Raw genomic sequence first — 1,153,433 nt, forward strand, 5'->3', positions numbered from 1 at the left:
AGCGGAATTTGTGAACGGAAAATCCGCTTGGAAATTTCCGCCTGAAGAAAGGGGTTGCTCTTTCTTCAGGCGGAAATCCGCGCGGAACACATTGCAGTCTATTGGAGACTGCAGTGTTTGCACGGTCCTGGCGCCGACTGATTCAGTCATCACTGGCTGCACTCGGAATCTCCGGGTGGAAATTTTCTGCCCGGAGATTCCGTAGTCTGAACCTAGCCTAATAGTTAGCTTTTATTGATATACATTCAAATAGGAACATGAACAAAATAGGGTATTAGATAAAAAGATAACACATGGTTTGGTTATATTCCAATGCAGCCCAGATTTTGGGCTGTTCACAACGGTTCCTAAGTACTGACCCTGCTTGGTCCTTATAGACCCCCTTCCTGTTACTGCAGAGAAGCCTTCCTAGAGAATGCCACCTGCATCCGGAACCTCCTACCTCTCCCTCTGGGTAAGGCAAGTCACCAGATGCAATACAGGTAAGGAAACCATAAGTGGTAAAACTCTGGTTGGTATAACCTCCAATTGCACAGACAGTGAGTTATAGAATATGCAAACACAAGTATACACTTATTACAGTGATTACAAAAGAGTGCTAGTCAGTAAGAAAATCCAACGTGTTTCGTTGTGTCTAATAGTCATGCGGCACGACTCCTCAGGGACTAGTATAAGAGGGATCAGGAATATACTATGAAATCCCGTCCCTAAACTCCCTAAGGTCTACACATTTAGTTACTCACCTATCGGTCTGGTAACTGGTTGCGCTTGTGCTGGAGTACGGCTGCAAAGTAGATTGTCCAGCAGGAAAATATTGATGCTGCAATGGGGCGCCTGGGAGAATCTTGCTCTGTGTCCCGGTATCAGGATGTCAGAATGAAGATGCAGAGAACGTATCGAATAAACATCTCCCTTTATTTGGACAATTGTGACAACGCATTTCGTGAGGGGTCCCTCGCTTCGTCAGGTCTGGTTACAAAACATAAAAGCATTCCTTATATACATGTACATATTTGAAAAAGTGCGGGAGAGAGAGCGTCATGATGATGTCATTCGATTACCGGATGTGATGTATCGGCATGAACATCGCATCCCGGTGTAAAACTTCATATAACATATGCACATACAAATATTGAAAACAGTGTTGTGACAATGTACTGGGTAAAAAACAATTATATAGGAATGATTATTCTTTATATCATATGCTACACATATAGGCCCAGATTTATGGTCTCTCATCTAGATAGAGGGAACGTCTGCCGTATTTAATGGTCAGAAAAAATCAGTTGATGATGAGCTGTGATAACGTGAAACATGTAATGTATATATATTTAGAAATAGATATAAAAATGAAAATATAAATACATAGACCATAGTGTATATATTAATCTAATAGTTTTGATGTTATCTGATAGATATTCGGGCTGATACCAAATCGATGCTAAAATAATACATGTGCCAGTGTACATGGTAGTCAATTAGTATAGTCCTGAAGCATGGCGTTAATATTAAGCATATATAGTTAGCACTGGATGTATAAGATATTTGATATTGAGGTGATTATAGTAATATTAAGCTCATAGATTTGAGCGGAAGTACATGGATTATTATTGGGGGCATATGGTAAGACATTCCCATAAAGAGAACAGAACCTGTAAAGTTGATATTTCCTAGGTAATGAGCGCGGTATTTCCAGGATGCAAGAGTGTAAGAGGCGCATAGTAAATATGACCGGGATGATGGGCGCAGTAACCAGTATGTTGTATTTCAAGGCGGAGGAGAAAAGAAAATGCTTTATTTATAAGCCGGGATAATGGATGTAATATCCAAGAGAAATGAATAAATAAAGAGGTTCCCATATATGGTTATGGGATAAGTTCCGTTGCTTCATTTAAGCCTCTCGGGCCAGAGTGCCAAGACGGAATATCCAATACATCTTACGCTTCACAAGCTCTTCGAATCTATAATAGGTTGCCTCATCGATGTAGTCTATTGGATATATCCATATCGGATCTTTCATTCCTGCATGTTTCTCACGGCAGTGGCGGGAGACGCTATCTAACAGGTACCCTTTATTGATGTTAGCCCTGTGATTATTTAGCCTACAGTGCATTTCTTCAATTGTACGGCCGACATTGTCCACAACAACATTCGACCACATAAATCACATAACTGGAACAGCAATCCAAAAGGTATTTTATGGTAACAACTCCTCCCGAGGAGTTACTGATATGAGTTTTTAAAATATCAAATATCTTATACATCCAGTTCTAACTATATATGCGTAATATTAACGCCATGCTTCAGGACTATACTAATTGACTACCATGTACACTGGGACATGTATTATTTTAGCATTTAGCATCAATTTGGTATCAGCCCAAATATCTATCAGATAACATCAAAATTATTAGATAAATATATATGTTACGCCTAGCGCTCCGGGTCCCCGCTCCTCCCCGGAGCGCTCACGGCGTCTTTCTCCCTGCAGCGCCCCGGTCAGTCCCGCTGACCGGGAGCGCTGCACTGTCTTGGCCGTTGGGGATGCGATTCGCACAGCGGGACGCGCCCGCTCGCGAGTCGCATCCCAGGTCACTTACCCGTCCCGGTCCCCTGCTGTCATGTGCTGGCGCGCGCGGCTCCGCTCTCTAGGGCGCGCGCGCGCCAGCTCTCTGAGACTTAAAGGGCCAGTGCACCAATGATTGGTGCCTGGCCCAATTAGCTTAATTGGCTCCCACCTGCTCCCTGCCTTTATCTGACCTCCTCCCATGCACTCCCTTGCCGGATCTTGTTGCCTTGTGCCAGTGAAAGCGTTTAGTGTGTCCAAAGCCTGTGTACCTGAACTTCTGCTACCCATCCTGACTACGAACCTTGCCGCCTGCCCCCGACCTTCTGCTACGTCTGACCTTGCCTCTGCCTAGTCCTTCTGTCCCACGCCTTCTCAGCAGTCAGCGAGGTAGAGCCGTTGCTAGTGGATACGACCTGGTTGCTACTGCCGCAGCAAGACCATCCCGCTTTGCGGCGGGCTCTGGTGAATACCAGTAGCCTCTTAGAACCGGTCCACTAGCACGGTCCACGCCAATCCCTCGCTGACACAGAGGATCCACTACCTGGAAGCCGAATCGTGACAATATACACCATGGTCTATGTATTTATATTTCCATGTTTTTGTTATATCTATTTCTAAATATATATATACATCACCTTAGCACAGCTTATCATCAACTGATTTTTTTCTGAACATTAAATACGGCAGATGTTCCCTCTATCTAGGTGAGAGACCATGCCAATGCACTCTTTAATCCACAATCTATATGTGTAGCATACGCTATAAAGAATATTCATTCCTATATAATTGTTTTTTTACCCAGTACATTGTCACAATACTGTTTTTAATATTTGTATGTGCATATGTTATATGAAGTTTTACACCGGGATGCGATGTCCATGCCGATACATCACATCCGGTAATCGAATGACATCATCATGACGTTCTCTCTCCCACACTTTTCAAATGTGTACATGTATATAAGGAATGCTTTTATGTTTTGTCACCAAGACCTGACGAAGCGAGGGACCCCTCGCGAAACACGTTGTCACAATTGTCCAAATAAAGGGAAATGTTTATTCTATACGTTCTCTGCATCTTCATTCTGACATCCCGATACTGGGACACAGAGCAAGATTCTCAGAGGTGCCCCATTGAAGCATCAATATTTTCCTGCTGGACAATCTACTTTGCAGCCATACTCAAGCACAAGCGCAACCAGTTACCAGACCGACACCATGGATCATCGGGATCGGTGTACTCTTACAAGCGATTACCAGTGTTGTGCCTGTTTTAGCGCAACATAAAAAGGTGAGTGTGCCAATCTCACCTTGCGAATGTTTACCATTTCAACCTACTGATTATCCTCAGTAACGGCACTTAGATAGCGCCACCTTTCTTCCAATTTTCTATTTTTTGCTGTATGTTTCTGGTTCCATGAACAACATGATAATGTGACGTAATAACCTAATGTAGATTCTAATCATGTCTCCAGTTCATTATGACGCCATGGCTGGAGGTTATATAGACTAGATCAGTGGTTCCCAAACTTTTTTGTTCACTTGTCCACGAGCACGGCCCCTTACTGACACATAAAGGGCTGGTATGGTATAATGGGGGATGTAGTATGACACATATAGTTCTGGTATAGTATAATGGGGGATTGTACTGTATCCACTACAATGAATTATTATTTCCTATCTGTACTGTGTGGTGCAGCCTGCACCATGTAGACTCACCTGGAGGACACAGGTGGGCATACAGGTGTGGTATAGGGAAATCTAGGGGCAGCTGCTGCTAATGTGACTGGTGGCGCATACTGACAACCGGTGATCCTTCAGCCATGACAGTGGCTGCAGCCCCATGACAGGCGGAAGCCTGGGTGCAGAGCAGGCAGCTATTGGGCTTTTGATATCTCTTATTACTATCTATACAAACCCCAGACCCCTCTGTTCTCCAGCCCCCTCTGTACCCAAGACCCATCTGTCCTCCAGCCCCATCTGTACCCCAGACCCCTCTGTCCTCTCCAGACCTCTCTGAACCCCAGACTATCTGTTATTTGTATCCCAGACCACTCTGTCTTCGGACCCCACTTTCCCCTAGACCACTCTGTCTTCTTCTGATCCCTCTGTCCCATATACTTCTCTGTCCCGTAGGCCCCTCTATCTTCTCTAGACTCCTCTGTACCCTAAACCCCCCTGTCTTCTATGGACCCCTCTGTCCCCCAGTCCTCTCTGTCTTCTCCGAATACCACTGTCCCCCAGACCCCTCTGTCCCCAAGACCCTCTCTGTACCCATTGAGAGAGGAATCACGTCTCTGGTAAATGTGAGCCATAAGAGAGTAGCGACCCTGACTCCAGCTGCCTTAGTAAGCCAGATGTACACATACTGCACTAACAAGTCCAACGTACGCTTATGGGGGAAGGTGGTGTCAGCGCAGCAAGGTGTTGGGCAATAGAGAGAAAGGCTACCTCTAGTGCCCAATGCCTGGCTCCTCCCCCTGTAGGTATAGAAATATGAGGATGAGATATGAGGTCAGAATATAAGGATGGAATATGGGGTCAGGATATGAGGACAAGAGCTTCCTCCTATGTTGCTTTTCCTCTTCCACAAGTATTAGGTAGGAAAAACAGGGCAATAGGGGGTACTCTGCTAGTTATACAGAAAACACATAATTGGTATCACCACAAGAACAAATGTCCAAACTATTTAAATATAAGGCTATTTATTTGGCATTTTATAGGGAACCTGTCAGCTTGTTCAGAACTGCCACTATTAAGCCCACCCAGCCATACTTCTGCCTTAAATACACTTTTTGCTTGGATCAGAATCCCAGACTCCTGGCTTCCAGCGCTTGCGTGATACACATTTAAGCCTACTCAACTTAGGCTCCTTTGACACTACACTGTTGCTCTGTTACAAAGACCCTTTTCAATGTCCCGTTAAGTAAAACCCTTAAAAACCACCATTAAAAAATCCCATTCATGTCTATGGGATTTTTTGATTATCCATTCTCACCCATTATTGCCATTATGAATAACGGATGTGACGTTTTTTCTCCTGTCACAAATAACGTCCATTATTCATAATGGGCTATAACGGGTGAGGACAAATAATCAAAAAATCCCATAGACATGAATGGGATTTTTTAATGGTCGTTTTTAAGGGTTTTCTTGATGGGACATTGTAACGGGTCTTTGTAACGGAGCAACAGTATAGTGTGAAAGGAGCCTTACTTCAGCAGAAGAGGGTGAAAAAGCCTGATGACAAGCACCCACCAGCCCACAACTCTTATAACTTAGTCCTGTGTCTTGTAAGAACTGCCACCCTTATTGGGGAAGATTATCAATAGGTTCAGAGGGGTTATTTAGTCTATTTTTGTTGCAATGGTTCGGAGAAGTTATTTTTTGTGTCAAAACTGTGCAGCTTTTCATATAAAAGGTTAGACATTTTGGAGTGATAATGTATTTACTATGTTTGAATTCAAAAAGGTCACATTTTGTGTGTTTGGAGGTTGCAAGCCCATGCTTAGAAAACACTTAGAAAACAGCCTGTGCTGATTCCAGAACGTATAATAGCCAATAGAAAACCAGAAAATGTGCAAAACATACAGGCTGACAACAATGTGTTTTAATAAATTCCCTAACTAAACCTTTTATATATGTTCCCGAAACCATATGTAAGTAAAACCTTCTTGAGTTCAGCATTGTCGATGGACCATGTGCATTTCTTCCTGTGCGATCTCCTCCAGCGAGGTGGTCATCACTAGGCCCCATACCTTACCATCTGAAGCCCGTAGAGTATACCACCTAATGGTAATAGCACCACGTCTTTGAGCTGATAAACCTTTCTTCAAGCCAGGCATCACCTTACTCACTTTGACAGTTGGTTATCTGTGAAGGGAAGTCGTGTATTTCTTTGACAGGAAAGCATTTACTGTTTGATCTTGATGTACTGATATCCTATTGTCCCATTTTTCACTTTGTTGTCTGCAAGATTTTTAAACAATTTCTTCATAAACACAACAGAAATTCTGATAAAACTACCAAACATGTTTACCATATTTCAACTATGACCAAATCCAAGGCCTGCATATAAAAAAGTAGTGCAAGTGAGAAATTGTGAAATTGTCTGAGGGGAGAAAGCCACTGATCCCTGAGAACAAAAGGAGAGTATGGATGCCCCATACACATAAGATGGTCAGCTGGTCCTACTAAAGCTGTTCCCAGTGGTCGGACCCCCAGGATCAGATACTTATTCTCTATCCTTTGGATAGGGTAGGGGATAAGTTGTCCTGCATGATAGTTCTCCTTTAAGACTGGAGTGTTAAAGGGGTTCTCCAGGCAAAAACTTTTCTTTATATACCGGTATATCAACTGGCTCCAGAAAGTTAAACATATTTGTAAATTACTTCTATTAAAAAATCTTAATCCTTTCAGTACTTATGAGCTGATGAAGTTGAGTTGTTCTTTTCTGTCTAAGTGCTCTCTGATGACACGTGTCTCGGGAACTGTCCAGAGTAGAAGCAAATCCCCAGAGCAAACCTCTTCTTCTCTGTGCAGTTCCAGAGACAAGCAGAGATGTCTGCAGAGAGCACTGTTGGCAGACAGAAAAGAGCAATTCAAATTCAGCAGCTGATAATTATTGGAAGGATTAAGATTTTTTAATAGAAATCTGTTTAATAAAAAAAAAAATGGAATACCCCTTTAAATGCTTAGTAACCCCACCATTTGTCTGTAAAATTCTAATTATATCATTTTGTGCTGGGAAAGGTAAGACCCTAGCTATGCATCACATCCAGTCTTGTGAAACAACTGCCATGTAAGAATAATATTCTGGTTGTTTTTGTACTTTATTTAGATGCGTACTATAGAATCACAAGCAAAATGAGCTCAACTTAGAACCACTTCAGTGACACATATGAGGTTTAAAGTAATCATTTATAGATTTGCTGAACACTGAAGTGTTTATTGATATATGTTCTGGCACCTTGAACATGTGAGTGCTAGGTTATCCATTGGCGGTGTTTCCTAGCAATATATAGACATTAGTATATTAGGGCCAACACTGCAGACATTTTCAGAAATAAGTACATAAAGCTTTTTTCATCTGGGAAGAAAGAAAAAACAAGAATTAACAATCTTATTTTTTGCAACTCATCATATCTAGGCATTACATTATGGCATGCAACCAACCTTTATCTGTTACTGTACTAAAGCATATCTGAAGTCATTTACAAAAAAAAACTCCTAGGAAATGGCCATTGATGTGTACATTTGGTTTTCATAAAGGGGTATTCCAGGAATTTTCTTTATTTGACTATGCTACAGGGGCTGTGAAGTTAGTGTAGTTCATAATATAGTGTCTGTACCTGTGTGTGACGGTTTTCTCACAATTTTTCTGTGATTTTCACTCCAATATTTATTTTTACCAACATACAAAATGACTGTTGTCTCGGATTTTTCCCAGGTTGCAGTGCGGCCGAGACCTGACTCACTAGTCAGCTGATGACAGGGAGTCTGTCTGCTTCAATGGGTGGAGGGATCAATCTGCAACTAATGCAACAGCTGGAGGCGCCCTGATTGAAAACCACTGGTCTTTTTAAATGGATGCAGCTCATTTATGTTTCAATGGGTGGGGTGGCTGATGTGTGGGAAGGAGGAAAATAGAATTGTGGGATTTGTAGTCAAAAAAAGAAAAGTCAAACAGGAAATACAAGTTCACAAACAGCTAGCCACAGTATTATGGTAATCTCACAACATAGCCATTTAGTCCCAAGACAAGCGCAGATCCTTCCTAAGCATGTCCATTACTGCCTGCCAGGTACGTACTAAAATCACCTTATGGTGGAGAACCCCTTTAACTACAATTAAAAATCTGATGCCATATGCTCCTCTGCGTCTCCATGTTTAAGGGGTGTGTAATCTGGTTCTATGTACCACACATGGTGAAGTTGCTCGGTCCCAGGGTCTTTTTAGACTCAGATGGTCTTGTTGATTGAGGAGATTTCTCAATATAAATTTCCCCATGACCCTTCTTTTTGTCTATTTGGATGGAAGACATCTAGAATGCCTTCCCATACCGTTAAGCTTGCCCTAAATTTTTTATTGACAGCTCGCATCCACCTTACTTCTCAGTGGAGGAAGTCTGCCCTATCTTTTACTGCTGTCCTCGACCAAAACTCATAAAAAGACACTGTTGAGCACTTATGGAATGCTTGGATGTCTTCTTCATACTGTCGAAACATTCAACACTTTATGTCTCTTAACTGAATATCTTGGGTTTGTGCCTTATTTTGATTGCTGCTCCTTTATATTTCTGTTAATTCAGTTACCTTGTTTATCATGCCCATGTTTCAGGTATCTATGTATAACTGTTTGCATTGCTTATATTTTTGGATTATAAAAAGGCTTCACTGTTTGAACCATAAAAATGAGTGCTCTGTGCTGTTTATAAGCTTTACTCACTGGCAGTCTGCACACTTCATGCATTTCAAGAGAGAGATAAAGCTAAAATAACTTGAATGCAAACTGTTAGTATAGAGGTCACTTGTGCTATGAAGAAAAGAGCACAGGCCTTTTGTTTTTTCCTCCTTACCTTTTAAAAATCATAACCCTTTCCATCTTCCACCTAAAAATCCATATTATGGCTTATTTTTTGCGCCACCAATTCTACTTTGCAGTGACATTAGTCATTTTACCCAAAACTTCACGGCGAAACAGGAAAAAAAAATTGTGCGACAAAATAGAAGAAAAAACGCCATTTTGTAAATTTTGGGGCTTCCTTTTCTACGCAGTTACTTTTTTTCAGTAAAGATGACACCTTATCATTATTCTGTAGGTCCATACGGTTAAAATGATATCCTACTTATATAGGTTTGATTTTGTCGTACTTCTGGAAAAAATCATAACTACATGCAGGAAAATTAATACGTTTAAAATTGTCATCTTCTGACCCCTATAACTTTTTTATTTTTCTGCATATTGGGATGTATGAGGGTCATTTTTTGCGCCATGATCTGAAGTTTTTATCAGTACCATTTTTGTTTTGATCAGACTTTTTGATAGCTTTTTATTAATATTTTAATGGTATAAAAAGTGACCAAAAATACGCTATTTTGGACTTTGGAATTTTTTTTACGTGTACACCATTGACCGTGCGGTTTAATTAATGATATATTTTTATAGTTTGGACATTTATGCACACGGGGATACCACATATGTTTATTTTTATTTTTATTTACATAGTTTTTCTTATTGGAAAGGGGGGTGATTCTGACTTTCATAAGGGAAGGGGTTAAATCACATTTATTAACCCCTTTTTTTTTTGCAATGTTATAGCTCCCATAGTGGACTATAACATCGCACACACTGATCTCTTACACTGTTCACTACAGATTATGTTATAAAATAAGTGATGTCATTACAAAGTACAAAAGGTGACGCAAAAAAGCAAGCCCTTATATGGGTCTGTAGGTACAAAATTGAATGCGTTATGATTTTTAGAAGGGGAGGAGGAAAAAAATGAAAAAATTTTGAGTCCTTATGGTGAAAATGAGCTGAGTCCTTAAGATATTAATGGCTGGACATTATCAATTTTAATTTTACTAGCTAAAGAGCATTTCTACCTAATCGTATTAGCCCTTAAAGGACATCTGCAGCTTGATTAACACTTATCCCCTATCCACAGGATAGGGGATGTGTTTGATCGCGTGGGGTCCGACCACTGGGACCCCCTGTGATCTCCTGTACGGGGCCGTGGCTATACCGTGCAGGGGGCGTGCCAGCCACAGCATGACGTTGCGGCCGACACGCTTCCTCCATACATCTCTATGGGAGAGACGGGGTGTCACCGTCGACCTCTAGGTCGACACTACGCGCCTTAGCGCTCACTATGAGCGCTAATGGTGGTGCCCCGTTAGGGAGATCGCGGGGGGTCCCAGCGGTCAGACCCCCCGCGATCAAACACTTATACTCTATCTTGTAGATAGGGGATAAGTGTATATTGCGCTATATGTTCATTTCACATACACAGGTTATCTGTCTTCTTCTATTGCTGATCTATGGCCATCGCTGCATACTCGATTGGGGTGGTTACTAAACTTTTGTAGTGCTGCAAAGCATCTGTGCTGCATATGTTTGGAAAGGCTTACATGTTTATTGGAAATACAATGATACATACTGTATAAACCAGCAAGAAAAGAAACATAAAACAAAGAACTGACTGAATAGAACTTGTGACAAATTGAGAAATACAACACAAAAACCCACCACTAATGAATTAATGAAAATAATCAATGCATAATAAAAGTATACATATTATTTTACCATTTTAACATCACTATTATACCACGGTGTTTACAGCAATTTATCAAAATATACCTGAATTTATATAGTTGGGATTCCATCCTTACATAAAGTACAATACATTTATTGCTTTAATACTTTTTTTTGTTATGCCAAGACATTTATTACCCTAGTGCAAATAAAATGCAAATCTGGACACACAAATAGTGAACAATGATGCAGTGTATTGCAAGCCCTTCCCCAAAAAGAGAAAGGCGACCATAAACCTTTTCATCCTCTCTGAGCTAGAAAGCAGCTGCAAGGATCCAGGATTAAAGGGGCACTCCACCCCTAGACATCTTATCCCCTATCCAAAGGATAGGGTATAAGATGTCTGATCGCGGGGGTCCCGCCGCTGGGGACTCCCGCAATATAGCATGCGGCACCCACCTGTTTCTGGTCCGGAAGCGCTGGAGGGTCTGGGTCCCGACCACGGGAAAGGAAGTTCATGACATCACGACTCCGCCCCTGTGTGACGTCACGCCCCATCCCCTCAATGTAAGTCTATGGGAGGGGGCGTGACGGCCCGAACTTCCGTTCCCGTGGTCGGGACCCAGACCCTCCAACGCTTCCGGACCGGAAACAGGTGGGTGCCGCATGCTATATTGCGGGAGTCCCCATCGGCAGGACTCCCGCGATCAGACATCTTATACCCTATCCTTTGGATAGGGGATAAGATGTCTAGGGGTGGAGTACCCCTTTAAATCCCACTTCAGAAGCACAGAAAGGACCCAATTGCTCTCTGGCTCCCCCTGGGCTCCAACCCAAGTTCAGCCAGAGAGCCGACATTGTGGATTGTATTCACATTTTTATATTCTTGCTTCTGTAATGTACAATATTATATGACGCCACATGGGATGATAAAAATAGACAATAAAAAATAAAACAAGTTATACACTAACCAACACATAACCTGTTATGTCTCTTAAAAACAAGGAAATATTAGAAAGTAGAGTATGGCTGTCACTGCAGTTGTCATGACTAATAAGTCAAATATGGATAACCTAACAATGGGAAAAAAGAATTTTCATAGATGGAACCTTTTATTTCAGGCCGTAGACTGTATAATTAGAAGATATATTTGCATTTACATGTTTTTTATTTTTTTGCTTTTTTTTAAACCTCTTCATCTGAACTGCTTACTTCAGTGACAGTATCTTGGAGGTACGCGCTGTATTCAGCATTGTAACACACTGCTGATAAATGTTAGGAGATAAATCCTTCTGTTCCAAAGATTCATTTTTGTTTTACTGCCAAGCTGTCTTGTTAGTGAAGAAAAAAGAAAGTGTGCGTCTAGAAACCATAGAGACGGGTGACATGGAAACTACAAGTGTGAAAGAGAGCAAAAGAATTCAGACATTACCCATTTGTCTTAGCAATTACTATATAGAATGATATTTATACATGAACATTTTATAGATGCATGTAGATTGGAATTGTCTACTGAAATAGAGATAAAAGGAAAACAACTAAAATACTTGATTACAATTTCTTGCCATGTAGTGTGAATATTATGTCAGTTTTTACATAACTGGCAAATATACAAATTTATATATATATATATATATATATATATATATATATATATAAATTAGTAGAAATCCGCAGCACACAAAATGATGAAAGTGCAAAAAATAAAATTTATTCCATATCTTGGTGAAAGTTACAGCGACGTTTCAACCAGCTCTCCTGGTCTTTCTCAAGCATAACACAAGTGAATAAAGCCATCATTCTTATAGGCCACACAATTACAGATGCAATTAATTCAAAAGTGTACAAAATCATAGTATAACAAAGTATATATCACTCCAAACTAAACAGATAGTGCACAGTGTATAAATGCAAATATATCAAAAAGTTTCCACAAAATCATATATATGTGCAATCCCAAAATTATTAAGTAATCCCTAATAGGGTCCTGATGATTACTCAGAACAGATGTGTACATGTGAATTAAAATATATTAAAAACAAGATATCTGCAGTAACGCCAATGGGAAAAAACTCACCACAGTAATGGAGAATGCAAGCGTGGGTAGATTCAAACTGCGCATGTGCGCCAGGGATCTGTAACGGAAGTCTGAGGGCGCATAGGACCTATAGTCATGGTGATAGTACACAAGGTAAGAGTGTCGGTACTTCTGCGCACGCGTGCAGCGTTCCAAGCCTCACTTTCATCCCCGAACCTACACATACTGTTTGTGCTACAAGTCTCATTCTGAGGCTACCGAGTGTCCAAATCACCATGGCATAATGTCACATGACCTAACTAAAGGAACATAAAGATAGTGTAAAAATAAAGTAAATAGAATAAAATGAATAAAAAATAAAAAATAATAATAAAGTGTTCATCTGGAATGGTCCAGTCTGGCATGATTTAGTCAAAGTCACATATTGTCAAGGAGTCGTGCCATTACAGTTCCAGATCACGGACACAATGAAATGTCCGGATCCAAATCCGCTGGAGCACGGTATCCAGTGGCAACCATGGTCTGAGGTCATCACTTTCACCAGCTCCCAATTGCACCTTCCCTGTTATGTCTTAGGCTCAAGCAAGGACTATTCACATGCTCCTAGTGGAACTGCGTCCACCCGGGACCCACTCCGTTGCTGTTGGCAACAGCAGAAAGAAAATAATAAATAAATAAAATTAAAAAATTGAAAAAATAAAGTAATAAAAAATAAAAATATATATATATATAAGAATCAAATGATGAAAAAAAAGAATAAATAAAAAAATAATAAAATTAAAATAATAAAAAATAAAAATAAAAATTAAAAATAAATAAAAGTATAAAAAATAAAATAATTGAAAAAAATGAATAGGTTATATATAGATAGGAGAATCTCTGGATATATCAATGAGTACTATGCACCCCCAACTTCCAACAGATCAAATAAACAATACATATAGCAAAACAATAATTTATTTAATGACAATGACAATCCAGTGAGTGACTGTATTTCCCATCCAGTTACTGCAGAAAAAAGAGAAAGAAAGAACATGGTTAGTAGAATTCCTAAAAAAAGAAGAACCACCAGTTCATAATATAATATTATAAATCACTTGTGTTAAATACACTGGTTTCTGTGAAACACATTCCGGAGGGGAATCTAAGAACAACTACTTCCCCAATACTCTATGTGAAATTTTAAAGTCCACATTCAGACCATGTGGTTTTAATGAATTTAAAGTGTAAATCCATCTCAGCTCCAACCTTTTTAGATGTCCCTGTCTGTCTCCACCCCTCTTCAGAGGTGGTACATGGTCTAGGACCATGAATTTTAAATCTCTCTCACCATGTGAAAATTCCGAAAAATGTTTAGATACGGGCAGATCAAGTTTTTTCTTGCGTATTGCATACCTATGCTGATTTAGTCTAGTCTTGAGGTCCCATGTGGTCTCACCTACATAAACAAGACCACATGGGCACCACAAGACATAGACCACAAAAGGTGTATCGCAGGTAAGATATTGTTTAATAAGAAAATTCTGTCCTGTCGATGGATGGACAAAGACATCACCCTTGACCATCAATCCACAGTTAACGCAGGATCTACAGGGAAAGCTGCCTTTCCTAAAAGTCGTAAGGTACTGTTGGCCACTTTTCTTCATAGAAATATCTGCCCTCACCAACCTATCCTTCAAATTGGTTGGTCTCCTATAGGCCATGATGGGAGGTGACCTCAGCTCTGGGATATGTGAATATCCCCCAAGTAGATGCCAATGTTTTCTGACAATTTTGCCAATGTCTGGAGAAAGATCATTATATGTTGAAATAAATGCTAAACGTGGGTCCAAAGATCTTCCAGTGCGTCCCAAAGTAAGCCCTCTCTGTGTCCTATCTATCCTGTCTTTTTGTTTCTCAATCAAGCTCATGGGATATCCTCTATCCCTAAAGTTTTTAACCATTTTTTCCAAGGCCCTATCAAATTTCTCTTCTGAATCTGTGACCCTCCTTGCCCTAAGTAATTGACTATAGGGCAAGGAGTTCACCATGGACCTGGGATGGCAGCTATCAAATTTGAGTAATGTATTACAATCCGTATCTTTCACAAAAAGATCTGTGGTTAAGTGATGTTCCTGTATTGTAATCAATACATCAAGGAAGCTTACCGATACATGAGAGTGAGTCAAAGTGAAGCGAATATCTGGATCCTGTTCATTAAGGTAATTCTGAAATGATAGTAAATCTGTCAAAGTGCCGGTCCATATCAAAAAGACGTCGTCTATGTACCTCCACCACTCTAGGATAAATCTGGAGTGGTGGGATACATAGACGTAGCGCTCCTCAAACCATGACATGAAAATGTTGGCATACGTTGGCGCAACGTTGCTGCCCATATATATAACCTATTCATTTTTTTCAATTATTTTATTTTTTATACTTTAATTTATTTTTAATTTTTATTTTTATTTTTATTTTTTATTATTTTAATTTTATTATTTTTTTATTTATTCTTTTTTTTCATCATTTGATTCTTATATATATTTTTATTTTTTATTACTTTATTTTTTCAATTTTTTAATTTTATTTATTTATTATTTTCTTTCTGCTGTTGCCAACAGCAACGGAGTGGGTCCCGGGTGGATGCAGTTCCACTAGGAGCATGTGAATAGTCCTTGCTTGAGCCTAAGACATAACAGGGAAGGTGCAATTGGGAGCTGGTGAAAGTGATGACCTCAGACCATGGTTGCCACTGGATACCGTGCTCCAGCGGATTTGGATCCGGACATTTCATTGTGTCCGTGATCTGGAACTGTAATGGCACGACTCCTTGACAATATGTGACTTTGACTAAATCATGCCAGACTGGACCATTCCAGATGAACACTTTATTATTATTTTTTATTTTTTATTCATTTTATTCTATTTACTTTATTTTTACACTATCTTTATGTTCCTTTAGTTAGGTCATGTGACATTATGCCATGGTGATTTGGACACTCGGTAGCCTCAGAATGAGACTTGGAGCACAAACAGTATGTGTAGGTTCGGGGATGAAAGTGAGGCTTGGAACGCTGCACGCGTGCGCAGAAGTACCGACACTCTTAACTTGTGTACTATCACCATGACTATAGGTCCTATGCGCCCTCAGACTTCCGTTACAGATCCCTGGCGCACATGCGCAGTTTGAATCTACCCACGCTTGCATTCTCCATTACTGTGGTGAGTTTTTTCCCATTGGCGTTACTGCAGATATCTTGTTTTTAATATATTTTAATTCACATGTACACATCTGTTCTGAGTAATCATCAGGACCCTATTAGGGATTACTTAATAATTTTGGGATTGCACATATATATGATTTTGTGGAAACTTTTTGATATATTTGCATTTATACACTGTGCACTATCTGTTTAGTTTGGAGTGATATATACTTTGTTATACTATGATTTTGTACACTTTTGAATTAATTGCATCTGTAATTGTGTGGCCTATAAGAATGATGGCTTTATTCACTTGTGTTATGCTTGAGAAAGACCAGGAGAGCTGGTTGAAACGTCGCTATAACTTTCACCAAGATATGGAATAAATTTTATTTTTTGCACTTTCATCATTTTGTGTGCTGCGGATTTCTACTAATTTATCTACATATGGACCATTGACCGGGGTTCGGTTCTGCGTGCACCATACTACCTGTTTTTTTTGGGGTGCTGCTTCCCTTGGATTGCTATATATATATATATATATATATATATATATATATATATATATATATTTTTTTTTTTTTTTTAAAGTGGGTATTCCACAATCAACACTTATCACCTATCCACAGAAAAGATGATGCGTCCGATCCCTGAGGATTTCACCCCTAGGAACCCCCCAATAACTAGAACGAGGGCCAAATGGGTGGGGAAATAGCCATGAAATAGCTATGATTTTTAAGTTTTATTTGTTGTAGCTGGGTTTACACCTGCTTTGGAGGCTCCATTGGGTGCCTATGTCTTTGGTCCCATAAAAAAATACTAGCTAAAGTAGTGTACAGTGATCCATCAACTTACAATGGCCTTAACATACAATAGTTTCTACATACAATGGTCTTTTCTGGACCATTGTAACTTGAAACCAGACTCAACATACAATTCTACAGACAGTCCAGATCTGCAAAACATGTCAATGGCTGGAAGAACCGACCAATCAGAGCGGGCATTCACTGGTAAAACGCCTGTATTCCTAAAGAGCAAGTACTGACTGGCTGCCTGGTAGCGCCCCCTACAGTAGAGGGATGTACTACATGTTCTGTACTATTCCTTACCTGTGCTACTCCGGGATAGCTGCTCCAGGTGGGGGCAGCTCCATTTTACTTTTCTTGGGACACTGTGTGCACTGTACAGGACTCTGAAAAAACTTCTCTACATAGACAGTGATTTACAGCTCCCAGCAGATCTTTCTTACTTTTATATGGAAGGATTTGCTTTATCTGTATTAGTTATCTACTTTGTTTTCTTTAATCCTCACCTTTTCCTATTTTTGGATGACATTTTGGGGCTTCAGAACCAATTACCAGGTTTCCATAGAGTTATGGTCTCAACATACAATGGTTTTAACATACAATGGTCGTCCTGAACCAATTATTATTGTAACTTGGGGGACCACTGTACTGTATAGTGGAAGTATTATGTGAATAGTATGGGAGTATTAGTTTGCTTGGTAGCAGCAGTTGTTTGCTATAAAATGTTTTCTTTTTTCTTTTTTGCTCTAAGGAGATATGTAGAGCGAAATGTGAGGCCCTTATGCTAATTTGAGTGTTTTTACCCATAGATATTTGTACGCAGATTCTGCCATAAGAATGACATTGTTTCCAATTCCTCATTGAAAATTCTGCTATGGTACTTCTGGTGTGTGAGCTGAGCAGCAGCCTCCCATTCTGAGTGGAATGACCATAGTGCGCATGGGACTTAAAAGATTTATTGTCTTATATGCAAGATCTGTGCTATTTTCCCAAAATGAATTTCTGTCCTGTGTCTTGGGTGAAGTCTATTTGCTTTCACAATGACAGTATTTTTAGCCTTACAGTCACAGCTAGTACTTTGAATTAAAGGAATGATCAGTATTAACAAGACACATTTTCTGAACTGTGAATGTAAAACGTAACACCAATGTCTGAAGTGTTAAAAGTTATAGAATAGATTGTAACACGGTCTTTAAAAAAAAGGAATGCGTTCACTGTTACTACTTTATTTACCGCCTTGGAATACATAATGACAAGTATTTATATCATGGTAAGATATCTTATATCTTATGATAGCATTTCTTTTGTTATTGCTGGTTGAGTACTGTTAAAGCAATGGTCTCTTAGAATATGTCATAAGGTGGAGTTACTATTTCTATCAGTCTTAAGGCCTATTTACACATTGGGGGACATTTATCATTGTTTGCTTTGGTAAGAAAGTTCTAAAGTAATTTTCTTTGCTTTAGTTTTGCCTACGTGCTACATATTTATCATACTATCATAGGGGGTTGATAAATTTGGAGCACATAAGCAAGACAAAAAAGTCGCAGCTGAGACTTTTGTGAGATTTTTTTGGCGACTTTTTAAATTTTCTCACATACGGGAGTTTTGTACTCCAGGTCAGACCTGGAGTAGACTTGCAACTTTTTGCAAGGGATTTGTAACTTTTTTTTTGCCCACATGTGACTTTCACATAAATACCTGACCTCTGCAAAGTGAAAACTGAAATTTGCTTAGGTAAGGCTGTTTGTAACTTTTTGCTTACTCAAAAAAGATGCAGAAAAAAGTGCTTAGGCGCATATGCGACTTTTTATGCGAATTTTGTACAAAAAAAAAAATAAAGGCTCTAAGAGATTATATTACAATATAAATTTACACGGTCTTAAAGGGTACTCCAGGGAACTAAACCCATAGCCCATCCTTTCCCTCTCATCAACCTATTTGTCTAAATATCATTCATTAGCTATATAGAGCACTTTCCTCTCTTTGGTTGTCACTTACATGCATGAAGTGAGGAAAAGACATCATCCAGCCATCCACTTGGTCTGTGTCCAAATCCCTCTCTGAAAGCAGCCCCTCCCCCCCTTCTGAGAGACACAGACCATGTGGTTTCTGCCCTGCACTGATGAGTCATGCTCGCTTTAGTGCAGAAAAAGTGCTGGGAGGTGGATGCAGCAATCAGACACTGAACCTCTCTTTGCTGTTCCAAGCAGGAGGTTGGGGGATGCTCTCAGAGAGTGAGCTGTCTGGCAGAGCAGAGCTGCAGTGATTACTGGGAGATATAGGCGGGAGGGAAGGATGACAAAGAACATCAAGCAGCCAGAGAAGACAACAGGAGCCACAAGAGCCATGCATATCAGGCAGGATGGTTTACAGGTTACATATCCAGGTAGTGTGGTGTTTATATATAAATATATATATATATATATATATATATGTATATATATATATATATACTTCCCTGGAGTACCCCTTTAAAGCACATAAAAGCAAAAAATCTAAAATGAAAGTTGATTTATTATGCCTAAAATTATGATAATATGTCAAATTGGCTGGCGCTAACTCAATATGTATACAAAATTCGACATAATATGTATAACAATTGCAATTGGCTTAATGTCCATTTAAAGTTCATGACAATTTTCTTTCTTTGTCCTGAGGGGTGGGGAGGGGGAATCTAATGGGTTAGTAAATAAGTTGCTAAGGTATTTATTGTTATACTTGGATAATTTGTATTTCTATTTCTTTTTGAATATAAGATATTGTGAAATGTGTTAAAAAAAAAAATGTAAAATGACCTATAAAAAAATACAATAAAACATGTTAAATCTGATTGCAAATATGTTAACCCCTTAAGGACCAAGCGTTTTTCTGTTTTTGCACTTACATTTTTTCCTCCTTACCTTTTAAAAATCATAACCCTTTAAATTTTGCACCTAAAAATCCATATGAGGGCTTATTTTTTGCGCCACCAATTCTACTTTGTAATGAAATTAGTCATTTTACCCAAAAATCTACAGCGAAATGGAAAAAAAAATCATTGTGCGACAAAATTGAAGAAAAAACACCATTTTGTAAATTTTGGCGGCTTCCGTTTCTACGCAGTACATTTTTCATTAAAAATGGCTATCTTTATTCTGTAGGTCCATAGGATTAAAATGATACCCTACTTATATAGGTTTGATTTTGTCATACTTTTGGAAAAAACCATAACTACATGCACGGAAATTAACACATAAAATTGTCCTCTTCTGACCCCTATAACTTTTTAATTTTTCTGCGTACGGGGCGGTATGAGGGCTAATTTTTTGCGACATGATCTTAAGTTTTAATTGGTACCATTTTTGTTTTGATCTGACTTTTTGATCTCTTTTTATTCCTTTTTTATGGTGTAAAAAGTGACCAAAAATACTCTATTGACGGTGACCGTGCAGTTTAATTTACGATATATTTTTATAGTTCGGACATTTATGCAGGCGGTGATACCACATATGTTTATTTTTATTATGTTTATATTTTTTTTCTATGGAATTTGAGAAAAGGGGGGTGATTTAAACTTTTAATAAGGAAGGGGTTAATGTGTGTGTTTTGAAACTTTTTTTAAACTTTTTTTTTACACTTTTAGTCTCCTTAGGGGACTTTTAGGATGAATCATTAGATTCCTCATACAGATTAATATGATTCCAGGCTTTATCATTCAGAGCACCAGAGCCACCGCAGTAGGAGAGGTAAGCCCTCAGGCTACCTCCACAGTGGATCGCCTGCCCGTGATCGCACTGTGGGGGGGGGGGCTATCCACCCCACTGGACCACAAGGGACAGGATAAAGGCAGCTTTAGACGCCGCTGTCAGCTTTAGCGGCCATTGGACGAGCATAGGCATCCGTGGTCGTGAACGGGTTAATCTGATTCTTATCTACCAACAAGAACTAGTATCTATTAAAATATTATATGATTTTACTACAAAAAAAAGTGTTACCGTTTATATTCGAGTATAAGCCGAGTTTTTCAGCAAGATTTTCCGTGCTGAAAACACCCCCCTCGGCTTATACTCGAGTGAACTCTCTGCCCTCAGTGGTCTTCAACCTGCGGACCTCCAGATGTTTCAAAACTACAACTCCCAGCATGCCCAGACAGCCATCGGCCCACCCGGTGAAGATGGACAGCCCAGAACGACTATCCCTCCCCAACGGACAGTCCTGCAGCACAGATGGCCCTGACCAGCTCACCCAAACGTCCCGCCGAGTGGAGGTGAGTACAAAATTAAAGGGGAGAGGGGGTGCTGGATGATGACGAAGGCCCGGGCAGTGGTCTTCAACCTGCGGACCTCCAGATGTTTCAAAACTACAACTCCCAGCATGCCCGGACAGCCGATGGCTGTCCGGGCATGCTGGGAGTTGTAGTTTTGGAACATCTGGAGGTGCACAGGTTGAAGACCTCTGTTAAATCAGACATTGACAAGCGGTGATGATGAAGGGGGTGGTGTGGGATGATGACAGGGTAATGATGAAGGGGGGGATGATGAAGGGGGAATGATGATAGGGTAATGATGAAGGGGGGATGATGACAGGGTAATGATGAAGGGGGGGATGATGAAGGGGGGATTATGTCAGGGTAATGATGAAGGGGGGGATGATGAAGGGGGGATTATGTCAGGGTAATGATGAAGGGGGGGATGATGACAGGGTAATGATGAAGGGGGGGATGATGACAGGGTAATGATGAAGGGGGGATGATGACAGGTGATGATGATGAAGGGGGGATGATGACAGGGTGATGATGATGAGGGTGTTAATGACGGGGGTCTGGATGATGATAGGGGGGATGATGTATTTCCCACCCTAGGCTTATAGTCGAGTCAATAACTTTTCCTGGGTTTTTGGGGTGAAATTAGGGGCCTCGGCTTATATTCGGGTCGGCTTATACTCGAGTATATACGGTACATGGTACATGATGAAATTACTATTAAGTGGTTGGAAAACACAAAACAAAAACACAAAGGTTTTGCACTTCACAACCGATGTGCATGCTACACATGAGCCACATTGGAAAGTACCATTAGATTTATGATCCAACCACGTATTAGGGCATAGTGTCATGAATGAGAACAGAATAGCTCTGTCTTGAAGCAAGCCATGCACATGTGCTTCATTCACCTGATCAGGACAGATTGTTCTTTTATAATAAAAGTTCTTTGACAGGACAGCAATTCAGAAAACAGTGACTAACTGGAAATTGTTACATACATAAATGAACTACAAAGGTCCTTCATTTTCGACTATTGCACTTTCATATAAACAACGCTCCAGGTAAATATCCACCAAATATATGATATAGGCTTTGTGAACTATTATTAATACTCAGAGCTTACTGGGAATTCATGCACCCATTCGTAAAACACCTGGGCTGGTGGGAGGAAAGAGTGGTATTTGGGGAAGGACTCATGGCAAAAACATCTGACCATGTGGCTGAGGTACATAGATGATGTTTTCATCATATGGGCAGGAGCAGGGGAGGAGTTTATGGAGTTCATGAGGATTTTGAACCAGAATGACCTAAACCTACGCTTTACTTGTGAATGGAGCCTCAATAGACTCCTATTTTTGGACATAATAATTACAAAAGGGAGTAATGGTAATATCAAAACATCTGTCTATAGGAAACCCACCTCTACTAATGGGCTTTTAAGGTGGGAAAGTTCCCATCCCGTGGCCCTGAAAAAAGGCATCCCAAGGGTCCAGTACCTGTGTCTAAGGAGAACTTGCTCAGGAACAAGAGAGATCCTGAGACAGGCACAGTACCTCAGGAACTGATTCAATGATAGGGGATACCCTGATGATGTAATGAGAGTGGCATTTAACGGGTCGATCTCCAGGAATAGGAGGGATCTCCTTATTCCTAAAAAGGAAGCGGCTGAGGAGACTGAAAAGACAAAATTCGGGTTATCGGAACCTTTGATAACATAGACACAGAAGTAAGGGCCATTCTGCAGAAGTATTGGGACATCTTGCTGGCTGATGAAGACATCAGACCAGTTTTGGGTGAGAGACCACTAATTACATTCAGAAAAGGCCCTATCATCAGGGACATGGTGGTCCATAGTCATCTGACACCCAAAAGAGGCCCTAATACGTGGTTGGATCATATACCTAATGGTACTTTCCAATGCGGCTCATGTGTAGCATGCACATCGGTTGTGAAGTGAAAAACCTTTGTGTCTTCTTCAAATGGGAGATGTATCGAGATTAGAGATTTCATTATTTGCTGATCTGTTCATGTGATATATCTGGCGCAATGTTTTATGCCCCATGGATTACGTAGGAAAAACTCGTCGTGAATCTCGGCGTTGAATACAGGACCACTATAATGATATATTGAACTGGAGGGACACTTCTGTAGCCAGGCACATCGGTGGGTTTGAACAAATCTTTAAGCTTTACCTGTTTCATCTAAGGGGTATAATAGTATCATATACGGTACATACTTTGGTTTGTACCTTGTGATAAATTCCTGTTTTTGTTTTTTTACTGTCATAATTACAACTGATGATAACATTTGTGTACTCATGCGAGCAAGGAAGGGATGGAGGAACAATAAGATTTGGTGGATATATACATGGAAGTTGTTCATACGATTTATGCCGTAATATATACTACTTCTAACTATATGGCGTTTTTCTTCCACTACATTTTGGTTTTACAATTATGACTTATATCTGTTATTGTACTTAGAATGATTAGAGGGTACCCTTAGGTAGGACTGCAATGTTTTGTGAAATATGTTTAGCCATGGGGAGTGTTGGGAGACACAACTGCTATGTATGGTCTATATAGGTGTGGCATAATCATTTATATGAGTTTTCTCATCTAGGGGTATCGCCAACCTCAATAACATCGCTCTCCCAATTGCAGTATAGCCAATTATAGTAGGCACTATGCAGCATCTCTAAGGGGTTGTCAGCCGGTATAACATAAACAAGCTGTCATCATGAGATGCAAATGCAGATTTGTTTGTTGCCTCTCGTTTGTTCGCAGTTAATATTGTAAATATGTAAATAGATTGTAATATTGTTAATATCGTATATAGATTCTGGTGCATTGCACCAGAATTTATGTCTGCGCCAGAATTTGCGCCAGAATTGAAAAAACCCGACTAACTCTTCATTTTACTAAGAAAACCCAAAAGGGGGCATGGCCACTGGGAAAAGAGGGCATGGTCACCAAAAAGGGGCGTGCTCCGGACACTTTCACAAAAACCCAACACGCTTACTAATAATGTTTCCACAGAAAATGTGGTGGATTTCAGCTGAGGAAAATCCTACAGATCAGAACATGTGTAAAAAAAAGCAAAATGTAGGGAAAGTGGAAGATGTAGGGAAACCTTAGTAAATACTCTGGAAAAAAAATTGTAGGGAATTAAAACCCACAAACAAACCTACACACCTAAATCAGGGCCATTGTATCTGCAAGGATCTATCTGTAATGCAATGTATATACAAATCATATGTGGGTTTACCTATTTAGGGGTCCTTTATATATACCGTATTTATCGGGGTATACCACGCACCGGCATATAACACGCACCCTCATTTTACCAAGGATATTTGGGTAAAAAAAGTTTTTTACCCAAATATCCATGGTAAAATGAGGGTGCGTGTGTGTGCGCGTGTATACCCTGATACACCCCCAGAAAAGGCAGGGGGAGAGAGGCCATTGCTGCCAGCTTCTCTCCCCCTGCCTTTCCTGGGGTCTAGAGCCCTGCTGCCGGCCCTTCTCTCCCCCTGGCAATCTGCGCCGCTGCCCGTTCTCTCCCCCTGACTATCGGTGCCGGCGCCCCATTGCTGGCGCCGATAGCCAGGGGGAGCGAAGTGGCGCCGGCAATGGGGCAGCGGTGCCGAAAGCCAGGGGGAGAGAAGGGGCAGCGGCACCCATTGCCGGCGCCGCTGCCCTGTTGCCTCCCCCATCCCCGGTTGCATAATTACCTGTTGCCGGGGCGGGTCCACGCTGCTTCAGGCCTCCACTGATGTCATGCGCCGCGCCGTGCAGCGCATAGCAACGACGCAGGGGACGCACACCGGAGGCCTGAAGCAGCGCGAACCCGACCCCGACTACAGGTAATTATGCAACCGGGGATGGGGGGAGGCAACGGGGCAGCGGGGCCGGCAATGGGTGCCGCTGCCCCTTCTCTCCCCGTCTGTCGGCGCCGCTGCCCCATTGCCGGCGCCGCTTCTCTCCCCCTGGCTATCGGCGCCGGCAATGGGGCGCCGGCACCGATAGTCAGGGGGAGAGAACGGGCAGCGGCGCCGATAGCCAGGGAGAGAGAAGGGCAGGCAGCAGGGCTCTAGACCCCAGGGCAGGCAGGGGCAGAGAAGCCGGCAGCGCTGGCTGTCTCTGCACCTGCAAAGCCGCTGCAGTTCATTGATTTAAAGCACCCGCTTTAAATCATTGAACTGCAGCGGCTTATCGGCGTATAACACGCACATAGACTTTAGGCTAAAAATTTTTGCCTAAAAAGTGCATGTTATATGCCGATAAATACGGTATATATATATATATATATATATTTTTTTTTTTTTTACTTTTTTTTTTCTAGGACTGTATAATCTAACTATAACCTAGATGCTGCATCTTTCAAAGCTCCATATAACCCACACTTGGTCTTTTATAGTGCTAGTCCTGTCCCAAGTTGTAATGTAATGTAATATATCTACCTTAACAGTATCCCCCGCTCGCAACTTGAATGAATTACAATAATGACTCTCGCTCTGTGTATCTCTGCTATTGAGCCTACAAGGTATGCTAAGCTGCTACTGAGTCTCCCTGATGAACCACAGGGTGAAACGCCATGTAGGAGACAGGTTATAGTTTGCATATCTGGCTGTATTGCACTGTACAGCGCCCATTGCATTTTATGATTTGGTTGTATCTATAGTTGTGTGTTATAGGGACTGTGTAGAGCAGCACACAGGTTCCAGAGGCAAGGGGCACAGGGGATGCCCTTTTTAGGGCGAGTGCTCCAGCTACGTGCCACACAGCTAGACAAAGATAATAATAGGGAATTCTGCATTACACTGTAGGGACTGATAGGGAGTGTAGAGAGAGCTTTTGCATTTTACAGCTTCCCGTATCAATCACTCCCTGGAGCCACATCTAAAGTGAAAGTAAACTACTCCTGGCTAACTCAGTGGGCTTTTCGGGACCACCACGGTGAAATCGCGGTGTCCCGAACAGCTGGAGCACACAAGGATGGCCCCTACCTTCCTCCTGTGTGTCCGATTGCCGAATGACTGCTCAGTGCCTGATATCCAGGCATGAGCAGTCAAGCAGCAGAATCATTGATCAATGTTATCCTATGGGATAACAACCATCAATGTCAAAGATCAGTGTGTGCAGTGTTATAGCCCCCTATGGGAGCTATAACATGGCAAAAAAAAAGTGAAAAAAAAAGTTAATAAAAATCATTTAACCCCTTTCCTAATAAAAGTTTGAATCACCCCCCCCCCCCTTCCCACTAAAAAACAAACAAACCAGTGAAAATAAAAATAAACATATGTGGTATCGCCACGTGCGGAAATATCAGATTTATAAAAATATATTGTTAATTAAACCAAACGGTCAATGGCGTACGCGCAAAATAATTCCAAAATCCAAAATAGCGTATTTTTGGTCACTTTTTATATCATGAAAAAAGGAATAAAAAGCGGAATCAAAAAGTTCAATCAATACAAAAATGGTACCGATAAAAACTTCAGATCACAGCGCAAAAAAAATGAGCCCTCATACCGCACCGTACATGGAAAAATAAAAAAAAGTTATAGGGGTCAGAAGATGACAATTTTAAACGTATTAATTTTCGTGCATGTAGTTAGGCAAGTACGACAAAATCAAACCTATATAAGTAGGGTATCATTTTAATTGTATGGACCTACAGAATAAAAGGAATGTGTCATTTGTACCGAAAAATGTACTGCGTAGCAACGGAAGCCCCAAAAGTTACAAAATTGTGTTTTTTCTTCAACTTCGCTCCGTGCCGGATGACTGGCAATGTGGGGCAGAGGCTCGTGATGTCACGCCCCGCTCATGATGTCACGGCCACACCCCCTCAATGCAAGTCTATGGGAGGGTGCATGACAGCCGTCACACCCCCTCCCATAGACTTGCCTTGAGTTGGCGTGGCCATGATGTCATGAGCGGGCACGGCAGTGACATCACGAGCGGGGCGCGACCATGACGTCACGAGCCTCCGGCACTGCACCCGACGCAGCAGGGAAATTGCGGGCGTCCCCATTGGCGGGACCCCCGCAATCAGACATCTAATCCCCTATCCTTTGGATAGAGGATAAGATGTCTAGGGGAGGAGTACCCCTTTAAATGTGAGATACTAACCTTTGGGAGTTGTGCTATGTATATGCACAACTCTACTTTAGGCAAAAAAAAAAAAAACTGTGGGAGAAGCTGCTGCACTCTGACCACACTCAGTAACTACCAGAGACGGATTCATAAAGCAACAAGAGAGAGGAACAATAGGGCGCACAGAGGCACTGCTGGATGGACCGAAATTAGATGACGATGCACAGGCAACTTTAATGAGAATATTAATAAGACAACGCATTTCAGCATAAAACTGCACCTTCCTCAGGTCCAACAATATAGCTGATATTGAGTCCTGAAGTGTGTGCTTGTGCAGCTGGAAGAGCGTCTAGCGAGCTTAAGGCATGACCGAGCCGTGATGCTATAATTTTCCTCTCTCTTGTTGCTGAAATGTATAAGGAATAGTATTCTAACAACCCCCTTCTTCTAGCTTTTCTAAATCTATTATTGTTATGATGGCCAAGCACATCCGTTTTTTGTTGAGAATTGTGGAGTGGAATTTACTAAAACTGTCTTATTAGACTGGACAAGCTTGGACAATTTTCAAGAATGTGCCAGAATAATTATACTAGTTCAGGCTGAATGATAAATCTGGCGCATCCATAGAATGTCTGGTATAAGTTTGCACTGTACAGATTTAGTTTACACCAATTATGAGTTGGCTTACTTTAGGCAAAGGTATTGTTCCAAATATTTGGCCATACCCCTTTCTGCCCATGCCCTACCCCATTCTTTGTAGGTCATGCTACATTTTCATTTTTTGGGGGGAAAACAAAGCATAAGAGTCACAATTGCTCTGGGCCATAATTATGGTAAATTTGAAACAGAAAATGTGCTGTAACAGCCAAAGTAAATGTTGGCCTTGTTGCCAATTGATGCTAAAAGATATCACCTGTCATTCGTTCAGCATAGAAAGAAGTTCTACATCACTGATTATCATTCGGCTGCACTTAGGATTTAGAGCAAGTGCAGTGATGAGACTATACTTCCTCTACCTCTGAAAAGCCAGAGGCATCAGGGGATATGTAGGCAGCATTAGGAAACCTAATTAGGGAAATAGTTAATCAAGATGGCAGACAATCTATAATTGCCACATTAACAAAAATAGGTATGCATAGGGGCACACATAGGAACTTCTACGTTATTCTCTTATAATTGCCTATGTTGCATTATGTAAGCAAAAGTACCACTTTAATTTTGGGGTCTAAATTCATTTTTGGCATGCAGTCAGGGGCCTACACCGATGCCACATGTGAGAAGGAGGTGGGACTGTGTCTAGACTTACTGGTGTATGTGTCTTCTCCCTGCCTCTCTACAGAGCCCGTCAGGGTCAAGTACTCTCTTACCCCACAGAGAGCACTATCATCTAGTCTCTACCCCTTGCCTCTTGCCTTTCCCATGCTGCTCCCTCACAGAGCCCTATACACTTCTGGGTTTCTGTGCTTGCCCAATCTAGAGGTATATAAAGCCAAGTTCAAATGGTACACTAGTGGTTCTACTCCATAAAGGCATCAGATTATGTTAGGATTAAGCAGAGAAACATTTGTGGTGTCCCGGTACCGTATTTCATACGTTACCTTTGTAGAGGTCCCCATAGTCAGAGTCCCTAGGAACGTCGGGGTCCCTCTCCTATAGTTATCCCCTTGTCACCGCTCAGTTAGTCTATGACTGTATAAAAGTTCTTATAAATATAAGTATAAATGTGTATATATTTACTTGCCTACCTGTTCAGCGTGGCAAGACCTGCGGGTCACGTGATTGGGTCAGAACTCAATGGTTTTGCTACAGGACCTTTGGAGGTTCCCATGATGTGTTCACCCACAATGCAATGTAACGGTGAGTGACAGTTGTTATGGACCAATCCAAAATCGCCAGCCCCTGCCCATATAAGGGACCTGCGCTATCTTGATCGCTCTCTTGGGTTGCTGATTCTGGAAGAGGTAGGACCTCCGCAGCTTACAAGATGATTTACTAGGCCAAAGCCTTGCGGCCTCGGCCTCTAGCATAGCGGTTATACTAAACAATTCCCCGCTACCCTCCGCAAGATCACTGGACCTAAACACACCCTTAAATCCAGCGGATCTATGCTACAAAATCCCTAAATTGAGCTTATCTGATCCCAACCAACTGTCAATCGCTGCTCAGCCATATCTATAGAGACTCTGTTATCTGGACTGTTACTATTGCTGCATGTACAGAAATTCTTCAGTAAAAGTTCCAGCAAGTTTTCAGTTAACAGTGGTTGTGGACAATCCTTTATTTCTGCATCACTTATTTCTCTTGGGAAGGGTGGCAATAGGCCTATCCCTGCACTCTTCCCCACCCCCTCAGCCCAACCCTGTATAAGTAGTAGTTAGCTACACAAGGGCCATTTCTTTCCTAGCAGCCTCCCATTCTGACTGGGAGAGCATGGTAAGTGAGCTATTACACCTTGTTCACACTGGTGTGGTGCTGTGCGGCGTCCGTTGCTGCCATGGCGCCGTGTCTGCGGGGGGGTGCGACCCATAGACTGGTTTGAGTGGCATTGGGGCCGCTCTGCCAGTGGGTCGTTTCCCCCCCTTGGGCACTGGTGTCGCGGTGGTGGTGGTCGCCGCCCAGTGCTGCGCCATTTTATGCTAGGGACGTTAGGGACCCACTCTAAATAGGTGGACTTGACATGACGAGTGGGCTTGTACTTTTTGATCAAAAATGTATACTAACAACCTGTTAGTTTTTGATATTATGCTGAGAAGCAATCAGACCATTATACAAGATTGTAGATGTGCACCATGTCTGTTTTCTACCCGAATTCACACTGTGTTTTCTATCCCCTCCTTTTTTTTTTTGTTTGAACATGTGCTGCACTCTTCCCCACCCCCTCAGCCCAACCCTATATAAGTAGTAGTTAGCTACACAAGGGCGATTTCTTTGCTATCAGCCTCCCAGTCTGACTGGGAGAGCATGGTAAGTGAGCTATTACACCTTGTTCACACTGGTGTGGTGCTGTGCGGCGTCCGTTGCTGCCGTGGTGCCGTGTCTGCGGGGAGGTGCGACCCATGGACTGGTTTGAGTGGCATTGGGGCCGCTCTGCCAGTGGGTTGTTTCCCCCCCCGTGGGCACTGGTGTTGCGGCGGTGGTGGTCGCCGTCCAGTGCTGCGCCATTTTATGTTAGGGACCCACTCTAAATAGGTGGCCTTGACGTGGCGAGTGGGCTTGTACTTTTTGATCAAAAATGTATACTAACAACCTGTTAGTTTTTGATATTATGCTGAGAAGCAATCAGATCATTATACAAGATTGTAGATGTGCACCATGTCTGTTTTCTACCCGAATTCACAATAGGCCTATCAAGATTACAGAATCTAAACCCCACCCTGGCGTCAGGAGTGACAAGGGTTAACAGCGCCCTTTACTATTCTGAACAGCAACACCCTAACTACCCTACACCCCACAAGGCTTTGTCCCCCAAGGTTACCACACATTTTATCTCATATTTTACATGATGTTCTTTGGTACACAATAGCCCGACACCATCTACTATCTGCAAAAGGCTATCTTTGACATCAGTGCTGCTGCGCAGGGCACAGTCTGCAGCCTCCCCTGTGCTTCACCAGCATCTACAGTATAGGTCTCCAGCTTTCAGTTGAGATGCCATCTGGCTTCATTTTTGTGATTCCTGGGCAAGGCAACAAGGGACATGTAGTTACCAGAGCAACACTCTCTGCAGGAAGTGATTTCTGGATTATTCATGGGTGAAAATAGAACACTTTGGGCTATGTTATGGGGTAGTAAGTATGATTTCATGTTTCATCTGGCAATTCTCTTTGATACTTTAATGTGAGGGTTCGCAGTATCTAAACTGTTAATTATTTCATTCAAAGATCCTTGAAAGTCAGGTTTCATACATACAGTATACTAGATTACTGCTGATTACTCCTATTCTTTTAGTAAAAGTTAGTTTAGTACAGATGTTTTTATTAGATAGATTCAGCTTATTTTTTAAAGTCCTTCTGTCCAATGTTTAGTTAAAGGGGTTATCCACCATAAGATGATTTTAGTAGTACATACCTGCCAGAACTGGGCATTTCCTGTTGAATTTCATTCTCTAAACTACACATCCCATAGTTCCATAGTTGGTACATATGAGGTCACTGTAGTCCCTCCCACACATCAGCCACTCCACCCATTGAAACACACCTGTGAACCCTTCAATGCAATACACCAGTGTTTCCTAATCAGGGTACCTACAGCTATTTCAAAATGAACTCTCTCCCACCCAGTGGCCACTCCACCCATTGAAGCAGGACAGACTCCCTCTGATCAGCTGACTAGTGAGGTCAGGTCTCGACGCACTGCAACCTGGGAAATCCTAAGACAACAGTCATTTTGTCCAAAATAAATATTGGAGTGAAAATCACAGAAGAATTGTGAGAAAACCGTCACACACAGGTACAGACACTATATTAAGGACTACACTAACTTTACAGCCCCTGTAACATAGTCAAATAAATATAATTCATGGAATACCCCTTTAAGTTCTGTTCATGACCTCAAAAGTTTTTATAATATTTAGTGTCTATTTACTGTACATGCATCTTACCAGACAACTAAATACGCATTTATTTACTTAGATCAAGAAATCACAAGATAAGACGCTGTGCAAATAGTGTTGAGCCAATTTACAGTAAATGCGGCTGAACACAAACCTGCAGATGCGGCCGCTGATTTCTTTAGTCTGCATAAATTAGTTCCATTCTGGGTGCCTGGAATAGATGGATATAGTTCAAGGGTCCTGTATGTCCAAACTTACCATAAATTTGCTCAACACAACTTGTGAGAATAAACCTAAACATATGATTCTCTACGTGCGTGTTTTTGTAGCACTTTTAGCTACAGCTACACAGCAAGTATACAAGATGGATGAAAATGTATGAGCAGGTCTACTTTTCCCCATAGGGAATAACAGAAGTCACATCCGTTTTTTGCAACTGCCATGTAAGTCTAGCCTAGAACTGCAATAAAGCTTTATATAACCCAGTGAATTGCATATATATATTTTTTTTAACTACGCCTGTGTTTCAGAATTTGCTTCCAAGCTCTGAAAGGCAAATGCGTTGCCTTGTGCTCATTCACAAAGCATGTAAACATCACAACCTTGACATTTATTCCGCTGGTTCAAGATGATCACATGATCACATGAAAATCGGATTTTATAGACTCTGAATGCAAATAAAAACAATTAAAGTGTTGAACGCTCATGAACATTGACATACATACTGGTTGAACATTGATATACATACTTGCTGAGTAGATATATGATCATGCTCATATTCCTTTCAATAGGCATAATGAGTATTTTATGAGTATTTTATTGATTATCTTGAAAAAATGCTTAATCAGTAAAGGCCTCTAAAATAAAGGGGTGCGAAGAACAACCAGGACCAAGATGTGGGAAATTCGTAATTCACTGCATGTTCGTGGAAAACGGACCACAACTATATCCTGTGCTATTAAGGCATCAAAAATAAAGCAGGCATCGAGATCCTGGCACAGAATTACCCAGGTGTTTTTAGAGTATTAGTAGTTTAAAAATGCTGATGTGAACGGATAAATATTTCTCGGGGAGGGTCCCGGCAGCTGCTCCTATACACTGCTAGGAAGAGATGCATCACTCAAGCCGGCTGAGTGGGGAGCAGCCAACGGGACCCACCCCAAGGACTAGTTACCCGGGTCCTTACAGTATTTTTAAACAATGATTACTCTGAAACCACCGAGCATCTCAGAATAGTTAATAGTTTGCTGGGATTGTGATGTCTGCTCCAGTTTTATGCTGCCCACTGTTTGGGCAGCATAAAACTGGTGATAGTTTCCATTTAACCCGATAACTACCATGGACGTCTATACTCGTCCAATGGCCGTTAACGGGGTATGACACAGACTCCCGACTCGAGCCCGCATCATACTGGCCGGCCCTAGCTGATTCCTGTAGCTGGGGGCCAGCGTTAATAGCGGACATGTGGCGACCACCGCGGCCAGCTATTAACCCTTTAGATCGCCACTGTCAAAGTTGACAGCGGCGTCTAAAGGTGCCTGTATCCCGTGCCTGGTGGTCCAGATCAATGGGATTGTATGTAATCCCATTGATCTGTATGTGGAATCAAATGATTCTTCCTAAAAGTCCCCTAAGGGGACTAAAAGTGTAAAAAAAAAAAAGTTTAAAAAAAGTTGAAAAAGACTCGCATTAACCCCTTCCTTTAAAAGTTTAAATCACCCCCCTTTTCCCAAATTCCATATAAAAAAATATAACCATAATAAAAATAAACATATATGGTATTGCCACGTGTATAAATGTCCAAACTATAAAAATATATTGTAAATTAAACCGCTTGGTCAATGGTGTATGCTCAAAAAAATTCCAAAGTCCAAAATAGCGTGTTTTTGGTCACTTTTCATACCATAAAAAAAGGAATAAAAAGCGATCAAAAAGTGTGATAAAAACAAAAATGATTCTGATTAAAACTTCAGATCGCAGTGCAAAAGATTAGCCCTCATAACACCCTGTACGCGCAGAAATAAAAAAGTTATAGGGGTCAGATGAGGACTATTTTAAATGTATTAATTTTCGTGCATGTAGTCATGATTTTTTTCCAAAAGTACGACAAAATCATACTGTCACGATGCCGGCTGGCAGGTAGTGGATCCTCTGTGCCAGAGAGGGATAGCGAGGACCGTGCTAGTGGACCGGTTCTAAGACACTACTGGTTTTCACCAGAGCCCGCCGCAAAGCGGGATGGTCTTGCTGCGGCGGTAGTGACCAGGTCGTATCCACTAGCAACGGCTCACCTCTCTGGCTGCTGAAGATACTGAAGATAGGCGAGGTACAAGGGAGTAGGCAGAAGCAAGGTCGGACGTAGCAGAAGGTCGAGGCAGGCAGCAAGGATCGTAGTCAGGGGCAACGGCAGGAGGTCAGGAACACGGGCTAGGAACAGACAAGGGAACGCTTTCACTAGGCACTAAGGCAACAAGATCCGGCAAGGGAGTGCAGGGGAAGTGAGGTAATATAGGGAAGTACACAGGTGATCACACTAATTGGTAATTGGGAAGATTGGGCCAGGCACCAACATTGGTGCACTGGCCCTTTAAATTGCAGAGACCCGGCGCGCGCGCGCCCTAGGGAGCGGGGCCGCGCGCGCCGGGACAGGACCGACGGAGAGCGAGTCAGGTACGGGGACCGGGGTGCGCATCGCGAGCGGGCGCAACCCGCATCGCGAATCGCATCCCGGCTGGAGGCGGTACCGCAGCGCACCCGGTCAGTGGATCTGACCGGGGCGCTGCAGCAACGAGGATGAGGCGAGCGCTCCGGGGAGGAACGGGGACCCGGAGCGCTCGGCGTAACAGTACCCCCCCCCTTGGGTCTCCCCCTCTTCTTGGGGCCAAAGAACCAGAAGAAAAAAAAGTCAATTTTTCCGTGATGAGGTCCGATGCACATTAGGAGGGGTTCTGTGCGGAAACGCATGAGACAGTCCAATCTTTTATTGTTAATACAATAGATGTAGAGGGGTCTGGCGAGACTGGTCACAGGGACGTAGAACCTGTTGATAAGAGAGGCCAAAAAAAATTTTCCTGCAGATCCGGAATCCAAGGAGACCATAGTAGAGAAGGAGAAGGTAGAGGCAGATATCCGCACAGGCACAGTAAGGCGTGGAGAAGCAGAGTTGACATCAAGAACTGTGTCACCTTTGTGCGGAGTCCGCGTACGTCTTTCCAGGCGGGGAGGACGGATAGGACAATCCTTCAGGAAGTGTTCGGTACCGGCATAGTACAGGCAAAGATTCTCCATGCGGCGTCGTGTCCTCTCTAGAGGTGTCAAGCGAGACCGGTCAACTTGCATGGCCTCCGCGGCGGGAAGCACAGGAACGGATTGCAGAGGACCAGAGGAGAGAGGAGCCGGGGAGAAAAAACGCCTCGTGCGAACAAAGTCCATATCCAGGCGGAGCTCCAGACGCCATCCGGAAGAACGCATGTCAATGCGAGTGGCAAGATGAATGAGTTCACGCAGGTCAGCAGGAGTCTCTCGTGCGGCCAGAACATCTTTAATGTTGCTGGATAGGCCTTTTTTAAAGGTCGCGCAGAGAACCTCACTATTCCAGGACAACTCGTAAGCAAGAGCACGGAACTGAATGGCGTACTCGCCAACGGAAGAAACACCCTGTTCCAAGTTCAGCAGGGCAATCTCGGCAGAAGAAGCTCGGGCAGGCTCCTCGAAGACACCACGGACCTCAGCGAAGAAGGACTGGACTGTGGCTGTGGCAGAATCATTGCGGTCCCCATCAAACTTGTCCGGCAGGGACAAGCAGGGGTTAAGAACGGCCGGTTGCTGCGGAGGAGTTGCAGGAGCCGGCGGAGGAGATGGTTGTTGCAGCTGTAGCTGTGACTGAAGTTGCTGTATCTGCGGCAGCAGCTGCTGTGACTGAAGTTGCTGTATCTGCGGCAGCAGCTGCTGTAACTGTGACTGAAGACGCTGTGTCTCGGAGATCAAGTATGCCAGCTGTTGATCTCGTTGGGCGATCTTTACGCCAAATTTGTCCGGCAGGGACAAGCAGGGGTTAGGAAGGACCGGTTGCTGCGGAGGAGTTGCAGGAGCCGGCGGAGGAGATGGTAGTTGCAGCTGTAGCAGTTGCTGTATCTGCGGCTGCAGCTGCTGTATCTGTGACTGAATACGCAGTGCCTCGGAGGTCAAGTATGCCAGCTGTTGATCTCGTTGCGCTATCTGTTGCGACTGCTGGGCGATCTGACGAGCTTGCTGGGCGACCAGCGTAGGGAGGTCAGCGACAACTGGCAGAGGAACTTCAGCGGGATCCATGGCCGGATCTACTGTCACGATGCCGGCTGGCAGGTAGTGGATCCTCTGTGCCAGAGAGGGATAGCGAGGACCGTGCTAGTGGACCGGTTCTAAGACACTACTGGTTTTCACCAGAGCCCGCCGCAAAGCGGGATGGTCTTGCTGCGGCGGTAGTGACCAGGTCGTATCCACTAGCAACGGCTCACCTCTCTGGCTGCTGAAGATACTGAAGATAGGCGAGGTACAAGGGAGTAGGCAGAAGCAAGGTCGGACGTAGCAGAAGGTCGAGGCAGGCAGCAAGGATCGTAGTCAGGGGCAACGGCAGGAGGTCAGGAACACGGGCTAGGAACAGACAAGGGAACGCTTTCACTAGGCACTAAGGCAACAAGATCCGGCAAGGGAGTGCAGGGGAAGTGAGGTAATATAGGGAAGTACACAGGTGATCACACTAATTGGTAATTGGGAAGATTGGGCCAGGCACCAACATTGGTGCACTGGCCCTTTAAATTGCAGAGACCCGGCGCGCGCGCGCCCTAGGGAGCGGGGCCGCGCGCGCCGGGACAGGACCGACGGAGAGCGAGTCAGGTACGGGGACCGGGGTGCGCATCGCGAGCGGGCGCAACCCGCATCGCGAATCGCATCCCGGCTGGAGGCGGTACCGCAGCGCACCCGGTCAGTGGATCTGACCGGGGCGCTGCAGCAACGAGGATGAGGCGAGCGCTCCGGGGAGGAACGGGGACCCGGAGCGCTCGGCGTAACACATACCTGTATAAGTAGGGTATCATTTTAATTGTATGGACCTACAGAATAAAGTGTCCTTTTTACAGAAAAATTTACGGCGTAGAAACGGAAGCCCCCAAAATTTACAAAATGGTGTTTTTTCTTCAATTTTGTTGCACAATGATTTTTTTTCCGTTTCTCCGTAGATTTTTGGGTAAAATGACTGATGTCATAACAAAGTAGAATTGGTGGCGCAAAAAATAAGCCATCATATGGATTTTTAGCTGCAAAATTGAAAGAGTTATGATTTTTAAAAGGTAAGGAGGAAAAAATGAAAGTAAAAAAAAAAGAAAAACGCTTGGTCCTTAAGGGGTTAAATAAGCAGGAAACTAGAACCTAGTCAAAATAGTTTTCAATCTGTCAAAAATCAGTGACACAAACCATACTAATAAAACATGTAACCTACTGCATGACTAAATAAAGTAGGTCCCCTCTTTGCTAGTAAAGCTAGATTGATCTTCACAAGGGAGTATTGTGTACAAGAACAAAACAGAAGAAATGCACGACTGGAAGCTGTGACGTGTTCTGCATAAAAAAAAGAGTACTTTTGGGGGGGAAAAAACAACAAACCTTTTGCCACCATTTCCTCTCAAAGGGAAAAGCAGAGGCTATTAACATACCAATAGCTTTTCTAAGGATATGCCAGCAGCAAACATCTCTAAACAATGATCTGGTCGCTAGAATATCGAGCACCAAATTTATATTAAAATATGCATTCACCTGGATGAGAGCTGCAAACAGAAAGTCTATTTATTTTGCAAATAATATAATCAGTTAGTATTAATAATATCACATACCTAAAGATTGATCAAAAGTGCCTAAAATTAAATCTGTCTTTGTTGCCCATAGCAACCAGAGTTCAGCTCTTATTTTACCAGAGCAGTTTAAAAATGAAAGCGGAGCTTTGAGACAGTTATTCTTTTGGAAAGTTCTGATAGACCTGCCCTATAGATGTAACTTCGACTGGGAATGGGGCGGAGTCATCATGATGGCTCGCTTCTGCTTGACAGATCTCCACCTACAGATGAAACCAGAAGTTTATATACACTATATAAAAAGACACATATACGTGTTTTTCTCACTATCTGACATGAAACCAGAATAAACCTTACCCGTTTTAGGTCAATTAGGATTATCAAAATTATTTATATTTGCCAAATACCAGAATAATGAAAGAGAGAGAGAGAGACAGAGAGAGAGAGAGGGAGAGAGAGAGAGAGAGAGAGACAGAGACAGAGACAGAGACAGAGAGAGAGAGAGAGAGAGAGAGAGAGAGAGAGAGAGAGAGAGAGAGAGATTTATCAAAGGCATTTTTATTACTTTCTGGAAAGTCAAAAGTTTTCATACACTAGGAATACTATGCCTTTAAACAATTTAGGACAGCCCATTTGATGATATCATGTCTTTAGAAGCTTCTTATAGGTTTATTGACAACATCTGAGTTAATTAGATACACACATGCGGATGTATTTTAATGAACACCAGAAGCACACTGCTTCTGTGTGTAACATCATGGGAAAGTTAAAGAAATCAGCCAAGATATCAGGAAGAGAAAATTGTGTATTTGCGAAAGTCTGGATCATCCTTGGGTGACATTTTTAGATACCTACAGGTGCCTCATTCATCTATACAAACAAATATACGCAAGTACAAAAAAGATGGAAATGTCCAGCTATCATATCGCTCAGGAAGGAGATGGGTTCTGTGTCTCAGAGATGAACTTGCTTTGGTCCGACATGTGCATATCAACCCAAGAATGCAAAAGACCTAGTGAAGATGCTGGCGGAAGCTGGTAAGATTGTGTCATTATCCACAGTGAAACGAGTACTGTATCAACATGGGCTGAAAGGCCACTCTGCCAGGAAGAAGCCATTACTCCAAAAGAAACATATAAAAGCCAGATTTGCAAATGCAAACAGGAACAAAGACCTACACTTTTGGAGACATGTCCAGTGTTCTTACAAAACTAAAATTGTACTGTTTGGCCATAATGACCATGGTTATGTTTGGAAGAAAAAGGGAGAAGCTGGGAAGCCTAAGAACACCATCCCAACTGTGAAACACAGGGGTGACAGCATCATATTGTGGGGTTGTTTTGCTGCAGGAGGGACTGGTGCACTTCATAAAATAGATGGCATCATGAGAAAAGAAGATTATGTGGCAATACTGAAGTAACATCTCAAGACATCAGCCAAGAAGTTAAAGCTTGGGCGGAAATGGGTCTTCCAAATGGAGAATGACCCCAAGCATACTGTAATACTGGTAATAAAGTGGCTTAAGGATAACAAAGTCAATGTTTTGGAAATGCCATCACAAAGCCCTGATCTCAATCCTATAAAATATTTATGGGCAAAGCTGAAAAGGCAGGTGTGAGCAAGGCGACCTACAAACAGGGCTCAGTTACACCAATTCTGTCAGAAGGAATGAGCCAAAATTCCTACCAACTATTGTGAGAAGCTTGTGGAAGAATATCCAAAACAATTAACCCAAGTCATACAGTTTAAGCACAATACTAATGAATATACAACATAGTCCCCTAGGACATCCAAAATAATGATTATCACAATTCATATTATAATTCTTATGTCCGCTAGGCCTGAAATAAGTACTAAGTACTCTACTTGCATACTTTGTTTACTAGAAAAAATGTAGAGCTTACACTTCAATAGATGAATAAAACTGAATTTTATTAAACAATATTAAAACATATAAGACTACACAGACAATTTGTACCAATATACAAAATGAAGCTTAGGCTCCAATATAAATACAGTATTTTGCACTGTTATTGTCACGATGCCGGCTGGCAGGTAGTGGATCCTCTGTGCCAGAGAGGGATTGGCGTGGACCGTGCTAGAGGATCGGTTCTAAGTCACTACTGGTTTTCACCAGAGCCCGCCGCAAAGCGGGATGGTCTTGCTGCGGCGGTAGTGACCAGGTCGTATCCCCTAGCAACGGCTCAACCTCTCTGGCTGCTGAAGATAGGCGCGGTACAAGGGAGTAGACAGAAGCAAGGTCGGACGTAGCAGAAGGTCGGGGCAGGCAGCAAGGATCGTAGTCAGGGGCAACGGCAGGAGGTCTGGAACACAGGCTAGGAACACACAAGGAAACGCTTTCACTGGCACTAAGGCAACAAGATCCGGCGAGGGAGTGAAGGGGAAGTGAGGTGATATAGGGAAGTGCACAGGTGTAAACACTAATTGGAACCACTGCGCCAATCAGCGGCGCAGTGGCCCTTTAAATCGCAAAGACCCGGCGCGCGCGCGCCCTAGGGAGCGGGGCCGCGCGCGCCGGGACAGAACTGACGGAGAGCGAGTCAGGTACGGGAGCCGGGGTGCGCATCGCGAGCGGGCGCTACCCGCATCGCGAATCGCATCCCGGCCAGAGGCGGTATCGCAGCGCCCCGGGTCCGTGGAACCGACCGGAGCGCTGCAGTGAGAGGAGTGTAGCGAGCGCTCCGGGGAGGAGCGGGGACCCGGAGCGCTCGGCGTAACAGTACCCCCCCCCTTGGGTCTCCCCCTCTTCTTGGAGCCTGAGAACCTGAGGACCAGACTTTTGTCCAGGATATTGTCCTCAGGTTCCCAGGACCTCTCTTCTGGACCACAACCCTCCCAATCCACTAAAAAGAAGGTTTTCCCTCTGACCTTTTTAGATGCTAAAATTTCTTTGACGGAGAAGATGTCCGAGGAGCCGGAGACAGGAGTGGGGGGAACAGATTTGGGAGAGAAACGGTTAATGATAAGTGGTTTAAGAAGAGAAACATGAAAGGCATTAGGAATACGAAGAGAAGGAGGAAGAAGAAGTTTGTAAGAGACAGGATTAATCTGGCGCAAAATCTTGAAAGGACCAAGATAGCGTGGTCCCAACTTATAGCTAGGGACACGGAAGCGGACATATTTGGCGGAGAGCCATACCTTGTCTCCAGGGGAAAAAATGGGAGGAGCTCTTCTTTTCTTATCCGCGAATCTCTTCATGCGTGAAGAAGCCTGTAAGAGAGAATTTTGGGTCTCTCTCCATATGATGGAAAGATCACGAGAAATTTCATCCACAGCGGGCAGACCAGAGGGCAAGGGGGTAGGGAGGGGGGGAAGAGGGTGACGGCCGTACACCACGAAAAACGGGGATTTGGAGGAAGATTCAGAGATTCTGAAATTATACGAGAATTCGGCCCAAGGTAGAAGATCTGCCCAGTCATCCTGGCGGGAGGAAACAAAATGTCGTAAATAGTCACCCAAGATCTGGTTAATTCTTTCTACTTGTCCATTGGATTGAGGATGGTATGCAGAAGAAAAATTTAATTTAATCTTGAGTTGTTTACAGAGAGCCCTCCAGAATTTAGACACAAATTGGACGCCTCTATCCGAGACGATCTGCGTAGGCAACCCGTGAAGACGAAAAATGTGTACAAAAAATTGTTTAGCCAACTGAGGCGCTGAAGGAAGACCAGGAAGAGGGATGAAATGTGCCATTTTGGAGAATCGATCAACGACCACCCAAATAACAGTGTTGCCATGGGATGGGGGTAAGTCAGTAATAAAATCCATACCAATCAGAGACCAAGGTTGTTCGGGAACAGGCAGAGGAAGAAGAAAACCAGCGGGCTTCTGGCGAGGAGTCTTATCCCGGGCACAGATAGTGCAGGCTCGCACAAAGTCCACCACATCAGTCTCTAGAGTCGGCCACCAATAGAAGCGAGAGATGAGTTGCACAGATTTCTTGATGCCCGCATGACCTGCGAGATGGGAGGAGTGACCCCATTTGAGGATTCCGAGGCGTTGGCGTGGAGAAACAAAGGTCTTTCCTGGAGGAGTTTGCCTGATGGAGGCTGGAGAAGTGGAAATCAGGCAGTCAGGAGGAATGATGTGTTGAGGAGAGAGTTCAATTTCAGAAGCATCTGAGGAACGAGAGAGAGCATCGGCCCTAATGTTCTTATCAGCAGGCCGAAAGTGAATTTCAAAATTAAATCGGGCAAAGAACAGAGACCACCTGGCCTGACGAGGATTCAGCCGTTGGGCAGACTCGAGGTATGAGAGGTTCTTGTGATCGGTGTAAATAATAACTGGAAATCTTGATCCCTCCAGCAGATGCCTCCATTCCTCAAGTGCTAATTTAATGGCTAGAAGCTCTCGATCCCCGATGGAGTAGTTCCTCTCCGCCGGAGAGAAGGTCCTAGAAAAAAACCCACAAGTAACAGCATGCCCGGAAGAGTTTTTTTGTAGAAGGACAGCTCCAGCTCCTACTGAGGAGGCATCAACCTCCAATAGGAAGGGTTTAGATGGGTCAGGTCTGGAGAGCACGGGAGCCGAAGAGAAGGCAGACTTGAGTCGTTTAAAGGCGTCTTCCGCTTGAGGAGGCCAAGACTTGGGATCGGCATTTTTTTTGGTTAAAGCCACAATAGGAGCCACAATGGTAGAAAAATGTGGAATAAATTGCCTGTAATAATTGGCGAACCCCAAAAAACGTTGGATGGCACGGAGTCCGGAGGGGCGTGGCCAATCTAAGACGGCAGAGAGTTTATCTGGATCCATTTGTAGTCCCTGGCCAGAGACCAAGTATCCTAGAAAAGGAAGAGATTGGCATTCAAACAGACATTTCTCAATTTTAGCATAGAGTTGATTGTCACGAAGTCTCTGAAGAACCATACGGACATGCTGGCGGTGTTCTTCTAGATTGGCCGAAAAAATTAGGATATCATCAAGATATACAACAACACAGGAGTATAACAGATCACGAAAAATTTCATTAACAAAGTCTTGGAAGACAGCAGGGGCGTTGCACAGGCCAAAGGGCATGACCAGATACTCAAAGTGTCCATCTCTGGTGTTAAATGCTGTTTTCCACTCATCCCCCTCTCTGATGCGGATGAGGTTATAGGCGCCTCTTAAGTCCAATTTAGTAAAGATGTGGGCACCTTGGAGGCGATCAAAGAGTTCAGAGATGAGGGGTAAGGGGTAGCGGTTCTTAACCGTGATTTTATTAAGTCCGCGGTAGTCAATGCAAGGACGTAGAGAGCCATCTTTTTTGGACACAAAGAAAAATCCGGCTCCGGCAGGAGAGGAGGATTTACGGATAAAGCCCTTTTTTAGATTCTCCTGGACGTATTCAGACATGGCAAGAGTCTCTGGGGCAGAGAGAGGATAAATTCTGCCCCGGGGTGGAGTAGTGCCCGGGAGGAGGTCGATAGGACAATCATAAGGCCTGTGAGGAGGTAGAGTCTCCGCTTGTTTTTTGCAGAAAACATCCGCGAAGTCCATATAGGCCTTAGGGAGACCGGTTACTGGAGGAAGCAAAGAGTTACGGCAAGGGTTACTGGGAACCGGTTTTAGACAGTCCTTGGAACAAGAGGGCCCCCAACTCTTGATCTCCCCAGTGGACCAATCCAGGGTTGGGGAATGAAGTTGAAGCCAGGGAAGTCCAAGGAGAATTTCCGAGGTGCAATTGGGGAGGACCAAAAGTTCAATCCTCTCGTGATGAGATCCGATGCTCATTAGAAGGGGCTCCGTGCGGAAACGTATGGAACAGTCCAATCTTTCATTGTTTATACAATTGATGTAAAGGGGTCTGGTGAGACTGGTCACTGGGATGTTGAACCTGTTGACGAGAGAGGCCAAAATAAAATTTCCTGCAGATCCAGAGTCCAAGAAGGCCACAGAAGAGAAGGAGAAGGCAGAGGCAGACATCCGCACAGGCACAGTAAGACGTGGAGAAGCAGAGTGGACATCAAGGATTGTCTCACCTTTGTGCGGAGTCAGGGTACGTCTTTCCAGGCGGGGAGGGCGGATAGGACAATCCCTCAGGAAGTGTTCGGTACTAGCACAGTACAGGCAGAGGTTCTCCATGCGGCGTCGTGTCCTCTCTTGAGATGTCAGGCGAGACCGGTCGACCTGCATAGCCTCCACGGCGGGAGGCACAGGAACAGATTGCAGGGAACCAGAGGAGAGAGGAGCCGAGGAGAAGAAACGCCTCGTGCGAACAGAGTCCATATCTTGGCGGAGCTCCTGACGCCTTTCGGAAAAACGCATGTCAATGCGAGTGGCCAGGTGAATAAGTTCATGAAGATTAGCAGGCATTTCTCGTGCGGCCAGAACATCTTTAATGTTGCTGGATAGGCCTTTTTTAAAGGTCGCGCAGAGGGCCTCATTGTTCCAGGATAATTCAGAAGCAAGAGTACGGAATTGTACGGCATACTCGCCAACGGAAGAATTACCCTGGACCAGGTTCAACAGGGCAGTCTCAGCAGAAGAGGCTCGGGCAGGTTCCTCAAAGACACTTCGAATTTCCGAGAAGAAGGAGTGTACAGAGGCAGTGACGGGGTCATTGCGGTCCCAGAGCGGTGTGGCCCAAGCCAGGGCTTTTCCAGACAGCAGGCTGACTACGAAAGCCACCTTAGACCTTTCAGTGGGGAACTGGTCCGACATCATCTCCAAGTGTAATGAACATTGGGAAAGGAAGCCACGGCAAAGCTTAGAGTCCCCATCAAATTTATCCGGCAAGGATAGTCGTAGTCCAGAAGCGGCCACTCGCTGCGGAGGAGGTACAGGAGCTGGCGGAGGAGATGGTTGCTGGAGCTGTGGTAGTAACTGTTGTAGCATAACAGTCAGTTGAGACAGCTGTTGGCCTTGTTGCGCAATCTGTTGTGACTGCTGGGCGACCACCGTGGTGAGGTCAGCGACAACTGGCAGAGGAACTTCAGCGGGATCCATGGCCGGATCTACAGTCACGATGCCGGCTGGCAGGTAGTGGATCCTCTGTGCCAGAGAGGGATTGGCGTGGACCGTGCTAGAGGATCGGTTCTAAGTCACTACTGGTTTTCACCAGAGCCCGCCGCAAAGCGGGATGGTCTTGCTGCGGCGGTAGTGACCAGGTCGTATCCCCTAGCAACGGCTCAACCTCTCTGGCTGCTGAAGATAGGCGCGGTACAAGGGAGTAGACAGAAGCAAGGTCGGACGTAGCAGAAGGTCGGGGCAGGCAGCAAGGATCGTAGTCAGGGGCAACGGCAGGAGGTCTGGAACACAGGCTAGGAACACACAAGGAAACGCTTTCACTGGCACTAAGGCAACAAGATCCGGCGAGGGAGTGAAGGGGAAGTGAGGTGATATAGGGAAGTGCACAGGTGTAAACACTAATTGGAACCACTGCGCCAATCAGCGGCGCAGTGGCCCTTTAAATCGCAAAGACCCGGCGCGCGCGCGCCCTAGGGAGCGGGGCCGCGCGCGCCGGGACAGAACTGACGGAGAGCGAGTCAGGTACGGGAGCCGGGGTGCGCATCGCGAGCGGGCGCTACCCGCATCGCGAATCGCATCCCGGCCAGAGGCGGTATCGCAGCGCCCCGGGTCCGTGGAACCGACCGGAGCGCTGCAGTGAGAGGAGTGTAGCGAGCGCTCCGGGGAGGAGCGGGGACCCGGAGCGCTCGGCGTAACAGTTATTTACACTACTATCATGTATGAAAATGTCCAAAAATATGATCTCTCACTATATTAACCCCATTATAGATCCTCCAGTTGCCCTAGACATTTGTGACAGCATGTGCAAATGGTCAAATATCACAACTTAAATCTAATAAAGTCACTAATGCTCTGTGAACTATTACTGGAAATGACTCATTAGAATAGCCCAGAATAGTATCCACCTACTACAATGGACCTCTATCACAACATGAGAGATAATAGTGCAATAGTATGCATGGTGCCAAAGTTTTTCTTACCCATTGTATTGGTGCCTTACCGCTCCACTACCCCAACAGTTACTGTTTCTGCCCCTTTCTCAGGGGGCTCTCATGTGTCAGTCATCCCCATACCGTGTCTCTATGGCCTCAAGTTCCGGGATGCTACCCTCACTTCCGTACGCCTGTCTATCACATGACTCGGCGCACACACTGCAGGTCGCCAGAGGATCACGCCGCCCCTAACCCACGTCACCGTGCCAATGTGCATTCCCAAACCAGATCATAGGCAGACACACGCACAGCACTCCTAGACGTCGGGAGGGATAGCGCTCCCGCTGTGTCCTGCAGGTGCGCACACACTGAAAGACAGCGCACGAGTCGCTAGTGTGTATAGGAGGTATCATATTATTTGGGCAACAGTTGTAATAAAGTGCCAGTGCATATTATTAGATTTTTTTAAACCACCGCAATTCATAATAACTTAAAGTGCATGACATAATGCCGTGACTAAATAAGGTGACATTATAACACATCCATTAATGGAATGTATGAACAATTATAAATACCCCAATATCAACTAATATCTGTGCATTTACATAATTCATTACTCACCTCTACAATAAAAATTACCATGATTATAATACACTCTAAGCACAAAGGATCATAGCAATTAACTAATGCAAGTTTACCCCTTCCCTTATACAATAATTACATGATTATTTATGTGCATAAACTTAATTACAGTGACAATATATCGCTTTTATTTTAAATCATGATTTCTTATTATTGAATAAAAAATATAGCCTCACTCTTTATCATGCTAATTATACACTATGTCCCCATGTGCATCATTACATAGATTCATATATACCAAAAATCTACATCTATATATTTATCCACATATGAAATATTGGAAATTGATCAAATATCCATAATTACCAATTAAAACTACTTATAATCATAACAATCATAGTGATAGTGAATAAAAAAAATAATAAAATGTCATTACGTGAAAAAAAAATCTATATATATACAGTGACCCCCCGACTTATGATGGCCCCGACATATGATCATTTCAACATATGATGGCCTCTCAGAGCCCATCGTATGTTGAAGGCAGCCTCGACATATGATGCTGCTGTGTGTCGGGGCCATCATACATACAGCTATCTGACAGCGCTGAAAACTTCAGCAACTGACAGATAGTTGTTTAATGTGCCCCGTGTGCCCCGTTCTGCCTCCTGTTACTCACATGCTGTCCTGCTAACTCATACAGGCTTCCACTGTGATCTCCGTGTAAGCCCCGCCCCCCAGTGCAGCCATAGCCAATAGCCTGCAGCATCTTGCTGCAGGCATCCAATGAGCTGCTGGCTGCCCTCCCCTTCCTTTCCTATAGAGCTGTAGTCGGCAGGATCGTAATGGAGGACATTCTGTCCCCCCTGAAGGTATTTAAAGAACTGTACAGTACTGTATGCGATGTCACACATCACATACAATACATATACACACTATACACCCCATACATCTATGTTTCCCTATCAGTGTGCCTCCAGCTGTTGCAAAACTAGAACTCCCAGCATGCCCAGACAGTCAATGGCTGCACATGCATGCTGGGAGTTGTAGTTGTGCAACAGCTGGAGGCACCCTGGTTTGTTAAACACTCCCCATACACTCCACATACAATGGTCATCCCAGAACCAATTAGCAGTTTCCCATAGAGATATGTATTCAACATACAATGTTTCCGAGGCCCCAAAACCAATTACCATTTTTACATAGACATATGTACCCGACATATGATGGTTTCAACATATGATGGTTCTTCTGGAACCAATTAATATCATATGTTGAGGGACCACTGTATATATATATATATATATATATATATATATATATATATATATATAGATTGTGGTGACTGACAATGTATGTAAACTTTTGACTTTGCAGAAAGTAATAAAAATGCCTTAAAAAATTATCTCATTCTTTCATTCATTGTTTCTCTCATTATTCTGGAATTTGGCAAATATAAATAATTTTGGTAATCCTAATTGACCTAAAACGGGTAAGGTTTATTCTAAATTCATGCATGTGTCTTTTTGTACAGTGTATGTAAACTTCTTGTTTCAACTGTATGTGCGTATAAGAAATAACATGTTTCCTTTAAAGGTATTCAAACATACAGTGTCCTGTGCATCTTTGATGCAGGTTTTAAGATGAGTTCAGTCATTTAGTTTACACTGAAATTTGCAGCATCAAATCCTGCGCATATTTAATGCTGTACGTGTAAATAGACCCTTAGGGCAGGGTCACACATCTGCGCAACTGCAGGTAAATTCATGCTGTGGCTCTGCCAACACTAGTCACTAGAACGAGCTCTGTGAGTATCAGAGCTCTGGCCACCATTTTAGTGATTGTCGGGTTCCTATGAAAGCCATAAACCCACCAGAACCTGTCAATGTTCGATGCTGTGATTGGCATTGGCACTTCAACTAAAGTGTTATTGGCAGACATTATCGTGATTGCCAATGTCAGTCATTGACTTCAGGGCGAACATGTACAACTGGTGCATTATATTCCAGGCAACCAGGCTTACATGTTGTTAGGATTCGGCAGGCTGGATGTGGATCTTCTGTGTCAGAAAGGGATTGGCGTGGACCGTACCGGTGGACCGGGTCTAACCTGCTACTGGTATTCACCAGAGCCCGCCGCAAAGCGGGATGGTCTTGCTGCGGCGGTAGCAACCAGGTTGTATCCACCGGTAACGGCTCAACCTCGCTGACTGCTGAGAAGACGTGGGACAGAAGGACTAGACAGAGGCGAGGTCAGACGTAGCAGAAGGTCAGGGCAGGCGGCAAGGTTCGTAGCCAATGGTAACGGCAGAAGGTCAGAAAACACTGGTAAGGCAATCACAGGAAACGCTTTCACTAGGCACAAGGGCAGCAAGATCCGGCAAAACAGGGAAGGAGAAGTGAGATTATAAAGGTGTGGAGCAGGTGGGAGCTAATGACACTGATTGGGCCAGGCACCAATCATTGGTGCACTGGCCCTTTAAATCTTAGAGAGCTGGCGCGTGCATGCCCTAGGGAGCGCAGCCGCACGCGCCAGGACGTGACAGCCGGGGACCGGGACAGGTAAGTGGATTGGGATGCGATCCGCGAGCAGGCGCGTCCCGTTATGCGAATCGCATCCCCGTCGGCAGTGTCAGTGCAGCGCTCCCGGTCAGCGGGTCTGACCGGGGCGCTGCAGAGAGGGGAACACCGCGAGCGCTCAGGGGAGGAGCAGGGACCCGGAGCGCTCGGCGTAACACATGTACACCGTGTTGTCTAGGGGTTGAATACTCTCGAAATGTTTGTGCAACTATACTCCACCAAAGGGGTGGCCTAAAAATCACATGCCAAAAAAAACAAGGAAATTCATCATACATTAAGTGACAATATGATACGTTTATGCTCATTGATTTAAAAAAAATATCCTTTGTGCTGCCATTTTCGGAATACTGAATGTTACTGTTTGGCGGCTCTTAGCAACACTTTAGGCCCACTACCCTTTCACGATAATATGAGGTGATGTGTTTTTTGCACACCCATGGTATTTTGTTGGTAGATAGGCTGGACCTTTTTTCTAATCTTCTCTCTTTCCAATTTTAAATGTTTTTTTCTGTTTGTATGTCTGCTATGTGCAAGTGTGTATGGAGGTGGGAGGTAAATAGCGCTGTGATACTGGTGCTGAAACATTGTCTATCATTTGGTAAGTTGTTTGTGGCAACATGGGTACTGTATTCCCCACATATGCTTTTATTCTGTTTACTAGAAGTATAGACAAGACTTCGCACACCACTTTCAAAGTTGAATCAAGGTATCTTTTATTTGCAATCCAAAATAAAGATATTAATGATGTTTCGGTCCACACTGGACCTTCATCAGACCTAAGAATTACATGAACATAAAAAAAAAAAAATATGTCTAATAAAGACGAAGTTAAGGAAAGAACTATGATGGGACTGATAGAAACTTGCAGTACCACTTATAGAATACAATTGACATAAAAAAAAGGAGAAAGAAATGCTGTTTATATGTAATTTGGAGAAGGAGAAATAACAAATCATTATGTATAAAATTGGACAGTCCTGAGCAATCATAGGGATGGATCAGTGTAAACCATTGAACAGCGTACAAATATACATCCGATAAAATGCAAAAGAAAAGTGAATGCAGTGGGGACATCCTGTATAGTGGATACAGCACCACTGCTAATAAGGAATATACATTAATCAAGCAACAAGATGTCACTAAGTACAGGTATGGAGTCGGCAGAGCGGATATGTCTCAAAGGAGATTGTAGGAACTCACCGGATTGCTGCGGAGGTGTAAGCATAGAAATCGGCATATAGCCGTGCAGAGTAGATATCAAGAAATGCGACCTGTAGTCGCTGGAGGTGAGTGGAGTGAGGGAGTAGGACCGCATTATATAGGGAGAGGAAGTGATATCACTTCCGGTTTGTGATTTGATCACAAATACCGATCAAAAACAGGTAAATGGGACCAAGAGGAGGGTAATGGTTAAATTGCTAAGAGTATCAGGTCCAATATATGTGGCGAAGAGGCTGTAAAACGTTACCTGGCTGCCTGGAGATGAGGGCATCGGTTCGTAGCGAGAACTGGAAGTTCAGAAGTCACGTGACGTGGGCCGTGAAACGCAGCGTGCTTTCCACTGGGTAAAATGAGCAGCATGGAACCGAAAGTAGGGTGTATGTAACACAACCTGCGTTCCACAGAAGAGTACAATGTATGACAGGAATATTATTCTGTTTACATTACCATGCTGCGCTTTAGGGATCGACAGATATTGATTTTTTAGGGCCAATAATCTGTGACCTTTCAGGCCGATAGCCGATAACTTATACCGATATTCCGGTATAAGTTATCGGCTATTTCACGTTGAGGACGTCACTTGTGATTGCGCTGCGCAGTGCACAGCAATAGCGCAGCACGTTGCAGGAGCCAGAAGTAGCGCGGACCCCGTGAACAGGTAATTATAAAACCGGGGATGGGGGAGGCAATGGGGCAGCGGCCGTCTCTGGCCAGGGAGGTGGGGCATTATCGGCAAGGTAATTGCCGATACCGATAATGTCCAAAATCATGAATATCGGCCGATAATATCGGCCAAACCGATAATTGGTTGATCCCTACTACACTGTACTTGTTACCATTCTTTGATATAAATTTTTTTTTAAATATTAAATAAAAAAACAAGTTTAAAAAAAGTTTATAAAAAAAATGCAGTGTCATTAGTAATCAGACCCTTTACCCTTAGGTGAAGCAACTGACAGTAATTACAGTCTCAAATCTTCTTGGGTATGATGCCAGGTGTTCAGAGGAAACCTGTCTTTGCTTCAATGGGTGGAGTGACTGCTGGGTGGGAGGGAGATCATTCTGCAAGAATTGTAGTTTTTCAACAGCTGGAGGCACCCTGGTCAGAAAACACTGGTCTATTGCACGGAAAGGATCACAGGTGTGTTTGAATGGGTGGGGTGGCTGATGTTTCAGAGGGAAGGGAGGGGGGAAAAACAAGGAATCATAGGACCTGTAGTTTGAGGGAACACACTTTAACAGGAAATAGCCAGTTCACAAAAAGACAGCCTCAGCGCTATATTAATCTTACAACATAGCCATTTAGCCCAAAGCACAGATCCTTCCTAAGCACGTCCATTACTGTCTGCCAGGTACGTACTAAAATAACCTTATGGTGGATAACCCCTTTAAGCAGAATTAGTTTTTGCATTTTTTTTTTTTTTAACAAAAAAATAATGGCCGATTTACTAAGAGTGTTAGGTTTTTACTAGTGTGGAATGTTGTTTCCGACTTGCAAGATTACACTCTATTTACTATGGGGATTTACAGATTTGTTTTTACACTAGCTGAGTACACGGTGTTGCCCAGTTTTTCCTTATCCTTGTGGGGGAGGAAAATCAACAAAGGAGGAAGCTTTTGACTTCATATCCCGTCCTCATATCTCAACCTCATATTCCGTCATCACATCTCGACCTCATATCCTGACCTCCTATTCCATCCTATCTTGACCTCATATCCTTTCCTCCTATCCCGACCTCCTATCTCGTCCTCCTATCTCAACCTCATATCCTGTCCTCATATCCTGACCTCCTATCTCAACCTCATTTCCCGTCCTCATATCCCGACCTCCTATCCCGTCCTATCTTGACCTCATATCCTGTCCTCCTATCCCGACCTCCTATCTCGTCCTCCTATCTTGTCCTCATATCCCTACCTTCTATCCCGACCTCATATCTCAACCTCATATCCTGTCCTCATATCCTGACCTCCTATCTCAACCTCATTTCCCGTCCTCCTATCTCACCCTCATATCTCGTCCCCATGTCCGACTTAATATCCCATCCTCACATCCCGTCTTCATATCCCATCCTCATATCCCAACCTCATATCCTGACCTCATATCCCATCCTTATATCCCATCCTCATATCCTGTCCCCAGGTGGGACTGATTTGTGATGAAGATATTGTAAGCTGAAAATAGAAGGGGACGTGGCTTTGTGGGACTGGGCGTGATTTGCAAGCCAGACCGATGCACAAAAAAGGTAGATAATAAAAGAGGTGGAGCATAAAATGGGGGCATGTCTTTGTGAGATGGGGTGTGGCTTGCAAGCCGGATTGACACATTCACCAGGAGATGCAGAGCGGAGCTTGTGGAGTAAGGTACTGGAAGTCCCATATACTTGCATGGGACTTGAAACAAAAACTCATCTTTTATATAAGGGTGTAGATAAGGGTTAATTAACTATCATATCTTTTTATTTGACATATAAGTAATATGTGTACCAGGTATTATTGAAATATCTCCAGCCGTATGGAAGTTATGTGGGAACATAAATTTCCCATAGATTTGCATGGGACTTTAAACAAGCACCCCGACCCTCCCATATGGGGGTAGTTAAGGGTTAAATTAACTATCCTATATTTTAAGTGGACATATAAGTAACATGTGACTAAGTATTATCGAAATATCTCCAGCTGTTTGGAAATTATGCAGTAACATATATTTCCCATAGACTTGTATGGGACTTTAGACAAAAACCCCGACCCTGGCAAATGGGGGTGGGTAAGGGTTAAATTACCTATCCTATGTTTGTTGCTGACATATAAGTAACATGTGTGCCAAGTTTCATGTTAATATCTTTAGCCGTTTGGACATGATGCTGGAACATGCACACACACACACACACATAGAGTTTTCTATATTTACTAGCTGAGTACCCGGCGTTGCCCGTTTTTTTCTTCCTAATCCTTGTTGTGGAGGAAAATCAACAGAGGAAGCTTTTGACTTAATACCCATCCTCATATATTGTTGTCATATCCCGCCCTCATATCCCGTCTTCCTTTCTCGACCTCCTATCCCATCCTCCTATCCCGTCCTCATATCCCGACCCGTAATATGTGTACCAGGTATTGAAATATCTCCAGCCGTACGGAAGTTATGTGGGAACATACATTTCCCATTGATTTACATGGGACTTTAAACAAAAACCCTCACCCTTACAAATGGAGGTAGTTAAGGGTTAAATTAACTATCCTATATTTTAAGTGGACATATAAGTAACATGTGACCAAGTATTATCGAAATATCTCCAGCCGTTTGGAAGCTATGCAGTAACATATATTTCCCATAGACTTGTATGGGACTTTAAACAAAAACCCTGACCCTGGCAAATAGGGGTGAGTAAGGGTTAAATTACCTATCCTATGTTTGTTGTTGACATATAAGTAACATGTGTGCCAAGTTTCATGTTAATATCTTTAGCCGTTTGGACATACATACATACATACATACACACACACACACACACATACACAAACACATTGGGGTTTATTTACTAACGTGATCCCGACTCTTGTTTTGTCGGGTTTTGTGCCCAAATTGTGTCGCACAAAAACTTTCCATTTTACAAGGAAAACCTGAAAAGGGGGCGTGGCCACTGGATAAAGTGGGCATGGTCTCAACAAAGGGGGCGTGGTCAAGACCATTTGAAAAATCCCAACATATTTACTAAGGTTTCCACAGAAAATGTGGTGGATTTGAGCTGAGGAAAACCCGACAGATCAGAACAGCTGTAAAAAAAGCAAAACATAGGGAAAAGTGCAAAATGTAGGCAAACCTTAGTAAATACCGTGGGAAAATACCTGTCGGAAATCAAAACACACAAAGAAACCTACACTACACTCTTAGTAAATAAACCCCATTGAGTTTTATATATAAAGATTTTGGAACAGACACAAATTGTGGCACGTGACCTACAAAAGCAGGTCAGGTTTACAATAGTAAATCAAAAGCAGGTTGTGTTTTGTTTAAAAATACCATTTAGGCTAAGTTTCCACTTGTTTTTTTTTTTTCTTGCTGTTTTTGGAATACTGCCACTGCAGTTTTTGAGCCAAAGTGAATACAAAAGGAATGGGACATATAAAGGAATGACTTATACTTCCCCTCCCTTATGGATCCACTTCTGACTTTGGCTCAAAAACTGCAGTGGCAGATATCCAAAAACTGCCTGAAAAAAAACCTGGAAACTTAGCTTTACTTCCTTCATGTTGTTTGTAAAATGCCTATCCATGGCCTTGTGAAATAACAAGTGTTTATCAATGCTTACATTTACCTTGCAAAAATGTTCTTCAGATTATTACTTTTAAAATCTGTAGGTCGAAGAACATTTCTACCATCATATCAACACATGGAAATCAGTATAAAAAACTGAGTAATATATCTTTAATCAAATACAAAAAAACCTTTGAGGACAATATTAGAACATACTAATATTTGTTATTTTGAAGGTTCAAATTGTTAAAAAGTTAACATTTATACCTTAATTTCTTTAAAAAAAAAAGATCTTAGTGCATTGTTCAATAGTGTAACTGGCGATGATATAAATAAAACATTTTGGTACATTTATTCTTTTGTGCACAGACAAAATATGAATAATTTTTCAGAGTAGATAAAAAAAATGTCTTATGAAATCCAGGCACTTTTTATAGTCTATGAAATCCGAATTTAAGGCTGGTGTTCTTTATCGTATTCCCTTGGGCGCTTGCGTGGGTTCATTTCAGATTTTGGTGAACTTGTCTCAGGCTCAACAGCTTGTACATCCCGAAAACCTTTTGACTATTTAAAAATAAATAAATGAATAAATATACACCATTTGTGGTTTTAAAAGAACCTATAGACAACCTGAAGAAAATATGAGATGTTATTATCATTTAATAGCTTAGGCTCCTTTCACACTATAGATAAAGCTCCATTACAAATGGACATTAAAGCTCTTTTTTTTTGTTTTTTTTCTTTTTTTGGCCATTAACATCCGTTATTGTAATGGAGCCTAAGGGGAGGCATAATGGGCACAGAGGATCCCATTCACTTGAATGGGATTCTATAACGTCTGTTATTGCACCCCGTAACTCCGCCGGAGATGCCAGGATGCCCCAAGCACAATTTTTTCTCCCGCTATCTTCGAACGGATCGGTTACTGACGGGCAGTAGAGGTAGTTTGAAAGGAGCAGGGGTGGAATGACAGGTCGGGCATTTGGGCACTGCCCGAGGGCCCGGTCCTGAGTGGGGGCCTGCATCTGCCATCTTTTTTAACCCTACATCTCCCCATGCATTATGCAGGTCCTGGTCGGCAGTCACTAAAAAACAAGGATCTCCACACAAAACATAATGGTCGTGACTGCCCGATCTGATGTCTTTGAGGACCTGTGATGATGTCACGATCATGTAAATTGTGGGAGCGGAGCTAAGGGCGGAGCTAAAGATCATGGCACAAAAAATGGTCCCTCGTACTGCACCATATATGGAAAAATAAGTGTTATAGGGTTCAGAATGGGAAAACATCACAAAAAGTAGTAAAATATAACAAAACATACATAAATTGGATATTGTTGTAATTAGGACTGTCCCGATACCGATATTGGTATCGGGACCTGTACTGGACATTTGCACGAGTACTTGTACTCATGCAAAAGTTCCCGGAAAAAAAAAAAAAAATATTCACCAGAGTGCCCCTTTATGGAAGAAAAAAAACCCTGTCACATGACATTGAAAAAAGTATCGGTAATTGATATCGGCGTGTAATCATAGTTGTAACCATATGGACCTACAGATTAACGATAATGTGTAATTTTAACCGTAAAATATACTGCATAGAAACAAAACCCCACCCCCCCCCCAAAAAAAAAAATCTAAATTGCGTAATTTTGCTATCTTTTCTTTATGAATTGAAAAATATATTTATTGTATGTGGGCAGGGCATCTATATGGGTGTGTGCAAGGTGGGCCCATGATCCTCTTTTGCGTGGGGCCCCCATGAGTTGTCAGTCCAACCCCTGTAAAGGAGCCTTACAGGGTTGTAAAAATGCACACATATTTGTTACAAATTGTGTGCACAGGTATCCACTTTCCTATAGACGTTTTTTTCTTTCTTAAACAAATAAAATATGTGTGAAAAAAAATGTGTGAACTTAACCTAATCTTCCCAAGATATGTGGGTTTATAATCTGGCTGACAATTTGAGGAGTTGTCAAATGGGTGTCAACTTCACTTTAATAAGGTCGTGAATATCAGATGATGGGTGGGGCTATACATAGAGTAATGTGAGGGACTTGTATGACTAACTGTATGCTCCCTGACTGAATATCAGGTGACTGTATAATCCTGCATATTACCAAATATTCACTCCCATTATTAAAATTAAGTTGACGCCCATCTGACGAATAACTGAGCAGTCACATAAACTATAAACCTATAAGTGTAATCAGGACCCTAAGCTATTTATTGATAGTAAAATCAAATGGATTTGGGTTGGCTACAAGTCCTCTTTACCTTCATATTTACCTGTGTATAAAAAAACAAGTTTTTGGTTAATAAAATAAACAGTCTAACAGATATTATCATATTAGTAATTTAAAGGGGTATTCCGGAGAAATTTCTGGCTCCAGAAAGGTAAACAGATTTGTAAATTATTTCTATAAAAAAATCTTAATCCTACCAGGACTTATCAGCTACTGAAGTTGAGTTGTTCTTTTCTGTCTGACAACAGTGCTCTCTGCTGACACCTGTCTGTCTATCTCAGGAACTGTCCAGAAAAGGAGAGGTTTGCTATGGGGATTTGCTCCCACTCTGGAAAGTTCCTGAGCCAGACAGGTGTCAGCAGAGAGCACTGTTGTCAGACAGAAAATAACTCAACTTCAGCAGCTGATAAGTACTGGTAGGATTAAGATTTTTTTTATAGAAGTAATTTTCAAATCTGTTTAACTTTCTGGAGCCAGTTGATATGAAAAAATAGTTTTTCACCAGAATACCCCTTTAAGTAAATAGTGTAGATGTATGAATAAAAACATATTCTTTATATGGCAGTAAGAGTCAAAGAAAAGTATGGCTTAGGACTGCCAAGCCTTTTTGGCACCTTAGTGTTCCCAAGCAGACTAGTTGTTAGGGATGTGCTGCCTGACAAAGTCATATAAAAGGCTATAGTTGTTTGGCAGTGTATTCCTAGCAACCAGTCTCAAATGCGGAGGTGAACTGGCACTGTGGTAACAATGGAGAATGCAGAAGCTTCCCAAGGAATGTCTTTTGACATATTAATCTAAAAATACCATTGGATGAAGAGGGGAAGCTAAAACTCCTTGGAGCAGCTAAACAGGAGTAAAAATAAGACCATGGCTTGATATGGTTTTTCTCAGGATTTTTAGCAATACCTTTTACCTAAATTGTTGTCTAAATTCCTAGCTCTGAGATATATATATATATATATATATATATGCCTTTTTGGTTGATAGGTAAATTCAATCAAATGCCCAGTAGGTGTATCTTACCATGGCAAGAAACTAAGGTTGGGCAGCCCTTCTCCTGTTATTTACACCCCCATGTGGTAAATAAGCCTAGAGGCTGTCAAGGGTAGGCATCTGCCTGGAACTTTGCTAAATGTGGTAAGGTTGCCTTGGATTTGCGCTTTAAGGACAATTAATTGTCGATTTTGTGTTTTTGTTTTTCCACCTTGCCTTCCAAAAGCAATAGCTGACAGAGAACTGTATGACGGCTTGTTTATTTTGCAAGGTCAGTTGTCATTTTTTGTTTTTCTTTTCATTTTTTTGTGTGGTGATCTGTTACTTTATTGGTACCGTTTTGATCACTTTTTTAATTCCATGTTTTCTTTTCTGAAGTGAATAAAAAAAATGGCAATTCTGGTACTGGCTATTTTTATTCTTTTCCATTTATGTCATTCACCAAGTATGATATATAATGTTATATTTCAATACTTTGCTATAATACCAGTTAAGCTAATTGTGCTGTACTTTTGATTCTTATTTTAAATATGGGTGGTGATTAGAATTTTATTACTTTTTCCTTTTCATTATGCAATTGATTGATGGTTTATACAGTATACTACAATACTTACATATGGCAGTGTACGGTAATTTTGACTATCTCCTATTAGTCCCTGCCTTGGCATGGTGTAATAGCAGTAGCATCATGGCAGCTTAAGAGGCCTTTAAAAGGCCCTTAGCTGGCTCAGCTTGCTCCATATATCCCCTGTACATGTACTCCCTGCGACACTAAGGGATTAAACTATGAGACCGGTAAAGAGATAAAACTAACTGTGAGCCTCTACCATCCTTTCTTTGACAAGATATGTGGGTAGTTCTTCAGCAACACTGGCAGGGTGCCGTCCGGACCGCCCAAAGTCCCAGTGGTTTCTCTGGTTAAATACAGTTACAGGTGAAAAAAACGTCAAAAAAAAGTTTTGCCGTATGGGCATCCTAAAAGTAGCGCATGATTGATAAGATCACTTACTTTCACTAAGGCAACACTTACTCTTCTTCCCTGCACGGATTTGATACGTTCAACACTTCTATCACTGAATCTATTCATTCTAGTGAAATTTATGACATAATATTTTCCTGTAACAGAATGTTCTCCTTACCGTTATTTGAAATTGCACAGTGATGTCTTTCTGGCTTGATGACTTGTGCAATGCAGCAAATCTGAAATCACAGAAATATTAAAAATGTAAGTATGAAAAGATACTATATTGGGTATGCCATTTTAGAAGCTATTACTTAATGGCACTGCCTAAGAGGAGATACAGCTGGCAAATATCTTAATACTCCAAAAAGGTTGGTTTTTCTGTCCCTGGGTGCCCATTACAGCAGGTTTACTGGTGAATAAAGGACAACTTGCATGCACACTTATTCACTGCAGTCAATGAGAATTAAATCCCCCGAAACATTTATGCAAGCTTGTGAATAGCCAGCTCCCCATGAAGCCTCCTACAATAGCTGCCGCCAGATGCCCCACCTTGTAGAAAAGGGGTCAAAAGACTCCAATCTTTCAATGGGTGAAGGTCCCAGAGATAGGACCCTGACCTACCGTATTAAGACATTTATGACCCATCATATTTAAAGGGGCTGTCCACTTTCTACCTATTGTACAGAAAAGCATAATAATGTTTACAGGGAATCTATCAGCTGCAATTCATGTTTTGAAATGCTCACACTGTAAATAGCTGTTAGAACAAAAATACAGGTGGTACCTTTCATAGATCTGTCTGTGCTTCTCTGGTACAAAAAGTCAAAGAGGTGTTCCAAACCTCGAGCGCAGAGGGCTGTAACGTCTCCTTGATCCCCATCCCTGTCAGCTGGAAGCAGAACTGTTTGCAAATCTCGCACCTGCCCAAAATTCATATGCACAGAACAAGAACAAGATTTGGAGGCTGAGCCTGAACAGAGGTGCGCACAAAATGTGCAGTTTTCTTTTTAGGTTATATCAAACCATACAACCCATACATATTTGCCCACCTTTTGGTGTTGTACTACGAGTACCACACCAAAAAGTGCCTTGTATAATAAAATGATCTTCAAGGGGGAGCTGCCAAGCATCAGTTTCATATCCTACAGCTGTGGATCGGTCGTAGACGTATGGAGAAGAGTACTCTTCTTAAAGTAGGATAAAAAAGAGATGCAGAAGGGGGTGCTCACCCTGAACTTAGCAATAACCAAAAACAGAAGAAAAAATTTAAGCAAAAGGCTTTTGTTGCCAACAAATACATGGAAAATGCATTTCAAGGGGTTGGCACCCCTCTTTTAGTCAGGTCCTATAGTCAGTACAAACAGTAACTGAATTTAACAAAAAAAAAAAAAAAAGACCTGCGAAAATCGGTCTTCTGGGGTCATCACAAGGACGTGAAAATAGTTCCAGTATCGATCTCATTTCATTAGTGGAGAGCATGTACACGTAAGGCATATATATATATATATATATATATATATATATATATATAAAAATATATAAAACAATACAGTATCAATAATATAAATAACACAATGTTGATCCTCAGGAGTGCTCCACATCCCCTCAGTACATAGAGCTAGCGCTTTAATTTTCTAGTGCCAAATTTTCATCTACATCACCACTACATATCAATATTAAACATTATGTTATTGATATTATTGATACTGTATCATAATATATGCCTTATGTGTACATGCTCTCCACTAATGATATGTGATAGATATCGTAACTATTTTCACGTCCCTGTGAAGTCACCTTGACCCCGGGAGAACAATATTCGTGGGTATTTCCTCTGTTAAATTCATTTACTATTTGTACTGGCTATAGGACCAGACAAACAAGGGTGCCATCCCTTCAAAACCTGTTGTCTGTGGATTTGTTGGCAATCATTTTTTTCAAGACGATTTTTAAACCCATCCATCGGGTGAGCTCCAGTACTGCATCTCTTTTTCTTCTACTTTAAGAAGAGTACTTTTGTCAACCAAGCAGAGACAGGAATAGGAGGGGGAGCAAGGAAGCATTCCGGTACTCAGCACTTTGGTGGCATTGAATCACCTCTTTGATACTTGTCACCAGAGGGAAAAAAAAATCACATGAGAAGGCATCTTTAGTACGTATGTAATGTAGATTTTATTCATTAACTCAAATAAGACTATTGAAAAATTTTACAAGCATTTGAGTTTTAGATGCTCACAGGACCTACATTATGTAAGCTTTGGAGATTTTGTGGAAATGCTGTCCAAGAAGTAATTTAGTTATATATAAATACACCAACAACCAGCTAATGTTGTTTTTGAGCTAATTGTCCCCAAGTGTGAAATGCTGGTAGACTAATAGTATTATGCAGCAATTTTAGAACAGATCATCTATCTAAATAAAACCACTCATCAAGATTGCTTAGGCAAGAATAGCTCATTATTTTATGCATGTTATGCATTTATCCCTAAAATCTTAGTGAAGTTAAAGAGGCACTGTCAACCACATAAAATATTGATATGTTATAGATATAGTAATTCTACAACTATATCTCTAATATAGGTCTTTTAAAAATATTGTGTTTTTTCACCCTATATTTGGCTGCTATAATTCCGGCCACTAGATGTCCCGATACCGGCTAATTATATCAAAGTTCCTGCTGGAGTAATCTATGTTCTCACAGCAGGTCATCTGGATCCCTGTGACTGGAGCCAAGAGACACAGAGTCAGGAAGCGTAAGCTAACAAAGCTTGCTCAGGGACTCACCCCTTGCTAGGAAGAGGAATGCTGGGGAAGTGAGCAGCACAACAGTCAAGAGTCAACACAGATAAAAGTGACAGGAACATGATCTTAATTACAATGCAAGTAAAGTTGTATTTTTTTGTTTGTTTTATTTTTTGGGTGACCGATATGCTTAAAACTAGGGATCGACCGATATCGTTTTTTTAGGGCCGATACCGATAATCGGTGGAGGTTAGGGCCGATAGCTGATAACTTATACCGATATTCCGGTATAAGTTATCGGCTATTTATCCCCCTGCGACACCACTGCAGATCATTGATTTAAAGCGGGCGCTTTAAATCAATGCACTGCAGTGGCTTTTGCGGTGCCATAGGCCGCCGCCGCCACCCGCTTCTCTCCCCCTGCCTGTCCGGGGGTCCTGAGACCTATCACCGCCACCGCGCCGCACCGCGCCTAGGGGTGCCTCCAGCTGTTGCAAAACTACTACTCCCAGCATGCCCGGACAGCCGTTGGCTGTCCGGGCATGCTGGGAGTTGTAGTTTTGCAACAGCTGGAGGGCCTACTGTAGGTATAGTATATTATACAAACCCCCTATCCCAGAACCCTGACTCACCTTCCCAGTTGCTGCAGGGACCGTCCGGGGAGGGTGGTCCGGGCCATCCATCCTTCCTGTAGTGTCCAGCGGCATTCCGGGTGGAGGGTGAATCGGTCCGGGCTGTCCTTCTTCTCCGGGGGTCCTCTTCTCCACTCCGGGCAGGCTCCGGCCTAGTAACGCTGCATAGACGCCGCTGCACAGCGACGCACCTGACGTCACGGCGTAGCGGCGTCTATGCAGCGTACTAGGGCGGAGCCTGCCCGGAGTGGAGAAGAGGACCCCCGGAGAAGGACAGCCCGGACCGATTCACCCTCCACCCGGAATGCCACCGGACACTACAGGAAGGATGGAAGGCCCGGACCACCCCCATTACGGGTAAGTTTAATTTTTTTTATTGACTCAGAGGGTGGGGGAGGGGCCCGGTATAGCGGTATGGGCAAAAATACATACCGTGGGAGAAAAAAAAAACGGTATCCGGTTCATACCGGTATACCGCCCAGCACTACGGTGGGGGGTGCGACGCGGTGTGGTGGGTCGGGGGGGCGGTCGCGGCGAGTCGGGCAGGGGGGGGTTTGGGGCGGTCGCGGTGCAGTGGGGGGGATAATATCGGCCATACCGATAATCGGTCGATCCCTACTTAAAACTATAAGATTATTAAATAAAACATACTTCTACTATAAGATTATTAAATAAAACATACTTCTACAGTAAAAGGATAAAAACTGTATGAACATTTGTAACATAAACTCATTTATAAGTGGTACTAAAGAAGAAGTGCCTAGAACCCCAGGCCATGTGACCTAATTTTTAGGGTTGGTTACTGGGCACTTGCTCTAAAAAATAAACAAGGGTCAAAATGGACCAGTGCAAAGCATATAATGGTCCTGTGTAAAAGATCTGCTCTAAAGTACCTATAGTATTAATACATTTTAACCCCTTCAGGACCAAGCCCATTTTGGCCTTAAGGACCAGAGCGTTTTTTGCACATCTGACCACTGTCACTTTAAACATTAATAACTCTGGAATGCTTTTAGTTATCATTCTGATTCCGAGATTGTTTTTTCGTGACATATTCTACTTTAACATGGTAGTAAATTTTTGTGGTAACTTGCATCCTTTCCTTGTGAAAAATCCTAAAATTTGATGAAAAATTTGAAAATTTTGCATTTTTCTAACTTTAAAGCTCTCTGCTTGTAAGGAAAATGTATATTACAAATAAAAAAAAAATTTTATTCACATATACAATATGTCTACTTTATGTTTGCATCATAAAAGTGACGAGTTTTTACTTTTGGAAGACACCAGAGGGCTTCAAAGTTCAGCAGCAATTTTCCAATTTTTCACAAAATTTTCAAACTCACTATTTTTCAGGGACCAGTTCAGGTTTGAAGTGGATTTGAAGGGTCTTCTTATTAGAAATACCCCACAAAAGACCCCATTATAAAAACTGCACCCCCCAAAGTATTCAAAATGACATTCAGTCATCATTTTAACCCTTTAGGTGTTTCACAGGAATAGAAGCAAAGTGAAGGAGAAAATTCACAATCTTCATTTTTTACACTCGCATGTTCTTGTAGACCCAATTTTTAAATTTTTACAAGGGGTAAAAGGAGAAAATGTATACTTATATTTGTAGCCCAATTTCTCTCGAGTAAGCACATACCTCATATGTCTATGTAAAGTGTTCGGCGGGCGCAGTAGAGGGCTCAGAAGGGAAAGAGCGACAAGGGGATTTTGGAGAGTACGTTTTTCTGAAATGGTTTTTGGGGGCATGTTGCATTTAGGAAGCCCTTATGGTGCCAGAACAGCAAAAAACCCTCACATGGCATACCATTTTGGAAACTAGACCCCTTGAGGTACGTAACAAGGAATAAAGTGAGCCTTAATACCCCACAGGTGTTTCACGACTTTTGCATATGTAAAAAAAAATATTTTTTTTTCACTAAAATGTGTGTTTCCCCCCAAATTTCACATTTTTCCAAGGGTTAATAGCAGGAAATACCCCCCAATATTTGTAACCCCTTCTCTTCTGAGTATGGAGGTACCCCATAAGTTGACCTGAAGTGCACTATGGGTGAACTACAATGCTCAGAAGAGAAGGAGTCATATTTGGCTTTTTGAGAGCAAATTTTGCTCGGGGGGCATGTCGCATTTAGGAAGCCCCTATGGTGCCAGAACAGCAAAAAATACCCACATGGCATACCATTTTGGAAACTAGACCCCTTGAGGAATGTAATAAGGAATAAAGTGAGCCTTATTACCCCACAGGTGTTTCATGACTTTTGCATATGTAAAAAAAAAAATAATAATTTCCACTAAAATGTGTGTTTCCCCCCTAATTTCACCTTTTTGCAAGGGTTAATAGCAGAAAATACTCCCCAAAATTTGTAACCCCATCTCTTCTGAGTATGTAGGTACCCCATAAGTTGACCTGAAGTGCACTATGGGCGAACTACAATGCTCAGAAGAGAAGGAGTCATATTTGGCTTTTTGAGAGCAAATTTTGCTCGGGGAGCATGTCGCATTTAGGAAGCCCCTAAGGTGCCAGAACAGCAAAAAAAAAAACACATGGCATACCATTTTGGAAACTAGACCCCTTGAGGAACGTAACAAGGGGTACAGTGAGCATTTACCCCCCACTGGTGTCTGACAGATCTTTGGAACAGTGGGCTGTACAAGTTTTCATTTTATGGACCACTGTTCCAAAGATCCGTCAGACACCTGTGGGGGGTAAATTCTCACTGCACCCCTTATTACATTCCATGAGGGGTGTCGTTTCCGAAATGGGGTCACATGTGGGGTTTTGTTTTTTTTGCGTTTGTCAAAACCGCTGTAACAATCAGCCACCCCTGTGCAAATCACCTCAAATGTACATGGTGCACTCTCCCTTCTGGGCCGTGTTGTGCGCCCCCAGAGCACTTTGCGCTCACATATGGGGTATCTCTGTAGTCGGGAGAAATTGCGTTACAAATTTTGGGGGGCTTTTTTCCCTTTTACCTCTTGTGAAAATTTAAAGTATAGGGCAACATCAGCATGTTAGTGTAAAAAATAAAAAATGTTTACACTAACATTCTGGTGTAGACCCCAACATTTCCTTTTCATGAAGGGTTAAAGAAGAAAAAGCCCCCCACACCTTGTAACGCAATTTCTCCCGAGTACAGCGATACCCCATATGTCGCCCTAAACTGTTGCCCTGAAATACGACAGGGCTCCAAAGTGAGAGCGCCATGTGCATTTGAGGCCTAAATTAGGGATTTGCATAGGGGTGGACATAGGGGTATTCTACGCCAGTGATTCCCAAACAGGGTGCCTCCAGCTGTTGCAAAACTCCCAGCATGCCTGGACAGTCAACGGCTGTCCGACAATACTGGGAGTTGTTGTTTTTCAACAGCTGGAGGCTCTGCTTTGGAAACAGTGGCGTACCGGACGTTCTTATTGGGGGAGGGGGGCTGTGTAGGGGTATGTGTATATGTAGTGTTTTTAACTTTTTATTTTATTTTGTGTAGTGTAGTGTTTTTAGGGTACAGTCACATGGGCGGGGGATTACAGCGAGTTTCCCAGCGCAAAATTTGCTGCATCTCAAGATGCGAGAAACCCACTGTAAAAGCCTCGCCCATGTGAATGTACCCTGTACATTCACGGGGGTGGCGGGGCGGGGGGGGGGCTTGCATCAGCTGTTGCAAAACCACAACTCCCAGCATGCATGGTCTGTTAGTGCATGCTGGGAGTCATAGTTTTGCAACAGCTGGAGGCACACAGGTTAGGAAACACTGAGTTAGAAACAGACAATGTTTCCCAACCAGTGTGTCTCCAGTTGTTGCAAAACTACAACTCCCAGCATGCCCAGACAGCTGAAGGGCATGCTGGGAGTTGTAGTACGGCAACATCTGAAGGGCCAGATGTTGCTGAACTAAAACTCCCAGCATGCCTGGACAGTCAGTGCATACTGGGAGTTGTAGTTTTGCAACAGCTGGAAGAGCACAGATTGGAGACCATTATACAATGGTCTCCAAACTGGGGCCCTCCAGATGTTGCAAAACTACAACTCCCAGCATGCATGGTCTTTAGTGCATGCTGGGAGTTATAGTTTTGCAACAGCTGGAGGCACACAGGTTAGGAAACACTGAGTTAGAAACAATGTTTCCCAACCAGTGTGTCTCCAGCTGTTGCAAAACTACAACTCCCAGCATGCCCAGACAGCTGAAGGGCATGCTGGGAGTTGTAGTTCGGCAACATCTGAAGGGCCAGATGTTGCTTAACTAAAACTCCCAGCATGCCTGGACAGTCAGTGCATGCTGGGAGTTGTAGTTTTGCAACAGCTGGAAGAGCACAGATTGGAGACCATTATACAATGGTCTCCAAACTGAGGCCCTCCAGATGTTGCAAAACTACAACTCCCAGCATGCCCAGACAGCCAAAGGCTGTCTAGGCATGCTGGGAGTTGTAGTTTTCAGACTCCTAGAAGCAGCAGTGAAGATCTTCACTGCTGCTTCTGAGGACCATATACTCACCCGTCGCTGCTCGTCCACGTGGCCGGTCCCGCGCTGCTCCTCGGTCCCGCCGCTGGATCAGGTAAGTCCGCCGGTCCCCTCCTGTTCCCCCCCGTGTGCCGCAGGTCCCCGCGAGCCCCCGCAGCCTTCGTCCCCCGTTCTGCCCGACTTCCAGGGGCGGGCAGTGCGGGGGATCTGAACTTTCACCCCAGATCACTGTGATTGGTCCACAGGGACCAATCACAGTGATCGCTGACCAGGACCATCAATTGATGGTCCTGGGGGTGAAGCAGAAGTTGTCCCCTGCTGGAAACAGCGGGACTTCTGCCAGTTAACCCGTGCGATGCTGCGCATCGCCGGGTTAACTGCATGTCATTTATAAACGCCGGGATGCGCGAACGCACTGCACAACCCGGCGTTTATATATGACATTCTGCGGGAAGGGGTTAATAAAGCTGCATGATTTCCATTCAGAGTGGTAACAAAGTGATTTTACTGCTCCCACTGCTGTTAGTGAACCCATGATTCATAGATATTTCTTATTCTCTCTTTTTCAGGGAGAGGGGACAGAGCCCCTAATATCACTGAAGAGATCCCCTAATATCACTGAAGAGATTCCCTAATATCACTGAAGAGATAGAAGGTCGGCTGTATAAACAAATAGAGAGGGCCGCCCGGGCAGGTACAGTGGTAATAATGGGAGATTTTAACTATCCAGATATAGATTGGGGCCGGGGGTTGGCTAAAACTACAAAGGGGAGAAAATTCCTAAATTTATTGCAGGATAATTTTATGGGCCAGTTTGTGGAGGACCCAACAAGAAGTGATGCCTTGTTGGATCTGATCATTTCCAACAACGCAGAGCTGGTTGGTAATGTAACTGTGAGGGAAAACCTTGGTAATAGCGACCACAATATAGTTACTTTTGACTTAAAATGTAGAAAACAAAGACAGACGGGGAAAGCAAAAACATATAACTTTAAAAAGGCAAACTTCCCTGGGCTGAGGGCTGCACTACAGGACATAGACTGGGGGGAGGTGTTCTCAAATACTGATACAGAAGGTAAATGGGACATCTTTAAATCAACTCTAAATAACTATACAGCTAAATATATACCAAAGGGGAACAAATATAAACGATTAAAACTAAATCCTACATGGCTGACAAATGAGGTTAAAAGAGCAATAAACAACAAAAAAATAGCCTTCAAAAAATACAAATCTGATGGGTCAGCTATAACATTTAAACAGTACAAGGAGCTTAATAAAATCTGTAAAAATGTAATAAAAACAGCAAAAATTCAAAATGAGAGACAGGTGGCCGAAGAAAGCAAAACTAATCCTAAATATTTTTTTAGATATATAAATACAAAAAAACCAAGGACAGAGCATGTAGGACCCCTTAATAATGATAATGGGGAGGTTGTCACGGGCGATCAAGAGAAGGCGGAGCTACTGAATGGGTTCTTTAGTTCTGTATATACTATGGAAGAAGGAGCTGACATTGGCCAGGTCAGTGCTGGTAACACATCATATAATGTATTGCACTGGCTTAATGTAGAGATGGTACAAGGTAAGTTAAGTAAAGTAAATGTAAGCAAATCTCCAGGGCCGGATGGACTACACCCAAGAGTTCTTAGAGAGGTAAGTTCAGTAATATCTGTACCCTTGTTCATGATATTTAGAGATTCTCTGGTGTCTGGTATTGTGCCAAGGGACTGGCGCAAGGCGAATGTGGTACCAATCTTCAAGAAGGGCTCTAGGTCTTCGCCAGGCAATTATAGACCGGTAAGTCTAACGTGCATTGTGGGTAAATTGTTTGAAGGACTTATAAGGGATTACATACAGGAATACATAGGGGATAATAGTATTATAAGTGATAGCCAGCATGGGTTTACTAAGGATAGAAGTTGTCAAACCAATCTAATTTGCTTTTATGAAGAGGTGAGTAGAAGCCTTGACAGAGGAATGGCTGTGGATATAGTGTTTCTGGATTTTGCCAAAGCGTTTGATACTGTCCCTCACAGACATCTGACAGGTAAGTTAAGGTCCTTGGGCTTGGAAACTTTAGTTTGTAACTGGATTGAACACTGGCTCATGGATCGTACCCAGAGAGTGGTGGTCAATGATTCGTACTCTGATTGGTCCCCGGTTATTAGTGGTGTACCCCAAGGTTCAGTACTGGGCCCGCTGCTGTTTAATTTATTTATCAATGATATAGAGGATGGTATTAACAGCTCTGTTTCTATCTTTGCAGATGACACCAAGCTTTGTAGCACGGTACAGTCTATAGAGGATGTGCATAAGTTACAAGATGACTTGGATAGACTAAGTGTCTGGGCATCCACTTGGCAAATGAGGTTCAATGTGGATAAATGTAAAGTTATGCATCTGGGTACTAATAACCTGCATGCGTCGTATGTCTTAGGGGGGATTAAACTGGCAGAGTCACTGGTAGAGAAGGATCTGGGTGTACTTGTAGATCACAGACTACAAAATAGCATGCAATGTCAGGCTGCTGCTTCCAAAGCCAGCAGGATATTGTCATGTATCAAAAGAGGCATGGACTCAAGGGACAGGGACATAATACTCCCCCTTTATAAAGCATTGGTACGGCCTCACCTGGAATATGCTGTTCAGTTTTGGTCGCCTGTTCATAAAAGGGACACTGCGGAGTTGGAAAGGGTGCAGAGACGCGCGACTAAACTAATATGGGGCATGGAACATCTTAGCTATGAGGAGCGATTAAAGGAGTTACAATTGTTTAGTCTTGAGAAGAGACGTTTAAGGGGGGATATGATAAACGTATATAAGAATATTAATGGCCCATACAAAAAATATGGAGAAAAACTGTTCCAGGTTAAACCCCCCCAAAGGACGAGGGGGCACTCCCTCCATCTGGAGAAGAAAAGGTTTAGTCTAAAGGGGCGGCACGCCTTCTTTACCGTGAGGACTGTGAATTTATGGAACGGTCTACCTCAGGAACTGGTCACAGCAGGAACAATTAACAGCTTTAAAACAGGGTTAGATACATTCCTGGAACAAAATAACATTAAAGCTTATGCAGAATTATAAAACTACATCCCTTTCCCTTATCCCCTTACATCCTTCCCTTCAATCCCCTGGTTGGACTTGATGGACGCATGTCTTTTTTCAACCATACTAACTATGTAACTAACTATGTAACTATGTAGCTCCAGAAGATAGGTGAAAATCCAGCTCCCAGCAATGAATGAGTTAAAAGCTTTAACCTTTAATATAAATCCAAGTAAAAAGCAAAACAAAAGCAACATGTCACTGTAAAAAAAGTGAAAAAAATGCAGAAATGTTTCGGGCTGGGCATCAGCCCTTAATCATGAACAGGGCTGGAACAGAGCTCCATTATTTGCCTGTAGTACTCACATATGGACTTCCTTTCTTACGTTTCTGGCCAATCACAGGAGAGAACCTTCTTACAACCCCTTCTCCTCTCTGCTATGCTATACTGTTGGACAAAGTGCACTTAACTGGATGGTCTGTGCTGGGGGATGAATTACAGTACAGTACTAAAGGTGGCATGTGGGGGGGTAGAAGTGATGACTGATGTACTGGCTTTGCAAGACCCTATGTGAGCAGAAAGGGAAAACAGCAACAGCAATAAAATTGGTTACAACACAAAAGAAGCTGTGATCTAAACTGTGAACTGGTGATAATGATGATGACTAAAGGGAGGACAAGAGAAGATTACATTCTGGAAACAGCTCTAGGTACATAGTAGGAACACATGTGTTTACACTAGGCACAGTTGTCTCTGAACTTTTTGCATGGTCAGAGAATAGAAGAAAGCCTTGATTGACTTTCCAGCACAGTCTGGACACTGCAGAGCACCATATGGACCCTCTGGAGGAAGCACACCAACTCAAATTGCATTCACAAAGTCCAAGCTCTCTTCTGCACATAGCCCAAGTTAAACCCCATCCCTAAATTATGTTTTCCATTTTTGTCTCTCTGCTGCTAGAGACAAAATTGTCAGCAGGCCAGTAAACAGTAATTTTGGGTAACTTAAGTGATTTTAAAATATGTTAGAAATCATACAGGCTATTAAACAGAGGAAAGTTATTAGAAATTACAGTGACCATTTAATGCTAATTTGCTGTTTTTAATTGCACCTAATACTTAAAGGGGTACTCCAGATTTTTTTTTTTATCAACTGGTGTCAGAAAGTTAAACAGATTTGTAAATTACTTCTATTAAAAAATCTTAATCCTTCCTGTACTTAATACTACTAATGCTGAATACTACAGTGGAAATTCTTTTCTGTTTGAAACACAGAGCTGTCTGCTGACATCATGAGCACAGTGCTCTCTGCTGACATCTCTGTCCATTTTAGGAATTGTCCAGAGTAAAAAGAAATCCCCATAGCTAACATATGCTGTTCTGGACAGTTCCTAAAATGGACAGAGATGTCAGCAGAGAGCACTGTGCTCATGATGTCAGCAGACAGCTCTGTGTTTCAAAAAGAAAATAATTTCTACTGTAGTATTCAGCAGCTAATAAATACAGGAAGGATTAAGATTTAAAAAAGTTTTTCACTGGAGTACCCCTTTAACTTAGACAACAGTGGAAATAGTACTGTTTTAGGATCAATCTGACTAGAACTGTGATGGTGACTAATTAGGGATCTCCTGCCATTAGACTGATTACTATTATGATTACTTACTAATATAACATCATTTTATTATCTCCTTGACATTAAAACTGCATAACCCTTTAGAAAATGTCACTTTTGTGTAGAAATCACAGGTCTTAGTAAATTTACCTTGAAGTGTATTACTTGAAAATACAATGTAATTACCTTACAAATTATCTTATATTGTGCATTGATGCAGCCAAAGCACAAAGTTAACAAAATAAATATATTTCATACCACAAATGCCACAATGCGATACATTTCTAATTTATCACTACGTAAATCCTGTACAATGTTTTAGCTCATCCTGTGGATGATGAACTCTTTATAAATTTATATTTGTTCATTCTTATTTTTCCTCAGAAATTAACCTTTTGATAAACACTGGAAAAAAAGTGAAAAAAAAAGTATTGTAGTTTTATAAATAATTCTATTAATCCGAATATTTTAGACATACTGACACAATTTAAAAGCACCATGGCACTACTCATTGTGGAAAGTGCTAAGAGAATCTCTGCTAAGAGAATCGTGGTAAGAATGCAAAGGATTCTTGTAAATTCAATCTTGGACAGTGGCATTCTACTCAGCTGAACAAATTATGTATTGTAAAAGCATTTTCTCGGCTTTCCCCTTCTGCGGACTCCATGGCAACTTATTGCAGACAAAGACGTACTAATCCAGAATAAAGTCAGGATGAAAGATGTTTTGTACATTTTAAAGCTGACACATTAGAAACAAACAAATAAATGGGCCAATTGTTAGGCTCCCAGTGTAGAAATATGGAAGTACTGGATTTGTTATTAGTGGGCTCCAAAACACCACTTACATGTTAGGTAAATGTTTTTCTTAGCTCACATTTCAGAATGCTGTAATACAGCCCCAAAACATTGTTTTTATGGCCTAAATACCAACTGTATTTTTCCCATCGGATTCTTTTGAAACCAAAGGGGAAAACAGCTCTTTGTTTATCACCAAGTTTTCAGGCCATTTAAATGCCAAAATATGACTCATTTGGGACAAATATAAAAAGAGACTTTTTATGGCTATAGCTGAAGAAGAAAAAAAACATCCAAGAAGCTGCTGGTTGCGGATGTTTTTTGCTGTTTTTTGCTTAAAAAAATAGACATTTCTTTTAAGCTGTAAAATTGAAGGTGTACAATTATTACACTGCTCAAAAAAAATAAAGGGAACACTAAGATAACACATCCTAGGTCTGAAAGAATGAACTAATTGTATGAAATAGTTTTGTCATTTGAGTGGACACATGCACATTTGTGGCCTACTGGAGGTCATTTTGCAGGGCTCTGGCAGTGCTCCTCCTGCTCCTCCTTGCACAAAGGCGGAGGCAGTGGTTCTGCTGCTGGGTGGTTGCCCTCCTACAGCCTCCTCCACGTCTTCTGATGTACTGGCCTGTCTCCTGGTAGTGCCTACATGCTCTGGACACTACGCTGACAGACACAGCAAAACTTCTGTGCCATCCTGGATGAGCTGCACTACCTGAGCCACTTGTGTGGGTTGTAGACTCCGTCTCATGCTACCACTAGAGTGAAAGCACTGCCAGCATTCAAAAGTAACCAAAACATCAGCCAGGAAGCATAGGAACTGAGAAGTGGTCTGTGGTCACCACCTGGAGAACCACTCCTTTATTGGGGGTGTCTTGCTAATTGCCTATAATTTCCACCTGTTGTCTGTTCCATTTACACAACAGCATGTAAAATTGATTGTCAATCAGTGTTGCTTCCTGAGTGGACAGTGTAATTTCACAGAAGTGGGATTGACTTGGAGTTACATTGTGTTGTTTAAGTGTCCCCTTTATTTTTTGAGCAGTGTATAACAATCATAAATTACTTAGTATTTGAGTCAGAGATAGCAAGTACTGTATATTGAAAAAAACAAAGCAAGTGACTTGCTTCATTTGCATTTCTATAGGGGCAACCTATTTGGTTCATCCTGAGTGTTTCCTGGATCATAAAATAGTAATCCCATGTTATGTTCTGCCCTTTTCTCTATACTCATGCCATGTCGCCTGACAGATTGAAAGGATCTGCTGAGAAGAATGGCAAAAAATCCATTAGAGTAAAAGGAAATCCCCATAGCAAACATATGCTGTTCTGGACAGTTCCTAAAATGGTCAGAGATGTCAGCAGAGAGCACTGTGCTCATGATGTCAGCAGACAGCTCTGTGTTTCAAAAAGAAAATAATTTCCACTGTAGTATTCAGCAGCTAATAAGTACAGGAAGGATTAAGATTTTTTAATAGAAGTAATTTACAAATCTGTTTAACTTTCTGGCACCAGTTGATTTAAAAAAAAAAATAAATAACGTTTTTCACCAGAGTACCCCTTTAAACTAAGTACTGAGTAAAGGGTCTGAATACTTTTACGCAATATTTTAGTTATTCATTTTTCAATAAATTAGCAAAGATTTCTAATATTTCATTTTTAACATTCTCATTATGGGGTACTGAGGGCAGAATAATGGAGAAAACAAATGTCATTGTGGTAGCCTGATCATATTAACAGCGATGCGCACATTGGTGTCACGTTTGAATACGTTATTACAGATCGCAGGCTGAAGGACCAAATCTGCAACTTGTTAATGTGGGGTAGTCATGGTGGGGTTAAATGGCTCACTATCAAATAAACAAATGCATACATACTGTATCATGTCAATCAGGCAGATTGCTTTTGCTTTCCCCGTATCAAAATAAAATCAAGTAAAAAATGAATAATTAAACCAAATCCAAGAAGCAATAAGTCAAACCTTTGCAAATGTTCCCACTGAAGAATTATACGATTCGTAGCCGCATGACCCCAGCTTTCACCTGTAAAAAGCATGGAAGAAAAGAGATACATTATAATCATCCAAAAATATATACATATCTCAACCCTACCATGAGGGTATGGTTACACATATCGTATTTGCAGCACACACAGCGCTCAGCATCAATTTAAGGGTCACAGCCTTATACTCCTGCAGGACTTTGTCTGTTGGGAGAAATACAGAGTTAAAATGGTCTGAATTAATACAAGAACTAGCATTATATCTAGCAAACCTTGGCAAAGATTTAGCAAAACTTGTGCAGAGGAAAAGTTGACCAGTTGCCCACAGATACAACAACCCAGGGCAAAAGCCGGGACACAAGATCCCTTTAAAGACCCCCCCCCCCACACACACAAACACACTCTTCTTATGTATCTAAAATTTTACTTTTAATTTTACTTTTATTAGGTTAATATTAAAATAAATGTTTGATTGACTAATGATTAAAAATACAGCAATACTGTTCCAGACGTAGACATGTATTATGGAATAAAACCATACATAATATATCACTGGGGGTCTGCTGTACCCCTATACTGGACTTGGTACAAGCTTATTTAAAAAACATAATTTGCTGTAATTAGTCAATCAAACATTTATTTTAATATTAACCTAATAAAACTTACATTTTAGATACGGTACATAAGAGGGGGTTTTTCTTTAAAGGGATCTTGTGCCCCGGGCTTTTGCCCTGGGTTGTTGTATCTTGATTAATTGTGGTTCCTGACCCACAGTTGCCCATAGCAACCAGATTGCTTCTTTAATTTTTTAAAAAGGTCCCTGAAAAATGATGTGACTGAACCTACAAGTTTTTACTTTTTGAATCAGTCTGAACTAAACATACCCTGTTGGTGTCTCTTGAACCCTGCTCTACACTACCATCAGTGTATTGTAGGATAGCGGGCCAAAGGCTAGAGACTACAGCAGAACAGTCTATTACCTGATGATGGGCTGCAGGGAAGTTGATGGGAATTTGTGCTCCCCGTGGCATCCTTGCTGGAAGCAGAAGCTATTCTGACTGCTCCTGCTTCCAGAGGAAACCATTTTACTAACAAAAATGTATTGAGGAATAAGTATTACAATGTTATGGCTATGTGCATGGCTTAGAAAGCTTCAGAACACTAAAGATGTTTATGCTTTTATGCTGATGCAGCACATGGTTCATGATCACTTAGAAAAGGAAAGAAAATTACATGAGCAAATAAAAATAGGTAAAAATGGGTTTTGAAATTTACTGTATTGCACAGGCTAATATGTAAGGACATTTTTAATTTTTTATATTTGTGAAGTCAGCTCAAGGCAACTAAAGCCTCTTTTATAATTAAATGATTTCCACTCTTGGCAAATTAAATAGGAGAGTAAAGATAAATGGTTCCAGTGGGGGTTGTGCCTTCCACCCAGTCAATAAAGTGTCATTCAGTAAATAAGGAAGAAAACCCCTGAGACTAATGTGACTGAATAACTATCATCTGCAGAGACTTACGTATCTAAGATATATGAACTAAAGCAGCTACTTTACAAAGAAAGCAATGTGCATGGAAATCCTGGCAGCATGCTTCATATATATATACATACACATGCACACACACTATATATATATATATATATATATATATATATATATATATATATATACATATACACATACACACACACACACACACACACACACATACATACATGTTCTGGTGCATTGCTCTAGAGCAGTGAACTCAAAATGGTGGCCCTCCAGATGTTGCAAAACTGCAACACCCAGGATGCCGAGCATTCTAGGGGTTGTAATTTTGAAACATCTGGAGGGCCACAGTTTGGGGACCACTCCATAGGCATGTATCAGTCCACCCAGTGTACAGTAACTGGCCATACCTAAGATTCCAAGAGTGAACTGTGACCTTATGGTCAAAGATGTGCCATGATATTCTAACATTAAAGGGGTACTCCGGCCCTGAGACATCTTATCCCCTATCCAAAGGATAGGGGATAAGATGTCTCACCAAGGGGGTCCTGCCGCCGGGGTCCCCCGCAATCTTGTATTCGCCACCCACCTGTTTGAGCTGCACGGCGCGGTGCCAGCTCACAAACAGCCGGGTGGCAACCACAGGGCCAGAGTATCATGATGTCACAACTCCGCCCCGTGTGACGTCACCCCCAGCCCCCGCTATGCAAGTCTATGGGAGGGGGCGTGATGGTCGCCCCGCCCCCTCCCATAGACTTACATAGCAGGGGCGGGGGTGACATCACACGCGGGCGGAGTCATGACGTCACAATACTCCGACCCCGTGGTCGCCACTCGGCTGTTTGTGAGCTGGCACCGCAGCGTGCAGCTCAAACAGGTCGGTGTCTAATACAAGATTGCAGGGGTCCCCGGTGGCGGGACCCCCGCGGTAAGACATCTTATCCCCTATCCTTTGAATAGGGGATAAGATGTCTCAGTGCCGGAGTACCCCTTTAACCCCTTAAGGACCAGGGGGTTTTCCGTTTTTGCACTTTCGTTTTTTCCTCCTTACCTTTAAAAAAACATAACCCTTTAAATTTTGCACCTAAAAATCTATGATGGCTTATTTTTTGCGCCACCAATTCTACTTTGCAGAGACATCAGTCATTTTACCCAAAAATCTACGGCGAAACTGAAAAACTAAATTGAAAAAAAAAAATATATATTTTGTAACTTTTGGGGGCTTCTGTTTCTACGCAGTAATTTTTTTTGTAAAAATGACACATTCTCTTTATTTTGTAGGTCCATACGGTTAAAATGATACCCTACTTATATAGGTTTGATTTTGTCGTACTTCTGAAAATCATAACTACATGCAGGAAAATTTATACGTTTAAAATTGTCATCTTCTGACCCCTCTAACTTTTTTATTTTTCCGCGTATAGGTCGGTATGAGGGCTCATTTTTTTGCGCCGTGATCTGAAGTTTTTAGTGGTACTCTTTTTGTATTGATCGGACTTGTTGATCACTTTTTATTAATTTTTTCATGATATAAAAAGTGACCAAAAATACACTATTTTGGACTTTGGAATTTTTTTGCGCGCACGCCATTGACTGTGCGGTTTAATTAAAGATATATTTTTATAATTCGGACATTTCCGCACGCGGCGATACCACATATGTTTATTTTTATTTACACAGTTTTTTTTTTTAAATGGGAAAAGGGGGGTGACTGAAACTTTTATTAGGGAAGGGGTTAAATGATCTTTATTCACTTTTTTTTCCCACTTTTTTTGCAGTGTTATAGCTCCCATAGGGACCTATAACATTGCACACACTTATCTTAATCATTGATCACTGGTTTCTCATAGGAAACCAGTGATCGATGATTCTGCCGCTTGACTGCTCATGCCTGGATCTCAGGCACTGAGCAGTCATTCGGCGATCGGACACCAGGAGGCAAGGTAGGAGACCCTCCTCGTGTCTAACAGCTGTTCGGGACGCCTTGATTTCGCCACGGCGATCCCGAACAGCTCCCTGAGCTAACCGGCATACTTTCACTTTCACTTTAGACGCGGCGTTCAAAGTTGTTAATAGCGCGCGGCACCGCGATCACTGCCGCGCGCTATTAGCCACGAGTCCCGGCCGTTGTTAGAGGCCGGGCCTGACCCGCTATGACGTGGGGCCATGTCATGGCCCCGCGTTATAGAAAGGGAAAGGACTCAGGACGTACCAGTACGTCCTTGGTCCTTAACCCCTTAAGGACGCAGGACGTAAATGTACGTCCTGGTGAGGTGGTACTTAACGCACCAGGACATACATTTACGTCCTAAGCATAACAGCAGCCAGGGACCCGCCGGCAATGGCCGACGCCCGCGATCTCGCGGGCGTCCGTCATTAACCCCTCAGGTGCCGGGATCAATACAGATCCCGACATCTGCGGCAGTTCGCGATTTAAATGAACGATCGGATCGCCCGCAGCGCTGCTGCGGGGATCCAATCATTCAGAACGCCGGACGGAGGTCCCCTCTCCTTCCTCCGTCCGGCTCCCGGCGTCTCCTGCTCTGGTCTGTGATCGAGCAGACCAGAGCAGGAGATGACCGATAATACTGATCTGTTCTATGTCCTATACATAGAACAGATCAGTATTAGCAATCATGGTATTGCTATGAATAGTCCCCTATGGGGACTATTCAAGTGTAAAAAAAAATGTAACAAAAATGTAAAAGTAAAAAAAAAGTGAAAAATCCCCTCCCCCAATAAAAAAGTTAAACGTCCGTTTTTTCCTATTTTACCCCCAAAAAGCGTAAAAAAACATTTTTTATAGACATATTTGGTATCGCCGCGTGCGTAAATGTCCGAACTATTAAAATAAAATGTTAATGATCCCGTACGGTGAACGGCGTGAACAAAAAAAAAAAAAAAAAAGTCCAAAATTCCTACTTTTTTAATACATTTTATTAAAAAAATAATTATAAAAAATGTATTAAAAGTTTTTTATATGCAAATGTGGTATCAAAAAAAAGTACAGATCATGGCGCAAAAAATGAGCCCCCATACCACCGCTTATATGGAAAAATAAAAAAGTTAGAGGTCATCAAAATAAAGGGATTATAAACGTACTAATTTGGTTAAAAAGTTTGTGATTTTTTTTAAGCGCAATAATAATATAAAAGTATATAATAATGGGTATCATTTTAATCGTATTGACCCTCAGAATAAAGAACACATGTCATTTTTACCATAAATTGTACGGCGTGAAAATAAAACCTTCCAAAATTAGCAAAATTGCGTTTTTCGTTTTAATTTCCCCACAAAAATAGTGTTTTTTGGTTGCGCCATACATTTTATAATGAGTGATGTCATTACAAAGGACAACTGGTCGCGCAAAAAACAAGCCCTCATACTAGTCTGTGGATGAAAATATAAAAGAGTTATGATTTTTAGAAGGCGAGGAGGAAAAAATGAAAACGTAAAAATTAAATTGTCTGAGTCCTTAAGGCCAAAATGGGCTGAGTCCTTAAGGGGTTAAGGAGTACTCCACTGGAAAACATTTTTTTTTTTAAATCAACTGGTGCCAGAAAGTTAAACAGATTTGTAAATTAGAAACAGAAACTTTTGCCCGGACCTGCTAGGTGAGTATAGGTATACTATATTTGAATTTATAATTATAAAATAGATTGCTGGGTCGTGCTTCAATAATAATGTGATATATTTATTAAAATGACAATGTATAAAAGGTTACTCCTCACAGGTTACTCCTCTTTTATACATTGTCATTTTAATAAATATATTACATTATTATTGAAGCACGACCCAGCAATCTATTTTAGAATTATAAATTCAAATATAGTATACCTATACTCACCTAGCAGGTCCGGGCAAAAGTTTCTGTTTCTGGTTTTCCCTTTTTTTGCAACTAAGGCATAGTTGCATGCCCTAGTTTGACCTCAGTGTGTATTATTAATTGTGAGCTGCACATACACATCTTTTTTCCCAGATTTGTAAATTACTTCTATTAAAAAATCTTAATCCTTCCAGTACTTATTAGCTGCTGTTATGATCCACATGAACTTCTTTTCTTTTTGAATTTCCTGTCTGTCTGACCACAGTGCTCTCTGCTGACACCTCTGTCCATTTTAGGAACTGTCCGGAGCAGGAGAGGTTTTCTATGGGGATTTGCTCCTACTCTGGACAGTTCCTAAAATGGACAGAGGTGTCATCAGAGAGCACTGTGGTCAGGCAGAAAGGAAATTAAAAAAGAAAAGAACTTCCTGCGGATCATAACAGCAGCTGGTAAGTACTGGAAGGATTAAGATTTTTTAATAGAAGTAATTTACAGAGCTTTTTAACTTTCTGGAGCCAGTTGATTTAAAAAGAAAATGTTTTCCAGTGGAGTAGCCCTTTAATTGGTATTTAACAATAGGACTATGTTTCTATCTTGGGGAGACAAAGTGTAAAGTGACACCTCACAAATTTACAACCCAACTGGTGCCAGCATGTCTATGGAGAACTATGGTTTAATTGCTGGAAGGTGTCATCCTTATCACTTTTTCATAATTTAATGGTTCTACATTTGTGGAGGGATGACAACCAAAATTTTACACTCTTAGGCTGGAATGCCACTTGTTTTTTGGGGGGGAAACGCCAAAAAACGCTGCGGCCAGATGTTAGCTGTAAATCAATGAGAAATTGCAAAATTCTTATTCCACTTGGCGTTTTTCACTTTGGCGTTTTTTTTTATCCTTTTGGCATTTTTTCACTCTCTTTTGGAGTTTTACAGATTGTTGGTAATCGCAGCATGTTCAGCCACTGGCGATTTTTTATTCAAAATTGTGGCGGTTTTCTCCCATAGAAGTCTATGGTAGTGAAAAAACGCCAAGAAAAACGATATGTGGGTTTTAACTTTGGCGTTTTTGCAGGCGGTTTTTATTCTTTTTGGACTTTAGCGATCCAAAAAAGTGATGGAGATACCTTTTTTAATCAAATTTCGTAGGGTACCATTAAAAAATAATAATAAAAGATACAGTAGTGAAGAAAAAAATTGTATCTAACGAAATGTAACTTTTTTATAACAAAATTTTTATTACTTTTTAAACAGGGACCAATTTATGTGGGCGGGCAGGGACCTAAAAATGTAGCCGACAATAATAAAAATGTAGTGTGTGAATGTTTTTCACTTTTTTTTCTTTATTTTTTACATTTTTTTAGGTAGTACTACTACTCCCAGCATGGAACACACTGTCCCATGATGGGAGTAATAGTACCTGTACTAATTGACAGATCGCCCGTTGCAATCCTCTTGTATAATGTATAGATGCGGCGGCCGCTCTTCTATGGTCCCTGCACTGACGTATATATACACCTATTCATATTTCCCGCAGAGAGCTGTGATTGGCCAGATGGTTCCAGCCAATCACAGCTCTCTGTGGGATATATCAATATGTGTATATATACGGCTGTGCAGGGGACCATAGAAGAGCGGCCGCATCTAAACATTATACAGGAGGATCACAGTGGATCTCAGTTGTGACATTCGCTATGATCTTTCCTTACCTGCAGGTACTACTGCTCCCAACATGGAGCACACTCTGCTCCATGCTGGGAGCTGTAATACCTGCATTAATAGAATACCTGCATTAATAGACAGATCGCAGCGGGTGTCAGAAGTTACACTCGCTGCGATCTGTCTATTAATGCAGGTACTACAGCTCCCAGCATGGAGCAGAGTGTGCTCCATGTTGGGAGTAGTAGTACTTGCAGTTAAGGAAAGATCACAGCGGGTATCAGTACTGACACCCGCTGTGATCGTCCTGTCTATAGCAGAGATGCAGAGCGGCTGTATACAGCGCTCGCATCTCTGCACTGCACTATACTCCGGGCCGGCCACTCACTCATTCATATTTCCCTCAGAGAGCGGTGATTGGCTGCAACCATCCGGCCAATCACAGCTCTGGGCGGAAAATATGAATGATGTTCTATTCATATCACTGGCTGGAGTACAGAGCAGAGATGTGAGCGCTGTATAGAGCCACATCTCTGCTATATTATGGATGATTGCATCGGATGTGAGAACTGACACCCGGGGCAATATGTCTATAGTACAGGTACTACTACTCTCATGCTGGGAGTAGTAGTACTACCTAAAAAAAATTAAAAATAGAGAGAAAAAAGTGAAACACACACACTTTATTAAAAAAAAGAATAAAAATTTTGTTATAAAATATATACATTTCATTTAATAAAAATTTTTCCATCACTGCTGCATCCTTTTTTTTTTTTTTTCTTACCCAACAAATTTTGGGTGCCAAAAAAAACTGCCAAGGTGCAATTTCCACACAAATGAAAAAACGCCAGATGCAGGAAATCGCACTGGCGTTTTTTCAGGCGTTTTTTTTCTACCCAAAAAACGCAGCACAAAAAAAAAAGTAGAAACTTAGCCTTATAGTTAACTCTTAATGGCAATGGTCAAATTATTTAGACTATAAAGCCACCTAGTGAATAGGTAAATGGTCATTAAGCCAGAAGTTAATATATGGTCAGATACTTATTTAAATTCATACACACCCAGTATACATTCATTGGAAAATTCCCTTTTAGAGGTGTGCATAACTGATAAGATTCTGGTAATAACCACATGTAGTTACACTACATGTATGTTAGTCTCTATATAGATGTTAGATTTAGTCCATTAAAGAGAGATCATACAATCTCTGAACTAATATACACCCCTAGAAAGCTAACTAAGGAACGCAATCATGAAAAGTCATGGAGGCTCACACGCCAGCCAGGACTCACCTGAGTTGTCCACATCGTGAGAGGACAATGGCTAGCCATGACAATCTTGATAAGATACAAGTGGCTTCTGATTTGATTAAAGGGTAGCGCCCACCATCCAATTTTTTTTTTTGCTAGCCCGTTCCCCCCCCCCCCCCCCCCCGCTACGGCACTAGTCCGTTCCCTCCTCCCCCCCCCCCCCCGCCCGCATACCCCGCTCCCTCATTACACTTGCAGTTACTGCAGAGTCCGGCAGCGGGCGTGCAGGGACAGCGGCGGCAACGAGGCGGCGGTGGCGATGTGCGGGAGGAGTGGCCTCCCAGCCAGTGGCCGGGGAGCCAATGCGCTCGCTCCCGCCTGTCTGATTGACAGGCAGGGAGCGAGTGCAGCCTAACTGAAAAAGGACTGATTTCCAGGCCAAAATCAGTCCTTTTCAGTAGCCGGTTTTTAAATGTAAATTAAACCTTTTTAATGAAAAAAAAAAATAATAAAAGTATATTAGAGATATGTTGTAGTACATAAGTACTACAACATATCAAAAAATAAAGTTGGTGACAGTGCCCATTTAAGGCAAATCTTCTAATATGTGGATGAATTCATATCAATTAACTTTGGCAAATTGTTTTGTTGTTGTCTTCTAATTAATATTCTCTAAATTGAGATTGTAGTCTTAGGATGCTTTGGATCCTGTATTCTACCTGCAGAAGAATCCATGATTCGGATCTATACTAACCCCTTAAAGGGGTATTCCAGGCAAAAAACTTTTTTTTATATATCAACTGGCTACGGAAAGTTAAACAGATTTGTAAATTACTTCTATTAAAAAATCTTAATCCTTCCAATAGTTATTAGCTTCTGAAGTTGAGTTGCTGTTTTCTGTCTAACTGCTTTCTGATGACTCACGTCCCGGGAGCTGTTCAGCTCCTATGGGGATATTCTCCCATCATGCACAGCTACCGGGACGTGACATCATCATTGAGCAGTTAGACAGAAAACTTCAGAAGCTAATAACTATTGGAAGGATTAAGATTTTTTAATAGAAGTAATTTACAAATCTGTTTAACTTTCTGGAGCCAGTTGATACATAAAAACGTTTTTGCCTGGAATACCCCTTTAAGGACACAGCCACTTTTATTTTTGCGTTTTCCTTTTTTCCTCCTTCGCCTTCTAAAATTCATAACTCTGTTATCTTTCCATTCACAGACCCATATGAGGGGTTGTTTTTTGCGCAACCAATTGTACTTTGTAATGACATCGCTCATTTTAACCTAAAATGTATGGTAAAACCCAAAAAATTCAATAATCAACATTACAAAATACCTTATGTAGAAATAAACCACGGCACTCGATCCGGATGCAATTAAAAGTCTTTATTCCCGCTGGGAGGTACATAGACGTGTCAGGAGGGGGAGAAAAGACGGGGCTATGTCCGTTTCACAGATCACTCTGCTTCTGCCGTTAGGGACCGGCAGAAGCAGAGTGATCTGTGAAACGGACGTAGCCCCGTCTCTTCTCTTTAAAGGGGTACTCCGGTGGAAAACTTTTTTTTTTTTTTTATCCACTGGTGCCAGAAAGTTAAACAGATTCGTAAATTACTTCTATTCAAAATTCTTAATTCTTCCAGTACTAATTAGCAACTGTATACTACAGAGGAAATTATTTTCTTTTGGGATTTCTTTTCTGTCACAACCACAGTGCTCTCTGCTGATTCCTCTGTCCATTTTAGTAACTGTCCAGAGCAGCATATGTTTGCTATGGGGATTTTCTCCTGCTCTGGACAGTTCCTGACATGGAAAGAGGTGTCAGCAGAGAACACTTTGGTTGTGACAGAAAAGAAATCCAAAAAGACAAGAACTTCCTCTGTAGTATACAGCCGCTAATAAGTACTGGAAGGATTAATTTTTTTTTTAATAGAAGTAATAAAAAATTCTGTTTAACTTTCTGGCATCAGTTGATTTAAAAAAAATAAAATAAATAAGTTTCCAGTTGATTTAAAAAAAAAAAAAAAAAATTATAATAATACGTTTCCAGCAGAAATTAACATAATATTTTTATAGTTCGGACATTTATGCATGCGGCAATACCAAATATGTTTATTATTTATAATTTTTTACGATTTTTTTTATTAAAATGGGGAAAGGGGTGATTTAAATCTTTATGGGGGGAGGGTCTTTTTCACATTTATTTTACACTTTTTTTTGTCCCCATAGGGGACTATTTATAGCAATCATCAGATTGCTAATACTGTTCAGTGCTATTCATATGCATAGCACTGATCAGTGTTATTGGCGATCTTCTTCTCTAGTCTGCTTGATCTTAGACCAGAGGAGAAGACGCAGTGAGGGCGGACAGAGGCAGGTGAGTGGACCTCTGTCCGCCATCTTGGCTGATCTTGTCCCCGCGGTGGTGTTGCGGGCGATCAAATCAGCCATTTAAAGTGCCGCATTGCTGCAGATGCTGTGGACATCGCCAATGTCCGCCATTACCGGGGGGTCTGCAGCTGCTGACAGCCGCTGGGACTTGGCGTGCATGAAGCGAGCGCAGCTTCTACACTCGCTTCATGATGTGTCATAAATGTACGGCGCTGTGCAAGGTTACTCGCTGCAGCTCTGTACATTTACGGCACATGTCCTTAAGGGGTTAAAGCACTGAATTATTGTTTATAGAGGTATAGACTTTCTTCCCTTCATCTAATCTAACTAATATCAGGTGATATTCCGAATGAAGTGTACAGTAGATCATATATCCTATAGGTGTCTTTAAAAGTTCTTACACAGAGTCATGTGGTGTGTTTTGATTAAAGGGGTACTCTGGTGCTTTTTATGCTACAGAGGAAGTTGTATAGTTCTTTTCTGTTTGACCACAGTGTTCTCTGCAGACACCTCTGTCCGGAACTGTCCAGAACAGGAGAGGTTTGCTATGGGGATTTGTTACTGCTCTGGACAGTTCCTGACATGTACAGAGATGTCAGCAGAGAGCACTGTGGTCAGACAGAAAAGAACTACTCAACTACCTCTGTAGCATACAGCAGCTGATGAGTACTGGAAGGGTTAAGATTTTTAAATAGAAGTAATTTACAAATCTATTTAACTTTTTGGCACCAGTTGATTTAAAAAAAAAAAAAACATTTTCACTAGAGTACCCTTTTAAAAGTGGGTGGAGTGAAGATATCACTTCCATGTTATTTATCGAGAAATTGCATGTTGCTTATTCTGATATCATGTGATCATGAGGGTTCTCTCTTTCAGAGAATTATACAGTGGTCCCTCAAGTTACAATATTAATTGGTTCCAGGACGACCATTGTATGTTGAAACCATTGTATGTTGAGACCATAACTCTATGGAAACCTGGTAATTGGTTCTGAAGCCACCAAAATGTCATCCAAAAATAGGAAAAAGTGAGGATTAAAGAAAAATAAGTAGATAACTGATAAAGATATAGCAAGTCCTTACATATAAAAGTAAGAAAGATCTGCTGGGAGCTGTAATCACTGTCTATGTCAGTGCTTTCCAAGCAGAGAGCCTCCAGCTGTTGCAAAACTACAACTCCCAGCATGCCCGGACAGCCAAAGGCTGTCCGGGTATGCTGGGAGTTGTAGTTTTGCAACAGCTGGGGCCACCCTGCTTGGGAAACACTGGTCTATGTAGAGGACAGGAGCTTCTTCAGGGTCCTGTACAGTACACACACTGTCCAAAAAAAGTAATGAGTCGCCCTCACCTGATGCCCAAAGGAGCAGGTAACCCTGGTACAGGTAAAGTGTACAGAACATGTAATACCTCCCTGTACTGTAGGGGGCGCTACCAGACACCAGTCCGTGCATTCGCTTCAGTAATACAGGTAAAGTGTACAGAACATGTAATACCTCCCTGTACTGTAGGGGGCGCTACCAGACACCAGTCAGTGCATACGCTTCAGTAATACAAGGATTTTACCAGTGAATGCCCATTCTGATTGGTCGGTTCTTCCAGCCATGTTGACTCTGGTTTCAACTTACGATGGTCCAGAAAAGACCATTGTATGTTGAAACTATTGTATGTTGAGACCATTGTAAGTTGAGGAATCACTGTATATCTACTTTTTGTATGATATCTGAACTAACCTTGTAACTGATGTTATATTTTGACATAGTTGTTAACTTATGATTTAATTTCTGCTGTATGTAATTATATAAATTCATATCTAATAGATATTCATTCATATATATATATAATTGTGTTTATTATTTACTCAATGTTTCTTACTTATAACCAATAAATCTGCATCCTTTTTAAAATACCTGCATATCATTTTATTATATTGTAGAACTACCTTCCTAGCGTTACCGTCATCCAGGAGCATAGCTATAGGGCAGTGATGGTGAACCCATGGCACGCGTGCCCAGGTGGCACGCCGAGCCCCCTCAGTGGTCACGCGGCCATAGTTCGCCATGAGCCCATTCGGGACATCCCTGTGTCCCGAAAGGTCTTTTCAGGACACAAGGATGTCCCGCTTACTTCTCTGCGGCCCCGTGCCAACTTTAAAAATGCAGGGCCGCCGGGAGGTAGCGCACACAGGGACGTCACTGACGTCCCGAGCGTGTGCCCATAGCAACAGCCGAGTGGAGCATCGAGGAGGAGGAAGTACGGGCATGGTAAGTTACCTGCGCGTCATCTTCAGTCTTCCGACCAGCGCTCCTCCGGTCCCGGGACCCCTGACCGGCGGATCGGTGGTCGGAACACTGAAGTGGGAGCATTACACAGGCATTCTGTACACCGGTATGTCTGTGGGGGAACTGTACTGAACCTAATGTGGGGAACTATACTGCATCTAATGTGGGGGAATTATACTGCACCTAATGTGGAGAACTATACTGCATCTAATGTGGGGGAACTGTACTGAACCTAATGTGGGGGAACTGTACTGCACCTAATGTGGGGGAACTATACTGCACCTAATGTGGGGAACTATACTGCACCTAATGTGAAGGAACTTTACTGCACCTAATGTGGGGGAACTATACTGTACCTAATGCGGGGGAACTATACTGCACCTAATGCGGGGGAACTATACTGCCAACCTAATGTGGGGGACTATACTGCCAACCTAATGTGGAGGGACTATACTGCACCTAATGTGGAGGGACTATACTGCACCTAATGTGGAGGGACTATACTGCACCTAATGTGGGGGGATTATACTGCACCTAATGTGGGGGGACTATACTGCACCTAATGTGGGGGGACAATACTGCACCTAATGTGGGGGGACTATACTGCACCTAATGGGGGGGAACTATACTGCCAACCTAATGGGGGGAAACTATACTGCCAACCTAATGGGGGGGAACAATACTGCCAACCTAATGTGGGGGAACTATACTGCCAACCTAATGTGGGGGAACTATACTGCCAATCTAATGTGGGGGGAACTATAAACTATCAATAAAAAAAAATAAAAAAAGTTTGGATCATTGAACTCTGTTGGTGTGTTCTTCTTTTAAAACAAAAGATGTTAATTAGTTATGGCAACTGTATGCGTTGTTTTTTCTAAACTTAAACCTCAGTAGTTTGATTTAATTGCTGTGCTGGCACTTTGAGGGGAAAAAAGATGGCGCGCATTATGGTTTGGGCACTCGGGCTCAAAAAGGTTCACCATCACTGCTATAGGGGATGCAGATGTAGCAGTCCCATCACGGTCCTGGTGCCTAAGGGAGCCCCAAAACACATCTGCACCATAAGAGTCCAGTAATTGGCTCATTGGATTTGCTTTTAAAGCATTCAGATGCGAGAGTCATTTTACTTATGTATCTATATAAAAACATTCTGTGTCTTCTCAATTATAGCCTATTTCTGAATGTACAACAACGACAACACTCAGTTCAGTGTCGATAGGACTATAGTTGACTTATCCACGGGGCTTCTTAAGTCAGATGGTGTTTTGCATCTTCAAAAAGACAACTGTGCAAACCGATTTTAACCCCTTAAGGACCAGGCCATTTTACACCTTAGGACCAGAGCGTTTTTTGCACATCTGACCATTGTCACTTTAAACATTAATAACTCTGGAATGCTTTTAGTTATCAATCTGATTCCGAGATAGTTTTTTCGTGACATATTCTACTTTAACATAGTGGTAAAATTTTGTGGTAACTTGCATCCTTTCTTGGTGAAAAATCCCAAAATTTGATGAAAAATTAGAAAATTTTGCATTTTTCAAACTTTGAAGCTCTCTGCTTGTAAGGAAAATGGATATTCAAAATATTTTTTTTATTTTATTCACATTTCCAATATGTCTACTTTATGTTTGCATCATAAAATTGATGTGTTTTTACTTTTGGAAGACACCAGAGGGCTTCAAAGTTCAGCAGCACTTTTCCAATTTTTCACAAAATTTTGAACCTCGCTTTTTTTCAGAGACCAGTTCAGGTTTGAAGTGGATTTAAAGGGTCTTCCCATTAGAAATACCCCACAAATGACCCCATTATAAAAACTGCACCCCCAAAAGTATTCAAAATGACAATCAGTAAGTGTTTTAACCCTTTAGGTGTTTCACAGGAATAGCAGCAAAGTGAAGGAGAAAATTCACAATCTTTATTTTTTACACTCGCATGTTCTTGTAAACCCAATTTTTGAATTTTTACAAGAGGTAAAAGGAGAAAATGTATACTTGTATTTGTAGCCCAATTTCTCTCGAGTAAGCACATACCTCATATGTCTATGTAAAGTGTTCGGCGGGCGCAGTAGAGGGCTCAGAAGCGAAGGAGCGACAAGGGGATTTTGGAGAGTACGTTTTTCAGAAATGGTTTTTGGGGGGCATGTTGCATTTAGGAAGCCCCTATGGTGCCAGAACAGCAAAAATAACCCACATGGCATACCATTTTGGAAACTAGACCCCTTGGGGAACGTAACAAGGTATAAAGTGAGCCTTAATACCCCACAGGTGTTTCACGACTTTTGCATATGTAAAAAAAAATATTTTTTTTTTCACTAAAATGTGTGTTTCCCCCCAAATTTAGCATTTTTGCAAGGATTAATAGCAGAAAATACCCCCCAAAATTTGTAACCCCATCTCTTCTGAGTATGGAGGTACCCCATAAGTGGACCTGAAGTGCACTACGGGCGAACTACAATGCTCAGAAGAGGAGGAGCACCATTGAGCTTTTGGAAAGAGAATTCGTTTGGAATGGTAGTCAGGGGCCATGTGCAATTACAAAGCCCCCCGTGGTGCCAGAACAGTGGACCCCCCCCACATGTGACCCCATTTTGGAAACTACACCCCTCACAGAATTTAATAAGTGGTGCAGTGAGCATTTACACCCCACTGGCGTTTGACAGATCTTTAGGACAGTGGGCTGTGCAAATGGAAAATTACATTTTTCATTTTCACGGATCACTGTTCCAAAAATCTGTCAGACACCTGTGGGGCGTAAATGCTCACTGCGCCCCTATTACATTACATGAGGGGTGTAGTTTCCAAAATGGGGTCACATATGGGGGGGGTCCATTGTTCTGGTACCATGGGGGCTTTGTAAACACAAGTGGCCTTCAATTCCGGACAAATTTTCTCTTCAAAATCCCAATGGCGCTCCCTCTCTTCTGAGCATTGTAGTGCACCCATAGAGCACTTTACATCCACATATGGGGTATGCTCTTACTCAGAAGAAATTGGGTTACAAATTTTGGGGGGCTTTTTTTTATTTTCCCTTGTGAAAATGAAAAATTTAGGGTGACACCAGCATTTTAGTGAAAATTTTTTTTTTTTTCATTTTCCCATCCAACTTTAATGAAAATTTGTCAAACACCTGTGGGGTGTTCAGGCTCACTATACCCCTTGTTACGTTCCGTGAGGGGTGTCGTTTCCAAAATGGGGTCACATGTTTATTGTTTTGCGCTTATGTCAGAACCGCTGTAAAATCAGCCACCCCTGTGCAAATCACCAATTTAGGCCTCAAATGTACATGGTGCGCTCTCACTCCTGAGCCTTGTTGTGCGTCCGCAGAGCATTTTACGCCCACATATGGGGTATCTCCGTACTCAGGAGAAATTGCGTTACAAATTTTGGGGGTCTTTTTTTCCTTTTACCTCCCGTGAAAATAAAAAGTAAAGGACAACACCAGCATGTTAATGTAAAAAAAAAATTTTTTTTACACTAACAGGCTGGTGTAGACCCCAACTTTTCTTTTTCATAAGGGGTAAAAGGAAAAAAAGCCCCCAAAATTAGTAACGCAATTTCTCCCGAGTACGAAGATACCCCATATGTGGCACTAAACTGTTTCCTTGAAATACGACAGGGCTCCGAAGTGAGAGAGCGCCATGTGCATTTGAGGACTAAATTAGGGATTGCACAGGGGTGGACATAGGGGTATTCTACGCCAGTGATTCCCAAACAGGGTGCCTCCAGCTGTTGCTAAACTCCCAGCATGCCTGAACAGTCAGTGGCTGTCCGGAAATGCTGGGAGTTGTTGTTTTGCAACAGCTGGAGGCTCTGTTTTGGAAACACTGCCGTACAATACGTTTTTTATTTTTTATTAGGGGGACAGTGTAAGGGGTGTATATGTTGTGTTTTACTCTTTATTATGTGTTAGTGTAGTGTAGTGTTTTTAGGGTACATTCACACTGGCGGGTTTATAGTGAATTTACCGCTAGGAGTTTGCGCTGCGGTGAAAAATTTGCCACAGCCCAAACTTGAAGCAGAAAACTTACTGTAAACCCGCCAGTGTGAATGTACCCTGTACGTTCACATGGGGGGGCAAACCTCCAGCTGTTTCAAAACTACAACTCCCAGCATGTACTGACAGACCGTGCATGCTGGGAGTTGTACTTTTGCAACAGCTGGAGGCACACTGGTTGGAAAACCTTCAGTTAGGTTCTGTTACCTAACTCAGTATTTTCCAACCAGTGTGCCTCCAGCTGTTGCAAAACTTCAACTCCCAGCATGTACTGATCGCCAAAAGGCATGCTGGGAGATGTAGTTATGCAACAGCTGGAGGGATCGCAACTACAACTCCCAGCATGCCCAGAGAGCTGTTTAGGCTTGCTGGGAGTTGCAGTTTTGCAACATCTGTAGAGCTATAGTTTAGAGACGACTGCATAGTGGTCTCCAAACTGTGGACCTCCAGATGTTGCAAAACTACAACTCCCAGCATGCCCAGACAGCAAACTGCTGTCTGGGCATGCTGGGAGTTGTAGTTTTGCAAGATCTGGAGTTGCACAGTATAGAGATCACTTTGCAGTGGTCTCAAACTGTAGACCTCCAGCTGTTGCAAAACTGCAACTCCCAGCAAGCCTAAACAGCTCTCTGGGCATGCTGGGAGTTGTAGTTTTGCAACATCTGGAGGGTTACAGTTTAGAGACCACTATAGTGGTCTCAGACTGTAGCCCTCCAGATGTTGCTAAGTAACTCACCGGCTTCCGTTGGATCCAGGGAGCTGCGTCGCGGTCCTCTTCTTCCGCCGATCGTCGCCCACTGCCGCCGCTGATCGCCGCCGCTGCCGTCGCCGATGGGTAAGTGGATCTTCGGCGCTAGTCCCTGTCGGTTTCCCCGTCCTGCCCCGCCTATTGTGGGAGGGCAGGACGGGGAAACCGAAAGTAAACCCCTCCGCCCCCGATCTGCTATTGGTGGTCGCGTCTAGACCACCAATAGCAGAGATAGGAGGTGTGGCAACTCTGCCACCTCACTCCTATCGCTACAGGGGGATCGTGGGTGTCTAGGACACCCGCGATCCCCCTTCTATTCCGGGTCACCGGGTCACCATAGACCCGTATGACCCGGAATCGGCGCAAATCGCAAGTGTGAATTCACTTGCGATTTGCGCCGATCGCCGACATGGGGGGGTCTAATGACCCCCCTGGGCATTTGCGCGGGGTGCCTGCTGATAGATATCAGCAGTCACCCCGGCGCGATCCCCGCCCGGCGGGGACCGAAATTCCCACGGGCGTACAGGTACGCCCTTGGTCCTTAAGTACCAGGGAGCAAAGGCGTACCTGTACGCCCTTGGTCCTTAAGGGGTTAAAGGGGTATTCCAGGCAAAAACTTTTTTTTTTATATATCAACTGGCTCCGGAAAGTTAAATAGATTTGTAAATTACTTCTATTAAAAAAATCTTAATCCTTCCAATAGTTATTAGCTTCTGAAGTTTTCTGTCTAACTGCTCAATGATGATGTCACGTTCCGGGAGCTGTGCATGATGGGAGAATATCCCCATAGGAGCTGCACAGCTCCCGGGACGTGACATCATCAGTGAGCAGTTAGACAGAAAACAACAACTCAACTTCAGAAGCTAATAACTATTTCAAGGATTAAGATTTTTTTAATAGAAGTAATTTACAAATCTGTTTAACTTTTCGGAGCCAGTTTATATATAAAAAAAAGTTTTGGCCTGGAATACCCCTTTAAGGGGTGTTAGGCCTTGAGCACACCTGTACAACATGGGTACATACTGTGCCTCCAGTATTACAAAATAATTGCGGCTTGATCTATTACATGACACGTTATGGATGTACTCTCCACTACAAGGAGGATATATTGCACCATACAGAAGCACTCCACAGGTAACTGGTTGCTTTGGCTTTGATCGTTCGAGCATTACAAACTGGGAGAGGCACATCCACAAAAAACTTACAATATTCATAGTGCTATGCTGAAGATTACAGTCAGCAAACTAGGATGTTTTAGCACATTTTAATGCATATGGTGAAAATTGTATCATACCTAAAGCTGGTACAAGTAGTGACTCGCTAGATCCAATTCTTGTGGTCATTTGATTGGTTAATACCACCTAAAAAACAGAACAAACATCAGTTTATCAAGCAAACTAAAATGCCTGTTATATCAAGATTGCAGACGTCAGTTATTTTAGTAGCCTCTGAATTCATCACACTACACAATGCTACGCTATCAACCTCCTACTGTTTGGCCTTATTGACTAGCTCTGAATTTAAGCAGCCATAACTTTCGAATGAAGGGGCTGAATGAGGCCTTGGAAAGACACATTTAAATATTTTTTTGTCACTGTTTACAGTACATAACCACTGTTTGCAGTAAATATAAATAATATAAATTAGGGATATAAAATTTAACAAAAATATTTTTAGCATTACTTTTTCAGTTTCTTATACATGCATGTTTCACACTGAAAACCCTCTTAAATGAATGATTCACGTTAATATGATCATAAAGATTCCTAATATGTGGAGTTTTTTTTTTCTGTTATTAAAAAATATAAGTGCAAAAAAATGCATTCTATACTAAATAATGGCTTTTATTTTTATTTTGTAGACTTTTTTTTTAGCCCATTAACAAAATATATATGACATTTATTAAAAATTGAAAAAGTATTACCAAACTTTTGTACATTATCATTGTGTCATAAACAGGTTTTTGCTAGGCGCTCTCTCTATTGAGGAATTGCATGAAATCATAAAATGTAACTTTTAATAATCCAGTTAAAAAGTCCTTGGACCAAATACAATAGTTATTTGGTCCAAGGACTTTTTAACTGGATTATTAAAAGTTACATTTTATGATTTCATGCAATTGCTCAATAGAGAGAGTGTTTAATATCAATGCGAGGATTACATTAATAGGGGTCCAGTATCCCTCCTACTGTATACTGGTGACTATTTTGAGGCTTTTTCTAGGGTAACACTTAGGACATGTTTACACATGTTTTTTTTGCCCAACTTTGGAAAGAGGACAAGCGAGTATCACAGAAAGGCATCTTTTAAGTACAAGTCCAGTGATAATAAAACCAAATACAAAGATACTCCTACATAGGCTTCTCTACATACAGGATAAAATAGAGTGCACCACATAATTCTGCCCAAAGAGCCTCTCCATACACTGGTTGTCCGTCATTCAGGCGAGCCTTCGTTCACCTAACGTGCTGCAAAGGTCTGTCGGTAAATACCAGGTGACGTCTCTGAACAATGTTGGCAATTTCATTCTTGGTAAAATGGGTCAGTATAAACACTTTTCATCTCCTAAAAAAGGGGCAGCCCTCTTCTCCCTGTGTTTATAGACGATAAAGCTGATCTTCAGCTGGAAAATTACCTCAGAAATTTACGGTATGGCAGCCTGGAGCCAGCTGTATTGAAAGGTTCATTTCGCCACCAGCGAGACAATATGAATCAGTTTAGGTACTGCCGGTACTATTTTGCAGGAAATGTAGTAAAAATGAATGCCTGTGGCTCCAAGAGTAAATCTATATAACACCAATAAGTTTCTACATAGCAGAGCACTGATCACCTGAAGACAACTGATCGGGGGCCATTCTTCTTCCATTTTTGTCAGTGCATGATACAGTTTGAAAAGAAAGGAGTAGCAGATAAGTTGAAGTCAATAGTGCATTATCTTGAAATAAGTCTCATGCCATTGTAGACTGATTACATGTGACCATATCCGCATCCACCTAGATAACATCTTCTCCCTAATATCACTATCATATGTAATCGCAGCTCACTGTGGGAAGATCTTGTTTGTGGCTATCCTAAGGAATTTGTTTCTCAAAGGTCTATAAAGAAGTGACAGACCTATTGATAGGTAGAGCCTACCAGGTTGTCAAAGTCAGATGCGCGAGCCTCTTTAGTCAGGTTCTGGGGACAATGTATACAAAAGGACATGATTTTTTGCAAGAAAAGGCTACTTGCAAAAAAATATGTTTTGGGTACCTCCAGGTGGTCCACTACACATGTGAAATGTATGGCGGTAATATTTACAGCCTTAAAGGGGTTATCCAGGAAAAAACTTTTTTTTTTATATAGCAACTGGCTCCAGAAAGTTAAACAGCTTTGTAAATTACTTCTATTAAAAAATCTTAATCCTTTCAGTACTTTTGAGCTTCTGAAGTTAAGGTTGTTCTTTTCTGTCTAAGTGCTCTCTGATGACACGTGTCTCAGGAACCGCCCAGTTTAGAAGCAAATCCCCATAGCAAACCTCTTCTAAACTGGGCAGTTCCCAAGACACGTGTCATCAGAGAGCACTTAGACAGAAAAGAACAACCTTAACTTCAGAAGCTCATAAGTACTGAAAGGATTAAGATTTTTTTATAGAAGTAATTTACAAATCTGTTTAACTTTCTGGAGTCAGTTGATATATATATATAAAAAAAAGTTTTTTCCTGGATAACCCCTTTAAAATTTGCATGGCCTTTGATGGACAAAATCTGACTTTTTTGGTATTTTATTTTTAATAAAAAAAATTACATTGCTATTTTTGCATAAAAAAAGTTTTCTATTTAAAACTGAAAATATGGCCAAAAACTGAGGAAATATGGCCTGGAAACCCAAGAAAACCCATTGGACCACTCCACGGTCCCTCTTGACCATCAGCCATTAGTGCACGAATGAAGCTGTCAAGACAGGCTAACGTCCACCTTATGGTGGGACAAAATACAGTACCAGTTCAGTAACTATTTTATAGCTAAAAACATTGCCTTGTAAAATAAGGCCTTGTTTTATCAACATTAAACTGTATATTACTTGTTACTGCCTCACGCGGAATAGCACAGAAACAGGGGATTTATGGAGGTATATTTTATAGGCAACAATATTTTTGTTTTCAATGCCATTGTAACATACAGGTTGTAGGCATAGTCCACCTACTTGAATATAAGCTTGTCTATATAGACTTTGGCAAGAATGGTTTGTATGAAAATACATTGCCTGGTGACATCTATCTCGGTGTATCATACACAGACCTCAATAGGACACCATCAGTTGCGCTTTCTTGCGGTGATCGTACGGCAGTTTAATCGTGAAGATTATGTGAGAAAGTATCTTCAAGGATCATGTCAATCACACAAATCTTTTCTTTTGTGCAGAGAGCATGGAAAACATTGAGGCAAGGGCGTGTGGTTCCTTTTAGCAGACAGCGTTATGAGAATGCAATTTTGCATTATTTCTTTGAGTCTCAGCTAAACCAGCTCAGACCTCAGCACTATTCATTTGAAAACCTGCCAGGTTATTATCTCTGGAACAATAAATACATTATACAAATAAAATAGAATCTGAGCGTCGAAGAGTAATGGAATAAAGCAGGCATCTGCTGTATCCAAAAAGCCCAATCAGGCAAGGCGACTTGCATGTTGTTTCCAGCTAAAATGTATTTGAACTGGAGCAATGACAGAAGCTATGCATAAGCATGGCCCTTTTTATATCTTCCACATTAGCTAGCTAATCAGGCATATCATGCTGTTAACTCCTCCAGCACTGAAGCCATTACGCTGCCTGCTGGTACAGCTTGGCTATATTTAGGTGGCTGTTAGAACAGCAATTCAGAGTAGAAGAGCTTAGGAGGCTTTGAGGAGGGCAGAAAGTACATTTTATTTATACTTCTACAATGCTGCAGCAGGGATACACAGGAGAGCTTTCTTTTATGCAATGTGCTTGAAAGAAGGGATTCCTAATTTCATGGTACATACCCCACACTATTTTATTAGGTCAAACCCGCATTCTTTGATAATGGATTTGGATTCTAAATATTTCCATTAAAAATGTAGAAAACATTCTTCCACTAGAAAGGACTCAGCTTAAAGAATTAAAATATATTAAAACCTTATCTACAAGTAGTGTCCCCGTCAGGACTATTAGTTCCACTTTAAGGACTAATATCAGTAGTGGCTTATGTAACCCAACAGTAAACGTTCTGCATCTACAAAATATATGTATAAACCTGTAGATTTCAGGAATAGTCTTGTGTGGATTGTATTAGATGCACTGTGTCCATTAGCACACATGTCCATACAGTCTCTGCGGAGAAAAAATATGTAAGCAAGCACACTATAAGTGCCACTGTGGTCCCAAGACCTTAACCTATGGCCCAAATACAGTATAGTGCAAACCATCAGCACTTATAACAGTATTATAGAAGACTTGTGTATTAAAGCCAAAATAATACATGTGACTCCTTATCATATCTAGTTTTCATCTGATTTTATATTTCAGGAGTCCATAATCTTTTGATCCATAAGGACAGAGTACAAACTGACTCCATACTAAACCGGCTGAATTTTAAAACTGCCCACATTCACTAAAGGGAACCTTCCACTACATTTGGGGACAAAACACCACCCATGTGTTCTTCTAAAGCTGGGGTTTACTGTCTCAAAAATGTCTATATTAATTATGGCTGTTAAAGAGGTTTTCCCAAGAAGGACCCTTATAACCTATATGCAGGTAGGTGTTGAGTGTCTTACTTATTGTTTCCCTCCAGTATTTCTGGACATGAGTTTCATATTCATCTCTGTTAAAGGAAGTGTTATTCAAATTAAAGGGGTACTCCACCCCCAGACATCTCCTCCCAGGGATGTGGAATTCCTATCGCCCGACGCACCGGACTAGCAGTTTTATGCGCCGGGCAGGTGAATTTGTCCGGCCCTTAGCCCGGGCAAGCAGGGCCGGACCTGACAAGTGCGGCGGCGATCTGCAGTCTGTATGGAGCGGCTGCCGACTCCTGCCCGCTCCATACTCTGCAGCCTGTGTCCTCCGAAGCAGAGCAGGGGAGATGAGAAGCTGTTTATTTGTCTTCTCTCCCTTGCTCTGCAGACGTGCGGGGGGAGATGAGGGGGCGTGGCTTCTTGCTCTGCAGACGTGCGGGGGGAGATGAGGGGGCGTGGCTTCTTGCTCTGCAAACGTGCGGGGGGAGATGAGGGGGCGTGGCTTATTTCTCCCCATGCAGACCTGCGTCCTCTGCCTTCGCTCCCCGCACATCTGCACGGGGAGATGCTTGCGGCGCTCACAGGGGAGTATGGAGAAGGCTCGGGACTCCTGCCCGCTCCATACTCTGCAGCCCCCGGCTGTTCTCAGTAGCTGGGGGCCGCCGCTAATAGCCAGCATGCAGCGATCGCCGCGGCTGGCTATTAACCCTTTAGATCGCCACTGTCAAAGCTAACAGCGGCGTCTAAAGGGACATGTGAATGCTCCCTGGTGGGCTAGTGGGGTGGATCGCCCCCCTGCAGCGCGATCGCAGGGGGGGGGCGATCCATTATGGAGGTAGCCGGAGGACTTATCTCTGCTTCCTCCTGTCCTGCTCTGTCATTGATAGATCCTGGCTGGACCAGACTCTATCAATGGATCACAGAGCACACAGATTAATAGAGTTCAATAGAATCTATTCATCTGTCTGAGGAATCTAATGATTTCTCCTATAAGTGTAATAAAGTGTAAAAAACTAAATAAATAAATAAAAGTTTTAATAAAAGTTTGAAAGACACATTAACCCAGTGGTCTTCAAACTGTGCCCCTCCAGATGTTAAAAAACTACAATTCCCAGCATGCCAGGACAGCCGTTGGCTGTCCGGGCATGCTGGGAGTTGTAGTTTTGCAACATCTGGAGGGCCACAGTTTGAAGACCGCTGCATTAACCCCTTCCATGTTAAAAGTTCAAATCACCCCCTTTTCCTATATAAAAACATGCAAACATAATAAAAATAAACATATTTGTCATCGCTTCGTGCGTAATTGTACAACCTATTAAAATATAACATTATGTGTCCCGTACGGTAAATGTAAAAAAATACCAAACCACAGATTTGCAATTTTTATAATATCCCAGAAAAAACTGTTAAAAAGCGATTAAAAAGTCAGATCAATACCAAAATGGCGCAAAAATTAGCCCTCATACAGCCTGGTATGCGGAAAAAAATAAAGCTACAGGGGTTAAAAAATGGCAATTAAAAAAAATTAGAAAAAGTTCAGAATTAGTAAAACATGATGTAAACGATACAAATCTGGTATCGCTGTAATCAGGCGCCTAAAGTATAAAACTAACATGTTACCTCAACCACAAGGTAAATGGCGCAGAAAAGAAAAACCACCAAATCTGCTAAATTATCTTTTACTATTTCAATTTCACTTCCCTTAATATACCGTATATATATTTTTTTGGTTCGGAGAATATGTTATTGAAAAATTTAAAGGTATCATTATAGTAGGTAGTTATGGCTATTATAGGGCGAGGAGGACAAGTAGATTTTGCTCCATTTTAGTCCCGTGGACAAGTAGTTTTTTATAAAATTTCCACACCCCTGTCCTCCCCTATCCAAAGAATATGGGACAAGATGTCTGATCACAGGGGTCACGGCCACAGCCGCCCAACCACAGCGTTCTAAGAGGGTTCCCCCCTAAATCGAGGGGGGTTCCAGTGGTCTGACCTCTGCGTTCAGACATCTTACCTATTATCCTTTGAATAGGGGATAAGATATCTAGGAGCGGAGTACCCCTTTAAGTTGAATAACACTTACTTTAACAGAGAAAAATATAAGACTAATGTCCAGAAATACTGGCAACTTGTACAGTACACCTTGCTTTATGAGTTCCTGGAGTTAATAAACTTAAAGGGGTATTCAAGGATTTTTTTTATTTGACTATGCTACAGGGGCTGTAAAGTTAGTGTAGTTCATAATATAGTGTCTGTACCTGTGTGTGACGGTTTTCTCACAATTCTTCTGTGATTTTCACTCCAATATTTATTTTTAACAGCATACAAAATGACTGTTGTCTCAGATTTTTCCCAGCTTGCAATGCGGCCAAGACCTGACTCACTAGTCAGCTGATGACAGGGATCCTGTCTGCTTCAATGGGTGGAGGGATAGCTTGTTGGGTGAGAGATCAATCTGCAACAGCTGTAGGCACCCTGATTGAAAACCACACTGATTTAAATGAATGCAGCTCATTTATGTTTCAATGGGTGGGGTGGCTGATGTGTGGGAGGGAGGAAGATGGAATTGTGGGATTTGTAGTAAAAAAAAGAAAAGTCAAACAGGAAATAGACGTTCACAGAAAGCTAGCCACAGTGTTATGGTAATCTCACAACATAGCCATTTAGCCCCAAGACAAGCGCAGATCCTTCCTAAGCATGTCCATTACTGCCTGCCAGGTACGTGCTAAAATCACCTTATGGTGGATAACCCATTTAAGGACACAGGTTTGGCCACATTTGACCTAGAAAGCTGTGAGATGTTAAACCACATAAGGATATTATTGTCCAAAACACAGTAAATGCTTCCCTTTAGCTATTCAATACAAGAAACCCAGTAGTGTACACAAAGCCTTTTCACTGCTGACCCTGTGAGTTGTACAGTGCATAGTCCCTGGTGTCCTAACAGTGGGCAGTTTCTTGAACTCAGCCTCTGATAAACCCAGCTTTCCTTGGAATTTTAACTAAGCAATTTCAGAGTGCTTCATGTCACATCTTAAAGTCTCTTTGTCTATGGCTGGCCAATCAAAATGTTCCGAGAACAACAATTCTCCAAGCTAATAACCAAAAGGGCATATTGATCAGTGACCAGCAGAGATGTCATAATTTTCCCTTGAGAATAGAAGATTCACTTGAAGGTGTAAATTCTTTCATCTTCATGGAGTAATGCTGTTATTAATGCACTTACTGCTAGTCTGTGTTGGTTAGCAATGTCTATTAGCTGCTGTGCCAACATATTCAAGAGGCGTGTCCGTAAGGAAAGGTCATCAAAGGAATGTCGAAAAGGAAATGCAATGCTGTCAATGATAACCAGTTTGATCTATCAAAAGAAAAAAATACGTTATTTTCCGCTGTAGTACCCCTTTAAAGGAAATCTGTCACCTAGAATTTGCCTATAAAACAACATGATTATACAGCTATGTTGGTTCAGAGTAATGGACCAATATTTAGCTTTTCTGTGGGTTCCATACCAGAAATTTTTTTTCCAAAAGAGTCAAAGAGGAGTGGCCAGAGCATTGAAGTGCCCATAGTTACAAAGAAATGCAATGAAATGTAATAACAAAGAAAAAAGAGAGGGGAGTGTTGGTCACCTAGTAACCATCTACGCCCCCTCCACATTCCGACCAATCCTCTTCCACCTAAGTCCATATTAACCAAGTCCAGCTCCACCTCCTCCTCTTTCTTTCTGCTCAATAGCAGTGTTAACATCAGATAAGTATTTAATCCAGTGTCTGGTTGTTTGTGCCAGATCTCACTGTTTTATGTTCTGTCATACGATTTTCCTTTTTGTGCTATTTAACCCGGTGTAGATACTTCATACACCGGGCCTTTCTGCATCTTTTTTTCCCCTATTTTGTGGTTTTTTCCCTATACTTTTGTCTCTAGACGTATCCGCCCTCCCTGGCGTTAATACACTGTTTTCTCCTGTGTTTGTCCCCCCTTTCTGGCCCCTGCCGGTTTCCGCGTCTTTCGTTCGCTATTCACACTCACTACCTGTTGTTTTCGGGCCGTCGCCATTGCGGTGACGTCGGCTTTCTTCTCCTCCCTTCGTCTCCGCCCTCTCATCTCGCTCCCTGCGCGCTTCTCGTACACGCTACGTCAGCGCGTCACGTGAGCGCGCAGGGTCTCGCGAGAATACGCGGCTCGGCCTCCCACAGTGTGTTAGAACACTGGGTACGGCCGGGACTCGCGCAGGGCTCCGTGGCATACTACGGCTACTGGAAGCGCTCTGATAGAAGCGCTGACAGTGCCGCGATCCTGCCGTGTTGCTGACGTACAGCTGTCTGTGACAGCTGTGTCAGTAACCCTCAGGTTACGGAGCGGACTGCGCCTGTTTTCCTTCCTGTACATACGGTTATTATATTATATACATATATGCCCTTGCCTTTATATACAAGTACTTACTGTGGCCTACCCCACTTTTTCTCTTTACAGACCTGAACTCTATTGTGTGCTATATGATGGATAATAAATTGGATATGACCCTGGGGGATGGCCCCATTCCTGCTCATACTGTTCATACTGATTCTATGTCCGCTGCTGAAATTCACCAGCTAGTGAACAATTCCATTGCATCCGCTCTCACGTCCGCCATGGCGGTCATGAATGACAACATTTCCAAATCCATCTCATTGGCGGTATCTCAATCCCGCAATGACATTGCAGTGGTTTCTGCAGGTCCGCCGTCCGCGGCGACCGTACCTAATCCGGTTTCTGAACCTCAGAAGTCCGGTAAGTCTGAGAGGAAACGCCACCATTGCTCAGACGCCATGACCTCTCCCACACCATTGCTGACGGTGGGAGATGGACAAAATATTTCAGGCGGCCCTTCTCATTCGGGCGCCACCCCGAAATCGGGTTTAAGACCCTACGCCCGGGAGGACGAATATGATGTACGGGCGACACGCTCTGCTAAGCGGTCAAAACCCGATTCATACATTGAAGAATCGGAGGCGGAGTCTGAGGCAGACTATGAGGTGTCTTTACCCTCTTCTATCGAAGGCGATGAAGAGGAGGTAGGTGATATGGAGGAGTGCGACCCCACCGGGTCTGCTACTGCTACGGGCAATCCGCACGCCATATTGGACTCCCTGGGGGTACCATTTTTTGACCCGGACGACATTAAACATCCCAGGTCTGGGGAATGGTCCCCGCTGCCGCAGGTGGCTAAATTTGTGGAGGCGTGGCTACGGAAACCTTTAGATCGCAGTAACCGCAGCAAGTTGCGATCGGAATGTCCGCGTCCTTCAGTGGCCAACAAGGTCGCGGCTACTCCTGAACTGGACCCGATTCTTATTAAATACTTGCTCAAATCTGGTAAAAACCCGAAGAAGGGTCTGGACAGATCCTTCATGTCCGTACAGGACAAATTGTTGGACGTCTTGGGACCGCTTACCAAAATTCTCAACATGGCTGAGCATGCGGTGGCAACAGGCGGCTTGGTAGACGCGGGTGTCCTCAGAAACTGGGCCTTGAGGGCCACGTGTCTGTTGGGCAATGCAAACTCAGCGATGTCCGCTGAGCGGCGTCGCTCGATACTGATGAGGCTGGACCCGCAACTGACACACTTAGCTACCGAAGAGCCGGGCCCATCTGCTGAGGGCCTCCTGTTTGGAGACTCTCTAATTAAAAACATCAATAAATTCGTAGGATTGTTCTCCAGCCTAGACAAGGCGCAATCCTCGTTGAAAAAATCCGCTAAGGTTTTCGGCAAAGCCGGAAGGGGCAAGGGTCGACCTTCCGGCAGAGGTGCTTATTTTCGACCCTATGCTAGACCCACCGTCCAGTATGTGCAGGACAGACCTCAACCTCAGGCGGCACCTGCACCCGTGCCAACCAACCCCTTTTACCCAACCCGAGGACGGCCCTGGAGGGCACGTGGTACTTCCAGAGGGTTCTCCAGAGGCAGGAACACAGGTGGGTTGGACTGTACAGAGTGTTTGTTCGGCCCCAGTGGGGGGCAGACTACGATATTTTTTCCACCACTGGTCCATGATTTCTACAGACCCTTGGGTGCTACAAGTGGTATCGGGTTACATGATAGACTTCATGTCAGAACCGGTCCAATCAAGGTGGCCGACAAATCTTTGCTTCTCAGAGGCAGACAGGTCTCTGATAAACCAAGAGGTCGCGGACTTGCTAGACAAAAAGGCCATTGTCCGGGTGTCTATGGACAAACCGGGCTTCCTCAGCAATCTCTTCTTGGTGAAGAAGAAAGACGGAGGCCACAGGCCTGTCATAAATCTGAGGGATCTAAACGAGTATGTGTCGTATCGCCACTTCAAGATGGAGGGCATACATCTGCTCAGAGACTCTCTTCTTCCAAACGATTGGCTGGCAAAGATCGATTTGAAAGACGCGTACCTCACGGTACCAATTCACCCTTCTTCCCAGCAGTATCTCCAATTCCTCTGGGACGACGGGAAGTGGGAATTCACCTGTCTTCCGTTCGGCCTCTCATCCGCCCCGTGGTGTTTCACCAAACTCCTGAGACCGGTTATGGCGCTTCTCAGGAGTCGAGGGGTGAGACTTATCATATATCTCGACGATATATTGATTATGGCTCAATCCCCTCAACAGGTGTCACTACACGTGGATTGGACTTGTTCCCTTCTCACGGATTTGGGGTTCTTAATCAATCACAAAAAGTCTGTGTTCGTTCCCACTCAAGACGTGGAGTTTCTAGGCTTCATGGTGAACACCCCCATGGCCATCTTGAGTCTTCCGGACAAGAAGCTTGCACTGCTTCGCAAAGAAATAAGGTCCCTGCTCAGGAGAGACTTGGTTTCACTGCGGGCGGTAGCCCGCATCGTGGGCCTTTTGTCGGCCTCCGTTCAGGCCATTCTTCCGGCCCCTCTCCATTACAGGGCATTACAACGCCTGAAGACCGAGAAACTAGCGGAGGGTCTTTCTTATGCGGACAGAATTCCTCTGTCTCAGGAGGCCCGCGCCGACCTGTACTGGTGGCTCCGCCACGTCCAGGATTGGAATGGCAGGATGATATTCACCTCCAAACCGGATTTGATTGTGGAATCAGATGCCAGTCTGAGCGGATGGGGAGCCCGTTGCGGCTCGTCCTCCACGGGCGGCAAGTGGTCCCCGGAGGAGTCCCTACTGCATATCAACTGCTTGGAACTTCTGGCGGGCTATTTTGCAGTCAAAAGTTTCGCATTCCACAGGTCAAATTGTTGTATCCTGCTTCGCATGGACAATGTTTCGGCCGTGCGGTACATCAACCGCTTTGGGGGTACGAGATCCAAGATATTGGCGGACATTGCGAAAGATTTTTGGCAATTCTGTCTCCAGAGGGACGTTCTCCTTTTGGCGGAATATCTTCCGGGAGTCTCCAACTCCGTGGCGGATTGGAACTCGAGGCATCTGATGGACAGCAGCGACTGGACCTTACATCCGTCGGTTTTCCAATCAATTTGGGAGCTATGGGGTCCTTTGGACCTAGACCTGTTCGCGTCCAGACTGAATCGACGGTTGCCACGGTTCTTCAGCTGGAAACCGGATCCGGAGGCTCTGGCCACGGACGCGTTTCTGCAAATGTGGCCCTCGGGGACGTTGTACGCGTTTCCCCCATTTGCCATGATTCCCAGAGTGTTATGGCAGACGGAGTCTCAGGCAGCCACTCTGGTGCTGCTCACTCCTTGGTGGCCGACCCAGTCTTGGTTTCCCCAGATTCTGGGGATGACCATAGATTATCCACGAATTTGTCCCCTGTTTCAGTCTCTGCTGCTGGACCCCATGGGGGACGCGCATCCATTAGTGTTGTCCGGTCAGTTGCGGTTAGTGGTATGGTTGATCTCGGGATGCCGGACCTTGGTATCGGCATTTCACGATCAGCTAGGGACCTCATGCGAGATGCGTGGGCTCCAGGTACCAGATCGGCTTACCGATCTGCCTGGGGATTATGGGTTCATTGGTGCTCACAACGACAGATGGATCCCATTCATGCCCCTGTGTCCGGAGTCTTAAATTTTTTATCTGAGGCTTTTGACACTGGTAAGGCATATCGGACGATTAATGTGTATAGATCCGCAATTTCTGCTCATCACGCTCATGTAGATGGTGCACCTTTGGGTAAACACCCGTTGGTGTGTCGTCTTTTGCGCGGCATTCGATTTCAACGTCCCCCTGCTCCTAGGTATCATTCTACCTGGGACGTATCCCTGATCTTTCGGTTGTTTTCTTCTTGGGAGGATAATGAAGATTTATCTCTCAAGTTTTTATCATTCAAACTGACCATGTTGTTGTGTTTGATATCCATCAAACGTGTGTCGGATGTTCGAGCATTGGAGGTGTCGAGGAGACAGTTTACACCCGGGGGTGTGCTCTTCTCCATTGCTCGCCGGACGAAAACCGATCTAAGAACGGTGTTCTATCCGAGTTTTACGGAACATCCTAAGTTGTGTGTGGTTAGGTGTCTTAAGACTTATGAGCTTCGGACAACTCACTTGCGTTCAGATTCTGTTTCCCAACTTCTCATATCTTTCTGTACTCCGCATCGTCCGGTGTCTTCCCCAACATTATCCCGGTGGATCCGTCTGACAATGATCCTTGCCGGGGTTGATGTCTCCATTTTTAAAGCGCATTCCTCTAGAGGAGCCATGGCTACCAAGGTGGCTCAGGCGGGAGTCTCTCTGTCTGACGTTATGAAAGCAGCAGACTGGTCTTCGGAAAATACGTTTCGTACGTTTTATTTTCGACCTGAGACTCATGTTTCTATGTCAGTTTTATAATATTTCTTGTGTGATATTGTTGTTAGATACTTTGAACATGCATTTGATACGAGCCTCCTGTCTGCCATAAAATTTAAGATTTTCCTAGTTAACGACGGAAAATATGGATTTTATAAAGACAGGAGGCGAGTATCAACCCTCCCTATTCCCATCCCTGTCATGGTGTTTTTTCTTTTCCAGGGTATTGAATGCTGCACCCGAGTGAGTACAGTTGGATGAATTTTCTGTTCCTCCGGGTCTCGGACCTCTTTGTTGGAGGTCTGTGGATGGATCGTTTTCCAGTTCTTACCAGAAAAGGTTGAGTTCTACAGTTCGACGAAGATTGGATCCGCCGTGGGATTCGTGTTGCTGTTCTACTTGTTACGCCTTTCTCCTGGTCTGCCGTATCGGTTGCGGTGGACTGTCTGCATAAAGAAAGAGGAGGAGGTGGAGCTGGACTTGGTTAATATGGACTTAGGTGGAAGAGGATTGGTCGGAATGTGGAGGGGGCGTAGATGGTTACTAGGTGACCAACACTCCCCTCTCTTTTTTCTTTGTTATTACATTTCATTGCATTTCTTTCTGCTATTGGGCTGAATAAAGAAGGATAATGCATTTGATACTCGCCTCCTGTCTTTATAAAATCCATATTTTCCGTCGTTAACTAGGAAAATCTTAAATTGTGGCTCATATGTGGAGAGCTTGCCAGCTCCAGCAGAAACTTTGCTGACTCGCTGCGCATGCGCTGTAAATGACTAGAGTAAGTACTAGAGGTTGGTCTTTCCCCGCTCTTCACTGACGGTACATGTGAGGAGTCAGTGAAGCCAATGCTAAAGCTGGAAATCTCACAGTGTGTGAACGAAGAATCATACTACGCAGTGTTTTTGGTAATGTTTCTAGTGAGACGCAGAGGCCCGGATAGGAGCTGTAAACTGAAATGCAAGATTATTAATAAGGACTATTTGTAAATTCCATCAATTTTCATTTTACACACTGTAACAATTAAAACTAGCTTTACAAGTATACATCTCTTTTAAGTATTTATGTGCTGATATGTGGAATTATGTAGACCCTATAAATATGAGGAATTAACTATTTACATGGAGCCATAGTTGAACCTAAGAGTAATATTTACGTATTCTTTTTAGTTCTGCATTAGTCAAACCAAAACTGGAAACAACTGGACACAGCTTCCCATATTGACTTCATAACCTTTGAAAAGAAGCGTCATTTGGTTTGCTGGTTGAAGTCACCAGCCTATTTTTATTATCCCTGTCACATCGTGCATAATTTGTGCAACCACTGTTTAATCACAATATAGCTGGAAGACTTAGGCTGCCGCTTTGAAATCAACCTTCTGAGACTTAGAATTTCCAGCTGTTTGCTGTCGTCACTGTGTGTCAGTGCTGAAGACTGCAGATTTTTAGAAAGCAGTTCTGAATTACAGTGCGCAGTATTAAGTCAGGAATTCTATTAAGTAAACTGTAAGATGACATCTATAAATACAAAATAGCTACAACATTCGGATAAAAGTGGTTTTCTCTGGATAAATACTTTAAAGGTTTGTACATCCACATGTTTATAACTAAGTGGGCACTGAAACAAATCTCTACCCTTATTCACATCTGATTTGCTGTTTTGCACAGTCATAGGAGGAAAACAATTAAAATTACAGCGGTGCCAGATCCGTAACATGACGCTGGCAAGATGCACAATAATGGTGTCTGTTGGGTTTCCAACATGGTATCACTTATTCTACTGACCCTAAATAGTGCTGCATGCTGTACTATGTTGGCTGCCATTTTGACAGAACTATTACCAATTTACCTTCAGAGATGAGGTGATGATTTCAACAGGTTGATACAGAACAATATTTAGTAAGCTCTGGTATATTAGAAGGTTGCATTACTTTTGTAATACAATGAATACAGTTTATTTGCTGACACAGCAAAAAAAAAATAGAAATATAGTATTAATCCACAAACATTAGTATATTGCGGTATAGCTAAGTCCTGTTTGAGTGTGTAACACTGAACTATGAAGAATGGACAGTATCAACATGCTGTGATTCACCACAATTCTGATCTTCCCTGAAAAATGTGGAGAGACTAGATTTACAGTGAATCAGAGCAAATATTAGCCATATATATATATATATATATAAAATAACATCTGCAGTGAGACAGTCATGGTGTATAGAGGCAGGGGCATACTGGGCTATCATGCCATAGCTATACTGCATCTCACTTTTTTGCGGTTGAAGACGTACCAATGCATTGATTTCCATGTCACAATATAATATAATTTAAACCAGACTTATGAGGTTGTCTGAAAACCAACTCAAATCAAGGCAATTATTAGTGAACTAGTATACTTGATGTGCTTAAAACTTAACGTTTAATAATAATAATTATAAAATATGTTGCCAGAATAATGAATAATAAAGGTGTCACAATCAGCACCGATATACAGCGAGGTGCCACAATCAGCACCCAGGTAATCCTTAGATCTTCTATCAGGATGAGTATAACGCAATAGATACAACAATTGGATCAGTGGCTCACTACAATGCACCTAGAACCACCCAACGCATTTCAATCGCCAAGTTATTGGCGGCTGCAGTGGCTAGGAGATGGACGCCAGAGGATCCTTGGATATCTGGCACCCCGTTATCATACTACACAGCACATCCCACAGATACACTGTATTCATTCAGTTGTGATTGACTCCTTTATGCAGGTCACCGGCCGTTTGAAAACTAGCACCCCCATAATAAATGCGGACAGACTGATGCTGACAAATTTGCCCATTGACCTTAGGAGTTTAATGTGCTAAAATTGGCACACATTTCACTTGCATGGAGATCCTATATACTATGCGCATCTCTTTATAATTATATGATACCTGGGGGGTGGCTTTTATCATAGTAAACCTACCCTGACGTAATGCTCACAATCCCTAAACGGTTTCTCCCCTGAGGAAGCCGCCAATAACTTGGCGACAGAAACGCGTTGGGTGGTTCTAGGGGCATTGTAGTGAGCCACTGATGCAATTGTTGTTTTGCAATCTATTGCTTTATACTGATCCTGATAGAAGATCTAAGCATTACCTGGGTGCTGATTGTGGCACTTCACTGTATATGGGTGCTGACTGTGGCACCTTTATTATTCATTATTCTGGCAACATATTTTATAATTATTAAACATTAAGTTTTAAGCACATCAAGTATACTAATTCACATGTCACAATATAGCTTTAGCCCTAATCATATCTTTAGAATACATTTGACAAGGGTCATAAGATTTATATAAATAGGGATCATTTAAAGGGATTTTACCATGGAGACAACTCATATCCATATGCTGTCATCATAGTGGGGGTCCACTGCTGTGCTGTCATCATAGTGGGGGCTGTCATGATAGTGGGGGACCAATCAAACAAACTATTTCTTGCTTCTTTGGATTAAGTGTGTTCAGGAGCTACATAGTCAGCTGTTCATTTAACACTAGATTTCCTCTGCAGTGGCTGCTTGAGAAGCACAGGTTTTCCGACAATAACAACTGCTTGCAAGGGGTTAGAGAAGTCAGAACAACAGAGTCTGCTTTTATTTTAAAAAAGTTGTCTTCATTTAAAATCACATAAGATCTTACTACCATGCAAAAGTCATTTATAGAATGTGTTCACAACATTTGAAAATCACAAAGGTAAAGCATTAGTTAAATCCTAAATGACGCAGTAGATTTCAGAATACAATAGCCAGAGCAGTAAAAAAAAGGGAGGAAAGATATTTGTTGTAATAGTGCCCTCTGCTGTTTGATATAAAAAGTTCAACAGAAAAGGAAAGTCCCACACACCCCTACCGTCTTATTGATATCAAAAGTAAGAGCAGATTTAATAGTGAGTTTCCCGCTACAAGCTTGAGCTGTGGTGGAGTTTCCGCAGTGGACATTCCACAACATACCCCACTGACGTCAATGTAATTTCCTGTGGAAATTTCGCCGTGGCTCAAACTCGCAGCCGGACACTCGCTGCAAACTTGTTAATAAATCCTCCAGTGTGAATGTCTCCTAAAGCTAATGATTTCATATATAACCAAAACACACACAAACAGTATGTATGTAACACAATCAATCAATCATGTATCAATGGTAATACCTCCTGTGTTATTTGTTTATGTGTGACCTTCAGACATACAACAAAAACACCAATATGGATGAATGCAGTCACTCACCAAATAGAATCCTCCAAACCTCACTGTACACATAGGGCTGCCGCAGGTAGCACTGTGCGTCTGCTCATAGGAGAATATGCAGGGCATTTCCCGCTGCACAACGGATTTTGCGCAGCATGAAATACACTGTGTATACGCAACGTGTGACCCTACCCTAAATTATTACAATTGGTGAAGGACTCAGGTCTTTATATATTGATGATTTCAGTAAAGTACTGTATCTATCTCCCTAGGGGTGTAAGCTGGACCAGAAGCAGCCAGTAACAAAATGGTACTATTTTATTAGACAATTCAATAAAAGGCCCAAACTTTTACCCACTCACTTAATGTTGAATAAAGGACAGTATTCTATATACATGGGAAAGGCCTATACACCTTACCTTTGAATGCTGGGCCATAAAATCCGGAAGGACAAGAATCTGTGCAAGAAGCTCAGCATAGTTATGGCAGCTGAAGTAATACATGTGTGACAGTATGTTGTTGAGAGTAAACCTCTGCATGGCTATTTTCTGATCTAAAATAAAAGAAAACCAAAAATAAATAAAGAAATATATCATGATATCAATGTTAATTGTCTTCAGGAAGCATAAAATAGAAGTGCACAATATGGGGGAGATTTATCAAAACCTTTGTAGAGGAAGAGTGGTGCAGTTGCCCATAGCAACCAATAAGATTGCTTCTTTCATTTTTAAAAAGGTCTCTGAAAAATGAAAGAAGCAGTTTGATTTTGATTTACTATGGGTAACTGCACCACTTTTCCTATACACAGGTTTTGATAAATATCCCCATGTTTTGACAGATTCAAAAAGATTTTATTTCTGTTGTGTTTTTAACTCATTAACATCCATTTACATCTCATCTATTTTGTCTATTTCTGACACTTACAAGAAGCACTCCAGTTTATTTGCCCAGTAAATATGGGTGTTATCTGTTTCACCTAAGCTCTGCTCATCCGCAGATTCAATTACCAGCTAGATCATGTGATCCCCAGTTTGACATCCAGAAAATTACATGCACTAATGTGTAGACTGGAGGTCAGTTTGTTCTGTGCTACTAACTTCTTGTGTACTACAAGATTACATCATCTTCTATCAGGTACATTCTGGCAGCTTAGACCCCTCCCTAACCAGTTCCACCCTCTTGTCTCTCTGTTTGTACACCATGCATAAAACACTTCTGGAAATAGTGGTCCTAATGTATCAAAATGTGTGAGCGAAACACTGGAGATTTTGCCCACAACAACCAATCACAGCTCAGCTGTTAAGATATTAATCCTGAGCTGTGATCGGTTACTGTGGGCAAAATCCCTCCAGTTTTCTCTCACGGATTTTGATCAATCAGGGCCATTATGTCTACCCTTTCTTTAAGACCAGGAATGCAGTGATGTAGTGGGTACACACACTGCTCGGCTGTGAAGTCTTCTTACTCACACTGGCTGTCTTTTCAGTGTGCAGATTCTCTAGTGGCCTGTGAATTGTTGCCTCACACAGATCTCCTGTGTGTAGGTGCTAACAGGGAGGAAAGGAGACGGACTGAAGCTGTATCTCGTATGATACTCTATAGCATGAGTTGGTGCACCTAGATGGCACGCAGTGGAAGTGCACTGAGAATTCCCCACCACCTCCGCCTTTTCAAAGCCAGAGGCTTTATAAAAAATATGTAGGCTGAATAAGGAAACTACATCAAACGGGAATTAGGAATCAAGAAGGCAGACAACCCATGCTTACCACAATAACTAAAACAGTTATACACAAGGCCTCTACATTATTTTCTAATAAGGTTATGCTGCTCTATATAAGCAAAAAAAAATTCCTGGACTGCTAATTTAAATATTAAAAATTCAATATTCTACAGAGAAGACTCTATTTGAAAAATGACAAAAAAAAAACAAAAAAAAAAACGGATGTGAGTATGGGAAAGACTGGTCCAAACCACATAAGCCCAGATTTACTAAACTGTCTTAACTCTTAGTCAATCTTAGGCAGTTAAGGAATGTGACACATTTATCAGAGATGTTCAGGTTTTTTGTTAAGGGGCACTCTGGTACATACGTTCTTATTCCCTATCCAAAGGATAATCCATGCACAGAGCAGAGCTTGCTCCGTACATGAGGAGAGCTGGGGTTCCCAGCAGTCTGACCCTCCACAATCAGACACTTATCCTGTGGATAGGGAATAAGAATGTATGTACCGGAGTGGAGTTCCCATTTAAATCTGAATTTAAGTCAACATTTGGCACCCCTTTTACTGAAGCCACATCTACTGTTTTTACAGAGGGCATATCCCTTTTGTTGGACATGACTGAAAAGTGTCATAAAAAATGTGACAAAAGTCATCTAAGCCAGTATTTTTCTGAGCAAATTATGTAGAATTTTTGCACCCAAGACTAACCTTTGACTGAACATATATTGCCTATGCAGTGCTTCATTAAAATAGTAGTACATTTGGTTACCAACAGGTTTCCACTCTGAATTTCCTAGTGACAAACCTTTTTAAATGAGGGTATGAGATGCCACTATGATAATGTGTGCCCACAACCTATATTTCAATGTTGTGGAGTCTGTGAAGTTATCTTTTTTCTACCAAAATGTAGACTTACCCTAGGCCCCACAGATAAGGACTATACATAAGTTGCAAGTAAACATGCATCCATCTGAATGGTCATAAATATATAGTGGACCTACTTTTTTTTTTTTGACAAGGACAACTATATATATAATCGGTAATACGTTTCTGGTTGAGGAAGCTTAGCACTGGATGTCTTTCAAGCATGGGGGGGGGGGGGTTGTGAGGAGGCAAGTGGCACTTGAGCAGGTTGGACCCATCTTCTGGACACTTGTGCCTGCTGAATAAAGTTGATTTAAAAAGGAGTCCATGGAGGGAGCAAATACTGGGGAATTGGCATGTCCAATTCACATTTCCTTGTATCAGTCCAACAGTCTACATATTCATTGAGAATATAAGCGGTCAGTCTCCCTTTAATGTGAGAGAAGCTAGTAACTTATCACCATGTCCAAAGCAACATTTCAGCTTAAAGTAAATCCAGATCATTTAAAGTGTATGGCTGTTTAAGGTATGACTTGGAGAAATGTCCTATGTGTGTGTGTGTGTGTGTGTGTTTAAGATGTTCAGGGCTGGGCGAATAATATGTGAAATTACTTCTTTTTTGACACCTGGAACTTATTTTTCTTCGATTTTTTGCAATAAATACAGTGGGGGCAAAAAAGTATTTAGTCAGCCACCAATTGTGCAAGTTCTTCCACTTAAAAAGATGTGAGAGGCCTGTAATTTTCATCATGGGTATACCTCAACTATGAGACATAATGAGAAAAAAATCCATACAATCAGATTGTCTGATTTTTAAAGAATTCATTTGCAAATTATGGTGGAAAATAAGTATTTGGTCAATAACAAAAGTTCAGCTCAATACTTTGTTCTATACCCTTTGTAGGCAATGACAGAGGTCAAACATTTTCTGTAAGTCTTCACAAGTTTTCACACACTGTTGCTGGTATTTTGGCCCATTCCTCCATGCAGATCTCCTCTAGAGCAATGATGTTTTGGGGCTGTCGCTGGGCAACAAGGACTTTCAACTCCCTCCAAAGGTTTTCTATGAGGTTAAGATCTGGAGACTGGCTAGGCCACTTCAGGACCTTGAAATGCTTCTTACAAAGCCACTCCTTTGTTGCCAGGGCGGTGTGTTTGGGATCATTGTCATGCTGAAAGACCCAGCCACGTTTCATCTTCAATCTCACGATACATGGCCAAATTCATTCTTTCCTTTACATGGATCAGTCGTCCTGGTCCCTTTGCAGAAAAACAGACCCCAAAGCATGATGTTTCCACCCCCATGCTTCACAGTAGGTATGGTGTTCTTTGGATGTAACTCAGCATTCTTTCTCCTCCAAACACGACAAGTTGAGTTTTTACCAAAAAGTTCTACTTTGGTTTCATCTGACATTCTCCCAATCCTCTTCTGGATAATGCAAATGCTCTCTAGAAAACTTCAGAAGGCCCAGACATGTACTGGCTTAAGCAGGGGGACACGTCTGGTACTGCATGATTTGAGTCCCTGGCTGCGTAGTGTGTAACTGATGGTAGCCTTTAATACTTTGGTACCAGCTCTCTGCAGGTACCTGGGATTTCTCTCACCGTTCTTGTGATCATTTTGACACCATGGGGTGAGATCTTGCATGGAGACCCAAATGGAGGGAGATTATCTGTGTTCTTGTATGTCTTCCATTTTTTAACAATTGCTCCCACAGTTGATTTCTTCACACCATTCTGCTTGCCTATTGCAGATTCAGTCTTCCCAGCCTGGTGCAGGGCTACAATTTTGTTTCTGGTGTCCTTCGACAGCTCTTTGGTCTTGGCCATAGTGGAGTTTGGAGTGTGACTGTGTGAGGTTGTGGACAGGTGTCTTTTATACTGATAAGTTCAAACAGGTGCCATTAATACAGGTATCGAGTGGAGGACAGAGGAGACTCTTAAAGAAGAAGTTACAGGTCTATGAGAGACAGAAATCTTGCTTGTTTGTAGGTGACCAAATACTTATTTTTCCACCATAATTTGCAAATAAATTCTTAAAAAATCAGACAATTTGCTATTATGGATTTTTTCTACTCATTAGGTCTCTTGTAGTTGAGGTATACCTATGATGAAAATGACAGGTCTATCTCATCTTTTTAAGTGGGAGAACTTGCACAATTAATGGTTGACTAAATACTTTTTTGCCCCACTGTACTTTCACTTTATTTCTATCCATACATACCATCTTGTTTATGTGCCTGTGTTATAAGATTGCAGTGCAAAACACAAGCATTGGCAATCTCCACCAGTCTTTCCACTCTAAAGCTGTTCTCTGTATCAATGTACACAGATTCACCATCAACACCTCCAAAGCACTCTGGGATTTGTACATCAACAGCAAGCTGCATACTGAAAAAGACAGCAACAATGGATTAGAACAAAAAGCGATAAATAAATATAGCTTAAATCTAAATGGAAAAGGGCTGCCATTCCTAGATCCAGGAAAACTACAACTCGCATTCACACTTGCATATTTAAAACAGGCTCAAATAATATGGGCACATTCTTATGACTTAAAGGGGTATTCCGGTGAAAAACTTTTTTTTTTCATATCAACTGGCTCCAGAATGTTAAACCGATTTGAAAATTACTTAAAATCTTAATCCTACCAGTACTTATCAGCTGCTGAAGTTAAGTTGTTTTTTTCAGTCTGACAACGGTGCTCTCTGCTGACACCTCTGTCTGTCTCAGGAACTGTCCAGAGTACGAGCAAATCCCCATCGCAAACCTCTCCTTCTCTGGACAGTTCCTGAGACAGACAGAGGTGTCAGCAGAGAGCACGGTGGTCAGACAGAAAAGAACAACTCAACTTCAGCAGCTGATAAGTATTGGTAGGATTAAAAATTTTCAATAGAAGTAATTTACAAATCTGTTTAACTTTTTGGAGCCGGAATACCCATTTAAGCTCAATATTTACTGTAGAACAGTATAATTTTATTTAAATTGAGCTCCATCTTCAATCTTTTTAAAAGAACCTGCCAAGTTCCCTGGGTTTCACACACTGGTATCGTTGAAACACTGTTTTCCTTACCTGTCATGTTGTGGGGCCAGTGTTTAAGGCCCCAGGGACCTGACAGGTCTTTTGGATGCAGTTTTTTTAAACCTTGGAGAAACAGTGATTTGATTTTTTCAGCAGCACATTCCAAAAGTTATAGCCTTTTTATATTTACGTAGGTGTAGCCATGTGATGGCTTATTTTTTGCAGAACAAGTCTTATTTTGTAATGACATCATTTCTGGTATTATATAACTTATTGATTAACTTTTATTAATTGTTTAGCGACATCAATAATGCATTAGTTTTATTTTGCAGGCATAATTTCAATAATACCAAATGTATGTATGTTTAATTTTTTATTTTATTTTAGTATTAATACTTTACCTGCATCCTGAGACCCATAAAAAAAAAAGTCAACAGTTGAGATGTATAAGGGCTTGTTGTTTGCAGCACATGTAGTAGTTTTTATTGGTGTCATCAGAAAGTACATATCCTTTAGGATAGGGTCACACGTAACGTATCTGCTGCTGGTTTTCCACAGCTGAAATTCTGCTTGTGGATTATGTTGTTACCCATTAGAGTAAATGGGTAGTGACATGATCCACCAATGGATTTTCAGTGGCAGGACACATTACTTATGACCCCATCCTTAAAGGGAACCTGTCACTCAGATTATGCTGTCTGTCAGTGGTCCGTCCCTTACAGGATGTACAGTAAGATAAGAGAAGCCTGAGAGTAGGCATCACGTGGCCACAGATAAATCACTGCTGTTACTGCCCCCGCACACTCACCGATGATTGATGGATTTCTCCCTATACACAGTGATCTAGTGAAATCTGTCAATCAATGGTGGGTGGGGCAGTGAATCTTCTATGGCTGCAGTCTGTCTGCTATCTGGTGTTGATTCCCTGATCCTTCAATACATTGCAGCATAAGGACAGATTTCCTTTATGTTTTGCCTGATCTAAATTAATATTTACTTTAGAGGGTTAGGTTGTATGTGGTATTACAGTTAACCAAACAAATCCTCAAATGCCCTCAGTGATCTCTGGACAAATCAAACTAATGATCAAAAAAGACGCGTGCCAGATCTGACGAGGAGGCTCCTAAGCCTTGAAACATGTTATGTTTGGCCAATCTATGACTGGTAGATTGAACCACAAACCTGCTTTTTCTTCTTATCCTAATCTACTGTTCCACTAGGCCAGGAGGATTCTACACCAATATGGGGACGGCTGCACCATTCTTATCTATCATGTCTATAAAGGGGATGTGTCTTTTACGCAACCAAAGGAGCTATGCTTTCTTTTTCTAGATACTTTGTTTGTGTGTGGTATTATAGTTCGATTTCATACACTTCAATGTAACTAAGCTGCAATACCAATCACAAACTGAGGACAAGAGTGGAGCTGTTTTTGGGAAAAAAAGCAACCATGTTTTTCTAACCCTGGACAACCCTTTTAAACAGAAAATACTGTCTGGGCTCATTTTTTACAGTTTCCACTCAATGTCCTACGCACCATAATTGTGTTTTTCCCACACCAGGAGGTCCACAAATTTCTGTGACCTTAGTCAACGGCACACCACCACCAAGAATGTCATCTAATGCCGAGCAGAACGTTACAATGGATGCTTCAGCTTGTTCCTGTTCTAGTAATGCCAAAGCGGTGTGTTTCATGGTCGTCGATGTGCTACTTTGTTTTTCTCTCCTCAAAATCTGCAAAACTTTCACAGCATCCTCTTCAGAGATTCCAGCTTCTGCAGCACACAAAACATGTCATTCAAACAAACTTCTCTACTGTCATTTTGTCTTTATCTAATGCACCACAAAATCTCCAAATACAAAACTAATATTTTTGTTCACATTCACCACACCACAGCAGTAGTAAATTGATCAATTTCTACACTGCTCAAAAAAATAAAGGGAACACTTAAACAACACAATGTAACTCCAAGTCAATCACACTTCTGTGAAATCACACTGTCCACTCAGGAAGCAACACTGATTGACAATCAATTTCACATGATGTGCAAATGGAACAGACAACAGGTGGAAATTATAGGCAATTAGCAAGACACCCCCACTTCTTGGTTCCTATGCTTCCTGGCTGGCTGATGTTTTGGTCACTTTTGAATGCTGGCGGTGCTTTCACTCTAGTGGTAGAATGAGATGGAGTCTACAACCCACACAAGTGCCTCAGGTAGTTCAGCACGTCCTGGATGGCACATCAATGCGAGCTGTGGCAAGAAGGTTTGCTGTGTCTGTCAGCGTAGTGTCCAGAGCATGGAGGTGCTACCAGGAGACAGGCCAGTACATCAGGAGACGTGGAGGAGGCCGTAGGAAGGCAACAACCCAGCAGCAAGACCGCTACCTCTGCCTTTGTGCAAGGAGGAGCACTGCCAGAGCCCTGCAAAATGACCTCCCCAGGCCACAAATGTGACTGTGTCCACTCAAATGGTCAGAAACAGACTCAATGAAGGTGGTATGAGGGCCCAACGTCCACAGGTGGGGGTTGTGCTTACAGCCCACCACCATGCAGGACGTTTGGCATTTGCCAGAGAACACCAAGATTGGCAAAGTTGCCACTGGCGCCCTGTGCTCTTCACAGATGAAAGCAGGTTCACACTGAGCACATGTGACAGACGTGACAGGGTCTGGAGACACCATGAGAACGTTCTGATGCCTGCAACATCCTCCAGCATGACCGGTTTGGCGGTGGGTCAGTAATGGTGTGAAGTGGCATTTCTTTGGGGGGGCCGCACAACCCTTCATGTGCTTGCCAGAGGTGGCCTGCTGGCCATTAAGTACCGAGATGAGATCCTAAGACTCCTTGTGAGACCATATGCTTGAATGGTTGGCCCTGGGTTCCTTCTAATGCAAGACAATGCTAGACCTCATGTGGCTGGAGTGTGTCAGCAGTTCCTGCAAGAGGAAGGCATTGATGCTATGGACTGGCCCACCCGTTCCCCAGACCTGAATCCAATTGAGCACATCTGGGACATCATGTCTCGCTCCATCCACCAACGCCACGTTGTACCACAGACTGTCCAGGAGTTGGCGGATGCTTTAGTCCAGGTCTGGGAGGACATCCCTCAGGAGACCATCCACCACCTAATCAGGAGCATGCCCAGGCATTGTAGGGAGGTCATACGGGCAAGTGGAGGTCACACACACTACTGAGCCTCATTTTGACTTATTTTGAGGACATTACATCAAAGTTGGATCAGCCTGTAGTGTGGTTTTCCACTTTGATTTTGAGTGTGACTCCATATCTGGCCCCCCATGGGTTGATAAATTTGATTTCCTTTGGTAATTTTGATTTCCATTGATAATTTTTGTGTGATATTGTTGTCCGTACATACCACTATGTAAAGATGAAAGGATTTCATATGATTAGTTCATTCATTCAGATCTAGGATGTGTTATCTTAGCGTTCCCTTTATTTTTTTGAGCAGCGTAGTTTTTAGGCAGGATTATTGAACAGTTTTAAAAGGAATGTTATACTTACAAATCAAATGTCTCACTGCTGCCATCCAGGCCGTGCCCAGTGCTGGCTGATCAATGGTGTTTCCAGGAAATGACTGGTTGAGATGGGTCACTGCTACAGCCTGGGATTAGCTTTCCTGGAGGAAGTGATGATCAGATGGGACCAGGCACCTTCTGGATGGCAGCAGTGGGGACCTTAGGCAGGTGAGTATAACTTTTGATGCCAGCCAGAGGCCAGAATATATAAATCTGTGGTGCTGGACCTCTAATGCTGTTTCTGGGGTAGTTTTTGACCAGGAGTGGACACAAAAGAGAGAAGTTACATTTTCTCTCCATACTTTTCCTTCATATTGACTAAGATTTTGCTTTAAAAAAAAAAAAAAAAAAAAAAAAACAGCATGTGAGGATGCAGCCTAAGGGCCCATGCACACTACAGAAATTCATTCAGTCAGCGGAACCGAGACCGCACAATATTTGCACCAGATATGAACCTCTACAATTTAAAGTTGAATTGACTATTGGCTTTGCTAGGCAGAATTCCACCATATAACTGAACATGCCCAGTCTCTCTGCAAGATCTACATGGAAATCCATATTGTTCAATGGGCCCTTAGGGAACAAGCATACAGCTGCATTAGATTTCACACATACTGCATATGCTGTGGTTTAAATGCAGGTAACTCAATGATAACATCTGCAAGTGTGAACATACTCTATGGGTAGATTCATATGCAGTAGATTTGTTGCAGAAATTCTGCAACTGAAATTCACTTCCATTTTGGTGTTGTTTTTATGGCCACCACATAGATGTCTGCAAGCCCAATACATGTGAATGGGACAGTCTCAAAAATTTCTGCTGTGTAAAATGTCATCCCTAGGCTATGTTCACTGACAGAATGTCCACACAGATAATCTCAGTGCGGAATTTCCTTAAACTGCAGGCACCGGCATACACATTTTGGTGCTAGAACAGGAATGCGCCGTCTCATTGACAGCTATGCATTCCGTGCTGAGTCCATAGAAAGAATGAACGTGTTCATTCTTTATGTGGACATGGAAAACAGAATTTCTGTGCCGGAAACATCAGGCATGGAAATTCTGCCATGTGCACAGCGCAGCAGAATCCCGTTGAATTCAACGGGACTCTGCTGCAGCAGAAGCTCCATGCCAAATTCCAATGCGGAACACAGCACAGAAATTCCGACATGTAAACATAGCCTTAGGGTATGTTCACACACACTGTATAAACTGCAGATTTTATGCTGTGTTCAGTTATTTAAATTGATTTACACAGCATAAAATCTGCAGTTTATACAGTATGTGTGAACATACCTGTATTTGTTTTATATGTTGCCACGACAGTGCTTTTATATTGGTGTATGTGACATCTACTGTAATTTGAGTACATTGGACTACACATACATGAGGTATTTAACATGCTTCACCCAACCAAGCTGCTGGCTAAAGCTAGCAATGTAAAAAGGCAGAAATTTGAGGTAAAACTATGTGAATATATCTGATGATAAGCTTGTAAGCTTGTTAAAGTGTAACTCCGATGATGGTCCAGCAGCAGCAGGATATCTGTTTACATCTTGGGACTTGCCAGAGACTACAGCAATCAGGATACAGATTTGTTGAAAGTCCTATGCAAGTCTATGGCAATATGGCAAATCTGTATCCTGCTCGCTGTAGTCTTGGGCTACAAAACAGATATCCAGTGGCTGGATGTCATCAGAGTTATACTTTAACAATTTCTAAGGGCAAGCAAAATTTGGAATACAATTCTACAGAACATGACCTAGGATACCACTCCTAAATAAAAAGGCTGTGTTATTCACCCACATTTACATCCTATTCTATCATTTAACCTTGGAGGGCTGCATATATATAATCGTAACCATAGTCAGCAAGTATTGTGCATGGGTCCTATTTAAACAGCTGTGTGTAATGCTCGCTGCAGTAACTGAGGGCAAATTCTAATTTAAGGGGTCGGCTATCGATTAGTTTAGTCTGGCAAAATTCGTTCTGCTTTTAGGGTAGGGTCACACATGCTGTATTTTGCTGCACATTTGCTGCTGCATATTTTCTTACCTATTACTGGGTAGCAAAATCAGCTGGGTATTTTGCTACCCATTGACTTCAATGGGTAAGAAAATACACCGCAGCAAATATGCAGCAAAATATAACCTGTGTGACCCTACCCTAAAAGTGCTTTGGTTGTATGGAAAAGTCCAGTATGACAGTCTGAGGTCTCCTAGGACTATCTTCATCTTTTCTGGGGAACTGGAGACCTTTGAAATCGTAACTCATTTGGCCAGACTAAAGTGATCGGCGGCAGATCTGTTAAATTCGGCCTCATTTACTGTACACTTGCTCACTTCTGCTTGAACGGTTGCCTTAGCTACTGTATTTCCCAGCATGTAGCTGAGACTATTCATGCCTGATCAGGAAGTGGTACAAGGGGCACATAATAATAGGTGGTCACAACTTTTTAAGGGACTGGAAGATGGCCTCTACTCAAACACCTGCACCATGGATTTTTAATATGGTGGTGATGGGATAGGCCACATGTCCACTACACCTTAAAGCCTACCTGTCAGATCCCCCCCCAAATGTTTTTTTTTTAACTATCACTCAGTACCTAATCCTGACCATGTACATCAAATTTTTATGTGTCTAGCACCTTTATTTTTTATTACACTTTTAATTTAGCTCACTAGTCTGAATTCCTCTCAAAGGGAAGGGGCGTGGCCTCCATGTGCAGGTCTCCGCCCCCTCCCTCAGTATGCTGTCTGCTCACATCTCCCCTAGTATTAGCAAAACTACAACTCCCAGCTTGTCCTCACTGACAGTAGCGGGACACAAGCTGACAGTGGGAGGATTTTTCCTCCAGCTATGAGCCCTGCGCTCACAACTGTCAATCAAGGAAATGTGTCCATGACATAGGTGATGACGCATGGACACAGCAGGACTAGTATGTGTCCAAGCAGGCGGGGGGGTCAGTTGTTTGACTGGCTTTTTCAGTATGAAATTCAGTGACCCCCCAACCTATGATAAGTTCAACAAGCTATGGCCTCTCAGAGGCCATCGCATGTTGAAGGCAGCATCAACATACGATGCTTTTGTATGTCGAGGCCATCGCATAAACGGCTATCTGGCAGCGCAGACTGCTTCAGCTGCCACCGGATAGCCATTCATGGTGCCCCGTGTGCTGCGGTGACGATCATTCACCTGTCCTTGGGGCTCCGGAGCGTCCTCTTCGGGATCCCCTGCATCGCCGTCGCTCTCCGTCGTCGTCATCACGTCGCCACACATGCCGTCCCGTCATCCAATAGGAGCGGCGTGCGTAGTGACGTGATGGCGGCGACGGAGAGCGAGGATCCCGGGAAGCAGAGACGTCCGGAGCGTTGGGGACACCCCAGGGACGTGGCGACAGCAATGGAGGGCGACAACCAGGGCAGCGGTGACAAGCGGTGACGGTCCGGAGCGGCGGGGACAGGTGAGTACAACTTCCTATTCTTTACATTGCACGGATCCCTCATCATACGATGGTTTCAACAAACGATGGCTCATTTGGAACGTATTATCATCGTATGTTGAGGGACCACTGTACTGAAAATTTTTTTATGAGAGCAATTGCAAAACCCATTGGTTTTACATGCTTTACAACATATCAAAAGTTTTTGTATATGACAGTGCCCAATGGGCTTGGACCTTAAGGGGTTAAATGAAAAAGCCAACTACGGTGGGAGGAGGTTGAAAGTCTATCCTCCAATAAGCGCCTTGATGGGCGGGGCTATAAAGTTGTGCTAGCTGTAATGCTCATGTGCCAGCAGATGGTGGCGGGCAGGAGCTGGCACACCGCACCCTTGCTGTATGGTTACCTCTGGCGAGATCACTGGCTCTCACGTCTACTACGTCCTGCACAGTATGGAAGCCGGCAGCGATCAGCCGGGCTCTTACAGAAGGCGCCAAGGGAAAGGAACCAACTTCCCGCTGCATGCTGGCCAGTCACCCCGTCAGGCTCCTGCGCTGCACCCCCGTAGCGATCAGAGGACGAGGCGGTTCCCGTGCAGGCGGCATGTTCCGGGAAGCCGGCTCAGCATAGTGTCTACTGCAGCCCGAACTGCTATAGATTCTTTCCTGTAACGTGACTGCAACAATGAGCGCCACCTGCTGGCTCCTCGCTTGAATTTCTATTGTAGGGATTTCCTTTTATTATAATACACGTCCATGAGTAGATCTGTTTTCCAACCAGGGTGCCTTCAGCTGTTGCAAAACTACAACTCCTCAACATGCTGAGAGTTGTAGTTTTGCAACAACTTGAGGCACTTTGGTTGGGGGAAACTCTTCTAGCTGATCGAGAGGGTTTCCATTAATGTTCCATCACTTGGAGGCCAAGCCATGTGATGCCTGCCCATTGTTTCATGTGGTAAAGCTTGTGCCACTTTGTCTCCTCATGCATAATTACAGTCAATGGCCAGCCTTCAGAACACTGGTGACATTGTGGCATGGTCAGATAATAATGGCATACCTTAAGGCCGGGTTCACACTTCGAAATCGCCAGCCAAACAAAATCCATCTGGAGAGTGCGGCCATCGCTGACTGAATAAGTCTGCACTAGGACCACGTGGACATTGCCGTCCCCATAGATGGCAATGTCTGTGGAGCGGATGCCACCTGACATATTGAACAAGTTCGTTCTTTTGGCGGAGAAATTTGTGAAACTCCGTAGTGTGCACTGTGCAGCGGAATCCCATTGACAGCAATGGGATTCTGCTGCACCTAAGTGGAATTCCGGTCAGAAATTTTGTTGTGTGAACCCAGCCTTATAATATGTTCTTGGCATCTGTACTTAATGTAAGCACGCTCACTTATTCATAAAACCCTAACTTGGTGGTACTTTCATACGCAGCATTTTGTGCCGGAAGTGCAATCAAAAAGAACAGGAAATATAAAGGAGTTAACCCCTTTAAAGGAGAAGTATCATGTAAACAAACTCCTGCCCAAAACGGGAACCGCCATGCCCCCTCCATATAGCTCTATGGGAGAGCCGTTCGGCAATCTCTGGCTCTCCCATAGAGCTTTATAGAGGGGACGGAATAAGTTTTTTTTTTTTTTACATGATACTTGTCCTTTAAGGACACAGAGGGGAATTTATCGTTGTATATAGAGCTTTTTTTTTATTATTTTTTGGTGTATTTTTGCGCAAGAGTTTTTTTTTTTGCGCAAAATCTGATAGCCATGTCTACGGTTAAGTTTACCATAGAGCACTTTCTACTGTAGAATCAAATTTATTAACTGCCTTTTTTTAACGCAAAAAAAATGCGCAAAAACACTTTTCTTGCGCAAATATACACCACCTCAGAGGACATGTACCAAAGTGTCTATTTTGGGACAGTAAGGACTGCTACTCCCATCATGGACAGACTCTGCCCATGATGGGATTTATAGTCCAGGGGCTGAGGGGCAGATTGGACCGGGTCATTATCCAGAGACCCGCTGCGATCCGCATTTATTAACTGTAAAAACTGGCGGCACATGCGACTAAACAGCGCTGCCCACCGGCTCCTGTATACAGCTGTCATAATTCATAATCCCGGGAGACGGGAGCTCTGATTGGTGAATAGCTATTAACCAATCAGAGCTCCCATCTCAATCTATGAATTGTAAGAGCTTGTATAGTTAATAAATGTGGATCTCCAGAGAATGATCTGCTGCGATCTGCCCTTGGACTACTACTCCTATCATGGGACAGAGTCTGTCCCATGATGGGAGTAGTTGTAGTCCCGCAGCGCTACATCGCATAGTAGTTGTAGTACATGCGGCTACATCGCGCTGCCGCTGGCTCCTGTATACGCTGTCATAATTCATAATTCCCGCTGCCGGGAGACGGGAGCTCTGATTGGTCAATAGCTGTTCACCAATCAGAGCTCCTGTGTTCCGGCGGCAGGGATTATGAATTATGACAGTGTATATAGAAGCCGGCGTGGAGCGCAGTGTAGATGCATGTACCGCCAGCTTGTATAGTTAATCGCAGCTGATCTCCAGAGAATGATCTTCTGCGATCCGCATTTAAGTTAACAAGACGGCGGTACATGTGGCTACATCGCACTGCCGCCGGCTTCTATATACAGCTCTTATAATTCAGAATCCCCGATGCCGGAACACAGGAGCTCTGATTGGTGAACAGCTATTGACCAATCAGAGCTCCCATCTCCCGGCGGCGGGGATTATGAATTATGACAGTGTATACAGGAGCCAGCGGCAGCGCAATGTAGCCGCATGTACTGCCGGCTTGTTAACTTAAATGTGGATCGCAGCGGGTCTCCGCAGAATGACCCAGTGCGATCTGCACCTCAGCCCCTGGACTACAACTCCCATCATGGCAGGGTCTATCCATGATGGGAGTAGTAGTCCTATAAAGTCCTGCAGCCGAGGGATGTGCAAGTGTCATGCCTCAGCAGTGCTGCGGTACTACAACTACTCCCATCATGGGATAGACTCTGTCCCATGATAGGAGTAGTAGTCCAAGGGCCGAGGGACAGATCTCTGTTCACATTATGCGTTTTGCATAATAGGAACAGAGCAGTGTGTTCCCAAACAGGGAGACTCCAGTTGTTGCTTAACTACAGCCCCCCATGATGGGAGTTGTAGTTTTGCAACAATTGGAGGCTCCCTGTTTAGGAACACGCTGCATTATGTGAGATTTCCCCAGGGGAGAGCGCAAAAAATGTACTAACCCATATTTCTTGGTTTTCTTTTCTTCTCATTTCAGATACGTGAATGCTTATAACTGAATTTTCAGGGTTAGTAGTGGAAGCTGTCTTATAGACTTAAACCATTACTAAGCCGGGGCTTAGCGTTAGCCCCAAAATCATCTAGCGCTAACCTCCAATTATTACCCCGGTACCCACCGCCACAGGGGTGCCGGGAAGAGCCAGAGCCAACAGGCCCGGAGCATCAATGGCGCTCCTGGGCCAATGCGGTAACAGGCTGGCGTTATTTAGGCTGGGGAGGGCCAGTAACAATGGTCCTTGCCCACCCTGGTAACGTCAGGCTGTTGCTGCTTGGTTGGTATCTGGCTGATACTGCAAATAGAGGGAACCCTATGCATTCTTTTCTTTTAAATAAAATAAAAAGTGTGTGGTTCCCTAATTTTTTCAGTTGTTTTGGGGGCTAACGCTAAGCCCCATCTTAGTAATGGATTCTGTCTACAAGACGCCTTCCACAAATAAGCCTGAAAATGTAATTATAAAAAACACAACACATTGAAAAAAATTTTTTATTTAAATAAAAAAAAACTCCCCCCCCCCCCCCCCCCCCAAGCCCTTGTTAACCCTTTTATTGACATTAAATAAAACGCTGGTAATCGTCGCAATCCGCCAAATCTGAAGTACACCTCTGCATTCACGTATTTAAAATGAGAAGAACAAAAAACTATATAACTACAACCATTTGTGATTTCTTCAATATCAAAAAGCTGGTGTGAAATTTTTGATGTAAACTGGACATAAAATATCATGTAAAGCAGATAATATACGTGGACACGCCCACTTTTACAAAACTGACGTGAACAGTGTAAACCGCGGCACAAAGCTCTTTGAAAATGTGGTCGATACTTTTCGCACCAAAATTTTATTTTTTTTTTTTCCCGGAAAATTCTCTGAGAATCTCCCCCTCTGTGTACTTTATAAAGATTTATGATTTTACTATTGTGAAGCGTTTTGTTCGGCGCACACTGCTGCTCCAGCACTTCTAGCTATCTGAGCAGTGTACCGCGGGAAAATGCCACAGCTCTGTGAAGTGTGCGTTAGAGAAGGAGTGCACGGTAGAACGAGGGGGGCTTTTCTATATTTGCACAAAATTTATCAAAGGAGTGCACAACTTTTGTAAATCTTGTGCAAGAGTGTAAATTAGACAGGCAACGTAAAGAGGTAGATCTGTGTCTACAATAGACCCCTTATGATAAATGTCTCCCATAAGGCGTACAGGTACACCCTTGCTCCCTGGTACTTAAGGACCCAGGGCGTACCTGTATGCCCATGGGAATTCCGGTCCCCGCCGCTCATCGGGGGGGGGGGGGGTTCTGGGGGTAACCGGACCAGAATTCCTGCTGAAATCATTCAGCATGCACCCCGTGCAAACCCAGTGATCGCCAGTCGATTCAGACCGGCGATTTGCGGCGATTACGGGTCTCCGGTGACCCGGAAAATAAGGGGAATCGGGGCTGTCCAAGATCCCCCTGAAGGGATAGGAGTGAGGTGGCAGGGGTGCCACCCCTCCTATCCCTGCTATTGGTCGGTCAGAAGCGACCGACCAATAGCAGATCGGGGGTGAGGGTTAAAGTTTAGTTCCCCCACTCTGCCCACCCACGGTAGTCCGGGCAGAACGGGGGAACTGTGCTGTGACCTGCGGTCAGTTACCGGTGGTGGCAGGTGGAGATGAGGTGCGGCTCCCTGGTGCAGACTACGGAAGCTGGTGAGTTGTTGCCTAGCAACATCTGGAGGGCTACAGTTTGGAGACCACTATACAGTGGTCTCTAAACTGTAGCCCTCCAGATGTTGCAAAACTACAACTCCCAGCATGCCCAGACAGCTGTTTGGGCATGGTGGGATTTGTAGTTTTGCAACAGCTGGAGGGCTGCAGTTTGGAGATCACTGTGCAGTGGTCTCTAAACTGTGGCCCTCTAGATCTTGCAAAACTACAACTCCTGTCATGCCCACACAGCAGTTTGCTGTCTGAACATACTGGGATTTGTAGTTTTGCAACATCTGGAGGGCAACAGTTTGGAGATCACTGTGCGGTGGTTTCTAAACCGTGGCCCTCTAAATCTTGCAAAACTACAACTCCCAGCATGCACGAACAGCAAACTGCTGTCTCGCCATGCTGGGAGTTGTAGTTGCGTGCCTCCAGTTGTTGCATAACTACATATTTCCCAGCATGCCCTTCGGCGATCACTACATGCTGCGAGTGGAAATTTTGCAACAGCTGGAGGCACACTGGTTGGAAAATGCTGAGTTAGGTAACAGAACCTAACTCGAGGTTTTCCAACCAGTGTGCCTCCAGGAGTTGCAAAAGTACAACTCACAGCATGCAAAGGCTGTCAGTGCTTGCCAGGAGTTGTAGTTTTGCAACAGCAGGAGGTTCCCCCCCCCCCCCCCCATGTGAATGTACAGGTTTGCAGTGAGTTTCCTGCTTCAAGTTTGAGCTGCAGAAAATTTGCCACCGCAGCGCAAACTTCTAGCGGGAAACTCACTGTAAACCCCGCCAGTTCAAATGTACTCTAAAAACACTACACTACACAAAATAAAGGGTATAACACTACATATACACCTCCTTACACTGTCCCCCCTCACCCCCTCCAATAAAAATGAAAAACGTATCGTACAACAGTGTTTCCAAAATAGAGCCTCCAGCTGTTGCAAGGCATGCTGGGAGTTTAGCAGCAGCTGGAGGCACCATGTTTGGGAATCACTGGCATAGAATACCCCTATGTCCACCCCTATGCAATCCCCTATTTAGTCCTCAGAGCGCATGGCGTATTTTAAGGAAACGGTTTAAGGCCACATATGGGGTATTTCCATACTCGGGAGCAATTGCGTTACAAATTTTGGGGGACTTTTTCTCCTTTTACCCCTTATGAAAAGGAAAAGTTGGGGTCTACACCAGCCTGTTAGTGTAAAAAAAAAAATACACTAACATGCTCGTGTTGCCCCATACTTTTTACTTTCACAAGAGGTAAAAGGAAAAATAGACCTCCAAACTTTGTAAGGCAATTTCTCCTGAGTACGGAAATACCCCATTTGTGGGCATAAAATGATCTGCGTCATAAGGGGTACAGTAAGTATTTACGCCCCACGGGTGTCTGACAGATTTTTTGAACAGTTGTCTGTGAAAATGAAAAATTTGATTTTTCATTTGCACAGCCTACTGTTCCAAAGATCTGTCAAACGCCAGTGGGGTATAAATGCTTACTGCACCCCTTATTAAATTCTGTGAGGGGTGTAGTTTCTAAAATGGGGTAACATGTGGGGGGGGGGGGTTTCTACTGTTCTGGCACCATGGGGGGCTTTGTAAATGCACATGGCCCCCGACTTCCATTCCAAACAAATTCTCTCTCCAAAAGCTCAATGACACGCCTTCTCTTCTGAGCATTGTAGTGCGCCCGCAGTGCAATTGACATCCACACATGGAGTGTGGGGTTACAAATTTGGGGGGGCATTTTCGCCTATTACACCTTGTAAAAATGTAAAATTTGGGGAAAAAAACATAATTTTAGTGAAGAAAAAAAATATTTTTTCATTTACACATCCGACTTCTACGAAAAGTCGTCACACACCTGTGGATTGTTAAGGCTCACTGTATCCCTTGTTACGTTCCTTAAAGGGGTGTAGTTTCAAAAATAGTATGCCAAGTGTTTTTCTTTTTTTTGCTGTTCTGGGCTTCTTAAATGTGACATGCCCCCCAGAAACCATTTCAGCAAAATTTGCTTTCCAAAAGCCAAATGTGGCTCCTTCTCTTCTGAGCATTGTTGTTCGCCCGCAGAGCATTTTACATCCTAACATGGGTATTTCCATACTCCGAAGAAATGGGGTTACAAATTTTGGGGGGCATTTTCTCCCATTACCCTTTGTAAAAATGGTAAATTTGGGGAAAAAACTGCACTTTAGTGAAAAAAAAATTCGTCAAACACTTGTGGGGTGTTACGTCTCACTGGACCCCTTGTTATGTGCCTTGAGGGGTGTAGTTTCCAAAATAGTATACCATGTCTTTACCTGTGTGTGACGGTTTTCTCACAATTCATATGTGATTTTCACCCCAATATTTATTTTTAACAGCATACAAAATGACTGCTGTCTCAGAATTTTTCCCAGCTTGCAATGCGGTTGAGACCTGACTCACTAGTCAGCTGCTGACAGGGAGCCTGTCTGCTTCAATGGGTGGAGAGAGCAATCTGCAACTAATGCAACAGCTGTAGGCATCCTGATTGAAGACCACAGGTCTGCAGCTCATTTAGTTTCAATGGGTGGGGTAGCTGATGTGTGGGAAGGAGGAAAATGGTATCATGGGATTTGTAGGCAAAAAAAGAAAACTGAAAACAGGAAATACAAGTTCACAGAAAGCTATCCACAGTGTAATGGTAACCTCACAGCATAGCCATTTAGCCCAAGACAAGCGCAGATCCTTCCTAAGCATGTCCAGGTATGTACTAAAATCACCTTATGCTGGATAACCCCTTCAAAGTGACAGTGGTCAGATGTGCAAAAAATGCTCTGGCCCTTAAGGTGAAAATGGGCTTGGTCCTTAACCCCTTAAAGGGGTAGTCCAGTGGTGAAAAACTTATCCCCTATCATAAGGATAGGGGATAAGTTTGAGATCGCGGGGGGTCCGACCGCTGGGGCCCCCTGCGATCTCTCTGTACGGGGCCCCGGCTCTCCGCCGAGATAGCGGGTGTCGACCCCCGCACGAGGCGGCGGCCGACACGCCCCCTCAATACATCTCTATGGCAGAGCCGGAGATTGCCGAAGGCAGCGCTTCGGCTCTGCCATAGAGTTGTATTGAGGGGGCGTGTCGGCCGCCGCCTCATGCGGAGGTCGACACGCCCCCTTCCCGCGGGCTGTCGGGGCTCCGTACAGGAGATCGCAGGGGGCCCCAGCGGTCGGACCCCCCGCGATCTGCAACTTATCCCCTATCCTTAGGATAGGGGATAAGTTGCTCACCACTGAATCACCACTGGACTACTCCTTTAAGGACTCAGGGTTTTTCAGTTTTTGCACTTTTGTTTTTTCCTCCTTGCCTTTTAAAAATCATAACCCTTTCAATTTTCCACCTAAAAATCCATATTATGGCTTATTTTTTGCGTCACCAATTCTACTTTGCAGTGACATTAGTCATTTTACCCAAAAATTCACGGCGAAACGAAAAAAAAAATAATTGTGCGACAAAATCGAAGAAAAAACGCAATTTTGTAAATTTTGGGGGCTTCCGTTTCTACGCAGTGCATATTTCGGTAAAAATGACACCTTATCATTATTCTGTAGGTCCATACAGTTAAAATGATACCCTACTTATATAGGTTTGATTTTGTCGTACTTCTGGAAAAAATCATAACTACATGCAGGAAAATTTATACGTTTAAAATGTCATCTTCTGACCCCTATAACTTTTTTATTTTTCCACGTACAGGGTCGTATGAGGACTCATTTTTTGTGCCGTGATCTGAAGTTTTTATCGGTACAATTTTTGTTTTGATCTGACTTTTTGATCACTTTTTATTCATTTTTTAGTGGTATAAAAAGTGACCAAAAATACGCTTTTTTTTGCGCGTACGCCATTGACCGTGCGGTTTAATTAATGATATATTTTTATAGTTCGGACATTTACGCACGCGGCAATACCACATGTTTTATTTTTATTACACTGTTTTATTTTTTTTATGGGAAAAGGGGGGTGATTCAAACTTTTATTAGGAAAGGGGTTAAATTACCTTTAACACTTTTTTTTACCTTTTTTTTTGCAGTGTTATAGGTCCCATAGGGGGCTATAACACTGCACACACTGATCTTTCATGCTGATCACTGGTGTGTATTAACACGCCTGTGATCAGTGTTATCGGCACTTGACTGCTCCTGCCTGGATCTCAGGCACGGAGCAGTCATTCGTCGATCGGACACCGAGGAGGCCCTCCCAGTGTCCTGTAAGCTGTTCGGGACTAGCCGGGATAGTTTCACTTTCACTCTAGAAGTGGCAGTCAGCTTTGACTAAAGGGTTAATACCACACATCGCCGCGATCGGCAATGTGTGGTATTGGCCGCGGGTCCCGGCTGTTGATGAGCGCCGGGATTGACGCGGTATGATGCGGAATCGCGGTGCAACCCCGCTTCATATTGCGGGAGTCGGCGCAGGACGTAAATATACGTCCTGCGTAGTTAATGGGTTAAGATGCCGTGATTAGTATTGATCATGGCATCTGACCAGTTAATGACGAGCATCAGCTTGATCGATGATGTCTGCTGTTAGTGCAAAGGTCCAGGCTCCGGATAGCACCTGCTGTTTGTGATCGGACCTTCCTTCTATGAAGTGAGCACAGCTACTTTGCTCGCTTTATAGTCGAAATTACCCTTAGGTCATGCAATGTCAGGAAATGTACATCCTGGTGCATTAAGTACCAGGGCACCAGGACATACTTTTATTACCATACAGATAAATGGCTCTAAATCGATACATTATGTGTCATCAATAGTTTTTTGAAAAGCAGCTCTATCTATATAGGCTGTATGCTCTCACATTTGTTGATTGTTGCCATGGGATACGTCCTGTAGGCAGTCTCCTATCTGGTAAGGCCTTTTTTTAGTTGCTCAGTTTTCCTCAGTACAGCCAAATAGACTGCATCATATACAGCTGACACACTGCATACAGTTTACTTACATACTGATGTATGAGGGAGTCTGCTTGTCTGTCTAAATATTCACTTGCCAGGATGAGGTAAATATACATGATGTATGACTATAGCTTCTATATAACAGCCTGTGGGGGACATTTAACAAAACATGTGCAGAGAAAAAGTTGACCAGTTGCCTATAGCATTCAATCAGATTGCTTCTTTAATTTTTAAAGGCCTTTTTCAAAATGAAAGACGCAAATTAATTGGTTGCTATGGGCAACTGGTCGACTTTTCCTATGCACAGGTTTTGATAAATCTCCCCCTGTAACACTAAAATACTAGGCAGGAGGAGAGAAAGGGTATCATTCTCTATATAAACACTGTTCGCTGTGTGAGGAAAGAAGAGGTACATTCTCCTGATGAATGACTCACATATGACTAGGTTTGACAGAAAGAGCTTTTTACCTCCATAATACATTATTAATTTAATCCTTCCTAACTTACTGGGCTATTTCTTCTTCTGTTAAACTAACATGTTTTCTTTTCATGTGCTCATGCATGACCATAGTGCTTCTGTGTCACATAAGCTCTACTTTGCAGATGACGACCTTGATTGAAGGATGTAATGTTAAATGGTCCCATGCCTTAGCCAGTCCAGGTATGCCCTCACATCTTGGTACTTAAGTATTTAAGGACCGTACCTGTATGCCCTCTGCGTTTCCATTCCCTGCCATTAACCAGGCAGTGAACAGAACACGATGGCTACTGAAATCGTTCGTCAGACATCTTTTATTTTTAGCCGAGGTACGTGCTCTCAAATCACCCAAGTGCAAGTAAAAAGTGCAAGTGTTCAGACAAAAAAACGTGCACGAGGATGCGGTCTATGGCATCCCATGCCAATCGCATCTAGGCCTTTTGGCTAAGATCAAGTCTAGTACCTTCCTGTTAGTTGGCGGTGTGGAAGACCACCAAGGCAGGATACAGTAACCACACAGAATGGTGCAGATGTACTAGGGTCAGCTGTATGGCCAGGCAGCAGGCCCTGAAGCGACCTGTATCTTCTGGATCTCGCCCTAAGGTTTGGGTAGAGTGAAGGCCGAGGTGCAAAAGTGCCCTTGGGGTGGTGACCCCAGGGTGCCGGAAACTAATTTGGGAGTAGCGACCCCACTTGACTGATGGCACCCAGCATGCACTTTATCTCTCACTCTTCTGAGCACTCACCTCTAGCGTTCCTGCCTTCTGGCTGTTGATCTGCAGAGGAATTTTTATAGATCCAGCTGGATGTCGGGGCAGTATCACGCTGTGCACACTTATTTATTTATATGTTTTGTCACTGTGCTCACTGTTGTGTTTTTTTATGTACACTAGGATTTGGTCAGGGTGCGATAGCCCTTCTAGGTGTCCCTCCTGCCGGTCTAGGGGAGGTGTGTGTGGACATCAGTTTCCCCACCTCCCTGCCATGCCTTCGGCAGGAATGCTGAACCGGTTTCTCGGTGGCAACTTGGTTAACGCCTAGTTGTTCGGAGTAGTTTTGGTGAAAGGGAACATCGTACCTGGAACCTTGCTGGTGCCTTTCCTCTCTCCTGTTGGAGAAGGGCTTGAGATGGACTGCTAGACATGAATTAGAAAAATGATCTAGCATATATATATATATATATACTAACTGTTACGGCGAGCCCTCTGGCTAGTCACACTTGCCCAGAGTGCTCTCTTCCTCTGTCCTCTGGCGGGCCCAGGATTCGCATCGCGGGACTCGCTCACATGTGAATCTTGGGTCGTCACTCACCTCCTCCTTCTGTTTCCTCCGTGTTCTCACAATGCCGAAGTGCATGTTCCCGCCTCCTAGGGCGCGCGTGTGCCGGAGCTCTGAGATTTAAAGGACCAGTGCGCCGTTTATTAGTATTTGTACCTGTCCCTTCTCTATAAGTATGTGCACCTCCCTCTACCTCTTGCCGGATCATTGTGTGCCCAGTGCCCTATTGAAAGCGTTTATTGTGTCTTTCCTTACCGTGTTCCTGACCTACTTGCTCCTGTGCGACCTGCCTATTGACCTCTTGCTACGTCCCTGTTTTTGCTACCGTGCTGCCAGCCCTGACCTTCTGCTATTCTGACTACGAGTTGCCATATTCCTCCTGTACCACGTTTTCTCCTCAGCAGCCTGTATGGACAAGTCGTGTCAGGGATAGAGACCTGGATGCCGCCTGCCGCAGCAAGTCCATCCCGCTTTGTGGCGGGCTCTGGTGAAAACCAGCAGCACCTTAGACTCCGCTCCCTGACACAGACCAAGCCATCATTCACACAGGCTTAGCGAATCTACTACCTCCTTGCCATTAACGCTAATCATTCTTTATTCTCACCTGTCAGATGTGAAGTAATGATACGAAGTTTAAATGTTTCAGTTCAGTTTCTGGACTTTGTTTATTTGTATGCAACTGCCTAGGTGTCCTTCCGGATGGAAGAAGTTCCATTTGGGGAGGAGAAGCAGTATCTGAATTCGGGTCAGTGCTTCAGTATATAAAGTCATTCACATTGTGCAGACCTTATGCCATGACTAAGAACTTTATAGTTTGAAACGCGTCGGTGTACGTGGGTTTTAACCTACTTGAGCACCTTATATTTTGTTTTGACTGTTTTGGATTTTAAGACATAATGGAATAAAGCTATACGTTTTTATTTTTTGTGGAGCTGGAGTACCCTTCTCCCACTTGTTAGATTGGTCTTACTATTATTGTACTTCTTTTAAAAATACTCAAACTTTCTTTCTTTTTTTTTTTTACAAAATAAGTATCTTTAAAATTGCCCTATTTTGACCACCTATAACTTTCTAATTTTTCCGAATATGGGGCTGTATAAGGGCCTTTTTTTTTTTTGTCTGCCATTACCGATGTGTCACTGGCTGTTGATAGCAGCCAGGACCTGCAATGCAGAAAGTAAGCGCAGCTTTGGTGCTCACTTCATATATAGGTTGTACATAAAAGTTCTGGTGCGCATACATTTATGTCCGATGTCCTTAAGAGGATAATTTGATTCAACCTAATGACATATTAAGTTTTTTTGTGGAAAGCTGATCAAGGTAAAACCCCTCTCAGTGCCCCCCACACATCTAAAAGCCAGGTCAGCCGGTCACTCCATGTAGGAGCTTTGAGTCACAATCCTTGCGGTGAGTGCATCTTTTTATGCTATCCCCTTTAATCCCTTAAAGACATAGGACTTAAAGGGGTTCTCCGGCCCCAAGACATCTTATCCCCAAAGGATAGGGGATAAGATATCTGATCGCGGGGATCCCGCCACTGGGGACCCCTGCAATCTAGCATGCAGCACCCACCTGTAAGTACTGCTGGAAGCGCTGGAGGTTCTCAGTCTTTTGCTTCCAGACCACGGAGACGAATTATCGTGACGTCACGACTTGCATTGAGGAGGTGGGGCATGATGTCACACGGAGGTGGAGTCGTGACGTCACGATAATCTGTCCCTGTGGTCTGGAGGCAAAAGACTGAGAACCTCCAGCGCTTCCGGCAGTACTTATCAGTGAGGGGGTTGATTTTGCACCCTCCCTTTAGATCTATTATGTGGTATTTGGGTGGTTTGAACAGGGTTTACTTTGTTCCTCCTTGTATATCACCTTCCACATATAGGATTTCTATGGCAGCTGGAAGCTTATTATAATTACAGCACGATGGGGGGCCTCTCACACCGTCCCATATATCTCTATAAGGGGTCTCACACTCCCTTCTGAATGGATATTGCTGTATTTATTGTGAGGAGTGCTCCTCTATCATGCTGTAGGGGGTCTCTCACACCCTCCTATATAGGTGCTATACCGCTTATACTATGGATTGTACTTGCATATAGTGCTAAAGAGGGTCTCTAACACCCTCTTATGTTGGTATAGTGCTATATGTGTTGAGGGAGGTGCTATGCACCTCCTCACTGTTATAAGCTTATCCTAGTCTATGCCAGTATTCCTTAGCACAGTGTTTCCCAACCTTTTCCGGGTCGGGGCACACCTCAGAAAAAATTTCCTCGGGGCACCGCTACTGAGGTTGACGAGCAAAAAATAAATAAATTTAAAAAGAGGGAAAAAATGCACTGCACTATATCTATTTATCTGTCTCACTGTCACTCAGTACTTACTGCACTTGTCTCCTTGGAGGGCCGGACTATAGTTAAAAAAAAAACAAAAAAACTATGAACAAATTCCTATGCACACTGCATATATCTTATCTTGCATATATCTTATTTCCCCCCACATTGGGTTGGCAGTATAGTTACCCCCACATTAGGTTGTAGTTTCCCAACATTAGGTTGTAGTTCCCCCACATTAGGTCCAGTATAGTCCCCCACATTTGGTCCAGTATAGTTCCCCCACATTAGGCCCAGTATAGCTCCCCACATTAGGTGCAGTATAGTTCCCCCACATTAGGCCCAGTATAGTCCCCCCACATTAGGTGCAGTATAGTACCCCCACATTAGGTGCAGTATAGTTCTCCCACATTAGGCCCAGTATAGTTCTCCCACATTAGGCCCAGTATAGTCCCCCCACATTAGGTCCAGTATAGTCCCCCCACATTAGGTCCAGTATAGTCCCCCCACATTAGGTGCAGTATAGTTCCCCCACATTAGGCCCAGTATAGTCCCCCCACATTAGGTGCAGTATAGTCCCCCCACATTAGGTGCAGTATAGTTCTCCCACATTAGGCCCAGTATAGTTCCCCCACATTAGGCCCAGTATAGTTCCCCCACATTTGGCCCAGTATAGTTCCCCCACATTAGGTCCAGTATAGTCCCCCCACATTAGGTCCAGTATAGTCCCCCCCACATTAGGTCCAGTATAGTCCCCCCACATTAGGTGCAGTATAGTTCCCCCACAGACATACAGATTTCAGCCATACAGTGTATTACTGAAGGGTGTATGCCTGTGTACTGCCCCACTTCGGTGTACCGAGCACCGCTCCTCCGGTCCGGCTATAGGGGTAGGTCCCGGGACCGGAGGAGCGGTGCTCGGAACACCGAAGGAGACGCGCTGCTGGTAACACTTACCATGTTGACAGCGTGCGTCCTCCTCGCTGCTCCGATCCTCCGCGATGTTGCTATGGGCGCACGCATGGGACATCAGTGACGTCCCTGTGTGCGCTACCTTCTGGCGGTTTACTTTAAAAACGCGCGGCCGCAGGGACTTAGAGGCATCCCTGTGTCCCGAAAGGAACCCACGGCACACCTTACACTATGTCACGGCACACTAGTTGTAAAAGACTGCCTTAGCACACTATATAACCACTTTCATTGTTATTTGTATCCTTCCATCTATGTGGATAGTCACTCAGGATCCCTGTCTAAAATATGAATAATCTGGCTGGTGATTGCCCCGGGTGTTACTCCTGACACCTGATGCGATCATCCATAATATAGCAGAGATGCGGAGCGGCTCTATACAGCGCTCACATCTCTGCTCTATACTCTGGCCAGTGATGTGAATAGAACATCACTCATTCATATTTCCCGCTGAGAGCGGAGATTGGCAGCAACCATCCGGCCAACCCCCACTCTGGGCAGAAAATATGAATGAGTGATGTTCTATTCACATCCCTGGCCAGAGTACAGAGCAGAGATGTGAGCTCTCCGCATCTCTGCTATATTATGGACGAACGCATCGGGCGATATGTCTATTAGTACAGGTACTACTACTCCCATCATGGAACAGTCTGTTCCATGCTGGGAGTAGTAGTACTACCTGTAAAAAATAGAGAAAAATAAGTCAAACACACACATACTTTATTAAAAATTAATAAAAATGATGTTATAAAAAAATAAAAATTTTGTTAAATAAATTTTTTTCCTTCCCTACTGCATCCTTTTTTTTGGTACTCAACAAATTTTGAAAAAAAACAACAACAAAAAAAGCCAAAGGCGCCAAAAAAAAAGCAAATTCCACACAAAGGTAAAAACGCCAAACGCCTACTAAAAAATCCTTGCAAAAACCTAGCTTTACAAAGTTAAATTGGTCACTCCAAAAACAAGCCCTCACTTGGGTCTGTGGAAGGCGGGGAGGAAAAAACGAAAACACAAAAATAAAATTGTCTGTGTCCTTAAAGGAGAATTGGGGTGCTAAAATGTTAACTTCTCCCGTGCCCAGGCTGCAAAAACTAAAAAAACAAACTTTAACTCATCTTCCTACATTCCCCCGTTGGGCCGAGATCAGTGTACCGTTCCTCCAGCGCTGCTTGGCTCCCTGCTTCTTAGGCTTGGAACGTCACAATGCAGGCAGCGTATTGCTGGCCGCAGTGATGTCCCACCTCAACTGGTGATAGGCTGAGCGCACTGTCATGTAAGGAGCTCGGCAGCAGGGAGAAGATGCAGCCTGGGCACAGGAGAAGTTAACATTTTTGCGCCGTAGTTCTCCTTTAAGGCCAAAATCAGCTGTCTCCTTAAAGGAGATATCCAGTGGTGAAAAACGTATCCCCTATACTAAGGATAGGGGATACGTTTCAGATCGCGGGGGGTCCGACTGCTGGGGCCCCCAGGCGATCACCTGTACGGGGCCCCGACAGCCTGCGGGTGTTGACCACTGCACAAATCGGCAGCTGACACGCCCCCTCAATACAACTCTATGGCAGAGTAGGAGCGCTGCCTTCGGCAATTTCCGGCTCTGCCATAGAGTTGTATTGAGGGGGCATGTCGGCCGCCGCTTCGTGCGGTGGTCAACACGCGCCATCTGGCCAGCGAGCCTGGGCTCCATACAGGAGATTGCTGGGGGCACCAGCGGTCGGACCCCCCGCGATCTGAAACGTATCCCCTATCCTTGGGACAGGGGATATGTTTTTCACCACTGGACTACCCCTGTAAGGGGTTAAAAGGGTTAAGGCCGGACAAAAGCGTAATCACTTAGCGGCGAGTCACGGCTGCTGAGCTCTCTTCAGGTTGCAGGACCGTGCATCAGATCATGGAATATTATATAAGTTGGTCTAAGATACAGTTAGGAAGCATATAGACCAGTGGTCTCCAACCTGCGGACCTCCAGATGTTGCAAAACTACAACTCCCAGCATGCCTGGACAGCAAAAGGCTGTCCGGGCATGCTGGGAGTTGTAGTTTTGCAACATCTGGAGGTCCACAGGTTAGAGACCACTGATATAGAGTTTCTTGAACAATGCAGACAGTTTATTTATACTAAACTATTTTCACATAAAAAAAGAGACAGAGGGACATAGGTCAAATATAGGGACTGTCCCCCCAAAAGGGTCACTTGGGAGGTATGCACCCTGTACATACTGTGCTTGACAAATCTGCGCTTATTATTACATCAGACTTTTAGCCCATAAAGAAAAGCGCCCACTACCGGTTTCTATTGCGTATAACAATATCCCTAAAATGCAGTGTTTTTTCAAATAGCGTCTATAACTCCCAGCATGCTGGGAGTTGTAGTTTTACAACAGCATGAGACACACTGGGGAAACACTACTACAATGCAATCACTGAACAGTTTACATTAGTTTTGGTCTTCAAGAATATGGTGGCGGAGACTGTGATTGTCACGTGGTTTAGCCACGCCCCTTCCAGCGGGAGATTTGCTGTAGCGGTGGCGGGCTGCCGTGTAGAGAGGTGTTTGTGTGAGGTAGAGAGGATCCAGTGCACTGTTGGCCACTAGAGTGTTAGGTATAGTACTTGGTATTGTTGCTAAAGGAATATTTGCTGCGCACCGGATTCGTTTGCTGTACCGGGTGGTGACGAACTGAACCGGTGTTTCTTAAAGTGTGACCCTCGAGGCATGTTTTGTGAGGTAGTGAGTCCTTATAACTGTTCTGGTAGTGTGTGAAGCCATACTTCAGTATCTTGCCTTAAACATGGCGTCTTCTGTACTGCCTCCGGGTGCCAGTGCAGATTCAAGGATGAAGGATGCCATAGACTGGACTCAGTGACCTGACAGGACGTGGCTGGAGGCCCCTTATGGCGGTGACTCCCCCCTCATCCCATTAGTCATCTCCATAACTGATAAGCATGAAAAATATGGAAATATCAAGGATTAACCCCTTAAGGACCAGGCCCATTTTATTTTTGCCTTTTCGTTTTTCCTCCTCCGCCTTCTATAAATCATAACTTTTATATTTCCATCCACAGACCCATATGAGGGCTTGTTTTACTTTGTAATTACACTTATTTTACCATAAAATGTACGGCGCAACCAAAAAAATAATTATTTGTGTGGGAAAATTGAAAAGAACTGCAATTAAGCAAATTTTGGAAGGTTTTCTTTTCACACTGTACACTTTACAGTAAAATTGACGTTTTCTTTGTTCTGTGGGTCAATATGATTAAAAGAATACCCATGTTATATGCTTTTCTATTGTACAGTTTAAAAAAAATCTCAAACTATTTTAACAAAATTAGTATGTTTGAAATTGCCCTAATTTGACCACCTATAACTTTCTCATTTTTGCGTATACGGGGCGGTATGAGGGCTCATCTTTTTTTGTGCCGGTATCTGTAGTTTTTATCTGTACCACTTTTGCCTGTATTTTACTTTTTATTAATTTAAAATTTACGTTTACACCGTACGGGATAATTAACAATATATTTTGATAGTTCAGGCTTTTACGCACGCGGCGATACCAAGTATTTTTATTTCTAGTTCTCACTTTTTTTTGGGGGGGGGGAGGGTAATGGAAAAAAACAGATGATTTACACTTTTATTCGAGGGGATTTTTTTACCTTCCTCCCCCCCCCCCCCCCGGGGACTATTTATAGCAGGGGTATCTTCTGCTCTCTGATCAGAGAAGAAGACCCCAGGAGATGGCCGGAGGCAGGTGAGGGGACCTCCGGCCGCCATGCTGGATGATCGGATCCCCGCGGCAGTGCTGTGGGCGATCCGATCATCCATTTAAAGTACCGCAGATGGCGTGATCTGTATTGATCACGGCATCTGAGAGGTTAATGCCGGCATTACTGGTGGGTCCCTGGCTGATAACAGCCGGGACCTGCTGCGCATGACGCGGGCACCGGTGTGGTGCTTGCGGTCATGGCGGAGCGTAAATGTACATCATGGAGTGTTAAGTACCATCACACCATGACATACATTTGCGTTCATTGTCGTTAAAGGGGTCGTCCAGATGATAGCTTTATAAAACTATTACCCCCATTCTGTACACAGCGATTTACCCCCCATATTCCTGACTTTCCCAGTGTGTCACGTGACCTGTGGTGTCCACACCCAAATCTCTGGCCTCAATAGACATGCTCTATATACCTCAGAGGCCAGTGATGTGGGTGTATGGACACATACTGCATGGAGGTGAACTCAGCAGGGAGAACTGTAGTGGTGGCATGAATGGAAAGGTTTGGCCCCCAAAATTCTTGTGTACAGGTTCTGGGTGGCATATAAATTGATTAAATGTTATATTCACCTGTACCGATCCACCGATGCGTCTGTCCATTTGGTGCCCAGTTCCTGCTAGTTCCACTTTCATCTCGACACTGGCCGTAAGGGCCCATTCACACTACAGATTTTCTTAGCGGAGTACCGTGCTGGAATTATACTTGTAAAATACGGTTCAGCAGCCTTCCAAATTCTGCTGCACCATTCCACTATGGAATTTCTGCGGTGGAACATCCTGACCCCATACTCCAACGAAAGAACTAATATGTTCGTGTATTTGGCGGAATCCTCTCTGAAATGCATTGGCATCTTTAGAGATGGCACACTTCCAAGCGGCATAGTGCCTGCTTGTTTTGCTCCGGCAAAATATATCCAGACGGGAATTCACGTGGGAAGCGGAAGATTTAAATCCCATGGCAATTTTGGACAATCCTCTGTAGCTGTTCACTGGACAGGAATGGTGGATCCTGCTAAAGATTGAACAGGTTTTCCATGTCGAAAGTTCCAGCACAAATTCCATAGTGAGAATTTTGCAGCAGAATGCCTTTGAGATCAATAGGAGTCTGTGACAAGCAGAATTAGTGGGAATTTACATTGCGGAAATTCTGTAGTGTGAATGAGGCCTTACAATAAGCAGACACTTCCTGTTTAGGTTCAGCATGACAGTTGATGCTATAGCTTGGCTAATGTCTGTCTGGGCATGCTGGGAGTAGTAGTTTTGCTACATCTGGAGGGTCACAGTTTGGAAACCACTTCTTTATCCGGGATATGAAAACCCCTGAGGATAGGGGATAAGTTTTACAGGGCCCCATACAGGGTCCCAGCAGTCAGCGGCAAGGGGGCATGTCCGACTATCGTATGACATGGCGGCCAGCACGCCCCCTCAATACATCTCCATGGGAGAGCCGGAGCGCTGAATTCATCAGTCTGCAGCTCTGCCATAAAGATGTATTGAGGGGTCATGCAGTGGTCGACACGTGCTATTTCGGCAAAGAGCCGAGGACCTGTACAGGATATTGCGGCCAGACCTCCCTCAATCTAAGACTTATCCCCTATCCTTAGGATTGGGGATAAGTTTCATCTCCTGGAGAACTCCTTTTAATATATTCCCACTTTCTGTGTCTCGTGCACAAGGTGCCCAACTTAAAGGGAACCAATCAGAAGATTTTAGCATATATAACGTCAACGCGTTATATATGCTAAAATCTATAGCCTCACTATCCCCGGGGGACGTTTTTGCCCCAGGGATGGTGAAGATATTAAGTTATAAAGTCACCCCCCAGCTGTCCAGTAAGTAGTCCTCTGGGCGGGGACTTACCAGCACCCGTTGCTGCTTGTTGCTCCGGCTGTGGCCCCGCCCTGACGGCTTGAATGACGGCTTGCATCATCACTCTGCTCCCTAAGCAGACGGAGCAGAGCGGTGACATGAGTCGTCAATCAAGGCGAGGGGGCGGGACCATGGCTGCAGTGACGGGAGCTGGTAAGTGTAAGTCCCCGCTGCTTCTCAGCCTTTTGGCTAAGATAAAGTGTAGTACCTTTCCTGTTGGCAGTGTGAAAGACCACCAAGGCAGGATGGGGAACCACACAGTAGGACAGGTGTACCAGGGATGGCTGTGGAGGACAGCGGTCATCTCCTATGAGATCTGTTCCTGCTGGATCTGGCCTTAAGGTCCGGGTAGAGTGAAGGCCGAGGTGCACAAGTTGGCAACCCCACTTTAAGGAAAGCCACATACTTTTTCTCTCACTGGGCACTCACCCTTAGTATCCCGGCCTTCTGGCTAGGATGTAGACATTTTTATACATCCGGTCGGATGTCCGGGCAGTATTACACACTGCGCACATCCACTTTTTTATTTATTGTCACTGTGTCCAATTTTTGTGTTCTGTTTGTTCACAAGGATTTGGTAGGGTGCGGTAGCCCTTCTGGATGTCCTTCCTGCCGGTCTAGGGGAGGTGTGGCCATGAGGTTCCTCACCTCCCTGCTATACCCCGTGGCAACCCTGCTTCGGAAGGATGCCAAACCGGTTTTACTTGTTCCTTGATGACAACCTGGTTAACGCCTAGTTGTCCGCTGGGAACACTTTTGGTCCCTGAGTAGCTTCGGCGAAAGGGGACATTGTACCTGGAACCTTGCAGGTGCCTTTTGGCCCGGAGGCGAAGGGTTTGGTTTGTTGGGGGCCTCTCTCCTTTCGGAGAAGGGCTTGTGATAGACCGCATCCTTGTGCACGTTTTTTTTGTGTGAACACTTGCACTTTTTACTTGTACGTGGGTGATTTGAGAGCACGTATCTCGGCTCTTCAATAAAAAAAATATTATAACTTAATATTTTCACCATCCCTGGGGTCTCAGACTTCCCCCGGGGATGAGGAGGATAACTATTTTAGCATATATATAAAGCATTGTCGAGTGTTATATATGCTAAAATCTGCTGATTGGTTCCCTTTAAGTACAAATATATCTTTTTACAATAAGGTGAAGAGAGAACACAGATGCGAACACAATTACCGTTAATTAAACTGTGGTCAAGGGTGTATACATGAAAAAACAACAAAGTCCAGAATTGCATATTTTTGGTCACTTTGTATATCAAAATGTCCCATCAGAACAAAATTGGTACCTATATAACTACAGATCACGGCGCAAAAAATTAGCCCTCACACATTCCTGTATACAGAAAAATAGTTATAGGGGTTGGAAGAGGACATTTTTAACCCCTTAAGGACCGGGGTTTTTTCCGTTTTTGCATTTTTGTTTTTTGCTCCTTGCCTTTAAAAAATCATAACTCTTTCAATTTTGCACCTAAAAATCCATATGATTGCTTATTTTTTGCACCACCAATTCTACTTTGTAATGACATCAGTCATTTTGCCCAAAAATCTACGGTGAAACGGAAAAAAAAATCATTGTGCGACAAAATAGAAAAAAAAAACGCCGTTTTGTAAATTTCGGGGGCTTCCGTTTCTACGTAGTAAGTTTTTTGGTAAAAATGACACCTTATCTTTATTCTGTAGGTCCATACGATTAAAATGATACCCTACTTATATAGGTTTGATTTTGTCGGACTTCTGGAAAAAATCATAACTACATGCAGGAAAATTAATACGTTTAAAATTGTCATCTTCTGACCCCTATAACTTTTTTATTTTTCCGTGTATGGGGTGGTATGAGGGCTCATTTTTTTGCGCCGTGATCTGAAGTTTTTAACGGTACCATTTTTGCATTGATAGGACTTATTGATCGCTTTTTATTCATTTTTAAATTATATAAAAAGTGACCAAAAATGCACTATTTTGGACTTTGGAATTTTTTTGCGCGCACGCCATTGACCGAGCGGTTTAATTAATGATATATTTTTATAATTCGAACATTTCCGCACGCGGTGATACCATATATGTTTATTTTTATTTACACTGTTTTTTTTTTATTGGAAAAGGGGGGTGATTCAAACTTTTAATAGGGGAGGAGTTAAATGATCTTTATTCACTTTTTTTTTTCCACTTTTTTTTTTTGCACTGTTATAGGTCCCATAGGGACCTATAACACTGCACACACTGATCTTCATCATTGATCACTGGTTTCTCATAAGAAACCAGTGATCAACGATTCTGCCACATGACTGCTCATGCCTGGATCTCAGGCACTGAGCAGTCATTCGGCGATCGGACAGCGAGGAGGCAGGTAGGGGCCCTCCCGCTGTCCTGTCAGCTGTTCCGGATGCCGCGATTAGCCGCGGCTATCCCGAACAGCCCGACTGAGCTAGCCGGCCACTTTCAGTTTCGCTTTTAGCCGCGCGGCTCAGCTCTGAGCGCGCGGCTAAAGGGTTAATAGCGCGCGGCGCTGCACGCTATTAGAGGCGGGTCCCGGCTTCACTATGACGCCGGGCCCGCCGTGATATGACGCGGGGTTACTGTGTAACCCCGCGTTATATCAGGAGAGCAGGACCAAGGGCGTACCTGTACGCCCTTGGTCCTTAAGGGGTTAAACATGCTAATTATTGTACTAAAAGTTGTATATTTTTTAAAAAGACTAAGTTGGGTATCATATTAATCGTTTGGCCCTACAGAATAAAGATAAGGTGTCATTTTTACTAAAGTGCACTGCGTAGAATCGGAAGCCCTCAAAAGTTATAAAATTGAATTTTTTTCAACTTTGCCACATATTTTTTGGGTTTCGCCAAAGATTTTGTGGTGAAATAATTGATGTCATTACAAAGTAAAATTGGTGGCACAAAAAACAAGCCCTCGTGGGTCTGTAGGTGTAAAATTGAAAGAGTTGTGATTTTTAGGTGTGGTGGAAAAAACCCTGCATCCTTAAGGGGTAAAACTATTTGATCAATGGTGATTACAGAATTTAAATGACAGTTACCGTTGCTGGGGATTTCGAATGACTGATGGACACCCTCCAACATGATTGCGGGGTTCTGATTAGGGATCGACCGATATAGTTTTTTTTAGGGCCGATACTGATAATCTGTGGAGGTTAGGGCCGATAGCCGATAATTTAGACCGATATTCCGATATAAATTATCGGTTATTTACCCCCCCCTCCCCCCGCTGCAGATCATTGAGTTAAAGCGGGCGCTTTAAATCAATGAACTGCAGCGGCTTTTGCGGGGCCATAAACCGCTGCCGCCACCCACTTCTCTCCCCCTGCCTGTCTGGGGGTCCTGAGTCCTATCACCACCACCCATTTTTAAATGGGAAAAGGGGGGTGATTCAAACTTTTATTAAGGGAGGGGTTAAATGATCTTCACTTTTTTTTCACTTTTTTTTTACTTTTTTTTTTGCATTGTTATAGGGAGCTATAACACTGCACACACTGAATTTTTACATTGATCAGTGGTTTCTCATAAGAAACCACTGATCAATGATTCTGCCGCTTGACTGCTCATGCCTGGATCTCAGGCACTGAGCAGTCATTTGGCGATCGGACACCAGGAGGCAAGGTAGGAGACCCTCCTCTTGTCCTACAGCTGTTCGGGACGCCGCGATTTTGCCACGGCGATCCCGAACAGCCCCCTGAGCTAACCGGCAGTAATTTAGTTTCACTTTCAAAGTTGAACGGCGCATCTAAAGGGTTAATAGCGCGTTGCACCGTGATCAATGCCGCGCGCAATTAGCCACGGGTCCCGGCTGTTGTTAGACCCGCCGTGGCCCCGCGTTATAGAACGGGAGCGGACTCATGATGTACAGGTATGCCCTGGGTCCTTAACCTCCTGAGCGGTAATCCCGAGCATGACTCGGGGTTAATTTTCCCTGCCAGGATCGGTAACCCCGAGTCACGCTCGGGGTAGAATTGCTGAGTTTCCGGCCGGGCTGCACGATACATCGCAAAAGCAATGCGATATAGCGATGCGGGCCCCGGGAAAATGTGCGATTATCTGCTCTGGTCGGCTCCCGTTGCGGGGGCCGGCCAGAGCAGATAAAGAAAAATAGTGTTTCCCTACCAGGGGGCCACCAGCTGTTGCAAAACTACAACTCTCAGCATGCCCGAACAGCCAAAGGCTGTCCGGGCATGCTGGGAGTAGTAGTCTCACAACAGCTGGAGGCACCCTGCTAGAAAAACACTGAGCTAAGTGTAAAAGGAAAAAGTAGTAAAATAAAAAAAACTTTTGCTCACCTAATCCCGGTCCCTGAAGATGTCGTTCCCCTCCGTGCGCTCTGGTCCCTGCTCTCTTCACTATTCATCTTACAGGACCTTTCACTTTTCAGCCAATCACAGGCCGCAGTGGTGTAAAGCCTGTGATTCGCTGAAGGGGAAAGGGCTTGTTCTGCAGCAAATACACTAGGTTGGAATCTACCCGACAAACCTAGTGTATGCTGCTGCAGGACAAGGTGAGAAGAGGGCGGGGGGGGGGGATGTGACAAGGGGGGGGGAGATGTGACGGGAGGGGGGAGAATGTGACAAGGAGGGGGGAGAATGTGATGGGGAGATGTGATGGGGAGATGTGAAATTCAGTACAAAAAAAGGTCACAGCAAATGTCACTCCTGACACCTGTTGCGATTGTACTGATGTGAATTTCGTGACTCAACTGTGCTCATGGCTACAGAGCGGGGAGAACAGCTGATGCTGAGCAGTAGATATACATGGTATATCTACTGCCCAGCAAAAACTTACGTTGAGCCTGCAATGTATACAGAATACACATTGCTGGCTATGCGCCAGCCCGGCAAGAAGAGAGTTAACTTACACTGCTGTACAGTGTAGGTTAATCCTTTGGGCGGTATACGGTATATACAGCTATCTATAGATAGCTGTATTTAGTGTATACAGAGGATATAGAAGTCCCCTTACCTCTGTCCATTCCCGGCTAAGTCCGTGTAGCTCTGCCCCTATTGATGACATTATTAGGAGGCGGCGCTTCAGACAGGAGCCAGGCTAGTAAGTCTGAAGCTCTGTTCACATGTCTGTTTTGTATAATGTGAACAGACCATTCTGGCAGTGTCCTCCCAAACAGGGAAACTCCAGCTGTTGCTAAATACAACTTCCAGCATGCCCAGATAATAAAATGGCTAACGAGGGCTGTGGGGGGAGTGTTTTTTAAAATAAAATTATTTTCCCAATGTGTCGTGTTTATCTTTTATGGAACTTTCAGACTTAGTAGTGGAAGCCGTCTTATTGACTTTATCCATTACTAAGCCGGGGCTTAGCGTTAGCCCTAAAAAACAGCTAGCGCTAGCCCTCAATTATTACCCCGGTACCCACCGCCACAGGGGTGCCGGGAAGAGCTGGTACCAACAGGCCCACAGTGTTAAAAATGGTGCTCCTGGGCCAAGGCGGTAACAGGCTGGCATTAATTATCTGGCTGTGAATAAAAACACTGGGAACCCTATGCAGGTTTTTTCATAAATACATTTAAAAAAACGCATAGGGTTTGTCGTATTTTTATTCTCTGCCAGATGCCAACCAAGCAGCAACAACCTGATGTTACCAGGGTGGGTGAGGACCGTTGTGACTGGCCAATGCCAGCCTGTTATCATCTAGGCCCAGGAGCGCCATTTTTGACGCTCTGGGCCTGTTGGTACCGGCTCTTCCCGGCACCCCTGTGGAGTTGGGTACCAGGGTAATAATTGGGGGTTGGCGCTAGCTGTTTTTGGGGCTAACGCTAAGCCTCGCCTTATTAATGGATTCCGTCAATAAGGCGGCTTCCACTACTAAGCCTGAAAATTCTATAAAAAAAAAAAAAAAAAAAAACACAACACATTGGAAAAGTTATCTTATTTAAAAAACACTTCCCCACAGCCCTTGTTAACCATTTTATTAAAAGAAAAAAAAAAAAGTCCAGATCATTCACCGTAATCCTCTGGATACATGGATCTGAAACGAGAAGAAAGAAAAAAGACAAAAAATGAGTTAGGACATTTTTGCCGCTCTCCACTGGGGAGAGCGCCCATAATGCAATGTCTTCCCAAACAGGGAGCCTCCAAATGGTGTCTGGGAATGCTGGGAGTTGTAGTTTAGCAAAAGCTGGAGTCTCCCTGTCTGGAAGGACACTGGCAGAAGGGTCTATTCACACACAATGTGAACAGAGCCTCACACCCTTACCAGCCTGGTTCCCATATGTAGCTCTGCCCCCTAATTATGTCATCACTAGGGGGTGGAGCTACACAGACCCAGTGGGGACAGAGAGCGAGGGAGGTATACACTATAGATAGCTGTATATTCTGTATACTGCCAAAAGGGGCTATAGGAGCAGGGAGTCCTGTCAGTATAGTGACAGGATTCCCGGCTCCTGTATAGTATTACACAGATATACTATGCACCCCTGTATACTATACGGCCGGGGAAGGTGAGTAGTGATGCTATAAGTCCCTTCTCATCTCCTTACACTCTGTGGAGCGGGCGCTTAGCATCCGACCCACAGAGTGGTACCTGAAGACAGTGAAAAAACTGCCACAGGGTACAAAACAGCCTGTTCCCACACACCAGGAAAAACTGCCAAAACGCAGGGAAAATCTAGCAGTTTTCCTGGCAGTTTTTCCTGGCATTTTTGCTGGTTGGAAAAAACCTCAGTGGATTCCTTGCCTGACGGCTGTTTATGGTCGGGCACAACGGCAGTGTGAAAGTAGCCTAAAAAAAAAAAACTATAAATTGATCAAAAAGGTCCATCTAGACTAGGGATGTCCAGATACCATTTTTTTAAGACCGAGTATGAGTAGCGATACTTTAATTCTAGTACTCGCCGATACCAAGTACGAGAACTTTTATTTTAAAGGGAATCTGACAGCAGGGTGATGCGGTTTCTGGCGCTGTTTACCGTATGATATGTGGGTCCTTGTGTGCAATGGAGGCGGCTGCTGTAGTATGAGCCAAGATTTCTCTCTTCTCCATTGGGGAGAACAGGGAATTTGCATTGGCGGTGAGACTGATGACCACATGGTGAGCAGCGGTAGAAACCGGGTCACGTGCACTATCTACCCATAAATTGTAGTTAGTGCAGGTGACTCTGCTGTAAGATTGCCTTTAACCCCTTAAGGACACATGACGTTCTCATACGTCTCCATTTCCGAGTCCTTAAGGACACATGACGTATGAGAACGTCATGTGTTTTACCGGCCCCCCCGCAACCATCTGGAGCGGAGCCGGTGCCCAATGCCTGCTGAAATCGTTCAGCAGGCATCGGGGCATATCGCCCAGGGGGGTCATTATGACCCCCCATGTCGGCGATGGCCGCAGATCGCTGGACAATTCAGTCCAGCGATCTGCGGCGGATTCCGGGTCAATCGGGTCTCCAGTGACCCGGTGACCCGAAATTATTGGCTGATCGGGGCCGTCAGAGATTGCCCCGAACAGCCAGAGCCAGCAGGGGTGAGGTGGCACTGGTGCCACCTCACGATCCCCCTGGTTCGTCGGCCGGATTACCGGCCGACCAATCAGGGCGCCTGCTGTGGGTGTCACTCCCGCTCCGCCCCTCTTCCGGAGGACGTGAGCGGGTGCGGGACCTGCACCCCGGGTGCTGGGGACCCCGATCCCCGCCGTCCCTGTTGGGATCGGGGCCCCAGGAGCGGCGGCGACGACGAGGGACTGACCTGTGCGGCGAGGATCGTTGGAGGTGAGTGACAGCCTCCTGCTGTTGCTTAGCAACAGCTCCCAGCATGCAAAAGGGGCATGCTGGGAGCTGTAGTTATGCAACAACAGGAGGCAGACCACCACAACTCCCAGCATTCCCTTATGGGCATGCTGGGACTTGTAGTTTTGCAGCAGCTGGAGGCACATTCTTTCTATGGAAAAGTGTACCTTCAGCTGTTGTATAACTACAATTCCCAGCTTGCACAATCAGGTAAAGTGCATGCTGGGAGTTGTAGTGGTGCATCTGGTGGTTGCATAACTACAACTCCCAGCATGCCCGTTGGCTGTCGGTGACTGCTGAGAGTTGTAGTTTTGCAACAGCTGAAGGCACACTGAGTTAAGTAGCAAACCAGTGTGTCTCCAGCTGTTGCATAACTACAATCCCCAGCATCCCCAGCCAAAGTAGTATGCCTCCAGCTGTTGCATAACTACAACACCCAGCATGCCCTTCCGCTGTCCGTACATGCTGGGGGTTGTAGCTTTTGCAACAGCTGAAGGCACACTGGTTGCAAAACACTGAGTTTGTTACCAAACTCGATGTTTCAAAACCTTTGTGCCTCCAGCTGTTGCAAAACTACAACTCCCAGCATGCACTGATAGACCGTACATGCTGGGAGTTGTAGTTTTGCAACAGCTGGATGTCCCCCCCCCAATGTGAACGTACAGGGTACACTCACATGGGCGGAGGATTACAGTAAGTATCCGGCTGTAAGTTTGAGCTGCGTCAAATTTTCTGCCGCAGCTCAAACTGCCAGCGAGAAACTACTGTGAACCCCCCGCCAGTGTGACTGTACCCTAAAAACACTACACTACACTAACACAAAATAAAATAAAAAGTAAAAAACACTACATAAACACATACCCCTATATAACCCCCCTCCCCAATAAAAATGAAAAACGTCTGGTACGCCACTGTTTCCAAAACGGAGCCTCCAGCTGTTGCAAAACAACTACTCCCAGTATTGCCAGATAGCCGTTGACTGTCTAGGCATGCTGGGAGTTTTATAACAGCTGGAGGCACCCTGTTTGGGAATCACTGGCGTAGAATTCCCCTATGTCCACCCTATGCAATCCCTAATTTAGGCCTCAAATTCGCATGGCGCTCTCACTTTGGAGCCCTGTTGTATTTCAAGGCAACAGTTTAGGGTCACATATGGGGTATCACCGTACTCGGGAGAAATTGCCTAACAAATTTTGGGGGGTATTTTCTGCTATTACCCTTTTAAAAAATGTAAAATTTTTGGGAAAACAAGCATTTTAGGTAAAAAAAATATATATTTTTACATATGCAAAAGTCGTGAAACACCTGTAGGGTATTAAGGTTCAAATTACCCCTTGTTACGTTCCCCGAGGGGTCTAGTTTCCAAAATGGTATGCCATGTGTTTTTTTTTTGCTGTCCTGGCACCATAGGGGCTTCCTAAATGCGGCATGCCCCCAGAGCAAAATTCGCTTTCAAAAAGCCAAATGTGACTCCTTCTCTTCTGAGACCTGTAGTGCGCCAGCAGAGCACTTTTCACCCCCATATGGGGTGTTTTCTGAATCGGGAGAAATTGGGCTTCAAATTTTGGGGGGTATTTTCTGCTATTACCCTTTTTAAAATTGTAAAAATTTTGGGAAACCAAGCATTTTAGGTAAAAAAATATATATTTTTTTTTTACATAAGCAAAAGTCGTGAAAAACCTGTAGAGTATTAAGGTTAACATTACCCCTTGTTACGTTCCCCGAGGGGTCTAGTTTCCAAAATGGTATGCCATGTGTTTTTTTTTTTGCTGTTCTGGCACCATAGGGGCTTCCTAAATGCGGCATGCCCCCAGAGCAAAATTTGCTTTCAAAAAGCCAAATGTGACTCCTTCTCTTCTGAGACCTGTAGTGCGCCAGCAGAGCACTTTTTACCCCCATGCGAGGTGTTTTCTGTATCGGGAGAAATTGGGCTTCAAATTTTGGGGGGTATTTTCTGCTATTACCCTTTAAAAAATGTAAAATTTTTGGGAAACCAAGCATTTTAGGTAAAAAAAATATATATTTTTTTTACATATGCAAAATTCGTGAATCACCTGTAGGGTATTAAGGTTCACTTTACCCCTTGTTACGTTCCCTGAGGGGTCTAGTTTCCAAAATGGTATGCCATGTGTTTTTTTTTTTTTTGCTGTCCTGGCACCATAGGGGCTTCCTAAATGCGGCATGCCCCCCAAAAACCATTTGTCGCTCCTTCCCTTCTGAGCCCTCTACTGCGCCCGCCGAACAATTAACATAGACATATGAGGTATGTCCTTACTCGAGAGAAATTGGGTTTCAAATACAAGTAAAAATTTTCTCCTTTTTACCCCTTGCAAAAATTGGGTCTACAAGAACATGCGAGTGTAAAAAATGAAGATTTTGAATTTTCTCCTTCACTTTGCTGCTATTCCTGTGAAACACCTAAAGGGTTAATACACTTACTGAATGTCATTTTGAATACTTTGGGGGGTGTAGTTTTTATAATGGGGTCTTTTATGGGGTATTTCTAATATGAAGACCCTTCAAATCCACTTCAAAACTGAACTGGTCCCTGAAAAATAGTGAGTTTGAAAATTTTGTGAAAAATTTCAAAATTGCTGCTGAACTTTGAAGCCCTCTGGTGTCTTCCAAAAGTAAAAACTCATAAATTTTATGATGCAAACATAAAGTAGACATATTGTATATGTGAACCCAAAAAATATATATTTTGAATATCCATTTTCCTTACAAGCAGAGAGCTTCAAAGTTAGAAAAATGCTAAATTTTCATTTTTTTCATCACATTTTGGGATTTTTCACCAAGAAAGGATGCAAGTTACCATAAAATTTTACCACTAAGTTAAAGTAGAATATGTCACGAAAAAACTATCTCGGAATCAGAATGATAACTAAAAGCATTCCAGAGTTATTAATGTTTAAAGTGACAGTGGTCAGAATTGCAAAAAACGCTCCGGTCCTTAAGGTGTAAAATGGCCTGGTCCTTAAGGGGTTAATAGTAGGGAGTATCCCCCTTTTAGACATTAGCAGGGTCCTCCTTTAGACGTTAGCAGCCCCCTCCCCCTTTAGACATTAGCAGGGACCCCCTTTAGACATTAGCAGGGACCTCCTTTAGACATTAGCAGTTGACCTCCTTTAGACATTAGCAGGGACCCCCTTTAGACAGCTAGCAGGGACCCCTTTAGACATTAGTAGGGCCCCCTGTAGACCGCAGCCCTCATCTTTTGTAGACAGATCACCTGCAGCTGTCCTCTGTCAGCTGCTGCCGCTCGGCTGCTCCGTCCTCCCGTCCGCATCATGGCATTCTATAAAGGAGTATGTGACATACACGTCACTCTGCTTCCTCCGTAGCGTTACGCTGGGCGCAGGGGAGGAGGAGTGATGTGTGTGTCAAATGCTCCTCCATCAATCGCCATGATGCAGACGGGAGAACCGGTGTTAGTGAAGATCGGGAAACAGAACGCTTCAAGACACAGTTTTCTTCACTACACCGGGCAGCGGAGCGGTAGCAGGTATCGGACATGGTATCAGAGACATTGAACGAGTCCCCGATACCATGGAAATGGCCAGTATTGGCCCTGATACCGATACTATTATCGGTATCGGGACATCCCTAATCTAGACAAAAATGACACAGAGTTAAAATGCAGATGACAGCACAAAGAATGAGCCTTCACACAGTTCTGTAGATGGAACAATGAAAAAATTATAAAAGAAAGGGTGATTTAAAAATATTTATTTTTCAATAAAAAGCTCACAAGTAGAATAATAAAACCTGTATAAAACAGGTATAGTTGTAATTGCAGTGACCTACAGATTAGAAAAACATACTATAACTCTTTCAATTTTGCATCTACAGGGCCACATAATGGTTTGTTTTATCCAGAAACAATTGTACTTAGTAATAACATCACTCATTTTACTACAAAATCTTCAGTATATAATATATATATGTGTAATATTAACATTGAACCCTGGGCTCTTTTGCAGTTTTTTTGGAGGGGGAAGGGGGGGGGGGGGGTTCGGATCTACGCAGTACATTTTATGGTAATTATGACATGTTATTTTCATTGTATAATATTTCTTTTTCTGACCCCTGTAACCTTTTTGCTTTTTCTGTATACTGGGATGTATGATGGCTAATTTTTGTGCTGTGATGTGCAGTTTTTATCAGTACCAGTTTTGTTTACATGGGACATTTTTTCTGATATAAAAAGTAAGCAAAATACTGGGAGTTGTTGTTTTTCAACAGCTGGAGGCTCTGTTTTGGAAACAGTGCCGTACAAGACGTTTTTTGTTTTTTTATTGAGGGGGGGACTGTGTAGGGGTATGTGTATATGTAGTGTTTTACTTTTTATTTTGTGTAGGTGTAGTGTAGTGTAGTGTAGTGTTTTTAAGATACATTCACAAGGTTGGGTTTACAGTGAGTTTGAGCTGTGGCGGAAAATTTGTCGCATCTCAAACTTGCAGCAGAAAACTTGCTGTAAACCCACCCGTGTGAATGTACCCTGTACATTTTACACCCACATATGGGGTATTTCCGTACTTTCCACATATCTGTTACAAATTATGGGGGGGTCTTTTTTTTTCCCTTTTACCTCTTATTAAAATATGAAAGGTATGGGGCAACACCAGCATGTTAGTGTAAAATATAAAACATTTTTATACTAACATGCTGGTGTAGACCCCAACTTTACCTTTTCATAAGAGGTAAAAGGAAAAAAGCCACCAAAAATTTGTAGCGCAATTTCTCCCGAGTACCCCATGTGTTGCCCTAAACTGTTGCCTTGAAATACAACAGGGCTCTGAAATGCCATACGCATTTGAGGCTTAAATTTGGGATTTTCATAGGGGTGTACCCGGATGCAAGTGTTACACTTGCCTCCAGCTGTTGCAAAACTCCCAACATGCCTTGACAGTCAATGGCTGTATGGCAATACTGGGAGTTCTTATTTTGCAACAGCTGGAGACTCCATTTTGAAACAACTGACTTACAAGACGTTTTTTATTTTTATCCGGGGGGGGGGGACCTCCAGCTGTTGCAAAACTACAACTCCCAGCATGCATGGTCTGTCAGTGCATGCTGTGAGTTTATAGTTTTGCAACAGCAGGAGACACACGGGTGGAGAAGCACTGAGTTGGGAAAAATACAATGTTTCCCAACCAGTGCGCCTCCAGTTGTTGCAATACTACAACTCCCAGCATGCCCAGACAGCCGAAGGACATGTTGGGAGTTGTAGTTATGCAACAACTGGAGGAGAACAGTTTGGAGACTACTGTGCAGTGGTCTCCAAACTGTAGCCCTCCAGATGTTGCAAAACTTCAACTCCATCAACTCCAAGCATGCCCAGACTGCCCAGGCATGTTGCGAGCTGTAGTTCGGCAACATCTGAAGTGCCAGATGTTTCTGAACTACAACTCCCAGCATGCCTGGACAGTCATGGCATGCTTTGAATTGAAATCTGGAGCACTACAGTTTGGACACCACTGTATAGTGGTCTCCAAACTGTGCCCTTCCAGATGTTGCAAAACTACAACTCCCAGCATGCTGAGGCTGTCCAGGCATGCTGGGAGTTGTAGTTCTGCAACATCTGAAGGGCCAGATGTTACAGAACTACAACTCTCAGCATGCCTGGACTGTGGGCATGCTGAGAGTTGTAGTTTTGCAACATTTGGAAGGACACAGTTTGGAGACCACTGCACAGTGGTCTCCAAACTGTGGCCCTCCGGATGTTGCAAAACTACAACTCCCAGCATACCCAGACAGCCAATGGTAGTTTGGCTGTCTGTAGTTTTGAAACTCCTAGAAGCTGCAGTGAAGATCACTTTACTGCGATCTTCACTGCAGCATGTGACACTGCTGCCGCACCACTTGCCTGCCGCCGATGCCTGCTGCCGGTCCCGCTCCACGCGTGTTCCCAGGTATCGGACGCCGGTCCCCGCCACCATCTTCCCCCGCTCTGCCCCGACATCCAGGGGCGGGCAGAGCGGGGGAAATGAATGTTCCCGCCTCTGCCCTGCGATTCGTCGATCAGTCCGCCGATCGGCCAGTCGCAGGTGATAGGAGGAGTTGGCACCCTGCCACCTCGCTCCTACCCTTCAGGATGGTCGGAGCTGTCAGAGACAGCTGTCATCATCCCTATTTTCCGAGACCATCATCAGAGACCCGATCAGCCTGGAATAGCCGCAAGGCGCCAATCTGAATCTCAGGACCCCCTCAGGCATTTGCACGGGATGCTTGCTGAATGATTTCAGCAGGCATCCCGGTCCGGTGCCTGCCACGCCACGGGGACCGAAATTCCCACTGGTGTACAGGTACGCCCTTGGTCCTTAAGTACCTGGGAGCAAGGGCGTACCTGTACTCCCTTCGTCCCCAAGAGGTTAAGGACCACGGGCGTATGGGTACGCCCTTGCTCGCTGGTACTTAAGGACCAAGGGCGTACCTTTAGGACAGTGGGAATTTCCATCCCCACCGCGTGCCAGGCAGGGACCGGGATGACTGCTGATATCTATCATCAGGCTTCCCGTGCCAATGCCCAGGGGGGTCCTGAGACCCCCCCCATGTTGGCGATCATTCACACAGGCGATTTGCAGCGATTCCGGGTCATACGGGTCCAAGACACCCCCGATCCCCCTGAAGGGATAGGAGCGAGGTGCCACCCCTCCAATCCTTGCTATTGGTCGATCAGAAGCGATCGACCAATAGCAGATTGGGGCGGGGGGGTTAAAGATCGGTTCCCCCGCTCTGCCCACCCACTGTTGTCTGGGCAGAGCAGGGGAACCGACGGTGACCGGCGCCAGAGGTCACTTACCCTTGACAGCGATCCTCGGCGGCGATCACATGTGGCAGGCTCGTTGGATCCTACAGAAGCCAGTGAGTAGTTGCCTAGCAACATCTGGAGGGCTACAGTTTGAGACCACTATACAGTGGTCTCCAAACTGTGGCCCTCTAGATCTTGCAAAACTACAACTACAAGCATGCCCAGTTAGCTGTCTGGGAATGCTGGGATTTGTAGTTTTACAACATCTGAAGGTCCACAGTTTGGAGATCACTGTGCAGTGTTCTCTAAACTGTAGCCCTCCAGATGTTGCAAAACTGCAAATCCCAGCATACCCAAACAGCAAACAGCTGTCTCGGCATGCTGAGAGTTGTAGTTGCTTACCTCCAGCTGTTGCATAACTACATCTCCAAGCATGCCCTTCGGCGATCAGTACATGCTGGGAGTTGAAGTTTTGCGACAGCTGGAGGCACACTGGTTGGAAAATACTGAGTTAGGTAACAAAACCTGACTGAAGGTTTTCCAACCAGTGTGCCTCCAGCTGTTGCAGAAGTACAACTCCCAGCATGCACGGTCTGTCAGTGCATGCTGGGAGTTGTAGTTTTGCAACAGCTGGAGGCTTGCCCCCCCCCCCCCACCATGTGATGTACGGGGTACACTCACACGGGCGGGTTTACAGTGAGTTTCCTGCTTCAAGTTTGAGCTGCGGCAAATTTTCCGTCGCAGCGCAAACTCCTAGCGGGAAACTCACTGTAAAACGCCACCACTGCGAATGTACCCTAAAATCACTACACTACCACAAAATAAAGGGTAAAACACTACATATACACCCCCTTACACTGTCCCGTCCCCCCCCCCCCAATAACAATTAAAAACGTATCATCCGGCAGTGTTTCCAAAATGGAGCGTCCAGCTGTTGCAAAACAACAACTCCCAGCATTTCTGGACAGCCACTGACTGTCTAGGCATGCTGGGAGTTTAGCAACAGCTGGAGGCACCCTGTTTGGGAATCACTGGCGTAGAATGCCCCTATGTCCACTCCTATGCAATCCCTGATATAGTCCTCAAACACGCATGGCTATCTCTCACTTCGGAGCCCTGTCGTATTTGAAGGCAACAGTTTAGGGCAACATATGGGGTATTTCCGTACTCGGGAGAAATTGCGCTACACATTTTGGGGGGCTTTTTCTCCTTTTACCCCTTATGAAAAGGAAAATTTGGGGTCTACACCAGCCTGTTAGTGTAAAAAAAAATTAAAACTTTACACTAACATGTTGGTGTTGCCTCATACTTTCTATTTTTTCAAGCGGTAAAAGTAAAAAAAGACCCCCAAAATTTGTAATGCAATTGCTCCTGAGTACGGACATACTCCATATCTGGGCGTAAAATGCTCTGCGGGCGCACAACAAGGCTCAGGAGTGAGAGTGCACTATGTACATTTGAGGCCTAAATTGGTGATTTTACAGCGGTTATGGCATAAACGCAAAAAAAAAAAAAATACCCACGTGGGACCCCATTTTGGAAACTACACCCCTCACCGAACGTAACAAGGGGTATAGTGAGCCTTAACACCCACAGGTGTTTGAAAAATTTTTGTTAAATTTGGAATAGGAAAATTTCACTAAAATGCTGGTGTTACCCTAAATTTTTCATTTTCACAAGGGAAAATAGGAAAGAAGCCCCCCAAAATGTGTAACCCCATTTCTTCTGAGTTTGAACCTACGTGGATATAAAGTGCTCTGCTGGTGAACTACAATGCTCAAAAGAGAAGGAGTGACATTGGGCTTTTGGATAGAAAATTTGTTCGGAATTGAAGGCCGCGTGTGTTTACAAAGCCCCCATAGTGCCAGAACAGTGGACCCCCCCACATGTGACCCCTCACAGAAACTACACCCCTCACAGAATTTAATAAGGGGTACGGTGAGAATTTACACCCCACAGGTGTCTGACAGATTTTTGGAACAGTGGTCCGTGAAAATGAAAAATTTCATGACCCCCGACTTCCATTCCAAACAAATTCTCTCTCCATTTGAGCATTGTAGTGCGCCAGTGCATTCGACGTCCACACATGGGGTATTTCCATACTCAGAAGAAATGGGGTTACAAATTTTGTGGGACATTTTCTCCTATTACCCCTTGTAAAAATGTTAAATTTGGGGAAAACCCTGCATTTTAGTGAAAAAAAACCCAAAAACTTTCATTTACACATCTGACTTTAACAAAAAGTTAGCAAACACCTGTGGGGTGTTAAGGCTCACTTTACCCCTTGTTACATTCCTTGAGGGGTGTAGTCTCGAAAATAGTATGATAGTATGCCATGTGTTTTTTTTTTTTTTTTGCTGTTCTGGCACCATAAGGGCTTCCTAAATGTGACATGCCCCCCAAAAACCATTTAAGCAAAACTTGCTTTCCAAAAGCCAAATGTGACTCCTTCTCCTCTGAGCATTATAGTGCGCCAGCAGAGCACTTAATGTCCTAACATGGGGTATTTCCATACTCAGAAGAGATGGGGTTACAAATTTTGGGGTCATTTTCTCTCCCTTTGTAAAAATTGAAAATTTGGGGGAAAGAATTCACTTTTAGTGAAAATTTGTTTTTTTCATTTACACACCCGAATAAAACGAAAAGTCTTCAAACACCTGTGAGGTGTTAAGGCTCACTGGACCCCTTCTTACTTGCCTTGAGGGGTGTAGTTTCCAAAATAGTATGCCATGTTTTTTTTTTTTGCTGTTCTGGCACCATAGGGGCTTCCTAAATGAGATATGCCCCCCAAAAACCATTTCAGCAAAATTCACTCTCCAAAATCCCATTGTCGCTCCTTCCCTTGTGAGCCCTCTAGTGCACCCAGAGAGCTCTTTACATCCACATATGAGGTATTTCCTTACTCGAGAGAAATTGGGTTACAAATTTTGGAGGGCTTTTTCTCCTATGACCCCTTGTAAAAATAAAAAAAACTGGGTCTACAAGAACATGCGAGTGTAAAAAATGAAGATTTAGAGTTTTGAATTTTCTCCATAACTTTGCTGCTATTCCTGTGAAGCACCTAAAGGGTTAACACACTTACTGAATGTCATTTTGAATACTTTGAGGGGTGCAGTTTTTATAATGGGGTCATTTGTGGGGTATTTCTAATAAGAACGCCCTTCAAATCCACTTCAAACTGAACTGGTCCCTGAAAAATAGCGATTTTGAAAAGTTTGTGAAAAATTTGAAAATTGATGCTGAACTTTGAAGCCCTCTCATGTTTTCCAAAAGTAAAAACATGGCAACTTTATGATGCAAACATAAAGTAGACATATTGTATATTTGAATCAATATATAATTTATTTGGTATGTGTATTTTCCTTACAAACAGAGAGCTTCAAAGTTAGAAAAATCAATCAAATCAAATTTTGGAATTTTTCACCAAGAAATAATACAAGTTTCGTTAAAAATTTACCACTAACATAAAGTAGAATATGCCACGAAAAAACAATCTCGGAATCAGAATGAAAAGTAAAAGCATCCTAGAGTTATTAATGCATAAAATGACAGATGTGCAAAAAATGCTCAGGTACTTAAGGTGAAAATGGGCTTGGTCCTCAACCTGCTATGGACCTAGGGCGTACCTGTATGAACTGAGTCCACTCCCGCTCTATTTCGCGAGGCCATAGCGGGTCGGTCCCCTGGCTAATAGCGTGCGGCACTGATCGCGGTGCCGCACGCTATTATCCCTATAGACGCGGCGTTCAAAGTTGAATGCCGTGTCTAAAGTGAAAGTAAATCATTGCTGGTTAGCTCAGGGGGCTGTTCGGGATGTCCGCGGCGAAATCGCGGCATCCCAAACAGCTGTGACACAGCAGGAGGGTCCCTTACCTTGCCTCCTGGTGTCCGATCGCAACATGACTGCTCAGTGCCTGAGATCCAGGCATGAGCAGTCAAGCGGCAGAATCATTGATCAATGGTTTCCTATGAGAAACCATTGATCAATGTAAAAGATCAGTGTGTGCATTGTTATAGACCCCTATGGGAGCTATAACACTGCAAAAAAAAAAAAAAAAAGTGAAAAAGTGAATAAAGATCATTTAAACCCTTCCCTAATAAAAGTTTGAATCACCCCCCTTTTCCCATTTAAAAAAAAACTGTGTAAATAAAAATAAACATATGTGGTATCGCCGCATGCAGAAATGTCCAAATTATAAAAATATATCGTTAATTACACCGCACACAAAAAATAGCGTAGTTTTGCTCACTTTTTATATAATGAAAAAATGAATAAAAAGCGATCAAAAAGTCCGATCAATACTAAATGGTACCGCTAAAAATTTCAGATCATTGTGCAAAAAATGAGCCCTCATACCGCCCGATACGTGGAAAAATAAATAGTTATAGGGGTCAGAAGATGACAATTTTAAACGTATAAATTTTCCTGCATGTAGTTATGATTTTTTCCATAAGTACAAAAAAATCAAACCTATATAAGTAGGGTATCATTTTAATCGTATGGACCTACAGAATAAAGATAAGGTGTCATTTTTACCGAAAAATGTACTGCGTAGAAACGGAAGCCCCCAAAATTTACAAAATGGCGTTTTTCTTAACAATTTTGTCTCACAATGATTTTTTTCCCATTTCGCCGTAGATTTTTGGGTAAAAGGACTGATGTCATTACAAAGTAGAATTGGTGGCGCAAAAAATATGCCATCATATGGATTTTTAGGTGCAAAATTTAAAGAGTTATGATTTTTTAAAGGTAAGGAGGAAAAAATGAAAGTGCAAAAACGGAAAATCCCCTGGTCCTTAAGGGCAGGGCCGGACTGGGGATTAAAAGCAGCCCTGGAAATAATTGCAGACCAGCCCCACAGCATCGCATCAGCCATCGGTAGCCACGCCTAAATTTATCCCTTTACAGTACACTAATATATATATATATATATATATATATATATATATATATATCAGAAAATATCTTGTCCACAGCACTAAATTCCATAAAAAGTTTAGGTTTTATTCCATAACAGGTGTCAATACAGCAGCGACGTTTCAGTCAGCTCAACCTGACCTTTCTCAAGCAGCATATCAATAGTGTTAACCACATTTATATAGGGGTATCAATCACACCAGATACCAAATAGTGTAAACCAACAATTAATGAATAAAGTGCATAATAGTGCATAAACATAGTGCATATAAAACATCCAATCACAAAAGAATAGTGAAACAGTATATCAAAATTATATACATCATTATTAAAACACACACATTATATAGTGCAAAGATGACATTAAGATAAACACTTAACAGCATTTAATTTAATCAAGTGATACACGTGTAGATAAACAGTAAGGGTTAAAAAGGTGGGGGGAATAGACACTCACCGGATGACCTCATACTCAGCGCCATTACAGTAGCAAGCGTGGGGTAATGCAGACTGCACCTGCGTAACCTGTTCAATGAGTGTCGGTCCATGTGTGCGTAACTCAACCAATCTGGTACAGGCATTGCAGTTCCCACGGAGACGGACGCAGCATCACAGCACGCATGCGCACATCCCCATGAGTTCGACAGCGCCATCTTGAAAAAGGGAATGAAGCCTCCATAATGCACATAAACAAACTAGTAAAATAAAATACATTTATTTTCAGTTCGATTTGTCCCCATTTGGGATATTCACAGTAGTGAGGATGCATCCCAGTCCCCCATTCATAGAGATCACTCACTCTTTTATAGGTTGCCAGCATAGCAAATGCATCACCGAGCCGCGAAAACCGGAGCAAAGTGTCGCATAGTGTGCACGCAGTCATGCATCCCCCAGCAGGGAGCATGTACACAGCACCATATATTGCTGGCAGCCCTAGGACCCTCTCGGTCCATCAGTCACATTCAGAGACTCACTCCCAGGGACATAAAGGGGCCATCAACTACTGAATAGTAAAAAAATTTTTTTACAGATTTAAATAAAAAAATAAAATAAATAAACAATAAAGAAACTTTTTTGTAAAATAAAATAAAGTAAGTAAATCGATCAAAACAAAAATAGAGATAGTACAAAAAAAATAAAATTAATGAAATAAAAACAATTATTCTTACGAGGCTTCATCCCCTTAGTTACGCTATTTGGACATGCAAACAACTCATGAACACATAAAACAGTAAAATACAAAGAATTTATTTATTGTAGTTAAGTATTATACAAATATTAACAAATCATCAGGTGAGTGTTCAAAGCTTCCCTAGATCCACCTAATTAACAAAAGAAGGGCAGATTAGTATAAATTCATCATGTATCGTGATAACACAAAAAGATATAGCATTACCAAACTTCAATATCCCAAAATCCATATATTAGAGGGTTATTGAGCAACCACTCTGTGGGGGGTCTTAAACTCCACATTCAGGCCCCCTGGTTTCAATGAGCCAAGTTTAAAGATCCATTTTAACTCAAATTTAAAAAAAAAAGGCTTGTCTATCCCCACCTCGTTTAAGTGGAGGGACATGATCAACTATATCAAATTTTAACTCCTTCTCTGTGTGTCCAAAGGTAGCAAAGTGACTTGATACTGGCAAATCTAGCTTTTTTTGCGTATTGTATATCTGTGTTGGTTTAGACATGTCTTCAGGTCCCACATGGTTTCCCCAACATACAGGAGGCCACATGGGCACCAAAGCACGTAAACCACATAAGAACTATTACTTGTTAGGTAGTACTTGATGGGATATGTTTGTCCACTCCTAGGGTGAACGAAATTGTTACCCTTACACATCAGGCCACAGTTTATGCATTGTCTACAAGGAAAGCTTCCTTTATTCACAACAGACAGGTACCTCTGTGTGCCTCCTTGTTTCTGGTAAATGTCCGCTTCAACCAGTCTGTCTTTTAGATTTGTTTGTCTTCTGTAGGACAAAAGGGGGTAAGAGTTAAATTCAGGGCTGTTAAAACAATCTTGTATAATGTGCCAGTGTTTTCTGATAATCCTACATATAGCCTTAGAGTCCTCACTATAGGTAGTAACAAAGGGCACACGTGTGTCATTCCTAGTCCTTCTTTCTGGTACCTCCTCCATTTGTTCCACATGAGTTCTATGTCTCTGTACTAAATCCCTGGGGTAACCCCTCCTGACAAAATTATGTCATTCTTTCCAGTGCCACTTCCAATTTATCCTTTGTATCTGTTATCCTCCTTGCCCTCAGCATTTGGCTGAAGGGCAAGGAGTTAACCATGGACCTCGGATGACAACTTTCGTATTTCAACAACATATTACAATCGGTGGGTTTGATGTACAGGTCAGTGGTCAAACCACCATCCTTCACACTGACCAAGACATCAAGAAAGTTAATGGACTCATAAGAATGTGCAAGTGTAAACTTGATACTGGCTGTGACATCATTGAGGTATTTTTGAAAAGAGAGTAGCTCAGACACTCCCCCACTCCAGATGAGGAAGATGTCGTCTATGTACCGCCACCACCCCAGGACATGCCTGAAGTGGTGCGATACATAGACCTACATCTCCTCAAAATGCGCCATATAAATGTTTGCGTACGTAGGCGCAGTGTTGCTCCCCATTGCGGTCCCTCTTTTCTGTAAAAAAAAAAATTAATTATTAAAAAGAAAATAATTGTTCTCAAGGACCAACTGCAATAGGGAGACAAGAAAATCAATCTTTTCTGGAGAAAAAGTAGCTTCCATCATTTTGGATGGAGGTGTAGAGGCTGACCACATCAAACGAGGCAATGATGGTGCCAGGTCGCACCCTAATTCCCTTAATCTTACCCAAAAAATCTGCAGTGTCCCTCACATATGATTTTGTATTTACTGCGAAGGGACGTAGTACTTTGTCCAGGTACACCGATATTCGTGAGGTAATAGAATTCATCCCCGAGACAAAGGATCCACAAGGCTTTTATGGATCTTTGGCAAGAGATATAGTAATGGCGTAACCGGAAAAAGTACAGTCAAAAATTTCTTAGTTTCTTCATCAATGATTCCTGCCTCAAATGCATTTTTTCAGAATGATCTGTATCTTTCTTTCTATCTCAAATTTTGGGTCATGTGTCAGTCTCTCATAAACCAAGATGTCGTTTAATTGCCTTTCAGCTTCTCTAATGTATTGGGTCCGGTCCATGACCATGACCGCTCCGCCCTTATCGGCTGGTTTAATGATGCGGTCGTGGTCATGGACAAGCTCCAATATCGAATCCATTTCCCTACGTGTCATGTTCGGGTGTTTAAGTCGAGTACTCTTATTTCTTAATTCAATAAATTCCTTCTTAACACACTGTTTAAAGGTATTAATTGCATGTGACTCTATTGGGGGATTGAAATCACTTATGTTTCGTAGGCCCAATGGTTGTAGTTTCAAGGATCCTGTGGCACTGGAAGTAGAATTGACATTCAAATCAACAACAGAATGGTTAGAGCTTACACTACAATCACTTTTGTTAGAAAACCAAACTTTCAGTTTCAATCTTCTCAAAAATTGACTAAAATCTAGTTCTAATTGGAACCAGTCTGTAAATGTACTAGGACAAAAGTTTAAACCCTTGTCCAGAACCCTCAGTTGGTCACTGGACAGTTCCTTGGAGGAGATATTAATGACACTTTTCTATTCCTATTCCCCCCCCCCCACCTTTTTAACCCTTACTGTTTATCTACACATGTGTATCACTTGATTAAATTAAATGCTGTTAAGCATTTATCTTAATGTCATCTTTGCACTGTATAATGTGTGTGTTTTAATAATGATGTATATAATTTTGATATACTGTTTCACTATTCTTTTGTGATTGGATGTTTTATATGCACTATGTTTATGCACTATTATGCACTTTATTCATTAATTGTTTGTTTACACTATCTGGTGTGATTGATATCCCTATATAAATGTGGTTAACACTATTGATATGCTGCTTGAGAAAGGTCAGTTTGAGCTGACTGAAACGTCGCTGCTGTATTGACACCTGTTATGGAATAAAACCTACACTTTTTATGGAATTTGGTGCTGTGGACAAGATTTTTTCTGCTGTTTAAATAATTTTTGATCCTCTAACCAAGGATCCAGGATCTGCGAGCACCTCCTTACAACTATATTGGACCTGGATGTGCTGTTCTACTATTTTCTATATCTATATATATATATTTTTTTTATTTCCTCGATATATAAATTTCAAAGAAATAAATTGCTACTGTATTTCACTATGCTATTTATTTATGTGTCAATTTTCCATGCATTATAACACTGTATATGTCTATATAAGTCATACATTTACCAAGTAACAATAGTATGGGAGGAAAGGAAATATTACCATCACACTGTAACTGACCAAGTCCTCTATACTTAGACTGATATTAACAATAATGTCACTTTAAAAGGAGGAATATGATCACCATACATATTACCATCTTACTGTTACTGGCCAAATCCTGTATACTGACCAATATTACCAATAATACCAGTATACAAGGAGGAATATTATCACCATACTTAATACCATCATACTGTTACTGACCAAATCCTGTATAATAATTTTTTATAAAAAGCCACAATGCACACAAATTCCAATATCTATTTATCAGTGGGTATGTAGTTTAACCCCTTAACGACGCAGGACGTATATTTACGTCCTGCGCCGGCTCCCGCGATATGAAGCGGGATCGCGCCGCGATCCCGCATCATATCGCGTGGGTCCCGGCGCTAATCAACGGCCGGGACCCGCGGCTAATACCACACATCGCCGATCGCGGCGATGTGCGGTATTAACCCTTTAGAAGCGGCGGTCAAAGCTGACCGCCGCTTCTAAAGTGAAAGTGAAAGTGACCCGGCTGCTCAGTCGGGCTGTTCGGGACCGCCGCGGTGAAATCGCGGCGTCCCGAACAGCTGATCGGACACCGGGAGGGCTCTTACCTGCCTCCCCGGTGTCCGATCGACGAATGACTGCTCCGTGCCTGAGATCCAGGCAGGAGCAGTCAAGCGCCGATAATGCTGATCACAGGCGTGTTAATGCACGCCAGTGATCAGCATTAGAGATCAGTGTGTGCAGTGTTATAGGTCCCTATGGGACCTATAACACTGCAAAAAAAATGTAAAAAAAAAGTGTTAATAAAGGTCATTTAACCCCTTCCCTAATAAAAGTTTGAATCACCCCCCTTTTCCCATAAAAAAAATAAAACAGTGTAAAAAAAATAAAAAATAAACATATGTGGTATCGCCGCGTGCGTAAATGTCCGAACTATAAAAATATATCATTAATTAAGCCGTACGGTCAATGGCGTACGCGCAAAAAAATTCCAAAGTCCAAAAAAGCGTATTTTGGTCACTTTTTATATAATTAAAAAATGAATAAAAAGTGATCAAAAAGTCCGATCAAAACAAAAATCATACCGATAAAAACTTCAGATCACGGCGCAAAAAATGAGTCCTCATACCACCCCATACATGGAAAAATAAAAAAGTTATAGGGGTCAGAAGATGACATTTTTAAACGTATAAATTTTCCTGCATGTAGTTATGATTTTTTCCAGAAGTGCGACAAAATCAAACCTATATAAGTAGGGTATCATTTTAACCGTATGGACCTACAGAATAATGATAAGGTGTAATTTTTACCGAAATATGCACTGCGTAGAAACGAAAGCCCCCAAAAGTTACAAAATGGCGTTTTTTTTTCGATTTTGTCGCACAATGATTTTTTTTTCCGTTTCGCCGTGCATTTTTGGGTAAAATGACTAATGTCACTGCAAAGTAGAATTGGCGACGCAAAAAATAAGCCATAATATGGATTTTTAGGTGGAAAATTGAAAGGGTTATGATTTTTAAAAGGTAAGGAGGAAAAAACGAAAGTGCAAAAACGGAAAAACCCTGAGTCCTTAAGGGGTTAAAGTGCTGCTTTATACAGCAACTCACATGTGACGTCTTCTCTGATCAGCGTCGTCCATCTGGTCTGGACCGTCCTGACCATTTCTTCCAGCCACAACTCTTCACCCTTAAACCTGAAAAACAAATCTATTAGGCTCTGCACTTTACCAGCATTTTACAAGTGAAGAGGAATACAGGGGCATATAGGTGTAAAGGGGTAACAGAGGGGGGGTGCATGGGAGACAGGTGTGTAGTGGAGTATACGGGGGAGACAGAGGGCTGTACATGGGTGACAAAGGGGTGTACATGGGAGACAGGTGTGTAGAGGAGTATAAGGGGGTGATAGAGGGGTTTATAGTGGTGGCAGAGGGGTGTAGAGGAGTGTACATGGGCGACAGATGGGTGTAGAGGAGTGTACATGGGTGACAGATGGGTGTAGAGGATTGGTAGAGGGGTTTAGAGGTGATTACATGGGTGGCAGAGGGGTATAAAGGGGTGTACATGGGTGACAGAGGGGTATAAAGGGGTGTGCATGTGTTGTAGAGGGGTGTACATGGGTGACAGGGGTGTAGAGGAGTGTACACGGATGGCAGAGGGGTGCACATGGGTTATAGAGGGGTGTAGGGCAGTGTACATGGGTCGCAGAGGGGTATAAAGGGGTGTACATGGGTGGCAGAGGGCTATAAAGGGGTGTACATGGGTGGCAGAGGGGTATAAAGGGGTGTACATGGGTGACAGGGGTATAAAGGGGTGTGCATGGGTTGCAGAGGAGTGTACATGGGTGACAGGGGTGTACATGGGTGACAGAGGGGTGTAGAGGAATGTACATGGGTGACAGAGGGGTTTTGAGGAGTGTACATGGGTGGCAGAGGGGTATAAAGGGGTGTACATGGGTGGCAGAGGGGTATAAAGGGGTGTACATGGGTGACAGAGGGGTATAAAGGGCTGTGCATGGGTTGCAGAGGGGTGTACATGGGTGACAGAGGGGTGTAGAGGAGTGTACATAGGTGACAGAGGGGTGTAGAGGAGTGTACATGGGTGGCAGAGGGGTGTAGAGGAGTGTACAGTGGTGGCAGAGGGGTGTAGAGGAGTGTACATGGGTGGCAGAGGGGTGTAGAGCAGTGGACATGGGTGGCAGAGGGGTGTAGAGCAGTGGACATGGGTGACGGGGGCGTCAGGGGTGGACAGGAGTGACAAGGTGGTAATGGGGGACAGAGGGGTGTAGAGGAGTGTACATGGGTGACAGAGGAGTGTACATAGGTGACAGAGGGGTGTAGAGGAGTGTACGTGGGTGGCAGAGGGGTGTAGGACTGTACATGGTGACAGGGGGCGTCAGGGGTGACGGGTGGACAGGAGTGACAAGGTGGTAACGGGGGACAGAGGGGTGTACATGGGTGGCAGAGGAGTGTAGTGGAGTGTACATGGGTGGCAGAAGGGTGTAGAGGAGTGTACATGGGTGGCAGAGGGGTGTACATGGGTGACAGGAGTGTACACGGATGAGGGATTGGGGGGGATGAACATGGGTGAGGGAGGGGGGGATGGACATGGTACAGTACCTTAAGAAAGCCACCGACTCAGAGCTTCGGCAGGGCAATCATTCACTACACCGCAGGGGGGAGGTGTACGCTGCGGCATGGGTCACTACACCAGCCCGGCGCAGCTTCCGCTTACTTCCCCTCTCTGGGCTGCAGGGGGAGGGGGAGGCTTGGGGACGTTGGCCCCTGATCACGTGACTCCTCCTCCTGCATTTGACTGATCACATGACGGTGACATCATCGCAGGTCCTGTTACAGCGCACACAAACTTCCCTCCCCCCTGCGGCGCCGGGGAGGGAAATAAAAAAATAAAAAAAAACGGTTGGGAATCACTGCGCTCTGGATGCGCAGGTACTGGGTTGAGTGGCCGGGCTGGGAGCCTACAGCTTATAGCTCCGCCTCTCTGTGGCCGCTTCACACAAGGTCCTGACTTAGTGTCAGCACCTTGTGTGAGTGAGCAGTCACTGTGTGGCCTCACACAGGCCAGCCCCTGCCGGCCCACTGTGCGGTCGGCCTATCGGTGATTTTCCCGGTATCCCGCTATGCCAGTCCGGCCCTGCTTAACCCCTTAAAGACTCAGGGTTTTTCCGTTTTTGCACTTTCGTTTTTTCCTCCTTACCTTTTAAAAATCATAACCCTTTCAATTTTCCACCTAAAAATCCATATTATGGCTTATTTTTTGCGTAGCCAATTCTACTTTGCAGTGACATTAGTCATTTTACCCAAAAATGCACGGCGAAACGGAAAAAAAATTCATTGTGCGACAAAATCTAAGAAAATACGCCATTTTGTAACTTTTGGGGGCTTCCGTTTCTATGCAGTGCATATTTCGGTAAAAATTACACCTTACCATTATTCTGTAGGTCCATACGGTTAAAATGATACCCTACTAGGTTTGATTTTGTCGCACTTCTGGAAAAAATCATAACTACATGCAGGAAAATTTATACGTTTAAAAATGTCATCTTCTGACCCCTATAACTTTTTTATTTTTTGTTTTTATTGGTATGATTTTTATTTTGATCGGACTTTTTGATCACTTTTTATTCATTTTTTAATGGTATAAAAAGTGACCAAAAATGCGCTCTTTTGGACTTTGGAATTTTTTTGTGTGTACGCCATTGACCGTGCGGTTTAATTAATGATATATTTTTATAGTTCAGACATTTATGCACGCGGCAATACCACATGTTTTATTTTTATTTTTTTTACACTGTTTTATTTTTTTTATGGGAAAAGGGGGGTGATTCAAACTTTTATTAGGGAAGGGGTTAAATGACCTTTATTAACAATTTTTTTTAACTTTTTCTTTGCAGTGTTATAGGTCCCATAGGGACCTATAACACTGCACACACTGATCTTCTACACAGATCACAGGCGTGTATTAACACGCCTGTGATCAGTGTTATCGGCGCTTGACTGCTCCTGCCTGGATCTCAGGCACAGAGCAGTAATTCGCCGATCGAACACCGAGGAGGCAGGTAAGGGCCCTCCCGGTGTCCTGTCAGCTGTTCGGGACCCCGCGATTTCACTGCGGCGGTCCCGAACAGCCCGACTGAGCAGCCGGGTCACTTTCACTTTAGAAGCGGCGGTCAGCTTTGACCGCCACTTCTAAAGGGTTAATACCGCACATCGCCGCGATCGGCGATGTGTGGTATTAGCCGCGGGTCCCGGCCGTTGATGAGCGCCGGGACCGACGCGATATGATGCGGTATCGCGGCGAGATCCCGCTTCATATCGCGGGAGCCGGCGCAGGACGTAAATATACGTTCTGCGTCGTTAAGGGGTTAAGGGGTTAATGTATGCAATTGGGGTATCAATAAAAAGTACAGATCATGGCGCAAAAAAATAGCCCTTATACCTTCGCTTATACGGAAAAATGAAAAATGTATAGGTCGTCAAAATAGAGGGACTTTAATTGTACTAATTTGGTTAAAAAGTTTGTGACTTTTTTTAAGCGGAACAATAATAGAAAAGTATGCAATCATGGGTATCGTTTTAGTTCGTATTGACCCACAGAATAAAGAAAACTTGCCATTTTTACCGTAAATTCTACAGCGTGAAAACGAAACCTTCCAAAATTTGCTAAATTGCGGTTTTCTTTTCAATTTCCCCACACAAATAGTATTTTTTTGGTTGCACCATACATTTTATGGTAAAATTAGTGATGTCATTACAAAGGACAACTGGTCGTGCAAAAAATAAGCCCTTATACTAGTCTGTGGATGAAATATATAAAAGTTATGATTTTTAGAAGACGAGGAGGAAAAATTGAAAACGCCAAAAAAATAAATAAAAAATGGCTACGTCCTTATTGCCAAAATGGACTGTGTCCTTAAAGGGTGCTTAAACATCTTATCCCCTATCCAAAGGATAGGGGATAAGATGCCTGATCGCGGGAGTCCCGCCGCTGGGGACCCCCGGGATCATGCAAGTGGCACCCCGTTTGTAATCAGTGCCCGGAGCGTGTTTGCTCCGGGTCTGATTATGGTCGACCGCAGGGCGGGCAGCGTGTGACGTCATGCCTCCATCCCCGTATGACGTCACGCTCCGCCCCTCAATGCAAGCCTATGGGAGGGGGCGTGATAGTTATCACGCCCCCTCCCGTCGGCTTGCATTGAGGGGCGGAGCGTGACATCACACGAGGGTGGAGGTGTGACGTCACACGCCGCTGGCCCTGCGGTCGCCGGTAATCAGTCCCGGAGCGAACACGCTCCGGGCACTGATTACAAACGGGGTCCCCAGCGTTGGGACTCCCGCGATCAGGCATCTTATCCCCTATTCTTTGGATAGGGGATAAGATGTTTAAGCACTGGAGTACCCCTTTAAGGGGTTAAAAGCAACAGTTACTCTTTAAGTTTATTTTTGTTTACACTTTTATCTAGAAAAAGCGGGTTGAAGGTTTATTAGGGCATTATTTATATTTTTAAAAACATTTTAAAATGTATTTTATTTACCCTATTTAAGTTCCCCATAGGGAACTATGATAAGCAATCTTCCAATAACTTATACTGTTCAGTGCTATACCATAGCATAGTACTAATCAGTAGTATTGACGCTTGTGGACACCTGAATAAGAAGATTGACGATCGGTGACACAGAAATAAAGAGAAAATCTGGACTGCTACACTTTGAAGGTCCTAATCAGTCCCCTGGACCCACCTGCAACTGTAATTTTATCTTTTTAGATGCTGCGATCGGCATTGATTGTATTATTGCCTGATGGTTGATGTCCATCAATTACTGATTGATGGTCCTGGGGTATCAAGTGCTCCCGGCTTGTGAGTGTTCTTCATACACAGCAGACAGAGGACATAAATATATACATCCTTTGTTGTGAAGGTGTTAAATGGTAAAAAAAAATTTTAAGTGCCTGCATCACAAAGGGTTTGAATATCTCAGATGGAAATACCCCTTTAATTGACAGGTCTCTCCCTAGGTCAAAGTCTGCTGTTTCCTTTGTCATATCTCACTATGCAAAGACTGGGAAAATACCTGCACACAAAAGTAGCTGAAAGTTATGTGAACACTTTGTCGAATTTTAGCCAAAAAACACAAAACTACAACCCCAAAAACTACTGTTGCACGCCCTTAAACTTGCTTTTGATTGCACTAACTTAATGGGCCCTAGTTTTATTGTTTTTGGTTACAATTGAAAAAGTGCCCTGATAAGGACAGAGGTGTCAGCAGAGAGCACTGTGGTCAGACAGAAAAGAACAACTCAACTTCCTCTGGGAGCATGCAGCAGCTGATAAGTACTGGAAGGGTTAAGATTTTTAATAGAAGTAATTTACGAACCTGTTTAACTTTCTGAAACCTGATATGAAAAGAAATTGTTTTTCACTGGAGTACCCCTTTAATGCACCTATTAACTAAGCAACTCAGGTTTTTAGAACAACACAAGTAATAAAGATTAAGTGATATAAGATGTACGGTAATAATCATTGATGTTGACTGTAATATATTAATTGTGACTGTTGATGGCAGATGTTTCGGGAAGAGCTCAACTTAACTGTAAAAATTGGGGTGTTCTGTTTATCTTCTCCAACCCCTGTAGAAGAAGGTAATTAAAGTAACTCATATGTACTCTAGAACGTGTGCCTAAGCAAGTTTTTTTTATTTTTTTTTTGCGACTTTTGGCTGGAAGCAAAAAGCTAAAAATTATCTTACAAAAGTCAGTTTCATTTTTCACTTTGCAGTGGTAATGTATTTATCAAGTGCAAACAGCGCAAATCTACACCAGCCCAGACCTGGCTTACAAAACAATAGAAAACGTTTTTTTTTGTGCAAAAAAGTCGCAGAAAGGAGGAGAAATCAAACAAAATGGAATTCTGAAGTAATTAGTTTTTTGCTTACGTGTGCTAAATTTATCAACCACCCCTGCTATAGTATGATAAATATGTTGCACGTAAGCAGAACCAAAGCAAAAATAAATGACTTCAAAACACACTTTCAAAAAACAACAATGATAAATCTCCACCATTGTTTTTTTTTTTTTATATTTTCTTATTGTAGAGTGTTTTATTCTTTTTTCTGATCATGATTATGGGAGTGGCCATTTTACCTGAGCTCCAGATAATATAATTTATACAGTAAATATGCTTTATAATGGTAACATAGGAGCCAGTAGTCTGAAGATGATCAATCACTTCTATCCACAGACATCTTTACAAATCAGTGTTGTTTTCTTCTATTGTAGAACTATGTCCTCCTCAAAGTTAACATTACCACCATATCCAGTAGAGATTGGTTCAGTTAAAAGCTGCTTCCCTAAAAAACATCTCCAGAACTACATACAATGTGGAAACTATGCAAAAGTGAAAAAACTGCTGAAAAAGGGTAAGGATTTTACTTTTGTAATGGTGTGCTAAAAGAAAAGTGTTATTTTACTGTGGAATTCCAGCATTAGGGCAGTGCAATGGTTCTCTATGGTTCTATTTCACAGAACTGCAGGCACATGTCACATATCACTGTGCAGTACCATTTACTTCTGTATAAGTGATGCTGGTATTGAAATATACTTTCATAGTAAAACATGGTACTGTACACTTTGTATAGTGTATCAATCTATGAATACTGTGTTACAGAGCTGTACAACACAGCAGAATTGCAGTGACCGTGCTGAGATGTACATATTGGCTCAGTTAGTTTAACAAATCATGATATTTATATAAAGACTAATGGTTACAGTCTTCATTGCCTATAGCAAGCAATCAGAGCTGTGATTTTATACCTTAACCCCTCAAGGACCAAGCCCATTTTGACCTTAACCCCTTAAGGACCGAGCGCTTTTCCGTTTTTTTTCCTCCTTACCTTTTAAAAATTGTAACCCGTTCAATTCAATTAAAATTCCATATGATGACTTTTTTTTTGCGCTTCCAATTCTACTATGTTATGACATCAGTCATTTTACCCAAAAATCTACGGCGAAACGAAAAAAAAAATCATTGTGCGCCAAAAGTGAAGAAAAACACAATTTTGTAACTTTTGGGGGCTTCCGTTTCTACGCAGTACATTTTTCAAGAAAAATGACACCTTCTCTTTATTCTGTAGGTCCATACGGTTAACCATTTAAGGACCCAAGGCATACAGGTATGCCCTGGGTCCTTAAGGACCCAGGGCGTACCTGTACACCCGTGGGAATTTCAGTCCCCGCCGCGCTCCGGGCGGGGACTGGACCGGGGTGACTGCTGATGTCTATCCGGTCCATGTCAACGATGGCCGGTGAATTCACACCGGCGATTTGTGGCGATTCCGGTCATACGGCTCACGTGTGACCCGATTACCCGGAGATACATGGTGATCGGGGTTGTAGAATACAACCCCAATCACCTCCTGTATCTATGGGGAGGTGGCGATTTCGTCACCCTTCCAGGAGCGCTGCTATTGGCCAGACGATCGTTTGACCAATAGCAGCCGGCAGGGGAAGGGTTATTGTCCATTTCTTGCAGCTCTGCTAGCCCACTGAGTTCAGGAGCCAGGGACCCCCCTTCTGCTGAGATCGGAGCCCCTCATGGCTGAAGAAGGGTCCTTTAGTCAGGGGGAGTTTGTATGCAGGGACAGGTAGGAGGTTAAAAACAGAAAAAAAGTAAAAAAAAAAAAATAATAATTCCCCCCCTGACCCCCTAATAGGTCCTCAAGGGTCTGCCGCAGTTTTTTCAGCGTGACCCAGGTCCTATTAGGGGTTCAGGGTGCTGCATTTGGCCCCCCCATTTTTTTTTTTGCCCACAGCGCTTTTGTTTTATAACGGTGTGTGACTTATAAGCACACACCGTTATATAGAGTATACACCAAACACACACACTACATACTTCCCCGCCTCCACATGAGGGACGAGATTCCCGTATTGAACCCCCAGAATGTCCCCCACTCTGGGTGTTAGTGGGAAAATCGTTAGGGACCTTGTGCACCCATTGCTGGATAAGGGTTACCACGTGTACGTGGACAACTTTTATACCAGTATTCCTCTGTTCACAACCCTTGTCGCCAGATCCACGTCCGCTTGTGGGACTGTGAGAAAGAACCAGAGAGGCCTCCCTCTAAATTTTATCCAGAAACCTATGCCCAAGGTTGAGTCCCGTACCCTTACCCATGAAAACCTGTTGCTGGTCAGGTATAAGGATAAGAGGGATGTCCTTATGCTGTCCACAATTCATGGTAACGGCAGCTCACCTGTGACCAGTGCAAGGTACCACAACAACGGTCCTCAAGCTTGATTGTATTCTGGACTACAATCGGTATATGGGGGGAGTTGATCTCTCTGGTCAAGTCTTCAAGCCATACATGGCCATGTGCAAAGCACGGGTATTGTACAAAAAAAGTTGCGGTCTACTTGGTACAGGTTGCCATGTACAACTCTTTTGTACTGTCCCAGTATGCTGGCAACACAGGGACATTCCTTCAGTTCCAAGAAGAAGTCCTAAAGGTCCTGATTTTGGCGACCGGGAAAGAGCAGGCCAGAGTTCCCAAGGAATTGAAGTTATAGGTGCCAGGATCGTCCCAGGCCAAAACTTTCCAGGTGAAGTCCCCCACACTGTAAAGAAGGGACGATCCCAGAGTGTGTAACAAGAATGGGATACGGAAGGACTCCACCACTCAATGTGACCCTTGTCCCGATCATCCAGGCCTCTGCATTAAAAACTGCTTCAGGGAGTATCACACTTCCATGCAGCACTAAATTTTCCCTTTTCATTTTAATTTCTCATAATTTGACCCCAATGTACCAAGTCCAGAGTAAATTCCAAGTTTTATCCCCATAAACCACTAAATTGCCCAAAACATTTTTTCATAAAAAAAAAAAATCCTGATAAAACCTGATAAGGGGGTATTTTTTCCAAAAATGGGTCACTATCATCAGGGACTTTTTATGTTGCCTCAAATGCGCTGCGCTCTCTCTCCACCTGAGCGGGGTGCGCATTTGAGGCAACAGGTTAGGGACGGCCACACACATCACATTCCCAGAATGATGTTTAAGAGCATAGGGTTTGGGGTGGGCATATTTTTTAGTTTTGGCTATGCTCTGGGTCATCCTGGGACCATAACCGGTTTTATGATTTTATGTCCCACTGTACCCCATTTTTGTAATTTTCCCTATGTAACGCTCCTTGAGGGGGGGTCCCGCTGTTCTGGCTACATAGGCAGCTATGTAGAAGCTCAAGGCCCTTGACTGCGCTCCTGCTCTTCCATGACTGGTGTGCAACCGCAGTTTACGCCCAGATATGAGGTATGTCCTTACTCCAAAGAAATGTACTTACAAATTTATGGTGACATTTTCTCCTGTTACCACTTGTGAAAATGAAAAATTTGGGTAACCTAGGGCTGGGCGGTATGACCAAAAATGTGTATCACGGTATTTTTGTACATTATGGCGGTTCCACGGTATTTAAAGGTATTTACCCCCCTCCCCCGATCATCATGTGATGGGCGCAGCTCTGCCCCCCAACGTCGCCCCCCCCCCCCCCCCGCCGGTTTATCAGCCCAGCGCTGCACCCCACATCGGGGGACTAATCGTATGTCACCCGTAAGCGCTACTTCTCTCCCCCCCCTGCCAAATAATTATCATCCGCTGCTTTGTATTCCTGTGCCCGGGCTGCAAATATTAAAAAACAAACTTGAACTCAATTTCGTCCTCTGTTCCCCCCTTGCTTAGGAACCAGCCTTACTGTCCTCCGCTGTTCTTGCTGCTTTTTGGGGATTGGGAACGTCACAGAGCCTTCAGCCTATCACCGTCCTCAGCGATGTCCCGCCTCGGCCAATGATAGGCTGAGCGCATTGTCATGTAAGTGATATAGATTTAATCAGATAGCCTGGTAAGTATCCTGCTCCCTTCCAAATACAAAAATAAGGCCTTTGATTCTCTGCGCTAGCACCGGAGTAAATAACACAGACGCACACGGTCAGTAGTAAAATACTTCTGATCTTTATTGAGCAGGCCCCTGATTCATATAACCTCTGTGATTAGCATAAGTTCCCACCCCCTGCTAGGAGGTAAGGCATGCCACTCTTGAGACTTTCGCGGGTTTGTTCAAGTTTTTCAGATGATGATGGGGGCCAGATGTTGTGAGCGATGTAGTGAGCAGAGAGGGGAGGGGCAGATGGAGAAGGGGCTCCTAAAGGAATCATTTTTTTTACATGGAAGGAAACCATAGAAACATCTATTACATAAGGAGCCGCCCATGTGTTTATTTTTTTATTTTATATGCTGTTCTGGCACCATAGGGGCTTCTTAAATGTGACATGCCCCCCAAAAACCATTTCAGAAAAACTCACTCTCCAAAATCCCACTGTCGCTCCTTCCCTTCTGAGCCCTCTAGTGCACCCACAGAGCACTTGACATACACATATGAGGTATTTTCTTACTTATTTGGGTTACAAATTTTTGGAACATTTCTCTCCTTTTACCCCTTGTAAAAATTCAAAAACTGGTTCTACAAGAACATGCCAGGGTAAAAAATTAAGATTTTGAATTTTCTCCTTCAACTTGCTGCGATTCCTGTGAAACACCTAAAGGGTTAACAAACTTTTTGAATGTCATTTTGAATACTTTGAGGGGTGCAGTTTTTATAATGGGGTCATTTATGGGGTATTTCTAATACGAAGGCCCTTCAAATCCACTTCAAATCTGAACTGGTCCCTGAAAAATTTCGATTTTGAAAATTTTGTGAAAACATTGAAAATTGCTGCTGAACTTCGAAACTCTCTGATGTCTTCCAAAAGTAAAAACATGTCAACTTTATGATGCAGACATAAAGTAGACATATTGTATATGTGAATCAATATATAAATTATTTGGAATATCCATTTTCCTATCAAGCAGAGAGCTTCAAAATTTCCATCAAGTTTTGGAATTTTTCACCAAGAAATTATGCAAGTATCGATGAAATTTTAACACTAACATAAAGTAGAATATGTCACGAAAAACAATCTCGGAATCAGAATGAAAGGTAAAAGCATCCCAGAGTTATTAATGCTTAAAGTGACAGTGGTCAGATGTGCAAAAAATGTCCGAGTCTTTAAATGGGCACTGTCAGATACAAAAACTTTTGATATGTTGTTAAGCATGCAAAACCAATAGGTTTTGCAATTGCATTCAGAAGAAAATTTTCAGTATTTCACACTGAAAAAGCCAGTCAAACAACTGCCCACCCCCGCCTGCTTGGACACATACTAGTCCTGCTGTGTCCATGCATCATCATCTATGTCATGGACACACTTCCTTGATTGACAGCTGTGAGCACCGGACTCTGGAGGGAAAATCATCCCACTGTCAGCTTGTGTCTCGCTACTGTCAGTGAAGACAAGCTGGGAGTTGTAGTTTTGCTAATGCTAGGGGAGATGTGAGCAGACAGGATACTGAGGGGGGGGGGGGGGCGGAGACCTGCACAGTGAGGCCACGCCCCCTCCATTTGGGAGGAAGACTTGTGAGCTAAATTAAATGTGTAATAAAAAAATAAATATTGGTGCTAGATGTACATGGTCAGGATTAGGTACTGAGTGATATATTTTAAAAAATGTTTTTGTTGGATCTGACAGGTACGCTTTAAGGTTAAAATGGGTTGGGTCCTTAACCCCTTAAGGACGCAGCCCTTTTTCACCTTAAGGACTGAGCCCTTTTTCGCAATTATGACCACCGTCACTTTACGAATTAATAACGTGAAAACGCTTTTACCGAATATTCTGATTCGTGACATATTCTACTTTATTTTGGTGGTAAGTTTTCGGCGTTAATTGCATCCTTTTTTGGTGAAAAATCCAAAAATGTCATGAAAATTTTGAAAATTTAGCATTTTTCTAACTTTGAAGCTCTCTAATTGTAAGGAAAATGGATATTCCAAATAAATTTTATTTTTCTTCACAAACACAATATGTCCACTTTATGTTGGCATCATAAAATGGACATCAGTGGTCAGTGGTGTAGGACTGTTTTTCTGCATTATCAGTCTCTTTCTCTAGTGGTGTTCTCCCTTCCCCGACTCCTTTCATTTTTGCAGTCAGGGCTGGAACAGCAATTAGCTCTCAGCTCTTTAAAGGGTCAAGTTTCGACCCTTTCCATTCTTTTCCAACGCCCTCTGGCATCTGATTCTCATGTTCGGATCTTTCTTGAAGGAGTGGCCCACGCGGCTCCTCCTTACAGGTCTCGTACACCTCCTTGGGATCTGAATTTGGTCCTTGGCACCCTACAGGGGCGCGCCCTTTGAACCCCTCAGGGAGGTTTCCCTTCATCTCCTTTCCTGGAAGGTGGTGTTCCTTATGGCAATTACCTCCATCAGACAGGTTTCGGAGTTGGCGGCTCTTTCTTGACCCTCTCCCTTTCTAATTGTCCATCAGGACAAGGTTGTTTTTCGTCTGGTTCCTTCTTTTTTTACCTAAGGTGGTTTCTGCCTTACACCTTAATGAGGATATCGTCCTTCTGTCCCGCTCCACCTCATCCCAGGGAGCGTTTGCTTCATAAACTTGATGTGGTACGGGCGGTGCATACCTACCTCTCTGTTACGTCTTCTTTACGTCAATGTGATTCCTTTTTTGTTCTTACGGACGGTCACCGTAAGGGTCTACCTGCTTCGAAAGCAACCATTTCACAGGGGATCAGGTCTGCCATTTCAGAAGCTTACCGTTGCAGGGGAAAGACCCCTCCTTTCAGGGTTTCAGCTCACTCCACGCGTTCTGTCGGAGCCCTTTCTTTGGTGTTCCGGTTTTGGTTACCTGTCCGAGGGTGTGTTCAGTTAATTTTTTTGTTCTGGTTACCTCGGACTGCTCTTGGTTTTCTGCCTCTCAGTCCTCTCCTACTGCTTGGGGACAAAACTGATTACCTCAGGCTCTGTAGGCGGGTATATCCTGCTGGGAGGAGCCGACTTTTTTGGTTTCCTTAGTTTCAAGTCTCCTAGCAACAACAGCATATACCCAAGGTCTGTTTCCCCCAATGGATCCTCCGAGAAAAGGATTTTACGGTAAGACAAAAATCCCTTTTTTGTTTTGATCGGACTTCTTGGTCGCTTTTTCTAAAAAATTTTATGGTATAAAAAGTTACATGATTAAATGAGGTTAAATGATCTTTAACTTTTTTTTTTTCACTTTTTTATGCAGTGTTATCCCCCCTCTAGTGGCTATAACTTGCATTTCACAGATTTTTTTTACACTGATCATTGCTATTCCATAGGATAACATTGATCAGTGATTCTTCCACTTCGGAAGTTCCTCGGATGCGCAGGAGGCAGGTAAGGGACCCTCCTGATGAATTTTAGCTGATCGGGACATTGCGGTTTCACCGCGATGGTCCCGATCAGACCCGACTGAGCTGCCGGGAGTGCTTTTTTCAACTTTGATCGCCGCACCTAAAGGGATAATAGCGTACGGCACCGCGATCGGTGACGCATGCTATCAGCCATGGGTCCTAGCAGGGCCGGACCCGCTATGACGCAGTGTCACGGCGTAACCCCGCGTTATAGAAAGGAAGCGGACTCAGGGCGTACAGGTTATGCCCTGTGTCCTTAAGGTGTTAAAGAGGCACTGTCATTATGAAAAACTTTATATTTTGTAGTACTACTGATAAGATGCCTTCTTTAACCCCTTAAAGACCAACCCTGACGTCCTGGTACTTAAGGACCCAGGGCGTACCTGTACACCTGTGGGAATTCCAGTCCTCGCCGCTTGCCGGGCGGGGACTGACTGGGATGCCTGCTGAAATCATTCAGCAGGCACCCTGTTCAAACCCGCCAATCAATTCAGATGTAGGGTAATTTTGGTATCGGTGGCAAGTGTAATTCTTGCATCTAGGTCTGTCCATGTGCAAATCCCTAATTTAGGCTTCAAATGCGCATGGCGCTCTCTCACTTTGGAGCCCTGTCGTATTTCAAGGCAACAGTTTAGTGCCACATATAGGATATTTCCGTACTCGGGAGAAATTGCCTAACAAATTTTGGGGGGCTTTTTCTCCTTTTACCCCTAATGAAAAGGTAAAGTTGGGGTCTACTCCAGCATGTTATTGTAAAAAAAAAAATATAAAATAAACTTTTTACACTAACATGTTGGTATTGCCCTATACTTTTCATTTTCACAAGAGGTAAAAGGAAAAAAAGACCCCCAAAATTTTTAATGCAGTACGGAAATACTTATATATGTGGACATAAAATGCTCTGCAGGCACACAACATTGTTCAGGAGTGAGAATGCTGAATGTTACAGCGGTTCTGCCATAAATGCAAAAAAAAAAAAAAAAAAAAAACACCCACGTGACCCCATTTTGGAAACTACATCTCTCACGGAACGTAACAAGGGGTATAGTGAGCCTTAACACCCCACAGGTGTTTGAAGAATTTTCGTTAAAGTTGGACGGGAAAATGCATTTTTTAAATTTTTTTCACTAAAATGCTGGTGTTATCCCAAATTTTTCATTTTCACAAGGGGTAATAGGAAAAAAGACCCCTATAATTTGTAACCCCATTTCTTCTGAGTATATAAATACCCCATGTGTGGACGTAAAGTGCTCTGCTGGCGAACTACAGAGCTCAGAAAAGAGTGAGCGCCATTGGGCTTTTGGAGAGAGAATGTGTCTGGAATTGAAGGCCATGTGTGTTTACAAAATCCGTGGTGCCAGAACAGTGGTTCCCCCCAAAATGTGACCCCATTTTGGAAACTACACCCCTCAAGATATGTAACTTGGGAGGCAGTGAGCATGTATGCCCCACAGGTGTCTGACAGATTTTTGGAACAGTGGTCCATGAAAATGAAAAATTTTATTTTTCATTTGCACAGCCCACGGTTCCAAAGATCTGTCAAACGCCTACTTTCCGTGAGGGGTGCAGTTTCCGAAATAGGGTCACATGTGGGGGGTCCATTGTTCTGGCACCATGGGGGCTTTGTAAACGCACATGGCCCCCGACTTCCATTCCAAACAAATTCTCTTTCCAAAAGCCCAATTGCGCTCCTTCTCTTCTGAGGATTGTAGTTCGCCCGCAGAGCACTTAACTTGCACTTATGGGGTGCTTCCATACTCAGAAGAAATGGGGTTAAAAATTTTGGGAGGCTTTTTCTCCTATTACCCCTTGTGAAAATGAAAAATTTGGGGTAACACCAGCATTTTAGTGAAAGAAAATCTAATTCTTCATTTTCATGTCCAGAAGGAGCAACATGATTTTGAAGAGTGAATTTTGCTGTAATGGTTTTTGGGGGGCATGTCGCATTTAGGAAGCCTATGGTGCCAGAACAGCAAAAAAAAACAAAAACACATGGCACACTGTTTTGGAAACTACACCCCTCAAGGAATTAACACAACAAAAGAAGATGGAGTCACTTTATAGAAATATACAAAATCCAAAATGTATTAAATCACATACATATAAAAACACATTGGAGGCATAACACACTCAATGGGGGATAGAAAACAAAAAACACCAAGGTGTCACACTGTACCCTGTTCATTAAAAGTAGTAATATATAATAAATATATATATGTATATAATGGAGAGTTACAAAGAAGAAGAAAAACAGCCCTATAGTAGTTAGTACATACTTAGACAATGCACGGTTACGGGGAACAGGGTGACACCACCCCAACGCAGCGTTTCGGACAAGCCTTTGTCGAGGGGTCTTGTCCGAAACGCTGCGTTGGGGTGGTGTCACCCTGTTCCCCGGGAACGTGCATTGTCTAAGTATGTACTAACTACTATAGGGCTGTTTTTCTTCTTCTTTGTAGCTCTCCATTATATACATATATATTTATTATATGTTAGTACTTTTAATGAACGGGGTACAGTGTGACACCTTGGTGTTTTTTGTTTTCTATCCCCCATTGAGTGTGTTATGCCTCCAATGTGTTTTTATATGTATGTGATTTAATACATTTTAGATTTTGTATATTTCTATAAAGTGACTCCATCTTCTTTTGTTGTGTTAATATGTATGGGAGTTCATACTAGCTGTAGTGATTTGGGTTCACTTTGCACCTTGAGTTCGTTACTATTAGTAATTGGATTACATAATATAACTCTTTAGTCAATATATTTTGACGTGTATAGTAACCCAATCCTTATTGTGTTTTTTGTATTCACCCCTCAAGGAATGTAACAATGTGTTCCAGTGAGCCTAAACACCCCACAGGTTTTTTTACGACCTTTTGTTAAAGTGGGATCTGTAAATTAAATTTTTCTTATTTTTTTTATTAAATTGCAGTTTTTTCACCAAATTTTTCATTTTCACAAGGGGTAATAGGAGAAAATGCCCCCCCTCCAAATTTTTATCCCCATTTCTTCTGAGTATGGAAATACCCCATGTGTGGAAATAAAGTGCTCTGTGAGCGCACTACAATGCTCAGTAGAGAAGGAGCCACATTTGGCTTTTGGCAAGCAAATTTTGCTGAAATGGTTTTTGTGGGGCATGTCGCATTTAGGAAAGCCCCTATGGTGCAAGAACAGCAAAAAAAAAAAAACCCATATGGTACACTATTTTGGAAACTACACCCCTTGTGGAATGTAACGAGCAGTACAGTTAGCCTTAACACCCCACAGGTGTTTGATAAATGTTCATTAAAGTGGGATGTGAAAAGTAAAAAAAATATTTTCACTAAAATACTGTGGTTACCCAAATTTTTTCATTTTTCACAAGAGGTTATAGGAGTAAATGCCCCCCAAAATTTGAAAATACATTACTTCGGAGTAAGGACATACTTCATATTTGGATGTAAAACTGCTCTGCGGGTGCACTACAGTGCCCAGAAGAGCACGAGCACCATTCGGCTTTTGGAGAGTCGGGGGCCATGTGTGTTTACAGAGCTCACGTGGTGCCAGAACAGTGGGACCCCCCTCCCCCCCTCAATGCCATCATTTTGGAAACTAAACCCCTCAAGGAACGTAACAAGGGGTACAGCAGTGAGTATTTACACCTCACAGGTGTTTGGAACAGTGGGCCGTAAAATGACACCATTGCTTTTGAGTATAGAAATACCCCATACAGTATGTTGACGTAACATGCTGTGTGGGCACATAACAGGGCTCAGGAGTCATAGAGCTATGTTCACATTTGAGGCCTATGGCATATCAGTAGCTGACGGTTACATACATTCAGAGGAAAATAAAACAAAAAAACACCCACATGGGACTCCATTACAGACAGTACCCCCCTGAGGAATGGGTATAGGGGTAAAGTGGACATTTTGAACACACGGGTGTTTCCTAAATTTATTTTCCGGGAATGGATGAGGTTTAGTTTGGGAAAAATGAAAATTGCAATTTTCACCTATGCTCTACTTCATCTTTCTGGGAACAAGTAACATGTTATCTCCAAATTGTTGCTTGGAAATATGACTGGGCTCATGAGAGAGAACTCTGTTCGCATTTGAGGCGTATATTTCTTACTGACCTACCAGTCGCTGATGGCTACATACATTCAGAAGAAAATCAAAGAAAGGAACACCCACATGTGACCCTATTAGGGTGGGTTCACACTACGTTTTCTCCCATACAGGAGCGCATACGGCAGGGGGGAGCTAAAACCTCGCGCTCCCGTATGCCACCGTATGCGCTCCCGTATGTCATTCATTTCAATGAGCCGGTCGGAGTGAAACGTTCGGTCCGGTCGGCTCATTTTTGCGCCGTATGCGCTTTTACAACCGGACCACAGTTTTAGGTCCGGTTGTAAAAGCGCATACGGCGCAAAAATGAGCCGACCGGACCGAACGTTTCACTCCGGCCGGCTCATTGAAATGAATGACATACGGGAGCGCATACGGTGACATACGGGAGCGCGAGGTTTTAGCTCCCCCCTGCCGTATGCGCTCCCGTATGGGAAAAAACGTAGTGTGAACCCACAGCCTTACAGACATTACACCCCCTGGGGAAGGTGTATAGGGGGGGAAGTGGACATTTAGAACAGATGGGTGTTCCCTAAATTTATTTTCCAGGAATGGATGAAGTGTATTTTGGGGAAAAGGAAAATTGCAATTTTACTACTCATATGCCAATTATGTTCCCAGAATTATGAGTAGCCAAAAGTAAAAAAATATGCCCTCCCCATATGTTCTGAATCATCATTCTGGGAATGTGATGTGTGTGGCCATCCCCAACCTGTTGCCTGCAAATGTGCACACTGCTCAGATGGGGAGAGAGCGCTGCGCATTTGAGGTAATATGCAAACCACTGATGCTAGTGACTCATGACCCATTGTTTGAAAAAATACCCCAAGAGGTCTTATCAGAGTTATTTTGTGAAAGTGTTTTTTGGGCAATTTTGGGGTTCATGGGTTTACAATTTGGAATGTACTCTGGACTGGTACATTGGGGTCAAATTATGGGAAATTAAAATGCGGTAAGAGGATTAGCAATTTAGTACTCCATGGAAGTGTGATACTCCCTGAAGCAATCTTTGATGCAGAGGCCCGGATGATCGGGGCATGTGTCACACTGAGTGGTGGTGTCCTTCCTTAATCCCCCTCTCTGACACACTCTGCATTTTTTCTTAGATTGTCCCTTATTTTCCGGTATGGGGGACCTCCCCTGGACAGTGTTGGCTTGGGACGATCCTGGCACCTACATTTCCTGTTTCAAGGGAACTCCGGCCTGCTCTTTCCTAGTTGCCAAAGATCAGGGCCTTTAGGACTTCCACTTGAAGGAATGTCCCTGTGTTGCCAGCGTACTGGGGCAGTACAAAAGAATTGTACATGGCAACCTGGACCATGTAGACCACAACTTTTTTGTACCATGCCTTTTCCACATGGCATTATTTGGCTTGAGGACTTGATCAGAGAGATCAACTCCCCCCCGTATACCGATTGTAGTCGGGCTTGAGGACCGATGTCGTGGTACCTCGTACAGGGACAAGGGTGCTGCCGTTACCATGATTTGTGGACATCCCTCTTATCCTTATACCTGACCAGCAACAGATTTTCACTGGTAAGGGCACTGGACCCTTGGGCATAGGTGTCTGGAGACAATTTGAAGGGAGGCCTCTGATTCTTCCGTATGGTCCTACAAGCGGACATGATTCTGGATGGTATAAAAGTTATCCAAAGAAAAGTGGTAACCCTTATCCAGCAATGGGTGCAAAAAGATCCCAAACAAGTTTCCCACTAACACCAGAGTGGGGGGACATTCTGGGGGTTCAATACGGGAATCTCGTCCCTCGTATACTCTAAACTTGCAAGTGTACCCTGAGTTACTCTCGCAAAGATTGTAGAGTTTCACGCCAACCTCGCCCGCTTAGTGGGAATGTATTGGCAGAAGATGAGTCTCCCCTTAAAACTGATGAGATACTCATCAATAGAGACCTCCCTTTGGGGTACTTAGGCCTCTCAAAATTTGGCCCCAAAGTGATCTATGACTGGCAGGATTTTGTACTGTAGGTCATAGGCAGGACCACCTTATGGGGGACATGCAACATTATCATTGTCATTATCGCTTCTCTGCCCTTTGGCTAAGATTAAGTGTAGTATCTGTTCTTATCAGTTTCATGCCGGTGGTCTCCACAGCACCGGTTTGGAGCTGAAGGGGATGGGTGCTGCATGGAGGGGACAGGTGTTCTCGGGCTGGTTCTGAGGAATCAGCTCGACGGCTGCCCTGATGTGACCTGTTTCCTCCGGGTCTCGCCATGAGGCTGAGAGGGTCTAAAGCCGAGGTACTTTAGTGCCTCGGGGAGTGGTGACCCCGAGGTGCTGAAACTCACTGGAAGTATTGGCTCACTGAGTGGAAGCACGGGCACCATGATCTCTTCACCTTGTGGCACTCACCTCTTGATTCCCGGTCTTCTGACTAAGATCAGAGACATTTTTTTATAGATCCGGACAGATGTCCGGGCAGTTTACATGCACACATCCACTTTTTAATAAATGTTTTGTCACTTTTTGCATGTTGTGTGTTCACAGGATTGTTAGGGTGCGGTAGCCCTTCTGGGTGTCCCTCATAGCGGTTTAGGGAAGGTGTGTGGCCATCAGGTTCCTCACCTCCCTGCAAAAACCCCTGGGTACTCCTGCATGGGCAGGGTACCAACCGTTTACGGCTCTGCAGGCAGATACCTTGGCAAACGCCAAGGGGGATGCCGGAAGCCTTTATGGTCCCTTAGTAGTTTCGGCGAAAAGGGACATCAAACCTGGAACCTTGCAGGTACCTTTTGGTCTGGGGGCGAAGGTTAAGGTTTGTTGGGTGGCCTCTCTCCTGTCAGAAAAGGCTTGCGATAGACCGCATCCTTTGTACACATTTTTTTAATGTAACATGTTTGTACTTTTTCTTGCACTTCGGGTGATTCGAGAGCACGTTCCTCGGCTCTTAGATTATCATTGTAATGCAGGCATTTCCTTATAGCCTCAAACCGTCCCCGTGTCTTGGCCATACTGTAGATTGGGGTCTGATAGAGGACTATCCCCACTCCACTATTGCCTGACACTGGATTTTTTGACTAGGCCCATATGCAGCAGGAGGCGCCAAAACATCCTCATTTCGGCTGCATTGATGGCGTGCCATCCATTAAGTCTAGTAAAATCGAATCTGGGTGGTGGGCTATGAACTGTTGGGCATACAGCTTCGTCTGCTCTACCATTAAATTGACAAGTCATCACTGAAATAATAACTAAAAAAGTCCATTTCAGTGTACTCAACTATGTCAATCTGGATTCCTGAGACAGGTTCATCGGTGGGGGGCTCCGGTAAACTTGTCTGGGGGTCGGACTCCTAGTATGAGCAGCAGGGTCACTCGTACTAGTGTGAGCCACAGGGTCACTAGCATGTGGCCTCGCTTGACGGCATCTCCGCCGCCTTCTGGGGGGCTTATCATCAGAACTAGATGATGAGGAGGACGAGGAAGACCACAAGAAAGTGGGGTCTTCCTCACCCTCACTGGCATATTCGGTGTTGGAGGCAAGTAAGGCAAATGCCCGGCAGGCCATTACCTTTTTATATCTACGGGGGGGGGGGGTGCTTGGTGTAAACAAAATAACAATGTGTGATTTATGAATCACACACCATTATTTTATGACCAAGAAAAAGTCTGTGCCCCAAAAAACAGTAGGAGGGAGAGCACAGCACCTGGATGCCCTAATAGGGCCCGGGTCAACTATCCTGCGGATTAACACACCACCCACCTGTCCCTCAAGGCAATCTCTCCCTGCACTAACTGTGGCTTTATGCCACTATGGCAGTGTTTCCCAACCTTTTTTGGGTCGGGGCACACCTCGAAAAAAATAATTTCCGCGGGGCACCGCTACCGAGGTTGGTGAGCAAAAATAAAAAAGGAAAAATGGTAAAAAACGCAATGCACTATATCTATTTATCAGTGAGTATGTAGTTTAAAGTGCTGCTTTATACAGCAACTCACCAATGACGTCTTCTCTAATTTGCAACATTGCCTTCTCTTCTCCATCTGGTCCGGCCCATCATCACGATTTCTTCCACACACATTTCTTCGCCGTTAAACCTGCAAAACAGATCTATTAGGCGCCAAACTTTTTTTTACATGAGTGACAGAGGGGTGTAGAAGAGTGGACATGGGTGACAGAGGTATGTAGAGGGGTGGACATGGGTGACAAATGGGTTTAGAGGGGTGTAGAGGAGTGTACAGAGTGGTGTAGAGGAGCGTACATGGGTGACGGGTGTAGAGGAGCGTACATGGGTGACTGGTGTAGAGGAGCGTACAGAGGGGTGTAGAGGAGCGTACATGGGTGACAGGGGTGTAGAGGAGCGTACAGAGGGGTTTTGAAGAGCATACATGGGTGACAGGGGTGTAGAGGAACGTACATGGGTGACAAGGGTGTAGAGGAGCGTACATGGGTGACAGGGGTGTAGAGGAGTGGACAGAGGGGTGTAGAGGAGCGTACATGGGTGACAGGGCTGTGGAGGAGTGTACAGAGGGGTGTAGAGGAGCGTACATGGGTGACGGGTGTAGAGGAGTGTACAGAGGGGTGTAGAGGAGCGTACATGGGTGACAGGGGTGTAGAGGAGCGTACATGGGTGACAGAGGGGTGTAGAGGAGTGTACATGGATGAGAGAGGGGTATAGAGGAGTGTACATGGGTGACAGAGGGGTGTAGAGGAGTGTACATGGGTGACAGGGGTGTAGAGGAGTGTACATAGGTGACAGAGGGGTGTAGAGGAGTGTACATGGGTGTAGAGGAGTGGACATGGGTGACAGGGGTGTAGAGGAGTGTACATGGGTGACAGGGGTGTAGAGGAGTGGACAGAGGGGTGTAGATGAGTGTACATGTGTGACAGAGGGGTATAGAGGAGTGTACATGGGTGACAGAGGGGTATAGAGGAGTGTACATGGGTGACAGAGGGGTGTAGAGAAGTGGACAGGGGTGACAGAGGGGTGTAAAGGAGTGTACATGGGTGACAGAGGGGTGTAGAGGAGTGTACAGAGGTGTGTAGAGGAGTGGACATGGGTGACAGGGGTGTAGAGGAGTGTACATGGATGAGAGAAGGGTATAGAGGAGTGTACATGGGTGACAAAGGGGTGTAGAGGAGTGGACATGGGTGAAAGATTGGTGTAGAGGAGTGTACATGGGTGACAGGGGTGTAGAGGAGTGTACATGGATGAGAGAAAGGTATAGAGGAGTGTACATGGGTGACAAAGGGGTGTAGAGGAGTGTACATGGATGAGAGAGGGGTATAGAGGAGTGTACATGGGTGACAGAGGGGTGTAGAGGAGTGTACATGGGTGACAGAGGGGTATAGAGGAGTGTACATGGGTGACAAAGGGGTATAGAGGAGTGTACAGAGGGGTGTTGAGCAGTGTACATGGATGAGAGAGGGGTATAGAGGAGTGTACATGGGTGACAGAGGGGTGTAGAGGAGTGTACGTGGGTGACAGAGGGGTGTAGAGGAGTGTACATGGGTGACAGAGGTGTGTAGAGGAGTGGACATGGGTGACAGGGGTGTAGCGGAGTGGACAGAGGGGTGTAGAGGAGCGTACATGGGTGACAGGGATGTAGAGGAGTGTACATGGGTGACAGGGGTGTAGAGGAGTGTACATGGATGAGAGAAAGGTATAGAGGAGTGTACATGGGTGACAAAGGGGTGTAGAGGAGTGGACATGGGTGAAAGATGGGTGTAGAGGAGTGTACATGGGTGACAGATGGGTGTAGAGGAGTGTACATGGGTGACAAAGGGGTGTAGAGGAGTGTACATGGATGAGAGAGGGGTATAGAGGAGTGTACATGGGTGACAGAGGGGTGTAGAGGAGTGTACATGGGTGACAGAGGGGTATAGAGGAGTGTACATGGGTGACAAAGGGGTATAGAGGAGTGTACAGAGGGGTGTAGAGCAGTGTACATGGATGAGAGAGGGGTATAGAGGAGTGTACATGGGTGACAGAGGGGTGTAGAGGAGTGTACGTGGGTGACAGGGGTGTAGAGGAGTGTACATGGGTGACAGAGGGGTGTAGAGGAGTGTACATGGGTGACAGAGGGGTGTAGAGGAGTGTACATGGGTGACAGAGGTGTGTAGAGGAGTGGACATGGGTGACGGGTGTAGCGGAGTGGACAGAGGGGTGTAGAGGAGCGTACATGGGTGACGGATGTAGAGGAGTGTACATGGGTGACAGGGGTGTAGAGGAGTGGACAGAGGGGTGTAGATGAGTGTACGTGTGACAGAGGGGTATAGAGGAGTGTACATGGGTGACAAAGGGGTGTAGAGGAGTGTACATGGATGAGTGAGGGGTATAGAGGAGTGTACATGGGTGACAGGGGTGTAGAGGAGTGTACATGGGTGACAGAGGGGTGTAGAGGAGTGTACATGGGTGACAGAGGGGTGTAGAGGAGTGTACATGGGTGACAGGGGTGTAGAGGAGTGTACATGGGTGACAGAGGGGTGTAGAGGAGTGTACATGGGTGACAGAGGGGTGTAGAGGAGTGTACATGGGTGACAGAGGGGTGTAGAGGAGTGTACAGGGGGTGTAGAGGAGTGGACATGGGTGACAGGGTTGTAGAGGAGTGGACAGAGGGGTGTAATGGAGCGTACATGGGTGACAGGGGTGTAGAAGAGTGTACATGGGTGACGGGTGTAGAGGAGTGGACAGAGGGGTGTAGATGAGTGTACATGTTTGACAGAGGGGTATAGAGGAGTGTACATGGGTGACAGAGGGGTATAGAGGAGTGTACATGGGTGACAGAGGGGTATAGAGGAGTGTACAGAGGGGTGTAGAGCAGTGGACAGGGGTGACAGAGGGGTATAGAGGAGTGTACAGAGGGGTGTAGAGCAGTGGACAGGGGTGACAGAGGGGTGTAGAGGAGTGTACATGGATGAGAGAGGGGTATAGAGGAGTGTACATGGGTGACAGAGGAGTGTAGAGGAGTGTACATGGGTGACAGAGGGGTGTAGAGGAGTGTACAGAGGTGTGTAGAGGAGTGGACATGGGTGACAGCGGTGTAGAGGAGTGTACATGGATGAGAGAAGGGTAAAGAGGAGTGTACATGGGTGACAAAGGGGGTGTAGAGGAGTGGACATGGGTGAAAGATGGGTGTAGAGGAGTGTACATGGGTGACAGGGGTGTAGAGGAGTGTACATGGATGAGAGAAAGGTATAGAGGAGTGTACATGGGTGACAAAGGGGTGTAGAGGAGTGGACATGGGTGAAAGATGGGTGTAGAGGAGTGTCCATGGGTGACAGATGGGTGTAGAGGAGTGTACATGGGTGACAGGAGGGTGAACATGGGTGACAGGGGTGGGAACATGGGTGACAGGAGGGTGGACGGGGGTGACAGGGATGACAGGAGGGTGGACTGCGGTGACAGCGATGACGGGGGTGGACATGGGTGACAGGGAGGGGTGGACATGAATGACGGGGGGGGAACAAGGGTTACAGGGGGGATGAACAAGGGTTACGGGGGGGGGGGTGAACATGGGTGACTAATGGGTGGACAGGAGTGAAAGTGATGACAGGAGGTTGAACATGGGTGACGGGGGTGAAAGGGATGACAGGAGGGTGAACATGGGTGACAGGAGGGTGGATGAGGGTGAACATGGGTGACATGGGTGACAGGAGGGTGGACATGGGTGACAGGAGGGTGGACGGGAGTGAAAGGGATGACAGGAGGGTAAACATGGGTGACAGGAGGGTGGACAGGGGTGACGGGGGTGGACAGGGGTGAAAGGAGGGTGGACGAGGGTGACAGGAGGGTGGACATGGATGACAGGGGGGGTGGTGAACATGGGTGACAGGAGGGTGGACGGGAGTGAAAGGGATGACAGGAGGGAGAACATGGGTGACAGGAGGGTGGACAGGGGTGACAGGAGGGTGGACAGGGGTGTGAACATGGGTGACAGGAGGGTGGACAGGGGTGACAGGAGGGTGGACAGGGGGGGGTGGACATGGCTGACGGGGGGGGGTGGACATGGGTGACGGGGGGTGGACATGGGTGACGGGGGGGGTAGACATGGGTGACAGGGGGGGGTAGACATGGGTGACGGGAGGGGGTGGACATGGGTGAAGGGGGGGTGGACATGGGTGAAGGGGGGGGACACGGGTGAAGGGGGGTGGACACGGGTGAAGGGGGGGTGGACACGGGTGACGGAGGGGGGTGGACATGGGTGACGGGGGGGTGGACATGGGTGACGGGGGGGTGGACATGGGTGAAGGGGGGGGTGGACATTGGTGACGGGGGGGGGGTATAGGGTGGACCCGGGTGACGGGGGGGTTTGGACAGGGTTGAGAAGGGGTAACAGAGGGGTGGAAAGGGTACAATACCTTAAGCAAGCCGGTCCGCGCAGCTTGCAGGTCCGTGGCAGGCACGTGAGTCCGGCGCAGGTGAAGATCGTTCCGCCCCAGGGACCCATTTTCGTCTCACTGCGCCGCAAGGTAGAAGGGGGAGAGGGACGCAGGGGGGAGGGAGATGCAGTGGGGAGGGGGATGCTGTGTGCGCAGTGCGCACGCAGGCTTCCTTCCCTTCTCCCCCTGCGCCACCAGTCATAAGCGGGATATTTATAAAAAAAAAAAAAAAAGAATAAATAAATAAAATCGCAGCAAAATCCCGCGGCACCACGGGCAGTGGCGAACGGCACCGCGGTTGGGAATCACTTCACTATGGGTACCCTGGAGGGCACAGATCTGTTCTGAGGGGGTTCCCTGGCTCCTTCTCTCAGCTCTTCTCGCCGACTGAGGTAGGCGGGTGGGCGGAGCAGAGGGAAAGGGGCATTAAAGGGGTACTCCGGTGAAAACCTTTTTTCTTTTAAATCAACTGGTGGCCTTTTGGCTAAGATCAAGTGTAGTATCTGTTCTTATCAGTTTTTCATGCCGGTGGACAGTAACGCCGATATGGGGCTGGTGGGGATGGGTGCTGCATGGAGGATGCAGGTGTACCAGGGCTTTCCGGGGCTGGTTCTGAGGAATCGGCTCGACGGCTGCCCCGATGTGACCTGTTCCCTCCGGGTCTCGCCATGAGGCTGAGAGGGTCTAGAGCCGAGGTACTTTTGTGCCTCGGGGAGTGGTGACCCCGAGGTGCCGAAACTCACTGGGAGGAAGGACTCACTGAGTTGAAGCACGGGCACCATAATCTCTTCACCTTGTGGCACTCACCTCTTGATTCCCGGCCTTCTGGCTAGGATCAGAGAAATTTAGATATAGATCCGGCCGGATGTCCGGGCAGTATATCTGCACACATTCACTTATTTATTTCTTTTTTGTCTCACTGTGTCACTTTTTGCGTGTTGTGTGTTCACAGGATTTGTCAGGATGCGGTAGCCCTTCTGGGTGTCCTTCCTGGCGGTCTAGGGGAGGTGTGTGTGGCCATTAGGTTCCGCACCTCCCTGCAAACACCCCGGGTACTCCTGCTTTGGCAGGGTACCTACCGTAATCGGCTCTGCAGGCAGATACCTTGGCTAACGCCAAGGGGGATGCCGGGAGCATTTGTGGTCCCCTAGTAGCTTCGGCGAAAAGGGACATCGAACCTGGAACCTCGCAGGTACCTTTTGGTCCGGAGGCGAAGGGTAAGGTTTGTTGGGGGGCCTCTCTCCTATCGGAGAAGGGCTTGCGATAGACCGCATCCTTTGTGCACGTTTTTTTAGTGTAACACGTTTGCACTTTTTCTTGCACTTTGGGTGAATCGAAAGCACGTTACTCGGCTTTAGATAAAAAAAAACAAAAAACTGGTGACAGAAAGTTAAACATATTTGTAAATTACTTCTATTAAAAAATCTTAATCCTTCCTGTACTTATTAGCTGCTGAATACTACAGAGGAAATTCTTTTCTTTTTGGAATGCTCACTGATGACATTACGAGCACAGTTCTCTCTGCTGACGTTATAATAATAATAAAGCTTTCTTTATTGTTGTCCTTAGTGGGATTTGAACCCAAATCCCCAGCACTGCAAGGCAGCAGTGCTAACCACTGAGCCACCATGCTGCCCTTAGCATACATCTGCTATGCATCTGCTATGCATCTGCTATGCATGGTTGCTAAAATGAACAGAGATGTAAGCAGAGAGCACTGTGCTCGTGATGTCATCAGTGTTCCAAAAAGAAAGGAATTTTCTCTGTACCATTCATCAGCTAATAAGTACTGGAAGGATTAAGATTTTTTAATAGAAGTAATTTACAGATATGTTTAACTTTCTGCCCCTAGTTGATTTAAAAGAAAAAAAGATTTTTACCGGAGTACCCCTTTAACCCTCCCTCAGCCGGCAGCTATTGATCGGATTAATGGCCGAGCAATAGCTGCTCTCCTGGGGAGGTGATGTCATCGACACCTGCCCCTAGCAACAGAGGGTGATTGGTGGTGTGTAGTACACCACAGTTCACCCTCTTTTTCTGGGTCACCGGTGACCCGTATGACCCGTCCGGTTACCGGTGGTGAATGGAAATGTTCATGGCGTACGCCCAGGTATGCCCTGGGTCCTTAAAGAGTACCTGTCATCAACAAAAACTTTTAATATGTTGTTCATAATCATTAATGAAGAGATATTGTAATATATCTTCATTAAAAAATATTAATATTTATACCAGTTTTTTCATTTTATACTTTTGGCCACTAGGGGTCACTCTTCTATGCCTGTTCTGCAAGCAGCATCCTATGCTTTTCATAGTAAGTATACAGCTTTTAGGATTAATGCTGAAGGGCTCTGGTCCTTCCACCGGAAGTTCAGTACTGTGAGCTACAAGCCTGCACATGCCTCTCATATAACAGCCAGTCACCTCCCCCTCCCCCCTGCTCTGTGTTCTCCCTGCCCCTCACCACACGTTATCTTATACATTGTATTATCTCACTGCACTCCCTGCTCTGTGCCACCCCCCCCCCCCCCCCAGCTGTTGGCTGCCTGGGCATGCTGAGAGTTGTAGTTTTGCAACAGCTGGAGGTGCCCTGGTTGGGAAACACTGCTGCAGAGGGAGAGCAGCATACAGGAAGACTGGCAGAAGCAGAGTCCCAGCCAGGCTTCATGTGACATCATACCTGTCGGGACCCGCCTCCTTCCACCCCTCAGAAAGACAGTGTTCCTGAGCTAATGAAGAGGGATAAAAAAAGGTATTTCCACAGCTTTTTAAACCTCAATAAACACAGGGATAGGCATAGTTAGAGAAAGGGACAGATGGGAAGGGTGATCAGGGAAAGTTTAGATGATGACAGGTACTCTTTAAATGTGCACTGGCAGATATAAACTTTTGATATGTTGTAAAGCATGTAAAACCAATAGGTTTTGCAATTGCTTTCATTAGAAAATTTTCAGTATTTCATACTGAAAAAGCCAGTCAAACAACTGCCCCCCCCCCCCCCCCCTTAGACCCTAGGAAGAATACAGCGTCTTGTTGGAGTCAGAGGGGGAGATTTATCAAACGCTGTCCAGAGGAAAAGTTGCTGAGTTTTCCATAGCAACCACTCAGATCGCTTCTTTTCTTTTCCACAGGCCTTTTCAAGAATGAAAGAAACAATCTGAATGGTTGCTAGGGGCAACTCAGCAACTTTTCCTCTGAACAGATTTTGATAAATCCCCCCCCCCCCAGAGTGTGTAAATGCAATCCACAGTTGCCACAGAAGTTCATGATGAACTGATAGATTGGGCATATTTGCCTTTCATCAGCTTTGGAAAGCCGATAGACAACAAACAGGCCCCCTGGAACTGTAATAGGGACTGCCAGATGCTACAGCTACCATAATAAATCCATTTCCTTACTCCCAAATAGTGTCAAAGCTAAGCAGATTTTGCCTTTCAGGCATTGGGAAGTTGCGTAGAGCTGTAATAGAGTATGCTGAATACTTAGAAAAATCCTCCTTTGTGTTCCCAAATAACACCATAGCTAGGCATATTTGCTTTTCAGGACCCCAGGAAAGCTTGGTAACTTGCACAGTATAAACATGCTTCTTATTTATATGTGGAATCATTTTTTGATTTAAAATAACTTTATTTGCAATCAATCTTCATTCACATATACAATAAATAATACATTTACCACATAGCATGAAAGTAAAATATAAATCACAGGTTCCTTACGCTATACATCATACTACATGATTCACTAACACTCCCGCATACATTATGAAACATTGTCAAAACGAACAGTATCTACTATATCAAGCAACAAAATATGTATAATCATGGGTTTTGACTTCTCTATCTGTTCATTTCTATACATGCAGAGATGCGTGTGTCAATCAAATGTTTACACATGACAAGACATGATCTTCAGATGTGTAAAATGAGTAGGAGGAGCAGCAATTTCAGGTTGTTTCCCATTGGCTGTTTACATACTGTTGTTTTTGGAAACATATCTAATGTATGCAGGAATTTTTGTGTAGCATGCAGTATGATGTATAGCGTAGGGAACCTGTTCTGTATATGGTGCTGTCATGCTATGTATGGTGAGTTTATTATTTATTGTATATGTGATTGACAATTGATTGCAAATAAAGTTATTTTCAGTCAAAAAAACTGTCAGTTAAGGTCAGAAAACAATTGTGAACTAGGACATTTACTTTTACATTAACCCCTTAAGGACCACGGGTTTTTCCGTTTTTACACTTTCATTTTTTCCACATCACTTTCTAAAAATCATAGGGGGAGATTTATCAAAACCTGTGCAAATGAAAAATTTCCCAGTTGCCCATAGCAACCAATCAGCTCGCTTCTTTCATTTTTTAACAAGGCCTCGGCAAAATGAAAGAAGCAATCTCATTGGTTGCTATGGGCAACTGGGCAACTTTTCCTATGGACAGGTTTTGATAAATCTCCCCCATAATGATTTAAATTTTGCACCTACAGACTCGTATAAGGGCTTATTTTTTGCCTCACCAATTGTACTTTGTAATAACATCAATCATTTCACCACAAAATTTACGGCGAACCCAAAAAACTAATATTTGTGAAGCAAAATTGGGAAACAAATGCCATTTTGTGACTTTTGGGGGCTTCTGATTCTAAGCAATGCACTTTCCGGGAAAAAAGACATCATACATTTATTCTGTAGGTCCATACGGTTACAATGATACCTAATTTATATAGTTTTTCTTCATTTTACTACTTTAAAAAAATTATAACTACATGCGACAAAATTTGTATGTTTAAAATTGTCCCCATCTGACCCCTATAACTTTTTTTATTTTTCTGTATACGGGGATGTATGAGGGCTAATTTTTTTAAATCACTTTTTATACATATTTTTAGGGTATACAAAGTAACCAAAAATACGCAGTTTTGGACTTTTTTACGTGTTCGCCATTGACCGTGCGGTTTAATTAACCTTATATTTTTATAGTTAGGACATTTATGCACATGGCAATACCACATATGTTTATTTTTATTATGTGTATATATTTTTATATGGAATTTGGGAAAAGGGGGGTGATTTAAACATTTAATAAGGAAGGGGTTAATGTGTGTGTGTTTTTAACCCCTTAAGGGCCAAGCCCATTTTCACCTTAACCTCTTAAGGACCCATGACATATGCATACGTCATCACACCCTACGTCTTAAGGACCCATGAGGTATGCATACATCATGGTCTTTTCCTGGTCTCCGCCACTCACCCGGCGGAGATCGGAAGCGGATCCCTGCTGAAATCCTTCAGCAGGGATCCAGGGCAAACGCCGAGTGGGGCCATGTAGGCCCCCCATGTCGCCGCAAATCGCAAGGGAAATCGCCCTTGTGATCTGCGGCGATACCGGGCTGATCGGGTCTCTGGGACCCGACCGCCCGGTAATTTTGCATCATCCCGGCTGTCACAGACAGCCAGGACCATGCTGGAGTATAGGAGCGAGGTGGCAAGCCTGCCACCTCCTCCGATCCCCTGCGATTCTTCGGTTAGTTAACCGACCAATCGCAGGGGGTGGGGGGGGGGGGGTCGGTTACATCCTCCCGTCCTGCCCGGCCCCTGGAAGTCCGGAGAGGACGGGAGGAAGACCGGAGGACGCGGCGGGGGACGGGGGACTGCTGGGGACCGGCCCCGGTACTTACCTCGTCCCTGAAGACCCGGATCCCGGCAAGGAAGATGGCAGCGGCGGCAACAGGTGAGTAGATCTTCAGCCGCGGTCGGGCCTTTTACAGCAATGCACGTCGCCATAAAGCGACATGGATTGCTGTATTGGGACCCTGTATACTACAACTCCCAGCATGCCCAGACAGCCCTTGGCATCTGGGCATGCTGGGAGTTGCAGTTTTGCAACATCTGGAGGTCCGCAGTTTTGGGACCACTGTGCCCTTCCAGATGTTGCAAAACTACACATCGTCAGCATGCCCTTACTGTCCAGGCATGCTGGGAGTTGTAGTTCTGTAACATCTGGCCCTTCAGATGTTGCAGAACTACAACTCCCAGCATGCCTGGACAGTTTTGGCATGCTGGGAGTTGTAGTTTTGCAACATCTGGAAGGGCACAGATTGGGAACCACTGTATTAGTGGTCTGCAAACTGTAGTCCCCCAGATGTTGCAAACTACAACTCCAAGCATGCTGGGAGTTGTAGTTCGACAACATCTGGCTCTAAAGATGTTGCCGAACTACTACTTCCAGCATGCCTGAGAATGTTTGGGAGTTGTGGTTTTGCAACAACAGGAGGCACACTGGTTGGGAAACATTGTCTGTTTCCTAACTCAGTGTTTCCCAACCCGTGTGCCTCCAGCTGTTGCAAAACTATAATTACCAGCATGCACTGATAGACTGTGCATGCTGGGAGTTGTAGTTTTGCAACAGCTGGAGGTCCCCCCCCCCGTGAATGTACATGGTACACTCACATGGGCAGGGGGCTTACAGTGAGTATCAGGCTGCAAGTTTGCGATGCAGCAAATTTTGCGCGGCAGCTCAAACTCGCAGCGGGAAAATCGCTGTAACCCCCCCTGCCCGTGTGACTGTACCCTAAAAACACTACACTACACTAACACAAAATAAAATAAAATAAACATATACACATACCCCTACACAGCCCCCCTCCCCTCCCCAATAAAAATGAAAAACGTCTGGTACGCCACTGTTTTCAAAATGGAGCCTCCAGCTGTTGCAAAACAACAACTCCCAGTATTGCCGGACAGCCGTCAACTGTCCAAGCATGCTGGGAGTTTTGCAACAGCTGGAGGCACCCTGTTTGGGAATCACTGGCGTAGAATACCCCTATGTCCACCCCTATGCAATCCCTAATTTAGGCCTCAAATGCGCATGGCGCTCTCACTTTGGAGCCCTGTCGTATTTCAAGGCAACAGTTTAGGGTCACACATGGGGTATCGCCGTACTCGGGAGAAATTGCCTTACAAATTTTGGGGGGCTTTTTCTCCTTTCACCCCTTATGAAAAGGTGAAGTTGGGGTCTACACCAGCATGTTAGTGTAAAAAAATATTTTTTTTACACTAACATGCTGGTGTAGCCCTATACTTTTCATTTTGACAAGAGGTAAAAGGGAAAAAAGCCCCCCAAAATTTGTAATGCAATTTCTCCCGACTACGGAGATACCCCATATGTGGGCGCAAAGCGCACAACAAGGCCCAGAAGGGAGAGTGCACCATGTACATTTGAGGTGATTTGCACAGGGGTGGCTGATTGTTACAGCGGTTTTGACAAACGCAAAAAAAACAAAACCCCACATGTGACCCCATTTCGGAAACTACACCCCTCACGGAATGTAATGAGGGGTGCAGTGAGAATTTACACCCCACTGGTGTCTGACAGATCTTTGGAACCGTGGGCTGTGCAAATAAAAAATTAATTTCATACAGCCCACTGTTCCAAAGATCTGACAGACACCAGTGGGGGTAAATGCTCACTGTACCCCTTGTTACGTTCCTCAAGGGGTCTAGCTTCCAAAATGGTATGCCATGTGGGGTTATTTTGCTGTTCTGGCACCATAGGGGCTTCCTAAATGCGACATGCCCCCCCCGAGCAAAATTTGCTCTCAAAAAGCCAAATATGACTCCTTCTCTTCTGAGCATTGTAGTTCGCCCGTAGTGTGCTTCAGGTCAACTTATGGGGTACCTCCATACTCAGAAGAGATGGGGTTACACATTTTGGGGGGTATTTTCTGCTATTAACCCTTGCAAAAATGTGAAATTTGGGGGAAACACATTTTATTGACATTTTTTAAATTTTTTTTTACATATGCAAAAGTCGTGAAACACCTGTGGGGTATTAAGGCTCACTTTATTCCTTGTTATGTTCCTCAAGGGGTATAGTTTCCAAAATGGTATGCCATGTGGTTTTTTTTTTCTGTTCTGGCACCATAGGGGCTTCCTAAATGCAACATGCCCCCCCAAAACCATTTCAGAAAAACGTACGCTCTAAAATCCCCTTGTCGCTCCTTCCCTTCTGAGCCCTCTACTGTGCCCGCCGAACACTTTACATAGACATATGAGGTATGTGCTTACTCGAGAGCAATTGGGCTACAAATATTAGTATACATTTTCTCCTTTTACCCCTTGTAAAAATTCAAAAATTGGGTCTACAAGAACATGCGAGTGTAAAAAATGAAGATTGTGAATTTTCTCCTTCACTTTGCTGCTATTCCTGTGAAACACCTAAAGGGTTAAAATGCTGACTTAATGTCATTTTGAATACTTTGGGGGGTGCAGTTTTTATAATGGGGTCATTTGTGGGGTATTTCTAAGATGAAGACCCTTCAAATCCACTTCAAACCTGAACTGGTCCCTGAAAAATTGTGATTTTGGAAATTTTGTGAAAAATTGGAAAATTGCTGCTGAACTTTGAAGCCCTCTGGTGTCTTCCAAAAGTAAAAACTCGTCAATTTTATGATGCAAACATAAAGTAGACATATTGTATATGTGAATTAAAAAAAATAATATTTGGAATATCCATTTTCATTACAAGCAGAGAGCTTCAAAGTTAGAAAAATGCTAAATTTTCAAATTTTTCATCATATTTGGGGATTTTTCACCAAGAAAGGATGCAAGTTACCAAAATTTTTTACCACTAAGTTAAAGTAGAATATGTCACGAAAAAACAGTCTCGGAACTAGAATGATAACTAAAAGCATTCCAGAGTTATTAATGTTTAAAGTGACAGTGGTCAGATGTGCAAAAAATGGCCGGGTCCTAAGGTGTAAAATGGCTGGGTCCTTAAGGGGTTAAAGGGGTACTCCCGTGGAAAACTTTTTTTTTTTTAAATCAACTGGTGCCAGAAAGTGAAACAGATTTGTAAATTACTTCTATTAAAAAATCTTAATCCTTCCAGTACTTTTTAAGTGCTGTATACTACAGAAGAAAGGCTTTTCTTTTTGGATATCTCTGATGTCACGACCACAGTGCTCTCTGCAGACCTCTGCTGTCCATTTTTGGAACTGTCCAGAGCAGGAGAAAATCCCCATAGCAAACATATGCTGCTCTGGACAGTTCCTAAAATGGACAGAGATGTCAGCAGAGAGCACTGTGGTCGTGACATCAGAGAAATCCAAAAAGAAAAGCATTTCCTCTGTAGTATACAGCCCACAAATCTGTTTAACTTTCTGGCACCAGTTGATTTAAAAAAAAAAAAAAAAAAAAAGTTTTCCACGTTAGTACCCCTTTAACCCCTTAAGGACTCAGCCCATTTTGACCTTAAGGACTCAGACAAATTAATTTTTATGTTTTTGTTTTTTCCTCCTCGCCTTCTAAAAATCATAACTCTTTTATATTTTCATCGCCAGACTAGTGTGAGGGCTTGTTTTTTGCATGACCAGTTGTCCTTTGTAATGACATTACTCATTATATCATAAAATGTATGGCGCAAACAAAAAACACTATTTTTGTGGGGAAATTAAAAAGAAAAACACAATTTTGCTAATTTTGGAAGGTTTCGTTTTCACGCCGTACAATTTACGGTAAAAATGACGTGTGTTCTTTATTCTGAGGGTCAATACGATTAAAATGATACCCATTATTACATACTTTTCTATTATTGTTGTGCTTAAAAAAAAATCACAAACTTTTTAACCAAATTAGTACGTTTATAATCCCTTTATTTTGATGACCTATAACTTTTTCATTTTTCCGTATAAGCGGCGGTATGAGGGCTCATTTTTTGCGCCATGATCTGTACTTTTTTTTGATACCACATTTGCTATAAAAAACTTTTAATACATTTTTTATAATTAAATAATTAAAACTTTTAATACATTTTTTTTTTAATATAATGTATTAAAAAAGCAGCAATTTTGGACTTTTTTTATTTTTTATGTTCACGCCGTTCACCGTACGGGATCATTAACATTTTATTTTAATAGTTTGGACATTTACGCGATACCAAATATGTCTATGAAATTTATTTTTTTACACTTTTTGGGGATAAAATAGGAAAAAACGGACGTTTTACTTTTTTATTGGGGGAGGGGATTTTTCACTTTATTTTTTATTTTTAATTTTACTTTTTTTTTTACACTTGAATAGTCCCCATAGGGGACTATTCATAGCAATACCATGATTGCTAATACTGATCTGTTCTATGTATAGGACATAGAACAGATCAGTGTTATCGGTTATCTTCTGCTCTGGTCTGCTCGATCTCAGACCAGAGCAGAAGATGCCGGGAGCCAGACAGAGGCAGGTGAGGGGACCTCCGTGCGGCGTTCTGAATGATCGGATCCCCGCAGCAGCGCTGCGGGGGATCAGATCATTCATTGAAATCGCGTGCTGCTACAGATGCCGGGATCTGTATTGATCCCGGCATCTGAGGGGTTAATGGGGGACGCCCGCGAGATCGCGGGCGTCGGCCATTGCCGGCGGGTCCCTGGCTGCTATCAGCAGCCGGGATCAGCCGCGCATGACACGGGCATCGCTCCGATGCCCGCGGTTATGTACAGGACGTAAATGTACGTCCTGGTGCGTTAAGTACCACCGCACCAGGACGTACATTTACGTCCTGCGTCCTTAAGGGGTTAAGGACCAGAGCTTTTTTTGCACATCTGACCACTGTCACTTTAAGCATTAATAACTGTTGGATGCTTTTACTTTTCATTCTGATTCCGAGATAGTTTTTTCGTGACATATATTTTACTTTATGGTAGTGGTAAATTTTTGTTGATAGTTGCATCATTTCTTGGTGTAAAATTCCAAAATTTGATGAAAAAATTTAAAATGTTGCATTTTTCCAACTTTGAAACGCTTTGCTTGTAAGGAAAATAGGCATTCCATATAAATTATATATTGATTCACATATACAATATGTCTTTTTGTTGGCATCATAAAGTTGTCATGTTTTTACTTTTGAAAGACATCAGAGGGCTTCAAAGTTCAGCATAAATTTTCTAATTTTTCACAAAATTTTCTAAATCGGAATTTTTCAGGGACCAGTTCAGTTTTGAAGTGGATTTGAAGGGTCTTCATATTAGAAAAACCCCATAAATGACCTCATTATAAAAACTGCACCCCTCAAAGTATTCAAAATGACATTCAGTAAGTGTGTTAACCCTTTAGGTGTTTCACAGGAATAGCAGCAAAGTGAAGGAGAAAATTCAAAATCTTCATTTATTACAATCGCATGCTCTTGTAGACCCAGTTTTTTTTATTGTTACATGGGGTAATAGGAGAAAAAGCCCCAAAATTTGTAACCCAATTTCTCTTGAGTAAGGAAATACTTCATATGTGTATGTCAAGTGTTCGGCAGGCGCAGTAGAGGGCTCAGAAGGGAAGGAGCGACAATGGGATTTTGGAGAGTGAATTTTGCTGAAATGGTTTTTGGGGGCATGTCGCATTTAGGAAGCCCCTATCGCAGTAGTTCTCAACCTTTTTGGCGACTGTACCCCAAAAGGCTGAAAGTATGTCCGCGGCTACCCCCTCGCACGGAACTTGCGCGCGAGGGGTACCCGTGGACAAAAGGCGTGTTCTTACCTTTATATTAATGCATCCCCCCTCCATCTTTATCCACTTGTGTTATTATTCCTCCTCCATCTTTATCCCCTTGTGTTATTATTCCCCCTCCATCTTTATCCCTTTGTGTTATTATTCCCCCTCCATCTTTATCCCCTTGTGTTATTATTCCCCCTCCATCTTTATCCCCTTGTGTTATTATTCCTCCTCCATCTTTATCCCGTTGTGTTATTATTCCTCCTCCATCTTTATCCCCTTGTGTTATTATTCCTCCTCCATCTTTATCCCCTTGTGTTATTATTCCCCCTCCATCTTTATCCCCTTGTGTCATTATTCCTCCTCCATCTTTATCCCCTTGTGTTATTATTCCTCCTCCATCTTTATCTCCTTGTGTTATTATTCCTCCTCCATCTTTATCCCCTTGTGTTATTATTCCTCTTCCATCTTTATCTCCTTGTGTTATTATTCCTCCTCCATCTTTATCCCCTTCTGTTATTATTCCCTCCTCCATCTTTATCCCCTTGTGTTATTATTCCCCCCTCCATCTTTATCCCTTTGTGCCATTATTCCTCCTTCATCTTCATCCCCTTGTGTTATTATTCCTCCTCCATCTTTATCCCCTTGTGTTATTATTCTTCAATTGTCCCATTATTCCTCCTCCATCTTTATCCCCTTCTGTTATTATTCCCTCCTCCATCTTTATCCCCTTGTGTTATTATTCCCCCCTCCATCTTTATCCCTTTGTGCCATTATTCCTCCTCCATCTTCATCCCCTTGTGTTATTATTCCTCCTCCATCTTTATCCCCTTGTGTTATTATTCTTCAATTGTCCCATTATTCCTCCTCCATCTTTATCCCCTTGTGTTATTATTCCCCCTCCATCTTTATCCCCTTCTGTTATTATTCCTCCTCCATCTTTATCCCCTTGTGTTATTATTCCTCCTCCATCTTTATCTCCTTGTGTTATTATTCCTCCTCCATCTTTATCCCCTTGTGTTATTATTCCTCCTCCATCTTTATCCCCTTGTGTTATTATTCCCCCCTCCATCTTAATCCCTTTGTGCCATTATCATCCAATATGGCAAAAGGGTATCAGATGGAGGGGGGAATAGTAGCACAGGGGGATAAAGATGGAGGGGGGAATAATAACACAAGGGGATAAGGATGGAGGAGGAATAATAACACAAGGGGATGAAGATGGAGGAGGAATAATAACACAAGGGGATAAGGATGGAGGAGGAATAATAACACAAGGGGATAAAGATGGAGGAGGAATAATAACACAAGGGGACAAAGATGGAGGAGGAATAATGACACAAGGGGATAAAGATGGAGGAGGAATAATAACACAAGGGGATAAAGATGGAGGGGGAATAATGGGACAAGGGGATAAAGATGGAGGGGGAATAATAACACAAGGGGATAAAGATGGAGGAGGAATAATAACACAAGGGGATAAAGATGGAGGAGGAATAATAACACAAGGGGATAAAGATGGAGGGTGAATAATGGGACAAGGGGATAAAGATGGAGGGGGAATAATAACACAAGGGGATAAAGATGGAGGAGGAATAATAACACAAGGGGATAAAGATGGAGGAGGAATAATAACACATGGGGATAAAGATGGAGGGGGAATATTGGCACAAGGGGATAAATATGGAGGGGGGAATAATAACACAAGGGGATAAAGATGGAGGAGGAATAATAACACAAGGGGATAAAGATGGAGGAGGAGGAATAAAAACACAAGGGGATAAACATGGAGAAGGAGGAATAATAAGACAAGGGAATAAAGATGAAGGAGGAATAATAACACAAGGAGATAAAGATGGAGGAGGAATAATGACACAAGGAGATAAAGATGAAGGAGGAATAATAACACAAGGGGATAAAGATGGAGGGGGAATAATAACACAAGGGGATAAAGATGGAGGGGGGGGGGATAATCAACCCACCCCCCTCCATATTAATCCCCTTGTGTTATTATTCCTCCTCCATCTTTATCCCCTTGTGTTATTATTCCCCCTCCATCTTTATCCCCTTGTGTTATTATTCCTCCTCCATCTTTATCCCCTTGTGTTATTATTCCTCCTCCATCTTTATCCCCGTGTGTTATTATTCCCCCTCCATCTTTATCCCCTTGCGCCATCATTCCCCCTTCCTCTGATCCCCTTTTGCCATATCGGATAATAATGGTACAAGGGGATTAATATGGAGGGGGGGTTGATTATCCCTCCCTCCATCTTATTCCCCTTGTGTCATTATTCCCCCCTCCATTTTAATCCCCTTGTGCCATTATTATCCGATATGGCAAAAGGGGATCATAGGAAGGGGAAATGGCGCAAGGGGATTAAGATGGAAGGGGAGAGGGATAATGGCGGAGGGGGGATGGGGAGTAATAAAGCACAAGGCATTAAGATGGAGTAGGGAGGGATAATGGCGGAGGGGGATGAGGGAGAAATAAAGCACAAGACATTAAAATGCAATGCCTTGTGCTTTATTACTTCACCCACCCCACCCCGCCGCCATTATCCCTCTCCCCCTCCATCTTAAAGGAGTAGTCCAGTGGTGACTCAGTGGTGAACAACTTATCCCCTCTCCTAATCATAGGGGATAAGTTTGAGATCGCGGGGGGTCCGACCGCTGGGGCCCCCTGCGATCTCCTGTACGGAGCCCCGACAGCCCGCGGGAAGGGGGCGTGACGATCTCCGCACGAAGCGGAGGCCGACACGCCCCCTCAATACAACTCTGGCAGAGCCGGAGCGCTGCCTTCGGCAATCTCCGGCTCTGCCATTGAGATGTATTGAGGGGGCGTGTCGGCCACCGCTTCGTGCGGGGGTCGACACCCGCTATCTGGCCGGAAAGCCTGGCCCCCGTACAGAGAGATCGCGGGGGGTCCCAGCGGTCGGACCCCCCGCGATCTCAAACTTATCCCCTATCCTTAGGATAGGGGATACGTTTTTCACCACTGGACTACCCCTTTAATGCCTTGTGCTCCGTCCAATACACTTCCCCCCCACCTCGTCCAAAACACTACCCCCATACCTCGTCCAAAACACTTCCCCCCCACCTCGTCCAATACACTACCCCCCCCCCCCCCCCCCCGTCCAATACACTTCCCCCCCTCTGGCCCACACAGTTGTTAACTTTCTTTTTTCATATCACCTGGCCTCTGGCGGGACCCTGTTCGCTGCCACTTGATGCAGTGCGACCCGTTCGGTGGGACCACACTGACGTATGACGTCCTCCTGCGTTGTGCGGCAACTCCGCGCAACGTAAGGGGAGTTCACACGTCTCCCCGGCAACCAGGCAGCTCACTCACAGTAGCACATGTGCGCTGTCAAATACTGGCCAATGCATGGCCATTATTTGACAGCGCTTTCGCGTACCCCCCGCTCAACCCATGGTGTACCCCTTGGGGTACGTGTACCACGGGTTGAGAACCCAGGCCCTATGGTGCTAGAACAGCAGAACCCCCCTCCCCCACATGGCATACTATTTTGGAAACTACACCCCTCAAGGAACGTAACAAGGGGTACAGTGAGCCTTAACACCCCACAGGTGTTTGACGACTTTTCGTTAAAGTCGGATCTGCAAATGAAAAAAAAATTATTTTCACTGAAGTTCAGTTTTTTCCCCAAATTTACCATTTTTACAAAGGGTAATGGTACAAAATGCCCCCCAAAATTTGTAACCCCATCTCCTCTGAGTATGGAAATACCCCATGTTAGGATGTAAAATGCTCTGCAGGTGAACTACAATGCTCAGAAGAGAAGGAGTCATATTTGGCTTTTGGAAAGCAAATTTTGCTGAAATGGTTTTTGGGGGGCATGTCGCATTTAGGAAGCCTCTATGGTGCCAGAACAGCAAAAACAAACAAACACATGGCATACTATTTTGGAAACTACACCCCTCAAGGAAAGTAACAAGGGGTACAGTGAGCCTTAACACCTCACAGTTGTTTGACGACTTTTTGTTAAAAGTCTAACTACAATGCTTAGAAGAGGAGGAGCGCCATTGAGCTTTTGGAGATAGAATTTGTTTGGAATGGAAGTCAGGGGCCTTGTGCGTATACAAAGCCCCCCGTTGTGCCAAAACAGTGGACCCACCCACATGTGACCCTATTTTGGAAACTACACCCCTCACATAATTTAATAAGGGGTGCAGTGAGTATTTACACCCCACTGGCATTTGACAGATCTTTTGAACAGTGGGCGGTTTTCACGGACCACTGTTCCAAAAATCTGTCAGACACATGTGGGGCGTAAATGCTCACTGTACCCCTTATTACATTACATGAGGGGTGTAGTTTCCAAAATGGGGTCACATGGGGGGGGGGGGTCCATTGTTCTGGCACTATGGGGGCTTTGTAAACACACGTGGCCTTCAATTCCGGAAACATTTTCTCTTGAAAAGCCCAATGGCGCTCCTTCTCTTCTGAGCATTGTAGTTCGCCGGAGAGTACTTTACATCCACATATGGGGTATGTTCTTACTCAGAAGAAATGGGGTTACAAATTTGGGGGCTGTTTTCCTATTTTCCCTTGTGAAAATGAAAACATTTTTATTTTATTTTTTCATTTTGCCATCCAACTTTTAATGAAAATTTGTCAAACACCTGTGGGGTGTTAAGACTCACTATACCCCTTGTTACATTCCGTGAGCGGTGTAGTTTCCAAAATGGGGTCACATGTGGGTATTTATTTTTTTGTGTTTATGTCTGAACCGCTGTAAAATCAGCCACCCCTGTGCAAATCACCAATTTAGGCCTCAAATGAACATAGTGCGCTCTCACTCCTGAGCCTTGTTGTACATCCGCAGAGCATTTTATGCCCACATATAGGGTATTTCTGTACTCAGAAGAAATTTTCCTTTTACCTCTTGTGAAAATAAAAAGTATGGGCCAACACCAGCATTTTAGTGTAAATAGTTTTATTTTTTTACACTAACAGGCTGGTGTAGACCCCAACTTTTCCTTTTCATAAGGGGTAACAGGAGAAAATGCCCCCCAAAATTTGTAGTGCAATTTCTCCCGGGTACGGAAATACCCCATATGTGGCCCTAAACTGTTTCCTTGAAATACGACTGGGCTCTGAAGTTAGAGCGCCATGCTCATTTGAGGACTAAATTAGGGATTGCATAGGGGTGGACATAGGGGTATTATATGCCAGTGTTTTCCCAAACAGGGTGCCTCCCGCTGTTGCTAAACTCCCAGCATGCCTGGACAGTCAGTGGCTGTCCGGAAATGCTGGAAGTTGTTGTTTTGCAACAGCTGGAGGCTCCATTTTGGAAACACTGCCGGATGATACGTTTTTCATTTTTATTGGGGGAGGGGGGGGGGGACAGTGGAAGGGGTGTATATGTAGTGTTTTACCCTTTATTATGTGGTAGTGTAGTGTAGTGTTTTTAGGATACATTCACACTGGCGAGGGTTACGGTGAGTTTCCCGCAGCTCAAACTTGAAGCAGGAAACTCACTGTAAACCCACCCATGTGAATGTATGCTGTACATTCACATGGGGGGGGGGGGGGGTGCAAAGCTACAGCTGTTTCGAAAATACAACTCCCAGCATGTACTGACAGACCGTGCTTGCTGGTAGTTGTACAGTGGTCCCTCAACATACAATGGTAATCCATTCCAAATGAACCATCGTTTGTTGAAACCATCGTATGTTGAGGGATCCGTGCAATGTAAAGTATAGGAAGCTGTTCTCGCCTGTCCCCGCCGCTCTGGACCAGTCACCGCTGCCCTGAATATCGCCCTCCATCGCTGTCGCCGCGTCCCCGACGCTCCGGACATCTCTGCTTTCCTGGGATCCTTGCTCTCCGCTCTCCGTCGCCGTCATCACGTCACTACGCACGCACGCCGCTCCTATTGGATGACGGGACGGTGTGCGCACGACGTGATTACGACGACTGAGAACGCCGGCGATGGATGGGATCATGAAGAGGACCCTCCGGAGCCCCGAGGACAGGTAGGAGACCATCACCGGAGCACACTGGGCACCGTAAACGGCTATCCGTCGGCAGCTGAAGCAGTCAGCGCAGCCGGATAGCCGTTTACGCGATGGCCCCGACATACAAAAGCATCGTATGTTGATGCTGCCTTCAACATGCGATGGCCTCTGAGAGCGCCATCGCATGTTGAAATTATCGTATGTCGGGGGGTCACTGTTTTTTTTTTTTTTCTTTAAGTTTATATACAGATAAAACAATAAACAAATAAAATATATCATTGCTCCATATTGAAAGAAAGCAAAGGATTATATAGGAAAGAAAAAGGGAAAAGAGAAGAAAAGAGGAAAGAAATAATAGGGTGAGAGAGAGAGAAAGAAAAAAATACGTGAGAAAATACCTAATTAGAGAGAAAAAGAAGGGCGGGGGGAGGAAGGGGGGGTAGGATGACTTGATAGTCGGAATTATTGTGTTTAGCCACTTATAGGTTTATATTTTAACCATTTAGCCCATGCTTTCCTGAATTGAGCATGTGTGTCGTTTGATGACGCTATCGACCACTCCATGAGACAATTATGATGTATCAAGTTACTTACATTTTTTATCTCCGGAATGTCAGACTTTTTCCAGTTTGTTGCTATTTTATTTCTTACAATTGTTAAGCAGTGAATTATTATTGTTATATCTTGTAATGGTAAATCGTCTAATTTTAAATTTAAAAGTGCTATTTCCGGACCCCAGGGTATTGTGTAACCTATTATTTGACATAACATGTGCATATACGTTCCTATCTGTGTGTTACAGCGCCAACAACTGTTTGAGTTTCCTGAGTTAATTTTTGACATTCTATAGGGGTTAAGTGCCAGCTGTATAATAGCTTCCTATCGTTCTCGAGATGGACTGCACACTTAGAGATTCTTGCCCCGGATATGAATGCCTTAGACCAGGGGTCTCAAACTCCCGGCCCGCGGGCCTGCGGAACGAAAGTTTGTGGCCCGTGCTAGGTATGTAGTGAAGAAAACTGTGTCTTGAAGCAGTTCTGTGTCCTGAGCAGAGACTGCACACGTCCCCCCATCAACCAATCACAGTGTCTCAGCACTCAGTACAGTGACTCAACACTTTCCTCAGCTATTCGGGACATAGAACGCTTCAAGACACAGTTTTCTTCACTACTCCGGAGAGGAGAAGCGCAGTGCAGGATAGGTAAGGTTGTCTATGTGTGTGTGTCTGTCTGTCTGCTTGTGTGCATGTGTGTGTCTGTCTGTGTGTGTGCATGTGTGGGTGTCTGTCTGCTTGTGTGTGTGTCTGTCTATGTGTGTGTGCATGTTTGGGTGTCTGTCTGCTTGTGTCTATGTGTGTGTGCATGTGTGTCTGTCTGTCTGTCTGTCTGTCTATGTGTTTGTGCATTTGTATGTGTGACTGTCTATGTGTGTGTGCATGTGTGGGTGTCTGTCTGTCTGTGTGTGTGTGTATGTGTGTGTGTCTGTCTGCTTGTGTCTATGTGTGTGCATGTATGTGTGTCTGTCTGTCTATGTGTGTGCATGTGTGTCTGTCTGTCTATGTGTGTGTGCATGTGTGTGTGTCTGTCTATGTGTGTGTGCATGTGTGTGTGTCTGTCTGTCTATGTGTGTGTGCATGTGTGTGTGTCTGTCTGTCTATGTGTGTGTGCATGTGTGGGTGTCTGTCTGTCTGTGTGTGTGTATGTGTGTGTCTGTCTGCTTGTGTCTATGTGTGTGTGCATGTATGTGTGTCTGTCTGTCTGTGTGTGTGCATGTATGTGTGTCTGTCTGTCTATGTGTGTGCATGTGTGTCTGTCTGTCTATGTGTGTGTGCATGTGTGTGTGTGTGTCTGTCTATGTGTGTGTGCATGTGTGGGTGTCTGTGTGTGTGAGTCGGGGTGAGGGGTGTAATCGAAAATGCTACCTAATGTGGGGAACCTGCTACTACCTAATGTGGGGAACCTGCTACTACCTAATGTGGGGAACCTGCTACTACCTAATGTGGGGAACCTGCTACTACCTAATGTGGGGAACCTGCTACTACCTAATGTGGGGAACATGCTACTACCTAATGCGGGAAACCTGCTTCTACCTAATGTGGGGAACCTGCTTCTACCTAATGTGGGGAACCAGCTTCTACGTAATGTGGGGAACCTGCTGCCCACCTAATGTGGGGAACCTGCTGCTACCTAATGTGGGGAACCTGCTGCCTACCTAATGTGGGGAACCTGCTGCCTACCTAATGTGGGGAACCTGCTGCCTACCTAATGTGGGGAACCTGCTGCCTACCTAATGTGGGGAACCTGCTGCCTACCTAATATGGGGAACCGGCTGCTACCTACCTAATGTGGGGAACCGGCTGCTACCTACCTAATGTGGGGAACCTGCTGCCTACCTAATGTGGGGAACCTGCTGCCTACCTACCTAATGTGGGGAACCTGCTGCCTACCTAATGTGGGAAACCTGCTGCCTACCTAATGTGGGGAACCTGCTGCCTACCTAATGTGGGGAACCTGCTGCCCACCTAATGTTGGGAACCTGGTACTACCTAATGTGGGGATCCTGCTGCCTACCTAATGTGGGGAACCTGCTGCCTACCTAATGTGGGGAACCCCCAGAAGTAGCACCCCCATCATCCGTCAGCTCATGCTATTACCACACGGGGTAGGGGGAATGGGGGGGATGATGGGGTGCTACTGCTGGTGGGGGGGTGTGTTGCTGGTGGATGATGAGGGGCGTATGATGAGGGCATTATATGTAATGGGCGCATGCGGCCCAGCCTCACCCAGCTGCTACCTCCAGTGGCCCCCGGATAATTTGAGTTTGAGACCCCTGCCTTAGACCATTGTTGGGTTGTAAATGATTCCCCCAAATCCCTCTCCCATTTATCACATAGTGGTTGTAGTTCATTTTCTCCTAGTTGGGCTTGATAGATTTTTGATATGCCTTTAATAGCTGATCTTTTACCAAAAAGTACTTGTTTTATTGAGGAGGTTCGATTTTCCCCTAAGGAGTTTATTGAATTAATAAAATGTCTCATTTGAAGAAATTTATAGAAATCCATGTTGGGGAGATTATATCTCCTCTGAATTTGTTAAAAGGTGAGAAGTTTCCCTCCTTTATCCATCATATCTGCTGCCGTAGTAGTTATCCCTTGAGTGCCCCATTCCCTGTAGTCAGAATTTGGGATCATAGATTGGGCTATGCCCAAGGGAATTTCTTCTATAGTTAATGGTAATAACTTATCTTTAACTATTGGCAGGTTCCAAATTTTATGTATTCCTGCTACTGTCGGGTACCCACCTCTGTATGTGTTTGGTCTTAGTCTCTCAGCCCATAAAGTTTCCTTTAAGGACTTTTCCGGGACCAACTCTGTTTCTATTTCCACCCATTGTTTACTGATATCATTGTGCCACCAGTGCTGCAGCTGGTCTAACAATGCAGCGTGGTAGTACTGTACCAGATCTGGACACCCCATTCCCCCTCTATCAACTGGTGGATATAATAATTTGGCCTGTATCCGTGCTTTGCGATTACGCCATATTAGGTGCATAATTTGTCACTGTAATGTTTTGATCATATACCTGGGAATTCGGACGGGAAGATTACGCAGATAAAACAAAATTTTGGGCAGCATGGTCATTTTAACTGCAGCCAATCGTCCCGTCCATGATAGTGGAAGTTTGGAATAATTATGTGTTATTTTCGTTAATACCATTGTCAAATTGCAACAGCTGGAGGCACACTCGTTGGAAAACCTTCAGTTAGGTTCTGTTACCTAACTCATTATTTTCCAACCAGTGTGCCTCCAGCTGTTGCAAAACTACAACTCCCAGCATGTACTGATCGCCAAAGGGCATGCTGGGAGATGTAGTTATGCAACAGCTGGAGGAACGCAACTACAATTCCTAGCATGCCGAGACAGCTGTTTGCTGTTTGGGCATGCTGGGATTTGCAGCTTTGCAACATCTGGAGGGCTACAGTTTAGAGACCACTGCACAGTGATCTTCAAACTGTAGCCCTCCAGCTGTTGCAAAACTGCAAATCCCAGCATGCCCAAACAGCAAACAGCTGTGTGGGCATGCTGGGAGTTGTAGTTTTGCAACATCTGGAGGGCTACAGTTTAGTGACCACTATATAGTGGTCTCCAAAATGTAGCCCTCCAGATGTTGCTGGGCTACTCACCGGCTTCCGTAGGATCCAGGGAGCCGCATCGTCGTCCTCTGCTGTCGCCGATTGCCGCCCGCTGCCGTCACCGATGGGTAAGTAGACCTTCGGTGCCGGTCGCCGTCGATTCCCCCGTTCTGCCTGGACAACAGTGTGTTGGCAGAGCGGGGGAACCGAACGTTAACCCCCCTGCCCCCAATCTGCTATTGGTCGTCCCTTCTGAATGACCAATAGCAGGGATAGGAGGGGTTGCACCCCTGCCACCTCACTCCTATCCCTTCAGGGGGATCGTGGGTGTGTTGGACCCCTTATTTTCCGGGTCACCGGGTCATTGGAGACCCGTATGACCCAGAATCGCTGCAAATTTGCGTCGATCGCCAACTTGGGGGGGTGTCTGCTGATATCAAAAATTCCCAGGTACGCCCTTGGTCCTTAAGTACCAGAGAGCAAAGGCGTCCCTTTACGCCCTTGGACCCTAAGTGGTTAAACTTTTTTTATAGGGATGTCCCGGTACTAGCCATTTGCGTGGTATCGGGGACTCGTTTAATGTCCCCGATACCATGCCAGGTACCTGGTGCCGCTCTGCTGCCCCGTTCTTCCATCCTCCGGTCTGCATCATAGTGTTCCATGGAGGAGCATGTGACACACACGTCACTCCGCCTCCTCCCCTGCACCCAGGAAGCAGAGTGACGTGTATGTCACATGCTCCTCCATAGGACGACACAATGCGGACCAGAGGACGGGAGAATGGGGCAGCAGAGGCGCAGCACCAGCACCCGATCCGAGGAGGTGAGCTGCCTGCAAGGAGGGGGCTGCTACTAATGTCTAAGTGGGGGGGCCCTGCTGGTGTCTAAAGGGGGGGCCCTGTTGCTGTCTAAAGGGGGGCCCCTGTTGCTGTCTAAAGGGGGGCCCCTGTTGCTGTCTAAAGGGGGGGCCCTGCTGCTGTCTAAAGGGGGGCCCTGCTGCTGTTTAAAGGGCGGGTCCTGCTGCTGTCTAAAAGGGGGCCCTGCTGCTGTCTAAGAAGGGGCCCCACTGCTGTCTAGAGGGGGGCCCTGCTGCTGTCTAAAGGGGGGGCGGCCTGCTGCTGTCTAAAGGTGGGGGGGGGCTACTGCAGTCTAAAGGGGGGGGGCTGCTGCTGGAGGTGCTCAACCCTAAATGCGGTTGTGCATTTATTCTGGGGGAGCAGATCCTGCCCTTGTAGTCCGTTGCTAGGGCCGATCCCCAGCATAAAAATGCATACAATGGAGGATGCCTGCAGCGGACTACAAGTGCCACAATAGAATCCTACACCAGATAGATGGTGTGGATGTATAACAATTAGAACAATACAGTACAGAAATATAGGTGCACTACTGTGGTGGATGTATACAGTGACATTGGCTATCCCTCAACACTGATGTTAAAATTGAGACATTCGCCAGTATATCCTTATATGAAGGACATACCAGAGCCCGCACACCAACGCCAAGGTTTCTCTAATGGCACGGGACCTAACGCTAAACCTTCCTGTGCGTGATTAGCAAAACAGGGGCCAGTGGGCAATTACGGCCGCATTAGGTCGACTCACAGAGTCCTCCCAGGTACCCTCCAGCGTGGCTGAGCACACATACAATGGGAGGAGGGAGGCAAGCTGCAAGCCCCACCTAAGTTGGCTAATATAGGTGCATGGCCTCACAGGTGCTACCTTCATGCTGCCTGGAAAATGTTCCAGGCGCATTACAAATGGAGTTTACACACCTCCAAGTATAAAGTTTAAACAACAACAAAAAACGTGGTCTCAAATGGCTGGAGGTGCTCAACCCCAAATGCGGTTGTGCATTTATTCTGTGGGAGCAGATCCTGCCCTTGTAGTCCCTTGCTAGGGGCGATCCCCAGCATAAAAATGCATACAATGGAGGATGCCTGCGAGGATGCCTGCAGCGGACTACAAGTGCCACAATAGAATCCTACACCAGATAGACAGTGTGGATGTGTAACAATTAGAACAATACAATACAGGAATATAGGTGCACTACTGGGGTGGCTGTATACAGTGACATTGGCTATCTCTCAACACTGATGCTAAAATTGAGACATTCACCAGTAAATCCTTATATGAAGGACATACCAGAGCCCGCACACCAAAGCCAAGGTTTCTGAAATGGCACGGGACCTAGCGCTAAACCTACGTGTGCGTGACAAGCAAAACAGGGGCCAGTGGGCAATTACGGCCGCATTAGGTCGACTCACAGAGTCCTCCCAGGTACCCTCCAGCGTGGCTGAGCACACATACAATGGGAGGCAAGCTGCAAGCCCCATCTAAGTTGGCTAATATAGGTGCTAATATAGTCCGTTGCTAGGGGCGATCCCCAGCATAAAAATGCATACAATGGAGGATGCCTGCAGCGGACTACAAGTGCTACAATAGAATCCTACTCCGGAATCTTACAGCAGAGTCACCTGCACTAACTTGGATTTATAGGTGGATAGTGCAGATGACCCGGTTTCTACCGCTGCTCACCATGTGGTCATCGGTCTCACCGCCAATGCAAATTCCCTGTTCTGTCCAATGGAGAGGAGAGAAATCTTGGCTCATACTACAGCAACCTCCTCCATTGTACACAACAAGGAACCCACATATCATACGGTAAGCAGTGCCAGAAACCTGGTCACCCTGGTGTCATATTCCCTTTAAAATATAAGTACTCGTACTTGGTATCTGCGAGTACTAGAATTAAAGTATCGGTACTCGTACTCGGTCTTAAAAAAATGGTATCGGGACATCCCTACTTTTTTTTTTTTTTAATTTACACTTTTAGTCCCCTTCGGGGACTTTTAGGAGGAATCATTTGATTCCTCATACAGATCAATGTGGTTCCATAGAACCACATTGATCTGTGTGCTCTGTGCTCAATTGATAAAGCCTGGTCCTGCCAGGCTTTATCATTCACAGCGCAGCAGCAGACATGGAAGGAGAGGTAAGCCCTCTGGCTACCTCAGAAGTGTATTGCCCCCCGCGATCGCGCTGCATGCGATGAGGGCGGGGGGATTAGCGATACACCCCACTGGACCACCAGGGAGCCGTTTAACCCCTTAAGGACTCAGCGTTTTTCAGTTTTTGTATTTTCATTTTTTCCTCATCACCTTCTAAAAATCATAACCCTTTCAATTTTGCACATAAAATTCAATATGATGGCTTATTTTTTGCGCCACCAATTCTACTTTGCAGTGACATTAGTCATTTTACCCAAAAATCCACGGCGGAACGGAAAAAAAAATTTATTGTGCGACAAAATTGAAGAAAATTTTCATTTTGTAATTTTTGTGGCTTCCGTTTCTACACAGTGCATATTTTGGTAAAAATTACACCTTATCTTTATTCTGTTGGGCCATACGGTTAAAATGATACCATACTTATATAGGTTTGATTTTGTAGTACTTCTGAAAAAAATCAACTACATGCAGGAAAATTTATACGTTAAAAATTCTCATCTTCTAACCACTATAACTTTTTTAGTTTTCCACGTACGGGCCAGTATGAGAGCGCATTTTTTTGTGCCGTATTCTGAAGTTTTTATCTGTACCATTTTTGTATTGATTGAACTTTTTGATTGCTTTTTATAAATTTTTTTCATGATATAAAAAGTGACCAAAAATACACTATTATGGACTCAGCATTATAGGGGGTTGATTGCTCAAACCTGATGCTCAGTCTTGGAGCAATCAAACGCCGATCGGAGGCGACGGAGCAAGGTAAGGGGACCTCCGCTCGCATCCTAGTGGATCGGGACATCGCGATTTTATCGCGATAGTCCCGATCAGCCCGACTGAACTGCAGGGAAGCCTTTACTTTCGTTTAGCCTTTACTTTCGTTCAAAGTTGATCGCCGCGTCTGAAGGGTTAATAGCACACGCGGCACAACGATCTGTGTCGCACGCTATTAGCCCAGGGTCCCGGCAATCATAAACCGCTGGGACCAACCCGGTATGATGCTGGGTCACGCCGTGACACCGTTTTAAATACCGGAACGGGTGCAGGGTGTACAGGTACGCCCTGCGTCCTTAAGATGTTAGGGTACCTTTAGACGCCGCTGTCAGCTTTGACTGCGGCGATCTAAAGGGTTAATAGCCATTTGCGGCTCGCCACATGTCAGCTATTAATGCTGGCCCTCAGCTACAAGAATCAGCTGGGGGCCGACCGGTATGACGCGGGCTTGAGTCGGGAGCCCGCGCCATACCTGGTTAACGGCACAAGGACGTGTATCCTTGGTCGTTAACCAGTTTAGTACAATTTTTTATTTTCATTGTAACTATATATCTTATGAAACAAATAATAAAGTATGGCAAAATGTAGAATATCCTTGAAAAGTACAACTTATCCTGTAATAAATACATTACATTACATACATTGCATTACACTGCACTACAACATTCTAATAACGCTCACAGGCTAAACAACTGTATGGACAGTGAGTTAGGGAATGTGCAGAATTCAGCTGACATATAAATGTAAATGTATCTGGAGCCATGCTTCTAGAAAAGAATTTCAGAGCTATTGATCGTTGCCTGATGCAGTGTGGCTTGCCAGGAACCGTCTCGTGATCAACAGGGAGAACATGTCCGTCCGGGACTGCTGCAAGTTCATCAAGAGCCTGCTTAGAGACTATTCCATCTTAGACAGCCCGGCAGTCGATGAGGAAGAAGAGGAGTGAAGACCCCTCTCCTTCTCCCATGTCTCCTTGAAGATACAGCCCAGCAGTTTGGCCCTGTGATCCGCCCCCCTCCTCACCCCCACATAGTCGCGGAGTGTTAGAGTAGCATGATGTGCGATGTATAGCTTAGGGAACCTTTGCTGTGTATTGTACTGTCATGCTTTGTGTGATTGTAATTTATTGTATGACTTGTAATGACTGAACGGACAATAAAGCTCTTTCAATCACCCCCACATAGTCGCCCATACCCCTCACGCCCACAGCCCATGCCCATACCCCGATCACAGATTGTATTGTTTTGTTATTCGATCTCTTGTGCTTTTCTATTACAGGATTGAGCGGAGTGTTAGAGTAGCATGATGTGCGATGTATAGCTTAGGGAACCTTTGCTGTGTATTGTACTGTCATGCTTTGTGTGATTGTAATTTATTGTATGACTTGTAATGACTGAACGGACAATAAAGCTCTTTCAATAAACCCTTGACTTGTCACTTTCTACGTCATGCTTGTGTTTGCTGTGCAGGTAGAGTCAGTAAACAGGAAATGCAAGAGGGGGAGGGTGCAGCTTATGCCTGTTAGTGATCAGATCACACTCACACGTGCAAGTGAGTAGGCGGAGCAGCAGAGCTAAACACGGTTCCCACTGGTTGTTTGAACTCACATGCAAATTCAGAAGTGAAAGCAGCAGTTGTATTCTGGGTATTAGCTTTTTCGACTTTTATACAGATATAACAGCTTGTATTTTTCTTGTAGTCATAGCTCTAACTATGATGTTCAGGGTTCCTTATTTGTTAGGTTGTGTTCAGGGTTCCTTATTTGTAACATTGTGTGGGCGTCTCCCTAATGTTAGACGCAGGGTCCTATCACCCGGAGTGTCTGTAGAGCAACAGAAGGTTAGGACTATACTTTCAGGGATCATTTCTATAGGTCGTAATTGTGGAAATGTCACAGAAAGTGTCCAAGCTCACCAACCATGAGGAGGAGCTGTAGTGATCTCTCTTGAGCACGAAGTGAGCTTTCAGTTCTGCTTCATTGCAGGTACTGACTGCTGTTGATGACCGTTCTCCTTCTCTATCATAGAGAGGGTGGAGAGAGAGATCACAAGCTGAGTGGTTGGTTTATATTTGGTAATAAAGATAGAAAATTGGGAGAGTTTGGGAATCTCCTTGAAGTCCTATGATATCTTTTCCTTTCTCTGTTTGTTATACTGTCTTGAATGTTTGTGGAACAATAGTTATATTGCACAGAGAGATGTGCTGCAACTGAGAATAAAAGCGGAATGTGTTTATATTTTTTTTAAGAGAGTGTCATAAAGATTTACTATGGTAGTGTCGCTATATGAACAGTAATTGTGTTAGTTTATCGTGTGCTGAGTTCTAACCTGTGTTGCATTGCAGTAAATTTTATATTCATGACGGTTGATTGCTAATAAAGTTACTTTCTATCGAAAAAAAAAGTTAGTAGTCGGAGTGACAGAGCTAAACTAGGTTCCTGCTGATTGCTTGAACTCACATGCTAAGTAAAAGCAGTTTTCTTCTGGGTATTAGTTCTTTCAACTTTTATACATGTCCTAAAAGATTCTATTTTTCTCATAGTCGTAGCTCTAACTATTTCTAATATATCACTGTGTTCAGGGTTCCTTATTTGTTAGGTTGTGTTCAGGGTTCCATATTTGTAACATTGTGTGGGCGTCTCCCTAATGTTAGACGCAGGGTCCTATCACCCGGAGTGTCTGTAGAGCAACAGAAGGTTAGGACTATACTTTCAGGGATCATTTCTATAGGTCGTAATTGTGGAAATGTCACAGAAAGTGTCCAAGCTCACCAACCATGAGGAGGAGCTGTAGTGATCTCTCTTGAGCGCGAAGTGAGCTTTCAGTTCTGCTACACTGCAGAGACTGGCTGCTGTTGATGACCGTTCTCCTTCTCTATCATAGAGAGGGTGGAGAGAGAGATCACAAGCTGAGTGGTTGGTTTATATTTTGTAATAATTATAGAAAAATGGAATTGTGTGGGAATCTCTCTTTGAAGTTCCATGATGTTCTCTTGTCCTTTCTCTGTTTGTTATACTGTCTTGAATGTTTGTGGAACAATGGTTATATTGCACAGAGAGATGTGCTGCAACTGAGAATAAAAGCGTAATGTGTTTTTATTGCTGCATAATATACCCATATGAATAGTAACCTTACACAGGGGTGAATGTATATCTACCTAATTCCATATGTGTATGGACTATTGGAGGTGCAAATAAATAATATAATGGGAGGTATTGTATGGAGACATATACTAGGGCTGGACGGTATACCGGTTCATACCGAATACCAAAATTTTGGTGCTGCACGATATAAATTTTAACCCATACCGCAATACCGGTTTGGCCCCTCCCCCTCAGGAATGAATGAATTATCAGCCCAGGGCTGCGCTGTCCCCATAATGGGGAACTAATCATATGTGTCCCGAGAGCGCTGTTCTGCCCCCCCAATTAATTATCAGCCCAGCGCTGCACTGTCCCCATCTGGGTAAATACTTACATGTCACCCGCAAGCGCTGCCCTCCTCTTCCTCCTGTTTGTTGCGGGCCACCGGCGCTGACACCCTATACTGTGCGGTATCCTTATGCTGTATCCCTATGCCCGAGCTGCAAAAAATAAACAAAATAAACTTTAACTCACCTCCTGTTGGTCCTGTACCGGCCGGATCTATAAAACCTGCATCCTCCATGCAGCACCCATCCCCACCAGCATGAAAACTGATAAGAACAGATACTACACTTGATCGCCTTTTGGCCAAGATCAAGTGTAGTATCTGTTCTTATCAGTTTTCATGCCGGTGGCAAACTACGCCGGTATGGGGCTGGTGGGAATGGGTGCTGCATGGAGGATGCAGGTGTATCGGGGCTCTCCGGGGCTGGTTCTGAGGAATAAGTTCGACAGCTGCCCCGATGTGACCTGTTCCCTCCGGGTCTCGCCATGAGGCTGAGAGGGTCTAAAGCCGAGGTACTTTTGTGCCTCGGGGAGTGGTGACCCCGAGGTGCCGAAACTCACTGGGAGTATTGGCTCACTGAGTTGAAGCACGGGTACCATGATCTCTTCACCTTGTGGCACTCACCTCTTGATTCCCGGCCTTCTGGCTAGGATCAGAGAAATTTTTATAGATCCGGCCGGATGTCCGGGCAGTATATCTGTACACATTCACTTATTTATTTCTTTTTTGTCTCACTGTGTCACCTTTTGCGTGTTGTGTGTTCACAGGATTTGTCAGGATGCGGTAGCCCTTCTGGGTGTCCCTCCTGGCGGTCTAGGGGAGGTGTGTGTGGCCATTAGGTTCCGCACCTCCCTGCAAACACCCCGGGTACTCCTGCTTTGGCAGGGTACCTACCGTAATCGGCTCTGCGGGCAGATACCTTGGCTAACGCCAAGGGGGATGCCGGGAGCATTTGTGGTCCCCTAGTAGCTTCGGCGAAAAGGGACATCGAACCTGGAACCTCGCAGGTACCTTTTGGTCCGGAGGTGAAGGGTAAGGTTTGTTGGGGGGCCTCTCTCCTATCGGAGAAGGGCTTGCGATAGACCGCATCCTTTGTGCACGTTTTTTTTAGTGTAACACGTTTGCACTTTTTCTTGCACTTTGGGTGAATCGAAAGCACGTTCCTCGGCTTTAAAAAAAAAAAAAAAAAAAAAAAGTTGAAGCACGGGTACCATAATCTCTTCACCTTGTGGCACTCACCTCTTGATTCCCGGCCTTCTGGCTGGGATCAGAGAAATTTTTATATGTCCGGGCAGTATATCTGCACACATTCACTTATTTATTTCTTTTTTGTCTCACTGTGTCACTTTTTGCGTGTTGTGTGTTCACAGGATTTGTCAGGATGCGGTAGCCCTTCTGGGTGTCCCTCCCTGCAAACACCCCGGGTACTCCTGCTTTGGCAGGATACCTACCGTTATCGGCTCTGCGGGCAGATACCTTGGCCAACGCCAAGGGGGATGCCGGGAGCATTTGTGTTCCCCTAGTAGCTTCGGCGAAAAGGGACATCGAACCTGGAACCTCGCAGGTACCTTTTGGTCCGGAGGCGAAGGGTAAGGTGTGTTGGGGGGCCTCTCTCCTATCGGAGAAGGGCTTGTGATAGACCGCATCCTTTGTGCACGTTTTTTTAGTGTAACACGTTTGCACTTTTTCTTGCACTTTGGGTGAATCGAGAGCATGTTCCTCGGCTTTAGAAAAAAAAGAAGTTGAAGCACGGGCACCATAATCTCTTCACCTTGTGGCACTCACCTCTTGATTCCCGGCCTTCTGGCTAGGATCAGAGAAATTTTTATAGATCCGGCCGGATGTCCGGGCTGTATATCTGCACACATTCACTTATTTATTTCCTTTTGTCTCACTGTGTCACTTTTTGCGTGTTGTGTGTTCACAGGATTTGTCAGGATGCGGTAGCCCTTCTGGGTGTCCCTCCCTGCAAACACCCCGGGTACTCCTGCTTTGGCAGGGTACCTACCGTAATCGGCTCTGCGGGCAGATACCTTGGCTAACGCCAAGGGGGATGCCGGGAGCATTTGTGGTCCCCTAGTAGCTTCGGCGAAAAGGGACATCGAACCTGGAACCTCGCAGGTACCTTTTGGTCCGGAGGCGAAGGGTAAGGTTTGTTGGGGGGCCTCTCTCCTATCGGAGAAGGGCTTGCGATAGACCGCATCCTTTGTGCACTTTTTCTTGCACTTTAGGTGAATCGAGAGCACGTTCCTCGGCTTTAGATAAAAAAAAAAATTCAAGAGCACATTCCTCGGCTTTAGATAAAAAAAAATAAAAAATTGTGGAAATGTCACAGAAAGTGTCCAAGCTCACCAACCATGAGGAGGAGTTGTAGAGATCTCTTTTGAGCGTGAAGTGAGCTTTCAGTTCTGCTTCATTGCTGGTACTGGCTGCTGTTGATGACCGTTCTCCTTCTCTATCATAGAGATGGTGGAGAGAGGGATCACAAGCTGAGTGGTTGGTTTATATTTTCTAATAATGATAAAAATATGGAAGTATTTGGGACTCTCTCTTTGGAGTTCTATGATACTGCCCCTGGTGCCCCTATGTGGAGGAAACATCTTTGCACGTGTTTTGGCAGTGCTCCTTTGCACAGGGTATGTTGGACGCCCTGGAACATGAACTCAGAGACTCTGTACCCAGGAACTGCCTATCGTTCCATTTGGTGCTTTACTGTCTGTTCCCTGGGACCCACGACGTGGAGGCCATCCAGGAGGCCTGGCGCCTTATGAACTGTTTTAAGGATGCAGAGTGGCTTGCCAGGAACCGCCTCATGATCAACAGTGAGAACATGTCCGTCCGGGACTGCTGCAGGTTCATCAAGAGCCTGCTTAGAGACTATTCCATCTTGGACCCCTCTCCTTCTCCCATGTCTCCTTGAAGATACAGCCCAGCAGTTTGGCCCTGTGATCCACCCCCTCCCCACCCCCACATAATTGCCCTTACCCCCCACGCCCCTACCCCGATCACAGATTGTATTGTTTTGTTATTTGATCTCTTGTGCTTTTCTATTACAGGATTGAGCGGAGTGTTAGAGTAGCATGATGTGCGATGTATAGCTTAGGGAACCTTTGCTGTGTATTGTACTGTCATGCTTTGTGTGATTGTAATTTATTGTATGACTTGAAATGACTGAACGGACAATAAAGCTCTTTCAATAATGGTGGAAATGCTTCTCGGCCTTTTGGCTAAGATCAAGTGTAGTACCTTTCCTGTTAGTTGGCGGTGTGGAAGACCACCAAGGCAGGATGGGGAACCACACAGTAGGACGGGTGTATAGCACAGCAGTCATCCACGATGAGATCTGTTCCCTGCTGGATCTGGCCTTAAGGTCCGGGTAGAGTGAAGGCCGAGGTGCACAAGTGCCCTGGGAGTGGTGACCCCAGGGTGCCGGAATTCACTTGGGATTTGCAACCCCTCTTGAATGAAAGCATTAAAGCAAGTATTACACACTGCGCACATCCACTTATTTATTTATATATTTTTTTTTTTGTCACTGTGTCCACTTTTTGTGTTCTTTTGTCCACTAGGATTTGGTAGAGTGCGGTAGCCCTTCTGGGTGTCCCTCTTGCCGGTCTAGGGGAAGTGTGTGGCCATTAGGCTTCTCACCTACCTGCTATACCCCGTGGCATCATGTTTCGCCAGGATGCCAAACCGCTTTTACTGGTTCCTTGGTGACAACCTGGTTAACGCCTAGTTGTCTGCCGGGAACACTTTCGGTCCCTGAGTAGCTTCGGCGAAAGGGGACATCGTACCTGGAACCTTGCAGGTGCCTTTTGGCCCGGAGTCGAAGGGTTTGGTTTGTTGGGGGGCCTCTCTCCTTTTGGAGAAGGGCTTGCGATAGAACGCATCCTCGTGCACGTTTTTTTGTGTGAACACTTGCACTTTTTACTTGCACTTGGGTGATTTGAGAGCACGTACCTCGGCATGCATGCCCGCAACCTGTGCACAACCTGGTACTGCCCCCGGTGCCCCTACATGGAGGAAACATCTTTTCATGTGTTTTGGCAGTGCCCCTTTGCACAGGGTCTGTTGGATGCCCTGCAACATGAACTCAGAGACTCTGTACCCAGGAGCTGCCTATCGTACCGTTCGGTGCTTTACGGTCTGTTCCCTGGGACCCACGACGTGGAGGCCATCCAGGAGGCCTGGCGCCTTATGAACTGTTTTAAGGACGCAGTGTGGCTTGCCAGGAACCGCCTCGTGAACAACAGGGAGAACATGTCCGTCCGGGACTGCCACAGGTTCATCAAGAGCCTGCTTAGAGACTACTCCATCTTGGACAGCCCGGCCATTGATGAGGAAGAAGAGGAGTGAAGACCCCTCTCCTTCTCCCATGTCCCCTTGAAGTTTGGCCCTGTGATCCGCCCCCTCCCCACTCCCACATAGTCGCCCACACCCTCTACCCCGATCACAGATTGTATTGTTTTGTTGTTCGATCTCTTTTGCTTTTCTATTACAGGATTGAGCGGAGTGTTAGAGTAGCATGATGTGCGATGTATAGCTTAGGGAACCTATGCTGTGTATTGTACTGTCATGCTTTGTGTGATTGTAATTTATTGTATGACTTGTAATGACTGAACGGACAATAAAGCTCTTTCAATAACCACGTACCTCGGCTTTCAAAAAAAAAAAAAATGGTGGAAATGTCACAGAAAGTGTCCAAGCTCACCAACCATGAGGAGGAGCTGTAGTGATCTCTCTTGAGCGCGAAGTGAGCTTTCAGTTCTGCTTCATTGCAGTTATTGTCTGCTGTTGGTGACCGTTCTCCTTCTTTATCATAGAGAGGGTGGAGAGAGGGATCACAAGCTGAGTGGTTGGAATGAAATTTTTATGAAAAGTTAAAAATAAACAGATAAGTAATTATTTCTGTATAAATTATAAGTATACTTAAGTTTATGTGTGTGTAATTATGAAACGGCATCAGGCTCTCTGTGGAGGAAAGATAGTAAAACTACTCTCTGTTCATATGACAGAGCAAAACCTATACATCCTACATATGTTGAGTACGTGCACTCTACTGCATGTATCCAAAACTAATAGACGGCCCTAGATATTTAGAGATCACAACATGACAAACAATAAATGGCGCTAATTGTTTTGAAACAGATTCTAATTTAAAGTATGCTGCTGAATTTATAAAACCAATAGATGGCGCTAGGTAGTTTGAGCATATTACAAGTGAACGTCAATAGATGGCGCTAGGCAGTCTGAGCGTATTATAATTATATAATCGCTTCTCTGCTAAGATCAAGTGTAGTATCTGTTCTTATCAGTTTCAAGGTGGTGTGGAGGGGACAGGTGTACCAGGGCGTTCCGGGCTGGTTCTGAGGAATCAGCGTGACTGCTGCCCCGATGTGACCTGTTTCCTCTGCGTCTCGCCATGAGGCTGAGAAGGTCGCTTGTCTGCCTTTTGGCTAAGATCAAGTGTAGTATCTGTTCTTATCAGTTTCAAGGTGGGGTGGAGCTGGGTCGTGAAATCGGGTCGGATCGGGTCAGGAGCTGTAGTGATCTCTCCTGAGCGCGAATTGAGCTTTCAGTTCTGCTTCATTGCAGGTACTGACTGCTGTTGATGACCGTGCTCTTTCTCTATCATAGAGAGGGTGGAGAGAGAGATCACAAGCTGAGTGGTTGGTTTATATTTTGTAATAATTATAGAAAAATGGAAGTGTTTGGGAATCTCTCTTTGAAGTTCTATGATGTTCTCTTGTCCTTTCTCTGTTTGTTATACTGTCTTAAATGTTTGTGGAACAATGGTTATATTGCACAGAGAGATGTGCTGCAACTGAGAATAAAAGCGTAATGTATTTACATTTTTTTAAAGAGTGTCATAAAGATTTACTATGGTATTGTCGCTATATGAACAGTTATTGTGTTAATTTATTGTGTGTAGCATTCTAACCTGTGTTGCATTGCAGTAAATTTTATATTCATGACGGTTGATTGCTAATAAAGTTACTTTCTATAGGATCGGGGCTTCCGGCTAGGATCGGGTAATTTTTATAGATCCGGTCGGATGTCCGGGCAGTATTACACACTGAGCACATCCACTTATTTATTTATTTTTTGTCACTGTCCACTTTTTGTGCCCTTGCACTTTTTACTTGCACTTGTATGATTTGAGAGCACATACCTCGGCTTTCAATAAAAATTGAAGCACGGGCACCATGATCTCTGCACCTTTGTGGCACTCACCTCTTGATTCCCGGCCTTCTGGCTAGGATCAGAGAATTTTTTTTTAGATCTGGCCGGATGTCCGGGCAGTATATCTGCACACATTCACTTATTGCGTGTTGTGTGTCCACAGGATTTGTCAGGATGCGGTAGCCCTTCTGGGAGTCCCTCCTGGGGGTCTAGGGGAGGTGTGTGTGGCCATTAGGTTCCGTACCTCCCTGCAAACACCCCGGGTACTCCTGCTCTGGCAGGGTACCTACCGTTATCGGCTCTGCGGGCAGATACCTTGGCCAACGCCTAGGTGGATGCCGGGAGCATTTGTGGTCCCTTAGTAGTTTCGGTGAAAAGGGACATCGAACCTGGAACCTTGCAGGTACCTTTTGGTCCGGAGGCGAAGGGTAAGGGTAAGGGTAAGGTTTGATGGGGGGCCTCTCTCCTATCGGAGGAGGGCTTGCGATAGACCGCATCCTCTGTTCAAGTTTTTTTTAGTGTAACACGTTTGCACTTTTTCTTGCACTTTGGGTGATTCGAGAATACGTTCCCCAGCTCTTAAAAAAAATACTCTTCCCCTTTGGCACTCACCCTTGGTATCCCGGCCTTCTGGCTAGGATCAGGGCAATTTTTATAGATCTGGCTGGATGACCGGGCAGTATATCTGCACTTATCCACTTATTTATTTTTTGTGTTTTGTCACTGTGCCACTTTTACATGTTGTTTTGTACACAGGATTGTCAGGATGCGGTAGCCCTTCTGGGTGTCCCTCCTGGCGGTCTAGGGGAGGTGTGTGTGGCCATTAGGTTCCTCACCTCCCTGCAACCCCTGGGCATCTTGGCTTTGGTCAAGATGCCATCAGTATACGGCTCCTCGGCTGATACCTTTACATCTCATCCTGTGCTGGTCCCGTCTTTGAGATTTATAAAGCCTGCCTGAATCAGACTTTATCAATCAAGCGCAGAGCACACAGATGAATGTAGTTCTATGGAACTACATTGATCTGTATGAGGAAAATAATTATTCCTCCAAAAAGTCCCCTAATCATGGGTGATGCTGGAGGTCTTTTTGTGCTCCCACTAGGTGATACTTGTAACTACCTTTAATGCTGTAACTCTTTACTGACAATGACTTAGTTACTTGCAGTATTCAGGGTACCCTTTGTATGTCTCCCTCTGTTGCATGTTTTATACAGCCTACATAGTGTTTGATATATATGTTTCTTAAACTTCATGCCCAGCAATTGATACATTAGTCTCTGTTTACAACTGATCTGATACAGCTATATTTTGTAGTGATTTTAAATGTCATGTCTCAATGCATTCATGTTTAATAAAATTTTAATATTTTTTGATCTACATACGCATATTTTTTCTCTTGTTGTTCTATGGTATATGCGTAGGATCCCTAATAATTGGCAATTTTTGTTTGCACATTCCACACAAACCGGATAACATCCCAATTGAACTAGGGAGTGTTCCAGTTGTAAGGGATGGAGCTGTCCCACTTGTCCCAACTGAGCTTTCTCCAGAGGGGCAAGAGAAACAAGCAAGACATGGACCTGCCCGCTGAGCCAGTCTTTTCCACAAGAGTCCGCTGCACGCTGACACATGCAAAGAAAGCCTGAAGCAAAGTGGGGATATCAGGGATCTCTTTCCTACCCTTGTGGGGCTCCTTATACATCACAATCCGCTTTACTGTCCATTTTGCCCCAGATGAAGTGAAACATGGTCCGGGTGATGGCCTTGCAAACAGTGGTATGGGGAGGCCAGGCCTGTGCGGTGTATTGGAGCACAGGCTTCCTGGAGCTCCACAGTCCAATCTTAGAGTTCATTTTTGCCAGTCGGTCATGCCAAGACGTTAAGGCCGCTCCTTTCTTCCCAAACCAGACTCCCAAGATTTGCTTCCGACTTCCTGCAGTTGACTTTTGCCCCAGAAGCTTTGCCGAAGTCCTGGCAGGTCTGGACGAGTGCAGTCACCGAACGCAGAAGTCAGCGCAGAAGACGGTCAAGTAGTCCATGTAAAATGAGCACTTGACCTCATTGCGATCTGGTCCTGGTGCGGTGATCCCTCAGATCTCTCCATTATGCTGGATAGACTCAGAGAAGAGCTCTATAACATAAACAAAAACAAGAGGTGAAAGAGGGCAGCCTTGTCTGACCCTGGAAAGGATAGGAAAGGGGTCAGTGTTCCAGCCGTTCACCAGCGTCGTGCTGCAAATGTCAACATACATCAGAAGAGCAAAACATCTTCCCCAGACCCAGCTTGCGCAAAGCCCTGCCCATGAATTTGTGAGAGACATGGTAAAACGCCTTCTTCTGATCCAGACTGACCAGGGCGGCGTAGGCATGACGGTCCTGAATATAATGGACCGTGTCTCTCACAAGGGCAAGGCTGTCGGCGATCCTGCGATCGGTAATGCCACAGGTTTGGTTCGGGTGGATGATCTGCCCGATGACCGACTTCAGCCTGTTTGCTAGCACTTTGGCGAGGATCTTGTAGTCCACGTTCAAGAGAGAGATAAGACGTTAGTTTTTCCACTCACATCTCTCCCTTCCGCTTATACAAGATCGTGATCATCCCTTCCCTCATCGACGGAGGCATTCTGCCCCCCACCACCATCTCCTCGAACACCTCCAACAGGTCCAGAAAGATCAGGTCCCCAAGCGCTACATAGAGCTCGGCCGGGAGACCGTCACTGCCCGGGGTCCTGCTGGGCTTAAAGGATTTAGCGGCAGAGAGCAGCTCCCCCACTGTCAAGAGATCGTCCATAGCCGTGGCACCTGCAGGATCAACAACGTTAGTGTTTCCTGACAGGAACCTCTCAGCGGCTTCGGGGTCGGATGTCTTTGGGACGTAGAGATTGCGGTAGTACTCTGTTACAGACCCCATCATATCCTCCCTTCCCTTCCGCATATGTCCAGTCTCATCTCTCAGTTCTATCAGGGGCGTGTGGCCGGCGTGGAGTTTCCTGAAAAAAAGAGTTACATTTCTTACCCTTTTCCAGGTTCTCCACCTTGGAATGAAAGAGGATTTGCTTGGATTCCTCCTCAGAGTTCCTTTTCCAAGCTCTTTTTGGTCTCCTCCAGCTCCTCCCTGACATTCCAGCGGCATCGGAGCAGGTCTTGCAGCGATCGCAACTCTCGCTGCAGCCTCCTGAAGTCACACTTCTTCTCACACGCTTGTCTGTTTTTGGCTGAAAGAAACAGCGAAATTCGACTTTACCATACAATTGCTTGTACAGTTGAAGAAACATTTATCATTTCGCCACACAATGTAAGCGTCTCTAAGTTCCTCCAGGACCTCCTTCTGCGCCAACAGGGCACAATTCAACTTCCAGGAGCCCGAGCCAGTTGGGAAACCATGGCTCACAACCCCTTGAAATCGAATGGCCCTGTGGTCAGAAAAGAAGCAGGGGACCATAGAGTGCTTAATCTGCTTGACCGTTTTAGACGTGAATAGGAAGTCTATCCGAGAACGGAGTTAGCCATCAGGGAGGCTCCGCATGTAATTTACAGAGCCTTTCCTGATGGACCCCACAGCGTCCTGACAGCATGCCTCTGTCACCATCTCGATCAGCAGCTTGGAGGAAGGGTCCAGTCTGGCAGATGTGCTGGAACTGCGCCCGTCTGTTTCAATGATGCAGTTAAAACACTACTGCCCTAGTGGTTGCGAGCTGGGTCTGCAGGGTCTGGGTCAGGAGAGGCGTACACATTGATGAGCTGTATGGGCTCCCCCGCCCAGGAGCCATCTGCAACAAGAAGTCTGCCGCAGAGAAGCTCCCGGACGGCTTTCACCTTCTTACCCTCCTTCTTAGGCTGGGTTCACACCACGTTTTCTTAAATACGGTTCCCGTATACGGTTTGGAGGAGGGGGCGGGGCTTAATCGCGGCGCCCGCACTCAGCCGTATTCGGGAACCGTATTTAATGCAAGTCTATGAGCCGACCGGAGTGAACCGCAGCCTCCGGTCGGCTTCGTTTTCGGCCTTATGCGGTTTCCCGACCGCAGGCAAAAACGTGGTGCCGCGATTAAGCCCCGCCCCCTCCTCCAAACCGTATACGGGAACCGTATTTAAGAAAACGTGGTGTGAACCCAGCCTTAGGCTGGGTTCACACTACGTTTTTGCCATACTGTTTTCAATCCGTTTCTCTAAAGAAAACCGTATGGCAAAAAACGGATGGAACAGTATGGAAAAAAGTAAACCGTATGCGTTTTTAAACAGTCTACTGTTTTTAAAAGTGCATACAGTTCCGTCAGTTTTAATAGAAAAAAACCCCATACGTTTTTGAAAATTTTGGCCATTTTTAATGGGAGGGGTCTTGGGTGGGGACTTTAGGATTCAAATGCGCATGTGCAAAGTAAAAACGTATACGTTTTTCCCGTATGGAACCGTATACATGTGCGTTTCCCATTGACGTCCATGTTAAAAAAAAATGTATGCGATTGCAGTACGGTTTTCAAACCGGAGACAAAATTGTGGTCAATTTAATCTCTTCACCTTGTGGCACTCACCTCTTGATTCCCGGCCTTCTGGCTAGGATCAGAGAAATTTTTATAGATCCGGCCGGATGTCCGGGCAGTATATCTGAACACATTCACTTATTTATTTCTTTTTGTCTCACTGTGTCACTTTTTACGTGTTGTGTGTTCACAGGATTTGTCAGGATGCGGTAGCCCTTCTGGGTGTCCCTCCTGGCGGTCTAGGGGAGGTGTGTGTGGCCATTAGGTTCCGCACCTCCCTGCAAACACCCCGGGTACTCCTGCTTTGGCAGGGTACCTACCGTTATCGGCTCTGCGGGCAGATACCTTGGCTAACGTCAAGGGGGATGCCGGGAGCATTTGTGGTCCCCTAGTAGCTTCGGCGAAAAGGGACATCGAACCTGGAACCTCGCAGGTACCTTTTGGTCCGGAGGCGAAGGGTAAGGTTTGTTGGGGGCCTCTCTCCTATCGGAGAAGGGCTTGCGATAGACCACATCCTTTGTGCACGTTTTTTTTAGTGTAACACGTTTGCACTTTTTCTTGCACTTTGGGTGAATCGAGAGCACGTTCCTCGACTTTAGATAAAAAAAAAAAAACATATTCTCACGCTGTCCCTACATTTTTTTTAAAATGAAAATAACTTGATCAATCGTCATAAACATACTTACATACTGTGATAAAGCGTAGGCTAGGAAGCAGCACACAATAAATTAATACAATTACCACAGTGCAACAATACAACATAAAGCATAGGTGTCCCTACACTGTACATTATACCACATGCTACACTAACATTCCTGCACAAGCTGTAAAATAAAACAAAGTCAAACAATAAAACACCACAGACACTGTTAGGGGATGGGAAAGAAATACAGAGGTAACAGAATCCCTTTCATAATTATGATGATAGGCTGAAAGCTGTCCGACATTCCCGTCCCCAGGAAGCAGATGAGGCCGGTACAGGACATACAGGAGGTGAGTTAAAGTTTATTTTGTTTATTTTTTGCAGCTCGGGCATAGGGATACAGCATAAGGATACCGCACAGTATAGGGTGTCAGCGCCGGCGGCCCGCAACAAACAGGAGGAAGAGGAGGGCAGCGCTTGCGGGTGACATGTAAGTATTTACCCAGATGGGGACAGTGCAGCGGTGGGCTGATAATTAATTGGGGGGCAGAACAGCGCTCTCGGGACACATATGATTAGTTCCCCATTATGGGGACAGCGCAGCCCTGGGCTGATAATTCATTCATTCCTGAGGGGGAGGGGCCAAACCAGTATTGCGGTATGGGTTAAAATTTATATCGTGCAGCACCAAAATTTTGGTATTCGGTATGAACCGGTATACCGTCCAGCCCTAGTATATGTCTCCATACAATACCTCCCATTATATTATTTATTTGCACCTCCAATAGTCCATACACATATGGAATTAGGTAGATATACATTCACCCCTGTGTAAGGTTAATATTCATATGGGTATATTATGCAGCAATAAAAACACATTACGCTTTTATTCTCAGTTGCAGCACATCTCTCTGTGCAATATAACCATTGTTCCACAAACATTCAAGACAGTATAACAAACAGAGAAAGGACAAGAGAACATCATGGAACTTCAAAGAGAGATTCCCAAACACTTCCATTTTTCTATAATTATTACAAAATATAAACCAACCACTCAGCTTGTAATCTCTCTCTCCACCCTCTCTATGATAAAGAAGGAGAACGGTCATCAACAGCAGCCAGTCCCTGCAATGAAGCAGAACTGAAAGCTCACTTCGCGCTCAAGAGAGATCACTACAGCTCCTCCTCATGGTTGGTGAGCTTGGACACTTTCTGTGACATTTCCACAATTACGACCTATAGAAATGATCCCTGAAAGTATAGTCCTAACCTTCTGTTGCTCTACAGACACTCCGGGTGATAGGACCCTGCGTCTAACATTAGGGAGACGCCCACACAGTGTTACAAATATGGAACCCTGAACACAACCTAACAAATAAGGAACCCTGAACATCATAGTTAGAGCTATGACTACAAGAAAAATACAAGCTGTTATATCTGTATAAAAGTCGAAAAAGCTAATACCCAGAATACAACTGCTGCTTTCACTTCTGAATTTGCATGTGAGTTCAAACAACCAGTGGGAACCGTGTTTAGCTCTGCTGCTCCGCCTACTCACTTGCACGTGTGATCTGATCACTAACAGGCATAAACTGCACCCTCCCCCTCTTGCATTTCCTGTTTACTGACTCTACCTGCACAGCAAACACAAGCATGACGTAGAAAGTGACAAGTCAGGGGGGCAACGATCAAGAGCTCTGAAATTCTTTTCTTGAAGCATGGCTCCTGATACATTTGCATTTGTATGTCAGCTGAATTCTGCAGTAAGCGAACAGCAGGAAACCTCCCCTCTCCCCATCCCCCATCGACATAAAAAACTATTCTTGTATGCTATTTCTGTCAATTATTAGAATGAAAGGCAGCAGCAATACAGAATGTTACAGTGTTATGATCATTTTTTTTATTAAAGAAGTACTGCAGCCATAGACACCTATCCCTATATCTGTACTTTGATGCTTCTTCTGAGACTTTTCCTTCCATTTTTTTAACCCGTGTGAAAAAATGTGGGACTTTTGGAGAAGATTCATTAAAACCTGTGCAGAGGAAGAGTGGTGCAGTTGCCCATAGCAACCAATATATATTATGAAGCAATTAAAAAAAAAAATAAAATTTAAAGCCGAGGAACGTGCTCTCGAATTTATTTATTTATTTTTTATCTAAAGCCAAGGAACGTGCTCTCGATTTTTTTTTTTTTTTTTTATCTAAAGCCGAGGAACGTGCTCTCGATTCTTTTTTTCAAGCCGAGGAACGTGCTCTCAATTCATCCAAAGTGCAAGAAACAGTGCAAACGTGTTACACTAAAAAAAACGTGCTCAAAGGATGCGGTCTATCGCAAGCCCTTCTCCGATAGGAGAGAGGCCCCCCAACAAACCTTACCCTTCGCCTCCGGACCAAAAGGTACCTGCGAACCCTCCCAGAAGTGCTTAAGCCTAGGGCAGAACAACCAGATATGCGATAAGGAGCCAGTTTTTTCATTACAACGCCAGCAAAGGTTACTGTTAACCAGTTTAAGGCGATAAAGCCACTCTGGTGTGCGATACCACCTAGTCAGGAGGCTGAAGGAGTTTTCTTGAATTCTAACGCATCTAGAGAAACCATGTGAGCGTGAGAGAATAGTTTTAACTTCATCTCTAGAAAAAGTAATTTTTATCTCAGTGCTCCAAGCAAGCAGATAACTAGGTGTCGCAGGTGAAGAAGAGATCAGTAAATCTGCATACAAATTAGACATAATACCTTTGGGAAGCATAGGAAGAAGGTAGTATTTATCAAGCCAAGAAAGAGGGGGTAGCGAGGGGAGGAGTCTACGAAATTGCCTAGTTGTTTGTCGTAAGTGTAGGCGTGATAGAAAATTAAGTTCCTTGCGGGCGATATTGGGCAGCAAGCCCGCCGGATCACCATTCTCGGTAGAGTAAAGATCTTTTATGGTGAACCTGCTGAAACGTGACCAAACATCCCTGTGGTCGCCCCCTAAGTTTAAATAGAGGGGCAAATCTGAAAGGGGAGCTAGCGCTGATATGTTGTGTATACCTGACTCTGAGGCTAAGTAATTGCGGTATGTTTGGATGGTGCCCTTGGTTAAGGGGTTAAGGAAGTTTGGTAAAGGACTGGCAGAAAGAGACGACCTAAGTGCTCCCCAAGAGGCACTATCCATGAGGCACCATTCCAGTTCTGCGAATAAAGGCCTGGGGGTAGGACGGGCTAAGTCCAGCCATCTTGTAAGATGTATGGCCTGGTAATATTTATAAAGATCTGGTAGGCCCATGCCTCCCTGCGAGGATTTAAGAATTAGCAGTCTATGGGGGAGTCTTGGCTTTCTACCAGTCCATAGGAATCTAGTGAATTCCTGACGGAGGGTGTTAAAAAAGGAGGTAGGAACCGCAATTGGTAGGGTCTGTAGAACATATAGGATTTGAGGGACTATATACGTTTTAAGATAATTTTTTCTACCTAACCATGAAGTCATGGGGAGTTTAAAATTAGCCAGTTGTTGTTTAATTTTATTCAACAACGGAGTGTAATTTTCTGAAAAAATGGATGCCGTGGTCTTGGTTAGAAGGATGCCTAAAAACTTCCTATATTTATCTGGCCAATTAAACGGGGCTAGTGTTTTTAGAGAGGGTACTTTCTTTTTGGGTACAGATATGTTTAAAATTTCGGATTTACTAAAGTTCACTTTAAAGTTAGAAATTTGACCATATTCCTTAAAGATTTCTAACACCCTGGGGAGTGCCACAGAGGGATTAGTAATGATTAAAAGAAAGTGATCTGCAAAAGCAGCGGTTTTATGCATATAATCTCCTATTTGCATACCTTGTATGGCTTCAGTTTGTCTGATCTTTTGTATCAGGGCCTCTATTGTTAAGACAAATAGTGTTGGGGATAGCGGGCATCCTTGGCGAGTCCCGTTTGTGATATTAAAATGTGGTGATAATGTACCGTTAATGCATAAACGGGCTGAAGGGCATGAATATAAGGTGCAAATGGCAGATATGAACCCTGAAGGAAAATAAAATTTCTGTAATATCGCTTTCATAAAGGACCATGAGACACGGTCGAATGCTTTTTCAGCATCTGTACCTAACAAAATAAGATCAGTGTGGGAATGTTGTGCATGGTGTATAAGAGAAAGGAGGCGAGTAGTGTTATTCTTACCTTCTCTGGATTGAACAAAACCTACTTGCTCAGGGCCAATGAGCTGGGGGATAAGATGTTTCATGCGGAAAGCTAATAGTTTGGCATACCATTTTATATCAGAATTTAATAAAGAAATAGGGCGATAATTGCCACAATCAAGTTTGTTCTTCCCTTCCTTATGTAGTAAAGTAATGTGTGCTTCCAGCGCCTGTGGGGGTAGTGGAGCACCCTGTAAGAGGCTATTGCATAGAGAAGTACATTTAGTAAGTAATGGTTGTTTAAGAGTTTTGTAATAAGAAATAGGGAGGCCGTCTGGACCAGGGCTCTTTCCCGAGGGGATGGAAGCCAGTACTTTGGAAAACTCATCTTCTGTAAATGGTGATGTTAAGGTTTCTTTATCAGCTTCGGAAAGAGAGGGGAGCAAAATTGAGTCAAGAAAATGGAAAGTCAGGGTTGCAGTATCAGGGGGTTGAGGTATTTTGCACAAGGAGCTATAAAAGTGGAGGAAAGTTTCCGTAATAGAATCAATATCACTAGTTACCGATCCTGAGAGTGTGTTGAGTTGGGAAATAAATGTTTGTTCCGCTCGTTTTTTTTTTAGTAAGGAGGTAGTTAATTTAGAACCTTTGTCACCATGAGCATAAAATCTGAAAGAGCTCCTTTGGTAAGCTTTCGCAGACTTTATATTCAGTAGATCCTTCAGGGAGTTACGGAGAGTAGCCAGATCAGATTGAGCAGATCGCATATCTGATAGCTTACTCAATCTTTCCAATGAAGATATTTGAGATAAAAGTGAATTAAGTTCAGAAAAACGTTGCTTCTTCAGTTTAGAACCTAATGCAATAAATTCTCCCCTAATAAAGGCTTTGTGAGCCTCCCAGACAATTGGTAATGGAGTATCTTTGTTTTCATTGTGTTCAAAATATTCTGTCAGTAAGTGAGTGAAGCGATCTCTGTGTGCTTCAGAATCTAAAAGAGTTTCATTAAGAGTCCATGTCCAATGCCTGGGAGGTATATTTGTGAAGGAAAAGTTAACAAATACTGGGGCATGATCAGATAGTGTGGTGGGTCCAATAGAGGAAGATATTGCTTGGAGGAGAAACCTATTTGATACCAAGATATAATCTAACCTGTGAGAAGAATTGTGCATAGGAGAGTAGAAAGTATAGTCTTTTGTGGTAGGGTTGTGGGACCTCCAGACATCAATAAGGTCAAGGGTAGATAGTGCCTTATGAATTGATGATAGTACTCTACAGGAGATAAATGAACGTTGGGAGGAAGTGTCTAATAATGGATTTAAAGCAACATTAAAGTCTCCTCCTACTATGAGGACACCTTCGGTGAACTGTTTCAGCTGATCCAGAACGGAAACAAACCAATTTGCATGTTGTATGTTAGGGGCGTATAAGTTAGCTATGGTTACTAAAGAACCAGCTAAGCAACCCTTAATAAAAAGAAATCTCCCCTCTGGATCATAGAAAGAAGTAGTGTGTGTGAAGGGAGTGTTTTTGTGTATAGCAATACTCACTCCTTTAGAAGCCAAGGTGGGATGTGTGCTGTGGAACCACTGGGTGTAGAAATGGGTCGGGAGCTTGGGAATGCGGGTGCCTCTAAAATGTGTTTCCTGGATTAGGGCGATATCCACCCCGTCTTTACGGATATGGGACAAGAGTTGTCCCCTCTTTTTTGGGCTCGTTGAAGCCCCTGACATTATAAGTAGAAACAGTTACAGCGTTAGTCATCACATAACATGAAGAAGGAGGTGAACCATCATTATCTGCTCACAATAAAGTTGCCTGGTGAACAAAGGCCAATTTTAACAAACCAATAAACAATTATACAACAATACCACAAGTTATATGGTAGAATGTAGACCATCTTGTAGTCAGTATTTATAAAGCAACCAACAATTAGTCAGAACTGCATTAACCTGTTGGGGACGAAGGGCGTATGCATACGCCCTTGCGTCCTGGTACTTAAGGACGAAGGGCGTATCCATACGCCCGTGGGAATTTCGGCGCCGGGCGGGGACCGGGCCGGGGTGACTGCTGATATCTATCAGCAGGCACCCCGTGCAAATGCCCAGGGGGGTCATTAGACCCCCCCATGTCAGCGATCGGCGCAAATCGCAAGTGAATTCACACTTGCGATTTGCGCCGATTCCGGGTCATTACGGGTCTATGGTGACCTGATGACCCGGAATAGAAGGGGGATCGCGGGTGTCTAAGACACCCACGATCCCCCTGTAGCGATAGGAGTGAGGTGGCAGGGTTGCCACCCCTCCTATCTCTGCTATTGGTGGTCTAGACGCGACCACCAATAGCAGATCTGGGGCGGAGGGGTTTACTTTCGTTTTCCCCGTCCTGCCCTCCCACAATAGGCGGGGCAGAACGGGGAAAACGAAGAGGACCGGGCGCCGACGTCCACTTACCCCTCCGAAGGCAGCGGAGCGACGGGGATCGGCGGCGGCGACGGAGATCTGCGGCGGCGTGCGGCAGAAGAGGACGGCTCCCGGATGCGACGGAAGCCGGTGAGTAGTTGCATAGCAACATCTAGAGGGCTACAGTCTGAGACCACCATAGTGGTCTCTAGACTGTAGCCCTCCAGATGTTGCAAAACTACAACTCCCAGCATGCCCAGACAGCTGTTTGCTGTGTGGGCATGCTGGAATTTGTAGTTTTGCAACAGCTGGAGGTCTGCAGTTTAGAGACCACTGCACAGTGATCTCTATACTGCCCTCTAGATCTTGCAAAACTACAACTCCTAGCATGCCCACACAGCTGTTTGCTGTCTGGGCATGCTGGGAGTTGTAGTTTTGCAACATCTGGAGGTCCACAGTTTGGAGATCACTGTTCAGTGGTCTCTAAATTGTAGCACTCCAGATGTTGCAAAACTACAAATTCCAGCATGCCCACACAGAAAACAGCTGTCTCGGCATGCTGGGAGTTGTAGTTGCGTACCTCCAGCTGTTGCATAACTACATCTCCCAGCATGCCCTTCTGTGATCAGACATGCTGGGAATTGTAGTTTTGCAACAGCTGGAGGCACACTGGTTGGAAAATACTGAGTTAGGTAACAGAACCCAACTCAGTATTTTCCAACCAGTGTGCCTCCAGCTGTTTCAAAACTACAACTCCCAGCATGTACTGACAGACCGTGCATGCTGGGAGTTGTAGTTTTGCAACAGCTGGAGGCTCACTGGTTGGAAAATACTGAGTTAGGTAACAGAACCTAACTGAAGGTTTTCCAACCAGTGTGCTTCTAGCTGTTGCAAAACTACAACTCCCAGCATGTACTGACAGACCGTGCATGCTGGGAGTTGTAGTTTTGAAACAGCTGGAGGCTCACTGGTTGGAAAATACTGAGTTAGGTAACAGAACCTAACTGAAGGTTTTCCAACCAGTGTGCTTCTAGCTGTTGCAAAACTACAACTACAAGCATGTACTGACAGACCGTGCATGCTGGGAGTTGTAGTTTTGAAACAGCTGGAGGTTTGCCCCCCCCCCCCCCCCATGTGAACGTACAGGGTACATTCACACGGGCGGGTTTACAGCAAGTTTCTTGCTTCAAGTATGAGCTGCGGCAAATTTTTCGCCGCAGCGCAAATTCCTAGCGGGAAACTCACCGTAACCCGCCAGTGTGAATGTACCCTAAAAACACTACACTACACTAACACCTAATAAAGAGTAAAACACTACATAAACACCCCCTTACACTGTCCCCCCCCCCAATAAAAAGGAAAAACGTATTGTACAGCAGTGTTTTCAAAACGGAGCCTCCAGCTGTTGCAAAACAACAACTCCCAGCATTTTCGGACAGCCACTGACTGTCCAGGCATGCTGGGAGTTTAGCAACAGCTGGAGGCACCCTGTTTGGGAATCACTGGCGTAGAATACCCCTATGTCCACCCCTATGCAATCCCTAATTTAGTCCTCAAATGAGCATGGCACTCTCTCACTTTGGAGCCCTGTCGTATTTCAAGGAAACAGTTAATAAGATAAGTTTGCGTAGTTTCAAGTTGCTCTACCCTGTTACCCACTTGTTTTATATCATGCTTAAGTTCATTCAGGTCTTGACGGATGGGGTCCAGGGCAGAGGTAATTAGTTCACTCATGAAGGATCTGGAAACTGGGAGTTCCCCCGACTGCGACTGGTTATCCATTTCGCTGTCTGAGCAATCACCAGTGCGGGTTCTAGAGACAGGCGTAGAATATTTAGCAGATGGAGAGGCTTGAGATTGTGCCTTACGTTTATCTCCCTTTAAGTGCTTAGTAACAAAGTCTTCGATACTACTTTTCTGCTGGTGGGTAACTGATGTATCTCTGTGTTTCGGAGGTCCTATTTTAACCATCTCCACTCTCCCAAGGGGTAGAGAGGAGCTTAAGGATTTAGAGGATGAAAACAAAGCTGCATGGACAAATCAAGTGCAGTTTTGGCAGATAAGGAAGAACCTAGTGCATTGTAGTTAGGTGGTGCTTAATGTGCATGGTAGAGTCCCTTTTACGCAGATTCTGACAGTAATAACAATTAGAAGAGAAGCTGACGTCAGCTATTGGCTGCTGACACGCCAAGTGTGGGGGGGGGGGGAAGTATAGAGCTGAGCAAAAGCACTTCAGGCGGTAGTGTGAGATATAGAATACAAAGGGAGTTGGTAAAAGTGATTATAGAATGCAGTACCAGTCTTTGGGCAATAGGTGGCAGCACTATATAAAGAGGGTCACAGTGCAAATACAGTTGTATAGCAATGTAATCTGGTGTCTAGGAGAGGTTGTAGATAACAGTCTAGGAAGCAGATAAGCTAAGTGACAATAGTGTCCCTCCTCTGAGTGTGTTCTCTGACAAGTTGGGGGAGGGAGGCTGCTCAAGTATTGGGTAAGTGATCAAGTATTGGGTAAGGCCATCGTATGTCGATTTGATCATATGTCTGGGCTATCGCATGTCGGGGGGTTACTGTACACTGTACCACATTCCGCTCCATCACTCATTATCGAAGAAACAAAGTAAAAAAAAAAACAATGCATTACAATCTGTGATTGGGGAGGGGTGTGGGATCTATGGGGGTAGGGAGGGACAAATCACAGGGCCAAACCACTCAGCAAATGTATGGGGAGTTGGGGAAGTAGACGGGCTTTAGTTCTCTTCTTTATCGACATCCGGACTGTCCAAGATAAAATAGTCTCTAAGCCTGCTGTGGATCAGCCTGCCGCATTCCCGGATGAAGGTGAGGCGGTTCCTGGTCAGCCATATAATGTCCCTAAAAGAGTTCATAAGGCGCCAGGCCTCCTTTATGGTTTCCACGCTGTGAACCCCAGGAATTTGTCCATAAAGCACCGAATAGTATGATAAGTTGTTCATGGGTACCGAGTCTCTAAGTTCCAGTTCCATGGCGTTCAATAAACCCTTGGCAAAGGGGCACTGCCAAAAGACGTGCATAGATGTTTCCTCCACATAGGGGCACCTGGGGCTGTACCTGTATCTGCTCAGGCCACGGACATGCATGAATGACCTTAGAGACAGTCCCCCCTGAATGGCCCCCCCCAAACAGTCTCTGCAGTGGCCTTTGGGAGCCCTGGAACGAGCTCCAGCAAGTCCTTAGCGCTGATGAGCTTGTAAACAGTCTTAGGTTGGGCTTGAGTCCCTCCAGTTGATGTTCCCTTATGAACCTGATGACATCCCCGTAGATCCAAGGAGTGCGCCAGTAGTAAGGGATGGAGCTGTCCCACTTGTCCCAGCTGAGCCTCTTCCAGAGGGGCAGGAGAAACAGACGAGACATGGACCTGCCCGCAAAGCCTTTCTTTTTAACCAGAGTCCACTGCATGCTGACACATGCAAAAGAAGCCTGCAGCAGAGTGGGGATATCAAGGAAAACCTTCCCCCCTTTCTGGGCTCCATGTACATCACAGTTCACTTAACTCTGTCCATTTATCCCCAGATGAAGCAAAAACCAGACCGGGTGATGGCCCTGCAAATGGTGGTATGAGGGGGCTTGCCTGTACGGTGTACAGTAGCACAGTCAAAACTTCCCTCTGCAGGACAAGTATTTAGCCCTCAATTGAGAGCTGTCTGGTACTCCAAAATGTGATCTCTGAGTTCATCTTAGCCAGTCGGTCTTGCCAGGACTTGAGGGTCGCACCTTCCTTCCCAAATCAGACTCCGAGGATTTGGATGAAGTCTGGTTTAACTATGAAGGGGGCGGAAGATGCCAGGTGTGATTCCCCGAAGAGCATAGCTTCCGGCAGTTGATATGAAAGAGGGCAGCCTTGTCTGACCCCAGAGAGGATAGGAAAGTAGTCAGTCTTCCAGCCGTTCACCAGCACTGTACTGCAAACGTCAAGGTACATCACGTTAACATTCATATCTTCCCCAGACCCAGCTTGCAAAATGAAGCCCTGCCCATGAATTCATGAGAGACACGGTCAAACGCCTTCTCCTGATCCAGACTGACAAGGGCGGCATGGGCACGGTGGTCCTGGATGTAATGGACCGTGTCTCTCACAAGGGCAAGGCTATCGGCGATCCTGCGACCAGGAATGCTGCAGGTCAGGTCCGTGTGGACTAACTCCCACAGACTTCTGACAGACTTCACCCTGTTTGCCATCCTTGGCAAGGATCTTGTCATCCACATTCAAGAGAGATGGGATGCCAGTTTTTCAAGTCACATCTCTCCCCCTTAAGCTTATTCAAGAACGTGATCATCCCTTCCCTCATCCGACAGATTAGGTCTCACAGCGCTACATAGAGCTCGGCTGGGAGACCTTTACTGCACGGGACCCTGCCGGGCTTTAAGGATTTAGCGGCAGAGAGCAGCTCCCCCACCATCAAGGTATCATCCATGGCCACGGCACCTGTAGTGTCAACAACTCTAGTGATACCTGACAGGAACCTCTTGGCGGCTTCAGGGTTGGATGTCTTTGGGCATAGAGATTGGGGTAGAAGTCTGCAACAACCATCATAACCTCCTCCTTGCCCTTTCGTATGTGTCCAGTCTCATTTCTCAGTTCTGTCAGGGGTGTGTGGCAAGCATGGAGCTTTCTGAAAAAGAAAGAGTTACATTTCTCATCCTTTTCCAGGTTCTCCAAATTGGAACAAAAGATGACTCCCAATATTACTACCAGGATGTTCTCAGATTTGTGATTTAAAAATCAATCAAGGTCATCTGAGCAAAGGATTCAGTGGAGTCTATTACAGGGCTCTCTAAAGCCACAGCTAAGACAGTTTGGAAATCTGTGGTTTCTACTAGCACAAGGACCTTGCATGGATTGGTGTTCAGGAGGCTTTGCATTCCCATGGACTTTACAACACCAGGTACTACCCAAGGTGTCCATTAGAGGAAACAACTTTGCATCTCTTTTGGCAGTACCCGTTTGCCCAGGCCCTATTAAATGCCCTTGAATTTGAACTCATAGGGGGAGATTTATCAAAACCTATCCAGAGGGAAAGTTAGCGAGTTGCCTAAAGCAACCAATCACATTGCTTCTTTTATTTTTGAAAAGGCCTCTGAAAAATGAAAGAAGCGATTTGATTGATTGCTATTGGCAACTTTTCTTCTGGAGAGGTTTTGGTAAATTTCACTCATAGACTTTGTTTCCAGTAGTAGTCCATTGCATTGCTTGGTGCTTTACAGATTTTTTTTTTTCTAGAGACCGCACAGTTGGCTTTTTCCAGGAGGCCTGTTGCCTTACAAACTATTATAAACTCAGCGAGGATGTCCATCCAGGACTGCCACAGGCTGGTCCGCAGCCTGCTCAGAAACTATTTAACCCCTTAATGACCACGGACGTAAATGTACGTCCTGGTGCGGCGGTACTTCGAAGTGATGATTGGGTCATGTGCGGCAGGTCCTGGCTGCTGATAGCAGCCAGGGACCCGCCGGTAATGGCCGACATCCGCGATCGCGTGGTTGTCTGCCATTAACCCCTCAGATGCCATGATCATGGCATCTGCGGCAGCGCGGCTACATTTTATGCTGATCTGATCGCCCGCGGCACGCCCGTGGGGATCAGATCAGCTAACATGGCAGATGGAGGTCCCCTCACCTGCCTCTGCCGCCTTCCCGGCTTCTTCTGCTCTGGTCCCCGGCTTCTTCTGCTATGCATAGCACTGAACAGTGTTAGCAATCAACAAGTGTAAAAAAGGAAGTAAAAAAAAAAAAAGTGAAAAAATTTGAAAAATCCCCTCCCCCCTGGTTTTCCCATTTTACCCCCAAAAAGTGTAAAAAAAAATATTAATAAACATATTTGGTATCGCCGCGTGCATAAAGGTCCAAACTATTAAAATATAATGTTAATGATCCCGTATGGTGAACGGCGTGAATGTAAAGAAAAAAAAGTCCAAAATTGCTGTGGATGAAAATATAAAAGAGTTGTGATTTTTAGAAGGCGAGGAGGAAAAAATGCAAAAAAAATTGCTAAAATAAAATTGGCCTGGTCCTTAAGGCCAAAATGGGCTTGGTCCTTAAAGGACAACTGTAGTGGTCAAAAATCCCTGCCCAAATGTTCCCCAAACAAAAGTTATACAATTCAGTCAATTAGTCCTATTTACCTATATGCAGCCGTTTCTGAGATATTAGAGTTGCCAGCATAGCCCAGTAGTCCTGCGTCCGTCCCCTATTCATTACATTGCAGCCGCCATCTTGGGGACGGAGATCTCTTCCTCCCAGCAGTGTTTGTGCTCCCCCTAGCCTCTGTCGGGTCCTCCCTCTTATGCATATGCATGAGCGGGTGCTTTCTGAGGCAGCCATAGGCTCATCCTCAGAAACGCCCCTATCTATAAGATTCAAGCAGAGGGAGAATGAGGACGTCCACAGCTCCTCCCCCCTCCCCTGCTCTGTCTACATAGGACCTCACTTATCACCGGGAGGATTCAAGTTATCATGGGGGAAACACAGAGCAAACCACAGAGCAGGGAGGGGAGGACGTGTGTGTGAAGGAGACATATTACACTGCACGGGTTGGTGGTGTATACAGGGAATAAATATCATACTGGAGATGATTGTGTGTGAGGGGGGGGAGGGGAGGACGTGTGTGTGGAGGAGACATATTACACTGCACGGGCTGGTGGTGTATAGATTACAGGGAATAAATATCATACTGATTCTGTGTGTGAGGGGGGGGGACTACTGAATGACACATGCTGGGAGTTGTAGTCCCTGTTATGTGTGTGTGTATGCCAGTGTTTCCCAACCAGGGAATGCTGGGAGTAGTAGTTTTGCAACATCTGGAGGCACCCTGGTTGGGAAACACTGGTGTATGAACTACAACTCCCAGGAGATTACAGAGATACAATAGAGGTGTTGGTGAACTACAACACCCAGGAGACTACAGAGATACAATACAGGTGTTGGTGAACTACAACCCCCAGGAGACTACAGAGATACAATACAGGTGTTGGTGAACTACAACCCCCAGGAGACTACAGAGATACAATACAGGTGTTGGTGAACTACAACGCCCAGGAGACTACAGAGATACAATATAGGTGTTGGTGAACTACAACACCCAGGAGACTACAGAGATACAATAGAGGTGTTGATGAACTACAACTCCCAGGAGACTACAGAGATACAATAGAGGTGTTGGTGAACTACAACTCCCAGCCAGGAGACTACAGAGATACAATAGAGGTGTTGGTGAACTACAACTCCCAGGAGACAACAGAGATACAATATAGGTGTTGGTGAACTACAACTCCCAGCCAGGAGACTACAGAGATACAATAGAGGTGTTGGTGAACTACAACTCCCAGGAGACTACTGAGATACAATAGAGGTGTTGGTGAACTACAACTCCCAGGAGACTACAGAGATACAATACAGGTGTTGGTGAACTACAACTCCCAGCCAGGAGACTACAGAGATACAATACAGGTGTTGGTGAACTACAACCCCCAGGAGACTACAGAGATACAATACAGGTGTTGGTGAACTATAACTCCCAGCCAGGAGACAACAGAGATACAATACAGGTGTTGGTGAACTACAACTCCCAGCCAGGAGACTACAGAGATACAATAGAGGTGTTGGTGAACTACAACTCCCAGGAGACTACTGAGATACAATAGAGGTGTTGGTGAACTACAACTCCCAGGAGACTACAGAGATACAATACAGGTGTTGGTGAACTATAACTCCTAGCCAGGAGACTACAGAGATACAATACAGGTGTTGGTGAACTACAACCCCCAGGAGACTACAGAGATACAATACAGGTGTTGGTGAACTATAACTCCCAGCCAGGAGACTACAGAGATACAATATAGGTGTTGGTGAACTACAACTCCCAGGAGACTACAGAGATACAATATAGGTGTTGATGAACTACAACCCCCAGGAGACTACAGAGATACAATAGAGGTGTTGGTGAACTACAACTCCCAGGAGACTACAGAGATACAATATAGGTGTTGATGAACTACAACCCCCAGGAGACTACAGAGATACAATAGAGGTGTTGGTGAACTACAACTCCCAGGAGACTACAGAGATACAATATAGGTGTTGATGAACTACAACCCCCAGGAGACTACAGAGATACAATAGAGGTGTTGGTGAACTACAACTCACAGGAGACTACAGAGATACAATAGAGGTGTTGGTGAACTACAACTCCTAGGAGACTACAGAGATACAATAGAGGTGTTGGTGAACTACAACTCCCAGGAGTCTCCTGATACAGTAGAGGTGTTGGTGAACTACAACTCCCAGGAGTCTCCTGATACAGTAGAGGTGTTGGTGAACTACAACTCCTTTATACACTCAAACAGCAGAAAGCTGTCACGGCATGCTGGGATGTATAGTCTTACAACAGCTGGAGTCACCTCTGCAACTCCAAGCATGCACATACAGCAGAAAGCTGACAGGGCATGCTGGGATTTGTAGTCTTGCAACAGCTGGAGGCACCACTGGAATTCCCAGCATGCCCGAACAGCATATAAAATAACTGGGCATGCTTGGAGTTGTAGTTGTGAAAAAGATGGAGGGACCAATATCAGGACAGTTTTATAGACAAACAATTATGTTTTTTTACCATTTTTACTTTCACTATCCACTCTCCAGTGCCCACACTACAGTGAGCACGGAGGCAGCATGGGGAGGGGGAGATGAGCAGAAGGGGAGGGTGTATGCAAGGGGGGGGGATAGAACAGGGGGAGGGCAGCAGCTTACAGGAAGTAAGCACAAGGCATGATGGGAGATGTAGTTTTATTTTCACTTCTCCTCCGTAATTCGTGTGCTGATAACGGGAGAAAGACTGGGCCAATTTTGATGGGGGAGACATCGTTGGAAAGGTCTTTCAAAGACCTATTAAATGAGGTAAAAAAAAGTTTTTTTGCCCAGCACTGCAGATGTCCTTTAAGAGGTTAATCAAAGACTGTTTAGATGTTGGAATAACACCCCCTCTCCCCTTGTGTGTTTTGTCTCTCCATAAACTTGAAGACTTTGATCTCCTCTTCCTACCCCCTTCATTTCCAACACCCATCCTTGTCTGCAATGCGTTATTTGCTTTTGATTAATAATGTATTTAGGAATGTTAGTGTATTAACCTGTGATATGGTGTATAGCAGTGGGACGCCTATGCTGTATGTTGTATTGTCATGTTATGTATGGTTATTGTATTAATTTTTTGTGTGCTGCTTCATAGCCTGTGCTGTGTTGCAGTACATTGTATGTATGTTCATGACGATTGAGTGCTAATAAACTTATTTTCAAAGAAGAAAAGATACAGCATGACAGGGTCCCAGACTGTAGATCAAATTTCTTCTGTCGTGCTTTTACCAGTGTTTAATTGCTAATTCCAGGTCACAGACACTGCATGGATAATGTCCCTATGTCTGTGTCGCAAGACTCTAACTAGGCCGAAGAGGCTGCAAACATCAGTAAGCGTGTTCCAGTCAGAGAGAGAAATAAGAACTGTGGCAGGAAGAGGACATGGCAGCACTGCCATACTCAGTTACAAGTGTAGGCAGAAACAAGCATCTTATTCCCTTACGTCCTAACCAGTAGCACAGATGGGGTATTCCACCCCCTGCGAACTGGTTAGGACAGATGGAAATTTTATTGAATAATTAAACTATTAACAGAACACACCCACTATACCCTGTATAAGTAAGAGGGTCACCCTCTGTCCCCTTGTGTTTTTTTCTGTCCTCCCGGACAGTGGGACAGATGGTGGCCCCCTTGCTCATGCCTATGGCAGGGGGGGCTTTCTTTTCTAATATTCTAGCACTTGTGCTTCTCCCCTCCTAGCCAGCGATTCAGGAGGGTCTTTGTGTTGAATTTTTAATAATTTAATTTCACATTTTGGGGTTCTTACCTTGCTGTGCTAGCAGGCCCCCCTTTTTTTTCTCCTTCTAGCTGAGCGGTTTAAGCTGCAGCTTTGGGTGCCGCACATCTCCGCAACGCCGGACCGGAAGTGCGTCAGTGGCGTCTGACGTCAATTCCTCCCCTTAGTCCCTGCTCTGTTTTCGCTTTTCTATTGTTCATATTCCAGCGGAACCAAGCGGAGACTGACTCTATAAAACCTTAATGTATGCCTAATTTAAAAAAAAAGAGTTTTTTTTCTATAGTTAAGACTTTTGTTCTGGGCCCGCCTTGTGGGCGGAGTCTAAGGTCTCGGCGCCAATTGGGAAGATATTTAAACCTCCCTAGTTCTATTGTGGGTCTCTTTGAGCGCAGTACTTCTGGGATTCCTGAAGTGCTGTCTTTTTCAGACTGGAGCGTTTGTACAATCCTTGCGGATAGTACTTGCTTATTTTGCATTATTTGCTTAATTATTTTCCCAGTTCTTTTAAAAAACGTGGGTACTTGTTATTTTCATTTATCCGGCAGCGCTTTTTTGTTGCTCTGCCCTATTTAATTTCCCTCTCATATTTTCCATAGATATGTCGACTGAGGGCTCAGGTGACCGTGAGGGCTTGACTAAAAAATCCGCCAAGCGCAAACATCTCGCTTGTCATGAGTGTAATATCCCGCTAGAGGATAATTATGAATATTCTAGATGCCCTCCTTGCAGAGCTAAGGTTCTACCTTCCCATCAAACTGAGCCTACAGTTCAAGACATGTATGTGTGGGTTTCTTCCAACATGTCCGCCATGCAAGCCTCCATTGAGGAACTCAAGCATGCAGTTTCCCAAAAGCGTGCAAGACCTGCTTCACCTCCCAGAATGGAAATCTGAGCAGATCAAGACAGGGAAGAATCTAGGTCATCTTCTTCTGACGAAGAAGTCGCTGCTTCTTATTTTTTCCCCTTGGAAAAAACTCAGCGTCTTCTGAGATCCATCGGGGGACCAGGATGTTGATCCCGGGGAAGCCTCTACCTCCGCCTCTAAGGGACCTAGGGTCTTTAAAGCGGATGATACCCTTCTGTCTGTACTTAGAACGGAATGGAAAAAACCAGAGAAGGATCCGGTCTTAACTAAAAGATTTAAGACCATGTTTCCTATTCAGGAAACTCAGCCTTCTTCCTGGGGCCCTGTCCCTAAGGTCGACATGGCAGTCGCTAAACTGTCTAAAAGGACAGTGGTCCCGGCCGAGGATGGGTCTTCCTTGCAAGATACAATGGATCGGAAAGCTGATTGTGCCATGAGGCGCTCCTACTCTACTGCTTCGGCATCAGTGGCGATAGCTTGCTCTGAGGTAGCAAACTTTCTAAAGACCCGCCTTTCTAACATCCAGTCGGATTTGGACCAGGGGGTTCCCAGGGATACTATTCTTTAATCCTTCAAGACGGCCAATTTGGCCGTTGATTTTTTGTGTGATGCCTCCACCCAGCATCTTAAATTGGCTTCAAAGTCCATGGCCCTGGCTTCCGCTGGTCGGCGTCCTCTATGGTTGAAGCCTTGGAAGGTTGACAACTCTTCCCAGAATACCTTATGCGCTATGCCTTATGAACCCGGCATTCTTTTCGGAGCAGAATTAGACCGCATCATGGAGGGACTTTCGGATAAGAAGGGCAAATCCCTTCCTTATTCCTCCTTTCGTGGTCCGGGGCGGCGTTCTGGGAGCAGATCAGCCCCCCAGCCCAAGCCTCAGAGAGACTGGGGCAATCAACGCCGGGGCGAAAAACGCTCCCATGGCTCCAAAGACATTAAGAAGCTCTGACTACGGGCTTCCACGAAGCTCTGGGTTCCCTTCCGGGTTGACCTTTCCAGTATCTCATCCTGCCCCCCATATTCCGGTTGGTGGTCGTCTTCACCATTTTTTAAGTGCTTGGTCCCTCCACATTCAGGACCCTTGGGTCCTGAGAATAATCTCGCATGGATATTCGATAGATCTCGAATCAATTCCCCCATCCAAGTATGTGGAGACAAGATTTCTTCCACCAGTCAAACAAGTAGCGCTAGAAACTTACATTCTGGAATACATCCAGAAGAATGCCTTAGAGGAGGTTCCTCTTGCAGAACGGGGGTCAGGAATCTATTCTCCAGTCTTCCTAGTTCCCAAGATAACAGGAGACTGGCGGATGATTATAGATTTGAGATACTTCAATCAGTACGTAAAGCGCAAACGCTTTCGTATGGAAACTATTCAATCTGTAGTCAACCTCATCGAGCCAGGGGATTACCTGGCTACTCTGGATCTAAAGGATGCTTATCTTCATATCCCTATTCATCCAGTATCCAGAAAGTATCTAAGGATCGCAGTTCAGGTAGGGGGAGTTCTAAAACACCTCCAGTTTGTAGCCCTCCTGTTTGGAATTTCTTCGGCCCCACACACATTTACCAAGGTGGTGGTAGCAGTAGTTGCTGCTCTAAGGCTCCAGGGGCTCAGCATTGTTCCCTACCTAGACGATTGGCTCCTCAGAGCGCCTTCTCCAGCAATCCTGTCCCAACACCTGCAATTAGCAGTATCCTTCCTTCACCAGTTGGGATGGATAGTCAATTGGGTCAAATCCAATTTCCTCCCGACAACTTCAGTGAGGTTCCTCGGCTTCATAGTCGACACAGTCTCCATGACACTTTACCTCACTCCCGAGAGGAAATCTCGGGTTCAAGAATCGGCTCTTTTTCTCTCAGTACCCCGAAGAGTATCCATTCGCACTCTCATGCGGATGTTGGGACTTATGTCCGCTACCGCGGATGCGGTTCCTTGGGCTCTTTGGCATCTATGCCCTCTTCAGTCAGAGGTGCTCGCCACATGGAACCTCAGGCCTAAACAAGTGCCACTCCCTGTCTTATCTAGTCAGATCCTCCCTCAGATGGTGGTCTCTTCTCGAGGACGGCAAGTCAATGATCCAACCCTCTTGGATCATACTTACTACCCTTGTAGGTTGGGGAGCGCATCTCTTGGATCTAACAGTGCGGGGGTCTTGGTCTCCACAGGAGAGAGTGTTAACATCCAATCTCCTCGAGATTCGTGCCATCAGATCAGCACTCCTCCATTTTGCTACTCTTCTTCAAGGGAAAGCAGTAAAGATCCAATCCGACAGCATGACGGTTGTATTGTACATCAACAAGCAGGGAGGCACTCGATCACAAAGCCTCCTCAGAGAGGTGGGTCTGATCTTGGATTGGGCAGAGAGGAACCTAATCCTTCTGTCGGCAGTTCAAATTCGGGGATCCCTCAATTTGATCGCCGACCGCCTGAGCAGAGGACTTTCAACCGGAGAATGGTCTCTCCATCCAGAAATATTCAAACAAATAACACTCAGGTGGGGTATGCCAGAAATAGATCTTATGTCAACAAGGTTCAACACCAAAGTGGTGAGATTCTGTTCCCTGTACAGGGAAGACAACCCAGAAGCAACCGATGCTCTCTCAATCCCATGGAGGTTCAGGCTGGCCTACATCTTTCCTCCAATTTCCTTGATCCCGAGTGTATTGATGAAAATCAGGCAGGACCAAGCCTCTGTCATAGCCATAATTCCATTTTGTCCCAAGAGAGCTTGGTTTACCCAACTCCTGCAGATGAGTCGGGGACAATACTGGAGGCTTCCCCCAGAGCAAGCACTAGTGTCGGGGGACACTCACAGCTGCTCAAATCTTCAAATGTTCAACCTGACAGCCTGGAGGTTGACCAGTCCCTTCCACATTTAGAAGGGCTTTCTAGTGCGGTCTTGAATACTCTCTCGCATTCCAGAGCGGAATCTACTAACAAAGCCTATAAAAGAATCTGGACAATCTTTCAGTCTTGGTGCTCCAAGAAACAACTTTCTGGACAGAATCCAGCTGTTTCCACAATTCTCAACTTTCTGCAGGATGGATTGGACAAGAATCTATCCCCTTCAACACTCAGAGTTCAAGTGTCAACCATTTCTGCCTTTCTCAATAAACCGTTATCTCGAGACCCACTAGTCAATACTTTCTTGAGGGGGTCCTCAAGATTAAAACCTACAATTGTACAACCTGTCCCGACATGGAACTTGTCGGTGGTGCTCAAGGGGTTAGCATCTCCCCCCTTTGAGCCCTTGGAGGATGTGGACATGAAATTCGTTACCAGTAAAATAACCTTTTTACTGGCAATTACGTCAGCCAAGAGGATTGGGGAACTTCAAGCGCTCTCTGCGCATGAGCCTTATACTAAATTCTTGCCTGATCGTGTGTTGCTCAGATTTATGCCATCTTTCATACCTAAGGTTCCATCATTGCAAAATATAAATCAAGTTATATCCCTGCCTGTGTTTTCTCCACATCCATCCTGTGATGAAGATAGGGCTCTTCATTGCCTAGACATCTCGAGATGCCTCCAGATCTATATAAAGAGATCTATGGAGTTTAGGAAGGATGAAAATCTGTTAATTCTCTTTGCAGGATCTAAGAGAGGTCTTAAAGCTTCAAAGCCCTCCATCAGTAGATGGGTAAAGGATGCCATTCGTATTTCCATGGTATCCCAAGGTAAGGAGCCCCCTGAATTTGTAAAAGCTCACTCCACCAGGTCTGTATCCACCTCCTTTGCGGAAAGGAGTCTTGTTCCTTTGGAACATATATGCAAAGCTGCATCCTGGAGTTCACTCTCCACTTTTATCACCCACTACAGACTTGACAGTAGATTGGCCGATTTCTCCTCATTTGGACGGACAGTATTGTCTGCCGTCAGGCATGAGGGCCCTCCTTCATAGGGTTTCTGCTTGCCATTTCCCCATCTGTGCTAGTGGTTAGGACGTAAGGGAATCGTTAATTTCTAACGATAATTTGTTTTCCCTTAGTCCTAACAGTAGCACAACTTTCCCTCCCTAGTCTTAGTTATCACTATGTTCTATTTATTAACTGATGTTTATGATTAATTTTCTTTCTAGTTTCTTCTTGTTACTACACAAGGGGACAGAGGGTGACCCTCTTACTTATACAGGGTATAGTGGGTGTGTTCTGTTAATTGTTTGATTATTCAATAAAATTTCCATCTGTCCTAACCAGTTCGCGGAGGGTGGAATACCCCATCTGTGCTACTGGTTTGGACTAAGGGAAAACAAATTATCATTAGAAATTAACGATTACTGCTAGTGCTTGGGCCTGATTCATTACACATTAAACTGGGGAAGTACTGTGAGCCCTGCACTGTTCTGCCTGTCCTACCATGGAAGAATTGAGAACCACGTGGAGTGTACATGGGTAATGGGGTATTCTGGGACAGGTCATATGGCTGCCCTGAAGCAACCTGGCCCCTTAGATCTGGTCACTAGGTTTCGATAGGGTAAGAGCCGAGGTACAGAAGTTCCCCCTGGAGTGGTGACCCATCTCACTATGGGGTGGGAACCACTTGACTGATGGCTTTTCTGAGCACCTCTAGCTTCCTGGCCTTATGGCTGCTGGTTACTATAAGAAATTTGTATACATCTGGCCAGATGTCCGGGCTGTATTTCATGGTGCACATTTACTTTATTTGTTGTCGGGGCTCCACACGTGACCGGCAAGACTTACTTACACCAGTAGATAACACTTCTTCATTGGTCCTGTAAGGAAACTAATAACACATAAGCATAACACTGTATAGTAAAGCAGTTGAACTGTGCCCAAAAACCGTGACCCAGGGTTAGCCTTTAGAGGGCATACCCTATTAATTGATAAGAAAGGGGGGGTTTCGCCATATGCAAACCAAGCACCTGTGTGACAGGGTGTGTGCATTAAATACGCCCCTCCCACAAATACACACGCACCTGTGTGACGGGGGGGGGGGGGGTCGTTAAATATTCAACGCCCCTCCCACAAATACAGCCTGATAGGCTTATCGCTTGTGGTCGGGACTCCACACGTGACCGGTAATACTTACACCACTATATAATACTTCTTCAGTGGTTCCTCCAAGGAAACTAATAACACATAAGCATTACACTGTATAGTAAAGCAGTTGAACTGTGCCCAAAAACCGCGACCGAAAGTTAGCCTTTAGGGGGCAAAAACACAAAACCGTGCAGGAATAAAATAATTTGTTGGAATTACAATACCAAGTATCTTAAGACATCAGCCATTTCGTTGTGGGGATTTAGGACGCAAGTAGCATAGCATCCTGACTTCCACCTGCCTAACTTCTGTATAATGTGCAGAGGAACCTTGTGTTGTGATGCTGCAGATGCTGCCCCAATGCGAAAAGATTGACTTGAGAATTCCCAATGATTACCTCCCAAAGTGGTGATCAATGACCTTATGTGAGAAACGAACTGTGACGTGGTCAGAGCAAACTTCCCATGTCACAAATGTTCTCCGTACCTGCATGGAAGGTTAAACCTAACAACAACGGCTGAACTGTGCCCATCGCTGCGACCTAGGGCAGGCAAAACACCTGATCTGGTAGGTTAAGTAGAAGAATGCATAAACAACACCACCCCCTAACTTCACTGACCCTGAAAATCTAATACAGACCCTGTGACAATAGTATCAACCAACTAATTATGAACGAAGGCTCTACCTAGTGATGCATAGCTATAACCACTATACCTACTCTGAAGAATAAGCCAGCACTGACTCTAGACCATGCTAGCATACAAGCTAAATATACTGACGTGTGTCATTAAACCAAGAGAAACTGATAGCTGCCTGTCAGGCCTAGCTACACTATCCGATCCCTATTTTAGAGGTCAAAAACTGATACCAATTGACACATAAGTAACCTGACCCCATGACAGATCGAAGAAAAAACGCCATTTTGTAGCTTTTGGGGGCTTCCATTTCTACGCAGTGCATATTTCGGTAAAAATTCCACCTTATCATTATTCTGTAGGTCCATACGGTTAAAATGATACCCTACTTATATAGGTTTGATTTTGTCGCACTTCTGGAAAAAATCATAACTACATGCAGGAAAATTTATACGTTTAAAAATGTCATCTTCTGACCCCTATAACTTTTTTATTTTTCCACGTACAGTGCGGTATGAGGACTCATTTTTTGCGCCGTGATCTGAAGTTTTTATCGGTATGATTTTTGTTTTGATCGGACTTTTTGATCACTTTTTATTCATTTTTTAATGGTATAAAAAGTGACCAAAAATGCACTTTTTTTTACTTTGGAATTTTTTTGCGCGTACGCCATTGACCGTGCGGTTTAATTAATGATATATTTTTATAGTTCGGACATTTACGCATGCGGCGATACCACATATGTTTATTTTTATTTTTTTTTACACTGTTTTTAATTTTTTTTATGGGAAAAGGGGGGTGATTCAAACTTTTATTAGGGAAGGGGTTAAATGACCTTTATTAACACTTTTTTTTACATTTTTTATGCAGTGTTATAGGTCCCTTAGGGACCTATAACACTGCACACACTGATCTTTTACACAGATCACAGGCGTGTATTAACACGCCTGTGATCAGTGTTATCGGCGCTTGACTGCTCCTGCCTGGATCTCAGGCACGGAGCAGTCATTCGCCGATCGGACACCGAGGAGGCAGGTAAGGAGCCAGTCTTTGTGGGCAGATCCTCGTCTTTAGCAGCATACACCCATGGTTTGTGTCCCCCAATGGAGCCGATAGAGAAATAAAAGATTTTTTTGAAACAAAAATCTAAGCTACATAAAAAAATAAACATAACCGGTAAACCTATAATTACACTCGTCCAATTCATATCCCATACAAAAATATATAACATATAATAAATATACATATATACATATACTGTATTTCATATCCTGTGCAACAATAATCATACAAGTGCTTACAATATAATACAGAATGTGCAATTACATTATCCTATGTAAAAAAAATTATTATTATTATACAAGGATAAAGTGGCCCTATAAACTATGTGATGTCACTCCAACCAAACTACCAGCATCTCATACTGTATCACATAATACTCATCTTTTTTCTTAACTAAAAATATGTATGAACTAGCTTTTGCCCTCGGTTTCGCTCGCGTTAAATTTAGATTTAACGCGAGCGAAGATTTAGATTTACTTTTTACGATCCTATAGTAATGAGGCCGCTCTGGGTAAAGTCTACGAGCATCCAAACAACCCGAAACATTACATCTGCTGTTTCATGGAATTGAAGATCGACATCCTTTGAGGACTTTTACCACGTCTGCGTGCAGGGTAACCAACAGCCCTCCTATCCCGACCTCCTATCCCAATCTCCTATCTTTACCTCCTATCCCGACCTCCTATCCCGACCTCCTATCCCGTCCTCCTATCCCATCCTATCTCGACCTCCTATCTCGACCTCCTAACCCGACCTCCTATCCCGTCCTCCTATCTTGACCTCCTATCTTTACCTCCTATCCCGACCTCCTATCTCGACCTCCTATCCCGACCATCCTGTCCTCCTATCCCGACCTCCTATCCTGTCCTCCTATCCGGACCTCCTATCCCGACCTCCTAACCCAACCTCCTATCCTGACCTCCTATGCCGACCTATCCCGTCCTCCTATCTTGACCTCCTATCCCAACCATCCCGTCTTCCTATCTCAACCTCCTATCTCGACCTCCTATCCCGACCTCCTATCCCGTCCTCCTATCTCGACCTCCAATCCCGACCTCCTATCCCGACCTTCTATCCTGATCTCCTATCCCATCCTCCTATCTCTACCTCCTATCCCGACCACCTATCCTGTCCTCCTATCTCGACCTCATATCCCATCCTCCTAACACGACCTCCTTTCTTGACCTCCTATCACGTCCTCCTATCCCGATCATCCCGTCCTCCTATCTCGACCTGCTATTTCGACCTGCTATCTTGACCTCCTATCCCGACCTCCCATCCCGTCCTCATATCCTGACATGTAATATGTGTACCAGGTATTAAAATATCTCCAGCCGTACGGAAGTTATGTGGGAACATACATTTCCCATTGATTTGCATGGGACTTTAAACAAAAACCCTGACCCTCACAAATGGGGGTAGTTAAGGGTTAAATTAACTATCCTATGTTTTAAGTGGACATATAAGTAACATGTGACCAAGTATTATCGAAATATCTCCAGCCGTTTGGAAGTTATGCAGTAACATATTTTCCCATAGATTTGTATGGGACAATAAAAAAACAACAACAACAACCCCTTTTTCACCCCCTTAAGGGTGGAATTTTGAAAAATCCTTTCTTATTCCTTGTCTACATCTTAAAAACAATACCTGTGCAAAAATTCAGGTTTCTATGTCCAAGGGTTTAGGCTGGGCGTTGATAAGTCAATGAGTCAGGTCTTCTCCTTTTATATATAAGATATCTTCTCACAAACTCAAATTCACACAGCCACCCAGTAATTTTTTGTGCAAATATTTAGGCCCCTTACTATTTATGATTTACTATTATTAACTGGACCTGCTTTTGTCTGGTTGTGTGTCAAAATGTGGTGCAGTGCTTCAGAATTTGGGGTGCAAGAAATAAAAAATTTCCCTCGCAGAGCTCTACAATGCACTGCAGGCTAAAGACCCTTTTATTTGAGCTGATGTGTGGATGTTTTAACCCCTTAACGACGCAGGACGTATATTTACGTCCTGCGCCGGCTCCCGCGATATGAAGCGGGATCGCGCCGCGATCCCGCATCATATCGCGTGGGTCCCGGCACTAATCAACGGCCGGGACCCGCGGCTAATACCACACATCGCGGCGATGTGCGGTATTAACCCTTTAGAAGCGGCGGTCAAAGCTGACCGCCGCTTCTAAAGTGAAACTGAAAGTATCCCGGCTGCTCAGTCGGGCTGTTCGGGACCACCGCGGTGAAATCGCGGCGTCCCGAACAGCTGATCGGACACCGGGAGGGCTCTTACCTGCCTCCTCGGTGTCCGATCGACGAATGACTGCTCCGTGCCTGAGATCCAGGCAGGAGCAGTCAAGCGTCGATAATGCTGATCACAGGATGTTAATACACGCCAGTGATCAGCATAGGAGATCAGTGTGTGCAGTGTTATAGGTCCCTATGGGACCTATAACACTGCAAAAAAAAAGTAAAAAAAAAGTGTTAATAAAGGTCATTTAACCCCTTCCCTAATAAAAGTTTGAATCACCCCCCTTTTCCCATAAGAAAAATAAAACAGTGTAAAAAAAATAAACATATGTGGTATCGCCGCGTGCGTAAATTTCCGAACTATAAAAATATATCATTAATTAAGCCGTACGGTCAATGGCGTACGCGCAAAAAAATTCCAAAGTCCAAAAAAGCGTATTTTGGTCACTTTTTATAACATAAAAAAATGAATAAAAAGTGATCAAAAAGTCAAATCAAAACAAAAATCATACCAATAAAAACTTCAGATCACGGCGCAAAAAATGAGTCCTCATACCGCCCCGTACGTGGAAAAATAAAAAAGTTATAGGGGTCAGAAGATGACATTTTTAAACGTATACATTTTCCTGCATGTAGTTATGATTTTTTCCAGAAGTGCGACAAAATCAAACCTACATAAGTAGGGTATCATTTTAACCGTATGGACCTACAGAATAATGATAAGGTGTAATTTTTACCGAAATATGCACTGCGTAGAAACTGAAGCCCCCAAAATTTACAAAATGGGTTTTTTTTTCGATTTTGTCGCACAATGATTTTTTTTTCCGTTTCGCCATGCATTTTTGGGTAAAATGACTAATGTCACTGCAAAGTAGAATTGGCGACGCAAAAAATAAGCCATAATATGGATTTTTAGGTGGAAAATTGAAAGGGTTATGATTTTTTAAATGTAAGGAGGAAAAAACGAAAGTGCAAAAACGGAAAAACCCTGAGTCCTTAAGGGGTTAAAGAGTGACTAAACCTTCTTGAAATTCAGCCAACCTGTCTGCTCAACCAATTTGAGGAAGAGCATCTGTTAGAGCGTCTGTTAGAGCTTCCGGAGCCTACTGAAAGAGCTTTATTGTCCGTTCAGTCATTACAAGTCATACAATAAATTACAATCACACAAAGCATGACAGTACAATACACAGCAAAGGTTCCCTAAGCTATACATCGCACATCATGCTACTCTAACACTCCGCTCAATCCTGTAATAGAAAAGCACAAGAGATCGAACAACAAAACAATACAATCTGTGATCGGGGTAGGGGCGTGGGCTGTGGGGCGGGTGGGGCTGGGGGTATGGGCGACTATGTGGGTGGTGGGGGCGGGTCACAGGGCCAAACTGCTGGGCTGTATCTTCAAGGAGACATGGGAGAAGGAGAGGGGTCTTCACTCCTCTTCTTCCTCATCGACGGCCGGGCTGTCCAAGAGGGAATAGTCTCTAAGCAGGCTCTTGATGAACCTGCGGCAGTCCCGGACGGACATGTTCTCCCTGTTGATCACGAGGCGGTTCCTGGCAAGCCACACTGCGTCCTTAAAACAGTTCATAAGGCGCCAGGCCTCCTGGATGGCCTCCACGTCGTGGGTCCCAGGGAACAGACCGTAAAGCACAGAATGGTACGATAGGCAGTTCCTGGGTACAGAGTCTCTGAGTTCATGTTCCAGGGCGTCCAACAGACCCTGTGCAAAGGGGCACTGCCAAAACAAGTGCAAAGATGTTTTCTCCACTTAGGGGCAACGGGGGCAGTACCGGGTTGTGCACAGGTTGCGGGCATGCATGAACGACCTGAGAGAGAGTCCTCCCTTGACGGCCATCCACGACAAGTCCTTGTGTCCATTGGTAAGCCGCTTTGAGCCACTTTACGGGAGCCCATGTGTCTGTACATGGAGGCCGCCATTTTGTTGGTGACTGAAATCCCTGAATTTGTAGATACGTCACCACGCTGACGGGTGTTGATTGCGACGCGTCGCGTTGTGATGACATCATCGGTACTCGGACCGGAGTGTCTGATGATGCGGTGTTTGCCATGGCGGGGATTCTATTGTCACACCTGCAAGGTATTTCTTTAGTTTAGTTATAGTATATAAGACACGTCATTCACTTTATACCTTCACACTCCTGAGGAAGTCACTTCGTGACGGAACGCGTGGAGGCTTTTGGATCCGGGCGGATGGGTGATATCTTGCTCTTACCCTTTGCGAGCCTTGTCTTTCTTATATCTGGTCTTCACATTTGGCAGCTATTTCTATAGGGTCATTTGCATAGCTGACTGTTCATCCATTTATTTATCATATGAGCTATGCATGATTCTTTTCTGAGATTTTCACTGTGAGACCATTGTATTACCAGAGATTTTTCATAGCATATTGACATTTACAGTCTCTCTGACCGGTACGAGTTTTCATGTGCTTGCACTTATACATTTATTGTTATCATCTTTTTGGGTAATACGCTACATTTATGAACCCGGATCCTGTATGAGACATACACTATGTCTCATCTGTGTGGTGGGGCCCAGGTTGGGCCGTTTTAAGTGTTTTTAACATGTGTGTGTCTTTATATTTCCTCAATTGTTTTGTAAATTTTTTTTGTGCTCCAATAAAGACTGTCATTTTCGGAATAATTGATTGTTTCAGGTGTGCTTCCATATGCATTTATTTTTTCCTTTTTTTTCCTGTGGTTTGTTCTATGCAGGTTAAGCACCCTCGTTTGCCATTATTTTTTAGCTGAGCTCCCCCGTTTTTTCTTTTTTCCAAAGATGTTTTCTCCACATAGGGGCAACGGGGGCAGTACCGGGTTGTGCACAGGAGAGAGAGTCCTCCCTTGACGGCCATCCACGACAAGTCCTTGTGTCCATTGGTAAGCCGCTTTGAGGCCACATTAGTCCAAACTGTCTCTGCAGTGGCTGCGGGGAGTCCCGGAACCAGCTCAGTCAAGTCCTTAGCTCGGATGAGCTAGTAGATTGTCTTCGGCTTCCATAGGTCAGGTTTCAGTCCTTCCAGCTGATGCTCCCTCACAAACCGGACAACATCCCCATAGAACCAGGGAGCGTTCCAGTTGTAAGGGATGGAGCTGTCCCACCTGTCCCAGCCCAGCTGTCTCCAGAGGGGCATGAGAAACAAGCGAGACATGGACCTTCCCGCTGAGCCAGTGTTTTCAACAAGAGTCCGCTGCACGCTGACACATGCAAAGGAGGCCCTCAGCAGAGTGGGGATGTCGGGTATTCCCTTCCCACCCTTGCAGGGTTCCTTGTACATCACAGTCGTCTTGACTCTGTCCATTTTGCCCCAGATGAAGCAAAACACTGTCCGAGTGATGGCCTTGCAAACGGTGGTATGGGGAGGCCAGGCCTGTGCGGTATACTGGAGCACAGGCAAAACTTCACTCCGCAGGACAAGTGCTTTGCCTTCAATAGAGAGCTTTCTGGAGCTCCACAGTCCGATCTTAGAGTTCATCTTGCCTAGTCGGTCTTGCCAAGACTTAAGGGCCGCTCCTTCCTTCCCGAACCAGACTCCAAGAATTTGAATGAAGTCCGGCTTAACAGTAAAGGGGAAGGGAGCCCCCCACCACCATCTCCTCGTACACCTCCAACAGGTCTGGACAGATCAGGTCACCCAGCGCTACATAGAGCTCGGCCAGGAGACCGTCACTGCCCGGGATCCTGCTGGGCTTAAAGGATTTAGCGGCAGAGAGCAGCTCCCCCACCGTCAAGGGATTGTCCATAGCCGCCGCACCTGCTGGATCAACAACGTTAGTGATACCTGACAGGAACCTCTCAGCGGCTTCGGGGTCGGATGACTTGGGGACGTAGAGGTTGCTGTAGAAGTCGGAGACGACCCCCATCACTTCCTCCTTGCCCCTCCTCATGTGTCCGGTCTCATCTCGTAGCTCAGTCAGGGGCGTGTGGCCTGCATGGAGCTTCCTGAAAAAGAAAGAGTTACACTTCTCACCCTTCTCCAGGTTCTCCACTTTGGAACGAAAGACGATCCGCTTGGATTCCTCCTCAAAGTGCCTTTTCAAGCTCTTTTTTGTCTCCTCCAGCTCCTCCCTGACGTCCCAGCCACACTGGAGCAGGTCCTGCAGGGACCGCAGCTCATAGTTACATAGTTACATAGTTAGTACGGTCGAAAAAAGACATATGTCCATCAAGTTCAACCAGGGAGCTCGCGCTGCAGTTTCCTGAAGTCCCACTTCTTTGCACACGCCTGTTGTCTGCCTTTTGTCTGAAAGAAACAACGGAACTCGACTTTAACATATTCCCACCAATCGCTGATGCAGTTAAACAGACATTTGTCATTACGCCATACAAGGTACGCGTCCCTAAGTTCCTCCATGACCTCCCTCTGCTCCAGCAGGGCACAATTCAACTTCCAGGAGCCTGGGCGAGGTGGGATACCATGGCCCAGAGTCCCCCGAAATCGAATGGCCCTGTGGTCAGAGAAGAAGCAGGGGACCATAGAGTACGACACCTTTCTGACTGCTCTCGAAGTGAAGATGAAGTCTATCCGAGAAAGGAGTGAGCCATTGGGGCGGCTCCACGTATAGTTTACGGAACTGTTTCCGATGGACCCAACAGCGTCCTGCAAGGATGGCTCTGTCACCATCTCAATCAGCAGCTTAGACGTCACATCCAGGTTGGCGGATGTGCCAGAACTGCGCCCGTCCACCTCAATGGGGCAGTTGAAGTCACCACCCAACACTACTGCCCTAGTGGTGGCGAGCTGAGCCCGCAGGGCCTGGAGAACCTCCAGTCGGACATTCTTCTCAGAGGAGGCATACACGTTGATGAGCTGCACGTGCTCACCCGCACAGGAACCGTCTGCGACGAGAAGTCTGCCACAGACGAGCTCCCACACGGAATCAAGTGCAAAGTTTCCTCCCCCGATCAGGATGGTCAGCCCCGCAGACCTACTATCACCCCCACCAGACCAGTAGGAAGGGCCGTGAGACCACCGCCTGGCTAGATGGTTGTAAGACCTAGAAGCAGACAAAGCACATTCCTGCAGCATGTAAACATCACACCTCTGAGAATCTAAGAACGTAAGGACAGTCTGAAATCTAAACCTCACTCTAATACTCCTCACATTAATGCAGAAGATGTTGAGATCTGCCATGGGAATAAAAAGAGAGGTTAGTTCAGATACTAGTTACCACTCCAGTCGGGCGGGTTCTCTTCTCTGGCGCCTGTCAGCTCCTGTGGCTTCTCATAGCGCCCTTCCAAGAACTCGTCGTAGACTGGGTTTGCCGGTGCATCTAGGATTTCTTTGACCTCTGGGTCCTGCAGCAGCTCCTCCATAGACTGAGCTTGGACCTGCTCCACTTGGGTCTGCTCCATCTCCTCCTCTCCATCTGAAGCTTGAAGGCTCTCGCAGATCTGCTCCATCTCCTCCTCTTCATCTGAAGCTTGAGGGGTCTTGCAGGTCTCGATGATCTTTCTCTTGTGGGACTCATCTGATGCATTGTCCCTTCCTTTCCTCTTCCTCTGTATGGTACCTGGGGGAGGAAGCACAGGAAAATCCTCCGAAGGGCGGGCACCAGCAGGTGTAGGGGGGTTAGGTGCTGCTGGGCCAGGAGAGAAAGGAGGCTGGTAGGGGCGGGGGGCAGGAGAGAGGGCCGGGGCAGGGGAGGGCCGGGCAAGATGGGACGGGGAGGGGCAGGGGATGGGGCGGGAGGGGCAGGTGAAGGGGCCGGAGGGGCAGGGGAGGGACGAGACGGGGCAGGGGTTGTGGCTTTCGCCTTTTTACCCTCCTTGGTCGGCTTGGCCATCCGTGCTGCTGGCTCCGGAGCTGGGGCTGGCTTTGGTGCTCTCGCTGCCACAGATGCCCATGTTCTCTCCCTCTGGGGGCAGTCCTTGTAGCTGTGGGCCGCCAATCCGCAGAGGTTACAGGTCTTGCTCTTAAGGCAATTCTTGGTCGTGTGGCCGGTCACACGGCAAAACCTGCAGGCATCCTCCTTACAGTCCCTTCCCTTGTGGCCCATCTTGCCACATCTCCTGCAGGTCTGCGGCATGTCCGGGTAGAAAATAAGTCCTGTGGAGTTGCCCAAGGAGAATGTCGGTGGCAGGTACTGTAGTCCATCTGGAGATGCAAGGTTCCTGTTCAGTCTGACGACCACAGACCACTTGCAGGTCCAGTATCCGAGGGAGTTCAGGATGTGGGTGGGCTCCCTCACTACGGTGCAGAAGCACTTCAGGAAGGTAGAGATGTCTGTGCCGGGGGTGTGTGGGTTCCGCATTGAGACCGTCACCCGCCTCTCCTCTCTTTGAATTGGGCAGTTGCCCACAAAGCGAGAGAAAGGGGATTCGGGACTCGCCGCTTTCACCGCCTCCCAGTATATTCTACAGGTCCCAATGGTGGCAAAGGTGATATAGAAGATTCCGGACATGAACGTTGCTATTCCAAGGGTATCAGCCATGAAGAAGCCTTGATCCGCCAGCATCTTCTTGCAGAACACGTCGTGGGACATGTCTGGCACCCTTCTGTCCACATTTTTTTTTTTTAATCTAAAGCCGAGGAACGTGCTCTCGATTCACCCAAAGTGCAAGAAAAAGTGCAAACGTGTTACACTAAAAAAGCCTTCAGCTTCAAGGCAACAGTCTGCCTCATCCAGGGCTCCAGGGTTGGAGCTTCAAGGTTGGGGATTCTGCCACCCTTCTGCCTTGCTGTGGTTGGGGCTGGACCTCCAGGCCTTGCCATGCAGCCTCCTGGGTGGACTTCCTGGTTGAGGCCATGGCTTCTTCCAGCAGGCTCTTTTCCGCTTCCTTGCTTGTGGAGAGTCTTCGCAGAGTCTTCTTTCCCGGGTGGGAGGAGCTATGCAAATCCTTCTCCAGAGGCAGCGAGTTTCTTCTAAAAGATTCTGTGCCGTCTTCGCTGAAGTTCCGGAATTCACCGCCGATTCCCTTCTTCCAAGTTCTTCGTCGGCTTCTTCCGGAGCTGCAGTCTTCAAGATCTTCTCCTTCTTCAGATGTATGACTTGTAATGACTGAACGGACAATAAAGCTCTTTCAATCACCCCCTCCTTCTTCAGATGTTCCGAGGCAGGCAGGAGATGATCTTCAGGTGGTATGCTCTCGAAAATTGCAGTTCTAATAAGAACGAAAAGTACTGCAATCGTACTACGCAAAATCTCTACCACAATGCTGTTTCGTGGTTCTTGCCCCTCGTCAGTACAGAGCAGGGTGATCGACACAATGGCAACGTGAGAAGTCGGCTCCTCCCAGCAGGGTATATCTGCCCACAGGCACCTGAGGTAATCAGTTTTAGCTTAGTGTCTTAAGGAGGTGGATATGGTCTGGAGTTCTCTCCAGACCATGTCTTATGTTTTATTATTTTCCTAGTTAGGGATGTGTTAGTTTTTTATTCCTTTTTCTTTCATTTTTTCAGGTGGGGATTCAGGAACTACGGCTCACTGTCTCCCCATTGCGTTTGAGGGGGCACAGACATTGCGTATATGCGCTGTTAACCCCCTCTCACCAACGGTCAGCGCCTGGGGTTGTACCTCATGTGTCCGGGTCCCCCTATTTCCCTGCTCGCCTCACTCGCACATGGTAGCTCGGCGTGATGCAGGTGACAGAAAGCTGATTGAAGACCTCATAGAAGACTTCATTAGGTAAGTTCTTCTGACTGAGGTGAGTATATTTGTCTTCTCGGCCTTTTGGCTAAGATCAAGTGTAGTATCTGTTCTTATCAGTTTTCATGCTGGTGGGGATGGGTGCTGCATGGAGGATGCAGGTGTACCAGGGCTTTCCGGGGCTGGTTCTGAGGAATCAGCTCGACGGCTGCCCCGATGTGACCTGTTCCCTCCGGGTCTCGCCATGAGGCTGAGAGGGTCTAGAGCCGAGGTACTTTTGTGCCTCGGGGAGTGGTGACCCCCGAGATGCCGAAACTCACTGGGAGGATAGACTCACTGAGTTGAAGCACGGGCACCATAATCTCTTCACCTTGTGGCACTCACCTCTTGATTCCCGGCCTTCTGGCTAGGATCAGAGAAATTTTTATAGATCCGGGCTGTATATCTGTACACATTCACTTATTTATTTATTTTTGTCTCACTGTGTCACTTTTTGCGTGTTGTGTGTTCACAGGATTTGTCAGGATGCGGTAGCCCTTCTGGCGGTCTAGGGGAGGTGTGTGTGGCCATTATGTTCCGCACCTCCCTGCAAACACCCCGGGTACTCCTGCTTTGGCAGGGTACCTACCATTATCGGCTCTGCGGGCAGATACCTTGGCTAACGCCAAGGGGGATGCCGGGAGCATTTGTGGTCCCCTAGTAGCTTCGGCGAAAAGGAACATCGAACCTGGAACCTCGCAGGTACCTTTTGGTCCGGAGGCGAAGGGTAAGGTTTGTTGGGGGGCCTCTCTCCTATCGGAGAAGGGCTTGCGATAGACCGCATCCTTTGTGCACGTATTTTTTAGTGTAACACGTTTGCACTTTTTCTTGCACTTTGGGTGATTCGAGAGCACGTTCTTCGGCTTAAGGAAAAGAAAAAAAAAGGTGAGTATATTCCCTTTCTCCTAGGTACAGCCTTGCAACCTCTGTAGACCCTCACTTTTTGCCCACTTTTTCTCAGGGGCTGGCCTGGACAGGGTTTTTTTTCTATATTTATTGAAAAAATTGGAGTGAGCAGGATCATTTTTGGACTGGGACACAGCTTTATTCAGAGGGCACTATGCTTTTCACTTTCCTGAACGATATGTGTGTGTGTTTCTTTAAGCGGCTGACAGCCTCAGCGTTTTTACTATGCGGGCGCATGAAGCACTCACTCGCTTCCCCGTGAGCGCATATGCGAATGACATGTGCACTCTGGGAGAGGAGCTGGCGTGGGCGCCCTTACTGACCTTCTTGTCAGAAACTGAGGGCGCTATAGCTCCGCCCCCTCTGTTGCGGGGCTTCTGAGAGGCGCAAATTAGCCTCCAATCAGCGATGTACACGCGTTGTGAGTGGCAGGGGCCAATCAGCAGTGCTCCTACTCCTGGCCCGCCCCTCTTTTGCTATTGGCCGGCATTTCTCCTTTCTTTGTCTACACTAGAATGGAGTTCTCCTCACAGCAGCTGCCCTGGGGTCACAGACTTGGGCTGCACAGACAACTGGAGCATTAGTTCATCATTTTGTCTGTAAAAGCTGTAATTCCAAAATGCCTGGTTCTGCTGAACCCATTTGCTCCCTCTAAACAGTTATCTGGAGTGTTAGCCACTCATTACATCTGTAAAAGCTGTATCTCAAAAATGTCTGGTTCTGCTGAACCACTTGTTCTGCCTGCTCCACCGCTCCCCCAGACCCCCCTGCTATTCTACCCCGGTTGTCTACCAGACCCGGTGGGTTCGGCCGCCCCTCCAGCCAGGGTTCTCTCCCTCCCCCAGTCTATATCCGACTTGGCTCAGGTCTCCCGTTATGTGGTAACTGCATTGGAGAGGCCCTCCCGGTCCTCCGGAGGGTCCCACTCTCCTCCTATACTGATGCTCTCGCAGCGTCATGGGGGTGTTTTTCATCTGACTCATCCTCCGAGTCTTCCTACAGGGCGCTCCTCTCACAGGCATCACTCCGTTACTTCGCCCTGTAGCAAGCGTCGCTCTCCTAGAGGACGCTCCTATGGTCGCCGCTCTGGCTCTCCAGACCTGCGTACTTGGTCAGTCTCCCACGCTTCCAGGGCCATTCACGTTCGCATTCACCTGGAGAACTTGTGGATGCAGTTTCCGATTCGGCCTCTGATTCAGAGGACCATACGGATATGTCGGACATGGTTCACTCATTGGTCTCGGCCACAAGAGACACCTTCCATCTAGAGGACCCAGGAACTTCGGACGTGGCTCCAGAAGTTTCCTTTAATCGTTCCCAACCTCCAGGGCTGCCTCACCTCGTTCCCATTCTCCCGGAGAACTTGTGGATGAGGTTTCTGATTTGGCCTCCGACTCAGAGGACCACATGGATATGCCTGATGTGGCCATAAGAGACACCTTCCAGCTAAGGACCCAGGAACTTCGGACGTGTTCCAGATGTTTCCTCTCATCGTGCCCGACCTCTTCCAGGGCTGCCTCACCTCGTTCCCATTCAACTGGAGAACTTGCGGATGAGGTTTCAGATTCGGCCTCCGACTTAAAGGAACGCACGGATGCCTGATGTGGTGTACTCATTGGTTTCGGCCATAAGATACACCTTCCATCTAAAGGACCCAGGAACTTCGGACATGGCTCCAGAAGTCTCCTTTTCTTCGTGCCCGACCGGAACCCAAGACCTTCAGTTCTCACGCTGAATTTTACGCCCTGCTGGTATCCGCCTGGAGGCACCCTGTCAAGAAGTTTCAGGAAACTTAGAAGGTTCAAGCGCCAAGGACCTCTTTGCTCGGTGGACCTCCTCTCCAACTGTGGATCTGCCGGTCTCCCGCCTTTCTAAGGCGCCTACTGGGCCTTTGGCTGATGCGGCTGCCTTCAAGATCCAGCCGACATGAAGGTGGAGACTTTGGCAAACTTTGCCTTGAGACAGCAGGATCTTCCCGCTTTTGCTTCGGCCTGGGGGTCAAGGGCCCTTTCAGTATGGTCTCCCAACTCCGCCAGGGTAGTCTTCAAGTTCCCTCTGGAGGATTTATTTAATCTAGCTCCCGATGCTCAGCAGCTGGAGATTTTCTGTTCCATGCGCAGCCACTGTGCTGCCTTTGCCACAAGCTACCTGGTAGCCACCGTCCCTCCATGTGGCTTAAAGCCTGGAATGTGGACTTCACTTCAGGAAGTGAGGCGTCGGGCGGAAATAAAGTGTTCTTTATTACCTCTGGAAACGGCTCACAGAACCGCTTTCCGTTGTAAATCCTCCTTCGGGTTCTGCGGACCTTTGGTGCCACACAGGGTACCAACAAAGGGTCCGGCCGGGCACCTTCACGGGAAGAGGGCTTCCTCCTTCCGGACCTGTCCCTCCCGGAGGTCGGCTATCCGTTCAGGCCATTTTGCGGCCCCATCAGGCACCCGTAGGCCTTCCTCGATCTGATGGGTCGCCCCCACCCGCAGACCTTTCTCGGGTGGTTGGTCGCCTCTTATTCTTCCGGGATGCCTTGACTACGCACATTCATTGTCCTGGTTCCTTCAGGGGAACGTTTTCAAGGTTTATTCCAACCTCTTTGTGGTCCCCAAGAAAGGTGTTTCTGTTCGCCCAATCTTGGTTCTCGAGTATCTCAGCCAGCATCTTCATCTTTCCATCCCGAATGTCGTCCCTGGTTCATGGGGAATTTTCGTTCCTCGGTGGATATCAAGGATGCCTGCCATTGTTTCGGTCATCAGCGGTACCTCCGCTTTGCAGTTCCGGACAGTCATTTTCTATTGTGGCTCTCCATTTCGGTCTGGCCACTTCTCTGCGGACCTTTACCACTGTCCTGGCACCTGTGATAGCCCCTTTTATGGACAACAGTTGTTTCCGTGATTTCTTACTTGGAAGACCTTCTGATCAGAGTTCCAGCCAGGGCCCAGATCCTGGAGAGTCTTAGTCTCAACCTCCAGACCTTGTCTCTCTTCGGTTGGATGGTCATTCGGGACAAGTACAACCGCTTTCCTGGGGCTCCAGTTCGACGCGGCCCAAGCCCGCTTTTAACTCTGCCGACTAATCGGCTGGCTCTCTTATCAAGAGTCCGATGACTTCGGCACCCTGCTCCAGTTTCCATTCGCTTTTGCATGGATGTCCTGGGTTGGTTAGCGGCGGCCGTGAAGGCCGTGCCATTTGCCCAGTTTCATCACCGACCTCTTCAATTGGTGATTCTCTTCCGGTGGGACAGGTCTCCATTGTCACTCGACAGTCTTGTCGGTCCCTTCTATGGTGGCTTCGTTTCCCCCCTGCTTTTTCGGGGGCGCTCCTTCCTGCCCCTTCCAGCCAGTCTGTCGGGCTAGGGAGGTGTTTTTCAAGGACCGGCTGGTCTGGGGCCTTGGTCCCTCGAGAAGCCCTTTTCCCCTTCAACATGTTGGGGCCTAGGGCAATCCTTTCTTTGCTTGCTTCTTGGGAAATTCCCTTCTGGCCATCTCAGCGCTTTTCATTCTGGGCGTTTCTGGGATGTGGTCTTTCTCAGCCGGTCCTCAGCCGTCCAAGGCGAGTGGTCCTTACATCCGGAGGTGTTTGCAGTGATCTGCATCCTCTGGGGCGCTCCAGGCGTGGAATTCTGAAGGTCCCGCCACAACCAAGCGTTCCTCTTTCTTGGTCGGGCTTCGCCCTACCTTATCTGTTTATTGGTCGGGCTTTGCCATACCTTATCTGTTTCCTCCCTTTCCTCTCTTTTTGGGGTCCTGAGGAAACTCACAGCAGAGGGCGTTCCCGCCATTCTCGTGGCCCAGACTGGCACCGGCGGGGTGGTACGTCGTTGTGGTCAGGCTCCTGTACTACTTACCTCTGCACCTTCCCTATCGTCCAGATCTCCTTTATCAGGTCTCCTGTGCCACCCCTATTTACCGTCTCTGCTTTTGACGGCGTGGCGGTTGAGACAGCGGTTCTGAGGACCCGCGGTTTCTCTTCCCAAATGGTTCACACCATGCTCAGGGCTCACAGGCCTTCCTCTGCAAAGATTTACCACCTTACCTGGCGGTCGTATTCTGTTGGTGTGAAACTCAGCCTTTTTCTCCGGTCGTGGTTGGCTTTCGGCCGTTTCCATTCTTTTTCAATGTTCTTTGGTGTTCAATTATCATGTCCGAACCTAGTTCAGGGAGTGGCACAAGCTGCCCCTCCTTATCAGTTCCCTTTTTTCCCTTGGGACTTGCACTTGGTCTTAGATGCTCTGCAGGATGCCCCTTTTTGACCCTCTCAGGGACATTTCTTTTCGCCTCCTTCCCCGGAAGGTGGCGTTCCTTATTGCTCTTACCTCTGTTAGGAGGGTGTCAGAGCTGGTAGCTCTCTCCTGCCGTTCTCCCTTCCTGGTGGTATACCAGGACAAATTGTTTTCCGTTCAGGTCTGTCCTTCTTACGTGAGATGGTTTTTTGACTTTTTCATCTCAATGAGAACATCGTCCTACCGTCCTCTTGTCCGGCCCCTTCTCATCCCTGTAAGCGTTTGTTCCACAACCTGGTTATGGTGAGGGCTGTTCGGACTTATCTCTCAGTCACTCTTTCCTTTCGGCAGTGTGACCCCTTTTTTTTGTTTTTCCGGAAGATCGTTGTATAGGACAACCTGCTTCTATGACCACCATTATTCGGTGGATCCGGTCTGCTCTTTTTGGGAGCTTACCGCTGCAAGGGGAAGATTCCACCCGTTTTTCGGGGCATCCTGGGCCCTCTGCTACGTGGCTTCGGCCTTACAGTTCTGTAAGGCATCCGCGTGGTCGTCTTTGTACACTTTCTCAAGGTGCTACCAGATTCATGCCTTCATGCCTACTCTGGGCTGTAAGATGTTACAGACAGCGGTGGTCCAAGCGTCCACCTGTCTGATTCGTTACCCACCCAAGGGACGGCTTTGGTATGTCCCATGGTCTGTGTCCCCCAATGGAGCCGATAGAGAAAAGGAGATTTTTTTATGCTTACTGTAAAACCTCTTTCTCGAAGGATCCATTGGGGGACACAGCTCCCCCCCTTTTTTCTAGTGTTCCTATTTCAGTTATCTGTCCGAAGGTGTGTAGAGTTGCCTTTTCTTCTGATTGCTCGGACAGTTGGTCTTTTCCTATTGCTCTGGTACTAAAACTGATTACCTCAGGTGCCTGTGGGCGGGTATACCCTGCTGGGAGGAGCCGACTTCTCTTGTTGCCATAGTGTCGAGTCTCCTAGTGACAGCAGCATACACCCATGGTCTGTGACCCCCAATGAATCCTTCGAGAAAGAGATTTTACGGTAAGCATAAAAAATCTCCTTTTTTTTTTTTTTTTTTAAATACTCTATTAATCCCCTAAGGGAATATGCAATATCTCGATTACTTATACAGTACATTGCTAATACTGATGTATTCCAGTGTCCTCTTATATTAGCTATCTCTTTATTACACTCTTCCAGGTTTTTTAAGATCCTATTCTAGAGGCAGAGTGTAATACAGAGATTGCAGTTGTGCCCTGGTAGCACATTTAAAGCCAAACTTCTATTCAAAGTAGCTATGCATTTTTCTGCAAAGCTTCTTTTTCCTATTGAACACGAAGCACATCTCCATCCTTTTGATTTAATTGGTTTTAAAAACAATGCCAAAACTCTGGAGCACACATTTTTATTAATCTCCCTCATTGTTTCGTACTGTAAATTTGTGTGAAGTAAAGGAGGTGGGTGAACATGTGGATGGCAACCTCCATGTGCTGCTGTACTGGCTGTGTGCGCATTGCTTTGCCATGTACATAAGGCCTTAGAACAGCTTCTAATTCTTGACTGCAGACATATAGAAATCTAAAGATTTTGCAAAGAAATTTTTATACATATGTATTTCTTTGCAGGCATCTTTCCTGATAGCACAAATTCCCAAGGACAAACGCCATTGTTTGTAGCTGCATTGCTTGGACTTCGAAAAATTGTTGAATTGCTTCTAAATTTTGGATCCAATCCTAACCAGTAAGTATCTTAATAACACTGAATGATTGCTGTAGATGTATTTAGTATAGACTTTATTTATCTATTAGTTACTTTAAGGGGATTGTATCTTCCTATTAGGGCATGTGAACATCCCCTTTTCAAAACTTCTCTCTTTGTAGACTAGATGGGCCAAATGGTTCTTATCTGCCGACCTAATCTATGTTTCTATGTGGCAGATGGTAGAGCAGTTCTGTTAGACTTGGCACATCTAAGCACTTCATGCATGGCTGTTACATGTTGCAGGGTAGAATTTTGGTGGCTTTCCCCCAGTGACAAAAGCTGATCACTGAAAAATCTCATTACATACATTTTAATGATTAATATATTATATATACAGTATTTACAGTGTAAGGCCCTGGCTTCAGCCATACATTGAAGAATGTTGCATTACAAACACAAATTAGTGCCATCTCACTAACTTATACTACTGTTGCAATCCACGCCATTTGTCTGTCTCTGTGCCACCGCTTTGTTGTGCAGCCTCATACAAAGTCACTGTTAAAAAAAGAAAGACCTTTATATTTGTGTGTATATATATATATATATATATATATATATATCTTGGTTCTCTGCCTTTTGGCTAAGATCAAGTTTAGTATCTGTTCTTATCAGTGATCCTAGCCCAGCCACTGAGAAGGAATGGCTGTCTACATGGAGGGCAGGTACAACAACACCAGTTCAATGGCTGCCCCGAAAAGACCTGTTCCCTCCGGGTCTGGTCATTGGGCCCGGAGGGGTTTAGAGCCTGGGTACATTTGTGCCTCTGGGAGTGGTGACCCTGAGGTGCCTAAACTCACTGGGGATGGCCTCACTAAGTGGAAGCACGGGCACTAACCTCTTCACATTTATCAAATCACCTCCTGATTTCCAGCCTTCTGGCCAGGGTCGGAGAAATTTTTATAGATCCGACCAGATGTCTGGGCAGTATACTGTATCCACTTATTTATTTATTTTTGTTGTCACTGAGTCACTTTACTTGTTGTACTTGTCTTCAAAGGTTTTTTTCAGGGTGCGGTAGCCCTTCTGGGTGTCCTCTCTGGTTTTTTGCATATAAGGTTAACAAACATCGCCAACGGCGAAATAACACATACAAAAGGAATAGTACCTCCGGAAGGTCCCAGCGCACCCAGCAACCAATACTAATAAAACAGGGTAAACCAGAGGGTATCACGAGGTACACAGAGGCTACACCGAGGCCCCAAGAGGGAACCCACACGAACCAACAGCCAAGCACACATCCCGGTATCCCCCCCCCCCCACGCCCAGTCCGGACATTGATCAAGCCAAGAATCCCCTTAGCAAGCTACTGAGATAGTCCACCCGGTATATCAGCCACCCATTTATCAAAAGCCAAGGAAAAGGGACAGGGCCCCAATGACTGGAGAAGGCTATAGGACTGGGTGAGAGGCTTAGAGAGATCCGTGATGCCCAAGAGAAGCTCCACCTCCGAAAAGGCCAGGGTAAATGTCAGGGAGCCAAACTGCGCCTGTACCACGTGTCGCAGCTGAAAATACTTAAACATAGCAGACGCAGGGATGCCATAGCGTTCCCTCATCTCTTCAAAGGACAAGAAAACCTGGTCCTCCCAGAACAGGTGGGTCACAAATTTAACTCCATGAGTACCCCAAAAACTGGCCTCCTGTAATCCATGTAGGTGAAACAGATGAATGTTCTCCCACAAGGGTGCCCTAGTAGATACCAGAGGCATTCAAAATTTATCAGACACCACAAACCAAACCTTAGCCACAGTTAACAGAGGAGTAGGGAAGGAGGAACTAGGGTGATACCTGTAGAGTGTATTGGTCAGAGCCTCATATGATGCCATCAGCGCCCCCGCCAGGGCTGTCACCGAGTTCGATAGATCCAGGTCGATCCACCACGCTGCATAGACCAACTGAGAGGCAAGAAAATAGTTATACATATCTGGGGCAGCTAATCCACCCCGCCGCTTGGGGGCCTGGAGCAGGGCCCGACCGAGCCTGGGAGGCTTTCCCTGCCAATAGATGGATCCCAGAGCACTGCACAGCGAGGTGAAATACTTCCTAGGGGGAATGACGGGGGACAGGTGAAACAGATACAGAAACTTAGGGAGATAAATCATTTTAAAGATATTAATTCTGCCTGGCAGGGAAAGGGGGAGGGAAGACCATGCGAGCAGTCGCTCCACAGTGGAGTGCAGCAATGGCCCCAAGAGTAATATAGTCTAGCAGGGACGGAGTAACCACCACTCCTAAATATCGAAAACGAGGAACCACCTGCACCACAGCCGGGAGAGAGTGCAATTAGGGAGGACTTAGCCCAGTTAACCTGTAGACCAGAGATTACCCCGAAGCGGGTAAGCAAGTCCATAAGGGACAGCAGGGAGCCCTCCGCATCTGCCATATACACCAAAGTATCATCAGCATAGAGGGAGACCTTTTCAACTATAGACCCCCTGGGAATGCCACAAATACTCGGGTCCCTTCGTATAGCAGCTGCCAACGGCTCTATCGCCAGCGCAAACAAGAAGGGAGAAAGCGGGCACCCCTGTCTCGTCCCCCTACCCAGAGAGAATGGGGCTGAAATGTCTAAGTTTGTACGGATCCTAGCCGTAGGCTTATCATAGAGCAGGCGAACCCAGGCACAAAATCGGGGGCCAAACCCAAACGCCCCCAACACCTCCCATACATAGGGCCACAAAACCGAGTCAAAGGCTTTGTAGATATCCAGACTTACCACCACACCCGAGGGAAAGCCCCTATCCACCGCTGCTATGTTAAGTTGCAAACGTTTCACATTCACATCTGTAGCCCTGCCCGGCATAAACCCTGTTTGGTCAGGATGAACGATAGCACCAATGATGTCATACAATCGGGTAGCCAGAATTCGAGCCATAAGTTTAATATCGACATTCAGAAGGGAAATAGGCCTATAGGAGCCAGGGAGCACTGGATCCTTCCCAGGTTTATGGAGTACCACGATGAGCGCCTCCCTCATAGAATCTGGAAGGGAGTCTGCATCAGCTATAGAGTGGAACAATTTACACATAATAGGGGCCAGGTGCTCCTCATTCATCCTGTACCAAACGCCCACCAGCCCATCCAACCCCGGAGTCTTTCCCCCAGGAAGATCGTTAATAGCCTGAGCATCTAATGCCTCCGCCTGAGCCCGTGTAAGCGAGGGAAGAGCAAGGCCTTGAAAGAAGGAAAGAATCTCCCCCTGACAGGGCACCAAGGGGGCAGCAAATAAGGAGGAATAAAAGTCCTGGAAGACTGCATTTATCTCAGACGGGGCCGTAACTATCACCCCATCACTTCTCAAAATACAAGGAATAGAGGCCGTTGGGCGGGAGGCCCTAGTCAAATAGGCCAATAGTTTACCATTCTTATCACCAAAGGCAAACAGAGAAGCCTCCCTATCCGCTAACTTCTGTTGAACCCTATCTTTCTGGACGACTAACAAGGAACGCTGAGCCTTGACCCACTCCCTTTCGGCCTCAGGTGACGGATTCCTAATATACTCAGCCTATAGAACCCCAACCTTCTGCAAGAGTGCGACCTCCGTAGCCGACCTACGCTTCGGTTGACCCGCCACTCCTGCAATAAAAGCACCCCTTATCGTGGCCTTGTAAGCATCCCACTGAACCAAAGCATCTGGAAAGTCGGTGTTATGCTCCCAGTAGTCGGCATGAGCTACCCCTAAAGCCTCCACTACCGCCTCAGCCTGTAACCAGCCAGGGTGCATGCGCCATATACGGGAAGGGAGGGCAGGGCCTAAATGGAGAACTACAAGCAGGGCAGAGTGGTCTGAGATTCCCCTAGAGGTGTAGGAAACGTCTCTTACCAGCGGAAGAAGATCCTCGGATGCCAGAGCCAGGTCAATGCGAGAAAACGACCTATGGGCCGCAGAGTAAAAGGAGAATGAGGCAGGGTACTTCCATCTCCAGAGGTCGGTCAAGCCCCACGCCAGTCGCCAAGTATTGAACGCAGAGGAGCCCTGGTCAACAGCCGTGGTGCGGTCGAAGACCGGATCAGGGACCACGTTGAAATCGCCTACAAAGAGAACAGGGTCAGAGGGAAAAGAGAGCAGTTCAGTAGTAATAAGCTCCAGAATAGACACTTGGAAGGGAGGGGGCACATACACAGCCACAAGTACGAAAGAGACAGACCCCAAAGAGCAGTGCAAAAGGACATATCTCCCTGGGTGTCCTCTCTGGGGGTCTAGGGGAGGTGTGGGGCCATCAGGTTCCACACCTCCGTGCAAAAACCCCGGGTACTCCAGCATGGGCAGGTTACTGACCATTTAATGGCTCTGTGAGCAGATACCTTGGTTAACGCCTAGGTAGATGCTGGAAGCATTTATGGTGCATTATTAGCTTTGGCAAAAAGGGACATTGAGGGGCATTTACTAAGGGGTTTAGTAATTTTTTTCTGACTATTTTTGGCGCAAAATTGTCGCAATTGCGCCTACCCTATTTTTTGTGCGACTTTCTCTAGCAAGAACTAGAAAGTCAAATTTTTTTTTGTCCGCTTAATTTACGCAAGTTTTCAGTTTTTACTTGCAGTGGTCAGGAATTTATTAACTGAGACAGTCGCAGTTGCGCAATAAACTGTCGCAACGGCCGTAAAAAATGACTAAATTTACTCCAGCTCCAACATGGAGCAGGAAAAGCTACTGCTTTCTCCCCGCTACCCTCACTGCGCTACCGGGACACTGCAGTGATTTACATCCCCCCCTCTCACCTGCCAGCGCCACACAACTTCCATCTGTCTGCTGTTGCAAGACTACAAGTCCCAGCATGCCCTTACAGTGAGGACACGCTGGGAGTTGTAGTCTTGTAGCAGCGGGAGCTGAGCGGCGCGGGCGGGAGACAAGGGGGGGGGGGAGGTAGCGGGGAGGCCGTATGAGGAGCCCGGGCGGCTGCACTGTAATGTCAGCCCGGGCTCCTGCCCTGAGAGCCAAAGCCTTTGGCTGTCAGGGCATGCTGGGTGTTGTAGTTTTGCAACAGCTGGAGGGCCACAGTTTGCAGACCAATGGTGTGTGGTCTGTAAACTGTAGTCCTCCAGCTGTTGCAAAACTAAACAGCTGAAGGGGACCGGTGAAGACGTTCACTTACCCTTCCGAGGCTCCAGTGACGATCGCTGACGGAGATCGTCGGGCCGCACTGTCGCGCAGCGCTGGATCCTACGGAAGCCGGTAAGTTGCCCAAGCTTCCCAACCAGGGTGCCTCCAGATGTTGCAAGACTACAACTCCCAGCATGCCTGGACACCCTTTGGCTGTCCAGGCATGCTGGGAGTTGTAGTTTTGCAACAGCTGGAGGCACCCTTGTTGGGAAACACTGGCCTAAAACAGTGTTTCCCAACCAGGGTGCCTCCAGATGTTGCAAGACTACAACTCCCAGCATTCCTGGACAGCCTTTGGCTGTCCAGGCATGCTGGGAGTTGTAGTTCTGCAACAGCTGGAGGGCCACAGTTTGCAGACCACTGGTTTGTGGTCTGTAAACTGTAGTCCTCCAGCTGTTGCAAAACTAAACAGCTGAAGGGGACCGGCAAAGACGTTCACTTACCCTTCCGAGGCTTCAGCGACGATCGCTGACGGAGATCGTCGCTCGGCAGTGTCGTGCAGCGCTGGATCCTACGGAAGCCGGTAAGTTGCCCAAGCTTCCCAACCAGGGTGCCTCCAGATGTTGCAAGACTACAACTCCCAACATGCCTGGACAGCCTTTGACTGTCCAGGCATGCTGGGACTTATAGTTTTGCAACATCTGGAGGCACCCTGGTTGGGAAACACTGTTTTAGGCCAGTGTTTCCCAACCAGGGTGCCTCCAGATGTTGCAAGACTACAACTCCCAGCATGCCTAGACAGCCTTTGACTGTCCAGGCATGCCGGGACTTGTAGTTTTGCAACATCTGGAGGCAACCTGGTTGGGAAATACTGGCCTAAAACAGTGTTTCCCAACCAGGGTGCCTCCAGATGTTGCAAAACTACAAGTCCCAGGTTGGGAAACACTGTGCCCGGCCTCCGCCCCACCTTACTGTAAGGGCATGCTGGGGGTTGTAGTCCTGCAGCTGGGGGCAGGGGACAAGCTTGTCACTTGCCCACACAATCTCCTGCACCACACAATTACAACTCCCAGCATGTCCTTACTGTAAGGGCATGCTGGCAGTTGTAGTCGTGCAGGGCGGTAGATGTGTGAGCAGGTGATAATAAATGTACTAACCCATTTTTTTTTTCATCTCATTTCAGATCCTGTGGAATCCTTCGGATTCGGTGGACTACTTCGATGACCAGCGTTTTTCTTTGTTTGATTTTAATAAAATGGTTAACGAGGGCTTGTGGGGGAGTGTTTTTTGTAATAAGTTTTTTTTAAAACCTGTTGTGTTTTTTCCTTACTTTACTAGACAGGCTTAGTAGTGGAAGCTGTCTTATAGACGGAGTCCATTACTAAGCTGGGCTTAGCGTTAGTCACAAAAACAGCTAGCGCTAACCCACTATTATTACCCCGGTACCCAACGCCACAGGGGTGCCGGGAAGAGCCGGTACCAACAGGCCTGGAGCGTCAAAAATGTTGCTCCTGGGCCTAGGCGGTAACAGGCTGGCGTTATTTAGGCTGGGGAGGGCCAGTAACAATGGTCCTCGCCCACCCTGGTAACGTCAGGCTGTTACTATTTGGTTGGTATTTGGCTGAGAATGAAAATAGGGGGGACCCTATGCGTGTTTTTTTTTTTTTTTTTAAATAAATAATTAAATATATTTAAAAAACGCATAGGGTCCCCCTATTTTTATTCTCAGCCAAATACCAACCAAACAGTAACAGCCTGACGTTACTAGGGTGGGCAAGGACCATTGTTACTGGCCCTCCCCAGCCTAAATAACACCAGCCTGTTACCGCCTAGGCCCAGGAGCGCCATTTTTGACGCTCCGGGCCTGTTGGTACCAGGGTAATAATTGGGGGTTAGCGCTAGCTGTTTTTGTGGCTAACGCTAAGCCCGGCTTAGTAATGGACTCCGTCTATAAGACAGCTTCCACTACTAAGCCTGTCTAGTAAAGTAAAAAAAAAATACACAACAGGTTTAAAAAAATATTTATTACAAAAAAACACTCCCCCACAAGCCCTCGTTAACCATTTTATTAACATCAAGCAAAGAAAAAAACAGGGTAAAAACCAGACTACATAGTAAAAGATTAGTAAATGCCCCTCATTGAACCTGGAACCTCGCAGGTGCCTTTTGGGTTTGTTGGGGGGCCTCTCTCCTTTTGGAGAAGGGCTTGTGATAGAACGCATACTTTGTGCACTTTTTTTTAGTGTAACATGTTTTCACTTTTTCTTGCACTTTGGGTGATTTAGAGCATGTACCTTGGCTCTTAGAAAAAAAATTATGTTTATATTTCATAGAAGGTTGAACAATCTCTGTTTCATCAAGTGGTAAATGGCTACATTTTAAAGTAAAAGGGGTACTCCGGGGGGGAAAAAAATTACTGGTACCAGAAAATGAAACATATTTGTAAAATTACTTTTATTTAAAAATCCTAATCCTTCCAGTACTTATCAGCTGCTGATAAGTTGTAAGTTGTGTAAATCTTTCGAGTCTGATCACAGTGATCTTTGTTCCACCTCTGTCTGTTTCAGGATCTGTCCAGATTAAAAGCAAATCCCCATAGCAAACCTCTCCTGCTCTGGACAGTTCATGACATTGACAGAGGTGTCAGCAGAAAGCACTGTGGTCAAACTGGAAAGAACTGCACAACTTTATCTGGACCATACAGCAGCTGAAAAGTACAGGAAGGGTTAAGATTTTTAAATAGAATTAATTTCCAAATGTATATAACTTTCTGTCGTCAGTTGATTTGAAACCATTTGTTTTCCACTGTAGTACACCTTTAAGCTGTTATATCATCCAGTGTTGAGGTACAATGATCACTATGAATTAACACGTCAGGTTTATTACATAAAACTCTTTAACTATCCCAGTGTGCAGATTGAAGCTTACAGAACCACATCACGCCCCCTCCCGTCGGCTTTGAGGGGCGGAGCGTTACGTCACACAGGACGTAGGCGGGACGTCACACGCCGCCGGCCCTGTGGTCGAGCATAATCAGACCCGGAGCGAACATGATCCGGGGACAGATTACTAACGGGGTGCCGTGTGCATGATCACGGGCGCCCCCTTTGGATAGGGGATAAGATGTCTAAGCACCGGAGAACCCCTTTAAAGAATACCTGTCATTTCAGTGACTTTTCAGGATAAGCCGCGCCATGTGTGTACGTGAGGATCAGCACTATTTTTAGCCATTATATAACGTGTATATGCAATTCTTTCAGCAAATTTCTGCTCTGCAGGCTTTCTTTTTAATTAGCAGTTTTCCCAGTGCTAGTGCTGAGCTCCCCTCTCCCCCCTCCATAGATTTGTATTGCTTGTCTTACAGACACAGGGCAAAGCCTCAGTCTCACAGGAGAGGGGAGAGAGAAAAACCTTAAAGGGGTACTCCCTTGGAAAACTTTTTTTTTTTAATCAACTGGTGCCAGAAAGTTAAACAGATTTGTAAATTACTTCTATTAAAAAATCTTAATCTTTCCAGTACTTTTTAGGGTCTGTATACTACAGAGGAAATGGTTTTCTTTTTGGAACACAGAGCTCTCTGCTGACATCATGACCCAGGGGTGTGGGAATTTTATAAAAAACTAATTGTCCACGGGACTAAAATGGAGCAAAATCTACTTGTGATCGGTCGCTCAAATGCATCGCATACGTACCTAACAGCCTAACCACTGATATACTAACTAACAGGCAGTCTGAGTTGTGCCATATACTGCCGCGTGTAGGTACACCTGAATAAAATAGAGGGCATACCTTAGATAGAAAAAGACTCCTAAGAGATTGAATGAATTTTAAAAGAGGGGGGGGGGGGTTGGGGGGGACGTGAAGAACCCGCGGCGTACTGTGCTAGGGGCACCGCGGGTTCTTATAGTGATTAACCCCGCCCCCTCTCACAAATACAGGCTAACTGCGTTAGCCTTCACACTTGTGATCGGTGGCTCAAATGCGTAGCGTACCTACCTAACAGCCTAACCACTGATATACTAACTAACAGGCAGTCTGAGTTGTGCCCTATACTGCCGCGTGTAGGTACACCTGAATAAAATAGTGGGCAAAACTTCAATAATTGAAACAAAAACGCTTTATGAAATAAGACAACATTACAGAACCAGAAACTGGAAAGCATGGGACCTTCCAGACTTTGGATAGGGGATGGGTGCATGTATGAGCTAGATTTCAGCAACTCAAATTACGAATCACACTGGCTGGCATCCCCTGACATGATGCTGATGAGGAGGCACCTGATGCGAAGGGGGTGTCCAGATATCACAGCCGAGTCGCCCCCCCAAAGCCTATCACTAAAATGCGTACTTTAACGAATTGCGGAGTGGTGAGAGCAAAACCTCAGAATAACAATAACGGCTGCGACCTACTGGCTCCCTGGCGTGTGAACAACAGGTCACGTAGCAGACTAACCGGGCACTACCTATGAAATGAAATGTGGAAAAGCAGCAGATGGTAACGACTTGCCCGGGTAAAGATGTTTTGGTAGCGCTCAACTCAAGCTAATAGTGATCGGAATTCCATTTCAGTTGGCTCAGTCTCCAACAAATATAATTTTACGTTTTACTAGAGAACTCACCAGGTCTGAGGAAGCCATAGTAACCCAGAAACAAAGCTGCTTTCCAACACAGACTATCTTTGTAGCTGAACGGGGGTCCTGTCTAGAACATCTACTACCTGTCTGAACGAGTCGGCCGACAAAGGCTGACGGGAAGAAGGCTTTGATCCTTAGCGCACCTTTCAGCACCGCTTTAACCGTAACGAATGAAACAAGGAGGCCAAGTTGGAATGTGCCAATGAGATGTGGAGCTGAACCACCGCTAGGTATAACTTAATCGTGCTAGATGAAGAGTGTCAAAAACCCAATAAAACCAAGTAGGAAAGTAAAGTGTGTGTGTAGGCTCCTCCAAGTACTTGCTACAAACCAAACCCTGACCGTATGCATAATCCCAAGTGCATATGTACATAAAACATAACTACCTAGTCGTCAACCTAAAACAGTGTTAGGTTGTAACTGTAACCTACCTGTGGACGTGACAGGTGATGACACCACTCATGCGGCAAGCCTGATCATGACACTCAACCAATGTATAACCAAAATAATGATCAATCTGAAGCTAAGACAGCCAAAACTTCAACTGAAACAAAGCTATATGCATGACCCCGATGCTAAATGAACTTGTGAAAACACATAACCCAAAGCCGTGTCGAGTAGTAACTGAACCGACCTGTAGACGTGACAGGTGTGAAAACTCAATTAACTATAAAACTAAAAGTATCACCGCCAAGCCGCGACAGGTCGTAACCATGATTGACGTATATACGTGGCATCCGAAAATAAAGCTATACACCTGTAGCCTAACCTAACTGCTACCTAAACACAACGTATGTGATGACACTGTCACCAACCTGAAGGTGTGACAGGTTGTATCTGGACCGACCTGAAGACATGACTGGTCAATCCGAAATTGAAAACCTCAACCAAAGTAACGTATGTGCCGAATGCATATGAACATGTACCGAGTATGAATACCGTAAGCATATACCAAGCATAACTCCTTGGCACATATGCTGCACATGACACTGAACGTGGGCCCGGCAAACCAACCAGACCATGTGTACATCAATAACACCCAGACCACATGTCCAAACCAGACACCTTGACCGTATACACCGACCAAACTATATGAGAGCCTGTGCCGCACAAACTATATGAACGTGAGCTGGAATGAACTACACAAGCGAGTGTCTGCACCAAACTATAAAATATGTACATCACAGTAACTACTAGCAGAAACACTGAACAACTTAAACCGATTACCAGAGCAAGTCCATGGAACAGACTAAGTAAGTGAATGCTCAAGACTTTTTGAGCATGTGCGCTTGGCAACTACATAAGCGTAAGCACAGAACAAACTATTTGCGCGTATGCACAGGACTAACTGAGTGAACGTATGCCAGAACAAACTATGAGTGCGTCTGCATGGACTAAGTAAGCGTATGCCGAAACCACTATGCGCATATGCATAGAACTAAGTGAGCATGCCGAGAACGAACTGTGTGCCCGTATGCACAGCATGAGTCTATGACCGTAAAGAACAAGCTATATGGGCATATGCACAAACGAACTATGTGAACATGCGGGGAACAAACTATATGTTGGTATGTACGGAACACACTATGTGAGCACCTAACAATTATGTGAGCGTATGCACCGATCAAATTGTATGCACGTGTGCAGAGAAAGAACTATATGGACGTATGACCGAACCACTGCACGTGTTCACCGAATGACCTGTATGCATAAGCGAACTACATGCACAGAACAAACTACGTAAGCGAACATCCAGAACAGGTTATAGGAGCGTATGCACAAAACTATATGGCCTCTAACAAACTGGGCAACTGTCCAAACCAACTGGATGAACATATGCACAGGACAGACTATATGAGAGTATGCACAGAAACCCTGAGCGTATAGACCGAATTAATTAAATGCGCGTACACTAACGCCCAGAACAAACTATATACGTAAGCCCGGCCCCACTATACACAGATATGTACGGAACAACTATGTGCATATGTATAGAACTGTGCCGTCTAACAGCTATGAGTGACTCTACCAACAAACTTGATGAACCTATACTCAGGCCAACTATATGCGCAAATGCACAACCAAACTGCATGTGCGTATGGCCAACGACAACCGATAAACAATACATGCATGCAGTAATTCTATGACCACGTACCCATGCACAGAACAACACTACATGTGCTGTACGAGCACGTGTGTGGCACAAACGCTACCAGCGCAAGAGCCGCACAAGCACCGCAAGCGCATGTACAAGACGTATGCCACGAGCACAGGAACAGCATGGTTCTCATGAGCACATGTACAATACAACCCTACGAGCCTATACAGTATAATTACTACGAGGGAGTGTGCAGCACAGATCCTACGAGCCCGTGTACAGCACAAATCCTACGAGCGCGTGTACTGTATAAATCCTACGAGCGCATGTACTGTATAGATCCTACGAGCACATGTATGGTATAAACCCTACGAGCGCGTGTACAGTATAAACCCTACAAGCGCGTGTACAGCATACATCCTACGAGCGTGTATAAATCCTACAAGCGAGTGCACAGTACGTATCCTACAAGCGTGTACTGTATAAACCCTACAAGCGTGTGAACAGTACAAACCCTATGAGCGTGTGTACACTGCACAGTATAAATCCTACAAGCGTGTGTACAGTACAAAACCCTATGAGCGTGTGTACAGTGTAACTCCTACGAGCGTGTGTACATCATAATTCCTACAAGCGAGCATACAGTATATATGCTACAAGGGCATGTACTGAACAAATCCTACGAGCGTGTACAGTACAAAACCCTACGAGCGTGTGTACAATATAAATCCTACAAGCGTGTGTACAGTATAAATCCTGCAAGCATGTGTACAGTATAATTCCTACGAGCGTGTGTACAGTACGAATCCTACGAGCGCGTGTGCAGTGTAACTCCTACGAGCGTGTGTACATCATAATTCCTACAAGCGAGCATACAGTATATATGCTACAAGGGCATGTACTGAACAAATCCTACAAGCGTGTACAGTACAAAACCCTACGAGCGTGTGTACAATATAAATCCTACAAGCGTGTGTACAGTATAAATCCTGCAAGCATGTGTACAGTATAATTCCTACGAGCGTGTGTACAGTACGAATCCTACGAGCGCGTGTGCAGAATAAATCCTACAAGCACATGTGCAGGATGATCCTACAAGCCTGTGTACAGTATAAATCCTACAAGCGTGTGTACATTATGAACCCCACGAGTGCGTGCACAAAATATATCCTACAAGCAAGCATGCAGCACAAATCCCACACGCACGTACCAGCGTGCACAGTTTAAATCCAACAAACGCGTGCATAGTATGAATCCTACGAGTGTGTGCAAGCGTTTGTACAGTATGAATCCTATGAGCGAGTGTACAGCATAAATCCTACAAGCGTGTACAGTATAAATCCAAAAAACGAGTGTACAGTATAAACGCTACCACCGTGTGTACAGCATAAATCCTACAAGTGTGTGTACAGTATAAATCCAACAAGCATGTGTACAGTATAAATCCAACAAGCGTGTGTACAGTATAAACCCTACCAGCGTGCGTACAGCATAAATCCTACAGGTGTGTACAGTATAAATCCAACAAGCGTGTGTACAGTATAAATCCAACAAGCGTGTACAAGCGTGTGAACAGTATAAACCCTACAAGCGTGCGTACAGCATAAATCCTACAAGCGTGTGTATAGTATAAATCCAACAAGCATGTGAAAGCGTGTGTACAGTATAAACCCTACAAGTGTGTGTACAGCATGAATCCTACAAGCATGTACAGACTTGTATACAGCACAAACACTACAAGCGTGTGCACGGCACAAGTGCTACAACCATGTGTACAGCACACTACAACCGTGTGTACAGTATAAACCCAACAAGCATGTGTACAACATGAAACCAACAAGCGTGTGTACGGTATAAACTCCACAAGCGTGTGTACAGTATGAATTCTACAAGCGTGTAAGGCATGAATCCCACAAGCACCTGTAAGGCCTAAATCCCACAAGCGTGTGTAAGGCACAAATGCTACGAACGAGTAAACAGAAAAAATGCCATGAGCATAATCAACGTGCGCGAGCGCATGAATCGTACAAATACCATGAGTGCATGTACAGAATTACCAGCGCCCATACTACATGCGCCTGAACTGCACCAATGCTACAAGTGCATGTGCATTGACAAACACATGAAACACCCTCCTTATGATCAGGAGGGCCGTGTCGTAAACCGTGAATAAACTAAAACGTGTACGTTTATATACATATATAATCATATAGATGGAGCAAATTAAGGGGGCGTGTGCAAGGAACAATTATATGGTCGTATGCGTAGAATAATTATAGGAACAAAGAAAATGTATTTATTTATTTTTTTTGAGCCTGCACAGACCCACTATATGACCGTGTATGAGGAATAAATTATAAGAGCGTGAACACCAACAACTACATGACAGTATGCATAGAAAATGAATCGTGTGCTCGGCATAACTATCTGACCGTATGCGTGGAGGGAATGAGTGCATAGAATAACCTTTTTTTTTTTTTTTCTTTTTTTTATAACCCCTTACTGTAATGCACCGAGCGGAGCAGTCGAGAGTGTGCTAGCATATAATAACCCCTTATAGTAAAATGCAGAGCTGAGCAGCCAGAGAACGTGTCGGCATATAATTAACCCCTTATAGTAAAATGCAGAGCTGAGCAGCCAGAGAACGTGTCGGCATATAATTAACCCCTTGTAGTAAAATGCAGGGGTTAATGCAGCGGTCTTCAAACTGTGGCCCTCCAGATGTTGCAAAACTACAACTCCCAGCATGCCCGGACAGCCAACGGCTGTCCTGGCATGCTGGGAATTGTAGTTTTGTAACATCTGGAGGGGCACAGTTTGAAGACCACTGGGTTAACGTGTCTTTCAAACTTTTATTAAAACTTTTTTAATTTTTTTTTTACACTTTATTACACTTATAGGAGGAATCATTAGATTCCACAGACAGATTTATAGACTTCTATTGAACTCTATTAATCTGTGTGCTCTGTGATCCATTGATAGAGCCTAGTCCAGCCAGGCTCTATCAATGACAGAGTGGGACTGCAGGGAACAGAGGTAAGCCCTCCGGCTACCTCTATAGTGGATCGCCCCCCTGCGATCGCCCTGCGGGGGAGGCGATCCATCCCACTAGCCCACCAGGGAGCATTCACATGTCCCTTTAGACGCCGCTGTCAGCTTTGACAGCGACGATCTAAAGGGTTAATAGCCAGCCGCGGCGGTCGCCGCATGCTGGCTATTAGCGGCGGCCCCCGGCTACTGAGAACAGCCGGGGGCTGCAGAGTATGGAGCGGGTAGGAATCCCAAGCCCGCTCCATACATACTGCAGAGCACCGCAAGCATCTCCCCATGCAGACGTGCCTCCTCCCCTCAGCTCTCCGAAGCTACAGCTGGGAGGAGTGAAGGCAGAGGACGCAGGTCTGCACGGGGAGCAAGAAGCCACGCCCCCTCATCTCCCCCCGCACGTCTGCAGAGCAGGGGAGAGAAGACAAATACTGTAGACAGTTTCTCATCTCCCCTGCTCTGTTTCGGAGGACACAGGCTGCAGAGTATGGAGCGGGCAGGAGTCGTGAGCCCTCTCCATACAGACCGCAGATCGCCACCGCACTTGTCAGGTCCGGCCCTGCTTGCCCGAAGCCGGGCTAAGGGCCGGACAACTTCACCTGCCCGGCGCCCAAAACTGCTAGTCCCGGGCGTCGGCCGATAGGAATTCCACATCCCTGTGACCACAGTGCTCTCTGCTGACATCTCTGTCCATTTTAGGAACTGTCCAGAGCAGCATATGTTTGCTATGGGGATTTTCTTCTACTCTGGACAGTTCTTAAAATGGACAGAGATGTCAGCAGAGAGCACTGTGGTCATGATATTAGCAGAGAACTCTGTGTTCCAAAAAGAAAACCATTTCCTCTGTAGTATTCAGCAGCTAATAAGTACTGGAAGGATTAAGATTTTTTAATAGAAGTAATTTACAAATCTGTTTAACTTTCTGGCACCCATTGATTTAACCTCTTAAGGACCCAGGGCGTATGGATACGCCCTCACACCCTGGGCCTTAAGGACCCAGGGCGTATCCATACGCCCTGGCGTTTTCCGGTCTCCGCCGCTCGACGGGCGGAGATCGGAACGGCATGCCTACTGATATCGTTCAGTAGGCATGCCGTGCAAATGCCTAGGGGGGTCCCGGGACCCCCGCACGTCGGCGATCGGCGCAGATCGCGAACGAATTCACGTCCGCGATCTGCGACGATTCCGGTTTTTCGGGTCACTTGTGACCCGACGACCCGGAAAAGGAAGGTGATCAGCGGTGTAGGATACACCGCCAATCACCTCCTGTTGCTGGGGAGCGGTGACAATACTGTCACCGCCCCAGCAACGCTGCTATTGGCCGGCGATCGTCGGCCAATAGCAGTGCAGCAGAGGAGGGGTTAACGGTCCCCTCACGCAGCTTTGCCCGCTTGCTGAGTTCAGTCAGCGGGCAGAGCTGTGTGAAGAGGACCTGGATCCCCCCCTCGGAGTGCCAGAGCCCCCCCAGAAAGAAGAGGAGCCCCTAGATCAGGGTCAGCTTGTTGCAGGGAAAGGTAGGGTAAAACAGTATAACAAAAGAGAAAGTAAAAGTTAAAAAAATAAAATAAAAAAAAGTAACCCCCCCCTCCTGACCCCCTAATAGGTCCCCAAGGGTCCGCCGTCACCTGATCTGTGTGACCCCGGGCCCTATTAGGGGTTCAGGGCGCTGCTTGTGCCACCACTTTTTTTTTTTTTTGGCGGCAGCTTTTTTTTTTCTGTTACAGTTACACCAAGCACTACATACTTCCCTGCCCCAACCCCCTCCCCCCCCGCACACACACCCACCCCGCCACCGTCCCGCCACCGTAGAAAAAAGGCGATGGCCCGCCGGGCATTTTCGGTAGCGGAGGCTTACGCTTTTTTAGCCTCCGACTCCGAATCTGCCAGTGAGGACGATAAAGATCCAACATTTTTGTGTTCTTCATCGCCCTCCTCATCATCTAGTAGTGATGATGAGTCCCCTGTACGGCGGCGGAGACGCCGCCAGGCGAGGCCACGCACCCCCCATGAGAGTGACCCAGTGGCCGACACTAGTACGGGTGGCAATGTTGCTCGTAATAGGAGTCCGGCCCCCCAGACAAGTGCACCGGAACCCCCTTCCGGTGATCCTGTCTGGAGCCCCCCAGAGGGTTATCAGCCACGGATTCCTGAGTATGTTGGCGACTCAGGAATCCAGATTGACACGGCTGGGTTCACTGATCTGGACTTTTTAAAGTTTTTTTTCAGTGACAGCCTGGTCAATCTAATGGTGGAGCAAACGAACTTGTACGCCCAGCAGTTCATTGCCCAAAACCCCGATTCCTTTTTGGCCAGGTCCAATGAATGGCGCGCCATTGATGCAGCGGAAATGAGGACATTTTGGGGCCTCACGCTGCATATGGGCCTGGACAAAAAACCAAGTGTCCGTCATTACTGGAGCGGGGACGTCCTCTACCAGACCCCTCTGTACAGTATGGCGATGACACGGAAGCGGTACGAGGCAATTCGGAAATGCCTGCATTATGCAGATAATGAGGCATGTCCGCCCCGAGGTGATCCCGCCCATGACCGGCTTTACAAAGTGAGGCCGGTCATCGATCACTTTGGGGCCAAATTTTTGGAGGCCTACGTACCGCTCAGGGACCTCTCGGTTGATGAGTCTCTCATCAGTTTTAAGGGGAGACTCAGCTTCGGCCAGTACATTCCCTCGAAGCGGGCACGGTATGGCGTGAAGCTCTATAAACTTTGTGAGAGTACCTCCGGGTACACTTACAAGTTTAGAGTGTATGAGGGACGAGATTCCCGTATTGAACCCCCAGAATGTCCCCCCACTCTGGGTGTTAGCGGGAAAATCGTTTGGGATCTTATGCACCCATTGCTGGATAAGGGTTTCCACGTGTACGTGGATAACTTTTATACCAGCATCCCTCTCTTCACATCCCTTGCCGCCAGATCCACGTCCGCTTGTGGGACCGTGCGAAAGATCCAGAGAGGCCTCCCTCTAAATTTTGTAAAGACGCCTATCCCCAAGGGTGAGTCCCGTGCCCTCACCCATGATAACCTGTTGTTGGTCCGGTATAAGGATAAGAGGGATGTCCTTATACTCACCACTATTCATGGGAATGGCAGCACCCCTGTCCCTGTGTGAGGTACCGTGGGACCGGTCCTCAAGCCCGATTGTATTCTGGACTACAATCGGTATATGGGGGGAGTTGATCTCTCAGATCAAGTCCTCAAGCCATGTAATGCCATGCGGAAAACACGGGCATGGTACAAAAAAGTTGCGGTCTACATGGTACAGGTTGCCATGTACAACGCTTTTGTACTATCCCAGTACGCTGGCAACACAGGGACATTCCTCCAGTACCAAGAAGAAGTCCTAAGGTTCCTGATCTTTGCTGACCGGGAAAGAGCAGGCCGGACTTCCCAAGGGTCTTGAGTTGTAGGCGCTAGGATCGTCCCAGGCCAGCACTTTCCAGGTGTGATCCCCCCCACTGGAAAGATGGGACGATCCCAGAAAAAATGCAGAGTGTGTCGCAGGAAGGGGAGACGGAAGGACACCACGTATCAGTGCGACACTTGCCCCGATCATCCGGGCCTCTGCATAGGCTGCTTCAGGGAGTATCACACTTCCATGGATCACTAAATTTTCCCTTTTCATTTTAATTTTCCATAATTTGACCAATGTACCAAGTCCAGAGTACATTCAAAATTGTTAACCCCATAAATCACTAAATTGCCCAAAAAATCTGAAAAAAATCCTGATAAGACCTCTGGGGGTGTTTTTTCAGAAATGGGTCATAGGTCACTGAGTCACAATCATCGGGGACTTTTTATGTTGCCTCAAATGCGCAGCGCTCTCTCTCCACCTGAGCTGGTGCGTATTTGAGGCAACAGGTTAGGGACGGCCACACACATCACATTCCCAGAATGATGATTCAGAGCGTAGGGTTTGGGGCGGGCATATTTTTTTTTTGTTTTGGCTATGCTCTGGGTCATCATTCTGGGAATATATCCTGTTTTATTATTTTATGATTTATAGTTTTCTGGCCCACTGTACCCCATATTACGGGCCTCTGTACCCCACCTGTCTACCCCAGTTATGGCCCGTTGTTCCCCATAGTGTTCACCTATTTTAGGGCTCAGTGCTCCCCCCCCATTAACGCTCCTTGAGGGGGGGGGGGGGGGGGTCCCACATCCTGGCTGCTATAATAAGCTCAAGGCCCCTGACTGACCTCCCACTCCAAGACCTGCTGTGCACCCACGGAGCGAAAATCATCAGAAATTAAGGTATGTCCTTACTCCAAAAAAATGTATTTACAAATTTTGGGGCGTCTTTTCTGCTGTTAACCCTTGTAAAAATGTAAAATTTTGGAAAAAAAACACATTTTAGTGAAAAAAAAAAATGTTTTTTTAACATATGCAAAAGTCGTGAAACCCCCTATGGGGTATTAACGCTTACTTTAACCCTTGTTACGTTCCTCAAGGGGTCTAGTTTCCAAAATAGTATGCCATGTGTTTTTTTTTGCTGTCCTGGCACCATAGGGGCTTCCTAAATGCGACATGTCCCCCCCATTTCAGCAAAGTTTGCAAATGTGACGCCTTCTCTTCTGAGCATTGTAGCACCCCTGCAGTACACTTCAGGTCCACTTATGGGGTACCTCCATACTCAGAAGAGATGGGGTTACAAATTTTGGGGGGTCTTTTCTGCTATTAACCCTTGCAAAAATTTGAAATTTGGGGGGGAACACACATTTTGGTAAATAAAAAAAGAAAAAAATTTTACATATGCAAAAGTCGTGAAACCCCTGTGGGGTATTAAGGCTCACTTAATTCCTTGTTACGTTCCTCAAGGGGTCTAGTTTCCAAAATGGTATGCCATGTGGGTTTTTCTTGCTGTCCTGGCACCATAGGGGCTTCCTAAATGCGACATGCCCCCCGAGCAAAATTTGCTCTCAAAAAGCCAAATATTACTCCTTCTCTTCTGAGCATTGTAGTTCGCCCATAGTGCACTTCAGGTCCACTTATGGGGTACCTCCATACTCGGAAGAGATGGGGTTACAAATTTTGGGGGTTTTTTTCTGCTATTAACCCTTGCAAAAATGTGAAATTTGGGGGGAAACACACATTTTAGTGAAAAAAAAATTTTTTTTTTTACATATGCAAAAGTCATGAAACCCCTGTGGGGTATTAAGGCTCACTTAACTCCTTGTTACGTTCCTCAAGGGGTCTAGTTTCCAAAAGGGTATGCCATGTGGGTTTTCCTTGCTGTCCTGGCACCATAGGGGCTTCCTAAATGCAACATGCCCCCCGAGCAAAATTTGCTCTCAAAAAGCCAAATATTACTCCTTCTCTTCTGAGCATTGTAGTTCGCCCATAGTGCACTTCAGGTCCACTTATGGGGTACCTCCATACTCGGAAGAGATGGGGTTACAAATTTTGGGGGGTCTTTTCTGCTATTAACCCTTGCAAAAATGTGAAATTTGGGGGGAAACACACATTTTAGTGAAAAATAATAATATTTTTTTTACATATGCAAAAGTCGTGAAACCCCTGTGGGGTATTAAGGCTCACTTAATTCCTTGATACGTTCCTCAAGGGGTCTAGTTTCCAAAATGGTATGCCATGTGGGTTTTTCTTGCTGTTCTGGCACCATAGGGGCTTCCTAAATGTGACATGCCCCCCGAGCAAAATTTGCTCTCAAAAAGCCAAATATTACTCCTTCTCTTCTGAGCATTGTAGTTCGCCCATAGTGCACTTCAGGTCCACTTATGGGGTACCTCCATACTCGGAAGAGATGGGGTTACAAATTTGGGGGGGTCTTTTCTGCTATTAACCCTTGCAAAAATGAGAAATTTTGGGGGGGAAACACACATTTTAGTGAAAAAAAATAATATTTTTTTTACATATGCAAAAGTCGTGAAACCCCTGTGGGGTATTAAGGCTCACTTAATTCCTTGTTACGTTCCTCAAGGGGTCTAGTTTCCAAAATGGTATGGCATGTGTTTTTTTTTAGCTGTTCTGGCACCATAGGGGCTTCCTAAATGCAACATGCCCCCCAAAAACCATTTCAGAAAAGTGTACTCTCCAAAATCCCCTTGTCGCTCCTTCCCTTCTGAGCCCTCTACTCCGCCCGCCGAACAATTTACATAGACATATGAGGTATGTGCTTACTCGAGAGAAATTGGGCTACAAATATAAGTATACATTTTCTCCTTTTACCCCTTGTAAACATTAAAAAATTGGATCTACAAGAACATGCGAGTGTAAAAAATGAAGATTGTGAATTTTCTCCTTCACTTTGCTGCTATTCCTGTGAAACACCTAAAGGGTTAAAATGCTGACTGAATGTCATTTTGAATACTTTGGGGGGTGTAGTTTTTATAATGGGGTCATTTGTGGGGTATTTCTAAGATGAAGACCCTTCAAATGCACTTCAAACCTGAACTGGTCCCTGAAAAATAGGGAGTTTGAAAATTTTGTGAAAAATTGGAAAATTGCTGCTGAACTTTGAAGCCCTCTGGTGTCTTCCAAAAGTAAAAACTCATCAATTTTATGATGCAAATATAAAGTAGACATATTGTATATGTGAATAAATTTTTTTTTTTATTTGGAATATCCATTTTCCTTACAAGCAGAGAGCTTCAAAGTTAGAAAAATGCAAAATTTTCAAATTTTTCATCAAATTTTGGGATTTTTCACCATGAAAGGGTGCAAGTTACCACAAGATTTTACCACTATGTTAAAGTAGAATATGTCACGAAAAAACAATCTCGGAATCAGAATGATAACTAAAAGCATTCCAGAGTTATTAATGTTTAAAGTGACAGTGGTCAGATGTGCAAAAAATGGCCGGGTCCTAAGGTGTAAAATGGCTGGGTCCTTAAGAGGTTAAAAAAAAAATAAAAGTTTTCCATGGGAGTACCCCTTTAATAACAGGAGAAAGAAGCATTTTTGTCTAATACGATTTATTGCAAAGTTTCTCATATTCTCTTGCACTATTGATCTGTGCAAAGTTTGCTCAAATGAGAGTGCCTATTTAAGTAATTGTTTTTACAGTTTTCTACTTTTGATCCACATTCAATCTACAGAACACAGTCTATAATTTATCATTTTCCCATCCTTATTTGCTGTGACTGCTTTTCTAAATCTACAAGTAGAAATGTTTTGTTTGCTTGCAGCCGATGTCTAGATTGGAGTACTCCAGTCCATGCTGCAGCATTTTCCTGTGACCAGTGGATTATAAGTAAACTCATTGATGCAGGAGGAGACCTGCGACTTCATGATCAGAAATCCAAACAGCCATATGAATGGGCGCTCATGGCTGGAAAAGATGAAAGTGCTCAGGTTAGTTATATCGGTTATTTATTTTCATTTGATCATGTAGTAAATAGGAAGATATATAATAATATATATATATATATACATACATATACTGATTAGCCATAACCTTAACCCCTTCCTGCAAAATCATGTACAGGTATTTGGTAAAAGAAGGCTGACTTGCCACACCATTAAGTATAACCATATGATATTTCTGAACTGTCACAGCGCAACATGCCATGACAGTTCTGTGAACCTGGCTGTGCAACACAGCCTAGCATTGACTGGGGACAGCCAGGGACCAAACGCAGCAGTCCCTGGCCAGCTACCGCGCTATTGGCCTATCAGTTCTATGACAGACTAATAGGAATGACACGTCAGCCTAGGAGTCTTGACTCCTCCTTCTCTCCTTTTCCATCACGTCACTGCTGTAAGTGAAGTGATTAGGGAAGGAGCCTCTGTAGGAAGCAGCTGGGCAGTATCTTGGAGTGCCCCAGAGTGTTAATTAAAAGCCCCATTAACCCCTTTAATGCCAGATCGCCACCCTCCTGTGTGTCAAGATAGTTGCAAAGACCAGAGGAGAGCAGCCTGGCAGTCTGACAGAGTTCCCCACCAACACCTTCACTGCCAGATCACCATTTTCAACCCTTTCAATGCCAGATCATCATCCAGGGTGCCATCAGCAGGGCGGAGTCACCTATTGGCACTACTATCACCCCCATCCCTTTTTGTACTTTGTACATTGTTAGTGTGGGGGGAATTAGTGTTGTAGCTAGAAAATTGCCAGAAAAAACGCACAGTATATTCCTGTGTTTGGCGTTTTTTTCTTGCGTTTTTTATGGCGTTTTTTTCATTTGAGTGGAAATTGCATATTTGGCCCCTTTAGCGTTTTTTTGGTACCCATAATTTGTTGGGTACCAAAAAAAATAAATAATAAAAGGATGCCGTAGTTATGGAAACAAAATGTATTTAATGAAATGTATATTTTTTATAACAAAATTTTTATAAATTTTTAATAAAGTGTGTGTTTCACTTTTTATCTTAAATTTTTTTAGGTAGTACTAAAACTCCCAGCATGGAACAGACTTTTCCATGATGGGAGTAGTAGTACCTGTACTAATAGACATATCGCCCTGGGTGCAATCGTCCATAATATTGCAGATATGCGGAGCGGCTCTAAACAGCGCTTGCATCTCTGCACTATACTCCGGCCAGTGATGTGAATAGAGCATCGCTCATTCATATTTTCCACCCAGAGTGGGGATTGGCCGGATGATTGCAGCCAATCCCTGCTCTCAGTGGGAAATATGAATGTGTGATGTTCTATTGACATCACTGGCCGGAGCCGCTTCTAATCTCTGCAATAGATAGGATGATCGCATCGGGTGTCAAGAGTGATACCTGCTGTGATCTGTTCTTAACTGCAGGTACTACTACTCCCAACATGGAGCACACTCTGCTCCATGCTGGTAGCTGTAGTACCAGCATTAATAGACAGATCGCAGTAAGTGTAACTTCGGACACCTGTTGTGATCTATTAATGCAGGTACTACAGCTCCCAGCATGGAGCAGAGTGTGCTCCATGTTGGGATCAGTAGTACCTGCAGTTAAGGAAAGATCACAGCGGATGTCACTCCTGACACCTGCTGTGATCCTCCTGTATAATGTATAGATGCGGCCGGCCGCTCTTCTATGGTCCCTTCACTGATGTACATATACACCTTTTCATATTTCCCACAGAGAGTTGTGCTGGAACAATCTGGCCAATCACAGCTCTCTGCGGGAAATATGAATAGGTGTATATATACGGCGGCAGTGCAGGCGACCATAGAAGAGCGGCCGGCCGCATCTATAAATTATACAGAAGGATCGCAAGGGACCCGGGGCAATCTGTCAATTAGTACAGGTACTACTACTCCAATCATGGGAGTAGTAGTACCAGGGCTGTGGAGTCGGACGAAATTTTCGGTACCTGGAGTCGGAGTCAGCAAACAATGCACCGCCTCCGACTCCTACTAAACTTAGATTGAAATAAAAAAAAGCAAGTTTAAATGTCCCAATTCACAAAAAGTTATAATTAATGACTTCTCTACTTTAAGAATAAAGACCAATGCATGCAGTGCCTCACATAACTGCAAAACGAACACGTTAAGTGACCGTGAAGAAGCATGCTTTTCATGTGCTTCACTATATGGCACGCAACGCACAATTAGGAGTGGCAATACTTTCGTTAGTGTTGTGTTCTGCTGTTACAGCGACTCTATGGGTAACCTAGCCTCTGACTGATAAGGGATTAAGTAAATATGTTTTTTGCAGGACTAGAGACACTTGTATAAGTGAAGGGAATGGAGGGTCAATAGTTCAAGACTGAAGCTGTAAACCATTGGAAAAACTGCTGCCATTCAGCTAAGGCTATAAAAACTTGTAAACTCGATTGCTAGCTTAAAGGGGTACTCCGCCCCTAGACATCTTATCCCCTATCCAAAGGATAGGGGATAAGATGTCAGATCGCCGGGGTTTAGCTGCTGCGGCACCGCTCTATCATTACTGCACAGAGCGAGTTCGCTCTGCACGTAATGACGGGCAATACGGGGCCGGAGCATCGTTACGTCACGGCTCCACCCCTCGTGATGTCACGGCCCATCCCCTCAATACAAGTCTATGGGAGGGGGCGTGGATGTCACGAGGAGCGGAGCCATGACGTCACTCTGCTCCGTCCCCTGTATCGCCCGTCATTACGCACAGAGCGAACTACGCACAGCGGCGATCCCAGGGGTCCCCAGCAGCGGGACCCCGGCGATCTGACATCTTATCCCCTATCCTTTGGATAGGGGATAAGATGTCTAGGGGCGGAGTACGCCTCTAAACTTTACACATGACTATGGGATTCTACTAGGGAAATCATGTTTTATAATAAATGCCCCTTACTGGATCCTCCCACTGCCCTATCTTCAGCAGCAGATCAGCACACAAACTGTTCAATACAGTAGACTGTTGGCTTCCCAGCCAGTAGTCCTGTGGTAATGACATGTATGTTGCCTTTCTTTCCTTCAAGGAATGTATAAAATACATTTGCATATTAATACAGAGGAGTCGGAAGTACAAAAAACTGCGGAGTCATAACATTTATGTACCGACTCCACAGCCCTGAGTAGTACTACCTAAACAAATGTAAAAAATAAAGAAAAAAAAGTGAAAAACACACACACACTACATTTTTATTATTGTCAGCTACATTTTTAATGCCCTGCCCGCTCACATAAATTGATCCCTGTTTTAAAAATGTAATAAGAATTTTGTTATAAAAAAGATAAATTTCGTTAGATACTATTTTTTCCATCACTACTGTATCTTTTTTATTTTTGTTTTTTAATAATGGTACCCTACGAAATTGTATTAAAAAGGTATCTCCATCACTTTTTTGGATCGCCCAAAAAAGAATAAATACCACCTGCAAAACCGCTAAAACCAACAGTCATTTTTCTTGGCCTTTTTTTCACTCCCATAGACTTCTATGGGAGAAAAACGCCACGATTTCAGGGGGAAAAAACGCCATTGGCTCAACATGCTGCAACTTTGCAAAACCGCCAGGGAGCTAAAAAAGAGTGAAAAAACGCCAAAGGGAAAAACACCAAGTGGATAAAGAATTTAGCGATTTCTCATTGATTTACAGCTAACGTCTTGCCACAGCATTTTTTGGCCGAAAAAAACGCCATGCGGCAGAAAAAACTAGTTGAAACTTCAGGGTTCAGAGTTTTTTTTTATTTATTTATTTTTTTTTTTATAGATTTTCTATGATGTACCAATTGACCTCATGGTGGCACAAACAAATGCCTATGTGGAGCAATTTATTGCACATAATCCAAATAGCTATTATGGAAGTGACAGTTTTAGTAACATCTTCAGATGAATCATTATCTACCCCTCCCCCAATCACAGATTGTATTGTTTGTTATGTCGCTTTTTGGTGCTTTTCTCTTACAGGATTGAGTGGAGTGTTAGAGTAGCATGCTGTGCGATGTATAGCTTAGGGAACCTGTTCTGTGTATTGTACTGTCATGCTTTGTGTGATTGTAATTTATTGTATGGCTTGTAATGAGTGATCAATAAAGCCCCAGTGCACAAGTGCAGCCTAGTTCAAGTGTCCCCACATTGATCCCCACAAGTAATTTCATACCCCAGGTGCCTGAATTTACTGCCACCACATACATCAATGTTCACAACACATGCTTCAAAAGAATACATTTTTTTTAAACTGATCTTTTTTAAACACCTTAAGAAGATTTTAGCACATACCTGCCAGAACCGGGTATTTCCTGATGAATTTTGTTCTCTAAACTACAAATCCCACAGTTCCATGCTTGAAAGTTTTAGATCACTTTCCTTCCTCCCACACATCAGCCATCCCACCCATTGAAACACAGTGTTTTCTAACCAGGAGGCCTACAGCTGATGCAAAATAGAAACAGGATAGGCTCCCTTTGATTACCTGACTAGTGATTCCGGGTCTCAATGTACTGCAACCTGGGAAATCCTGAAACATGAGTAATTTTTTTCAAATTCAAGGAAGTTTATTAAGCAAACCGAGTACCGTATATACTCGAGTATAAGCCGAGTTTTTCAGCACGATTTTTCGTGCTGAAAACACCCCCCTCGGCTTATACTCGAGTGAACTCCCCCACCCGCAGTGGTCTTCAACCTGCGGACTTCCAGAGGTTTCAAAACTACATCTCCCAGCAAGCCCGGGCAGCCATCGGCTGTCCGGGCTTGCTGGGAGTTGTAGTTTTGAAACCTCCGGAGGTCCGCAGGTTGAAGACCACTGCGGCCTTCAACATCATCCAGCCCCCTCTCACCCCCTTTAGTTCTGTACAGTACTCACCTCCGCTCGGCGCTGGTACGGTCCTGCAGGGCTGTCCGGAGAGGAGGTGGTCCGGTGGGATACTGGTTCCGGGCTGCTATCTTCACCGGGGAGGCCTCTTCTAAGCGCTTCTTGCCCGGCCTCAGAATAGTCACGTTGCCTTGACAACGACGCAGAGGTGCGTTCATTGCCAACGTACTTCTGCGTCATTGTCAAGGCAACGCCTCTATTCCGGGCCGGAAGCGCGGAGAAGAGGCCCCCCCGGTGAAGATAGCAGCCCGGAACCACTATCCCACCGGACCACCTCCTCTCCGGACAGCCCTGCAGGACCGGACCAGCGCCGAGCGGAGGTGAGTACTCAGAACTAAAGGGGGTGAGAGGGGGCTGGATGATGTTGAAGGCCGCAGTGGTCTTCAACCTGCGGACCTCCGGAGGTTTCAAAACTACAACTCCCAGCAAGCCCGGACAGCCGATGGCTGCCCGGGCTTGCTGGGAGTTGTAGTTTTGAAACCTCTGGAGGTCCGCAGGTTGAAGACCACTGAGGGCGAATGATGAGAAGAGGATGATGAAGGGGGGGTGTGGGGATGATGAAGGGGGGTGGGGATGATGAAGGGGGGGGGGTGGGATGATTACAAGGGGATGATGAAGGGGGGATGTGTGGGATGATAAGGGGATGATGAAGGGGGGATGTGTGGGATGATGACAAGGGGATGATGAAGGGGGGATGTGTGGGATGATAAGGGGATGATGAAGGGGGGATGTGTGGGATGATGACAAGGGGATGATGATGAGGATGTTAATGACGGGTCTGGATGATGACAGGGGGGGATGAGGTATTTCCCACCCTAGGCTTATACTCGAGTCAATAACTTTTCCTGGGATTTTGGGTTGAAATTAGGGGTCTCGGCTTATACTCGGGTCGGCTTATACTCGAGTATATACGGTAAGTACACTGACATAAATGGTCAAGCAATACATTAAACAACGGCCTGGTAGGCCAAAATATAGGACAATTCAGGGTAATCAGGAAACAATATGGTGCAGAACAGTAAAACCGATAAGCTAAAAGAACATTAAATCCAGGAACATATGGTAATGAAGAGGCTATCTAGGTGCCGGATCACAAAGCCAAACTGCTGGGCTGTATCTTCAAGGAGACATGGGAGAAGGAGAGGGGTCTTCACTCCTCTTCTTCCTCATCGACGGCCGGGCTGTCCAAGATGGAATAGTCTTTAAGCAGGCTCTTGATGAACCTGCGGCAGTCCCTGACGGACATGTTCTCCCTGTTGATCACGAGGCGGTTCCTGGCAAGCCACACTGCGTCCTTAAAACAGTTCATAAGACGCCAGGCCTCCTGGATGGCCTCCACGTCGTGGGTCCCAGGGAACAGACCGTAAAGCACCGAATGGTACGATAGGCAGTTCCTGGGTACAGAGTCTCTGAGTTCATGTTCCACAGCGTCCAACAGACCCTATGCAAAGGGGCACTGCCAAAACACGTGCAAAGATGTTTCCTCCACATAGGGGCACCGGGGGCAGTACTGGGTTGTGCACAGGTTGCGGGCATGCATGAACGACCTGAGAGAGAGTCCTCCCTTGATGGCCATCCACGACAAGTCCTTGTGTCCATTGGTAAGCCGCTGTGAGGCCACATTAGTCCAAGCTGTCTCTGCAGTGGCTGCGGGGAGTCCCGGAACCAGCTCAGTCAAGTCCTTAGCTCGGATGAGCTTGTAGATTGTCTTCGGCTTCCATAGGCTAGGTTTCAGTCCTTCCAGCTGGTGCTCCCTCACAAACCGAACAACATCCCCATAGAACCAGGGAGCGTTCCAGTTGTAAGGGATGGAGCTGTCCCACCTGTCCCAGCCCAGCTGTCTCCAGAGGGGCATGAGAAACAAGCAACATGGACCTGCCCGCTGAGCCAGTCTTTTCAACAAGAGTCCGCTGCACGCTGACACATGCAAAGGAGGCCCTCAGCAGAGTGGGGATATCGGGTATTCCCTTCCCACCCTTGCAGGGCTCCTTGTACATCACAGTCGTCTTGACTCTGCCAATTTTGCTCCAGATGAAGCGAAACTCTGTCCGGGTGATGGCCTTGCAAACGGTGGTATGGGGAGGCCAGGCCTGTGCGGTATACTGGAGCACAGGCAAAACTTCACTCCGCAGGACCATTGCCTTGCCTTCAATAGTGAGCTTTCTGGAGCTCCACAGTCCGATCTTAGAGTTCATCTTTCCTAGTCGGTCTTGCCAAGACTTAAGGGCCGCTCCTTCCTTCCCGAACCAGACTCCAAGAATTTGAATTAAGTCCAGCTTAACAGTAAAGGGGAAGGGGGCGGAAGAAGTCAGGTGCCATTCCCCGAAGAGCATGGCTTCCGACTTCCCGCAGTTTACTTTTGCCCCCGAAGCTCTGCCGAAGTCCTCGCAGGTCTGGACGAGTGCAGTCACCGAACGCTGGTCAGCGCAGAAGACGGTCACGTCGTCCATGTAGAGCGAGCACTTGACCTCGTAGCGATCTGGTCCTGGTGCGGTGATCCCTCTGATCTCTCCATTCTGTCGGATAGTCTCAGCGAAGAGCTCTATAACGCAAACAAAAAGAAGAGGTGAAAGAGGGCAGCCTTGTCTAACCCCTGAAAGGATGGAAAAGGGGTTAGTCTTCCAGCAGTTCACCAACACCGTGCTGTAAATATCAAAATACATGACGTTAACAAAAGAGCAAAACATCTTCCCCAGACCTAGCCTGCGCAAAGCCCTGCCCATAAATGCGTGGGAGACACGGTCAAACGCCTTCTCCTGATCCAAACTGACCAGGGCGGCGCCGCCACGACGGTCCTGGATGTAATGGACCGTGTCTCTCACAAGGGCAAGGCTGTCAGCAATCCTGCGACCAGGAATGCCGCAGGTCTGGTCCGGATGGACGATCTGCCCGATGACAGATTTCAGCCTGTTGGCCAGCACCTTGACGAGGATCTTGTAGTCCACGTTCAGGAGAGAGATGGGACGCCAGTTTTTCAGGTCACATCTCTCCCCCTTCCGCTTATACAAGATCGTGATCATCCCTTACCTCAACGACGGAGGCATTCTGCCCCCCACCACCATCTCCTCGTACACCTCCAACAGGTCTGGACAGATCAGGTCACCCAGCGCTACATAGAGCTCGGCCGGGAGACAGTCACTGCCCGGGGTCCTGCCGGGCTTAAAGGATTTAGCAGCAGAGAGCAGCTCCCCCACCGTCAAGGGATCGTCCATAGCCGCCGCACCTGCGGGATCAACAACGTTAGTGATACCTGACAGGAACCTCTCGGAGGCTTCGGGGTCGGATGACTTGGGGGCGTAGAGGTTGCTGTAGAAGTCGGAGATGACCCCCATCACTTCCTCCTTGCCCCTCCTCATGTATCCAGTCTCATCTCGTAGCGCAGTCAGGGGCGTGTGGCCAGCATGGAGCTTCCTGAAAAAGAAAGAGTTACACTTCTCACCCTTCTCCAGGTTCTCCACTTTGAGGAGGAATCCAAGCGAATCGTCTTTCGTTCCAAAGTGGCTTTTCAAGCTCTTTTTGGTCTCCTCCAGCTCCTCCCTTACGTCCCAGCCACACTGGAGCAGGTCCTGCAGGGACCGCAGCTCGCGCTGCAGTTTCCTGAAGTTCCACTTCTTCGCACACGCCTGTTGTCTGCCTTTTGTCTGAAAGAAACAACGGAACTCGACTTTAACATATTCCCACCAATCGCTGATGCAGTTAAACAGACATTTGTCATTACGCCATACAAGGTACGCGTCCCTAAGTTCCTCCATGACCTCCCTCTGCTCCAGCAGGTCACAATTCAACTTCCAGGAGCCTGGGCCAGGTGGGAATCCATGGCCTAGAGTCCCCCGAAATCGAATGGCCCTGTGGTCAGAGAAGAAGCAGGGGACCATAGAGTACGACACCTTTCTGACTGCTCTTGAAGTGAAGATGATCTCTATCCGAGAACGGAGCGAGCCATCGGGGCGGCTCCACGTATAGTTTACGGAGCCGTTCACGATGGACCCAACAACGTCCTGCAAGGATGCCTCTGTCTCCATCTCAATCAGCAGCTTAGACGTCACATCCAGGTTGGCGGATGTGCCAGAACTGCACCAGTCCACCTCAATGGGGCAGTTGAAGTCACCACCCAACACTACTGCCCTAGTGGTGGCGAGCTGAGCCCGCAGGGCCTGGAGAACCTCCAGTCGGACATTCTTCTCAGGGGAGGCATACACGTTGATAAGCCGCACGGGCTCTCCCACCCAGGAACCGTCTGCGACGAGAAGTCTGCCACAGACGAGCTCCCGGACAGAATCAAGTGCAAAATTACCTCCCCTGATCCGGATGGCTACCCCCGCAGACCTACTGTCACCCCCACCAGACCAGTAGGAAGGGCCGTGAGACCACTGCCTGGCCAGATGGTTGTAAGACCTAGAAGTAGACAAAGCACATTCCTGCAGCATGTAAACATCACACCTCTGAGAATCTAAGAACGTAAGGACAGTCTGAAATCTTAACCTAGCTCTAATACTCCTCACATTAATGCAGAAGATGTTGAGATCAGCCATGGGAATAAAAAGAGAGGTTAGGTCAGATGCTAGTTACCAATTCGGTCGGGCGGGTCCTCTTCTCTGGCGCCTGTCAGCTCCTGTGGTTTCTCATAGCGCCCTTCCAAGAACTCGTCGTAGACCGGGTTTGCCACTGCATCTAGGATTTCTTTAACCTCTGGGTCCTGCAGCAGCTCCTCCATAGACTGAGCTTGGACTTGCTCTGCTTGGACCTGCTCCATTTGGGCCTGCTCCATCTCCTTGAAGATACAGCCCAGCAGTTTGGCCCTGGGATCCGCCCCCTCCCCACCCCCCCCCCCCGAGCCCACGCCCCTACCCCAATGACAGATTGCATTGTTTTATTATTCGATCTCTTGTGCTTTTCTATTACAGGATTGAGCGGAGTGTTAGAGTAGCATGATGTGCGATGTATAGCTTAGGGAACCTTTGCTGTGTATTGTACTGTCATGCTCTGTGTGATTGTAATTTATTGTATGACTTGTAATGACTGAACAGACAATAAAGCTCTTTCCATAAACCCAATGGTGGCAAAGGTGATATAGAAGATTCCGGACATGAACGTTGCTATTTCAAGGGTATCAGCCGTGGAGAAGCCTTGATCCGCCAGCATCTTCTTGCAGAACACGTCATGGGACGTGTCCGGCACCCTTTCGTCAACAGGCTTCCGCTTCAAGGCAACAGTCTGCCTCATCCAGGGCTCCAAGGTTGGAGCTTCAAGGTTGGGGATTCTGCCGCCCTTCTGCCTTGCTGTGGTGGAGGTTGAAGCTTGCTGTGGTTGGGGCTGGACCTCCAGGCCTTGCCCTGCAGCCTCCTGGGTGGACTTGCTGGTTGAGGCCATGGCTTCTTCCAGCAGGCTCTTTTCTGCTTCCTTGCTTGTGGAGAGGCTTCGCAAAGTCTTCTTTCCCAGGTGGGAGGAGCTATGCAAATCTTTCTCCAGAGGCAGCGAGTTTCTTCGAAAAGATTCTGCGCCGCCTTCGTCTTTGCCGAAGTTCTGGAATTCACCGCCGATTCCCTTTTTCCAAGTTCTTCGTCGGCTTCTTCCGGAGCTGCAGTCTTCAAGATCTTCTCCTTCTTCAGATGTTCCGAGGCAGGCAGGAGATGATCTTCAGGTGGTATGCTCTCGAGAATTGCGGTTCTAATAAGAACGAAAAGTACTGCAATCGTACTACGCAAAATCTCTACCACAATGCTGGAAGTTCTTCAGACAGCTGTTTCGTGGTTCTTGCCCCTCGTCAGTACAGAGCAGGGTGATCACCCTACCACAGGAGTGGGGGATCTTTCTCAGGTTTCGGCAGCACCACCACGTGAGCCTTTGTAGAAGCTGAAGGGAGTGGAATGTCGGGAGAGATGGAATTAAAGGCCCTCAGTAGGGTAGGGGAGAGGGAGTTCAGTAGAAATGTATAAAACTTTGCAGTGAAACCATCTGGAACAGGGCTTTTTCCATCCGGAGTGTTCTGAACGACCACGGACAATTCCTCCAAAGAGAAGGGGGCGTCCAGCGCCTCCCTTTCATCAGAGGAAAGGACAGGGAATGGAGAGGAGGGGTGACGGCAGCGGGAGATGGTATAGATCAGATAAAAAGGAATGGAAAGATGACATGATCTCTTCCGTGGTATGTACCATAGCCCCCGACGAGGAACGAATGGAAGGGATGTGGGCCAATCTACTTTGCAGAGCCCTAGCAAGCATCGTTCCGCTCTTGTTTCCATTTTGATAAAATTTGTTACGCCCCATTTGAAGCCAACGGCCCCAGGAGGCCTCCAAAAGGCGTTTCACCTCCAAACGAGCCAACTGCAGGTCACGCCGGACCGGCTGCGAGAGCAAACATTTGTGTGCCAGTTCTAACGAAGATACCTTATGTAATGCCTGACTTAAGGGTTTGGGCCTTTTCGTGTTTCAGTCTAGAGCCGTGCCTAATAAGGACCCCTCGAAGGACACATTTCAGTGCTTCCCACTGGACAAAAGGGGCAGTAGGGTCTGGTTAATGATCGGACACAAAGTCAGAAACAGTTCTGGTGAGATCAGCCATGCAGACTGAGTCCAAAAGGAGGGACTCATTCAACCGCCACGACCATTCGGTCTTAGTCAGGAAAGGAAGCTGGAGGGAGCAGAAGACCGGGGTGTGATCTGACCAGAGAATATTACCAATCACAGTCGTAGACAACCAGGAAAGGGCATTGTGCTGTACCAGGACATAGTCAAGGCTACTGTAGGACTCATGCGGAGAGGGAAAAAAACTGTAGTTCCTGTCAGAGGGATGCTGTAAGCGCCATGGGTCGCATTAACAAGGGTAAAGGCTCTTTCACCCATTAACAGGGAGAGGATTATGTACCTAGACCGAGTGTCAAGGGCAACATTGGTGACTTGATGGACCAGCGACTTATGTAGGGCAATGACTATTCCCTTGGACCTAGACTCTGAATTTTTGGCACAGAACCAGACAGGGTAGTACCTATTCTTAAGGGGCGGGGTGTGTCCCTCCTTAAAGTGGGTCTCCTGGAAACAAGCAACATGTACCTTGCATTTATGAAGGTGATAAATGATCTGTGTCCGCTTTGCCGGAACATTGAAGACTTTTACATTAAAAGAGGCGATGTTGAGGTCCGCCATGTGAGGAATGGATGAGTAGGCAGCACCGCCAGTCGGGTCTGCCCCAGCAGGTACAGGAACAAACACTCAGTATACTTAGGACAAGAGAAGGTGAGAATAAGTGAAGAGAGAGAAAACACAAAATACAGCAGAACAAAAAGACAAAGAAGGTAGCAGCAGAAGAGAAACCGCTGCGGCACGTACTAAACACAATAGCACTAGCTTCAGGAGAACCAGAGACTGGAAAACTACCGGTAGGGGCTCCAACCTCCAGGGGGGAAACAGAGGACACAAAATCCCAGAAGGGAGTCCAGAACGGCACCTAAAACATGAAGAAATTAGAAAGTTAGGAGGACACTAGGCGTTTAAACATGGAGAACTGAAAAAATAGGACTGAGGCGGGGTGAGTCTGAGGGGAGAGGATAAGCTAGGGAGGAAGAGAAGGGAAAGAAAAGAAAGGCTGGAGGAGGGAAAGAAGCAGGGCAGAGGGGGAGGAAGGAATGTTACATGGGATACAATATCAGAAGCTTAAGGAGACGGCAAGGAACATCCCCGTTGTCAGTCGAGGCCAACCTGTAGCAGTAAGAAACACAAAGAAAAATGCAATAAAAACATGTTAAACAATGACTACAAGGCTGTTATAGGGCCCAATGGATCAGTCCCGGGACCCAGAAGGAACGGCCTCCAAGTGAGTGTTCAAGTGCTGTCTGCGAGGACCTCTAGGATGAAGAGTAGTGCGGAGCTGCTTGGTAGAGGGCCTAGGGGGACCGCAGCAGAGGTCTCTTGGGGGCACCAGATGATAATTGGGGCCAGTTAGGCATGGAAACAGATGGCAACTCCAAGTCCCGCAAAAATCCAGGCAAGTCCTCTGGGGAGCATATTGTGAAGGTCTTTCCATTCCAGCGAACAGAGAGGGCGAAAGGGAAACCCCAACGGTAGGGGAGATCATGCTCCCGGAGAACCTCAAGAATGGGTTTGAGGGCAGTCCGCTGGGCCAAGGTGTGACTAGATAAGTCTGGGAGCTGAGCACTGTGTTGTCTCACTGCCTTCTTGGGAGCTTGAACAGATGAAGATTCTTGGGCCACTTCCACTGCCGTGCCCCTGGTAGACAGGGCAGAGACATCTTGACGAGGTTGAACAAATTCTTCCTTACATTCCGCCACCATTTGTTTAGCCTAGGCAGAAAGATTGTCCTTAGTGGGGAGTAATGCAACCAGTGAGCGTAAGTCCGCAAGTGTAACAGGATGGTCAGCTGGAGAAGGCAGACTGTAATCAGAGGAGGGGGCGTCTCCCAGCATGGCTTGAGTGTGAGACACAGGGGCACAGGCAGAGGATGGAGCCCCAAAGATGGAGGGGGTACCCCTCAAGCTGAGCGGAGGGTCCTGAGACGGAGCAGGTAACAGGTGGCATGGAGCGATGGGAGCCTGAGGAGCAGCGGGCTGTGAGGCAGGGCCAGCATGTACATTGGAGCCGGTGGCCATATTGCCCGGGGTAGAGAAGCAGCGAGGTCTGCCTGAGGAGAGGGGGGACAAGAGAGGGCCCCTTTCTTGGAATTTCTGGAGGTTCTCCCCATAAGTAACACCGTGGTCCAAGCTAATGATGGTCAGACTTGAGTAATTTTGTATGCTGTTAAAAATAAATATTGGGGCAATAATCACAGAAGAATTGTGAGACAACCATCACACACAGGCACAGACACTTTTTTTTGGGGGGGGGGGGGTGGAACGCTAAGAAAAAAAAGATGCTGCGGCCAGATGTTAGCTGTAAATCAATGAGAAATCGAAAAATTATTTTTCCACTTGGCGTTTTTAAGTTTGGCGGTTTTTTTTTATCCTTTTGGCGTTTTTTTTTTTATCCTTTTGGCGTTTTTTCCCCTCTTTTTCAGCTCCTTGGCGGTTTTGCAAAGTCGCAGCATGTTGAGCCTATGGCGTTTTTCTCCCTGAAATCGTGGCGTTTTTCTCCCACTGAAGTCTATGTTAGTAAAAAAAACGCCAAGAAAAACGCCATGTGGGTTTTAACTTTGGCGTTTTGCAGGCGTTTTTTTATTCTTTTTTGGACTTAAGCATTCAAAAAAGTGATGGAGATACCTTTTTTAATAAAATTTCATAGGGTACCATTAAAAATAATAATAAAATTGTATTTAACGAAATTGATCTTTTTTATAACAACATTTTTATACATTTTTAGACAGGGATCAATTTATGTGTGCGGAGGGGGAACTAAAAATGTAGCCGACAATAATAAAAATTTAGTGTGTGTTTTTCACTTTTTTGTTCTTTATTTTTTACATTTTTTAGGTAGTACAACGACTCCCAGCATGGAACACACTGTTCCATGATGGGAGTAGTAGTACCTGTACTAATTAGGGTTTAATTTCCCTGCTCTGCTCACCGATCGAAGTTCAGGCAGAGCAGAGGGGAACGTGAGTGGCGAGGGGGAGCATGGCCAGCTTACTGGACAGACAGAGGCGGCATCCTTGAGCAGTGGCGTCATCGGCGGCAGCAGGAGGAGTGCGGCCGGAAAGTGCGGTGTTGAGAAGGCTGCAGTGAAAATCGCAGTAAGTGATTTTCACTGTGGCTTTCTAAAAGCTGCAATACTACAACTCCCAGCATGCCCAGACAGCCAAAGGCTGTCTGGGCATGCTGGGAGTTGTAGTTTTGCAACATCTGGAGGGTCACAGTTTGGAGACCACTGTGTAGTGGTCTCTAAACTGTGGTCCTCCAGATGTTGCAAAACTACAACTTTCAGCATGCACTGACTGTCTGGGCATGGTGGGAGTTTTAGTTTTGCAACATCTGAAGTGGCACAGTTTGGAGACCACTATACGGTGGTCTCCAAACTGTAGCCCTCCAGATATTGCAAAAGTACAATTCCCAGAATGGCAAGACAGTCAGGGAAGCTGGTCGTGTAGTTCTGCAATATCTGGCCATTCAGATGTTGCAGAACTGCAACTCCCAGCATGCCTGGACAGTCTGGGCATGCTTGGAGTTGTAGTTTTGCAACATCTGGAGGGCTACAGTTTGGAGACCACTACTTAGCGGTCTCCAAACTGTTCTTCTCCAATTGCTGCATAACTACAACTCCTAGCATGTCCAGATTGTCCAGGCATGCTGGGAGTTGTAGTTCTGCAACATCTGAAGGGCCAGATATTGCAGAACTACACGCCCAGCATCCCTGACTGTCTGGGCATGCTGGGAATTGTAGTTTTGCAACAGCTGTAGGCACACTGGTTGGGAAACACTGAGCTAGAGTCTGTTTCCTAACTCAGTGGTTCCCCACCAGTGTGCTTACAGCTGTTGTAAAACTACAACTCCCAGCATGTATGGTCTGTCAGTGCATTCTGGGAGTTGTAGTTTTGCCACAGCTGAAGGTTTAGGGCGACCCCCTCCCATCTGAATGTACAGGGTACATTCACACGGTCGGGTTTATAGTGGGTTTCCTTCTACAAGTTTACTTTCAATAGTTTTTTATTGGTTTTAAAACATAAAAGAAACAAGTAACCACAGTGTTACATATACATATATCAGCAAGTATTCCGACGCTGTCATCTCCCTGTGTCCCCCAACTGTTTGGGGCCAGGCGAACACAAATTACAGAATACAACATTAACAGTATACAACAAATCTGTCTGTCTCTTTCCTCTATCATAACATCTTGGGGAGCCTTCACTGCTGATTTTTAAACTTCATTTTCATTCTCAAGTCGTGCTTTGCTACATTTAGGAACATAGGTCACAATGGGCTTAAATGCTAAATTCTATAATTTGTAATGATTTATGTCAAAAATATGCTTCTTAATAGGCATCTTCATTTTGGTATCCCCCGTAGGAGGCTCTCTCCCTGCCCCTATGTTAGAGAAACTCCTTCAATCAACTTTAATGCTGTAAGCGGATGCCGCCCAACCCGACCATCTGATGTGGAATTTAGCTAACGATCCCGAACCCCTAGCCAGTGTGTATTCAAACGCATAGGTCAAATTAAGTCTATCTACTACTGTTGTGCGTGTAGGTATTGAGGCAGTCTTCCAGCATCTAGTCAGTGCTATTTTTGCTATTATACAAAAAATACAAAAGAAATCCCTCATTGCATGTGGCATTTCATGCACACCTATAAACAGAAGTACTAGCTGTGGAGACCAATGCACCCTAGCTCTCTGAATCTCTGTCAACAGCGCTCTGCAGTCCTCCCAGAATGGTTTTATTAGAGGGCACTTCCACAATATGTGGATCAATGTACCTTTCTGGTCGCAGCCCCTCCAACATGTGTTAGTAGAGCCCGGATAGGCTAGCGCCACTTTGTCCGGCGTGAAATACCACCTTAAAATGGTTTTGTAAGCTGATTCTATGTGTGAGGAACACTGCAGAGCCCTGTGAACACCCCGGAAAGCTCTCTGCCATTCCCCAATTGGTATAACAATGTTCAAGTCTCTCTCCCATAGTCTAAGCGGATAGGATTTATTGCAAGTGTTCGTTTGAGTATATAGTAAATATAGCGGTGAGAGCCCTTTTATCTGTGAAGCTAGATATGTAAGGGTGGTAGGGTTCATGGAGATCTGAGTCGGTTTCAATGATCCCAGAAAATGACGAATTCTAAGAAATTTATAAAAATCAGTACTAGGTAGATTGTACTTCTTCTGTATGTCCCCAAACGTCATTAGTCTACCCTCCTCATATAGCTGTCCAATCGTGTTAATATTAGCTTTAATCCAGTTTGACAGGTCCATATCTCGTATGGAAGCTTGAACAAACGTCAACGGTAGGCTCAAGGGGCTCATGTCCACCCGGCCCTCCATTTTCGATAGGTAACTGGACCACGCCCTCAGAGAGGCGCGAACCATAGGGTTGCGGACAGTCGGGACCTCTACATTCCATACTGGAGTGTATAAAATGTCATGTAGTGAAAATGGATCTACTGATAAACTCTCTATCTTCACCCAAGGTGGGGGGGGGGAGGAGGACGACCACCAATGTCTCAGGAAGGATACCAATGTGGATACATAATATCCTTTTATATCTGGAGATCCCAAACCTCCTGCTAATTTAGATTTGGCCATGATAGCTGCATTCAAACGAGGTTTCTTACCGGCCCAAATAAATCTAGAGAGAATAGACGTGGCCTTCCGAAAAAAGGATTCTGGTATGTGAATTGGCATCGTGCGAAACAAATACAGTAACTTCGGCAGTAAAAACATCTTGAACGCCGCTATGCGGCCCATCCAAGATATCTCCATCGAAGAGTATCTATGTACCGCAGAGGTCAAGTCCGCTAACAATGGTTCATAATTTAGGGCATATAAAAGGGAGTGTGGCGAAGCCAAGTTGACTCCCAAGTATTTAATGCTATTAGGGCACCATTCAAAGCTATATGTAGACTTCAAGGACTGTGTAATACAAGGTGGGAGATTCAGTGGGAGTGCTTGCGTCTTGTTTGTGTTTAAATGATAATAGGAAAGCACTCCATATTCCTCTATAGTTTTCATGGCCTCCGAGAGAGAGGACAGTGGGTTGGTCAGGGATAGTATAACATCGTCTGCATATAAAGAAATGAGGTGTGAAACACCAGCTATATCTACTCCAGATATATTATTGTTTAACCTAAGGGCCTGGGCCAGGGGTTCAATGGACAGGATGTATATTAGAGGGGAGAGGGGGCAGCCCTGTCTCGAGCCATTTGTGATCAGAAACTCCCTAGATAGGGAACCATTCGCCAATACTTTGGCTGTGGGACAGGAATAAAGAGAGGAAATAGCAGTGAGAATAGGACCTACGATACCCATCTGCTGTAGGACCGAGAAGGCAAACGACCAACGGAGTCGGTCGAATGCCTTCTCGGCGTCCAGGGCTAGGACCAAAGCCGGGGTGCCCTCAGTTTCTAGATTATAAAAAATATTCAGGAGCCTACGTGTGTTATCCGATGTTTGTCTTCCAGCTACAAAGCCTGCTTGGTCTGAACTAATTATGGAGGGTAATACAGCGGCCAATCTAGAAGCTAAAAGTTTCGCTAAGATCTTTATATCTTGATTTAATAAAGATATAGGGCGGTAGTTTTGCGGAGCATCTGCAGATTTACCGGGTTTTGGTAAAGTGGTTATAAGTGCCTGTAAATTTTCCTTGGGTAATTTCCCAGTCAGCATAGCTGTCTGGCAGAATTTAAGCAGATATGGGGATAGGAGTATAGCATATTTTTTATAATATAAGCTAGAAAAACCATCGGGTCCGGGTGCTTTCCCTACTGGTAAAGATCTTATGGTATCCAACAGTTCCTGATGACTAATCTCCACATTAAGCGCCTTTATTTGTCCCTCTGTAAGAGAAGGTAAGTTCAATTTAGTCAAATAATGTTGAATAGCTGGCCTGGGGTCAGTCTCAGGCAGTGCCTGGTCTCCTAAATTATATAAATGGGAGTAAAAGGTTGCAAAACCGTCTGCAATGTCAGCCGGGGTATATAACTTAGTTTGCAATGTGGGATGGATTAGGAAGGGTATTCGGGATTTAATTTGTCGTTTTTTAAGTCGTTGGGCTAGCAGCTTACCTGCTTTGTTATCTTGAGCATAATAACGTGCTTGTAACTTTCGGTGTGCTTTTTCATATGTGTGTAAAAATAAACTGCGAAGTTCCTGCCGTATAGAAAAAAGAGAAGAAGCAGTTAGTGTGGAAGGAGAGGAAATATTCTCCCGTTCCGCTATTTGTAGGCGGGACAAGACATCTTTTAGTTTACTATCCCTTTGTTTTTTTAGTATGGAACTGTATTTGATACAGAGACCCCTAATAACTGCTTTATGGCAGTTCCAGAGGGAAACAGGACTGTCTACCGTAGTATTGTTTATGTGAAAATATTCAGTTATATCCTTTTCAAGCCTTCCAGAATATTCACAATGAGATAGCAAAAAAGGGTTAAGTCGCCATGAGTGTGCACGGGGGGAGGACATAGTATCTTTCAGTTCTATGGATATAGCTGCGTGGTCCGACCACTGAATAGTTTCTAAAGTAGTACCCGTAACTGAATTTAGTAAAGATGCACCAATCAAAAACATATCCACTCTAGAATAGGAATTATGTGCAGCTGAATAGAAAGAAAAAGATTTGTCTGTGCCATGTTCAATTCTCCATGGGTCATATAATTCCCTCTCCCATGCCCACCTGGCCAGAACTGAGGAAGACGCTCTAGTATGTGAAGTGGTGTCTAGAGCGGGATCCCACACTGAATTATAGTCACCCCCGAGTATCAGTGACCCCCACATTTGTTTCATTATCTTCCTGTAAAGTGAATTGAGAAAACCCAACTGTCCTGCATTAGGAGCGTATAACGAGACCAAAGTTAACGGGATATTATTAATCGTGCATCTCAAAATGACATATCTACCCTTTGTATCAGCATAAACTTCTTTCAGCTGGAAAGCTACTGTGTTTTTAATTGCTATCAAGGAACCCCTGGACTTAGTTTTGTAGTGAGACTGAAAAATATGTGGATAAGCTGTGTGCTTCAGTCTAAAGGCGTCCCTTGAGAGCAAGTGCGTTTCCTGAGCAAATATCACATCACTTCTAAGCGCCTGTGCCTCTTTCCAAAAATATGAACGTTTACAAGGTGTATTAAGCCCATTAGTATTGATACTACCTATGCGGATCCCCATTGGACCAGCATAATTCCTCTATATAACTAAGTTGAGTGCCTAAGTAACGGGAAGGGGTGTGTGTCTCCCAGCCAGCACCCACACCCCTACAGTGCAGAAGCAAAGCATCACTAACGAAGGCATGAGCATCATTTAAGCGACTTAGACAGAAAAAAAAAACTTTCACCATAAAGAAAAACATAAAATAAGAAAAACACACGAGCCATAGGCCCAACTCAGAAGAGCCCAAAAAACGAAGTGGGGCAACAGTCCAGTCCGAAGCCATAAGCGGACCTACACAGCCCTCCCGAACCTGTAGATAGTAAAATAGTTTCCGTCACCAACTTCAGCTAGGCTACAGCCCATTCTTTTCGTATCTTGGGAGCCGAGTTGGTAGATCTAGATGATCTGCCTTGTATTGGAGGTAAGTTCCATGATGAGAGGAGAGATTGTCCCTCAGACGCTGAGCGAATGACGTGGGTTTTATTGTCCCTTCGTACCAATAAACGAGCAGGAAATCCCCATCTGTATGCGATATTTGCTGACCGGAGGGCCAGAGTGATAGGTTGCAGCAAACGTCTCGCTTGCATTGTTGCCGCTGACAAATCAGCATACACTGCCACCTGATGGTAGGGGGCAGGGAGTCCATTATTTTTCCTGGAGTACTCCATAATTTTTTCTTTTATGGTAAAAAAATGGACCCTTGCCAGTATATCTCTTGGGACCGATTCGTCCAAATGGCGGGGTTTAGGTATCCGATGAGCTCTGTCGACCTCCAGTTCCAGAGGTGTGCAATCTGGTAGCACAGTGTGGATTAAGGAGCGTACATATGAAGGGATGTCCATAGGCTGTATTGACTCCGGGACCCCCCTCAATTTAAGGTTGTTGCGGCGGCTCCTGTCCTCCAGGTCAGCTATCTTTTCTCTTAGCATAATGACCTCCTCCTCCAACTCTGTATGGGAGTCTATAAGTATGTTGTGAGATTCAGAGAATTCCTCCATCTTGTTTTCAAGGTGATCTATCCGCCCACCAAGTTCATCTATGGTGCTGTTCAGTGGGGATATTGTTTTTTGCATATCTTGTAAAAAGGTCTGTCTCAGTATCAGTAGCATATTTTTCATGGCAGTGTCTGTCAGTGGCGCTCCAGACACCTCCAGTGAGCCAAGAGCACCCAGTTCCTCCACCTCCCCCTCCTCAGCGACTAGCAAGCCCTGTACCTCCGCTCTGGGTGATGTGCAAGCTGCCTCCTGCGATGAGCCGAGTTCTGGTGTCGTGGCTGGAGGAGGGGAGGCCGGATCCAGCAGTGCAGGCCCCGCTCCTCTACCATGCAGGCTCCCCGAACGGAGCGCCGGACTTTCGCGGTCGCCATCTTCTGTGCGATTCCTCTCCCCGTTCTTTGCTGCCAAGGAGCTGTGCAGCGCAGGGTCTGACGTGGATCTGCGGGGAGGAAGTTCAACCTGTATGCGAGGTGGGTCCGGAGAGCGGGGCCGCAATGTGTCTGCGAATGTCCCGGAGTCGGCGCCATCTTGCTCCCTCTGCTTGCTTCTTGTGAAGCTAAATTTAGCTAGAGTCCCTTGCCGTGCGATCCTTTTTCTGCGACCGGACATGCTGGGTGGTGGTTCCCCCACTCTTTGAGCCAAAAAAAGATCGTGGTGACCGCTTGTTTAGTTGCTTTTTCGGGCTACAGGATCGGAGCTCCTATGCTATGCAGCCATCCACCTCGGCAGCCAGACCACGCCCCTCCTTCTACAAGTTTGAGCTGCGGCAAATTTTCTGCCGCAGCTCAAACTTGTGTGAATGTACCCTAAAAACACTACACTACACTAACAAATAATAAAACGTAAAACACTACATATACACCCCCTTACACGTCCCCCCCCCTAATAAAAATGAAAAACGTCTCATACGGCAGTGTTTCCTAAACAGAGCCTCCAGCTGTTGCAAAATTTTCAGTATTGCCGGACAGCCATAGATTCACTCTGCGGGTGAACTACAATGCTCAGAAGAGAAGGGGCGCCATTGGGCTTTTTGAGAGAGAATTAGGCTGGAATTGAAGGCTATGTGTGTTTACAAAGCCCCCATCGTGCCAGAAGAGTGGACCCCCCTCTACATGTGACCCCATTTTGGAGACTACACCCCTCACGGAATGTAACAAGGGGTGCAGTGAGCAATTATTCCCCACAGATGACTGACAGATTTTTTGAACAGTTGTCCGTAAAAATGAAAAAATTTAATTTTTAATTTGCACAGTTCCAAAGATCTGTCAAATGCCAGTGGGGTGTAAATGCTCACTGCACCCCTTATTAAATTCTGTGAGGGGTGTCGTTTCCAAAATGGGGTCACATGTGGGGGGGGTCCACTGTTCTGGCACCATGGGGGCTTTGTAAACGCACATGGCCCCTGACTTTCATTCCAATCAAATTCTCTCTCCAAAAGCCCAATGGTGCTCCTTCTCTTCTGAGCATTGTAGTTTGCCCGCAGAGCACTTTACATCCACATATGGGGTATTTCCATACTCAAAAGAAATGGGGTTAAAAATTTTGGGGGCTTTTTCTCCTTTTACTCCTTGTGATAATGAAAAATTTGGGGTAAAACCAGCATTTTATTGAAATTTTTTTATTTTTTATTATTACGTCCCAATTTTACGAAAGTTCGTCAATCACCTGTGGGGTGTTAAGGCTAACTGTACCCCTTGTTATGTTCCTTAAGGGGTGTAGTTTCCAAAATAGTATGCCATGTGTTTTTTTTTTTTTTTTTTTTTTTTTTTTTTACTGTTCTGCCATCATGGGGGCTTCCTAAATGCGACATGCCCCCAAAACCATTTCAGCAAAATTCGCTCTCCAAAAGCCCAATGTCGCTCCTTCTCTTCTGAGCCCTCTAATGCACCCGCCAATCACTTTACATCCACATATGAGGTATTTCCTTACTCGAGAGAAATGGGGTTACACATTTTGTGGGGCATTTTCTCCTATTACTCCTTGTGAAAATGAAAAGTTTGGGGTAACACCAGCATTTAATTTCCACGTCCCACTTTAACGAAAGTTCGTCAATCACTCACGTCAGACGCAGGAAATTGCACTGATGTTTTTTTTCTGGCTTTTTTTCACACAAAAAAATACGCAGTGCAAAAAAGCTAGTGGAAACTTAGCCTATGAACTACACTAACTTTACAGCCCCTATAGCATAGTCAAATAAAACAAATTCCTGGAATACCCCTTTAATGACAAAAAAAAAAATTCCATTATATCTCAAGATGAACACCATTGATGGGTGAAGTTTTCTTAAAAGAGGCATTTTATGTTCTGGCACCCCTTGTGAAGTGTTGCCTAAAAAAATTATGTTTCCATGACTATGTCATGTCAAATAAAGCTGTTATTTCCATGTTTTTATTATAGCGGAGAGAAAATTGTATTTTTAGTAACATCTTCAGAACAATGAAGAATGAAATGTCCAGCATTAACTCTTTAGACACCGCAATCGAAGTGGCTTCTAGAAGTCCCGGAAAACACATCCCAGTATCTCAGGGTAGCTGATCGGGACCCTCGCGGCAAAATCTTTGGGTCCTGATCAGCTGTTAGGACGGAGGGACATCTCTTACCTGCTTCCCTACTGTCTGATTAGCTCCCCTTTGCTGCAGAAAGCCATGGCAGGCTGTAGCAATGGAGTGCCTATAATACTATCAATGGTGTGTTAAATAACTAAGCCTGTTTTCTAATAAAAGTTCAAATCTCCGCTTTTCCTATTTGTTAAAGAAAATATAAACATATGTGGTATCGCCACGTGCTGTCTGAACTATTAAAATATAATGTACAACAAAAGTAGACAAACATAGCTAGCTGCACATCTACCATTTGTATTATGATCTACTTGCTTCTCAGCATAATGTCAAAAACTAACAGGTTGTTAGTATACATTTTGATCAAAAAGTACAAGCCCACTCGCCATGTCAAGGCCACCTAGTCAGAATGGGTCCCTAACCTAACACTGGGGTAACACTGGACAGCAACCACTGCCTCCACGATACCAAGCCTACAGGGGGAATGACCCTGTGGCCAGGCAGCCCCATTGCTGCTCGACCAAGCCCCCGGCTCCGGGCCACCCCACCCCATAGACAAAGCATCACAGCAATAATGGCCGCCACTGAGCACCACACCATTGTGAACACCTACCATGTGCTCCCTGCCAGAGGGCTGGGAGAATTCTAGGAGGAAACCCATATGCAGGCTCCTGCGAAGTAAAAACGCCTGGGCCAAATGGGTGGAGCAGACTGCTGGCTATGAATGAGGGGAGAGACTACAAATGTAAAACAAAAATAGAGACACATATCTACACATCCACCATTTGTATTTTGATCTATTTGCTTCTCAGCATAATTTCAAAAACTAACAGGTTGTCAGTATACATTTTGATCAAAAAGTACAAGTCCACTTGCCACGTCAAGGCTACCTATTCAGAGTGGATCCCTAGCCTAACACTGGCGTAGCGCCGGGTGGCGACCACTGCCTCCGCGACACTAAGCCCACAGGGGGAATGACCCAGTGGCCAGGCAGCCCCACTACTGCTCAACCAAGCCCCCGGCTCCGGGCCACACCAACCCATGGTCAAAACAACCTTGCAACTTCAACTATGTGGAAACAAAGTGTAGAAATCAATAGGAACAGTGGATACCATAGTTCTCTTACAGTATATCTTCCTGTCTATATTTAATTGACACATTATGAAGAAGTAGTAGTAGTAGCAGATACGTACTGTACAAAGTTTCGTTCAGCAATAGATCTTTATCATATTTATGTAGAAAACCATAATACAAGTAAATTAAGTATATAGAGCACACTATATGATGTCAATAGAAATATTGTCTATGGAAGGCTAAATACTGAACAGAAATAAATAGGGACACAGGGGAAAGCAGAGCAGTGAGACTGTGGAATTCTCTCCCAGAGGAGGTGGTCATGGTGAACTCTGTAAAATAATTTAAAAGGGATCTGGATGCATTTTTGGAGAGGAAGAACATTGTTGGTTGTGTATATTAGATTTATAGGGACAGAACGTTGATCCAGGGATTTATTCTGACTGCCATATTTGGAGTCGGGAAGGAATTTTTACCTCTAGTATGAGGGTTTTTTTGCCTTCCTCTGGATGAACTCAGTAGGGACTCATTAGGGATATAGGTTGAACTTAATGGACTCTGGTCTTTTTTCAACCTTATGAATTATTTTACTATAGAGCAGTGTTTCCCAACCCTGTCCTCAAGGCACACCAACCAACATTTCGGGTTTTTTCAGTTACTCCATTGGAATAGAACAGGGACAAATTTAAAATCCTGGACTGTTGGTGTGCCTTGACGACTGGGTTGGGAAACACTGCTATAGAGGTAGCCGGAGGGCTTACCTCTGTTCCCTGCTGTCAGTGGCTCTGTCATTGATAGAGCCTGGCTGGACTAGGCTCTATCAAAGGATCACAAAGCACACAGATCAATGGAGTTCAATAGAACTCTATTGATCTGTATGAGGAATCTAATGATTCCTCCTAAAAGTCCTCTAAGGGACTAATAAAGTGTGAAAAAAATGTTTAATAAATGTTTAAAAGATACACATTAACCCCTTCCATATTAAAAGTTCAAATCACACCCTTTTCCTATATAAAAACATGTAAACATAATAAAAATAAACATTTGGTATTGTTGCGTGCGTAATTGTACGAACTATTAAAATATAACATTATGGATCCTGTACAGTAAATGACGTAAATGTAAAAAAAATACCAAACCACAGAATTGCAAATTTTTATAATATCCTAGAAAAAAAGTTTAAAGCTATTAAAAAGTCAGATCAATACCAAAATGGTACCGATACAAAAAACAGTTTATGGTGCAAAAAATTTGCCCTCATACAGCCTGATATGCGGAAAAAAAAAAAAAAAAAAAAAAAAAAGCTACAGGGGTCAGAAAATTGCATTTTTTTTTTAATTAGTAAAACATGACAGAAACTATACAAATCTGGTATTGCTGTAATCAGGCAGGCCTAAGGCATCAAAATAACATGTTAGCTCAACCACAAGGAAAATGGCGTAGAAAAGAAAACTACCAAATCTGCAAAATTATCTTTTACTATTTCAATTTCACTTCACCATTATTTTTGTTTTTGTTTTGGAGAATATGTTATGGAAAAATTAAAAGGTATCATTATAGTAGTTAGTTATGGCTATTATAGGGCGAGGAGGAAAAAACGAGAGTGTAAAAGCGAAAATTGGTCCGGACAAGTGGATCGTCATGAGGGACAAGTAGATTTGGCTCCATTTTAGTCCAGTGGACAAGTAGTTTTTTTTAAATTAAATTTACAAACCCCTGACTATGCTACAGGGGCTGTAAAGTTTGTGCAGTTCATATTTCATGGTGGTCTCGCAATTCTTTTGTGATTTTTGCCCCAATGTTTATTTTTGACAGCATACAAAATGATTGTCGTCTCAGGTTTTCCCAGTTTGCAGTGTGGCCCGAGACATCACATCACTTGTCAGGTGATGAAAGGAGCCTGTCTGCATCAATGGTTGGAGCAACCACTGGGTGGGAGGGAGATCAGTTTTGCAACAGCTGAAGACACCCTGGTTAGAAAACACTGGTCTGTTGCATGAAAAGGAGCTCAGGTGCCAGAGCTATAACATTTTGTTATGTTGGCTTTTTTTGAGGGACAAGTTGTGATTTTTAATGACACTTTTTATTTTTGTCATATATTATATTGAGAAACACCCCCCAAAATGTTTTGGGGTGCAATGAAAAAAAATGCAATTCTGCCATTTTGGCTGTTTTGTTTTTACTCTGATTACTCTGTGCTAAGACTGACAAGTCTACAAGTTATTTCAATTGAAGCTACATCAAACTTATATTCTTTTTACTACTCTGTCTGTCTCAGGAACTGTCAAGAATAGGAGCAAATCCCCATAGCAAATCTCTCCTGCTCTGGACAGTTCCTGAGACAAACAGAGATGTCAGCAGAGAGCACTGTTTTCAGACAGAAAAGAACAACTCAACTTCAGCAGATGATAAGTACTGGTAGGATTAAAAAAAAAATAATAGAAGTAATTTACAAGTCTGTTTAACTTTCTGGAGCCAGTTCATATGAAAAAAATTGTTTTTCAACGGAATACCCCTTTAACACAAATACTTCTGACAGTGTTCCGTTACTGGCATCTAGTGGTTATCTATATGAAGTGAAGCCTGTTGTGATTGTCTGTGTTGGGACTGATACATGCTCAGTTACAGTTATTATTATAGTGTATACCTGTAAGTGGACAATCATATAAAGTAAAGCTCTAAGGAACCAGGGGCTCTATAAAAATAAATAATAATACCATCACAGTGCTGGAGAAAGTGGATTTGCCTGTGCCGTGCTGATGGTTTACACATTTAAATGACAGGTGGAGACAGAAAGGTTACTGAGTCACTGGAATTGCTAGGTGCTATGTCAGAAGAAAGAAAAGAAGCAGCAGTAGAACCATAGCAAAGAATGATTTACACTAAACAATAAACTACTGTTATTGTTGCTGCGGTGAAGCTAAATGGAGTGGATAACATTGCAGCATTGTGGATATACCACAGTAGGTACACTGCTATCTACACAAGGGATAGCCGCCTAGAGCTTTATGGGTGGTTATATATGAGAAGGATGCCTTGATTTGCTTTAGGGGCAGTGTAGATATTTAGCAGACAGACTGGCTCACAGATTGCAGGTACACAGCCCAGACTTTCCCAGGCTCTCTCCCTTTCTCCTGCTCAGAGCACATGGTAAACCCCACCCCTCTTACAGTGTTCTGTTTAGATTTTTTTTAGAAGAGACAGACTTCCCCTTACAAAAGGCAGTAGACAACACAATGCAGGGAAGCTGGACACCTAGTGGCCAAGACTTTAAAGCTGTTTTTCTACAGTAGGGAGGCTTTTTGGTGAATGAAGGGAATTAATAATATGTCTGGAATTACATAACCTATCACTTGGAGGGAAGTTGTTTGAAATGACAGTGACCATTAAAGAGGTTTTCCTTTCTGGACAGCCCTTCTTCAAACCAAAGCTTCCTAGTAGATCGTGTAAAAATATGTTTTCACAGAAGAACAACCCCCCTTTATTATTTTTTTCACAGACTTTGATGGATTTTATCTTAGAACATTTTTATATGTTTATAGCAAGGTTTTATGTGTGTGGTTCGAAGGGAATCAAAATCATACAAACCATAACATTTTTATATGTATTTTTGGACATGGTAACATATACAACTCCATTTTCTTCAATTTCAGATGATTGACTTTATCAATCGCTGTACTATTCACATGGAAGCTTTAATTCACTTTTGTCCTTTCAAGCCATTGAAGATTGACTCTAATAGTGCATCATTCATTGATCTGCTATCACCAAGGTAAGCCCACCCTATAATTTATGACACATTGCAGACACAGGCGGAATACCCACAAGTTTCCCACTGCAGATATATTCTCCAGCGGATGTTCCATGACGGATGTTCTGCAATGGAAAATCCGCAGCAGATTACCTTTACTTCAGTGGGGTCTGCTCGCGAGTAATCCACTCGTGTGAATTTACCTTGAATTTACCTTGAAGAAAAAGCATGGATAGATATAGGCTGGAACACATTGTATTTTGGTCAGTATATTTAACCAAAACCAGCAGTGGAAGTGATACACAGAAAATCCTGGTTTTGGCTTAAAGGGTAGCTCCCACCATCTGTTTTTTTTTCTGTCCCTGCCTATTGCCCAGCTATCTCTAACCCCCTCCCTGCATTTACATTTTTTTTTAACTATATTAAAATGGATTTTTGTCTGCCTGGTATGCTCACTACCAGGCAGACTTCCCCAGCAGGCGTGATGTCACTGATGCCTGCTGGGGCCGACACTTCCGCCCTTAGTTCACTAAACAGGGTGCCTCCAGCTGTTTCACCACTACAACTCCCAGCTTGCCCTGACATCTACTGGCTGTGGTGAAAACAATAACTTTGTTAGCGCAGCGGTGCTACCCCGAACCCCGCTCCCCCCACCCCATTCCTCTAGTGCAGAGCAGCAGCCGTGCCTCCCCCAAACCCCGCTCCCCCCCATGCCTCTAGTGCTGAGCAGCAGCGGCGGCACTCCCCCGAACCCCACTCCCCCCCCATGCCACTAGTGCTGAGCAGCAGCAGCGGCGCTCCCCTGAACCCCGCTCCCCCCCCATGCCACTAGTGCTGAGCAGCGGCGGCAGCGCTCCCCCGAACCCCACTCCCCCCCCATGCCACTAGTACTGAGCAGCGGCGGCGCTCCCCCCCCCTCCCCATGCCTCTAGTGCAGAGCAGCGGCGGCGCTCCCCCGAACCCCCCCATACCTCTAGTGCAGAGCGGCGGCGTGTAGATGCTGGGAGGCGGGGCCGACCTGTCAAGCCAATGCGCTCTCAGCGCTCGCTCCCCCCTGTCTGATTGACAGGCAGGGAGCGAGCGCAGGCAGAATGAATTAGGACCGATGTGCAGCCGGCATCAGTCCGAATTCAGGTGTGACGTCACGCCAGCCTGCAACCGGCCACTAGGAGGGAGACCCCTAGTTGCCGGTTTTCAACATTAAAATAAACTATTTTAATGAAAAAAAAATGTAATAGGTTTATATTAGAGATAAGTTGTAGTACATAAGTACTACAACATATAAAAAAAATAAGTTTGGTGACAGTGCCCATTTAACCTATTAAGGATGCAGGGCGTACCTGTATGCCCTGCGCCCGCTCCCCTGCTACGAGCTGACCCCCTGACACACCATCCCCCAACCATTGGTTACTGCGGGGGCTGGGGGGGTGTCTGTGTGTGTGTGCGCGAGTGTCACGTGGCATATTTAACCCCTTAACGACGCAGGACGTATATTTACGTCCTGCGCCGGCTCCCGCGATATGAAGCGGGATCGCGCCGCGATCCTGCATCATATCGCTTCGGTCCCGGCGCTCATCAACGGCCGGGACCCGCGGCTAATACCCCACATCGCCGATCGCGCCGATGTGCGGTATTAACCCTTTAGAAGCGGCGGTCAAAGCTGACCGCCGCTTCTAAAGTGAAACTGAAAGTTACCCGGCTGCTCTGTCGGGCTGTTCGGGGACCGCCGCGGTGAAATCGCGGCGTCCCGAACAGCTGATCGGACACCGGGAGGGCCCTTACCTGCCTCCTCGGTGTCCGATCGACGAATGACTGCTCCGTGCCTGAGATCCAGGCAGGAGCAGTCAAGCGCCGATAATGCTGATCACAGGCGTGTTAATACACGCCAGTGATCAGCATAGGAGATCAGTGTGTGCAGTGTTATAGGTCCCTATGGGGCCTATAACACTGCAAAAAAAATGTAAAAAAAAAGTGTTAATAAAGGTCATTTAACCCCTTCCCTAATAAAAGTTTGAATCACCCCCCTTTTCCCATAAAAAAAAAAAAACAGTGTAAAAAAAATAAAATAAATAAACATATGTGGTATCGCCGCATGCGTAAATGTCCGAACTATAAAAATATATCATTAATTAAACCGCACGGTCAATGGCGTACGCGCAAAAAAATTCAAAAGTCCAAAAAAGCATATTTTGGTCACTTTTTATACCATTAAAAAAATGAATAACAAGTGATCATAAAGTCCGATCAAAACAAAAATCATACCGATAAAAACTTCAGATCACGGCGCAAAAAATGAGTCCTCATACCACCCTGTACGTGGAAAAATTAAAAAGTTATAGGGGTCAGAAGATGACATTTTTAAACATATAAATTTTCCTGCATGTAGTTATGATTTTTTCCAGAAGTGCGACAAATAAGTAGGGTATCATTTTAGCCGTATGGACCTACAGAATAATGATAAGGTGTAATTTTTACCAAAATATGCACTGCGTAGAAACGGAAGCCCCCAAAAGTTACAAAATGGCGTTTTTTTTTTTCGATTTTGTCGCACAATGATTTTTTTTTTCCGTTTCGCCATGCATTTTTGGGTAAAATGACTAATGTCACTGCAAAGTAGAATTTGCGACGCAAAAAATAAGCCATAATATGGATTTTTAGGTGGAAAATTTAAAGGGTTATGATTTTTAAAAGGTAAGGAGGAAAAAACGAAAGTGCAAAAACGGAAAAACCCTGAGTCCTTAAGGGGTTAATCATCAGGCATCGCAGCTCACGGCAGTCTCACTTGGGCTATCACAGGGAGAGGATCTCTCCCTTTGATAGCCGAAGCTGCACAGAGCTCTCATAGCCTCTGTGGCCGCCAGCATGCTCGATCGCCATCGCTGTCGGGATCCCTATGCCCGATAGCGCTGTCATCCACTTGGCTACCGTCAGCGCGATCGTTCGACAGCGCTATCGGGATACCTATGCCCGATAGCGCTGTCAACCGCTTGCCTCCCTGCCCGCTGCTCTACTACCTGTCCCCAGTTAACTCTCAGGGAACGGGGAACAGAAAGTAGAGCAGCGGGCGCAGCTAAAGTAGTACTGCGCATGCAGTTTAGGACTACAACTCCTAGCATGCCCAGACAGCTAAAGGCTGCCCAGGCATGCTGGGAGTGGTAGTTTAGCTTAGATTAGACAGCGAAGGGACTACAACTCCCAGCATGCCCAGACAGCTTAAGGCTGCCCAGGCATGCTGGGAGTTGTAGTTTAGCTGATGGGATCACAACTCCCAGCATGCCCACACAGCTGAAGGCTGCGTGGTGATGCTGGGAGTTGTAGTGCAGTGAAGGCACCACAACTCCCAGCATGCCCAGACAGCTGAAGACTGCTCGGGCATGCTGGGAGTTGTAGTTTAGCTGATGGGACCACAACTCCCAGCATGCGCAGACAGCTGAAGGCTGCGTGGTGATGCTAGGAGTTGCAGTGCAGTGAAGGCACCACAACTCCCAGCATGCCCAGACAGCTAAAGGCTGCCCAGGCATGCTGGGAGTTGTAGTTTTACACAGGTATAAAGTAGTTAGCGTAGTGTTAGCACGATTTTAGCGTAGTTAGCGTAGCGTAGTGTTAGCTCAATATTAGCATAGCTTTAGTTTAGTGTTAGCGCAGTTTTAATTTTTTTAGCGTAGTATACTTTTAGCGTATTTAGCATAGTGTTAGTGTAGCTTAGTGTTAGCGCAGTTTTAGCATATTTAGTGTAGTGTTAGCGCAGTTTTAGTGTATTTAGCGTAGTGTAGTGTTAGCGTAGTTTTAGTGTTAGCTCAGTTTTAGCGTATTTAGCGTAGTGTAGTGTTAGCGCAGTTTTAGTGTATTTAGCGTAGTGTAGTGATAGCGTAGCTTAGTGTATTTAGTGTAGTGTTAGCGCAGTTTTAGCATATTTAGCGTAGCGTATTGTTAGCGTAGTCTTAGAGTAGTTAGCGCAGCGTAGTGTTAGTCCAGTTCTAGCATAGTTGGCGTAGTTGTATACGGCTAACTTAGTTTTACAGGCAGATAAAGTGTAGTTTAGATAGTTTAGCGTGGGGTGTAGCTTAGCTTAGTAATAAAGTAAAGTGGCTACAACTCCCAGCATGCCCAGACAGCCAAAGGCAGAATGGAAGTTGTAGTTTTGCAAAAGTAGCAGAGGCAGTTGCGCTCTGCTATGTTAATGCAGTATACAGCCGTCTGTATAGATGGCTGGATACGGTGATCACAAGGCCACTTACCCTCCGTTGCTGCTCCGTCACTGGACGTGTAGCAACGCAGGAAGATGGCGGAGCTGGTGGTAAGTTAGGCTCTCCAGGTACTAATCCATTTTTTTTGTGTTTTTCTTCTCATTTCAGATACGTGAATGCGGAGGACTACATCGGAATCGGTGGACTACGACGATGACCTGCATTTTTTCTTTTCTTTTAATAAAATGGTTAATGAGGGCTGTGGGGGAGTGTTTTTCCTAATAAAAATGTTTTTACTTGTGTGTGCTTTTTTTAAATTACTTTACAGGCTTAGTAGTGGAAGCCGTCGTGTAGACGGAGTCCATTACTAAGTCGGGGCTTAGCGTTAGCCCCAAAAAACAAAGAGCCGATACCAACAGGCCCAGAGTGCCAAATATGGCGCTCTTGGGACTAGGCGGTAACAGGCTGGCGTTATTTAAGCTGGGGAGGGCCAGTAACAATGGTCCCCGCCCACCCTGGTAACGTCAAGCTGTTGCTGTTTGGTTGGCATTTGGCTGAAAATGAAAAGACGGGGAACTACACGTTTTTGGTTTTTTTTTTTATAAAAAAAAAAAAAAAAAAACGTGTGTGGTTCCCCGTCTTTTCATTTTCAGCCAAATACCAAGCAAACAGCAACAGCCTGATATTACCAGGGTGGGCGAGGACCATCGTTACTGGCCCTCCCCAGCCTAAATAACGCCAGTATGTTACTGCCTATGCCCAAGAGCGCCATATTTGGCGCTCTATGCCTGTTGGTATCTGCTCTTCCTGGTACCCCTGTGGCGGTGAGTAGCGGGGTAATAATTGGGGGTTAGCGCTAGCTGTTTTTGGGGCTAACACTAAGCCCCGACTTAGTAATGGACTCCGTCTACAAGAGGGCTTCCACTACTAAGCCTGTAAAGTAATAACAAAGAAAAAAAGCACACACAAGTTAAAACATTTTTATTAGGAAAAACACTCCCCCACAGCCCTCGTTAACCATGTTATTAAAAGAAAAAAGAAAAAAATGCAGTTCATCGTCGTAGTCCACCGATTCCGATGTAGTCCTTCGCATTCAAGTATCTGAAACGAGAAGAAAAACACAAAAAAAAATGGGTTAGTACCTGGAGAGCCTAACTTACCACCCCCGTTCCAGCTCCGACATCTTCCTGCATTGCTAAAAGTCCAGTGACGGAGCAGGAACGGAGGTGGGTAAGTGGCCTTGTGATCACCGTATCCAGCCATCTATACAGGTGGCCGTATACTACATTAACGTAGCAGAGCGCAACTGCCTCTGCTACTTTTGCAAAACTACAACTTCCATCCTGCCCGGACGGCCTTTGGCTGTTTGGGCATGCTGGGAGTTGTAGCCCCTTCACTTTATGACTAAGCTAAGCTACACCCCACGCTAAACTATCTAAACTACACTTCATCTGCCTGTAAAACTAAGTTAGCTACACTACACCCGTGTACAACTACGCCAACTATGCTAGGACTGGACTAACACTACGCTGCGCTAACTACTCTGAGACTACGCTGCGCTCACTACTCTAAGACTACGCTAACAATACGCTACGCTAAATACGTTAAAACTGTGCTAACGCGACATTACACTAAATACATTAAACTGAATACATAACTGCGCTTAAACTATGCTAAATACACTAAAACTGCGCTAACACTAAGCTACGCTAAATACACTAAAACTGCGCTAACACTATGCTATGCTAAAAACTGTAAAATTGCGCTAACACTAAACTAAAGCTACGCTAAAATTGAGCTAACGCTATGCTAACTACGCTAAAATCTCGCAAACACTACGCTAACTACTTTATACCTGTGTAAAACTACAACTCCCAGCATGCCTGGGCAGCCTTTAGCTGTCTGGGCTTGCTGGGAGTTGTGGTCCCTTCACTGCACTACAACTCTCAGCATACCCGGGCAGCCTTCAGCTGTCTGGGCATGCTGGGAGTTGTGGTCCCATCAGCTAAACTACAACTCCCAGCATGCCCGGGCAGCCTTCAGCTGTGTGGGCATGCTGGGAGTTGTGGTCCCTTCGCTGTCTAATCTAAGCTAAACTACAACTCCCAGCATGCCTGAGCAGCCTTTAGCTGTCTGGGCATGCTGGGAGTTGTAGTCCTAAACTACAACTCCCATCATGCCTGGGCAACATTTAGCTGTCTGGGCATGCCAGGAGTTGTTGTCCCTTCGCTGTCTAATCTAAGCTAAACTACAACTCCCAGCATGCCTGGACAGCCTTTAGCTGTCTGGGCATGCTGGGAGTTGTTGTCCTAAACTACAACTCCCATGCTGGGAGTTGTGGTGCCTAAACTATGCTAAATTACAGCCTACACTAATCTACCTACCTACGCTATTTGCGTAGCGCTGCACATGCGCAGTACTACTTTAGCTGCGCCCGCTGCTCTACTTTCTGTTCCCCGTTCCCTGAGAGTTAACAGGGGACGGGGAGTAGAGCAGCGGGCAGGGAGGCAAGCGGTTGACAGCACTATCGGGCATAGGGATCCCGATAGCGCTGTCGACCGATTGCGCTGGCGGGAGGCAAGTGTATGACAACGCTATCGGGCATAGGGATCCTGATAGCGCTGTCGACCGATTGCGCTGGCGGGAGGCAAGTGGATGACAAGGCTATCGGGCATAGGGATCCCGATAGCACTGTCGACTGATCGCGCTGGCGTGAGGCAAGTGGATGACAGCGCTATCGGGCATAGGGATCCCGATAGCGCTGTCGATCGATCGCACTGGCGGGAGGCAAGGGAATGACAGCGCTATCGGGCATAGGGATCTTGATAGCGATGGTGATCGAGCGTGCTGGCGACCACAGAGGCCATGAGAGCTCCGTGCAGCTTCGGCTATCACAGGGAGAGATCCTCTCCCTGTGATAGCCCAAGTGAGACTGCCGTGAGCTGCGATGCGTGATGATTAAATATGTCACGTGACACTCGCACCCCCCCAGCCCCCGCAGTAACCAATGGTTGGGGGATTGTGTGCAAGTGTCAGCCTATAGAATGTAATGGAGGCGGAGCGCTCGAGCAGGGAAAACTGCTGAGTCACTCCATCACAATCTATGGTAAATCGCAATCTACGGCAATGAACCGGACATCACCGATCGTGGTGATTGCCGGCATTAAAGGGGTACTCCAGTGCTAAACATCTTATCTATCTATCATAAGATGTTAGATCGTGGGGATCCTGCCGCTGGGGACCCCCGCGATCTCTCCTGCAGCACCCCCGTTTTTCAGCTGCACAGAGCGAGGATCGGTCTGTGGCTGATGACGGGCGGTGCAGGGGACGGAGTATCGTAGCGTCACGGCTCCGCCCCTCATGATGTCACACCCCGCCCTCTCAATGCAAGTCTATGAAAAATGGGGGTGCGGCTGGAGAGATTGCGGGGTCCCCAGCGGCAGAATCTCCACGAGCTAACATCTTATCCCCTATCCTTTTGATAGGGGATAAGATGTTTAGCGCTGGAGTACCCCTTTAACCCCTCAACTTTGATCGCTGCATCTCAAATGAAAAAAAAAAAATAAAATAAAACATTCCCGTCAGACGAAAGGGATCTTACCTGCCTCCTCGCCATCCGAATTCTTCTGTGATGCTCCAGGATGCCTCAGCAGCCTGGAGCAATCGAGCGCAGATAACACTGATCAATGCTATGTTATGGCACAGAATTGAACAGTGTATGCAATCAGAGAATTACATGTAATCACCACAAAAAATGGTGTAAAAAAAAAGTTGATAAATGTGAATTAAACCCTTCCTTAATAAAAGTTTGAATCACCCCCCTTTTCTCATAAAAAAAAATATATATATATTTAAACAAAAATAGACATATGTGGTATCGCCACGTGTGTAAATATCTGAACTTTTAAAATAAAATGTTAATTTAACCGCACGGTCAATGGGGTTTGCATATTGCATATTTTATTAATTTTACATACCCTAAATGTTTTTTTTATAAAAAACAATCAAAAAGTCCCATCAAAACAAAAATGGTACCGATAAAAACTACAGACTACAGCGCAAAATATTAGCCCTCATATAGCTATAGCCCCTTATGCAGAAAAATAAAGAAATCAGAAGATGAAAATTTTAAACATACGAATTTTGGTGCATGCAGTTATAATTTTAAGTGGTAAAATAAGTAGTAAAATAAAATAAAGCCAACATAGATTGGGTATCCTTGTGACCACATGGACCTACAGAATAAAGACAAGGTGTCATTTTTACCAAAAATTGCACTGTGTAGAAACGGAAGCCCCCAAACCTTACAAAATGGCAGTGTTTTATTTATTTATTTATTTTCTTCCCACAAATATATATTTTTTTGTTATTAAAGGGGTATTCTTGGATTTTTTTTATTTGACTATGCTACAGGGGCTGTAAAGTTAGTGTAGTTCATAATATAGTGTCTTTACCTGTGTGTAACAGTTTTCCCACAATTCTTATGTGATTTTCACCCCAATATTTATTTTTAACAGCATACAAAATGATTGCGGTCTCAGAATTTTTCCCAGCTTGCAATGCGGTTGAGACCTGACTCACTAGTCAGCTGATGACAGGGAGCAGGTCTGCTTCAATGGGTGGAGAGAGCAATCTGCAACTAATGCAACAACTGTAGGCATCCTGATTGAAGACCACAGCTCTGCAGATCTTTTAGTTTCAATGGGTGGGGTGGCTGATGTGTGGGAAGGAGGAAAATTGTATCATGGGATTTGTAGGCAAACAAGAAAACTGAAAACAGGAAATACAAGTTCACAGAAAGCTAGCCACAGTGTTATGGTAATCTCACAGCATAGCCATTTAGCCCAAGACAAGCGCAGATCCTTCCTAAGCATGTCCATTACTGTCTGCCAGGTACGTACTAAAACCACCTTATGCTGGATAACCCCTTTAAATGATTGATGTGACTACGAAGTACAATTGGTGGTGCAAAAAACAGGCCCTTATATGGGTCTGTAAGTGCAAAATTGAAAGTGTTCTGATTTTTTGAAAGTGAGGAGGAAAAATGAAAGTGCAAAAATGAAAATTGTCGTGGTCCTTAACCCCTTAAGGACCCAGGACGTATCCATACGCCCATGGGAATTTCAGTCCCCGCCGCGCACCGGGCGGGGACCGGACCGGGTGACTGCTGATATCTATCAGCAGGCACCCTGCGCAAATGCCCAGGGGGGTCATCAGACCCCCTGTGTCGGTGATCGGCGCAAATCGCAAGTGAATTCACACTTGCGATTTGCGCCTATTCCGGGTCATACGGGTCTATAGTGACCCGGAATATAAGGGGGATCACAGTTGTCTAAGACACCTACGATACCCCTGAAGGGATAGGAGTGAGGTGGCAGGGGTGCCACCCCTCCTATCCCTGCTATTGGTCGTTAGAAGCGACGACCAATAGCAGATCGGGGCTGGGGGGGGGTTAACTTTCGTTTTCCCCGTCCTGCCCACCCACAATAGGCGGGGCAGAACGGGAAAACGAAGGGGACCGAACGCAGAAGATCCACTTACCCGTCCGGAGGCTGCGGGCGACGGTGATGAGCGGGCGGCGATGTCGTGCGGCAGAAGAGGACGGCTCCCTGGATCCTACCGAAGCCGGTAAGTTGATCTGGAGGGCTACAGTCTGAGACCACTGTAAAGTGGTCTCTAAACTCTAGCCCTCCAGATGTTGCAAAACTACAACTCCCAGCATGCCCAGACAGGTGTTTGGGCATGCTGGAATATGTAGTTTTGCAACAGCTGGAGGGCTACAGTTTGAGACCATTATACAGTGGTCTCTAAACTATATCCCTCCAGATCTTGCAAAACTACAACTCCTAGCATGCCCACATAGCTGTTTGCTGTCTGGGCATGCTGGGATTTGTAGTTTTGCAACATCTGGAGGACCACAGTTTGTAGATCACTGTGCAGTGGTCTAGAAACTGGAGCCCTCCAGATGTTGCAAAACTGCAAATCCCAGCATGCCCAGACAGCAAACAGCTGTCTCGGCATGCTGGGAGTTGTAGTTGTGTACCTCCAGCTGTTGCATAACTACATCTCCCAGCATGCCCTTCGGTGATCAGTACATGCTGGGAGTTGTAGTTTTGCAACAGTTGGAGGCACACTGGTTGGAAAATACTGAGTTAGGTAACAGAACCTAACTGAAGGTTTTCCAACCAGTATGCCTCAAGCTGTTGCAAAAGTACAACTCCCAGCATGCACGGTCTGTCAGTGCATGCTGGGAGTTGTAGTTTTGAAACAGCTGGAGGTTTGCCCCCCACATGTGAATGTACAGGGTACATTCACACGGACAAGTTTACAGTATGAAAAGGAAACGTTGGGGGCTACACCAGCCTGTTAGTGTAAATTATAAAAAAAAATTTTACACTAACATGCTGGTGTTGCCCCATACTTTTTATTTTCACAAGCAGTAAAAGAAAAAAAAGACCCACAAAATTTGTAACACAATTTCTCCTGAGTATGGAAATACCCCATATGTGGGCATAAAATGCTCTGCGGGCACACAACAAGGCTCAGGAATGAGAGTGCACCATGTACATTTGACAAGGGGTATAGTGAGCCTTTACACCCCACAGGTGTTTGACAATTTTTTATTAAATTTGGATGGGAAAATGAAAAAAAGAAAATTTTTCACTAAAATGCTGGTGTTACCCAAAATGTTTCATTTTCACAAGGAAAAATAGGAAAAAATCCCCGCAAAATTTGCAACCCCATTTCTTCTGAGTAAGAACATACCCCATATGTGGATGTAAAGTGCTCTGCTGGCAAACTACAATGCTCAGAACAGAAGGAGCGCCATTGGGATTTTGAAGAGAAAATTTGTCTGGAATTGAAGGCCACGTGTGTTTACAAAGCCCCCAGTTTACAAAGTGCCAGAACAATGGACTCCCCCCCCACATGTGACCCAATTTTGGAAACTACACCCCTCATGTAATGTAATAAGGGGTACAGTGAGCATTTATGCCCCACAGGTATCTGACAGATTTTTGTAACAGTGGTCCGTGAAAATGAAAAATAAAATTTTTAATTTGCACAGCCCATAGTTTCCAAAATGGGGTCACATGTGGGGGGGGGGGGTCTACTGTTCTGGCACCACGGAGGGCTTTGTAAACGCACGTGGCCCCTGACTACCATTCCAAACGAATTATCTTTCCAAATGCTCAATGGCGCTCCTCCTCTTCTGAGCATTGTAGTTCGCCAGCAGAGCACTTGACGTCCACACAGGGGGTATTTCCATACTCAGAAGAAATGGGGTTACAAATTTTGGGGGTCATTTTCTCCTATTACCCCTTGTAAAAATGTAAAAATTTAGGGAAAAAACAGCATTTTAGTAAAAAAAATATTGTTTTTTCATTTACACATCCAACTTTAACAAAAAGTCGTCAAACGCCTGTGGGTAGTTAAGGCTCACTGTACCCCTTGTTACGTTCCTTAAGGGGTTTAGTTTCCAAAATGGTATGCCATGTGGGTATTTTTTGCTGTTCTGGCACCACAGGGGCTTTCTAAATGCGACATGCCCCCCAAAAACCATTTCAGCTAAACTTGCTTTCAAAAAACCAAATGTGACCCCTTCACTTCTGAGCATTGTAGTTCGCCCGCAGAGCATTTTACGTCCTAACATGGGGTATTTCCATACTCAGAATAGATGAGGTTACACATTTTGGGGGGCATTTTCTCCCATTAACCTTTGTAAAAATGGTAAATTTGGGGAAAAAACAGCACTTTAGTGAAAAAATTTTTTTTTTCCATTTACACATCCGAATTTAACGAAAAGTTGTCAAAAACCTGTGGGGTGTTAAGGCTTACTGTACCCCTTGTTACGTGCCTTGAGGGGTGTAGTTTCCAAAATGGTATGCCATGTGGGGTTTTCTGCTGTTCTGGCATCATAGGGGCTTTCTAAATGTGACATGCCCCCAAAAACCATTTCGGCAAAATTCACTCTCCAAAATCCCATTTTTGCTCCTTCCCTTCTGAGCCCTCTACTGCGCCCGCCGAACACTTGAGATCCACATATGAGGTATTTCCTTACTCGAGAGAAAATGGGTTACAAATTTTGGGGGCTTTTTCTCCTATTACCACTTGTAAAAATTCAAGGGTTAACACACTTACTGAATGTCATTTTGGATACTTTGAGGAGTGCAGTTTTTATAATTGGGTCATTTGTGGGGTATTTCTAATATGAAGGCCCTTCAAATCCACTTCAAAACTGAACTGGTTCCTGAAAAATTCCGATTTTGAAAGTTTTGTGAAAAGTTGGAAAATTGCTGCTGAACGTTGAAGCCCTCTGATGTCTTCCAAAAGTAAAAACATGTCAACTTTATGATGCAAACATAAAGTAGACATATAGAGGGGCATTTACTAATCTTTTACTATGTAGTCTGGTTTTTACCCTGTTTTTTTCTACTTCATTTTTGACTATGTGCGACAAATTTACTAAATTGTTGCACGGCATTAATAAATTTGGCACACATAGGCAAAAGTGGGAAATTTACTTCATGTAGTAGAAAAAATAGTCTGTTCCTTTTTCCTGCTGTCTGAATAGGTTTGGCTGCTAGGTTTCCTTCTGGATCTTTTGTTTTTGAGTTTTTTTTTAGCTTTTTCACCACATCTAAATAATTCAATAACTACAGTGGTCCCTCAAGTTACAATATTAATTGGTTCCAGGAAAACCATTGTAAGTTGAAACCATTTTATGTTGAGACCATAACTCTATGGAAACGTGGTAATTGGTTCTAAAGGCACCAAAATGTCATCCAAAATAGGAAAAAGTGACAAAGAAAAATAAGTAGATAACTGATATAGATAAAGCAAATCCTTACATATAAAAGTAATAAAGATCTGCTGGGAGCTGTAAATTACTGTCTATGTCAGTGTTTCCCAAGCAGGGAGCCTCCAGCTGTTGCAAAACTATAACTCCCAGCATGCCTGGACAGCCAAAGGCTGTCCGGGCATGCTGGGAGTTGTAGTTTTGCAAAAGATGGGGCCACCCTGCTTGGGAAACACTGGTCTATGTAGAGGACAGGAGCTTCTTCAGGGGTCCTGTACAGTACAGGCAATGTCCCAAACAAGTAATGGAGTCGCCCTCACCTGGTGTCCAAAAGAGCAGCTAACCCTGATACAGGTAAAGTGTACAGAACATGTAATACCAGACACCAGTCAGTGCATACACTTCAGTAATACAGGGGTTTTACCAGTGAATGCCCATTTTGATTGGTTGGTTCTTCCAGCCATTGACACGTTTTACAGATCTGGACTGTCTGTAGCATTGTATGTTGAGTCTGGTTTCAACTTACGATGGTCCAGAAAAGACCATTGTATGTTGAGGCCATTGTAAGTTGAGGGATCACTGTAAATTGTAGTCATGGCTCAGAAGTGGTAAACGGCGTTTAGTGTGTGTGTGTGTGTTTATTACATTTTTTTAACACAGTTTTTTTCTCCCTAAATGTACTTACACTTTTTTTTTTTTTTTTGGTTACTTCTTCTACAGATCTGTGTATCCTGTGGACTCCTTCGGATTCGGTGGACTACTTCGATGACCAGCGTTTTTCTTTGCTTGATGTTAATAAAATGGTTAACGAGGGCTTGTGGGGGAGTGTTTTTTGTAATAAATTTTTTTTAAAACCTGTTGTTTTATTTTTATTTTACTTTACTAGACAGGCTTAGTAGTGGAAGCTGTCTTATAGACTGAGTCCATTACTAAGCCGGGCTTAGCGTTAGCCACAAAAATAGCTAGCGCTAACCCCCAATTATTACCCCGGTACCCAACACCACAGGGGTGCCGGGAAGAGCCGGTACCAACAGGCCCGGAGCGTAAAAAATGGCGCTCCTGGGCCTAGGCGGTAACAGGCTGGCGTTATTTAGGTTGGGGAGGGCCAGTAACAATGGTCCTCGCCCACCCTGGGAACGTCAGGCTGTTACTGTTTGGTTGGTATTTGGTTGAGAATAAAAATAGGGGGACCCTATGCGTTTTTTTAATATATTTAATTATTTATTTAAAAAAAAAAAAACGCATAGGGTCCCCCCTATTTTCATTCTCAGCCAAATACCAACCAAACAGTAACAGCCTGACGTTCCCAGGGTGGGCGAGGACCATTGTTACTGGCCCTCCCCAGCCTAAATAACGCCAGCCTGTTACCGCTTAGGCCCAGGAGCGCCATTTTTGACGCTCCAGGCCTGTTTGTACCGGCTCTTCCCGGCACCCCTGTGGCGTTGGGTACCGGGGTAATAATAGGGGGTTAGCGCTAGCTGTTTTTGTGGCTAGCGCTAAGCCCAGGTTAGTAATGGACTCTGTCTATAAGACAGCTTCCACTACTAAGCCTGTCTAGTAAAGTAAGAAAAAAACACAACAGGTTTTAAAAAATGTTTATTACAAAAAACACTCCCCCACAAGCCCTCGTTAACCATTTTATTAAAATCAAACAAAGAAAAACGCTGGTCATCGAAGTAGTCCACCGAATCCGAAGGAGTCCACAGAATACACGGATCTGAAATGAGAAGAAAACGAAAAAAATGGGTTAGTAGATTTATTATCACCTGCTCACACATCTCCCGCCCCGCACGACTACAACTGCCAGCATGCCCTTACAGTAAGGACATGCTGGGAGTTGTAGTTGTGTGGTGCAGGAGATGTGTGGGCAAGTGACAAGCTTGTCCCCTGCCCTCAGCTGCAGGACTACAACTCCCAGCATGCCCTTACAGTAAGGTGGGGCGGAGGCCGGGCACAGTGTTTCCCAACCTGGGACTTGTAGTTTTGCAACATCTGGAGGCACCCTGGTTGGGAAACACTGTTTTAGGCCAGTGTTTCCCAACCTGGGTGCCTCCAGATGTTGCAAAACTACAAGCCCAAGCATGCCCGGACAGTCAAAGGCTGTCTAGGCATGCTGGGAGTTGTAGTTTTGCAACATCTGGAGGCAACCTGGCTGGGAAACACTGGCCTAAAACAGTGTTTCCCAACCAAGGTGCCTCCAGATGTTGCAAAACTACAAGTCCCAGCATGCCTGGACAGTCAAAGGCTGTCTAGGCATGCTGGGAGTTGTAGTTTTGCAACATCTGGAGGCAACCTGGCTGGGAAACACTGGCATAAAACAGTGTTTCCCAACCAGGGTGCCTCCATATGTTGCAAGACTACAACTCCCAGCATGCCTAGACAGCCTTTGGCTGTCCAGGCATGCTGGGAGTTGTAGTCTTGCAACATCTGGAGGCACCCTGGTTGGGAAACACTGTTTTAGGCCAGTGTTTCCCAACTGTTTTAGGCCAGTGTTTCCCAACCAGGGTGCCTCCAGCTGTTGCTAAACTACAACTCCCAGCATGCCCGGACAGCCAAAGGCTGTCTAGGCATGCTGGGAGTTGTAGTCTTGCAACAACTGGAGGCACCCTGGTTGGGAAGCTTGCGCAACTTACCGGCTTCCGTAGGATCCAGCGCTGCACGACACTGCCGCGCGACGATCTCCGACAGCGATCGTTGCTGGAGCCTCGGAAGGGTAAGTGAACTTCTTCGCCGGTCCCCTTCAGCTGTTTAGTTTTGCAACAGCTGGAGGACTACAGTTTACAGACCACAAACCAGTGGTCTGCAAACTGTGGCCCTCCAGCTGTTGCAAAACTACAACTCCCAGCATGCCTGGACAGCCAATGGCTGTCCAGGCATGCTGGGAGTTGTAGTCTTGCAACATCTGGAGGCACCCTGGTTGGGAAACACTGTTTTAGGCCAGTGTTTCCCAACAAGGGTGCCTCCAGCTGTTGCAAAACTACAACTCCCAGCATGCCCGGACAGCCAAAGGGTGTCCAGGAATGCTGGGAGTTGTAGTCTTGCAACATTTGGAGGCACCCTGGTTGGGAAGCTTGCCCAACTTACCGGCTTCCGTAGGATCCAGCGCTACGCGACACTGCCGCTCGACGATCTCCGACAGCGATCGTCGCTGGAGCCTCGGAAGGGTAAGTGAACTTCTTCGCCGGTCCCCTTCAGCTGTTTAGTTTTGCAACAGCTGGAGGACTAGAGTTTACAGACCACACACCAGTGGTCTGCAAACTGTGGCCCTCCAGCTGTTGCAAAACTACAACACCCAGCATGCCCTGACAGCCAAAGCCTATGGCTCTCAGGGCAGGAGCCCGGGCTGACATTACAGTGCAGCCGCCCGGGCTCCTCATACGGTCTCCCCGCTACCCCCCCCCCCTTGTCTCCCGCCCGCGCCGCTCAGCTCCCGCTGCTACAAGACTACAACTCCCAGCGTGTCCTCACTGTAAGGCCATGCTGGGACTTGTAGTCTTGCAACAGCAGATAGATGGGAGTTGTGTGGCGCTGGCAGGTGAGAGGGGGGGGATGTAAATCACTGTAGTGCCCCGGTAGCGCAGTGAGGGTAGCGGGGAGAAAGTATGTCGGAGCCCGGGCGGCAGTAGCTTTTCCTGCTCCATGTTGGAGCTGGAGTAAATTTAGTCAATTTTTATGGCCGTTGCGACAGTTTATTGCGCAACTGCGACTGTCTCAGTTAATAAATTCCTGACCACTGCAAGTCAAAACTGAAAACTTGCGTAAATTAAGCGGGAAATTTTTTTTTCACTTTCTAGCTCTTGCTAGGGAAAGTCGCACAATTTATAGGGTAGGCGCAATTGCGACAATTTTGCGCCAAAAATAGTCAGAAAAAAATGACTAAACCCCTTAGTAAATGCCCCTCATTGTGTATGTGAATCAATGTATAATTTATTTGGAATATCCATTTTCCTTATAAGCAGAGAGCTTCAAAAATGTAAAATTATGGGGAAAAAACTGTATTTTAGTGAAATTTTTTTTAAATTCATTTACACATCCAACTTTCACAAAAAGTTGTCAAACACCTGTGGGGTGTTAAGGCTCACTGTATCCCTTGTTACATTCCTTGAGGGGTGCAGTTTCCAAAAGAGTATGCCATGTGTTTTTTTTTTTTTTTTTTTGCTGTTCTGGCACCATAGGGGCTTCCTAAATATGACATGCCCCCCAAAAACCATTTCAGCAAAATTTGCTTTCCAAAATCTAAATGTGACTCCTTCTCTTCTGAGTATTGTAGTTCGCCCGCAGAGCATTTTACGTCCTAACATGGGGTATTTACATGCTCAGAAGAGATGGGGTTACAAATTTTGGGGGGCATTTTCTCCCATTACCCTTTGTAAAAATGATAAATTTGGGGAAAAAACTGCACTTTAGTAAAAAAAATAAAAATTCTTCCATTTACACATGCGAATTTAACGAAAAGTCGTCAAACACCCGTGGGGTGTTAAGGCTCACTGGACTCCTTGTTACATGCCTTGAGGGGTGTAGTTTCCAAAATGGTATGCCATGTGGGGGTTTTCTGCTGTTCTGGCACCATATGGGCTTCCTAAATGTCACATACCCCCCCAAAAACCATTTCAGCAAAATTCACTTTCCAAAATCCCATTGTCGCTCCTTCCCTTCTGAGCCCTCTACTGCGCCCCCCCCGAACACTTGACATCCACATATGAGGTATTTCCTTTCTCGAGAGAAATTGGGTTACACATTTTGGGGGGCTTTTTCTCCTATTACCCCTTGTAAGAATTCTACAAGAACACGTGAGTGTAAAAAATGAAGATTTTGAATTTTCTCCTTCACTTTGCTGCTATTCCTGTGAAACACCTAAAGGGGTAACAAACTTTCTGAATGTCATTTTGAATACTTTTTTTTTTTTTTTATCATTCAAACATTTTATTAAACCAAATCGTAAAACAAACAACATAGGAATAGTCAGCAGCCTAGTACAATCATCAACATCTAGCCATAAACAAGAGAAGCTAGGTAAACAGCATACGTGAGATATGACCAAAGATGAAAGCAGCGTACCAAAGTAAAAAGACACATCCAACATATAGTACAGGAGCGGATTGCCTCCCAGTAGTACCCAGCAATCAGAAGCTGTCGTAATTGCATAAGGTTGACCATAACAAGGAAAACATTTGGGATGTGAGGGGCAGAAGAGTAGAGATGAAGGAGGGAAGAGGGAAAAAAAGGGGGGGGGGGCTAGGGCAGGAAGAGTAGAGGGTAAGGCAAAGGGGGTAGAGAATAGAGGGAAAGCAAAGATGTAGTGTACAAAGGAGTACTAACCTGCGCTCCTCAATAACTCCGCTGCCCGTCGGGCCATCCTCAGTGCGCCTCCCCCCGCGGTCACCTCCAGCCACATACCAGGAAGGGTGGCCAAATGAACTTAAGTCTTAATATCATAGTTGTTACTGTTCCCTGTAAAGGGGCGTCTCCAAAAAGGCCAGCCAAGGCTGCCAGATAGAGGAAAACCTGTCATAAGTTCCTCCATTCTACATAGAAACAAGATTTCCCCATACCAATTTGACAAGGTCAACTTTATGATGCAAACATAAATTAGACATATTGTATATGTGAATCAAAATATAATTTATTTGGAATGTCTGTTTTCCTTACAAGCAGAAAGCTACAAATGCAAAATTTTCTATTTTTTCATCAAATTTTGCTATTTTTCACAAAATGATTCAAGTATCGGCGAAAATTTACCACTAACATAAAGTAGAATGTCACGAAAAAACTATCTCGGAATCAGAATGAAAGGTAAAAGCATCCTAGAGTTATTAATGCTTAAAGTGACAGTGGTCAGATGTTAAAAAAAATGGCCGGGTCCTTAACCCCTTAAGGACGCAAATGTACGTCCTGGTGAGCTGGTACTTAACGCACCAGGACGTACATTTATGTCCTAAGCATAACCGCGAGCATCGGAGCGATGCTCGGATCATGTGCGTAAGGTCCCGGCTGCTGGACCTGCCCGTAATGGCGATCCCGCGGATGTCCGCTATTAACCCCTCAGATGCTGTGATCAATACAGATCACGGCATCTGCATCATCGCGGTCACTAAAATGGATGATCGGATCGCCCGCAGCGCTGCCGCGGCGATCCAATCATCCAGTATGGCAGCCGGAGGTCCCCTCACCTGCCTCCGCTGCCTTCCAGGCGTCTTTTGCTCTGATCTGCCTTCCCGCAGACCAGAGCAGAAGACCGATAACACTCATCAGTGCTATGTCCTTTACATGGCACTGAACAGTATTAGCAATCGAATGATTGCTATAAATAGTCCCCTATGGGGACTATTAAAGTGTAAAAATAAAAGTGAAAAAAGTAAAGTAAAAAAAATGTGAAAAACCCCCTCTCCCAATAAAAACGTAAATTGTCCCATTTTCCCTATTTCACGCCCAAAAAATGTTAAAACAATATTTTATATACATATTTGGTGTCGCCGTGTGCATAAATATCTGAACTATTAAAATAAAATGTTAATAATACCGTACGGTGAACGGCGTGAACGTAAAAAAAAAAAGGAGAAAATAGCTGATTTTTTTTATATAACATTTTATTCCCCAAAAAAATTACTAAAAAATGGATTAAAAGTTTTATATCAGCAAATATGGTATCAATAAAAAGTACTGATCACGGCGCAAAAAATGAGCCCTCATACCGCCGCTTATACGGAAAAATGAAGAAGTTATAGGTCTTCAAAATAGGGGTATTTTAAACATACTAATTTGGGTAAAAAGTTTGCGATTTTTTTTTTAAGCGCAACAGTAATAGAAAAGTATGTTATCATGGGTATCATTTAAATCATATTGACCCAAAGATTAAAGAACTCATGTCATTTCTACCATAAATTGTACGGCGTGAAAACGAAACCTTCCAAAATTAGCAAAATGAATTAAATTTTGCTTACCTGAAAATTTCAATTCCTGGAGTCCGTAGGCAGCACAGAATGGGTTAAGTTCGTCCTCCCGAACTTGTCAGAAGAGGTAATTAGCATAAAAAAATTAACAAATTAGCGTAATTAGCCCAATTAACAGACCCCTCCCTCTAGGTATAAATGGACAAACCCACAAACAGACCATAGAGTAGTTATAAAGCAATATTTAATTAGGGTGGGATCCCTGTGCTGCCTACGGACTCCAGGAATTGAAATTTTCAGGTAAGCAAAATTTAATTCATTCCTGGACGTCCTACGGCAGCACAGAATGGGATTTAAGTAGCAGAAAATAATAAAGGGAGGGCATTACTTCTTAAACGCTTCTTCCAACACTGCCTTGCCTAGGGCTGAGCTACTGGAGACGTCCAGACGGTAGTGTTGAATGAATGTGGTTGGCGTTGCCCACGTAGCCGCTCTACAGATCTCCTGAAGTGATACCTGAGAAGCTTCCGCCCAAGATGCCGAGGTTGCCCTGGTAGAATGGGCTTTTAGATCCCTTGGAGGCTCCAGGCCTTGCTTTTGGAAGGAAAAACTGATAGTCTTCTTAATCCAGTTGGCAATAGTGGATTTGGCTGCCTTGGAGCCTTTAGATTTGGCTCCGAACTGCACAAACAAGTGTTCCGAGCACCTGAATGATGCTGTTCTAGCAATATATTCTAACACTGCACGTCTGACATCTAACTTGGAGATTTCTTGATGTTCAGCTAGAGCCGGTAGAATAATTTCCTGTTGAAGGTTATGCACAGAATGGACTTTCGGGATAAACCCGAGAAGAGTACGAAGTACTAAGGCATCCCCAAGATCTCTTAGATATGGCTTACGGCAAGAGAGTGCCTGAATCTCACTGACCCTGCGTGCTGAAGCGATAGCCACTAAAAAACAAGTTTTCCACGTGAGAAACTTTATATCAATGGATTGAATGGGTTCAAAAGGGTCTGATGTGAGGCACTTCAAGACTCTGGAAAGATCCCAAGACGGTATAGGCTTGCTGACTTTCGGGCAAATATTATTTACCCCTTTGAAGAATCTTTTGACCAACGGGTTTCCAGTAAATCTTCCTGCTAGAAAAAAATTTATAGCGGCAAATTGGACTTTCAGAGTGGACTGCTTGAGACCCTTACTGAGTCCGAGCTGAAGAAAGTTCAGAATATCAATAATTGACGGATTATCTCCAGGAAACTTGGACTTGAAGAGACTCCATACTCTGGAGTAACACTTTCTTGTACCCGTTTTGCTTGATTTGTCCAAAGTCGATAAGACCTCACTAGATAGCCCTTTGGACCTCAGCAGGTTCAATTCACCTCCCAAGCAGTCAGATGCAGGGAGTTGAGCTCCTGATGGCAAATCCCCTGCTGGGATAGAAGATCCTTTGTCTTGGGCAGATGCCAGAAACGATTGTGAGATATTTCCATGGCTAGGGAGAACCAAGCCCTCCTGGGCCAATAAGGGAGGATCAGGATCGCTCGAGGGTTCTCCTTTTTGACCTTCAGTAAGGTCCTCTGGATTAGAGAGAGGAGGAAACAGATACAGGAACCTCCCCTCCCAGGATAATGACAGACCGTCCAGATGATATGGGTGGTCCAGACAAGAGAGAGAGCAGAACTTCTGCAGCTTGGCATTCCTCCTTGTCGCGAATACATCTATCTCCGGGGTACCGAACCGCTCTTCTAATTGGTTGAAGATCTCCATGCTCAATTCCCATTCGCCTGGATGAAGGGATCTCCGACTGAGAAGATCCGCCTTGACATTCAGGATACCTTGTAAGTGTACTGCCACAAGACTGTTGACGCTGCATTCCGCCCATCTGAAGATCCTGGCACACTCGGACATCAGGGATTGAGACCTGGTTCCCCCCTGTTTGTTCAGATAAAAAACTGTAGGCAGATTGTCTGACCTGACTAGGACATCCTGGTGAAGCAAAATAGGGGTGAAGTGAAGCAGTGCTAAACGCACCGCTCGCAGCTCCTTCATGTTTGAGGACAGCGATTCTTCTTCCTGGGACCAAAGGCCTTGGGTCCAGCGATTGCCAATGCAGGCTCCCCATCCACGAGCTGAAGCATCGGTCGTGATGACAATTTGCTGCGATGGTAGTAACGATTTTCCTTGAGAGAACCTGTTCCGCATGAGCCACCAACGAAGTTCCCTGCGGAGAATTGAAGGAATCGAGACACAGCTTTCCAAATCTGTCTTTGATCTGTTCCAGCATGAGAGAACCCTTGTCTGCAGACTGCGAATATGGGCCTTTGCCCAGGGGACCGCATCTATCGTTGATGTAAGGCTGCCCAGGACTCTCATTGCTTGACGAATAGATACCTTCTTGGATCTTATCAGGAATTTTATCTGATTCCTCAACTTCGTTTCCCTCTCCCGGGAAATGGAGATTTTCATCGCTAGGGAATCTACTATGAACCCTAAAAAAAGAATCTGCTGTGATGGAATCAACTGAGACTTTTCCAGGTTGACTAGGAAGCCATGATTTTGGAGAAAATAAATTATTTCCTTCATGTGATGGGACAAATCTAGGCTGGACCCAGCTCAGCTTGCTCTTTCTGAGTGTTGCTGTGTAAGAGGGGGCGTGAAAGAGGAGTTTCAAAAACTGTGATTATCTGTTGTGCGGAGTGAATCTGTGGAGTGGGTGCGACTGCCTATAGCCCACATTCATATTTTGGGTAAGTTTTTCTCTTTTGCACATAGTGGGATAACTGTTAGAGTTTAAACACCCTTTTTCATTTTTTTTTTTTTTTCTCTGTTCCACCTCTAGGGGGAGGAGGAGTAGATTGGGCACAGGTGTATAAATCTTAGCTTGGGACTCTTATTGAGAGCTTGCTCTTCTGAGTGTTGTTGTGTAAGAGGGGGCGTGAAAGAGGAGTTTCAAAAACTGGAGTTTGAAAGCAGGAGGTTGAGATCGCTGTGAGTTTTAATTTTTGAACCCACAAGGTCTACAAAAAATTTTAAGTGTAATTTTGACTGTCTGTTTTTTCCTATACATTTGTGAAATCCCCATAATTAGATGGCCTCCATGTTGGAAAATGCAGTCCAATGTACATCCTGTTCAATGTATGCAATCCTTGAACAACAGTTTGAGGGTGCATATTGTTGTGCGAGATGTGTGCTAGTTGTCCGTTTGGAAGCCCAGATCCTGCATCTAGAGGGGCGACTGGCAACAATGAGAAGCATTAACAACATGGAGAGGAGTCTCCTGCTCACTGAGCAGGCACTCTCGGGAATAGAGGTGGGGGAGGACAGTGGGACGGAGTTGCAGGACAGTCAGGCAGTTAGCTGGGTTACAGTTAGAAAGAGGGGTAGGGGAAAAAGTGTCAGGGAGGCTAGTCCTGAACTGGCACACCCCAACAAGTTTGCCCGCTTGGCAGATGAGGGGGATGCCATTACAGAGCTAGCAGAACTGCAGCAGGATACCGCCTCTGACCGCCAGGGTGGTGTCTGCTCCAGTAAGGAGGGAGGGAGGAGTACAGGGCAGGCCAGACAGGTACTAGTGGTGGGGGACTCAATTATTAGGGGGACAGACAGGGCAATCTGTCACAAAGACCGGGATCGCCGAACAGTGTGTTGTCTGCCTGGCGCACGAGTTCGGCACATCGCGGATCGGGTTGACAGGTTGTTGGGCGGGGCTGGAGAGGACCCAGCAGTCATGGTACATATTGGCACCAATGACAAAGTAAGAGGTAGGTGGAGTGTCCTTAAAAATGATTTCAGGGACTTAGGCCGCAAGCTTAAGGCAAGGACCTCCAAGGTAGTATTTTCTGAAATACTACCAGTACCATGAGCCACACCAGAGAGGCAGCGGGAGATCAGGGAGGTAAACAAGTGGCTCAGAAGCTGGTGTAGGAAGGAAGGGTTTGGGTTCATGGAGAACTGGGCTGACTTCGCTGTCGGTTACCGGCTCTACCGTAGGGACGGGCTGCACCTCAATGGGGAGGGTGCAGCTTTGCTTGGGGAGAAGATGGCTAGAAGGGTGGAGGAGTGTTTAAACTAGGGACTTGGGGGGAGGGAACCTACAGCAAAGAGGGGGAAGATAGTGTAGATAGAGAGGTGGGAATTATAAATGTACCTGGGGGTGGAGCGGAGGGAGGGGTTAGAATAGTTAATAGGAATAGGCTTCATAGGAAAATAAAACTTACACCCTTGAATCCCATTAACCCCAATAACATAAAGGATGGAAATGTAAAGTGTATGTTCACAAATGCCAGAAGCCTAGCAAATAAAATGGGGGAGCTTGAGGCCTTGATACTGGAGGAACATATTGATATAGTTGGGGTCACTGAGACATGGCTGGACTCCTCGCATGACTGGGCTGTCAATCTGCAGGGGTTTATATTGTTTCGCAAGGATAGAATGAACAGAAAAGGTGGTGGAGTCTGTCTGTATGTAAGAAGTGGTATGAAAGTCAGTGTGAACAATGCCATAGTGTGTGATGATTCTGAGGATGTGGAATCATTGTGGGTAGAATTACAAAAGGAGGGAAATACTGAAAAAATTGTATTTGGTGTAATCTACAGACCCCCTAATATCACTGAAGAGATAGAAGTTCGGCTTCATAAACAAATAGAGAGGGCCGCCCGGGCAGGTACAGTGGTAATAATGGGAGATTTTAACTATCCAGATATAGATTGGGGTCCGGGGTTGGCTAAAACTACAAAGGGGCGACAATTCCTAAATTTATTGCAGGATAATTTTATGGGCCAGTTTGTGGAGGACCCAACAAGAAGTGATGCCTTGTTGGATCTGATCATTTCCAACAACGCAGAGCTGGTTGGTAATGTAACTGTGCGGGAAAACCTTGGTAATAGCGACCACAATATAGTTACTTTTGACTTAAAATGTAGAAAACAAAGACAGGCGGGGAAGGCAAAAACATATAACTTTAAAAAGGCAAATTTCCCTGGGCTGAGGGCTGCACTACAGGACATAGACTGGGGGGAGGTGTTGTCAAATACTGATACAGAAGGTAAATGGGACATCTTTAAATCAACTCTAAATAACTATACAGCTAAATATATACCAAAGGGGAACAAATATAAACGATTAAAACTAAATCCTACATGGCTGACACATGATGTTAAAAGAGCAATAAACAACAAAAAAATTGCGTTCAAAAAATACAAATCTGATGGGTCAGCTATAACATTTAAACAGTACAAGGAGCTTAATAAAATCTGTAAAAATGTAATAAAAACAGCAAAAATTCAAAATGAGAGACAGGTGGCCAAAGAAAGCAAAACTAATCCTAAATATTTTTTTAGATATATAAATGCAAAAAAACCAAGGACAGAGCATGTAGGACCCCTTAATAATGATAATGGGGAGGTTGTCACAGGCGATCAAGAGAAGGCGGAGCTACTGAATGGGTTCTTTAGTTCTGTATATACTATGGAAGAAGGAGCTGACATTGGCCAGGTCAGTGCTGGTAACACATCATGTAATGTACTGAACTGGCTTAATGTAGAGATGGTACAAGGTAAGTTAAGTGATATAAATGTAAGCAAATCCCCAGGACCGGATGGACTACACCCAAGAGTTCTTAGAGAGGTAAGTTCAGTAATATCTGTACCCCTGTTCATGATATTTAGAGATTCTCTGGTGTCTGGTATTGTGCCAAGGGACTGGCGCAAGGCGAATGTGGTGCCAATCTTCAAAAAGGGCTCTAGGTCTTCCCCAGGAAACTATAGACCGGTAAGTTTAACGTGCATTGTGGGTAAATTGTTTGAAGGACTTATAAGGGATTACATACAGGAATACATAGGGGATAATAGTATTATAAGTGATAGCCAGCATGGGTTTACTAAGGATAGAAGTTGTCAAACCAATCTAATTTGCTTTTATGAAGAGGTGAGTAGAAGCCTTGACAGAGGAATGGCTGTGGATATAGTGTTTCTGGATTTTGCTAAAGCATTTGATACTGTCCCTCATAGACGTCTGACAGGTAAGTTAAGGTCTTTGGGTTTGGAAATTTTAGTTTGTAACTGGATTGAACACTGGCTCATGGATCGTACCCAGAGAGTGGTGGTCAATGATTCGTACTCTGATTGGTCCCCAGTTATTAGTGGTGTACCCCAAGGTTCAGTACTGGGACCGCTGTTGTTTAATTTATTTATCAATGATATAGAGGATGGCATTAACAGCTCTGTTTCTATCTTTGCAGATGACACCAAGCTTTGTAGCACGGTACAGTCTATAGAGGATGTGCATAAGTTACAAGATGACTTGGATAGACTAAGTGTCTGGGCATCCACTTGGCAAATGAGGTTCAATGTGGATAAATGTAAAGTTATGCATCTGGGTACTAATAACCTGCATGCATCGTATGTCTTAGGGGGGATTAAACTGGCAGAGTCACTGGTAGAGAAGGATCTGGGTGTACTTGTAGATCACAGACTACAGAATAGCATGCAATGTCAGGCTGCTGCTTCCAAAGCCGGCAGGATATTGTCATGTATCAAAAGAGGCATGGACTCAAGGGACAGGGACATAATACTCCCCCTTTATAAAGCATTGGTACGGCCTCACCTGGAATATGCTGTTCAGTTTTGGTCACCTGTCCATAAAAGGGACACTGCAGAGTTGGAAAGGGTGCAGAGACGCGCGACTAAACTAATATGGGGCATGGAACATCTTAGCTATGAGGAGCGATTAAAGGAGTTACAATTGTTTAGTCTTGAGAAGAGACGTTTAAGGGGGGATATGATAAACGTATATAAGTATATTAATGGCCCATACAAAAAATATGGAGAAAAACTGTTCCAGGTTAAACCCCCCCAAAGGACGAGGGGGCACTGCCTCCGTCTGGAGAAGAAAAAGTTTAGTCTCAAGGGGCGACACGCCTTCTTTACCGTGAGGACTGTGAATTTATGGAACGGTCTACCTCAGGAACTGGTCACAGCAGGAACAATTAACAGCTTTAAAACAGGATTAGATACATTCCTGGAACAAAATAAGATTAATGCTTATGAAGAAATATAAAATCTCATCCCTTCCCCAATATCGCGCCACACCCCTACCCCTTAATTCCCTGGTTGAACTTGATGGACATATGTCTTTTTTCGACCGTACTAACTATGTAACTATGTAACTCACCCACCAGTCGTCCAGGTACGGCACCACCGTGATTCCTTGGAGGCGTAATGCCGCCGAAAGAACCACCACTAGCTTCGTAAACACCCTCGGTGCTGAGCTCAGCCCGAAGGGAAGACACTTGAATTGTAGATGCCATGTTGTGTTGTCTACCATTAATGTGAATCTGAGAAATTTTCTGTATGCCGGATGGATGGGAACATGTAGATAGGCGTCTGACAAATCCAGAGTCGCCATGAAGTCTCCCTGGTTCACCAAAGGAAGTACTGATCTTATAGTTTCCATTTTGAAGTGTTTCTTGATCATGAACTTGTTCAGGTACGTGAGATCCACAACTAATCTCCACTTCCCGCTGGACTTCGGTACTGCGAAAATCCTTGAATAAATCCCGGTGAACCGCTCCTGATGTGGTACCCATTCCACTGCATTCTTCTCCAGAAAACTCTTGACCAGAAAAATCACATTCTGGTCCTGCTTTGTGTTGAGAAGAAATCTCCCCGGAGGGGGGTAAAGAAGCTCGAGTTTGTAGCCTTTCTGAATCACTGAAAGAACCCACTTGTCCTGTGTCGTATGAGCCCACACTTGAAAAAATTTTTCTAACCTTCCTCCAACCTTGGGGGATGTTAAGGTGGCGTCATAAGGGCTTCCTTTTTTCTGGAGGTTTGCTCTTAGAGGCAGAGCTAGAGTTTGCGCCTCTCCTCTGCCTACCAAACCTAGGCCTATTATACTGGCCTGGCTGAAAATTCCTCCTTTGGAATTTGGGAGACCTCCGCCATTTTGGACGGCCTTTAGATGCTTCCCTTTTGGATGTTCCTGGGAAGGCATCGTTGTCATCATTCATGTCTTTGAGGATACTCTTTAGGCTTGGCCCAAAGAGAGATTCTGGGGAAAAAGGTAAGGAGCAGAGGTTATTCTTGGCTGCTACGTCCCCCTTTCCCCATTGCTTGATCCAAAGCGCTCTCCTTATAGAGTTTGATTCAGCCATATTTTGGGCTGATAGACGCAGTGTGTCCAGTGGAGCATCGCACAGGAACTCTGCCGCAGACTTCATGACAGGAATTTTCCTGATGATGTCGTCCCTAGGGACTCCATCAATAAGATCTCTGGATAATTGACTTATCCATATTCGGAGCGCTCTGGCCACCGGAACAGAGGACATCGCTACCTTGGATACTGCTGCAGCAGTAGAAAAGGCTTTTTTAGACAGAGACTCTGCTTTTCTATCCATAGGATTAGCTAGAACAGAAGATTCCTCGGAAGGAAAGTATGACTTCTTGTCTAGCTTGGCTACAGGCAAATCCACCTTAGGAGGATTGAACCATGAGGAGGTAGCCTCGGATGACAGCTTGTATACCGCCCTGAAACGGGATCCAACATCTACTCTTTTCTCCGGCTTATCCCAGTTGGCCGTGAACCACTTGGTGATGGCAGGATGAGAGGGTAACACTCTGTCCTTGGAGACAGGAAAGTAATAAAGACTTTCCCTGGGAATTCTCCCCTCTGTGGAACGATCAGTCTCTAATACGTGTTTCACCGATTTTATTAGGGAATGCATGTCATCCTTGTGAAAGATATAGTAATCCTCCGGAGAGTCTTGTGACTCTACAGAGGACCTTGATTCAGATGCCTCAGAGTCTGCAGGAGAGACAGCTCTGTGTTGTATCTTACGCCTTTTTGCTGAGGGACTCTCTCCCGGTAGTATAGTGGATATCCGTTTTTTAAACCACTCAAAGAAGGTGGAGGCCTCATCTCCAAACCTATCATCTTCCACTGGTTGCTGTAGTGAACATCTGCCGCACACATCCCCTTCTGCATCATCTGCTAGAGGCTGGGAACATGATTCACATAGCCTGTGTTTTGCCTTGCTGGACCTTTTACCCCTAGGTGCCTCGTCCGACATCTGTAGAAAAAAGGGGGGTCAATAGTAAAGCAATTCTGAACTGTATGACCAGACCACAGCATAAACAACCAAGATAGTAGTGACAGTAATTAAACGGGAAGGTACTTCACAGTAACCTAATAATAGATGCATATCCACAGTATGCTAACCAATCAACTACTATATATACATATTGGCAGTGTGGGAAACTTCACAGTTAACCATGCATACCCAGAAGCAAACAAAAAACTTACTTTTAATCTCCAGAGCCCTGCTGCCCCAAGCACAGTGTCTACGGCAGCAGGGATGACAAGGAGCAAGTTTATAAGCCTTACATGGCGGGAACGCAGGCGTCCCGCCCGCCCCCCGTGACGCGCAGCTCATTTCCGGACTCCCGCGAATCGCGACTCACTGCACGCGGGAACGCCCCTTGGATCGCGGACCTCTAAGCGCTCCGGAGACCGGAGCTGCGTTGACTCGGAAGCAAACACGCCGAGCCCAGAGCACACCCGACCGGGCAGGCACCGCATGGTAAGCTAAGTACTTCACAGTACCTGCTAGGCTCAAAATACACATCTTATGCGACCGGGACTTCACAGTCACCTTAACATACTGAGAAAAGCGGAGTGCTTCACAGCTTACCCGCATAATCCAGGCCAAAAACCTGTAAAAAAAGAAACAATAGTATATATAAAGACAGGAGGGAAAAAAAACCCCTAATACCCCTTCTGAGTTCAGAAGAAAAAAACTCTATGGTCTGTTTGTGGGTTTGTCCATTTATACCTAGAGGGAGGGGTCTGTTAATTGGGCTAATTACGCTAATTTGTTAATTTTTTTATGCTAATTACCTCTTCTGACAAGTTCGGGAGGACGAACTTAACCCATTCTGTGCTGCCGTAGGACGTCCAGGAATTGCGGTTTTCTTTTTAATTTCCCCACACAAATAGTATTTTTTTGGTTGTGCCATACATTTTATGGTAAAGTGAGTGAGGGCATTCCAACAGACAACTGGTCGCGCAAAAAACAAGCCCTCATACTAGTCTGTGGATGAAAATATAAAAGAATTTTCCTTGCGGCTCCTGCAAACAGTGCAAACTTAATGGTAAATTCAGGGAGATACAGTTAGGCAGTTATAAAATAAAAATTAGACAATTTTTCACCTGCAAAACAACATTTATGGTGTATTGTGTCATCTGTACATGTGGACAGTTTTATATTGGTAAAACGATTCGTCCGCTGTACCATAGAATAAGAGAACACCTCAGATCCTTAGTAACAGGAGTAGGTGTTCCTAGGTTCATATCTCATATGATAGAGAAACACAATAATAATGTGGAAACATTACGATTTGCAGCCATAGAACGCATAGAGTCACCAGCTAGAGGTCTGAACAGACACCAACACCTGCTAAGGAGTGAAGCTAGGTAGATAGTCCGGACAGACGCCACCGGCCCCTTGGGCTTCAATGAAAAACATGAAATAGGGGCATTTATATAAACATGTATATCGAGACCTTACCAGCATAGGTTGCTTTTAATGTTATTTGCACTTTTTTTGTATTACATGTATAAGTATTGAAGAGATCTGGTTTACCTGTGTTGTCAAGGAAACCAGGTCCTCCCTTTTAAAAGCACACCTCTTCCTGTGATCGTCATCTCCCCGGTCTGACGCTTCGGCGCGCAAATGGTCCGTCACCGAGACGATCTCTCCCCCCGCGTCCGTCCACCTGTCCTCCCTGCTGTTTTACCCTTTTTCTTCATGTGAATAAAGAAGTTACTGCACAGGACTCCGGTGAATGCTACACAAAAATGTAAATATAAAATTGTCCTTAAGTCCTTGAGTCCTTAAGGCCCAAATGGGGTTAAGGTATAAATGGGCTGGGGTTAAGGTATAAATGGGCTAGGTCCTTAAGGGGTTAAGGTCAAAATGGGCTGAGTCTTTAACCCCTTAAGGACTCAGCCCATTTGGGCCTTAAGGACGCAGACAATTTTATTTTTACGTTTTTGTTTTTTCCTCCTTCAAAAAATCATAGCTCTTTTATATTTTCATCCACAGACTAGTATGAGGCCAGTTGTCCGTTGTAATGCCATCACTCACTTTACCATAAAATGTATGGCGCAACAAAAAAAAAAAACTATTTGTGTGGTGAAATTAAAAAGAAAACAGCAATTTTGCTAATTTTGGAAGGTTTCGTTATCACGCCGTACAATTTACGGTAGAAATGATGGTGTTCTTTATTCTTTGGGTCAATACGATTAAAATGATACCCATGATAACATACTTTTCTATTACTGTTGCGCTTAAAAAAAAAATCGCAAACTTTTTAACCAAATTAGTAAGTTTAAAATCCCCCTATTTTGAAGACCTATAACCTTTTCATTTTTTCCGTATAAGCAGCGGTATGAGGGCTAATTTTTTGCGTCATGATCTGTACTTTTTATTGATACCATATTTGCTTATATAAAACTTTTAATCCATTTTTTTATAAAAAATTTTTGGAATAAAATGTTATAAAAATGCAGCTATTTTGTACTTTTTTTTTTTTACGTTCACGCCGTTCACCGTACGGTATCATTAACATTTTATTTTAATAGTTGAGATATTTACGCACGCGGCGATACCAAATATATGTATAACATTTTTTTGCACTTTTTGGGAGTGAAATAGGGAAAATGGGACAGTTTACGTTTTTATTGGGGGAGGGTGTTTTTCACATTTTTTTACTTTATTTTTGTACTTTTTTTACTTTTATTTTTACACTTTAATAGTCCCCATAGGGGACTATTTATAGCAATTATTCGATTGCTAATACTGTTCAGTGCTATCGGTCATCTTCTGCTCTCATCAGAGCAGAAGACGCCGGGAAGGCAGCGGAGGCAGGTGAGGGGGCCTCAGTCTGCCGTGCTGGATGATCGGATCGCCACCGCAGCCGGGACCTGCTGCGATTGATCCGGGCATCACTCCGATACGCGCGCTTATGCTTAGGACGTAAATGTACGTCCTGGTGCGTTAAGTACCACCTCTCAAGGACGTACATTTACGTCCTGCGTCATTAAGGGGTTACATTTTCACATTGACTACAAAATAAGATTTTGCATGGCATATGATTGGATCCCTTTAACCCCTTAACGACCATGGACGTAAATGTCGCGCACCAAGAAGTACATTTACGTCCTATACATGACCGCAAGCATCGGTAGGGACCTGCTGGTAATGGCAGACATCCGCAATCGTGCAGATGTCCGCCATTAACTTCTCAGATTCCATGATCAATACAGATCACGGCATCTGCGGAAGTGCAGCTACAGTTTCGGCTGATCTGATCGCCCGCGGCATGGCCGCGGGGATCAGACCATCTAACATGGCTGACGGAGGTCCCCTCACCTACCTCCGCCGCCTTCCTGGCGTCTTCTGCACTGATCTGCCTTCCAGCAGAGCAGAAGATCGCCGATAATACTGATCAGTGCTATGTCCTATGTATAATACTGAACAGTATTAGCAATCAAGTGAATGCTATAAATAGGCCCCTATGGGGACATAAAAAGTGTAAATAAAAGAAGTAAAAAAAAAGTAGAATTAAAAAGTAAAAAAAAAATTGAAAAATCCCCTCCTCCAATAAAAATGTTAATTGTCCCTATTTCCCATTTTACTCCCAAAAAATATAAAAAAAAATAATTAATAAACATATTTGGTATCACCGCGTGTGTAAATGTCCGAACTATTATAATATAATGTTAATGATCCTGTACGCTGATTTTTTTGTCACATTTTATTCCCAAAAAATGTATAACAATTGAAAGTTTTATATACACAAATGTGGTATCATTAACCCCTTAACGATACAGGACGTAAATGTACGTCCTGGTGACGTGGTACTTAACGCACCAGGACGTACATTTACGTCCTGAGTATAACCGCGGGCATCGGTGCAATGCCGGCATCATGCGCGGCAGGTCCCGGCTGTGGATCGCAGCCAGGGACCCGCCGGTAATGGCGGACACCCGCGATCCCGCGGATGTCCGCCATTAACCCCTCAGATGCCGTGATCAATACCGATCAAGGCATCTGCAGCATCGCGGTCACTTAACAGGATGATCGGATCGCCCGCAGCGCTGCCGCGGCGATCCGATCATCCTGCGCAGCAGACGGAGGTCCCCTCACCTGGCTCCGCTGCCTTCCGGGTGTCTTCTGCTCTGATCTGCCTTCCCGCAGACCAGAGCAGAAGATGACCGATAACCCTGATCAGTGCTATGTCCTATACATAGCACTGAACAGGATTAGCAATCGAGTGATTGCTTCAAATAGTCTCCTATGGGGATGAAATAAAGTGTAAAAGTGAAAAATCCCCTCCCCCAATAAAAACGTAAATTGTCCCATTTTCCCTATTTTACCCCCAAAAAGTGTAAAAAAATGTTTTATATACATATTTGGTATCGCCGCGTGTGTAAATATCCGAACTATTAAAATAAAATGTAAATGATCCCGTACGGTGAACGGCAAGAACGTAAAAAAAAAAAAATAATCCAAAATAGCTGCTTTTTTATAACATTTTATTCCAAATTTTTTTTTATAGAAAATGGAATAAAAGTTTTGTATAAGCAAATATGATATTAATAAAAAGTACAGATCACGGCGCAAAAAATGAGCCCTCATACCACCACATATACGAAAAATGAAAAAGTTATAGGTCTTCAAAATAGGGGGATTTTAAACGTACTAATTTGGTTAAAAAGTTTGCGATTTTTTTTTAGGGTAACAGTAATAGAAAAGTGTATAATCATGGGTATCATTTTAATCGTATTGACCCAGAGAATAAAAAAACACATGTCATTTGTACCATAAATTGTACGGCGTGAAAACAAAACCTTCCAAAATTAGCAAAATTGCGGTTTTCTTTTTAATTTCCCCACACAAATAGTATTTTTTTGGTTGCGCCATACATTTTATGGTAAAGTGAGTGATGGCATTACAACGGACAACTGGTCGCGCAAAAAACAAGCCCTCATACTAGTCTGTGGATGAAAATATAAAAGAGTTATGATTTTATGAAGGGGAGGAGGAAAAAAAGAAAACACAAAATTACCCTATTCACCCCTCTGTCACCCCTCTTTTATCCCCTTTGTCATCCTTGTCCATCCTTCAGTCATCCCTGTTTACCCCCATATCTCCCGTGTCCACCCTCCTGTCATCCATGTCCACCTTGGCCACCCCTCTGTCACCCCTGTCACCCATGTTCACCTCCCCTGTCCACCCCTTTGACCACCCCCCAGTCTACACCTCTGTCACCTATGTCTACCCCTATTCACCCCTCTGTCACCCCAGTCCACCCCTCTCTGTCACTCCTGTCCAACCCTCTTTTAACCACTTGTCACCATTGTCCACCCCTCTGACCCAGTCTCCCATATCCACCCTCCTGTCATCCATGTCCACCTTGGCCATCCCCCTATCCACCCCACTGTCATCCCTGTCCATCCCTGTGTCACCTATGTTCACCGCCTCATTGTCCATTCCTCTGTCCACATCTTTGTCACCCCTGTTACCACCTTGTCACTCCTGTCCACCCCTGTCACCCCCGACGCCCCCCTGTCACGCATGTACACTCTTCCAAACCCCTCTTTCACCCATGTACACCCCTCTGCCACCCATGTACACCCATCTGTCACCCATGTACACCCCTCTACCACCCATGTACACCCCTCTGTTACCCATGTACACTCCTCTACACCCCTCTGTCACACATGTACACTCCTACACCCCTCTGCCACCCATGTACACCTGTCTGTCACCCATGTACACCCCTCTACACCCCTCTGCCACCCATGTAAACCCATCTGTCACCCATGTACACCCCTCTACCACCAATGTACATCTCTCTGTTACCCATGTACACTCCTCTACACCCCTCTGTCATACATGTACACTCCTACACCCCTCTGCCACCCATGTACACCCCTCTACACCCCTCTGCCACCCATGTAAACCAATCTGTCACCCATGTACACCCCTCTACACCCCTCTGCCACCCATGTACATCCCTCTGTTACCCATGTACACTCCTCTACACCCATCTGTCACTCCTCTACACCCCTCTGTCACCCATGTACAACCCTCTGTCACCCATGTACACTCCTCTACACCCCCTGTCACCCATGTACACTCCTCTACACCCCTCTGTCACCCATGTACACCTTTATACACCCATCTATCACTCCTCTACACCCCTCTGTCACCCATGTACACTCCTCTACACCCCTCTGCCACCCATGTACACTCTTCTGCACCCATCTGTCACTCCTCTACACTCCTCTGTCACCCATGTACACTCCTCTGTCACCCATGTACACTCCTCTACACCCCTGTCACCCATGTACACCTTTATACACCCATCTATCACTCCTCTACACCCCTCTGTCACCCATGTACACTCCTCTACACCCCTCTGCCACCCATGTACACTCCTCTACACCCCTCTGCCACCCATGTACACTCTTCTGCAGCCATCTGTCACTCCTCTACACCCCTCTGTCACCCATGTACACTTCTCTGTTATCCATGTACTCTCCTCTACACCCCTCTACCACCCATGTACACTCCTACACCCCTCTGCCACCCATGTACACCCCTCTGCCACCCATGTACACCCCTCTGCCTCCCATTTACACCCCACTGCCACCCATGTACACTTTTCTGCATCCATCTGTCACTCCTCTACACCCCTCTGTTACCCATGTTCACTCCTCTACACCCCTCTGCCACCCATGTACACTCCTCTACACCCCTCTGCCACCCATGTACACTCCTCTACACCCCTCTGCCACCCGTGTACAGTCCTCTACACCCCTCTGTCACCCCTGTACACCACTCTATCACCCTCTACACCCCTCTGTCACCCATTGTACAACCCTCTGTCACCCATGTACACTCCTCTACACACCTGTCTCCCATGTATACCTTTCTGCACCCCTCTGTTACTCCTTTACACCTATACGCCCCTGTATTCCTCTTTACTTGTAAAAGGGGCATCTGGAGGCTAATGCTGGTAAAGTGCGGAGCCTAATAGATTTGTTTTGCAGGTTCAATGGTGAAGAGTTGTGGCTGGAAGAAATGGTCAGGACGGTCCAGACCAGACGGAGAAGAACAGGGAATGATGCTGATCAGAGAAGACGTCACTTATGAGTTGTATATATTTTTGTTTTTGGTCGTCAACTTCGGTAGGGGTGCCCCGCGATTTTTTATTTTTTCGTGGGGTCCCCCGAGCCGAAAAAGGTTGGGAAACACTGGTCTATAACAATGGTGGGACTGTTACTGTGTACTACTTCTGGCGCCACGTTATCAGTGTTTACCAACTTGTCTTCAGCATCTCAGAGCACGCGTCGTCATGACAACTGCTCCTGATCTCCACTTACACCTTACTCATCTCAAGGCCATCATCGCTCATGGCTACTGAAGGACCGACGGAAGATAATGTACTCACCAAGATGTCCTAGCAGTGTTATTCTTCACCTCGTTGAGCACTCGCAGTTTTACAGTTCTACTGAGACTGACTTCCCCCTCTTCCATCCTGAGGACTCACGTACCCTATTCTTGGTGCTGGTATTGTGCCTTATCTGGATTGAACCCTTTCCATCTACCTCGTGTCTTCTCTTCTCGCTAACCTTCTATTTTTACCAATTTTACTCTACTTCTGTATTTCTTATTTACCTTGCTTCTTCCTAGCTGCTGTCTTCTGATTTGTCACCTTCTAAGTCTTCTCTCTTGGGGAGGAGGGGGTACTCTATATGACTTATTGGAGGTCTTTTTGAGAGGGTTATTATTGCATTCTGGGGTGTTTACTGTTATTCCTATTTATTTTGTTTTTGGCAAGTTTCTCTGGGTCCGTGGACCTTCTTTTTGTATTGTTTCCTAGCTCTCAGATATATAGTACCATCCCTGTAACAAATCCATTGCTACAGTAATTACATGGAATGTAAAGGGTCTAAGATCCCCATAAGTGACTGATGCTTCTCAGACACTTGATTGAAGTGTCTCAAACCTGGTATTGTTCTCCTTCAGGTGACACACTTGGCACAGGAAGATTTTAGCAGAATGCAGCAACAGTGGATGGGTCATGTCTTTGGTTCTCCTGCATGTGATGACAAGGTGGATATCCTTGCCCCTGTCCATAAATCCTTCCAATTCACTTTCATGTTTCATACTCTTGATAGTAAGGGGCCAAGTGTGTTACAAACAGCTAGATCATCATGGCGACCGTCTCAATATCTATAATGTTTATGCTTCCAATTGCGGCAATTAGGGATTCTTCCGTGATCTGGCTGTCCCTTTTCAGTGGAAACTGTTGGGAGGTGATCTTAATACAGAATTGGATCTCCTATTTTAAAAAAGGGCACAAAATCCATACCCTCCTCCCTCAGTCTGGTTTTGTGATCTAGTATTGCTGTCCTTTTTAAAGCTGATGGGCTTGCAGAATGCATGGTGTGCCTCACATCCAGATGACCGTGACCAGGGGCCTAACTATAGGGGTTACAGAGGTAGCAGTTGCACAGGGGCCCTGGTGGCTAAAGCACATCTGCCCTTTAAAAGATCAGTATTATAATTGGCACATGGAGCCCTGTTGCAGATTTTGCATCATGACTAAAAGTTAAGCTAAAAGTTACGCCTCTGACTGAGACTTTATCCACTTCTCTAGTACTCATCAGTTGTGGTCACGAATTGATTACCTTCTTCTTAGTTCTATAGCCATGCATCGGATATGCATGGTGAGCATTGGTGATTTGGTCATTTCAGACCATCTCCCGGTTGTTGTAGGACCCTAAGTATCCTGCCCTAGAAGCTCTGATTTTGTATGGAGATTTCCTTCATTTCACACTGTGGATGAATCATTTGTGCATCAACTTAGGGCATAGTGGTTGGAATTTGGCAATGATAAATGTTAATCTCAGAAACATTATCTGTAAGCTAGTGCCGTGTTACATCCTATGCTCTCTTTTGGTGCCCCTGACTAAGATCCATAGCGAGGGGTGGAGAGTTGCTCGTATTACTTATGAGCTGAGAGAATCTCAGTATGACATTGATTTATTTTGGCAGTGCAACAAAGTGTGCAAGCTTTTAGCAAACCTGGATATTTTCTTCCTTCCTCTATTGTCATGCTGCAAGATAACATTGACCCTCAACAGGTTAATACGATTTTGCAAACCTTTATGGGGACCTATATTAATATTCCCCCTCTTACCCCTTGTTAGGAGCGGAGTTTCTTCGTAAGCTCACTGTTCCTTCGTTGAATGCTTGCGTGATGAAGGAGGAGGTTTGTCAAGTGATAAGACATTTAGATAATGAAAAGGGCTCCCGGCCCTGACAGTTGTTCTGGGGAGTTTTACAAGTCCCTGCTTTATCAAGTGACGCCTTTTCTAACGGAAGTCTTTAACAGCTTAAGGTAATCTCCCACAAAGTGCCTCATTGGCATACATCAAGGTATTGCAAAAGCCTGGTAAAGATCCCCTTATTACGGGCTCGTACTGCCTGATTTCGCTGATCAACCAAGACATTGAAGTGCTCTAAATTTTGGCAGACAGGCTGTCACATTATTTACCAGGACTTGTGGGAACCACCAGATGGGGTTTATCAGCATTAGCTTGATATCAATATCCGAAAGGTGCTGGCAGTTCTCGATCATTTGCAGCACCAGGCTCAGTCAGGGACCCAACCAGCCTTGTTGGCCTTGGATGAAGAAAACACTTTTGATAATGTTCAATAGGGCTGGCTGGGGCTGGTGTTGGATAGTTTCGGGATCAGGTGCTCTTTCCGAACATACTTATCAGGTTTTTATAATATTTCCCAGGCAAGGGTATATCTCTTCTCTTCCTTTCAGCTGTATAGAGGCACCGGGTGTCTGCTCTCACTATTCTCCTTTGATTTGGCAATTCAGCCCCTGGCCCAATATCTCCTTCACTGTCCAGACGTCAAGTAAAAGAGGATTATCACCCCTTCCTTCCCCCTATTCCTTCTACGGTCACAGATTGTATTGTTTTTCAACTTTGTTTCTTCGATAATGAGTAATGGAATGGAATGTTAGTGCAGCATGTGGTACAGTGTATAGCTTAGGGAACCTATGCTGTATATTGTACTGTCATGCTATGTATGATTGTAATTTATTGTATGATTTGTAATGGCGACTGAATGGTCACCCAAGCTCTTTCAATAAAACTTCCCCCCCTACCTTGTGTGCTTTTGTGGTTAAATAAAGCTACGGGCCTGTGATCTCCCCTCCCTATCCCCTGTTTTCCCAAACCCCTTCCCTTTATCGCGATTCCCTATGCTTTGTTGTTTGATATAGCACATACTGATTTTTAAATTTTTTTTTAAATGTATGCGGGAGTGTTATTGTGGCTTGTAATATGATGTATAGCGTAGGGAACCTGTGCTGTATATTATGCTGTCATTCTTTGTATGTATGTATGTATGTAATTGACAATTGATTGCAAATAAAGTTGTTTTCAATAAAAAAAAAAAAATAAACTCCACAGTCTATAATGGGAGTCCGGTTGGCACAGAAACGGTTAAATTGGCAATGTTTGATGAGGATGTGCTTCTCTTTATTAATAACAAGAGATGAGCGAGCCGAATCCGGCAAACCTGGATTTGATCCACACTTTAGTTTATTTCTGGCTCGGCGAACACTCATGCTTTTATCGGTTCGGCTCATAAATAGCGTGAAAAACCATGAAAGCATGTTTTTTGAGAGGACGGAAGAAGCATAGCATCCAGGGTCTATGATTTCCCAGGTCTATCAATGAGATTGGCTGCTTTCATATGTCAGTCAGCACAAAGGCCAATAGGATGCAGCAAGGGACACAGATAAAAGGCCAGTAACGTCAGCCGCTGCATTCAGAGCGATGGAGCTACTAAAAAGAGCAAGAGAGAGACAGTAAAAGGGACAGTAATAGGGACAGCTAGTGTTTAGAAAGAGAGAGCTACAGATAAGAGAGAAGAAGGTACAGATAAAAATAGAAACCTTGGGGGAGATTTATCATTAGGTGTCTATTGTAGACACAGATCTACCCCTTTTAGATTGCTTGTCTAATTTACACTGTTGCTCAAGATTTACTAAAGTCGTGCACTCCTTTGATAAATTTTGTGCAAATATAGAAAGGCCCCCCTCGCTCTACCGTGCACTCCTTCTCTACCGCACACTTCACAGAGCTGTGGCATTTTCCAGCTGTACACTGCTCATGTAGCTAGAAGTGCTGGAGCAGCAGTGTGTGCCGAACAAAACTGCACAATAGTAAAACCATAAATCTTTGTAAAGTACACAGAGGTGGAGATTCTAAAGAATTTTGCGCACAAAAAAAAAATTTGGCACGAAAAGTATCGACCACATTTTCAAAGAGCTTTGTTTACACTGTTCAAGTCAGTTTTATAAAAGTGTGAGTGTCCACATATATTGTCTGTTTTACATGATATTTTCAAAGGGGTGAGAGTCCAGTTTACATCAAAAATTTCACACCAGCTTTTTGATAGTGTAGAAATCACAGAAATGGTTGTAGTTTTATTGTTTTTGTTTTCTTCACATTTTAGATATGTGAATGCGGATGACTATGTCATATTCTGCGGATTGCGATGATGAAGAGCATTTTTTAAATGTCAATAAAGGGGTTAACGAGGGCTTTTAACAAGTTTTTTTTTTTTTAAATAAATTTTTTTTTCAATGTGTTGTGTTTTTTATAATAGAATTTTCAGGCTTAGCGCTAGCCCCAAAACCAGTTAGCGTTAACCCCCAATTATTACCCCGGTAGCCACCGCCACAGCGGTGTCGGGAAGAGCCGGGTTTGGGCGAGGACCATTGATTACCAGGATGGGCGAGGACCATTGTTACTGGCCCTCCCCAGCCTAAATAACGCCAGCGTGTTACCACCTAGGCCCAGGAGAGCCATTTTTGATGCTTCGGGCCTTTTGGTACCGGCACCCCTGTGGCAGTGGGTAGGGGTAATAATTAGAGGTAAGCGTTAGCTGATTTTGGGGCCAACGCTAAGCCCTGGCATAGTAATGGATTCCGTCTATAAGATGGCTTCCACTACTAAGCCTGAAAATTCAATTATAAAAAACACAATACATTGTGACGGGAGCTCTGATTGGTGAAAAGCTATTCACCAATCAGAACTCCGGTCTCCCAGTGGCAGCGATTATGAATTAGGAGAGATGTATACAGGAGCCTGGAGCTGGCGGGCAGCGCAGTGTAGCCGCATGTACCGCTGGCTTGTTAACTTAATAAATGCAGATTGCAGTGGGTCTCTAGAGAATGACCTGCTGCGATATGCACTTCAGCCCCTGGACTATAACTCCTATCATGGACGGAGTCTGTCCATGATGGGAGTAGTCCTAAAAGTCCTGCAGCAGGGGGATGTGCAAGTGCCATCCCTCAGCAATGCGGTACTACAACTTCTCCCATCATGGGACAGACTCTGCCCATGATGGGAGTTATAGTCCAGGGACTGAGGTGTAGATTGCAACGGGTCATTCTCCAAAGACCTGCTGCGATCTGCATTTATTAACTGTCAAAGCAGGCGGCACATGCGGCTACATTGCGCTGCCCGCCGGCTCCTGTATTCACGGCTCATAATTCATAATCGCAACCGCCGGGAGACAGGAGCTCTGATTGGTAAAAAGCTATTCACCAATCAGAGCTCCGATCTGCACCTCAGCCCCAGTACTCATTGTGCTGTTATCTCTGCCACGCAAAAAGAGTTTAAAGCGTAGAAACTTAGACTTGACAAGTAGTTTGGTGAAAATTCACCCAAAAAGGATAAAAGTAACCAAAAAAAAACATGTCTGGAAAAGGAGTTAGTGGACAGGGTAGAGGGCAGAAGACCCCCGCCATGTACTCTGCCTGTAAAAATTTTTGTCGCAGTACTAGTACAGGTAGCAGCAACAGCAGCCAGGTTTTGTGTGGTAGCTACGTCAGCTATCCCAAGTTCTCACTGCCTGAGAGAGGTTATGTGGTTTCACAGGATGATCCGGCTTTACTAGAATATTGTGTCAAACGACTTCTGAGGAGGAAGACTCTGACAGTATGACAGTGAGCCACTGGTCAGCGGATTCCTTGATGTCTACACTTACATGGATAAGTGGAAAGGTCCATCCTAGACTCTGTTCTTCCTCATCTCTGGCTTTGCCTCCCCCCCCTACTGCGCAGAAGGATAGGACAAGCCACGAGGAGGAGTTGTGTGGGAAAGTCAAGCTTTGGAGTGTGTTGGCGAGGTGGTGGAGGTAGAATCCAGCACAAGTGGGACTGGTGGTTGTAGGCGTGGTGGGGATGCTGTAAGGTGTCAAGGTGGCTATGCTGAAGGGGATCATGGAGCCCAAGAAGTCCATGCAGAGAGGAGTGGCATGGACGATGAGGAATTTGATGTTGACGATGCTGTGGTGTTGGACCAGACTTGGGCATGAGCTGACGTGTTCAGAGCAGTAGGGTAGTGGCAGCAAAGAAGAGCATAGCAGAGGAAGGGGAAGAAAACCTGTTAAATGTAACAGGCGTAGGGCTGTCAAACCTAACAGTCGTAGGGCGACGCTGTACACTATTAACATCAGTCAGCAACCACCTGCTGTACGCTGTATACTACTAGTAACACCAAATCACCATCACCCTACTTCCAGTCAGGCCTATATGTACGCAACCAATCATCCACACAAAAAGGAATCATTTTTGGCACACTTGGAAAAAGCTACTGCGTCTTCCCATGCCTCCGTGTGCATATTAACATCGGCAGGCATTTACCGACAACCAGGGATACTGAGCCTTAAAAACACTTTAAAACTACTTGAAGACATTCCTAATAGTGTTGGACATGCGGCAATACCACATATGTTTATTTTTATTTACACAGTTTTTTTTATGGGAAAAGGGGGGTGATTCAAACTTTTAATAGGGGAGGAGTTAATTGATCTTTATTCACTTTTTTTTTGCAGTGTTATAGCTCCCATAGGGACCTATAACACTGCACACACTGATCTTTCACATTGATCACTGGTTTCTCATAAGAAACCAGTGATCGATGATTCTGCCGCATGACTGCTCATGCCTGGATCTCAGGCACTGAGCAGTCATTCGGCGATCGGACATCGAGGAGGCAGGTAGGGACCCTCCAGCTGTCCTGTAAGCTGTTCGGGATGCCGCGATTTCACCGTGGCTATCCCGAACAGCTCCCTGAGCTAACCGGCATGGTTTCACTTTCATTTTAGAAGTTGAACGCCGCGTCTAAAGGGTTCATAGCACGCGGCAACGCGATCAATGCCGCGCGCTATTAGCCACGTGTCCCGGCCGTTGTTAGAGGCCGGACTGACCAGCTATGACGCGGGGCCACGCCGTTGCCCCGCGTTATAGTTCGGGAGCGGACTCAGGGCGTGGGTCCTTAACATTAAAAGGAGCTTTCGACTGTTTTTCAGCCGTATATTAACCCTTTTCAGTATACTATATTTACCATACCAATTTGTAGTTGGTATTCCTATTTGCAGTCCTTGCATTAGTTTTTTTTTATTGTTAATATCAATTTAATATACATTTTTTGGGCTTGAACAGTAGCCTTGGAGCTGTGCAATAATTCTGTGCTCCAGAGCCTCTTCAATAGCCAGAAAACAAGAAGCAGGCAACTCTACATGGGAACTTAGGAATCACTGTTAGGACAATTAATTGAAGGTGCTTTTTTTAGAAGTATATGCTTGGAAAAATAAATAAATAGGATTGATGGGAATAATCCCTTAAAATGTTACTGGGATTAAAAACAACTTTTTACATGCTGATCAGACATGTCAAAAATTGCTGATCACAATGTCTCATGCCTGACACCAGCTGTGATAGTGAGTTTTTAGCCGGGGAAGTGGGCGGAATTGCACTCAGCTCCCCGGCAGAGTAATGGAAGGATTTCACAGCCGACTGGTTAGTGGAGCACAATGTCGCCCGCTTCCCTGGCTAATAACTCACGATTTCAGTGGGTCAACAACACCAGTGGGATCAACAACTTTTGACATGTCTGATTGACATGTCAAAAGATTTTTTAGTGACAGTAACACCTTAAAGTAGCAACATACATTGTCTGTAAACACCTACTAAAGTGTATATGTTTTCTCCATTCATCCAGAAAAGCTAACAGATCTGTATCAAAACCCAATAAATTTGAGAATCTGTCAGGAAAGAAAGTATGCAACTTCGGCTATGGACAGGTATGGTTGCAAATTATATCATAAATGTTTATTCACAAGCAAGGAAAACATTAAGACGCATTCATCTTCATTCCTCAGACACAATTACACGCATACATCTTTCATATAGTGTAGTGAATGCCCTAACCCCCCCCCAAACAAATCCCCTTCTTTAGAATTACTCTCTTGAAATATGTTTTTTGGTTATGTTCATCCAGAAAAAATTCACAGTTTTTGATGTACAAATAACATTTGGTTTTACAAAAAAGGAAATAAAAATTGTTCATTGATTTAATTGGGGGATGGGGAACATGATTTTGGATTGATTTTTCATTCTGACATGCCGGATGTATGAACATGGCCTAATACTCCAAAACATATTGGTAGGTTAATTTGAAATTTATATTGTGAGCTCCATTGAGGACAGACACAAATGTGAAGGTAAACTCTGTACAGTACTGCAGAATATGGTAAAAAGTTACCATTTTATGTTCTGACCATAGTAGTCTAGTTAAATGCCATTTGTTTATTTCTTATAATGTGTCATGGATTAAAGGCTTGTAGTTGTATTTAAAAAATAGTGGTCCTATGGGGGTAGGATTTATACCCAAATATTCAAGATACTGAGTTTTATGGACTAATGTATGTGCAGGCTAGGAAGCAGCCTAGAATAAATTAATACCTTACATAGCTTGACAGTACAACATGTAGCACATATCTTCCTACACTATACATCAAACTACGTGCTACACTAACATTCCTGTACACATGGTAAAGCAAGGTGAGACAATTAAGCAGTACATACAGCGTCTAATAATTTGTTTGGATGAAAATAACTTTATTAACAATCAATCCTCATTAACATACATGCCATGTACTGCAATACAGTGGTCCCTCAAGTTACAATATTAATTGGTTCCAGGACGACCATTGTATGTTGAAACCATTGTATGGGTAGACCATAACTCTATGGAAACCCGGTAATTGGTTCTGAAGCCCCAAAAGGTCATCCAAAAATAGGAAAAAAGGAGGATTAAAGAAAGATAAGTAGATAACTAATATAGATAAAGTAAGTCCTTACATATAAAAGTAAGAAAGATCTGCTGGTGCTGTAAATCACTGTCTATGTAGAGGACAGGAGCTTCTTCAGGGTCCTGTTCAGCACACGCAGTGTCCTAAAATAAAGTAACATGGAGCCGCCCTCACCTGGTGTCCAAAGGAGCAGCTATCCCAGGCACAGGTAAAGAGTACAGAACATGTAATACCTCCCTCTACTGTAGGGGGCGCTACCAGACACCAGTCAGTGCATTCACTTCAGTAATACAGGTAAAGAGTAGTGCAGAACATGTAGTACCTCCCTGTATTGTAGGGGGCGCTACCAGACAGGAATTAAGTGTATGCACTTCAGTAATACAGGTTTTACCAGTGAATGCCCATTTTGATTGGTCAGTCCCTTCAGCCATTGACACGTTTCACAGATCTGGACTGTCCGTAGCATTGTATGTTGAGTCTGGTTTCAAGTTACAATGGTCCAGAAAGACCATTGTATGTTGAAACAATTGTATGTTGAGGCCATTGTAAGTTGAGGGATCACTGTACAGGGGAGGCTTGGAATCAGCACACTATAACTTAACCCCTTAACGATGAAGGACGTATATTTACGCCCTCCGCCGGCTCGCGCGATATGCCGTGGGGTCACGCAGTCATATCGGGTCAGTCCCGGCGGCAATCAACGGCCGGGACCCATGGCTAATACAGGACATCACCGATCGCGGTGATGCCCTGTATTAATCCTTCAGACGCGGCGATCAAAGCTGACCGCCGCGTCTAAAGTGAAAGTATCCCGGCTGCTCAGACGGGCTGTTCGGGACAGTCGCGGTGAAATTGCGTCGTCCCGAACAGCTTACAGGACACCGGGAGGGCCCTTACCTGCCTCCTCTGTGTCCGATCGGCGAATGACTGCTCCGTGCCTGAGATCCAGGCAGGAGCAGTCAAGCGCTGATAACACCGATCACAGGCGTGTTAATACACGCCAGTGATCTGTGTAAAAGATCAGTGTCTGCAGTGTTATAGACCCCTATGGGAGCTATAACACTGCAAAAAAAAAGTAAAAAAAGTTAATAAAGATCATTTAACCCTTTCCCTAATAAACGTTAGAATCACCCCCCTTTTCCCTTAAAAAAAATAACAGTGTAAATAAACACGTGGTATCGCCGCGTGTGTAAATGTCCGAACTATAAAAATATATTGTTAATTAAACCGCACAGGCAAATGGCGTACACGTAAAAAAATTCCAAAGTTCAAAAAAGCATATTTTTGGTCACTTTTTACACCATTAAAAAATGAATAAAAAATTATCAAAAAGTCCAATCAAAACAAAAATGGTACCGATAAAAACTACAGATCACGGTGCAAAAAATGAGCCCTCATACCGCCCTGTACGTGGAAAAATAAAAAAGTTATAGGGGTCAAAATAGGACATTTTTAAACGTATACATTTTCCTGCATGTAGTTATGATTTTTTCCAGAAGTACGACAAAATCAAACCTATATAAGTAGGGTACCATTTTACCTGTATGGACCTACAGAGTAATGATAAGGTGTCATTTTTACCGAAATATGCACTGCGTAGAAACGGAAGCCCCCAAAAGTTACAAAATGGCATTTTTTCTTCGATTTTGTTGCACAATTATTATTTTTTTCCGTTTCGCCGTGGATTTTTGGGTAAAATGACTAATGTCGCTGCAAAGTAGAATTGGTGACGCAAAAAATAAGCCATAATATGGATTTTTAGGTGGAAAATTTAAAGGGTTATGATTTTTAAAATGTAAGGAGGAAAAAACGAAATGCAAAAACTGAAAAGCCCTGCGTCCTTAAGTGGTTAAATAGCTTGTAAGAAAGACAAGATGGGGGACAAGACAGGGGGGATGTGATAGAAACTTTGAAATAAATAAAGGGAAACACTATAAATGCATGTGAAAGTCATAATGATATCCTTCATATAAGATAAGGTCAGGGACTATTGATAGTATTCAGAATATTTCTCAGATTTGATGGTCCAAATTATTCTTTTCTGCTGACACATTCTACGTAATACAATTTCTGTACATAGTGCAACCTAAACCCCTGGGCTCCTTACATTATACCACATGCTACACTTATATTCTTGGACACATTACAAAGTCAAACAATAAATCATTGTGGATGGGGGTGGGAAGGAAAGATCACAGTCCCAAAGCTTTATTGGAAGACAATATACACGAGGGAGAAGGAGAGGGGTGTTGAATGGTAAATCTGGTGAAATTTTTATTTCCCCATTTTACTTGGGCTGCCCTAATTAAAATAATAAACTTTGACTTAACTTCCAGTTTCCTGGTGCCACTGATATCAATCTTCCTTGCTTGGTTGTGGTGTTCTTCCTGCTTTTGAGGCCAGACGTGTCAAACTGAGGTTCAACTAATCGCCGGCTGCAGAGATGTCCCACCTTGTCTGGCGATAGGCTGGGCGGCAGTGTGATGTATAGAGCCGACAATTAGGTGTGGCCGACCTTAGGTGTGCTGCAGTGTGACATGTCAGGCTCTAAAACTAGGAAGAAGACAGCACTGGAGGACGGGACAGTCAGAGTTTATTATTTTAATTGTGGCAGTCCGGACATAATGGGTGAATAGACCATTTCGATGGATATTCCCTTTTATCCTCTTCTTCTTCGAGATTCGGACTGTTCATGTTAAAATAGTCTCTGAGCAGGCTGCAGACCAGCCTACAGCAGACCTGGATGAATATTCTTTCAATTTATAATCACAAAGTGTCCTTATAACAGTTCATAAGATGCTAGGCCTCCTGTATAGCCCCAACAATGTCTAAGTTTTTTATAAAGAGTTTGGGAGATCATTCAGTTGTCATTACAAGTCATACTATAAATTACAATCACATAAAGCATGACGGTACAATATACAGCACTCCACAGCCTGCTTAGAGGCTAATCTATCTTGGACAACCGGAACATCAACGAAGAAGAGGACTGACGCCCCTCTACTTCACCACCTCCCCATATGTTTGCTGAGTTGTTTGGCCTTTTGATCCACCCCTTTCTATCCCCCATAGATCACACACCCCTCCCCAACTATGTCTAAGATGTTTCCATTAACAATATTTTTTTTTTTAACTTTCAGTTTTGTGTGAGAGATAATGGGCAAGCTGGGTTTTTGTTAACTTTCCCTTTCATTGAAGAAAAAAGCCTTGTACGGGAAGAAAAAGTGCCCATTGTCTCCTATGCTGCTGGACCATATATGACAATGACAAAGTAAGACCCTTATTCTATAGTGTTTACCTTACAATAACATATTGGCCCTGATTTACTAATGTGAACCCGACTAGTTTTTTTTTTTTTTTTTTGTCGCATTTGTGTCTGCGACATGTCGCAGATATCGTGCGACAGTCTGCGACCATTTTCCCCGATTAACCCGACTTGGATTGTCCAGAACCCAAAAAAGGGGCATAACCCGACATTTATAACAATTCCCACTGATTTATCAAAATTTGCAACCCGAAATTGAGGGTTTTCAGGGTTTTTTATTCCCGACTACTCAAAGCAGTTGGAAAATGACCATCAGGAATGCTTATCCATTTATGCAAAGTATTTCAGTAGAAATAAATTTAATTTTGGTTTGCTTTTTTCAGCTATTTCTTTAATTTTCAACTTCCTCATGTCAAACTTTTCATTGTTTTTCAGTTCACCTATTAACTTTATAAAAAAATTAAAAAAAATCTTATATAGGAACAATTATGCATATTACATTATATTACAATTAATATTGGAGTACAATTAATTGGTGTCAAAATATTGATTGGTCAGCTGTTGTCAGCTGGTAAATTATGTTCTAAATTAGTTTGGATTTCATCCCTTAGTTCCTCGGCCAATGGTGTCTCCATGTTATATTGGATAAACAAACTGATTTAAAAAAAAAAACACATACCTCAAGAACTATTAAATGCTTCTCTTCAGCAGTAAATCTTTTCTTCCGACCTTCAGAGTCTTCTTCATTATAACCAGGATCATCAAATTCCCCCATTTCGGCAGAATTATTAGGTGCAGTTTGGGGGACATTTTCAGGGGCCACAACAACAGCAGGAACAGTAAAGTTAGGGGTAATTTCAGCAGTGGAACAGGACGGCAGATTAACATTTTCTGCTAAAGGACCCTATTCCTGAGGGAAATATGTATTGAAGAAAACTGCAAAGGCAGACGAAATTTTATCCTTTTGACTGACCATTGTGACACTACTTATTCAAAGCTTCTCATCACAAACTCCCGCGCATGAATGTGGTTTAAAATGAACCCTTAGTATGCTTGAAACCCACTGCGACAAAATTACGCACATGCGACATACCATCTGCGACACAATGATAAATACCTACGGGAAAACACATTCGGATTGCAAGGGAAAAGATAAATGCAACCCGAATTTCTTTGTAAATGAGGGCCATTGTGTAGCAATATCCTTATATATCATACAATAACATAATCTTCCTGTGGAACATGCTTACAATAACATTCCATATTCTACACTAGTTACCTTACATGGATGTGTACATGTTCCTGTACTAGAATAAATGAAGTCTTTTATAGGGTCTTTTTTGTTCTGGTAATTTAATTTAATGAATCGTACTATCATACTATATTTTACATCTCGGGGAAGTCTTAACATCATATCTCTGCTCTTCTCCTAGCTAGGACAGGCAACTGTATTAGCAGTGTCCTTCTTCATATCAGCCCATGATTTTGTGTATATTTGCTCCACATACAGTACAGTCATGGCCAAATGTTTTGAGGCTGACACAAATTTTTATTTTCACAAAGTCTGCTGCTTCAGTGTTTTCAGATCTTTTGGTCAGATGTTTCTATGGTATACTGAATTACAAGTATTAACATTTCATACATTTTTAAAATGATATTGACAAATACATCAAGTTTATGCAAAAACTCAATATTTACATTGTTGACCCTTATCTATTTTTTTGCAATTTACCCTGGCATGCAGGCTTAAAAAGCATTAGTTATCAGTTTTGCCCTGTACCATGGTGCTTCATTGTTCTGGAAAAAGCATTGTTGCTCTTGGAGTATGTTGAGATACCGTTCATTGCAGTGTGCATAGGCAAAATTGTGAGAGAGCCCTCTCCCTTGGATTAAAAGCATCTCCACACATGAATGGTCTCAGGATACTTTACTGTTGACATGACACAGGATTTACTTTTTTTTTTTCCTTTGGACAATCATTCTTCCAGATGTCCCAAACAGTCTCAAGGGGGCTTTATCAAAGAAAATTGACCCCAGTCCTCTACAATCCACTCCCGTAGTTGATCCCGTAGTTTAACTTTCTGTAGGAGTCCTGGCCCTTGCTGGCATCTAAACATCCTACAGGGGGAACTTTTCTAAATGATTGAGGACAATTTGATGATGAACAATGCTTTTTCCAGCATGATGGAGCACCATGTCACAAGGCTGAAGTGATCAGTGAACAAAACATTGAAAACTTTGGCCCATGAGCAGGAAACTCACCAGATCTCAATTCAGTACCTGTGGTCAATCCTCATAAAGAGTATGGACAAAAAAAAAAACGGAAATTATGATAAACTCCAAGGACTGTGATATGACAAGAGTGGGTTACCATGAGTCAGGATTTGGCCGAGAAGTTGACATCCAGCGTGCCGGCAAATTGTAGGAGTCTTGGAAAAAAGGGTCAACACTGTTAAGTTTAAAAACTCATGAAATGTTTATATTTGCACTTTAATATATAGGATCATTTGACTAAAAGATCAGCAAACTTTGTAAAAAACTAAATTTGTGTCAGTCATAAAGGTTTTAGCCACGACAATACATAGAAGCAGTGGGCCTCACATGTATAAGATGTCAATGCTGCTGATGACAACAAATACGATTCCAGCTTTCATTTTTTCAGAGCAGGGTTGAAAATAAAAGAAGTGATCATACTTCATGCTGCAGTTGTTCTGTTTAATCAGGGAACTTAGACAAAAGCTCAAATTTATCAATCTACCAGAAGCCAAAACTGTCTGGTTTTGTCCTGAGCAACCAATCACAATGTAGCTTTCATTTTACCAGAGCTTGTTAAAGGGGTACTACCGTGGAAAACTTTTTTTAAAATCAACTGGTGCCAGAAAGTTAAACAGATTTGTAAATTACTTCTATTAAAAAATCTTAATCTTTCCAGTACTTTTTAGGGTCTGTATACTACAGAGGAAATGGTTTTCTTTTTGGAACACAGAGCTCTCTGCTGACATCATGACCACAGTGCTCTCTGCTGACATCTCTGTCCATTTTAGGAACTGTTCAGAGCAGCATACGTTTGCTATGGGGATTTTCTCCTACTCTGGACAGTTCTTAAAATGGACAGAGATGTCAGCAGAGAGCACTGTGGTCATGATGTCAACAGAGAGCTCTGTGTTCCAAAAAGAAAACCATTTCCTTTGTAGTATTCAGCAGCTAATAAGTACTGGAAGGATTAAGATTTTTTAATAGAAGTCATTTACAATTCTGTTTAACTTTCTGGCACCAGTTGATTTAAAAATAAAAAAAGTTTTCCATCGGAATACCCCTTTAAGATATGAAATCTGAGCTGTGATTGGTTTTTAAAGACAAAACCATACAGTTTTGGCTTCTGGCAGACTGATGAAGCTGGGCCAATGTTCCCCAAACCATTAAAAATGGTTTAGGTAACTTGTACCTTGTGAAGTTCTGAAAAGATCTTGTTATTTCTTGCAGTTTGCTGTGGGGAAGTACAGAAGTGACAGTTAAGGGGTTAAATGATACAGCTCATAAATGCTTTGCTGATCTTCTTATAGCAGAAGAGGAGAATATGAGGTATGTGATCCTTTCTTTTTTTTCTAAGGTTTAAAGCATACTTCCAGTTCCAAGTAACTTTAAATGTGTTATTTACTAAAATATCAAAGATACTGTGGGCACAGCTAGAAAAGGGATGTCTTCTCGGCGCTCTTCAGCGAGAATAAATCATTTTAACCGTAAAACGGACTGGTAAAAATATTAAAGATTTATTCAGCATAGAGTACTTGCGGACAACGCGTTATGAGGGGCGGGGCCCCCCTCTTCATCAGGTCCAGTGATTGGCTGGCAGGAGCAATGACGGATTTTATACTTTATTTGCCCGCGAAAAATATATTTGCTATTTTACAAACAATATTAAAAACTCTCGATAAACACAGTTAAATACACATAGGAATTACATAGCATCCAATGTATAAAAGTAAACGTTGTACACTGGGGGAAAGAAGTGTCAGTGAATTATGCGCACAAATTCAGATTCTCAGGTTAGTAGAACATGTAGTGCGATTGCACCTATTTTCTTGGTATCTGTTTGATTGCAAGTGTATGTTTATTCTTGGTGTTCCCGAGTCCGAGGCACGGCAATGATGCAACAGGTATTTGCCTGTCTCGGGGGAAATGGGAAACCATTCAAAGTTTTATGTAAGCCCATCATTTTTTCTTTCTTTTTCTTCTTTCTTTTTTCTCTTTTTTTTTCCACACAGGTTCGGCGTCATGGCGGCATCCCGTGGAAAAGCAGGTAGGAACAAAAATTGAAGGGGACCGAAAATATGTATTAGCGCCAATACAGAGTTCTGTGATTGACAGAATTGTTGCATCCTGGGGAGCGGCAGGTCAAAGTGTGAAGGAGGGTATGAAAATCCCAAAATAAATAATCACTGAAGAATTATATAAAATAGTGTAATAATGTATAGCAGCAGAGATGGTTGGCTGATATAAAAATTTAATTTATAGCAGCAAGGACTATATATATATATATATATATATATATATATATATATAGCAGCGAATTATATGGTATGATAATTTTCAGCAGCAAAGGATTATGTGCTAAAAATTTGCAGCAAGGACAATGGCCCAGATTTATCAAACTGTGTGAGAGAAAAACTGGAGGGATTTTTCCACAGCAACCAATCACAGTTCAGCTTTCACTTTACCAGAGCTCGTTAGCTGAGCTGTGATTGGTTGCTGTAGAAAAATCTCTCCAGTTTTTCTCTCACACAGTTTGATAAATCTCCCCAAATATGTATATATAGCAGTGAATTATATGGTATAATCATTTAGAGCAGCAAAGGATTATGTGCTAAAATTTAAAAATTTTAAACTAGATTATTAGAATATATTATACGACCTCAGGGTGATGTTGAAATGTTCTGTAAATAGAATAAGGGATTTTTGATCTCAGATCGTGGAATAGGGCTAATTCAATTTCGGTAGAAAATACATACTACTGGAATATAAATAGGAATATAACTCTATGTATAAAATGTATATATCTGGGGGCCAGGGGGCCGCGAGGAGGTTAGTAAAAAAATAAATATAAAAATCTGAAAATAAACTTTATGTGGTAAAGAATGGAGTTGGCACCGTCATAAAATCTAAAAAATTACTTCTTTGACCTCATTAAGACCATGAGGCTGTAATGTTGGGAGAGAATAGATCTAGAACATTTCTTTTTTAGCTAACGCTTCGGCTCTATTTGTAAAGTGTATATAATCAGTTGTTATGATGGTAAAATAATTATTACCTTTATGCTCACATTAGGTAATGTGTCTGGATAAGCCACGGTACATGAAATTTATTTTTATATTACATCTATGTTGGTTGAGCATCTGATGTAGCTTTTGTGAGGTCCTCCCCACATATTGTTTCCCACAATGACAGTTAATTAGATATATGATGTAGGAGGATTGGCATGTCATATTATATTTTATAGGAAACATTTTCTTTGTATATGTGCTGCTGAATGTAATACTTTTGTGTTGTATAGTAAGGCCGCACAGACAATTATTCTTTTTACATTTGAAAACTCCCTTTTTCAAAAGGGTCTCAGCTGATTCAGTTTTAGTTTTTCTTTGTCTTCTGAGGCGGCTCGAAGCAACAATATTCCGCAATGAAGGTGCCCTTCTAAATGTTATCCCTGGATTTGCTGGCAGTAGACTCTTCAGGTAGGGGGTCTGAAATTAATATTCCCCAGTGTTTTTTTAGGATTTCTCTTATCTTTTGTTGTCCCGTAGATTAAGTAGTAATAGTAATGAAATTTGTATGAAATGTATTTATTTGTAATTTTGTCTTAGATTTTTTTGTTTTTTTTGGTGGTGTTTTTGGTGGTGTTTCCTCTTTCTTTCCTTTTCTTTTTGTTCTCCATTTTCAGAATTTATTCTAGTATTCACTGACAAGCATTCTTCCTGGGTACGTAATTAGGTTTTTTGATAGGCATCTTCTATTCGTTTTTTAGGATAGCCTTTTTGATGAAACCTTGTTTTTAAAATATTTGCTTGCTTTGTAAACGTATTTATGTCTGTACAGTTTTTCCTAACTCTCCTAAATTGTCCATATGGTATGTTTTGTTTCCATTTCCGATAATGCCTGCTTAAAAAGGGGACATAGCTGTTGGAATCTACAGATTTGAAATAAGTTGTTGTTAGTATTTTATCTTCACAATGAGTCAAGGTGATTTCCCAGTCATTGTTATTGATTTCTTGTACAAATTGTTGTATTGTGTATGGTGCCCTTCCATAGTATAAAAAGATCTATATATCTTCTGTAGATCACAGCATGTTTAAAAAACAGTGGGTTATTAGTTAAAAATTTCTCCTCAAAACATCCCATAAAAAGATTTGCATATAAGGGGGCCACACAGGTCCCCATTGCTGTTCCTTTTATCTGAAGTCATGTATTTCCATTATAAGTTAAAAAAATATTCTTTAAAATAAGCTCAAGACATTCTATTAAAAAAGTGGACTGATCTGATGGGATATTAGGGTCTGCATCTAAATAAGCTTTAGTGCTTGTGATCCCTAGATTATGATTTATATTAGAATATAAATCAGTGACATCCAGTGTCACCAGTAGCATATCTTCTTCCCATTTTATATATTTAATATGGAAATTAGCTGATCCCAATTCTTCAGGAAACTTTGTAGCTTCTGTACATATTCTTGAAGTTTAAGATCTAGGTAGTGTGAAATATTGCAGGTGGTCCTATTTATCCCTGAGATAATAGGTCTTCCAGGGTGGTGTTGTTAATCCTTATGTATTTTTGGTAAATGTTAATAAAAATGGACTGAGGGATTTTGTATATATAAAAACTTTTCTCTTTTTGTTTATTATATTATTTTTCAGAACCATATCTAAAATTGCTAAGATCTTGGATTGTAGCTGGGGAAAGGGATCATTTTTGACATATTCATAGTAGGATATGTCCTCCAGAATTTTACGTGCTTCAATGTCATTGTTATTCTTCAGAGCTTTCAAGGCAGAATGTTCCTTTCTTGTTAGATGCCCCTCCTGGGAGTGGGGTGAAAAAGAATCTGGGAGGTTACTAAAATCTCGAGCTACCAAGTCATAGAAAGTCTGCAACAAATGTCCCTGGCTTCTCACCGGGTAAAACTTGGATTTGGATTTTATTTCTGGATGGACACCTATTATTAATGGTTCCTCACTGGTTGGTTTTTGTGTGTTGTTGTTGGGTAAAGAAAAATGCAGCTGAAGAGTTAACCGGCGGGTAAAATTGATATAGGTGCAATAACAAATAAATTAATATTTCGGGCACTAAGATAGCCCTTTCTGTAAGAGAGATCTTTCTCCTTCATTAAGAATATGCTGTGCTAAATTAAAGATTTTTATTGCAGACTTGTCTTGAGGTGCAGCATCTGTAGAAGGTACTAATGTCTCTTTGGGGCTTTTTCTATGTTTCCTGCTGGTTCCTCCTCTGGTGCCTCTTCTAGTCTTCTTTTTGTGGGCTTTCTGGGATGAAAAAAGTCTGTGATGGTTTTGTTCTTGATCTGACCCGTCCCTAAAAAAGGAAGGGACGGGATAGGATCTGTTAATGGGGTTCTTTCTGATTCCTGAGGCTCTGGAGGCTGTGTTGTATGGGGGGAGTCACCTTCTTTCTGCACATTCTGTATAGGGTGGCTGATGTCCACTAGTGTAGCTGTATTATTCTTGGGAGAAGGAAGAATATTGCTAATGTTCGGATGATGTATTTCAGCACGGATGGTGATAGAATGGGTGGTATTAGTGTTATTGGTAATTGGTATTATAAAGGGAACTGCCGCTTCTGTTGCCGCTGGAGAATTGTCGATAAGTAGCGGACCTTGTATTCCAGGTGGGGTAGGTGAAGTACTAAGATCATGTACAGTGAATAAGGATTCTTCCAGATAATGGTAGGGTTTGATAGGGAAAGGGGATAAATGTAGTACTGTAGGAGTGACATTTTCTACTTAAAAGATATTTTCTTTCAAATGATCTTTTGTATTTAGGTGGGAATTTTTGGGGTGTGATAATTTTGTTCAGTCTTTTTTTCTTCTATGTTGGTAATATCTCTGTTTATTGTATGCTTTGGTCCTCTTTGCTTCCTGTGCTGCTATATGGAGATATGTTATATTTATATACAGTCTTCTTACCTTAATCTGCCCCTCTTCCTAGCGGTCTGGGAGCCCTGGGATAGATATGTGGACTGACAGCCTCCTTAATTGTCTAACACCCCCTACACATCCCCTCCCTTACCCCCCACCCCCCCTTGTTTGTTGTGTCTTTCATTTGTTGTCTATAGTTCGTCTTTGTCTTGTCTGTCTGATGTGTTGTAGTTTATTACCTATTTGTGCCTACTGCTTGATAGCGTGGTACGATCCTGGAGGAATCTAGTTCCCTAATTTGCTAAATTTACAGCTCACGATCTCTGGGAATGTTTGTACTGTATGATGCTGTTGGTGGCACTTCTTTTGTGTTTTCTAATTTCTGTATTTTAAAACTTTAATAGAAATTTACAGTTGGGAAAAAAACAAATAGAGCTGAAGCGTTAGCTAAAAAAGAAATCGTCTGTATCTATTCTTTCCCAACATTACAGCCTCATGGTCTTAATGAGGTCAAAGAAGTAATTTTTTAGATTTTATAACGGTGCCAACTCCATTCTTTACCACATATAGTTTATATTCAGATTTTTATATTTATTTTTTACTAACCTCCTCGGGGCCCCTGACCCCCAGATATATACATTTTATACATAGTTATATTCCTATTTATATTCCAGTATTATGTATTTTCTACCAAAATCAAAACTGTCTACCACTCCTCTGAATTAGCCCTATTCCATGATCTGAGACCATACAGAACATTTCAACATCACCCTGGGGTCGTATAATATATTCTAATAATATATTTTAAAATTTTAGCACATAATCCTTTGCTGCTCTAAATTATTATACCATATAATTCGCTGCTATATATACATATTGTTCTTGCTGCTAATTTTAGCACATAATCCTTTGCTGCTGTAAATTATCATACCATATAATTCGCTGTACAGTACAGACCAAAAGTTTGGACACACCTTCTCATTTAGAGTTTTCTTTATTTTCATGACTATGAAAATTGTAGATTCACACTGAAGGCATCAAAACTATGAATTAACACATGTGGAATTATAGACATAACAAAAAATTGTGAAACAACTGAAAATATGTTATATTCTAGGTTGTTCAAAGTAGCCACCTTTTGCTTTGATTACTGCTTTGCACACTCTTTGCATTCTCTTGTTCAGCTTCAAGAGGTAGTCACCTGAAATGGTTTTCACTTCACAGGTGTGCTGGTGTGGAGGAGGAGGTGTGATGGTGTAAGGGTGCTTTGCTGGTGACACTGTTGGGGATTTATTCAAAATTGAAGGCATACTGAACCAGCATGGCTACCACAGCATCTTGCAGTGGCATGCTATTCCATCCGGTTTGCGTTTAGTTGGACCATCATTTATTTTTCAACAGGACAATGACCCCAAACACACCACCAGGCTGTGTAAGGGCTATTTGACCAAGAAGGAGAGTGATGGGGCGCTGTGCCAGATGACCTGGCCTCCACAGTCACCGGACCTGAACCCAATCGAGATGGTTTGGGGTGAGCTGGACCTCAGAGTGAAGGCAAGAGGGCCAACAAGTTCTAAGCATCTCTGGGAACTCCTTCAAGACTGTTGGAAGACCATTTCAGGTGACTACCTCTTGAAGCTCGTCAAGAGAATGCCAAGAGTGTGCAAAGCAGTAATCAAAGCAAAAGGTGGCTACAACCTAGAATATGACATATTTTCACACTTTTTTGTTATGTATATAATTCCACATGTGTTAATTCATAGTTTTGATGCCTTCAGTGTGAATCTACAATTTTCATAGTCATGAAAATAAAGAAAACTCTGAATGAGAAGGTGTGTCCAAACTTTTGGTCTGTACTGTATATATATATATATATAAATATCTATCTATATATATATATATATATATATATATTAATATATATTTTGTCCTTACTGCTGTAAATTAAATTATGATATCAGCCAACCATGTGCTGCCATATGCAGATACATTATTATACCATATAATTTGCTGCTAAATACATTATATCTATGTACTGCCCTCGCTGCTATAAATTGTCATTATTATATAATATAATCCTGTGCTGCTATATGATATCTTATATTTATATACTGTCTTCATACCTTAATCTGCCGCTCCATGAGATGCGGCCACATTGACTATTTTCTTCATATAATCTTGCCACTATAATTATATTATGTAATCATGTTATCACGATTCGGCTCACAGGTTGTGGATCCACTGTGTCAGCGAGGGATTGGCGTGGACCGTGCTGGTGGACCGGTTCTAAGAGGCTACTGGTTTTCACCAGAGCCCGCCGCAAAGCGGGATGGTCTTGCTGCGGCAGTAGCAACCAGGTCGTATCCACTAGCAACGGCTCAACCTCGCTGACTGCTGAGAAGGCGTGGGACAGAAGGACTAGGCAGAGGCAAGGTCAGACGTAGCAGAAGGTCGGGGGCAGGCGGCAAGGTTCGTAGTCAAGATGGATAGCAGAAGTTCAGGTAACACAGGCTTTGGACACACTAAACGCTTTCACTGGCACAAGGCAACAAGATCCGGCAAGGGAGTGCAGGGGCAGTGAGCAGATATAGTCTGGGAGCAGGTGGAAGCCAATTAAGCTAATTGGGCCAGGCACCAATCATTGGTGCACTGGCCCTTTAAGTCTCAGAGAGCTGGCGCGCGCGCGCCCTAGAGAGCGGAGCCGCGCGCGCCAGCACATGACAGCAGGGGACCGGGACGGGTAAGTGACCTGGGATGCGATTCGCGAGCGGGCGCGTCCCGCTGTGCGAATCGCATCCCCGACGGCCATGACAGTGCAGCGCTCCCGGTCAGCGGGACTGACCGGGGCGCTGCGGGGAGAGAGACGCCGTGAGCGCTCCGGGGAGGAGCGGGGACCCGGAGCGCTAGGCGTAACAGTACCCCCCCCCCCCCTTAGGTCTCCCCCTTTCTTTTTCCGGTAACTGCCTCCCCTGGGATGAGGACACCGGGAAAGAATGGAGGGTTTCCTCAACGGCAGGCAGTACAGCAGGAGTGGGAATGGGGAGGGAGGGCAGAGGGCGAAGCCTGGCACGGGGCAGTGTGTCACCAGGACGGGGGCCATGAGGAGGCACTGAGGCTTGCCTGACGGGACTGGGAGGGGGGGAGAGGCACTTCCTATGGCAGGCAGAGTCCCAGTTCTTGATCTCCCCGGTGGTCCAGTCAAGGGTGGGAGAATGAAGCCGGAGCCATGGCAGACCGAGGAGGACCTCAGAGGTACAGTTGGGAAGGACGAAGAACTCGATCACTTCGTGATGGGGTCCAATATACATCAGGAGGGGTTCTGTGCGGTAACGTACGGTGCAATCCAAACTGACTCCGTTGACCGCGGAAATGTAGAGCGGCTTGACGAGACGGGTCACCGGGATGCGGAATTTATTCACCAACGAATCCCGAATAAAATTCCCAGAGGCACCAGAGTCCAAGCAGGCCACGGCTGAGAGGGAGGAGTTGGCTGAAGGAGAAATCCGCACGGGCACCGTGAGACGTGGAGAAGCAGACTTAGAACCAAGAGACGCCACACCCACATGAGCTGGGTGCGTGCGTGCGTTTCCCAGACGTGGAGGACGAATAGGGCAATCCACCAAGAAATGCTCGGTACTGGCACAGTACAGACAAAGATTTTCTTCCCTACGGCGATTCCTCTCTTCCTGGGTCAGGCGAGACCGATCCACTTGCATGGCCTCCTCGGCGGGAGGCCCAGGCGTAGATTGCAACGGATACTGTGGGAGAGGTGCCCAGAGATCTAAGTCTTTTTCCTGGCGGAGCTCTTGGTGTCGCTCAGAAAAACGCATGTCAATGCGGGTAGCCAAATGGATGAGTTCTTGCAGGTTGGCAGGAATCTCTCGTGCGGCCAGTACATCCTTGATGCGACTGGATAGGCCTTTTTTAAAGGTCGCGCAGAGAGCCTCGTTATTCCATGATAACTCGGAAGCAAGAGTACGAAATTGGATGGCGTACTCGCCCACTGAAGAATTACCCTGGACCAGGTTCAACAGGGCAGTCTCGGCAGAAGAAGCTCGGGCTGGCTCCTCGAAGACACTCCGGAGTTCAGCGAAGAAGGACTGGACTGTGGCTGTGGCAGGATCATTGCGGTCCCAGAGCGGTGTGGCCCAAGACAAGGCCTTTCCTGAAAGAAGGCTTGCTACGAACGCCACCTTAGACCGTTCTGTAGGAAACAAGTCCGACAACATCTCCATATGCAGGGAACACTGAGACAAAAATCCACGGCAGAGTTTAGAGTCCCCATCAAATTTGTCCGGCAGGGACAAGCGGAGGCTAGGAGCGGCCACTCGCTGCGGAGGAGGTGCAGGAGCTGGCGGAGGAGATGGTTGCTGCTGTAGCAGAGGCAGAAGTTGCTGTAACATGGCGGTCAACTGCGACAGCTGCTGTCCTTGTTGGTCAATCTGCTGCGATTGCTGAGCGACCACCGTGGGAAGGTCAGCGAGACTTGGCAGCGGCACCTCAGCGGGATCCATGGCCGGATCTACTATCACGATTCGGCTCACAGGTTGTGGATCCACTGTGTCAGCGAGGGATTGGCGTGGACCGTGCTGGTGGACCGGTTCTAAGAGGCTACTGGTTTTCACCAGAGCCCGCCGCAAAGCGGGATGGTCTTGCTGCGGCAGTAGCAACCAGGTCGTATCCACTAGCAACGGCTCAACCTCGCTGACTGCTGAGAAGGCGTGGGACAGAAGGACTAGGCAGAGGCAAGGTCAGACGTAGCAGAAGGTCGGGGGCAGGCGGCAAGGTTCGTAGTCAAGATGGATAGCAGAAGTTCAGGTAACACAGGCTTTGGACACACTAAACGCTTTCACTGGCACAAGGCAACAAGATCCGGCAAGGGAGTGCAGGGGCAGTGAGCAGATATAGTCTGGGAGCAGGTGGAAGCCAATTAAGCTAATTGGGCCAGGCACCAATCATTGGTGCACTGGCCCTTTAAGTCTCAGAGAGCTGGCGCGCGCGCGCCCTAGAGAGCGGAGCCGCGCGCGCCAGCACATGACAGCAGGGGACCGGGACGGGTAAGTGACCTGGGATGCGATTCGCGAGCGGGCGCGTCCCGCTGTGCGAATCGCATCCCCGACGGCCATGACAGTGCAGCGCTCCCGGTCAGCGGGACTGACCGGGGCGCTGCGGGGAGAGAGACGCCGTGAGCGCTCCGGGGAGGAGCGGGGACCCGGAGCGCTAGGCGTAACACATGTGCATCTATACCTTCAATAGCAAAATCCCTAAGTTATATTCTGCCCTTAACGCCGTGAAATGAGGCCATAACGTATTCTGAAAACAATAAATCTCTGCTGCTATACATTATTACACTACAATATATAATTCTTCAGTGATTATTTATTTTGGGATTTTCATACCCTCCTTCACACTTTGACCTGCCGCTCCCCAGGATGCGGCCACAACGATTCTGTCAATCACAGAACTCTGTATTGCCGCTAAGACATATTTTCGGTCTCCTTCTATTTTTGTTCCTACCTGCTTTTCCACGGGATGCGGCCATGACGCCGAACCTGTGTGGAAAAAAAAAGAGAAAAAAGAAAGAACTCGGGAACACAGAGAATAAACATACACTTGCAATCAAACAGATACCAATAACATAGGTGCAATCGCACTACATGTTCTACTAACCTGAGAATCTGAATTTGTGCGCATAATTCACTGACACTTCTTTCCCCCAGTGTACGAAGTTTACTTTTATACATTGGATGCTATGAAATTCCTATGTGTATTTAACTGTGTTTATCAAGAGAGTTTTTAATATTGTTTGCAAAATGGCAAATATATTTTTCCCCGGCAAATACGGTATAAAATCCGTCATTACTCCTACCAGCCAATCACTAAAGCTGATGAAGAGGGGGTCCCGCCCCTTGAAATGCGTTGTCCACAAGTATCCTATGCTGAATAAATCTTTTTTATTTTTACCAGTCTGTTTTATGGTTAAAATGATTTATTCTCCCTCTGAGAAGACATCCTTTTTCTAGCTGTGCCCGCAGCATCTTTGACTCCGAACCTTTTAGCGTCAGAAGGACAGGTGTGATGCCGGCTGCACTCAAGATCTACTAAGCCATTTTTTGTTGGCTATATGCGCAGATTGATGTTGTGCCCACAGTACAACACATCCAGGTGAGCGTACCCCACTAAAGCACACCACTCACCCAGTTAAAGGGAATAACGTCACATGGTTGCGCTTTTCTTTTTCTGTTTCTTTTGTTTTTCTGAAAACGCACCTATTTACTAAAATATTAAAGACATGGCTCTCCATAGCACAGTAAACCCACAACTAGCTAAGTACAAGTACATCCACTACTCAGAGTCCTTTATGTAGCCCCACATAAAGAAGTTGTGGGGTGTTAGATCTGGCAATTGTGGAGGCCAGTGCAACATTAGTGATTTGTTGTTTCCAGTGTGGCTTATCCAAGAAGTAGAGTTTCATTCAGGTATCGCTAAACATCCTAATAGAAAAGTGAAGGTGTACCATTCTGCTGCCAGACTGCTTTTGGCAGATTTTCCTCTCTCTGAGGGATAAGCAATTCCTTGCCCATTGACAGCATATTTTGCAAAAAAAGAAGGGATCATAGATATTGTACCTGCTCATTGCACCAAATTTTTTTTCAGGGCTCACAATACGGTAAATGTGACATGCAGTCTTTATTCTATGGGTCAGTAAAATTCCAATGATACCAAACTTGGATAGTTTTTATTTAGTTTAAGGTGAAAAAAAAAATTGAAAACTCGAAAAATAAAAATAAAATGTTTGTGTAATACCATGTTCTGACCCCTATAACTTTTTTTTATTACCTCCTACATGTTAGGGTTTATTTTTTCCACCATGAGCTGTAGTTTTTAATGGTTTAACTTTTTTTTGGGAGCTATTGTGACCAAAATTCAGTTTGTAATTATTTTATGTTTACGCCTTTCACCATACAGGATCAGGAACATCGTAATTTAATAGTTCGTACAGTTAGGCAGGCAACGATACCAAATATGTTTGTTTATTTTCTTTTACAATTTTTTTTTTAAAATGGGAAATGGGGGTAATTAGAATTTTTATTAGAGTGGTGTTTTTTTATATTTAAAAAAATATATACTTTTCTTTATAAATGTAAACATTCTGTATAAATTATAAGCCATCATTAAATAGCTTACATAGATCAATGTAATGCTGTTGCATTACATTGATCTATGTTTTTGGAACCTGATTGCTAAGGGCTGTCAGATACAAAAACTTTTTATATGTTGTACATCTTGGCAAAACATTAAAGGGGTATTCCAGGAATTTTTTTTATTTGACTATGCTATAGGGGCTGTAAAGTTAGTGTAGTTCATAATATAGTGTCTTTATCTGTGTGTGACGGTTTTCTCACAATTCTTCTGTGATTTTCACCCCACTATTTTTTTAACAGCATACAAAATGCACAAAATGTTGTCTCCGATTTTTCCCAGCTTGCAATGCGGCCGAGATCTGACTCACTAGTCAGCTGATGACAGGGAGCCTGTCTGCTTCAATGGGTGGAGGGATCGCTTGGTGGGAGAGAGATCAACTGCAACTAATGCAACAGCTGTAGGCACACTGATTGAAAACCACAGGTCTTTTGTTTCAATGGGTGGGGTGGCTGATGTGTGGGAGGGAGGAAAATGGAATTGTGGGATTTGTAGTAAAAAAAAAGAAAAGTCAAACAGGAAATAAAACTTCACAAAAAGCTAGCCACAGTGTTATGGTAATAGCCATTTAGCCCCAAGACAAGCACAGATCCTTCATAATCATGTCCATTACTGCCTGTTAGGTACGTACTAAAATCACCTCATGGTGGATAACCCCTTTAACTTTTTTAATATACTTCATAAGAAAATTTTGATTCCTTTTTATAGAAATAATGGCTTATAAAATCATGGCTTTGTTTAAATGAAGCACAGGCATGGGCAAAGTCCAGTAAGGGAGGGTGGGCTAGCACTCCTCTGTTCTCTCTCCTGTCTGATAGGACTCCTCTGTGCTCTCCTGTCTGATAGTACTCCTCTGTGCTCTCTCCTGTCTGATAGCACTCCTCTGTGCTCTCCTGTCTGATAGTACTCCTCTGTGCTCTCTCCTGTCTGATAGGACTCCTCTGTGCTATCTCCTGTCTGATAGTACTCCTCTGTGCTCTCTCCTGTCTGATAGGACTCCTGTGTGTTCTCTCCTGTCTGATAGTACTCCTATGTGCTCTCTCCTGTTTGATAGCACTCCTCTGTGCTCTCTCCTGTCTGATAGTTCTCCTCTATGCTCTCTCCTATCTGATAGCACTCCTCTGTGCTCTCTCCTGTGAGATAGTACTCCTCTGTGATCTCTCTTGTCTATTAGCACAGAGGAGTCCTATCAGACAGACCACAGTGGAGTACTATCAGACAGGAGTGATCACAGAGGAGTACTATAAGACAGAGCACCGAGGAGTACTATCTCCTGTCTGATAGCATTCCTTTGTGCCCTTTCCTGTCTGATAGAACTCCTCATTGCTCTCTCCTCTCTGATAGGACTCCTCTGTTCTCTCTCCTGTCTTATAGGACTCCTCTGTGCTCTCTCCTGTCTGATAGTACTCCTCAGTGATCTCTCCTGATAGTACTCCTCTGTGCTCTCTCCTGTCTGATGTGACTCCTTCTCTTCAGAGCATTGTAGTTCGCCCGCAGTGCATCTTACTCATGGGGTATTTCCATACTGAGTGAAAACATTTTTTTTTCATTTACACATCCGACTTTAACGAAAAGTCGTCAAACACCTGTGGGGTGTTAAGGCTCAAGGGACCCCTTGTTACGTGCCTTGAGGGGTGCAGTTTCCAAAATGGTATGCCATGTGGGGGTTTTTCTGCTGTTCTGGCACCTTAGGGGCTTCCTAAATTTGACAGGCCCCGCAAAAACCATTTCAGAAAAACTCACTCTCCAAAATCCCATTGTCGCTCTTTCCCTTCTGAGCCCTCTACTGCGCCCGCTGAACACTTGACATACACATATGAGGTATTTCCCTACTCGAGAGAAATTGGGTAACAAGTTTTGAGAGGATTTTTCTCCTTTTACCCCTTGTAAAATTTGGAAAATTGGAAAAATTCTAATCTTGAAAATTTTGTGAAAAATTGGAAAATTGCTGCTGAACTTTGAAGCCCTCTGATGTCTTCCAAAAGTAAAAACATGTAAATTTTATGATGCAAACTTAAAGTAGACATATTGGCCCTCATTTACTAAAGTTCATCCGACTCTTTTTCTCGGTTATTGCGCCAAAATTTTAGTCGCAACGTCTGTGCGACTATTTATGCAACCAAATTTTTGTCGCACAATCGACACTTTAGGAAACACTCTGAGTGGTTTTTTTTCACTCTGAAGTGGGCGTATTTTATGCAAAAATGGCCGTTTTGACGACAAAAAACAAAAAATACTCAGAGTAAAAGTGTGAGTTTGCCTCACACAATAACCGACAGCCAAGAGGCTGAGGGAAATTCCAAAAATAGAGTGATTTCTATCAAGGGACTGTTTACCATTGTGTTTTGTGTGAAATTAACTTGTTTTATAATCTCGGTGGAACCTTCCTGGTCTTTCTATCTACTCACAGGTTTGTTGTTTTAGAACCTGAAAACATTTTGTACTGTTCAACACTTATGAATAAAATATTGAATGCTTTTGTGATAGTTAATGTTTATATATCTTTTTTTGTTTTTAACACATTTGCAATATTAGGTTTAAATCAATTTAACACCCAAACTGATAAACAAGGATAATTGTTTGAAAAATTATAACACATGAATACTTTTGATTCATACATTTTTTTTTTAAACAAACAATTCTAAACCATTTTGACTCACACAACTAATTTCTTTAGCTCGGAGTTTGTGCGACACAATTGACTAGTGCGACACAAAAAAACGTGCAACACAAAAATAACCGAGGTGCGACAGAATAGTAAATAAGCCTAAAAAAAAGACGATTGATATTGAAAGCACTCCACAATAAACAGTCCACTTTTAGTAAATGAGGGCCATTGTATTTGTGAATCAAAATATAATTTATTTGGAGTGTCTATTTCCCTTACAACCAGAGAGCTTCAAAGTTAGAAAAATGCTAAATTTTCATTTTTTCCAAAACATTTTGGAATTTTTCACCAAGAAATTATGCAAGTATCGACAAAATTTTACCACTAACATAAAGTAGAATATGTCACGAAAAAACAACCTCGGAATCAGAATGAAAAGTAAAAGCATCCCTGAGTTATTAAAGGGGTTCTCCAGTGCTTACACATCTTTTCCCCTATCCAAAGGATAGGGGATAAGATGCCTGATCGCGGGAGTCCCGCCGCTGGGGATCCCTGGGATCATGCACGCAGCACCCCGTTTGTAATCAGGCCCCAGAGCGTGTTCGCTCCCGCACTGATTACAGGCGACCACCGGGCCGGCGGCGTGTGACGTCACGCCTCTGCCCCTCAATGCAAACCTACGAGAGGGGGCGTCATAGCTATCACGCCCCCTCCCGTAGGCTTGCATTGAGGAGCGGAGCGTGAAGTCACACGGGGGCGGAGGCGTGAAGTCACACGCTGCCGGCCCGGTGGTCGCCTGTAATCAGTCTCGGAGCGAACGCGCTCCGGGGACTGATTACAAACGGGGTGCCGCATGCATGATCCCGCGGGTCCCCAGCGGTGGGACTCCCGCGATCAGGCATTTTATCCTCTATCCTTTGAATAGGGGAAAAGATGTGTAAGCACCGGAGAACCCCTTTAATGCTAGAAGTGACAGTGGTCAGATGTGCAAAAAAACGCTCTGGTCCTTAACCCCTTAATGACGCAGGACGTGTATTTACGTCCTGCGCCGGCTCCCGCGATATGAAGCGGGATCGCGCCGCGATCCTGCATCATATCGCGTCGGTCCCGGCGCTCATCAATGGCCAGGACCCGCGGCTAATACCACACATCGCCGATCGCGGCGATGTGCGGTATTAACTCTTCAGAAGCGGCGGTCAGCTTTGAGATCCAGGCAGGAGCAGTCAAGCGCCGATAACACTGATCACAGGCGTGGTAATACGGCGATGTGCGGTATTAACCCTTTAGAAGCGGCAGTCAAAGCTGACCGCCGCTTCTAAGGTGAAAGTGAAAGTGACCCGGCTGCTCAGTCGGGCTGTTCGGGACCGCCGCGGTGAAATCGCGGCGTCCCAAACAGCTGACCGGACACCGGGAGGGCCCTTACCTGCCTCCTCGGTGTCCGATCGACGAATGACTGCTCTGTGCCTGAGATCCAGGCAGGAGCAGTCAAGCGCCGATAACACTGATCACAGGCGTGTTAATACGGCGATGTGCAGTATTAACCCTTTAGAAGCGGCGGTCAAAGCTGACCGCCGCTTCTAAAGTGAAAGTGAAAGTGACCCGGCTGCTCAGTCGGGCTGTTCAGGACCGCCGCGGTGAAATCGTGGCGTCCCGAACAGCTGACCGGACACCGGGAGGGCCCTTACCTGCCTCCTCGGTGTCCGATCGACGAATGACTGCTCCGTGCCTGAGATCCAGGCAGGAGCAGTCAAGCACTGATAACACTGATCACAGGCGTGTTAATACACGCCTGTGATCTGTGTAAAACATCAGTGTGTGCAGTGTTATAGGTCCCTATGGGACCTATAACACTGCAAAAAAAATGTAAAAAAAAAAGTGTTAATAAAGGTCATTTAACTCCTTCCCTAATAAAAGTTTGAATCACCCCCCTTTTCCCATAAAAAAATTAAAACAGTGTAAAAAAAAAAAATAAACAAACATATGTGGTATCGCCGCGTGCGTAAATGTCCGAACTATAAAAATATATAATTAATTAAGCCGCACAGTCAATGGCGTACGCGCAAAAAAATTCCAAAGTCCAAAAAAGCGTATTTTGGTCACTTTTTATACCATTAAAAAAGGAATAAAAAGTGATCAAAAAGTCCGATCAAAACAAAAATCATACCAATAAAAACTTGAGTTCTCATACCACCCTGTATGTGGAAAAATAAAAAAGTTAAAGGGGTCAGAAGATGACATTTTTAAACGTATAAATTTTCCTGCATGTAGTTATGATTTTTTCCAGAAGTGCGACAAAATCAAACCTATATAAGTAGGGTATCATTTTAACCGTATGGACCTACAGAATAATGATAAGGTGTAATTTTTACCGAAATATGCACTGCGTAGAAACGGAAGCCCCCAAAAGTTACAAAATGGCGTTTTTTTATTTTATTTTGTCGCACACTGATTTTTTTTCCGTTTCGCCGTGCATTTTTGGGTAAAATGACTAATGTCACTGCAAAGTAGAATTGGCGACGCAAAAAATAAGCCATAATATGGATTTTTAGGTGGAAAATTGAAAGGGTTATGATTTTTAAAAGGTAAGATGGAAAAAGCGAAAGTGCAAAAACGCAAAAACCCTGAGTCCTTAAGGGGTTAAAGGGGTAGTCCTGTGGAAGGCTTTTTTTTTCAACTTTGGTTCAACTGGTGCCAGAAAGTTAAACAGATTTGTAAATCACTTCTATTAACCCCTTAACGACAATGAACGTAAATGTACGTCAAGGTGACGTGGTACTTAACGCACCTTGACGTACATTTATGCGCCGCCATGATCGTGAGCACCAGAGCGGTGCTCGCGTCATGCCCGGCAGGTCCCGGCTGCTATCAGCCTGTAATGGCGGACATCCGTGATCGCGCGGATGTCCGCCATTAACCCCCTCAGATGCCGTGATCAATACAGATTCGATCATCCAGCATGGTGGCCGGAGGTCCCCTCACCTGGCTCCGGCTGTCTCCCGGGGTCTTCTGCTCTGGTCTGAGATCGAGCAGACCAGAGCAGAAGATGACCGGTAATACTGAACAGTGCTATGACCTATACATAGCAATGCACAGTATAAGCAATCAACTGATTGCAATAAATAGTCCCCTATGGGGACATAAAAAGTGTAAAAAAAAAAAAAAAAATTAAAAATTAAAAATAAAAAAATTTGGAAATATAAGAGAGTTATGGCGAGGAGGAAAAAACGAAAATGCAAAAATAAAATTGGTCTGGTCCTTAAGGCCAAAATGGGCCTGGTCCTTAAGGGGTTAACAAATCTTAATCCTTCCAGTACTTTTTAGGGGCTGTATAGTAAAGTGAAATCCAAAGAAGAAATGCATTTCCTCTGATGTCGTGACCACACTGCTGTCTGCTGACCTCTGCTGTCCATTTTAGGAACTGTCCAGAGCAGGAGAAAATCCCCATAGCAAACATATGCTGCTCTGAACAGTTCCTAAAATGGACAGCAGAGGTCAGCAGAGAGCACTGTGGTCATGACATCAGAGGAAATGCATTTATTTTTTGGATGTCCCTTTGTATACAGCCCCTACAAAGTACTGGAAGATTAAGATTTTTTAATAGAAGTGATTTACAAATCTGTTTAACTTTCTGGCACCAGTTGATTTAAAAAAAAAGTTTTCGGGGGCGCATGCGCGCGGCTCGATGGTGAGGACGCTTCTCCCGTGAGCTCCGCGCCACCGCAGGGAATATAGCTATATAAGTGCCGTCTTACCGGCTCCACGGAGGCGAAATCTTCCGCACTGCTAGCCCACATGGCCAACCAAGATCCCCAGCGATCTGGGATCTCTCCGAGGTCGTTGTCCCAGACCATACCCGAAATATTCCGGACGGGTCCGAAATCTAAAATGGCGCCGACCCCAACACAGGCTCCCTGCCAGGAGGCGCCTGAGGAGGAGAGCATAGCTGATACTCCCCAGATAGAAGACACCACACCGGATCCCCTCACACCTGCTGACATGTACCGTACCATACAAGGTATGTTCAAAACTGAACTTTCGAGGGCGGTGGCTGACTTTACCAAACAAATTGGGGACCTAGGTCAAAGAATAGCGGACTTGGAGATTAAGACAGATTATATAGTTGACGCTCTGACCTCAGAGCGCCAAACCAGTGCGGACCATGCCGAACGCCTGGATCTCTTGGAGCTAAAAATTGAGGATCTGGAGAATAGGTCCCGTAGGGCCAACATAAGAATACGGGGCTTACCGGAGTCCCACACTGACCTCCAGCAGGTGGCCACTAACCTTTTCAAAGCACTTTTACCTCAGGCGGACCCCACTTTGTTTCGCATGGACCGCATCCATAGGGCCCTGGCTCGCCCTAAAACGCCAGACACCCCCCGAGATGTTGTTCTCCGTCTACATTATCCAGAGGCCCGTGACCGCTTACTCCAGGCTGCACGTAATATTGAGCCCCTGCCGGGGTTACCCTCCTCAGTTCATATGTATGCTGACCTAGCTCCATCAACGCTAGAGAGGAGGAGGCATATGCGCCCCATCACGCTTGCTCTACAAAAAGCACAAGTGCGCTATAGGTGGGGGTTCCCCTTCAATCTGCAATTCCAGTTCCGTTCTACATTTTACACAGTGCGTACACCGCAGGAAGCTATGGAGATTCTAAAAAAGGAAAATATACCTTGTGAGGAATCTGTGCCTCTACCACAGCGGCTGTCTAAAATCAGGAAGACGTGGCAAAGGATGGACTCTCCCTACAAACGTCACCGACCTCTCCACCAGCCTCCAGGATGATCATTCACGACTGTTTACTTTTTTAAAATTTCTTTTCTCTCTTGCCTAATGGCTGTTGATTTTGGGACGCTACCCTGAATGTCGTAGGACTGTTATGTTCCAAGTCTTTCTCTTACACTGTTGGAGGCCTATTTATTCCATTTTTATTCCATTTTTATTCATTTATTTTCCTTTTTTTTTGTTTTGTTTATTTATTTATATATATATTTTTTTTTTATGGAGCTGCCGCTCATTTATGCTCCTGTTTTCTTGCAGGGACTGTTTTCTTCTTTTGGTCCAAAGTGCATGGGACTACTACAGGAAACTGTTCTCTGATATATGTATCACCCCCTTTATTTATTTTATTATTTCCCTTTTTTTTTCCTCTTTTTATGGCTCTCCGAGGTCGGGGGGCTTGGAGGTGGGGTTCCCGCCTTCATGGGGATTTTGTCTGTATGATTGCATTCCTATTGTAATGACCCACTCCCCTTGCTTGGGCTGTGGTTTAACTATCATTTGCCTGGGAGATTTTGCCCCACTGTATAGTTTTCCCTTTGGTGTATTACCATGTTGCCCCACCTGCAGAGGATACGGGGGCTACGGGGGACTAAGAGCCCATTGGGGTCCCCCCTGGCTCCCTCCCTCTGTCCTCTTATGATGTTAAGAGTCCTTGTGGCTATTGTATGTAGCCTTCCTGGTACCTTTGTTCTCGTGTTTTTCTGGTTCCCCCTTATCTTTCCTTCCCTTTCCCTCTTCTACTTTTCCGTGTTTGTTTTATTTTTTTCTTCTAATGTGACAAGTGCATCTCCACACCTTCTTATCTTTCTTTCCTTACCTCAGCGCTACCTCTTCTTTTCCTTATGTGTAAGGTGATATCTCACAATGTCCGAGGGCTCAATTCCTCAATTAAGAGGAAAAAAAGCTATGATAGATTACCTCAAATACGCTCCAGATTTACTTTGTATACAAGAGTCACATTTCACTACTTCTTCCTATCCAAAGCACATCCATGCTAATTACTCGCAAGTTTATATGGCCTCTCACACTTCCAAATCCAGAGGAGTACTGGTAATGCTACACAATGCTTTCCCTTTCACCGTACTCAACTCTCATGTGGATACTGAGGGTAGATATTTGGTTCTGGAGGGCACATACAGGGAGTCTCGGCTGTGTATAATTAATTCCTATGCACCAAATGATGATCCATTGGACTTTTTTGTTCACTTAGCAAATTACCTGATCTTACCTACGATTTCCTTATATGGTGTGGTGACTTTAATATGGTGTTCAACGGGGTGCTTGATATGTCCCACACGACTGCTTTTCGCAGAACAGGTACACAGCAGAGACTCCTGAAGGACACTCTAGCCTTGCATGAACTGGCGGATGCACGGAGGGAGCACAACCTGGCGCAGAGGGGGTATACGTACTATTCTCCAGCACACTCGCTATATACCAGAATCGACTGGATTCTGACGTCGACCTCCTCTCTGCCACACTTGCTCTATGCCAGACACATACATTGTGCCTGGTCTGACCATGATATGGTGTATGCCCAGTTTGCCTTTGGTACTCGCTGTTCCACACCATATGCATGGAGGTTAAATGAGTCATTATTGTCACGCCCCCATATTCGTATGGCTCTGGAGGAGGCTCTCACTTCTTACTTTTCTACTAACTCTATTTCCCCCTCTGATATTGGTTGGACTTGGATGGACTATAAGGCGTTTATTAGAGGTAAACTCATATCTCTTGCAGCAAAACTTAAAAAGGAGAGACTGAATACACAATCCGCCCTGGAAAATAAGCCAGCTAGACTGGTCACTGCACACCAGCTGAACCCTCAACCATACTTGCTACACGCTATTAAAACTACTAGGTTGCAGCTGGATGCGGTGCTTACGGATCGCACTGAGCGAGCGGTGAGGTGGACACAGGCCACCTACTATAAATGGGCGAACAAGCCGGACAAGCTCTTTGCCTCCATGCTGAGGCAAAGACAGCGGATAAATAGGGTTCATTCAATTCAACTCAAGCCTGGAGTGCCCACCTCTAACCCTTCCCGTATATATGATGTCTTCCATTCTTTCTACTCATCCCTGTACAAGGAGCGCTCCTCTCCCCCTTCTTCCACCTCTATCTCTACCTTTCTGGACTCCATCTCATTACCTTCCCTCTCACCCTCTGATAGGGAGTGCCTTAACTCCCCTGTGTCGGCCGAGGAGGTAGATCAATGTATCTTCGACTTGAAACAGGGAAAAGCCCCTGGCCCTGACGGCCTGTCGGCCCTCTATTACAAAAAGTTCAGTTCTATTCTACTACCTCACATTGTCTCTTTTTGCAACAGGATGCTCTCTGGTTCCCCTATGCCCCCAGAGTTCCTTACCGCATCGATTGTAGTCATCCCTAAGCCTAATAAAGATCCCTTGCTCCCTTCCAATTATCGCCCTATCTCCCTAATTAATTTGGACACTAAGTTGTTCACCTCCATATTAGCCTGCAGACTGAATAAATTCCTCCCTGACCTGATTCATAACGACCAAGTGGGGTTCATCCCTGGTTGTCAAGCCCCAGACAATATCCGTAAGGTCCTTGATGTGATTCACTGGTCTTCTTCGACTCTGATCCCCCTGAATTTGTTGGGGCTTGGTATTGAGAAGGCCTTTGACTCTGTCTCATGGTCCTATATGTTTAAGGTTCTGGAAAGAATGGGATTCTCGGGCCAGTTTATAGCTGCTCTACATACATTATACTCTTCACTTCAGGCTTATCTTAAACTCCCCTCTTCTTCCCCGAGTCCCATTGCTATTGAGCGGGTTACTCGCCAGGAGTGTCCGTTATCGCCTGCCTTATTCGCTTTGGCCATGGAGCCACTGGCGAGTGCCCTAAGAAGAAACCCTGACATCTCGGGAGTAGATATAGCTGGATCGGTATATAAGGTAAATTTATTTGCGGACGATCTGTTATTGACCCCCCTGGTTTCCATTCCAAATTTATTTGCGGCCCTGGATAATTTCTCAGCGGTCTCCGGACTAGTAATTAATAAGAACAAGTCGGAGATATTGTTCTGTAACACCCCAAGGTTGACACAGGATCTCATTGGTCTTAACTTCGATCTCCACCCCACCACTTCTTACCTTCCCTATCTTGGGGTTTCTCTTCCCTCTAACATTGCTTCTCTTTATAAACTTAACTACCCCCCTCTCTTTAAGTCCCTGAGGGCCGACATGACTAAATGGAATCTCCCTCATATTTCCTGGCTGGGCAGGCTCCACTCTGTCAAGATGGTACTGCTACCTAGACTGTTATATTTATTCTGAACCCTACCTATTCCTATTCGCTTACCAGATCTCCGGACACTCCAGGCTGATATATTTCATTTCATTTGGCGAGGCCTCCGCCCCTGTATCCCCAGAGTTATTATGTACTACCATAAGAGTGTTGGGGGACTATCTGTCCCCAACCTTGTCAAATATTATAGAGCGGCTCGTCTTGCTCAATTGTTATTATGTAACGCAGGTTTGGGTGCACCTCGCTGGCTTACTCTGGAAAATGCTCTCCTCTCCCCCCATACTTTATGCTCTCTTATGTGGTCATCGAATCCTATCTTTACTTTGATCCCCCCCCTCTGCTCTCCTCTCTCGATACTCGCTGCTCTTGTGGAGATCGGTTCGCTTCAAGATTCCTCTTCAATCTCCTCTATCCCCAGCCTTACCTATTTTTCATAACCCCCTTTTTGCACCAGGCCTCCACACAGGTCCATTTTACTGGTGGGTACTCCACAAACTTACTCGCATACATAATTTTCTCCTTCGTACCCACCTTATGATCAAGGAGATGTTTATAGCTAGATATACTACTTCTGAATTGTATAGACTTAATCAGATCTTTTCCTTCCTTCTGTATCTCCCCTTCTCCTCTTCGGGGATTTCCCCTACCTCTACACTTGCCATCTACTCACCCTCTCGACCTGGCTCCCTATCTCACATCTACGCTTTGCTTAACAAGCCTCCTCCAGCCACTAAGCTGCCCTTCATGACTCAATGGGAAGAGGATCTGGGGGTCACTATGCCCTTATCTATGTGGCACGATTGTTGTACCCAAATTAGTAAAGGGAGTTGACAGGTTTCCCTTGTTGAAAGCTCCCTGAAGGTCCTACACAGGGCTTATTATGTGCCAGCTCGCTTGCACATCATATACCCTGAGGTGTCCTCAGAATGCTTTAGGGGCTGCCATGAGACAGGTTCCACGCTCCATATATGGTGGACCTGCCCTCAGGTGGCGAGATTTTGGTCGAACATAGCAAGCCTAATTTCCTCGGTCTTGCACATCAGACTGTCCCCCTCTCCTGATGTTTGCTTATTGGGACGTAGGCCGCAGGGCATGTCTTTTGCTTCATTTAAGTTAACTCAATTTATTCTGCTGGCGGCCAGGATCCATGTGGCGTCTAAATGGCGCTCCAATGTTCTATCTAGCTCAATGGTAGTCTCTAGAGTAAATCAAATATTGCTATCTGAAAAACTTAATGCAATTAGAGCTGACACCAGAGATAACTTTGATAAGGTTTGGGAACCATGGCTGTCTTCTCCCCATGCCCCGGACTTGACGTATTACCTATCTTTGTGATGCACTGTATTAATAGGTCTGAAACATTTCATGACACGGATTGCTTATCCCTACTGATACTTCCCTTACCCTTCTTCTTCATCACCCACCCTCCTTGCCCTTCCCATCCTTACCTACCCCCCGTCCCTCCCCGGATCTACTGATCCTGACCCCAGTTGGTTGGCACTATTGCCGGTTGTTGTCTACGATGAGACTACATTAGGTTCAAAACTAGCTGTATGTACTATTTATACTGTTAAACTGTGATTGAAATGTACTTCTTTGTACCGTTTCCTTGCTTTCAATAAATATATCTTTTGACACCAAAAAAAAGTTTTCCATGGCAGTACCCCTTTAAGGCCAAAATGGGCCTGTCCTTAAGGGATTAAAGCACCGATAGCAGCTATTACAGCCTCCAGCCTTCTTGGGTATGAGGCCACAAGGTTTACACAACTGGATTTAGGATTTTTCTGCCATTCTTCTCTGCAGATCCTCTTAAAGAGGTACTCTGGTGGAAACTTTTATTTTTATTTATTTATTTTTTTATCAACTGGTGCCAGAAAGTTAAATAGATTTGTAAATTACTTCTATTAAAACAATCTTAATCCTTCCAGTACTTATTAGCGGCTGTATACTAGAGAGTAAATTCTTTTCTTTTGGGATTTCTTTTCTGTCATGACCACAGTACTCTCTGCTGAAACCTCTGTCCATTTTAGAAACTATCCAGAGCAGTATATAATTGCTATGGGGATTTTCTCCTGCTCTGGACAGTTCCTGACAATGTCAGCAGAGAGCACTGTGGTCATGACAGAAAATAAATCCAAAAAGAAAAGAACTTCCTGTGGATCATACAGCTGCTAGTAAGTACTGGAAGGGTTAAGATTTTTTTAATAGAAGTAATTTACAAATCTGTTCAACTTTCTGGCATCAGTTGGTTTAAAAAAAAAAAAAGTTTTCCATCAGAGTAACCCTTTAACCTCTTAAGGACCAAGGGCGTACAGGTACGCCCTTGGTCCTGCTCTCCTGATATAACGCGGGGTTACACAGTAACCCCGCGTCATATCGCGGCGGGCCCGGCGTCATAGTGAAGCCGGGACCCGCCTCTAATAGCGCGCAGCGCTGATCGCGGGGCCGCGCGCTATTAACCCTTTAGCCACGCGCTCAGAGCTGAAAGTGAAACCGAAAGTGGCCGGCTAGCTCAGTCGGGCTGTTCGGGATTAGTGTTGCTCACGAATATTCGCAATTCGAATATTATTCGCGAATATCGCATATTCGCGAATTTCGCGAATATAACGCTATATATTCGTAATTACGAATACTCTTTTTTTTTTTTTTTCACAGTACACATCACAGTGATCACCCCTCTCTGCTTCTAGCTTGTGTGGTGTAAAGAAGGCTGTAATACTACTGTGTGAGACTGGCGTGCGAAAATTCGCATATGCGAAAATTAACATGCAAATTTTCGCATATGCTAATTTTAGCATATGCGAATATTCACATATGTTAATTTTCGCATACGCGAATTTCCGCAAATGCGAAAATAAAACAAAAATATAACGAATATGCGAATATTCGCGAATATATGACGAATATTCGTCCATATATTCGCGAATATTCGCGAATTCGAATATGGCCTATGCCGCTCAACACTATTCGGGATAGCCGCGGCTAATCGCGGCATCCCGAACAGCTGACAGGACAGCGGGAGGGCCCCTTCCTGCCTCCTCGCTGTCCGATCGCCGAATGACTGCTCAGTGCCTGAGATCCAGGCCTGAGCAGTCATGCGGCAGAATCGTTGATCACTGGTTTCTTATGAGAAACCAGTGATCAGCATAGAAGATCAGTGTTTGCAGTGTTATAGGTCCCTATGGGACCTATAACACTGCAAAAAAAAAGTTAAAAAAAAGTGAATAAAGATCATTTAACTCCTCCCCTATTAAAAGTTTGAATCACCCCCCTTTTCAAAAAAAAAAAAAAAAACACAGTGTAAATAAAAATAAAAATAAGCATATGTGGTATCACCGCGTGCGGAAATGTCCGAATTATAAAAATATATCATTAATTAAACCGCTCGGTCAATGGCGTGCGCGCAAAATAATTCCAAAGTCCAAAATAGTGCATTTTTGGTAACTTTTTATATCATTTAAAAATGAATAAAAAGCGATCAATAAGTCCTATCAATGCGAAAATGGTACCGTTAAAACTTCAGATCACGGCGCAAAAAAGGAGCCCTCATACCGCCCCATACACGGAAAAATAAAAAAGTTATAGGGGTCAGAAGATGACAATTTTAAACGTATTAATTTTCCTGCATGTAGTTATGATTTTTTCCAGAAGTCCGATCGTATGGACCTACAGAATAAAGGTGTCATTTTTACCGAAAAATGTACTACGTAGAAACGGAAGACCCCAAAAGTTACAAAACTGCGTTTTTTTTTCAATTTTGTCACACAATGATTTTTTTTTCCGTTTCACCGTAGATTTTTGGGCAAAATGACTGACGTCATTACAAAGTAGAATTGGTGGCACAAAAAATAAGCCATCATATGGATTTTTAGGTGCAAAATTGAAAGAGTTATGATTTTTTAAAGGCAAGGAGCAAAAAACGAAAATGCAAAAACTGAAAAACCCTCGGTCCTTAAGGGGTTAAGCTTTGTCAGGTTGCTTGAGACCTGGCGGTCAGGTTTGTATACATGTTCACTGGCTTATTAGTAGGTATTTGTTGGGGGGCTGAAGGGCGGCTTCCTGGTCAGCGGCAGTGTAAAGCTAACCTCTAGGTGTTCGGCTCTGTGCTGTCGCCATGGGAACTCCACTTCTGCATCAGCCCCTGGGGATAGCGGGGCGGTAGGCAATCAGATGTTCCCCCGTTCATATGTTCAGCCTTCGGCTGCAGTCTCAGGGGGCTTATAAAAACCGGGGAGCTGTAAGTGGTATGGCGATACCTTCGGTGTTTTGCCGCTGGGCATATCGGGTAATTTGCAGCATTTCAGCGGGGCATCATATATGCAGGGCCTGTCACATATTGCGGGCAGCACGGTGCCTTGCATGTGGGTAAATCCGTTACTGGTGCCATAGCTCAGTAGGGGCTTACACAGGATTGATTCCTGTATTTTCAATTTCTGGCATGTATACTAGTTTGCTAGTATAGGGCACTGATTTGTCAGTGGTTATGTGCTGTCATGAACTTGTTCAACATATTTTGCTTCATTGTGAGAAGGTCCACGGTCCTAGCATTATTTATTTCCATCAGGCATTTATTGCAACCACTGTGAACGTCATCACAAAAAAGAAAAAATATATATAGATATAATGTATAAAAATATTTTAGGAGTGTTACCACTGTGGTGTGGTCTTTGCTTTTGTCATTTGGTTGTGCAGGTTAATCTTAAGGTCGCAGTGGGCTTTATTGTCACTCTGGTAGTATTATATTGTACACACGCTCGTAGCATTTATGCTGTACACACGCTCGTAGCATTTATGCTGTACACACGCTCGTAGTATTTATACTGTACACACGCTTGTAGGATTTATGCTGTACACACGTCCGTAGCATTTAATACTGTACATACGCCCGTAGCATTTATATTGTACACATGCTTGTAGCATTTATACTGTACACACGCTCGTAGCATTTATACTGTACACACGCTCGTAGCATTTATACGGTTAATATTCTCGTAGCATTTATACTGTACACACGCTTGGAAAAAAAGTACAGTTATATGGTTGTTAGTGCACACGCTCCTATAATTGCACTATGCAGACGGTCATATAGTTGTTCGTTGCACACACTCCGATAATTTATTCTAAGCTTATGGTCATAAATTGTTCTGTGCACATGTTCCTATAAAATATTCTATGCATACAATCATATAGTTGTTCTAGGCACAGGCCCCTGTAATTTATTCTACAATCATATAGTTGTTCTGCGCACACGTTCCCATAATTTATTCTACGCATACAGTTTTATAGTTGTTCTGTGTTCATGTTCCTATAATTTATTCTACGACCATATAGTTGTTCTGTGCACACATTGCTATAATTTATTCTACGCATATAGTCTTATAGTTGTTCTGTGCACATGTTCCCATAATTTATTCTACAATCATATATTTGTTCTGTGCACACGTTCCCATAATTTAATCTACGTATGCAATCAGATAAGTTATTCGGTGCAACGCTCCTATAATTATTCCACGCATACGGTCGTTTAGTTGTGTGCTCACGCTCCTATAATGTATCACGCTCCTATAGTTTGTTCTATGCATACGGTCATATTCTACATATATGCTCTTATTTATTTGGGTTCGACACAGCCCTCCTGTTGATAGAAGGGGCGTGTCATGTGTTTATTGTTTCACGTGCACTCGTAGCCTTTGTTCAGTGGCAGTGTTGCTGCATGGCACGCTGGTAGTATTACACATGTAATCATAGTATTTATGCTGTGCATCTGCTCGTAGCAATTATACTATATATACACGGTTGTAGCATTTGTACTGCGCAGTCGCCACATGGTACACACGTTCAGTGTTATACAACACATACGCTCGTGGTATATACTGTACATATGCTCGTAGCATTAATACTGTGCACATGCTCGTAGTTTTATGCTGCACATGCACTGATAGCATTTATGCTGAGCATGCACTGGATATAGTTATGCTACACATGCGTTCTTGGCGTTATGCTGTTTGCACGTTCATAGCATTTATGCCGCTCATGCTATAACAGCAAAAAGAGTATCATGTGCAGGAGTACGAGTAGTTTGTTGTGTGCATTCGTTTATCAAGTTTATCTTGTGCGGACGCTCTTATAGTTTGTTTTGGGCATACGCACATACACTTTGTTTGTCCTGCGTATATATTCATACACTTGGTGTAGTGCAGATGCTCAGTTTGTTAGATGCCATAGTTTAGTGCATACGCTCATATAACTTGTTCTGGGCACTCGCATTTAGTTGTTCCCTGCATATAGTTCGTTCATGCACACGTGCACATAGTTCGTTCCATGTTTAAACTCACAGCTGTTTTGGACAAACGCTTAGATTGTTAATCCATTGCATACGGGCATGCAATTTGTTCAGGGCATATGCTCACATAGTTATTAGGTGTATACGCTCATAGTCTCTTTACATATACGAGCATAATTTTTTCTCGGCACGTCACATAGTTTGTGCTTAAGAGCATACAGTTTATTCTGGGTATACGGTCACAGAAGTATCCCGTGCATACATAGCTTGTTCTCGGCATACGCGCATAAGTGCTCATATTTGGTTCTGTATATACGCTCATATTGTTGTCAGGTACACATGCTCATATAGTCCTGTGCTTACACTCACTTAGTCTGTTTCTTGGATATGCTCAGGTAATTGGTTCTGTGCTCGCAGTCTTAGTCGATCTGGCTATACGCTCACATAATTTGTTCCATGCGTATGGTAGCTAGTCAGTTTATTCTGGACATACGCGGGTGTAGTTTGTTTGTGCATATAGTTGCTCAGGGCATATACTCATCTAAGTTGTATATTTACACTCACTGGGGGAGATTTATCAAAGGATTTATACTGGTTTTTCCTGTCTAAATTTGTCGCACAGAAAGTCGCAGTCTAAATATGTGCGACTTTTCTGAGACTTTTGCTGTGGAGGATTCTTAGAACATGATGCATGCTAGTCTATTTTAGACGGAAATGCATTGGAAAATGCATTGGTGCTGAATTTATCAAGTGCGACTTTTGTGCGACAAGTCGCATCTGCCCAAAATACGCTGAAATGTCAGACCATGTTGGAGCAGGTCTAAATGCAGTTTGAGCTGTAGACCCTGAAGTCTGAGCACAGAATTTATCAAGGGCTGTGAGACCTTTGATAAAATAGGAGCACAATAGACAGGAGACTATCACATACGCTGGTCTATAAGCATACCCAGAATAGACTAGATTAGTAAATGTCCCCCACTGAGTCTGTTCTGCACTTACGCTTATATTTTTGGTTCCATGCATACAGTGTTTGTTTTTGTTTTTGCCATAAGCACATAGTTTCTTCTGTACGCTTGCTCATATAGTTTATTCTGGCCACACACGCATTTAAGTTGTTCCGGTCATACACTCATTTAGTTTATTCAGGCTATACTATCATATATTTATTTAGGCCATACTGTCATTTAGTTTGTCCTGTGTATAAGCCCATATAGTATGTGCTGTACATAGCCACATAGTTGGTGCGGTGTGTATATTTGTATAATGTGTTCTGGCAATTCGTTCGGATTGTGAGGTCGGTGCATTCAGTCTTAGGTTCTCCTGGATATTCGCGTTGATAGTCTGCTCTGACCACACAATCTGACAGTCTGGTTGGTTAGAATTAGTGTTTCATAGATGTGGTGCAGTGGGGTAGACAGCGTTTGTAGGAATTTATGTATAGTGTTACGCATCAGGGCACCTTGCAATCATACAGTTTGTTCTGGTCATGCGCGATACTGGGCAGTGTTCGTATAGTTTAATAGATGCATAAGCTCGCTCATGTAATTCATTCTAGCCTCACGTTCATATAGTTTGTACGGTACAGGCTCTCATATAGTTTGGTCGGTGTGTACAGTCGTGGTGTCTAGTTTGGATATGTTGTCTTGGTGTTATTGATGTACACATGGTCTGGTTGGTAATGCCAGGCCCGCGTTCAGTGTCATGTGCAGCATATGTGTCAAGGAGTTATGCTAGGTATACGCTTATAGCATTCATACTCGGTACATGTTCATATGCATTCGACACATATGTTACTTTGGTTGAGGTTTTCAATTTCGGATTGACCAGTCACATCTACAGGTCGGTCCGGATACAACCTGTCACGGCTTCAGGTTGGCGACAATGTCATTACATAAGTTGTGTTTAGTTAGGAGTTGGGTTAGGCTACAGGTGTATAGCTTTAATTTCCGATGCCACCTATATAGGTCAATCATGGTTACGACCTGTCTCGGCTTCAAGTTGACAGTGATTCTATTAGTTTTATAGTTAATTGAGTTTTCATACCTGTCACGTCTACAGGTCGGTTCAGTTACTACCCGACACGGCTTCGGGTTGACGACGATGTCATTATGTGTTTTCATATGTTCATTTAGCATTTGGGGTCGTGCACAGAGCTGTGGAGTCGGTAGATAAATGTTCCGACTCCACTGTTTTTTGTACTTCGGACTCCCCGACTCAGACTCCTCTGTATTAATATGCAAATGTGTTTGTAAACACTTACAGTTGAATCCAAGAAGCTGTTCCATCAAGTTCTTCTAAGCTCTTCTAGCAGAGAGAGGTAGTTGGGCAGAAGCTGCTGCCTTCTCCTTTTTGTGTGCTGATCTGCTGCTGAAGATAGGGCAATGGGAGGATCCAGGAAGGGGTATTTATTATAAAACATGATTTCCCTAGTAGAATCGCATAGTCATGTTTAAATATTAAGCTAACAATCGGAGTTTACAAGTTTTTATAGCCATAGCTGAATGGCAGCAGTTTTTCCAATGGTTTACAGCTTCAGTCTTGAACTATTGACCCTCCATTCCCTTCACTTATACAAGTGTTTCTAGTCCTTCAAAAAACATATTTACTTAATCCCTTATCAGTGAGAGGCTAGGTTACCCATGGGTTCCCTTTAACAGCAGAACACAACACTATGGAAAGTGTAAGTATTGCCGCTCCTAATTATGCATTGTGTGCCATATAGTGAAGCACATGAAAAGCATGCTTCTTCACGGTCACTGCATGCATTGGTCTTTATTGTTAAAGTAGAGAAGTCATTATTTATAACTTTTTGTGAATTCAATCCAATCTAAATTTAGAAGGAGTCGGAGTCAGTGCATTGTTTGCCGACTCCAGGTACCCAAAATTTTGTCCGACTCCTCGACTCCGACTCCACAGCCCTGGTCGTGCATACAGGGATATAGCTTGGTTTCAGTTGAAGTTTTGTCTGTCTCAGCTTCAGGTTGATGATGATTTTGGTTATATATTGGTTGAGTGCTATAGTCAGGCTTGCCGCATAAGTGGTGTCATCACCTGTCACGTCCACAGGTCAGTTACAGTTACAACCTAACACAATTTTAGGTTGACGACTAGGTAGTTATGTTTATATACATATTTAGCACTTGGGATTATGCATACGGTCAGGGTTCGGAGGAGACTCCACACACTGTTACTTTCCTACTTGGTTTTATTGGATTTCGCCACTCTTCTCTTCATCTAGCACACAACACGATTAACCCCTTAAGGACCAGGCCATTTTACACCTTAAGGACCAGAGCGTTTTTTGCAATTCTGACCACTGTCACTTTAAACATTAATAACTCTGGAATGCTTTTAGTTATCATTCTGATTCCGAGATTGTTTTTTCGTGACATATTCTACTTTAACTTAGTGGTAAAATTTTATGGTAACTTGCATCCTTTCTTGGTGAAAAATCCCAAAATTTGATGAAAAAAATGAAAATTTAGCATTTTTCTAACTTTGAAGCTCTCTGCTTGTAAGGAAAATGGATATTCAAAAGAAAACATTTTTGGGTTCACATATACAATATGTCTACTTTATGTTTGCATCATAAAATTTATGAGTTTTTACTTTTGGAAGACACCAGAGGACTTCAAAGTTCAGCAGCAATTTGGAAATTTTTCACAAAATTTTCAAACTCGCTATTTTTCATGGACCAGTTCAGGTTTGAAGTGGATTTGAAGGGTCTTCATATTAGAAATACCCCATAAATGACCCCATTATAAAAACTACACCCCCCAAAGTATTCAAAATGACATTCAATAAGTGTATTAACCCTTTAGGTGTTTCACAGGAATAGCAGAAAAGTGAAGGAGAAAATTCACAATCTTCATTTCTTACACTCGCATGTTCTTGTAGACCCAATTTTTGAATTTTTGAAAGGGGTGAAAAGGAGAAAATTTTTACTTGTATTTGAAACCCAATTTCTCTCGAGTAAGCACATACCTCATATGTCTATGTTAATTGTTCGGGGGGCGCAGTAGAGGGCTCAGAAGGGAAGGAGCGTCAAATGGTTTTTGGGGGGCATGTCACCTTTAGGAAGCCCCTATGGTGCCAGGACAGCAGAAAAACCCCACATGGCATACCATTTTGGAAACTAGACCCCTCAGGGAACGTAACAAGGGGTAAAGTGAACCTTAATACCCCACAGGTGATTCACGACTTTTGCATATGTAAAAAAAAAAAAAAAATGTTTTACCTAAAATGCTTGGTTTCCCAAAAATGTTACATTTTTAAAAAGGATAATAGCAGAAAATACCCCCCAAAATTTGAAGCCCAATTTCTCCCGATTCAGAAAACACCCCATATGGGGTGAAAAGTGCTCTGCTGGCGCACTACAGGTCTCAGAAGAGAAGGAGTCACATTTGGCTTTTTGAAAGCAAATTTTGCTCTGGGGGCATGCCGCATTTAGGAAGCCCCTATGGTGCCAGAACTGCAAAAAAAAAACCACATGGCATACCATTTTGGAAACCAGACCCCTCGGGGAACGTAAAAAGGGGTAATGTGAACCTTAATACCCTACAGGTGTTTCACGACTTTTGCATATGTTAAAAAAAAAATTTTTTTTTACCTAAAATGCTTGGTTTCCCAATATTTTTACATTTTTAAAAAGGGTAATAGCAGAAAATACCCCCCAAAATTTGAAGCCCAATTTCTCCCGATTCAGAAAACACCCCATATGGGGGTGAGAAGTGCTCTGCTGGCGCACTACAGGTCTCAGAAGAGAAGGAGTCACATTTGGCTTTTTGAAAGCAAATTTTGCTCTGGGGGCATGCCGCATTTAGGAAGCCCCTATGGTGCCAGGACAGCAAAAAAAAAACACATGGCATACCATTTTGGAAACTAGACCCCTCGGGGAACGTAATAAGGGGTAATGTGAACCTTAATACCCCACAGCTGATTCACAACTTTTGCATATGTAAAAAAAATAAATAAAATTTTACCTAAAATGTTGGTTTCCCATAAATTTTAGATTTTTAAAAAGGGTAATAGCAGAAAATACCCCCCATAATTTGAAGCCCAATTTCTCTCGAGTACGGCGATACCCCATATGTGACCCTAAACTGTTGCCTTGAAATACGACAGGGCTCCAAAGTGAGAGCGCCATGCGCATTTGAGGCCTGAATTAGGGACTTGCATAGGGGTGGACATAGGGGTATTCTAAGCTAGTGATTCCCAAATAGGGTGCCTCCAGCTGTTGTAAAAGTCCCAGCATGCCTGGACAGTCAGTGGCTGTCTGGTAATACTGGGAGTAGTTGTTTTGCAACAGCTGGAGGCTCCGTTTTGGAAACAGTGGCGTACCAGACGTTTTTCATTTTTATTGGGGAGGGGGGCTGTGTAGGGGTATGTGTATATGTAGTGTTTTTTACTTTTTATTTTATTTTGTGTTAGTGTAGTGTAGTGTTTTTAGGGTACAGTCGCACGGGCAGGGGGTTCACAGTAGTTTCTCGCTGGCAGTTTGAGCAGCGGCAGAAAATTTGCCTCAGCTCAAACTTGCAGCCGGATACTTACTGTAATCCTCCGCCCATGTGAGTGTACCCTGTACGTTCACATTGGGGGGGGGGGGGGGGGGACATCCAGCTGTTGCAAAACTACAACTCCCAGCATGTAGGGTCTATAAGTGCATGCTGGGAGTTGTAGTTTTGCAACAGCTGGAGGCTCCGTTTTGGAGACGGTGGCGTACCAGACGTTTTTCATTTTTATTGTAGGGGTATGTGTATATGTAGTGTTTTTTTTACTTTTTATTTTATTGTGTGTTAGTGTAGTGTAGTGTTTTTAGGGTACAGTCACACGGGCGGTGGGTTCACAGTAGTTTCTCGCTGGCAGCTTGAGCTGCAGCAGAAAATTTGCTGCAGCTCAAACTTGCAGCCGGATACTTGCTGTAATCCTCCGCCCATGTGAGTGTACCCTGTACGTTCACATTGGGGGGGGGGGGGGGGGGGAGACATCCAGCTGTTGCAAAACTACAACTCCCAGCATGTACGGTCTATCAGTGCATGCTGGGAGTTGTAGTTTTGCAACAGCTGGAGACACACAGGTTGTGAAACACCGAGTTTGGCAACAAACTCAGTGTTTTGCAACCAGTGTGCCTTCAGCTGTTGCAAAAGCTACAACCCCCAGCATGTACGGACAGCGGAAGGGCATGCTGGGTGTTGTAGTTATGCAACAGCGGGAGGCATACTACTTTGGCTGGGGATGCTGGGGATTGTAGTTATGCAACAGCTGGAGACACACTGGTTTGCTACTTAACTCAGTGTGCCTTCAGCTGTTGCAAAACTACAACTCTCAGCAGTCACCGACAGCCAACGGGCATGCTGGGAGTTGTAGTTATGCAACCAGCAGATGCACCACTACAACTCCCAGCATGCACTTAAGCTGTTTGTGCAAGCTGGGAGTTGTAGTTACACAACAGCTGAAGGTACACTTTTCCATAGAAAGAATGTGCCTCCAGCTGTTGCAAAACCATAAGTCCCAGCATGCCCATAAGTGCATGCTGGGAGTTGTGGTGGTCTGCCTCCTCCTGTTGCATAACTACAGCTCCCATCATGCCCTTTTTGCATGCTGGGAGCTGTTGCTAAGCAACAGCAGGAGGCTGTCACTCACCTCCTGCTGCTGCTTGATCGCCGCACAGGTCAGTCCCGCCGCCGCCGTCGTCGCTCCTGGGGCCCCGATCCCAACATTAACGCCGGGGATCGGGGTCCCCAGCACCCGGGGTGCACGTCCCGCACCCGCTCACGTCCTCCGGAAGAGGGGCGGAGCGGGTGCGGGAGTGACACCCACAGCAGGCGCCCTGATTGGTCGGCCGGTAATCCGGCCGACGAATCAGGGCGATCGTGAGGTGGCACCAGTGCCACCTCACCCCTGCAGGCTCTGGCTGTTCGGGGCCGTCTCTGACGGCCCCGATCAGCCAGTAATTCCTGGTCACTGGAGACCCGATTGACCCGGAATCGCCGCAGATCGCTGGACTGAATTGTCCAGCGATCTGCGGCCATTGCCGACATGGGGGGGCATAATGACCCCCCTGGGCGATATGCCGCGATGCCTGCTGAACGATTTCAGCAGGCATCGGGCACCGGCTCCCCTCCGGCTAGCGGCGGGGGCCGGGAAAGGACAGGACGTACTCCTACGTCCTCGGTCCTTAAGGACTCGGAAACGGGGGCGTAGGAGTACGTCCATTGTCCTTAAGGGGTTAAGTTATACCTATCGGGGGGTTCAGCACCACATCACATTGGCACATTCCGACTTGGCTTCCTTGTTTCATCCGATACTGTTAAAGCAGCTCTGAAAGGTGTGCTAAGGAGTGAAGGATCCACACCTTCTTCCCGTCAGCTTTTGTCGGACGATTTGTTCAGACAGTTAGCCGATGTTCTAGACAGGACCCCGTTCGGCTACAAAGATAGTCTGTGTTGGAACGCGGCTTTGTATATTGGTTACTATGGCTTCCTCAGGCCTAGTGAGTTCACTAGTAAAACGTAAAGTGATACTTGTTTGAGGCTGAGTCAACTGAAATGGAATTCTGATAAAATAGAATATTAGTCCTCAGCTCAATATCAGAAAAATGATTGATGGGGGATGTCTGGTATCAATAATAGAGAAAAAACACAGTTAATGTATAAATGGTATTTAATAGATATTAAATAATGCGTTCCCGCAGGGCCCTACGGTGGCGCACAATTAGTTAAAAAGCAATAAATATAAAATGCAACAAGTTGTTACACTACAGAGCGAGTGTATCTATATAAAATGCAGCAAGTTGTTACACTACAGAGCGAGTGTATCTATTATGGCTAACAGCCGTATAATGATACACTGGGTGATGATGTGTTATACAGTGTTACTCTGATCAGAATGATAGTAAATTCAGTGTGCACAAAAATAAAAATTAAAATAAAACGTTCCTCCTGGAAAGAAAATGGTTTGATAGAAAAAATAAAAATAGATAATTGTTACGCCGAGCGCTCCGGGTCCCCGCTCCTCCCCGGAGCGCTCGCTTCACTCTCCCCGCGGCAGCGCTCCGGTCACGTCCTCTGACCCGGGGCGCTGCGATTCCGCTGCCAGCCGGGATGCGATTCGCGAGGCGGGTAGCGCCCGCTCGCGATGCGCACCCCGGCTCCCCTACCTGACTCGCTCTCCGTCTGTTCTGTCCCGGCGCGCGCGGCCCCGCTCCCTAGGGCGCGCGCGCGCCGGGTCTCTGCGATTTAAAGGGCCACTGCGCCGCTGATTGGCGCAGTGGTTCCAATTAGTGTGTTCACCTGTGCACTTCCCTATATCACCTCACTTCCCCTGCACTCCCTTGCCGGATCTTGTTGCCTTAGTGCCAGTGAAAGCGTTCCTTGTGTGTTCCTTGCCTGTGTTTCCAGACCTTCTGCCGTTGCCCCTGACTACGATCCTTGCTGCCTGCCCCGACCTTCTGCTACGTCCGACCTTGCTTTTGCCTACTCCCTTGTACCGCGCCTATCTTCAGCAGCCAGAGAGGTGAGCCGTTGCTAGTGGATACGACCTGGTCACTACCGCCGCAGCAAGACCATCCCGCTTTGCGGCGGGCTCTGGTGAAAACCAGTAGTGGCTTAGAACCGGTCCACTAGCACGGTCCACGCCAATCCCTCTCTGGCACAGAGGATCCACTACCTGCCAGCCGGCATCGTGACAGTAGATCCGGCCATGGATCCCGCTGAAGTTCCTCTGCCAGTTGTCGCTGACCTCACCACGGTGGTCGCCCAGCAGTCACAACAGATAGCGCAACAAGGCCAACAGCTGTCTCAACTGACCGTTATGCTACAACAGTTACTACCACAGCTTCAGCAGTCATCTCCTCCGCCAGCTCCTGCACCTCCTCCGCAGCGAGTGGCCGCTCCTGGGATACGCTTATCCTTGCCGGATAAATTTGATGGGGACTCTAAGTTTTGCCGTGGCTTTCTTTCCCAATGTTCCCTGCATCTGGAGATGATGTCGGACCTGTTTCCCACTGAAAGGTCTAAGGTGGCTTTCGTAGTCAGCCTTCTGTCCGGAAAAGCCCTGTCATGGGCCACACCGCTCTGGGACCGCAATGACCCCGTCACTGCCTCTGTACACTCCTTCTTCTCGGAAATCCGAAGTGTCTTTGAGGAACCTGCCCGAGCCTCTTCTGCTGAGACTGCCCTGTTGAACCTGGTCCAGGGTAATTCTTCCGTTGGCGAGTATGCCGTACAATTCCGTACTCTTGCTTCAGAATTGTCCTGGAATAATGAGGCCCTCTGCGCGACCTTCAAAAAAGGCCTATCCAGCAACATTAAAGATGTTCTGGCCGCACGAGAAATTCCTGCTAATCTACATGAACTTATTCACCTAGCCACTCGCATTGACATGCGTTTTTCCGAAAGGCGTCAGGAACTCCGCCAAGATATGGACTCTGTTCGCACGAGGCGTTTCTCCTCCTCGGCTCCTCTCTCCTCTGGTCCCCTGCAATCTGTTCCTGTGCCTCCCGCCGTGGAGGCTATGCAGGTCGACCGGTCTCGCCTGACACCTCAAGAGAGGACACGACGCCGTATGGAGAACCTCTGCCTGTACTGTGCTAGTACCGAACACTTCCTGAGAGATTGTCCTATCCGTCCTCCCCGCCTGGAAAGACGTACGCTGACTCCGCACAAAAGTGAGACAGTCCTTGATGTCTACTCTGCTTCTCCACGTCTTACTGTGCCTGTGCGGATGTCTGCCTCTGCCTTCTCCTTCTCTACAGTGGCCTTCTTGGACTCTGGATCTGCAGGAAATTTTATTTTGGCCTCTCTCGTCAACAGGTTCAACATCCCGGTGACCAGTCTCGCCAGACCCCTCTACATCAATTGTGTAAATAATGAAAGATTGGACTGTACCATACGTTTCCGCACGGAGCCCCTTCTTATGAGCATCGGATCTCATCATGAGAGGATTGAACTTTTGGTCCTCCCCAATTGCACCTCGGAAATTCTCCTTGGACTTCCCTGGCTTCAACTTCATTCCCCTACCCTGGATTGGTCCACTGGGGAGATCAAGAGTTGGGGGTCCTCTTGTTCCAAGAACTGTCTAAAACCGGTTCCCAGTAACCCTTGCCGTAACTCTGTGGTTCCTCCAGTAACCGGTCTCCCTAAGGCCTATATGGACTTCGCGGATGTTTTCTGCAAAAAACAAGCTGAGACTCTACCTCCTCACAGGCCTTATGATTGCCCTATCGACCTCCTCCCGGGCACTACTCCACCCCGGGGCAGAATTTATCCTCTCTCTGCCCCAGAGACTCTTGCCATGTCCGAATACGTCCAGGAGAATCTAAAAAAGGGCTTTATCCGTAAATCCTCCTCTCCTGCCGGAGCCGGATTTTTCTTTGTGTCCAAAAAAGATGGCTCCTTACGTCCTTGCATTGACTACCGCGGTCTTAATAAAATCACGGTTAAGAACCGCTACCCCTTACCCCTCATCTCTGAACTCTTTGATCGCCTCCAAGGTGCCCACATCTTCACTAAATTGGACTTAAGAGGCGCCTATAACCTCATTCGCATCAGAGAGGGGGACGAGTGGAAAACGGCATTTAACACCAGAGATGGACACTTTGAGTATCTGGTCATGCCCTTTGGACTGTGCAACGCCCCTGCCGTCTTCCAAGACTTTGTCAATGAAATTTTTCGTGATCTGTTATACTCCTGTGTTGTTGTATATCTGGACGATATCCTAATTTTTTCTGCCAATCTAGAAGAACACCGCCAGCATGTCCGTATGGTTCTTCAGAGACTTCGTGACAACCAACTCTATGCCAAAATTGAGAAATGTCTGTTTGAATGCCAATCTCTTCCTTTTCTAGGATATTTGGTCTCTGGCCAGGGACTACAGATGGATCCAGACAAACTCTCTGCCGTCTTAGATTGGCCACGCCCCTCCGGACTCCGTGCTATCCAACGCTTTTTGGGGTTCGCCAATTATTACAGGCAATTTATTCCACATTTTTCTACCATTGTGGCTCCTATCGTGGCTTTAACCAAAAAAAATGCTGATCCCAAGTCCTGGCCTCCTCAAGCAGAAGACGCCTTTAAACGACTCAAGTCTGCCTTTTCTTCGGCTCCCGTCCTCTCCAGACCTGACCCTTCCAAACCCTTCCTATTGGAGGTTGATGCCTCCTCAGTGGGAGCTGGAGCTGTTCTTCTACAAAAAAATTCTTCCGGGCATGCTGTCACTTGTGGTTTTTTCTCTAGGACCTTCTCTCCAGCGGAGAGGAACTACTCCATCGGGGATCGAGAGCTTCTAGCCATTAAATTAGCACTTGAGGAATGGAGGCATCTGCTGGAGGGATCAAGTTCTCCTGTTATTATCTACACCGACCACAAGAACCTCTCCTACCTCCAGTCTGCCCAACGGCTGAATCCTCGCCAGGCCCGGTGGTCTCTGTTCTTTGCCCGATTTAATTTTGAGATTGACTTTCGTCCTGCCGATAAGAACATTAGGGCCGATGCTCTCTCTCGTTCCTCGGATGCCTCAGAAGTTGAACTCTCTCCGCAACACATCATTCCACCTGACTGCCTGATCTCCACTTCTCCTGCCTCCATCAGGCAGACTCCTCCAGGAAAGACCTTTGTTTCTCCTCGCCAACGCCTCGGAATCCTCAAATGGGGTCACTCCTCCCATCTCGCAGGTCATGCGGGTATCAAGAAATCTGTGCAACTCATCTCCCGCTTCTATTGGTGGCCGACTCTGGAGACGGATGTTGTGGACTTTGTGCGAGCCTGCACTATCTGTGCCCGGGATAAGACTCCTCGCCAGAAGCCCGCTGGTTTTCTTCATCCTCTGCCTGTCCCCGAACAGCCTTGGTCTCTGATTGGTATGGATTTTATTACTGATTTACCCCCTTCCCGTGGCAACACTGTTATTTGGGTGGTCGTTGATCGATTCTCCAAAATGGCACATTTCATCCCTCTTCCTGGTCTTCCTTCTGCGCCTCAGTTGGCTAAACAATTTTTTGTACACATTTTTCGTCTTCACGGGTTGCCTACGCAGATTGTCTCGGATAGAGGCGTCCAATTCGTGTCTAAATTCTGGAGGGCTCTCTGTAAACAACTCAAGATTAAATTAAATTTTTCTTCTGCATATCATCCCCAGTCCAATGGACAAGTAGAAAGGATTAACCAGATCTTGGGTGATTATTTGCGACATTTTGTTTCCTCCCGCCAGGATGACTGGGCAGATCTCCTCCCATGGGCCGAATTCTCGTATAACTTCAGGGTCTCTGAGTCTTCCTCCAAATCCCCATTTTTCGTGGTGTACGGCCGTCACCCTCTTCCCCCCCTCCCTGCTCCCTTGCCCTCTGGTCTGCCCGCTGTGGATGAAATTTCTCGTGACCTTTCCATCATATGGAGAGAGACCCAAAATTCTCTCTTACAGGCTTCATCACGCATGAAGAAGTTCGCGGATAAGAAAAGAAGAGCTCCCCCCGTTTTTTCCCCTGGAGACAAGGTATGGCTCTCCGCTAAATATGTCCGCTTCCGTGTCCCTAGCTACAAGTTGGGACCACGCTATCTTGGTCCTTTCAAAATTTTGTGTCAAATTAATCCTGTCTCTTATAAACTTCTTCTTCCTCCCTCTCTTCGTATCCCTAATGCCTTTCACGTCTCTCTTCTCAAACCACTCATCCTCAACCGTTTTTCTCCCAAATCTGTTCCTCCCACTCCTGTTTCCGGCTCCTCGGACATCTTCTCGGTCAAAGAAATTTTAGCTGCCAAAAAGGTCAGAGGGAAAAATTTTTTTTTAGTGGACTGGGAGGGTTGTGGTCCTGAAGAGAGATCCTGGGAACCTGAGGACAACATCCTAGACAAAAGTCTGCTCCTCAGGTTCTCAGGCTCCAAGAAGAGGGGGAGACCCAAGGGGGGGGGTACTGTTACGCCGAGCGCTCCGGGTCCCCGCTCCTCCCCGGAGCGCTCGCTTCACTCTCCCCGCGGCAGCGCTCCGGTCACGTCCTCTGACCCGGGGCGCTGCGATTCCGCTGCCAGCCGGGATGCGATTCGCGAGGCGGGTAGCGCCCGCTCGCGATGCGCACCCCGGCTCCCCTACCTGACTCGCTCTCCGTCTGTTCTGTCCCGGCGCGCGCGGCCCCGCTCCCTAGGGCGCGCGCGCGCCGGGTCTCTGCGATTTAAAGGGCCACTGCGCCGCTGATTGGCGCAGTGGTTCCAATTAGTGTGTTCACCTGTGCACTTCCCTATATCACCTCACTTCCCCTGCACTCCCTTGCCGGATCTTGTTGCCTTAGTGCCAGTGAAAGCGTTCCTTGTGTGTTCCTTGCCTGTGTTTCCAGACCTTCTGCCGTTGCCCCTGACTACGATCCTTGCTGCCTGCCCCGACCTTCTGCTACGTCCGACCTTGCTTTTGCCTACTCCCTTGTACCGCGCCTATCTTCAGCAGCCAGAGAGGTGAGCCGTTGCTAGTGGATACGACCTGGTCACTACCGCCGCAGCAAGACCATCCCGCTTTGCGGCGGGCTCTGGTGAAAACCAGTAGTGGCTTAGAACCGGTCCACTAGCACGGTCCACGCCAATCCCTCTCTGGCACAGAGGATCCACTACCTGCCAGCCGGCATCGTGACAATAATATAAGAAAAATGAGTCCTGTAAATGAAAAGTGACAGTCCTGTAGATGATGGAATTATGGCCTGTAGGATGGGTCCTATAATTGGCCTAAATGTCCTTCAAAAAATCGTATACTATATATGATGATAACATATGAATTATTTGGATAGTGGGTATTGCAATTGAATCGCTGTTGTCGGTTTCTCCACTCCACAGCCAAATGGCCTACAAATAGAAATAAAGTCACTGGCACGATTGTGCCACTCACCGCACCGCTGGTGGACAGATGGACGATTCGTCCATCGTCCATCTGTCCACCAGCGGTGCGGTGAGTGGCACAATCGTGCCAGTGACTTTATTTCTATTTGTAGGCCATTTGGCTGTGGAGTGGAGAAACCGGCAACAGCGATTCAATTGCAATACCCACTATCCAAATAATTCATATGTTATCATCATATACAGTATACGATTTTTTGAAGGACATTTAGGCCAATTATAGGACCCATCCTACAGGCCATAATTCCATCATCTACAGGACTGTCACTTTTCATTTACAGGACTCATTTTTCTTATATTATCTATTTTTATTTTTTCTATCAAACCATTTTCTTTCCAGGAGGAACGTTTTATTTTTATTTTTATTTTTGTGCACACTGAATTTACTATCATTCTGATCAGAGTAACACTGTATAACACATCATCACCCAGTGTATCATTATACGGCTGTTAGCCATAATAGATACACTCGCTCTGTAGTGTAACAACTTGTTGCATTTTATATAGATACACTCGCTCTGTAGTGTAACAACTTGTTGCATTTTATATTTATTGCTTTTTAACTAATTGTGCGCCACCGTAGGGCCCTGCGGGAACGCATTATTTAATATCTATTAAATACCATTTATACATTAACTGTGTTTTTTCTCTATTATTGATACCAGACATCCCCCATCAATCATTTTTCTGATATTGAGCTGAGGACTAATATTCTATTTTATCACTTTTCTATATCTCTCTGTGGGGGAGAGCTTTTAGTTAACCTCGCTCATTTTTCTGTGGTTGAGCTACACATATCTACATTTCCCTGAAATGGAATTCTGACCACTATGAGCTTAAGTTGAGCACTACCAAAACATCTTTACCTGGGCAAGTCGTTACCATCCGCTGTTTTTCCACATTTCATAGGTGGTGTCCGGTTCGTGTTCTACATGACCTGTTGATCACACGTCAGGGAGCCAGTAGGTTGCAGCTGTTATTATTGTTAAACAAGTACGCAATTTAGTGATAGGTTTAGGGGGTGACTCGGCTGCGATATCTGGACACTCCCTTCGCATCGGTGCCGCCTTATCAGCATCACGTCAGGGGATGCCAGCCCATGTGATTCGTAATTTGAGTCGCTGGAAATCTAGCTCATACATGCATGTCATCCACAATCCAAAGTCTGGAATGTCCCATGCTTTGCAGTTTCTGGTTCTGGTTGTCTTGTTTAATAAAGCGTTTTTGTTTCAAATATTGAAGTTTTGCCCTCTATTTTATTCAGGGGCAACCTACATGTGGCAGTATATGGCACAACTCAGACTGCCTGTTAGTTAGCAAATCATGTGGTTAGGCTGTTAGGTAGGTACGCTATGCATTTGAGCCACCGATCACAAGTGTGAAGGCTAACGCAGTTAGCCTGTATTTGTGAGAGGGAGCGGGGTTTATCACTATAAGAACCCGCGGCGTCCCTAGCACAGTACGCCGCGGGTTCTTCACGTCCCACCCAACCTCTCAGGAGCCTCAATCTCTCAGGAGCCTTTTCCCATCTAAGGTATGCCCTCTATTTTATTCAGGTGTACCTACACGCGGGCAGTATATGGCACAACTTAGACTACTTGTTAGTTAGCATATCATATCACAATAATTATTTAGAGAGTGTTGGATAACAGCATTCACTTTTTCTTCTTTATCCTCACCTATCCGGCACAATCTAAGATAGGGACCTGCATATTTTTCGTTGTATATTGGGAACCAATGTTCCTATTCTTTGATTATCAAGAGAATATTGAATAATACTATTAATGTCTACTCTATCTTTGATACATGCGGCTTAACCAGAGATAGCCATCTGCATCTCTGTGGTTGTAATTTTAACAACACTTTTCACTATATTTTTGTGTTGATTTATACTTTTAATATACACATATTAAAAGTTACCGTATTTTTCACCCTAAAGGACGCACCGGCATATAAGACGCACCCAATTTTTAAGGTGCAAAATCTAGAAAAAAAAAGATTCTGAACCCAACAGTGATCTACAACCTGAGGACCTCCAGATGTTGCAAAACTACAACTCCCAGCATGCCCGGACAGCCGTTGGCTTCTTCTTCCCAGGGATCCACGCTCTCCGTCACAATCATCACGTCGCTACGCACGCCGCTCCTATTGGATAACTGGACGGCGTGCGTGATGACGTCGAAGGAGAGCGCCGACCATGAAGGGGATCGCGGCACAGAGCAGACACAGAGGAGGCAGGTACGGTCCCTCACAGTGTCCTGTAAGCAGTTCGGGACGCCGCGATTTCATCGTGGCAGTCCCGAACAGCCCGACTGAGCAGCTGGGTGCGTGTCACTTTCCCTTCAGACGCGGCGGTCAGCTTTGATCGCCGTGTCTGAAGGGTTAATACAGGGCATCACCGCGATCAGTGATGTCCTTTATTAGCCGCGGGTCCTGGCCTTTGATGGCCGCAGGGACCGCCGCGATAGGTGTGTGTATTCGCCGTATAAGACGCACCAACTTTTCCCCACCCAGTTTTGGGGAAGAAAAAGTGCGTCTTATACGGTGAAAAATACGGTATGTTTTAAGCTTCATTCCACTATTTTTACTATATTTAGTAGGCTGTTGATTTATAAAATAAATATAGAATATAAAAATAGCATTTAAGATTATCACAAAATATTATAATTAGATATATATTAAAATGGATCAAATTGAGATAAATGTTTAAGTTCACCTTAAGTGACTGTTATGGGGAATCTCAACTTTAATCAAACCAGAGGAGTACTTCTGAATGCTTGCTGTGGTGGTGGCTAGGACTTTAAACTATATTTTTCTTAGGAATACAAGTTGCATGACAAAACAATATTGTGCATTCTCCTGCCCGACCTCTTTAAAAGACTAACATTTAATTAACTTTATAAATGGGATATTGCAGGATCAAGTATACCCTATGGAAAAGATTAATCATTGCCTTCATAACATTTTATTGGCTGAAATTTAGCGCAAATTTTTGGCCAATTTCAAAACAGACAACTTTGGCAAAAGTGACTGTGATGTGCAGTGCTTCATTCATGACTATACGGTAAACAAGATTTATTAACAGCATCTTCTTTAACCCCTTAAGGACCAGGCCCATTTTGGCCTTAAAGGGGTTCTCCGGTGCTTACACATCTTATCCCCTATCCAAAGGATAGGGGATAAGATGCCTGATCGTGGGAGTCCCGCAGCTGGGGACGCCCGTGATCATGCACGCGGCACCCCGTTTGTAATCAGTCCCCGGAGCGTGTTCGCTCCGGGACTGATTACCGGCGATCGCAGGCCGGCGGCGTGTGACGTCACACGGGGGCGGAGGCGTGACGTCACGCCGCCGACCCTGCGGTCGACCGTAATCAGACCCGGAGCGAACGCGCTCCGGGGACTGATTACAAACGGGATGCCGCGTGCATGATCACGGGCGTCCCCAGCTGCGGGACTCCCACGATCAGGCATCTTATTCCCTATCCTTTGTAAAGGGGATAAGATGTGTAAGCACCGGAGTACCCCTTTAAGGACCAGACCAATTTTATTTTTGCATTTTAGTTTTTTCCTCCTCGCCTTCTAAAAATCATAGCTCTCTTATATTTCCATCCACAGACCCATATTAGGGCTTGTTTCTTTGCGTCACCAATTGTACTTTGTAATAACATCACTTATTTTACCATAAAATGTATGGCACAACCAAACAAATATTATTTATGTGAGAAAATTGAAAAGAAAACAGCAATTTAGCAAATTTTGGAAGGTTTTGTTTTCACGCTGTACATTTTACGGTAAAAATGACATGTTTTCTTTATTCTGTGGGTCAATACGATTAAAATGATACCCATGTTATATGCTTTTCTATAATTGTAAGGCTTAAAAAAATCTCAAACCATTTTAACAAAATTAGTATGTTTGAAATTGCCCTATTTTGGCCACCTATAACTTTCTCATTTTTCCGTATATGAGGCGAAATGAGGGCTCATTTTTTGCGCCATGATCTGTAGTTTTTATCAGTACCAATTTTGCTTAGGTTTTACTTTTTATAAATTTTTCATAAAATTTTTTTGGAATAAAATGTGACAAAAAAGCACCAATTTTGTACTTTAAAAATTTTTTTTTTACATTTACGACGTTCCCCGTACAGGATGATTAACAATATATTTTAATAGTTCAGACTTTTACGCATGCGGCAATACCAAATATATGTATTAATTATGTACATCATGGTGCACTAAGTACCACGTCACCATGACGTACATTTACGTCCATTGTCGTTAAGGGGTTAACCCCTTAAAGGCCCAAGCCCATTTTGACCTTTAGGACCAGAGCATTTTTTGCAAATCTGACCTATGACTTTAAGCATTAATAACTCTTTGATGCTATTATTTATGAATTTGATTCTGAGATTTTTTTTTGTGACATTCTACTTTATGTTAGAGGTAAATTTTCGTCTATACTTAAATCATTTTTTGAAAAATTTCAAAAAATTTTTGAAAATTTTACATTTTTCTGACTTTGAAACTCTCTGCTTGTAAGGATAATGGACATGCCGAATAAATCATATATTGATTCACTTATACAATATGTCTACTTTATGTTGGCATCATAAAGTTGACATGTTTTTACTTTTTGAAGACATTAGAGGCTTCAAAGTTTAGCAGCAATTTCCCAATTTTTCACGAAAATTCCAAAATCTGAATTTTTCAAGGACCAGTTCAGTTTTGAAGTGAATTTGAGGGTCTTTATGTTAGAAATACCCCATAATGTACCCCATTGTGAAAACTGCACCCTTCAAAGTACTCAAAATGGCTTTCAGAATGTTTGTTCACCCTTTAGTTGTTTCACAGGAATAGCAGCAAAGTGGAGGAGATAATTCAAAATCTTCATTTTTTACACTAACATTTTTGTAGACCCCTTTTTTTCCCCATTTTTACAAGGGGTAAAAGGAGAAAAAGCCCAGTAAAATGTGTAACCTAATTTCTCTCGAGAAAGGAAATACCTCATATGTGGATGTAAAGTGCTTTGCGAGCGCATTACAGAACTAAGAAGGGAAGGAGCGACAATGGGATTTTGGCGAGGGAATTTTGTTGAAATGGTTTTTGGGCGGCCTGTCACATTTAGGAAGCCCCCATGTTGTCAGAACAGCAAAAAAAAAAAAACACATGGCACACTATTTAGGAAACTACACCCCTCAAGGAACATAATGAGCAATACAGTAAGCCTTAACACCCCACAGGTGATTGACAAACATTTTTTAAAGTTAAACGTGAAAATGAAAAATTTGATTTTTTCACTAAAATGCTGGGGTAATAGGAGACCCCCAAAATTTGTAACACCATTTCTTATGAGTATGGAAATACCCCATATGTGGATGTAAAGTGCTCTGCGGGCGCACTACATGGCTCAGAAGGAGCGCCATTGGGCTTTTGGAGAAAGAATTTGGTTGGAATGGAAGTCAGGCGCCATATGCGTTTACAAAGGCCCGTGCTACAGAACAGTGCCCCCCCCCCACATGTGACCCCATTTTGGGGTGCAAAACTACAATTCCCAGAATGCAATAACAGACTTTGCTTGCTGGGGGTTGTAGTTATGCAATAGCTGGAGGCACACTGGTTGGGAAACACTGAGTTAGATAACGAGCCGGCTCTTCCTGTGTCGGTAACCAGTTAAAAAAGGCACAAAAATAATGCACAAACGTTCAAAAAAAATTCATACCACTTCTGCATTGCCTTAGAAAAATGACATCCTACAGAAAGTTCTGAGGTGATGTTTCAATTGTGCAAAATGTATCAAAGTCTGTGCGACGTTTTGATAAATTTGGCACACATATGCCAAAAACACAGCAAATAAGGCTGTAAAGTGGCTGCTGTGATGACCTGCTCTTGCAGATAGTTGCGGTTGCAGTCAGGGGCGTAGCTAGAAACCACAGGGCCCCGGTCCAAAAATTTGCCCAGGGCCCCCCTATCACCTGACGACCCGCTTCCCCAATCCTGGGCGACCCCTTACTCAAAGATATCAGTGACTACAGCACTGATGAGACACAGTCAGAAGAATACACAACGATATAAGTGACTAACAGGCAGGGCCGGACAGACAAAACATATGCCCAGGCATTTAAGAATAAGCAGTCCATTTTTCTAGTGGGGGTCCAACTGTTGGGACCCTCACCTATCACCTTGGTTCCAGTTGCTCTCCAGCTGTTGTAAAGCTATAACTCCCATCATGTCTGGAGAGCCTAAGGCATTATAGGAGTTGTAGCTTTGCAATAGCTGGAGAGCCACAGATTAGGCTACATTGTCACCTATCATCACTGCGGAACTAACAAGTGACTACAGCTCTGATAGGACAGTCAGGAGAAAACACAATGATATCAGTGACCTGAGTGACGTCTTCTCTGTTGTCTTTTCTTTTCTTCTCCATTTGGTCCAGATGTCAGGACTTCTTCCAGCTCCATCTTCTCTGCAGAGTCTGACACCCGGACATCATTAACTCCTCACTTTGTCAGTAAATCCTCATCCTCTGTATGAAGATATGAATCATTATTATTCTGCTAAATACTGTACCCCCTGAATATAATACTGCCACCCACTGCACCCCCTGAATATAATACTGCCATCTACTGTACCCCCTGAATATAATACTGCCACACACTGTTCCCCTGAATATAATACTGCCACCCACTGCACCCCCTGAATATAATACTGCCATCTACTGTACCCCCTGAATATAATACTGCCACACACTGTTCCCCTGAATATAATACTGCCACTTACTGTACCCCCTGAATATAATACTGCCACACACTGTATCCCCTGAATATAATACTGCCACACACTGTTCCCCTGAATATAATATTGCCACACACTGTATCCCCTGAATATAAAACTACCATACACTGTACCTCCTGCATATAATACTGCCACCCACTGTACCCCTGAATATAATACTGCCACCTCCTGTTCCCCCTGAATAAAATATTGGCACCTACTGTTACCCCTGAATATAATCCTGCCACCTACTGTGCTCTCTGAATATAATACTGCCACATACTGTTCCCTTTGAATACAATCCTGCCACACACTGTACCCCTGAATATAATCCTGCCACACAATGTACTCTCTGAATATAATACTACCACACACCGTACCCTCTTAATATAACATTGCCACACGGTGCCCATGAATGTAATACTGCCACCCACTGAACCCATGAATATAATACTTCCACACACTGTGCCCCTGAATATAAACCCTCAAAAATAACCATGTTATATGCTGTACTATATAACCCTGCCACACACTACCTTCCAAATATAATAACCCCTCCATAATAATAATACTAATACTGTTATACTGTTTCTTCTCAGTTTAGCTGTATCACACCTGTCCTCCTCCAGATCCCTCTGTCCTCCTCCTAGTTCCTCTGTTCCAACCCCCCTTTCCTCCCAGACCCATACGTCCTCCTACATGCTCCTCTTCCTCCCTCCCTAGACCATCCGCCACCCCCCCCCCACCCCTCCAACACACACACATGCATAATACATACATAACAACCTAAAAAAAAGAGTCCAAAAAATGGCTCAATTAAAAAAATATATAAAAGGGGTCTGCTAGAGAGAGAGACCAAATATTAACCTACAGCACGCCAAAAAGGCGTAACCCTTGAGCCCCAATGAAAATGAGGTACAAATAATCAGTATGTAAAAATATATATAATTTTATTTAATACAAAGACATGAATAAAAAATATGCATATAGGAGGGAAAAATTTATAATATACAGTCAATGTAAATACATTAATAAAAATTCATCTCAAAGTTACAACATATTTTACAACATATATTAACCCCTTAAGGACCAGGCCATTTTACACCTTAAGGACCAGAACGTTTTTTTGCAAATCTGACCACTGTCACTTTAAACATTAATAACTCTGGAATGCTTTTAGTTATCATTCTGATTCCGAGATAATTTTTTCGTGACATATTCTACTTTAACTTAGTGGTAAAATTTTATGGTAACTTGCATCCTTTCTTGGTGAAAAATCCCAAAATTTTATGAAAAAAATGAAAATTTTGCATTTTTCTAACTTTGAAGCTCTCTGCTTGTAAGGAAAATGGAAATTCAAAATAATTTTTTTTTGGGTTCACATATACAATATGTCTACTTTATGTTTGCATCATAAAATTTATGAGTTTTTACTTTTGGAAGACACCAGAGGGCTTCAAAGTTCAGCAGCAATTTTGAAATTTTTCACAAAATTTTCAAACTCACTATTTTTCAGGGACCAGTTCAGTTTTGAAGTGGATTTGAAGGGTCTTCATATTAGAAATACCCCATAAAAGACCCCATTATAAAAACTACACCCCCCAAAGTATTCAAAATGACATTCAGTAAGTGTATTAACCCTTTAGGTGTTTCACATGAATAGCAGCAAAGTGTAGGAGAAAATTCAAAATCTTCATTTTTTACACTCGCATGTTCTTGTAGACCCAATTTTTTAATTTTTGCAAGGGGTAAAAAGGAGAAAATTTTTACTTGTATTTGAAACCCAATTTCTCTCGAGTAAGGACATACCTCATATGTCTATGTTAATTTTTCAGCGGGCGCAGTAGAGGGCTCAGAAGGGAAGGAGCGACAAATGGGTTTTGGGGGGCATGTCACCTTTAGGAAGCCCCTATGGTGCCAGGACAGCAAAAAAAAAAAAACACATGGCATACCATTTTGGAAACTAGACCCCTCAGGGAACGTAACAAGGGGTAAAGTGAACCTTAATACCCCACAGGTGATTCACGACTTTTGCATATGTAAAAAAAAAAAAAAATTTTACCTAAAATGCTTGGTTTCCCAAAAATGTTACACTTTTAAAAAGGGTAATATTAATAGCAAAAAATACCCCCCAAAATTTAAAGCCCAATTTCTCCAGATTCAGAAAACACCCCATATGGGGGTGAAAATTGCTCTGCTGGTGCACTACAGGTCTCAGAAGAGAAGGAGTCACATTTGGCTTTTTGAAAGCAAATTTTGCTCTGGGGGCATGCCGCATTTAGGAAGCCCCTATGGTGCCAGAACAGCGGAAAAAAAAACATCGCATACCATTTTGGAAACTAGGGGTAATGTGAACCTTAATACCCTACAGGTGTTTCACGACTTTTGCATATGTAAAAAAAAAATTTTTTTTTTTACCTAAAATGCTTGTTTTTCCAAACATTTTACATTTTTAAAAAGGGTAATAACAGAAAATAACCCCCAAAATTTGTAACACAATTTCTCCCGAGTACGGCGATACCCCATATGTGTCCCTAAACTGTTGCCTTGAAATACGACAGGGCTCCAAAGTGAGAGCGCCATGCGCATTTGAGGCCTAAATTAGGGACTTGCATAGGGGTGGACATAGGGGTATTCTACGCCAGTGATTCCCAAACAGGGTGCCTCCAGCTGTTGTAAAACTCCCAGCATGCCTGGACAGTCAGTGGCTATCTGGCAATACAGGGAGTAGTTGTTTTGCAACAGCTGGAGGCTCCGTTTTGGAAACAGTGACGTACCAGACGTTTTTCATTTTTATTGGGGAGGGGAGGGGGGCTGTGTAGGGGTATGTGTATATGTAGTGTTTTTTACTTTTTATTTTGTGTTAGTGTAGTGTGTTTTTAGGGTACAGTCGCAAGGGCGGGGGTTCACAGTAGTTTCTCGCTGGCAGCTTGAGCTGCGGCAGAAAATTTGCCGCAGCTCAAACTTGCAGCCGGATACTTACTGTAAACCTCTGCCCATGTGAGTGTACCCTGTACGTTCACATTGGGGGGGGGGGGGGGGGGGGAACATCCAGCTGTTGCAAAACTACAACTCCCAGCATGTATGGTCTATCATTGCATGCTGAGAGTTGTAGTTTTGCAACCGCTGGAGGCTCCGTTTTGGAAACAGTGGCGTACCAGACGTTTTTCATTTTTATTGGGGAGGGGGGCTGTGTAGGGGTATGTGTATATGTAGTGTTTTTTACTTTTTATTTTATTGTGTGTTAGTGTAGTATAGTGTTTTTAGGGTACAGTCGCATGGGCGTGGGTTCACAGTAGTTTCTCGCTGGCAGTTTGAGCTGCGGCAGAAAATTTGCCGCAGCTCAAACTTGCAGCCGAATACTTACTGTAATCCTCCGCCCATGTTAGTGTACCCTGTACGTTCACATTGGGGGGGGAGAAACATCCAGCTGTTGCAAAACTACAACTCCCAGCATGTACGGTCTATCAGTGCATGCTGGGAGTTGTAGTTTTGCAACAGCTGGAGGCACACTGGTTGTGAAACAAACTCAGTGTTTTGCAACCAGTGTGCCTTCAGCTGTTGCAAAAGCTACAACCCCCAGCATGTACGGACAGCGGAAGGGCATGCTGGGTCTTGTAGTTATGCAACAGCCTTAGGCATACTACTTTGGCTGGGGATGCTGGGGATTGTAATTATGCAACAGCTGGAGACACACTGGTTTGCTACTTAACTCAGTGTGCCTTCAGCTGTTGCAAAACTACAACTCTCAGCAGTCACCGACAGCCAACGGGCATGCTGGGAGTTGTAGTTATGCAACCAGCAGATGCACCACTACAACTCCCAGCATGCACTTTAGCTGATTGTGCAAGCTGGGAGTTGTAGTTATACAACAGCTGAAGGTACACTTTTCCATAGAAAAAATGTGCCTCCAGCTGTTGCAAAACTATAAGTCCCAGCATGCCCATAAGGGAATGCTGGGAGTTGTGGTGGTCTGCCTCCTGCTGTTGCATAACTACAGCTCCCAGCATGCCCTTTTTGCATGCTGGGAGCTGTTGCTAAGCAACAGCAGGAGGCTGTCACTCACCTCCAACTGCAGATCCACGCCGCCGCCGCACAGGTCAGTCCCTCGCCGCCGCCCCTGGGGCCCCGATCCCAACAGGGACGCCAGGGATCGGGGTCCCCAGCTCCCGGGGTCTTCTTCCCGCACCCACTCACGTCCTCCGTAAGAGGGGCGGAGCGGGTTGCGGGAGTGACAACCGCAGCAGGCACCCTGATTGGTCGGCCGGGAAACCGGCCGACGAATCAGGGCGATCGTGAGGTGGCACCGGTGCCACCTCACCCCTGCTGGCTATGGCTGTTCGGGGCCGTCTCTGACGGCCCCAATCAGCCAGTAATTCCAGGTCACCGGGTCACTGGAGACCCGATTGACCCGGAATCCGCCGCAAATCGCTGGACTGAATTGTCCAGCGATCTGCTGCCATCGCTGACATGGGGGGACATAATGACCCCCCCATGGCGATATGCCGGGATGCCTGCTGAACAATTTCAGCAGGCATCCGGCACCGGCTCCTCTCCGGCTAGCTGCTGGGGCCGGAAATGCGCAAGGCGTATCCATACGCCCTGTGTCCTTAAGGACTTGGAAACGGGGGCGTATGGATACGCCCTGTGTCCTTAAGGGGTTAAATAAAAAGCAGGATGAACAAAGGGAGGGGGTGGAGTCCATATCAGTAGAATATAAAAATGTATATATATATATATATATATATATATATATGAACCAATAAAAAATGTGTATGTAAAAAATATATGATATATAATATAATATATATATATATATATATATATATATATATATATGAAAGAATCAATGTATATATATATGTAAAGCTACCTAAGTATAAATAGTCCAATAGATATTAGTAAAAAAAAGACACAACACAATTAATGTATATATACATATATATATATATATATACATTGATTCTTTCATATATATATATATATATATATATATATATATATATATATATATATACATGTATACATTTTTATATTCTACCTATACGGACTCCACCCCCTCCCTTTGTTCATCCTGCTTTTTATTTAATATATGTTGTAACTTTGAGATTAATTTTTATTAATGTATTTACATTAACTGTATATGAATTTTTTCCGTCCTATATGCATATTTTTAATTCATGTCTTTGTATTAAGGACCAACACAAATAAACCTGTACGCCCCTGAAAGACCAGGCCTGTTTTTTCAAATTGGAGATGTCTGTCTTTATTAGAGAATAACTCTGGTAACGTTTTGCCAATCACAATAATTCTGACATTGTTTTTTTGTCACAAGTTGTCCTTCATGTACATAGTAAAAGTAAGCCGATATAATTTGTAGTTTTTTTTTTTACAATGTAAAAAATCATGAATTTTATTTTTTAATTACGATTTTTTGCTATTTTAACACTAATAGGTTGCATATATTTATACATACTGACCAAATAGTTTATGAAACTTATACTTTCAGATGTCTACTTTATTTTGACAGCATTTTTTTTATTTTAATTTACATTTTAAATTAATTAGAAGCCTAACAATTTAACTTGAAATTTTGAAAATTTTGAAAATTTGAAAAGTACATTTTTTTTGTGTGCTATGCAAGGTTTGCAGACATTTTAAGGTAGTAGAACATAGGAACACCCCCCAAATTACCCAATTTTAAAAACTAGACCCCTCAAGGTATTCGCTAGGGGGTACAGTGAGTATTTTAACACCATAGTTTTTGGGCAGGAATTCTTACAATGTCAGTGATAAAAATTCGAAATTTGCCTTTTTTCACAAATGCATCATTTGAGGGGCATATTTTTTGTACATCACTTCTGATATTGCAAGAAATGCACCCTATATTTTATTAAGCTGCTCGGCCCTTGTTTGGAAATACCCCCGCTTAGGCCATATTTGGTTCCTTGGCCGCGTGGTAGAACGCCAAAGGAGAGGAGCGCCATTTGGCTTTCAGGGCATCATTATATGAATAGTCCCCATTCATATTGCGTTTCTGCAGTATAGGTGTCCGTTGTCATGTCAAAAAAGGGATGCCAATGTATACTGTAGCAGTCAGAAATGAATGGAGCTGCTACAGTATACGTCAGCATCACTCTTTTTGACGTGATGCTGACGGATACCTCTAACACTGCGGAAACGCAGTATGAATGGGACGCAGTGTAGGGTCACATAGAGCGCATCTGCAGCATATTTCACACCGCGGATGCCCCCGGCAGTCACAAGGGCGAGATCACTGCTGTGGCTGGGTAGCTCAGTGTGTCCGCTCATGACTGTCGGTGGGAAATCCACCGCTATTAGTGGACACACAGAGCTACCCAGCCGCAGCAGGGAGCTCATTATTGTGACTGTTGGCGGGCATCCGCAGCTCGTAATATGCTGCGGATGTGCACCGTGTGATCCTACACATTATACATTTTTATTTTTTACTATATTTATTTAATAAATGTGTTTTTATTTTTTTAAACTTTTTACACTTTTTTTTACACTTTTTTATTTATTTTTTCACATTTTTTTTTATACTTCTTGTATTTATACACTTTTATTTATTTAATTTTTTCCCTTTTTAATGCTTTGGAATACTTAGTATTCCAAAGCATTGCAGATATATGCTGCCTGCTAGTTTTACACTAGCAGGCAGCATATGAGGACGGGCCTCTGGCATGTCCTCACAGGCAATAACCGGGGCAGACCTGGGGGTCCTTGTAAAGACCCCCTGCTGCCCAGGTAAGCAGCAGCACCCCGCTATCATTGCGGGGTGCTACAGGAGAGAGACAGTGGGAGCCCCCTCTCTCTGTCAAAACTCCTTACAGTTCGCGGTCGCTTCCGACCGCTGCTGTAAGGGTTAAACTGCCGGGACCGAAGTTGTCTTCGGTCCCGGCAGTGCGGCAGGTCCCCGCCCGCCGGGGATCGCACACAGCACCCTGCGATCGCGCTGCAGGGTGCTGCAGGAGTGACAGAGGGAGCTCCCTCCCTCTGTCATAACACTTACAGCCTGCGGTAAGGGTTAAACTGCCGGCACTGAAGTGTTACACCATACATACAGTACATACACACACATCATACATACACCATACATACAGTACATACACACACATCATACATACACCATACATACAGTACATACACACACATCATACATACACCATACATACAGTACATACACACACATCATACAGTACATACACACACATCATACATACACCATACATACAGTACATACACACACATCATACATACACCATACATACAGTACATACACACACACATCATACATACACCATACATACAGTACATACACACACATCATACATACACCATACATACAGTACATACACACACACACATCATACATACACCATACATACAGTACATACACACACACACACACATCATACATACACCATACATACAGTACATACACACACATCATACATACACCATACATACAGTACATACACACACATCATACATACACCATACATACAGTACATACACACACATCATACATACACCATACATACAGTACATACACACACATCATACAGTACATACACACACATCATACATACACCATACATACAGTACATACACACACACATCATACATACACCATACATACAGTACATACACACACACATCATACATACACCATACATACAGTACATACACACACACATCATACATACACCATACATACAGTACATACACACACATCATACATACACCATACATACAGTACATACACACACACACATCATACATACACCATACATACAGTACATACACACACACACACATCATACATACACCATACATACAGTACATACACACACACACACACATCATACATACACCATACATACAGTACATACACACACACACATCTCATACATACACCATACATACAGTACATACACACACACATCATACATACACCATACATACAGTACATACACACACACACATCATACATACACCATACATACAGTACATACACACACACACATCATACATACACCATACATACAGTACATACACACACACACACACATCATACATACACCATACATACAGTACATACACACACACACACATCATACATACACCATACATACAGTACATACACACACACACACATCTCATACATACACCATACATACAGTACATACACACACACATCATACATACACCATACATACAGTACATACACACACACACATCATACATACACCATACATACAGTACATACACACACACACATCATACATACACCATACATACAGTACATACACACACACACATCATACATACACCATACATACAGTACATACACACACATCATACATACACCATACATACAGTACATACACACACATCATACATACACCATACATACAGTACATACACACACATCATACATACACCATACATACAGTACATACACACACATCATACATACACCATACATACAGTACATACACACACATCATACATACACCATACATACAGTACATACACACACATCATACATACACCATACATACAGTACATACACACACATCATACATACACCATACATACAGTACATACACACACATCATACATACACCATACATACAGTACATACACACACATCATACATACACCATACATACAGTACATACACACACATCATACATACACCATACATACAGTACATACACACACATCATACATACACCATACATACAGTACATACACACACATAATACATACACCATACATACTGTTAGGATTCGGCTAGCTGGATGTGGATCCTCTGCGTCAGCGAGGGATTGGCGTGTACCGTGTCGGTGGACCTACTGGTTTTCACCAGAGCCCGCCGCAAAGCGGGATGGTCTTGCTGCGGCGGTAGCAACCAGGTCGTATCCACCGGCAATGGCTTAACCTCGCTGACTGCTGAGAAGGCGTAGGACAGAAGGACTAGGTAGAGGCAAGGTCAGACGTAGCAGAAGGTCGGGGCAGGCGGCAAGGTTTGTAGTCAAAGAGGATAGCAGGAGATCTGGAACACAGGCTTTGGACAACACTAAACGCTTTCACTGGCACAAGGCAACAAGATCCGGTAAGGAAGTGCAGGGGAAGTGAGGTAATATACACAGGGAGCAGGTGGAAGCTAATTAGGCTGATTGGGCCAGGCACCAATCATTGGTGCACTGGCCCTTTAAATCTTAGAGAGCTGGCGCGCACGCGCCCTAAGGAGCGGAGCCGCGCGTGCCAGGACATGACAGCCGGAGGCCGGGACAGGTGAGTGAATTGGGATGCGATTCGCGAGCGGGCGCGTCCCGCTATGCGAATCGCATCCCCGCCGGCAGTGTCAGTGCAGCGCTCCCGGTCAGCGAGTCTGACCGGGGCGCTGCAGAGAGAGAGAGACGCCGCGAGCGCTCCGGGGAGGAGCAGGGACCCGGAGCGCTCGGCGTAACACATACAGTACATACACACATCATACATACACACTCTGCCTCCGGACCCGACATTAACATCGACTCTCCCCCCCTCTCCGGACCCAAAATTAAGCCCCAGCAACCCGACCACCTGGCCACCCCCGCCGCTCCACCGGACCCCAAATTAATGTGGTCAGGGGCCCGGTCGCGATGGCGACCTTTGCGACCTCTATAGCTACGCCACTCGTTGCAGTATAGAGGTAAGGAAACAGTACTTCTCAAATCAAAGTTCAGTGTTCAGTGTTGCAAACAGCAAATACAGTCTTAATTGCAGTTCAAAGAAAAAGTAACAAAGTCCACCTGCGTTCCTTAGGTGTTAGCTCACACCTGAGTCCATGCCATACGGCAATAAGCAAGTTTTTTCCAGGCCTCCAGGCAGGCTGCTCACCAGCTTCCAAACTTTTAGCAAGCGCAGGGAAGATTTCACCTCACCACTCTGGCAGAGTGAGCCCCAACATGCAAATCCCTCGCAGCTGGTGAATCAAGCTGCCTTTAAGGCCAACAAAAGGTGGCCTGGATTGTGGGGAATGGCCCCCACCCCACACTTGACCATTCCCAGTAAGAGCCGGATTGGCCTTCCAGCCATACTGCAGCCACTGTGTGAATCTGCCAGTGTCAAACCGGCTCTTACTTCACCAAGGCCAGGAGCCTTGGTGACACATATCGACGTCCACTATTATCCCCTTCACCTTCTTACACTGCACACAGACACATATTGATAAATCTCCTCCTTTGTGTTTAAACATGTCACTGATGTTGCTTGTTTGCCCACCAGATGTGAACAGTGCCAGTGGCTGTGGCAGGCCTTTCTGGTGGGTAATCAAGTATGAGCAGCAGTTGAGCCACACGGTGAATAGGCTGGCTACATGGTGTCTGAATTTACATTACAGTAACCAGGCCCCTGGGAGCTGGCTGCTTTAGTAGGAAGAGGACACAGTATAAAAGTGGGGTCAGAAGATGGGAGAGTGAGGTGGAACCAACACTTTCATTAGTCTGACATCGATGCCAACCGCCCAGAAAGATGAGGATGCAGCGTTGATAAAATATAGTATATTTTATTCCAAATAGCCTTCAAACAGACGTGTTTCGGGTCTGTGACCCTTTCCCGATGTACAACAGGCTTATAACAGGCAAAGGTTTGTTTGAAGGCTATTTGGAATAAAATATCTTATATTTTACCAACACTGCATCATAATCTTTCTGGGCGGTTGGAGCTGAAGTAAACCGTTTTTTGTGGAACACAGCACTTGGACACACTATCCCTTGGCCAGGAGACACCTAAATCTGATTGCCAGTCGGCTGCACCGCATTAACGCTGTCAGAGGTAGTTGTGTCCCTATACACAACTAAAGAAGGTGAGCACCATTTTACTCACTGTTTTCATAATCACTTTTCACACCTTTGCAAGAATATACAGTACTGCTCTATGAGAAGCTCTGCTTATTTTTTTTTTTTGCTTTTTTCTTTGCTTTTTTTTTTTCTCTTTAGTATTATCGATGTCATGTAAAGCAGAGCACAACTCTGTCATAAAACCATCTTTTCTTTAAAAGGACCTGATAGAGAACATTGGAAACCTTGCTATGCATCTGTGGGCATGGTGTTTTTGATGTTCTAATTAAAGACTTTTATACAAAATAGACTGGATATGGCAAAGAGGTATAAGTGTCGGTCAAGCTACTGGGACCCTTTCTGACTTTAAGTACTATATTGGCTGAGAAGACCCAGATGTCAGTTCTATATAAATAATGTAAAATGAATCATTTACTATAACGATCTCTGACAGTTCATTACTGAATATTGTTAGTGCATAATATCTTTTTCAACTTCAGTTCAGTTTCTGCTCCTGTTATGTAATATTAGGTTTGCTGTAAAACTGGCTTACCAAGATGGTGTGCATTGTGTTAATGCAGTTTCTTGATTCTTCTGCTTTACAGTTATGTGCAACATCCTCTCATCCTTCAGCTGTTAGCACTGTCTAAATCACCTACCCTGGAAAGAAAACAACTCGTGTTTGAAAGGGTACCATTTGGCTCGTTTTACAGCATTATACATGAAAGGGTAATTTCATGCAATTTGTACTTGAGATGTGTGGCTTATTTTTCTTCTTTTTGATCACTGATAAATCAGCAGTCATGTTCTTAGATATAGATCTTCTAGTGAATAATTTACCATTTTTTAAAATTTATGTTTAGTGATTTTCATTGCACTCATTGGTCACTGTCCCCATTGGGGTGCACAATTTCAATTCCAAAGACTTTGACATATGGGAGGAAACCGGAGCTCCCACAGGAAGCTCATGCAAACATGGGAAAAACATAAAAAAGTCATGCAGTTTTTGTCCTTGATCAGACTCTAGTGCTGCAAGGTTCACTACTGAGAAATTAAATGGGCACTGTCAGATACAAAAATAGTTTTGCAATTGCTTTCATTAGAGAATTTTCAGTATTTCATACTGAAAAAGCCAGTCAAACAATTGGTCTCCAGTAAAAAGGGAGTTTGCAGGAATTTTGCCGACACATTCTATGTTTCTAACACTGGATAAAAGATATTGTATGTGCACGCTTCACTAGGCCCAGTCCAAAAGGTCCATTGTAGTCACTACACAAAACCAGTAAAAAGGCAACACAACCTGAATGTGAGTCCCCTTATTTTTTTTCACTTCTTGTAACATTTAGGTTATGGCAACGTCCCTCAAGCAATACATACAGTGTGGAAATATATACTTCACAGTGTATGTGTATATATAGATATATATATATATATATAGCGGGTTTTTGTGAGCGCCCCCTAGTGTCTCTGGGGTCCCTTACCCTAGTTACCTCACTATGCCCGACAGGCGGATCCTGAGCCTCAGCTATCTGGGAGCTGTGGTACATGTCTGCGGTAGTGACTCCACCCAGTGGAGCATCCGGGGTAGGGATGTGGGGTCCCACTGGGAACATACTCCATACACTGAAACTGACACAGCCTAACTGGAACTAACTTTATATAGTAAGTAGCAAATGAACAAACATACATAGGATGATACAATAGTGTAACATCGATAACAATGCAATGTGGATTTTCCTTACCCACCCACTAGCACACCTGCGGCCCACCCCCTCATCTTTACCCAAATGGCTGTTGTTGCACATAGGAATGTTGGGGCCCTTATAACTCCTGCTCCGCAGCTTCACTGAAGCAGCCTGAGCTGTGTAATATCCACCACTAGACCTCAGAGTGTTTGCTTTGAATAAGGAGACAGGTGCCCTGTAGTGGAACAGGGAAGAGGCTTTAACTTACCCTCACAACACCATTACCAGGTCAGTCCAGCAGCAGTCTCCTCTCTGCATTCACCAGACTTAGTGTTTTTCTTCTCCAGCTCTGCCAGCAGGCCTCTCTCTCAGCTGGTGTGGTTCTGTGTGAAGCAAGTTCTCTCAGCTAGGTGCTGTCTCTGTGGTGCAGTCTCACAGCTAGAAGCATATTCTTTCTCTGACTGGGCTTGTGGTAGTCTGAGAAAATCCTCAGGGCACAGAACCTGTTCAAATGGGCACCTGGGGCAGTACCTGCTGTGGGCATGAATGACAGTTCTCAGGGGCAAGCCCTCCTAAACAGCTATCCATACAAGGTCATTGTGCCCTGGAGTGGGCTCTACTGAATCTTTTTTTTTTTGTGGACAGTCTTTGGTTTCCACATGTCAGGCTTAAGTCCCTCTAGCTGGTATTTCCCCACAAACTTGAGAACTTTCTGGTAGTACCATGGGGGTTCCCAGTTGTAATGATAGTTGTCCCACTTTTCTTATCCCAGCCTCCTCCAGGTGAGGCAGGAGAAAGAAACAAGACAGGGATAGACATACCGCACCATCTGTTGTTGTCAGCGTCCTGCCAACTGTGTCACAAACAAAAAAGGCTGAAAAGAGTGGGGATATCTGGAACTCCTTTCCCACCCTTGTATGGCTCCGTGTACATGACTGTCCATTTTATTCTGTTTAGTTTGTTTATACACAAATCTTGTACATTTTACATAGTAAATATCTCACAAAAGAAAACAGTTCCGTTGCTTGTGGGATTTCAAGAGGGAAATTTATCAAGCTGTCCTATACAAAGATTCCCTTTGTTGCACAGAGCAACCACTCAGAGTTCAGGTATCATTTCTCATATTGCTCTAGTTAAATGAAAGCTGAGCTGAGAATCTTAAGAACTTGTCCACACTTTAGACATTTTGCTTGGAAATTCAAAAAGGAACCTCTGAGCTGGTTCTGCTTGCAGCAGTCTCCCATTGATCTCCCATTAATGGGAGGTTGCTTCTCAGTTTACCGGTTGGAAGTTTTATAGTGAAACTTATGACAAGGAATATGATTTAAATTCTGGGCAGCGTGGATCCACTGAGAAAATTTATCGAGGAAATACCTAATTTCCTCATTGTAAACATAACCTAAACAGTACAGTGGTAGTTGAGAATATTAGTTGAGACAACCTTCTGCAATAATGGGAAAAGGTCTGTAACCTGTAAGTTGCACAGTTCTGCAATGACCACGTAGCACAAAATGGTGATCGGAACTAGCCGGCTGTTGTTATCAGCAGCTGGGATCTCATGGATATTGGCAAACATCAGTGATCTCACTGATGTTCGCCATTAACCCTTCAGATGCCCTGACATCCGAAAATCATGGTCAAAACTATAAGTGAAAATTTACTAGAACTTTGATATGCAAATTCTCAAACTAGTGTATGATTTCAAATACAGTTTACTTATTTTTTTCGAAAATACATGCCCAATGAGTTACTTAAAAGATTTTGTGCAATTCTGTAGTAAAAATCCACAGAATTTGCTACTGTAGGAGCCCACAGTATCTGAAACTGCCTGAATGATTTAAATGAAAAGCCCTGACTCAACGGTGTATTGGTACTTATATACTATATTTATAAACTAAATGCAAAGTAATTATGGTCATGGTCCCTTGGTCATGGAGAGCTTTTCCTGGTGAGTGTAATGAGTCAATCTGGTTCCAATTCCAATTTTTCTGATAAAATTCTTCTAATTATGCTAATGCTTATTGCATTTCTGGGGATGCCTGGGCTTAGACTAAAAGCCAGACACATTTAGTCTGTGTCCACACTTACCCAGACTAATTACCCAGTTAGTCTGTTCAATCTCTGTTTGTGTTAAAGGGGTATTCCGGGCAAAAACATCTTATCCCCTATCGAAAGGATAGGGGATAAGATGTCTGATCGCGGGGGGGCCCGCCGCTGGGACCCCCCCGCGATCTCCCTGCAGCAGCCCGCATTCTATGCGTAGCTGCGTCTGAAGTTTCGGAAACTGCCAGGCTTTCGAGACGGGGACGTGACGTCACGCCACGCTCCCTCCATTCATTAAGTTCTTCTGCACTAGCTCCTGTATATTTTGATTCAGCTTGTCTGACTAAACTTTTGTCAGTTTATTCCCTGTAATTTGTATCTTGTGCTTTTCCTGTTAACCCTTTGTATCCTAACCTGCTTTTTTGACGTCTGTACAGTGTTTTGTTTATTGCTTTGTACCTTTTTATACCCCTGCAATTACTCAGAACAGGGACCTCCATACAGTTGGTGATCCTTTGCTTAGGAAGGATACTAAAGCTGGCAAGGAGGGAAGGTGGCTGTGGTTGGCTGCACTTATTCCTTCTCTACAGAGGACAAATTGTGATCAGTACTGTGTAGTACTTCTTGTTGATATCACACTAGCAGAAATCCACGTTGCACCACTCCTAAATTAGTTGGCCGCTTTTCTGTACTGTTAATCTTCATATTTTATGACATTTTCAGCGTTCAGAATTCCCAGCATTGGACATGAAAACAATAATCCTCATACTCCTTCAGATGATTGAGGCTCTTCTGTTTCTTCATTGGCGTGGATTCATCCATCGCTCTTTTTCTTCGCATGCCATTCAGATTCTCTCAGTAGACACAAGCAGAGCCAAGATAAGCAACTTTGAATATATGGTAGAAAGGTAAAGAATATTTCTTTTGCTTACATACTTACATGTTTTGTTGTAGTATCGGCTCTTCTAGAAATGAATGGAGCACGTTTCGTCTGTAGCATGCGCTCCATTTATTTCTATGAAATGAATGAATATAGTGCGTGTTGTCTGCAGCACACACTCTCTCTCTTAAACCCTCTTATGAAGATCATGGGGGCTCGCAGTGGTCAGACAACCCACAATCAGAAACTTATCTCCTCTTCTGAAGATAGGTTTTTTCACATTGTTTTTCACAAGACAAGCCCTGTAAAGGTTGTGCACACCTATAAGTGCATTTTGTTTATATTTTTTGCTTTGTGCTTATTATAAAAAAACAAATATTTTGCCATAGGTCTTTAATAAAAATGTTGCCTATTTTCTGTTCTACAGCCTCTGCAGTGTCCTGTTATTAGTAAAGCAGAGAGGATAGATTGAAGAGTCCCTTTTTAGTTCCTTATCTCACCTCTCCTGAGCGAACTTCTAAGCTGACTTATAAGCAAGTGAACTGTTAACTTTGATGCTTTCAGAACACAGTTTAGATGTTCCGTCAGGAAACCTCTGGAGAAAAATATTTTGTACCATAATAAGTACAAAGCAAGAATACAAACAATGCATTCAAAGGTGTCTATATCATTAAAGGTATTTTTTTTAACGTTTATGTTGTCTTTTAGAAAAGATAAGATGTGTGATGGTATCATCATTCCTATACCTGCACAGCTGTATCGCTGGTCATCTCCTGAGGTAGTTGCAGGAAAAACTGGTACCATAAAGTCTGATATTTACAGTTTTTGTGCCGTGATGCAAGAAAGTTTAACAGGTAAATGGTACATGTATTTCCTAGAGACATTTATAAACTTTATAACGTTATATAAAATAATGCAGCATAAGGTTAGAACTAAACACAGAGGGGTAGATTTAGCAATGAAAAGCTATGTGCTATAAAAAATTGAAAAACATGGTCTTAAAGCGTACCCGTCAGATCACTCAAAAAAACTAAACTGTTATATGTTGCTCAGTATCTCATCCTGATCATGTACATGTACTTTGTATGTGTCTGTGACCTACATTTCTCTCAGAATTACCTTTATTTCTAAAATACCTTAATTTTATCCCCCAGAAGCAGGGGGGCGGGTACTCACTGTGATAACCACTCCCCCTCCATCTCCTCAGTCTAGTGCTTCCCAACCAGGGTGCCTCCAGCTGTTGCAAAACTAAAACTCCCAGCATGCCTGCACAGACAAATGATGTGTGGGCATGCTGGGAGCTGTAGTTTTGCAACAGCTGGAGGTAGTCCCCCTTTTATCTCTCTCACACACACACAGGCTTCATATATTCTTACACATACACATTAGATAGACACACTGATATACACACATACACATATATCCACACACACACACACACACATGCTTGGACACTTACGTTTTCATCTGCAATGCATGTTTCTGCCTCTCTCATTGATGTCTGCTGTGTGAGAGCCGGCAGCAGGCTTCCTGCCCCTCCCCCTCCGCTTCTCTTCACATGAGTCTCTGTAGTGTGTACAGCCCCTCCCCCCTCCAAAACGTCCTGGAGTCCAGGACGAAGCAGTGTTCACAGAATCACTGAATGCATTTCAGGAGGCAGAGGGGCAGTGATTTGACTAGCTTTTTTTTACTATGAAATACTGAAAATTTTCTAATTAAAGCAATTGTAAAACCTATTGTTTTTGCATTCTTTATGACATATCAAAAGTTTTTATATCTGACAGTGCCCATTTAAGGACACACAAGACTTGTATTAACTATAAATACACACATTGCTACCTCTGGTGGACATAAAACTGTGAACAACATTTTTATTTATTTATTTTACTTGTTTTGCACAAAAATAGTTTTGTTTTGGCTATTATGTACATGATGCACCAAAATGTGTGCCACTTTTCATTCAGCCTGTTATTTGGACTGAAAGCAGGAATCATTGACATCATATTTTGGTGTATATTTTGCCGCATTGTGTAAGTTTAACTTGGTAGATTAACAGCTTTTGGTGCAGATGTGCCAAAAATGTGCCAAAGATAAGCAAAAATGCGCCAAAGATAGGCAAAAATGCACAATAGACGTGCATCGCTTTCATTTAAAGGAAGCTATAGGCGGGACTGAGACCCAGAATGCTCTACATTGTTTTATTTATTCCCCCAATTTGTTCAACAGGTACGCATATTGTAAGTGGGATGTTTTGTGGTCTTGTTCTACAGACTTTTCTCTGTTTATCTACAGTTGGTCTGAGGACATGGACCATCACTGATGTAAACCATTTTGACATTATTCAAATATTTCATATGTTTACTTGAAATCACCCATTTATAGATAGAACAGTCAATTGATTTCATGGGTATATTACACAATTGTGTTTATGTTGTGGTCTTTCTGGAAAATTTAAGTTTCATTTGTGATACATAAATAAATCCTTATGATGAAAAAATCTTTCTTTGTAGAGTATGTGTTTTATTTTTATTTTTTTTCATTTCCTAGTAACATACAGATAATTTTAATCTTTTTCAGACTCTCTACCATGGAGTGGGGTAGATGATAATACAGTTAAGGATGCCATGGCTTCAGGACATTACTTAACTGTTGATTCCAATCTTTCTGAACCCTGTTATACAATAGTTACCACTGGGATTCAGCCTAGACCCCAGGAACGCATAACACATCTTCAGGATATTTTATATTTACTGAAGAATAATTACAAGGTATCTGAATTATATAGTAACTCGAATAACCCCTTGTTGACTGTGTTTCATTTTACCATGGCAAACTTTACTTCACACATTTAGACACTGTCTTGAAAATGCTTGTCTGGACTTTCTTTTTTGTTTCCATCTGTCATATGTGGCCGGATTATATAATCGAATAAATAATTATAAAAAGAACCCTGTACATATAGCCCTCCTCCCCTTGTACAGAGGTCGCATCACCATTAATATTAATAGTTATTGAGCTGTTCAGTTAACAGCAAGAACTCTATTGGACTAAATACTGACTAGAGATGAGCGAATCGAAACTGACGAACCCAAATTTGTTACGTATTTCAGAAAATATTCGATTCGCAACAAATGCGAATATCGCCACGATTCTATCGTGCAAATCGATTAATTAAACTACATTTACTGCGGTGCATGCTCCAGGGCATCTAAAATGGTGGATCCACATGTCAGTACATGGGGCAACGAACGCTGGGAAGGCAATGCGGGAAGGGAAGTAGGCAGGATTTCCCTGAATCACATGCATGATGAGGTCTATCAGCAGCCAGTGACCCCTGTGATGTCACAGCCCTATATAATCGTCAGCCATCTTGCGGGCAGTCACTTTATTACAATACACTGCAGAAGGATCATAGGACGCAGAGCCTGTGTGTGTTACAACAGAGAAAAGCGCAGTCCAGCAACGTTTAACATCCTCCTAGTCACATGAGCGTTCTCATGGACGAAGAGCATTGTTTTTTTCACTGAAAAGGATTTTTACTGCAGCTGCAGGCATTAACCTCCCAGTCAATTTCTGCAGCATAGTATTGCAGAGAGAGAGGCAGATAGCTGTGTGTTGCCTAATACATTTCAACAAGCTCCTTCAACTTCATAAACCGTAGCAGAGGAGGCAGGAAAAAAATTTCAGTGCAATTCAGTGTCTTTGTTCCACAAAAAAATCATCTGCTGGTTATACTAGTCTGTAGACGGTATAATATAGAGCAGTCCATTCCTAATAGTCTTTGACAGAGTGCAATTTTGTGTTTAGTACACAGCTTTTTTTTTTGCTGCAGACCTGTTGTGTACTATCAGTGTTTTACAAAAATACATTTTTTTAAGGGTACTGTAACGCATTTTTCTGCCCTCATAGGTGCATACCGCATACATACATCTAAGTAATGTACTATTTTGTACCTGTTAATCTGTCAAGGGCCTACATACTGTCAAAGAACAGCCAAAAGTAATCACCGGTGTTACGCCTAGCGCTCCGGGTCCCCGCTCCTCCCCGGAGCGCTCACGGCGTCTTTCTCCCTGCAGCGCCCCGGTCAGTCCCGCTGACCGGGAGCGCTGCACTGTCATGGCCGTCGGGGATGCGATTCGCACAGCGGGACGCGCCCGCTCGCGAATCGCATCCCAGGTCACTTACCCGTCCCGGTCCCCTGCTGTCTTGTGCTGGCGGGCGCGGCTCCGCTCTCTAGGGCGCGCGCGCGCCAGCTCTCTGAGACTTAAAGGGCCAGTGCACCAATGATTGGTGCCTGGCCCAATTAGCTTAATTGGCTTCCATCTGCTCCCTGGCTATATCTGATCTCCTCCCTTGCACTCCCTTGCCGGATCTTGTTGCCTTGTGCCAGTGAAAGCGTTTAGTGTGTCCAAAGCCTGTGTACCTGAACTTCTGCTATCCTTCCTGACTACGAACCTTGCCGCCTGCCCCCGACCTTCTGCTACGTCCGACCTTGCTTTTGTCTACTCCCTTGTACCGCGCCTATCTTCAGCAATCAGAGAGGTTGAGCCGTTGCTAGTGGATACGACCTGGTTACTACCGCCGCAGCAAGACCATCCCGCTTTGCGGCGGGCTCTGGTGAACACCAGTAGTAGCTTAGAACCGGTCCACTAGCACGGTCCACGCCAATCCCTCTCTGGCACAGAGGATCCACCTCCTGCCAGCCGGCATCGTGACAGTAGATCCGGCCATGGATCCCGCTGAGGTGCCGCTGCCAAGTCTCGCTGACCTTACCACGGTGGTCGCTCAGCAATCGCAGCAAATTGCCCAACAAGGACAGCAGCTGTCGCAGTTGACCGCCACGTTACAGCAACTTCTGCCTCTGCTACAGCAGCAACCATCTCCTCCGCCAGCTCCTGCACCTCCTCCGCAGCGAGTGGCCGCTCCTAGCCTCCGCTTGTCCCTGCCGGACAAATTTGATGGGGACTCTAAACTCTGCCGTGGATTTTTGTCTCAGTGTTCCCTGCATATGGAGATGTTGTCGGACTTGTTTTCTACAGAACGGTCTAAGGTGGCGTTTGTAGTAAGCCTTCTTTCAGGAAAGGCCTTGTCTTGGGCCACACCGCTCTGGGACCGCAATGATCCTGCCACAGCCACAGTCCAGGCCTTCTTTGCTGAAGTCCGGAGTGTCTTCGAGGAGCCAGCCCGAGCTTCTTCTGCCGAGACTGCCCTGTTGAACCTGGTCCAGGGTAATTCTTCAGTGGGCGAGTACGCCATCCAATTTCGTACTCTTGCTTCCGAGTTATCATGGAATAATGAGGCTCTCTGCGCGACCTTTAAAAAAGGCCTATCCAGTCGCATCAAGGATGTGCTGGCCGCACAAGAGATTCCTGCCAACTTCCAAGAACTCATCCATTTGGCTACCCGCATTGACATGCGTTTTTCTGAGCGACACCAAGAGCTCCGCCAGGAAAAAGACTTAGATCTCTGGGCACCTCTCCCACAGCATCCTTTGCAGTCTACGCCTGGGCCTCCCGCCGAGGAGGCCATGCAAGTGGATCGGTCTCGCCTGACCCAGGAAGAGAGGAATCGCCGTAGGGAAGAAAATCTCTGTCTGTACTGTGCCAGTACCGAGCACTTCTTGGTGGATTGCCCTATCCGTCCTCCACGTCTGGGAAACGCACGCACGCACCCAGCTCACGTGGGTGTGGCGTCTCTTGGTTCCAAGTCTGCTTCTCCACGTCTCACGGTGCCCGTGCGGATTTCTCCTTCAGCCAACTCCTCCCTCTCAGCCGTGGCCTGCTTGGACTCTGGTGCCTCCGGGAATTTTATTCTGGAGTCTTTTGTGAATAAATTCCGCATCCCGGTGACCCGTCTCGTCAAGCCGCTCTACATTTCCGCGGTCAATGGAGCCAGACTGGATTGCACTGTGCGTTACCGCACAGAACCCCTCCTGATGTGTATCGGACCCCATCGCGAAGTGATTGAGCTCTTCGTCCTACCCAACTGTACCTCTGAGGTCCTCCTCGGTCTGCCATGGCTCCGGCTTCATTCCCCCACCCTTGATTGGACCACCGGGGAGATCAAGAACTGGGACTCTGCCTGCCATAGGAAGTGCCTCTCCCCCCCTCCCAGTCCCGTCAGGCAAGCCTCTGTGCCTCCTCATGGCTCCCATCCTTGTGTCACCCTGCCCCGTGCCAAGCTTCACCCTCTGCCCTCCCTCCCCATTCCAACTCCTGCTGTACTGCCTGCCGTTGAGGAAACCCTCCATTCTTTCCCGGTGTCCTCATCCCAGGGGAGGCAGTTACCGGACAAAAAAAAGGGGAGACCTAAGGGGGGGGGTACTGTTACGCCTAGCGCGCCGGGTCCCCGCTCCTCCCTGGAGCGCTCACGGCGTCTTTCTCCCTGCAGCGCCCCGGTCAGTCCCGCTGACCGGGAGCGCTGCACTGTCATGGCCGTCGGGGATGCGATTCGCACAGCGGGACGCGCCCGCTCGCGAATCGCATCCCAGGTCACTTACCCGTCCCGGTCCCCTGCTGTCTTGTGCTGGCGCGCGCGGCTCCGCTCTCTAGGGCGCGCGCGCGCCAGCTCTCTGAGACTTAAAGGGCCAGTGCACCAATGATTGGTGCCTGGCCCAATTAGCTTAATTGGCTTCCATCTGCTCCCTGGCTATATCTGATCTCCTCCCTTGCACTCCCTTGCCGGATCTTGTTGCCTTGTGCCAGTGAAAGCGTTTAGTGTGTCCAAAGCCTGTGTACCTGAACTTCTGCTATCCTTCCTGCCTACGAACCTTGCCGCCTGCCCCCGACCTTCTGCTACGTCCGACCTTGCTTTTGTCTACTCCCTTGTACCGCGCCTATCTTCAGCAGTCAGAGAGGTTGAGCCGTTGCTAGTGGATACGACCTGGTTACTACCGCCGCAGCAAGACCATCCCGCTTTGCGGCGGGCTCTGGTGAACACCAGTAGTAGCTTAGAACCGGTCCACTAGCACGGTCCACGCCAATCCCTCTCTGGCACAGAGGATCCACCTCCTGCCAGCCGGCATCGTGACAACCGGCTGGTGTTTTACAAAAATACAGAGTTTTTAGGCGCATTGTAGCGTATATTTCTGCCCTCATATGTGCATACCGCATACGTACATCTAAGTAGTTTACTATTTTGTACCTGTTAATCTGTCAAGGGCCTACATACTGTAAAAGTCCAGGCAAAAGCACTCATTGGCTGGCGTTGTATATTTTTTTAAGTGCACTGTAGAGCATTTTTCTGCCCTCATCAGTGCATACCACATCCCTACATCTAAGTAGTGTACTATCTTGTTCCTGTTAATCTCTCAAGGACCTAGATACTGTGAAAGGCCAGCCAAAAGTGCACACCTTCTGCTGTTCTAGACAAATACTGTTTTAAGCGGAGTGAAGCGTATTGTACTCCCCACATATACGCACTAAGAATGTTAGGCAGAGAAGTGCCAGTACGTGCACAGAGGAGTGGCAGAGGCCTAAATCCTTCAGGCAGAGGTTGCAGAAGACTAGGGGCAAGTGGCAGCAGGAGTCACAGCGAGAGGCCTGTGCTCCCGTTGTCAGCTAGCAGTCGTGTCTTGACGAGCAACCCATCTGCTGTTGTCGATTGGTTAACACTTCATCACAAGTGAAATCTGACACCCCCAGTCAACAGTCGGTGGGTTCCACAGACAAAACCCTCAGTTGGCATGGTCTGGTAGCAGTCCCTGTCCTCCCATTGCTTCTGTCCTATGCTCTTCCCTCACCTTCAGAAGTATCTTATGCTGTGGGTTCAGCTCCACTATTCACTGAGGACGAGCTAATAAAGGACAGTCAGCAGCTACTGCCCAGCCAAGAAGTGGAGGAGACATCCCCCGCTTCCTCCGCTAGGCGGGCAAGTAGTGATGAGGGGAGTGACGTGCGAGGCGTTGTTGCCAGGGTTCAGGGTCCTGAAGCAGACACTGTTGAGGAACCTGAAGAGGACATCAGTGACGTGCAGGCACTTGTTGATGATGATGAAGCCGATCGCAATTGAGCCAGGTGCAGAAGGGGCTTCATCATCATCATCAGGAGAAGAGAGTTGTCGGTTGCCCGTGAGGCAGAAGCTGAGCCAGCAAGGCGGTAGCATGGTTGGCAGTCAGCATGGTGGCAGAAGTGGAAAAAAGCCATCACCAATTTCTTGATGATCCAAGTGGATAGCGGTACTCCCCTGTGTAACTTCAATGTGAAACAGTGGCAGCTCATACGTAACACCTGTCGTTTGCTCAGGCCCTTTGAGGAAGCCACATTATTAGTAAGTCGCCAGGATAACGGGATGAACGATGTCATTCCACTGCTTCATTTCTTACAACACGTGTTGGAAACGATGGCTGGTCAGGGCACTGGAGATGTGGCACTTACATCTCATAGCCACATGAGCCCTGTGGGGCTGAACTGGAGGAGGAGGATGAGGGGGAGGGGCACAGTGGAGCACAGTTTAGGATTTGCCAAATGGGCGTTTTTTCTATTAATCAGACAGGAGAGGAGGAGCAGGAGCAGCCAGAGGAGCTAGAGGGTTATGAGCAAGGCGAGACAGAGGACCCAGACACACCGTGGCAGTATGCAGTGGAGATGGAGGCAGGGAGTCCCTCCAAGTCACTTGCACAAATGGCACGACGCATGCTCACCTGCTTGCGTAGAGACAGCCGAAATGTCACCATTCGGCAGCCGGTTGACTTCTGGATCTCCCCCTTATTGGACCCTCGCTACCGCCACAGAATAGGGGCCTTTTTTACACCCACTGAGAGGGAGGACAAAATGACCTACTACAGAGGCATGCTATGTAGTCAGTTGGCCGATGCTCTTGCAGGTTTGAATCGGGGGGCGCCCTGCGCTCACCTTCCACTGCCATGGCTGCTGGGGAGGGGTGGGGTGGCAGGAGCAGAACCAGCTCCATCAGCAGCAGCCTGAGTCTACAGTTGCTGATTAGTAGCTTTCTTCACCTGTATAGTGAAGCAACTCATCATCAGCAGGTAGACCTGGAGCAGGACCTGAACCAGCAGGTGGTGGCATACCTTGACATGCCCATGCCAACACACCTTGAAGATCCGCTGGACTTCTGGGCAGCCAAACTTGATTTGTGGCCTCAACTAGCAGAGTTTGCCCTGGAAAAGCTGTCCTGCCTTGCCAGTAGTGTGGCATCAGAGCGGGTGTTTTGTGCGGCGGGGGCCATGGTCACCCCCAAGGAGAACTCTTCTATCCACAAAAAATGTGGAGAGACTGACCTTTGTGAAGATGAATCAGGCATGGATCAGCCAGGCTTTCCAACCACCAATGCCTGATGCATGAAAGTAGATTGACCATGGTGCCACACCAACACTTCACAAATATGGATAGTGCTAAACAGATTTAAGGCGCTGCTCTCCAGTTACAAACATTCCTCTGCATCAGACCTTTTTTCACCCACCTTCGTCATCAGGTACTGGTATTGCCACCCACCGCACCATTCTGTCACCCGGTCACTTTCAGGACTCCTGATGCTGCTGTTGCCACCTCCAGGCTGTCTCCTTTAGCCACTATATGGTCTCTTCTCATGCTTCAGCCAACTCCAGGCTGTGTCATTCAGCCACTATATGGTCTCCTCCATCTTCAGCCACCTCCAGGCTGTGTCATTCATCCAATATATAATTTACTGATGCTTCAGCCAGTTCCAGTCTGTGTCATTCAGCAACTACATGGTTTAGTGATTCTGCTGGGCCTAGGACATTAACTGTATATGTTTATGGTAGCACTAGGTACCATACATCTTCAATAGAAATTTCTAAATTCATCTTTTTATTCTTAGAGATTGTGAGGCCCTATTGTCTCCTCATCTGCCACAAACTCCAGGCAGTCATTCAGCCACTATATGGTCTCATACTGATGACACCTCCAGGCTGTCTCATTCAGCCACTATATGGTCTCATGGTTCAGCCAACTCCAGGCTGTGCCATTCAGCCACTATATGGTCTCCTTGTACTGATGCCATCTCCAGGCTCTGTCATTGTGCTGCCATGTGACTCCTTGTTAGATTTGGTCCTTATTACCCACACGCCAGGGGCCCGGAACACTAAAACTTGGGAGTTAAAAGTTCAATTTCAAAAAAATTCCAAAGTTCAAAATAGCGTATTTTTGGTCACTTTGTATATTGTGAAAAAATTAATAAAAAGCGATCAAAAAGTCTGATTAATATAAACATGGTCCCGCTTCAGATCACTGCGCAAAAAATGAGCCCTCATACTGCCCCGTACGCAAGAAAATTGTAGGGGTCAGAAGATGACAATTTTAAACGTATATGTTTTCCTGCATGTAGTTATGATTTTTTCCAGAAGTACGACAAAATCAAACCTACCGTATATACTCGAGTATAAGCCGACCCGAGTATAAGCCGAGACCCCTAATTTCAACCCAAAATCCCAGGAAAAGTTATTGACTCGAGTATAAGCCTAGGGTGGGAAATACCTCATCCCCCCCTGTCATCATCCAGACCCGTCATTAACATCCTCATAATCATCCCCTTGTCATCATCCCACACATCCCCCCTTCATCATCCCCTTATCATCCCACACATCCCCCCTTCATCATCCCCTTGTCATCATCCCACACATCCCCCCTTCATCATCCCCTTGTCATCATCCCACACATCCCCCCTTCATCATCCCCTTATCATCCCCCCTTCATCATCCCCTTATCATCGCACACATCCCCCCTTCATCATCCCCTTATCATCCCACACATCCCCCCTTCATCATCCCCTTATCATCATCCCACACATCCCCCCTTCATCATCCCCTTGTCATCATCCCACACATCCCCCCTTCATCATCCCCTTATCATCCCCCCTTCATCATCCCCTTATCATCGCACACATCCCCCCTTCATCATCCCCTTATCATCCCACACATCCCCCCTTCATCATCCCCTTATCATCCCGCACATCCCCCCTTCATCATCCCCTTATCATCCCACACCCCCCCTTCATCATCCCCACCCCCCTTCATCATCCCCACACCCCCCCTTCATCATCCTCTTCTCATCATTCGCCCTCAGTGGTCTTCAACCTGCGGACCTCCAGAGGTTTCAAAACTACAACTCCCAGCAAGCCCGGGCAGCCATCGGCTGTCCGGGCTTGCTGGGAGTTGTAGTTTTGAAACCTCCGGAGGTCCGCAGGTTGAAGACCACTGCGGCCTTCAACATCATCCAGCCCCCTCTCACCCCCTTTAGTTCTGAGTACTCACCTCCGCTCGGCGCTGGTCCCGTCCTGCAGGGCTGTCCGGAGAGGAGGTGGTCCGGTGGGGAGGTGGTCCGGGCTGCTATCTTCACCGGGGGCGCCTCTTCTCCGCGCTTCCGGCCCGGAATAGAGGCGTTGCCTTGACAATGACGCAGGAGTACGTTGGCAATGAACGCACCTCTGCGTCGTTGTCACGGCAACGTGACTATTCTGAGGCCGGGCCCGAAGCGCTTAGAAGAGGCCTCCCCGGTGAAGATAGCAGCCCGGAACCAGTATCCCACCGGACCACCTCCTCACCGGACAGTCCTGCAGGACCGGACCAGCGCCGAGCGGAGGTGAGTACTCAGAACTAAAGGGGGTGAGAGGGGGCTGGATGATGTTGAAGGCCGCAGTGGTCTTCAACCTGCGGACCTCCGGAGGTTTCAAAACTACAACTCCCAGCAAGCCCGGACAGCCGATGGCTGCCCGGGCTTGCTGGGAGTTGTAGTTTTGAAACCTCTGGAGGTCCGCAGGTTGAAGACCACTGCGGGTGGGGGAGTTCACTCGATTATAAGCCGAGGGGGGTGTTTTCAGCACGAAAAATCGTGCTGAAAAACTCGGCTTATACTCGAGTATATACGGTATATAAGTAGGGTATCATTTTTATCGTTTGGACCTACAGAATAATGATAAGGTGTCAATTTTACCGAAAAATTTACTACGTAGAAACGGAAGCCCCCAAATGTTACAAAATGACGTTTTTTCTTCAATTTTGTCGCACGATGATTAATTTTTTCCATTTTAAGCCATCATATGTATTTTTAGGTGCAAAATTTAAAGGGTTATGATTTTTAAAAGGTATGGAGGAAAAAACGAAAGTGCAAAAACGGAAAAACCCTCCGTCCCCAAGGGGTTAATCTTAGGGATTGTGAAGTCCTAGTGTCTACTCATGCTGCTGCCAATTCCTGGCTGTGCCATTAAGACACTATATGGTCTCCTCATGCTTCAGCCAACTACAGGCTGTGTCACTCAGGCAATATATGGTTTACTGATGCTGCTGGGCCTGCGTCTGGGAATAAAACTTTTGCTATGGTAGCACTAGCTACCCAAAATTTTCGGTTTAAATTTCAGAATTCATCTTTTAATCTTAGGGATTGTGAAGTCCTAGAGTCTACTCATGCTGCTGCCAACTCCTGGCTTTGCCATTCAGACACTATATGGTCTCCTCATGCATCAACCAATTACAGGCTGTGTCATTCAGCCAATATATGGTTTACTGATGCCGCTGGTCCTTGGTCTGGACCTAAACATTTTTTATGGTAGCACTAACTACCATAAATCTTTCATTTGAATTTCAAAATTCATCTTTTAATCTTAGGGATTGTGAAGCCCTAGTGTCTACTCATGCTGCTGCCAGCTCCAGGATGTGTCATTCTGCCACTATATGGTCTCCTCATGCTGCCAAAACCTCCACGCTGTGTTGTTCAGCCACTATATGGTCTCCTCATGCTTCAGCCTCATTCAAGCTGTGTCATTCAACCACTATATGGTCTCCTCATGCTGTCAAACACCTCCACGCTTTATCATTCAGCCACTATATGGTCTCTTCATGCTGCCAACACCTCCACGCTGTGTCATTCAGCCACTATATGCTCTCCTCGTGCTGCCACCACTTCCACACTGCGTCATTTAGCCACTATATGGTCTCCTCATGCTGCCATCACTTCTACACTGTCATTTAGCCACTATATGGTCTCCTCATGCTGCCAAAACCTCCACGCTGTGTCATTTAGCCACTATATGGTCTCCTCATACTGATGCCACCCCCAGGCTCTGTCATTGTACTGCTCTGCGGCAGTGATTCTAAAAGCGATTCCTATAATCTGCATGTCATACTGAATAACAGTATTATTTCACTACCCCAACACACTTCATATGTGTGTTAGAACACAGCAAAGTTTTCTACACACCTATTGATGCTCTTTGTAGGCCAGAAATAGCCGTTTTTAATATGGATTCGCCGCAAATAAATTTGGATCGAAACTAATAATTTTTTTTTATTCGGCGAATTGGCAGAATCGAATTTTTCAAAAGTTCACTCATCTCTAATACTAACAAGAAAAAGGCATAAAAAAGGTGTATTTTTTATGAAAATGGTTGCCATATTAGTTCCTAGTGCCATGGCCATTTTTAATAAACAGAAAAATACCTAATATTGAACAACCTCTTTTACGTTAATCTTAAATTATCACTGTGGTAAATCCTCCCCTTTTTTTACTTTTATTTCACAGAACTTTTTATTGCATGTGCACATAGGGGGAGATTTCTCAAAACCTGTGCAAAAGAAAAGTTGCCCAATTGCCCATAGCAACCAATCAGATTGCTTCTTTCATTTTGCAGAGGCCTTGCTGAAAATGAATGAAGCGTGCTGATTGGTTGCTCTGGGCAACTGGGCAACTTTACCTCTGAACAGGTTTTGATAAATCACCCCTATATAGCAGATTGACAGGTATCATTGTAGGTGTAAGTGAAGCATTTTTCTACACCTTATTTTTTTTTTCGTGTGTACTGGTAATGTGTAAGAGCACCAAATTTATTAAATGGTCGCAGAGCATTTGATACATTTTGTGCAGGTACACATTTGCTGAAATTTCACCCTTCACATACACCAAAAAGCTAAGCTAAGTCTGGGCTGGTGTAGTTGAGAGACTTTTTGGTGGTTTGGCGGTTGATAAAACTTGTCAATATCATGCGTAGACTATAAATCAGTGGATTGTTACTCAAAATCACCAGAAATGTGTAAACAAAAGGGCACATAAAAAGGCACAAAAAGTGACACTAGCTCCAAAATAGCACCAAATGTAGACAGAAAAAAAGGTGTACACACAATGAAAAAGGCCAGCCATTGTTTCTATTGTGCAGCTGAATGTGCAGAAGCTGGCACCTCCTAAAATTAATCAAAGCAAGCTCTGTGCAGATACTGAGCATACAAAGACTGCTGGGTGATTTTAGCAAACTGGTATTTAGAGCTGTGGACCTTAACCATAGTGCAACATATAGTTTCTCAGGACATAAAAAAATATTTGATAGACGGACTATGGGACAAAGTGTTACAAGAAGGAGGATAGTAAAACTTGCAATAGGGAGCTTGCCCAGTGTCTTTTTAGTGCCAATTTCTAAAAATAGCTATGAACAGGTTCATACTTTCTGTGGACACAGAAAACGGAATTTCCGTTCCGGAAACATGCACAGCGCAGCAAAATCTCGTAGCATATTGCTCCGGAATCTCTGTGCGGAATTCCAATGTAGAATTCCGCTCAGAAATTCCAGACGTGTGAACATGGCCTAAAACTCTAGATGTATTTGTCTTTTTAGCTCTTGGAATCATGTCAACTCAGACTCTCTGTACTGAACCTGTATGGAGGAGCTTTCTAGGGGTGACATAATAAACACTAGTGATGTAATACAATATTATAAAAAGAAAAATCTTTCCCCACCAACAGAAACACAAAAACACAACTATCTGCAGGCAAAATGTTTTTTATGTCATAAAATCATTGTTTATCCCTGTGACCGAGGAAACCTGTCTTGTCCTGTGTATTTTCTAAATCATCTAGTTTAATACACCATTCTGTATATCATAAAGTTAAGCAGATAGGTTAAGTTTCGAGGAAATACTGTAGTTTTATAATTACAGCACTTAATTATTTAGTTATACAAAAGGTTATTATATATACATTAATCAAACTTTTAGTATACAAATGCTTTTAGTCCATTGGCAAATCCTTATCTTTCCAGTGCTACATATGTCTTTATCATATGTTCTTTTGACACAGGGCAATCCTTCCACATTTTATTTGATTATTACCTAGGAAGACTAGTGATATTATAAAGGGGTATTCCAGGAAAAAAAAATTTTTTATATATCAACTGGCTCCAGAAAGTTAAACAGATTTGTAAATTACTTCTATTAAAAAATCTTAATCCTTTCAGTACTTATGAGCTTCTGAAGTTAAGGTTGTTCTTTTCTGTCTAAGTGCTCTCTCACGTGTCTCGGGAAACGCCCAGTTTAGAAGAGGTTTGCTATAGGGATTTGCTTCTAAACTGGGCGTTTCCCGAGACACGTGTCATCAGAGAGGACTTAGACAGAAAAGAACAACTTTAACTTCAGAAGTTCATAAGTACTAAAAGGATTAAGATTTTTTAATAGAAGTAATTTACAAATCTATTTAACTTTCTGGAGCCAGTTGATATATAAAAAAAAAGTTTTTTCCTGGATAACCCCTTTAACTACAATAGTTGCTGATAGGAGACATGAAGTAAAAAAAATCTCTGCTCATTAGATTTCACATGGTAGGAAGATCAGCATTCATCATAAGGATGGTGTTCACTCTGGAGAGCTAGGCCGGACACCACGTGCTCCAAGGCACTTAATTTGCATAATTACAGAGGATCAGAGCCACACATCAGAAAACAGTACAGACAATTGTCATCTGCACCACTCGGATAATAAGGGTGTAAAAACAGGTTATACACATGTAGAAAGGAAAAAGTCGGCACTGCTGCACTCACGTAGGGATGGTGCTTACTGGTTCACCACCACAAACAGGTCCTGTGCTGCCTCACTCCCGGTGCTCAGTCCGCTTTCAGGACAAGCGTCATGTTCAGAGAAATGAAGAGTTCGCAAACGGCACTCACGGTACAACAGGAAGTTTTATTCGGGAATGCACGCAACAAGAACACCAGGTAAGTCGACCGGTTTTCGCGCTGCACAGAGCGCTTACAGCGTGACCTCTGTGCAGCGCGAAACCGGTCGACTTAACTGGCGTTCTTGTTGCGTGTACAAGCATTCCCGAATAAAACTTCCTGCTGTACCGTGAGTGCCAATTGCGAACTCTTCATTTCTCTGTAAAAACAGGTTAGTGTAGGTGATGCTGATGACAGATTGCCCGTAACAAAGTTTTAATTTATTATATTTTACTCTTGTTTATAATAGAGTAAGTAGAATTATTGTTCAAAATGCACATTTCCTTTTTATTAATTAAAATATTTTATTTATTACCTACAGCATGTCCTGCACAAAGTTCCATGTACAAAACAGGCCCCTAAGGTTGTTGAGGCAGAAAGAGATTGTAAAGGATGGGATATTCCACCAGGTATGCACGCTTTTTTCTTAGTAACTTTCAATTATTGATAAGGGTTATTGTGTATGCTTGCATGATATAAGTTAAAGGGAACCTGTCACCAGACTTTACTTCTGATGGCAACACGATATATTCAGCAGAATAAGCTTTCTCACCATACACTGATAAGTCTTGCAAATGCTCAGGAGAACATCAGGATATGTCGAGAAAGTTTATTTTAACCTATATTATGTGTTGTCATTAGTCACATAGGGTAAAATTTGGTGACAGGTTCTCTTTAAGCAATTTAGAGGTAACCTGTCAAATAAAAATGACTAAATTACAAGATCACTAAGAATTAAGTGACCACCGGCGCTATGGATACTGCCTGCGCTGCAGCTTATGTGTAATATGGTGGAACCCTATTAAAAACCACCAACACAACCCCAAAGGGTTAGCGCAAATAAAGCTAACATAAAATAAACTAGCGCTGTGTAGGGCTATTGTAGAGGAAGATAACTGTAATGCTTAAAAAAGGTCACTATCAAGATAATGAAAGCCATCCTCCAAAAGGAGCCCGGAGTGCTTCCCTTTTGCGGGCCGGGGCAGTTCTCCCAGCTCCGTGTACCAGGAACGGTACTTCATATAAGAGATCACCGCAAGCTACATAGGACCATCACAGCACGGATTGCTACAGAAGGAGGTATAGTAATGTATCATCTACCCTGGATTTTTTCGGAAGTAGTGAGGATCTATCACACCGCCTCCCGCATGTAATATTCTGTTCGCAGTGGTCATACCAAAGGGAAGTGCTCCAGGCTCCTTTTGGAGGATGGCTTTCATTATCTTTATAGGGACTTTTTTAAGCATTACAGTTATCTTCCTCTACAATAGCCCAACGCAGCGCTGGTGTATTTTTGTCACTTTAAATTACAAGATCAGCTACATCTTTGTCCATGAAGATATATATATATATATGTATATTTATATATATATATATATATATATATATATATATATATATATATATCTTCTGATAGGTTAGATAGCATCTTCATAGTTAACAGGTCATCTTTAATAACATAATGGGTGATTGAACCCATGATCATATAGGAAAAGTCTACTTTTCATATAAAGTTGATGAAGGTGTTCTGTAGCTAATTATCAGATATAGCCTTATGATATTAAAATATGACTACTTCCTTTTTTTTGTTGCTTTTGTTGTTCAGACAGATTAAATGAAATTTCAGACCAATTTTATACATGGAAAGATATTACTAGTTACATTTCAAGCAGTGATGTTTCCTGTATTGAGACACAGTCTGGAACCCTTTTTGACATGGTAGAACAAATCGATGAAATGATGGCCCACCCACACTTGCTAGAGCAGAAAATTCAAAACAGGCCTGGGAAATTCTATCAAGAAAATGTTGGAAGCGATTGTGTGACAGATACAAGTTTGGAGTCAGAAGAACTAGATATCGATTGTAGCAGTTTAGGAACAAATGAATTACAAACACTAAAAAATAGAGGGGATTCTATCCACATACATAACAAATCCACCCTTGACAATCTTCTATCCATTCAGACAGTTTTGCAAGAGCACCATGCTAGCTCTGATGCAGAAGAGGAACATAAGCTATCTAAAAGTGTCTTTGTGGAAGAAAATGAATTTCCTGTTACAGTTAAGGTTAAACATGCGCATCCACTGAACATGAGTAAATCTTATGCCAAAGGCCCTCCACTTCATTATATACCTCCTGAAGGGGCACAATGCTCCAGAATTGACATCACGTCAGGTACAAGGAGAATACGAAGTGAGAGTGTTGAAGATGAAACAAAAAAGGCTTCAAAGAAGGAAGAATGTTGTGCTGGCCCTGGCTCATTGAAAGGGAAGACTCTTGAAAAGTTATCTACTGGTCAGGTAATAATTTTATATATGTTGGTAAATGGAAGGGAAGGGAAGAAAAATTCCTCACTGCTCAGTAAGAAAGTTTTTTTTTTTTAAAGCATTTCATGCATGTTTATTTACATAAAGTCATGTACCTGCACACATATTACTGCAGCATGTCTCAGTCTGCTTTTCTTGTTTGCATATTTTAGTAAATAAGATTTTTTTTAGAGCTTTACATTTTGATGTTTTTCTTCTCCTTTACTTGCTCTTTAAAATATTGGAAAAAAGGGACAACTTGGAGTTACCAGCTGGGGTTGTGACCCTATGGCAAGGGGCATGGTAGTGTTCTGTTGTCAATAACAATTGAATTAATAGGAATAATTGGGGAACTGCACAATGCATAATCTGAGGGTCCTTTTAGATGGGCTGGCCCACACTTGTAAATAACAGATTATTATTCATCATTGTCGGCTGTACATCATGTTGATATGGGCCAAGGGATAATCTAGCTTTTCTACTGCTCAAAGCAAACTAAAGAAAGGTGTGTATATATATATATATATATATATATATATATATATATATATATATGCTTCTCTACTGCCCAAGGCAAACTAAAGAAAGGATATTTATATATGTGTGTGTGTGTGTGTGTGTAATGCCCCAGTACAGAACATAGTCCTGTGCTACACATAGGCCCTGTCAGGTTGAGTCCCTCAGTCACCTGGGGGCTCTTCTGCAGTGTCTCCCCTGCTGTTAGTACAATGTTATTTATTGTAATAGGTATATAGTCAGTATTCTAATGTATAAACAGTGTAATGGACCTTTGGAGGACTAATGTAATTGTCTAAAGGACCTCTGAGATGTCACATGTTATGTTTATGTTACCTAGAGAGTCACCAGCTTAACACATGACCCGCAGCTTGACATATGGGCTTTTAGCTCAGCCCCCTTTATAAGGGGGCAGCCCTTACAATTCGCTCTTTTTTCTTTTCTCTCACTTTCTACTGGGGTACAGTCAAGACCAGATGTCTCTGTGCTAGTGTCCAACTACCTGGAAGGCCTCAAATCTACCGTCACTTCCAGTAAGTCAAGTCTATGTCTGCTGTCGCTACCTACAGTCCAGTCAAGCCTAAAGTCAATTAAGCCTAAGTCTATTACAAATATAATTGGTCCCAGCAAGCTGCGAGGTCCTTCTGTGATCCTAGCCACCTCTCTGGGATTCTGGCCAAGCTATAGAGACTATAAAAACTGGAAAGCCTCCGTTAAACCATAACCTGGTCGTGGACTCTCATTTCACTGTCTGGCCATTGGGATAGCGGAGATATCATTTGGGAGGTTTCCGATACCCAAAAACCACTCTGGCATCACGAACATTAATAACACCTTGAACCTGGGGTTAATAGCATCTGCCCCATCCACCTACAACGCTACACCCCGTAGTCCCACCATTCGCCATGGCTCACCACAATTTTCGCGTCACAAACAGGATATGAGTGTGTGCCCTAACCACCAAGTCACCGTTATCAAGATACGGGTGTGTGCCGTATGCAATATACTGCAAGTCCTCTCCCCCAGACTGAACTGTGTCCAAAGTAAATCGCATGCAGTTGCGAAAAAGTTTGCACCAGAAGATTGTACAGGACTGTGTTACTGAAATGTGTCTTTACCGTGGAGCTGTTAGAGTAAAGGGGGAGGTGAAGAAAACTGTGTCGTTTAACCCATTAAGGACCAGGCCATTTTACACCTTAAGGACCAGAGCGTTTTTTGCAATTCTGACCACTGTCACTTTAAACATTAATAACTCTGGAATGCTTTTAGTTATCATTCTGATTCCGAGATTGTTTTTTCGTGACATATTCTACTTTAACTTAGTGGTAAAATTTTATGGTAACTTGCATGCTTTCTTGGTGAAAAATCCCAAAATTTGATGAAAAAAATGAAAATTTTGCATTTTTCTAACTTTGAAGCTCTCTGCTTGTAAGGAAAATGGATATTCAAAATAAAACATTTTTGGGTTCACATATACAATATGTCTACTTTATGTTTGCATCATAAAATTTATGAGTTTTTACTTTTGGAAGACACCAGAGGGCTTCAAAGTTCAGCAGCAATTTGGAAATTTTTCACAAAATTTTCAAACTCGCTATTTTTCATGGACCAGTTCAGGTTTGAAGTGGATTTGAAGGGTCTTCATATTAGAAATACCCCATAAATGACCCCATTATAAAAACTACACTCCCCAAAGTATTCAAAATGACATTCAATAAGTGTATTAACCCTTTAGGTGTTTCACAGGAATAGCAGAAAAGTGAAGGAGAAAATTCACAATCTTCATTTTTTACACTCGCATGTTCTTGTAGACCCAATTTTTGAATTTTTGCAAGGGGTAAAAAGGAGAAAATTTTTATTTGTATTTGAAACCCAATTTCTCTCGAGTAAGCACATACTTCATATGTCTATGTTAATTGTTCGGCGGGCGCAGTAGAGGGCTCAGAAGGGAAGGAGCGTCAAATGGTTTTTGGGGGGCATGTCACCTTTAGGAAGCCCCTATGGTGCCAGGACAGCAAAAAAAAACCACATGGCATACCATTTTGGAAACGAGACCCCTCAGGGAACGTAACAAGGGGTAAAGTGAACCTTAATACCCCACAGGTGATTCACGACTTTTGCATATGTAAAAAAAAAAAAATGTTTTACCTAAAATGCTTGGTTTCCCAAAAATTTTACATTTTTAAAAAGGATAATAGCAGAAAATACCCCACAAAATTTGAAGCCCAATTTCTCCCGATTCAGAAAACACCCCATATGGGGGTGAAAAGTGCTCTGCTGGCGCACTACAGGTCTCAGAAGAGAAGGAGTCACATTTGGCTTTTTGAAAGCAAATTTTGCTCTGGGGGCATGCCGCATTAAGGAAGCCCCTATGGTGCCAGAACCGCAAAAAAAAACCACATGGCATACCATTTTGGAAACCAGACCCCTCGGGGAACGTAAAAAGGGGTAAAGTGAACCTTAATACCCTACAGGTGTTTCACGACTTTTGCATATGTTAAATTTTTTTTTTTTTTTACCTAAAATGCTTGGTTTCCCAAAATTTTTACATTTTTAAAAAGGGTAATAGCAGAAAATACCCCACAAAATTTGAAGCCCAATTTCTCCCGATTCAGAAAACACCCCATATGGGGGTGAGAAGTGCTCTGCTGGCGCACTACAGGTCTCAGAAGAGAAGGAGTCACATTTGGCTTTTTGAAAGCAAATTTTGCTCTGGGGGCATGCCGCATTTAGGAAGCCCCTATGGTGCCAGAACAGCAAAAAAAAAAACACATGGCATACCATTTTGGAAACTAGACCCCTCGTGGAACGTAACAAGGGGTAATGTGAACCTTAATACCCCACAGGTGTTTCACGACTTTTGCATATGTAAAAAAAAACATAATTTTTTACCTAAAATGCTTGTTTTCCCAAAATTTTTACATTTTTTAAAAGGGTAATAGCAGAAAATACCCCCCAAAATTTGAAGCTCAATTTCTCCCGATTCAGAAAACACCCCATATGGGGGTGAGAAGTGCTCTGCTGGCGCACTACAGGTCTCAGAAGAGAAGGAGTCACATTTGGCTTTTTGAAAGCAAATTTTGCTCTGGGGGCATGCCGCATTTAGGAAGCCCCTATGGTGCCAGGAAAGCAAAAAAAAAAACCACATGGCATACCATTTTGGAAACTAGATCCCTCGGGGAACGTAACAAGGGGTAATGTGAACCTTAATACCCCACAGGTGATTCACAACTTTTGCATATGTAAAAAAAAAAAAAAATTTACCTAAAATGTTGGTTTCCCAAAAATTTTAGATTTTTAAAAAGGGTAATAGCAGAAAATACCCCCCATAATTTGTAACACAATTTCTCCCGAGTACGGCGATACCCCATATGTGACCCTAAACTGTTGCCTTGAAATACGACAGGGCTCCAAAGTGAGAGCGCCATGCGCATTTGAGGCCTGAATTAGGGACTTGCATAGGGGTGGACATAGGGGTATTCTACGCCAGTGATTCCCAAATAGGGTACCTCCAGCTGTTGTAAAAGTCCCAGCATGCCTGGACAGTCAGTGGCTGTCTGGTAATACTGGGAGTAGTTGTTTTGCAACAGCTGGAGGCTCCGTTTTGGAAACAGTGGCGTACCAGACGTTTTTTATTTTTATTGGGGAGGGGAGGGGGGCTGTGTAGGGGTATGTGTATATGTAGTGTTTTTTACTTTTTATTTTATTTTGTGTTAGTGTAGTGTAGTGTTTTTACGGTACAGTCGCACGGGCGGGGGGTTCACAGTAGTTTCTCGCTGGCAGTTTGAGCAGCGGCAGGAAATTTGCCTCAGCTCAAACTTGCAGCCGGATACTTACTGTAATCCTCCGCCCATGTGAGTGTACCCTGTACGTTCACATTGGGGGGGGGGGGAACATCCAGCTGTTGCAAAACTACAACTCCCAGCATGTAGGGTCTATAAGTGCATGCTGGGAGTTGTAGTTTTGCAACAGCTGGAGGCTCCGTTTTGGAAACGGTGGCGTACCAGGCGTTTTTCATTTTTATTGTAGGGGTATGTGTATATGTAGTGTTTTTTTACTTTTTATTTTATTTTGTGTTAGTGTAGTGTAGTGTTTTTAGGGTGCAGTCGCCTGGGCGGGGGTTCACAGTAGTTTCTCGCTGGCAGCTTGAGCTGCAGCAGAAAATTTGCTGCAGCTCAAACTTGCAGCCGGATACTTACTGTAATCCTCCGCCCATATGAGTGTACCCTGTACATTCACATTGGGGGGGGGGGGGACATCCAGCTTTTGCAAAACTACAACTCCCAGCATGTACGGTCTATCAGTGCATGCTGGGAGTTGTAGTTTTGCAACAGCTGAAGACACACAGGTTGTGAAACACAGAGTTTGGCAACAAACTCAGTGTTTTGCAACGAGTGTGCCTTCAGCTGTTGCAAAAGCTACAACCCCCAGCATGTACGGACAGCGGAAGGGCATGCTGGGTGTTGTAGTTATGCAACAGCGGGAGGCATACTACTTTGGCTGGGGATGCTGGGGATTGTAGTTATGCAACAGCTGGAGACACACTGGTTTGCTACTTAACTCAGTGTGCCTTCAGCTGTTGCAAAACTACAACTCTCAGCAGTCACCGACAGCCAACGGGTATGCTGGGAGTTGTAGTTATGCAACCAGCAGATGCACCACTACAACTCTCAGCATGCACTTAAGCTGTTTGTGCAAGCTGGGAGTTGTAGTTACACAACAGCTGAAGGTAAACTTTTCCATAGAAAGAATGTGCCTCCAGCTGTTGCAAAACCATAAGTCCCAGCATGCCCATAAGTGCATGCTGGGAGTTGTGGTGGTCTGCCTCCTCCTGTTGCATAACTACAGCTCCCAGCATGCCCTTTTTGCATGCTGGGAGCTGTTGCTAAGCAACAGCAGGAGGCTGTCACTCACCTCCTGCTGCTGCTTGATCGCCGCACAGGTCAGTCCCGCCGCCGCCGCCGCCGTCGCTCCTGGGGCCCCGATCCCAACATTAACGCCGGGGATCGGGGTCTCCAGCACCAGGGGTGCACGTCCCGCACCCGCTCATGTCCTCCGGAAGAGGGGCGGAGCGGGTGCGGGAGTGACACCCGCAGCAGGCGCCCTGATTGGTTAGCCGGTAATCCGGCCGACGAATCAGGGCGATCGTGAAGTGGCACCAGTGCCACCTCACCCCTGCAGGCTCTGGCTGTTCGGGGCCATCTCTGACGGCCCCGATCAGCCAGTAATTCCGGGTCACTGGAGACCCGATTGACCCGGAATCGCCGCAGATCGCTGGACTGAATTGTCCAGCGATCTGCGGCCATCACCGACATGGGGGGGCATAATGACCCCTTCTGGGTGATATGCCGCGATGCCTGCTGAACGATTTCAGCAGGCACCGGGCACCGGCTCCCCTCCGGCTAGCGGCGGGGGGCCGGGAAAGGACAGGACGTACTCCTACGTCCTCGGTCCTTAAGGGCTCGGAAACGGGGGGCGTAGGAGTACGTCCATTGTCCTTAAGGGGTTAATGTGAAGTAGTCTGCAAGAGTTAAACCAACTATGTGCAAAGTCAGGCCGGAGGCCATGTTGCACGCCAAAATGTCTGTTGTACCTGCAAGGGTTAATATGATGGTCGAGAAGCATGTGAAGAGTTCCCGCCAGAGCCAGTGTCCCACCCTCGGGCGTGCAGATCATGTTGCGGTATCCTATCCGAACTGGAACTTGAAAGGTCCGCCCCTTGTTGCCAGAGGGGCAGACAAAGAGGGTGAACCGCTGAGTCACTTCCGGTCCCAGGCCCGCTGATGACGTCCTTCCGGCTGGCGACCATCTTGTCGGAGACCAGTATAAGAAGTGATGCGGAGCCTGACCTCTTCAGACTACTGGAAGCACTGGCAAGGAGAAGTAAGATGGCAGAGTCACAGCGATCCACGTGTGCCGGGAGTCCAAAGATGGAGCCGGAGGATCGACTGATTGCCGCGGCCGTGGCGAAGAGGTTTCAAGAGCTGTCGGAACGCTTACACCGATTGTCCATCGGTACCGACAACGCCTGACTGAAAGTACCTCTGCCCGAGGACAATGGAGAGTGGGCCGCAATCCTGGCAGAGTGTACATTGGAGTCATCAAAAGCACAGCCGCCGGTGAGGCTGTCCCCTCATCATCGCAGTTGGAGTTCCTGGGCCGAGATACTGACGGAGAAGTCTGATGTGAGTACTAAGGCTGAGGCTACTTTCTCTACCCCTTCATCTACCACCAGTCCAGAGCCCAAGACCCAACAACCCCCAGCATGCCCCAGGCACCACCGCTCCCTTAGTGGCTGTTCGGCGACAAGCCAGAATTGATCCAATACATGCCAGAGCATCTACTTCCCTTGGCCGGGTAGCCCCTTCCCTCAGTTCCTCCGGCCCAGTCCGAAAGGGCCTAAAGAGATGCAGAGGTGGCTGCCAATGTGGAGGAACTGAGGGCCCAAAGGCTGCAAAGATATGGGCCTAAAAAGCTGCCACTTGAAGTGAGGCAGCAGCAACAACAGGACACTAAACAACTAGAGGCCCTGTACATCCGCAAATTAGAGCACCCCCGAGAGGGTGAGCCCTCCCTGGAGCGCCGATAGGCCACCGTAGTGAAATTTGATCGTGTACAGGGATTTGGCACCCTCATGTACTGTCATCACGGGGGGCATCCTCCTAGTAAACAGGAGAACAGTACAGAGAGACTCCCCTCATAAATGCATTCTCTCAGGAGCGGGGAGATTGTGGAATATACCCCGATGCAAAACCTGCAAGGGGAATGGGCAGCAGCTGTCACCAGGCCCAAGAATCCTACCCAGATTCCTTTTGCCTATTTTCCCTCTGAATATTGGGGCGCAGATCCCTTTGGTCTTCTTCCTCCAAGTGTCAAGGGAGCAGTTGTCCAAGAGGAGTTTTCAGATCCACCAGCGATGGATCCAAAGTACCTACGTCAAAGATCCTGTACAGAAGTGCCCAGGCCTACTCCTAGGGGCGAGGAGGTTTGGCCTGATCATCAGGCACCAAATGATTACCCAGGCCTGCTCCTGCCATTGAGGAGGTGTGGCCTAATCAGCTGGTACCTACAAAAGTGCCTCAGCCTACTCCAGCAGTTGCAGGGCAGGTGATCACTGTCAGTCCGACTATCACCAATTCACGTTTGTCCCATCTTTCATGGAATACCCATGTAGACCCCAATCAAGACTGGGAAAGAAAGTTGTCTGTGTACAAATAACTTTGTGTACAGACAAACTTTAACCAGACTTGGTCGCCAGACTAATTGACTGCCGTGCACCAGCACACCTTTGTTGTTTCAAGTTATAGCAACGTTCAAGTATTGTGCCTGACAAACTTGTCATGAAAAGTTTAATTGGCCAATAATAACATCAATCAATGAATCACCAATGAGGGCAGCTAGTGCAGTGATATCCTGTTTGATGACATCACTGAGGGGAGGTTATAAAACCCCCAGCCTGGTTCCTGCACACGCCATTTGCTCTTAGCCCTTGAGAAAGCCACCTGTTGGTGGTAAAACGTCTGGGGGGGGGGGGGGGATGTGTATATATTTTTAATAAGCCACAGTGAGACCTCCTCAATATGGACATATGTGTAGCGGACTGCAGCCGCAACAATACATATTGAACAGTAGTGGCATGTAGCTACATGCTTTGATAATCAATACATATAGATATTTTAATATTTTAATGATAGGCTTAATTTAATAAAAGTTATGTTTTATCATGACAATTTAGTGGATGGTAAAAACAGGGTACTAGTGATCACGCAGTGATCAATTGTTAATAGTGGCTTAAAGAAATTACCCTCCATCCATAGGTCCCTTTTTTGTATGTGGCTTCGACCGAGAGACTCCTTGGTGGAGGAGATCCAATATTAGCCTTACATAGACAAGCAAGTCAGGAGGGGACCCTGACTTACTCCTAGCAATGAACTCTTTTAATGTACATGGACTACTGAGCAGTAGATGGACGATAATGTAAATACCCGTAGTAATATATTTTGTTCCATTAAAAAGGTTACGGAGGCACACTGAAATATTTATGGTATCATATTTGCTAAGGTGTAATAAAATGTATATAACTTATTGTACACCAAAAGTCACAGTATACAGTCTTTCTCGGATGTCTGGTTGTATTCCTACAGGGGTTTGTCCAGAGCCACTCAGGAAAAACAACATGTCACCCCACCACCAGCATCTTATACAGTATACAGCAATGTAGTGTACTACACATAAGGGGAGATTTATCAAAACCTGTCCAGAGGAAAATTTGCCCAGTTGCCCATAGCAACCAATCAGCTCGCTTTTTTTCCTTTTTTAACAAGGCCTCTGCAAAATGAAAGAAGTGTTCTGATTGGTTGCTATGGGCAACTGAGTAACTCCTTTGCATAGGTTTTGATAAATCTCCCCCATAATATACACATAAAGTACACATAATGTACACGTACAAATCATGTACACATAAAAGTCACATACAGTAGGGCTGTAACACTCAAAACTACACAGTCCACACCAATTTCATATGTCACAAATGTCTAATATCATATGTTCTTGTGTTCGTGCACAGGATGCTTTCCTGGCCAGAAGGTACTCCTGATACTCAATAATGCACGTAGTCAAGCATAAGGTAACAGAAATGTCAAATGTTATCTACAGAATGTCTAGCATAAAAACTAATACAGTGTTCTGGGGAGAAGTATTTAAATGCCAAGGGACCCCAGTAGCCAAGGCATTGGGCAGAAAGCCTCGGGCAATCCAATCCGAAAATATCTCATCAAGTATTAAGTCTAGTCATGTATAGAATATTACCTGCATAGTCAAAATGTCGTGTATTGTATAGTCAATTATTATGCATAGTCAAGTATCATCAAAAGTAAAGTTATCAGTACTAGTCATAGTCTTTATTAACCCCTTAAGGACCAAGCCCATTTTGACCTTAACCCCTTAAGGACACAGGCCATTTTCACCTTAAAGGGGTACTTCGGTGAAAACCTTTTTTCTTTTAAATCAACTGGCTCCGGAAAGTTAAAGGACAACTGCAGCGGTATGACACTTATCCCCTATCTACAGGATAGGGGATATGTGTTTGATTGCGGAGGGTCCGACCGCTGGGACCCCCTGCGATCTCCCTAATGGGGCACCGCCATTAGCGCTCATGGTGAGCGCTAAGGCACGTAGCGTCGACCTAGAGGTCGATGGTGACGCCCCGTCTCATCCCCATACAGTTCTATGGGGGAGGCGGGGAGGCACGAACGCTGCCTCCCCGCCTCTCCCATAGAGATGTATGGAGGAGGCCTGCCGGCTGCAACGTGATGCTGCGGCCGGCACGCCCCCTGCACGGGACAGCCGCGGCCCCGTACAGGAGATCACAGGGGGTCCCAGCGGTCGGACCCCCCCGCGATCAAACACTTATCCCCTATCCTGTGGATCTTAATCCTTCCTGTTCTTATTAGCTGCTGAATACTACAGAGGAAATTCTTTTCTTTTTGGAATGCTCTCTGATGACATCACGAGCACAGTGCTCTCTGCTGACGTTATTATAATAATAAGTCTTTATTTATTTATTGTTGTCCTTAGTGGGATTTGAACCCAAGGCCCCAGGACTGCAAGGCAGCAGTGCTAAGCACTAAGCCACCATGCTGCCCTTAGCACACATCTGCTATGCACGGTTGCTAAAATGGACAGAGATGTCAGCAGAGAGCACTGTGCTCGTGATGTCATCAGTGTTCCAAAATGAAAGGAATTTCCTCTGTAGCATTCAGCAGCTAATAAGTACTGGAAGGATTAAGATTTTTTAATAGAAGTAATTTACAAATATGTTTAATTTTCTGGCACCAGAAAGGGAGCTCTGGAGTACCCCTTTAAGGACCAGAGCGTTTTTTTGCACATCTGACCACTGTCACTTTAAGCATTAATAACTCTGGGATGCTTTTACTTATGTATTTGATTCCGAGATAGTTTTTTCGTGACATATTCTATTTTAACATAGTGGTAAATTTTCGTCGATACTTGCATTATTTCTTGGTGAAAAATGCAAAAATTTCATGAAAAATTTGAAAATGTTGCATTTTTCTAACTTTGAAGCTTTCTGCTTGTAAGGAAAATATACATACAAATAAATTATTTATTGATTCACATATACAATATGTCTACGTTATGTTTGCATCATAGAGTTGACATGCTTTTACTTTTGGAAGACATCAGAGGGCTTCAAAGTTCAGCAGCAATTTTCCAATTTTCACAAAATTTTCAAAATCGGAATTTTTCAAGGACCAGTTCAGTTTTGAAGTTTCCCTCAAGGAACGTAACAAGGGGTACAGTGAGCCTTAACACCCCACAGGTTTTTGACGACTTTTCGTTAAAGTTGGATGTGTAAATAATATTATTTTTTTTTTCACTAAAATGCTGGTTTTCCCCAAAATGTAACATTTTTACAAGGGGTAATAGGAGAAAATGCCCCCCAAAATTTGTTAGGCAATTTCTCCAGAGTACAGAAATACCTGATATGTAGCCCTAAACAGTTGCCTTGCAATACAACAGGGCTCTGAAGTGTGAGAGCGCCATGTGCATTTGAGGCCTAAATTAGGGATTTGCATAGGGAAGGACCCGGATGCAAGAATTAGACTTGCCTCCAATACCAAAATACCGGCAATACTGGGAGTTTTTTTTGCAACAGCTGAAGGCTCTGTTATTGAAACACTGTCATACGGGACATTTTTATTTTTATTTGGGGGGCGGGGAGGGACTGTGTAGGGGTATGTGTATATGTAGTGTTTTACTTTTTATTTTGTGTAAGTGTAGTGTAGTGTTTTTAGGATACTTTCACACGGGCGGGTTCACAGCGAGTTTCCTGCCGGGAGTTTGAGCTGCGGCGGAAAATTTGCTGCATCTCAAATTTGAAACTCTCTGTAAACCCAACCGTGTGAATGTACCCTGCACATTCACATGGGGCAGGGGGGGGGGGGGGGCAGGGGGGACGGGGGACCTCCAGCTGTTGCAAAACTACAACTCCCAGCATGTATGATCTATCAGTGCATACTGGGAGTTGTAGTTTGTCACAGCCGGAGGCACACTGGTTGCGAAACACTGAGTTAGGTAACAAACTCTCAGTGTTTCGCAACAAGTGTGCCTTCAGCTGTTGCAAAAACTGCAACTCTCAGCATGCAGTGACAACTGAAGGACATGTCCGTGCATTCTGGGAGTTGTAGTTTTAATTTAGCCAAATAAGAATACGGCAAACAATAAGCGCCGTATGTAGGTCCCGGGGGTACCGATATATAGCCAAAAACAAAGAGACCCACAATACTAATATTATTTCAAAAAGTATAACAATCTTTATTAGACAATAAAAAACAGACAATTTAAAAATTATTAAAAGGCAGAGGATGACCTTACGCAGGAGACAACAAGTGCCAGTGGACCTGGTATGGGCGATGTAGGTATTCAGTCAAGAGCATACATAATGTAAGACTGGCACGGCTGCACACTTATAATATCGTAAAAATAGATATAATATCTAACATACATTGGTATAACATAGGGAGCAGCAATGCGATATAACAAACATGAATAGGGACCCAAGATGGGTGATACCTAAAAAGACTACCTGTCATATACCCAAAGGCCAGGAACACCAAGCACCAACACCCCAACGCACGTTTCGCGTATGGGCTTCGTCAGGGGGCGTGGGAACACACGCCCCCTGACGAAGCCCATACGCGAAACGTGCGTTGGGGTGTTGGTGCTTGGTGTTCCTGGCCTTTGGGTATATGACAGGTAGTCTCTTTAGGTATCACCCATCTTGGGTCCCTATTCATGTTTGTTATATCGCATTGCTGCTCCCTATGTTATACCAATGTATGTTAGATATTATATCTAATTTTACGATATTATAAGTGTGCAGCCGTGCCAGTCTTACATTATGTATGCTCTTGACTGAATACCTACATCGCCCATACCAGGTCCACTGGCACTTGTTGTCTCCTGCGTAAGGTCATCCTCTGCCTTTTAATAATTTTTAAATTGTCTGTTTTTTATTGTCTAATAAAGATTGTTATACTTTTTGAAATAATATTTGTATTGTGGGTCTCTTTGTTTTTGGCTATATAGAGTTGTAGTTTTGCAACAGCTGGAGGTACACTGGTTGCAAAACACAGAGTTTGTTACTTAACTCAGTGTTTCCCAACCAGTGTGCCTTCAGCTGTTGCAAAACTACAACTCCCAGCATGCCCAGACTGTCCAGGCATGCTTGGAGATGTAGTTCTGCAACATCTGAAGGGCCAGATGTTACAGAACTACAACTCCCAGCATGCATGGACTGTCTGGGCTTGCTGGGAGTTGTAGTTTTGCAACTTCTGGAAGGCAGCAGTGAAGGTCACTTACCTTTACTGCTGCCTCCGCCGGTCCCGCCGCTGCCTCCGCCGGTCCCACTGCTGCCTCCCACGATCGCCGGTCATGCCGCTGCCTCATGCGATTGCCATTCCCGCCGCTGCCTCCCGCGATCGCCCGTCCCGGTACCCGCCGCCATCTTCCCCCCGCTCTGCCCCGACATCCAGGTGCGGGCAGAGCGGGGATTTCAACTTTTACCCCCCGCCCCCAAATGCCAACCAATGACAGGGGAGAGGAGCGAGGTGGCACCGCTGCCACCTCGCTCCTATCCCTCAGGATGATCGGGGCTGTCTCTGACAGCCCCGATCATCCCTATTTTCCGGGCGATCGGGTCACCAGAGACCAGATCAGCCCAGTACCGCCTCGAACCCCGGACTGACCAAGTCCTTGACCTTGGTCAGTCACTTACTGAGTGGACAACGATCAGCAGCAGGGGACCATTCTGATTGGTCCCCAGCTGCATAGTGTCATCGGTCAGCTGTTCAGAACAGCTGCGATGACGTTTCTATCACCATGCCAACGGACATGGTGATAGAAAATGTATTGGACGTGTATACACGTCCATTTGCCGGAAGAGGTTAAAGGGGTACTCCCGTGAAAAACTTTTTTTTTTTTTTAAATCAACTGGTGCCAGAAAGTTAAACAGATTTGTAAATTACTTCTATTAAAAAATCTTTATCCTTCCAGTACTTTTTTAGGGGCTATATACTACAGAGGAAATGCTTATGTTTTTAGATTTCTCTCATGTCATGACCACAGTGCTCTCTGCTGACCTCTGCTGTCCATTTTAGGAACTGTCCAGAGCAGCATATGTTTGCTATGGGGATTTTCTCCTGCTCTGGACAGTTCCTAAAATGGACAGCAGAGGTCAGCCGAGAGCACTGTGGTCATGACATCAGAGATATCTAAAAAGATAAGAATTTCCTCTGTAGTATATAGCCCCTAAAAAGTACTGGAAGGATTAAGATTTTTTAATAGAAGTAATTTACAAATCTGTTTAACTTTCTGGCACCAGTTGATTTAAAAAAAAAAAAAAGTTTTCCACAGTACCCTTTTAACCCCTTAAGGACTGAGGGCGTATGGATACGCCCGTGGGAATTCTGGTCCCCGCCACTCGCCGCGGGGACCGGACCGGGGACCCGGAAAAAGGGTGAAATTCACCCTTACCCAGCAGCAGTGAGGTGCCACAGGTGGCAAGAAGATGGCGGAGATCGTCGTCGGCGGGGGTCTCCTACCTTGCCTTGGTCCGGCGGGGGTCCCCTCGGGATCGGTGGCGGCGACAGGAGCAGCAGGATCGGCGGCAGCAACGGTGGCGGCCCAGCAGAAGGATACAGCAGGAGGTGAGGCCTGATCACTTCCTGCTGTTGCTTAGCAACAAACCGCAGCATGCACAGGCAAAGGGCATGCTGGGAGTTGTAGTTTTGCAACAGCTGGAGTCCCAAATACAACTCCCAGCATTCCCTTTGGTAGTCTGTGCATGCTTGGGGTTATAGTTTTGCAACAGCTGGAGGCACTTTTTTTCTATGAAAAAGTGTGCAGCCACCTGTTGCAAAACTACAACTCCCAGCATGCAGAGACTACCAAAGGGCATGCTGGGAGTTGTAGCAATATGCCTCCAGCTGTTGCAAAACTACAACTCCCAGCATGCCCTTCGGCTGTCAATGCATGCTGATTGTTGCTGTTTTGCAACAGCTGGACACACATTGGTTGTGAACCTGAGTTTGTTAGCTAACTCAGCGTGCCTCCAGCTGTTGCTAAAATACAACTCCAAGCATGCACTGAGAGACTATACATGCTGGGAGTTCTAGTTTTGCAGTTAAGTTAAGTAACAAACTCTGTGTTTTGCAACCAATGTGCCTCCATCTGTTGCATAACTACAACTCCCAGCATGTATGGTCTGTCAGTGCATGCTGGGAGTTGTAGTTTTGCAACAGCTGGAGGTTTGCCCCCCCCCCCCCATGTGAATGTACAGGGTACATTCACACGGGTGGGTTTATAGCGAGTTCTGCTGCAAGTTTGAGATGCGGCAAATTTTCCGCAGCAGCTCAAACTCCCAGCGAGAAACTCATTGTAAACCTGCGCCCGTGTGAATGTATCCTAAAAACACTACACTTACACATAATAAAGGGTAAAACACTACATATACACATACCCCTTGTCCCCCCCCCCCCCCCCCCACTCCAATAAAAAAAAAAAAAAAACTTATTGAACGGCAGTGTTTCCAAAACGGAGCCTCCAGCTGTTGAAAAACTACAACTCACAGTATTGCCGACAGCTACTGACTGTCAAGGCATGCTGGGAGTTTTGCAACAGCTGGAGACACCCTGTTTGGGAAACACTGCCGTGGCGCTCTCTCACTTCGGAGCCCTGTGGTATTTCAAGGAAAGAGTTTAGGGCCACGTACTCGGGAGAAATTGCGTTACAAATTTTGGGGGGATTTTTCTCCTTTTACCCCTTACGAAAAGGAAAAGTTGGGGTCTACACCAGTATGTTAGTGTAAAAAACATTTTTTTTTTACACTAACATGCTGGTGTTTCCCCATACTTTTAATTTTCACAAGCGGTAAAAGGAAAAAAAGACCCCCAAAATTTGTTGTACAGAAGTACCCCATATGTGGGCGTTAAGTGCTCTGCGGGCGCACAACATGGCTCAGAAGTGAGAGCGTGCCATGTACATTTGAGGTCTAAATTGGTGATTTGCACAGGGGGGGCTGATTTTACAGCGGTTCTGACATAAACGAAAAACAATAAATACCCAGATGTTACCCCATTTTGGAAACTACACCCCTCACGTATTGTAATAAGAGGTGTAGTGAGCATTTACACCTCACAGGTGTATGACAGATTTTTGGAACAGTGGTCCATGAAAATGAAAAATTTAATTTTTCATTTGCACAGCCCACTGTTCCAAAGATCTGTCAAATGCCAGTGGGGTGTAAATGCTCACTGCACCCCTTATTAAATTCTGTGAAGGGTGTAGTTTCCAAAATAGGGTCATATGTGGGGGGGATCCACTGTTCTGACAACACGGGGGGCTTTGTAAATGCACATGGCCCCTGACTTCCATTCCAAACAAATTCTCTCGCCATGAGCTCAATGGCGCTCCTTCTCTTCTGAGCATTGTAGTTCGCCTGCAACACTTTAAATCCATATATAGGGTATTTCCATACTCAGAAGAAATGGGGTTACAAATTTTGGGGGCTTTTTCTCCAATTACCCCTTGTGAAAATGAAAAATTTGGGGTAAAACCAGCATTTCAGTGAAAAAAACGAATTTTTCATTTTCACGTCCAACTTTAGCGGAAATTTGTCAAGCACCTGTGGGGTGTTAAGGCTCACTGTACCCCTTGTTACGTTCCTTGAGGGGTGTAGTTTCCAAAATAGTATGCCATGTGTGTTTTTTTTTTTTTTTTTGCTGTTCTGGCACCATGGGGGCTTCCTAAATGTGACATGCCCCCCAAAAACCATTTCAGCAAAATTCACTCTCCAAAATCCCATTGTTGCTCCTTACCTTCTGATCCCTCTACTGCGCCCGCCGAACACTTGACATACACATATGAGGTATTTCCTTACTCGAGAGAAATTGGGTTACAAATTTTGGGGGCTTTTTCTCCTTTTACCCCTTGTAAAATTTGAAAAACTGGGTCTACAAGAACATGCGAGTGTAAAAAATGAAGATTTCGAATTTTTGCCTTTACCTTGCTAATATTCCTGTGAAACACCTAAAGAGTTAACAAACTTTCTGAATGTCATTTTGAATACTTTGAGGGGTGCAGTTTTTATAATGGGTCATTTGTGGGGTATTTCTAATATGAAGACCCCTCAAATCCACTTCGAAACTGAACTGGTCCCTGAAAAATTCAGATTTTGAAAATTTTTTGAAAAATTTGAAAATTGCTGCTGAACTTTGAAGCCCTCTGATGTCTTCCAAAAGTAAAAACATGTCAACTTTATGATGCCAACATAAAGTAGACATATTGTATTTTTGAATCAATATATAATTTATTTGGAATATTCATTTTCTTTACAAGCAGAGAGTTTCAAAGTTAGAAAAATGCTAAATTTTCTGAATTTGCATGAAATTTGGGGATTTTTTAACCAAGAAAGGATGCAAGTAACAACGAAAACTTACCACTGTGTTAAAGTAGAATATGTCACAAAAAACTATCTCGGAATCAAAACAATCAGTAAAAGCATCCCAGAGTTATTAATGCTTAAAATGACAGTGGTCAGAATTGCAAAAAAGGGCTAAGTCCTTAACCCCTTAAGGACACATGACGTACTGGAACGTCATGTGTCCGCTCCCGATCTATTACGCGGGGCCGCGGCGCGGCCGGGACCCGTGGCTAACAGCGCGCGGCATTGATCGCGGTGCCCCGCGCTATTAACCCTTTAGACGCGGCGTTCAAAGTTGAACGCCGCGTCTAAAGTGAAAGTATGCTGATTAGCTCAGTGGGCTGTTCGGGATAGCCGCGGCGAAATCGCGGCATCCCGAACAGCTTACAGGACAGCAGGAGGGTCCCTACCTGCCTCCTCGCTGTCCGATTGCCGAATGACTGCTCAGTGCCTGAGATCCAGGCATGAGCAGTCAAGCGGCAGAATCATCGATCACTGGTTTCCTATGAGAAACCAGTGATCAATGTTAAAGATCAGTGTGTGCAGTGTTATAGGTCCCTATGGAAGCTATAACACTGCAAAAAAAAAGTGAATAAAGATCATTTAACCCCTTCCTATTAAAAGTTTGAATCACCCCCCTTTTCCCATAAAAAAAAAACACAGTGTAAATAAAAATAAACATATATGGTATTGCCGCGTGCAGAAATGTCCGTATTTTAGATATATTTTAATATATCGTTAATTAAACCGCACGGTCAATGGCGTTGTGCAAAAAAATTCCAAAGTCCAAAATAGTGCATTTTTGGTCACTTTTTATATCATGAAAAAATGATATAAGTCCTATCAATGCCAAAAAGTTATAGGGGTCAGAAGTTGACAATTTTAAACGTATTCATTTTCCTGCATGTAGTTATGATTTTTTCCAGAAGTACGACAAAATCAAACCTATATAAGTAGGGTATCATTTTGATCGTATGGACCTACAGAATAAAGGTAAGGTGTCATTTTTACCGAAAAATGTACTGCGTAGAAACGGAAGCCCCCGAAAAATTACAAAACAGCGTTTTTTTTTTTCAATTTTGTCTCACAATGATTTTTTTTTCCGTTTCGCCGTAGATTTTTGGGCAAAATGACTGACGTCATTACAAAGTAGAATTTGTGGCGCAAAAAATAAGCCATCATATGGATTTTTAGGTGCAAAATTGAAAGAGTTATGATTTTTTAAAGGCAAGGAGGAAAAAACAAAAATGGAAAAACCCTCGGTCCTTAAGGGGTTAAGGTGAAAAGGGGCATCAGTCCTTAAGGGATTAAGGACCAGGCCAATTTTATTTTTGCATTTTTGTTTTTTCCTCCTCGTCTTCTAAAAATCGTAACTCTTTTATATTTTCATCCACCGACTAGTATAAGGGCTTGTTTTTTGCATGACCAGTTGTACTGCATAATGACATCACTCATTTTACCATAAAATGTATGGTGCAACCCAAAAAAAACTATTTGTGTGGGGAAATTAAAAGGAAAACCGCAATTTAGCAAATTTTGGAAGGTTTCGTCTGCACGCCGTATAATTTACGGTAAAAATTATATGTGTTCTTTATTCTGTGGGTAAAATGATACCATGATTATATACTTTTCTATTATTGTTGCGCTAAAAAAAAAATCGCAAACTTTTTAACCAAATTAGTATGTTTAACCTCTTCAGGACATAGGGCGTATGGATACGCCCTGCATCCCGAGTCCTTAAGGACCGAGGGCGCATCCATACGCCCGTGGGAATTCCGGCCCCCACCGCTAGCCGGTTGGGGACCGGAGCCGGATGCCTGCTCAAATCGTCATTATGCCCCCCCATGTCGGCGATCACCGCAGATCGCTGGACAATTCAGTCCAGCAATCTGCGGCGATTCCGGGTCAATCGGGTCTCCAGTGACCCGATGACCTGGAATTACTGGCTGTTCGGGGCCGTCTCTGACGGCCCCGAACAGCCAGAGCCTGCAGGGGTGAGGTGGCACTGGTGCCACCTCACGATCGCCCTGATTCGTCGGCCGGATTACCGGCCGACCAATCAGGGCGCCTGCTGCGGGTGTCACTCCCGCACCCGCTCCGCCCCTCTTCCGGAGGACGTGAGCGGGTGCGGGACGTGCACCCCGGGTGCTGGGGACCCCGATCCCCGGCGCCCCTGTTGGGATCGGGGCCCCAGGAGCAGCTGCGGCGGCGGAGACGACGAGGGACTGACCTGCAGCGTCTGGATCGTTGGAGGTGAGTGACAGCCTCCTGCTGTTGCTTAGCAACAGCTCCCAGCATGCAAAAAGGGCATGCTGGGAGCTGTAGTTATGCAACAGCAGGAGGCAGACCACCACAACTCCCAGCATTCCCTTATGGGCATGCTGGGACTTATGGTTTTGCAACAGCTGGAGGCACATTCTTTCTATGGAAAAGTGTACCTTCAGCTGTTGTATAACTACAACTCCCAGCTTGCACAAACAGCTAAAGTGCATGCTGGGAGTTGTAGTGGTGCATCTGCTGGTTGCATAACTACAACTCCCAGCATGCCCGTTTGCTGTCGGTGACTGCTGAGAGTTGTAGTTTTGCAACAGCTGAAGGCACACTGGTTGTGAAACTCAGTTTTTTTTTACCTAACTCAGTGTTTCACGACCGGTGTGCCTCCAGCTGTTGCAAGCTACAACTCTCAGCAGTCACCGTACACCATGCACCGTACATGCTGGGAGTTGTAGTTTTGCAACAGCTGGAGGCACACTGGTTGTGAAACACTGAGTTAGGTCACAAACTCAGTGATACATAACCAGTGTGCCTACAGTTGTTGCAAAACTGCAACTCTCAGCAGTCACCGACAGCCAACGGGCATGCTGGGAGTTGTAGTTATGCAACAGCTGGATGTCCCCCCCAATGTGAACGTACAGGGTACACTCACATGGGCGGAGGATTACAGTAAGTATGTGGCTGCAAATTTGAGCTGCCGCAAACTTTCTGCTGCAGCTCAAATTGCCAGCGAGAAACTACTGTGAACCCCCCGCCCGTGCGACTGTACCCTAAAAACACTACACTACACTACCACAAAAAATAAAATAAAAAGTAAAAAACACTACATATACACATACCCCTACACAGCCCCCCTCCCCTCCCCAATAAAAATGAAAAACGTCTGGTACGCCACTGTTTCCAGAACGGAGCCTCCAGCTGTTGCAAAACAACTCCCAGTATTGTCGGACAGCCGTTGACTGTCCAGGCATGCTGGGAGTTTTGCAACAGCTGGAGGCACCCTGTTTGGGAATCACTGGCGTAGAATACCCCTATGTCCACCCCTATGCAATCCCTAATTTAGGCCTCAAATGCGCATGGCGCCCTGTCGTATTTCAAGGCAACAGTTTAGGGTCACATATGGGGTATCGCCGTACTCGGGAGAAATTGGGTTTCAAATTTTGGGGGGTATTTTCTGCTTTTACCCTTTTTAAAAATGTAAAATTTTTGGGAAAACAAGCATGTTACATTCCCCGAGGGGTCTAGTTTCCAAAATGGTATGCCATGTGTTTTTTTTTTTTGCTGTTCTGGCACCATAAGGGCTTCCTAAAGGTAACATGCCCCCCAAAAACCATTTCAGAAAAACGTACTCTCCAAAATCCCCTTGTCGCTCCTTCCCTTTTGAGCCCTCTACTGCGCCCGCCGAACACTTTACATAGACATATGAGGTATGTCCTTACTCGAGAGAAATTGGGCTACAAATACAAGTAAAAATTATGTCCTTTTACCCCTTGTAAAAATTCAAAAATTGGGTCTACAAGAACATGCGAGTGTAAAAAATGAAGATTGTGAATTTTCTCCTTCACTTTGCTGCTATTCGTGTGAAACACCTAAAGGGTTAAAACGCTGACTGAATGTCATTTTGAATACTTTGGGGGGTGTAGTTTTATAATGGGGTCATTTGTGGGGTATTTCTAATATGAAGACCCTTCAAATCCACTTCAAACCTGAACTGGTCCCTGAAAAATACTGAGTTTGAAAATTTTGTGAAAAATCGGAAAATTGCTGCTGACCGTTGAAGCCCTCTGGGGTCTTCCAAAAGTAAAAACACGTCAATTTTATGATGCAACCATAAAGTATACATATTGTATATGTGAACCAAAAAGGGGTTAAAATCCATTTTGACAACCTATAACTTTTTCATTTCTCCGTATAAGCGGCAGTATGAGGGCAAATTTTTTGCGCCATGATCTGTACTTTTTATTGATACCAAATTTGTGTATATAAAAACTTTTATAATTTTTTTTTGTTTTTATAAAATGTGAAAAAAAATCAGCAATTTTGCACTGTTTTTTTTTTACGTTCACGCCGTACACCCTAAGGAATCAACAACATGATATTTTAATAGTTCGGACATTTTTGCACGCGGTGATACCAAATATGTGCATTCATAATTTTTTTACACTTTATGGGGGTAAAAAGGGAAAAAAGGACATTTTAAATTTTTTATTGGGGAGGGGATTCAGATTTAAAAATGTTTTCATTTTTTTTCTTTTTCCTTCTTTTACTTTCATTTTAACACTTTAATCCCTTAATGACCATGGACGTAAATGTACGTCCTAGTATGACGGTACTTCGCGCACCAGGACGTCCTGTTTATGACCGCAAGCATCGGAGAGGTGCTCGCGTCATACATGGCAGGTTCCGGCTGCTATCAGCAGCCGGGGACCCGCCGGTAATGGGCGACATCCGCGATCGCGCGGATGTCCGCCATTAACCCCTCAGATGCCGTGATCGGTACCGATCACGGTATCTGCGGCAATGCGCATGTTAAAATAGATGATCGGATCACCCGCAGCGCTGCCACGGCCATCCGATCATCTGTAATAGCGGACGGAGGTCTCATCACCTGCCTCCGTCCGTCTCCCGGCATCTCCTGCTCTGCTCTGAGATCGAGCAGACCAGAGCAGAAGATAGCGGATAATACTGATCAGTGCTATGTCCTATGCATTGCACTGAACAGTATTAGCACTCAAATTATTGCTATAGATAGTCCCGTATGGGGACATAAAAAGTGTAAAAAAAAGTTGGAAAATGTAAAAATTAAAAAAAAGTGAAAAATCCCCTCCCCCAATAAAAATTGTCAGTTTTTCCCATTTTACCTCCAAAAAGCATTTTTTTTTTTAGAAACATATTTTGTATTGCCGCGTGCGTAAATGTCCGAACTATCAAAATATAATGTTAATGATCCCGTACGGTGAACTGCGTAATGGTAAAAAGATTTCAAAAAGTCAAAAAATGCTGCTTTTTTGTCACATTTTATTCAAAAAATTTTTTATAAAAAATTATCTAAAAGATATGCAAATGTGGTATCGATATAAAGTACAGATGACGGTGCAAAAAATGAGCCCTGATACCGCCCTATATACGGAAAAATGAAAAAGTTATAGGTGGTCAAAATAGGGCGATTTTAGATTACTGATTTTGTACAAAAAGTTTTAGATTTATTTTTAAGCGGTACAAAAATATAAAAGTATCTAGCCATGGGTATCATTTTATTCGTATTGACCCACAGAATAAAGAACACATGTCATTTTTATCGTAAAGTGTACAGTGTGAAAAAGAAACCCTCCAAAATGTGCAAAATTGTGGTTTTCATTTAAATTTCCTCCCGAAAAAATTCATTTTTTGCGTTCGCCGTACATTTTATGGTAAACTGAGAGCTTTCATTTTAAAGTAAAATTGGTCATGCAAAAAACAAGCCCTTATATGGGTCTGTAGATGGAAATATAAAAGAGTTATGGATTTTAGAAGGCGAGGAGGAAAAAACAAAAACGCTAAAATAAAATTGGCGTGGTCCTTAAGGTTAAAATGGGCTTGGTCCTTAACCCCTTCAGGACGGAGCCCATTTTGGCCTTAAAGGGGTAGTCCAGTGGTGAAAAACTTATCCCCTATCCTAAGGATAGGGGATAAGTTTGAGATCGCGGGGGGTCCGACCGCTGGGGCCCCCTGCGATCTCTCTGTACGGGGCCCCGGCTCTCCGCCGAGATAGCGGGTGTCGACCCCCGCACGAGGCGGCGGCCGACACGCCCCCTCAATACATCTCTATGGCAGAGCCGGAGATTGCCGAAGGCAGCGCTTCGGCTCTGCCATAGAGTTGTATTGAGGGGGCGTGTCGGCCGCCGCCTCGTGCGGAGGTCGACACGCCCCCTTCCAGCGGGCTGTCGGGGCTCCGTACAGGAGATCGCGGGGGGCCCCAGGGGTCGGACCCCCCGCGATCTGCAGCGTATCCCCTATCCTTAGGATAGGGGATAAGTTGCTCACCACTGAATCACCACTGGACTACTCCTTTAAGGACCGGAGCGTTTTTTGCACATCTGACCACTGTCACTTTAAACATTAATAACTCTGGAATGCTTTTAGTTATCATTCTGATTCCGAGATTGTTTTTTCGTGACATATTCTACTTTAACATAGTGGTAAATTTTTGTCGATACTTGCATCCTTTCTTGGTGAAAAATCCGTAAATTTGATGAAAAATTTGAAAATTTTGCATTTTTCTAACTTTGAAGCTCTCTGCTTGTAAGGAAAATGGATATTACGAATACATTTTTTTTTGTTCACATATACAATATGTCTACTTTATGTTTGCATCATAAAATTGACCAGTTTTTACTTTTGGAAGACACCAGAGGGCTTCAACGGTCAGCAGCAATTTTCCGATTTTTCACAAAATTTTCAAACTCAGTATTTTTCAGGGACCAGTTCAGGTTTGAAGTGGATTTGAAGGGTCTTCATATTAGAAATACCCCATAAATGACCCCATTATAAAAACTACACCCCCCAAAGTATTCAAAATGACATTCAGTAAATGACCCCATTATAAAAACTACACCCCCCAAAGTATTCAAAATGACATTCAGTCAGCGTTTTAACCCTTTAGGTGTTTCACACGAATAGCAGCAATGTGAAGGAGAAAATTCACAATCTTCATTTTTTACACTCACATGTTCTTGTAGACCCAATTTTTGCATTTTTACAAGGGGTAAAAGGACAAAATTTTTACTTGTATTTGTAGCCCAATTTCTCTCGAGTAAGGACATACCTCATATGTCTATGTAAAGTGTTCGGCGGGCGCAGTAGAGGGCTCAGAAGGGAAGGAGCGACAAGGGGATTTTGGAGAGTATATTTTTCTGAAATGGTTTTTGGGGGGCATATTACCTTTAGGAAGCCCTTATGGTGCCAGAACAGCAAAAAAAAACCACATGGCATACCATTTTGGAAACTAGACCCCTCGGGGAATGTAACATGGGATAAAGTGAACCTTAATACCCCACAGGTGTTTCACGACTTTTGCAAATGTAAAAAAAAAATAAAAATTTTTTACCTAAAATGCTTGTTTTCCCAAAATTTTTTTATTTTTAAAAAGGGTAATAGCAGAAAATACCCCTAAAAATTTGAAGCCCAATTTCTCCCGATTCAGAAAACACCCCATATGGGGGTGAGAAGTGCTCTGCTGGCGCACTACAGGTCTCGGAGGAGAAGGAGTCACATTTGGCTTTTTGAACGCAAATTTTTCTCTGGGGCATGCCGCATTTAGGAAGCCCCTATGGTGCCAGGACAGCAAAAAAAAACCCACATGGCATACCATTTTGGAAACTAGACCCCTCGGGCAACGTAACAAGGGGTTAAGTGAACCTTTATACCCCACAGGTGTTTCACGACTTTTGCATATGTAAAAAAAAAAATTTTTTTTACCTAAAATGCTTGTTTTCCCAAAAATTTTACATTTTTAAAAAGGGTAAAAGCAGAAAATACCCCCCAAAATTTGTAACACAATTTCTCCCGAGTACGGCGATACCCCATATGTGACTGTTGCCTTGAAATACGACAGGGCTCCAAAGTGAGAGTGCCATGCGCATTTGAGGCCTAAATTAGGGATTGCATAGGGGTGGACATAGGGGTATTCTACGCCAGTGATTCCCAAACAGGGTGCCTCCAGCTGTTGCAAAACTCCCAGCATGCCTGGACAGTCAACGGCTGTCCGACAATACTGGGAGTTGTTTTGCAACAGCTGGAGGCTCCGTTCTGGAAACAGTGGCGTACCAGACGTTTTTCATTTTTATTGGGGAGGGGAGGGGGGCTGTGTAGGGGTATGTGTATATGTAGTGTTTTTTACTTTTTATTTTATTTTTTGTTAGTGTAGTGTAGTGTTTTTAGGGTACAGTCGCACGGGCGGGGGTTCACAGTAGTTTCTCGCTGGCAATTTGAGCTGCAGCAGAAAGTTTGCGGCAGCTCAAATTTGCAGCCAGATACTTACTGTAATCCTCCGCCCATGTGAGTGTACCCTGTACGTTCACATTGGGGGGGACATCCAGCTGTTGCATAACTACAACTCCCAGCATGCCCGTTGGCTGTCGGTGACTGCTGAGAGTTGCAGTTTTGCAACAACTGTAGGCACACTGGTTATGTATCACTGAGTTTGTGACCTAACTCAGTGTTTCACAACCAGTGTGCCTCCAGCTGTTGCAAAACTACAACTCCCAGCATGTACGGTGCATGGTGTACGGTGACTGCTCAGAGTTGTAGTTTGCAACAGCTGGAGGCACACCGGTCATGAAACACTGAGTTAGGTAAAAAAAAACTCTGAGTTTCACAACCAGTGTGCCTTCAGCTGTTGCAAAACTACAACTCTCAGCAGTCACCGACAGCCAACGGGCATGCTGGGAGTTGTAGTTATGCAACCAGCAGATGCACCACTACAACTCCCAGCATGCACTTTAGCTGTTTGTGCAAGCTGGGAGTTGTAGTTATACAACAGCTGAAGGTACACTTTTCCATAGAAAGAATGTGCCTCCAGCTGTTGCAAAATCATAAGTCCCAGCATGCCCATAAGGGAATGCTGGGAGTTGTGGTGGTCTGCCTCCTGCTGTTGCATAACTACAGCTCCCAGCATGCCCTTGTTGCATGCTGGGAGCTGTTGCTAAGCAACAGCAGGAGGCTGTCACTCACCTCCAACGATCCAGACGCTGCAGGTCAGTCCCGCCGCCGCAGCTGCTCCTGGGGCCCCGATCCCAACAGGGGCGCCGGGGATCGGGGTCCCCAGCACCCGGGGTGCACGTCCCGCACCCGCTCACGTCCTCCTGAAGAGGGGCGGAGCGGGTGCGGGAGTGACACCCGCAGCAGGCGCCCTGATTGGTCGGCCGGTAATCCGGCCGACGAATCAGGGCGATCGTGAGGTGGCACCAGTGCCACCTCACCCCTGCAGGCTCTGGCTGTTCGGGGCCGTCAGAGACGGCCCCAAACAGCCAGTAATTCCGGGTCATCGGGTCACTGGAGACCCGATTGACCCGGAATCGCCGCAGATCGCTGGACTGAATTGTCCAGCGATCTGCGGCGATCGCCGACATGGGGGGGCATAATGACCCCCCTGGGCGATATGCCGGGATGCCTGCTGAACGATTTCAGCAGGCATCCGGCTCCGGTCCCCAACCGGCTAGCGGTGGGAGCCGGAATTCCCACGGGCGTATGGATACGCCCTCGGTCCTTAAGGACTCGGGATGCAGGGCGTATCCATACGCCCTATGTCCTGAAGAGGTTAAGGGGTTAATAGTACCCATAGGGGACTTTTTATAACAATCCTTTTGATTGCTAATACTGTTCAGTTCTATGCATAGGACATAGCACTGATCAGTATTATCAGTCATCTTCTGCTCTGGCCTGCTCGATCTCAGACCAGAGCAGAAGACTCCAGGAGACGGCTGGAGCCAGGTGAGGGGACCTCCGTGCACCATTCAGGATGATCAGATCGCTGTGATCTGTATTGATCACGACATCTGAGGGGTTAATGGTGGATATCTGCGTGATCGGTGCGGTGCTCGCGGTTATGGCGGAGCGTAAATGTACGCTATGGTGCTTTAAGTACCACGGCACCATGACGTACATTTACGTCAATTGTGTTAAGGGGTTAATCCTGTTCTGTTTAAAAATAATAACAATTAACCAGAGCATGTGTGGACATTATGGATAATTTTACAGGGACTCTTATATTGTCAGTTTTCCAAATCAAATACCAGCCTGGAAATGGACGTTTATTTGCAAAAAAAAAAAAAAAAAGCCCCCAGACTGCATCCAGCCCCAAGGGCGCTTCGACCCTGAATCCCAACAGAACCTGTCGTCGAAGGTGACTTATGTTGAGTAGGGGGGTTTGTAATGTCCCAGTACAGAACATAGTCCTGTACTACACTTAGGCCCTGTCAGGTTGAGTCCCTCAGTGACCTGGGGGCTCTCCTGCAGTGTCTCCCCTGCTGTTAGTACAATGTTATTCATTGTAATAGGTATATAGCCAGTATGCTAATGTATAGACCAGTGATTCCCAACTGGGTTGCCGCGGGTTTTGCCATCAAATTTTATTTTTTTCAAATTTCTCACCCCGGCCTTCCCCCGGCACCGCAGGAGAGGGAATTTTGTGTGCGCTGTGCTGTGCATGCGTCCTAGTGTATGAGTGCCCTTCCAGAGAGGGGAAGAAAGTGGAAGCTGCGCCAGTCCAGTGTAGTGAATGAGTGCCCTGCCAGAGAGGGGAAGAAAAATGGCTTGCTTAAGGTACTGTACCATGTCCACACACCCCCCTTCCCGTCACCCATGTCCACCCTCCTGTCATCCATGTCCACCTTGTCCACCCCCCTGTCCATCCCTGTCACCCATGTTCACCCCCCAGTCTACCCTGTCACCCATGTTCACCCCCCTGTCCACACCCCAGTCTACCCCCCTATTCACCCCTCTTTCCCTTTGTCATCCCTCTTTTATCCCTCTTGTCATCCTTGTCCACCCTCCTGTCATCCCTGTTTACCCCCATATCGATTGTAAGGAGCTCTGATCTTATCTAGGTACCCCTGGTACCGAACTTCGGTGGTTAGCTTGATTTAAGTCTTTATCTGGATCCAGGAGAATGAATCTACCAGAAATAACACGTAACAACAGTTTGTCCGATCAAATTCATTCTAGTTTATTCAGCAGTATGTAAGCACATATTAAAGGGGGGTTGCACCCCTCCTGCCATCAATCAAATATTTGGTATAATCTCTAGCCTATAATATTAGATATACGGAGGTTTCTGGAAGAACTCATGGGAGAGACAGATGATTGTAAAAGACATAACACTTGTAGAATAGGAAGTCCTAATATGGTTAATTAACCTTCGCGGCTACATTCCTAGCAAAGAGATAACATTAAATGCTGACAGGATAAAGACACTGTGTGATGGATACATACAATACAGTAACCCCTTCAATCCCCTCTTAGAACCTTATATTATTTTATACTATACGGTTCTCCTTTTATTTACCTTCCTTTCTCTGTACAGTTTTAGATATTACATGTATCTACTGGGTGTAGTAGCTTCATTAGCCAATGAGGGCGTGGCCTGGTAAAATGGGGCCGTGGCATTGGCGACTCCCTTTTCTAGCAACCTCCTAATACATGGTATGACACATAGCGAAAATGTAGCAATAACTATAATGATTACAAGAATGATAATACCTAATTGTGTTAATGCATGTTTCCAGTTAGTAAACCATCCAAAATATTGATCCCAGGGATCTGTAATACCTGAGTTCTTTTTTAGTTCGGCAGACAGGTCCTCTAACTTTTGTATTGCAATAGTTACTCTGCCATTGGGACCAGTGTTGTTAGGTATGAAGGTGCAGCATGATGTAGGATCCACAAGCACTTTGCACACCCCACCTTTTTCTGCCCGAATCATATCGAAGACCATTCTGTTCTGAAATGTCATAATTGAATTAGCTTGGAGCTGCTCTGCAACACCTCGTAATGCATCCCTTGTGTAGTTTACAAACCTTTGTTGATTATAGTAAATGTAATTAATCCAGTCAACATTTTTGTTCACAGTGATTATAGGAAGGATAGATTCAAAGCCCGCAGCTACTTGATTCCTGGCATTGAACTCATCAGGGACTCCTCTTGGGACCCCTATTGTGTCTATGTATACATGTGGATCGAAGCTACCTGCAGGTGTTGACCTCTTTATCCTTTTTATGGCAGAGTTGACGTGTTCTCCCCCTTCTGTGAATATGTAAATGTTCATAATGGCTTTAGCTAGAGCACACTCTCCTTTCCACTTGCCCTCTAGCTTGAACCTTATTTTACCATCGCCACAGATCCAGTAAATGTCACCTATTGAAAAAACTTGGTTCTGAGTGAGTGACACTTCTACAGAGCTATAACTAGCACAATATCCCTTTGTAAAATTATTTCTATTGACACCTTCCTTTTCTCCCCTATAGCATGTGTAATTCCCTGGGTACATGTGTATACATACCTGCCCCTGAGTGTGGGGTCTCTGTTAGCAAAGGGTATTTCATTTTCCAGGTTCCACAATCAGTGTCATTATTAGAAATATTCTTGAAAAGATTAAAAAAAAATGTTTCTATATTTGAGGGAAGCGTGAATGGCACCGTACCCAAATGTGGTTTTGCAGTCCCGCAAATATAACAATTGCTTTTATTGATGGAAGCTGCTGTGTATTTCATCCATTCTACCCAGAGATTGGCATCTGAGACTCCTGTTTCCATTGCTAAAGTGTCCTCATATGTTGGATCAGATACCGCTCTTTTATTCTTGAAAGCCATGATGTGGGGTATTAGAGGATTCTGTTGCTTGTAATTTTGTTTATAGCTCTGTGAATTGTACATATCGTTCAATTTAAACTGGTATTTCTCCAGCCCTGACCATTTTCCATCCTGACCCCAATAGACCCCAAGAACATACAACCCACTATCCCCAGGAGAGGGATTTTCAATATTCAAAATCAGTTTCATATGAAGGGCTGAGGTGGATATGTTGTTAACCCCGTGGCAATCCCCTGGTGTTGTAAGAGCCATTCTAGAAAGTAAGGTTTTACCATTCTTGTCCCTTCTTTCTAGTGCACTTTGTGGTTTATACCTCCAATTTTCCCCTGTGTTCCACCCGACCGATCCCCAATATGTACATTGGTTCCCCCAGTATGAGTCAGTGACACAGATACATGCTTGTGCTACCTTATGAGAGTAGCCTCCTAACTTTAGAGTCTGTTCTCTACATGACATATAGTCACACAGGCAAAAAGTGTATGTGACAACATGGGTGCTGGATGAATTGTACCAGAAGGTGGTGAGTCCATCCCTCTGAGTCACATTCACCTCCGTGTCACTACATGTCAGAAAAGTCAATAAGATTGTTATCAGTATGATTTGGGGGTGTCATTCTTGTCAATTAACTGCCAGAACTCATGGAGACCTTCGCTTAGTTGGGGATCAGGGCTGTCTGCCCCTGTTTGTACCCCTTCTTTGCCTAGTTGGGGGTCAGGGCTGTCTGCCCCCGTTTGTACCCCTTTTCCGTCTTTTTCGAGGTCAAGGCTGTCTGCCTCTGTTAGTACCTCTCTTTTCTTTAACAGCTTGATCCTTGTGGCGTGGATCCAGGTGGGTGACTGCTCAGTGAGGACCGCTGTTCTGGTGATGGCGACTACCTCAGTGGGTTGTCCGTAGATGAAGCTCCCCGGATTCTTTCCCTTCTGGAGGACCTTGACAATCTCCTGGTCTCCTACCTGGAATGGGTGAGTTGGTTCCTGTGGAAGAGAGCGAGATTTACAAGCAACTTTTTCTTCAGTTTTACTGCGGACCTTTATCCGATTAATAACATACTCATCTCTGATCAGGTCGATATCCCCTTCCTGTATCACTAGGGGGCGCTGTGCCCAGGGTGTAGGGAAGGGCCTACCCATTAGAATTTCAAATGGTGTCAACCCTAGCTTCTTATTAGGTGTCATTCTGATCTCTGCAAGTATTATGGGCAGGATTTGTTTCCATTTTTCGAATGTTCCAGCAGTGGCCTTCCTAAGTTTGTCTTTCACTGTTCTGTTCATACGTTCCACGACCCCTGAACTCTCTGGGTGATATGGAATATGGAATTTCCACTCCACCTGTAACAGTCTTGCTATCTCCTTGCTAAGCTTTGAAGTAAAGGCTGGCCCATGGTCTGATTCTATGACCAGAGGACAGCCCCACCTTGGGACTATATGTTGGGTCAGGATTTTGGCTGTAGTTTTAGCATCCTCTGATTTTGTAGGAAAGACTTCTGGTCATCTGGAGAACATGTCCACTATCACTAATGCATATTCTTGTTTCCCTTTTGTTTTAGGTATATGCGTGTAATCCACCTGCAAGTGAGTGAATGGTGTAGTGGGGTAGTCAAGGTGTTGGTGAGGAATCATCAATGGGTTGTTAGGATTGTTTCTCAAACATGTGTGTATATAGTCTGTGACTAACTGCTTGGCATCAGTGATGTAGAAACTTTGGCTCAACAACATGTGGGTGGTTTGTATGCTGCTGTGTCCTACCCCATGAAAATGTGCAATGAAGACAGATGCGCTGTGTTTTGGTATGCACGGCTTCCCCTCTTTGCAGATCAATCCTGTTTTTGGATTTTTCTGCAAAATTAGATAGCACCAATCTTTTTCTTCTGTTTCGGTTGCATACCTCTGTAGGTCTGTGATCATGAGTGTCATGCCAGGTGAAGGTGGATGTAGGACTGCCATTTCCCAGTTGTCATGATCTGTTCTGTTTGGGTTTCTCTTTGCTGTGTCCTTTGCCACACTATCTGCAAGAGCATTACCTTTTGAAATCCTGTCTTTTCCATTTGTGTGTGCCTTGCAGTGTACAATATCTAGGTCTGAAAGTAACCTGATTGCATGTAAGAGATCTGTGACCAGTTGTGCATGTGAGATTTTCTTACCATCTGCTGCAATGAATCCTCTCCTCTGCTAAATCATCCCATGGTCCCACACTATTCCATGGGCATATCGACTATCTGTGTAAATGGTGACAGGTTGGTTTGTGTGTAGTATGCAGGCCCTTGTCGGTGCAATGAGCTCAGCTGCTTGTGCGGACTGAGTGGGAATTGGCCTTGTTTCGAGGACTATGTCAGGCAGCATGACAATAGCATAAGCTGCACAAAATGTGGTGTCAGTGGGACGGGAGCATGAGCCGTCAACAAAAACCTCTGGTGCCTCAGGTATGGGGACAGTGGATAGGTCAGCTCTGGGAGATGTCTCGTGGTTAAGTACTTGTAGGCAATCATGTGTGTCAGGAAGGACATCTTCAGCTCCCTTTAGCCCTAGTAACACATTTAAAATGGGTGCTGGTCCTGCAACATTGGATGCATACTTAATCTGGAGGGAGGGGTTGTTGAGCATCAGTATTTCATATCCAGACAATCTTTGTGCTGACATGTGCTGTGTATGTACACCTTTGAGTAAGCCTACAACATCATGTGTGGTGTGCAGGAAGGTCAAGTGTCCCAGGGTAATAGGAGTTGTCAGTTCTACCATCATTGCACAGGCTGCAAGGGAACGCAGACATGCCGGCATCCCCTGTACAGAGGTGGGAATCACCTTTGAGAAAAATGCACAAGGACGTAACTTGCCTCCATGTTCTTGTGTCAGTACACCCGCCATGGTTTTACAATTTTGGCATGCAAACATGTGAAAAGGCATTTTATAGTCAGGGAGGCCAAGCCCCGTACTCGACATGAGTGAATATTTCAAATAATCAAATGGATCATACATTGCAGGAGACCATTTTACCAAATCTGGACTCTGTTCTAGAGTGGCTTGCCTCAGAACATTGTCATAGTAGGAACAATCAGGGATCCATTGTCTACAGTAGTTTATCATACCAAGGAAGGAAAGCATTTCTTTCTTGGTGTGCGGGGTGACCAGGCCCGCAATAGACTTGACCCTTTCTGTGCTGATTCTCCTTTCTCCCTTTGTGAGGACAAACCCTAAATATTTCACCTGCATTTTACACCATTGCATTTTCTTAAGTGCCACTTTGTGACCACATCCTGACAACCATTGTAACAGTGATAAACCATCCTGAATGCTGGCCTCTGCTGACATGCTACATAACAACAAATCTTCGACATATTGCAGCGGCACAGAACCTTGGGGGGGGGGGGGGATGTACCATGGTTTTAATGTGGCTTGGAGGACTATGCTGTACACAACAGGTGAATCAGCAGGGGCATTCTGCACCAGGTCAGTTGACGTAAGGAAAAAGCAAAAAGTGGTCTGGTCGCCTTAGCAACTGGAATAGAAAAGAAAGCATTCTTCAGATCCATCGCACTGAAATAGACAGCGTCTGCAGGAATGGCAGAAAGAAGTGAATTGACATCTGGGACAATAGGAGCAATAGGCACAGTGATGTTGTTTATTGCCCTCAAATCCTGTACAAAGCGGGTAGTACCATCTGCCTTTGTCACTGTATTGACGGGCATGCTGTAGGGTGAAATCACCCCTTCCAGGATTCCTTTTTCTAGGAATTCTTCTATCATTGGCCAAAGCCCATCAAGTTTTTCTTTTGAAAAGGGGTATTGTTTCTGATATACAGGTGTACTGCCTTCCCTTAGGGTAGCTTTGTATGGTGTGCAATCAATGAGCCCTGTGTCATAGTCCCCATTTGCCCACAGTGATGGGTCTATATCCCCTAGCTCTGGGTGTTCCTGTAAGTTTGTGAAAATCAGTGGAGTTACAATGGGCAAAGCATCAGAGTATATACTGATACCGTTGTTTTCAACTGTGAGCTGCAATCCCAGCTTTACAAACAGATCTCTCCCAAGAAGACTCACGGGGCACTCAGGTATAATGCTGAAAGTGTGATCTGTAATGCATTCCCTGTCAATGGTCTCTACTGGCAAGGACTCTGTGCAATAGGTCTTTGTTAAAACCCCATTTATTCCCATAGAGGGCTCAGACTTTCTCAATGGTCCCTTGTACATTGAACTGTTCAACACACTAGAAGTAGCTCCACTGTCTACCATGAATCCCACCTTTCTTCCTCCTACTCTTAACAGGATTACTGGTGTGTCTTTCCAATGTGTTGTGACCTGTGTGAAAGTCGGGTTTTGTCCCTCAGGGCACCCTCAGTAGGGCTGTTGCTGGTTCCAGTCCAGTGGGAATCTGGGCTGTCCCTGTGTGGATCCCTGTGAACCCTGTGTCTGAAGTGTCTGACCCACTTGATTGTGTTGTGACTGAACATCAGGTCCCTGTGTGTTTTGTCTTTGAGCAGCTTTCTTTGGTGCGAAGCACTGTCTAGCCCAGTGTCCACTCTTCCCACAATTGTAGCAGCAATCATTAGGTATGTATGAGCCCTGCTCTCTGTTATAGCCCTGTCCTGCACTGTGTTATAGCACTGTGTTATAGCACTCTCTGTTATAACCCTGTTCCTCCCTCTTCCTCTAGCTCTCCCTCTTCCTCTACTGCTGTATGCATGTGTAGGGAGTGTTACTCTCTTGACATCAAAGCAGCCTGCAGACTCTTTCTCATAAAGATGTTTCTCAAATTCAGCAATGGAATCTGTGTCCAGGTGGATACATTTTGTTTTACTATCAGGATCAGTTTATCTGACAGATTATTCACAAATGTGGAAATGATTAGGTTATCATTGTCCTTTACAGCCAATCCTGCCTCGGTTTCCCAACAATCCATAAATCGCTTCCAAAACTCAGTGACCGTCTCAGCAGACTTCTGTCTGCATGCAACCGCTACGGGCAGTGTGGATTTCTGTTTAAACACCCGGTTCATTTCCTCTTTTATCTCCTTCCATATCTCTTTCCGTCCTGCTTCTGTGTTACATACGTAATTTGGGGCATCTATGTCTCCCTCTATTTCTGATATGGATGTTATATTTTCCCAATTCCATGCTGTATATTTGCCTACTATGCCATCTATAATAAGCCTTAAATCCTCCTGTGTATAATTTCTTCCTTCACATGCCTTTTTCAGATATGCAACTGACCCTAATGAGGTTACAGAGGGCTTTGGACAATGTTTGATGATTTTGTTGAGGAGATCTAGATCTATGGGCTTTTTTTTATAAGATGCTGTCCTGCTGTTAGAAAAGGGGCAAACATTTTAACTTCTTCCCTTACTTCTTGTTTGTCAGACATACTGCGGGTCTGGACCGCCCCCCCCCCCCCCCGCTATTAACTCCTCGAGCACCAGCGTCCTTATCTCTTCCTGCAGCTCCCTCCCCTCCTGCTAATTCTGCTAAAGGTTGTGGCTGGGGAGCTCTCCTAGTTATGACTGCTGTGACTGCATCTTCTTCATCTGGAGTCAACACTAATACTGGAGGGGGTCTGTTATACGGTGAAGGGGGTGGTGGCGATGGAAATTTCTGGTCTCTCCCTTTCAAACTTATTTCCCGTTCTATCTCATGAAGGGACCTATCATCTTTGGGACAGCTGTGGTTCTTATTCCTTTTCTTATTACCTGCATCATACCAATGGGGGTCCATTTCTAGCCACTGTTCCCCTCCCTTGGACATATAATCCATGTCCCAGGAAGGGTCCGCATCAAAATGCGGCCAGGCTGCCTTATCACCCAGACATAGTCCTTTGACCATATCCACACTATTGTCACCGTCTCTGGGGAATGGATCTGCAGCATCCATTACCTCAGTCCAGCCTGCTAAATTGTCTACCGATGCATTGATCAGGTAATAGTTTGTTGGACTAACACGGGCTACATAACATTTGCAAGTTTCCCTTGGCTCTGGTTTAGGGTACTCAGTTTTAGAGCCTTTTGCTCCCATGTTAGTATGTTTGGTTTTGGAGTGTGATCATACAATCACTGTCAGGACTGGCTGTACTGAACCGTGAAGGCTCCGACAATTCCGGTCAACTGATCAGCTGACTCGTGTCTTAATGTTTGCTCAATCTCCCAAAACCCCTATCGACTAGTGCTGTTTTGAGCCGCCACTTGCGTTCACCGGTCTCTGGGTCAACAGATTCTCTCCTAGCCAGAGGGGTGGGGCGTCTTGCAGCTCTCCACAACTCATGCAATTTTACACAGTCAATTATGTTAGTACAAAAAAATCACAGTGAGATTTGACCGTACACTTACCACCCGGTCAATGTCTCACTGTCACGATGCCGGCTGGCAGGAGGTGGATCCTCTGTGTCAGAGAGGGATAGGCGAGGACCGTGCTAGTGGACCGGTTCTAAGTCACTACTGGTTTTCACCAGAGCCCGCCGCAAAGCGGGATGGTCTTGCTGCGGCGGTAGTGACCAGGTAGTATCCACTAGCAACGGCTCAACCTCTCTGACTGCTGAAGATAGGCGCGGTACAAGGGAGTAGACAGAAGCAAGGTCGGACGTAGCAGAAGGTCGGGGGCAGGCGGCAAGGTTCGCAGTCAGGGTGGATAGCAGAAGTTCTGGTACACAGGCTTTGGACACACAAAACGCTTTCACTGGCACAAGGCAACAAGATCCGGCAAGGGAGTGCAAGGGAGGAGATCAGATATAGCCAGGGAGCAGGTGGAAGCCAATTAAGCTAATTGGGCCAGGCACCAATCATTGGTGCACTGGCCCTTTAAGTCTCAGGGAGCTGGCGCGCGCGCGCCCTAGAGAGCGGAGCCGCGCGCGCCAGCACATGACAGCAGGGGACGGGAACGGGTAAGTGACCTGGGATGCGATTCGCGAGCGGGCGCGTCCCGCTGTGCGAATCGCATCCCCGACGGCCATGACAGTGCAGCGCTCCCGGTCAGCGGGACCGACCGGGGCGCTGCGGAGAGAGAGACGCCGTACGCGCTCCGGGGAGGAGCGGGGACCCGGAGCGCTAGGCGTAACACTCACACAAACAAATGATCTTATCACTTCTAAAATTTCTTATTATTACAAACTACATATATATGAGTTAAATCAAGCTTGTAACCTTCTGTTCCCCGAACAGCTTCTTTTAGTTTTAAGTGCACTTATCTCTGACTGAGGTGATATGGGGCTCCCGGAGTCCATTAATGCTTACATAATTATCACAAAAGAAAAAAAACAAAACCCCTCCCCTTCCCTTTCCCCCCCTCCCCTTAAGACAGCCTGCCCGAAATCCATTGACTTCCTTCCTTTCCCTGCTCCTCTCTTGCTCTTTTCTCCTTTTCACTATCTGCTCTCTCCTTTCTCCCAGGGTAGCCATTTATTCTCGATTTTTTTATTTTTTTCACTGTCCTTGAACCACAACAACTCATAAATTCTAACCTTATTTATACCTTCTGACCATTCTTCCCTTGATGGAACCGCTGGGGCCAACCATTTCCTAAGAATCAAATTCTTTGCCACTCCTAATACTCCAAGTATGAGATCAGTATGCTTAATTCCCATTGTTCCTAGTCCATAAATTGCAACCTTAGGTTCAAAGAGCAATACCACACCTATTCTAGCTTTAATAGTTTCATACACTACACTCCAAAATTTTAGCAACTTTGTACAATTCCATATCATATGTAACCAATTACTTCCCTCAAACCCACACTTGGGGCATTGTGCATTCTCCCTAACATTAATTTTATACAAAAATTGCGGTGAGTACTGTGCCCGATATACTAACATCAAAAAAGACACCCTATTATTTGCATTGATCGTTGTTCTTCTAATATTCTTTAACACCAGTTTCCACTCTTCTTCTGAAATCCCACCTATATCAAGTGCCTGTCCTAACCGTTTGACTACTTCCTCCCAACCCTTCTGACCTAACATTTTATATAAAGTACTCATTATTTTCTTTTTCCTCCCCCTGTGCACTTTTAATATATTCTGTAATGTGATAACACCCTACCTTTAATTTCCCTTTCGGTTCTTCCTGTCTCAAGGCGTCTTTTAACTGTACATAACCAAAGTAATTAGTATTTTTTAAATTAAAGCGTTCACTGAGACACTCCCAGTCTATTATTTTCCCATTTGTGCAAACCTGCTCTAACAACCTAATTCCTTTATCTTCCCAATTCACATATTCTGCAATTTTCTTTATTTCTGGGAAGTTCTCGTTTTCCCATAAGGGGGTACACCACACACTACTCATTATCCCTGTTGCTGACTTCATACTATCCCATACTTGTACCAATAAATCTTTAGCTATGTTCTCCTCTTCTACACCCTTCTTCAGACTCCCACTCTCCAACCACTCCCATATGGACCTATATTTCTTACACTCCCTTCCCAAATAATCCAACAGTGTTTGTTGCTCTTGAATAACCAATGTTAATTGGGATGCTATGAAGTATTGGTGAAAATTAGGGAGACCCAGCCCTCCTTCCTCTAAGGGATGGTACAAATATTGACTCTTGATCCTGACTCTTTTTCCACCCCATATAAGATTATTTAATATACTTTCCAATTTTTTAAACCAAGTCTTATTAATCCATATGGGAGAAGCTCTCAAATAATGTGTTATCATGGGGAGTAATACCATTCTCAGCAGTCCTATTCTATCTGCCATTCCCAATCTCATTTTCCTCCATGTATTTACCTTTCCCCTTACCTTCCCCAGCAGAGGTACCAAATTTAATCTCTCAAAATCCAAGACAGCACTAGAGATCTTAACACCCAGATATTCCAAATTATCATTAAGTCTTAGTACTTTTACAGGGCCAATAGGGACCTCAATTTCTTCATCCAAAGGCATGAGACCGGACTTCTGCCAATTAATTTTCATTCCTGAAAAATATCCAAATTTCTCCACTAACCTAATCACTTCCTGTACTTTCTCTACCGGATTCCTAACAAACAAAAGCACATCATCGGCGTATAATAACATTCTTTCTCTATCCCCTTGTACCCCAAACCCTTGAAAAACTTCTGTGTTCCTAACCATAGCTGCTAGTGGCTCTATAAAGAGTGCAAATAATAAAGGTGATAACGAACATCCCTGTCTTGAACCTCTTTTTAAAAAAAAAATTTATTCGTAAATTTCCCATTAATACTAATTTTTGCTATAGGAGCTGAATAAACCATTTTTATAGCTTTTAAGAATAAAGTGCCCAAACTAAATCTTTCCACCACCCCAAAGAGGAAACCCCACTCCACCCTGTCGTACGCTTTGTTGGCGTCCAACGACAGGATGGAGCGGGGGTCCCCTCCACGTGTTTGAATGTTAAGGAATGTCCTGTGTATATTGGAAAACATATTCCTACCTACCATAAAACCCCTTTGTTCTGGCCCTATCATCTCACCCAAAACCTTTTTTAATCTTCCTGCCCATAATTTTGCAAAAATTTTGTAATCCGTATTCAATAGTGATATAGGCCGGTAATTCTCCATCTTTTCCCTGTTGCCCCCCTTCTTGGGGATCAATATTATCACTGCTTCAGATATTGAAGGGGTCATAGCCCCTCTTACCAAGGATTCATTAATAATCTCCAACAAGCAGGGCAACAGAGACCCATGAAATCTTTTATAAAAATCAAATGAGAACCCATCAGACCCTGGGGCAGAATTCCCTGCACATGTTCTCAATGCCTCTTGGACTTCCCCCAGGCTAATCCCCTCATTCATTTTCTTCTTCCCCTCCTCATTTAAACTTGGCAGAACTAAATTTTGTAAGAATGTTTTAATCTCCGATTCTGATCTTACCCCTTCAGATTCATATAATGTTTGATAATACTCCAACGCTATCTTCCTTATCTCCTCTTGATCCGTTACTATTATTCCCTGCTTATTTTCTAAATTAGTAATTTCCGTATTTTCCCTTTGATTTTTAATTATACCAGAGAGCCACTTATTGGATTTCCCCCCTTCCGCATAGCGTTTATGTCCCCAGAAAAAAATCCTATGTTGTGCCTTCTCAAGCATTAACTCTTTATATTCTTTTTGCCCTTGTTCCAGTTTTCCCCAGTTCTCATCTCTGGCATCAGTTGCATAAACTTCCTCCAATTTTTTTATCTGATCTACCAAGTTATCTTCTTTCTTCCTTACTTTCCTCCTAAACTGTGTTATATTTCGGGACAAAATCCCCCTCAAATATACTTTCATAGCATCCCAAACCATAAATATATCGGCCGAACCTTTATTTGTAGCCCAAAACCATTTAATCTCCTCCTCTATACCCTTTCACCTCAAACCAATGCGGATTAATATTTCTATTCATGTTCCGGGGGGGGGGGATCCGATCTTCACCACCGAAACTACAGACCACCATGGAGTGATCAGACAAGCCCTTGGGCTCATAGACAATTTTTTTAATACCCCTTGCTCCACTATCATTGGCCAGAATCATATCAATACGTGATGCAGTTTTATGGCTCAAATTAAAACAGGAAACATTTTCTCGCAAAAGATTCAGGTTTCTCCATACATCTCTCCATCCTGCTTCTTTACAAAAATCTGCCAGGACATTCCTCCCCTCCCTCATTACTCCTCCTCTCCGGTCCCTTTTGTTATCCATTACTGAGTTAAAATCCCCCATAATATATAAATCTTTGTAATTTTTATGACTTAAAAAATTCACCAGATTAACCAATACCTCTGTTTTGAAAGGGGGAGGAATATAAACAAAAGCAAGAATAACTTGTACCATATTCCACTCTACGTGGAGAAAAACAAATCTCCCTCTATCATCACAGCGAGCATTTTTAACCTGCATATTCATTTTACCGTGAATCAACACCGAGACCCCTGATGAGTAGTTTGTTCCAAACGAGTGGAATTCCTGAACAGCCCATTTCTTTTTCATTAGATGGACAGATTCTTTTGTTAAATGTGTTTCTAGCAAACATACCACTGCAGGTAGATAATTTTTAACCCTATCCATAATAGCTACTCTTTTCTTCCTCTCCTTAATACCTCTAATATTCCATACTAACATTTTACCTCCTTGGCTACCCTGGGTCCCCATACTCTTTTACTCCACCATCTCTGCTTCTAACCGATTTCCAGGCTGGCTTCCCACCCCCCTCCCAACCCTCCATCCCCCACCTATCCCCCACATCAATCCGCTTCTATCCACGGATCCCTTCACTATTCACTTGGCTCCTCCGCTCCTCTGGTTCTGGTTTTAATTGTTTCTTTAGGTGATTTTAGAAATGTATCCATTTTGCCTGCTTCTCCTGTAACATTCCAGCCCGAACTCCTAGGCTGGATCTTGGGAGCCATATTAATTTGTTTGGCTTTTTATGTTATACTCAAGGAAAACACCTGCACAGAAAAGAGGCAAAAAAATAGGTGCATAGTGCTTTCTTACCTTTTCCCCCCTTGAGGCGTGAAGTTTTTTTTTTAAAAAGTAATAGACTTACAGTTCTGTTGTTCAACTCTGCAGGCTCTAAGCTGTAAATCTTAATGCATACGTCTTGCAAAAAACCATACACCATTCAATAACAGCGAGTCACCAGCTCATCTTTCTTCAGTGAGTGATTTTATAAATTCAGACAGAGCAATACTTTTCAATATACACCTCCTCCTCTCTACCGATGCCTTCGGTTAATACATTTTGTTTCACCTTGGGGGTAGCTGAAAAAATCCCCCACATAAGGTAATCAGCTTATGTAACCGGTCCTCGGACTACCGATCATGTTCACATATACTCTTTACAACATTATCCATATAGAGGAGGGGTAGCTGGAGGATTATAAGGGGTATAGAGATATAGGGAGGGGGGGAAGTCACTTTATAGTTCCAAAACTGTGGCAGTTCCAACACACCTCTGCCCCCCCTCCACCACTTTCAGTACAGTAGCTCATCCAGATTTCTTGATCTCACAAGCTTATCCTATCATCTGTAACCATGGTGAGGAAGTATACCCCACCAGACTCTCATAGACTGCCATTGCCAGCCTGCATTTCAGAAAAGCTTTCCTACAGCGGACCTCAGTTAAAAGGAATAGATTCAAGCTCACCGCGCTGATCCTGGCCTCTGTTACCCGAGCTGATTGCAGGGCTCCCGGAGCGGCCAGCGTGTTCCGTCGCATGCCGAGCCCGCTCACGTGGTCCCCCCAGCTGCTTTGCACCACTCGCGCTTGCGCTCCGTCTCCTCCTCTTCTTCCTGCCGGATCTCTTTACTGCTGTCTGTGCACCACCACCACTGTCCACTTCAGCTTCACCCTGGTACCGAACTTTGGTGGTTAGCTTGATTTAAGTCTTTATCTGGATCCAGGAGAATGAATCTACCAGAAATAACACGTAACAACAGTTTGTCCAATCAAATTCATTCTAGTTTATTCAGATATATGTAAGCACATAATAAAGGGGGGTTGCACCCCTCCTGCCATCAATCAAATATTTGATATAATCTCTAGCCTATAATATTAGGTATACAGAGGTTTCTGGAAGAATTCATGGGAGAGACAGATGATTGTAAAAGACATAACACTTGTAGAATAGGAAGTCCTAATATGGTTAATTAACCTTCGCAGCTACATTCCTAGCAAAGAGATAACATTAAATGCTGACAGGATAAAGACACTGTGTGATGGATGCATACAATACAGTAACCCCTTCATCTCCCGTGTCCACCCTCCCGTCATCCATGTCCACCTTGGCCACCCCTCTGTCACCCCTGTTCATCCTCCTGTCACCCATGTTTACCCCCCAGTCTACACCTCTGTCATCTATGTCCACCCCCTATTCCCTCCTCTGTCCCTTTGTCACCCCAGTCCACCCCTCTCTGTCACTTCTGTCCACCCCTCTTTTAACCGCTTGTCACCCTGGTCCACCCCTCTGACCCCCTGTCTCCCATGTCCAGCCTCCTGTAATCCATGTCCACCTTGGCCATCCTATCCACCCCTCTGTCATCCCTGTCCATCCCCGTGTCACCCATGTTCACCCCCCATTGTCCACCCTTCTGACCACATCCTTGTCACCCATGTTCACCCCTCTGTCCCTTTGTCACCCTGTCCACCTGTTACCACTTTGTCACTCCTTTCCACCCCTGTCACCCATGTACACTTTTCTACACCCCTCTGTCACCCATGTACACCCCTATACACCCCTCTGCCACTCATGTACACCCCTCTGCCACCCATGTACATCCCTCTGCCAACCATGTACACCCCTTTACACCCCTCTGACACCCATCTACACTCCTCTACACCCCTCTGCCACCCATCTACACTCTTGTACACCCATCTTTCACTCCTCTACACCCCTCTGTCACCCATATGCACCCCTGTTACCCATGTACACTCCTCTATACCCCTCTGCCACCCATGTACACTCCTACACCCCTCTGCCACCCATATACACTCTTCTACACCCATCTGTCACCCATGTACACCCCTCTTACCCATGTACACTCCTCTACACCCCTCTGCCACCCATGTACACCCCTCTACACCCCTCTGTTACCCATATACACTCCTCTACACTCCTGTTACCCCTTTACACCTATACGCCCCTGTATTCCTCTTCACTTGTAAAAGGGGAATCTGGAGGCTAATGCTGGAAAAGTGCGGAGCCTAATAGATTTGTTCTGCAGATTTAACGGTGAAGAGTTGTGGCTGGAAGAAATGTTCAGGGTGGTCCAGACCAGACAGAGAAAAACAGGGAACAGGGAACGACACTGATCAGAGAAGACTTCACTTGCTAGCTACTGTATAAAGCAACACTTTAACCCCTTAAGGACCCAGCCATTTTACACCTCAGGACCCGGCCATTTTTTGCACATCTGACCACTGTCACTTTAAACATTAATAACTCTGGAATGCTTTTAGTTATCATTCTGATTCCGAGATAGTTTTTTCGTGACATATTCTACTTTAACATAGTGGTAAAATTTTGTGGTAACTTGCATCCTTTCTTGGTGAAAAATCCCAAAATTTTATGAAAAATTTGAAAATGTTGCATTTTTCTAACTTTGAAGCTCTCTGCTTGTAAGGAAAATGGATATTCCAAATATTATTTTATTTTATTCACATATACAATATGTCTACTTTATATTTGCATCATAAAATTGACGAGTTTTTACTTTTGGAAGACATCAGAGGGCTTCAAAGTTCAGCAGCAATTTTCCAATTTTTCACAAAATTTCCAAACTCACAATTTTTCATGGACCAGTTCAGGTTTGAAGTGGATTTGAAGGGTCTTCATATTAGAAATACCCCACAAATGACCCCATTATAAAAACTGCACCCCCCAAAGTATTCAAAATGACATTCAGTCCGCGTTTTAACCCTTTAGGTGTTTCACAGGAATAACAGCAAAGTGAAGGAGAAAATTCACAATCTCCATTTTTTACACTCGCATGTTCTTGTAGACCCAATTTTTGAATTTTTACAAGGGGTAAAAGGAGAAAATGTAGCCCAATTTCTCTCGAGTAAGCACATACCTCATATGTCTATGTAAAGTGTTCGGTGGGCGCAGTAGAGGGCTCAGAAGCGAAGGAGCGACAAGGGGATTTTGGAGAGTAAGTTTTTTTTAAATGGTTTTTGGGGGACATGTTGCATTTAGGAAGCCCCTATGGTGCCAGAACAGCAAAAATCCCCCACATGGCATACCATTTTGGAAACTAGACCCCTTGAGGTACGTAACAAGGAATAAAGTGAGCCTTAATACCCCACAGGAGTTTCACGACTTTTGCATATGTAAAAAAATAAAAATAAAATTTCACTAAAATGTGTGTTTCCCCCCAAATTTCACATTTTTGTGAAACATTGTAACCCCATCTCTTCTGAGTATGAAGGTACCCCATAAGTTGACCTGAGGTGTACTATGGGTGAACTACAATGCTCAGAAGAGAAGGAGTGATATTTGGCTTTTTGAGAGCAAATTTTGCTCGGGGGCATGTCGCATTTAGGAAGCCCCTATGGTGCCAGGACAGCAAAAAAACAACAACATGGCATACCATTTTGGAAACTAGACCCCTTGTGGAACGTAACAAGAAATAAAGTGAGCCTTAATACCACACAGGGGTTTCACGACTTTTGCATATGTAAAAAAAAATATAAAAAAAATCACTAAAAGGTGTGTTTCCCCCCCAAATTTCACATTTTTGCAAGGGTTAATAGCAGAAAATACCCCCCAAAATTTTTAACCACATCTCTTCTGAGTATGGAGGTACCCCATAAGTTGACCTGAAGTGCACTACGGGCGAACTACAATGCTCAGAAGAGAAGGAGTCATATTTGGCTTTTTGAGAGTAAATTTTGCTCGGGGGGCATGTCGCATTTAGGAAGCCCATATGGTGCCAGGACAGCAAAATAACCCCCACATGGCCTACCATTTTGGAAACTAGACCCCTTGAGGAACGTAACAAGGGGTACAGTGAGCATTTACCCCCCACTGGTGTCTGTCATATCTTTGGAACAGTGGGCTGTACAACATTTTTAATTTGCACAGCCCACTCTTCCAAAGATCTGTCAGACACCTGTGGGGTGTAAATTCTCACTGCACCCCTCATTACATTCCGTGAGGGGTGTAGTTTCCGAAATGGGGTCACATGTGGGTTTTTTTTTTTTTTGCGTTTGTCAAAACCGCTGTAACAATCAGCCACCCCTGTGCAAATCACCTCAAATGTACATGGCGCACTCTCCCTTCTGGGCCTTGTTGTGCGCCCCCAGAGCAGTTTGCGTCCACATATGGGGTATCTCCGTAGTCGGGAGAAATTGCGTTACAAATTTTGGGGGGCTTTTTTCCCCTTTACCTCTTGTCAAAATGAAAAGTATAGGGCAACACCAGCATGTTAGTGTAAAAAGTTTATTTTTTTTACACTAGCATGCTGGTGTAGACCCCAACTTCACCTTTTCATAAGGGGTGAAAGGAGAAAAAGACCCCCAAGATTTGTTAGTCAATTTCTCCCGAGTACGGCGATACCCCATATGTGGCCCTAAACTGTTGCCTTGAAATACGACAGGGCTCCAAAGTGAGAGCGCCATGTGCATTTGAGGCCTGAATTAGGGACTTGCATAGGGGTGGACATAGGGGTATTCTACGCCAGTGATTCCCAAACAGGGTGCCTCCTGCTGTTGCAAAACTCCCAGCATGCCTGGACAGTCAACGGCTGTCCGGCAATACTGGGAGTTGTTGTTTTGCAACAGCTGGAGGCTCCATTTTGGAAAGAGTGGCGTACCAGGCGTTTTTCATTTTTATTGGGGAGGGAGGGGGCTGTGTAGGGGTATGTGTATATGTAGTGTTTTTTACTTTTTATTTTATTTTGTGTTAGTGTAGTGTAGTGTTTTTAGGGTACAGTCACACGGGCAGGGGATTACAGCGAGTTTGAGCTGCCGCGCAAAATTTGCTGCATTGCAAACTTGCAGCCCGATACTCACTGTAAGCCCCCTGCCCATGTGAATGTACCCTGTACATTCACAGGGGGGGGGACCTCCAGCTGTTGCAAAACTACTACTCCCAGCATGCCTGAGAATGTTTGGGAGTTGTGGTTTTGCAACAGCTGGAGGCACACGGGTTGGGAAACACTGAGTTAGGAAACAATGTTGCATGCTGGGAGTAGTAGTTCGGCAACATCTTTAGAGCCAGATGTTGCCGAACTACAACTCCCAGCATGCTTGGAGTTGTAGTTTTGCAACATCTGGAGGACTACAGTTTGCAGACCACTAATACAGTGGTTCCCAATCTGTGCCCTTCCAGATGTTGCAAAACTAATACCCCCAGTATGCCAAAACTGTCCAGGCATGCTGGGAGTTGTAGTTCTGCAACATCTGAAGGGCCAGATGTTACAGCACTACAACTCCCAGCATGCCTGGACAGTAAGGGCATGCTGAGGATCTGGAAGGGCACAGTGGTCCAAAAACTGTGGACCTCCAGATGTTGCAAAACTGCAACTCCCAGCATGCCCAGACGCCTGTAGTTTACAGGGTCCTATTACAGCAATGCATGTCGCTTTACGGCGACGTGCATTGCTGTAAAGGGCCCGACCGCGGCTGAAGATCTACTCACCTGTCGCCGCCATCTTCCTCGCCGGGATCCGGGTCTTCAGGGACGAGGTAAGTACCGGGGCCGGTCCCCAGCACTCCCCCGTCCCCCGCAGCGTCCTCCGGTCTTCCTCCCGTCCTCTCCGGACTTCAAGGGGCCGGGCAGGACGGGAGGAAGTAACCGCCCCCCCCTCCTGCGATTGGTCGGTTAACTAACCGACAGATCGCAGGGTATAGGAGGAGGTGGCAGGTTTGCCACCTCGTTCCTATACGTTAGCATGGTCCTGGCTGTCTGTGACAGCCGGGATCATGCGAAATTACCGGGCGGTCGGGTCCCAGAGACCCGATCAGCCCGGTATCGCCGCAGATCGCAAGGGCGATTTCCCTACATGGCCCCCCTCGGCGTTTGCCCTGGATGCCTGCTGAAGCATTTCAGCAGGCATCCGGTTCCGATCTCTGCCCGGCGAGCGGCAGAGACCGGAAAACGCCAGGACGTACGGGGACGTCCTGGGTCCTTAAGGCCCAGGGTGCGGGGACGTCCCCGTACGTCCTGGGTCCTTAAGAGGTTAAACCACATACCCACTGATAAATAAACATTAGATATTTTGCATTGCGGCCTTTTTCCTTTTTTTTTGCTCGTCAACTTCGGTATTCGGTAGGGGTGCCATCCAATTTTTTTTTTCTGCGGGGTGCTCCGAGCCCAAAAAGGTTGGGAAACACTGGTAAAGACAGTATGAAGGACCTTTGGAGGACTAATGTAATTGTCTAAAGGACCTTTGAAATGTCACATTTCAAAGGTAATTGTCTAAAGGACCTTTGAAATGTCACATTTTCGGTTTATATTTTTCGGATACATTCGGTATTCGGGTGTTCAGTTAGATTTTTCGGATACATTCGGTATTCGGGTACATTCGGTAAATCTTTTTATTCTTTTTTGGACTTTAGAAATCCTTAAAAATTATGGAGATACCTTTTTTTATTAAAATTTCGTAGGGTACCATAAAAAAATAATAATAAAAAAGACACAGTAGTGATAGAAAAAATTGTATCTAACGAAATGTATCTTTTTTATTATGAAATGTTTATAAATTTTTAAACAGGGATCAATTTATGTGAGCAGGTAAAGCACTAAAAATGTAGCCGACAATAATAAAAATGTATTGTGTGCGTGTTTTTCACCTTTTTTTTTATTTTTTAAATTTTTTAGGTAGTACTACTACTCCCAGCATGGAACACACTGTTCCATGATGGGAGTAGTAGTTACCTGTATTAATTGACAGATCGCTGGGGTCCCTTGCGATCCTCTTGTATAATGTATAGATGCGGCGGCCGCTCTTCTCTGGTCCCCTGCACTCACGTATATATACACATCTTCATATTTCCTGCAGAGCTGTGATTGGCCATATTTCCTGCAGAGCTGTGTTCCAGCCAATCACAGCTCTCTGTGAGAAATAGGAATATGTGTATATATACGGCCGTGCAGGGGACCATAGAAGAGCGGCCGCCGCATCCATACATTATACAGGAGCATCACAGCGAGTGTCAGGAGTGAAACCCGCAGTGGTCTTTCCTTAATTACAAGTACTACTACTCCCAACATGCAGTACACTCTGCTCCATGCTGGGAGCTGTAGTACCTGCATTAATAGACAGATCGCAGCGGGTGTCAGAAGTTACACTCGCTGCGATATGTCTATTAATGCAGGTACTACAGCTCCCAGCATGGAGCAGAGTGTGCTCCATGTTGGGAGTATTAGTACTTGCAGTAAGGGACAGATCCCAGCGGATGTCACTTCTCCTGACACCCGCTGCGATCGTCCTTATGTGAATGTCGGGATCAGCTGTTCTCAGGGCTACAGAGCCTGGAGAACAGTTGACGCTGAGCCGTAGGTATACATCGTATATCTACTGCCCAGCAAGAACTTACAGTGAGCCTGCAATGTGTATACAGTATACACATTGCTGGCTCACTTAACCCCTTGTTGAGCTGTGCGCTATGCGCGAGCCCAGCAAGGAAAGAGTTAACTTACACTGCTGGACAGTGTAGGTTAACCCTTTGGGCGGTATACACTATATACAGCTATCTATAGATAGCTGTATATAGTGTATACAGAAGACAAAGTCCGCTTACTTCCCTCGAGTACCGGGCAGGTCCGTGTAGCTCTGCCCCTAGTGATGACGTCATTAGGGGGCGGAGCTACAGAAGGGAACTAGGGTAGTTCATCTGAAGCTCTGTTCACATTGTCCGTTTTGTATAATGTGAACAGACCCTTCTGGCAGTGTCTACCCAGACAGGGATACTCCAGCTGTTTCTAAACTACAACTCCCAGCATGCCCAGACAGCCAAAGGCTGTCTGTGCATGCTGGGAGTTGTAGTTTTGCACCAATTGCTGGCTCCCTGTTTCGGTAGACATTGCATCATGGGTGCTCTCCCCAGTGGACAGCGCCAAAAATGTCATAACCAATTTTTTGTCTTTTTTTCTTCTCGTTTCAGATCCGTGTATGCAGAGGATTACTGCGGATTCGATGGATTACGGCGGATTATTTTTTTTTCTTTTAATAAAATGGTTAACGAGGGCTGTGGGGGAGTGATTTTTTAAATAAAAATTTTTTTCCAATGTGTTGTGTTTTTTTTATTGAATTTTCAGGCTTAGTAGTGGAAGCTGGTCTTATTGACTGAATCCATTACTAAGCCAGGGCTTAGCGTTAGCCCCCAAAAACAGCTAGCGCTAACCCCCAATTATTACCCCAGTACCCACCGCCACAGTGGTGCCGGGAAGAGCCGGTACCAACAGGCCCGGAGTGTCAAAAATGGTGCTCCTGGGCCTAGGCGGTAACAGGCTGGCGTTATTTAGGCTTGGGAGGGCCAGTAACAATGGTCCTCGCCCACCCTGGTAATGTCAGACTGTTGCTGTTTGGTTGGTATTGTGCCGTGAATGAAAATACGGGAAACCCTATGCGTTTTTTTATTTTTTTTATTTAAATAAATAAAATAAAAAACGCATAGGGATCCCCGTATTTTCATTCTCAGCACAATACCAATCAAGCAGCAACAGCCTGACGTTACCAGGGTGGGTGAGGACCATTGTTACTGCCCTTCCCCAGCCTAAATAACGCCAGCCTGTTACCGCCTAGGCTCAGGAGCGCCATTTTTTATGCTCCGGGCCTGTTGGTACCGGCTCTTACCGGCACCCCTGTGGCGTTGGGTACCGGGGTAATAATTGGGGGTTAGCGCTAGCTGTTTTTGGGGGCTAACGCTAAGCCCTGGCATAATAATGGATTCAGCCAATAAGACCAGCTTCCACTACTAAGCCTGAAAATTCAATAAAAAAAAAACACAACACATTGGAAAAATTATTTTATTAAAAAACACTCCCGCACATCCCTCGTTAACCATTATATTAAAAGAAAAAAAATAATAATCTGCCGTAATCCATCGAATCCGCAGTAATCCTCTGCATACACGGATCTGAAACGAGAAGAAAAAACCACAAAAAAATTGGTTATGACATTTTTGGCGCTGTCCACCGGGGAGAGCACCCATGATGCAATGTCTACCGAAACAGGGAGCCACCAATTGGTGAAAAACTACAACTCCCAGCATGCCCAGACAGCCTTTGGCTGTCTGGGCATGCTGGAAGTTGTAGTTTAGCAACAGCTGGAGTCTCCCTGTCTGGGTAGACACTGCCAGAAGGGTCTGTTCACATTATACAAAACGGACAATGTGAACAGAGCTTCAGATTAACTAGCCTAGTTCCCTTCTGTAGCTCCGCCCCCCCTAATGACGTCATCACTAGGGGGCGGAGCTACACGGACCTGCCCGATACTCGAGGGAAGTAAGCGGACTTCATCTTTTGTATACACTATATACAGCTATCTATAGATAGCTGTATATAGTGTATACCGCCCAAAGGGTTAACCTACACTGTCCAGCAGTGTAAGTTAACTCTTTCCTTGCTGGGCTTGCGCATAGCGCACAGCTCAGCAAGGGGTTAAGTGAGCCAGCATTGTGTATGCTGCATACACATTGCAGGCTCACTGTAAGTTCTTGCTGGGCAGTAGATATACGATGTATACCTAGGGCTCAGCGTCAGCTGTTCTCCCGGCTCTGTAGCCCTGAGAACAGCTGATCCCGACATTAACATAAGGACAATCGCAGCGGGTGTCAGGAGGAGTGACATCCGCTGTGATCTGTCCCTTACTGGAGGTACTAATACTCCCAATATGGAGCACACTCTGCTCCAAGCTGGGAGCTGTAGTACCTGCATTAATAGACATATCGCAGCGAGTGTAACTTCTGACACCCGCTGCGATCTGTCTATTAATGCAGATACTACAGCTCCCAGCATGGAGCAGAGTGTACTCCATGTTGGGAGTAGTAGTACTTGTAGTAAAGGAAAGATCACTGCGGATATCACTCCTGACACCCGCTGTGATGCTCCTGTACAATGTATGGATGCGGCGGCCGCTCTCCTATGGTCCCCTGCACGGCCGTATATATACACATATTCCTATTTCTCACAGAGAGCTGTGATTGGCTGGAACCATCTGGCCAATCACAGCTCTGCAGGAAATATGAATATGTGTATATATACGTGAGTGCAGGGGACCATAGAAGATCGGCCGCCGCATCTATACATTATACAAGAGGATCGCAAGGGACCACGGCGATCTGTCAATTAGTACAGGTAACTACTACTCCCATCATGGAACAGTGTGTTCCATGCTGGGAGTAGTAGTACTACCTAAAAAAAATAATTTTAAGTGAAAAACACGCACACACTACATTTTTATTATTGTCGGCTACATTTTTAGTGCTTTACCCGCTCACATAAATTGATCCCTGTTTAAAAATTAATAAACATTTCATAATAAAAAATATACATTTCGTTAGATACAATTTTTTCCATCACTACTGTATCTTTTTTTATTATTTTTTGGTTATTAGAATGAATTCTTTACGTTCGTTTATGGATAACGAATGCATTTGTTATTTTGCTATTCGTATTATCGTGGCTATTCGGGAATGTTCATCATATGTTTTCGTGCATTCGGATCGGTCCGAATGCCCTAAAACGGTAAAATTCGGTAAATTAGACGTTCGTGTCGAACCGAATTGCACATGTCTAATAAATATCAGGTTTTCAACAGCTGCACAGAATGTTATATAAATAATTATATCAAATTATATAGAAACAGAGGCTTTTTATGCTATATTCACACATGCAGATATAATCTGATAAGCCATTGTTGCAGCTGAATAGTTTGTTTATACATTATGAGTCTATATCAATGAATAGAGATGCCTCTATGTAAGGGATCTTGAATTATTTTAGTGTTAGATCTAAAACAGATCATTTATAGTATTGCACATTGCATAATATTAATACAGACTTCTAATATAGCGTTCCATGACCCTTAATGTTAATACCAAGGCCCGATATTATGTCCCATCAACCATAATATTAAATTTTCAACCTTACAAACGGTTTCTATGTGTTTTTATATAGTTTTTGATACATATACCAAACCCATTTAATAGAATAAGAGATTTTCCTTTGTACATCTGTAAAGTTAAATACCATTTACAGGAATCAGGTAATACTAACTCTTAATATTGTGAACCAGCACCCATAACATGAATACCACCACCTAATATGGTTCAGCAACCATGATATTAATACCACCTTCTAATATAGCGTTGCATCACCCATAACATTAATACCACCCTCTAATATTGTGTCACATGAGCTATAATGTTAATACCACGGCCTGATATTATGTCCCATCAACCATAATATTAATACCACTGCTTAATATTGTGTCTCTAGGTTGAAGTCTTTTTGCAATCTTACAAACTATTACAATGTTTCTCTTTGGAACATTCCAGGTTTTGTTTTCTTTCTGTTTAATCCATGATATTCTCAAAGTTCACAACTTACAGTTACAGTTATTTTACACTGCTCTATAAGTGCTTTAGGTACTGTGTACATGACAAAGATTCAGGAAAATATTATCTCCAATAATATACATAGCAACCAGGTATTGTTCCAAATGTAAGGAAAAAATAGAGATTTTCTTTTGTACATTTGTAAAGTTAAATACCATTTACAGGAATAAGGTAATACTAACTCTTAATATTGTGCCCCAGCACCCATAACATGAATACCACACCTAATATTGTGGCCCATCAGTCATAACATGAATACAACCACCTAATATGTTTCAGCAGCCATAATATTAATACCGCCTTCTAATATAGCGTTCCGTGACCCATAAAATTAATAACACTGCCTAATATTGTGTCTCTAGGTTGAAGTCTTTTTTCAACCTTACAAACTGTTACTATGTGTCTTTTATATAGTTTTTTGATACAAATATCAAACACATTTCATAGAATAAGATGTTTTCTTTTGTACATTTGTAAAGTTAAATACCATTTACAGGAATAATGTAATACTAACTCTTAATATTGTGCCCCAGCGCCCATAACATGAATACCACCACCTAATATGGTTCAGCAACCATGATATTAATGCCACCTTCTAATATAACGTTGCATCACCCATAACATTAATACCACCCTCTAATATTGTGTCACATGAGCTATAATGTTAATACCACGGCCTGATATTATGTCCCATCAACCATAATATTAATACCACTGCTTAATATTGTGTCTCTAGGTTGAAGTCTTTTTGCAATCTTACAAACTATTACAATGTTTCTCTTTGGAACATTCCAGGTTTTGTTTTCTTTCTGTTTAATCCATGATATTCTCAAAGTTCACAACTTACAGTTACAGTTATTTTACACTGCTCTATAAGTGCTTTAGGTACTGTGTACATGACAAAGATTCAGGAAAATATTATCTCCAATAATATACATAGCAACCAGGTATTGTTCCAAATGTAAGGAAAAAATAGAGATTTTCTTTTGTACATTTGTAAAGTTAAATACCATTTACAGGAATAAGGTAATACTAACTCTTAATATTGTGCCCCAGCACCCATAACATGAATACCACACCTAATATTGTGGCCCATCAGTCATAACATGAATACAACCACCTAATATGTTTCAGCAGCCATAATATTAATACCGCCTTCTAATATAGCGTTCCGTGACCCATAAAATTAATAACACTGCCTAATATTGTGTCTCTAGGTTGAAGTCTTTTTTCAACCTTACAAACTGTTACTATGTGTCTTTTATATAGTTTTTTGATACAAATATCAAACACATTTCATAGAATAAGATGTTTTCTTTTGTACATTTGTAAAGTTAAATACCATTTACAGGAATAATGTAATACTAACTCTTAATATTGTGCCCCAGCGCCCATAACAATAATACCACACCTAATATTATGCCCCATCAGTTATAACATGAATCCAGCCACCTAATATGTTTCTGCTGCCATAATTTTAACCCCTTAAAGATCAAGGACGTATATTTACGTCCCCGCGTCATATCGGGTCGGTCCCGGCATGTATCTGATGCCGGGACCTGGGGCTAATAGCGCGTGGCAGCGATCGCGGTGCCGCACACTATTAACCCTTTAGACGCGGCGTTCAAAGTTGAATGCCGCATCTAAACTGAAAGTCAAAGCTGCCCGGCTGCTCAGCGGGGCTGATCGGGACCACCGCATTGAAAATGCGGTGTCCCGATCAGCTGGAACACGAGCGGAGGTCCTGTTACCTGCCTCCGGCGTGTCCCCTCGGCGATTGATTGCTCCAAGCCTGAGATGCAGGCTTGAACAATCGACCGCCGATAGCGCTGATCAGTGTAAAGCTATGGCTTTGCAGTGAACAGTGCTGGCAATCAGTGTGTGTGCAGTGTTATAGGTCCCTATGGGAGCTATAACACTGCCAAAAAAAAGTGTAAAAAAAAAGTTAATAAATGTGATTTAACCCTTTCCTTAATAAAAGTTCAAATCACCCCCCTTTTCCCGCATGCGTAAGTGTCCGAACTATAAAAATATATAATTAATTAAACCGCACGGTCAATGGCGTACGCGCAAAAAAATTCCAAAGTCCAAAATAACATATTTTTGGTCGCTTTTTATATCATGAAAAAATGAATAAAAAGCGATCAAAAAGTTCGCTAAAAACTTCAGATCACGGCGCAAAAAATGAGCCCTCATACCGCCCCAAATGCGGAAAAATAAAAAAGTTATAGGGGTCAGAAGATGACAATTTTAAACGTATAAATTTTTCTGCATGTAGTTATGATTCTTTACAGAAGTACAACAAAATCAAACCTACATAAGTAGGGTATCATTTTAATCGTATGGACCTACAGAATAAAGATCAGGTGTCATTTTTACCGAAAAATGTACGGAAGCCCCCATTTTTTCTTCAATTTCGTCGCACAATGATTTTTTTTCCCGTTTCGCCGTAGATTTTTGGGTAAAATGACTGATGTCACTGCAAAGTAGAATTGGTGGCACAAAAAATAAGCCATAATATGGATTTTTAGGTGCAAAATTGAAAGAGTTATGATTTTTAAAAGGTGAGGAGGAAAAAACAAAAGTGCAAAAACGGAAAAACCCGTGGTCCTTAAGTGGTTAATACCGCCTTCTAATATAGCATTCTGTGACCCATGAAATTAATAACACTGCCTAATATTGGGTCCCAGCAGCTATGATATGAATACCAAGGCCTGATATTATGTGCCATCAACCACAATATTAATACTGTTGGGTCTATAATATTCTGATATATTGATAGCTATATCTATACTCATATGCCTTTGCTAAAATGCTATACACTATTGCTAAATATTGCTGAAAAACGTTGCTTTCCTTATTTCAAGACATTTCAGCTGCTCTTTGCCCGTAATCAAGACTAGAACCTTGAGATGGAGACTATGGAGACAGGGGCGGACAAATCACATGTGCAGCATGTTCAGCTGCACAGGGGCCCGCCACTACACATGGGCCCTCAGGCACTGGCCAAGGGTCCCCTTGAGAGAGAGGTGCAGCTGTTTTTTTTTTTTTTTTTTTATCTAAAGCCGAGGAACGTGCTTTCGATTCACCCAAAGTGCAAGAAAAAGTGCAAACGTGTTACACTAAAAAAAACGTGCACAAAGGATGCGGTCTATCGCTAGCCCTTCTCCGATAGGAGAGAGGCCCCCCAACAAACCTTACCCTTCGCCTCCGGACCAAAAGGTACCTGCGAGGTTCCAGGTTCGATGTCCCTTTTCGCCGACGCTACTAGGGGACCACAAATGCTCCCGGCATCCCCCTTGGCGTTAGCCAAGGTATCTGCCCGCAGAGCCGATTACGGTAGGTACCCTGCCAAGCAGGAGTACCCGGGGTGTTTGCAGGGAGGTGCGGAACCTAATGGCCACACACACCTCCCCTAGACCGCCAGGAGGGACACCCAGAAGGGCTACCGCATCCTGACAAATCCTGTGAACACACAACACGCAAAAAGTGACACAGTGAGACAAAAAATAAATAAATAAGTGAATGTGTGCAGATATACTGCCCGGACATCCGGCCGGATCTATAAAAATTTCTCTGATCCTAGCCAGAAGGCCGGGAATCAAGAGGTGAGTGCCACAAGGTGAAGAGATTATGGTGCCCGTGCTTCAACTCAGTGAGTCTATCCTCCCAGTGAGTTTCGGCACCTCGGGGTCACCACTCCCCGAGGCACAAAAGTACCTCGGCTCTAGACCCTCTCAGCCTCATGGCGAGACCCAGAGGGAACAGGTCACATCGGGGCAGCCGTCGAGCTGATTCCTCAGAACCAGCCCCGGAAAGCCCTGGTACACCTGCATCCTCCATGCAGCACCCATCCCCACCAGCCCCATACCGGCGTTACGGTACACCGGCATGAAAAACTGATAAGAACAGATACTACACTTGATCTTAGCCAAAAGGCCGAGAAGCGAGGTGCAGCTGGTGGGGATCCAGGACAGTTGTCCAGATCCCCACTCAGACAAGCGCTATTTTTTTTTTATACAATCCCTGCGCTGCTCCTTCTCCGGTATCATTAGGGAGACAGGCAGTAGCGCACAGGTCACCTACAGGTCACATTACAAGAACAATTTTTTGGGAAAAATTGCGGCAAAAATTGGCTCGGTTTGTACCGCGATTTCAAAAAGTCGTGGTAAAGCTGCGCCATTTTTGCCATAATTTTTCGAAAAATTGTTCTTGTAATGTGACCTGTAGGTGAACTGTGGACCGCGGAGGAGGGAAAGTGACCCCACTGGCGCCACAACATGTGGACACACTGCTTGTTTATTTATCATTAATCCATTAAGGCAGTGTTCCCCAACCAGGGAGCCTCCAGCTGTTGCAAAACTACAACTTTCGGACAGCTAAAGATTGTCCGGGCATGCTGGGAGTTGTAGTTTTGCAACAGCTGGAGGCACACTGCTTGGTAAACACTGAGATAGATTGACTGGGCATAGATCAGTGTTTTCCTACCATGGTGCCTCCAGCTGTTGCAAAACTACAGTCCAGGCATGCTGGGAGTTGTAGTTTTGCAACAGCTGGAGTTGCCCTGGTAGGAAAACACTATCTACCTATCAATCTATCCATCCCACAGGGTGCCTCCAGCTGTTGCAAAACTACAACTCCCAGCATACCTCAACAGCCAAAGGCCATGGAGTTGTAGTTTTTTAGTTTGTCAACATCTGGAGGCACCCTGGTTGGTAAAAAGATATCCATGTCCTAGCTATCATCTATCTATCTACTGTATCTATCTTATATCTATCTATCTAATATCTTTCTATCTATCTATCTCATATCCATCTCATATCTATCTATCTCACATCTATCTATCTCATATCCATCTCATATCTATCTGTTTATCTATCTCATATCTATCTATCTCACATCTATCTATCTATCTCATATCTATCTATCTATCTATCTCACATCTATCTATTTATCCATCCATCTCATATCTATCTATCTCATATCTATCTATCTTTCTGTCTATATCCATCTCATATCTATCTATTTATCTATCTAATATCTATCTATCCATTTCATATCTTTCTATCTCATATCTATCTATCTCATATCTATCTAATATCTATCTCATATCTATCTATCTTATATCTATCTATCTATATCTATCTCATATCTATCTATCTCATATGTATCTAATATCTGTCTCATATCTATCTATCTTATATCTATCTATCTTATATCTATCTATCTCATATCTATCTTATATCTATCTATCTATCTCATATCTATCTATCTCATATCTATCTATCTCATATCTATATATCTATCGCATTTCTATCTATCCATCTTATATATATCATATCTATCTCATATCTCATATTTATCTCCTACCTGAACAATTGAGGTATGGGGGGGGGGGGGGGGGGCAGGCAGGCACGTTCTGTCTGTGTCCGCCCCTGTATGGAGACAATATGTCTAAACATTGGGCTTTGTGGAAAGAGGGAGAAATCTCAAGCTAGAAGCCTTGCAACATAAATTACTTATGCTACAAATGAACAATCAGCATATAGAACGATGCATAGTTTTACCTTTCACCCTCCCCTTTTTGTCAGTTTGTAAAAACCAAATTTACTTCTTGTAATAAAGAGAACTCCCTGGGGTACCGAGGAGGGAACTCATACCAACCTGGCCTGGTGTGAATTTTCTTACGTCAACACTCGGAAAAAATAGTACAGCGGTAGTCACTCACAGATTAAGGCCGCACATTAACCCATCCTTAACAATACCACTGCCTAATATTGTGTCTCTAGGTTGAAGTCTTTTTTCAGCCTTACAAACTGTTACAATGTTTCCCTTTGGAGCATTCTGGGTTTTGTTTTCTTTCTTTGTAAACAATGATATTCTCAAAGTTCCCAATTTACAGTTACAATTATTTTACACTGCTCTATAAGTTCTTTAGGTACTGTATACATGACAAAGATTCAGGAAAATATTATCCCCAATAATATACTTAGCAAACAGTTATTGTTCCAAATGCAAGGAAAAAATATATCCAATCATACAAATATTACTAACATATAAACTAAAAGAAAATACTATATTGATGATGTTCTATAATTATAATACACAAATAATTCCATTTATTATTATCAGTGACAGTAATAACAATAACAGGACATGTATGAACACATAGTAAATACTAGAGTACCGTAGGTGTATTTTAGGCTTCTGAGTCAAAGTATTTACATGAACAGCTCCCATTCATTTAATATAAAGCTTAATTTCATACAATAAAAGGGTTGCTAGAGAACGCAAGTAAGTAACCTAGACAAAACATGAGGCAACAATCTCATCTCTAAGAATTATACAAGCTCACATTCTATAATGAAATCATCACCAATGTAACTGCATGGTAGTGCTTAAAAGCATGTTATATTCTTAGGCTCCCGGTAACATGTAATGTTCTGCTGAACTGTAAGGTTACATATCTTCAATGTAGCTACCGTATTTCTCGGGGTATACCACCACCGGATAACATGCACCCTCATTTTACCAAGAATATTTGGGTAAAAAAAGTTTTTTACCCAAATATCCTTGGTAAAATGAGGGTGCGTGTGTGTGCATGTGTATACCCCGATACACTGTTTCTGATCCTGCAGAAGCCCCCAGGAAAGGCAGGGGGAGAGAGGCCGTCTCTGCCCGCTTCTCTCCCCCTGCCTTTCCTGGGGTCTAGAGCCCTGCTGCCGCAGCTTCTCTCCCCCTGGCTATCGGCACCGCTGCCCCTTCTCTCCCCCTGGCTATCAGTGCCACTGCCCCTTCTCTCCTCCTGGCTATCGGTGCCGCTGCCCCTTCTCTCCTTCTGGCTATCGGTGCTGCTGCCCCAATTGCCGGCGCCGATAGCCAGGGGGAGAGAAGCGGCGCCGGCAATGGGGCAGCGGCGCCGATAGCCAGGGGGAGAGAAGGGGCAGCGGCACCCATTGCCGGCGCCGCTGCCCCGTTGCCTCCCCCATCCCCGGTTGTATAATTACCTGTTGCTGGGGTCGGGTCCGCGCTGCTTCTGGCCGCGCTGCTTCTATTATGCAGCTACATAAGTATCTTTGCTAGCCATTTGGAGATGTGGTTGGTAAGAAGTGGATTTATGATTGGTCCAGCAGTCTGTCATTTATCAAAACAAAGTGTAGGAGCCTTATGGGATATTTTGACGTCATCTGGTGATTGTAATCCTTACTGGCTGGCGTTGCTTTCTACCCATTGCCTCACCAATTAGATGTTTTGGAGGGTAATATGAAATCACATCCTGTTGATGACATCATACAAAGGAGGTTATATAAACCCCAGGATGGGTCTAATACACGCCATTTGCCCTATAGCCCTTGATAATGCCACTTTATTGGCATGTAGCCACATGATGTACTGGTCATAATTTACTGTGATATCATGTATGAGACCTAGCTGTTTGAGGATTTTAACAGCTGGCAAATTAAAAGTTATGTTTTACGGTGATTGTTAATTTGTGGATGGTAAATTTAGGGTACTAATGATCACTCAGTAATTAATTGTAAATAGTAATTTTATGTCCTGATGGCATCTGATCCTGTTCTATATTGCCCCTGTATTATTGCTTCTGAATGTGACTCATATTCAGGTTAAAGTGAGTCTATTAAACCAGAGATTTCAGATATCCCTAAGGTGGTGAGTAGAGTTAGTGCGCTAGGGTCCCATCTACAGTAAGGCCACCTCTGCGTGGTGAATGGGGGGCACGTTTTGATTATAAAGTATACAAAAAGAGACTCATCATCGCTTCTCGGCCTTTTGGCTAAGATCAAGTGTAGTATCTGTTCTTATCAGTTTAAGATGGTGAGCGGATGCACCGGTTTTGGACTGGTGGGGATGGGTGCTGTATGGAGGGGACAGGTGTAGCGGGGCTGGTTCTGAGGAATCAGCTCGATGGCTGCTCTGATGTGACCTATTCCTTCCTGGTCTTGCCATGAGGCTGAGAGGGTCTAGAGCCGAGGTACTTTAGTGCCTCGGGGAGTATTGGCTCACTGAGTGGCAGCACGGGCACCATAATCTCTTCACCTTGTGGCAGTCACCTCTTGATTCCCAGCCTTCTGGCTAGGATCAGATAAATTTTTTATAGATCCGGCCGGATGTCCTGGCAGTATACCTGCACACATTCACTTATTTCTTTCTTTTTGTCACTGTGTCACTTTTTGCGTGTTGTGTGTTCACAGGGTTGTTAGGATGCGGTAGCCCTTCTGTGTGTCCCTCCTAGCACTCTAGGGGAGGTGTGTGTGTGTTCATAAGGTTCCTCACCTCCCTACAGAAACCCCAGGTACTCCTGCATGGGCAGGGTACCAACCGTTTACGGCTCTGCAAGCAGATACCTTGGCTAACGCCAAGGGGGATGCCGTGAGCATTTGTGGTCCCTTAGTATCTTTGGCCCAAAGAGACATCGAAGCTGGAACCTTGCAGGTACCTTTTGGTCCAGAGGCAAAGGGTAAGGTTTGTTGGTGGGCCTTGCGATAGACTGCATCCTTTGTGCACGTTTTTTTTTTTAGTGTAACACGTTTGCACTTTTTCTTGCACTTTGAGTGATTCGAGAGCACGTTCCTCGGCTCTTAGATAAACAAAAAGAGACTCAATTTTATATTTGTGATCAAATATAGAGTGCTTCTGCCACTTTCTTTTTGAATTTGCTATGGTGGCTGTACCCATGTGTTTGGTTGTTGTTCTGACTTTTTCTAGATGTCCTGATCTTCATGAATAAGCCAAGCAAATCCTCATCTAGTTTTATGAACTTCCTGAAATTTTATTGGTAGCTTTTCGGGGTACAACGTTAATGTGGCTAAATCTGAATTTCCCCACTGGGTGTTGCTTCCCCACAGGTTGTCTGAAATCAGTGGTATAGGAATTAAGGTGGCCTTCTCTATCACCTATCTAGGGATAACAATCGCCAAAACTTCGGACACTTTATACAATTTCAACTATCCCCCTTTTTAGCAGATTACAGTCAGAATTGCCTTTACTAAATTTATCTGGGTCGGCAAACAGCTGTGCATTGCTCTCCAAAAGCTGATGCTGAGCAAAGCAAATGGTGGCTTTAACTTTTTCCATTATACAAGCTTATAATCTCTCCTAATCCAAACATAGCAGCAACTAGTGTTGCAAGATCTTTATTTTGTTTGTGGGAAGAGAAAGGAGAAAATAGTTTTCTATATCTATGCTTAAACTTGCCACTACATTCCTAGTTTATGCTTCAGCAGAATCGGTCAGGATTGTAGCCATATCTGCCACCTTGTCCAACTTCTTCAGACATGCACTATGGTTTAAAAACTGGCAGGGGACAATGTTTTATAAAATAAATTGTGTGTTATTTTGTTTCAGGGTAACTTTGTTTTTGTGCCTGCAATTAACAGCATTTAAGCAGCCCCTTGGATCTAAAATTCACACTCAATATGGATGAGAAGGATATTGCTTTCTCCGATTTGAATACTGAAGCACTGCATAAAGTAACTTATTACAATGCCATATCTAGAGCATCTTCAGATAGTGGCACAGTCTTCAAAATGCAAAAACTGAGGGGACATTACTATTACTACTCTTCTAACAAAAATCTAAAAGTACTATCGAAAGGACTCATCCTCAATAAAAAGTGTCCATTTTGTTTCCCATGACCTCTTGCATCTCTGCTATACCTATGTATAGGTATCAATGTTCCCCATTGATATACAGCAGTTCTCCTTGGGATATGCGTAGAAAATTCTGTAATGGTGCTGCTGCTTCTCAAATAGCAGATACAGAGCAGGTCGCGGTAGGGCAGTCACTGTGGAGCAGAGATCTCCCTGACCAGGACTTTCTCTGTATCTGCTGCATGCTGGAGATGAAGGACCTGTGATGATGTCATATTCATGTGACAATTACATGTGGGGGCGGAACTCAGCAGGATAGTCGAGAATGTGGCTGAATGATGAGAGGTTCTGGTGACATAAGGAGAGGAGCAGGGAGCCTGGGGAAAGGATATGGAGTAAAGAAAAGCATATACATTTAGAAAAAACAACTACCGTATATACTCGAGTATAGGCCGAGTTTTTCAGCACGATTTTTCGTGCTGAAAACACCCCCCTCGGCTTATACTCGAGTGAACTCCCCCACCCGCAGTGGTCTTCAACCTGCGGACCTCCAGAGGTTTCAAAACTACAACTCCCAGCAAGCCCGGGCAGCCATCGGCTGTCCGGGCTTGCTGGGAGTTGTAGTTTTGAAACCTCCGGAGGTCCGCAGGTTGAAGACCACTGCGGCCTTCAACATCATCCAGCCCCCTCTCACCCCCTTTAGTTCTGAGTACTCACCTCCGCTCGGCGCTGGTCCGGTCCTGCAGGGCTGTCCGGTAAGGAGGTGGTCCGGTGAGGAGGTGGTCCGGGCTGCTATCTTCACCGGGGGCGCCTCTTCTCCGCGCTTCCGGCCCGGCCTCAGAATAGTCACGTTGCCTTGACAACGACGCAGATACGTCATTGTCAAGGCAACGGCTCTATTCCGGGCCGGAAGCGCGGAGAAGAGGCGCCCCCGGTGAAGATAGCAGCCCGGACCACCTCCTCACCGGACCACCTCCTTACCGGACAGCCCTGCAGGACCGGACCAGCGCCGAGCGGAGGTGAGTACTCAGAACTAAAGGGGGTGAGAGGGGGCTGGATGATGTTGAAGGCCGCAGTGGTCTTCAACCTGCGGACCTCCGGAGGTTTCAAAACTACAACTCCCAGCAAGCCCGGACAGCCGATGGCTGCCCGGGCTTGCTGGGAGTTGTAGTTTTGAAACCTCTGGAGGTCCGCATGTTGAAGGCCGCAGTGGTCTTCAACCTGCGGACCTCCGGAGGTTTCAAAACTACAACTCCCAGCAAGCCCGGACAGCCGATGGCTGCCCGGGCTTGCTGGGAGTTGTAGTTTTGAAACCTCTGGAGGTCCGCATGTTGAAGGCCGCAGTGGTCTTCAACCTGCGGACCTCCGGAGGTTTCAAAACTACAACTCCCAGCAAGCCCGGACAGCCGATGGCTGCCCGGGCTTGCTGGGAGTTGTAGTTTTGAAACCTCTGGAGGTCCGCAGGTTGAAGACCACTGAGGGCGAATGATGAGAAGAGGATGATGAAGGGGGGGGGGTGTGGGGATGATGAAGGGGGGTGGGGATGATGAAGGGGGGTGGGGATGATGAAGGGGGGGGTGTGGGATGATTACAAGGGGATGATGAAGGGGGGATGTGTGGGATGATAAGGGGATGTGTGGGATGATGACAAGGGGATGATGAAGGGGGGATGTGTGGGATGATGACAAGGGGATGATGAAGGGGGGATGTGTGGGATGATAAGGGGATGTGTGGGATGATGACAAGGGGATGATGAAGGGGGGATGTGTGGGATGATAAGGGGATGTGTGGGATGATGACAAGGGGATGATGAAGGGGGGATGTGTGGGATGATGACAAGGGGATGATGAGGATGTTAATGACGGGTCTGGATGATGACAGGGGGGGATGAGGTATTTCCCACCCTAGGCTTATACTCGAGTCAATAACTTTTCCTGGGATTTTGGGTTGAAATTAGGGGTCTCGGCTTATACTCGGGTCGGCTTATACTCGAGTATATACGGTATATAAATTACAAACATGTCACTTATCAGGGGGGGTCCAATTTTTAGAAATGGGCAGCCAAGGGGTTCCTGGGCAAAAAAAAAAGCTTGGAAATGACTGGTCTACGTGACAGTTCCTGAGAGTGTGTAATTGTTCCCAAATCTCTTTGGAGAAGAAAATGATTATCTCTCTACAGGTAGGCCTCCCCCAGGTAGTGGATGAAAGAAAAAAATCTGGTAAAAGGAATTCCTTGGATTTCGGACAGGTAAATGCCAGCGAATGCCAGTCTGAGAGGATAGGGGGCTAACCTTCACGATCAATTTTCCCAGGGTCAATGGTCAAAAGAAACCCAAAAATCTTCCTCAGATTTTTGTGAGTTAAAAGCTGTATTTGAATATTCAAAATAAGCAGCATGTGAAAATCTATTCAGACAATGCTACAGCAACAGGCTTTATAACTCATCAAGGTGCAAAAAGGTACAAACTTCTTCAGAAAATGGCAAAAAAGATATTTATTTGGGGAGAAAAAACATAGCGTCACTCCTGAAGGGGAAAGACAATAAAGGGGCTGAGTCGTCAGTTAGTGGACTCAGGGGATTGGAGTCTAAACCCACACATATTTAGGAAATTAAGCAAACATGGAGTACACCAGAGATTGATTTTTTTTGTCAACAGGAAGGACCAGAAAGTAAATTATTTCTTCTCACTAAATCCTGAAGAAGATCTGAAATCTGTGGATGCTGTTTGTCAAAATTGGGGTTTCAACTTGCCATATGCCTTCCCTCTCCTGCCACTGATAGTAAAGGCACTTCAAAAAGTGTTGACTGGGATATAGCTTGTTTATTCTTTTTACACCACAAGTAGGCCTGCAGACAATTTTTGTTTTGTACGGAAAATCCTTTTAAAGGTTGGGTCACACACAGCACATCCACTGCGTATTTGACACTGCGGATACACTGCCGACAGTAACAGAGCGACTGCAGAGTGAGCTCCCTGCTGCGGCCAGGTAGCTCTGTGTGTTAGCTAATGACTGCCAATGGCAAATCTGCCGCTACGTGCAGACACACAGGGAGCAGGGACCTCGCTTTGCCATCCCTCTGTGACTGCCGGCACCGCATTCACAGCATCAAATACGCTGTGGATGTGCTGTGTGTGACACTACCCTGACTTTTCTCACAATACACAGACACACATATAACTGCTCCTTGGACCCTAACTGTAGGTATCTTGAGAATGGGATGCCTTGTCCCTGTTTCTAGCTTAAAAGCAGGTGTGGTTAGCAGTCTTTTTCTATTTCTTCATGTTAGTATGTCTCCGATTTTATATGGCAGCATATGCAGCTATTTCTTTCTTATATACAGTGTCAGTTTCCATTCATAAAGACATTATACATATAATATGATAAAGCAATAATGAATTTTATAATTTACTTGTTACGTAGAATATAGCAATTACCTGAAAAGTAATGTACTCCAAAGAACAATTGTATTTCATTTACTGTAATAGCAACCTCACTATCAATAAAACATTCTCTTATCGTCCTCACAGGATTCCTTGCAGTTAACTGAGACAAGCTCCAAGCAGAGTGAAGCAGATGATAATATTATGAGACATCAGTGAGTACTTAATATACAGTGTTAAGAAACAATCACCAAAAAAGCTCTATGAAAATGTTTGACCTTGCACATTTTTTATCTGCTGTTTATGCTAGAGATGTTCATGAGAAGTACATTCCAAGTATTACTCTTAAATGGGCACTGTCAAAACTTTTTATATGTTGTACATTTTGGCAAATCATTAAATTAAGCCATGATTTCTATGAAAAGGAAATAAAATTTTCTTATGAAGTATATTAAAAAGGTTAATGTTTTGCCAAGATGTGCAACATAAAAAAGATTTTTGAATCTGACAGTGCCCTTTTAAAGGGGTACTCCGGTGGTAATTTTTTTTGACTATATGGCATCTTCTTTGTAAGTTTAGTTTTTTTGCAATATACATGTGTTATATATTTTGGCAGCATGTGTGTGTTTTTCTTACCTGTTTGTTGGGCAGGAAGTTCTGTAGTTCAGAGGGTTTTCTTTTACTGTTGTCCACAGTTGGCCATGTTCTGAGTCTGTTGTGGACAAGATGTCACAGCTTTTTTTTTTCTCTGTCTGCATGAGAAAAATAAGCCACGCCCCCTCATCTCATCCAGCTGAGTACACAGCTCCTCACCTCCCCTCCCCCTGCTCTTTATTCTAAGGATGCAGGTCTGCGCAGGAGAAGGAACACAGAGAAGATAAGTGTTATCTGAAGGGGAGGATGACAAGGTGAACGGGCTGGGGATGTATGGACTGCAGGGGAATAAATCTCATACTGGGAATGATCTCTATATGTGAAGGGGGAGGGGGACTCCTGAATGACACATGCTGGGAGTTGTAGTCCCTGTTGTGTGTGTGTGTATGCTAGTGTTTACAAACCAGTGTGTCTCCAGCTGTTGCAAAACTACCACTCCCAGCATGCCCTGACAGACTTTGGGCATGCTGGGAGTTGTAGATTTGCAACAGCTGGAGGCACACTGGTTGGGGAATACTGTTCTAGCCTATTCAGCATACATATCATGTTACACCAGTGTTTCCCAACCAGTGTGCCTCTAGCTGTTGCAAAACTACAACTCCTAGCATGCCCAAAGGCTGTCAGGGCATCCTGGGAGTTGTAGTTTTGCAACACCTGGAGGCACCCTGGTTGGGAAACAATGGTGTATGCCCTACAAAGGTGTGGTGAACTACAACCCCCAGGAGACTACAGAGGCAGCATGCTGGTGTTATACTGAAGACTCCTTAATGACACATGCTGGGAGTTGTAGTCCCTTTTGTGTGTGTATGACAGTGTATCCCAACCAAGGCTGATTATATTAGTGTGCTGTGTATAAGGGGCTGACCCGGGAAAATAGTGGGTAGTAGGGTGGGTAAAGGGCGGAAAAAAAAAAAAATGAGCCGCCCCAAACCAGCAATGCATGTGGCATGCTGGGATTTGTAGTTTTCAGCACAGCAAGAAACAGGAAATAGGAGCAAAGATAGGAAAACAAAGTGGGGGATAAAAAGACAACAAAGAACGAAAATAGAGTAGGCTAAACAACAAGAATAGAAATGAAACAAAAAACGGAAAAACACATTGAACACCGGAGTACCCCTTTAAGTTCATGGATGGTCATAGGCTATGCTTTAGTATGGTCCTCCAGCTTTTATATTAGAAGCTACAACTATAGTGCAGTGTTTGGGGGATTGCTCCATCAAGGACTCCATACATTCCTTGCCTGTAGATGTGCTGCATGTAAACAGAAATCTTTCCTCCGGCTATTGACTTGTGACCCGTGTTTGTGGAGCTCAATTGAATTTCAAAACTGAAGCACAGAAAGTATTTAGACAAATAATCTTATGTAAAATGAAGCAGTTGCGATTGAAAGTCAAAGCTTAACAGGAATGACAGAAGAGCACTTGAATTGTAGCCAAAAAACGACAGCCCGTCAAATTACTCGAAAGGTGATTGCAAGTTGAAGGGCACTCTTCAGTAGTTTAGGGTCTGCAGGCTTGTGTTTTTGTTCTGGCTATAAATCAACAAAGTGCTCTTCTGTCCCTCGCATCAAGCTGTGACTTTTGACCACAGCTACTTCTTTCTCCAGATGCTTTGATAGCCTTTGCATACAGAGTTGTCGTCAAGGCAGCATCAAGCATTGAGTCACAAATGCCTCTACCAATCATTCCCCTTTGGTACACTGCTCTGACAGATCATTCATCTAAGACAAATAAATAGATTTTTAGAAGAGCTAAAATGATTTATATTATCAACAGCGATATAAGCTACATGAGAAAAAGAGGTGGATGGGAGTTGTCAGGAAGAGTTAAACTGACTATGTAAAAATAGAAGTACCTTGTGTAGAAGAAGACCACGGCACTCGATCCGGATGCAATTAAAATTCTTTCTTCCCGCTTGAGATAAATTAGAACATCAGGAGGGGGAGAAGAGACGGGACAACGTCCGTTTCGTCCGTGTGCTGCGAAACGGACGTGTGCTTTTCCCCCTCCTGACATTCTAATGTACCTCAAGCGGGAATAAAGAATTTTAATAGCATCCAGATCGATTGGCGTGGTCTTCTTCTACACAAGGTATTCCACACTGAGCTACGTCTTTTACCACTGAGCACCGGGATGATCAATCAGTTACTGAGCATTGAATGGTCAGAGTCCATCCACAGGATTGTGCCATAGACTAAGATAGGCAGTGCCGACTGTACACTCTTTTTGTAAAAATAGAAGTGTTTCAGTTATTTATTTATTTTTTTAACACTGTATACAGGCATATATAAGCGCATAAGAAAGTATATAAAGCACATATAATAAAAAACAAGAAGTATATATTGGCAGTGGAGAGGAAAATAGTGGGAAAATTAGATCCCATAGCATTATAAATTAGTGATATATCTAGAGGGATAGCCAATTACAAAAGGCCAAATTGCAATGCATCCTGGGAAATACAGCAGCTTCCTGGCCACATGGCTCAAACTAGTGTCCACCCACAGCAAGGGACGCTGCAGGGAAGAAATAAAGAAGGTTAAAGGGGGTACTCCGGTGAAAAACTTTGTCTGCTGACACCATGAGCACAGTGCTATCTGCTGACATCTCTGTCCATTTTAGGAACTGTCCAGAACAGCATATGTTTGCTATGGGTATTTCCTTTTACTCTGGACAGTTCCTAAAATGGACAGAGCACTGTGCTCATGATGTCAGCAGAGAGCTCTGTGTTTCAAACGGAAAAGAATTTCCACTGTAGTATTCAGCAGCTAATAAGTACAGGAAGGATTAAGATTTTTTAATTGAAGTAATTTACAAATCTGTTTTACTTTCTGGCACCAGTTGATTTAAAAAAAAAAAACAATATAATGTTTTTCACCGGAGTACCCCGTTAATACATTTTTTTTTCTCTTTGGACAGGTATTATCCAGGTCCAAATTCTGCTCAACAGGGGCAAACAAAGAAACTGGAAAGGGGAAGGTTGCTTTCTTCTTTGTGTGAGTTTTTGTTTCATATTTTCATTTTACAAAAGTTGTATTTGTTTATTGTAATTTGGTTTAAAAAAAATATTATATACATCTGTTTCCAAAAGGGATTATAGCCATATAATAATGATAATGAATAATGATACAGGTATATTGATAAAAATGTATCTGATCGATATAAACAGATAGTCATAAGTGTCTATATGTATTTTCATTAATCTTTGCAGGATGTGCTTGGAGTATCTAAAACTGAGCATATGTCTTTTGCAGTATGTGCTTGGAGTATCTAAAACTGAGCATATTGTTTTTTCAACTGTAAATTTTTTATTAAAGTTTTACAATACAAAGAAAAAGAATCCAGCAATGATTCCAAAACAGAACAGGGATAATAGAGTAACAAATGAGGGCCAATTTTGAAGCACAGTAATGATGCAAAGGACCCTAAGCAATCAGCACATGAAGCCCACAACAATCTAACACTTATTGAGTTTAACAAAGGACATGAATAAATAGCTCCACAAGGCTCTCTAGGAGCCGGAACATGCATTCAGGTAAACATCACTAGAACTCGACAAACATATATTTACAAAAACACACAACAGTTAGACAAGGAAAAACAGGGGAGGAGAGGAAAAAAAAAGGAAGGGGTTAAAGAGGTAAGAGAAAGGAAAGAAAAGGCAAAATTAGGAAGATATAAAAGAACTAAGGGGGCTGTCTATCAGAGAAGCAATCCCAGGGTTCCCAGACAGAAAGAAAGAGAGGTAAGGTATTGTTAAGAGAGGCGAGATCTGATCTCCCTAATCCTCACCAGGAGATCCATCTCTGAAGGGGGGGGGGGGGAGAGGAGAGTTTGCTTCCAACACTTAGCAATAAGAGGTGCATTAAGAATAGAATAAATATAAGAAAGAAGGCCTTTTGTTTATGGGCCAGAGCGGCACAAACGTTCAAAGGTCATTCGTAAGGAAACCACATGTGTTCCCAGTACAGAAGACATATAATGCCTAAGCTGGACATAATGCAGTCATTCGGATGGGGGAAGACCATGCCAGAAAACCAAATTCTCAAAAGACAATAAAGAGCTGGAAAAAGGGTCTACAACATCAGCCCAACAGAAGAGCCCCCTACCACCCCACTCCCTGACCATGCAGGTGGTTAAACCCGAAGGGAAGGCAGGATGATGAGAAAGGATTGCAGGGGAGAAAGAGAAGAAAAATCAACACTCCCACACATAACGAGAAAAAGACATAGGCCCTAGCAGCAGGCCCGGAGAAGCAGAAGGGAGAAGGGGACTCCACAGGTAGGTATTAGGGTGTATCGGGGCCAACCACAGCTTCTCTAGCTCCATCCAGCGGCTATAAGCATGGTAAGTAGACCACGCAGCCAAGTGTCACAAGTGGGCAGCCCAATAATACATAGTGACATCTGGCACCGCCAAACCTCCCACAGACCTGCTAACCATCATGACTGTCATTGGGAGACAATGCCATTTACCATCATAAATAAACCGAAGAATGGCAGATTGAAAAGCACGCAGGGCAGACAAGGGGACTCACACGGGTAATGTTTAAAAAAAAAATAACTAAGTAACTTAGGGAGTATCGTCATTTTAACCAAAAAAAGGAGATATACTGAGACCGGCACTTTTCCATAAGGGACCTAAGATGTCAGAAAAGAGGACAATAATTGGTAGTATACAGTGGGGATCAAAAGTTTGGGCACCCCAGGTAAAAATTTGTATTAATGTGCATAAAGAAGCCAAGGAAAGATGGAAAATTCTCCAAAAGGCATCAAATTACAGATTAGACATTGTTATAATATGTCAACAAAAGTTAGATTTTATTTCCATCATTTACACTTTCCAAACTAACAGAAAACAAAAAAATGGCATCTGCAAAAATGTGGGCACCCTTCAGAGTTAATATCTTGTACTGCCCCCTTTGGCAAGTATCACAGCTTCTAAACGCTTTTTGTAGCCAGCCAAGAGTCTTTCAATTCTTGTTTGAAGTATCTTTGCCCATTCTTCCTAACAAAAGTCTTCCAGTTCTTTGAGATTTCTGGGCTGTCTGTCATGCAATGCTCTTTAAAGGTCTATCCATAGATTTTCAATTATGTTGAGGTCAGGAGATTGTGAAGGCCATGGCAAAACCTTCAATTTACGCCTCTTGATGTAATCCCCTGTGGATTTCGAGGTGTGTTTAGGATCATTATCCATTTGTAGAAGTCATCCTCTCTTTAACTTCAGCTTTTTCACAGATGGCATCAAGTTAGCATCCAAAATTTGCTGAAATTTTATTGAATCCATTTTTCCTTCTACTCGTGAGATGTTCCCTGTGCCACTGGCTGCAATACAACCCCAAAGCATGATTGATCCACCCCCATGCTTAACAGTTGGACAGAGGTTCTTTTCATTAAATTCTGTTCCCCTTCTTCTCCAAACGTACCTTTGCTCATTCAGGCCAAAAAGTTCCATTTTAACCTTATTGGTCCTCAGAACTTGTTTCTAAAATGCATCAGGCTTGTCTATATGTTCATTTGCAAAGTTCAAACGCTGATTTTTGTGTTGAGGACGTAGAAGAGGTTTTCTTCTGATGACTCTTCCATGAAGACCATATTTGTACAAGTATCTCTTTATAGTGGAATAGTGTAACACAACTCCAGTGTCTGCCAGATCTTTCTGGAGGGATTGTGCAGTCAAACGTGGGTTTTGAATTGGTTTTCTCACAATCCTGCGGGCTGTTCTGTCTGATATTTTTCTTGGTCTTCCAGATCTTGCTTTAACTTCCACTGTTCCTGATGACTGCCATTTCTTAATTACATTCTGAACAGAGGATATTGACATCTGAAAACGTTTTGCTATCTTCTTATAGCCTTCTCCAGCTTTGTGAGCGTCAACTATTTTCAGTTTCAGATTTCTAGACAACTGCTTAGAAGAACCTATGGTGCTGATTGTTGGGGCAAGGTCAGATGAGTCTGGGCATTTAAAACCTTTGAGATTGACATCACCTGGTCTTCCCAGATGATGATTGAGAACAATCCATGACACTGGCAGGTCTCAGCTTTGCAAAGGGGGCAGTGCATGCTATAAATTCTGCAGGGTGCCCAAACTTTTACAGATGCCATTTTTTTGTTTTCTGTAATTTTGAAAGTGTAAATGATGGAAATAAAATCTAACTTTTGTTGACATATTATAAGAATGTCTAATCTGTAATTTGATGCCTTTTGGAGAATTTTCCATCTTTCCTTGGCTTCTTTATGCACATTAATGCAAATTTTTACCTGGGGTGCCCAAACTTTTGATCCTCACTGTAGAGAGAAGAGTAGCGAGGAGTAAGGTGCACACCAAGGTAACTAATAGCTGAGGGAGACCAACGAAAAGAATAGGCAGAACGTAGATGGGTGGGAAGAGGCTGGGGAAAAATTCAGAGGGAGAACTTCAGTTTAAGAGAGGTTGATTTTGTATCCAGAAACAACACCATAAGATCTTGAACTCCCTGTCATGGAGAGTAATGCCTGAGATGTCTGCGTCCTTCCGAATCATGGCTGCAAGGGGCTCAATACATAAGGCAAAAATCAGAGGGGACAACGGACACCCCTGCCTAGTACCATTGGACAGAGGGAAAGGAGTAGAGGAGGCATGAGGTAGTTTAAGTAAAGCCATTGGGGAAGAGTAGAGACCCTGCAGTGCTGTGAGAAAATTACCAGTAATCTCAAATTTCCTAAGGGTCGCAAAAAGGAAGGGCCAACCCAGCCTATCAAAGGCCTTCTCAGCATCCAAACTAAGGACAATAGCCTTCTCCGATCATCAGTTAACTAGGTCGATCAGATCAATCACCCGCCTCATGTTGTCGGGCCCCCTGACGACAAGGTATGAAGCCCACCTGGTCCTTATGAACAAGTGTGGGGAGGAAACAACCGAGACGGGTAGCCAAAATCTTAGAAAACAGCTTAAGATCGGTATTGAGCAGGGCTGTGGACCTATAGCTGGAGCAATCATGCGGGTCTTTACCTGGTTTGGGAATAAGGGGAAGTAGAGAATGCAAAAAGGACTGCAGGATCCCCTCACCCCCCAGTTAAGAATTAAAGAGAGCAACAAGCGTAGGAAAAAGGAAATCAGAGAAGGACTTATAATATAGATAGGAGAAACCATCTTTGCCAGGGGAGCGTCCAGTAGGCAAAGATTTAAGAATGCCCGGTCGGACGCCGAGAGAGATGGTACATGGCACTGCGACAGGAAAGAGTCCAACAGTGTATTACATTCCCCTGGGTCAGGTGGAAATTGGGAAGGAAGAGAGTAGAGCTTAGAGTAATAATACCGGAAGAGGCGGGAGGTAGCATCAGGATGGTAGTGAAGAGTACCAGAGTAATCTTTCAGGGCTGAGGGCATCTGAGCCGCAGTACCGTCATGCAAACGTCTGGCCAATTTAGTGTGGGCCTTGTTGCCCTTCTCTTAAAACTGCTGCTTGGCATAAAGAAGCTGACGTTCCATTTTATGGAGCGCAAGCTCTCCTGAGCATGTGCTGCAACCAAGCGACTCAGCACTAAGAGTGAGGGGGCAGAAAGCAGGGTTGATTCAAGCCTGCGAATTAACTCATACAACTCCCGGGAGCGGACCAAGTTATCGTGCTTTAAACGGGAACCCAGGGCAATACAGTGCCCCCAGACCACCAGTTTGTGGGCTTCCCAAAGAACAGCCTGAGAAGAGACCGATCCCTGGTTGAGAGTAAAGTATTTAGTAATACAAGCTTGGATCGACTCCCAGGAGGGCAGGGATTTAAGTAGGGAGTCATTAAGCCGCCAGTGGCAGGGTCTAGCGCGGCAGCAGAAAGCATGCGAACCATGGGCAAATTACCAAATAAAAAATCTATACAGGTGTGCAGCTTATGTGAATGAGAATAGAAGGAAAAAGACTTATCAGTAGGATGGTTAATTAGCCACAGGTCATAAAGGGAGGAGGAGCATATCAGGCTCCAAAATAAAGAGGCAAGGCGCAATTGGGCGGGGGGGGGGGGGGGTCTACTACCAAGCCGCCAAAAAAACAGGCAGAGGGGGGGCACTTATGTAACCGAACAAGGACCGTAATGACGTAAAAAGAGGATTTGGGAGGAGACAGGCGCATAGATGTTGCAGAGAAGCAAGGGTTTACCACCTAGAGGGCCCTCAACAATAACACAGCGTCCCGGGGGACAAGTATAGGAAGAAGAGATTTGTAGGGGGGCAAGATTGGGATACCAAGATCGCAACACCAGCTACCTTCCTGCCCGAAGAGGCAGAGAAAGGGAGCAGATAGAGATACTGGAAAGAACCAGAGCAGTCAAAGTGTGTTTCCTGAAGAAAAACTATATCTGCTCTCTGCATAACCAACTCCCCTTGTAAGAGGCACCATTTAGGGGGGGGGGAGTTGAGGCCCTTTGCATTCAGGTAAAGACACTTAGCCATGGCACTCACCCATACACAGTCGAGAAATGCCATCAGCCAGCAGTGCCAACGGCAAGGGAAACACGGCCACCTCAGGGAACCTATATTTACGCAACAAATTACATCTCTAGGAGGGTCATTGGAGGACTTAGGGCGGAGGGCTCGGTAAGCTCTATCCAACTTAATCTTATGGGACGGAGGTTCACCCAGGACAAGGTTAAAAATGGCTTCCATGGTGGCATTGAGGTCTTCCTCCCGGGTGGCTTCAGGGAGACCGCGGATCCGGATATTGTTACAGCGTCCCCGATTATCCAAGTCCACCACATGGTTATGCAAGTCATAGAGGAATATGAGGCGACAGTGGATTGAAGCTGAGCGATGTACGCCCTGGTAGAATTGTGCGCTTCCTCCAAACCCTCCACCCTGTCAGAAACATGCTGCAAATCTTGGCGAAGGGAGGAGATTTCAGCACGACAGGTATCCATCACCTTCGCAATGAGGGATCGAAAGTCCTCCTTAGTTGGAATTTGCGACAGAAGCAGGCTCCAGTTATGGGATGCAAGAGGAGTAGCGGGGACCCCTGAGCAAGCCAGGTCTGATTCTGATACGGTGTCCCAGAAAGGGCCACCGTCCACCAAAGCAGGAGCAGCAGGGGCTGCAGGCATAGAGGAAGGGCCACACAGGGCTGCAGAGCAGGTGGCCCCCGTGGAAGGTTTCACAGCAGCCGTACTCCTAGGGGGTTTGGGAGCACAGGCGGGGGGAGTGATGAGGGCCGAGGTGGTAAAGGAGGTGAGAGGCCCAATCCAGGGTGGCTGACAGGGGACCCTGAGGAGAGTCCAGAGAGGTCTGGGAGGCTGAAGTCAGAAAGTCAGAGTAGAAAGGGCCCAGCAGTGAAAAAAGCAGGGGAGGAGAGGCAGGGTCCTTCCCTACTGTGTGGCAGTCTGAGGGCAGTGGGCTCAAAGGGGTCCTACACTGTACCTGCGGCTGTAATGGCTGTTCCTCCGTCCTCTGAGCAGTGCTGTAACCCCAGATTCACTGAGGGCTGCCAGTGCAAGAGAGGCAGGATGGTGAGCGGGTCCCTATGCTGCCGGTGTCCGCGGGAGTGAAGTGCGGCAAGGAGCCTCCGAGCAGGCCCGGTAAAGGCGGGCGGGCCATCTGTGAAAGGAGCCAACCGGGAGTACAGGTATCTCCGGATGCCACCGGGCATCGGACGTGGTAGTCGGACAGCGGAGGGTCTCTTAGGGGTTCTCCGAGAGGTTCTCCCAATAGGGTGGCAGGCGGTCAGGGCTGGATATGGCTGGCAGAGGGCCTCGTGACATGGAAGCTCCTGCACTAAGCGGACATCTTCATCTGCGCCGAGCATATGCCCCCGAGCATATGTTTTTACCATTTCACACATAGACATTTTTACACTTACCAGTTTCTCCATTTTAGAATGTCTACAGTATGACCACGGTTATGTCAGAAAAGCTTATATAACATGTAATGTACCGTAATCATGTAATGATTTTCTAGGTTTTCTTCATGTAGATTACTTGTGTTATACTGTGCATTCATTCATGGACCTTTTTTAATTGAAAAGGTAGAGACATTAATAAACTACTAGAAATTCTGACATTGTCCACTGGGTGTCACTGTCTAACTTTTAAACAGATCAGTTTAGTAGGATAATAATTATTGAAAGAATAATTACTTTACTGCTATTAGGTGAATGTGTTTTACCTAATGTAATGTATATTTGTATATAAAATTAATTCTTACAAGGTAAAAACACGTTCAACTAACAGCAGTGAAGTATCAATATAGTTTGTCACCCAAAAGCAGGCTTTATAGTTCTTATAGGAACTATCAAAAAGTCCTATATTACCCATGGATCAAACAATGAATGACACCGAATATACAGTATTAACAGTCTCAAATAACAGAATTTCCATATCTTTGACCCCTTAAGGACCCAGCCAATTTTCACTGTAGGACCTGGCCATTTTTTTGCACATCTGACCACTTTCACTTTAAGGATTAATAACTCTGGGATGCTTTTACCTTTCATTCTGATTTCGAGATTATTTTTTCGCGACATATTCTACTTTATGATAGTGGTAAAATTTTGTCGATACTTGCATTATTTCTTGGTGAAAAATTCCAAAATTTTATGAAAAAATTGAAAATTTAGCATTTTTTTTTTTTTACTTTGAAGCTCTCTGCTAATAAGGAAAATGAATATTCCAAATAAATTATATATTGATTCACATATGCAATATGTCTAATTTATGTTTCCATCATAAAGTTGACATGTTTTTACTTTTGGAAGACATCAGAGGGCTTCAAAGTATAGCAGCAATTTTTCAGGGACCAGTTCAGTTTTGAAGTGGATTTGAAGGGCTTTCATATTAGAAATACCCCATAAATGACCCCATTATAAAAACTGCACCCCTCAGAGTATTCAAAATGACATTCAAAAGGTTTGTTAACCCTTTAGGTGTTTCACAGGAATAGCAGCAAATTGAAGGAGAAAATTCGAAATCTTTTATTTTTTACACGGGCATGTTCTTGTAGACCCAGTTATTGAATTTTTAGAAGGGGTAAAAGGAGAGAAATCTTTCTAAAATGTGTAACCCAATTTCTCTCGAGTAAGAAAATATCTCATATGTGTATGTCAAGTGTTCAGTGGGCGCAGTAGAGGGCTCAGAAGGGAAGGAGCGACAGTGGGATTTTGGAGAGTGAGTTTTTCTGAAATGGCTTTTCGGGGGCATGTCACATTTAGGAAGCCCCTATGGTGCCAGAACAGCAGAAAAAAACAACACATGGCATACTATTTTGGAAATTTCACCCCTCAAGGCACGTAACAAGGGGTCCAGTGAGCCTTAACACCCCACAGGTGTTTGACGACTTTTCGTTAAAGTTGGATGTGTCTATTTAAAAAAAAAAATATTTCACTAAAATGAGTATGGAAATATACCATGTTAGGACATAAAATGCTCTGCGAACTACAATGCTCAGAAGAGAAGGAGTCACATTTGGCTTTTGAAAAGCAAATTTTGCTGAAATGGTTTTTGGGGGGCATGTCCCATTTAGGAAGCCCCTATGGTGCCAGGACAGCAAAAAAAAACCACATGGCATACTATTTTGGAAACTACACCCCTCAAGGCACGTAACAAGGGGTCCAGTGAGCCTTAACACCCCACAGGTGTTTGACGACTTTTTGTTAGAGTTGGATGTGTAAATGATTTTTTTTTCACTATAATGCTAGTTTTCCCTCAAATTTAAAATTTTTACAAGGGATAATAGGACAAAATGCCCCCCAAAATTTGTAACCCCATTTCTTCTGAGTATGGAAATACCCAATGTGAGGACGTCAAGTGCTCTGCTGGCGAACTACAATGCTCAGAAGAGAAGGAGCGCCATTGAGCTTTTTGAAAGAGAATTTGTTTGGAATGGAAATCGGGGGCCATGTGCGTTTGCAAAGCCCGTGGTGCCAGAACAGTGGACCACCCCACATATGACCCCATTTGGAAACTACACCCCTCACAGAATTTAATAAGGGATGCAGTGAGTATTTACACCCCACTGGCGTTTGACAGATCTTTGGAACAGTGGGCTGTGCAAATGAAAAATAAAATTTTTCATTTTCACGGATCACTGTTCCAAAAATCTGTCAGACACCTGTGGGGGTAAATGCTCACTGCACCCCTTATTACATTATCTGAGGGGTGTAGTTTCCAAAATGGGGTCACATGTGGGGGGTCCATTGTTCTGGCACTATGGGGGCTTTGTAAACACATGTGGCCTTCAATTCCGGACAAATTTTCTCTTCAAAATCCCAGTGGCGCTCCTTCTCTTCTGGGCATTGTAGTTCGCCCGCAGAGCTCTTTACATCCACATATGGGGTATGTTCTTACTCAGAAGAAATGGAGTTACAAATTTTGGGGGGCTTTTTTCCTATTTTCCCTTGTGAAAATGAAAAATTTAGAGTAACACCAGCATTTTAGTGAAATACATTTTTTTTTTTCATTTTCCCATCCAACTTTAATGAAAATTCGTCAAACACCTGTGGGGTTTTAAGGCTCACTATACCCCTTGTTACGTTCCGTAAGGGGTGTAGTTTCCAAAATGGGGTCACATGTGGGTATTTATTTTTTTGCGTTTATGTCAGAACCGCTGTAATATCAGCCACCCCTGTGCAAATCACCAATTTAGGCCTCAAATGTAAATAGTGCACTCTAACTCCTGAGCCTTGTTGTGCGCCTGCAGAGCATTTTTCGTCCACATATGGGGTATTTCTGTATTCAGGGGAAATTGTGTTACAAATTTTTTATTTTTTTTTGCTTTTACCGCTTGTGAAAACAAAAAGTATGGGGCAACACCAGCATGTTAGTTTTTTTTACACTAACAGGCTGGTGTAGCCCCCAACTTTTCCTTTTCATAAGGGGTAAAAGGAGAAAAAGCCCCCCAGAAGTTGTAGTCCAATTTCTTCCGAGTACGGAGATACCCCATATGTGGCCCTAAATTGTTTCCTTGAAATACGACAGGGCTCTGAAGTGAGAGAGCGCCATGCGCATTTGAGGACTACATAGGGATTGCATAGGGGTGGACATAGGGGTATTCTACGCCAGTGATTCACAAACAGGGTGCCTCCAGCTGTTGCTAAACTCCCAGCATGCCTGGACAGTCAATGGCTGTCCGGAAATGCTGGGAGTTATTGTTTTGCAACAGTTGGAGGCTCCGTTTTGGAAACACTGCCATACAATACGTTTTTCATTTTTATTGGGGGGACAGTGTAAGGGGGTGTATATGTAGTGTTTTACCCTTTATTATGTGTTAGTGTAGTGTTTTTAGGGTACATTCGCACTGGCGGGTTACGGTGAGTTTCCCGCTAGGAGTCTGCGCTGCGGCGAAAAATTTGCCGCAGCTCAAACTTCACGCAGGAAACTTACTGTAAATCTGCCCTTGTTAATGTACCCTGTACATTCACATGGGGGGGGGGGGGGGGGGCAAACCTCCAGCTGTTTCAAAATTACAACTCCCAACATGTACTGACAGTGCATGCTGGGAGTTGTACTTTTGCAACAGCTGGAGGCACACTGGTTGGAAAACCTTCAGTTCGGTTCTGTTACCTAACTCAGTATTTTCCAACCAGTGTGTCTCCAGCTGTTGCAAAACTACAACTCCCAGCATGTACTGATCGCCGAAGGGCATGCTGGGAGATGTAGTTATGCAACAGCTGAAGGTGCGCAACTAAACTCCCAGCATGCCTAGACAGCTGTTTGCTGTTTGGGCATGCTGGGTTTTGCAGTTGTGCAACATCTGGAGGTCTACAATTTAGAGACCAGTGCACAGTGATCTCCAAACTGTGGCCCACCAGATGTTGCAAAACTACAAATCCCAGCATGCACAGACAGCAAACTGCTGTGTGGGCATGCTATGAGTTGTAGTTTTGCAAGATCTAGAGGGCTACAGTTTGGAGATCACTGTGAAGTGGTCTCTAAATTGTAGACCTCCAGCTGTTGCAAAACTACAACTCCCAGCATGCCCAAACAGACTGTAGCCCTCCAGTTGTTGCTAGGCAACTCACCGGCTTCCATAGGATCCAGGGAGCCAGCCGCATGACATCGCTGCGCCGATCATCATCGCCCGCAGCCTCCGCAGATCGGTAAGTGACCTTCGGCGCCGGTCCCTGTTGGTTTCCCCGTCCTGCCGTGCCTATTGTGGGTGGGCAGAACGGGGAAAGTAACCCCCCCGCCCCCGAACTGCTATTGGTCTTCACGTCTATACGACCAATAGCAGGGATAGGATGGGTGGCACCCCTGCCACCTCACTCCTATCTCTTCAGGGGGATCGTGGGTGTCTTGGACAACCGCGATCCCCCTTATATTCCGGGTCACCATAGACCCGGAATCGCGCAAATCGCAAGTGTGAATTCACTTGCGATTTGCGCCGATCGCCGACATGGGGGGGTCTGATGACCCCCCTGGGCATTTTCGCGGGGTGCCTGCTGATCGATATCAGCAGTCACCCCGGTCCGATCTCTGCCCGCTGTGCATCAGGGACCGAAATTCCCATGACGTACCGGTACGACATGTGTCCTGAAGAGGTTAATCTGATATTCGATTTTTAGTATAGGCTATAGATATCAGATTGGTGGTGGTGGTGGTGGGGTCGGAGTCTGGCTCATGGCAGCCTCACTTATCAGCTGGGGCCTCTTTATTGTTTACCAGGATACTTCGCCCCTAGACATCTTATTCTCTATCCAAAGGATTGCGGGGGTCCCCAGCAGCGGTTCTTAGTAGTGGTGCCCCGCCGTCATCACAGCACAGAGGAGCGATACAGGGGCCAGAGCACCGTGCCGTCTCAATACAAGTCTATTGGAGTTGGCGTGGCGGCCGTCACGCCCCCTCCCATAGACTTACATTAAGGGGGTGGGGCGTGACATCAGGAGGGGCTGGAGCTGTGATGTCACGGTGCTCCGGCCCCTGTATTGTCCCGTCATCACGCACATAGATTTTCCTCTGTGTTGTGATGACGGCGGGGCGCCACTACTGAGAACACGGGGGTCCCCAGCGGCGGGACCCCCGCAATCAGACATCTTATCCCCTATATCCCCTACAGGATGTCTAGGGGCAGAGTACCCCCTTTAAAGGGGTACTCTGGTGGAAAACTTTTTTTTTTAAATCAACTGGTGCCAGAAAGTTAAACAGATTTGTAAATTACTTCTATTAAAATATTGTAATCCTTCCAGTACTTATTAGCTGCTGAATACTACAGAGGAAATTCTTTTCTCTTTGTAGCACAGTGCGCTCTGCTGACATCATGACCACAGTGCTCTCTGCTGACATCTCTGTCCATTTTAGGAACTGTCCAAAGCAGCATTGTTTTCAATGGGGATTTTCTCCTACTCTGGACCGTTCTTAATATGGACAGAGATGTCAATAGAGAGCACTCTGTGTTCCAAAAAGAATTTCCTCTGTAGTATTCAGCAGCTAATAAGTACTGGAAGGATGAAGATTTTTTAATAAAAGTAATTTACAAATCTGCTAGTTGAATGAAGTAGAAAGAAGTCGCACTCACCAAACATGAGCAGTATACAAAGTCTTGTCCTTTATTCACATCGGCAGAGTGGAACAATAAAACACGGTCACTCATGAGGGGAGCGAGAGCAGCCGCTCTCAAGATGCGGGGGTACACCACCAGAGGCAACTAGTTTCGCGTCACGGTTTGACGCTTCTTCCGGCCAATAAGGTGTACACCTACCTGCTCAGGTGGGTAAGTATTTATACAACTTAAAACAGAGGGGAGGGGGGGCATGGTGACCGTAACACAATACTATAGTGTCATGTAGAGAAGAATGAATCGGAGCACTCACCCAGTAGAAGTATGCAAAATCTTCAGGCTTTATTCAGAATTGGAGCAGGTAACAAACACAGTGCAGGAGAGAGGGTTGGCGTGGGGGGTTGGGCAAACGGACCGTGTTCGCGCGAGTTCGCGCTTCGTCAGGCCACTCAGCACCACCCTTAGCTTTACACGAGGAGTTCAGGATATTCACAGCTGTTGCAGTGGGCATTTGAATCTAGGAATTCCAGCGGTGCCAAGGTGCTTTCTCTCTCATATGTTGCAATACTATAGTGTGTAAAGAGAAAACCACATACCATATTAAAATCATGACATAACATGAACAATACTTAAAACAAAACCACCTAATAGAGGTAGCCGATTCACAGAAAAGCTGACAGATCTTGTTTGTCGTTCATCCCCGTTGGTCCCATGGCTTTTAGCTTAATAATCCAGAAAGCCTCCCGACGTAGGAGGAAGGCATGTTTATCTATGCCGACGGGGACGTTCTCTATTCTCTCGAGTCCGGCAAATTTGAGCCCCTCGCTAACACCGCTATGACATTCATTCATGTGAGCGATGAAGCGAGGGGACCCCTTACCCGATCGAAGAGAGTAGAGGTGCTCTCTCACAAGTGCATTCCATTTTCGCTTAGTTTTGCCAACATAGTACCTCCTGCATGGGCATATCAAGCAATACACTGTGTGAGTTGATTGACAGGTGATCAACTGGTTAACAAACACATTGACACCTCCAACGGAAAAGTTCCTTTTTGACAGGTTAAATTTGCAAAATTTGCAATTCCTGCAAGGGAAGTTTCCCTTAGGTGTCATTTTGTTCAGCCAGTGATCTCCTCCATCTTGAGACTTTTTTTGTGTTTTTTAATTGCATCTCCTATGGTGGTGGATTTTCTGAATGTGATGATAGGCTTTTCCTTTGCTTCCTCCTCTAATTATTCATCATTATCGAAGTGGAACCAGTTGTCAAAGATACTTTTCTTTATCAAATGATTAATAGGTGAGTTTGCAAAGGAAAAGACAATGCATTTTTTATTTTTTTTGAAGCTTGTTAATTTTCCCTTTGTTTTTTGGGGCCAATAGTTCTTCCCTATCTCTCATTTCTGCTTTTTTGTATGCCCGTTCAATGGTCTCTTGCGGATATGCCCTTTCTGTTAATCTTTCTTTTAAATCTTCTGCCTGTTTTCTGAAGGTATCGTTGTTGCTGTTTACTCTTTTTATTCTGAGAAATTGGCTGTAGGGGATGTTATCCCTAACATGACTAGGGTGAGACCTCTTATAGGGGAGTAACATGTTCTTGGAAATGGTCTTTCTGTATCCAGTGGTTATTAATTCTCCTTTGCTAATGGTTAAAGTAACATCTAGAAAGTCAATTGAAAGGCCTCCGAACGCATAAGTGTAGGCGTACACCTTATTAGCCGGAAGAAGCGTCAAGCCGTGACGCGAAACTAGTCGCCTCTGGTGGTGTGCCCCCGCATCTTGAGAGCGGCTGCTCTCCCTCCCCTCGTGAGTGACCGTGTTTTATTGTTCCACTCTGATGGTGTGAATAAAGGACAAGACTTTGTATACTGCTCCTGGTTGGTGAGTGCAACTTCTTTCTACTTCATTCATCTAGCTGATACAAGTTACTTTCACCTACTAGTCTGCACCTCCACGCAGCAGGTATTGTCTACTCCGAGGTCACAGCAGCATACTTATCCCGTATACTTTTGTTGGCTAATTGGATACAGCAGTGCCGGGTGCCATACCTGTTCTTGCAAACAATTTACTTAATTTAGAAATCTGTTTAACTTTCTGGCATCAGTTGATTTAAAAAAAAAATAAAAAAAAGTTTTTCACTGGAGTACCCCTTTAACCCCTTAAGGACACAGCCCATTTTCACCTCTAGGACGAAGCCCTTTTTTGCAAATCTGACCACTGTCACTTTAAACATTAATAACTCTGGAATGCTTTTACTTATCATTCTGATTCTGAGATTGTTTTTTCGTGACATATTCCACTTTAACATAGTGGTAAATTTTTGTGGTAACTTGCATCCTTTCTTGGTGAAAAATCCCCAAATTTGATGAAAAATTTTTTAATTTTGCATTTTTCTAATTTTGAAGCTCTCTGCTTGTAAGAAAAATGGATATTCCAAATAAAAAAAATTCTGGTTCACATATACATTATGTCTACTTTATGTTTGCATCGTAAAATTGGCATGTTTTTACTGTTGGAACACATCAGAGGGCTTCAAAGTTTAGCAGCAATTTTCAAATTTTTCACAAAATTTTCAAACTCGCTATTTTTCAAGGACCAGTTCAGGTTTGAAGTGGATTTGAAGGGTCTTCATATTAGAAATATCCCATAAATTACCCCATTATGAAAACTGCAACCCCCAAAGTATTCAAAATGACATTCAGTAAGTGTTTTAACCCTTTAGGTGTTTCACAGGAATAGCACCAAAGTGAAGGAGAAAATTCAAAATCTTCATTTTTTTACACTCGCCTGTTCTTGTAGACCCAATTTTTGAGTTTTGCAGGGGTTAAAAGGAGAAATTTTTTGCTTTGTAACCCAATTTCTCTTGAGTAAGCACATACCTCATATGTCTATGTAAATTGTTCGGCGGGCGCAGTAGAGGGCTCAGAAGCGAAGGAGCGACAAGGAGGTTTTGGAGAGAACATTTTTCTGAAATGGTTTTTGGGGGGCATGTTACCTTTAGGAAGCCCTTATGGTGCCAGAACAGCAAAAAAAAAAAAAAAACACATGGCATACCATTTGGGAAACTAGACCCCTCGGGGAATGTATCAAGGAATAAAGTGAGCCTTAATACCCCACAGGTATTCACAACTTTTGCATATGTAAAAAAAAAAAAAAAAATGTTACCTAAAATGCTCGGTTTCCCAAAAATTTTACATTTTTACGAAGGGTTAAAGCAGAAAATACCCCCCAAAATTTGAAGCCCAATTTCTCCCGATTCAGAAAACACCCCATATAGGGGTGAAAAGTGCTCTGCTGGTGCTCTACAGGTCTCAGAAGAGAAGGAGTCACATTTGGCTTTTTGGAAGCAAATTTTGCTCTGGGGGCATGCCTCATTTAGGAAGCCCCTATGGTGCCAGGACAGCAAAAAAAAAACACATGGCATACCATTCTGGAAACTAGACCCCTTGGGGAACGTAACAAGGGGTAAAGTGAACCTTAATACCCCACAGGGGTTTCACGACTTTTGCATATGTAAAAAATTAATTTTTTTTTCACTAAAATGTGGGTTTCCCCCCAAATTTCACATTTTTGCAAGGGTTAACAGCAGAAAAGACCCCCCAAAATTTGTAACCCCATCTCTTCTGAGTATGGAAGTACCCCATAAGTGGAGCTGAAGTGCACTGCGGGCGAACTACAATGCTCAGAAGAGAAGGAGTAACATTTGGCTTTTTGAGAGCAAATTTTGCTCGGGGGGCATGTCGCATTTAGGAAGCCCCTATGGTGCCAGGACAGCAAAAAAAAAAAAAAAAACACATGGCATTACATTTTGGAAACTAGACCCCTTGGGGAACGTAACAAGGGGTAAAACGAACCTTAATACTCCACAGGTGTTTCACGACTTTTGCATTCATAAAAAAGAAAAAAAAATTACATTTTTAAAAAGGGTAATAACAGAAAATACCCCCCAAATTTTGAAGCCCAATTTCTTCCGATTTAGAAAACACCCCATATGGGGATGAAAAGTGCTCTGATGGCGCACTACAGGTCTCAGAAGAGAAGGAGTAAAATTTCAGAAAAATTCTTGCTCTTTCCCTTCTCCCTAGCAGAGCACTTATCATCCCCATATGGGGTGTTTTCTGAATCGGGAGAAATTGGGCTTCAAATTTTGGGGTCCATTTCCTCCGATTACCCCATGTGAAAAAGAAAAATTTGGGGTAGCAGCACCATTTTAGTGTTAAAAATCCAATTTTCCTTTTTTCACATCCCTCTTCAACGGAAAGTCGTCAAACACCTGTGAGGAGTTAGGGTTCACTATTCCCCTTGTTACGTTCCTTGAGGGGTGTAGTTTCCAAAAAGGGTCACATGTGGGTGGTTTTTGTTTTAGGTTTTTGTCTGAAATGGTGCAACTATTGGCCACCCCTGTGCAAATCACCAGTTTAGGCCTCAGGTGCTCTCTAACTCCTGAGCCATGTTGTGCACCCGCAGAACATTTTACGGCCACACATGGGGTATTTCTGTATTCAAGAGAAAATGCTTTACAAATTTTGGGGGTCTTTTTCTCCTTTTACCTCTTGTGAAACTTAAAAGTATGGGGGTACACCAACATGTTAGTGTAGAAAATGTATTTTTTTTTACACTAACATGCATATGTAGCCCATATTTTTTTTTGGAGCTAAAAGGAGAAAAAGCCCCCCAAAATTGTGAAGCAATTTCTCCCGAGTATAGAAATACCCCTTATGTGGCCCTAAACTGTTGCCAGGCAAATGCAACAGGGCTCAGGAGTGAGAGAGTGCTATGCACATTTGAGGCCTAAATTAGTGATTTGCATAGGGGTGGCTGATAGTTGCAGAGTTTTACTTTCATGCAGTGTACCAAAACACCGCAGTTAGTAAACCTTCCCCTATTGAAATGTTTCCCAACCTGGGTACCTCCAGCTGTTGCAAAACTGTGACTGCCAGCATGTTGGTAGTTGCAGTTTTGCAACAGCTGGATGCAGCCTGGTTGGGAAACACTGCCCTACTGTGTTGATCCAGAGGAAGGAAAAAAAAAACTTGAGGCGGATGCCAATTTTCCCCCAGGGAGAAAAATTCCTTTCTGACTCCAAATATGGCAATCAGAATTAATCCCTGGATCAACGTTCTTGAGACTTTTGGGGGATTATTACAACCAGGGACTGAAAAGTCCCTGTGTTGCCAATGCATCGGAAAAGCGCTGTACATAGCCGTGGTCCCAAGCTCCTGTGCAACGTTACCAATGCATTGGAAAAAAACCGCTGTACAACGCCGCATGGCTCATGTACAAAGTGCAGATAATTTGGGGAAAGATAAAAATGGGGAAAATTTTAAATTTAGTACTCCATAGACGTGTGATATGCCTTGAAGCATTCCTTGATGCAGAGGCCTGGTTTTTCAGGACAGGTGTCACACTGGAAAATGGTGTCCTTTCTTCTCCCTTTTTTAGAACAGACACGGCATCTTTTCTGGGACCATAACGATTTTCCAGTTTGTGGGACCTGTCCTGGAAAATGTTGCCCTGGTACAATACGGGCGCCTTCAGTTCCAGAGGTACTTGGACCCGCTCTGTCCTGGTCGCCAAAGATCAGGGCCTTGATCACTACCTCCTGAAAATGAAGGAATGTTCCCCTATTGCCTGCGCTCCAGAATAGTACAAAAGCGTTGTACAATGCCGTCTGGACCATGTACACCGCTATTTTTTTGTACCACTTTTTGGTTTTGCGCATGGCGCTATATGGTTTGAGGACTTGATCTGAGAGATCAACTCCTCCCATATTCTGATTTTACCCCCGGACACAATCCGGTTTGAGGACTGGTGTTGCGGTACCTCGTACAGTGACAGGGGTCCTGCCATTAATGTGAATGGTGATCAGCATAAGGACATCCCTCTTGTCCTTATATCTAACCAGCAATATATTGTCACTAGTAAGGGCCCTACTTTCACCCATAGGGATTGGCATTTTTATAGGATGTTTTGAAAGGCCTCTCTGATTTTTCCGCACAGTGCCACAAGCAACAGTGGCTCTGGCAGAAAGAGACTTGAAGAGGGGGATGCTTGTATAAAAGTTATCCACGTATAAGTGGTAACCTTTATCAAGCAGTGGGTACATAAGTTCCCACACAATTTTCCCGCTAACTCCCAGGATGGGAGAACATTCTGGGGGTTCAATGCGGGGATCCTTCCCTTCGTATACCCTAAATCTGTAAGTGTACCCTGAGGTACTCTCACAGAGCTTGTATAATTTCACGTCATGCCTTGCCCTTTTACTGGGAATGTACTGGCGGAAATGGAGCCTTCCTTTCAAACTAATAAGGGACTCATCAATGGCGATATATTTTTGGGGGACATAGGCCTCTGCAAATTTAGTGGTAAAATGATCTATGACCGGCCGTATTTTGAACAGGCGGTCATAGGTGGGATCATCTCTAGGCGGACATGTTGCATTATCTGCATAATGCAAACATTTCTGGATAGCTTCAAAGCGATCCCTTTTCATGGCCATACCGTACAGTAGGGTGTTGTAAAGAACATCCCTACTCCAGTATTGGCGAATGCTAGGTTTTTTCACTAGGCCCATATGCAGAACAAGGCCCCAAAATGTCCGCATCTCATCTGCATTGACAGGGGTCCCTCTGTTGGGCCTAGCCAAAAAAGTGTTAGGGTTCTGGGTCAAATATTGTTGGGCGTAAAGATTAGTTTGCGCCACCATCAACTTGACAAAGTCCTCACTGAAAAAGAACATAAAAAAGTCTATTTCAGTGAGGCCTGGGTTTGTGGCCTCCCACAAACCCAGGAATTCGGTGTGTGTGTTTTTTTACTTTAACTTTATTTCAAAGTGTAGTATAGTGTTGTGTTTTTTTTACAGTAACAGTAAAAAACGCAAAAAAAAAAACGCGGATTGCTGATCAGTAAAGTGCTTCACTGATCAGCGCCGGCAAGATGACGGAATAAAAAAAAATCAAAAAAAACGCAGAATAAAAAAAACCTACAAAAAAAGCTGATCAGTGAAAGATTACTGATCAGCAATCACGGTCCGGCTGCGCAGCACCAAACAGTTGCTGGTGGAATGGACCACAGTCGCAAGAAAAAAAAAACGCTAAAGGAAAAAAATGGGGGGGGGGGGGACGCTAAAGGAAAAAAAAAAAGGGAAAAACGCAGGAAAGATAACAGCAGCCATTCCGGCCCGATCACCGCTACCGGTGACGCGGCGCTCCCGGAACAGGCATGCTGGGAGTTGTAGTTCTGTAACATCTGGCCCTCCAGATGTTGCAGAACTACAACTCCCAGCATGCTTGGACAGTCTCAGCATGCTGGGAGTTGTAATGGATGGGCACAGTATGGAGACCATGTGGATGGGCACAGTATGGAGACCACTGTACAGTGGTGTCCAAACTGTAGCGCTCCAGATGTCAATTCAAAGCATGCCGAGACTGTCCAGGCATGCTGGGAGTTGTAGTTCGGCAACATTTGGCCCTTCAGATGTTGCCAAACTACAACTCCCAGCATGCCTGGGCAGTCTGGGCATGCTTGGAGTTCAAATCTTGCAACATCTGTAGGGCTACAGTTTGGAGACCACTACACAGTGGTCTCCAAACTGTTCTCCTCCAGTTGTTGCATAAGTACAACTTCCAACATGCCCTTCGGCTGTCTGGGCATGCTGGGAGTTGTAGTATTGCAACAACTGGAGGCGCACTGGTTGGGAAACATTGTCTGTTTCCTAACTCAGTGTTTCCCAACCTGTGTGCCTCCTGCTATGGCAAAACTATAACTCCCAGCATGCACTGACAGACCATGCATGCTGGGAGTTGTAGTTTTGCAACAGCTGGAGGCACATGGGTTGGGAAACACTGAGTTAGGAAACAGACAGTGGTGTGGAAACACTGCGGTAGTCTTTTACCTAACTGTGTTTCCCAATCTCAACCTGTGTGCCTCCAGCTGTTGCATAACTACAACTCCCAGCATGCATGGTCTGTCAGTGAATGCTGGGAGTCTGTCAAACGCCAGTGGGGTGTAAATGCTCACTGCGTCCCTTGTTACGTTCCTTGAGGGGTTTCCCAAATAGAGTGCCATGTGGGGTGTTTTTTGCTGTTCTGGCACCATGAGGGCTTCCTAAATGTGACATGCCCCCCCACCCCAAAACCATTTCACCAAAATTAGCTTTCCAAAATCCCATTGTCGCTCCTTCCCTTCTGAGCCATCTAGTGCACCCGCAGATCACTTTACATCCACATATGAGGTATTTCCTTACTCGAGAGAAATGGGGTTTCAAATATTGGGCGAAATTTTCACCTATTACTCCTTGTAAAAATGAAAAATTTGCGGTAACATCAGCATTTTAGTAAAAAAATTAAATGTTTTCATTTTCACGTCCAACTTCAACGCAGTCGTCAAACACCTGTGCGGTGTTATGGCTCGTTGTACCACTTGTTACGTTCCGTGAGGGGTGTAGTTTCCCAAATATTATACCATGTGGGGTGTTTTTCGCTGTTCTGGCACCATAGGGGGCTTCCTAAATGAGACATTCCCTGCAAAAACCATTTCATCAAAATTTGATGACGGTGACCCCGCATCATATCGCGGCGGGCCTGGCATCATAGTGAAGCCGGGACCCGCCGCTAATAGCACGCAGCACTGATCGCGGTGCCGCGCGCTATTAACCCTTTAGCCACGCGCTTAAAACGAAAGTAATAGTGCCGGTTAGCTCAGGGAGCTGTTCGGGATCGCCACGGTATAATCGCGGCATCCCGAACAGCTGTAGCACAGGAGGAAGGTCTCTTACCTTCCTTCCTGCACTGTCCGATCGCCGAATGAATGCTTCAAGCCTGAGATCCAGGCTTGAGCATTCAATCGCCGGAAACACTGACTGATCCATTCCTATGGAGATGAATCAATCAGTGTAAAAGATCAGTGCATGCAATGTTATAGCCCCCTATAGGAGCTATAATATTGCATAAGAAAAGTGTAAAAAAATCATTAACCCTTTCAATTATCCCTTCCCCTAATAAAAGTTTGAATCACCTGGCATTTCCAAGAATAAAAAAAACACAGTGTAAATAAAAATAAACATATGTGGTATCGCCGCGTGCGGAAATATCCGAATTAGAAAAATATACCGCTTTTTAAATCAAAAAGACTGATCAGAAAAAAAATGGTACCGCAAAAAATGAGCCCTCATAGCACCCTGAACACAGAAAAATAAAAAAGTTATAGAGGTCAGAAGATGACCATTTTAAACGTATACATTTTCCTGCATGTATTCATGATTTTTTTCTGAAGTGATACAAAATCAAACCTATACAAGTAGGGTATCATTTTAACCGTACGGACCTACAGAATAGAGATGAGGTATCAATTTTGCCGAAAAATGTACTGTGTAAAAACAGAAGCCCCCAAAACTTACAAAATAGTGTTTTTTCATCAATTTTGTCGCAAATTGATTTTCTTTCCCGTTTCACCGTAGATTTTTGGGTTAAATGACTAATGTCATTACAAAGTAGAATTAGTGACACAAAAAATAAGCCATCATATAGAATTTTAGGTTAAAATTTATGATTTTTTAAAGTTAAGGAGGAAAAATTGAAAATGAAAAAACGGAAAAAGCCCGGGTCCTTAAGGGGTTAATGTTTAAAGTGACAGAATGGTGGTCAGAATTGCTAAAAATGCTCTGGTCCTTAGGGTCAAAATGGGTTCGGTCCCCAAGGGGTTAATGAAACTGAACAGTGAATGGCATAAACTTAAAAAAATACTATATGTCAGAATTGCTGATTCATGGTCCCTTCATATATCAGAAAATAAAATGAAAAAGTGATCAAAAGGTCCGATCGAAAAACAAAAATGGTACGGATAAAGATAACAGAGCACAGTGCAAAAAAAGAGCCCTCATACAGCCCCATATACGGAAAAATAGTGAAGTAAGGGGATCAGAATAGGGAAATTTTAAGTAGTACAGTAATAGTAAAGCATGTAACCATGGGTATCATTTTAACCATATTGACCCACAGAATAAAGAGAACATAGCAGTTTTCCTATAAAGTGCACTTTACAGGAAAACATCCAAAAAATTGCAAAATAGTGGTTTTCTTTTCAATTTCCTACCATACATGTAAAAAATTTTTTTTTTGGTTGCACCGTACATTTTATGGTAAAATAAAAGGTGCACTACTAAGCACAATTGGTTGAACACGAAACAAGCCCTTATATGGGTCTGTGTATGAAAAAAGAACATGAAACCTTCACTTAGTTTATTAACTAAGTCATCCAAATTATGAAGTTGTGGAGAGGATAAAGAATGGACTGATAGCCCTATCTTGTGGAGAGGATAAAGATTGGACTGATAGCCCTATCTTGTGGGGAGGATAAAGAATGGACTGATAGCCCTATCTTGTGGAGAGGATAAAGAATGGACTGATAGCCCTATCTTGTGGAGTGGATAAAGAATGGACTGATAGCCCTATCTTGTGGAGAGAATAAAGAATGGACTGATAGCCCTATCTTGTGGAGAGGATAAAGAATGGACTGATAGCCCTATCTTGTGGATTGAATAAAGAATGGACTGATAGCCCTATCTTGTGGAGAGAATAAAGAATGGACTGATAGCCCTATCTTGTGGAGAGGATAAAGAATGGACTGATAGCCCTATCTTGTGGAGAGGATAAAGATTGGACTGATAGCCCTATCTTGTGGGGAGGATAAAGAATGGACTGATAGCCCTATCTTGTGGAGAGAATAAAGAATGGACTGATAGCCCTATCTTGTGGAGAGGATAAAGAATGGACTGATAGCCCTATCTTGTGGAGAGGATAAAGAATGGACTCATAGCCCTATCTTGTGGAGAGGATAAAGATTGGACTGATAGCCCTATCTTGTGGGGAGGATAAAGAATGGACTGATAGCCCTATCTTGTGGAGAGGATAAAGAATGGACTGATAGCCCTATCTTGTGGAGTGGATAAAGAATGGACTGATAGCCCTATCTTGTGGAGAGAATAAAGAATGGACTGATAGCCCTATCTTGTGGAGAGGATAAAGAATGGACTGATAGCCCTATCTTGTGGATTGGATAAAGAATGGACTGATAGCCCTATCTTGTGGAGAGAATAAAGAATGGACTGATAGCCCTATCTTGTGGAGAGGATAAAGAATGGACTGATAGCCCTATCTTGTGGAGTGGATAAAGAATGGACTGATAGCCCTATCTTGTGGAGAGGATAAAGAATGGACTGATAGCCCTATCTTGTGGAGAGGATAAAGATTGGACTGATAGCCCTATCTTGTGGGGAGGATAAAGAATGGACTGATAGCCCTATCTTGTGGAGAGGATAAAGAATGGACTGATAGCCCTATCTTGTGGAGTGGATAAAGAATGGACTGATAGCCCTATCTTGTGGAGAGAATAAAGAATGGACTGATAGCCCTATCTTGTGGAGAGGATAAAGAATGGACTGATAGCCCTATCTTGTGGATTGGATAAAGAATGGACTGATAGCCCTATCTTGTGGAGAGAATACAGAATGGACTGATAGCCCTATCTTGTGGTGAGGATAAAGAAAGGACTGATAGCCCTATCTTGTGGAGAGGATAAAGAATGGACTGATAGCCCTATCTTGTGGATTGGATAAAGAATGGACTGATAGCCCTATCTTGTGGAGAGGATAAAGAATGGACTGATAGCCCTATCTTGTGGAGAGGATAAAGAATGGACTGATAGCCCTATCTTGTGGTGAGGATAAAGAATGGACTGATAGCCCTATCTTGTGGTGAGGATAAAGAATGGACTAATAGCCCTATCTTGTGGAGAGGATAAAGAATGGACTGATAGCCCTATCTTGTGGAGAGGATAAAGAATGGACTGATAGCCCTATCTTGTGGAGAGGATAAAGAAAGGACTGATAGCCCTATCTTGTGGAGAGGATAAAGAATGGACTGATAGCCCTATCTTGTGGAGAGGATAAAGATTGGACTGATAGCCCAAAAAGTTGCAAAATAGTGGTTTTCTTTTCAATTTCCTACCATACGTGTAAAAAATATTTTTTTTGGTTGCACCGTACATTTTATGGTAAAATAAAAGGTGCATTACTAAGCACAATTGGTTGAACACGAAACAAGCCCTTATATGGGTCTGTGTATGAAAAAAGAACATGAAACCTTCACTTAGTTTATTAACTAAGTCATCCAAATTATGAAGTTGTGGAGAGGATAAAGAATGGACTGATAGCCCTATCTTGTGGTGAGGATAAAGAATGGACTGATAGCCCTATCTTGTGGTGAGGAAAAAGAATGGACTGATAGCCCTATCTTGTAGAGAGGATAAAGAATGGACTGATAGCCCTATCTTGTGGTGAGGATAAAGAAAGGACTGATAGCCCTATCTTGTGGAGAGGATAAAGAATGGACTGATAGCCCTATCTTGTGGTGAGGATAAAGAATGGACTGATAGCCCTATCTTGTGGAGAGGATAAAGAATGGACTGATAGCCCTATCTTGTGGAGTGGATAAAGAATGGACTGATAGCCCTATCTTGTGGAGAGGATAAAGAATGGACTGATAGCCCTATCTTGTGGAGAGGATAAAGATTGGACTGATAGCCCTATCTTGTGGAGAGGATAAAGAATGGACTGATAGCCCTATCTTGTGGAGTGGATAAAGAATGGACTCATAGGCCTATCTTGTGGTGAGGATAAAGAATGGACTGATAGCCCTATCTTGTGGTGAGGATAAAGAATGGACTGATAGCCCTATCTTGTGGAGAGGATAAAGAATGGACTGATAGCCCTATCTTGTGGAGTGGATAAAGAATGGACTGATAGCCCTATCTTGTGGAGAGGATAAAGAATGGACTGATAGCTCTATCTTGTGGAGAGGATAAAGATTGGACTGATAGCCCTATCTTGTGGAGAGGATAAAGAATGGACTGATAGCCCTATCTTGTGTAGTGGATAAAGAATGGACTGATAGCCCTATCTTGTGGAGTGGAGAAAGAATGGACTGATAGCCCTATCTTGTGGAGTGGAGAAAGAATGGACTGATAGCCCTATCTTGTGGAGAGGATAAAGAATGGACTGATAGCCCTATCTTGTGGAGTGGAGAAAGAATGGACTGATAGCCCTATCTTGTGGAGAGGATAAAGAATGGACTGATAGCCCTATCTTGTGGAGAGGATAAAGAATGGACTGATAGCCCTATCTTGTGGAGAGGATAAAGAATGGACTGATAGCCCTATCTTGTGGAGAGGATAAAGAATGGACTGATAGCCCTATCTTGTGGAGAGGATAAAGAATGGACTGATAGCCCTATCTTGTGGAGTGGATAAAGAATGGACTGATAGCCCTATCTTGTGGAGAGGATAAAGAATGGACTGATAGCCCTATCTTGTGGAGTGGATAAAGAATGGACTGATAGCCCTATCTTGTGGAGAGGATAAAGAATGGACTGATAGCCCTATCTTGTGGAGTGGATAAAGAATGGACTCATAGCCCTATCTTGTGGAGAGGATAAAGAATGGACTGATAGCCCTATCTTGTGTAGTGGATAAAGAATGGACTGATAGCCCTATCTTGTGGAGTGGAGAAAGAATGGACTGATAGCCCTATCTTGTGGAGAGGATAAAGAATGGACTGATATCCCTATCTTGTGGAGAGGATAAAGAATGGACTGATAGCCCTATCTTGTGGAGAGGATAAAGAATGGACTGATAGCCCTATCTTGTGGAGAGGATAAAGAATGGACTGATAGCCCTATCTTGTGGAGAGGATAAAGAATGGACTGATAGCCCTATCTTGTGGAGAGAATAAAGAATGGACTGATAGCCCTATCTTGTGGAGAGGATAAAGAATGGACTGATAGCCCTATCTTGTGGTGAGGATAAAGAATGGACTGATAGCCCTATCTTGTGGAGAGGATAAAGAATGGACTGATAGCCCTATCTTGTGGAGTGGATAAAGAATGGACTGATAGCCCTATCTTGTGGAGAGGATAAAGAATGGACTGATAGCCCTATCTTGTGGAGAGGATAAAGATTGGACTGATAGCCCTATCTTGTGGAGAGGATAAAGAATGGACTGATAGCCCTATCTTGTGGAGTGGATAAAGAATGGACTCATAGCCCTATCTTGTGGAGTGGATAAAGAATGGACTGATAGCCCTATCTTGTGGAGAGGATAAAGAATGGGCTGATAGTCCTATCTTGTGGTGAGGATAAAGAATGGACTGATAGCCCTATCTTGTGGAGAGGATAAAGAATGGACTGATAGCCCTATCTTGTGGTGAGGATAAAGAATGGACTGATAGCCCTATCTTGTGGTGAGGATAAAGAATGGACTGATAGCCCTATCTTGTGGAGTGGATAAAGAATGGACTGATAGCCCTATCTTGTACCTTAGGCCATAAATGTGCTTTCCCCTATTTTGTTTAAGATATTCTCTAGGGCAGTGCTTCCCAACCAGGGTGCCTCCAGCTGTTGTAAAACTACAACTTCCATCATGCCTGGGAGCTGTAGTTTTGCAACAGGTAAGTACAGGTGCACCGAAATGGAAATTTCAGAACCGAAACTAAACCGAAAAAAAAAAAATCTCCAGCCGAAACCGAAAATGACTTCTCCCCGTCTTCTGGTAAAATGCAGCGCTCCGCTCATTAGATTAGATTCCCCCACATTAGATTGCCAGCTCCCATCACATTAGGTCGGGAGTTCCCCCACATTAATAGGCAGCTCCCCCACAATAGTAGGCAGCTCCCCCACATTAGGTCAGCATTTCCCCCACAATAGTAGGCAGTTCCCCCACAATATTAGGCAGTTCCCCCACAATATTAGGCAGCTCCCCCCAACAATATTAGGCAGCCCCCCCCCCACATTAGGTCAGCAGTTCCCCCACAATAGTAGGCAGGTTCCCCACAATAGTAGGCAATTCCCCCACAATATTAGGCAGCTCCCCCCAACAATATTATGCAGCTCCCCCCACATTTGTAGGCAGCTCCCCCCCCCCACACACAATATTAGGCAGCTCCCCCCCAACAATATTAGGCAGCTCCCCCCAACAATATTAGGCAGCTCCCCCCACAATATTAGGCAGCTCCCCCCCACAATATTAGGCAGCTCCCCCCACATTTGTAGGCAGCTCCCCCCCAACAATATTAGGCAGCTCCCCCCCCACAATATTAGGCAGCTCCCCCCACATTTGTAGGCAGCTCCCCCCCACATTAGGTCAGCAGTTCCCCTACAATAGTAGGCAGCTTCCCCCCACCCCACAGACATACAGATTCCAGCCATATACAGTGTATGGCTGGAGGCTGTATGTCTGTACTGCTGCCCCCACTGTGATCCGGTCACCGCTCCTCCGGCCCGGGGTCACATCTACTGCTATGGCCTATGGACCATAGCAGTAGGTGCCGGGAGCGGTGACCGGAACACTCGAGAAGATGACGCGGTCACTAACCAGGCCCCGGCCAGCGCGCGTTCTCCTGCGACGATCCTGCGGTCCTCCTGCGTCTCTATGGTTGTACGCACGGGACGTCAGTGACGTCTCGTGCGTACGACCATAGAGGCGGAGAAGCGAGGGACCGAAGGAGGATCGCAGGAGGACGCCGGGGAATGGTGAGTGACCGGCGGACATCCTTATGTCCCGAAAAGATTTTTCGGGACACAGGGATGTCCGAGATAGGAATACTTCTTTTTATGTGCCCGGGCCGGCTCCCGTGTGTGGCTGCAGGCGGGGGCCCGACCAGAGCATATAAAACCTAATACTGTATACTAAAAACCAGGGAGCCTCCAGCTGTTGTGAAACTACAACTCCCAGCATGCCCGGACAGACTTTGCCGGTCAGGGCATGCTGGGAGTTGTAGGTTCACAACAGCTGGAGGCCCCCTGGTTTTTAGTATACAGTATTAGGTTTTATATGCGCTGGCCGGCCCCCGCCTGCAGCCACACACGGGAGCCGGCCCGGGCACATAAAAAGAAGTATTCCTATCCCGGAGAGTGCGCCCCCCCAGATGTTGCGGCCGGCCCCTTCTGCACCCCCCACGCTACGCCTCTGCCACTGGCAGTGTTTGCAACTTGTGCTGTGGGCGGGCAGGGGAGGTGGGTCATTATCGGCACATTTTTTGTTGTTTCGCCATTTCCCCGAAACAGCTATTTTAGGCCGATATGTAGTGGGTTACCATAATTCTTAGTTCAATATACCGAATAAAATATAATCATATTTTGTAATGTCATTTTCTGTCATTTCTGCTCTTTCAGCCATGTTCAAGAGAAGAGATTTAATTTTCCTTCTTTTTTTTTTTTTGTGAAGCAATATTTAACCCTTTGTAGCCCATAATATTCCTAGAAACCCATATGCCCAAACTCTCCCCCTACCAAGGATCTTACGTTATTGTCCATATTATAATTCAAAATAAATTCACTGCTCTGATATATTATTCTCCCAGTTTACTCCTAATCCTGAAAATATGCCTAATTCTCCTACTGTCTCAAAGACTGTATTCAGTGAACCATTAGTGCTATTAACAAAGGTTAGTGGATCATCTGCTTGAAAAGCTATTTTTCAGATCTTCTCAGGCTTTAAATCCTTTTATCCTATTATCATTTCTGATCTTTAATGTTAGGGGCCCTATGACTAAGTCAAATAAAAGCAGGGATTTCTTGTACGTCTAGCCAGAGCCGTTTGTTTAGAAGGTTGACCATTGACCCTAACCTGGTAAATAATCTGTACGCATCTAACAGAATACTCTATTGAATTTTATCTTGACAGACCAGAGAATGTTGACATTATGAATTCATTATGAATTGTATCACTATAATGAAGTTTGAAATAATTTCAATTAAAGTACCTGCAATATTTTATTGTACTTTTGTATTAATTAAATAGGGTTCCATCGCTCACATGAGATTTTATGTTGCCCAAACATGTCTAAAGTTTTGATCTCACCTGGTCAGCTGCTCACTTACTGGCTTTTCATCAAATCTGATATTTTTCTATGTAAGTCTCTGTAGTAAAAAGGGCGGATCTGGTGGCTGGCTGAGGATTCAAAAACAATACCGTGCACTTGTAAGTGTGGCATCCCAGAGTGTATGAGACCCACCTTTCCCCTTTTCATCTGTCAATCGTACGGCCACTCCTCCAGTTCTCCACCTGCACTACTACAGTAGTAAGTGAGGCCCCCCTGGCTCTGGGACTTCGATAAGACCGCTGTAGCAAGACCACTGTATACAGAGCTGGTAACAATTCTCTTTTTTACATAAGATACTGGGCTACTTGTTTCCCACAGCATCGTCTGTCTATACCCTCTTGCAGTGGTATTTCAGTCGCTAGTTGCCCTTTTTTTTCTTCTTTTGTTCATTCTTTCATGTATGTATGTATTAATTATTTTTTTTTTTTTGAGATGTTGCCTATTTAGCTGGGGATTATACCATAGCTGGATTCTTAGGCCCTGCTCACCCTTGCATCATGGTTTACATTTATAGCAGAAACTACAATGCCTTTCTAGAGGATTGCATGGCAGATACCATCAGCTTCTTGGGTTCAATAATTTATAATAGGATCCCTTGGGTTCTGTTGCAGTTCCTGTTTTGACAAAAAGAAATGCCCTGCATGCAGTGTTCTGCCCACCAAATCTGATGGCAGTGTGAACAGCTGTCTTACTTTTATGTTTAATTAAAAAGCAATTTAACCCCTTCCCGCAAAATCAGGTACATGTACGTGATGGTTAGCGGGGACTTCCCGCAACTCCACGTACATGTACCTGATGAAAGCAAAGTGTCACAGCGCCGCCGGGCGCTGCGACAGATTTGCGATCCCGGCTGCCACACTCTGCACGGTAACGCACGTCACTATCCAGGGACCAATCGCACTGATCCCTGGTCCAGGATCGCTGCTATTGGTCAGTCAGCTGACCAATAGCAAGCCTTCTCTGCCCCGGGAAGCCTGGCTCCTCCTGCTGTCTTTCTCCGTCGCTTCAGTGTGAGAAGAGAAGCGATCGGAGAAGGAGTGTGTGAAGGAGAGCCAGAGCGATACAGAATATCTAAAATAAGAGTGTCAAAAAAGCCCCCATTAACCCCTTAAGTGCAGTGACAGTGAGGCAGGAAGGAGCAGAGAGAGAAAATCCTGCCACCTGTCAGCCTGTCACTAATCATCATCACTGCATCCTGTCAGTTAACCCCTTCACTGCCAGATCATCCCCAGTGACACTATACATTAATTATCCCCTTCACTGCCAGTGGCAGTTACTGTCAGCCTGTCAGTTGCCATCCTGTCAGACAGTGATCATCCTGTCCATCCGTGATCACCCTGTCCGTCCGTGATCATCCTGTCCATCAGTGATCATCCTGTCATCCTGTGACCCCTCGGCTGCCAGATCACACCCAGTGACCTATCCTGTGGCAGTTACTGTCAGCTGTCATCTTGTCAGTTGTTATCTTTTGTCACACTTTTAGTTAGGGAAGTCTAGGGAAAGTGTTACGGTTGGAGTTGCCCTTGTTAGGGCGATTGCTCTGTTAGGCAGGGTCAGTCCGTTTTTCAAGTTCTTGTTATAAAAAAAAGTTAAATTGGTGTTGCAGTTGTCACATACCAGCATTTACATTTCGCCTTCCTGCTAAATCTTTAGGAGTCGAGACACCTAGTGGTACCACCATCACCGCCCTGTACCTTATCACTGTCCACCTGTGTTTGACAGCTACAAAAATGGCAAAGCGTGTCTACAGCGCAGAAGAGGCCTATGAGATGCTGTTTGCTGATTCTGGCTCTGACAGCGGAGAGGATCTGGAATATTTAGCATCAGAATCCTCATCCTCATCTGATGAATCCCCTGAAAGGCGCCCTGGGCCTAGTGCACAAGAGCAGCCACAGTCAGATGTCCCTACATGGATCCCCACTAATAATTTTATACCCCTGATCCCCGATTTTACAGCCACCCCAGGCATCCCTGTAGACACAACAGGGTTTCAGGAAATTAATTTTTTTAAATTGTTTTTCTCGGATGACCTGATAATCTCATGGTGGCAGAAACAAATTTGTATGCGGAGCAGTTCATTGCACGCAATGCCAGCAAATATTATGCTAAGCCCAACAAATGGACACCCACTGATGCCACAGAAATGTGCAAGTTTTGGGGAGTTGTACTAAATATGGGCATTTCCCCAAAAAAACACTATCAGGTCCTATTGGGATACAGACATCCTACATTATACCCCTCTCTACCCCCTTGTTATGCCCAGGACTCGATTTGAGATTATATTCAGATTCCTCCATTATAATAATAATGATGAATGCCTACCCCAAAGTGACCCCGCCTTTGATAGGCTATTTAAAATTCGGCCTATTATTACTCATTATAATACTAAATTTTGTCAAATTTATACCCCCCAAAAACAAATTTCTGTGTACGAATCGCTGGTCCATTTCAAGGGCAAGCTACATTTTAGGCAGTACCTTCCCAACAAAAGGGCTAGGTACGGAATAAAGTTATACAAACTTTGTGAAAGTGCCACAGGTTATACATTTAAATTTAGGGTATATGAAGGAAAATATATGTCCATTCAGCCCCCAGAGTGTCCCCCTGTCCTCAAAACAAGTGGGAGGATAGTATGGGATTTAATCCATCCCTTACTGGATCGTGGCTACCATGTCTATATTGACAATTTTTACAACAGTGTCGTCCTTCTGAAGTCCCTTGCTGCCAGAAGTACAGCTGCATGTGGCACCATCCGAAAAAATGTAAAAGACCTACTGAAAAATTTTATTGCGACACCAGTGCCCAGAGGACAAAGTAGGGCTGTTTGTTCAGACACTCTAATGTTGGTCAAATACAAGGACAAACAAGACGTCCTTGTGTTGACAACACTCCATGGTGACCAGTCAACCCCGGTCCCAATCCGAGGAACCACAGAGCAGACCATCAAGCCTGTGTATATCCAGGATTACAATAAATATATGGGAGGGGTGGACCTTTCTGATCAGGTCCTGCAGCCCTACAGCGCCTTAAGAAAATCTAAGGCATGGTACAAAAAGGTGTCCGTGTACCTGACCCAAGTTGGGCTGTATAATTCCTTTGTCCTTTATAGGAATGCTGGTCACAGAGGGACCTTCTTAGAATTCCAGGAAGCAGTGATTAAATCACTCCTATTTGGGGAGCAGGAAGAAGAGGCTGGCAGTTCTTCCCAAATGGGGGTCTCAAGAATTGTCCATGGACAGCATTTCCCTGGTGTATTACCTCCCACAGAAAAGAAAAGGAGACCCCAAAAACATTGTCGTGTCTGCTATGCAAGAGGGATTCGAAAGGACACAACCCATATTTGTGAAACGTGCCCCTCTAAACCAGGCCTCTGTATTGGTGAATGCTTTCGAGCTTACCATACAGTCACTGATTTGAAGAAACTGTAAAAAAAATTCTCATACTCCCTGTTTTTTTTAAAATTATTATACAACAGCTTTTCCCCCATTTTATCATCTGACATTCCCTTCAAACACCCCAAAATTCCCATTATATCCCTAGATGAATACTTTGTTAGTAAAATAAAACAAAGAAAAATACCCATTATATCCCTAGATGAATACTTTAATGGGTGAAATTTTCTTCAAAGAGGCACTCAGGTTTTTGGATCTTTTCCTAAAAAAACATTTAGCTCATATATCCCTTCATAAATTATCTCAAAAAGTGTACATTAGCAAAATTGATGCTCTGGATCCTCTGGGGGCTCCTGTCGTTTTGGACCCTACCACATGTCCAGAATTGAGGTAAGGACCGCGACATGGATATTTCTAATTACAGAAGAAATGGGGTAATACATTTTGTGGTGCATTTTGTTATTTTCATGTGCACAGTACAAAATAAACGACTTTAATGTGACAGATTGGTGAAAAAAAATTTTTTTTTTTACATATGCAAAAGTTGTGAAACACCTGTGGGGTATTAAGGTTCACTTTACCCCTTGTTACGTTCCCAGAGGGGTCTAGTTTTCAAAATGGTATGCCTGTCCTGGCACCATAGGGCAGGGGTGTGGAAATTTTATAAAAAACTACTTGTCCACGGGACTAAAATAGAGCAAAATCTACTTGTCCCTCATGACGATCCACTTTTCCGGGCCAATTTTCGCTTTTACGCTCTCACTTTTTTCCTCCTCGCCCTATAATAGCCATAATTACCTACTATAAGCCATGTAGAGCAATGGAAAAGATAAAATAAGGGAAGCACTCACGAAAACCCGGTCTCAGTTGCGGTGCAATGTGTTCTTTATTCAGGTGCTGATAAAACCAAGCTACTATACTACTATAAGGATACCTTTTAATTTTTCAATAACATATTCTCTGCACCAAAAAAAATATATATTAAGGGAAGTGAAATTGAAATAGTAAAAGATAATTTAGCAGATTTGGTGGTTTTCTTTTCTACGCCATTTACCTTGTGGTTGAGATAACATGTTATTTTTATACTTTAGGCCGGCCTGATTACAGCAATACCAGATTTGTATCGTTTACGTCATGTTTTACTAATTCTGAACTTTTTCAAATTTTTTTAATTGCCATTTTTTAACCCCTGTAGCTTTATTTTTTTCCACATATCAGGCTGTATGAGGGCTAATTTTTTTACGCCATAATCTGTTTTTGTATCAGTAACATTTTGGTATTGATCTGACTTTTTAATAGCTTTTTAACTTTTTTGGGGGATATTATAAAAATTGCAAATCTGTGGTTTGGTATTTTTTTTTTACATTTACCGTACGGGATACATAATGTTATATTTTAATAGGTTCTATAATTATGCACGCAGCGATACCAAATATGTTTATTTTTATTATGTTTACATGTTTTTATATAGGAAAAGGGGGTGATTTGAACTTTTAACATGGAAGGGGTTAATGCAGCGGTCTTCAAACTGTGGCCCTCCAGATGTTGCAAAACTACAACTCCCAGCATGCCCGGACAGCCAACAGCTGTCCTGGCATGCTGGGAATTGTAGTTTTGTAACATCTGGAGGGCCACAGTTTGAAGACCACTGGGTTAATGTGTGTCTTTCAAACTTTTATTAAAATTTTTTTTTTTTTTTTTACACTTTATTAGACTTATATGAGGAATCATTAGATTCCTCATAGAGATGAATAGAGTTCTATTGAACTCAATTAATCTGTGTGCTCTGTGATCCATTGATAGAGCCTAGTCCAGCCAGGATCTATCAATGACAGAGCGGGACAGCAGGAAGCAGAGGTAAGGCCTCCGGCTACCTCCATAGTGGATCGCCCCCCCCCCCATGCGATCGCGCTGCAGGGGGGCGATCCACCCCACTAGCCCACCAGGGAGCATTCACATGTCCCTTTAGATGGCAATCACCGCATGCTGGCTATTAGCGGCGGCCCCCGGCTACTGAGAACAGCCGGGGGCTGCAGAGTATGGAGCGGGCAGGAATCCGGAGCCCGCTCCATACTCCCCTGTGAGCGCCGCATGCAGTCTCCCCGTGCAGACGTGCCTCCTCCCCCCAGCTCTCAGAAGCTACAGCTGAGGGGAGCGAAGGCAGACGACGCAGGTTTGCACTGGGAGCAAGAAGCCACGCCCCCTCATCTCCCCCCGCAGATCTGCAGAGTCGGGGAGAGAAGACAAATACACAGCTTCTCATCTCCCCTGCTCTGCTTTGGAGGACACAGTTTTTTACAGCCGGGGGCTGCAGAGTATGGAGCGGGCAGGAGTCGGGTGCCCGCTCCATACAGACTGCAGATCGCCGCCGCGCTTGTCAGGTTCGGCCCTGCTTGTCCGAAGCCGGTCTAAGGGCTGGACAAATTCACCGGCCCGGCACCCGAAACTGCATGTCCCGGGCGTCGGGCGATAGGAATTCCACATCCCTGATAGGGGCTTCCTAAATGCGGCATGTCCCCAGAGCAAAATTTGCTTCCAAAAAGCCAATTGTGACCTGTAGTGTGCCAGCAGAGCACTTTTCATCCCCATATGGGATGTTTTCTGAATCGGGAGAAATTGGTTTTCAAATTTTGGGGGGTATTTTCTGCTATTACCCTTTTTAAAAATGTAAAAATGGGGAAAACAAGCATTTTAGGTAAAAAAAATTTTTTTTTTTTTACATATGCAAAAGTCGTGAAACACATGTGGGGTATTAAGGTTCACTTTACCCCTTGTTACGTTCCCCGAGGGGTCTAGTTTCCAAAATGTAATGCCATGTGGTTTTTTTTTTTGCTGTCCTGGCACCAAAGGAGCTTCCTAAATGCGGCATGCCCCCAGAGCAAAATTTGCTTCCAAAAAGCCAAATGTAACTACTCCTCTTCTGAGACCTGTAGTGCGCCAGCAGAGCAATTTTCACCCCCATATGGGGTGTTTTCTGAATCGGGAGAAATTGGGCTTTAAATTTTGGGGGGTATTTTCTGCTATTACCCTTTTTAAAAATGTAAAATTTTGGGGAAAACAAGCATTTTAGGTAAAAAATTTTTTTTTATACATATGCAAAAGTTGTGAAACACCTGTAGGGTATTAAGATTCGCTTAACCCCTTATTACGTTCCCCGAGGGGTCTAGTTTCCAAAATGTAATGCCATGTGGGGTATTTTTTGCTGTCCTGGCACCATAGGGGCTTCCTAAAGGTGGCATGCCCCCCAAAAACCATTTCACAAAAATGTTCTCTCCAAAATCCCCTTGTCGCTCCTTCCCTTCTGAGCCCTCTACTGCGCCCCCCCACCCCCGAACACTTTACATAGACATATGAGGTATGTGCTTACTCGAGAGAAATTGCGTTACAAATACATGTAAAAATTTTCTCCTTTTACCCCTTGCAAACATTGAAAAATTGGGTCAACAAGAATTTTAATTTTCTCCTTCACTTTTCTGCTATTCCTGTGAAACACCTAAAGGGTTAAAACACTGACTGAATGTCATTTTGAATACTTTCGGGGATGCAGTTTTTATAATGGGGTCATTTGTGGGGCATTTCTAATATGAAGACCCTTAAAATCCACTTTAAAACTGAACTGGTCCCTGAAAAATATCGAGTTTGAAAATTTTGTGAAAAATTGGAAAATTGCTGCTGAACTTTGAAGCCCTCTGATGTCTTCCAAAAGTAAAAACATGTCAACTTTATGATGCAAACATAAAGTAGACATATTGTATATGTGAACCAAAAATTTTTTTATTTTGAATATCCATTTTCCTTACTAGCAGAGAGCTTCAAAGTTAGAAAAATGCAAAATTTTCATTTTTTTCATCAAATTTGGGTATTTTTCCCCAAAAAAGGATGCAAGTTACCACAAAAATTTACCACTATGTTAAAGTAGAATTTGTCACGAAAAAACAATCTGGGAATCATAATGATGACTAAAAGCATCCCAGAGTCATTAATGTTTAAAGTGACAGTGGTCAGAATTGCAAAAAACGCTCTGGTCCATAAGGTGAGAAAGGGCTAAGTAATGAAGGGGTTAAAAGTTAGAGTGACAGGTAAAGTTTCAATTAACTGGCAATTTACAGAATGGCTAACCCCAAAGGTGGCAGCCATGTCTGTTCTACAAGTATGGCCACCGTAAATCAAACTGAAAAATTTCAACATTTTTAAAAGTAACATTAAAGCTAAGTTTCCACTTGTTTTTTTTTTCTGGCAGTTTTTGGATATCTGCCACTGCAGTTTTTGAGCCAAAGTCAGAAGTGGATCCATAAGGGAGGAGAAGTATATGTCCTTCATTTATATTTCCTATTCCTTTTGAATACACTTCTGGCTTTGGCTCAAAAACTGCAGTGGCAGATATCCAAAAACTGCCAGAAAAAAACCAAGTGGAAACTTAGCCTAACATACGTACCATAATATCTTCTGTCCTAACTTATTTACCCTTTTTTTTCTTTTTTCATTTTTCATCTTTTGGTGGAACTGAGCAAGCACTTAAAGGGGTACTCCGGTGGAAAAAAAAAATTTTCAACTGGTGCCAGAAAGTTAAAAAGATTTATAAATTTGAGAGCAGTGTCAGACATCATGAATACCTTTTCAGCATACAGTAACAATTTATGTCAATTTTCCTTGGAGGCATTATCTTATATTTTGCCCCATAATTTCATTAGTTTTCTGGAACAATTTTACGTCCAATGTACAGGAGCTTCAATGAGGTTAAGTCCTCCCCATCAGTGGCAAATATTTTTGTTCACTGGTGGGAAATGCAATACATCTTTTGTGACTTAAATCCGTTAAATCCGTTTTTTTCTCATATTGTATGGTATGGAAGGTATATGGATGACGTGATTGTAATTTCCTCATCCACAGAACAGGAGGCGTCATCCTTTATCAATTACATCAATACCAACCCACACAATTTATTTTTTACATATTCATGGTACAAGAACACTGTTCCATTTTTAGATATACTGCTGTGTGCAGAAGAGGGTTGTGTTCACAACACTACATATAGGAAATCCACCTCGGGCAATACTTTTCTCCGAGCCGAATCATGCCATCCCAAACATACGGTTCTAGCCGTCCCTGTGGGTGAGCTGACTTGGGCTCAGGAAACTTCTCATCTAAGGAGGCATATCAAATGGAGTCTGACATAGTATGTCATCAGTTACGCAATAGAGGCTATCAGCCTTGGTCCCTAAATAGAACCAAACGTAGGGTCCATTAAGTCCAGAAGAGATCTCCTACAATCAAATCTTCAAATTCTCCCTCCTCACCCTCTATCTCCAAACCAATCTTTGTGACTTCTTACAGCTCGGAATTTAACAAGATCAAAAATATCATTACAAAATTTTTACCAGTCCTTCAACAGGACCCTGTATTAAACAAGTACTTACAGGTTGGAGTTAATTTTTCCAACCTGGCCAATCTTTTATCCCCAAGTGCTCTTCCTCGTTTTGGATGTCTGCGAGGGGTTTCTTCAAGAAACGAGATGTGTTGTATGTGAACATGCAGTTAAAACCACCACCATTAACATGACTTCGTCTAAAACTTTTACTCTCCACCATCAACTGCCAGCCTGTCTATATTATATATAGGATATGTTGCAAAAGTTGTAACATGTCCTTTATTGGTAGCACAAAAAAAACACTGAAAAAAAAGGATACAGGATCACGGGTATATGGTATAGCACATGCTAATTCTTTGAATGTTTCTAAATATGTCAGAACAGTACATTCTGGTGATGTCTCGGACTTTCAGTTTTATGGCATTGAAATTGTTCATCTACATGATAGAGGAGGGGATCAAATCAAAATCCTTCATAATAGAGAGATTTTTTGGATATATTCACTGCATTCGTTTCAGCCCCATGGTCTCAATTTAAGATCTGATGTTATATCATGCATCTGAAGAAAGGTCACATGACCTGAAACACGTCATGCAGAGTGTTTCCTGGGTTTTATCAAGCTGTACATGTCATTGAGACTTTCCATGTCGATGTTTTAACTTGGATACAATAAAGTAGAACTTCATCTTACCATTGGCACCTGTTTTTCTATTTCTAGATTTGTAAATTACTTCTGTTTAAAAAATCTTTATCCTTCCAGTACTTATTAGCTGCCATATACTAAAGAGAATGCTATTTTCTTTATGGATTTCTTTTTTTCTTTTTCTGTCTACGGTGCTCTCTGCTGACACCTCTGTCTGTATAAGGAGCTGTCCAGAACAGGAGCAAATCCCCATAGCAAACCTATGCTGCTCTGGACAGTTCCTGATACAGACAGAGATGTCAGCAGAGAGCACTGTGGAGGGAAAAAAAAGAAATCCAAAAACAAAAGAACTTTCTCTGTAATATACAGCTGCTAATACATACTGGAAGGATAAAGATTTTTAATAGAAGTAATTTACAAATCTGTTTAACTTTCTGGCAGCAGTTGATTAAAAAAATTTATATATTTTCCACCGGAGTACCCCTTTAAGTGAGTTTTTTGTCCTCAGATTCAGCGGTGCTATATGTCCATCCCAGTCTTCTAATTCTGTTCTCTCATTCTAAGTGTTGGCCTGAGTGCAAAGTTGTCCCAATTTTCTCTTTAGCACCTCACCTAACATAACTTTAACAATTACAAGGTTAATTGTTTTTTCCCAACCTAGTAAAGTCAGACAGTCAGCACCTACAGAGCAAAAAACAGTGTGAACATGTATGTGATATTGACAAAGAAGAGCAGATAAAGCAAGAACAGAGAAGCAACAAGGATCACTGTGAGGACAGTCGAGAAACAAAACTGGAGAAACTGTTCCGCCATTTTGCAGGTTTTGATTTCCCTTTTATTTAAACTGCACCGCTTTTTTTTTTATATAGTCTGGTGTATATATTCATTGTAGTATTAACACACACACCATTCACTTCAGCTGATTCTTTCTGTGTTCGAGAATAATTATTTATAAGAATGAGTAGAGTTCTCCAAAGACATACAGTGCGGGCAGCCACGGGGCAGGGTAAGCAAAGGTGACCACAGTACCCTGCAGCCAGTAGGGGCTGCCAAAAAAGGAGTTTGCAGGTGCCCTCACACTTTTAGAAAACAAGCATACAGGAAACAAGGACTGAATATTGTTCAGCTTAGATCATTATCGCTGGAATTGTTTTTTGCAAAAGATGTTGTTCTTATTTTTTAATTAGGTAGAAGATACCAGTCTAATGAGAATGAAGACGACGGGGAGATCCCTGTGGGAATGAAGCCACTCCAAGTATGCGTAATACAAAAAAAACAGTACATTTAATATCCTTTATTTTGACACATTTGTTTGTGTTTTTAGAAAAGATAATAAACTTCTGTTGAAAGAAATACCTTTAGTGCTAGCAGGTCAGAGAATGTCACTAGTCAGATATAATAAGAAGACTGTAGTTGCTATTGCAACAGGTTGGCTCTCTTTACTTCTTCTTGCGGGCCATGAGAGAGCAAGCATTACATAAAGAACAACGCGTCTTGGTTAATCATGTGATTACATTGACTGTATGCAGCAAGAGGTACAGTATGGCACTACTACGGGCAGCAGAATTTATTAATGGACTGTTTAGTAGCACAGGTCTATCTGGCTTTTACTGTCTGTTCAGGCTAGCTTCATGGTTTCCATTTAAAGCATATGAGAGTCAGGGGCCACGGAAACCTGCCAAAAAAATTATCTAAACTGTAATTGTTTATAAAACCTTATTTGGTCCGCTATTTAAATGCTTTCTGAATATTTAATCTTAACCTCAGATCAAGAGTTATTCCCTGTTTAGACCTTAAAGGGGTACTCCAGCCCTAAGACATCTTATCCCCTATCCAAAGAATAGGGGATAAGACGTTTGATCACGGGGTTCCCACCGCTGGGGACCCCTGCAATCTCTCATTCCGCACCCACCTTTGTGAGCTCTCCGCAGCCCTGGAGGCTCCGAGTGTAAGGCGTTATTACCACTGCGCCTGAGTATCGTGATGTCACAACTCCATCCCCGTGGGACGTCACACCCCACCCCCTCAATGCAAGTCTATGGGAGGCCGCCCCGCCCCATCCTATAGACTTTCATTGAGGGGATAGGGGATAATTTTTCTCCCGCTGTCTTCTAACGGCCGGTACACTGACGGGCACAAACGTCAGTGTGAAAGAAGCCTAACACATTTCCTCCTCAGTGAGGGGGTCATGTGTTTCCCTATATAATGAAACGCTTTCTATAGAGTAATGTGTATGCTGACACCTTTAACGCTCCACATGACTTTCCTTGTCCTGGTGTTGGTCTTAAGCAATAAATTGTTGAAGATTGCGCGTTCTACGCTGGACAAGCTCTTCTTTTGCAATACCGTGCTATAGTTGTTGCCCTGCACCATTCCAAGGCACAAAGGGGAGTTTTGGCTGAGCTGGACACTGCTCATTGGTTCTCTTAACACATCCCCACCATTCTCACTCACCTTGCCCCCCTATCCATCCATCCATTTACAGTCACCTCGCCACCCATCCATCCTTCCAGTCACCCCACCCCCCATCCATCTGTCCCCCCATCCATTGTCACCTCGCCCCCATCCATCCTTCCATCGTCACATTGCCCCCATCAATCCAGTCACCTCACCTCCATTCCTCCACCGCCACCTCGTCCTCCGTCCATCCAGTCACCTCACCCCCCCCATCCATCCACAGACACCTTTCCCCCCCCATCCATCTATCCACAGTCACCTCACCCACCCATCCATCCATCCATCCATCCACAGTAACCTTGCCCCCGTCCATACATCCAGTCACCTCACCTCACCCCCAGCCATCCATCCATCTACAGTCTCCTCACCCCCATCCAAAGATAGCTTGCCCCCCATCCATCCATCCATCCATCCACCTACAGTCTCCTCACCCACACACTATCCATCCACAGTCTCCTTACCCTCCTCATCCATCCAGAGTCTCCTCACCCTCCTCATCCATCCATCCACAGTCTCCTCACCCCCTCATCCATCCATCCATCCATCCACAGTCTCCTCATCCCCCATCCATCTATCCACAGTTTCTTCACCCCCATCCATCCACAGTCTCCTCATCCATCCATCCACAGTCTCCTCACCCCCTCATCCATCCATCCACAGTCTCCTCATCCCCCATCCATCCATCCACAGTCTCCTCACCCCCATCCATCCACAGTCTCCTCACCCCCATCCATCCATCCACAGTCTGCTCACCCCCAATCCTTCCATCCACAGTCTACTCACCCCCATCCACAGTCTCCTCACCCCCTCATGCATCCATCCACACACTCCTCACCCCCATCCATCCATCCCTAGTCTCCTCACCCCCATCCACATTCTCCTCACCCCCCATCCACAGTCTCCTCACCCCTCATCCATCCATCCATCCACAGTCTCCTCACCCCCCATCCATCTATCCACAGTCTCCTCTGCTCCATCCATAGTCTCCTCACCCCCCCATCCATTAACAGTCTCTTCACCCCCTCATCCATCCATCCATCCACAGTGTCCTTACCCCCATCCATCCATCCACAGTCTCCTCGCCCCCATCCACAGTCTCCGCACCCCCTCATCCACAGTGAGCTTGCCCCCCCATCCATGCCTCCAGCCACAGTCTCCTCACCATCCTTCCATCCATGCATGGGTCTCCTCACTACTTCCCCTGCCAGTACACTCACCCTCCAGTGCCACTGGTAAAATGTGAGGTGGATGAGGATTATGCTCCTTTGTACACTGCCGGTGATGTTGCGGGGTCAGACACAGGGACCTGTCAAGGGCTTGGAGCAGACTTTTGTGTCTGCTCCCAGCAGCCCCTGGCATATCTGGCTCTGTACATATTTTTAAGGAGCCTGCGCTGGGGATGAAGGTAATGGACCTGCTGCCTGCTGCTGCAGCATAATGTGCAGCACGGTCAACGCTGCTCCCCCTGCTTATAGGCAGCAATTTTAATCCCATACCCACTGCTAATTGTTGCGCTGAGGCGGCCGATCCCGCTGCCCTGACACTGGCCATCATCATTACTACTAGAGTTTTGATATAACATGTGTTTTGCAGCCTGCGCCCCTGCCAGGTGTTTGCCCCTGGCAGTGGCTGGGTTTGCCAAGTGGTAGGTACGCCACTGGGTGGATGTACAGATGCAGGAGACCACTGATGTCTTCTGCTTCTGTGTTGGGGCTGCAGTTTAGGCCTGGGCCCCTTACTGGGGTATTGTCTGTACCCCCTGATGGTGACCCTGTGTACAAGGTAGGACTGGCACATAAGCCTGGTTGTCCACTATTGGGAGTGTCTTGTCCCCTATTGTTCCCTATTGGGAGTGTTTTGTCCTCTATTGGGAGTGTTCTGTCCCCTCTTAGGTGTGTCCGCTTCCACTATTTGGAATGTCCCCTATTCAGAGGGTGCAAATACATTGGTGAGCTGAGATTTCTTCCAGTTTATCAGGAATCCATGAGACTGAAAAAGTTGCAGAGTCGTCTGAAGATGGTCCATAAGCAGCACTATCTGGGAATTAAAAACTGTCCACTATTGGGAGCTGTCCCCTATTGGGAGGTGTCCACTAAGGGAGATTTCACTGTATTATAACTTGGCATCATGGGCTTAAAGGCTGACAGAAAAAAAATCCTGGAATACCCTTTTAAGGGTGCGTTCACATGCTAGTAGCTAGCAGCGAGTTTCCTGCTGCGGGAAACCCGCTGCGAGTTAGCTACCATTGATTTAAATAAGTCAGCGGACAGTCCACAAATCTGACACGATTGCGGATTGTCTGTGGACCCATTCAAATAAATGGTAGCGTAACACGCAGCAGGTTTCCCGCAGCGTGAAACCTGCTGCTAGTAATAGCGTGTGAACGCACCCTAAAGCGTTACTGTTATTTGGAAGAACTTTTCACATGTTGTCCAGGCTGGTTGACCGCTCTGCCTGACTTATTCAATCTGCTAGAGTCTATGGGACAGATTTATCAAAACCTGTCCAGAGGAAAAGTTGCCCAGTTGCCCATAGCAACCAAACAGCTCACTTCTTTCATTTTTAACAAGGCCTCTGCAAAATGAAAGAAATGATCTGATTGGTTGCTATGGACAACTTTTCCTTTACACAGGTTTTGATAAATCTCCCCCTGAGTTAGGTTTTTCCTTTACCAGGTGAGTTAGAAGCACGCTTCAGTGCACCTCACCCAGCTGTAACTGATTGCATCAGGTCAGAACTGCGACCAGGTGTGATCTAAACTTCCGACTTATCTGAACAGCATATCAACAGTTTTTCCACTATTCATTTAATGTCACGTGGTGAGTGTACATAGGAGAATCTCCTGAGTTTTCCAATAACAGAGCTGATTTTGCAACATAGATGTTCTGATTGCATTTACTCCAATGTCCCATAATTCATCATTTGCGATTATCACTGTAAAAAAAAAAAAAAAAATCATTATTCATCTTCACATATTTGAATTTCTAACAGGACAGTACTAAAGACAATGATGATTCAAATGAGAGCACTGAAACCAGTTACTTTACTCCCGAAACTGATGTTGATAAGACCGAAAAAGAGGTATTTTACAACGGACACTGTGACATGACAGCATTTTTCTTATATTTACTTGTTTTAGTTTAAATTCAATTGGTTCTTGTCTTCTTTCTGCTACTAAATGACCCTCTTAAAGGGGTACTCCCGTGGAAAACTTTTTTTTTTGGACTGGTGCCAGAAAGTTAAATAGATTTGTAAATTACTTCTATTAAAAAAATCTTTACTTTTTGAATTTCTCTGATGTCACAACCACAGTGCTCTCTGCTGACCTTTGCTGTCCATTTTGGAACTGTCCAGAGCAGCAGAAAATCCCCATAGCAAACATATGTTGCTCTGGACAGTTCCTAAAACGGACAGCAGAGGTTAGCAGAGATCACTGTGATCGTGACATCAGAGAAATCCAAAAAGAAGAGCATTTCCTCTGTAGTATACAGCCCATAAAATGTATTGGAAGGATTAAGATTTTTTAATAGAAGTAATTTACAAATCTGTTTCTGGCACCAGTTGATTTAAAAAAAAAAAAAAAAAGGTTTTCCACGGGAGTACCCCTTTAACCAAAGATTTTTTTTGGGCTAGGGAGCACATGGCAGGCGACTTTCTGTTAAGAACATTACAGAGTATGTGCACCATAAACTGTTTTCTAACCTGTCATCCAGACATCAGTAGAAGAAAACAGTAACAATTTTTGGGTCTGGGAACCCACTAATATTACGACCGTAGTGACCTGGAGCTCTGTCAAGCACAATGCTTTTTTGGCATATCCAAGTTATGCTGATATCTGTTTCATTGGAAAATGAGGAATGCACATGCACTGATCTAACCTCTTTTAGAAAAGTAAATCATAAATAATGTTTACATCACATTGTATTATTGTATTTTAACTTTAGACACTCAATGTATGTGATGTATCAGACCATAGCTTCGGAGAATGGAGTCCTGCACCGTCTTCCACAGCGTGCTTCGGTAATAACCCTACAATCTTTTATGGATAGTTATAAAGATACAGGGTGATTGAAGGAAGTGTTGGGCTGCTACATAACCAACCAATTACATAAGAAGCTAACAGGGGTTATCATTCCACCTAGTCAGGTCAAAACCCTGTCTAGGCTATGAAATGTTTAATTTTAGGCCAAGACCGGGCAGACCAAGAAAAATGAACACACCAGAAAGGTGTTGTTGGAGCTGGATCAAATTGTATATGTGTAAATAATGATGATAAATGTAGTAATTACAATATTAGAGCAAAATGATAATTGGAGGGGGGAGGGCTTCTACCTAATACAGAGGATTCCTTACCTACCTACTGGGGGCTTCTACTTAATGTGTGGGGGGGAATTAACTATCTGTCTACCAGGGGGGCTTTTACCTGATATGAACGTGGTTGATTCCTACCTACCTGCTGGGGGGGCTGGTGGAATTACCATCTACCTAATGGGGGGGGTTAACCTACCTACTGGGGGCTAATGACTTATAGAGGGGATTGTTCACCTAGTGAGGATTATTTACCTAATAAGTTGCGAAGGGGGAATTACCTACCTACTTGAACCATTTACCTAATAGTGGTATTACCTCTCTACTGGGGTCTTCTACCTAATCGGGGATTCTACCTATTGGAGGCTTTAACCAAATAGGGGATAGAGAATTACCTACCAACCTATGGGTCTTCTGCCTAATTGGGGAGGGGGATACCTACCTACTGGGGTCAACTATCTAATGGGTGGAATCACCTACCTATGTAATGGCATAGCAGAGAGGAGTATGTGGTGTGCTGTGATTGGCCGGAGAGGTAAGGGAAAGAAGAAGTAAGGCCAGAGAAGTAAGGGAAAGGAAGAATCTGTGTATAGTACTGGCAAACAGCCCAGCTCTGTTCTCACCCCCTGAAAGAATGAGATGTAGCTGTGTACCATGTAAAGGAACTCTCAGGGGCTTAATAACAACAGTGAAAACCCCAAAAATCACATTGGCAAGTTGTTTTATTTAATCTAACAAAACCATGCAGGTTTTTAACAATCTTTTGAAATGACTGGTACGCTTTATTTTCTGTATCAGAAAAACTTTTTTCCTACCCCATTAAAGATTATTATTCAGAACAGCAACAAAGCGGGGGTGCACATCCAAATTACATTTTACTGTAACTTTAATGCTATAGATTAGACTTTATGACTCATGCACCATTGTTCTGTGTGTGTGTGTTACCTCTTTACTGTTTTGTTATTGACAGAAGTTATTGTGCTTGTTTACATACAGATAAAACAATATTAGCATGGACTGATGAAAGAGCAGTGGAAAATAATACTCCAGGGCATAGAGTATTGGAAAAGAATACACCAGGGCATACTGCATTTGGCGTATCAACAAATACCAGGTAATAGGGAATATTGGGGAGATTTATGAAAACCTGTGCAGGAAAGCAGTTGCCCATAGCAACCAATCAGATTACAGCTTTCATTTTTTTTAAAAGGCCCCTAAGAGTAAGGTCACAATAGTTCACATGTAGGGAATGCACTACATGTGAACTTATGCTAAAAATGGACACTGGTAACTTATTAGTTGCTATAGGCAGGGCCGAATCATCATTGGCGCTCATGGAGCGCCTGCTCACATTAGGGACATCCCTGTGTCCCGAAAAATCTTTACGGGACACAAGGATGCCCCGGTTACCTCTCTGCGGCCCCGCATTAACTTTAAAAACGCAGGGGCCACTGGGAGGTAGCGCACGCAGGGACGTCACTGACGTCCCGTGCGTGCGCCCATAGTAACAGAGCAGAGCGGAGCAGTGAGGAGGACGCGCGCGCATGGTAAGGGACCAGCGGCACATCATCTTCATTGTTCCGACCACCCCACCACCGGTCCCGGGACCTACTGCTATGGCCCATAGTAGATCATGACCCCAGAGCGATGGTCGGAATACTGAAGTGGGGCAGTAAACAGGCATACAGCCTCCATTCATACACTGTATATGGCTGAAGGCTGTATGTCTGTGGGGGAAACTGTACTGCACCTAATGTGGGGGACTATACTGCACCGAATGTGGGGGAACTATACTGCACCTAATGTGGGGAACTATACTGCACCTAATGTGGGGAAACTATACTGCACCTGATGTGGGGAACTATACTGCACCTAATGTTGGGGAACTGTACTGCACCTAATGTGGGGAAACTATACTACACCTAATGTGGGGAACTATACTGCACCTAACTGTACTGCACCTAATGTGGGGACTATACGGCACCTAATGTGGGGGAACTATACAGCACCTAATGTGGGGGAACTGTACTGCACCTAATGTGGGGACTATACTGCACCTAATATGGGGAACTATACTGCACCTAATATGGGGGACTATACTGCACCTAATGTGGGGGAACTATACTGCACCTAATGTGGGGGAACTATACTGCACCTAATGTGGGGGACAATACTGCACCTAATGTGGGGGAACTATACTGCCAACCTAATGTGGGGAACTATACTGCACCTAATGTGGGGGACTATGCTTCACCTAATGTGGGGGAACTATACTGCACCAAATGTGGGGAGACTATACTGCACCTAATGTGGTAGAGCTATACTGCGCCTAATGTGGGGGAGCTATACTGCACCTAATGTGGGGGACTATACTGCACCTAATGTGGGGGACTATACTGCCAACCTAATGTGGGGAACTATACTGCCAACCTAATGTGGGGAACTATACTGCCAACCTAATGTGGGGGAACTGTACTGCACTTAATGTGGGGGAACTGTACTGCACCTAATGTGGGGGAACTGTGCTGCACCTAATGTGGGGAACTATACTGCACCTAATGTGGGGAACTATACTGCACCTAATGTGGGGGAATTGTACTGCACACCTAATGTGGGGGAACTGTACTGCACACCTAATGTGGGGGAACTGTACTGCACACCTAATTTACGGGGACTCGTACTGCCAACCTAATGTGCGGGGACTTATACTGCACCTAATCTGTGGGAACTACAGAAGAGCTAGGTCAGAGGTGTTAGGCCATAGACCAGGGGTCTCAAACTCCCGGCCCACGGAACGAAAGTTTGAGGCTGCGCCAGGTATGTAGTGAAGAAAACTGTGTCTTGAAGCAGTTCTGTGTCCTGAGCAGAGACTGCACACGCCCCCCCCATCAACCAATCACAGTGTCTCTGCACAGTGACTCCTCAATTTCCTCAGCTATTCGGGACACAGAAGGCTTCAAGACACAGTTTTCTTTACTACTCCGGAGAGGAGAAGCGCAGTGCAGGACAGGTAAGGTTGTCTATGTGTGTGTGTGTGTGTCTGTCTATGTGTGTGTGGGTGTCTGTCTGCTTGTGTGTGCATGTGTGGGTGTCTGTCTGTCTGCGTGTGTGTGTGTCTGTCTATGTGTGTGTGTGCATGTGTGGATGTGTGTCTGTCTGCGTGTGTGTGTTTGTCTATTTGTGTGTGTGTGTGCATGTGTGGATGTGTGTCTGCGTGTGTGTTTTGTCTATTTGTGTGTGTGTGTGCATGTGTTGGTGTCTGTCTGCTTGTGTGTGTGTGTGCATGTATGGGTGTCTGTCTGTCTATGTGTGTGTGCATGTGTGGGTGTCTGTATGCTTATGTGTGTGCATGTGTGGGTGTCTGTCTGTCTATGTGTGTGTGTCTGTCTTTCTATGTGTGTGTGTCTGTCTGTCTGTCTATGTGTGTCTGTCTGTCTATGTGTGTGTCTGTCTGTCTATGTGTGTGTGTGTGTGTCTGTCTATGTGTGTGTGGGTGTCTGTCTGTCTGCGTGTGTGTGCATGTGTGGGTGTCTGTCTGCGTGTGTGTGTGTCTGTCTATGTGTGTGTGCATGTGTGTGTGTCTGTCTGTCTATGTGTGTTTGCATGTGTGTGTGTATGTCTGTCTATGTGTATGTGTCTGTCTATGTGTGTGTGTCTGTCTGTCTATGTGTGGGTGTCTGTTCTTGTGTGTGTCTGTCTGTGTGGATGTCTGTGTGTGAGTCGGGGGGGGGGGGGGGGGAGGGGGGTAATCAACAATGCTACCTAATGTGGGGAACCTGCTGCCTACCTAATGTGGGTAACCTGCTGCCTACCTAATGTGGGGAGACTGCTGCCTACCTAATGTGGGGAACCTTCTGCCTACCTAATGTGGGGAACCTGCTGCCTACCTTATGTGGGGAACCTGCTGCCTACCTATTGTGGGGAACCCCCAGAAGTAGTACCCCCCATCATCCGTCAGCTCATGCTATTACCACACGGGGTAGGGGGAATGGGGGGGTTGCTGGTGGATGATGGGGGTGCTACTGCTGGTGGAGGGTGTTGCTGGTGGATGATGAGGGGCATATGATGAGGGCATTATATGTAATGGGTCCAGCCTCACCCAGCTGCTACCTCCAGTGGCCCCCGGATAATTTGAGTTTGAGACCCCTGCCATAGACAGTCCATCACTAGCTGCTTCACTAACATACAGATTCAGCTTGCAAAAAAAAAAAAAAATACAAATTGTTCGCAGATGTGGAAGATGAGTGATGGTTTGTCACCTAGATCTTACATGTAGTCACCCTAAGGCAAGTGTAAAGAACAAGGAACATTTTGTTTTTGTATCAAATTATTCAGGTCCACTATAGATGTTGAAGAATTGTCAAGTATTTCATGTGATCAGAAAAATTCTCTGTTGCAACTTACCACTCCCAGAAATACAGAATCTTCAGCTAGACACAGTACTCCATTGAGTCCAGGTATGTGCAGTTTATATGCACTTACTTCCTTTGGTTTTTATTTAATTTCCTTACAGTAGTTGTCTTTTTAGCTATAGATTTATTTACCCTCTCTTATCTTTTTTAGATATAGATTCAGTTACTGATTTGGTAATGCTTTAGCATCAGAAATAAAAAATGACTATCTTCTTGAATGGTTTCATCAGGTCTAAGATATGGAAAGCAGCTTTTTTTTTTATACACGAAAAGCAGTTAAGATCAAAGGCAAATCAAACAGAAATTGCAGTCATGTTATTGAGCTTCCATTTGCTCTACAGTATATTCTCACTTCCTTTTCGGTAATCTTCAATTATCTTTAAATATTGTTCAATACTAAATACATGGATTTTGGTTATTTAATAGAGAGGTTGTAACATTTAGAAATTAATAGTAAATACTGTAGTCCTTTTCCTTTACAATGATATGTCTTAGAGTGCTAAAAGTAAAACTCAATGTTTGTCTAATTTTAGCTACTCACTATTTAGCCAGCAGATGTACAACATATGCTTTATGTAATGTATATTTACTTCTCATTTAATTGTAAAAGAATGCAGTCCCTGGCAAAAAAATAAAAATACAGCCTGTGGATGGAGTTTGGTAAAACCAAACAGCGGCAGCAGGGTGAGATGTGCTTCGGCGGGGGGTGAAATGAGCCGAGGCGGCAGGGGCGCTGGGGCAGGAAGAGCAGTGGCAGCAGGGTGACATAATCGGCAGCAGAGTGAGATGAGTGGCGGCGGCAGGGTGAGATGAGCGGCAGTGGGGGCATTTGAGCGCCGGCGGGGAGGGGGGAGATGAGTTGCGGCTGGGGGAGATTAGCCGTGGCAGGGAGATGAGCAGCGGCGGGGGGGAGGGGGGTATGAGCAGTGGCAGGGGGGGAGATGAGCGGCGGCCGCGGGAGATGAGTGGCAGCAGGGTCAGAGGGGGGTATAATGAGCGGAGGCGGCAGGATAAGATGTGCGGTGGTAGGGGGAGAGGTACAGCAGTGGCGGGTTAAGATTACAAGGGAGGGGGAGATGAGGGGCCGGGGCAGCAGAGAGCTCGTAGAAATATGAAACTACACTGTAGTTTCATACTTCCCGGGCGGTGCTGTGATTGGCCGAGACCAATTGTCCAATCACAGCACTGCCCGGGAAATTTAATTAAATTTTCATATTTCTGGCAGCCGGCCGGCTCCGCTGCCCCGGCCACCGGCCTGTATCAGCCACCCACCCAAGAGTTGCAACTACAACTCCCATCATGTCCTCACTGTAAGGGCATACTGGGAGTTGTAGTCTTGCAACAGCTAGCGGGCTGGTGGTAGAAGCGGCTGGCATTTTAACACCAGGGTGCCTCCAGCTTTTTCCAAACTACAACTCCCATCATGGATGTTGTAGTTTCGAAATGCGGTGCCTCCAGCTGTTTCTAAACTACAACTCCTGTCATAGAAGTTGTAGTTTAGAAACAGGGTTTCTCCAGCTGTTGCTAAACTACAACGTCCATCATGGTAGTTGTAGTTTAACAACAGCTTGAATCTCACTGTTCCTAGACAGGGTGCCTCCAGCTGTTGCTAAACTACAACTCCCGTCATGGGAGTTGTAGTTTAGCCACAGCTGGTATCTCGCTGTTCCTAAACTACAACTCCTATCACTGTTGCTAAGTTTAAACATCCATCATTCCCAGACAGTCAAAGGCTGTCTGGAAATAATGGGGGTTGTAGTTTAGCAACAGCTGGAGGCTCCCTGTGTGGAAACACTGCTTTATGGGTGTTCTCCTCAGGCGAGAGCCCTATAAATGTACTAACATATTTTTGTGTTTTTTTTCTTCTCATTTCAGATCTGTTTATGCAGAGGACTACTTTGGATTCGGAGGATTGCAACGATGACCCACGTTTTTTTTTTTAAAATATTTATAAAATGGTTAACGAGGGCTTGTGGGGAGTCTTTTTTGGAATAAAAGTTTTTCTCGGTCGCTCTTCATTTGGGGACACAGAGACCATGGATATATGCTCTAGGAGGCGCTTACACTAGGAAAAAAAGTCGGCTTCTCTCTGGCAGGATATACCCACCCACTGGAAGTTTTAGCTAGTGTCAGCAGGAGGCAAGACACAGGTTACTTTCTACTAAGGGCTGTCAGTTAACTTTTTTACTTTCTTTTGTTTCTCATTTTCAGGGGGGGGGGCTCAGGAGCATGGCGCAACCTGTTCCCCATATGCGACAAAGGGGCACAGACATAGAGCATGTACTGTTAACCCCTTCTCACCAACGTCCAGCGCCTGGAGGTTGTACCCTAGATCCGGGTCGCCCACTGCTCCTACTCGCCCGCCTACTATCTTAGCCTTGTATGATGTAGCGTGGCCATAAGCGGATTGAAGCCGCGGGTGAGTATATGAAGACCGTTGGTGAGTATATCGTCCCCTCCCCCCCCCCCCACCTGTCTGCCAGTGGACTCACAGTTACAGCAGCCATTTCTGTCTCAGGGCAGCTTCCGGCTTATGCAGTGGCTCCCGGTACTTTCTCCTCCTGGTCTTGCTGGCCATAATGGCGGCAGGTAGCGCCTCCCCCCTTCTCCCTGTGCTCGGCACAGGAATTTGGAGACTAACTTAGGGAGGACTCTCTCCCCCCTCTGTCGGCTCTGTTATGGGAGCGCCGGACAGGAACAGCCCAGCCCCCATTCTGCGCCTCTCATGAACGTAGCTTAGCGCCGCTCCTCCTCTCGCAGCGAGCCCTTTAGGCTTAGGGTGCTGCAGTAGTTGTTCATGCTACCAGGAATGTCAGAGGCTGTCTCCCTCCTTTGACTCACCGGTTCAGGGTTATTTCTCCTCCAGCTCAGCAGAAACCTGTACGCTGTCACCCCCCCTGGCCTCGGAGCGGCAAGCGCTCCTACAGCCCACTTCATTACCTCTCCTGTTTAGTTCGTGGCTCCATTAGCTCATAGTCACTACAGTACACAGTTGCTGGCTTAGTGCAGCTTTGCAGCGACTTGCCGGGGCTTGTGATTTACTGCTTAGGCATTGGCACAGAGTGCTGGTGGTGCTTGCCACAGCCTGCGGATTCTTTCCACAGCTGCAACTCCCCCCCCCCCCACCTCCGTTCCAGCAGTGATGAGCATTGCTTTCCTGGAGGGTGGGCCCTTTTCCCAGGGTGTCTCACAGGACACCCGCAGTTCCTTTCTTCTCCCCTCCTTACGGGCAAGGATCGGCGCAATTTTGCGCCTCTCTCAAACGAAGTTTAGCTCCGCCCCGCTCCTTCCCTTGTAGCGTGTCCAGGCTTGGGCTCGGGGTTAATGCCGGGAATTCATAAAAAAAAAAAAAAATTAATAAAAAAAAATTATAAAAAATTGTCTTCCCCTGGTCTCTTTGACTGGAAAACGCCCTCTAGCGGCTGTTAAAGGACAACTGCAGCGGTATGACACTTATCCCCTATCCACAGAATAGGGGATAAGTGTTTGATTCCGGGGGTCCGACCGCTGGGAACCCCCCCCCCCCCCGCGATCTCCTTTACGGGGCGCCACCATTAGCGCTCATGGTGAGCGCTAAAGGCGCGTAACTTCAACCTAGAGTTCGACGGTGATGCCCCGTCTCCTCCCCCTCCCCATACAGTTCTATGGGGGAGGCGGGGAGGCACGAACGCTGCCTCCCCGCCTCTCCCATAGAGATGTATGGAGGAGGCGTGCCGGCTGCAATGTCATGCTGCGGCCGGCACGCCCCCTGCACGGGACAGCTGCGGCCCCGTACAGGAGATCACAGGGGGGCCCAGCGTTCAGACCCCCCGCGATCAAGCACTTATCCCCTATCCTGTGGATAGGGGATAAGTGTTAATCACGCTGCAGATGTCCTTTAATGTTATTGTGTTTTTTGTGGCTCCCTCTGTGGCAACTCATAGCTATTACAGTTTTTTGCCCGTAATATCTGTTTTTATCAGATTAATATCTGCTGGGTCCTTTTCTGGGACTGTATATGGGGTCCAACTTTTTTTTCCAGATACCGCTATCTGCGCAATTTTTTTTGCCCTATGCCTCTGCCATACGAGTTCTCACTCTGCGAGGGAGCATATGCGAACCACAGGGGTGAGCCGTTACGCGGTCCCTGGAGATTCCAGGAATTACATTCCATGTCTGGTTTGCCCTTACGCTGCGTACAATGGCAGGTTTACTGTGCCCACGGCCAGTCCTAGTCCCTCCCTATCGGGGCACATCTCCAGTCCGGTGCCCTTACAGGGCTTTTGCGTTCCTGGTGGACACCCAGGGCCTTTTCGGGGGTTCTTCCTCCAATGGTCATCCATCAGGGGAGGGTTCTTGGCGTGTGCATACACTGTGATTCCCTCCTCCACAGGTCACCGATCTCATATCTGCCGCATTCACGGTTGACATTCTGGTACCCCTTGGCCAGTGCGATGTGTCCGACGGAGTAACCTGTTGCATACTATGGACCCATAACAGTAAGCCAGACATTGGTCTGCGTGATTCCTCCACAGCCTGTCATTTCTCACATGCCTGATGTCTTTGCGGCTGGAGTTCCGGTACCCCACTACCAGTGCGCGGTGTCCGAAGAAGTGCCCTGATGTCTCCTATGGACCCTATACAGGGTGACGGGGATACCATCCATGGCTCCTCAGCCTCCCCCCGATCTCCTAGGGTGGCGGGGATTCTATCCATGGCTCCTAGACCTCCCAGTCCTCCCACCTGCGACCAAGGAGGCACAGTGATCGTCGATATGACTGTTGTTCCTTTTTCGACAACACCTGGAGGTGTACTCGTTCAGCCACACTGTTGTCTGCACGGTTTCCGACGCAGTCGGTCTCCCATGCTTGGGCTGCTGCGTGCATGGCTGAGGTTTCCAGTACCTCACTGCTGGTGGGAGAAATTTGGAAGAAGCAGTCGGTCAGTCAGACTTTCTTCTGCTTGGGGGTTGCCCATCAGATTGGCCATACTCTAGTACCCCACTTTCGGTGGGAGGATTCACCTACCATACACTTCCCACACCTTGGTGGAAGTTCAGGTATCCCACTGCCGAGATATAGTTCTGAGCCAGGGACCGCATGTTGCTCCCTGGGCCTTTCACATTGCACCACGTAGTGGTTCGCAGGGTTCCCTACTCTCCCAGGTCCCTCTCCACAGGCCTGCTGCTATCACGGATAAGGGCTGGTAAACCACTTTCAGTGTGTGGTTCCGAGGATGGGACCGGTGTGTCCACGGTCCCTATGCCAATTAGCCAGACTGTCTACATGTTTTTTTCATCCACCAGATCAACTACCCCATTCCTGCCACTCCAGCGGCAGACGTCCGGCACTCACTTTCAGTGTGAAATTCCGGAGAAGTGGTTCTGTGGATTCATTGGACCTTTCTACCGGTAAGTCAGACTGTGTCTGCATATTTCCTGCACCTCACTCGTCCTTCATCTCTTTAGTCTGTGACTGTAGTTCTGGGGTGTAGTGCCATTAAGAGATGGGGTGTGCCTAAGCCTATTGGTTTAACACTTGATTATATTTTTGCTCATTACTTCCTTTGAACATCCACGGGCTGAGGACTTTATATGTTATCTACATGTTATGCTATGAGACGGACTGCTTACTGTTGGTTCTGTAGGTTGTTTACCTAACTGTTTGTTAGACTCTTTTTTTCTGTTGCTTTGCAGTAATGGGAATGCCCGGTTTATTTTGTATTGTAAAATCTAATAAAAACAATTCTTGAAGAAAAAAAAAAAGAGATGGGGTGTGGGCGTTTCCTGCAGGTTCTATGGACCTCGCAGCAGTAGCACTCTTAGTTCCCCTTCTAACAGTGTAACGTTAATCTTCTCAGGGCATGGTTGTGGCACGCAGTTGGGTGCTGAGACTAGTTTCCATGCTTCCGTACATTTGGATATTCCCTTTGTGGTGGCAGGTCTTGGTACAGCTCTACTTTCATAAGGTACCCATGTCTGTGTCCCTACATATGCTCTGGACTCCCTGCTCATGTAGAGCCTTCCTCCCCTCCTTTTTGGGGGGGGGTACCTCAGGCCTTCCTCTGTAATTGTTTCCGCATGTCTGCAGCAGTTAAGCACCTCTGTTCGGGCATAATGCCTCCCTTGTTTTGGGCTCTCTCGTAGACTGCTGTGGTGTACCTTATTTTCGGGCCTTCGTGAGGATTGCGGTCTCAGGCATGTGTAGTGCCCCTGCCCAGGCTTTTCCGCGATCCTTTTGTTGGGCAGTCTTTCTGTACTGCTCACATTCTTGTCCCGACATAGCTGTATGTCTCCCGGAGTGGTTGTTGGGTTTGCAGGTGGGGCACCTCTCGGTGACTCGAGAGTCTCCAGTTCCATGTCGCCATTCCGGCTTTCCGGGTTACTCCTTACTTTCCGTTTCCTCCTTCAGGGTCCATTTACTCTGGGTTGGACGGCTAGCCTGTCTACTGGGTTGTTCCAGTCAGGCCATATTTCGGCTGCAGCATGGCTGTGGTTCTTCCCGCTGTTCACCCATGGGGTTCTCTTGTTGTTCCCTTTTCCTTTTTTGTTCCCAACCGGGCTCTCCCTCTGTCTGGTTCTGTGCTTCTTGGAGTTGGTTTCCTACCTCCTTCCAGGTTAGTTTGGCCCATCGGGTCTCTGCTTCGCCCCCTTCTTGTCGCTCTCTGTGGCCTGTTGGTTTAGAGTCTCTTCTAAGGACGGTCCATTCCTTGGCTTCCTAGTCCATCTCCATGGGCAGTGGGAACTGCCGGACACTCAGTTCCAGGCCTTGGTTGCCTTTTTAGCCCAGGGTCTCGCCCGTGAGTCTTGCGACCGGCTAGGGTTCAGTCTCCGGAGGACTGACTCCCTTCCTCTGGTGTTGTTCTTCCCACCCCCAGGGACTGCTTTGGTACGTCCCATGGTCTCTGTATCCCCCAATGAAGATTTTTTTTTGTACTCCCCGTAAAATCTCTTTCTCGTAGCCTTCATTGGGGGACACAGCACCCACCCATGTCTTCATTCTTGTCCGGATAGCCTTTTCCGGATCTTGGGTGTTTCTCCTGGATTCCTTTCTTGGGTCCTTCAGACTTATCTCTTGGTTGGCTTCTCCTACTGCTTTGTGACAAAACTGATTACCTCACTTCCAGTGGGCCGGAATATCCTGCCAGGGAGGAGCAGACTTTTTTCCTAGTGTCAGCACCTCCTAGTGGCATATACCCATGGTCTCTGTGTCCTCCAATGAAGGCTACGAGAATGAGATTTTATGGTGAGTACAAAAAAAATCATTTTAAACTTGTTGGGTTTCTTTTTATTTACTTTACAGACTTAGTAGTGGAATCCGTGTTATAGACGGAATCCATTACTAAGCCAGGGCTTAGAGTTAGCCTCAAAAACAGTTAGCGCTAACCCCCAATTATTACCCTGGGACCCACCGCCACAGGGGTGCCGGGAAGAGCCGGTACCAATAGGCCCAGAGCATCAAAAATGGCGCTCCTGGGCCTAGGCCATAACAGGCTGGTGTTATTTAGACTGGGGAGGGTCCTCACTCACATGTTTTTTTTTTGTTTTTTTTTATTATTTCCAAAAAAACGTGTGGTTCCCCATATTTTCATTCCCAGCCAGATACCAATCAAGTAGCAACAGCCTGACGTTACCAGGGTTGGCGAGGACCATTGTTACTGGCCCTCCCCAGCCTAAATAATGCTAGCCTGTTACAGACTAGGCCCAGGAGTGCAAATTTTTAAGCTCTAGGCTTGTTGGTACTGGCTCTTCCAGGAACCCTGTGGGTAATAATTGAGGGTTAGCGCTAGCTGTTTTTGATGCTAAGCCCTGGCTTAGTAATGAATTCTGTCTATAAGCCGGCTTCGACTACTAAGAAAGTAAAGTAAATTTTAAAAAAAAGTTAATTTAAAAAAAACAACACATTTAAAAAAAAATAATTATAAAAAAAAAGAAAAACTCACCCTACAAGCCCTCTTTAAGCATTTTATTAATAATTAAAAAAAAAAAAACACTGGTCATCTACATAGTCCACTGAAGACAAGTCCTCTGCATACATGGATCTGAAATAAGAAGAAAGAAAAATAACACACAAAAAATTGTTTAATACATTTAGGGGAAAAAAAGTAGTAATAACTTTTAATAAACACAGAGGAGAGGAGGTGGTGTTTCCCAGTGGTGTTCTGAAGTAATTTATTGTTTTATGCTTATGTGAGTCAAATTTATCAACCCCCTGTGATAGTATGATAAATATGTCATACATAAGCAAAACCAAAGCAAGAAAAAAATGCCTACAGAACTCGCTTACCAAAGCAAATAATGATAAAAGTCCCCGAAGATCCATGAGTGGGGTTGCACATCCTCCTGTCCGCTTACCCAGACACGCCCCCTCCATTTATCATTATGGGAGAGCCGAAGCACTCTCTCATAGAGATCCATGAAGGGGGCGTGTTGACTACTAGTTCGTGTGGTGGTCGACACAGCTCGGTGCATGGGTTGAGCCGTGACATCGGTGGTTTGTTGAAGTTGGCCATATGCAATAACTAATTCCAAAATGCTGCTTGTTAACCTGCCTTTTTTCAATACTTGCCAGTTTTAGTAATAACACAATAAATGCTTAAAGGGGTATTCCAGGATTTTTTTATTTGACTATGCTACAGAGGCTGTAAAATTAGTGTAGTTCATAATTTAGTGTCTGTACCTGTCTCCTATGGTTAGTCTCATATTCTTTTGTGATCTTTGCTCTGGATGTTCATTTTTAACAGCATACAAAATTAGTCCTGTCTTGGGTATTTCCCTGGATGCAGTGTGGCCGAGACCTAACATCACTAGTCGGGTGATGGCAGGGAGCCTGTTCTGCTTCAATGGGTGGAGCGATCACAGGGAATTAGCAACAGCTGGAGGCACCCTGATTAGAAAGCACTGACCTTTTTTATTTAATCCAGCTTGTTTGTTGCTCAGTGGGTGGGGTAGCTGATGCGTGGGAGGTAGGAAAATGGAATTATGGGATTTGTAGTAAAAAAGAAAAAGAGGTTCACAAAAAGAAAGCCACATCTTTATGCTAATCTCACAACACAGACATTTAAGGTTGGGTTCACACAACGTTTTTAGAATACAGTTCCTGTATCAGGTTTTTGATAAAAAATAGATTACTCAAAATCTGACTAAACTGTATCAAAACTGTGTACAAATTTTAATCCGTATACGGTTGAAAACCGTATATGGTTTGAAAAATGATGTCCGGTTGCATCCGTTTAAGAAAAAAAAATAGACGTTTTTAATTTTTCATTCCATTATGAATAAAGTTTCACTTGTTTGATTGAAATTACAAGAAAAAAAACTGTGCAAAGTCAAAAACCGGATGGAACCGTACGTACATACGGTTCTGTACGGTTCCCATTGATTCCCATGTTAGAAAAAAAAAACACTTATACTTTTTAATATGGAAAAAAACTGACAAAACCGTACAAGACGCAAAACGGATGAAACCGGATGCATCTTTTGGCATACGGTTTTCAATGGAGAGTCAATGCATATGATTTTCAATACAGTTCCGTACGGTTTTCAAATTGAAAGCGTATATGGGAACTGTATTGCAAAAATGTGGTGTGAACCCAGCCTAACCCAAAGACAAGTGCAGTTCCTTCCTAAGCATGTCCATTACTGTCTGGCAGGTAGGTGCTAAAATCACCTTATGGTGGATAACCCATTTAATGGCTAAAACGTGACAAATATTAAAAAAACTGAATCATGTGTTTTTTACCCTAAGCTTACAGGTACCTCAAACCACACCAACCACACCCACATGCTATGGAAGTACATGATAGAATATATATTTATCAAGAGCAGCTTGCTTACAGGAGATCTTAGAATGATTATAATTTTAAGATCTATAAGAATTATTATAATGTAGCAAAATCATCAATGTCCATTTTAATCCATAATAAATAGTTAATCTGTATTTGTATTACAGGGAACCATATGTTGGATGCAATATCTAAAAGAAGATTCTTTCAGGAAAACCAGTTAAAAAGCCCTAGCACTCTTTATGACAAACGTATTTCTTCTCATTCTTCAAGCTGCAATGTTTCAACAAGTAAAACATCAGAATGCTTTTTTTCTGCTATGGTAATGTGAAGTTTGAAGTTTTTAAACCTTTTTCTTTTTTTCCCTTTTTTTAAGGGGTTAAAATATCCTGAAATTATACAGAAGTATTAAATAGGGAAGTGGATATGGTGGTTAGATTGTATTTGTAGATACATAGATAGATAGATGGATATGCACATACAATGTATTCACCAGCATTTTACCCTTAGAAATATCATAAAACAAGTTATCTGTATATATATATATATATATATATATATATATATATATATATATATATATATATATATAAGCAAGCATGGCCAAGCATGCTGGGAGTTGTAGTTTTCCAACAGCTGGATTCGGCTGTCCAGGTATGTTGAGAGTTGTAGTTTTGCAACAGCTGAAGAGCCACAGGTTAGGAAACACTGCTCTATAGCATAAATTAGAGCATATAAAATAAAGCAAAACATGAGTATAGGTTATGTTATATGTTATATTTACCCTAATAGTGGTCCAAGTCTGTGTTGTTGTTTGGCACATATATGAGGTTCTCAGGAGGGGTTGTATGGGTATGGCACATGAGAAATTGAGGTTGTCAGGGTAGTATAGGTATTATACATCAGTAATGAAAATTGTCAGAGGTCATATACACTGTTCAAAAAAATAAAGGGAACACTTAAACAACACAATGTAACTCCAAGTCAATCACACTTCTGTGAAATCACACTGTCCACTCAGGAAGCAACACTGATTGACAATCAATTTCATATGCTGTTGTTCAAATAGAACAGACAGCAGGATGAAATTAAAGGCAATTAGCAAGACACCCCCACAGTGTGGTGGTGACCACAGACCACTTCTCAGTTCCTATGCTTCCTGACTGATGTTTTGGTCACTTTTGAATGCTGGCAGTGCTTTTGCTCTAGTGGTAGCATGAGACGGAGTCTACAACCCACACAAATTGCTCAGGTAGTGCAGCTCATCCAGGATGGCACATCAATGCGAGCTGTGGCAAGAAGGCTTTTTGTGTCTGTCAGCGTAGTGTCCAGAGCATGGAGTCGCTACCAGGAGTAAGGTCAGTACATCAGGAGATGTGGATGCTGTAGGAGGGCAACAACCCAGCAGCAGGACCGCTACCTCTGCCTTTGTTCAAGGAGGAGCACTGCCAGAGCCCTGCAATATGACCTCCAGGAGGCCACAAATGTGCATGTGTCCATTCAAATGATCAGAAACAGACTTCATGAGGGTGGTATTGTTAAGGATTAGCTAATGTGCGGTCTTAATCTCTGAGTGACTAACGCTGTAATTATTTCCGACGTAAGAAAATTCACACCAAGCCAGGTTGATATGGGTTCCCTCCTCGGTACCCCAGGGAGTTCTGTTTATTACAGGAAGTAAATTTGGTTTTTACAAACTGAGAAAAAGGGGAGGGTGAAAGGTAAAATTATGTATCGTTCTATATGCTGATTGGTCATTTGAGCGTGGCATAGCATAAGTAATTATCTTGCAAGTCCTCTTAGCTTAAGATTTCAGCATCTTTCCACAAAGTCCAATGTTTAGACGTCTTGTATCCATAGTCTCCATCTCAAGGCTCTAGTCTTAGTTACAGGCAAAGCGATAAGATGAAATGTTTTGCATTTAGCATTCTGATGTATCTGGGTTAAAGGATAAGGGAAGATATTTTTCCAGCAGCAATGGCATTTTAATATTAATATATTGATCAGTCATTAGAAACATAAGGCTCATTCCTATCAGTATGAGGGCCAGATATCCACAGGTGGGGTTGTGCTTACAGCCCAACACCGTGCAGGATGTTTGACATTTGCCAGAGAACACCAAGATTGGCAAATTCACCACTGTGCTCTTTACAGATGAAAGCAGGTTCGCACTAAGCACATGTGACAGACATGACAGAGTCTTGAGATGCTGTGAAGAACTTTCTGCTGCCTGCAACATCCTCCAGCATGACCGGTTTGGTGGTGGGTCAGTAATGGTGTGGGGTGGCATTTCTTTGGGGGGCTGCACAGCCCTCCATGTGCTTGCTAGAGGTAGCCTGGCTGCCATTAGGTACCGAGATGAGATCCTCAGACCCCTTGTGAGACCATATGCTGGTGCGGTTGGCCCTGGATTCCTCCTAATGCAAGATAATGCTAGACCTCCTGTGGCTGGAGTGTGTCAGCAAATCCTGCAAGAGGAAGGCATTGATGCTATGGACTGGCCCGCCCGTTTCCCAGACCTGAATCCAATTGAGCACATCTGGGACATCATGTCTCGCTCCATCCACCAATGCCATGTTGCACCACAGACTGTTCAGGAGCATGCCCAGGCATTGTAGGGAGGTCATACGAGCACGTGGAGGCCACACACACTACTGAGCCTCATTTTAACTAATTTTTTTCCAAGAATCATTTTTATTGAATTTTAACAATATAAACAGTCCGGGCATACCCGGAATAAACAATAGAAAGTGGTAGCCACCATTAACAAGAGCAAACAAATGCAGTCCGTCAGAACGAGTCATTGAGTCATCACTGAAAAAGTCTGCAAGCTGTGCAAATTGAGATGTTACATATATGCAGCAAGTAATATTGTGAACACCAATGGATATAGCGGTAATGGAATAACACCAAGGGAGACGCATTGGGGCTTTAAGGCCCTCCATATTGGCGAGACAGTGGGGGAGGATTGTGAGGTAATGACTAGTGGGGAGGGAAAGGAAGGTTGTGGTACCATGGGGGAGGCGACCTACGGGAAGGGGGGGGGGATAGATGGAAGCTAAGAATTAGGGAATTTGAGCATATTGAGAGGACAACCACAGGGACCAAGTTCTCTTAAATTTAAGGTAAGTAGACTTGCCCATTGAAATGACACTTTCATATGAGCATGTTAGATTGAGAGATGCTATGACATCTTGTACGGACGGGATTCTAACAGATTTCCACTCTGGTCAAAATGGTCTTGACAGTAGCACACGATACACAAGAGTCCCCTATAATCTCGGTGAAGTTTATCTATGCCCATCAGAAGTAGTACTTGTTGTGGAGACCAGTCAGAGTAATCAGGCATTATTTCTTGGAAAAGAGCCCTACACTCTCCCCAGTAGGTCTGCAGGAGCGGGCATGACCATAAGATGTGGAACAGCATACCTCTATCACCGCATCCTCTCCAACATACATAAGAAGCTGTGGGGTATATGCGAGCCAGTCGATCGGGTGTGTAGTACCACCAAAGTGTCGTCTTTTTAATTGCCTCTATGTGGGTGGTGCATTTCAAGTACTTCTGAGACGTTTGAAATGCAGATAAGCACTCCTCATCCATAAAGGTGAGGCGTAGATCCGACTCCCAGCTCCTCAGGGTATGGAACTTGTGGAAGTGAGCAGTGTGTAATAGAACATTGTACAAAGTTTTCAGTCCCTTCTTACCCCTAGAAACATGAATGTATGTAACCGGATCTCTGCGTAGGGGCGAGGGCGTCAGAGAGTTTACTAAGTGTCTAATTTGGAGATATTTAAAAAGTCTGAGTTGGGGAGTCCGTACAAGTCACTCAACTGGGCGAATGAGTGGAGTGTATGGCCGTCCATCAGGTCGCCCACTGTAGCTATCCCCTTTTCCTCCCAGCGTCTAAAATCCATATCAGGAAGAAGAGCACGGATGAAGGTGAAAGGTAAGGCTTGCTGTAGGCAGGAAATGTTGGATTGTGCCAGTGTATGAAATTCTACCCAAGCAGCTAATGAGGCTGACACTACAGGACCCAGGTCAGTAGGGGTTTGGACTTGCTAGAAAGGGGTGAGGAGCAAATCCGGTAAGGAGAAGGGTCTTGCCATGTAACATTCCAGGTGAACCCATGGACTGGAAGCATCGAGGGTGAACCATCCTGTCAGGACGGACACCAATGTGGACAGGTAGTAGTAGTGTAGGTTGGGTAAAGCTAGAACTCCCTGATGCCCATCTCTAGACAAGATGGAGCGTGCTATGCAAGGTTTCCCCTGGGCCCATATGAATGTCGTAAGCATGGAGTGTGATTGCCTGAAAAATTCAGAGGGCAGGCGGATCGGTAGTGAGCGGAACAGGTACAAGAATCTAGGGAGGAGTAGCATTTTGAAAGTCACTATGCGGCCAGTCCAGGAGATGTCATGCTGGATAAGTCGAGTCATTTCTGTACGAATTGAGGAGAGATGGGGAAGATAATTTAATCTGTAAAGGTCTGCGGGAGACCGGGCCAGGGTGATACCTAAGTACTTAATGCCTACTGGTTGCCAATCAAAGGCATAAGTATTTTTAAAGCTCGTTAATAACCGGGTGGGAAGATTTATAGGAAGGGCCTGGGTTTTGGATGAATTTAAGTGGTAGTGTGAGAGGTAGTGCCGAATTGATCGATTAGGGACATAACAGCTGGTAAAGAGTGTTCAGGGTGGGTGAGGGTGAGGAGCACATAGTCTGTGTAAAGGGATATCTTATGGGGGCATCCTCCAAAACCTCTACTCCGGTTATTTGTGGGTTCTCTCTAATCGCTTGGGCTAGGGGTTCCAAGGCTAGAATGAATATTAGGGGAGACAGGGGACATCCCTGTCGAGTGCCGTTCGTGAGAGTGAATTTGTGAGAGAGTGCACCATTAACGTATTCCTTGGCCGAGGGGTTATTGTATAGAGCAGTTATGACAGTGAGGATGGGGCCGCTGAACCCCAATTTATGTAGCACCGAGAAGGCAAACTCCCACCTAAGGTGGTCGAACGTCTTCTCGGCGTCGAGGGATAGAGCTAGGACCGGAAGGTCGCGGGCCACTGCTAGATGCACAAGTCCTAACGCACGTCTAGTATTGTAGTAGGCCTGTCTACAAGGGATAAAGCCCGTTTGGTCCGAGGCTATTAGGGAGGGTAATATAGGGGCTAGTCTATTGGCGATAATTTTGGCAAAAATCTTAACATCGGTATTAAGGAGGGAAATTGGGCGAAAGTTTTGGGGACGGTCGGGGGGCTTACCAGGTTTGGGTATGGTCACAATGAGGGCCTGCATATTTTCACCGGGGAAGGCGCCTAGTACAAGGACCTGTTAAAAAAAAAAACTACAAAGGTGCGGGGATAAAACGGCGCTAAAGCGTTACTAATAGTGATTAGCAATGCCGTCCGGGACGGGGCCTTATCAGTTAGAAGTTGTTTAATAACCAGGGTGACTTCTTGTGGCGTGATAGGGTTATTAAGCCTGGAGATCTGCTGGGGCGGCAAAGAGGGGAGGGGCATAGAAGACAAGAAAGTGTCGATCATGGAGAGGACATTAGAGGGGGTAGGGATAGTGTCTTTCAAATTATAGAGGCTGGCATAATAATCGCGAAACTCTTGGGCAATTGCGGATGGTGTGTATACCTTATGGTTAGTGTGGGGATGTAGGAGGTTGGGAATCCTGGATCTAGCATGTTGGGCCTTCAAGCGGGCCACTAACAGTTTACCTGCTTTGTTGCTTGACGAGTAATAAGTCGCTCTGGTTTTGCGGTAAGATTTCTCATAAGAGGTCGGGAGGAGGGCCCTAAACTTCTGTCTAAGGTCTTTCAGTTTAGCAGCCAGGGAGGGGGAGGGGTTATCTATGTTATCCCTCTCTACTGTTTTCAGCTCGGTCAGATTCTCTTCTATCTGGCTATTTCTCTGTCTTTTCAACTGGGCCCCCTGTTTAATAAATGAGCCTCGAATACATGCCTTATGGGCGTTCCATAAAGTACACGCAGATACCGGGGCGGCTTCATTCAGCGCGAAATAGTCAGAGATATCTTTTTCTATCTGGGTTCGGGAGGTGGGATGGGAGAGAAGGAAAGGGTCGCTCCTCCACAAATATGTGGGGGGGGGGGGGAGTTGAGGCGTTCGTGTAGGGTAAGAGTGATAGCAGCATGGTCGGACCACTGGATGATTTCAATAGAGGAGGTAAGAGATATAGGGAGTACCGATCTATCAATGAGAAATAGGTCTATCCGGGAATACACATTATGAACCCCGGAGTGGAAGGTGTATTCACAATCGAGCGCATGATGGGAGCGCCAGACGTCATACAAGTCCTCAGTCCAAAGCAAATCCGCCAGTGGTGCGAGATGTCGGGTGGTTGGGGATGTAGAATCTACTTGTGGGTCTACCATAGTGTTGAAATCCCCGCACAGGATCAGTTTGCCCTCCCGTATGGGGCGGAGTGTACGCAGAAGGGATTTCAGGAAGCGTAGTTGGAGGGTATTAGGGGCGTATAAGGCTACCAACGTATACATCACACTGTTCATTGTACAGACCAGGATCACGTATCTCCCCTTGGAGTCAGAGACTAGTTTGATGACAGAGAAAGCGACCGTATTCCCTATCGCCATCGCCACCCCCTTATTTTTGTTGTGTGAATGTGAGTGGAAGATGTGAGGATATAATCTGTGGGAGAGTCTGAAGGCATCTTCAGGTAGAAGATGGGTCTCCTATATGCAAATAACATCCCCTCCTAAAGCTATCGGTTGCCTCCACATGCGAGAGCCTTTCATCGGGCTATTGAGACCATTGGTGTTCATACTAATAAATTTCAGCACCATTATATACTAGTAAAAACAACAGAATGCGAGAAATATATAGGCAGTAACAGTGTGAGGAGAAGACACCTCCCAGCGAGGGCGCTTCTCCAGGTGTGGCACTGGACATGCGGTACGGAGGATCATGGAAACGGTCAGCATTAACAGGTGGATTAAAAGAAAAGTTAAACAAGGAGACAACAAATAAACAAAATGCAATGTAAAGGATACACAGTAAGGAAGTGAGGGATGGAAGGCCATCTCTCAGTCTGGGGTCAGAGTCTCGTTTGCAGCCCTCTGCTGCAGTCATCAAAGCGAATCAGCAATAAGCGGACTCCCGACTCAGATAAGTCACAATGTCCCATCCAGCCAAATTCACGCAGTGGACCAGTCCTCGCGCAACTTTGCAGGAGTCGAGCCAGGAAGGACTGAGACAGGAATATTCCAGCTTGTCAGAAGGTGTTTACATATTGCTAGTAACTTACACAGCATTTTCTATGGTGCTGCTACACTAACATCATTGAGCGCCATGAAAATTCTGGATGTGGAGCAGAGATTCTAACAGTCCCTGCTTCCCTAAATGATCAATAAGCTAGGAATGTGCTTGACCAAGGGAATCTGTGCACTGGCTTCAGGGTATGTTGGCACGCTTCATATATGTTGAGGGTTTTATGCTACAGATTTTGTGTTGGGTAAGGGTTTGTTTACACATAGTTTATACGCTGCAGATTTTTTGCTGGTCATTTGCTGTGTGAATCAAAGTAATTAAAATTGAACACAGCATAAAATATGTAGCATAAAATCCATAGCATATACATTATGTGTGAACTGAGGCCTAGTGCCCCTGGCTGTATCAGCACCAGAACCCCCAAGCACAGCACCCACTCCCCCTCGCCTTCATCAATGCCCTAACACCCCGTCTTTCCTCTTTCCTTTTCTTATTCTTCCGGCTCAGACCGCCATGACAACTTTCTCCAACCAAAACCTCATCTCTTTAACATCTGCAGACAAACATGTTAGACTCCACATTTGTAGGTAGCAAGATTGTCGGGGGTTTAATAACTCATTTATGAATTATTAATTATGGTCAACAAAAATATGAAAAATATTATGAATTGCCAAAAATATACAAACAATGCAATTCACCATATCTGGGCCCGACTATTTTCCCAGATATGAGTTCTTTAGTAGTGGTAGAGTAACTTTTGCAATATAATAAAATAATAACGCAGTTATTATGAAAATGATATGTACATTTATTTGTTACAGTTGATTAAACATTAAGGAGAGTAATGATAAAAGAAATTATATAACAAATATCCATGACATAATGTCAGATTTAGGCTATGATGTATTAATATATTTTGTTAATAATTAAACCTAATCACAGAAGTGGGTTAGTTCAGATATCAGTATATTACTTTGTGTAGAGATCATCACATTATATGATATTCTATGGGCATATTACCTCTAGATACATAAAATGGGAATAAACCCCCGCCCAGTCCTAACCACAACTTTTCCTGGTAAGATACACTATTAAAATATACCATTTATTAGGAATACTTAACCTCCCTGGCGGTATGATTCTGTCTGGAAATGTGTACCAAAAGCGGTACAATTTTTTTTAACTGAATTTCACATCTCCCTCCGCCCATTTCACATCTCCCCCGTCACATTCCCCTCTCCCTTGTCACATCCCCCGTCACATTCTCCCCCCTCCTTGTCACATTCTCCCCCCTCCTTGTCACATTCTTCCCCCCTTGTCACATTCTCCCCCTTCATGTTACATTCCCCTCCCCCTGTCACATCCCCCCCCTTGTCACATCCCCCCTTCATGTCACATTCCCCTCCCCCCCTGTCACATCCCCCCTTCATGTCACATTCCCCTCCCCCCCTGTCACATCCCCCCCTGTCACATTCCCCCCCAGTCACATTCCCCCCCAGTCACATTCCCCCCCTGTCACATCCCCCCCCCTGTCACATTCCCCCCCTGTCACATTCCCCCCCTGTCACATTCATCCCCCTTCTCACCTTGTCCTGCAGCAAATACACTAGGTTTGCCGGGCAGATTTCAAACCTAGTGTATTTGCTGCAGAACAAGCCCTTTCCCCTTCAGCCAATCACAGGCTTTACACCACTGCGGCCTGTGATTGGCTGAAAAGTGAAAGGTCCTAGAAGATGAATAGTGAAGAGAGGACACCCCGGACCGCACGGAGGGGAACGGCATCTGCAGGGACCGGGACTAGGTGAGCAAAAGTTTTTTTTATTTTACTACTTCCTTTTACACTTAGCTCAGTGTTTTTCTACCAGGGGGCCTCCAGCTGTTGTGAAACTACTACTCCCAGCATGCCCGGACAGCCTTTGGCTGTTCGGGCATGCTGAGAGTTGTAGTTTTGCAACAGCTGGAGGCCCCCTGGTAGGGAAACACTGACTTTCAGTATTTTTCTTTACCTGCTCTGGCCAGCCCCCGCAACGGGAGCCGACCAGAGCAGATAATCGTATGTTTTCCCGGGGGGGCGCATCGCTATATTGCATTGCTTTTGCGATATATCATGCAGCCCGGCCGGGAACTCTGCAATTCTACCCCGAGCGTGACTCGGGGTTACCGATCCTGGCAGGGAAAATTAACCCCGAGTCACGCTCGGGATTACCGCTCAGGAGGTTAAAGTAAGTTTTCTCGTGGTGATTATTATTATGTCATGTGTACAAGCAGAGGATTGGATCCCCTCAGACTATGCTAATATGCAATATGATCATCGCATTAATCCCCATAAGATGTCCCGTTCATCTGCAGTAGAAGGGGGTGGCTTATATACTACTGTTACCATCTCACAATTGAGGATATATATATATATATATATATATATATATATATATATATATATATATATAATAAGCCGGTCTGCTCATAAACATTACATAATTGTCCACATTAAAATGAGGTAACTTAATCAAATAAGAAACCTGTGTATCTTACCGAGAGCACTTCTGGATAAAAGAAAGATGGCTGCCTGGACTCCATGGGAACACCTGTATTCATAACCAGTTTAGCAGGGAAGAATGGGCTTATGGACTAAAGTATTTCTCCCTGACTCTTCATGACTCAGCCCCTTTCAGGTAGCCTCTTTAATCTTCTGTGATGAAGATGGGGTGCCTCTGTCTGTCCGTCTGTGAGTGTCCTGGGTCTGCTTTTTAACTTGTTGTCAGTCTTAAGGGTCCACCCAAGTCATAATGTATTATCCAATGATGACTGGTGGGTGTGTGTATGGAGATCAGGGCTAGTCACATGTCTAGTTTCATGACATCACAGCTTAACATTAACCCCTTAAGGACCAGGCCATTTTACACCTTAGGACCAGTGCGTTTTTTGAACATCTGACCACTGTCACTTTAAACATTAATAACTCTGGGATGCTTTTACCTATCATTCTGATTCCGAGATAGTTTTTTCGTGACATATTCTACTTTATGTTATTGGTAAAATTTTGTCGATACTTGCATCGTTTCTTAGTGAAAAATTCCAAAATTTTATGAAAAAGTTGAAAATTTAGCATTTTCTAACTTTGAAGCTCTCTGCTTGTAAAGAAAATGGATATTCCAAATAAAAAAAAAATTTGATTCACATATACAATATGTCTACTTTAGGTTTGCATCATAAAATTGACAAGTTTTTACTTTTGGAAGACACAACAAAGTTCAGCAGCAATTTTCCAATTTTTCACAACATTTTCAAACTCACTATTTTTCAGGGACCAGTTCAGGTTTGAAGTGGATTTGAAGGGTCTTCATATTAGAAATACCCCATAAAAGACCCCATTATAAAAACTGCACCCCAAAGTATTCAAAATGACATTCAGTCAGCGTTTTAACCTTTTAGGTGTTTCACAGGAATAGCAGCAATGTGAAGGAGAAAATTCACAATCTTCATTTTTTACACTTACATTTACTTGTAGATCCAATTTTTGAATTTTTACAAGGGTTAAAAGGAGAAATGTATACTTGTATTTGTAGCCCAATTTCTCTCGAGTAAGCACATACCTCATATGTCTATGTAAATTGTTCGGCAGGTGCAGGGACGTAACAAGGAATAAAGTGAGCCTTAATACCTCATAGGTGTTTCATGACTTTTGCATATGTAAAAAAAAAATATATAATTTTCACAAAAATGTGTGTTTCCCCCCAAATTTCACATTTTTGCAAGGGTTAATAGCAGAAAATCCCCCCAAAAATTTGTAACCCCATCTCTTCTGAGTATGGAGGTACCCCATAAGTTGACCTGAAGTACACTACGGGCGAACTACAATGCTCAGAAGAGAAGAGTCATATTTGGCTTTTTGAGAGCAAATTTTGGTCGGGGGGCATGTCGCATTTAGGAAGCCCCTATGGTGCCAGAACAGCAAAAAAAAAACACATGGCATACCATTTTGGAAACTAGACCCCTTGAATAACGTAATAAGGAATAAAGTGAGCCTTAATACCCCACAGGGGTTTCACGACTTTTGCATATGTAAAAAAAAAAAAAAAATTACACTAAAATGTGTGTTTCCCCCCAAATTTCACATTTTTGCAAGGGTTAATAGCAGAAAATACCCCCCAAAATTTGTAACCCCATCTCTTCTGAGTATGGAGGTACCCCATAAGTTAACCTGAAGTGCACTACGGGCGAACTACAATGCTCAGAAGATAAGCGCTGCGGAATCTGTAGGCGCTATATATATAAATAAAATAAAGAGAAGGAGTCATATTTGGCTTTTTGAGAGCAAATTTTGGTCGGGGGTCATGTCGCATTTAGGAAGCCCCTATGGTGCCAGAACAGCAAAAAAAAAAACACATGGTATACCATTTTGGAAACTAGACCCCTTGAGGAACGTAATAAGGAATAAAGTGAGCCTTAATACCCCACAGGGGTTTCACGACTTTTGTATGCATGCTCAGCGAAACGCGTTGCATCTAATAAATCCATTGATTTTATCTGGCTCCCTGATGGTTCCTCTCTGCGCCGGACTAACTTCTGAATTTACGGTCATTCTGTTTTGATTCTACTTCCACCCAGAAGGGCTGCAGTGGACCAACACATATATTCATTCTATGCTTTACCTTGTTTTGTGTGGGCGCACAACCAACTCCGGTAAGCGGCTTGGGAATTACCTTCCCCTTCCCCCACTAACAAGACCTGCTGATCCCGCACATGAGGCACCTTCCTCCCTCTCTCTACATTCTGGGAATGTGATATGTGTGGCCGTCCCTAACCTGTTGCCTCAAATGCGCACCCGCTCAGGTGGAGAGAGAGCGCTGCGCATTTGAGGCAACATAAAAAAGTCCCCGATGATAGTGACTCAGTGACCTATGACCCATTTTTGAAAAAAACACCCCCAGAGGTCTTATCAGGTTATCTATTTTTTTCAGTTTTTTGGGGGCAATTTAGAGGTTTTAGGAGGTTAACAATTTGGAATGTACTCTGGACTTGGTACATTGGTCAAATTATGGAAAATTAAACTGAAAAGGGAAAATTTAGGGCTCCATGGAAGTGTGATACTCCCTGAAGCAGCCCATGCAGAGGCCCGGATTATCTGGGGAAGTGTCGCACTGATACGTGGTATCCTTCCGTATCCCCCTCCTGCTACACACTCTGCATCTTTTCTTGGTTCGTCCCTTCTTTCCACTGTGGGGGATCACACCTGGAAAGTGTTGGCCTGGGACGATCCTGGCGCCTATAACTCCAGACCCTTGGGAAGTCCGGCCTGCTCTTTCCCGGTTGCCAAAGATCAGGAACCTTAGGACTTCTTCTTGGTACTGGAGGAATGTCCCTGTGTTGCCAGCATACTGGGATAGTACAAAAGTGTTGTACATGGCAAACTGTACCAAGTAGACCGCAACTTTTTTGTACCATGCCAGTGTTTTCCGCATGGCGTTATATGGCTTAAGGACTTGATCTGAGAGATCAACTCCCCCCATATACCGATTGTAGTCCAGAATACAATCAGGCTTGAGGACCGGTCCCACGGTACCTCACACAGGGACAGGGGTGCTGCTGTTCCCATGAATAGTGGTCAGCATAAGGATATCCCTCTTATACTTCACCAACAACAGGTTATCATGGGTCAGGGCACGGGACTCACCCTTGGGGATAGGCGTCTGGTCCAAATTTAGAGGGAGGCCACTCTGGTTCTTCCGCACGGTCCCACAAGCGGACGTGGATCTGGTGGAAAGGGATTTCAACAGAGGGATGCTGGTATAAAAGTTATCCACGTGTACGTGGAAACCCTTATCCAGCAATGGGTGCACAAAGTCCCAAACAAGTTTCCTGCTAACACCCAGAGTGGGGGGACATTCTGGGGGTTCAATACGAGAATCTCGTCCCTCATACACTATAAACTTGTAAGTGTACCCGGAGGTACTCTCACAAAGTTTATAGAGCTTCACGCCATACCGCGCCCTCTTCGAGGGAATATACTGGCGGGAGATGAGTCTCCCCATAAAACTGATGAGAGACTAATCTATCGAGAGGTCCCTGAGCGGTAGGTAGGCCTCCAAAAATTTGGCCCCAAAGTAATCGATGACCGGCCTCACTTTGTAAAGCCGGTCATGGGCGGGATCACCTCGGGGCGGACATGCCGCATTATCTGCATAATGCAGGCATTTCCGAATGGCCTCGAACCGCCTCCGTGTCATGGCCATACTGTAAAGCGGGGTCTGATAGAGGACGTCCCCGCTCCAGTAATGATGAGCACTTGGTTTTTTGTCCAGGCCCATATGCAGCGTGAGGCCCCAAAATGTCCTCATTTCCGCTGCATCAATGGCGCGCCATTCATTGGGCCTGGCCAAAAGCGAATCGGGGTGGTGGGCAATGAACTGCTGGGGATACATGTTCGTTTGCTCCATTATGTGATTGACCAGGCTGTCACTGAAAAAAAACTTTAAAAAGTCCAGATCAGTGAAGCCAGCCGTGTCATTCCGGATTCCTGAGTCGCCAACAAACTCAGGAATCCGTGGCTGATAACCCTCTGGGGGGCTCCGGTGCACTTGTCTGGGGGGCCGGACTCCTATTACGAGCGGCATTGCCACTCGTACTAGTGTCGGCCACTGGGTCACTCTCATGGGGGGTGCGTGGCCTCGCCTGGCGGCGTCTCCGCCGCCTTACAGGGGACTCATCATCACTACTAGATGATGAGGAGGACGAGGAAGAACACAAAAATGTAGGATCTTCCTCGTCCTCACTGGCAGAGTCGGAGGCTAAAAAAGCGTAAGCCTCCGCTACCGAAAATGCCCGGCGGGCCATCGCCTTTTTTCTATGGTGGCGGGGGGAGCAGTGGCAGGGGGGAGGGGGTGTGTGCGGGGGTGGCGGGGAAGTATGTACTGTGTGGTGCTTGGTGTAGAAAGTGTATAACAGTAATGAAAAAAAAAATAAAAGAAGCTGCGGCCCAAAAAAAAAAAGGGGTGACACACGCAGCTCCCTGAACCCCTAATAGGACCTGGAGTCAGGGATCAGACCCTATTAGGACCCTTGGGGACCTATTAGGGGGTTGGGGGGGGGGTGGACTTTTTAAACTTTTTTTTTTTTACTCTTTCAACTTTATTAACCCCTACCTGTCCCTGCAATCTGCTGTCCCTATTCTAAGGCTCCTGAGGGGGCTCCGGTGCTCCGAGGGGGGATCCACGGTCTTCTCCTCACTGCTGCACATGCTGACTGAACACAGAGAGCGGGTGCAGCAGCGGGAAGGGACTGTTAACCCCTCCTCTGCCGCACTGCTATTGGCTGGACGATTGGCGGCCAATAGCAGCGTTGCTGGGGAGGTGACAGTATTGCCACCTCTCCCCAGCAACGGGAGGTGATTGGCGGTGTATCGTACACCGCCGATCACCATCTAGTTCCGGGTCATTGGGTCACCACTGACCCGAATGACCGGGATCACCGCAGATCGCCCGCGCGATTTCGCGGACGATCTGCGGCGATCACCGACATGTGGGGGTCCCGGGACACCTGCTGAACGATTTCAGCAGGCGTCCGGTTTCGCAACCTGCTCTGTGCGCGGCAGGATGCGAAATTCCCACGGACATACTCATACGTGCCTGGTCCTTAAGACCCAGGGCGCAGGGACGTACTCATACGTGCTTGGTCCTTAAGAGGTTAATTTACTCTTTATATACTATGTGATTAAATTCACCATAAGGGATAAATATCTATACCAGGTATTATGGCGACTATATTTTCATAATACGCTATATTGTTCCCGATGGATAATATTAATCATGAATTAATCCATCAGGCAACACCAATTATATTATTGGACATCCCACACATTATTTAAACACCTGAATACAGCATTTAGCTATATAGCTGTATACACAATCATACTAAACGTTATAATGCCACTATTTATCATATATATATATATATATATATATATATATATAAAAGGGGTCAGTACTTTCCTCAGGGAGAGGACACCTCTTCAGGTGTAACGGAGATTCAGGTTAGGCCATTTAGCACTCCGCAGGCATTCTGGGTAGGGGAATATGCAAAGCAGCTCATTACACAACCTTTTCAGGTAGTGTTCCCTGGTATCAGCTTAGCTCCTGTTAAGGAATATAAAAAGCTGAATGGGATATATGCCAAGCCAGACTACTCCCCAAAAGGGAAGTTTCGACCCATCTGCAGACAGCTGTTTCGGGGTTTTTGCCCCTCGTCAGTACAGAGCAGGGTGATCTGGCTTGGCTGTGGTGAGAGGCCTGAGGCTGTAAAAGGGGTCACTACCTGAAAAGGTTGTGTAATGAGCTGCTTTGCATATTCCCCTACCCAGAATGCCTGCGGAGTGCTAAATGGCCTAACCTGAATCTCCTTTACACCTGAAGAGGTGTCCTCTCCCTGAGGAAAGTACTGACCCCTTTTACAGCCTCAGGCCTCTCACCACAGCCAAGCCAGATCACCCTGCTCTGTACTGACAAGGGGCAAAAACCCCGAAACAGCTGTCTGCAGATGGCTCGAAACTTCCCTTTTGGGGAGTAGTCTGGCTTGGCATATATCCCATTCAGCTTTTTATATTCCTTAACAGGAGCTAAGCTGATACCAGGGAACACTACCTGAAAAGGTTGTGTAATGAGCTGCTTTGCATATTCCCCAATATATATATATATATATATATTGTTAAATATATCAATATTGTATAATAGGGAAAGATAGCATATTCATGCTACAAAGATCATATTATGAGATCATCTGTTTTTATGAAGACATTATATGTTAGCCTTTAAGTCACCCTTTGGTCTGGCTCAAACTAATCATTGTATATTGCCTTTTTTCTCAGGGATCTGTCCTTTTACACATAGTCTGAGAAAAGACAATACCTATTGAAACTTCTCGGGCATCTCAAATAGATGGCCAGATACAGATAAATAGAATGCAAATATGACCTATTGTTAAAAACACACACACATACATACATACATCTGTTTCCAGGTGTGTATAGCAAAGACCACTCATTGTGTACAGACAATACGTTTTTACACTCTAGGACTTTCACCTTAGAATTGTCAATAAACCAGTAGAAGAGATACACATCAGCAAGCATTTCAGGCAAGGTCTGTGTACATTCAATAAACTCCTCATTTCTAGAGATGGTAAGCCTTCTGAAAATTCATACAAAATGGTGGATGCATTGCCATGTTTTTAAAACATAGTGATTCATATTTGGGGCCTACAAAGTGTATGACAAGATAAGTAGGTAGCCAGGTAGGTAGCTAGTTGTGTAGGTAAGTAACTATGCAGCTAGCTAGGTGGGTAGGTAGCCAAGAAACTAAGTAGATAAATAGGTATTTAGGTAAATAAGCAGGTAGTTAGGCAGGTAGCCAGTTATCTAAACAGGTGGCTATGTAAGTAGGTCAATAGCCAGATAGAAAGCTAAGTAGCTATGTAGGTAAGCAGCCAGATAGCTGGGTAGATAAGTAGGAAGCTTTGTAGGTAGGTAGCCAGGTATCTAGGTAAGTAACTATGTGGATAGGTAGGTAGGAAGATACATAGGTAGATAGTTAGCTAGGTACATAAGTAGGTAGGTAGTCAGATAGCCAGTGTAGGTAATTAGGTAGGTAGCCAGCTGGCTAAGTAGATAAGAAGGTAGTTAGCCAAGTAGCTCAGGTACAAAGCAAAATGATTCTCGCAGCACACCCGGATAGTGCAAAAGCAGTGGAGGTTTATTAACCCATGCAGATGATACAACGTTTCAGCAGCATCACGCTGCCATTCTCATGCTTGAGAATGGCAGCGTGATACTGCTGAAACGCTGTATCGTCTGCATGGGTTAATAAACCTCCACTGCTTTTTCACTATCCGGTTGTGCTGCGAGAATCATTTTGCTTTGGATCTACTTCCATGGTCTGCGATTGGTACCGCACTTGCCTGCACCCCACAAATATTTTCGGACTTTGGTTGTGCTGCCTCCACCTTGCTGTAGGTGCTCAGGTAGCTAGGTAAGTAGCTATGTAGATAGGTATGTAGGAACATAGGTTAGTTGATAAGTAGGTAGGTAGCCAGATAGCTAGGTAGGTAGCAATATAGGTAGGTTATCTGCCAGTTAGGTAGGTAGGTTGGTAGTGGGGATCAAAAGTTTGTATTAATGTGCATAAAGAAAAATCTCCAAAAGGTATCAAATTACAGATTAGACATTCTTATAATATGTCAAGAAAAGTTAGATTTTATTTCCACCATTTACACTTTCAAAATAACAGAAAACAAAAAAATGGCATCTGCTAAAGTTTGGGCACCCGGCAGAATTTATAGCATTCCCCCCTTTGCAAAGCTGAGACTTGCCAGTGTCATGGATTGTTCTCAATCATCCTCTGGTAAGACCAGGTGAAGTCAATCTCAAAGATTTTAAATGCCCAGACTCATCTGACCTTGTCCCAACAATCAGCACCATGGGTTCTTCTAAGCAGTTGTCTAGACATCTGAAACTGAAAATAGTTGACAGAACAGCTCGCAGGATTGTGAGAAAAAAATTCAAAACCCACGTTTGACTGCACAATCCCTCCAGAAAGATCTTGCAGACACTGGAGTTGTGTTACACTATTCCACTATAAAGAGATACTTGTACAAATATGGTCTTCATGGAAGAGTCATCAGAAGAAAACCTCTTCTACGTCCTCAACACAAAAATCAGCGTTTGAACTTAGAAAATGAACATATAGACAAGCCTGATGCATTTTAGCAACAAGTTCTGTGGACCGATGAGGTTAAAATTTAACTTTTTGGCCGGAATGAGCAAAGGTACGTTTGGAGAAAAGGGGAACAGAATTTAATGAAAAGAACCTCTGTCCAACTGTTAACCCCTTCATGACCCAGCCCATTTTCACCTTCATGACCTGGGCATTTTTTGAAAATCTGACCACTGTCACTTTAAACATTAATAACTCTGGAATGCTTTTACTTATCATTCTGATTCCGAGATTGTTTTTTCGTGACATATTCTACTTTATTTTATCGGTAAAATTTCACTGATATTTGTATCCTTTCTTGGTAAAAAATCTAAAAATTTCATGAAAATTTTGAAAATTTAGCATTTTTCTAACTTTGAAAGTCTCTGCTTGAAAGGAAAATGGATATTCCAAATAAATTACATATTGATTCACATATACAATATGTCTACTTTGTGTTTGCATTAAAAAATTGACAAGTTTTTACTTTTGGAAGACATCAGAGGGCTTCAAAGTTCCGCAGCAATTTTCCAATTTTTCTCAAGATTTTCAAAATCGTAATTTTTCAGGGCCCAGTTCAGGTTGGAAGTGGATTTTAAGGATCTTCATATTAGAAATACCCCATGAATTACCCCATTATAAAAACTGCACCCCCCAAAGTATTCAAAATGACATTCAGTAAGTGTTTTAACCCTTTAGGTGTTTCACAGGAATAGCAGCAAAGTGAAGGAGAAAATTCTAAATCTTCATTTTTTACACTCGCATTTTCTTGTAGACCCAATTTTTTAATTTTTACAAGGGGTAAAAGGAGAGAAATCACCCTAAAATTTGTAACCCAATTTGTCTCGAGTAAGGAAATACCTCATATGCGTATGTAAAGTGTTCGGCGGGCGCAGTAGAGGGCTCAGAAGGGAAGGAGCGACAATGGGATTTTGGAGAGTGAGTTTTTCTGAAAGGGTTTTTGGGGGGCATGTCCCATTTAGGAAGCCCCTATGGTGCCAGAACAGTGGACCCCCCCACATGTGACCCCATTTTGGAAACTATACCCCTCATGGAATGTAATAAGGGGTGCAGTGAGTATTTACACCCCACTGGCGTTTGACAGATATTTGAAACGGTGGACTGTGCAAATCAAAAATTTTATTTTTCATTTTCACAGACCACTGTTCCAAAAATCTGTCATACACCAGTGGGGTGTAAATGCTCACTGCACCCCTTATTACATTCCGTGAGGGGTGTAGTTTCCAAAATGGGGTCACATGTGGATATTTATTGTTTTGCGTTTGTCAGAACTGCTGTAACAATCAGCCACCCCTGTGCAAATCGCCTCAAATGTACATGGTGCACTCTCCCTTCTGGGCCTTGTTGTGCGCTCCCAGAGCACTTTGCGCCCACATATGGGGTATCTCCGTACTCAGGAGAAATTGCGTTACAAATTTAGAGGGTCTTTTTTCCCTTTTACCTCTTGTGAAAATGAAAAGTATAGGGCAACACCAGCATGTCAGTGTAAAAAAATTATTTTTTTACACTAACATGCTGGTGTAGACCCCAACTTCACCTTTTCATAAGGGGTTAAAGAAGAAAAAGCCCCCCAAAATTTGTAACACAATTTCTCCCGAGTACGGCGATACCCCATATGTGTCCCAAAACTGTTGCCTTGAAATACGACAGGGCTCCAAAGTGAGAGCGCCATGCGCATTTGAGGCCTGAATTAGGGATTTGCATAGGGGTGGACATAGGGGTATTCTACGCCAGTGATTCCCAAACAGGGTGCCTCCAGCTGTTGCAAAACTCCCAGCATGCCTGGACAGTCAATGGCTGTCCGGCAATACTGGGAGTTATTATTTTGCAACAGCTGGAGGCTCCGTTTTGGAAACCGTAGCGTACCAGATGTTTTTCATTTTTTGGGGGGAGGGGGGCTGTGTAGGGGTATGTGTATATGTAGTGTTTTTTACTTTTTATTTTAGGTTAGTGTCAGTGTAGTGTAGTGTTTTTAGGGTACAGTCACATGGGCAGAGGTTCACAGCAAGTTTGCCGCTGGAAGTTTGAGCTGCAGCGCAAAATTTGCGCCATCTCAAACTTGCAGCACTCACTGTAAACCTCCGCCCATGTGAGTGTACCCTGTACATTCACATTGGGGGGAGGCGGCAAACATCCAGCTGTTGCAAACTCCGAGCATGCCCTTTGGCTGTCCGTGCATGCTGGGAGTTGTAGTTTTGCAACAGCTGAAGGAACACTGGTTTGGAAACACTAAGTTAAGTAATAAACTTTCAAGTGTTTTGCAACCAAACTTAGTGTTTCCAAACCAGTGTGCCTCCAGCTGTTGCAAAACTACAACTCCCAGCATGCATGGTCTGTCAGTGCATGCTGGGAGTTATAGTTTTGCAACAATTGCAACAGCTGGAGGCACTGAGGTAGGAAACGGACAATGTTTCCCAACTAGTGTGCCTCCAGATGTTGCAAAACTACAACTCCCAGCATGCCCAGACTGCCAAGGCATGCTGGAAGTTGTAGTTCGGCAATATCTGAAGGATCAGATGTTGCCGAACTACAACTTCCAGCATGCTTGGGCAGTCTGGGCATGCTGGGAGTTGTAGTTTTGCAACATCTGGAGGTCCACAGTTTGGAGACCACTGTATAATGGTCTCCAATCTGTGCTCTTCCAGATGTTAGAGAACTACAACTCCCAGCATGCCTGGACAGACTGAGCATGCTGAGATTTGTAGTTTTGCAACATCTGGAAGAGCACAGATTGGAGACCATTATACAGTGGTCTCCAAACTGTGGACCTCCAGATGTTGCAAAACTACAACTCCCAGCATGCCCAGAAAGCCAAAGGCTGTCTGGGCATGCTGGGAGTTGCAGTTTTGAAACTCTCAGAGGCAGCAGTGAGATCGCTTTACGGCGATCTCACTGCTGCCAATGAAGATGCTGCACTGCTGCCGGAAACTCACCTCCGGGACGCAGCGCCGCCGGGACCGCCTGGAGGACGCCGGGACCGCACGGAGGACGCGGGGACCACTCGGGACACCGCATGGACGGGTAAGTGACGTCGGGGGACGGGTCAGAGACACTTAGCAGAGCGGTGTGTGTCCCGATCCCCGTGATCGGAACTCACACACCGCGCTGCTAAGTATTTTCATAGCGAAACGCTGCTATCAGCTAGTCAGAGTTGACCAGCTGATAGCAGCGATCGCTGGGGGGGGTGGGGGACGAAACCCCCCGTGGTCGCACGGTAAGATGGCTGGCTATCAGTGATAGCCACCATCTTTCCGGGCGCTGCGGGATGCCGCGAGTAGCGGCAGTAATGTCCATGACGTACCTGTATGTCATGGGTCGGGAACACCTTGCCACCCATGACGTACAGGTATGTCATAGGTCGGGAAGGGGTTAAGCATGGGGGTGGATCAATCATGCTTTGGGGTTGTATTGCAGCCAGTGGCACAGGGAACATCTTACGAATAGAAGGAAAAATTGATTCAATAAAATTTCAGCAAATTTTGGATGCTAACTTGATTCCATCTGTGAAAAAGCTGAAGTTAAAGAGAGGATGGCTTCCACAAATGGATAATGATCCTAAATACACCTCGAAATCCACGGGGGATTACATCAAGAGGCGTAAACTGAAGGTTTCACAATCTCCTGACCTCAAGATAATTGAAAATCTATGGATAGACCTTAAAAGAGCAGTGCGTGACAGACAGCCCAGAAATCTCAAAGAACTGGAAGACTTTTGTAAGGAAGAATGGGCAAAGATACCTCAAACAAGAATAGAAAGACTCTTGGCTGGCTACAAAAAGCATTTACAAGCTGTGATACTTGCCAAAGGGGCAGTACAAGATACTACCTCTGCAGGGTGCCCAAGCTTTTGCAGACGCCATTTTATTGTTCTCTGTTATTTTGAAAGTGTAAATGATGGAAATAAAATCTAACTTTTGTTGACTTATTATAAGAATGTCTAATCTGTAATTTGATGCCTTTTGGAGATTTTTCCATCTTTCCTTGGCTTCTTTATGCACATTAATACAATTTTTTACCTGGGGTGCCCAAACTTTTGATCCCCACTGCAGCTATGTAAATAGGTTGGTAGCCAGGTAGGTAGCTGAATAGGAAGTTAGCCAGCCACCCCCTGACTCCCCAGGATGTTAGGATGAAGAAAAAAAAAAATGCTTACCTCATGTCCCATTCCGCATCTCCTCTGTAGTACAGCCTGGCCACATACTTCTTCCTCAACAGTGCAGGTGCCGATGAGTGATGTCATTGGTGCCTGGGGTCATGGGTTTCCTCTCAGTGTTGGCTGCAGATCCTGTGGCTCACACTGAGAGACAGCTTTCAGCTGTATGCGCATGTACAAGTGTCCTTGATTCACCATTAGCGAGCGAGCACCTGTGGTGGACAGGCCACGGTGCCATACATACTCTTTGGCAACAATTGCCCCTCCCCCCAGAAGTTCACCCCTGGCGGGGCTCCAGCAGTAGAAGGGAGCCTCAGGAGTGTTAAAGTGCATATAGGCTGTTCTGAATGCCTACACCTGATAAAGACACAGAGCCTTATGGGAAATTTGTGCAAACAGGAAGCAGGCATACAGTCCCAGCAAACATTACACTTGCATGAGAGATTAACCTGGTTACATTGCTGGCAACTATTGGCACATTACAAGATTTTATGTATGAAAGTTTAGGTACACTTTAGTAAGCAGAACTAGGAAATATTTCTTGAGCTTCTTCTATGGAAAATTGTGGTTGTGGTACAACTAGGGTTTTAACATTTGTTTATTTATATTCTGAATTTACTATCATTGAAGTAAATAGGGGGGAAACAGGTGGCATAGCAGTTGACATAGCAAGAAGACTTGTCAGTGATGTTGTTAGCCACCTTTGTGCACGTTTTTTTAGTGTAACACGTTTGCACTTTTTCTCGCACTTTGGGTGATTCGAGAGCACGTTCCTCAGCTCTTAGATAAAAAAAAAATGTAAAGAGAATTACAGAGACTGTTGTCTCAGAATTAACTGTGTTGTATATTTTACTAAAATACCTTTTGTAATATGTCTCAGTGTGAGTCTACAGACTATGTCAGTCCAAGAAAGGAAAAAACCTTAAGTGTGAAAGATCAGAATGCAAACATCACTTCTATCAAGACACATAAATCAGGTATAGTAGAAATGTTCCATGTCAATATTATGTTAAAAGTTGGTAAGAAAAGTAAAGTTCCTTCAATGCTGTATACCTGGCACCAGACAAATGGTCTATCCTTAACCCCTTAAGGATGAGCGCCGTGCATTTACAATGCTGCGTTCCTTGATCACCGCGTCTCCGGACACGGTGATCAGAATAGGATGACTGCTGATATCTATAAGCAACCATCCCGTTATATATCGCCCAGGGGGGTCCTGAGACCCCACCTTGTCGGCGATTGCCGTGATTAGAATTAACCGGTGAATCACTGCTTTTCCAGGCTGATCTGGTCTCTGTGAACCCCCGCCCGTGTGACTGTACCTTAAAAACACTGCACTACACAACACTACACTAAATAAAGGGTAAAACACTACATATAAACACACCCTTACACTGGCCCACCCCCCTCCCCCCAATAAAAATTTAAAACGTCTCATATGGCACTGTTTCCAAAACGGAGCCTCCAGCTGTTGCAAAATAACTCCCAGTATTGCCGGACAGCCATTGACTGTCCAGGCATGCTGGGAGTTTTGCAACAGCTGGAGGCACCCTGTTTGGAAAACACTGTATTTTGGCGGCAGAGGCAAGTGCTATTCTTGTATTCCTTCACCCCTATGCAAATCCCTAATTTAGGCCTCAAATGCGCATGGCGCTCTCTCTCACTTCGGTGCCCTGTCGAATTTCAAGGCCGTAGTTTAGGGCCACATATGAGTTATTTTGATACTTAGGAGAAATTGTGTTACAAATATTGGGGGGGCTTTTTCTCCTTTTACCCTTTATGAAAAGCTAAAGTTGGGGTCTACACCAGCATGTTAGTGTAAAAAAAAATGGTTTTCACTAATATGCTGGTGTTGCCCAATACTTTTCATTTTTACAGAAGGTAAAGGGAAAAAAAGACCCCCAAAAATTGTAACACAATTTCTCCTGAGTACGGAAATGCCCAATATGTGGACATAAAGTGCTCTGTGGGCGCACAACAAGGCTCAAGAGTGAGAGCGCACTATGTACATTTGAGGCCTAAATTGGTGATTTGCACAGGGGAGGCTGATAGTTACAGCGGTTCTGACATAAACGCGAAAAAATGTGGCCCCATTTTGGAAACTACACCCCTCATGGAATGTAACAAGGGGTATAGTGAGCCTTAACGCCCACAGGTGTTTGACAAACTTTTGTTAAATTTGAATGTGAAAATGAAAAATCAGATTTTTTTTTCCCACTAAAATGCTGGTGTTACCCAAAAGTTTTTATTTTCACAAGGGGTAATAGGGGGAAAAAACACTCAAAATTAGTAATTTACATCCCATATGTGGATGTAAATTGATCTGCTGGTGCACTACAATGCTCAGAACAGAAGGAGCGCCATTGGGCTTTTGGAGAGAGAATTTAGCTGGAATTGAAGGCCATGTGAATTTACAAATCCCCATGCTGTCAGAACAGTGGACACACGGACACACACACACACACACACACACACACACGTGACCCTATTTTGGAAACTACATCCCTCACGGAATGTAATAAGGGGTGCAGTGAGCATTTACACCACACAGGTGTCTGACAGATTGTTTGAACGGTGGTCCGTGAAAATGAAAAATGCATTCATTCATTTGCACAGCCCACTGTTCCAAAGATCTGTCAAACGCCATTTCCAAAATGGGGTCACATGTGGGGGGGGGGGGGGGGGTCCACTGTTGTTGCACCATGGGGGCTTTGTAAACCCACATGGCCACCGACTTCTATTCCAACCAAATTCTCTCTCCAAAAGGCCAATGGCGCTCCTTCTCTTCTGAGCATTGGAGTGTGCCCACAGAGCACTTTACATCCACATATGGGGAATTTCCATACTCAGAAGAAATGGTGTTACAAGTTTTGTGGGGCTTTTTCTCCTATTACCCCTTATAAAAATAAAAAATTTGGGGTAACGCCAGCATTTTAGTGAAAAATGTCCTTTTTCACGTCGAAATTTAGTGAAAAAATTTGTTAAACACCTGTGGGGTGTTAAGGCTCACTTGTACCCCTTGTTACGTTCCTTAACGCAAAACGACGGGTATACCAGTCAGCTGCTGAAGTGCGTTCACATATTTGCAGCTGCTGCTGCATCCCGGGGGCAGAACTTTTCACCGCCGGTTGTTTCCGGCAGGTGAGAAGTTCGGCTTCACCCCTTCGCGCAGAACGATGCATTTATGTGGCGGATAACGTGAAAACTTAGCACATTCCGCCGTACAAAGGTGGCGTTCATTAAGTGCTCCCGCTGCGCTGATCGGGTTAATTAGCTAAAGTCCCGGGGTGTCCGCGGGAGACCACTCCTGCCTGACACCCCAGGATCCCGTTTGATTAACCCGATCCGGAGGTCCAGCAGCGGAGATGGCGGGTGCGTGGCGATGGCAGGTGTGTGGCGATGGTGGGGGTGCGTGGCGATGGCAGAGGTAAGTGTGTGGCGGGTGCGTGGCGAAGTCCGGGGAGAGCAGGACACAGCGGGGTGAGAGAGAAGGGAAAGTAGTTGCTTACCCGGTGGCAGCTCCGGATGAGTGGGGATCCGGCAGGCTGCGGAGGGATCTGACTGGCCGGTGAGTGGTCGACAGTGGCCCTCAAGACGATGCAAAACTACATCTCCAAGCATGCCTAGACAGTCTGTTTTACAACATCTGGAGGACCACTGTTTGGAGACCACTGTGTAGTCGTCGCCAAACTGTGATCCTCCAGATGTTGCAAAACTACAATTCCCAGCATGCCCGGCTGCAAATGGCTGTCTGGGCATGCTGGGAGTTGTAGTTGTGTGCCTCCAGCTGTTGAAAAACTACAACTCTCAGCATGCCCAGACAGCCAATTGCTGTCTGGGCATGCTGGGATTTGTAGTTTTGCAATATCTGGAGGACCACAGTTTGGAAATCACTGTGCACTGGTCTCTAAACTGTAGCCCTCCAGATGTTGCATAACTGCAAATACCAGCATGCGCAAACAGCTGTCTCGGCATGCTGGGAGTTGTAGTTGTGTGCCTCCAGCTGTTGAAAAACTACAACTCTCAGCATGCCCAGACAGCCAATTGCTGTCTGGGCATGCTGGGATTTGTAGTTTTGCAATATCTGGAGGACCAAAGTTTGGAAATCACTGTTAACTGGTCTCTAAACTGTAGCCCTCCAGATGTTGCATAACTGCAAATACCAGCATGCGCAAACAGCTGTCTCGGCATGCTGGGAGTTGTAGTTGTGTGCCTCCAGCTGTTGAAAAACTACAACTCTCAGCATGCCCAGACAGCCAATTGCTGTCTGGGCATGCTGGGATTTGTAGTTTTGCAATATCTGGAGGACCACAGTTTGGAAATCACTGTGCATTGGTCTCTAAACTGTAGCCCTCCAGCTGTTGCATAACTACATCTCCCAGCATGCCCTTCTGCGATCAGTACATGCTGGGAGTTGTAGTTTTGCAACAGCTGCAGGCACCCTGGTTGGAAAATACTGAATTGGGTAACAGAACCTAACTGAAGGTTTTCCAACCAGTTTGCCTCCAGCTGTTGCAAAAGTACAACTCCCAGCATGCACGGTCTGTCAGTACATGCTGGGAGTTGTAGTTTTGCAACAGCTGGAGGTTTGCCCCCCCCCCCCCCATGTGAATGTACAGGGTACATTCACACGGGTGGGTTTACAGTAAGTTTCCTGCTTCAAGTTTGAGCTGCGGCAAATTTTCTGCCCCAGCGCAAACTCCTAGCGGGAAACTCACTGTAAACCCGTCAGTGCGAATGTACCCTAAAACACTACACTACACTACACTACACTACCACATAATAAAGGGTAAAACACTACATAAACACCCCCTTACATTGCCCCCCCCCCCCCCCCATAAAAATAAAAAACATATCGTACGGCAGTGTTTCCAAAACAGAGCCTCCAGCTGTTGCAAAACAACAACTCCCAGCATTTCTGGACAGCCATTGACTGTCCAGGCAAGCTGGGTGTTTAGCAACAGCTGGAGGCACCCTGTTTGGGAATCACTGGGGTAGAATACCCCTATGTCCACCCCTATGCAATCCCTAATTTAGTCCTCAAATGTGCATGGTGCTCTCTCACTTCGAAGCCCTGTCATATCTCAAGGAAACAATTTAGGGCCACATATGGGGTATTTCCGTAAAATCGTGTTACAAATTTTGGGGGCTTTTTCTCCTTTTACCCCTTATGAAAAGGAAAAGTTGGGGTCTACATCAGCCGGTTAGTGTAAAAAAATTTTTTTTTACACTAACATGTTGGTGTTGCCCCATACTTTTTATTTTCACAAGAGGTAAAAGGGAAAAAAAAAGACCCCTAAAATTTGTAGCGCAATTTCTCCTGAGTACGGAAATACCCCATATGGGGGCGTAAAATGCTCTGCGGACATACAACAAGGCTCAGGAGTGAGAACGCACTATGTACATTTGAGGTCTAAATTGGTGATTTGCACAGGGGTGGCTGATTTTACAGCGGTTCTGACATAAACACAAAAAAATAGATACCCACATGTGACCCCATTTTGGAAACTAACCCCTCACGGAACGTAAAAAGGGGTATAGTGAGCCTGAACACTCCACATGTGTTTGACAAATTTTCGTTAAAGTTGGATGGGAAAATTAAGTAAAACATTTTTTTTCACTAAAATGCTGGTGTTACCCTAAATTTTTCATTTTCACAAGGGAAAATAGGGGGAAAAAAACTCCAAAATTTGTCACCCCATTTCTTCTGAGTAAGAACATACCCCATATGTGGATGTAAAGTGCTCTGTGGGTGCACTACAATGCTCAGAAGAGAAGGAGCGCCATTGGGATTTTGGAGAGAGATTTTGTCCGGAATTGAAGGCCACATGTGGTTACAAAGCCTCCTCCCCCATAGTGCCAGAACAATGGACATGTTGGTGTCTGACAGATTTTTGGAACAGTGGTCCATGAAAATGAAAAATTTAATTTTTCATTTGCACAGCCCACTGTTCCAAGGATCTGTCAAAAACCAGTTGAGTTTAAATGCTCACTGCACCCCTTATTAAATTCTGTGAGGGGTGTAGTTTCCAAAATGGGGTCACATGTGGGGGGTCCACTGTTCTGGCTCCACGGGGGGCTTTGTAAACGCACATGGCCCCTGACTTCTATTTCAACCAAATTCTCTCTCCATAAGCTCAATGGCGCTCCTTCTCTTCTAAACATTGTAGTGCGCCAGCAGAGCACTTGACGTCCACACATGGGGTATTTTCATACTCAGAAGAAATGGGGTTACAAATTTTGTGGGGCTTTTTCTCCTATTACCCCTTGTAGAAATGTAAAATTTGGGGAAAAACCAGCATTTTAGTGAGAAAAAAATAAAAATTCATTTACACATCGAACTTTAACTAAAAGTCGTCAAACACCTGTGGGGTGTTAAGGCTCACTGGACCCCTTGTTACGTTCCTTTAGGGGTGTAGTTTCCAAAATAATATGCCATGTGGGCGTTTACTTGCTGTTCTGGCACATAGGGGCTTCTTAAATGTGACATGCCCCCCAAAAACCATTTCAGAAAAACTCACTCTCCTAAAAATCCTATTGTCGCTCCTTCCCTTCTGAGCCCTCTAGTGCACCCACCGAACACTTGACATACACATATGAGGTATTTCCTTACTCGGGAGAAATTGGGTTACACATTTTAGGAAGATTTTTCTCCTTTTCCCCCTTGTAAAAATTAAAAAACTGGGTCTACAAGAACATGCGAGTGTAAAAAATGAAGATTTTGAATTTTCTCCTGCACTTTGCTGCTATTCCTGTGAAACACCTAAAGGGTTAACACACTTACTGAATATCATTTTGAATACTTTGAGGGGTGCAGTTTTTATAATGGGGTCATTTGTGGGGTATTTCTAATATGAAGGCCCTTCAAATCCACTTCAAAACTGAACTGGTCCCTGAAAAATTCAGATTTTGAAAATTTTGTGAAAAATTGGAAAATTGCTACTGAACTTTGAAGCCCTCTGATGTCTTCCAAAAGTAAAAACATTAAGGAGATGTATGGCAAACTTCGAGAGGGATAGGAATTCCGGCGCTGACCAAGGAGGAGACAATGGAGCCAGGTGTGTAACGAACAGATTTAATCCAATGCGATGCGTTTCAGTGGGAGTGCACACAACCTGGCAGGGTGAGCCTTTACCTTTTCCCTCCCCTCCCACACACCTGTGATCCCGTTGATTCTCCACAAGGGAGCGCCTGTTTTTCTTTGTTTTACAAAAGTAAAAACATGTCAACTTTATGATGCAGTCATAAAGTAGACATATTGTATATGTGAATCAATATATAATATATATATAAATATATCCATTTTCCTTATAAGCAGAGAGTTTCAAAGTAAAAAAAAGCGAAATTTTCAAATTTTTCATCAAATTTTGGAATTTTTCACCAAGAAATGATGCAAGTATCGACAAAATTTTACCACTAAACATAAACATTTTACCACTAAACATAAAGTAGAGTATGTCACGAAAAAACTATCTCAGAATCAGAATGAAAGGTAAAAGCATCCCAGAGTTATTAATGCTTGAAGTGACCGTGGTCAGATTTGCAAAAAAGGCCTGCGTCCTTAAGGTGAAAATGAGCTGCGTCCTTAAGGGGTTAAGGGGTGTAGTTTCCCAAATAGTGTGCCATTTTATTTTAATTTATTTTTTTTTATTTTTTTTATAGCTGTTCTGGCACCATGGGGGCTTCTAAAAACGCGACATGCCCCACAAAAACCATTTCAGCAAAATTCGCTCTCCAAAATCCCATTGTCGATCCTTCCCTTCTGAGCCCTCTAGTGCACCCAGAGAGCACTTTACCACTTTACATCCATATATGAGGTATTTCCTTACTCGAGAGAAATGGGGTTACAAATTTTGGGGGACATTTTTACCTTTTACCCCTTGTCAAAATGAAAAATGTGGGGTAACCCCAGCATTTTAGTGAAAAAAATCAAATTTATAATTTACACGTCCAACTTGAGGGGTGCAGTTTCCCAAATAGTATGCCATGTGGGAATTTTTTGCTGTTCTGGCACCATGGGAGCTTCCTAAATGAGACATGCCCCCAAAAACCATTTCAGCAAAATCCGCTTCCCAAAATCCCTATGTTGCTCCTTCCCTTCTGAGACCTCTAGTGCACTCACAGAGCACTTTACATCCACATATGAGGTATTTCCTTACTCGAGAGAAATAGAGTTACAAATTTTGGGGGGCTTTTTTACCTATTACTCCTTGTAAAAATGAAAAAAAAAATAAGTCTACAAGAACATGTAGTGTAAAAAATGAAGATTAAGAATTTTCTCCTCCACTTTGCTGCTATTCCTGTGAAACACCTAAAGGTTAACAAACTTTCTGATCATTTTAAATACTTTAAAGGGGTACTCCGCCCCTAGACATCTTATCCCCTATCCAAAGGATAGGGGATATGATGTCAGATCGCTGGGGTCCTGCTGCTGGGGCCCCCCGGGGATCGCTGCTGCAGCACCCCGCTATCATTACTGCGCAGAGCGAGATCGCTCTGCACGTAATGACGGGCAATGCAGGGGCTGAAGCATTGTTACGTCAAGGCTCCACCCCTCGTGATGTCACGGCCCGCCCCCGTCAATACAAGTCTATGGGAGGGGGCGTGGCGGTCGTCACTCCCCCTGCCATAGACTTGCATTAAGGGGACAGGCCGTGATGTCATGAGGGGCGGAGCCATGACGTCACGCTGCTCCGGCCCCTGTATCGCCCGTCATTACACACAGAGCGAACTCGCTCTGTGCAGTAATGATGGCGGGGTGCCGCAGCGGGGATCCCGGGGCTCCCAAACAGCGGGACCGCGGCGATCTAACATCTTATCCCTATCCTTCAACATTATGATGCAAACACAAGCTAGACATATTGTATATGTGAATCAACATATCATTTATTTGGAATGTCCACTCTCCATACAAGCAGAGAGCTTCAAAGTTAGAAAAATGAAAACATTTTTATTTTACATTACATTTTGGATTTTTTCACCAAGAAATGATGCAAGTATCGACGAAAATTTACCACTAACACAAAGTAGAATATGTCACGAAATAACAATCTCGGAATCAAAGTAATATTTTAAAGCATGTCAGAGCTTAACCCCTTAAGGACTGCGTTTTTCCGTTTTTTGTATTTTCATTTTTTCCTCATCACCTTCTAAAAATCATAACGCTTTCAATTTTGCACATAAAATTCCATATGATGGCTTCTTTATTGCACTATCAATTCTACTATGCATTGACATTAGTCATTTTACCAAAAAATCCACAGTGAAACGGAAAAAAAAATTCATTGTGCGACAAAATTGAAGAAAAAATTTCTTTTTGTAACTTTTGGGGGCTTCCGTTTCTACGCAGTGCATTTTTCGGTAAAAATAACACCTTATATTTATTCTGTAGGTCCATATGGTTAAAATGATACCCTACTTATAAAGGTTAGATTTTTTTGTACTTCTCAAAAAAATCATAACTTCATGCAGGAAAATGTATACGTTAAAAATTCTCATCTTCTGACCCCTATAACTTTTTTATTTTTACGGGCTGGTATGAGGGCTCATTTTTTGCGCCGTGTTCTGAAGTTTTTATCGGTATCATTTTTGTATTGATCAGACTTTTTGATCGCTTTTTATTCTTTTTTCAGGATATAAAAAGTGACCAAAAATACGCTATTTTGGACTTTGGAAATTTTTTTACGCGTACGCCATTGTCCGTGTGGTTTAATTAACAGTATATTTTTATAGTTCGGACATTTCTGCACACGGCGATACCACATATGTTTATTTTTATTTATATTTACACAGTTTTTTTTATGGGAAAACTTTTATTAGGGAAGGGGTTAAATGACCTTTATTAACTTTTTTTTTTTGCAGTGTTATAGCTCCCACACACTTATCTTTTATGCTGATCCCTGCAAAGCCATAGCTTTGCATGGATCAGCGTTATAGGGGGTTTATTTTTCAAAAACGGCTGCATCCTTAAAGGAGTACTCTGGTGGAAAACTTTTTTAAATCAACCGGTGCCAGAAAGTTAAAAAGATTTGTAAATTACTTCTATTAAAAAATCTTAATCCTTCCAGTACTTATTAGCTGCTGAATACTACAGGGGAATTTTTTTCTATTTGGAACACAGTGCTCTCTGCTGACATCATAACCACAGTTCTCTTTGCTGACATTTCTGTCCATTTTAGGAACTGTCCAGATCAGCATATGTTTGCTCTGGACAGTTCTTAAAATGGACAGAGATGTCAGCAGAGAGCACTGTGCTTGTGATGTCAGCAGAGAGCTCTGCTACAGCAGGTTACAAGGGGGGTCTCAGCAGGAACGCAGGGCTGTGGAGTGCAACGACCGTATCGCTTCTGACTGAAGCTTCTTCCAGCCTCCAAGCTTCAGTCAGAGGCGATACGGTCGTTGCACTCCACAGCCCTGCATTCCTGCTGAGACCCCCCTTGTAAGCTGCTGTAACCCGCTGTCATCTTCTGCTGCAAGCACCGAATAAAGAAGATTTTTATTGCTGACAGGGTGAGTCGTCCATCTGCTTCATTTCTCATTGTTGTTGCATGAATAGACTTTATTACCAGACGTAGATGCTCCCTAGCATTCACATAGCAGGATACTCTCATATCCGATAGTCCGGACAGGAGAAGACATAGCCACACACGAGTAGACTGTGCCTGGTGCTCTCTCTATGTTTACACTCATTTACAAATCTGTTTAACTTTCTGGCACCAGTTGATAAAATTTTTTTAAAAAAAAAAAGGTTTTCCACCGGAATATCCCTTTAACTCCTTGGGGATGAAGGGCGTATGCATACGCCCTCGCATCCCGTCACTTGAGGACGGAGGGCGTATCCATACGCCCTCCACATTTCCGATCACCGCCGCTCGCCGGGCGGTGATCGGACCGGGATGAGTGCTGATATCTATCAGCAGGCATCCCGTGGCAATGCCTAGGGGGGTTCTGAGACCCCCCCATATCAGCGATTTCGGCAAATCGTTGGTCAATTCAGACCAGCGATATGCCCGCGATCCGGGCCAATCGAGTCACTGGTGACCCGATCACCCGGAAAATAAGATTGATCAGAGCTGTCAGATACAGCTCCGACCATCCTAAAGGATAGGAGCGAGGTGGCAGTGTTGTCACCCCCTCCTATCACCTGCCATTGGTCAGCCAGGCTGACCACCAATGGCAGGAGGGCGGCGGGGGGGGTTAGAGTTCATTTCCCCCACTCTGCCCACCGATCGAAGTCGGGGCAGAGCAGGGGGGAACACGGGCGGCGAGGGGGGAGCATGGCCCGGCTTACCCGTACCGGCGGAGGCATCCTGGACCAGCGGCAGCAGCGGCATCGACACAGGAGGAGCGGCCGGAAAGTGCGGCGGAGAAGGCTGCAGCGAAGATCGCTGTAAGTGATCTTCTCTGTGCCCTTCTAAAAGCTGCAAAACTACAACTCCCAGCATGCCCAGACAGCCAAAGGCTTTCTGGGCATGCTGGGAGTTGTAGTTTTGCAACATCTGGAGGGTCACAGTTTGGAGACCACTGTGTAGAGGTCTCTAAACTGTGGTCCTCCAGATGTTGCAAAACTACAACTTTCAGCATGCACTGACTGTCTGGGCATGCTGGGAGTTGTTGTAGTTTTGCAACATCTGAAGTGGCACAGTTTGGAGACCACTATACGGTGGTCTCCAAACTGTAGCCCTCCAGATGTTGCAAAACTACAACTCCCAGCATGGCCAGACAGTCAGGGATGCTGGGCATGTAGTTCTGCAATATCTGGCCCTGGACAGTCTGGGCATGCTTGGAGTTGTAGTTTTGCAACATCTGGAGGGCTACAGTTTGGAGACCACTACTTAGCGGTCTCCAAACTGTTCTTCCCCAGTTGTTGCATAACTAAAACTCCTAGCATGCCCAGACTGTCCAGGAATGCTGGGAGTTGTAGTTCTGCAACATCTGAAGGGCCAGATATTGCAGAAATACATGCCCAGCATCCCTGACTGTCTGGCCATGCTGGGAATTGTAGTTTTGCAACAGCTGTAGGCACACTGATTGGGAAACACTGAGCTAGAGCCTGTTTCCTAACTCAGTGATTCAATGTGGATAAATGTAAAGTTATGCATCTGGGTACTAATAAACTGCATGCATCGTATGTCTTAGGGGGGATTAAACTGTCAGAGTCACTGGTAGAGAAGGATCTGGGTGTACTTGTAGATCACAGACTACAGAATAGCATGCAATGTCAGGCTGTTGCTTCCAAAGCCGGCAGGATATTGTCATGTATCAAAAGAGGCATGGACTCAAGGGACAGGGACATAATACTCCCCCTTTATAAAGCATTGGTACGGCCTCACCTGGAATATGCTGTTCAGTTTTGGGCACCTGTCCATAAAAGGGACACTGCGGAGTTGGAAAGGGTGCAGAGACGCGCGACTAAACTAATATGGGGCATGGATCATCTTAGCTATGAGGAGCGATTAAAGGAGTTACAATTGTTTAGTCTTGAGAAGAGACGTTTAAGGGGGGATATGATAAACGTATATAAGTATATTAATGGCCCATACAAAAAATATGGAGAAAAACTGTTCCAGGTTAAACCCACCCCAAAGGACGAGGGGGCACTCGCTCCGTCTGGAGAAGAAAAAGTTTAGTCTCAAGGGGCGACACGCCTTCTTTACCGTGAGGACTGTGAATTTATGGAACGGTCTACCTCAGGAACTGGTCACAGCAGGAACAATTAACAGCTTTAAAACAGGATTAGATACATTCCTGGAACAAAATAACATTAATGCTTATGAAGAAATATAAAATCCCATCCCTTCCCAAATATCGCGCCACACCCCTACCCCTTAATTCTCTGGTTGAACTTGATGGACATATGTCTTTTTTCGACCGTACTAACTATGTAACCCGTGTGTCTCAAGCTGTTGCAAAACTACAACTCCCAGAATGCACTGACAGACCGTACATGCTGGGAGTTGTAGTTGTGCAACAGCTGGAGGCACATTGGTTGGAATCACTGAGCTAGAGTCTGTTTTCTAACTCAAACTGTTGGTTCCCCACCAGTGTGCCTACAGCTGTTGTAAAACTACAACTCCCAGCATGTACGGTCTGTCAGTACATTCTGGGAGTTGTCATTTTGCCACAGCTGAAGGTTTTGGCTGCCCCCCTGTCTGAATGTACAGGGCACATTCACACGGGCGGGGGTTTACAGTGGGTTTCCTTCTACAAGCTTGCCGCAGATCAAACTCTCACCCGAAAACTTACTGTGAACCCCCGCCTGTGTGAATGTACCCTAAAAACACTACACTATACTACCAAATAATAAAAAGTAAAACACTACATATACACCCCCTTACACGTGTCCCCTCCCCCCCCAATAAAATTGAAAAACATCTCACACGGCAGTGTTTCCTAAACGGACTCTCCAGCTGTTGCAAAACTACAACTCCCAGTATTGCCGGACAGCCATAGACTGGAGGCACCCTGTTTGGGAAACACTGCTGTAGGGTTTTACTGTAGGTAACCGGGTCCGCCCCTGTTGTAAATTCCTTATTTAGGCCTCAAATGCTCATGGTGCTCTCTCACTTCAGAGCCCTATCGTAATTTCAAGGCAACAGTTTAGTGCCACATATGGTGTATGTCCGTACTCTGGAGAAATTGCACTACAAATTTTGGGGGGATGTTTCTCCTTTTACCCCTTAGGAAAAGGTAATGTAAAAAAAATTAACATTTTTACACTAACATGCTGGTGTTGCCCCATACTTTTAATTTTCACAAGAGGTAAAAGGAGAAAATGACCCCCAAAATTTGTAACACAATTTTCTTCTGAGTATGGAAATACCCCATATGTGGACGCAAAGTGCTCTGCGGATGAACTACATGGCTCAGGAGTGAGAGAGCGCCATGTACATTTGAGTCCTAAATTGGTGATTTGCACAGGGGTGGCTGATCGTTACAGCGGTTCTTACATGAACTAAAAAAAAAAATACCCACACGTGACCCCATTTTGGACACTACACCCATCACGGAACGTAACAAGGGGCATAGTGAGCCTTAACACCCTTCAGGTCTTTGACAAATTTTCGTTAAAGTTGGACATGAAAAATAAAAAAATAAAAAATTCCTGAAATGCTGGCGTTACCCCAAATTTTTTATTTTCACAAGGGGTAATAGGAAAAAAGCCCCCCAAAATTTGTAATGCCATTTCTTCTGAGTATATAAATACCCCATATGTGGAAGTAAAGTGATCTACGGGCGAACTACAATGCCCAGAAGAGAAGGAGCGCCATTGGGCTTTTTGAGAGAGAATTAGGGTATGTTCACACTGAGGGTTTGGAGAGGAATTTCAGCGAGTAATTCTGCTCGCTTATTCCTCTCCAATTCATTCAGCAGTGCCATACCCCATAGTATGTAGTTAACTTTCCTCTCCTCAGTTCACACTGAGGAAATTCCGCTAGCAGAATTCTGTTCCGCATGAAGAATGAACATGTTCTTTCTTCATGCGAAATTCGGCTCGTAACTCCATAGAAGTAAATGTAAAAAATGTTGACAGTCTGCCACGCTTCCGCGCGGAATTTGCGTGGAATTTGCACAGAATTCACGCATTTTATTGTGTGTCCTATCCCCTTTCATTTCCCTGCGGAATTCAGCTCGAATTCCGCACTAATTCCACGTGAAAAAAACGTCATTTTGAGCGGATTTAATCAGCTAGAATTCCGCGAACATCTTAACCAGTGTGAACATACCCTTAGGAATTGAAGGTTATGTGTGTTTACAAAACCCCCATGGTGCCAGAACAGTGGACCCCCTCCACATGTGACCCCATTTTGGAATCTACACCCCTCACGGAATGTAACAAGGGGTACAGAGAGCATTTACGCGCCACAGGTGTCTGACAGCTTTTTTAAACAGTCGTCCGTAAAAATGAAAAATTTAATTTTTCATTTGCATAGCCCACTGTTCCAAAGATCTGTCAAATGCCAGTGGGGTGTAAATGCACACTGCACCCCTTATTAAGTTCTGTGAGGGGTGTATTTTCCAAAATAGTATGCCATGTGTTTCTTTTTTACTGTTCTGGCATCATGGGGGCTTCCTAAATGCGACATGCCCCCAAAAACCATTTCAGCAAAATTCACTCTCCAAAAGCCCAATGTTGCTCCTTCTCTTCTGAGCCCTCTAGTGCACCCACAGAGCACTTTACATACACATATGAGGTATTTCCTTACTCGAGAGAAATGGGGTTACCAATTTTGTGGGGCATTTTCTCCTATTACTCCTTGTGAAAATGAAAAGTTGGGGGTAACACCAGCATTTCACTGTTAAAAATCACATTTTTCATTTTCACGTCCCACTTTAACGAAAGTTCGTCAATCACCTGTGGTGTGTTAAGGCTCACTGGACTCCTTGTTACGTGCCCTGAGGGGTGTAGTTTCCAAAATAGTATGCCTTGTGTTTTTTTTTTTGTGCTGTTCTGGTACCATAGGGGCTTCCTAAATGTGACATGTCGCCCAAAAACCATTTCAGCAAAATTTGTTTTCCTAAAGCCAAATGTGACTCCTTCTCTTCTGAGCATTGTAGTTTGCCCGCAGAGCATTTTACACCCTAACATGGGGTATTTCCATACTCAGAAGAGATGGGGTTACAAATTTTGGGGGGCATTTTCTCCCATTACCCTTTGTAAAAATGGAAAATTTGGGGGGAAAAACTGCACGTTAGTGAAAACTTTTTTTTTTTTCATTTACACATCCGACTTTAATGAAAAGTCGTCAAACACCTGTGGGGTGTTAAGGCTCACTGGACCCCTTGTTACATGCCTTGAGGGGTTTTCTTTCCAAAACAGTATGCCATGTGTTTTTTTTTTTGCTGTTCTGTCACCATAGGGCTTCCTAAATGTGACATGCCCCTCAAAAACCATTTCAGAAAAATTCACTATCCAAAATCCCATTGTCCCTCCTTCCCTTCTGAGCCCTCTACTGCGCCCGCCGAACACTTGACATACACATATGAGGTATTTCCTTACTTGAGAGAAATTACACCTTGTAAAAATACATGCGAGTGTAAAAAATGAAGATTTTGAATTTTCTCCTTCACTTTGCTGCTATTCCTGTGAAACACTTAAAGGGTTAACAAACTTTCTGAATGTCATTTTGAATACTTTGAGGGGTGCAGTTTTTATAATGGGGTCATTTATGGGGTATTTCTAATATGAAGGCCCTTCAAATCCACTTCAAATCTGAACTGGCCCCTGAAAAATTTCTATTTTAAAAATGTTGTGAAAAATTGGAAAATTGCTGCTGAACTTTGAAGCCCAAAAGTAAAAACATGTCAACTTTATGATCAAAATATAAGGTAGACATATTGTATTTGTGAATCAATATATTATTTATTTGGAATGTCTGTTTTCCTTACAAAAAGAGAGCTTCAAAGTTAGAAAAATGCAAAATTTTTAATTTTTTTATAAAATTTTGGAATTTTTCACCAAGAAATGATGCAAGTATTGACAAAAATTTACCACTAACATGAAGTAGAATATGTCACGAAAAAACAGTCTCGGAATCAGAATGAAAAGTAAAAGCATCCCAGAGTTATTAATGCTTAAAGTGACAGTGGTCAGAATTGCAAAAAATGCTCCCGTCCATAGGGTTATAATGGGCTCCGTCCCCAAGGAGTTAAGGTCAAAATGGGCTTGGTCCTTATGGGGTTAAGATGTCGGACCTTCAAGAAGAAACCCTAAAAAGAAAATGTTAATACAAATATGGTACAATAATTTCGTTTTTAATAAGAATTTTTTTTAATTAAATTGGCCCTGTCACATATAAAAACTTTTTATGTTGTACATCTTGGCAAAACAATAGCGAGTCTGTTTCGGCGGCTAACGATAGCCGGGACCCGTGGCTAAGGGTGTTTTCACACCACGTTTTGTACTTACGGTTCCCGAATACGGTTGGGAGGAGGGGGGGCGGGGCTTAATCACGGCGCCCGCACTCAGCCTTATTCGGGAACCGTAGTTAACCCCTTAAGGACTCAGGGTTTTTCCGTTTTTGCACTTTCGTTTTTTCCTCCTTACCTTTTAAAAATCATAACCCTTTCAATTTTCCACCTAAAAATCCATATTATGGCTTATTTTTTGCATCGCCAATTCTACTTTGCAGTGACATTAGTCATTTTACCCAAAAATGCACGGCGAAACGGAAAAAATAATCATTGTGCGACAAAATAAAAAAAAAACGCCATTTTGTAACTTTTGGGGGCTTCCGTTTCTACGCAGTGCATATTTCGGTAAAAATTACACCTTATCATTATTCTGTAGGTCCATACGGTTAAAATGATACCCTACTTATATAGGTTTGATTTCTGGAAAAAATCATAACTACATGCAGGAAAATGTATACGTTTAAAAATGTCATCTTCTGACCCCTATAACTTTTTTATTTTTCCACGTACGGGGCGGTATGAGGACTAATTTTTTGCGCCGTGATCTGAAGTTTTTATCGGTATGATTTTTGTTTTGATCGGACTTTTTAATCACTTTTTATTCATTTTTTAATGGTATAAAAAGTGACCAAAATACGCTTTTTTGGACTTTGGATTTTTTTTTGCGCGTACGCCATTGACCGTACGGCTTAATTAATGATATATTTTTATAGTTCGGACATTTACGCACGTGGCAATACCACATATGTTTATTTTTTATTTTTTTTTATGGGAAAAGGGGGGTGATTCAAACTTTTATTAGGGAAGGGGTTAAATGACCTTTATTAACACTTTTTTTTTTACATTTTTTTTGCAGTGTTATAGGTCCCATAGGGACCTATAACACTGCACGCACTGATCTCCTATGCTGATCACTGGCGTGTATTAACACGCCTGTGATCAGCATTATCGGCGCTTGACTGCTCCTGCCTGGATCTCAGGCACGGAGCAGTCATTCGCCGATCGGACACCGGGGAGGCAGGTCCCGAACAGTCCCGAACAGCCCGACTGAGCAGCCGGGTCACTTTCAGTTTCACTTTAGAAGCGGCGGTCAGCTTTGACCGCCGCTTCTAAAGGGTTAATACCGCACATTGCCGCGATCGGCGATGTGTGGTATTAGCCGCGGGTCCCGGCCGTTGATTAGCGCCGAGACCGACGCGATATGATGCGTGATCGCGGTGCGATCCTGCTGCATATCGCGGGAGCCGGCGCAGGACGTAAATATACGTCCTGCGTCGTTAAGGGGTTAATGCATGTCTATGAGCCGACCGGAGTGAACCGCAGCCTCCGGTCGGCTGCGTTTTCGGCCGTATGCGGTTTCCCGACCGTAGGCAAAAACGCGTGCACACCTGGTGTGCTGGGTGTGCCCGGGCACACCCTAATCAAGCTCGGGGGGGGGGGGGGGGGGGATCCGCGGCCGCCACTGAGCAGCCCGCAGGGGGCCCCTGTTACATTCTGGGCATCCCTGTGTCCCGAAAGATCTTTTCGGGACACAAGGATATCTCGGTTAACTTTCTGCGCCAGCCCCTGCGTTAACTTTAAAAACGCAGGGGCTGCCGGGAGGTAGCGCATGCAGGGACGTCACTGACATCCAGTGCGTGCACCAATAGCAACGGAGGAGCGGAGCATCGTCGAGGAGGACGGCATGGTAAGTCACCAGCACCAGTGGGCAGCATGTCATCTTAACCTGTTAAGGACCAAGGGAGTAAACTTATGCCCCTAGTCCCGCTCCCGTGATATAACGCGGGGTTACCACATATGTTTATTGTAAATAAAAATAAACATATGTGGTATCGCCGCGTGCGGAAATGTCCGAATTATAAAAATATACCGCTTTTTAAACCACACGTTCAATGACGTACGCGCAAAAAAATTCAAAAGTCCAAAATAGCGTATTTTTGGTCACTTTTTATATCATGAAAAGATGAATACAAAGCGATCAAAAGTCTGATCAATGCAAAAATGGTACCGACAAAAACTTCAGATTACGGCGCAAAAAATGAGCCCCCATAGCCCCCTGAACATGGAAAAATAAAAAAGTTATAGGGCTCAGAAAATGACAATTTTAAACGTATAAATTTTCCTGCATGTATTTATGATTCTTTTCAGTAGTAATACAAAATCAAATCTATACAAGTTTGGTATCATTTTAACCGTATGGACCTAGAGAATAAAGAAAAGGTGTCATTTTTAACGAAAAATTTACTACGTAGAAACGGAAGCCCCCAAAAGTTACAAAATGGCATTTTTTTTTCAATTTTGTCGCATAATGATTTTTTTTCCGTTTTGCCGTAGATTTTTTGCGTACAATGACTGATGTCATTACAAAAAATATTACAGATTTTTAGGTGGAAAATTGAAAAGGAGGAAAAAACGAAAGTGCAAAAAATGAAAAACGCCTGGTCCTTAAGGGGTTAAGTGTTCCGACCACCGCTCCTCGGGTCCCGGGACCGACTGCTATGGTCTATAGGCCATAGCAGTAGGTCATGACCTAGTGGGGCAGTACACAGACATACAGCCTCCAGCCATACACTGTATATGGCTGAAGGCTGCATGTCTGTGGGGGAACTATACTGCACCTAATGTGGGGAACTCTACTGCACCTAATGTGAGGGAACTGTACTACACCTAATGTGGGGTAACTGTACTGCGCCTAATGTGAGGGAACTGTACTGCACCTAATGTGGGGGAACTATACTGCACCATTACAGTTCATCCACATTAGGTGCAGTATAGTTCCTCCACATAAGGTTCAGTACAGTTCCCCCACAATAGGTGCAGTATAGTTCCCCCACAATAGGTGAAGTATAGTTCCCCCACATTAGGTGAAGTATAGTTCCCCCACATTAGGTGAAGTATAGTTCCCCCACATTAGGTGCAGTATAGTTCCCCCATATTAGGTGCAGTACAGTTTCCCCACATTAGGTGCCGTACAGTTTCTCCACATTACGTGCAGTACAGGTTCCCCACATTAGGTGCGATATAGTCCCCCCACATTAGGTGCAGTATAGTTCCCCCACATTAGGTGCAGTATAGTTCCCCCACATTAGGTGCAGTACAGTTTCCCCACATTAGGTGCAGTACAGTTCCCCCACATTAGGGGCAGTACAGTTCCCCCATATTAGGGGCAGTACAGTTCCCCCACATTAGGTGCAGTATAGTTCCCCCACATTAGGTGCAGTATAGTTCCCCCACATTAGGTGCAGTATAGTTCCCCCACATTAGGTGCAGTACAGTTCCCCCACCATAGGTGCAGTACAGTTCCCCCACCATAGGTGCAGTACAGTTCCCCCACATTAGGTGCAGTACATTTCCCCCACATTAGGTGCAGTACATTTCCCCCACATTAGGTGGTACCTGGGGAACTGTACTGCACCTAATGTGGGGGAACTATACTGCACCTAATGTGGGGGAACTGTACTGCACCTAATGTGGGGGAACTGTACTGCACCTAATGTGCCCCGATCAGCTGTGAGGACACAAGGAGGGTCCATACCTCCCTCCTCGTTGTCCAATTGCCATTTCACTGCTCCGTGTCTGAGATCCAGGCAAGAGCAGTGGAGTGCCGGTAACACTGATCAATGCTATTCTATGGCATAGCATTGATCAGTGTCTGCAAACAAGGTATTGCATGTTATAGTCCCCTATGGGGGCTATAACATTGCAAAAAAAAAGTGTAAAATATAATGTCATTTAACTCCTTCCCTAATAAAAGTTTGAATCACCTCCCTTTTCCCATTTAAAAAAAAAAAAAAAAACTATGTAAATAAATATAAACATATGTGGTATCGCCACGTGCGTAATTGTCCGAACTATAAATATATATTGTTAATTAAACCACACAGTCAATTGCTTACACATAAAAAAAATGCAAAGTACAAAATAGCACCATTTTTGTTTTGATCTGATGTTTTGATAGCTTTTCATTGATTTTTTTATGGATAAAAAGCTATCAAAACATCAGATCAAAAAAATGGTACCACTAAAAACTTCAGATCACAATGCAAAAAAGGAGCCCTCAGACATCCCCGTATGCGGAAAAATAAAATAGGTTTTAGGGGTCAGAAGAGGACATTTTTAAACTTATTAATTTTCGTGCATATAGTTATGATTTTTACGAGAAGTAAAACAAAATCAAACCTATATAAGTAGGGTATCATTTTAATTGTATGGACCAATAGAATAAATATAAGGTGTCATTTTTACCAAAAAATGCACTGTGTAGAAACCAAAGCCCCAAATTTTTTTGGGGGGTTTCACAGTAGATTTTGGGGTAAAATGACTGATGTCATTACAAAGTAGAATTGGTGGCACAAAAAACAAGCCATCATATTGGTCTGTAGGTGCAAAATTTAAAGGGTTATTTTTAAAAGGTAAGGAGGAAAAAATGAAAGTGCAAAAACGTAAAAACGCTCAGTCCTTAAGGGGTTAAAAAAAATGGTCTTGAAAATCCCACCACTAGGGGGTCCCCATACCTCCTGGCACACTGATGAGTCTAACAGCAGCATGAGCGTGTCCAAGGGTCATGGACATGAGATGGCTAATTGACAAAGCTGCAGGAGGAATACAGCCTGCAGCAACAGTACTGTAACACAGAGTTTTACCAATCACAAGCCTCCAGCTGTTGCAAAACTACAACTCCAAGCATGCCTGGACAGTTGAAAAATGTCTGGGCATGCTGGGAGTTGTTGTTTTGCTAAAGCTGTAGGCACACAGCTGAAGGCAACACTGCTACAAAAAAAATAGTTATCAAAACACTGTGGCTGGCATTCATCATTGTAGGTGTAAGTGAAGCATTTTTCTACACTTTTTTTGTGTGTGCTGGTAATGTGTAGGAGAACCAAATTTATTAAATGGTCGCAGAGCATTTGATAAATTTTGTGCAGGTCACATTTTCTGAAATTTCTCTCTTCACATACACCAAAAAGCTAAGCTAAGTCTGGGCTGATGTTGTTTTAGAGTGCAGTTCATTAAACCTTTCCATATCATGTGTATTGCCAACATCAGTGGATTGAGACTCAAAATCAGCAGAAATGTGTAAACCAAAAGGCGCAAAAAAGGCACAAATAAACCCTGCTTGCACCTTTTCTAGACACAAAAAACTATCTAAAGACAATGGTAAATGTTGGCCTTTACTTCCAACTATTCCAGCATTACAGGACTGTCAAAGGACGATACACATGAATGACAAAGGAAAAATATATAAAAAGATATAGTAATACACTCACCATATTAAGCCTCATTTACTAAGAGTGTCGGGTTTTTACTAGTGGGAAAAGTTGTTTCAGACTTGTAGGATTCCTCTCTATTTACTATTGGGAAAAGTCGGGAACATTTTCTGACCAGCTTTTTCTAGGTCGATATTTCCAGCCATTTACCCACAGGATTTTCTGTGAATTCCATAGTAAATCAGTCGGGTTGTGAAACCACGCCCCTTTTCAGAACGGTCACGCCCCTTTGTGGCAGACCACACCCCTTTTTGGCTTTTCACAGTGCAATGTCGGGTTTGTTGGATTTTCGAGGCGCACACTGGCGCAGACTGGCGCAAACATGTCTCAGACATAATAACCAGACAAAAACTGGTCGTTTTCAGCTTAGTAAATGAGGCCCATTGTCTTTGGTAGAGTACTGAAATCTCCAATAATCATTGTGTGTGCGTGTGTGTATGCACAGCATAAAACCAGAGAGGAAAGGGTTATAGAGCAGGGCTGCCAGGCTCTCTTCTGAGAGCAGTTAATCAGCAGAGTGAGGGGGAGGAGTCATCACAGTGCATGCAAGAGAGGTACACGCCCCCTCCCTTTGACAAGATGGAAAAGACAGTGGGCAGCTGTAATATGCGATTTTTTTGTTAAATATCGGTGATAGATACATAAACATTGCATTACAATTGCATGTACATGATCAGGATGAGATACTGAGTAACATGACAGTTTTTTTGTGTGGGACCTGAGAGGTACGCATTCAATCCTCGATATGTCTTCTACCAGTTTATATTGTGGTTTAGTGCTGGAAGCAGGTGTCAGATGACAGGATTTTTACTGTAGTTTTCACTTCTGCATGATAGTCAGTTCACAATTAACTATGGTAACATACAACATGTGTATGGTGCATTTGAAGCATGTAAAAAGTTTAAAATAGCCTATATAAAATTGCTGCATGCCTTATTCATTACAGTTTTGACACTTGGTATCACAGCTGATCACCTGCTTGACAGAGCCATGATGCCTACATGTATACAGTGAACAGAGATGGAACCATTGAGCCATACATTGTGTAGTGCATTCAGTGTGTACCTGTAGGTGCCAAGGCTTGGCTGAACAGCTGATTGGTTGGGAGTCAGCACCACACCGATCAGGTATTGATGGCCTATCTTGTGAATAGGCCATCAGTCACTAAGGGCCCTATTACATAGGATCTTTATCGGCCAAACAGGCTGATATCTCTCTGTGTTAATAGGTCCAGTGAACAGCTGACTAAGAAGCAAATGCTCTTTCTGTGGCTTTCTCATCTTTGCTGATCACATCAAAGCATGTTTATAAATCCTTTCCATGCAACAGTCGATGTGCAGCCGATGAATGATAAAACTAAAGGGCCTTTACCACATCATACTGAAGTCATGTAATAGGCTCCTTTAACCCCTTAAGGACGCAGCCCTTTTTCACCTTAAGGACTAAGCCCTTTTTCGCAATTCTGACCACCGTCACTTTATGAATTAATAACGCGAAAACGCTTTTACCAAATATTCTGAGATTGTTTGTTCGTGACATATTCTACTTTATTTTGGTGGTAAATTTTCGGCGCTACTTGCATCCTTTTTTGGTGAAAAATCCCATAATTTCATGAAAATTTTGAAACTTTAGCATTTTCTAACTTTGAAGCTCTCTACTTGTAAGGAAAATGGATATTCACAATAAATTTTATTTTTCTTCACAAATACAATATGTCCCCTTTATGTTGGCATCATAAAATGGACATATTTTTGCTTTTTGAAAAAATTAGAGGGCTTCAAAGTAGAGCAGCAATTTTCAAAAAATTCAGGAAAATTGCTAAATCTGAAGGGACAGATGTTACAGAACTACAACTCCCAGCATGCCTGTTGTAGTTTGGCAACATCTGGAGGGCTACCGTTTGGGCACCACTGTAACAGTGGTCTCCAAACTGTAACCCTCCAGATGTTGCAAAACTACAACTCCCAGCATGCTCAGACCGCCTTTGGCTGTCTGGGCATGCTGGGAGTTGCAGTTTGGCCTTCCTAGTGGTTGCCACAGTAAAGATCGTTTTACTTTCACTTTCAATTCCCCCCATACTGACGATTCCCTACCTGAGCCCAGGATCCAGCAGTCTCCAGCGAAGATTCCGGGTCCCCAGGCATCTTTTCCTGCAGGTACGGCCTCCATCTTCTTCCCACGATCCCCTCGACATCCAGGTTCGGGCAGAACGGGGGGTTGCCATGGCAACCCCCTGTCTTGCGCTGCCATTGGTCAGAACTCCTTTCTGACTAATGGCAGGGGATAGGAGGAGATCGCAGCTCTGCGACCTCACTCCTATCCCTTAGGCTGATCGGGGCTGTTGCTGACAACTCCGATCAGCCCTATTTTCCGGGTGATCAGGTCACCAGATCGGTGTCTGAATTGACATGCGATTTTCTCCGATCGCTGAAATGGGGGGGCGGGGGGTCTCAGGACCCCCCTGGGGGATGTGCCGGGATGCCTGGTGAATGATTTCAGCAGGCATCCCGATCCGGTCCCCAACCGTCTAGCGGCGGGGACCTGAATTCCCACGGGCGTATGCATACGCCCTCAGTCCTTAAGGACTCGGGATGCAGGGCGTATGGATACGCCCTGTGTCCTGAACAGGTTAAATGATTATTTATCTACTTCATTGGTGCTCACACTGGGCAGCAGTCTACCCATCCAATGCAGACCTTTGTCAGGGAACCCTCCTTTAATATCATTCCTAATGTTTACGATATCAATAGATTCCTTTTGATTTTAAGAAAACTACCTTTAAGTAAACTAACAGCTTGTTGGTCTTTTTACTGAAATTATCCCTGAAGACTAAATATTGAAGTACAACATCTGAAATATAATTGTGTATATAATGTCTTAAATGTTTCTCCAGTCATCACATTCTTTTGTGTACATATGACTTAATAAAGTTGCTTCACCCACTTCAGACGTTCATTTTGTTGAGTAAATACAAGTCAACACCAACACATTATGTACAAATGTGTGTGTGTGTATATATATATATATATATATATATATATAAAATTATATTAGCGCTTCCTTTGATAAATTTCAAGCTAAAAAGAATAAATAAGTAAATACCAGCACTATAAGAATAGTACAAATGTTTTTATTAATAAATAGATTAAAAATTATGAGGTATCTCTCAGTAGCCGATGATGTCCCTGGAACTCAATGGCATTCCAAAATTAAAACAACGCGGCTGCTATAACAGAAACAATGTAAAAAAATGTGTGTAAGAATATAGGCTAAAAGTTTCAAGTATAGGCAGGTGATGAAAATATGCGTTACATACCTGTTTTGACGATTAGCTTTGATTTTTCAAGGCTGTCCCTAGTGGAGTGGCTACGTGCTGAAAAGGTGCAATAGTGCAAGTCTGTATGAATAAATAATCAAAATATGTAAGATTAAATATATAGAAAAAAGAGAGGCTCTCTCACTTGCTCGGTATCTATTTCTTGTCTGAGGAAGATGGGACAACAAAGAGACACGGGTTCCTCCAATTACTAACATTAACCCCTTAAGGACGCAGGACGTAAATGTACGTCCTGGTGAGGTGGTACTTAACGCACCAGGACGTACATTTACGTCCTAAGCATAACCGCGGGCATCGGAGTGATGCCCGTGTCATGCGCGGCTGATCCCGGCTGCTGATCGCAGCCAGGGACCCGCCGGCAATGGCCGACGCCCGTGATCTCGCGGGCGTCCGCCATTAACCCCTCAGGTGCCGGGATCAATACAGATCCCGGCATCTGCGGAAGTTTGCGATTTAAATGAACGATCGGATCGCCCGCAGCGCTGCTGCGGGAATCCGATCATTCAGAACGCCGGACGGAGGTCCCCTCTCCTTCCTCCGTCCGGCTCCCGGCGTCTCCTGCTCTGGTCTGTGATCGAGCAGACCAGAGCAGGAGATGACCGATAATACTGATCTGTTCTATGTCCTATACATAGAACAGATCAGTATTAGCAATCATGGTATTGCGATGAATAGTCCCCTATGGGGACTATTCAAGTGTAAAAAAAAATGTAAAAGTAAAAGTAAAAAAAAAGTGAAAAATCCCCTCCCCCAATAAAAAAGTAAAACGTCAGTTTTTTCCTATTTTACCCCCAAAAAGCGTAAATTTTTTTTTTATAGACATATTTGGTATCGCCGCATGCGTAAATGTCCGAACTATTAAAATAAAATGTTAATGATCCCGTACGGTGAACGGCGTGAACGAAAAAAAAAAAAAAAAAAGTCCAAAATTCCTACTTTTTTAATACATTTTATTAAAAAAAAAATTATAAAAAATGTATTAAAAGTTTTTTATATGCAAATGTGGTATCAAAAAAAAGTACAGATCATGGCGCAAAAAATGAGCCCCCATACCGCCACTTATACGGAAAAATAAAAAAGTTAGAGGTCATCAAAATAAAGGGATTATAAACGTACTAATTTGCTTAAAAAGATTTTTTTTAAGCGCAACAATAATATAAAAGTATATAATAATGGGTATCATTTTAATCGTATTGACCCTTAGAATAAAGAACACATGTCATTTTTACCATAAATTGTACGGCGTGAAAACAAAACCTTCCAAAATTAGCAAAATTGCGTTTTTCGTTTTAATTTCCCCACAAAAATAGTGTTTTTTGGTTGCGCCATACATTTTATGATATAATGAGTGATGTCATTACAAAGGACAACTGGTCGCGCAAAAAACAAGCCCTCATACTAGTCTGTGGATGAAAATATAAAAGAGTTATGATTTTTAGAAGGCGAGGAGGAAAAAATGAAAACGTAAAAATTAAATTGTCTGAGTCCTTAAGGCCAAAATGGGCTGAGTCCTTAAGGGGTTAAAGGGGTATTCCAGGCAAAACCTTTTTTTTATATATATCAACTGGCTCCGGAAAGTTAAACAGATTTGTAAATTACTTCTATTAAAAAATCTTAATCCTTCCAATAGTTATTAGCTTCTGAAGTTTTCTGTCTAACTGCTCAATGATGATGTCACGTCCCGGGAGCTGTGCATGCATGATGGGAGAATATCCCCATAGGAACTGCACAGCTCCCGGGACGTGAGTCATCAGAGAGCAGTTAGACAGAAAACAACTCAACTTCAGGAGCTAATAACTATTGGAAGGATTAAGATTTTTTAATATAAGTAATTTACAAATCTGTTTAACTTTCTTGAGCCAGTTGATATATAAAAAAAAAGTTTTGGCCTGGAATACCCCTTTAATATACAGGGTGGACTATCAGTGTGGGAGAAGAGGGTTGCATTGACAATCCAACACAATGGGCAGCACATGGAACACATTTTATAAGTGGTCAGAAACTTGTAAATAACTCATGAAAGAATAAAGTTACTTTAAACCAAGCACATCATTGTTTTTCTTGTGAAATTCCCAATAAGTTTGATGTGTCACATGATCCTCTTCCTATTGAAAAAACAAAAGTTGGATTCAAAATGGCCGACTTCAAAATGGCCGCCATGGTCACCACCCATCTTGAGAAGTTTCCCCCCTCACATATACTAATGGGCCACAAACAGGAAGTTAATATCACCAACCATTCCCATTTTATTAAGGTGTATCCATATAAATGGCTCACCCTGTAGATATTTCCAATGATACTTGTCTATAGTTGATGCAGAAAATTTATATTGTTAGCAATTGTTATAATAAAGAGTCAATATAAGTTCTAAAGGAAAAAAAAGAGAAAACCACTTACTGAATGTGTTATACATGTCCTGTTTGTCCGGTGTTATTTGGCAGTAGGTGGGAAGTTACATTTATATATATCCCGTTATTCTTTGATGACATGCAATATGCAGTTGATGTCCCATTTTTTTTTTTATGAGATCTTTTTAAGAATACACAGAGAAAAATAAAAAGGTTAATGTTTTTGTTGAAACCAGAGGTCCTCTGCAGTATTACAGTGAGCACGCTGTTAGATTGCTATAGATGTTAGGGGCTCAATATGATAAGCTCACCCTCAGCTGATAAATTGCGGCTCACTGTAATAGATAGGTTTAGTAGGAACTTAGGTTACTGGAAAGGGGATATAAAAGTGGGTGCAATAATCTGCAATAACTCCCGTTCAGTAACCCCGCTCAACGCGTCATCAGGGATGCTTGCGGTTTACTGTCCTTTTACCTGTAGATAAGGAGTACCTTTATCCTTGATCCTGGGTCACTGTTTTAAAAAAAAAAAAGATACTGGCTGCTTAAAGGGGAACAGAAGTGCAGGTGCAATGATCTGCAGCTGCACTCGTGCTCTCGGAAGAAAGGTCCCCGCTCTGTGCGTTGCTAGGCACTCTCACGGCTCACTGTTCATTTACATGTAGACAGGGGGTATCTTATTCTTTGTCCTGGGTCCTCATTGGTCCTCTGCGGTGTCCCGGTTTTCTTCTCCTGCACTTAACTTAAGTTCCTACTAAACCTATCTATTACAATGAGCTGCATTTTTTCAGTGACAATCAGCTAAGCGGTGAGCTTATCATATTGAGTCCCTAACATCTATAGCAGTCTAACAGTGTGCTTACTGTAATACTGCAGAGGACCTATGCTTTCAACAAGAACATTAACCTTTTTATTTTTCTCTGTGTATTCTTCAAAAAATCTGATAAAAAAAAAAAACGGGACATCAACTGCATATTGCATGTCATCAGGGAATGACGGGATATATATAAATGTAACTTCCCACCTACTGCCAATTAACACCGGACAAACAGGACATCTATAACACGTTCAGTAAGTGGTTTTCTCTTTTTTTCCCCTTCAGAACTTATATTGACTCTATTATAAAAATTGCTAACAATATAAATTTTCTGCATCAACTATAGACAAGCATCATTGAAAAAATCTATATTAATGTCAGTAATTGGAGGAACCGGTGTCTTTTTGTTGTCCCATCTCAGACAACAAATAACAAGTGAGAGAACCTCTCTTTTTTCTACTTTTTTTGTACAAAAATATAGAACTGTACATATATTTAATCTTACATATTTTGATTATTTATTCATATAGACTTGCACTATTGCACCTTTTCTGCCACTCCACTAGGGACAGCCTTGATAAATCACAGCTAATCGTCCAAATAGGTATGTAAAGCCTATATTCTTACACACATTTTCTACATAGTTTCTGTTATAGTAGCCCCGTGCTTTCAAGTTTGGAAGGCCATTGAGATACCTCATCATTTTTTATCTATTTTTTTTAAAGTATTTATGTAAGTTTTGTAGTTATTAATAACAAACACCGCCAATATGGCGAGATTAAAGTAACATAGAGAACAGCACTCCCAAGAGGTCCCAGAGACCCACAGTAGATGGTAGTAAGGAGGCAGAGAACACCAAAAGGATCACCAATGTACAAAGAGGGTAACTTTGAGACCAACTAGACGAGGCCCAACACGGACAGCCAAGCAGACACACAAGCAGACACACTTCCCGGCACCCTCCACCCCCCCTTCCCCCCTCCAGCCCCAACACTAACCGAATAGTAACACCCCATATTGACCTACTGAGTCAGACCAACCGGCCGTTCAGCCGAAATTGGCAACAACAGCCAGGGGGTCCACACCTTATCAAATTTCTTAGGGCACTTACGACTCACATAGAGAGCCTGGTACAACAGAACATCCGTTCCACCCCTGCCACGTCCCACGACCCAGGGAAAATGGAGCAGAAACATCTAAGTTAGTGCGGATACGGGCCCTAGGATTATCATACAGCAGGCAAACCCGTGCACAGAATCGGGAACCAAACCCAAACATCCCCAGCACCTCCCAAAGATAAGGTCACAAAACAGAATCAAAATCTTTATAAATACCTAGACTAACTACCACACCCGCAGGAAAGCCCTCCTCTACCGCCGCTATATTGAGTTGCAGACGCCTCACATTCACATCGGTAGCTCTACCTGGCATAAACCCTGTTTGGTCAGGATGAATGACAGCATCAACAACCCCATACAAACGAGTAGCCAGGACTCTAGCCAGAATCTTAATATCAACATTCAGAAGGGAAATAGGTCTATAGGAGCCAGGGAGCACTGGGTCATTCCCGGGTTTAGGAAGTACAACAAAGAGCACTTCCCTCATAGAATCTGGAAGGGCAATAGCAATGGAGGGAAACGATTTACAAAGAATAAGGGGCAGTTGCTCCTCATTCATCCTGTACCAATCACCTACCATCCCGTCTAAACCCGGAGTCTAATAGCCTGAGCCACCTCCTCAACTGTAAAGGGGGCATTTAATGCCTCCGTCTGAGCATGACCAAGAGAGGGGAGAGACAAATCTTGCAGGAAGAAGAGAATCTCCCCTTGACAGGGCATAGAGGGGGCAACATACAGGGAGGAGTAAAATTCCCTAAAAACAGCATGTATCCCCTGAGGATCTGTAACTTCCACCCCATCACTAATCATAATGCAAGGGATAGAGGCCGGCGGGGCGAGTAGCCCTAGCTAAATACGCCAACAGTTTACCATTCTTATCTCCAAAGTCAAACAGGGTAGCCTCCCTATCCGCTAACCTCCCTATCCGCTGATCTCTGAGCCTTAGACCATGCCCTCTCATTCTAAGGGACGGATTCCTAACATACTCAGCCTCCGAAACCCCCACCTTCTGTAACAGGGTACTCTCCATGGCTGACCTAAGCTTCCGCTGACCCGCTACTCCCACTATGAAAGCACCTCTAATCGTAGCTTTATATGCGTCCCACTACACTAATGAGTCAGGATAATCAGTATTGTGTTCCCAGTATTCAGTGTGAGCTACCCCTAGAGCCTCCACAACTGCTTCAGCTTGTAGCCAGCCAGGATGCATGCGCCATATGTGGGAAGCGGGGGGTAGGGCCGAGGTGCAGTACTACCACTAAGGCAGAGTGGTCTGAGATCCCCCTAGAGGTGTAGGAGATGTCTCTTACCGCTGGAAGAAGATCCTCAGACGCCAGAGCAAGGTCAATGTGAGAAAACAAGCTATGGACCGCAGAATAAAAGGAGAAGGAGGGGTCAGTCGTGTATTTCAACCTCCGGAGGTCAGTCAGGCCCAACGCCAAATGCCAGGTATTTAACGAAGAGGAGCCAGGATCAGCAGCTGTGGTGCGGAAGAGGATTGGATCAGGAACCACGTTGAAATCTCCTATAAAGAGGACAGGGTCAGAAGAATAAGAAAGCAATTCATTAGTAATGAGCTCCAGCACTGATACTTGAAAAGGGGGGGGGGGGGGCACATACACAGCCACAAGAACAAAGGAGACAGACCCCAGAGAGCAGTGTAAAATAACCAACCTCCCAAATTGTTCACAGGCAATCTGAGCTACAACCAACGGCAAGGTTTTGGTAATAAACACAGAGACCCCCTAGCATATGTGGAGTATGTTGCATGGTAACCTCTCGCAATCCAGGCTCTTTTAAGGGACAGGACTTTCTGAACCGTAACATGAGTCTCTTGTAGGCAAATAATGTGAGGAGACTGTCGCTTAACAAAGTCAAGACACAGGGCCCTCTTAAAATTGAGCCCCCTGACATTCCAACTAACCACCTTCGATGTCCCCATCTGGAGAAAGTACACCATCGAAAAACAGGAGAGACCAGCTCAGGACCAGGGAGGGCCGAGCACCGAGACCACACACACACACCCACTCACCCATCGAACAGACGAAAACAAATAGTGCACATCCACAGAACATGAAAACAAATGCAACACAGCATAAACTAAACAACCCCACGAAGATCCTGTCTAACACTAAACGGGACATACTAACCAGTTAATCCCTAACACAGTGCAGACCTAGACCCAAAACTTAAACCACTACGGGCGCCAAGGACGCCGAGGAAGATTACATAGTGAAAGAAGCTATTACATAGTTACATAGTTAGAAAAAAGACATACGTCCATCAAGTCCAACCAGGCAATTGAAGGGAAGGGTGTAAGGGGATAAGGGAAAGGGATGTAGTTTTATAATTCTGCATAAGCATTAATGTTATTTTGTTCCAGGAATGTATCTAACCCTGTTTTAAAGCTGTTAATTGTTCCTGCTGTGACCAGCTCCTGAGATAGACCGTTCCATAAATTCACAGTCCTCACGGTAAAGAAGGTGTGTCGCCCCTTTAGACTAAACCTTTTCTTCTCCAGACGGAGTGAGTGCCCCCTCGTCCTTAGGGGGGGTTTAACCTGGAACAGTTTTTCTCCATATTTTTTGTATGGGCCATTTATATACTTATATACGTTTATCATATCCCCCCTTAAACGTCTCTTCTCAAGACTAAACAATTGTAACTCCTTTAATCGCTCCTCATAGCTAAGATGTTCCATGCCCATTAGACCAATAAAACTCCATTCCTCCCACTACCCCAGCAAGAACCAATGCCTCCGCTAACTAACAGCTAACCCAAGAGGACCTAGGGGTACCGGAACCTATGGAGACCCTACGCAACAACTTGACTCCCTAACCAATAACTAACAACTTTCACGAAGAACAGTCTTCTGCAGGCCAGCACAGAACAGTTCAGTCTGGCAGCGGGGGCAGCATTGAGTAGTGATAACCCTTGGCTCGCAGCTTCGCCTGGACCTCCGTGAACTGCACCCGCTGCTTGCGAAGTTCAACTGAGAAATCCGGGTAGAAGGACACTCTGCATCCACCACAAATAACTTCACCTTTGACGCGAACAGCCCTGAGGATGGCATCTTTATCCTTGAAATGGAGAAGCTTGGCCAGGAACGGACAAGGAAGGCCGCCAGAAGGAGGAGGCTGAGCCGGGACTCGATGGGCCCGCTCAACAGAAAAGTAAGAAGAAAAGAATCTCCTTCAGCCACGCTTCGAGGAACAGCACAGGATCCGGCCCCTCTACTTTTTCGGGAAGGCCTACAAGGCGGATATTATTGCGCCTCAGGCAGTTTTCCATGTCATCCAGATGTCTCAGAACCCCGATGACCTGTTGCTGCAGTGAGTCAACTCGCTCTGGGAGCGAGTGCAGGGTATCTTCCACCGTAGAGACTCTGCGCTCCACCTCCTCAGTGCGCTCACAGATTTTTTTGTGTCTCATGTCGTAGAATGACAAACTCTTGCCTCAGTTCGTCACCATGACGGACTGACAGGATGTAAAAGCAGCCAGAAGTTCAGAAAACCACTGATTGAGGGCCACAGCATCATACAAAGGACAAGCCACAGACTGCTGCTGCGGTGGAGACAGAGATCCCTCAAATAAAGACAGCGGAGGGTCAGGAGAATCCCCCCTGGGACGAGCCAGAGAACTGGCTCAGCACTTTTGCCGCTTGCTCAGATACTTTAGCAGCCAACAGGGTTTGAGTGCCAGGACCCAGGTGAGAGGGGCCCTCAGAGCAGGAGGACCCATCATCAGAGGAAGCATCCGCATCAGAGGTCGTTCTTGGAGCTTCAGCATTCAGTTTAGATTTCTTATGCCTCTGGCTACCTCAGGAGCCACCCATGGTCAGTAGGGCCAGACAGAGAGCATGTAGAAAGTCACTAGGGCCCACTTCAGGGGGTGCAGCAGAGGAGGCACACAGGACAAGAAGTAGAGTATGGGCACCACTGCAGAGCACCACAAGTCCCAGCAATGCAACACCCAGGCCCCAAGCACTCCAAGACCGCAAAAATTGTAGGCATCACCAGCAGAAGGCTCCCACAAGCAGGCAGAAGACTCCAGACAGCAGATTCACCAGAGGAAGAGAAGCAGTCCAGCAATGCAGAGTAGCCAGGCAGAGTAGCCTGATGGCAGAGCAGAAGCAGCAGACTGGACAGGTGGGTATGGAGCCCACAGCTACAGCCACAGCAGACACAGCCAGGAACACAGCAGAGCTCGGGAGTATCCTAGACAATGGGGAAGCCACGCCCACAAAGCCCGTAATGGCAGCACTCCATCCTAACCCTCTGGCCCAGAGACAGCAGCGCCTGGGGAGCAAGGAGAGCCACCAGAAGCACAGCCGAAACAGCAGGGGCTCCACACCGCGACCATTGCCAGCCAGCCACCACCCGACACCAGGAAGCCGCCTCTCACCAGGTCTGCCACAGGCAACAGGAGCGCGCACCTCCGCCCGTACCTCCGAAGCTCACCGGAAGGGTCCCCCGGTCCTCAGCCAGCCCCAGTAAGTACTGGTCGCCAGACAGGGTAATTTTACAGGGTTTTGGGTGCTGAGCAGCAGGAGCTCCGGCTCGTGCGACTGCTCAGCTCAGTATCCAGGCCACGCCCCTTTTTATCTATTTATTAATAAAAACATTTGTACTATTCTTATAGCGCTGGTATTTAATTTATTCTTATTATCTAAAATTAATTCTGTTACAAGCACCATCTTGGATATGCAGTAAAATGGTGACCGGTGGAACAGGTGCACCTGGATCAGTCAGACATTTATGGCATATCCCAGTCAGACTGTTATGGAATATGTACTATAAAGTAGTACTGAACATTGATGATTCACAGAAGCAAATAGTGGCCTAAACATCACGGATATTAAGAGCTGATTAAGAGGAGTCTGAATAATTGTGATATATTATAAAGCATATATATTTCATTGTAGGGTCTGATGAAAACTTGTTGGCTAGATCGCAGTGTTCATTCAACAAAACTGGTAAGCAATGTTAAAGTTGAATATTATAAACTTCTATATGTATTTTGCTTTGAGTTTATTTAACCATGCAAATTTTCACATTGATGAAATATTTTTGGAAATTTTTCACATAGAATGTTTTTTTACATGATTAGTTTGTTGTTACGTTGAGTTAAAAATTTTAAACTAAGTTTCTGTCTGCAGTCTTCCTTTCTTCAGTTTTAAACCCTCTGATATTAGTAGTTTGCAGCCTGCTTCTACATTCAGATTCTTCTAATGTGTTTGTGTCTCCCAGTATTACATTGTGGATGTGAGGTCTGTGTGTTCAGGAATCTAGAGTTTTGAGTGAGTTCTCTGCCTTCTCTCTACATATGTACAGCCCATGTGATTCTCTCCTTCAAACTGCCATGTTACTGCTCTTCTGTCTATCTACAGCTTGTGTGAGCTGCCCTCCATGTATGCTCTCCAAACTGTGCAAAATTTTAGCTGTTGTGTAAAACCTCCTTCCCATCTTTGCTATAGTTGACTGCAGCAGTTAAAGGGTACTCTGGTGGAAAACAATATTTTTTTTTAAGTTAAAGCCACTGGTGCCAGAAAGTTAAACAGATTTGTAAATTACTTCTATTTAAAAATCTTAATCCTACAAATAATTATTAGCTGCTGTATGCTCCAGAGAAAGTTCTTTTCTTTATGTTTTTTTTTTTTTTTGTCAGGAACTGTCCAGAGCAGGAGAGGTTTGCTATGGGGATTTGCTTCTGCTCTGGACAGTTCCTGACATGGATGTGTCAGCAGAGAGCACTGTGGTCAGACTGAGAAGAAATTCAAAATGGAAATTCAAAACGAAAATAACTTTCTCTGTAGTATACAGCAGCTGATAAGTACTGGAAGGATTAATATTTTTAAATAGAAGTAATGTACAAATCTGTTTTACTTTCTGGCAACAGTTGATTAAAAAAAATAAATAATGTTTTTCACTGGAGTACCTCTTTACATAGCCAGGAGTTCCCTGCCACTGATCCCAGCCACTGCAGCATAATGTCAACTGTAGTTAACAGCTGACACCCATACATACAGAGAAAATTGGTGCGCTCCGTGCACCAGATGACAGGGGGGGCTGCAGGAGAGATGGCAGGGGTCCCCAGCGGTCGGACCCCCGCAATCAGACATCTTATCCCCTATCCTTAGCGTATGTTCACATTTACTTAATCCGCTGCAGATTTTTGTTAATTATATTGATAAAAATTTGTAGCATGAAATCCGCAGCGAAACATGATACCTGTGAATGAACCCTACAACTAAAGTATAATATTCCAGCCATTTTCTGTGGAAGCAGATTTATGTTGCCACTCTTTCCTTTTTGTGTGCACAAATTGAAGTTTACATAATATGGGCAGAATTTATGTGGAAGGGGTTATACTTTGTTTTCTCTCATGTTTATTGATAAAGGGTTGCATTAGACTTCAACCAACCGGAATTTAGCCCAGGCTTGGTAAAATGGCTGCGGCATCATGTGGGAATAGGAGAAGAAAATAAGAAAACATAACCGAAGGGTAGCCCAGAATACCTTACAAATAGGAGGAAGGATCACCTGACCTCAGCCAATATTGTCTTGCATACAGCTCTAAGCCAATCAGGAGGTAGTATAGTGGTGGGTCAGAGGCATTAGAAAAATCTATGCATTCAGCTGCCACAGCCATTATAGGGAGAGCAGCTGTAAGAAGTAGGTCTGTATAAGAGACGGTTTGTGTTGTGTGTACGTAACAGTCCAGATAGGAGCAGCTGCATTTGCTCTGTCTGCAAATCTGTGTCAAGTGTATATAAGGTAGATATAGCATTCTTGTATTGTATGGGGAACAGATAGGATCCCAATGCTTAATCAATGTATAGCAAAAACTTGGCACTCAAAATTATTCAGAAGTGTAGATTTTATTAGCAGTCCGATGTGTATAAAGCCCGCAGGGCTGTATTTGTGCGAGGGGCTGGACACTATTTAAGCCTCGGCCCCTCACTCACTCAGGGCGGGTGTGGCGTTATTGCAGTTAGTTTCCTGGCTGCAAGTGAGCTCACTTGTCTTGATTCCTGTTTCGGTCCTGTCGCACAGAGCACGTCTGCTCACTCGTTCAGAGGCACAGGAGTGCGGTGGGTAAGTACAGGCTTGCCGGCGTCTTTGTTTCAGTTTTCATTTACTGGAGGTTCGGGGCCTGGGCACGCCGCCCGCCCCCTCTCTGTGGTCCCGGGCTGCCTCACCGCTGCGCCACACTCTGCAGCTGTCAGCAGCAATCAGTGTTTCCGGCGGCGGACACACACGGCTCTCCAGCACGGCAGAGGGGGCAATAACGGCTTAGCCTCACAAATTACAAAAGGGGGGGGTTGTTACGGAGGCCCGTACGATATGTCTGTGCTGGGTGCAGCTCCAACGCAAGCAGCTGGCATAGATACATGAGGGATATAGGCAGGCATGACACTGGCTTCAGTGCCACTGTCAATCCATTCATGTGGCAGCAGGAAGGTTAATAAAAAAAAAGTGGGGTGATTGCTGTGATGTTTTGTGTATTTACTGCAGAAGTCGGAAATTCGGTGGTCTTTTGGAAAGTCGTCATATATTTGGGCAGTTCCTCGCGTTGATTCTGCAGTTTCAACAGGTGTGTGCTATGTGGAACTAGCACGTTCCTCTAAGCAAGCTCACATGTCGTTGTATATGTATAAGTTAACCATTAGCTTGTCATGTGTACATATACAGCTTCCCAGCCGAGGCATTGCTGACACGCTGAGGTTGGATTCTACGTTGATTGGTCAGCAACGGTTACCTAGGGTAGGTTATTTTGTTTGGTTATATAAAGTGCTCTGCTTGTTACCCGCATGCTTTGCAGCTTCACTCTAGGCTCATATGGGTTAGCGGTACTCACAGTGTTACTTGCTTCAGGATAGGGGGGTTCGCGGGTGCTACTGACTAATTTTCAGAGCATCTTAGTCATGTGATGTCACGGGGCAATTATCACGCCATAGCTCTGAGGAGGTGTCCCTTACCTTGCGCAGGATTGTTACTGACACATCATTTCAGCACTATTCTTCTTTGCATGTTTATAATAGCTAGGTAGGATTTATCTATCTCATATGTGTACCTACTGGTCGCTCAAGCAACAGCTAACAGGGTAGGTTTATTAGTTATGCTTTCCATTCTTGTTACTGACACATTTTCAGAGCTACACTCCAGTTTCATACAATTTGTTAGCATGTTGCCCAGTTGCCTGACTCCTCTTCAGGTTAAGGAGTAATCACGGTTGCTACTGACTCGTCTTCAGAGCAATTTCTTGTACTTACGCCACAGGGTTAGAATATCACACCAACTCACTTTACTAGGTGTGGCCTACCTGGCTCGTGGTTGTGACTGACATGTTCTTCAGTTCAAACGCTTTATTGCCATTGTAGTGTGTATAGGTCTGTTGTTTAACTCAATATATGTACGTATAAACAGTTATGTTGGTCTCCGGGTTACTGGCGATTCATCAAAGTGAAGTCATTGTTGATTGAGCAGGCTACAGCTAATTGGGGTATGTGTATGAGTTCTTATATCCACTGTTGTTACTGACACGTTAATCAACACGCTATCTGCACACAATTTGGTTAGGATGTGTCACAGTTCTCTGACTCTCCAGTTAGAGTTTTTCGGTTGCTACTGTTTATTCTTCAGTGCTGTAGGGGGGTGTTCCCATATGGCGGGGTAGTTTGTCTCCCTATCTCACTAAGCACGGGAAAGCCTACCTTGCTCATGGTCTGGTACTGACACATTCTTCAGAGCACACGCTTATTTGCTTGTCAAGTATGTAGGTTGATTATTTTCCATTACATACACCCACATACAGTTACATTGGTCTCCTGCTTACTGGTGCTTCAATAGAGTGAAAAACTTGATTGGTCAACATCGCTCAAGTTGGGGTATGTTTATTGCTTGTGGTATCCTCTTGTTACTCTCACGGTTCAGAGTAGCACACCAGATTCACACAGGTTGCTAGGATGCTACCCAATTGCCTGACTCTTCAGGTTAAGGGGTCAATGTCGGTTGCTCCTGACTCGTTTTCATAGTAATTCCATTCTTCATCTTTCTTGTTGTCCTGACACGTTTCAGGTCAGATACAATTTCCTCTGTTGTATTGCACGATCACGGTACCAGTTAGGAGCAGTATACACATCCCACTACTCGGCACGGGTGCACGTTCAAAGGGTGTTCGTCATTAGCTGTGTAGATTCTATTCAATGCCTGGTCGCCTGACTCGTTCCTTCAGGCTGTGGGGTTGCTCTTCGGTTGTTGCTGACTCTTTTTCAGAGCAACTGATTTCACGTGGGTATGTAGTTAGTAGGGCTTGTCAGCTGTCTCACAATCTCAACATTGTATGCTCACTTTCATGTTTGGGAGCATGTACCTTACAATCGTTTTGTCGCTAGTTGTTGCAGGTCCGGAGTCGGTCGTTGTGTCAATTGTATACCGGTACACGCTAGGTGGGGAATAAAAAAAAAAATATATAATAATAATATAGCCCATGATACATGCTGGAGTGGGTTTAATTGTTCTTGTTTCCTTTTCCACTGGTACCCTATTGACCCGGACAGATACCTCCTCAAGCATGTCGCATGGTTCGGACATAGAGAATTCATTTTCCTTATTAGGTACCCCAGCCAGGGCATCTAAGAGAAACGGTGGTGTCGCGTACCGGTCATGGACCATCTTCAAGTTGATGGAAGAGCTCAGGAAGGGCGGGGTCCCGTTTGCTGCTACGGCACGCAAACACAAACTGTATAAATTGTTGATGGCTGAACCAATGCCTGGGACAAGCCAGTAGCAGGACCCTGTAGCAGCTTCTCTCAGGCAATTACACGCCATGATGGCTACCATGATGGACTCGCTTTCAAGTATACAGGCTAGAGTGGATAGTCTGGAGGGCAGTGCTTCTCAAGGGTCAGCATCAACTGCTCTCATACCCTCGGTGATGCCTGCTCTATTTGCTACTGGCGTGCAACCTACTGCACCAGTTCCAGGAGCTAGCTCGGACTCAGGTAGGGGGTCCCTGCCACCGAGCGTTGCTCCAGCCTATTTTGTCCCTACCAGTGTGCGCAAAGACATACTGGAGGGCAGGGGTGTTAATTTGGCGTCCTTGCTGATTGTCACCCACGACATGGTAGACACCAGAACCGTGGCGTGTGGTGAATTATTAGTGGTGCTGAAAAGCAAGGACGCCAGACTGGGTAGGAAGTTATCCCTGTCCAAATTTGTAGTCGCATTTAGTATGTTCAGAGACGTCATCAGTTCAGCTTAACCATACAGGAGGGAGGAGTTGGACTCATACTTGTTCAACATAGCGGAGCTGTGCAATAAGTAGGGCAGTACTTACTTTTACAACTACCACAAGTCGTTCTCCGCAAACGTGGCAGCAGCATTCGAACAACATGGCTAGTGTTATGACTGGTCCAAACTCGACACCGAGTTGTTCTGCATGCATTTCGTGGGTCTCAGGGCCCCGTTATGTGCCTCTTGCCAGTCAATTTCGCACGCCACAGCTTGGTGTAACTTTGCACAGGATGAGTCTTCAGCAGGCAAACCTAGAGCTGCACAGACGGGTCGCAAGGTTGTGGACGCAGTAGACAACCTAGCCACTTGCAATTATAACCAGTGTAGGTCATTACACGTTCATCCCCGATCTCTGTGTACGATTAAAACTGGTATGTCCTATCTGTCATACAGATGCATGTTTTGAAGGCACTTCTTGAGTCTCACCCCGAGGTGGAATGGGTGCGTTGGCTGCTGGATGGTTTTAGCAGTGGGTTCCACACTGGGTTAGGAACTTATTATCTGCAGCCAATGACCCCATGACAGTGATGGAGTTGATGGAGAAAGAGGTCAACAGGGATTACATGATTGGGCCTTTCACAGTACCTCCTTTCCAGGCATGGAGGGTGAGCCCTGTCGGCAACAAGAAACGGTTGATTTTTGACTTATCGACACGCCATAGGTCGGTCATACCGAGCATTAATTCATTAATTCCGTCTTGTGAATTCTCCATGAAGTACTCCTCAGTAGACCAAGCAGTCCAGATGTTGCTAGGCTTGGGGGCAGGTGCCTGGTTGTCCAAAATCGATATCATGGATGCCTTCAAGCTTCTGCCAGTAAAAAAGGAACTATGGCAATGGTACAGGGTCAGGTGGCAGCAGCAATATTATTTTGCGGTTAAGTTAACCTTCGGGTCAAAGTCCAGTCCCTGGTTATTTGATCAACTCGCTTGCGCGTTTCAGTGGATACTACAGCACTCCGTAGGGTGCTAGAATGTGATCCATTACCTGGACGATTTTCTGTTAGTAGCGAGCAGTTGCAGCGAGCATTAGAAACGTTCAGGCTATTGGGAGTACCGGTATCCCCCAATAAGGTAGAGGGGCCGACCAAAGTCTTAACATTTCTTGGCATAGTCTTAGATGCTCAGAAGATGGGAGGCCCGGTTACTTGCAGAGAAGCAGGAACACATCTGAGGAATGTTGCATAAGTTTGCTAGGTCCCGGGTTACCAACAAAGCCGAATTGCAAAGCCTTTTAGGGATGTTGGCATTTGCGATGAGGGTTATCCCTCAGGGTAGGTCCTTCATCTCGAGGCTACTGGAGTTGCTAGCATCAGCTCCTCTCCAGAACAGCACGGTCCGGTTGGGGCAATCGGCAATGGCAGATCTGCTCATGTGGCAACGATTTCTGGATAGTTGGAACAGTGTCTCCTTATTCATGCCAATTGTCTCCACCGAATCTCCCCGCATATATACAGACTCCTCCTCCAGCATTGGCTTTGCAGCTATTTACGGGGCATGGTGGTTAGCTAGCATGTGGCCCAGGCAGGTCCACGACATTCCAGGTTTCAGGGACAGCTCCACAACCTTTGAGATCGTCCCCATAGTCGCTGCTGCAGTAGTATGGGGGGATTGCTGGCACAATAGGTCAGTGGTGTTCATGTGCGATTATTAAGCCACGGTGGAAATCCTAAACAAAGGAAGGTCTAAATCCGTACAAATCATGACATTTTTGAGAAAGTTAGTTGGGGTGGCCTCACAATGTAATTTTCATTTCGTGGCTCAACATATTGAAGGGGTCAAGAATGTACCAGCTGATGCCTTATCCAGGCAACCATTTGACCTTTTCTTTGAGGTAATGCCGGGGGTGGATACGCACGGTCATCCAGCGCCACAGTTCCATGTACTCAGCATGGACTAGTACAGTACAAACAACTGGCACGTGAGCTGATGATGAAGGCGTTAGCTCCCAGTACTGCTCGTACGTGTAAGTTAGCATGGGGGGGGGGGGGGTGTACAATAAGTTTTTAGCTGACTTTTCCAGTCCTTCTGAAGATGAGGTTTCAAATTTAGTTTGTTTTATAACATTCTGTCATCACACTTAAAATTGTCATATAATACCATCAAGCTTTACTTGGCTGGTATACAGCACTTACAGTCCATGGAATGTCCTAGTCGGCCTTCACTCTTTTCAATCCATGCAGTCAAGTCTGTGCTACGCGGGATCCGTAGCACCCCCACGGTTAGTAGTAGGGTCCGATGGCCCATTTCGGGTGACATATTCAGAAGCTTATCCGACCTGTTAGACACAGCGCCGTTGGGTTTTTGGCGTAGCCAATTGATAAAAGCGACTATGTATTTTTTTTTTTACGCTTTTCTCAGGCCAGGGGAAGTCACTGTCTCTTTCGGTAAAGCTAAACCGGTACTGAGACAGCAGTTGTCTCGTGTCGGAGATAGATACGTGCTATCTCTCCTGGGTACCAAGACGTCCAAAACGCAGGTGCTGGTCATGTATTTTCCCACAGGTCATAAATGGTGTTCAGTTGCGGTGTTGGATCACTTCATGGCTAACACGTGTGGGTCGGGTCCTGGCATGCCGTTGTTGTTGGCAGGATCTTCACCTCTGTTGACTACTCTCTTTACTAGTTCCATTCGCTCACTGCTTAACATACTAGGTCTAGATGCTATGAATTTTTCTGGCCACTCTTTCCGAATATGGGCGACATTGGCGGCCTCGAAACACAAGGTACCCGCACATATTATCAAAAGGCTGGGTAGATGGCAATCTTCTTGTTATGCACGTTATATCCCGAATCCGGATAACGAAATGGCTGATGTGTTTAAGTTATTAGTGTTGTGATCAATAAAGTACATTTTGCTCAAACTAAGGGGCTTGTCTTTTGCCCTCTATAGGCGTGCCCTCATCTCAAGCAGTTATGGCACAACTCAGACTGCTGTAGGATGGTGGTAGGTTACTCACTACATGTCCCAGTAGGAAGCCATGACCACAAGTATAAAGCTGCAGGGCTGTATTTGTGGGAGGGGCTGGACACTATTTAAGCTTCGGCCCGTCACTCACTCAGGGCGGGTGTGGCGTTATCCCCACCCAGCCCTCCATTTTTCTTTTCATCATACACAGGGTATGCCCTCTATAGGTGTGCCCTCATCTCAAGCAGTTATGGCACAACTCTGACTGCTGTAGGATGGTGATAGGTTACTCAATACATGTCCCAGTGGGAAGCCATGACCACAAACAGAACAGAATGACATTTCGGTCCCAATTGGACGACCTTTGTCAGATTAATCTATGAGGAGATTCGAGTAATAAAATAATGGATATGTAATGTTCAGGTAAGGTCAATAAAGAAAACAATATGAAATAAATATAAAGAAACAATGACCGTGACTACAATTTTCATATATTCATATTATTTTCAATATTTATGTTGGTAAAACAGAGCAAGTAGAATTTCCTGGTATAACAAAACAAGATTATATACGTCTGATTATATGTCTGAACTAAAAACATCCCAGATATTAGAAAATGTACTGCATATCAAGGAACTTGTGTTGCCATAATCTTGGGAAATGATATCTGATGAGATATGTCATGGTATGCATAAGTAACAATTATATTATCACACATACTATATGGTGTTTACTCTTTATCTGTGTGCTTGAAAACCCTTCCAGTATACAAGGTATGTAATCAAAACAAGGCAGGTGCGCAGAAGTTATTTGATGCCTAATAGTTAAAGGGAATCTGTCATCATTGTCGCCAGCACTTACTTTTGGTACAGGCTGGTAGTGCGGGTTACACTAATGAGAATGATACTTACCTATTCCTGATCGGTTGTCCCGTTTTTTAAAATCCGTCTGGTCCCCAATGCAAGCGGGCTTGGAGAAGCAGCAGTGGTGAGATCACTGCCGGATTTTTTAATCCAAAATTACAACTGACCCCCAGTTTAAATAGCGGTGAAAACTCAACATTGAAAGACCTTTTTGACAATAACATATTATACTCAAGGATTTGGACGAGGGGGTTGGTTGTTATTTTGGATACTGGTAATACAAATGCTTAATGTGTACCTGTTATTTGCAAAGACTTTTTATATAATGTAGATAATGCCTGTAACAGTCACGTTTCAGAAGACAGGAACTCCGTTGGATGTGGATCCGCTGGACCTGTGTGGCAGAGGACTCGGACCGTACCAGGAAGCAGAGTCTAAGGCGCTGCTGGTTTTCACCAGAGCCCACCGCAAAGCGGGATGGACTTGCTGCGGCAGGCGGCACTCAGGTCGCTACCCCTGGCACGGCTCGACCACACAGGCGGCTGAGGAGATGCGAGGCACAGGAGGCATAAGGCAGCTGGTAGTCAGGATAGCAGAAGGTCAAGGCAGGCGGCAAAGTAGCGTAGTCAGGACGTAGCAGGAGGTCGGTAGGCAGGCGGCAGAGGAGCAAGGTCAAGTCACAGAGCAAAGGATCAGATACACGGTAAGGCAACTCTCAGGAATGCTTTCTCTCAGGCACAGGGCAACAAAGATCCAGCAGTGAAGTGAGGAGGGTGGAGGAATTTATCAATGAGCCACAGGTGAATTACACTAATGAGCGCACTGGCCCTTTAAATCTTAAAGCACGGGGGCACGCGCGTCGGAGCAGAGAGGCAGAGGCTGGGGCAGGAGAAAGCACCTGGTGAGTGATGGACTGGGGCTCGCATGCGGGCATGTCCCGCGATGCGAGTCCCAGCCCCGCCGGCAGCAGCAGGTAATGGGACCATGCGCTCACAGCCAGCGTGTGCGGCCAGAGCGCATAACGTAACAATACCATTATATGTATATTTGTAAGATACAGTAGTTGAAAAATGTTTATATTTTTGGGTAAAAAAAATGCTGTCTTGGTCCTGCAGGTATTGCATGTGTCTCTCTGTGCAGAGACAAAATAAAGGAATTGAGGGCAGGTAAGCAGAGCTCTGTGCAGGCTCCTGGCTTTTTAATCATCCTGCTGTGTGAGCCGGGAGCGTGTCATCCTGCTGTGTGACCCGGGACCCTGCTTGTCCACCCACACTTCCTGTATTTGGTCTCCGCACAGAGACACACAGGCAATAGCTGCAGGAAAACGACAGCATCTTTTGACCCAAAAATATACAGATTTTTTAAACCATTGTATATTACAAATAAACATACAATGTTATTATAAACATTATATAGAATGTTTTTACAAATGACAGGTTCACTTCAATAACTAACAAACAAGCAAACATATCATAGTCTTCTATTAGATCCGGATAACATCTTTGAAAATAGATTGACAATGGTAACGACACCCATTCATGTTACCTTAACCCCTTTGCGACCCATGACAGATCTAGTCCATCATGGTGCCGCTAAGTGGGAATGGAGAGGGCTCGTGACTCAAGTGTGCTCCATACCTGACTTTAGTAGCTGGGGGCTGGCGCTAATAGCCGGTGTGCCACAGCCAGCTATTAACCCCTTAGATCGCTGCTGACAGTGGTGTCTAGAAAAAATGCTGTATTGTCCCTGCAGCTATTGCCCAAATACAAGAAGTGTGGGCGGACAAGAAGTACTCTGAGGCTCTGTGGCATGCTCCTGACTCACACATCAGGCTATTTAACAAAAGCCCTGCTTGTCCCGCCCACACTTTCTGTATTTTGTCTCTGCACGGAGACACACTGGCAATATTTACGGGCACAAGACAGCATTTTTTCATCTGAAAAATACAAATAACCAACCTAAATTAACCAATCTATATTACAGATATACATATAATGTTATTATCTACATTTTATGAAAATGCAATTGACAGGTACACTTTAAGTGGGTTATCGTACTTAGCAAACAGTGTTAACTTAACCATTAAGGACCAGGCCAATTTTATTTTAGCATTTTCGTTTTTTCCTCCTCGCGTTCTAAAAATCAGAATTCTTTTATATTTTCATCCACAGACGAGTATGAGGGCTTGTCTTTTGCGCAACCAGTTGTCCTTTGTAATGACATTTTAGACTCATTTTACCCTAAAATGGATGGTGCAACCAAAAAAATACTATTTGTGTGGTAAAATTGAAAACCGGAATTTTGCAAATTTTGGAAGGTTTTGTTTTCATGCTGTACAATTTACATGAAAAATTACATGTTTTCTTTATTCTGCAGGTCAATATAAATAAAATGATACCCATGATTACATACTGTCACGATTCGGCTGGCTGGAGGTGGATCCTCTGTGCCAGAGAGGGATTGGCGTGGACCGTGTCGGTGGACCGGTTCTAAGTTGCTACTGGTATTCACCAGAGCCCGCCGCAAAGCGGGATGGTCTTGCAGCGGCGGTAGCAACCAGGTCGTATCCACCGGCAATGGCTCAACCTCTCTGACTGCTGAGATAAGCGCGGTACAAGTGAGTAGACAAGAGCAAGGTCGGACGTAGCAGAAGGTCAGGGCAGGCAGCAAGGATCGTAGTCAGGGGCAACGGCAGGAGGTCTGGAACACAGGCTAGGAACACACAAGGAAACGCTTTCACTGGCACAATGGCAACAAGATCCGGCAAGGGAGTGCAGGGGAAGTGAGGTATAAGTAGGGAAGTGCACAGGTGAAGGTACTGATTAAAACCTCATGCGCCAATCAGTGGTGCACCGGCCCTTTAAATCGCAAAGACCCGGCGCGCGCGCGCCCTAAGGAGCGGGGCCGCGCACGCCGGGACAGCACAGATGGGGAACGGGTCTGGTAAGCGAGTCGGGATGCGCATCGCGAGCGGGCGCGTCCCGCATCGCGAATCGCATCCCGGCTGGGAACATTATCGCAGCGCACCCGGTCAGCAGGTCTGACCGGGGCGCTGCGAATAGGAGAACGCTGTGAGCGCTCCGGGTAGGAGCGGGGACCCGGAGCGCTCGGCGTAACACATACTTTTCTATTATTGTACTTCTTAAACTTTTGTAAACTTTTTAGCTAAATTAGTACGTTTAAATTATTGACGCTTATTTTTTATTTTTTAATCTGTACTTTTTATTAATACCACATTTGCATATATAAAACTTTTTAAACATTTTTTATTATTTTTTTTGGGAATATGATGTAACAAAAAAGCAGCAATTTTGGACTTCTTTTTTACGTTTACGTCGTTCCCCATACGGGATCATTAACATAATATTTTGATACTTCAGACATTTATGCACGCGACGATACCAAATATGTTTATAAAAAAAAAATTTAACGCTTTTTATGTCCCCATAGGGGACTCTTTATTGCAATAATTTGATTGCTAATACTGTTCAGTGCTATGCATAGGGCATAGCACTGATCAGTGTTATCGGTGATCTTCTGCTCTGGTCTCCTCAATCTCAGACCAGAGCAGAAGACCCGGGAGACAGATGGAGGCAGGTGAGGGGACCTCCGTCCGCCATCATGGATGATCGGATCCCCACGGCAGCACCGCGGACGATCCGATCATCCATTTTACCGACCGCACTGCTGCAGATGCCGTGATCTGTATTGATCACAGCATCTGAGGGGTTAATGGCTGATAGCAGCCGGGACCTGCCGGGCATGACGCGAGCACCGGTCTGGTGCTCTGTCATGTCCATGATGTTAATGTATGTCTTGGTGCGTTAAGTACTGTTAAGGGGTTAAAGGGGTTATCCAGGAATAGATAAAAGAAAGCTAATTTATTTCAAAATGTTGCTCCTCTTCTGTCTCCAGGTTGGTTGTGGTTCTGCAGCTCAGTTCTATTGAAGTGAATGGAGCCAAATTGTAATACCACACGCAACCTGGAGACAGACGTGGAGCTGTTTTTGTTCTAAATTACACTATTAATGTCCTACTTTTTATGTAATCTTCAATAAAAAGATTCCTTATTTTGGCATTTATGTGGAAATGACTGGCAGTCAGAAAACCAAGAACACTGGACCCATCAGAACACATCACAAGTTTCCATGCCTCCACCGACCATGTTTTGTGGATGAGATTGGTCTTTCATTTTTAAAAAGGTCTCTGAAAAATGTAAGATGGTTTCTGAAATATGTAAGCTGATTGGTTGCTATGGGCAACTGCTCCACATCCTCTGCACAAGGTTTAACCTTGCATTCAACTCTGCAGTAGTTTGAGGGGTATTTTGACTAGAGTTCAACAAGGTGCTCCTCTGACCTTTGTGTCAAACTTTACTACTAATGTTTTTGTGTATAATCTTTTTTCTTGATTCTCAACTAACAGGTGACATTGTGCACAACTGCATTGTTTGTAGTCAGTAATTTCAGAAAATTATTTATTTATTTTTCTTTTTTTTTAAGAGCCGAGGTACATGCTCTCGAATCACCCAAAGTGCAAGAAAAAGGGTAAAACGTGTTACACTAAAAAAACATGCACAAAGGATGCGGTCGCAAGCCCTTCTCCTACAGGAGAGAGGCCCCCCCCAACAAACCTTACCCTTTGCCTCCGGACCAAAAGGTACTAGGTTCAATGTCCCTTTTCGCCAAAGCTACTAAGGGACCACAAATGCTCTCGGCATCCTCCTTGACATTAACCAAGGTATCTGCTGGCAGAGCCGTAAATGGTCGGTACCTGTTGGCCACACACACCACCCCTAGACCACCAGGAGGGCTACCGCATCCTGACAAATCCTGTGGACACACAACACACAAAAAGTGACACAGTGTATAAAAATAAATAAGTGAATGTGTGCAGGTTTACTGCCCGGACATCCAGAAGGCCAGAAATCAAGAGAGGAGTGCCAAGGTGTAGAGATATGGTGCAAGGGCTTCCACTCAGTGAGCCTATCCTCTCAGTTAGCTTCGGCACCTCAAGGTCACCCCTCCCCGAGGCACAAACGTACCTTGGCTCTAGACCCTCTCAGCCTCATGGCGAGACCCGAAGGAAGCAGGTCACATCAGGGCAGCTGATTCCATAAAAAACCAGCCCTGTAACACCTGCCACCTCCATGCAGCACCCATCCTCACCAGTCATACATCAATAGTGTCTGATCCACCGATAAAACTGATAAGAACAGATACTACACTTGATCTTAGTCAAAAGGCTGAGCAGCGATTTTTAATTATTGTAAGAGCTGAGGAACGTGCTCTCCAATGTGCAAGAAAAAGTGCAAGCGTGTTACACTAAAAAAACGTGCACAAAGGATGCGGTCTATCGCAAGCCTTTCTCCGATAGGAGAGAGGCCCCCCAACAAACCTTACCCTTCGCCTCCAGACCAAAAGTTACCTGTAAGGTTCTAGGTTCAATGTCCCTTTTTGCCGAAGCTACTAAGGGACCACAAATGCTCCTGACATCCCCCTTGGCATTAGCCAAGGTATCTGCCTGCAGAGCTGTAAACGGTGCCCATGCAGGAGTACCCAGGGGTTTTTGCAGGGAGGTGAGGAACCTGATGGCCAAACACACCTCCCCTAGACTGCTAGGAGGGACACCCAGAACAGAAGGGCTACTGCATCCTAACAATCCTGTGGACACACAACACGCAAAAAGTGACACAGTGACAAAAATAAATAAGTGAATGTGTGCAGATATACTGCCCGGACATCCGGCCGGATCTATAAAAATTTCTCTGATCCTAGCCAGAAGGCCGGGAATCAAGAAGTGGGTGCCACAAGGTGAAGAGTTCATGGTTCCCGTGCTTCCACTCAGCACCCATCCCCACCAGCTCCACACCAACTTGAAACTGATAAGAACAGATACTACACTTGATCTTAGCCAAAAGGCCGAGAAGAAAAAATAAATAAGTGAATGTGTGCAGGTTTACTGCCCGGACATTCGGACGGATCTATAAAAATTTCTCCGATCCTAGCCAGAAGGCCGGAAATCAAGAGGTCATACATCAATGGTGTCTGATCCACCAATAAAACTGATAAGAACAGATACTAGACTTGACTTGACCTTAGATCTTAGTGAGAAGCGATTTTTAATTATTCCATTTGAAATGCAAAAAGCCATCATACTAAACATGAATATATGGCTACTGCCGGACCCGCTCCGCACCCCATTTATTTAATAGTGACCCCAGTCGGCTAATTTTTTGACCGTATCCGGTTTTGTTGCTGGACTGAAAACTGTGGTGTGAATGCACCGTAAGATTAACCCCAGGAGTATCTTCAGAAATGTAATATGATTGATAGAAGGATGAATCAAGTAATTACTGTATACCAAGCTAACCAAATATGTGAGGATACTTTTATACACAAAAGAAAAATAAACAGATGTATTCTCCTTCATAAATGTTGGTTTTCTCTTCACAATTTTAGTGTCAATTACTGAAAAGAAAATTTCATTAAAAGTTATCTATTTTATATTAAAATGATGCTGATGAAGTCCTGGGTGCAGCTTTTTAGGTAGAACCGCACAGTGCACACCATAAAAAAATGAATTAAAAAATCCAGAAATTTTCCAGTTTTTCAGAATATTTTCAAGTTTTTTACAAAAAATGCTGCATGTGTCAACAAAAATGCACCACTTATATAAAGTACAATATGTAAGAAAAAACTATCTCAGAATCGCTCTGCTCAGAAAAAGCGTTCTAAAGTTATTACCATTTAAAGAGATACATGTCAGATTAAAAAAAAAAGAGCCTGGTCGTTGAGGTAAAAAATGGGTCCGTCCTTAAGGGGTTAAGACCTATTAGAGCCCAATCTGTAAGCACATACCCAGGAGCCCCACACCAGATTAAATTTACGCATGGCCTTATGTTTTTCATAAATACCCCTATCCATTCCAACAATGAGTGAGACCCGAGCAGTTAAATCATTAAGAGGGTTGGCTCTTACTGTATTTCGCAAATGCCCCAACAAACATGGCTTCCGGCCACAGGCAAAAATGATACTTTTCGTCCAATGCCATTGAGTAAGGGCTTATTTTTTGCGGGATGAACTGTACTTTTTATTGGTATCAATTTTGCGACACGTGCTACCTTTTGATCTTTTTTATTCCGCAATTTGTACCAAAATTGGCGAATTTTGCAATTTTTTGTTGTTTTTCTTTACGGCGTTCACTGTGCGGGGTTAATGCTGCTGGGACCTGCGCGATCGAGGCTCCAACAACTGCGGCAGGACTCTGGCTGTGATTGACATCTGGGTCCCGCCGCCGATCTCCTGATCGGTCTGTGGCAGTGCCGGAGATCACTAGGACTTATGCATATGTCCCAGCGTGTGAACGTGTCGGGTGCTGGGATGTATGCATATGTCCTATAGTGGGAAGGGGTTAAGCATTTCAGTTTTATATTTTTGTGAGGATCATTGATTTCACTTGCACTACCATTACCTTTCTATTTTCTGTTCTAGCTTCTATTTGAAGCTTCTAAACCAGGGCTTTCCAAACTGGGTGCTGCAACACATTAGTTTGTTAGCAGCAATCCCCAGGTGTGTTGCAAGACCAAACAGCAACAGCCAACGCTGCTCACTAATTTAAAGTCCAATACCAATCCAACCTCCACGGAGGAAAATAACTCTGCGGTACTGACCATAGGGGATATTATAAATCCACCAATGGAAATTGCAACTGTTGGCATCCAACAGACTATTCACATCCACTTTTTTTCATGTCTGTTGGATGCCAACAGTTGCCATTTCCATAGGAGGATATATAATATCCCCTATAGTCAGAACTGTACAAAAAAATTGCACCTCAGATGGTGATTTTATATGTCAACCTAGAATTCTACAGGAGCGTTTTTTTTAGATTTTTTAGAAAAGGGATATCCTAAATGTATCCTAAAAAATGCTTTAAAAAAACCTTCCTTTGAAACAATGTGATTTAGTGAAATATCAACTGATTCAAGCAATAAAAAATTCCATTATAATTTTATTACTAATTATAGTTGTATTAGTCGGAAGATTAAACAGATTTTAAACAAGCACTGGTCAGTGCTAAAATTAGATCCGCTTTTAAAAAAACACATTCTTCCTAAGCCCGGTATAACATTTCGAGGGGCAAAAAATCTAAAAGCACTTTTGGCCCCAAGTGAGCTAAGGGTTAAACCTAAGAATAGCTACTTACAGCCTCAGGATACTGCTGCGTCACATGACATCGCTCATGTGACTCGGTCAGGTGATCGATGGGTGGGCTCCTTTCCGTGTGGCTCCAGCCGTTGCTTGTGCAATGAATGGATTTCTCCAGTGGGATTTCGGACATTAAACTCCAATTACACAGGTCAGGTCATTTTTTTACATTTTTTATTTTAATTCCTTTATCGAGTACAGTGTCTTTCGCTATGTTTGTTTAAAGCATGTAGGAGATGTTAGTGTGCTACAATTGGCTATCATTGAAACTGTGCCTCTTAATATTAACAACTGTTTTCAAGCCCTGATCAACTGGGAATATTACTGGATTTTTATGTTTAACACATTGGCCCCGGAAGGGCTTAATGAGGTTATAGAATGGACTACTGTTTGATCTAATATTATGATTATATTCCCAATGTTTTTTGATGTCTTTTTTTATATCCTTTTTTATATATTTTGGAAAATGTGTGAATTGGTGATGTCACTCCCGGTCATGTGATTGGAATTGTGGGTATTTATTCCCAGCATTTTTGTCATGCCTGAAGAAGAAACCGGTCCGATTTCGCAATACATAGCATGTTTTAATAAAATAAGTTTTATTATCACTTCTGAATCACCTTATTGGCAGTGCCTATTATCCTCCGTGGAGGTTGGAGGGGTATTGGAATCTATTATTCACGCTTGGGAGCTTGAGGAGGAATGCGCTGCAGCCTTAAATGAATAAATGCATATATGCCGGAATTTGCACAACCGTTTTAGGTGAGCTGATCCTTGGCTCACAAATTTTTATTTTTATGCTAAAGGTGTCACACTAGGGAGCACTTCTGTCTTTTGTATTTCACTAATTTAAAGTGTAACAAAAAATGTTTTATATAATGTAGATAATAACATTATATGTATATTTGTAATATAGGGCTCTGTGCACTGGGGACAAGCAGGGTTCTGTGCAGTGAGGACAAACAGGGCTCTGTACACTATGGACAAGCAGGGCTCTGTGCAGTGAGGACAAGCAGGGCTCTTTACACTGAGGACAAGCAGAGCTCTGTGTAGTGAGGACAAGCAAGGCTCTGTGCACTGAGGAGAAACAGAGCTATGTACACTGAGGACAAGCAGGGTTCTGTGCAGTGAGGACAAGCAGGGCTCCACACTGAGGACAAGCAGGATTCTGTGCAGTGAGGACAAGCAGGGCTCTGTACACTAAGGACAAGCAGGGCTCTGAGCACTGAGAACAAGTGGGGCTCTGAGCAGTGAGAACAAGCAGGGCTCTGTGCAGTGAGGCTCTGTGACACACTCCTGGCTCACACAGCAGGATAATTGACAAGCCAGGAGCCTGCACAGAGCCCTACTTCTCCTGCCCTTACTTCCTGTATTTTGACTCCTCATAGAGACACACAGGCAACAGCTGCAGGGATAGGACAGCATTTTTTCATCCAAAAATATACAAATTTTCTAACCAATGTATATTACAATATACCGTATTTATCGGCGTATAACCCGCAAAATTTTTTAGCCTAAAGTCTATGTGCGTGTTATACGCCGATACACCCCCAGGAAAGGCAGGGGGAGAGAGGCCATCGCTGCCCGCTTCTCTCCCCCTGCCTTTCCTAGGGTCTAGAGCGCTGCTGCCGGCCCTTCTCTCCCCCTAGCTATCAGCCAGGGGGAGAGAAAGTTGCCGGCGCCGCTGCCCCGTTGCCTCCCCCCATCCCCGGTGGCATAATTACCTGGGTCGGCTCCGCGCTGCTGCAGGCCTCCGGCGTGCGTCCCCGGCGTCGTTGCTATGCGCGGCGCATGACGTCAGTGCGCCGCGCCGTGCATAGCAACGACGCAGGGGACACGCGCCGGAGGCCTGCAGCAGCGTGGACCCGACCCAGGTAATTATGCCACTGGGGATGGGGGGGGCAGCGGCACCGGCACTGGCAATGGGTGCCGCTGCCCCTTCTCTCCCCCTGGCTATTGGCGCCGGCACCGATAGTCAGGGGGAGAGAACGGGCAGCGGCACCGATAGTCAGGGGGAGAGAACGGGCAGCGGCGCCGATAGCCAGGGGGTGAGAAGGGCCGGCAGCAGCGCTCTAGACCCCAGGAAAGGCAGGGGGAGAGAAGCGGGCAGCAACGGCCTCTCTCCCCCTGCCTTTCCTGGGGGTGTATCGGGGTATACACGCGCACACACGCACCCTCATTTTACCATGGATATTTGGGTAAAAAACTTTTTTTACTTGTTATAGGCCGGTGCGTGGTATACCCCGATAAATACGGTACATATAATGGTATTATTTACATTATATAAAAAGCTTTTGCTAATAACAGGTATACTTCAAAGTTGGCATGGCATTGGCTGCATCTTTAATGTCAGCAGCAGAGGCTATGGCAAATTTGAATCAGGGAGCCACCCTGACTACTGCGCAGAGGATGGTGCTTGTCAGAGATGCTGAGTCCCTACACCTGAGCCTGCCAGAGTCCACCAGGGGACAAAGGGGAGAATGAGATGCCATGATGTGGTACCAGGAATGATGTGGTACCAGGAGGGATTATGGGGGGGGGGGGGGGGAGATTAAGTGGCACAGGGGTTATCATGGAATGGGGAATGAAATGGCACAGAGTGGATCATGGGGAAGTAAATTGGCACAGGGGTGATAAATTAGCTTAGGGGGAAATGAACGGGGGTGATGAAATGGCATGGGGGTATCAGCCACCTTTCTAATTCTGATACTGGAATCATGGTGTGTGGTAGGATGTATAACATGATACATGCAATTGCTGGTACAGTGAGGAGTGTGTCAGCAAACTATTCATGTCTGCAAAGGGTCTCGCCAACATGAAACATTTTAAAGCTCTTTTCTAGACTAATAGGAGGTAGGAGCCAGAGGTAGGATCCAAATGGTTTTCTTTGGTTACTGACAACCAGTGTTAAAATCACAGTCTATTTACTGAACTGGGAAGAGCCATTAGCTGGATACTATACATTGTGAATGAGGTGCATACAGTGTTTTCCACCACTGGTCTTTGCTGCTTTTTATCTAAGTCAGCGTGGGATGGGGGGTAATCAGCATAATGAAAAAATAATGATCACAGCACTGTCTCCTCATTACAATTTCTCCTGTGGACACCCCCCCCAGGGAACCAGTTGCTATGAATTTAACATATAATTTCTTGTATTACACCAAATACTTCCTTATGTAAACCTTATCTCTCCTGCTGCTCACCCTTCAGTTATATAAAAAGCTTTAGCAGTGTGTTATGTGAAGCAGGATGGGTGGCTGTTCTGCATACTACCTCACTGTTGTAAGAAGTGACCATGCTGGGTTTATTTAAAAACAATATGAATGGTCAGGTGACTCCTGTTGTTAGGAAGATGCCTGTACTACTCTGCAGTGTGTGTTCATTAAGAAGTCTTAAGGAGCCTGAAGGGGATATTCCAACTTGTTATATTTAGACTTGTTTTATAGTATCATTATATTATTATAATGTAAATATGTTCATTTTAACAGATCTTCAATGCCAGAGCATGGAAATCACCTGTCTGGTTAAGGAGACCATGTGTGGTCATTCAGAAAGTGGTATGTTTCAATTTCAGGTATTGTTATCAACAATGTCTGATGGTTCAGACAGTTTTAGAAAATGACTAATAGTATTTATAAAGTTTTTTTTTTTTTTTTTTTTTTAACCCCTTAACCCCTTAAGGACCCAGCCCAAATATACCTTAAGGACCCGGCCATTTTTTGAACATCTGACCACTGTCACTTTAAACATTAATAACTCTGGGATGCTTTTACCTTTCATTCTGATTCCGAGATTGTTTTTTCGTGACATATTCTACTTTATGTTAGTGGTAAAATTTTGTTGATACTTGCATCATTTCTTGGTGAAAAATTCCAAAATTTGATGAAAAAATGGAAAATTTTGCATTTTTTTAACTTTGAAGCTCTCTGCTTGTAAGGAAAATGGATATTCCAAATAAATTATACATTGATTCACATATACAATATGTCTACTTTATGTTTGCATCATAAAATTGACGTGTTTTTACTTTTGGAAGACATCAGAGGGCTTCAAAGTTCAGCAGCAATTTTCCAATTTTTCACAAAATTTTCAAAATCGGAATTTTTCAGGGACCAGTTCAGTTTTGAAGTGGATTTGAAGGGCCTTCATATTAGAAATACCCCACAAATGACCCCATTATAAAAACTGCACCCCTCAAAGTATTCAAAATGACATTCAGTAAGTGTGTTAACCCTTTAGGTGTTTCACAGGAATAGCAGCAAAGTGAAGGAGAAAATTCAAAATCTTCATTTTTTACACTCGCATGTTCTTGTAGACCCAGTTTTTGAATTTTTACAAGGGGTAATAGATGAAAAATCCCCCCAAAATTTGTAACCCAATTTCTCTCGAGTAAGGAAATAGCTCATATGTGTATGTCAAGTGTTCGGCGGGTGCACTAGAGGGCTCAGAAGGGAAGGAGCGACAATAGGATTTTGGAGAGGGAATTTTGCTGAAATGGTTTTTGGGGGGCATGTCACATTTAGGAAGCCCCTATGGTGCCAGAACAGCAGAAAACCCCAACATGGCATACCATTTTGGAAACTAGACCCCTCAAGGCACGTAACAAGGGGTCCAGTGAGCCTTAACACCCCACAGGTGTTTGACGACTTTTCGTTAAAGTCGGATGTGTAAATGAAAAAAAAAAAATTTCACTAAAGTGCAGTTTTCCCCCCAAATTTACCATTTTTACAAAGGGTAATGGGAGAAAATGCCCCCCCAAATTTGTAACCCCATCTCTTCTGAGTATGGAAATACCCCATGTTAGGATGTAAAATGCTTTGCGGGCAAACTACAATGCTCAGAAGAGAAGGAGTCACATTTGGCTTTTTGAAAGCAACTTTTGCTGAAATGGTTTTTTGGGGGCATGTCGCATTTAGGAAGCCCCTGTGGTGCCAGAACAGCAAAAAATACCCACATGGCATACTATTTTGGAAACTACACCCCTCAAGGAACGTAACAAGGGGTCCGCTGAGCCTTAACACCCCACAGGTGTTTGACGACTTTTCGTTAAAGTTGGATGTGTAAATGAAAAATTTTTTTTTTTTACTAAAATGCAGTTTTTCCCCAAAATTTTACATTTTTACAAGGGGTAATAGGAGAAAATGACCCCCAAAATGTGTAACCCCATTTCTTCTGAGTATGGAAATACCCCATGTTAGGACGTAAAATGCTCTGCTGGCGAACTACAATGCTCAGAAGAGGAGGAGCGCTATTGAGCTTTTGGAAAGAGAATTAGTTTGGAATGGTAGTCAGGGGCCATGTGCGTTTACAAAGCCCCCCGTGGTGCCAGAACAGTGGAACCCCCGACATGTGACCCCATTTTGGAAACTACACCCCTCACAGAATTTAATAAGGGGTGCAGTGAGTATTTACACCCCACAGAACTTTGGAACAGTGGGCTGTGCAAATGAAAAAGTTTATTTTTCATTTTTACGGACCACTGTTCCAAAAATCTGTCAGACATCTGTGGGGCGTAAATTCTCAATGTACCCCTTATTACATTATGTGAGGGGTGTAGTTTCCAAAATGGGGTCACATGTGTCGGGGGTCCATTGTTCTGGCACTATGGGGGCTTTGTAAACACATGTGGCCTTCAATTCCGGACAAATTTTCTCTACAAAATCCCAATGGCGCTCCTTCTCTTCTGAGCATTGTAGTTCGCCCGCAGAGCACTTTAAATTTACATATGGGGTATGTTCTTACTCAGAAGAGATGGGTTTACAAATTTGGGGGGGCTTTTTTCCTATTTCCCGATGTGAAAATGAAAAATTTAGGGTAACACCAGCATTTTAGTGAAAAAATATAATTTTTTTCATTTTCCCATCCAACTTTAATGAAAATTCGTCAAACACCTGTGGGGTGTTCAGGCTCACTATACCCCTTGTCACGTTCGGTGAGGGGTGTAGTTTCCAAAATGGGGTCACATGTGGGTATTTTTTTTTTTTTTGCGTTTGTCAGAACCGCTGTAAAATCAGCCACCCCTGTGCAAATCACCAATTTAGGCCTCAAATGTACATGGTGCACTCTCACTCCTGAGCCTTGTTGTGTGCCCGCAGAGCATTTTACGCCCACATCTGGGGTATTTCTGTACTCAGGAGAAATTACGTTACAAATTTTGGGGGTCTTTTTTTCCTTTTACCGCTTGTGGAAATAAAAAGTATGGGGCAACACCAGCATGTTAGTGTAAAAAAATTAAAAAAATTTACACTAACAGGCTGGTGTAGCCCCCAACTTTTCCTTTTCACAAGCGGTAAAAGGAAAAAAAGCCCCCCAAAATTTGTAGTGTAATTTCTCCCGAGTACGGAGATACCCCATATGTGGCCCTAAACTGTTGCCTTGAAATACGACAGGGCTCCGAAGTAAGAGAGCACCATGCGCATTTGAGGACTAAATTAGGGATTGCATAGGGGTGGACATAGGGGTATTCTACGCCAGTGATTCCCAAACAGGGTGCCTCCAGCTGTTGCTAAACTCCCAGCATGCCTGGACAGTCAGTGGCTGTCCAGAAATGCTGGGAGTTGTTGTTTTGCAACAGCTGGAGGCTCCGTTTTGGAAACCCTGCCGTACAAGACGTTTTAAATTGTTTATTGGGGGGGGGGGCAGTGTAAGGGGTGTATATGTAGTGTTTTACCCTTTATTAGGTGTTAGTGTAGTGTAGTGTTTTTAGGGTACATTCACACTGGCAGGTTACGGTGAATTTCCCGCTAGGAGTTTGCACTGCGGCAAAGAATTTGCCGCAGCCCAAACTTGAAGCAGGAAATTTACTGTAAACCCGCCTATGTGAATGTACCCTGTACGTTCACATGGGGGGGCAAACCTCCAGCTGTTTCAAAACTACAACTCCTAGCATGTACTGACAGACCGTGCATGCTGGGAGTTGTAGTTTTGCAACAGCTGGAGGCACACTGGTTGGAAAACCTTCAGTTAGGTTCTGTTACCTAACTCAATATTTTCCAACCAGTGTGCCTCCAGCTGTTGCAAAACTACAACTCCCAGCATGTACTAATCACCGAAGGGCATGCTGGGAGATGTAGTCATGCAATAGCTGGAGGTACCCAACTACAACTCCCAGCATGCCGAGACAGCTGTTTGCTTTCTGGGCATGCTGGGAATTGCAGTTTTGCAACATCTGGAGAGCTACAGTTTTTAGACCACTGCACAGTGATCTCCAAACTGTGGACCTCCAGATGTTGCAAAACTACAACTCCCAGCATGTCCAGACAACAAACAGCTATGTGGGCATGCTAGGAGTTGTAGTTTTGCAACATCTGGAGGGATATAGTTTAGAGACCACTGTATAGTGGTCTCAAACTGCAGCCCTCCAGCTGTTGCAAAACTACATATTCCAGCATGCCCAAACAGCTGTCTGGGCATGCTGGGAGTTGTAGTTTTGCAACATCTGGAGGGATACAGTTAGAGACCACGGTCTCAGACTGTAGCCCTCCAGATCTACTTACCGGCTTCCGTAGGATCCCGGCAGCCGTCCTCTTCAGACGCACGTGACGCCGCCCGCCGATCAACGTCGCCGCAGCCTCCGGACGGGTAAGTGGACGTCGGCGCCCGGTCCCCTTCGGTTCCCCGTTCTGCCCCGCCTATTGTGGGAGGGCAGGACGGGGAAAACGAAAGTTAACCCCCCCGCCCCCGGTCTGCTATTGGTCGTCGCCTCTGACGATCAATAGCAGACCAATAGCAGGGATAGGAGGGGTGGCAACCCTGCCACCTCACTCCTATGCCTACAGGGGGATCGTGGGTGTCTTAGACAACCGCGATCCCCCTTCTATTCCGGGTCACCGGGTCACAATAGACCCGTATGACCCGGAATCGGCGCAAATCGCAAGTGTGAATTCACTTGCGATTTGCGCCGATCGCCGACGGGGGGGGGGTCTGATGATCCCCCTGGGCATTTGCACGGGGTGCCTGCTGATTGATATCAGCAGTCACCCCGGCCCGGTCCCCGCCCGGCGCGCGGCGGGGACCGAAATTCCCTCGGGCGTATGGATACGCCCTGGGTCCTTAAGTACCAGGACATCAAGGCGTATCCATACGCCCTAGGTTCTTAAGTGGTTAAGGACCCAGCCCAAATATACCATAAGGACCCGACCATTTTTGAACATCTGACCACTGTAACTCTGGGATGCTTTTACCTTTCATTCTGATTCTGAGATTGTTTTTTCGTGACATATTCTACTTTATGTTAGTGGTAAATTTTGTCGATACTTGCATAATTTCTTGGTGAAAAATTCCAAAATTTGATGAAAAAATTTAAAATTTTGCATTTTTTTTTTAACTTTGAAGCTCTCTGCTTATAAGGAAAATGGATATTTCAAATACATTTTATATTGATTCACATATACAATATGTCTACTTTATGTTTGCATCATAAAGTTGACATGTTTTTACTTTTGGAAGACACCAGAGGGCTTCAAAGTTCAGCAGCAATTTTCCAATTTTTCACAAAATTTTCAAAATCTGAATTTTTCAGGGACCACTTCAGTTTTGAAGTGGATTTGAAGGTCTTTCCTATTAAAAAACACCCCATAAATGACCCCATTATAAAAACTGCACCCCTCAAAGTATTCAAAATGACATTCAAAAAGTTTGTTAACCCTTTAGGTGTTTCACAGGAATAGCAGCAAGGTGAAGGAGAAAATTCAAAATCTTCATTTTTTTAAACTCGCATGTTCTTGTAGACCCAGTCCCGAATTTTTACAAGGGGTAATAGATGAAAAATCCCCCCAAAATTTGTAACCCAATTTCTCTCGAGTAAGGAAATACCTCATATGTGGATGTCAAGTGTTCGGCGGGCTCAGTAGAGGGCTCAGAAGGGAAGGAGCGACAATGGGATTTTGGAGAGTGAATTTTGCTGAAATGGTTTTTGAGGGGCATGTCACATTTAGGAAGCCCCTATGGTGCCAGAACAGCAGAAAACCCCCACATGGCTTACCAATTTGGAAACTGCACCCCTCAAGGCACATAACAAGGGGTCCAGTGAGCCTTAACACCCCACAGGTGTTTGACGACTTTTCGTTAAAGTCAGATGTGTAAATGAAAAAAAAAAAATTTCACTAAAGTGCAGTTTTTTCCCCAAATTTATCATTTTTACAAAGGGTAATGGGAGGAAATGCCCCCCAAAATTTGTAACCCCATCTCTTCTGAGTATATAAATACCCCATGTTAGGATGTAAAATGCTCTGCGAGCGAACTACAATGCTCAGAAGAGAAGGAGTCACATTTAGCTTTTGGAAAGCAAATTTTGCTGATATGGTGTTTGGGGGGGCATTTCGCATTTAGGAAGCACCTAGGGTGCCAGAACAGCAAAAAAAAAACAACATGGCATACTATTTTGGAAACTACACCCCTCAAGGAACGTAACAAGGGGTACAGTGAGCCATAACACCTCACAGGTATTTCACGACTTTTTGTGAAAGTTGGATGTGTAAATGTGACCCCATTTTGGAAAATACACCCCTCACAGATTGTAATAAGTGGTGCAGTGAGTATTTACACACCACTGGCGTTTGACAGATCTTTTGAACATTTTTCATTTTAACGGATCACTGTTCCAAAAATCTGTCAGACACCTGTGGGGCGTAAATGCTCACTGTACCCCTTATTACATTACGTGAGGGGTGTAGTTTCCAAAATTGGGTCACATGTGGGGAGGGGGTTCATTGTTCTGGCACTATGGGGGCTTTGTAAACACACGTGGCCTTCAATTCCGGACAAATTTTCACTTCAAAATCCCAATGGCGCTTCTTCTCTTGCAGTTGTAGTGCACCCGCAGAGCACTTTACATCCACATATGGGGTATGTTCTTACTCAGAAGAAATGGGGTTACAAATTTTTTTTTTTTCCTATTTTCCCTTGTGGAAATGAAAAATTTAGGGTAACACCAGCATTTTAGCAAAAAATCTTTTTTCTCATTTTCCCATCCAACTATTTTGTCAAACACCTGTGGGGTGTTAAGGCGCACTATACCCCTTGTTACGTTCCGTGAGGGGTGTAGTTTCCAAAATGGGGTCACATGTGGGTATTTATTTGTTTGCGTTTATGTCAGAACCGCTGTAAAATCAGCCACCCCTGTGCAAATCACCAATTTAGGCCTCAAACGTACATAGTGCGCTCTCACTCCTGAGCCTTTTTGTGCGTCCGCAGAACATTTTACGCCCACATATGGGGTATTTCCGTACTCAGGAGAAATTGCGTTACAAATTTTGGGGGTCTTTTTTTGCTTTTACCGCTTGTGAAAATAAAAAGTATGGGGCAACACCAGCATGTTAGTTTAAAAAAGAAAAAAAAATTTACACTAACAGGCTGGTGTAGACCCCAACTTTTCCTTTTCATAAGGGGTAAAAGGAAAAAAAGCCCCCCAAATTTGTAATGCAATTTCTCCCGAGTACGGAAATACCCCATATGTGACCCTAAACTGTTTCCTTGAAATACGACAGGGCTCCAAAGTGAGAGAGCACCATGCGCATTTGAGGACTAAATTAGGGATTGCATAGGGGTGGACATAGGGATATTCTACACGTGATTCCCAAACAGGGTGCCTCCAGCTGTTGCTAAACTCCCAGCATGCCTGGACAGTCAGTGGCTGTCCGGAAATGCTGGGAGTTGGTGATTTGCAACAGCTGGAGGCTCCGTTTTGCAACCACTGCCGTACGATACGTTTTTCATTTTTATTGGTGGGGGGGACAGTGTAAGGGGGTGTATATGTAGTGGTTTACTCTTTATTTTGTGTTATTGTAGTCTTTTTAGGGTACGTTCACATTGGTGGGCATTTACAGTGAGTTTACCGCTAGGAGTTTGTGCTGCGGTGAAAAATTTGCCGCAGCCCAAACTTGAAGCAGAAAACTAACTGTAAACCTGCCCGTGTGAATGTACCCTGTACATTCACATGGGGGGACAAACCTCCAGCAGTTTCAAAACTACAACTCCCAGCTTGTACTGACAGACCGTGCATGCTGGGAGTTGTAGTTTTGCAACAGCTGGAGGGACACTGGTTTTAAAACCTTTAGTTACCTAACTCAGTATTTTCCAACAGCCTCCAGCTGTTGCAAAACTACAACTCCCAGCATGTACTGATCGCCGAAGGGCATGCTGGGAGATGTAGTTATGCAACAGCTGGAGGTACACAACTACAACTCCCAGCATGCCGAGACAGCTGTTTGCTGTTTGGGCATGCTGGGATTTGCAGTTTTGCAACATCTGGAGAGCTATAGTTTAGAGACCACTGCACAGTGATCTCCAAACTGTGGATCTCCAGATGTTGCAAAACTGCAAATCCCAGCATGCCCAGACAGCAAACTGCTATGTGGGCATGCTAGGAGTTGTAGTTTTGCAAGATCTGGAGAGCGACAGTATAGAGATCATTGTGCAGTGGTCTCAAACTGTTTGATGACCCCCCTGGGCATTTGCGCGGGTTGCCTGCTGATCGATATCAGCAGACACCCCGGTCCGGTCCCCGCCCGGCGCGTGGCGGGGACAGAAATTCCCACGGGCGTATGGATACATCCTGGGTCCTTAAGTACCAGAAAGCCAGGGCGTATCCATACGCCCTAGGTCCTTAAGGGGTTAAAGGGCATTAGCCATACTGTCTAATAATACAGCAGGAAATCTTCTTAATATAATTGAACATGTATGCTTAATTTGAGAAAATCGGGGACTCGGGCACTCTTTCTTTCTATAGCACCATAATTTAAAGAGGTGTAGACTAAAATGTGTTTTGTTACCCATTAAAAAAGCTAGTTTTGTACAATTATATGGGGATTTTATGCTTTTTTTTTGTACATGCATATTTAGAAGCCTATTTAAGGTCTACTGAGAAAAAGGACAATAGTGTAGAGATATCAATCTATGAACTAGTAGCAAACATGGATAAAGCTTTTCTGGCCCCACCATATCTAGCATGCAGGGCTGATATCTACAGGAGCATCTTCATCTGGGCCCAGATGAAGACGCTCCTGTAGGTATCTGCCTTGCACACTAGAGGTGTTATCATCTGTCCTGAATTTCGTTTGAATAAAGACTTTTTATGAAGATCGTGGTTGGTGTGTGCCCTCATTCTACAGTTCTTATTGTTGACCTCATTTTATATGGTATGCCGATGAGAGACAACACGACTCCATCTAAATACACCCCTATTTGGCCACTATCTATATCAGACTGTCCAATTTAAGCAGCATGGGTGGTGCTGGGTGAACATAGTTATCCGTACTACGGTGTCTCTGATCTTGTTGCAGGATCTCTGATGTGACAATAGTTAGCAAGAAGCATGTCCTACTCACATTAACTAATCCTTCTGGCTCTTTGGCAGCCACTATTGGTCAGATTGGGACTTTATCCTACTACCACCTTAATACTTTTGTCACCTGTCATAAAGCTAACCAATTTGACCGGTAAATTTCGGAGATTAAATACATAGGTATTACTTTGGCCTACACATAGGGCACTGTATTGTGCCAATTATGAGCCTTTCCTAAAAGCTATGAAGAGCTTGTACTGGCCAGCTGTGTTAAAGCTATATAGTGGATCCAGCCTGAAGAATAAGTCATACATTTCTTTGAAATGTACTTCTCACTTTGACTCTAAAAAACTCATTGTATTTGTGTCCAGCCTTACAGTATGGGTTTTTAGATATCAATATGTTGATTTCAATAAATGTAGTTATTTACATAGTATTTGTAAGATGTATCTTCGATTTGTATGCATGAATGAATTATTATCCATTTGAAAATGTATAAATATATCATGTTAAAATACAACACTGAAAATAATTTTTTTTTTTCAGGACAACATTTCTGAAGCAAAACTACATGTCCTGAAAAAAGGCATTCAAGTCATAAAAGTATTGCATGGTTTGATTCATATCTTTTCACACACCTCTGTTGATGCACTCATTTCTTTGTTGGTGTATAGCACCTAGTTTACATATTTTTTAATGTTTGTTGTACTGTTTACACTTAATGTACCTTTATGACCAACCGTACATCATTCTGTACAACTTCATCAACTTCATGTATATGTTCTTTTGCGGTCTTAGGCCCTGTTCTTGTTTATATTTGTTCAGAAAAAAATGTCAATAAAAACTATTGATGCATAAACTACATTTCCTTGTAGTTTAATGGCATATTTGGTTAATAGGATACCAGTCTTTCTTATTACTATGCAAATTTTTCATTTGTGGTCAGGACCTGATAAGGTTAGTGGGAACAATACCTAATAACATCAAACCTAACTAAGCGGCTTGTGTTGTGCCATAACCACTGCGAAGGTAATATGCCTTTAAGGGGGCATACCCTGGTAGTAGTGAAGTGAAAAGAGTAGGGTTGGGCGGGTGAACCTTCTGCTGACGTCAGTGGGAGGGCCGGTGCCCGCGTTATATGCGAGCACAGGCCTCTCCCACAAACACAGGCTAATGTAATTAGCCTTAACACTTGTGGTCATGACCTGATAAGCTTAGTGTGAACCCTACCTAATAACACCAACCTAACTAAGCGGCTTGTGTTGTGCCATAACCGCTGCGAAGGGAAAATGCCTTTAAGGGGGCATACCCTGGTAGTAGTGAAGTAAAAAGGGCAGGCTTGGGCGGGTGAACCTTCCACTGCGGTCAGAGTGGGAGGGCCGGTGCCTGCGTTATATGCGAGCACAGGCCTCTCCCACAAACACAGGCTAATGCAATTAGCCTTAACACTTGTGGTCAGGATCTGAGAAGCTTAGTGTAAACTCTACGTAATAAAACTAAACCTAACTAAGGCTTGTGTTGTGCCATAACCGCTGCGAAGGGAATATGCCTTTAAGGGACAAAAATCACAGACAACTGTAAACATTTTACAGGAACTTTATTTAACCATTCACAAAACCAAATGTTTAAAAGCTTCGGACATTTCTTTTTGAGCATTAGGATGTATTGATTAAAACAAGAAGATCTCCAGTGCCCAAGTTTTCTAATCACATGGACTGGAACTTTGCCTGGGCAGCACCCATTCGGAAAGAATGCACAGAGATGCGAACATGCTTGATGAATTGAGATGTGGATAATGCTGCTGTGGGAAAAGGTAACAAAGGAGTGTTAGGCTCTTTGCTTTCTAGAGCTGTAGACAGATTTATTTTTTTAAGAGCCGATGCAAGTGCTCTCTATCACCCAAAGTGCAAGAAAAAGTGCAAACGTGTCACACTAAAAAACGTGCACAAAGGATGCGGTCTATCGCTAAGCCCTTCTCCAACAGGAGAGAGGCCCCCCCCCCAACAAACCTACCCTTCACCTCCTAGCCAAAAGGCACCTGCAAGGATCCAGGTTTGATGCCCCTTTTCGCCAAAGCTACTAAGGGGCCAAAAATGCTCCTGGCTTCAACCTAGGCGTTAGCCAAGGTATCAGCCAAGGAGCCGTATACTGATAGCATCTTGACCGAAGCCAAGATGCCCAGGGGTTGCAGGGAGGTGAGGAACCTAATGGCCACACACACCTCACCTAGACCACCAGGAGGGACACCCAGAAGGGCTACCGCATCCTGCTAATCCCGTGTACAAAAAAAAAACAAAAAAAAAAAACGTGGCACAGTGACATACAAAAAAATTATAAATACGTGAATGAAGTGCAGATATACTGCCCGGTCATCCGGATTTATAAAAATTTCCCTGATCCTAGCCAGAAGGCCGGGATACCAAGGGTGAGTGCCAAAGGTGAAGAGTAATGGTGCAGTGCTTTCACTCAGTGAGTTATAACACCCAGTGAGCTTCGGCACATCAGGGTCACCACTCCCCGAGGCACAGAAGTACCTCGGCTCTACACCCCTCTACCTCATGGCGAGACCCGGAGGAAACCGGTCACATCAGGACAGCCGTCGAGCTGATTCCTCAGAACCAGCCCCGGAACACCTGCTCCGTCCATGCAGCATCCATCCTACATCAATGGTGAAGACCAAACCACTGATAAGAACAGATACTACACTTGATCTTAGCCAAAAGGCCGAGAGCTGTAAACAGATCACATAGCACCCGTACAGGACCCCAAGCATAGGTAGTAGGGAAATACTTAATCAACGTGGGGGCACCTGTTTATGATGTCTTTATAACTGGGAGAAAAAGAACAAAATGATCAGAGCACCAAGAGAGATGGCTGCGCTTAATGTAACTGGCCTTACTGTTAACGCAAGTGAATTCCCCAACCCAAAGGAATCCGTAAAAGCAAAGATAAATGGCTGCTTTCAATATTAAACTACATAAATAACTAGAGACGAGCAAAGTTACAGTACTTCGATTCTGCACAATCCTCGCCGCTCGGCGGTTGCTGACTTTAGCCTGCATAAATTAGTTCTTCTTTCAGGTGCTCAGGTGGGCTGGAAAAGGTGGATACAGTCCTATGAGAGTCTCCTAGGACTGTATCCACCTTTTCCAGCCCACCGGAAAGAAGAACTAATTTATGCAGGCTAAAGTCAGCAACCGCCGAGCTGCGAGGTTCTTGCAGAATCGAATTACTGTAACTTTGCTCATCTTTAGAAATAACCAAACAAATGCCTGGTAAGCATGTCAGATAAGTCCTAGAAAACCTGCACAAAGATAGGTTGTCTAACCGTAGCCTTGCTTTGGTTCTGTTTTAACACCCCTCGTAAAGTTGCTTTTATCACATGAACTGAACAGATAGAAATTCTGCTAGGATGTTCCAACACCAAGAAATGCTGTATACCAGCCAAGTAGGATTTAATAGTATTGTATGACAATTTAAGTTCAGTGTGGCAAAAGCCAAGGAAAGCAAGTACATATTCAATCAATTCCATATCACGTGGCAGGTGAGTATGCTGAAATCTTAAGAACGTGTTCCAGGCCGTGTTGTAAATACTAGAGATATTGGTCGATAGTGATGCAGAGACAAGCTTACGGGCGGTGTTAAGATGGGGAATTAATCCATTATTAATGAGGTGTATGGGGGAACTGCGACCCCTAAGCGATCAACTTCCGGCATGACCTGGAAAAAGAGTGGAAAATTTTGCAGTGAAAGAGCATCTGCAGCAATATTAGCTGAGCCTCTAATATGTAAGCAAATGTAACAAAAATGATGGTATAAGGAGAGTTGTACTAATTTCCTATAAAAAAGACATTACATGACTTGACTTAGCTGCCTTTGGTAAGTATGTTTACTGTCGCCTGATTGTCAGAGAGGAAGGTGACCGTGATATTAGACCACTGATTGCCCCAGACTTGGGCCGCAGCCACCAATGGATGAATTTCAAATAATGCGGAAGTTCTGTCGAATGCAGCAATCTGCCTGACAACTTCCGGCCACCTGTCTGCTAGCCCATGAGAACCAAATATAGCTGCAAAGCCAACACTAGATGAAGCATCACAAAATACTATAAGGGACTGGCTATCGGCTGCTGGAATGAAGAAAGATATGCCGTTCCAGGTATTAAGAAACTCTTGCCACATGACTAAGTCTGCCATGGCATTGTGATCTAAGTGAATTTGGCTGCCCTGCTGCTGGGCTTTTGGGAGAAGCTGTAACAAACGGTAAATTAAAGAACCACCTTGAGGGATAATTTGCATGGCGAAGTTCAACATACCCAACAAGGATCTTTCTTGGTGACGATGTGGGATTTAGAGAAATTGGAAATTGGACTTCCTTAATTCTACAAAACTTCTCTTCCGGTAATTTGGCTGTTCTGGAATCCAGGACTATACCTAGGAAGGTAAGACTGGTATTCGGCCCTTCTACTTTGTTAGCTGACACCAGGACCCTCATCTGAGAAAAAATTGTCAGTAATGTGGACGGATCGGAAAGAGGTCTGTTAGGACCCTCAATTAGCAGGAAGTCATCTAGATAGTGGATGGCATGCTGGCAAGCAATCTGTTCTTCCAAAATCCAGTGAAGGGCCTAGGCAAATCTGTCAAAAAGCCAGGGGCTGCTCCTGGAGCCGAATGTGAGCTTTGTGGCAAAATAGTGGCATTTTAACCCATGCCACTGCCATAGTTCGGGCATTATGGGAAGGAGTTTAAAGGCATCCAAAATATCAGCCATAGACAGATTTGACCCAGCACCTGACTGGATAATGATAGCTATGGCCTGGTCAATGGAGGCATACTTTAAAGACACTCCATCTGCCAGAATCAAGGAATTGAGACTAGGGACTTGGAATGAATAAGGTGCGGAGAGATCATAAATTAAACGCTTTTTATTACTGAATTTCCCAGACACAACCCCAATGGGGCTAATTCTCCAACAATCAAACAGAGATACTCCAAATGGAGCTATCAGAAATCTCTTGTCCAATTCAGCTTGAACTAAGGAATCTACTGTGCTGGGATCATTCTGAGCAGACATCAAGTTACTGCACTCAAATGTCTGATCTGGCAAAGCGACCAGGCCTGTATGAAGCCCCTGACAAGAAACTACGCAAACTACGCCTCTGAGTGAGGCTGAAGGCATAAGGCAAAATAATCAGTGTTGATCAAGCTTAGTCATTGTGGCTTAGCTGATTTTTGGGGACAGGCTATTTTCGAGTGCGCTCTGAAACAATTCACTCAGACATGGAGTAGATATGGATATTTATGTGCTAAATCAACTACTTTATACAGATAGAGATCTAGTTCCTCTCTCCTAACTGGCCACACTGATCAGATTATGTCTCAGTAGCGACTAAATGCAAGCATGAATTCTGTAACAGAAAGTTTTCTATTCAATCTGACATCTCTGCTGCGCAACACAACCGAAACTTCCCCGCATGCTATCACTTTGTTCTCGGTGATATCCTGTGTTGCTATCAGCAGAGAAGCCAGATTGATGTCCTTTCTGTTTAGTATATCTTTTTTGATATGCGCTGGTATGAAGTGCTCAGGTGTGATGTTGGGAGTAATGGAGGTGATACCTGAGGGGCTATAGTGTGAAGCAGCTGGAAGCATAGGGACTACTGTAGTAGCAATATTCCTGGCTTCTACCAATTCCAGTCTAGTGTGGATGTCAGAGATGGATCCAGTCAAATTATTTAGCATGGAATGCTGTATAGGTCTTTATAGTCGGATTAGATATGTCATCTTGACTAGTACCAGCAGTTTCAGACACCAGTAGTCTATAGAGATCAGCCTTCCTGGCATTAGCTGGTAATGGTGTGCCTTTCCTTGTGAGTTCAGAGCTCAATTTTGGGATTGTCCAATTTCGAAGGATGGTATGCTCCCATAGTCAGACAAACGAGTCGTATTTTCAGCTAATGAGGTTGATTCTTCAATGTCTGATGCATGAGACATAATGAAGGCTGTGAAAAAGGATAAGGCAATGGCAAGAAGGCTGCTACTATGAGAGTAAAAGGATAGAATCTCACCATGGAAGAAAGTGCACAACTAAATCTAAGTAGAACCCCAGCTGAGACCGTAACACTGAAGACATCCCAAGTGAACTTAGCTAATGTGTACCTCAAAAGTCTGACAACGACAGCCTGCCCAAGATGTGATGTATCATGCACTGAGCCCTTACCTGCAAATGAGACAGAACCGTTGCGACAAATTTCTACCACGCCTGCTTACCTGATGATATACATCAGATGATATACATAGTCAGATATGCGTGCAATAGCGTAATTTGATGAGCCCCGTAGATGAGAAGGGGAGCAAGATGTCAGTGCTAACCCCCGACATGCTTTCCCTGAGATGTTAAACAACGCTGATAAACTTTGATATATCAGGACGTATTGATAGCCTCTGCTACCGGAATGATATAGAATACTGAGGGAAACCACGACAATTAACCTGCAACATACATGAATAAAACAAATGACCAATTGATAAATAGTTGGATTCTGTAGTTGTGACAGGAACCCTGAGTAATAACCCTAACCTGCGACTGCTTACCCCAAATGCTCTATACAGCTGTTCACTTGATCACGTACGTGCTGATAGTGTTGTAAAGACGTCTGGAAACTTTGAGGTAACAACAGTAACTAACCTGAAAGCATAATGTAATACATAATACATAAGTTACCATAGAGGTCCCAAAATGCTCACCCCAAAAGATTACTGTTTAGTATGTTCTTTTTTTTTTTTTTTTTTTTTTTTTTTTTTACTGTGATTTTTATTAAAGATTTTCACATAAAAAACAGAAAGATAGTAAAACACAATCAAAGCATAATCTGGGACAACGCCCAGTACGATCACATCAGGGCAAATGACAAGCTAAGATAGAGACCAGAGCATTCAGAAACAGTTGTAGTCCAAAACAACTAGCCCCAACCTCAGATAAACCATAAAGACTGTAGTGAATGAACATAGTTTTATAGCCAAATATTCAAAGAGAGAACTAAAACTCTACAACACGAAGACAAAGAGAGAAGACAGAAACAAAGACAAAAAAGAGACAACAGAACCTCGAACAAACAACAAACAAAAACAAACAAACAAACAACAACAAAAATAAATAAATAAAAGGGGGGGGGAGGGGGAACAAGGAGGGAGGGGAAAGAGGGGGGGGGGGAGGAAGATGTCAGTACCGCCTCAGGGAGGTTGCCTGTCAGAGAAACGGTCCCATGGTTCCCAAACTGAGAGAAAGGCAGGGATAGTATTATTCAAAGAGGCAGTGAGGTATTCTAAAAAGCGTATATCACGTATTCGGGAGAGTAGGTCCGATTCAGAGGGAGGAAGAGTCCTCTTCCAGCATTTAGCAACAAGTGTCTTAGCAGCCAAGAACATATGCATAGCTAGTTTAAACAGTTTCTTGGGCAGAGCAGAGTGTGAAAGGTGCAAGAGGTAGACCTGAGGGTCAGGAGGGACCGAGACTCCAAGAACATCTGATACCAAACGACTCACTAACTCCCAGTACCCCGTGATAAGAGGGCAGGACCAGAAAACATGAAACAGTGTACCCAAACCCACCCCACAACGCCAGCACTGGGGGGGGGGATATCGGGATTCAGCCTATTCAATAACTCTGGAATATGGTACCAACCCATAAGTAGTTTATATTGAGTCTCCTTATAAGCCGTACATATAGATGCCCTAGAGGCCCGCTCCCATATTATCTTCCATTGAGGGAGAGTGATAGTAGTACTAAGCACCTCCTCCCAGCGAGACATATAGCGATGAGATACCTGGACTCCCTCCTGAGGTTGGATTAGCAAGGAATAAATATCGGAGAGAAGCCCCCCCGTCTGAGGTCCACCACGACACAGCCGTTCAAAGCCCGTAGGGGAAGATACCACTAGCGCACCCAGCGTGGAGGACATAAAGTGTTGTAGCTGTGAATAATGAAAACGCTCAGACGAGGGGAGATCCCAACGAGACTGTAACTGAGAGAAGGGCAAGAGGGTACGCAACAAAGGGTCAACTACATCCGCCCAGCAAAAAAGGCCTCTAGACCCCCATTCCCTTACCATAAGAGAGGTCCGGCCAGGGGGAAAGCTAGGATGATAAAGGAAAGATTGAAGAGGGGAAGAGGGAGACAGTAATTTAAATTTGACGGAACAGTAATTCCACACATATTTAGAAAATGCCATAGGACCCAGGAGAGGGGAGAGAGTAGGAGCAGAGGCAGGAAGAGTCCAAAGGAGAGCGTTAGGGTGGACAGGCGCTAACCACAGCTTCTCTATTTCCATCCAGCGGCTGTAGGCATGATAGGTGGACCACGCCGCGAGATGGCGCAAATGGGCAGCCCAGTAATACTTCACCACATCCGGGACCGCCAGACCCCCAAACGCCCGCCCAGCCAACATCACGGACATCGGTAGCCGATGCCTTTTACCGTCCCAAATGAACCGAAAAATAGCCACCTGTAGGGAGCGCAGGGCCGACAGCGGGACCCGAACCGGCAGGGTTTCAAAAAAGTAGAGGAGTTTCGGAAGAACAGTCATTTTCACCGCGGCAATGCGACCAAAAAAATAAATATATTGCGAGCGCCATTTTTCCATAAGGGCACGGAGATCCCTGAATAGGGGGAGATAGTTGGTAGAGTATAGTGAGGAATAGTGAGAGGAGATCCAGATCCCAAGGTATTTAATAGCAGAGGGAGACCACCGAAAAGAAAAGTTAGAGCGTAAAAGAGTAGAAAGATGAGGGGGAAGGTTAAGAGGAAGAGCCTCTGACTTAGAAAGATTTACCTTGTAGCCAGAAACCACCCCATAGTCATGCAGGACCCTATAGAGAGAAGGAAGAGACAGTAGAGGTCGAGAAAGCGTAAGAAGGACATCATCAGCAAATAAACAAACCTTGAACTCCCTATCATGTAAGGAAATACCAGTTATGTCCGGATCACCCCTGATCATGGCAGCCAAGGGTTCAATACAGAGTGCAAAGATCAGCGGGGATAACGGGCAACCCTGACGAGTCCCATTAAACAAAGAAAAAGTAGGAGATGGCGAGTGAGGCAGTTTAAGTGAAGCTGTAGGGGAGGAGTAGAGACCCCGCAGTGCAGTCAAAAACTTCCCCGAAATCCCAAATTTCTGTGAGGTAGCAAAAAGGAACGGCCACCCAAGCCTATCAAAAGCCTTCTCATCATCAAGACTAAGAATTAATGCCTGTTCAGATCTCCGATTGATCAAATCAATCAGGTCCACTACCCTCCTAGTGTTGTCTCCACCCTGGCGACAAGGGATAAATCCAACCTGGTCCTTATGAACAAGGGCCGGGAGGAAGGAGCATAGTCTAACTGCCAAAACCTTAGAAAAAAGCTTAAGGTCAGAGTTAAGGAGGGCAATGGGCCGGTAACTGGAACAATCGTGAGGATCCTTACCAGGCTTGGGTATGAGGGTGATAAGGGAGTGCAAGAAAGACTGCGGGATCGTTTCTCCGTCTAGAAAGGAATTGAAAAGGGGGACAAGTTTAGGCACCAACAAAGATGAAAATGTTTTATAGTACAGGTAAGGGAAGCCATCCGGCCCAGGGGAGCGACCGGAGGGGAGAGATTTAAGGACCTCAGAGATCTCCTCTCCAGTAATAGGAGCATTAAGAGCATCCCGGTCTGCCCCTGAAAGAGAGGGCAATCCACACTGAGAAAGATAGGCATCTAGGGCAGCCACTCTCTCCCCCGGGTCGGATGGCAACTGGGAAGGAAGTGAGTAAAGATTAGTGTAATAGTCAACAAACAGACGAGAGATATCAGCAGGGTGGTAATGAAGCACCCCAGCAGGGTCCTTCAAAGCTGAGGGGGACTGAGCAGCAGCCCGGTCACGCAACCGTCTCGCCAGCATAGTGTGGGCCTTGTTTCCCTTCTCATAGAAATGCTGCCTAGCATAAAGCAATTGCCTCTCAACTTTATGGAGAGCCAGGTCGCTTAAGCGTGCCCGAGCCGCCACCAAGCCCCTCAGAGTCGAAACAGAAGGAGAACACAACAAGAGAGCCTCCAGTCGAGCAATCTCCATACGAAGTTCCCGAGATCGATTCAGAGCGCTCCGCTTGAGACCGGCGCCCAGAGCAATGCAATGGCCCCGGATCACCGATTTGTGAGCTTCTCAAAGGATAGCCTGAGAGGATACAGAGCCGTCATTAATGGTAAAGTAGTCGGAAATACACTGCTGAATCGATTCACGGGAAGGTAAAGTTTTAAGAAGAGAGTCGTTCATCCTCCAATGACAGGATCTCAGAGAGGAAGGGGTAGGAGAAAAAGAGAGAAGAACTGGACAGTGGTCAGACCAGGAGATAGGATCTAGAGAAGTATCAGAGAGCATGCGCACCATAGGGAGATTCCCAAAAAAATAATCAATACGTGTATGCAATTTGTGGGGATGTGAGTAAAAACTAAAAGAGCGCTCCGTCGGATGGCCAATCCGCCACAAATCGTAGAGCGAGGAGTTACGTATGAGACGTCGAAAAAGCGAAGCCAGACGCAGCTGTGCAGGTGCAGGGGGAGCACTAGTAACAGAATGGCGGTCCAAGGACGGGGAAAAAATGAGGTTGAAGTCACCGCCCACTAACCGTGCAGATGGGGGATACCTCTGGAGTTTAGCAAAAACCCTACGCAGGAAAGGGATTTGCGAAGTGTTAGGCGCATAGACATTACAGAGCAAAAGGGGGACCCCTCCCAGAGTACCTTCTAAGATTACGTATCGTCCCATAGGGTCAGAGAGAGAGGAAGAAACTTGAAGCGAGCAGGACCTAGAGACCAGGATAGCCACGCCCGCTGTTTTCCTACTCGTGGTAGCTGAGTAAGACTGGGGGAACAGGTGTTGAAGAATTTGGAAGGACCCAGAATGGTCGAAGTGCGTCTCCTGAAGGAAAACTATATCAGCATGTAAACCAACCAACTCCCTTTGAAGTAAGCGTCGCTTAGTGGGGGAATTAAGCCCCTTAACATTCAGGTAGACACACCTGACCATGGCGGGTGAGTGAAGAAAAAGAAACAGCCAAGAAGAAGCATACTCACAAGAACAACCTGGTAGGATACACCGGGCAGCACCAAAACCTCAATGGGGACTGGAAAAGAGCAGGGACCAGCAACTATACGGACAGGAGAAGGGAATCTAAGGCGGGAGAAAAAAAAGGGAAAAGGACACACAAGACAACAGAAGACCAACAGAAAACAACACCAAATCAAGAGAAAACACAAAGACAAACAAACAGACGAAAGACCAAACAGATATCAGATAAACAAATAAACAAATAAAGTACAACAGATAATAGTAAAATAAACCATTGACCAGGAAGCCAATGCGGAGGCCAGGACCATCAATGTGGACCATGAACTAAAGCATGGGCGATCAATAACTATGGCCTCAGGAGGGGAAATGGAAGGAGCCAACTGGAAAACCACCACCAAAAAGGTAGGAACCCAACTCTGAGGCCATTGCAAAAAAAAAAACACATATGAATAAGAACCACAGGTGACCAAAAAATGCAACTGTACTATAATGATGGGGACAATATAAAACTAGAACAAATGTCAACCGCTCGGAGGGGATAATCTCCGCCAATCAGGGGACAGTCAGAGTCCAGCAAGAACCCCCAAGCAAAAAGTATTGAGGAAAAAATACAACGTCCCAGTCAGAAACTCAGGGGGGAGCCCGAGTCGGGGCCCCCAGGGCGGGTGGCGAAGACTTCCGCTGAGAACCAGACCGGCGAGCCCGGACTGGTTGCCACACAGGAGGCAAGGGTGGAGGGGGAGACATCAGGTCCCAATCTTCCAACTGAGGCACAGGCAATTCCAAGGTGGAGCAGAAGGCTTGAAGGTCAGAAAAGGAGCGCAAAACAGCGGAGCGTCCATCTCTGCGGGCATGGAGCCCAAATGGAAAATTCCACCTATAAGGCACCTGATGAGAGCGTAGGACCTCCAGGAGGGGTTGGAGCAGTCGTCGCTTCCTGAGGGTTAACCAGGACAAGTCCTGAAAAAGTTGTAGAGGAGCCCCATTGAAGTCAAAATGTCTCAGGGACCTAGCCTTAGCCATTATAGCTTCTTTAACTTGGAAATCATGCACACAGCAAATAACATCCCGTGGAGCGCCCAAGGCAGATTTAGGACGAAGCGCCATGTGAGCTCTGTCCAGTTTGATCTTATTGGAGGGGGGTTCGCCAAGTATCAGGTTAAAAATGGTTTCCAGGGTGGCAAAAAGGTCCATCCTCACGTGCAGCTTCCGGCAGCCCTTGCACCCTAATGTTGTTACGCCTCCCTCTATTGTCCAGATCCTCAACATGGGCATGGAGATCCCCAAGGAAGTCCTTCTGAGAAGCAATGGTAGAGTGGAGCTGGGCAATATACTCTCTGGTGTGATCATGAGCATCTTCCAATCCATCCACTCGGTCAGAGACATGCTGGAGGTCCTGTCGCATAGAGGAGATCTCCGCTCGGCAGGCTTCCTTAACCTCAGCAATAAGAGAGCGGAAGTCCTCCTTAGTAGGAATTTGGGAAAGGAGCTGGCTCAAATCAGGGAGAGCAGAAGAATGCACAGACAGGCCCGAGCAGGGTAAATCAGATTCAGATGCCAAGTCCCAGGACAGGAGGGCTGGGGTCGGCCCCGGTAGTGCTACCGGCCCAGGTGGAGAGCGAGGGGTCCCCTTAGGAGACAGATGGAGTGCCACAGAAGCTGGTATGGAGGTCTGCATGGCAGCTTGCCTGGACCTCTGTGGCTTAGGGGAACGTGAGGGGGTATAGCAGGCAGCTAGAGGGTCCAGAGGGGTAATATGAGGATGAGCTGGGGGAACAGAGGCAGGTCCCACTTGTAAACACAGTCCAGCAGTGGAAGGCACAGAACCCTCAACCGGGGATGTAGGGGAGTGGGAGGCCGAGCAGTAGTGAGTAGCTGAGCACGGCAGAGAACTTGCTGGAGAAGGCCGGCCCCCCACCAAGGAGGCCCAAGATGGAGCCCCAGCAGGTCCACCCAGCGACAAGGGAGAGGAGCCCACCAGGGACAGCTGCAGAGCGGGGTTAGGGGGGGAATCTGCTGTTAACACAGGTCCCCCAGCAGCACTCACCGCCACAGGCAACAGTTCCAGAGTAGGAGAAGAGCCCACAACAGGGGCCTCAGCAGCAGGCAGGAGATCCGGAGCAGGGTCAGTAGCGCTGCTCCCCGATGGCTGAAGCGAGGTCACAGGCACTGTCACAGCAGCTGCAGTCACCGGCAGTAGGAGCGCAGGCGTCCCTGGTGTCTTCGGCAGGCGGTAAGCAGAGAGATCCTCCGTGGGTAGCACTGGGTGAGCGCCTGAACGGGAGCGCAGGCCCAGCGCAGGTCCCATAATGGCGGAGAGGGAGGAAGAAGCTGAGGCCGGGGACGGCTGAAAGTAGCATGGTATGCCTCCGGAGGTAGATAAAGTCAGCCGGGTCACCTTTGTAGAGTTAAAGCTCCTTTATGGCCAGCAGAGCAGGAGCCCTCCTAATGTGCGGCCATCACCGTCGGTGCCAAGCCACGCCCCCCCACTGTTTAGTATCTTCAGAGTGATACTGTATAAGATGATTTCCAAATGGGGACCGGACAACGCTAGGGTAACCACTGCAACTGGGCTGTAAAAGCATAGCATGCATGAGACCATGATTTAACAAAACCATTTGTCTACTCCACTGTATAAATGCTTACCTGCTGTAGTAGCTGGAAATTGCTGAACAAGCCCCAGTATATAGGTGATCAGATAGAATGCATGCAAACTGTAAAATATAGATGCAGACTAGCATCAATGGTGCATCAGGAATAACAAATATAATAGATCGACATGAAAGTAATGAAGCAATTAAGTCAACCAGGACTCCTAAGAATTATTTGAACAGAGCCACCTGGCCCAAGTGGGGTGTAACTGACTATCGGCTGAAATAGCGAAAACAAAATGTAGATTTTTGCGCTGCTAAAGCATATGTCATGATAAAGACCATATGGCTACCTAGCAGTTATAGTGCAACAATCCCAGTCGTGAACCCTCAAATACTAAGAAATCAAGGGCTGGAAATAACCTGAGACCATAGTATTAACCGCCATATGCCTCCTGAATACAGACAGGGCCTGGTTGAGCATCTGAATCCACAACATAAAATGCTGGCATCACCCCATGATGTAATAAAGCTGGCGTTGCCCCACAACATCATAATAACAATGCTGGTGACACCCCATAACAAAAAGAGCTGGGGTTACTTTATGAACATAAGTGCTGGATTTGCGCCATAATGTAAAATGCTGTAAAACGTAACCCCATAAAAGATAAAATACTGGTGTTACCCCATAAGAGATAAAATGCTTTTGTTACCACATGACATTAACATGCTGGCGTAGTTCCCCCTAAACATAACATGCTGGCACGTTACACGTAACAAGTGAAACATCGGTGGTGTGGAGCTGCGTATGCTCCCGACACCTGCCTGGCTGTACGTGGTAGAATTTCCAGCAGTACGGGCAGTCCCCTACTCACTCATGAGACTGCCCTGCCGGCCGGAATCAGGGCTGCTGCAGAGACCACATACTTACTACAGACGAAATGCAGGGAGAGAGCAGCCCAGAGCACCACGCAAACACCAACATCACATGAGACCAACAGGACCGAAGCCAGCTGAACCTTCCACTGATGTCAGAGTGTGAGGGCCAGTGCTGGCGTTTTATGCGAGCACAGGCCCCTCCCACAAACACAGGCTAATGTAATTAGCCTTAACACTTTAGTCTACTTTTTCAGTGGCTTCATTGGTGGTTTTATTATTTATAACAAGGTATAACGAATAAATGTAATGTGCTAAAGCTATCCTTATATCATAATCTATATATATAAAACTCAATGTGTGTGTGTGTTGTGTGTATGTATGTGTGTATGTTCCAGCATCACGTCCAAACGGCTAAAGATATTGACAACTTGGCACACATGTTAATATATGTCATCAACAAAGATAGGAGAGGTAATTTAACCCTTACTCACCCCCATTTGCCAGGGTCGGGGTTTTGGTTTAAAATCCCATACAAGTCTATGGGAAATATATGTTACTGCATGACTTCCAAATGGCTGGAGATATTTCAATGATACTTGGTCACATGTTACTTATATGTCCACTTAAAATATAGGATAGTTTATCTACCCCCATTTGTGAGGGTCGGGGTTTTTGTTTAAAGTCCCATGCAAATCAATGGGAAACGTATGTTCCCACATAACTTCCGTACGGCTGGAGATATTTCAATACCTGGTACACATCTTACGGATCGGGATATGAGGTCAGGATAGGAGGATGGGATATGAGGACGGGATATGGAGTTGAGATATGACAACAATATATGAGGACGGGATATGAAGTCAAAAGCTTCCTCTGTTGATTTTCCTCCACAACAAAGATTAGGAAGGAAAAACCGGGCAACGCCGGGTACTCAGCTAGTTAATATATAATATCAATAAAATAGCGCAATTTATACAAGATAAAAATATTCAATAATACAAAACCTCAGGGCCCTTGTGGTTGTTGTAAATACTCGTTCATGTATATTAATAAAAAATAAAAATGCATAAATTGTAAAAAAAATTGTTGATACTGTCTACTTAAGGGGTATTCCCACAAATTTTTTTATTTAACTATTCTACGGGGGCTGTAAAGTTAGTGTAGTTTATAACATTGTGTCTCTACCTGTGTGTGTGTGACTGTGATCTCACAATTCTTTTGTGATTTTTGCCCCAATATTTATTTTTAACAGCATACAAAATTACTCAAGTCTCGAGTTTTCCGAGGTTGCAGTGTGTCGAGACCTGACATCACTAATCAGGTGTGCATAGGGAGCCTGTCCTGCTTCAATGGATCGAGTGACCGCTGGGTGGGAGAGTGATCATTCTGCAACAGCTGGAGGCACCCTGATTAAAACACACTGATCTTTTGAATGGAATGCAGTGCATGTGTTTCAATGGGTGGGGTGGCTCATATGTGGGAGGGAGAAAAAGTGACCTCACACTTTCAAACAAGGAACTATGGGATATGTAGTTTAAGAGACCAAACTCCAACAGGAAATAGCCAGTTCACAAAAAGATAGTTACAGCGTTATGGTAATCTCTCAACATTGCCATTAAGCCCCAAGACAAGCATGGATACTTCCTAAGCATGGCCATTACTGTCTGGCAGGTACGTACTAAAGTCACCTCATGGTGGATAACCCCCTTTAAAGGTGTACTCAGCTGGAAAACATTTTTTTTAATTAACTGGTGGCAGAAAGTTAAACAGATTTGTAAATTAAATAAAAATAGATATAGCAGTTGCGCTAAAATGTATGAATGTGGTATGTGCCCAATAATGCTGCTTAGTCTAATGGTATGTTATCCTGTGAGGCATACACAAGTGAATAGTTCAATATAATATATTATATTAGTCAGCGCTCTATGGGACTTAGCAATTAGAGATAGTATTATGTAAACGTACCTGTAATGAAAATAGAAGTATGTGCCGTAGTAGGTAAAGAAAATTATATTGTATGGAAAAGGCTATGATTAAAAACAAAAATAGAATATAAGATACAAAGTAGAAAATGGACGAATGGTTTTAAATGGACTGGGTGTTAAAACAGAAGTGAATATATTCGTACCTATATGCAGTTAAGATGTATACGCGATTAACACTCATGTGCAAATGATATGAAGATATGGCTGTTCCCTTGTTTGCACTCTATATTCTGCAAATAAATAAATCTATTGGTGTTAGGCTCGCTGATCAATCCTTATCACATTACAGAGAAGTAGATATTTTATATATAATGTGTACTTGCGATTTCCTCTTGCCCGTGTTTGGCAATGCGCTTCTTTTTCAATGTGAAGTCCTCGGATGTGGATACTTCGGAAGGCGGAATGAATCCTGTCCACAGTGTTAGAGAGATGTCGGTGAGAATGCCCCGGCTGGTGGCGTCTCAACCGCTTCAATCTCTTTTCGCGGTCAGTTCGGTGGAATGGGACGATCAGTGGTGACGTCACTACTGGTGCTGTAGAGGTCCACAATACTCTCCTACACGTTTCGGAAAAGGATGCTGTTTCCTTCGTCAGGGATGGTAGGTATGTGTATTCCTCTGTCTTATATAGCCTGCGAGCATAGAGACCTCCCATAACTTGACTGTGGAACAATATTGTCTAATTGATTCATGTATATTGCCTATTTCGTCGTGTTTACTACATATGTATCATAGAAAACCGAAAAGTTCAAACTCGGAATTCAAACCATGTGGGGTCTTTGTATTCATGTCAAATATCCATTTAAATTCTGCTCTCGAGAGTTGTACTATATAGTCCCCTCCTCTCCAGTTTGGAATGATTTTTTCAATTCCAAAGAAAGATGACCCAGAAATATGTTGGTTGTGTTTTATCTTATAATGCTGTGATAACGGGTGTGCTTCATATCCTCTCTGTATATTGTATACATGTTCCCCCAGCCTGATTTTTAATTGTCGCTCGGTGCGTCCTATATATATTTTGTTACATGAACATTGGATTCCATATATTATACCGGATGTTTTGCAGTTTATATGACCCTTGATTGTGTATTCTATTGTATCTATAGGGTTTTTTATTTTATAGATAGGATTAGTGTTTTTACTTGCTTTACATATTTTACAGTGTTTGCATGGAAAGAACCCATCTATTGCAGGGGGAAATATTGATATTTGCTTTTGAGTTATATTTGTTTGATTGTTTTTATTTTTATTAGTTGGCTTTACATATTTTTTGCTTTTCTATGTATGAATGATGGATTAGGTGGGATGTATTCCCCTAATATTTTATCGTTCATTAAGATGCTCCATTGTTTTATTTTTTATAATTTTTTGAATTAAATGACTATGTTTATTATAATTAGTTATTATAGGAATTCTGAGTTGTAAATGTTGGGTTTGTTCTTCCGTTTCTTTTGATCATCAGTTTCTTCTTGCGTTTTTTTCGCAATTTTTTCGCAATCAAACTGCCAGGGAGAAACTACTGTGAACCCCCGCCCGTGTGACTGTACCCTAAAAACACTACACTACACTAACACACAATAAAATAAAAAGTAAAAAAACACTACATATACACATACCCCTACACAGCCCCCCTCCTCTCCCCAATAAAAATGAAAAACGTCTGGTACGCCACTGTTTCCAAAACGGAGCCTCCAGCTATTGCAAAACAACTACTCCCAGTATTGCCGGACAGCCGTTGACTGTCCAAGCATGCTGGGAGTTTTACAACAGCTGGAGGCCCCCTGTTTGGGAATCACTGGCGTAGAATACCCCTATGTCCACCCCTATGTAATCCCTAATTTAGGCCTCAAATGGGCATGGTGCTCTTACTTTGGAGCCCTGACGTATTTCAAGGCAACAGTTTAGGGTCACATATGGGGTATCCCCGTACTCGGGAGAAATTGTGTTACAAATTTTGGGGGGGTATTTTCTGCTTTACCCTTTTTAAAAATGCAAAATTTTTGGGAAAACAAGCATTTTAGGTTAAAAAAAAATATTTTTTTTACATATGCAAAAGTCGTGAAACACCTGTGGGGTATAAAGGTTCACTTAACCACTTGTTACGTTCACCGAGGGGTCTAGTTTCCAAAATGGTATGCCATGTGTTTTTTGTTTTTTTGCTGTGCTGGCACCATAGGGGCTTCCTAAATGCGACATGCCCCCCGAGCAAAATTTGGTCTCAAAAAGCCAAATATGACTCCTTCTCTTCTGAGCATTGTAGTTCGCCCGTAGTGCACTTCAGGCCAACTTATGGGGTACCTCCATACTCAGAAGAGATGGGGTTACACATTTTGGGGGGTATTTTCTGCTATTAACCCTTGCAAAAATGTGAAATTTGGGGGGAAACACATTTTTGTGAATTTTTTTTATTTATTTTTTTACCAATATGTAGAGAAAAGGCACAATGTTTGGGATGTACTCAATCTGGTGGACGACCGAGAACTACTAGTCAGGGTATAATCTCCTTTCTACCCCAATGAAGTAATGTATAAAATATGAAAGATAGATTGACTGGTTCTCAAGGTCTTAAGAAGAAAAGATGGTGTACGTGTATGAATGTAGTTATGGATGTGTTAAGTAATTAATTTTAAGAGTTAGAAAAGTTTTGTTGGTGGTGTAATGTAGATGGATTTGAACTAATGAGTTGTTGGTGGTGTAGTGTAAATAAGTTATTATCAGTTTGAAGGAGTGGTTATTGTAATTAAATGGTGTATAGGTGTAGTGGAATGAGAGAAGAGAAAAGAAAAAAGAGAAGAAAGAAAAAGGGGGAGACAAAGAAAAGAAAATGGAGAAAACTTGGATAGATCAAAAATTGGTACAATTTATTATAATGTATAAAAAGGAAAAAGTGCTGGGCCCTAGCACTTATACTTTCCAGTATTTACAATAAAACAAAAGTAAAAATCAAAATGACAGTAGTAAGCAAATAATCAGCAGAGTCCATAGACTTAAGCACTAATCAAACTGTGTTTCATATATGATCTCGGTACTCCGACCGTGTAACAGTTCACCACAGTTCAAGCGACGATATTATAGCCATATAGTAATATCCACTGTGTAGACGTAGCAGCGGTACTGCGACCGCAGAAACAAAGTAACAGTCAAACAATGTTGCGGGCGTGACTCCCAAAAGGCAAAGGTATTAACGGAAGAATTTAAGAAAAAGGAATACCCAGAGAAAATATTGATAGAAGCTCTAGACAGGATAAGAAAACAAGAAAGAAAAGAATATTTTACATCAAGGAATAATTTTAAAATAATGGAACAAGAGTTAAAAATTATCCTCCCTTTCAACAATCAACACAAACAAATTGAAAATATTATAAAATGCCATTGGGATCTATTACAACAGGACAAAGCTCTAAATTCAATTTTAAAACCTGTGACTAAAATTAGCCCCAACCACCAAACAACCCGTGACTGAAGAAACCCAAAAATCCACAGAGACATGGTTAAAACTGAAAGGTTTTTTCCGTTGTGGAAAATGCGCAAATTGTAGATCCACAGATTTCCCGAAGAGAACAGAAAAGATAATATCCAAATCCAACGGCCTGGAGCATAAAATAATGGAACTCCTTACCTGTGACAGCACGTCTGTAATATACGTAATTACATATCCATGTGGGCTACAATACATAGGATGGACAAAGAGGACCCTTAAAAAAAGAATACAGGAACATATTCACAATATTAGAATTGGTTTCGATAATCATTCATTATCATTACATTTTAAAGAAAAACACAATAGAAACCCAGCAGGACTTACTTTCGCTGCAATCAAAAAGGTGAAACATGACTGGAGAGGAGGGGACCACATTAGAAAAATGTCCACACAGGAAAGCAAATTGATATATGATCTCCAAACTTTGGCACCATTTGGACTAAACGCAGACCTTGAGATTTTTTGATTCCTCCAACAGTAACATTTACCGTATTTATCGGGGTATACCACGCACCGGCCTATAACACGCACCCTCATTTTACCAAGGATATTTGGGTAATAAAAGTTTTTCACCCAAATATCCATGGTAAAATGAGGGTGCGTGTGTGCGCGTGTATACCCCGATATACCCCCAGGAAAGGCACCGGGAGAGAGGCCGTCACTGCCCGCTTCTCTCCCCTTGCCTTTCCTGGGGTATAGAGCCCTGCTGCCGGCCCTTCTCTCCCCCTGGCTATCGGCGCCGCTGCCCGTTCTGTCCCCCTGACTATCGGTGTCGGCGCCCCATTGCCGGTGCCGATAGCCAATGGGAGAGAAGGGGCAGCGGCACCGATTGCCGGCGCCGCTGCCCCGTTGCCTCCCCCCATCCCCGGTGGCATAATTACCTGGGCCTGGTCTGCGCTGCTGCAGGCCTCCGCCGTGTGCGTCCCCGGCGTCGTTGCTATGGGCTGCACGGCGCGGTGCATGACGTCAGTGCGCCACGCCGTGCATAGCAACGACGCAGGGGATGCACGCCGGAGGCCTGCAGCAGCGCGGATCCGACCCAGGTAATTATGCCACAGGGGATGGGGGGAGGCAACGGGGCCGCTTCTCTCCCCCTGGCTATCGGCGCCGGCAATGGGGCGCCGATACCGATAGTCAGGGGGACAGAACGGACAGCGGCGCCGATAGCTAGGGGGTGAGAAGGGCCGGCAGCAGGGCTCTAGACCCCAGGAAAGGCAGGGGGAGAGAAGCGGGCAGCGACGGCCTCTCTCCCCCTATCTTCCTGGGAGTGTATCGGTGTATAACACGCACATAGACTTTAGGCTAAAAATTTTAGCCTAAAAAGTGCGTGTTATACGCCGATAAATACGGTATATATTTTTATTGGATATTTTTATATATTTCTATATTTTTATTTTTATATTCCTATTGACACATTTTTATTGGCTACTACTACACTACTATTAACAATTTTTGCGCCGTCTTCCTTCTATATAAACAAATAATAAAAAAAAATTACAAATTTTTTTATACTTTGTGTGCCTTATATATTTTTACAAACACATAGATTTTTTAAAAATACTATAATATATTTTTTACACCATTTTATCATTATATCAAGTTCTTATATGTTATTTATATTTATATTCATTTATTTTATAGTATCCATCCATTCACATATTATTACATCAGATTATATATTTAAATACTGTCTCTGTTGAATTATGCACTTAAACCATCCAACTGATTCTAAATTAATACAATTAGATACATACCAACACATCTCATATCCTTACATATCATATATTTACACATCATACATTCTCAACTATATTTGTATCAAACCTCACAATATCTTTCTTTTTTTTTTTTTCCTTTTATGTATCCATTCACTCCATCTTCTTGGATCCATTTCTGGTTTCCCTATTGGAATGGATCCACCTCCGGACTTTCTCTGCCACATTTTCCCTTATCCCTAACTTGGATAGTATATAAGACCCAATATGGTTATCTTTTAATTTACTACTGAGGACGGACCCAGGAGGTCCGAAACGCGTCTAGTCGTTCAGCAGATTAGGCCAATAGACGCTACTACAAGCACTACAGCAACCAGCTCAACCTCGAGGCAAAGACAGATACAGAGGATCATCACAGCGCGACCGTGACCTCACATGCGCTCAACACCACGAGGAGAAGCTCATTCATAGGCACAGCCGCAGGGAGCCACTACACCACCAGAGCGAGGATGGACAGCTTACCACTACCGGAGCAGGGAAGGACTTCGCCGAGGCACCGGAGGTATAGGGTAAGAGGTACATAGTACCACCGCTACTCTCCCCTTACCTGCAAAATTCAGCCTTGTAGTCGCTGGAGCCTCCCAGTCTGCGGCCCACTGTGGGACTGCTTTCACACGGCCTCCTCGCTCTACACATTACCAGCGCGGTCACAGTACCGCGATCATATTCCCCGGCGGTCGGCTTAGACTTTGCAAGTTGTCAGCGCGGGCACATCACCGTGATCATATTCCCCCGCTGTCGGCTGGTACATTGTATTTTGGGAGTCACTCCCGCAACATTGTTTGACTGTTACTTTGTTTCTGCGGTCGCAGTACCGCTGCTACTTCTACACAGTGGATATTACTATATGGCTATAATATCGTCGCTTGAACTGTGGTGAACTGTTACACGGTCGGAGTACCGAGATCATATATGAAACACAGTTTGATTAGTGCTTAAGTCTATGGACTCTTACTACTGTCATTTTGATTTTTACTTTTGTTTTATTGTAAATACTGGAAAGTATAAGTGCTAGGGCCCAGCACTTTTTCCTTTTTATACATTATAATAAATTGTACCAATTTTTGATCTATCCAAGTTTTCTCCATTTTCTTTTCTTTGTCTCCCCCTTTTTCTTTCTTCTCTTTTTTTCTTTTCTCTTCTCTCATTCCACTACACCTATACACCATTTCATTACAATAACCACTCCTTCAAACTGATAATAACTTATTTACACTACACCACCAACAACTCATTAGTTGAAATCCATCTACATTACACCACCAACAATACTTCTCTAACTCTTAAAATTAATTACTTAACACATCCATAACTACATTCATTCACGTACACCATCTTTTCTTCTTAAGACATTGAGAACCAGTCAATCTATCTTTCATATTTTATTTTTTTACATATGCATAAGTCGTGAAACACCTGTGGGGTTTTAAGGCTCACTTTATTCCTTGTTATTTTCCTCAAGGGGTCTAGTTTCTAAAATGGTATGCCATGTGTTTTTTTTTTTTTTGCTGTTCTGGCACCATAGGGGCTTCCTAAATGCAACATGCCCCCCAAAAACCATTTCAGAAAAATGTACTCTCCAAAATCCCCTTGTCGCTCCTTCGCTTCTGAGCCCTCTCCTGCGCCCGCCGAACACTTTACATAGACATATGAGGTATGTGCTTACTCGAGAGAAATTGGGCTACAAATAAATTTTCTCCTTTTAGCCCTTGTAAAAATTCAAAAATTGGGTCTACAAGAACATGCAAGTGTAAAAAATGAAGATTGTGAATTTTCTCCTTCACTTTGCTGCTATTCCTGTGAAACACCTAAAGGGTTAAAACTAGAGGTGCACCGAAATGGAAATTTCAGAACCGAAACGAAACCGGAAAAAAAATGTCCGGCCAAAACCGATACCGAAACCGAAAATGACTTCTCCCCGTCTTCTGGTAAAATGCAGCGCTCCGCTCATTAGATTCCCCCACATTAGATTGCCAGCTCCCCCACATTAGGTCGGCAGTTCCCCCACATTAATAGGCAGCTCCCCCACAATAGTAGGCAGCTCCCCCACAATAGTAGGCAGCTCCCCCACATTAGGTCAGTATTTCCCCCACAATATTAGGCAGCTCCCCCCAACAATATTAGGCAGCTCCCCCACATTTGTAGGCAGCTCCCCCCCCAACAATATTAGGCAGCTCCCCCCACAATATTAGGCAGCTCCCCCCACAATATTAGGCAGCTCCCCCCACAATATTAGGCAGCCCCCCCACAATAGTAGGCAGCTCCCCCACATTAGGTCAGTATTTCCCCCACAATATTAGGCAGCTCCCCCCAACAATGTTAGGCAGCCCCCCCACATTTGTAGGCAGCTCCCCCCAAACAATATTAGGCAGCTCCTCCCCAACAATATTAGGCAGCTCCCCCCCAACAATATTAGGCAGCTCCCCCCCCCACATTTGTAGGCAGCTCCCCCCCACAATATTAGGCAGCTCCCCCCCAACAATATTAGGCAGCTCCCCCCCCCACATTTGTAGGCAGCTGCCCCCCAACAATATTAGGCAGCTCCCCCACAATAGTAGGCAGCTTCCCCCCACCCCACAGACATACAGCTTCCAGCCATATACAGTGTACGGCTGGAGGCTGTATGTCTGCACTGCTGCCCCCACAGTGTTCCGGTCACCGCTCCTCCGGCCCGGGGTCACATCTACTGCTATGGCCTATGGACCATAGCAGTAGGTGCCGGGACCGAAGGAGCGGTGACTGGAACACTGAACAAGATGACGCGGTCACTTACCAGGCCCCGGCCGGCATGCGTTCTCCTGCGACGATCCTGTGGTCCTCCTGCGTTTCTATGGTTGTACGCACGGGACGTCAGTGACGTCCCGTGCGTACGACCATAGAGGCGGAGAAGCGAAGGACGGAAGGAGGATCGCAGGAGGAATGGTGAGTTACCGGCCGACATCCTTATGTCCCGAAAAGATTTTTCGGGACACAGGGATGTCCGGGATAGGATTAGGAATACTTCTTTTTATGTGCCCGGGCCGGCTCCCGTGTGTGGCTGCAGGCGGGGGCCGAACAGAGCATATAAAACCTAATACTGTATACTAAAAACCAGGGGGCCTCCAGCTGTTGTGAAACTACAACTCCCAGCATGACTTTGCCGGTCCGGGCATGCTGGGAGTTGTAGTTTCACAACAGCTGGAGGCCTTCTGGTTTTTAGTATACAGTATTAGGTTTTATATGCTCTGGTCGGCCCCCGCCTGCAGCCACACACGGGAGCCGGCCCGGGCACATAAAAAGAAGTATTCCTATCCCGGAGAGCGCGCCCACCCAGATGTTGCGCCCGCCCCCCCCCCCCCTGCACCCCCCACGAGTGCCTCTGCCACTGGCAGTGTTTGCAACTTGTGCTGTGGGCGGGCAGGGGAGGTGGGTCATTATCGGCACATTTTTAGTTGTTTCGGCATTTCCCCGAAACAGCTATTTTCGGCCGATATGTATCGGCCGCCGATATATCGGTGCATCCCTAGTTAAAACGCTTACTGAATGTCATTTTGAATACTTTGGGGGGTGTAGTTTTTATAATGGCGTCATTTGTGGGGTATTTCTAATATGAAGACCCTTCCAATCCACTTCAAACCTGAACTGGTCCCTGAAAAAAAGCGAGTTTAAAAATTTTGTGAAAAATTGGAAAATTGCTGCTGAACTTTGAAGCCCTCTGGTGTCTTCCAAAAGAAAAAAACATGTCAATTTTATGATGCAAACATAAAGTAGACATATTGGAAATGTGAATAAAAATAAAAAATATTTGGAATATCCATTTTTCTTACAAGCAGAGAGCTTCAAAGTTAGAAAAATGCAAAATTTTCAAATTTTTCATCAAATTTTGGGATTTTTCACCAAGAAAGGATGCAAGTTACCACAAAATGTTACCACTATGTTAAAGTAGAATATGTCACGAAAAAACAATCTCGGAATCATAATGATAACTAAAAGCATTCCAGAGTTATTAATGTTTAAAGTGACAGTGGTCAGAATTGCAAAAAACGTCTGAGTCCTTAAGATGAAAAAGGGCTAAGTCCTTAAGGGGTTAAAAAAATTGTGATTTATTATAAAAGTAATACAATCTCCAATAAAGTGAACCTGACTCTCCGGCATATCGGTGTCTTTAGTTAAAAAATGTTCAGCGGCATGCCTGCCTTTGTTATGTTCAATAATGGTGTACAGCGATGTAATATCTAAAGTGCCTATAATGAAATGATCTTCCCACGGTACACCTGCTAAAATTTCTAAAATGTGGGCCGTATCTTTGAGGTATAGTGGCAATTGCTCGACACACGGTTGTAAATGCGTGTCGATGTTCTCGATAAATTAGCCGTTAGGCATCCGATGCCCGATATTATAGGTCTTCCTGGAGGGTTAGTTGTGGACTTGTGAACCTTCGGAATTTGATAAAATGCTGGGATCATGGGTGATTTTGTTGTGATAAAAAGCTGCTTCATTTTCAGTGATGATCCCTTTGTTAAAAGTTAAAAGTTTATTCATTTCGGATCTTTGCTCAGTTTTTCATATGTTCGTGTGTCACTTAATATATCTTTCACTACAGATGAAATTATACAAGCAAAAAAACCGAGATGAGAGACCTATGGGAAGTGACTACTTTAGAAAGATACTTAGACCGCAATATTGTTCCAAAAGGTTTAACAATATTCCAAGCATTATCAGGAGATTTGGGAGACCCGGCCACGTTAGACGAATGGGCCCATATGTTCCATTGTTTTTCCAAACAGGCAGTGTAATTTATAATCAATAAGAGAAAAGAAGGTCTCATGAAAAGTAAACTAAATATAGCAAAATTATTAGAGGATATTCAACCATATAAGAACCACACAGAAATTATCAATCTAGCTAACAGCATTAAACGAAGGATAAGACGGAAGGAAGATGAAATTATTAAAAAGAAAGAACAAAAATTCAGTAGAGATTTCATACATGAAAAAGATTCCAATCCTAAAGATAATATAACTAACATGACAAATATAGAGGAATTAGAATCTATTGACGAAATGAGTGAGGAAACTATGGCGGATAATATTGAAAATTTGGTTACTATTTACTATTCATGACACCTGTGTGGAACATACATCAAAACAAAAAAAAAAAAGGAACCACACTACATCTCCCCTCAGCAACCATATTCCATTGTCTCCTACTGTTACTATAGTAACACATCAATAAACATAACTCAAAACACCGAGTGCACTATCCCTACACAAAATAGATTTTCTCCATTACAAGGAGAAGAACAAAATACAAACAAAAACAAAAATTATGAAGAAAATTACGAAGATCTCTCAACAACAAATAATCATACAACACATATAATTAATACTCCTAAACAACAAGAAAAAATATTGACAAAAAAACAGTAAGACAGGATTTTTTTCAAAAACGAGGAGACAAATCACAAAAAGAGGGAAAAGAGGAGGGAAATGCTCCAAAAAAAGAGAAAAAAACAAACATCACTAATAAATGATCAAAAGACTTACAATTTAAGTTGGTACTCTCATTAAACATTACTTTTAATATAATATAGATTATGCATAAACAACAATCTTTGTAATATATTTTATTTAAAAAAATATATATCTTTCATACTTTTTTTTACATTTGAAATCCTGGCCACTAGGTGTCACCCTACATGGTCCAGTAAGCATTTTCCCCCCCTCACGCAGGGCACGTTCGGACCACTGCTGGCCGGGCAGCGTGTCCGTATATGAAACAGGCAGACAGCGAGGACAGTGCTCGTGTGCGCGCGGTGCGCCTAATTTACATACCCCCGCCCCTACACCTCCCCCTTCTACTCATTGCAGCTCGAGCTACAGTATAGATTGTGAGAGAGAGGGGACAGTGAGAGGAGAAATCTGCACCACACCCCCATGGGAGGAAGAATCATATTTATGTAAGTATAATCTCATATATATATATGTGTGTAGCTATCTATATATATATCTATCTCTATCTATCTATATTTATATCTAACCAAAGAATAAATTGGCCAGCACTATTGATCCAAACTATTGTAAAATCCTGGCTTGCAGGTGCAGGCTGCTGGGCTAAATATACAACAACAGGAGAATACAGCAGCACACTGCTAGCACAAAGATATAGATGAAACATGAGTATATAGATAAAACATGAGTATATAGATAGAACATGAAAAGCTATACAGCTGTAATGCAATAAATGAAGATATGAAACTATGAAATTATGAGGTACTTAGCTTGCAAATTTGGCGCCAAATAGCGTGGACCGTCCCACCACGGTAAGGTGACCTCATTCTGGGACAGTACCTCATAATTTCATAGTTTCATATCTTCATTTATTGCATTACAGCTGTATAGCTTTTCATGTTCTATCTATATACTCATGTTTTATCTATATACTCATGTTTCATCTATATCTTTGTGCTAGCAGTGTGCTGCTGTATTCTCCTGTTGCTGTATATTTAGCCCAGCAGCCTGCACCTGCAAGCCAGGTTTTTACAATAGTTTGGATCAATAGTGCTGGCCAATTTATTCTTTGGTTGTATTACACATACGGGGGAGTGGCTACCTCCATGTTGGCTCCTGCACCCCACCCACCTCTATTAGGTGTATATAAGGTGCCTTGGATGTTTCAGACCTTGCATGCCTGCTGTACTGTTCACACAGAGGCATATTCACAGTGTAGGGTCTGTCCAAGAATGAGGTCACCTTACCGTGGTGGGACGGTCCACGCTATTTGGCGCCAAATTTGCAAGCTAAGTACCTCATAATTTCATAGTTTCATATCTTCATTTATTGCATTACAGCTGTATAGCTTTTCATGTTCTAACTATATACTCATGTTTTATCTTTATACTCATGTTTCATCTATATCTTTGTGCTAGCAGTGTGCTGCTGTATTCTCCTGTTGCTGTATATTTATATCTATCTATATTTATCTATCTATATCTATCTATATCTATATATATATATATATCTCTATCATCTATCTATCTATCTATATCTATCTACCGTATATACTCGAGTATAAGCCGAGTTTTTCAGCACGATTTTTCGTGCTGAAAACACCCCCCTCGGCTTATACTCGAGTGAACTCCCCCACCCGCAGTGGTCTTCAACCTGCGGACTTCCAGAGGTTTCAAAACTACAACTCCCAGCAAGCCAGGGCAGCCATCGGCTGTCCGGGCTTGCTGGGAGTTGTAGTTTTGAAACCTCCGGAGGTCCGCAGGTTGAAGACCACTGCGGCCTTCAACATCATCCAGCCCCCTCTCACCCCCTTTAGTTCTGAGTACTCACCTCCGCTCGGCGCTGGTCCGGTCCTGCAGGGCTGTCCGGTAAGGAGGTGGTCCGGTGAGGAGGTGGTCCGGGCTGCTATCTTCACCGGGGAGGCCTCTTCTAAGCGCTTCGGGCCCGGCCTCAGAATAGTCACGTTGCCTTGACAACGACGCAGATGCGTCGTTGTCTAGGCAACGGCTCTATTCCGGGCCGGAAGCGCGGAGAAGAGGCGCCCCCGGTGAAGATAGCAGCCCGGACCACCTCCTCACCGGACCACCTCCTTACCGGACAGCCCTGCAGGACCGGACCAGCGCCGAGCGGAGGTGAGTACTCAGAACTAAAGGGGGTGAGAGGGGGCTGGATGATGTTGAAGGCCGCAGTGGTCTTCAACCTGCGGACCTCCGGAGGTTTCAAAACTACAACTCCCAGCAAGCCCGGACAGCCGATGGCTGCCCGGGCTTGCTGGGAGTTGTAGTTTTGAAACCTCTGGAGGTCCGCATGTTGAAGGCCGCAGTGGTCTTCAACCTGCGGACCTCCGGAGGTTTCAAAACTACAACTCCCAGCAAGCCCGGACAGCCGATGGCTGCCCGGGCTTGCTGGGAGTTGTAGTTTTGAAACCTCTGGAGGTCCACATGTTGAAGGCCGCAGTGGTCTTCAACCTGCGGACCTCCGGAGGTTTCAAAACTACAACTCCCAGCAAGCCCGGACAGCCGATGGCTGCCCGGGCTTGCTGGGAGTTGTAGTTTTGAAACCTCTGGAGGTCCGCAGGTTGAAGACCACTGAGGGCGAATGATGAGAAGAGGATGATGAAGGGGGGTGGGGATGATGAAGGGGGGGGGGGTGTGGGATGATTACAAGGGGATGATGAAGGGGGGATGTGTGGGATGATAAGGGGATGTGTGGGATGATGACAAGGGGATGATGAAGGGGGGATGTGTGGGATGATGACAAGGGGATGATGAAGGGGGGATGTGTGGGATAAGGGGATGTGTGGGATGATGAGAAGGGGATGATGAAGGGGGGATGTGTGGGATGATGACAAGGGGATGATGAAGGGGGGATGTGTGGGATGATAAGGGGATGTGTGGGATGATGACAAGGGGATGATGAAGGGGGGATGTGTGGGATGATGACAAGGGGATGATGAGGATGTTAATGACGGGTCTGGATGATGACAGGGGGGGATGAGGTATTTCCCACCCTAGGCTTATACTCGAGTCAATAACTTTTCCTGGGATTTTGGGTTGAAATTAGGGGTCTCGGCTTATACTCGGGTCGGCTTATACTCGAGTATATACGGTATATATCTATATCTATCTATCTATCTATATCTATCTATCTATATCTATCTATTTATATCTATCTATCTATCTATCTCTCTATCTATATGTCTTTATCTATCTATCTATCTACATATATTGAGCCAGCATGGTATGTACGCTCATTTTCATGTAATGAGCCAGCATACTATGCACGCTCAATATCAGGTATTGAAACAGCATGGTATGCACGCTCAATTTCATGTATTGAGCTTGCATAGCATGCTGGCTCAATATATGATAAGCGTGCATAGCATGCTAGCTCAATACATGTAATGAGCCAGCTTGGTATGCACGCTCATTATCAGGTATTGAGCCAGCATGCAATGCACGCTCATTTTCATGTATTGAGCCAGCATGGTATGCACTCTCATTGACAGTAATTGAGCAAGCATGCTGGCTCAATTCATGAAAATGAGCGTGCATACCATTCTGGATCAATAGCTGATATTGAGCGTGCATAGCATGCTGGCTCAATACATGTAATGAGCCAGCATGCTATGCACGCTCAATTTCATGTATTGAGCCAGCATGCTATGCATGCTGAATATCAGCTATTGAGCCAGCATGCTATGCACGCTCAATATCAGGTATTGAGCGAGCATAGTATGCACGCACAATATCATGTATTGAGCCAGCATGCTATGCACGCTCAATACATGAAAATAAATGTGCATACCATGCTTGCTCAATTTCTGATAATGAGCGTGCATAGCATGCTGGCTCAATACATGAAAATGAGCGTGCATACCATTCTGGCTCAATAGCTGATATTGAGTGTGCATAGCATGCTGGCTCAATACATGTAATGAGCCAACATGTTATGCACGCTCAATTTCATGTTTTGAGCCAGCATGCTATGCACGCTCAATATCAGCTATTGAGCCAGCATGCAATGCACACTCAATATCAGGTATTGAGCCAGCATGGTATGCACGCTCAATTTCATGTAATGAGCCAGCATGGTATGCACGCTCATTATCAGAAATTGAGCAAGCATGGTATGCACATTTATTTTAATGTATTGAGCGTGCATAGCATGCTGGCTCAATACATGATATTGAGCATGCATAGCATGCTGGCTCATTACATGTATTGAGCTAGCGTGCTATGCATGCTCAATATCTGGTATTGAGCCAGCATGGTATGCACGCTCAATTTCATGTAATTAGCCAGCATGGTATGCACGTTCATTTTCATGTAAAGAGCCAGCATTGTATGCACGCTCATTATCAGGAATTGAGCAAGCATGCACGTTTATTTTCATGTATTGAGCATTCATAGCATGCTGGCTCAATACATGTAATGAGCAAACATGGTATGCACGCTCAATTTCAGGTATTGAGCCAGCATGGTATGCACGCTCATTTTCATATACTGAGCGTGCATAGCATGCTGTTTCAATACATGAAAATGAGCGTGCATACCATGCTGGCTCAATACCTGATAATGAGCGTGCATACTATGCTGGCTTATTACATGATATTGAGCGTGCATAGCATGCTGGCTCAATACATGTAATGAGCCAGCATGGTATGCACGCTCATTAACAGGTTATAATTATTATGCATATTTTTGGATGAAACAAATTCACTGTGATCATCACCATCTATACTGGAAGGCTGCAGTTTTACCTTCTACATAAGCTTACTAGGTAAAACCGCAGCAATACAGTATAAATAATGATGAAAATAGAGAATGTATTCCATCTAAACTATAAATGTATGTTATGTTTTGACTTTCTTCCTGCAGGGCACGGCAGCTCTGTACTCCGACGTTCCTCCACTATGTATGGCACGTGCAAGGAGGAGGAGACACAGAAGCTGCCATCCCTGCCTTGTACTTAGCTTGGATGCGTGCTCCCGAGAGTGAGAGCAGCATACATGAAGAAGGGCAGAAGCCAGCCCTGTGAAGCCTCACATGACGTCTAGCCTGCCGGGCCACGCCCACTTCCTCCCTCACTGAACCACCGATGATTGTGCAGGCTGATAAGCCTGGAAAAGAGGTACAAAGGGGGGTTGAACAAAATAAAAGCCAGGATTAGTGTCAAGGTTAGTCAGGGACATATGCTGGAGGGTTTTAGGGACAGATTCGTTTATGATAGCTACTCTGACAGAAAATGAAACCAAACTCATACAAAAAGGATTGAAGTTTGCCCCATCATGTACACTAAATAAACTTGATACTTATATAAGCTTAAAAAAGTTCATGCGTAACTTAACACTAAAAAAGTACTTTATAAAAAACCTGATACCTACTACAGATCCTATTCCCACTATCTTTAAACAGACAAACTTAAAAAAGAAATCCACTTTTTTCCCTTACCAAGAATACTCTGAATCAATGCATACATTTGAGAATATGGTTACCAACGACCTACGAAAACTTAAAATAAACACTAAATATAAAAAATATAACTTAACACACCAAGAACAGACAGCAATAAAATCCCTGAAAACTAACAATAACATTGTAATCCACCCAGCGGACAAGGGCGGCAGCATTGTAATTTTGGATTATACTACATGTCACGAAGAATGTCTCAGCTTATTAAGTGACACACGAACATATGAAAAACTGAGCAAAGATCCGACAGCGCAATACAAATCCGAAATGAATAAACTTTTAACAATAGGACTAAACAAAGGGATCATCACTGAAAATGAAGCAGCTTTTATCACAACAAAATCACCCAGGATCCCAGCATTTTATCAAATTCCGAAGGTTCACAAGTCCACAACTAACCCTCCAGAAAGACCTATAATATCGGGCATCGGATGCCTAACGGCTAATTTATCGAGTACATCGACACGCACCTACAACCGTGTGTCGAGCAATTGCCACTATACCTCAAAGATACGGCCCACATTTTAGAAATTTTAGCAGGTGTACCGTGGGAAGATCATTTCATTATAGGCACTTTAGATATTACATCGCTGTACACCATTATTGAGCATATTAAAGGCAGGCATACCGCTGAACATTTTTTAACTAGATATGCCAGAGAGTCAGGTTCACTTTATTGGAGATTGTATTACTTTTATAATAAATCACAATTTTTTTAAATATGAAAAACTATTTTTTAACCAGAGGTGGGGCGATGGGGAGCAGATTTGCACAAAGTTATTCTAATTTATATGTGGCCCTATGGGATGAATCCTATATATACCCTGGGGGGAAACTTGGTGCAAATCTGGTCCCACGTAAACGCTTTATAGATGATATTGTTTTTATATAGAGTGGTGACACCACAAGCCTGAATATATTTTTAGATGACATAAATAAAAATTAGTATTTTTTAAACTTTACCGCCGAGTTTAGTCAGACTATGGTGCACTTTTTAGATTTAAATATCAACATAGTTAATAATAAAATTATAACTAGCACATATCAAAAACCAACCGACAGCAACAGCTTTATACATATAGAAAGCTGTCATTTGCCAATTTGGCTGCATAATATCCCTCGTAGTAAATTTCTTCGATTGCGAAAAAACTGTATAGAAACAGAACAGTATAATAAGTAAGCTTCAGAACTGGCAAATACATTTATTAATAAAGGATATGATGAAAGATCACTATTAACTACATATAAAGAAATTGAACAGACAGACAGAAGGCAATTAATTGCGAAAAAAACGCAAGAAGAAACTGATGATAAAAAGAAACGGAAGAACAAACCCAACATTCACAACTCAGAATTCCTATAATAACTAATTATAATAAACATAATCATTTAATTAAAAAAATTATTTAAAAAAACACTGGAACATCGTAAAGAACGATAAAATATTAGGGGAATACATCCCACCTAATCCATCATTCATATATAGAAAAGCAAAAAATATAGGAAATAAAATTGCTCCCACTGTAAAACCAACTAATAAAAATAAAAATAATCAAACAAATATAACTCAAAAGCAAATATCAATATTTCCCCCCGCAATAGATGGCTTCTTTCCATGAAAACACTGTAAAATATGTACAGCAAGTAAAAACACTAATCCTATCTATAAAATAAAAAAATCTTTGGATACATTAGAATACACAATCAAGGGTCATATAAACTGCAAAACGTGCGGTATAATGTATGGAATCCAATGTCCATGTAACAAAATATATATAGGACGCACCGAGCGACAATGAAAAATCAGGCTGGGGGAACATGTATACAATATACAGAGAGGATATGAAGCACACCCGTTATCACAGCATTATAAGATAAAACACAACCAACATATTTCTGGGTCATCTTTCTTTGGAATTGAAAAAATCATTCCAAACTGGAGAGGAGGGGACTATATAGCACAAATCTCGAGAGCAGAATTAAAATGGATATTCGACATGAATACAAAGACCCCACATGGTTTGAATTCCGAGTTTGAACTTTTCGGTTTTCTATGATACATATGTAGTAAACACGACGAAATAGGCAATATACATAAATCAATTAGACAATATGGTTCCACAGTCAAGTTATGGAAGGTCTCTATGCTCGCAGACTATATAAGACAGAGGAATACACGTACCTACCATCCCTGACGAAGGAAACAGCATCCGTTTCCGAAATGCGTAGGAGAGTATTGTGGACCTCTACAGCACCAGTAGTGACGTCACCACTGATCGTTCCATTCTACCGAACTGACCGCGAAAAGAGATTGAAGCGGTTGAGACACCACCGGCCGGCGCGTTCTCAGCGACATCTCTCTAACACTGTGGACAGGATTCATTCCGCCTTCCGAAGTATCCACATCCGAGGACTTCATATTGAAAAAGAAGCGCATTGCCAAACACGGGCAAGAGGAAATCGCAAGTACACATTACACATTATATATATAAAATATCTACTTCTCTGTAATGTGATAAGGATTGATCAGCGAGCCCAACACCAATAGATTTATTTATTTGCAGAATATAGAGTGCAAACAAGGGAACAGCCATATCTTCATATCAATTGTACATGAGTGTTAATCGCGTATACATCTTAACTGCATATAGGTACGAATATATTCACTTCTGTTTTAACACCCAGTCCATTCAAAACCATTCGTCCATTTTCTACTTTGTATCTTATATTCTATTTTTGTTTTTAATCATAGCCTTTTCCATACAATATAATTTTCTTTACCTACTACGGCACATACTTCTATTTTCATTACAGGTATGTTTACATAATACTATCTCTAATTGCTAAGTCCCATAGAGCGCTGACTAATATAATATATAGATTTGTAAATTACTTCTGTTTAAAATTCTTGATCATTCCAGTACTTATCAGCTGCTGTATGCTTCACAGGAAGTTCTTTTCATTTTGACTTTCCTTTCTGTCTGACCACAGTGCTCTCTGCTGACACCTCTGTCCATGTCAGGAACTGTTCAGAGCAGGATAGATTTGCTTTGGAGATTTGCTCTTACTCTGGACAATTCCTATAATGGACAGAGGTGTCAGCAGAGAGCACTGTGGTCAGACAGAAAGGAAATTCAAAAAGAAAAGAACAGCAGCTGATAAATACTGGAAGGATTAAGATTCTTACATAGAAGTAATTTACAAATCTGTTTAATTTTCTGGCACCACTTGATTTAAGAAAAATGTTTTCCTCCGGTGTACCCCTTTAATTAGTGATAAAGCAAAAGAGTAAAAGTTACATTTGTTCGGATGGCACTGTAACTAACTTAATATGTACCACTAGTGAGTAAATAGACTGCTGTATCTATGATAGTCTATAACTAAAAATAGTTCAGATCCTAATAGGTAACAATAGTTCCTGTAAATAAAGTAGCAGCAGGGAAATGTTTGTTTTGTTTGTACCAAGGTATCGATATTGATAATGTCTGCTTGTCTGTAGCAAAGCCATCATTGTTGTTAATGCCAGTCTCTCTGTTTCGTATAAGAGTAAGCCATTAGACTGTTTGGAGAAATGTGATCCTCTGGTGGGAAAAACTTTTGGTGCTTTGCACCACTCACCCTTTCCTTACGCGATCCAAATCTAACTGGTATGGTTTCTTCTTTAGCGTGTCACAATTTCTTTTGAGAGACTTACTTTGCATACTGTTGGTGATATGTTTTCCTTTGAAGCAATATAATGGCTCAGATTTATCAATCTGCCGGAAACCAAACGTTTTTGGGTTTTTCCATAGCAACCAATCAAAGCTCAGCTATGAATGATTGCTACAGGCAAAATAGCTTTGGTTTAAGGCAGACGGATAAATGTTGGGCAATATGTGAATAAACAAAAAACTTCTGTCTTATTAGAACCTGTCACCTAGGTCAACCTTTTTTATAGTTTAATTTAATAGTGGGCACCCATAAAGGAAAAAAATTATGATGTATCATTCTTTTTTGTTTGTAATTCTCCTATACTGCATTAAATACTATATCTTGCGCTGACTAATTGGAACAGATGGGCGCAAGACGTTCCCAGCATGCCTTGCTCCGCCAGGCTGTTGCTGTTTAAAGTCAATAGGAGTTACTTAGATTGTGAAACTCATCCTCTTCTGCTGCTCTCGTCTTTCTTACAGATCAGTAAAAAAATCATGCAATACAATACATACAGTGGGGCAAAAAAAAGTATATAGTTAGCCACCATTTGTGCAAGTTCTCCCACTTAAAAAAGAGAGGCCTGCAATTTTCATCATAGGTATACCTCAACTATGAGAGACATAATTAGAAATTTATTTGCAAATTATGGTGGAAAATAAGTATTTGGTCAAGCTAAATTTCTGGCTCTCACAGACCTTTTACTTCTTCTTTAAGAGTCTCCTCTGTCCTTCACTCGTTACCTGTATTAATGGCACCTGTTTGAACTTGTTATCAGTATAAAAGACACCTGTCCACAAACTCCACTATGGCCAAGACCAAAGAGCTGTCGAAAGACACCAGAAACAAAATTGTAGACCTGCACCAGGCTGGGAAGACTGAATCAGCAATAGGCAAGTAGCTTGGTAATATCTCCCCAGAGCAATATTAACCATACAACCTGTGCAGTATCCGTATTATGTAACAATAATCAATAAGACACTGGGAGATATAAGGAGCCTGGTACAGCAGATGGAGGGTTATGCTTAGGAGGGCACCTGCCCAGACTTAAACCCTCCATTTGCTGTCCCTGGCTCCTTATATCTCCCAGTGTCTTATTGATTATTGGTACATAATAGGGATACTGCACAGGTTGTATGGTTAATATTGCTCTGGGGAGATATTGGCCCTGATTTACTAAGAATGGAGTGTAGTTTCTTTCTAGGCTTTAATTCCCTATAATTTTTTTTCCATGGTATTTACTAAGGTTTCCCTACATTTTGCTTTTTTTTTTACACATTCTCTGATCTTTGGGGTTTCCCTCAACTCAAATCCACCACATTTTCGGTGGAAAGTTGAGTTTTGCGAAAATGTCGGGAACATGCCCCCTTTTCAGCGACCACTCCCACTTTCTCCAGTGGCCACACCCCTTTATTCGGGTTTTCTAAGTAAAACTGAGAGCTAGTCAGGTTTTTTTTCTTCAATTCTGGTGCAAATTCTGGTGCAATGCGTCAGAATATGGCGCACAACCCGACAAAACATATCGGTTTTACAGTAGTAATAAATCAGGGCCATTATGTATCGTATGGCATGATTTGTTTTACTATTGGGCCATTAGGGCACGGATTTATACACGGATAGTTCTATTTTAATTGTTTTTAAAATGTCTGTTTTGGTTATGGTTAGTTTTGTTTTTGTAATTATGCAATAAAGACTGTTATACTTGGGTGTGCGCTTTATGGAGTATTTCTTTTTCTGTTGATCTGTATGTAAACCAGTACACATTGTAGCAGCCCTGAGTTTACTATTGGGCTGAGCCCACTTATTGTGTGTGTAGCTCTCATCTTACTTGACCTCCTCTGGCAGCTACAAACAGGCTAGAGGTGGCCGGGAAGGCCACTTTAGCAAATAAGAATACTCCTCCACCGGAGCTTCCTGCCCAGGAGCAGAAGGTGCGCCAGATTTGGCTGACCTTCTGCTCCTGAGCTGGGCTTATGGCTATACAGTCCTGGGACCAGCTTTGGCTTTGCATCTTCATCTGTACTGCAACTTTTAGGGATCACTGATGGTCACTAGAAGCTGCAGTGCAGAAGAACCCAGCCAGGAGCAGGGAGGGGTAAGCAGGGGTAAGTGTTAGGTTTTGTTCCCACATAGCGTTTTTATCATGTTTTTCAGAAAATTAATGTTAAAAATGCTATATGGAACACAGACTCCCCGCACTTTCTAGTTGCTCCTTCCTGCTGTGTTAGCATGTGCAGTTCCGTGCTGCATGACAGACCTGGACTTGCCACTTTTTAAATCCGTGTACTGCCAGCAGTTTACAACTTCATGCTTTCTTTTTTTCTTTTTCAGATTCCCATGGACTATGTTGGTCGACTATGTTGATGACCTGCAAATGTATTTTTATTTTCCTTAAAGGACATCTGCAGCAAAAAACAACTTATCCCCTATCCACAGGATACGGCATCATCAACGCTTCCATAGAAATGAATAGAGCGAATGCCGTCTACCGGTAGACAACACGCTCACTGAGAGCGCCCGAGTCCAGTCCCGGTGATTGTGGGGGTCCCCAGCGGTTGTAGCTATCTTGTAGCTAGGGGAATAAGTTATTTTTTGCCGGAGTACTCATTTAAATAAAATGGTTAATAAGGGGTGTAGAGTGTTTTTATCTCAATAATATACGTTTTTTTAAGTGTGTTTATTTAATTTTTTTATATTTTATTACTTATAAATTATGGGGGGCACGTTGCCAGATAGAAGATAGCAGCCTGCCATTTACAGAGTGGGAAAGCCTGTGATTTTTGGACTTATCAGCCTGATACTGCCCCAATTTTTGACCATAAACTAATAGTGCGTATTGGGGTATTAAAAGGGGGTTAGTGTTAGTCTAATTAGTGTCTAACACTAAGCCCCACTATAGTAATTGATGCTGTTGTGGTGAAGCACGGTGTGGAAAGCCTTGTGGGGTGATGGGGTAGTTGGGAGTTTTGCTGTTCAATATAATAAAGGGCGCTGTTAACCCTTGTCACTCGTGACGCCAGGGTGAGGGTTAAAACTCTGTAGTGATGCTGGGCCTATCGCCACCCTTCCCAAGAGCAATAGGTGAGTGTAAAATAAATGGATTGTCCACAGCAGTGCTGAAATTAAAACTTGCAGGAACTTTACTGAAGATTTTCTGTACATGCGGTATCGGTAACAGTCCAGATAATATAGACAGCACAGCAGTGACTGACAGTTGCTTAGGACCAGAAAGTTCTCTTAAGATTAGGAGGATTGAATTTGCATAGATCCGCTGGATTTAGGGGTTGGATTAGGTCCAGAGATCTTGCGAAGATAGCAGGGAATTGTAAGTACTATCCGTCTCTAGCGCAGGCCTAGGCCGCAAGGCTTTGGCCTAGTAATTGTCTTGAAAACTGCGGAGGTCCTACCTCATCCAGTGTCAGCAACCCAAGAGAGCGATCAAGATGGCGCAGCTCCCTTATATGGGCAGGGGCTGGCCATTTTGGATTGGTCCATATCAGCTGTCACTGACCGTTACATTGCATTGCGGGTAATCACCTGGCTAAAACGACCAAAGGTCCTTTAGCAAACCATAGAGTTCTCAACTAAGTCACATGACCCGCAGGTCCTGCGACGTGAAACAAGGTAGGAATATTAAATAGCTCAAAGAAACATAGATATATCAGCTCACCCATAAATCCACATAGACAGGTATCGTTCCTCTCAGTACATCTCAGGTTGGAAGCTCCGGGCTATACACTGAAGCCGTGTCTCCAGGTGGAATCATCAGAAAAAGGGAAGGTGAAAAAATCCGGCTCCCATATGAGTAAAAAATATATTTTATTGATCCATGTTAAAATCCAAAACACAAAAATGGGTTAAAAGTACATGGAGGGGGTCGTCATGCCAAGCCCGTGATTTTCTTATTTATCTGAATAATAACAATTTTTCCTTGGTATTTACCTCAAATTCATGTCAAACTGAAATTGATTTCTTTGATGTCACCTTGATCGGAGACACAGATAACGCATGTGTACACACCAAGCTGTACCGCAAGCCATGTGCGGGAAATAGTTTATTACATGCATCAAGTTGTCACCCTAAACATGTCATACAGAATTTACCCATAGGTGAATTTGTTAGAGCTAGAAGAGCCTCATCTAAAGAACATTCATACATAACATCGTGTACAGATATTAAAAAACTTCTCAGAGAAAGGGGCTATTCACACCATACAATTGCTAGAGCGGAAGGTATTGTTAATTCTAAATCTCCTGATCATTATCTACTTGATAAACATCAGATTAATTCACCTGACAATATCAATAATTTACCCACTTTCACCACAGCCTTTTCTAATCAATTTTATGACATTAAAAAAATTATATTTAAACGTCTACCGGTATTACATTATGATTCCACCATGTCGCACATTGTCAGCCAAGGCATTAGAGTCATGCCCAAAAAGGCACGATCTTTACACCAGCAACTTTCACCTAGTGATACAGCATCTAAACATAACAAAGATACCTGGCTTACAGTGAAAGGAAGCTATCAATGTAGTCATAGTAGATGTAAAATATGTAAATATATATCTAACAGTTCCAACTTTTCATCTTGTGTCAACAATAAAACATATGGCATAAAGAATTTTATCAACTGCCAAACTCGTCATGTGATATACAGCTTGGTGTGCAAAACATGCAATTTACCGTACATTGGATGTACTAGTCGCAAATTAAAAATCCGCATTCAGGAACACCTCAATGTACCTGATAACCAAAGAGTCGGTAATCGATCCATGTCAGGGTTTTCTAAACATCTTCTTGAAAAACATGCAGGTGTCGTTCCTGATATTGAGCTTACTGGTCTGGAAAGGGTGCGTCCACCCCGGAGAGGTGGTGACTGGAATAGAACACTATTCAGACGGGAAGCGTTTTGGATTTTATGCCTTGACACACGCTTCCCAGCTGGTCTAAATTCTAGACATGAACTTAGCTATATATATTGAGTATAATTTATATAGTTTGTATAATTATATATATATTTTGTATATTCACTCTTTTTCTCTTTATTTAGTCAGAGTATATCTCTTTCATTTTTGATTTTCAAAGTATGCTCTCACCTGAATAGTCACCTCCCCTCTGAGTGGGGTTGGGCGTGCCCTGGCTTTCTCCATAGAACAGGTCATTTGTAATCCAGGTATAAAAGGTGCAACATGTATTATAATAGTTATCTCCATGACTAAGACTTGTTAAGTCGAAACGCGTCGGAGGTGTTTTCTTCTGTGCATATGTACTTTTAACCCATTTTTGTGTTTTGGATTTTAACATGGATCAATAAAGTATATTTTTCTGAGGAATATTAAATATACATCTTTACATTTTTATTTACATAAATTCTAGCTTACTGAGGGGTGACGAGGGGTTAACTAAGGAAGAGAACCCCCACCGTTCCTAGGGACTCTGACTTTGGGGACCTCACCACAAGGTAACGTATGTAATACGGTACTGGGACACCACACTGTCAATCAGACAGGCATTAGTAATACATAAAAAAAAAAGTAACACACCTTAAAAAAAAATTTATGGACATAAAAACCCCCTCCTTGTTTACAATTTGAGGATGTAAACTAGCCTATGAATATTGCCTTCTTTACATCATGTGATTGGATTTAACCAAACAACAAGAACGGCAAGACAATACGTGCCGTATGTAGGTCCCGGAGGTACCAATATATAGCCAAAAACAAAGAGACCCACAATACTAATATTATTTCAAAAAGTATAACAATCTTTATTAGACAATAAAAAACAGTTTTTAAAAAATAGGTAAAAGGCAGAGGATGACCTTACGCAGGAGACAACAGGTGCCAGTGGACCTGGTATGGGTAATGTAGGTATTCAGTCAAGAACATACATAATATAAGGCTGGCGTAGCTGCATGCTTATAATATCGTAACAATAGATATAATATCTAACATACATTGAGAGCAGCAATGCAATACCACAGACATAAATAGGAAATACCTAAAAAAGACTACCTGTCATATACCCAAAGGCCAGGAGCACCAAGCACCAACACCCCAACGCACGTTTCGCGTATGGGCTTCGTCAGGGGGCGTATACGTACATTACCCATACCAGGTCCACTGGCACCTGTTGTCTCCTGCGTAAGGTCATCCTCTGCCTTTTACCTATTTTTTAAAAACTGTTTTTTATTGTTAATAAAGATTGTTATACTTTTTGAAATAATATTAGTATTGTGGGTCTCTTTGTTTTTGGCTATATCATGTGATTGGGCTTTCTAGAATCCACTGTAAATGACAGAATTTATACTAGTACACATCTTTCCTGGGATCGGAACCATCTCTTTGATGGGTATTCATGCTACCTAGCAACAGAAGTCGAGGAGCCAAAACGAAAATGCAGAAATGAAAATTGGCTGTGTAATGGGCTGTGCCCTTAAGGGGTTAAACCCAAACAGTTTGTTTAGTTTAATCTTCTCATTTTCTACATCTTTCTTTTGCCTTTACTCATATACTTTTATATTTCTGCCTCCCCTGTTTCAGTCATGGCACAATTAATTAGCTAGCACATTGACTGGGGACACTTTTAAACTATATGGATGAGATTGATCAAAACCTGTCCAGAGGACAAGTTGCTGAGTTGCCCATAGCAACCAATCAGATCTCTTCTTTCATTTTTCAGAGGCCTTTTCAATAATGAAAGCAGCAATCTGATTGGTTGCTATAGGCAACTCAGCAACCTTTCCTCTGGATAGTTTTTGATAAATCTCCCTCTATATCCTTACTATTCCTGCAGGATGGTAAGAGACATCTCCTGAGGCTGGTCAGGAAGAAGATTTTACCATATACAGTGGTCCCTCAACATACGATGGTAATTCATTCCAAACGACCCATCGTTTGTCGAATCCATCGTATGTTGAGGGATCCGTGCAATGTAAAGTATAGGCATCTGTACTCACCTGTCCCCGTCGCTCTGGACCAGGTCCTCACCGCTCCCGCTGCTGTTCCAGGGGCTCCCGATGCTGTCCCGCTGCTTCGGTGTCTTCTTCGCGATCCTCCGGTGTCTTGCGCATCTTCTGCAGGGTCCGGGCCTTGCTTTCCGGTGACGTTATTACGCTGCTGCGCCGGCGCGGCGTGCGTAGTGACAGTATAACGACGCCGGAAAGCAAGGCCCGGACCCTGGAGAAGATGCGCAAGACACCGGAGGATCGCGAAGTGGACCCGGAGCAGCGGGGATAGGTAAGTGAACCTGCTGGGGCACATTACACTGCTATCCGACAGCAGCTTAAGCATTTTGCGCTGTCGTATAGCAGTTAATGCGATGGCCCCGACATATAAAAGCATCGTATGTCGATGCTGACATCGACATACGATGGCCTCTGAGAGGCCATCGTATGTCGATTTTATCATATGTCGGGGCCATCGTAGGTCGGGGGGTTACTGTATAACATGTTGCCATGCGTTATATATGGTAAATCTCATGACAGGTTCCCTTCAAGGTAACTGATCCATATCCACACCTTCTCTTTTCACCCTCCACAGACAACCCATTTCAAAAATGTTTATTTTGCCCAGCATTGTAACCGCCCTAGTCCTCATACTCTCTGACTACCCACAAATCCCAACTCCAAATAACAACCTCTTTATCTGTCTGTCCCTCCTACCCACTCATCTGTCTCCTACTGCTGACCCTTTTCCATACCCCAAAACCCCCCTTTCCAAATGTTCTCATTCATCTCCCAGCTTATCCACGCCTACTATCCTGGTCTCTGCTTCTCCTAACCCTGAGCCCTCTCACCAAATCCCATCCATCATGTAACCCTCCTGTCACCAACCAGTTTCCTCCAATATCACACAACCCCACTAAACTCATACCAATCTGCCAGTCCCCTGTTCCTCTCTCAGACGCACTCTGCACGAGTAAAAAGTTAAAGGGGTATTCCAGGATTTTTTATTTATTTAACTATGCTACAGGGGCTGTAAAGTTAGAGTAGTTCATAATATAGTGTCTGTACCTGGTTTTCTCACAATTCTGTGATTTTCACCCCAATATTTATTTTTAACAACATACAAAATGACTGTTGTCTCAGATTTTTCCCAGGTTGCAATGCAGCCTAGACCTGACTCACTAGTCAGCTGATGACAGGGAGCCTGTCTGCTTCAATGGGTGGAGCGATCGCTTGGTGGGAGAGAGATCAATTTGCAACTAATGCAACAGCTGTAGGCACCCTGATTGAAAACCACAGGTCTTTTGAATGGATGCTGCTCATCTATGTTTCAATGGGTGGTGTGAATGATGTGTGGGAGAAAGGAAAATGGAGTTATGGAATTTGTAGTCAAAAAAAGAAAACTCAAGCAGGAAATACCAGTTCACAAAAAGCTAGCCACAGTGTTAGGGTAATCTCACAACATAGCCATTTAGCCCCAAGACAAGCGCAGATCCTTCCTAAGCATGTCCATTACTGTCTGCCAGGTACGTACTAAAATCACCTTATGGTGGATAAACCCTTTAATGTAGTTTATTTATTGGCCACAACCTATCTTTCCTAGGCCTAGAAATGTCTCTGGTACTCTTAAACACTGCCTCCCCTGCTGCACTTTCCTATGGAGGCCTTCAATTTTCCCACACTTTCCACCTTAGTAGCAAATGTGGTGGCAGCATTGGCCTGATGTTATCAGAGAATAGTGCCTTCACCCAAACTCCAGTATATGTCTCCATTGTTCTCCCTTCTTTTAAAGTACACTCTGCATTCACTCCTTCTCCAACCTCCATGTGCCAGTTATCTACAACCACCCGGCCCTTTAACCACCTTCATTAACCCCTTAAGGACGCATCCCATTTGGGCCTTAAAGGAGAACTCTGGAATATAAAAATTGTCGCCCATACTGCCGGCAGTAAAAAAAATAAAGATGTACATACCTTCCTCCGCTCCCCTGGGGCCTCCGGTAACCGGCTCCGGTCTCCGCCGCAGTCCACTTCCTGGTTGCCGGTGGTTGGATGAATCATACTGCTCTCAGCCAATCACCAGCCGCAGCAAAGTCAGAATCGGCCGGCGATAGGCTGAGCGGCAGTGAGAAAACGCTTCAGGACACAAAATTCTTCACTACACCGGCACCTGAGGCCGGGGCCGAAAACGTCACACTGTCGCTCAGCCTATCGCCGGCCGAGTCGGCACTTCACCGGTGATTGACTGAGCGCAGTAAGACTCTCCAACCACCGGCAACCAGGAAGAGAATCACAGCGGAGGCCGGAGCCGGTTACCGAAGGCCCCGGGGGAGCGGAGGAAGGTATGCACATCTTTATTTTTTTACTGGCAGCAGTATAAGGGACAATTTTTATGTTCTGGAGTTCTCCTTTAATGACGCAGACAATTTAATTTTTACGTTTTTGTTTTTTCCTCCTCACCTTCCAAAAATCAAAACTCTTTTATATTTTCATCCACAGACTAGTATGAGGGCTTGTTTTTTTGCGCGACCAGTTGTCCGTTGTAATGCTGTCACTCCCTTTACCATTAAATGTATGGCGCAACCAAAAAAATACTATTTGTGTGGTGAAATTAAAAAGAAAACCGCAATTTTGCTAATTTTGGAAGGTTTTGTTTTCACGCCGTACAATTTACGGTAAAAATGACATGTGTTCTTTATTCTTTGGGTCAATACGATTAAATTGATACCCATGATAATACTTTTCTATTACTGTTGTGCTTAAAAAAAAATCGCAAACTTTTTAACCAAATTAGTATGTTTAAAATCCCTCTATTTTGAAGACCTATAACTTTTACCTTTTTCCGTATAAGCGGCAGTATGAGGGCTCATTTATTGCACCGTGATCTGTACTTTTTATTGATACAATATTTGCTTATATAAAACTTTTAATCCATTTTTTATTAATTTTTTTGGGAATACAATTTTATAAAAAAGCATCTATTTTGGACTTATTTTTATTTTTACGTTCACGCCGTTCACCGTACGGTATCATTAACATTTTATTTTAATAGTTCAGATATTTATGCACGCGGCGATACCAAATATGTTTATAAAATATTTTTTAACACTTTTTGGGGGTGAAATAGGGAAAATGGGGCAAGTTACGTTTTTATTGGGGGAGGTGGTTTTTCAAATTTTTTTTACTTTATTTTTTTACTTTTTTTACTTTTATTTTTACACTTTAATAGTCCCCATAGGGGACTATTTATAGCAATCACTCAATTGCTAATCCTGTTCAGTGCTATGTATAGAACATAGCACTGATCAGGGTTATCGGTCATCTTCTGCTCTGGTCTGCGGGAAGGCAGATCAGAGCAGAAGACTCCCGGAAGGCAGAGGAGCAAGGTGAGGGGACCTCCGTCTGCCATGCAGGATGATCGGATCACCGCGATGCTGCAGATGCCGTGATCTGTATTGATCACGGCATCTGAGGGGTTAATGGCGGACATCCGTGGGATCGCGGGTGTTCGCCATTACGGGTGGGTCCCTGGCTGCGATCAGCAGCCGGGACCTGCCGCGCATGATCCGGGCATCGCTTCGATGCTCGCGGTTATGCTCAGGACGTAAATTTACGTCCTGGTGCGTTAAGTACCACCTCACCAGGACGTTCATTTAAGGTGCTCTTCATTAAGGGGTTAAACACTTTACTACCTGGCTCCTACATGTTCACTCACTGGACATCCCCATTATCATCATAACATCGTGACTTCAACATCTCCTTTAACACATTGCATTTAACTGCATTTTATTCAGCGGACAGGCACTGTTGGATAGGGGTGGCTTGGGGTCCGCCGCCATGCCTATCCTCTCAGCACTGGGACTGCTGTGTAGTAAGATGCAGCGGTCCACAGTGCATGTGCCCCTCCCTGCCGGCTCTGACGTGCACGCGCCGCAGTGAATTGACCGAGTGAGTGCTCGCTCCCACCATCTAAGCACTCATATGCATGTAGAGTACTAGAGGCAGGGAGCGAGTGCTCGCTCTGTCAATTCACTGCAGCGCAGGCATGACCGAGACGGCAGGGAGGGGCGCATGCGTTGTGGACTGTTGTGTCTTACTATACAGAGCACCCAGCGCTGGAAGAGAGGATAGACCCCAAACCATGCCTATCTGACTGTACCTGACCGCTGGTTAAAGTGATTTATAACTTATAAAAGAAGGAAAAGCGGCGCGTCATACTTCTCTAGATAACAATTAATTACCCATTTGAATGGACAGAGAGATTCACACATTTGTGTTAAAGGGGTACTCCGGTGCTAAGACATCTTATCCCCTATTCAAAGGATAGGGGATAAGATGCCTGATCGCGGGGGTCCCGCAGCTGGAAAGGTACTACACTTGATAAGAACAGATACTACACTTGATCTTAGCCAAAAGGCCGAGAAGCGATATCCTTCACCAACCTAAGTGTTACAAGTAAAATTCCCACACAGGAAACTTACTTCAAGTTCTTCCTCCTAAAATATAGTCTAGCAAAGGTCATATATCTTTGTGCTATCAGTCTTAATATTATCTTACCAAAGTCATGTATAGAAAATAGTCCAGAACTGGGTAGAAGTATTCTTTCATGTTTATATCCTTAGATGGATTTGCCCATTCTTGGAGTCATGTGATGTGTAGTGGTTAGAAGGGGAGCAGTGTAATTTGCATTCCAGATTGATATGTCGATAATTTGATATTGCTCATCTTGATATCATAATGTTTCCTCTGGACAGAGTAATGTAACCTTTTGTTCTTGTATGATAGCCTAACCTAGTAGCTCATGTCGTATCGTAACATAGTTGCTCACTACTCACATGTATTGTTCCACTGTTATGTAGTAAAATAACAAGCTTGTAATGCTTACTAATATATCTAATTTATATTCATTTGCATATATCATTGTGTTTATTACTCATTTATGTTTATAACCTTATAACCAATACATTTGCATACTTTTATAATACCTGTGTATTATTGTATATCGCAAAACTACATCCTCAAGCGTTAATGTCATCCCGTCATAAAAATAACTTGTTGATATCTGAGAAAATAGTCGGACTCAGATGTGAATTGTATTGATTAGGCTTGTCTACAATTCACCAAGTTATAATTTTGATATTTATTATTATAATTTTTCATAATTAATGTTTTTATGATCATAATTCATAATTGAGTTATTACCGCACGACAGGCAATAAAGGTATGGCTACAGTCACTTATGGTTATCAGCAACAACATTGTAGTAGTGTAGGGGGTTAAAAAATGATAACAGTTGGCTTCAACTCTCACATACACTCTGACCATCTTCTGCCAATAGGCCCCATATTTATCACATGCCCTGTACTATTTAAAGGGGTACTCCTGCGCTTAGACATCTTATCCCCTATCCAAAGGATAGGGGATAAGATGCCTGATCGCGGGAATCCTGCCGCTGGGGACCCCTGTGATCTTGCACGCAGCACCCCAATTAAAATCAGTCCCCGGAGCATGTTCGCTCCGGGTCTGATTACCGATGTCCACTGGGCCGGCGGGTTGTTTTGTCACGCCTCCGCCCCCGTGTGACGTCACACTCTGCCCCTCAATGCAAGCTTATGGGAGGAGCCGCCTGCCCCGTGGTCGCCGGTAATCAGACCCGGAGCGAACATGCTCTGGGGACGGATTTTAACTGGGGTGCTGCGTGCAAGATCACGGGGGTCCCCAGCGGCAGGACCCCCGCGATCAGGCATCTTATCCCCTATCCTTTGGATAGGGGATAAGATGTCTAAGCTCCGGAGTACGCCTTTAATAAATGTGGTGAATGTAAACTCTGACTACACCATAAAAACCAGTGTATAACATCGGTGCACCTACATTGACTTTGATAAATGTCAAAAAAACAATAACGCAAAACAAGCAAAACTGGAAATTTATTTTGCCTCTTTACAGAATTTTTCTGTTGTAATATTTGTGTAAGTAAATTATGCTGTGATGCTGAAACACTATTAATATTGCATTCTTATATTAATAGTTTATTTTTGATATATTGAACCCATAAATTTAGTGACATAATAAAATAGGAATTTCCAACTGTTGCTGTAGTATTATTTGATTTTAAAACCATTTTTTTTTCTAAATTATTGTTTGTATTGAAAAATACATACATCTCTTACAAGTAACCTATTATATGCACAGTACCCTCTGAGAAAATGAGAAACAGCTTTTATTAGAGAAACTTAAATTCTTGTTTAAATGGGATATATCTTCTAGTACAGGGTGTTCTTATTCTATTGTGACTTTACTGCTGTTTTGTAATGGAGAGAAACATGATTTACCTTTACATGCTCTTTATGAAAAAGATTTTTACATTCGTTATACTTAGTGGAGCCTTTTGTGGACAAGCCATACCACTCCATATATATGATTACCTGTAAACAAAGCGTATATTAAAGGGAAACTGACAGCCGGTTCACTCGCACTAAACCCAATACACAGGATTATAGTGCAGGTGAACTGGATCAATATGAGGTACAATACCCTAACAATGCCAAGCTACTGAGTGCAAATTTATTCACCGAATGGCACCATGGTGGTTATTGGATGGTCTAATAAAACATGTCACATAAGCATAGGTAGAGTTTTTTTTCCATTTCTCAATAACATTTGCATTATTGGGACATCTATATAATTTTCACATTGACATTATGCTGGTGTGACCTTGTTTCCACCTCCTTCGGATATTGATGTTACATCTGTTCGGCCGCTAGCAATGCTTGTTTCATCTTCACCAAATGGATTGCGACCACAACATATAAGTTTCATTAAGCAATTTCGAAACTAAAACAGAAATAAAAAAATAAAAAAATAGCAAAAATACAAATCTAAAGCAACGACATACCAGCTGAATGTTTACATTGTAGATATAATACTATGAAATTATAAGTGTATCTTTCAAGACACAACCTTTTTTATTTATGTAGATGTAGTCTTTTAGGTTTTTACATGAGCCTCTGTGACCTCTGATTTGTTTGAGTTTGTGGGACTTTTAATTTCGCCTTGCTGTTCTCTTCCTGACCAGACACTTTTTTTTATTGTACAAGTTATATAGTTTTTTCTTATTTAGATAATTAACTCATTTTAAGCCACTTCTTCTTTGATACATCAGGCTCTATTTTTATATAATTTTTATTTGACAATATTCTTCTTGCTTTTTTTTTTTTAACCCCTTAAGGACGCAGGACCTAAATGTACGTCCTGGTGCGGTGGTACTTAACGCACCAGGACGTACATTTATGTCCTGTGCATAACCGCGGGCATCGGAGCGATGCCCATGTCATGCGCGGCTGATCCCGGTTGCTGATCACAGCCAGGGACCCGCCGGCAATGGCCGACACCCGCGATCTCGCGGGCGTCCGCCACTAACCCCTCAGGTGCCGGGATCAATACAGATCCCGGCATCTGAGGCAGTACGCGATTTCAATGAATGATCGGATCGCCCGCAGCGTTGCTGCAGGGATCCGATCATTCAGAACGCTGCACGGAGGTCCCCTCACCTTCTTCCTTCCGGCTCCCGGCGTCTCCTGCTCTGGTCTGAGATCGAGCAGACCAGAGCAGAAGATTGCCGATAACACTGATCTGTTCTATGTCCTATACATAGAACAGATCAGTATTAGTAATCATGGTATTGGTTAGCAATCATGGTATCCCTATGGGGACTATTCAAGTGTAAAAAAAAATGTAAAAGTAAAAATAAGTGAAAAATCCCCTCCCCCAATAAAAAAGTAAAACGTCCGTTTTTTCCTATTTTACCCCCAAAAAGCGTAAAAAATAAATTTAATAGACATATTTGGTATTGCCGCGTGCGTAAATGTCCGAACTATTAAAATAAAATGTTAATGATCCCGTACGGTGAACGGCGTGAACGTAAAAAAAAAAAGTCCAAAATTGCTACTTTTTTAATACATTTTATTTAAAAAAATTATAAAAAATTTAATAAAAGTTTTTTATATGCAAATGTGGTATCAAAAAAAAGTACAGATCATGGCGCAAAAAATGAGCGCTCATACCGCCGCTTATACGGAAAAATAAAAAAGTTATAGGTCATCAAATTAAAGGGATTATAAACATACTAATTTGGTTAAAAAGTTTGTGATTTTTTTTAAGCACAACAATAATATAAAAGTATGTAATAATGGGTATCATTTTAATCGTATTGACCCTCAGAATAAAGAACACACGTCATTTTTACCGTAAATTGTACGGCGTGAAAACCCACAATACCAGTGTTTTCTAACCGGGGTTAGAACCTGAGACCCGAGTAATTGTGTATGCTGTTAAAAATAAATATTTGTTACGCCGAGCGCTCCGGGTCCCCGCTCCTCCCCGGAGCGCTCGCTTCACTCCCTCCGCTGCAGCGCTCCGGTCACGTCCTCTGACCCGGGGCGCTGCGATCCTGCTGCCAGCCGGGATGCGATTCGCGATGCGGGTAGCGCCCGCTCGCGATGCGCACCCCGGCTCCCCTACCTGACTCGCTCCCCGTCTGTTCTGTCCCGGCGCGCGCGGCCCCGCTCCCTAGGGCGCGCGCGCGCCGGGTCTCTGCGATTTAAAGGGCCACTGCGCCGCTGATTGGCGCAGTGGTTCCAATTAGGGTTTTCACCTGTGCACTTCCCTATATTACCTCACTTCCCTTGCACTCCCTTGCCGGATCTTGTTGCCTTAGTGCCAGTGAAAGCGTTCCTTGTGTGTTCCTTGCCTGTGTTTCCAGACCTTCTGCCGTTGCCCCTGACTACGATCCTTGCTGCCTGCCCCGACCTTCTGCTACGTCCGACCTTGCTTCTGCCTACTCCCTTGTACCGCGCCTATCTTCAGCAGCCAGAGAGGTGAGCCGTTGCTAGTGGATACGACCTGGTCACTACCGCCGCAGCAAGACCATCCCGCTTTGCGGCGGGCTCTGGTGAAAACCAGTAGTGGCTTAGAACCGGTCCACTAGCACGGTCCACGCCAATCCCTCTCTGGCACAGAGGGTCCACTACCTGCCAGCCGGCATCGTGACAGTAGATCCGGCCATGGATCCCGCTGAAGTTCCTCTGCCAGTTGTCGCTGACCTCACCACGGTGGTCGCCCAGCAGTCACAACAGATAGCGCAACAAGGCCAACAGCTGTCTCAACTGACCGTTATGCTACAACAGTTGCTACCACAGCTTCAGCAGTCATCTCCTCCGCCAGCTCCTGCACCTCCTCCGCAGCGAGTGGCCGCTCCTGGGATACGCTTATCCTTGCCGGATAAATTTGATGGGGACTCTAAGTTTTGCCGTGGCTTTCTTTCCCAATGTTCCCTGCATCTGGAGATGATGTCGGACCTGTTTCCCACTGAAAGGTCTAAGGTGGCTTTCGTAGTCAGTCTTCTGTCCGGAAAAGCCCTGTCATGGGCCACACCGCTCTGGGACCGCAATGACCCCGTCACTGCCTCTGTACACTCCTTCTTCTCGGAAATCCGAAGTGTCTTTGAGGAACCTGCCCGAGCCTCTTCTGCTGAGACTGCCCTGTTGAACCTGGTCCAGGGTAATTCTTCCGTTGGCGAGTATGCCGTACAATTCCGTACACTTGCTTCAGAATTGTCCTGGAATAATGAGGCCCTCTGCGCGACCTTCAAAAAAGGCCTATCCAGCAACATTAAAGATGTTCTGGCCGCACGAGAAATTCCTGCTAATCTACATGAACTTATTCACCTAGCCACTCGCATTGACATGCGTTTTTCTGAAAGGCGTCAGGAACTCCGCCAAGATATGGACTCTGTTCGCACGAGGCGTTTCGTCTCCTCGGCTCCTCTCTCCTCTGGTCCCCTGCAATCTGTTCCTGTGCCTCCCGCCGTGGAGGCTATGCAGGTCGACCGGTCTCGCCTGACACCTCAAGAGAGGACACGACGCCGTATGGAGAACCTCTGCCTGTACTGTGCTAGTACCGAACACTTCCTGAGGGATTGTCCTATCCGTCCTCCCCGCCTGGAAAGACGTACGCTGACTCCGCACAAGGGTGAGACAGTCCTTGATGTCTACTCTGCTTCTCCACGTCTTACTGTGCCTGTGCGGATGTCTGCCTCTGCCTTCTCCTTCTCTACAGTGGCCTTCTTGGACTCTGGATCTGCAGGAAATTTTATTTTGGCCTCTCTCGTCAACAGGTTCAACATCCCAGTGACCAGTCTCGCCAGACCCCTCTACATCAATTGTGTAAATAATGAAAGATTGGACTGTACCATACGTTTCCGCACGGAGCCCCTTCTTATGAGCATCGGATCTCATCATGAGAGGATTGAACTTTTGGTCCTCCCCAATTGCACCTCGGAGATTCTCCTTGGACTTCCCTGGCTTCAACTTCATTCCCCAACCCTGGATTGGTCCACTGGGGAGATCAAGAGTTGGGGGTCCTCTTGTTCCAAGAACTGTCTAAAACCGGTTCCCAGTAACCCTTGCCGTAACTCTGTGGTTCCTCCAGTAACCGGTCTCCCTAAGGCCTATATGGACTTCGCGGATGTTTTCTGCAAAAAACAAGCTGAGACTCTACCTCCTCACAGGCCTTATGATTGCCCTATCGACCTCCTCCCGGGTACTACTCCACCCCGGGGCAGAATTTATCCTCTCTCTGCCCCAGAGACTCTTGCCATGTCCGAATACGTCCAGGAGAATCTAAAAAAGGGCTTTATCCGTAAATCCTCCTCTCCTGCCGGAGCCGGATTTTTCTTTGTGTCCAAAAAAGATGGCTCCCTACGTCCTTGCATTGACTACCGCGGTCTTAATAAAATCACGGTTAAGAACCGCTACCCCTTACCCCTCATCTCTGAACTCTTTGATCGCCTCCAAGGTGCCCACATCTTCACTAAATTGGACTTAAGAGGCGCCTATAACCTCATCCGCATCAGAGAGGGGGACGAGTGGAAAACGGCATTTAACACCAGAGATGGACACTTTGAGTATCTGGTCATGCCCTTTGGACTGTGCAATGCCCCTGCCGTCTTCCAAGACTTTGTCAATGAAATTTTTCGTGATCTGTTATACTCCTGTGTTGTGGTATATCTGGACGATATCCTAATTTTTTCTGCCAATCTAGAAGAACACCGCCAGCATGTCCGTATGGTTCTTCAGAGACTTCGTGACAACCAACTCTATGCCAAAATTGAGAAATGTCTGTTTGAATGCCAATCTCTTCCTTTTTTAGGATATTTGGTCTCTGGCCAGGGACTACAGATGGATCCAGACAAACTCTCTGCCGTCTTAAATTGGCCACGCCCCTCCGGACTCCGTGCTATCCAACGCTTTTTGGGGTTCGCCAATTATTACAGGCAATTTATTCCACATTTTTCTACCATTGTGGCTCCTATCGTGGCTTTAACCAAGAAAAATGCTGATCCCAAGTCCTGGCCTCCTCAAGCAGAAGACTCCTTTAAACGACTCAAGTCTGCCTTTTCTTCGGCTCCCGTGCTCTCCAGACCTGACCCTTCCAAACCCTTCCTATTGGAGGTTGATGCCTCCTCAGTAGGAGCTGGAGCTGTTCTTCTACAAAAAAATCCTTCCGGGCATGCTGTCACTTGTGGTTTTTTCTCTAGGACCTTCTCTCCAGCGGAGAGGAACTACTCCATCGGGGATCGAGAGCTTCTAGCCATTAAATTAGCACTTGAGGAATGGAGGCATCTGCTGGAGGGATCAAGATTTCCTGTTATTATCTACACCGACCACAAGAACCTCTCCTACCTCCAGTCGGCCCAACGGCTGAATCCTCGCCAGGCCCGGTGGTCTCTGTTCTTTGCCCGATTTAATTTTGAGATTCACTTTCGTCCTGCCGATAAGAACATTAGGGCCGATGCTCTCTCTCGTTCCTCGGATGCCTCAGAAGTTGATCTCCCTCCGCAACACATCATTCCACCTGACTGCCTGATCTCCACTTCTCCTGCCTCCATCAGGCAGACTCCTCCAGGAAAGACCTTTGTTTCTCCACGCCAACGCCTCGGAATCCTCAAATGGGGTCACTCCTCCCATCTCGCAGGTCATGCGGGCATCAAGAAATCTGTGCAACTCATCTCCCGCTTCTATTGGTGGCCGACTCTGGAGACGGATGTTGGGGACTTTGTGCGAGCCTGCACTATCTGTGCCCGGGATAAGACTCCTCGCCAGAAGCCCGCTGGTTTTCTTCATCCTCTGCCTGTCCCCGAACAGCCTTGGTCTCTGATTGGTATGGATTTTATTACTGATTTACCCCCTTCCCGTGGCAACACCGTTATTTGGGTGGTCGTTGATCGATTCTCCAAAATGGCACATTTCATCCCTCTTCCTGGTCTTCCTTCTGCGCCTCAGTTGGCTAAACAATTTTTTGTACACATTTTTCGTCTTCACGGGTTGCCTACGCAGATTGTCTCGGATAGAGGGGTCCAATTCGTGTCTAAATTCTGGAGGGCTCTCTGTAAACAACTCAAGATTAAATTAAATTTTTCCTCTGCATATCATCCCCAGTCCAATGGACAAGTAGAAAGAATTAACCAGATCCTGGGTGATTATTTGCGACATTTTGTTTCCTCCCGCCAGGATGACTGGGCAGATCTCCTTCCATGGGCCGAATTTTCGTATAACTTCAGGGTCTCTGAATCTTCCTCCAAATCCCCATTTTTCGTGGTGTACGGCCGTCACCCTCTTCCCCCCCTCCCTACCCCCTTGCCCTCTGGTCTGCCCGCTGTGGATGAAATTTCTCGTGACCTTTCCATTATATGGAGAGAGACCCAAAATTCTCTCTTACAGGCTTCTTCACGCATGAAGAGGTTCGCGGATAAGAAAAGAAGAGCTCCCCCCGTTTTTTCCCCTGGAGACAAGGTATGGCTCTCCGCTAAATATGTCCGCTTCCGTGTCCCTAGCTACAAGTTGGGACCACGCTATCTTGGTCCTTTCAAAATTTTGTGTCAAATTAATCCTGTCTCTTATAAACTTCTTCTTCCTCCTTCTCTTCGTATCCCTAATGCCTTTCACGTCTCTCTTCTCAAACCACTCATCCTCAACCGTTTTTCTCCCAAATCTGTTCCTCCCACTCCTGTTTCCGGCTCCTCGGACGTCTTCTCGGTCAAGGAAATTTTGGCTGCCAAAAAGGTCAGAGGGAAAAATTTCTTTTTAGTAGACTGGGAGGGTTGTGGTCCTGAAGAGAGATCCTGGGAACCTGAGGACAACATCCTTGACAAAAGTCTGCTCCTCAGGTTCTCAGGCTCCAAGAAGAGGGGGAGACCCAAGGGGGGGGGTACTGTTACGCCGAGCGCTCCGGGTCCCCGCTCCTCCCCGGAGCGCTCGCTTCACTCCCTCCGCTGCAGCGCTCCGGTCACGTCCTCTGACCCGGGGCGCTGCGATCCTGCTGCCAGCCGGGATGCGATTCGCGATGCGGGTAGCGCCCGCTCGCGATGCGCACCCCGGCTCCCCTACCTGACTCGCTCCCCGTCTGTTCTGTCCCGGCGCGCGCGGCCCCGCTCCCTAGGGCGCGCGCGCGCCGGGTCTCTGCGATTTAAAGGGCCACTGCGCCGCTGATTGGCGCAGTGGTTCCAATTAGGGTTTTCACCTGTGCACTTCCCTATATTACCTCACTTCCCTTGCACTCCCTTGCCGGATCTTGTTGCCTTAGTGCCAGTGAAAGCGTTCCTTGTGTGTTCCTTGCCTGTGTTTCCAGACCTTCTGCCGTTGCCCCTGACTACGATCCTTGCTGCCTGCCCCGACCTTCTGCTACGTCCGACCTTGCTTCTGCCTACTCCCTTGTACCGCGCCTATCTTCAGCAGCCAGAGAGGTGAGCCGTTGCTAGTGGATACGACCTGGTCACTACCGCCGCAGCAAGACCATCCCGCTTTGCGGCGGGCTCTGGTGAAAACCAGTAGTGGCTTAGAACCGGTCCACTAGCACGGTCCACGCCAATCCCTCTCTGGCACAGAGGGTCCACTACCTGCCAGCCGGCATCGTGACAATATTTAGGGGAAAATCACAGAAGAATTGCGAGACCACCATGAAACACAGGTACAGACACTATATTATGAACTACACTAACTTTACAGCCCCCGTAGCATAGTCAAATAATAAAAATGATCCTGAAATACCCCTTTAAATCCAATATTTATAACTATATCTTGTACATAAGTGGCTTCTGCCTGGACAGTAGCTCTTCCTTTTCTGGGAACTAAATTGATAAAATAATAAAGCTCTGCCACAGTAATAATCCTTACAGATATCCTATGCTGGGAACAGAATCAAGTTCTTGTCTTCCAACTAAATGGCACTAAATCACATGTAAAATCACTGTGCATAAAGGGAAAAATACTGCACTGTTGAAATCTGTTATGAAATAAAGCAAACTGACATCCTTAGTGTCTGTTACAAATTATAACGCTCTAATAACCTATGCAGGTCAACAATATTTGTGCTGTATGAGTTAATACAGTAACAGCTGGCCATATATCTAAGTGTTAGCTGTAATATAATCATATCCCAATGATTAGGGTGACCATAAAAAAGACAGGGACAGTAAGCCTGGGTATTACTTTCTGACCAATGCTGAAAATATGTTTTCTTTATTTTTAATAGTAAAATTCTTTAGGGATGGAGTGAGGAACATGACAGTGTGACAGGGGAATTATGTTGCCGATATAGGCTACTGCCATTAGAGAATATTGTTGGCAGGAAGCACTTGGGTGCACTTGTTCTGTAATGATAAATAGGTAGGTACTACATGTGAAAGTAGCATCTACATGATTGTCAAGACCCAAGGTATCCCTGCAGAACACTGCTCAGGTCATAACCCTGCCACCGCTAGCTTGTCTTCCTCCCATAGTGCATCCTGGTGTTATCTTTTCACCAGGTAAGCAATATACACACATGCGCTCAGATATTCACATGGTATAAATGAAAATATAAAATATAAATTGACCTATTGCTTCATGGTCCATTTCTGATGCTTTCATGCCGGGTTGACAAGGGTTAGCATGGGATCTCAGCCTACTCAGCCATATAAGTAAGAAACTGTGATTTACTGTGTAGCCAGAAATAACTTTATTGGCAATTTGTTCTACAGCAGTGCTTCTCTTGAATCAGATGGGTATGGCTGCTCTGAACTCTGGGCACCCATATCCATGTTGCTAGTTCACTGGTTGTGATTCCTTGCACCCCTTTTTGTAAGTACCAACTACTGTATACTGGGAACACCCCCACAAGACCTGCTGTTTTAAAGAGGTGCTCTTATCCAATCATCTAATCATCACAGTTTGGTCTTTGTCAAATTCCTACGCTTGCCCATTTTTCTTGCTTCAACACATCAACTTCAAGAATTGACTGTTCACTTGCTATCTATTATATTCTCTTATTTCCTCTTGTCAGGAGCCATTGTAGAAAGATAATTAATGTTATTCACGTCAAACCTGTCAGTGGTTTTACTGTCATGGCTCATCTATGTATGTGTATCTAAGTGCATAGAATTATTCATTTATGCATATGTGGGAATGTTCTGTATATACTGTACAAGTTTTGTATGCATCTGTGCTTAGATACATACAATATCTACCATAAGTGAGTACACCACTCATATTTTTGTAAATATTTTATTATATATTTTCATGTGATAACAGTGTTTAATGTTGTGTCACCTCAAAATATCTCAACAAGCAGTCACTAATTTCTAAACCTTGGTAACAAAAGTGAGTACACTCTTAAGTGAAAATGTCTAAATTGGGTCCAATTATCAATTTTCCCTCCCCGGTGTCATGTGACTCATTAGTGTTACAAGATCTCAAGTGTGAATGGGGAACTGGTGTCTTAAATTTGGTGTTATCGCTCTCACACTCAAAGAATTATTACTCTACATATAGGTGGCGTAGACTATAGGAAGATTGCCAAGAACCTGAAACTGAGCTGCAGCACAGTGGACCATACAGCAGTTTCACAGTTTCCACTCAGAACAGGCCTCAACATGGTCTACCAAAGAGTGCACGTGCTTAGTGTCATATCCAGAGATTGTGTTGGGGAAATAGACATGTGGGTGCTGTCAGAATTGCTGCAGAGGTTGAAGGGGTTATCCTGTCAATGCTTAGACCATACGCCACACATCAAAACAAATTGGTGTTGTCCCTGAAGGAAGCCTCCTCTAAAGATGATGCACCAGAAAGCCTGCAAACAGTTTTCTGAAGACAAACAGACTACGGACATGAGTTATTAGAACCATGTCCTGTTGTCTGATGAGACCAAGATAAACTTATTTGGTTTAGATAATGTCAAGTGTGTGTCACATGAGTGCTGCTGATACTGGGGAGCTACAGTTCATTGAGAGAACAATGAATGCCAACATGTACTGCACATTGCATATCTATTTATCTATCCTGGGGGAACAGTTTAGGTGTTGCACACCGTCCTTACATGCTGTACCTCCTGTGCTCTGCTCAGGAAGATAAGATGTCTGCTCCCATTTATTTGTGACAGGTAGGAGAATGTCTATCTTTCCTATCTAGCTATGTCACATCTATGTATCTATCTTATATCTATCTGATATATATATCAATTTATTTATTTATCTATCTCATATCTATCTCATATATGTACCGTATTTATCGGCCTATAATACACATTTTGTAGGCAATTTTTTTTAGCCTAAAGTCTATCTGCGTGTTATACCTTGATAAACAGTTTCTGTCCCCGCAGAAACCACTGCAGTTCAATTATTTAAAGCGGGCACTTTAAATCATTAAACAGCAGCGGCTTCTGCGGGGCCAGAGTCCCGCTGCTGCCCGATTCCCTCCCCATCCCTGGTTTTATAGTTACATGTCCTGGGGACAGCGCTCCTTCAGGCTCCGGCAGCATCCTGCGCTGTCACTGTGCGCTGTGCAATGACGAGTTTCGTCCTCAATGCGACATCACTCGTGAAGGAGGGCGGTCCCCAGGACATGTAACTATAAAACTGGGGATGGGGAGGGAATCGGGCAGCAGCAGCGGGACTGGTCCCCAGGACATGTAACTATAAAACCGGGGGTGGGGAGGGAATCAGGCAGCGGCGGCGGCGGGACTGGTCCCCAGGACATGTAGCTATGAAACCAGGGACGGGGAGGGCAGCGGTGGCAGCGGGACTCTGGCGCAGCAGAAGCTGCTGCAGTTCAATGAACTGCAGCGGTTTCTGCGGGGCCAGAAACAGTTTATCAAGGTATACCCGCACACACACGCACCCTCATTTTAATAAGGATATTTGGGTAAAAAAACTTTTTTACCCTAATTTCCTTGCGTTGAGGATGCGTGTTATATACCGGTGCGTGATATACCCTGATAAAAACGGTATATTTATCTATCTATTGCATCGTTCTCTCTCTGTATATATATATATATATATATATATATATATATACATTATGTACCTACCTATGGGAGCTCCAGAGATTCCCAAGTACAGTGCTCATGTATCTCCAGCTCCTCCATAGAAAATGCACAGAGCGCGTACCTACACGCTGCTCCAAGCACAGTTAGAGACAGGACCCTGTTCTGGAAATCACAGGGCTCCCTCTGCCATCAGACACTTATCCACTATCCTGTGGATAGGAGATACGTTTTTAAATAGTTGAGTACACAATTAAAATTATGACACCCCCCCCCCCCCCCCGACCACCACCACTTGGAAAAATGTTTTCTGACTCCTATGTGTGCCTAAAATAATTCTTCACAGTCATTATAAACTTTGTACTTTCAACATGTAATTTTACATAGCATATACATAGCTGTATATAGCTTTGACAGTGTTTCAAAATAATTTTAATACAGTGATCAATGGTGTAGATACTAACCTGTTTATTCATGAAAACATAGATGACAGGGTTGTATACAGTGGCTGTTTTTGAGAAATATGAAGGCATTGATGCCAAAGTAGGGTCGATAACAACATCCTTATTTGTTGCTGTTACAATAGCAAATGCCGCATAGGGTAACCAGCATACGAGAAAAGCTAACACCATGGCAATAACCATCCTAGTCACCTCTTTTTCTGCTCTTTGAGTTGTCTCTGATTCTTTTTGCTGTGCTGCGACCTATTATTGTAGAAGAAAAATAATAGTTATCTATTGTATAAATATAACATCAGAGATGATTTGTAAAAAACAAAAACACCCTGAAAGGAGTAGTCCAGTCCTTCAAAACTTATCCCCTTTAAGAGAACCTGTTGTGAAATCAAGGAAAATGATTAATTGTGGCAATATACTGCTTAATAAAAGATCCATCAAGCTTCTCCTATCCTATGCAGATGTTTGACGAAGGTTAATCTTGTCAAGTCTTTAGTCATCTAAATTGAAATTTGATATTAAGGTACCCAGTTTTTTGTCATTGAGGTCACTAAACATGAACAGTGTATGTGGTATAGCTGTTATTTTTTTCCTAGTATCATATATTAAATGTGACATTGTAATTGGCTGACACATTTACATTTTTGGAATCCATTTCTATATTTAAGGTTACTAAACATCAGACCCAATAGTGGCCGTTTAGGAATCGGCGTCAGGCATCAAGTATTCGTAAAAATTCAGCATTGAGACACACCATTGTCTTGCTGTAACTATGAAGTAATGAAACAAAAGAGAAAGTCCCAACTTCAGGTCTGTAAATTCCTCTTTTCTAATGCCATAAGTGCACTAAATTGCCATTTGCTCTATTGTAACAAATAGATTCATTTAAATTGCCGCTATTGTGATCAGCTGCCTTCTGTATTGAGCTACAGAAGGATTCTGCTCTATGAGAAATATTCATAGTAATGTGGGAGAGCTGAGGGCATCTGATTGACCGGACTCTTAATGCCCCTCTAAAAAGTCCTTTTCAGACACCGTATTTGATCCAATGCTCACAGAATTCTCTTACTTGAAATCTGACTAGGATTATTTTTATTGGCAGTTTGTTTATAGTACTACATTTTATTTTGAGTAAAAGAAAGCTTGAAGCAGCACCAAAGGGGATTAAGAATTTTATATAGCTCCTTCATTATGGGACTAACATAGGAGGAAGCTCTTGTCCTCATATCTCACCCCATATTCTGTCCTCATATCACAACCTAATTTTTCGTTCTCATATTCTGTCCTCATATCCCAACCTCATTGTGTCCTCATATCCCAACATAATATCCCAGCCTCATATCTCAACCTTTTATCTTGTCCTCATATCCTGTCCTTGTAACCTGACCTCATACCGCGCTCTCTTATTCCATCCTTATATCTCAGCCTCATATCCCATCCTCATATACTGTCCCAATAGCCAACATCATATCCAGACCTCATATCCCGTCCTCCTATCCCATTCTCATATTCTCTCCTCATATCCAGACCTCATATCCCATCCTCATATCCTGACCTCATATCCCATCCTTATTTCCTATCCTCATATCCTGACCTCATATCCTGTTCTCAGGTGGGGCTGAGTTGTGATAAAGAGATTGTGGGCTGAAGGGTGTGTTGCTTTGTACAAGTGGGCATGACTTACAGGCTGGACCGATGCACAAAAAAGGGTCAAAAATAGACAGGGGTGTGGCTTTGCGAGAGGAGATGTGACTTTCTGAGAGGGGCGTGGTTTGCAATCTGGGGCTGACACACACTCACCCGGAGATGTGGAGCAAGGTACTGGAAAGACGTGCATGAGACTTCAGACAAAAAAAAACACCCTCACATAAGGGGTAGGTTAGGGTTAATTTAACAATCCTATATTTTTATTTGCCATATAAGTAATATGTGTACCAGGTATTATCTCCAGCCATTTAGAAGTTATGTCGGAACATACATTTTCTACAGACTTGCATGGGATTTAAACAAAAACCCTGGCCCTCACAAATGGGGAAGTGTTAGAGTTAATTTAACTATCCTATATTTTTATTTGACATATAAATAACATGTGTACAAGTTTCATGGACATATCTTCAGCCATTTGAAAGTGATGCTGGAACATACACACACACATACACATTCGTTTTATAGATAGACTGCTGAGTACCCGGCGCTGCCCGGTTTTTCCTACCTTATCCTTGTGGGGGAGGAAAAGCAACAAAGGAGCAAGCTTTTGTCCTAATATCCCGTTCTTAAATCCTGACCGCATATCCCTTCCTCATATCCCGACCCCAAATCCCTTCCTCATATTCCGACCTCATATCCTGTCCTCATATTTTGTCCTCATATCTCGACCTCATATCCCGTCCTCATATCCCGACCTCATATCCCGACCTCCTATCCCGTCCTCATATCCCGACCTCATATCCCGACCTTATATCCCGACCTCATATCCCGACCTTATATCCCAACCTCATATCCTGTCCTCATAACCTGACCTCATATCCCGTCCCCATATCTAATCCTCATTTCTAATCCCCACATCCTGTCCCCATATCCCGACCTTATATCCCATCCTCATATCTCAACCTCATATCCTGTACTCATAACCTGACCTCATATCCCGTCACCATATCTTATCTTCATATCCCGTCCTCAGGTGGGGCTGAGTTGTGATGAAGATATTGTAAGCTGAAAATGAAAGGGGTGTTGTTTAAAGGGTGGGCGTGTATTTGCAAGATAGGCATGGCATGCAGGAAGGGTGTGGCTTGCCAGCCAGACTGACCCGTTCACCAGGAGAAGCAGAGCAGAGCTTGTGGAGTAAGGCACCAGAAGTCCTATATACTTGCATAGGACTAGAAACAAAAACCCCATCCTTTACATATGGGGGTAGGTTAGGAGTTAATTTAACTATTATATATTTTTAGTAGACATATAAGTAACATGTGACCAAGAATTATTGAAATATCTCCAGCTGTTTGGAAGTCACGCAGTAACATATTTCCCATAGACTTTTATGGGACTTTAAAGAAAAACCTTGACTCTCGCAAATGGGGGTGGGTTAGGGTTAATTTATCTATCCTTTTTTTGTAGTTTTCATATAAGTAACATGTGTACCAAGTTTCATGTTAATATCTTTAGCCATTTGGAAGTGATGCTGGAACATACATACCTACACACATATACATACATGCACACACACACACACACACACACACACATACATACACACACACATACATACATACATACACACATTGAGTTTAAGATAGATAGATAGATAGATAGTGTATACTTACTGCTCTCAATGCAAACAACAGGTTGGAGTAAGAGAATATGATGGTGCTAAGTGGCATTACGAAACAAGTTGCAAACAAGGCCAAGATGTAGCTGTTGTTGTTGGTACCTCCAGTGTACCAGTTTGGCCCACACGATGTTCCCAAACCTAAAATAAATGCATGTAGTCTGTTCACAATGACAATATAATTAAACATAAAAGGACATATTTCTTCAACTAATTTATTTTGTAACGTTAAAAGGAATCTGGCTGCAGTTTTGTGCTAGCAAAACTTCTGACAGCTCTAAGTAGACCCTGCATACAAACCTTTTCTCTTGGTCATGCAAAATGGCTTTGTTATGTCCCAGCCAAAGCTGCTGAAGAGTCGGAGAGATGTTTTGCTATCCTGCTTACTTCCCTTGGCTCCCATCATAACAGGGAGCCAAGGGAAAGCAGGATAGCAAAATACATTGGAGGGTGAGGTGGGGGAACACGAGTACTGACTGTGGATAACATATTATGAATTTTCATTGACATCGGTGTATGTTTTGTATATCTGGGATCATTATTTGTCATTTATATTTATTTTTGTTTTCAATATACTTGTTCCCCCTCTCATATTAATTATATTTAATTGTCTTGTTGTGTTTATATGTGTTTTTATGGGGTTAGTTGGGACCACCTTTTTCTGTCTTTAATATGTACTAATAAAAATTTATTATTTTTGAATTACTAAACAATGTTATTGTTGTGGGGCTTTTATAAATGAGGTTTTGTCATTTTGAGTTTTCCCACAAAGTAGTTGTGGATTAGTTTTTGGTGGTTCCTATACATGTAGGTTGATGAATCCCAGTTAAGAGAACCTCTACCCATGTCTCTCACCAATCATTGACAGCTCTAGCATCCAGTCAGAAAACAGCTAAAACTGTCAATTATTGGTGAGAGGCAGGGCTGGCGAGGCTCTCATTACAGGGAGTTAAAGGGGTATTCCAGCCAAATGCATCTTCTCCCCTATCCAAAGGATAGGGAATAAGATGTCTGATCGCCTGGGACCCCCTGCGATCTCCATGCAGTACTGCTCGTAGATCGCGGGGTCCCAGCCGCAGACCCCTGGTGATCAGACATCTTATCCCATATCCTTTGGATAGGGAATAAGATGTATTTGGCCGGAATACCCCTTTTAGGGAAGATTCCACCTCCTTGACCCCGGCCCAGGCATTCAAAAGCCTTTTCTTGGTCAAGCATAGTGTCAGGATATGGCAGGCTGGTGGTGGATCCTCTGTGTCAGTGAGGGATTGGCGTGGACCGTACCGGTGGACCGGTTCTAAGTTGCTACTGGTATTCGCCAGAGCCCGCCGCAAAGTGGGATGGTCTTGCTGCGGTGGTAGCAACCAGGTCATGTCCACCGGTAGCGGCTCAACCTCACTGACTGCTGAGACTGGCGTGGTACAGAAGGACAAGGCAAGAGCAAGGTCGGACGTAGCAGAAGGTCAGGGCAGGCAGCAAGGGTCGTAGTCAGGGGCAACAGCAGAAGGTCTGGAACAAAGGCTAGGAACATACACAAAACGCTTTCACTGGCACAAGGCAACAAGATCCGGCAATGCTAGGAAGGGGAAGTGGGTTTTTATAACGAGGGCACAGGTGTGAGAGCTGATTGGGCCCTTTAAATCGCAGAGAGCCGGGACTGAGCGGGAGGAGGACGGGGCAGGTGAGGAGACTGGGCTGCGAGCCGCGGGCGGGCGCGTCCCGCTACGCGGGTCGCATGCCCGCCGGAGACAGTAGTGCAGCGCTCTCGGTCAGCGGGTCTGACCGGGGCACTGCATGGAGGTGAACGCCGCAAGCGCTCCGGGGAGGAGCAGGGACCCGGAGCGCTCGGCGTAACACAGAGTGCATGATGGAGAGCATAATTATTTATGCTCTCCCCTTTCCGATGCCTATGTAGTTCTATCAACAGTTTTACTAGTACAACACTGTTGACAGATTAAGGCTGGGCCCTTTAAGGCTGGACCTACATAGGGATTTTGGCCATGATAGAGGTCATGTGATCAAAGATCACCATTTGCCCTGTGTGAGTCATGCTGTGTCGAGGCTAAGTTAAGCAAATGAAGTTACACTGCAACCAAGAGTTCGCTACAGTGACCTGATAGTGGTAAGAAATCCATCTTGGATGAATATCTACCAACTGCTGGCTAGTGGTGCCAAACACTTTTGGGTCACAGTGTTTTATTTAGTTGCGATACAACATGATGAAATTGCAAGGTAGCCCTAGCCTTAAAGGGGTACTATACTGGGAACATTTTTTTTTTTTTTTAAAGCAATTGGTACCAGAAAGTTAAACAGATTTGTAAATTGATTCTATTTAAAAATCTTAACCCATCCAGTAGTTATCAGCTGCTGTATGTTCCAGAGGAAGTTCCCCATAGCAAACCTATCCTGCTCCGGAGAGTTCCTAAAATGGACAGAGGTGTCAGCAGAGAGCTCTGTGATCAGACAAAAAATAAATTCAAAAAGAAAAGAACTTCCTTTGTAGTATACAGCAGCTGATAAGTACTAGAAGGATTAAGATTTTTAAATAGAAGTAATTTACAAATCTGTTTAACTTTCTGGCACCAGTTGATAAAAAAAAAAAAGTTTTCCAGGGGAGTACCCCTTTGAATTAAATATGATCACTAATAATAATTCAGCATTTCTAGTTGTTTAGTGATGATGCTTATTATTTACTATTATCTTGTTACTATTTTTTACCATCGCAGTCATCCTCAAAACCTACCTTCTGGAACATAACTGCACCAGCCAAAAAGAGGTGGAGATGTCCACATAAAAGCCCAGATCCAGGTGAAGGCACATCCCATTAATGCATGTCTCTGCTGGAAACGGAAGTCCCCCAAAGGCTTACAGATCACTATGTACCTTTCAAAAGCTAATATCGCCAATGACCATAGACCTACAATACCTAGAGAACAAAAAGGTTATGCAAATGTTTACATAATGTCAACGTTTGTATGCAATGTTGCAACAGGAACAATAACAGACATTGTATAATTAGTTCAGATCAGGGCCAGATTAAGGCTGCCTGGAAGACGGAGCACTTCATTATGATGGCCCCCCCGACAGTTCCCCCACATTCGGTGCAGGTTGGCAGTATAGTTCTCCCGCATTAGGATGGCAGTATAGTTCCCCCGCATTAGGTTATAGTTCCCCCACATTAGGTTGGCAGTATAAGTCCCCGCACATTAGATTGGCAGAATAAGTCCCTGCACATTAGGTTGCCAGAATAAGTCCCCGCACATTAGGTTGGCAGTACAGTCACCGCACATTAGGTTGGCAGTACAGTCCCCGCACATTAGGGAGTACAGTCCCTACACATTAGGTTGGGAGTACAGGCCCCGCACATTAGGTTGGCAGTACAGTTCCCCCACATTAGGTTGGCAGTACAGTTCCCCCACATTAGGTTGGCAGTACAGTTCCCCCACATTAGGTTGGAAGTACAGTTCCCCCCACATTAGGCGCAGTACAGTTCCCCCACATTAGGGGCAGTACAGTTCCCCCACATTAGGTGCAGTACAGTTCCCCCACATTAGGTGCAGTTTAGTTCTCCACATTAGGTGCAGTAGTTCCCCCACATTAGGTGCAGTATAGTTCCCGCACATTAGGTGCAGTATAGTTCAGCCACATTAGGTGCAGTATAGTTCCCCCACATTAGGTGCAGTACAGTTCCCCCACATTAGGTGCAGTGCAGTTCCCCCACATTAGGTGCAGTATAGTTCCCCACATTAGGTACAGTATTGTTCCCCCCACATTAGGTGCAGTACAGTTCCCCCACATTAGGTGCAGTATAGTTCCCCACATTAGGTGCAGTATAGTTCCCCCACATTAGATGCAGTATAGTTCCCCCACATTAGGTGCAGTATAGTTCCCCCACATTAGGTGCAGTATAGTTCCCCCACATTAGGTTCAGTATAGCTCCCCACATTAGGTGCAGTATAGTTCCCCCACATTAGGTACAGTACAGTTCCCCCCACATTAGGTGCAGTACAGTTCCCCCACAGACATACAGCCTTCAGCCATATACAGTGTATGGCTGGAGGCTGTATGCCTATTTGCCTCAGTGTTCTGAACACCGCTCCTCCAGTCCGGGGGGACCGGGGTCACGATCTACTGCTATGGCCTATGGGCCATAGCAGTAGGTCCCGGGACCGTAGGAGCGGAGGTCGGAACACTGAAGATGACGTGCCGCTGGTCACTTATCATGCGCGCGTGTCCTCCTCACTGCTCCGCTTTTCTCTAATAGGCGCACGCACGGGACATCAGTAACGTTCCGGCGGCCCCTGCGTTTTTAAAGTTAACGCGGGGGCCGCCGCAGAGAGGTAACCGCCGGACCGGGACATCCTTGTGTCCTGAAAAGATTTTTTGGGACACAAGGATGTCTCAAATGTGACAGGGGCCCCTGCGGGCCCGGGGCCCGGAGCAGGCGCTCCATGAGCACCAGTGATGATCTGGCCCTGGTTCAGATAAAAAAAGTATGTTATTATTTACACCAGATGGGTTCTAGATTTTGTCGACTGCCCATTGTACATACAACCCATAATGTCCCAGCTGTTAAAGTTTTCTAAAGCTGTCTCAATGGATTAAAGCTAGCCAAAAACATAATAGAATAAATAAAAACTGTTTGAAAGATAAACTGTCTTTATTACCCTTAGTGACCAATCGCTGTTCAGCTTTGATTTTTCACGAGCACTAAATAAAAATAAATGAACGCTGTGCTGTGATTGGTTGTGATGGGTGACAAAGACAGTTTTGTGGCCCATTTTTATGGATTTTGAAATGATAACTTCTATTAATGTAACTTTTATTAAGACAGCCTAGTGGTCTCTTATTTCTCAGCTGACAACTTAAATTTATGAGAGAGAGAAAAACAGTCCTCTAGGGTGCTTTTGTAAAAGAAAAAAATATGAAGACAATCGAGAATAAAAAATAAAGATTAAACAAAATAATATAACATGTATGGTATTCAGTAGATACTATGTCACATTTATTGATAAAACAAAAAGGTCTGCCGCAGGGCCCTTGTGTAAACAATTTATAAAAATCATTATAAAATTATGATCAGATATAGAAGTTTTCTCAAAAGCATAGATTAAAAGTCCACATATTTATATGTTTTAATATCTGTAGGACAGTTTTCACAATATGCAAATATTGTAACAGTCACATTAATATGTGTCAAGTCCAAAAAGGTAAAGTAAGCATAAGCAGCAAATATTATGTAAAGTATTGTTCACACTATGCAGATATTGTTTTAATCATGCAAAGTTGCGTTGTTTCATAATGATATTCCTTTCCTGGGTAGTGGAGTAAGCTTATGCCGCTAACATTCACCAGTTCGACACTTGTTAGGAAAAACTCACCATTAAGATCATATAATACAGTTTAAAGATCTATTCAAAACAGGCAGCAGATAAAAATAGAGAAAGGTGCAGAGCACCGCTCTCTGTGATGTCCTTATTGTTACGTGTCTGATGATGCCAACTGGCTGCATGGGCAAGTTACTAGGGATGTGTTAGGGATAATTACAGGGCCCGCGCTCCTGCAGCGTCCTCGTGGTCTCAAGCTTGCACTTGCAGTAGCAGCATTCATAATAAATGAAATAATGTGAATATTAATAAAATATTTTTCATAAAAATGAAAATAGAGTGGTCATAGGAATAAGCTAGACGTGTTTCAAAGCACCGGCCTTTTCTTCAGTAGCGATATAGGCCTGTGCCTTGAAACGCGTCTAGTTTATTCCTATGACCATTATATTTTTATTTTTAATGAAAACGACTGTTCATTAGATATTCACACTATTGCATTTCTCCTGAATGCTGTTATTGCAAGAGCGCACTTGAAACCACGATGACGCCGCTAACTATACCTCACTCCACTGCCAGCAGTTGGTTTCCACTATAGAGTGTGGCTGTATCTCACTACTTTTGGGGACATATTTTTTATGAATTGTTTACATGTATATATTTTATTTCCTATAGGGCTACCACAAGGGCCTTGCGACAGATCTTTTTGTTTTATCAATAAATGTGACATAGTATGTACTGAATATCATACATGTTATACTATTTTGTTTAATCGTTATTTTTATTTTTTATTCTTGATTGTCTTCTTTTTTTTTTTTTTTAAAGAGCACCCTAGAGGACAATTTTTTTCTCTTCTATTTTTGGACCCTTTTGGCAAATTTTGTGGGTATACGCAACAACAGTGACCTTTGGTACTCTTTTTTCTTATGTTTTAGTGAGCTACACGATAACTATTAGTACCTAAAATTACTTATACTCTTTCCAGTGTTAGATGGTATGGGTTCTGACTGCTTGTATGTCTGTGATCTTTAGAATAGGGCCCAAGGTCTTTGTTATGAATAGAGTGGTTCAGATGTGCGCTGCTGCTCTATTCAATCTATATGGGAGCTGCTGCTTTACTTTGCTTTCTTCACCAGCTCCATAGACATGCATCATTTGTAACAAAGACCATTTTGATGATTACATTAAAGGAAAGCAGTCATCCTGTTCCCCACACTAGTGTGGATGAACAGGAGTCCGATGAGGGGTCACTGACTAAAATACGCACCTTAGGTATGGAGATTTGTCCCAAAATCCACTTCTTTATTCTCTGATTTGCCCACTGGAGGCGGATCCTGTCGGCTCAATTTGCATATTTATTGTAGCTGTACATGTGAGCGCTCAGGCAGCACATGCGCTCACATGACCAGCGACTCTACGTCCCAGTCACAGACAATTATTATGCAAATTGAGCCAACGGGGCCCATCTCCAGCGCTCCATTCAAAAAAATATAGAAGCGGATCTTTGGTGGGACAAAACGATATTTTAGTCAGTGACCCCCTCATTGGACACCTGTTCACCCACACTATAACCCAGTGTATTGGATTTAGTATGGGTGAACAGGATGACAGTTTTCCTTTAATGTAATCTGCTCCAAAATCCAAAGCTGCAAATTTTAGTCAGTGACCCCTCATTGGCTGATATTTTAGTCAGTGACCCCTCATCGGACACCTGTTCACCCACACTATAACCCAGTGTATTGGGTTTAGTATGGATGAACAGGATGACAGTTTTCCTTTAATGTAATCTGCTCCAAAATCCAAAGCTGCAAATCCGCAGATAAATCCTTGTCGCTGTGAATTTAACTGCGAAAGTGCTGTAGATTTTCCAGTGCACAAAATCCTCAGGATTTCCTACGCAAGTGAAGACACATGTGGAGCAGTATCAGAACTGGTGTAAAACATATACTACTTTAATAACATATCATATATATATATATATATATATATATATATATATATAATATCATAAGCTCTTTTACACTAAATAAGCCACAGCAAATTCACACAAATATGCAGCACCACTCAGGTGCTGTGGTATAATAAAACATTTCATTTTTATTTAAAATTTAACTACTGCTGTATATACTACACTGTAAGGCAATGTTTACAGACCTTTAAAAAAAAGCCATATTTTATTTACTGATTACGAAAAAAAGATTTTTACAAATAATTTGCGGCTGTATTTGGTCCATAATTGGAACATTTTGATCATGGGTGGGCCCAGCCACCACAAGGCTTATTCAGATGGGTCCCTACCCTAAACATTAAACAAGCACAACAGAGAGGAATGTAAGTTGTTTCATTTTTTATTTTTTTTTGATGCATCAGATTTAGTTAAACAAACAAACTCTTTAAAAATTGCTTCAGATTTTCAGCTTCTATAGCACAGAAAAGGAGGATCACTTGATATTAATAAAAGATATATGGGGGAAAAGTAGTAACAACATGACAGCAATTATATACTATGGTATATGGCCAGGGCTACATTATATATGTGTCAATACAATATATGTCTGTGTGCAGCCACTTCACAGCCTTTTTTTTTTTACTGTGTTTTTGGCTTACGTGCGCCAAATTTTTCAAAATGACGTACAGACTTTCATCATTTTTGCACCAATGAAAAATCACCTCAGAACTTGCTGTAGGATGTCATTTTCTAAGGCAAGGCAGAGGTGGTATGATGTTGCTTTTTTTTTTATATATGTTTGCACCTTTTTTTTAAAAAGATGCAGTTATTATATCTCGTCCACTGTATAGTCAAGAATGAAGCACTGCACTTCACAGTCTCTTTTGGCAAAATTGTCTATTTTTAAATTGCGCAAAATGTTTGCGCAAAAACTAACTGTGCAAAAAATTTTGCACTAAATTTCAGCCAATAAAATGTCAGTAAAGCAGTGACAGATCTCCCCCCATGACTTTTTGAAGCACTACAAAGTGATTTATACTATTTAGCTATACCTGAAGGGCAAAGAAATACATTATATGCAACCATATGGATGGTAGCTGTCACTCAATAGTTAAGATTAATCAGTAGTGCTTTAAGAAGTTGCAGTGTAACCCACGCCTTTATAATAACATATTCCATTATACAATATACTGTTACACATTCATATATAATTCTACATTTCATTCTAATTTAAACATTTTTAATAAATAATAAAATAAATAATCCCAATTGTAAAATTTGATTATTCAAATAAAAATTCTATTAGGGTCATCCATATGCAGCAGATTTGGTGCAGAAATGTCTTTCACTGTCCCAATTATATGAGCAGCGTTTCCAGCGATCCATACACATGCTGCTGAAACAACCAATTCGGATATATGGGACAGATTTTTGCAGCAAATCTGCCATGTATGAACATAGCCTTAAAATGTTAAAACTCACAATTTTAACATAGTCCTAACCTTCAAATTATACATCATCTTACCTGTTAGAGACACCATGAATCCTTCAAATTCACACACTGGTTTCCCCAGTGTGAAGTACCCAAAAATATTGTTGTGAAAGCTAACACTACTCCCAAAAATCGTGACGAGCATGTCAGCGACAGCCAGGTTGACTAGGATGTAGTTTAATGGAGACCTTAACTTCTTATATTTGAGGGAGACTACTATTACTATGCCATTGACAAAGAAAGCTAAGAACACCACCATGCCCATAAGTACAGCAACAATTAAGTAGGTACTACGGGGGGCAACGTGAGGCCATTGAGGTCCATCAAATGGTCCATGAGTCTTCAGTGCTGACATGTTTGCTGAGTACATTGTATAGCAGAATCAATGAAAAAAAATCTGCACACATCTACATGGAAGAACCCTCTTTATAATGTCTAAGAGATTTAATGTTCCAAAGAGGATCTTTTTCTTAAAACGATGTAAGCTTTCTTATGCTGGTGTATTAGTAATCCATTCTCTTTTTCTTTACTTAAACAGAGATCAACAGAGAGAGAAGAAGAGAGACGCAAGGTGACCTGTGTAGAAGACACATAACCTAATTAACAAAGTAAGCACATAGAATCATGTTGCTTTTCTTAACAGGATTGCTGCACACAAGAGGATTTGGCATAAAACAGGGATGGTCTTTTACTCTAATTCTGTGCAGTAGTGACTTTCCTCTACAGCTTATAGTGTGTGTGGACTCAGTGTATCATGTGTTCTGCTGCTGATATTTCTATATACATTTGACCATACTTAAAGGGGTTATCCATGAATAGAAAAACACAGCTAATTTATTTCAGAAACAGCTCCCTGTCTGTCTCCAGGTTGGGTGTGGTTTTACAACTTGGCTCCACTCACTTCCATGTGTAATGTCCCAGTACAGGACATGGTCCTGCACTACGCTTAGGCCCTGTCAGGTTGAGTCCCTCAGTGACCTGGGGGCTCTCCCGCAGTGTCTTCCCTGCTGTTATTATAAGTGTCATTTATGGTCATAGGATTATAGTCAGCATTCTAAAATCTAGCTAGTCTAAAGGACCTGTGTGATGTCACATGTTATTTTGTCACATGATGTTACCCAAAGAGCACCAGCGCTTGACCTATGACCCCCACTATATACAGCTCTTATCTCTTACCACCTGCTACTGAGCAGAGCAACCACCAGAGATCTCGGTGCTAGTGTCCAGCATCTGGAAGACCACAAAGCTAAAGTCATTCCAATAGGTCAAATATTTATGTCTGCTGTCACTACAAATAGTCAAGTCCAACCTATAGTCAAGCCTGAAGTCAAATCTCTAAAGTCTATTACAAGTCTAATTGGTCCCAGCAAGCTGCGAGGTCCTGTGTTCCTGGCAACCTCTCTGGGTATCTGGTCTAGCTGTGAAGATAATTCTATCTGTCTAAACTCAGTAAACAATACCTGGTTGTGGACTCTCCTTTCATTAACTAGCCATGGGAATAGAGGAGATACCGTTCGTGTGGTTTTGGTACCGGAAAACCACTCTGGCGTCATGAACACTAGGGGTTAACAACATCTTGCCCCAGGGGTTAATACCATCTGGCCCCACCACCTACACCGCTGCACCCCGTGGTCCTGCCATACACCGTGGGTCACAAAAAAATGGAACTGAGCTACAGAACCACACTCAACCTGGAGACAGACTGGGAACAGTTTTTGAAAGACAGTAGCTCTTTTTTTTTTATTCCTGGATAACCCCTTTAATATGCAGTATTTTATAGCATAGCAGCTTATAGCACATGTTCTTATGTAAAAGTTCAGAGTTAAAATGTTTGAGTTATATTTTGTTTTCATTCTATTATACGGTGTCCATTTTAGGACATCGTCAGTCGTCAGCCGTAACTCTGTCCCGCCTCAGGCCAAACAGCGTCCAGCCTCCTCTGTAGGACCAATCTCCGTCAGGCATCAGCTGCAACTCCCTCCCCCGTCATCCGAAACACCCTCATCCGAAACTCCATCATCCCTCAGACGAAAAACCTTCCTGCCGTGTAGCAGAGCCGAGTCAGTGTCGGCTCTCTGCTATACTGGTTCTGCTGTACATGCTATTCAGTGTCGGCTCTGCTATACAGACTTTGTAGAACATGTAGTGAAGGATGATGGCGATTGGTGTGATGGAGGAGACTGGATGCTGTTTCGCCTGACGGGGACAGAGTTACGGCTGACGACTGATGGCAATTGGTCAAAGGGAGGAGGTGGGACGCTGTTTCGCCTGACGTGGGACGGAGTTACGGCTGATGACTGACAATGTCCTAAAATGAATGCCATACTATTATACCATGCTCATGTTTAACCTCTTCAGGACGCAGGGCGTATGGATACGCCCTGCATTCCGAGTCCTTAAGGACGCAGGGCGTATCCATACGCCCGTGGGAATTCCGGTCCCCACCGCTAGCCAGTTGGGGACCGGAGCCGGATGCCTGCTGAAATCATTCAGCAGGCATCCCGGCATATCGCCCAGGGGGGTCATTATGCCCCCCCATGTCGGCGATGGCCGCAGATCGCTGGACAATTCAGTCCAGCGATCTGCTGCGATTCCGGGTCAATCGGGTCTCCAGTGACCCGGTGACCCGGAATTACTGGCTGATCGGGGCCGTCTCTGACGGCCCCGAACAGCCAGAGCCAGCAGGGCGCCAATCAGGGCGCCTGCTGCGGGTGTCACTCCCGCACCCGCTCCGCCCTTCTTCCGGAGGACGTGAGCGGGTGCGGGAAGAAGACCCCGGGTGCTGGGGACCCCGATCCCCGGCGTCCCTGTTGGGATCGGGGCCCCAGGAGCGACGGCCGTGGCGAGGGACAGTCTCCTGCGACGGAGCAGCAGCAGGAGGTGAGTGACAGCCTCCTGCTGTTGCTTAGCAACAGCTCCCAGCATGCAAAAAGGGCATGCTGGGAGCTGTAGTTATGCAACAGCAGGAGGCAGACCACCACAACTCCCAGCATTCCCTTATGTGCATGCTGGGACTTATGGTTTTGCAACAGCTGGAGGCACATTTTTTCTATGGAAAAGTGTACCTTCAGCTGTTGTATAACTACAACTCCCAGCTTGCACAAACAGCTAAAGTGCATGCTGGGAGTTGTAGTGGTGCATCTGCTGGTTGCATAACTACAACTCCCAGCATGCCCATTGGCTGTCGGTGACTGCTGAGAGTTGTAGTTTTGCAACAGCTGAAGGCACACTGGTTGTGAAACTCAGAGTTTTTTTTTACCTAACTCAGTGTTTCACGACCGGTGTGCCTCCAGCTGTTGCAAACTACAACTCCCAGCAGTCACCTTACACCATGCACCGTACATGCTGGGAGTTGTAGTTTTGCAACAGCTGGAGGCACACTGGTTTTGAAACACTGAGTAAGGTCACAAACTCAGTGATACATAACCAGTGTGCCTACAGCTGTTGTAAAACTAAAACTCTCAGCATGTACAGTCTGTCAGCACATGCTGGGAGTTGTAGTTTTGCAACAGCTGGATGTTTCCCCCCCCCCCCCCCCCCCCCCCCAATGTGAATGTACAGGGTACACTCACATGGGCGGAGGTTTACAGTAAGTATCCGGCTGCAAGTTTGAGCTGCGGCAAATTTTCTGCCGCAGCTCAAACTGCCAACGAGAAACTGCTGTGAACCCCCGCCCGTGCGACTGTACCCTAAAAACACTACACTAACACAAAATAAAATAAAAAGTAAAAAACACTACATATACACATACCCGTACACAGCCCCTCTCCCCTCCCCAATAAAAATTTAAAACGTCTGGTACGCCACGGTTTCCAAAACAGAGCCTCCAGCTGTTGCAAAACAACTACTCCCAGTATTACCAGACAGCCACTGACTGTCCAGGCATGCTGGGAGTTTTACAACAGCTGGAGGCCCCCTGTTTGGGAATCACTGGCGTAGAATACCCCTATGTCCACCCCTATGCAATCCCTAATGTAGGCCTCAAATGCGCATGGCGCTCTCACTTTGGAGACCTGTCGTATTTCAAGGCAACAGTTTAGGGTCACATATGGGGTATCGCTGTACTCGGGAGGTATTTTCTGCTTTTACCCTTTTTTTAAATGTAAAATTTTTGGGAAATATTTTTTTTTTACATATGCAAAAGTTGTGAAACCCCTGTGGGGTATTAAGGTTCACTTTACCCCTTGTTACATTCCCCAAGGGGTCTAGTTTCCAAAATGGTGTGCCATGTGTTTTTTTTTTTTTGCTGTCCTGGCACCATAGGGGCTTCCTAAATGCGGCATGCCCCCAGAGCAAAATTTCCTTCAAAAAAGCCAAATGTGACTCCTTCGCTTCTGAGACCTGTAGTGCGCCAGCAGAGCACTTTTCACCCCCATATGGGGTGTTTTCTGAATCGGGAGAAATTGGGCTTCACATTTTGTGGGGTAGTTTGTGCTTTAACCCTTTGTAAAAATGTAAATTTTTTGGGAAACCAAGCATTTTAGGTAAATTTTTTTTTTTACATATGCAAAAGTTGTGAAACCCCTGTGGGGTATTAAGGTTTGCTTTACCCCTTGTAATGTTCCCCGAGGGGTCTAGTTTCCAAAATGGTATGCCATGTGTTTTTTTTTTGCTGTTCTGGCACCATAGGGGCTTCCTAAAGGTGACATGCCCCCCAAAAACCATTTGTCGCTCCTTCCCTTCTGAGCCCTCTACTGCGCCCGCCGAACAATTAACATAGACATATGATGTATGTGCTTACTCTAGAAAAATTGGGTTTCAAATACAAGTAAAAATTTTCTCCTTTTTACCCCTTGCAAAAATTCAACAATTGGGTCTACAAGAACATGCGAGTGTAAAAAATGAAGATTGTGAATTTTCTCCTTCACTTTGCTGCTATTCCTGTGAAACCCCTAAAGGGTTAAAACGCTGACTGAATGTCATTTTGAATACTTTGGGGGGTGCAGTTTTTATAATGGGGTAATTTATGGGGTATTTCTAATATGAAGACCCTTCATATCCACTTCAAACCTGAACTGGTCACTGAAAAAAAGCAAGTTTGAAAATTTTGTGAAAAATTTGAAAATTGCTGCTGAACTTTGAAGCCCTCTGGTGTCTTCCAAAAGTAAAAACACATCAATTTAATGATGCAAACATACAGTAGACATATTGTATATGTGAATGAAAAATTTTTTGGGGGGAATATCCATTTTCCTTACAAGCAGAGAGCTTCAAAGTTAGAAAAATGCAAAATTTTCTAATTTTTCATCAAATTTGGGGATTTTTCACCAAGAAAGGATGCAAGTTACCATAAAATTTTACCACTATGTTAAAGTAGAATATGTCACGAAAAAACAGTCTCAGAATCAGAATGATAACTAAAAGCATTCCAGAGTTATTAATGTTTAAAGTGACAGTGGTCAGATTTGCAAAAAATCCTTAAGTCCTTAAGGTGAAAAAGGGCTCAGTCCTTAAGGGGTTAAGCTTCGTTTTTGTTCATGTCATGGTTGTCTTCATTCATGTGAAAACTATGATTTTTCCATAGGTGTATTTCTAAGAACAAACTGAGGGTGCATGCGCACCACGTTTTTGCAATACAGTTCCCGTATCAGGTTTTTTATGAAAAACGGATTCCTCAAAACCTGACTAAACTGTATCAAAAAGTGTGGAAAATTTTAACCCATATACGGTTGAAAACCGTATATGGTTTGAAAAATGATGTCTAGTTGCATCAGTTTTTTAAGGAAAAACTGTATACGTTTTTAACTTTTCACTCTATTTTGAATAAAGTTTCACTTATTTGATTGAAATTCCAAGAAAAAAACTGTGCAAAGTAAAAAATCGTATGGTGAAAACCTGATGGAACCGTACGCACATACAGTTCTGTACGGTTCCCATTGATTTCCATGTTAAATTAAAAAAACCTATACGGTTTAATACAGTTTTTCACCCAGACCAAAAAACGTGGTAGACTACAGTTTTGGGTACGGGTAAAAAACTGGACAAAACCGTATGAGATGCAAAACGGACTAAACCGGATGATGCATTTGACATACGGTTTACAAGTTTCAGTCAATGCATACAGTTTTCTATACAGTTCCATACGATTTTTAACTTAAAACCATATACGGGAACTGTATAGCAAAAACGTGGTGTGCATTCACCCTAATGCTAAGAAAAAAACACAATGACCCATTGTGGCAAGTGCAGCAAAACACATGGTATATGATATGCTTTTTTATGGAGTGCTGTATCCAAGCTGAGCACTGCAACTGGCAGCCTACTTTAACCCCTTAAGGACATGTGCTGTAAATGTATGGCGCTGCATAGCACCTCTTAGCGCACAGCACCGTACATTTACTGTGCAGCTGTGATACTAGCACAGTTCCCGGCAGGTTCCGGCGGCTGTCAGCAGCTGCGGACCCGCCGTAATGGCGGATATCAGCGATCGCGCTGATGTCTGCCATTAACCCCTCAGGTGCCGTGATCAAAACAGATCACGGCATATGCGGCAGTGCGGCACTTATAATGACTGATCTGATCGTCCGCGGCACTGCCGCGGGGATCAGATCAGCAAAGATGAAGGACAGAGACCAGTAGACCAGAGCAGAAGCAGAAGATCGCTGATAATACTAATTTGTGCTATGCCCTATGCATAGCACTGAACAGTATTAGCAATCTAATGATTGCTATGAATAGTCACCCTATGGGGACTAAAAAAGTGTAAAATAAATGTAAAAAAAAGTTTAAAAATAAAAATAAAAACATTTGAAAAATCCCCTCCCCAATAACGTTTTAATCACCCCTTTTCCCCATATTAATACATAAAAGCGTAAAAAAATTATAAATAATAAACATATTTGGTATCATCACGTACGTAAATGTACAAACTATAAAAATATAATGTGAATGGTGTAAACGTTAAAAAAAAATTCTACTTTTTTTGTCACATCAAATGGCAAAAATTTTTTATTAAATCATATGGGTCTGGGAATATAAATATAAAAGAGTTATGAGTTTTAGAAGGTGAGAAGGAAAAAACAAAAATGCTAAAATAAAATTGGCTGCATCCTTAAGGTGAAAATGGGGTTAAAAGAGCTATCCTATAAAAACATTATTTGTGTCTTGCAACAGAATGTATAAAAATAAATATTTTACCCAGTTTAAAAAATCTGTTTTTGTTATGAGATATCTGACATTAATGTCAGTGGTAATCCCCTTGCTGTTGCTTGTTCTGCTGATGTCTGGGTCCACAATCTGTTTCAGTGCTGGTCTTCTCACTATCCCTGTGTACATTTGTATATCATATACTTCCTTTATATAGTTCCACAAGTCTGTATGTGTAAAGAGAGAAAAAATAGTACTACACAGAAATGTATAGCAATATATGTCTTGGAATGGGTGCAAAATACAGAAAAAGGTGCAAATCTTCCCATTATAGTTTTTCTCTGTGCAGGTTCCCCTCCTGGTTTTGGTAAAAATACTGATCAAAATGGGGCTCAAAAAACCAAGTAGGAACATACCCTTATCGGAAATACTATAAGTGAGTTATAGATCGGGACCTTTCCCCCAGAAGAGCCAATGATCACCAGAAGGAAGGGCCATGACACTCACTGTCTTTCTGTAAGTCCTTGTATTGTAAGAACCTGATTCAATGTACTGTAGTGTAAGCACAACCTCTTCATTGCATTAACTAACACAGTGCTATCAATGAGGCTCTATTTAGCCTTCACTCAAACTGTTCTGTATTAGATAGTGCTAGAAAGGTATATCTAAATGCTCATTATTTGGACACACAGATAAAAATAATCGCACACAGCCTAAAGGCCCTATTACATAGGCTGGATAGTGGCTGAGTAGGCCAATATTGTAATGTGTAACAAGGCCAGCAATAAGCTGACAAATGCTAAAAATTCCTTGTTCTTTGGCCGAACATCACATGTGCTACCGACAAATACTGGAAGAAGAGGCCATATGAATGATCCAGCCATTCTTCAAGCCACCCAACTGCACGATGGTTGGGTTGGGTAAAGGCTTTTTTTTTAACAAGCACTGGTATATGAGAGCCATGAAACAGACCTTAAAGTAGATCTGTGGCAGGAAATATGTTATGGTCCACCTATTGTTACATCTGTTGCATCTTTGCTAATTGATATATTTTTTTTCATTTACACATTGACAGTATATGTCCTTTGAACACATGTCTATGTATAGTTATAGACCAGTGTATGCATATTCTTCTGTATATATATATATTGGTTTGCATTTTACAAATTCTTATCTCTTTAACATTAATTTTGATTGAAAATATAAGGACATTTTGTGACTGTAAAGAACGATAAAAGAACACATATATTTTTCTTTAACATACTGTACCCTGTAGCAGAAATACACTGCTCAAAAAAACAAAGGGAACACATCCTAGATCTGAATGAATGAACTCATCGTATGAAATACTTTTGTCTTTACAAAGTTGAATCTGCTGACAACAAAATCGCACAAAAATTATCAATGGAAATCAAATTTATCAACCCATGAAGGTCTGGAGTCACACTCAAAATCTAAGTGGAAAACCACACTACAGGCTGATCCAACTTTGATGTAATGTCCTTAAAACAAGTCAAAATGAGGCTCAGTAGTGTGTTTGGCCTCCACGTGCCCGTTTGACCTCCCTACAAAGCCTGGGCATGCTCCTGATGAGGTGGACAGTCTGTGGTGCAACGTGGTGTTGGTGGATGGAGACATACTTGATGTCCCAGTTGTGCTCAATCGGATTCAGGTCTGGGGAACTGACGGACAAACTCCAGCCACATGAGGTCTAGCATTGTTTTGCATTAGGAGGAACCCAGGGCCAACCGCACCAGAATATGGTCTCACAAGGGGTCTGAGGATCTCATCTCGGTACCTAATGGCAGTCAGGCTGCCTCTGGCAAGCACATGGAGGGCTGTGCGGTTCCCCCAAAAAATGCCACCCCACACCATTACTGACCCACCGCCAAACTGGTCATGTGAAGAGCACAGGGTACGAGTGGCGAATTTGCCAATGTTGGTGTTCTCCGGCAAATGCCAAACGTCCTACACGGTGTTGGGCTGTAAGCCCAACCCCCACCTGTGGACGTCTGGCCCTCATACCACCCTCATTGAGTCTGTTTCTGACCGTTTGAATGAACACATGCACATTTGTGGCCTGCTGGAGGTCATTTTGCAGGGCTCTGGCAGTTCTCCTCAAAGGTGGAGGTAGCGGTCCTGCTGCTTTGTTGTTGCCCTCCTATGGCCTCCTCCACGTCTCCTGGTAGCGCCTCCATGCTCTGGACACTACGCTGACAGACACAGCAAAACTTCTTGCCACAGCTCGCATTGATGTGCCCTCCTGGATGAGCTGCAATACCTGAACCACTTGTGTGGATTGCAGACTCCGTTTCATGCTACCACTAAAAGCACCGCCAGCATTCAAAAGTGACCAAAACATCAGCCAGGAGGCATAGGAACTGAGAAGTGGTCTGTGGTCATCACCTGCAGAACCACTCCTTTATTGGGGGTGTCTTGCTAATTGCCTATAATTTCCACCTGTTGTGAAATTGATTGTCAATCAGTGTTGCTTCCTGAGTGGACAGTGTGATTTCACAGAAGTGTGATTGACTTGGAGTTACATTTTGTTTAAGTGTTCCCTTTAAGTGTTCCCTTCATTTATTTTTGAGCAGTGTATAACATTCCTACTGAACAGTGTGAACCATAAAATATTTCTATCATCAAATAGGAATAGTACAAATTATTAAGTTTTTTGAAAGGCTAACTATATTTTTTTTTACATGAATGTAATGTAATGTGTATTATCTAGATTTTATATTGCGTAATCAGAGCCAGATACTGAAACGTGTTCTTTTCTTTCTATTTTCTGATTGTAATTTTATTTATTTCACCTTTTGTACAGTATTATGACTGCAAACTTGCCTGAGCTGTTTTTAACAGCAATTAGTTAAATGCTTTACAGCAGAACTAATGGACCATAGGGTTGTTCACCTTCTTGATTCTTTAGGTCGGCTTGATTACAACAATTCCCAATTTGTATAGTTTCCGTCATGTTTTACTACTTTAAATTTTATTTTTATTTTTAGAAACTCATTTATTCTTTAATTGTCATTTTATGACCACCATCATTCTTTAACCCCTTGGGGACCAAGCCCATTTTGACCCTAAGGACCAGAGCGTTTTTTGCAATTCTGACCACTGTCACTTTAAGCATTAATAACTCTGGGATGCTTTTACTTTTCATTCTGATTCCGAGATTGTTTTTTCGTGACATATTCCACTTTATGTAAGTGGTACATTTTCGTCGATACTTGCATCATTTCTTGGTGAAAAATTCCAAAATTTCAAGAAAAATTTGAAAATGTTGCATTTTTTATAAATTTGAAGCTCTCTGCTTGTAAGGAAAATAGACATACCAAATAACTTATACATTGATTCACATAAACATTATGTCTACTTTATGTTTGCATCATAAAGTTGACATGTTTTTACTTTTTGAATACATCAGAGGGCTTCAAATTTCAGCAGCAATTTGTCAATTTTTCAAGTAAATTTCTAAATCGAAAATTTTCAGGGACCAGTTCAGCTTTGAAGTGAATTTGAGAGTCTTTATGTTAGAAATACCCCATAAAGGACCCGATTATGAAAACTGCACCCCTTAATGCATTCAAAATGACATCCAGAAAGCTTGTTAACCCTTTAGGTGTTTCACAGGAATAGCAGCAAAGTGGAGGCGAAAATTCTAAATCTTCACTTTTTACACTAACATGTTCTTTTAGACCCATATTTTTTTTTATTTTTACAAGGGGTAAAAGGAGAGAAATCCCCCCAAAATATGTAACCCAATTTCTCTCAAGTAATGAAAATGTCTCATATGTGGATGTAAAGTGCTTTGTGGGTGCACTAGAGGGCTCAGAAGAGAAGAGAAGAAAAACACCCCACAAGGTATACTATTTGGGAAACTACACCCCTCAAGGAATGTAACAAGTGGTACAGTAAGCCTTAACACCCCAAAGGTCTTAGATTAATTTTCATTAAAGTTGGACGTGAAAATGAACATTTTTATTTTTTTCACTAACATGCTGATGTTACCCCCAAATTTTTCATTTTCACAAGGGGTAATAGGTGAAAATATCTCCCAAAATTTGAAACACCATTTCTCTCGAGTAAGGAAATATATCATATGTGGATCTAAAGTGCTCTGCTGGCGCACTACAATGCTCAGAAGGGAAGGAGCGACATTGGGCTTTTGGAAAGCGAATTTTGCTGAAATGGTTTTTGCGGGGAATGTCTCATTTAGGAAGCCCACATGGTGCCAGAACAGCGGGAAAAAAAACATATGGTATACTATTTGGGAAACTACACCCCTCAAGGAACGTAACAAGGGGTACAGTGAGCATTTACACCCCACAGGTGTTTGACGACTTTGTGTTGAAGTTGGATGTGAAAAAGAAAATTTTTCTTTTTTACTAAAATGCTGATGTTACCCCAAATAGGTGTAATAGGTGAAAATGTCCCCCAAAATTTAAAAAAGCATTTCTCTCGAGTAAGGAAATACCTCATGTGTATGTAAAGTGATCTGTGGGTGCACTAGAGGGAATGAGCGACATTGGGCTTTTGGAAAGCCAATTTTGGTGAAATGCCAGAACAGCAAAAAACACCTCATATGGCATAATATTTGGGAAACTACACCCCGCAAGGAATGTAATAAGGGGTGCAGTGAGCATTTACACCCCACTGGCATTTGACAGATCTTTGTAGCAGTGGGCTGTGCAAATGAAAAATTACATTCTTCATTTTCACGGACCACTGTTTCAAAAATCTGTCAGTCACCAGTGGGGTGTTAAGGCTCACTATACCCCTTGTTACGTTCCTTGAGGGGTGTAGTTTCCAAAAGGGGGTTACATGTGGGTAATTATTTATTTATTTTGCATTTATGTCAGAACCGCTGTAACCAGCAGCCACCCCTGTGCAAATCACCAGTTCAGGCCTCAAATGTACATAGTGCACTCTCACTCCTGAGCCTTGTTGTGCGCCCGCAGAGCATTTTACGTCCACATATGGGGTATTTCCGTACTTGGGAGAAATTGTGTTACAAATTTTGGGGGTCTTTATTTCCTTTTACTTTTTATGAAAATGAAAAGAATGGGGCAACACCAGCATGTTATAGTAAAACATTTTTTTTTACACTAACATGCTGGTGTAGACCCCAACTTTACCTTTACCTTTTCATAAGGGGTAAAAGGAGAAAAAGCACCCCAAAATTTATAGCACAATTTCTCCAGAGTACGGAGATACCCAACGTGTGGCCCTAAACTGTTGCCTTGAAATACAACAGGACTCTGAATTGAGAGAGCGCCATGTGCATTTGAGGCCTAAATTAGGGATTTTCATAGGGGTGTACCTGGATGAAAGCGTTACACTTGCCTCCTCCACCAAAGTTACTGTCAGTTTTCCCCAAACAGGGGGCCTCCAAGTGAGAATTATTTTATTTTGGTATTTCTTTTGTGTCTTGCTCTGGACAATTCCTGACATGGACAAAGGTGTCAGCAGAGAGCACTGTGGTCGTGACAGAAAGAAAATCCAAAAAAAAAAAAGAATTTCCTCTGTAGTATACAGTCACTAATAAGTATTGGAAGGATTAAGAATTTTAAATAGAAGTAATTTACAAATCTGAAGTGAGGAGAGTAGGAATTCAGCTCACCTGATTCAACACGTGCACGGCCAGCCTCAGAATTCAAAGCAGAAACCATAGAAGAAGGTGGAGCCAGCACTGTGTAAAAACCATTCCTCTTTATTGTAATAATAAAGAACAATAAAGAAGAATGTTTTTACCCAGTGCTGGCTCCACCTTCTTCTATGGTTTATGCTTTTAATTTACAAATCTGTTTAACTTTCTGGCACCAGTTAATAGAAAAATAAAAAAGTTTTCCACCTAAGTACCCCTTTAATTTTACTATATACCAAGCTTTATGAGATTTATACCGACATATACCAAGCTTTGTGAAATTTTTTTGCATCGTGACCTATAGTTTTCATCGGTACTAATTTGTATTGATCTGACTTATTGATCTCTTTTTATTCAATCTGTACTATATTGGTAGAGCCTGCTCCAGACAGGACAGGCTTTATCAATAGAAGAGGATCTGCAGCCAGGGAAGGCTAGGTAAGCCCTCCGGCTGCCAGAACAATGGATGGGTACACCACCTGCTTGGCTTTCAAAGAGGAGAAGAACAAAACCCATTTGAAATAAAGAGGCACAGTTGTCACATCAGCAGTTCTGCCTCTTAGTTTTAGCAATTAAAGGGGGTCTCCACTAATCAAAACTTCCCACATGTCAAAGTTTTAAAAATGACATTACATTTTAACAACACTTTGGGCCCCATCTCCAAAGTTTGTGCCCCAGGTGTAAATATTAATTTTATTAAAGAACAAGATTGCAACAAACTCTTTTCATCGGTTTATTTTTCTTTTGTTTATAAATATTTTAACAAAGCAGACAAAAATACACAGGGTAGATAATACTGAAATACAAAAGTCTGTAGGATGCAGTTTGGACATATATCTGCAGCCTTCACATTGTAGCAAAACATTAGTATCAAACATTTAACAAGTCATTGCATAACAACAACACTCTGCATGCACTGTTATGTACATGTAAGTTAAAAAAGACTCCAGTAGAAAGTGAAATACACCCTAAAGCAGAAATCCCCTCTTCTAAAAATATGTATTGTTTCCTGCTTAGCTGAAGAGATGCAACAACCAACCTTCAATGATCAATCACTGACCAGATATCCAAAATGGCAGCTGTATTACCAAAAATGGAGACTATCGGATGCCTCGTAAATTGACTGACTTTGTAGGTTAGTTATTTCTGGACTTGTCATACACTTAGCCTATGTCCCTATTAGTTCCCATAAATACAAAATAGAAACTCCAAATCATTTTAAGTAAAGGGGATGCTGCTTTAGTATTTTCAGATTTTCACAAGGGCTGTCAATATTTAGCAGAAACTTACAAATGGCAGCCATATATCCGTGAAGACAATGCACACTATCTCGTGTAGCAATTTTTATTTCTTTTTTTTTTTTTGTCTGGGCAGAAGGTTTTACACAGAGCATAATCCATTTTATTTTTTTACAAAAGCATTTGTATGGAGATAATTCTAAATGTCCAGAATCAATGTAAACATCAGAGATCCATAATAGGTTGACATATAGGCAACATTAAGATAATTTTAGTACTTTAATTTATTCAGCACACCAGTTTGCATTCAAAGAAGAATCATGCATTTTCTCAGTACGTACCACGATTTTTACAAAATATTTTGGACTTGACAGAAAGTTTTGTTTTTAAATGCACACCATATAAGATATTCTGTTTTACGATTTTCAAAAATAAATAAAAAATTCAGGTTGTATGTCTAAAAAAAATACACCTTTTTGCTCCTTTTGCTGCTTCAAATGCTTCTATAGCATGTTGAAAAGTCATTGCATCAAAAGGAATATAACACAGACTTACTACATTATGCTTAGGCAGTCTGTTGTCAGAAATATATATATATATATATATATATATATATATATATATACTTCAGACAGCATGTGGACTTTGTAGTAGAGATTAAAGGCTTCCAGAAAAGTGACACTACGGTGCCACAGTCCAGAAAACATGCAGCATGTACCAGTCAGTTTTCTAGGTGGACTATTTGTGTTACCGCTTTCAAATTTGTATGGATGTATCAGAAAGAAATTATTCTGTAACAATGTGTATTGTGTTAACATAATATGATAGCCAATGTTAAAATATTACATTATAATGCATAAACCCAAAAATATTGGCTACCTACATGAGCTGTATTTTATGACCTGGGTGAATTTTCTTGCACACTTCTTTATGTATATTAACACCGGGTCCTGTGTTATGTATATTAACACCAAAAATATTTTGCGTAATCTCCAGCTTTGAAGCCAATGTACAAAATTTTATGTATAGTTTCCTGCCCTTAATATGATTCTCTTCGGGCAAAAAAACATAGAAAACCATGAATCCCAGTAAGATTACTTGAGTGGCCCTGAAGTCTTTAAAATTTAGCCCTTATGCATAACCTTTTTAGATGGCAACTATGCCAAATCCCTTACTTATGTAGAAGGCTGTTTCATAAAGAAAGATTTATGATATATGAATGTTGTTCCTTGGTAGTTCATCATGACAAGCTTTACACTGTTTCTAAGTGCTTTTGTGTATGGTGGTCCCTTATTCTAAACCATTGCAAGACCATTGTTGAAATGTAATAGTTTTTTTTTTTAACCCTGTCCATAATTGATACACAACTGTTCAACTTAAAAGAGTTATAGTGCTTGCTTAAGGGAAAACTAAGAGAAAAATGCATTAAACTGTGCGTATTGAAGTGAAAACTATTTTTAAAACCCTTCTGAGGTAAACTGCTTATTTACAGACCCAATGTTGTACTCGTCTATCTATCGATCTGTCTGTCTGTCTATCTATCCATCTATCTATCTATATAGACAAGACCACAGCACACAGACATAGTAAAAAACAATGGTGATTTTATTTAATCCTCAGCAGAGCAGGGTGCAACATTTCTGAGGTCTCACACCGCCATTTTCAAGCATGTGGTGTGAGACTGCAGAAATGTTGCACCCTGCTCTGCTGAGTATGAAATAAAATCACCATTGTTTTTCACTATGTCTGTGTGCTGCGGTCTTGTCTATATGGATTGAAGTCTTGGATTCTGTGACCAGGAACCAGATGACGGCTTGCACCTATTTACAATACTACTGAAAGTGGTTGTGCTGTTCTTTTGGAGTATATCTATCTATATATCTATCTATCTATGGTAGACCAGTACAGGAGTTGCACCCCTGTACCCTAGCTGCTCTCTCCGGCAGACTCCATACAGTGACCCCTGGGCCTACACCTGCACCTGTTCCTTTGTATATCTGCTTCTTTACTTGTTATATAGAGTATTGTATATAAAATGTGTTATGCCTTTAAGACCTGTTGTCATGCGATTGTAACCCAGTGAGGTATCAGTGACCATGTGACCTAAGGGTGACCTATGGGACCCCTCCTAGTCTCCCCCATATAAGCCCTGGGTGGAGCTAGCTCTTTCTCTTATGCTCTTTAAGTCTTTGCTGAGTTGCAGTAAGGTCAAGTCCTGTCAGAGTGTGTCTGGAGTCCAGAGGAGGTGTAAAGTCAGTCAAGCAGCCACAGATTCTCAAGTCCATTGCCCACAGGTCAAGTCAAAGCCTGATAAGCTACAGAAGGGGTGAAGTCAGTCATAGTCTGTCATAGTCAAGTCAGTCCAAGTCATCCTGTCTCAAGTCAGCGTGGCCCTACATCAAATTGTCCAATTCCACTTTAAATCCCAGCTAGGTATCTGAAGTCACTGGTCACCTCCGTGGGCCTAGCCAAGCTGTATAGACTGCTACATCTGTCTCACTCAGTGCCGTTGTTCCGTAACTTGGCGTCGGAGTGTTTATTTGCCCCCTTGCCTAGCCCAGGATCCAGCGGTATTCCTTCGGGTGGTGTAGAAGATAAACCATGCCCTGGCATCATGAACACAAGGGGTTAATGCCATCTGCCCCTAGGGTAATTCCATCTGCCTTCATCACACCCTAACCAAATATCTATCTAACCAGTTAGGATGTGAATATTGCTGTTGGTAATTCGATCTAAACACATTGGCCCAGATTTATGAATATGCCAAAATGCCTAAAATATAACTGTCTGGTTTAACCCATAACAACTAATCACAGCTCAAACCAGACAATTTTGTTTCAGGCAGATGGATCATTAAGGCAGATGGATAATTTTGTTTCAGGCAGATTCATAATTCATAGTCCATTCTCTATGACATTACCTGACAGAAAGCAGAACAGTAACAGTTGTCACATACAACCTTTATAGCTACATATCCTCACTCCTAATTTTTAATGAAAAAAACAAACAAACAAAAAAAAAAACATCCTCATAGCCAGTCATACTAAGTCATACAGAGCACATTCACAAGAAAATTACAATGGTCACGATAAAACTTACAAAAAAATTGTATAGTTGCCTATTTGTGTTTAAGATGATATTGGTGGTTACATGTGATTTCAGTCGTATGAGCACTTCAGTAGTTTGCCAAATCTTGTCAATAGCTTAGCAACTTTGTCAACATAGTTACTTTACTATTTTGTGTGATTGTACAGTTAGGTTATCTTTTCTAAATATACTAGTCTGAATAAAAATTTAGACATATGCCATCTAAATTTAATGCAGAATATTTACCACCTATCTGTAGGATAGATGACAATTATTCTTGGTGGAATTACCACTTTAGTAGAGTAAAGTTGTTTCTACTAAAATCTACTACCTTATTAAAAGAAACAGCTAACACTATGTAGTATATTATGACCTGTTGATTGACTATTATATATGATAGATTCGTAAAATCATAGTCAATACATATCACAATTTAGTAGAGTTGTCTAGGCGAAGACAAGAGTAAAGTTGTCTTGGTGGAGACACTATACCATCTACAACCATAAAAAATGAAACAAATAACACTATGTAGTACATTATGAGCAGTTGATTGACTATTATGTATGCTAGATTCCTTAAATAATAGGCAATACCTATGAGAATTTAGAATATCAGTTTTTGATAATTACATAGGAAGACCAAACATAGACCAATGTAAAGTACTATAAATCTACTCAAAAGACTATCTCTTTAAATAATTTTTTTTAAAATAAAATATAATGTATTTGTATGCTGTTTATCTTCAATGCATTTTAGGTGGTAATTTCAAAGGGGGAGATTTATCAAAACCTGTCCAGAGGAAAAGTTGCTGAGTTGCCCATAGCAACCAATGAGATTGCTTCTTTCATTTTTCAGAGGCCTTTTCAAAAGTGAAAGAAGCGGTCTGATTGGTGGCTATTGGCAACTGGGCAACTTTTTGTCTGGACAGGTTTCGATAAATCTCCCCCAAAGAGATTTCATTTTTTTTATTTGTCTTTGTATCAACCTGCATACACTCAAGTCCTGGACTCTTTTCTGGGGTAGTGGTTGAACCGTGGAGTCTCTTTCTGTTTTGTATAGTGGTCCTATGTAGCTAGAGCACTATTGTGGCCCACTATTACCCAGCTATCTACTAACAGGTAAAATAAAAATATAAATTATTCAATTATTCCATTTAGTCTAAATATCTCCTTAGTGAGTGGATCAGAAAGGAAAATCATGATAAAATATACATTGTACACCGTGGGCACATAGTGATTGGTGGAATGTTTGTTGTGATCATTTAGACATGTGTTCTTATCGGAGCTTGCAGATGTTACCGGGTAGAGTTGAACCCAAAGTGATGACGCAAAGTGATCTATAAATAGCAGTACTAACTGTCAATGGTTGTGATTGCTACCACTCCCCTGAAGAAGTTGCATTTTAGTAACTAAACATGTTCGGGGACATTGACAGTGTTATAGCCTAGTTTTTAATACCCAGTTTTATCAGTAGTCAGTAGCTAGGTGTCTGTCAATCCAGATAATAAACTTCCTAGCCCTTTTCTTACGTGTTGAAATTAGTACAAGCAATCCTAGTGTATATAAAAACAAAGGCATAATATGTACTATTTATTTTAATAAGTTGCAAACATTTGATAATGCTTGTAATGTGTTGTATGATAACACAATATAATACAATTCTCATACTGCTTTGTGTAATAATTCCACTCTAAATTACATCCTTGTGGCACATGATACAATAATACACTGTGAAGGCAGCAGTGGGAAAAGATAATCAGCTGATGATTTTAACATCATTTTCATTCCTCACCCACTAAGGACATATAATAAATATTTGTATTTAACTATTAGGGAAGAGCAAGGTAAAAGTTGGCCTACATCCACCCCTTAAAGTAAATTGTGGTATTGTGAAGATAGTACTCTCTCCAAGTAGAAGTGGAAATGTAATTCCTGTAGAAGTTGTTTTTAGTCTTCTAACCTTCATTGTAAGGCTCTCTAATTTAAAATTAACATATATGCAATCTCGCTTAATAGATTGATTTTCCATTCAATTCTCAGGTTGCTTGCTCTGACAGGGGTTCAGTGCAGTTTATGATATTGATCCTGCTTTCTAGAAGTTTTAGTGAGGTTTTTCTTTATGCTGTAGAGTTCATTGAGCAGAAAAGTCTTTTTCTGATTATTAAGTGCCCTCAATGGCTCATTAGACATGTGGTATATAGTATGTGATACAGTATATGGTATGAGACTCTCTTCACATATATATGCACATCTACAATATTTCAGGCTTGGAACAAAGTCTTAGGCTGGTAAACTGATGCTAGAACTGATCCCATTCATTTAAATGGGACAATTCACAATCATCCAGCATCTCAATTTTGACGCCACATGGTTGGACACGCCAGAGAGCATCAGACAGGGGAACACAACTTGCTGCATTCCCTTGTCCACAGAAAAAAATGGATGTCGGATGCCATACAACTGATGACAACTTTTACACAGTTGTGGCATCAGTTACATCGAGATCTAGGCTGAGTTCACCTATGCTGGACATATGTGAACCCAGACTTAGATGGCAGTAAAAAAAAAAAAACACAGCTTTAGTCTAACCATTGTAGTTAGGTTTTTTAAGCCCTACTATGCCTAAAGGGGGAACACCCTAAAAACCCTGTCTACATACGAATCATTTTCCTTTTCGATTATATTTGGATTTGCTTGATAATGTTTCAAGGCTCTTTTATGGGTTGAACATTTTTTATAGAATTGGGTGATCTTCTCAAAGAGATTCCACGGTACACCTTTGCATTTTCCCAGCCTTGTAGTACTTCTACAGTGCATTGCTCTAACCAGCAACAGTAAAAATAAATGACATGCACAATCTTCTTCCAGAAAATTGTTTACTATTCAATTTTACCAGTAGCTTTGGAAAATATACAATGACAATACAAGAAACATTATGTTGGAGACTTTACTCCTTTATCTGGCAGCTCTTCTCTCATCACATTCTGGATTTGTCATTCATTTTAAAATAACTTAAAATATAAAAACCTAACTTTGTTCATTTGACTGTTAAATTTGATGGCAATAATTTTTTTCAGGTCTATTATTGTAATTGTATTGCACAACCGCTCACATTAACTGTTGTTCTAGAATTGCTGGCTCTACATATGCCACAATTTTGGAACACAGTAATTGAGACATTTATTCTGCTATGTTCGTGCCAAAAAGAACAGGAAAAATTTTTTTTTATTTTTTTTTGGCAAGGTGGCTATTGGCATGGCCTGGGCAGAAAGGGGCATGACCTAAAATACCATGGCATACACCAGAATAATGTGCTAGAATTGTGGCATATTAACTTTGCCTGAAATAAGTCTTTGCAACTTGTAAAGTTTGCCAGCATTGAGTACAGCCTTTTTGATCAAGAATTCAATCTTCTGTCTTGGCATCTTGATTTGGTGACATTAGACTATCCAAGAGAGACTACAAAACTACCCAGTGCTAGTGCAGGTGGAGTAACAACTGGTGCCTCTACTGTGAGCACAAGCAACCACTGAGATACTGTCCCGTACAGGAGGCTACCTGAGGCAAAGTTTCCTTTTCTTAGCAGATTACTATAAATGTCATGCTGTCCTCATCTGAAAACTACTTTAAAGTTCAATCCTTTCTGAAATAGTGAAATATAAAATACAGAAGCTGACATTTTGAGAATCTGGTTATGCCTTTTGGGTTTTATTATGGCCTGCCATCTTGCTCTATTTCTGCATGGTTGTGTTCTTCAATTACATTTTGGTGCCTTCTTCTGATCTAAACACCAACTGAGAAATATTTTATTAACTTCCTCTTAGTTATGTGATCTGAGATGGATCCAGATAAATTATCTGTGGTAGTTCCTTACCAATGTTCCCTCAATGCTCTGACAACTGCTGAGCAGAGTGATTAGAAACCATCAGTACATCAGTAAAAAAAACTAACATAGCATAGTCATGCACTTACACACCACACTATACAAGGGCCAAATAATCCCTCTACACCATGACCACATATACTGTATCTACTGCAAAGGCCAATATAACCAATATTCCCTCCATACCGTGCCATATAGCAGTACATACCAGTATTATATAGAAGCTGTGCAAATGATATAAGTAATTACAATGATATCCAGTGACTAACAGGTCTTCTCTGACCTGAGTCATTCTCTTTTCCTTTTTTTTCTCCCTCCATCTGACTAAGTCCATCATGAAGACTTCTCTCAAATGCAACGGGTGTCTGCAGAGTATGTTGACTCCAATAGTGTACCATATGGTAATAATGTCCTCATTAATAATGCCCCCTACTGCATGGTGTTTTATATGTACATTCTACATGGGGAAAATCCACAATAGAAAAATTCTGTCACTATCAACCATGAAATGGTGAATGCATTTAGTATAGGCAGACATGTTGTTCGCTTTGTATATGTTTTTATTCACACGTGGCTCCTTTTATGTGTTATATGCCGATGAAACACAAGATCCACTCCCTGGTTGAACCCAATGCCAAGTCCATAGCCAATAAAGTACCCACATTTTCGGTAAGCAGTGTGACAGGAAGCCTTTGTATACATGAGGGGTAAATTTCTTCTGCATTTTCTTGCCCACCCTAAAGAAAACTGTCCTTTTTAAATGGTGGAGTGCCTTAAAAAGAGTTTTAATGTGAGCCTATTGTCTTCACAATCACTAGCGGACAACCATTTTTTTAAATCAAATTTTACAACTCTCTGTAGCATACAGAAAATAATCATTCTCTGTTGCATTTCTAAATCAGCTATTGGGGTTATGGGAGCAAATCCCAAATGCCTGAGATTATCTTATTTCCTGCATAGTTTACATGTTATGGAAAGAGATATATGTAGCCTAGAAGGAGAAAATGTACAGTGCTATACCCCTAACTTACAAAACAGGCACTGTATCCTTAGCTTCATTACGAGGGGAGAGCTTTCTTTGTAAACCATATATATGATGGTGTAACATTTAGCTGGTAATATTTGCCCATATTCACAATTAAATCCCTGCATTCAAAAAATGTAGTTCACTCCTTTCAAGACGACAAATAATTTGCAGAAAATCCATATAGTAAGGTCAAACAATATAGGTGATATCCACAAATAAACTTACATATAATTCACATCTATAGACTGTATTGTTATGCTACATATTATATTATTAGTAAGTATTCAAGCATTCAAATACTATTAAAGGGTTACTCCACTGGAAATTATTATATTTTTTAAATCAACTGGTGCCAGAAATGTTGACAGATTTGTAAATTACTTAAAAAATCTTAATCCTTCCAGTATTTATCAGCTGCTGTGTACTACAGAGGAAGTTCTTTTCTTTTCCACAGTGCTCTCTGCTGACACCTCTGTCAGGAACTGTCCAGAGAAGGATAGGTTTTCTATGTGGACTTGCTCCTATTCTGAACAGTTCCTAAAATGGACAGAGGTGTCAGCAGAGAGCACTGTGGTCAGACAGACAGGAAATTCAAAAAGAAAATAACTTCCTGTTGATCATACAGAAGCTGATAAGTACTGGAAGGATAATTTTTTTTTAAAAGGTACCTCTCATCAAATAAACATCAAATAAACTTTTGATTTATTTTAGATTAATGAATGTTGAATAACTTTCCAATAGCATGTTAATGAAAAATATGCTTCTTTCTATTGTATTTTTCCAAATCAGTCCTGTCAGCAAGCATTTCTGACTCATGCTGGAGTCCTAAACACTCAGAGCTGCCAGCCTGCTTTGTTCACAGCCAAACAGGCTGTGAACAAAGCAGGCTGGCAGCTCTGAGTGTTCTCCTTTGTGAACAAAGCAGACTGGCAGCTCGTAGTGTTTAGGACTCCAGCATGAGTCTGAAATGCTTGCTGCCAGGACTGGTAGGGAGACCCCTAGTGGTCATTTCTTCAAAATGGAAAACTAAATAGAAAGAAGCATATTTTTTTAATAACATGCAATTGTGAAGTTATTCTGCATACATTAATCTATAATATATCAAAAGTTTTTTTGATGAGAGGTACCCTTTAATAGAAGTAATTTACAAATCTGTTTAACTTTCTGGCACCAATTGATTTACAATTTTTTTTTTCCAGCGGAGAACCCCTTTAAGATCCAAGGTAAATATTTGCAATTTTACTACGATTTGTGCAGTTGTGGTAAAGATTGCGTGAATTGCCATATAAATGCATTATTTTTATAGCATTCAAACCAAAGGTGCAGAGGTACTGCAACGTGTGAACACAGCCCTAGGCATCGTTATAGTTTGCCATAATCTGTCCAATTTGTCATGAATATTTACTTAAGAATATTTACTTAAGAATATAAACATAGCTACTATTTTATTCCAAATATAATGTTGAAATAACATGGTATTGTATATTTCTTAATAAATTCTGAACTCTTCTTCCCTATATCTGTAATTACTTTAAGTACTTTATATATATGATTTCTATGGAGCATTCCACTGATACCAGTTTGCTCATTTCTTTCAATAATTCTCTCCTATAAGGCTGTGTTCTCACATTCATGTTTATTAGTTGCGTTTTTGCTAAATTTCTTTGTTTAGATAACTAGAACCTGCATTGTGATGTGCAGTACCAGGCTCAGTCAGATGGTTTAATCCCCAAAAAAGACTGTTCATGTTTTATGTGCTATATGCTGCTAATAATGTGCAAACTAAAAAAAAGGCATACATTTTTCTTATTGCGTTTTTTGGCTTAAGTTCCCAAATGCAAATGTGGGAACACAGCCTACGAAATGTTAAATATTTGGGTGGTTAATAGTTAACACTATTTTGATCTAGCTTGATCAAAAGTTATTGGGCGGTTAATAGTTAACACATATTTAGGCATTGTGTATATGTAAACCTTAAAGAGAATCTATGGTCTCTTTTTAGAAAATGTGATAGTGGTGATCACCCTCCACGTTTTGGAGTTATAAGAATATCCCCCATCTGCCAATCTAGCTACTCTGCCAGATAGGAGGGGACGGCATCATAGGTCCAAAGGCCTTGACTGACAGATGACTCCTTATATGCAAATAGGGAAAGCTCTGTGTATCAGGGAAGCAGACTGGAGCTCCAGAAGTTAAAATGCTGGCAGAAGTAAAAATGTTAATATCTCTGAAATGCTACGGATGCTCAGAGTAAATCCTAGATGACTGTGATAAGGATCCCTAGTTTGGGCAGTATGCAACTAGCGACTGGAGGAAAAATGAAATACTAATAGTCAGAATTTTTTATTTATTTAATCTAATAGGTTTATAAACCTAGGCATTAAAGATTAATAGGCGTGGCTGGGTTCACATACAGTATGTCCGGTATCCGGCATAGGTGAACTCAGCCTAAATTTAGACGCAACTCATGCCAGAACTGATGACAAGTTGTCATCAATTGTATTGCATCCGGCGTCCATTGTTTCTGCACAGTGGACAGGGGAACACAGCAATGCATGTTCAACCATTTGACGTCAAACTTGAGACGCTGGATGATTGTGAACTGTCCCATTCAAATGAATGGGATCAGTTCTAGCATCAGTTTCCAGTGAAACTGTGCCGGACACCTGATATACGTGAACCCAGCCTAACATGCTTTTCAATTTGTACATTATTCCTGTCACAGTAATGAGGAATTTAAAACTGCATGTGGATTTTAAAATTAATTCTAATTCTGTTTTTTTTTATATACACATGCCTATCTGTTATTTTTGGTTAAATACTTTTTAGAAGAAGTATACTTTTCCATTACTAGGGAATTCATTTCTAGCTTAAAAAGTGTTGGTTTCAGATGATCTTCATTCTGTCAGGCTATGTGTGCGCTCAGTATTTTGGTCTGTATTTTCAGCCCAAAAAAATTATCGTCTTTTATGGAAAAAACAGCAAAACATTTTAGCCATTTATTCTGCCATTTGATTTGTGTTTGACCTTTCTTTCAACCTTTGAGTTATTTTTGGTGAAGTACTCTGCTTTTCTCAACCAGTCACCAAATCCAACTGATTATAGTCTATGGAGGGCATCAGTTGGATCTAGGGGCCGGCTGAGGAGAATTATTTTTGTATACAGTTTCATGGTAAATATTCCCCTCCCCCCCCCCAAAAAAAATATATATATATATAAAACTTTACCTTTCAACAGGATGCAAAAACGTAGTGTCAATCTAGACTAAGTGCACCAATATTCTGTTATGTTATAAAAAATGGATCCTCAATGATGTCTTACCTTGATACCTTGCTAATTTGTTTAGGGTATTTCACTATTCTGAAGTACTATCATTAGAATCACTGCACAGTAAAACATTATTAACTTTTATCCCAATATATTCCTGATGGCTGGTATTGGCATCCCTAACACAAGAGTAGCAGAGAACAAAATACAAGAAAACTAAAAAAGAAGTGCATTGCTAATATATAAGCTAGACTTTTAAGTCTTTAATGCCTAGGTTTATAAACTGTGAAACTATGAAACTTCTGAAATGTGCAAGTGTGCTGCAAGGGAGTTCTGCTAAGAACTACTCTGAGCGGAACTTGCAGTGTGCACAGGCCTTTTGATGACTCAGGGTCCCATTCCTGACTAAAGTAACGACTATGATTACTCTGCGATGAAGCAGCTGTTTCCATTGATGACTTTAATAAAGGAGCCTGTCAGTGTGACATGCTGGTGGTGGCAGCATAAAACTAGTGACAGGCTCCCTTTAAGTCTGTATGCTTTACTAAAAGACAAAATGTATCTGTCTATAACAAAAGGATACAGCTCACAGATAAAAACAGAAAAGGTAATTTATGTCTGAGGTAAAGTTTAGTGGTACTGTGCTCTTGGGAAAGGCATAGTATCCTCCTGATGTCTGGTTAAACAGCTATATGGGTCCCTCCAGTTTGTTTGTAGTGGACAATTTCCATCAAGTAACCAGGGCTGGCTACAATTCCTTTTACTGCTGGGTGATTGGGAGTTCCACCGTGCACAGAAATATAGTGCAGGAACTGCAGTGCTGGACTAGGATTGCTGGAGATCCCAGAGACCAGACATGTGACTGACATTAAGTAATGGCAAATCATTACTTAAAGAGAACCTGTGGCCAACCCACAAAAATAAGTTTGTTTAATAGGGTAGGGTGCCCTGATTACACACACTTTTACTTTTCGCTTGATACGCCCTCCCATTCCTGAGATGGGGGTTTATAGTTTGTCTGACAATTCAGGAATAAGTCAGTTGGGTGTGACTATTATTTTAATTAAGTGAGTGAATATCAGGTGATGGGCGGGATTATATAGTCAGGGGGTGTGTATGTCACACCCATCTGTCTGCTTGCTGAATTGTCAGACAAATTATAAACCCCCATCTCAGGAATGGGAGGGCGTATCAAGGGACTGTAAGAAGATGTGTGATAAGGTCACCACAGGCTATATTATGATTATGTAATAATTTTTTGGGGGTTGGCTACAGGTCTTTTTTAATAAGACAGCACTCCTCCTTTAGAATGCTTTAAAGGAGAAGTCTCATGCCCGATCAGTACAGAAAAACGTATCCCCTATCCACAGGAGCCTCGGCTCTCCCGCAGAGTGGCGCATCACAACCCCGCCAAAAGTGGGGGCCGCCATTCCCCTTCATATATCTCTATGGGAGAGCCTTTCGGCTATCTTCGGCTCTTCCAGAAAGATATATGGAGGGGTAGTGACGCACCACTCTGTGGGAGAGCTGGGGCTCCATACGTATGATCGCGGGGAGCCACAGCTCTAGGACCCTTCGCAATCTAAAACTTATCCCCTAGCCTATCCACACTTCCCTGAATAGATTATTAAATTTTACTTTCATAGTTAAAGGAAAACTGTCACATATTTTCTCCCGCACTATCCACAGGTATTGGTGGATAGATGCGGGAGATGCTGATTAAAACGAGCCCTACCTTGGTCTGATCCGCGCCGCTGTTCTCCCGCAATTGTAGTTTTAATCTCTGTGTATATCCTGCTGTAACTGGCAAAGGCGGTGCTTCTGCGGGCTAACGGACACTGACGTCAGCGCCGCTCATGAATATTCATCCCTCCTGTTCTCCCTCTCTTCGCCGCTCCTAACCAGAGGGAGGGATGAATATTCATGAGCGGCGCTGACGTCAGTGTCCGTTAGCCCACAGAAGCACCGCCTTTGCCAGTTACAGCAGGATATACACAGAGATTAAAACTACAATTGCGGGCGAACGGCGGCGCGGATCAGACCAAGGTAGGGCTCGTTTTAATCAGCGTCTCCCGCACTGTGGATAGTGCGGGAGAAAATATGTGACAGTTTTCCTTTAACGTGTGCATCACCTTCTTCCTTAGAGCAAACAAGCACAGAAGCACAAAGGAGTATTATATTAGAACAGAAGGAAATTCATCTCGTAAGGTCGCTGATGGTATGTGATGTAGTCGTAAACTGTCAGCATATGTAACAATTACTTTAGTCAAAACTATAAATGTTGAATGAGGTCTTCAGCATGTGCAGAGAAGATAGAATTACCTTAAATCGAATAGTGCAAACCAGGATACTGATAACACCTGATATTTCTTTTTTGCTCTTCAGACAAACCAGACTGCAAGAAACCCAGCGCCACTGCAGAAAAATAGCATCTGTCACAAGGTAACACTTGGTTAAGATGTGTCAGTAACATTTCGCTGCTTAGGCGATCAATCCCATGAAATAGAGAAATGGAAATCAGCATATGAAAAAATAAATAATCTCCCAATAGAAATAAAATATATAACCAGGTCGGATAATTCCCATAGCAGACTAGGGCACTGATGCAGGTGTGTGGATCTCATTTTACCCTGATTGGCACTATTGCAGCTTAATGTTCTAATAAAAGCATGGAAGGCAAATTATTCCTATTTATCTTTCCACTTTTGTATGATCATGGTGAACTGTGGCAAGGGCAAAGGCATAGCTTGTGTCTTGTTCCTTTACAGCTGTGCAACCACAACACAGACACTCAGGTCAGTCACTGAGGACGGCTCCCGGGAGCTCATTTGTTAATGTGTGCCAGCGCTCAATTTTCTTGTCTTTGTTTTTCAGGCAGTCAAACCAATGTTTGAGACGTTCTCCTTTTGCATTGATTCCCAAAACAACTCCACCTATTGAGTGTAAAAAGAATATAATCACGCATTGTAATTTTCTGGAACATTTGAATCTTAAAATGTATTACCTAAACATAGATGGAGCCATTTTTTTCCCAAAGTTTTAGCATTTTTGCCAACCTCTTATTAAGCAAGAAACACCATTAGAAACTTTTAACACGCAAGCTACTATTCTGAGAACTTGATTCTAGAACTTGGCTTTAGTAAATTGGTCACCAGTAAGGTAGGTAGCTGTACTAAATGAAAAGGAACAACTGCCAAACCATTTGAAGGCAAGTTGTCATCAGAATATTAACTATTGTTTTCATTGAGTTTTTATGACTGGTTGGTGGTGTTTTCTCCATCAATTTACCACATTGTGTTACAGTTTTCACTCTGGCCACTAAGCCTAATAATAAGCTGACACTTCCTGTTCTGTATTAAAACTATTCAACAGTCTTTTCACCATAATCACAGCCAACATTGTAGTGAAAGCTAACACCTACAGTATATATATATAGACTGCACAGGATCTACCATTTTGCAGCAGGTCATGGTCACAGCTCACTTCCTCTGCACCCATGCACAATGGCTTGGAGGTCACAGAACATTCCTAAAACATTCTCCCATAGAAGTCAATAAACTACAAACTACAGGTTCAAACTACAAACTACTATGGTCCATGTGGCTGTTATTGTGTATATCTCTAAATGCTTCTTATAGCAGCTTAGACAAGACAAATGCCCCCATAATCATGGATAGGAAACATAATAAAAGAAAAGCTACAATCAGCAAAATAAAACAGGAAGAAAAGGGGCAGGTGACTAGATAATTAAATTAGAAATCTTGAAAAGTGGGGTTCAAAGCACCTTAGAGGTGATTCTTTTAACCTCTTCCTGACATTTGATGTTTAGATATAGCATATTTTCGGGGCTTGAGCATGGAGCAGGCTCAGCAGCTGAGCCCACTCCATCCCTGGCATGTGCTGCCTGCTATCTGCAGTTGAAAGATTGGCACAGGCACCACACATACCATTTGATAAACACTGAAAACAGTCAAAGTAACACTATGTGTATTTTCTCCACTTACCTATAAAGTCATTCGATTTTCCAATATCATAATCCCAAACTGTTACCTCTAGAGTCTTTTTTGCAAGGTCACTGTGTTTTATTTCATAGCAAAATTCCTGCAAAGTGAAAGAAATGTTTATCGGCTTGGAAACTGTTAGGATGTTGCTAACTCAGTTGTACTTCTCTGTGACTATTCCATACATCTGAAATGGGTTTGAGAAAATCCATTGACAAGACTCAGAAACAACCCCATTCACATGTATGAAATGAATTTTCAGCTGTGTCAATTCACCCATAGGGTATGTTCAAATCCAAAGCCAAATCCAAGGTAAAAAAAACCCTGAAATCTCCAGTAACAATACAATATGCTACAGACTTATGGATTCCCCAACAAATTTTGGAAAATCTTTCTTGAAAACATAACTTCAAGTGGTTTTCTGGCCATAAATTATTAAAGGCCCATCCACAATGTATGTGAGCCACAAGCCTCGGTTCTATACATTGTTTGTAGTGGTAATTCTGATTTACTGCTGGGCAGCTCCCATAAGATTGAACGGATGCTGTGGTGCATTATCCCGGCAACATCTTTACAAATATGTCAAAACATCAGCAAGGCAGAAAAACGATGTGTGGCAGTTAATGTGGACAATAAAGCTCAGTTCTCAACAGCTCCTGGTGAGTGCCACACATTGTCAAGCTGAAGTTTTGACGTGTGGACTCTACACTTCTATGGTGTGCAGAGCACCACAGAGAGGAGCATGGCCTGCTTAGTGAGTGGTGTCTGCGTGGATACAGAGAGTGCCAATTCTATTCTTTCTACTTATTGATTACAAATAATGTATGGAGCAGAGGCTTCTGGCTTCTTTACATTGTTTATTTCTGGCACTGCGGCTTTGTCAATTAACTGATTGGCTCAGCTGTCGGCACCCTGCCTATCTATAATTTGTAGATGTAAACCCCTTTAAGGGTGTATTCACACATACAGTATCCTTTGCATATTTGATGCACATGATTTGATGCTGCAGATTTGAAGCTGTGTTCAGCCATTGAACTCTATAGCATAAAATCTACAGCCTTACATCCTGCACATGAAATATGCACAGGATTTGTATTTGTGAATACACCCTAATAGTGAATATGGAAAATTTGTGGCAGAAATCTTTGTTATAATTCTAGTCATCTCAATGTGTATTGCTAAATATACCCTAAGGCTATGTGCACACACATTTTGTTTGGGCTGTAAAATGCACAACAACATTCTTTTATGGCAAAAAAAGCATCCCAAAAAAGGCTATACAGTCATGGCTGTAAATGTTGGCACCCCTGAAATTTTTCAATAAAATGAAGTATTTCTCACAGAAAAGGATGGCAGCAACACATGTTTTGCTATACACATTTTTATTTGTCCAATTTGCTTTTTTTTCCTCCCTTTTTTGGAACTAAACCAAAAAAGGGAGGAAAAAAAGCAAATTGGACGTTATGTCACACCAAACTCCAAAAATGGACTGGACAAAATTATTGGCACCCTTAACTTAATATTTGGTTGCACACCCTTGGGGAAAAAAAAACTGAAATCAGTCGCTTCCTATAACTATCAATAAGCTTCTTACACCTCTCAGCCAGAATGTTGGACCACTCTTCCTTTGCAAACTGCTCCAGGTCTCTCTTATTGGAAGGGCGCCTTTTCACAATAGCAATTTCAAGATCTCTCCACAGGTGTTCAATGGGATTTAGATCTGGACTCATTGCTGGCCACTTCAGAACTCTCCAGCGCTTTGTTGCCATCCATTTCTGGGTGCTTTTTGACGTCTGTTTGGGCTCATTGTCCTGCTGTGCTGGAAGACCCAAGATCTTGGACACAAACCCAGCTTTCTGACCCTGGGCTGTACAGTGCAACCCAAAATCCATTGGTAATCCTCAGATTTTATAATGCCTTGCACACATTCAAGGCACCCAGTGCCAGAGGCAGCAAAACAACCCCAAAACATCATTGAACCTCCACCATATTTCACTGTAGGTACTGTGTTCTTTTCATTGTAGGCCTCATTTGGTTTGTGCTTTACCAAAAAGCTGTATCTTGGTCTCATCTGTCCACAAGATGTTTTCACAGAAGGATTTTGGCTTACTCAAGTTCATTTTGGCAAAATGTAGTCTTGTTTTTTTATGTCTCTGTGTCAGCAGTGGGGTCCTCCTGGGTCTCCTGCCATAGCGTTTCATTTCATTTATATGTTGACGGATAGTTTGCGCTGACACTGATGCTCCCTGAGCCTGCAGGACAGTTTGAATATCTTTGGAACTTGTTTGGGGCTGCTTATCCTCCATTTTGACTATCCTGCATTGACACCTTTCATCAATTGTTCTCTTCGGTCCACGCCCAGGGAGATTAGCTACAGTGCCATGGGTTGCAAACTTTTTGATAAAATTGCACACAAAGGCAAATCTAGATCTCTGGAGATGGACTTGTAACCTTGAGATTGTTGATATTTTTTCACAATTTTGGTTCTCAAGTCCTCAGACAGTTCTCTTCTCCTCTTTCTGTTGTCCATGCTTGTATGGCACACACAGACACACAATACAAAGACTAAGTGAACTTCTCTCCTTTTTATCTGCTTTCAGGTGTGATTTTTATATTGCCCACACCTGCTACTTGCCCCAGGTGAGTTTAAAGGAGCATCACATGCTTGAAACAATCTTATTTTTCCACAATTTTGAAAGGGTGCCAATAATTTTGACCAGACCATTTTTGGAGTTTGGTGTGACATTATGTCCAATTAGCTTTTTTTCCCTCCCTTTTTTGGTTTAGTTCCAATACGCATAAAGGGAATAAACATTTGTATAGCAAAACATGTGTTACTCCAATCCTTTTCTGTGAGAAATACTCAATTTTCTTGAAAAATTTCAGGGGTGCCAACATTTACGGCCATGACTGTATGTATCCCGTTTTATTCTGTTGAATCCAATAGGAACTTTTTGCAACACAGGAACTTTTTGCACACATAGTTAAATCTTATGGCTGTAATTGTTAAGACCATAAACTTAAAGGGGTAGTCTGTTGCTAAACATCTGACCCCCTATCCACTTATACTTACCAGGGTCCTGTCGCTCCAGCTGTAGCGATGCCCCCTCGGCTTAATTGACGGCCTGCGTCATCGCTCTGCTCCCTAAGCAGCTGTAAACTAAGATGAGGGGGTGTGACTACGGCTGAAGTGACAGAACCCTGGTATGTTTAAGTCCTCGCTCAGGGGACTACTTACAGGACAGCCGGGAGGATTTTATAACTTCATATCTTCCCCATCCCTGGTGGCAAAAACGTCTCTCGGGGATGGTGAGGATACAGATTTTACCATATACAGTAGAATCTCCCTTAGTGGACACCTCCCAATAGGGGACACCTCCCAATAGCAGCCAGTTTTTAATTCCCCGGCAGAGTCCCATAAGACTTAATGTATTTGCCACCTCCAAATAAGGGACACTCCCAATAGTGGACACAGACACACCCAATCAGGCACAATAGGGGACAAAACACTCCCAATAGGGGACAATAGGGGACAAAACACTCCCATTAAGAGACAGAACACTCCTAATAGGGGACAACCAGGCTTATGTGCTGGCCCTACCTTGTACACAGGGCTGCCGTCAGGGGGTACAGCCAATACCCCAGTAAGGGGCCCAGGCCCCCTCTGCACCCCCCTGCAGTAGCCCCAGAACAGAAGCAGAAGACTGATGTTTTTTAAACAGTGGTCTCCTGCTTCTGTACATCTGCCGGCCACATTATTCCCCCCCCTCCTTTCCTGATCCCCATGTGCCACTTTATTACCCCTAAGCCAAATCATCCCCCCCCGCCCTTTATTACCCTCTGTGCCACACCATTTCCAGTTCATCACCCCCTATGCTATTTCATTCCCCCTTAACTTCCCTCTATGTAAATTCATCACCCCTTCTTTACCACCTCCTGTGCCATTTCGTTCCCCCTTTATCCCCCTGTGTCACTTGTTAAAGAGGAGGATGATGAAATTACACAGATGGTAATGAAGGGGGAACAAAATAGCACAGGGGGATCCAGGGGAACTGATGTGGCATAGAGGGTAATGGGAGTATATTTTGGCACAATGCAAGGGGGGAATAAGATGGCACAGGGTATAAAAGGGGGATGAAATTATACAGGGGAGTTATAAGTGGATATTAAAAGGCACTGGGAGATTCTACTGTAATATTGCTTTATATTGTGTCTTATAGGTAATTACACTCTGTATTGAGTATAGTACAGTATTCCATCATTTAGGAAGATTTTTTTAGCCTTTTTTTTCCCAATAAGGGACATCTTTCAATAGTGGACACTTTTTCATTCCCTGTGAATGTCTGATATTGGGAGATTCTACTGTATAATGTGTTGCCAAGCATTATACAGTATATGCTAAAATCTAGTGATTGGTTCCCTTTAAATTGGTTCTTTTTTTTCTGTGTTGCATGTAAACATCCTCTTGGACTTTTTTCCACACTATACAGAGGCATCTGTTTTTCCTAGTAGTTCTAATGGTTATTGGCACTATTGGCAATAGAAAGAAATAGTGAGGACTTCTTACAAAAGGTTATAGATACCTCATTAAACTCTGGATTTAATGTCTTCTTTTTCACAGCAGTTTTATGCTTTGATTTCTTGTCTTCGTCCGGTTTTAAGTATCTGGAACACAGGTAATTTATACCATTATCTACTGTCTACAGGGCAATCCGGTCAAACATTTCAAGATTTGACAGAGGAAAAACAATTACTTGTCCTCAGCTGAAGGCCATTTTCACCCAATTGGCTTCATTTCTATATCCGTATGATGTACTTTCTTATGATACTTTCCGTTTTAGTCATCAGACATGTAGCTGGTCCAGGAATTGAGGCCAAATAGGAATGCAAAAATGCTAATATTGAATTTTCAATAACATTTGGAAAGTATTAGGCCAAATTTAAACCACATTTGTTGTGCATTCCTGGCATACATACAAAGTAACTCTATAGATTATAATAGTCAAATGCATGCTTAAAGATTGTAATATTGCTATACAGTGGAAAAAAAAAATAAGGATTTAGTCAGCCACCGATTGTGCAAGTTCATCATAGGTATACCTCAACTATGAGAGACAGAATGAGAAAAAAAAAATCCATGAAATCACATTGTCTTGGTAGAAAACAGCCCCAAAACATGATGTTTACACCCCCATGCTTCACAGTAGGTATGGTGTTCTTTGTATGCAATTCAGCATTCTTTCTCCTCCAAACACGACAAGTTGAGTTTTTACCAAAAAGTTCTACAAAGGCATAGTGTGTTACTGATGGTAGCCTTTAATACTTTGGTCCCATCTCTGTGCAGGTCATTTGCTAGGTCCCCCCGTATGGTCCTGGGATTTTTGCTCACCATTCTTGTGATCATTTTGACAATACAGGGTTAGATCTTGCATGGAGAATCTTATATGACTTCCATTTTCTAATAATTGTTCCCACAGTTGATTTATTCACACCAAGCTGCTTGTCTATTGAAGATTCAGTCTTCCCAGCCTGATGCAGGTCTACAATTTTTTTTCTGGTGTCCTTCGACAGCTCTTTGGTCTTGGCCATAGTGGAGTTTGGAGTGTGAGTGTTTGAAGTTATGGACAGGTGTCTTTTATACTGATAACAAGTTCAAAAAGGTGCCATTAATACAGGTAATGAGTGGAGGACAGAGGAGACTCTCAAAGAAGAAGTTACAGGTATGTGAGAGCCAGAAATCTTGCTTGGTTGTAGGTGACCAAATACTTATTTTCCACCATAATTTGCAAATAAATTCTTTAAAAATCAGACAATGTGATTTTATGGATTTTTTTTTCTAATTGCGTCTCTCATAGCTGAGGTATACCTATGATGAAAATTACAGGCCTCTCTCATCTTTTTAAGTGGGAGAACTTGCACAATTGGTGGCTGACTAATAACTTTTGTTCCCCACTGTATGTTTGGCCAGTGCTTGTGTGGGTCTCCTTGCCTCTGTACTGATCAAAAATGTCTACAAAAAATAATATATAAAATGTTATGAGAGTCTATGGCAGACATACAGGATGTAAGTGTACAATGTTTAAAGTACAACTTCAGAAATCTAGAGAAATAAAGCTGCTATAATTGTTTATGTCCCATGTCTTACTTTAATAAAATTACGTCACAGGACAAGTGATTTCTAAGATATCCCAAAAAAGACAATAAATAAATTAGTCCCTCATAGATTTCAGGAATGTACTGCACAGCATTTCTTGTTTTAAAAAAAACAAACTTAAATCTTCTTTGGCCATAATAAGGTTATGACTTTTTGATACCTCTCTGTGGAATAAATAAATATATGGTGATTAGTATATTATATTTTTTTGAATGTTTCGATAATATGAGAGTCGAATCATATGAGCTTTCATTTTAATGTTTTTTAATAGCAGAATTGTCAACAGAGCCCAAAATTCACTAAGAATGACAATTGGTACCATGCTCACAACATAAAATTATACAAAAAGTATAGACACCTGTAATTGGACATATAAATTATATATAAACCAAAAAATGCGGATGCGGAAAAGCTGTTTTAGGTAAAATGCCATCAAAAGACAAGGGGTCACTCCCATCACCTGGAGAAAAAAAGGTGTCATTTCCAGGGGCAACAAGCCTTCTTTACCATAAGCGTCATGTCTGGGAAGGAGTGCACACTATTCTCACCCACTCCCCTATCCCTGCCTACTTACGTACCCGCCCTAGGCAACTGGTCCGTAAAGATGGTGACAGTCCCTCCCTAGACAAGTGAGGCATGTAAAGGTCAAAATAATAAAATACAATAATACAGACACAGGTCAAGGTACAGTAGGGAGCAGACAGACTAACAGAAGCAAAACGAACACACACACAAAATAAGTCAAAGTCCACTATCTGCATCAAAAACCAGGAGTTGACAAATTACAAAATTACTAATACCAGAGAAGAGTCAGAGAGCAGAGGGTCAAAATGCCAGATATTACACATACAGTAGAAACTAGCTAGGAGTACAAACTGAGCTCTTTAGCAGGCAAAGACTGAAAATCTCAGTAACTGGTCAAAGCTAAAACAATTGAGGGCTTCAAAACCGGGCCCAATAGAGGCAACATCAGTACAACTGCATGTGTTGCTTACAAAGCACTTATTGAGCACTGTGTATACATTGAGAAGACAAAAATAATAAAATAATGTTTCTGCATTCCGTGCTGTTTCTGTCAGCCAGGCACCCAACCTATAGTGTTATGCAGTCAATATTCTGCAGTGCTGTGTTTAAAGTCCCCAAGTGGCTTCCATAAAAATAGGTACAGAAGTCATTGAAGGGATAAATTGGACAAGTTTAAATATTATTGGGTCTTTTATACCAGTGCCATCACTGACAGATCCCATCAAAGACTGTTGCTCCGTTCTGATGGGAGTATGGATCCTGTTCTCAATATTGCTGGGGTGGGGAACCAGCAAGTTAGATCCCCTGTGACCAGACACATGAGTTGTTACAGCAGGACAACAGCTTCAATGTTTACAAAACAGCTCTATTTTAACATATTCCAGAAATCCTTTTAGATATGTCCTGACAACAATCTGCCTGTAGAGGTCACCAGTGTACCAACATGCACAGCATCCACATTAATATTCACATTGCATATGAATGGAATTATCTTGCTCCATAGTTATCATTGATGACCAGCAGGATCCAAACAATATACAAAATAATAGACAACATTGTGTTTAATAAGAATTAATATTGTCCTATATAATTATTTCTAATGGTGTGGAATATTTATAACAAATGTCCTTTCATGTAGAATAAAAAAAAAACTTTTCTCAATAGGAAAGCAATATAATAACTATAACATGTCAGAAGTAGAATCTAGCATAATAAAAAAAATCATGTATGTGTGGACTGTCATCCTAATGAAGAATTCCCCTAGTAATAAACTTGGGATTGATGAACAGGTGAGGCGCTCAGTGGCGGTGCGCTTCATTTCTATTGTAGAGAATCTCAGTATAATAAGTTTTTTTGTATCGCTCTTACATTCTAATACTTGCATCAAGCTTATAAAAGAAAAAATCTCTAAACAAGCTGATGACGGCAATGAGTAGGCGACATCCTTCTCAAATGTGCAATGTATGTGTTCTAATGCTGTGAATTCTTTAAAGTGCATCTGGGATTTCTGATACGTGGGATTTCATTTACTGAGTACAATTGTTCTACAGCTACTTTTTAACAGGAAGTTTTATGCAGTTTCACATTCATTGAATAGTTGTAGCCTAAAAAATACTATATGTAGCAAAAAAAAAGCAACACTCAGGACAAGGCAAAAAGTACTGCACCCCATTCCTCGTCTACCCCATACCTCTTCCCCCATGCTCAGAACAGTCTTGGACATAGACCAGATTTTCTGAAAAGTTGGGGTTTACTACTACAGTGACCAAATTATACCATCATACTATATTAAATAAAAAGCACAATACACAGACCCATATCACCAATAACACCACTTCAACAAATAATTCCGCCACACCATGACCACTAACCTTACTACCACGGTGAAGTGAAGTAGTGAAGGAATAATATCACCATATTGAGTATTAATAAATCTACTGTGCACAGACCAATATCCCTAAACAGTGACCATATAGTGGTGATTAGTGTTGCTCGCGAATATTCGCAATTCGAATATTATTCGCGAATATCGCATATTCGCGAATTCGCGAATTTCGCGAATATAGCGCTATATATTCGTAATTACGAATATTGTTTTTTTTTTTTTTTCTTTCTTCACAGTACACATCACAGTGATCACCCCTCTCTGCTTCCAGCTTGTGTGGTGTAAAGAAGGCTGTAATACTACTGTGAGACTGGTGTGCAAGAATTCGCATATGCGAAAATTAGCATACACTAATTTTCGCATATGCGAATTTTCGCGTGAGTTAATTTTGTATATGCTAATTTTCACATATGTTAATTTTCGCATACGCGAATTTTCGTATATGCGAAAATAGAACGAGAATATAACGAATATGCGAATATTCGCGAATATATGACGAATATTCGTCCATATATTCGCGAATTCGAATATGGCCTATGCCGCTCAACACTAGTGGTGATCCCAGATCTACACAGGCTCTGCAGACTGTATAAGAGGTTGCAGTGCAGTAACATCCAGTGACTCACAAGTGGCATCTTCTTGGATTTGTTTTCTTTTCTATCTGGCTGAGACTGCCATGAAGACTTCTTCCAATCATGACTTATCTCTGCAGATACACATTTTAGGCTCCCCACTTTCCCTGCTTTACTGTTAGTGCCCCAAATTCACATTCCCAGGGGTAATTCCCTCATTCAATAGATGTTCTCGATAGGTAGGAAATTTTGCCCCATTAGGAACATGCTCCAGTTAGCTATATACCCCCCCCCCCCCCAAATATGGAGATGCTCCCAGTAGTTGAATAATCCCCCCCCCCCAGTAGGTAGAATAGATAATTCCTCCCAATTAGGTAGATTTCCCCAATAGGTAGATTATTCCCTTCATTAGGTAGAACCCCCCAGTAGGTAGATAATCCCCTATTTGACAGAACAAAATGTCAAATACGTTTTTTTAAGAAATAAAACTATTTTGTATAAAACATAATAAAATTATAAATCATAAAAAGACCACTTTGGTGCTTAAGATCCAATATTCCTGATGCAGATGTGTATACTGTAGAATGATGAAGACAGATATTGGCATTTTCTGGTCTCCCTCCGGTTATTTTTAGAGCTTCTATCTTTACATTGATGGATTTCCCATGGGGAACATATATACTAATTGCTATTGCCTAAATAGAATGTACAAGACTCATTTGCAATTATTAGCTATCATCAAGTAATATGTTTTCCCTCTCTTAGCCAGACATGCCGTATTGTGGCAGATGTCACATAAATAATCTGATGTAATGGATACTATTTAAAATATTCCAGTAATTTCAGATGCAGAACATAGGGATAACTAATAAAGCAGGAAATTTGTCTACTCTGTTGTTACTAGAGATGAGCGAATCGAAGCTGACGAACCCGAATTCGTTCCGAATTTTATGAAATATTCAATTTGCAACAAATGCGAATATCGCCGCGATTATATCGCGTTAATCGCTTCATTAAACTCCATTTCCTGCAGTCCAGGCTCCAGGGCATCTAAAATGGCGGATCCACATGTCAGTACATGGGGCAAGGAATGCTGGGAAGGCAAGGCAGGAAGGGAAGTAGGTGGGATAACCCTGAATCACATGCAGGATGCAGCCTATCAGCAGCCAGTCACCCCTGTGATGTCACAGCCCTATATATTCGGCAGCCATTTTACGGCTTGTCATATCATTCATTACACTGCATACAGATAGGACGGACAGCATGTGTGTGTGTTACACAGAAAAGCTGATTACGCAGCGTTTCACATCCTAGTCAAATCAGCGTTCTGGTGGACAGAGAGCAGTGTTTTTTTCACTGAAAAGGATTTTTACTGCAGCCATTAACCTCCCAGTTACTTTCTTCAGCATTGTATTACAGAGAGGGGCAGAAAGCTGTGTGTTGCCTCATACATTTCAACAAGCTGCCTCAACTTCATAAACCTTAGCAGAGGAGGCAGGAAGAATTTTTCAGCGCAATTCTGTGTCTTTGTTCCACAACAACTCATCTGCTGGTTATACTAGCCTGTAGACAGTATAATACCCAGCAGTCCATTCCTAATAGTCTTTGACAGAGTGAAATTTTGTGTTTAGTACACAGCTTTTTTGTGCTGCAGCACTGTTGTGTTCTGCTGATGTTGTGCAAAAATACGTTTTTTTAAGCGTACTGTACTGCATTTTTCTGCCCTCATAAGTGCAAACCACATACGCATATCTAAATAGTGTACTATTTTGTTCCTGTTAATCTGTCAAGGGCCTGTGTACTGTGAAAGGGCAGCCAAAAGTAATCACCGGCTGGTGTTTTACCACAATACGTTTATTAAGCGTACAGTAGCGCATTTTTCTGCCCTCATAAGTGTATACCACATACCTACATCTAAGTAGTGTACTATTTTGTACCTGTTAGTCTGTCAAGGGCCTAGACACTGTGAAAGTCCAAGCAAAAGTACTCATTGACTGGTGTTGTACTCAGATACTTTTTTAAGTGTACTGTAGTGCATTTTTCTGCCCTCATAAGTGCAAACCACATATGTATATCTAAATAGTGTACTATTTTGTGCCTGTTAATCTGGCAAGGGCTTGTGTACTGTGAAAGGACAGCCAAAAGTAATCACCGGCTGGTGTTTTACCCCAATACGTTTATTAAGTGTACTGTAGCGCATTTTTCTGCCCTCATAAGTGCATACCACATACCTACATCTAAACAGTGTACTATTTTAAACCTGTTAATCTGTCAAGGGCCTAGATACTGTGAAAGTCCAAGCGAAAGTACACATCTGCTGCTGTTCTAGACAAAAACTGTATTAAGCGTAGTGAAGCGTATTGTACTCCCCTCATATATGCACTAAGTATGTAAGGCAGAGAAATGCCAGGACGTGCAAATAGGAGTGGTGGAGGCCTAAATTAATCAGGCAGAGGTCACAGCAGACTAGGGGCGAGTGGCAGCAGGAGTCGCAGCGAGAGGCCTGAGCTCCCGGTATCAGCTGTCTCGACCAGCAACCCATTTGCTGTTATCGATTGGTTAACACGGTCATCCACTTCATCACAAGTGACATCTCATACCCCCAGTCAACAGTCAGTGGGTTCCTCAGACACAACCCTCAGTTGACATGGCCCAGGAGCAGTCCCTGTCCTTCCATTGCCTCTGTCCTATGTTGTTCCCTCCCCTACAGAAGTATCTCATGCTGTGGGTTCAGCTCCACTATTCACTGAGGACGATCTAATAGAGGACAGTCAGCAGCTACTGGCCAGCCAACAAGTGGAGGAGACATCCGCTGCTTCCTCCGCTAGGCGGGCAAGCAGTGATGAGGAGAGTGACGTGGGAGGCAGTGTTGCCAGGGTTCAAGGTTCTGAAGCAGACACTGTTGAGGAACCTGAGGAGGACATCAGTGACATCAGATATTTGTTGATGATGATGGAGCCGATCGCAATTGGGAGCCGAGTGCATAAGGGGCTTCATCATCATCAGGAGAAGAGAGTAACAGGTTGCCCGTGAGGCAGCAGCTGAGCCAGCAAGGTGGTAGCATGGTTGGCAGTCAGCATGGTGGCAGAACTGGAAATTCTGGAGCCAAACGTGCCCGAGCGAGACCACCTGCTTCGCGGCAGCCCACATTCCCGGGAGGTAGTGGAACAGGGGTTCCTGGAAACGGAGGCAGTAGCAGTCAATTAGTGTGGACTGTTGGTGGGAAAATCAGCTACTTGGCGGTGTGGCAGTTTTCTATCAAGCATCCGGAGGAGGTTCATATAGCCACATGCAAGATATGTTGGCAGAAGATGAAGCGTGGCCAGGGTCCCAATGTTGGCACCACAGCCCTGCGTCAACATATGCTTCGCCACCATAAATCGGCCTGGGAGAACCGTGGCTCTGATGTAGTGGTCCAGCCTGCTGCATCACCCAGTGGCACGCCGCTCCCTCTTTCAGCCAGCCAAGGCTCCACCCCCTCAGCCGAAGGGAGCTGTGTGTCATACCCTCCTTCTGTCGCTCCAGATGGTCCTGCTCCTCCTTCTTTTAGTCAGCCATTCCGCCAAAAATCCATCAGCGAAGCCATGTCCAGGAGACAACAGTATGTGCCTATTCTTCCAACGGCGCAGAAACTGAATGTTCTCCTGTCTAAGTTGCTGGTGCTGCAGTCCCTCCCTTTTCAAGTGGTGGACTCTGCACCTTTCAGAGAACTGATGGCTTGTGCCGAGCCGAGGTGGAGAGTGCTAAGCCGTCATTTGTTTGCGAATAAGGCAGTACCAGCCCAGCACAATTTTGTGGATGAGAAGGTGGTCCAGTCCTTGAGCCTGTCGGAGTGTACCAAAGTGCACGGCAGCGCCGACGTCTGGAGCTGTAACTACGGTCAGGGACAATACATGTCCTTTACAGCTCACTGAGTGAATGTGGTTCCTGCACAGCCACAACACCAACTTGGACAGGTCACACCGCTTCCTCCTCTACGCTCTCAGGCCGTTGGTCCTGTGACAGTGTGCGACTGCGCCTCCTCATCTTCCACCATGTCCTCAGCCTCCACTGCCCAGACAAGTCTCAGTGGCCCTTCAGCATATCATGTGTGCAGGGCATGGCGGTGTCACGCTGTTGCACCACAAAGCACACCCTCCTTGAGCGGCAGCGTCAGAACGGTATCCCCCAACATAGTCTGATTTGTGACGTTGCCACACGTTGGAATTCCACGCTCCATATGTTGGACCGACTGTACGAACAGAGAAAAGCCATCACCGATTTCTTGATGATTCAAGCGGATAGGGGTACTCCCCTGTGTAACTTCAATATGAACCAGTGGAAGCTCATACGTGACACTTGCTGTTTGCTCAGGCCCTTTGAGGAAACCACATTATTAGTAAGTCCCCAGGATTACAGGATGAACGCCGTCATTCCACTGATTCATTTCTTACAACACGTGTTGGAAACGATGGCTGGTCAGGGCACTGGAGACGCAGCTCCTACATCTCACGGCCACATGAGCTCTGTGGGGGCTGAACTGGAGGAGGAGGGAGAGGGGCACAGTTTAGGTTTTGCCAAATGGGCGGTTTTTCTAGTATTTTGACAGGACAGGAGGAGCAGGAGCAGCCAGAGGAGCTAGAGGGTTATGAGGAAGGTGAGACAGAGGACCCAGACACACCATGGCAGTATGCAGTGGAGATGGAGGCAGGGAGTCCCTCCAAGTCACTTGAACAAATGGCTCGATGCATGCTCACTTGCCTGCGTAGTGACAGCCGAATTGTCAACATTCGGCAGCGGGATGACTTCTGGATTTCCCCCTTATTGGACCCTCTCTACCGCCACAAAATAGGGGCCTTTTTTACACCCACTGAGAGGGAGGACAAACTGACCTCCTATGTAGTTAGTTGGCCGATGCCTATCGGCACCATCATCCATCCTCTCACAGTTCTGAATCGGGGGGGGCCCCCTGCGCTCACCTTCCACTGCCATGGCTTCTGGGGAGGGGCATGGTGGCAGGAGCAGTACCACCTCCATTAGCAGCAGCCTGAGTCTACAGTCCCTGATGAGTAGCTTTCTTCACCCACATAGTGAAGCAACTCCTGGAGCAGGACCTGAACCAGCAGGTTGTGGCATACCGTGACATGCCCATGCCAACGCACCTTGAAGATCCGCTGGACTTCTGGGCAGCCAAACTTGATTTGTGGCCGCAACTAGCAGAGTTTGCCCTGGAAAAGCTGTCCTGCCTGGTCAGTAGTGTGCCATCAGAGCGGTTGTTTAGTGCAGCGGGGCCATAGTTACCCCAAGGAGAACTCGTCTGTCCACGAAAAATGTTGAGAAACAGACCTTTGTGAAGAAGAATCAGGCATGGATCAGCCAGGATTTCCAACCACCAATGCCTGATGCATTAGAGTAGATTGACCATGCTGCTACACCAACACTTCACAAATATGGATAGTGCAAGACAGATTTAAGGCGCTGCTCCCCAGTTACAAACATTCCTCCGCATCAGACCTTTTTTCACCCACCTTCGTCACCGGGTACTGGTATTGCCAACCACCACACCATTCTGTCACCGGGTCACTTTCAGAACTCTGGATGCTGCTGCTGCCACCTCCAGGCTGTCTCATTCAGACACTATATGGTCTCTTCTCATGCTTCAGACAACTCCAGGCTGTGCCATCCAGCCACTATATAGTCTCCTCATGCTTCAGCCAACTCCAGGCTGTGCCATTCAGCCACAATATGGTCTCCTCATGCTTCAGCCACCTCCAGGCTGTGCCACTCAGCCACTATATGGTCTCCTCATGCTTCAGCCACCTCCAGGCTGTGCCATTCAGTCACTATATGGTCTCCTCATGCTTCGGCCACCTCCAGGCTGTGCCATTCAGTCACTATAATGTCTCCTCATGCTTCAGCCAACTCCAGGCTGTGCCATTCAGCCACTATATGGTCTCCTCCTACTGATGCCCCCTCCAGGCTCTGTCATTGTGCTGCCATGTGACTCCTTGTTAGATTTGGTCCTTTGTACCCACAATCCGGGGCCTGGGACACTGAAACTTGGGAGTTAAAAGTTCAATTTCAAAATCCTCAATTTCAATTTCAAAATCTTAAACATCTATTTAACCTCTTAAGGATGCAGGGTGTACCTGTACGCCCTGCGCCCGGTCCCGGTATATAACATCGGTCCCAGCGGCTAATGAAAGCTGGGGCCCTAGGCTAATAGCGTGCAGCACCGATCATTGTGCCACATGCTATTAACCCTTTGAACGCCGTGTCTAAAATGAAAGTGAAAGCTTCCCAGCAGCTCAGTCGGGCTGATCGGGACAATCGTAGTGAAATCGCGATGTCCCGATCAGCTAGAACGTGAGCGGAGGTCCCCTTACCTGCCTCCATTTAACACCTTCCCTAATAAAAGTAAGAATCACCCCCCTTTTCCCATAAAAAAAAAAAACTGTGTAAATAAAAATTAAAATATGTGGTATCGCCCCATGCGGAAATGTCTGAACTATAAAAATATATAAAAAATTCCAAAGTCCAAAATAGTGTATTTTTGGTCACTTTTTATATTATGAAAAAATGAATATAAAACGATTAAAAAGTCTGATCAATATAAAAATGGTACCTATAAAAACCATCATGGCACAAAAAATGAGCCCTGATACTGGCCCAAAATCTTCAAATTATATTTCAAAATTCATCTTTTAATGTTAGGGATTGTGAAGCCCTAGTGTCTACGCATGCTGCTGTGCCATTCAGACACTATATGGTCTCCTCATGCTTCAGCCAACTCCAGGCTGTGTCATTCAGGCAATATATGGTTTACTGATGCTGCTGGGCCTGGGTCTGGGCCTATAAAATTTGTTATGTAGCACTAGCTACCCAAAAACTTCAATTTATATTTCAGAATTCATCTTTTAATCTTAGGGATTGTGAAGCTTTAGTGTCTCCTCATGCTTCAGCCAACTCCAGGCTGTGCCATTCAGCCAATATATGGTTTACTGATGCTGCTGGGCCTGGGTCTGGCCCTAAAAAATGTTGTAATGGTAGAACTAGCTACTCAAAATCTTGAATTTAAATTCCAAAATTCATCTTTTAATCTTAGGGATTGTGAAGCCCTAGTGTCTACTCATGCTGCTACCAATGACAGGCATTGCCATTCATACGCTATATGGTCTCCTCATGCTTCAGCCAACTCCAGGCTGTGCCATTAAGCCAATATATGGTTTACAGATGCTGCTGAGCCTGGGTCTGGCCCTAAAAATTTTGTTATGCTAGCACTAGCTACTCAAAATCTTGAATTTAAATTTCAAAATTCATCTTTTAATCTTAGGGATTGTGAAGCCCTATTGTCTACTCATGCTGCTGCCAACTCCAGGCTGTGCCATTCAGTCACTATATGGACTCCTCATGCTTCAGCCAACTCTAGGCTGTGCCATTCAGGCAATATATGATTTACTGATGCTGTTGGACCTTGGTTTGGGAGTAAAAATTTTGTTATGGTAGCACTAGCTACCCAAAATCTTCAATTTATATTTCAGAATTCATCTTTTAATCTTAGGGATTGTGAAGCCCTAGTGTCTACTCATGCTGCTGCCAACTCCAGGCTGTGCCACTCAGCCACTATATGGTCTCCTCATGCCTCAGCCACCCCCAGGCTGTGCCATTCAGCCACTATATGGAAACAATACATCAAGACCACCTCTAACATTGTACAATTAGGGCATCTGGAATATTGCTATTAAATATTTTCAATTGGGCAAATAATAACCCCCTATATATTAGTTTAACCCCTTGGGGATGGAGCCCATCATGACCCTAAGGACGGGAGCATTTTTTGCAAATCTGAACACTGTCACTTTAAGCATTAATAACTCTGGGATGCTTTTACTTATAAATTTGATTCCGAGATTGTTTTTTTTGTGACATATTCTACTTTATGGTAGTGGTAAATTTCCGTCGATACTTGCATCATTTCTTGGTGAACAATTCTAAAATTTTATGAAAAATTCACATATACAATATGTCTACTTTCTGTTTGCATCATAAAGTTGACATGTTTTTACTTTTGGAAGACATCATAGGGCTTCAAAGTTCAGCAGCAATTTTCCAATTTTTCACAAAATTTTCAAAATCTGAATTTTTCAGGGACCAGTTCTGTTTTTAAGTGGATTTGAAGGGCCTTCATATTAGAAATACCCCATTAATGACCCAATTATAAAACCTGCACCCCTCAAAGTATCCAAAATGACATTCAGTAAGTGTGTTAACCCTTTCGGTGTTTAACAGGAATAGCAGCAAAGTGAAGGAGAAAATTCTAAATGTTCATTTTTTACACTCGCATGTTCTTGTAGACTCAGTTTTTGAATTTTTCCAAGGTGTAATAGGAGAAAAAGCCACCCAAACTTTGTAACCCAATTTCTCCCGAGTAAGGAAATACCTCATATGTGTATGTCAAGTGTTCGGCGGGCACAGTAGAGGGCTCAGAAGGGAAGGAGCGACAATGGGATTTTGGAAAGTGAATTTAGCTGAAATGGATTTTGGGGGGCATGTCACATTTAGAAAGCCCCTATGGTGCCAGAACAGCAGAAAACCCCACATGGCAAACATTTTGGAAACTACACCCCTCAAGGCCTGTAACAAGGGGTCCAATTAGCCTTGACACCCCACAGGTGTTTGACGACTTTTTGTTAAAATCGGATGTGTAAAAGTAAAAAAAAAAAATTTTCACTAAAGTGCAGTTTTTTCCCAAAATTTACAATTTTTACAAAGGGTAATGGGAGAAAATGCCCCCCAAAATTTGTAACCCCATCTCTTCTGAGTATGGAAATACCCCATGTCAGGATGTAAAATGCTCTGCGGGCGAACTACAATGCTCAGAAGAGAAGGAGCGCCATTGAGCTTTTGGAAAGAGAATTTGTTTGGAATGGTCAGGAGCCATGCGTGTTTACAAAGCCCCCCGTGGTGCCAGAACAGTTGACCCCCCCACATGTGACCCCATTTTGGAAACTACACCCCTCACAGAATTTAATAAGGGGTGCAGTGAGTATTTACACCCCACTGGCGTTTGACAGATTTTTGGAGACAGTGGGCTGTGCAAATGAAAAATTTAATTTTTCATTTTCACGGACCACTGTTCCAAAAATCTGTCAGACACCTGTGGGGCATAAATGCTCACTGCACCCCTTAATACATTACGTGAGGGGTGTAGTTTCCAAAATGAGGTCACATGTGGGGGGGTCCATTGTTTTGGCACTATGGGGGCTTTGTAAAGACACGTGGCCTTCAATTCAGGACAAATTTTCTCTTCAAAATCCCAATGGCGCTCCTTCTCTTCTGAGCATTATAGTGCGCCAGCAGAGCACTTTACATCCACATATGGGGTATGTTCTTACTCAGAAGAAATGGGTTACAAATTTTGGGGGGCTTTTTTCCTATTTTCCCTTGTGAACATGAAAAATTTAGGGTAACACCAGCATTTTTTCATTTTCCCATCCAATTTTAATGAAAATTCAACACCTGTGGGGTGTTAAGGCTCACTATACCCCTTGTTACGTTCCATGATGGGTGTAGTTTCCAAAATGGGGTCACTTGTGGGTATATTTTTTTTTCCGTTTATGTCAGAACCACTGTAAAATCAGCCACCCCTGTGCAAATCACCAATTTAGGCCTCAAATGTACATGGTGCACTCTCAATCCTGAGCCTTGTTGTGCGTCCGCAGAGCATTTTACGCCCACATATGGGGTATTTCTGTACTCAGGAGAAATTGCATTACAAATTTTTTTCTTTTTACTGCTTGTGAAAACACAAGCATGTTAGTGTAAAATGTTTTATTTTTTTTACACTAACAGGCTGGTGTAACCCCCAACTTTTCCTTTTCATAAGGGGTAAAAGGAGAAAAAGCTCCCCAAAATTTGTAGTGCAATTTCTCCCGAGTACGGAAATACCCCAAATGTGGCCCTAAACTGTTTCCTTGAAATACGACAGGGCTCCAAAGTGAGAGAGCTCCATACGCATTTGAGTACTAAATTAGGGATTGCATAGGGTTGGACATAGGGGTATTCTACGCCAGTGATTCCCAAACAGGGTGCCTCCAGCTGTTGCTAAACTCCCAGCATGCCTGGACAGTCAGTGGCTGTTCAAAAATGCTGGGAGTTCTTTTGCAACAGCTGGAGGCTCCGTTTTGGAAACACTGCCGTTACAATACGTTTTTCATTTTTATTGGGGGGGGGGGGGGGAACAGTGTAAGTGGGTGTATATGCAGTGTTTTACCCTTTATTTTGTGTTAGTGTAGTGTAGTGTTTTTAGGGTACATTCGCACTGGCATGTTACGGTGAGTTTCCTGCTAAGAGTTTGCGCTGCGGCGAAAAATTTGCCACAGCCCAAACTTGAAGCAGGAAACTTACTGTAAAACTGCCTGTGTGAATTTACCCTGTACGTTCCCATGGGGGGGGGGGGGGGGGGGGGTGGGAACAGGCCGTGCATGCTGGGAGTTGTACTTTTGCAACAGCTGGAGGCACACTGGTTGGAAAACCTTCAGTTAGGTTCTGTTACCTAACTCAGTATTTTCCAACCATTGTGCCTCCAACTGTTGCTAAACTACAACTCCCAGCATGTACTGACAGACTGTGCATGCTGGGAGATGTACTTTTGCAACAGCTGGAGGCACACTGGTTGGAAAACCTTCAGTTAGGTTCTCTTGCCTAACTCAGTATTTTCCAACCAGTGTGCCTCCAGCTGTAACAAAACTACAACTCCCAGCATGTACTGATCGCCGAAGGGCATGCTTGGAGATGTAGTTATGCAACAGCTGGAGGTTATGCTACTACAACTCCCAGCATGATGAGACAGCTGTTTGCTGTTTGAGCATGCTGGGATTTGCAGTTTTGCAACATCTGGAGGGCTACAGATTATAGACCACTGCACAGTGATCTCCAAACTGTGACCCTCCAGATGTTGCAGAACTACAAATCCCAGCATGCCCAGACAGCAAACAGCTGTTTGGGCATGCTAGGAGTTGTAGTTTTGCAAGATCAGGAGGGATACAGTTTAGAGACCACTGTATAATGGTCTCAAACTGTAGCCCTCCAGCTGTTGCAAAACTACATATTCTAGCATGCCCAAACAGCTGTTTGGACATGCTGGGAGTTGTAGTTTTGCAACATCTGGAGGGCTACAGGTTAGAGACTACTGTATAATGGTCTCAGACTGTAGCCCTCCAGATGTTGCTAGGCAACTTACCAGCTTCCGTAGGATCCAGGAAACCGCCCTCTTCTGCCGCATATCATCACCACCCGCTGATCAACGTCGCCCGCAGCCTCCGGATTGGTAAGTGGATCTTCAGCGCCGGACCTTGCCGGTTTCCCCGTCCTGCCCCGCCTATTGTGGGTGGGCAGGACGGGGAAAACGAAAGTAACCCCCCCCCGCCCCGATCTGCTATTGGTGGTCGTGTCTAGACCACCAATAGCAGGGATAGGAGGGGTGGCACCGATGCCACCTCACTCCTATCCCTTCAGGGGGATCGTAGGTGTCTTAGACAACTGCGATCCCCCTTATATTCCGGGTCACCATAGACCCGTATGACCGTGAATTCACTTGTGATTTGCGCCGATCACCGACATGGGGGGGGGGGGTCTAATGACCCCCCTGGGCATTTGCACGGGGTGTCTGCTGATTGATATCAGCAGTCACCCCGATCCGGTCCCCACACGACGGTGACCGAAATTCCCACGGGCGTATGGATACGCCCTTCGTCCTTAAGTACCAGGACTCAAGGGCGTATGCATACGCCCTTCATCCCCAACAGGTTAAAGAGTACCTGTCATTTGCAAAAACGTTTATATATTGTCCATCATAACATTATATGTATATTTTTAACATACATTAGTTAAAACATTTATATGTATTTAGGTTAAAAAAATGCTGAATTGTCCCTGCAGTTATTGCCTGTGTGTGTCTTCATGAGTAAACAAAATATAGGAAGTGTGGACGGGACAAGCAGAGCTCCGCCCAGTCTCCTGACTTTATCAACCAGCCTTCTGTGTGAGCCAGGGGCGTGTCACAGAGCATCAGTGCACAGAGCCCTGCTTGTCCCATATATATGTGGACCATTATTGTAGCAACCATTTTTTTATTTCCTCGTTTTTAATAATCACAGCCTGAAACCTCCACTGAAAATCTGCCATCCTCCTACAGTGTCTGCACAAAGTGAATAAAATAGGAGCATGGTTGAAAATTACTATATTCATTATTTTGCAATCACCCACCCTACATCATTTCATATACATCATTTCATAAGAAAAGGGAAACATTTTTATTTCAGAATCAGAGTCATGAAGGTGGGAATTCACCATAACTGGTATAGACCAGTATATGGAGGGTTAACTTCGTTTATTTAATTCCTATAGATTCCCTTTTGGGAATCCAAAAATACCCTGTTTTCCCATATACTACTTAATTTGTTAAAACTCCCATATGCTTTATTATGTGCTACACACTGTTTAAAATCAAATAGCACTGTTTGCTCTATTTACTATTTTGATAGGATAATTTCCTTACGCAGATGTCTCTTCTGCTTCGTTACTGCTATGTTTATAATAGAGCAACCCTGTATGCCTGCAGGTCACACACGGTTATTGCAAGGAGCAACAGTGCTATAGTTAATTAAAATATCCACTCTGCCCCCCTCAACATGTTTCGGTACGATGTAGCGTTATCAAGAGGTAGCGGGCAACTGAGCGTGGATGCGATGTCGGTAATTCTTATAGCCTCTGTTTGTGGCGTCACTGATAGATTACAGGATGTTGTACTAGCCAATGGGCTGCGCCTGCCAAACAGGCACAGCACATTGGACAGGCCCTTTTGATTGATGGGCACTGGCTCCAATCGGAGTCCTGCCCAGAAGGCAACGCGGTCCCCCGTGCCCTCATCGCGCTCATTAGCCAATCCACTCTTTTGTTTACCTACTACGTCCGTGTATGACGTAGGCTGCGCAGTCTCCGCTGCACAAAAACTCTGTCTAATTCCTCCATCACTTAGCGCACTGTCCCGTATGCCCGTTCTCACATGCGCGAGCTGTTTGTTTCTGACAGGTATGTGCGCAGAACCATATGCGCAAACTCTTAGGTTTATTTAGAGAGTGGATCCATACAGTGTTCCACATCCACCTTATACCCTATTCCATGAGTGCATTACTCTATTGATTATAATCATATTGGTGTCTACCTTAAACTATAGGGTCATCATATGCCTATCTAATGGAATGAAGGTTGGAATAAGACATAAATTGTCTATCATAGGGTTATCTAATGCTACAACTATCTACCAAATCCAATTTTTTCACAAATTATCGGAAAACTTCATGTATTCTGGAATTCCTCCCTATGACCTTGTATGTTTGATCCAAAACAGGGATAAGAAATGGGTTACACTCACCCCCTCCCAAAAGTCTACCATAAAGCCATATAAGTAAAGGCGTGTTGAGTATAAGCAAAGTCAATGTCTCCCCTTCCAATACCATCAATACGACTTTTAATAAAAAGATATCTGCTCTCAGGATCATCCACCCTATGCACAATATTAAGTTGAATCTTGTTGCTAAAAATAATGGCCAAGTCCTGTTTTTTTTAAATGCCATTACACATTTTTGAATCTATTGGGATTCGAACCCAACCACCTAATATAGTTATATATAATAAACCACATAAAATGCATCCCAAAGTCCTTTTAAGGAACCTCCAGACATTGCAAAGAAGCAATGATAAATAGAGATTGTAAACCCTTGTGGTCAGTGCCTTCTCTCTAGCTATATCAGTCTATCATTTATTCTGGGTCTTGTTAATGTTATGTATATTAACCCTTATCATATGCACAGCATCCTGTAGCCAAGGACACTAGGTTAACATAGCCTAACAATAATAATAATAAACAACTAATGTAAAGTATGAATATTCTTATACATCTAATGATCATGTGTAAAACATCCCATCTACCTCGACAAGTAATAATAATATGTAACATCAGGAGACCCCCCCCCAAAAAAAAAAAAAAAAAATGGACAAAAAATATAGATAATGAACATATGCAACACCATAATCGGCATCACCAAAAAGCACTCACATAACCCAGCTTCTATTCTGGAAATCCTCCCTCTTTCTGATGTCAATGAGGAATGAGGAATTACACTCTTATGCATGGCATACCATTTATTTTCTCATTTGTCCTACTTTTGTCATCTACAGCTTGGCAAATGTCAGTATGACAAACAGTAGACAGCTAAAAGGCAACCCTATAAAATCATGAATAACGGAAAAGGATCCTCACATTTCTTTTGGTATTGTTAATAGTAATAAAGCCAGTTCTAGACATTTATCTGCAGCCTCCACATTTATTTAGGATTTATCACTGGATGTTGAATTCATGCTTTCCAGATCATTTCTGCTTTGAATGTTTGCCAGAATAAATACAGGAATTGTAGTGCTAATTGGCGACATGTCATAGTTCTACAGACTGCTTTGTCTATGTGCTGATGTTCCTGCACTGATAGCAAAGCATTTATTATCACTACAGAATATATGTTAATGTTCTGGTAACACCTACTGCTTTGATGAATGTTGTAAATAGTGTTGAGCGGCATAGGCCATATTCGAATTTGCGATATTTAGCGAATATATGGACGAAAATTTGTCATATATTCGCTAAATTCACATATTCGTAATATTCGCATTTTATTTTCGCAAATGCGAAAATTCACACGCCAGTCTCACACAGTAGTATTAGAGCCTTCTTTACACCACACAAGCTGGAAGCAGAGAGGGGTGATCACTGTGATGTGTGCTGTGATAAAAAACAAACAAAAAAAAACCAATATTCGTAATTACGAATATATAGTGGTATATTCGCATTGCGAATATTCGCGAGCAACACTAGTTGTAAACATGTGTAAATATGGTGTCCAAATGGAGTACCCTTGGCCCACCAGAGGGTCTATTCTTGGAGCCTACCATTAAGCATGCCTTTCCCTTCCTTTTGACACCATTGTTATGGTATATATAGAAATATTTTGCACTAGGCCCCTCGTACAAAAAGAAAACAAATATATACATTTTAAAGGCTAAATAGGTATTAGACAACTTTTCTTATGTATGATAATACTTTATGCCTCTAAATAATAGTCATGCAGTAACCAAATAACACCAGTAAACAATTTATAAATATCACCATACTTTCACTGAACACATCCATGAATACAATGTATCCATGTATTATCAATATGCAAGGGATGCATAATGCTGCCACACTTTGACCACATAATATCACTAAATAGGAAGTGAATAATATAATATAAAGGGGAACTCCAGTGGAAATTTTTTTTTTCTAATCAACTGGTGCCAGAAAGTTAAACAGATTTGTAAACCACTTCTATTTAAAAATCCTTCCAGTACTTATCAGCTGGTGCATACTACAGATATACTAAGGAGAAATTTGTAAAGTTCTTTCAAGCCTGACAACAGTGCTCTCTGCAGACACCTCTGTCCATGTCAGGAACTGTCCAGAGCAGGAGAGGTTTTCCATGGGGATATGATTCTGATCTGGACAGTTCCTGACACGGACAGATGTGTCAGCAGAGAGCATTGTTGTCAGACAGAAAATAAATTCACAAATGTCTCTGTTTTATACAACAGCTACTGGAAGGGTTAAGATTTTTTTTATAAAAGTAATTTACAAATCTGTTTGACTTTGAGGCACCAGTTGATTTGAAAACATTTGTTTTCTACTTGTTTTCACCTTAGTTCCCCTTTAATACCACAACGCCATGACCACCAGTTGAAGGAAAACTTCTCCAAGGGGAAAAACCGGCACTCCAGTTCACTTCCATATGATAAAACTTGAAAGCTTTATTAATCCATATTAAAAACATGAGCAAAAATTGGGGGGAAATTAAAATATATAGCAAAAAAAACAAAAAACTACGCGTTTTGGGATAGAAAGCCTTTTTCAAGGCATGCTGTGAACAGTATGAAAACCCGATCTTATACAAAATTTCAGGATGATCCGCCCCCAATCACATTTCCGGGAGCTCACACAGCTGAGAGTTAAACCTTGATGTACCTCATAATGCACCAGTATAAATCATTAGAAAAACATACATATGCAGATAAATACTGTAAGTGCAATACAAAATGTCATGATACATAGCAGCAAAAAAGCAAAAAAATATAGAAATTGGGGACACATTAATAAAAATACATAATATCTGTGCGGTTATTCATACCAGTAGGTGCGCGTGTCCCAAATTTGACAATCCAGAATGCTTCTCTAGCTAATAATTTTCTCCTCCAGTCCCCTCCTCGAGGTGGATGGGTTACCCTCTCAATCTGGATAACCTCCATGGAAGAAACGCTACCTGCATGACATTGCATGAAATGTCTTGACGCACCTGAAAGCGCACGGGGCTGAACTGTGTCCATGGCCCGTGCGCCAGCCAGCCAGGTACTCAGAAATTAACCTCTTCAATTTCTTTGTGGTAGAGCCCACATACTGGACCTGCCAATCAGTGCAGTTAATACTGTAGACCACATGGTCTGTTTCGCAAGACAGGTATGTATGCAAAGGATATCTCTCTTTAATATGGTACGATATTATCTCATGAGTTTTGGCCATATGTTTGAAGGATGGGCTTCTATTTTTACCACACTGGATACTACCCTTGTATGCCAACCATGTAGATTCTTTGTTAAATACCGGATTCCTGACAAAAAAGCTTGGTGATATTAGATTCCCTATGGTGGTGTTCTTTTTTGCCACAAATTTACAGCCAGATGTTAGAATATCATTTAAGAAATGATCTTGCTTAAGAATGGGGATATTGCTTTTGATAATATTTTTAATCTGCTTGTATTTTTTAGAAAAGGTAGTCGAAAAATAAACCCTAGGTTGTGAGGCAATGTTAGGGTCACTACTAGAGATGAACAAATCGAAGTTGACAAACCTGATTTCGTTACGAATTTCATGAAAAATTCGATTTGCAACGAATGCGAATATTGCTGCGATTCGATCGCGCGAATCGCTTCATTAAACTTCAGCGTTCCAGGCTATTGGAGACCTAAAATGGCGGATCCACGTGTGAGTACATGGGGCAGGGGATTATGGGAGGGTGGGAAACAGCGGCGGGAATGAAGGTAGGCGGGATGACCCTGAATCACATGTGAGATGCAGCCTATCAGCATTCATTGACCCCTGTGATGTCAAAGCCCTATATAATCGGTAGCCATCTTTCCTCTCTTCATTTCGTCTATGCACTCAGAGATAGAGAGAACGGGACTGCGTGTGTCTGACTAGCTTATACCACAGCGTTACATTGCAACTGCTAGTCACATCAGCATTGGGGAAAGACAGGAGTGCAGAGTGCTTTGCTGTTCACACTGAGAAGGATCATTGATAGCTAAACCTCCTATTCACGTTATCGAGCATTGCAGCATAGAGGGGCAGATAGTTGTTAGCTGCCTCATACAGATCAACAAGCTGCCTGAACTTTATCAACCATCTTACCACCTCATTTTTCAGCACAATTCAGTATACAAATCATCTGCTGCTCAGAATTGTGTGACAGAGTGCAAATTAGGGTTTAATCCCTGTATTTTTTTTATTGTGGTGCTGCACTGTTGGGTCCTGTTGCTGTTCACAAAAACGTTCTTTTTCAGCAGACTGTAGTGCATTTGTCTGCCCTCATACGTGCATAACACATGCCTACATCAAAGCAGTCTACTATTCTGTATCTGTAACAAGTCTAGATACAGGGAAAGTCCTGACTCCTGGCAAAAGTAATCAGCTGCTGGTGTTTTTAAAAAATACTTATTTTTTCTGCGTATTGTTGCACATATTATTGCCCATATCAGTGCATACCGCATAGGTACATCCAAGTATTGTACTATTTTTTACCTGTTAATCTGTAAAGTTGCTACATACTGTCAAAGTCCAAACAATAGTATTCACCAGCTGGTGTTTTATAAAAATACAGAGTTTTTTCTGCGTATAGTTGTGCATATTACTGCCCTCATCAGTGCATACCACATAGGTACATCCAAGTATTGTACCATCTTGTACCTGTTAATCTGTCAAGGGGCTACATACTGTCAAAGTCCAAACAATAGTATTCACCGGCTGGTGTTTAAAAAAAAACCAAAAAAAAACAACTGTTTTTTCTGCGTATAGTTGTGAATATTACTGCCCTCATCAGTGCATACCGCATACGTACATCCAAGTAGTGTACCATCTTGTACCTGTTAATCTGTAAAGGGCCTACATACTGTGAAAGGACAGCCATAAGTAATCACCTGCTGCTGTTCTAGACAAATACTGTTTAAAGAGTAGTGTAGTGTATTGTAATACCCTCATAAATGCACTAAGTATGTCAGGCAGAGAAGTGCCAGGATGTGCGCAGAGGAGTGGCAGAGGCCTAAATACTTCAGACAGAGTTGGCAGCAGACTTGGGGCGAGTGGCAGCAGGAGTCGCAGCGAGAGGCCTGAGCTCCCGTTATCAGCCAGCGGTCGTGTCTCAACCAGCAACCCATCTGCCGTCGTCGATTGGTTAACACGCTCATCCACATCATCACAAGTTCACAGGATTTGTCAGGATGCGGTAGCCCTTCTGGGTGTCCCTCCTGGCGGTCTAGGGGAGGTGTGTGTGGCCATTAGGTTCCGCACCTCCCTGCAAACACCCCGGGTACTCCTGCTTTGGCAGGGTACCTACCGTTATCGGCTCTGCGGGCAGATACCTTGGCTAACGCCAAGGGGGATGCCGGGAGCATTTGTGGTCCCCTAGTAGCTTAGGCGAAAAGGGACATCGAACCTGGAACCTCACAGGTACCTTTTGGTCCAGAGGCGAAGGGTAAGGTTTGTTGGGGGGCCTCTCTCCTATCGGAGAAGGGCTTGCGATAGACCGCATCCTTTGTGCACATTTTTTTTAGTGTAACACGTTTGCACTTTTTTTTTGCACTTTGGGTGATTCGAGAGCACGTTCCTCGGCTTTAAAAAAAAATAAAAATCACAAGTGACATCTGACACCCCCAGTCAACAGTCGGTGGGTTCCTCAGACACAACCCTCAGTTGGCATGGCCCGGGAGCAGTCCCTGTCCTCCCATTGCCTTTGTCCTATGCTGTTCCCTCTCCTGAAGAACTATTTACTGAGGACGATCTAATAGAGGACAGTCAGCAGCTACTGGCCAGCCAAGAAGGGGAGGAGACATGCGCCGCTTGCTCCGCTAGGCGGCCAAGTAGTGATGTGGAGAGTGACGTGGGAGGCGGTGTTGCAAGGGTTCAGGGTCCTGAAGCAGACACTGTTGGGGAACCTGGGGAGGACATCAGTGACGTGCACACACCTGTTGATGATGATGAAGCCGATCGCAATTGGGAGCCGGGTGCAGAAGGGGCTTCATCATCATCAGGAGAAGAGAGTTGCAGGTTGCCCTTGAGGCAGCAAGGCGGTAGCACGGTTGGCAGTCAGCGTGGTGGCAGGAGTGGAAATTCAGGAGCCAAACGTGCCCGGGGGAGACCACCTGCTTCGCGGCAGCCTACCTTTCCGGGAGGTAGTGGAACAGGGGTTCCTGGAGACGGCGCCAGTAGCAGTCAATTAGTGCGGACTGCAGGTGGGAAAATCAGCTACTCGGCGGTGTGGAATTTTTTCATAAGGCATCCAGAGGAGGTACACATAGCCAGATGCAAGATCTGTCGGCACAAGGTGAAGCGTGGCCAGGGTCCCAATGTCGGCCCTGCGTCAACACGTGCTTCGCCACCATAAAGCGGCCTGGGAGAACCGTGGCTCCGATGTAGTGGTCCAGCCTGCTGCATCACCCAGTGGCCATCTGCTCCCTCCTTCATCCAGCCAAGGCTCCACCACCTCAGCCAAAGGTAGCTGTGTGTCAAACCCTCCTTCTGTCGCTCCTGATTCTCCCGCTTTTAGTCAGCCATTCCGCCAACAATCTATCGACGAAGCCATGTCCAAGAGACAACAGTATTCACCCACTCATCCAACGGCGCAGAAGTTGAATGTGCTCCTGTCCAAGTTGCTGGTGTTGCAGTCCCTCCCTTTTCAAGTGGTGGACTCTGCACCTTTCAGAGAATTGATGGCTTGTGCCGAGCCGAGGTGGAGAGTCCCAAGCAGTCATTTCTTTGCGAAGAAGGCAGTACCAGCCCTGCATAAGTTTGTACAAGAGAAGATGGGCCAGTCCTTGAGCCTGTCGGTGTGTTCAAAAGTGCACGGCAGCGCCGATGTGTGGAGCGGTAACTACAGGCAGGGACAATACTTGTCTTTTACGGCCCACTGGGTAAATGTGGTTCCTGCACAGCCACAACAGCAACTTGGACAGGTCACACCGCTTCCTCCTCCACACTCTCGCTCTCAGGCAGTTGGTCCTGTTACAGTGTGCGACGCCGGCTCCTCATCCTCCAGCGTGTCCTCGGCCTCCACTGCACGTCCAAATCTCGGTGGCCCTTCATCGTACCATGTGAGTAGGGCAAGGCAGTGTCAAGCTGTTCTTCCCATGGTTTGCCTTGGCGAACGGAGTCACACAGGGAGGAACTGCTAAAATTCATTCGTAAAGAAATCCGAGTATGGCTTACTCCACGAAATCTGGAAATGGGAACCATGGTGACCGACAAAGGGAAGAACATCGTGTCCGTGCTGCGACAAGGAAGTGTGAAACATGCGCCCTGCATGGCACACGTGTTGAATCTGGTTATCAAGCACTTCCTCAAGTCTTCACCCCATTTGCAAAACATCCTGAAAATGGCAAGGAAACTGTGCATGCACTTCAGCCACAGGTACACTGCCAAGCACACCTTCCTTGAGCTGCAGCGTCAGAACGGTATCCCACAACATAGTCTTATTTGTGAAGTTGCCACATGTTGGAATTCCACCCTCCATATGTTGGACAGACTATACGAACAGAGAAAAGTCATCACCGATTTCTTGATGATCCAAGCAGATAGGAGTACTCCCCTGTGTAGCTTCAATGTGAACGAGTGGCAGCTCACAAGTGACACCTGCCGTTTGCTGAGGCCCTTTGAGGAAGCCACATTATTTGTAAGTCGCCTGGATTACGCCATGAACGACGTAATTCCACTCCTACATTTCCTACAACAAATGATTGAAACCAGGGCTGGTCACGGCAATGGAGACGTTGCGCCTACATCTCAAGGCTACATGAGCCCTGTGGGGGCTAAACTGGAGGAGGAGGATGATGAGGGGCTGTGCACAGTTTAGGTTGGATGAGATGGCTGGTGTTTCTAGTCATCGGACAGGAGAGGAGGAGCAGGAGCAGCCAGAGGAGCTGGAGGGTTATGAAGAAGGCGAGACAGAGGACCCAGACACACCGTGGCAGTATGCAGTGGAGATGGAGGCAGGTAGTCCCTCCGAGTCACTGGCGCAAATGGCACGATGCATGCTCAGTTGCTTGCGTAGTGACCCCCGAATTGTCAAAATTTGTCAGCGGGATGACTTCTGGATCTCCACCTTATTAGACCCTCGCTACCGTCCCAGAATGGGGGCCTTTTTTACACCCACAGAGAGGGAGGACAAACTGACCCACTACAGAGAGATTCTACGTAGTCAGTTGGCCGATGCCTATCGGCCACATCGTCCATCCACTCGCAGGTCTGACTCTGGGGGGTCCTCTTCCACTGCCATGGCTTCTGGGGAGGGGAGGGTTGGCAGTCGCTGATGAGTAGCTTTCTTCACCCGCATAGTGAAGCAAGTCATCAGCAGCAGGTAGACATGGAGCAGGACCTGAACCAGCAGGTGGTGGCATACCTTGACATGAACATGCCAACAACCATTGAAGATCCGCTGGACTTCTGGGCAGCCAAACTTGATTTATGGCTGCAACTAGCAGAGTTTTCCCTGGAAAAGCTGTCCTGCCCAGCCAGAAGTGTGCCATCAGAGCGGTTGTTTAGTCACCCCAAGGCGAACTTGTCTGTCCACTAAAAATGTGGAGAGACTGACGATTGTCAAGATGAATCAGGGATGGATCAGCCAGGATTTCCAACCACCAATGCCAGATGCCTCAGAGTAGATTGACCATGCTGCTACACCAACACTTCCCAATTATGGTTGGTTATGAAACCCTCTTGGGTTATCAATTAGGGTTATGAAATCCTCTTTGGTACTGCCATTGCCTGCTCCTGGCTCATCCTGTGTCTTTCAGGAACTACTTGCCTCACTGATGCTTCTGGCCTTGGGCCTTTAATTTTTGGAAGTTTAGCAGTAGCTAAATACATGCTTAATGCAAATTTCAACATTGATCTTTAAATGTAAGGGGTTATGAAACCCTCTTGGTTACTGCGAATGATTGCTCCTGACTCATACTGTGTCTTTCAGAAACTACTTGCCTCCCTGATGCCTTGGGCCTTGTGCCTTTAATTTTTGGATGTTTAGCAGTAGCTAAATACATGCTTAATGCAAATTTCAACATTGATCTTTAAATGTAAGGGGTTATGAAACCCTCTTGGGTACTGCGAATGACTGCTCCTGACTCATTATGTGTCTTTCAGGAACTACTTGCCTCTCTGAGGCCTCGGGCCTTGGACCTTTAATTTTTGGATGTTTAGCAGTTGCTAAATATGTGCTTAATGCAAATTTCAACATTGATCTTTAAATGTAAGGGGTTATGAAACCCTCTTGGGTACAGCGAATGCCTGCTTCTGACTCATCCTGTGTCTTTCAGGAACTACTTGCCTCTCTGAGGCCTCGGGCCTTGGACCTTTAATTTTTGGAAGTTTAGCAGTAGCTAATACATGCTTAATGCAAATTTCAACAATGATCTTTAAATTCTCGGCGCTCTGCCAAGGCCTTCTCCTACCCCGCCGGGGCCGATCCGAGGACCTCACTAAACCATCCAATCGGTAGTACAGACAGGCCTTGTGTACAAAGGGCAGGGACTTAATGAACCCGAGCTTATGACACGCACTTAGTTGGGATTCTTCTTTCCTGGCAAATAATTGCAATCCCTGATCCCTATGACGAACGGGGTTCAGCGGGTTACCCGCACCTGTTGGTGAAGGATAGACACACCCTGGTCCGTTCAGTGTAGCGTGCGTGCAGCCCCGGACATCTGAGGGCATAACACACCTGTTATTGCTCGATCACACGATTGAAATGTAAGGGGTTATGAAAGCCTCTTGGGTACTACTGATGCCTACTCCTGACTGCTCCTGTGTCTTTCAGGAACTACTTGACTTCATGATGCTTCTGGGCTTGGGCGTTTAATTTTAGGATTTTTGAAATACATACATACATGCTTAATTAAAATTTCAACATTTATGGTGCAATGTATGGGGTTATTAAACACTCTTGGGTAGTGTTTTTTTTTCAAATTTTCTGATAATTTTCATAGTAATAAACTTGAATTTTGTAGAATAATAACGATTACACCATTGAACGCTTGTTGCGTGTGATTTTTTAATTAAAATTTCCCCAAAAATACGGAGAGGGATGAACTCTGCTTCTTTATTTCATAAAAAATTATTTTAGAGAAGAATGTCTTTTGGTGGTCCACCGTCCTGCATTATAGAGTCTTCTGGACTCTTGGATATGCGCTTGTACTTAAACAAAGGTACAAAAAACAAAAATGGCCGGTCAGGGCTATGGAGACGTTGCGGCTACATCTTACGCCCACATGAGCCCTGTGGGTACTTGTGAGATTAGGTCCTTTGTACCCACACGGCGGGGTCCGGGACACAAATTTTGATTTAAATTTCAAATAAAAAAAATCTGACATTTCAATGGTCTCCTCACCCTGCAGCCAACTCCAGGCTGCGTCATTCAGGTAATATATAGAGAGCACCCGCTGTCCTAAATTGTCGTCAGAAATGTTTGTCTTTTTATTAGGGATTGTGAAGCTTTGGTGCGTACTCATGCATCAGCCAACTCCAGACTGTGTCATTCAGGCAATGCATGGTTTAATGATGGCGCTGCTGGGCCTGGGTCTGGGAATTTAAAATTTTCTCATAGGTAGCACCCGCTATCCAAAAGTCTTCTTCATAAATTTCTACAATTGTTGTGTTTTTTGGGGGGATTGTGAAGCCCTGCTGTGTACTCAAGCATCAGCCAACTCCAGGCTGTGTCATTCAGGCAATATATGGTTTACTGATGTTGCTGTGGGGGCTTATTGGATTTGGTCCTTTGTACCCACACTAAGGGGTCCGGGACACTCAAAGTTTGTTTTAAATTTCGAATCAAAAAATTATGGCGCTGCTGGGCCTGGGTCTGGGAATTTCAAATTTTCTCATAGGTAGAACCCGCTATCCAAAATCTTTTTCAAAAATTTCTAAAATTGTGGTGTTTTTTGGGGGGATTGTGAAGCCCTGCTGTGTACTCGTGCATCTGCCAACTCCAGGCTGTGTCATTTAGGCAATATATGGTTTACTGATGCCGTTGCTGGGCCTGGGTCTGGGAAATTCGAATTTTCTCATAGGTAGCACCCGCTATCCAAAATGTTCGGTTTAAATTTCTTAATTCATCTTTTAATCTTAGGGATTGTGAAGGCCTAGTGCCTACTCATGCTACTGGCAACTCCGGGCTGTACCATTCATTCACTATATGGTCTCCTCATGCTGCCAACAACTCCCCGCTGTGTCATTCATTCACTATATGGTGTCCTCATGCTTCAGCCTCATCCAAGCTGTGTCATTCAGCCACTATATGGTCTCCTCATGCTGCCATCACCTCCATGCTGTACCATTCAGCCACTATATGTTCTCTTCATGCTGCCAACACCTCCACGCTGTGTCATTCAGTCACTATATGGTCTCCTGACACTGATGCCACCACCAGGCTCTGTCATTGTGCTGCTGTGTGGCAGTGATTCTAAAAGCGATGCCGGTAATCTGCATGTTATTCTGAATAACAGTATTATCTCACTACCCCAGCACACTCCATATGCGTTTTAGAACACAACAAAGTGTTCTTTACCCTTATAGAGGATGTATGTAGGCTAGGAATAGCGGTTTTTAATATAGGTTCGCTGCAAAAAAATTTGGATCGAAAGAAACTTTTTCGGAAAATTCGGTGAATTGGCCGAATCGAATTTTTGAAAAGATCGCTCATCTCTAGTCACTACCTTCCAATGGGAGTTGTCTTCTGCCGGAGTAGAGAAAACAACTCCTACCTTTCCCAGACACTATTCTCTCCACTCTGTCTATAAATTGTAAGGCATAACCTCTGGCCAGAAGACAGGAATGATAAACTTGACATTCCCCTTTAAAAGCATGATCGGAAGAGCAGAGCCTTCTTGCTCTGATAAACTCTCCCACTGGAGACGCCACTCCGCCAAGATATCGTCCATACTAGATGATGTGGCGGAGAAAAGGGTTTTCACTGCTGTGTATGGATCCCTCCTCCCACAGACCCATATAGAGGTTGGCCAATGAGGGCGAGAATTTGGCCCCCATTGGACAACCCCTGGTCTGCGGGAGGAAGGAGCCATCAGAACAAAAATAATTGCTGGTGAGGAGAAAAAATTTCACATCCAGGATATATTGCTGAATCTTAATTACTGTAAGTTTTCAAATGATACTCCAGAGCCCTTAAAGCCCTATCTTGGGGGATAACACTATACAGCGAGGTGACATAAAAAGTAATCAACACCACGTCAGGGTCCCATTTCAGGTTCTGCAAGGACACCAAAAGTTCTTTGGTGTCCTGTATGTACTCTGGAATTCTGGTAACCAGGGGTTGCAAGAGGCTGTCTAACCACATAGAAAGTTTTTAATTTACTGAACCTATCCCTGACAAGATTGGTCAGAGAGGGGGTGGAAAAAGATTTTTGTGAGTCTTAGGCAGACAGTGGAAGGTGGGACACACTGGTTGGGAAACAAAAATTTTTCTTCCATTTGGGTGGAAAAAATTCCTAATGTGCAACCATCCTTTAGAATATTTTTTAGTTTAGACTGTATTTCAGTGGTAGGATCCCTGGACATTTGTTTATATGTTACATTGTCACTGAGCATTTCCCAAACTTGTTTACGGTAAAGTTGGTGATCCACTGACACGACCACTGACCCTCCTTTATCCGAGGACCTAACTATATCAGAAAAATCCTGAAGCTCCCGTATCACTATTTGGTCGGATGGGGTCATGTTGGATGGTGAAAAACATGCAGCACGAATTTTACTGTCGAACTCAAACAATTCCTTCTCCACAACCTGTTGAAAGAACTCTATGCACGGGGTCCATGAATTGACAGGATAAAAAAATTCATTTAGGATATTAATTATTTCAGAGGTACATAGGATATCCTGGTCTCCCACATTATAATGTTGGAGTTCATTCTGTTTAAGTAGGGTGACCTGATCCTTAAATTACATGTGGAGAGGGACGAAGTCTCTGGCATTTAGATCTGAAGGAAAAATGCTTATTGAAGAGTCCGTCCTAGTAATGTCCGAACAGAAATGTCTCTTGACAGTTAAGGATTGTATAAATCTATTTACGTCCCATAAAGTTCTGTAAACTTCAAATCGTTTTTCTGGTACAAAATGTTATCCCTTAGAATAGATAGTAGGGTAATCTGTGGTTGTGCCAATATTTTAGCCGACATGTTAAGCACCGTATACACATTGTGATCTACTTGTGATGTTGTGGGTATCTTTTCTTCTTCCCCTGTATTGTTTTTCCAGGTATAGACTTGCTGGTTGGCATAGTCCGCCTTGTCTCTTGCGAACTTAGATTTTTCCATGTCAATGATATACTCTTCTAACTAACACTAGCAGCATGTTTGTATTTAAGGTATTAAATTCCTCAGTGACCTCATATTTGCATAGAGAATCTTGTATGGTCTCAACTTTTGTCTGAATCTCCCCTAACAAACGTTCCTCCCGTTTGATAATAATTCTGATCAGTCTAAATGAGCAGTCAGATAGTGCTTCATACCATTAAGTCATGTATTCGTCATCATAGATAAGGGTAAGTTTCTTCAACAAACGTAGACCACGTGGAATCATTTTTTGTTCAAGATAGCTATTTAATCCCTTCACGACGAGCGACGTACATGTACGGCGCCGCAAATTGTCACTTGGCGCGACGACGTACATGTACGTCACGGGGTTCCGGGAGCGCCGCGTCACCGGTAGCGGTGATCGGGCCGGGATGACTGCTGTTATCTAACAGCAGGCATCCCGGCACATCGCCGAGGGGGGTCCTGAGACCTCCCCATGACCGCGATGCGAGCAAATCGCAGGTCAATTCAGACCTGCGATCTGTGCGATTCCGGGTCATACGGGTCACTGGTGACCCGGTGACGAAGAAAATAAGAGGGATCGGGGGTGTCCGAGACACCCTCGATCCCCCTGAAGGGATAGGAGTTTGGTGGCAGGGGTGCCACCCCTCCTATCCCTGCTATTGGTCGGCCAAGCGACCGACCGATAGCAGACCGGGGAGGGGGGGTTAAAATTCGGTTGCCCTGCTTTGCCCACCTATCGGTGTCCGGGCAAAACGGGGGAACCGTTCAGGGAAGGTCGGTGCCGAAGGTCCCTTACCTGGATCCCGGATCCCAGAGCGCGATCCTCCCCCCACGTGCGGCGGCGGCAGCAGCAATACTTCTGGGTCCTGCTAGGTGAGTTGTTGCCTAGCAACATCCGGAGGGCCACAGTTTACAGTGGTCCCTAAACAGTGGCCCTCCAGATTGCAAAACTACAACTCCCAGCATGCCCAGACAGCTGTTTGCTGTGTGGGCATGCTGGGACTTGTAGTTTTGCAATATTTAGAGGGGTTCAGGTTGTAGATCACTAAATGGTCTCAAACTGTAGCCCTCCAGATGTTGCAAAACTACAACTCTCAGCATGCCCAGATAGCAGTTTGCTGTCTGGGCATGCTGCGAGTTGTAGTTTTGCAACATCTGGAGGGCCACAGTTTTGAGACCACTGGACAGTGATTTACAACATGAACCCCTCTAAATCTTGCAAAACTACAACTCCCAGCATTCAGGAACAGCATAAGGCTGTCTTGGCATGCTGGGAGTTGTACTTGCGTGCCTCCAGCCATTGCATAACTACATCTCCCAGCATGCCCTTCCGCAATCAGTACATGCTGGGAGTTGTAGTCTTGCAACAGCTGGAGGCACACTGGTTGGAAAATACTGAGTTAGATCATAGAACCTTACTCAAGGTTTTCCAACCAGTGTGCCTCCAGCTGTTGCAAAACTACAACTCCCAGCATGCATGGTCTGTCAGTGTATGCTGGGAGTTGTAGTTTTGACCCCCCTCCCATGTGAATGTACAGGCTACATTCACACTGGCGGCAGATTACAGTGAGTTCCCCGATACAAATTTGAGCTGCGGCAAATTTTCCGCCGCAGCTCAAACTCCTAGCGGGAGACTCAGTGTAACACTACACTACACTAACATAAAATAAGAGTAAAACACTACATATAAATTCGTACACTGACCCCCCTACCACCCCCCTCCCCAATAAAAATGAAATACGTATTGTATGGCAGTATTTCTAAGATGGAGCCTCCAGCTGTTGCAAAACAAAAACTCCCAGCATTTCTGGACAGCAATTGACTGTCCAAACATGCTGGGAGTTTATCAACAGCTGGAGGCACCCTGTTTGGGAATCACTGGCATAGAATACCCCTATGTCAACCCCTATGCAAGTCCCTAATTCAGGCCTCAAATGCGCATGGTGCTCTCACTTTGGAGCCCTGTCGTATTTCAAGGCAACAGAAAAGGGTCACATATGGGGTATCGCCATACTCGGGAGAAATTGCCTAACAAATTTTGGGGGGCTTTTTCTCCTTTTACCCCTTATGAAAAGGAACAGTTGGGGTCTACACCAGCATGTTAGTGTAAAAAAATAAACATTTTTACACTAACATGCTGGTGTTGCCCTATACTTTTCATTTTCACAAGAGGTAAAAGGGAAAAATGCCCCCCAAAATTTGTAACGCAATTTCTCCCGAGTACGGAGATACCCCATGTGTGGGCGCAAAGTGCTCTGGGGGCGCACAACAAGGCCCAGAAGGGAGAGTGCGCCATGTATATTTGAGGTGATTTGCACAGGGGTGGCTGATTGTTACAGCGGTTCTGACAAACGCAAAAAAAAAAACACACCCACATGTGACCCCATTTTGGAAACTACACCCCTCACGGAATGAAAAAGGGGTTCAGTGAGAATTTACACCCCACAGGTGTCTGATGGATCTTTGGAACAGTGGTCTGTGAAAATGAAAAATTTTGCACAGCCCACTGTTCCAAAGATCTGTCAGACACCAGTGGGGGGTAAATGCTCACTGTTCCCCTCATTACATTCTGTGAGGGGTCTAGTTTCCAAAATGGTATGCCATGTCTTTTTTTTTTGCTGTCCTGGCACCATAGGGGCTTCCTAAATGTGACATGCCCCCCGAGCAAAATTTGCTCTCAAAAAGCCAAATATGACTCCTTCTCTTCTGAGCATTGTAGTTCGACCATAGTGCACTTCAGGTCAACTTATGGGGTACCTCCATACTCAGAAGAGATGGGGTTACAAATTTTGGGGGGGTCTTTTCTGCTATTAACCCTTGCAAAAATGTGAAATTTTGTGGGAAACCCACAATTTAGTGAAAAAAAATGTTTTGTTTTTTTACATATGCAAAAGTCGTGAAACACCTGTGGGGTATTAAGGCTCACTTTATCCCTTGTTACGTTCCTCAAGGGGTCTAGCTTTCAAAATGGTATGCCATGTGTTTTTTTTGTTGCTGTCCTGACACCATAGGGGCTTCCTAAATGCAACATGCCCCCCTAGCAAAATTTGCTCTCAAAAAGCCAAATATGACTCCTTCTCTTCTGAGCATTGTAGTTCGTCCGCAGTGCACTTCAGGTCCACTTATGGGGTACCTCCATACTCAGAAGAGATGGGGTTACAAATTTTGGGGGGTCTTTTCTGCTATTAACCCTTTAAAATGTGAAATTTGGGGGAAAACCAACATTTCAGTGAAATTTTTTTTTTTTTTTTTACATATGCAAAAGTCGTGAAACACCTGTGGGGTATTAAGGCTCACTTTATTCCTTGTTATGTTCCTCAAGGGGTCTAGTTTCCAAAATGGTATGCCATGTGTTTTTTTTTGCTGTTCTGGCACCATAGGGGCTTCCCATGCGACATGCCCCCAAAAACCATTTCAGAAAAACGTACTCTCTAAAATCCCCTTGTCGCTCCTGAGCCCTCTACTGCGCCTGCCGAACACTTTACATAGACATATGAGGTATGTGCTTACTCTAGAGAAATTGGGTTACACATACAAGTATACATTTTCTCCTTTTACCCCTTGTAAAAATTCAAAAATTGGGTCTACAAGAACATGCGAGTGTAAAAAATGAAGATTTTGAATTTTCTCCTTCACTGTGCTGCTTTTCCTGTGAAACACCTAAAGGGTTAAAACATTTACTGAATGTCATTTTGAATACTTTGGGGGGTGCAGTTTTTATAATGGGGTCATTTATGGGGTATTTCTAATATGAAAACCCTTCAAATCCACTTCAAACCTGAACTGGTCCCTGAAAAATTGTGAGTTTAAAAATTTTGTGAAAAATTGGAAAATTGCTGCTGAACTTTGAAGCCCTCTGGTGTCTTCCAAAAGTAAAAACTTGTCAATTTTATGATGCAAACATAAAGTAGACATATTGTAAATGTGAATCCCAAAAAAAAAATATTTAGAATATCCATTTTCCTTACAAGCAGAGAGCTTCAAAGTTAGAAAAATGCAAAATTTTACATTTTTTCATCAAATTTGGGGATTTTTCACGAACAAAGGATGCAAGTTACCACAAAAATTTACCACTATGTTAAAGTAGATTATGTCACGAAAAAACAATCTCAGAATCAGAATGATAAGTAAAAGCATTCCAGAGTTATTAATGTTTAAAGTGACAGTGGTCAGATTTCCAAAAAAGGGCTTCGTCCTAGAGGTGAAAATGGGCTCCGTCCTTAACCTCTTAAGGACTCAGGGTTTTTCCGTTTTTGCACTTTCGTTTTTTCCTCCTTACCTTTTAAAAATCATAACCCTTTCAATTTTCCACCTAAAAATCCATATTATGGCTTACTTTTTGCGTCGCCAATTCTACTTTGCAGTGACATTAGTCATTTTACCCAAAAATGCACAGCGAAACGGAAAAAAAAATTATTGTGCGACAAAATCGAAGAAAAAACGCCATTTTGTAACTTTTGGGGACTTCCGTTTCTACGCAGTGCATATTTCGGTAATTATTATACCTTATCATTATTCTGTAGGTCCCTACGGTTAAAATGATACCCTACTTATATAGGTTTGATTTTGTCGCACTTCTGGAAAAAATCATAACTACATGCAGGAAAATTTATACGTTTAAAAATGTCATCTTCTGACCCCTATAACTTTTTTATTTATCCATGTACAGGGCGGTGTAAGGACTCATTTTTTGCACCGTGATCTGACGTTTTTATCGGTATGATTTTTGTTTTGATCTGACTTTTTGATCACTTTTTATTCATTTTTTAATGGTATAAAAAGTGACCAAAATACGCTTTTTTGGACTTTGGAATTTTTTTGCGCGTACGCCATTGACCGTGCGGTTTAATTAATGATATATTTTTATAGTTCGGACATTTACGCACGCGGCATTACCACATATGTTTATTTTTATTTTTTTTACACTGTTTTATTTTTTTTATGGGAAAAGGGGGGTGATTCAAACTTTTATTAGGGAAGGTTTTTTTTTTACATTTTTTGCAGTGTTATAGGTCCCATAGGGACCTATAACACTGCACACACTGATCTTTTACACAGATCACAGGCGTGTATTAACACGCCTGTGATCAGTGTTATCGGCGCTTGACTGCTCCTGCCTGGATCTCAGACACGGAGCAGTCATTCGCCGATCGGACACCGAGGAGGCAGGTAAGGGCCCTCCCGGTGTCCTGTCAGCTGTTCGGGACGCCGCGGGTCCCGAACAGCCCGACTGAGCAGCCGGGTCACTTTTACTTTCACTTTAGAAGCGGCGGTCAGCTTTGACCGCCGCTTCTAAAGGGTTAATACCGCACATTGCCGCGATCGGCGATGTGTGGTATTAGCCGCGGGTCCCGGCCGTTGATGAGCACCGGGACCGACGCAATATGATGCGGGATCGCGGCGCGATCCCGCTTCATATCGCGGGAGCCGGCGCAGGACGTAAATATACGTCCTGCGTCGTTAAGGGGTTAAAGGGGTATTCCAGGCCAACACTTTTTTTTATATATCAACTGGCTCCGGAAAGTTAAACAGATTTGTATATTACTTCTATTAAAAAATCTTAATCCTTCCAATAGTTATAAGCTTCTGAAGTTGAGTTGTTGTTTCCTGTCTAACTGCTCTCTGATGACTCATGTCCCGGGAGCTGTGCCGTTCCTATGGGGATATTCTTCCATCATGCACCGAAAACTTCAGAAGCTAATAACTATTGAAAGGATTAAGATTTTTTAATAGAAGTAATTTACAAATCTGTTTAACTTTCCGGAGCCAGTTGATATATATAAAAAAAGTTTTTGCCTGGAATACCCCTTTAATTTCGTGGAGTTCCACCAGACTCTCAACTGATCACCCATAACTTTTTCCAATTCCTGCATTAAATTGGTCAAATCCACACTTGGATTATCATCTGTTTGGCTGGAGGATGCGAAAATATTTGCTGCTTTATTTTTCCTCTCAGACGTAATTAATGGTTGAAAACAGGGTAAAGCTGTGTGAGTATTGAGGTCGATCAAGCAATAATAGAACGGAGAGGCTGTGACAAAATAAGATGGGTTCAATACCTCCTGAACGGGGACAATTGAATATGTTCATAGAAAAAGCAAAAATTGTCCGCTCACCCCTCCACACAGCGTGTCTCCTATATCGGATGGGCCGGGTGCTCTGGGTGTAGCTGCTGTAGCTCGATGAGATACAAAGGAAAACTTCTCCCTGAGGTAAAAACTGGCACTCCACTCCACTTCGGTATGATAAAACTTGAAAGCTTTATTGATCCATATTAAAAACATGAGCAAAAATTGGGGGAAGATTAAAATATATAGCAAACGGAAGTGGACTGGAGTGCTGGTTTTTCTCTCAGGGAGAAGTTTTCCTTTGTCGCCCATCCGATATAGAAGACACGCTTAGTGGAGTGGTGAGTGGACAATTTTAGCTTTTTCTATGAACACCACCAATTGAAGCAGCAGAGGCTGCGAAATGGACATAGTCCTGTCATCTATTTTTACCTGCATAATGTGAGTGCCATGGTACTTTCTATCTTACAATATGTTATGACAGGACATATAACTATTATATCCAGTGACTTACAGGGCACATCTTGTAGATGTTCTCTTCTCTTCAATCTTTATCCTTCCCAGATCATTGTAACAATGGATCCTGACTACTGCAGCTTATACTGGAATTACATCTTTGGCCCATCACTTCTGCAGCCATTCCTCTCTCTATAGCAACACAAACCCCCACTTTTACATTGCTATCCTGCTGCTACCCCATGTGCCCCATTACTGCATTGACTGCTGCCTAGTACCCCCAAATACTATACAGCAGGTAAAATAGAGTTTCATACAGATTTGATACTGCAGGTATCAATGTAACTAAATGATTGAACACATCATCAGGTCTGCAGTATACACTGCATATGTGTGGAGCCCACTGGGTGATGATTGGGGTGATGGAATGTAGTTGGTAGGGTGTAGTTTGTGATGCCAGGGCACCGTTAACCTCCACCGTCCGAGGATGTTATAGCTTCTCTTGGGCCCAGCATGGGGTAATGAATACACCGATGCAAGGTTATGGGTAACTATCTTTACTATTGCTGGAAGTAACAGATCTTAAACAGTACAGTCTCTTGTGCAGAGGGATGGGCAGAGTGGGACCCAGGGAGCCTATTACCTTGCTGGGAGTTGTAGTTGCTGATGAATGCAGTTTAAGATGATTAGCAGTGCACGCTGACTTGAAAGACTTAACTTGACTGACTGACTGACTGAAGAGATTTTCCCCAAGTGCTTTGCTTACCGCCAGGCTTTGACATTCATCTGGGTTTTTCCTGAAATTGGCGTGGCTGTGGAATTTTATAGTTTTTTTTCTCCCTAGGCTTCTCCTCTTGGTATCTGCACTCCAATCCTTACTCTGGCTCTGACTAGAACTGAACTCCAACTGAACATAAGGGCTGGGTTTAGGTGGCCCCCATTGGGGCATCAGGGTCACCTGGTCACTCTGCCACAATCCCTTAAAGGTACAGTGCATAAATCAATACATAACATTACACAACAATTTATCACAGTATAACAGATCAGACAATGGAGCAGTGGGCCATCAGACAGACTATAGGGATAGCCGAGGTAATCTTTAGCCCACAGGGCAGCCTTTATTAGGTGTGGAAATGGCCACATCGAGTCTCACTATCTCTTCAAGGGGTCCTGTTGGGATTTACTCTGCTTATTACTAAAAAAAAAATCTGCTCCAAATTACATATACCTATATATCACAAGGCTCAGCTTCTTTCCCTCTATCATATGTTTTCAGATATGGTAGCATAAATCACCTCACAGGTTTGCTTTAACCATTATTCCAAGAAAAGCCACAGATAGACAACCATAAAAGATAGCACAAGACCTTTAATTTTAGCCAATACATACCTCAAAGTATATTTCCTTATTATAATAGAAATCTGTGCAATACAGAAAGATTGGCTCTACTGGTTCTTAATATATATTCTCATAATAGGAAAAGCAAATTGATAATGCAAAACAGAAATGTACTCCTCTGTTCTGTCAGGTATTAAAAGGAGAGCGAGCCGTCTGCATAAATTGTTGAGTATATGAGTAATTTTCCTTTCCTCCCGGGCTCCACTATACACGTTATTTGGATTGAACATTACAGGCATTGGGACAGTTAATTAAATTGAGACGTTCTTTTCTCTAACAATATAAGGCTATAGGCTATGTATTTTGTTATAGAGATGACTGAAAATGTTATGAGTCAGTTTTAAATGAAAAAGAAACAGAATTCATTGAATATCCCATTAAAAATCTACATAGGGAATGCATAGAGAAGCGTATTAAGTGGCAGTAAGCTGTGAGTTGCTTTGTACCACAATATTTGTGTACCACAATAGTTGTAAGAATGAATATGCCTTAGAATTGACATGTACATTTACATTTATAAACAGGTAGGTTTTTTGGGGCATTTACAACATTTGTCTATACTTTACTGGCATATATTGAAAAATGTATCATAATGGTGCCGTTGTATGCCATGGTGTACTCCCGGCAGGTCCATTGTGTTTAAAGAGAACCTGTGGCTAACGCCATATTTTTTCAATTTTAATATCATTAAATAGCTTAGGGTGCCCTGATCACACACTATTTTACAGTTTCTTGATACGCCCTTCTGTTCCCAAGATATGAGGGTTTTAAATTTGTCTGACAAGTGAGGACGGGATCGCTTCTCGGCCTTTTGGCTAAGATCAAGTGTAGTATCTGTTCTTATCAGGTAGACCACTGGTAGGAATGGATGGCTACATGGAGGAGCAGTTGTATCGGGGCTCAATGGCTGCCCCAATGTGACCTGTTTTCTCTGGGTCTCGCCGTGAGGCTAGGAGGGTCTAGTGCCTTGGGAAGTGGTGACCCTGAGGTGCTGAAACTCACTGAGTGTTCTAGCTCACTAGGTGAACGCACTGCACAACACACTCTTCCCTTTTGGCACTCACTTGGTATCCTGGCCTTCTGGCTAGGATCAGGGAAATTTTTTATAGATCCAGCCAGATGACCGGGCAGTATATCTGCACTCATCCCCTTATTTATTTATTTTTGTATGTCAATGTGCCACTTTTACACGTTTGCTTTGTACACAGGATGCGGTAGCCCTTTTGGGTGTCCCTCCTGGCGGTCTAGGGGAGGTGTGTGTGGCCATTTGGTTTCTCACCTCCCTGCAACCCCTGGGCATCTTGGCTTCGGTCAAGATGCCATCAGTATACGGCTCCTTGGCTTGTACCTTGGTTAAAGCCAGGTGCATTTGTGGTCCCTTAGTAGCTTTGGTGAAAAGGGATATTGAACCTGGAACCTCGCAGGTACCCTTTGGTCCGGAGGCGAAGGGTAAGGTTTGTTGGGGGGCCTCTCTCCTGTAGGAGAAGGGCTTGGATAGACCGCATCCTTCGTGCATGTTTTTTTTTTTAGTGTAACACATTTTACACTTTTTCTTGCACTTTGGGTGATTCGAGAGCACGTTCCTCGGCTCTTAGATAAATGACAATTTAGGGAATCAGTCAGATGGGTGTGAACTTCATTTTAATAATGGAAGTGAGTATTAGGGGATTAGTGGGATAACACAGTAAAGTACAAAAGTCTGGCTATACCTCTTCTGTCTAATGCAGTGGAAAATTTATGGAAAATCATGCCACTTCTCCTGGTTCCTTGATCGGGCAGCCAAAATAGTGACCAACTGACTCTACTCTCTGTAGTAAGACTGCTGAGGATGAAAACACTCTTGTTTATATCCAGAGGCCATACATCTGTATATAGGTAGACTTGTTTTCATCTGAGAAATGGATACAATTGTCTTCAGTCTATGCAATGCTTTATAAGCTAAACAGATGGAACTCAATACATTTAGTTAACATTGTTTTATAAAGGACATTATGCAATGTCCTACTACAGGGTCCTGTAACCTTGGTTGGCAGATATATGCTTTGATGTTAATGCGGTTTACTGAAATGAAATCGCTTTATGCTGTTGTCATATGATAATACTGTGTATTTTGTAAACTGTGAGCAAAAAATTACTAAATTACATTGAATTTAGAACATTCTGGTGTGTGGTGAGGTGCTTTCGTAGCCCAGCCTCTCCTTGGAGAGAGGAAGTCTTGTTTAGGCTAGTTTACTAAAGACTAGTTTAGAATAAGGAAAGGTGAATATCACTATATCTTACACCTAGCATTAACCAGCGAGCTTCACCTTAGAGACAAGATCCAGCCAATCCCGATACAGCAGAGAATAATGTGTTGTCTCAGGAGAAAGGGAGGAGCAATCGACTGCTCAGACAAATGCCACACTAAAAATTTCCTGTAAGGCATACTTCTGTCATGCTAAAGCCAGTACAATTTGTGATAACACTATGAAGGAGATTTTTCAAGCTCCGTAGTAGATTTTTTTTTGAATACGGATATTCATGGTGCGGCATAGTATGTTTTTAATATTTTTTAATTTCTGAGGAGGGTGGATGAGTTGTTGCGGGATAGTTGGCGTGCAGCTATTTAGTGCCAGGTAGGCCGGTCGGTGTCACCCGATGCGGTACACCCCCTCCCCGTCACTCTCTAGCAACGCTACTGGTAATAAAGGGTAGATAAAGAATTTCGGCTGTTAACATAAGGGAAAACTTTGATTTACATATGATTTATTTATCAAGGTCGTGCTACTATTTGATAAATAGGTCGCATGTAAGCAAAAGTAAATAAAAAAAATTGTCATATAAAAGCTATACGTTGGAAAAGAATGAGAAATTATAATGTCTTATAATATCTTGATATAACCTTTCAGTTTTAGCATGCGTTTGGCAGTTTTAGGAGAGGTCCTTAACACAGAAAAAAAGTGCAAACCTTTGTAAATGAGGACCAAATACTGACGAAAATACTGTGAATAAATGGACAAAGGGGGAGATTTATCAATACCTGTGCAAAGGAAAAGTTGCCAATAGCAACCAATAAAATTGTTTCTTTCATTTTGCAGAGGCCTTGTTAAAAATGAAAGAAAAAATCTGATTGGTTGCCATGGGCAACTGGGCAACTTTTCCTCCTCACAGGATAAATCTCCCCCAATGTCATTTCAAACAACTTCTCTTCATTTGTTTGGTAAGGTGATTCCTAATATATTAGCAAATCACTTAATTTACCTAAATGATTCTTTTTCTCAGCTTTAAACCAACCGTAAAGTCTTGGCCACTAGATATCTCACTTCTCGGCAACCTGCTGTCCACTGCCTGTTGTTAGGGGAAATCTGCCTCTAAGAAAAGTTAGAAGTCATGGTGGGGGTTAGCTACTGCTATATGTTGGAGAAAAAGTGCGAGCCTGCTAAAAAAAAATTTCCTGCTGTTCCTGAAAGGTAAATAAAGGCTTTCCTTTCTTCTAACATAGCACCTTGCAAATCCATAGACCCAAACATCAGTAACCCATTCTTCCTTCACGTGCTATCTAGTACTGTTCTGGGTAAATCATCAGCCTAGCACAGTGCCAGCATATTCTGTCCTATGCATTTCTACTAGCACTTTGACATGGCATAGTAGAGAAAAGTATTGTTTGTGCTGTGTTTGGCCAGAGAAGTAAGGGAGGAAGTAACTATTTATAAACAACTGACAAACAGCCCAGCTCTGGTCCTACCAAATGGATTAAATGAAAAATTGCTATGCACCTTGAAGGGGAATCTTAGGGACTCCATAACTGAAGTGGTAACAGTGAAATTACCTTGTCACAACTCTGAAAAGTTAATAAAAATCTTTTGACAGGTAAACTATAAGGAATATAAACATACACCTGAAATACCTCTTTAACCTCTTAAGGACCCAGGGCATACCTGTACACCCTGAGTCCGCTCCCGTTCTAGAACGTGGGGCCAAATAATTTTATGGAATTTTAAATATAATAAGAAACAATACAAGTAATATTGATGCTTCTTCGTGGGTCTATGTGAAACTCATTATTGTAATTACATATTTATTGATTTAATTGACGTTATTTAACAAGTTCATTGCATAATATTCATATTGTACCTGCTAATGTTTCAAAAATATGCAATGCCTTAGGTTTCCGACTAGTTTCTTAGCAAACCATGTCTCTTGAAACTGATATTTTGTTTTATAAAGGTTATAAATATTTTAGGCACATTCTGTACAACTACCATCATAAAGAGCGGTATTTTTTAGGTGAGTAATAGATGCTTTGTTATTTTATGACAGTTCCCTATTTTAGCTATTTTTTTTTTTTAAATCTTAGAACACCCCTTTAACACTATTAATACACTCATTACAAATTAAATGGGTTATCCACCATAAGGTGATTTTAGCACGTACCTGGCAGACAGTAATGGACATGCTTAGGAAGGATCTGCGCTTGTCTTGGGGCTAAATGGCTATGTTGTGAGATTACCAGAACACTGTGGCTAGCTTTTTGTGAACTGGGATTTCCTGTTTGACTTTACTTTTTTTGACTACAAATCCCATAATCCTCCTAATTCCATTTTCCTCCCTCCCACACATCAGCCACCCACCCATTGAAACATAAATAAGCTGCATCCATTTAAAAGACCTGTGGTTTTCAAACAGGGTGTCTACAGCTGTTGCTTTAGTTGCAGATTGATCTCTCTCCCACCAAGCGATTGCTCCACCCATTGAAGTAGACAGGCTCCTTGTCATCAGAAGACTAGTTAGTCAGGTCTTGGCCGCATTGCAACCTGGGAAAAATCTGAGACAACATTTTGTATGCTGTTAAAAAAAAATATTGGGGATAAAATCACATAAGAATTGTGAGAAAACCGTCACACACAGGTACAGACACTATATTATGAACTACACTAACTTTACAGCCTCTGTAACATAGTCAAATAAAATAAAAAATCCTCGAATACCCCTTTAAGTGGCTGTAACTGATATTTTCTAAATAATTTACACTAAATTTTTTATGCTATGCTCCCTGTTCCAAACAATAGTTGCTGACAGTTGATGCAGTAGCATAAATGACATGCCCTGCTGTGACAATGCTAGTACCAGGAATCCAGGGCTTGTGCCCAAATTAGTGTCACTTTCAACTATATTTGCTTCTTTATGTATAGTAACAAAGATATGTAAAACAATAATCACCAAGTGGAAAGGATGTAGGCAGGTAGGCCCCCACTACCCAACGTTTTGCACTCAGAATAGCTTCTTCCGGGGCGTGAGGTCACACACAACGTTGGGTGGTGGAGGCATACCTTCCTTCATCCTTTTCACTTGGTAAGTATTGTTTCTATATCTTTATTACTATATTATACCACAGGTTTTAGCTATTTTCTTACCCCTGTTTACACTTGTGAATAACCTTGGCAAACTATGGGGGTTATATACATCCCTAATCTGTGTTAACCTTATCTAAACCCTGTTGGTATTGTAAGCCTCTACCTTTTGTTCTTTTCCACTTCAATTGTTTCTGTATATTTTCTGCTTTTAGGAGCAGTGTTTTTTTTTTTTAAGTTTTTACATTTTATTTCAAATTACAAAATTACAATAATGCATTTCAAAATTCGCTTTACACAATATAAATAAATAGGAGCAGTGTTTTAATGATTTTAACCTCTTAAGGACATAGAACGTTCTCTAACGTCCCCACTACCTGGGCTTTAATGTCCAAGGACGTTAGAGAACGTCCTGTTGTATTTCCGGTCTCTGCCGCTCGCCGGGCAGAGATCGGAACTGGATGCCTGCTGAAATCCTTCAGCAGGCATCCAGGGCAAATGCCGAGAGGGGCCATGTAGGCCCCCCATGTCGGCGATCGCCGCAAATCGCAAGGGAAATCGCCCTTGCGATCTGCGGAGATACCGGGCTGATCGGGTCTCTGGGACCCGACCGCCCGGTAATTTCGCATGATTCCGGCTGTCACAGACAGCCAGGACCATGCTGGAGTATAGGAGCGAGGTGGCAAGCCTGCCCCCTCCTCCTATCCCCTGCGATCTGTCGGTTAACTAACCGACCAATCGCAAGGGGGGCGGGGGGCGGTTTACTTCCTCCCGTCTTGCCCGGCCCCTTGAAGTCCGGAGAGGACGGGAGGAAGACCGGAGGACGCGACGGGGGACGGGGGAGTGCTGGGGACCAGCCCCGGTACTTACCTCGTCCCTGAAGACCCGGATCCCGGCGAGGAAGATGGCGGCGGCGGCGACAGGTGAGTAGATCTTCAGCCGCGGTCGGGCCCTTTACAGCATTGCTGTAATGGGACCCTGTAAACTACAACTCCCAGCATGCCCAGACAGCCCTTGGCATCTGGGCATGCAGGGAGTTGCAGTTTTGCAACATCTGGAGGTCCACAGTTTGGAGACCACTGTGCCCTTCCAGATGTTGCAAAACTACACATCCTCAGCATGCCCTGTCCCAGGCATGCTGGGAGTTGTAGTTCTGTAACATCTGGCCCTTCAGATGTTGCAGAACTACAACTCCCAGCATGCCTGGACAGTTTTGGCATACTGGGAGTTGTAGTTTTGCAACATCTGGAAGGGCACAGATTGGGAACCACTGTATTAGTGGTCTGCAAACTGTAGTCCTCCAGATGTTGCAAAACTACAACTCCCAGGATGCTGGGAGTTGTAGTTCGGCAACATCTGGCTCTAAAGATGTTGCCGAACTACTACTCCCAGCATGCCTGAGAATGCTGTGAGTTGTGGTTTTGCAACAACTGGAGGCACACTGGTTGGGAAACATTGTCTGTTTCCTAACTCAGTGTTTCCCAACCCGTGTGCCTCCAGCTGTTGCAAACCTATAACTACCAGCATGCACTGATAAACTGTGCATGCTGGGAGTTGTAGTTTTGTAACAGCTGGAGGTCCCCCCCCTGTGAATGTACAGGGTACATTCACATGGGCAGGGGCTTACAGTGAGTATCAGGCTGCAAGTTTGCAGCTCAAACTCGCAGCGGGAACTCGCTGTAATCCCCCCGCCCGTGTGACTGTACCCTAAAAACACTACACTACACTACCACAAAATAAAATAAAAAGTAAAAAACACTACATATACACCTACCCCTACACAGCCCCCCTCCCCTCCCAATAAAAATGAAAAACTTCCGGTACGCCACTGTTTCCAAAATGGAGCCTCCAGCTGTTGCAAAACAACAACTCCCAGTATTGCCAGATAGCCGTTGACTGTCCAAGCATGCTGGGAGTTTTGCAACAGCTGGAGGCACCCTGTTTGGGAATCACTGACGTAGAATACCCCTATGTCCACCCCTATGCAAATCCCTAATTCTGGCCTCAAATGCGCATGGCGCACTTACTTTGGAGCCCTGTCGTATTTCAAGGCAACATAATAGGGTACATATGGGGTATCGCCGTACTCGGGAGAAATTGTGTTACAAATTTTGGGGGGCTTTTTCTCCTTTAACCCCTTATGAAAAGGTGAAGTTGGGGTCTACAACAGCATGTTAGTGTAAAAAAAAAAATTTTTTTACACTAACACGCTGGTGTTGCCCTATACTGTTCATTTTGACGAGAGATAAAAGGGAAAAACGCCCCCCAAAATTTGTAATGCAATTTCTCCCGACTACGGAGATACCCCATAAGTGGGCGCAAAGTTCTCTGGGGGCGCACAACAAGGCCCAGAAGGGAGAGTGCACCATGTACATTTGAGGTGATTTGTACAGGGGTGGCTGATTGTTACAGCGGTTTTGACAAACGCAAAAAAAAACAACCCACATGTGACCCCATTTCGGAAACTACACCCCTCACGGAATGTAATGAGGGGTGCAGTGAAAATTTACCTCCCACTGGTGTCTGACAGATCTTTGGAACAGTGGGCTGTGCAAATTAAAAATTTTGTACAGCCCACTGTTCCAAAGTTCTGACAGACACCAGTGGGGGGTAAATGCTCACTGTACCCCTTGTTACGTTCCTCAAGGGGTCTATATATATTTTTTTACATATGCAAAAGTCGTGAAACCCCTGTGGGGTATTAAGGCTCACTTTATTCCTTATTACGTTCCTCAAGGGGTCTAGTTTCCAAAATGGTATGCCATGTGAGTTTTTTTTGCTGTTGTGTCACCATAGGGGCTTCCTAAATGCGACATGCCCCCCGACCAAAATTTGCTCTCCAAAAGCCAAATATGACTCCTTCTCTTCTGAGCATTGTAGTTCGCTCGTAGTGCACTTCAGGTCCACTTATGGGGTACCTTCATACTCAGAAGAGATGGGGTTACAAGTTTTGGGGGGTATTTTCTGCTATTAACCCTTGCAAAAATGTGAAATTTGGGGGGAAACACACATTTTAGTGAAAAAAAATATATATTTTTTTACATATGCAAAAGTCGTGAAACCCCTGTGGGGTATTAAGGTTCACTTTACCCCTTGTTACGTTCCCCAAGGGGTCTAGTTTCCAAAATGGTATGCCATGTGGGGATTTTTTGCTGTTCTGGTACCATAGGGGCTTCCTAAATGCAACATGCCCCCCAAAAACCATTTCAGAAAAACGTACTCTCCAAAATTCCCTTGTCGCTCCTTCGCTTCTGAGCCCTCTACTGCGCCAGCCGAACAATTTACATAGACATATGAGGAATGTTCTTACTCGAGAGAAATTGGGCTACAAATATAAGTATAAATTTTCTCTTTTTACCCCTTGTAAAAATTCAAAAATTGGGTCCACAAGAACATGCGAGTGTAAAAAATGAAGATGGTGAATTTTCTCCTTCACTTTGCTGCTATTCCTGTGAAACACCTAAAGGGTTAAAACGCTTACTGAATGTCATTTTGAATACTTTGGGGGGTGCAGTTTTTATAATGGGGTCATTTGTGGGGTATTTTTTAATATGAAGACCCTTCAAATCCACATCAAAACCTGAACTGGTCCCTGAAAAATAGTGATTTTGGAAATTTTGTGAAAAATTGGAAAATTGCTGCTGAACTTTGAAGCCCTCTGGTGTCTTCCAAAAGTAAAATCACTTCAATTTTATGATTCAAACATAAAGTAGACATATTGTATTTGTGAATAATTTTTTTATTTATTTGGAATATCCATTTTCCTTACAAGCAGAGAGCTTCAAAGTTAGAAAAATGCAAAATTTTCAATTTTTTCAGCAAATTTTGAAATTTTTCACTAAGAAACGATGCAAGTATCGACAAAATTTACCAATAACATAAAGTAGAATATGTCATGAAAAAACATTCTCGGAATCAGAATGATAGGTAAAAGCATTCCAGAGTTATTAATGTTTAAAGTGACAGTGGTCAGATGTTCAAAAAACGCTCTGGTCCTAAGGTGTAAAATGGCCTGGTCCTTAAGGGGTTAAATGTATGTTTTTTTTTTTTGTTTTTTTTTTTGCATTTATGTCTCAATAAAATAAATATTGGTTGATCTACATATGCATTTTTAGCTTGTATGTTTTGTATGGGGTTTACTAACCAACTATATAGGTTTAATATACCCACCTACTTTATAAGGGCACAAGAAAGGACTACAACTGTATGGTTGCACAATAGAAGAATTATTACTATAAAAGTGTCATATTTGATAGTGTGTAGGAGCACAAAGGGGGTCCTATTACTGTGTGGGGGCATTAAAGGAGTCCTCCGGGATCTAAAAATTGTGTTTCAGACTGCCGGCAGTAAAATATAAAGGGATGCGTTCCTGCCGCAGCTCCCCCAGTGCCTTTGGTAACCAATTTCTGCTTCCGCCACAATCCTCTGACTTGTTACCGGTGGTTGGTGAGCCAATCACCAGCAGCGGCGAAGTTCTGCCACGGTCGGCGACAGGCTGAGCAGCAGTGTGACATTTCCAGCCCCACACCATATTTTTCCATCATATTGTCTTATTAGAAATGTTTTTCTTTTTTAAATGGATTATGTGAAATATATTTCTTTATAGATCGTAGCAGTGCCACTGGTGGGGTCAAAGCATCTGAGCAAAATACTGATGTAGAAAGGGACTGAGGTCCCAAATTTCCCCTATGGGCCTCTCTGAATCAATTTACACCCCTAGCTTTGTTTGAAATATATCCCCAAATATCTGCATGGATATCATACTTTTATTATGTAATTCTAAAAGTGTGGATTTTTCTGCACCTTGAAGTAAAAGGGTGATTTGTATTAAAGCTGACAGGGAGCAGGCAGGGAGAGAGACAGTGTTAATCCAAGCAACCGTTAAAGCAGCAACAAGAAAAATCACAGCTGTCATAGATTCTTGGGAAACACATTTCAACATAAGCAAAGACCTTTAAGAAAATTCTCTCCAGAAGAAAGCCAGACTAATGAATGCCACACAAGCTATAAGCAGCAGCGGCAAGTGCAGGAGGGCATGAGGCTAGGGTTCATTAATTACTATATCCTTCTAAATCAGGGGGTCTCAAACTCGCAACCCAATTGAGGCCCATGGAACAACATTTTGCGGCCCGCTGCATAAATTTGTGGCAGTGAATTCCCTGAGTTCACTGCGGGCGCTGCAGGGCTGAGCGAATATGGTCTCAGGCCTGATAGGAAATTTCTGTGGAACGAGCACTCAGCCTTTCAGGGCAGTAAGACTATATTCGCTCAGCCCTGATAGGAAGTTTCTGTGGAACAAGCGCTCAGCCTATCTGGGCTGAGCAAATATGGTCTCAATGCCCTGATAGGCTGAGCGCTGGTTTCACAGAAATTTCTTATCAGGGCTGAGCGAATATGGTCTCACTGCCCTGATAGGAAATTTCTGTGGAACGAGCGCTCAGCTTATCAGGGCAGTGAGACCATATTCGCTCAGCCCTGATAGGCTGAGCGCTCATTTCCTAGCCTATGTCATGGCTGCTGTTCGTGCCTGCGCACTACTCCCCTTTCTCCTCTTCTCTCTTTGGCACTGCCAGCCAATCACAGATAAGGCCTAACCATTAGGCCTTATCTGTGATTGGCTGGCAGTGCCAAAAGGAGAAGAGGATAAAGGGGAGTAGTGGGCAGGTGGCCGTGCCATACGAGTAAGAGTGTGTGTGCATGTGTTTGTGACTGAGCACATAGAGTAGAAGTGTGCGCAGGCCTGTAGCCAAGTATGCCCTATGAGTCATAGGGACTGTCCTGGAGCGTGAACATTAGAGGTGGCAGGAACGCAATCTGTGACGCACTGGCGGTATCCCTTTAGGCTACAGCTGCTGTAGAGAGTACAGTTGAGACAGTACTGAGTTGAGAGACGAGTTGTGACAGAGGTTGAGTACCAGTGATGTGGTAGTCAAACAATTGCACCAACCAGTTGAATAAGCAGACGGTAATTACCAAAGAGGTGTCGTTGTACACAGTACAAATACGTTTGTCACCCAGCCCCAGTCATGACTTACTCAAAACCTGCTGTGAAGAGAAAGGTTGGTGATGAGCACAGACAATTTCAGGAGTAGTGGAAGATGGAATATTGTTGTGTTGAGTACAGGGGCATTCTGACGTGCCTTTTATGCACCGAGAATGTTGCGGTGCACAAGGAGTACAATATTAGACGCTGTTATATAACTGGACATGCTGAGGAGTATGCAAAATACCAGGGAGATGAGAGAGAGGCCCAGGTCGCCAAACTTAAAAAATGTCTACTGAGGCAACAAGAACTTTTCAAGAAAGCAAACAAATAGAGTGATGCAGCAGATGAAGCTAGTTACATGGTGAGTGAGATGATTGCTAGGGCAGGATAGCCATTCAAAGAAGGCGAGTCCATCAAAAAGTGCATGTTATAGGCTGCAAATATAGTCTGTCCAGAAAAGAAGGGTCAGTATAACAACATCAGCCTTTCAGGCAACACAGTGGAAGAGCGCATTTCTGACCTGTCAAGTAACATTTATGCACAACTGTGTGAAAAAACAAAACATTTCCACGCATACTCAGTCCTTCTTGATGAGAGCACAGACGTTACTGACACTGCGCAAGTCACAATATATGTCCGTGGTGTTGATGACAATTTTGAAGTGATCTAGAAGTTGCTCACAGTGATTCCAATGCATGGCCAGACCACTGCTCTGGAGATATTCTGCCAGCTGTGTAAAGATATAGTGGATGCTGGCTAACTATGGAACAATATTGCAAGAATAACAACCGATGGAGCACCATCAATGAGGAAAAATTGACTTGTGGCACATGTTCAAAGAAAACTATGAGAGAAGGGTGTGGAAGAGGCCATTGCTCTGCACTGTATTATCCATCAGCAGGCCCTTTTCAGCAAATGCCTGACGTTTGATTATGTGATGTCTGACATTGTGAAATGCATCAACCATATCAGATCCAGGGGCTTAAGGCAACGGCAGTTCTGTGCCTTTTTAGAGGAAATAGAGTCATTATATGTTATATACTTCACCAAGGTACATTGGCTTAGCAGGGGAAACATCTTAAAGATGTTGAGAGCAGAAGTTAAAGTCTTCATGGAGATGGATGAGGTGGTTGTTCCTGTACTAAGTGATCCCAAATGGCTCATGGACTTGGCTTTTCTTGTTGACATCACACAGGAGCTGAATGTACTGAACAAGAATTTCAAGGCCAGGGGCAGCTTGTCACTGTTGCCTATGACAATGTCAGGGCATTCACTGCAAAACTTGTGTCATGCAAAGCACAGCTTTCTCAGACAAACCTCTGCCATTTCCCAACATGCAAGGTACTCATGGACTCAGGCACACCATTCAGTAGTATTAAGTATACTGATGCCATTGCAAAGCTACAGGAAGAATTTGATGACAGGTTTGCAGACTTCAAGACACACACAGCCACTTTTAAAATTTTGCTGACCCCTTCTCCTTCAATGTGGAAGATGCCCTCCCTCCCGTGCTTCAAATGGAGCTAATAGATCTGCGTGCAATTCTGAAATCAGAGCTAAGTTCAAGGAGGTGAATGGAAAAATAGACAAGCTTGGACAATTTAGGAGGGATTTGCCCACCAGCTTTCCTGAGATTTCCAGGATGTTCAAGTGGATCATGTGCCTTTCTGGGAGTGCATATCTCTGTGAAAAGCTCTTCTCCACCATGAACTTTAATAAGTCAAAGTTCAGGGCCAAACTTACTGATGAGCATCTTCAAGCCATATTGAGGGTCTCAATTGCTTCCTCACTCAAGCCAACTGTTGCTGAGCTGCTTAGGAGGGAGCGCTTCCAGGTCTCTGGCAACAAGAAGTAGGAGGTAAGAGAAGACTATGTTCTTGAGGACCGTTAATGTTTAGAACTGTTAAGATTGTATCAGTTGTACACTTTTGAATTTTTTTTATCTTTTTTGTGGAATACTTGATGCGGCCCAGCCTCACCCAGCATCTACCTCCAGTGGCCCCCAGATAATTTGAGTTTGAGACCCCTGTTCTAAATAATGTTGCTCTAAGCCCTTGTGTCCCTGATGTCTGAGGAATAATGGAAGATAGTTTGAAATTTACAAGTATCTTTATCCAAGTTGATTAGAAGAGAAATCCAGCACTACTACTACCACTACTACATGTCCTTATTTGTATCTGTAGAGCATAGGAAGGGTCCCCTAGACCAAAGGACAATCACAAACCAAGAATATAAGGGCAGACGTCTAGCTCCATTAATTTATTCTTTCTGTTTTCATGATAAAAATTTGATGATCAATTAAACAGACACATTTTGGACCCAAAGTTCTTACTCATTGCTGTGATGTGATTAACCCCTTAAGGACTCAACCCATTTGGACCATAAGGACTCAGACAATTTTATTTTTACGCTTTCGTTTTTTCCTCCTCCACTTCAAAAAAATCATAACTTTTTTTTTCATCCACAGACTAGTATGAGGGCTTGTTTTTTGCATGACCAGTTGTCCATTGTAATGCCATCACTCACTTTACCATAAAATGTATGGCGCAACAAAAAAAATACTATTTGTGTGGGGAAATGAAAAAGAAAACCGCAATTTTGCAAATTTTGGAAGGCTTTGTTTTCACGCCGTACAATTTATGGTAAAAATGACATGTGTTTTTTATTCTCTGGGTCAATACGATTAAAACAAATCGCAAACTTTTTAACCAAATTAGTATGTTTAAAATCCCCCTATTTTGAAGACCTATAACTTTTTCATTTTTGTGTATCAGCGGTGGTATGAAGGCTCATTTTTTGCACCATGATCTTTACTTTTTATTAATACCATATTTGCTCATACAAAACTTTTATTACATTTTTTAATAATTTTTTTTTGGGAATAAAATGTTATAAAAAAGCAGCTATTTTGGATTTTTTTTTTTACGTTCACGCCGTTCACCATACGGGATCATTTACATTTTATTTTAATAGTACGGATATTTACGCACACGGCGATACCAAATATGTATATAAAATAATTTTTTTTACACTTTTTGGGGGTAAAATAGGGAAAATGGGACAATTTACGTTTTTATTGGGGGAGGGGGTTTTTCAAATTTTTTTTACTTTATTTTTTTTACTTTTATTTTTACACTCTTATAGTCCCCATAGGGGAATATTTATTGCAACCATTCGATTGCTAATCCTGTTCAGTGCTATATATAGGACACAGCACTGATCAGGGTTATCGGTCATCTTCTGCTCTGGTCTGCGGGAAGGCAGATCAGAGCAGAAGACTCCCAGAAGACAGAGGAGGCAGGTGAGGGGACCTCCGTCTGCCCTGCAGGATGATCGGATCGCCGTGGCAGCACTGCGGGCGATCCGATCATCCTGTTAAGTGATCGCGATGCTGCAGATGCCGTTATCTGTATTGATCACAGCATCTGAGGGGTTAATGCCGGACATCCGCGGGATCGCGGGTGTCCGCCATTATCGGCGGGTCCCTGGCTGCGATCCAGCCGATGCCCGCGGTTATGCTCAGGACGTAAATGTATCTCCTGGTGCGTTAAGTACCACATCACCAGGATGTACATTTACGTCCTGCGTCGTTAAGGGGTTAAAGCACACACATAATGTAGGGAACATGCATCTAAACCAGTGGTCTCAAACGGTGGCCCTTCAGATGTTGCAAAACTTCAACTCCAAGCATGCCCAGACAGTTATTGGCTGCAGCCAACGGCTGTCCGTGCATGCTGGGAGTTGAAGTTTTGCAACATCTTGAGGGTCACAGTTTGAGACCAGTGATTTAAACAGTCCCTGACCTCTATGGTGAAATCACACTGAATAGATAGCACAGTATAAGCCTGTGTGTCCACTGACATGGAGGACTCTATCCTTCCACCTGTCCTCAGGGAGGACACAGGCGACATGAGGGAGAATGGAGTCCTCTGAGTCAGCAGACATTTCCTACCTTTCCCTTTTCCTACCTTTTAATCGTCTCACAGCCATGACCAAGGACTTTGGGTCTGAAATGGGTCAGCTTTACTGAAGCATGCCATGAGAAAACATTGCTTTGACATTTTTTATCATTGCCAGCCCTGGTGGTGGGTATTTATCCCAGTCCTGACCTAAATGCCCCTGTGAGCCTTAAAAGAGCTTGTATAAGTTAATTCATCTTGACCTACAGAATAAAGAGAATATGTAAGTTCTAGCATAAAGTGCAAAATTATGTTTATTATTTCATCCCCTCCCAAAAAAAATAGTAATTATTTTACCTTGCCGTACATTTTATGGTAAAATTAAAGTCATTGCAAAGTACAATTGGTACAGAATAAAATCGAGCCCCCATATGGGTGGATGAAAAGAGTTATGTCTCTTAAAAGGCAAGGAAGAAAAACAAAAACGAAAAAATGAAAAGTAGCCGTGTCCTCAATGCTAAAATGGGTTGTGTCCTTAAAGCGTACCTGTCATAGTGCAAAAAAAAAGAAAAAAGTTATATGTTACTCAGGACCCAATCCTGATCATGTGCATATAATTTTTATGTGTCTCGGACCTATATATCCAGAGATATAAGCATTTATCTGCTGGTGAGTTACTTTTTCATTGTGCAGGCTGGAGGGGGCGTGTCAGTCTGTCTCCCTCACAGGAGCAAGCCTGGACAGTCAGCCAATCAGTACTCTCTACTCTGTAACCCTTTCCTCTCTGGTTTTATACTGTGTCATGTTACACAGAGAAAGATACTTGAAGCTTGCCTGCAGTAATCAGAAGACATTATGGAGAATTCATAACAGGATAAAATGTATAAATAGAAGAATAGATCTTTATAAAATTAGTGCAAGGATGCAAGAATAGATCTTTGTAAAATTAGTTCAAGGATTTTTTAAAAAGTACAGCATTTTTATGAATACATGTTCTATCTGTTTTATCTTCTCCTAGTAAAGCTGGATGCTAATCAGCATAGCTGTCACTATGTGTGTCAGTCATCTTTCACAGACTCCTGAATGTCTGATCAACTTCTTTGTCATTCAGGAGTCCGAGAAAACTTTGACTATTTCAGCATGCTGGGAGTTGTAGTTTAGTAACAACTGAAGTGTTGCCTCCAGCTGTTTTAAAACTACAGCTCCCAGCATGTCCACACATCCTTTATCTGTAGTTTTGCATACACAATGGAAATCTCCTATACTGGATACCGCTATGCTTTACGGCCGGTATCCAGTATGCTGTAAAATCTAGACTAGTCTGTCTGGCTAGAAGACAGGCGACCTCTAGTGGTGGCTATTTTGAGCTTGAATTTCAGGTGAAAATAGAATTTTTTTTTAACAGGTGTATACTGTGAAATGTCATATTGTAATGAGTCCTGCAATATATGAAAAGTTTTTAACAATGACAGTTATACAAAGAACAAAGACATATGCAACAGTCAATGATAGAAAAGTCATAAATAAAAAAAAGTTGCAAAATCTCTTTATTAACAGGATTATTTACTTTAAAGTAAACATTGCGCAGTTAGATACTTTACGGGCCATCAGGGGTTGTGTGGAATTTGCCCAATTTTGTGCAACTTTTTAAAGGTGCAGATGAAAAATACAGATGATAGTCAATAGCTAATTATTTAGTAAGATCAGATATGCGGCAAAAATAAATTTCAAAAATCTAAGCAGCTGTTTTTGAAAATGAGGCAAAGGGGCACATTTCCATGTAGAGCATGTCAAAATTGTAATGGGATTATTAAAGGTGACACAGTGACACATTCCACAAAGGGCACAGAGATAATGATTGAAGACAAAAAATACAATATATTTAATTAAATGTCCTTGTGGAATGGGGTACGTGGGGCAAACATCCAGAAATATGAAAATCAGAATAAATGAACATAAAAGTTATATTAGAAATTATAAGAGAAGAAGTAAGGAAAAAAAAGGATAATTTTGGTGAAACAAGTCTGGCTATTTTTCAGAAAATGGACATCAGGCATGTGATATGAGGTGGATGATATGTCAAGAGATAGAGAGTACAGGACAGGTAGGGTTAACTAGAAGAAACTTACTGAAGCGTGAAGTTGGGAACGTTAGCCCCGAATGGGATCAATGAAAATTGTTCATTCAATGTATTTTGTAAAATTGCTGATCTCCATAGTATTGTTTTTAATGTGCACTATATTTACTGATGTTTGTATGATTTTTCCTTTTTTACTTTGTTATAGAACTAATTTTCTCGCGAGAAGTATGTTGTATTTAATCATGGTGGTGGGTGTGCACGTGAGAGGCTTGAGAAAGGGAGTTCATTCTCCTGAAACGACGCCTTATCTATGGTCGGCGGATTTCCTGAGTAGCTCGACTTTCAGCCCACAGGAGATGCAATTAATCATGGCCGGGAATAGAAGACCTCAGAGAGGCTGATGAAATCCTAAAAGTGCCGGATTGATTTTTGCTACTTTATCACTGGGTGACTATCCTTTGTTATATCCACTTTATGCCTGTTTTGCATTTATTTACTATGGACTGTGTTGGATTTATGCCTGTGACTAAGGAGCCCCTGGCTTGAATGCACGAGAGCTGCCCCGTTGTTAACCCCTTAGAGCATATGGACGTTTATGAATGTCCATATGCGTGTCCCAATATATAATGCACGCTCACAAGGTGAGCGCGCATCATACCCGGCGGGTCAAGGTTGCTATAAGCAACCAGGACCCACGCTAATGCCGGATATCGCCGATAAAATCGCGATGTCGCGATCAGCTGGGACACAGCAGGAGGTCCCCTCACCTGTCTCCTGCATGTCTGAACGGCAATTGATTGCTCCAAGCCTGAAATCCAGGATTGAGCAATCAACCGCCGATAACCCTGATCCCTGCCATTGAATGCAATGGCAGTGATCAGTGTTTTGAATCAATGTACTGCATATTATAGTCCCCTATGGGAGCTATAACATTGCAAAAAAAAAGTAAAAAAAAAAAAAGTCAATAAAGATTATTTAACCCTTTCCCTAATAAAAGTTTGCATCACCCCCCTTTTTCCCGTAAAAAAAACCTGTGTAAATAAAATAAACATATGTGGTATTGCTGCATGTGTAAATATCCGAACTATAAAAATATATCGTTAACTAAACCGCATGGTCAATGGCGTATGCGCAAAAAAATTCAAAAGTCCAAAATAGCGCATTTTTGGTCACTTTTTATACCATAAAAAAATGAATATAAAGTCCAATGAAAACAAAAATGGTACCGCTAAAAAACTTCAGATCACGGCACAAAAAATGAGCCCCATACCGCCCCATACATGGAAAAAAAAAGTTATAGGGGTCAGAAGAGGTCAATTTTAAACGTATTTATTTTCCTGCATGTAGTTATGATTTTTTTCCGAAGTACGACAATATCCAACCTATATAAGTAGGGTATCATTTTAACCATATGGACCTACAGAATTAAGAAAATGTGTCATTTTTTACTGAAAAATGTACTGCGTAGAAACGGAAGCCCCAAATGTTACAAAATGGCGTTTTTTCTTCCATTACGTCGCACAATGATTTTTTTTCGTTTCACTGTAGATTTGGTGGCGCAAAAAAATAAGCCATCATATGGATTTTTAGGTGCAAAATTGAAAGGGTTATGATTTTTAAAAGGTAAGGAAGAAAAACAAAAGTGCAAAAACAGAAAAACGTTCCGTCCTTAAGGGGTTAAAGGGGTACTCTGGTGGAAATATTTTTTTTTTTTTTAAATCTACTGGTGCCGGAAAGTTAAACAGATTTGTAAATTATTTCTATTAAAAAATCTTAAACCTTCCAGTACTTATTAGCTGCTGAATTTTTTTCTTTTTAAAACACAGAGCTCTCTGCTGACATCACGAGCACAGTGCTCTCTGCTGACATCATGACCACAGGGCTCTCTGATAACATTTCTGTCCATGTTAAGAACTGTCCAGAGTAGGATTAAATCCCCATAGCAATCGTATGCTGCTCTGGAAAGTTCACAAAATGGAGAGAGATGTCAGCAGAGAGCACTGTGCTCATGATGTCAGCAGAGAGAACTGTGTTCCAAAAAGAAAAGAATTTCCTCTGTAGTATTCTGTAGCTAATAAGTACTGGAAGGATTAAGATTTTTTAATAGAAGTAATTTACAAATCTGTTTAACTTTCTTGCACCAGTTGATTTAAAAAAGAAGTTTTCCACCGGAATACCCCTTTAATCAGTGTTCCGCTGACAGTTAATAAATATTGATTATGCCCTCTTGGACAGATGAAGCAATTGGCATGTGCGCCTGTCAACGGCAAATGCAGATTTTCAGTCTCCATTGGCCGTTTGTGCTATGTTTACAGGCAGAAATGTCTCCAAGTGATAAGCTAAAGTTCCAACTTTTCTGACTGAAAAGGTGTGTTGCCTATATATATATATATATATATATATATATATATATGACAAGCAGCTTTGGACCATATATTGATACATGGTTTGGTGCATAGAGATACAAAATATTGTAAAAAAAAAAGTGTGATAAAAACATACTTGCAAGTGAAAATGACGACTACCGACAATGTAGTATTGCAAATAGCCATCAAATGAATGCCTGTAATAATATAGCCAAGTCTGCAAGATCCAAATGTTTGGTTTAGCTGGTATTTGCTCCGGGTCACAGAAGGGGTCTTGGCCCCCTCTATGACATCCATATGCACTAATGTCATAGAACACACCCTTTAAATGCATAAAGATTACTCCTAATTTGCTTCTCTGTAAACATTTTGCAGCTTTCTTGTTAACAGAAAATGAGCACCGCCATCAAAGTAACATACACAGGAAAAAGAAATGCATGGTTATATCCGCTGTAAAATGGAAATGCATTACTGTTCCATTTATTTTAATTTAAATAGCAGATACTAAAGAGGGGATTTCACAGAAGTGCAAACATAATATATTTTTACAGTAATTGGATTTCTCATTTGAAAATGTTAAATTATTGCAATACTATGGCTCCCTCATAGCCCAACAACCCAGGCATTAGAGATGCTATTAACATGTCAATTACGATCACATCTAGGGTTGCCTAAAATTACATCTAATGATAATGACTAGGTTAGTGTCCAAGAGTAGGACTGTACTAATAATGTTCTCTGTACTCACTCAGAATAATGGTACAAAGGATAGATTTTTGTAAGACTGGCAGCTCTTTTATTCCCAATGTGGGAAACATCTTACATCTTTATTTTCCTGGACGTCCTACATAACGGGTTAACTTCTTTAACTCCTTTGTGGGTAGAAGACAATATGGCAGCAACCATTACAAGAAAAAAAACAACAATATAATGTATTTATTTTTCTTCTCCTTTATAATTTGGAGAATTTTGGTTATCTGTATTCTGGGTCCTGTATGTGTGGTAGAGCGTTTAAAAGGGGATCACCTGCACTATATATACCTGTAAATTGAGGTAAGTGCAGATGATCCTGATGTCAGTTTCACTTTAAACTCTTAAAGGGGTACTCCGCCCCTAGACATCTTATCCCCTATCCAAAGGATAGGGGATAAGATGTCAGATTGCCGCGGTCCCGCTGCTGGGGAGCCCTGGGATCCCCGCTGCGGCACCGCGCTCTCATTACAGCACAGAGCGAGTTCGCTCTGCACGTAATGACGGGCAGTACAGGGGCCGGAGCATCGTTAAGTCACGGCTCCGCCCCTCGTGACGTCACGGCCCGCCCCTTTCAATACAAGTCTATGGGAGGGGGCGCGGCGGTCGTCACACCCTCTCCCATAGACTTGCATTAAGGGGACGGCCGTGATGTCACGAGGGGCGGAGCCATGACGTCATGCTGCTCCGTCCCCCGTATCGCCCGTCATTACGCACAGAGCGAACTCGCTCTGTGCTGTAATGAGAGCGGGGTGCCGCAGCGGAGATCCCAGGGCTCCCCAGCAATGGGACCACAGCGATCTGACATCTTATCCCCTATCCTTTGGATAGGGGATAAGATGTCTAGGGGCAGAGCACCCCTTTAAGGACTTAGGGCGTACCTGTACGCCCTAAGCCCGGTCCGAAAAACGGGGTCACGCCGTGACCCCGCATCACACCGGGTCGGTCCTGGCTGCTAACGATAGCCGGGACCCTGGGCTAACAGCGTGCGGCACGGCGCCGCGTCTGAAAACAAAAGTAAATGGTACCCGGCAGCTCAGTCGGGCTGATCGGGACATTGTGATAAAATCGCAATGTTCTGATCAGCTGGGACGCAGGCGGAGGTCTCCTTACCTCTCTCCGCTGCGTCCGATTGGGGATTGATTGCTCCAAGCCTGAGCTACAGGCTTGAGCAATCGAGCCCCTATCTGACGCAAAAAATGAGTCCTCATACCGGCCAGTACGCGGAAAAATTAAAAAGTTATAGGGGTTAGAACATAAGAACTTTTAACATATAAAATTTCCTGCATGTAGTTATGATTTTTTTCCGAAGTACGACAATATCCAACCTATATAAGTAGGGTATCATTTTAACTGTGTGGACCTACAGAATAAAGATAAGGTGTTATTTTTACCAAAAAATGCACTGCGTAGAAACGGAAGCCCCAAAAGTTACATAATGAAATTTTTTCTTCAATTTTGTCGCACAATGATTTTTCCGTTTCGCCGTGGATTTTTTGGTAAAATGACTATTGTCACTGCAAAGTAGAATTGGTGGCGCAAAAAATAAGCCATCATATGGATTTTTAGGTGCAAAATTGAAATCGTTATGATTTTTAGAAGGTGATGAGGAAAAAATTAAAATGCAAAAACGGAAAAACGCTGCGTCCTTAAGGGGTTAAGTACCAGATATCTAAAACTTCAAAGAGGTGTTATCTTCTTACACAAGCTGGATATAAAGTTAGGACAAGGTCCCAGGTTTAAAGGGGTGTTCCGCCCCTAGACATCTTATCCCTTATCAAAAGATGTCTGATCGTGGGGGGGGGGGGACCCCATGGATGGATGGGTATTGTTTTTAAAGGGGTGCTCCGCTGGAATCTTTCTTTTTTTTTTAAATCAACTGGTTCCAGAAAGTTAAACAGATTTTTAAGTTACTTCTATTTAAAAAATCTTAATCCTTTCAATTCTTATCAGCTGCTGTATAATACACAGAAAGTTCTTTTCTATTTAAATTTACTTTCTGTCTGACCACAGTGCTCTCTACTGACACCTCTGTCCATTTTTTTAATTAAGCCAGATTTTCTTTGTGGATTAAACAGTGGTCAGGATTTATACAATCTAAAAATGACTTTTGTAACCTTTCTTTTTTAGCCCTAAAGCCTTTTTGGTCAACCTTTGGATGGGGTTTTAAGGAACATATCAGAGGATAAAAGCTTCTTTCCCCAGTATAAAAGATCATTTTGGAACTTTAGACCATGTACCAGTAGATCATAACCCCTTTGGGGGAAAAAGACCAACAGATGTCAATTAAATCCAAGACAGGACCACCAAATTAAAAAGAAAACCACAACTTACAAACCATCAGACCAATGACAGACAGTCAGGACAAAAATTTGTCTTGCCCAGGCAGATACGTGTTCAGATGCCTGGGTCTTATCTGTCATGAGCAAAGGATACTCTCTGGAATTTGTCAGTCTTCCTCAAGATTGTTTTATCCAGAACAAGTGGGGGAAAAAAACTGTCATCCTTCAACTTATACGATTTTGTTGCCAAAGGGCTTTTAACCCCTTCAGGACCAAGCCCATTTTGTCCTTAAGGACCGGAGCGTTTTTTGCACATCTGACCACTGTCACTTTAAACATTAATAACTCTGGAATGCTTTTAGTTATCATTCTGATTCTGAGATTGTTTTTTCGTGACATATTCTACTTTAACATGGTGGTAAATTTTTGTGGTAACTTGCATCCTTTCCTTGTGAAAAATCCTAAAATTTGATGAAAAATTTGAAAATATTGCATTTTTCTAACTTTGTCTGCTTGTAAAGAAAATGTATATTACAAATAAAAAAAATTTTTATTCACATATACAATATGTCTACTTTATGTCTGCATCATAAAAGTGACGTGTTTTTACTTTTGGAAGACACCAGAGGGCTTCAAAGTTCAGCAGCAATTTTCCAATTTTTCACAAAATTTTCAAACTCACTATTTTTCAGGGACCAGTTCAGGTTTGAAGTGGATTTGAAGGGTCTTCTTATTAGAAATACCCCACAAAAGACCCCATTATAAAAACTGCACCCCCCAAAGTATTCAAAATGACATTCAGTCATCATTTTAACCCTTTAGGTGTTTCACAGGAATAGAAGCAAAGTGAAGGAGAAAATTCACAATCTTCATTTTTTACACTCGCATGTTCTTGTAGACCCAATTTTTAAATTTTTACAAGGGGTAAAAGGAGAAAATGTATACTTATATTTGTAGCCTGATTTCTCTCGAGTAAGCACATACCTCATATGTCTATGTAAAGTGTTCGGCGGGCGCAGTAGAGGGCTCAGAAGGGAAAGAGCGATAAGGGGATTTTGGAGAGTACGTTTTTCTGAAATGGTTTTTGGGGGGCATATTGCATTTAGGAAGCCCTTATGGTGCCAGAACAGCAAAAAACCCTCACATGGCATACCATTTTGGAAACTAGACCCCTTGAGGTACGTAACAAGGAATAAAGTGAGCCTTAATACCCCACAGGTGTTTCACGACTTTTGCATATGTAAAAAAAAAATTTTTTTTTCACTAAAATGTGTGTTTCCCCCCAAATTTCACATTTTTCCAAGGGTTAATAGCAGGAAATACCCCCCAATATTTGTAACCCCTTCTCTTCTGAGTATGGAGGTACCCCATAAGTTGACCTGAAGTGCACTATGGGCGAACTACAATGCTCAGAAGAGAAGGAGTCATATTTGGCTTTTTGAGAGCAAATTTTGCTCGGGGGGCATGTCGCATTTAGGAAGCCCCTATGGTGCCAGAACAGCAAAAAATACCCACATGGCATACCATTTTGGAAACTAGACCCCTTGAGGAATGTAATAAGGAATAAAGTGAGCCTTATTACCCCACAGGTGTTTCACGACTTTTGCATATGTAAAAAAAAAAAAAAAATTTCCACTAAAATGTGTGTTTCCCCCCTAATTTCACCTTTTTGCAAGGGTCAATAGCAGAAAATACCCCCCAAAATTTGTAACCCCATCTCTTCTGAGTATGGAGGTACCCCATAAGTTGACCTGAAGTGCATTATGGGCAAACTACAATGCTCAGAAGAGAAGGAGTCATATTTGGCTTTTTGAGAGCAAATTTTGCTCGGGGGGCATGTCGCATTTAGGAAGCCCCTATGGTGCCAGAACAGCAAAAAATACCCACATGGCATACCATTTTGGAAACTAGACCCCTTGAGGAATGTAATAAGGAATAAAGTGAGCCTTATTACCCCACAGGTGTTTCACGACTTTTGCATATGTAAAAAAAAAAAAAAAATTTCCACTAAAATGTGTGTTTCCCCCCTAATTTCACCTTTTTGCAAGGGTCAATAGCAGAAAATACCCCCCAAAATTTGTAACCCCATCTCTTCTGAGTATGGAGGTACCCCATAAGTTGACCTGAAGTGCATTATGGGCAAACTACAATGCTCAGAAGAGAAGGAGTCATATTTGGCTTTTAGAGAGCAAATTTTGCTCGGGGGGCATGTCGCATTTAGGAAGCCCCTAAGGTGCCAGAACAGCAAAAAAAAAAAACACACATGGCATACCATTTTGGAAACTAGACCCCTTGAGGAACGTAACAAGGGGTACAGTGAGCATTTGCCCCCCACTGGTGTCTGACAGATCTTTGGAACAGTGGGCTGTACAAGTTTTCATTTTCATGGACCACTGTTCCAAAGATCCGTCAGACACCTGTGGGGGATAAATTCTCACTGCACCCCTCATTACATTCCGTGAGGGGTGTCGTTTCCGAAATGGGGTCACATGTGGGGTTTTGTTTTTTTTGCGTTTGTCAAAACCGCTGTAACGATCAGCCACCCCTGTGCAAATCACCTCAAATGTACATGGTGCGCTCTCCCTTCTGGGCCTTGTTGTGCGCCCCCAGAGCACTTTGCGCTCACATATGGGGTATCTCTGTAGTCGGGAGAAATTGCGTTACAAATTTTTTTCCCTTTTACCTCTTGTGAAAATGTAAAGTATAGGGCAACATCAGCATGTTAGTGTAAAAAAGCATCAGCTGTTGCAAAACCACAACTCCCAGCATGCATGGTCTGTTAGTGCATGCTGGGAGTCATAGTTTTGCAACAGCTGGAGGCACACAGGTTAGGAAACACTGAGTTAGAAACAGAATGTTTCCCAACCAGTGTGTCTCCAGTTGTTGCAAAACTACAACTCCCAGCATGCCCAGACAGCTGAAGGGCATGCTGGGAGTTGTAGTTTGGCAACATCTGAAGGGCCAGATGTTGCTGAACTAAAACTCCCAGCATGCCTGGACAGTCAGTGCATACTGGGAGTTGTAGTTTTGCAACAGCTGGAAGAGCACAGATTGGAGACCATTATACAATGGTCTCCAAACTGGGGCCCTCCAGATGTTGCAAAACTACAACTCCCAGCCTGCATGGTCTTTTAGTGCATGCTGGGAGTTATAGTTTTGCAACAGCTGGAGGCACACAGGTTAGGAAACACTGAGTTAGAAACAATGTTTCCCAACCAGTGTGTCTCCAGCTGTTGCAAAACTACAACTCCCAGCATGCCCAGACAGCTGAAGGGCATGCTGGGAGTTGTAGTTCGGCAACATCTGAAGGGCCAGATGTTGCTTAACTAAAACTCCCAGCATGCCTGGACAGTCAGTGCATGCTGGGAGTTGTAGTTTTGCAACAGCTGGAAGAGCACAGATTGGAGACCATTATACAATGGTCTCCAAACTGGGGCCCTCCAGACGTTGCAAAACTACAACTCCCAGCATGCCCAGACAGCCAAAGGCTGTCTAGGCATGCTGGGAGTTGTAGTTTTCAGACTCCTAGAAGCAGCAGTGAAGATCTTCACTGCTGCCTCTGAGGACTACATACTTACCTGCTGGTCCCGTCGCTGCTCCTCCACGTGGCCGGTCCTGCCGCTGCTCCTCGGTCCTGCCGCTGCTCCAGGTAAGTCCGCCGGTCCCCACGTGTTCCCCCCGTGTGCCGCAGGTCCCCGCGACCCCCTGCAGCCTTCGTCCCCCGTTCTGCCCGTCTTCCAGGGGCGGGCAGTGCGGGGGATCTGAACTTTCACCCCAGATCACTGTGATTGGTCCACAGGGACCAATCACAGTGATCGCTGACCAGGACCATCAATTGATGGTCCTGGGGGTGAAGCAGAAGTTGTCCCCTGCTGGAAACAGCGGGACTTCTGCCAGTTAACCCGTGCGATGCTGCGCATCGCCGGGTTAACTGCATGTCATTTATAAACGCCGGGATGCGCGAACGCACTGCACAACCCGGCGTTTATATATGACATTCTGCGGGAAGGGGTTAAACCTGTTCCAACTCTTCTTAAGGGTAAATACGTTTATGCTCCAATCTTTGCAGTGCCCAAACTCAAATGAAATTGGGTCTTGCTATAGATCTCTTTTTTTACAACAAAATATTCTCGTCAGTGTTTTGCTTTCATATTTAAATGCCAAAACTAGTAATGGAGCAGACAGAAAAGTATTATGGAAAGATCTGACCTGTTCTATACAATGAGAATTCCAGCTCACCAGAACTAGGATGCGCATAATGTAAGTAAAGAGAGCATTGGTAAATATCCTAAAGGAAAAATTGGGTCCAGCATCCAGTAAAGTAGTCTTGTCGCTGAGGTTGGAGCCAGAGGAAGCGCTACATAGCGTGAAACAATTGTCGCTCCTCTGTTTGTTCGTATACCCCCGCCTCATGTCCGCACCCGCATACCTTGCTCCCTGTTGTGTTTTGTGATGTCCTGAATGGAATAAATATTTATCAAGACTTCAGCTTGGGTTGAGTGCTCCATTTTTTTTTCAATCCTCTACTGAAAAATTGAACTGTCCTCTAACATATGTGAGCACCCCATAAGTCTTACACACGAGCCGTGCAACCAACATAATAGAAGCATCACATCTATCTGTGAATGTCTCCAGATATTGCTTTACATTGACTTTGATGCCAGTGTCTGTTCTACCTTGCTATAGTCTTGTCGCTTTACTTAACAGTTAGAATTAAGCTTATCCATTGTAATATTCGCCAAACCCATCAATTTTTTTTTTCTGTTTATGGTGGAAACATGAGACTGACTAATACAATAGTCACAGGCCCACATTTATCATTGTCTTTAGACAGTTTTTTGTGTCTAAAAAAGGGGCAAAAAAGGCGCAAGCAGGGTTTTTTGCTCCTTTTTTTGCCCCTTTTTGTTTACACATTTCTGCTGATTTTGAGTTGCAATCCACTGATTTTGAGTTGCAATCCACTGATTTTGGCAATAGACATGATATTGGAAGGGATTTATCATTGCGCCTTTTTGTAAAAAGGAGCAAAAAAAGGCGCAAAGCCACTGAAAAGTCTCTAAAACTACACAACAGCCCAGGTGTATGTGTAGACAGAAATTTCTGAAAATGTGGACCTGCACAAAATTTATCAAAGCTCTTTTACCTTTTAATAAATTTGGTTCTCCTACACATTATCAGCACACAAAAATAAAGGTGTAAAAAAAAACGCTTCACTTGCACTGCAATGATAAATGTGGGCCACACTGCTTATCACTTACACAAAGTTATTGGGGAAGAATCATCAAAACATGTGTAGAGAAAGAGAAGTGCAGTTACCTATTGCAACCAGACTGCTTCTTTCATTTTTAAAAAAGGCTTCTGAAAAATGAAAGAAGCAATCTAATTGGTTGCTATGGTAAACTGCACCACTTTTTCTATAAACGGTTTTGATAAATCCCCCCTATTCTGCTTTCAATTCCCCTGAGAGGTCTGGAATCAGACAGTGAATGGTCTCTTTCCAGACTTCTCCAGGGAATCAGAGCATTTGGTGAGTATGTTTTATTATTCAGCTCTTCACTGCTTTTATTAAAAAGGCCAGAAAACGCACTTTTTGGACCCTTGAGCCAAATACACAACTGGACCTCCTCCCACCATGTTCTCCTCATAGTATTAGTATCTTCTAGGTTAACTTGGGCCTTTGGTCCCTTCAGTCATGAGGACCCGGATGCAGCTGTTACTCCCATATTGTTTGGTCCCTCAGAGTGTACCATAAAGATGGATATATAGGAAAAGAAATATGAAGTAAGTGTAACAGGGTTTCAAGGGTGTCCAACTATATTCCTGTGGTCCTTATCCTTGTTACCTCTGGGCACTCAGCAGACTGATCCTGAGCTTCCGCTACCTAGGAGCTGGGGCATATATCTACAGAATTGCCTCCACCCTAGGGTATGGATGTGGGGTCCTGTTGGGAATAACTTTGAGAGAATATTATAACAATGTGTACATAGGTCTCACCCACCCACCCACAATAACACCTGTGGTCCAATCTAATCTTTGTCTTAGCGGGTGCTAAGTATATACAGTTGGTGCACATTGAATAGATGGGGCCCATATAAAGTCATTCTCCACAGTGTTCCCTGGAGTAGGCTGGAGTAAATAAAATGTAGATGTCTTTTATCTGTATGTGAGTTCAGTTTGCCCTGTTGTGGTGCAGAGAGAGAAGGGTTTCAGGCTCACTCTTCCACAGGCTATAAATCAGGTCAGTCAAGTTTCTTTTTTCTGCTTACAGAGGGCTTTTCTGCAACCAGCTCTGAGATTCCTCTCAACTACTCTTTGGGACCAAATCCTGACAGTCTGCTTCCTCTGTGTCCCCTCTTTCTGCAAATCCAAGATGGCCACAAGTGCATGTCCAGACTCCTCCTTCCCCAGCTTAAGTCACTGCTTAGTTTATTTGTTTGTGCAGTCTGCCATCTACTGAACACTTGATGTAATTGCAGGGTAATAACACAACATTAATCCCAGTGGGTTACACAAAAAACAGGAAATAGGAAGCCATAGCATATGTATTGAACAGTATCAAAATACCTGTTTCTTCACATTTTATAAAACAAATATTTCAAAGCAGCTAATTTTCTCCCCGGTAGCTAAATTATAGCTAGGCTTTTTTTTTTACCTGGGGCAAGGATTTGGTTCATTTTCCTAGCCATGTATTTTTATTATGCATTCCTGGAAGAGCTTAGTAATATGGGATGTAGTTGGAAACTTGTTTTTATTTATTTATTTTTTATGAACTGGTGCCAGAAAGTTGAAAATATTTGTAAATTACTACCATTTAAAAATCTCAATCCTTTCAGTACGTATTAGCACCTGTATGCTACAGAGGAAATTCTTTTATTTTTGAATTTCTTTTTCTCTTGTCCACAGTGCTCTCTGCTGACCTCTCTGTCCTTGTCAGGAACTGTCCAGATCAGCATAGGTTTGCTATGGGGATTTTCTCCTGCTCTGGACAGTTCCTGATACAGGCATCCGGTGTCAGCAGAGAGCACTGTGGGCAAGACAAAAAAGAAATTCAAAAAGAAATGTTGTCTTTAGTATACAGTTGCTAATAAGTACTGGAAGGGTAAATATTTTTTAATATAAGTAATTTACAAATCTGTTTAACTTTCTGGCACCAGTTGATTAAAAAAAAAAAAAAAAAGTTTTCCACCGGAGTACCCCTTTAAGGGAAAACAAATCTAGAAGTCTAGCTTCATTACATTAACATGGAGCAGTCCGTGGCACAGGACTTGTTTAGAAGCCATACTGAAAGCTTGGCTTGTCTAATGTCTGCCTGCCCCACCTAGGTAAAGTGCAGCATTAATCACACACAAGATGACAGTAATTTGGACAGCAGGAAAGGAACAGCATGGCGCTGCTTTATCCACGGACTGTCATCAGGAAAAGGCCAGCAGCTGGCTGGAAATAAACTGATTATCCCTTCCATAATATGTGCTGCAGCTAAACTATGTGCAATATATAAATCTTAGCCTGCAGATAGAAGAACTGCTGGACTAGGTGGATAAACTAGCCAAAAGGCCATGCAATTTCTAAAATCTAATTTTTGAATTATTTAACCCACTTTTAGCTAACATTGTCTTACTCCCAAGTTCCCTTCAATCATCATAAGGGTAATTCCATACAAAACGGGCTGGTTACAAAAGTTTTATACAGCAAATCCTAAGAAAGTCACAGTGAAACTAGCATGGACAAATCCACACCCTATTGTGACTGTTCATTTGTAGAATTTTTTTTAACAGATTTGGAAAAGAAGAGAAACTAAACAAGTATGGATTGATTGAGGATTTCAAGTTATCCTTTGAAGTAAATGGGGAAAATCAGCAAAATGTCCATGATAAATCTATGACATAAATATTCAGTGGATTTAACTATATGCAAGTCAGTTTCTGCATGGAAAATGTCCGCAGTGTGTGGATGAGCTTTGGCAGAAAAGTACTGTGCTACAATTATATATTTCACAGAAAATCGACAGTGTGAAGATTTTCATTTGGATAGATGCAAATGGGACAGTTTTGCTGCAAAACCTTTACCAAATCAAATGGAATTTGGTATGGATTTGCCACTGTGGGTTTCTGAAAAAGAGAAAAAAAAATCTTGAAAGTATAACTGTCATGTTAGGTTACATTACAGGATAAGCTGCCCTGTGTATATATGAGGAGCAGCAATATATCTGGTCATTATATAACTTGTATATGGTATTTTTTTTAGCAGATTTCTGCTCTGCAGGTTTTATCCATAATTTGCAGTTCTCCCAGAGCTGGTGAAGGGAGCTCCCTCCTCCCTCCAATAGACTTGTATTACTTGGATTGCTGACACAGGACAAAGCAGAACTGATTTTCAGAGAAGATTTGAGCAGCAGGAGAGAGTGGGGGAGGGAAATTTTTAGATAACAGGAGAAAGAAGCACTTTTTTCTAATAAGATATTACAAAGTTTTATATATGCGCTTGTACTAGTGATCTTTGCAAAATATGTTCAAATGACAGTGCCTATTTTAAAATCTGCCATTTAGATGAATAACCACTGTTAATCTGCAGTGAAATTTGCAGTAGAAATGTTGCTTGTGTAGTTAACTGCATATTTTGGGTTCCCAATTTAGATTTGCTCAGATCATATCCGCATGGCTAGAATTTCCGAAATGCAGCTCCCACGGAAAATCCTGCTCTGAAATTCTGCTGCATAAAGAAAAGATTGGTATACTATAGTACGGAAATTTCATACTCCAGACCCATCAAAAAAAGAAACATATTCATTCTTTCTGTGGAAATCCACGTGGCAGTAGTGATGGTGCAGGTCTGCAAAGTCCTTGCACCAGTGGATTATGGCAGCAACCGCTGTGGATGGGATCTCTGCTTGAAAGATTTTCAGTCTGAAATTCTGTAGCGGGAATATATCCTTATCCACTGTGGATTTTCTATGCATAAATCCTCATGGAAAATCCACTCTGTGTGCATTTACCATTAAGTAGAAAGAGTGGGGAGAGTAGCGGACTGCCTCATGCTCTTTTCTTGCTCTGTCTATGGGACTCCTAGGCAGCAATATGTGATTGTTTTAGTCACTCGGCTAAAGGGGTACACAACCCCAAGACATCTTATCCCCTATCCAAAGGATAGAGGATAAGATGTCTGAACTCGGCTGCGGCACCCCAGACATTCGGTGCACAGAGCGAACTTCACTATGTGTCAGATGACTGGAAATGAGGGGCAGAGGCTCGTAACATCACAACTATGCCCCTTCAATGCAAGTCTATGGGCCCATAGACATTTATTGAGGGTGCGGCTGTGACATCACGAGCCTCCGGCGCTGCACCCGACACTAAACAAATGCCCGGTGCAGCAGGGGGTCCTTTGGATAGGGGATAAGATGTCTAGGGGTGGAGTACCCCTTTAAGATCCAGGAGAGAGCAAGCTTAGTGCATACTTTTCTCTGCTATATCTAGCAATTGGTTGGGGTCTAAACATTCAGATGACTGATCCAAACTTTTGATGTGTCTCTATGACATATTCAATTTTATATTCTTATTGCCACTGTCCTTTTAAGCTACATTCTCATGATTGGTGAAGATACCAGAGGTTGGATCCCCACCAATCAGCTAGTTATTCCCTATCTTGTGGATATTCCCTATCTTGTAGATAGAGGATACCTTTTAATGGTGAAATAACTCCTTTTAAGGCGTTGTCTGACACAACGTCAGGCAAACCTGCAGATTTTGGTGGAACTGGTCAACTATCTAATGTATCTGGGTATGTCCCAACTTTCTCTGATGGCAGATGTTGGAAGATATGTCTAACAGCAGTTTATTCCACTATCCCTATTAAGAAGGCATGCACACTTGATGTGCCTTTGTAAGGGGGGATTGGAAGAGACAGCTGTCTAAAGTGTGTGGCCTTATTTAATTTCATATTTTTTTTCTTCTTAGAAAGAACACAAACAGTTAACTACATATAACGGTTCCTCTAATTCTGGTAATTGATAAGAAATGATAAGAAAGCTGCTGGAAATAATTACATTTGACAGCTGTAGACTATGTGTGGCTACATATGACGTCTTCCCGTAAGCCTCTTATCAAGTGAAAATCTGAAGAATGCGATTATTAGTAGTCACATCAAGGGCAGTGGAGGCATCTCCATAAGAACTCTACCTTGTTAATTATAGTTTCTAATGTAAATATGCCTTTGACTAAGTGGATAACTCGAAATTCTAGATACATGACATGTAGAATGTCAGAAATGCTTCTAATTTAAAATATTTGATATATTGATGACTAAAAGCTGCATTTAACGATTGTATTTTGTTGATTTTTTTGTAATATTTAACTTTAGATTGATGTACCTTTTAATAAGGCCTTGTTCACACAATGCAGTTTGATGCAGTATGTGGTGCCTTTTTTTTTCTTGTACTCAAACTTAAGAGTGAATCTTTAATGGAGATAATGTATTCAGGCAAGCGTGTTGGATCATACCCCTAATACACAAAAAAAAATGCAGTGTGTGATGTAAATATTTCTCCCTGGGGATAGCTCTGGGATCGTCCTTGACACTGCCACAGGACACGTTTCCACTTCAATCAGCAGGCAATCAACAGTACTTTATGCAAGTCCGGCCCCTCGCCAGCTTTATTAGACAGGTTGCAGGATAAATAAAAACATAAGACAGGAACAAACAAAACCCTAGACCATCTAGTCACTAATTAAACAATCCAGCATGCCCTGACTATCAACTGGTGGACTTTTCCCGGCCAGTTAAACTTATGCCTCCTGCAACCTTCTACTCATTGTTCACACACAGCATTTGCAACCTCTTGCTGTGCATCATCCACATCACTCTTGGGGCCTCTCACAGCTCAGGCTGTGTGTTCCTCACCAGGACCCCTGCCACCACTCTACAGCCACCTTGCTGTCTTCTGGGGAGAGCCTCAACTATTCTGTCTGACTTCCTTTTAAACACACTTCCCCTTTCTGTTACCTCATTAATTAGGCCACAGGTGGAGGTTTCTCCAGGGTTAGCTAGGGAAATACACCCTTTCCTTGCCACGCTGTCACAGTGAATAATGACCCAAATAGTGTGAAAAGAAATCATATTATCATATAATCATAGTTACATAGCTAATAGGGTTCAAATAGACAAGTTTATAGTCCCAGCTATAACCCTACTATGTTGATTGAGAGGATGACAGTAAAACTTACGACTTGGGGAAAAAATTACTTTAGGCTCTAAATATCAGAATAAATCCTTAGATCACTATTACATCTCCAGAATTTAAGTTCTAATAACGTGTAATATTATATTTCTCAAGAAAGATACCCAGGGCCTTTTTTTAACTGGATAAAGGGGTTATCTGGTTATTAAAAAAAGTAGTTCACATGTTATGGCTAAATACTCACCCTGATTTTCTCCCTATCATACTGTTCTTCTCTGCTTGCCGCTCAAGTCTTCTTCTGCTTCACAGCAATTCTCAGTTCTCCTGCAAGGTTGTCGGGAACTCCCCCTCTCTTAGCCCAGGCCTGCGGGAGGAGTGAGGACTTTTCTACCACTTCCTTCAAGTAAGTGATGGTGGGAAGTGGTGGAACAGAGCAGGATCCTTAAAACATGTGTATAAGTGTGAACATGTACATGTATAAGTAATACACATGTATTAAGGGAACAAAAGGTTAGTTTTTCATAACTGGATAACCCCTTTATGTTGTTCAATGAATCAACCATCACAACAAGTTGTGGCAGAGAGTTCCATAGTCTCACTGCTCTAATAGTAAAAAAAAAATCCCCATCCCCTGTGGTGATGGAGAAACCTTATGTTCTCTTAATATAAAGGATGCCCCCTTGTCATGGCTACTGGCCTAGGTATGAAAAAAAATCACTTGCAATATCTCTTTAACACCCCCCAAAAAACAATCTGTTTGGATCTGGACTGACTCATAAATGTACAAAATTTATAGAAATTTTACTAAGGCCCTATTTATATTTGGCTGCTTACAGAAAGGTTATGACTTTGTGATTCAATGAAGCTCATTCTAACCTTATGTCTATGTGTAACAGAAGTCTATAACAACACATAAGCAGGCCATATACATAATATACAAAAGATGTTGATAGATTGATAGATGCTGTTGGTTAAATGCTGATTCTTTCCCGATTTCACCATACACATGCACACGTGGCTGAGTGGCCTATGTTATTATCTGTTGGGTTAGAATGTGGTGGACGCTGTACACACTAGATGGTTGGTTGGTTCTGCAGTTATGGATGGGTTTAGCCAACAATAATCCAAAATGATAGCTAGCTTTACAATGTAGGAAGGACAGATCAAACATTTACACGAAGAGACAACTCTTTGATCTTCGGAGTATACGTATTAAAGGGGTTATCCAGGAATAGAAAAACATAGCTAGTTTCTTACAAAAAAGCTCCATATCCTTCTCCAGATTGGGTGTAGTATTATAACATGGCTCCATTCACTTCAATGGAACTGAGCTGCAGAACCACACCCAACCTGGAGACAGATGGGGAGTGTTTTTTTAAAGAAATTAGCTCTGTTTTTTTTATTCCTAGATAACCCCTTTAATATACACTGCTCAAAAAAATAAAGGGAACACTAAGGTAACTCCTGGACAGTCTGTAGTGCAAAGTGGCGTTGGTGGATGGAGCGAGACACGATGTCCCAGATGTGCTCAATCGTATTCAGGTCTGGGGAATGGGCGGGCCAGTCCATAGCATCAATGCCTTCCTCTTGGCGGAACTGCTGACACACTCCAGTCACATGAGGTCTAGCATTGTCTTGCATTAGGAGGAACCCAGGGCCAACCGCACCAGCATATGGTCTCACAAGGGGTCTGAGGATCTCATCTCGGTACCTAATGGCAGTCAGGCTACCTCTGGCAACCACATGGAGGGTTGTGTGGCTCCCCAAAGAAATGCCACTCCACACCATTACGGACCCACCGGCAAACAGGTCATGCTGGAGGATGTTGCAGGCAGCAGAACGTTCTCCACGGCATCTCCAGACTCTCATCTGTAAAGAGCACAGGAAACCAGTGTCGAATTTGCCAATCTTCGTTTTCTCTGGCAAATGCCAAACGTCCTGCACGGTGTTGGGCTGTAAGCCCAACTCCCACCTGTGGATGTCGGGCCTCATACCACCCTCATGGAGTCTGTTTCTGACCATTTGAATTGACACATGCACATTTGTGGCTTGCTGGAGGTCATTTTGCAGGGCTCTGGCAGTGCTCCTCCCGCTCCTCCTTGCACAAAGGCGAAGGTAGTGGTCCTGCTGCTGGCTGTTGCACTCCTACAGCCTCCACCACATCTCCTGATGTACTGGCCTGTCTCCTGGTAGCGTCTCCAATCTCTGGACACTATGTTGAGAGACACAGAAAACCTTCTTGCCACAGCTAGCGTTGATGTGCCATCCTGAATGAGCTGCACTACCTGAGCCACTTGTGTGGGTTGTAGACTCCATATCATGCTACCACTAGAGTGAAAGCACCGCCAGCATTCAAAAGTGACCAAAACATCAGCCAGGAAGCATAGGAACTGAGAAGTGGTCTGTGGTCACACCTGCAAAACCACTCCTTTATTGGGGGTGCCTTGCTAATTGCCTATAATTTCCACCTCTTGTCTGTTCCATTTGCACAACAACATGTGAAATTGTCAATCAGTGTTGCTTCCTGAGTGGACAGTGTGATTTCAGAGAAGGGTGATTGACTTGGAGTTACATAGGGGGATATTTATCAAAACCTGTCCTGAGGAAAAGTTGATGAGTTGCCCATAGCAACCAATCACATCGCTTCTTTCATTTTTGAAAAGGCCTCTGAAAAATGAAAGAAGTGATCTGATTGGTTGCTATGGGCAACTCAGCAACTTTTCCTCTGGGCAGGTTTTGATAAATCTCCCCCATTGTGTTGTTTAAGAGTTCCCTTTATTTTTTTGAGAAGTGTATAAGTGAATATCCATCTTATAGCATCATATCATTTGTAGTCCAAAATTCTGTGATACAACATTTCCCAATGTTTCTATCTAGTGGTCTGAGCTGTGTGTTTTAGAGTTTAAAAACTTCTAAATAGATATAGATTTAAAGAGCACCTATCAAAGTACCTATCATCAAACCATATTTTCTAAACTAACTCAAATGATATTCCCTAACTACTCCTAACTAGTGTTGAGCGGCATAGGCCATATTCGAATTCGCGAATATTCGCGAATATATGGACGAATATTCGTCACATATTCGCGAATATTCGCATATTCGTTATATTCTCGTTTTATTTTCGCATACGCGAAAATTCGTGTATGCGAAAATTAACATATGCGAAAATTCGTATATACAAAATTAGCATACGCGTAAATTCGCATATGCGAATATTAGCATATGCTAATTTTCGCATATGCGATTTTTCGCACGCCAGTCTCACACAGTAGTATTACAGCCTTCTTTACACCACACAAGCTGGAAGCAGAGAGGGGTGATCACTGTGATGTGTACTGTGAAGAAAAAAAAAAAAAAAAAAAACAATATTCGTAATTACGAATATATAGCGCTATATTCGCGAAATTCGCGAATTCGCGAATATGCGATATTCGCGAATAATATTCGAATTGCGAATATTCGCGAGCAACACTACTCCTAACACCCCTTTTGCCTTCATTTTTTTTTTTTTTTAGAGCTTTAAAAACTCTGTATCATACCTTTCCCCTTGCTCATATTGTGTGAGCTCCCGGAAGAAGAAAGTGGACGTTTCACACCAGCCACAACACCATTGAAGCCTGCGAGAGCTGTGCCTCACCATGCCCCACCCGCACTTCCTGAGTGTGATCTCCTGCCAGGCCAGGAGGAGACCAAACTAATTATTTGACTTGCGGCAGGGAACAGAACAGAGCCACCTAGTGGCAGCTTTTTCAATCACATTAAAAACATATAAAGGTTGGGAGCATTAACCTGTTAAGGACCAAGGGCGTACCTGTACGCCCTGAGTCCGCTCCCTTTCTATAACATGGGGCCACGGCGGGGGCCCGTGGCTAATAGTGCATGGCACTGATTGTGGTGCTACACGCTACTAACTCTTTAGACGCAGCGTCAAAGTTGATCGCCGCGTCTAAAGGGAAACTAAACTACCCCCTGTTAGCTCAGTGGGCTATTCGGGACCGCCACAGTGAAATCGCGGCTTCCCGAACAGCTGTGAGACAGCAGGAGGGTCCTCTTACCTGCTCCTGGTGTCCAATCGCCGAATGACTGCTCAGTGCCTGAGATCCAGGCATGAGCAGTCAAGAGGCAGAATCATTGATCAATGGTTTCCTATGAGAAATCATTGATCAATGTAAAAGATCAGTGTGTGCAGTGTTTTAGCCCCCTACAGGAGGTAAAAAATTACAAAAAAAAAAGTGAATAAAGATCATTTAACCCCTTCCCTAATAAAAGTTTGAATCCCCCCTTTTCCCATTTAAAAAAAACTATGTAAATAAAAATAAACATATGTGGTATCGCCGCATTTGTAAATGTCCGAACTATAAAAATATATCATTAATTAAACCGCACGGTCAATGGCGTACTCGCAAAAAAAATTCCAAAGTCCAAAATAGTGCATTTTTGGTCACTTTTTATGTCATGAAAAACTGAATAAAAAGCGATCAATAAGTCCGATCAATACAATCATGACACCACTAAAAACTTCAGATCACGGAGCAAAAAATGAGCCCCCATAGCGCCCCATAGGCAGAAATATAAAAAAGTTATAGGGGTCAGAAGATGACAATTTTAACATTTACTTTTTCCTGCATGTAGTTATAATTTTTTCCAGAAGTCCGACAAAATCAAACCTATATAAGTAGGATATCATTTTAATCGTATGGTCCTACAGAATAAAGATAAGATGTCATTTTTACCGAAAAATGCACTGCGTAGAAATGGAAGTCCCCAAAATTTACAAAATGGTGTTCTCAATTTTGTCGCACAATGATTTATTTTTCCATTTCATCATAGATTTTTTGGGTAAAATGACTGACGTCATTACAAAGTAGAATTGGTGGCGCAAAAAATAAGCCATCATGCGGATTTTTAGGTGCAAAATTTAAAGAGTTATGAAAAAAATGAATGTGCAAAAATGGAAAAAACCCTGGTCCTTAAGGGGTTAAAGGGGAACTTCGATGGAAACAAGTGGAAAACAAATGTTTTCAAATCAACTGATGACAGTAAGTTAAACAGAGTATTGGAAGGCTTCTGATTTTGGAATGTAATAATTTGTAAATTTGTAAATTGTTTTGTTCTTTTTAGTCTGACAACAGTGCTCTTTGCTGACACCTCTGTCACCATATCAGGAACTGCTCAGATTAGAATCAAAAACCTGTCCTGCTCTGGACAGTTCCTGACATGGACAGAGGTGTCAGCAGAGAGCACTGTGGTCAGACTGGAAAGAACTTCACACAATTCTCTATAGTATATCTGTAATATACAGCAGCTGATAAGTACTGGGAGGGTTAAGATTTTGAAATAGAAGTCATTTACAAAATGTGTTTGACTTTTTGGCACCAGTTGATCTAAAAAAAATTTCCCCACCAGAGTTCCCATTGAACAGCAAGTACATAGCAAAGTGTCTTATAATTACATGAGGAACAATATATTAAAAGTTTAGTTTGGTGACTCTTTAACAGATAACATACTACTGTATCTGCACTCACTACTAGATTGAATATGGGAGCTTACTTGAAACTTTTACCACTGAGTTCAATCTATAACAGTAGGGAATAAGCTCCTAAACTCCAGCCAGTAATGACTGCAGGTAGCCAGCATGCTATGCGTAAAATGTATGTCTATGCATGGGATTAGGAGCTCTGTATAAGAAATCTACAGCTCAGATCATTATAGAGATGTATTAAGAAATGAAACAATATAAGATATTGAACTTATCTTAGATATGAAAGTAGTATTCAAAAGCGGACATGTACTATAACATGAATGACCTTATGTAGAGGGTTATTCTTCTTTAAATTGTCCAAGTACATCCTAAGGCATTAGTTTAGTGTCCCCCAACATGCACTCCTCCCCAGCTGTTAAAAAAAACCTTTAGCTGTCAGGGCATGATGGGGGTTGTAGTTTTGCACACCTGGAGAGCAATAGATTGGAAACAATGCATTAAAGGGGTACTCTGCCAGAAAACATTTTTTTAATCAACTGAGGCCAGAAATTTAAACAGATTTGTTAATTACTTCTATTTAAAAATCTTAATCCTTTCAGTACTTATCAGCTGCTGTATGCTCCACAGGAATTTCTTTTTTTTCTAATTTCCTTTCTGTCTGACCACAGTGCTCTCTGCTGACACCTTTGTCCATGTCATGAACTGTCCAGAGCAGGATAGGTTTGCTATGGGGATTTTCTCCTGTTCTGGAGAGTTCCTAAAATGGACAGATGTGTCAGCAGAGAGCACTGTGGTCAGACAGAAAGGGAATTTAAAAAGAAAAGAACTTCCTGTGTAGCATACAGCAGCTGATAAGTACTAGAAGGATTAAGATTTTAAAATAGAAGTAATTTACAAATCTGTTTAACGTGATTTAAAAACAAGCATGAATAAAGACTAGAACTGCAACCAATGCTCCGTATATATGAACCTAACAAGCAGCCAGCTTTAGCACGAGTCAGGTGAATTAATAAAAGCAAATCCAATAAGGCTTGTTGTTATCTAGTGACAACCTGAGTATTGACCATAGTCTCCAGCATCATTTCCATTAATGTCAATCAATGGTATTTATCCAGAGAACAGTGGCGGTGCAGCGTAGTGAATCCTGGCCTTTTAGCTACCTAATAAAAGCAGAAATGCTCCCATTTTACACTCATGTAAATTGGACTTTTTTCCTAATAAAGATTGTAAAATAATGTGACAAATAAAGTTTATCAGCGTGAGAAATAATATTATAAATGTTTTGGCTAATTTCTTGCCTTTAGATACTGATGCATTTTAAGTTGTATTTGAACAGCTTGATGGGATACATTTAAAAGGGAAATCTTTTATGGTTCTCCATACAGAATAATGTGATAGTGAAACAATAGCTTTAAAGGGGGACTACACTGTAAACTTCTTATCCCCTATGCAAAGGATAGGGGATAAGATGTTAGATCGCTGGGGACCCCCGCAATCTCGGCTGCAACACCCTTGTCATTCAAAGCATGGAGCAAACTCCGCTCCATGCCCGATGACTGGCGATGCCAGCCGCCACGCCCCCTACATTCACGTCTATGGTGGGAGGCGTGAAGGCTATGCACTTGCTGTTACGCTCCCTATAAGATGTTTACAGCGCAGTACCCCTTTAAGGAAAGTGTTATTTGTGCAAGAAGTACATGTGTGTTTTTTTAAACCCCAGTGTGTAGGCCTAGAACAGCTGTTGCAGCTGATGCACCAAACTTAGTCAGGTGGCTGTAGTGAATAAAGAGTTTTCTGGACAGATAAGTGTGTATTTCAAATGCTGAATGTCTAACTGTATTTTCTACATTGCATATATGTCTTTCCAAAGTTCTCCTGCATGTAAATGGTTATTTCTTGCAAAACTTGTTTTCCATTGCATTTTGTACAGCAGACACAGCTGAGACTCCTGGCCAATATCTGCAGAGCTTGTCCCAACTCCACCCCATCCCCTAGCCTTGGAGTAGAGGTGGATCTTCATTTGTGTTCAGTCAGAGCCTTGTCAGAGCCCAAAGCAAGTCCATTCAGTCAGAGCCGTGTGAATTCAAATAGAGAAAAAAACAGACACAGTCGCACATCTACAACATGCACCTTGATCTTAGGCTTCTCAGCTAAATTTATTAAATCAACAGGTGGTTATTGTACTTGATGATCATGAAGTGCAAGCCCGCTAGCCACGTCATGGCCACCTGTAAGGAGCAGGTCCCTAACATCCCTAGCATAAAATGGCACTGCACTGAGCGGCGACCACTACCGCTACAAAACCAGTGCCCACAGGGGGAACAACACATTGGCTGAGCAGCCCAAATGCCGCCCGACCAGACCCTGGGCCATGTCTCCCCACAGACAGGGCACCACAGCAGCAATGGCAACCACAAAGTACAGCACTATTGTGAACAGGTGACAAAACACACTTAGCTCCTAATAAATAAAAATAGAATGGACATCTCTACAACTAGAAATGTACGAGGTTAATTGCAGACCTGTACCGCAAGGTGACATAAAAATAGAATAAATAAATGAATAAAAAGTGTCCCAGTCCTCAAGTACCTCAACCAAAATGGATGTACAATGGATAACTGGTATAGATGTATTTTATTGTAGTCTTAAATCACATATAAAATTAGTATAAAATTACTCACAGGGCCCATGTGATATACAAATATCCAATGTAAAACATATAAAATATAAAAAGGGAAAATAAGGGCCTGAATAACCTGTAAAGGAAAAAAAAAAGACCTCTAATGTCCAACATGCAGTATTATATTCCTGTAATGCAAGAAAGAGATCCTATAATAGCATAATAGGACTGAAGTGCTGTAAAGTGACCATGCTAGAAAATCCAGATACAGTTCAAAGATCCGTTATGAAATTAAACCTGCAACAGTGTCATCACATGTAATACATAAGTAATGGTACCAAGTACCGCTCACCACTCCAGGTGTGAATGCCGACAGCCAGCACCACTAATAATATAGTTGTCGATGCTGTGTAAAAAGCGCTGGTGGTATAGTTACCAGTGATGGATATGAAGCGTTCAGGTATGGACTGTGTCCGGTCACAGCAATCGGTCCTCGGTCCAGAGGGAAGACTATTTCTCCCGCTACTATCTCCCATCCCAAAATAACTTGCGTTATGATTGATGGGCAAGAACGGTTAAAACTTGTATTAGAACAATCCCATAGACTATAATGGGATTTACTAACGTAAGTTAGGGCTTTTCTAATGGCCATTTTACCCCACGATCGCCCGCGATTTTATAACGGGTGTTATATAATGGGTCCTTTTCATAATGTGAAAGGAGCCTAAGGTAGTAAGGAGGTAGGTAAAGGGGCACTCCGATGAAAAGCAAATGTTTTCAGTTCAACTGGTGCCAGAAAGTTAAACACATTTTTAAATTACTTTTATATAAAAATCTTAGTCATTCCAGTACTTATCAACTACTGTATTCTCCAGAGCAAGTTGTGTAGTTATTTTCTGTCCAACCACAGTGCTCTCTGCTGCCCCCTCTGTCTGTGTCAGGAACTGTCCAGAGTAGGAGCAAATCCCCAGAACAAACCTCTCCTGCTCTGGACAGTTCCTGACGTGGACAGAGGTGGCAGCAGAGAACACTGTGGTCAGACTGGAAAGACACAACTTCCTCTGTAGTATACAGCAGTTAATAAGTACTGGATGGATTAAGAATATTAAATAGAAGTCATTTACAAATCTGTTTAACTTTCTGGCAACAATATTTTTTTATTTTTTTTAACCTCTGTAGTACCCATTTAAGGCCACCAATATGGATGCTTTGCTGTGCCCTGTGTTCCTTTTAAAATGATTGTTAAATGTTTTACTATAGGGTGCAATTTAAATGTTTTCATTTTATTGTATGTATATATACATTCTTCTTTTGTTAAAGGTTTATGGTTAGGCTCATAGGCGTGCGCAGCCTATTGCATTAGGGTGTGCACCCTAAAGCACAAACTCATGCAGCGCACGTGTGTGTGTGATATATATACACACACACACACACACACTCTTGCTTGCATGTACACATACATAAACATACCTACACTCATAAATATCAATACAAACAAAATGAAAAACTTTATTAAAACTTTTTTTGGGATTGGAGGCTTTTTTTTGGATTGGACGCTCCATTATACATACACTGTACAGCAATCATACCTCTATTATACATACACTGTGACTGTACAGCAATCATACATCCAATCCATTAATAATGGATTGGATGTATGATTGCTGTACAGTCACAGACAGTGTATGTATAATGGAGGTATGATTGCTGTACAGTGTATGTATAATGGTGGTATGCTTGCTGTACAGTGTATGTATAATGGTGGTAAGCTTGCTGTACAGTATATGTATAATGGTGGTATGCTTGCTGTACAGTGTATGTATAATGGTGGTATGCTTGCTGTACAGTGTATGTATAATGGTGGTATGCTTGCTGTACAGTGTATGTATAATGGTAGTATGCTTGCTGTACAGTGTATGTATAATGGATGTATGATTGCTGTACAGTGTATGTATAATGGATGTATGATTGCTGTACAGTGTATGTATAATGGTGGTATGCTTGCTGTACAGTGTATGTATAATGGAGGTATGATTGCTGTACAGTGTATGTATAATGGATGTATGCTTGCTGTACAGTGTATGTATAATGGCGGTATGCTTGCTGTACAGTGTATGTATAATGGCGGTATGATTGCTCAACAGTGTATGTATAATGGTGGTATGCTTGCTGTACAGTGTATGTATAATGGCGGTATGATTGCTGTACAGTGTATGTATAATGGTGGTATGCTTGCTGTACAGTGTATGTATAATGGTGGTATGCTTGCTGTACAGTGTATGTATAATGGTGGTATGCTTGCTGTACAGTGTATGTATAATTGAGGTATGATTGCTGTACAGTGTATGTATAATGGAGGTATGATTGCTGTACAGTGTATGTATAATGGATGTATGCTTGCTGTACAGTGTATGTATAATGGTGGTATGCTTGCTGTACAGTGTATGTATAATGGTGGTATGCTTGCTGTACAGTGTATGTATAATGGCGGTATGCTTGCTGTACAGTGTATGTATAATGGATGTATGATTGCTGTACAGTGTATGTATAATGGCGGTATGATTGCTGTACAGTGTATGTATAATGGAGGTATGATTGCTGTACAGTGTATGTATAAGGGAGGTATGATTGCTGTACAGTGTATGTATAATGGATGTATGATTGCTGTACAGTGTATGTATAATGGAGGTATGATTGCTGTACAGTGTATGTATAATGTAGGTATGATTGCTGTACAGTGTATGTATAATGGAGGTATGATTGCTGTACAGTGTATGTATAATGGAGGTATGATTGCTGTACAGTGTATGTATAATGGAGGTATGATTGCTGTACAGTGTATGTATAATGGATGTATGATTGCTGTACAGTGTATGTATAATGGAGGTATGATTGCTGTACAGTGTATGTATAATGGATGTATGATTGCTGTACAGTGTATGTATAATGGATGTATGATTGCTGTACAGTGTATGTATAATGGAGGTATGCTTGCTGTACAGTGTAAGTATAATGGAGGTATGATTGCTGTACAGTGTATGTATAATGGAGGTATGATTGCTGTACAGTGTATGTATAATGGAGGTATGATTGCTGTACAGTGTATGTATAATGGATGTATGATTGCTGTACAGTGTATGTATAATGGAGGTATGATTGCTGTACAGTGTATGTATAATGGATGTATGATTGTTGTACAGTGTATGTATAATGGATGTATGATTGCTGTACAGTGTATGTATAATGGTGGTATGCTTGCTGTACAGTGTAAGTATAATGGAGGTATGATTGCTGTACAGTGTATGTATAATGGAGGTATGCTTGCTGTACAGTGTATGTATAATGGAGGTATGATTGCTGTACAGTGTATGTATAATGGATGTATGATTGCTGTACAGTGTATGTATAATGGAGGTATGATTGCTGTACAGTGTATGTATAATGGACAGGGCCGTCTTTAATTTTGATTGGACCCTGGGCAAGCAATTTTTTTTGGTCCCCCCGGTCCCCCACCCCCATCTCACACACACTCGGGATCAGTACAGGATCAGTAATGTAATGTATGTACACAGTGACCTCACCAGCAGAATAGTGAGTACAGCTCTGGAGTATAATACAGGATATAACTCAGGATCAGTACAGGATCAGTAATGTAATGTATGTACACAGTGACCTCACCAGCAGAATAGTGAGTACAGCTCTGGAGTATAATACAGGATATAACTCAGGATCAGTGCAGGATAAGTAATGTAATGTATGTACACAGTGACCTCACCAGCAGAATAGTGAGTACAGCTCTGGAGTATAATACAGGATATAACTCAGGATCAGTACAGGATACGTACGAGGGAGGGGATTATCAGATTATGCATGTGAGGGGAGGATAATAATAATTATTATAATCCTCCCCTCACATATATGTAACATCTCCCCCTCACATGTATAATCTGAGAATCCCCTCCTCACATTGATTATCCCCTCACATATATAATATCATACTCAGATTATATGTGAAGGGATTATCAATGTGAAGAGGGGATTATCAGATTATATATGTGAGGGGGAGATTATAATAATCATTATTATCCTACCCTCACATGCATAATTTCCTCCCTTCTCACATTATATAATAAATCCCCCCTCACATTATATAATAAATCCCCCCCACCCCCACACTATATAATAAATCCCCCCTCATATGATATAATAAATCCCCCCTCACATTATATAATAAATCCCCCCTCACATTATATAATAAATCCCCCCACACTATATAATAAATCCCCCCTCACATTATATAATAAATCCCCCCTCACATTATATAATAAATCCCCCCCACCCCCACACTATATAATAAATCCCCCCTCACATTATATAATAAATCTCCCCCACCCCCACACTATATAATAAATCCCCCCTCACATTATATAATAAATCCCCCCCACCCCCACACTATATAATAAATCCCCCCTCACATTATATAATAAATCCCCCCCACCCCCACACTATATAATAAATCCCCCCTCACATTATATAATAAATCCCCCCCACACTATATAATAAATCCCCCCTCACATTATATAATAAATCCCCCCCACACTATATAATAAATCCCCCCTCACATTATATAATAAATCCCCCCTCATATGATATAATAAATCCCCCCACACTATATAATAAATCCCCCCACACACACACTATATAATAAATCCCCCCTCATATGATATAATAAATCCCCCCACACTATATAATAAATCCCCCCTCACATTATATAATAAATCCCCCCCAACACTATATAATAAATCCCCCCTCACATTATATAATAAATCCCCCCCACACTATATAATAAATCCCCCCTCACATTATATAATAAATCCCCCCACACTATATAATAAATCCCCCCTCACATTATATAATAAATCCCCCCCACACTATATAATAAATCCCCCCTCACATTATATAATAAATCCCCCCACACTATATAATAAATCCCCCCTCATATTATATAATAAATCCCCCCACACTATATAATAAATCCCCCCTCACATTATATAATAAATCCCCCCCAACACTATACAATAAATCCCCCCTCACATTATATAATAAATCCCCCCCACACTATATAATAAATCCCCCCTCACATTATATAATAAATCCCCCCACACTATATAATAAATCCCTCCTCACATTATATAATAAATCCCCCCCCACACTATATAATAAATCCCCCCTCACATTTTATAATAAATCCCCCCTCACATTTTATAATAAATCCCCCCACACTATATAATAAATCCCCCCTCACATTATATAATAAATCCCCCCCCACTATATAATAAATCCCCCCTCACATTATATAATAAATCCCCCCCACCCCCACACTATATAATAAATCCCCCCTCACATTATATAATAAATCCCCCCCACACTATATAGTAAATCCCCCCTCACATTATATAATAAATCCTCCCTCACATTATATAATAAATCCCCCCCACACTATATAATAAATCCCCCCTCACATTATATAATAAATCCCCCCCACCCCCACACTATATAATAAATCCCCCCTCACATTATATAATAAATCCCCCCCACCCCCACACTATATAATAAATCCCCCCTCACATTATATAATAAATCCCCCCACCCCCACACTATATAATAAATCCCCCCTCACATTATATAATAAATCCCCCCCACATTATATAATAAATCCCCCCTCATGTGATATAATAAATCCCCCCACACTATATAATAAATCCCCCCTCACATTATATAATAAATCCCCCCCAACACTATATAATAAATCCCCCCTCACATTATATAATAAATCCCCCCCACACTATATAATAAATCCCCCCTCACATTATATAATAAATCCCCCCACACTATATAATAAATCCCCCCTCACATTATATAATAAATCCCCCCCACACTATATAATAAATCCCCCCTCACATTATATAATAAATCCCCCCACACTATATAATAAATCCCCCCTCACATTATATAATAAATCCCCCCACACTATATAATAAATCCCCCCTCACATTATATAATAAATCCCCCCCAACACTATATAATAAATCCCCCCTCACATTATATAATAAATCCCCCCCACACTATATAATAAATCCCCCCTCACATTATATAATAAATCCCCCCCACACTATATAATAAATCCCCCCTCACATTATATAATAAATCCCCCCACACTATATAATAAATCCCCCCTCACATTATATAATAAATCCCCCCCCACACTATATAATAAATCCCCCCTCACATTATATAATAAATCCCCCCACCCCCACACTATATAATAAATCCCCCCTCACATTATATAATAAATCCCCCCCACACTATATAATAAATCCCCCTCACATTATATAATAAATCCCCCCTCACATTATATAATAAATCCCCCCACACTATATAATAAATCCCCCCTCACATTATATAATAAATCCCCCCCACACTATATAATAAATCCCCCCTCACATTATATAATAAATCCCCCCCACCCCCACACTATATAATAAATCCCCCCTCACATTATATAATAAATCCCCCCCACATTATATAATAAATCCCCCCTCATATGATATAATAAATCCCCCCACACTATATAATAAATCCCCCACACACACACTATATAATAAATCCCCCCTCATATGATATAATAAATCCCCCCACATTATATAATAAATCCCCCCACACTATATAATAAATCCCCCCTCACATTATATAATAAATCCCCCCTCATATGATATAATAAATCCCCCCACACTATATAATAAATCCCCCCACATTATATAATAAATCCCCCCACACTATATAATAAATCCCCCCTCACATTATATAATAAATCCCCCCTCATATGATATAATAAATCCCCCCACACTATATAATAAATCCCCCCTCACATTATATAATAAATCCCCCCCACACTATATAATAAATCCCCCCTCATATGATATAATAAATCCCCCCACACTATATAATAAATCCCCCCTCACATTATATAATAAATCCCCCCCACACACACTATATAATAAATCCCCCCTCATATGATATAATAAATCCCCCCTCACATTATATAATAAATCCCCCCCACACTATATAATAAATCCCCCCTCACATTATATAATAAATCCCCCCCACACTATATAATAAATCCCCCCTCACATTATATAATAAATCCCCCCCACCCCCACACTATATAATAAATCCCCCCTCACATTATATAATAAATCCCCCCCACATTATATAATAAATCCCCCCTCATATGATATAATAAATCCCCCCACACTATATAATAAATCCCCCCACACACAAAATATATAATAAATCCCCCCTCATATGATATAATAAATCCCCCCACATTATATAATAAATCCCCCCACACTATATAATAAATCCCCCCTCACATTATATAATAAATCCCCCCCCACACTATATAATAAATCCCCCCTCATATGATATAATAAATCCCCCCACACTATATAATAAATCCCCCCTCACATTATATAATAAATCCCCCCCACACTATATAATAAATCCCCCCTCACATTATATAATAAATCCCCCCCACACTATATAATAAATCCCCCCTCTTATGATATAATAAATCCCCCCACACTATATAATAAATCCCCCCTCACATTATATAATAAATCCCCCCCACACTATATAATAAATCCCCCCTCATATGATATAATAAATCCCCCCACACTATATAATAAATCCCCCCTCACATTATATAATAAATCCCCCCCACCCCCACACTATATAATAAATCCCCCCTCACATTATATAATAAATCCCCCCCACATTATATAATAAATCCCCCCTCATATGATATAATAAATCCCCCCACACTATATAATAAATCCCCCCACACACACACTATATAATAAATCCCCCCTCATATGATATAATAAATCCCCCCACATTATATAATAAATCCCCCCACACTATATAATAAATCCCCCCTCACATTATATAATAAATCCCCCCTCATATGATATAATAAATCCCCCCACACTATATAATAAATCCCCCCTCACATTATATAATAAATCCCCCCCACACTATATAATAAATCCCCCCTCACATTATATAATAAATCCCCCCCACACTATATAATAAATCCCCCCTCATATGATATAATAAATCCCCCCACACTATATAATAAATCCCCCCTCACATTATATAATAAATCCCCCCCCCAACACACTATATAATAAATCCCCCCTCATATGATATAATAAATCCCCCCTCACATTATATAATAAATCCCCCCCCACACTATATAATAAATCCCCCCTCACATTATATAATAAATCCCCCCCACACTATATAATAAATCCCCCCTCACATTATATAATAAATCCCCCCTTACACTATATAATAAATCCCCCCTCACACTATATAATAAATACCCTCCACACTATATAATAATTCCCCCCTCACATTATATAATAAATCCCCCCCACACTATATAATAAATCCCCCCTCACATTATATAATAAATCCCCCCCACCCCCACACTATATAATAAATCCCCCCTCACATTATATAATAAATCCCCCCCACCCCCACACTATATAATAAATCCCCCCTCACATTATATAATAAATCCCCCCCACATTATATAATAAATCCCCCCTCATATGATATAATAAATCCCCCCACACTATATAATAAATCCCCCCACACACACACTATATAATAAATCCCCCCTCATATGATATAATAAATCCCCCCACATTATATAATAAATCCCCCCACACTATATAATAAATCCCCCCTCACATTATATAATAAATCCCCCCCCCACACTATATAATAAATCCCCCCTCATATGATATAATAAATCCCCCCACACTATATAATAAATCCCCCCTCACATTATATAATAAATCCCCCCCACACTATATAATAAATCCCCCCTCACATTATATAATAAATCCCCCCCACACTATATAATAAATCCCCCCTCATATGATATAATAAATCCCCCCACACTATATAATAAATCCCCCCTCACATTATATAATAAATCCCCCCCACACTATATAATAAATCCCCCCTCATATGATATAATAAATCCCCCCACACTATATAATAAATCCCCCCTCACATTATATAATAAATCCCCCCACACACACACTATATAATAAATCCCCCCTCATATGATATAATAAATCCCCCCACACTATATAATAAATCCCCCCTCACATTATATAATAAATCCCCCCCCACACTATATAATAAATCCCCCCTCACATTATATAATAAATCCCCCCACACTATATAATAAATCCCCCCTCACATTATATAATAAATCCCCCCCACACTATATAATAAATCCCCCCTCACATTATATAATAAATCCCCCCCACACTATATAATAAATCCCCCCATACATTATATAATAAATCCCCCCTCACATTATATAATAAATCCCCCCCACACTATATAATAAATCCCCCCTCACATTATATAATAAATCCCCTCCACACTATATAATAAATCCCCCCTCACATTATATAATAAATCCCCCCCACACTATATAATAAATCCCCCCTCACATTATATAATAAATCCCCTCCACACTATATAATAAATCCCCCCTCACATTATATAATAAATCCCCCCACACTATATAATAAATCCCCCCTCACATTATATAATAAATCCCCTCTCACATTATATAATAAATCCCCTCCACACTATACAATAAATCCCCCCTCACATTATATAATAAATCCCCCCCACACTATATAATAAATCCCCCCTCACATTATATAATAAATCCCCTCCACACTATATGATAAATCCCCCCTCACATTATATAATAAATCCCCCCCACACTATATAATAAATCCCCCCTCACATTATATAATAAATCCCCCCCACACTTTATAATAAATCCCCCCTCACATTATATAATAAATCCCCCCCCACACTATATAATAAATCCCCCCTCACATTATATAATAAATCCCCCCCACACTATATAATAAATCCCCCCTCACATTATATAATAAATCCCCTCCACACTATATAATAAATCCCCCCTCACATTATATAATAAATCCCCCCCACACTATATAATAAATCCCCCCTCACATTATATAATAAATCCCCCCCACACTATATAATAAATCCCCCCTCACATTATATAATAAATCCCCCCCACCCCACACACACACACACACACTATATAATAAATCCCCCCCCCCCCCCCACACACACACATTATACATACTCACATATCCGGCGGTGGGTCCCCTGCTGCGGCCTGGATCCTGGAAGCGGCCGTGTGGGGACTGAGAGGAGCGGGAGACTCTCTCTGCTCCACTCCTCTCTATGATGCCGACCGTGACGTCGCACGTCACGTCACGTGACCATCTCCCAGACAGCCATTGCGGTACTGGCTGCCTGGGGATGAGTGACGACGGCGGCGAACATAAAAAGGTAGCGTGCGGCGCAAACCCGCCCCCCCCCCCCCGGGCCCTCTACTTCCCCCTGGGCCCCCTCCCACTAACATTTTGGCCGGGCCCCTGACGCCTGGCCCGCCAGCCTTTATCAGCTTTATCAGGGCCCATGGGGCAAAAGGGGCGAGCTGCTTTTGGGCCCCCAGGAATCACAGGGCCCGGGGCAGCTGCCCCTTTTGCTCCACGGCCGCGGTGATTAGGGTGTGCCTGGGCACACCCGGCACACCCTGTGCGCACGCCTATGGTTAGGCTGTACATGTCTTCCGGTGATTTTTTTCTACTTTGACCACTGAGCAGCCAACCTATATGGGAGACCCTGTGAGGGTCACAGGGGGATTACAAGTTTTCCTTCCATCTCCTTTTTTGGAGTGCATATGTATATCATTAAAAATGATACTACAGCACTACAGGAGATTGGATTGTGCAGTAGAAGGGTCCCACCTTGTAGACAAAATAAAAACAACTTGTCACTTCATATTGCTTTTTCAAATGTTTGGTATTATTTCATTGCAATTTATGTGAATAAACAAAATAAGTAAGAAATATACAAATAAGACATATGCATAAGTCAAGTCTATACAGTACATTTTCAAAATACAGAATCCACTGATGTATGATCATGTATAAAGGGTCTATTGATTATAAAGTTTCCAAAAGTGTTGCTCAGCCTTTAGATTGTTTCACATGCATCCACTGTACCTCTTTGAGGAATAATCCTTCTTTTGCCGACAATATTGCATATAATCAATATATCCTATATTCATGATCATATATTAGTGGATTCTGTATTTACACTAAATCCTAGTAACTAACAATATATTATTATAACATAAATTCTACACATCCCCACTAGCTTTTATACAACCTAGCAATTTCTGATTGAGATGCACAGCATGTACTGTAGATATCAAATAATGTAGCACAGCACCTGCAAAAATATATTTCCTTTCTACATGAGAAATAAGTAGAATTTTTGTCTGTACAATTCCTTAGGAAGACACAAATAGTGAATGATTAAAAAGTATTGGCTGTGTGCTGGAAACATTAATAATGCAGAGTAAAAAAAAAAATCAAGTTTGCTACATGTGATCACCTGATTTACATATCTTAATGAGATCATTTGTATTGCTTGCAATTACTGTAAAAGCCAAACACATTCACAACAAGAACAAGATGTGTTATATAAAAGCTTCCAAATGCAAGAAAAACAAACTCTGATTTTCTTCCTGGTATACCCTGGGAATGATTTTCTGATATACTGTGTTTGTTTCCTGAAATAAGCAGAAGGTTAGTACACAATTAACTGCAACCTGTAGAGGTGGACTATTTGCTGCTAGGAAGTTAATTGTGACTTCTTAACAGCGGATGAACCTCTAAAGGACACTTACACCTCCGAGTAACTGCCAAAGCTTAAAAGCTAAGATGACATTTCTCTATAAAATCCAGGTAGAAAGTAAAAACAGTCTACTCTCAAGCATAACTCTCAGAGGGTTATTAATGTGAACACATAATATCCAGTACTTAAAAAAGAACATTATTACTTTGGAGGAATTTTGCAGTTTCCGTATGAATGTATAGGTTTATCATACCCTGAAGGGTCATATAAGGAAAGTGATAAGGATACATTTTTAGAAATGCAAACATATAACATACGGAAAAGTAATGGACTTGTATTTCAATTAATTAAATTCAAAATATTCCTTTAAATAACTTTACTAAGTAATATAACCATGCATTAGAAACACCAGAGTTAACGTGTACCTATCAGATCCCACAAACTAAATGAATAAATAAATATGTGACTCAGTACCTAATCCTACCATGGACATCTAATATTTATGCCTCTATTTCTTATATTTATTATAAAAACATGTCTTTTCCTAAGCTCACAGTGTTAGAAATATTCTCGGGGGAAGGGGGCGTGTCCCTCCCTTGTGGTGGGGAGAGGTGATTGGTTTGTGCTCATGCAGCCTTGTCCATGACTCAGTTGGTATGCGGACCCTTAGTGGTGTGATTTTCTTTATTAAATATTCAAAAATTGTTAAACAACCATATTACAAAAGGTCTTTAATTTTCATTAGTAACAACATATAAAAAGTTTTTAACAGTGCCCATTTAAGTTTTACAGGGTTGTCTGTCTGTACACCTTATTAGGATACCCCCTTTTATCATTGTGAGTTCCTCAAGGAATGTGGTTACCTATTCTTTTAAAGTATGGCCATCTTAAATGGTCATTGTGATTTCGAAACATTTGCATAAATCAATAGCAAAAGAGACCTTAATCTAAAAATAATTGTGGAAGCCCGAAACCTACCAGAAAATAATTTTGTTCCAAGCAAGAAACATGTATTTTTAGAGATCATTTAATAAGGCAGATTAACATGTGTGGTGTCCCAGCACCAAAGGTTGTAATGTAGGCTAAAGATTGCCTCAGGCATCCCTGCTGTCTCTATGCTGGGCCCATTGTTTCATGATCTAATTTATTATATTGTGTTGTATTCCTGTGTTACATTATCCTTGAATTGTGTACTGTACCCTTAAGGGAATGCTGCAGTGTGAGCATGTGACCATGATGCCACAATGGATCCCCACCAGCATTGGCCTTTATGTAGTGTAGGGGGAGAGGAGCTGTTAATTTCAGTCAGTGAGGAGTTGGAGTGTGAGAGTAGAGTGTGAGAGGAGTCTAGGAGTTAAAGAGCTGAGGAACAGAGTGAGGAGACCTGAAGACCTAAAGTCTGCAGCCACGCCAATCTCAGGAAAACCCCAGCGCATTGGTGAAACTCAAAGCGTGTGCTGCTATAATCACTAATTTGCAGTTGCACCTACTACAAGTCTCAGCAAGGCGACAGACTACCAGGGTTACACTCTGCATATCCCTCTGCACTAAAGTTTGCACTGTCAAGGATTTGCTCACTACTGCAACAGCAAAGATAGTTATCCATAACCTTGCATAGGTGCCATCCTTGTCCCTGCACTTGGCCCAGGAGAAGCTATCTCATCCTTGGACTGTGGAGGTTAACGGTGCCCTGGGGTCACGAACTGTACTTTATACCCTATGTTCAATCACCACATAGCCAGTGCCACTCCACATATTTAAAGGGAGTCAGCATACTGGACTTCACTTTTTGGTATCTTCCAGCAGATATTTGGGGGGAATGGCTCCCTCTGTAGCCGTGCATCCCCTCCCCTATTTCACAGGAGGTGGTTTGGATTGATAGTGGATCCAACATGTTACAAAGGCAGAGGCTGCATGCCCAGCAGAGGTGAGTGAGTGTTAGGGTCCCATCTGATATATGGCCATCTCCACGTAGTGGATGGGGGGGGGGGGGGGGACACACATTTTGATCAAAAAGTGCACTGAGAGACTCCATTTTATTGATCACGTGTGGTGCTGCCATTTTCTTTTTTTACATGTTTTGTACTTGCCACAGCAGCATGCACCTGTATATTGGGTATAGCTGCTGGCTACATTTTTGTTTTTTACTGTGCAATTTGGGGGGAGTGGCTCCCTTTGTAGCCGTGCATCCCCTCCCCTATTTCACAAGAGGTGGTTTGGATTGATAGTGGATCCAACATGTCACCCAGTCAGAGGCTGCATGCCCAGCAGAGGTGAGTGAGTGTTAGGGTCCCATCCGATATGAGGCCACCTCCACGTGATGGATGGGGGGACACGTTTTGATCAAAAAGTGCGCTAAGAGCCTCCATTTTGTTGACCAAGTGTGCTGCTGCCATTTTCTTTCTTTTTGTTTAGATATTTGTGTGCATGCAAAATTTCTCTCCCTGGACTGGGTATATGTTGAAATAACCATGTGGCTACTACATGTGAGAAGGCTTGTAATATATCAGGTTTGATATCCTTTCCTTCTCCTCCCCCATTTATCCTTAACTTATCATTTACTGTAGTGCAGAAAGCTACAGGAAAGCTGCTGAAATATCTAATATGCGTTTTATCTCACCCCGGTTCTGGATTTGCAGACTACATTGCTCAATATTGACATTGTAACACTCACATTACAGAAGACAGGAACACCGGTGGATGTGGATCCGCTGGACCTGTGTGGCAGATGACTCAAACCATACCAGAGAGTGGGGTCTAAGGTGCCGCTGGTTTTCACCAGAGCCCGATGCAAAGCGGGATGGACTTGCTGCGGCAGACGACACCCAGGTAGCTACCCTTGGCATGGCTCGATCACACAGGCGGCTGAGGAGATGCGAGGCACAGGAGGGATAAAGCAGCTCGTAGTCAGGATAGCAGAAGGTCAGGGCAGGCGGCAAAGTTGCAGAGTCAGGACGTAGCAGGAGGTCAGTAGGCAGGCGGCAGAGGAGCAAGGTCAGGTCACAGAGCAGAGGATCAGATACACAGCAAGGCAACTCTCAGGTATGCTTTCTCTCAGGCACAAGGCAACAAAGATCTGGCAGGGAAGTGTGGGAGGAGGAGGAATTTATCAGTGAGCCACAGGTGTACTACACTAATGGGCGCACTGGCCCTTTAAATCTTAAAGCTCTGGCGTGTGTGTGCCCTAGGGGACGGGGACATGCACACCGGAGCAGAGAGGCAGAGAAGGGGGCAGGAGAAGCACCAGGTGAGTGACGGACTGGGATTTGCATGTGGGCGCGTCCTGCGATGCAAATCCTAGCCCCGCCGGCAGCAGCAAGTAACAGGACCATGCACTCATGACCAGCGTGTGTGGCCAGAGCGCATAACGTAACAGACATTATAGCAGGTAGTTTTAGCTACTTGCTGAGAACTCAACATTATAGATGGACCTTGCATTGGGGGAAAAGTGATATTTCTCATGTAGACACACATGACAGCTTGTTCTGGTTACATGGAAGTGCATATGCCCTTTTGTTTTTTGTTTTTTCCAGTGAACCAGGGCTGGATATGTAAGAAGCTGATCCTTGAGGTGGCTGTCTTTGTTTTAACCCCTTAAGGACACATGACGTTCTCACACGTCTCCATTTCCGAGTCCTTAAGGACACATGACGTATGAGAACGTCATGTGTTTTACCGGCCCCCCGCAACCATCTGGAGCGGAGCCGGTCCCCGATGCCTGCTGAAATCGTTCAGCAGGCATCGGGGCATATCGCCCAGGGGGGTCATTATGACCCCCCATGTCGGCGATGGCCGCAGATCGCTGGACAATTCAGTCCAGCGATCTGCGGCGGATTCCGGGTCAATCGGGTCTCCAGTGACCCGGTGACCCGGAATTATTGGCTGATCGGGGCCGTCAGAGACGGCCCCGAACAGCCATAGCCAGCAGGGGTGAGGTGGCACTGGTGCCACCTCACGATCGCCCTGATTCGTCGGCCGGATTACCAGCCGACCAATCAGGGCGCCTGCTGCGGGTGTCACTCCCGCAACCCGCTCCGCCCCTCTTCCGGAGGACGTGAGCGGGTGCGGGACGTGCACCCCGGGTGCTGGGGACCCCGATCCCCGGCACCCCTGTTGGGATCGGGGCCCCAGGAGCAGCTGCGGCGGCGGGACTGACCTGGTGCGGCGAGGATCGTTGGAGGTGAGTGACAGCCTCCTGCTGTTGCTTAGCAACAGCTCCCAGCATGCAAAAAGGGCATGCTGGGAGCTGTAGTTATGCAACAGCAGGAGGCAGACCACCACAACTCCCACCATGCCCTTATGGGCATGCTGGGACTTGTAGTTTTGCAACAGCTGGAGGCACATTCTTTCTATGGAAAAGTGTACCTTCAGCTGTTGTGTAACTACAACTCCCAGCTTGCACAATCAGCTAAAGTGCATGCTGGGAGTTGTAGTAGTGCATCTGGTGGTTGCATAACTACAACTCCCAGCATGCCCGTTGGCTGTCGGTGACTGCTGAGAGTTGTAGTTTTGCAACAGCTGAAGGCACACTGAGTTAAGTAGTAAACCAGTGTGTCTCCAGCTATTGCATAACTACAATCCCCAGCATCCCCAGCCAAAGTAGTATGCCTCCAGCTGTTGCATAACTACAACACCCAGCATGCCCTTCCGCTGTCCGTACATGCTGGGGGTTGTAGCTTTTGCAACAGCTGAAGGCACACTGGTTGCAAAACACTGAGTTTGTTACCAAACTCGGTGTTTCACAACCAGTGTGCCTCCAGCTGTTGCAAAACTACAACTCCCAGCATGCACTGATAGACCGTACATGCTGGGAGTTGTAGTTTTGCAACAGCTGGATGTTCCCCCCCCCCAATGTGAACGTACAGGGTACACTCACATGGGCGGAGGATTACGGTTAGTATCCGGCTGCAAGTTTGAGGTGCGGCAAAATTTCTGCAGCAGCTCAAACTGCCAGCGAGAAACTACTGTGAACCCCCCGCCCGTGTGACTGTACCCTAAAAACACTACACTACACTAACACACAATAAAATAAAAAGTAAAAAACACTACATATACACATACCCCTACACAGCCCCCCTCCCCTCCCCAATAAAAATGAAAATGTCTGGTACGCCACTGTTTCCAAAACGGAGCCTCCAGCGGTTGCAAAACTACAACTCCCAGCATGCACTGATAGACCGTACATGCTGGGAGTTGTAGTTTTGCAACAGCTGGATGTCCCCCCCCCCCCCCAATGTGAATGTACAGGGTACACTCACATGGGCGGAGGATTACAGTAAGTATCCGGCTGCAAGTTTGAGCTGCGTCAAATTTTCTGCCGTAGCTCAAACTGCCAGCGAGAAACTACTGTGAACCCCCGCCCGTGCGACTGTACCCTAAAAACACTACACTACACTAACACAAAATAAAATAAAAAGTAAAAAACACTACATATACACATACCCCTATACAACCCCCCTCCCCAATAAAAATGAAAAACGTCTGGTACGCCACTGTTTCCAAAACGGAGCCTCCAGCTGTTGCAAAACAACTACTCCCAGTATTGCCAGATAGCCGTTGACTGTCCAGGCATGCTGGGAGTTTTACAACAGCTGGAGGCACCCTGTTTGGGAATCACTGGCGTAGAATACCCCTATGTCCACCCCTATGCAAGTCCCTAATTTAGGCCTCAAATGCGCATGGCGCTCTCACTTTGGAGCCCTGTCGTATTTCAAGGCAACAGTTTAGGGCCACGTATGGGGTATTTCCATACTCGGGAGAAATTGGGCTTCAAATTTTGGGGGGTATTTTCTGCTATTACCCTTTTAAAAAATGTAAAATTTTTGGGAAAACAAGCATTTTAGGTAAAAAAAATATATATTTTTTTACATATGCAAAAGTCGTGAAACACCTGTAGGGTATTAAGGTTCAAATTACCCCTTGTTACGTTCCCCAAGGGGTCTAGTTTCCAAAATGGTATGCCATGTGTTTTTTTTTTTGCTGTCCTGGCACCATAGGGGGTTCCTAAATGCGGCATGCCCCCAGAGCAAAATTCGCTTTCAAAAAGCCAAATGTGACTCCTTCTCTTCTGAGACCTGTAGTGCGCCAGCAGAGCACTTTTCACACCCATATGGGGTGTTTTCTGAATCGGGAGAAATTGGGCTTCAAATTTTGGGGGGTATTTTCTGCTATTACCCTTTTTAAAATTGTAAAAATTTTGGGAAACCAAGCATTTTAGGTAAAAAAAATATATATTTTTTTACATATGCAAAAGTCGTGAAACACCTGTAGGGTATTAAGGTTCACATTACCCCTTGTTACGTTCCCCGAGGGGTCTAGTTTCCAAAATGGTATGCCATGTGTTTTTTTTTTTTGCTGTTCTGGCACCATAGGGGCTTCCTAAATGCGGCATGCCCCCAGAGCAAAATTTGCTTTCAAAAAGCCAAATGTTACTCCTTCTCTTCTGAGACCTGTAGTGCGCCAGCAGAGCACTTTTCACCCCCATATGGGGTGTTTTCTGAATCGGGAGAAATTGGGCTTCAAATTTTGGGGGGTATTTTCCGCTATTACCCTTTTTAAAAATGTAAACATTTTGGGAAAACAAGCATTTTAGGTAAAAAAAAAAATTTTTTTTTACATATGCAAAAGTCGTGAAACACCTGTGGGGTATTAAGGTTCACTTTACCCCTTGTTACGTTCCCTGAGGGGTCTAGTTTCCAAAATGGTATGCCATGTGGTTTTTTTTTTGCTGTCCTGGCACCATAGGGGCTTCCTAAATGCGGCATGCCCCCCAAAAACCATTTGTCGCTCCTTCCCTTCTGAGCCCTCTACTGCGCCCGCCGAACAATTAACATAGACATATGAGGTATGTGCTTACTCGAGAGAAATTGGGTTTCAAATACAAGTAAAAATTTTCTCCTTTTTATCCCTTGCAAAAATTCAAAAATTGGGTCTACTAGAACATGCGAGTGTAAAAAATGAAGATTTTGAATTTTCTCCTTCACTTTGCTGCTATTCCTGTGAAACACCTAAAGGGTTAATACACTTACTGAATGTTTTTTTGAATACTTTAGGGGGTGTAGTTTTTATAATGGGGTCTTTTATGGGGTATTTCTAATATGAAGACCCTTTAAATCCACTTCAAAACTGAACTGGTCCCTGAAAAATAGTGAGTTTGAAAATTTTGTGAAAAATTTCAAAATTGCTACTGAACTTTGAAGCCCTATGGTGTCTTCCAAAAGTAAAAACTCATAAATTTTATGATGCAAACATAAAGTAGACATATTGTATATGTGAACCCAAAAAAAATATATTTTGAATATCCATTTTCCTTACAAGCAGAGAGCTTCAAAGTTAGAAAAATGCAAAATTTTCATTTTTTTCATCAAATTTTGGGATTTTTCACCAAGAAAGGATGCAAGTTACCATTAAATTTTACCACTAAGTTAAAGTAGAATATGTCACGAAAAAACAATCTCGGAATCAGAATGATAACTAAAAGCATTCCAGAGTTATTAATGTTTAAAGTGACAGTGGTCAGAATTGCAAAAAACGCTCCGGTCCTTAAGGTATAAAATGGCCTGGTCCTTAAGGGGTTAAGTAAACAAAATGTCCAACATTAGATAAATAAATATCACACTTCTTATAGTTTACTTCATTCTGGATAATAATGTGGTAGATAATAACGAAGACAGAATAGCCCTGTGGGTAGTAAATAGACACACAAACAATACAATACAGTTTTGCTCTTGGATGATTTTCTTGTAGCATTTAAATGTAATGGTGCAAAAAGTTTTGTCAATACTTGTTTATTTTACTATATACAAAATTGGTACCCTGCACTTCAAATACTTGTTCTGTCAACAAGACAGCCATAATGATGCATCCATAGAGGTGCAAATTGTTTTCAGCACTGCACAGTTAATTTCAGCCTGAGACTCACTCTTGCCTCTGGCCATTCTCCATCACTAATGAAGACAAATCTATGTACACAGATAAAGGTATATTGTTTTTTGAAGCAAATAATAGGATTCAGTGCCCCTCTTAACAGCCACATTGCTTCAGAATCCTGAGAGCACGTCTATATTAATGATAGACCTGACAATGTGCCAGTCTCATTTTATGTGAAATTGGCACTGCGACCTGCAATTCACTCTACTTTAAGCTTTTCTGGAGGAAAAAATAACCACAATGTAGAAAGGCTTTCAAATATCCCTTATTTTTTAGATGCTTTGTTTAAATGCAGTAGGACATTCTTGTGTATAGTCCATATATATATATATATATATAAACCAATATATGCAGCACTATCGAAAAAAAAAGTAATAATAAGTGGGCCAGTGTCCAAAAAACCTAATCAGGGTTTTTCCAGACAAATATCCAACAAGAAACGCAGCACTCCGGTTCCAGCAAACGTGTATTTATTCCATCATATCAAGTCAAGCAACGTTTCTGCTCTCTATGGAGCCATTTCCAAGCTTAGTGACACACATTGTTAGGGGTTTAAATACCCAATATAAGTGCTCATTACATATGCAAAGTTAGGTGCTCATCAAGAGTAAACAATTACCTCATAAAGTGCATATCAAGTCTAAACAATATTATTTATAATGTGCAAAATATTAAAATACATCATATTCTCATCCATGTATCTAGTGTACATAAAAAATACAGTGTTCATACAAGTGTATTAAAAAGAGAAAAAATGCTTAAATCATACAGGTCCATATCAATCACATTAATTATTCATAATAGGAAACAACTGTGTTTTCAATTTTTACATAAGATAAGGAGGAAGACACTTACCGACTCTGTATGGCTGTAATGGCACCAACAGCGTGTGAAAATCACACTGCGTCTGTGCAGATAGCTTCAATGACGCAGCGTCACATGATCAGCCACATGACGAATGACATGATCATAGTCATATGACCTCTCGCTCCGGACATTGTGTCATCCGTTCCTTGGGTTATCATCAACGCTAACATTGTTAGAGGAGACCAGGAAGCGTAAACCTGATTGCCAGAGGGATACCGATGATGATTGATCCACTCGTGCAAAGGCAAAAGTATATTCAATTGAAAAATGCATGTTCTATAAGTGGGGCATTCAATACACGAGCACATTCACAAAAAACAACAAAGAATTTACTGTGAAAAAGTACTACAAACATAAAAATAAATGATGAATAGTAAACAATAAATAAATAATACATTATGTAAATAAAATAAAAAAATCTTGAACAAATCAAAATAATGAGAATAATAATAATAAATAAGGAGTGATATTACTCCTGATTAACAGGACTTTTGAAGATGACAAGTGGTGGCACCCACTCTGTCGCCCATTTTTGTACTAAACTCCCAACACTATAGGACTACCTATATCACGCACCTATTTTATGTAAGAGACGAGGAACGTGCTCTCGAATCACCCAAAGTGCAAGAAAAAGTGCAAAATGTGTTACATTTTGCTCAAAGGATGCGGTCTATTGCAAGCCATTCTCCTACAGGAGAGAGGCCCCCCAACAATCCTTATCCTTCGCCTTCAGACCAAAAGGTACCTGCGAAGTTCCAGATTGGATGTCCCTTTTCACCGAAGCTACTAAGGGACCACAAATGCTCCCGGCACCCCCCTTGGCATTAGCCAAGGTATCTGTCCACAGAGCCGTAAATGGTTGGTACCCTGCCCATGCAGGAGTACCCAGGGTTTTTGCTGAGAGGTGTGGAACCTAATGGCAACACACACCTCCCCTATACAACTAGGAAGGACACCCAGAAGGGCTACCGCATCCTAACAATCCTGTGTACACACAACACGCAAAAAGTGACACAGTGACAGAAAAAATGAATAAGTGAATGTGCACAGACATACTGCCCGGACATCTGGCTGGATCTATAAAAATTTCTCTGATCCTAGCCAGTAGGCCGGAAATCAAGAGGTGAGTGCCACAAGTTAAAGAGTTCATGGTGCCAGTGCTTCCACTCAGTGAGCCAATAAACCCAGTGAGTTTCGGCACCTCAGGGTCACCACCCCCCGAGGCACTAAAGTAATGAGACCCTCCCAGCCTCTTGGCGAGACCTGGAGGGAACAGGTCACATTGGGCAGCTGTCAAGCTGATTCCTCAGAACAAGCCATGGAACACCCCGATACACCTATCCCCTCCATGCTGCACCCATCCCCACCAGCCCAATACCGGCGTGTCTGCTTGGCTCGGACCACCGGGTCAAACTGATAAGAACAGATACTACACTTGATCTTAGCCAAAAGGCCGTGAAGCAATTTACTGCACTCATTTATGAACATATGAGCAAATTCGTAACATAATTTTTTTTAAGGAAGTATCTTTATTATATTTTATTTGCTATTTATATCCAATTACATTTTTATCTTTATGATTTATTCTTTAGCATTCATTTTCCATTATTACTTCTTTATGATTGTTGTTTTAGTTATATAATTTTTTATTTAATTATCTTTTGTTAGGATTCAGCAGGCTGGATGTGGACCGTGTCGGTGGACCGGTTCTAGGTTGCTACTGGTATTCACCAGAGCCCGCCGCAAAGCGGGATGGTCTTGCTGCGGCGGTAGCAACCTGGTCGTATCCACCGGCAACGGCTCAACCTCGCTGACTGCTGAGAAGGCGTGGGACAGATGGACTAGACAGAGGCAAGGTCAGACGTAGCAGAAGGTCGGGGCAGGCGGCAAGGTTCGTAGTCAATGGCGATAGGAAGAGGTCAGGAACACTGGTAAGGCAAACACTATAAACGCTTTCTCTGGCACAAGGCAACAAGATCCGGCAAGGAAGTGAAGGGGAAGTGAGGTTGTATGAGCAGGGAGCAGGTGGAGGCTAATTAAACTGATTGGGCCAGGCATCAATCATTGGTGCACTGGCCCTTTAAATCTTAGAGAGCCGGCGCGCGCGCGCCCTAAGGAGAGGAGCCGCGCGCGCCAGGACGTGACAGCCGGGGACCGGGACAGGTGAGTGACTTGGGATGCGATTCGCGAGCGGGCGCGTCCTGCTATGCGAATCGCATCCCCTCCGGCAGTGTCAGTGCAGCGCTCCCGGTCAGCGGGTCTGACGGGGCGCTGCAGAGAGAGGAACGCCGCGAGCGCTCCGGGGAGGAGCAGGGACCCGGAGCGCTTGGCGTAACATCTTTGTTATTTATTAATTTTTATTAATTTATTTATCAATTTTTGTTGGCTTCTTTTGGACATAGAAGTTAGCCCAGTAAAGAGGTACTAGTGCTGCTGAAATAGCAGGCAGGCTCCAAGTTTATCTGTAGGTGGGTAGAATGGGACATGGAGGGACTTAACAGGACCAAGTGTCTTATTCCCCATATACTGTATAATATTTCTCATTATTTTGATTTTTTCAAGACTTATTTATTTTATTTAGATAATTTATTATTTATCATTTACTATTCATCATTTATTTTTTGTTTATAGTTCTTTCTCATAGAAAATTCTTTGTTGTTTTTTTTTGTGAAAGTGCTCGTGTATTGAATGCCCCACTTATAGAACATGTATTTTTCAATTGAATCTACTTTTGCACAGGTGGATTGATCATCATCTGTATCCCACTGGTGATCAGGTCTCCGCTTCCTGGACTCCACTAACAATGTTAGCGTCGGTGGTAACCCGGGGAACCGATGACGCGATGTCCGGAGCGAGCAGTCACGTGACTATGGTCATGTGATTTCATCATGTGGCTGATCATGTGACACTGCATGACTGAAGCTATCTGCGCAGGCGCAGTGTGATTTTCACATGCTGTGGGCGCCACTACAGCCATATAGAGCGTCTTCCTCCTTATCTATGTAAATATTGAAAATGCAGTTGTTTCCTATTATGAATAATGAATGTGATTGATATGGACCTGTATGATTCAAGCATTTTTCTCTTTTTAATACACTTGTATGAACACTGTATTTTTTATGTACACTAGATATTACATATACACATGGATGAGAATATGATGTATTTTAATATTTTGCACGTTATAAATAATATTGTTCACACTTGATATGCACTTTATGAGGTAATTATTTACACTTGATGAGCACCTAACTTTGCATATTGTAACGGCAATGGGGAAGTGGATCCGCTGAACCTCTGTGTCAGCAGCTACTGCCCAGCCAAGAAGTGGAGGAGACATCCGCTGCGTCCTCCGCTAGGCGGGCAAGTAGTGATCTGGAGAGTGGCGTGGGCTTCTGAAGCAGACACTGTTGAGGAACCTGAGGAGGACATCAGTAATGTGCAGACACAACTCGATGATGATGAAGCCAATCGCACTTGGGAGCCATGTGCAGAAGGGGCTTCATCATCATCAGGAGAAGAGGGTTGCTCGTGAGGCAGCAGCTGAGCCAGCAAGGTGGTAGCATGGTTGGCAGCCAATATGGTGGCAGAAGTGGGAAGTCTGGAGCCAAACGTGCCCCGGGTAGACCAACTGCTTCGCGGCAGCATACCTTCCCTGGAGGTAGTAGAACAGGGGTTCCTAGAGTTGTCTGAAGTAGCAGTCAATCAGTGCGGCCTGTTGGGGGGAAAATCAGCTACTCGGCGGTGTGGCAGTGTTTCATCAAGCATCTGGAGGATGTTAACCTGGCCACGTGCAAGATGTGTTGGCAGAAGGTGAAGTGTGGCTAGGGTCCCAATGTTGGCACCATGGCCCTGCGTCACCATATGCAGCGTCACCATAAAGCGGCCTGGGAGAACTGTGGCTCTGATGCGGTAGTCCAGCCTGCATCATCATCCAGTGGCACGCCGCTACCTGTTTCAGCCAGCCAAGGCTCCACCACCTCAGCCAAAGGGAACTGTGTGTCATACCCATCTTCTGTCGCTCCAGATGCTCCTGCTCCTCTTACTTCGAGTGAGTCATTCCGCCAGCAATCCATCGGCGAAGCCATGTCCAAGAGACAACAGTACGCGCCCACTCATCCAAAGGCGCAGAAGCTGAATGTGCTCCTGTTCAAGTTGCTGGTGCTGCAGTTCCTCCCTTTTCAAGTGGTGGACTCTGCACCTTTCAGAGAACTGATGGCTTGTGACAAGCCGAGGTGGAGAGTCCCAAGCCGTCATTTCTTTGCAAAAAAGGCAGTACCAGCCCTGAACAATTTTGTGGAACAGAAGGTGGGCCAGTCCTTGAGACAGTCAGTGTGTACCAAAGTGCACGGCAGCACCAATGTGTGCAGCTGTAACTATGGTCAGGGACAATATATGTCCTTTACAACCCACTGGGTAAATGTGGTTCCTGCACAGCCACAACACCAACTTGGACAGGTCATGCCGCCTCTGCATCCACGCTCTCAGGCCATTGGTCCTGTGACAGTGTGCGACTCCGCCTCCTCATCCTCCACATGTCCTCAGCCTCCACTGCTCGGACAACTCTCAGTGCCCCCCCAGCATACCATGTTTGCAGGGCATGGCGGTGTCACACTGTTCTTCACATGGTTTGCCTTGGCGAACGGAGTCACAGGAGAAACTGAAGTAAATCATCAAGAAATCGAATCATGGCTTACTCCACAAAAACTGGAAATGGGAACCATGGTGACTGACAACGGAAAGAACATCTTGTCTGCGCTGCGACAAGGAAGCCTGAGCCCTGCATGGCACACAGGTTCAATCTGGTTGTCAAGCGATTCCTGAAGTGTTACCCCATTTGCAAGACATCCTAACGATGGGAAGGAAACTTTGTATGCACTTCAGCCACTCGTACACAGCAAAGCACACCCTCCTTGAGCTGCAGCGTCAGAATGGTATCCCCCAATATAGTTTGATTTATAATGTTTCCACACGTTGGAATTCGATCCTCCATAGGTTGGACCAAGAAAAGCCATCACCGATTTCTTGAAGATCCAAGCGGATAGGAGGACTCCCTTGTGTAACTTTTATGTCAACCAGTGGCAGCTCATACGTGAACCTTGCCGTTTGCTCAGGCCCATTGAGGAAGCTACATTATTAATCAGTCGCCAGGAGTACGGGATGAACGACGTCATTCCACTGCTTCATTTCCTAGAACACTTGTTGGGAATGATGGCTGGTCAGGGCACTGGAGACGTGGTGACCACATGAGCCCTGTAGGGGCTGAACTGGAAGAGGATGGGACAGTGAAGCACAGTTTAGGTTTCGCAAAACGGGTGGTTTTTATAGTCATCTGACAGGAGAGGAGGAGCAGGAGCAGCCACAGGAGTTAGAGGGTTATGAGGAAGGCGAGACAGAGGACCCAGACACACCGTGGCAGTATGCAGTGGAGATGGAGGCAAAGAGTCCCTACGAGTCATTTGCACAAATGGCACTACACATGCTCACTTGCTTGTGTTATGACTGCCAAATTGTCACCATTCAGCAGTGGGATGACTTCTGGCTCTCCACCTTTTTGGACCCTTGCTACGGGCACAAAATGGGGGCGTTTTTGTACACCCACTGAGAGAGAGGACAAACTGACTTACTACAGAGAAATCAGTGTGCCGATGCCTATCTGCGCAATCGTCCACCCTTTCGCAGGTCTGACTCGGGGGGCCCTCAGTGCTCACCTTCCACTGCCATGGCTGCTGGGGAGGGGTGGGGTGGCAGGAGCAGTACCAGCTCCATCAGCAGCAGCCTGAGTCTACAGTCGCTGATGAGTAGCTTTCTTCACCCGCATAGTGAAGCAACTCCTCAGCAGCAGGTAGACCTGGAGCAGGACCTGAACCAGCAGGTAGTGGCATACCTTGACATGTCCCTGCCAACACACTTTGAAGATCTGCTGGACTTCTGGGCAGCCAAACTTCATTTGTAACCACAACTAGCAGAGTTTGCCCTGGAAAAGATGTCCTGCCCGGCCAGTAGTGTGCCATCAGAATGGGTGTTTAGTGCGGCGGGGGCCATAGTAACCCCATCATCCAGTGGCACGCCGCTACCTGTTTCAGCCAGCCAAGGCTCCACCACCTCAGCCAAAGGGAACTGTGTGTCATACCCATCTTCTGTCGCTCCAGATGCTCCTGCTCCTCTTACTTCGAGTGAGTCATTCCGCCAGCAATCCATCGGCGAAGCCATGTCCAAGAGACAACAGTACGCGCCCACTCATCCAAAGGCGCAGAAGCTGAATGTGCTCCTGTTCAAGTTGCTGGTGCTGCAGTTCCTCCCTTTTCAAGTGGTGGACTCTGCACCTTTCAGAGAACTGATGGCTTGTGACAAGCCGAGGTGGAGAGTCCCAAGCCGTCATTTCTTTGCAAAAAAGGCAGTACCAGCCCTGAACAATTTTGTGGAACAGAAGGTGGGCCAGTCCTTGAGACAGTCAGTGTGTACCAAAGTGCACGGCAGCACCAATGTGTGCAGCTGTAACTATGGTCAGGGACAATATATGTCCTTTACAACCCACTGGGTAAATGTGGTTCCTGCACAGCCACAACACCAACTTGGACAGGTCATGCCGCCTCTGCATCCACGCTCTCAGGCCATTGGTCCTGTGACAGTGTGCGACTCCGCCTCCTCATCCTCCACATGTCCTCAGCCTCCACTGCTCGGACAACTCTCAGTGCCCCCCCAGCATACCATGTTTGCAGGGCATGGCGGTGTCACACTGTTCTTCACATGGTTTGCCTTGGCGAACGGAGTCACAGGAGAAACTGAAGTAAATCATCAAGAAATCGAATCATGGCTTACTCCACAAAAACTGGAAATGGGAACCATGGTGACTGACAACGGAAAGAACATCTTGTCTGCGCTGCGACAAGGAAGCCTGAGCCCTGCATGGCACACAGGTTCAATCTGGTTGTCAAGCGATTCCTGAAGTGTTACCCCATTTGCAAGACATCCTAACGATGGGAAGGAAACTTTGTATGCACTTCAGCCACTCGTACACAGCAAAGCACACCCTCCTTGAGCTGCAGCGTCAGAATGGTATCCCCCAACATAGTTTGATTTATAATGTTTCCACACGTTGGAATTCCATCCTCCATAGGTTGGACCAAGAAAAGCCATCACCGATTTCTTGAAGATCCAAGCGGATAGGAGGACTCCCTTGTGTAACTTTTATGTCAACCAGTGGCAGCTCATACGTGAACCTTGCCGTTTGCTCAGGCCCATTGAGGAAGCTACATTATTAATCAGTCGCCAGGAGTACGGGATGAACGTCGTCATTCCACTGCTTCATTTCCTAGAACACTTGTTGGGAATGATGGCTGGTCAGGGCACTGGAGACGTGGTGACCACATGAGCCCTGTAGGGGCTGAACTGGAAGAGGAGGGGACAGTGAAGCACAGTTTAGGTTTCGCAAAACGGGTGGTTTTTATAGTCATCTGACAGGAGAGGAGGAGCAGGAGCAGCCACAGGAGTTAGAGGGTTATGAGGAAGGCGAGACAGAGGACCCAGACACACCGTGGCAGTATGCAGTGGAGATGGAGGCAAAGAGTCCCTACGAGTCATTTGCACAAATGGCACTACACATGCTCACTTGCTTGTGTTATGACTGCCAAATTGTCACCATTCAGCAGTGGGATGACTTCTGGCTCTCCACCTTTTTGGACCCTTGCTACGGGCACAAAATGGGGGCGTTTTTGTACACCCACTGAGAGAGAGGACAAACTGACTTACTACAGAGAAATCAGTGTGCCGATGCCTATCTGCGCAATCGTCCACCCTTTCGCAGGTCTGACTCGGGGGGCCCTCAGTGCTCACCTTCCACTGCCATGGCTGCTGGGGAGGGGTGGGGTGGCAGGAGCAGTACCAGCTCCATCAGCAGCAGCCTGAGTCTACAGTCGCTGATGAGTAGCTTTCTTCACCCGCATAGTGAAGCAACTCCTCAGCAGCAGGTAGACCTGGAGCAGGACCTGAACCAGCAGGTAGTGGCATACCTTGACATGTCCCTGCCAACACACTTTGAAGATCTGCTGGACTTCTGGGCAGCCAAACTTCATTTGTAACCACAACTAGCAGAGTTTGCCCTGGAAAAGATGTCCTGCCCGGCCAGTAGTGTGCCATCAGAATGGGTGTTTAGTGCGGCGGGGGCCATAGTAACCCCAAGGAGAATTCGTCTGTCCATGAAAAATGTGGACTGACCTTTGTAAAGATAAATCAGGCATGGATCAGCCAGGATTTCCACCCACCAATGCCTGATGCACTAGAGTAGATTGACCATGGTGCCACACCAACACTTTACAAATATGGCTACTATTCTGATCCTGCCACCCACATGATGCCACACAAAAGGATTATCGGTGGCAGTATGAGACAGCCTGGCAGTGGCATCAGCATGAGGAGAACATATGGTGGCACTATGACACAGCCTGGAGCTGGCATCAGTATGAAGGGAACATTTGGTGGCAGTATGAGACAGCCTGGAGATCTCATTTAGCCACTATATGGTCTCCTCATGCTGCCAGCAACTCGAAGCTACTTCATTCAGGCACTATATGGTCTTCTCTCTCTGCAGACAACACCAAGCTGTGTCATTCAGCCACTATCTGGTCTTCTCTTGCTGCCGCCAACTCCAGGCTGTGTTACTGTTCCGCCATGTGGTCTCCTCATGTTGCTGGCACATTAAATAAAACTTTTTAGGTTCATGTATTTGAAATCTTCAATTTAAATGTTAGAAAATATCTTTACTCTTTTCAATTGTGAGGCCCTATCATCTCGTCAGGCTGTTGCCACCTCCAGGGTGGGTCATTCAGGCGCTATATGGTCTCCTCATGCTGCCGCCACCTCCAGGTTGTGTAATTCAGCCACTATATGGTCTCCTCGTACTGATGCCACCTCCAGGCTCTGTCATTGTGTCGCTCTGCAACAGTGATTCTAATAGCGACGCCTCTATTCTGAATGTCATACTGAATAACAGTATTATTTTACTAACTCAGCACACTCCCTATGGGTGTTAAGACAAGGCAAAGTTTTCTACACCCCTATTGAGGCTCTCTGTAGCCCAGAAATAGACGTTTTTAATAGTGATTTGCCGCAAATACATGCAGTCCGAACCAAATTTTCTTGGACAATTCAGCGAATCGGCAGAATCAAATATTTTTTTTTAATTCGCTCATCTCTAATAGTAACCCCAAGGAGAAGTCATCTGTCCACAAAAAATGTGTCGAGACTGACCTTTGTTAAGATGAATCAGGCATGGATCAGCCAGGATTTCCACCCACCAATGCCTGATGCATCAGAGTAGATTGACCATGGCCAGTGGCGTACCAAGGGGGGGGGGGGGGGGGGGGCGGGTGGCCCGCCCCAGGTGCCACTCACAAGGGGGTGCCAGGGGTGGACTGACCAACCGCCGCAACTACTGAGAATCTGGGACACTCGTCCCAGATCCCCAGCAGACAGCGCTACATTCTCCTCTATGCGCGATACACGCACACACAGGAGAAGGCGTCCCCTCTGTGTGAGCCGCATCTACAGCTACACAGAGACGTGACCTCTGCCCCCACGCAGCACGCAGTACAGGCGCCGATGACGTCACTCATCGGCTCCTGTACTGTGGAAGGGAGAAGACGCGGGCCCTGCAGCTGAGGAGATCACTGCGTGGGATATCAGGTGAGCTTCCTTTTTTTTTAACCCTACCTATACCTACAGGGAAGGGGGGGGGGGTGCTCTGCATATACCTATGGGAAAGGGAGGGAGAGGGGGGGTGCTCTGCATATACCTATGGGAAAGGGAGGGGGAGGGGGGGTGCTCTGCATATACCTATGGGAAAGGGAGGGAGAGGGGGGTGCTCTGCATATACCTATGGGAAAGGGAGGGAGAGGGGGGTGCTCTACATATACCTATGGGAAAGGGAGGAAGAGGGGGGGTGCTCTGCATATACCTATGGGAAAGGGAGGGAGATGGGGGGTGCTCTGCATATACCTATGGGAAAGGGAGGGAGAGGGGGGTGCTCTGCATATACCTATGGGAAAGGGAGGGAGAGGGGGGTGCTCTGCATATATCTATGGGAAAGGGAGGGAGAGGGGGGTGATCTGCATATACCTATGGGAAAGGGAGGGAGAGGGGGGTGCTCTGCATATACCTATGGGAAAGGGAGGGAGAGGGGGGGGGTGCTCTGCATATACCTATGGGAAAGGGAGGGAGATGGGGGGTGCTCTGCATATACCTATGGGAAAGGGAGGGAGAGGGGGGTGCTCTGCATATACCTAAGGGAAAGGGAAGGGGAGGGGGGTGCTCTGCATATACCTATGGGAAAGGGAGGGAGAGTGGGGTGCTCAGCATATACCTATGGGAAAGGGAGGGAGAGGGGGGTGCTCTGCATAAACCTATGGGAAAGGGAGGGAGAGGGGGGGTGCTCTGCATATACCTATGGGAAAGGGAGGGAGAGGGGGGGTGTTCTGCATATACCTATGGAAAGGGAGGGAGAGGGGGTGTAGCCCTGCATATACCTATGGGGAAGAGGGGCGGGTGTAGCTCTGCATATACCTATGGGAAAGAGGGGGGTGTAGCTCTGCATATACCTATGGGGAAGAGGGGGTGTATCTCTGCAAATACCTATGGGAAAGAGGGGGGGTAGCTCTGCATATACCTATGGGAAAGAGGGGTGGGGTAACCCTGCATATACCTATGGGAAAGATGGAGGTTGTAGCTCTGCATATACCTATGGGAAAGAGGGGGGAGTGTAACTCTGCATATACCTATGGGAAAGAGGGGGGTGTAACTCTGCATATACCTATGGGAAAGAGGGGGTTACCTGGCTACCTACCTGCCCTTTTACTGTGCAGGACACCAAGGAGGGCATTATTACAGTTTGTGGGCCTATAGATGGGAAGATTGTGTAGAGGAGGGGAGGGCACTGAAAAATGCAGAGTCTGACATGTTTTTCCTGCAGATGTTAAGAGATCCACATGACGGTCTTATCCGGACAGAGAAGAAAAGGAAAGAGGACGCCGCTGATCAGAAAAGACGTAATTGTGAGTCCCAAAATTTAACGGTAATCACTTATATGGTATACACATCCTGTGTACAGCTGATATCTATCGCCATATGGTCCTGTATATAATCACTTTTATTGTATACAGATTCTTTATAGTATACTGGTCTGTGTATAGTGGTTTTATTCAGTACATTATGGCGGTATTATCCAGTTATTGTGTGGTGGTATATATTTGCTCCTTGTATACCAGTATTATTGGTCATGGAAATTTACCTACGTTAAAGTGTTTCTTACATATATAAATTTTAATTTATTGTGTGTGGGATTTGGGTGGAATAGGAGCGTGGCAGAAGATTGACAAGCAGCAGAGCCTAGCAGGGGCCCTTGCCTTTTTTTTGGTCCGGGGGCCTGTTGTCAGTTCGCCCCTGGGGGGGGGAGGGGAGGGCGCGGGTGTAATTAAGGGGGGTGCATGTGTGTGTGTGTGTGTGTGTGTGTGTGTGGGGGGGGGGGGGGTGCCAAACAAAGTGTTCGCCCCGGGTGCCAAATGCTCTAGGTACGCCCCTGACCATGGCACCACACCAACACTTCACAAATATGGATATTGCAATGGCTGCAAAAGATACAGAAAATAAACTTTTATCTCACCCACCTCGGCCGCACGCTGGGGGCTGGAACGTGGACAGCAGTCAGCCTATCACCGGCCGGCCAGTGATAGGTTGAGCCCACTGTCATGTAAGAAGCCGGCTGTCCCACGTTCCAGGGCCGAGGTAGGCAAGTTAAAAGTTTATTTTCTTTATCTTTTGCAGCCCGGGCATAGGAATACAGCGTACAGCAGTGATCTCAAACCTGCGGACCTTCAGCTGTTGCAAAACTACAACTCCGAGCATGCCAGGAAAGCGTTGGCTGTCCGGGCATGCTGGGAGTTGTAGTTTTGCAACATCTGGAGGTCCGCAGGTTGGAGACCACTGGCATACAGTATAGAGTTCCAGCGCCGGTGTAGGCCCACAACAAAGAGGAGGAGGGCAGTGCTTGACATATGTGAGTAGTACCCCGCTGGCTGGTCACATATGATTAGTTCCCCGATGTGGGGACAGCGCAGCGCTTGGCTGATAATTCATTCCCAAGGGGGAGGGGCCCAACCAGTATTGCGGTATGGGCTAAAAATCATATCGTGCAGCCCAAAAATTTCGGTATTCAGTATGAATTGGTATACCGCCCAGACCCACCCAGAAGGGCTACCGCATCCTGACAAATCCTGTGGACACACAACACGCAAAAAGTGACACAGTGAGACAAAAAGAAATAAATAAGTGAATGTGTGCAGATATACTGCCCGGATCTATAAAAATGTCTCTGATCCTAGCCAGAAGGCCGGGATTCAAAAGGTGTGTGCCACAAAGGTGAAAAGATCATGGTGCCTGTGCTTCAACTCAGTGAGCCAATACTCCCAGTGAGTTTCGGCACATCGGGGTCACCACTCCCCAAGGCACTGAAGTACCTCGGCTCTAGAACCTCTCAGCGAGACCCGGAGGAAACAGGTCACATCGGGGCAGCCTTTGAGCTGATTCCTCAGATCCAGCCCCAGAATACCTTTCCCATCCATGCAGCACCCATCCCCACCAGCTCCACACTGGCGTCGCCTGCCACACACATGAAACTGAAAAGAACAGATACTACACTTGATCTTAGCCAAAAGGCTGAGAAGCGACCCTCTCAGCCTCATGGTGAGACCCAGAGGAAACAGGTCACATCGGGGCAGCCGTCATGCTGATTCCTCAGAACCAGCCCCGGAACGCCCTGGTACACCTGTCCCCTCCACACCAACTTGAAACTGATAAGAACAAATACTACAATTGATCTTAGCCAAAAGGCAGAGAAGCGATTATATAATTGTAATACACTCAGACTGCCTAGCGCCATCTATTGACGCTCACTTGTAATATGCTCAAACTACCTAGCGCCATCTATTGGTTTTATAAATTCAGCAGCATACTTTAAATTAGAATCTGTTTCAAAACCATTAGCACCATGTATTGTTTGTCATGTTGTGATCTCAAAATATTTAGGGCCGTCTATTAGTTTTGGATTTAAGCAGTCGAGTGCGCATACTGTCATAGGAACAGAGAGTAGTTTTACTATCTTTCCTCTGCAAAGAGCCTGATGCCGTTTCATAATTGCACACACATAAAATTAAGTATACTTTTAATTTATACAGAAATAAATTTTTATCTATCTATTTTTAACTTTTCATAAAAATTTAATTCCAACCACTCAGCTTGTGATCTCTCTCTCCACCCTCTCTATGATAGAGAAGGAGAACGGTCATCAACAGCAGTCAGTACCTGCAATGAAACAGAACTGAAAGCTCACTTCACGCTCAAGAGAGATCACTACAGCTCCTCCTCATGGTTGGTGAGCTTGGACACTTTCTGTGACATTTCCACAATTATTATTATTTTTTTTTTTTAAAGCCGAGGAACGTGCTCTCGATTCACCCAAAGTGCAAGAAAAAGTGCAAACGTGTTACACTAAAAAAACGTGCACAAAGGATGCGGTCTATCGCAAGCCCTTCTCCGATAGGAGAGAGGCCCCCCAACAAACCTTACCCTTGGCCTCCAGACCAAAAGGTACCTGCGAGGTTCCAGGTTTGATGTCCCTTTTTGCCGAAGCTACTAGGGGACCACAAATGCTCCTGCCATCCCCCTTGGCGTTAGCCAAGGTATCTGCCCACAGAGCCGATAACGGTAGGTACCCTGCCAAAGCAGGAGTACCCGGGGTGTTTGCAGGGAGGTGCGGAACCTAATGGCCACACACACCTCCCCTAGACCGCCAGGAGGGACACCCAGAAGGGCTACCGCATCCTGACAAATCCTGTGAACACACAACACGCAAAAAGTGAGACAAAAAAAGAAATAAATAAGTGAATGTGTGCAGATATACTGCCCGGACATCCGGCCGGATCTATAAAAATTTCTCTGATCCTAGCCAGAAGGCCGGGAATCAAGAGGTGAGTGCCACAAAGTGAAGAGATTATGGTGCCCGTGCTTCAACTCAGTGAGCCTATCCTCCCAGTGAGCTTCGGCACCTCGGGGGGTCACCACTCCCCGAGGCACAAAAGTACCTCGGCTCTAGACCCTCTCAGCCTCATGGCGAGACCCGGAGGGAACAGGTCACATCGGGGCAGCCGTCGAGCTGATTCCTCAGAACCAGCCCCGGTACACCTGCATCCTCCATGCAGCACCCATCCCCACCAGCCCCATACCGGTGTCACCGTACACCGGCATGAAAAACTGATAAGAACAGATACTACACTTGATCTTAGCCAAAAGGCCGAGAAGCGACAGACACTCCGGGTGATAGGACCCTGCGTCTAACATTAGGGAGACGCTCACACAACCTAACAAATAAGGAACCCTGAACACAACCTAACAAATAAGGAACCCTGAACACAGTGATATATTAGAAATAGTTAGAGCTACGACTATGAGAAAAATAGAATCTTTTAGGACATGTATAAAAGTCGAAAGAACTAATACCCAGAAGAAAACTTTGACTTAGGAATTTGCATGTGAGTTCAAGCAACCAGCAGGAACCTAGTTTAGCTCTGTTGCTCCGCCTACTAACTTTTTTTTATTTTTAGAAAGTAACTTTATTAGCAATCAACCGTCATGAATATAACATTTACTGCAATGTAACACAGGTTAGAACGCAGAACACAATAAATTAACACAATTACTGTTCATATAGCGACACTACCATAGTAAATCTTTATGACACTCTCTTTAACAGAATAAAATCACATTACGCTTTTATTCTCAGTTGCAGCACATCTCTCTGTGCAATATAACTATTGTTCCACAAACATTCAAGACAGTATAACAAACAGAGAAATGACAAGAGAACATCATGGAACTTCAAAGAGAGATTCCCAAACTCTCCCATTTTTCTATCATTATTACCAAATATAAACCAACCACTCAGCTTGTGATCTCTCTCTCCACCCTCTCTATGATAGAGAAGAACGGTCATCAACAGCGGTCAGTACCTGCAATGAAGCAGAACTGAAAGCTCACTTCACGCTCAAGAGAGATCACTACAGCTCCTCCTCGTGGTTGATGAGCTTGGACACTTTCTGTGACATTTCTTTCGCTTCTCTGCCTTTTGGCTAAGATCAAGTGTAGTATCTGTTCTTATCGGTTTTCATGCCGGTGGCAAACTACGCCGGTATGGGGCTGGTGGGGATGGGTGCTACATGGAGGATGCAGGTGTACCAGGGCTTTCCGGGGATGGTTCTGAGGAATCAGCTCGACGGCTGCCCCGATGTGACCTGTTCCCTCCGGGTCTCGCCATGAGGCTGAGAGGGTCTAGAGCCGAGGTACTTTTGTGCCTCGGGGAGCGGTGACCCCAAGGTGCCGAAACTCACTGGGAATACTGGCTCACTGAGTTGAAGCACAGGCACCATAATCTCTTCACCTTGTGGCACTCACCTCTTGATTTCCGGCTTTCTGGCTAGGATCAGAGAAATTTTTATAGATCCGGCCGGATGTCCGGGCAGTATATCTGCTCACATTCACTTATTTATTTATTTTTGTCCCACTGTGTCACATTTTGCGTGTTGTGGGTTCACAGGATTTGTCAGGATGCGGTAGCCCTTCTGGGTGTCCTTCCTGGCGGTCTAGGGGAGGTGTGTGTGGGGCCATTAGGTTCCGCACCTCCCTGCAAACACCCCGGGTACTCCTGCTTTGGCAGGGTACCTACCGTTATCGGCTCTGCGGGCAGATACCTTGGCTAACGCCAAGGGGGATGCCGGGAGCATTTGTGGTCCACCAGTAGCTGCGGCGAAAAGGGACATCAAGCCTGGAACCTCGCAGGTACCTTTTGGAGGCGAAGGGTAAGGTTTGTTGGGGGGCTTCTCTCCTATCGGAGAAGGGCTTGCGATAGACCGCATCCTTTGTGCACGTTTTTTTTAGTGTAACACGTTTGCACTTTTTCTTGCACTTTGGGTGATTTGAGAGCACGTTCCTCGGCTTTAAAATAAAAAATGGTCTATACGGTCTCCTCATTGTGCCACTCTGCAACAATGATTCTAATAGAGATGCCTCTATTCTGCATGTCATACTGAATAACAGTATTATTTCACTAACCCAACACACTCCCTATGCGTGTTACAGCAAGGCAAAGTGTTCTACACCCCATTGAGGCTCTCTGTAGGCCAGAAATAGTTGTTTTTAATAGTGATTCGCCGTGAATAAATTCGGACGAATCAAATTTTTCAAAAAATTTGCTCATCTCTATTAGCCATATATGCTTCTAAATCACAGAGCTTATTCCTTTAAAGCAAGTTAGCAACATAAATTAGAAGCTCAAACTGCTCAAAGTATTTTCTTTTTGGATTTCTTATTATGTACTGTATTTTTTATTACTGTGTTTGTCATCATACAGTTACTAAATTATCACGGGTGAATAAAGATTCACCGCTGCAAGGACAATCCAAACTTTAATAATAAATGCCTTCACATGCCATTCTATTGTCTGAATATGGCAAATCATCGAGGCAGTGCTATAGGGTATGGCAGCCAAGGAGCTCATCAATAGACTCTGCCTAAAGCAGCCAGCAAAGAAGAGAACATTTTTCTCCCATGTCAGTTTGTGAGACACAGTAAAACAATAACACACAATAAAACATTGTCCGAACGCAGTGTGCATTTTTAGATAGAAAACATGGTTCAAAATTGAAAAGTCCCTTTTACCCTGCTGTTTCACTCTATTTCTAATATTGGCTCCTGTTTCACACTGAGTGTTTTGAAAACTGAACTTCTTATGTTGTCAACATCTACTAACAAACCCAAACAAGATACTTTTAATTTAGTAGGTGGTACCACTATAATGCCCAAGCAACACACTCACTGTCTTTTGGTAACTATATATTGAGGTTTGTTATTTACTTCCTATATTTAATTACTTGTATGCTCCTTCCCCTGCACCTCAGTCATTTCCAGAATCCATTTTCTTACTTAGAAAAACCAAAATTGTTGATTTATTCTTGTCCTGGTTACTGTAACTCATTACTATGCTGCCTTCCCTTTTCCAAACTCCCTCTTTTAAGTCTCTTCTGCATGCAGTTGTATGCATGCTATAGAATATAAATGAAACTCCTCACTATCACCCACAAAGCTCTCTACAATACCACATTGGCTATAGATACCGTATCTACCTGAGTTCTATGTTCTGCCGATAAGCTAAATGTTCTTAGACTAACTTCTTCCATGATCCAAACCTCCCACTCACCCTTCGTGCTGCACTAGTTCTTTGAAATGTAAAAAAATATTTTTTAGCTACACCTATCCCATTCCCTAATGTCTCCCCCTTTGACTATTCTACCCTTCATTCAGTAATGTGCCCACCACACTACGGAATTTCTGAAATTCTGGTGCAGCAGCCTCCCATTGTTTTCAATGGAATTCCGCTACACCATGCACACTGCTGAATTCCCGAGAATGGAAATTCTAATTCTGGACTTTGCCGAAAGAATGAGCACATTTGTTCTTTCAGAAAAATCCCCTCGGACATGCATTGGTGCCCTCAGTGCATGTCAGAGCGGTCCTAGTGCCGACAGAATCAATCTGCACCTGCTGTGAATGGAATATCTTCTGGAATTTCTCCTGCGTGTTTAGCACATTATAATTGTTTGTTCTCAGAATAATAACTATTTTCTGGGCACATAAATACACCAGACATAACTGTGAGTTTACTATATTCCATTTTATTGGTCATTACCTGAATATCACAATATTTTCTGCTGTATTGAATAATAGCTAGTCTTGCATTATTTATTCCAAATGACCATACACTGTCATATTTACACCCTAACTGGCTGTAATAGTGGTGGTTATGTGACTATAGGTGTAGACATTGATGGGAGTCGAGGTTTGGACCAAGATAATTATCCTTCAAAATCAGAACTAACATATCTTTGTTAAGAAAGGACCCTTGTTGTTGGTAGCAACCAATCAAATTTCAGCATACATTTTTGCGGTAGTTTAGGAAATAAAATACTTGGCCCTGTTGACTATAACAACCAATCAGACCTGTTTTTCTATTGGGTATTTTATAAATGAAGCACTGTGACAATATACAATCATTGGAGCACAGCAGTGCATGGCTTAGGACTAATAACTCTGTGTGCTCCTTAGTACCTTCTGTATATTTCCTTGGTAGGTCTTCATATACTTTAACATTATTTAATTGCTAAGACTTTATTTAATATGTAGCAGGTTAGTAATAATTATATTCTATAACTTTTATAATACATGGCTTGTCGTGCACATAGTGCACAGTATATTCCTCCAGGAATTAAATTAATATATGATGTAATATGCAGTTATATGGTGTAAAGATGAAAAATCCTTTGAGAGTCAGAATTATAGAATTGAAAGAAAGATTTTTGAAGTATAATTATCCATTTTGTATCCCTTGTGATTGAAGAAACCCTGTGGAGATCCAAAGAGTCTTTGTATTCACTTGAAATTATCTCCATTATACTTGCGATATTATAGAGGCATGCTGGCTTCATTAACAATCACAGGAAAAAGGCTTTCTGTCAATATTCATTATACTACGATCGGTACAGAGACTTCATTTCTGCCAGTGAGACGGGTTCTGGCACAGTTAAAGAAAGCCCTTTAATGTGGAATTTTGCCTTCCATAAATAATCTACATATTTTATAAAGTATAAAGATGTTTTACAAACCACGGGGTTAATGAAATCAACCTGCGATTAATTGTGCGCCGTACTAGTATCATAATGTAATTGTGGATTCATTGTATGCAATGCTAGTACCTATGGTATTATGGAAATTTCTCAATAGATGGAAAGCACACATGAAACATTGTCAAATCCTATAAAAGCAGACCTCTATCAAGTATTTGTGCATTATATAATTACCTCCCTGGTATTTCTAGGATGATTTTGCTTAGTGTTGCTGAATATACCTTAGTATAGTTGTAACTTCTCTCATATGGCCCATGCTTTTATGATTTACACACCCTGCTGCTTCTTTAAAGGGGTCATCGAAATTAGAAAAACATAGGTGCAATATACCTGTTCACAGTTTGTGAGTGGTATTACAACTTATCTCCATTTACTTTAGTGGGAACTGAGCTGTAATACCATACTACAGGACAAGAGGAGGCCATACCATACTACAGGACAAGGAGGTCATACCATACTACAGGACAAGAGGAGGCCATACCATACTACAGGACAAGAGGAGGCCATACCATACTACAGGACAAGAGGCGGCCATACTGTACTACAGGACAAGAGGAGGCCATACCATACTACAGGACAAAAGGAGACCATACCGTCCTACAGGACAAGAGGAGGCCATACCATACTACAGGACAAGAGGCGGCCATACCATACTACAGGACAAGAGGAGGCCATACCATACTACAGGACAAGAGGAGGCCATACCATACTACAGGACAAGAGGCGGCCATACTGTACTACAGGACAAGAGGAGGCCATACCATACTACAGGACAAGAGGAGACCATACCGTCCTACAGGACAAGAGGAGGCCATACCATACTACAGGACAAGAGGCGGCCATACCATACTACAGGACAAGAGGCGGCCATACCATACTACAGGTCAAGAGGAGGCCATACCATACTACAGGACAAGAGGCAGCCATACCGTACTACAGGACAAGAGGAGGCCATACCATACTACAGGACAAAAGGAGACCATACCGTCCTACAGGACAAGAGGAGGCCATACCTTACTACAGGACAAGAGGAGGCCATACTGTACTACAGGACAAGAGGAGGCCATACCGTACTACAGGACAAGAGGAGGCCATACCATACTACAGGACAAGAGGCGCCCATACCATACTACAGGACAACAGGAGGCCATACCTTACTACAGGACAAGAGGAGGCCATACCATACTACAGGACAAGAGGAGTTGTTATGCCGAGCGCTCCGGGTCCCCGCTCCTCCCCGGAGCGCTCGCTACACTCTCGCTCCCGCAGCGCCCCGGTCAGATCCACTGACCGGGTGCGCTGCGATACCGCCTCCAGCCGGGATGCGATTCGCGATGCGGGTGGCGCCCGCTCGCGATGCGCACCCCGGCTCCCGTACCTGACTCGCTCTCCGTCGGTCCTGTCCCGGCGCGCGCGGCCCCGCTCCCTAGGGCGCGCGCACGCCGGGTCTCTGCGATTTAAAGGGCCACTGCGCCGCTGATTGGCGCAGTGGTTCTAATCAGTGTGTTCACCTGTGCACTCCCTATGTATACCTCACTTCCGCTGCACTCCCTCGCCGGATCTTGTTGCCATTGTGCCAGTGAAAGCGTTCCTTGTGTGTTCCTAGCCTGTGTTCCAGACCTCCTGCCGTTGCCCCTGACTACGATCCTTGCTGCCTGCCCCAACCTTCTGCTACGTCCGACCTTGCTTCTGTCTACTCCCTTGTACCGCGCCTATCTTCAGCAGTCAGAGAGGTTGAGCCGTTGCTAGTGGATACGACCTGGTCACTACCGCCGCAGCAAGACCATCCCGCTTTGCGGCGGGCTCTGGTGAACACCAGTAGTGACTTAGAACCGGTCCACTAGCACGGTCCACGCCAATCCCTCTCTGGCACAGAGGATCCACCTCCTGCCAGCCGGCATCGTGACAGTAGATCCGGCCATGGATCCCGCTGAAGTTCCTCTGCCAGTTGTCGCCGACCTCACCACGGTGGTCGCCCAGCAGTCACAACAGATAGCGCAACAAGGCCACCAGCTGTCTCAACTGACCGTGATGCTACAGCAGCTACTACCACAGCTTCAGCAATCATCTCCTCCGCCAGCTCCTGCACCTCCTCCGCAGCGAGTGGCCGCCTCAGGCCTACGACTATCCTTGCCGGATAAATTTGATGGGGACTCTAAGTTTTGCCGTGGCTTTCTTTCACAATGTTCCCTGCACTTGGAGATGATGTCGGACCAGTTTCCTACTGAAAGGTCTAAGGTGGCTTTCGTAGTCAGCCTTCTGTCTGGAAAAGCTCTGTCATGGGCCACACCGCTCTGGGACCGCAATGACCTCTGTACACTCCTTCTTCTCGGAAATTCGAAGTGTCTTTGAGGAACCTGCCCGAGCCTCTTCTGCTGAGACTGCCCTGCTGAACCTGGTCCAGGGTAATTCTTCCGTTGGCGAGTACACCGTGCAATTCCGTACTCTTGCTTCAGAACTATCCTGGAATAATGAGGCCCTCTGCGCGACCTTTAAAAAAGGCCTATCCAGCAACATTAAAGATGTTCTGGCCGCACGAGAAATTCCTGCTAACCTACATGAACTCATTCATCTAGCCACTCGCATTGACATGCGTTTTTCCGAAAGGCGTCAGGAGCTCCGCCAGGATATGGACTTTGTTCGCACGAGGCGTTTTTTCTCCCCGGCTCCTCTCTCCTCTGGTCCTCTGCAATCCGTTCCTGTGCCTCCCGCCGTGGAGGCTATGCAAGTTGACCGGTCTCGCCTGACACCTCAAGAGAGGACACGACGCCGCATGGAGAATCTCTGCCTGTACTGTGCCGGTACCGAACACTTCCTGAAGGATTGTCCTATCCGTCCTCCCCGCCTGGAAAGACGTACGCTGACTCCGCACAAAGGTGAAACAGTCCTTGATGTCAACTCTGCTTCTCCACGTCTTACTGTGCCTGTGCGGATATCTGCCTCTACCTTCTCCTTCTCCACTAAGGCCTTCTTGGATTCCGGATCTGCAGGAAACTTTATTTTGGCCTCTCTCATCAACAGGTTCAACATCCCAGTGACCAGTCTCGCCAGACCTCTCTACATCAATTGCGTTAACAATGAAAGATTGGACAGTGCCGTGCGTTACCGCACGGAACCCCTCCTAATGTGCATCGGACCTCATCACGAAAAAATTGAGTTTTTGGTCCTCTCAAATTGCACTTCCGAAATTCTCCTTGGACTACCCTGGCTTCAACACCATTCCCCAACCCTGGATTGGTCCACAGGGGAGATCAAGAGTTGGGGTACCTCTTGTTTCAAGGACTGCCTTAAACCGGTTACCAGTACTCCCTGCCATGACCCTGTGGTTCCCCCTGTAACCGGTCTCCCTAAGGCCTATATGGACTTTGCTGATGTGTTTTGCAAAAAACAAGCTGAGACTCTTCCTCCTCACAGGCCTTATGACTGTCCTATTGACCTCCTCCCGGGCACTACTCCACCCCGGGGCAGAATTTATCCTCTGTCCGCCCCAGAGACTCTTGCTATGTCTGAGTACATCCAGGAAAATTTAAAAAAAGGCTTTATCCGCAAATCCTCCTCTACTGCCGGAGCTGGATTTTTCTTTGTGTCCAAAAAAGATGGCTCCCTACGTCCTTGCATTGATTACCGCGGTCTTAATAAAATCACGGTAAAGAACCGCTACCCTCTACCTCTTATCTCTGAACTCTTTGATCGCCTCCAAGGTGCCCACATCTTTACCAAACTGGACTTAAGAGGTGCTTATAATCTCATCCGCATCAGGGAGGGGGATGAATGGAAAACGGCATTTAACACTGGAGATGGACACTTTGAGTATCTGGTCATGCCCTTTGGCCTGTGCAACGCCCCTGCCGTCTTCCAAGACTTTGTTAATGAAATTTTTCGTGATCTCTTATATTCCTGTGTTGTTGTGTATCTGGACGATATTCTGATTTTTTCTGCCAACCTAGAAGAACACCGCCAGCATGTCCGCATGGTTCTTCAGAGACTTCGTGACAATCAACTTTATGCCAAAATGGAGAAATGTCTGTTTGAATGTCAATCTCTTCCTTTCCTAGGATACTTGGTCTCTGGCCAGGGACTACAAATGGATCCAGACAAACTCTCTGCCGTCTTAGATTGGCCACGCCCCTCCGGACTCCGTGCTATCCAACGTTTTTTGGGGTTCGCCAATTATTACAGACAATTTATTCACGAAATTGTGGCTCCTATCGTGGCTTTAACCAAGAAGAATGCCAATCCTAAGTCATGGCCTCCTCAAGCGGAAGACGCCTTTAAACGGCTCAAGTCTGCCTTTTCTTCTGCTCCCGTGCTCTCCAGACCTGACCCATCTAAACCCTTCCTATTGGAGGTTGATGCCTCCTCAGTAGGAGCTGGAGCGGTCCTTCTACAAAAAAATTCTTCCGGGCATGCTGTTACTTGTGGTTTTTTTTCTAGGACCTTCTCTCCGGCGGAGAGGAACTACTCCATCGGGGATCGAGAGCTTCTGGCCATTAAATTAGCACTTGAGGAATGGAGGCATCTGCTGGAGGGATCAAAATTTCCAATTATTATTTACAGCGATCACAAGAATCTCTCCTATCTCCAGTCTGCCCAACGGCTGAATCCTCGCCAGGCCAGGTGGTCTCTGTTCTTTGCCCGGTTTAATTTTGAAATTCACTTTCGCCCTGCCGATAAGAACATTAGGGCCGATGCTCTCTCTCGTTCCTCGGAGGCCTCGGAAGTAGAGCTCTCTCCGCAACACATTATTCCTCCGGATTGCCTGATCTCCACTTCTCCAGCCTCCATCAGGCAAACTCCTCCAGGGAAGACCTTCGTCTCTCCACGCCAACGCCTCGGAATCCTCAAATGGGGTCACTCCTCCCATCTCGCAGGCCATGCGGGCATCAAGAAATCCGTGCAACTCATCTCTCGTTTCTATTGGTGGCCGACTCTGGAGACGGATGTTGTTGATTTTGTGCGGGCCTGCACTGTCTGTGCCCGGGATAAGACTCCTCGCCAGAAGCCTGCTGGTCTTCTTCATCCTCTGCCTGTCCCCGAACAGCCTTGGTCTCTGATTGGTATGGACTTTATTACAGACTTACCCCCATCCCGTGGCAACACTGTTGTTTGGGTGGTCGTTGATCGATTTTCCAAGATGGCACATTTTATTCCCCTTCCTGGTCTTCCTTCTGCGCCTCAGTTGGCAAAACAATTTTTTGTACACATTTTTCGTCTTCACGGGTTGCCCACGCAGATCGTCTCGGATAGAGGCGTCCAATTCGTGTCAAAATTCTGGAGGGCTCTCTGTAAACAACTCAAGATTAAATTGAACTTTTCTTCTGCTTATCATCCTCAATCCAATGGGCAAGTAGAAAGAATTAACCAAGTCCTGGGTGATTATTTACGACATTTTGTTTCTTCCCGCCAGGATGACTGGGCAGATCTTCTACCATGGGCCGAATTCGCGTACAACTTCAGAGTCTCTGAATCTTCTTCCAAATCCCCATTTTTCGTGGTGTACGGCCGTCACCCTCTTCCCCCCTTCCCTACTCCCTTGCCCTCTGGTTTGCCCGCTGTGGATGAAATAACTCGTGATCTTTCCACCATATGGAAAGAGACCCAAAATTCTCTCTTACAGGCTTCATCACGCATGAAGAAGTTTGCTGATAAGAAAAGAAGAGCTCCCCCCATTTTTTCTCCCGGAGACAAGGTATGGCTCTCCGCTAAATATGTCCGCTTCCGTGTTCCCAGCTACAAATTGGGACCACGCTATCTTGGTCCTTTCAAAATTTTGTGCCAGATTAATCCTGTCTCTTATAAACTTCTTCTTCCTCCTTCTCTTCGTATTCCTAATGCCTTTCACGTTTCTCTTCTTAAACCACTCATCATCAACCGTTTCTCTCCTAAACTTATCTCTCCCACTCCTGTCTCCGGTTCTTCGGACATCTTTCCTGTAAAGGAGATACTGGCCTCCAAAAAGGTCAGAGGAAAAACCTTTTTTTTGGTTGACTGGGAGGGCTGTGGCCCTGAAGAGAGATCCTGGGAACCTGAGGACAATATCCTAGATAAAAGTCTGGTCCTCAGGTTCTCAGGCTCCAAGAAGAGGGGGAGACCCAAGGGGGGGGGGGTACTGTTACGCCGAGCGCTCCGGGTCCCCGCTCCTCCCCGGAGCGCTCGCTACACTCTCGCTCCCGCAGCGCCCCGGTCAGATCCACTGACCGGGTGCACTGCGATACCGCCTCCAGCCGGGATGCGATTCGCGATGCGGGTGGCGCCCGCTCGCTATGCGCACCCCGGCTCCCGTACCTGACTCGCTCTCCGTCGGTCCTGTCCCGGCGCGCGCGGCCCCGCTCCCTAGGGCGCGCGCGCGCCGGGTCTCTGCGATTTAAAGGGCCACTGCGCCGCTGATTGGCGCAGTGGTTCTAATCAGTGTGTTCACCTGTGCACTCCCTATGTATACCTCACTTCCCCTGCACTCCCTCGCCGGATCTTGTTGCCATTGTGCCAGTGAAAGCGTTCCTTGTGTGTTCCTAGCCTGTGTTCCAGACCTCCTGCCGTTGCCCCTGACTACGATCCTTGCTGCCTGCCCCGACCTTCTGCTACGTCCGACCTTGCTTCTGTCTACTCCCTTGTACCGCGCCTATCTTCAGCAGTCAGAGAGGTTGAGCCGTTGCTAGTGGATACGACCTGGTCACTACCGCCGCAGCAAGACCATCCCGCTTTGCGGCGGGCTCTGGTGAACACCAGTAGTGACTTAGAACCGGTCCACTAGCACGGTCCACGCCAATCCCTCTCTGGCACAGAGGATCCACCTCCTGCCAGCCGGCATCGTGACAGGAGTCCATACCATACTACAGGACAAGAGGCGGCCATACCATACTACAGGACAAGAGGCGACCATACCATACTAAAGGACAAGAGGCGGCCATACCATACTACAGGACAAGAGGAGGCCATACTGTACTACAGGACAAGAGGAGGCCATACTGTACTACAGGACAAAAGGAGACCATACTGTCCTACAGGACAAGAGGAGGCCATTCCTTACTACAGGACAAGAGGAGGCCATACCATACTACAGGACAAGAGGAGTCCATACCATACTACAGGACAAGAGGCGGCCATACCATACTACAGGACAAGAGGCGACCATACCATACTACAGGACAAGAGGCGGCCATACCATACTACAGGACAAGAGGAGGCCATACTGTACTACAGGACAAGAGGAGGCCATACTGTACTACAGGACAAGAGGAGGCCATACCATACTACAGGACAAAAGGAGACCATACTGTCCTACAGGACAAGAGGAGGCCATTCCTTACTACAGGACAAGAGGAGGCCATACCATACTACAGGACAAGAGGAGGCCATACCATACTACAGGACAAAAGGAGGCCATACCTTACTACAGGACAAGAGGAGGCCATACCATACTACAGGACAAGAGGCGGCCATACCATACTACAGGACTAGAGGAGGCCATGCCATACTTCAGGACAAGAGGAGTCTATACCATACTACAGGACAAGAGGCAGCCATACCATACTACAGGACAAGAGGCGGCCATACCATACTACAGGACAAGAGGCGGCCATACCATACTACAGGACAAGGAGGCCATACCATACTACAGGACAAGAGGAGGCCATACCATACTACAGGACAAGAGGAGGCCATACCATACTACAGGAAAAGAGGAGGCCATACCATACTACAGGAAAAGAGGCGGCCATACCATACTACAGGACAAGAGGAGGCCATACCATACTACAGGATAAGAGGAGGCCATACCTTATTACAGGACAAGAGGAGGCCATACCATACTACGGGACAAGAGGAGGCCATACCCTACTACAGGACAAGAGGAGGCCATACTATACTACAGGACAAGAGGAGGCCATACCATACTACAGGAAAAGAGGAGGCCATACCATACTACAGGAAAAGAGGCGGCCATACCATACTACAGGACAAGAGGAGGCCATACCCTACTACAGGACAAGAGGAGGCCATACCATATTACAGGACAAGAGGAGTCCATACCATACTACAGGAAAAGAGGCAGCCATACCATACTACAGGACAAGAGGAGGCCATACCATACTACAGGACAAGAGGAGGCCATACCATACTACAGGACAAGAGGCGGCCATACCATACTACAGGACAAGAGGAGGCCATACCCTACTACAGAACAAGAGGAGGCCATACCATTCTACAGGACAAGAAGAGTCCATACCATACTACAGGAAAAGAGGCAGCCATACCATACTACAGGACAAGAGGCGCCCATACCATGCTACAGGGCAAGAGGAGGCCATACCATACTACAGGACAAGAGGAGTCTATAACATACTACAGGACAAGAGGAGGCCATACCCTACTACAGGACAAGAGGAGGCCATACCATACTACAGGACAAGAGGAGGCCATACCCTACTACAGGACAAGAGGAGGCCATACCATACTACAGGACAAGAGGAGGCCATACCCTACTACAGGACAAGAGGAGGCCATACCATACTACAGGACAAGAGGAGGCCATACCATACTACAGGACAAGAGGCGGCCATACCATACTACAGGACAAGAGGCGGCCATACCATACTACAGGACAAGAGGCAGCCATACCATACTACAGGACTAGAGGAGGCCATACCATACTACAGGACAAGAGGAGGCCATACCATACTACAGGACAAGAGGAGGCCATACTGTACTACAGGACAAGAGGAGGCCATACTGTACTACAGGACAAGAGGAGGCCATACCATACTACAGGACAAGAGGCGCCCACACCATACTACAGGACAAGAGGAGGCCATACTGTACTACAGGACAAGAGGAGGCCATACCCTACTACAGGACAAGAGGAGGCCATACCATACTACAGGACAAGAGGAGGCCATACCATACTACAGGACAAGAGGCGGCCATACCATACTACAGGACAAGAGGAGGCCATACTGTACTACAGGACAAGAGGAGGCCATACTGTACTACAGGACAAGAGGAGGCCATACCCTACTACAGGACAAGAGGCGGCCATACCACACTACAGGGCAAGAGGAGGCCATACTATACTACAGGACAAGAGGAGGCCATACCATACTACAGGACAAGAGGAGGCCATACTGTACTACAGGACAAGAGGAGGCCATACCATACTACAGGACAAGAGGAGGCCATACCATACTACAGGACAAGAGGAGGCCATACCATACTACAGGACAACTGAGGACCAGAGAGGTGCTCCTTCAGGTGGAAGAAAAAGCTATGTTTTTGTGAAAAGCCATGTTCACATGCTCGGAAAATGTTCAGAATGTCCGCACAGAAAGCATGTACGGACATTCCTCGTCTCATAGATGGCAGTGCATTTCCTTGTGAACTCCGCAGAAAGAATACACTGTTCGATTTTTTTCTCTGGACACCGGAAGCAGAATTTCCGCGGCAGAAACATGTGCCGAAATTCTCTGGTCTGAACAGTGTAACAGAAACCCATTGAAATCAAGCATGTCTGTGTGGAATATTCCATGTGGAAATTCCGCACAAGTTCCGCCTGTGTGAACATACACTATTAGAGTTCTTGGACCTGCAACAACCAAACAACAATGACCTACTCATCATTGTGAGGATCTACTGTAGACAGGCACTGAATGATACAATCCATAAAAATCCACTTATACAGCGCTAGCTTTCCAATACTGGTGGAACTGTTATACTGTTATTCCCCATTCATTCCGAGCTGAGCAACAAGAATAAATAGGAGAAAATATTGGAATATTTTTTCAGCGTGTCTGACGGAATATGTTGTTATAATAAAAAAAGGGGCAAACTGACTGAAAGTCTTGGCAGACAGGAAATGCCAGCTCAGTTCTTGCTTGGAATGGCAGCTGGTAGGGGTGCGGGATCATTATGGTAAGCAGAATGTTTCACATATAGACATATTCATAACTGTGAGCAAATATATCTACATTAACAATATCTAGATTATAACTCGACTTCTCATAAAGAATGATCAATTTAGACTACAAGACTGCTATGTAACAGACGTCTATAAATTCTAACCACTATTACAGTAGCAAGTCGCCGGATACAGTATATAAAGTAATGAAATTGATTAATATATTTTTAGGTTTATTTCTAAGGGCAGCCAGTTACTTTTTTAACAATATCAAATGTTCTTTAGTGAAAACAAAAACATGTCTATTGGAATAAAGAGTCCTTAGAATTCTAACATTTAATTCAAGAAAAGTCAAAATGCCTGGCAAGTTTTTCAATATTCTGCGATGATTGATTTCTTAATATATCCTAAAATAATCTAAGACTATGTTCACATCAGCATTGTGGAGCTCCGTTACAACAGCTGATATTGGTGCTGGGATGGAGGTTGTGACACCCAACACCAACTAAACCCAACAGGTCCCATTCACTTTGAATGGAGTCCGTCAGGGTTTCGTTTTTTTTTTTTTAATATAATATTTACTAAACTTAATTTTACCCTATTTTATATGTTCACAAGGGTCCTTTAGCAAACAACCTCCTGATTGCTGGTACAATAGTAGTTACTGTAATGTATACTGTGGTGCATAGTGCAGACAGGCAATCTACATGTTGCATATACATGGCAGACCTGGGGGGGGGGGGGGGGGGGGGGGGGCCTGCTGAGCGATTGTCTCAATTACAGATCCCCACAAACTCTTTAGATACCATAGTCACAATGGGATTCCTAGCCCTGCAACAAAAAGGTGGAGGTCTAGCATAAGACTATTAAAGGGAACATCGCCAAAATTCCAATAGATAGATTCCCAAACTGAAAGTTATGACAACAAAGCCATCATAAAGTGTCCTCTACTTTCACTCCCTTGCAATGTTAAGGTTATGTCAACCTTCCTCAGGCATCGTAGCCTGAGGAAGGTATATATATATACGAAAAGTTGCAAGAGAGTGAAAATATGAAGGGGACACTTCATATTTGCTTCGCGGCTCTCTTAAACCTGTCACCACTTTTATGTTGCCTGAGCCCTGAGTCATTGGGCTGGTCCCTGGTGTCTTCAGCTTGCCCTGCTGGCTGTGATTGACAGATCTCTTCTTATAACTGAACAGTGAGAAATCTGTCAATCAAGACTGGTAAGGAGGTGAGAAGCTGCCAGGGACCACTCCAATCATTTGTGGTTCCGGCTGCATGCAAATGATGACAGGTTTTCTGCAATAAAAAGCCATATTGGCATATCGATTGCAATAATATTGCATATCGGTGGTCATTAAAAGGTTGAAAAGTAAAATTATGGCTGTATACATCTGCCATCAGGGGTTGCTTACTGCATGTGGTTTTATTACACATTAAAGGGGTACTCCGGCCCTAAGACATCTTATCCCCTATCCTTTGGACCCCCGCAATCCCCTATCCTCGGGACCCCCGCAATTTTGCATTCGGCACCCACCTCTGGGAGCTGTACAGTGAGCTGCAGGCTCACAAACTGCCGGGTGCCGACCACGGGGCTTTAGTATCGTGATGTCATGACTCCGCCTCCGTGTGATGTCACCCCCGCCCCTGCTATGCAAGTCTATGGGAGGGGGCGTGACGGGCGTCACGCCCCCTCCCATAGACTTGCATAGCGGGGCGGAGTTGTGACGTCACGATACTCCAGCCCCATGGTCGGCACCTGGCAGTTTGTGAGCTGGCAGCGCGGCATTTAGCTCAAAGAGGTGGGTGCCAAATGCAAGATTGCAGGGTTTCCGAGCGGCGGGACCCCTGCGGTCAGACATCTTATCGCCTATGCTTTGGATAGGGGATAAGATGTCTTAGGGCTGGAGTACCCCTTTAAATATAGCAAATGTCAGTAGTAAGCGTCCAATGAAGTTGCAGAATAACAGATAGTGGCTGTGGCCACTATATAGATAAAAAAAAAATATATAAAAATTAAAAACTTCAGCACAGAACTTCAGACCTGTTATTCAAATAGATTTATTCTGGTTGCATTCTTTTTTATCCTCCATTACAAAGCCAATGAATTATTCCTTTATTTGAAGACTACTACTGGGACCAGTAAAATGTCATCAATACTTGTCATATTTATAAAACGCAGAAGACAACGCAACAGACACATTTATATTGAAATGCTTATGAACTGGAACAAAAATCCCAGCTGACAAGCACATCCATAAACATTGGCTTAGAGGATGTCAAGTGGATTTATCCATTTGTGCAAATGAAACGCGCCGGCATAGCATTCAATCCCTTGTTCCATCCTATTAGTACTTTGCAGCATTTCCCTATGGGATTTTAGTGAGGCAGGTTTTGTCTGGGTACAGAAAGGACAAGGCTACTGTTTTGCATGTGTTTCCATTTATTAGGAATGACTCAGCCTTTCCTCGGGGTGACACTGTAGAGCTTCAGTATCTCTCTTGAGCTCCAATTATTGGAAAATGAAGACAATGTCGCAGATAGGATTTTCTATAAAAACTGCTTGTTTTAGGACCGATGCCACAAGCTGCCATCTAAGTTCATTGAAGCATTCAGACATAGTAGAATGTGCAATGTGGGATTTAAGCTCCGTGCAAAATAATTATTCTTTTAACTAGTGTCGTCTTTGCTTTACTTTTACTCCCCTTTATCTCTGTCACCCTAAGGAAAGACTTCAGTCATTAGGATTAAGAGGAGTATACTACCAGCGGTTACAATTATTCCTCTGTTGTCCGTAATAGCGTTAGAACGTCAAGTGATCCGTTTTCACTGGCCACATACTGTGTCTTTTAAACAGACAGCACTTTACAGCATTCAAGTACTACAGAATTGTTCAAAAGAGACTAGAGATGACCCGTTGTTAGCAATGAAGATTACAATGCTGCCCAAGGATGCTGAATGGATTGCAGTTTTAACCAATAATGATAATAAGTCACGGAATAACGAAAAAGGATAGAATTTTACAGCATATGTTTTGTAACAATTACTCAGATTTTCCAGGTTTTCTTGCTGAAACTCAATAGAGAGCTAGACTTTTTTCTATCCACTGGAATTAAAAACGAATAGACAGCAGAGATCTTGAAAATACTGAATAATGAATTAAGACGACTTATTACGATTATTGGGGGAAAACAATGAAAAGTTTTCTAACACTGTACCACTCGTCCTTGTATCACTACTGGGATTGTTATAGATGAAAATTGTAAACACACTTAAAGTAATATTCCAGAGTTCAGATAAAATTTTAAGAGAAGGCTGCAGGTATGTTACACACAAAGCAACAGAGTAGCAGCAATAGTGCAGCCTTAAAGGGGTATTCCAGGATAAAACTTTTTTTTATATATCAACTGGCTCCAGAATGTTAAACAGATTTGTAAATTACTTCTATTAAAAAAAAATCTTAATCCTTTCAGTACTTATGAGCTGCTGAAGTTGAGTTGTTCTTTTCTGTTTAAGTGCTCCCTGAAGACACGTGTCTTGGGAACTGTCCAGAGTAGAAGCAAATCCCCATAGCAAACCTATTCTGCTCTGTGCAGTTCCTGAGACAAGCAGAGATGTCAGCAGAGAGCACTGTTGCCAGACAGAAAAGAGCAACTCAACTTCAGCAGCTGATAATTATTGGAAGGATTAAGATTTTTTAATAGAAGTAATAAAAAATTCTGTTTAACTTTAAGGAGCCAGTTCATATATATATATATATATATATATATATATATATATATATATATATATATAAAGTTTTTTTCCTGGAATACCACTTTAACATGTAAAATTACCTTTTCTGATGCTTCCTAAAAGCTGTTCAGTGCAGCAAGCATTCAGTTTAGGGCTTGATGGCTCCAATAAAATGAGGAAAAAAATTGTAAATTTTTTTTTTTTAAGCTCAACTCTAGTAAAATACGGGACACTTAGACCCCATTCAAGTCAATGGGATCCATTGGGACCAAGGGATGTCAGTTATGCTCCAACCAGTTTTGGGTCCATTTAATGCAAAAAAAATTAATAAATAGAGCTGAATGTGTTGAAACACAATGTCAGCCTTATCCTCCTCTAACTCTTAAAGGGTTACTCCAGTGGAAAAATGTTTTCAGAAACTGTCCAGAGCAGAAGAGGTTTGCTTTAGGGATTTGCTTCTACACCAAAGTACCCCTTTAACGCTGCAACTAAGCATGCTCTACCAGCAAGCAGAAGATGAACTACAGGTCATAACCCTAAGCAATAGCTATAAATACCACATTTTAGGCGAGTAGGTGGTCCGTGGAACTACTGAAAAAGTCACTATCTGCCCACAAGTCACTATCTGACGGGTTTCTGCCTACATCTAGTGTAATAGATTTATTGGTACATCAAAGCAAACTTGTAGTAGATTTCCTTTTCCGCAGTCTACTGATACCATACAGGTCAATAGAAATCATGTTGTAAGCATCATAGACAATATCTATCCATCTCAATATCCATCTCAATACTGTCATCACTATGCATTAGTATCTGCTGTCAATGATAATTTACACACATTAAACTTACGTTTTCACATAGGGATCAGAGTAACCATTTGCGTCCATTGCTGCTAGATGTGCACATCTAATAATTCCTACCAGAAGCCCTGACTTTTGGGAGCTGTATTTTAAGGATATAAGAATTCGCCCACGTTCCTCCAAAGATTTATCTTCTGTTTTATCTATCTGTGGGTGGAAACACAACATTTTAATGACATTGAAAATGAGTTCATGCACAGTTGCCACAATAAAGAACATAACATCCAGGGTGAGACTTCCTTATATCTAAGGTACTGACAGTTACTCTATTTAACAGACGGATAATTGGTGTAATTTCACTTTATTACTGTTCTGTCTTTACTTGATATTTTGAAGAAAATAATAATTAGTGTTGATTACTGTAAGTTATAAGAAAATTGTAGAAACAGAGATTGATTTAATTGATTCAGACCACAGTATCTCATAAACACAGAACAATAAAAACAGGAACTATGGAGTCAAGTGACAACAAACTAGAACTGTACAACAAAATAGCAAAAGTAATATAAAGATAATATCTCTCGACTCTCTCCTGACTGAACAGAAGAATTCCAGTTATAAGCTTATAGCCATTTCACCAGACATTTTTTCTAGATTACTTGGAAAATAGAACAACATTTAAAAATGTTACATGGAAAAACAGTACATAGGGGCAACTTTAAAATAGGAAAAACGAGTCAACAAAGAATTCTGTCACAATTGGATGTGCAAGAGAGGTAATTAAAGGGGTACTCTGCCCCTAGACATCAAGATGTCTGATCGGGGGGGGGGGGGGGGAACCGCCGCTGGGGACCCCCACGATCTGCCTGCTGCACCTGGCATTCGTTTAGAGCGTCGGGTAGAACGTGACATCACGGCCACACCCCCTCAATGCAAGTCTATTGGAGAGGGCGTGATGTCCGTCACGCCCCCTCCCATAGACTTGCATTGAGGGTGTGTGGCCAGGATAAGATAAGCAAATGTCCCTTTTGACAGAAAGTCATATGTCCCTTTTCATGTTTCTTTTCATAGAAAGCCATATTTGTTGTATGTAATTAAACAACAGCAAAAACAACAACAAGGGACAAAAACAATAGTAAAGCCATGCACAATTCCCTGGGCTGGTATTGGACTAAAAAGCACACAAACCCTTTATATATCCACACAATTTTTTAGAATAATATGTTAATCAGACCATTTTAGTCAAAGAATAATACTACTTCGCTACTGAACTTTCAATGCTATACTGAGGGTGATAAAACACTGGGAGACAGATCTAAGCACACCGCTCTCGCTACAGAGATTGTTACATTGTTGTGATACAATGACTGAGGAAAGTTATGAGCTTTCATTTCCAGAACTTTTATCAAACTATTTCATAGCCTATACTATGTGCCAGCATGTCAATATAGTGTAACATCCCTACTTAAAATTAAAAGGATTATCCAGAAATTGAAAAACAGAGACCGTTCCATGTCTGTCTCCAGGTTGGATTTGGTTCTGCAGCTCAGTTCCATTGAAGTGAATGGAGCCAAGTTGTAATACCACACCCAAAGTGGAGACAGACAGGGAGCAGGCAGGTGTTTGAAAGAAATTAGGCCTGTTTTTTTTATTTTTTATTCCTGGATAACCCATCACACCCATCTGACTAATTCCCTGAAATGTCAGACAAATCCTCACATCTCAGGAATGGGAGGGCATATCGAGAAACTGTAAAAAGATGTGTGACTAGACACCCTAGACTATGCTATGATAATGCAATCTTATTTTTCTGGTTTGGCCATAGGTCCGCTCTAACTTTTTTAGTCTTAAAGGGGTTATCCAGGAAAAAACTTATATATATATATATATATCACCTGGCTCCAGAAAGTTAAACAAATTTGTAAATTTCTTCTAATAAAAAATCTTAATAATTTCAGTACTTATGAGCTGCTGAAGTTGAGTTGTTCTTTTTCTAAGAGCTCTCTAATGACACCTGTCTCGGGAACTGTCCAGAGTAGAAGCAAATCCCTGTAGCAAACCTCTTCTACTCTGTGCAGTTCCCGAGACAAGCAGAGATGTCAGCAGAGAGCACGGTTACCAGACAGTAAAGAATAACTCAACTTCAGCAGCTGATAATTATTGGAAGGATTAAGATTTTTTAAATTGAAGTAATTTACAAATCTGTTTAACTTTCTGGAGCCAGTTCATATACAAAAAAAATAGTTTTTTTCCTGGAATACCCCTTCAATTGTCTATATTAACTTTTACTGGGAAACCAGCTACAATATCTTCTCAATTAAACTCTTTTGAAGTTGTAGTCAAAGATCAGTTTTTCTAATGTCTGTGTAATGCACGAGTGCCTTATTTTTTCCTAAATGTCAGATTAAACAGTTGTGTCTCCAGATATGTCTAGAAAATAAGTCTCAGAGAGTAGTACAGTAGTAGTACAGCTGATGTTAAAGACTGATGTTGGAGCATGTCAAGGTTGTTTGGTTATTAACCTAACTTCAGCATTTTGAACTAAGTGAAGATGTTGTATTGCTCCGACAGAGAGATCTATTTATAGGGCATTACAGTTTTCCTGATCTGTATTTCTGCCTCATTTGTCTTATGTGGCAACTGGCAAAATGCTGATAAGGTGACGTTTTACACCATTCACATAGTACTACTGGGGATGATGTACATATCTCACACAGTGATCAGAATTCTACATATGGGGTCATAAATCATGGTTTGTGATTGACAGGATTAGAAATAACAGCTCAAAAAGGATAAAACCAACACATCAAGGAAAAGAAACTTAAACTCAAGATCTAATTCCCTTCATAATCTCAAAACTCTATCAGCCATAATATTAACAGAACTGATATAGGAAGTTACTAACAATAATTGTCTTGTTCCAATGGTATCTGTCAAGGGTTAAATATATAGGGCAGTAATTGAAGAGTAAGTGTAGTTGAAGTAGATGTGTTGGAAGCAGAAATAATGGGCAAGCAAAAGGACCTACACAAGAACAAATGATAAAAGCTAGATGACTGGATCAGAGCCTCCCCAAAATGGCAAAACAGAACACACAGTGGGCCTCATTTACTAAGAGTTTCGGGTTTTTACTAGTGGGAAAAGTTGTTTCAGACTCACAGGATTCCTCTCTATTCACTATTGGGAAAAGTCAGGAACATTTTCTGACCAGCTTTTTCTAGGTCGATATTTCCAGCCATTTACCCAAAGGATTTTCTGTGAATTCAATAGTAAATCGGTCGGGCTGTGAAACCACGCCCCTTTTCAGGCTGGACATGCCCCATTTGTGACAGACCACACCCCCTTTGCAACAGACCATGCCCCTTTTTCGGCTTTTCACAGTACAATGTCGGGTTTGTTGGATTTTCCAGTTGCACACTGGCGCAGGCTGGCACAGACTGGCGCAGACATGTCTCAGACACTCTGTGCCAAAATAACCAGACAAAAACTGGTTGGTTTCAGTTTAGTAAATGAGGCCCAGTGTGTTGCACCATGTTTCTTACAGGATCTGCTGCTAATGCCTTGGTATCTGATTCTACAGGATTCCTTTAGAATTTTGGTAAAGTTAATTCCTTAACTGATTAAAGCTACTTTAGTGTCAAAAGAGGGGCCTATACACTAATCGGTTGGTGGTTGTGTGTGGTTTTGGGGCTGATAAGTGTATATGCCATAGTTAATAACTTCTAGTACTATACTGTAAAAGCTCACATTAACTAGCAAACAAAACTCAACTTTGCAATGATGTGGAGAAATATGTCTGCAGATTGCAATTGGGGGGGGGGGGGTTCTTTGCTTTGGACAACCTAGAAAATGGAAGACTGTTAAGAAGGCTGTGCTGACAATAAGCTGATCATAAAATGTTTGCAAATAAGACCCCAACATCAGTGGGAAAACCTTGCAGCAAGTGTTCAGTTTTCCTGCAGTGCCAACACAGAGCATGACAAGACAAGTCCTCCAGAAACTATTCTCCGATCCGGCTAAGAAATGACCATCTGACCGCTTTCCCTTTAATTAACTTAGAATTACCTAATAGGATATATAAAAATATATTTTTTTGTTTGAAAGAGCCTTTAAAGGGGTACTCCGGCCCTGAGACATCTTATCCCCTATCCAAAGGATAGGGGATAAGATGTCTCAGTGCGGGGGTCCTGCCGCCGGTGACGTCACGACTCCGCCCCCGTGTGATGTCACCCCCTGCCCCTATGCAAGTCTATGGGAGGGGGCGTGACAGTAAAAATGTGCATTGCTTTTATATTTTTTTATATTTACAGCAACACAATCTAAATGTAAAAAATTATATTTTGATCTTTAACTGATTAGATTAGTCTGGTTTAGTTTAATATCCTTTGTAAACAGTCTGTTTGTTAATTGACCTAAAATTCCAAAATGAACAGGTTTGATCCCATTAAAGGGGTACTCCGGTGGAAAACATTATTATTATTTTTTTTAATCAACTTGTGCCAAAAAGTTAAAAAGATTTGTAAATTACTTCTATTCAAAAAATCTTAATCCTTCCAGTACTTATTAGCTGCTGTATACTATAGAGGAAATTTCTTTCTTTTTGGATTTCTTTTTTGTTTGTCCACAGTGCTCTCTGTCCATTTTAGGAACTGTCCAGAGCAGCATATGTTTGCTATGGGGATTTTCTCCTGCTCTGGACAGTTCCAAAAAGTTGATAGACGTGTCAACAGAGAGCACTGTGGACAGACAGATAAGAAATACAAAAAGAAAAGAATTTCCTTGGTATGCAGTCACTAATAAGTACTGGAAGGATTAAGATTTTTTTTATAGAAGTAATTTACAAATCTGTTTAACTTTTTTTTCTTTTTTCCTTCTAAGAGACATAACTCTTTTATTTTTTGTATCCATAGGGCTACATGAGGGCAGGACCAACTGTACTTTGTAAGGACACCTTTCGTTTTACCATTAAATGCATGGAAAAACAAAAAAAGCAACTATTATTTCTGGGGGAAAATGAGAAATATTTTACTAATTTTGGGGGATTTAATTTGCGCTGTTAACTGTACCGCATCAATAATATTATATTTTAAAAGGTCAGACAATTTCGCATGCACCAATACCAAATATGTCTTATTTAAATTTTTTTTTTTTTTTTTTTTTTGAAAAATAGGAAATGGGGATGTTTTTTTTTTCTCTTAGGGGGACTTTTATAAGCAATCATTAGATTGCTTAAATAATTTGTTAATTCTCATCTGAGCAAGCCTGAGACAGAGAAGGAAAGATAGTAATGTGTAAAAACACCTGAGTTTCTCCTGGTCTCAATACATTTCCTAGACGCTAGATACCACATCTATGTTAGAAATAATAAAAGTATCAATGCATCATGAACCAATCAGCTGTCTTGCATGGAATAGCTTTTCATCTGAAATTACATGAAGAAGCCCATCATCTACGGCTAAGACCCTATTTAAACAGGGAGAACTGAATGTAACAACTGTTATTACTGCAAAAACATTCCTATATAATTCTTCTACAGTTCATTGATGCAAAGATAAACCGAGCTAAAAGCAATACAAATGGTGATAACAGCAGGGTTCCCATACTACTACTACTTTATGTATATATATTATATTTATATATAATGTAAGTCTGGAACGTGAATATTGAGAATGATATGTGAATGGATCTATTGATTTTCTTTGCGTGAATTGTTTCATGAATTCTACAGGTGGCTATAATATTTGTATCAATATAATGTGTATTTATTGTGGTTTAACATGTTAGAAGTAACATACATGCTTGCCCTTGTGATTCCATATGGGAGAAGTGTAGCATGGAAGATATATTTTTTTGCTACAAAGAAGCCTGATATAAAAATCTTGAGAAAAATTGCCACTGATCTTCAACATATATTTTGCAAAGGCAACAAAACGATAATAGGGTCAGCAGTTAGTAATAGGCATGCTGTACCCAAGTCAAAATAGAGTTCCTCGCATCAACATCAGGACACAAATATTGAGAAATAGCATGTTAAAATGTAACTTTTATTAGACCAGCTAAAAGTCCAAAACATGTGAATACATTTAAGTGAATATATTTAACCCAATGTAGAAAAATCAAATGTGATGATAGTGATAAGTAAAAGATACTAAATGCCAATGAATGTGTTCAGGGCAGGTGGTGGAGCCAATGTTGGTAGGGCAAATGGCGGGCAGTCAGATGCTAAGCTTGCCCTATAAGACTAGCCCTAGACCACCCTTCTTGGCAAGCTCTCTTTAGTTCCTGGCTTCTCTTGGTTCCTGCTCTTCACTTCCTGGACATTAAAGCAAGCAGAAGTCCTGTACAAGTTCCATCCAGTACAGCTAGGCCAAAGCCTACAAGTCCACAGCCACATCTAATCTGTAAGTCTCATCTATGTCTACAAGTCAAGTCTCTACTGTCCCTACCAAAGTCATAACAGTAGCACAGTGGCCTGCATCATCATTATTATCACTACAAGTCCAAGCAACCCTGAGAGGTTCCCTATGTCCCGGTCACCTCTGTGGAAGTTGGCTATCTGTAAGAAATGTTATACTGCCTTCTTCAGTAAAGTTCCAGTTGCATCAAAACCTGCTTTGGACTCTCATTTAATATATGCCATTTCTGGGTTGGTTGTCGGCAGGGTCCTATACCATACAACCACATCCTGGCGTCACGAACACTAGGGCTTAACAATGTCTTGCCCCAATACCATCTGGCCCCACCACCTACACTGCTACATCCCATGGTCCCGCCATACACCGTGGGTCACCACACATACATTCACGGTAATCATTCTGCAGGTTTGATCTCACTACACCATTGTTATACATATTCAGCTTTTCCCCATTTTTAGGGCCATCCCCTTCTACATTACTTTACTTATTCCCTACATTTACTTATTCCCCTGCACTTTACTTATTCCCCTACATTACTTATTCTTCATTTCCCTGACTTGCACTCCGTGCAGAACCAGTACCGCAATCAATCCTTCAGTATTGTTATACTTGCAATTAATCCCTGTTGCTATGCAATCCTACTGTCACTATAGGGTTAACTGATGTAGCTCAGACACTCCCATAGGGCGGGACAGCCCATTAGAGTTAGCTGCGGCCATCTAAGGTGGGGTAGCGCAGCGCACGGCATTTGACCTACTACCCGGATGTGACGTCACATGCCGGAACATGTTTAATTTGGAGCGGGTCTCCGAGCATTCACCGCTCTGCCCGCTACCATTGAGCAGGGCGAATGGAGATCTCTCCTCCTGTGAGCACTACTGTGCTCTACAGCACACTGGGACTACGGCATTAAGGTAATCTTTCGGCTAATGATTATACGGGTACTCTGTTTATTAGGGTTGTACATGTCCCATTTATACTATGCTGCTTCTGTTATAGGTTCTCCTGCTAGGTCCGTGGTTATTAAGCCCCACATCTGGGTACCGTGAGTACCACAATGGGACTTTCCATGATATAATATTTGTGCCTTAGCATAGTTGCCTTTTTAAAGTTTGCCTTTGTTACTATTATCTTGATTTAAGGTATATTGTGTTTAATGCTCTGCAGCCATAAGGAGAGACAACACCTGTTATTAATCGGACAGTGACATTTATACTGCCCTTTTTGATACTGGGCATATATATACTCATGCTTAGTTGCTAATGTTTGTACCATACACTATGTTTCACCATTGCATTTATTTATGTTTTGTATATGCTATACTGTTGTCCATTTAATATCCCTGACTATTCCCCTGAAGACTCTGTCGTTACAGCCAGAAAAAAAACGCTTAGGGAGGACATATAGGGTGAAATAGGGTGCATAAGGGTCAGGTTCCTGTGTGGGGCCACCCTTCTTAGGATGAAACAACACTTGCCAAGAAGGGTGGTCTAGGGTTAGTCTTATAGGGCAATCTTAGCATCTGACTGCCCGCCAATTGCCCTGCCAACATTGCCTCCACCACCTGCCCTGACCACATTCATTTGCATTTAGTATCTTTATATGTTTTGGTCCAAATTACTTTTTAGCTGGTCTAATGAAAGTAACATTTGAATATGCTATTCCTCAATATTTGTGTCCTGAAGGCAACAAAACGGAAATAAATGCTCAGAGAATGCTATGCTGTAGTGGGTGGGTGGATGGCATTACTTCAGTAATCCCTTCCACCATGTTATACACCCACCCAATGCAGCATAGCCACTGTTCCCTGGAGACCATGTGACTTATGACATATTTTCTATGATCACATGAAATGCTGGGAAAGTTCAGAGACACCAGTAAAATAAAAAGACTTGCGGTACAGCACTTCTGGGTGTGCATGAGAACAGGACAAAGTGGCGCACGGAAATAATAGACGCATACTAACCAATATTTTGACTTTGCATCATGGGCTCAAAGAATGAAAAAAAAAAAACTCTTTAATAATATAACTGCAGAGCCACAGCTGATCTCTGTGAGAAGAGATACTAATATGTCCACCATCATATTCAGGATGTCACCCATTACTCTCGTCCTGTTCAACATGTGTAGAAATGGACTTTTTAAAAGATGTGTCAGTTTCTAGTGCTAGATTCTTTCTCTTTGTTCAGTCAGACAGCCGCCCACTTCTCTGTCAGGCCCCTGGAAATTCTTCCTTTCACAGTAAATGGAGCCCTGCACCCGCTCTCATTTCTGAATTCTGCTTTAATTAAAGTGCTGCCCCGCAGCTACAAGATTCAATTGGCTTTCTCCAATGCAAACAGACTGAAGGAATATTTAAGTGTGTTTGCTCTTCACTTGTCAAGAAATGGGGTAAAAAATAAAAAAAACAACACAAGGAATGGGGTTTGAGTTACTAGAGCCAGTGAAAGTCACATTAGAGATGGATTTAATGACAATTCAAATGTTAAGACATAACATCCTATATTTAAAAAGGCTCAAGCACAAGACCATATTAGGGCTCTTTTCTGCATGTGACAGGGCTGCTATGGAACTATGATAGAGAGGCATACAAATAATTCCTAGTCAGATGTCATAAGTAACTGACAATAATAATTGTTCCATCAGACTATACCATATAGTTACTGTTTTTAACCATTAGGACAGTTAAGAAAAATACATTTATCCATCAAGTTTAACCAAGGAGGTAATTAAAAGATCATGGGTGAATGAAGGGGATTCTATATTTCTGCATAAGCATTAAAGGGGTACTCCGGCGCTAAGACATCTTATCCAAAGGATAGGGGATAAGATGCCTGATCGCGGGGGTCCCGCCACTGGGGACCCCCGTGATCATGCACGCAGTACCCCGTTAAAATCAGTTCCCGGAGCACGTTCTCTCCGGGTCGGATTACTGGCGATCACGGGGGCCGGAGCATTGTGACGTCACTGCTCCGACCCCGTGTGATGTCACACTCCGCCCCCTCAATGTAAGCCTATGGGAGGGGGCCCCTGTGATCGCCAGTAATCAGACCCGGAGCGAACGTGCTCCGGGGACTGATTGTAACGGGGTGCTGCGTGCAAGATCACGGGGTCCCCAGTGGTGGGACCCCCGCGATCAGGCATCTTATACACTATGCTTTGAATAGGGGATAAGATGTCTTAGCGCTGGAGTACCCCTTTAATGTTATTTTGTTCTTGGAATGTATCTAACTGTATTTTGAAGCCCTCAACTGTTCCTGCTGTGACCAGTTCCTAAGGTAGACTGTTCCATAGATTCACAGTTCTTCTGGTTAAGAAGGATTGTCACCCCAGGAGGAAGTACCCCCATGTCTTTTGAGTTTTTTTTTTTTTTAACCTGGAACAGTTTTTCTCTTTTTATTTTGTATGGGCCATTTTTATACTAAAATAAGTTGTTCATATCCCCCTTAAACTTCTTTTCTGAAGACTAAATAGCTTAATTTTTTAAATCTTTCCTCATAGCTAAATTGTTCTTATTAGTTTAGTCGCGCGTCTCTGCACCTTCTTCAACTCCACCACATCCCTTTTATGAACCGATGCCCAAAACTGAACAGCGTATTCCAGGTGAGGCCGTACCAATGCTTTATAAAGGGGGAGTATTATGTCCCTGTCCCTTGAGTCCATGCCTCTTTTGATACATGACAATATCCTGCTGGCTTTGGAAGCAGCAGCCTGACATTGCATGCTATTCTGCAGTCTGTGATCTACAAGTACACCCAGATCCTTCTCTACCAGTGACTCTGCCAGTTTAATCCCCCCTAAGACATACGATGCATGCATGTTCTTAGTACCCAGATGCATAACTTTACATTTATCCACATTGAACCTCATTTGCCAAGTGGATGCCCAGACACTTAGTCTATCCAAGTCATCTTGTAACTTATGCACATCCTCTATAGACTGTACTGTGCTACAAAGCTTGGTGTCATCTGCAAAGATAGAAACAGAGCTGTTAATACCATCCTCTATATCATTGATAAATAAATTAAACAACAGCGGGCCCAGTACTGAATCTTGGGGTACACCACTAATAACCGGGGACCAATCAGAGTACGAATCATTGACCACCAGTCTCTGGGCCCTTAGGTCAGTTTTCAATCCAGTTACAAATGTAATGCTACCTGTGAAGGTGATGTGATGAGCTGCTTTGCAAATTTCTAAACCTAAAGATCTTAATTGACCTATTAGACGTCTATGAGGGACAGTGTAAATTACCTTTGTAAATATTCAAAAACACTTTATCCACAGCCACCACTCTGTCTAGGCCTCTGCTCACATCTTCTTAAAAGCAAATTAGGTTGATTTAACAGCTTCTGTTTTTAGTAACCATGCTGGATAATACTATCATCCCCTATGTATTCCTGTATGTAGACCCTTAAGAGCCCTTGTCTAAAATTACCTGGGGAAGACCTAGAGCCCTTTAGCCCTAGAGGAAACTGTTCACTACTTTCATGATGCCTGAACCATGACTTATCAGGACCCCTTTAAACCATTCATGACCCAGCTGTTTTTTTTTTGCTCACATTTGTTTCTTCCTCACATTCTAAGACCCTTAACTTTTTTATTTTCCATTAGCAAAGTTGTATTAGGGTATATTTCTTGTGAGACAAGTTTTACTTTTCATTGGCCTTCTTTATTTTATTATCATTGGTGTACCCTATTTTATTATGTATTACGGAAAAGAGTACACAGTATGGTAAATCTGACATGCTAACTTTATTCTATGGGTCAGTACAATTCCAATGATACCAAACTTGGATCATTTTTGTTTAGTTTTTTGGTTAAAAGAAAAAATAGAAAACTTGGAAAAAAAAAGATTGTTCAAGACTATGTTTGACCCCTTTAACTTTTTTATTTTTCCACCTCTGGAGCTATATTAGGACATATTTTTTTGTGCTATGAGCTTTAGTTTTTAAAGCTACAACTTTTGCGTATATTTACATGTTTGATCACTTTTTATAAAGTTTTTTTCTGGGACAAGATATGACCAAATATCATCAATTTTTCTGTTTGAATTTTTTTTTTGGTTTACGCCATTCACTGTGCCGTATTAGGAACATCATAATTTAATAGTTTGGACAATTATGCATGCAGCTATACCAAATATGTTTATTTTAACTTTTTTTTAAACTTTTTTTTGCCTATAATAAGCCATCAGTAGATGGGTTACATAAATCTATGTAATGCTGTTGTATTACATTGAACTATGTTATCAGCTCTCAATTGCTAGGGGCTACCTAAGGCCAGGGCCAGATTAAGTCTGCCTGGAAGACTGAGCACTTCATTATGATGCCCCCCCCCCCCGACAGTTCCCCCACATTAGGTGCAGTACAGTTCCCCCACATTAGGTGCAGTACAGTTCCCCCACATTAGGTGCAGTATAGGTTCCCACATTAGGTGCAGTACAGTTTCCCACATTAGGTGCAATATAGTTCCCCACATTAGGTGCAGTACAGTTCCCCACATTAGGTGCAGTATAGTTTCCCCACATTAGGTGCAGTATAGTTCCCCACATTAGGTGCAGTACAGTTCCCCCACATTAGGTGCAGTATAGTTCCCCACATTAAGTGCAGTATAGTTCCCCACATTAGGTGCAGCATAGTTCCCCCACATTAGGTGCAGTGCAGTTCCTCCACAGACATACAGTCTCCAGCCATATACAGTGTATCACAGGAGGCTGTATGCCTGTTTACGTCCCCACTTCAGTGTTCCGACCACCGCCCCTCCGGTCCGGGGACCCCGGGAAGCGGAGGTCGGAACACTGAAGATGATGTGCCGCTGGTAACTTACCATGCGCGCGTCCTCCTCGATGCTCCATCCGCTCTGCTTTCATCTATGGGCGCACGCACAGGATGTCAGTGACCTCCCTGCGTGCGCTACCTCCCAGCGGCCCCTGCGTTTTTAAAGTTAACGCGGGGGCCGCCGCAGAGAGATAACTGCCGGGACATCCTTGTGTCCTGAAAAGATTTTTTGGGACACAGGGATGTCCCTAATGTGACGGGGGGGGGGGGGGGGGGCCCTGCGGGTGCTCCATACCGCCAATGAGACCTAGGACAAGGTAAGGCCCCAGGCTTCCCCAACAACCTGTTGTCAGCCTGCGATTACATTGTGAAGCTGCCAATGGGTACCCTAGGTGCCAGGGATTACCAGAATTTAATGTTTAAATGCTGTCATTGCTATTGATCACAGCATTTCACCAGTTAAATAACAGACATTGGAGCCAGCTTTGATGTCTGTTATTGCTGGTGGATGTCAGCTACTGATAGCAGCGGGTATCTGACAGTTATTGCGCTGACCCAACGTGCGGGCCCTCAACATATTCCCCTAACCCACCCATGACATACCGGTACGTCATGGGTTGGAAAGGGGTTAACCAGAATATTATAACCTTTATATGCTAAACATTAATGTTTTAGCCTCAATTTAAACTTGGGTCCATGAAAAACATTGTTTTAATCTAAATTGACACCAGTCTCTGAAAGATCCAAGTATACCTGTCAGATCACACACAAAAAATAAATATGTTACTCAGTACCTAATTCTGTCAATGTACATCTAATTTTTATGCCTCTATCACCTATATTTATTATAAAAATACCTTTTTTCATTAGCTCACAGTGTTAGAAATCCTCTCAGGGAAAGGGGGCGTATCCCTTCCTTGTGGTGGGGGAAGGTGATTGGTGTGTCTGCTCATGCAGCTTTGTCCATGACTCATCTCTTGACCAAGACTCATGGACAAGTCTGATGCTGCTACAGGACTTGTTTGTGTTCACTTAACTTATGTCAACTTAATTTTAATGTACTATGGGAATACTGTATCTAGCAGCTATGAAGATGGCCCAAATAGTGCATGTGACATTATATTTGTGATGTAACTCACTCTGTTCTACATATTTAACTTCCTTAACCCCTTAAAGGGGTACTCCGCCCCAGACATCATATGCCCTATCCAAAGATGTCAGATCGCCGCGGTCCCGCTACTGGGGACCCCTGGGATATCCGCTGCGGCACCCCGCTATTATTACAGCACAGAGCGAGTTCGGTCTGTGCGTAATGACAGGCGATACAGGGGACGGAGCAGCGTGACGTCATGGCTCCGCCCCTCGTGACATCACGACCCGTCCCCTTAAAGGGGTTATCCAGGAAAAATATTTTTTTAAATATATATATATATATATATATATATCAACTGGCTCCAGAAAGTTAAACAGATTTGTAAATTACTTCTATTAAAAAATCTTAATCCTTTCAGTACTTATGAGCTTCTGAAGTTTAGGTTGTTCTTTTCTGTCTAAGTAATCTCTGATGACACATGTCTCGGGAACCGCCCAGTTTAGAAGAGGTTTGCTATGGGAATTTGCTTCTAAACTGGTCGTTTCCCGAGACACGTGTCATCAGAGATTACTTAGACAGAAAAGAACAACCTTAACTTCAGAAGCTCATAAGTATTGAAAGGATTAAGATTTTTTAATAGAAGTAATTTACAAATCTGTTTAACTTTCTGGAACCAGTTGATATATAAAAAAAAGTTTTGTCCTGGAATACCCTTTTAATGCAAGTCTATGACAGGGGGCGTGACGACCGCCACGCCCCCTCCCATAGACATGTATTGAGGGGGGGGGTGCCGTGATGGCACGAGAGGCGGAGCCGTGAAGTAATGATGCTCCGGCCCCTGTATTGCCAGTCATTACGCACAGAGCGAACTCGCTCTGTGCTGTAATGATAGCACGGTGCCGCAGCGGGGATCCCGGGGCTCCCCAGCAGCAGGACCGCGGCGATCTGACATATTATGTCTGGGGCAAAGTCTGGGGCATAAGATGTCTGGGGCAGAGTACCCCTTTAAGAACCAGGGGTTTTTCCGTTTTCGCACTTTTGGTTTTCCCTTCTCACCTTTTAAAAATCATGACCCTTTCAATTTTGCACCTAAAAATCCATATGATGGCTTATTGTTTGCGCCACTAATTCTAATTTGCAGTGACATCAATCATTTTACCAAAAAATCTATGGCGAAACGGAAAAAAATCATTGAGGGACGAAATTGAAGAAAAAACGCCATTTTGTAACTTTTGTGGGCCTCCGTTTCTACGCAGTACATTTTTCATTAAAAATAACACCTTATCTTTATTCTGTAGGTCCATACGATTAAAATGATACCCTACTTATATAGGTTTGATTTTGTCATACTTCTGGAAAAATCCTAACTACATGCAGGAAAATGTATACGTTTAAAATTGTCATTTTCTGACCCCTATACCTTTATTTTTTATTTTTCTGCGTATGGAGCAGTATGAGGGCTCATTTTTGCGACGTGATCTGAAGTTTTTATCGATACCATTTTTGTATTAATCAGACTTTTTGATAGCTTCTTTAAAATTTTTTCATGATATAAAAAGTGACCAAAAATACGCTATTTTGGACTTTGGAATTTTTTTGCGCGTACGCCATTGATCGTGGGGTTTAATTAACAATATTTTTTTATAGTTCGGACATTTATGCACGCGGTGATACCACATATGTTTATTTTTATTTATACGTTTTTTTTTTCTAAATGGGAAAAGAGGGGTGATTTGGACTTTTATTAGGGAAATGGTTAAATCACAATTTTTGTCTCTGCACAGTACACACATGCAATAGCTGCACGAAGACAGAATTATTTCACCCAAAATATATAACTTTTTTAACCAATGTATTACAAATATACATGTACAGTAATGTTATAATCTACATTATAAAATAACAGTGCACATTTTAATCACATGTACCAAAATTTGTCAAAAATGGTTGTACACCTTGACCAACACAAGGCCCCTCCAAAGATTAACCCCTTAAGGACCAAGCCCATTTTCACCTTAAGGACCAGGCCAATTTTATTTTTGCATTTTAGTTTTTTCCTCCCCGCCTTCTAAAATCCATAACTCTTTTATATTTCCATCTACAGACCCATATAAGGGCTTGTTTTTTTGCGTGACCAATTATACTTTGTAATGAAACCTCTCAATTTACCAAAAAATTTACCAAAAAATATATTTTGATAGTTCAGACATTTTGGCACACGGCGATACCAAATATATGTATTTTTTTTAAATGTTTACGCTTTTTGGGGTAAAATAGAAAAAAGGGACAATTTTCATTTGTATTGGGGGAGGGGGCGATTATACACTTTTTATGTCCCCATAGTATTAGCAATCAGTTGATTGCTGTTACGCCGAGCACTCCGGGTCACTGCTCCTCCCTGGAGCGCTCGCGGCGTTCTCCTCTCTGCAGCGCCCCGGTCAGACCCGCTGACCGGGAGCGCTGCACTGACATTCACGATGGGGATGCGATTCGCATAGCGGGACGTGCCCGCTCGCGAATCGCATCCCAAGCCACTTACCCGTCCCGGTCCCCAGCTGTCACGTTCTGGCGCGCACGGCTCCGCTCTCTAGGGCACGCGCGCGCCAGCTCTCTAAGATTTAAAGGGCCAGTGCACCAGTGATTGATGCCTGGCCCAATCAGTTCAATTAGCTTCCACCTGCTCCCTGTCCATATAACCTCACTTCCCCTTTCCTTCCTTGCCGGATCTTGTTGCGTTGTGCCAGAGAAAGCGTTTAGTGTTGTCCAAAGCCTGTGTTCCAGATCTCCTGCTATCCTCATTGACTATGTACCTTGCCGCCTGCCCCGACCTTCTGCTACGTCTGACCTTACCTCTGTCTAGTCCTTCTGTCCCACGCCTTCCCAGCAGTCAGCGAGGTTGAGCCGTTGCCGGTGGATACGACCTGGTTGCTACCGCCGCAGCAGGACCATCCCGCTTTGCGGCGGGCTCTGGTGAATACCAGTAGCAACCCTAGAACCGGTCCACCGACACGGTCCACGCCAATCCCTCACTGACACAGTGGATCCACATCCAGTTAGCCGAATCATAACAATTGCTAATACTTGTGTTACCTACAAGCCCAACGCGGCTAATAATTTAATCAATAACCTACAAAATTAGCCCAAAGATATAGTCAAAAAATTCCTCTTTATTATTTGTACAAAAACAGGTAGAAAAAACTCCCATAAAATTACCCACCCTTAAAAAAACCCCAACACAAAGCTAAGCAGGATATCACTGGGATATATACAGTAATCGGTAATGCCATATACAGTCTAGCAGTATTGGTTTGGTCAGCACAAAAAACCACAATAACTTAAATCAACACAATACCTAATTGTGACATGCTGACGGCTTCCCAGTGATGATCCTGCAACCTCGACACGTGTTTCGGATGATTCCTTTCTCAAGAGGCGCCTCTTGAGAAAGGAATCATCCGAAACACGTGTCGAGGTTGCAGGATCATCACTGGGAAGCCGTCAGCATGTCACAATTAGGTATTGTGTTGATTTAAGTTATTGTGGTTTTTTGTGCTGACCAAACCAATACTGCTAGACTGTATATGGCATTACCGATTACTGTATATATCCCAGTGATATCCTGCTTAGCTTTGTGTTGGGGTTTTTTTAAGGGTGGGTCATTTTATGGGAGTTTTTTCTACCTGTTTTTGTACAAATAATAAAGAGGAATTTTTTGACTATATCTTTGGGCTAATTTTGTAGGTTATCAATTGCTAATACTGTTCAGTGCTATGCATAAGACATAGCACTGATCAGTATTATCGGTCATCTTCTGCTCTGGTCTGCTCAATCTCAGACCAGAGCAGAAGACCAGAGGAGATGGCCTGAGGCAGGTGCGGGACCTCCGGCCACCATTATAGATGATCGGATCCCCACAGCAGCGATGCGTGTGATTTGATCATTTATTTTAACATGCACATTGCCGCAGATGCCGTGATCTGTATTGATCACAGCATCTGAGGGGTTAATGGCAGACATCTGCGCATTCGCAGATGTCTGCCATTACCGGCAGGTCCCCGACTGCTGATAGCAGTCGTGATCGGCAGTGTATAACATGAACACCGCTCCAAGGCTCACGGTCATACATAGGATGTAAATGTACGTCCAGTGCGCTAAGTACCTCCGCACCAGGATGTACATTTACGTTCGTGGTTGTTAAGGGGTGCATAATACTTGTGTCTCAAGGTTAGAACTACTGCTACTGTATATTGTCTGAGGTTTTTGTGCTTAATGTCAGTCTTGCTAAGGTTGTGTTTACACATTTAGGTTTTTAATTGCAATTAGTGTTGAGCGGCATAGGCCATATTCGAATTTGCGATATTTCACAAATGTATGGACGAATATTCGTCCTATATTCGCAAAATTTGTATATTTGTAATATTCGCGTTTTATTTTCGCATATGCGAAAATTTGCACGTCAGTCTCACACAGTAGTATTAGAGCCTTCTTTACACCAAACAAACTGGAAGCAGAGAGGGGTGATCACTGGGATGTGTACTGTGAAAAAACTAATAAAAAATAAAAAAACGAATATTCGTAATTGCGAATATATAGTGCTATATTCGCGAGTAAAATTTACATTGCGAATATCCGCGAGCAACACTAATTGCAATAATTGAATACAAAGCCAGGAACAGATCATGAATAGAAGCCACTTATAAAGGAAAAAAAAGACTTCTCCTCTTTTTAGATCTAATCCTGGCTTTGTATTCAATAAATGGGGTAAAACAGGCAAATATAAATTATCCCTATATAGCATACAAGCGCTTATTAGCAGCTTTTATACGGACCAGCCTTAAAGAAGTGATAAAATGTGGTAGATAAAAAAAACAAGAGAAATTTTTCATAAAAACTCATTGCAATGTTTATACAGTTCTAGAATAAACAAATAAGTGGATCACTCTGCCACCATCAGGACATGAGAAGAAATACAAGCTATGAGAATATAAACACAGCAACATAATAACAAAGAGAAGACAACTACATATTGATCATATTATATATAAACAAAGTGTATAGGACAGAAAAGCATTCCAAGAGACATCTATATCTATATAAAACTCAATGGACCTGATTTACTAAAACCCGAGTGTTTAATGTGAAGTGTTATTCTTTTTACTCAGTTTTTTTCCCCCTGATATACTAATCTGTTGCCCATCTCTGTTTTTTTTTGTGTCGCACGGGTTTAAATCTGTCACACAAAATGTATTCTGCCCTGACAGGCAGTATTGTCAAGATGATTACAGAAACATCGATTGAAAGATAGGAAAGTGAGAAGCAAACACACAGAACAGATTAAGATATATGGGTCAAAAATAATTTTTAAAAGTTGTACAATGTAACATTTTGAAAGGCTTCATTTACACAGCCATCTGTCTCTGTAAATTCAGACTACATTAGTGCTTGTACTACTACCCCCATTATGGAACAGAGTCTGTACCATGTTGGAGGCAGTAGTACAGGGCTGAGGGATTGATCGCACTGGGTCTCACTTCTGAAACCCGATCCGATCAGAAGTTATTAAGCAGGGGAGCGGGCGGCATGCTCCTCCACAGCGATGTACAGTGTACTTTTATTTTAATTTTTAAATTCCCCACCGGGAGCCCTGAATGGCTGGTACTGAGGAGCCATTCAAGGCTCCCAGCAGGGTTTTCAAAAAGAAGGGCTACAGTGGGGAAAGATATATATAATCTCTGGGGGTGGCAGGGTGGGGGGTGTGGTATATGTCTGGCCCCCACAGCGCTTCTTTATATGTTGGCCCTGCTGTGCTATATAAGTCTTGCCCCCCCGCAGCGCATTTATATAGGTATTGTCCCCTGCAACGCAATCATATGCCCCCCACAGCGCATTTATATAGGTATTGTCCCCCGCAGCATACATATGTGTATATATATTTTCCCCCTGCAGCGCTATCATAACCCCTTGGCAGCTCTATGAATGAAGAGTATTCTATTAGCAGCGCATTGGGCTGGGAAGCCGTCCGGCCCAATGCGCTGCTAAAAGAATACTTGTCTTTAATAGCGCTGCGGTGGCATATGTACATAGAAGCACTGTTGGGGCCAGATAATGCTGTATGTCTGGCCCCCACAGCGCTTCTATAATCATATGCCTCCGCAGCACTATGAATGAAAAGTATTCAAAAGTATGAAAACAGCAGCGCATCTGGCCAGGAAGCCGGCCAGCCGGATACACTGCTGATAGAATACTTTTCATTAAGAGTGCTGCAGAGGCATATGATTATAGAAGCGCTGTGGGGGCCAAACATATGGATATATGTCTGACCCCTGCAGCGCTATGAATGACAAGTATTCTATCAGCAGCCCATCAGGCCGGCCGGCTTCCTTGCCAGATGCGCTGCTGTTAGAATATTTTTCATTCATAGCACTGCCAGGGCATATGATAGAACTGCGGGGGGAAAATATATATATACACACATGTGCTGCAGGGGCATATGATTGCGCTGTGGGGGACAATACCTATATAAATGCACTGTGGGGAACAAGCCTTATATAGTGCAGCAGGGGGCAAGATATATAGAAGTGCTGCGGGAGATCAGACATATCCCCCCCCAGGGATTCTACATATCCCCCCAGGGATTCTATATATATCTTTCCCCACCGCAGCGGTTCTATATGAAAATCCCGGTGGGAGCCCTGAATGGCTCCTCAGTACCAGCCATTCAGGGTTCCCGGCGGGGAATTTAAAAATGAAAGTAAAAGTACACTGTACATCGCTGGGGAGCAGAGCATGTCGCCTGCTCCCCTGCTTAATAAATTCTGAGTGATTGATTTGCACCTGGTCTCACTTCTCTCAGAAGTGAGACCCGGTGCGAATCAATCCTTCAGCCCCTGTACTACTGCCCCAAACATAGAACAGACTCTGTTCCATGATGGGGGTAGGATTCACTCGGTTTTGAGTAATTTCCTGACAGTTCAGAGCTGTCGGCTTTTGGTGGAGCAAAATGTGCACGTTTTCCTGTGAGTTTTTCATCATACTTAGAGTATTTTTTCTTTTTTGTCGGGAACAAGCCCCTTTTTCGGCTAACCATGCCCATTTTGACGGGTTAAAAAAACATGGTATTTTGTGTCGAGAAATTGTGTCGCACAAAATGTTGCATGGGCTATACGACACAAATTTGTACGCACAACCCGAGAAGTTGACATTAGTAAATCAGGGCCAATGTGTGTGTGTGTGTGTGTATATGTTCCAGCATCACTTCCAAATGGTTAAAGATATTACCATAAAACTTGGTGCACATGTTACTTATATGTCAACAACAAACATAGGATAGGTAATTTAGCCCTTACGCACCCTCATTTGCGAGAGTCACAGTTTTTGTTTAAAGTCCTATACAAGTCTATGAGAAATATATGTTACTGCATAACTTCAGATACTTCCATAATACTCAGTCACATGTTACTTATATGTCCACTAAAAATATAGGATAGTTAATTTAACCCTAACCCACCCTAATTGTGAGGGTCATGGTCTTTGTTTAAAGTCCAATGCAAGTAAATGGGAAATGTATGGGGTTTTTGTTTCAAGTACCATGCAAGTATATAGGACTTCTGGTACCTTACTCCACAAGCTCCGCTCTGCATCTCCTGCTGAATGCGTCAGTCCAGCTGGAAAGCCACACCCTCCCCACATTCCATACCCCATCTCGCAAAGACATGCCCACCCTTTAAGTCACACCTCTTTTATTTTCAGTTTACAATCTCTTTTCCACAACACAGCCCCACCTGAGAACAGGATATGAGAATTAGAAAGGGGATTAGATATGTGGATTGGATATGGGGACGGGATATGGTGACGGGATATGGGGATGGGATATGTGAGGTTGGGATATGGGGACGGGATATGCGGATGGATATGAGGACGGGATATAGGGACGGCATATGAGGTCGGGATATGAGGACGGGATATAAGGTCCGCATAGGGGGATGGAATATGAGGTCAGAATATTGGGACGGGATATAGGGGACGCGATATGAGGTCGGGATATGGGGACAGGATATGAGGTAGAGATATGAGGACAAGATGTGAGGACAGGATATGAGGTTGGAATAAGAGGAGGGGAATTGGGTCGGGATATGAGAAGGGGATATGGGGTCAGGATTTAAGGACGGGATATGAGGACAAAAGCTTCCTCCTATGTTGTTTTCCTCCACCACAAGGATAAGATAGGAAATACCGGGCAGCGCCGGGTACTCAACTAATATATATATATATATATATATATATATATATATAACTCAAGGGGGAGATGTATCAAAACCTGTTCAGAGAAAAAGTTGCTGAGGTGCCCATAGCAACCAATCAGATTGCTTCTTTCATGTTTCAGAGGCCTTTTGAAAAATGAAAGAAGTGATCTGATTGGTTGCTATGGGCAACTCAGCAACTTTTCCTCTGGACAGGCTTTGATAAATCTCCCCCAATGTGTGTATGTTCCAGATTTGGATTGCTGTTTTTTAGAAAATGTTTATATAGATTTAATTTAACCCTAACCTACCCTCATTAGCGTTGGTTAGGGTTTTTGTTTAAAGTCCAATGCAAATCTATGGGAAATGTATGTTCTAGCATAACTTCCGTACGGCTGGAAATATTTAGACAATACTTGGTCACATGTGATATGGTAATTTTTATATATATACACTAGCTGAGTACCCGGCATTTCCCGGATTTTCCTTCCTAATCCTTGTTGGGGAGAAAAATCAACAAAGGAGGAAGCTTTTGACTTCATATCCTGTCCTCAAATATTGTTGTCATATCCCAACCCCATATCCCGTCCCCATATGCCATCCTCATATCTCAACCTCATATCCCGTCCTCATATCTTGTCATCATATCTCGACCTCATATCCTGACCTCCTATCCCGTCCTCATATCTCGACCTCATAGCCCGTCCTCCTATCCCATCCTCATATCCTGACCTCCTATCACAACCTCATATCAGGACCTCCTATCTTGTCCTCCTATCTCGACCTCATATCCCGTCCTCATATCTCGACCTCCTATTGCGATTTGCAAGCCAGACCGATGCACAAAAAGGGTAGATAATAAAAGGAGAGGGGCTTAAAATGTGGGCATGTCTTTGTGAGATGGGGTGTGGCTTGCAAGCCGGATTGTCACATTCACCAGGAGATGCAGAGCAGAGCTTGTGGAGTAAGGTCCTGGAAGTTCCATATACTTGCAGGGGACTTGAAACAAAAACCCATCTTTTATATAAGGGTGTAGGTAAGGGTTAATGTAACTATCGTATCTTTTTATCTGACATATAAGTATTATGTGTACCAGGTATTATTGAAAAATCTCCAGCCGTACGGAAGTTATGTGGAAACATACATTTCTCATTGATTTGCATGGGACTTTAAACAAAAACCCCGACCCTCAAAAATGGGGGAAGTCAAGGGTTAAATTAACTATCCTATATTTTAAATGGACATATAAGTAACGTGTGACCAAGTATTATCGAAATATCTCCAGCCGTTTGGAAGTTCTGCAGTAACATATATTTCACATAGACTTGTATGGGACTTTAAACATAAACCCCGACCCTGGCAAATGGGGGTGAGTAAGGGTTAAATCACCTATCCTATGTTTTTATGTTGACATAAATGTAACATGTGTGCCAGGTTTCTTGTTTATATCTTTAGCCGTTTGGAAGTGATGCTGGAACATACACACACACATTAGCCCTGATTTACTAACATGATCCCAACTCTTTTTATTGGGTTATGCAACACAATTTATGTCGCACATCCTCTGCAACACTTTGTGCAACACATTTTTCTAGTAAAAACCCGACGATTTTCCAATTACTCACAGTATTTTTTTAACTTGACTAAAGGGGCGTGGTTTGCATAATTAGGGGCGTGTTCCCAACATTTTCCTGAAAACCCGACAGTTGTATTTAAAAACCCACCAGAAAAATTGTGAATTACTGAACTTGAAAACCCGACTGCCTTGAGGTGTGGGGAATCTGTTAAAAAGTGTTTTTTTTTTTAAATCCTGCCGCTTTGCTCCTTTAACCCCTTAAGGACTCAGGGTTTTTCCGTTTTTGCACTTTCGTTTTTTCCTCCTTACCTTTTAAAAATCATAACCCTTTCAATTTTCCACCTAAAAATCCATATTATGGCTTATTTTTTGCGTCGCCAATTCTACTTTGCAGTGACATTAGTCATTTTACCCAAAAATGCACGGCGAAACGGAAAAAAAAATCATTGTGCGACAAAATCGAAAAAAAAACGCCATTTTGTAACTTTTGGGGGCTTTCGTTTCTACGCAGTGCATATTTCGGTAAAAATTACACCTTATCATTATTCTGTAGGTCCATACGGTTAAAATGATACCCTACTTATATAGGTTTGATTTTGTCGCACTTCTGGAAAAAATCATAACTACATGCAGGAAAATTTATACGTTTAAAAATGTCATCTTCTGACCCCTATAACTTTTTTATTTTTCCATGTACAGGGCGGTATGAGGACTCATTTTTTGCGCCGTGATCTGAAGTTTTTATCGGTATGATTTTTGTTTTGATCGGACTTTTTGATCACTTTTTATTCATTTTTTAATGATATAAAAAGTGACCAAAATACGCTTTTTTGGACTTTGGAATTTTTTTGCGCGTACGCCATTGACCGTACGGCTTAATTAATGATATATTTTTATAGTTCGGACATTTACGCACGCGGCGATACCACATATGTTTATTTTTTATTTTTTTTACACTGTTTTATTTTTTTTATGGGAAAAGGGGGGTGATTCAAACTTTTATTAGGGAAGGGGTTAAATGACCTTTATTAACACTTTTTTTTTACATTTTTTTTGCAGTGTTATAGGTCCCATAGGGACCTATAACACTGCACACACTGATCTCCTATGCTGATCACTGGCGTGCATTAACACGCCTGTGATCAGCATTATCGGCGCTTGACTGCTCCTGCCTGGATCTCAGGCACGGAGCAGTCATTCGTCGATCGGACACCGGGGAGGCAGGTAAGAGCCCTCCCGGTGTCCGATCAGCTGTTCGGGACGCCGCGATTTCACCGCGGCGGTCCCGAACAGCCCGACTGAGCAGCCGGGTCACTTTCACTTTCACTTTAGAAGCGGCGGTCAGCTTTGACCGCCGCTTCTAAAGGGTTAATACCGCACATCGCCGCAATCGGCGATGTGTGGTATTAGCAGCGGGTCCCGGCCGTTGATTACCGCCGGGACCGACGCGATATGATGCGGGATCGCGGCGCGATCCCGCTTCATATCGCGGGAGCCGGCGCAGGACGTAAATATACGTCCTGCGTCGTTAAGGGGTTAATAGCTTTTTATATGACATTTTTAATTTTTTAATTTTTTAATTATTTTTTTTTGGAATTTCTCTTTTATTTTTTAAATCATGGCTTTCGTTTCCTTTTTTTAAATTTTTTTACTTTTTGTTTCTTAACCCATTAACGACCATGAATGTAAAGTTACATCCTGGTGCAGAGTTATGAGTTTCTTTGCTTTATTTATTTGCTTTATGCTTTATTTTTCCTAACACTCTGAAAATAACCCGACACTCTTTGTGAATCAGGGCTATTGAGTTTTATATACATAGATATGTATATAACGTGTAATCATAATTCACTTTTGTGTATTCCATATTGTGCCTGCCTTCCCCCATTCCTCTTTGTATGGTTTCTTTCAAATGCTTTCTACTCTTTGAATTTCGTGCCTTAATACTAATGTCTTTAGAACGTGTGGTAGACTATGGCAGCTTTTGGTGTCCAGTGACTTTTAATGTATGTCTAAATATATCCTCCCATTGGTCAATATCAAACCTTGGAATGTATGGGGTGTAATTCTGGTGCTATGTGACTATGGGAATAAAAGTTTTAGGCTCTCAGAGAGAGAATGAGCATCCCTACGTAGATGTAATTGTCTTATTGTTTTATATGAATGCTTTCCTGGTGATTGTATGACAGCTCACAGATAAATATGAGGATGCCAGGAATATTACTATAACACGTTACTTGGTCACAGGATAGGTTTTCCATGGGGACTTGCTCCTACTCTGGACAGTTCCTAAAATGGACAGAGGTATCAGCAGAGAGCACTGTGGTCAGGCAGAAAGGAAATTCCTGTGTATCATACAGAAGCTGATAAGTACTGGAAGGATTAAGATTTTTTAATAGAAGAAATTTACAAATCTGTTTAACTTTCTGGCACCAGTTGATAAAAAAAAAAAAATGTTTTCCATTGGAGTACGCCTTTAAGGTATTAGGGTCCACTTAGCAGAATAGGGTCCACATGGCAGAATATCCGCCTAGGAAAAGTCAGCACTAGGACCGCTCGGGAAGATGCCGTCTCCATAGATGACAATTCATGTCTAAGAGGATTTCAGATTTTCTGCGGAGTCCGGAATTTCAATTTTTGCAGCGGAAATTCTGCTGTGTGCACGGTGCTGCAGATTTCCCCTGATGGCATAGCAAAAAAGGAAAAGACATGTTGGATTTTAACATATCTGATCCTTTGTTCAGTAATACTTTCCTCCATTGTTACTGAAATATTTGTGGGTGAAGAGGAAGAGATAGCTGTCCGCTGAACATGCTTGGGTACATAAAATGTGATCACACACTCCACTTACAAGATCAAAGGGGTACTCCGGTGAAAAACAATTTTTTTTAAATCAACTGGTGCCAGAATGTTAAAGAGATTTGTAAATTATATCTATTTAAAAATCTTAACCCTTCCAGTAGTTATCAGCTGCTGTATGCTCCACAGGAAGTTCTTTTCATTTAAAAAAAAAATTCTGTCTGACCACAGTGCTCTCTGCTGTAACCTCTGTCTGTCTCAGGAACTGTCCAGAGCAGGATAGGTTTGCTATGGGGACTTGCTCCTGCTCTTGACAGTTCCTGAGACAGACAGAGGTGTCAGCAGAGCGCCCTGTGGTCAGACAGAAAACAAATTTAAAAAGAAAAGATCTTCCTGTGGAGCATACAGCAGCTGATAATACTGGAAGGTTACGATTTTTAAATAGAAGTAATTTACAAATCTGTTTAATGTTCTGGCAGCAGTTGATTTAAAAAAATTTCACCGGAGAACCCCTTTAACCTCTTCAGGACGCAGTATGCATACGCCCTGCATCCTGAGTCCTTAAGGACGTAGGGCGTATTGGTACGCCTGTGGGAATTCCGGTCCTCGCCGCTAGCCGGTCGGGGACCAGACCGGGATGACTGCTGATATCTATCAGCAGGCATCCCGTACATATGGGGGGGGGGGGGTCACATGGGGGGGTCCACTGTTCTGGCACCATGATGGGCCTTGTAAATGCACAAGGTCCCAAACTTCTCTTCCAACCAAATTGTCTCTCCAACAGCTCAATGGCGCTCCTTCTCTTCTGAGCATTGTAGTGCGCCAGCAGAGCACTTGACGTCCACACAAGGGGTATTTCCATACTCAGAAGAAATGGGGTTACACATTTTGGGGGGCAGTTTCTCCTAATTTTTTTCATTTACACATCCGACTTTAACGAAAAGTTGTCAAACACCTGTGGGGTGTTAAGGCCCACTGTACCCCTTGTTACGTTCCTTGAGGGGTGTAGTTTTCAAAATAGTATGCCATGTGAGTTTTTTTTTTTTTTTTTGCTGTTCTGGCACCACAGGGGCTTCCTAAATGTGACATGCCCCCCAAAAACCATTTCAGAAAACCTCACTCTCCAAAATCCCATTGTCGCTCCTTCCCTTTTGAGCCCTCTAGTGCACCCACAGAGAACTTTACATACACATAGGAGGAATTTTCTTACTCGAGAGAAATTGGGTTACAAATTTTGGGGGGCTTTTTCTCCTATTACCACTTGTAAAAATTCAAAACTGGGTCTACAAGAACATGCGAGTGTAAAAAATTAAGATTTTGAATTTTCTTCTTAACTTTGCTGCCATTCCTGTGAAACACCTAAAGGGTTAACACACTTACTGAATGTCATTTTGAATACTTTGAGGGGCGCAGTTTTTATAATGGGGTCATTTATGGGGTATTTCTAATATGAAGGCCCCTCTATTCCACTTCAAAACTGAACTGGTCCCTGAAAAATTCTGATTTTCTAAACTTTGTAAAAAATTAGAAAATTGCTGCTGAAGTTTGAAGCCCTCTGATATCTTCCAAAAGTGAAAACATGTCAACTTTATGATGCAAATATAAAGTAGACATATTGTGCATGTGAATCAATATATAATTCATTTGGAATGTCCATTTTCCTTATAAGCAGAGAGTTTCAAAGTAAAAAAAAATGCTAAATTTTCAAATTTTTCATCAAATTTTGGAATTTTTCACCAATAAATGATGCAAGTATCGATGAAAATTTACGACTAACATAAAGAAGAATATGTCACGAAAAAACATTCTCGGAATCAGAATGAAAAGTAAAAGCATCCCAGAGTTATTAGTGCTTATTAGAGCTTAAAGTGGTCACTTAAGGGCTGCGTCCTTAAGGTGAAAATGAGCTGCTTCCTTAAGGGGTTAAGGCTACTTCACACCAAATGAATGGGACAACGTTCTCCAACAATAGCTATGAATAATGCTCGGTTTATTACCAAATATTCACAAAGCCTGTATAGACAAATATGAACACTCCCCAATAAACTGTGTGCTTGATGACAGAGCACCAATAAAGTCTCGTAAGATAAAATTATTTCCAGTTACAAATGATTTGTCTGAATATATTATTTTGTTATTATGTGTGTGGAGCAGTCAATTTTCTGCTTATAGGTTTATTAATAATAGAGATGAAGACAGCCGGAGTAACTTAGGCATGCTATTTATAAGCTGTGCAGGAAGGAGTACATCATGTTGGGATCTTTGGCTGCTAATTTAAAGCAACTACTATTAAGAATGGAAAAGGAAACATGCTGGCCTTTACAATATATGTATAAATCCTCTGTGGTTTAAAAATAATGCGACATACATTTTACAAATATTACAAAGAAGGGGTTTATGTAATGCTCCAGTTGAAAGAAATCGCCCAGATCAGCAATGGCTAAGTGCCATATACTAAGCAAAAAGTTCTAGCAAAATTCAGTGCGTCACATCATTTGGTATTGTGTATGGCTTTGCATGGTTTTACTGTATGGTTTACTGTTTTGCATAATGGTTTTCCCTCAGGGCTATATTGTGTGTGGGAAAACTTCCTTTTCTCATACTAGCTTGGATTAGTACAGATAGGTAGGCGCCAGCCAATGTTAGAGTACTACACACCTCAAAAAAATAAAGGGAAAACTAAGATAACACATCCTAGGTCTGAATGAATGAATTAATTGTTGAAATACTTTTGTCTTTACATAGTGCTGACCACAAAATCAGACAAATTATCAATGGAAATCAAATTTATCAACCCATGGAGGTCTGGATATGGAGTCACACTCAAAATCAAAGTGGAAAACCACACTACAGGCTGATCCAACTTTGATGTAATGTCCTTAAAACAAGTCAAAATGAGGCTCAGTAGTGTGTGCCCGTATGACCTCCCTACAATGCCTGGGCATGCTCCTGATGAGGTGGTGGATGGTCTCCTCAGGAATGTCCTCCCAGACCTGGACTAAAGCATCCGCCAACTCCTGGATATTCTGTGGTGCAACGTGGCATTGGTGGATGGAGTGCGACATGATGTCCCAGATGTGCTCAATTGGATTCAGGTCTGGGGAACGGGCGGGCCAGTCCATAGCATCAATGCCTTCCTCTTGCAGGAACTGCTGACACACTCCAGCCACATGAGGTCTAGCATTGTCTTGCATTATTTGGAACCCAGGGCCAACCGCACCAGAATTTGGTCTCACAAGGGGTCTAAGGATCTCATCTTGGTACGTAATGGCAGTCAGGCTACCTCTGGCAAGCACATGGAGGGCTGTGTGGCCCCCCCAAAGAAATGCTACCCCACATCATTACTGACCCACCGATAGACCGGTCATGCTGGAGGATGTTGCAGGCAGCTGAACGTTCTCCACGGTATCTCCAGACTCTGTCACATGTGCTCAGTGTTAACCAACTTTCATCTGTGAAGAGCACAGGGCGCCAGTGGCGAATTTGCCAATCTTGGTGTTTTCCGGCTAATGCCAAACGTCCTGCACAGTGTTGGGCTGTAAGGACAACCCCCACCTGTGGATGTCGTGCCCTCCTACCACCCTCATGGAGTCTGTTTCTGACCATCTGAGTGGACACATGCATATTTGTGGCCTGCTGGAGGTCATTTTGCAGGGCTCTGGCAGTGCTCCTTCTGCTCCTCCTTGCACAAAGGTGGAGATAGTGGTCCTGCTGCTGGGTTGTTGCCCTTCAAAGGCCTCCTTCACGTCTACTGATGTACTGGCCTGTCTCTTGGTAGCGCCTCCATGCTCTGGACACTACGCTGACAGACACAGCAAACCTTCTTGTCAGAGCTCGCATTGATGTGCCATCCTGGAGGAGCTGCACTACCTAAGCCACTTGTGTGGGTTGTAGACTCCGTCTCATGCTACCACTAGAGTGAAAGCACTGCCAGCATTCAGAAGTGACCAAAACATCAGCCAGGAAGCATAGGAATTGAGAAGTGGTCTTTGGTCACCTCCTGCATAACCACTCCTTTATTGGGGGTGTCTTGCTAATTGCCTATAATTTGCACCTGTTGTCTGTTCCATTTGCACAACAGCATGTGAAATTGATTGTCAATCAGTGTTGCTTCCTGAGTGGACAGTGTGATTTCACAGAAGTGTAATTGACTTGGTGTTACATTGTGTTGTTTAAGTGTTTCCTTTATCTTTTTGAGCAGTATAGTTCAGGGTTGCAGTTTGTTCACATACATAGATGCATTGTTGGCTGTGACTAAAACCTTGGGTAAGATGTAATACTTTAAACTGTAGTCCCAATTTAGTTTCTCTGTCTGCCTTTCAGTGTCTCCGGCCACTAACTCTCCTCTCCCCCCACCTTTTCCATAGACTTTGATGGGCAGCAAATCATCTGACCCCTCAGTGAGTCTCCTATATCAAATGGACTAAAACAGTTTTTTCAGTGTAAATTCGGAAAGATGCATTTTATTTTAATAATATATATTTCAAAGTATTTGCTTGTACTATTGATTTATGTAAAGTTTGTTAAAATGACAATGACCATTTAATTAAAACACGATACTGAAACATTTAATTTTTTCTAATCTGATATTACTTCCTGATTGTTAAATATGGTACATTGGGAACAGCAAGTATATGTTATGAGGCATAGAGTTGCATAAAAATTCTATTTGCAGGCTTTATTCTTAAAGGAGAACTCCAGAATATAAAAATTGTCGCACATACTCCCGGCAGTAAAAAAAATTAAAGATGTACATACCTTCCTCCGTTTCCCTGGGGCCTCCGGTAACCGGCTCCGGTCTCCATCACGATCCACTTCCGGATGAATCATACTGCGCTCAGCCAATCACCAGCCGCAGCGAAGTCCGACCGGCCGGCGATAGGCTGAGCGGCAGTGTGAAAACGCTTCAGGACACAAAATTCTTCACTACACCGGCACCTGCGGCCGGGGCCATAAATGTCACACTGCCGCTCAGCCTGCGGCTGGTGATTGGCTGAGCGCAGTATGATTCATCCGACCACCGGCAACCAGGAAGTGGATCACGGCGGAGACCGGAGCCAGGGGAGCCGAGGAAGGTATGTACATCTTTATTTTTTTACTGCCGGCACTATGGGGGACAATTTTTATGTTCTGGAGTTCTCCTTTAATACATTTGACTAAAACTCTATCTCTTCTGAGGTCAGGTCCGCTTTTCACTTTTTTAATTTTGACAAGCATTAAGAAAGATCTTAAATTTTATGCCCGAAATTGATGTGAACTACTTAGTAGATGAGGACCTTAGACTTCTATTGGAGAGTTGTGAATGCTCTGAGACCTGAGCAGAAGTCAATGTGCAGAGAGGATAAAGAGCTGTGACCATCAGCTACTGTCAATGACTGAGCTGCCTCCAACTTTATTATAGAGTTTTCCCCTTTTACTGTTATCCTTCCTGTGGTGATAATAAGATGACTGCTGAGAAGTGATTGATAGACAGCAGGAAATATGCAGCTCAGTGGTCAGTATGAAAATTATCACATTTTAGCATTTTATTAAGTAAATGGAACATTTTGAAAATTAAGTATCTTTAACATAAACTTGGTTTTAACAAAAGGTCATATTCTGAGGATACATTCATTTTAACATTTAAGAAAGTAGTCTTGTTTGATAAGAAAGCTGACATTGTAAATATTGTTGTTTCTAACCGGCTGAAAGGACTGAATTATATAAAGGTACAAGTGTTAAGAGCTGAGATGGCTATTCTGTCTTTTGTGCAGATAATACAACAGAAAAAGCATTTCTACAAGATGGTCGATTTTTCTAAATGCCAAATCCTGCTAGACTAGTGAATGAAGGAACCATAAAAAGGTTCAACTTACTGTACAGGTAGAGGGCTCTCATGTTAGTGTGTTTATGCACATACAATATATATATATATATATATATATATATATATATATATATATATACATATATATACTCTTTTCATATGTATGTAAACTTGACATTGCAAAATCCGATACTTACAATACTAAACTACTAAATATTCTGAAAAAATATATATTTTTTAAATGGGGTACAAACATACCATCTGGTGGGGCTTACTATAACCTAGAAGCTGGTTTGGTTGTGCTGCTTGGTAGTACTGCAGCATTTTACCAGCAATTTTCCAAAATCAGGGTAAAAAGTTTGCAATTACACCACATTATGCAAATGCAATAAAAATATCTAATAGATCTTGACCCGTGTGGTTTGCATTAGCCCCCATTAATTTTTTTGGTATGTAAAATTGGTGCAAAAATTAAAATTTTGGGCATTCTGTCTTGCTCCAGGCAGTTCCTGACACGGACAGATTTGGCAGCAGAGAGCACTGTGGTCAGAATGGAAATAACTACACAACTTTCTTTGTAGTATACAGCAGCTGATAAGTACAGGAAGGATTAAGATTTTACAATAGAAGTAATTTACAAATCTGTTGAACTTTCTGGCACCAGTTGATTTGAAATTTTTTTCCCCCTCCAGAATAGCCCTTTAAGCATGCATAGGATAGGCATAAGGTTATTCTTCACATAAGATCAGGCCAGGGACTATTCATATTATTCAGGATATTGGGCATACTAGGTAGGCCAAATGGTTCTTATCTACCAACACATTTTATATTAACAACCTGATGAATCCAAAATGACACCTCCTACTATCCATCATCATCATATATTCATGGTGTCTATGATGATCATATCAGCGATAGCAGGGGAAACTCCCTGATTATATACACACACCCTTGAGGAAGTGGCAGCACGAAACAGCATAGGGGTGCAGAGGAGCGTCGTCAGCATGGGTAAGCACATAGGCACCTCAGATTTGTATTTATATATGCACTTTAGATGTTCTCCCTGTGTCCAGATGCAGTAGTCTGCTTGTACATTAGATAACAAATGAGTCTGGTTGGAATAGCAATTGGAGGGAGATATCGATGCAGCCCCATTGATGAGTGAGAACTCCAGACTCTATATCAGTAGATACACTGTAGGGAGGACCCAGATGTGGTTTGTTACTATTTAACATAAGAGTGTTATTAGCCATAATCATTTGGAAATTATTCCTCTGTGGTTGTCCGGACTATGTGGGAAATGTATTAAATCCTGTCCAGAAGAAAAGTTACTTAGTTGCCCATAGCAACCAATCAGATCACGTCTTTCATTTTTCAGAGGCCTTTTCAAAAATAAAAGAAGTGATCTGATTGGTTGCTATGGGCAACTGGGCAGCGCTTCCTCTGGACATGATTTGATTAATTTCCCCCTATATCCTTAAATTATCTTGTCCAGACTTGGATTGCTGTTTTTTAGAAAATGTTTCTATAAAGTGATATTTTTTTTTTAACAGTGTTTATACATTCTATGTTGAGTAGTGAGAAGTAAATAAGGGCAACCTTGTTATCATCCTTAGGGTATGTTCACACTGAGGAATTGGGGCGGAAATCAAGCAGAAATTTTCTGCCTCAAAATATTGTTACTTTTCCACAAGAACTCACAGAGATTTTGCACGGAATTTCGCGTGGAATTGGCGCGGAAATGCAGGTTTCATGTGGAGGAGGAGTATCAAGTATTTCTATTCATAAATTTTTGTTTTTTTTCGTGCGGAAATTCCGCGCGAATTCCGCATGAATTCTGTGCGAATTCCACGCCAATTCCATGCCAATTCTGCGCCAATTCCGCACGGATTCCGCGTGGAAATGCTTCTGACTCAAAAAAAAAAATAACATTGATCTCTATGGGAGAACGACGCTGATTCCTCCTGAAAGAAAGAACATGTTCTTTCTTCAAGCGGAACATACTTCCTCGTCAGAATTCTGCTTGAGGAAATTCCTCAATGTGAACTGAGGGGCAGAAATTCTGTACAACTCTATGGGGATTTTCACTGCTGAATGAATTGGAGAGGAAAAAGCGAGCAGAATTACTCGTGGAAATTCCTCTCCAATTCCTCAGTGTGAACATACCCTAATATCTTTCATATTGGATATAATGGATAAAAGATCTGCTACCCACTAGATATTTTTATTTCTCTACTTTTCATCATTGCACGCATAAGAACAAACACAATTACAATAGGTCGAGAATTGCAAATAAAATCTGCTAATAAATGCATTTATATGTAGTCTACCTGAAATGATGTCTTTGAAAGAAGGATCATGCAGATCATTTACACTTCAAATTTGCTGAAGGTGGACAAGAAGACAAACTAAGCAACTGAAATGTTCAAATGTTCTGACTTTACAAAATAGTAAATAAAAGAAGAGGGAAAACTTGGCTTAGTTACTGGCAAAAAATAAATAAATAAATAAAAATTAAATAGGCTACATCTTTACATCTTTGAGACAGACACTACTCCAACGGGAAATTAAGTTTTGGCATGTGATAGCTCTTCCAAGGTGAAGTACAACCCCTCTACAACCTCTGAAATATTGATCTCTCAAGGATTCCTGACAGTAATCATCAAAAAAGCTCTACAGACTAATGAAACTCGTAGTCAGCATCAGGCACAAAGTGAGACGTAAACACTTCTATATGTTCTCAAGAACTAATACAAGGCCACAGTACTTGTCACCTGGAGAGACCAAACTAATGATGCGCTGGAGGCAGAGTATAATATACAATTATGAACTGGAGGTACATGGCAGAAAAACCATTACATTCATTTCTATTGATGGAAAATATTCAACTTATGTAAGTCCACAGCAATGTCTAAGCACTAACTTTTAACTATCCTGCCCATTATGAAGAATTATGCTCATTCTACATTTTCTTGCTATACTGCTCTGCCGTGGATCGTCTTCTTTTTCTTCTTTATATGGTCCCCTCAGGTCTAGCATTTCTGTTTAGGTATGGATGACGTTCGTCTCACAATCCTTTGCTGCCCGAGGCGGTAGCTGGTGTCAGGAGACTTGGCTATTTCTTGTATTTCCTCACAAGCCAGCCCCTTGATGACGTTTGCGGTCCATCTGTACATCTTGACGTGTCGGCGTCCCTTGATCTCGGCAACCTGCACAATGCAGGAATGCTGGGAACGCCGGCATGTGAGGATGTACAGATGGACCACAAATGCCCTCAAGGGGCTGGCTTGTGAGGAAATACAAGAAATAGCCAAACCCCCTGACACCAGCTGCCGCCTCGAGCAGAAAAGGATTGTGAGACGAATGTCATTCATACCTAAACGAAAATGCTTGACCTGGGGGGACCATATAAGGAAGAAAAAGAAGACGATCCACGGCAGAGCAGTATAGCAAGTAAATGTAGAACGAGCATAATTCTTCATAATGGGCAGGATAGTTAAAAGTTAGTGCTTAGACATTGCTGTGGACTTACATAAGTTGAATATTTTCCATCAATAGAAATGAATGTTATGGCAGCAGCTGCCACCTCAAGCCGCAAAGGATTGTGAAACGAACGTCATCCATACCTACACGGAAACACTAGACCTGGGGGGACCATATAAAGAAGAAAAAGAAGACGATCCATGGCAGAGCGGTATAGCACGTAAATGTAGAACTAGCATAATTCTTCATAATGGGCAGGATAGTTAAAAGTTAATTAAAGGGGTTAGCCAGGCAAAAACTTTTTTTTATATATCAACTGACTCCAGAAAGTTAAACAGATTTGTAAATTACTTCTATTAAAGAATCTTAATCATTTCAGTACTTATGAGCTGCTGAAGTTAAGTTGTTCTTTTCTGTCTAAGTGCTCTCTGATGACACGTGTCTCGGGAACCGCCCAGTTTAGAAGCAAATCCCCATAGCAAACCTCTTCTACTCTGCAGTTCCCGAGACAAGCAGAGATGTTAGCAGAGAGCACTGTTGCCAGACAGAGAACAACAACTCAACTTCAGCATCTGATAATTATTGAAAGATATTTTAATAGAAGTAATTTACAAATCTGTTTAACTTTCTGGAGCCAGTTGATATATACCGTATTTATTGGGGTATACCACGCACCGGCCTATAACATGCACCCTCATTTTACCAAGGATATTTGGGTAAAAAAAGTTTTTTACCCAAATATCCATGGTAAAATGAGGGTGCGTGTGTGCGCGTGTATACCCCGATACACCCGTCGCTGCCCGCTTCTCTCCCCCTGCCTTTCCTGGGGTCTAGAGCCCTGCTGCCGGCCCTTCTCTCCCCCTGGCTATCGGTGCCGGCGCCGATAGCCAGGGGGAGAGAAGCGGCGCTGACAGCCAGGGGGAGAGAAGGGGCAGCGGCACCCATTGCCGGCGCCGCTGCCCCGTTGCCTCCCCCCCATCCCCGGTGGCATAATTACCTGGGTCGGGTCCGCGCTGCTGCAGGCCTCCGGCGCGCGTCCCCTGCGTCATTGCTATGCACGGCGCGGCGCACTGACGTCATGCGCCGCGCCGTGCAGCGCATAGCAATGCATAGCAACGACTCCGGGGACGCATGACGGAGGCCTGCAGCAGCGCGGACCCGACCCAGGTAATTATGCCACCGGGGATGGGGGGAGGCAACGGGGCAGCGGCGCCGGCAATGGGTGCCGCTGCCCTTTCTCTCCCCCTGGCTGTCGGCGCCGCTTCTCTTACCCTGGCTATCGGCGCCGGCAATGGGGCGCCGGCACCGATAGTCAGGGGGACAGAACGGGCAGCAGCGCCGATAGCCAGGGGGAGAGAAGGGCCGGCAGCAGCGCTCTAGACCCCAGGAAAGTCAGGGGGAGAGAAGCGGGCAGCGACGGCCTCTCTCCCCCTGTCTTTCCTGGGGGTGTATCGGCGTATAACACGCACATAGACTTTAGGCTAAAAATTTTAGCCTAAAATGTGCGTGTTGTACGCCGATAAATACGGTATAAAAAAAAAAGTTTTTTCCTGGAATACCCCTTTAAGCCACGAATACCCCTTTAAAAGAGTATGTATAGCAACCTATTAATGTATTCCTTTACATGAATAGGGTAAGGTCACTTATGCCATATTTTGCTGCGTATTTGCTGCTGCATATTTTTCGACCCATTGAAGTCAATGGGTAGCAAAATCAGCTGCGTATTTCGCTACCCATTAACTTCAATGAGTAGAAAAATGTGCAGCAGTAAATAAGCAGAAAAATACGGCACATGTGACCCTACCCTTTTAGTCTCTTTCTGATCTGCTATACTGCTATACTAGTATCCCACAGTATGGTGCTCAAATGATTGGTAGCACATTATTATTATTATTATACGTTGCTTCTATAGTTGCTACCTGAATGTGTCGGCCTTCATTTATGTTGCTGTTGTCTGTATCAGAAAGGCGCATTACCTGAACATTAAGGGTGAGTTTTCACCAAAAAATGCCAAAATGGCCCCCATGCCGTTTTTTCATTGAAAAAACGTTGCGGACAGATGTTAGCTGTAAATCAATGAGAAATCGCAAAATAATTTTTCCACTTTTCGTTTTTTAGGTTTGGCGTTTTTTTATAATCCTTTTTAAATTTTTTTCACTCATTTTTGTGATTTTTCAGCTCCTTGGTGGTTTTGCAAAGATGCAGCATGTTGAGCTTATGGCGTTTTCCCCCTGAAATCTTGGCATTTTTTCTCCCATAGATGTCTATGGGAGTAAATATATGCCAGGACAAACTTCATGTGGGTTTTAACTTTGGCGTTTTTTGCAGGGGGGGTTTATTCTTTTTTGGACTTTTTGCGATGCAAAAAAAGTGATGGAGACACCTTTTTTTTAATAAAATTTCGTAGGGTATCATTATAAAAAAATAATAAAAAAGATACAGTAGTAATGGAAAAAATTGTATTTAACGAAATATATCTTTTTTATAACAAAAGTTTTATTAATTTTTAAACAGGGATCAATTTATGTGGGAGGGCAGGGCACTAAAAATTTAGCCGACAATAATAAAATGTAGTGTGTGTGTTGTTCACTTTTTTTTTTCTTGCTGTGGCGTTTTTTCTGGTGTTTTTTTGGGCCAGAAAACTTAGCCTTAGGGCATGTATCCAGTCATGGTGGTTTTTAGCATTTGTTGCTTGTGGCAAATAGTAAAATTGGATTCCTTCTTCTCCAACTTGGAGACATAACTATAAGGCCATGTTCACACGTCCAGAATGTCTGCACAGATTATCTCTATGCGGACCATCCCGGAGACTGGGGACCCCGGCATAATATTCAAGCACTAAGACCGCACAGGAATGCACCATCTCATAGACAGCAATGAATTCTGTGCAAAGTCAGCAGAAATAATAAACAGGTTCATTCTTTCTGCGGACACGGAAAATGGAATTTCCGTGCCAGAAACATCTGGCACGGAAGTTCCGCCATGTGCACAGTGCAGCAGAATCCCATTGAACAGGGCCTCTGTTGCTTTAAAATCTCTGGCGGAATTTCAATGCGGAATTCCTCATGGAAACATGGCCTAAGAATGGGCTATATATCTGTAAAAACACTGCACTGAGTCAAAGTTCTTGCAGAATAGATATCTTTAACCAACACACACTGTACAATGTATCTTAATTAGTTATGAAATAAGTTAATTGATGCACACAAAGAGAAAAAATGCTATTGAGAAAACAGTTGGGCACATCTGAATTGTATGATATATAACAGTCTTTTGTATCAGCATCTGGTAAATTAAAACATTTTTCATTTATTACAGTGATATTTGTAATAATTAATGATAGTAGTATCATCATATTGAGATGACAACAAGATGTAATGCAGATAGATTCACTCATAATACAATCCCTGGCAAAAATGGAGGAATCACTGATGCTCCTCCAAACAAATAAAAGTTCATTACTTTAATTAATGGCATTTGTATTCCTAGATCAAGTAGAGGAAAAATATATGTGAGGTGGAAAAATCCCGTAAACCCATTTGTACACCAGTTTTTGTAAAAGGCCTTTAACCCATTAAGGACACAGCCCATTTTGGCCTTGAGGACACAGCCAATTTTCATTTTTTCATTTTCGTTTTTTCCTCCTTTCTTTTTAAGAACCCTAACCTTTTATTCCTCCATCCACAGACCCATATAAGGGCTTGTTTTTTTTTGCACATCCAGCGGTACTTTGTAATGACATCTTTCATTTTACCATAAAATGTACTGTGCAACGAAAAGAAAAAAAAGCTGTTTTGCAATTTTGTTTTATTTTATTTATGTTTTTTAATTTACGGTAAAGCTGATATGCTCTCTTTATTATATGGCTCAATATGATTAAAACAAAACATCTTTACATCTATTATTCTACTACATTTAAAAATTACAAAAATAAACTTTTTAAAAATTTTTGTAAGAAATTGAATATGCTTTAAATTGTCCTATTCTGACCCCTATAATTTTCTCATTTTTTTCATTTATGAGGGCTTACTTTTTGCACCATGATCTGTAGTTTTTATCAGCCCCACGTTTTCATATATGGGACTTTGTGATCACTTTTTGCTCCCAGGAGCAGCCTGGAGAGGGTGAGACCTTCTGCCAACACCTTGACTCATTGGACCCCTGCTAGAGATGAGTGAATTTTTGAAAAATTCGATTTGGGCAATTTCCCGAAAAAATTCTGTTCAGTCCGAATTAATTTGCGGCGAACCTGTATTAAAAATGTCTATTTCTGGCTTACAGAGAGCCTCAATAGGGGTGTAGAACACTTTTCCTTGCTGTAACACGCATAGGGTGTGTACTGGGTTAGGGAAATTATACTGTTATTCAGTATGACAGGCAGATTAGAGGTGTCGCTAATAGAATCACTGTTGCAAAGCGGCACAATGACAGAGCCTGGAGGTGGCATTAGTATGAGGAGATCATATAGTTGAAGAATGAGACAGCCAGGAGGTGGCTGGAGACTTTAACAGGAACAAAATGGTACACCACTTAGATGTACGTTTGTGGTATGCACTTATGAGGGGAGGACAATGTTCTCCAGTACGCTTAAAACAGTATTTGTCTACAACACCAGCAGGTGTGTACTTTTGGCTGGCCTTTCACCGTATCTAGGCCCTTAAGACTTTAACATGAACAAAATGGTACACCACTTAGATGTACGAATGTGGTATGCACTTATGAGGGGAGGACAATGTGCTCCAGTTCGCTTAAAAACAGTATTTGTCTACAACACCAGCAGGTGTGTACTTTTGGCTGGCCTTTCACCGTATCTAGGCCCTTAAGACTTTAACAGGAACAAAATGGTGCACCACTTAGATGTACGAATGTGGTATGCAATTATGAGGGGAGGACAATGCGCTCCAGTATGCTTAAAAGAGTTTGTCTACAACACCAGCAGGTCTGTACTTTAGGCTGGCCTTTCATAGTATCTAGGAACAAAATGGTACACCACTTAGATGTACGCACAGGTCACACTTAATAGAGGACAATACGCTTTTAGTGCTCTGCTCACCCTAACTGGCTGGCTACTATTAGCTTTTCAGTTGTTGTACACACCAGAGCTGCAGCACACAGTCGCTATGTACTACAACCAAAATTGCACTTTCTCTCTCAATCTCACTCCCTTCCCTATCAGTGCTTCTAGGCTGGATTTGGGCTTGAGGTGAATCAGTGCTGTAAAAAAGCTTTTCTGTGCAACACACTGCTCTCTGTCCCTCTCTGCAATAGAACACTGATGTGAGTGGCTGCAAGATGGCTGCCAATTATATAGGGGTGGGTGGCTGGCTGCTGATAGGCTGCATGTGATTCAGGGTCATCCCGCCTTCCCTTCCCGCCTTCCCAGGATTCCTTGCCCCATGTCCTCACATGTGGATCCGCCATTTTAGATGCCCTGGAGCCGGGACCTATCTCAATGGAGTTTAATGAAGCGATTCGCACGATTGAATCGCGGCGATATTCGCATTCATTAGGAATCAAATTTTTCCTGAATTTGTCACTAATTCGGATTTGTCAAATTCGATTTGCTCATCTCTAACCCCTGCAATAGAACTTCAATTGGAACAATGAGTCTCATAAAACCATGTTAATGATCGATATTAGCAAGTTTGCTGATGTCTGCCATTAGCGGCGCGGTCCCGGCTGTAGCGTAGCTCCTGTGCTTGCTTCATGTTCATAATGTATTGTATGTCCTAGTACACTAAGTCCCAGGGCACCATGACATACATTCATGTCATAGATCCTCTAGGGGTTAAAGGGGTTCTCTGTGTAATAAGCTTATAACAAAATATCCCCTAGCTGATAACTTTATTGATCAGCTGTGATGTTTGTGGACTCTAGAAAGGAAGTTTTTGATTTTCCTGCAGCTCCACCTTAGAGGAAATTAAGCATTACATAGTGTCCATCTGAATTTATGTATTGACTGAATAATATAGGATAGGGCAAGTTCTCCAGGGCAAGAGATACTCTGCAACTGCCCTCCACTTAGGCTAAGAGATGAGAATTGGGAACAGAGTACCCCTCCATTATAATAAGTTGTAAAATGGCAGAATTAACCCTGGTGGTTAGAAAAAGTATTTCAACTCTGAACTTTCAGCAATGCTAGCATACTGGTATTGAAAGTGTGAATATGTCCTGGGACAAAGGTAGACAGAGTGGGCAGGCATCATTTGGGGGGGGGGGGGGGGGGGGGGAGGAGGAATAATTTGTGAAGTCCTTGCAGTCTATCCAATTTTAACTGCTTTCTTGAGATGGTGCAAAGAGTGGGAGATTCCTACTATACAGTACAATATGTAGCCAATTAGATTTTTGTTTTTATTTTGTTTGTTTCAGGTATGCTTACTGCGCCTTTCTCATCTGTATCAATTTACATATTTTATACCAGGCAATTTTAACCCCTTAACGACAATGGACATAAATGTACGTAATTGTGCCGTGGTACTTAACGCACCATGACATACATTTACGCTCCGCCATGACCGCGAGCACTGGACCGGTGTTCGCGTCATGCGTGGCAGGTCTCGGCTGCTATCAGCAGCCAGGGACCTGCCGGTAATGGTGGACATCCGTGATTGCGCGGATGTCCACCATTAACCCCTCAGATGCCGTGACCAATACAGATCATGGCATCTGTGGCAGCGGTACTTTAAATGGATGATCGGATCATCCGCAGCGCTCCCACGGGGATCCGAACATACATTATGGCGGACGGAGGTCCCCTCACCTGCCTCTGTCCGTCTCCAGGGGTCTTCTGCTCTGGTCTGAGATCAAGCAAACCAGAGCAGAAGATCACCGAAACACTGATCAGTGCTATGCCCTATGCATATCACTAAACAGTATTAGCAATCAAGTGATTGCTATAAATAGTCACCTATGGGGACTATTAAAGTGTAAAAAAAAAGTAAAAAAAATGTACAAAATGAAAAGTTAAAAAAATTTAAAAAATCCCCTCCACCAAAAAAAAAACTAAATCATACATTTTACCCATTTTACCCCCAAAAAAGCGTAAAAATACAATTAATAAACATATTTGGTATTGCCACGTGCAGAAAAGTCTGAACTATCAAAATATTTTGTTAGTTTTCCCATATGGTGAACGGCGTAATCATAAAAAAAAAAATTGCGGAAATGTTGTCACATTTTATAAAAAATTTTTTATAAAAAATGAACAAAAAGTAAAACCTAAGCTAAAGTGGTACCGATAAAAACTACAGATCACGGCACAAAAAATGACCCCTCATACCGCCCCGTATACGGAAAAATTAGAGAGCTATAGGTGGTCAAAATAGGGCAATTTCAAACATATACTCATTTTGTTAACATAGTTTGAGATTTTTTTTAAGCGGTACAATTATAGAAAGGCCTATAACAAGGGCATCATTTTAATCGTATTAACCCACAGAATAAAGAAAACATGTCAATTTTACCATAAAGTGTACACCGTGAAAATAAAACCTTCCAAAATTTGCTAAATTGCAGTTTTCTTTTAAATTTTCCAACATTTTCCTTTGGATAGGGGATAAGATGTCTAGGGGCGGAGTACCCCTTTAAGGCAAAAATGGGTTTGGTCCTTAAGGGGCTAATAATATATTAACATTATTTTCTGTGCTAACTGGAATATCTTCATCATTTTCTTTACAATAAATAAAAGAAAAATATACAATGTTTTTGCAGTAAACTAATTATATGCAACAAAGCTTTCAGAAAACAAGGGCTTACTTACAGGTAGTTGTTTCTCTAGACAGATGCTAAAATTTTTGGTTTGGTTGGGCTTTAGTTTCTTCAGAGGAATTCTTGTTTCACCGATGAATTCATTGTGGCGGAACTTATCCTCATCACAAACTGAAATTCTAGACAGAAACACAAAAAAAAAAAAAAACCTTGAAATGTAGAATAAGAACTTCCAAGTACCATAACAGGAATGTTTGCAGGATCTTGTCAAAAAGGAAATTTCTGGACAACAAGATGTAAGCACCTACATATGAACACATGCATGTGTCAGTGACATATAATAACATTGACACAAACAGTGCCTCTAGAAACAGTCATGTGCCTAGTAAGTGTACTGGTAGATACACTTAAAGGAGCCAGACACTTTTACCATTATAACAATACAAGCCAGAGCTTCCGTAATGTACCAGCTACTAATTCCCAATATAGTTTAAATCAACGAGGCACCATAGTCATCTACCAAGCCCCCATATAGTGTCAACCACATAGACCACAGATATTGTACTAGTCATACATTTTTTTCATAGTATAAGCCATAGAGCTTCTGTGCAGTTTGTCTGTTTCTACCTTCACTCAGATCTCTTACAAATGACTTTCTCCTTAGTGGTGAGTACCACCCCTGAGGACAACTGCCTTATAGAAATGCATTGGTTTTGCAGGAATATAAGCATAATTTTTTTATGACAGTGAAGATATCTAGTGCTGTTCAGGACTTTTGTGATCACTTAAGAGAAGAGACTTAACTAAAGCCCTCTTCTGTACAGCACTGTGCCATAACTCAATTCATGTTTTAAAGACATATAATACATTTCTATTATTTTAAAAAGGGAATATTTAAATTACTTCAGTTCCTAGAAGTTAGAAGGCCATAAAGATTTGATTTATGGGGATCCGAACTTCAGTACCCTTAAAAGGGTTTGGAAAAAAAAGGACATAAAAATAACATACTGACCACTCCACTCACTTCTGGTCCCACGCCATCATTGTTCCGGACTGCTTGATGGAAGGGTTGTGACATTACCATACACATGTGATGCTGCAGTCAAATACTCAAAATTACTAAACCCCTGGGCCTAAGCCCGGGGAAAAAAACCCTATTAAACTACCCCTAAAACGTAACCTTTACTGTACTTGTTAAAAGGTATAATCCCCCAAAAAATGAATTAAAACTGATAACCAATTGATCTAGTGTAAGTGCGATAAATTACAGGAGACTGTGTCCAATTGTTGGTCATATAGCCCTGCAGTGGCTATTTCAGCAAGAGATCATTTTGGTATCGCTTAAAATATACACTCTATTGCCGCCTCTACATGTTTTGCCGCATCTACGGCTTTCTCAAGAGGCAATAGTGGCAATGGCTGCTGCAAAATGGCGGTGGGGGTATTTATAACCCATCCCCCTGATGTCATAATGGTGAGCCCATTCGATCTTTACAGACACTCTGACTCAGATCACCAATCCCGTATATTTAGTAATCAAAGCCACCTGAGTAAGGTGCTGCACTCACCAATCATGGATATGCTGTGTCCTTTTTCGGGATGTGACGTATGTACGCCGCACTCCGTCATCCTACGATGCCGATATTCAGTGCCTGTACCATTACTGTGCGTCGCGAATGTCCGCCGCGCACTGTGAAAGACTTCTATACTTGCGTTCGTCTTTTAATCTAATACGTATGCGCAGAAACTTAGAAGTGACACTCGCATCAAGTAGCGATCTGCGTATGTGTTGGCACTTAGACCAAACGTAGGGTCAATCCCTACCTTCCTCATTACTACAATCTGGATGTCCACATAGAAAAAAGGAGTAGCTTAACCCCTTAAGGACTCAGGGTTTTTCCATTTTTGCACTTTCGTTTTTTCCTCCTTACCTTTTAAAAATCATAACCCTTTCAATTTTCCACCTAAAAATCCATATTATGGCTTATTTTTTGCGTCGCCAATTCTACTTTGCAGTGAAATTAGTCATTTTACCCAAAAATGCACGGCGAAACGGAAAAAAAAATCATTGTGCGACAAAATCGAAAAAAAAACGCCATTTTGTAACTTTTGGGGGCTTTCGTTTCTACGCAGTGCATATTTCGGTAAAAATTACACCTTATCATTATTCTGTAGGTCCATACGGTTAAAATGATACCCTACTTATATAGGTTTGATTTTGTCGCACTTCTGGAAAAAATCATAACTACATGCAGGAAAATTTATACGTTTAAAAATGTCATCTTCTGACCCCTATAACTTTTTTATTTTTCCATGTATGGGGTGGTATGAGGACTCATTTTTTGCGCCGTGATCTGAAGTTTTTATCGGTATGATTTTTGTTTTGATCGGACTTTTTGATCACTTTTTATTCATTTTTTTAATGATATAAAAAGTGACCAAAATACGCTTTTTTGGACTTTGGAATTTTTTTGCGCGTACGCCATTGACCGTACGGCTTAATTAATGATATATTTTTATAGTTCGGACATTTACGCACGCGTCGATACCACATATGTTTATTTTTTATTTTTTTTACACTGTTTTATTTTTTTTATGGGAAAAGGGGGGTGATTCAAACTTTTATTAGGGAAGGGGTTAAATGACCTTTATTAACACTTTTTTTTTACATTTTTTTTGCAGTGTTATAGGTCCCATAGGGACCTATAACACTGCACACACTGATCTCTAATGCTGATCACTGGCGTGCATTAACACGCCTGTGATCAGCATTATCGGCGCTTGACTGCTCCTGCCTGGATCTCGGGCACGGAGCAGTCATTCGTCGATCGGACACCGGGGAGGCAGGTAAGAGCCCTCCCGGTGTCCGATCAGCTGTTCGGGACGCCGCGATTTCACCGCGGCGGTCCCGAACAGCCCGACTGAGCAGCCGGGTCACTTTCACTTTCACTTTAGAAGCGGCGGTCAGCTTTGACCGCCGCTTCTAAAGGGTTAATACCGCACATCACCGCGATCGGCGATGTGTGGTATTAGCCGCGGGTCCCGGCCGTTGATTAGCGCCGGGACCCACGCGATATGATGCGGGATCGCGGCGCGATCCCGCTTCATATCGCGGGAGCCGGCGCAGGACGTAAATATACGTCCTGCGTCGTTAAGGGGTTAAACGGGTATTCCAGGCAAAACCTTTTTTTATATATATCAACTGGCTCCGGAAAGTTAAACAGATTTGTAAATTACTTCTATTAAAAAATCTTAATCCTTCCAATAGTTATTAGCTTCTGAAGTTTTCTGTCTAACTGCTCAATGATGATGTCACGTCCTGGGAGCTGTGCATGATGGAAGAATAGGAACCCCATAGGAACTGCACAGCTCCCGGGACGTGAGTCATCAGAGAGCAGTTAGACAGAAAACAGAAACTCAACTTCAGAAGCTAATAACTATTGGACGTATTAAGATTTTTTAATAGAAGTAATTTACAAATCTGTTTAACTTTCCGGAGCCAGTTGATATATGAAAAAATGTTTCGGCCTGGAATACCCCTTTAATATTTTTATGTGTATCTAAAGTATGTAAAATGAATATGTGTGTGTAAAAAACAAACATAAGGAGCTATGTATTATTAGTACAATGAGTATATTATTAGTACAATAAGTGAATCCCAGATAAGTTAAATTAATACTACCTAATAAAATATAATATAAACTGTGTATAAAAGCTTGTGACCAAACGGATGTGTGCTCTTAGTGTACGAAAGTATTGATAATATATATATATATATATATATATATATATATATATATATATATATATATATTACCTACTATGCAAAACAAAGCAAAATATAAATACAAGACCCATAGAGGGTAAAAAATAATAAATATATATTAAAGAAGAGTGAAAAAATAAATTTATAAACTTACTATATTGTCACATCAAACACTTGATCAACTGACTATATTCTCACCCCTGCTGAGATGACTAAGGTAATAAGGAACTAATTAGATACTTTTGAAGAACATGCTCAAATCATCCACAGTGAACACGGGAAAGGGGATCTAAAATAACTGTGTCTAGCAGCTACCAAGTTAAGTTAATAAATATTGAGGAAACATATATACAACACGCCAAAAGGCGATAAATTGAAGGCTCAATCTATAAAAAAGCAGCGAAAGGAAAGCCTACATTTAGCCCCAACCTTGATTGGCTATGTAAACGCCAAATTCACCTGGCTTCCTCTTGTAATAGACGAGTGTCTATATTTCCCTTACAGGGACCCTGTTTTAATTGACATAGTCCCACAAATTTAAGATCCTCTGATCTACCGTTATGGACCACCATCATATGTCTCGCTAGAGGTGTATCCTTTTTCGTCCTTATATTGCTCAAGTGCTGTGAGATCCTCTTACGCACTTCTTGCGTAGTTTTCTCCACATATACTTTTGGACATGTACAGTGGGTGACGTATATTACATTACGAGAACTGCAATTGATAAATAGTCTCATTTGATAGGTATACTGATCAACAGGGTTAACAATCTCTTTAGTTTTCTGTACATGTCGACAGAGACCACAGTGGCCACAGGGATAACTACCCACTATATTACTCCTTAGCCACGTGCCTCCATGATCTTCCGTTTTGAAATGACTGTGTACTAGCTGGTCCTTCAGACTAGGGCCTTTTTGGAAGGTCACACTCGGGGTCTTGCCTATAACTGGCAACAAATTAGAGTCTCTTATCAAAAGATCCCAATGGTGTCTCAAAATAGACATGATTTGATCAGTATGACCATCATAGGTCCCAATGCATCTAACTTTTTTGGATGCCTCTGCTGTTTTCGACCCCATCAATAGTTGATTTCGCTCTGAGTGGCATGCTCTGTGGTATGCTTGTTTCAAATATTTGTGTGGGTACCCCCTCTGTCGGCAGTCAATTACTCAGCCTTAGCGTTAATGGGTACTTGTTGTTGCATTGAGCAGTGTTGGCACTGGTTGTTGCATTTAGTGGGGCAGGATGAGTCAGTATGTTATTTTTGTCCTGCTCTTCCCTGATGCCTAGATTTTTTTTTTTGAAAAAGGACAGAAAATCCCATTAAATATTAAGTACTGTACAAAAATGATTCAAATGTCAGACATATACTTAGAAGAACAATGAATTCTCAAAAGGGCCTTTATTTGTCATGGTGTTAAATTACCCAGGCTAGCTATGATGCCTTTAAACCTTTAGTATTGTGAAAATACACTGCTCAAAAAAAATTTAAGAGTACACTTAAACAACACAATGTAACTCAAAGTCAATCACACTTCTGTGAAATCACACTGTCCACTCAGGAAGATACACTGATTGACAATCAATTTCACATGCTGTTGTGCAAATGGAACAGACAACAGGTGGAAATTATAGGCAATTAGCAAGACACCCCCAATAAAGGAGTGGTTCTGCATGTGGTGACCACTGACCTCTTCTTAGTTCCTATTCTTCCTGGCTGATGTTTTGATCACTTTTGAATGCTGGCGGTGCTTTCACTCTAGCGGTAGAATGAGACAGAGTCTACAACCCACACAAGTGGCTAAGGTAGTTCAGCACGTCCAGGATGGCACATCAATGCGAGCTGTGGCAAGAAGGTTTGCTGTGTCTGTCAGCGTAGTGTCCAGAGCATGGAGGCGCTACCAGGAGACAGGCCAGTACATCAGGAGAGGTGAGGAGACCGTAGGAGGGCAACAACCCAGCAGCAGGAACTCTACCTCCGGCTTTGTGCAAGGAGGAGCAGGAGAACCACTGCCAGAGCCCTGCAAAATGACCTCTAGCAGGCCACAAATGTGCATGTGTCCACTCAAATGGTCAGAAACAGACTCCGTAAGGATGGTATGAGGGCCCGACATCCACAGGTGGGGGTTGTGCTTACAGCCCAACACCGTGCAGGATGTTTGGCATTCGCCAGAGAACACCAAGATTGGCAAATTCACCACTGGCGCCCTGTGCTCTTCACAGATGAAAGCAGGTTCACACTGAGCACATGTGACAGATGTGACAGAGTCCGGAGACACCGTGGAGAACGTTCTGCTGCCTGCATCATCCTCTAGCATGACCGTTTTGATGGTGGTTCAGTAATGGTGTGGGGTTGCATTTCTTTGGGGGTCGCATAGCCCTCCATGTGCTTGCCAGAGGTAGCCTGACTGCCATTTGCTACCGAGATGAGATCATCAGACCCCTTGTGAGACCATGTGCTGGTGCTTAGGATGCGTTATCTTAGAGTTCCCTTTATTTTTTTGAGCAGTGTATATCCCCCATTTATCTATGATGCTTTTACGCTCTTGATATGAAGCTTGGACTATACTGACCAATTTGAGTGCTTCATGTTGATGCAGTATTGTTAGAATCTTATGGGTTTATTCAGGCCATTGTTTTATGCAAACTAGAAATACTTGTTGAACTACCGCTGGGTTTTTCTGTGAAATTAACTTTTCTATTTCCAATTTAGAGCTGGTATTTTCTCATGCATGGAATATTCTTTAGTTATTGCCACTCGGATGTGAAATAATTACCAGTACACAAAACTACACCTTGTTTTCATGTGTGAACACTACTTTCCTTTCTACTATGTAGAGCTTTTATAAGGCAGTAATTACAGTCATTCATGGCTGTTTGCTTTCTTGTTTATGGCTGTATAATTTTTCTTGTATGAATGGCTTTGTTGGGCTCATTTATCCTTATTACATCATGTGGATGTCCTGGGTGAACTCTTGATCTTTAAGTGTACAAGTCTTTTCATTAGATTTTTATTATTAGGCCCAGAAATCTGCTGCCTTCTGTAATCCCTCTTATTTAACCTGTTGGCTGGCATTCATCTTATTGATCACTTTATTGTTTAAATGTCACTAAAGTAAGCAGCTAACTTCTTTATGGGCAGAGAGTTGGTTTAAGGTTAAGTGTGTCATTCAGGTTGGCACGACACTGGTTAGGCTAACACTACTGTCATTTTAACCCCTTAAGGACCGGGGTTTTTTCCGTTTTTGCATTTTCGTTTTTTGCCCCTTGCCTTTAAAAAATCATAACTCTTTAAATTTTTCACCTAAAAATCCATATGATTGCTTATTTTTTGCGCCACCAATCCTACTTTGTAATGACGTCAGTCATTTTGCCCAAAAATCTACGGTGAAACGGAAAAAAAAATCATTGTGCGACAAAATTGAAAAAAAAACCTGCCTTTTTGTAACATTTGGGGGCTTTCATTTCTACGTAGTACATTTTTCGGTAAAAATGACACCTTATCTTTATTCTGTAGGTCCATACAATTAAAATGATACCCTACTTATATAGGTTTGATTTTGTCGATTTTGTTGATTTTGTTTTGCATTGATAGGACTTATTGATTGACTTTTTATTCATTTTTAAATGATATAAAAAGTGACCAAAAATGCACTATTTTGGACTTTGGAACTTTTTTGCGCGCACGCCATTGACCGAGCGGTTTAATTAATGATATATTTTTATAATTCGGACATTTCCACATGCGGTGATACCATATATTTTTATTTACACTGTGTTTTTTTTTTATGGGAAAAGGGGGGTGATTCAAACTTTTAATAGGGGAGGGATTAAATGATATTCATTCACTTTTTTTTGCAGTGTTATAGCTCCCATAGGGACCTATAACACTGCACACACTGATCTTCATCATTGATCACTGGTTTCTTATAAGAAACCAGTGATCAACGATTCTGCCGCATGACTGCTCAGGCCTGGATCTCAGGCACTGAGCAGTCATTCGGCGATCGGACAGCGAGGAGGCAGGTAGGGATCCTCCCGCTGTCCTGTAAGCTGTTCAGGATGCCGCGATTTCGCCGCGGCTATCCCGAACAGCCCACTGAGTTAACCGGCATGGTTTCACTTCCGCTTTTAGCCGTGCGGCTCAGCTCTGAGCGCGCGGCTAAAGGGTTAATAGCGTGCGGCGCCGCGATTGGCGCTGCGCGCTATTAGCGGCAGGTCCCGGCTTCACTATGACGCCGGGCCCGCCGTGATATGATGCGGGGTTACCGTGTAACCCCGCATTATATCACGGGAGCAGGACCAAGGACCTTGGTCCTTAAGGGGTTAAACCCATAGTAAAGGTTTTGACAAAAATAATGACTAGCGATTTTATTTTCCAATGACGCTATTGTGGAGTACATATTGGGTGGGAATTTAGGAAGCAAAAGCCTGTAAAAAAAAGTTTCAAATTATAAAATGTGTCACTTTTCAACTTTACGCCATGCTTGCCAATTGGGCATAAAGTGGGCATGAACAGGGGAGTTGCCTACCTTCACACCAAATTTAATAACATTTACGCTAGAGAACTGTAGTAAATTGTAGTGGAAATCTACTTTAGCTCGGAGCGTGCCACACGGCAGCTGCTGCAGTGCTTGATTTATTAAGAGGTATGCACCGAATTTGGTGCTGATTTTTGGTTAGATTGTCTGTGAAATAATCTTCTGCAAATCCAAACAATGTGGCTTTATCCATGACAGCCAAATGATTAGACCATGCTCAATGTCAGCCATTGTTGCTGACAGAGGAAGCCTTAAAGAATAATGTACTAGATATTTGTCCCCTGTCAGCGCACTCCAATTGACAGGGTCAATGGTGCAGCATTTGTGTATGTTGGAAACATATTAGATGCCTCAGTTGCTAAGAGGTTAAACAGCTGGGAAAAGAGATTCCCTAATTCCAGCTGTTATAGTGGGAATTTATGCTGTCAATCCCTCTGGGCTCCTGATGTTGTTCACACTAACACACTTGGCAATAGAATAGTTCTTCACATTGCATTGCCCAAAGTGTAAGTATAATAACAACTGTTATAGGAATGCACATACAAACATGCCACCCACAATGTTGTTGTTCTTGAATGCTGCCCACTTTTTTATATTCATTTTTTTAATAAAAAATTTTTAAGGTTCATTTTTCCTTTCCCCCCCCCTTTTTTTTCCTTCTTTTTTTTTCTCCTTTTCATACTTTTTTCTTTTTTCTTTCTTTTTTCCCTTCCCCCTCCTTTTTTCTTCAGCATCTTGCCCTCAATATTGCACTTTTGTAAGAATTTGGATTTTAATCATTCTATTTCTATTTTTATAGGCACTCATTCACACGCACTAAAGAAGGGATGAACACATTGTGAAGATCCTTCATCTAGCAGTCCGGATCACTAATGACAAAGCCGTTTATGATGTTAAGAAAATAATTTTTCCCATGTGTCAGTTTTGATTGTACCAGTCTATATATCATTAAACTCATTTCATTACAAAGATATTTGTGGTGTCCCGGTACCGTATTGCATACTGTACCTAGTGTAGAGGTCTCCAAAGTCAGAGTAACTACGCTCAGCTAGGGTCCCCCAGGTGGGACAGCCCCTAGTCGCCTCTTCTCGACTCTAATTCTATACTGTTAATACATGTATGTATTTGGTAATCATGTATATTTAACCCCTTAAGGACTCAGGGATTTTCCGTTTTTGCACTTTCGTTTTTTCCTCCTTACCTTTTAAAAATCATAACCCTTTCAATTTTCCACCAAAAAATCCATATTATGGCTTATTTTTTGTGTCGCCAATTCTACTTTGCAGTGACATTAGTCATTTTACCCAAAAATGCACGGCGAAACGGAAAAAAAATCATTGTGTGACAAAATCGAAGAAAAAACGCCATTTTGTAACTTTTGGGGGCTTCCGGTTCTACGCAGTGCATATTTCGGTAAAAATTACACCTTATCATTATTCTGTAGGTCCATACGGTTAAAATGATACCCTACTTATATAGGTTGGATTTTGTCGCACTTCTGGAAAAAATCATAACTACATGCAGGAAAATTTTTACGTTTAAAAATGTCATCTTCTGACCCCTATAACTTTTTTATTTTTCCATGTACAGGTCGGTATGAGGACTCATTTTTTGCGCCGTGGTCTGAAGTTTTTATCGGTATGATTTTTGTTTTGATCGGACTTTTTGATCACTTTTTATTCATTTTTAATGGTATAAAAAGTGACCAAAATACGCTTTTTTGGACTTTGGAATTTTTTTGCGCGTACGCCATTGACCATGCGGTTTAATTAATGATATATTTTTATAGTTCGGACATTTACGCACGCGGCGATACCACATATGTTTTTTTTTTTTTTTTTTTACACGGTTTCATTTTTTTATGGGAAAAGGGGGGTGATTCAAACTTTTATTAGGGAAGGGGTTAAATGACCTTTATTAACACTTTTTTTTTACATTTTTTTTTTGCAGTGTTCTAGGTCCCATAGGGACACTGATCTCCTATGCTGATCACTGGCGTGTATTAACACGCCTGTGATCAGTGTTATCAGCGCTTAACTGCTCCTGCCTGGATCTCATTCGCCGATCGGACACCGAGGAGGCAGGTAAGGGCCCTCCCGGTGTCCGGTCAGCTGTTTGGGACGCCGACTGAGCAGCCGGGTCACTTTCACCTTCGCTTTAGAAGCGGCGGTCAGCTTTGACCGCCGCTTCTAAAGGGTTAATACCGCACATTGCCGCGATCGGCGATGTGTGGTATTAGCAGCGGGTCCCGGCCGTTGATGAGCGCTGGGACCGATGCGATATGATGCGGGATCGCGGCGCGATCCCGCTTCATATCGCGGGAGCCGGTGCAGGACGTAAATATACGTCCTGCGTCGTTAAGGGGTTAATATAATGTATAGTACTTACCTTGTTTAGCATCGCAGGACCTTCGGTCATGGGACCATGTTAATATCCTCTATGGTATGTTGGAGGACCTTTGGAGGTCCTTAGGTCATGCGTTGCCCATAATCCTTTGTAATGGTGATTGACACAAGTATTGGACCAATTAGCACTAGTCCAGCCCCTGCCCATATAAGGGAGCTGTAGCCAATTATCGCTCTTTTGGGTTGCTGCTCTCGTGAATGCCGGACTAGCAGGACAGATCTGCGCAACTTGCAACTCACCCTGGCGTCACGAATCGCAAAGGTTAACAAGCACCCTTTAGTCACCGCACAGCTACACTCCCCATACCTTACTCCCCCAGGCTATCACATAGCTTTTTGGCATCACGAAAAGGATACGGGTGTGGTTTCCAAGTAAATGTGTTGCAGCCGAAAGGGAACTTAAATTCACTGCTGTTGTTTCCGGGAGGAAAGGAAGTCAGGGCTGGACCGATGACGTCCTTCCGGCCGGCAGCCATTTTGGCGAAGCCCATTATAAATGGAGCCCTGCACAGTGACCTCTTCAGTCTGCACAAAGGAGCGTCGGAAGGTACAGACATGGTGGAGAGCAGCATTCCACGTGGCGTGCGCCCCAAGATGGCACCGGAACAAAGGAAAGTTGCGGCGGTCGCAGCCCAACTGTTCCCCGATCTTGCTGATCGTCTGCAGTGGTTGTCATTGGATGAAGAGGGGGCCTGCAATCTTCCACCACTGCCCGATGATGACGACTGGCCGGATACCCCTCCAAGGGAAGTTGCTGGGACTTCTGGAGCACCCTCACCGATGAGACTGTCCCCTCACCACCAGACATGGGGTTCGTGGGCTGAGATCCCGACGGGGGAATCCTCTGTAAGTACACCATCAGAGGCTGCCTTCTCCTCCTCCACCAGCCCCGAGCCAGAAATACCCCTGTCCGCTTTGCAGAGTGCACGACCATGCTCTCCAAAATTGCCCCAATGGGCTTTGGAGATGAACCTGATTTGATCCAATACATGCATGATATTCTTCACCCCCTGCCTGGAAATCCTCTTCCACAGGTCCCTGAGGCACAGAGGGAAAGGGCTCGTCAGGAGGCCGAAATGGCTGACTTGATGGAGAAGTTGAAGGCCCGACACAGAGAACTTTATGCTCCTAAGCACATTCATCTGCCTCAAGAGGAGAGGATCCACTATCAAGAAAATACCAAAGAGCTGGAGGCACTCTTCATCCGCATGTGGGATCATCCCTGAGAATGGTAGAAGCCCTTGGAACGTCGAAGAGCAACAGTGGCCAAGTTCGACAAGGTCAGAGGTTATGGTACCCTCATTGATTGCCACACCGGCTATACCATCCTCGTAAACCGGCGAGCTGTATAGAGGTCATATCTTCACAAAAAGTTCCATTCTCTTGGAGGTGGGTGAAATAGTGGAGTACACCCCCGTCCAGGGCCTGCGAGGAGAGTGGGCTGCTGCAGTCACCAGACCAGCCGCTCCAACCCAGCTTCCTTTCAAGTACTTTCCTTCTAATGATTGGGAGGCGGACCCCTTCCAGCTGAGGCCGAAATGGCCTGATACTGATGCCTCACCTACGAACCCAAGGAGGAATTATTACAGCAGCAGCCACTTCCTTCTACCTTCAGCAAAGTACCCAGGCCTACTCCTATTAGGGAGGCTTGGCCTACCCAGCGGATACCAACCAATGTACCTAAGCCTACTCCCGACGCGGAGGTTTGGCCTGCCCACCAGGTACCAACGAATGTGCTGTGGCCCACTCCCGATGAGGAGGTGGGGCCGAATCAACCAGCACCAACTGTTAACCTCAATCTCACAGTGTCACACTCTACCCTTACTAATGTGGTGTGGGAGAGCCACATTAACTCTTTGCATGCTCGTGATGCTGAGAGGGGTAGAGGCTCTAGGCGAGGAGCAGGACGTCATCGAAAGAGTTTCGTCTGAAGTGTGACACTATTCATGTCTTAAAGTTTTTTTGTCTTCACAGACTTTCTGCAATGTTTAAGAAATGTGCCTAGCAGGACTATGCTAAGACTGTTCAAGTGGAAACCGTAACCATCAAGCTTTTATGCCTGGACCTTAGACCAAGAGACTCCTAGTGGTAGGAGATTTGTAAGTGTGTGCCCAGCTACTAGCTCTAGCCATGAAGTTTTGACTCTTAGTGCAGGTGGACTGCTGATCCTTGCACGTCTGTTTACATGTATATGCTAGTAGGTGGCTTTCTCAGCTCCTCTGAGGATAACATTTCCGTCACCCATCACTAACACCTTCTCAAAGGTCCACTCAGGGAAAACTACCCCTAAGGTACCAAGACTGACCTCTCACATAGTACTACACACATAGTACCTCAAAATAATCACTTAAGTGTACTTACCTCACTTAGATTTAGTACACCAAACAACAAAAAAATATCTCACACTCAAATAAATGTTTTGGGAATTGTAGCTAATGTCATTTTCCAATTCCTGCCACTGTTATGTACACAGAACTCTTCTCTCTCCTACGTGTGCCAAATGCCCTGCCTGGCCAGTAGGTGCTCTTGCGTGCTGAAAATGGTACACGTAATAAAAAGGTAACCTAGGTAAGGTTTATCTGTTGTGTTCTAGGGATAAGAGCGTGTAGCCAATGGACCCTAGTAGCCAGTTTTATTGGTAGAAAGCCTCAGGCAAGACAGTAAAGTTTTCAGTGTACTAAACAGGTAGCTAACATGGCATAAATGTATAGTGAGATTCAAAATGTTTAGTAAGCTTTAAAAATATTAAGTAGGATGTGTCTCATGTAAATAATATCATCCTGTTACTAAATTAATGAACCTTACAATCCAGTTCATGAGTTTACCCAAACAAATGTATGTACCTAAAAAAAAAAAAAAAGTTAAGTAGCTTTATAATGTTGTTAACCGACCTTCACTTCATCCCTCTGTCTTAGGGGACAGACGTCGAGGCCGACTTATTTTAAGTAAGGGGGTTTGTGGTGTAGAGGTCCCCAAAGTCAGAGTAACTACACTCAGCCCCTAGTTTCCTCTTCTCAACTCTAATTCTATATACTATATAGCAATTGAAGGAGAAGCACAGGTGCACCGGCACTACAACAACCACAATGCCCTTAGATGTGCAGAGAATGGGCCGCTGACACAGTGACTGCAAGTAGATATTTATCTGTATCTCTAGGTGGTGCAGACTATGAATAAAGGAGCAAACATCCTTAGTTATGCAAGAGAACAGAAGTCGCACTCACCCAGTTCGATGCAAGAATCAAATCCATTTATTAAACACCAGCAGTGGATGACAGGATACCTATTGGCCGGAAGAAGCGTCGTGCTGTGACGCGAAACTAGTCGCCTCCTGTTGTATACCCCACGTCTGAGGGCCTCGCTCCCCGCGTGTCAGTGAATTTTTATCCTGTCATCCACTGCTGGTGTTTAATAAATGGATTTGATTCTTGCATCGAACTGGGTGAGTGCGACTTCTGTTCTCTTGCATAACTACAAATCTAATTCTATACTGTTAATACATGTATATGTTTCGTAAAAATGTATATTTAATATAATGTATAGTACTTACCTTGTTTAGCGTCGCAGGACCTTTGGTCATGTGACCATGTTAATATCCTCTATGGTATGTTGGAGGACCTTTGGAGGTCCTTGGGTCACATGTTGCCCATAATTCTTTGTAATGGTGATTGATACAAGTATTGAACCAATTAGCACTAGTCCAGCCCCTGCCCATGTAAGGGAGCTGTAGCCAATTATCGCTCTCTTGGGTTGCTGCTCTCGTGGATGCCGTGACTAGCAGGACAGATCTGCGCAACTTGCAAAGACACGCTAGGCCTGAAAACCTACCGGCCTCAGCGGAACTTAAACCGTGAGTTCTAAACTTCCCCCGCTAAAGCTAGCGTGACTACTGGTCCGCACCAAATCCCCTAAATCCAGTGGAACAGCGCATATTACCCTAAAGACTCTAAACTGCTAAAGTCCCAACCTTTGTCAATCTCCAAAGAAAGCTTGCATGTTTAGCAACTGTTCCGATTATGAAGCTTGAATAAAATCTTCAGTAAAAGTTACAACTGTTTCAGAAAACTCTCCGGTTGTGGACATTTCATTATTATCTACCTCCCTATTGCTCTTGGGAAGGGTGGCGGTAGGAAAAGCATTACTGAGGACCCCTCACCCTGGCATCACGAATAGCAAGGGTTAACAAGCACCATTTAGTCACCGCACAGCTACAATCCCCATACCCTACTCCCCCAGGCTATCACATATTATATTATCCGCTCGTTGTGATTGGAAGCACTGGATTGTGTACAATGTATTACTTGCGATGTGGTACTGTGCCTGCGCGGCTGGCCGGAGGCCAAAAGTTAATAGTCGCATTTCCTGACATATGTAATCTGCGACTGGCACGTCATTGGCTGACACATGGGAATTGCGCTCTGACGCCCGTGATGCGTGCGCAGAAGATATGTTTACAAACACATAATGGAATGAGGTTTAAAAGATTCGGCTGGGTTGATGAAGGTATCTACAGGATAAACTGTCCTGTAGGATGTTTTTGCACACAGAACACTGTTTACATATTATTGTTTCACTGTGTATAGTTGGTTGCCACGCCAACCTGATGTTTTATTGATTGACAGATTTATTCACCAATGAATGGCTTTTAGAGGTGTGTTTATTATTGATTGCACATATACAACACCTATGTTGTAACCAATAGAAAGTGATCTATGTATATATAAATGTGCATTGTTTTTGTATTCACTTTGCTTGACAAGGGCTATTGCCGAAACATTGCATTTTACTTGGGAATAAAAACCACCAGCTTTTTCTGATCCAAGACCTACTTGTGCAGTGATTTGTTGGATTTTCTCTTCATTTATCCTGGACTGGCAGCATGCACAGGCACGTAGGTTGGCCCCCGGTGCAGTCTTACCATTCACACACACACACACACACAAATATATATATATATATATATATATATATATATGTATAAAACTCAACGTGTGTGTATGTATGTATGTGTGTATGTTCCACAAAAACTTTCAAACGGCTAAAGATATTAACATGAAACTTGGCACACATGTTACTTATATGTCAACAACAAACATAGGATGGGTGATTTAACCCTTACCCACCCCCCATTTGCCAGGGGCGGGGTTTATGCTTAAAATCCCACACAAGTCAATGGGAAAGATATGTTACTGCATAACTTCCAAACGGCTGGAGATATTTCGATAATACTTGGTCACATGTTACTTATATGTCCACTTAAAATATAGGATAGTTAATTTAACCCTTAACTACCCCCATTTGTTAAAGTCCCATGCAAATCAATGGGAAATGTGTGTTCCCACATAATTTCCGTACGGCTGGAGATATTTCAATACCTGGTACACATATTACGGGTCAGGATATGAGGACGGGATGGGAGGTCGGGATGGGAGGTCGAGATAGGAGGTTGGGATATGAGGACGGGATATGAGGACGGGATATGAGGACGAGATATGAGGACGGGATAGGAGATCGGGTAGGAGGTCGGGATTGGAGGACGGGATAGGAGGTCTGGATAGGATGTTGGGATAGGAGGACAGGATAGGAGGTCGAGATATGAGGACGGGAAAGGAGGTCGGGATAGGAGAACGGGATAGGAGATCGGGATAGGAGGACGGGATAGGAGGACGGGAAAGGAGGACGGGATAGGAGGTCGGGATAGGAGGTCAAGATAGGAGGTCGGGAAAGGAGGTCGGGATAGGAGGTCGAGATTGGAGGACGGGATAGGAGGTCGAGATAGGAGGACGGGATAGGAGGTTGAGATAGGAGGTCGAGATAGGAGGACTGGATAGGAGGTCGAGATAGGTGGTCGAGATAGGAGGTTGGGATAGGAGGTCAGGATAGGAGGACGGGATATGAGGACGAGATAGGGGGCCGGGTAGGAGGTCAGGATAGGAGGTCTGGATATGATGTTGGGATAGGAGGTCGGGATAGGCGGACGGGATGGGAGGTCGGGATAGGAGGTTGGGATAGGAGGTCGGGATAGGAGGTTGAGATAGGAGGTCGAGATAGGAGGACGGGATAGGAGGTCGAGATAGGAGGTCAAGATAGGAGGACGAGAAAGGAGGTTGGGATAGGAGGACGGGATAGGATGTCGAGATAGGAGGATGGGATAGGAGGTCGAGAGAGGAGGTCGAGATAGGAGGACTGGATAGGAGGATAGGATAGGAGGTCGAGATAGGAGGACGGGACAGGAGGTCGGGACAGGAGGTCGAGATAGGAGGACGGGATAGGAGAACGGGATAGGAGATCGGGATAGGAGGATTGGAAAGGAGGACGGGATAGGAGGTCGGGATAGGAGGTCGAGATAGGAGGACGGGATAGGAGGTTGAGATAGGAGGTCGAGATAGGAGGACTGGATAGGAGGTCGAGATAGGTGGTCGAGATAGGAGGTTGGGATAGGAGGTCAGGATAGGAGGACGGGATATGAGGACGAGATAGGGGGTCGGGATAGGAGGTCGGGTAGGAGGTCAGGATAGGAGGTCTGGATATGATGTTGGGATAGGAGGTCGAGATAGGAGGACGGGATAGGCGGACGGGATAGGACGGACGGGATAGGAGGTCGGGATAGGAGGTCGAGATAGGAGGTCGAGATAGGAGGACGGGAAAGGAGGTTGGGATAGGAGGACGGGATAGGAGGACGGGACAGGATGTCGAGATAGGAGGATGGGATAGGAGGTCGAGAGAGGAGGTCGAGATAGGAGGACTGGATGGGAGGATAGGATAGGAGGACGGGACAGGAGGTCGGGACAGGAGGTCGAGATAGGAGGACGGGATAGGAGGTCGGGATGTGGGGTTGGGATATGACAACAATATAGGAGGACGGGATATGAAGTCAAAAGCTTCCTCCTTTGTTTATTTTCCTCCCCAACAAGGATTAGGAAGGAAAAACCGGGCAACGCCGGGTACTCAGCTAGTATATATATATATATATATATATATATGTATATATATGTATATATATGTATATATATATATATATATATATATATATATATATATGTATGTGTGTGTGTGTATAATATGTATGTATGTTCCAGTATCACGTCCAAACGGCTAAAGATATTAACATGAAACTTGGCACACATGTTACTTATATGTCAACAACAAACATAGGATAGGTAATTTAACCCTTACTCACCCCCATTTGCCAGGGTCAGGGTTTTTGTTTAAAGTCCCATACAATTCTATGGGAAATATATGTTACTGCATAACTTCCAAACGGCTGGAGATATTTTGATAATACTTGGTCACATCTTACTTATATGTCCACTTAAAATATAGGATAGTTAATTTAACCCTTAACTACCCCCATTTGTGAGGGTCGGGGTTTTTGTTTAACGTCCCATGAAAATCAATGGGAAATGTATGTTCCCACATAACTTCTGTACGGCTAGAGATATTTCAATAATACCTGGTACACATATTACGAGTCGGGATAGGAGGACAGGATATGAGGTCGGAATAGGAGGTCGAGATAGGAGGACGGGATATGAGGACGGGATAGGAGGTCAGGATAGGAGGTCGAGCTAGGAAGACGGAATATGAGGACGGGATAGGTGGACGGGATAGGAGGACGGGATAGGAGGACGGGATAGGAGGTCGAGATAGGAGGACGGGATAGGAGGACAGGATAGGTCGGGATAGGAGGTCTGGATAGGAGGTCGAGATAGGAGGTCGGGATAGGAGGTCGAGATAGGAGGTCGAGATAGGAGGATGGGATAGGAGAATGGGATAGGTGGTCGGGATAAGAGGTCGGGATAGGAGGTCGAGATAGGAGGACGGGATCGGAGGTCGAGATAGGAGGACGGGATAGGAGGTCGAGATAGGAGGATGGGACAGGAGATCAGGATAGGAGGTCGCGATAGGAGGTCGAGATAGGAGGTCGCGATAGAAGGTCGAGATAGGAGGACAGGGGGACGGGAAAGCAGGACAGGATAGGAGGTCGAGATAGGAGGACGGGATAGGAGGACGGGATAGGAGGTCGGGATATGAGGTCGAGATAGGAGGTCGAGATAGGAGGACAGGAAAGGAGGAAGGGATAGGAGGTTGAGATAGGAGGACGGGATATGAGGACGGGATAAGAGGACGGGATATGAGGTTGGGATAGGAGGATGGGCTATGAGGTCGGGATAGGAGGTCGGGATAGGAGGTCGGGATAGGAGGTTGATATAGGAGGATGGGATAGGAGGTCCAGATAGCAGGACGGGATACGAAGACAGGATAAGAGGACTGGATAAGAGGACGGGATAAGAGGACGGGATAGGAGGACGGGATAGGAGGACGGGATAGGAGGACGGGATAGGAGGTCGGGATAGGAGGACAGGATAGGAGGTCAGGATAGGAGGTCGAGATAGGAGGACGGGCTAAGAGGACTGGATATGAGAACAGGATAGGAGGTTGGGATTGGAGGTCGGGATATGAGGACGGGGTATGGGGTTGGGATATGACAACAATATATGAGGACGGGATATGAAGTCAAAAGCTTCCACTGTTGATTTTCCTCCACAACAAGGATTAGGAAGGAAAAAACGGGCAACGCCAGGTACTCAGCTATTATATATATATATATATATATATATATATACATATATATGTATATATATATATATATATATATATATATATAAAAAACTAAAAAATGTACTGTGTGATACCTTGTGCCATCTTTAAGCATATGACATGCACAGTTATTAAAGAGGTTATGACATCTTGTGTAAAGTTATCTTAAACCCACAAGAAAAGGGGATAGCTAGCTGCTCGTGAGAGGGTTTGATTGCAGGGGCCCCCAGAATCTCAAAAATAGAATGGAGTGGTGGATCTCACATGGGCACAGCCACTCAATTCATTCTCAGTGGTATCTGCTGGAAATAGCCGAACACTGTACTTTGCCATTTCTGCGACTCCCATAGAGAATGAATGAAGCAGGGGCATGCATGAATGACCCGCTGTTCTATTCTAACAGGAGATTGGGATCCTATCCAGTGGAAAGGGGACACCTTTACTAGATAGCACAACTGCTTTCATAGAAAACCAAAGAAAGGATCTTCGTGTCAGACATTGCCTCCCCAGAACCTGCAATAGACATTACACAGTGAGACTGTTCCTGTAAGGCTAAGGCATCACAAGCATTTTCAAACACAGGGTCTACTTGTAAAGGATACACATCGGAGGTTTACATCAGACAGGTACACTTGAACAATGGGTCCCATCGGCGGTGCTAGGTGAAACAGGTAATAATCAATAATAGTACATACAAAGAACAAAATCACACCTGCACTCACCGCAAGGGTACCACAACTCCGGCCTAACTCGTCCAGTGCCTCCAATTAACAATCGGGCAAATCAGATGTGGAGCGCTCAGAAAAGGCGACTGCCGCCGGTTTCACGCAATCACTATGCGCTTCATCGGGTCGGATGAAGCGCATAGTGATTGCGTGAAACCGCTGGCAGTCGCCTTTTCTGAGCGCTCCACATCTGATATGCCCGATCGTTGATTGGAGGCACTGGACGATTGAGGCCGGAGTTGCGGTACCCTTGCGGTGAGTGCAGGTGTGATTTTGTTCTTTGTATGTACTATTTTCTTTAACAGCAGTTGCATTTCTTCGGAATGGTGCACAAGTCACATCTTTATGTGATTTTTAAGTGTCTGACATACTATACACCAAAGTATAAAGAGGCAAGTCCTTAATAAGTTACGTGACTAAAGCTACATGCTAAAAACACAAAAAAACTACCTGAGTTAATTTTAAAACTTTTGAACTTTTGAACAGTGGAACCCTACACCAATAACATCTTATAATTGTGTATACCATTCCAGTATTGGGAATAATTTACATACATAATCCACATACAGTGGGGCAAAAAAGTATTTAGTCAGCCACCAATTGTGCAAGTTCTCCCACTTAACCCCTTAAGGACGCAGTGTTTTTCAGATTTTGCATTCTTGTTTTTTCCTCCTTACCTTTTAAAAATCATAACCCTTTCAATTTTCCACCCAAAAATCCATATTATGGCTTATTTTTTGCATCACCAATTCTACTTTGCAGTGACATTAGTCATTTTACCCAAAAATCCACGGCTAAACGGAAAAAAAAAAATAATTGTGCTACAAAATCGAAGCAAAAACGACATTTTGTAACTTTTGGGGGATTCCGTTTCTATGCAGTGCACCTTATCATTATTCTGTAGGTCCATACGGTTAACCCCTTAAGGACCGGGGGGTTTTCCGTTTTTGCACTTTCGTTTTTGGCTCCTTGCCTTTAAAAAATCATAACTCTTTCAATTTTGCACCTAAAAATCCATATGATTGCTTATTTTTTGCGCCACCAATTCTACTTTGTAATGACGTCAGTCATTTTGGCCAAAAATCTACGGTGAAACGGAAAAAATAATCATTGTGCGACAAAATTGAAAAAAAAAAACGCAGTTTTGTAACTTTTGGGGGCTTCCATTACTGAATAGTACAATTTTCAGTAAAAATGACACCTGACCTTTATTCTGTAGGTCCATACGATTAAAATGACACCCTACTTATATAGGTTTGATTTTGTCGTACCTCTGGAAAAAATCATAACTTCATGCAGGAAAATTAATACGTTTAAAATTGTCATCTACTGACCCCTATAACTTTTTTATTTTTCCGTGTATGGGGCGGTATGAGGGCTCATTTTTTACGCCGTGATCTGAAGTTTTTAGCGGTACCATTTTTGCATTGATAGGACTTATTGATCGCTTTTTATTCATTTTTTCAATATGTAAAAAGTGACCAAAAATGCACTATTTTGTACTTTGAATTTTTTTTGCGCGCACGCCATTGACCGTGCGGTTTAATTAACAATATATTTTTATCATTCGGACATTTCAGCACGCGGTGATACCATATATGTTTATTTTTATTTACACTGTGTTTTTTTTTTTTTGGGAAAAGGGGGGTGATTCAAACTTTTAATAGGGGAGGGGTTAAAGGATTTTTATTCACTTTTTTTCCCCACTTTTTTTTTGCAGTGTTATAGCTCTCATAGGGACCTATAACACTGCACACACTGATCTTTCACATTGATCACTGGTTTCTCATAGGAAACCAGTGATTGATGATTCTGCCGCTTGACTGCTCATGCCAGGATCTCAGGCACTGAGCAGTCATTTGGCGATCGGACAGCGAGGAGGCAGGTAGGGACCCTCCAGCTGTCCTGTAAGCTGTTCGGGATGTTGCGATTTCGCCGAGGCTATCCCGAACAGCCCACTGAGCTAAACGGCAGTTTTTACTTTCACTTTTACCCGCGTGGCTCAGCTTTGAGCGCGTGGCTAAAGGGTTAATAGTGCGCGGCACCGCGATCAGTGCCGCGCGCTATTAGCAGCGGGTCCCGGCTTCACTATGACGCCGGGCCAGCCATGATATGATGCGGGGTTATATCACGGGAGCGCAACCAAGGATATACTCATACGTCCTTGGTCCTTAAGGGGTTAAAATGGTACCCTACTTATAAAGGTTTCATTTTGTCGTACTTCTGGAAAAAATCATAACTATATGCTGGAAAATTTATACGTTTAAAAATGTCCTCTTCTGACCCCTATAACTTTTTATTTTTCCACGTACAGGCTGGTTTGAGGGCTAATTTTTTGCATCGGGATCTGAAGTTTTTATCGGTTCCATTTTCGTTTTGATCGGACTTTTTGATCACTTTTTATAAATTTTTTAAATGGTATGAAAAGTGACCAAAAATTTGCTCTTTTGGACTTTGGAATTTTTTTTACGTGTACGCCATTGACCGTGCGGTTTAATTAATGATTTATTTTTATAGTTTGGACATTTACGCACACGGCAATACCACATATGTTTATTTTTATTTTTATGTACACTGTTTTTTTTTTTTTTATGGGAAAAGGGGGGTGATTCAAACTTTTATTAGGGAAGGGGTTAAATGATCTTTATTAACACTTTTTTTTTGCAATGTTATAGCTCCCATAGGGACCTATAACACTGCACACACTAATCTCTCATGCTGATCACTGGCGTGTATTAACACGTCTGTGATCAGTGTTATCGGTGCTTGACTGCTCCTGCCTGGATCTCAGGCACGGAGCAGTCATTCGCCGATCGGACACCGAGGAGGCAGGTAAGGGCCCTCCCTGTGTCCTGTAAGCTGTTCGGGACGCCAGGATTTCACCGCGGCTATCCCGAACAGCCCGACTGAGCAACCGGGATACTTTCACTTTTGCTTCATATGCGACAGTCAGCTTTGATCGCCGCGTCTGAAGGGTTAATACAGGGCATCACCGCGATTGGTGATGTCCTGTATTAGCCGCGGGTCCCGGCCTTTGATGGCCTGCGTGACCCCGCGGCATATCGCGGGAGCCGGCGGAGGGCGTAAATATACGTGCTTTGTCGTTAAGGGTTTAAAAAGATGAGAGAGGGCTGTAATTTTCATCATAGGTATACCACAACTATGAGAGACATAATGAGAAAAAATCCATAAAATCACATTGACACAGCAGCCATTGACCCCTGTGATGTCACAGCCCTATATAATCGGCAGCCATAATTCCGGCTCCTCACTTCATTACAATACACTGCAGAAGGATCATAGGACGCAGAGCCTGTGTGTGTTACAGCAGAGAAAAGCGCAGTCCAGCAGTGTTTAACATCCTCCTAGTAACATCAGGGTTCTCGTGGATGGAGAGCATTGTTTTTTCACTGAAAAGGAATTAACCTCCCAGTCACTTTCTTCAGCATAGTATTACAGAGAGGAGCAGATAGCTGTGCGTTGCCTAATACATTTCAACAAGCTGCATCAACTTCATAAACCTTAGCAGAGGAAGCAGGAACAATTTTTCAGCACAATTCAGTGTCTTCGTTTCACAGAACATCATCTACTGGTTAAACTAGTCTGTAGACGGTATAATACACAGCATTCCATTCCTAATAGTCTGGGACAGAGTGCAATTTTGTGTTTAGTACACAGCTTTTTTTGGGCTGCAGCACTGTTGTGTTCTGTTGGTGTTTTACAAAAATACATATTTTTTAAGGGTACTATAGCGCATTTTTCTGCCCTCATCAGTGCATACCGCATACGTACATTTAAGTAGTATACTATTTTGTACCTGTTAATCTGTCAAGGGCCTACATACTGTGAAAGGACAGACAAAAGTAATCACTGGCTGGTGTTTAAAAAAAATACAGAGTTTTTAGGCGTACTGTAGCGCATTTTTCTGCCCTCATAAGTGCATACCACATACCTACATCTAAGTAGTGTACTACTTTAAACCTGTTAATCCGTCAAGGGCCTAGATACTGTGAAAGTCTAGGCAAAAGTACTCACCGGATGGTGGTGTACTCAGATACATTTTTAAGTGTACTGTAGCGCATTTTTTCTGCCCTCATAAGTGCATACCACTTACCTACATCTAAGTAGTGTACTATTTTGTACCTGTTAATCTGTCAAGGGTCTATATACTGTGAAAGGACATCCAATAGTACACACCTGCTGCGGTTCTAGACAAATACTGTTTTAAGCAAAGTGTATTGTACTCCCCTCATATACGCAATACATATGTCAGGCAGGGTAGTAAAATTTCAATTTCAAAATCCTTAGTTTCAATTTCAAAATCTTAAATTTTAAGAAAAAAATTATAAATTTCAATGGTCTCCTCATGCTGCTGCCAACTCTAGGCTGTGTCATTCAGACACTATATGGTCTCCTCATGCTTTAGCCAACTCCAGGCTGTGTCATTCAGGCAATACATGGTTTACTGATGCTGCTGGGCCTGGGAATAAATGTTTTGTTATGGTAGCACTAGCTTCCCAAAATCTTCAGTTTAAATTTCAGAATTCATCTTTTAATCTTAGGGATTGTGAAGCCCTAGTGTCTACTCCTGCTGCTGCCAGCTCCCGGCTGTTTCATTCAGCCACTATATGGTCTCCTTATGCTGCCATCACCTCCACACTGTGTCATTCAGCTGGCAGTGATCCTAAAAGCAGATGCATGTCATACTGAATAACAGTATTATTTCACTACACCAGTACACTCCATATGCATGTTAGAACACAGCAAAGTGTTCTACACACCGATTGAGGCTCTCTGTAGGCCAGAAATGTTTTCAACATAGATTCGCTGCAAATAAATTCGGATGAAACCAAATTTCTTCGAAAAATTTGGCGTGTCGGCCGAAACTAATTTTTCAAAAGTTCGCTCATCTCGTCAGATCTCCTCTAGACCAGTGATGTTTCGGGGCTGTCGCTGGGCAACACAGACTTTCAACTCCCTCCAAAGGTTTTCTATGGGGATAAGATCTGAAGACTGGCTAGGCCACTCCAGGACCTTGAAATGCTTCTTATGAAGCCACTTGTTACAACTAGAGCTCCAGCAAGACACGCTGGCCGCGAGCGCTCTCCTGTCCCAACCTCCTCTGCCGGCGGTGCCGTGGTTCGCATGGCGGGATGCGCCCACATGCGATCGCTGGGCCGTTACTCATGGCCCCATTCATTCTTTCCTTTACACGGATTAGTCGTACTGGTCCATTATCAGAAAAACAGCCCCAAAGCATGATGTCTCCACCCCAATGCTTCACAGTAGGTATAGTGTTCTTTGGCTGCAACTCAGCATTCTTTCTCCTCCAAACGGGACGAGTTGAGTTTTAACCTACTTTGGTTTCATTTGACCATATGATATTCTCCCAATACTCTTCTGGATCATCCAAATGCTCTCTAGCAAACTTCAGACGGGCCCAGACATGTACTGGCTTAAGCAGGGGGACACGTATGGCACTGCATTATTTGAGTCCCTGGCAGTGTAGTGTGTTACTGATGGTAGCCTTTGTTACTTTGGTCCCAGCTCTCTGCATTTCATTCACTAGGTCCCCCCATGTGATTCTGGGATTTTTGCTCACCGTTCTTGTGATCATTTTGACATCAAGAGTTGAGATCTTGCATGGAGCCCAAGATTGAGGGAGATTATCAGTGTGGTCTTGTATGTCTTCCATTTTCAAATAATTGCTCCCACAGTTGATTTCTTCACACCAAGCTGCTTGCCTATTGCAGATTCAGTCTTCCAAGCATGGTGCAGGTCTACAATTTTGTTTCTGGTGTCCTTCGACAGCTCTTTGATCTCTCGGCCATAGTAGAGTTTGGAGTGTAACTGTTTGAAGTTGTGGACAGGTGTCTTTTATACTGATAACAAGTTCAAACAGGTGCCATTAATACAGGTAATGAATGGAGGACAGAAGAGACTCTTAAAGAACAAGTTACAGGTCTGTGAGAGACAGAAATCTTGCTTGTTTGTAGGTGACCAAATGCTTACTTTCCATCTGCATAATTTGCAGATAAATTCTTTAAAAATGTGATTTTATGATTTTTTTTTCTCATTATTTCTCTCATAGTTGAGGTATACCTATGATGAAAATTACAGGCCTCTCGCATCTTTGCAAGTGGGAGAACTTGCACAATTGGTGGCTGACTACTTTTTTTTGCCCCACCGCACTATGTTTAAACATACAATGTGAGCATTGATGCTGTTTTTTTACTTAGTGCTTCTTTCTGAGCCCAAGGAAAGACAGATGCCCCAGTAGCTCAGTGTCACCAAAATGAGTGCTAGAATTGGTCATGGCCAGAAGCTTATACGTTTACAGTAAGATTATTAATCCCTAAAACCTAAAGAGATGTGAAAGACAGGATTTCCAGCCATGAAATCAGTGCATATGCTAAGTCCGCTGGTTGTAGGTATCCCTAGAGTGGTAGAAACTATAGCCTGTTTTGTGTATGTAAAATTACTGGTTTGCCTTAAGACTGGCCTGAAGCTGTTTGACTGCACTTTAATGTGTGTGTGTGTGTGTGTGGGGGGGGGGGGTCTATGTTGTAAATTATACTCCTCCTTTCTAATGAGCCATAGTAAGCAGAAATGGTGCATGTGCTATGACTGTTGTCCAATAATTTTTTACCTCAACCGTGACAACTATCTGAGGGAAAACACTTTACTACGGCACCTGTCACAGCTTGGTATTATGACCAGAATCAAACCATGGCCAGCATACAACTGCATTAAATAGAGTATTGAGAGAGAAAATAAATAAATAAATAAAAAAGTTTCTTGGTATCTGTTTAGCAATGTTGAGTCTTCTCTGCATCAAAAATCTGTAAAGTGCCCATTCCACACATCACACAATGCAAATCCATAAAACAAGTTCTTCGTAGATAAGAAGCAATGAAGCCTGCAGCTTATTGAATCCAACTGTTGACTATAATATAGGCTATATCCTAGGATCAGCACAAGATGAGTGAAACATTTCTCACATTATAATGTAGATTCATTTCTCTATATGCCAATGTTTAAGTGATTTTCATAAGTAACAATACACTTTAAGGATAAACATAGTATTAATCTGCATATAAATAGATTTTACCCATTTACAACATTTAAGTCATCCAAACAAAGTCTTGATAAGCTGCTAAATAAATAAATAAATAAATGAAACATCTAGAATAAATAAAGCTGGCTATGTTTTGTGACAATCTGATGCCTGTGGTGATAATTCAGAGCGGATTTACAGCAGATTCTGCTACAGTATACTATGTCTGACATTGATCTTCATATCTATGGTCATCTTAACAATGTTACACTTTCAATATGGTGCAGAATTACATATTTCTCAATTTTTATTACAGATTTATATGGAATCCCCCAAAAAACTATCCATATACCGTACCATTGACATTAGAGGAATTTGAAAGTACATTTTGGTCCATAGTAGTCTATTGGTGTCATGTTATAACTCTTGTGGGCAAGTGAATATGTACCATAGCGGTACATATACATAACTGTGCAGAATGCCTCTCTCCATAGAATTGCATTGTCAGCAAATTAATAGAGGGGGTATTTCCCATTGGGTCATAGAAAGCAAGTGCAAATAAACAGCAGACTTTTTATTCTTGGGGAATGGAGATCAGATGCCATAATAGTAGAACCATTTCAATATTAGCTATGGAGCCCCCTTTCTAGTAACTAACTAGTTGTAAAGAACTATAAGGCACTTGTGTATATGGCTCTGATTTAGTGTTAAAAACTCTGCATGCCCCCAAAATAGCTGGAGAATATATGGTGAATGAGATGAAGGTATCGTGGGATTTTGAGACAATGGAAATTAATAATAATAATAACAATAATAATAACAACAATATGACATCCAAAGCTTTACACCTTAAAAACTTCCCACCACTGTGTGTTCAAATGATTTAAACTCAAAATAGAATGAACTGCTAAGTAAGTGCTTTTGTGTTCAGGAAACGAAGGATAAAGTGCAGATGCTATATAATGGAGCAAAACAACATTAAAGCCTTCCTAAAGATTGCCATAAAAAGTCAAGTATCATAGAGATATTAATAAGTAGCTTTAAATTGGGAAAGAAGCCATTCTCTTCCTAAATCCATCCTTAAAAAAAGGAGAAAAAACAACAAAAGAAGTTTTTAAGTCTAAAGTCACATTAAAATTATTGGAACCAGAATCAGAGACACCACGTGACAGTTTGGAATCTGACATGCCTTCCATGCAATGACAGAAAAGGTGGCTAGACCAATGTATTACCGGAAGCCAAAATAGAAAGCATGATACCCTAAAGGTAAATACAGACAGGTTGGTAGGAAACAAGGGGTAATCTGGAGACCTCAGGACATACCTACAGAGGCTACAGAGCCAGAGCATTTTAATAGACAAAATAGTGATTTGTGTTATTTTTGGGTGCGACAGAGGCTCCTAATAGTTCCACCAACATCGATGCCAACCCAGCCTTAGCCACTAGTGGGGATAATAAAATGTTTTAGCTAATCTTTCTCCCAAATTTTTTTTCCTACAGTACATATACTGCATAAAAATGTCTTCAACTCAAAAAAAAACGAAATACCTCTTCAAAGTCAATCTTAGAGTTACAGCTTTACATGAACATCGAGAACAGAACATTTCTCACATACCAGACACTTCTCAAGACTCATGCTTGATATATTTTTAACTTCAATAAATGGCCAAGATTTCCGCATACTTTTCATTTCAATCTCAGACATTTGCTTTTAGCAATTTCAATCCAATTTAAACTATCTATAAATATATACAGGCTGCTTCAAAAAGGATTGTACAAAAGTAATGGTCATTTTTATGCCCTTTTCTGTAAAATGTACATGTTGTTATCTTAATTCTTCAGGTGCGTATGATGAAAGTGTATAGAATGTAGGAGAGGGATTAAGGCAAGGGTGTCCTTAGGCATAAACATCCAGGGTCTGTGCCCTGGATAAAATGATCAGTGCCCCAGCCCCAATCTTAGACTTGTCCTGCCTGTTATGTAACAAAACAGCGGGGATAGAAAGAGAAAGTATGGTACCTCTCTCTCTGTGTCTTTACTCACTTCCGCATGTGGCTTACCAGGACCACGTATGAGTGATGACAGGTCAGAGTTCAGCTTGAATGAGAAAAAGGAACATACAGCTCCAGGTTTAGTGAAATGGAAAGACTTTTCTCATGTCATCCAATATACAGCATATACAGTGGGAAAAATTCTGCCAACTTGTTAGCGGTATTTGTCTCACTGTATATGCTGTTTGTTGTATGACACAATAAAGACTTTCCAGTTTACAACTCCTGGAGCAGAATCTTCCTTTTTCTTATTGAACCTGTGTGGTTTGGAGACAATGCCGGCTGGTTCTGAGCCCAGGTGTGGAAGCACTGTGGGTAGGAGCTGTCTTCACACCTTTTTTGGAGTTCAGCTTGAAGCCGGTCTGTCTTCTCAGCACATCTTCTCTATCCCTGTCAATGCAGCGCCTGTCCAGGCCCCAACCTCCCCCCATGCAGGGGACTTCAGCTTCACAGGGCTTTCTCTGCCTGTCGGGCCTGAGAGGAGGGGGAGGAGGCACTCGGTGGCAGCCATGTCTGCAGGCACTTTATGCAGTGTGTCCCAACCTCCTTCCTCTCGGTTGTAAAACTGGGAAAGTCAAAGTTTGTAAGGAGGCATTAGTACTTTTGTCTGTATATTATGTCACAGACAAAGGTCTGTATGTAGTGCTATACATGCAGAGCTGAATTCACATTTAGATGGAGAGACCCAGCACAGCATGACAGATTTAGGGAGGAAGTGAATGCATGGTGAGTGAGGGCAGGCTCAGTGTTTATCCTGAGCAGCAGATGTCAGAATGAGTGAGCATCAGAACATAAGGTTTTGTGAGCAAAATATAGAAGCTAGACAAGTAAACAAGACATGTAAAGCATCTGCATGACCTAGTGAGTAAAATATGTAATCCCTTAAAGACGTGAAACGTAAATGTACGTCCTGGTGAGCTGGTACTTAACGCACCAGGACATACATTTACGTCCTATACATAACCGCGAGCATCGGAGCGATGCCCGTTCATGCGCGGCAGGTCCCAGATGCTGATCGCAGCCAGGGACCCGCCGGTAATGGCGGACATCTGCGATCCGATCATCCAGAACGGCAGACGGAGGTCCCCTCACCTGCCTCCGCTGCCTTCCACGGGTCTTCTGCTCTGGTCTGCGATCGAGCAGAACAGAGCAGAAGATCACCGATGGCACTGATCAGTGCTATGTCCTATGCATAGCACGGAACAGTATTAGCAATCGAATGATTTCTCTAAATAGTCCCCTATGGGGACTATTAAAGTGTAAAAATAAAAGTAAAAAAGTAAAAAAAAAGTACAAAAAATGTGAAAACCCCCCTCCCCCAATAAAAACGTAAATTGTCCCATTTTCCCTATGTCACCCCCAAAAAAGTGTAGAAAAAATATTTTATATACATATTTGGTATTGCCGCGTGTGTAAATATCCGAACTATTAAAATAAAATGTTAATGATACCATACGGTGAACAGTGTGAACGTAAAAAAAAAGTTCAAAATAGCTGCTTTTTTTTATAACATTTTATTCCCAAAAAAATTAATACAAAATGTATTGAAAGTTTTATATAAGCAAATATGGTATCAATAAAAGTTCAGATCACGGTGCAAAAAAAGAGCCCACATATCACTGCTTATACGAAAAAATTAAAAAGTTATAGGTCTTCAAATTAGGGGGATTTTAAACGTACTAATTTGGTTTAAAAGTTTGTGATTTTTTTTAAGCTCAACAATAATAGAAAAGTACGTTATCATGGGTATCATTTTTATCGTATTGACACAAAGAATAAAGAACACATGTCATTTTTACCGTAAATTGAACGGCGTGAAAACGAAACCTTCCAAAATTTGCAACATTGCGGTCTTCTTTTTAATTTCCCTACACAAATAGTATTTTTTTTGGTTGCGCCATACATTTTATTGTAAACTGAGTGATGGCATTACAAAGGACAACTGGTCGCGCAAACAAAAAGCTCTCATACTAGTCTGTGGATGAAAATATAAAAGAGTTATGATTTTTTGAAGGCGAGGAGGAAAAAATGAAAACGTTAGGGGGTTATCCAGGAAAAAAACCTTTTTTATATCAACTGGCTCCAGAAAGTTAAACAGATTTGCAAATAACTTCTATTAAAAAATCTTAATCCTTTCAGTACTTATGAGCTGCTGATGTTGAGTTGTTCTTTTCTGTCTTAGTGCTTTCTGATGACACGTGTCTCAGGAACCGCTCAGTTTAGAAGCAAATCCCCATAGCAAACCTCTTCTACTCTGTGCAGTTCCCGAGACAAGCAGAGATGTCAGCAGAGAGCACTGTTGCCAGACAGAAAACAACAACTCAACTTCAGCAGCTGATAATTATTGAAAGGATTAAGATTTTTTAATAGAAGTGATTTACAAATCCTGGAATACCCCTTAAACGGGTAAGCATTATTTTTTCTTTAATTATAAGACTGAGTTTGCAACAGTGACACGTGCACAAATTTAATTATATGACTTTGGTAAATTAAGTGGGAAAATTGTTGCGGCAAAAGAATTTCTGTGTATAATCACTGTAATCATACAGACAACATTTTATTTATGTTGTTTAAAATTGTTAAAACAAATAATAATGGTGAAAGTACCGATCGTTTTCTACTTACCATCCAAAAAATACTAAGATTAGATAATTAATAATATTTACCTAAAAATGGTGACAATTAAAAAACACGTTGTCCAACAAAAATACAATGTTTGAGCCCTTTAAATGTGGCAACACAAACATGAAAAAATAAAAACTGTTAGGCATTGAACGTACCAAAGATATATGGGTTTATAGTTTGTCTGATGGGCGTAAACCTAATTTTAATAATGGCGGCAAATATCAGGTAATGTGTGGTATCATACAGTCAGGGGGTGTGAATATTTTAGGTAGGCGTTTCTACCCACATATTCTAATCTTTAAAGAGAAGTTTAAATGAACTATTGCCACAAAGAGTAAAGTAGTGTAAAAAGTCCTTTACTTGTAATTGAATCTCAAACTTGCAGTATGTTTAGTACAAAACATTTCTTCTTGTTCATGGATGTCATTCAAGGTAGGATCACAAACAGGGCATCCACAGCATATTGATGCTAGGGATGTGCTGCCGGCAGTCACAAAGTGATGACAGAACGAGCTCTGCAGAAGCGCTGTGTGTGACCCTACCTTTAATGTTATGAAGTCTCTTTGTAACAGTTTATTTGTGCGTTCACTGGAATAGCTGTACATGAGATAGACTTTGAGATAGACTTGATGAAATGCATTTTTTATTATCTTGAGTCATTTAAAAAGTCACTTTGCCAATATTGTTAAATTTGTTCTCTCCCCTTACCCTTGGCTGTCTGTGAAACCTGAATAAGACATAAAAATGAGCAATCTATTTATTGTTTAAAGTTATTAATAAAGAATATTAAATCATCATTTTGTTGGTAAAATGGAAACATTTCCAATTATGCAGGAAATTATGAAATAAATCTTTAGTGGGGCCTCAAATATTTTAAATATGGAAACCTTGTATTGTACTGTATGTATAAATGTTAAAACAAATATTTTTTTCAATGCACATTTTGGAAGATATTTCTCAATCCAAATCAGTAATGTAACCCATACCTTTGAAAATATATTTACTTTTGATTATAATTATTTGAAAATACTAATATTTATTAATAGGCTTGTTATCTCGTAACCGCAATGGCCGTACATGTAATTGTGAACAAATATTAGGGCAAGGTCACATGACAGTAATAAAGTCTCAGTCTGTATGTGTATTACAAATGGAATTCAGACTCAGATCTCTTGTGGATTAAGAGAATCAAAACCAAACTTAGATCATTGTAGAACCCTACTGTCACTCTACTTCAGTTTGAAGGTCTACAATATGCGCTCTACAATATGAATGTATAGGCTCGATTTCCACAGTTTTTATTCTGGCGTTATATTTGGAAAACTGCCACTGCAGTTTTTAGGCCAAAGTCAGAAGTGGATCCATGAGGGATCAGTCATTTAGTACCCAAACTTGCAGAAGAAGACGCTTCTCTTCCATTCTCCCGCCCTATCTATAAACATTTCAAATAATGCTTTCTAGCTCTCATGCACATGACTTTATGGATGTGTAATACAGATCAGTAATACATCACTCTATGCAATACCTTTGCATGTATCCAATATCATAAAGTAGCATGTACCATATGCTTTCCTCTACTCATCATTTGGCTGCAGATACGAAGTTGCAGGGTGGGAGTGAAGAACAGATATTTTTAATCCTAGATGAAAATTGTCAGTTATAAAAATGCTGGTTTACCTTTGGCTTTAGATTTTGGAGTCTCCAGCAGAGCAGCATCACCAAAGCAGGATGTTACTACTATTTCTTATTGTAGGGATGATGATTTTTGTGATATAAATGAGTAGTTAAACATCACAAATTCGGATTACAAAATAAAATAATAGAACTTCCTTCCCACAAGCTTTTTGGTAGTGTAGCTCCATAACACTAGTGTTATGGTATATGGCAGAAGGACCTTCTGGGCCCACTCTCAGCATGGGTTCAGAATTGTCCCCTGCACCCCTTACAGCTTCACAGGACAATCAGTGGATTGCATTCAGCCCCCATACTGGGGAAGCACTTACAGTCAACAGTTGTTGTACAGACAGCTCAGGCCATGAAAGATTTGTATTCCTTGGCATAGCTTTATTGGTGACTACTCTAGCAAGTGCATCATACTACAACCCCTTAAAAGGAATCGGTCAGTTTATATCAGGCTGCAGACAAACAGATAACAAATAGGGTGATAAAATAAATGAAATCTGTCTCTTAGCTGATGTCTCTTGTTAAAGTTATCAAATTATGGTTTTCTTATAAGCTCAAGTTTCACAGAGGCTGTGATGAGCTGCAGCATGCATGCCTCCTCCCTTTCTGCCTTGCACGATTGGCTCAGCACTGGAAGCCAAGCTAAGGGAGGATGGGAAAAAGGAGGCATGCAAACTTCAGCTCAGTACCACCTTTAGTACACTTGAGCTTGGGAGAAAAACATGGTTTTGTAACTTTGCAAACAGCCATTGGCTAAGAGGCAGGTATCATTTGTTTTATCTCTCTATCTACCCTTTCTCCATTTTAGCTATCTGCTCATTTCTGCAGCTCGTCGGGGTGACGTCTAAGGTCAAGTTGGACCAGGATAAAGATTAGGGAAAGAATGGCACTTCTGCTATGTTGGGCACGAAAAAAAGCTGTGAAGCAAGCTGGAATTGTGTGTTTCTTTTATGATGGAGAATACCCTCACCCGGGCTCTTGACCACAATAAGGCAAGTGATACATAAGACATGGTGAGCGCAATTCTTTAATGATCTTATTTTAATAATAGTACCAGCAGTTGCACAACATTAGTCTTGAATATCATCCATTTTTTTAATTTTTTTTAAAAAATCATTCTTACTTATGGGTGTTATTTTTGGAGTATTAAAAAACATTATTTATCCCCTTCGGTGACCCACGTAAACGAAAAAAATTCAAAACCCCAGAATCTTTTTTTATTTTTTATTTATCACATCATACCCCAAAATCAAATAAATGAAGTAAAAAGGGATCAAAAAGTCAGATCAATATCAAAATAATACCAATTCCAACAACAGATTACAGTGCAAAAAATGAGCCCTCATACAGCCCGGTATACAGAAGAATAAACAGTCATAGGGGGCAGAAAATGGCAATTGAAATATTTTTTTTTTCTAAAAAGTTTCGAATTTTTTAAAATTAGTAAAACATGATGCAAACTATACAAATTGGGTATTGTTTTAATCTTCTGACCTAAAGTATCAAGATTTAGTTTGGCATAAAAAGGAAGCCACTCCAAATTTGCTTAAAGGGGTACTTTGGTGGAAAACTTTTTTTTTTTTAATCAACTGGTGCCAGAGTTAAACAGATTTGTAAATTACTTTTATTAAAAATTATTAATCCTTCCAGTATTTATTAGCAGCTGTATACTCCAGAGGAAATTCTTTTCTTTTGGGATTTCTTTTCTGCCACGACCACAGTGCTCTCTGCTGACATCTCACTCCATTTTAGTAACTGTGGGGATTTTCTGCTGCTCTGGACAGTTCCTGACATGGACAGAGGTGTCAGCAGAGAGCACTGTGGTCATGACAGAAAAGAAATCCAACAAGAAAAGAATTTCCTCTGTAGTATACAACTGCCAATAAGTACTGGAAGGATTAAGATTTTTTAATAGAAGTAATTTACATATCTGTTTAACATTCTGGCATCAGTTGATTTAAATCAAAAAAGTTTTCCACCCGAGTACCCCTTTAATTGCTGTTTTTTCTCTCTCAACCACACAAATATTTTTTTTCCCATTTTGGAGCATATGTTATGGAAAAATTAATGAAGACATTACAAAGTACAATTGGTCCCACAAAAAACAAGCCCTTATATGGGGGTGTAGATGGAAAAGATTATAGAGTTATAGTTGTTGAGCGAGGAGGAAAAAACGAAAGGGCAACAATGAATATTGGCCTGGTCCTTAAGGGGTTAAAGAAAAGGTTATTTTAGGATGACACATGCCCTTTAAATTGTATTGATATGCAGTAATCCAGCTTGGCCACTACACAACATACAGAGCTGTCTGACTCTGCTTCCTATGTATGTGGTCTTGCAGCTCTGTAAACAGCTTATTGGCAGGCGTGCCGGGTATCGGAACCCTACTGATTTGGTATTGGTGACCTATGTTCATAGGTCATTGATAGTGTTGCTCGCGAATATTCGCAATCCGAATATTATTCGCGAATATCGCATATTCGCGAATTCGCGAATTTCGCGAATATAGCGCTATATATTCGTAATTACGAATATTCGTTTTTTTTTTTTTTCTTTTTTTTTTTTTCTTTTTTTTTTTTCTTCACAGTACACATCACAGTGATCATCCCTCTCTGCTTCCAGCTCGTGTGGTGTAAAGAAGGCTCTAATACTACTGTGTGAGACTGGCGTGCGAAAATTCGCATATGAGAAAATTCGCATATGCTAATTTTCGCATATGCGAATTTGCGCGTATGCTAATTTTGTATTTGCTAATATTCACATATGCTAGTTTTCGCATACGCGAATATTCGCATATGCGAAAATAAAACGAGGATATAACGAATATGCGAATATTCGCGAATATATGACGAATATTCGCGAATATATTCGCGAATATTCGCGAATTCGAATATGGCCTATGCCGCTCAACACTAGTTATTGATACGTTTTGCCTGGAAAACCTCTTTACTCATTGTGTGTGTGTGTGAGAGTTTATTTCCAGCGGTTTATATAATGCCAATATATTTTGCCTATATATTCCACAACACCGTACAGAGTTTGCCATTACTCACTTTCTACCATATTTCCATAATGAATATAGTTCACTGAAGAGATCGATTTTACTCTGACATGAAATAATCTCAATTCATTAGTGTTGAGGAGGCAACTCCGACTGAAAAAGATTACTCAAAAAAAAGGTCCAGGAGAGGTGAAGCCTTTTGATAAGAAGCTGTCATTGTATAATGAAGCGTAGTCTCTATCGATGACATATAGGTTGATTATTTCAGTGAATATGCATATATACATTGACTGATGCTCTTACTATGTCTAATAAAAGGTCACATTTTTACCCTGATAAAAGATCTAGTGTTTTCCTTTTCACAGAGATGTGAATGAAATGCCAGGTGGGTGAAATATCAACTTGTCGGAGAAAGATTAAAATCAATACTGTGATCAGATAACTGATTCTCCTAGAAGACTTTCTTTATTAGCCGAGGCCTCATTACACAGAACAAATTAAGTCAAGAGATATAGAGTAATAGAACATTACACCATACAGAGACATAAGAGAATCCCAGCTGATGTCAAAATACACACTCTAGAAAGACATAATAGTAAGTCTTAAAGGAGTTATCCAGGCATAAAAAAACATGGCTAATTTATTTCAAAACCAGCACCATACCTGTCCTCTTTTTGTATGTGCATTAAAACTTTGCTTCATTCACTTCAATGAAACTGAGCTGCAATACCACACACAACCTGAGCACAGGTGGGGTGCTGTTTTTTGGAAGAAATCACCTTTACTATGATTGATAATATGTTTTTGTTTGCTATCTGGCCATTCTGTCAATCTGTCTGTGTATCTTTATGTGGTAGGCCTCTGGGATAGTGGTAGTCAGGGTTTTGCTTTAGTATATCAGGGGTTAAGGTTAACTCTATTGTTCGTGATGCCAGTCTGTGGGCTAGTATGCTGAGGTAATTCTCCGGCCTATCGCCGCCCTTCCCAATAATGATAGGTGCATGCGAAATAATGAATGAAGGTCCACAAGGTAGTTGAACTTGAACTTGGATAAACTTTACTTAAACGGCTTGCAGTATATCCAATGAACAGCAACAGTCTCATTCAAACAGTCTTTATACACTTCAGTGACTAATAGTTGTTGCGGACCTTGACTTTGGATACAAGTCTCTGAATTTAGGTTTAATTGTGAAGATCCATCCGGATTTAAGGGATAGATAAGGTCCGGTGATCTTGCAGAGTGCTTAGGGATTGATACACTCACGATTTTGTAATAATCAGCCGTCACCGCAAGGCTCGGGCCTATCTAACTGTTGACAGAAGCGCAGATCCTTCTCTCACAACAGCCCACGAGGAAAGAGCAATGTTGCTTGCTTGGCTGCACAGGAACAAGAGAGCTATCAATGGCCGCCGCTCCCTTATATGGGTAGGGGCGGGGCCGTTTTCATTGGTCCGAATAACTGTCACTCACCGTTACAAGGAACGATGGGTGCAATACGTCATAGGGACCTCCAAAGGTCCTTAAGCAAAAACCATAGAGTTTACCTGATCACGTGACCCGCAGGTCCTGCTATGCTCCGTACAGGTAATTAACCAATTATATACATTTGTACAATTATATTTATATAAATCCTGAATAAACTGTTAAATTACTAATACCTAGATGAGAGGTGACAAGGGTCGGACTAGATAAGAAGGACCCCGACGTCCTAGAGACTCTGGCTATGGGGACCTATATACAGGTACCGTATAGGATGCGGTACCGGGACACCACAAACCCCCTTACTTAAGGTAAGTCGACCTCGACGCCTGTCCCCTAAGGCAGAGGAACTAGTACTAGACCAGGATAATGCTTATAAATTTGCTATACATCCTAAGTAAACATTGAACACATTTACATTCTCTGATACCCTTACTAGTATCTGAACTAGACAATAGAAATCTTTCTAGACATTGGTGCTATCTAGACATCAACACTCTCTAGACATTAATGCTATCTAGACATTAACAAAGCTATCTTTCCTTTAGTTTCTAGCTTCTTAGACATTTTATTAAACTTACTATACAATTAGGCAGCTATCTGATATCTAGTTATTAGCTCCTAAGATATTTTTATTAGCTCTCTACACAGTTTATGAGGCTAACTAAACAGTAATACAGCTCTATATACCTTTAGCGTCAAGCTGACTAGACATTTTTATTATCTCACACATTTTATTCGCCAACAATGAGTTACCTGTGAGTACACAAAAGTTATACTGGCTAGCCGGAAGCTAGGTCACAGTAAGGTTGGCTGCTAGGGTCTATCGGCTACACGCTTCTAACCCCTAGAGCACTTCACATAACTTACCTAGGTTACTTTAAGAATTACGTGTCTAATTCTATATTTGCGAGAGCACCTACTGGCCAGGCAGAGCATCTCACACACGTAATACAGAGAAAAGAAGTATTAGTGTACCTAACAGTGGCAGGAATTGGGTATCAATCTGCTACAATTCCTAAGTGTTACTTGAATGTGAGAAATATTTTGTTTTTGTGTATGTACTGAAGACTGAAGTAGTACATTTAAGTCAGTAATCTAGAGTACTATGTGTGCAAGTACTATTTTAAGGGCAATCTTCCCTATTATTTTTGTTGAGACAGGTGCTAGCGATTGGCAACAGCAATAATACTACCCTCGGAGGAGGCGGGGTGTCACCTATTTAGCAACTACTAAACTCCTTTAGCATTCCTTACATTTGTATGTACAAGAATCATTTACGTTTTTAGTGTTGAGTGTACATGTGCAGCACACCGACATTTTCTGTGTACAGCTCTAACTCACTTTTTATGTACATAGATATTAGACTATCTTTCTATGTACAACCCTTACCTATTTTTTTATGTACACAGACATGAGGATACCTTCCTGTGTACAAGAACCATATACATATTTACTATACAGACTTACACAATTATCAACACTCCAACATGGTTCAGGCTCATTCACCTGATAAGTGCAACATTTAGCATAAGAGTTCTTATGAAGCTGCTGGTATATACATAAAACAGTAGTGTAAGGATCAGCAGTCCACCTACACTAGGAGTCCAATTAAAGGGAAATATACAAAGTGGCGTATAAGGATCAGCAGTCTACCTACACTAAGAGTTCATGGAAGGGAAAGGTAAACACGGCCTTAACCACAACTCAACCGGGTACAGTCCTTAATGAATCTCCTACAGGCTAGGAGTTTCTTGACTTAATAGTCAGGCACAAGCTTAGTGGTTACGTTGCTGAACTTTGAACTGGAACAATCTTAGCACAGTCCTGCTAGGCACAATTCTTGAACTTGGTTGCTGCAAAATAAAAATGGTTAACATTAGAAACAATCTGACATTACTTTAAAGTCCTTTCAGAGAATATTCTTCTTTACTCTTGTTGTGCCTCTCCTGGTTCCCCCATACCTTCCAACAACAGGGCAGGTGTAGAATTGACATAGCTTTGCCACACCACATTGGTGAGGATGGAGTGGTGGATGGCAGCATTAGAAGAGGACATAGGCTTTCTAGCCAGGATCAAAGTGGGACAATAGGGCTTGAGTACCATCTCCAAACTAGGATGGACCCATGATTCTTTCGTCAGTACCCTGGAAGCAGGCAAACTCTCCATGTCAGAAGAGGGCCTTGGTACATATGTTGGTACCTGTGTAGGAGGCAAACTCTCATTGCTCCAAGAGGGCCTAGGTATGTGCGTTGGTACCTCTGGAACAGACAAACTCTCATTGATCTGAGAGAGTCTAGGTACGGTCTTTGGTGCCCGCGATTTGGGCTTACTTTCCTGAACTTGAGCAGGACTTGACTCTCGACGATATGTAGAAAATGAAGAACTTGGCTCTTTGCTGCACATAGAAGATGATGAACCTGACTCTTCGCTGTACATAGAAGATGATGAACTTGGCTGTTGAGGCTCCTCCTCCTTGGGTACACTGGTGGAGGCTTTAGGAGCAGACCTTTTCGGCCTCAAGTTGAAGGGATCGGACTCCCAATCAGTTGACGGAAAATATTTGAAGGGAAGCTGTGCTGGGGCTGTTGGTCTGGTGAACGCTGCAGCCCATTCTCCACGAAGGCTCTGGACGGGGTGTACTCCACAATTTCACCCACCTCCAAGGTGTAGAACTTCTTATGGAGATATGGCCTTTGCATTGCTCGCCGGTTTACGAGGATGGTCTGCCCAGTGTGGCAGTCAAGGAGTGTCCCATAACCTCTGACCTTGTCGAACTTGGCCACAGTTGCTCTTCTTCTTTCTAATGGCTCCTCCCCTTCTCGGGGGTGATCCCAATTACGAATGTACAATGCCTCCATTTCTTTGGTGTTTTCTTGCCACCGTACTTTCTCTTAATGGGGCAAATGCACGTACTTGGGGGCATAGAGTTCTTTGTGTCGGGCCTTTAGCTTTTCCATCAATTCGGCCAGCTCGGCTTCTTGATGGGCCCTTTCTTTTTCTGCAGTTGGGATTGTTGAGAATGGCTTCCCAAGTAATGGTTGAAGTACTCTGTGCATGTACTCGATCAGCTCCGGCTCATCTCCGAACACCCATTGCGGCAATTTTGGTGAGCACGGTCGTGCACTTGGCAAGCTTGATCGAGGTATGACCTCAGGGCTGGAGGAGGAAGAATAGGCCGCCTCTGGCGGGGTACTCACTGCAGACTCCTCCGATGGGATCTCGGCCCACTAGTCCCAAGTTCTGTGGTGAGGGGACAGTCTCACCGGTGATGCCCCTCCAGGTGTCCCTGCGCTCTCCGCTGGAGGTGTCTCTGGCCAATCGTCGTCATCATCAGGCAGTGGGGGAAGATTGCAGGCCCCCTCTTCGTCTAATGACAACCGCTGCAGACGGTCAGAAAGTTCTTGGAAAAGTCAGGCTGCGACTGCCACAACTTTCTGCTTTTCCGGCGCCATTTTGCCAACTTCACCATGTGGAACGCTGTTCTCCGCCATGTCTGTACTCTCCGGCTCTCTGTGCAGACTGAAGAGGTCACTGTGCATGGCTTCTTTTGTAGTGGGCTTCCCCAAAATGGCGGCCGACAGGAAGGACATTATCGATGCAGTCCCTCCAGAGACGACTCCTGTGTCACCAAGTTCCCTTTCGGCTGTGACACAGCAACTTGGCAGCCACGCCCAGCGCTGGCTTTCTTCGCGCGCTTTTCCGGCAGCAGTTCGGCTCCGCCTGTGCCGACCGGACCAAAGGATCGCAGCATGAACTCATTGCACAGTTTACACATCTTAGTTGTTGATGAATTTTCGCCTCCCCCCTTACTTTTCTCGTGGCCCCCTTGTATGGTGCATCACAAGCCCCGCTCCCGTACACAGCAACATGGTTTACAGCACATGAATAAAGTTTGTTTTCTGGGGGGGAGTACACTTTCACTAGTGGCGACTGTAGTAGGCACACACCCGAATCCTGTTCGTGCGATGCCAAAAAGGCTTTGTGGTAGGCCTCTGGGGTAGTGGTAGTGTAGTCAGGGTTTTGCTTTAGTATATCAGGGGTTGAGGTTAACTCTATTGTTCATGATGCCAGGCTGAGGGCTAGTATGCTGAGGTAATTCTCCGGCCTATCGCCGCCCTTCCCAATAACGATAGGTGCATGCGAAATAATGACTGAAGGTCCACAAGGTAGTTGAACTTGAACTTGGATAAACTTTACTTAAACGGCTTGCGGTACATCCAATGAACAACAACAGTCTCATTCAAACAGTCTCTATACACTTCAGTGACTAACAGTTGTTGCGGACCTTGACATTGGATATAAGTCTCTGAATTTAGGGTTAATTGCGAAGATCCGTCCGGATTTAGGGGATAGATAAGGTCGGGTGATCTTGCAGAGTGCTTAGGGATTGATACACTCACGGTTTTGTAATAATCAGTCGTCGCCACAAGGCCCGGGCCTAACTCACTGATGACAGCAGCGCAGATCCTTCTCTCACAACAGCCCACGAGGAAAAAGCAATGTTGCTTGCTTGGCTACACAGGAAAGAGAGAGCTAACAATGGCCGCCGCTCCCTTATATGGGCAGGGGCGGGGCCGTTTTCATTGGTCCGAATAACTGTCACTCACCGTTACAAGGAACGATGGGCGCAATACGTCATAGGGAACTCCAAAGGTCCTTAAGCAAAACCATAGAGTTTATCTGATCACGTGACCCGCAGGTCTTGCTATGCTCCGTACAGGTAATTAACCAATTATATACATTTGTACAATTATATTTATATAAATCCTGAATAAACTGTTAAATTACTAATACCTAGATGAGAGGTGACAAGGGTCGGACTAGATAAGAAGGACCCCGACGTCCTAGAGACTATGGCTATGGGGACCTATATACAGGTACCGTATAGGATGCGGTACCGGGACACCATATTTATATTTTTATTTCTATCTCATATCTATCATATCTCTCTCTCTCATATCTATCTCATATCTATCATCTCTCGACGTGAGTTGTACCACTTTATGTGATCTCCGGGGTTGCCTTGATCCCCTGGGTGATCCCTTCATGCCACTGTATGCATGGAGGGACCATTTTTCTCTCAAATGGACATTGCCCTTTTCTAATATTACTATTTCTGAGTTTGCCCACTCATCTGCCCTTATCCAACATGGCCATCGCAGCTGTATCTCTCACTACGCGTGTGCAGTCATGCTTCCTGCGCCTCATCTGTCTTGGCTTCCTCGGTGCTCCGTAGTATCTTATGCACGCAAGCGCAGTTCGGCACCGGCTTCCAGTTATGGTGCCCGCTGGCTTCCACACTCTTTCTTCTCCCTGCTCCACCTCTGTTGTAAGTTTTAATAAGCATTGTACTAATATAAATATGTATTATATAGCATTATATACATTCCTTTCACTTTTATTGGGTCAGGGGTCCTATGGATATCCACACAGGAAAAGAAGGACCGCAGCACTCCAATAGAATAAAGGTGAAAAGGTCTATTGACCTGACGTCATAAAGCAGCGTTTCAGCTGCCCATTTGCAGCTTTTCTCAGCCTGGAGCTTGAGAAAGGCTGCAAGCGGGCAGCTGCAACGTCATTTTTTGATGTCAGGTCAATAAACCTTTTAACCTTTATTCTATTGGAGTGCTGCGGTCCTTCTTTTCTGGTGTGGATTTCTATCTATCTATCAATCATCTTCTGTCTGTCTATCTCATATCTTTTAGTGATGAGCAGTATTGGCCATATTCGAATTTGCAATATTTCGCGAATAAATAGACAAATATTCGTCCTATATTAGTGAATTTCACGTATTCGGTATATTCGCGTATGCAAGGAAGAAAACAGTGAGGGGGGTCGGCAACATTACTATTGGTTTGCTAGGAATGTTGTTGATAACCTCTGACAAGTGTATTTGTATCATTCTAATTGGCCCACAAGTTAAAAGAAGGAATATGCAAAAAAAAAAAAAAGCTAATATTCGTAATTTCGAATATATAGTGAATATTTGCGCAATATTGTTGCAAATTTTTGATATTCGCGATGAAAATTCAAAATGCGAATATTCACACCCAACACTAATATCTATCTTCTGTCTGTCTATCTCATATCTATCTATCCATCTATAGCAAAAGGATCTCACCGCAGCACACAGTCCAGTTTAAGGTGAATAAAAGTGCTTTTATTCCATGATAAAAAAAACAAGTGTTTCAAAAAAGCAGCAACGTTTCAACTGGCTCATCCATTCATTATCAATCAATAACTAGGTGAGCCAATTGAAACGTTGCTGCTTTTTTGAAACACTTGTTTTTTTAAATCATGGAATAAAAGCACTTTTTTCACCTTAAACTGGACTATGTGCTGCGGTGAGATCCTTTTGCTATAGTCAATGTGGAGTCATCTTTGGTCAGGACTCTAGAAGATGCTTTGCACCGGACACTTTTTTTCATTGTACTCGGTTGTGCTGCTTTTCTACTTTTTTTTGTAACCCCTTAAGGACCGAGCCATTTTATACCTTAAGGACCGGCGCGTTTTTTGCAATTCTGACCACTGTCACTTTAAACATTAATAACTCTGGGATGCTTTTAGTTATCATTCTGATTCCGAGATTGTTTTTTCGTGACATATTCTACTTTAACTTAGTGGTAAAATTTTATGGTAACTTGCATCCTTTCTTGGTGAAAAATCCCAAAATTTGATGAAAAAAATGAAAATTTTGCATTTTTCTAACTTTGAAGCTCTCTGCTTGTAAGGAAAATGGATATTCAAAATATATTTTTTTGGGGTTCACATATACAATATGTCTACTTTATGTTTGCATCATAAAATTTATGAGTTTTTACTTTTGGAAGACACCAGAGGGCTTCAAAGTTCAGCAGCAATTTTGAAATTTTTCACAAAATTTTCAAACTCACTATTTTTCAGGGACCAGTTCAGTTTTGAAGTGGATTTGAAGGGTCTTCATATTAGAAATACCCCATAAAAGACCCCATTATAAAAACTACACCCCCTAAAGTATTCAAAAAAACATTCAGTAAGTGTATTAACCCTTTAGGTGTTTCACAGGAATAGTAGCAAAGTGAAGGAGAAAATTCAAAATCTTCATTTTTTACACTCGCATGTTCTTGTAGACCCAATTTTTGAATTTTTGCAAGGGATAAAAAGGAGAAAATTTTTACTTGTGTTTGAAACCCAATTTCTCTCGAGTAAGCACATACCTCATATGTCTATGTTAATTGTTCGGCGGGCGCAGTAGAGGGCTCAGAAGGGAAGGAGCGACAAACGGTTTTTGGGGGGCATGCCGCATTTAGGAAGCCCCTATGGTGCCAGGACAGCAAAAAAAAAAACACATGGCATACCATTTTGGAAACTAGACCCCTCAGGGAACGTAACAAGGGGTAAAGTGAACCTTAATACCCTACAGGTGATTCACGACTTTTGCATATGTAAAAAAAATATATTTTTTTTTTACCTAAAATGCTTGGTTTCCCAAAAATTTTACATTTTTAAAAGGGTAATAGCAGAAAATACCCCCCAAAATTTGAAGCCCAATTTCTCCCGATACAGAAAACACCTTGCATGGGGGTGAAAAGTTCTCTGCTGGCGCACTACAGGTCTCAGAAGAGAAGGAGTCACATTTGGCTTTTTGAAAGCAAATTTTGCTCTGGGGGCATGCCGCATTTAGGAAGCCCCTATGGTGCCAGAACAGCAAAAAAAAACCACATGGCATACCATTTTGGAAACTAGACCGCTCGGGGAATGTAACAAGGGGTAACGTGAACCTTAATGCCCTACAGGTGTTTCACAACTTTTGCATATGTAAAAAAAAAAATTTTTTTTTACCTAAAATGCTTGTTTTCTCAAAATGTTTACATTTTTAAAAAGGGTAATAGCGGAAAATACCCCCCAAAATTTGAAGCCCAATGTCTCCCGATTCAGAAAACACCCCATATGGGGGTGAAAAGTGCTCTGCTGGCGCACTACAGGTCTCAGAAGAGAAGGAGTCACATTTGGCTTTTTGAAAGCGAATTTTGCTCTGGGGGCATGCCGCATTTAGGAAGCCCCTATGGTGCCAGGACAGCAAAAAAAAAACACATGGCATACCATTTTGGAAACTAGACCCCTCGGGGAACGTAACAAGGGGTAATTTGAACCTTAATACCCTACAGGTGTTTCACGACTTTTGCATATGTAAAAAAAGAAAAAAATTTTACCTAAAATGCTTGTTTTCCCAAAAATTTTACATTTTTTAAAAGGGTAATAGCAGAAAATACCCCCCAAAATTTGAAGCCCAATTTCTCCCGAGTACGGCGATACCCCATATGTGACCCTAAACTGTTGCCTTGAAATACGACAGGGCTCCAAAGTGAGAGCGCCATGCGCATTTCAGGCCTAAATTAGGGACTTGCATAGGGGTGGACATAGGGGTATTCTACGCCAGTGATTCCCAAACAGGGTGCCTCCAGCTGTTGTAAAACTCCCAGCATGCCTGGACAGTCAACGGCTATCTGGCAATACTGGGAGTAGTTGTTTTGCAACAGCTGGAGGCTCCGTTTTGGAAACAGTGGCGTACCAGACGTTTTTCATTTTTATTGGGGAGGGGGGTTGTATAGGGGTATGTGTATATGTAGTGTTTTTTACTTTTTATTTTATTTTGTGTTAGTGTAGTGTAGTGTTTTTAGGGTACAGTCGCACGGGCGGGGGTTCACAGTAGTTTCTCGCTGACAGTTTGAGCTACGGCAGAAAATTTGACGCAGCTCAAACTTGCAGCCGGATACTTACTGTAATCCTCCGCCCATGTGAGTGTACCCTGTACGTTCACATTGGGGGGGGGGGGCATCCAGCTGTTGCAAAACTACAACTCCCAGCATGTACGGTCTATCAATGCATGCTGGGAGTTGTAGTTTTGCAACCGCTGGAGGCTCCGTTTTGGAAACAGTGGCGTACCAGACGTTTTTCATTTTTATTGGGGAGGGGGGCTGTGTAGGGGTATGTGTATATGTAGTGTTTTTTACTTTTTATTTTATTGTGTGTTAGTGTAGTGTAGTGTTTTTAGGGTACAGTCATACGGGCGGGGGGTTCACAGTAGTTTCTCGCTGGCAGTTTGAGCTGCGGCAGAAATTTTGCCGCACCTCAAACTTGCAGCCGGATACTTACTGTAATCCTCCGCCCATGTGAGTGTACCCTGTACATTCACATTGGGGGGGGGGGGGGACATCCAGCTGTTGCAAAACTACAACTCCCAGCATGTACGGTCTATCAGTGCATGCTGGGAGTTGTAGTTTTGCAACAGCTGGAGGCACACTGGTTGTGAAACACCGAGTTTGGTAACAAACTCAGTGTTTTGCAACCAGTGTGCCTTCAGCTGTTGCAAAAGCTACAACCCCCAGCATGTACGGACAGCGGAAGGGCATGCTGGGTGTTGTAGTTATGCAACAGCTAGAGGCATACTACTTTGGCTGGGGATGCTGGGGATTGTAGTTATGCAACAGATGGAGACACACTGGTTTGCTACTTAACTCAGTGTGCCTTCAGCTGTTGCAAAACTACAACTCTCAGCAGTCACCGACAGCCAACGGGCATGCTGGGAGTTGTAGTTATGCAACCACCAGATGCACCACTACAACTCCCAGCATGCACTTTAGCTGATTGTGCAAGCTGGGAGTTGTAGTTACTCAACAGCTGAAGGTACACTTTTCCATAGAAAGAATGTGCCTCCAGCTGTTGCAAAACTACAAGTCCCAGCATGCCCATAAGGGCATGCTGGGAGTTGTGGTGGTCTGCCTCCTGCTGTTGCATAACTACAGCTCCCAGCATGCCCTTTTTGCATGCTGGGAGCTGTTGCTAAGCAACAGCAGGAGGCTGTCACTCACCTCCAACGATCCAGCCGCACAGGTCAGTCCCTCGTCGTCTCCGCCGCCGCCGCTCCTGGGGCCCCGATCCCAACAGGGGCGCCGGGGATCGGGGTCCCCAGCACCCGGGGTGCAAGTCCCGCACCCGCTCACGTCCTCCGGAAGAGGGGCGGAGCGGGTTGCGGGAGTGACACCCGCAGCAGGCGCCCTGATTGGTCGGCCGGTAATCCGGCCGACGAATCAGGGCGATCGTGAGGTGACACCAGTGCCACCTCACCCCTGCTGGCTCTGGCTGTTCGGGGCCGTCTCTGACGGCCCCGATCAGCCAATAATTCCGGGTCACCGGGTCACTGGAGACCCGATTGACCTGGAATCCGCCGCAGATCGCTGGACTGAATTGTCCAGCGCTCTGCGGCCATCGCCGACATGGGGGGTCATAATGACCCCCCTGGGCGATATGCCCCGATGCCTGCTGAACGATTTCAGCAGGCATCGGGGACCGGCTCCGCTCCAGATGGTTGCGGGGGGCCGGTAAAACACATGACGTTCTCATACGTCATGTGTCCTTAAGGACTCGGAAATGGAGACGTATGAGAACGTCATGTGTCCTTAAGGGGTTAATATCTATTTATCTATCTATCTATCTCATATCTATCTCATATCTATCTATCTATCTATCTATTTCATATCAATCTATCCATCTATCTATCTTATATCTATCTATATATCTATCTCATATATATCTTATATCTATCTATCTATCTATCTATCTATCTCATATCTATCTATCTCAGATCTATCTATCTATCTATCTACCTGTCTATCTATCTTATATCTATCTCAAATCTATCTATCTCATATCTCTCTATCTATCTATCTTATATCTATCTCATATCTATCTATCTCCTATCTATCTATCTCATATCTCTCTATCTATCTATCTATCTATCTATCTTATATCTATCTCATATCTATCTATCTATCTATCCATCTATCTCATATCTGTCTATCTCATATCTATCATTCTATCTATCTATCTATCCATCTATCTCGTATCTGTCTATCTCATATCTATCATTCTATCTATCTATCTATCCATCTATCTATCTATCTCATATCTATCTATCTCATATCTATCATTCTATCTATCTATCTATCTATCTATCTATCTATCCATCTATCTCATATCTATCTATCTCATATCTATCATTCTATCTATCTATCTCATATCTATCTAATCTATCTCATATCTATCTATCTATCTATCTCATATCTATCTATCTATCTATCTATCTCATATCTATCTATCTATCTATCTATCTATCTCATATTTATCTATCTATCTCATATCTATCTATTTATCCATCTATCTATTACATCTACCAATCCCATATGTATCAATGTATCTATCTATAACTTCCTCTGGTTTTCAATGATGGATAAAAAGTTACACAAACACACAAACATAATCATTATTTTTTTCTTAATGAAAGTTCTCCATGCAAACTAGTTTATGGCAGACATTGTTGTATTTTAAGAGTTTTGTTTATTCGGATAGAAAGAAACATTGTAACAGATGTTCTTTGCATGAGTGTCACAGTAACATTACTCATTAGAATACATGGGAACACGTGCAAATCCCCTCCCTTTGCCTTGTTGATTATAAGAAAATTAAAGTTTACTGTGAAAACCCAATGTAATTAAATAAAATAGATTATTTACATAGATATGTTGATAAGCCAGGAGGAAATATCACTTTAGAGAATAGACAATCATTTCAGTTATAATGATCACCATAACAACAGATAATTCTGCTGCCAACATGAAATGACTTTCAGGAACCCTTTACTAATGATCACTGTCAAGTAATGCAGTCAATGTTTTCAGTCAGTAAGGCCTCAGGCACATGGCCCTGTTAAAGAGGTATTCCAACTTCAGGTAAAGAACAACAATAAAAATGTTTGTTGTTAATAGTCGGCCTGTGTACAAAGGCCAGTGATCAGCTGAAGAGCAAGCAAACACTCTTTCATTGTCTGATTTATGTGGCCATTTAAATTAGCCTTGTTGAAAGCTCTTCACCCTGTGGGGATGTGCGTCCATTAATGGGGAATTTAATGGGCCACGTGATTGACTGAGCCTTATAAAGCCTCTGTAAATCTGGGCCAATCTCACTGGAGTAGTGCAGCAAAAAATTACTTATCCCCTATCCAAAGGTTAGGGGAAAAGTTATAGATCGCGGGGGGTCTGAGTAATTGGATCTACTGAATGGGGCCCTGGCAGAACTCCTTTAAGATGTATAGTGTATACTGAGCTGTGATTGATTTCTGATGGTTAATCAATCCAGTTTTTATCAGTCTTTCCTCACAGTTTTTACATAGGATATAGAAAAAAGGTGGACATCCATATCAAATTACAAGCATATGGTACTGTCTGATCCCATATTATCCATACCACGAAGATCCATCCAAGCCATGGGACAGGTGGTTGCACCTATGCTGAATGACACCATTTTTGTATTGTGTAGCCAACTACTATGTGGAGATACTGTATGTGTTTTATCACTATTTGTTTTATCTGTATGATCAAAATAGCATTGCAAAAATTAAAGCAAATCTGCTGCATAGTTAATGGCTGCTCGGCATCATGATGGAGTCCTTTGGAATATTTGAGAACACCCCTTAGAAGATCAACAATGACTGCAACAGAGCTCAAAAAACAACACTACACAAATTTTTTTCATACCGATTTCAACCAGAGATAAGCGAGCCGAGCCCAGCAAACACAGTTTGGCTCAGAACTTTGGGGGAAAAGCAGCCCGCTGAATATTAGAACTTTCCCTGGCTCGGCTTGTGGGAGCCTGGCAACGGCACTATTATAGCAGAAGGGATCAGGAACACATGTCATTTTGGTGCCTGAATGCATGATAGGATGAGGAAGTTACACTGAGATGATGTCAAGGTAGCCCAGCATACTTTGCAGCCAGCAGCATGATCACAGTTTAGCCAATCATTGTTTGCTTTATGTTACAGACAGTTCCCAGGCCAATCAGTAGACAGCACAGGGGTGGGTTTCAGAGACTTATAAAACCCTATGCACTACATTGTGGCCACCATCTTGGAGAAAAAGATGAGCAATGAGCAGTGCACAGAATAACTCTCTGTCCACATCTGCTTTCACAAATACAATAGATGGCAAGTTAAGCAAAGCACTGTGCCGTGAGCTGACCTCAGTGACCTGCATTAATGTGCCTAGTTACAGCACTACAAATCGTAACAGTGGGACTGCAGAATGAGCACATGAAAAAAATCACATTACAATTCAAAGGAAGTTGACCAAAGTATTGTGCAGTGGGCTGACCTGTATTTTAACATAAATATGCATTTCCTTGAGTTGAGCCTGAATGTAAAATTTATATTTTACACCAAATTACTTGTATTTTCTGGGTTTAAAGGGGTATTCCAGGATTTTTGTTTCTTTGGCAAAATTAGTCTAGTTACCAATATAAATCACTTAACTGTATTTGGTGGCTAGTATAGAATTTATTTTCCTTTCTTTTCCCAGTAAGTTATAAAAATGTTTGCAGCCTAGAAAATGAATGTTGTCTAGGACCTATCCTAGCTAGATATGGGCCCGAGACAATACATTACAAGTCAGGTGCAGAAAGTGGGCTTGGTTGCTTTGTCTGTTGTGTGTGATGCAGCTTCCTGATGAGATCCACAGCTTCTGTGGCAGGTGATGTTGGGCAAGTCACGTGATCAAAGGGAGCATGGCTGTGCTGCAATGGGTGAGTTGACTGATATGGGAGAGAAATAAGCCACCTCCAGCCTTGAAAGTCTGACCCTTGGAAAAGCTGGCAAGGATAGCGAGCTGTATGCTTTCTTGTTTGCGCAGAAACAGGAATATTGCACGCTTGAAGGAAAGAGATGAGTGCTGAATAGCTACACATTTAAAGCCATAATGGGGATTTTTTTTTTCGCATTTTGAGAAGAAGAATAAATTGGATTTTACAGGGAAAAGCTATGCAGCCTGCAATGGCTTTGAAGCAGTAAACACCCACCAAATGTGGGTCTACTCTTGTCTTTCTTAACACTCCACTCTCTCTCTGCCAACACTACACCTGCACGAAGAAAAAGCAGCAGCGGCATCTTTATGTTGAAGTACATAATGACAACATTTTTACATACGGTATTCTCCCCTGTCATGAATTGTCAGAAAAGGGATATACACCATCCCCTGAACAATGCATACCTAAGCTGTGCCCTCTCTCTGACCTACACCATAAGCCCAGACCCTATGGACTTATGGGTCACCCAAATAGACCATTGGCCACAATTTGCCCAGTTGGCCATGGGTGTTCTGTCTTGTCTACCCTCCAGTGTAGCATCAGAGAGTGTTCAGTGCAGCAGGCATTGTTGTCATCCCTTAGTAAACAAGATAGTCTGTCAGCAACGTGAAAAACTCTTGTTTGTTTTTAACTGAATCAGGCATGGACCAGTAACTTGGAATTCATACTCCTGTGTCTGATGCCACTGATTAGACAGTAAAACCACTAGCCCTGCTCTCCGTTGCCTACTACATATATTACCAGTCTACCAGCCTAATACAACTCTCACCTGCTATACTGTCCGCTAGCTACTACAACTCCCACCACTGCCTGCTGTCCGCTGCCTACTGTTTACAGCAACTACTAATAGTTGACCACTGCCTACTGTCTGCTGGCTTCTACAACTATCACTAGTCCACCTGCCTGCTGTCCCCTTGCTACAAGTACCACCAGTCCGACACACTTGTGGTTGCTAGTATCAGCCAGGTCGACATATACACATCCCATTATCCCCCAAAAGTGATTTTTTTTTTCTTGGCTTTTTTATACAAAAGCTATTAATTCTTCACTATTTTGGGACATCAATCCTGTTGCTGCTTCCAAAAGGGAGAATTTTTGGAAGGCTTGGGAAAAGCCATTGCATCTTCCGATACCTTTTAACACCAGCAGGAATCTGACAGCAGCCAGGGATACATTATGCAGCTTTATTTTAGTGTTGAAAACATACAAAATCTAAAAATGCAGTGTGTTTACAAGAGGAAAAAAGGGGCAAACAAGAAGGGGCCTCCAGCTGCTCCATGAGTACAAGGTGAAAGTCTTTAAAACTTGACTTTTAATCCATATTAGTAAAACACATAGCAAGACCGACGCGTTTTGAGAAGCAACTGGCTCTTAATCGTGGCACAAAAATCTACGGGCATGTGCCCCTTATGTAGTGTCAACCTCAAATGAGCCTAACGGAAGCCAAAGATCATGGAATCCGGAAAATGAATGACGCGTGCAAGCCATGTTTCTCTCGCAACAAAGCCAGAAAACATGGACTGGACACTTATAATGAAGAGGTAAATGTTTCCTACTCTGTGCGTTTGGGCATAACGCAAATGTAAAAATACATGTCGGCAAGGGTATAGTTCATAATAATATTGTAGTCAATGTGTATAGAACATATGAAAAAAAATAACATAATATGTTAGTATAGCCAAGCACATTGTAAAATAATATTTATGTATAACGTACAACCAATATGCATAGCAAAATCATATATATGTAAAACCTGTAACCAAAACCCATGCGCATAAATTATTCATAAATATGGTGAATGCCATATAGATGTGAATCAAGCAAAATATTATATATATATATACAAATGAAAATAACTCAGTATACACAGCTGAATAAAGAGGATAAAAATAGCAAATCATATTATTAAAAAAATATATATTTTTTATGTAGGTGTGTGCTGAACACAAGTTATACACAGGTAATATATGGATGAGTTGGACAATGTGTATATACGAAAAAAGATCATGCATATACATGTGTATATTAGTTACAAGGATAGTATACAACCCCAGTGTGTAGGTATTGGGATAAAAATTGGAAGTAATCCTACTGATACATGTATATAAGCTGCAAAGAAAGATCTAACTATCGCATGTATGTGAATTGCAACTGAAATCCAAAAGTTTTTAAACAAGCTGTTAGTTACCATGGGTTACGCATGTCACTGTAACTTTGACATCAACGTAGCCTTAAAACAACTTTAGAACTACTTAAATACGTTCCTAGGTGACAATGGCAGTGTTATACAAGTCTTTAGAGCTCTTAGGTAATATTAGACTTGTGTCCTGTGGGATATTGCATTTCCGGTTTGGGTAGAACCTGTTTGAAAACATTCTGCGAGCCCGGAAAACCAGACTTTTGAAAAGCTCGCTTTGATAAAGGTGCAAGGCTTATTTATTAATAAATATTTATATTTTTTACAAAATAGTAACCATTGTTAAGCTACTGGAGCTTAAACTGCTTACATCTCCTCAGGTGCAATACTTTACATAAGTGCGGAATACTATATACTGTACAGAGGACAACAAGCAATGCATTGGTAAGAGAGACACAGCTGGCAGTGAAGCAGTCACTAAACTCCTTTAGTGGAGAACTAATTGGAGTATGTGCTACGGAGAACAAACAAGAGTAGTCCCACTTGTCTAGTTAAGAAAATCCCTTTATACATTGTCATTTCTTATAGGAAATCCCTAGTTTCCCCTCCTAGTTACCAGATCATCTGCAGTGCCAGGTCCAATATATTGTGCTTCATTCTTCTCAAGGACAGTTTAAACTGTAGTCTGCCATATGGGATTATGCAAAGTAAGAGTTTGTACCTTTTTTGATGTACTTTTCTGACTGCTGCTGCGTTTGTTTACACCACTTCAAAGCTTTTCACTGATCAAAACATATTCCTAGGGCTAGGGACATGTGTTCTGTACTGGGAATCTTCATTTGCCTGAGCTGCATAAAGCTGCATTACATATAATAAAAGTGACCGTCACAGCATATTTACTTTGGCCTATCAAAGCAAATATTATCAAACAGAATGCCAATGTAACAACAAAGCTATAATTGCCAATATATTGTATGAATTTATTTCTTTATATAATGAAAATGAGCACTGTTCTATTCTATCATTATCAGTCTCCTGTTGGCTTGTTTGCTTGCATATACAAACAAGGCCTCGGGGGATTGCTGTTTCTGGAATGCTGCGTGTTGTATAATGTATGCGTTGAAAACCGTGGACAGGTGAAGGTCAATTTATGGATTTTTTTACTTTTAGTATTTTTGTACTATTAGGCTATGTTCACACATAGTATTTTGGTCAGTATTTTTAGACAATACCAGAGTGAAACCAACAGAGAAAAACTATAATGAGAATTTTTTTTGGAACTACCATTTTATAAGTTGCTCACAGCAGGTTTTTTTTTTTTTACTGCCAGAGAAATGGATCCATGCCGAATTTTAGTTGTTATCTGACTGCTGACATGGCTTTTGCCTTTCCAAGCCTTTTTTTTTTTTAATAATATATTTTTATTAAACTTTTTCAAAACATATAAGGTAACATATACAAGAAAAATATAGATAAATAAAATATAATAAAAAACAAACAAACAGTATATGCATAACAGGTCATTTGAGCCGGTGAGAATAAAGTTTCTTATGTCATGAGGACAGTCTTCCTTTTCTGTGGAGGAGTCATTCAGCTGCAGTGATACATATCAGTCAGGATGACGTCAGCGATGTAAGAATCTCCCGTCCATCTTTCCCAAGTGCTGAAAACTTTTGTAGGGTCCAGTTTAAGGATACAATCAAGGAAAGCTAAATAGAGTGTAGAGGTCGAGACCTTTCTTGGGTCCGCACCAATAACATCATTGAGGGAATGAGCTGTCACTTCCCGTAAAAGATCCCTCAGCCTGGAGGAGCAAAAGGTATAAATCTGATTGGCATAGAGGATGTGAGACTGTGGGAGTTCAAACATGGTAAATATTTCCCTCGGCGCAAGCATTCTGCATTCGTCTCAAAGCATGAGAGTCCCTACATCAGTCACCCCCTTAGCGTCCCAAGAACTCAGCCAGGAAGAGGAACAACCCTGAGGAAACATTGGAGGGTCACACAAGGGCATCCTTTTGGAAAGAAGTAAAGGAAGGCCAAAAGCCTTCCATACCTCCTTCCACAACATGATTGTATCTTTAAGCAAGACCGAGCTCTTGACCTCTGCTGGCAGTCATAGAAAGTCTAAGTTCCTGGGAGCCCACCACAATGGCCTTATTTAAGTCGGAAGAAACAAGGAAATGTGCTAGGGGTTCTATAGCCAAGTCAAACAATAGGGGTGACAGTGGGCAGCCCTGATGCGTGCCCTTCGACAAAGTTATTGAAGGGGATAGAATAACCAGGACTTTGACCATGAGATTATTATATAAGCCTGTTAGAAAGGAGCAGAAACGCCCGGTAATCCCAAACTTGCGCAGCACCAGCCACAGCCAGTCCTACCGAACATTATCAAATGCTTTCTCAGCATCAAGTGTAAGTAGCGCAGAGTGATAGGCTGACTGGGGCTGGCGCCAGACACTATCCATGACCGCTAAGACTTTGTGAATATTAATAACCGCTGAATGCGTTTTAATGAAACCCACCTGGTAGTCTCCGACTAATGAAGGCAGAAACCTAGCCAACCTGTCCGCTAGTATTTTGGAGAGTAACTTCACATCCTGGTTGATCAAGGATCCAAAGGATGCATTCCTGGTTTGGGGAGTACTTTTATGTATGCTATTTTAGCCGAGAACGACAATGCCTCAGTATGCAACACTTCATTGAAGTAAGTTGTTAAGGTGGGGACAATCTGCCCAATGGGGGGTTTATAAAACTCACTGGGATAGCCATCCGGTCCTGGTGCTTTGCCATTCGCCAAAGATCGGATAACAGCCGTCACTTACTCTTCCGACACCTACACATTCAGGTCTTGGCATTGTTCCTTCGACAGTGTCGGCAGAGACATGCCATCCAAAAACTCTTCCCCCTCAACCGTGGGAGATGTAGAATAGAGGTCAGTGTAATAGGAGCCCAACACTGCATTCACCAAATGCGGGTCATTTGCCCCCAGGAGTCTCTGAGCACCAAGATGTGGGCTGATGGATGTGTACCCTTCACCAAAGAAATAGCAGGCTCAACCTCAAAATAATAACCTGGGTGCTATCAATGCCTTAAAGCAGCATACAAACCAACCAAGATGGTTGGCTTGTAGGATGCGTACCCTTAGCCAGTCTTGCCAGAAGGCGTCCAGCCTTATCACCGTGTCTGAACTCAAATTGTGATCTATATATTCGTTCTTTTCTGTCCAACCAAAATTCATAGGAAGCTCTCGCCTCCTGCCATTTAAGCTTAAGGGACGGAGTGGGGGAGGCAATAAAACAGGAGTAAGCCTCCGACAAGGCTGCGCTTGCTGTTACGTGACCATCCTATGTTTTGCATTTAAAGGAGTAACTATAGGCCATCATTTTGCCTCTAATGACCACCTTGGCTGGCTCCCAGTAAAGTGTGGGGTTATGTTTATGTGCATTCTCAGTCTCGAACTCCAGCCACCCCGCCCGCAAAGGGCTCAGAAAAGATTAATCTTTAACAAGATAAGATGGGAATCTCCATAATCTGACCCTCTGGGGCAGGATGGCAGGAGCTCTAAGACTACCGGTGCATGATCCAAAATGACTAGATCCTGGATGTCCACAGCCTGCAGTTGGGGACTTACCATGATATAGTCAATGCAGGACCAAGAGTCATGAGCATATGACAAGTGAGTGTACTAACGGTAATCTAGATGAAGGTAATGCCATGCATCTAAAAGGCCCATCTGAGTCATAAACGGGGGGGAGCACTTTGTCGGGTGGTTACGGGCGGCACTAAAGAGCATCTCCAGTCAACATTAGGGTCAACTACAGAGTTCAAATCCCCCCTAAGATCGTTAGCGGTCCTGCTGCATGTTGATCAGTGTGAGCTAGGGAAGTGAAAAAAGAATGATTATAAAACATACATATATAAAACTATAAAACCCCAGGTGAGTAGGCACAATTAATGAAGTAATTAAGAATCAGGGTCAGCCTCCCCTTCCCCCAGGATCCTTAAAGGAGAACTCCGAAATAGGAAAATGATCGTCCATACTGCCGGCAGTAAAAAAATAAACAGGTACATACCTTCCAGTACAGGCGGTACTGAAGCAGTCTTTTGCTGATTCTGAATAGGGGCAGAGGGCAATACTGTAGTCGAGACGCCCTGGCGTTGTGACCCCTTGTTTAGAAAACGGTCCATAATGAGGTGAGGGGTCACCAACAGCATTCGGGTGTACAGGAGGCGAATGAGGAACCTGCTAATGTCCTCTAGTGACGCTGGTGTGCAAGATCACCTAGTGGGTCTCAGGGACCGTATGGCGAGGTCACTCCATCAGGAACTAGCAGGCCTATGCAGGGGCTACTGAAAAATGGAGGAATTCCCTTATGCTGAGGGGTAGTGGAGCAGTGAAGCCACAGATAGACAGGAGGGCTGCAATAAGATTCTCCCAGTCCAATGTCAGTCCCACGCTGGGAGGCCACCACCGAAAATAAGTATCGGTGAGGGGTGCAGTAATGATGAAGCAGCCTGTAGCAGAGCTAGAATCTCTGTGAGCAGAGTTGATAGCAGGAACTGCACTATAGATATGGCTGTGTGCCTGATGGAGGAGGGCAGGAGCAGAAAGATGGCGGCGACCCCTTATAGTGTGGGGACGCTGAGCAACGTCCCTTTATGCAGGCTGGGGCTATGGAGGAGGCAAGATCCCCACCTCTCACCTCCAGAGATTAAGTGCATGGGGCTGAAGAGAGGAGAGACAGGAGCACCGGGTTCTGCTGCCAGCCGAGACTCCCAGAGAGAAGCAGCGCTGGTGCAGGAAGATGGCGGCGGGAGGTAACTGCAGGTGGCTTTCCAGCACCAGTTGTCCTGCTCCGAAGGAAGCCAACACCACTTGCGGGCTCCCTGCTTGTTACTAGTGTTGCTCGCGAATATTCGCAATTCGAATATTATTCGCGAATATCGCATATTCACGAATTCGCGAATTTCGCGAATATAGCGCTATATATTCGTAATTACGAATATTCGTTTTTTTTTTTTTTTTTGTTTTTGTTTTTTTTTCTTCACAGTACACATCACAGTGATCACCCCTCTCTGCTTCCAGCTTGTGTGGTGTAAAGAAGGCTGTAATACTACTGTGTGAGACTGGCGTGTGAAAATTCGCATATGCGAAAATTAGTATATGCTAATTTTCGCATATGCGAATCTTCGTGTGTGCTAATTTTGTATTTGCTAATATTTACATATGCTAATTTTCGCATACGTGAATATTCGCATATGCGAAAATAAAACGCGAATATAACGAATATGCGAATATTCGTCCATATATTCGCGAATATTCGCGAATTCGAATATGGCCTATGCCGCTCAACACTACTTGTTACCGGAGGCTTCTCAGAGGGTTTCGGCAGGTGAGTGGAGCCTGTGCTTTCGGATACGGTGCGGGTATGGGATCCGGGGTGTGGGAGCTCAGTCTCCTTGCTCCTCACATACCCGCGCCGGAACCGGAAGTTCCCCAAGCTTTTTTAATGACCATTTTACTTTGTGGTGGCAATATTGCTTTACCATTAAGTGTCTCTGAGATGCTTTGTTTGGACAGTGTGGTCAGCACCCAGTTTGTTACCCCTGGTCTGACGCTTTGTCTCTTTGCCTAATTTTAATGTTTTGCCACATTTGTGTTGGCCAGCATAGGTATATTGAATGAAACTGCTGCCCATGTGGACAATGTTTTTATCAATTTTAAAAATAAGTCAGCCATTTATTGTCCCCTTTAGTGTGCTTTTATTTAGTATCCTTGGTGGCATGTCACCATTTGTTTCAACATTAATTTCTTTTTTATTAAAGAAGGGCACAAAAGAGCCAATGAATGGCAACTAGGCAAAAAAAGGGAAATGTGAAGAGAAGGACAATAAGTAGAGATTTTTTGAAAAAATTTGATTCGATCTGAAAAAATTTGCAGCTAATCAATATTAAAAACTGCTATTTCTGGGCTATAATAGTAAATAATACTGTAAGGTGCTATGTACAGTGAATCAGACTGTTAGAATAGTTAAATACTATTCATAGATTAGTGCATTATATATATATATATATATATATATATATATATATATATATATTAGAAATATTAATATAAAGTGCCAGTGCTGTAATAATAGAATAAATGTTCCTAGTGTGTGTATTCAATTCCCTAAATATATATGCTATTGTATGCTACTAGTTGTCCCCAATTATACCTATATACACCACCTTTATGCAACGATATTTTCCAATGGTCACATATACTGATACTGCGATATAATGCACATCACAAACTTCCAAGTTACTTAGGTGCTAGTTCTTAATACTTCATTTAGTATGTGAGGTATCAGTATTCACCTTATGTCCTGTGTTCATGGCGTTTTCCTCTGGTACAGAAACGTCCTGGGAGATGACCTTGCTTCGAACGATCCTATGCTGGGAGACTTCCCTGGCCGGCGGTGTCTTCTACCAACTAAGTTGCAGAGACCTAAGACTTTTTGTGATGTCACTACAGCTGCCGATACGGGTCAAAAAGCATCTAATGCATTTCGGAACTTGCGATTTCCTTCCCCAGTGTAGGATCGTTCCAAGCAAGGTCATCTCCCAGGACGTTTCTATACCAGCAGAAAACACCACGAACACAGGACACAAGGTGAATTCTGATACCTTGCATACTATATGGAATATTAAAAACTAGCACCTAAGTAACTTGGAAGTTTGTGGTGTGCATTACAGTATATCACGGTATCAGTATATGTGACCATTGGGAAATATTGTTGCATAAAGGAGGTGTATATAGGTGGCATACAATAGCATATATATTAAGGGAATTAAATACATACCCTGCATCCTGATTACCTTCCCCGCATCCTGATTCCCTTAACATAAAACTGCTGATATTTCACTTTTTATAGAGTAATAACAAAATGGAGTGTATGAAGAAATTCGTTATTTTGTATCGAGTCGAAATTTGGATTAGCTCCAAATCAAATTTTCATGAAATTCGGAACGAATTTGGATTTGTCTGATTTGATTCGCTCATTTCTAACAATAAGGGTCTGTAAATGGCAAAAGGCACTAGAAAGACAATTGATCCTCTGCCAATTTGTAATTTCCCTTCAGTACCATGGTGCCCATATTTAATCAGTTAAACCCACATTCAATAGTTGACCAGCTAGGCTTTTCAGGCCTTTTTATATGCCATGAATTTGCAAAAGAGATAACAGAGGTCTATTTTATGGTGTCCCTGCCACATCTTACATGGTGTCACCAGTGCTAAAGCCTGTATAAAGGTGCAGGGTGCTTTTTCTTTTACCTTGGTGAATATTCAGTGACCGATGACCACAGAACAATAAGTCAGTCTTGAGAAAGGGGCGTGTCCTTCGAATCCTCAGAAGTGTCCGGCAATTACTCACCTGTTTACCCCTCCGTGAGAGGAAGGAGGATCAGCTCCGCTATGCCCGTGAAAGGGTGAAACTGTACCAATTGCTGGATCAGGACTGTCGGACTTTACTAGTGAGCACTGTGGGTGAAGTAACTATTGTACTTTGAAAAAGTGGACTTTTCTCCAATTTTGTATTAAGAAGCTGAAACTACTAAAGCATTTTTCTTAAAAAACGCATTCAGTTGCCAAGTGTGAATTACTTCTTATGCAGATTGCTATTTGACACAGAGTGGAGCCTCTGTTTTACTCACACAAGTGACCCCAGTGCCAGATACAAGGTTTATTGTTTTATCTATTTGGCCCCTACAGAGCTCCACTGCAAAAAATATGATGCAGCAGCCTCCCATTGCTTTCAATGGGATTCTGCTGCACCATTCACACTATTGAGTTTCTGCAGCAGATGTTTTGCTATGGAAATTCCAGACCCCAAACAACCCCAAAAGAATTGGCATGCTCATTCATTTTTGGCAGAATCAGCTTAGAAATGTATTGCCATCTACGGAGACAGAGCCTTTTGGAGCAGTCCTAGTACTGGCTTGTGTAGCTGGATGGAATCTCCGCCTGGAATATCTCCGGGTGGATATTCCTTAGTGTAAATGAGCCCTTAGAGTACATTCATAGTACAACATTTCTGCGTTCAGAATTGCACTCAAGAATTCTGTTGCATGATCCAAAACATTGATGTGAATGGGTCTTTCACCAACTCCATTCACACTGTGGAACTTCAGCAGTGGAGAATTCTGCTGTAGAAAATGTACCTGCCAAAAGAACAAACCTGCTCATTCTTTCAGAAGAATTACATGACTCCATTTTGAACATTAAGTTTTAATAAATGTAATGACAGGGCTGTATTTACCATAAAGCACTGTGCGGCAAGTGTCTTGGACAGCAGTACTTAAGGGGCGGCACTTAACTTATTTCTTTATTTTAGGCATTCATTTGGCTATAGAAAGAACTCTATCAATTTAGGACAGCGAGGCAGGGAGAAGCTGTTGTGAGCAACTTTATTGACTTACAGCCCTATTCCTTACCAGTTTTATAACTGTGAATGAGCATTTCAGAGAAAACATTACACTTTTGTAGTAAATATGTCAGTGTTTCATGATGTAAGCAACATAAAACTGATGTCAGGTCCCCATCAAAGAATGTTTTGACAACGTGCTAAGATATGCCACAAGCAATGAATTAGTGGTGCTACGACCTCCAGGATATCCTATCCCTTTATGAGATGAGAATATCCATTTCACTTTTCCCAGGTTCTGAATTTTCCCCCAATGACTGTAGATGGACATATGCTGTGAGTTTCATTCTCTTATCATATCTATGCAGTAAGCTTTATACTGTTATCTATTAATCCAGCTTGGATTAATAGATATACAGTAAGCGTGTTTTGTTATCTTTATTGAAGTACAGTTCTGTTATCATAATATGGTATGATACCATATATCCTATGGTCTATTGGGAGACATTGGTAAGGAAAGACATGACGCTTTTGTGAACAAAATCTTGTATAGGGCATATTAAAGGGAAACCATCAGCTGTAATCCTGTTCCAAACTGCTGACACTGTTAGATAGGACAAAAAGATCCATGGTACCATTCATATATCTGTCTGTGCTATTATTCTCTGGTGCAAAGAATCAATGAAGCCTTCACAAGCATGTAAAGTACTGAGGGATACCACACCTCCTTGCTCCCGCTCCAATACCTGTCCTTGTTTGATTGAAAGTCATCTGGAAGCCGAGCACTGTTTTCAAATCTCATTCCTGTGCTGTATGTACAATTTGTGTTTAACTATAAGATTTGGAAGCAGGGCTCAGCTTCCAGTTGTCTATCATAAAATTTATGACTTTGACGGTCTTTTAATGTGCTGTACTTTGTCAGTAGCTTAAGCACATGTTTATGAAGAAGTTCAGTGCTTTCTGTGCTGGTGCCATTTCGTTCTAACAACTCTAACAATTGTTGAGTAATAGCAGTTAATAAAATATCTTTACTATTTAGAATAATGATATATGGTTATAAACTTGAGAACTGGCATAAAGTATATTTTATTTCTACTCAAAAACTTTAAGCTTGTGTTTATGGTGAGTTAAAGTCTTTCTTAACATTTCAGTAACCTAAAAGACTAGATTATTTTGTTTCTATGTATTTAGTTTCTATGGGCAAGACTCCTTTCGAAATGTTATTTTCTACCAAAGTCCTTTGTGGAGTAAACCATTGGCCCCAAAGAAAAAGGTGATTGAAATCTCCTCATACATTTCACTTACAAGCTGTTGCCATACACAATTGGTACGGTAAAGTACAATGCATTCTGGGACATCATGTCACCTGCTGGGTCAGTGATTGGCAGCTCCACTGGAGGCTCATATTGTCATGTTCAGTGACACTGCTCTCCCTTGTGCCCGTTCAGTAGCTAGGATCATCTTTTCACATAGCATTTTGATTCATTATAAGCGGAGAGGTTACACAGTGAATGGTCACCTGGTACTCCCATAAGCCTTTGGATAAACTGAATATCTGTCATCCTGAGTTGGAGTAAGGAAAGTGAGGCTCCGTTCTATTTCTGTTGCTTCTTTTTTTTCTTTTGTACTGGGAATATAATAGATGACTTTTAACCTATACATCTATTATTTATACATATAATGGTATTTCAATTATACAATATTTCTATTGTACTTAGGGTATTAAAATAATGACTTTTCTTAACCAGCGCACAGTACTTGTAATCATATTTAAATCCACAGAGCACAAATCCTCCCTAACCCAGACATCTAAGGAACGGGAGAAACATTGGCTTATGCTGCTGCTCCTGACATCTATCGACTGATCCTATGGCTTAAGACAGAGCCTGGATCAAATCAAATTTGTAGGCAGCATGACTACACATATATGCCAGTCTGAATACATTTCTCTGATTAAAGCGCACTAGAGAGGATAGTGCCATAGTAAAAATGTGCAGGGCATTTGTCCTCTGTATAAGTCATATCTCTTTACTTGGTACAATGCTTTGAATATACAATGCTTTGAATCAGTGTAAATATTATGGGAAACAAGATAGAACAAGATAGAAAGAGAATCATCATTTATGATTGGAGAAACGGGTGCAATTTTACTACTCGTTTTTCAACTGTAGAAATTGCGTATATTCTGTGTCCTATAATCCAGGTTCACGTTTCTATGTGTGTAAATAACAAGAACAGTGCCCTTCACAAGTGGATAATAGCCCAGGATAGCCATGTGGAATTCAGATTGCTGCCAGCTCTTCTATCAACCTGTCAATGGAAACAGCCAGTTTACAAGATACTGTTTGCTGTTGACATCCTGGCAGTCCCGCCAGCTCATTATCAGAAGGTTGGCCTTTGTAATGTAGAGGCTGATCCCAATAATAAAGATATATAGGGGAATTGCTTTTCATGTAAAGATAAATGTGACCTTTACGGATTATAAATCCAGGCTTAATATTATCTTTTCAATTTTCTAAAGGCCAAATTGGCAGGTCAAGATATATAATGGTATAATGGGTATACTGGGGATTAGATTTTTTTTCTTATTTAAATAAATTGATCAAAGTTTATTATTTTGTAGGGCAGTAACAATGCCATACTTTTTTTTGTGTAAAACAAAAGTGAACCAAAATTGGCAAGCCCTTAAATTGTTCTTCAAATTGCCCTCTCACACATAGTAGTATATGAATACCTACAACTTTGTAACACTGTTAACCTTTTCAGGACTTAAAGAGGTACTCTGGTGGACAACATTTTTTTTCAAATCAACTGGTGCCAGAAAGTCAAACATATTTGTAAATTACTTCTACTTAAAAAGCGTAATCCTTCCAGTACTTATCAGCTGCTGAATGCTCCAGAGGAAGTTGCATAGTTATATTCAGTCTGACCACAGTGCTTTCTGCTGACACCCCTGTCCGTATCAGGAACTGTCCAGAGCAGGAGAGGTTTTCTATGGGGATTTGCTTGTATTCCTTATATGGACAGAGGTGTCAGAAGAGAGCACTGTGGTCAGACTCAAAAGAACTATGCACTTTCCTCTGTAGTATACTGCAGCAGATAAGTACTGGAAGGGTTAAGATTTTTAAATAGAAGTAATTTACAAATCTGTTTAACTTTCTGGCACCAGTAGATTTAAAAAAAAAAAATAAATAAATAAATAAATAATAATAATAATAATAATCAAATCTGACCTGTCCCAATTTTAGTTGTAATAACTTTGGGATGCTTAACCTGTTGGGGACGGTGGGCATAGGGGTACGCCCTTGCGTCCCGGTACTCAAGGACGGAGGGCGTACCTGTTCGCCCTGAGTCCCGTTACCAGGGTTGGAAGAATGCTCATGAGCTGAGCGCGTGTCAAACCCAGTGGGTCCTGACTTTTTTCAGCAGCCAGGACCCAGGGTTAATACTGTGCACCATCAATAGGGCCGATGCCTGGCATTAACCTTTTAGACGCCACGATCAAAGTTGATTGCGGCGACTAAAATGAAAGTAGAATGTACCGGCAGCTCAGTGGAGCTAATCGGGTCTACTGCGACAAAATCACAATGTCCCGATCAGCTGAGAGGACAGTGGAAGGGTGCTCACCTACCTCTTCGCTGTCCGATCGGTGTTCTGCTGCTCCATGCCTGCTCTGCAGGCTGGAGCAGCAGAGCACCGATTACAGTGATCAATGCTATGGCATAACATTGATCAGTATATGCAATCAACAGATTGCATGTTGTAGCCCCCTATGGGGATAAAAAAAAGTGTTAAAAAAAGTTTATAAAAGTAAATTAACCCCTTCCTAATAAAAGTTTGAATCCCCCCTTTCACATTTTTTAAATAAAATAATAAAATAAAAATAATCATATGAGGTACCGCCACATGCATAAATGTCCGAACTATTAAAATATAATGTTAGTAAAACCGCAAGGTCGATGGTGTACACGTAGAAAAAATTGTCCAATATTGTGCATTTTTGGTCACATCATACACCTTAAAAAAATTAAGAAAATGCGATCAAAAAGTCCCATCAAAAGAAAATGGTACCAATAAAAACTACAGACAATGGCATAAAAAATGAGCCCTCATATAGCCCCATATGCATAAAAATGTTATAGGGGCCAGAAGATTATAATTTTAAACATGCTAATTTTGGTGTGTAGCTATAATTTTTTACAGTAGTAAAATAAAATAAAACCTACATAAATTGGGTATCTTTGCAACCGTATGGACCTACAGTATAAAGATATGGTATAATTTTTACCAGAAAGTGCACTGCGTAGAAACGAAAGCCCCCAAAATTTACAAAATGGCGTTTTTTTTTATTTCACCCCACGAATACGTTTTTTTTTGTTTCACCACAGATTATGTTATAAAATTAGTAATGTCATTACAAAATGTCATTACAAAAAGTTATGATTTTTAGAAGGGGAGGAGGAAAAAATGTACAAAAAGGAAAATTGGCCTCGTCCTTAAAGGAGTACTCCGGTGCTTAGACATCTTATCCCCTATCCAAAGGATACAAATTGTCCTGCAAAAAACAAACCCTCGTATGGGTTTGTTGACGTAAAAAAAAATAGGACACTTATTTGTAAGGCGATAATGAAAAGAAAATTCCTTTGGCATTAAGGCCCCAAAGGCATGCCAGGGGAAAGGGTTAACTGTATGTATATGTGACTTTTTTTTAGGGGGGAGTAGGGCCAGGCCCATTGCTACAGGACAGACAAACCAAGCAATTACCTGGGGCCCCGAGCTGGTGGTCCAAAGAAAATATTATAATTTATTTTGAAGTGCCAGTCATTCCAGGGTGCTGTACATATGAAAAAGTGAATTTAAACACAGCCGAGGGACTGGCACAAGGCAAATGTGGTATCAATCTTCAAAAAGGGCTCTAGGTCTTCCCCAGGTAATGATTAACTGGTAAGCTTAAAGGGGCACTCCAGTGGTCAACGTGTTTTTCTGATTTTGACTTACCCTTTTTGTTTCTTCTTGGTGTTTTGGCTACTCTCTTTCCTTTCTTTGTCGTCTTTTTATCACCCACTTTGTTTTCCTATCGTTTCTTCTATTTCCTTTTTCCTTGCTGTGCTGAAAACTTCAAATCCCAGCATGCCACATGCCTTGCTGGTTTGGTTTGGGGCATCTTTTTTTTTATTTTTTTTTTATGCCCTGCTGTTTTTCCTCCCCGTTTTTCCCTTTGGGTTACGCCTGGTGACGCCCATCTACATTCCCACCCCCTGAAAACAGACATAACCGAAGAAAAAAAAATGTATTCACATAAATGTGCAAAATAGACACAGACGCACACACAATTAGTCAAATCTTATGAATGAAGGACATGCTAAAACCCGCCTTAGACATCGTTATTGGACGGCAGCAAGCACGTGACCACATACAAGTGTATCACAACATACATACGTCACCACATAAATACACATGCGTTAGCAACAAACACCAATTGGTTTAGCTATGTGGAGGTAGTTACGGAACTAAAAACATAGCAAACCAATCATGGAAGAGCCAGAAATAAACATAATACACATTCAGTACCTGGGCGTGAAAGAAGCCGCTACTAACGGAGAAAAAAAACATAGAAAAAAAAGCCCTGACGCGTTATCCACAGCATACTCTGAAAATGGCTGACGCGGTGGACGACAGTAACAAATACCTCGCAGAACTACAGAACTTCCTGGCCCACAAACAGGTTAGAAATACAGACACATGCTGCACAAACATATTAAACATGTCAACTGCAGAAAAAAAAATATAACAAGAAGATGCAACATAGCCAAAGATATTAACCACCGGAGTACCCCTTTAACATGCATAGTGGGAAAATTGTTTGAAGGACTCATAAGGGGCTACAAACAGGAATACATAGGGGGTAATTGTGTTATAAGTGATAACCAGCATGGGTTTACTAAGGATAGAAATTGTCAAACCAATCTAATTTGCTTTTATGAAGATGTGAGTAGAAGCCTTGACAGAGGAATGGCTGTGGATATAATGTTTCTGGATTTTGCAGAAGAGGATGGTATTAACAGCTCTATTTCTATCTTTGCAGATGACACCAAGCTTTGTAGCACGGTACAGTCTATAGAGGATGTGCATAAGTTACAAGATGACTTGGATAGACTAAGTGTCTGGGCATCCACTTGGCAAATGAGGTTCAATGTGGATAAATGTAAAGTTATGCATCTGGGTACTAATAACCTGCATGCATCGTATGTCTTAGGGGGGATTAAACTGGCAGAGTCACTGGTAGAGAAGGATCTGGGTGTACTTGTAGATCACAGACTACAGAATAGCATGCAATGTCAGGCTGCTGCTTCCAAGGCCAGCAGGATATTGTCATGTATCAGAAGAGGCATGGACTCGAGGGACAGGGACATGATACTACCTCTTTATGAAGCATTAGTACGGCCTGACCTGGAATATGCTGTTCAGTTTTGGGCACCAGTTTATAAAAGGGATGTTGTTGAGCTGGAAAGGGTGCAGAGAAGTGCGACTAAACTAAGGGGGATGGAACATCTTAGCTAAGAGGAAAGATAAAAAAAATTACATTTGGTTAGTTTTGAGAAGAGATGCTTAAGGGGGATACAGTATGATCAACGTATATAAGTATATAAATGGCCCATACAAAAAATATGGGGAAAAACTGTTCCAGGTTAAACCCCCTCAAAGGACAAGGGGTGCTCCTTCCATTTGGAGAAGAAAAGGTTTAGTCTCAAAACTGTGAATTTATGGAACAGTCTACCTCAGGAAGTGGTCACAGCAGGAACAGTTGAAAGCTTCAAAATAGGGTTAGATACTTTCCTAGAACAAAATAACATTAATGCTTATGCAGAAATATAAAATCACATCCCTTCCCCTTCATCCAATCATACCCCTTCCCTTCAATACCTTGCTTGAAATTGATGGACGTATGTCTTTTTTCAACCATGTAACTACCTATGTAACTATGTAACATATGAATTAAAGACATGCCTTAACAAAATGCATTGATGTTTTGCATTTTATTAAAGGGAACCAATCAGCACTTTTGAGCATATATAACTCTTGACAACGTGTTATATATACGCGTTATCCTCACCATACCTGGGGGATGTTTTTGCCCCCAGGGATGGGAAAGATATCAAGTTATAAAGGCCCCACCCGGCCGCCCCGCAAGTAGTCCCCTTGGCGGGGACTTCTTACTTACCAGCACTTGTTGCTCCCCATTGCTCCGGCCATGGCCCTGCTCCATCGACTTGATTGATGGCTTCCGTCATTGCTCTGCTCCCTAAGCAGAAGGAGCAGAGCAGTGACATGAGCCGTCAATCAAGACAGGGGACGGGACCACGTCCAGAGCGACAGGTGCTGGTAAGTAGAAGTACCCCCACCCCCCCATGGGACTACTTGCGGGCCCCCCCGGGGGGGAGGGGGGGGGGGGAAGAGACTTTATAACTTAACATCTTCACCATCCCAGGGGGCGAAAACATCCCCCGGGGATGGTGAGTGTAACAATTTTAGCATATCTAATGTGTTGTCAAGGGATATATAACCTGCTGATCGGTTCCCTTTAACAAAAAAGTAACTATAAGCTCCTTTGTCAGTGGACTCTAAAGGACTAAAGAATGCCTTGTCTGGCACAGTAGTCTTTAAAGGAAATCTGTCATCAGAATCACCCGCACTAAACCTGTTACACAGGCTTGTAGTGCGGGTGATCCTGATTAAAACGCTTCTTACCTGGTTAAAAATGGTTCAGCTGTTCTTCAGATATCTATATCTTTAGTTTTCTGTTATTCCCTGGCTTGGGACTCAGTGGGAGGTCTTATCCTCTCGGACTCGGCTATACGTCATTCTAGCTGGGTGGAGCGATGAATATTCATGAACTTATCCTCGTAGTCTAACTCCTTTTTCTAGGTCTGGTGGGGAGGGCCGCGCATGCGCCGTGTTCCGTACACCTGGAAGCGGCGTTCTCCCCCCGGCTTCACTCGAGATGCGGCCCAATACAAGTAAGAAGACGGGCTGCATGAGTGAAAAGCCGGGGGTAAACGCCGCTTCCGGGTGTACAGGACGCGGTGCATGCGCGGCCCTCCCCACCAGACCTAGAAAAAGGAGTTAGACTACGAGGATAAGTTCATGAATATACTCCGCCCAGCTAGAATGACGTATAGCCGAGTCCGAAATGATAAGACTTCCCACTGAGTCCCAAGCCGGGGAATAACAGAAAACTAAAGATATAGATATCTGAAGAAACGCTGAACCATTTTTAACCAGGTAAGAAGCGTTTTAATCAGGATCACCCACACTACAAGCCTGTGTAACAGGTTTAGTGCGGGTGATTCTGATGACAGATTTCCTTTAAAAGCCTGTCATCAACAATATAATAAAAAGGTCCTCCCATTAGATAGGTGTCTCCAGTAGATAATATCCCTCATTAGGTAGGTGGTCCTTATAGATAGCATGCCCATTAGTTAGGCCCCCGAATAGGTATTCTTCCATTAGGACTGTCCTCCCTTGCTAAGAGAATAAAAACTATAACAAAAATGCCTTTTTTTTTGCACTGTCAAACCTTTTAACTATAGTGCTGCTTTTAACTATAAACACATTTAATATACTTACAGTTAAAAGCTATCTTGCTCTTCCATGTGCCCCCCCCCCTCCCGCCCCGAATCCAGAATCTTGTAATCTTTTCCCTGCTTGGTGGAAGAAACAGCCCTGTGTGTAATGATATTGTATACTTAAGAAATTTGTTGCCAAAACAACTCAATTAGTCAATTTCCACTTTGGTTTCCGATAGAAGTGCAGTGCTGTATTTGTTATACAACATTGATACATGATTAAGACATTTGACCTTTGAAGCTATGCTGTGTCTTTTTCATGTGAAAAATAGTACTGTATGCAAACATAATGCACTTTGTAACAGAGCCTCCAATGCAAGTGTGAACAGAGTCCACTTATCATCATCTCACTTATCATGACCATCCGTAATAAACTCTCTACATTGACTTCATATACTGAACTCCGTCTTATTTAATCAATATGGGATTCTGCCAACCTCTCACTTATGACTATTATTTATAGAATACTGTATTCATGCAGTCAAGAATCAATAAATTATGTGTAAAATTACCTCTCAGATAAGTTAGTACTGTACATGGTTGATTTAGTAGATGGATTGTTAGTATTGAACAACTCTTCCTGAGTAATGTGGATTCAGTGTAAGAAATAAATTACAGGGTTTTTACAATTGTTACTGAGTTCATTGTAATGTAATAATAAAGTGTAATTATTATGGTAAGCCAAGCATCCTAACATAATTAACACAATTATCATAGTAAAATAAAGTCACTGGTCCAAATCAAATGATTTTGTAAACAAAAGAAATAACAAAAAAGATTGTCTTTATGTATTTGACAAACACAGGTTCGGTTGTGAAAGAATACTTATATATTTTACCGATAATGATACATAGGCAATTCTGAGCTGTGTAAACACATTTTGTGATGCCCATCTCTCCCTGATATACAGTATTTTTTTTTCTTTGTGGAAATATATATATTTTTTGTTAGATTTTATTAATTTATATTTAACAGTTGAGGAGGTAAGAAGAGATTTTCAGCATGGTCACAGTCAATAGATTTTGTTACCTTATTGACTTAAATGGGCACTGTCATTACAGTTTTAATCAGTATAACCGCGATCTTTCACAAGTCATGAAAAGTGTGCAGTTAGCACAGAGTACCCCTTTAAACTTATACTAACTAGCATACTGAGTGGTTCTCAAGCTATCATTCAACACCTAGGGAATGCCCACTTACAAACACTAGGTGAAGTGGAGACCTTCTCCCGCCAAAAATTGGCTGTTAAAGGGGTACTGCGGTGGAAAACATTTTTTTTTTAAATCAACTGCCAGAAAGTTAAACAGATTTGTAAATGACTTCTATTAAAAAATCTTTACCCTTCCAGCTATTTTTAGCAGCTGTATGCTACAGAGGAAATTCTTTTCTTTTTAAATTTCTTTTTTTCCTTGTCCACAGTGCTCTCTGATGACACATCTGTCCGTGTCAGGAACTGTCTAGAGCAGCATAGGTTTGCTATGGGGATTTTCTCCTGTTCTGGACAGTTCCTGATACAGGCACCAGGTGTCAGCAGAGAGCACTGTGGACAAGACAAAAAAGAAATTCAAAAAGAAAATAATTTCCTCTGTAGCATACAGCTGCTAAAAAGTAATGGATGGGTAAAGATTTTTTCATATAAGTCATTTACAAATCTGTTTAACTTTCTGGCACCAGTTGATTTAAAAAACATTTCAAAACAAAACAAGTTTCTGTAATATGGTTGTCCTCATACCTACTGGGACACTAACCAGTTCTGCAGAAGCATCAGGCTTGTCCATGAGTCATGGACAAGAGATGACTTATAGACAAGGCTACATTTGCAGGTACACCAATAGTAATGTCGCGAACATAAAATTTTTGGTTCGCGAACGGCGAACGCGAACTTCCGCAAATTTTCGCGAAGCGGCGAACCGGGCGAACCGCCATTGACTTCAATGGGCAGGCGAATTTTAAACCCACAGGGACTCTTTCTGGCCACAATAGTAATTTAAAAGTTGTTTCAAGGGGACTAATACCTGGACTGTGGCGTGCCGGAGGGGGATCCATGGCAAAACTCCCATGGAAAATTACATAGTTGATGCAGAGTCTGGTTTTAATCCATAAAGGGCATAAATTACCTATTATTCCTAAATTCTTTGGAATAACGTGCTTTAGCCCCCTTTAGGCAGCACATATTTAGAGCCCCCCTTTAGGCAGCACATAGAGCCCCCTTTAGGCAGCACATAGTTAGATCCCTCCTTTAGGCATCACATAGTTAGATCCCCCCTTTAGACAGCACATAGATTCCCCCATGTTAGGCAGCACATAGTTAGAGCCCCCCTTTAGGCAGCACATAGAGCCCCCCTTTAGGCAGCACATAGATTCCCCCATATTAGGCAGCACATAGTTAGCGCCCCCCTTTAGGCAGCACTGGTTTTATTTCACAGCCAAAAGAAGTTTTTTATTTGAAATGTGATTTGCACTAGTGTGACAATGAGCAAAAAAGGTTGCCAGCGGAGTTCCCCTTTTAAGCAGCGGTCCCCTCCCAACCAGGGTGCCTCCAGCAGTTGCAAGACACACGGACTGAACTTATAGCCCTTTTAATACTGTAGTTAGTTGCTTGAAGGAACTTAAGTTTTACACTGGAGTACCCCTTTTAACCAGCGGTCCCCTCCCAACCAGGGTGCCTCCAGCTGTTGCAAGACACACGGACTGAACTTATATCCCTTTTAATACTGTAGTTAGTTGCTTGAAGGAACTTAAGTTTTACACTGGAATACCCCTTTTAACCAGCGGTTCCCTCCCTACCAGGGTGCCTCCAGCTGTTGCAAGACACACGGACTGATATTTGAGCCCTAAAAAGGGCTTTTTTGCGTGCTGTCCTTAAAGCAGATGCTACACTAGTGCTTTAGAGTAAAGTGGACCCTGAATACACCACCTAGCAGCAACCTAGCTATCGCTTTCCCTATTACAGCAGGAGCAGCTTCTCTGTCCCTCCACTTTCTAAGCCTGCAGCATGCCGAATGAAGGTAAAATGGCGTCCGTGCAGGAGGTAGGAGGGTCTGGAAGGGAGGGACTGCTGCTGATTGGCTGTGATGTGTCTGCTGACTCTGACTCACAGGGTCAAAGTTTACCGCAATGTTAAAGTATAGTGGGCGAATCGAACTTCACATATGTTCGCCCGGCGATGCGAACGCGAACATGCTAAGTTCGCCGGCGAACAATTCGCGACATCTCTATACACCAATCACCTCTCACCACAAGGGAGGGACATGCCCCCGTCCCCTGAGGGGATTTCTAACACTGTGAGCTAATGAAAAGAGGTATGTTTTATAATAAATATAGCTGATAGAAGCATGGTCATGATAAGGTACTGAGTGACAAATTATTTCTTACTTTTTTTGTGTGACCTGACAGGTATGCTTTAAATAATACAGTTGTTTGACAATAAATGGCTTCAGCCAACCAGTAACCATGAGTGAAAGAAAAGTTTTTGTGTTATCATTCATATTCTCTGAACAATGGTTAAGAAATCATAAATTCTGCAAGGTAATGTAGACTTATGAGCACAACTATAAATGCATAACCCCTTTAAGCTCATTGTATTTCTGGTTTGGGATGGGAATTTTGTTCTCACAGAACAGACACCAGTGCCTGACTCCTCTAAGTAACATTGTTATAGGCTTGCTTTGAGCATTCCTCTGCATACCCTAATAACTGAGGAATCATAATTAAGTAAGATGGTTGGTTTTAGGGAAAAAATGACCCCATGAGCTTATGGTATGTGCATATGGGCATAAAATATAAAATTCGATGAATTTAATAAGTTAAATATTTAAAAAATTTGGGAAGTAAGGGGAATCAGTAGAATCAGCCAATTATTTGAGACGGATGGATGACCGTAAACATGGGATATGATAGGTTCATGTGCGTCGATGTTTCATTCAGAAGCTCCATCAGAGACTCCGTTTCTAACGGTCCATTGCACAACGGACACCAAGATGTCCCAGTGGATAGTATTGAATTAAGGGGGTCCGTCTGGATTCAATCTGGTGCCTGTTTACTATCAGCATTTCACTCATGTCCCACTTTTTAAATGAATTCTTGCGAATGGAGCTCCATGAATAGTGCTCCGATGCAGATGTGTACGTAGCCTTACCTGTACCCAAACCATCACTATGTCATACATATCAGTTTGCAGTAATTTCATAATTTCCATGAAATATTAGTATAGTGCAGGGTGAAATGATTAACTTTGTCTTATAGGCTGGAATAGCACATGCAGTTTTTAGTGCAGTTTTGCACACAGATTTTGGCTAAAACAACTGCTTCTAATTACACTAAAACAAATGAAAACTGACTGATTCCAGTCTCAGTCTATGAGTCCCCGCAGCATTTAAAACCTTTTCTCATACAGTAAATAGTGAATAAACTCTTTATTTCATATGCTTCTCCTGGAGAGGGCAGAAGAAGAGACCTAATTTCTATAAGGAACAGCAAATTACAATCTTGTCTAAGGACACTATTGTTTAATATCTTCAAATAAAAGTTGAATGGGAAGGTTTCATTTCCAGTTTTAGTCCAGAAACCTGCAAATACCCATCACTTCTCATCTGTTATGGTTAACATTAGCGCCACATCGACAGAACCTGCCGACAGCCGGTCATCAAGTGGTAATTAGTTTAGCAATGAGGAGTGAAACTAAAGAAAAGTCCATATGCTAGAAAAAAAAATTACATAAAATACAAATACTGTTTATGCAAGAAAAAGCAAATTATTCCTTGTTTAGACAAAGAACACTAAAATTACTTGTTCACCCTGCAGAAAATAATGGCTACTTATAATCCATTTTGGAGCAACAGTAACAAAAAGGATTATAGCTGTAAGATTACATCAAACCATAGCTTGAACACATTCTTATGAGTGCATACAGTGCTAGGAAGACTCATTTTATTTCGCAAAATGAAAAGTCACATCTAATTACTGGGAACCGAGCTGTACACTGAACAATCTGTCTCATCATTGCTGTTGCAACTTCCCTTCAAAATCCATGTGTTTAGTATTTATTCTTCATTGTAGTTTTGAAAAGTGAGACAAGTTATACTTTTTTATTGATTTTTTTCTATGTTATGCATCTATGTATATATATATGTATACATATATATATGTGTGTGTGTGTGTATGTGTATATATATATATATATATACACACATGTATGTTTTGCCTCTCAATAAAGCTTTGGGCCTGTGATCTCCCCTTCCTACCCCCTACTTTTGCCAACCCCCATCCTCTAATACTTTACTGTTTGACTTTTTTTTTTTATAATCCATGCAGAAATGTTAGTGTAGCATGTGGTATGATGTATAGTGTAGGGAGACCTGTGCTGTATGTTGTACTGTCATGCTATGTATGATAAATGTAGTAATTTATTGTGTGCTGCTAACTGACTGCTAGCCTGTGCTGCGTTGCAGTACATCGTATGTATGTTTCTGATGATTGATTGTTAATAAAGTTATTTTCACTCAAAACAACTGTAGCTGCAGTGACATGTAGTACAGTATACACTTTTACTTATTACAATATAAACAAAGACAGTAACCTTCCAGGTCTATATTCTGTGCTATACATGTAAATGGTATTGATCTGTGCACTAGTACTGTGACCCTTCTTGACTGTCTCAAATATGTTGCATGCAATCTTTGTCCAGTCCAAGCCCTCTTAAATCTAGACACATAATGTCCATCACGAAACATAATATGGAACCAGTTAAAAGTGCATCTGTCAGCCTAATTACATAGTTAGTATGGTTGAAAAAAGACAAACGTCCATCAAGTTCAACCAGGGAATTGAAGGGTAGGGGTGTGGCGCGATATTGGGGAAGGGATGGGATTTTATGGAATTAAGCATATATAAGAATTTATCATTGGCTTTACAATGGTTTTGTGGTGTACATTTGTCGCACAGTTTATCTCAGGTGCTGTTTTGAGACAAAAAGAACATACCAAGTTGTGATTTCAGCCAGTATCATGCAGTGGTCAGGAATTCATGATGTGCGACTTTTCAGTTTGTCGCATCTTTTGTCGCAACTGCTCTAACTTAGGTGCAAATCTACACCTGCCCTGACTTGGCTTACAAAACTGACTGCAAACAGCATTTTTTATTAAAAAGTTGCACATTCTGTCGCACAGGATAAAAAGTCATACAAAAAGGGGAACCATACAAAGTGTTGTACTGAAGTAAGAAATGTGATCAGCACCAAATTCATCACATGCCCTACACCACGTAATAAATCTGGTGTAGGTATGCAGTTTCCACCACGTGAATTAATAGGGTAAAAAGACGTTGACCTACAACACTCTTGATGAATACCCCCCTATTAATCTGTATTCAAAAACACAAAAACCTCAGCAACTGCTGCTTAAGACTTTCATGAAACGGAACTTCAGAGAAGTCAGTCAAATCTGCGCTGGATACTGTGCATGTGAATAGACCCTAAAAGTTAGCAACATTGGGGGAGATTTATCAAAACCTGTGCAGAGAAAAAGTTGACCAGTCATCCATAGCAACCAATGAGATCACTTCTTTCATTTTTAAAAGGGCCTTTCGAAAAATAAAAGAAGCAACCTGACTTGTTGCTATGGGCAACTGGTCAACCTTTCTTCTGCACAGGTTTTGATAACAAACATATTTCCTACCCGGGGTGTCATAATAAGATATTTGAACTAGTAAGTAGAGTTTTCTGAATAAGTTCATTCTGATCCAGCCACGTCAAAACCTCTTTAGGTGTCTCAAAGAAGTATGTCATTCCCTGAGCCCCTACTTGTACTGCATATTGTATTTGCAGAGCTCTCAGTCTTTTCTTTATATCCTGGAATTATGAGCGGCGCTTCTGTACTTCCACGACTAATAATGAAGAGGATACAGTGATCCCCAACCTACGATGGCCCCAACATAATTTCTCAGAGGCCATCGCATGATGAAGGCAGCCTCAACATACGATGCTTTTGTATGTCGGGGCCATCGCATAAACGGCTATCCGTCAGCGCAGACTGCTTCAGCTGCCACCGGATAGCCGTTTAATGTGCAATGTGCCCCGTGTGCTCTGATGAGTGTCACTCACCTGTCACCACTGCTTCGGACCATCGTCTTCAGGCTCCGCTGCATGGCCGTCGCTCTCCTTCGTCATCATCACATCGCCGCGCAGCGACGAAATGAAGGCAATGGAGAGAGACGATCCAAGGCAGCGGTGACGGTACGGAATGGCGGGAACACCCCGGGGACGTGATGACAGCGACGGTGAGCAATGATCCAGGGCAGCAGTGACAGTCCGGAGCGGCGGGGACATATGAGTATAACATTCTATATTACTATTGCACGGATCCCTCAACATACGATGGATTCAAGTAACGATGGTTCATTTGGAACGAATTACCATCGTATGTTGAGGGACCACTGTATATAAACCATTCACCGTAAGCTCATTCAGCTTTCTTGCCATCTTTCTGCGCCTATATGCTTCAGTGGCTTATTTTCAATTACCACAGTCTGCTTATAGTAACACTTTTTCATATACTGAGTAAGCAGCAATACTCTACTTCATTGCAATTTCTTAGCTTTTTACTGTAGTCTTCAGATTACTACTGAGATTTCCCTGCCAGGTAATGATATATATAATGTCAGTAATTAATTTAGGAAACCCATGATCTGTGAAACATTTTTATGATCTTGAGGGGTATATGTGAAGGCTTTAACACAGTTTTTTTTTACTGTGTTTTGTCACTATTTTCTTTATATGTTACTTTTTGTGACAAACAGTTGCGCCAAATGGTTAAGAACATTATCACTGATTTGATGGTGTTAGTCATGATTTCAGTTGAAATAACACCTTGGTTTGGAATTAGTCAATTGCGACTTTTCGTTTGGGGCAAATTTTGGCGCAATCATGTTCGCTAAGTCGCAAACTTACACCAAGAAAAAAATCACTGAGAAAGTAGCTACAACAATAGAAGGTGGAACATTCAAACACTGACCAACCAAAGTGTGTTACAAATGTTTGTTTACATTAAAATATTTTGTGTTTCCTCCAAAAAATAATAATGTAGCAGTTACACAAATACAATTTTTTTTAGTTTAAATAAAATGTTTTACACAACATATATATATATATATATATATATATAAATTTAACATGCTTTTTCCCTCTCATTTGTTTCATTTTTCTCATTATAATTTGGTAAATTTTAATTTTAGCACATTTTAAAGGGTGGCCAACTTGCCTGGACTTTTTTTTTTACAGCATTGAGAGGTATGCTTTATGGGAAGCCCCATGGGCATAGAATAAATGCACATTTCCAGACCTTGTTCTTTGTATGGGAAAGGTTTGTTAGTATGCTTTGTGACCTGTGCATAGGTTATTCTATAGGGTAGGGGTGGCTGAGCTCCTACTGTCCTATCTATAAACTGGCATCACCTATTGCTGTTATTCTGAACAGATAACTTTCCAGCAGATTCCCAGTTACCATCACAGCCTGAATGGCAAGTCTCAGGATTGTTTTAGGCCTAGTGGCCAGAATGAAACTGTATAATTTCAGGCTTTCAAAATGTTTGTAAGAGGTTACTGTCTATATTTACATTAATCCTGAAATGTATCAGTTTTCTTTCTGACAACTAGGCCTAATGTTAAACTGAGACTTCCTGTTCTGTACAGATCACTTTCCAGGCTTGACACATGACTGGGGAATATATGCTAAGCCCAAATGTCTCCCAGAAAGCAGAGCTACTTGTCTGTACCCATCCTTTCTGGAAGAGGTTTCAAGGATCTTTTAGGGTTACATTGATAGAAACCTTTGCATACTTTTCTACTTTGCATACTTTCTTCCCATGAAGCATTGCATGGATTATAGGAGATGGTCTCCTTTAGGAGAAACACAGATATCTACAATGGGGCAATAACTAGATGTCTTATAACATCCTGTATACGTAGAGACATCTTATTATAAAAGCTTGTACATTTTAATAGATTCATAGGATGTGTCTTATTATTATATGCAACATGTTATGGACCCATAGACACTCTGCATGCTGCTGTATAGTGCCTCCATAAGGTACTGTATTATTAGAGAAGTCGCGAATTGTCCGCCGGCGAACAGTTCCCGGCGAACTTAGCATGTTCGCGTTCACATTCGAACATATGTGAATTTCGATTCGCCCCCTATACTTTAACATTGCGGTAAACTTTGACCCTGTGAGTCAGAGTCAGCAGACACACTACAGCCAATCAGCAGCAGTCCCTCCCTTCCAGACCCTCCTACCTCCTGTACGGATGCCATTTTACCTTCATTCTGCATGCTGCAGGCTTAGAAAGTGGAGGGACAGAGAAGCTGCTCCTGCTGTAATAGGGAAAGCGATAGCTAGGTTGCTGCTAGATAGTGTATTCAGGGTCCACTTTACTCCTAAAGCACTAGTCTAACATCTGCTTTAAGGACAGCACCCAAAAACCCCTTTTTAGGGCTCAAATATCAGTCTGTGTGTCTTGCAACAGCTGGAGGCACCCTGGTTGGGAGGGAACCGCTGGTTAAAAGGGGTACTCCAGTGTAAAACTCAAGTTCCTTCAAGCAACTAACTACAGTATTAAAAGGGCTATAAGTTCAGTCCGTGTGTCTTGCAACAGCTGGAGGCACCCTGGTTGGGAGGGGACCGCTGGTTAAAAGGGGTACTCCAGTGTAAAACTTAATTTCCTTCAAGCAACTAACTACAGTATTAAAAGGGCTATAAGTTCAGTCCGTGTGTCTTGCAACAGCTGGGGGCACCCTGGTTGGGAGGGAACCGCTGGTTAAAAGGGGTACTCCGGTGTAAAACTTAATTTCCTTCAAGCAACTAACTACAGTATTAAAAGGGCTATAAGTTCAGACCAAATCACATTTGGTGTGACAGTTGTTCAAATAAAAAATAAAAATACCTTTTTTGGCTGTGAAATAAAACCAATGCTGCCTAAAGGGGGGCTCTAACTATGTGCTGCCTAATATGGGGGAATCTATGTGCTGCCTAAAGGGGGATCTAAATATGTGCTGCCTAAAGGGGGCTCTATGTGCTGCCTAAAGGGAGGCTCTAACTATGTGCTGCCGAATAGAGGGGAATCTATATGCTGCCTAAAGGGGGGCTCTATGTGCTGCCTAAAGGGGGGCTCTAACTATGTGCTGCCTAACATGGGGGAATCTATGTGCTGCCTAAAGGGGGGATCTAACTATGTGCTGCCTAAAGGGGGGATCTAACTATGTGCTGCCTAAAGGGGGCTCTATGTGCTGCCTAAAGGGAGGCTCTACCTATGTGCTGCCTAAAGGGGGGCTCTAACTATGTGCTGCCTAATATGGGGGAATGTATGTGCTGCCTAAAGGGGGGATCTAACTATGTGATGCCTAAAGGGGGGCTCTATGTGCTGCCTAAAGGGGGCTAAAACACATTATTCCAAATAATTTAGGAATAATAGGTGATTTATGCCCTTTATGGATTAAAACCAGACTCTGCATCAACTATGTAATTTTCCATGGGAGTTTTGCCATGGATCCCCCTCCAGCACGCCACAGTCCAGGTATTAGTCCCCTTGAAACAACTTTTAAATCACTATTGTGGCCAGAAAGAGTCCCTGTGGATTTTAAAATTCGCCTGCCCATTGAAGTCAATGGCGGTTTGCCCAGTTCGCCGGTTCGCAAACATTTTGGGAAGTTCGCGTTCACCGTTCGCGAACCGAAAATTTTATGTTCGCGACATCACTATGTACTATCAGTAATACTAAACTAGTAGTATACTATTATTATTGACATACACAATTTCATGGGCGCAGTATTACAAATGTGTACCGCATACAGTAAATCTCTATTGTGACCATGTCACATCTCTTTTCCCAGTAACCTTTTGAATTCAGAAAAATAAAATCAGATCAACGTAAACTACTTGTGTTATGGGTTAGAGTACTTTATTTTCATTATAGAAGTAATAGAAGTGTCATGTTACTACAATGTAAACACAGTTACAGCATGAAATATCACCTATATACATTGTTTCAATAACTTAGTTTCTACAAATTATGTTTTTCTAACTTGGTCTGTGCCATCTGATCATTTCTTTATACTGAGGGACAATGTTATTCTAGTTAACATGTCTACTATGGACAAAACTGAAATATCAATAGTTACCCTTGCTGACTCCCTTGAACATGCAGTACTTATCTTAGATAAAGACAATGACCTAGGGTCATTACCAATAGCCAATTATCATGCTCCGTACATGGTTTCTGCAGACAGTTGCTATGAAGACCGGATTGCAATGTCTTTATTTGTAACTACTGAGGGAAAGTTCTGATAAAGTCGTTCAGCAGCTGTGTGATGTTTGATGTGATAGAATTAAGAATTCTGAAGTGAAGATGTGTAATTGTCTATAAAACACAATGTTGCATAGAAACGTGTTTAATGAGCTTTAGCACTCATTCTCTAAACATTAACAATGATCTCTTTCCAACCAATACATTTCTTTAGCTAAAACAACAACAAAACGAAGTAAAAAATAAAAATAATGTATTCTTTTCTATTAACTCTGTGTAATATAATGAACCAAGGACATGATAGTACAATGATCTATTGATCTATAGTTTGGAGGACCCTTTTCTTGGTAGTAACAATAAATACAAATCTCTACAATAAATTATTGATGGCCTACCTAGGAATCCCACCAAGCCGAAATAATAAGTTGCATTGGACACAAAAATCTAGTAAAAATTTTTTGCAAATATGGTCTAAAATCTGTGAGTTAAAAACATCATCCTTAAAGGGGTACTCCAGTGGAAAACAAATGTTTTGAAATCAATTGATGCCAGAAAGTTAAAAAGATTTGTAAATTACTTCTATTAAAAAATCTTAATCCTTCCATTACTTATCAGCTGCTGTATGCTCCAGAGGAAGTTGTGTAGTTCTTTTTAATCTGACCACAGTGCTCTCTGCTGATACCTATGTTCATGTAAGGAACTGTCCAGAACAGAAGAAGTTTGCTATGGGCTTTTTGCTCCTTCTCTGGACAGTTCCTGACATGGACACAGGTGTCAGCAGAGAGCACTGTGGTCATACTAAATAAACTACACAACTTCCTCTGTAGTATACAACAGCTGATAAGTACTGGAAGGATTAAGGTTATTAAATAGAAGTAATTAACAAATCTGTTTAACTTTCTACCAGTTGATTTGAAAGCATTTGTTTTCCACCCCTGTAATTTTGTTCTTGGCTGGTAGGTGCTATCTTGCAACCTCTGATTTCAGGAGCACAACTTTCTTCTTGCTTTAAATTCGAGATAATGTATGGGCAATAATGATTTATTGCTGGGAAAGGGTTTAGGAAAGGTTGCCATATAAGGTAAAGTGTTTGACGAGAGAAGAGAAGAAATGTGATAGGAAGGATCCCCCCACAATCTTTGGTGCGGCACCCCGTAATCCGATGCATGGAGAGAACTCCGATCCATGCCAGATGGCGGGCGACTACTGCTGTCATGCCCCCTCCATTCATATCAATGGGAGGGGGCATGATGGCTGTGTACTAGCCGTCATGCCCTCCCTCCCATATACATAAATGGAGGAGGATTGGTGTGACATCACGGACACAGAAGCCCCAGTGGGAGATCGCCAGGGTTCCCAGTGGCCGGACCCCCTGCTATCATACTTGTTATGCCCTATACAAAGGATAACATGTCTAAGGGCGGAGTACATCTTTAAGACTTAAAGATTTCCCAGCCTTCTAAATAAAAAAAATTTGTATAGGGGCAGCAAAATGAATTCACATTGAAAAAAAGTGCGGCAATGATTTCCCCGTGCATGCCAGTGATTGACTGCAGCATCATGTGCTCAATGTATCAGGACATCATTTCAGCCTTCTACCTGGAGATACTGGTGCTGGAGTGACAGTTAACAGACGGGTTGGTCCTTTTTTTATTTTTCACCTCTGATTTTTTATTTAGTTTTTCATCTTTTACTTTAATTGAAATGTCAATAATGTAGCTAGAATACATGATTTGCTGTCACGGTCAATGATCCTATGGTAGTCTATGACTGTTTATTCAGCTGAGGGCTTTACAACAATAGTATAAAAAATAAAAACCAAGAGTGGCAAGCCATAGCCAATGGATGATATGGGCATGAGGATGGTAATTATAAGGTTGCAATGTATGCTTAGGTATTAGAAGTGCCCCCTGGTTGTGTCTGGTTGCCAACTGTGGCTATTCGAATATTTGATAATCTAAGATGTGGAGGTGTTCCCTTGTGCCTGAAAACACTCGAAAGGCTGGAGTGAAAGGGAAGGATTACATTTATTACTCCTATTTTTTAAACCTAATATACTATCAACCCAAACAGAATGTGGTTATGTAGTTATGGTGAAAATCTATCTATCTATCTATTACAGTACAACAAATGTATTACTCCCAAAATAGCTTTGTTCATAGATAACAGCCTTGACCTGTCCAAGAGGTTTTGACATATGACCATAAATTTTGGATATATGAACATGATATTATTAGGCACATCCCCGTAAACGACAATATTAAGGTTTTGTCAATGTACAGTATTCCAATGAACTTATAATGCACAATTAAACAGAATAGAGAGCCCTGTGTTGACATGCATGTGTCGGCTTGGCAAATTGATATGTTACTATTATTAATGGCATATGAGCTGCACATTCCATACACCATGATTGCACAATGTCTCACATTAAAGGAGATGAAGTTAATATATCAGTTTATGAGGATTTGCTCATTGTTTGCTTGTCACATGTTCATATTTCATATGAAAGGAATAATCAGGTTATGACAGAGAACAGCTGATTGAAATCAATATAAAGCCACCCTGTGCTATCATCTCATCCAGTGCAAATCCATCATTGTCTCAAGGGAGATGCTCTTCTACTGAGAAAGCGTAAGCATGTCTATGAAACCAGCCTGCAAACAACATCAACTATGATTGATTGCAATTATAGGACAGAATAAGCTAGCGATCAAAAGTTCTGTACGGAACAATGCTCAAGTGACACCTAGAAACTACCGTATATACTCACATATAAGCCATCCCGAATATAAGCCGAGTCCCCTAATTTCACCCCAAAAACCCAGGAAAAGTTATTGACTCGAGGATAAGCCTAGGGTGGGAAATACATCATCCCCCCCTGTCATCATCCAGACTCCGTCATCATCCACCCCCCCCGTCATCATCACCCTGTCATCATCCAGACCCCCGTCATCATCCAGACCCCCGTCATTAACACAGTCATCATCACCCCATCATCACCCCCCTTCATCATCCCCCCTGTCATCCTCACTCCGTCACCATCACCCGTCACCATCACCCGTCACCATCACCCGTCATCATCCCCCCCCATTCATCATCACCGCCTGTCAATCCCTTCTCAGTGGTCTTCAACCTGCAGACCTCCAGATGTTGCAAAACTACAACTCCCAGCATACCCGGACAGCCATCGGCTGTCCGGGCATGCTGGGAGTTGTAGTTTTGAAACATCTGGAGGTCCGCAGGTTGAAGACCACTGCAGCCTTCCTCATCATCCAGACCCCCCTTTTGTTTTCTACTCACCTCCCCTCGGTGGGAAGGAAGGGTGAGCTGGTCCGGGCCATCTATGCTGCAGAGACCGTCCGGTGGCCAGGGCTAGTCGTTCCGGGCTGTACATTTTCACCGGGAGGCTCTCTTCTCCCTCTGGCCCCGGACTAGTGACGTTGCCTTGACGACGACGCGCACGTCACGTCCACGCACATGAATATACCTGCGCGGTGGCGTCAATGCAGCGTCACTAGTCTGGGGCTGGAGCTGAGAACAGAGCCTCCCGGTGAAGATGTACAGCCCGGAACGACCCTCGCCACTGGATGGTCTCTGCAGCATAGATGGCTCGGACCAGCTCACCCTTCCTTCCCACCTAGGGGAGGTGAGTAGAAAACAAAAGGGGGGTCTGGATGATGACAAAGGCCGCAGTGGTCTTCAACCTGCGGACCTCTAGATGTCCGATGGCTGTCCGGGCATGCTGGGAGTTTTAGTTTTGCAACATCTGGAGGTCCGCAGGTTGAAGACCACTGAGAAGGGATTGACAGGCCAAAAAGTTTTTTTGTTCACTCGAGTATAAGCCGGCTTGTACTCGAGTATATACGGTATCCCTCAGGAGTTCCCTGCCTGACTCAGGAAAGAATATTTTAAAATCTTAAAGAAATGTTTAACATGGCTGTATTTAGGGAAATTTGTTATCTTGGATAACAAATTGGAGCCTGGCGCACTAGGCAGGGAAGAATAAGAGGAGCATAACAGGGCATATTCTTAATAATTTTTTGGGGCAAATGATTTAGCACATTTTCAGGATAGATTTGTGCTATTTTTTAGTAAATGGTATATGAATGTACATGCATTTGTCTGTTTATTACCATATGCTTGTAAAGAACAGTCTGTAGAGCTCAGAGACAGAGTTGTATGGAGGCACAGATCTGGAGAAGGGGACAAAAAATTCTGCTGCACTGAAAGTTCCCAAGAACACAGAAGCCTCAATAATTCTAAAATGGAAGTTTGGAATAACCAGGACTAGTTCTAGAGCTGGTCACCTCCCCACGCTAAGAAATTAGGGAGGGGGGGGACATTGCTAAGGAAGGTGCACAGTGGATTAGTAGTTAGCACTGTTGCTTTTCAGCGCTGGGGTCCTGGCTTTAAATCCAACCAAGGACAATATGTGCAAAGAGTTTGTATGTCATCTCCGTGTTTGCATGGGTTTCCTTCCACACTTCAAAAACATGCTGATAGGTTTAGATTGTGAGCCACATTGGGGACAGGGACCAATTTGAGCGTACAGCACTGTGGAATCTGTGCGCTATATATAATCATTATTAACTGATGGTTAGTCTGGTTGAGCTCCAAAGATCCAGCTTCTCCTTAGTAAAAGACACATGAAAGTTTGCCAAAAAAGCACCTAAAGGACTCTCAGAATGTGAGAAACCAGATTCTCTGTTCTGATAAAACCAAGATTGAACTTTCGGGCCTCATCTCTAAGCATCATGTCTGGAGGAAACCAGGCACTACTCATCACCTACCAGTCACTGCTCATGAATAACATCCCTACAATGAAGCATGATGGTGGCAGCATCATTCTGTAGTGGTATTTTTCAGCAGCTAGGATTAGAAAGACTGGTCAGGGTTATTCAAAAGCTGAATGTAGCAAAGTAAAGAGACATCTTGAATGAGATCCCGAATGAGTGGCCCAAATGATGGGGAAAAACTGTCATGAAATTTTAGTGTAATAACCTGCACACAGCCTTTGTACTGTGTGCAGGTGTTGTGTACAGCAATTATTTTACCTCATTTTTGCAGGCTTTCGTGATGCTAAAAAGTGCTTTTAATCAAAGCCACTGATGGTCGGACAGACGTGGTGCGAGGTACGCGATGCCCCGCCACTGCCACGCCCACCCACATGCCCACTTTGTATCTCAGTGCTGGGACCGCTGTGTGATTGACACACAGGTCCCAGCGCATGCGCCCTTCAACAAATGTAACGTGCGCACTGCTGCGTGTCATCCAGCGAGCACTTGCTCCTCCAGCGAGCGCTAGCTCCCTGCGCCTAGCCCTTCGCAGGCGCACTGTGGAGGATGACGGCTGCGGAAGCGTGCGTTTGCTGGATGACACGCAGCGGCGCGCCCGTTACATTAGTTGAAGGCCGCATGCGCTGAGTCCTGTGTGACAATCACACAGCGGTCCCAGCACTGGGATACAAAGTGGGCGTGTGGGTGGGTGTTGCGGAGGAGGGGCATCTCATACCTCGCACCACGTCTATCCGACCGTCAGTGGCACTTTTTAGCATCACAAAAGCCTGCAAATGTGAGGTAAAATAATTGCTGTACACAACACCTGCACACAATACAAAGGCTGTGTGCAGGTTATTACACTAAAATTTAATGACAGTTGCACTTTAACTTTCTTTTAGCACAAGGCCTCAACATAAGAAAAAAGGAAAAGGATGTAAAGACTTTTCAAATGCACTGTATTAAAGTATATAGCAAAATACTGAAATTATAAAGATTAACCTTCCTGATATCACTTTTAAACCTTTGCCCCTCTAATTTAAAACTATGTCCTCTTGCTCTATGCTCTCTTCCTTTACCATGTTGATTCCCTTTAGGTATTTAAAAGTCTCTATCATATCCCCTCTATCTCTTCTTTCTTCCAAGCTATACATGTTAAGGTCCTTTAACCTTTCCTGGTCAGTTTTATCCTGCAATCCATGCACTAGTTTAGTAGCTCCTCTCTGAACTCTCTCTAGAGTATCTATATCCTCCAAGACTCCAAGTGAGGCCTCACCAGTGTTCTGTACAGCAGTATGAGCACTTCTCTCTTTCTACTGCTTATACCTCTCCCTATACATCCAAGCATTCTGCTAGCATTTCCTGCTGCTCTATTACATTGTCTTCCTACCTTTAAGTCTTCTGAAATAATGACTCCTAAATCCCATTCCTCAGATACTGAGGTCAGGACTGTGTCAAATATTCTATACTCTGCCCTTGGGTTTTTACACCCCAGGTGCATTATCTTGCACTTATCCACATTAAATTTCAGTTGCCAGAGTTCTGACCATTCTTCTAGTTTTCTAAATGCTTTTCCATTTGGCGTATCCCTCCAGGAACATCAGCCCTGTTACATATCTTTGTGTTATCAGCAAGAAGACATAACTTACCATCAAGGCCTTTTGCAATATCACTAATGAAGATATTAAACAAAATTGGTCCCATTACAGATTCCTGAGGTACTCCACTGGTAAAAAGACCTTGCGTATAGGTGTGTGTGTGTATCTTGCATATAGGTGTGTGTATCTTGTGTATAGGTGTGTGTGTATCTTGCGTATAGGTGTGTGTATCTTGCATATAGGTGTGTGTATATCTTGCGTATAGGTGTGTGTATCTTGCGTATAGGTGTGTGAATCTTGTGTATAGGTTTGTGTGTATCTTGTGTATAGGTGTGTGTGTGTATCTTGTGTATAGGTGTGTGTGTGTGTGTATCTTGTGTATAGGTGTGTGTGTGTGTATCTTGTGTACAGGTGTGTGTATCTTGTGTATAAGTGTGTATATCTTTTGTATGGGGGTGTGTGTATCTTGTGTATAGGTGTGTGTATCTTGTGCATAGGTGTGTATGTATCTTGTATATAGGTGTGTGTGCATCTTGTGTATAGGTGTGTGTGTATTTTGTGTATATGTGTGTGTATCTTGAGTATAGGTGTGTGTGTATCTTGTGTATAGGTGTGCGTTTGTGTGTATCTTGTGTAAAGGTGTGTGTATCTTGTGTATAGGAGAAAAAATACAGAAAAAGAAACACAGCCACACATCCACAAATTGTATTTTGATCTACTTCTCAGCATAAATTCAAACACTAACAGATTGTTAGTATACATTTTGATCAAAACTTACAAGCCCACTCGCCAAGTCAAGGCCACCTATTTAGAGTGGGTCCCTAACCCAACATTGGTGTAGTGCCGGGTGGCGGCCACCACCACCGTAACACCATGCCCACAGCGGAGCGACCCAGTGGCCAGGCAGCCCCACTGCTTCCCAACCAAGCCCCTGTCTCTGGGCCACACCACTCCACAGACAAAACACCTCTGTAACAAAGACTGCCGCAGTGCAACCACACCAATGTGAATAGTACCAAGTGCTCCCTGCCAGAGCGCTGGGAGAATGTTAGGAGGAAACAATTATGCAGTCTCCTGCTAATTAAAAACGCCTGGGCTGAATGGGTGGAGCAGAGTGCTGGCTATGAAAGAGGGGACAGACTACAATTGTAAAAAATACAAATTGTGGCTGTGCGGCTGTGTTTCTTTTTCTCTATTTTTGTTTTACAATTGTAGTCTGTCCCCTCTTCCATGGCCAGCACTCTGCTCCACCCATTCAGCCCAGGCTTTTTTAATTAGCAGGAGACTGCATAAGGGTTTCCTCCTAGCATTCTCCCATTTTTATCACCCTGGTTGGTAAATAGTATCTACCAACCAGGGTGCCTCAAGCTGTTGCAAAACTACAACTCTCTGTCCGGGCATGCTGGGAGTTGTAGTTTTGCAAAAGCTGGAGGCACCCTGCTTGAGAAACACTAATGAGATCTGCATGTGGGATATTGGTCTGTGTACAACGTCTTTATTCAGTATCCGTATGTTAGTATAATCTTATCACTATATGGTGGTGATTTTAGTGGTCATAGTGTGGTGCAATTATTTGTTCATTGGATAGTGGTAAAATTGTGATCTAGGTCTGTGTAAGGTGGTTATAATTTATTCACTGCAGTAATAATATGTTGTCCTGTTATGGAGGTATTAATTTATGCTAATAAACCCAAATCCCTGAGAAAATCCTCTCGCATCATACCTGGTGAGGGGCGATGAATACACTGAATGCATCACCGTTATCTTACATTCACCACCTCTGATTTGGATTTAAAAAAATGTGGTCTGAAAACTTATTTTGTGCTCCAATGGTACTCACTTGGTGCTTAGGTGTGGCCTACTAAAATAATGCCAACTGCTGTGTAGACAAAAATCCGGCCCTGCATCAGCCCCTCTGGTGGTAATGATAGTCGTCATGGTGTGGTGAAATTATTTGTCCCTTGTACAGTGGTGATAATGTCTCTGTATTAGGGATCGACCGATATCGTTTTTTTAGGGGCGATACCAATAATTGGTGGAGGTTAGGGCCGATAGCCGATAACTTATACTGATATTCCGGTATAAGTTATCGGCTATTTATCCCCCCGCGACACTCCTGAACTGTCACTGTGCGCACTGATGGTGACGTCACGTCGCGCACGTCACGTTACTCGTCATTGAGCACAGCGTAACGCAGGACGCAGCAGGAGCAAGAAGTAGCGTGGGCTCCGGGAACAGGTAATTATAAAACCAGGGATGGGGGGGCAATGGGGGCAGTGCGGTGGGGGGTGCGACACGGTGCGGCGGGTCGGGGGTGCGGTTGCGGTGCGGTGCGGCGGGTCGGGGGGGGGGGGGGCGGTCTCGGTGCGGTGGGGGAGGTGCGGGGGGTGGGGCATTATCAGCTTATCGGCAAGGTAATTGCCGATACCAATAATGCCCAAAATCGTGATTATCGGCTGATAATATCGGCCATACCGATAATCGATCGATCCCTACTATCAGTATCAGTATGGCAATATTATCCAGTCATTATATGGCGGTAATGGTAGTGGTCATAGTGTTGAGGTATTATCTGTCCCTTGTATAGTGGTGTCACTGTCTGACTGGATGTGCTGCAGAATGTTGCATGAGGCGCTAGGCCTCTTTTTTTTTTTTTTTGCTACCACCTGCCAGTGCCCCCATATAGGTATTTAACTACTTAAGGACCCAGGGCGTCTAGTTGTAGTTGCGTACCTCCAGCTGTTGTATAACTACATCTCCCAGCATGCCCTTTGGTGATCATTGCATGCTGGGAGTTGTAGTTTTGCAACAGCTGGAGGCACACTGGTAGGAAAATACTCAGTTAGGTAACAGAGCCTAATTGAAGGTTTTCCAACCAGTGTGCCTCCAGCTGTTGCAAAAGTACAACTCCCAGCATGCACAGTCTGTCAGTGCATGCTGGGAGTTGTAGTTTTGCAACAGCTGGAGGTTTGCCCCCCCCACCGGGTACATTCACACGGGTGGGTTTACAGTGAGTTTCCTGCTACAAATTTGAGCTGCGGCAAATTTTCTGCCGCAGCGCAAACTCCTAGCGGAAAACTCACCATAAACCCCTGCCACTGCGAATGTACCCTAAAAACCCTTCACTACATTACACTAAAACATAATAAAGGGTAAAACAATACATATACACCCCTTACACTGTCCCCCCAATAAAAATTAAAAACGTATGGTACGGCAGTGTTTCCAAAATGGAGCCTCCAGCTGTTGCAAAACAACAACTCCCAGCCTTTCCAGACAGCCGCTGACTGTCCAGGCATGCTGGGAGTTTAGCAACTGGAGGCACCCTGTTTGGGAATCACTGGCATAGAATACCCCTATGTCCACCCCTATGCAATCCCTAATTTAGTCCTCAAATGTGCATGTGCTCTCTCACTTCGAAGCCCTGTCACAGTTTAGGGTCACATATGGGGTATCTCCGTACTCGGGAGCAATTGCATTACAAATTTTGGGGGGATTTTTCTCCTTTTACCCATTATGAAAAGGAAAAGTTGGGGTCTATACCAGCCTGTTAGTGTAAAAAAAAACACCTGTTTTACACTGAAAGGCTGGTGTTGCCCCATACTTTTTATTTTCACAAAAGGGAAAAGGAAAAAAAGACCCCCAAAATTTGTAAAGCAATTTCTCCTGAGTATGGAAATACCCCATATGTGGGTGGAAAATGCTCTGTGGGCGCACAACAAGGCTCAGGAGTGAGAGCGCTCCATGTACATTTGAGGTCTAAATTGGTGATGTGCACAGGGGTGGAGGATTTTACAGCGGTTCTGGCATAAACGCAAAAAAAAAATACCCACGTGTGACCCCATTTTGGAAACTTAACCCCTCACGGAACGTAAAAAGGGGTATAGTGAGCCTTTACACACCACAGGTGTTTGACGAATTTTCGTTAAAGTTGGATGGGAAAATGAAAAAAAAAATTTCACTAAAATGCTGGTGTTACCTTAAATTTTTCCTTTTCACAAGGGAAAATAAAAAAAAGCCCCCCAAAATTAGTAACACCATTTCTTCTGAGTAAGAACATACCCCATATGTGGATGTAAAGTGCTCTGTGGGCAAACTACAATGCTCAGAAGAGAAGGAGCGCCATTGGGCTTTTGGAGAGAAAATTTGTCCTAATTGAATGCCATGTGTGTTTATAAAGTCCCCGTAGTGCCAGAACAATTGCCCTCCCCACATGTAACCCCATTTTGGAAACTACACCCCTCACGTAATGTAATAAGGGGTCCAGTAAGCATTTACACCCCACATGTGTCTGACAGATTTTTGGAACAGTGGTCCGTGAAAATGAAAAATGTAATTTTTCATTTGCACAGCCCACTGTTCCAAAGATCTGTCAAATGATAGTGGTGTGTAAATGCTCACTGCAACCCTGCATAGATTCTGTGAGGTGTGTAGTTTCCAAAATGGGGTCACATGTGGGGGGGGTTCACTGTTCTGGCACCACGGTGGGCTTTGTAAACGCATAGGGCACTCGACTTCTATTGCAACCAAATTCTCTCTCAAAAAGCTCAATGGCGGTCCTTTTCTTCTGATCATTGTAGCGCCAGCAGAGCACTTGACGTTCACACATGGGGTATTACATACTTAGAAGAAATGGGGTTACAAATTTTAGTGGCATTTTCTCCTATTACCCCTTGTAAAAAAAAGTAAAATTTGGTGGGAAATCAGCATTTTAGTAAAAAAAAAATAATAATAATAATAATAATTTTAACAAAAAGTCATCAAACAACTGTGCCAAAAGAGCATTGCAGTTCACTCGCAGTGCACTTGACTTCCACACATGGGGTATTTCCATACTCAGACGAGATGAGGTTACAAATTTTTTCTCCTATTACCCCTTTTAAAAGTGTAAAATTTATGGAAAAACCAGCATTTTAGTGAAAAAAATTAATTCATTTACGTGTCCAACTTTAACGAAAAGTCATCAAACACCTGTGGGGTGTTAAGGCTCACTGGACCCCTTGTTACGTTCCTTGAGGGGTTTAGTTTCCAAAATAGTATGCCATGTGTTTTTTTTTTTTGCTGTTCTGGCACCATAGGGGCTTCCGAAATGTGACATGCCCCCAAAAATAATTTCAGAAAAATTCACTCTCCAAAATCCCATTGTCGCTCCTTCCCTTCTGAGCCCTTTAATGCACCCAAAGAGCACTTGACATACACATATGAGGTGTTTCCTATTACAAATTTACAAATTTTTGGGTGATTTCTCTCCTTTTACCCCTTGTAAAAATTCTAAACAAGTGAGTGTAAAAAATAAAGATTTTTAATTTTCTGCTTCACTTTGCTGCTATTCCTGTAAAACACCCAAAGGGTTAACACACTTACTGAATGTCATTTTGAATACTTTGGGGGGGGGTGCAGTTTTTATAATGGGGTCATTTATGGGGTATTTCTAATATGAAGGCCCTTCAAATCCACTTCCAAACTGAACTGATTCCGATTTTGAAAATTTTGTGAAAAATTGGAAAATTGCTGCTGAACTTTGAAGCCCTCTGATGCTTTTCAAAAGTAAACTTTATGTGTAAACATTAAGTAGACATACTGTATATGCGAATCAATATAGAATTTATTTGGTATGTCTATTTTCCTTACAAGGAGAGAACTTCAAAGTTAAAAAAATTTGGGAATTTTTCAACAAGAAATGATGCAACTATCGCCGAAAATTTACCACTACGATAAAGTAGAATATGTCACAAAAAAAACTATCTCGGAATCAGAGCGAAAAGTAAAATCATCCCAGAGTTATTAATGCATAAAATGACAGTGGGCAGATGTGCAAAAAATGTCCCGTTCCTTGAGGTGAAAATGGGCAGAGGCCACTCCTGTTCTATAACGCGGGGCCACGGCCCTCATACCGCCCCATACGCGGAAAAGTAAAAAAGTTATAGGGGTCAGAATATGACAATTTTAAACGTATACATTTTCCTGCATGTAGTTATGATTTTTTCCAGAAGTACGACAAAATCAAACCTATATAGATAGGATATCATTTTAATCTTATGGACCTACAGAATAAAGTGAAGGTGTAATTTTTACCGAAAAATGTACTATGTAGATACGCCCCCCAAAATTACAAAATGGCGTTTTTTTTTTTTTCAATTTTGTCTCACAATGATTTTTTTTCCTGTTTCACCATAGATTTTTGGGTAACATGACTGACGTCATTACAAAGTAGAATTGGTGGCGCAAAAAATAAGCCATCATATGGATTTTTAGGCGCAAAATTATTATGATTTTTTTAAAGATAAGGAGGAAAAAACAAAAATGCAAAAACGGAAACCCCCCGGGTCCTTAAGGGGTTAAGGCGTTAAACAACAAAAAGTGGAAAACTTAGGATCTCCACAGAACAGCTACCTACCTACCTTCCCCCACTTTTCCCCTCCATTTTCTGGGCTTGCCTCTGGCTCATAAGGAACTAACTACAGCTCTGAGAAGCACTACTTACCCCTCCCTCCTCCCCCTCCTCTCTGGTCTCCTCCAGACTGACTGCATACAGCGTGCACTATGACCTGAAGCTGTACGCAGTCAGGTCACGTGACTGTGCAGCCCAGGCTGTTGGAGACCAGCAAGGAGGGAGCTCACTTCGGGACATCCTGGCGGACATGGAGAGCAGCAGAGCAGGAGAGGTAAGTTTTATTTATGAATTTTTAGTCTGATATGAGGTCTGATGGGACTGTCTGCCACTGTCTCAGAGCAATAATATGGGGGGCCTGAATGAGCATATGGGGGGCCTGAATGAGCTGCAGCATATAGGGGGCCTTAATAAATAATTAACAACTGATATTGGGGGGGGGTCCTCCTGAGCAACTGATATGGATGGGGGCCCCCCTGAGCAAGTGATATATGGGGGTCCACCTGAGTATGTGACATATGCTCCTGAACAATTGACGTATGGGGGGGGGGGGGGCAGGCACATCCTTTGCACAGGGGCCCTCTACTGTCTTTATCCGCCCCTGCAAGGATCATAATATATATGTTATAGTATAAAGGCTGGCTACAAAAGAATGCCTTATATTCCAATTTCTAAATTCTCCTGATAATGTTGGCAGTATTTCTTATGAAGGTGGAAATGACAGCTGGGAAACAACAGGTATGTTGACAGATCCTGATCGTGCTATTCTAGGGATATGCTACATGGGCACTATTATTATCACTGACAGGAGCTGAAAGAAAGAAGAATAGATGGTGGATTTTGCAGCTGCCACGTTGATACATTTTAAAATTTTACGACTGATAAATATTTGCTCTACAATGTCTTACTCCTGTTCCTGTCTATGCAAGAAAAAATATTGGAATTACATTGTTCTGCTTTTTTATTTACTGGATGAGCCTATAAATGAAACTGCAGCCTTTAGTTATTTAACCCCTTAAGGACTGAGGGTTTTTCCATTTTTGCACTTCAGTTTTCTTCCTCCTTACCTTTAAAAAATCATAATTCTTTAAATTTTTACCCAAACATCTACGTCGAAACAAAATAAAAATTATTGTGCGACAAAATTGAAGAAAAAAAAAAATTTTGTAACTTTTGGGGGCTTCCGTTTCTACGCAGTATATTTTTCGGTAAAAATTACACCTCTTTATTCTGTAGGTCCATACGATTAAATGATAACCTACTTATACTGACCCCTATAACGTAACTTTTTAATTTTTCCGCGTGCGGAGCGGTATGAGGGCTCATTTTTTGCGCCATGATCTGAAGTTTTTAGTGGTACAATTTTTGTATTGATCGGACTTTTTTATTGCTTTATGTAAATTTTTTCATGATATAAAAAGTGACCAAAAATCCGCTATTTTGGAATTTTGATTTTTTTTGCATGTACACCATTAACCGTGAGGTTCAATTAACGATATATTTTTATAATTTGGACATTTCCGCACGCAGTGATACCACATGTTTATTTTTATTAACACTGTTTTTTTATGGGAAAAGGGGGGTGATTCAAACTTTTATTAGGGAAGGGGTTAAATGATCTTTATTAACTTTTTTTAAACTTTTTTTTTTTTTGCAATTTTATAGGGAGCTATAACACTGCACACACTGATGTTTTACATCAATCTTTGTTATCTCATACGATAACATTGATCGATGATTATACCACTTGACTGCTCATGCCTGGATCTCAGGCACTGAGCAGTCATTCGGCGATCAGCGAAGCAGGAGTAAGGTAAGGACCCTCCTTGTGTCTGTCAGCTGTTCGGGACGCTGCGATTTTGCTGTGGCGGTCCCGAACAGCCCCCTGAGCTAGCCGGGAGCAGTTTACTTTCACTTTAGACATGGCGATCAACTTTGAATGCCATGTCTAAAGGGTTAATAGCGCATGGCACTGTGATCAGTGTTACGCGTTATTAGCCGTGGCCCCGTGTTATATAAAGGAAGCAGACTCAGGGCGTACAGGTACTCCCGGCATCCTTAAAGAGTTAGTCTAAAACCATGTCTGTGATGAATCTGTCACTAGGTAATGCCGACATATCTGAGAGTATCATAACAAGTGATGGAGGTCTTGATTCCAACAATATATCACATCTTTTCATGCTGTCAATGTTCTCATATCAATCTTAATCTCCTGCACCCTGAGCTGGGTACTTTTCTTATCCACCAGTTTAGGCAGACAATTATAGCTGTCAATCATTCCTGGTGGACAGAAGGAGTGGCTGAGCATGCTCACACCACTGCCAGGCCTCAGGGTCCTGACATAAAAGCAAATTGTACGTGATCTGTAGTGAATATGCAAAAGTCGGTGGGTGGTGGTGGTAGCTTCAATGATCTCAAGTTTGAGTGTAGGTAATAAATGGTGTGAACTGCTGCATAAAAAGATGTAAGCAAGAATGGCAATGATAAGGTCCTTATCACTAGCTTATAAAACCCTCAAACCCTGGGGAAAGATTCAATTTACTTTCGTTATATAATTTTATGTGACCAGGCAATGAGTGATGGCTACTATTAGTAGCCTTTGGCAGCCATTTGTGCTTATCGAACCCCTGCTATTGCACTGCAGGGATTTGAAAAGACCGAAACCTTCAGTTTCCCTATAGATCCTGTGATCAGTATTGATGACGGCATATAGGGTTAATGGGTTTACTCTCTTCATAGTCAAGTATGGCGCTGTGCACGTAGGTACTTGCTGCAACTGTACATTTTCGATACATATCCTTATGGGGTTAAAATTAGCCTCCTGTGACCCCCTACAACTTTTTTTTTTGTCTATGGGCCTGTCTGAGAGCAAATTCTTTTTTTAATCGGTACTATTTTTGTTTATATTTGACTTTTTGATTTTTTAAATCTTTTTAGTACATTTTTTTCTGCCATTAAGTTTATGGGATCAATAATGTTATATGTTAATAGTTCAGACAATTCCGTATGTGACAATACCAAATATGGTATATGCATGGCGACAATTGTTTCCAGAAAACGCATTTTCTTGTTTCTCTGCTTCGTATCCAGTAGCTTCCCGAATAGATCTGTTGTTATGTGACATAAAGGGATTTAGGATGGTGAAAAAAGTAAAATATCTGCCAAAATCCATATCTGATCATTGCATTTTGTTAACAGAGACATTGGTTAAACCAGAAAATGGGTTGATGAGAAGGAACCTACAAATTTACCCCCACTGGCTGACCATAATAGATAATAAGCAGAAGATTGGAGTTCAGTTGCAAGAATTTTGGCAGATAAATTACAAGACCACGTCAATACAAATTGTTTGGGATACACTTAAAGCATTAATTAGGCAAAGTTTCACTTTTTATTTCACTTTTTATTCTTTATTTTTTAGGTGGTACTAGTACTCCCAGCATGGAACACACACTGTTCCATGATGGGAGTAGTAGTACCTGTACTAATTGACAGATTGCCCCGGTTCCGTTGCTATCCTTCTGTATAATTTATATATGCGGCTGGCCGCTCTTCTATGGTCCCCTGCACTGCCGTATTTATACACCTATTCATATTTTCCACAGAGAGCTGTGATTGGCCAGATGGTTCCAGCCAATCACAACTCTCTGTGGTAAATATGACTAGGTGTATATATACGGCAGTGCAGGGGACCATAGAAGAGCGGCCGGCCGCATCTATACATTACACAGGAGGATCACAGCGGGTGTCAGGAGTGTGATCTTTCCTTAACTGCAGGTACTAAAGCTCCCAACATGGAGCAGAGCGTGCTCCATGATGGAAGTAGTAGTACCTGCAGTTAAGGAAAGATCACAGCAGGTGTCACTCCTGACATCCGCTGTGATCGTCCTTTCTATTGCAGAGATGTGGAGCAGCTCTATACAGAGCTTGTATCTCTGCACTATACTCCGGCCAGTCATATGAATAGAAGATGACTCATTCATATTTCCCGCTGAGAGCTGTGCACTGGGCGGAAAATATGAATGAGTGATGTTCTATTCACATCACTGGCCGGCTGGACTATAGTGCAGAGATGCGAGTGCTGTATAGAGCTGCTCCGCATCTCTGCTATATTATGGACGATCGCATCGGGCGATATGTCTATTAGTACAGGTACTACCATCACTACTGCATCCCTTTTTTTTTCTTTTTGGCACCCAACTAATTTTGGGTACAAAAAAAAAAATGCCAAAGGGGCCAAAGATGCAATTTCCACACAAATGAAAAAAAAAAATTGCACTGGCTTTTTTCAGGCGTTACGTCTTTTTACGTCTTAATTTTTAAAATTTTAAATCGCAGGGAAAAAAAACAAGTAGAAACTTAGCCTAAGAGGGCTTTTTAGAGAAATCGTAAATAAAAAGAAAGAATTTAATAAGAAGGAAAAAGAGGAAAAATACTTTAAAACTCCGAATCAAGGTAATTATGATAATATGGTAGAGAAACAAAAGACATTATCTGAGTTTTATATAGAAAAAGCGCAACAAAGGAATTTTTTTGCTAAACAAAAATAATTTATAGAAAAGGGGAAAACCAGTGAGATTATTGCCAAATATAATCAAAGCACAGAAAGAAAGTAATGAAATTACCAGCTTAATCCAGGGTGATGGGTCAATTACCTTGGACCCAGTTGAGATACATAATACAATAAAAAATTATTTTTGGGGAATTATATAAAGGAGAGTTGATGATAGAGGTAAATAATACAATAATTAATAAAGAAGTATCTATCAAAATCTCCGATCCCGAGGCTGACTGCTATGCAGAAAAAAAGTATTAAAAAGGAAATCACTATAGAAGATATAAAAGGGGCGTTAAAATTCTTTGCTCGGTCATCAGCACCGGGACTGGATGGGATTTCATGGGAAATATACAGGGAGTGGGAGGGGATTCTTATTCCTATTATGCATACAGTATTAAATGAATCCTTTGTAGAAGGATCCCTTTCCCCTTCAATGATGGAGGCAAATGTAGTTCTAATCCCCAAAAAAGTGGATAGTGTTTTGGAACCGACCGCACTTCGGACGATATCAATGTTAAATGTGGATACAAAGATTTTGGCCAAGATACTGGCACGAAGGATAGTTAAAGTAATTCCAGAGATAATGCACGAGGACCAAACAGGGTTTGTTCCGGGGAGATTGATTAGTGAGAATATACAGTACAGAGGGTCCAGTTCAGTTTACAACTTGAAGGACATCCACTCCGCTCCATCCTGTCATTGGATGCCATGAAGGCCTTTGACAGGGTGGAGCGGAGGTTTTTGTGGGCAGTACTGGAACATTTTTGATTAGGGGAAAAAGTTATTCAATAATTAATACTATTACATAAAGAACCAGTAGTGAGGATTATAATTAATGGGGAACTCACTGATAGTGTCCCACTGTTAAGAGGGACAAGGCAGGGATGCCCCCTCTCCCCTCTTTTTTTTTTGTTATATATAGAGCCTTTAGCAAGTTTTATCAGAGAAAACAAATTCATAAAGGGTTTTGGGATGTTAGGTGAACAAAATAAAGTTTGTGCAGAATTCAGAGACGATGCTTCCCAAGACCATGGCAATTATAGATGAATTTGGTAGTTTCTCAGGATAAAAAATTTATTGGGAGAAGTCCACTCTAATTTTGGTTGAGAAGGGGGTTCACTGTGAACTGGAGGGGATCAAAGGGGTGGAGAGAGGGGGAACAATAAAATACTTGGGGATAGAACTGGGGAGAGAGAGAGACTCTTTCCGGGAAAAGAACTTAGACCCATTACTCAAAAAAAATGAGTTAAAAAAGTAAGATATGGGGTTCCCTGCCCCTTCCTCAAGAGGATAGGGTTGCAATTATAAAAATGATAGTTTTACCACAAGTCTTATATGTTATTCGATGTTTACCAGTATGGATACCAGAGAGGTGGTTTAGAGGGCTGATAGCCTAACTGAAAAGATTGATTTGGGGGACGTGAAAGGGTCAGAATTAAGTATGGAAACTTGAAACTTCCAGTAGAACAGGGAGGATGGGCCTTACCTAATTTAAAATATTATTTTTTGGTGGCAAAACTTCAAGATATTAAGAAAAAGGGCAATAATGAGACAGTGATATATATCGTGAAGGCACATAGCGAATTTAATCAGGGGATTGATCACAGTTTTTGGAGGAATAAATGGTTAAGATATGTCTCTCAATTTTATAATCAGGGAAAACTTAACACGTTTGAGATGATAAAAGTAAAATATAACCTGTGACGGATCCTAGAGTCACCCTACCTACCTGGATGGACTTTAGGAAATCACTATTTGTACCTCTCAGTTGATGTTGTCCAGTGACATAAAGCTCAGAGTTAAAATACTTTTATTTACTGTTTTCATACACCTTCTGCACATGGTCCACTTTCTGTGCACAATACACCTTTTTGCACATGGTTCACATTTTGCACACGGTCTACTTTTGCACACGGTTCACCTTTTGTACAATGCACTAATTCTGCACATGCTTCTCCTTTTTGCACACAGTACAACTTCTGCACACCTCCACCTTTTGCACTCAAGGCACTGTATAGGGAGAGCTGATCACCTTTATTGGATTATCTCCCAGACTCACTGTCACCTGTATTGTCTTTACTGACCCTTCCCCCTGTGATGTCCTTCCTATTAAAGAAGACACTTGTTCCACAATAAAGAGTTTCTGATTTTATATCAGAAGACTGGTGTTGCCTGGTTCTTTGGGTACAAGGATGCAATAATCTCTAGTTCTGCCTGGGGATATTGCCTGTGATATGTTGGGGCTTGTCATTGGGAAGGAGAAGTCACTTTTAGTGGAGTCAGTCCGTCACATAACCTTAAAGAAAGTAATAGGTTTCGGTATAACCAAGATTAACACGCTGATAGGTGCACCAAGAATAGGTCGTACTTGATAATAAATACACATAAGTGAATTATTTAATGGAAACACAAATCGCCCAGAAGCCGCTAAAAATAATATATAGATTATTGATAGGGGAAGTAGCAAAAGATTTCCAGGAAAAAAAATAAAAACAAATGGGAAGTAGAAATAGAGAATCTTGAAGAGGTGGAGTGGGAGAATACAATTAGGAATGTGGGAAAGTGCTCATCAAGTAAAAAATTTCAATATATACAATTAAAATTGATTTATCAATTTATTGATTTATTTTTTGGGTTAAAAATGGAAGATGTTGAAGTGGTATTATTTTGATGAAAGTTGTAATAGTTGATATGAGAATAAAAATTCTTAATAATAAAATAAATAAATAAATGTTTTTTTAAATATTTAATTTAGAAAACAGGAATGATTTGCATTTTTAATAAGGTTGGGGCTTTTTGATATATTCAGGAATAATTAATAGCATTGATTAGATTGACAGTACTGAACAACAATATGGAAATGCATAGCATTGCTTAGTGTGATCGGCACTTTACTAATAGAGTCTATTAGAAGATTCTCCCTGGGCCATAATGGAGATACCCAGGGGATTTCTGGTTGGCACAGAAAACGGTTGGACCCCCGCATTTATGTTGTAGGGGTGCTGATCGGGCAGCAGAGCTGCTATTCAGGCTCTTAAGTGTCTGAAGCTCTTAAGTGTAAAAAAAAAAAAATTAAGAAATGTGAAAAATCCCTCCCCCCCCCCGCCCCCCAATAAAAATGTAAATCATCTCATTTTACTCCCAGAAAGTGTATAAAATAGTTCCATAAATGCAAATGTGGTATCAATAAAAAGTACCCTGGGACCGACGGGTCTTAATGACCGCAATTACCTCAGTTAATTTTTATAATTGGTTTTATTTCCTTTTGCACCATTGCTTGTATTTGTTTAGATATCTTCATAGCAACCCTATGATTGTCTACTTAATACTCACCTGTGAGCGGCGGCACAGATTGGCAGCCTGAGGAATTGTGCTTGGGCGCAGGAAACAGTCTGTTGCTGTGAGGCTGCTCCTCTGTTTCTACCCGCTGTACTTTTGTATGCTGTCTGTGAATACATATTCCTTCAAGCAAATCTTTCGGGTGAGTGCATCCTTTCACTACTTCGGTTATTTGACAATAATAGAAAAGTATGTAATCATGGGTAGCACTTTAATCGTATTGACCAACAGAATAAAGAACACATGTCATTTTTACTGTATATTGTACAGAGTAAAAATAAAACCTTCCAAAATTAGCAAAATTGCTGTTTTCTTTTCAATTTTCCCACAGAAATAGTATTTTTTAAATTTCGCCACATTATGATACTTTATGATAAAATGAGTGATGTCATTGCAAATGACAACTGATCGTGCAAAAAACAAGCCCGTAGCATACTCGTCTGTGGATGGAAATATAAAAGAGTTATGATTTTTAGAAGATGAGAACAAAAATGCAAAAATAAAATTGGCTGCATCCTTAAGGCCAAAATGGACTGTGTCCTTAAGGGGTTTGCAGATGTACACAATTGACTGTAAGTGCCCAGCCAAGGATGGAAATGTATGCTTTGGTGTGTTAAGTATCGGGGCACCAAGACGTATTTGTACATCCATTATCATTAAGGGATTAAGCTCAGATAAATACAGTGGGGCGAAAATGTTTTTAGTCAGCCACCAATTGTGCAAGAACTTCCACTTAAAAAGATGAGAGAGGCATGTAATTTTCATCATTGGTATACCTCAAAAAATCCATAAAACATGAATCACATTGTCTGATTTTTAAAGAATTTATTAGCAAATTATGGTGGAAAATAAGTATTTGGTCAATAACAAAAGTTAATCTCAATACTTTGTTATATACCCTTTGTTGGCAATGACAGAGGTAAAATGTTTTCTGTAAGTCTTCACAAGGTTTTCACACACTGTTTCTGGTATTTTGGCCCATTCCTCCATGCAGATCTCCTCTAGAGCAGTGATGTTTTGGGGCTGTCGCTGGGCAACACAGACTTTCAACTCACTCCAAAGGTTTTCTATGGGGTTAAGATCTGGAGACTGGCTAGGCCACTCCAGGACCTTGAAATGCTTTTTACGAAGCCACTCCTTTGTTGCCCGGGCGGTGTGTTTGGGATCATTATCATGCTGAAAGACCCACCATGTTTCATCTTCAATGCCCTTGCTGATGGAAGGAGGTTTTCACTAAAAATCTCACAATACATGACCCCATTCATTCTTTCCTTTACGTGGATGAGTCGTCCTGGTCCTTTAGCAGAAAAACAGCCCCAAAGCATGATGTTTCCACCCGCATACTTCACAGTAGGTATGGTGTTCTTTGGATGCAACTCAGTATTTTTTCTCCTCCAAACATGACGAGTTGAGTTTTTACCAAAAAGTTCTACTTTGGTTTCATCTGACCATATGACATTCTCCCAATCCTCTTGGATCATCCAAATGCTCTGTAGTAAACTTCAGACGGCCCCAGGCATGTACTGGCTTAAGCAGGGGGCACTGGATGATTTGAGCTCCTGGCGCCGTAGTGTGTTACTGATGGTAGCTTTTGTTACTTTGGTCCCAGCTCTCTGCAGGTCATTCACTAGGTCCCCCCATGTGGTTCTGGGATTTTTGCACACCGTTCTTGTGATCATTTTGACACCACGGGGTGAGATCTTGCATGGAGCCCCAGATCAAGGGAGATTATCAGTAGTCTTGTATGTCTTCCATTTTCTAATAATTACTCCCACAGTTGATTTCTTCACACCAAGCTGCTTGCCTATTGCAGATTCCGTCTTCCCAGACTGGTGCAGGTCTACAATTTTGGTTCTAGTGTCCTTCGACAGCTCTTTGGTCTTGGCCATAGTGGAGTTTGGAGTGTGTCTGTTTGAGGTTGTGGACATAAAATCAGACAATGTGATTTTATGGATTTTTTTTCTCCTTCTGTCTCTCATAGTTGAGGTATACCTATGATGAAAATTACAGACCTCTCAAGTGGGAGAACTTGCACAATTGGTGCAATGTCTACAGGGCCTCCTTGCAAGATCTTATTTGAAAGATTTTATACAAATAATTTGAATTGTAAAGGATTTACAGATCAGTAACAGGTGGTAGAAGGCACTTAGAAAGCATTAAACAAGGATTTTGATATTTCTTCTAATTTATTTTACATTTGATAAAACTTTGCTTGGAGAAAAATAATTTCTGGTATAATGAGTTTTTCCTCCAGACGCCAGTACAGTGATGGGTGTGAAATTCACACCCAGTTATGTGAATCTGTGGTGAGCGATCCAGGAGGATAATTGCTTTTTTACTAGTCTGAAATTATAGCAGCATTATACTGATATTGCTATGATTTAGGAGGGTTTTTGGTTGCATTTCGAATCCTTTGTGTAACATATTGTATTTTGACAATGCAATAGACCTTCATTTGACCAGATCTAGCAATAATAATGTTAGAAATTTATAAACATGCCACCAAACTAAGAAACAAAATTATTTTAAACCAACCAATTGTTAACAGTTCTATGGATTTTTCTTGTTGTCTTTATAGACTTTGGTGGCGGATTAATCTTATAGATCAATTCAAATGAATGAAGAGAAATTACACTAAGCTATAGGATTTTGTTTCACTGTCCAAAATAATTAAAAACCATTTGTAAGAAGGAAATTGTGATAAGGAATTAATTAGGGAAGCTTGGATGGAGGTATACAATGACAGAAATAGGGATTGTATGAGTGGTATTAACATGCAAGTCAAGCCATAATGAAAACCATATGGGTGGCAAATAGACACAAACTAAGACTGTAATGGAAAATTGTATCAAATTTCCAAGTTTTAATTTTATTTTTATTTTTTATTTTTAATAAATTTTTCTTATGAATCATGATAAAGAACAATGGTAATCAAAACTAACATATATACTTAAAAAGGACCCAACGATAGGACCATCCCTTCTCATTAATCCCCAAGTAGTGTATTGGAAAGCACATAATATTGAGGATATTGTCACTAGTAGTTGTATTAGAGGGAAACTTATGATAACCCTACTTACCTACCCCTGATCCGCGGTCCCGTTCGTCTATTATCCTCCTCTTTCTGGCGGCAGGCTTGGTGTGTGGTTGGAGCTTTAGGAGCATGCTGACGGCAATGGTGCTGCTTCTTCACCAGGTCCGGCTGTGAGTAGGCTTGAGGAAGCAGCAGCAGTGACATCAGCATGCTCCTGAAGCTCCACCCACACACCAAGCCTGCCACCTGAAAGAGGAGGATAACAGACAAATGGGAACACAGATCGGGTTATGTAAGTAACGTTGTCATCAGTGTCACCCAAACTACAGGCATGTACAACAGGTTAGTGCGGGTAACACTAATGACAGATTCCCTTTAAAAAAATAATAATAACTTTTTCAGAAATTGCCCAAAACCAAACAGGATGATAACATTTACAAATTGCATTGCTTTTATGACATGTAAAACTGAGGCAGTTGTATACCTATTGGTAAAGATGAGCACATTTTTGAAAAATTTGATTTGGTCCGAATTTATTGTGGTAAGTCGCTATTAAAAACGGCTATTTCTGGCCTACAGAGAGGCTCAATAGGGTGTAGAACACTTTGTCTTTCCTTAACATGCATAGGGATGACATGTAGATTACAGGCATCGCTATTAGAATCACTGCCACAGAGTGTCTGGATGTGGCAGAGTTTTTATGTAATTTTTATTTAATTTCATTTGAATTTATTAAAAAATGTTGATTACCCATTCTGTTGAGCATCGAGCTGGCGGTCCGCCGTAAGGCCAGCTACCACCTGTTCAAGCCCCTGCCTCTCATCGCACCCCCATACTCTGAGTGTCCATTTGAAAATGGAGAGACTGCCATTGGATAAATGGACACAATAAGCTAGAAGTGGCTGTGGTGAAAAAGCTCATACTCTTAAAATCGAGCTGGTGGTCCTCAGCCAGGCGAGATACCACCTGTTCCAGCCCCTGCCTCTCAGCGCCACCTGACTGTGAAAGTGCAAATGTTTCATTTAATCAGTTATGGATCATTGTTATCGCTCTATCAATTTTTTTTATTGAAATTTTAATTTAAGATTTAATAATAAAATATGTGGTTACAAAAGACCAAATCCAACATAGAGTCACATGTCACATGGCGGCACAATGAGAGAGCCTAGAGGTGGCAGCAGCATGAGGAGACCATAATCTGGCAGAATGACACAGCCTGGAGATGACTAGAAAAACCGCCCATTTTGTGAAACCTAAACTGTGCTTCACTGTGCCCCTCCCCCAGTTCAGCCCCCACAGGGCTCATGTGGCCCTGAGATGTAGGCGCTACGTCTCCAGTGCCCTGAGCCGCCATTGTTTCCAACACATGTTGTAGGAAATGAAGCAGTGGAATTACGTTGTTCATCCCATAATCCTGGTGACTGACTAATAATGTGACTTCCTCGAAGGGCCTGAGCAAACGGCAGATGTCACATATGAGCTGCCACTGGTTGACATTGAAGTTACACAGGGGAGTACCCCTATCTGCTTGGATCATCAAAAAATCGGTGATGGCTTTTCTCTGTTTGTATAGTTGGTCCAACATAGTTGGAATTCCAATGTATGGCAACGTCACAAATCAGACTATGTTGGGGTATACCGTTCTGACGCTGCAGCTCAAGGAGGGTGTGCTTTGTGGTGCACGTGTGGCTGATGTGCAAGTTTCCTTCCCATTGCTAGGATGTCTTGCAAATGGGGGGAACACTTCAGAAACCGCTTGACAACCAGATTGAACATGTATGCCATACAGGGCACATGGCTCAGCCTTCCTTGTCGCAGCGCAGACAAGATGTTCTTCCCATTGTCAGTCACCATGGTTCCCATTTCCAGTTTTCGTGGAGTAAGCCAAGGCAAATCATGTGAAGAACAGCGTGACACCGCCGTGCCCTGCACACATGGTATGCTGAAGCGGCACTGAGACTTGTCCGTGCAGTGAAGGCTGAGGCCACGGTGGAGGATGAGGAGGCTGAGTTGCACACTGTCACAGGACCAACGGCCTGAGAGCATGCAGGAGGAAGCGGTGGGACCTGTTCAAGTTGCTGATGTGGCTGTGCAGGAACCACATTTACCCAGTGGGCCGTAAAGGACATGTATCGTCCCTGACCATAGTTACAGCTCCAGACGTCGGCGCTGCCATGCACTTTGGTACACACCGACAGGCTCAAGGACTGGCCCACCTTCTCTTCCACAAAATTATGCAGGGCTGGTACTTCGCAAAGAAATTATGGCTTGGGAAATTATGGCTCGGCACAAGCCATCGGTTCTCTGGAAGGTGCAGACTCCACCACTTGAAAAGGGAGGTACTGCAGCACCGGCAACTTGGACAGGAGCACATTCAGCTTCTGCACCGTTGGATGAGTGGGCGCATACTGTTGCCTCTTGGACATGGCTTCACCAATGGATTGATGGTGGAATGATTGACTAAAAGAAGAAGGAGCAGGAGCATCTGGAGTGACAGAAGGAGGGTATGACACACAGCTCCCTTCGGCTAAGGTGGTGGAGCCTTGGCTAGCTGAAAGAGGGAGCGGCGTGCCACTGGGTGGCAAATAGACACAAACTAAGACTGTAATGGAAAATTGTATCAAATTTCCAAGTTTTAATTTTATTTTTATTTTTTATTTTTAATAAATTTTTCTTATGAATCATGATAAAGAACAATGGTAATCAAAACTAACATATATACTTAAAAAGGACCCAACGATAGGACCATCCCTTCTCATTAATCCCCAAGTAGTGTATTGGAAAGCACATAATATTGAGGATATTGTCACTAGTAGTTGTATTAGAGGGAAACTTATGATAACCCTACTTACCTACCCCTGATCCGCGGTCCCGTTCGTCTATTATCCTCCTCTTTCTGGCGGCAGGCTTGGTGTGTGGTTGGAGCTTTAGGAGCATGCTGACGGCAATGGTGCTGCTTCTTCACCAGGTCCGGCTGTGAGTAGGCTTGAGGAAGCAGCAGCAGTGACAACAGCATGCTCCTGAAGCTCCACCCACACACCAAGCCTGCCACCTGAAAGAGGAGGATAACAGACAAATGGGAACACAGATCGGGTTATGTAAGTAACGTTGTCATCAGTGTCACCCAAACTACAGGCATGTACAACAGGTTAGTGCGGGTAACACTAATGACAGATTCCCTTTAAAAAAATAATAATAACTTTTTCAGAAATTGCCCAAAACCAAACAGGATGATAACATTTACAAATTGCATTGCTTTTATGACATGTAAAACTGAGGCAGTTGTATACCTATTGGTAAAGATAAGCACATTTTTGAAAAATTTGATTTGGTCCGAATTTATTGTGGTAAGTCGCTATTAAAAACGGCTATTTCTGGCCTACAGAGAGGCTCAATAGGGTGTAGAACACTTTGTCTTTCCTTAACATGCATAGGGATGACATGTAGATTACAGGCATCGCTATTAGAATCACTGCCACAGAGTGTCTGGATGTGGCAGAGTTTTTATGTAATTTTTATTTAATTTCATTTGAATTTATTAAAAAATTTTGATTACCCATTCTGTTGAGCATCGAGCTGGCGGTCCGCCGTAAGGCCAGCTACCACCTGTTCAAGCCCCTGCCTCTCATCGCACCCCCATACTCTGAGTGTCCATTTGAAAATGGAGAGACTGCCATTGGATAAATGGACACAATAAGCTAGAAGTGGCTGTGGTGAAAAAGCTCATACTCTTAAAATCGAGCTGGTGGTCCTCAGCCAGGCGAGATACCACCTGTTCCAGCCCCTGCCTCTCAGCGCCACCTGACTGTGAAAGTGCAAATGTTTCATTTAATCAGTTATGGATCATTGTTATCGCTCTATCAATTTTTTTTATTGAAATTTTAATTTAAGATTTAATAATAAAATATGTGGTTACAAAAGACCAAATCCAACATAGAGTCACATGTCACATGGCGGCACAATGAGAGAGCCTAGAGGTGGCAGCAGCATGAGGAGACCATAATCTGGCAGAATGACACAGCCTGGAGATGACTAGAAAAACCGCCCATTTTGTGAAACCTAAACTGTGCTTCACTGTGCCCCTCCCCCAGTTCAGCCCCCACAGGGCTCATGTGGCCCTGAGATGTAGGCGCTACGTCTCCAGTGCCCTGAGCCGCCATTGTTTCCAACACATGTTGTAGGAAATGAAGCAGTGGAATTACGTTGTTCATCCCATAATCCTGGTGACTGACTAATAATGTGACTTCCTCGAAGGGCCTGAGCAAACGGCAGATGTCACATATGAGCTGCCACTGGTTGACATTGAAGTTACACAGGGGAGTACCCCTATCTGCTTGGATCATCAAAAAATCGGTGATGGCTTTTCTCTGTTTGTATAGTTGGTCCAACATAGTTGGAATTCCAATGTATGGCAACGTCACAAATCAGACTATGTTGGGGTATACCGTTCTGACGCTGCAGCTCAAGGAGGGTGTGCTTTGTGGTGCACGTGTGGCTGATGTGCAAGTTTCCTTCCCATTGCTAGGATGTCTTGCAAATGGGGGGAACACTTCAGAAACCGCTTGACAACCAGATTGAACATGTATGCCATACAGGGCACATGGCTCAGCCTTCCTTGTCGCAGCGCAGACAAGATGTTCTTCCCATTGTCAGTCACCATGGTTCCCATTTCCAGTTTTCGTGGAGTAAGCCAAGGCAAATCATGTGAAGAACAGCGTGACACCGCCGTGCCCTGCACACATGGTATGCTGAAGCGGCACTGAGACTTGTCCGTGCAGTGAAGGCTGAGGCCACGGTGGAGGATGAGGAGGCTGAGTTGCACACTGTCACAGGACCAACGGCCTGAGAGCATGCAGGAGGAAGCGGTGGGACCTGTTCAAGTTGCTGATGTGGCTGTGCAGGAACCACATTTACCCAGTGGGCCGTAAAGGACATGTATCGTCCCTGACCATAGTTACAGCTCCAGACGTCGGCGCTGCCATGCACTTTGGTACACACCGACAGGCTCAAGGACTGGCCCACCTTCTCTTCCACAAAATTATGCAGGGCTGGTACTTCGCAAAGAAATTATGGCTTGGGAAATTATGGCTCGGCACAAGCCATCGGTTCTCTGGAAGGTGCAGACTCCACCACTTGAAAAGGGAGGTACTGCAGCACCGGCAACTTGGACAGGAGCACATTCAGCTTCTGCACCGTTGGATGAGTGGGCGCATACTGTTGCCTCTTGGACATGGCTTCACCAATGGATTGATGGTGGAATGATTGACTAAAAGAAGAAGGAGCAGGAGCATCTGGAGTGACAGAAGGAGGGTATGACACACAGCTCCCTTCGGCTAAGGTGGTGGAGCCTTGGCTAGCTGAAAGAGGGAGCGGCGTGCCACTGGGTGGCAAATAGACACAAACTAAGACTGTAATGGAAAATTGTATCAAATTTCCAAGTTTTAATTTTATTTTTATTTTTTATTTTTAATAAATTTTTCTTATGAATCATGATAAAGAACAATGGTAATCAAAACTAACATATATACTTAAAAAGGACCCAACGATAGGACCATCCCTTCTCATTAATCCCCAAGTAGTGTATTGGAAAGCACATAATATTGAGGATATTGTCACTAGTAGTTGTATTAGAGGGAAACTTATGATAACCCTACTTACCTACCCCTGATCCGCGGTCCCGTTCGTCTATTATCCTCCTCTTTCTGGCGGCAGGCTTGGTGTGTGGTTGGAGCTTTAGGAGCATGCTGACGGCAATGGTGCTGCTTCTTCACCAGGTCCGGCTGTGAGTAGGCTTGAGGAAGCAGCAGCAGTGACATCAGCATGCTCCTGAAGCTCCACCCACACACCAAGCCTGCCACCTGAAAGAGGAGGATAACAGACAAATGGGAACACAGATCGGGTTATGTAAGTAACGTTGTCATCAGTGTCACCCAAACTACAGGCATGTACAACAGGTTAGTGCGGGTAACACTAATGACAGATTCCCTTTAAAAAAATAATAATAACTTTTTCAGAAATTGCCCAAAACCAAACAGGATGATAACATTTACAAATTGCATTGCTTTTATGACATGTAAAACTGAGGCAGTTGTATACCTATTGGTAAAGATGAGCACATTTTTGAAAAATTTGATTTGGTCCGAATTTATTGTGGTAAGTCGCTATTAAAAACGGCTATTTCTGGCCTACAGAGAGGCTCAATAGGGTGTAGAACACTTTGTCTTTCCTTAACATGCATAGGGATGACATGTAGATTACAGGCATCGCTATTAGAATCACTGCCACAGAGTGTCTGGATGTGGCAGAGTTTTTATGTAATTTTTATTTAATTTCATTTGAATTTATTAAAAAATTTTGATTACCCATTCTGTTGAGCATCGAGCTGGCGGTCCGCCGTAAGGCCAGCTACCACCTGTTCAAGCCCCTGCCTCTCATCGCACCCCCATACTCTGAGTGTCCATTTGAAAATGGAGAGACTGCCATTGGATAAATGGACACAATAAGCTAGAAGTGGCTGTGGTGAAAAAGCTCATACTCTTAAAATCGAGCTGGTGGTCCTCAGCCAGGCGAGATACCACCTGTTCCAGCCCCTGCCTCTCAGCGCCACCTGACTGTGAAAGTGCAAATGTTTCATTTAATCAGTTATGGATCATTGTTATCGCTCTATCAATTTTTTTTATTGAAATTTTAATTTAAGATTTAATAATAAAATATGTGGTTACAAAAGACCAAATCCAACATAGAGTCACATGTCACATGGCGGCACAATGAGAGAGCCTAGAGGTGGCAGCAGCATGAGGAGACCATAATCTGGCAGAATGACACAGCCTGGAGATGACTAGAAAAACCGCCCATTTTGTGAAACCTAAACTGTGCTTCACTGTGCCCCTCCCCCAGTTCAGCCCCCACAGGGCTCATGTGGCCCTGAGATGTAGGCGCTACGTCTCCAGTGCCCTGAGCCGCCATTGTTTCCAACACATGTTGTAGGAAATGAAGCAGTGGAATTACGTTGTTCATCCCATAATCCTGGTGACTGACTAATAATGTGACTTCCTCGAAGGGCCTGAGCAAACGGCAGATGTCACATATGAGCTGCCACTGGTTGACATTGAAGTTACACAGGGGAGTACCCCTATCTGCTTGGATCATCAAAAAATCGGTGATGGCTTTTCTCTGTTTGTATAGTTGGTCCAACATAGTTGGAATTCCAATGTATGGCAACGTCACAAATCAGACTATGTTGGGGTATACCGTTCTGACGCTGCAGCTCAAGGAGGGTGTGCTTTGTGGTGCACGTGTGGCTGATGTGCAAGTTTCCTTCCCATTGCTAGGATGTCTTGCAAATGGGGGGAACACTTCAGAAACCGCTTGACAACCAGATTGAACATGTATGCCATACAGGGCACATGGCTCAGCCTTCCTTGTCGCAGCGCAGACAAGATGTTCTTCCCATTGTCAGTCACCATGGTTCCCATTTCCAGTTTTCGTGGAGTAAGCCAAGGCAAATCATGTGAAGAACAGCGTGACACCGCCGTGCCCTGCACACATGGTATGCTGAAGCGGCACTGAGACTTGTCCGTGCAGTGAAGGCTGAGGCCACGGTGGAGGATGAGGAGGCTGAGTTGCACACTGTCACAGGACCAACGGCCTGAGAGCATGCAGGAGGAAGCGGTGGGACCTGTTCAAGTTGCTGATGTGGCTGTGCAGGAACCACATTTACCCAGTGGGCCGTAAAGGACATGTATCGTCCCTGACCATAGTTACAGCTCCAGACGTCGGCGCTGCCATGCACTTTGGTACACACCGACAGGCTCAAGGACTGGCCCACCTTCTCTTCCACAAAATTATGCAGGGCTGGTACTTCGCAAAGAAATTATGGCTTGGGAAATTATGGCTCGGCACAAGCCATCGGTTCTCTGGAAGGTGCAGACTCCACCACTTGAAAAGGGAGGTACTGCAGCACCGGCAACTTGGACAGGAGCACATTCAGCTTCTGCACCGTTGGATGAGTGGGCGCATACTGTTGCCTCTTGGACATGGCTTCACCAATGGATTGATGGTGGAATGATTGACTAAAAGAAGAAGGAGCAGGAGCATCTGGAGTGACAGAAGGAGGGTATGACACACAGCTCCCTTCGGCTAAGGTGGTGGAGCCTTGGCTAGCTGAAAGAGGGAGCGGCGTGCCACTGGGTGATGCAGCAGGCTGGACCACCACATCGGAGCCATGGTTCTCTCAGGCCACTTTATGGTGACGCTGCATATGTTGACGCAGGGCAGTGGTGCCAACATTGGGACCCTGGCCACGCTTCACCTTCTGCCGACACATCTTGCATGTGGCTATGTTAACCTCCTCCGGATGCTTGATGAAAAACTGCCACACCGCCGAGTAGCTGATTTTCCCACCAACACTCTGCACTAATTGACTGCTACCGTCTCCAGGAACCCCTGTTCCACTACCTCCCAGGAAGGTAGGCTGCTGCAAAACAGGTGGTCTCCCCTGGGATGGTTTGGCTCCAGAATGTCCACTTCTGCCACCATGCTGACTGCCAACCATGCTACCACCTTGATGGCTCAGCTGCCTCACGAACAACCTGCAACCCTCTTCTCCTGATGATGATGTTGAAGCCCCTTCTGCACCCGGCTCCCAATTGCGATCATCTTCATCATCATCAACAAGTGTCTGCACGTCACTGATGTCCTCCTCAGGTTCCTCAACAGTGTCTGCTTCAGGACCCTGAACCCTGGCCACACCAACACCCACGTCACTCTCCTCATCACTACTTGCCCGCCTAGCGGAGAAAGCGGCGGATAACTCCTCCACCTCTTGGCTGGGCAGTAGCTGCTGACTGTCCTCTATTAGATCGTCCTCACTGAATAGTGGAGCTGAACCCACAGCATAAGATACTACTGTAAGGGAGGGAACAGCATAGGACAGAGGCAATGGGAGGACAGGGACTGCTTGCAGGCCATGCCAACTGAGGGTTGTGTCTGAGGAACCCACCGACTGTTGACTGGTGGTATCAGATGTCACTTGTGATGAAGTGGATGATCATGTTAGCCAATCGATGACGGCACCGCTAGCTGATCTGAGTAAATCATGCCTCTCGCTGTGACTCCTGCTGCCAATTGCTCCTAGTCTGCTGTGAGCTCAGACTGTTCCTGATGAATTTACGCCTCTGCCACTCTTCTGTGCACGTCCTGGCACTTCTCTGCCCGACATACTTAGTGCGTATATGAGGGGAGTACAATACGCTTCACTAAACTCAAAACAGTATTTGTCTAGAAAGGCAGCAGGTGTGTACTTTTTGCTGGCCTTTTACAGTAACTAGGCCTTTAAGACTTTATCAGGAACAAAATGGTACAACACTTAGGTGGTATGCACTTATGAGGGAGAAAAATCCGCTACAGTATGCTTAGAAAAGTATTTGTGAACAACACCAGCTGGTGAGTTCTTTTGCCTGGCCTTTCACAGTATCTAGGCCCTTGAGACTTTAATAGGAACAAAATAGTACACTACTTAGATGTACGTATGTGGTGTGCACTTATGAGGGCAGAAAAATGCGCTACAGTACGCTTAAAAAAGTATTTGTGCACAACACCAGCAGTACACACCAGTGCTGCAGCACACAGTCACTTTGTACTACACCCAAAATTGCACTTTCTCACTCAATCTCACACCCTTCCCTATCAGTGCTTCTAGGTAGGATTTGTGCTTGAGCGGAATAACTGCTGTTCTTCTCTGCAGCACACTGCATACTAATAGAACGCTGTAGAGAGTGACTGGGAGGTAAATCGCTGCAGTAAGAATGCTTTTCTGTGAAACACACACTGCTCTTTGTCCCTCTCTCTGTCCAACAGAACGCTGACTTGACTAGGAGGTGAATCGCTGCTGGAAAAAGCTTTTCTGTGCAACACACAGCGCTGTCTGTCCATGTGAATCTCTCTGCAGTGAAAGGCTGAAGTGACTGGCCGCAATATGGCTCCCAACTATAAAGGGCTGTGAGATCACAGGGGTGACTGGCTGCAGGCTGCATCCTGCATGTGATTCAGGGTCATCCCACCTATCCTTGTTCCCACCTTCCCAGTATTCCCTGCCCCATGTCCTCACATGTGGATCTGCCATTTTAGATGCCCTGGAGCCTGGGCTGCACTAAATGGAGTTTAAGAAAGCGATTCGAGCGATAGAATCGTAACAAATTCGGATTCATCAGATTCGATTCGCTCATCCCTACCTATTGGTATACAACTATTTTGGTAGCACCGCATCAAAATGAAAGAAGAGGGTGGAAAAACATTTTTTAAAAGGTCAAAATGCTTTAAGTATTCATGTATCTTGTGAGTAAAGCATTCAAGCACTTAGAGAATAAAACTGCTCTGTTGCACTATGTCTCATTTATTCTAAAAGGTGAATGAACATGACTGACAGCAGCACAGAAAGGTCATTCTTTATACAAGTGCAGTGTCAGGGGTGCGATAACTCCGAATGGGATATTTGGACTGCTCTTAGATGTCTTGAACAGTAGAACTTGGTATTCTCAGCAGAGTTAGAGCTTGTTAACTAGATGTGTTAACACACCAAGTCTGACTGTTAAAGTGGTACTCAGCTGGAAAACATTATATTTTTTTTTTAATCAACTGATACCAGAAAGTTAAACAGATTTGTAAATTACTTCTATTAAAAATGTTTATTTTTCCAGTACTTATCAGATGCTATATGCTCCACAGGAAGTTCTTTTCTTTTTGAATTTCTTTTCTGTCTGACCACAGTGCTCTCTGCTGACACCTCAATTTTTGGAAGAGTCCAGAGTAGGAGCAAATATAGCAAACCTATCCTGCTCTGGACAGTTCCTGACATGGACAGAGGTGTCAGCAGAGAGCACTGTGGTGAGACTGAAAGGAAATTCAAAAAGAAAAAAAAAAAGAACTTCCTGCGGAGCAAATCTTTTTAACTTTTGTTTTCCAGTGGAGTACCCCTTTAACGCTGCTGCCCCTGTATTTGCATAGACTTGCATACGATTTTAACCATTAACCCCCCAAGTGACTGTTAATTCTGCTACTGTACATAAATACAGTAGCATCCAGTAGTATATTATTTTATTTCTTATATGTAAGTAGATTAATGTGAAAAGAATAGTTAAGTATAAATATGGTAGCGGCAACCATGCCTGTTAGTTAATGAGATATTTAAATGGACTGTTTAGTTTAGAAAACCAATTCTTTAATATGCTGTTAAGAAATTCAGGGAAGATGGGAGTCCCTTTTTGCTACCATCATCTATTAAACAAACATAGTGTAGTAGAGAATGGCCACAAAGAATATCTATCTTTGTAGGACTTGGTATGTCCTTACATTACAGAGACAATGCATTGACTTAATTTTCAGTTCCTCTGTGACGGTGCTGCAGTAAAACCAAATGTTTATATTATTATTGCTATTTTTTTATTTATTAAGATACTTTTTCCAATATAAAAAAAAACATGAAATGTTTGGGATTTCTTTGAACCTCAAAGGTGTACTCCACTGGCCAGCGTTCGGAAGTAAATGTTTCGAATGCTGCTTTCACGCTGCCGGGTCAGTCTTGCCCCTCTTGACATCACGGCCATTCCCCCTCAATGCAAGTCTATGGGAGAGGGCGTGATGGCCGTCACCCCCCTCCCATAGACTTGCCTTGAGGGGGCATGGCCGTGATGTCAGGAGGGGCAAGACTGACCCTGGCAGCGTGAAAACAGCATTCAAAACATTTACTTCCGAATGCTGGCCAATGGAAATGGAGTACCCCTTTAAGAGCTGCTGTCATTTGCCCCTGCTATGGTCATGATAATTTGGCCGCTTGTCTTTGCTCTCAGCTATGTCACATATCCATCACAATAACATGCTTCAGAAACTTTCTTCCATCACACTGTGCTTTTTAACTTCACAGAATGGGATTGCAGAATTTACTCTGTGAACCTGTTTGCCCTATCATACAAAGTCATTTTCTAATGCTAGACGGAATGTTGTCCGTCAGCTAGAAGCGTATTGTGGCCTTCCAGCATTCAGTTACAAGCTCAGCCCAATCGTTTGTTATGAAATATTTAATAACCCAATAGAACATTTCCAAGACGCTGCATTTTTTGGCTTGATATTCAGCAGTGACCAGCAGCAGGGATAGTATTTAGTTATCACAATAGAACAGAAAGGTCTTTCCTTTTCTTTTGAAAACTTTCCTTTCCTACATTTTATTAAATGAACTTTCCGCGGCTGGCAGTTTTATTGTTCACCAATGAAAAGTGAATAATTTATGATGTTACTCTGTACATACATTGGTAAATGTAACACTGCAGCTCACAGGTGTATGCTACATATTGACAATGGACTGGCATGTTGGATAACCAAAATGGCAAAGAAATATTAAAGGGGTACTTCGTGGAAAACAATAAGCTGTCAATACGGGTGTATTGACAGCTTATTCTAGGATAGGCCATCAATAAAAAATAAAAAAGAAACAGGATTTTAATCAATCACCTACTGTGCAGACTATATTCCCCATGATTTCCCGTGTCTACTGTACTGTGATATAGCCAGCTGGGGATTGATGTTGAGTTTCAAAAAGCAGTGATAAACAATTTTCCATCTCTGACATTATTGTTTGAGGATTTTCATTCTTAATGCAATTTTGGATTATTATTTTAACCCCTTAAGGACCAGGCCAATTTAATTTTTTCATTTTTGTTTTTTCCTCCTCGCCTTCTAAAAATCATAGCTCTTTTATATTTCCATCCACAGACTCATATAAGGGCTTGTTTTTTGCATGACCAATTGTCCTTTGTAATGACATCACTCATTTTACAATAAAATGTTCGGCAAACCCAAAAAAAATTTATTTTTGTGAGGAAATTGAAAAGAAAACCGCAATTAAGCAAATTTTGGAAGGTTTCTTTTTCACCTTGTACACTTTATGGTATAAGTGACATGTTTTATTCATTCTGTGGGTCAATACAATTAAAACAATATCCAAGTTTACATACTTTTCTATTATTGTCATGCTTTAAAAAAAAAATCTAACTTTTTAAACAAAATTAGTATGTTTAAAATTACTCTGTATTGACGACCTATAACTTTCTGATTCTTCCATTAACAGGGCTGTATGAGAGCTTATTTTTTTTAACGCCGTTCAATGTACGGGATAATAAACAATATATTTTGTATTTTGATAGTTCAGACATTTACACACGTGGCAATACCAAATATGTTTATTAATTTTTTTTTACGCTTTTTGGGATAAAATAGAACATTTTTATTGGGGGATGGGGCTTTTTAACATTTTTTTAAACTTTTTTTTTTTACTTATTTTTTTTTACACTTTTATAGTCCCAATAGGGGACTATTTATAGCAATTAGAGATGAGCGAACTTACAGTAAATTCGATTCGTCACGAACTTCTTGGCTCGGCGGTTGCTGACTTTTCCTGCATAAATTAGTTCAGCTTTCTGGTGCTCCGGTGGGCTGGAAAAGGTGGATACAGTCCTAGGAAAGAGTCTCCTAAGACTGTATCCACCTTTTCCAGCCCACGGGTGCACCGGAAAGCTGAACTAATTTATGCAGGAAAAGTCATCAACTGCCGAGCCGAGAAGTTCGTGACGAATCGAATTTACTGTAAGTTCGCTCATCTCTAATAGCAATCATTAGATTGCTTATACTGAAGTGCTATGCAAAGGCATAGCAATGATCAGTATTTTTTGCTATCTTCTTCTCTGCTCTGCTCAATGTCAGACCAGAGAAGAAGACCCCAGGATGACAGCAGGAGCAGATAAGGGGACCTCTGGCTGCCATGTTGAATGATCGGATCCCCGCAGCAGTGCTACGGGTGATCCGATCATCCAATCAAATTCCTACATTGCTGCAGATGCTGTGATCTGTATTGATCATGGCATTTGAGGGGTTTAATGGCAGATATCAGTGTGATCGCTGATGTCCACCATTACTGGTGGGTCCCTGGCTGCTGATAGCAGCCGGGACCTGCCAAGCATTATGCAAGCACTGGTCCGGTGTTCATTTCATTACAGGACGTAAATGTATGTCCTGATGCGTACCAACGCATCAGGATGTACATTAACGTCCATTGTCCTTAAAGGGGTTAAGCTCTGTCAGGTTGGATGGTTAAAAAGGAAATGAACGAGAAAAAGAGAGAGGACAGCGCCTAGTGTAATACAGTTTTCACAAGGTAGCCTTTGTGGCCCCCTTGACTGGTGAGACTCTCACCTATTCAGCCTCTTGGCTTTTGTGCAAATCCCCCCAAATCTGGGGTTAGCAATGAAGTTTAGCTGCAAGCAGTTGGTGCCTGGACTGGTATCCTCTGCGAGAACCAGTAGCAAGCAATGGAGAAATGTAAAGAAAGACATCCGAGGTGGCACTGCTCAAGAAGGTTGTCTGACGAGTTCTTTGGTTTTATATTTAAATGAATTTATTTATATTAAAATAAAACATGATACATGACGCAATAATGCACTTCGGGTCATATCATATGCCCACTGGGGCCAATACATTTTTATAAATATGCATGGGGGCATAAATTTGGAGGATACAGTAGTAGGTTAAAAACCCCGCCGGGAGCCCTGAATGGCCAGCACCGAGGGGGGGATTTAAAAATGAAAGTTTACACAGTATATACATCGCAGAGGAGCGGAGCATGCCGCCCGCTCCCCTGCTTTTTAACAGCTGATTGCATCGGGTCTCAGAAGTGAGATCCGGTGCGATCAATCCCTCAGCCCCTGTACTACTACCCCCAACATGAAACAGACTCTGTTCCATGATGGGGGTAGTGGTTCAAAGACTAATGTAGCCTCCCCAGCCAACTGTAGACTCCCACAGCCAGGCAACTACTACTCCCATCATGGAAATTAGTTTGTTCCATGATGGGAGTAGTAGTAGTCCCGGCTGCAGGAGTCTGCAGGCGGCTTATACTAATGGATGAAAAAGTGATGCAAATGGATGCCACTAAAGGGCATCCCTATGCATCAGTTTGCATCTGTTTTTAGAATGGTCCGTTTAGGATGCAATAATGGAGAAAATATAAACGGGGACAACGGCCATGTAAACGTAGCCTTAGCAAGGCCCTTCTCCTCTGACTACGTTTGATGTGGCAGCATGCTGTAAACTACTTCTATTTCCTGCAAAAATATGGAGGTCACTGTGCTCTAATCATGGTGTAGAAATATCTCAAATTTGATCAAGAAAGAATCGGAGCCCCCAGAGCTAAATGTCAGGTGTAATAGCAAAGGGACTTATTTCTATTCAAACTTTTAGTTTTTACTTTTTAATAAATTTGTTTTTACGTTGTAATTATAATGGAACTGAGCGCAGAATGATGATACCCCATCTCAATGTATGTAAAATATAAACCATATTTTGGTTTGTTTAACACTTTTTGTTAACATAACTCCATGTGTGTTCCTTTATAGTTTTCATGTCTTCAAGAAAAAAAGAAAAAAAAAAACATTTAAGATAAACCATGGAATGGAAAGGTGTGTCTAAATTCTTTATTTTATTTGTCATGACAGTAGCCTGGTGCAGACTGTATGGATTGTATTTAAAAATTCCAGATTGAATTATAAAATAAGAGTTTTCTAGAAATAAAAATTTAAGTAGTAACTAATATCATAAACATAGCAGTAGATAAAGAAGTGTTTTATAAAGTTCAGGCCATCAACAATATTCAATTTAGAGAAAAGTAATTGTAAGGCTAGGATTCCACTGAGGATTTTGCCTTGCTTTTTTTTAGGCTTAAATGGGCACTGTCAGATATAAAAACTTTTGATATATTGTAAAGCATGCAAAACCAATAGGTTTTGCAATTGCTTTCATAAAAAAATGTTCAGTATTTGATACTGAAAAAGCCAGTCAAAAAACTGCCTCCCTACCTCCTGGGATACATACCGGCCTGGCTGTGTCCACTCGTCATCACCTACATCATGGACCCACTTCATGATTGACAGGTCTGCAGGTCTAAAGCTGTTGTGATCGGCTCCCTCACTGTCTGTGTTTACTTCACAGTCTCCTGGTGTGAGGAGAAGGGGGGAGGGGCAGGAGTACACTGCTGCCTGTGAGCAAATGATGAAAGAAGCTGGTGACTGAATGGAGGATTTTTTGTTTCAAAAGTAAGTGTCCCTGCATGTATTTATGTGTGTGTGGATATATATGTATGTGTGTAAATATGTGTTGTCTAGGTAATGTGCATTTGTATGACTAAATGAAGTCAACGTGTGTGTGTGTGCATATCTAATACAGGGAGACTACAATCATATGCCTCCAACTGTTGCAAGACTACAACTCCCAGCATGCCTGCACAGCCAAATGATGTGTGGGCATGCTGGGAGGTATAGTTTTGCAACAGTAGGAGGAACTCAGCCTGCAGCATCACTGCTGTAAATCTGAGTTTTACCATATGCCTCCAGCTGTTGCAAAACTCCAGCTTAAAGGATGTGTGGGCATGCTGGAAGCTGTAGGTTTGCAAAAGCTGTAAGCACACAGTGTGTGTGAATAGCATAAAACCAGAAGGGAAAGTATTACAGATGCTCACTTTTGAGACCAGTGACTGAGTAGAGTGAGGGAGGGGAAGTGGTTATCACCTGAGGAGAAGAAAGGGACCCGCCCCCCTTCTTCTGGTCGACAACATTAAGGTAATTAAGAAATAAAGCTAATTCTGGGAGAAATATAGGTCATAGACACATAAAAATGACATCTACATGATCAGTTTTTTTTTTTGGGTGATCTGAAAGGTATGCTTTAAAATCACCAGAAAAACTGCCACAGATCTTCCCTGCGTTTTGCCATTTTTTTCTGGTGTGTTTGCCTTTGAGTGGAAACTGCATTTTTGGCCCCTTTGGCGTTTGTTTGTTTTTAATTTGTTTGGTACCAAAAAAATAAAAATAAATAAAGGATGAAGTAGGGATGGAAAAAATAGTATTTAACAAAATTTATATTTTACATAACTCATTTTTTTAAATTAGTTTTTAAACAGGGATCAATTTATGTGGGCGGGCAGGGAACTAAAAATGTAGCTGACAATAATAAAAATGTAGAAAGGGGCCATTTAAATGTTAAAATATTTTTTTATAATTTTTTAAAATTTTTTTTAGTAATGTATTTTAATAATGTGTTTAATAAATAATAATAATATTTTTTTACATTTTTTAGGTAGTACTACTACTCCCAGCATGGAACAGCCTGCTCCATGATGGAAGTAGTAGTACCCGTACTGATAAACAGATCGCCCCGGGTGTCACTTCTGACAGCCTATGCTATCGTCCTATCTATTGCACAGATGCGAGGTGGCTCTATACAGGGCTCACTTGTACTCCGGCCGGCCAGTGATTTGAATAGAAATTCACCTCACTTTTTCATATTTTCCGCCCAGAGTGGTGATTGGCTGGATGGTTGCAGCCAATCTCAGCTCTCAGCTGGAAGTACACTGCTCAAAAAAATAAAGGAAACGCTTAACCCCTTAAGGATTCAGGGTTTTTCCATTTTTGCACTTTCGTTCTTTCCTCCTTACCTTTTAAAAATCATAACCCTTTCAATTTTCCACCTAAAAATCCATATTATGGCTTATTTTTTGTGCCACCAATTCTACTTTGCAGTGACATTAGTAATTTTACCCAAAAATCCACAGGGAAATGGAAAAAAAAATCATTGTGTGACAAAATTGAAGAAAAAAATTGTCATGTTGTAACTTTTGGGGCTTCCATTTCTACGCAGTGCATTTTTGGGTAAATACCCTTCTTATATAGGTTTTATTTTGTCTTCTGAAAAAAATCATAACTACATGCGTGAAAATGAATACGTTTAAAATTGTCATAATTTGACCCCTATAACTTTTTTATTTTTCAGTGTATGGAGCGGTATGAGGGCTCATTTTTTGCGTCATGATCTCAAGTTTTTAGCAGTACCATTTTTGTATTGATCTGACTTTTTGATCGCTTTTTATTCTTTTTTTATGATATTAAAAGTGACCAAACATTTACGCTTTACGCTATTTTGGATATTGGAATTTTTTTGCGCATACACCATTCACCGTGCTGTTTAATTAATTATATATTTTTATAGTTTGGACATTTCTGCACGCGGTGATACGCATATGTTTATTTTTATTTACACAGTTTTTTTTTTTCAATGGGAAAAGGGGGATGATTGTTACTTTTATTAGGGAAGGGGTTAAAGGGGTTATCCACCATAAGGTGATTTTAGTACGTACATGGCAGACAGTAATGGACATGCTTAGGAAGGATCTGTGCTTTTCTTGGGGCTAAATGGCTATGTTGTGAGATTACCATAATACAGTGGCGAGCTTTTTGTGAACTGGTATTTCCTGTTTGAGTTTTCTTCTTTTGCCTACAAATCCCATTTTCCATTTTCCTCCCTCCCACACATCGTCCGCCCCAACCATGAAATATAAATGAGCTGCATCCATTCAAAAGACCTGTGGTTTTCAATCAGGGTGCCTACAGCTGTTGCATTAGTTGCAGATTGATCTCTCTCGCACCAAGCAATCGCTCCACCCATTGAAGTAGACAGGCTCCCTGTCATCGGCTGACTAGTGAGTCAGGTCTCGGCCGCATTGCAACCTGGGAAAAATCTGAGACAACAGACATTTTGTATGCTGTTAAAAATAAGAATTGTGAGAAAACCGTCACACACAGGTACATACACTATATTATGAACTACACTAACTTTACAGCCCCTGTAGCATAGTGAAATAAAAAAATATTCCTGGAATACCCCTTTAAATGATCTTTATTAAAGGGTACCTTTGATCAAAAATCTTTTGATATATTATACAGGGTGGGCCATTTATATGGATACACCTTAATAAAATGGGAATGGTTGGTGATATTAACTTGCTGTTTGTGGCACATTACTATATATGAGGGGGGAAACTTTTCAAGATGGGTGGTGACCATGGCGGCCATTTTGAAGTCGGCCAATATGAATCCAACTTTTGTTTTTTCAATAGGAAGAGGGTCATGTGACACATCAAACTTATTGGGAAAAACAATGATGTGCTTGGTTTTAATGTAACTTTATTCTTTCATGAGTTATTTACAAGTTTCTGACCACTTATAAAATGTATTCAATGTGCTGCCCATTGTGTTGGATTGTCATTGCAACCCTCTTCTCCCACTCTTCACACACTGATAGCAACACCGCAGGAGAAATGCTAGCACAGGCTTCCAGTATCCATAGTTTCAGGTGTTGCACATCTCGTATCTTCACAGCATAGACAATTGCCTTCAGATGACCCCAAAGATAAAAGTCTATTTAGACTTTGGGGGCCATTCAACTGGCCCACGATGACCAATCCACTTTCCAGGAAACATAATCTAGGAATGCTTGGACCTGACACCCATAATGTGGAGTGCACCATCTTGCTGGAAAAACTCAGGGAACGTGCCAGCTTCAGTGCATAAAGAGAGAAACACATCATCATGTAGCAATTTGGCATATCCAGTGGCCTTGAGGTTTCCAATGATGAAGAATGGCCCCACTATCTTTGTACCCCATATACCACACCATACAATCAATTTTTGTGTTCCAACAGTCTTGGAGGGATCTATCCAATGTGGGTTAGTGTCAGACCAATAGCGGTGGTTTTGTTTGTTAACTTCACCATTCACATAAAAGTTTGCCTCATCACTGAACAAAACCATCTTGAAAAGTTTCCCCCCTCACATATACCAATGTGCCATAAATAGGAAGTTAATATCAACAACCATTCCCATTTTATTAAGGTGTATCCATATAAATGGCCCACCCTGTAGATTAATGTATGCTTCTTTCTATTTAATTTCCACTTTGAAAAAATGACCACTAGGGGTCTCCCTACCAGTCCTGGCCGCAAGCCTTTTTTTTTTTTTTTTATAGATTTCAGACTCATGCTGGAGTCCTAAATCTCAGTACTGTGTATATTACTGGGCACCAGTGTACAAGAAAGATATAGTGGAGCTGGAGAGGGTTCAAAGACTGGCAACCAGAGTAATAAGGGGAAGGGGAGGACTACAGTACCCAGAAAGATTATCAGAATTGGGGTTATTTAGTTTAGAAAAAAGAAGGCTTAGGGGCAACCTAATAACTACCGTATATACTCGAGTATAAGCCGACCCGAATATAAGCCGAGGCCCCTAATTTCACCCCAAAAACCCAGGAAAAGTTATTGACTCGACTATAAGCCTAGGGTGGGAAATACATCATCCCCCCTGTCATCATCCAGACCCCCCCATCATTAACACCCTCATCATCATCACCCTGTCATCATCCCCCCTTCATCATCATCACCTGTCATCATCCCCCCTTCATCATTACCCTGTCATTATCCCCCTTCATCATTACCCTGTCATCATCCCCCCTTCATCATTACCCTGTCATCATCCCTCCCTTCATCATTACCCTGTCATCATCCCCCCTTCCTCATCCCCCCTTCATCATTACCCTGTCATCATCCCCCCTTCATCATCCCCCCTTCATCATTACCCTGTCATCATCCCCCCTTCATCATCCCCCCTTCATCATTACCCTGTCATCACCCCCCCTTCATTATTACCCTGTCATCATCCCCCCTTCATCACTACCCTGTCATCATCCCCCCCTTCATCATCCCCCCTTCATCATTACCCTGTCATCATCCACACCACCCCCTTCATCATCACCACTTGTCAATGTCTGATTTAACAGTGGTCTTCAACCTGCGGACCTCCAGATGTTCCAAAACTACAACTCCCAGCATGCCCGGACAGCCATCGGCTGTCCGGGCATGCTGGGAGTTGTAGTTTTGAAACATCTGGAGGTCCGCAGGTTGAAGACCATTGCCCAGGCCTTCGTCATCATCCAGCCCCCCATCCCCCCTTCAGTTTTGTACTCACCTCCGCTCGGCGGGACGTTCGGGTGAGCTGGTCCGGGCCATCTGTGCTGCAGGACCGTCCGGTGGAGAGGGACGACTATCGCTCGCCACCGGACAGTCCTGCAGCACAGATGGCCCGGACCAGCTCACCCGAACGTCCCGCCAAGCGGAGGTGAGTACAAAACTAAAGGGGGGATGGGGGGCTGGATGATGACGAAGGCCCGGGCAGTAGTCTTCAACCTGCGGACCTCAAGATGTTTCACAACTACAACTCCCAGCATTATGGCTGTCCGGGCATGCTGGGAGTTGTAGTTTTGAAACATCTGGAGGTCCGCAGGTTGAAGACCACTGAGGGCGGAGAGTTCACTCGAGTATAAACCAAGGGGGGTCTTTTCAGCAAGAAAAATCGAGTACCGTATTTATCGGGGTATACCACGCACCGGCCTATAACACGCACCCTCATTTTACCAAGGATATTTGGGTAAAAAAAGTTTTTTACCCAAATATCCATGGTAAAATGAGGGTGCGTGTGTGTGCATGCGTATACCCCGATACACCCCCAGGAAAGGCAGGGGGAGAGAGGCCGTCGCTGCCCGTTTCTCTCCCCCTGCCTTTCCTGGGGTCTAGAGCCCTGCTGCCGTCGCTGGCTATCGGCGCCGCTGCCCGTTCTCTCCCCCTGACTATCGATGCCGGCACCCCATTGCCGGCGCCGATAGCCAGGGGGAGAGAAGCGGGGCAGGCAATGGGGCAGCGGCGCCGATAGCCAGGGGGAGAGAAGGGGCAGCGGCACCCATTGCCGGCGCCACTGCCCCGTTGCCTCCCCCCATACCCGGGAGGCAACGGGGCAGCGGCTCCGGCAATGGGTGCCGCTGCCCCTTCTCTCTCCCTGTCTGTTGGCGCCGCTGCCCCATTGCCCGCGCCGCTTCTCTCCCCCTGGCTATCAGCACCGGCAATGGGGCGCCGGCACCGATAGTCAGGGGGAGAGAACGGGCAGCGGCGCCGATAGCCAGGGGGAGAGAAGGGCCGGCAGCAGGGCTCTAGACCCCAAGGCTGGCAGGGGCAGAGAAGCCGGCAGCGCTGGCGGTCTCTGCACCTGCAAAGCCGCTGCAGTTCATTGATTTAAAGCGCCCGCTTTAAATCATTGAACTGCAGCGGCTTATCGGCATATAACACGCAGACTTTAGGCTAAAAATTTTAGCCTAAAAAGTGCGTGTTCTATGCCGATAAATACGGTATATACGGTATGTATAAATATATCAGGGGACAATACAGAGATCTCGCCCATGATCTATTTATACCCAGGACTGTATTTATAATTTATACGTCTAGAGGAAAGAAGGCTTCTACACCAGCACAGATGGGGATTCTTTACTGTAAGAACAGTGAGACCGTGGAATTCTCTGCCAGAAGAGGGGGTCATGGTGAACTCTGTAAAAATTTTAAAAGGTGTCTGAATGCATTTTTGTAGAATAATAACATTACAGGTTATGGATTCTAGATCCATATCAACTCAGTAGGGACTCATTAGGGTTATAGGTTGAACTTGATGGACTCTGGTCTTTTTTCAACCATAGGAGCTATGTTACTAGGTTACTGCAGCCGGAACACAGACAAGCTCAGCACTGCTCCCTGGCAGGGAGCAGTGCTGAGCTTGTCTGTGTCCTGGCTGCAGTCTGAGATTTATTTAAAAAAAAGCATATTTTTTAATAACATGCTATTTGAAAGTTATTCTGCATACATCAATCTATAATATATCAAAAGTTTTCTTGATGAAAGGTACCCTTTAACTTTTTTTCACACTTTTTTTTTGCAGTGTTATAGCCCCCCTAGTGGCTACAGGACTGCACACACTGATCTTCTAAACAGATCACTGCCATGCATTAACATGGCAATGATAAGTGTTTTCGGCGGTCGATTGCTCAAGCCTGGATTTCAGGCTTGGAGCAATAAATCACCAATCGGACTCGCCGAAGCCAGGTAAGGCACCCTCACGTTCTTGCTGATTGGGACATCGCAATTTCACCGCGATGGTACCGAACAGCCCGACTGAACTGTGATAGTGTCCAGAGCATGGAGGCGCTACCAGGAGACAGGCCAGTACATCAGGAGACATAGAGGAGGCCGTACGAGGGCAACAACCAAGCAGCAGGACCACTACCTCCACCTTTGTGCAAGGAGGAGCAGGAGAAGCACTGCCATAGCCCTGCAAAATGACCTCCAGCAGGCCACAAATGTGCATGTGTCCACTCAAACAGTCAGAAACAGACTCCATGAGGGTGGTATGAGGGCCCGACATCCACAGGTGGGGGCTGTGCTTACACCTCAACACAGTTCAGGACGTTTGGCATTTGCCAGAGAACACCAAGATTGGAAAATTTGCTCTTCACAGATGAAAGCAGATTCATGGATTTAGGTTCAGGAGTTGGGTCAGTAATGGTGTGGTGGCATTTCTTTGGGGGGCCGCACAGCCCTCTACGTGCTTGCCAGAGGTAGCCTGACTGCCATTAGATACCGAGATGAGATCCTCAGACCGCTTGTGAGACCATATGCTGGTGCGGTTGTCCTTGGGTTCCTCCTAATGCAAGACAATGCTAGACCTTATGTGACTGCAGTGTGTCAGCAGTTCCTGCAAGAGGAAGGCATTGATGCTATTGAGTGGCCCGCTCGTTCCCCAGACCTGAATCCGATTGAGCACATCTGGGACATCATATCTCACTTCATCCACCAACGCCACGTTGCCCCACAGACTGTCCAGTTGCCTTCAGCTTTAGTCTAGGTCTGGGAGGACATCCCTCAGGAGACCATTCTCCACCTTATCAGGAGCATGGCCAGGCATTGTAGGGAGGTCATACGGGCACATGGAGGCCACACACACTACTGAGCCTCATTTTGACTTGTTTTACAGACATTACATCAAAAGTTAGATCAGCCTGTAGTGTGGTTTTCCACTTAGATTTTGAGTGTGACTCCATATCTAGACCTCCATGGGTTGATAAATTTGATTTCCATTGATAATTTTTGTGTTATTTTGTTGTCAGCACATTCAACTATGTAAAGATGAAAGTATTTCATATGGTTAGTTAATTCATTCAGATCTAGGATGTGTTATCACATTGTTCCCTTTATATTTTTTGAGCAGTGTATGAATTAGTGAGGTAAATTCTATTCATATCACTGACCGGCCGGAGTATAGTGCAGAAATGCAAGTGCTGTAGAGAGCTGCTCCACATTTCTGCAACAGATAGGACAATCGCATCGGATGTTAGGAGTGACACCCGCTGTGATCTGTCCTTAACTGCAGGTACTACTACTCCCAACATGGAGCACACTCTGCTCCATTCTGGGAGCTACAGTACCTGCATTAATAGATCACAGCGAGTGTCAATTCTGACACCTGTCACGATCTGTCTAATAATGCAGGTACTACAGCTCACAGCATGGAGCAGAGTGTGCTCCATGTTGGGAGCAGTAGTATCTGCAGTTAAGGAAAGGGGGTGTTACTCATGACACCTGCTGTGATCCTCCTGTATGATGTATAGATGCGGGCAGCTGGATGCTCTTCTATGGTCTCCTGCACTGCCGTATATATACACCTATTCATATTTCCCACAAAGAGTTGTGATTGGCTGGAACCATCTGGCCAATCACAGCTCTCTGCAGGAAATCTGAATAGGTGTATATATACGGCAGTGCAGGGGACCATAGAAGAGTGGCCGACCACATCTATACATTATACAGGAGGATTGCAACTTCACTTCTGACACCCGGGGCGATCTGTCAATTAGTACATGTACTACTACTTCCATCATGGAACAGTGTGTTTCATGCTGGGAGTAGTAGTACTTCAAAAAAAAAGTTAAAAAATAAAGAAAAAAAGTGAAAAACACACGCACTTTATTCAACACATTATTAAAATACATTTTAATAAAAAGTTTAACAAAATTAATTATAACAAATATATTATTTTAACATTTAAATGGCCCCTTTCAAAATTTTTATTATTGTCGACTGCATTTTTAGTTCCCTGCCCGCCCACATAAATTGATCCCTGTTTAAAAATGTATAAAAATGTTGTTATAAAAAAGATAAACTTTGTTAAATACACCACTGCTGTATCTTTTTTATTATTATTTTTTTTAATGGTACCCTACAAAATTGTATTAAAAAAGGTATCTCCATCACTTTTTTGGATCGCTAAAGTCCAAAAAAGAATAAAAACCGCCAGCAAAAATGCCAAAGTTAAAACCCACATGGCATGTTTCTTGTTTTTTTTTTACTCCCATAGACTTTTATGGGAGAAAAATGCCAAGATCCCCCCCCCCCCCAAAAAAAAAACAAAAACAAACCAAAGTTGCAACAAGAGGTCGTTTCTGAAAAACTGCCAAAGAGTAAAAAAGAGCTGAAAAATGCCCAAAGGAGTAAAAAAAACTCCAAGTGGATCTGGCATTTTGCAGTTCACTATTGACTTGCAGCTAACATCTGGCCACAGCATTTTTTCACAGAAAAACCGCTGTGCGGCAAAATGGACGTTTTTATTGGCGTTTTTGCATATAAAAAGCTCAGTGGAATACTAGCTTGAAACATACTATAAATAGGATCAATGAGATTTATTGACTAGGATCTGTTCAATTGCAGCCATTAATAATTAATTGGGAAAGGAACACTTATTCACATATAAAGTTTATCAACTATATGCCACCATGCTTATTTTAAAGAATTGTTGCTTTTTTTTCTTTCAAATTTTCCAACAAAAACCTAAGTATAGACTTCCAGTTTGGTATGAGATGATAAGGAGGAGGTTGATGGAAAGTGGTCAGTACAGTAGAACAGGGAAAGGTGACCCCAGTAGAAATATAAAACAATAGATGAAGCTTATGGCTCAGAATCCCCTGTGGAATGACCTGTTCAAAGGTCACAGAGCATGCCCAGAAACCTTTTCCATTTATATAAATGGGACAGCTCCTGTCTAGTATTGCCTATGTCCATGGGGCTTGCTGTAAAACATATCTATAAATGATGTTAAAAACACTTGAGGCAAAGTGGCTGCTCCCTGTAATAATTTACAAAAAAAAATCTAATTTAAACAAATCTAAATTAAAATCAGAAAATAGAAACAAGTTAGAAAAAACAATAATGTTTCAGAACATGCCTCTTATGAGTTAAAAACAAAAAAAATCTAAGTGATGCACTCCCTGAAAAGACCTGAAAAACATTGGATTTTCAAAGCATTTATATGCCCAATATTAGAACAAACAAACAGTAGAATGAATTGAAGTTTTAAAGTTCACTTAGTATGACAGGATTACTGGCAGCAGAGTAAACAAAGGTCACCAAAATGGTCGTGACTAATGTGTAGTGTACTGTTTGTAGAGACATTTTCATCACTTCTTAGTTTGTCTGGCCTGCCAAAAATGCCCCTAGATGGTGTGTTGACACTGGTGACGGAAGAAGACTCTTAGCCTTTCAGGAGTGTTTAATCTATAGTATTTCTTTTTGTTATAGCCGTTTATTTCTAATACCTTCTGAATAAGGAGCATTTTACATTTAGAGAGCAATATATCGGATTAGAGGAAGATTTTTTTCTATTTTATGTCTTTATATTTTTGAACAGTGACATTAGTCTTTTTTTGATATAATTTGCTAAACATGGTAGAGATTTAAAAAAATATTCTGGCATGTGGAAAGATAAAAATGCCCCCGAGAATGTACTTTGCATTACTAACTGTATAAAAATATTGATATTTGAAAAACTAAATTTAATTTAAGGAGAAACAGAAAATCTGCACTAAATATCCGTCAGTTTTAAAAATGAGAATCCTTCCATTTGCAAGTTAGATTTAGTATAGGAATATCCCACAGGCTGTACAGCATCCAACTAGACTCTACTACTTTTCTAGCACTGTTGCTGTGAGGCTAGTTTACCTATGATAACACTGAATTACCAAAGAAAAGAGTATGACAGGAGAAAACTAACATTCATTTACAAATAACACAGTTAACCCCTTAAAGGGGTACTCCGGTGGTTTTTTTTTATTTTTTGACTATATGACATCTTCTTTGTAAGTTTAGTTTTTTTGCAATATACATGTGTTATATGTTTTGGCAGTTCTGAGTCTGTTGTGGACAAGATGTCACAGTTTTTTTTTTCTTTTCTCTGTCTGCATGAGAGGAATAAGCCACGCCCCCTCATCTCATCCAGCTGAGTACACAGCTCCTCACCTCCCCTCCCCCTGCTCTGTATTCTAAGGACACAGGTCTGCACAGGAGAAGGAACACAGAGAAGATAAGTGTTATCTGAAGGGGAGGATGAGAAGGTGCACGGGCTGGGGATGTATGGACTGCAGGGGAATAAATATCATACTGGGAATGATCTCTATGGGGGAGATTTATCAAAACCTGTGCAGAGGAAAACTTGCCCAGTTGCCCATAGCAACCAATCAGATCGCTTCTTTCATTTTTCACAGGCCTTCATAAAAATGAAAGCAGCAAGCTGATTGGTTGCTATGGGCAACTGGGCAAGTTTTCCTCTGCACAGGTTTTTATAAATCTCCCACTATATGTGAAGGGGGAGGGGGGGGGGGACTCCTGAATGACACATGCTGGGAGTTTTAGTCCCCGTTGTGTGTGTGTATGCTAGTGTTTACAAACCAGTGTGCCTACAGCTGTTGCAAAACTACAACTCCCAGCATGCCCTGACAGACTTTGGGCATGCTGGGAGTTGTAGATTTGCAACAGCTGGAGGTATCCTGGTTGGGAAACACTGTTCTAGCCTATTCAGCATACACATCATGTTACACCAGTGTTTCCCAACCAGTGTGCCTCCAGCTGTTGCAAAACTACAACTCCTAGTATGCCCAAAGGCTGTCAGGACATGCTGGGAGTTGTAGTTTTGCAACCCCTAGAGGCACCCTGGTTGGGAAACACTGGTGTATGCCCTACAGAGGTGTGGTGAACTACAACCCCCAGGAGACTACAGAGGCAGCATGCTGGTGTTATACCACAGACTGAAGACTCCTGAATGACACATGCTGGGAGTTGTTGTCCCTTTTGTGTGTGTATGATAGTGTATCCCAACCAGGGCTGATTATATTAGTGTGCTGTGTATAAGGGGCTGACCCGGGAAAATAGTAGGATGGGTAAAGGGCGGAACAAACAAAAAAAAAAAAAAGGAGCTGCCCCAAACCAGCAAGGCACGTGGTATGCTGGGATTTGTAGTTTTCAGCACAGCAAGAAACAGGAAATAGAAGCAAAGATAGGAAAACAAAGTGGGGGATAAAAAGATAACAAAGAACGGAAATAGAGTAGGCTAAAAAACAAGAATAGAAATGAAACAAAACAAATAGTGTAAGTCAAAAACGGAAAAACACGTTGACCACCGGAGTACCCCTTTAACCCCTTAAGGACGCAGGACGTAAATGTACGTCCTGGTGAGGTGGTACTTAACGCACCAGGACGTACATTTACGTCCTAAGCATAACCGCGGGCATCGGAGCGATGCCCGTGTCATGCGCGGCTGATCCCGGCTGCTGATCGCAGCCAGGGACCCGCCGGCAATGGCCGACGCCCGCGATCTCGCGGGCGTCCGCCATTAACCCCTCAGGTGCCGGGATCAATACAGATCCCGGCATCTGCGGCAGTTCGCGATTAAAATGAACGATCGGATCGCCCGCAGCGCTGCTGCGGGGATCCGATCATTCATAACGCCGCACGGAGGTCCCCTCACCTTCCTCCGTGCGGCTCCCGGCGTCTCCTGCTCTGGTCTGTGATCGAGCAGACCAGAGCAGGAGATGACCGATAATACTGATCTGTTCTATGTCCTACACATAGAACAGATCAGTATTAGCAATCATGGTTTTGCTATGAATAGTCCCCTATGGGGACTATTCAAGTGTAAAAAAAAATGTAAAAAAATGTAAAAGTTAAAGTTAAAAAAAAAGTGAAAAATCCCCTCCCCCAATAAAAAAGTAAAACGTCCGTTTTTTCCTATTTTACCCCCAAAAAGCGTAAAAAACATTTTTTATAGACAGATTTGGTATCGCCGCGTGCGTAAATGTCCGAACTATTAAAATAAAATGTTAATTATCCCGTACGGTGAACGGCGTGAACGAAAAAAAATTAAAAAAGTCCAAAATTCCTACTTTTTTAATACATTTTATTAAAAAAAAAATTATAAAAAATGTATTAAAAGTTTTTTATATACAAATGTGGTATCAAAAAAAAGTACAGATCATGGCGCAAAAAATGAGCCCCCATACCGCCGCTTATACGGAAAAATAAAAAAGTTATAGGTCATCAAAATAAAGGGATTATAAACGTACTAATTTGGTTAAAAAGTTTGTGATTTTTTTTAAGCGCAACAATAATATAAAAGTATATAATAATGGGTATCATTTTAATTGTATTGACCCTCAGAATAAAGAACACATGTCATTTTTACCAGAAATTGTACGGCGTGAAAACAAAACCTTCCAAAATTAGCAAAATTGCGTTTTTCGTTTTAATTTCCCCACAAAAATAGTGTTTTTTGGTTGCGCCATACATTTTATGATATAATGAGTGATGTCATTACAAAGGACAACTGGTCACGCAAAAAACAAGCCCTCATACTAGTCTGTGGATGAAAATATAAAAGAGTTATGATTTTTAGAAGGCGAGGAGGAAAAAATGAAAACGTAAAAATTAAATTGTCTGAGTCCTTAAGGCCAAAATGGGCTGAGTCCTTAAGGGGTTAAGGACTCAAAACTATTTTCGTTTTTGCACTTTCGGTTTTTACGCTAAATTTTTCACTATAAATCCATATAAGGGCTGTTTTTTTGTGTCACCAATTGTACTTTGTAATGACATCACTTATTTTATAACATAATCTGCAGCAAAACAAAAAAATAACTTATTTGTGGGCTGAAATTAAAAGACAAACGCCATTTTGCAAGTTCTTAGAGCTTCCGTTTCTACACAGTGCACTTTTCGGTAAAAATGACACATTGGGGGAGATTTATCTATTTGTCTATACTTTGACTAGCGTGCGCCTTATTCATCAATAATGTGCAGCGTAATGATGAATAAGGTGCAGCACTCCTTTAGTGTGAAAAGTTGTCTAACATACACCTTTTCTAAAAAAGAGTCAGACCAACAACCAGAGGCCTGGGTTCTCAACCCGTGGTACACGTACCCATAGGGGTACGCCACGGGTTGAGTGTTGGTATGCGAAAGCGCCGACAAATACTGGCAATGCACTGGCAAGTACTTGTCAGTGCATAGCCGGGCAAACCTCCAGCTGTTGCAAAACTACAATTCTCAGCATGCAGTGGCAGAAGGGCATGCTGGGACTTGTAGTTGTGCAACAGCTGGTGGCACACTTCTATAACTTTCAGCATGCCCTTTGGCTGTCCGTGCATGCTGGGGGTTGTAGTTATGCAACAGCTGGAGGCACACTGGTTGTAAAACAGTTTGTTACATAACACAGTGTTTCCCAACCCGTGTGCCTCCAGCTGTTGCAAAACTAAAACTCCCAGCATGCATGGTCTGTCAGTGCATGCTGGGAGTTATAGTTTTGCAACAGCTGGAGGCACAGGGGTTGGGAAACACTGAGTTAGAAAACAGATAATGTTTCCCAGACAGTGTGCCTCCAGTTGTTGCAAAACTACAACTCCCAGCAAGCCCAGACAGCCGAAGGGCATGCTGGGAGTTGTAGTTTTGCAACAACTGGAGGAGAACAGATTGGGGACCACTGTGTAGTGGTCTCCAAACTGTGGCCCTCCAGATTTTGCAAAACTTCAATGCCAAGCATTCCCAGAATGCCTAGGCATGCTGTGAGTTGTAGTTCGGCAACATCTGCAGGGCCAGATGTTACAGAACTACAACTTCCAGCATGCCTGGACTGTCTGGGCATGCTGAAAGTTCTAGTTTTGCACAGTGGTCTCAAAACTGTGGCCCTCCAGATGTTACAAAACTACAACTCCCAGCATGTCCAGACAGCCAAAGGCTGTCTTGGCATGCTGGGAGTTGTAGTTTTGAAACTCCTAGAAGCAGCAGCGAAGATTAGTGACGATCTTCACTGCTGCCTCTGATGCCGACGCCGATGCTGCTCCATTGCCTCCCCCATCCCCGGTTTTATAATTACCTGTTCCCAGGGCCCGGGGTCCACGCTACTTCTGGCTCCTGCTGCATCCTGTGTTACGCTGTGCGCTGCGCAATGATGAGTGACGTCCTCAGCACGACGTCACCGTCAGTGCACCCAGTGACAGCTCAGGACGCCGCCGGAGCCAGAAGTAGCGCGGACCCCGGGCCCGGAAAAAGGTAATTATAAAACCGGGGATGGGGGAGGCAATGGGGCAGCTGCAGCAGCGGCGGTGGTGGTTGGACTAGGGAGGACCCCAGGACAGGCAGGGGGAGAGAAGCGGGTGGCGGCGGCGGTCTTTGGCCACGCTAAAGCCCTACGAATGAAATTTAATACAGTCTTCCAGAAATTTCTTCTTCAAGCTCCTTTTAATTTAAAGATTAGTGTGTACATTGCAGAGTCGGGGTCCCAGTGGTCGGACCACCCACTATCAGAAATACATTTCTTACCACTGGATGTCTTCTTCAAAGGAAATCTGTCATCAGTGTCACCTACACTAACCTGTCAGTACAGACAGGTAGTGCAGGTGACACTGATGATAACAGTACTTACCTTATCCCATTCTGTGCTGCTGCCCTCTTCGATATCTTCAGCTCCGGGCCTGACTTGGAGCTTAGTGACGTCACTGCTATTGTTCTCTGCTTGGTCAAAAAGCAGCTGATATGTCAATAAGCTACACCAATGCTCCAAATCGGGACTAAAGCTGAAGATACAGAAGAGGACTGCCATAGAACAACAGCACAGAAAGTGACAGGGTAAGTACCGTTGTCATCAGTGTCAACTGCATTTCCTGTCTGTACCAACAGGTTAGTGTAGGTGACACTGATGACAGATTTCCTTTAATGTTAGAAACCCCTATAGAGTATTAGTGGAACCGTGACCATACCTTTTAGTCTTAGGATAAACTATTTAAATAATCATAATGAAAAAATATATGTTTTATTGATTCTATTGTGCTACTATAGACAGTATACAGACTGAAACAGCTATATTTGACTGGTAGACAGTATAGGTACAAAGTATCTATTTGATACATAAAATATAAAATATAGCACAACAGAGTATGGAAAAGAGGCACAAACTATTTACAAGCTATTTACTCTTGTTATTCTTCATGGCAATGTGCTGTATGTGAAACTTCCGATCCTGTGGTAAATGTTAAAGATAAGCTTTTAGTTCTCCTTTGCCTTTATCTTACATCAGAAATGTAAAACATTTTAAGTAAGGAATTTATTAAAAAAAGGTACATAAGTAACTAAAGTCACTAGGTAAAGAAATCTTAAAAAAAAAAAAAAAAGATATATCTGTGTACAGGAAGCTGTAGATTTCTGATTCCATCCCTGTTGGGTGTCTATATCATTAGTTTTCCTGCAGGCTGTCATGTTTTCCCCTATCTATGAAAAGGCTTATTTCTTTGCTCCCTGATAGGGATTTACTTAGATTACTTTCTTCTGATGACTTCAGCATATACAGTGTGTTAGACCATAGGAAACATACTTTCAAATATTAAAAATAGATGGTTAGCTGATCCAAATGTGCACCCCGCAATCCTGTTCTGCACATTGGCAGAATGTTCCCTGCATATTTACATAATGTTCACAATTTAAAAATATGACTGCAATTTTTACGCAGCGTGAACATACGCTTTATACTTCTCCAACTGTAGTGCCTTAGGGTTTTAGATACATTATTATCACTGGTCAACCTCTTCATATTATTAATACATAGTAGATAAGATTCAGGAAATTACATTGATGTATTACTGATTTTTCAACCTGACCTTATTAGCCTGTCGGTGCCATTTACTCAGACATTCTTCCTGTCTCCATCACAGCTAATTGGAATGAAGTAAAGTTACCTGTCTGGTCCAGAATGATTCTATATTGACATTATTCACTAGCAAAATGTAAACCTTTATACTAGCAATTGTAATGTATTTATTCACATCTACAACTACAATAGCAAATAACTCTAAGAGGCAAAAATGTAAACTGTCATATTGCTCAAAAATATTAATTTAAATGTAGTAATTGCTAAAAATCCCCTCAATAACTGCCCAATGCCCACCATCTTTGAATAGTGGGTGGTACAAGTCCTCAATCTGCAGTGATGTATTTCAATGCCACTGCAGTTCTCTCCTGTGGCATGAGATGCTACTAAGAGATGAGGTGCTACTAAGAGATCCAGTCCACAGAACAGTGACTATGGCCCCAGCCGTTTAACCTTTTGCTTAAATGATCAAAGGAAACTTCCCCTTAAATTGGGTCACCTGGAAATCTGGTGACTCGATCAGAGACTGGAAAAAACCCTCATAGTCAGCTGTGGGGGCCTAGAATGGAGAATGCTAATACATTTTATAAATAAAATATAGTTAAGTCTAATAGTTTAATGCAATAAAAAAACAATATAATATTTTAAATAAATAATGAATTAAATGAATGTAAATATTTAGTATAAAAAATAATATGCATACATTACATAAAAATGTTATGTATCCACATGACTGTTATAACCTTATGAAATATTTTAACAGATTATTTAGTGGGAAATCTAAACAGTAAGAAATTAATAGTAATGCTAAATAAAAACTTTTTCTGTATTCACACAAAAAAATTCTATACATATACACATGACTAACATCACCATACTGTTACTGAATACAATCCACTATACAAATACCAATATCTCCCCCCTCCCCTACATAGCGACCCATATAGATATATTTACATAGCAACCCATATAGAGATATTTACAAGCTGCACACACCTTCTGCAGATTGTAATAGTAATTCTATCACAAGACAGGAGACTTCACATTATGCTTAAATTTTCTCTTTACTACTTCAGCAGCATGCAAAGAGTTAAAATACAGTTGCCAAGAAAAATATGTAAATAGAGTCCGCCCAATAGCCAATCACAGGACAGTCCCATAGTATAATGACCCAACCGACTAAACCATCTTCCTCTTTTCTTTGCTGCTTCAGTTGAGATAAGTACTAGCTCTTTATTCTCTGATATACATACATGTAATATTTCCATTTATTATTAATACATAGTTGTCATTGGTATTAATTATATTCTTATTAATATTAAGTTATTTCTAGTCAGAAATAGACTTACAAATCAATTCAAAAATTATTTTCATTTCATTATTTCATATTGCCCCTCTAATACAATTCATAATGCTGTAATTATCATAATTAGTTCATTATTTAAATGTTATTTCATTTTCCTTAAAATATATAGATCCCCTCATAATTTTTTCTCTCAAAGCGTTACGGTACCTTAGCTGCGGCCCGCCGCATCACTGATGTCCTGTCACATCTGGTGATCAGCTGTTTTCCCGAGGTTTTATTTTTAGGTGTCTGACAGGGCATCTACATTTTCTCTGCCTTTTGGCTAAGATCAAGTGTAGTACTTTTCTTTTTGGTTGGCGGAGTGGAAGACCACCAAGGCAGGATGAGGAACCACACAGTAGGACAGGTGTACCAGGGATGGCTGTGGAGGGCAGCAGTCATCTCTTATGAGACCTGTTCCTGCTGGATCTGGCCTTAAGGTCCGGGTAGAGTGAAGGCCGAGGTGCCCAAGTGCCCTGGGAGTGGTGACCCCAGGGTGCCGGAATTCACTTGGGATTAGCAACCCCATTTGAAGGAAAGCACGTAGCACGCACTTTTTCTCTAACTCTTCTGGGCACTCACCCTTAGTATCCTGGCATTCCAGCTAGGATCGGGGAATTTTTATAGATCCGGTTAGATGTCCGGGCAGTATTACACACTGCGCACATCCACTTATTTATTTATTTTTGTCACTATGTCCACTTTTTGTGTTCTGTTTGTTCATAAGGATTTGGTAGAGTGCGGTATCTCTTCTGGGTGTCCCTCCTGCCGGTCTAGGGGAGGTGTGTGTGGCCATGAGGTTCCTCACCTCCCTACTTTACATGTGGCAACTCTGTTTTGGCAGGATGCCAAACCGGTTTTACTGGTTCCTTGGTGACAACCTGGTTAACGCCTAGTTGTTTGCCGGGAACACTTTTGGTCCCTTAGTAGCTTCGGTGAAAGGGGACATTGTACCTGGAACCTTGAAGGTGCATTTTTGCCCAGAGTCGAAGAGGTTGGTTTGATGGGGGGCCTCTCTCCTTTCGGAGAATGGCTAGCGATAGACCGCATCTTCGTGCAGGGTTTTTTATGTGAACACTTGCACTTTTTACTTGCACTTGGGGTGATTTGAGAGCACGTACCTCGGCTCTTCAAAAAGAAAAGGACACGGCATATCCTGTGTCAGATATAACTTACCTGCGCTCCGTCCCCTCATAACTCCGACGAGCACTCACCATACATTCATATCAGCCACCATTAATATCAGCCTCTCACTGAGCTTCTTTCCAGGCAGTCACAGTCCTCTGTTATACACTGACCTCTGTTATACTTATACATTTATGCATATCCCCTGTATTATGGTGCCATTTACTATCAGAAGTTGTTAACTGCAGTTTATCTTTATAATTCATTCATATTGTTTCCCCTTAGATATTCTCATTTCATATTATTTAATTATTATTTTTATCACCTAATTATTTTGTTTAATTGTATATATATGTATATATGATAAATATTATTACAAGAAATATATATTAGTTATTTATGAATTCATTATATACACATATATGATTTATTTATTTTAATAAAGTTCATTAATTAATACATACTTATTAGACATGTGCAATTCGGTTCGGCACGAATGTCTAAATTAACGAATTTTACCGTTTTCGTGCATTCGGACCCATCCGAATGCACGAAAACATATTTTGAACATTCCCGAATAGCCACGATAATACGAATAGCAAAGTAACGAATACATTCGTTATTTCCCGACCTGTAAATAACGAATGCATTCGTTATCCATAAACGACGTGAAGAATTAATTCTGATAACAAAGTTAATAAAAAGGATACAGATGGTTTGATTTTTCGGATACATTCGGTATTCGGGTACATTCGGTAAATCTTTTTATTCTTTTTTGGACTTTAGCGATCCTAAAAAGTTATGGAGATACCTTTTTTATTAAAATTTCGTAGGGTATCATAAAAAAATCATAATAAAAAAGATACAGTGGTGATGAAAAAAATTGTATCTAATGAAATGTATGATTTTTATTATGAAATGTTTATTCATTTTTAAACAGGGATCAATTTATGTGAGCGGGTAAAGCACTAAAAATGTAGCCGACAATAGCAAAAATGTAGTGTGTGCGTGTTTTTCACTTTTTTTTTTTAAAACATTTTTTAGGTAGTACTACTACTCCCAGCATGGAACATACTCTTCCATGATGGGAGTAGTAGTTACCTGTACTAATTGACAGATCGCAGGGGTCCCTTGCGATCCTCTTGTATAATGTATAGATGCGGCGGCTGCTCTTCTATGGTCCCCTGCACTCACATATATATATACACATATTCATATTTCCCGCAGAGCTGTGATTGGCCAGATGGTTCCAGCCAATCACAGCTCTCTGTGAGAAATAGGAATATGTGTATATATACGGCTATGCAGGGGACCATAGAAGAGCAGCCGCCGCATTCATACATTATTCTGGAGGATTGCAGCGGGCGTCAGGAGTGATACCCGCAGTGATCTTCCCTTTACTACAAGTACTACCACTCCCAACATGGAGTACACTCTGCTCCATGCTGGGAGCTGTAGTACCTGTATTAATAGACAGATCGCAGCGGGTGTCAGAAGTTACACTCGCTGCCATATGTCTATTAATGCAGGTACTACAGCTCCCAGCATGGAGCAGAGTGTGCTCCATGTTGGGAGTATTAGTACCTGCAGTAAGGGACAGATCCCAGGGATGTCACTCCTCCTGACACCCGCTGCAATCCTCCTGATGTGAATGTCGGGATCAGCTGTTCTCAGGGCTACAGAGCCGGGAGAACAGCTGACGCTGAGCCGTAGGTATACATTGTATATCTACTGCCCAGCAAGAACTTACAGTGAGCCTGCAATGTGTATACAGTATACACATTGCTGGCTCACTTAACCCCTTGCTGAGCTGTGCGCAAGCCCAGCAAGGGAAGAGTTAACTTACACTGCTGGACAGTGTAAGTTAACCCTTTGGGCGGTATACACAATATACAGCTATCTATAGATAGCTGTATACAGTGTATACAGAAGACGTAGTCCAGCTTACTTCCCTGAGTCCCGGGCCGGGTTCGTGTAGCTCCGCCCCCTAGTGATGACGTCATTAGGGGGTGGAGCTACAGAAGGGAACAAGACTAGTTAATCTGAAGCTCTGTTCACATTGTACGTTTTGTATAATGTGAACAGACCCTTCTGGCAGTGTCTACCCAGACAGGGAGACTCCAGCTGTTGCTAAACTACAACTCCCAGCATGCCCAGACAGCCAAAGGCTGTCTGGGCATGCTGGGAGTTGTAGTTTTGCACCAATTGGTGGCTCCCTGTTTGGGTAGACATTGCATCATGGGTGCTCTCCCCAGCGGACTGCGCCAAAAATGTCATAACCAATTTTTTGTGTTTTTTTTCTTCTCGTTTCAGATCCGTGTATGCAGAGGATTACTGCGGATTCGATGGATTACGGCGGATTATTTATTTTTTCCTTTAATAAAATGGTTAACGAGGGCTGTGGGGGAGTGTTTTTTTAAATAAAATAATTTTTCCAATGTGTTGTGTTTTTTTTTTTTTTATTGAATTTTCAGGGTTAGTAGTGGAAGCTGTCTTATTGACGGAATCCATTACTAGGCCAGGGCTTAGTGCTAGCCCCCAAAACAGCTAGTGCTAACCCCCAATTATTACCCCGGTACCCACCGCCACAGGGGTGCCGGGAAGAGCCGGTACCAACAGGCCCGGAGCGTCAAAATGGCGCTCCTGGGCCTAGGCGGTAACAGGCTGGCGTTATTTAGGCTGGGGAGGGCCAGTAGCAATGGTCCTCGCCCACCCTGGTAACGTCAGGCTGTTGCTGTTTGGTTGATATTGTGCTGAGAATGAAAATACGGGGAACCCTATGCGTTTTTTTTTAATTTTTTTTATTTAAATAAAATTGGTGCAAAATTGGTGCAAAACTACAACTCCCAGCATGCCCAGACAGCCTTTGGCTGTCTGGGCATGCTGGGAGTTGTAGTTTAGCAACAGCTGGAGTCTCCCTGTCTGGGTAGACACTGCCAGAAGGGTCTGTTCACATTATACAAAACGTACAATGTGAACAGAGCTTCAGATTAACTAGCCTTGTTCCCTTCTGTAGCTCCGCCCCCCTAATGGCGTCATCACTAGGGGCGGAGCTACACGAACCCAGCCCGGGACTCGAGGGAAGTAAGCTGGACTTCGTCTTCTGTATACACTGTATACAGCTATCTATAGATAGCTGTATAAAGTGTACACTGCCCAAAGGGTTAACCTACACTGTCCAGCAGTGTAAGTTAACTCTTCCCTTGCTGGGCTTGCGCATAGCGCACAGCTCAGCAAGGGGTTAAGTGAGACAGCAATGTGTATACTGTATACACACATTGCAGGCTCACTGTAAGTTCTTGCTGGGCAGTAGATATACGATGTATACCTACTGCTCAGCGTCAGCTGTTCTCCCGGCTCTGTAGCCCTGAGAACAGCTGATCCCGACATTCACATCAGGAGGATCGCAGCGGTGTCAGGAGAAGTGACATCCCTGGGATCTGTCCCTTACTGCAGGTACTAATACTCCCAACATGGAGCACACTCTGCTCCATGCTGGGAGCTGTAGTACCTGCATTAATAGACATATGGCAGCGAGTGTAACTTCTGACACCCGCTGCGATCTGTCTATTAATGCAGGTACTACAGCTCCCAGCATGGAGCAGAGTGTACTCCATGTTGGGAGTGGTAGTACTTGTAGTAAAGGGAAGATCACTGCGGGTATCACTCCTGACGCCCACTGCGATACTCCAGTATAATGTATGAATGCGGCGGCCGCTCTCCTATGGACCCCTGCACGGCCGTATATATACACATATTCCTATTTCTCACAGAGAGCTGTGATTGGCTGGAACCATCTGGCCAATCACAGCTCTGCGGGAAATATGAATATGTGTATATATACGTGAGTGCAGGGGACCATAGAAGAGCAGCCGCCGCATCTGTACAAGAGGATCGCAAGGGACCCCTGCGATCTGTCAATTAGTACAGGTAACTACTACTCCCATCATGGAAGAGTGTGTTCCATGCTGGGAGTAGTAGTACTACCTAAAAAATGTTTTTAAAAAAAGTGAAAAACACGCACACACTACATTTTTATTATTGTCGGCTCCATTTTTTGTGCTTTACCCGCTCACATAAATTGATCCCTGTTTAAAAATGAATAAACATTTCATAATAAAAAAGATACATTTCGTTAGATACAATTTTTTCCATCACCACTGTATCTTTTTTATTATGATTTTTTTATGATACCCTGCGAAATTTTAATAAAAAAGGTATCTCCATTATTTATTAGGATCGCTAAAGTCCAAAAAAAGACTAAAAAGATTTACCGAATGTACCCGAATACCGAATGTATCCGAAAAAAACAACACGAATACCCGAATACCGAATGTATCCGAAAAATCTAAACCGAAAATATTGCCGAACCGAATTTTTTTTCCAAAACGAAAAAACGAAACAAAATTAAACGAAAATTTTTCTAGTGCACAAGTCTAATACTTATCAATTTTTTCCCCCTTTACATCATATATACTGCTGTCATGGCAAATGAAGAACCCACTAAAGTGTCTGAGACACAACATCTTGAATTAGTGGATGAAAATATTTTACACTCTTTGGTAGACCAATTGGTCAGCAAAGTCAGTGCACACAGCAGTCAAGTCTGCTATGTCATCCATGCAGAATGTAATTACAAAGTCTGTTGCCATGGCTATTAATTGCTCCAAAAACCAGGAATCACCACAGAAAGATCCAGCGACACAGTCAGATTTATTCTGGTCCACTTCACATATGGCAGGTGGTTTAAAGAAAGGGAAAACCACTCAAAAGAGACGCCACATTTCTACCGATCCCGTTATTGGTAAACAATTCAAAATGTCTAGACATTATGGGGATCAGGTTCATACTAAAGCTTTATCAAAAAGCACTATTCTAGATGCATCTAATTTGCATCCCGGACCCTCAGCCCCTGAGGAAGCCACATGTAAGCGGGCATCTACAGCCTCTTCTAAAAAGAAAGCAATATATCTCCCTATATCTCCCCAGCAATCCTCTTCGGAGGATAACGCTATCATATCTGAATCGGACAGAGATTCCGAATATGAGGATATCTCAGATGAAGATTTTGATTTTGATGAGGAGGATTCTACTGAACCTCTTTTATTGGACAGCGCTGGGCATCCCTACTTCGATCCCGGTCATATGAAACACCCCCGATCGGGAGAGTGGGTCCCTCATCCCAAAGTTTCTAAATATGTTTGTTCCCGGGTTAAGAAACCATTAGATAAAGCTGGTCATAGCAAGCTCAAGTCGGAATGCCCCTGGCCTACCCTCCCCAACAAGCTGCCTAACACTCCTGATCTGGATCCGACTCTTGTTTGTTAAATAACCAAATTAAGCCAAAACCCTAAGAAGGTGAGTTGATCGGTCCAAGTTCAATCCAAGATACATTTCTAGATATTCTCGGTCCCCTAACCAGAATATTGGATATGACAGAGGAAGCTTCCTCATCAGGAAACCCCATTGACCTCCACATTTTACGAGGTTGGGCTCAACCCGCCTTATGCCTTTTTGGAAATGCCAATGCGGCACTATGTATGGAGAGCAAAAGATCCATTTTAATGAAGCTGCACCCTCAGTTGGTCCATTTGGCAAACTCAGAGTCTGGTCCCTCTGTTCATATTCATCTTTTTGGCGACTTTAATATAAAGGAGATCAATAAATATGTAGGGCTATTTTCATCGTTGGACAAAGCCCAAACGTCCCTTAAGATAGTTTTTCAAGGGCGTTCTCTATATTAACCCCTTAAGGACGCAGGACGTAAATGTACGTCCTGGTGAGGTGGTACTTAACGCACCAGGACGTACATTTACGTCCTAAGCATAACCGCGGGCATCGGAGCGATGCCCGTGTCATGCGCGGCTGATCCCGGCTGCTGATCGCAGCCAGGGACCCGCCGGCAATGGCCGACGCCCGCGATCTCGCGGGCGTCCGCCATTAACCCCTCAGGTGCCGGGATCAATACAGATCCCGGCATCTGCGGGAGTTCGCGATTAAAATGAACGATCGGATCGCCCGCAGCGCTGCTGCGGGGATCCGATCATTCATAACGCCGCACGGAGGTCCCCTCACCTTCCTCCGTGCGGCTCCCGGCGTCTCCTGCTCTGGTCTGTGATCGAGCAGACCAGAGCAGGAGATGACCGATAATACTGATCTGTTCTATGTCCTATACATAGAACAGATCAGTATTAGCAATCATGGTATTGCTATGAATAGTCCCCTATGGGGACTATTCAAGTGTAAAAAAAAATGTAAAAAAATGTAAAAGTAAAAGTAAAAAAAAAGTGAAAAATCCCCTCCCCCAATAAAAAAGTAAAACGTCCGTTTTTTCCTATTTTACCCCCAAAAAGCGTAAAAAACATTTTTTATAGACATATTTGGTATCGCCGCGTGCGTAAATGTCCGAACTATTAAAATAAAATGTTAATGATCCCGTACGGTGAACGGCGTGAACAAAAAAAAATTAAAAAAGTCCAAAATTCCTACTTTTTTAATACATTTTATTAAAAAAAAAATTATAAAAAATGTATTAAAAGTTTTTTATATACAAATGTGGTATCAAAAAAAAGTACAGATCATGGCGCAAAAAATGAGCCCCCATACCGCCGCTTATACGGAAAAATAAAAAAGTTATAGGTCATCAAAATAAAGGGATTATAAACGTACTAATTTGGTTAAAAAGTTTGTGATTTTTTTTAAGCACAACAATAATATAAAAGTATATAATAATGGGTATCATTTTAATCGTATTGACCCTCAGAATAAAGAACACATGTCATTTTTACCAGAAATTGTACGGCGTGAAAACAAAACCTTCCAAAATTAGCAAAATTGCGTTTTTCGTTTTAATTTCCCCACAAAAATAGTGTTTTTTGGTTGCGCCATACATTTTATGATATAATAAGTGATGTCATTACAAAGGACAACTGGTCGCGCAAAAAACAAGCCCTCATACTAGTCTGTGGATGAAAATATAAAAGAGTTATGATTTTTAGAAGGCGAGGAGGAAAAAATGAAAACGTAAAAATTAAATTGTCTGAGTCCTTAAGGCCAAAATGGGCTGAGTCCTTAAGGGGTTAACACCTTCATACCACACAGCTCCTATCTTCCCAACCAGAGGCTGCCCTTGGAGGGCTAGAGGACAGAGAGGTTTCTCTAGATAGAGACCTGCTGCAGGTAAGAGCAATTCTTCCACATTCTTCTCACATACCCCTAGGGGGAAGATTAGCAAATTTTTTCCATGCCTGGTCCATGATTACATCAGATGCATGGATTCTGAACACAGTATTAGGCTTCCAAATAGAATTTATAACAACACCTATACAAATTCAGAAACATCATCCAATAGTCTTTTCAAACACAGATTGAGATCTGATTAATCTAGAAATCAAGGAACTATGTTCCAAAGGCGCGATATTTCAGGTTTCCTCAGCAACCTGTTTCTGGTGAAAAAGAAAGATGGAGGTCACAGACTTGTCATCAATCAAAAAATACTGAGCAATTTTGTTCTATATCATCATTTCAAGATGGAAGGCATACACCTCTTAAAAGATTTATTATTACAAGACGATTGGCTGATCAAGATAGGTCTCAAAGACGTCTACCTCACGGTGCCTATGCACCCTATGTCACAACCATACCTCCAATTCATATGGGAAGGTCAGAAATGGCAATTTGGCAGTCTACCATTTGGTCTATCTTCAGCCACATGGTGTTTTACAAAACTATTTAAACCAGTAATAGCTATTCTGAGGGCTCGAGGTGTTTAATTATCTATTTAGATGATATTCTCCTCATGGCCAAATCATTACCACTTATTCAACTACACTCTCAATGGACAATAACCTTATTATCCAACCTGGGTTTCATTATAAACTGGGAGAAATTGGTTTTGACACCCTCAAAAGAGATAGAATTTCTGGGTTTCCTGGTCAATACTCATACAACCATTCTGAATCTTCCAACCAAGAAATAAAAATTAATCTGGAGATAAATACGATCTGTTCTAAACAAACACTTAGTATTCCTTTGAGCTATCGCTTATATTGTGGGTCTCCTTTCCTCTTCTATTCAAGCGATATTTCCTGCACCTCTCCATTATTGAGCCCTTCAATGTCTCAAAGCTCAACATTTGAGATAAGGGCTTGGATATTCGAACGAGATAGCTCTCAATTCAGAAAGCAGGGAAGAACTTCTCTGGTGGCTCCAACATATACAGTCCTGGCACAGAAAAGCAATTTTCACCCCCATTCCAGATTTCATCATAGAATCGGATGCCAGTCGTCTAGGTTGGGGTGCTCGTTGTGGCCTTCTTTCCACAGGAGGGAAATGGTCAAAACAGGAATCCCTTTTACATATAAACTGTATAGAACTTTTAGCAGATTTCTTTGCCCTCAAAAGTTTCACCAAGGATCAAACTCATTGTTGTATTCGCCTGCGGATGGACAATGTTTCCGCAGTACAATATATCAACTGGTTAGGAGACACCAGATCAAAGATGTTAGCAAACATCGCAAAAGAGTTTTATCATTTTTGTCTGGACAGACATATTGGATTAAAAGCAGAATACCTCTTGGGGATATCCAATTCCATAGCAGATTGGAACTCTTGCTTTTTAACAGATTACAGCGATTGGAAATTAGATCGACTCATTTTCAATCAACTCAATCATCTATTGGGTCCCTTTCATTTGGATCTTTTTGCATCCAGACTAAATCGTCAACTGCTTCAGTTTTACAGTTGGCATCCGGATCCGGAATCTCAGGGTACAGATGCACTACTACAGATTTGGCCCCCAGCAACACTATATGCATTCCCTCCGTTTGCTCTGATATCGAGAACACTACTTTTAACCAAAATTCTGAAATCCACTCTGATTTTGATAACCCCTTTATGGCTGACTCAAATGTGGTTTCCTCAGGCTTTGAAAATGTCCATAGACTACCCTTGCATTCTTCCGAATTATCACTCAATGCTTTTAGATCCATCAGGGAACCCTCATCCACTCATTGTGTCGGGTCTACTATCCCTAGTAGCTTGGTTCATTTCCGGGAATCAGAACCTGACCTCGAAATTTCTAAATCAGCTAGAAACATCCTCTCAGACGCTTGGGCCCCAGGTACTAGATCAGCCTATAATTCAGCCTGGAAAATTTGGTCTGATTGGTGCACTTAACGGGCATTGGATCCCATACATGCACCTTTAAATCAAATAGCTAATTTTCTCTCTCTCACTCTTTTGATTCAGGTAAAGCTTACAGAACCATAAATGTATATTGTTCTTCTATATCTGTTTATCACGCTCCAATACGCTCTTTACCCATAGGTAAACATCCATTAATATGCAAACTCTTGAAAGGGATCACATTTCTCAGACCTCCATTACCCAAATACAACTCTACTTGGGATGTCTCTATGGTTTTGAACTTAAAGGGGTATTCCAGGAATTGTTTTTATTTGACTATGCTACAGGGGCTGTAAAGTTAGTGTAGTTCATAATATAGTGTCTGTACCTGTGTGTGACGGTTTTCTCACAATTCTCATGTGATTTTCACCCCAATATTTATTTTTAACAGCCTACAAAATGACTGTTGTCTCACATTTTTCCCAGGTTGCAATGTGGCCGAGACCTGACTCACTAGTCAGCTGATGACAGGGATCCTGTCTGCTTCAATGGGTGGAGCGATCGCTTGGTGGGAGGGAGATCAATCTGCAACTAATGCAACAGCTGTAGGCACCCTGATTGAAAATCACAGGGCTCAAAAAGCTAGCCACAGTGTTATGGTAATCTCACAACATAGCCATTTAGCCCCAAGACAAGTGCAGATCCTTCCTAAGCATGTCCTTTACTGTCTGCCAGGTATGTACTAAAATCATTTTATGGTGGATAACCCCTTTCATAGTTTCTTGGGGAGATAATGATTCTCTTCCTTTGAAATTAATATCTTTCAAACTTACCATGCTATTATGTCTCATTTCATTTAGAAGTGTGTCAGATGTTCGTGCCCTAGATATCTCACATGGACAGTTCTGTCCTCAAGGAGTCACTTTTCAGGTATACAAACGTACAAAAACTAACATCCGCACAGTTTTCTACCCAAATTTCCCTCATCAGGAAAATATTTGTGTAGTTCGTACTTTAACAACTTATGAAAAAAAAACTGAATCTTTTAGAACTAGTTCTAGTTCTCAATTACTTATGTCTTTTTGTAAACCCCATTTACCAGTTTCTTTGGTGAACTTAATCAGATGGATCAGTTAAACCATGTCTTTAGCTGGTATAGATGTTTCTGTCTTTGGTGCTCATTCCACTAGAAGCGCGATGTCTACCAAAGTCAGTCAAGCAGGAGGCTCTTTGTCAGATATTTTAAAGGCAGCTAATGGGTCTTCAGAGTCAATTTTTAAAGAATTTTACTTTAGACCTGATACACATGTTTCTATGGTATTATTTTAAAATGTTACATTATTTACATTTATATATTTATTTATTTTAATCAAAACTGTTAAGCTTTAAACAAGCATAATGTAAAGTCTCCAGTCTTGTGATAAAATTGGAGATTTTCCTACTCTTGGTGGCGGAAAATATAGATTTTATTAAAGACAGGAGGCGAACATTATCCCTCTCTTTGTATTTACCCAACCCTATTTATTTGTATCTTTCAATTTTTTGCAATTTGACCAACTCTTCAAAAGGGCCATATGTTCCTTCTTTCCTTCTACAATTTCCTTCTACAATTTCGGATGTTCCGATACAAGTTTCCTCTTTCCAGTCTAGGAAGAAATTTCCCTTCATTCCAGTTCAAGTTTATTCTTACGGCTTCATCAAGGAAAAGAGGAAGATGGTTTAGTCAGTTGGGTCATTATACTATGGGACTGTTCTGTGATTGGCTACTGGCTGGACTCAATTTACATATTTTCTTGCCAACTGTATTTTAACTCTTTGTTTGCTGCTGAAGTAGTAAAGAGAAGATTTAAGAATAATGTTCGTCTCCTGTCTTTAATAAAATCTATATTTTCCTCACCAAGGATAGGAAAATCTCCAATTACAGTGCAGTTATATCCAAGGACTCACATTAGATGCCTTGTTGGATATAGGTAGGAGAAAAAATGAGACAGAAGATAGCGCAGCTATGTGCGGTTAATCCTTGAGAGTGTGGGGTAGAAAGGTGTGCTGTAATGGGGTACGCTCACCTTACTGTGTTGTACTCCAAGTACAACACCTTTATGCGCATACAGCCAGACTGATAAATGGCTTACTGGAGCTGGGGTGCTGCCGACATCGATCCTGTCCCTCGGGACGGTATGGAAGATCAGACGTGTAGATGCTGTTGCCACAGCAGAAAAGGATGTCCTTGCGGCGCTCCTCCAGTGGAAATAATTAATGGTAACCGTAAGCACGGACTGAAGAGTTGAACCCTTACTCAGGAGGAATGTTTGTCGAAAAATTTTGGTTGTAACCTGGGTCTGGGCCTTTAGTGTCTTTCACATGCTTATGCGCGGGAACTTGTTTACAACAAAACCTGAGTGTCAGCTCTCCGGCTCTTCTCCCTTCCTTCTCTTGTCTCCTCAGCCTGGAATCACTGTTTGCCATGCACAGGAGTTCCATGCGCATGGCAAACAGTGATTCCAGGCTGAGGAGACAAGAGAATGAAGGGAGAAGAGCCGGAGAGCTGACACTCAGGTTTTGTTGTAAACTAGTTCCTGCGCATAAGCATGTGAAAGACACTAAAGGCCCAGACCCAGGTTACAACCAAAGCATTTTTCGACAAACAAATCCTCCTGAGTAAGGGCTCGACTCTTCAGTCCGTGCTTACGGTTATCATTAATTATTCCCACTGGAGGAGCACCGCAAGGACATCCTTTTCTGCTGTGGCAACAGCATCTACACGTCTGATTAGATGCCTTGTCTGTGCCACTTACTTTTATTTTTCTTCTCTATCCAGCCTGGGTCATCATCAGGACTTCTCCCAATAACTACTTTTCCATGCAGAATCTGACAAAAATAATTTTAGGCTCCTTACTCCAGCACCCTGTAAAAATTCCACATTTCTATTGTTTACCACAGTAACCGTAACCACTTGATATCCCATATACTAGACAGGTCGCCTCAGGTCCCCCTGATGTCCCATATAGTAGAAATGACTTCTATGTTGCCCCATATAGTAGATAAGCCCTCATAGTAGTTAGGCCCATTTGTGCCCCCATATAGTAGTTAGATGCCTCTGTGCCCCTTATATAGTTGTTAGCCCCCATATAGTAGTTAGGCCTCTTTGTTTCTAAATATTAATTAAATTGTAACCTCTGTGCTCCAATATAGTATATTGACTCTTTATGCCTCCATGTAGTTGTTATCCCCCATTCTACCCCATACAGTGAAAAAAAATTCACAATGCTCACCTGTCGCACTGCTTCCCTAACCTCCTCTGTGTGCTCCCAGTGCTCCCATGCAGGTTTTCCCTTCTCTGAGGGTCTGGTGCAGGCAGCATGGTACAGAGATGCTACCTGCACTGGAAGTTCCTGCTTCAGAAGCAGGGCTCAGGTCCTGCAGGAACGCATGAAAACTGAGTTCCTGCCCTTTTCCCACAGCAGGAGCACCATTTCTATAAGCAGGATTCCTGTAGGACTAGCTTTTGAGTGGAAATCGTGGGCGAGTTCCTGCACTTTGTACTTGACCCTTGTACAGAAGTAATTTTAACTATATGTGCTTCTTGATCATGCACACACTGTGGGAAGCAGTGAATGCCACAGGATATGGGACATATGTCCTGGGTGGGTCCTTGTTATGTCTCTGCCTGTAAGCAGTGTGCATGCAGGCAGCATGAGTGTCCTGAATCTTCTAGAGGAAAAAGATTCAGTTCACCCACCTTGCATGTGTGGCGAGTAAGAGGGGACCTTTGGGTTGTAACTGTTATTCTTGAAACCCTATTGCCACTCCAATAATAAATGTCCTAAGGTGGTCGGGACTATGACCAATAAAGCAAAGAAGGCACATGGAAGATTTATAAGTATATATCCCTCAAACAATATATTTGCAAAATCTTGTGCATTTGAAATATGTTTAGTTTTACATAATACATCATGTTTTTTTTTTCTAAAAACCCTTTGAGGTCATTTTATTTTTAGGAAGCTGCACTTCCCTTTGGAATAATATACTCATTAACTACTTAATAAGGCATGGCCATTAAGCTATTAATGCATACATTATTCAAAAAGCAAGCACAGATTTCTAAAAGACTATTCCATTTAACTCCTTGCAAATAGAATTCACACCACACAGTAACTTCTCTTTTTCAAAAAGTATGCTTTAGTGAAATGCTTCATTCATGGAAAACATAGTCCAGAAAGTATCAAAAGTGATAACAACAAAAAGATAAAGAAAGCGTGATCTCCGAAAAGTCTTAAGTGTTCGACGCAAGCTCAACTGCTGTCTCCTTTGCGAGAGGAAGAATTCTCGGCTGCAGGATGCCTGGGAATGGACTGAGATAATCCAGCATAACAAAGTGTCAAGCACGTCCAGATGGTGCACCTTGGGTGAATTGCATGTTTTTATCACTTTTGATACTTTCTGGACTATGTTTTCCATGAATGAAGTTTCACTAAAGCATACTTTTTGAAAAAGAGAAGTTACTGTGTGGTGTGAATTCTATTTGCTACGAGTATAGTGCGTGGAGAAAGAGCCTCAATATGACCCGCATCACAGAACCAATGTGTGAATAGGTTCCTAGCTTGTTTGAATTGGATATTCCATTTAACTGCCTGATCTTTGTCACTTTAGTTTCTACTATTAGGTTATTACATAATGTCTGTCAACATATTTCTAATAATTGGGTGAACCATGTCTATAGACAAAGGTTAAAGTTGTGTCAATTCTGGCAGAAATCTTATATTTCAAGTTAACAATCAGGGCATGATGCATTTTTTGTTAAACCTTATTCAGGACTTGATGAAATCTTATGTAATGAACTGAGAAATTTTAACTTTGAATCCTAATGGCCTTTAAACCATGGACCAGTCTTAATTCAAAATATAAGGCAAAAAAGGCAAATTTCAGACAATTTGGGTAAATAGAAAATGACTCATATGGAAAAGACAGATGTCCATCAGCTTTATAGACTTGGACTAGTTTACAGCATATCTTGTCTCTACTAAACTTTGGAATGATGCATTTATATTTTCCATGAAATACAAATCAGCAAAATATTGTTGCTCAAGTAGGAAAACATCTCCATATATACACTGATTAAATAATGAAGGGATCACTAAGAGAACACATCCTAGATCTGAATGACTGAACTAATCGTATTAAATACTTTTGTCTTTCCATAGTTGAATGTTCTGACAACAAAATCACACAGAAATTATCAATGGAAATCAAATTTATCAACCCCTGGAGGTCTGGATATGGAGTCACACTCAAAATCAAAGTGGAAAACCACACTACAGGCTGATCCAACTTTGATGTAATGTCCGTAAAACAAGTCAAATTGAGGCTCAGTAGTGTATGGCCTCCATGTGCCCGTATGACCTCCCTACAACTCCTGGGCAGTCTGTGGTGCAATGTGGCTTTGGTGGATGGAGTGAGACATAATGTCCCAGATGTGCTCAATTGGATTCAGGTCTGGGGAATGGGTGGGCCAGTCCATAGCATCAATGCCTTCCTCTTGCAGGAACTATTGACACACTCCAGCCACATGAGGTCTAGCATTGTCTTGCATTAGGAGGAACCCAGGGCCAACCGCACCAGCATATGGTCTCACAAGGGGTCTGAGGATCTCATCTTGGTACCTAATGGCAGTCAAGCTACCTATGGCAAGCACACGGAGGGCTGTGTGGCCTCCCAAAGAAATGCCACCTCACACCATCACTGACCCAGAGCGTTCTCTACAGTGTCTCCAGACTCTGTCATGTCTGTCACATATGCTCAATGTGAACCTGCTCTCATCTGGGAAGAGCACAGGGCCCCAGTGGCAAATTTGCTAATCTTGGTGTTCTCAGGCAAATGCCATATGTCCTGCATGGTGTAGGGCTGCAAGCACAACCCCTACCTGTGGATGCTAGGCCCTCATACCACCCTCATGGAGTCTGATTCTGACCGTTTGAGTGGACACATGCACATTTGTGGCCTGCTGGAGGTCATTTTGCATGGCTCTGGCAGTGCTCCTCCTGTTCCTCCTTGCACAAAGGCGGAGATAATGGTTGTTGCCCTCCTATGGCCTCCTCCATGTCTCCTGATATACTGGCCTGTCTCCTGGTAGCACTTCCATGCTCTGGACACTACGCTGACAGACAAAGCAAACCTTCTTGCCACAGCTCGCATTGATGTGCCATCCTGAATGAACTGCACTACCTTAACCTTGTTGGGTGGGTTGTAGACTCCGTTTCATGCTACCACTAGAGTGAAAGCACCACCAGCATTCAAAAGTTAACAAAAACATCAGCCAGGAAGCATAGGAACTAAGAAGTGGTCGGTGGTCACCACCTGCAGAACCACTGCTTTATTGGGGGTGTCTTGCTAATTTCCTATAATTTCCACCTGTTGTCTGTTCCATTTGCGCAACAGCATGTGAAATTGATTGTCAACCAGCTTTCTGAGTGGACAGTGTGATTTCACAGAAGTGTGATTGACTTTGAGTAACATTGTGTTGTTTAAAGGGGTACTACCGTGCAGACAACTTATTCCCTATCTAAAGGATCGGGGATAAGTTGCCTGATCGCGCGAGGTCCCACAGCTGGAGACCCCCACGATGTTGCACGCAGCACCCAGCTCTCATCAAGCCCCGGAGCGAACATCCGCTCCGGGTCTGATGACGGGGCCGGTGATCGTGACACCACAGCTCTGCCCCCGTGTGACATCACGCTCCGCCCGCTCAATGCAAGTCTATGGCAGGGGCGAGACAGCTGTCTCGCCCCTGCCATAGACTTGCATTGAGCGGGCGGAGCGTGATGTCACACGGGGGCAGAGCTGTGGTGTCTCGCCCCCGGCCATAGACTTACATTGAGGGGGCGGAGTATGACATCACACATGGGTGGAGTGGTGACGTCACGATACTCCGGCCCCGTGATTGGCAGTCATCAGACCTGGAGCGATGTTCGCTCCGGGTCCTGATGAGAGCGGGGTGCTGCGTGCGAGATGGCGGGGGTCCCCAGCAGCGGGACCCCGCACGATCAGGCAACTTATCCCCGATCCTTTAGATAGGGGATAAGTTGTCAGCACGGTAGGACCCCTTTAAGTGTCCCCTTAATTTTTTTGAGCAGTGTATATATATATATATATATATATATATATATATATATGGTGCATAAATATAATATGATGAGCTCATACATTTTTTTCAGTTTCTAAATTATCAGCTGGATTTATCTATAGGATATGTGAATTTGCCCCAATTGTAGGGGAAGTGATTCTGCCAAAGGTCTGGAAACCCTAAGGTTAGTAAGTAAATTAGTAATTTTTAGTCTAAAGGTCTACTTTATCATTGACAATGCAAAAACACTAACAGAAACCCTAATCAATTTTTACTTTTTGGCATGCCACAAAATAAACTGGTTTAATTTTCTCTTTACATTGAGCACCTATTTCTTATATGAAGTTAAAAGGGTACTTCGCTGGAAAACATTTTATCAACTGGTGCCAGAAAGTTAAACATATTTGAAAATGACTTTTATTTAAAAATTGTAATCCTTCCAGTACTTATCAGCTGCTGTATGCTCCTGAGGGAGTTCTTTTCTTTTTGAATTTCTTTTCAGTGCTCTGAGCTGACACCTCGGTCCATGTCAGGAACTGTCCAGATCAGGATCGGATTGCTATAAGGATTTGCTCCTGCTCTAGCCAGTTCTTGACATGGACAGAGGTTGTGGTCAGACAGAAAAGGACTATGCAACTTGCTCTAGAGCATACAGCAGCTGATAAGTGCTGGAAGGATTAAGATTTTTAAACAGAAGTCATTTACAAATCTGTCAAACTTTCTGGCACCAGTTGATACCATTGGAGTACCCCTTTAATACTAAGAGTTTTTCTCCCCAAGATTTTAGTTTTGTTGAAAAAAAGAAGTGATCTTGAACTAGTGTTATTCTTTTCATTGGAAGTTTTCAAACAGCAACACATTATACACTGCTCATAAAAATAAAGGGAACACTTAAACAACACAATGTAACTCCAAGTCAATTACACTTCTGTGAAATCACACTGTCCACTCAGGAAGCAACACTGATTGACAATCAATTTCACATTCTGTTGTGCAAATGGAACAGACAACAGGTGGAAATTATAGGCAATTAGCAAGACACCCCCAATAAAGGAGTGGTTTTGAAGGTGGTGACCACAGACCACTTCTCAGTTCCTATGCTTCCTGGCTGATGTTTTGGTCACTTTTGAATGCTGGCGGTGCTTTCACTCTAGTGGTAGAATGAGACGGAGTCTACAACCCACACAAATGGCTCAGGTAGTGCAGCTCATCTAGGATGGCACATCAACACGAGCTGTGGCAAGAAGGTTTGCTGTGTCTGTCAGCGTAGTGTCCAGAGCATGGAGGCGCTACCAGGACACAGGCCAGTACATCAGGAAATGTAGAGGAGGCCGTAGGAGGGCAAATACCAAGCAGCAGGACCGCTACCTCCGCCCTTGTGCAAGGAGGAGAAGGAGGAGCACTACCAGTGCCCTGCAAAATTACCTCCGGCAGGCCATAAATGTGCATGTGTCCACTCAAATGGTAAGAAACAGACTCCATGAGAGTGGTATGAGGGCCTAACATCCACAGGTGGGGGATGTGCTTACAGCCCAACACTGTACAAGACGTTTGGCATTTGCCAGAGAACACCAAGATTAGCAAATTCGCCACTGGCGCCCTGTGCTCTTCCCAGATGAAAGCAGGTTCACACTGAGCACATGTGACAGACGTGACAGAGTCTGTAGACACCATGGAGAACGTTCTGCTGCCTGCAACATCCTCCAGCATGACCGGTTTGGCGGTGGATCAGTAATGGTGTGGGGTGGGATTTCTTTTGGGGCCGCAAAGCCCTCCATGTGCTTGCCAGAGGTAGCCTGACTGTCATTAGGTACCGAGATGAGATCCTCAGACCCCTTGTGAGACCATATGCTTGTGCGGTTGGCCCTGGGTTCCTCCTAATGCAAGACAATGCTAGACCTCATGTGGTTGGAGTGTGTCAGCAGTTCCTGCAAGAGGAAGGCATTGATGCTATGGACTGGCCCGCCCGTACCCCAGACCTGAATCCGATTGAGCACATCTGGGACATTATGTCTCACTCCATACACCAACACCATGTTGCACCACAGACTGTCCAGGAGTTGGCGGATGCTTTAGTCCAGGTCTGGGAGGACATCCCTCAGGAGACCATCCGCCACCTCATCAGGAGCATGCCCAGGCATTGTAGGGAGGTCATACGGGCATGTGGAGGCCACACACTACTGAGCCTCATTTTGACTTGATTTAAGGACATTACATCAAAGTTGGTTCAGCCTGTAGTGTGGTTTTCAACTTTGATTTTGAGTGTGACTCCATATCTAGACCTCCATGAGTTGATAAATTTGATTTTCATTGATCATTTTTGTGTGATTTTGTTGTCAGCCAGCACATTCAACTACTGTATGTAAAGACAAAAGTACCGTATTTATCGGTGTATAACACGCACTTTTAAAACTTAAATTTAAGGCAAAAAGCCTGCCTGCATGTTATACGCCAATAAGTCTTCTGGTCACTGATTTAAAGCGGCCGCAGCAGCGGTTGCTTGTTAAGTATTAACAGCACGGCCGCGGCCACTTTAAATCAGTGACCAGCGGCGTCTCCTCCCTGCACTGTCACTTGTTTTCTCCTGCACTATTCACAGGTACTGGTGTATAGTGCGGGAAACGCTGATTGAAATGAGCCCTTCCTTGTCCGGATCTGCCCTACATTTTAATCAGCGTCTCCCGCACTATACACCAGTACCTGGGGATAGTGCGGGAGAAAACAAGTGAGTTTTACTTATCATTTTCCCTACCTCCCCCTCCCTCATTATTCCCCCTTTTCCCCTGCTTTTCATATTTTTATTATGTGGCACTGGAGGGGATGGGACCAAACTGAGGTGCAAAAGAAAACGAAGTTGGGGGGATGATATGGCATTTAGTCCAAGTCATTTATTTTACATTTTATTTTTTTTTACTTAAATTTCCCTGTTAAAATGGGGTGCGTGTTATACGCCAGTGTGCATACGGTATTTCATATGATTAGTTCATTCATTCAGATCTAGGATGTGTTCTCTTAGTGTTCCCTTTATTTTTTTGTGTAATATCAAGGACCATTTCCTTCTTTATTTATAATTGCATTTACAGCATTGTACATACAGTCTTTACTATTTATTTTACATGAATAAAAATGTATTTAATATGAAATTAACTTTACAATGGGAAGGGTTAAATTCATCGATGTGTGTATTAACTGATGGGATGACATTTAGTTTACAAGTAGTAACTCTATTCCAACAGCAAGATATTCACTCCGGCATTCTAATACCTGAATATATTAAAAAAGAATGTACCATAAATTCAGTTTCTATAAAGAATTAATATTGCAGCTTGGATAGGAATTTTAATAACCAAGCAGAGGATCAAGCAGAGGATCTAAAGATAAGGTTGACGGTAGGAGACTACCAGGCTGATTTATTATTGGACAAGGCTATGAGACATGCATAGTTAAAATACAATAAAGACACTCACCATTGAGGCTAATAAAAAATAAAAATAAATATTTGCATTATCTTTTCAGCACAGATTGATTTCTACTTTAAGCTAGTCATCCATAAAAACTGGTATAGGAATCGGGTCCTGTTTGCAGAAGTGAAAATGGAGAAATCTATTATTTAACATCTAGAATATTTTTAGCCGATAATGCCCTGGGAATTAAATACATAGAAGTTATACATCCATGATAAGAGTTGCTGAGTTATAAAGTATATGCTCACTGAGTTAGGAATGTTAGGATACACATACTAAGTTACTGTAATGTGAAACTACATGGATTATTAAAGGTTTTTTCACAGGTGGTGATTATCTACCAAATAGCCAATAATGCCCTGTGTAATATGGCCGATTGGCCAGCAATAGGCCAATGAAAGAGCAAATGCTAGTTTGCCAGCTGATAGCATTATGTATGCAGGCCTAAAATCAGAAGTGCTGCTGACAATGAACTTCTTTACTGGTGATCAACTTGTGTACAAAATGTCAATAAAATTGTTTCCTCTTACATGGTAGTTCAGAACATCTAGACAGGCACATTTAAGTCTCCATCAGCCATTACTTAAAAAGTACCTGTCACCAAATAAACGTTTCTAAACTAACTCAGGCTATGTTCCCTAACTATTCCTAATACCCCTCCCACCCTTAAAAAAAATGTCAGAGCTTTAAAAAGCTCTGTATCCTACCTGGTAAAATCTCCCAGCAGGAGAAAGTGGGTGTTTCCCAGAAGGCATGACATCACTGAAGCCTGCTGGGGGACCACTTCTACCTTCACATTGTTGCAGTGCTGTGATAAATAGAAGACCTCAAGCTCTGTGCAGCAGCTTTCAGTCTGTGCATCTTTCAGTGAGGCTCTGTGCAGCTTTCATTCTGTGCAGCTCTTAGTCTGTATAGATTTCAGTGAGGCTCTTTGCAGTTGTCAATCAAGCTTAGTGCAGAGAAACACTTCTTTAGTTTGGTCTCCTGCCATTACAAGCAGGAGACCAAAATCTGAGATTTTGACCAGACGGAATGTGTTCTGGCCAAGAAGGGAGACCCCTGTTGGCCAGAAGTATACAGCAGAAAAACTAACATAAAATGTTTTATTTTTTAATGGAAGCCAATTACAAAAGTTATTTATTTGGCATAAGAAATCAAATATTAAAAATCATGATTAATGACAGTGCCCATTGAACATTTTAACCACCAAAAGAGGCTCCATGGTTGCTTCATATATATTGTATTTATAGAGTAGGGTTTTATTGGGGTTCTAAAGAAAATTAGGTAAAGTCTTAAAATATTTTTTTTTCAATCCCTGCACATAAAAGACAGTTCTGCAAATTTCACAGACTAAATAATTCAGAACTGTTATGTAGAAAATTAGCATATGTGGAAAACTCCAATAATTTATTGACGGTTAGGGATATAGCCTTGAATGAAGGATGGAGATTCCCAAGAAGGACATCAGTTCTCAACGGCATATCAATAAATGTCATATGAAGTATCTTATCAACTTGCGTCCCATCAAGAGGAGTTCTAAGAGTGGAATTCTTTTCCTAACCTCACCCACAGGTGTGAGTGAGACCCTGCTAATGTCTGTGTTTGATTGCTCGGCAACTGGATGCTACTTCACTACTTCAGAAATGGCTTTTGTCTACATTTGGATACTGATCCGGGCTGCCTTTCTCCTCTGCATGGCAGTGTAGTAGGGGAAATAGCATCAAGCCCTGACCATTTTACCTGAAGATTAAGGTGTTATGATTGGTCTGGCACCTTTTCCTATGTGTTATGATTTGATGTTGACTCCTTATTGACCATGACATTGGCCTCAGTATCGTTCCTGAATGATGTGCATTGAATGTTCCCCTAGTACCTGTCATCTCACTCCTGGCTCTGATCCCTGGCAATCTCCTGTCTTAAAGGGATACTGGAAAAAAAATGGAATCATCTGGAGCCAGAAAGTTAAACAGATTTGTAAATAATTTCTATTAAAAAAATATTTACCCTTCCACTACTTTTTAGCAGCTGTATGCTACGGAGGGAATTCTTTTCTTTTTGAATTTCTTCTTTGTCTTGTCCACAGTCCTCTGTCCGTGTCAGGAACTGTCCAGAGCAGCATAGGTTTGCAATTGGAATTTTCTCCTGCTCTGTACAGTTCCTGATACAGGCATCAGGTGTCAGCAGAGAGCACTGCGGACAAGACAAAAAAAAAAAGAATTTCCTCTGTGGAAAAAAGCTGCAAAAAAGTACTGGAAGGGTAAAAATTTTTAATAGAAGTCATTTACAAATCTGTTTAACTTTCTGGCAACAGTTGATTTAAAAAAAATTCCACTGGAGTACCCCTTTAACTCCTGGCTTGTTGCTTTCTGATTGCTGATTGGCTCTTTTCCTGACTAAATAACTGCTTCTTCAGTGCTACTTCCCCCAATAATTTACTATTCTGGGAACCGTCACCTGGGAGTCCTTACCTCCTTATGGGGGTTAAAGTTTAAGTATAGGGATATTCTTTAGATTTCACACCCTAGTATAGCCAGTGCTAAACTATCTCTGGTGAGAAACATAACACGTTCATTTGTTATTATCACTTGTCATTCCATACTTGTGGGATATGTTAGCAATATATAAAAGATTATCATTGGTTTATAATTACTCGTCTTTCTAATAGTTTTGCAAGTATTGTTGGCTTTATTGCTGATTATTTATAATCTTTTATACTGCAGCCTATAATTTTTATTCTGTATATTCTACAAAACAAAATAACTGTCACTTCTAGTTTCATTATGATAAGATCACGGTCTCAAAATTGTATGTACTGTTTATGTATTTCTATTCTAATGTATCCCTAAGGCATGAAAACTTCAATGAAATAATAGATAAAACTGTCTGAAACATAAGTCAATGACTTTTTCCTCACAGACCATTCTCATACAGTTACATCAAATATTTGGCGTCAGCCCCGCAGCACTCATCCTCAGTGTTAGAAGTTAAGAGTGATTTCAGACTTCAGATTATGCTAGAAGGTAGCAACTGGAGCTCGTCTTATGTAAGTTATAGTGTTATCATTAAAAATTGTAGTACTATAGTACATTTTGTGCAGCTTGTTTAACCTGTATACAAATAGTTTTCTATATGCAGATTTTTTTGCAGTAAAACTAAATTTTAGGTCAAAATGTACAACCCTAAAAGAAATGTGTCCAAAAAAATTAGGTAATGCAGATGGAATTACATACCTTTTATGGCATAGTTTTTAAAGCTCTTATCTATACTATAAATCTGATTTTATTTACCATCACAGCATTTCAGGCCAGGGTTAGATACTGTATACTATATGGGTGCTGCAGACCATAGGTCTCATGGCCACATTTAAAGAAATATAGCAGCTCTTACTGTCTCCTAGATCTAAGATTCTATGGTCATTCTAATCTATGTCTCACAATTGCTGACTGATTTGTACGTTGAGGGATTTTCTGGAGAGCTATGAATGAGCTGCCCTATGGCAAGCATCCTGATGTCAACAGATTAGCAATTGGATATGACAGGGGCTCTCTGTTGTTAATCTCTGCCCTGATTAAACCAATAGTTTCACAGTTGATAAGTATAAAAAGACAAAAGCTAGAGGTTAACCTATAACCCTACTGTGTTGATATAGAGAAGTGCAAAAAAAACCTTATGATGCCGATGCCAAATACCCATCCTACATTAAAACTCCTTCCCAACTGAGCAGCCATCAAAACTTGATGTGGCAGAGAGCTTCATAGTCTCACTGCTCTTACAGTAAAGAATCCCAGTCGTTGAGGATGGTTCTAACCAGTGTTTTTTTTACCTTTCAAGCATTGTACAAATATATGGACTTCACTGAAAGGAGCACACTTTACTGCAGTGCATTTCTTGATTAGTGAAATAAGCTATAAAAAGGTACCAAAAAATGGTACCCTTTCCAGAAATAATGCACCAGGATTTTGCTAGACAAGTACAGGTCCTGTGGATAAGCACTAGAAGATTTAAAGGGGGTATTCCACCCCTAGAGAATTTATGCCCTATCCAAGCGTCGGGACCCCCGCGATCTCGGCTGCAGCACCCCAGACTTCCGGTGCACGGAGCGAACTTCGCTCCATGCTGGATGACTGGCGATGCGGGGCGGAGGCTCGTGACATCATGGCCACGCCCAGCTTGTTACATCATGGCCACGCCCCCTCAATGCAAGTCTATGGCAGGGGGCGTGGTCGTGATGTCACGAGCCTCCAGCACTGCACCCGACGCTCTAAACAAATGCCGGGTGCAGCAGGGATATCGTGGGGGTCCCCAGCGGCGGGACTCCGGCGATTAGACATCTTATCCCTTATCCTTTGGATTGGGGATAAGATGTCTAGGGGCGAAGAAACCCTTTAAATTGAAAGCTGGGTGCTCAAATTGGTAAAGCTGTCCTCTGTTTGGTTCATTGACTGGCCATTTAACTGGAATGACTGAATGAATGTGTAAATGAGCCTCCTTAACACTTGTTAAGCCTCTCACATTGCCGTCAAGCTTTGGTACATGAAGCTCCATCGACAATTCAGTCAAAACGCCAGGAGTTTAGCGGAGAAAAAAAATTGTTTAGGCACTTTGTTTTTTTTTCCTCTGGTAAACTACCAGATAGCTTAAACTTAGCCTTAAGCATGTTCATCAGCATCTCCACTAGCACTGCTAAAATCACTGGCCACTGGCAAAGATGGAGAATATGGCAATACAGAGCGATGTGTTCACTAGCACCTCACTTTCAATAACTCATGTACAGTTTGTGCACAGTGTTATTGGATTACATCTCTGATTCAGGTTTACATGCCCACAGTTCATGTATGGTGACTGCAAAATATTTATCCATTCTATTGGTTATTAGAGATTGGAGCCAAGAAGCTAAATACTTTATAATTATACTTCTCATTTATGTCTTATACTGGCCATATTCATAAGATTGCTATCAGTTATATCAGTGGTTCTCAACCTGGGGTAGAAGTACCCCCAGGGGTACTTAGCAGTTCTCCAGGGGGTACTTGAAAAAAAAAATCAGTAATGGCAGCCACTGGTTACTGGTGTGGACTACTTTGAAAGAAAGGGTAGGCTGACATGACTGCATGAGGAGCAGAGCAGGAGGACAGCAAAGGGGAAGTGCAAGCACTTGGCTGCTGTGGGCAGTAACTACCATCAGCTTTGTTGCTCCACTGCCCCGGCAGACCGGGGGCCTACAACTATATTTGGGGGCACAGAGAGGACCTAACAATTTTATGGGGATGCAAAACGGGTACTATTACTGTGTGTGACAATAAACATGGTGCGTTTGTAAATAGGTGGGTATTGTTCTGCAGAAAGGAGCCTAAAATGTTTGTTTGGCTGGTTCTGTGGAGAAGTCTTGTATGGGAGAAATCTTAATGGCGGTCTAGGCCAGATAGTGAAGAAAAGTAAAGTAAACAACTCTGATTAGAGAAGATGTCACCTGTAAATCAGGGGACTGGGGAGATAAGGGGAGGAACAGTGGGCCTGTTATGGAGGAACGTAAAGCATATGAATTATACTATAATCATAACAAAATGTCTCTAATATGGGGGTACAATTTTTTGGGAATGGGCTGTCAAGGGGTACTCAGGCAAAAAAGGATGAGAACCACTGAGCTATATACTCTCACTCCTACTTTGACCATGCAATCTTTGCTCATTTCAATAGTGTATGAGGAATAATCTGTTTCTGGGGCACTCTGATACGCATTGTGCATGTTGTCATTTAATGTATCAAATATAGACTGCATTCCCTGGATAAACAGTGATAGAGATTATATTTAACAGCTCAAACTCATGGCCTGAATGTGCAAAATGGCAAATGAGTATTAAAAACAAATGATGAGATTTCCAAGATACAGAAAGAACATTCTCACTCTCTTCAAAGGAAAGATCTAAAAGTGAATTCACATGCTAGACTCAATTGATAGTAGTAGATGAAGTGTGGATAGAGCTCTAAGATGTCATTAATGCTAAAACAGAGCAAAACTTAAAACATTTTTTTTAAGAAGATGATGATAGAAGATATAGTACAAATTACAAAAGGGAAAAAAAAAAACACCATGAATCAGTCAGTCAGTAAGTTTATCGGTAAACATATTAAAGATATCAAAGTATATGAAAATGTAAGTTTTACCTTAAAAATTGCATGTTTTCAACTTGGCTAAAATTTGTATTTCTAGCTTTGAAAATGCATATGGGCAGATATGCGGTGTTCATACTTAAATGAGGACTCTGCCCCTAAACATCTAATCCCTATCCAAAGGATAGGGGAAAAGATGTCTGATCGTGGGGGTCTGGCTGCTGGGACCGCCCGCAATCTCCAGCATGGCACCACAGTCATCCAGTGCTTCATGCTGGATGACACGCAACCACAGCCATCACGCCCCCTCCATTCACGTCTATAAAAATAAACCTTAAAAAAAGTACAAGAAAAAAAACCATCTACCAGCTGCTGGCAATATAAAGAATAATGAAAAATCTTCATTGTATCAGCAAAATATATACAAAAAAAACGCAATAAACACAATACTTCAAAAAGATACTACACAAGGAAAGTCATTTGGCAACCCATCCAATGTAGAAGCAGCATAATAGTGTAACATCCGGTGCTCTGGCCAGACACGCTGGCTGTTAGCACTTTCCTCCCCAGCCAACGGGCCCTGGATTCGCATCGCGAGACGCGCCCGCATGCGAATCCCAGCCCCTCACTCACCTCTGCTCTCTGCTGCCCTGTCTGTCTTCCCTCAGCGCCGGCGCACACGCGCCAGAGCTCTCTGATTTAAAGAGCCAGTGCACCCATAATTATGACTTACACCTGCACCTTTGTTATAAGTACCTTCACCTCCCACAAACTTCTGCCGGCTCTTTTTTGCCTTGTGCCATTGTAAAAGCTTATTCTGTGTTTACTCTGACCCTCTGCTCCATGTCCTGACCCTGCTCCAGTGCCGCCAGCCCTGACCTCCTGTTTTCCAACTACGTCTTGCTGAATCCCTCCTGTGCCTCGCATCACCTCAGCCTCCTGTGTGGTCGAGTGGTGCCAGGGGTAGCAACCTGGGTGCCGCCTGCTGCAGCAAGACCATCACGCAAGACCATCACGCCCTGATGAAAACCAGTGGCACCTTAGACTCCACTCCCTGGCACGGCCCACTGCCTGTGTGTCCTGCATACTGCCATGAGTCTAACAATTTGTTCATGTACCCACCCAATGGGCAAACTTCTCAGCAAGCTTAAAGGATGGTGGAACATACCAGATGTTAAAGAAACATTCCAGAAAATTAAATTTTTTTTTTTTTTTTTGCTAGTATAGGGGAGCATAGGCTATTATAGGAGAATAATATGGAGGTTTTTGTGTATGCCTTTTGCTTACCTCTTTTTTTACTGATGTTGCAGGCATGAAATATACAAATGCACAATGATATGACTTCTATAATGCAGCCTATATTTGTCATGAATCATCTGGCTTTGGCTAGGGTGTTTGATTATTGCAGCTGGACATCTCATCAGGCTTCTAGTGCTGGAGGTCCCCCAGGTGAACTCTTTAGGGTTGGGGGTCAGTTCACACTGTGCAGTTCTGATGCATTTTCTTACTCAAAATGCATTTTTAAGAGAAATATTGGCATAAGGAGAAAGGGATTTGATGTCTTTAGGCTGTGTTCACACATTTAATTTTGTATTGTTTTTTTAACTGCACATTTCTATGCATTTTAGCTGTTTTTAAAGTGATTAAAGAAGGAGGGGATCTTGTAGGTGATAACGTCATTCTGTAGTCCACAGGAAGTTAGAGTCTGACATCCTGCTATAATCATTTGGTACTGGAAGATTTGGAGAGTCAGGAATGTATTTAAATGACCAAATTAGAGTTGATTTTGATCTTCCCCAGACAAGTGGGTCCTTCCTATGGTATTATTATTACTTATGTAGAGGGTTGATAACTTAGGCTAATGTTTCCCCTAATCATAAAACATACTAAACATACAAAAATTCGACCTAAAATTCTAACCTTCTAGTACTCTAGACAGATAAATAAATCCCATAACTGTGCTGTTGTCCTAACTAATGTAAAGAAGATAAATCTCTTAAGGATAAAGGGATTTTTCATTTTTACACTTTCGTTTTTCCTCCTTGCCTTGTAATAGCCATAACGCTATAAATTTTTCACCTACATACCCATATAAGGGTTTGTTTTTTGTGCCACAAATTATTCTTTGTAATGACATCACTCATTTTACTACCAAATTTACAGTGAAACAAAAAAATAAAAATACTTGTGGGGCAAAAAAATAAATAAAAAAAGCCTTTTCCACTTTGAAACTTTTGGGGACTTCCGATTCTACACATAGCACTTTTCGGTACAAAATGACACATTATCTCTATTCTGTACTTTTGAAAAATGTTAACCTTTTGTACAAAAATTTGTAAGCATAAAATTGTCCTTTCCTAACCCTTTTAACTTTTTTTTTTTTGTATACCGAGCTGTAAGAGGGCTCACTTTTTGCACTGCAATCTGTTGTTTATATCGGTACCATTATGGTATTGATCTGACTTTTGGATCGCTTTTTACTTATTTTTTCTGGTATGTGACGTCACAAAAGGTCCCTTTAGACGCCGCTGTCAGCTTTGACAGCGGCGACTGAAAGGGTTAATAGGCAGCTGCGGGAATCGCCACATGCCGGCTATTAGCAGGGACCTCCAGCTACAAAAATCCACCGGGGCTCGAGTCAGGAGCCTGCTCCAATCACCCTTTGCAACACCATGATGGACCAGGTCCATCATGGGTTGTCAAGGGGTTAAAGGGGTACTGTGGTGGATAACAAATTTGTTTTCATATCAACTGGCTCTAGAAAGTTTAACAGATTTGTAAATTACTTCTATTAAAAAATCTTAATCCTACTAGTACTTATCAGCTGCTGAAATTGAGTTGTTCTTTTCAGTCTGACCACAGTGCTCTCTGCAGACACCTCTGTCTGTGTGAGGAACTGTCCAAAGCTGGAGAGGTTTGCTACAGGGATTTGCTCCTACTCAGGACAGTTCCCGACATGGACAGAGGTGTCAGCAGAGAGCACTTTAGTCAAACAGAAAATAACAATTCAACTTCCTCTGTGGCATACAGCAGCTGATAAGTACTGGAGGAATTAAGATTTTTTTAATAGAAGTAATATAAAAATCTGTCTAACTTTCTGGAGCCAGTTAATATGGAAAAAAAAATGTTTTCCACTGGAGTATCCCTTTAATGTTAGAAACGACTGCTCCATCTGCTTTCTCTACCCAAATTCTCAGTGGTCGAAGAATTTTTTGATAGTGGTCCCTAAGGTGGATAAAAATTCCTCTAAATTCATAAAAATGTTTTTTTTTACAGCTATCTCTTATAAAATTATATGACTGGATTGTTTTGCTTTGGTTTTTATAGAAATATTTACGCATCAATTATTGAATATATTGTAAAATGGCAGAAGGTTTTCTTGGCACAGTCAGCAATGAATGTAATACTAATGAGAATAGTAGTATACAAAAGAACTGAATCAACAGAAATATAGATTGGAATAATGTTGGCTAAATTGAATGTCACATGTATTGACCCTTCTGCTGTATTAGGTATGACACTGTAATGAGTTACATCTTGTAGGAAGATAACAGAAATTTGCACTGCAAATGTGCCTCTCCCCAGCCTTGAATTTAGAACACCATAGAAAAAAAAAGACTAGATTAATAAAAGCCCAGAGCACCCGCTCATAAACGATTGACAGTTATTATGGGAAAAAGTAGCTGCATTTTTCATGAGACATAAAATCCTAGACAGATCACAAAACGAATGTCTGTCTTGAATGTTTGATGTTTGATCTATGCATGCACAGAGCTTTACTTGGTAAATATTGCTATCCCTAGAGTTTTCTGGATTCATTTATCCTTTAACATTGATGTGTCTCTAGCTCCTTTCATTTATTTTTAGCATAAGGATGAGAAACACAACATTCAAGATAATCAAAACGTGTCACTTTACAGCAAAATGTGATTACAACCCTATAACGTGTTGGGTACAAGTCAAGACAAAATGATTGCCAAATCATGTTCATGTTAAAGTAGCATATACTGTTCCACAGTATAGTCTAGTGTTGTCTCAACCTCACAACCAGAAGTCAGTTTCTATTTTTCCATAGCTTAGACTTTCACATGATTCATGCTGCTCTGCAGCTTTCGTCCTTAGGACCCACGCATATTTCACATGAGTTGACGCATTCAAGTTGGTGTCTTCGTTTATGTAGAAAAGCCTAACCATTAAAAAAAAAGGCGTTTTCAAGAAATATACTATTGATGGCCAACTACTTCTGACTTCACACTCTGTATAGTTTCGGGGTCACACAGTTGCTCCCAGAGACTGGCTATCTGATCTGACCTAACTTAGGTCTGTTAAAGGGGTTATCCATGTTTTAAGTAAAAATTTAGATGAAAATTTAATAAAACATATTAAAACAACAAACTAGCTTAAACTTTCTTCTGGGGTCTTGCGCTGAGCATCTGTTGACCCTCTGGTCAGTACTTCGGTCTTGCTTTAGAAGCGAAGGTCACATGACTGCCACCACCAATCAGCGGTTTTCGCACTCCTGACATCATGGCTCCCATCACTGAGTGGTGATGCCAGGAGTATAGAGCGAGACCGTGGAGACTGCTGATTGACTGCGGCCCTCAAGTGACCTGTGCTCCTAAAGCAAGACCAGAGTACTGACCGGACAGTGGACGGAGGCTCAGGGCAGAATGCCAGAGGTAAGTATCAGTTGGGTTTGTTGTTTTAATATGTTTTGGGGCCCTTTACAATTTACCCTTAAACATGGATAACGCTTTAAAGTAGTAAGAGTTCCAGAAAGGTTTTAAGCCTCTAAAGGTGAATAGGAAAATGTATTATATTAACTGAAAGAGCAGAACATAGAGACATATAATGGATAGTGAGGAATGCATCAAGTGCTGCAGTGTGCTTTCAAACTTTAGGTCATTTAAAGCCTATGGACACTTTAAAAAACTAAAGCAAAGGTGGAAATACCTAAAATAATAATAATAGTAATAGTAATATAAATCTAGAAATAATATATTATACAATAACTCTAACAAACTTGGTATTCAACACTCAATATTCCATTACCTTACCAAAAGACACATGTGTGCAGCGTTGATTTTCTTTGGGGGTACATTACACTACATAAACCATTTCTGGTCTTAAACAGCTTACCTTAGAGTTTTACGGATCATATCTTCATCTGTGATCCCATAATATGTTAATGTTTCATTCCACGTTGGATTTAGTGTATTTCTTAGTGTTTTTGTTCTTAGTTTATTTGCCTAAGATGGGACAAAAAAGAATGGTTACAGCATGAATAGTGATAACAAGCTGCACTGAATATTTTCCATTTCATTACATTTTTGGTAAATTGAATTATTACTTGCACATTTACTTTTATACCCATCACTACTCCAGTCATTCAAAAAACGTCACTGCCTTTATAATGGCTTTATGGAGTGCAGTAATGTTATATTGTCATCAGTATCTTTTTCAAGTATTGAGAGTACCAAAATGTTTTTTCACTTTTCACTGGTCAACCAGTGCATATACCTTTTAACATGGAAATCTATGTTTGTGGAACAATTTCTATTTCAGTAAATCCACATTCCCTGTTCCTTCCTACCTTTACTGATTGACTAACAGGGATCAGTGCTGGAAACCAAGCCCTGTATGTCAATAGGTCAAGACAGTAAGGACAAGGCAAGCATGCTGCAACTTGGCATTGTCTCCATGACACTTGAGCTCTGATGAAGATATAGAGCTGAATAATTCCCTTTGGACATATTTCATATGGCTTAAATGTGGCCTCATTTACAGGTTTCTATTACAGACACAAAAACCAGACTTTGTTGTTCTGCTGAATAAAACATAGATTATCATAGATCCTTCAGGTAATGTAAATTTGGATCAGTAGAGGCTCACAATTTTTTGCAATATATATAGGGTAAAAATATATAGGGCATCTGGAATAGGCCTTAGAGGGGTTATCCACCATAAGTTTATTTTAGTACTTACCTGTTAGACAGGAATGGGCATGCTTAGGAAGCATCCATGCTTGTTTTAGGGCTAAATGCCCATGTTGTGAGATCACCATACCGCTGTGACTTTCATTTTGTGAAATGGTTATTTCCTGTTGGAGTTCCATCCCTTCAATTACACATCCTAGGATCCCTTGTTTTTAATTGTGAAGTCACTTTTCTCCCTCCCACACATCAGCTACCCCACCCATTGAAGCAAACCTGAGCTGCCTTTCTTACTGTGCTGTAAACAATAAACCAGGTTGTCCCTAGCTGTTGCAAAACTACAATTCCTTACAGAATGATCTCCCTCCCACCCAGTGGTTGTTCTACCCATTGAAGCAGACAGGTTCCTTAGAACACCTGGTAGCACTGGTAAAGAATCTGCTTCCAACTTGAAAGTGTTGTTTATTTGATGAATAAGAGAAGTTATGGATTTGCAAGTTTCCCCAATATCTGGCTTGACAATTGCACATTACTATCTACGGCACCTCAGCTTACATTGACCACAAAACACAAAGAGGTAGTGGCCATGGGGACAACCATCACCATCATCTTAAGTACAACCAATTTAAGGGGTGTGGGAGGTTATGTAGAAGCATCCCAGCCACCGTGACCATTGTGAACCAGATTGTGACAACCAGTGGACTACAACCCTCATTGTTTTATCTTGGACTGTTGCATCTATGGTATCTATCTATCTATCTAGTTTATGGTTTTGTCCCCAATGAGCCCCATTCAGTTGTATAGAACTCATCAGTAAGGCCTATTTGTGCCCACTTTTTATGAAGTAAAAATACTGATTTACAGGCACTGTACAGGAATCCTCATCTGTATTTTCAGCTTTGGGCTCGACTTGGAGCATGGGCAAAGCTTAGTGACGTCACCGCTGCAGTGTGCTAGCAACAGGACCCAGCAGAGGACAGCAGCAGTGAGATCACTAAGCTCCGCCCATGCTCCAAGTCAGGCCCGGAGCTTAAGGTACCGAAGAAGATTGCTGGAGAGCGACAGCACAGAATGGGGCAAGGTAAGTACCGTTGTCATCAGCGACACCTGCACTACCTGTCTTTACCAACAGGTTAGTGCAGGCGACACTGATGACAGCTTTCCTTTAAAACCTGCAAAGTTGTCCACCCATAAGGGCAACTCACATTTAAAACTTGGTTCCTACTCTCAATGCACAATATTGTAGCACACATTCATGTGTTCTTTTTCCTCTCTAGCTTTTAGAATCTTCTGTAGTGCATCCTGACAAGAAATTTTTCAGGCTATACAAAAAAATGCATTTATTTGAATGGATGCATTTACTACTTAGACAAAAGTGTGAAACATGAAGTTTGTCTTTAAGTTACCCATGTGGGTGGGCAACTTTTGCCAGGAATTGACATTTTTTGAGAGAAAAAAAGTGAAAAAAAAAACAAGTCACCGTTGTAAGGGTCCCTGTTCTTGTGATCATTCCCTATATTGTGGATAGAAAAACCATTTTATTTTGGATATCCCCTTAGACAAACCATTTTATTTTGGATATCCCATTTGAAAAGACCATCATTGATATCATAATATGATCAAATATTTGCAATCTGAGAAAGATAAATACTTTTTTAACCCTAAGTGGACTTTCTCATTCCCTAAAACAGAGGCAACTACCTGATGAATTCTGCTGAATTCTGCTAAATTAAATGTAAGCTGTAAGACTGTGGAGCAATTTCTACTTCAACTGCTTGAAGAGCCAGATAGCTGGCAGCGCCCACACTTCTCACTTTAATGAGTTCTGATTAGATCGATAACTAAAAAGTTTTGTGCAGCGACTGACACAAGACATGAATCAACACTTCATACTTAACACAAAAAAGGTGTTTTTTTCTCCCTGCACAACCACAGTCTTTTGATAATGTGGTAGCGGGGTGTGATGAGGGCAGATATTGTTACCCTAGGGGCAGATGGAATTAACCTCTTGTATTCGTGACACCAGGGTGTGGTTTATCCTCAATACCACCAGAAGATATACCGCTAGATCCTGGGCTAGGCAGGGGGGCAATAATGACTCTGACGCCAAGTTATGGACAACGGTGGCTTTACTGAGGGTAGACAGATGGTAAAGTCTATACAATTCAGCCAGGGCCCACGGAGGTGACCAGTGACTCAGAGACCGCTTGCTGGGATTTGTGGTTGGACTGGACAATTTAATGCAGGCCACTCTGACTTGACTGACAACTGACAAAGCTATGACTGTAGCTTACTTGCAATTGACTGTGGCTGCAGACTTGACGTGAGGCCTCCAATGACTCTGGACAGACACCTTGACTTGACTGCTGGACCTCAACAATAAGAGAGCAAGCTAGCTCCACCCAGGGCTTATATGGGGGAGACTAGCAGGAAGCCCACAGGTCACCCCTGGGATCACCTGGTCACTAGTACCTCCTGGGTAACAATCACATGGTACATTTCTTAAAGCAACAATACATTATATATTACAATACATAGCAAAACATATCTACAGGGGGGAAACAAGCACAAGGGGCCCAGGGGACACTGAAGGGAGGCTGCCAGACAGGGCAGCAAGGGTACGTGGGAACACCTCCCATACTGGGCCATCACAATAACTAGCAAGGAACTTTTACTCAGGGAGCCACTGTAGACTGCTAAAAATAATTTTCCTATGAACAGATGAGCAACATCCATACAACTGAAAATCCTGTACGTTGTATTTAAATCCGGTAAGTTTTAGTAAATTTAGTAAATTATGGGTCATAATGAAAAAAGACTATTACGTAAAATGAACAAAAAATTCACAATATGCACCACTTATTTCAGCCTTTTACATATTGACAAGTTTAACTCTACCTCAGAAGCCAATACAAGTGATTGAAATCTCTGAATGCTGGGGTACTGCCAGTATATATAGAGCAGTGTTAAGGATATGCTCAAAGATGTATTATTAACAACTAAAAAGAAGCCAGCCATTATGTCACTGCAGATCATACAAGGACATACAGTACCCTGAATACAATACTGCAACCTGCTGCAACATTATGTATTATATTGCCACACACTGTGCCCTGAACCGAATAATTGTGCCACTCTGTCCCTTGACACAATAAATATGTGATTGTACCCCCTCAAACCAAGAATTATGCTACTGTACTTTCTAATGAACTGTGCCACTGTCCCCATAATAATCTGTGCCACTGTTCCCATAATGAAGTGTGCCACTTCCCTCCCTAATGAAGTGTTCTATTGTCCCCCTAATGAACTGTTCCATTGTGCCCATAATGAAGTGTGCCACTGCCCCCCCAATGAAGTGTTCTATTGTCCCCTTAATAAAGTGTGCCATTGTCTCGCAATGCACTAATGCTAGTGTCCTTATGGCCATAATAAACTGTACCACTGTGACCATAATGATCTGTGCCACTGTTCCATAAGGAACTGTGCCACTGTCCCCATAAAGATCTTTGCCACTGTCCTGAATGAACTGTGCCACTGCCCCCATAATAAAGCATGCCAATGGGCCCATAATAAAGTGGGCCACTGTGCCCATAATGATCCGTGCCATTGCCCCATAATGCTGTGTTCCAATGCCCAGATAATAACGGTGCCACTGCCCCATAATACAACATGCTACTGCCCCAGTAATGAAGTGTGCCCCTGTGCCCATAATGATTTGTTCCACTGCCCTGGTAATGAAGTGTGCCACTATGCCCATTATGATCTGTGCCACTGTCCCTCAATGAACTGTGACAGTACCATTATGTCCTCTGATGACCTTTATCACTGTGCCTTTAAATTCATGTTTTCCAACCTTTGTCTCACCACCTGTTGCAAACTACAATTCTCATCATGCACTGACATTTTGCAACAATTGAAGAGCCGCAGGTTGAGGAACATGTCCCTCTGAGAATACTGTCCTGGGTCCACTGCTGTTTTACTGCTCTGGACTCTTCTAGACAGGCCTGGACAGAGCAGAATGATGCAGCATCATAGGGGAAGTGCTGGTCAGCCAGGCAGGAAGCTGATGCTCAGCTGTTCTATTGCCTCAATGGGCCTCATTTACTAAGAGTTTCGGGTTTTTACTAGTGTGACAAGTTGTTTCAGACCTGCAGGATTCCTCTCTAGTCACTATTGGGAAAAGTCGGGAACATTTTCTGACCAGCTTTTTCTAGGTCGATATTTCCAGCCATTTACCCACAGGATTTTCTGTGAATTCCATAGTAAATCGGTCGGGTTGTGAAAATACGCCCCTTTTGTGGCAGACCACGCACCCTTTTGTGGCAGACCACGCCCCCTTTTCGGGTTTGTCGGATTTTTCAGGCGCACACTGTCACACACTGGCGCAGACATGTCTCAGAGAAAATAACCAGACAAAAACTGGTCGGTTTCAGCTTAGTAAATGAGGGCCAAATGTCTTTAAGACATTGGTACAATGGAATGCAGGGAGAGCTCTTCCCCAAATCGGTTGGAAGGGATGGAGGCCCTGGTTGTCCTCCCATTGATGCTGTCTGCTTGCTGGTCTGAACAATTAATCTATTTATATCCAGGACTGGAGGAAAGAAGGTTTCTACACCAGCACAGACAGAGGTTCTTTACTGTAACATATGAACTATGTTACTATGGACTTGAACCTTATACTTAGTGCCAGATTATTAAATGGAAGACAAAAACACCCCTGGACAACATTCAGTGTTCCACAGAGTGGAAACATTCCTTCCTGACCCACACTGCCAATTCAGACTTAGAGCCCTATTACATTATTGGCCAAATCCCTTTTCAAGTATAGTGTAGGAAAAAAAATTCTTCACCTTTAATTTGTACGGTAGTAATGTGTATGCACGCTAAATTTGGTAAATGGTTGCATGGCATGTGATAAATATGTGTCACGATGCCGGCTGGCAGGTAGTGGATCCTCTGTGCCAGAGAGGGATTGGCGTGGACCGTGCTAGTGGATCGGTTCTAAGTCACTACTGATTTTCACCAGAGCCCGCCGCAAAGCGGGATGGTCTTGCTGCGGCGGTAGTGACCAGGTCGTATCCACTAGCAACGGCTCAACCTCTCTGACTGCTGAAGATAGGCGCGGTACAAGGGAGTAGACAGAAGCAAGGTCGGACGTAGCAGAAGGTCGGGGCAGGCAGCAAGGATCGTAGTCAGGGGCAACGGCAGGAGGTCTGGAACACAGGCTAGGAACACACAAGGAAACGCTTTCACTGGCACAATGGCAACAAGATCCGGCAAGGAAGTGCAGGGGAAGTGAGGTATTAATAGGGAAGTGCACAGGTGAAGATACAGATTGGAACCACTGCGCCAATCAGCGGCGCAGTGGCCCTTTAAATCGCAAAGACCCGGCGCGCGCGCGCCCTAGGGAGCGGGGCCGCGCGCGCCGGGACAGGACCGACGGAGAGCGAGTCAGGTACGGGAGCCGGGGTGCGCATCGCGAGCGGGCGCCACCCGCATCGCGAATCGCATCCCGGCTGGAGGCGGTATCGCAGCGCCCCGGGTCAGTGGATCTGACCGGAGCGCTGCAGTGAGGAGAGTGTAGCGAGCGCTCCGGAGAGGAGCGGGGACCCGGAGCGCTCGGCGTAACAGTACCCCCCCCCTTGGGTCTCCCCCTCTTCTTAGAGCCTGAGAACCTGAGGATCAGACTTTTGTCTAGAATATTGTCCTCAGGTTCCCAGGATCTCTCTTCTGGACCACAACCCTCCCAATCAACTTAAAAAAAGGTTTTCCCTCTGACCTTCTTGGATGCCAGAATCTCTTTGACGGAGAAGATGTCCGAGGAGCCGGAAACAGGAGTGGGGGAAACAAGTTTGGGAGAGAAACGGTTGATGATGAGTGGTTTAAGAAGAGAAACGTGAAAGGCATTAGGAATACGAAGAGAAGGAGGAAGAAGAAGTTTGTAAGAGACAGGATTAATCTGGCACAAAATTTTGAAAGGACCAAGATAGCGTGGTCCCAACTTGTAGCTAGGGACACGGAAGCGGACATATTTAGCGGAGAGCCATACCTTGTCTCCAGGAGAAAAAATGGGAGGAGCTCTTCTTTTCTTATCCGCAAATTTCTTCATGCGTGATGAAGCCTGTAAGAGAGAATTTTGGGTCTCTCTCCATATGATGGAAAGATCACGAGAAATTTCATCCACAGCGGGCAGACCAGAGGGCAAGGGGGTAGGGAGGGGGGGAAGAGGGTGACGGCCGTACACCACGAAAAATGGGGATTTGGAGGAAGATTCAGAGACTCTGAAGTTATACGAGAATTCGGCCCATGGTAGAAGATCTGCCCAATCATCCTGGCGGGAGGAAACAAAATGTCGTAAATAATCACCCAAGACCTGGTTAATTCTTTCTACTTGTCCATTGGATTGAGGATGATATGCAGAAGAAAAGTTTAATTTAATCTTGAGTTGTTTACAGAGAGCCCTCCAGAATTTTGACACGAATTGGACGCCTCTATCCGAGACGATTTGTGTGGGCAACCCGTGAAGACGAAAAATGTGTACAAAAAATTGTTTAGCCAACTGAGGCGCTGAAGGAAGACCAGGAAGAGGGATGAAATGTGCCATTTTGGAGAATCGATCAACGACCACCCAAATAACAGTGTTGCCACGGGATGGGGGTAAGTCAGTAATAAAATCCATACCAATCAGAGACCAAGGCTGTTCGGGGACAGGCAGAGGATGAAGAAAACCAGCGGGCTTCTGGCGAGGAGTCTTATCGCGGGCACAGACAGTGCAGGCTCGTACAAAGTCCACGACATCCGTCTCCAGAGTCGGCCACCAATAGAAGCGAGAGATGAGTTGCACAGATTTCTTGATGCCTGCATGACCTGCGAGATGGGAGGAGTGACCCCATTTGAGGATTCCGAGGCGTTGGCGTGTAGAGACGAAGGTCTTTCCTGGAGGAGTTTGCCTGATGGAGGCTGGAGAAGAGGAAATCAGGCAGTCAGGAGGAATGATGTGTTGCGGAGAGAGTTCAACTTCCGAAGCATCCGAGGAACGAGAGAGAGCATCGGCCCTAATGTTCTTATCGGCAGGCCGAAAGTGAATTTCGAAATTAAATCGGGCAAAGAACAGAGACCACCTGGCCTGGCGAGGATTCAGCCGTTGGGCAGACTGGAGGTAGGAGAGGTTCTTGTGATCGGTGTAAATAATAACTGGAAATCTTGATCCTTCCAGCAGATGCCTCCATTCCTCAAGTGCTAATTTAATGGCTAGAAGCTCTCGATCCCCGATGGAGTAGTTCCTCTCCGCCGGAGAGAAGGTCCTAGAAAAAAAACCACAAGTAACAGCATGCCCGGAAGAATTTTTTTGTAGAAGGACCGCTCCAGCTCCTACAGAGGAGGCATCAACCTCCAATAGGAAGGGTTTAGATGGGTCAGGTCTGGAGAGCACGGGAGCCGAAGAAAAGGCAGACTTGAGCCGTTTAAAGGCGTCTTCCGCTTGAGGAGGCCAAGACTTGGGATCGGCATTTTTTTTGGTTAAAGCCACGATAGGAGCCACAACGGTAGAAAAATGTGGAATAAATTGCCTGTAATAATTGGCGAACCCCAAAAAACGTTGGATAGCACGGAGTCCGGAGGGGCGTGGCCAATCTAAGACGGCAGAGAGTTTGTCTGGATCCATTTGTAGTCCCTGGCCAGAGACCAAGTATCCTAGGAAAGGAAGAGATTGGCATTCAAACAGACATTTCTCTATCTTAGCATAAAGTTGATTGTCACGAAGTCTTTGAAGAACCATACGGACATGCTGGCGGTGTTCTTCTAGATTGGCAGAAAAAATCAGGATATCGTCCAGATATACAACAACACAGGAGTATAAGAGATCACGAAAAATTTCATTAACAAAGTCTTGGAAGACGGCAGGGGCGTTGCACAGGCCAAAGGGCATGACCAGATACTCAAAGTGTCCATCTCTAGTGTTAAATGCCCTTTTCCATTCATCCCCCTCTCTGATGCGGATGAGATTATAAGCACCTCTTAAGTCCAGTTTGGTAAAGATGTGGGCACCTTGGAGGCGATCAAAGAGTTCAGAGATGAGGGGTAGGGGGTAGCGGTTCTTTACCGTGATTTTATTAAGACCGCGGTAGTCGATTTAAGGACGTAGAGAGCCATCTTTTTTGGACACAAAGAAGAATCCGGCTCCGGCAGGAGAGGAGGATTTACGGATAAAGCCCTTTTTTAAATTTTCCTGGATGTATTCAGACATGGCAAGAGTCTCAGGGGCGGACAGAGGATAAATTCTGCCCCGGGGTGGAGTAGTGCCCGGAAGGAGGTCAATAGGACAATCATAAGGCCTGTGAGGAGGTAGAGTCTCAGCTTGTTTTTTGCAAAAAACATCCGCAAAGTCCATATAGGCCTTAGGGAGACCGGTTACAGGAGGAACCACAGAGTCACGGCAAGGGGTACTGGGAACCGGTTTTAGGCAGTCCTTGAAACAAGAGGGCCCCCAACTCTTGATCTCCCCAGTGGACCAATCCAGGATTGGGGAATGAAGTTGAAGCCAGGGTAGTCCAAGGAGAATTTCGGAAGTGCAATTGGGGAGGACCAACAATTCAATCTTCTCGTGATGAGGTCCGATGCACATTAGAAGGGGCTCCGTGCGGAAACGTATGGTACAGTCCAATCTTTCATTGTTTACACAATTGATGTAGAGGGGTCTGGCGAGACTGGTCACCGGGATGTTGAACCTGTTGACGAGAGAGGCCAAAATAAAGTTTCCTGCAGATCCGGAATCCAAGAAGGCCATAGTAGAGAAGGAGAAGGCAGAGGCAGATATCCGCACAGGCACAGTAAGACGTGGAGAAGCAGAGTAGACATCAAGGACTGTCTCACCTTTGTGCGGAGTCAGCGTACGTCTTTCCAGGCGGGGAGGACGGATAGGACAATCCTTCAGGAAGTGTTCAGTACTGGCACAGTACAGGCAGAGATTCTCCATGCGGCGTCGTGTCCTCTCTTGAGGTGTCAGGCGAGACCGGTCGACCTGCATAGCCTCCACGGCGGGAGGCACAGGAGCGGATTGCAGGGGACCAGAGGAGAGAGGAGCCGGGGAGAAAAAACGCCTCGTGCGAACAAAGTCCATATCCTGGCGGAGCTCCTGACGCCTTTCGGAAAAACGCATGTCAATGCGAGTGGCTAGATGAATGAGTTCATGTAGATTAGCAGGAATTTCTCGTGCGGCCAGAACATCCTTAATGTTGCTGGATAGGCCTTTTTTAAAGGTCGCGCAGAGGGCCTCATTATTCCAGGATAATTCTGAAGCAAGAGTACGGAATTGTACGGCGTACTCGCCAACGGAAGAATTACCCTGGACCAGGTTCAACAGGGCAGTCTCAGCAGAAGAGGCTCGGGCAGGTTCCTCAAAGACACTTCGAATTTCCGAGAAGAAGAAGTGTATAGAGGCAGTTACGGGGTCATTGCGGTCCCAGAGCGGTGTGGCCCATGATAGAGCTTTTCCAGACAGAAGGCTGACTACGAAAGCCACCTTAGACCTTTCAGTAGGAAACTGGTCCGACATCATCTCCAAGTGCAGGGAACACTGGGAAAGAAAGCCACGGCAAAACTTGGAGTCCCCATCAAATTTATCCGGCAAGGATAGTCGTAGACCAGAAGCGGCCACTCGCTGCGGAGGAGGTGCAGGAGCTGGCGGAGGAGATGATTGCTGAAGCTGTGGTAGTAGCTGCTGTAGCATCACGGTCAGTTGAGACAGCTGTTGGCCTTGTTGCGCTATCTGTTGTGACTGCTGGGCGACCACCGTGGTGAGGTCAGCGACAACTGGCAGAGGAACTTCAGCGGGATCCATGGCCGGATCTACTGTCACGATGCCGGCTGGCAGGTAGTGGATCCTCTGTGCCAGAGAGGGATTGGCGTGGACCGTGCTAGTGGATCGGTTCTAAGTCACTACTGGTTTTCACCAGAGCCCGCCGCAAAGCGGGATGGTCTTGCTGCGGCGGTAGTGACCAGGTCGTATCCACTAGCAACGGCTCAACCTCTCTGACTGCTGAAGATAGGCGCGGTACAAGGGAGTAGACAGAAGCAAGGTCGGACGTAGCAGAAGGTCGGGGCAGGCAGCAAGGATCGTAGTCAGGGGCAACGGCAGGAGGTCTGGAACACAGGCTAGGAACACACAAGGAAACGCTTTCACTGGCACAATGGCAACAAGATCCGGCAAGGAAGTGCAGGGGAAGTGAGGTATTAATAGGGAAGTGCACAGGTGAAGATACAGATTGGAACCACTGCGCCAATCAGCGGCGCAGTGGCCCTTTAAATCGCAAAGACCCGGCGCGCGTGCGCCCTAGGGAGCGGGGCCGCGCGCGCCGGGACAGGACCGACGGAGAGCGAGTCAGGTACGGGAGCCGGGGTGCGCATCGCGAGCGGGCGCCACCCGCATCGCGAATCGCATCCCGGCTGGAGGCGGTATCGCAGCGCCCCGGGTCAGTGGATCTGACCGGAGCGCTGCAGTGAGGAGAGTGTAGCGAGCGCTCCGGGGAGGAGCGGGGACCCGGAGCGCTCGGCGTAACAATATGGTACTAAAATTTTTCTTTTAAATGACACTTCAGTACACCACTTTGTATGGTTCCTCCTGCAGCGTTTTTACCCACTGCACCAAAATGTAAGACTTTTTACAAATTCCGTCCACAGCCAGTTTTGTTAGCCAGGTCACAGCTGGTGTAGATTTGAAGGCTTAGGAACGGATTCACACATGATAAATTCATGATCTCTGCAAACAGTTAACAAGACTATGGCATAACTACACAATTTTAAAGAAAAGCTTCTAACCAAAAGTTGCAATGAAAAGTCTCTAAACATAAACTGCGACAAATTATGCAACAACTCAAACAAAATCAGGGTAAAACCAATGATAAATTCCCTTCATCATTATGTTGTTTTTATATAAAAGATATGTGACATGATAATTTATGGGCAACTTTGAGGTTTTTATGAAGCAGTATTGAAAAATGTGATAAAATATAGTTTTGGGCTACAATAAATATTCTGTTCTTGTTAGAGTTTAGTTATATTTTTTGAGTAAAAAAGTAGCCTAATGTCTAATGTCTTCCTAAAAGGAGAACTTTTTTTTAAAAATCAACTGGTGCAAGAAAGTTAAACAGATTTGTAAACCACTTCCATTTAAAAATCTTAACCCTTCTAGTACGTATAAGCTACTGTATATTACAATTATACAACAGAGAAATTTGTAAAGTTATTTCCAGCCTGACAACAGAGCTCTCTGCTGACACCTCTGTCAGTGTCAGGAACTGTCCAGAGGAAGAGAGGTTTTCTATGGGGATATGATACTAATTTGGACAGTTCCTGACACGGATAGAGGTGCCAGCAGAGAGCACTGTTGTCAGGCAGAAATGAAATTCACAAATGTTTTATACAGCAGCTAATAAGTACTGCAAGGATAAAGATTTTTCTAATAGAAGCAATTTACAAATCTGTTTAACTTTCAGGCACCAGTTGATTTGAAAACATTTGTTTTCTACTTGTTTCCACCGGAATTCCCCTTTAGGGAATTTAAACTAGAAAGGTTCTTAAAGGTGTACTCCTGTGGAAAACTTTTTTTTTTAAATGAAATAATGCCAGAAAGTTAAACAGATTTGTAAATTACTTCTATAAAAAAAAAAAAATCTTAGTCCTTCCAGTACTTTTTATGGGCTATATACTACAGAAGAAATGCTTTACTTTTTGGATTTCTCTGATGTCACGACCACAGTGCTCTCTGCTGACCTCTGCTGTCCATTTTTGGAACTGTCCAGAGCAGGAGAAAATCTCCATAGCAAACATATGCTGCTCTGGACAGTTCTTAAAATGGACAGCAGAGGTCAGCAGAGAGCGCTGTGGTCGTGACACCAGAGAAATCCAAAAAAGAAAAGCATTTCCTCTGTAGTATACAGCCCATAAAATGTATTGAAAGGATTAAGATTTTTAATAGAAGTAATTTACAAATCTGTTTAACTTTCTGGCACCAGTTCATTAAAAAAAAAAAAGTTTTCCACGGGAGTACTCCTTTAAGCATTTAGCCAACATAAAGATAAAATCATTGAAAAATATACATTAGGGTCATGTCATAGCCCAATGGAATATACTGTAGAAGTAAAAGATGCTTTAAAATTAATGAATGTAAATAGCAAAATGTATTGTTTTGGGGCTATTCACAAATATATATTTTAAAGTTATCTTTGAAGTATTAAAATTTTTCCTTCCCTATTTAAAGTTGGAATATGTAATAGGTTTCCATTCGTAGTTTTTTTTCTTTCATGAGGAAAGTTCATTATTTTTAATGAATAGGAGGCTGAAAAAGCCTTTATACAGTCTAATAAAAATCTCCAAAATCGACATTGCAGAAACAATTTTTAGGCAAATTAAATAACTCCTATGTCGCTTACCTATTGCTCAGTTTAAAATAAAATATTTGTACCTGAATAAGCTGCTGCCAAGAATCAAGTAATTTATTAAATTGTGTTCATTATTTAAATGTAAAGGTACTATCTTTGAATTTGACTTCATAATATAGAGTAAGAGTAGATGCTTCCACTATTTGCCATTGTTGAATCACAAAGGATTTTCTTGTGGTACATGGAGTTAGTACATTAGGTCTGTATTTTATATATCAACTATCACTGCTTAACATGCTTGCATTGTTCAAAGGTTGATATCTTCTTCTTCAGTTTCATCTTTCTTCTTTATACATCACAATAAGGTTACTTATAAACTCCATCTCCTATGTGGCTTCCGGGTTATTTCCCAGTCACCAGCACATTCCCTGACCACTACTCCTTTTGAACATCGTTTTCTCTGACCATATTTTTCTCATAGCGGTCACACATCTTCAATAGTGATGAGCGGCATTGCCCATATTCGAATTCGCGATATTCGCATATGTGAGTATTTGCGTATTCGCATATTTGAATATTCGCATATTCTCGTATTCAAGGAAGAAAACTGTGAGGGGGTGGGCAACTTTACTATTGGTTGATAGGGATGTTGTTGATAACCTCTGACAAGTGTATTTGCATCATTTTAATTGGCCCACAAGTGAAAAGAAGGAATATGCAAATATTCCCATATGCGTATATGCGCATATACGAATATTCACATATGCAAATATTCAGATATGCGCATATGTGGAAAAAAAAGAGAATATTCGCAATTTCAAATATATAGCGAATATATTGGCAATATTCACGATAAAAGTTTGAAATTCGAATATTCACGCCCAACACTAATCTTTAACAACCTGTACTAGTTGAGATACTTCCACATAGAAGAATTCTCAATGTGGGAAACCCAAACCAATCACTGATTCCTGAAGTCTGCTAGTCATTATTAGACTTTCTCCATTAAAAATTGTACTAACTAGGAATAGATCATGACTAAGCACCATCTATTATGGACATTGATGGTAACTTTAACACCCCAGGACTGCCACAAGTGGTAGCTGGCAAGGCAGGCAGAACAGGACAAACTGACACTAAAGATAGCAGAAGACGCAGCGAAGCTGATTAAGGTGTTTGCTAACAGAGCAGGTACAGAGATGAGGCAACAGGCAAGTCCAGTATACAGGAGCGATCAGTAACAAAGGAAAAGCAGGCAGACAGAGACCATAGCAGGTCAGGAATACACAACCTTGCAGAGGCCAGGAACAGCACGAGTGGCAGATTTATATAGGGAGTTCCTGGCTGGGATGGGAGGAGGACCAGTGGCCAGAGTGGAAACTGCATCATGAGATACATCAGAGCAGTACGACCAGAAAGTACAGCAGACACATGGCACAGAGAATGTTGCCCGACGCTGGTAATAACCTGGACACATGGTAAACTAATCGTTGCCAAGCAGCAGCATTACAGTAACTTTGCACCCGTCCCCTCTTGTTTGGCTAATAATGTAATAGGGCTATAAGTCTGAACAATTGCCATGTGGGGTCAGGAAGGAAGGTTCTGTGGAACACTGAATGTTGTTCAGGGGGAGTTTTGTCTTTCCAATTCCTTTTTTATGGGGGTTATCTCACATGCCTTATGTTAAGTTCCCACATCGTAAGATTTTGTTTATTATTTTATACATGCATTTTTGTCTGTAATCAGTTATCAAAATAGCTGTTTATTTTTGATTATGGACAGATCATATAAAATGCCACACACAATTTACTCTTTTAATGTTTTGACATAAGTTGAAAATACACACAGTTCAATCACAGACTGGTTTGGTCATCTACCGCATAGAAAATAGAAAACAGAGGAAAATGTCCAGCGTTGTTCCTTAGATCTGCCTCAAAACTTCTCTTTATTTGAGTCAATAAGACACAAGAAGTATTGCATTTTGTTCAAAATATCCAACCTTAGTCATACCCTAAGTTGATATGTTGGAAGTTTGTTTTCCTTTATGGGTGTATTACATTTCTTTGTATGATTATATTATGAACTTAAAGGGAAAAAAATTGACAAGGAAAATGGCTGTTGACCATTGCAACATTTTTGTTTTTATTGCTCCAATAAACTAAAAGAAAAAATAGCAATCTAGTGAATGCCCTGTACTTTGTAGGGGTATGTAGAGGCTAGATTTCTACTAGAGGCTAGATAGACTACTTATGGTTTGTTTTGAAGTTTATACCATGGGGACGCATAGATCTGCATTTTGTTCTGTTTTGGGGCAGCCATATCAGCCCTGTTTTTTAGTGTTAGAAATGTGTGAGAAAAACCCCAGTGAGGGTTGAAATGCCACACATACATTGGGGAATTACACTACCCTATAGCTTTCTACAGCTGTATTATAGCACTTTATAGCTTTCTACATCTGTTTGGAGTGTTGTTTTCCCTTATGTTTGTACTGTTATACAGGCATGGCCATAAGAATACTCTATTAGAAAATGACTAGCAGATGGTCTAGAATAAGGTGTGAGGTGGCCAGGGAATATGTTGTTGTCTGGGAAATCAACAGCTTAGTAGCTGACATTTTGTACCTTTCCTGGTGCTAAATAGAAAAAACTAAATTATTGATCTAATCAAAAGCAACAATCACTGAACCAGAGACGACCCTAAGAAAAACATTTCACATAGAGACTACCCTTGAGACTTCAGTAACACAGGGATGTATTTATTTTAAGTTGGAAAAAAAATCATTTTTAAGGACAGTAAACAGAAAGCCAACTAATTCTTACCTTACTAGCTCCTGGAAGTAAATGTAATTTTACATATGGATCAGCCAGTCCATTGTGGTCCATTGGCTTTAGGCCCTTTAAAAACAATAGAAGTTAAGGTTATAAAAACAATTTACACAGCATGGATTTTCTGCTTGAATTATTAATTATTATGTTACAAATGCTACCATGGTAACTAAATAAAACGAATTACTACATTTATAATAATAACGCTCTGTTTGATTAATATAATAAAATTATGAAACTCCATGACCATCATACAGTATACAGTGCTATTCTTTGCTATATGAAAAAATGACATTAATTTTTTATTGACATAAGGGAATGTGTCATCGAAAAATAACATGTTAATCGAAATTTTTGCAAACAATTCTGAAATTTTGCAGTTTTCATTTTGGCCAGTATTCCTAAAACTAAGATGATATGATACTTCCTGTTTGGTCGGTGATGATAAGGAGGAGGCTGCTGGAAAGTGAATAGTACAGCATTACAGTAAAAGGTATAGATAACACAGGTTTTTGCTATAACTTTTTTTTCCGTCCACAGACCTATATGGAGGGCTTTCATTTTAAAGGAGTGGTCTTCTGAAAAGTATTTTCTGTCCGTTGTGTCCCGGCTGCAAGAAAAAAAAAAGGAGTTTTAACTCACCTTCCTTCTTTTGCGTGCACGGATTGTCACACGGCACTCAGCCTATCACCGGCCACAGCAATGTCCCGACTTGGCTAGTGATAGGCTGAGTGCAGTGTGATGATCCGAGCACACGGAACAAGGAAGAAGACTAGACCAGAAGATCGGACAGCTGTAGCAGCGCTAAGGGTGAACGGAGGAAGGTGAGTGAAAGTTTCTTTTCTCTTTTTTTTTTTTTTGCAGCCCGGGCGCAATGGACTGGAAATAGTTTTCAGAAGACTACTCCTTTAACATAACCAAATTCTGGCCTTTGGTATTTTAATTTTCATTTTATTTTAGTATTTTATTTTTTTGTGTATATATCTTATATCTCTTGGTCTAACCAGTTTTTGCATATTTTTATGGATAAAAAAAATTATCTTTTTTTTTTCGTACTGTGTGCACAGACAACCACTTGCCTATAGACTTACATGGAGCATATTCATTCAGCAAAAATGGATGCAAAATACACTGTTAGTCTTACTGCCTTTAAGCTTAATGGAAAAAGTTATAGGTTGTCATCTGATAAACACCACCAGCAAGCTGCATGCCTCAAAGAGAACTTTTTTTTACTAGTTTAATAACTTAAAGGGGTACTACAGTGGAAAAAGTATTTTTTTTTAATCAACTGGTGCCAGATTGTTAAACAGATTTGTAAATTGCTTCTATTTAAAAATGTTAATACTTCCTGTACTTATCATCTGCTGTATGCTCCAGAGGAAATTATTTTCTTTTTGAATTTCCTTTCTGTCTGACCACATTTTTCTCTGCTGACACCTCTGTCCATGTCAAGAAGTGTCCAGAGCAGGAGGTTTGCTATGGGGATTTGTTCCTGCTCTGGACAGTTCCTGACATGGACAGAGGTGTCAGCAGAGAGCACTGTGGTCAGACAGAAGAATACTCCTTTGTAGTATACAATAGCTGACAAGTACTGGAAGGATTAAGATTTTAAATAGAAGTAATTTACAAATCTGTTTAACTTTCTGGCACCAGTTGATTTTACATGTTTACACGTTTTCTTGTTTAATAATCTGTTTATAATTGTATTGTCATGCCTAATTGCCCATCCACCCTAAATGGTGAATTGACAACTTGGAGCCGGTCCCTGCCTGTGCTAAAGTGCAGTGGCATAAAAACACATAATATAAATAGTCGGTAACAGGCCAGAAAAGAAACGGAAAACTACTAGACAACCAGATATACCAAACAGGATACAAATACTAAGAGGGCAGAATATGAACAGGCAAACTGATAAGGAAACAAAGGACACTGTTCACACTGGGACACAGAAAAAACAAACTGGACACCCCACTCCACAAAAGAAGTAGCCATTAATAATAAAGCCAAATAGACTACTGGCCAGTGGGCACACTCCACCGTGTGGTCAGGATGCTGGCCCACTAGGAAACAGAAAAATAAACAGGACCTAAACACACCTAAACAGAAAAATACAAAAACAAATAAACGGACATTACATGTATTGACAATAATGTTCATTGATATAAATATTTTGAAATGCACTTCAGTGCTCAAAAATCCAAAGCAGGTTGCACTAAAATGTTTTGTTATATTACTGCATGATGCTTTTCTCCTGTGTCAACCTTTTACATTTTTGACTGCTTTTTCTTTTAAATAACAGTTTTAGTAGCTACAAATCTATTATTTAGTCACATTGCACTCAGACTTTATAGAAGTGTATAGTTACTGCTATCTCAGGTTTTTACTTTATATTCAAGACTTGGCTCTCTGGCACCCTGGGAGAAAAAAATGTAGAAAAATCTTGAAAGACATAACCGTCAATCTGATTTAAAATATCACTATATGAACACTGTTATTGAAATAACCAAAAAGGCAAAGCTTAACAGGAAAGTTAGGAATGGTTAAGTGTCTGATGGAACAGAGAACCGAATGGAATGATGAAGAATTTGGAAGCATGAAATCCAGTTTCTGATTAAGAACAGTTGCTTTGAACTATAAAGATTTCCAGCCATAGTTGTTAAATGAATGTAAAATAGATCCAGCAATAAAAATATACAACTGGTAAGCGTCCAAACTTATAACGCCTTTAAGGCTATATTGCTATTCCTTATTTTATTAAACACCAAGTCTTTCTATCTATTCCTCTTTTATTATTTACAAGGTTTTTCTTTTTTTGTTGTTATTATAGTTGATTCTTGAGTTGTATGCATAGAGATAGATACACAGGATTTTGTCAGGTGAGGGGTATCAAAGCTATGGTTATACAAAAACAGAAAGTACACATACAATACAAATAAAGTGGGGGGTTTGCATCTCCCTTCCTTCACTTTACTTTCATTTAAAAAAAAAAAAAAAAAAAAAAAAAAAGACAAGTACAAACTGGTGTTATTCAGACAAACTCATTGACTAGTGACATCAGTAGTGCAACAATATTAGCAATTTTACTTCTCAAGGCATAACAGCCTAAGTTTCTTGGGCATCACAAACAAAATAAAGTAAACAAATTCTAAAAGTATTTAACCCTTATTTTCGATTTAGGATCCTGTTTTCTTCATACGAGTGTCCCTTCACATAGGACAAACACCCTATTGATACTGCCAGCATTTGTCTGGTGACTACTTCCTATGGGCAGACCCGACCAGGTCAAAGTTTAAGGGAAGCATAAAACTGGTGTAGGCATGGCGATTTTGTGACACTATGCAATATTTTGAGATACTCGGTCGTTTCAAAGTAATCATAGTTTAAAAATGCATCTGGAACCAAGGTATCTAGTCCTCGAGGAGGGTCCTGGCAGCTACTTTCTTCCCTGCTGGCTTGAGTGATGCATCTCTCTCCCTATCCACTGCTAGGGAAAGACGTGTCACGCAAGCTGTCCCAACCGGGAGCAGCCGTGGAACTTGCCCACATTACTAGTTACCCTGGTCCTGCTGGCATTTTTAAACTATTATTACTCAGAAATGCCCAGGTATCTCAGAGTATTTCATATTGTCCTGGGATTGTGATGTCTGTGCCAGGTTAACTTTAAACTAAATTAGTGCTCTGTAGGCTGTCTCTCACTGCTAACTCTACTAAGCCCAACTACGGCCCACCTACCATGTTCCTCCTATGACAACTATGGAAAAGTAAGAGGATATTTGAATCCCATATCCATATATTTGAAGTCTCCAATCTATCCTGCCACACTACAGTCCTTACACTACAGTGCTAACTTCCAAGACCATTTTACCCTATGTGGGGCAACCAATTCTCCCTGTCTTCCTAATTTTCAATCCAATGTAGCCATTTAGGGAAGGGGTCATTGCCTATGAATAGCCAACATTTCAGATTTTAAAGTAAGACATATGGTTGAGATCAAAGAATGTGGGTTCAATGGGTGCTTGTTTGAGGGATGTTGATGGTGATTCATAAAAGCAGGTCATTTACATTGGTGATCCACGCTGTTCAGTAGCTTGCAAAAATCTTGGGGTCTTAGTCTCAACTTGTGATGAAAAATTGCAGCCAAAAGGTAGGTGGGAGAAATTAAATTCCTCCACTAAATGTGTAAAAATCTCTGTAGGTGGCTAAAAAGATGACAGGCAGTTGGGATGGGCAGGAGGCTGAAACATAGCTTGACCATAGCAGATGCTTATTGGCTGAAATTTCTCCCAGAGCCATGGTTTGTGGAAAAGAAAGTAAAGTCACTGATGGCCCATTATTGCTTATTACTCGATCTTAGTATAAAGTCATTTACTGCTGTCTATAGAGGCAGCTGTGTGGATAGGTGCGACTGGAAATACTGGCAGCGGTACTGGGCACTGTAGGCTGGAGAAAGTGTTAAACTAATAGATGCTGCATTTCATTGGGCTTTGAAGAATAGGAAAGCATAATTTTTTAAATTTTTCTGTCTCTTGGGATGTATGAGGGCTCATTTTTTTGTACTGTAATCTGTAGTTTTGGCTTAGATGGGACTTTTTTATCGCTTTTCTGATATATGATGTGACCACTAATCAGCCATTTTGGTGTTTGGTATTTTTATAACTTTTTGTTACTAACTGCACAGCATTAACTATGT

The 1,153,433-nt window shown here is 43.5% G+C and overlaps 5 protein-coding genes, 2 long non-coding RNA genes, 5 other non-coding genes and 17 pseudogenes across 37 annotated transcripts in view; 13 read left to right on the forward strand and 16 right to left on the reverse strand.

The window, feature by feature from the left end:
• Positions 1-7,468: 7,468 nt before the first annotated feature.
• On the reverse strand, positions 7,469-140,411 carry RAD51C (RAD51 paralog C). Of its 5 annotated transcripts, XR_008888710.1 has the most exons (10): positions 122,949-123,249; positions 117,098-117,335; positions 114,763-114,929; positions 110,373-110,506; positions 100,226-100,357; positions 92,554-92,620; positions 73,591-73,651; positions 58,488-58,548; positions 37,617-37,837; positions 7,469-7,657 (listed from the first exon to the last, which is right to left on the reverse strand). XR_008888710.1 is itself a non-coding variant. In XM_056556876.1 (9 exons), the coding sequence occupies exons 2-9, from the start codon at positions 117,253-117,255 to the stop codon at positions 54,563-54,565; spliced, it is 891 nt and encodes a 296-aa protein (XP_056412851.1). In that variant the 5' UTR covers positions 117,256-117,335; positions 140,285-140,411; the 3' UTR covers positions 53,958-54,562. The 5 variants fall into 5 exon arrangements, 4 of the variants coding, with proteins under 4 accessions (XP_056412851.1, XP_056412850.1, XP_056412849.1 ...); XM_056556876.1 differs by lacking the exons at positions 7,469-7,657; positions 37,617-37,837; positions 122,949-123,249 and adding exons at positions 53,958-54,673; positions 140,285-140,411; XM_056556874.1 differs by lacking the exons at positions 7,469-7,657; positions 37,617-37,837 and adding an exon at positions 53,977-54,673 and having other exon boundaries at positions 122,949-123,247.
• Positions 139,946-676,663, forward strand: TEX14 (testis expressed 14, intercellular bridge forming factor). Of its 22 annotated transcripts, none has more exons than XR_008888708.1 (28): positions 139,946-140,103; positions 174,732-174,871; positions 178,182-178,310; positions 274,938-275,052; positions 297,029-297,215; positions 325,092-325,210; positions 369,238-369,319; positions 373,471-373,601; positions 377,079-377,177; positions 437,988-438,111; positions 441,834-442,018; positions 442,699-442,844; positions 444,568-444,758; positions 458,261-458,348; positions 459,545-460,239; positions 526,003-526,070; positions 529,425-529,501; positions 568,946-569,104; positions 569,472-569,539; positions 573,733-573,822; positions 574,686-574,761; positions 576,046-576,163; positions 579,385-579,506; positions 589,391-589,545; positions 612,274-612,370; positions 640,606-640,679; positions 646,118-646,168; positions 666,958-667,012. XR_008888708.1 is itself a non-coding variant. In XM_056556851.1 (28 exons), the coding sequence occupies exons 2-28, from the start codon at positions 174,736-174,738 to the stop codon at positions 676,431-676,433; spliced, it is 3,729 nt and encodes a 1,242-aa protein (XP_056412826.1). In that variant the 5' UTR covers positions 139,946-140,103; positions 174,732-174,735; the 3' UTR covers positions 676,434-676,662. The 22 variants fall into 22 exon arrangements, 21 of the variants coding, with proteins under 21 accessions (XP_056412826.1, XP_056412830.1, XP_056412833.1 ...); XM_056556851.1 differs by lacking the exon at positions 640,606-640,679 and adding an exon at positions 676,299-676,662 and having other exon boundaries at positions 666,958-667,043; XM_056556855.1 differs by lacking the exon at positions 640,606-640,679 and adding an exon at positions 676,299-676,662 and having other exon boundaries at positions 297,050-297,215; positions 666,958-667,043.
• Positions 187,912-188,021, forward strand: LOC130359914 (U2 spliceosomal RNA; annotated as a pseudogene).
• LOC130360049 (small nucleolar RNA U3) lies at positions 221,410-221,627 on the forward strand. The gene has a single exon (XR_008890532.1). It is a non-coding gene; the product is annotated as a small nucleolar RNA U3 (small nucleolar RNA).
• On the forward strand, positions 222,266-222,483 carry LOC130360046 (small nucleolar RNA U3). Its single transcript, XR_008890529.1, has one exon. It is a non-coding gene; the product is annotated as a small nucleolar RNA U3 (small nucleolar RNA).
• On the forward strand, positions 225,303-225,493 carry LOC130359373 (small nucleolar RNA U3; annotated as a pseudogene).
• Positions 227,650-227,852, forward strand: LOC130359371 (small nucleolar RNA U3; annotated as a pseudogene).
• On the forward strand, positions 228,532-228,661 carry LOC130359376 (small nucleolar RNA U3; annotated as a pseudogene).
• On the reverse strand, positions 235,354-235,571 carry LOC130360050 (small nucleolar RNA U3). The gene has a single exon (XR_008890533.1). It is a non-coding gene; the product is annotated as a small nucleolar RNA U3 (small nucleolar RNA).
• On the forward strand, positions 268,209-268,368 carry LOC130359830 (U2 spliceosomal RNA; annotated as a pseudogene).
• On the forward strand, positions 275,634-275,752 carry LOC130359964 (U2 spliceosomal RNA; annotated as a pseudogene).
• Positions 304,061-438,029, reverse strand: LOC130355950 (uncharacterized). The gene is made up of 2 exons (XM_056556878.1): positions 437,936-438,029; positions 304,061-305,720 (listed from the first exon to the last, which is right to left on the reverse strand). Exons 1-2 carry the CDS (start codon positions 437,948-437,950, stop codon positions 305,103-305,105), a joined length of 633 nt encoding a protein of 210 aa, XP_056412853.1. The 5' UTR covers positions 437,951-438,029; the 3' UTR covers positions 304,061-305,102.
• Positions 516,703-516,812, reverse strand: LOC130359848 (U2 spliceosomal RNA; annotated as a pseudogene).
• Positions 520,637-520,743, forward strand: LOC130360162 (U2 spliceosomal RNA; annotated as a pseudogene).
• LOC130355953 (uncharacterized) lies at positions 542,286-560,292 on the reverse strand. Its single transcript, XR_008888712.1, has 3 exons — positions 560,218-560,292; positions 558,860-558,949; positions 542,286-542,518 (listed from the first exon to the last, which is right to left on the reverse strand). It is a non-coding gene; the product is annotated as an uncharacterized LOC130355953 (long non-coding RNA).
• Positions 661,058-661,192, reverse strand: LOC130359781 (U2 spliceosomal RNA; annotated as a pseudogene).
• Positions 676,664-678,410: 1,747 nt separating the features above from the next.
• Positions 678,411-678,482, reverse strand: LOC130359937 (U2 spliceosomal RNA; annotated as a pseudogene).
• Positions 678,483-723,401: 44,919 nt separating this feature from the next.
• On the reverse strand, positions 723,402-723,583 carry LOC130360184 (U2 spliceosomal RNA). Its single transcript, XR_008890656.1, has one exon. It is a non-coding gene; the product is annotated as a U2 spliceosomal RNA (small nuclear RNA).
• A 1,471-nt stretch (positions 723,584-725,054) lies between these two features.
• On the reverse strand, positions 725,055-749,435 carry LOC130355954 (pinopsin-like). The gene is made up of 5 exons (XM_056556879.1): positions 749,087-749,435; positions 743,033-743,215; positions 740,285-740,430; positions 736,974-737,213; positions 725,055-725,988 (listed from the first exon to the last, which is right to left on the reverse strand). Exons 1-5 carry the CDS (start codon positions 749,421-749,423, stop codon positions 725,854-725,856), a joined length of 1,041 nt encoding a protein of 346 aa, XP_056412854.1. The 5' UTR covers positions 749,424-749,435; the 3' UTR covers positions 725,055-725,853.
• A 26,925-nt stretch (positions 749,436-776,360) lies between these two features.
• The window catches only part of DOC2B (double C2 domain beta), a 740,104-nt gene continuing 363,031 nt past the window's right edge, over positions 776,361-1,153,433 (reverse strand). The window contains exons 3-9 of the mRNA XM_056556880.1: positions 1,148,738-1,148,812; positions 1,132,748-1,132,857; positions 960,831-960,957; positions 917,931-918,088; positions 782,875-782,956; positions 778,295-778,391; positions 776,361-777,223 (exon numbers count right to left, since the gene is read on the reverse strand). Of these exons, the coding sequence (XP_056412855.1) occupies positions 777,087-777,223; positions 778,295-778,391; positions 782,875-782,956; positions 917,931-918,088; positions 960,831-960,957; positions 1,132,748-1,132,857; positions 1,148,738-1,148,812 (786 nt within the window). The 3' untranslated portion in view covers positions 776,361-777,086. The remainder of the gene's footprint in view (positions 777,224-778,294; positions 778,392-782,874; positions 782,957-917,930; positions 918,089-960,830; positions 960,958-1,132,747; positions 1,132,858-1,148,737; positions 1,148,813-1,153,433) is intronic.
• LOC130360150 (U2 spliceosomal RNA) lies at positions 822,857-822,951 on the forward strand (annotated as a pseudogene).
• LOC130355959 (uncharacterized) lies at positions 839,312-854,971 on the forward strand. Its single transcript, XR_008888718.1, has 3 exons — positions 839,312-839,380; positions 839,562-839,803; positions 854,708-854,971. It is a non-coding gene; the product is annotated as an uncharacterized LOC130355959 (long non-coding RNA).
• LOC130359886 (U2 spliceosomal RNA) lies at positions 885,944-886,137 on the reverse strand. Its single transcript, XR_008890492.1, has one exon. It is a non-coding gene; the product is annotated as a U2 spliceosomal RNA (small nuclear RNA).
• On the reverse strand, positions 897,217-897,392 carry LOC130359837 (U2 spliceosomal RNA; annotated as a pseudogene).
• Positions 897,423-897,566, reverse strand: LOC130359921 (U2 spliceosomal RNA; annotated as a pseudogene).
• LOC130359357 (small nucleolar RNA U3) lies at positions 897,950-898,142 on the reverse strand (annotated as a pseudogene).
• Positions 898,916-899,025, reverse strand: LOC130359867 (U2 spliceosomal RNA; annotated as a pseudogene).
• On the reverse strand, positions 899,656-899,858 carry LOC130359349 (small nucleolar RNA U3; annotated as a pseudogene).
• Positions 899,829-899,937, forward strand: LOC130359804 (U2 spliceosomal RNA; annotated as a pseudogene).

This window comes from Hyla sarda, chromosome 2 (assembly GCF_029499605.1).
Source record: "Hyla sarda isolate aHylSar1 chromosome 2, aHylSar1.hap1, whole genome shotgun sequence".
NCBI lineage: Eukaryota > Metazoa > Chordata > Amphibia > Anura > Hylidae > Hyla > Hyla sarda.

Excerpts from the sequence above, each read along its gene's own strand:
- TEX14 (XM_056556851.1), top strand. The coding sequence starts at position 174,736 with ATGTCCTCCTCAAAGTTAACATTACCACCATATCCAGTAGAGATTGGT. Across the intron at positions 174,872-178,181 it reads GAAAAAACTGCTGAAAAAGG|GAACCAGCCTTACTGTCCTC; the intron begins GTAAGGATTTTA and ends CCCCTTGCTTAG. Across the intron at positions 569,540-573,732 it reads TGGGAATGAAGCCACTCCAA|GACAGTACTAAAGACAATGA; the intron begins GTATGCGTAATA and ends AATTTCTAACAG.
- LOC130355954 (XM_056556879.1), bottom strand. The coding sequence starts at position 749,423 with ATGTACTCAGCAAACATGTCAGCACTGAAGACTCATGGACCATTTGAT. Across the intron at positions 743,216-749,086 it reads ATTCATGGTGTCTCTAACAG|GTATTGTAGGTCTATGGTCA; the intron begins GTAAGATGATGT and ends TTTGTTCTCTAG. Across the intron at positions 740,431-743,032 it reads GTGCAGTTATGTTCCAGAAG|GTTTGGGAACATCGTGTGGG; the intron begins GTAGGTTTTGAG and ends CATTTATTTTAG.
- RAD51C (XM_056556874.1), bottom strand. The coding sequence starts at position 123,066 with ATGCAGCGGGAAGTTGGTTCCTTTCCCTTGGCGCCTTCTGTAAGAGCC. Across the intron at positions 110,507-114,762 it reads ACAGGCACATAAACAAGATG|ATCAGAAAATAGCCATGCAG; the intron begins GTATGTATGGAT and ends CTTTTATTTTAG. Across the intron at positions 54,674-58,487 it reads CTGTGCAATTTCAAATAACG|TCAAAAGGTTTTCGGGATGT; the intron begins GTAAGGAGAACA and ends ATTTTTAAATAG.